Raw genomic sequence first — 1005248 nt, forward strand, 5'->3', positions numbered from 1 at the left:
TCATGAGTTTAGTATCTATCTTTTGGTTTTAGTCATCCTAGTGGGTATGAGTGGTAGGTACCTCTTTGTGGTTTTGATTCGCATTTGCTTATGATGTTGAACATCTTTTCATATACTTATTGGCTATTTGTGGGTCTTCTTTGGAGAAATGTCTATCAGATATTTTGCTCAACTTTAAACTGGATTACTTGGGGTTTTATGGGTTTATGTATTAGATTTCTTGCCCAATTTTAAATTGGATTACTTTGGGTTTTCTGGATTCCATTTAATCTGTTACACTTTTATAAATCTCTTGATACTAGTGATTGTATTTGGACGAAATCATAAACTTTGTACTCATATTCTACTATCAGTTCAGTTCAGTTCAGTCGCTCAGTCGTCTCCAACTCTTTGTGATCCCATGAATCGCAGTACGCCAGGCCTCCTTGTCCATCACCATCTCCCGGAGTTTACCCAAACTCATGTCCATCGAGTTGGTGATGCTATCCAGCCATCTCATCCTCTGTTGTCCCCTTCTCATTCTGCCCCCAATCCTTCCCAGCATCAGGGTCTTTTCCAATGAGTCAACTCTTCTCATGAGGTGGCCAAAGTATTGGAGTTTCAGCTTCAACATCAGTCCTTCCAATGAACACCCAGGGCTGATCACCTTTAGGATAGACTGGTTGGGTCTCCTTGCAGTACAAGGAACTCTCAAGAGTCTTCTCCAACACCACAGTTCAAAAGCATCAATTCTTCGGTGCTCAGCTTCCTTCACAGTCCATATTCTACTATGTTGGTATCCAACTCCTTCATAACCATGACATGGCGAGTTACTTAACTTTCCCACACTTCAGTTTTGTCTGTAAAAAATAGAGATAATATCTTTCAGAATGAGTATGAGGATTAAATAAAATAATGCCTACAAAGCCCCTAGGACTCGGTAGCCTAGGTACCTGGCCCAAGTATCTGGCACTGAGAAAAAAAAATGTTAGCCATTATTTTTCGTTTATCTCTATACATCTCCAGTGTATAGTTCAGTTTCTTACACACGAGTTGTTCAGTAAGTATTTATGAATGAATAAGTTGGGGACTAAAAGTATTTTAGCTTGTTTATAGTTGTTTATGAATGCTGCTGCTGCTAAGTCGCTTCAGTCGTGTCCGACTCTGTGCGACCCCATGGACAGTAGCTCACCAGGCTCTGCCATCCCTAGGATTCTCCAGGCAAGAATACTGGAGTGGGTTGCCATTTCCTTCTCCAGTGCATGAAAGGGAAAAGTGAAAGTGAAGTTGCTTAGTCGTGTCCGACTCTTAGCGATCCCATGGACTGTAGCCTACCAGGCTCCTCCATCCATGGGATTTTCCAGGCAAGAGTACTGGAGTGGGGTGCCATTGTCTTCTCCGTGTTTATGAATAGCTATCTATAACAAGGTAAAACAACCCAATTAGAGGAACATAGGCTTCACAAGTGGATAAAACTTAAAACATGCATAGCCACTCACATTTCCCAAACAATTACCAAGGAAAATACCTCACCAGATGTGAGAAAACCCCTATATGAAGTGAATTCAATGGAAGTAGTCATGAGGATGCTTTTACAGCTCTTAGTCAAAGCCACCCAGATGCAAAATCGTCATGTGATTCTTTGAATCTTCAGAGTAAAGACATCCTATACTTTAGTAAAGATTCATTTGGGGAAAGGTAATGAGGAAATCTTAATCTGCCAATTTGTATTGATCTATCCATTCTACAGCAAGAATACACTGAGGCAGAGGAAGGAACTGCTAGTAACCAAACTGCAGACCTTAAGTTACAAACCTGGCTGCAGACCCACTCTAGGCTCCTGTAAACATAGAGGAGGACTCCTCCTCAGAATGGATTGAAAGATTACAGCTCCCTCTGCCTTCTATGCTGCTTTAAATAGAAAGTAACTGTTGTTTGAGATTTGGACTACAGTTGGTAAGATGTCAGAACTTTAAACCATCCCAGGCCAAATTGGATAAGCCAACCTCAGAGTGACTCAGCAATGGAAATAATCCAAAATGCTGCATGCCAGGCTAAGCAACTGACCTTCATCAGATAAGGAATGAAGAGACATGGGGTTAGGAGAGGAGGGAGACAGATTGATACATAGCTTGAAATAAGGAAAGTACTGCTTTATCAGAGGTAGCTGAGATGAACGTTAGGAGGTATGAGGTTTTGATATAATTGGGAGATAGACAGGGTAGTAAGCATATATCTTGGGTGTCAAAATCAAGGGCAAGGAGAGTTCAGACAAATCTCTCAAATTCTAATCCCTAAAACATTGCCTCCTCCAGAAGACAAAACCACCATTTATGCAAAAAATTGAGTAAAGATTGTCCTCAACTTTATTTCTCTTTACCCTGATCATAAACTAAGAAGTGGGAGAGAGTAATAGGTATAACAATAACTGCTATTATTAGTAGTAATAATTGCCAGCTGCTTACAGATTATTTACTTTATGCTACACACTGAGCTAAACCTTTTAGATTTAACTCTTATAATAACCCTACAAAACAGAAAATAATCAGATAATGAGATCAAGGCTTAAGTAGATTAAGTAACAAAATCAAGATTAAGAGAAATATGATTTCCAGAGATGAGACTTGAAACCTATATCTGATAAAAGCCAAAGTCCACATTTTATATACTTTAGGACATGGTCTCCCAGCGAGTGTGGTTTACAAAATGATTCTTCACTCAGATTATTTTTTGTTTCTTCTACAGTTAGGCAATAGCAGCCATCCTAGTCAGGTATGCCAAAACCTATACATGTATTTATATCATTCACTTGTCCAGTGCCTATTATGTCTCAGGTGTGGGGCCAAGGTAAACAGACACAGTTCCTGCCCTCAGGAAACCTGGACAGTGTGGCTGAAGGAGAAAGAGCTCTTCATTTAGTCTCCCTTTTTTTTTCCCCAGGAACATTCTAGTCAGACTTATCCTGAACCAGTCAATTTGACCCAAAAGTGACTCACTGGTGAAGTTTTGCTAAGTGGGCAAGTATGCTGGTAGGCTACAGTCCATGGGGTCGCTAAGAGTCGGACACGACTAAGCAACTTCACTTTCACTTTTCCCTTTCATGCGCTGGAGAAGGAAATGGCAACCCACTCCAGTATTCTTGCCTGGAGAATCCTAGGGACGGCAGAGCCTGGTGAGCTGCCGTCCACGGGGTCGCACAGAGTCGGACACGACTGAAGCGACTTTGCAGCAGCAGCAGCAGCATGCCATGCTTTTCCCCAGCTACCTGTACTCCATCTCTCTTTCCCTAGATAATGCAACATGTTGACCATGTTGTCTCCTTTTCCCTTCACATTTCCTGGGGTCCCCATTGTCTCCATCACTGTGAAGGTTCGAAAAAGACTAAAGCTCCTTCACCCCCCCAAGGGAGTTTTCAGAACTCTCCAAGTTGACTGGACAGTATCAAGGCCCACTAGACTATTGAGGGATGCTGCTTTATTCAGACCCATTTGTCTTCAACAAAGTATCTGAGATAGAGATGGTTCTTATTATGAACAATAGGGGGATCCTTCCATTACTCTCAACATAGCTTTAAAACTTTCTACCAGGTAGCTTCAGTCTCTGAAACTATTTTCGTCTTTCCCCCCTTAATTTCACTGATTTGTGATCTTAACTCTATTTCTGAATGATATTTGAATTATTTTTTCTCCTTTTATATTACATTCCTGTAAGTTTATTTTTATCACAGGCACATTCACATTTTTAAGAGCATAAAACTGTATTAAATATTTGCAATTTTCACGTATTAGGTTCCTGCCATAATGTAATCTTGATCCAAAGTAAGGACAGTCTAACTTTTAAAAGGGCCCTTTCGAAACAGGTTTCAAATTCACTAGGTTTTAAAAACACAAATGACTGGCAAGAAAAAAGTTACTTTATTCTCCTTTTCAGGAAGAAAGCAATTTAATGGAATCGGTTATACACAATCTTTTAACACTTTTATGCATAAACTTTGTAAAAAATACACTAAATATTTCTATTTCTATTCACGACTTTTCAAAATTATAAAAAGTAATTTCAGAAAAGATTGAGTTTAGAGCCAGGCAGAAAATGTTAATTAGAAATACTGACTTAAAGCCAGGGTGTAGATTTTCACAGTTTAATTGTGGTTTTTGACCTGAAGTAAAACATCAATCTGGAGAAGGAAATGGCAATCCACAATGCTTTCCGCGTTCTTAAACTGATCAATTACTTCGAGCTGTCTCGAATTAACTGAAACTCCTCCATGGCTCCCAGATTCATTTCCAGCCACTTCAACTTAAACCAAAAAAACCACAGCAGTACTTCTACAGCTAAAATGGCGAAAGGCCCTTATTTGACACACATTCCTTTAAAAAATGCTGTAGGGCAAGGAGGGCAAGGATTATCCATATTTTATGGGTGGAGAAACTGAAATTAAATCCCTTGTCCGAGCAAATAAGGCTACTTAAGAGGGGAACCCCAGGTAAGAACCTAGAGTTCTGATTTCTAGTCCAGCTGCCTCCGCCCTTCAAAGTCGTCTTGGTTAATCCCGGGACTTGAAATTCCTGGGCCTTGCAGTCACGGAGCTGAATCACGACTCCATTCCTGCGCGCTCGCTGAATCGCGCAGACCAGGGGTCCCACTCCTAAATTGGGTAGGAACCAAGAAGGCCGTGACGCGCGAACCCTCAAAGCGAAATAACTAAACTGTCCTCGGGCTTTCGGGGGCAGGTCAGCCGACGCCAAAGACTATAAAGTGCGGCTGCCCACACACTGCTGGATCCCTAGGGTAACTGGGTAGCGCCCAGGACGCCGGGTCTCCGCCCCTGTCCGGCGCGCCGCGGAGCCCGGCCCCCGAGCGGAGCGCGCACCCCGCCGCCTCGCGTCGCGTGACTCGGCGGGGGCGCGCGGGGTTAGTGCCCGCCCGCGCCACTTCCGACGCAGCCCGAGGTTCAGGTTCCGGGGCGCCGCGGAGCTCCCGGCCTGTCGCGCGGCCCTCTGCGGCGGCCGGGATGGAGGAGGCTGGAGCGGCTGTGGCTACAGCCGGGGAGGCCGAACTGAACTTGTCTCGCCTCAGCGTGCCTCTCGAGACGCTGGAGTCGGAGCTGGAGGCGCGGGGCGAGGAGCGGCGCGGCGCGCGGGAGGCGCTGCTGCGGCTGCTGCTACCGCACAACCGTCTGGTGTCGCTGCCGCGGGCGCTGGGCAGCGGCTTCCCGCACCTCCAGCTGTTGGACGTGAGCGGCAACGCGTTGACCGCGCTGGGGCCGGAGCTGCTGGCGCTGCGCGGCCTGCGCACGCTGCTGGCCAAGAACAACCGGCTCGGCGGGCCGGGCGCCTTCCCCAAGGGCCTGGCCCAGTCGCCGATCTGCCACAGCCTCCAGGTGCTTAACCTCAGCGGGAACTGCTTCCAGGAGGTGCCCACCTCGTTGCTGGAGCTGCGCGCGCTGCAGACCCTCAGCCTCGGCGGCAACCAGCTTCAGAGCATCCCGGCCGAGATCGAGAACTTGAGGAGGTGAGCGGGTGCCTGCCTGAGAGTAGGGAGGCCCGGGACGGGGTCCGGGAGCTCCAGAGTCCCCCACCTAGTCTTGGCTCCGTGGGGTCACGTACCCGTCTTAGTCCAGGCTCTTTTTGAACTCTTTGACTGCGAGTACTGCCCTGCCAACTCGCCAAGTTGGAGTGAAGATCTAATAAGGTCATGGGTGTGACGGCAGCATTTGGTTTATTTTGTTTGTCCTGTGCAGATTTTCAAGACAGTTTTTCTGTCGTCTTTCTGGGGTCTGGGAGAGGGATCCGAAGCGAGCACACACTCTAACAAATGTAAATCCGCGGTTGTCACTTTACTCCGAAGTCTTGGGTGGTTTTCCATGCCTATAAACCAATGTTGATGTTTTGTAGCGTGACATACAAGATGCTCGAAGCTGATCCTTGCTTTTCACTACGTTTCCTGCTCCATCCGTCCTTTCTGTAGCGATACCAGCAATTTGTGGTTTTGTGGTATTCCAGTATTTGTGGAGTTCACTAATCTGTGCGCTTTAACTTGTAGGCACTGACTAAATATGTTGAATGGGTACAGTGCCTCTGTACTGCTGTTCCCTTTGTCTGGAATGTTGCTTGCACTTTGGCAAACTCCTGTTCATCCTTCAAAACTTGTTTTGAAGGGCATTTCTTTGTTTCCTTCGTTTACTGCTTCCTGGATAACAATTAGTTATTGTCTAAACTGTACTTCTTTTGTACCTCATGCACCCTGCCATTGCACTTAACCTTATTGATTATAACTCCATGTTTACAGATCTGCCTCATCTACTGGATTATTCAGTAAATATGTGTTGAATTGAATGGAAGAAGGAAGCAGAGAAGTAACAAAAGTCCCTTAAATAAAGTGAGAAAGCAAGAGCAAGTGTTTTGTTCAAAGTGAAGTGTTTGTTCTTTGTGAAAGAAAAGTAACTACCATCTGTAAAGTATTTTTGCATCCTTTATTGAGTTTTCTGAGATAACCAGATATTAGAGCTGAAAGGGACCTCAGAGTTAAGTGTAGTGAAAAAAACACTGACCTGAGAGTGAGAACTCTTGGTGTCCCAGGCTTAGGCAAGTCACTTAACATATCCTGACTACAGTTTCCTAATCTGCAAAGGAAGGCGTTTAGATGTCCCTTTGTTTACTCACCAGCAGATTTTTATGGAGTACGTACCCTGTGTCAGACACTGTCCTAGGTGCTGGGGATACAGTGATGAAAGGGATCCTGCCCTCCTGGAGCATTGTAACAGAGGAGATGTTGAACAGCTGTTAAATTCATTATCTCATTACAGCTGTTATAAGTTTTGTGAAGAAGTAGGAGTGCGGTGAAATGAAGTAACTTAATTTGGTTTGAGCAAGTAACGTTTGAGTTGAGCTTTTAAAGGTAGAGTTAGGAGTTAACCAGGAGAGGACGGGATGGGATCAGTCCAGGTTGTAGGAACAGTGCACGTGAAAACCCAGAGGCAAGAAGGACTGAAGGCCAAAATTTTGAAAGGAGGACATTGTAATAGAGCATAGTGAGAAAGTAAGTAACAGAAAAGGTGGCAAATATAAATTTGGACCAGATCCTAGACCATGTCATAACTTGAAGGCCATGGTAAAGCTTAGATTTTATTCGAAGTACACCTGAGTTTTATAAAAGCACGGCTGTCTTGTTGCTGTGCAGGAATAGAGTGGGACATTCTATTCTCTACTCGCTGAGGAGAGAGCTGAGAAGAGACTTTGCGGGCTGATTGGAAGGAGTCTCTTCTAGTAAATGAGAGATGATGGTAGCTTATGCTAGGGTAATGCTAGGAGACGTAGTAAGAAATAGAAGAGTTGGAGAGGGATTTAAATGTAAAATTGTCAGACCTTGTTCTTTCTAATTTTGATGTTATATAGTTACAGGATTCTCATTTGAATTTTTTTTTTAACATACTAAGGAAAACTCAGGATAAATATTATTTCCATCACATGGGGGAAGAGATAGGCTAAAGTCTCTCTGTTTTTTTTTTAATGCTTACAGTGCAGCAGGCCTTGTGGTAGGTCCTGTGAATATGCTTTTTAATTTTCACAATGTTTCTGTGAGGAGAGGAAGAAACTGAGGCCTTGAGAAGTCAGATCTTAATATAACAAAGCCAGTAAGTGGTAGAACTGGATTTGACCTTTGGGACTTCTCTGACTTCAAACACATGAATTTCTCACAGTGACAGAGTAGGGCTAGAACCTAATTCTTCTGACTGCTGTTCTGCTGTTGAGTCAGATCAGGAGGACTGTGGCTAAAGCCATTTTCCCAATCTGATTTTCTGGACCACTATCTGTGATTTTTGGTCATTGCCCCTTTGTCTCCAACTGTGTGTAGACTCTCTTATGTCAGTGTTTTCACTTTTCAATTGTATGCTCTTTTACTGATAAGAATCAGTAAATGTTTAGATTATATGCTCCAAATATAGACTCTAGTTGAATGTAGGCTGAAAGAAATGGCTATAGAAAGAGTATAGAAATGCTGTACTCTTAGAAGCAGAGAGAGCCTAGGCAATTGGCCTGATTCACCCTCTTCTTTTTACAGATGAAGAAACTGAGATTTAGTATCAGTGATTTGCTTGAGGTCAAATAGTGACAGTGAGATTCATGTGGTTCAATCCTCGTAGGCTGCTTACTGCTTACTACTGAAATAATACATTAAAACTTCAAAAAAGGAGAGGCAGAGGTTCGGTTACTCAAACCCTAACTAAGGTACCTCCTCAAGAACACCATTTTCTCTTAGAATATACGTGGGCTCCCTCGACCTCATTGGTAACCTTGATGTATTTTGTGTATTGTGCTAAGTTGCTTTTAAAACTGAATGAGGTGTTTCTGGATGCTTGGAATATATCTGCCCTCTTTAACAGTTTAAAAAATAATGCAGAGTATATAATCCATGTGAAGTTTCCCTTTTTGCCCACCTTCCATCCTTTCAGGAGGGAATAACAAGTAAATACTCCTGGCTTAATTGGTGGATTTGACCCTCCAGATTTAGCAGGTTATCTTGATGTGTGTTTCCTGTACTCAGTTGATCCTAGTGATAAAATTTTTAAAAAGTGGTTTCTAAAAGATGACTTTGAAGAATAACAAATAAGTAGAAGGTGAAAATCCTATTTTTATGATTAACTTCATTCCCCTGGAGTAAAGTAGGCTCAGTGTGAATCATGAGGTTGTGGATGTAGATTCTTTCCATCAAAATATGAAGTTCTTATTCAACAAGTAAGTATAATAACTGTTCAGCTAATATATGGACAAACTTGGTTTTGTTCTTACAGTGTTGGAAAAGTAGGTATAATTCATGTTTTGACTATGACCTGTTTCACTATCTGCCTGATGTGGCTTTCAGTCAGTCAGTTCAGTCACTCAGTTGTGTCCGACTCTTTGCGACCCCTGGACTGCAGCATGCCATGCCTACCTGTCCATCACCAACTCCCAGAGTTTACTCAAATTCATGTGTATTGAGTCAGTGATGCCATCCAACCATCTCATCCTCTGTCGTCCCCTTCTCCTCCCGCCTTCAATCTTTCCCAGCATCAGGGTCTTTTCAAATGAGTCAGCTCTTCGCATCAGGTGGCCAAAGTATTGGAGTTTCAGCTTCAGCATCAGTCCTTCCAATGAATATTCAGGGTTGATTTCCTTTAGGATGGACTTGTTGGATCTCCTTGCAGTCTAAGGGACTCTCAAGAGTCTTCAACACCACAGTCCAAGTGCATCAATTCTTTGGTGCTCAGCTTTCTTTATAGTCCAACTCTCACAGCCACACATGACTAGTGGAAAAACTATAGCCTTGACTAGACAGACCTTTGTTGGTAAAGTAGTATCTTTGCTTTTTAATATGCTATCTAGGTTGGTCATAACTTTCCTTCCAAGGAGTAAGCATCTTTTAATTTCATGGCTGCAGTCACCATCTGCAGTGATTTTGGAGCCCCCAAAAATAAAGTCTGACACTGTTTCCACTGTTTCTGCATCTATTTGCCATGAAGTGATGGGACCAGATGTCATGATCTTAGTTTTCTGAATGTTGAGCTTTAAGCCAACTTTTTCACTCTTCTCTTGCACTTTCATCAAGAGGCTTTTTAGTTCTTCACTTTCTGCCATAAGGGTGGTGTCATCTGCATATCTGAGGTTATTGATATTTCTCCCGGCAGTCTTGATTCCAGCTTGTGCTTCATGCAGTCCAGGATTTCTCATGATGAACTCTGCATATAAGTTAAATAAGCGTGGTGACAATATACAGCCTTGACGTACTCCTTTTCCTATTTGGAACCAGTCCGTTGTTCCATGTCCAGTTCTAACTGTTGCTTCTCGACCTGCATACAGATTTCTCAAGAGGCAGGTCAGGTGGTCTGGTATTCCCATCTCTTTCAGAATTTTCCACAGTTTATTGTGATCCACACAGTCAAAGGCTTCGGCATCGTCAATAAAGCAGAAATAAATGTTTTTCTGGAACTCTCATGCTTTTTCGATGATCCGCTGGGTGCTGGCAGTTTGATCTCTGGTTCCTCTGCCTTTTATAAACCAGCTTGAACATCTGGAAGTTCACGGTTCACTTATTGTTGAAGCCTGGCTTGGAGAATTTTGAGCATTACTTTACTAGCATGTGAGATGAGTGCAGTTGTGTGGTAGTTTGAGCATTCTTTGGCATTGCCTTTCTTAGGGATTGGAACAAAAACTGACCTTTTCCAGGTGGCTTTAGAAATTAAAAATATGAGAATTTTGATAGAAATAAAAACTAGGTATTAATGTCCTGGAATGTTTTGAAGCTAGCATGCAATAGGTTGGTATCGTACAAAAGATGACTCAACCAGATGATAAATAGAATGCAGTAAAATATAAATGAAAACTCTTTACCCCGTTTAGAGTCACATACTGAGTTTTTCTCTGGCTCTCAATTCTTCCTTCTGACTTCTTTCTTTCAATATCTTAGTCTGGGGCAAATACCAAGAAATGATATCTCCGTTTGTGCTTCTGCTTTTGAACATATAATGTACTTTAAAAGCCTGTGGTGAGTATTTGAAAATGATTTAGTGTGGGCATGCTACCTCAGGAAAACAACTTTCTTGAGCCACAAGTGTATGATTCTTAGCTTTCTGTGTTTCTCTTATTTTCTGTTTTCTGCATCTTTATGAACCAATCTGTCTTACTTTAATTCCATCTCCCTGTTACCAACCATAATATAGGACTCACGTATATTTTTGTTATATTTAACATCATTTTTGTTTGAGTGGAGAAACAAAGTATGTCCTGCTTACACCTGTGTTTAAGTTGTTTGGTGCTGTGGAGAGCCTAGTGTATTTTTCTAGTGGGTCACTGGGCTTCCTAGAAGAAAGGCACCCAGTGTCCCTAAGGATTGGAGAGGTGAGATACTCTTCAGGAAACAAGTTTAAGGTTGGCCTGTTAATCCTAAACAAAAATGAAAGGAAGAATTCTCCTCTAAATTTTGTGAATGATTTTCCTGATTTTTGTTATTTGTCAAACACCAAAAGAATAGAATTGTTTCAAGGCTGATTAACAGAGGTGCAATGTTGACAAACACAAGAACTTTTAAACATAAACACTACAGTTTTGCTTTAAATTCTTCAGTAGTTTCCTTTATCCTTATAGAAAAGCATGTTTGGAAATAGTAGAGTGTGTTTTAGAAATGTAATTCCCACAAATCATTGAAAAGCTTTAAGTCCAAGAACTTTGGAAATTGTTTGAGTTTGAAAGTGGTACATAAGCCTAAAAATGTAAATTTAATATGCTGATTGTATACGCTAATTAATGATACCCAACAGTTGCAAAGAGATTCATATGGTTTTGAAATCATGAATTTGGTTATATTTTGGGACACCATATCTTTTTCTGCCAAAGTCATGTTAACTATTAAAAGTTTGGCATCCTTTCTGTGTACCTCCCCACCAACTCCACAACACTGAGAGAAAACACTGAGTAGTAACTGGCTACCAGACAGTAGTTTCTCTTAGTTCCTGACTTAAATGTATAGAAAGGACCATATTTATATTTGCTCTCAGATTCACTTGTCCCTTTCATCATTTTCTTTTCTTTTCTTCCTCACTAGACTAAATTGCAAGTTGTTATTTTACTATCAGATCCTTTATAAAAGGACTTTCCAGTATGCTAAAAATTTTTTTTTTAGTGGTCTCATTAAAAAGTGTTCTTTTTCCAAAGAAGTTTCTGTTTTGGATTCCAAATATTCTTTTCTACTCTATTCCGTTCCATTCTATTCTGGTAGCTCTCATGTTTGAAAAATAGAAATTTCTAAGTAACTGAGAAATAACTTATACCATAATCTGTAAGATAAAAAAAATCTTGCCTAGGAACCTCTTTCACCAGTGCTTAAACACTTACATGTAGGAGAATTCAGTTTTGTATCCAGACTGTTGATTTTTGCCACAAGGTAATACTTAAAAGAGAAAAATAAAATAGGCTATCAGGATTAAAGTTTTCTGTTTACTTTTACTGAGCATTGTAAATCTAAAGAGAGAAATGCAGTCTTGAAAAGATTCACCCAATAAGAAATAGAAAAGAGGTATCATAAATATATTTTTTAAATGACAGAGATTCAGGTTCAAATTGGCTCTTTGAATCACCATACATCAAGGAAGGCTGAGATTATGAAATACAGATGAGAAAATCAACAAATAGAAGAAATTTTATCTGAGAAAATATGTATAAGGCAGTCTGTAGAGGACTTTAAGTTTATTTCCTAACTTCAGAGGCTAAAGGAGGGAATTTCATCAGTGCAAAAAGAAAAAAAAAAAAGTTTTAAAACGGAAAACTATGAAAACCCCAATTGGAATTTCTAGAAATAAAAATTCCTGACTAGGAACTCAGTGGGCTGATTGGCAGACTGAGGTCAGCTGGTGAGCCGTGAATCAGTAAGCAGAAAGAGATTACTGAGACATTCTGAAATGCCAAACAAAAAGATAAAGAAGTAGAAAGTATGACAGAAATGTTAACAGAGGTGGAAAATAGATCCTGAAGTTCAAAGTGCTTATTTGCTAGGAATTCCAGAAAGAGAATAGAGAGAATATAGGAAAGGCAGCGCCAGAAGTAATAGTAGAGAATTTCCCACAATTAAAGAAAGAAAGCACTCTAAACTGGTATCTTGATACATCATAAAAAAAAACCTTTAGAACAGTACGGGTAAAGAAAAAAGATCATGAAAACTCCTAATAAGAAGTAAAGCAGAATGCCTTCAAAGAATAATAGTAATATGGGCTGTAATAAGATCGTAGAACAGTATCTTCCTTGTGCTAAGGAAAAGTATTTGTCAACCTAGAATTTTATGCCCAGGCAAGCTGTTATTCAGGTGTGAAGGGAAAATATAAAAACATCAGAGATAAAGGACTCAAAGATGAACAACTGTGAGTCCATACTGAAAGAACTTCTAAAGGATGTACTCCAAGAAAAATGAACTTTAAAAGAAATAGCAACTGCCAAAAACAGTGGTGAACAGAGAAATTGATAAAACTTACTGATGATTCTGAGTAATTATTGATTGGGAATAAATTTCAGTTTATTTTCAAATCAAGGTAGAACATTCTAGATGATAATAGGAAGATGACAGAGAAGTGAGCATGGATGTGTGTTTGGGAGTAAGAAAAAGGGCAAAGGAAATTGAAAGGGTAACTACTAATAAAATAGATGTAGCACATGCAATTCAAAATAATAAAGGAGGAGTGAGACAAAAGGAAGTTTGATGGACACGGCCAAAAGCAGGCTGTTGGGAAAAAGATATTGAGATAGACCATGGTACTAGAAAACACCACGGCAAACATAGCAATGTTCAAGTTGTGCACTGTTTACAAGAGTTTCACTTAAAATAGAAATACCTCGGTAGGTTTAAAGTTAGAGTAGAAAAAAATGTACCAAACATCTCTCTTATCATTTTACATCTGAACGTGACTGCCATAGGTTCTAGTCTGGTCTTCCTGCTGTCACCCCTCCCATTACACTTGCCTCTCCCTGCCACTTCTGCTGTTTTCCATACAGTAACTGAAGTGATCCTTCTAAAGTGTAAGTCCAGTTACACAACTAGCCTTTGTTCACACCCCTTCTACCTAGGATAAATTCAAAATCCTTGCTAAGGCCTGACGGTCCTCTGTGATCTGGCTTTCCCAGGCTACCTTGCTGACTTCGCCAACCTCAGCTAAACCCCCTCTGTCACCTGGATGTACCCACACTGGCTGTGTTGCTCTTTCACAGCACACCACGCTTTTTCCCACCTCAGAGATTTGTACTCCCTCAGTCATTTCAATCAGATCTCCATTCAGGTGTCACCTCCTAAGATAAACCTTTTTTGACCACCCAGTGTACTCTACTGAATGCAGAGTTCTGGAGAATAGCAAGGAGAAATAAGAACGCCTTCTTATGTGAACAGTGTAAAGAAATAGAGGAAAACAATAGAATGGGAAAGACTAGAGATCTCTTTGAGAAAATTGGAGATATCAGGGGAACTTTTCATGCAAGGATGGGCATGATAAAGGACAGAAATGGTAAAGACCTAACAGAAGCAGAAGAGATTAAGAAGATGTGGCAAAACACAGAAGAACTACACAAAAAAGGTGTTAATGACCTGGATAACCATGATGGTGTGGTCACTCACCTACAGCAGGACATCCTAGAGTGTGAAGTCAAGCAGGCCTCAGGAAGCATTACTATGAACAAAGCTAGTGGAGGTGATGCTATGAAAGTGCTGCACTCAATATGTCAGCAAATTTGGAAGGCTCAGCAATGGTCACAGGATTGGAAAAGGTTGGTTTTTATTCCAGTCCCAAAGAAGGGCAATGCTGAAGAATGTTCAAGCTACCATAAAGTTGTGCTCATTACACAAGGTTATGCTCAATATCCTTCAGGCTAGGCTTCAGCAGTATGTGAATTGAGAACTTTTCACATGTACAAGCTGGGTTTCGAAGAGGCAGAGGAACCAGGGATAAAATTGCCAACAGTTGTTGGACCATGGAGAGAGCAAGGGAATTCCACAAAAGCATCTACTTCAGCTTCATTGACTATGCTAACGCCTGTGTGGATCACAATAAACTGTGAAAAATTCTTAAGGAGATGGGAGTACCAGGCACCTAACCTATCTCCTGAGAAACCTGTATGTGGATCAGGAAGCAACAGTTAGAAATGGACATGGAACAACAGACTGCTTCAAAATTGGGAAAGAATACAATAAAGCTTTATATTATCACCCTGTTTATTTAACTAATATGCAGAGTACAAGCTGGAATCAGGATTGCCAAGAGAAATATCAACAACCTTAGATACGCAGCCACTCTAATGGCAGAAAGTAAAGAGGAACTGAAGAGCCTCTTGATGAGGACGAAAGAGGAAAGTGAAAAAGCTGGCTTGAAACTCAACATTAAAGGAAAAAAAATAGGATCGTTGTACCCAGTCCTGTCACTTCATGGCAAATTGAAGGGAGAAAAGTGCAAGCAGTGACAGATTTTATTTTCTTGGGTTCCCAACTCACTGCAGATGGTGACTGCAATCATGAAATTAAAAAGACTCTTCTTCCTTTGATGGAAAGCTATGACAAACCTAGAGACTATATTAAAAGCAAAGACATCACTTTGCTGACAAAGGTGCATATATAGTCAAAGCTATGATTTTTTTCCAGTAGTCATGTACGCATATGAGAGTTGGACCATAAAGAAGGCTGAGTCCCAAAGAATTAATGCTTTCAAATTGTGATGCTGGAGAAGACTCTTGAGAGTCCCTTGGACTGCAAGGAGATCCAACCAGTCAATCCTAAAGGAAGTCAACCTTGATTATTCATTGGAAGGACTGAAGCTGAAACTCCAGTATTTTGGCCACCTGATGCTAAGAGCTGATTCATTGGAAAAGACCTTAATGCTCGGAAAGATTGAGGACAGGAGGAGAACAGGGCAACAGAGGATGAAATGGTTAGATAGCATCATCAACTCAAAGGACATGAATTTGAGCAAACTCTTGGACAGAGGAGCCTGGTGTGCTGCAGTCCATGAGATTGCAAAGAGTTGGACACAACTTAGCGACTATAAACAATAACAATAGCATCTACAGTATCACTTCCATCACTGTCTGATTAGCTCCATTTTTCTTCATAGCACTTAAAACTATCTGGCATAATATGTATACATTTATTGATTTACTGTTTGTCACTAAAATGTAAGCTTCTTAAGGTCAAGAACTTGGTCTTATTTACACTATATACCCAGAAAAGTACCTGGTAATGGTCAGTGCCTAGTTCATATTCATTGATTCTGTGGTATATAGTAATGTTATTCCATTTTAAAGAAGAGAAAACTGGGAGATAATGAGATTAAGTAATGGGCACAAATTCTTATACTGGTAAATGGAGAAGCTAGAATTAAATGATACAAATACTAACAAAAATAACTGGTAGACAGTATTGATAATCAGAGGAAGTAGATTTTAAGGCAAAATGGATTAGAAGGAAGAATGAGAAATGCTTCATGTGAATTAAGGAATGATGCAGCAAGAAGTTATAATAGTCATGGACCTGAATGGATCTTCAGTATAGCTTCCATATTTTGAGGAGAAAGAGAGCAAAAATTGACAGAACTCTGAAGGGAAGTTTCGTGGGTGGCTCAGTGGTAAAGAATCTGCCTGCAGTGCAAGAGACTCAAGTTCAATCCCTGGGTGGGGAAGAGCCCCTGGAGGAGGGCATGGCAAGCCACTCCAGTATTCTTGCCTGGAGAATCCCATGGATATAGGAGCCTGGCAGGCTATAGTCCATAGGATCACAGAGTGTCAGACATGACTGAAGCAACTTAGCACACACGTAAAATGCTCACACTAAAGGGAAGTGGGAAGACCATGGTTCTCATAGAAAATTAACCATCAGAGTAAGAAGGTGAAATCATGAGAGACTATAAAAAATTTGAATTGCACAATTAACAAGCTCAGTCCTAAAAGCTCCACATTCTTTTTACACATATAAAATGTGAACAAATGCTCTAGGCCACAGAAGCACAAGGTTATGCAGAACATATGTTTAACAACAACAAAACTCCCAACAGATTAAAAAAAAGCCATATAACCCATGAGAAAAATGGGTAAAGGATAGGAACAGGCTGTTTTCTAAAGATGTACAAATGGCTCCAAACACAAAGAGATGCTAAACTTCACTAATAATGAGAGAAGATTACAAGTACAGAATGGTATCATTTTTCACACCAGCTAAGTAGTAAAAAAAATATTAAATAGGAAAAAAAGAGGGATAAAGCAGGTGATGATAGTAAATATTGGCAGGGCTTGTAGGGTAATGAGTGCTCTTAAATGCTAATTTGGATTGTAATTTGCTGTAACTCTGCAGGGTAATTTGTTTTTTTCTTTTAACATTAGAGCTTATACCCTAAAATCTGCCAATGCTCAGGTCCTTCCCCTGGAACTCTGATTTAGTGGATCTGAATGGGGTCTGGCTTTTAAAGCTTTAAAAGTATCCCAGTTAATTCTTAACCTGGAAGTTTGGGTAACAGTTGAGTAGACTTATTTTTCCCTGCATTTAAAGTTGTCTTAAAAGAATGATAGTGTCTACTGAGTTAGCAGATATAGCAGGAAGACAAAATAACATAGTAATGGAAAAGATCTGTATGTATACGTTTTAGGTATATAATAAGAACTGATTCTGCCATCTCTGCTCTCCCTGCTCCAGAAAGTTTTGGAGAGAGCCTGTCTACTGGTCATCACCACAAGGAGTAGCAGTACATTTTGGTGCAATATATGCTGTGTCTAAAATATTGTTAGCATTATTAGAAAACAAGATGATTAACTGGAACTTTAATTTCAAAATAGTGGTTCAGTTTTGCATAATTTGTTTAGTTGCCTCTGAAGTTTACAGTTGCTATAATAAGAGCAAAGAAGAAATATAAATTTAAGCATGTTTTTCCATTCTTCAGTGGAATGATAATGTATTGAATCCAAACCCACCAGCATAGAATACAGGGCTCCTATAATCTGGCCTTTCTCCAGCTGTACTCTGGGCTCCTCAACATGAATTCTTTTATGTGTCAAAAGGTATACTCATTATCCCATAAAAACCCTCTTTCCAACCTGAAGTTCCTCTTTCCTGCTATCCTAAATGGGCTAAATTCATAATCCAGCTGGTCACAACATTTTTGGGAGCCTTTCTAATCAGAACTAATGTCCTTTTATTATTTCTCTACTTGTTAAACCCTTATATCATTTATGGATTGTTCTGCTCATTTTGGTATTTTAATCATATTATGCTTATCTGATGCCTTATTTTGCATTTAATTATAATACTGCCTCACATTGGGGTGTCTTGTCTATTTACCTATAATATGAGCTCCCTGAAGAATGCATTCTTCCGTCAAAGACTGTATAGACAAAGAAATCCTGAATAAAACATTTGCTGAATGGATAAATGATACGTGTTCATTTTAATAAAGACAGTGAGGTACTTGTCCAACTTTTTTTTTATTTATTTTTGCAGTTTAGAGTGTTTATATCTTGGAGGAAACTTCATCAAAGAAATACCACCAGAATTAGGAAATCTGCCTTCTCTAAATTACTTGGTATTATGTGACAACAAAATCCAGAGTGTGCCTCCTCAGCTTTCACAGTGAGTATTTTCGGGTGTTTATGTGTACACATACATCCGTGCTTAGGAATTACTGTCCAGCATTCACCCACATGGTTTGTATGTGGAAAAGAATTAAGTGTTATCAAAGTAAATGATACAGAAAGCTCTGAGGTATGCTGTGAATTGGGTTGCTTATTTTTACTTTTAAATGCTCTGACATATTCCTCAAAATTACTGAGCCTCTTTTCTCTTTTTAAAATTTATTATTTAAAAAAAATTTATTAAAGTATAGTTGATTTACAGTGTTGTGTTAAGTACTGCTATACAGCAGAATGATTCAGTTATACATATACATGTATTCTTTTTCATATTCTGTTATGGTGTATCAAAGGATATTGAATGTAGTTCCTTGTGCTATACAGTAGGACATTGTTTATCTTGTATGTAACAGTTTGCATCTTCTAAGCCTAAACTCCCAATTCTTCTTTCCCCTACCCTACTTCCCTTGGCAATCAGAAGTGTGTTTTCTAGTCTGTGAGTCTGTTTCTGTTTCATAGGTATGTTCATTTGTGTTATATTTTAGATTCCACATGTAAGTGATATCATATGGTATTTGTCTTTCTCTTCCTGACTTACTTCACTTAGTATGATAATCTAGGTCCATCCATGTAACTGCAAATGGCATTATGTCATTCTTTTTATGGCTGAGTAGTATTCCACTGTGTGTGTGTGTGTATGTACATGTGTACATCTTCTTTATCCATTCATCTGTCAATGGACATTTAGATTGTTTCCACATATTGGCTGTTGCAAATAGTGCTTCTGTGAAAATTTCGGTACATGTATCTTTTCGAATTATAGTTTTGTCTGAATGTATGTTCAGGAGTGGGATTGCTGCATCATATTACAGGTCTATTTTTAATGTTTTGAGGAACTTCCATGCTGTTTTCCATAGTTGTTGAGCCTCTCTTCTGTAATCAAAAATAGGGTATTACTTTGGCATAGGTTCCCCAAGGTTTTATGGAATTTTGTTGACTCATATTTGCTATGTAGCATTCATACCCAGTGAGATAATGTGAAGGAGCTTGATTCCTGTAGCATTTGAAATCTTTGCTTTTTTAGGTATCTGAATGATAAAGCATGCCAAAAAAAAAAGCCTTTAAATCTAGTATTTATATCAGCTAACACAGAATACTTTCTAAATATTTGGAGCTCCCTAAGATTCCATGACATACACAAATTTGGGCTCTAATTTAGTTTCAGCATCTTTTAATTTTAGTTGTATTGATATTAACCTTAATGGCTCATTCTTATGGGGAAATTGAGTTCTTCACTTAACTTTCTGAGTAGTTACCTTGTTTATGGCTGTTGATTTTTGTACTGCCTTCCTTCTAGGTTGCATTCACTTCGTTCCCTTAGTCTTCACAATAACTTGCTGACATACCTGCCTCGAGAGATCCTCAACCTTATTCATTTGGAAGAACTGAGTTTGCGAGGGAACCCACTGGTTGTTCGTTTTGTTAGAGATTTAACCTATGATCCTCCGACTCTCCTGGAGTTAGCTGCACGGACCATTAAAATTCGAAATATTTCCTACACTCCCTATGATCTTCCCGGGAATCTTCTTAGATACTTGAGTTTAGCCAGCAATTGTCCAAACCCAAAGTGTGGAGGTAAGTTAATTGTGTCCTGTTACCCATTCATTTAGTTACTTTTAAATTAATGGTCTAAATGTTGTTATAATTAGCTGTCTTCTTTCAGAGAAAGGTGGTTTGTCTCTGTTTCTGTTTGCTTTATCTTTTCACCCTTTTACCAGATAGTAATACATTTTACCCTCTCTGTGTTCCTTCCTTCCTCCCTCCCTCCTTGCTTTCCTCTCTCTCTTCTTCCTTTTCTTATTTCTTCTTTTCGTGGTACTTTCGAATTCATACACAAGGCAAAATACCCAGAAAGTCTTATCCTGTCATGGAACTATCATAGGATAAGCTAAGTTGGTAAGATGAGGGGACAAAACATAAATAGCTCTAAACGCTTTAGAAGAGTCTCTAAAATGTTTAGCTACCTTTCATGTTTATTTGAAGGACATTTTTTTAGACTCAGCATTCTGAGTATCAGTATCAGTATCAGCATTCTGAGTATTTACTACCTTTGTAAAGTATAATTCAAAATGTATGAGAATAGGATGAGCATGTGTCAATTTCAGAATGTATCTTGGAATTCTATATTCTTTTAAATTCGTGGTTCAAAATTTCTTGAGCTTAGAGCATTTGGGGAGAATTGAATAATGTAATATAACTCAGAGTAAAGTAGGAATCCAAAATACTATTGGAAATCATAGGAGGGAGAGAGTACGTTTATTAGATCTGGAAAAGATGAGACAGTTCTTGAAACATGAGTTGAATTTTGATATGGTTTGATTGAGGATAGAAAACTTTTCAGATGGAGAGCGTAAAAGGGGGAACAAAAGCAAAAAAAGTCGGATGAGTAACAATTTGACTGAAATGTACGGTTAAAGGAGTAACGAGAGAAGAGTAAAAGGTACATCGAGGACAGGTTATGAAGGGCCTGAAGCGCCAGGGTGTGTGGAGCAGAATCGGTAAATAGCAGGTTGGTTTATTTTGGCTCCCTCATAAAAGACTTATTTTTTTAAAAAATCCAACTTAGTAGAGGTACAGGAAGGTTTTTATTATTGTAGGATAAATGTGGGTGCCAGGAAAATGCTGCATAAATATGATCAGAGCTGAGGTTTCCCCCAGCTCTCAAGGTCGTCTTATACCTTGAAAACTGTTACAAGGTTAAAAAGAGAGAAGGTGATTTAAGTTTCTCAAAGAATATTAAAGATCAAAAGGATACAAATAGTTTAAAAAAAGAAAAATGACACTACTCGGGGCCATTTCTGGGCACTTATTCTTAGAAGTAGAGACTGCTGTGCCAAGTTAGAAGTGCTTTAGGTTTTCTCTGGTTCTCCTTTCCAAGCTGGCTTTAACAGTGGCAAGAGACAACAGTCACACCAGGCCCTCAGGCTTAATAGTCTGTATCTAATCTCTTTGAATCTATCCTTTTCTAGAAATGGACCTCCACAAGAATTCTCCTGTCTCTCTTAAATGGCTTCTTAATGAGTTCTTTAGTATACTGCTATGTTATTTATCTTAGGAACAAAAATACTTTTTACATTATTAGCTTAAAATTTGAGATAATAATCTGAAGTGAACCGTTGACATTTTCCCCCTCAGATTCCTTAGTTGTTGAACTCTGTAAACAAAAGTAATTTTTTATTTTGTGAGATAATTTGTATAGTCTGGAGCTCTTACAAATGACAAGATAGTATTATACTGTTTTAGCTCTTGGTTACTCTATAATGGGCTCTCTGATGGTTCAGTGGTTAAGAATCCTCCTGCCAGTGCTGGAGATGCAAGAGATGCAGGTTCGATCCCTTGGTGGAAAAGATCCCCTGGAAAAGGAAATGGCAACCCACTCCAGTGTTCTTGCCTGGGAAATCCCATGGACAGAGGAACCTGGCAGGCTACAGTCCATGGGGTTGCAGAGTCAAACGCGACTAGTGGCTAAACAACAGCAACTCTATAATGCTTAATTTTATAAATGCTTTTTTATTCTATCTTGTTTTAGAAGCTAGCACATTATGGGCACTTTTTGTTAATATTGATTGATCAGTTTACTGAATTGGTCCACTTTTCCTACATTGTTCAAAGTAACATACTATGAATTTCCCTTTTTAAGCTATCAGTTATACTGACTTACTACAGGATCACAAAATCAGAAAGTTAATGGAGAAATAACAGAAGAAAAATAAATAGGAGAGAAGTTGTCCTTTGCTTGGACTACATCTTTTTATTTTGGTCCCATATGTTATATACACAGAGTAGTTGGTGCCAGAGGAATCTTAGGTAGAGTGTAAAGATTGAGATTCTTCTCCAGAGAGGCGATGGGACCCAGGGTTCTAGGTGTTCCAGTTACACTGCAGCTGTTGTGACAGCCTTCGTAGTTAGAGACGTGCAGGAGGAGGAGCAGCTGGAAGCCCACGACACAGTAGCCTCTGCTTTCCTGTCATCACTAGCTGTATTTTTACTTAGCTGAAGGGCCACAGATCAGGAGCACTAAATTAGGCAACAGAAGAGCTAATTACTAGTTTCAGTCTGTGTTGCAGTATATAATAGCATGAAAGTCAGATGAGATCGGTAGTGAAACAGCTTTGAAGCTGTACAGTTAGACCCTGTGGAAATATGATGGCATTTGGTTAACTTTTAATTTTTCCTTCTCATTACATAAGGACAGGGGTACCAAAAGTCATCTCCTTTGTGCAAATTTTGGGTATAATAATTCTTTAAGATCATTATCAAAGGAGCTTTGTGTGTGTGTGTGTGTGTGTGTGTGTGTGTGTGTGTGTGTGTGTGTGTGTTTTAAGTTCCTTGACTGTAGGGTAGTACCACGGAGTGGCTTGGGGGATAGAGAAGGGGCACTTTAGGTGTCCTATAATCTCCATCAGCCACTGTCCACCAGGTCACCAGAGACAACAAGCTGAGTCAACAGTGTCCTTTTAATGCCAGCTCCCTTTAAAGTAAATCTCCTGACCTTTTCTTTGTAGTCAGATTGCTATCTCTAAGACCTTCCAGTATTTCTATAAACAACTATGGAAGAAGCCACTACCTCTGCTTAAGATTCTCAAAAAAGAAGACTGTAAGATATTTTTTCAGAGTGATGAATATAGGATTGAAAAAGAAACCGTGGCTCTTTGCTCTGCTTTGTAATGATTACTTTGTACTTACTCTTCCTTCTCTCCAGGAGTCTACTTTGATTGCTGCGTCAGACAAATTAAATTTGTCGACTTCTGTGGGAAATACCGCCTCCCTCTGATGCACTACCTGTGTTCGCCGGAATGCTCTTCCCCTTGCAGTTCTGCCTCTCACAGCTCCACATCCCAGAGCGAATCCGACTCAGAAGATGAAGCTAGTGTGGCTGCACACAGAATGCAGAAAGTTCTTCTTGGTTGAAAAGGGTGCAGGGTGGTGTGAAACACTAAAAGACTGAGCAGTGGTGGTTAGAAAAGAGAATAGACTTTGAGGTTCACTAGAAACTGTATCTTAAATGTCCATGACATAGTTGGAGATTTTGTGTTTCTCGCCATTCAGCAGGAAGAAGCCCAGTTCCATGTTTGGGTTCTTGGAATATAATTCGCTCTGAATGGCAGTTTCAAGTTTAGCTATTGTTTGCAGTTTTCAAGCTTTGCATGAATCACTCAGCAGAATGGAACATTCTGCAGAGCAGTGCTATAATAAACCACCAATGCTTTGACTTGTGACAGCTGACATGAAAATAGAAATCATCACAGCTGTAATTTTTACCAGTGTTGTCCTTGAGTTTAGGTTGAACACTATACCGTAACAGGATTAACCTTCCTTTCTTGTATTACCCATATGTCTAGATTACAGTTTTTCAGATAAGCTCACAGATGATTACATAGGACCTAAACCTTTCTCAGCTACTGATTGGCAAAGGAAGGGATACAACTCTTATGTGGGGTTTTAAAACTCTTCAGTTCTGCTCCTTTGTTCTATGTGATTGTTGTTATCCTTGTATAATCCAGCAGTGACTGTAACAGTGCCTTAATCATAACGAATTTAGAAATTTATTCAAGAAATGATACCAGAGCAGCCTATAACCTGACATACTATGCAGAATGGTTTAAAATATGCTTTAACAGAGCTAGGTAAACAAATGTATATCTGACATCTGAGCTCATAGCCACCTTAACTTCATTTTTGTTGAAACAAATCACTTTTATACTTAATGGGGAGCCAACCAGCTTGACCTTAAGAAAGAATAATAGATTTTGATGGAAAAATCTATCAGATTTCTTTCAACAGAAAAGAGATGTTAGATAGGAAACTTCTTTATATCTTGCATTAAAGGAACAGGAAAATGATTTTAAAAGTTTTAGGAGTCCACTGTGGCTCCTTTGCCTGTGTATGAAAGGGCTTTCTTGGTGGCTCAGATAGTAAAGAATCTGCCTTGCAATGCAGGAGATCCTGGGTTTGATCCCTGGATCAGGAAGATTCCCTGGAGAAGGGAATGGCAACCCACTCCAGTATTCTTGCCTAGAGAATTCCATGGACAGAGGAGCCTGGTGGGCTACAGTCCATGGGGTCACAAAGAGTTGGATACAACTTTGCCTGTGTGTACTGAACTGTAACTTCCTTCAATTTTAAAGAAAAACTAGAGAAACATGACAACGAGTGAAACAAAATTGGGCACAGCAGTCATTGTTTTTACACAGTAGAACAGTTTTTAAAACAAGTTTAACCATGGAGTACTTTTTGGAAATAATATATTGATAAAATATTTTAAATGTATTAATACCGCCTTAAAATATAGCAGAGAAATGGTTTCACATATTGCTAGTAGAAATGACCAAATTTTTATTAACCTAGTATGCAGTAAAAACTAATAGTACAACTATAGTTGACATTGTAATATAAAATACACAGCACACACTAGCAATCATTAGATAACTTACTTGTAATAACATAATGGTTTGTTGGAGAATATTACCTGTAGAGTAAGACACAGTCCAGAAACACATTGGAACATCAGATGATCTCCTTTCTGACTTCTGGCATTCATGACTGGGCACACCTTTTCTTAAAAGCAGGTTGTTGTATAATAATGATATGTACATATGTTAGGTTTTTGTCATATATATATATATATTTTATTTTAGAAGAGAATATACCGTAGGATAGGTTGTTTTGTTTATTATATGTAATTCATGAAACATCATGAGAGTTTCATGACTGCAGTTGTGAAACGCTGCTATGGAGTGAATCCCTTCACTCTGTTGTAATAAGATTCCTTTTTCCTTTTGATCCAGAAATTCTCTTATGTTTATAGAAGTAATGTAGCATAGTAGTACATAGGTGATTATATCATAAAATGGAAGTAATAAAAAGTCTTTGTTTACTTTTCCATTTGAGCCACACAACTGGGCTTCCCAGGTGGTGCTAAAGGTAAAGAACCCGCCTCCCAGTGCAGGAGACATGAGAGACGCAAGTTCCATCCCTGGAGGAGGGCATGGTAACCCACTTCAGTATTCTTGCCTGGAGAATCCCATGGACAGGGGAGACTGGTGGGCTCTGGTCCACAAGGTCGCAAAAAGTCGGACAGGGCTGAAGCGACTTAACATGCACGTAAACTGCATACTATTAATACAAAACTGAAAGATAAAGATGACTTAGGCAAGTGCCTAAGTGGCAAGCCCAAAGTGTTCTGTAAGTAAGTGATTTAGGTAAGATCCATAAAATACTTTCATAGAAAGTAAATAATGTATTCATAGTAAAAGACTAAAATTGATAGGAACAAATTTTTTCTGGCTGAAATGCTTTAGGTTTACTTCCTAATTCATTACCAGTTTGACTTAAGTAACAGCTTGGGTAATTTTCTAATATAGATATGGTACTTAACCTTGCCAGCTTCCAGGAAAGAAGATATTCTGATTTTTTACAGACTTAACTCAGTCCAACCAGAAAAAATGTCTAGTCTTTGCTGTGCACTATAGATGTATACATTGTATATAGCAAATTGTTATATTTGTATGTACATTTGAAAATCTCTGATTAGTATGCAGCTGTCTTTGGTTACTTTCACTGAAATCTGCATTTTAGGTGTCAGTTTTATCTCTTTATTTTTTTTAATCTTGACTTAATCTTTTATAAGAGCTGCTAATAATTTCTAAGCTTTTCCCTGTTTCTTTTCTCTGCCTTCCTTGTTTTGGTAACTGATGGCTATAAAAATTAACCAGGAGTGAGATACAGTTCCAGAGTCATACAGCTAACTGCACATTTAAATTGATAGTATCTCTAGGTGCTGAGTCACTTGTTTTTGTGTAAGTTTTTGATATTGCTCCACTTGGACAAATTTAGTGACCAAAACTTGACGTGGATAAAGCTACTTAACCAAAGCATTCACAGCGGGGGAAGGAAGAGGGTAGGATGAACATTAATGTGTTTAGAATGGAATTCTTCACTGCAGGTGTGGAATTGAAATGAACATTCTTAGTAATCTTAATTCCTAGAATCCAGTTCTCTCAAGTGTCACCAAACTGAGCTGGTGAAATAGTCCTAAGATTTTTAGGAAATAGGAAGATTAGGTAATAGAATGTTTTGCTTCCATGGTGCCAAGGGATTGGCTGACCAAAGGACAAGCCAGTCAGGTTCTCAGCATTCCCTGTATTTGTGTAGTAGAGGTAGATCTGAGGGTTACTGTTCGTATTTTACTTCTAAATGCTTGCTGATTTAGAAAGAGTCTCGTACTCTAAAGTTCTTGATATTTGGAACTTTAAGTTAACAAATTTAAAAGTAAAGACTTGCATTATAAACTGTACCTCAAATTTGAGAAATTTTTGTGTTAAATGTAGAGTTGAAAGCTCCACACTAGTGCAGGGAAACACTGCAGACCAAGTGTACCATACATTGTAAATACCAGTTTTAAACAGAAGACAAGAAAAAGGCTGATTGCTGAAGTGTTAAGTGAAAGAAATATTTAAAAACAACAAAGGACAGAGAAAGAGAAGTCACTCAGGGAGATCCTTGAGCCAAGAAAGTTTTTTAAAATAAGATTAAATTGTTTTGAAATTAAGTGGCCCACTAACTACCATCTGGAAGCCTTTATCACAAAATTTCTTCAGCTTCTGCTAGTGGGAGATTGTCTACATTCCCCCATAATGCAGGGCCAGCAAATAATAGGATTTTCTTACAGCTAACTTTGGTCTTTCCAAAGGGAGAAAAGTAATACCTCATTAACCTGGAATTTGTGGTACACACTTGGTTAATGTTTACCTTTTCACTATATAAAAGAGAAAAAATACTAGGCAAATAATTAGTGCAAATAAAGTTTGATCTTACAAAGCATATTAGCAGTAGCTATTTATATAAAAAGTTATTCTAAATAAGACCCTTTGTAGGCAGAACTTGTTATCATAGTGTATATAGTATGTAGTATATAAAATTAGTAAAGCTGCATTTATTTAGAAATACCCAATTTTTACCTGAAAGAGAAGAAATGGTCTTCTCATCCAAAGTAGAGATTTTATTATGTCAGTATAAATATTTCTCCCCATTTAGTCCAAAATAGCTTTGAAGTTGTTTTGAGTATTTAACAACAGTAAAGACTGCTGTGTGGGTTTTAGGCAACATGACCTGGAATCCATAGTTCTTATTTCCACTGTTTAGAAAGGTATTTGACCTTCACCGTTCCTGTATTAAGCACTATACTCTCTGTAACATTAATCTGATGAATTTAATAGCATCCAATTTTGTATTTTATTATAGTCATGATCTTTTTAAGGGTAGCAGTGCCTTCAGTTGTGCTTAGAAAGTGTGTGCCTTAAATCTCCCGTTCATTAAGTTGTATGTGACAGCCTTGTGACCACTTGCTTTTGAGTAAAGGGAGAATGACTGTGATCCTGAAGGGCTTCCTCCCCTAAAACCAGGCCTAATGCCTATGAGTTTAGGGCTTCTGGAGCTGGAATCCTAATCAGGCATACTATCACAGACGGATTAGGGTCCCTGAAATAGAATCAGTGAAAAGGTATATTCTCTTTTCATATTACTTTATAAAGAAAATATATCTGCTACCAGTTCCTAGCCAATGCATATTAATAGCATATAAAGATATTATTAGCATATTCTATGCTTTCTTTTTAATACCAGGTTAAAGGGGGAGTATGTTTTAATATTTTTGCATGTAGATATCTGTGTTCTTTTTCTGTCTCTTCTTGGTTCATATTTGCTAAGAATTGATGTAGAAAATAACGGTTCACTAACAACAAACATGACACATTATCAGACATTCACCGGGTAATATTGATTTGGGTGCTACTAGACTTTTAACTAGAACTTGTTTATCAGTCTCAGTTTATTGTAAGAGACAGTATTCAATCTACTTAGTATTAAATTTGTTAGTGTAATGAAGGTTATATACCATTATACCAGAAAGCCATGGTTGGAGAGACTATCTGCATTTACCAGAAGTTGCTTTCTTCCTTTGGTTGTGAATAAATCAGGTAAAACTATTATATTTTCAATTCCAGTTACAGGAAGAAACCAGGGATAAGATTGACATCACTATTGCTGGTTCTACAGAAACATTACTAAATTGGTTAGTTCTGTCTGCAACTAGTGTTTTAAGAGAATCCTTTCACTAACTTAAATGATTGGCATTGATATGTTATTGAAAAGGAGTATTGACCTCAACAATCACTTTACAACAGTCATGGAAAGACTTGTATGTCTATAATCGGTATCTGTTGCATTTCTGAGCCCACTTTGTATTCCTGAGAAACAAAAATATAATGGGGGAAATATTTTATATAACCAGTATTTTAACTTTTTATAAAGTTTGAGATTTTAAAGTATCAACAAAGGATATTGAAAATAAATGTACTTTTACTTTAGTTAAATTACATCTTATTATCTGAGTTCTTAATTTTCTGTATTTGAAATCTTGTGAATTAATATATCTATAGGTATATAGATGTTTAAAACAGTAGTAACAGTGTAACTAAGCAATGTGACTCAATAATTACATTTTATTTTCAGAACAAGATACAGTTTATTGCATCAGATTTATATATTACCTGTAATGGTAAATACTCTAATCAGAATGTGTAAGCTAATTCAATTCTATACCTCCTTTACCCCCTGCCAGGACACACAAAAGAATGTGATCTAACATTAACCCTCTGTGAATTTTGCCTTATCGAACATTGTGCCTTATTTTATTAAAAGTGTTTTGTTGGAATCTAATTCTGTATTCTGGAAAAGTAAAAGTCTTTTAATTGACAAGCATTTACTTAAAAATCTTATACTGTTGATTTTTGCCTGATTACTCGCTGTACCGTTGCTCATCTATTCTTTGAATTTTTTCAATCCATGAATAATACAGTAAGCATATGTCAGCATTTATATTCTCTGTGCCAGATGCAAAGGATGAAAGATGAACTAGACCAGATCCTTTCCTCCTCCTTCCACAGTCGTAACAGACTTACAGATGCATACTCTAATGTGAAATTGGTGAGGTCATTTTGCTAGTGGAAAGTCAGTTATTTCTTGCATTTAGTCCAGAACCAAGGAATCTTAATGCAAAGTAGTATAGTATTAACCAAGCACATTGATATTACAGTACTTATTCAGTGCCATTATTTTGGTTGACTCGAGAACAACTGACATATTTCTGGATTCTAGAATTTGAAAGAATATCATGATTGGTTGTGAGTTATGGTAAACAGACTGGGTAGGAAAGACACACTTTGCAAAACAGCCATTGTTTAAAATTTGCTGAAATGGAAAAGGCTTAGAGCACTCTACCTGGTTGGTATATAAGACTTCTTGATAAAGATGGGCTTAGAAATTTGAGGGCACAAGAGAAAAAAATGTCAGTTGTAACTGATCTTTCCTGAGGGTAAAACTCCCTAACCTGCCCAATTGAGGATATCCTCCTTAGAGCAAGTGTTAAAAGAAAAATGTCTTAAATGGCTCATCTAATTCTGTTGTACCACAGAGAGAGCCTGAACATTCCAGAGGCTGTGTGAGATTTGGATGTGTCCTATCCGAACATCAGGTATCGAAGTCTTAAAGAGGTCTGAAATTGACTCGCTTTTTTGAGAGATGAAAAAGTTGAAGTCCAGAAACACTTGTCCAAGACTTCACATGACTAAATCTTAAATCTAAGACTCTGGATTCCCAGGTCAGTGCTGTCTCCACTACAGTATGCTACCTTCTTTAATTAATATGTACTCTGTTGTGTGACAGGAAATAAGATTTTGCACTATCACTTCAGAATTTTGCATTTTTACTGGTAGGATAAATACTTGGATGGCTTGTTATGTTTACAAAGCACATTCAAAAGTCTGCTTTGTTTAATCTTCATGACACTGAGGTAGGACTAGGTTTGGTGAAGTTTGTTGGTGTGGGTTTGTCATACCCTTTCCCTTCTCTGCATCTGAAATCAAGAAATTGACATAGATTTGAGAAAGGGATATTTAGCTTTATCAAATCAGAATTGAATTTCTACTCTCCTTGAAGAGTATAACAAACCCAACTCAGATTCCCCTGCATGGGTCCTGTACCCTTAGATAGCATTTCATGAGACTGACTCTTAACATCACAGATCTGAAGGAGGTCAAATGCTGCCCAATTAGGAAAAGATGTAAAATGATTTCTGGGCAGCTGTTCTCAACCCTGGTTGCGCTTTAGAACCACCGTGAGTGAAAGTCGCTCAGTTGTGTCCGACTCTTTGCGACCCCCTGGACTATACAGTACCACCATGGGAGCTTTCAAAATACACAAAAGTACAGGGCCTCATCACCAGACCCATTGAAACCTGATCTCTAGAGGTGGAGTCTGGGCATCAATGGTTACAGAAGCTCTTCTCCATGACTCAGTTACACAGCAAGGGTGCCTAGTCTTTTGTGAAAGTCCCTTCGTGGTAATGAGATCAGTGAACTAGGATTTTTACAGATGAAGAAATGGGTGAGAGTGATGAAGTGACTTGCCCAGGTTCTCTTAAGATAAATTGTGACAGAGCTGCGGCTAGAATCCATTTATCTATTAGAAAAAATTGTTTTAATTGAATGCCTACTTTAGACCAAGCAGTGATTACAAACCCAATATTCTTTGCGTCTCCTTGTTGATTACCTTTTTTCTGAACTGAAAGCATTTTGTGGTTGTAAGATGATATATTCAAGTGGGCGGGCCAGATTGAAGCCAGCCTCAACTAACAATATCTGCTGAATCGTGTAATACAAAAGCAGCAAAACAGATCAGTGTAACCAGAAACCTTCATGAAAGGATGACTTGGTCAGATGTTTCAAGTTAAAAGTCACAAAGCAAAAGATAGCCTTTCCATGGGTAAGGAAAACCTCATCAAGTCATGAACTGCTGCTTTTGACCACAGGTAAACAAATGGCTGGGGCTTCCCAGGTGGTGCTAGTGGTAAAGAATCCGCCTGTCAAGTCAGGAGATATGAGAGACTCAGATTCAATCCCTGCGTCGGAAAGATCCCCTGGAGAAGGGAATGGCAATCCACTGCAGTATTCTTGCCTGGGAAATACCGTGGACAGAGGAGCCTGGCGGGCTACAGTCCGTGGGGTCCCAAAGAGTCCGACATGACTGAAGCAACTTAGCACACACCCAAATAAGTGGGTAATATCCTTAGCAGCAGGGATGAAGTTGACAATACCAATAAAGTTTTTTTTTTAAATAAGATTTTTAAAATGTAGATATCCGCCTACACAAAAACACTATAGATCATCCATAAATATAAACTCTTGCTAGGAAACAGTAAGAAATGTTCAACTCAACTACACACTTTTATAAACACTATGCGTAATTTCTACCCTTAGTTTCTTTTAGATCTAGCTATGATATTACATGATTATTTTATTACTTAAATCTGAAAAATAATGCAATCTTAAAATCTCTAGTTATTTGGAAGATTTAAATGGAAGAGTAAACTTGCTCATGATTCCATGGAAACTCAAAATATTCTTAAAATGTTACTGTGGGTATTTTCTGTAAATAAAGACTGGATTTAATGTTGCTTTGGATTTTTTTTTAAGCTGAACTAAATAAAGATTTGTGAAATAAGTTTAACTTCTTGGAAATTAAACTTAATGTTACAGCTAGAAAGCTAGTTTTTGAAATTTGTTGTCACTTGTAATTTTAACCTGTTTGTAAGCTCAGCAATGATCTCTGAGGTTCTTCCTAACTTTGAGTCTACAATTGTCTGTGTTCAAAACTTCTATTTTTGTAGCTCTCAAATATTTGTAAGTTCTTGCATCCCTTACCACACCCTTTTTAGTCACCTCTATTTAGGTCTTTTAATCTTCCCTCTTAAACCAGTGTACATGCAGCCAGCGGCAGTGTTAGTGGAGTAATGAGAACTTTGCCCCTGACTCTGCAATTAAAATTCTACCCTTTATATCACTTCTAAGGGTTTGTTGTAGTGGATGACAAGTCAATAGGCAGCTTTGAAACAATCATTTTTATTTCTGCTGAGGACAGCATCTCATAAAAGAAAGGTATGTGTGTAAATGACCAGTGAATAAAAATGAATCAGATGGTTGCTAGATCCCTATGACTTAAGCTCTGACATGACTGTAATTACATTTTTAACTGTGGCCTGCTATATGAATTTCTCTGTGGTTCTAAGTGATCGCAGAATCAAAGATTTGACAGTTTGAGAAGTCTTCATCAGACCACTTTACGCAGAGGACTGCTCAACCATCAGGGTAAGAACCTATCCTATTTTTAAATACCTTGGAGAAAATTTTACTTATATACCAATTCTGAAGTTTAGCAGTTGTCACTAGAGGAAGTATTTCCTAAGGTTCTTGTGATCTGTGCTAGCCAGATTGATATGAAAGCATCTGTCAAACTGGCAGAGGGGAGGGAAGAGTGGCTTTATTCCTTTGCTAGGCAAAAGGGAAACACAGTAGGCTAGTGCCTCAAGAACTGTGCTCCCCTCCCTGGTAAACAGGGAAAGGTTAGTCGGAAAGGGGTGTGTGATAAGGATCAAGGCAGTGACAGTCTTGCATTCTTCCTTGTTCTGCAGTTTCAAAAAAGTGGGGTTACTGACGAGATTAGGATGCCTGCAGGGTGTCAGGTGGTAGTCTCCAAATTTTGAGCTTCTCAGTCCCTTTAATCTTGCCTCAAGTGGTTTTGTGCCTGCTCCTTCCTTGATTAGCAATTGTTGGAATCTGCTCTTTGAACTCAGGGAAGGTCTGGGAGGCTGGAGTCTTGCTTTCTCACAGTGCTGGAGGCTAGAAGTCCAAGATCAGGCTGCCGGCAGGTCTAGTTTCTGATGAGGTTCCTCTAGCTTGCAGGCAGCTTCTTCTCACTATGTCCTCACACAGCCTTTCCTCAGCTAGTGTTGGAGGATATCCTGCAGAGGTGCAGGTCAACAGTGGCTCACCGTGGGGACAGGAGCACTGGCAGCAGCAGTCTCTGAAGGTACCCCTTTGGCAACTGTTAAACTATGTCAGCAGAAAGGCACAATGACACTAGGGAGACCAGACTGTTGTATGTGTGTATGAGTGTGTGTGTGTGTGAACACGCCTGTGTGCACTATTTTGTCCTAGAACCTTTGCCTGGCTCCCAAATGCTGTTGCTCCCTTCCTCTCGGTACCTTCTCTCTATTCTTTCTCCCAGTCCAAAACTCCTCCCACCACTATAAAAGGAGTCACACTTCCAACAGTTCCTGCCTTTTAAGTGTTTGTGCAACATCTATTAGAGAAAAATGCAAGAACAGCAAGATCACAGTTCTGTGCAGATGAGACATAAATCCAATAATAAAAGAACTGTACATAAAGCTATGATGAGTTGATAAAAGAGAATTCTTGACACTGACCCTTGCAAGAAACTCCCTGACTTGTGTTCCTGACTAGGAAACAGGCTGACTAGTATAGATACAGGAGTTGATGTATACAGAAGGAAGAAAGGACACTTGCCTGAGTGTTCATGGATCTCCCCGTGATGAAGGTTGGTGACTGATGTGTGAACCAAAGTGAGATTGTATATTCATATACTTATAAATCATCATATGTGTCTATGTACATGTTAATTGTTATAAACTATCCCAAAGAGAAGATCTACTCTTTTTTTATTTATTGTTTTTTGTACTCTTAGGTAAATATAATCTGTTTAAGATACCATTAAGGAGAGGAACTTGATTTGGGTCAAATCAGTATTTACATTCAGAGAAGTCCAAATCCTTATACAGCTCCACATACACACACAGATACCTCATGCAAATATACACCTGCACACCCAAAGACTGAAATCTGGTCATTGAGCACAGATTGCAGAACGTGCCTGTCACTTTCACTTTACCACACGGACCAGAGAGGAATAAATGAGTTGCTGAGTGGCACTACACACAGCCCTGGGCTCACTGTGTGGTACTATTGATTTTTTTTCTCCTGTAAGAAATGCACTGCCAAAGCCATCTTAGAGCAAAGGCTGAGTACTTGATCTAACATAAAGCAGATACTCTTTTTCTCAAATCAAGCTTTGGAGGGATCTGCCTATCATTGATGAGCCTATTCCCCTGATGAGAGTGCTTTTCCTACATATGCCCTTTAGTCTCAGGTATCCAGCACCTAGGGCTCCCCAGGTGGCTCAGTGGTAAAGAATCTGCCTCCCAAGCAGGAGACGTGGGTTTGATCTCTGGGTTGGCAATATCCCCTCGAGAAGGAAATGGCAACCCACTCCATCCCTGGAGAATTCCGTGGACAGAGGAGCCTGGCTCCTGTAGCCTGGCTACAGTCCATGGGGTTGCAAAGTTTGACATGATTTAGTGACTAAACAGCAGCAACAGTCAGCATCTAATCTCTTTTCTTTATGCTTGAACACCAAGTCAGAATTAGGCAATCACTCATATACTAGCAGATCCAGGAAAACAAGGCCCCAAGGGTGTATGCTGTCATAAAACTGGGCACTTAGGAAAGTGGGAAGGTCATGAAGATGCAAATGCTGATTTAAGGAAATCCCTTGGCACTAAGAACCAATCTCCAAAAGACAGCTGTATCACTGAAGATTTTTAGTACTTGTATCTTGCTTTCCTTCCTCCTCGTTCTCTTTTTCTCTGCCCCCTCTCTTTCTTCTCCCTTCTCCTTCTCCATCTTGATTATAATAGTGATGTGTAGGTCACAGGATTGGACATGGAGGACACAAGAGGCAGTCATGCCTTCCAAGGGCTTAGTAAGTAAGATTTAGAAGAGTGAGAAGATAGCAATTTGAGTAGAGTTGCCTTCTCTTTAACTAGCAACTACGATATTCTTATTGAGTGGCAGCTAACACTGTGAGTGTATGAATGAAAGCGAGGCTTTGAATGAGTCTCAGAGGGAAGATAGGGTGCCAGCATCCCCTTACCAAAGTCTATAAGAGAGACCGCCGTTGGGAATGCCCAGGGGTAGAATAAACTCATAAAGCTAGGGAAAACTTGGCTCTGAGAGATCTTGTTGATCTTAAGGGTGAAGGTTGACTTTTCTGGTCTGAAGAAGGCAAGAAAGAATTGAATAGTGAGCTGTACCTTCCCTGCCTCTGAGGCTGAGAGAATCTATGAAGAACAGGAAACAGTACATCTCCCTCTGCTTCAGTCGAGTCTTGTGGACAACTTCTCTCCACACGGGGAGTTCAAAGAGAGACCACTTTGCCTTCCACAATATCTAAGGCTGCAGTCTCTGAGGAAACTCAATGCCAGCCCTGAGCACCCCTGAGTAAAAAATGGACATAACAATAGTAGCAGAAAGGAGGATCAGTCAGAACAGACAAAGCATATATCAGAAAGATAGAAGTGCTGGAAAAAAGAAAGGCCTCTGGAGCTGAAAGAGAGGGAGAGAGGGAGAGAGGGAGGAAGAGAAAAAAAAAAAAGAATAGGACAGAGGGAGGGAGAGAAGGAGGGTAGAAGAAAGAAAGGGAAGAAAACAAGATTTTCCAATTTAATTTTGTGCATGAATGAAAGGAAAGAATGGTCACTGTTGAGACTAAACTAGTGGGCTAGAAGAGAAAGTATGGAGAAAGTATCTCAAAGCACAGAGCAAAGATAAAATGTAATTGAAATCATGAGAGAACAGACGAGAAGGATAGCTCTATTCTTGAGAATAGCTCTGCTCTTGAGGATAGCTCCAAGAGAGGCTTAGCATATAATACTGGGACATCAGGATGAAGAAAAAGTCACACATGAAGGAAAGGCAATAATTAAATATAGAAAAGGAGAAAATTTCCTTGGAACAAGAAATAGCCTCAGTCTATAGATTGAATGGTTTTTCTAAGTTCCAAGCTGAAATGATGAAAACACGCACACACACACACACACACACACAAATATCCTGATAAGATTCCTGAAATCTAAGGAAGAAAAATGTTTACCAGCTTTCATATAGAAAAAATAGGCTCCCTATTATAATGAAAATAGAATCAGACATTGTATGTTATTACCGGCAGCTAGAATTTAGAGAATTAGCATCTACAGACATCTCACAAAAGAGGACTGACTGCAACTCGAGAATTCCATGACCACCCAAGACAACATTCAGTTGTTAGGGTGAATGAATGATCCTTGCAGGTATGTAAGAAGTCAGAAACTAACTCCTACATTTCCCACTAACAAAAATACTTCAGAAGAGGCTCCAGCCAAAAAACAGATTAGCCATAACAGAGAGCATGAGGTGATAAAGAAGGAAGGAGATGGTAGTGAGCAACAAAACTTAGGATAATGGATCAGTATAGATGAAGAGTGGAAAAGTTGGCTTAAAACAACATTACAAAAACTAAGATCATGGCATCCAGTCCCATCACTTCATGGCAAATAGATGGGGAAACAATAGAAACAGTGAGAGGTTTATTTTGGGGGGCTCCAAAATCACTGCAGATTATGACTGCAGCCTTGAAATTAAAAGATGCGTGCTCCTTGAAAGAAAAGCTATGACAAACATAGACAGCATATTAAAAAGCAGAGACGTTACTTTCCTGATAAAGGTCCATCTAGTGAAAGCTGTGGATTTTCCAGTAGTCATGTATGGATGTGAGAGTTTGATTATAAAGAAAGCTGAGTGCTGAAGAATTGATGCTTTTGAACTGTGGTATTGGAGGAGACTCTTGAGAGTCCCTTGGACTGCAAGGAGATTCAACCAGTCCATCCTAAAGGAAATCAGTCCTGAAGGACTGATGCTGAAGCTGAAACTCCAATGCTTTGGCCACCTGATGCAATGAACTGACTCATTGGAAAAGACTCTGATTCTGGGAAAGATTGAAGCCAGAAGGAGAAGGGGACAACAGAGGATGAGATGGTTGGATGGCATCACCAACTTGATGGACATGAGTTTGAGCAAGCTCCAGGAGTTGGTGATGGACAGGGAGGCCTGGCATGCTGCAGTCCATGGAGTCACAAAGTCTGACATGACTGAGCAACTGAACTGAACTGAACTGATAGAGATATATATAAAAAATAGAGATCATCATAGACTGAGAATGTATAGACCTATATACCAAACAATATAACAGTGAAATGTTGTTATATAAGATGTAAATATAACAGAGTTAAGTACTATCTAGTTACCTTAGCCATGATTTATGAAATCATAAAAAGTTATAAGATATACAAGATGAATTTCAAAAAACAATTATAGCAGAAACTTTAATACTTTATTTCAGAATTAGGCAAATCTAGTATATAACAAATATGGGATAACATAGGAGTTGAACAGTACAATCAATAAATTTGATGTAATACCTATGTAAAGAATCTAATATCCCTCGAACAACAGCAACAAAACATTTTTGAGTACCCATAGAATATTTACAAAAATCACTCATTTGACTGCAGAGAAAACTTTAACAGATTCTAAAACCACATTCTCTGATATTAATAAAGTTGAAAACAAATAATGTAAGGATGACCAAAAACCATACAGAGGAAATCAAAACAAAATTGGAAAGTATCTATAAAGTAGTGAAAAAGAGAACACTTCATACCAAAACCCAAATGTCACAGTAGAAACTGTACTTAGAAGAAAATCTATATCTTAAATGTTTTAATTATTAAAATAATGTAAAAAATAAGGGTAGTTTCTATCTTAAGAAATTGGAGGCAGAGAAGAGTGACAAAGTAAACCAAAAGAAATTAGGAATAGGGAATTAAGATTAAAGCTAAATTAATAGAAAAACAGTAGATACTACAAATAAATATAAAAACCTTCCTCCACAAAAGATGAGGAAGATCCACACTGATTAAGAAAAAGCAACTGAGCAAAAGTAGATAAAATTAAGAATTCTGTAGAAAGAAAAAAAAATCTGTAGAAAATGACAGAGTAGGAGAAATTTAAAGTGTAAGAGAAATCTATGGCAACCAACTGAAATCCCAGAAAAAATGGGAAATTCTCTAGTAAAAATACAAATTACCAAAATGGATCCTAAACTAAGATAAATATAAATACACCACCTCACACAGAAAATCTTGAAATGTACTTAAAAACTTTGCATTGGAAAGACCCCAGGATTACATGGAATTCATAGTTGAGCCTTAGTTGACTTTTAGTTAATTCTTCTGTTATTTTAAATGGTCAAAACCTAGAGCAAAAAATAGTACTCTTCAATTCATTTTAAGATTTAATATCAAAGCTTGATATAGTTGACATATTTCATCTGAGATGCCAATGATGGCAAAATTCACATTATGTACCATAACAAAAACACTTACGACTTGGAATTTTTATTTTGAATTTACTCAAATTTAGGCTTATTTTAAAAGATTATCTTCTATCATTCTTGTGCATCATAAAAAAGAAGAGATTCATATTCATAGTCAAGCTCTTCTGAATCATTTTTCAATCCAAAGCTGACGATGTCTGTGTTTTCCATAAAATACTGTCCTGTAAAATACTGTACCACCAAAGCATTGGTGATACCGCCTTTCTCTAGAGAAGGGTCCATTGCTGTCTCTGGGTTTTTTTCCCCCTAAATGCTGACACTGGCAAATTTTGATGCCGCATCTTTCTTACTCTTGCTGCATGTGTCAATGGAAGGTTTCAGACAAGTTCACACAGGCAACAGCAATAACAGCTGTGTCACAACTTAGGCCTGGCCTATGGCAATTGTTAGTGGCACCTTGATTTCAGAGATTCTAAAGCATGAAACAATATGCATCATAAATTTGAAGAAAAATAGTGCAAAACCATAATCTCACATATGGAATACAGTGTAAACATTCTAGAACATCAGCAATGAGAATCCTGCAATGCATCAAAAGAATAATGACCAAACACCAGATCTTCAAATCTGAGGAGCAGTGATAATAAACAGGAAGAGAAATTGAGTGAAGAGAGTCGAGTCACGACTAGAACAGTGCTGGTATCCCTTTTAGAAAAACAGTACCTGACCAAGGGCCCAGAGATCTGAGTTATAATCCTAGTTCAGTCACTGAGCTTCTGTGTAACTTGGACCAGGACGTGTCACTCCCTGGTTTCAGTATCCTAAAGTAAAAGAAGGGTCTACCTGAAGCCCTTTCCAGCACTGATATTCTGGGAGCTCATGAGTCTAGGGCAGTGTCTAATCCATGATGAATCCAGCCCCGGTTTTATCCCAGACTTTGTGTAAGTCAAACCCTTGGTTACTCAGGTAGAAAACTGGTCACGCTGCCCAATAAATCCTCCTGCTCTTTAATTTCATACAACAGTGCAGAGTGTAACCACAACTCCTGTGAAAATGAAAAATCACCAGGTTCCCCTCCCCAACTTACTCCAGACAAATATTCATGTCCTGGCTCCTTTCTGAAACCCCCTCCATGAAAGCCCCAGGAGGCCTCCTGTGCAGGAGCCTTCAGTGAGAGCCCAAGACAAAGCACTGGACTTGTTTTTATTGCCAGCTCAGTGCTTTCTCACATACTCTCTCTTCTTGCAGCTCCTTATTCTCCTCTTGATATTTCTTTTATTTAAAATGAATTTACATTCATTTATTTACATTTTTATTGCAGAAAATAGACATGACATAAAATATCATTTTGACCATTTTAAGTGTGCAGTTCAGTAGCATTAAGTACACTCACATTGTTGTACAGCCTATTTAATTTTCGCATTAAAAAAATTAGTAACAAATTCAAATAGCACCTGAAGGTATCAAATGAAAAATTAGTCTCTTTGTCATTTGTGCCAAAGGAAATCACTCATATTTCTTGTGGATCCTTCCAGAATTGTTTTTAATTTATATATCAGTATATATAGTATGTGGGGCTTCCCTGGTGGCTCAGTGGTAAAGGATCTGCCTGCCAGTGCAGGAAACATGGGTTCGATCCCTGTGCTGAGAAGATCCCCTGGAAAAGGAAACGGCAACCCGCTTAGTATTCTTGCCTGGGAAATCCCATGGACAGAGGAGTCTGGCAGGCTACATTCCTTGGTGTCGCAAATGAGTTGGACACAACTTAGCCACTAAAAAACAACAATATAAAATATGTACTGTATATTTTAAAAATATTTATACAAGCAGATTTTTTAATTTTAAAGATTTATGCCCATTATGCTGCCTTCGCTTTTTTACTTAAAAAAAATCTTGGAACTGTTTCTGTGTCAACACATATAATTCTACCTCAATTTTTTGTTGTTGTTTTTAAATGTGTGTTTATAAGATAACTGATTTAACAAGTATCCTATTGATAGTATCATATTGTTTCTAACTTTTTGTTGCTATTATTTTTTTTCTTTTTATAACTGCTGTTTTTGCTATTACAAATAATGCTGCCATAACCATCCTTGTATATATAATATGTCATATGTTAGTAACTATATCCTTAGTTTCAGTTCCTAACTGTGGAATTCCAGGATCAAAGGGCATATGCATGTAACTCGTTTATTCTAAAGACTCTACTCTGTAGAGTCTAAACGTGAAATGGTTTTGTTTCTCAAACCATCATTTTCAACTGTGTTATTTTGAACACCCTTCGGGCTTTTAAGGGCGTCTTGAGCAGATTCCATAACTTTCCAGTCCATTTAAAACTTCAAAGCTGATTCAAAGCTCTCCTTTTCCTTTGAGATACTTGGAAGGACTCCTTCAATGATAGAGCAGAGGAGGAATGGAGGTGGGAAAAAAGTAAACCCTTCTTGACTTTAAACATCTCTTGTTGGCTGTGCTGTTTGGCTAACCAGGTGGATGGTTTATGCTATTTGTGTGGCAGGCATCAAGATCTTTAGTTCTGTGGAGGTATCTCATGAGGGCTCCTCTGTTGCATGATCCCCAATATGGGCAACATGGCTGTAGTTCAGCCTCTTCCTGAGCACCCACCACTGGACCACGGGGGTCCACTTCACAGCTGTTGCTCCCTGAATGGGTAACCTTCTTAGATGAAGTACTGGCAAGATAATTCAAGCCCAGAAACCTTCTGTAGGGTCCTTGCAACCCATAGAACAACCAAGTGTCCTTGCCACCCTTGGAGTTACATTCAGTTGGGTTCAGGGAGGAGGGAGCATCCTTCCTTCCTTCTCACAAATAAGAATGAAAATCTACTCATGGTGATCATGGTTGTCTTTTCTCACAAGACCACCAGTGACCATTCTTCCCACTCTTTCTGAGTCTTCTTAAATCGACTTAACATGTTGTTGAGGTGTGTTGATGGTAGGAGTGCCAGTTCTGCTTTCTTCCAGAATCCCTAGGGAAGTATTTGACTCCCATCTCAAGGTGACTGATGGCTGTCTTGAAAACGTATACATCTCTAGTTTTTCTTACCTAGTGTCCAATAGTATGAACTTTGGGTTTAAAATGCAATTTAGGAAGAGGAAAAAGTCCCTCTCAATTTCTTGTTACATGCATCTAGTTATTTACAAACTACTCTCCATAAAGGTTATATTGACGTACACTACTATCAACAGCAAATGGGGATTCCTGTTTGCCAAACCTTCCCTAACATTCCCTTTAACATTGCTTCTTCTTTTTTTAAAAAAGTTTATTTATTTGTTAATTTTTGGCTGTGCTGGGTCTTCATTGCTGCACTTGGGCTTTCTCTAGTTGGGGTGTGAGGGCTTCTCATTGTGATGGCCTTTTCTTGTTGCAGAGCGCAGGCCCTAGGGTACAGGCTCAGTAGTTGTGGCCCACGGGCTTAATTGCCTCATGACATGTGGAATTTTCCTGGACTAGGGATCAAACCCATGTCCCCTGCATTGGCAGGCAGATTCTTAACCACTGGGCCACCAGGAAAGTCTCCCTTCAACATTTCTGAAGACCAAAGCTCCTGGTTGAACCAAGCTTCTCAGTTTACTTTGTCTTCTATAAGAGCAGGAAGAAAAAGAAATCAGACTGGGAATACAGAGCCCCAATCTCCCTGCTATCATATGAGTATTTGCTGCGTAGACGTTGAACTATTTTATGTGTATATACTTGACTTCTAATAATTAGCTACAGAGTATGTCTTGCCTCTGTCAGCTCTGAGAACAGGTACTATCAGAAGGCAGTGGATCTGTTGTGAATGCTGGAGAGTAGAGGAGAAGCTAGCACCCTGTGAGGATAATGCTGAGGTGCTTAGGAAGGTGTATAATAAGATATTTAGCAGCTTTTGTCTGCAGGTCCTGGGTGATTACCTCCAAATTCTTGAAATTTTCAGTGATAAGTGTCTTTATTATTCATGGTTGGCCCCTCAGATCATATCTGATAGTTTATGCTAATGAGGTGGCTCAGGATGTGGGCTTCACATACCAGAAAGACTAACCATATGATTAGAGGATTGGGTTTCAAATGATATAAGCTCAACTTTCAGGTAGGAGAAGTTGTCTGGAGATTGAGTTCAGCCACACGGATGATATTTCAGTCAATCATACCTACATAAGGAAACACCAGCAAAAACTCTAGGAACCAAAGTTCAGGTGAGTTTTATTGTGTTTTATATATTGTTGCACACTGATGTACTGACCAGAAAGGCAATGCATTCTTGAAGATGATGGAAGTTTTGCTTTTGAAAACCTCCCAACTTTGCCCTGGGGCTTCCCTTGTAGCTCAGTTGGTAAAGAATCTGTCTGCAATGCAGGAGACCCTGGTTCTATTCTTGGGTTGGGAAGATCCACTGGAGAAGGAAATGGCAACCCACTCCAGTATTCTTGCCAAAGGCTACAGTCCATGGGGTCTGAAAGAGTCGGACACAACTTAGCAACTAAACCACCATGACCACCACCAATTTGCCCTACATATCTCTTCCTTTCATTGATTTTTATTTATATACTCTTGCTATAATAAAATTATAACTTTAAATATGTCACTTTCTTGAATTCTGTGAGTAATTCCAGAATATTATCAAACCTGAGGGGACAGTGGAAACTCCTAAATTTGCAGCCAGCAAGTAAGAAGGTGGGCTGGAGACCCCTGAACTTGCAGCTGGTGTTTGAAGTAAGGACAGTCTTATAGAAGACTGTGCCCTTAACCTGTGAAGTGTGGCGTAACTCTCAGCAGTTGGTGTCAGAACTTCTTACACTGAGGGAGAATCTGTAGGCAAAAGTTAGAACTGTGAGGTCTAACCACCGTCACCCTTATGGGAACCTACTTCCATGACAAAAAAAGTTAAGAAAATTAATTTCTATCTATGTTCCTTACTGAAGAGTCAAACAACCCTGTGGCCTAGCAAAGAGATTGTCCACCTGGAGTGTCTTCAGGTATCTCTGCTCAAAAGACTTGGTCCAGTGGGCTACTTCTGCAGGTCAAGGGAAGAGAATAGTAGGTTCATCAGGGACCATAAGTTATTCAACTATGTGTTCCTCTCTGAGAACATATAATTGTGTTTCCCTATGACAGATACTGGGAGAAGGCAATGGCACCCCACTCCAGTACTCTTGCCTGGAAAATCCCATGGACAGAAGAGCCTGGTAGGCTGCAGTCCATGGGGTCGCGAAGAGTCGGACACGACTGAGCGACTTCACTTTCACTTTTCACTTTCATGCGTTGGAGAAGGAAATGGCAACCCACTCCAATGTTCTTGCCTGGAGAATCCCAGGGACAGTGGAGCCTGGTAGGCTTCCGTCTATGGGGCGCACAGAGTCGGACATGACTGAAGCGACGCAGCAGCAGCAGCAGCATGACAGATACTAAAATAAGAACAGTGGTAGTAGTAATCACAATAATAATTTAGTGAAACTGGAATGTCCACTTCTGGTAGTCAGAAGACTTGAGAATCATTCATCTAATGGGTTAAAAAGGAATAGACTAGGGTCTTCCCTGGTGGTCCAGTGGTTAGAACTGGGCTTCTAATGCCGGAGGCCTGGGTTTGATCCCTAGTCAGGGAACTAACACATGCAGTGCTGTGTGGCCAACAAATACAAAATAAACACATTTTTTTTAAAAATAGGAATAAATCAGGTCAAAACAATGAAGACTGAAAGGAGATGAGATAAAAGTTTTCTTAAATCATGAAGGATCATAAGGATGAGAATGCTTATTCTCCATTACATTTGAAAGTATTTGAATCTTGAAGCAGAAAAACTGAATACATGCAGTATATATAGTGGGAAATGGAATGAGAGAATCCATTACTCAGTGAAACAGTGAAAGCTAAAAATATCCAAAAGGTTTAGAGGAAACTCAAAAAGAACAAGCGAAAATAGATTATTTCTTAAGAAAAAATAAATTTAGGCTGTTATAACTTTCTGAGGTCTTAGAACAGAGTCAAGCATTCACACAACATGTGCTTAGAATTCACTCCAAAAGTAGAGCCCTCAGCTGAGTGGATAATGAAGATGACTCAGTCTCATCTCTCAAAAGGAGGGGACCCATTACATCAGATCCTGGCTCAGCTCACTTAGGATTCTCAGGCTCATTCAATTGTCTGGTCATGCTGGAATTCTTTGTCCTGCCCACAGATGTCAGTTTATATACCACAAAAGAAATCATTTCAGTCTTCTCTACCAGGTCCTTGACAGACTTCCATTTCCACTGGCACTCTTGCATACTCTGGTGGGGACGGATGCTGGACAAGTTTTGTCATTATTTATTGAAGAGTTCAGCTCCAGGCCAAAATCCTATGTGTGTGTGATATTTTAGAACTGATCATTGAAAATTACAGGGCTTTGCCTGGCAGGCCTCATGGACAGAAGTTGCCCTCCCCACACCAGACTGTACACTGCCAGTTCATTGCAAGTTTCTGGAGGGGGTTGCAGTCAAGGACCCAGTCTTCCTTCTCCCTAATCCAACCAGCCATGCTCATACACACAGCTACATTCCTAACCCAGATGTCTCCACTCAGTCCTCCTCGCTGGGGCCTTGACTGAACTTTGGGCACTTTTCTCTGCTTTGACTCAGTACCTTTTTACTTTTAGCCCTTCTCTCTCTCTCCCTCTCCCTGGCCCATAGTCCACAAACAGGCAGGAACTTTTGTTCAGGGCTTCTTGACAGGGAGACGATTGCTCCCATATGTTCTTCTCTGGTGGTTCAGATGGTAAGCAATCTGCCTGAAATGAAGGAGACTTGGGTTTGATTCCTGGGTGAGGAAGATTCCCTGGAGAAGGGAATAGCACACTCTAGTATTCTTGCATGGAGAATTCCATGGACAGAGGAACGTGGTGGGCTACAGTCCATGGGGTCGCAAAGAGTTGGACACAACTGAGCAGCTAACATAACACATATACTGCATTCACCTGAAAAGTTTTCAAAATATGTACATTAAGAACCTAAATGCCCAGCAATAAGGACTTAGCAAATAAATTCTGGCGCATTTTGAAGACAGAATACTGTGCAGATGTTAAAAGTGGTGATGGAGATAACTGAAACAATGCTTATCATAGATGATTCAAAGCAGCATATACTCTATATTTGCATTTGTGTAAAGAAAAAGTATGCAGACAGACTAGTTAGCAGTGGGGCTTTCCTTGTGGCTCAGTTGGTTAAGAGTCTGCCTGCAATGCAGGAGACACGGGTTTGATCCCTGGGCTGGGAAGATCCCCTGGAGAAGGAAATGGCAACCACCTCAAGTACGCTTGCCTGGAAAATTCCATGGACAGAGGGGCTTGGTGGGCTATAATCCATAGAGTCAGAAGAGTCGGACACGACATAGTGACTAAACCACCAACCACCACCACCTCCACATCATTACCACTGGTTACCTCTGGATAGTGAGGTTATTCGTGTTTGATTTTCTTGCCTATCTATATTTTTCTAATCTAGGATGACTATATATTATTTCTGTAATAAGAAAAAACAATAAAATTATTGCTTGTAACATACATGCTCCTTGAAAGAGCAATTCTATATCTAGGAATTCATCTTAAGAGTATAATTTTAAGCATGCATGCAAAGATTTAACTAATGTTTAATGCAAAGTTGTTTATAATGAAACAATCTAGTGAAAATCTAGAAATAATTCCTTATGTTAGGAGATTGGAAAAATAAATTTTAATACCTCCATAAATTATATTAGGCAGCTAAATTAAATATTTAATGACCTGAAAAGAGGTTCATAATCTATTAATAGGATTTTTTAAAAAGCAGATTACACAACACTGTATGTCCATAACCTTTGACTCAGAAATTCCACTTCCAGGAAATACTAGCACAAAGAAACTGTGTAAATAGCTTGATTGTGTCATTTCAGTGAAAAAGTAGAAACTACTCAAGTTTTATCAATGGAGAATACTAAAACAAATAATGGCACATTCATATAATGGACTACTAAGCAACTGTTAAAAACAATGAAATAAATTCTTGTGAGCTAACATGAAAAATGTCATGATATATTCTTAAATGAAGATATACCTATATGGAGAAATTATGACATACACTCTAAATTTTTTATTTCCGTACTGTTACAGTAACATTTCCACAGCATCTGTCATCATTCTACTTCTGTCTCTATGAATTTGACTATTCTAGACCCTGCACATAAATAAAATCATACAGTATTTGTCATTTTGTAACTGGTTTATTTCACTTAGCATAATATTTTCATCCATGTTATAGCATGTGTCATACTTTTATCCTTTTCTAAGGCTGAATAATATTCTGTTGTATGTATATACAATATTTTGTTTATCCATTCATCTGCTCATGGACATTTAGACTGCTTCCACCTTTTGCCTCACGTATAATGCTGCCATGAACATGAGTATACAAATATCTGTTTGAGTTCCTGCTTTCAATTCATTTGGGTATATATACAGAATTGCAATTGTTATATAGTAATTCTACATTTCATTCTCATCAATTAGGGTTTCTTTTTGAGGTAATAAAATTATTTTAAAATTGACTATGATGATGGTTGTACATATCTGTGGATATACTAAAAACTACTGAATTGTAAAGTTTAAATTGGTGAATTGTATCATACATGAATAAATTTGTCTCTTAAAAAAGCAAAACAGAAAAACATTTGCTTAAGAGCACTAAAGCTGAACCCTTCTAAACTTCTATCCCCAAGAAAGGCTGGACAACGAGAAAGCTTCTCAGCCTCAAAGGACTGGCAGCTTGCATCAACCTTTTTGGATTCTAGACACCTATTTTCAGGGAGTCTCGTGCACATTAAAACTCTCCTTCTGGCTATGTGGGGTCACAGTGCATTAAGCATTTGGTGACGAAAGTAGTTTGGAGAATGTCCATTTTATTAATTTAATTATTCTTAATATGATGTTTACTTCTGTTTCCCACAGATGTTCCCCTTTGTATCTTGTTTCTGCCTGTCCCATAGAACTGACTGACAAGTAAGACCTAGGAGACAGGTTCCCTGCTAAGACTCATAATGGCAGCCCTTTCCAATGGCCTCCCATTATTTCAGCAAGCACCAACAAAAGATGTCTCTTACCTTTAAAGACTTGCTGGGGATTGAAAAGTTAACCTAAGAGTCATTTAGGGACATGATTGTAACATGAAAAAATAATCTACTAATTACTGTGACTCAGTCCTCCTGTTTCACTCAAGATCAGTATCCATACATGTAAGGACCAGAAATCTTCCCACTTGCTTTATATGAAATTATTTAATTTGCATTCCTGAAATAGTTCTTATTGTTGTTCAGTTGCTAAGTTGTGTATGACTCTTTGCGACCCCATGGACTGCAGCATGCCAGGTTTCCCTGTCCTTCACTATCTCTCAGAGTTTGCTCAAACTCATGTCCATTGACGGAGAAGGCAATGGCACCCCACTCCAGTACTCTTGCCTGGAAAATCCCATGGACGGAGGAGCCTGGTAGGCTACAGTCCATGGGATCGCTAAGAGTCACGACTGAGTGACTTCACTTTCACTTTTCCCTTTCATGCACTGGAGAAGGAAATGGCAACCCACTCCAGTGTTCTTGCCTGGAGAATCCCAGGGACAGAGGAGCCTGGTGGGCTGCCGTCTATGGGGTCGCACAGAGTCGGACACGACTGAAGCAACTTAACATGTCCATTGAGTCAGTGATGTCATTCAACCATCTCATCCTCTGTCACCCCCTTCTCCTCTTGCCTTCAATCTTTTCCAGCTTCAGGGACTTTTCCAATGAGTCGGCTCATTGCTCAGGTGGGCAAAGTATTGGAGCTTCAGCTTTAGCATCAGTCCTTCCAATGAATATTCAGGGTTAATTTTCCTTAGAGTTGACTAGTTTGATCTCCTTGCTGTCCAAGGGACTCTCAAGAGTCTTCTCCAGCACCACAATTACCTGTTGTGTTACTGGAATTCTGAAGAGAATTTCCCCTTCTTTTTCAAAAATGATGCTGTTGTTGTTTTTATTTCTTGGAGTAGATTTCTCACATTAGCATTATCTTTAAGATTTTTAGGTATGAATATTAACTTCATCTCTCTGACCTTCTCCATTTTAAAAATGAGAATTTTGAACTAGAATATTTCTAAAGTCTTTGTCAGTTTTGATATTCTGTAATTGTATAACAAGTAAATTACAAAGTAAAGTATTTATTTGGGGGACAATTTTCCCCCTCTTAAGACATTCATCTTCTATTGGGAGATTTCTTTTCTACCTGGAGTCACTGACACTTAACCATTAGGCTCTAATGCCTCTAAATAGACCAGAAATCAAGAAACCACACAGTCTAGTTCCAATCTACCTGTCCAGTTATCTTCCATTGCTTTCCTCAAAGATCCCTCCAGTTCTATCAAAAGTGAACTGCTTACCTTGATTCTTGCCTCTGAGTTTGTGTGTGTGCATGCATGCTCAGTTGCTCAGTCATGTCCAACTCTATGAGACACTCCTGCCAGGCTCCCCTGTCCATGGGATTCTCCAGGCAAGAATACTGGAGTGGGTTGCCATGCCCTCCTCCAGGGGCTCTTCCTGACTCAGGGATCAAACCTGTGTCTCATGTCTCCTGCATTGGCAGGTGGATTCTTTACCACTGAGCCACCTGGAAAGCCTTGCCTCTAAGTTCATGCTCATGTTGTTTGTTCTACCTGGAATATCTTTTCCCATATTTGCCCTTTGAAATCTTATCCTTCTTAAATGAAGTCACATTCCCTTTTCTTTGTGATGATTGTTCTATATGGTCTTTGAAAACAGAAACCATAATATCTGTGTCTTTAGTATTGATTGCAAAACTAAAACAGAAAATGATTCCAAAGTATCTGATGATGACATTCTCATTTGAATTGTTATTTGAATTGTTTAAATGTCTTAGCTCTACTACAAAACTGCAAATTTTTTAAAGGGCAAGGATCATGTACATAATCCTTTGAATTTCTCACATCTCTTAGCAGTATATTGCCCAAAATGAACACCAGTAACTGGAATGCTAGAAGGAGAATCATATCCCTTTTGCCTCTGAGTTCTGAACAATAGAAATATAAATCCAGGAATCAGACTGTAATCCAAATATCAGCCTTTTTTTGGCTGCACTGTTCAGCTTGTGGGATCTTGGTTTTCTCTTGTCAAATTGAACCCCGATGCTCAGCGGTGAAATCGTAGAGTTCTAACCTCTGGACCACCAGGGAATTCCCTAGGTATCAGTTTTTCATAGTGATGGTAGATTGGAGAACACAGCCTGGACCAGAAGTCAAAATATACCTTTCACATTCCTTCAACTCAAATTGAACCAAACCACCCAAGCACAGGCAGAACTTATACAAACATAGATGCAGTCTGTTCTAGCTAGTCTACTGCATAAAGACAAGAAGACTGCATATCCCCTGTGGGTAGGATCATTTCACAGAAAGTGAAGGAAGAACGTGGCTATGTATATGCAGTGAGCCTTTTTCTAAAATAACAATCACACAAATCATTGTATTTCCCATAAGAAACACTGGGAGGTGAAAGAACAAAAAGGATTGATGCTTTCTCCTTAACACTTCTGAGAAAACAGAACTATGTTTTGGACCAAGGCAAGAAATCATGGAAAGGGAGAGATTGTTATCTCTTACACTTGATAGATAACAAAAGTATGTATGCCATTCTGATAATGGTCCATTCTGGAATGTACCATTCACAAACCTGTCACAGCCCTCTACCTGGTAATGCAAATTGAAGCCAACACTTGGAGGTCAATTTGAGGTTAGGCATGGAGCATCTTAAGAAATTGAGCTAGGTGCTAAGTCTCAATTCCTGATGCTACTAGTTGGGTGAAGAGTGGGAAGTCTGAGAATTCTAATGGTTTTCAAGTCAATGTCAAGGTAAAAATCTAGGGCCTTCTTTTAAATTACAAGTGGAACAAAATTAAAACGGAGTCAAGATGAGGAGAAAAGAGAGTGAAGTATGGAGGCTATCTTTTTTTAAGAAGGATTAGCATGAGTGACAGGAAGCGGGGGAGCTTTAGGAGCTTAACTTGGCCAGAGTTCCAGTGCTAAAGTCAATCCATTTTTTATCTACTATAAAAGATTTTTAAGTCAGCTATTACATAGTCACAGAATTAAAAAAAATCACACATAAAGAGCTTTTTAAAAAGAATGAGAATGATTTCTCACAAAATCTAGAATATCAATAAAGAGATTATTTACAAAAGAATGAAGTTCAAAGTCTGAAGTTGAAAATTACAGTAAGTGAAATAACAAATTCACTAGAGGGGCTTAACAGCAGATTTAACAGGTAGAAGAAAGAATCAGTACACTTGATGATGAGTCAACTGAGATAATGCAATCTGAACAACAGAAAGAAGAAAAAAGAAAAATGAAGAAAACCTCAGAGATTTGTGTGACACCATCAAGTGTCCTGACACAAGCATAATGGGAGTCCCAGAAGGAGAGGAGGGGGAGAAAAGGACAAAAATATATTTGAAGAAATGATAGATTAAAAATTCCAAAATTTGATGAAAAGAATTAACTTTACGTCTCCAAGAGGATCAACACACTGTGAGTATGATGACCACAAAGAGACCCATAACTGGGCATATTAGAGTCAAACTTTAGAAAACCAAAGATAGAATCTTTAAAGCAGAAAGATAAACACGGCTCTTTACATCCAAGGGATCATCAGTAAATTAGTAACTGACTTTCCTCAGAAACTATGGAGGCCAGAAGGAAGTAGGATAATATATTCAAAGTACTAAAAGAAAAAACCCATCAACCAAAAATTCTATATCCAGCAAAGCTGTCCATCAAAAAATGAGGAAGAAATTCAACCATTACAAGGAAACAAAAACTGAAAGAGTCTGTGGCTAGCAGACCTGCCCACAATACATGCTAAAGGAAGTCCTTCGGGCTGAAATAAAAGGACACTAGTGTGTGTGTTAGTCACTCAGTCATGTCCAACTCTTTGTGATCCCATGAACTATAGCCTGCCAGGCTCCTCTTTCCATGGAATTCTCCAGGCAAAAATACGGGAGTGGGTAGCCATTCCCTCCTCCAGGGGATCTTCCCAACTCAGGGATCAAACCTGTGTCTCCTCTATTGCAGGTGGATTCTTTACTGTCTGAGCCACCAGGGAAGCTAGACAGTAGCTCAAATCCACATTGAGAAATAAAGAACACTGGTAAACATACTACGCAGATAAATACAAAAGACACTATAAATGTATTTCTTGTTTGTAACTCTTCTCCTAATTGATTTTAAAATAAACTGCATGAGAAAGTAATTAATAATAAAACTGAGTTGATGAGCTTATAGTGCAAGAAGGATACAAATAATATTTGTGTGAAAATATCACAAAAGAGGGAGGAGGGAATGGAGTTACACTGGAGCAAAGCTTTGTATGCTATTGAAATTAAGTTGGTATTACTCCAAATTAGATTATTTTAGGTACGGATGTTAATTACAATGCTCAGGGCACCCACTAAGAGAATAAATTTTAGCTTTTAAATTCTAAACAAATAAAAATATATACAATCAAAAGAAACAAGGCAGAGCTGAGGATTTTAGTGGCTTGGATTAAGGATAGTCATTTTAAGACAGTGTCAGTCTAAAATGAAGGATTCAAATTCTTGGAGCATAGAGTCTATCTGTTCTAGTGTGGGTCATGCCCACTATTATGGTCAAAAGAGGGGTTCCTAGCCTGGCAGACCTTTAGAATTGCATGGGAGGCATTTTCCCAAATAAGTGGGTTTGGGCAAAAATAAATAAGTGATGACTACTAAATGGGTTAACATTTTGTTAACCAGAATTTTAATGAATCAAAATGGTCTATTTAATGTGACTCTGCCAGATAATAATACATAGAAATTTATATTATACTATAAACAGAAGTATATTTGTGAATAGGGCAATTTGGATTAATAGTGACTGAGTATGGGATAAGGATAAGAGAGTAGGATGGTATGTCAAATTTTTTAAATACTGAAATAGAAGATTGATTTCCCTAAGAGGTTTGAAACTGTAAAGTCTATTTTAGTTTCCAAGTGCTATGTTGACTCATGAAATTAAGGCATGTGATATTAACTTGCCACAAACTGGAATAAGTTGTAGTTGGTTTTTAAATTCTAAACAAATAAAAAGTAAATGAATAATTGGGGAAAGTATTTGCAAAACACATGACATGTTAACCTGTGACATACATATATAGTTACTATCTATAATATGTCTACTGCCATACCACCCTGAACGCTCCCAATCTCGTCTGATCTCAGAAGCTAAGCAGGGTAACATACAGGAAATTCTTACATTTTGAAAAGAAAAAGACCCATAACTCAAAAAGTAAAATGAACTATGTATATGAATAAACAATTCATAGAACAGAATATCCAAAAAGGGAAACGGAAAACGAGCAGCTTCACTGGTAGACACTGAAATAAAAATTAACAACAAATTATCACTATTCACTTGGCAGAATGGCTAAAAATAAGCAAAGTAAATTGTTATGGCCTTTTAGGAGGCAATCTATTAACATTTTAAATAGACCAATCTCATACCTGGAAATCAGTCCCTCAGAAATTAAAGTACAGGGCATTTGGATATACATAGAGGGTGTTTATTGAAACACTGGTGCCAGTGGCAATTTTTTTTTAAGAATTTGAATGTGATAAATAAGGAAACTTGATTAATTTTGGTACATCCATACTGTGGAACATTATGCAGCCTCTAAAATAGAAGAATGAATCAGCACTATACCAGTTAAACTGGAAGGATTCTTATGACATTGTTTAATGAGGAAAGCAAGAAGCAGAGAAAGGTTTACACTATGATTCCTCACTTTGTAAAATATACATATATATGGTTATATTAGCATGCTTAACTTTTCTAAATAGTTGAGAGGGGGAATAGTGAGGGAAGAGTCAGGTAAGAAAAGAGAAGACTAAAAAAGGGGGTATCCTAAACATAACATACATGAGATGATTCCATTTATGGATAAATGATGGATGGACATGTGCATAAATATACTCATGAAAATATCATCAAAACATTAACAGTGGTTATTTCAGTGTGTTGGGGGTTTATTTCCTTCCTTATAATTGTATGTACAATAAGCAAAGTTTATATACAACCGAAGAATGGTTATTTATTTTAAAATGCATGTTGCCAATTGCCATGGGATTGAAGTTGAGTCAGAAACATCTTCTGCCTTGAAGGCTGTGACAGTGGGGAGCCAAGAGGACATGGCCAGCTGTAACATATAGCTCGACTTAGGAAGTGTCGTAACAGAAGCACAGAATGCTGGGAAAGAGAAGTTAATTGATCTCTCAGATCTGACTGGGAATTTTTGGAAGAACATTGTTAAAGGAGAAGGCATCTCAGTTGGCTCTTGAAGGTTTGGGAACAATTCAACAGGTAAAGATGGGGATGAAGAGAAATCCAGAATAAGAGAACAGAGTGAGCAGATCACACAGGGGCATTAAACACGCAGGATATATTCAAAGAACGGCAATTGGCCCAACCCAGTATAACAGGAACATAGATGTTGATCAGACAGAAGGTTAGGGCCGCGGAGGTTTGTTTGTTTATTTTTTTCAGGAAAGCAACATTCTTAGTTCTGTTTTGGGAGTGGGGAAACGCAGGAGACAAGAACACCAGTTAGGAAACTTAAAATGATTCGGGCCAAGGTAATCAAGTTTAACAAGAGCAGCAATATGGGAATGCAGAGAAAGGAGAAAGATTCCACAAACATTTTTGAGGTAAATAGGGCAGGCCTTGGTAGAAGATGTTAAACTTTCTGTGCCTGGGCTTGGGGATACACCAATTTGAGAAAGAGAACACAGGAACTCAAAGTGGGAACCACGCTGGGAGAAAAATTCCACTATCTTGCAGAATATACAGGGGCTGTATATAAAAGAAAGGAGAAATTCTGAGGTAAAATAAAATTATCAAACTGGTCCCTCTCACTTTTTGTATCTTCCACAGATAAGGGTCTGGCTGTAGAGAATGAGAGATCCGGGGAAAGTCCCGGGTAAAATCTCAGACCTAATTCCTGCTCTTGGGAGCTGGAGCCTGAGCGTCTTTCTTCCCGCTCTGCCACCGAGACCCCAGAGGAAGCCCCGTTCAGCCGAAGGAGGCGCGGGGCGCGGGTCCGCACGGCCGGGAGCCTTTCCCACCGTACCCGCCCTCCGGGCCGAGCTCGGAGTCCGGCGCGGCGCGCGGGGCGGTGCCAGGGGAGGGGCGGGAGGGACGGGAAGGGCGGGGGTGCGGCCTCGCCAGAGCCCGGCCCGGGTGGCCCCTGAGGCACCCGACGTCCCGCGCAGACAGCAGAGCGGGGCGCCACCGTTCCACCGCCTCCGCCTCCGCGCCCGCCTCCCGGCTCCCAGCGCGGTGATGGGCGCGGCGCCCTGCGGTACTGCTCCCGCCCCTCCCCGTCCCTTCCGGCCCGCGAACCCGCGAGAGACCGGGGCACCGCCGGCGTTCTGCCCCCAGCCGCGGGCCTGGCGCTCCTCGGCGGTCCGGGACCTGGTGAGGTGAGCAGCGTGCCCTGGAGGATCCCATAGTCGGGAGTTTGTAGGAGCGCTCTGCGGACAAGATATATCCACAGAACGTCAAACACTTAAATTCTGAAGTAAAAAGTGGAAAGGGGGGAAGGGCGTTCTCTCCTTTGCAGAATCTGGGCCGCTTCTTTGGAAATGGTGAAGAAACTATCTTAGGAACTGGAGGCAAGCCCGAGGTCACTGACCAGGGATGCCCGTGGCAGTTTCCTGAGGAGAGAAGCGTACTGGTATTTTTCGGGAAGAGGGGCTGCGGCTGTTCTGGTTTGTTAAACAGGCGATAGCCTCCAGAAACGGAGGGATCCGTGAACGGCATTGTAGACCCCCCAGAGGCTCCTCACGGAGCTTGTCCCCAAACCTGCCTGTGGGGGGGCCCATGCACCCCAAGGGTGCCAGGTGACGGGTAGGGTGTACTCCCTTACGAGGGTTGTGAAGTCCTGAATACAGAACGTTTTATTGCTCTGCTTTCTGTCGAACTGCCTTGTTCCGGGCAGAGAGTCGCCCGGGAGCTGCAGCATCCTTGTAACTCTATCTGAAACTAGAGGCCACTTGTTAGATTGGTATTTGAATGGTGGATATCTTGGTGTACTTGCGGCGCTGCGGAATATGAGCTTTGAAGTTTTTCTTTAAAATTGAGTGTTGTTGTTATCATTTTAGAATAGGAATCTGTGGGGAGAGACGTCATGGCATGCTCTAACTCTTCCCTTTGTTGGTTTCCTAGGTACGTGTGTGCATGAATAATAGACAGATTATGTCCTAGCCTATAATGAAACATCTTTCCTGGTGTAGTTCTTTAACCAGGATATGGAGGGTAATATCAAATTATTCCATCCCTATGTGAAGTGTGGATTAAAAGCTGTAAAATTTGTGATGTAATTGTATGAGGCAGCGAGACCTGCAAAGGAAAACTAATTTTTCTCTACCAATGGCTAAATGCAGCATAGAAGGCCTCCCTGCAGGCTGGGTAGCAGCCAGGCTTGCAAAACAGTAAGTAGCTTCTTCCTTTGCTGCAGTTGGAGCGAATGGATGTGGAGATAAATGGCTGAGGATGTGGTAGTATACAGTGCAAGGCAGTTTGAGTCTAGAGAATAAAATGCCTTGGCAGGCTTGGCTTGAGTTAGAGATCTCTTAGGAGGCGAGTGGTGGTTCTCTGGTTCCAAATTTGCCAACCTAATTCCACTTCAGGGCCATCACTGTCTCTAGAGTGCTCCCTGTATTTCCTCTTCTCTCACTCCAGCTCTTAGCTTCTCCCTGTTCCCCAGTAAAGTCTAGGGTTGAGCCTGGCAGACATCGAGTTATGGTGGCCTCGGGATAGAGAACTTCCAAGTCTATTGAAAGCAGAACTGTGGCCCAGGGGAGACTTGGGTTGGGTAGGGTGAAGCAACTTCCAGCCTAAAAGACTCTCAAAAGAGCGGCAGAGTGATAAAGACAGAAGGAAAGAGATTCTCTCAGGTGGACAGCAGGTACTTAACAGTTTGTTTCCTGCTCAGAGTTTTAATATTTCCTTTTTTGTTGTTTGACCATAAAGGCATTTCCAGATGGGGTTGGGGGGAGTATAGAACGTCTCTGAAAAGTCCCTCCTTTTCCCAAATTTGCATTTCTTTCTACTCTCTTGTAAGTTTTTAGAGAGTAAGTGGGGGCAGGGGGAGAGAGAAGAAAGAAGCAGTAAGGCTCTGCCTTCCCACAGAGACAATGGACCGTGGACTGACTTGGGCCCAGAAGTTGGATTTGAAAGTTGAAAAGAATGTTCCATGTTTCGTTAAAAATCTGAGCCTTTATTTTGCAGAAAGGCATTGAGAACCATAACATTCTCATTTAGTTACTGATGAGCTCTGCTTGATAAGGGATTCAAGTCTCTACTTCTCTTTTTTTTTTCCCTTCCAACATTTTATTGTGAAAAACGTCAGACATACAGAACTTAAATTGAAAGGTGGTTAAGAAATAGACATGTGAAGGATATTAACATTTTGAGTGGGGGAGGAAAGGATCTTATTCTTCTGCCTTTTCCCTAAGAATCCTAGACTTATCTCTTCATTGCTTCCTTTTCCCATTCTTAAAACATGTGTGTGCTTAGTCACTCAGTTGTGACTCTTTTCGACCCCATGGATTGTAGCCTGCCAGGCTCCTCTGTCTGTGGGATTCTCCAGGCAAGAATACTGGAGTGGGGTGCCATGCCCTCCTCCAGGGGATCTTTCCGACCCAGGGATTGAACCCAGGTCTCGCTTATTTCAGGCAGATTTTTTACCATCTGAGACACCAGGGAAGCATAAATTGGATGATACCACTCCCCTGCTTAACACCTCCAGTGAAATAAGATCCCTCACACTTGGAATAAAATCCAGCTCTCTACCGGGACTTAAAGCCCTATGTGATCTGGCCTCTTTGACCTCATATCTTTCCCCTCACTGTACTGTCTTCCTTGCTCTTTTCTGCCCGAACACTCTTCCCTCAAATACTTACACTGCTTCTTTCCTCAGTTCATGCAGGGCTCTTTTCAAATGTGACCTCCTCCATCAGGTCTTCCTTGACCACCTAATCCAAAACCATGCTTTGTCACTCCCTGTCCTCTGACCCTACTTTAGTTTTCTTCAGTACATTTACCATTACCTGGCATTGAATAGTATATCTCTTTCTTTATTAATCATCTCTATATTCCACCTCTTAAATGTAAGCTTCATAAGGACAAGAAATTTTTTGTTTTATTCATGGCATATTGTAAACAATAAATTAATAAATAATTGTCAAATTAATTAGATAATTAAATGACACAGATAAGACATTGCCTCCCATAAGGGTGGCATAACCCTTGGTAAAATACTAGAAGTCCTTGTAAGTGGTTCAGGTTAATCAATATTTTATAGGTAAATGATGATCCTGGAGATCAATAGCCACTCTTATCCCCATAGTGCTTTGAAGTTGAATCCTATGTTAGAAGCTGGGGTCGTTTTGACAAACCCTCATCCCAAACAAGATATAAAAAATTTCAATCCTAGAAATTTCCCTCGTTCCCCTTTCTAGTTACCCACCCCCCCCAGAAGCAACCTTTGTTATGATTTCTTTTATCATAGTTTTGCTGGTTCCTGGACATCATATAAATGCATTCACACAGTGTGTACTTTTATGTCTGCCTTCTTTTTTCTCAGCACAGTGTCTTGAGATTCATCCTTGTGGTTGTATATTAATTGTTCATTTCTTTTTATTCCAAGAAGGTATTCAACTATAGGAATATCTACTTTTTATTTACCCATTCTCTTATTCATGGATACTTGGGTTGTTTCCAGTTTGGGGCTATTTTGAACAAAGCTGCCATGAACATTTTATAGAGTCTACCTCATTTTAAGTCCTATGTACTTTATGTGAAAATCTTCATGCCACCAGTGCTGAGAGAAATATGGCAAGATTATGGTGGCCGTGACCAACATGGCAGCCTGCCTATACCCCAGCAAGTGCCTTCTCCAGACAGCCCCACTGGGTGCTGATCTCTCTCCCACTGCAGAGGGAGAGCACTTGAAAAATGAGTGTCCAGGCAAATTGGGGAGCCCTCAAGCATACTTTCAGTGTTCTCAGTCCCTAAAAGAGACTGTAGAATGCTGCCGCCATTGCTGTTGTATTCTCCTCCTCCTCTCAGCTCCAGTACAAATTAACTCTAACCAGCCACCGAGCATTCTGCTCTCAAGAGGTTTAAATATTTAAGAGTAAGAGTCTTTTTCAGAGCCTGATAAAATATTTATGTGTTTCCATGGGGCATTGGTTTTCATCTAGGCTTCTCAAGGTGTTTTTCTGAGATACTTGTCATAATCATGAGCTACTCAGACAGAGATAGATGATACAGCCAGAGAACATTGGTAATACTGAACCCACCTTGCAGAGTGCCTTGCTTTCTAGGGATGGGGGAGAAGGAGCATACAGAAGAATGGGCATTAATAGTATCTGGATCAGGAGGGAGGCTGACAACAGTGACTTGGAAAAAGCAGATTCTGTTAATGGAGTACCCCTGAGGGTGTGAGTCCAGAGGGGATGGTGGAAAAGAGCTTGTCAGCACAAGGAGGGATTATTTAAGATGGAATCATTCATCCCAAATAGAAGAATAAAGGAATAAGCCTTTAAAGGACACAGTTCCTTTGACACCGATGTAGACAAGGCCTGTATAAGATAGCTATGCCGAATGCTATAATTAAGTTATCACACCTGCTATGAAAATATGGGAGAAGGAGTGGAGGCTAGCCAGTGTTTCCAGGCTGGGGGAGAGAACTAGCTATCTCAGGAGGAACTGTTATTTTCTTCTCCAAGGAAGAAGTGCTTTTTGAGTCAAGTTCTGAAGGAGTTATGGCTCTCTGACTGGCAGCTGTGGTATGGAGGGGCATTTCCAGACAGAGTAACTTGAGCAGACATTCGAGTCAGGGCTATAGTGCTGATGTGGCCTGAGTAAGGTGAAGAGGGGGTGTCAGGGAGGGTTAGGGCAGGTTTGCAGTAAGAGATAAAGCAGGAGAGCTAAAAGCCAACTTGTAAAGAACACAGGAGCATGGACTTTAGTCTGTTTGTTGTAGGGAATCATGTAACTTTTGATTAGGTCAGATTTTGAGCAATTCTTGGGCGATGCCTCTAGCCCAAGCAAGGCCTTGAGGTCTGCTTATGTCCAAGGCACTTCCAGAATATTCTGCCGTGTCCAATCCAGTCTAGAGCCTTTATACAATCTACTCTAAAGGATATAGACAGGAGGAGGTCAGATTCATTTGGTATACTCCTGGGACTAACCAGAAACAGGTCTCATCCATCACGCAAATACTCCAAGTCAAGCTGAATGCATAGGCTGCATGCTGCATCCTGTGATGGCAGCATACATCCTCTTTCATGGCCACTTTGCCTCAGTGGGGGGTAGTTGTGAGGGTCTAAGTACCCTTTATCACCTGAACCTAAATCTGAGTCAGTGTACTTCAGGCTGGGTTGCCAGGCAACAGAGGACCAAGTGACGTGACAGGCAGACCATCGCTACAGAATTCAGACTTGCTTTGACCCAGCTACCAGGCAGTGACTAGAGAGGTAACTGGCAATAGAGGATTGAGGCCATGCAGATTGACAACCCATAGACAGGACTGCTCGGCCACCTTCCACATGTGTTTTCTCTTCAGACTCCTATTCAAAAGTGCCTCAGGATGTTTATTTTAATGCATAATAAAAATAGGGAGGGAGGAAGGGGTGTGAAACCTCTCCATCATCTCCACTTAATGATGTTTGTGATAAGGAAGAGATAAGTAAAAATGATGGTCCTGGGGAAGTCAGTCCTCAGTGCAGCAGTGAGGAACTTTGCATATGTGTAGATTAGCTTGGAGAGCTCTGGAATTCTGATAGGGAGAAGCCAATTCTTGGTGTGAGAACAGAAAAAGGCATGGAGGACCCCATAGAGCAACTTCATGATTCTGCCCAGGGCCTTGCTATTTGGAAGTTTTCTCTTGTGGTGGTGGGTACATGTTCCAGAGTGACATTGGAAACACCCAGAAGAGAATGCACTGGGCCTTCCCATTGCCATCTACCTATGCTGAAATGTCAGCCTCTCAATCAGCACTGTCAGCTCCCATTCTGATTTTCCAAGGGTAACTGGGAAGACCCTGAGAGAGGAGGCAGAAGTGAAAGTCTTAACTAGGGAAATAACAAGACTTCAGACTAACAATATCCTTCAATATTTAAGACATTCTTAGTTTTCTGCATGAAGTGAAATCTCCCAAGGGCCATGTTTGCTGTGTATTTCCTCCGAACAGGTGAAGAGGGTTCATGCTTAATTGAGTGCCTTTTTGTAATGGACATTTCACTGATCGTATGTTGTTCCCTGGCCTGCTTTTGGATGTTGTTTGGAGATTGTAGTAAAGAGGGAACAGGAAGGATGATGGCAGGAGACAGGAAAGGGAAGAGAGTAGTGACTGGCTGGGGTCCTAGGTACCCAATTTATCTGCAAGTGAAAGACTGGGATGAAAGAAGATCAAATAACCACCCATGGGAATCTTTATGTGCAAATATTGCTGACTGCCAAAGTCAGTTGTGAAGAGAAAAGAAGGGCTGAGACATGAGGCTGCTGTCAGTCTGAGGAATATTAATACAGGCTTGACATGCCAGAACACATAGCCATGCCACAACCATGCAGATCCCAGCAGTAATATACTGTCCAAAACCCCTTCACACTTCCATCACATTCTCTCATATTCATTTATAATATTAGTTATGTATGTGAGATATTTGTAAAGATATACAAATGCAGACCTACTTTAAAAAGTAAGTATAAAGAAGAAACATTCTAAAATATTACCAGCAGTGGGATTATGAATGATTATTTTTCTCTTTTTCTAACTTATCCATATTTCCCATGATTGCTATTATAAGCATGGATTTCTATGATACTCAGCAAAACATTAAGTAAAATAATCTTTCAAGAGGCTCAGTAGGGAGAAAGAAGAAGCATACGTGGAGAACGGTAAGATTTTACCAGAATAGAAAAGAAGATGTTGGAAGATGAATGAAAATCACAGAAGTGATTTTGTCAGGAAGACGGAGGAGAGAGTAGGTGGAGATTAGTAATGTTTTCTCTATTTACTGTTATTTACTAGACTTGTTATAATGAGTGTGTATTACTTTTATAATTTAAAAATGCAATAAATTTAAAATATAAAAAGAATTTATTGAGACTGTTATTTACAAGTAATGCCAGTAGAGTGTATAGTCACTTTCAGGCTGCTAACTTCTGCATATTTTTTGTTCATTGTTGAATATCATTTATTTCTTGCCACCCCACCCCCACCCCCGCCAAGGATCTGGAAGCTTTTGTCAGCGTGAAGCCAAATTGCCAACACTAAGCCAAATGTCACACCTCCAAGGCCTTAATGCCATTCTCTGGGTGACAACTGGAAGTCCCATAATTGGCTTCCAGTGGTCCACCAAGGTGCTAACACAGAGCACTTTGAAAGTGGACAGCAGCATCTTTCCCAGAGTTTAATATTTATTTCTAAAGCTGCCAGGCCATCCTTATACATCATATCTCTGAAATATGGAACTGGAGCCAACAAAAGCTGTCAGTAGCTGGATTAGTGGGATTTTTCCAGACAAAACACTGTTCTACTCTCATTGAGCTTACTGACTCAAGCAGCCTCTTGGGAAGCTCTGCGGCTGAGCTTCTGGAGAGGTAGATGTAGTTTTCATTTCACAACCACTGGCCTTTTCCGGAGGCACTGTTGAGTCTGTGCTTTAATTGGCTCCTTCTGAGGAACACGTTGTGAGGCCTCTCTCCAGGAACAGAAGTTGCTGTCTACCTCTGTGTACCAGGATCAATTTAAAGCAAATGCTGGAGAACTATACACTCCACTGGCATTACTTGTAAATAATAGTCTCAATAAATCCTTTTTATAGTTTAAATTTATTGCATTTTTAAATTATAAAAATAATACTCATTATAACAAGTCTAGTAAATAACAGTAAATAGAGAAAACATTACTAATCTCCACTTACTCTCCCCTCCGTCTTCCTGACAAAATCATTTCTTCTGTCCTTTTCTACATTCAAACCTAGGTAGAGTTATTTTCTATTTCATATGTAAATGGGATCATATAATACCAGTTACTCTATGTTTCATTTTATTTATTATAATGAGTACATTAGTATAGGTACATACATATAATTGATCCAATTTTTAATAACTACATATATTCCTTTGCAGACATAATTTTTCCCATTATTTTTGTATTGATAGGTATTCTAGGTTATCCTCCAGTGTTTTCTCTTTTAAACAAAACAAATTATGCTACAGTAAATATTCTATATTTATCCTTACACTTGGGTTTTTATTTCCATAGGAAAATTCCCCAGATTGGCATTTCTGGGTCAAAAAGAACACACACAATTTTCCTGCTCACTGTGGGTCTCCCCTCCAGCAGCCATTTCCCTTCGTCCTTTTGTCTTGCTCTCTACTCCCCACCGCCTTTCTTCAGGGGAGCCTGTGTATGTAGGCAGGAAAGCCCTGCAGTGAGAACTCATCCTTGCCAAGTGTGGATTATATCAGCTCAGTGGGGAGTAGGGTCTGCTGTGTCTTGGTTGCATTGTGTGTCTATTGCTTCTGGTTGGCCAGACTGTTTACAGTTCCTCTTGTTCATTTATTCCATGCTGAGGAATTATCCATGGTCTTCATCTGTGGCAGGAGCAGCCCAATCAGTGGGGAGGAAGGCACTTTCAGAGAGAAAAGGCCGTTACAATGCTTTCTCACAATGCCAAATCTGCTATGTTTTTATGTCCTTTCCTTAATAGTTGGATTGAGAAAAGTTTTTTGATTACATCCTGGTCTTCTCCCTCTATTTTGAGTGATTTGGGGATTTTTATGAGTATATAGTCAATCAACTACAACTGATTACTTGACATGAGGATAATTAGTTGAGAAGGTAGTGGCCTTAGAGCTTAAGGATCAGTGCCACTCAACAGATGTAAACATTTTTAAACAAGTGATTTTACTTAGCCTAGTATGAGTAGTGAGCTTCCCAGGACTACTTGGTTTTCATTTTTAGTTTTGCTCTTTTTTGCATGTAAAAATTTAGTCTAGCTCTCAAGACGGGAGAGGAGCAGGATTCCTCACCACACTAGGGCTAGAGAAAATATCAGAGAAGCATTAAGGGAAGCCGGTGAGTATGAACAAGGGAAATGTAAGCAATGAACTGCCAAAATAGCAAGAAGTATATGGGGTTTTTAAATCCTCAGCTGCAGGCTGCTGTGTGGGCCTGTGAGCTCTTGGACATGCTATGGAGATCTGTGATCCTCTAATTTGTATTAGAAACCCAACTGTGATTCTGTGTTCAGAATGCAAACATTAGCTAAGTCATCCTAGATGACTTAAAAATTATGAAGTCCTGTGACAGACATTTTGCTGTTGGCTTCTATAATACATGCTGCAATTTTTGCTTGGTAGCTTTGAAATGGATTTTTAAGTCCTAGATTGAAAACTAAAGAAAGAAAATAAAACCAGAATAGAAGTTATTGTGATTAATTTCTAAGAAGAAATTTTAACTTTCATTTGGACATGTATAAACCTGAAGAATAAGCATCATTCTTTGTATTAATACATACTTTTTCATCAACCTTTAATTTTCAGATATGTACTGATGGAGTAAAAATGATAGTTAATAATTGACTAGTTATAGTAAGTCACTATAATAGGTTTATCTCATAACTTAGGGATTCTATAATGTATCTTAATTGGTCTCATAGTTAAATTAATAGTTGGATAGTTATATTTTATACTGTTTTCGCTGTGATATGAGTCTATAAAGATTATCTTTAAACAGTCTTGTCTCCTCAGTAAAAAAAAAAAAAAACTTAAGGTGAAACATATTATAAGACGCTAAGCATCTGCTTCTAGCCAGAATGAACCATCTGGTAGTAGACTGTTGCTCCCAGAGGGGACACCTAGAAAATCCGAATTTCCATAATCTGTTTAAAGGCATAAAAGACCGACTAATGCCAGTGCTTGAGATCTAAAAGCTCAGAAAGAAGAGAAATTCATTGAGTGCCCCACATTCTGGGTTGCATTTTTCCTTGAGACATTTGCCATTTGTTAAGTAGCATGTGAGGAAAAGCAAAGAACCCAAGCAAAAAGAAGCTACTGAGAGTCAAAGAAGCTGAGCAGAACATTCTGCAGCCTGATAGAGCTGGGGAGGGAAAAAAGGGGGAATTCAAGGATACTAAATGAGTTGGGACATAGAGGTCATGATCATGGAAAGAAAAGAGACTCAGAGGAATTAGTGCAATAAATTTGAGCCATTTTCCTTACAAGTCATTTGCCAATATATGAGTAGCACAGCTGTTGTTCTTTAGTCTCTAAGTCATGACCGACTTTTTTGCTACCCCATGGACTGTAGCCTGCCAGGCTCCTCTGTCCATTGGATTCTCCAGGCAAGAATACTGAAGTGGGTTGCCATTTCCTTCTCCAGGGGACCTTCCCAACCCAGGGATTGAACCCACATTTCCTGCATTGGCAGGCCAATTCTTTACCTCTGAGCCACCAGAGGAGCCCAAGTAGCACAGACCAAGGATTTAAAAAAAGCCAAACAGAAAGCAGTGCTAAAAAGCTAAACTCATCAGAGCTAGTGCAATCTTACTGTGCTGGGGAGATTAAAATGGGAGTGTTGGGTCCACCAAAGTGGAAGGGCCTGAAAAACACTGATGGTTAATTTTATGTGTCTACTTGTGTTGCCCATAATTTTGGAGGTATATCTGTGAGAGTGTTTCTGGAAGAGATTAGCAGTTGAATTAGTGAACTGAATAAAGCAATTGGCCCACTTCAGTGTGTGACAAAACCTTATTGAGAGAAATTGAAGAAGACCTAAATAGACGGAGAGATATATCTTGTTCACAGGTGCTATGGAGTGAATGTTTGTGTCCTCCCCAAAATTTATAGTTGAAACCTAGTCCCCAGTGTGATGATATTTGGAGACAGGGCTTTTGGGAGATGATTAGGTCAGAAGGGTGGGGAAACCTTCATGAATATGATTGGTGCCCTTGTAAGAAGAGGCCCGAGAGCTGAATAGCTCTCTTTCCATCATGTTAGGACATAACAAGAAGTCAGCTATCTGCAGACTGGAAGAGAGCTCTTACCAGAGCACAGTCAAGCTGGCACCATGATCTTGAACTTCCAGCTTCCAGAACTGTGAGAAATAAATTTCTGTTGTTTATAAACCACTTAATCTATGGCATTTTTAAAATAGCAAGTGAACTGAAAGACAATGGATTAGAACATTCATTTATTAAGATGTTAATTCTCTCCTAATTGATCTATAGGTTCAATATAATCCCAATCAGAATCCCAGATGACCTTCTTGTAGAAATGATAATCTTATTTTAAAATTCACTGGAAAATGTGCAGTGTCTAGAATAGCCAAAACAACTTTCAAAAAAGGAACAAAGTTGAAGGATTATCACTCCTTGTTTATTCTTTTGAATGCAAGAGTGGTTTCGCAGGTGTATGGATATGTCAAAACTTTTCAAATTGACACTTTAAATATTTGCAGTTTAATGTAATTTATACCTCAATAGTGGAGAAGGAAATGGCAGCCCACTCCAGTATTCTTGTCTGGAAAATCTCATGGGCAGAAGAGCCTGGCAGGCTACAGTCCATGGGGCTGCAAAAAAGTCAGACAAGACTTAGTGACTAAACAACAACAATACTTCAAGAGAGCTGTTTAAAAGCTAATAGGAAAATGGGATAAAATACAATTGCAAAATATTTTAAAATACCAAAAAAAGAACATAGGACAGATTGGGAAAATAAAACAAATAGTGACATAATAGATTTTAACTCATTTATGTCAGTAATTATCATAGAATAAATAGAATACTCCAACTAAAAGACAGACTATTGTACTAGATAAAGAGTAGACATATTAAAAAGGATTATTAAAATGTTTTAATTGGTGACAGAGTTTTTCATAGCCTTCATCCTTTTAATGCATCATGCTTTACTTGTGGGTAACCACAAGTATTTGATTTATGAGAACAATATAAATAGAAACCTTAATTAAAAAAAAGTTTTATCCCTAGCTTCACCTGAGTTGTGGTTTGAAATGAGCCTCCTCACTGGGCATGAATGGGGTTTGTAGGAGAGGTTGATATGGGCTATGATTCCCCCTTCTGATTTTATATGTAAAATATTACATATTTGTACATGTTTTTCAGAAGAGGGTCAATAGTTTTCATCAGTATTTCATCTCCAAAGAACTGTTTAAGAATTATGGTTTGAAGAATGAATAAATTGAGTACTATTCTAGATGTCTAATTTCTCAGTAGTATGTCTCTGAAATTAATTTTTAGTGAATAATTCAAATTCAAGTAGATTCAGGTTCTCATAGTATGAATGCCAAATCAACAGCTGCAGCATCACCTGGGAACTCACTAGAAATGCAGATTCTCAGGCCCTACTGAATCAGAAACTCTGGTGGTAAGGGCTTGCAATCAGTGTTTTTAAAGGCATTTTCTAGGTGATTCTGATGTACACTAAAATTTGATAACCACTGTGTTAAACTGTTCTTAGAAAAGTCTATTCTGTACCCCATGCTTCCAAGCCAAATTTAGGACATTTTGGTAAGGCAGTGGCTGCAGAATGAACAGTCTACTGTTAATAGCTTGTATTTTCCATCTTTTTATCTTCAAAGAGCCTGTATCACTCTCACACAGTGTCTTGGGTTGCAAAACAATGTTGAACAACATTTCAGAGAAATCCAGTGTCCATATGAAAGTGGAATTTGGAGACACAGCATATAAAGTGAAAAGTGAAAGTGTTAGTTGCTTAGTCTTGTCAGACTCTTTGCGACCCCGTGAACTATAGCCTGCTAGGCTCCTCTGTCCATGGAATTCTCCAGACAAGAATACTGGAGTGGGTAGCCTTTCCCTTTTCGAGGGTATCTTCCCTACCCAGGGATTGAACCCAGGTCTCCTGCATTGCAGACAGAATTTTTACCAGCTAAGCCACCAGGGAAGCCCACAGCATGTAAGTTCACTCACAGAAATTCTAACAAAAAGGCTTTTCAGGGATGAGTCCCATTAATTCCAAGAGCCTTGGATCTCTGCTTCTTTTGAGGAGTTGGACATTGCTTTCTCAATAGACTGAACCTCACTTTTTTCATAGCTGTGTGGCACCTTCACAAACTTCTTTTGAAGGAGTGCTCAGTATTACCATGGCTCTATTTGAAAGGTAGATTAATGAATTCACACAGCTTATGTTCTGGATACCCAAAAGGGCTGAGGTTTCAGCTATGGCAGCATAAAACTTGAGCCATCCAAAACCAGCCTCTGAAACCTTCAAATGATCATTCTGTCTGGTCCTTCTGTTGCCTGAAGCTTGATTTGTATGACACCTTACTGTTTCGCTGATGAGAAATAGCATCGAGCACTTCACAGCAGTTCTAATTAAAGGAGGGCAGCCAAGTGGAATTCATTCTTGGCTCTTAGTAGTTTTCAAATGAGAATTTTATTGCATATTAATGAGCACTAATTGACATTTGTGACTGGTTTTTATGGAAATCATGCACGTATAATTTGCATAATAGTACCTAAGTGCTTCTAGGTAACAGCGCAACTCTGGGAAGCTGGTGAGGGTTTTAGTATGTTGCTTTTTTTTTTTATTCCCAACTCCAGTCCCTGGCAATAATGTGGAATATTAACAGGTCTCTAAGATCCATCTATAAAACAGTAGTGACTCATAGCCCAGTTCACATGGTTGTGCCAGTTTATACCAAGAGTTCAAAAAGAGTCAGCAAACCACAGCAGAGCAGGTCTCTGAAAGCAGGAGATGCTCCCACAGTAGTCAGGGGGATTTTCCAGCCCTTCTGTATGAATCAAACCTCCTGTTTCTGCTGAGTTATAGTAGTATCTAGATGTACTGAGGGTTGTTCCCAGGAGTATAGTACTCCTATAGAGTTTAGAGTTTTCTAAACATCTCTGGGTTCACATCAACACATATGTACTGATCACCTGCTAAGTATCAGGCACTGTGTTAGATGCTAGAGCAAAACCTCGTTGTCTTGTTCCCTGTTGCATTCCTAGCTCTTAGCATAGTGACCAGGACACAGTAGTTGATCAATCAATATTTATTGAATTATTGAACGTGGTCTCTACTATAAGGGATCTATAATTTCATTATTCTTACAAAATCTGGTTTTACATAAAATACAAAGATCATTACTCTTCCTGTTAGAAGAAACAATGATTAAGAACTCGGGATTCCATTAGAAACTTTATAACAAGAACGATTGATAACCTTGAGTATGTGACCCAAGTCTTCTGTATAGATGACCCTTTCTCTACTGTGGTAATGAAAGAAACCAGTACTTATTGACAATCTAGTATGTTAGTTACATTTACAAACATCTTGGACATCGTATGACTTAATCATCAACAAAACCTACGAGGTATAGATAGTATTACCTCATTTCACTGAGGAGCCAGCTGAAGAATTGAAGTTAAGTGACTAACTTAAGGCACAATAGATAGAAAATGATGGATCTGAGATTTAAATTCAGCCTTGGCTTTGTCCATTGCAATATCACTCATTATACCAAGTAGTCCAAGGATGTGTGAAATGAAGCCAAACTCCATGTACTGAGATGGAGGCTGAATTGGCCCAGGGACCCTGGGGTGTGCCCTGCATTCAGTTGACCTACTGTTTACAGCGAACCTGGTGCTTACAGCAGTGTTTTTCAGATCCTATGGGGGACCCACTCCAATAGCCAGTCCAATTCATTTTAATTCTACCAAGAAGCCAGAAATGTTTAAACACTGTAAGCAAAGGGAGAAATCAGGTTTACTAGAAGAAAAGTTACAAGTTAATATCAAATTAAAAAGTTGAGTATTTTCTTCTGTAATCTTGAGCAAAAATGTTCTCCAGATTGTGGAAAAATCACTGACTATGAGCTGGGAAGCCCTGGAGAGGAGAGGCTTTAGAACACAGGGATTAGGAAAGAATGGTGGTGTAGTCTGAGAATTCATACAGAGCCCTATGATCCAAAAGCTTTGTTTCTTCTAAGTTTCACATTACAGTGGTGAATCAAGTCCACTCTTCTTCCTCCCATCCTGTCTACCTCCCACCTCTGCCAAGGACACTCAGTGATTCCCTTCTGCTTCTAAAGCCCCTTAAGAGGGATATGTTTGAAGTAGCCATCTCTTCTCCCCTTGCTCTTCCCTCTGGCGAATCAAGATTCCCTGCACGGCCCTGCTTCAGGGTCCTAGGGATGATTACTCAGAAACCATGCAAGTATGTGGAAAACTTAATTGGAGGCACTTCAAAGGCTTTACAAGGGAACTTTTATCATTTTACCCTCTTTTATAAGGCAAATCTGCGAAGCAGATTAATTCAGTCCATTTTACATTTTGGGGGAGAAAATGTGCACGTTCCCAAACTTATACTGTCCCAGGAGAATAGTCTTTCCTCTTCCACATTGTTCCTTTTCTCTCTCAGACTTCCTCCACAAACGTCTACAGCCCTAGAGCTGTTATCCCTGTGGCCCCTCCTCTCCAATTGCCTACTCTGGTCCTGCACACATTCTGTGTATTCAAATCAAAATTGACTTCCTTCTGGTCACCATTCCTATCTGGCACTCCACATATAAACACACACTCTCCATCTTCCCCTCCCCAAGTCCAGGCCTTTGCTCAGATGTTCCATATATGTGAAAGACTAACTGTAGCTTCCTTTAAAGTCCTTTAGCTCAGTTGGTAAAGAATCCACCTACAATGCAGAAGACCCTGGTTCGATTCCTGGGTCGGGAAGATCCATTGGAAAAGGGATAGGCTACTCACTCCAGTATTCTTGGGCTTCCCTTGTGGCTCAGTTGGTAAAGAATCCACCTGCAATGTGGGAGACCTGGCTTTGATCCCTGGGTTGGGAAGATCCCCTGGAGAAGGGAAAGGCTACCCATTCCAGTATTCTGGTCTAGAGAATTCCATGGACTATGGGGTCGCAAAGAGTCAGACACGACTGAGCGACTTTCACTTTCACTTTCAAAGTAATATAGAAAAAGCGCTGAAGCTGGGAGACCAGAGCTGTCTTCCTACACTCAACAGGTGATCCTGAACCTCCCACCCTCTGTGAAGCACTTTTCTGACCCATAAAATAAAGAGATTGGACTTTATTATGTCTAAGATTGCTTCCAGCTCCAGCCTTCTTTCCCTGACTGAACCGTCTGTTCACATACATGGAATATTTTCCCACCCTGATCTCATGTTCATGTTCTCTTAGAATTTACAACCGTGAGCCATCTTCTATGTCGTAGATCTGTGTGACGTGTGATCTTTAGGAGAGCTTTAATCTCTTCTGCCCTGTTGTCCTCATGAAGAGCAGTGTATGTTCAGGAAATAGAAATGAATTTTATTATTAATGTAAGTGATCCATATTCAGCATGTTTGTAAATCTGCTAGCAGAACGCAATACAGTGCAATCAAAAACAGTTAAAATGCCTTTTGCATTCCCTGCTGTTTATAATTATCCATGTATCTGCTGCCTACATTAACATAGTTAATGAGGAGGTACTACTTCAGACAATATTAGCACCAAAAGGTTAGCGCCAGAAGGAACGTTAGTAAATATCTAGTATAATACTATTGGGGCTTCTCTGGAGGCTCAGTGGTAAAGGATCTACCTGCCCGTGCAGGTTCATGGGTGTGATTCCTTGGTCAGGAAGATCCCCTGGAGTAGGAAATGGCAACCCACTCCAGTATTCTTGCCTGGGAAATCCCATGGACAGAGGAGCCTGGCGGGGCTATAGTCCATGGAGTTGCAAAAGAGTAGGTCACTACTTAGGAAGTAAACCACATATTGACTAAACAACAACAGTGCTCTTGGTGGTGATTTGAATAGATACATTTTTTATTAATTTGCATGTGGTTCTGACTTACCTCTTCTTAGTGGGTAATCTGAGGCTGAGATACTTCAAACAATGTATCTATTTGTTCACATTGGGTGGAAATATCCCTATTACTTCAGTTGTCCCTTCTCCTGTTTTTAATATAAAGCGTGTAATGGGTTGAAAAGTAAAGAGGTAATGAAATCCGGACAAAAGGAAATTAGTCATAGGATAATAAAAATGAGCCAGAAATGCCTAACACTGCACAGTTGCTGTAAGTGAACCACATGTTTGATTCCAAGCATCCTGGCAGCCAAAAGAGAAAGAAACATACTATTCATGACATTAAAATGTTCCAGAAAAAGATAACTTTTCCTGGTATTTGAAAGAAAGAAAAATTTAAACTATCTGTCCTCATAGAAGAGCCACCAAGTCAATGTCATTGACCACAACTTCAACAATATTTTACTAATACCTATAATGCTAAATTCATTTATGCAATAATCATTTATTGTGTGCCTTCTATGTGCCATATATGTTTTACTGTATTACAGTTATTTTTTTGTTATTGTTCAGTTGCTCAGGTGTGTCCGACTCTTTGCAACCCCATGGACTGCAGCACGCCAGGCTCCCCTGTCCTTTACCATCTCCTGGAGCTTACTCAAATTCATGTCCATTGAGTCAGTGATACCATACAACCATCTCATTCTCTGTCATCACCTTCTCCTGCCTTCAATCTTTCCCAGCATCAGGGTCTTTTCAAATGAGTCAGCTCGTCGCATCAGGTAGCCAAAGTATTGGAGCTGCAGCATCAGTCCTTCCAATGAATATTCAGGGTTGATTTCCTTTAGGATTGACTGGTTGGATCTCCTTGCAGACCAAGGGACTCTCAAGAGTCTTCTCCAACACTACAGTTTGAAAGCATCAATTCTTTGGCTCTCAGCCATCTTTATGGTCCAACTCTGACACTGGAAAAACCATAGCTTGACTAGATGGACCTTTGTTGGCAAAGTAATGTCTGTGCTTTTTAATACACTGTCTAGGTTTGTTGTAGCTTTTTTTTCCCCAAGGAGCAAGTGTCTTTTAATTTCATGGCTGCAGTCACCATCCGCAGTGATTTTGGAGCCCAAGAAGATAAAGTCTCTCACGGTTTCCATTGTTTCCCCATCTATATGTTATGAAGTGATGGGACCGGATACCAGGATCTTACTTTTTTGAATGTTGAGTTTTAAACCAGCTTTTTCACTCTTCTCTTTCACCTTCATCAAGAGGCTCTTTAGCTCCTCTTTGCTTTCTGCTGTAAGGGTGATGTCGTTTGCATATCTGAGGTTATTGTTGTTTCTCCTGGCAATCTTGATTCCAGCTTGTGATTTATCCAGCCCTGCATTTTTCATGATGTACTCTGCATATAAATTAAATAAACAGGGTGACAATATAGAGCCTTGATGTACTCCTTTCCCAATTTGGAGCCAGTCTGTTGTTCCATATTCGATTCTAACTTGCTTCTAGACCTGCATACAGATTTCTCAGGAGGCAGGTAAGGTGATCTGGTATTCCCATCTCTTGAAGAATTTTCCACAGTTTGTTGTGATCCACACAGTCAAAGGCTTTAGTGTAGTCAGTGAAGCAGAAGTAGATGTTTTTCTGGAATTCTCTTTTCCAAAGACCCAATGGATTTTTCTTTTTGATACTTAAATTATCTTGTCATTGACAGGAAGCCTGTTGGCTCCTGCATCCATTTGATATGATTCTGTAGTCTCTGTAGTGTGATAATTTTTTATTTTCTAGCATGACAAAATAACCCAGTTTCATTTCAGGTATTTCCAATTCTGTAATTTAAACTGGCAATTTCACTAAAGAAAACTGATTCCTTTTTACTGAAAGTGTTTTTAGAGACTGCAGTCTGGGTGCTTGAAGGGCTTATTGTTACAGATTGTACTTATTTCTGAACTTTGGTTGACAAACTGGGAAATATGAATATTTTAGGAAAAGAACACTTTGATTCCATAGTGATATTTCCCTTTTAAACAATAGATGGAAAGGTTTTGCTTATTTTATATGCTTATATTTTTTCTCTTTGAAAATCTTAGTTTCCAGTGACATGAACATGATTACTTATTTGCTTTATCTAGTAGATAGATGTGTCTATATGTATATGAATGTACATACATCTCTATAAAATAGGAACAATACCCAATACCCACTTCATGTTGTTTAAGATTTCTGTGTGGTTATTTTTTGTCCTTTGATGTATAATCAAAATACTCTTCCTTAAATTAATTCTGGGCTCCCCTGGTGGCTCACATGGTAAAGAATCTGCCTGCAATACAGGAGACCTATGTTCGATCCCTGGGTTGGGAAGATCTCCTGCAGAAGGAAATGGCTACCCATTATAGTATTCTTGCCTGAAGAATTCCACGGACAGAGGAGCATGGCATCTACAGTCCATGATGTCACAAAGAGCTGGACATGACTGAGCAACTTAACACTTCCAAATTAACTCTTCTTTATGTGGTTATATCATCAACTTGTTGATAGGTTAATTTGTTTCAGTTTGTTTCCTAAGTTTAGACATCTATTTTCTTTTTTTAATTTTGTTTTTAAATTAAGTAAACTATTTGTATGGTTTCAGAGTCAAAGCTATAAATATTGAGAGATCCATTTTGCCTCTCTGTCTCCTCCCTGTTGTTTTTTTCCTTCGCTTATAGGTAATGCTGGTAATGCTTTTGTTTTTTCCATTGTTTCTTTTTGAAAATGAGCCAATGACCTAAATGAGTTTCGTCTCCTTTCTTACATAAAAAGCAGCATACTATATACATTTTGTTGTATCTTCATTTTTTTAAACAATGTAATTTGGAAATCATAGTATATAGAAATTTACTCATTCCTTTTAAAGAACTGAGCTATTATTCATTATTAAAAACCAAGTATTATTTGTAGAAAAGCAGTAGGGTGATTTTCTCAGACAAGGGGGTACTAGAATGAGACAGGTAGATTGGAATGAATATGCCAAGGTATTAATGCATAATTTTGGATGCTTATTATTTTCTTCCATGTACTTTTCTGAGTTTCAAAACTATCAATTAAAGAATAATTTTAAATACAACTTCACATCAGAGCAACAAAGGAAAATACTCAGGAATCACTGAGCTATAAACATTTAATGGAATTAGATCAAAGAAGGAAGGTTTAGGTGAGTATGTACGTGGGAAGCTTCTATAGGTGGTAGTTGTTGTTTTTCTTGAGTCTCTAAGTCATGTCTGAGTCTTTGTGACCCCACGGATTGCAGCATGCCATGCTTCCCTGTCCTTTACTATTTCCCAGAGTTTGCTCAAAAACTCCTATCCATTGAGTTGATGATGCCATCCAACCATCTCATTCACTGTTGTCCCCTTCTCCTCCTGCCCTCAATCTTTCCCAGCATTAGGGTCTTTTCCAATGAGTCATCTCTTTGCATCAGGTTGCCAAAGTACTAGAGCTTCAAGTTCAGCATCAGTCCTTCCAATGAATATTTAGAGTTTAATTCTTTTAGAATTGACTGCTTTGATCTCCTTGCAGTCCAAGGGACTCTCAAGAGTCTTCTCCAACACCACAGTTCAAAAGCATCGATTGTTTGGTGCTCAGCCTTCTATATGGTCCAACTCTCACATCTGTACATGACTACTGGAAAAGCCATAGTTTTGACTAGATGGACCTTTGTTAGCAAAGTGATGTCTCTGTTTTTTAATCTGCTGTCTAGGTTTATCATAGCTTTACTTTAAAGGAATCACAGGCTGGAATCAAGATTATGGAAAGAAATATTAACAGCCTCAGTTATGCAGATGATACCACTCTAATGGCAGAAAGAGGAGAGCAAAAAAGCTGGCTTAAAACTCAACATTCAAAAAAATAGATGATAGAGATGGGCCTAAACAGAGAGCTCTCAGTGCTCTATGACAGTTACCTAAAATATGAGAATTTGCAGAAGAGAATGGAAGATGCATATCCTCCCCAAATTTAGTTTGCCTAACTGATCATTATTGGATGACTCTGCATAGAGCCATTCTTTTATCATCAAAACCATTCATTCCCTGCAATAACAAGAGGGAGGTTAACGTGGAAAGCTCTTGTAATTTTCACAATAGAATTAGACTTTAATTTTTTTAGGTTTATGTAGCCAAACCTGATATTCTCATTTAAAATTGCTTAACTCCTCCTCTGGCATTCCCAGACACTCTTGCCCTGATCTGCCTTTTCCTCCATTGTCCTTAATATTTTCTAAATTCTATGTATGTATGTATTATGTCCACTGATTACTGTTTGATTCCCCTATTGTAATATAAATTCTTTAAAGGTAGGGATCTTTTTTGTTGTTGTTCACCAGTGTATTCAGAAGCCTAGAATGGTGCCAGTCATATTGGTAGTACTCTTAAAAGATTTATTAAGTGATTGGATATTGGAAGCAGTGGAGTTTTGGAGTAAAAAGGAATGTGTAACCATGAAGTTCAGCATTTATGTATTCATCATCCCCTTATACATTAATATCATCACTTCATGGCCCTGGATACCGTTATAGTTCAGCTTTATTGTTGGTAATGCAGATATCAACTGAACTGTCAATGAGAATATGAACTAAGGCATTTGTTTTTGAAAAATAAAAGGATATAGGTGATTGATACAAATGTAAAGAATGCAGTATGTGTGTGTTTTTCTAATAGGTACATGCTTATTAGCATAACTTAAAAAATTAAGAAGCATATTCTTTTTCATTTGCCCACACACTCACCATTTCCAGCACCCTTTATTCCAGATTTGCATGTGGTATCATTTTCCTTAGGCCTGAAGGACTTCCTCTAACATTTCTTGTAGTGCATGTCACTCAGATTTTCTTTTTCTGAAAATATCTTTATTTTACCTTCATTTCCTGAAGACATTTTCACTGGATATTGTATTCTGGATTGACTTTTAAGATGTCATTCCATTCTCTTCTGGTTTACATAATTTCAAATTAGAAATCTGTTGTAAGCATTACTATTGTTCCTCTATACAAAATCTGTCTGCATCACAGATTTTTGTCTTTATCATTGGTTTTCAGTAATTTCATTGTAATGTGTCTTGGTGTATGTGTGTTTGGGTGTTTCAGTGTTTATTCTGCCTGAGTTTGGTTGAGCTTCTTGAATCTGTAGGTTTACTCTTTTCATTAAATGTTTAAAAAGTGTGGTCATTATTACTTTCAAATATTTCCCCTCTTTTCTTCCCAGAGCCCCAATTACATGTATGTTAGACTACTTGCTATTATTCAGTATGTCACTGAGGCTATATCCATATTTATCAATTATATACTTCATTTTCGATAATTTCTTTTGTTTTTAAGCTAACCAGTGTTTTATTTTTGCAGTGTCTAATCTACTGTATTTTCAATTTTACAATTGTGTTTTAATCTCTAGAATCCTATTTGGCTATTTTTTATATTCTCCATTTTTGTTCTCATTTTGTTTATGTTGTGTTTTGTGTCTTTCAGCATATTTATAATAGTTGTTTTAAGGTCCTTGTGTGCCAATTATATCATTTCTATTATTCCTGTATGTTTTTATTAAACTTTTTTAAATGTATTGTTATAGGTTTTGTTTGTAGGTTATAGGTTTGTATGTTATTGTTTTTTTTTTTTTTGCTTCTTTGCATGCCTGGTAATTTTTTACTGATGATGGACATTTTGAATTTTATGCTATTGAGTGCTGGATCTTGTTGTAGTCCTTTAATGAGCATTGGGTTTTGTTCTAGATTGCGGTTAAGTTTTTTGCAGATAAATTTGATCATTTTTAAGACTTACTTTTAAACATTATGAGGGAAGGTCTAGAGTAGTTTCTAGTCTAGGGTTTATTTGCTCCATTTTTTTCTGAGAATTGTATCTAATATCCTATATATCATGAGATCTGTCCACTCTGGTTGGTGGGAACACAAAGTATTTTCAACCATGTGTGAACTCCAGGAATTGTTCAGCTGCTGTCTATCAGTGGTTATTTCTTTCACTTCAAATAGTTTCCTCTCACTTTTGCCTAGATCAATATTCAGAAAAAGACTGAGAGGAAAAATGCTTTAAACTTTAAAAAAAAAAAAAAAAGACTGAGAGGGTCCCCAGCATATTTCCAAAGCACTCTCTTTCTTGGTATCTCCCTCTTCTTTATTACTCTGCCTCATAAATTTGTTTACCTTGATGTCCCTAACTCCAGTCTATTCTCCTTACCTTAGCAAGACTTCTAGGCTCTCTTTGAGTTTCCCTTCTTGTGCCATGGCCTGGAAACTGCCTTCAGGCAGTAACTTAGGGTCAGTTATAGTCATTGGGATAATGTTTACTTATATTTCATTTTCAGCCAGTCAATTGTAGGTTCACCTCATTTGTTTTTCAAAGTCCTGTGAAATCTGTTATCCGATATCTGAAAAGAGCTTTTTGGATATTTTGTCTGGTTTTTGAGTTAGTTATAGCAGGAAGGCGGAGAAGGCAATGGCACCCCACTCCAGTACTCTTGCCTGGAAAATCCCATGGACAGAGGAGCCTGGTAGGCTACGTACAGTCCATGGGGTCGCTAAGAGTTGGACACGACTGAGCGACTTCACTTCCACTTTTCCCTTTCATGTACTGGAGAAGGATATGGCAACCCACTCCAGTATTCTTGCCTTGAGAATCCCAGGGATGGCGGAGCCTGGTGGGCTGCCGTCTATGGGGTCGCACAGAGTCGGACACAACTGAAGCGACTTAGCAGCAGCAGCAGCAGCAGCAGCATAGCAGGAAGGCAATTCCGATAGCAGTTAATTCTTCATGAACAGAAGCAGAAGTTCTACCAACTGCAAAACAACTTTTTCAAGGACAATAATTGTAGGACTAGTTTTTCAATAGCCAGAAATAATGTGTAAAAGGATAGGGCAGATTTTTGTGGAAAGATATGGAGGCTGTTGTGGAGGAGGAAACGGCAACCCACTTCAGTATTCCTGCCTGGAGAATCCCATGGATGGAGGAGCCTGGTGGGCTACAGTACATGGGGTCTCAAAGAGTTGGGCATGACTGAGTGACTAATACACACACACATGTGGGGGCTGTTGAGAGTTGTAAACCTATAAAGGACTGTCTTGCTCTTGGGAGCAGCATAGCTGATGCAGTATCTATTTTCCTAATGACTGGGCAGGATTCTACATTCTGTCAAATAAATTGAAAGTCCTGCCGTGATCTTGGATCTGCTACTGTCTGTGAACGAGACAGTTTACCTTTATAGATTTAGTGGGAGAGGCAGGGGAGGGAGGTGTTCTTGGAGGAGCCTGGCACACCTTTCTCTTCATGCCTTGGATTCTTTATCTGTTTTATGGTCAGATGGTTATCCCCTCTGACACACTACTTCCCACCCACTTTCCCAATCACTCAATATGTTTTTGAAATCATTCAACTCTCTTCTTTCAGTGACTAAGCCATTCACTGTTTCACCAGCTCCTCATGTATGAGTCTTTGTGAATGTGTGCTAAAGTTGAAATTGAAAGCCTGCACCATGGTGGAGCCTAGTATCATGGTTTATAAAGCTCCTACACTGGATAGCCATTGACTGTAGGGGGGCCTAGCACTCAAATTTCCATGCCATTGTGTTGATCTGTCCACAAGTGACCTTTAGAATGTACTCAGAAATCTGTTCAAATGGACAATCCCATCATGTTCACAAAATCTCCCAAGGATGATTTGGGCTTAAGGTTGTTATCCTTCTGAGATCCACAGTGTTGACCATGGTTTCTCTACCTTAGCATTATTGACATTTGGGAATAGATAAGTCTTTGTTACTTGGACCATTCTGTGAATTGTAGGATGTTTAGAAGCATCCTTGGCTTCTACCTACTAAATGTCACTAGCACCCTCCTCTTTTTGACATCCATATCTGCCGATGTCCTCTGGAGGTGCAAAATTGCCCTAGTTGAGAGTCACTGGTATACACATGCTATCGTGCGCCACACTCCAGAGAACCCATAGATATGAAATTCTAGGAACTAAACATGAAGAAACTTAATAGGACATTGGTGTCTTCTTGGGTGAGCTCAGTCCAGGGTGTCTGCCCCATCCAGGGTGTATACCAGGAGGACACTGACCTTGCAATGTAAACACCAGGATTTGAGTCCTATCTCTGCAGATTTAGAGCAAGTTTCTCCACTTTTCCGCTCTTAAGTGTCCTTTTGTGAAAATGAGGAAAGGTCTTGTTTACTTCACATGACACAGTTGTGAGAGCAAAATGAGGTTTTATATATAAACACACGTCTATATGATGTAAGGATACACAAACAAGGACTTAATAATGGTTCAAATATAAGTGTACTTATTTGCAAGTATGATTAAAAAGGGTGATATAGGAAAAATGTCTCTTTCAATCCATCATGCAGTATAGTCTTTCCTGTGGCTTCTAATACTGCTCTATGCTAGAAGACATAGTAGGGGATGTCTAGCTTTTAAGAAAAAGAAAAAAAATTGTCTTTTCAGTGGTTAAAATTTCAACTAAATTAAGATGCAAATAGTCATGTTTTTATATATACTTAATTTTCCATTCAGTAATCTGACCAGTCTGCACAAGAATTTAAATGTCTTGACAGAAGGTAGTGGCTTTCAGTTCTCTTGGGATTTCATTGTAATGAGCCTGGTAAATAATTCAGGAATATATGAGAGGCCAATATATGGGCAGCACCTGGTGCTATATTGTTCATGTCTAAGTATGCAGAATCCAAAGATGACATTCTACATCTGTCACTATTATTCTGTCTTAAACACAAGTCCTATACTCTGTGGCTATTGAAATAATTGATATTTTTTCCTCTTCCAATTTTCCTCCATAGTAAAAGAAAAATATGCTAAGCTGTCCCAGAAACACAGACCAGAAGTGGCATCCTCTTTAAAATTCCCACTGGTAAAATTTCAAATCTGTTTTTCTTAAGAGATAGGTGGTTTAAAGAACGTCTGCCTTTTCTGCTGGGATTAATTTGAGCCTCTCTGCATTTCTACTTTTGTTCTTCAAGGTAGAGCTTGTTTTTAGATCACAGTGTTTGTATTGTAGTCATCTTCTGAGAAAAAATGGTTACTCACTCACTCTGTGGGAATTTTTAGAATCCTCAGTTTCTCTCCCTACTACCTGAGTATCCTTTCTAGTAGTCTGACAGTTTTAAAAACAAATGAGTAAAAAACTCTCGATAAAGTGATTGCATATCCTTCTGAGATTTCATCTGACTAGACATAGAATGTTCCTCCATTTACTGAGCGAATAGGAGATCACAGGACCGACCAACAGACAATGTGTGCAGACACCATGGGGCACCTGAGCCCACTGTCAGCCAGGACGAGACAGAGCTTAATCCCTGAGGTGCAAAGAAAGATCTTGGAAGGCCAGGGGGCGTTCCTAGTAGGGAAAAAAGGAAGATGTGCTCACATATGTAAACTAAAATTTTTGCAGTGCTGGGCCATGAAAGGATCTGAAGAGGGACTGTAGAGCTTTGTATTTATAAATTGTTAGATGTGCTTATCTTTGTTTTTAAAGTATTGTTTATTGAAGAGGTTTTGAAATATATTTATTTAAATATATACTGTATTTTAAACTTTTGTTATATATAAGAATGTATTGTGTATAATTATATATAATAAAAATATGCTTCCCTGGTGGCTCAGATGGTAAAGAATCTGTCTGCAATGCAGGAGACCCAGGTTCAATCCATGGATCGGGAAGATTCCCTGGAGAAGGGGATGGCCACCTACTCCAGTATTCTTGCCTGGGAAATTCCATGGACAGAGGAGCCTGGTAGGCTACAGTTCATGGGGTTGCAGAGTCAGACACAGCTGAGCGACTTTCACTCGCTCACTCGCCTAAACCTTTGTTATGTATAAGAATGTATTATGTGTAACAATATCTAATAAAAATATAGCTGTTATAGTTAAATGTATAAAATATTTTAAAACCTCTGTAATAATCCATTTACATATATGTATGTGTTTGTGTTTATTTGAGTAAATTATATGTATATAAATGAAACGTTTATTTATTAACAGGTTTAATTGCTTTCCTCTCCTTCAGGACCTTTGTGAGAGTACTTGGAGCAGGGACTGCCATCTGGTGGCAAGCTAGAATCATCGCTTTGTGTGACCTAATGGTTACTAAGATGTCCACTCTTGACTCATGTGGTCTGCACTGGCAGCAGGGGACCAGGAGAGCCTGGAAGGTGTCTGTTGTAGGAGCCTAGTGAAATAACTCTCTGCTTCCATCTGAATGGATTGTTCATCCCAGATTCTGAGCCAGGATCCAGCTCCAAAATGGTGCCTCTGAAGAAAAGATCTGAGTTGCTATTGTGTTTTAGTCAAAGATCTGCTGGTTACCTACCAGTGGGTAACCAAGACTGTGAATAGGCACATACCAAGAGGGGCATGTGATGACATGGAGCCTGAAATAAACTGCTCTGAATTGTGTGACGGTTTTCCTGGTCCAGAGCTGGAACGTAGACCCCTTCATGATCTCTGCAGAACTACAATTGTAAGTGAGCAGCCGTGGGGTGTTAGGGCTGCTGCTTAGATATACATGTTGTTGTTGTTATTGTTGTTAATGATAGTAGTGGTGGAGGGGGGAGGGGTAACGCTTATGCAGGACACCTGTGTCCCAGCTCTGGAGGTGATGGGGCAGTTCATGTTTGATCTATAGAAGAGCTTCATTCTAACAGCTTCTCTTCATTCTGTTCTCAGACCTCTTCCCACCACAGCAGTAAGACCATTTCTTCATTATCTCCTGCCCTCTTGGGTATTGTTTGGACTTTCCTAAGCTGTGGACTTCTCCTCATCGCCTTCTTTCTTGGCTTCACAATTCGCTGCAGGAAGAACAGGTAAGCTGCCCATGCCTAGTTTCTTATTCTCATCACCTGAAACATAAAACCCAGAGTGTTGGTGTCATTTTGGCACCATGAACTGCTGGCTAGTGTCAGAAAAGCTTGTGTCCTACTGTGGCATTAAGCTATGTGAGACGCTCCCCTTGACGGAGGCCTGGCCTTGCAGTACACATCCGTCTTGAGAAGGTGAAAGATCTTCCTAGTGTTGTGCTAACTACAACGATATCCAAAAAAGCGAATGAAGAGTTTCTCTTCGTGAAGGAAGGTGAGATCCTTCTGAGAAGATGTATTTGTATTAAAAACAGAGATCGTGTAGAGAAATATTCCAAAGCAACATTAAAGTTTATGGCAGCAGAATTGGAACCAGTCTGGGTAAGCTAAGATTCTGCAAAAATAGTGAAGCTCCACTCCTGGCTATTCTGCTAGACAACTGTGACTAGTTGGAAAGTCACTGGTTCATCCAGGTAAGTGTGTATGGCACCCAAGACTGACAAAAGGGACTTGAAGAGTCTTGCCTTCACTGCCATCCAGTTGTTCCCTCAGGTCCCACCCCATCTCTCCCGTTCTGTACCGTCATTCTGCTCCAGCTGTCCCAGGCTGCCTCCTGAGAAGCCTCGCTCCAGCCCTCTCTCCCTGGCCCATAGGCCATTTCTGGTTGGATCCTGTTGTCAGATTTCAGCAACTCCCTCAGAGATGCCAAACTCATCTGGCTCCATACCAGCCTGACATTTTGTGGTAATCAGTGTGTTTTGTTCCATTGCCTGGGCTTGGCACTCAGATGAGGGTCATTTAGTTGGATTTGTCTGTAGGCATTTGGGGTGCCTCTGACTATCTGAGGCATGGAGGATGTGAAACTATTAGGCATCAGTGGCTTGATCTGCTGGGTCAACCTCAGCATGGCCATGAGGCATGGCACCCAGCCCTGGGGTACCCCTGAAGCTTCCCCAGCCACTTTTCACTCTATTCCTTAGACACACTAAGCCTGCACTCATCTTAAGGTCTTTGACTTACTGTCCCTTTACTGTTCCCATTGCCCGAGAGTCTTCTCCATATCTTCCCATTACTAGTTCCTTCTCATTTGATAGGTCTTGGCTCAAATGTCATCTCTTCAGAGAAGACTTCCCTGATCATCCTATCTAAGGTTACCTCTTTACAGAATGGCCACCCAGCCTCTACCCTTCATGCCATATCCTATCATTCATTTATTTTCTTCATAGCAAGTCTCACTCTCTGACATTACCATATTTTCGATTTACCTGTTTATTGTCCATACCACCCACCAGAATGTAAAATCCATGAACACAGGAACCTTCTCTGTGATGTTCACCACTGTCTCCAGTACTTAGAACAGACAGAAACATCATAAATGCTCAGTATATATGCTTTTGCTTCCCTGATGGCTCAGTGGTTAAGAATCTGTCTGCCAGTACAGGAGACATGGGTTCAATCCTTGGGTTGAGAAGATCATCTGAAGAAGAAAATGGCAACCTACTCCAGTTTTCTTGCCTGGGAGATTCCATGGACAGAGGAAACTAGCAGCATATAATCCATGGGGTTGCAAAAGAGTCAGACACAACTGAGAGACTAAACAACAACAAAATATGCTTTCAGTCATCCTGGAAGGAAGGAGATTTAAATCCCAGCAGTGTCTGCTGCCAAGAAAATGACTAGGAAAATCACACATTTCAAGGTTAGAAAACTATGGAGTATCCTGTTTTCAGCTGCAACATATTTCTGTAATGCAAATTAGTGCCCAGTTGGCAAATAAGAAAATAACATTATTGGTTCATATGTAATTTTTCCCCCAGCAAATCAATAGTTTAAAGCATTGAGGGCCAGTTTTTCTTAAGTTAAAGAAGGAAGCCTTAAGAATACTGTGGCAGTGCAAGAAGTGGCTGGTTTAATGACTTCAAGAAATGGTATTCTACCTTACAATGTGACCCTATCTGATGAAGTTGTGGGAGCAGATGAAGACATGGAATCACATTCTCTTGTTTTTAAAAACAATGTGCTATTGAAGAGAACATAGATTCAAATTAGATTTTGATGCCAATGTTATCTATTGGAGGTAAATGCCCTTGAAGACCTATCTCTTGCAGATTTAAGGCTATAAAAATCAACTGTGATCCTGGTACAAGTGGTAGTGAACATCTACTGAGTACTAACATTTTAACTGAGATAATTATTATTTTATTAGTATTCTGGTTACAAAGTTAAATGTGTTTCAAATGTTATGGTCCCATACTATTTTTCCCATAACCCATTATTTTTATACACAGTTTTGTGGAATCCATGGTTTTTTTAGAAGCATTTATATGTCCTGTTAAAATAGGAACACTTATAAACAGTGTTATGCTAGAAGCACCTATATTTCTTTCATTCTATTGAAGGTTTTGTTGCCTGTCTTGCTTGCAGTGGGAGCATGACTTGGCATAAAGAATAAAATATTAAGAGACACTGTGAATAAAAACACATTTCGCAGTTAAGTAGCTTACAAGGTCAGACAGGGAAAGATAAAATAACCCAGTTTCAAGAGCACTTTCTTAAATAGCAAAATTTGTTGAGAGGTGCAGCATCATAGTTAGATGCCTCATTTCATTCCATTTCTGTGGTCTCTAAATTTCTGCCTGTGATTCTGTGTGTGCCAGAGTAAGAAAAACATTTTAATCAAATAAAAATAGTTTAGTAATATTCAAATTTTGTCACTTATATTGCATTTTTATAACATTTTTAAATGTAGTATACAAGAGAAAATCAGTAAAGATATAGAAGACAAACAATCCCATCAATCAGCTAGACCTAATTGACATTTGTATAATCCTACACCCAACAGCAGCAGAATACACATTCTTTTCAAGTACGCATGGAACATTTACCAGGATAAATCATCTTCTGGGCCATAGAAAAGGTCTTATTAAATTTAAAAAGATTCAAATCATAAAGAGTGTGTTCTCTGACCCACAATGGAATTAAACTAGAAATCCATAACAGAGAAATCTCTGGAATATTCTGAAATATTTGGAAACTAAATGTTGTTGTTTAAACACTAAGTCATGTCCAACTCTTTTGTTAGCACTTTAAAATAACCCATGATCAAAGACAAAATCAGAAAGGAAACCAGAAAGTATTTTCAACTGAATGAAAGTGAAAACACAACATGTCAAAATTTGTTGGATGCTGTTAAAGTAATACTTTAGGGGAAATTAGAGTAGTAAACTCCATGTTATAAGAAGAAAGATCCACCTTACAGAACATAAAAAAAGAGCAAATGAGTCCCAAAATAAGCAGAGGAAAGGAATAATAAAGATAAGAGTGGAAATTGATACAAGAAAAAACAGAAGAAAAACAGTGAAACCAAAAGCTCTTTATGAGGATCAATAAGATTGACCAACTTCTAGGTCAGGAAAAAACGAAGATCAATTACCTAAGTAAGGAAGAGAAGCTATCATCACTGAAGATTCTATACATATTAGAAGGATAATAAGTTACTGTCATGAACAACTATGATAGGCAGACTCTAAAATGTTCTCTGATAAGGCCTACCTCCTAGTTTTCACACTCTTGTGAAATCCCTTCTCCTTGTGTGTGGGCTGGACTTGTTGATTTGCTTATTAATCACTTGGAATAAGGTTACAAAAAGGGTATGGGATCCCTTTCACTCTTTCTGTTACACACTCTGAGGAAATACACCTTCCATTTTGTGAGCTGTCCTGTGGAGAGGCCTACATGGCCAGGAACTAATGTTTCTAGTCTGTAGTCAGCAAGGACTTGAGGATTACTAACAGGCATGTCAGTGAGCTTGAAAATAGATCATCTGAGGTCTGCTAAGGACAATGTGAATAAGCTTGGAAGCAGATTTTCCCCTTGGAGGACTACAGCCATGGCTCACCAAGAGGTATACTTGTGAGAGACTCTGAGCCAGAGGCACCCCATTAAACTGTGCCTGTATTGCAAAAATATTACCAGTTCTACAAAATTCTTTTAAGAAACTGAAAATAAAGGAGCATTTCCTAATTCATTCTAATGAAGAAAGCATTACCCTGATATCAAAATCTAACAGACAGTAGAAGAGAAAATATCATAGGCTTATGAACATAGATCCAAAATTCTAAACACAATTTTAACAAATTGAGTACAGTTCAGTTCAGTTCAGTCACTCAGTCCTGTCCATCTCTTTGTGATCCCATGGATTGCAGCACGCTCGGCTTCCCTGTCCATCACCAACTCGCAGAGCTTTCTCAGACTCATATCCATTGAATCCGTGATGCATCCAATCATCTCATCCTCTGTTGTCCTCTCTTCCTCCTGCCTTCAATCTTTCCCAGCATCAGATTCTTTTTAAATGAGTCAGTTCTTCGCATCAGGTGGCTGAAGTATTGGAGCTTCAGCTTCAGCATCAGTCCTTCCAATGAATATTCAGGACTGATTTCCTTTAGGATTGACAGGTTGGATCTCCTTGCAGTCCAAGGGACTCTCAAGAGTCTCCTCCAACACCACAGTTCAAAAGCATCAATTCTTTGGCTCAGCCTTCTATATGGTCCAACTCTCACATCCATACGTGACTACAAGAAAAACCATAGCTTTGACTAGATGCACCTTTTTTGGCAAAGTAATGTCTCTGCTTTTTAATATGCTGTCTAGGTTGGTCATAGCTTTTCTTCCAAGGAGCAAGCATCTTTTAATTTCATGGCTGCAATCACCATCTGCAGTGATTTTGGAGCCCAAAAAAGTAAAGTCTGTCACTGTTTCCACTGTTTCCCCACCTATTTGCCATAAAGTCATGGGACCAGATACCATGATCTTAGTTTTCTGAATGTTGAGTTTTAAGCCAACTTTTTCACTCTCCTCTTTCACTTTCATCAAGAGGCTCTTCAGTTCCTCTTCGCTTTCTGCCATAAGGGTGGTGTCATCTGCATATATGAGGTTATTGATATTTCTCCCTACAGTATTGATTCCAGCTTGTGCTTCATCCAGCTTGGCATTTTGCATGATGTACTCTGCATATAAGTTAAATAAACAGGGTGACAGTATACAGCCTTGACATACTCCTTTCCCAATTTGGAAGCTATCCGTTGTTCCATGTCCAGTTCTAACTGTTGCTTCTTGACCTGCATACAGATTTCTCAGGAGGCAGATAAGGTGATCTGGTATTCCCATCTCTTTCAGAATTTTCCACAGTTTATTGTGATCCACACAGTCAAAGGCTTTGGCATAATCAATAAAGCAGAAGTAGATATTTTTCTGAACTCTTGCTTTTTTGATGATCCAGTGGATGTTGGCAATTTGATCTCTGGTTCCTCTGCCTTTTCTAAATTCAGCTAGAGATCTCTTCAAGAAAATTAGAGATACCAAGGGAACATTTTATGCAAAGGTGGGGACAATAAAGGCAGAAACGGTATGGACCTAAGAGAAGCAGAAGATATGAAGAAGAGGTGGCAAGAATACACAGAAGAACTAGACAAAAAAGATCATCATGACCCAGAATCACGATGGTGTGATCACTCACCTAGAGCCAGACCTCCTGGAATGCGAAGTCATGTGGGCCTTAGGAAGCATCACTATGAACAAAGCTAGTGGAGGTGATGGAATTCCAGTTGAAAGTGAAAGTCACTCCATTGTGTCTGACTCTTTACATGGAATTCTCCAAGCCAGAGTACTGGAGTGGGTAGCTGTTCCTTTCTCCAGGGGCTCTACCCCACTCAGATCAAACCCAGGTCTCCTATATTGCAGGCTGATTCTTTACCAGCTGAGCCACCAGGTAAGTCAATTCCAGTTGTGCTGTTTCAAATCCTAAAATATGATGCTGTTAAAGTGCTGCACTCAATATGCCAGCAAATTTGGAAAACTCAGCAGTGGCCACAGGACTGGAAAAGGTCACGTTTCATTCCAATCCCAAAGAAAGGAATGCCAAAGAATGTTCAGACTACCACACAGTTGCACTCATCTAACATGCTAGCAAAATCATGCTCAAAATTCTCCAAGCATGGCTTCAACAGTACCTCAACCAAGAACTTGCAGATATTCAAGTTGGATTTAGAAAAGGCAATTTGATCTGTTTCCTCTGCCTAAATTGAGTACAACGAATATCAAAAGAATAATTCATCATGACAAGGTGAAGTTTATTCCAGGATTGCAAAGTTATTTTAATATCCAGGGATCAATTAATATACTATGCCATATTTACCAACTGAAAAAGAAAACCATATGATCATCTCAATAGACATAGAAAGGGTATTTGACAAGATTCAGCATACATTCCTGATAAAGTCTCAACAATCTAAAATAGAAAAGGACGCCCTCATCCTAATTAATGAATCTATGAAAAACCAATAGCTAACACCATTTTTAATGGTAAAAGACTGACTGCTTTCCCATTGCGACCAGAAACAAGATGTCTGCTCTCATCACTTCTCTTCTACAGTGGAGTGTGAAAAGAAATAAAAGCCACCTAATTTGAAAAGGAGGGCTTCCCTGGTGGTTCAGTGGTAAAGAATCCACCTACCAATGAAGGAGACATGATTTGATCCCTGGGTTTGGAAGATGGAAGATCCCCTGGAGAAGGAAATGACAACTCACTCCAGTATTCTTGCCTGGGAAATCCCATGACAGAGGAACCTGGTGGGTCCAAGGGGGTGCAAAGAGTCATACAACACTGAGCATGCACGCATACATTCAGTAAGTTACTGAATCACTAACTGTTACAGAAAGATAGATATATACATCAGTAGACCAGATAGAATCCAGAAATAAACCTATGCATATATGGGAAATTGCTTTTCAAAAAAGCTGCAAAGACAATTCAGTGGAAAAGGGACAGTCAATCTTTTCAACAAATGGTGCTGGAACAATTGGATACCCATATGCAGAAATGAACTTTGATCTCCATCTTGCACCTATTCAGAAATTAACTCAAAATGGATCATAAACCTACCTATAAAATCTAAAACTGTAAAAGTTCTCAAAGAAAGCATAGGAAAACAATTTTGTGACCTTGGAATTATCAAAGATTTATTAGATACAACAATAAAGATAAAATCCATAAAAGAAAACATTGATGAATTGGACTTCATGAAAATTAGAAGCATCTTCTCTTCTAAAGAGAATCTTAAGAAAATTAAAAAGAGCACCACATATTGGAAGAAGATATCTGCAAGTCATGTATCTGATAAAGAACTTGTATCCAGAGTATATAAATAATGCTAAAAATTGGTAATAAAAGAAATAATCCAGCAACAACAAATGAGTGAAAGATTTGAATAGACACTTCACTGAAGAAGATATATGGATGGCAAAGAAACATGTGAAGAGAGAGTCATAAGGGAAATGCAAATTAAAACCAAATGAAATACTGTCACACACCTATTAGAATGGTTAAAATTTTAAAAGACTAACCAAATTAGACAAGGATCTCATTCAGAATTGATGGAGAAATAAAAATCTTTTCAGATAAGCAAAAGTTAAGAGAATTCAGTACCACCAAACCAGCTTTACAACAAATGTTAAAGGGATTTATATAGTCAAGAAATATAAGAGAAGAAAAAAGATCTACAAAATCAACCCAAAACAATTAAGAAAATGGCAATAGGAACATATATATCAATAATTACTTTAAATGTAAATGGATTAAATGCCCCAACCAAAAGACACAGACTGGCTGAATGGACGCAAAAACAAGACCCATATATATGTTGTCTACAAGAAACCCAGTTCAGACCTAAAGACACAGATAGACTGAAAGCTAAAGGATGGAAAAATATATTCCATGTAAATGGGAAGCAAAAGAAAGCTGGAGTAGCAATCCTCATATCAGAAAAAATAGACTTTTTTATTTAAATTAGTTTATCTGTTTTTTAACTTTACAATATTGTATTTGTTTTGCCGTACATTGACATAAATCCACCATGGGTGTACATGGTTTCCCCTTCCAGAACCCCCCTCCCCATCCCATCCCTCCGGGTCATCCCAGTGCACCAGCCCCGAGCACCCTGTATCATACATTGAACCTGGACTGGCGATTCATTTCACATATGATAATTTACATGCTTCAATTCCATTCTCCTATATCATCCCACCCTTGCCCTCTCCCATAGAATCCATAATACTGTTCCAAAATAGACCTTAAAATAAAGAAGATTACAAGAGATAAGGAAGGACACTACATAATGATCAAGGGATCAATCCAAGAAGAAGACATAGCAATTATAAATATCTATGCACCCAACATAGGAGCACCTCAATACATAAGACAAACACTAACAGACATAAAAGGAGAAATTGACAGTAACACAATAATAGTAGGAGACTTTAACACCCCACTCACACCAATGGACAGATCACCAAAACAGAAAATTAATAAGGAAACACAAGTCTTAAATGATACATTAGATGAGATGGATCTCATTGATATCTTCAGGACATTCCATCCAAATGCAGAAGAATATACCTTCTTAAGTGCTCATGGAACATTCTCCAGGATAGACCACATCTTGGGTCACAAATCAAACCTCAGTAAATTTAAGAAAATTGAAATTGTATCAGCATCTTGTCTGACCACAACACTATGAGACTAGATATCAATTACAAGAAGAAACTATAAGAAACACAAACACATGGAGATTAAGCAACACATTTCTAAATAACCAACAGGTTACTGAAGAAATCAAAAGAGAAATCAAAAAATTTCTAGAAACAAATGACAATGAAAACATGACAACTCAAAACCTATGGGATGCAGCAAAAGCAGTTCTAAGAAGGAAGTTTATACCAATACAATCCCACCTCAAGAAACAAGAAAAACATCAGATAGACAACCTAACTTTACACCAACTTTAAAACAACTGGAAAAAGACGAACAAAAAAACCCCAAAATTAGTAGAAGGAAAGAAATCATAAAGATCCGAACAGAAATAAATGAAAAAGAAAAGAAAGAAACAATAGTAAAGATTAATAAAACTAAAAGCTGTTTCTTTGAGAAGATAAACAAAATTGACAAGCCTTTAGCCAGACTCATCAAGAAAAAAAGAGAGAAAAATCAAATCAACAAAATTAGAAATGAAAAAAAGAGAGGTTACAACAGACAATGCAGAAATACAGAGGATTATAAGAAACTATTATGAACAACTATATGGCAATAAAATGGATTACCTGGACGAAATGGACAGATTCTTAGAAAAGTTCAATCTTCCAAGACTGAACCAGGAAGAATTAGAAATTATGAACAACCCAATTACAAGCACTGAAATTGAAGCTATAATCAAAAATCTCCCCAAAACAAAAGCCCAGGACCAGATGGCTTCACAGGAGAATTCTATCAAATATTTAGAGAAGAGCTAATGCCTATCCTTCTAAAACTCTTTCAAAAAATTGCAGAGAAAGGAATACTTCTAAATTCACTCTATGAGGCCGCCATCACCCTGATACCAAAACCAGACAAAGACAACACACACAAAAAAAACTACAGACTGATATCACTGATCAACATAGATGCAAAAATCCTCAACAAAATTTTAGCAAACAGAATTCAGCAACACATCAAAAAGCTCATACACCATGATCAAGTTGGGTTTATTCCAGGAATGTAAGGATTCTTCAATATACACACATCAATCAGTGTGATACACCATGTTAACAAATTGAAAGATAAAAACCATATGATAATCTCAACAGATGCAGAAAAAGCCTTTGACAAAATTCAGCACCCATTTATGATTAAAACTTCACAAAATGAGCATAGAAGGAACCTACCTCAACATAGTAAAGGCCATATATGATAAGCCTATAGCAAACATTATTCTCAATGGTGAAAAACTGAAAGCATTCCCCCTAAGATCGGGAACAAGACAAGGGTGTCCACTTTCGCCACTCTTATTCTACATAGTTCTGGAAGTCCTAGCTATAGCAATCAGAGGAGAAAAAGAAATAAAAGAAATCCAGATCAGAAAAGAAGAAGTAAAGCTCTCACTGTTTGCAGATGACATGATACTGTACATAGACAACCCTAAAGATAGTATCAGAAAATTACTAAACCTTCTCAGTGAATTTAGCAAAGTTGCAGGATACAAAATCAATACACAGACATCCCTTGCATTTCTATATACTAACAATGAAAAATCAGAAAGAGAAATTAAGGAATCAATCCCATTCACCATTGGAAAAAAAGAATTAAATATCTAGGAATAAACTTACCTAAGGAGACAAAAAAACTGTACACAGAAAATTATAAGACACTAATGAAAGAAATCAAAGACAACATAAACAGATAGATATTTCATGTTCCTGGGTAGGAAGAATCAATATTGTGAAAATGGCTATACTACCAAACACAATCTACAGATTCAGTTGGATCCCTATCAAATTACCAATGGCATTTTTCACAGAACTAGAACAAAAACTTTCACAGTTCATATGGAAACACAAAAGACCTGAATAGCCAAAGCAGTCTTGACAAAGAAGAATGGAACTGGAGGAATTCAGATTATATTACAAAGCTACAGTCATCAAGACAGTATGGTACTGGCACAAAAACAGAAATATAGAATGATAGAACAAGATAGAAAGCCCAGAAATAAACCCATGCACTTATGGGTACCTTATTTTCAAAAAAGGAGGCAAGAATATACAATGGGGCAAAGACAGCCTCTTCAATAAATGGTTTTGGGAGAACTGGACAGCTACACGTAAAAGAATGAAATTAGAACACTTCCTAATACCATACACAAAGATAAACTCAAAATGGCTTAAAGACCTAAATGTAAGACTAGAAACTATAAAACTCTTAGTGGAAAATATAGGCAGAACACTCGATGACATAAATCAAAGCAAGATCCTCTATAACCCACATCCTGCTACTGCTAAGTCACTTCAGTCGTGTCCGACTCTGTGCGACCCCAGAGACGGCAGCTCACCAGGCTCCCCCGTCCTTGGGATTATCCAGGCAAGAATACTGGAGTGGGTTGCCATTTCCTTCTCCAATGCATGAAAGTGAAAAGTGAAAGTGAAGTCGCTCAGTTGTGTCTGACTCTTAGCGACCCCATGGACTGCAGCCTACCAGGCTCCTCCGTCCATGGGGTTCTCCAGGCAAGAGTACTGGAGTGGGGTGCCATTGCCTTCTCCGAACAAGAGTAAACAAGTGAGACCTGATTAAACTTAGAAGCTTTTGCACAGCAAAGGAAGCTATAAGCAAGGTGAGAAGACAGCCCTCAGAATGGAAGAAAATAACAGCAAATGAAACAACTGACAAAGGATTTATTTCCCAAAATATATAAGTAGCTCATATAACTCAATACCAGAAAAACAAACAACCCAATCAAAAAGACGTAAACAGACATTTCTCCAGAGAAGACATACAGACGGCTAACAAACACATGAAAAGATGCTCAACATCACTCATTATTAGAGAAATGCAAATCAAAACTGCAATGAGATATCACCTCACACTGGTCAGAATGGCCATCTTCAAAAAGTCTACAAAACAATAAATGCTGGAGAAAAGGGAACACTCTTGCACTGTTAGTGGGAATGTAAATTGATATAGCCACTATGGAAGACAGTATGGAGATTCCTTAAAAAACTAGGAATAGAACCACCATATGACCCAGCAATTCCACTCCTAGCCATATACCCTGAGGAAACCAAAACTGAAAGAGACACATTATCCCATGGTTCATTGCAGCACTATTTGCAATAGCTAGAACATGGAAACAACCTAGATATCCATTGACAGATGAATGGATAAAGAAGTTGTGGTACATATACACAATGGAATATTACTCAGCCATAAAAAGGAATGCGTTTGAGTCAGTTCTGATGAGGTGGATGAACTTAGAACCTATTTTACAGAGTGAAGTGAGTCAGAATGAGTAAGATAAATATTGTATTCTAACATATATATGGAATCTAGAAAAGTGGTACTGAAGAACTTATTTACAGGGCAGCAATGGAGAAACAGACATAGAGAATAGACTTATGGACATGGGGAGAGGGGAAGAGAGGGTGAGATGCATGGAAAGAGTAACATGGAAACTTACATTACCATATGTAAAATAGATAGCCAACAGGTATTTGCTGTATGGCTCAGGAAACTCAAACAGGGGCTCTGTATCAATCTAGAGGGTGGGATGGGGTGGGAGATGGGAGGGAGGTTCAAAAGGGCAGGATATATGTATACCTATGGCTGATTCATGTTGAGGTTTGACAAAAAACAACAAAATTCTCTAAAGCAATTATCCTTCAATAAAAAAATAAGAAAAAAGACTACCTAAATTAAATATTGGAAATACTGCTGATGGGGCTGTAATATGATAAAATCACTCTAGAAAACAGTCTGGAAGTTTCTTTAAAAGTTCATCATATGGCTACTGTATGATCCAGTCATTCTGCTCTTGGGTTTTTATCCAGAGAAGTGAAATTTTATGTCTGTATAATGACTTGTGTACCATGTTCACAACAACTTTATTTGTAATAGCACAAAACTGGAAATAATGCAAATTAATGCAAATATCCATCAACAAGTGAGTGGATAAACAAAGTGTGGTATATCCATACAATGAAATAGTACTCAACCTTAAAATAATTATTAATACTTGAAACTGCATGGATGAGTATCAGAATAATTATGCTGGGTGAAAGAAGGCAAAAAAGATTACAGACTATGTAATGTCAATTATATAAAATTCTAGAAAACTAATCTCTTGTTACCTAGTCTGTAGTGATAGAAATCAGATGAATGATTGCCTTGCAGATTGGGAGTAGCACAGAAGAGTAGGAAGGAAGGATAACCAATGGACATGTGGAAACTTTTGGGGTGATGTTTCATACTTTGATTGTGGTGAATGTTTCACAGGCATAATATATCAAAACATAACAAGTCATGTACTTTAAAAAAAATCATAATTTATTGTATGTCAGTTCCACTCAATAAAGCTATTTCAGTTCAGTTCAGTCGCTCAGTTGTATCTGACTCTTTGCGACCCAATGGACTACAGCATGCCAGGCCTCCTTGTCCATCACCAACTCCTAGAGTTTACTCAAACTCATTTCCATTAAGTCAGTGATGCCATTCAACCATCTCATCCTCTGTCATCCCTTCTCCTCCCACCTTCAGTCTTTCCCAGAATCAGGGTCTTTTCCATTGAGTCAGTTCTTCGCATCAGGTGGCCAAAGTACTGGAGCTTCAGTTTCACCATCAGTCCTTCCAGTGAATATTCAGGACTGATTTCCTTTAGGATTGATTGGTTGGATCTCCTTGCAATCCAAGGGACTCTCAAGAGTCTTCTCCAACACTGCAGTTCAAAATCATCAATTCTTCAGTGCTCAGCTTTATAGTCCAACTCTCACATCCATACATGACTACTGGAAAAACCATAGCTTTGACTAGACAGACCTTTGTTGGCAAAAGAATGTCTCTGCTTTTTAATAAGCTGTCTAGGTTGGTCATAACTTTGCTTCCAAGGAGCAAGCATCTTTTAATTTCATGGCTACAGTCACCATCTGCAGTGATTTTGGAGCTCCCCAAAATAAAGTCTGTCACTGTTTCCACTGTTTCCCCATCTATTTGCCATGAAGCAATGGGACCAGATGCCATGATCTTAGTTTTCTGAATGTTGAGCTTTTAGCCAACTTTCTCACTCTCCTCTTTCACTTTCATCAAGAGACTCTTTAGTTCTTCTTTGCTTTCTGCCATAAGGGTGGTGTTATCTGCATATCTGAGGTTATTGATATTTCTCCTGGCAGTCTTGATTCCAGTTTGTGCTTCATCCAGCCCAGCGTTTCTCATGATGTACTCTGCATATAAGTTAAATAAGCAGGGTGACAATATACAGCCTTGACGTACTCCTTTTCCTATTTGGAACCAGTCTGTTGTTCCATGTCCAGTTCTAACTGTTGCTTCTTGACCTGCATACAGGTTTCTCAGGAGGCAGGTAAGGTGGTCTGGTATTCCCATCTCTTGAAGAATTTTCCACAGTTTGTTGTGATCAATAAAGCTATTAAAAACTGTTATTTAGAAGCATTCTTATTTATCTGAGAAGGTTCTCACGAGTGAGAAAAGTATACCATATTTGGTGTCCTTTTCCAAAGGGCCCTGCTAGGTAACCTAAAACCCAGCTGGTAACTGTGCTAGATATTAATGATTGATATGGAAGAATGCACTCTTTTTTTCTAGATTCCTCATGCAGTTTAATAAAGACCAAATTAACTCTTGGAGCAAAACAGATCTTTCAATTCCAAGGGAAGGTTCTCCTGGTGCCTCTTCTGAAATGCACAATATAAGGGCAATGTCATAAGTTCTGCATGAAGCTAAACTTGTTCAATTAAAAGTCTATATTTTATTTTAAAACCTTACCTCATTCTCATTTGTGATAATGATTGTTGATGGTAGTTATTTACATATTGTTACTTCTCAAAATCAAAAGTAACATTCCTATAATAATCCCTAGTGTCTGGGATTTGACTTCCTGAGATATCAAGAAGTTTGAGAATTGAGTATGAGATTTTTGAGTATGAGTATGGGTGTGAGATTTTACCCTACTTATAAATTAACAACTTAACCTGTTACTGTTTTATGTTAAAAGACATGAGACTCTTGGGTCAGAAACAAAGTAGCTCATTACTCATGGTAAAAATCAGTCGGGAGAGCCTCATGTTGACTTTGTGCTGGTTCCCATGCCCCTGGTCCCATGGGGATGATTCAGGGCCCATGATGGATGATGCTTGCTCACTCAGGGGGCTGCCATTAAAGGAAAGCAACCTAAGCCTGGGGAATTCATCACTTTTTTAGTGAGTCATAACAACCCTTTTCTTTGGAAGTGAGGGTATATTAACTCATCCCTCAAGGTTGCTCACTGCAGACACAACCCTGCAAAATCGTCTGGGTAAAGAGCAGTCAGGGCCTTTCCTGTGGGCATAACCAGCGAGAATGTGCGGAGCTGCTCATGCACATGGCAGATTGCCTGTCTCAACACTGGGAACCCTGCATGTAGGCATCTGCTACCTCTGCCTGTACCCCGGGCTGGAGTGGCAGCCAGAGACCCAGATGCTGGTAAATGGCTGAAATATGTTCATCCCTGTGGCCTGCTCACTCTACCATATCTGCTTCCTGAGTAGGGTCCTCATACAGGTCCTCTGGCAGAATCTGGCAGAGTTGAATTACATTCAACATTCAATGAATTCAGGCAGTTCATTCGTGAGTTACTTCATGTACCCTGCTCTATTTGTTCTCTTTGCCTTCAGAAAGTCCAGTATGCAATATGAATCATGGTTTCAAGTATGTTATTGTTGAACCTTTCTAAGAATCTCTCTGACTCCCCAGGTTTCACATTATTTTTCATTATCATGAAAAGGCCTCAGTATCCCCACACTTTTGAGAAGGATTAGACTCATCCACAACTTTTCTTTATCTTTTGCATCCCTGAGCTCTCTGTATTTTCACCTTAGTGAGTTTTATCTATCAACATCAATAGTTAATGTTTACTGAACACCTACTGTGCTCAAGATACTGTGTAAAATGTGATTAAGGCTTCCTGGGAGCATCAAAGGGATCACCTGGGTGGAAAAACACAAGCAAGTCCAAAAAGTACATTCTATTTTTTAAAAATAGCTTTTCAAAAAATAATGCTTTGTGGCAGAGATGGGAGCTGTGCTCCTCTCATATCAATTGTTTCAGGTCTGTTTTCTGAGTGGTTTAAATAATTAGAGATGAAGGGGAAGTGACTGGCAAGAAAAGAAGGCAGTACTGATCTTCTGGGCTTCAACAAAGTTTGCTTTCATACTATGCCCTACAGGGATTTCTGGGATCTTCTCTATAATACTCAATTTGATGGTTATTGGCCAAGAAGGAAGGAGAGCCAGGCAGGCCTAGAATAAATACCACCCCTATAGCTCATTTGGGAGATAGTGTGGCAGGGCCATGAATGAATGAGGCAGAGTAACCAGGGACAGATCCTACGAAGCCTTACCAAAAAGAGAGTTTAAGTTTGTAGCTGGGAAAAATTGTGTCAGTCATCATATCCAAAGGATTAAGCATAGAATCAAAAATAGATGGTGTATCATGTCAGAAGCCACTGGATTGCAGGAATAGTGCTGGAAAAGAGTTGCAAAGCTGAAATGAGGTGAAAAAATCTAGGGTTGTGATCAGAGATGATGTCTTCTTTGGATACCATCTATGGGTGAGACAGCAGAAGATAATGAGGAAAAATCAAGATTAATGCATAGGAGCAGTTTCTGTAAAGTTCTTTCATGCTGTTTATCCTCCTTGCAGTCAGGCCTAAAATATCATCTCCAGGTGAAGTAGACACACCCTCCTTTGTGTACCCATAATTATAGATAGGTACACAATTACCCCATCACAACTTACTGGTTTGGGATGAAGAGGGGGCTTTGTCTCTCCTACCAGATAATGAACTCTTTGGCTTTAGGACCATATCTTATTGATCTTTGTATCTTCATTGTACCTGGATTATATTCCATGTTTCTTAATGAACAAATTACATGGCCTAGAATATAGACTGTGGTGATAAAGGTAACTTCTTAGAAGACAGACATCTTCATTCTTTAACTTTAGTACATTATCTATAATTTAGTATTAGTATCTATAATTTAGTACATTATAATTTAATCTGTCTATATTAAATTGTGCCATAGATAAGCAAGTGCTTTCCATTGTTCTTTCTCTCTCCTGGTGGTTGATCCCTCTGGGAGCCCAGGGAGTGACATCCAAAATCTCAGATTTCCAGTTCTCCTGGTCACGACCCTTCATTCTGAACTATCCTTTCTGTCTTGTCATACCACTAAAATCTGTCTGCTTTTGATGCCCTTTTGGCCACAGAGTTCTGAACTTTTAGAAGCCATCTCATAATTGTTTTGTGGTTGAGTTGCCAAGTCATGTCTGACTCTTTTGAGACTCCATGGACTGTAGCCTGCCAGGCTCTCCTGTCCATGGAAATTTCCAGGCAAGAATGCTGGAGTGGGTTGCCATTTCCTCCTCCAGGGGATCTTCCTGACCCAGGGATTAAACACATGTCTCTTGACTCTCCTGCATTGGCAGGCAGATTCTTTATCACTGCATCACCTGGGAAGCCCTTTAAATATGGATTGAAAGACATAGAAAACAAGTTATAAGGTAAAGACTTTTTCAAGCAAAAGGAACAGAATATGCAAAGGCCCTGAGATAGGAACATACCCAGTGTTCAAGGAAAGCAAGGAGGCCAGTGTGACTCTAGCAGAGTAAATGAGGCAGTGAATAGGAGAAGTCAGAGAGGTTGTAGAGGCCAGATCCTGTAGGGTCTTGTAGGTCAAATGACTTTGGCATTTACTTCAAGTGTTATGGAGAGTCATTGTAGGGTTTGGAACTGAGAAGTGACATTATCTGACTTAAATTTAACAAGAAAACTGGCAGCCCTATTGAGAATAGACCTCTAACATTTAAAAGTACCCATAGCATTCTCTTATCAACAACCTCAGATATGCAGATGATACCTCTCTAATGGCAGAAAGCAAAGAGGAACTAAAGAACCTCTTGAGGGTGAAGGAGGAGAGGGAAAAAGCTGGCTTAAAACTAAATATTAACTAAGATCACGGCATCTGGCCACATCACTTCATGGCAAATAGAAGGGAAAAAGGTGGAAGCAGTGACAGATTTCTTCTTCTTGGGTTCTGACATCACTGTGGATGGTGACTGCAGCCATGTAATTAGAAGACAATTGCTTCTCGACAGAAAGGCTTTGACAAACCTAGACAGTATGTTAAAAATCAAAGACATCACTTTACTGACAAAGATCTGTATAGTCAAGGCCATGGTCTTTCCAGTAGTCACATATGGTTGTGAGAGTTGGACCATAACGAAGGCAAAGTGCCAAAGAATTGATGCTTTTGAACTGTCGTGCTGGAGAAGACTCCTGAGAGTCCCTTGGACAGCCAGATCAAACCAGTCAATCTTAAAGGAAATCGACCCTGAATACTCATTGGAAGGACTGTTGCTGAAGCTGACACTCCAATACTTTGGCCACCTGATGGCGAACACCCGATTCATTGGAAAAGACCCTGATGCTGGGAAAGATTAAAGGCAGAAGAAGAGGGCAACAGAGGATGAGATGGTTGGATGGCATCACCCATGAAATAGAATGAACTTGTGCAAACTCTGGGAGATGGTGAGGGACAGGGAGGCCTGGTTTGCTGCAGTCCATGGCGTCACAAAGAGTCTGACATGACTTGGGGACTGAACAACAATAGCACTCCCTTAAATAAAAGCATGCTCCTTGGGATACTTTGATTCAAGAACAGAAGTGGCTAAAAATGGAGTTTAAGCTGAATCAGCCCCCAAAATTGCATAAACCAGTTGCCTGACAAATCCATATATCACTTACTAGTTTTGTTTCTCTGAACCCTGACTAATACACTAGGGAAAGATATGCAGTATCTACATGGAAAATCATCAAATATTTTGAGAGAGCTTAAGTTCTAAATAAGTAAAGGATATATTATCTTTGATATAAGAAGGTCCAATACTGTCAAGATATAATCGCTCCCAGATTAGTATATGGTTTCAATGTAATTGCAATAAAAATTCTGAAATTTTTTTCTTTTCTGGTGAAACTCAGCATATCAATTCTCAAATTTATATGGAAATTCAAAAGGCCAGAAATAGCATGGTAATAATGAACAAGATGAGAAAACTTCTTCTTTTGGATATTAAGTGTTATTATAAAGCTAGTAATTAATAACAGGCTCAGTCTGCTTTAGGGGCAGGGTAGACAGATAGACCAGTGGAACAGAACAGGGAGAACTCAGAAATAGAGCCGAGCATATATGGATACTTTTTAATGAATGATGCTAAGGCAGTTGGCTATCCACATGGGGAATGTATGCAACTTGAGTCCTACCTCAACAAAATCATCTTCAGGCAGGCTGTAGATCTAAATATAAAACAAGCTTCAGGAAGATAATGTAAGAGAGTATTTTCATGAACTTGGGTCAGGAAAACATGTCTTAAATAGAACACAAAATGTACTGCACATAAAAGAAAGGCTATTAAATCGGTTTATATAAGTATCAAAAATATTTTCTATTCACTAGAAGACACCCCTGAGAAGGAAAAAAGCAAGCCATATAATGAGAGTATATATTCATAATGTGTATATCATCAGAAGATTTTTATTCAGAACAAAACACTATAATCAATAAGAAAAACACAGAAAACAACTTTTAAATGAGCAAAGGTATAAATAGCCACTTCAAAATAGATTATATCAAGGCAGCCAGTGTACAAATGAAAGTGCTCTACCTCCTTAGTCATTAGGGAAATACAAAGTAAAGGCACAATGAGATAACACTATATACTCACTTGAATGTCTACAATTTTAAAAAGACTGAAAACCCGAGTGTGGGAAGGATGGAGAGCAGCTGGAAGTCTCATGCATTGTTGTAAGAATTTACACATTGTTATAATGACTTTAGAAAGCTCTTCAGAATCTACCAAACCTGAACATGATCATGTCCTGTGTCACAGCAATTCCAGCAAAAGTTACATATATGTTTTCACCAAAATGCTAAAAGATGATGCTGTTAAAGTACTGCACTCAATATGCCAACAAATTTGGAAAACTCAGCAGTGGCCCCTGGACTGGAAAAGGTCAGTTTTTATTCCAATCCCAAACAAAGGTAATGCCAAAGAATATTCAAACTACTGCATAACTGCACTCATCTCACATGCTAGCAAAGTAATGCTCAAAATTCTCCAAGCTAGGCTTCAACAGTGTGTGAACCGAGAACGTCCAGATGTTCAAGCTGGATTTAGAAAAGGCAGAGGAACCAGAGATCAAATTGCCAACATCCATTGGATCATAGATAAAGCAAGAGTATTCCAGAAAAATATCTACTTCATTGACTACACTAAAGCCTTTGACTGTGTGGATCACAACAAACTGTGGAAAATTCTTCAAGACTTGGGAATACCAGACCACCTTATCTGCCTCCTGAGAAATCTGTATGCAGGTCGAGAAGCGACAGTTAGAACCAGACATGGAACAATGGACTGGTTTCAAACTGGGAAAGGAGTACGTCAAGGCTGTATATTGTCACCCTGTTTATTTAACTTATATGCAGAGTACATCATGCAAAATGCTGAGCTGAATGAAGTACAAACTGGAATCAAGATTGCAGGGAGAAATATCAATAACCTCAGATATGCAGATAACACCACCCTTATGGCAAATAGCGAAGAGGAACTGAAGAGCCTGTTGATGAAAGTGAAAGAGGAGAGTGAAAAAGCTGGCTTAAAATTCAACATTCAGAAAATTAAGATCATGGTATCTGGTCCCATCACTTCATGGTAGATAGATGGGGAAACAGTGGAAACAATGACAGACTTTACTTTTTTGGGCTCCAAAATCACTGCAGATGGTGACTGCAGCCATGAAATTAAAAGATGTTTGCTCCTTGGAAGAAAAGCTATGACCAACCTAGACAGCATATTAAAAAGCAGAGCCATTACTTTGCTGACAAAGGTCCATCTAATCAAAGCTATGGCTTTTCCAGTAGTCATCTATGGATGTGAGAGCTGGACCATAAAGAAAGCTGAGTGCCAAAGAATTGGTGCTTTTGAATTGTGGTGTTGGAGAAGACTCTTGAGAGTCCCTTGGACAGCAAGAAGACCAAACTTGTCAATCCTAAAGGAATTCAGTCCTGAATATTCATTGGAAGGACTGATGCTGAAGCTGAAACTCCAATACTTTGGCCACCTGATCAAAGAACTGACTCATTTGAAAAGACCCTGATTCTGGGAAAGATTGAAGGCAGGAGGAGAAGCAGATGACAGAGGATGAGATGGTTAAATGGCATCACAGACTCGATGGACATGAGTTTGAGCAAGCTCCATGAGTTGGTGATGGACAGGGAAGCCTGGCGTGCTGCAGTTCATGGGATCGCAAAGAGTCAGACATGACTGAGTGACTGAACTGAACTGAATTGACTCACTAAAATACATATGCTAGAATGTTCTTATCAGCACTATTTCTAATAGGCCCAAACTGGAAACTACTGAGCTGTTCATCAACAGTTGTCGAAATGCATCATGGTATATTCACTGCTTGACTATAAGCAACCATGAGAATCAATAATCTATAGCTACATGCAACAATGTGAATGACTCTTACAAAAATAATGTTGAGCAAATGTAGCCAAGCACAAGGATTGTACCCTATATGATTCCACCTAATGTGAAATATGAAACCAGGCAAAACCAATCTCTGGACCTATATGAGAAAAAAATCTAAAAAAGAGTAGATATATGTCTAAGTGATATACTTTACTTTATAGCAGAAAGTAAACACAACATTGTAAATGAAATATACTCCAATAAATTTTTTTTTGCCCTCTGCCTCCCTCCCCTCCAGTAAAAAAAATTTTAAGGGTTAAACCATTTTGGAAATAGATAGAAGTGGTTGCATAACATTGTGAATGTAATTAGCACAATTAAAAATGGCTAAATACAAAAAAATCTCTTAGTTATGGAATATAAATATTACTTTTTTATTCTAAAAAAAGCAATCTATGATGTTAGAAATCAGGATAGTGATAGCTCTGGAGGTTGAAGGGAGAGTTAGGGGAGCATAGTCACAGAAGGCAGCAAGAGGACTTCTACACACTAGTGTTCATTTCTTGACTTGCATACTGTTCACTTAGTGTGTCAAGTTTCCAAAAATTCTCTGAGTTGTATACTTATATGCGCTTTTCTTGTACAATATTAGTTTCAGGTGTACAAAATAGTGATTCAGAAATTTTATGGATTTCACTGCATTTAAAGGTATTATAAATCCCATTTGATCATGTATGTTCGTTTTAATGTATTATTGAATTTGGTGCTAGTATTTTGTTGGGGCTTCCCTGGTGGCTCAGATGGTAAAGAATCCATCTGCAGTGCCAGAGACCTGGGTTCAACCCCTGGGTTGAGAAGATCCCCTGGAGGAGGGCATGGCAACCCACTCCACTATTCTTGCCTGGCAGGCTACAGTCCATGGGGTCATAAAGAGTCGGACACAACTGAACAACTAAGCACAGTATTTTGTTGAGAATTTTTACATCTATTACAGGCCAGTAATATTGGCCTGTAATTTTCTTTTCTTGTGGTATCTGTCTGGGTTTTGGTATCAGACTGATGCTGGCCTCATAGGATGAGTTCAGAAGTGTTTCTTCCTCTGCAATTTTGGGGAATAGTCTCAGAAGTGTATCAACTCTTCTCAAAATGCAAAGAATTCACCTATGAAACCATCTGGTCCTGGACTTTTGCTTGTTGGGAGTTTTAAAATTACTGATTCAATTTTATTACTGGTAACTAGTAATTGTTCTGTTCCTATTTTCTATTTCTTCCTGGTTCAGTGTTGGGAGAGTATACATTTCTAAGAATTTGTCCATTTCTTCTAGCTTTTCCATTTATTGGCATAAAGATAGTTTCCTATAATAGTCACTTATCCTTTGTATTTCTGTGGTGTCAGTTGTAATTTCTCATTTTTCATTTCTGATATTATTGATTTGGGCCCTCTTTCCTTTTTTTTTGATGAGTCTGGCTGAAGGTTTATCAATTTTGTTTATCTTTTCAAAGAATGAGGTGTTAGTTTCATTGATCTTTTCTATTTTCAATCTCTATTCCATTTATTTCTTCTCTGATCTTCTATGATTTCTTTCCTTCTACTAACATGGATTTTATTTCTTCTTCTTTTTCTAGTTCTTTTAGGTATAATGTTACGTTGTTTGCTGAAGACTTTTTTGTTTCCTAAAGTAGCTTGCGTTGCCATAAACTTCCCTCTTAGAAATGCTTTTTCTGCAACCCATAGTTTTTTTTTATTTTTGTGTTTTCATTTTCTTTTGTTTCAGGTTTTTAAAATTTTCCTCTTTGATTTCTTCAGTGATACATTGGTTGTTTAGCAGTATATTGTGTAGAGTCTACATGTTTATGTATTTTTAAGTTATTTTCTTATAATTGATTCCTATTCTCATAGTATTATGGTCAGAAAAGATGCTTGATATGACTTCAGTTTTCTTACCAAATAAATTTACTGAGACTTGTTTTGTGGCTTAGCAAGTGATCTATCCTGGAGATATTCCATGTGCACTTGAAAAGATTGTGTATTGTGCTGATTTGAAATGGAATGTCTTATTATATATATATAATATATATATGTCTTATTATATATATATATATAAAATCTTTTATATGTGTTCCTATGTTGGGCACATATGTATTTATAATTGTTATACTTTCTTCTTAGATAAATCCTTTGATTATCTAATGACCTCCTTTGTCTCTTGCTACAGTTTTTGTTTTAAAGTCTATTTTTTTTGGGATATAAGTATTCCTGTCCCAACTTTTGTTTGATTTATATTTGCATGGGATACCTTTTCTCCACCCCTATTTTCAGTTGTGTGTGTCTTTAGGCCTAAAGCGAGTCTCTTATAGACAGTATATATACAGGTGTTGTTTTTGTATCTATTCAGCCAGTCTGTCTTTTGATTGGATCATTTGTCCATTTTCATTTAAAGTAATTATTGATAGATATGCACTTATTGCCATTTTGTTAACTGTTTAGGGGGTTTTTAGTTCAATTTGTTCTATTTTTCTTTTGTTCACTTCTCTTTTGATTTGAAGACTCTCTTTAATGTTATGTTTGGATTTCTTTCTCTTCTTGAGAAAAGGAACATATATTTTATGATTCCATTATATAAAATATTTAGAACAGACAAATCTATAGAGACAGAAAGTATATTAGTGGTTGCCTGTGGCTGGAGAAAAGAAAATTAAAATTGAGATATACATCAAATGCCTTAAATTTTTAAAGGTAATGTTAAGATAAAGATGTGAAGCTATGAAATTCTTATCTGATCATGATGAGAATGCGAACTGGTACAACCACTTTGGAAAGTAGTTTGGCATGTCTTCTTCTTTTATTTTTCTATGAAAAGTTTTTTTCTTCCAGTTTTATTGAGATATATTTGACATACAGCACTGTATAAGTTGTATAGCACTATGATTTGTGTTACGTACATTGTGAAATGATCATCACAATAAGTTTAGTGACTTTGCATCATCTTGTATAGATATAAAATTAAAGAAATAGAAAAAGACTTTTTCCTTGTGATGAGAACTCCTAGGAGTCACTCTGTTAACAACTTTCATATGTAACATAGCAGTGTTAATTATATTTATCATGTTGTACATTATATCTCTAGAACTTTTCTTACATGGTGTATCTTCTAAAATTAGCAATTCATATACCTTGTGACCCAGAAAATCCAGTCTAAAGTATTCCCATGAGAAATGTATGCACATTTACACAAAAGGTTGTATAAAGAAATTCACAGTAGCATTATTTATAGTCACCCTAACCATCCTTTAGTATTAAAAGAAATAAATAAGTTATGGTATTTTCTTGCAATGAAATACTATTCAGCAATGAAAATGAATAACACCCAGAAACATAGCCAAATCTCACAAGCAAAGCTAGCCACAAAAGAACATGTATTCCTTTATGATTCCCCTTAAATAAAGTTTAAAAGCAGGCATAACTATAGTATTAAAAGTCAAGCTAGTGAAGAAAAAAGGCAGGATAGTGGTTTACTTTTAGGGAGGAACAAAAGAGTAATAATTGTGAGTGAAGGTTTTGAGGTATTAAAATGTTCTTCTTGGATGAAAGTTACATAGATGTTGTCTTTTGTGATAATTCACTAAGCTAAACATTTATACTTTGGCCACCTCATGCGAAGAGTTGACTCATTGTAAAAGACCCTAATGCTTGGAAGGATTGGGGGCAGGAGGAGAAGGGGACGACAGAGGATGAGATGGCTGGATGGCATCACTGACTCGATGGACATGGGTTTGGGTAGACTCCGGGAGTTGGTGATGGACAGGGAGGCCTGGCGTGCTATGATTCATGGGGTCGCAAAGAGTCGGACATGACTGAGCGACTGAACTGAACTGAAACATTTATAACATGTGCACTTAAAAAATATCTTTCCTGGCTCAAGATTATTTTTGTAAAAAGTCAACCTGTCAGGGATCTACAAGTGTATGAGTCATGAATAGGAAGTGGCAGTGTCTTCAGGGGAATGTTGAACATGAGGACAAAGAGTCAGCTTCCTTCCATAAGGCCAGATGTCCACATGTGTTCAACTGTTTCACCATAATAGCCTTTCTTACTTTGATCAAATTACTGCATCAGGATTTGTTCTTAAACTTCCTGTTCCCTTTGCTTTCGTAAATGTAGCTGAGCATCAGATTTTCACTTAATTTGGATGTTAATAAGATTAGACAGTAATCTGATGTTAATCAGTTGCTGATCCTATTCTATTCCACTCTATCCTACTAAAGAGCTTGCTTTCTGAGCGGAGGGAGGTTTTCAGGTAGTAAGCATTTTTTAGGAATTTTGAATTTTGCCATAATCAATGGAAAAAGATGCCACTCTCCAGCATGCATGTGTGTGTGCACGTGTTGGGAGGAGGTGCTGATCAGGATGCTAATCTATGCACAGTGACCTTTGTTTCTATTTGGCTGAGCAGATGTAGGAATTAATCATTGTCACTCCTGGATGCTGTGGCTGCAGCTGTCCCCCACTGCCTCTCTGCCCCTGATAGATTTATTAATGTATTTTGTTTGCTGGAAAACATGCCTCAGCAGAGAAGAACTGGCAAATTAAAAAAGCTTATCTCTGAATATTGTTTTATAGAAACATGTATTTTTCTACACATCTTACTTATATTCACTAAACTCTTTTAAAAAAAGAAGACAGAAAAGAAAAACAAACTGGTAATATTGTTTATGTAACATTATGTCTCATCCTGAGAAATTTCACAGTGGACCAGTAACGTGACCGTAGAGCTCATAGGATTGCAAAGAACTGATTGTCTTCTAACTTCTGTACCCTTCGTTTTGTAACTGTCCCCCCTCCCCCCTTTACTTTCAATTTGTTCCTACTCCTGGAATCTAGGCAATCTTTGGGTCTAGGCACTCCAGTATTCTTGCCTGGAGAATCCCATGGACAGAGGAGCCTGGCAGGCTACAGTCCATGGGGTCGCAAGAGTCAGACGCGACTTAGCGACTAAACCACCACCACAAGAAAATAAGTGGCCTAGATTAATACCAAATTCGTGCTATAGCAGCTTCCACTAATAGCTTTCAGATTATAACTAACAATATCTGAACTCCAAGCAACCCCAGTGTGTAGATATCCCTAAAGCCTCACCAAATCCAACCTGATATTTGCACCAGCCTGAATGGAAATCAGAGTAGCACACCATTTTGGATGTTGGGAGCCAGTTCCAGAATTTCCTGGGTCTGGCTTATCTATTTTCATTTTTCCCATCTCTCTATCAAATCAGCATACCCCAGGAAAGAGGCTAAGGGGGAGCAGCCTGTTCTGTTCATAATCTGTTCATTCCTCTCTGGTGGCGCACTGCTAGCCAGAATCCTAGACCTCTCCCATAGATACCTGTGCTAGCCTGCAGTATACCCTCCCTTTCTGGTACCGCCCCTCACTCACTGGGTCCTCTCCTAATTTTCTGAACTTCCTGACTTGGCTTGACTGACTTTGAGTCTCACGCACAGCTCACTATTTTGTTGACTTTTTCTGTATTTATCTTCCTCAAAATGTTCTTCTGATTTTAGACATTCTTGCATGTTCAATCCCTAAGTTATCATTGCTTGTTCTTCCTTTCATGTTCCCAGTATCTGGTTTAATGTGTCTTAAGCTTACGAGTCTGCCTAGATTCCTGAATTCAAATTCTTCTACTCTTACTTTTGGCCACCATTTGAGCCCCAATTCTGACCATCTTCCTGTCTCTGATAGTGATACTAAGCACCTTATTAGAAGACAGGTTAATCCTCTGGATATCAGCTTTAGTGTTTGGCTCCACCTTCCACCCCGAACGCCTCACCCAAAATAACAAGCCATCCAAGTGTCCATTGACAGATGAATCGATAAACGAAACATGAAATATACATGCAATCGAATATTAGTCAGCTTAAAAAGGAAGTAAATTGACCTATGTTACAACACAGATGTATCTTGAGGACATTAAGTGAAACAAGCCACTCAAAAAAGACAAATGCTATGTGCATCTACTCATAGAGATATTGAGGGTAGTCAAACTCATAGAAATAGAAAATAGAATGATTGTTGCTAGGGGCTGAGTGGAGGGAGGGAGAAGTGGGAAATTATTGTTTGATGGATATAGAGTTTCAGTTTTGCAAGATGAAAAAGTTCTGGAGATTTTTATACAACAATGTCAATATAATTAATACTACTGAGCTGTACACTTTAAACATGGTTAAGATGATAACTTTTATGTTGTTTTATTGTGTGTAATTTTATTTCCATTTTAACATAATTAAAATCTTTCTAAATTTTAAGCCAAAAAGTAAATGGTCCTATTAGTAGTGACTTATTTTGATAAAATAAGCTATTATGGGCCTGTTTCTTTAAAACTATATTTTATTGCCTAGAGTATCTCTCCGGGGAATAATGAGAAGTATCTTCCTTGGATCACTACCTGTTTTGTGAAGTTGTCACTTTATTTTCATGTCCTAATTTTGCATGTCTGAACCTTTAAATGGTACTCTCTTTCAAGTATTCCAGGATTTCCCTCCACTTTACACAAGATCTCTTTGTGATTAAATAGGTTTCAATCACATCCCCATTGGTCTTCCCCTTTCCAGACTGCAGAATGGTCTGTCCTCATTCTGTAGAGACTCTGCCATTCGGCTTTCCTTCCCCAGATTTTATGTTTCTCGTATCCTTTTTTAGTAACGATGACCAACCCCAAGTGTTTTGTTCTGGCAACCTGTGAGACTTTACCTTGGCTTTTGATTTTCACCAGAAAGGGAAGGAGGTGTGAGATATACAACAAACAATAGTAACATAGAAATGTTATTGGCAAGGAGAGGCTTCCTCAAATCTCCATGGGTAAGAATTCCTCAAGCACATAACAATAAGATTGTACTTATTCTTTTGAGATATAATTCACATACCATGAAATTCATCTTTTTAAAGTGTACAATTCAGTAGTTTTTAGCTCATTCACAGGTTGAATAATCATCACTACTAATTCCAGAATAATTTAATTACCCTGAGAAGAAGCCTCATGCCTGTTAGCAGTTCTTATTTCTTCCCTCCCCTAGCCTCTAGCAACTATTAGTCTACCTTCTATCTCTATGAATTTTGCTTGATCTGGACAATACATATACATGAAGTCATACAACATGTAGCCCTTTGTATCTGGCTTCTTTCACTTAGCATAATCGTAGCCTAACAATTACAAGGTTCATCCATATTGTAGTTTGAAGCAGCACGTCATTCCTGATGTGCTGAATATGGCTGAATAATGTTCTGTTGTATGGCTATTCCACATTTTGTTAATCTAGTCATCAGTTGATAGATATTTGGTTATTTCCCTTTTTGGCTATTATGAATAGTCTGCTGTGAACATTCATGGATAAATTTTTGTGTGGACATTATGTTTTCCTTTATCTTAGGTGTATATCTAGGAGTAGAATTTCTGGGCCATATGGTGGCTCTGTGTTTACATAAGTGCTAAGCTGTTTTCCAAAGTAGCTTATTACAATCTCACTAGCAATTTTTGAGGGTTCCAGTTCCCTCCGCATCATTGCTGACACTTGTTATTATCTGTCTTCTTTACCTCTAGCCATCCTAGTGTGTAAAAAGTGGCTTTGATTTGCATTTCTCTGATGGCTAAAATGTTGAATATCTTTTCATGTATTTATTGATCATTTGTGCCTCTTCTTTGGGGAAATGTCTATTCAAATCCTTTCACTATTTTTAAAATTAGATTATTTGTCTTAGGAATGTACTTAAACCAGTGATATGTCAAACTTGGATTATATTAGAATTTCTTAGGGAACTTTTAAAAATCCTGATACCCAGGCTTCACCCTAGACCAGTTAAAGGAGAAAGTCTGGGGGTGGGACAGTAGCAGCAGTTTTTTCCAACTTTCCAGATGATTTCAGTGTTTGAAAACCAGTACCTAAGACTAGGTAACCAAGCCGTTGATAGCAATATAGAAATGGTAAAGATTTAGAAACTTAGAAATTATGCCAGGTATTAAAAACTGAACTAAATGTGAATTATAAAAGCCTAATTAAGTCAAGAGATAGAAGAGAGCTTTTTAACAAAGATTTTTGCTGGAATGAACTTTACTATAACAGAAGATTTCAAACCACCTACAGTTGCAAGAATGTCCTGGCTCTGGTTCTTGTCTTGTGACTAGGTGTTGGTTTTAGGATGTGTGAGCCAATTGTTATGAGTTATCATGACACATTCAATCCGTAAGCCAAAAAAAGTGTCTCAATTATTCAGGGTTCAAAGGGAAACTGACAAAATTTGAGGTATTAGCTAGGGGAAAATTGAAAAGTAGGCTTTTGAAAAGTCGTAAGAAGATTGAAGACTATTTTAAGAGGTTTTATTAGAAGTGTAGCAAAAGAGTAACTGAGAATTAAAAAAAGAAAAAAATCTGAGCACTTAAAAAATGCGACAGTCATAGTGGCTATTGTGGAGGGAAAAAGACATCTCTCAAAGAATGTAAAAAGCTACCCAGAGGAGATCAGGGAGCCCACAGAGTGTCTGGTTAGGTACAAAATAGGAAAAAAGACTTTGAGAAGCACCTTTGAAGAAAGTCCAAAACACATAAAGGGATTATTTAAATCTATTAAAAGGAAAGAGCTTGAATAACAGTCAGATCTTTTGCTGTTAATAATGGGGCACGGAGAGTGCTCAGAGACCAAAAGACAATAAGTCTAAACTAATTACGTGCCTCTGAATTTATTGAGAAAGATACCAGAGTGATTACTACACTCAAATTGCCTCTTGTAAATGGATCAGTAGTAGTTGATCAAATAGTTTTCTGTGTTTTGTGTGTTTCAAGTCAGGTAGACAAATAAATATTGATTAGCCACAGGGAACTGTTGACATTCCTCTTGAGACTTTCCAGAAGAAATTGTCCGCTTGGTCACGCCTTTTTCTGAAGCTATTGCCCTAGCCCTCTCTCTCCTATTTCCACCAAGCTACTTAAAAGAGTGGTCTTCACTAAGTGCCTCCAGTTCCTCATCTCCAGTTCTTTCTTCAACCCATGTACTAATTCCACTGAAATGACCCTTGACAAGGTCATTATATCAACTTGTCTCTTTTTAGACGCCATCCTGTTTAGCCTCAAGCCACATAACACTTAACTATCTCCTCTGTTCCTCTGAAACCTTCTCTGTTCTTAACTTTACCATACCTAATTGTCCTGGTTTTATCTCTCTGCTTCTTACCGGGTGCTATCACTGGCTCCTGTATTCTACCTACTCATTCATTATTGATATCATCCTGGATGTGTGTGCGTGTGCTCAATCATGTCCAACTCTTTGCGATCCCATGGACTGTAGCCTGCCAGGCTCCTTTGTCCATGAAATTTTCCAGGCAAGAATCCTGGAGTGTGTTGCCAATTCCTATTCCAGGGGATCTTCTCAACCCAGGGATCGAACCGGCATCTCTTGCACTGGCAGGCAGTTTCTTTACCACTGTGCCACCTGGGAAGCCCATCATCCTGTGTGTCAGTCTTCTTATGCTCTACTCCTCACCTGGCCTTAATCCCTCTTATGACATATCCCTAGCCCCTGCCTTTTTCAAACCCCACATTCTAACTTCATAGTTGATATTGTCAGATGGATGTTCCTCAGTCAATTCAGATTCGGTGACCAAAAACCAGATTCACACTTTACCACTAATCTTTCCCTACTTCCATGTCTTTCTTATCTCAGTTAATGGCACTACTATCCATCCATTTCTCATTCTGGATTTCCTTGTCTCCCTACACATCCAGTTAGTCTCCAGGTCTTAGACATTTAATCTCTGAAATGTCTCTCAAATTAGCCTCCTATTATCCATCTCCATTGCTCACATGTAGGCCTGATATACTTTTTATCTAAATTCTTGCAGTAGCCCTCTAACTGGTCTTGTCCATTTCCAATTCAACTTCTGCCTTCTTGCCAGCATTTTTTTCAAACATAGACTCTATTGCCTACTTAACTCCTAAGGTAAGCATTTTTTTGGTAATCCAGCTTTAATCTACGATTTCTGTTTATTCATTTTAAGTAAGGTTGCATTTTCATCACCTGACCCTTGCTCATGCTCTTCCTTATTTCATGACTCTTCTCATTTTTCACCTGGTAAACTCCTTTTCATTCTTTAAGACAAACTCTAGTCCAACAAAATGTGGGCCCTGGACCAGCATTATCAGTAGCATCTGGGAACTTGTTAGAAATATAAATTCTTGGGACCCTACCATAGACCCTGCTAAATCTGACACTCAGGCGGATGATGACCAGTACTGTACTTTAAACAAATTCTTTTAAGTGATTCTTATCAATTCTAAAATTTCCAGAACCACTGTTCTAAGGCACAATTCCTTTATCAATGCCTGCAGCACTTTGCCTATACTCTTAGTACTTAACTACACTACATTGTTTCATGATCTTATTTACTTATTCATTTATCTATATCCTCTGCTTTATAATGAGTTCTCAAATTTAAATACAAAATTTTTGTTTATTTCCTAGCACCTGCCACAGTGTCTGGCATACAGAGGATGCTTGATAAGAATTCAGAACCTTAAAATATATTCTACTCCCCTCCAGGATTCAGTTCAGTTAAGAGTGCCTACAGACACACAGCACTGATATTCAGAAGGTGTCCAAAGTTTCTACTCTAAAGACTGACATGTGCCACATTACCCAAAAGCACAATACTGACAAGAATGAGAGTCAGCAAGGATGCAAAGAAACTGGATGTCTCATACATTGCTAGTGGGTAAAATGGCACTCCTACTTAATCAAACATACACTAACTATGTAATTCAGCAATCATACTCCTGGGTATTTACTAGAGAAATCAAAACTTATCTTCACACAAAAACCTGTATACAGATGTTTATAGCACCTTTATTTGTAATAATCAAAACCTAGAAACAACCCAGACAACCTTCAACAGGTGAATGGATAAACAAACTGTGGTTCACCCATATACTATATCACTACCCAACAATAAAAGGGAACAAGCTGTTAACACATGCAACAACTGTGTTGATGGACCCCAAGGGCATTATGCCAAGAGAAAAAAAGCCAATTTCAAGATGTTACGTACTGTAAGAATCTATTTATATTGTATTCTCAAGAGATGAACTTATAGTAGTGAAGAACAGATTAGAAGTTGCCATGGGTTCTGGTTGGAGGAAGGATGTGACTCTAAACAGGGTAGTTGGAAGGAGGTTTGGTTTTGTTTGCATAATGGAACAATTTAGTATCCTAATTGTGGTGGTAATTACATTAATCTATACATGTAATCAATTTCATAGATACACACACACACACAAAGAGTGCATGTAAACACTAGTGAAATTCAAATAAGGTCTATAGTTTAGTTGATAGTATTGCACCGGTGTCAATTTCCTGATTTTGATAATATACTCTAGTAACATAATATGTTATCTTTGGAGAAGGCTGGGTGAAGAGTACACAGAAATTCTGTTCCGTTTTGCAATTCCCTGTGAGTCAAATGGAGACGGCAATGGCAACCCACTCCAGTACTCTTGCCTGGAAAATCCCATGGACGGAGGAGCCTGGTAGGCTGCAGTCCATGGGGTTGCTAAGAGTTGGACACAACTGAGCGACTTCACTTTCACTTTTCACTTTCATGCATTGGAGAAGGAAATGGCAACCCACTCCAGTGTTCTTGCCTGGAGAATCCCAGGGTCGGGGGAGCCTGGTGGGCTGCCGTCTATGGGGTCGCACAGAGTTGGACACGACTGAAGCGACTAAGCAGCAGCAGTGAGTCAAATAATTTCAAGAGAAAAAGTCTTTTGAGAAAAAGAAATTCCGGAATTTCTTGTGAAAGCTAAATTAGAAAGTACTGCTTGACACAACACTAAAGTGGGACCCAGGGACGGAGGAGAGTTCACTGCCCAGTAGAAATGGGAAAGGAGGGATGTGGAGTGGAAATTGCCTTCGAGACCATTTGATAGAACATGGCCTGGTCCTGTTCGCTTCTCTCCAGCCTGACTATGGACTCCTGCTTGCTTGGGGAAGAGTGAGTACTGGGGTGGAGAGGGAGGTGAAAGCTTATTCCTCAGCAGTTTCCGACCCAAGGAGGGTAGGATGAAAACCTTTCCTCAATAGGCCTAGGTAGGGAAATGGAGAGTGGGATTAAGAAATGTTGACCTCTAGAACTTCCCTTGTGGTCCAGTGGTTAAGATTATACACTTCCACTGCAGGCGGTGCAGGTTTGATCCCTGGTCAGGGAACTAAGATCCCTCATGTTGGGTGACATGGACAAAAAATGAAAGTAAGTTTTTAAAAATATTTTAAATAGGGTAATGATACTATGTATCTCAGAAAGCTGTGAAGATTGCATTAGGTAGTATAGAGAGAGCACAGCCTAGCACATATTAAATATATAATTGATATTGCCTACTCTTTTTCATATTATTCTGTATAATTATCAATGTTCTAAGAAGAAGAGAAAATATGTATTTAGATGATTCTGACCATAATGTAATTTTTGATGATTCAGAGGTGCTTCATGATCCTTCAGTACTTCAAACATCATGAAATCAACATTTAGTCAGATAATTTAACATAAAAATAATAGTTTTTACTTTCTATCACTGGTTTCTTATCTGCTTTTTTTTTAAATAAATTTATTTATTTTAGTTGGGGGCTAATTACTTTACAATATTGTAGTAGCTTTTGCCATACATTGACATGAATCAGCCATGGGTTTACATGTGTTCCCCTTCCTGGACCCCCCTCCCACCTCCCTCCCCATCCCGTCCCTCTGGGTCATCCCATTGCCCCGGCCCTGAGCCTTTGTCTCATGCATCCAACCTGGAATGGTGTTCTGTTTCACATATGATAATATACATGTTTCAATGCTATTCTCCCAGAAAGTCCCACCCTCACCTTCTCCCTCAGAGTCCATAAGACTGTTCTATGCATCTGTGTCTCTTATTCTGTCTCGCATATAGGGTTATCGTTACTCTTATCTGCTTTTTACTTTAGATACAGTATCTCTAACCCTTATAGCACTCAGAAAGATAAACATTATTTTCCCCAGATGACAAGAAGCCACCTACCTTGGTTAGACAGATCACCCGTCACACATAACTAGTCCATCTAGTCAGTTTGATTTCCAAGCCTTTTCCACAACATTATGTTACCTTGGTATTAACTTCAGTGTTAATCCATGAAAGCTGCTTAAACACACACACAGCCTACCTAACAGTTGTTCCTTTCACGTCAGATTACAGGACAGAAAATGCAACTCCTGTCACAGCCTAGGGCAAACACTTCCAGGCCATTGCTGGGGCCAAGACTTGGAGACACTAGACAATAATGGAAACCAAGAGCCCAAAGCCAGCTGTCACAAGAATTCAGTCTGGGGTTCCAGCCAGTAGGTCGAGCCAGGAGTCATAAGGGAACCCTGCCAAGGTTCAGGGTCCAGGCCAGCAATCAGAATTGGAAGATGCAGGCAGTGCCCCAGCAGAAGGCACTCCAGGGGGCTCAGACTTCCGCTCTGTCTCCTCTGTATGATAAATTCCAGCTGAAGGTGAGAAGACAGGTGAAAACCCTGGGCCAGCCAGAGCTTCTGCAGGACCTTAGAAATAAGAGTCAAGAAGGCCCTAGAAGTTTGTTGATCAGTAGGAGGGACTCAGGGCCCAGGTGGCTGGAATAGACTGAGGGTAAGTGAAAGATCACTGGAAGGAACCAAGAATCAGGACTTCTGGATTAGCCATCCCTTTGTGGTCCCTATCTGGCTGTAAAATTGCATAGAGATCCCTTCATCTTAAAATGAAGGAGTTGGGTTCACTCACCAATTTAAGCTATGTTCCTTAGAACCCTAAGACTCAAAACCTGTCCTAGGCAATTTGGGGTGGGGGTGGTGGTGGGGAACAGCAAGTCTTGCCTCTAGAAGTCTCCTTTTTTCTTTTCTTTTTTTTTTTCACATTTCTGAACAGTTTATTTATTCACACAATAGTTTATCTTCCTTTGAAAGCTAGCATATGAAGATCACTTATTTACCTTGTTTTGTTGTTTTCCCACATGGTAAAACCTTGATCGTCCCCTAATTCTCATAAAGGTCAATGTTTTAAAATCTATGCACATATCAGAATCACCGAAAGCAATATGCAAAAGCTCTGGGAAAACTAGTGCTTGAATGTTTTTAAAGTGGCAGAAGATCACAGTTCAGGGATAAACCCTGTAAGGAACTGTATTTTTTACCTTATGGGTAAAACTTGTTTTCAAAGTGGTATATTTTGAATGATTACAATCCAGAACTAAATCCCATGGCAGACAACATCGGTTTTAGGGGAACTTCTGAGCTAAAAAAACAGAAGGAGAAATTAAGAGTATTACTTTTCCCTGACAAGAATTTCCGACTTTGATACATATTTTCCAAATGTCATTTTTTAAGGTGACATACGACACACTCAGAATATGTCTTAAATCTGTCTCTTGTAAATACAAGAATGGGTAGAATTACGTACATTAGTTACAGAAAGAACGTAGGAAGGTGGTGCACTTAGCATCACATAAGAACATTAAGGCCTTAGTTACGTGGCTGTGGCTTCGGTGATGTCAGCAGTGTGTTCCCCTCATGCTTACATTCCAAGTAAGCAGGCAGGCAAAGCAAAGATTTCTAAACAAGTAAGGGCTAAAGATAGTTTAACCTATATATGCTATGCTATGCTAAGTCGCTTCAGTCGTGTCCGACTCTTAGCGACCCCATGGACTATAGCCTACCAGGCTCCTCCGTCCATGGGATTTTCCAGGCAAGAGTACTGGAGTGGGGTGCCATTGCCTTCTCCGTCCTTTTTTCTTTTTGGAGTACCCTTACGAGACTCATGGTTTATCCAGGATAACAGACATTTAGTAGGTTTCTACTAGGTTCAGAGCTCTATAGACAGTGCTAGAGGCAATGCTGAGTAAAACCCCGGCCCAGCATCATGAATTCCCAGATCTTGGCCCAGCAGGGTTGATTCCAGCAGTTGTAGTGAGGATTTTGCTCAGATTCACTAAGACCCAAAATTTTCATACCACAAACCTGAGGATTAGAAAGAAGGGGAGGAGGGAAGAGAAACGTCCCTAGCACTGCAGGTGAGTCTGCCTCAGAGAGATCAATTTACATGTCACCTGGTAAATGATAATACTCTGGTTCACAGCAGACGCCCTGTGATTAGTGTTTCATGTGGCCAACTGTGCTTGTGCTTTTTGCTCTACTTAAAATCAGGGCATCTGCTTTGTCCTTTGGGAGGTTCTACAAGTCTCCTGCTAGGAATTGCTCAAGGCCTTTCCCACAGCTAAGGGGAGATAGGAAGCTGAAATCCCTGCTTCATAAATTACAACACATGCCTACCCTCTCAGGTCTGAGGTATTTGACAGAAGAGAATTTTTTGTGTTTCTAGTGTTCCCTGCCTCCATGGGATTTAAAAATACATTTAAAATATATTATAACTACATGAGACATGGAAACTAATTTTTTTAAAACCTACGTGGATGTGGCCATAATACCCCTAATTAAAGCCACTCAAGCTCCCTTCTAGTAAGGATACTTTTTGGTACCCTTTTTTCCTCTCATCACCAACTTATCTTGAATTTATCAGTATGCATTTTCACTACTGTCCTAAACTTGAGCTGGTACAATGAAGTACTTAACAGACATTGAGACTTATATCTAAAATCCACATTTCAGCTTTAAAAATGTTTGTAAGGTTGCATTTTAAAATTAGTCTTTAGGCTTGTTTATAGTCCCAGAGAGCTATGCATTCTGAAATTTGTATTCTAGAAATTTACATTCGTAGTACATAAAAATATCCATAACAACCATATGTATTCATATACATAGGTTTTGTAAATGTCCCAGTCTATACTGAGAAAATAACTGGTACTATTAAATTCTTATTCTATTTTAAAAGATGACAGAATAAGAAAATTGTCTTTGCAGTGAAAGCATTAGAAACCAGAGAGGTGGAGTCCTAATGAGCTAAGGACAGAAATTACATCTCATTTGCTTTCTTGTCTCCAGTTCTTCTTCATACCTTGACAGGTAGATATTTAAGAATTAGTTGAATTAGTGTCTGATTATTATTATTATTGTTGAATTAGTGTCAGTTCATTAAGAAGATAATAATGAGTAAAACATGGAGACACTAAGGTCATCTGTTAAAGGGAAATTTGGGGGCAGGATATTTACCAAGTTTTCTTTTGCACTTAATAGCTAAATATTTTGATTGATTGATTGAGACATAAATTCTAATGAATCTTTGGTAACCAGGTCAGCCTATTGTTCCTACTTAAGGTAGAGAAGCAGAAATGCAGAGTATGACTGGATATATTAATAAGCTAGAAGCAGGGAAAAGAAATTTGCTTCTGGAATAAGTTGAGAAGGAAGAGCTGGAAAGGGCCTTAGATTTCATCAAATCGAAGCACTGCTAACCATTTAGCTCTTCTGCAGGCAGGATGTCCTTATTTATACAGTTCCTCTCTAGCTTCAGTGCTCAATACAGGCCTAAATTGACAGAATCATTGGTAGGGAGTTTGCTCTCTCTGTGTGAAACAAGGCTTGGAAGCACTTATGACTACAGGAAAGCAGGCAGATTTAGGGAGGCCCGGCTTACTCAGGACAAGCAGCAGGGCTGAGTGTTTCAGTTCATGACAAAACACCCTTGACTGCCTGCAAGGATGTAAAGAGAAGGCATGCATTGCAGCCTAGCTAGAAGCAGCAGCAAATCAAGATCAGCAGATTTTCTGAAGTCAGAATGGGATGTGTGTTGTTAACCTCTGAGCAGATGTCAGCTGAGATCCTGTAGTCTGTGTAGTCATGAAGATGAGGTCTTATCCATCAATTGCTCGACAAAGGCTGTCATCATATCACTGGGCCTACATGGCTCTCGACACATGATTTAAGAGATATATTGGACAAAAGCATTTCCTGGGGAAATTCAGCCAATGGAAAGGAATCTTTCAGGTGACCTGATTTCACAAGTGAACACACATGTATGTGCCTGTGTGAGTATGTGTGTGTGTGTGTGTGTGTGTGTGTGTGTGTGTGTGTTAGTCACTCGGTCGTGTCCGACTCTTTGCGACCCCACGGACTGTAGCCCACCAGGCTCCTTTGTCCATGGGATTCTCCAGGCAAGAATACTGGAGTGGGTTGCCATTTCCTTCTCCATGTGTGTGAGTATACACACCTGCAAGATGCTGCACTTTCCTAGAAACAAAGAATGGGAGAGCAAAAAGCTTTACAAGCACCCTGTTAGGATCCTTTCTCTCATTTATTTTTAGACTCCCTCAGTGTTCTTGTCTGCAGAATCCCAGGGACGGGGGAGCCTGGTGGGCTGCCGTCTATGGGGTCGCACAGAGTCGGACACGACTGAAGCGACTTAGCAGCAGCAGCAGCATACTGAGAGGGATAGCTGAGGAGGGGCTCGCCCAGATGACAAGGCTTTTCGGTGAGGGTTTGGTATCTGGGATTTGCCAAATGGTTAAAACCCTGTGTCTGTGGAAGTCCATAGCACTTAAAATATCTTGTCCCTTTTGTGTTAAGTATGCCAGAGAGTTTTCAGCCATTCTAGGAGGGAGTAAGGGGATCCTCCTAAAACTCCTATCTTACCCAGAATGTACTCCTCTTATCTTAGCATACAAACATTGAAGCAGCTCTAGACTCTCCCTCTGACTATCAGGGATCTCTGCTGCTTTATGGACATTTGGCTCACTTTCAGACAGATGAGAGCCTCATCCATCCACCTAACAGAGGAGAGAAATGCCAGGGAAAAATGAGATGAAGGAAGAGGACGATGGGCTTTCCATGTCCATCAGTGAATTCATTCATTTGTCTAACAAATGGTTAGGGAATACTTGCCGTTTTCCAAAGCCTGTACTAGGGACTGAGATACAGACAAATAAGAAACAGCCTGGCTTTTGAGGAGTAGAAATTGTCTAGTGGAACAAATGAAAAGGTTGTAATATAACATGACAATTGTATTGGTGTACATATATCCTGGGGTAGTATAAGGACAAAGAGGAAGGGACCAAGCCTAGACTGCAGGCATCATCCAGACAGGCACGTGCTCTTATTTCTTTGAGTCCAGTGAAGTGAGTCACTCACAAAAGAAATATGAAGAAATACCTCATAGAACAAATAAAAGGATTGACTGGTAGTACAATAAGCTTGGCTGATTGATTTTATTGCCAACAGTCTACAAGGTTATACAATATTCTCCCCCAGCAGTCAGCTGCCTAGATATAAAACAATGGATTGTAATTTTTTAATTTAACTATAGTTGATTTATAATTTGTGTTAGTTTCCAGTGTACAGCTTCAGTTTCTTCTGCATTATAAGTCATTACAAGACATTGAATACAGTTCCTTATGCTATACAGTAAATCCTTGTTGTTTACTGTTTTGTATATAGTGGTGTGTATCTGTTAATCCTATACTCCTAATTTATCCCTCCCCTACTTTCCCCTTTAGTAACCATATATTTGTTTTCTATGTCTGTGAGTCTGTTTCTGTTTTATTGATAGATTCATTTGTGTCATATTTTAGATTCCACATATACATGATATATGGTATTTGTCTTTCTCTGTATGACTTACTTCACTTAGTATGATAATCTCTAGGTCCACCCATGTTGCTGCAAATGGCAGTATTTCATTCTTTTTATGGCTGAGTAACATCAGTGGATTGTACTCTTGATGCGAGTTTTGTTGAGCAGGCTGCACCAAAAGGGCCTATTTGGAAAGGGAATTGAGTGTTGTTGAGAGTCAGTTCAGATAACTAACCATAAGCTTGAAATTGAGTAGAGAAAGAAAGAGAGACTGTGAGGAAGCTAAGGATCCAAGGAACTGGCAGCCAAGAGGCTCCAGTGGGCAAATGTATTAGATGTAAGCTTATGAGAAGAGAAGGCCGAGGACAAGAGACTCATTTGTTCATTCATCAAGTATTTATTGAGTAATTTCAATATGTGAGGTACTGTTACAGTGCTGGGAGTACATCATGAGCTGTTCTAGTGGGCACGTAGTAGTGTTAGTTGCTCAGTCTGTCTCTTTGTGACCCTATGGACTGTAGTCCGCCAGACCTCTCTGTCCATAGGATTCTCCAGTCAAGAATACTGAAGTGGATTGCCATTCCCTTCTCCAGAGGACCTTCCCAACCCAGGGATCGAACCTGGGTCTCCTGCATTGCAAGCGGATTCTTTACCGTTTGAGCTACAGGGAAGACCTAATAGGCAAGAGAAGACGTTAAATAAGAGTTATAATGTGTAAATTATGTAACATGTTAGAAGGTGATAAGGACTATGGTGGGATGGGGTTGGAGAGAATGGAGTGGGACAAGAAGGATTTGGAGTCTAGTGGAAGAGTGTGATTTTAAGTGGGATTATCATCATAGCCCAGGTTGAGAGGGTGACATTTAAACAAAGACATGAAAGGAGAGTAGGAACGAACACACACATATGTGAATTAAAATATTCCAGGCAGGGAGAACAATCACTTTGAAGCCTTAAAGTGTGAGAATGCCTGGTGTTTTCGTGGAATAGCAAGGAGGTATGTGGCATTAGATGGGCAAGGGGAAGAAGTAGGAAATGAGGTAGAGAGAGAGCAGGGACCAAATGTGAAGGCATTGCAGACACTGGTAAAGACTTTGGCTTTTCCTCTGAGCGAGATAGAAAGACATTGCAGGGTTTTGAGCAGAGAAGTGACATGATCGGTATGGCTGCTGTGTTGAAAATAGACTTTGAGAGGATCCAGAGTAGAAGCAGTGGGAGTCCAGTTAGGAGGTTGGTGCAGTAATCCAAATTGCAAAATCAGAGTTTGATCAGGGTGATGGCAGCAGAGGTGGTGAGAAGTAGTTGGATTCTGGGTATGTTTTAGGGATATAGCCAATAGGATTTCATGACAGATTGGATGTGGGAGGTGAGCTAGAGTTAACTATGACTCCAGAATTTTTAGTCCAAGCAGATATAAAGATGAAGTTGCCATTATCTGAATGGAATGGGGAAGAATGTAAGAACAGGTTGAGAGGAAAACTAGGAGTTAAATTTTGGACTCATTGAGATCAGAGAGTGGAGTATCGGTGTTTAAATTTTCTGAAGTGGAACCATTTTGAATGATCATAAGCCCCAGGGTGTGACCCTTGGGGATGGGTATCTGAAAGTGGAATAAAGTGCAGTTGTTATAATTAAAGAATATAAATTCTTAAAATTGGAAGGTTAATAAAATCTCTTAGGATGGTCTCCTAGGATGGTGGCCCAGGCAGGAGAGAAAAAAGAAGGGCCAGGCTGCTCTCACCCTTATGATACAAAGTTTGACTAATAGCTACAAGTCACACAAATATTAGTTTGACATGTCCAGAATTGGGTTCAGATTTTAAGCTTAATACATTAGAGATAAACGATCACATTTGCTGAAACACAACAGATAAAATTATGATAAAGTCTCTTGGAACATACCCAGATGAGTTAGATTTATAATCCCATTGTAGCATGGATCAAAAACAGTGGATTAAAAAAATTTTCAATAAATTTCACAATTTAATCTTAATTGTTTTGTTAAAAAGCTTTTTGGAAAGATACTCATATTTGGTTTTAGATATATTTAAAGCTCAAGACCATTTATGTAAATTCATGTAGCATTTTAGAAAGCATGGCCCTGTGACATTATAGGAAGGTTTTCTGATTGTCACAGAAAGCTCAGAAGTAACCTTAACTCCTTTCACAGGCCATGTTTCCAAATTCTGTCCTTAGCATCAGTAAGAAGAATCCTCAGGATAACCAATCAGTCTCCATAATGCCAAGTATAATGAAACTCCAAGGTCAGACACTGATATTTGATTAAGATTTTTAAAACATCATACTCTGAGCTGGTGGATGCTATTTATACATCTAAATTCATTAATGATTATTGAAATGGTAATCCAGGTTTATACAGGTTCTACAGATATAGATGGATATTTACCTCTATGTACTGAGATCTTACTTGAGAACTGAGAAAACTCTTGCCTTGTACTGCCAACTAATAAATGGAAAAAAAGATAATGAGATAGTTATAAAATCCTTAAAAAAAATTCCCACATTGTTTCTGTCAGGAACCCCATCTGGGCTTTCTGTCTCTTTATAAATGAAACACAGGTAATCTAGATGAGACTGGCTATTTATAAGTAGATAATATTTAAATCTTCTTGCCATGTAGAAATTAACATTTGTCATTGATTAAAATATTCAGCATATGCAGGCTTCATCTTTTAGTTCAATAGAAAAATATAAATGACATCAGTGGTTGAATTCCCATTAAAGTATCAAAGACATTCTCCAGACTTACATAATTCACCTGCTGAATTGGAGATGATTCACCTTTCAGTGACTTCACAGGTGTTAACTTGGCCAAACAAAACAGATAAATTGACTTCCATTCATTTTTTTTTTCCTGAGGTAAGTTTTCAGTAAAACTATTTAGGAAAATTATCAAAACATACATATATATGTCCATAACATGTCCATTTGAAAATCAATTTGCATCAACTTTTGAGATGTGAAGACTATGTAATGTATATTTTGTTGTCGTTAAAAAAAAAAACCAAACACTAAAATGAGTTCCTCCTAACTAAATCAAGAGGGGGAGGAATTCTAAATCAGGATTCATGCAGTACTGAACTACACAAAAGAGACCTGATTGTACAGTGGCGTTCACATAAAATGGTCCAGAGAGGAGTTAAGAAAGAAACCTACCAATCAGTGATCTAGACAACACAGACATGTGGCTGTGAAAGCTGGACATTTGCTTGGTGAAAATCTCCTCATCAGATATTCATGGCTGATGCCTAGGAGCTTGTGAGAGGCTATGGGGAAGAGCAGCCTCATTTCTTTGTCTTGTAGGAGACTACCCAGTGGTTGTACCACTGCCCAAGCTAGTGGCCAGTCCTGGCCAGCAGTGCCCTGTTTTCTAAGTCAGTGTCAGAACTGGTCTCTCTGATGTATTACTTTTCTTAACAGATGCTTTGTGAAGCTGCTGATAATCATTGTTACTTTGGTAGGCAGTATTCATCACATGGGCTTCCTGAGTGGCGCTGGTGGTAAAGAACCCAGCTGCCAATGCAGGAAACATGAGAGATATGGGTTCAGTCCCTGGGTGGAGAAGGTCTGCTGGAGGAGGGCATGGCAACCCACTCCAGTGTTCTTGCCTAGAGAATCCATGGCCAGAGGAGCCTGGAGGGCTACAGTCCATTGGGTTGCAAAGAGTTGGACACAGCTAAAGCAGCTTTAGCACACACACACATTCACTACATATTCCCCCTTCTTATGGGAAAAGACAAAGAAACTAGGGACAATTACTCTCTTTCAGCCCACAGTTTAAAGTCATGATGACTGAGAATGTAGACCTATTAGTAAGTGGATAGGTAGGATAAGGCTAAATCGTAAATGGGGTACAGGAGACTTAAGGTGAGCAATAGAAAATTGTTCTTTATACATGTAGCTCTCTTGCTAAGTGATGAAGGTGATATTTTAAGAAGATAAATGTGAAAATAATGTACAAGATATATTAGGACAGGGAAAAACTGGTGTTATAGAGAGCTGAAGCTTATACCAAAAAGCTAAAAATTTTTAATGTTTTTGCATTGCCTTAGAGTATTCAAGGAATTTTAGCACAAACCTCATTTGATCCTCACAATACCCTATAGGTACATAAGAAAAAAGATATTATTTTCATTTCACAAATGAGGAAACAGGAACCTAGACTAGTTAAATGACTCAATGAAAGTCACACAGCTGTGATTGGCTGAGCCAGGATTGCCATCTCACACCTGACTCAAGTTCCATTTCTTCTAACATGACTGTAATCTGGATAAACGTGACTGCAGTAGGAATAGGATGTGAGGGACGGCTCAGAGAGATTTTGAAATAACAATTGAAAGAAATGCAACGATTGAGTAGAGGTGATAAAGTAAGAAGTGGAGAAGGAAAAGGAAGAAGCAAAAGGTGATTTCCAGGTTTCTAAAGCCTGGAAGATGATGAGATTAGTAACATCATCAGCTGTATTTGTAACATGCTTGCTGCATGCTGGGGCCTGTCCATGCTATGACCCACTTTGCTGTATTGCCTCATTGAATCCTCAGCCCTCACAACTCTGGTTTGGGAGGAGGAGAGTGTGTATTATTATTATCCCCTATTTACAAGGGGAATACATGGAGGTTGTTTTCACTTTTAGAGGAAGAAAAAAAAAATCAAGGTTTTTATTCTAAGACTAGATAAAGCTCAACTAGAGTCATTGGCCTATGGTGACTATACTTGGGGCTTGAGTCATAGGCAGAGGTCTGGTATTCTTGTGTGTGTGTACGTAATTATGTTGCTGACTATGAAATAATCAAGCTAGGCTGGTGGTAGTTGTGATGGTTTTAAGTCCTGCACTGCCAAACTGTTTGTTTAATGCCTCCCAGATAAATACTTTGCCTGTCTTTAAAATAGGCTCTAGTACGTAGCTGGTTTTGCCTTGGCTCTGGCCTTCAAGGTGGTCAGTCAGGGGATCCAGGTACATAGATAAGAATGCTTTCCCCCTCAGTAATTATTTTAAAATAAAGGTATAAGTACTCAGACAGTAAAGAATCTTCCTGCAATGCAGGATACCCAGGTTCAATCCCTGGGTTGGGAAGATCCCCTGAAGAAGGGAATGGCTACCCCCTCCAGTATTCTTGCCTGGAGAATTCTATGGATAGAAGAGCCTGGCAGACTGCAGTCCATGGGGTCTCAAAGAATTGGACACAACTGAGCAACTGAGCATAATAAGTAAATAAGTATAATTACCAAATGACCAGTACAATAAATATTGCGTTTACGCAAAATATACTATGAAAAGCTATGACAAACATAGACACCATTTTTAAAAAACAGAGACATTACTTTGCCAACAAAGGTCCATATAGTCAAAGCTATGGTTTTCCCAGTAGTGATGTATGGATGTGAGAGTCGGGCCATAAAGAAGGCTGAGCACCGAAGAATTGATGCTTTCAGACTGTAATGTTGGAGAAGACTCTTGAGAGTCCCTTGGATTGCAAGGAGATTCAACCAGTCATTCCTAAAGGAAATCAACCCTGAATATTCACTGGAAGGATTGGTGCTGAAGCTGAAGCTCCAGTACTTTGGCCACTTGATGTAAAGAGCTGACTCATTGGAAAAGACCTTGATGCTGGAAAAGATTGAAGGCACAAGTAGAAGGGGTCGGCAGAGGATGAGATGGTTGATGGCATCACCGACTCAATGGACATGAGTTTGAGCAAACTCGAGAAGATGGTGAAGGACAGGAAGCCTGGCATGCTGCAGTCCATGGAGTCACAAAGAATCACACACAACTGAACGACTGAACAACAGAATACGCTATTTAGACTAAAACCCTTAAGTATTACATTACTTCTTAATTGTTACTAGTTATTTTTATTTCTTAATTGTTATTGATCACAGTCTAGTTTAAGTCTGGTTTTCCCCTTAGGTTAACCAGTTCACTCATTTGTACCTTGTCTACAACCTCTATTGGTGCTGAGAGTATGTCTCAGATTCTGTCTACCTTTCCCTATAATCTTCAAAATGCTCTGAAACCTCAACAGTCACTAAAGGGTCTTCCCTAGTGGCTCAGTGGTAAAGAATTCACCTGCCAATACAGGAGACAAGGGTTCAATCCCTGATCTGGGAAGATCCCACGTACCACGGGACAACTAAGCTCATGTGCCACTACTTTTGAGCCTGTGCTCCAGAGCCTGGGAGCCCTAACTGCTGAGCCCACGTGCTGCAACTCCTGACGCCTGAGCGGCCTAGCACCCCTACACCATGACAAGAGAAGTCACCACAGTGAAAAGCCTGCTCACTGCAATGAAGAGGAACCCCCACTCCACACCTAGAGAAAGCTCTTGCGATAACTAAGACCCAACACAGCCAAAAATAAATAAATAAATAAGATTATTTTTTAAAAACTCACTCGAGAAGTAGTCCTTCCCAAATTTCCTGCTTTCAGTCCCTGCTTTCTTTCTCTTTCTTTCTCTTGGTCAGAAAGAGAGAGGAAAACAGTTTACATGTCAAATAAAGTAAATAGTGCATGAAAAACTCTCCAGACTTTTTTCAAATAGTATTTTACTGTAAAGCTCATTTTATTTTTAATTTAATTTTTTATTGAAGTATAGTTTATTGGGCTTCCTTGGTGGCTCAGATGGTAAAGAATCCGCCTGCAAGGCGGGAGACCTGGAGTTCGATATCTGGGTCAGGAAGATGCCCTGGAGAAGGGAACAGCTACCCACTTCGGTATTCTGGCCTGGAGAATTCCATGGAGTGAGGAGCCTGGCAGGCTACAGTCCATGGGCTTGCAAAGAGTCAAACACGACTGAGCAGCTTTCACTTTCACTTCACTTTCATAGTTGATTTACAGTGTTGTGTTAGTTTCAGGTGTACAGCAAAGTGATTCAGTTATACATGCATGTAAATATATATATGGAACAACAGACTGGCTCCAAATAGGAAAAGGAGTACGTCAAGGCTGTATATTGTCACTCTGCTTATTTAACTTATATGCAGAGTACATCATGAGAAATGCTGGGCTGGAGGAAGCACAAGCAGGAATCAAGATTGCCGGGAGAAATATCAATAACCTCAGCTATGGTGGGCTGCCGTCCATGGGGTCGCACAGAGTCGGACACGACTGAAGCGACTTAGCAGCAGCAGCAGCAGCATGCAGATAACACCACCCTTATGGCAGAAAGTGAAGAAGAACTAAAGAGCCTCTTGATGAAAGTGAAGGAGGAGAGTGAAAAAGTTGGCTTAAAGCTCAACATTCAGAAAACTAAGATCATGGCATCCGGTCCCATCACTTCATGGCAAATAGATGGGGAAACAGTGGAAACAGTGGCTGACTTTATTTTGGGGGGCTCTAAAATCACTGCAGGTGGTGATTGCAGCCATGAAATTAAAAGATGCTTACTCCTTGGAAGGAAAGTTATGACCAACCTAGACAGCATATTAAAAAGCAGAGACATTACTTTGCCAACAAAGGTCCATCTAGTCAAGGCTATGGTTTTTTCAGTGGTCATGTATGGATGTGAGAGTTGGACTATAAAGAAAGCTGAGCGCTGAAGAATTGATGCTTTTGAACTGTGGTGTTGGAGAAGACTCTTGAGAGTCCCTTGGACTGCAAGGAGTTCCAACCAGTCCATCCTAAAGGAAATCAGTCCTGGGTGTTCATTGGAAGGATTGACGCTGAAGCTGAAACTCCAATACTTTGGCCACCTGATGCGAAGAGCTGACTCATTGGAAAAGACCCTGATGCTGGGAAAGATTGAAGGCAGGAGGAGAAGGGGACACCAGAGGATGAGATGGTTGGATGGCATCACCGACTCGATGGACATGGGTTTGGGTAAACTCTGGGAGTTGGTGATGGACAGGGAGGCCTGGTGTGCTGCAGTTCATGGGGTTGCAAAGAGGCGGACACGACTGAGAGAGTGAACTGAACTGAAATATGTATATATGTATATACACACACACACACACACATATACACATATATATGTATTACACATATTTGTTCTCAGATTCTTTTCCCTTATAGGTTATTTTAAAATATTGAGTATAGTTCTCTATGCTATACAGTAGGTCCTTGTTTGTTATTTATTTTATATATGTATGCGTGTGTGCTCAAATCGCTTCAGTCCTGTCCAGCTCTTTGTGATCCTATGGACTGTAGCCTGCTAGGCTCCTCTGTCCATGAGATTCTCCAGACAAAAATGCTGGAGTGGATTTCCATGCCCTCCTCCAGGAAATCTTCCCGATCCAGGGATCGATCCCACGTCTCCTGCGTCTTCTTCATTGCAGGCGAATTCTTTACCCCTGAGCCACCTGGGAAGCCCATTTTATATATAATGGTGTATATATATTAATCTCAAACTCCTAATTTATCCCTCCCTCCTTTCCCTTTTGGTAACAATAAGATTGTTTTATATTTCTATGGGTCTATTTCTGTTTTATATCTAAGTGCATTTGCATCATTTTTAATTAGATTCCACATATAAGTGATATCTTCTGATATTTATCTTTCTCTGTCTGGTTTACTTGACTTAGTGAGATAATCTAGGTCCAGCCATGTTGCTGCAAATGGCATTATTTCATTCTTTTTTATGACTGATTAATATTCCATTGTATATACATACCACATCTTCTTTATCCATTCAGCTATCAGTGGACATTTAGGTTGTTTCCATGTCTTGGCTATTATAAATAGTGCTGCAGTGAGCATTAGCATATATCTTTTCAAATTATGGTTTTCTCCAGGTATATGCCCAGGAGTTGGATTGCTGGCTCATATGGCGATTCTATTTTTTTGTTCTTTAAGGAACTTCCATACTATTCTCCATATTTCTGCACCAGTTTACATTCCCATCAACAGTGTAGGAGGGTTCCTTTTTCTCCATTTCCTGTCCAGAATTTATTATTTGTAGACTTTTTGGTGATGGCCGCGCTGACTAGTGTGAAGTGATAATTCATTATAGTTTTGATTTGCACCTCTCTAATAATTAGCAGTGTGGAGCATCTTTTCATGTGCCTTTTGATCATCTCTATGTCTTTTCTGGAAAAAATGCCTATTTAGGCCTTCTGCCCATTTTTTGATTGGGTGTTTTTTTTGTTATTGAGCTTTATGAACTGTTGTATATTTTGGAGATTAATCTCGTCAGTTATACCATTTGCAAATATTTTCTCCCATCCTGTAAATTGTCTTTTTTGTTTTGTTTATGGTTTCCTTTGTTGTGAAAAATCTTTTTAGTTTAATTAGATCCAATTTGTTTGTTTTTCTTTTTCTTTTCATCACTCTAGAAGATGAATCCCAAAAGATATTGCTACAATTTATATCAGAGTATTCTGACTGTTTTCCTCTAGGAGTTTTATGGTATCTGGTTTTACATTTAGATCTTTAATCCATTTTGAGTTTAGTATTGTGTATGGTGTTAAAGAATGTTCTAATTTCATCCTTTTACATGTAGCTGTCCAGTTTTCCCAGTACCACACTTTGAAGAGACTGTTTTTTCTGTTGTATATTCTTGCTTCCTTTGAGCCTGTGCTCTTTAACAAGAGAAGCCACGATAATGAGAAGCGCAAGCATGGCAACTAAGAGTAACCCCTATTCACTGCAACTAGAGAAAACCCGTGCAAAGCAACAAAGACCCAGCACAGACAAAAATAAATAAATACAAATTTTTAAAAAAGAAACGTATTAATTAATTTTGTATTAATTTTGTATCCTGTAACTTTACCAGATTCATTGATGATCTCTAGTAGTTTTCTGGTAGCATCTTTCGGATTTTCTGTGTAGAGTATAATGTCATGTGCAAATAGTGACAGTTTTACTTCTTTTCCAGCTTGGATTTGTTTTATTTCTTTTTCTTCTCTGATTGCTGTGGCTAGGACTGCCAAAGCAGTGTTGAATAAAAATAGTAAGAGCGGCCATCCTTGTCTGATCTTAGAGAAAATGCTTTCAGCTTTTCACCACTGAGTATAATGTTAGCTGTGGGTTTGTCATATATGACCTTTATTTTGTTGAGGTAGGTTCCCTCAATGCCCACTTTTTGGACCGTTTTTTTCATAAATGGATGTTGAATTTTGTCAAAAGCTTTTTCTGCAGCTATTAAGATGATTGTATAGTTCTTATTCTTCAGTTTGTTAATGTGTATGGATTTGCAGATATTGAAAAATCCTCGCACCCCTGGGATAAGTCCCACTTGATCATGGTGTATGATCCTTTTAATGTATTGTTGAATTTGATTTGCTAGTATTTTGTTAAGGATTTTTGCACCTGTGTTTATCAGTGATATTGGCCTGTAATTTTCTCTTTTTTGTGGTATCTTTGTCTGTTTTTTCTAATAGTTTACCTTACAGCTCACTTTTAAAGGTTCCAAACTATATCTCCTTAGGTATCTACCTGCTAGTTATTTATTCACTAGGCTGCATAGAGCAGTCTCTTAGCAACCATAAACCTTAGGGAAAAATTCTAACTCTTCTGTGATTCCACCTGTTTGCAGGAAGTTGGCCTTCTTTTAAGACTTGGAGTTATATAAGCAAGAAATGCCAGAATATAGTTCTTTCTGAAAATAAATTTAAATAAATCATAACAATTTTTCACAGGGTTGTAAAGTAGTCTTCCCTACGACCTTTTATTCAGAGACTTCATTGGAGATTTTGCTGGCAGGGAAACTTTTTCCACTCCCAGGACAAATGTCATGACTGTAGATGTCTTTCTTCCTGGTTTCCCATAGGATTGTGAAGATGTCCAGTCCCAATCTGAACATTGTGACCTTACTGGGCAGTTGTCTGACTTACAGTAGTGCTTACCTCTTTGGGATTCGCAATCAAGGTGCTTTAGTGGGAAGTTCAGTGGAAACTCTCATTCAGGTAGGTGAAATCTTCAATTTTATGTTGAATATCATGCAAGTTTTGATAATTTTTAAAATCATCTGCTTCTGTGGGTGTTGGTTACTTTTATCCTTGGTGTGGGCTCTTTCAGAAGCAAACCCTGGAACCCTGAGTCAGTGAGGTCCACTTTCTGTCCCAGGTCCTTTGTGGACTGAAGCTTTGCAGATCAGAATGTGTGGAGAACCACAAAGGTTTCTCTCATGCCTCTTTCTTTTGTCCCTTTCTGTCTGTAGATAAGACTCTCCATGTTGTGCATTGGAACCTCCCTGGTGTTTGGCCCCATTCTGGGGAAGAGCTGGCGACTCTACAAGGTGTTTACCCAGAGGGTTCCGGACAAGAGAGTGGTAAGTAGGCAGCAAGTACACATTGCTTGATCACAGACAGTAGCTCCATTATTGATTAAAAGCTAGAGAAACTTGTACCAGATTACTGGGTCTGGCCCTTTTATGATGATCTGAAGTTCCTGCCCCTTACTTCAAACCTTGGAGTCATGCGGGCTCATAAATTCCAAGGCTGAAAGCTGTCTGTCAGTGCTATTGGGAGACAGGTCTTTAAACAAAAGTTCTGCTTCATATGCATTCCAGGCCCTGGTACTACTCTGGGGGGTATGTGAGCTGGCCCTTATCTGGCACCAGCCTGAGGGAGAGCAAGATGCCCAGAGGGGCTGTTGCTTGGCACAGGTGTGAGCTGAAAAGTGGGCAGAGGGATAGCAGTTACAAAGAAGCTATAGCAAGTAAGCAATTATTCCCCTCTTTGGAGCCCAGTTCTTTTCCATACAAGAAGGCCATGCTCTGTACTAAGAAGGATGGCCCTGAAACAATGAGCAAGGGAGAACATATCCATTCAGACAGAATCAACCATAGCAGCTATGCAGCAGCCAGATTACCTGTGTGTCCCTGACATCAGGTGTCATCCTAACGACGTTCCCTCATTTTATCATGTTTCCTGATGGAGCTGCCCAAACCTCAAAGGCTGATCATCAAACCCTTAGTCTATATCGATCCTGTCCAGATCCAACATATTACTCAGCTGGAGTTTACTTCTCTGGACTGACAAGATTTCCTTTTAGCAAATGTTATTAAATTGTGGTAAATATTTATGAAAAACTCTGCTGTGAATAACCATACATATGAGAAACATTGCCTAAAGGACAGTAAGCTTATCCATGCCTCTAGAACACTAATTCATTTTTTTAAAAAATAGCTTTGTTGTTATTCAGTCACTAAGTTGTATCTGACTCTTTACAACACCATGGACTGTAGCATCCAGGCTTCCCTGTCCTTCACTGTCTCCTGGAGTTTGCTTAAACTCATGTCCGTTGGATGGCGATACCATCCAACCATCTCATCCTCTATCACCACTTTCTCCTTCTGCCCTCAATCTTTCCCAGCATCAAGGTCTTTTCCAATGAGTCAGGTCTTCGCATCAGGTGATAAATAACTTTATTTAGAGATAACTGACATGCAATGAACCGCATATATTTAAAGTGTATGATTTGATATATTTTGACATATGTATACGCTATTAAATGTGGGTTATAATCTGCAAGTCTCCTCATACAGCCTTGTCATCTTCCTCTCTTGTCGAATTCTTATATCCCCTATTCCTGTACCCAGGCAACCATTGACCTGCTTTCTGTCACTGTAGATTAGTTTGAATTTTCCAGAATTTTATATAAGTGGAATTATACAATGTGTATTTTTATCTTTCTTCTACTTGGCCTAATTATTTTGAGATTCATCTATGTTGTTACTTGCATCAGTGGTTCTTTCCTTATTATTGCTGAGTAATTTTTCAGTAGATATAACTGCAGTTGGTTTATCCATTTACCTATTGGTAGGTGTTTGGATTTGTTTCCAGTTTGGGGCTATTAAAAATAAAACTTCTGTGAACATTTGTGTATGAATCTTTGTGTAGACATATCATACTTTCATTTCTCTTGGTTAAAAACCTAAGCATAATGTGGGAGCCTGGATGGAAGGGGAGTTTTGTGAAGAAGAGATACACGTACACGTATGACTGAATCCCTTTGCTGTCCACTTGAAACTATCACAATATTGTTAATCAACTGTACTCCAATATAAAATAAAAAGATTTAAAAAAAAAACAAGCATAGAGTGACTAGATCATATGGTAAGTATATGTTTAACTTTTAAAGAAATTGCATGACTGTTTTACAAAGTGGCTGTACAATTTTACATTCCCGCCAATAGTGTATGAATCCCTTTCCTCCACTTCCTTCCCAACATTAGACTTGGTTGGTATTTGTGTCAGTCATTCTAATAAGTATGTGTAGTAGAATCTCATTGTATTTTAATTTCATTTCCCTGATACAATGTTGAGTGTCTTTTTATATGCTTATTTGCCATCCATATATCTTCTTCGGTGAAGTATCTGCTCAAATCAATCACCTGTTTTTTAATTTAGTTGATTTTTTCTTATTATTGAGCTTTGAGGGTTCTTTTTACATTCTGGATATAGTCCTTTATCAAATATATGATTTGAAAAGATTTGCTTCTAGTTTATGACTTTTCATTTAAGAATGTCTTTCAAACAGAAGATATTTCTAATTTTGATGAAGTTCAGTTTCCTACTTTGTTCTTTCATGGATCATGTTTTGGGTATCAGACTTAAGAAACTTGCCTAACCCAAGGCCTCAAAAGTTTTTCTTTTATGTTTACTTCGAGAAGTTTTAAGAGCTTTTTTTTACATGCAGGTCTATGATTCATTTTGAGTTAATTTTGAAATATGATGTGATCTATAGATCGAAGTCCATTTTTTATGTATGGATATCCAATTGTTCTGGCACCATTTGTTGAAAAGACTCCTTTCTTCACTGAATTATCTTTGCACCTTTGTTGAAAACTATTTGTCTGTAGATGTGTATAACTACTGCTAGACTCTGTCTCATTGATGTCATTGTTTGACACCAATACCATATTATTGTAGTTTTATATTAAATCTTGAATCAGGGAATATTAGTTCTCCCTCACTGTTGTTTTGGCTAATCTGGGTTCTTTGAATTTCCATATAAATTTTTGAATCACTTTGCCAATTTCTGCAAATTTCAGCAGAGATTTTGATTGAGATTGTATTGAATTTGTAGATAAAATTGTGGAGAACTGACTTCTTAACAATGTTGTATCTTTTAAACCATAAACACAATATATTTCTTCATTTATTTAGGTCTTTTCTAATTTCTCTCAGCAATTTTTTTGCAGCTTTCAGTGAAGGTCTTTCATATCTTTTATCAAATTTATTTCTAAGTATTTTATATTTTTGTGATATTATACATGTTACTGTTTTTTATTTCACTTTACAAGTTTTGTTGCTAATATATGTAATATTAATACAATTGAGTTTTTAAGCTGATCTTACCTGCTGCAGTCTTGCTAAATTACTTATTAGTTCTAGTAGCTTTTGTGTAGATTCTATCAGATTTTCTGCATAGATGACCATATCTTCTGTAAAAGACATTTACTTTCCAATCTCTATGATGGCACTGACTAGAAACACTAGTACAGTGTTTAATAGAAGTGCTTTGAGTTGTTCTTGATCATATGGGGGAAACATTCATCTTAGTCAAAACAAATATTAATTTTGTTTTATCATAATGGTAGCTTTATGTTAGATGTTAGCTATAGTTTTATTGTAATGCCCTTTATCTAATTGGGGAAGTTCTCCTCAATTCCTATTTTATTGAGTTTCTATAAATAATTAATGTTAGATTTTGTCAAATGTGTTTTCTGTATCTATTAACCATATGGTTTTTTCTTTGCTCATATGGTGAATTATATTAAATAATTTTAGGATCTCAAACCAACCTTGCATCCCTGAAACAAGCTCCACTTGGTCATTATGCATTATCTTACACTGTTAGGTTAAGTTTCATAAAATTCTGTTTATATTATTTATATTCATTTCTTAGGTATGTTTCTCTGTAGCTTTCTTTTCTTATAGAATCTTTGGCTGGTTTTGGTAGCAGAGTATTTGTAGAATAAATTGGAAAGTATTCCCTCCAATTCAATTTCTGGAAGAGTTGATGTATAATTATGTAATTGGAATTTACTTATAGCATAAGTGTTTTATAGTGGTATGCTTCCATTTCCCCATCTTCCAATCTTTGTCTTGTTTTTACTTTTACATATGTTACAAGCCCCATACAATTGTTATTAATTTTTGTTTAAACAATCTGTTACATTTTAAGGATATTTAAATAATAAATATCAGTCATATATTTTTCTATGAAGTTAACATTTCCAGAGCTCTTGATTTCCTTGTATAGATACCTATATTCATCTGATATTTTTTCATTTTGCTTCAAAGTTATCTCACGTTCTCATGCTGGTGTGCTAATGCTGAATTCTTTCAGCTTTTATCTGAAAAAGTCTTTATTTCACCTTTATTTTTGAAAGATACTTTTTCTGAGTATAAGATTCTAGGTTGAAATTTTTTTTCTTGAGTACTTTTGAAGATTTCCACTGTTTTCTCACTTGACCTTGTGTCTGATGAGAAATCTGATGTCTTCCTTATTTTTTTTCTTCTATACATTCTGTGTCATTTTTTGCTGGTTGATTTGAAAATTTTCTTCTTATCATTAGTTTGGAGCATTTTGATTCCGCAGCTGATTCATTTTTCTTATAAACACCATGAATCATGTAACTAGTTGTGCTTCCTTCTTTTCGTTGGTTGTCAAAAATGCAGAATTGCGTTTCTGCCCCAGTTCTTGAATGCTATGTGCTCTCCTCACCAGAGCATTCATCGTAATTCTCCTTATTATCTATTTTCCCTAATATTTTTCATCCTATTGCTATATACATTTTTAAAATTTTATTTTTCTAACCACAAAAATAACACAGTCTCTTTGTATTAAATCAAATGATTCACATATGTTTGAAGGAAATGCTAGTAGTAGTCTCTCCTCCACCACCATCATCTCTCAATCTGACCCTCCAGGTTAATGGTTGTTCATAGTTATATATGAAAGTTTCCACATCTCTGTCTGTGCTCATATAAACATATTTATAAATAATAGTGTATTTATTTTATAATATTCCTTTGTGGGAAAGTCAGGATATGGAAAGAGCAAACAAATGAAAACGATGATATGAACATAGAATCACTGAGTATGTTTCATGTCTGTATCATCTTTGATGGCTGGCTTTGAAGTCCATTTGGAAGATTAACCCAGGAGCCTTCAGCTCAGAGCACATAGAACACTCTAGACTCCATGTTGTATAGCTAGTGAGCAAAGGAAAGTTATGACCTTGACTCTTTTGCAGATAATCAAAGACCTGCAGCTTCTGGGGTTGGTGGCAGCCCTGGTGATAGCTGATGTGATCCTGCTCATGACTTGGGTGCTGACTGATCCCATCCAGTGTCTCCAGATTCTCAGTGTCAGTATGACGGTGAGAGACCCAACCCCTGGAGAATCTAGTTCCTGAACTGGAGGGACTGGCTTCTGTGAGTACACAGAGGTCATTCTCCCAGGATCATTCACTGTGTGGACATCCTCCCAATAAGAAGATAAATGACCCCAAGAGGATGGCGAGTCAGGAGCTGTGGCTGCCCTGAACACCTGCCCATTGTCTGCAGGGTCTGCTGCTACTCCCGCTACTCCTCCCACCCCAAGTGTTCTCCTGTGGCATCCGCTGAGATGTCAGCACACAGGAATCTGCCTGGCAGTTAACTCCACTTCCACATTATCAATAATGAGAACTTACAGAAATTGCCTTACCCAATTGTTGAAAGGTAAAGGATTCTGAAGTGTTCTTTGAAGTCAGTCAACCCTGGTTCAAATCCCAGCTCTACCACTTACTAACCAAGTGACCTTGGGAAAGTTATTTAGCCTCTCTAAGTCTCTATTTCCTCATAAGTAAAATGGAGATAATAATACTAATACTACCTATTTCATAGGGCTGTGATGAAGATTAAGTGAAACAGTACAGGTAAAGAATTCAGCTGTGCTCAGAACATAGTGTTTAATTAATAGGAAGCATTATGTCTCCAGCCTCACAAAGGGGCTGAGGAATACAGTGGGATCTTGACGTGCAGATTCAATATTGAAGTTTCAACTGTTAACAAATAGCAGGAGCAGGACGTGAAATAATTTGTAATTTTTCTGCACTGATTTGAATCACTGTGGTAGTAAAGCACATAAGAGGAATAAGCCCTTCTGGCCCCAGGCATCCACATGTCAGCCCAACTTGGTTGTCTTTTCCTCTAATTCATAGGTACTCTCATTTAGATTCTAATGGAGTCTCCTAAGTTAGTTTTTACATATTAAAGGAGCTGTAGAGGAGTTCACAATCCAGAATGTTTACAAAGATCGGCTGTGTATGTGTGTTCCAGAATGTGTACAAAGATCGGCTGTGTAACTGTGGGTGCCCTCAGTCCTGATCCTATGTCCCTCCTAGGTGACAGGGAGCGACGTGTCCTGCTCTCTGACCAGCACACACTTCTGTGCTTCCCGGTACTCCGACGTCTGGATTGCTCTCATTTTGGGATGCAAGGTTGGTAACCTTATCTCCTTGGGATGCTATCTCTCTGTTACCAATAAATGGATATGAAGAGGAATTACAGGAGTTAATGAGGGGATTCCTGCAAAGTCTGACTCAGTCCCTTCCTAGCTGACCCTGAACCTCATTTAACCTCTTTGAGCCTCGGTTCCCTCATATGTAAAACAAGGGTGGTATACCATCATCTGAAAACGGTTGTGAGTTTTGAAAGGGTTGATGCATGTTGAGTTTTCAACCACTCCTGGCCCATAGTAAGAGCTTAATAAATGAGTAGATGTTTTATTATTAGTCTTCCACTGCACCCCCCCCCCCCCCCGCAACCCCCAACAGTTCTGAAAGCACAGTGCCTCTCTCGTTCTTCAAGTCCCTGTGGAAGAGCACATCCTCCCTGGCACAGAAACTCAGCGCTTCCCCCATAGCAACTCCCTCTGCAACTCAACTTGATTTATTTCTCCAATGCCTTTTATGTAATCCCATTTCCATTTTATTTTACTGCAATATATTTCTATAGGACAAAGAAAGAAAGGAGAAAGAGTGCTGAGCATCAGGAAGCTGACTAAGCCAGGACCCCATGGGCTCCCTGGTCGACAAGCAGTTCCTGTGGAGGACCACAAATCTGCACATTAAGTCCTCCAACCCCCGACCCAAGCCTGCCAACTGCCCCCTACCCCACACTTCTCAGCAATGAGAGCGAATGACACAAGTATCAGATGTGAGTCACTCAAACACGAGTCCTGCACATATAGATGCTTTATTCATACCTCATTATTTTTTGTCAAGAATTTTAATAGAGTTAAAACATTTTAATAAAATCAAATTTGAACATTTCAAAACCATAGAGTTAATTTTACTCACCTTTGATTAAATTGCTGGTGATATAACTCTGCCAGATGCCACCTGATAGTGTCAGTTATCCAGAGGTCAGGCCTTACTGGCCTGCTGACTGGTGTGTCCTCTAGTCATTGAAGATCCCAAGGTGGCCACGATTGGGCCTCCGGCCCCCTTTGGACACTGAGCATTTTGGGCACCCAGATGACATCTCTACTGAGCTGACTCCTTCACAGCAGGCACAGCCAGTCCTCCAAGCAGTTGTCTTAGGGCCATCCCTACAGATGGAGGTGGTCAGATTGTGTGATTTCAGGTTCCCTGGCAGGTAGCCTGCTGATACCTGACCTTACTTTTATTATTAGTTCTCCCTCTGAATCTCCATCATCCCCACCCACTTCCTCCCCCATGGCATCTTCACATTCTATATCATAAAACATGGATATTTGGGAACTTCCCTGGCAGTCCAGTGGTTAAGACTCTGAACTCCCAATGTAGGGGGCATGAATTCAATCCCTGGTCAGGGAAGTAAGATTCTGCATGCCTCATGGCATGGCCAAAAAATAAATACAACAAAAAGAAAAACATGGGTATTTGTGTGCTTGCCTTAAATCTCCCAACCACACTGAACTTCTCAAAAGCTAGAACCATGACTTCCACTTGGCAACACCATTTCCCTCCCTACAGCTACCCCTAGCATGGAGCTTTGCCCCTAATCAAGCAAATCTATATATTGAATCTATATATTACATATTATTGAATCTTTATGTCATATATTATTGATTAAAGCTTTGATTTCTATTTAAATGTAGCTCCTTCTAGGAAAAGCAGCACTTTAAGAAGCTGTGAGCCATTTTCTGTGTAGTACAAATGAGAAATCTGAGAGCAGGTTTACATTCATGACAAAGAAGAAAGAGTAGGGCCCTGGGCTCCTGGGGGCGGGGCAGGGAATGTCACAAAGAGGGTGAAGGGTATAGATGAGGCTATTGCTGCCTGTGCCTGTCTCCCAATCCTGTCCAGGTCCCAGCCAGCCTTTGTTTTCTTCTTTTTTCACTCTCCATCTCCCATAAACACCCACTGGCACAGAGCTGCTAGTAGCCTATAGAGATCCTTTGTGTAAATCAGAAAAAGGCATCCCTCTGGGCAGATGCAGTCTTGCAGGTGCAGGGCTTGGCAAGCAGATGGTGCCTTTGGGAAAATTAGAAAAAAGAGCCCCTTCCTTTGGTGCTGCCCCTCCCATGGCACATGCTTGACAAGTGGACCACAGGGCTAGTTCAGCCTCTGCACGCCTCTCAGCTCCATGCAGTGCAGAACCACACAGTGGATGCAGGATGGTGCACCCACTGCTCTCCCAGTGCCTGGCAGCTGGTTCTGTGGGGCTCCTACCCACCTGTACCACCCTGTCTTATACTTCATCCTGTAAGAGTCCTGTCTGATAGTTGACTTGCTGACCTCCAATAAACTAATTCTCAGAGAAGGAGAGGAAAATGAAATTTATTAAGCACCAAAAGGTGTAAGGGGGCCACTCTAAGATTAGTCCCTTGTGCTATCTTAGTCAGTTCTCCTCATAGCAATGCTTTAAGGTAGTTATTATTATTCCTTTTTTACAGGTGAGGAAACCGGTCCCAATCCTATTGCTGTTTGGCCCCAAGCCTGGTATTTCACTTCTCTGAACCTCTGGTTCTTCTGTCCGTCTCCAGGGCCTGCTGCTGCTATATGGGGCCTACCTGGCTGGCCTGACTGACCACGTCAGCTCTCCTCCTGTAAATCAGTCTTTAACCATCATGGTTGGGGTCAACCTCGTAGTACTGGCTGCTGGGCTGCTTTTTGTGGTCACCAGATACTTGTACTCCTGGTCCAACCTGGTCTTCGGACTCACATCTGGAGGTATCTTTGTTTGCACAACCACAATCAACTGCTTCATCTTCATTCCCCAGGTATGCTTTAGGGAGAATTTGGAAGACCAATTCACCCCATCATTCCAGAGACTTCGCTGGGCATGATAGATTGTACACTTTGTTTCCTAGTGAGAGTTTTTAGGTGCTTTTGATTAGAGAGTCAGAGGGAAGATGAGGATCCTAGTGAGCTGCCTTCCTCTGTTCTTCCCTCCACAGTGGGCAAGGAGGGTGGACCAGGGTAGCCAAGCAGTGGCACCATTTTCATGTGAGGGGCTGCCTCACAGACTTGCTTTTCTACCCACCCTCCAGGCCACTTCATGCAGCCCCAGTCCTCCCTTCATCTTTGCCACTGAGCCAAGCTAATGACACCCTCCCTTCATCTTGATGATGTCATTTCTTATACTAGCCTGGAAATGAGGAACCTTTCCTTCTTTCCTGTTTGCAATTGCACATTCACCAAGAAAAAAGCACATTTGGATCTTTATGCAATTTAAAATGCTTTTTCTTTCTTTTTATTAGAGGAAAATACAGAACATTTCTTTTTTTTTTTTTTCAGTAAGGAAAAATAAAAACTAAATTAAAAATGTGTTTCTTATTATGAGGATTAAGAAAAAAAATCAAACAAAGGAGGAAGATAGAAGGAGAAATATCCAGAGGGCAAAGAGAAAGAAAAGGAGTGACAGAGAGAAAGATGAAGGAATCCATAGGCTGATGAAAGGAAAGTGATGTTAAATTACTCATGTTATGCCCCAGGGTACCACTGAGCCATGTTTATCCACGTTAATGAACTTGGCATTAGGCACTTTTCCTGTATCCCTTCTGGTTCTCTTTATCTTCCTCCCGAGGCCTCCCTCATCCCATAACTCCCTCAGGATCCCATCCTGATGCCCTTTGCAGCATCCAGTTGTCCATGAATGACTTCTCCATGAGGGAGCTAACCAGTAATGAAAGTGTTGGCTGATGCAGGGTTACAGTGTATGTATAAAAGGGACACATGCACTTTGAGACATGATAGTGTGAAACAGGCAGAGGCCCTTTGCTCTTCTTCCCTTTCATAATTTCTCATTAAAATACTCAAGAGAATAAACAAATACAGAAAAATCTGTAGGAGTAGCACTAAAAATCAAGGATGGGCATTGCTTCTGAGCAAGAAACGAGGAATTTTTGCTGAATCTTAATGTTATCAGAACTAGACTGAAGGAACCCATTGAGACCTGGGTCTTATTCGTCTGGGATGTAGCAGAAAAGGGCTATGGAAAGCCAGGGCTGTTCTTCCTTGGGACATGGGTAAAAGAGTGGGGAGACTTTTGGAAAGCTTATCCCATAGGCCCTCAGGTCAACATTGTTGATGGGTAGCCCATCCATCCATTGTCAAACCCTTTCTTCCTTGATCACCTCTACTCATTAGGCTGAAAGAGCTAAAACTTACTTTGCCAGCCTCCCTTATAGCTAGGTGTGCCCATGTAACACAGTTTTGAACACTAAAGATTTTCTGGGAGGCTTCTGAGAAAGATTTTGCTTTCCTAAAAAAGCTATGGGTGTTGCTAGCATCACCTGTCTTCTGCCTTCTCCCTACCTTGAATGTTTGTGATGTTTGGTGCTATGGCAGCCATCTGGTGATAATGAGGGAAAAGCCAAGAGAATGTATTAGTATACCAGAAAACTATGGCTTTCCCCATGTAAGACTGTAAACTCAGGGGGGAAGAATCTATGAAGAGATTCTTCAGTTCACAAAAAGAGGACCACAAATTTCTGAAGATTTAGAGAAGCTGACTTCCTCTGAAGTAAAATAGAAAGCTTTTAGAGGGTATCTGATTAGTCTTGTCAGTAAGATTCAAAGGTTATTGCCTGTCTTTGACTAAAGCAAACCATCATGAAAAGGACATAATCTTAGATCATGAAATATTGAATAAGGATGAAAAGGATTGTGTTAAAAACCCCAGTAGAAGCACTGAATAGGCAATAGGACATGGCAAAATAATGAATTAGTGGCTTAACTTAAGGAAACAGAAAACAAGGACACAGGAAAAAAATGAGCGACTAGATAAGAAAATATGGAGAGCAGATATGATTTGATGATATGATTATGAGATGATCTAGAAATATGATTTAGAGCTAATAGGAGTCTCTGAAAGAGAACAAGATAATTTAGAGCAGAAGTAATCACCAGGGAACTATTAGAAAAAAGCCTTCCTGTTCTAAAACAAAACCTCCATCTGAAAACTGAGTGAATCAGTAACCTCCCTGATGAGACCCTACTTAGGTTTCTCTCTCCACACTTGCCTCTGCTCCTCTTGCATCCTAAGCCTCAGACACAAGATTTCCACCTTCCTTGGTGTTTAAATCCTCAACCCCTAGGAACATATTGGTATAGAGGTGCACATCAATCTTACACACAGACATAAAAATTCAGGATGAAGTTCAGCTTGGAATCGGACGTCCAGGTTTAAACTAAGAACAAACGCTTGATTTGTTGAAGTGGGAGTGGAAATGGAATTATTGGGGCAGGTGAACCAGAGCTGGGCAGATGGACTGTGTTGGCCCTTCTCTTTCCTTCTCTATCTCAGTCCTTCTCACTGTCTTGAGCTTCCTTTCTCATACTCTATCTTTTCTACTTTCTCTCTCATGCTTTTTCCTCCTCTTGAACTGAGCATGATCTGAAACTAGAAAATACATTTTATAGTCTATTGTATTTTAGGTTTAGGACGTAAATTGTTTCTCAAAATATAAAAGTAATGAGGTTTTCCAGGATTTTTGTGTGCCCTGAATTGATCTTTCCCTCTGACTTGGTGAGGGCTTCCCTGATAGCTCAGTTAGTAAAGAATCGGCCTGCAAGGCAGGAGACCCGGGTTTGATTCCTGGGTTGGGACGATCCGCTGGAGAAGGGATAGGCTACCCACTCCAGTATTCTTGGGCTTCCCTTGTGGCTCAGCTGCTAAAGAATCTGCCTGCAATGAGGGAGACGTGGGTTCGATACCTGGGTTGGGAAGATCCCCTGGAGAAGGGAAAGGCTACCCATTCCAGTATTCTGGCCTAGAGAATTTCATGAACTGTATAGTCCATGGGGTCGCAAAGAGTCAGACATGACTGAGTGACTTTCACTTCACTTCACTTCTGACTTGGTGGCCTTTGGTTGAAGATTCTCCCTGTGAGACCTGAGACTGGATATCCCAGGACCGTAGGACGGCTGAGCAAATTTGGAGAAGTGTTCAAGGAGAGCCACGTGGGAGGTGGAGAGAGGGAGTAGGAAAGCTTCCTCCTTGCTCCTGAGCCTTGAGCCTGGACTGTGATTGGAGATATACCAGATGTAGACTGTGTATCAGGCAAATCAAAATGATTGGCCAGAGGGAACCTGGAAGAAATACCCTATAAAAGTAACTCAAACTGCCATGAGGGTGCAACTCAGGGACTCTCCCTCTGAGTCTGCCTGTGTCTCTATCCACATGTACTGTACTCTTTTTCTCTTAATAAATACTTTACTTACTTCACTACTTTCTGTCTTTGTGGAAATTCTTTTCTGCAAAGCCGAAGGGCCAGGGCCCTTGTCACTGACCACTGATCTAGTGGCTAGGATCTGGTACTTCACCACTACAGCCCAGCCTCAATCTCTGGCTGGGAGCCCAAGCTCTGCTCTAAGCCATTGCAGGCCGAGGCCACCTGATATCAGGATTTATGAGGGCAGAGGCATAGACTCCTCAAGGGCAGATAGGTGGTGCTAGAAAGCTGGATGACATGACTGAAGAGGCAAGTGGACCAAGTAGCATTTTCCACAGGCCCTCAGGAAATGCCTGAGTGTTTATGCCAAATGCTGAGGTCATCACCAGTGGTGAGCCAGCCTCTGCTTTTGTGACTTAAACGTGACCCATCCTTCCAACCACCCCTGTCCCCTCCCTCCACCTTTTGAGAGGCAGGCGGGTCCTGAGATAGGACATTATTTTATCTTCTAGACCTACAGAGTGTTTCATTTGCTCCTCAAAGAAGTTACTCACAACTTTCTACTCTGCCTTACAGTCTTCTGTAAATGTCTCAGCACCCTTAGCAGACAGATGAGCTTTTTAAAGGAGAGCTTCCTTCATTTGTTCACATATCTGTCCATCCATGTATTAACTGTGGGGAACATGCAGTTAAACATGGCCTCAGTCTAAGTCTAGTTGGGAGCAGATGTGAAATGATTAATAACACATGAGTTAAGTGTTTAAGGATGTTACTCAATGCCAAGGAAGGGGTACCCCAGTCTGTCTTGAGAACTCGGTGACACTGCCTCAGAAAATGATGTGCTTGGGCCTCTCTTGAAGGAGGAGTCAGAGTTCACAGAGCAGACTGGGGAAGGGTAGTGGGTGGCACTTCCAAGGAGGAAACCCTGTGACAGAGGCAGCAAGGTGTAAGAGAGAAGAGGTGTTTGGAATACCACAAGTCTTTGCTCTTTTTGAAGCACAAATTCAAACAAGGGTAAAGTGGCAGGAAGTGAGAGAGGCACATGGGGTGAATGTCCAAAGGCCTGGGTACACCCAGTTAAAGACCTGAGGCTTAATCCCACTATTTTGGTTTCCTATTGCTGTTATAACAAGCTCCTACAAACTGAGGGCCTTAAGCAATACAGATTTAATATCTGATAGTTCTGGTGGTCAGAGATCTGACATGGGTCTTATTTGGCTGAAATCAAAGTGTTCGTGGGTCTGCACTGCTTCTAGAGGCTTTGGGGGAGAATCTGTTTCCAGGCCTTTTCCTGTGTCCTTCAACTCACGGCTCCTCCCTCCATCTTCAGAGCCACAGCACAGCAAATTCAGGTCTCTCTTTCTGTTGTCACATCTCTCCTCCTGCCTCCCTCTTGTAACGACTTTTGTGATTACATTGGGCCCACCTGGATGATCCGGAATCTCCTCATCTCACAATTTTAAACTCAATAACACTTGCAAAATTCCTTTTTCCGTGTAAGATAACATATTCACAAGTGCCTGGGATTGGAAGGGAAACATCTTTGAGGAGCCATTTTCTTCCTACCACACCCACAGAGCCCAGATGCTGAGAAAACAAGACTGCCTGTCCTGAAGGAAGGGCCATGGAGAGGTCCTGAAATTGTGACCTAAGGGTCATTTATAGCCATTCTTCAGAAATCCTCAGGTCTTAAGGACTGGGACCTTCACAAATGGGGGATTAAGGGAGATGAGATTGGAGGGGCAGGGGCCTTAAGTCAGGGGCACCCTGACTTCACCCAGCCAGCTTAGGGTGAGACATATCAAAAGTCTTGGAAGTATCCTTACACAAATGTTGAGCAGCTCCTCCAGCAGCTCTACAGGGAAGGCTTGGGTTGGAGGTGCTGCAGGGAGAGAAAGGAAAAGCTAGGAAGATGAGGGGCCCTGAGGGACTACAGAGATACTGTGACACTGCTAGGGCCAGTGCTAGGAGAGCAGCGCTGGAGGTCAGTGCCACCCACCTACAGCCATAGAGTGACCCTGCAGTGCTGGGGTCCAGAAACTCCTGAGCTGAGTGGTGAGATGACAGTGCCCTAGGAAGAGGGCCTTCAAGAAGGGCATCTGACAGGGCAGGTTCCTGGCCTGACCCAGCACAGGTCACATAGACTCCTGATACCATGAAGGACTCATGCTGCGTTAACAGGGGACCCAAGAGGACTTAGGGAGAACATGGTATTAAAATTGATGGTGGGATTTATAATCATATCTGAGACTTATGAAACTTACCTTCCACAGTCAGAGCTCAGTAAATGTCTGATGAGAGAGCAAAGACATCTCAGCATCCCTGGGAGGCTCCCTGCAGACCCCTCAGCATAATTTCTAGAGCTAACATGCCAGAGTGTCCAGACCCCATCACTGGAGCTCTTCATTATGAGAATTCCTAGGGGAAATGGAGATGCCTCCAGCCCTGTGGGCTCCCCTGGCATCATGTCACTGGCATTCACCAGGAGTGTCTCAGAGGCTCAGAAGCATAGCCCTCTTAGCGAATGTCCTCTGTTTAGCCCCATGCCTGTTAAACTAAACCAACCTGTGCATCCATAGACCAGTTCTGAAAACCAGTATCTTCTGAAAAACATTCCCCAGGACCCTCACACTTGACCATCTGTCTCCAGCAGCTGCGTTGAGAATGTGCGATGTGGCGCACCAACCTGGCTACAGCCATGACTCTGCTACTAAGTGTAGCTGTGTGGACCTAGACAAGTCAAACTCCTTCTGAGTCTTTCTTCATTTGTCAAGGAAAAAAGATGGTCAGATCACAGGCCTAATGTTCTGTCATTTTTATTGATTTTTACTGACATTTGAGGTTTTCTGTTTGTCTGAGCTCTGATTACTGATTTGGGTTAGAAGTCCTCTAGAAGGAACTGGGCTTTCAGTGGCAGTAAGCACACTCAACAAATAAGAATAATGAAGAACAGCTACATACAACTAAAATCAGCTTCATTTGAAACCTGTAGTGTTTAGCTTGCTTAATCCTCTTATAGCTCCTGAACTTTGGCTTGAGAATGTGGCCCCAGAAGTATGTCTCAGCCCTGGTTTTCTCTGACAGTCCAGCAGTGGGTCATTTGATGGGTCCAGCAGAGATTGTTCTGTTTAATCAACCTGTCATCATCTTCCTTTGGCATTTTTTAAACACTATAACCTTAACATTCTCTAAACCTTCTGTTATTGCTGTTTGTGAACTTTCCAGAGTAAAGTACACTCTGAGGAGAGAATAATTTGTGCATTTGTGTATCTGTGACGCCGTCATTCCTTGGTGTTTTTGAGAAAGAGTGAGAGAATGTGTTTGTGGGTGTGTAATTAAATAAATAACATGTGTTCTTTTCTCTAACAGCTGAAGCAATGGAAAGCATTTGAAGAGGAAAACCAAACAATCAGATGCATGGCCAAATATTTCAGCACTCCCAGCAAAAGCTTGCACACCCAGTATGGTGAGGAGCAGAATTGCCACATTAGAGACGAGAAAAACTCCATGGAGAGACTCCTCACAGAAGTAAGCCAGACCCCTGCCTGCTGGCTTCTCTAGAAAGAACTCCAGTCATGCATTGGTGGGCCCCAGTTGCTTCATTGCTAACATTCCTTCTCTTTCCATTTCCCCACTTCCTAGCCATCGTGGTCTCCCTTCAGTTCAATTCAGTTGCTCAGTTGTGTCCGACTCTTTGCGACCCCATGGACTGCGGCACGCCAGGCCTCCCTGTCCATCACCAAATCAAACTTATGTCCATAGAGTCGGTGACGCCATCCAACCATCGCATCCTCTGTATTCCCCTTCTCCTCCAGCCTTCAGTGTTTCCCAGCATCAGGGTCTTTTCCAATGAGTCAGCTCTTCGCATCAGGTGGCCAAAGAATTGGAGTTTCAGCTTCAGCATCAATCCTTCCAATGAATATTCAGGACTGATTTCCTTTAGGATGGACTTGTTGGATCTCCTTGCAGTCCAAGGGACTCTCAAGAGTCTTCTCCAAACCACAGTTCAAAAGCATCAATTCTTCAGTGCTCAGCTTGCTTTATAGTCCAACTCTCACATCCATACATGACTACTGGAAAAACCATAGCTCTGCTTAGACAGACCTTTGTTGGCAATGTAATGTCTCTGCTTTTTAATATGCTGTCTAGGTTTGTCATAACTTTTCTTCCAAGGAGCAAGCGTCTTTTAATTTCATGGCTGCAGTCACCATCTGCAGTGATTTTGGAGCCCCCCAAAATAAAGTCTGTCACTGTTTCCACTGTTTCCCCATCTATTTGCCATGAAGTGATGGGACCAGATACCATGATCTTACTTTTCTGAATGTTGAGTTTTAAGCCAACTTTTTCACTCTCCTCTTTCACTTTCATCAAGAGGCTCTTCAGTTCCTCTTTGCTTTCTGCCATAAGGGTGGTATCATCTGCATATCTGAGGTTATTGATGTTTCTCCCTGCAGTCTTGATTCCAGCTTGTGCTTCATCCAGCCTGGCATTTCACATGATGTACTCTGCATATAAGTTAAATAAACAGGGTGACAATATATAGCCTTGACGTATTCCTTTCCCAATTTGGAAGCTATCCATTGTTCCATGTCCAGTTCTAACTGTTGCTTCTTGACCTGCATACAGATTTCTCAGGAGGCACGTCATGTGGTCTGGTAGTCCCATCTCTTGAAGAATTTTCCAGTTTGTTGTGATCCACACAGTCAAAGGCTTTGACATAGTCAATAAAGCAGAAGTAGATGTTTTTCTGGAACTCTCTTGCTTTGTCTATAACCAACGGATGTTGGCAATTTGATCTCTGGTTCCTCTGCCTTTTCTAAATCCAGCTTGAACTTTCTGGAAGTTCACGGTTCACATACTGTTGAAGCCTGGCTTGGAAAATTTTGAGCATTACTTTGCTAGAGTGTGAGATGAGTGCAATTGTATGGTAGTTTTAACATTCTTTGGCATTGCCTTTCTTTGGGATTGGAATAAAATTTGACCTTTTCCAGTCCTGTGGCCACTGCTGAGTTTTCCAAATTTGCTGGCATATCGAGTGCAGCACTTTCACAGCATCATCTGTCAGGATTTGAAATAGCTCAACTGGAATTCCATCACCTCCACTAGCTTTGTTCGTAGTGATGCTTCCTAAGGCCCACTTGACATCGCATTCCAGGATATCTGGCTCAAGGTGAGTGATCACACCATTGTGGTTATCTGGGTCATGAAGATCTCTTTTGTATAGTTCTTCTGTGTATTCTTGCCACCTCTTCTTAATCTCTTCTGCTTCTGTTAGGTCCCTACCATTTCTGTCCTTTATTGTGCTCATCTTTGCACGAAATGTTCCCTTGGTAGCTCTGATTTTCTTGAAGAGATCTCTAGTTTATCCCATTCTATTGTTCTCTATTTCTTTGCATTGATCACTGAGGAAGGCTTTCTTATCTCTCCTTGCTGTCCTTTGGAACTCTGTATTCAAATGGGTATATCTTTCCTTTTCTCCTTTGCCTTTAGGTTCCCTTCTTTTCTCAGCTATTTAAAAGGCCTCGTCAGACAACCATTTTGCCTTTTTGCATTTATTTTTCTTGGGGATGGTCTTGATCACTGCCTCCTGTACAATGTCACAAGCCTCTGTTCCTAGTTCTTCAGGCACTCTGTCTATCAGATCTAATCCCTTGAATCTATTTGTCACTTCCACTGTATAATCATAAGAGATTTGATTTAGATCATATCTGAATGGTCTAGTGGTTTTGCCTACTTTCTTCAATTTCAGTCTGAATTTGGCAATAAGGAGTTCATGATCTGAGCCACAGTCAGCTCCCAGTCTTGTTTTTGCTGACTGTATAGAGCTTCTCCATCTTTGGCTGCAAAGAATATAATCAATATGATTTCGGTATTGACCATCTGGTGATGTCCACGTGCTGGAAGAGGATGTTTGCTATGACCAGTGCGTTCTCTTGGCAAAACTGTTACCCTTTGACCTGCTTCGTTTCGTACTCAGCTTCTTCTGTATTAGTGGTTGGGACATAGACTTGGATTACTGTGATATTGAATGGTTTGCCTTGGAAACAAACAGAGATCATTCTGTCCTTTTTGAGATTGCATCCAAGTACTATATTTCAGACTCTTCTGTTGACTATGAAGGCTACTCCATTTCTTCTAAGGGATTCTTGCCTACAGTAGTAGATATAATGGTCATCTGAGTTAAATTCACCCATTTGAGTCCATTTTAGTTCACTGATTCCTAAAATGTTGATGTTCACTCTTGCCATCTCTTTTTGACCACTTTCAATTTACCTTGATTCATGGACCTAACATTCCAGGTTCCTATGCAATATTGTTCTTTACAGCATTGGATTTTACTTCCATCACCAGTCACATCCACAACTGGGTGTTGTTTTTGCTTTGGCTCCATCTCTTCATTCTTTCTTACTGTTCTCCAGTAGCATATTTGGCACCTACCGACGTGGGGAGTTTATCTTTCAATGTCCTATCTTTTTGCCTTTTCATATTGCTTATGGGGTTCTCAAAGCAAGAATACTGAAGTGGTTTGCCATTCCCTTTTCCAGTGGACCATGTTTTGTCAGAACTCCCCACCATGACCCATCTGTCTCGAATGGCCCTACAAGGCATGGCTCATAGTTTCATTGAGTTCGACAAGGCTGTGGTCCATGTGGTCAGTTTGATTAATTTTCTGTGATTGTGGTTTTCATTCTGTCTGCCCTCTGAAGGATTAGGATAAGAGGCTTATGGAAGCTTCCTGATGGGCGAGACTGACTGAGGGGGAAACTGGGTCTTTTTCTGATGGGTAGAGCCATGCTCTCTAAATCCTTAATCCAATTTTCTGTTGATGGTGGGGCTATGTTCCTTCCCTGTTGTTTGACCTGAGGTCAAACTATGGTGGAGGTAATGAAGATAATGGCAACCTCCTTCAAAAGATCCCATGCAAGCACTGCTGCACTCAGTGCTCAGACCCTACAGCAGACCACTGCCGACCCATGCCTCTGCCAGAGACTCCTGGACACTCACGAGGAAGTCTGGGTTAGTCTCTTGTGGGGTCACTGCTCCCTTCTCCTGGGTCCTGGTGCGCACAAGGTTTCCCTTCAGTTCAGTTCAGTCGCTCAGTCGTGTCCGACTCTTTGTGACCCCGTGAATACAGCACACCAGTCCTCCCTGTCCATCACCAACTCCTGGAGTTTACTCAAATTCATGTCCATACAGTTGGTGATGCCATCCAACCATCTCATCCTCTGTTGTCCCCTTCTCTCGCCCTCAATCTTTCCCAGCATCAGGGTCTTTTCAGATGAGTCAGTTCTTCACATTAGATGGCCAAAGTATTGGAGTTTCAGCTTCAACATCAGTCCTTCCAATGAACACCCAGGACTGATCTCCTTTAGGATGGACTGGTTGGATATCCTTGCAGTCCAAGGGACTCTCAAGAGTTTCCTCCAATACCACAGTTCAAAAGCATCAATTCTTCAGCGCTCAGCTTTCTTTATAGTCCAGCTCTCACATCCATACATGACTACTGGAAAAACCATAGCCTTGACTAGATGGACCTTTGTTGGCAAAGTAATGTCTCTGCTTTTTAATAGGGTTTCCCTTAGCAGCAATCAAAACCTCAACGTTTCCCCAGCCACTGCTCCTGTTGCTGACCGTCACCCACTTCATTCATTCATTGGACAGATGTGTGCCAGGCATTGTGCTAAGTGCTGAGGAACAAAACAGTCCCTACCTTCATGAAGCTCACGGTGTAGTGGAGGAAACAGAGACTGATCAAATAGCCATACAGTTTTAAATGGTGATAAGAATTATGAAGGCAAGAAACAGAGTGGGAAGAAAGAGTAGTGGGTGGTGAAAACAGGAGAATCTAATTTAGAGTGGTCAGAAAAGACTCACTGAGCTGAGAGCTGAAGTTAACTATAGATTGGCCAGGCAAAGAGTGCAGGGAAAAGCATTCTAAGTGTGGGGAACAGCATTGTAAAATCCCTGAGTAGTAGTGGGTGCTGGCTTCTTCTGTATGATACATTCTTTCTTTACATAGCATGGTGCCCTTGTTTCCAACATCCTCTGGGGTCCTTTACTATCTTTTCCAGGTGCCAACTAGAAATCTCTGTCATCCCACCAACCCAGAAAATTAAGAAGTATCTAAATATGGGGAAGAGAATGAATAGAGCCTTTGAATATCATAGTAGCACTAAGCGGGGAACAAGGCAGCCCCTAGTCCTTCTTTCTTCTGTTCTTGAGCCAAAGTTGGCACCTCTCCCAGAACTGGGCAGTGTTGTGGACTTGAAGAAAGCACCTGGGAAAACTTGAGGCTTCAGTGCCTCAGAGAGGAGGCATGGGGCCCAGAGGAATTAGTAGTTTTTTTCACACTCACTAAATTATATTCTATATAATTTTTTTAGTATAGAACATACCTGGGTAATGCTATTTGGGAAACTACACTTTTTTGTATTTGACTGACACTTGGGTATCAGTAGTCCCTGTGCAAAAGGATGGTGTGATGGGGACCTACGAAATGAGACCTGTGAAAGAATTCAGCTCCCCAGGTCCCCTTAGTCTTTCACACCATTCCCTCTGTTCTGGACCATTTTTGTGCATCAGAGTATACTTCATGTCTTTACTATTTATGAAGCAGTCAGGACGTTTTTTCAAAGCCAGATTTCTTCCCACCTGGCAAGGCAGTAGCATTGCCATTGATACTCTGAAGTCTTCAAAGAAGCTTTTTTTTCCCCCAGCTAAACAGAAGGCCAGAAACTTGGCGAGAACACCCAGCATGGTTTTCATTCACAATCAGCTCATGTTGGAACAGCCAAGTGGCCTGACTCTTTAGCCTTATGGTAATTTGTGACGTGCTTTTTGTACTCCTGCCATGCTACCCTGTTTCCCACGCAGTGACTGAATCTGCTGTATCCAGAAAGATGCCTCGAGTCTGCAGAGGAAGAGCCATAATAGGGAGCAGATGCTTAGGCAGTGAAATGCTGGCCTCCTGCCCCCGACTCCCCACACCTGGAACATATTTCCAGAACAGGCCTGAGAACCAGCAGCCCATCCCAGGGCCCTGTGGCAGACCACGAGAGGCTCCAGCATCTGCATCCCCAGCTCCAGCACTGCCCAGGACATAAACACAGGAGTCTCTCTTGCCTCCTTGACTCCAGCTTCTTGGCTGCACATCCCTCCTCTGCAGCCCCTCTGCCACCCTGGTGTCCTCCTACTTTCCCATGGTCTGGATGGTTCATCTTCTCATTCTTCCCCCCTTCCCCCTTCCCTGTGGCTGGGGTCCCCAGAGGCTGTTTGGGGCAGCATCCACCCTCAGTTCCCAGGCTGTGTGGAGGCCAGCAGGTAAAACCCTCTCAGAGCCAGAGGGACTTCCCTCTACATTCTGCAGCAGAGGAAATTTACCTATTACTTTTCTTCCTTGAAGCACAAAAACAAGAGATTCCATTTCTCCCTGTGGCCTGCAGCCTATGAAACATCCCCACAGATGTTTTGCTTCCCTGGGTGTGCCAAAAGTAGTTGTTAATAAGCTCATTTCAATGCAGCCGCCATGGTCTGTCAGATTTGGGTCTCACAATGGCAAACCACGCCTCTAATTAGTATGCAGCCATGGTGAAAACAAAGTTCCACTACTTTTCTGTAAGAAGGGAGATTTACTGATTAGGCTGACTGTTTCTAAATCTGTCACCAGCCAGCTTCAGATGTTTGGTTTGCTGGAAAAGAGTATTCCTCCCGATCAAATGTTATACTGTTTTCTTATAATGTGACAGGCTTCCCAGGTGGCACAAGTGGTAAAGAATCCGCCTGCCAGCGCAGGAGACACAACAGACATGGGTTTGATCCCTGAGGCGGGAAGATCCCCTGGAGAAGGAAATGACAACCCACTCCAGTATTTCTTGCCTGGAAAATCCCATGGACAGAGGAGCCTGGTGGGCTATAGTCCATGAGGTCACAAAGAGTCAGACACAACTGAGCATGTACATGCCACACCATACCCTGAGGAGTTTGTAAATAAGACACAAGAAGGCGGCACAGTTTGCTTGCTGGGGCAGTTGTCATCAGCTGATGGCTTCCTTCCAACTCTGTGAGGTGGCAGAGGCCTCCTGAAGCCAGCCTGAGAATGTGGAAGGTGGGCTTCACAAGTAAGGGCTGGTGAAAAGAAAGAGAGTTGGGGTACCACCAGTGCGGCCAGCACAGCCACCCCCTCAGAGAGATACCTGGCACCACCTAGTTATCACGAAGAGCCTGAGTGAATGTCTTCCTATGACTCACCCACTCTGCTCCTGGCAAGTCCTTGAATCACCTATGTTTCCCCGACAACACCCAGCCGTCACTGCTCTGCGCCTGAGAAGGGTGAACAGATAGGCGGGCGCTCTGCTGCAAGTCCTTCCGCTTATTCACCAGTTGCTCACTGGTCCGGGACTCTCTCCTGAGGATAAGAGAAGCAGACTAAATCAGGATGAAACTGGGAGTACCATAGTCAGAAAAATCACCTCCTGCTTATAAGTCCCCTCCAGGCTTATAAGTCCAAGCAACCTTGGAGTTGCTGCCGGAAGACTACTGTCAGACTAGTTTACTTAATTTACTGTTCCCTCAAAGAGTCACTTCTGGGCAACTCTTCCATATCTTTCTTAATTAATTTTTATTGGAGTACAGTTGCTATATAATGTTGTGTTAGTTTCTTCCATACAGCAAAGTGTATCTGCTATATGTATACATATATCCCTGCTTTTTTAGATTTCCTTCCCATTTAGGTCACTACAGATCACTGAGTAGCATTCCCTGTACTATACAGTAGTTGAGTCTTCCATATCTACTCAAGAAGAAACCACAGGTTTGTCCATAGGTGACTTGTGTCAGGTATCCTAAAGAAGGGTAACACCCTTTTATTTCTAGCGCATAATAAATGAATGGGCTTCCCAGGTGGCTCAGTGAGTAAAGAATCTGCTTGCAATGCAGGAGTCACAGGAATTGCAGGTTCGATCCCTGGGTTGGGAAGATCCCCTGGAGAAGAGCATGGCAACCCATTCCAGTATTCTTGCATTGAGAATCCCATGGACACAGGAGCCTGGTGGGCTACAGTCCATAGGGTCGCAAAGAGTCAGACTTGACTGAGCAACTGAGCATGCTTCCAGTAGAGTGAAAGTCCCTCAGTCGTGTCCAACTCTTTGCAACCCCACAGACTATATGGTCCATGGAATTCTCCAGGCCAGAATACTGGAGTGGGTAGCCATTCCCTTCTCCAGAGCATCTTCCCAACCCAGGGATTGAACCCAGGTTTCCCGCATTGCAGGCAGATTCTTTACCAGCTGAGCCACCAGGGAAACCCATGCTTGCAATAAATGGACATCTAAATACTCACCCTGAACTTCTAAAGGGGATGGCAACAAAGGGCAGCATTTTGGCATTTGGACAAGCATTTCCTTATTACCTTCCCCAAACCCTCAACCATGTCATCTGCCCCAAGACCATCAGTTCCCCATGATGATCTCTCTCCTGCTCCACTGCCTTCAAACAGAAATTTCAGAAGGTGGACATCAGGTCTGAACTAGGCAATCAGCTGCTGTAGCACCAGAGGGTTCTCAGGGCACACACACCGCCTTTACTCCTCCTCCTACTTCATGCTCCGTGGTCCTGCAGTTAGAATGGGCATATCTCTATAGCTGTCACTTGCCAGCATCCTAGTCACAGCCTGTTTATCAACTAACAGCCACACAGCAGGTAGGCAGCTTGGCTTCTCCAGTAATTCTGGTGCCTGCACTTCTTCAGGAGATACCAACAGCTGATAGTGCCACATGATAGTGTTGGCCTTCCACCCCCATGTGTCAGCCGAGGGAGGTGATAACACCAACCTGATATTCTCACTCCACCCTAAACCCCACCCCCACCCCTGGCTCCAGTCTTCTCACATTGGCCCAGGAATCTATCATTTCCATGTTCTCCCCATTTTCTAGGCTATTTAGCAAGAGGTAGGATGCTTGTTTCCCCAGTCCTTCATCCCCTTCACAGGTGCCTCAAAGTCATCTGTATTTTGCAAAAGTGGGATTGATATACCCAGAGATGGGCCATCCCAAACACTGTTCAGACTGCAGTTCTACAGAGCAACCTGACCCTCTCCTCAGTTCTGAGAGGGTCTGCAGCAGCCAGCAGGCAGCTAGACTGTGCCCATGCCTCCAATCTCTCTTCTTGCAGACAGTGCTACAGTTTGGGGACATATGGGGGGATTAAGATCATACAACAATAAATGATAGTTAATCTTTACTGAGCACATATGTCAGCTTATTATGCTAAACCCTTTATATGCATCATCTCATTTCACTTCAAGAAGGTGCCTCCTCAGTGCCTAAGATCACCAGCTAGTATGTGGAGAAATGGATTTAAACTGAGATCTCTCCACCACGGGAGACACTATGAAAACCCTCAGCAGCATCTTTTGTTGATGGTTTTGCTTTTGTTTTATAGAAAAATGCTGTGATTGAAAGCCTGCAGGAACAAGTAAACAACGCCAGAGAGAAGCTGGTGAGACTGATGTCAGCAGGGTGCTCCTCTGACCTCCCAGAGGAGGCTGTGCCACCTGCCTCTTCCCACCACAAGGACATCCTGGCCGCAGCCTCTGCCCGTAGCTTGGCACCTCAAGGGCCTTCAGAATGTCTCTCTGACTCTCAGAATGATACCAGTGCAGCCACCCAGGACTCCCAGAGCACCTCAGTACTGGCCTCAACTGTACAAGGCCTCAGGTGGCCTGTGAAGGACACCAGCCCCTCCACAGGGCAGAAGCAGAAAATTTCTGACTTGAAAGGCCTTTCTAATCCTTTACATTTGGGCTGCAGCCAGAAGCCATGGGCTGAGCAAAGCCAGACTGCAGAAAGAAGAGACCAGGTACCCATGGCCCTCCACCAGTGTCTCATGCAAAGTGAAGAAGGCTCTGTTCCCCAGAGACACGGGCAGGTAGAGAACTCAGAGGGGCCCCCGGAGCAACTGTCAAGAGTCAATTCAGTGATCAGGGAGAAACTTCAGGAAGTCCTCCAAGATCTGGGCCTGGGCCCTGGAGCTCCCCTCCCCTCTTCCTTGTCTTGTCCCCAGCAGCCCTGGAAGAGCAACGCTGCCCACAGCCCCCAGAAGGTGCCCCTCTCCAAGGAGCCGGGCTTCAGCCCCTCCATGGTGAGGAGAAGGCGGGCGGCACAGCGGGCTCGCTCACACTTTCTAGGGGCTGTACCCTCCTACGTGGGGCACCGGGTAAACAGGGCCATTTCTGGGCAAAATGTACAGGACAGGGACAGCCCCTGCCTGGACCCCCAAACTGCTGATCCCAGGGTACCAAGACCCACTTCTGGGAATCCTTTAGTACTCCCTGCTCCTCGAGGCAAGCCAGGCACCCTAGAGGGCCGCATACAGCACGAGGCAGAGCGAGCCGAACGGAGCCTCGCATCCTTTCCCCGAAAGTCTTCCAGTTCTGGCCGGAAGCTGTGTCTCGCTGCCCCACGCCCATCCAGGGCCTCCCCCGACCAGCCTGGGCAGCGGCAGCCCCCAGGGTCCCCAGGCTGCCCCTCCCTGTCTTCTCCGAGTAGCTACCTTGACACCGAATCCAGCAGCTCAGATGAGCTCTTCTGCCGCTGCCACCGGCCCTACTGCGAGATCTGCTTCCAGAGCACCTCTGACTCCAGTGACAGTGGCTCGTCAGATACTGACCCTGAGTCTGCGGGGGTGCTGGCTTCCTGGGAAAAGCTGTGGGCCCGCTCGAAGCCTATCGTGAACTTCAAAGATGACTTGAAACCCACACTGGTGTGAACAGCAGAGCAAGTCTGGACCTAGGGCTCTGTTGGGATGAGCCATAGCATGGCTCGCTGTGGCCTTCAGGGAACAGACCAGTGCCCTCACTGCGTTCGTGTGCTCATTTGAGCACCAGGGTACCTTGAGCACTTCCTGATCTACACAAAGAGGGATATTGCCTGTTTTGTTACTACCTCACAGCATTCCTGTAAGAGACTCCAGCTGAGTGCCCATAAAACATACCCTTTAGATAAAAAGGTGCTAAATGAGCACAAAGGGTCTTCTGTTCTGGTCAGCCTGTAATGTACAAAACTCCATATATACCAGATGGATGGCTGGGTGGACAGGCAGATGGAGAAGTGGAAAGAAAATTTCTGCAGAACCAGAGTTGTGGACTGTGATTCATCAAATTGGCTTTTTGGTGGCCAACCTGCTAGGAAAATATCTCCTATGGACTGAGTGGTCCACTCTCGGCAGGGGGTGGTTTGTTTCTGCTCCAGTTTGTGAACAACACCACCTCTCAGTCCAGCTTCCAGTCAGACTCATCTCAGAGCCACCTGTACATCTCTATTTTGTGTTCATGTCTTTGCACCATTATGGCACCTCACCATCATTGATGAGACAGTCAGGCAGCCCGGATCTCTCTCCTGGGCTTGGATGGCACCTGAGGCAGCCCTCTTCTTTGACTCTGCCAGTGGTGCAGTTTTGCAGTAGTGGGAAGTATGTATTGGCGATCCCTGTTGAGGTTGGAGAGGCCCTATTGGTCAAGAGGGTGCCAGCTGGGCCAACATGACCACTGATGGCTACATTGACCTGGACATAGAAAACAGGAAAGTAGAAAGGAAGAAATGAAAAAAAAAGAAAAAGAAAGGAAGAAATGAGGGAGAAGATAAGAAAAAAAAAAAACAGATTTTGCACATTTACCTTGAGTCTAGCATGGTACTTGGAAATATCAAATATCAGTAATTGCTTATGATAACCCCACGAAGTAGGTACTCTCACCCCCATTTTACAGGTGGGGATTGTGAGGCTTAAGAGGACAGAGGTGGCTTCCACAGCGTCACACTGCTGGAGAGGGGCCCATGTGGGAGTTGGCCACAGCTCACAGGATTCCAAGTGCATACACTTCCCTGGGGCACATCTCTTCACTTCTTCCTCTGGGAGTGGCAGGCAGAGTGTGGCAGGGTGGACAGCAAAAGTAGCGTGGGAAGCTGCAGTGTGCTCAACCTGCGGTCCAGGATGACAAAACTGGGCTCCTCACCTCAGTCAACAGCCTGCCGCTGCCTCACTGCCTTGGGAGCCCACCCACACCTCCCACAGCAGCCGGGGAGCTGGTGAGAGATAAGTACCAGGGTCTTGTCGGCTGCCAGAGCCACAGAGAAAACACAGCTGGGTCCGCTTCACTTGTTGCTGAGCTAGTTGTTTACAGGCTATTCCCTGCCCCTAACCTGTGTGTGTATCTGCATGTATACACATGCTTGTGTGCAGGAGCATGGGCCTCATTAGATACGTCCGGACGGGAGCATTTGGCTCTATATGTCTTGCAGAAGATGTTATCATGGACTCTCGTTGGCTGCTGACACCTTGTGAATCTCCAGACACTGGACCAGGAGGCCCTCCTGGCAACACAGCTTCTTCTGTTGTCCACTTTTAAATACAAATATCATAATTTATTCTGCGTGTGGGCTTGAAGTTTCTGCTTGTGCTGTTTGTATGCTGTCCAAGTAATGCCTTAATAAAAGAAATGGCTCTCAAGGCAAGTCTCTTCAGAAATTGTAGTTTGGGGCTGGGGAGGAGGGGTACAGACAAGACTGAAGCACTCAAAGGAGTGGAAACAAAGTGGCATTTAGAGTTGCTGTTGGCTTACCATGGGATCCAAGTGCATTTTCCACCACACTTCCAATGGTAAGATTCCTCTGACATCTCCATGTGCGGCTTCCTATCCGAGGAACACCTGTGAGTAGAGGAGACTTGAGACCCTTGACTCTTTCCCCCCACTGGGGGTCCTGTGCTTGGGCTTCAGCTCCTTTCCCCCTAGCGTGTCACTGCTATCAGCCTGCTATTCAACAGTGTGTGATATGGCAGTCCTTTCACTCTCTCCACTCCTACACCCTCAGTTTCCCCATCCCAGCCCGTCTATATCTCCATGCCTCTCCTATCTAGAATTTCTCTCTTTTCTGCACACCTTGTGAATTACTCATCCCTCAAGGCTCAGATGGAGCATTCACTCTCTCCTTAGCCTTTCCTGAGCATCCTCAGGTAAAAACAACATCCCCCAGTTAAATGAAGAAAGGTGTTTTGGGGCCCATGTTTCAAACTTAGTTGTAAAGAAGCTTCTATCACACATTTTACCTAGACTGACTTTGTAACGCTTGCTAGACTTTGTTGAAAAGGTGGAGAATCTATCCTAATTTCCTCATTTATCATTTGGCTGGCAAACTGTGTGCCAAGCACCATGACTACCTGGCCCCAAATACTCTCTCCAAATCTATCATTTACTCTGTGTGCCGCCTCTACCCCGACTCCTCACCAGCTCCTTCCCTGGATCTTTTACTCAAGACCAGCTAACCCAATGAGGGTCTTAAAGCGATGTATGTGCCATGACTTTGGGCCAACTCTTGATTGTTACAGTCGTGAAGAAAGGGCAGAAAATTGGTGCAGAGAAATCCTGGGGAAGGAAACATTGCCTCTGCTGCTGTCTTTGGGACTATGCCTGTCTCCATTGGTCTCAAGGTCTGGCATGGAGCCGGCCTGTTTTCTTACCCAATTAAGAAAGGTTGCTTTGCTGATTGAAATCTTGGGACTGGAGGTGTCCATCCCAGTCCCAAAGTCTGCCCCTTTCTCTGGCCCAGGTCAAACTCTCTTTCCTTAAAGGATCAGCATGGCCTCCCTGGAGCTCAGGAAAATAGAGCATCAGATGCCAGGTCAGTTCAGTTCAGTCACTCAGTCGTGTCCAACTCTTTGCGACCCCATGGACTGCAGCATGCCAGGCCTCCCTGTCCATCACCAACTCCCGGAGATTACTCAAACTCATGTCCATTGAGTTGGTGATGCCATCCAACCATCTCATCCTCTGTCTCCCCTTCTCCTCCTGCCCTCAATCTTTCCCAGCATCAGGGTCTTTTCAAATGAGTCAGCTCCTCGCATCAGGTGGCCAAAGTATTGCAGATGATACCACCTTTATGGCAGAAAGTGAAGAACTAAAGAACCTCTTGATGAAAGTGAAAGATGAGAGTGAAAAAGTTGGCTTAAAGCTCAACATTCAGAAAACTAAGATCATGGCATCTGGTCCCATCACTTCATGGCAAATAGATGGGGAAACAGTGGCATCAGATGTCAGAGGCATGCTTTTACCAAACTTTATCACTTGTAAAATGGTAAAGAGAAAAGTCAAGGCAGATTGCACAAAAATCTCTTCTATGTCTGTATTTATTATATTTAGATGTGTCTCCTTCACAGACTGCAAATTCCTAAAAGCTCTAAGTATGTCTTCTGCATCTTTGTATCCTCTAGAGTAGCCATCAGAGAGCTTTGCACAAATTATGAACCCAATAAATGTTTGATAGATGGATTTCTGGGCAGATAAATGGATGAAACCAAGGAAAGCAAGGAAACAAAGCAAGGCAAAGAACCTGTAATGGATCTTGCGATGCAGCAGAAAGGGAGGCAGGGCCATCTGGCTTCACTGCTTTTCAATGAGGTAAGAGCAAGAAACATCACTGAAAGACACGAGGTGACTGAATTCTGAAAATGACAGTACCTTAAATCTCTTAGGGGTAGGGGAGGTAAAGTGACAAGAGTTAATGGAAGAGAAACAAGGTTGTTGTAATAAAGGTGTTCTCTTAAAGATGCTTTCCTCCCGTGCTTGTGACTAAGTTACAAGCAGTATTAGCAGGAGGACAGTCTGCTCATCTTTCTCAGCATCATCTCCCCCTTTCTCAGAGCCCCAAACAAAACAGTGTCTCTGTTCTCTCTGGATGCTGCATTCTTCCCAGGAACACCATCTGGGCTTTGTTAAGGGAAGTCTAATGCAGAGGCGGCAACTTGGGGGCTGAAAGCAGGAGACAGGTTACTCATTGCCCTCAAACTTTGCTCTTCTTCACCTCCAATACCCACTCTTCTCTCTTTCTCCTTGAATTATTTCTGATGTTAGTATCCCCCCACCAAACTGCATTTGATTAAGGGAACATCTTGGGATGTTCAGTTCACCATGGAGGTCATAAAGAGATAAGAAATGCCAGTGTCATGATGCAAAATAATTTGTTATGTGCTTGACAAGATCTGGGTCAATACTTTCCAACCCTTTTCATTCTTTGACTTACCTTTGGATGTCTAAATATACTAGCAAGACATGTAAGCTCAGAGAATAAGTACTTGGGAAAGGCCCTGAAAATGTCTGCAGGTGATTAAGAGAAGAGCAGGAGGGCAGGAGGACAAGAAGTCCAGGAAACAGAGAGAGATGAGGGAGATACAGCGAAGAAGCGTGTGTGCTAAGTCACTTCAGTTGGGTCTGATTCTTTGTGACTGACCCCTGGCAGCCTGTGACTGCCAGGCTCTTCTATCCATGGGATTCTCCAGGCAAGAATACTGGAGTGGGTGAAGGAGGAAAGAAAGTAAAGAACAAAAGGCACCTGCTTAGCTTGGTCCATAGACATTGCCTCTCTTGTAAATGAACGAGCTGCTCTGGTCTGAACTGAGCAAAAGTGGGGCCCACTTCTATGAAGAAGGCCGGGAAATCCTTGCAGAGCCCTTTCTTCAGTGTATACATAACCATAGATTCATTTCTGTACTAGATTGTGAGCTACCTGCCTGCAACTTGCCCCAGCACCCCACACTGTGGTGCATGCGCTGATGCTCAACAGGCATTTGTCAAAAGAAATCAAGACAAGAGTGGCCTCGCTAGAACTGTCTCAAGGGAGACCTCAGAGAGGCCATGCATTAGAGCCGAGGTCACCTGGGAAGCAGGGCTTAGATATCTCACCTGGAGTAAAAGAAAGTGCTGTTGATTCACTGAAGTTTAAATGCTTTGTGATGATGCCTGGACCCTTTCTCAAAAGAAGTCCTTTAAATGGGCTCTCCACTAATTTTCGTACAGTAAATTTCCCCATGATCTACCAGGGCTTAACATCATCCATGGGACTGTGTGACTTTCAGCAAGTTGGTTAACTTCTTTGTGTCTCAGTTTCCCCAACTGTAAACTGGGATAATAACACCTACTTCACATAAATATGAGGGTTAAATAAATTAATATTAATTATTGATTTGAACTATGCCTGGCACCTAGTAAACATTATATAAATGTTTGTCTTAGAATGTTGTTTGGGAAATACAAGCTTTATATTTTAAAAGCCTCTATATGTTTTCTTGCTTTATACCAAAATCCCCATTTCTGTGTTCAATTTGTTCCTGATGGAAAGGTCTTCTAAAAAGATCTGGTAACATAAGGATGGCCCTTTGTTGAAACTGGAGCCTATTATACAGAGTGAAGTAAGCCAGAAAGAAAAACACCAATACAGTATACTAACATATATATACGGAATTTAGGAAGATGGTAACGATAACCCTATATGTGAGACAGAAAAAGAGACACAGATGTATGGAACAGTCTTTTGGACTCTGTGGGAGAAGGCGAGGGTGGGATGATCTGAGAGAATAGCATTAAAACATGTATATTATCATATATGAAACAGATCGCCAGTCCAGGTTTGATGCATGAGACAGGTGCTCAGGGCTGTGGACTGGGATGACCCAGAAGGTTGGGATGGGGAGGGAGGTGGGAGAGGGGTTCAGGATGGGGAACACATGTAAACCCATGGCTGATTCATATCAATGTATGGCAAAAACCACTACAATATTGTAAAGTAATTAGCCTCCAACTAAAATAAATAAATTAAAAACAAAACAAAAAATCACTGCACTGAAAAAAAAAAAGGATAGCCTCTTGGTTCAGCCCACTTCTAGGACAACAGAAAGTTCTCCCTGAACCCCTTCCAGGTCAGACTCACTGTGTGTGGGGAACACATTCACCTGCAGGACGCAAATATTAGAGCAGGCCGTAGGAAGGTTCAGCTGAAAGTCAGGAAGTCTGATTTTTTTAGAGTGGAGCCAAAAGACAGCTACTTTTGTTTACAGAATATTATGCCCTTTATAATAGAAAAAAATATGTAGGGTGCCTAGTATGTGTCAAGGAACCTACTATGTGACAGGAAAACCTGGTGTGCTGCAGTCCATGGGGTCGCAAAGAGTCACACACGACTTGGAGACTGAACAACAACAGCAAAACTTTGTGTCACTAACACTTCTCTCATTAAGACTTAAAACAGCTCTACAGAGTAGTTAATGATTTCTGTTTTACAGATGAGAAAACTGTAACTGGGAGAGGTTAGGTAACTTACCCATAGTAATTTAGCTGGTTAGAGATGGAGCCAAAGTTTAACTGAAATCTGACTTGATTCCAGAGCCCTTTTTGGATGCCCCAGAGCATGTGCTCCATGCATGTTACCAGAAGACAAAAAGAATTTCAACCCGGCAGGGCAGGGACCTAGGCTGAGGTTTTCTTAGGACACCAAGGTTTCCTTAGGGAAAGCAAGCTTGTCTGGTTCTGTAAGCCTATTGCAAAACCATCCATTGCTGAGTCATTGAACAGGGTCTTGAAGGCTGGAAGGGAACTTTCTAAAGCTACCCAGTCACTTTTGCCTGCTTCGAGAATTTCAGTGCCAAACACACGTGATACTGAAAATAAGCAAGCCCCCTGTTTAAAAAGACCAAACCCAGTCCTCCAGACTCAAAGCTTTTTCTTAAGAGTTGTGCACTTTAAGTGACACAAAAAGATGATGCTGGACAAGATTGCGGAAAACCCCATGATGACTAGAAGACATGCAGACCACAAGGCTACTGGGGAGACTGGGAACGGGCCATGGAATCTCTTCAACCCAAGCCTCTACTTTGCTGAAAAACTTTCATTGCTCCCACTTCCTGCAAGATGAGCTCTCACCTTGGTTTGGGATTCAACGCCCTCCCTTATGGAGCTCTACCTTCCCCCATTCTTAACCTGCCTAAATCTCTCCTCCTGTCTCCCACCAAATGGGTTTACTATATGGTAAGCAGAGCTTGCCAGCACCCTCAACACTCACTTTTGTTCATACCAGCCCCTCTCTCCCTCCTTCTACGCACCCTAGCCTGAAGTGACCTCTTGTTCCCCTGACCAGTTCCAACTGGTCGCAGAATTTATTATCTTGGGCAGTTCTGTAAGTCTTTCATTGTTAACTTTTAACACGTTCATTTCTTGCCTCTCCAACTAGATTATCAGACATCAAAGCCATGTCTGATTTATCATCACATGGCTACAACATCTTGCACAGTGCCCAGTGCCTCAGAGATCTCAATCAGCATTTCTAGGTTTATATTGAAGACTGATCAACTCACTCGTTGGTTTCACCTTTCTGTTTGTATCAAGTGGATCTTGAGCAAACAAAAAGGAATTTGCCAGCTTTTTTTCTCAGACTGTACTTGAAGTTTAGCATTTCAGAAGATCTCTGCTGTCTCATTAGTTGAGAGTCCACTATATTCCAAGCATTATGATAGAGTCTTGCAGATAATACTGGAAGAAATTAAGCTAACAGGACCCAAATAGTAAGATCCCTGAAAACTCTGGATGCAATTTCCCCAGCATCCTCAAAACAAACAAACAAACAAACAAAAATCAGCAACAGTGAAAACCTCTCCTTTGGATGGTTCCCATCTATGAACACCTACAGAAAGCTGGAGGGTCCTAAAAAAAGAGGGAAGCCAGATTGTTTCTACTGTTGTTGCTACTGTTCCCACCATAAAATATGGTGGAGAACTGGAAACAGAATGCAGGTCTGTCAACAGAGTCTTCTGATGTCACAAGCAGGTACTTTTACACTCAGGAAAAGAGGCCCTACCAGAGAATGCAGCCAGATGTTGCATTTCCAGCAGCTATCCCTGTCACTCTGGGACTACAGGAGTATCATGACTGGGCCTATTGACCTGGGTCTTGCATGCAGAAGCCACTGCTGTCAATCCACATTCTAAAAGGATTTCTTTCCTCTGAAGCCCTGCCTATAACTTCCAGGATATCCCGGAGCAAGGGAGGGTCTGACATTAGTATTTAAGTTCCCAAAGTGATTTTCTTGTGCAGCCAGAGTTGAGAGCACCTGGGTTTTGACTCTGATCTCCATACCAGAAAAAAGCTTCTGGGTCCTGCCACCATCTCTATCCTTGAAAGAAAGTGAAAGTGAAAGTCACTCAGTCGTGTCTGACTCTGTGTGACCCCATGGACTGTACATTCCGTGGAATTCTCCAGGCCAGAATGCAGGAGTGAGTAGCCTTTCCCTTCTCCAGGGGATCTTCCCAACCCAGGGATCAAACCCAGGTCTCCCGCATTGCTGGTGGATTCTTTACCAGCTGAGCATCCTTATGATCTGCCCAACTTCTGTCCAGGAGTAATCTGACTCCTTCCTAAGTATACGGGTTAGGAAGATAGATGGATTATAGATATTCTCTTCTCCCCTATTCTCTCCTTTTCTATCCCTTCATCTCCTGTGGGTGGGTCCCTCCTCCTCTGGGAGCCTTTCCCATATATCTCAGCCCATGGCACCCATTCTCTGCTCTAGCAGTAATCCCACAGTCGCCCAGCTTACACTCACCCACGTGAGGAGTGCAGCCCCTCATGTGGATATTCTTCACCTCTGAAGAATCTGAAATCACAAACTCCTCAAAGACAAGAGCCATTCTCTGAATGTCTTTATGTTTTGACAGGATGAGCATGGAATGCTGTGTACACAGTAGATGTAAGAGGTGCTTTAGTATTAATGGAAAGAAAAAGGAAAGGGAACAAGAGAGGGCAAGTTCTTATTTAACAAATATTTATTGCACCTCTATCATGAAGCAGATGGAGAAACAGTAAACAAGTCAACAAAAGGTAAAATTTCTCAGATAGTGATACGTGTAATAAAAAATAAATAAACTTGGGAGTAAAGAGATAGGAAATGGATGAATAAATGAATGAATGAATGAATTTATCAAATGTCTGTTGAATCCAATCTCTGTAAACACTTAATTCACATCCACCCAGAGTTTTCCTCACCAGCTTGTACAAAAGCAGAAGGGGGCCACTGAGTATCTATATTATTTTGCTAGGGCTGTGATAACAAAGTATCACAGATTGGGTGACTTAAAAAACAGAAATTTATTGTCTCAGTTCTGGAGATTAGAAGTCTAAAATCAGGATATCAGCAAGATTGATTCCTTCGGAGAGTTGTGATGGATCCATTCCAGGCCTCTCTCCCTGGTGTGTACGCTAATGACCTCCCTGTAACTTAATTCCCTCTGTAAAGATTCTATCTCCAGATGAGGTCACATATGAGGTACCAGGGGTTAGGACTTCAAGATATAAATTTTGGAGTAACACAGTCCAACATATGCATGTGTGCATGCTGAGTCACTTGAGTCGTATCTGACTTTTTGTGACCCTATGAACTGTAACCGACCAGTCTCCTCTGTCCATGGGATTCTCCAACAAGAATACTGGAGTGGGTTGCCTTGCCCTCCTCCAGGGAATCTTCCCTACCCAGGGATCAAACTCATGTCTCTTATGTCTTAGAACATAAAGACATTCAGAGAATGACTCCTGCATTGGCAGGAGGGTTCTTTACCACCAGTGCCTCCTAAGAAGCCCAATTCAACCCAAAAGAGTGCCCAAAGTTTTCAGCTTTCTACCAGGATCCACAGAGCATCCAGAATTTACCCCTTAAAGATTAATTTGTTCCATTGTAAATTTCTTGAGAGTAGGAATTCTGTTGTTCATACCTATTTCTAAAGTCACTAGGAGCACTCCTGGCACATATGAGGCATTTCACAAATGTCAGATTGAATTTACTTCTGTTCAAGAAAACTCAAAGCAAAGATGAGGACATTTAACCCCAAAAATCATGAAAGGTTGATAGCCTGCAGCAATTCCTGGAACTCCCTGAGTCAAAGGAAATTATGTTTCCATGACACAGAATCTGTCTGGCTTTCTTAATTAGGGGTATTTGCATGATGAGAGGAGACTTGTTTCTGAATAGTCTTTGCTTTCCTCCTCTCAGATCAGTGGCCTCTGCTTCTGACATCAGAATTATCTCTAAAGCAACTACATGAGTTACAGAAAGAAGGTCTGACTCTCAGTAGGAGATTGAGCAGCAGGAAAGAGGGAAAGCATCTTCAGATAGAGACCCCTTACCAAGACATACAGGAGAAAGGGAGGGCCCACAGCTAAGCCTCTCAGGTACCAAATGCAACAGAAACAGCAAATTAGTTTTAACCAAGTGTCTCCCCAGGCTTCCCATGTGGCACTAGTGGTAAAGAACACACCTGCCAATGAAGGAGACCTAAGAGATCCAAGTTTGATCCCTGGGTCAGAAAGATCCCCTGGAGGAGGACATGGCAACCCACTCCAGTATTCTTGCCTGAAGAATCCCATGGTCAGAGGAGCCTGGTGGGCTACGGTCCATAGGGTCACAAAGAGTTGAACCCAACTGAAGTTAACTTAACAGCAGCAGCAAGTATCTCCTCACCTTCAGGATATGCTGCTACTTCCCTTCCAGCTGCTTGGTAAAGGTCTCCAAAGCCCCACACCAACTGGGCCTCTCATCCTCAGTCCCTGGACCAACTGTGAAAAGCTCAACATCCAACAACCCAAAATGAAGATACATGGAGAGGTATGAGCTGTTACTGCCATCCTGCCTGATGCTTACGAATGGGCAGTGTTATTAAGATCTGTTTGTTCAGATCATCAAGAAAGAGAAGTCAGATGGTTAAGCAGGAAAGTTCCCATGCTTTCTCTTCCACCTGCAGCAGGTGTCTAGTCCTCCAGGTTGGACACCAAGCAAACCTGAAGAAAGACTTTTGGAAGATGATCCAGAAAGCTGAGGCATATCTATCCAGATTCCAACTGATATTAAAGGAGAGAACCTTTTCCCCACGCTGCTGTGAAGAGGCTGCTGAAATGCCACAGTGCTAGTGAAAATGGTTAAAAACAGTGAGGGGTTTGTTAGCAGTGTCTCTGAGGGAAGAACACCACCAAATCCTTGGACTGCAGCCTCCCTTGGGAGTTCTGGGGAGAGGACTTTTGCAGCAAATGCACACAGCTTATGATTACAGGACTTTCGACCTTCATTCCGGGAACTTGGACTGGATCCTGTAAAGGCTGGGAGGAATTTGTTTTCCCCTGTGGCCTAAGTCTTGGATTAGTGTTTCTCAAATGGAGAAGATATTCTCAGGGAACCACAAGATCTCTTTGAGATTTTTTTTTAATTTGGCTCTTTATTTTAGTGATAATGTAAATTTTAGCTTGTTCTGAATCATCTGGATGACTTCTAGAATGCTCCATGAAATTTCAATACCAGAGGTTGTGCTAGTGAATGTTTTCATAACAAATGAAGCCCAAATGACATCAGGGTTTATTGTATAAGTGAGGATTTTGAAATGGTTTGAATGTTAAAAAAAAACACTACAAAACTAGTGGGAGAATTGAAGCATCACATGGCAGATGGTCCTGATCCTACATGCTCTTTCAGAACTTTGTCTATATCCCCTTTAGAGGTGGAGTCTCTATTTCCTCCCCTTTAACCTCAGTGGGCCTTTGTGACTGCTTCAACAAATAGAATGTGGTCAAAGTGATGCTGCATGGCTTCCTGGGCTAGGTCATAAAAAAGATACAGCTTCTTCCTGGCTGTTGCTCTCTGAACACTTGCCTTTGGAACACAGTTCAGGCCCCATGGAGAGGCCACATGTAGGCATTCTGGCTGAAAGACTCAGATAAGAGTCAGAAGCCAGCGTCAAGTTCCAGGCATGTGAGTGAACAAGTTTTCAGCTCAGGGATTGGCAGATTTTTGACCTGTAGGCCAAATCTGACTTACTGACTGTTTTTATGTTTTATTGGAACACAACTACGCTCACTTATTTGTCAATGGTTTCTTTCTATGTCTTATTTCTTTGTCTGTGACAGACTTTAGTAGTTATAACAAATTCTATGGTCTGCAAAAGTAAAAATAATTTACTATCTGATCTTTTACAGAAAAGGTTTACCATTCTCTTCATTAGATGATTCCAGCCCCTGGTCTTCGAGCCAATCCAGGTAAGTCGTAGGGTGCAGACACAAGCTTTCCCCAAGCCTCAACCCAAATCAAAGATTTCTAAGCAAAATAAATGTTGCTGTCTTAAGCCACTGATTTAAGGATGACTTATATACGTGCCCAGTCACATCCAACTCTTTGCAACCCTGTGGACTGTAGCCTTCCAGGCTCCTCTGTCCATGGAATTTTCCAGGCAAGAATACTAGAGTGGGTTACCACTTGCTTCTGCAGGGGATCTTCCCAACCCAGGGACTGAACCTGTGTCTCCTGAATTTGCAGAGAGATTCTTTACCACTGAGCCACCAGGGAAGCAGCTTATTTTGTAGCAATAGATGATTGAAACAGTTTTAAAAGCATACTAGATTCAAGAGGTCCTTGCCAGAGCAGATGATTTCATAGACAGATTCTATTGCTCAGAGCTTATCTTTGTAGGTACCAAGTTGCAACAGTTCTTTAGCTTCAAGTATAGTAGGTAATTACAATAAAGATTTTTTTTTGGCTCCCAACTCTAAGAGTTAGATTAGATGCCTCCTTTAATTCAGATTTCAATAACATCACAATGTTAATCTTATCTCTGTGAAAAGATAATTTTACATTATTATTAATGAAGTAAAACTTCATTAAAGTTGGTCTTCAAGACTTGATTGCTGGCATCATTATTGTGAAGTGTGTGGTCTGATTATTCTGAACTATCAAACCAACCTTTGATGTTACTAGTGGCATTCCCTATAACATACTTAGGCAAACAGTTATTCTCTGTATTAAGATAAAGTCAAAATGCAGACAAAAACTAAACAGAACCAAAACCAAAATTTTTCTATTTTTAAACAACTTTGGAGTTTTGTTTTAGCAGAATATCATCTCTCATATGAAATTTAATTATATAGAACTCTGTGGATTTTTAGATTTGGTTTTCTAATTGTCTAACCTGTAAATAGAGCTGTACACATACAATTCTATACCTACTTTTACACATACATATATGTATGTGTGCATGTGCATGTGTGTGTGTTTGAAACATCAGAATAGGCAAAAGAGTAAATCTGTAATGTATCATTTTTCCTTAAAAGAGGCCTTTATGTACACAAAATGACAAATATTTTATAATTCCACTTATGGTGGCATAGATGGTAGATAGTAAAGAATCCACCTGTAATGCAGGAGACCCAGATTCAATTCTTGGATCAGGAAGATGCCCTGGAGAAGGGAATAGCTATCCACTCCACTATTGTTGCCTGGAGAATCCCATGGTCAGAAGAACCTAGTGGACCATAGTCTATGGTGTCATAAAGAGTTGGACATGACTGAGCGACTAATGCTTTCATGCTTATTTGAGGTGCCTAGAATAATCCAATTTATAGATACAGAAAGTAGAATAGTGTTAGCAGGAATTGTAAGAAAAGGGGAATGGGGAGCTACTATTTAATGGGTAGGAAATTTCAGTTTGAAGTGATGAGAAAGTTCTGGAGAGGAATGTGGTGATGGTTGCACAAAAATATGAATGCATTTACTGCTACTGAATTTAACACTTAAAATGGTTAAAATGGTAGATTTTATGTTATTTCTATTTTACCAAATTAAAGAGAGTCAGAGAGTAAGGGAACATTTCATGCAAAGATCGGCACAATAAGGACAGAAACAGCGAGGACCTAATAGAGACAGAAGAGATTAAGAAGACCTGGCAAGAATACACAGAAGAACTACACAAAAAAGGTCTTAATGACCCAGATAACCATGATGGTGTGGTCACTCACTTAGAGCCAGACATCCTAGAGGGTGAAGTCAAGTGGGCCTTGGGAAGCATTCTTACAAACAAAGCTGGTAGAGGTGATGGAATTCCAGCTGAGCTATTTCAAATCCTAGAAAACAATGCTGTTAAAGTGCTACACTCAATATGCCAGCAAATTTTGAAAAGTCAGCAGTGGCCACAGGACTGGAAAAGGTCATGTTTCATTCTAATCCCAAAGAAGGGCAATGCCAAAGAATGTTCAAACTATCATACAATTGCACTCATTTCACATGCTAGCAAGGTCATGCTCAAAATCCTTCAAGCTAGGCTTCAATAGTATCTGAACTGAGAACTTCCAGATGTATAAGTTGGATGTAGAAAAGGCAGAGGAACCAGAGATCAAATTGCCAACATCCATTGGATTACACAAAAAGCAAAGGATTTCCAAAAACATCTGCTTCATTGACTACGCTAAAGCCTTTGACTGTGTGGATCACAAGAAACTGGAAAATTCTGAAAGAGATGGGAATACCAGATCCCCTTACCTGTCTCCTGAGAAATCTGTATGCAGGTTAAGAAGCAACAGTTAGAACTGGACATGGAAAAACAGACCGGTTCAAAATTGGGAAAGAAGCATGTCAAGGCTGTATATTGTCACCATGCTTATTTAACTTCTATGCAGAGTACATCATGAGAAATGCTGGGCTGGATGACTCACAAACTGGAATCAAAATTGCAGGGAGAAATATCAACCACCTCAGATATACAGATGATACAATTCTAATGGCAGAAAGTGAAGAGGAATAAAGAATCTCTTAATGAAAGAGGAGAGTGAAAAAGCTGGCTTAAAACTCAACATTCAGAAAAGTAAGATCATGACATCTGGTCCCATCACTTCATGGCAAATGGAGCAAAAGTGGAAACAGTGACAGATTTTATTTTCTTGGGCTCCAAAATCACTGCAGATGGTGACTGCAGATATGATTAAAAGATGCTTGCTCCTTGGAAGGAAAGCTATGGCAAACCTAGATAGCATATTAAAAAGCAGAGACATCACTTTGCCAACATAGGTCAATATAGTCAAAGCTGTGCTTTTCCTAGTAATCATGTACAGATGTGAGAGATCACAAAGAAGGCTGAGTAGTGAAGAACTGATGCTTTCGAACTGTGGTGCTAGAGAAGACTCTTGAAAGTCCCTTGGACTGCAAGGAGATAAAACCAGTCAATCCTAAAGGAAATCAGTCTTGAATATTCATTGGAAAGACTGATGCTAAAGCTGAAGCTCCAACATTTTGGCCACCTGATGCGAAAGGGCCAACTCACTGGAAAAGACCCTGATGCTGGGAAAGATTAAGGGCAGGGAGAGAAGAGGGTGACAGAGAATGAGATGGTTGGATGGTGTCACTGACTCAATGGGCATGAGTTTGAGCAAACTCTGGGAGATACTGAAGGACTGGGAAGACTGGCATGCTGCAGTCCATGAGGTCACAAAGAGTCAGACACTACTTAGCAACTGAACAACAACAAGAAAGGGCAGGGGAGGTGGGGCGCTATACCTTACTTAAATCTGAGAAATCCCAGCTCAAACTAAAAGTAGCTGAGGATCTCTTTGGGACCTTTCCCTCAAGTCAAGATGCTTAACCTAGACCTTCGAGGTGTGAACACTCAGAAGGTGAAAAGAGCTCCTTTGGAAATGGCACCAAAAAATCGGGGCCCTGAGAAAGAGCATCTGTTTCTCAGCCTGAGCCACATACTCTTTTTGGTGAGGGGCCCCTGAAAGCCCCAGAGCCTGGGAGGGAGGAAGTGATTCCAGAGAGGAGCCAAGCATTCTAAAAGGAGAAGGCCTCCACCTGGAGGCACTCAGAAGTTTCAGCTGTAACATATCTTTTTGTTTCACACCAAATGAGAACTCCTAGAAGACGGGGATCTTGGTGCAATGCTGGAGACTGAAGAACCCTTCCAACAAAAAGTGGAGACAAACAGTGAAGGAAATGGGGTGATGAGAAGGGAGATTTGAAGGTAGGCATTGAAAGGAAATAATGGAGTACACTCTAGGTGCTAGATTCTAGGCTTTACATTCTTCTCTTTTAAATCTTCACAATAACACTCACTGTTTTTAATCTCTGGTTTGTAGAAGAGGAAACTAAGGTCCGAGAGATGAGCTAATTTGCCCAAGTGGTCACACAGGTCACAAGAAGCCAGGATGAGAATGGGGTCTGCTTGGCTGTCAAATTCCAGGTCCCTGCCCCTTCTGCTTCCTTGTCGCACCCTCCCTGGCCTTGTTCTCACCTGCTCTGTAACGGCTCTGCCTCGCTACAGCCTCCTTATCTGAAATTACCCTTTTCCCAGGCTAAAAGGAGCCCTTGGGCTCTGAGTAATGTAAGAATTTAGCAAATAGTAAGGGACTCTGGAGAAGTGGAGTCTGGGGAAAACAGCAAGTCAGACCGCCCCCAGCTGGCCCCAGAATAAGACCATGGCAGGGCCCCTCACGGTGCTAGAGGAGTCACCAAACATCATTTAGGAGCACTGATTAGGATTCTTTCTTCAGGATGTTTAATTTAATATGCTGGTGCACCTGGGAACAAAGCCCTTCTGTAGGAAGATTAGGCATGCTAAACATTCTTCATAGCCAAACAGCAGCACAACCCTTTCTAGCCACACTGTTTGAAAATAGCTCTAAAAATAATATCATGAGCAGCTCCTGTTTGCCCCATCCCAGGAGAAGGTAAACAAGTAAAATCAAAGGCAGCTGCTGCTCCAGCAGCCTCTTCCTGTATTTGTTTCTTCTCTCAGGGACGACCCACTCCCCCACCCCCACCGTTGCTTTTCCTACTCTCCACTGTTCGGCCATCAATTCCTTTTCTCCATCAAATTAGATACAGATGCAGCATCCATCACCAACATTTTTTCAGTGATTCTGTACACTTTACCATGAATTAATTTTTTGTGTATATGGCCCATTTGACATTTTCAGAGTTGGATCAATATTCTCCAGTAACCAAACTAAGGTTTGGGTCCTGAAAGAGGATCGAGGAGGCTAGGCTAAATGACTTGTAGAGGACATGATTCCATACCTGAAGCAACTCCAGATACCTCCGTGGAGCTCACACTTGTGGGTTTGGGCCACTAGGTGACAATTCCACCCCCTTCAGTGTTGCAGCTGGCCCTGGACAACAGGCCTGTTCCTGGAGCACCGAGGTCTGACTTGCATATCTTTCTGGGGCAAAGATCTCTGAGAAGCTCATAAATACCCTTTCATTACAGCAACCAACTCTTTCTTATCTACTTTTAACTTCACTGGAAATACTTCTAAAATCACTCAGAGAAACCTTTAAATAAAAAGAGAAAACCCTCATACCTCGGTAGGAATTCTATCTGACCAAATATTTCTCTGATATTAAGCAAGAGCCTTCATTACGTTGTGTGCTTTGGAAAACCTGGGTCCTGGGGATTCCTCTTTGGAGCTCCCCTCTCATGCTAGCCTTCCTTTCAAGGCGGGCTGTCAAGATAGTCTGGTTAGACTACCCTCCCACGCCTCCTTCTGCACCTGGAAAAGTCCTAGCTCCCCGGCCACTCTTCTGTGAAACCTTTTTTGAGTCCTTTCCCAAACCTTAGCCCCACCTTCTCACCAAATATGATCAAAACAGATATTTGTCATGAGACTTCTCAAGCATTAACACATCATTCCACTGTTATTTGCCCAAATGTGTCTTCCTCACTCGACGGCAAGTGTCTAGAGAGCAAGGGATAGTCTTAATTTATTTCTGATCCCCATAGTGCCCAGCCCAGCAAGCTGCCATCCACCACCTGGAGAGCAGGTGGAGATCGAAAAGAAGCCTGTTACCTCTCTGAAAATGCCAGCTGTCAGAATTAACCATTATCCAGTCACTGAGCAATTTCACATCATCTCTTCTGCCCTGTCCTAGGGCCTAAAGAGCTGAATCACTAGGTGGGTAGGTGAGGAATGGGGTGTGTTTAGGTTGGATTGTGAGGAGGATATGTGTGGTGGTGTGGAAGTGCCTGACATATGGTTGGGTTCCTTTTGGACACTAATCTGCTCCCTTATCTCTGCTTGCTCACAAAGAACTATCATCTGTCTGGGAAAAGTGGCCAACTGGATGAAGGCCATTTCCATCTGTCTCAAAGCTGACTTCCTTTCCAGCTGCAAGAAAATTGCCCATAGAAGGACACAATTCGGAATTATGTCCTGGAATATTTTCCACCTGCTCTGCTTCCTTCAGAGTCTTGCTACTCAAAGTGTGGTCCTCAGAACAACAGTATTAATACCACTTGAGAACTTGCTAGAAATGCAGAATCTCAGGCCCCATCCAGATATGCTGGATCAGAATCTACATTTCTACAAAAATCCCCAGGTGATTCATATGCACAATAAATTGTAAGAGAAATGATCGACAGTGTACCTTGAGGCCACAGTATTTCATAGTGGGTGTGGTATCTCTGTAAACTCTGGGGTGCTCTATCTCATTGCAAGAAGTCAGGGTCACAGTGGGATAAGTCAAATTCTGCACACTTTAGGTGTTTAAGAGGGCCTGTTATTTGGCAGTGTTTGGGCGTTAAACATCCCTGGCACATTTTTAGTTTATTGGGAGTTAACCATAAAGCCCCAACTGGTGGCAACCTATAACCCAGACCATAGTCTCTTGCCAGACTCTCAAAATATTCAACATTAACCAGGCCATAATACTTGTGGTTACTGAGGGGAAGTGTATAGACAAGGTAAAGACAAAATGAAGGTTTCTGACAAGCATTGGAGAACCATTGCAGTCCAATGAGGTTTTCTTAGTAACTGTACCAGACAAATCTAAGAATTAGCAAGTCACTTGGGGTGGGAGTGAGGGAGTCACGTGACCTGTGGAGCTTTACAGCCTGGACTTACTTCAGTGATACTCACAAAATCTGAAGAGGCCCCTGAACTAAACTGTGGTCAACCCCAGGAATCCTCCGCAGAGCAGTAGGCCCAGCAAGGATGGCCTGGGACTGACCTCAGCCACACTCTGGTTTCTGTAATTGGGGCAGGACACTGTTCCCAGGACTTCCTGAGGTCAGATGAGTTACGGGTCAGAGCCGAGCATGTTCTCAGGGATGATAGGAATTGAGTCCACCTGGGAAAGGAGGCTGTGCCACTCACATAAGTGTGCAGATTGCCAGGGTGCATCCCTGGTAGAGGAACATCCACAGGGCAGACAGCAGGTGGCAGCCTGAGGGTGAGGCAGCCAGTGCGCATGGCTTGCTTAATGTGAGGAATCTCTTGAGGATCTGCAAGGCATTGTGCGGACTTGACAATAAAGCCAGAACTGGTGCTCAGGAGACAGGCAGAGACTGAGCTGTTGTGCTAAGACAGTTCCAAGAAACAGAACAAAGTGAGGCAAAGAAAGGAAGCATACTTTCATAGATTTCAATAAAGATTCAAAATAGAAATGGAAAAAAAAATGAGGTCGGAGGAGATAAAAAGTAAGATGGAACTGAAACTTAAGACCTGTTCTGTTACAACCCAAATTTTACCCTGAGTGACCTTGAGTCTAGAAAGCTTGTATCATTTAGTTTCTTCTTTTTGCCTTTCTCTTGGTATGCAGGAAGTGGCTCCTTGCCCCTTTTCTCCCACTCAGGTCCTAATAGAACCCTTTATTCCTCTGTTTCCAACCACAATGGCTTTCCTAACAATTTGCCAACAGCCCCTGGTATAGAAGCTGTCCTTGACCCATGAAGTATCCGGCCAGAAACTATTCCCAGACCAATGTGAACAATGTGTGTCTTTAACTATACATTTCATATATATGTGTGTGTGTGCTGTATACATGCTAAGTCACTCCAGTGGTGTCCGACTCTGTGCAACCCTATGGACTATAGCCCACCAGGCTCCTCTGTCCATGGGATTCTCCAGGCAAGAATACTGGAATGGGTTGCCATGCCCTCCTCCAGACGATCTTCCCGAATCAGGGATTGAACCTGTGGCTCTTATGTCTTCTGCATTGGCAGGTGAGTTCTTTACCACTAGCATCAAGCCTCATATATATAATATATATATTTTATATATAAAATTTTATGGTAACTTTAATAATATTTTTATTTAAAAGTATTTCTTAATTTTGTGGTAACAACTTAATAATAACTATATATAATTATTAAATTTTTTATACTTTATTTAAACTTTATGTTTGTTATAAAACCACAAAATTACCCATAACCCCTTCACCTAAATAAAACCATTTTTCTCAGTCATTCCTGTGTGCCTTAGAATGACAAATAAACATAGCTGAATAGAACCCATGTTGTCCGAGGCCACACCTGTCTGAAATAAAATAGAGTCACAGTAATGGTAAAACTGGCATTTCTCTGGCTCTGCTGTCATCTTCAATTCTGGGAAATCTGACCGCTCTCAAATTCCACCCACCTATTTCTGGGAGTCCCTAACCAAGGGTGGGGTGGGGGAGGTCTCTTGTGTTTTCCCAAAGAAGGTTTTTTCAGTTACAGAGCGATCTTTACTATCATCCCTCTCTCCCTTCCTGTTCTGAACATTTTGGTGTTACCTCCTGCATGCCTCTCGAACTGTAACTTCTTCCCTAATATCCGTACCCCAAAGTTAGCTGTGCCCCCCAGCCTTTATCTTTGTACAAGGCTCTCAATGTCTTACAAGCCTTGGGGTCTCCACCATGATCCCTGAGTACTGGATGAAAAGGCAGACTGAGTGAATGATGGGATGCTGCGCTTGGAATCACACAGTGAGTTATACTCCTGGGCAGACCCATGACCATGCATGTGTGCTAAATTGCTTTAGTCGTGTCTGACTCTTCGCGGCTCAAGGGACTGTAGCCCGCCAGGCTCCTCTGTTCACGGGATTTTCCAGGCAAGAATTCTGGACTGGTTGCCATGCCCTTCTCCAGTGCCTGGGTAGACCCATTTTTTAGTTTTTAGTTCAGTTGCTCAGTCGTGTCTGTCTCTTTGCGACCCCATGAACCGCAGCATGCCAGGCCTCCCTGTCCATCACCAACTGCCAGAGTCTACCCAAACCCATGTCCATTGAGTCGGTGATGCCATCCAACCATCTCATCCTCTGTCGTCCCCTTCTCCTCCTGCCCTCAATCTTTCCCAGCATCAGGGTCTTTTCCAATGATTCAGCTCTTCGCATGAGGTGGCCAAAGTATTGGAGTTTCAGCTTCAACATCAGTCCTTCCAATGAACACCCAGGACTGATCTCCTTTAGGATGGACTGGTTGGATCTCCTTGCAGTCCAAGGGCCTCTCAAGGGTCTTCTCCAACACCACAGTTCAAAAGCATCAATTCTTCAGCGCTCAGCTTTCTTTATAGTCCAACCCTCATATCCGTACATGACCACTGGAAAAACCATAGCCTTGACTAGACGGACCTTTGTTGACAAAATAATGTCTCTGCTTTTTAATATGCTATCTAGGTTGGTCATAACTTTCCTTCCAAGGAGTAAGCGACTTTTAATTTCATGGCTGCAATCACCATCTGCAGTGATTTTGGAGCCCCCCAAAATAAAATCAGCCACTGTTTCCACTGTTTCCCCATCTATTTGCCATGAAGTGATGAGACCAGATGCCATGATCTTAGTTTTCTGAATGTTGAGCTTTAAGCCAACTTTTTCACTCTCCTCTTTCACTTTCATCAAGAGGCTCTTTAGTTCTTCTTTGCTTTCTGCCATAAGGGTGGTGTTATCTGCATATCTGAGGTTATTGATATTTCTCCCAGCAATCTTGATTCCAGCTTGTGCTTCCTCCAGCCCAGCATTTCTCATGATGTACTCCGCATATAAGTTAAATAAGCAGGGTGACAATATACAGCCTTGACGTACTCCTTTTCCTATTTGGAACCAGTCTTTTGTTCCATGTCCAGTTCTAACTGTTGCTTCCTGACCTGCATACAGGTTTCTGTATGGTTGTGTGTAATCGCTAGTGCTGCAGAGATGGCTCCCCATCTACCAAGCCGATCAGAACTCAAGTGATAGAGGGTGGTGTTAAAGTAGGAAAGAACCTTAAAATTGCTTCAATTAAAGTTTGCAATCTCCTGCTTTAATTCTTAGTGGTCACAAATGGAGATACAATTCACAACCTGACATCACCATTAAGAACTGGAAAGGTGGATGGGTTTTGCTTTTGAAATTCAAAGGATTGATTCAACTAGGCTGAGAGTCAGAGAAGTCCACACAGAACATGAGATATGAGCCTGGTTTCTGTTCAAACACTGTTATGTCCAACTCTTTCTGACCCCATGGACTGCAGCACACCAGGCGGAATGTTCACTATCTCCCGGAGTTTGCTCAAACTCATATCCATTGAATCGGTGATACCATCCTACCATCTCATCTCTCTGTTGCCCACTTCTCCCCCTGCCCTCAATCTTTCCCAGCATCAGGGTCTTTTCCAATGAGTCGGCTTTTCCCATTAGATGGCCAAAGTATTGGAGCTTCAGCTTGAGCATCAGCCCTTGCAATGAATATTCAGGGTTGATTTCCTTTAGGATTGACTGGTTTGATCTCCTTGCTGTCCAGTTTTTAGAAATAAGTAAAATTGATATGGGTAGGAGGAGCTGGTGAAAGCTTACTGTGTGGAGAAGATCATATGAACAGAGCACAGAGGCAGGAAAGTACAAGGCTAGTTCAGTGATCCATTTGGCTTTAACTATGGGGGGTGAGACATGTAGCTAGAAAGATACAGGGACTGCCACACTGAAGAGAAGTCTTAATGCCAGCTCAGGAGTCTGGATTTTTCCTAAAGGCACAGAGAGCGAAAGATTTTCTGCATATGAATGACATGGTGAAATTGGCATTTTAAAGAAAATTGTTCTAGTGCTTGGATTCAGAAAACATAGGAGAGAAAATCTGAAGGAGATCAAGACAAATATACTTATTGTACTGAGGTCTTTAGATTTCTTTGAGTCTTCCTTTAAATTGCTTGTTTAGGGCTTCCCTGATGGTCCAACCGTTGAGAATCTACCTGCCAATGCAAGGGACGTGGGTTCAATCCCTGATCCAGAAAGATCCCACATGCTGCGTGGCAGCTAAGCCCTGGGCACAACTGCAGAGCCCATGTCCTAGAGCCTATATTCCACAACAAGAGAAGTCACTGCAATGAGAAGTCTGCACACCACAACTAGACATTAGCCTCCGCTTGCCGCAATGGGTTCAGCAACGAAGATGCAGTCAAAAATAAATAAATAATGAATAGATAAAAATAATTTTTTTAAAAAATGCTTATTTAAATATAGTTATTGCTAATTCCATGGAATGCTTTGGATACAAATTATTCTTCACAATTTTTGAAATGCTACTTTTTAAGTTAACATATAGTTGATTTATAATATTATATTAGTTTTAGGTGGACAGCATAGTGATTCAGTATTTTTACAGATTATATGCCATTAAAACTTATTACAAGATAATGGCTACCGTTCCCTGCACTATACAATATATCCTGGTTTTTATCTATTTTATACATAGTAGTTTGTATGTCCTAATCCCATACCCCTAACTTGCTTCTCCCCCTCCTCTCTCCCCTTCAGTAACCACTGGTTTGTTTTCATATCTATAAGGTTGTTTCTGTTTTGTTATTTATGTTTGTTTATGTTATTTTCTTGATTCCATACATAAATGACTTTGTTATGATATTTATTTCTGATTTATTTCACTAAGCATAATATTCTGTAGGTCTGCCCTACATGTTGCTGTAAATGGCAGAATTTCATTCTTTTTTATGACTGACATTTCTTTGTGTGTGTCTGTCTATATATACCACATCTTCCTTATCCATTCAGTCTGTTGATGGGCATTTAGGTTGCTTTCATATTTGGCCATTGTAAGTAGTACTGCTATGAGATTGCAGTGCGTGTATCTTTTTGAAATAGTTTTCTCATTTTTTTTCTAGATATCTGATCAGAAGTAGAATTGCTGGATCATAAGGTAATTCTCTTTTTAGTTTTTTGAAGACCCTACATACTGTTTTCCATAATGGCTGCATCAGTGTACATTCCCACAATGTACAAGGGTTCTCTTTTCTCCACATTGTTGTTGTATTTCACTTGCCAAGTAGTGTCCAACTCTTTGTGACCCCATAAACTGCAGCACACCAGGCTTCCCCGTCCTTCACTATCTCCCGGAGTTTTCTCAAGCTCATGTCCATTGAGTTGATGATGCCATCCAACCATCTCATCCTCTGTTGCCCCTTTCTCCTTCTGCCCCCAATCTTTCCCAGCATCAGGGTCTTTTCCAATGAGTCAGCTCTTTGCATCAGGTGATCAAAGTATTGGGGCTTCAGCTTTAGCATCAGTCCTTCCAAATGAATCCTAAAGGTTGATTTCCTTTAGGATTGACTGGTTTGATCTCCTTGTTGTCCAAGGGACTCTCAAGAATTTTCTCCAGCACCAGAATTTGAAAGCATCAATTCTTCGGCACTCAGCCTTTTTTATGGTCCAACTCTCACATCCATACATGATTACTGGAAAAACCATAGCTTTGACTACATGGACCTTTGTCGACAAAGTGATGTCTCTGCTTTTTAAAGTGCTGTCTAGGTTCTCCACATTCTCTCCAACATTGGTTACTTGTAGTCTTTTTAATAATAGTCATTTTGACAGGTGTGAGGTGATATCTCATTGTTTTGAATATCATTCCTCTGATAATTAGCAATGTTGAGCATCTTTTCATGTGCGTTAAACATCTGTATATCTTCCTTGAAAAAAATGTCTATTTAGGTCTTCTGCCTATTTTTTGATTAAGTTGTTTGAATTTTTGGTATTAAGGTATATGAGCTATTTATGTAGTTTGGATATTAACCCCTTGGCAGCCATATCATCTACAGGTTTTTTTTTTTTTTGCATTCCATAGGTTGTCTTCTCATTTTGTCAATGGCTTCCTTTGCCATGCAAAAACTTTTAAGTTCAATTAGGTCCCATTTGTTTATTTTGTTTTTATTTCTTTTGCCTTAGAAGACAGATCCAGAAAAATATTGCTATAATTTATGTCAAAGAGTTTTCCACCTATGTTTGTTCTAGGACTTTTATAGTTTCAGATCTTACATTTAGGTCTTTAATCTATTTCAAGTTTATATTTGTATATGGTTTTAGAGAATGTTTTAATTTCATTTTTATATGTAAACATCCAGTTTTCCCAGCACCATTTGTTGAAGAGATTTTCTTTATTGCATATTCTTGCCCCCTTTGTCATAGGTTAATTGACCACAGGTGCATGGGTTTATTTCTGTGTTCTCTATTAGGTTCTATTGGTCCATGTGTCTGTTTTGTGTCAGTACCACTATGTTTTGATTATGTAGCTTTGTAGAATAGTCTGAAGTCAGGAAGGGTGGTACTGTCAGCTTTGTTCTTTTCTCTCAAGATTGTTTTGACAATTTGGGATCTTTTGTGGTTCCATATGAATTTTGGAATTATTTTTTCTTGTTCTGTGAAAAATGTCATGGGTATTTTGAGAGGTATTGCATTAAACTTGTAGATTACTTTGGGTAGTATGGACATACAATATCAGTTCTTCCAATCCAAGAGCACAGGATAATCTTCCATTTATTTGTATCATCTTCCAATTTCCTTCATTGATGTTTCATATTTTTCAGATTATACTTCTTTCACTGCCTTGGTTAAATTGATTTCTAGATATTTTAATCTTTTTGATGTAATTTTACAATGGTTTTTAAAAAAACTTTCTATTTTTGTGGGGGGGAGGGGACGCTGGCTGCATCTTGCAGCTTGTGGGGTCTTAGTTCCCCAACCAGAGACTAAACCCAGGCCCTGTCAGGAAAAGCACTGAGTTCTAACCACTGGACCAACAGGGAATTCCCCTTAGCTTTCTCTTTCTGATAGTTCATTATTAGTATATAGAAATACAACTTTTTTCTCTAAATTAATCTTGTATTCTGAGACTTTACTGAATTTGTTCATTAGTTCTAATAGTTTTGTGGTGGAGACTTCAGATTTTTCTATATAACGTATCAGGTCATCTGTAAATAGTGACAGTTTTAGTTCTTCCCTTCCAATTTGTATGCTTTTTATTTCTTCTTTTTGTCTGACTGTTATGGCTAGGATTTCCAATACTCTGTTAAATAGAAGTGGTAAGAGTGAGCATACTTATCTTGTTTCTAAATTTAGAGGAAAGGCTTTCAGTTTTTCACCATTGAGTGTGAGTTTAGTGGTGGGTTTGTTATAAATGGCCTACATTACATTGAGATATGTTCCCTCTATATCCACTTTGATGAGAGTATGTATCATGAAATGATGTTGAATGTTTTCAAAATCTTTTTCTGCATCTATTGAGTTGATCGTGTTATTTTTATCCTTCCTTTTGTTAATGTGGTGGTGCACATTGATTTGTGAATGTTGTACCATCCTTGCATCTTTGGAATAAATCTAATTTGATTTCTTTGGATCTTGCTCTAAATTGATTGTTTAAATATAGTTATTGCTAATTCTAGTGAATATTCCAAGTACATATTATTCTTTGACAATTTAAAAATTTCTATTTTTGATGGCAAAAAATTACTAAGTAGAGTAGCACTCTTTGTTATTCCCTTAACCATGCTTATAGGAAAGTCAGCTGCTTAAAATATCAGACTATATATAATTTACCTGTTAATACATTAAAATAAATAGCTTTTAGTAATATAAATTCATCAGAGAAAGTGTAAAAATAGCATGTATTTTGGGCAGAGCTTCTGGTTAGCAAACCAGAAAATGTGAGATAAATGTGTTTCAAATATGAAAGTTATACACATTCAGATGACTTCATGAATTTTTTTCCTCAAATGTGTAAAATATGTGTGCATCTATTTTTCTTATTTACAAAAATAATGGTCTTTCTCAAAGTGCTTACATGGATGTTACACCTTTGTTTTGGTTTAGTTTGATTTGGTTTTGTATGGATTAGGGTTTTTTGTTTTGTTTTGCTTTATTACTTTTTGAAACAATTACAAAAGTAAAGAAAATGTTTTATTTTCGTCTTGCCTTTCTGTATTTGGAGAACTCCCTATCTATGAGTCTTGATGGGAGCAAATCTTGCAGATTCTTACTTTCCAGTTTCTTTATCCTTGAGCATGGGAGAATGCCCTAAGATCAGTCAAACAAATGTGAACTCCCTGGATCTTGAAGAATGGGTTATCACAAAGAAGCATGTGTCCATTTTTGGTGACAGGTGAAGGCAGAAGAGCTTCTGGTTAGCAGCAGTAGTATCCAACACTTAAAGCTGGGTAGCACTGTGAGCTGTGGTGACCAGGAGTTACTGGCAGCAACAGCAATGTCCTTATCAGAACAGTTCCTGTTTGGGATTCCCTGGTTATTTCCTTCCTCTTAAACTTGTTCTTACAGACTGCGAGTTCTGTGAGTTCCCAATGTCCTTTAAATAATTTCCTTTTCCACTAAAATCAGCCTTGGTCAGCCCCTATTGTTTGTAAGAACCTTGGCTGATATATGTAAGTTTATTGTTTAAAAAAGAAAGAGAAGGCAAAAAAATAAAACCACACATAAGCTCCTTTATGATAACAACCTATAACATTTTATTTCTAAAGGCATTCATAATTTGTTTCATACATCCATATGTATTAAAATACACACATGGACATATATGTGCACACACAATTAGTTAAGGTGGTTTTAGATGCAAGTAACAGAAACTTCAACTCAAATTGTTTATAACACAGCTGCTATTCTTGGTTTCCTGACCTTCAGCCTCACCTAGGCCTTATAGACTGAAGAGTACAGACTGACCTCCTAGCTATCCTTAATGATTCTGACTGTCCTAATCCTATTATGAGTCTACCAATATCATTCCATAGAGCCAGGAGATCCTGGACTCCACTAATTACAGTGACTGCCTCTTGACTGAGTGTAGAACCAGCAGCTGCCCACCTACAAAGGCTAAGGTTTTGTGGAACAGCAGAGACTCACCCATAGGGGAAACCCAAGGGCCTCTAAGTAGAGCTCTGTGGTGACAAACACTTCCTAGATCACAGCATCGGAATCTATGATACTCACTCTTGTTCTCCTCCCTAGTCTCTTTCAACCCTTCCAACTCAGATCTAAGAGTTTTCCTTGGATCTTGATTTCCATGCATGTCCTTTCTTGGGTCTGGCATCATCTATGGTTGCCTTGAATTCTAGCCATGGACCACCTTTAATTTCATCCTTTCCTTAGAGACTTTCTACCGTCAGTTGTTCCGTTGCCTTAGCCCAGCCAGGTCCTGATTTGTGATTTGATGTTTTCAGTCCCACTGATGGATCCAGGTCAGGATTCTTGGTCAAAGTATCATTTCTCCTTGTACTCATTGGTATGTTCAGTTCAGTTCGGTCGCTCAGTTGTGTCCAACTCTTTGCAACCCCATGAATCGCAGCACGCCAGGCCTCCCTGTCCACCACCAACTCCCGGAGTCTACCCAAACCCATGTCCATCGAGTCGGTGATGCCATCCAGACGTCTCATCCTCTGTCATCCCCTTCTGCCCCCAATCCTTCCCAGCATTAGGGTCTTTTCCAATGAGTCAACTCTTCTCATGAAGTGGCCAAAGTATTGGAGTTTCAGCTTCAACATCAGTCCTTCCAATGAACACCCAGGACTGATCTCCTTTAGGATGGACTGGTTGGATCTTCTTGCAGTCCAAGGGACTCTCAAGAGTCTTCTCCAACACCACAGTTCAAAAGCATCAGTTCTTAGGCGCTCAGCTTTCTTCACCGTCCAACTCTCAAATCCATACATGACCACTGGAAAAACCATAGCCTTGACTAGACGGACCTTTGTTGGCAAAGTAATGTCTCTGCTTTTCAATATGGTATCTAGGTTGGTCATAACCTTCCTTCCAAGGAGTAAGTGTCTTTTAATTTCATGGCTGCAATCACTATCAGCAGTGATTTTGGAGCCCCAAAAAATAAAGTCTGACACTGTTTCCCCATCTATTTCCCATGGAACCAAATGCCATGATCTTAGTTTTCTGAATGTTGAGCTTTAAGCCAACTTTTTCACTCTCCTCTTTCACTCTCCTCTTTCACTTTCATTGGTATGCTGCTGCTGCTGCTGCTAAGTCGCTTCAGTCGTGTCTGACTCTGTGTGACCCCATAGACGGCAGCCCACCAGGCTTCCCCGTCCCTGGGATTCTCCAGGCAAGAATACGATACCCTATAATTCCAGCAAGCCAGAAAAGTAGCAGAAAAAAATCATCAAAATCTGGGTATTATATCAACAGAGGCAACCTGGGAAAATTATGGGCCATGTTTTTCTTCTTTGCAGTTGTCTATACTAAAAATTTATGTATTTTTAAACAGTGTAATAACTATGATCACATGCAATCCATTGAAAGCCAACATATAGTTGGTCTATATTAATAAGTCAATATTAGCATAATGATTTTTAAAGTATATTTTAAACCCTACTGACCTTTTTCCCCCCCTTTTACAGGGTGACATGAATTGTTCCAATTGATATAAGAAGGACAGAAAGAAAGACTGAGAAGTCAAAACATCTACCAGTTATTGGGTGCTGTTAATTGCAGAAAGGGCCCCTTTGTTTTAGATTTTAGGGAGTTTTAATGATATAAAGCAAGCACCACCATCTCCCTACCTACAGACTAAAGGTCCATGAGTTTTGTTTGGGGAGGAAAAGAAAGGAAGAGGGAAGAAGAAATGATGCAGGATAAGCAATATCTAATGTTTTTATAAACCTCCATTTCACCCCAAGTTTTCAGTGAACTTTCAGTTCAGTACAGTCACTCAGTCATGCCCAACTCTTTGCAACCCCATGGACTGCAGCACACCAGGCTTCCCAGCCCATCACCAACTCCCAGAGTTTACTCAAACTCATGTCCATTGAGTCAGTGATGCCATCCAACCATCTCATCCTCTGTCGTCCCCTTCTCCTCCCACCTTCAATCTTTCCCAGCATCAGGGTCTTTTCAAATGAGTCAGTTCTTCACATCAGGTGGCCAAAGTATTAGAGTTTTAGCTTCAGCATCAGTCTTTCCAATGAATTTTCAGGACTGATTTCCTTTAGGATGGACTGGTTGGATCTCCTTGCAGTCCAAGGGACTCTCAAGAGTCTTCTCCAACACCACAGTTCAAAAGCATCAATTCTTCAGTGCTCAGCTTTCTTTATATTCCAATTCTCACATCCATGCATGACTACTGGAAAAACCATAGCTTTGACTATGCAGACCTTTGTTGGCAAAGGAATGTCTCTGCTTTTTAATATGCTGTCTAGGCTGGTCATAACTTTTCCTCCAAGGAGCAAACATCTTTTAATTTCATGGCTGCATTCACCATCTGCAGTGATTTTGGAGCCAAAAAAAGTAAAGTCTGTCACCGTTTCCATTGTTTCCCCATCTATTTGCCATGAAGTGATGGGACCGGATGCCATGATCTTAGTTTTCTGAATGTTGAGTTTCCAGCCAACTTTTTCACTCTCCTCTTTTACTTTCATCAAGAGGCTCTTTAGTTCTTCTTCACTTTCTGCCCTAAGCGTGGTGTCATCTAGATATCTGAAGTTACTGATATTTCTCCCAGCAAACTTGATTCCAGCTTGTGCTTCATCCAACCCAGCATTTCTCATGATGTACTCTGCATATAAGTTAAATAAGCAGAGTGACAATATACAGCCTTGACGTACACCTTTCCCTATTTGGAACCAGTCTGTTGTTCCATGTCTAGTTCTAACAGTTGCTTCTTGACCTGCATACAGATTTCTCAAGAGGCAGGTCAAGTGGTCTGGTATTCCCATCTCTTTCAGAATTTTCCACAGTTTGTTGTGATCCACACAGTCAAAGTCTTTGACATAGTCAATAAAGAAGAAATAGATGTTTTTCTGGCATGCTCTTGCTCTTTCGATGATCCAACGGATGTTGGCAATTTGATCTCGGCATGCTCAAATGTCTCATGTGACATTTGGGAGGTGGGAAAGAGAAGAGGGGAGAGACAAAACAAGAGAACTGAGCTTTACATTGGGTCAGACAGTAGAACATGGGGAAGAAAGTGCTGCTAGGGGGAGATGAAAATGAGACACTGAAAACCAGAACTGAAGCCAAGTGACCATGACCACATGAGTTCCTTGGCCCTGCTACCCAAGGATGGCAGAGCACAGTGCTGCCTCCTCAAAATGCAGGCAGGAAGTGGATGGAGTAAGGGACAAGTTATTTCTTAAATCTTAGAGGACATAAGCAGAGATGTCATCTCTGCTCACATCTGGGTTTAGGTGTTGAATATTTTCACCTCCTACAGTTTACTTTCAGGAGTTTGTCATTACTATCTGTATTTTGCTGCTATATAGGGAGTTACCTACCGAGAGAAGAAAAACATAAACTTACTTTTCATGTCAAACTGACTTTTGAGCACTTTTCAGTTGTCATCAGGGGCCCGCTGACACTAAAGTCAAACAATGTTGCCTAGGAAATCTGCACATTTAAGTTGTATAATACAAGTACCTTACACCTGCCCTTCTATTCGTAATATCCAAAGATACCCAGAAAATATGAGAGTGTGCACATCTGACAATGTAAGAGTAAATGAAAGCAGGTATCCCTTAGTTAAATGTGTCCTACATTATAAATGAATGAATAGGTAGAAGAGTGAGTGAATAAGTAAACTTACCTGGCAGAAAACTCTTTTCAAGAGTAGAACAAGTTTCTTTCCTTCTTTTCCTAATTGAGGAAAATCTGCTGATCTGATATGCTCCTCCAGATCATATCAATTTGCATTTAAATTGTTTAATCAGTATGGTCTCCTCACAGGTCCTGAGTCAAATGCCCAGGGGAAGAATTATATTCCCAGCTTTAATGTAGCAGTCAAGGAATTTTTCTTTATGATTATTTCCTGTGAGTCCCTGCCTGCCCTGGCACTCTCAACTGAAGGCCTGGATGCCCCCAATCTACATGCTTAGGGTCACCCTGTTCCTGAGCTGATCTTGATCAAGGCAGGAGCCTAGCTCCATCACCTGGCAGGACCTAGATACAATCTTGTCATTTGTTGTGAGTTTCAGGTGGGCCTTAGCAACCCAAGTGTCACTATAGTACTGCATACCACAACATGCTATGCTTAGTCATCTGTACTTGACCTCCTCTTGTTTGCCCAGAGTTCTGCCCTGGATTCTAGTCCATTTGGCTAGAGCCCCACTTCTACCTGGATCCTAGCAACACAGTTCCATCTCCCCACCCCCATTCCTGTACTCCCAAACTTAGGCTGGGCAGAGATTTGAATAAACTGAACTTGGAAAATTATGATCCTGTTCCTTCCGGACTTTAAGTGCTAGCATTGCCTGGAAACAGTTACCTTCTGACAGAGTGACCTCCCTTGAGCATCAACATGGAAGTGAGCCAACAGTCTTAAAATTATTTCCCTGTTAATCTTAGGCAGATGGGTGCAGGTGGGGCTAATATCAATCTGGTGGGTTAGGCATGGCAGCAGACAGTGACATTCAAAGTCAGGTGGTTGACATCCAGGGCAGTGGTTTACTTCGAGACCATCTGTTTGGTTTTGGCAGGTATAGTAGCTGCGTCTCAACTCTTGGGAAAAGATGGATAAGAACCAGACCTTACTTAATTGGGCTGAAGTTCAAGGGAAGTCTCCAGTTCTAATAGGCTACCAGCGTGCCAGACAGGGAAACTCAAATGGGTGTCAGCATCTATAGATTAGTTCACCACAGGGTGGGAGAGAGAGGGCAGAGCTTTTCAGACTGTGGGTCTCAATGAACTAGTAATTTGAAATCAATTTAGAGGGTCACTACAAGCATTTTTAAAAATGAAATGAAATGCATAGGATAAGCTAGAACAGAAAGTACCAAAGTATATGGAATGTGGTAAAGAGTATGTTTCATGAAACTTTTGCTTCCATTATATGAACTTTACATGTACTATCTGTGAGATATGTGAGTAAAGGGGAAGTGGTGGATGGGGAGAGAGCGAGATGTATTTTTGTTTTCGGTTTGAAGTTTTAACACATGCAGAAAGTGAAAATATAAGGAACAAACAAATATTTGCAATAAACATAATGGATGAATCTCCATACTCAAAATAAATTTTAAGTTCTATCAGAAAACCAAAATTACATGAAGACAGATATGCTATTACATGTTATTGCTGGTGATAGCAACAAACTAGAAATCATTCAAATGTCTATTTAAGAAAAACTGTCAGACTTTATTTTTTTGGGCTCCAAAATCACTGCTGATGGTGATTGCAGCCATGAAATTAAAAGACGCTTACTCTTTGGAAGGAAGGTTATGACCAACCTAGATAGCATATTTAAAAGCAGAGACATTACTTTGCCAACAAAAGTCCGTCTAGTCAAGGCTATGGTTTTTCCAGTGGTCATGTATGGATGTGAGAGTTGAACGGTGAAGAAAGCTGAGCGCCTAAGAATTGATGCTTTTGAACTATGGTGTTGGAGAAGGCTCTTGAGAGTCCCTTGGACTGCAAGGAGATCCAACCAGTCCATCCTAAAGGAGATCAGTCCTGGGTGTTCATTGGAAGGACTGATGTTGAAGCTGAAACTCCAATACTTTGGCCACTTCATGAGAAGAGTTGACTCATTGGAAAAGGCCCTAATGTTGGGAAGGATTGGGGGCAGGAGAAGGGGATGACAGAGGATGAGATGTCTGGATGGCATCACCGACTTGATGGACATGGGTTTGGGTAGACTCCGGGAGTTGGTGATGGACAGGGAGGCCTGGCATGCTGTGATTCATGGGGTCGCAAAGAGTCAGACACGACTGAGCGACTGAACTGAACTGAATAAACTAGGGTTCATACTACTTTGAAGAATTATGCAGAAGTTAAACATTTATGCTTCAAAATACCTACCCTTTAAGACCCCATGAGTCTATAGCCTGCCAGGCTCCTCTGTCCATGGAATTCTCCAGGCAAGAATACTGGAGTGGTTGCCATTTCCTTCTCCAGAGGATCTTCCTGACCCAGAGATTGAACCCACATCTCCTACACTGCAGGCAGATTCTTTACTGACTGAGCTATGAGGAGTGTTTACCAAATGTCAGAAAGAATTCTAAGGGCTTAACTCATTTTATCTTCACAATATGCCTTTGAGGTAAGTACCATTATTGTTGCCATTTTGAACATAGAGTACTGAGGCAGAAAGAAAGTAAATTAATGAAAGTCATATATCAGAACAACAATTTGAACTCTGGCAGTCTTGTGCCAGAGTCAACTTAAGCCATTATACTTCCTTTTAATAAATATATTTAAGAAATTCATCAGGAATGCGATAAAACAATATTTATCAGATTAAAAAAGGGCTTCCCAATGGTGCTAGTAGTAAAGAACCCACCTGCCAGTGCAGGAGATAAGAGATGCAGGTTCAATTGCTGGGTCAGGAAGATCCTCTGGAGGAGGACATTTCAACCTACTCCAGTATTCTTGACTACAGAATCCCATGGACAGAGGAGCCTGGTGGCCTACAGTTCAGAGTCACAGGGAGTCGGGTACAACTGAAGCGAATTAGCATGCACTCAAACAGGCATACTAGTCCAGTCTTCAGAACCCAGTAACTAAGAATCTTTCTATAGTGTAGTCTATACAGGCAAAAAGTATTAAAACTGTTTATATTTTCATATACAACTTCTTTTAGTAATGCATGAGGAAATAATTTTAAACAAAAAAGTTGTTTAAATATTGATATTTATATCTGTACCATTAATAACAAAAAAATCTGAGTACAATGTAAATGCCCTGATTTGAGGGTTGGTTTGGCAAAATATAAAGTAAAATAATGTAAGCATATAACTACTAAAATGATAACTTGGTGATCTACATTTGTGTATCTAAATGTGCATAAAATCTTAAGTAGAAAAAGAACCAAACTAATACATACGCAGTCATTAAAATTATATGTTATACTTTGCTATGACAGAGAAGGACTAAGTGATTTATGTAAATGGTTAGCTCTGTTGTTGTTGTTCAGTTGCTCAGTCATGTCCATCTCTTTGCGATCCCATGGATTGCATGCAGCATGCCAGGCTTCTCTGTCCTTCACCATCTCCTGGAGCTTGCTCAAACTCATGTCCATTGAGTTGGTGATGACATCCAACCATCTCATCCTCTGTCATCCCCTTCTACTCCACTAGCTCTGTTAGCACAATAAAATCTTTGTGCTTAATTTCCTTAAAATTTTTAAAAATGTGTAATAACAGCAACAGTGATTATATCATCCCTTAATAAAGCTGAATTCATGAAGCAAGGTCTATAAAGGTCATTTCCTCTAAGAACCAATTCTAGAGTGTTAGTACCTGCCAATATATATGTGTGCATCTGAGCCTGGAGTTATGATAATAGAAAGGTTCTTTCAACCCCGCTTCTTGGTGTAGAGAACTTAATTCAGTCTTTCTAAATCAGAATCTCCAGGAAAGTGACCCAAGTATCATCTGTATTTTGAGGGGAAAAAAAAAAGAAACTCTAGGAAATTGTGATAATGTTTGAAAACAAACAAATGAATAAAATAACAGTTTGCCTGTTTTCCATAACCTCTAAATAAAACCTCTTATTTCAACTAATTTATTAGGTATGTGCTATGTCACTTTAGTCATGTCCAACTCTTTGCAACCCTGTGGACTGTAGCCTGCCAGGCTCCTCTGTCCATGGGGTTCTCAAGAATACTGGAGTGGATTGCCATGCCATTCTCCAGGGGATCTTCCTGACCCAGAGATTTTCTCCTGTATTGGCAGGTTAATTCTTTACCACTAGCACCACCTGGGAAGCCCAATCTGTTAAGTATGAAATGTTACTTCCTAGTTAACAATGTTTACTGAACATATTTATTAAAAGGTACCATTAAGGTACATACTTTCTGAAAAGCAGCAGAAAAAAATGTTAGCAAATGACTAGAAAGCCAGATTTAGACAAGGCAGAGGAACCAGAGATCAAATTGCCAACATCTGTTGGATCATCGAAAAAGCAAGAGAGTTCCAGAAAAACATCTATTTCTGCTTTATTGACTATGCCAAAGCCTTTGACTGTGTGGATCACAATAAACTGGAAAATTCTGAAAGAGATGGGAATACCAGACCACTTGACCTGCCTCTTGAGAAATCTGTATGTAGGTCAAGAAGCAACAGTTAGAACTGGACATGGAACAACAGACTGGTTCCAAATAGGAAAAGGAGTACATCAAAGCTGTATATGGTCACCCTGCTTATTTAACTTATATGCAGAGTACATCATGAGAAACGCTGGTTTGAATGAAGCACAAGCTTGGAATCAAGATTGCCGGGAGAAATATCAATAACCTCAGATATGCAGATGATACCACCCTTACAGCAGAAAGTGAAGAACTAAAGAGCCTCTTGATGAAAGTAAAAGAGGAGAGTGAAAAAGTTGGCTGAAAACTCAACATTCAGAAAACTAAGATCATGGCATATGGTCCCATCACTTCATGGGAAATAGATGGGGAAACAATGGAAAGAGCAAGAGAGTTTATTTTGGGGGGGCTCCAAAATCACTGCAGATGGTGATTGCAGCCATGAAATTATGAGACGCTTGCTCCTTGGAAGAAAAGTTATGACCAACCTAGATAGCATATTAAAAAGCAGAGACATTCCTTTGCCAACAAAGGTGTGTCTAGTCAAAGCTATGGTTTTTCCAGTAGTCATGTATGGATGTGAGAATTGGACTATAAAGAAAGCTGAGCACCAAAGAATTGGTGCTTTTGAATTGTGGTGTTGGAGAAGACTCTTGACAGTCCCTTGGACTGCAAGGAGATCCAACCAGTCCATCCTAAAGGAAATCAGTCCTGAATATTCATTGGAAAAACTGATGCTTAAGCTGAAACTCCAATACTTTAGCCACCTGATGCGATGAACTGACTCATTTGAAAAGACGCTGATGGTGGGAAAGATCGAAAGTGGGAGGAGAAGGGGACAACAGAGGATGAGATGGTTGGATGGCATCACTGACTCAATGGACATGAGTTTGAGTAAACTCCATGAGTTGGTGATGGACAGGGAGGCCTGGCATGCTGCAGACCATGGTGTTACAAAGAGTTGGACATGACTGAGCGACTGAACTGAACTGAGAAGGAATGTAAATATTCACCATTTTTTCAGACTGGTCAAATAAATAAAAGTCAAATAAATTGTACTTTCACACAATGGAAAACCATGCTGCTGGTTTTTTTTAAATGAAGCAGAACCCTATGTACAAATACAAAATGTCTCAAAGATATATTATTAAAATATAAATGTGAGATACAGAGCAGTGTTCACTGTGCTAGAGTTATGTCTCCCCTCCTCCCCAGTTTGTATGTTCAAAGATTATCTCTGGAAGTTGCCTCTGGGCTTGGTTGATTGAGGTTACAGAGATTAGGTAAAAGAGTAGACTGACTTTTCTTTATACACTTTTGCACTTATTCATTCTTAAATAATAAAATATGAATAGGTACAAAGGGAATCCCAGTCTACCTAAATCTCGTGCATTGTTAATTGTTGCCAAATTATCTGTGATGTCAACCCAGATCTAAGTGTGACACTCACTACAAATCTTTTGCAGGCCTAATTCACATTACTGCCTTGGTTTCTAGAGCTGTTCTGCTGGTCTTACTTCCGGTGGTCAGCTCTTAATTAGTGTTTGTCCTATTTTTTCTCAGGGAATGTATCTATTCCTGTATTTTAAAGCATTCTCATTTCATCTACCTGGGGCTTCCTGGTGGTGTAATCAGCAAGAGAAGAGGCCTTTGTTCTTTTTCTGCTGACCTAATAAAGTCAGAGAGATACCCACCAAAGCAAGCAAACACATCCCAGAACCCAGTACCATCAGAACACTCAGCATCATCTTTTCTTTCAGTTTCACCCAGTTAGGAATTTATTTTGACAAGGAGAATTTCTTCTAGCAAGCTGCATGAAGCCTACCAAATACAAATACTTCTGTGAGATGGAACCTCTTTATTGAGCAATGAAGTGTTGGGGGTTTACAACGAAATGACCAGTTAAGATTCCCTGAGAAAGATTTTAAGAGGGCATTTGAACATAATTTGAACATAACATAAATATGTAAAAATAGTGGAATATTTAAACTCGTAGAAGGTACAACGAATGTCAAGTGTGAACCCTAATATAAACTGAACTTTGGTTATTATGTGTCAATGTAGGTTCATCAATTGTAAGAAATGTACTACTCTTGTATGGGATGTTGATAAGGTGAAGGTTATGCATGTGGGGGGAGTAGGCAGTATATAGGAAATCTCTATCCCTTCCTCTCAATTTTGCTGTGAACCTAAAACTGCTCTTTAAAAAAAATCTTAAAAAGAAACCCCGAGAGAATCTAGTTAATAAGTTGAGAAACAAAGCTACAGAAATTTGAAGGTTTAGTAAAATATAAAAAAAGCTTGGAAAAATTGTGATATATTAAATTGCCTGTATGTAACACTGTCCATAAACATATAAATATATAGTTTGCTTATAATTCCCTTTTTTGAGGAAACATCTCGTTTTATTACAGAAGCATCACATAACAAAGCCATAAGAAAACTGTAGAGGTCAACTAGTTTCTTTTTCCATGAAGGATTAAAATCATTGCCACACTATTCATAGCAGAGGGTCCCCTAGAAATTCTAGACAGGCACTTTCTCTCCTAAGGCAACAATTTTCATTTTCTAATGATTCTCTCACTATTAAAAAGTGGTTTTTGTTTTTGCTTTGTTTTTTTAATGTCAAGACACTGTCTTTTGTAATTTCTATCCTGTGACTCTTGAAAGCGAAAGTGGAAGTTAATCACTCAGTTGTGTCCAACTCTTTGTGACCCCATGGACTATAGCCCACCAGGCTCCTCTGTCCATGGAATTCTCCAGGCAAGAGTACTGGAGTGGGTTGCCATTTCCTTCTCCAGGCGATCTTCCCAACCCAGGGATCGAACCTAGGTCTCCCACATTGCAGAATGACTGAGCCACCAGGGAAGCCACTGTGATTCTTATTGCCTATTACCTAGAGAAAATTCTTTATTCCACCTTTATTTTTGAAAGGTATTTTCCCTGATACAGAATTCTAGGTTGATATTTGTTTCCTTTCAGTACCTTAAAGATGTTATTATACTGTCCTTTCACTTATATTGTTTCCAACAGAAATTTCTTATCATTCTTATCTGTTTCTCTCTTTATAACAAGCCTAACTTCTTTTATCTTTATCATATTTTGAACAACTTATTGGTGTCTTCATGTCATTTTCTTCATGCGTCTTGTGCTTAGGGTTTTCCAGACTTTTTGAAGCAGTGGATTTACAGTTTTCATCAAAATTTTAGCCATTATTTCCTCAAACATTTTTCTGTACACCCTTCTCCTCTTCTTCAGGAAGTCCAATTACTACTGACGTTGTCCCATAGCTCACCAATGCTCCATCATATTTGTTTTCCAATTCACTTTTCTTTTTTTGTTCTATTTTGGGTAGCATCTACTGCTGTCTTCGAGTTTACTGATCTTTTCTCCTGCAATGTCTACTCAGTTGTTAATCATATCCATGGCAGTTTTCATCTCACATGTTGTACTTGTGATCTTTAATATTTGATCATTTTTTATATATAATTTTCATGCCTCAACTTAAGTTTTGAACCTATACCATCTTAATATCTTTATCCAATAATCCTAAAATACATGTCGATCCTGAGTTGGTTTTTATTGATTGATATATCTTTTCACAATATTCTGCTTTTTCTCTTTCCTGGTAAGTTTTCATTGGATTCCAGAAATTGAGAATAATGATGACTTGAGAACACACTACACACACACACACATACACACACACACACACACACGTACATGTGTAATTTCTCCATACAAAGGGAAACATTTCCTAATTTTTTCTTATTATTAGTGTCCATCAGCTCATTCTGTAGGATACTAGAATATTCTGATATCCAGGGTTCTTTTGTGGTTTATATAATATATGTTGAGTTTTAAAATTATACAGTATTATTGGCAGTTTTTTTTTTATACAGTAATGCTGAAAGGCTTAAGTTATGACTGATGGAATCAAGTGCCTCTTTTAATAATCAATAGGGTGGTGGATGGAATGAGATTCTAGAATCTCTTCTCTGTTGACTGATGAATAGGATTAACTGTTTATACTTTGGTAGAAATCTCCCTATTCATTTTATTAATTTGTTAAGTGACTTCCCATGGTTTTCTTGAAGTATTTATTTATTTGTAGTAGCAGGTTGAAAAACCGATGATTTTTTTCATACTTCTGGATACTGTCACCTGAAATTAGTACATAGTTTAAAGGAGAATTTCCAATAGATTTAACCTTTCTGATCTTTGATTTTGTTATGGGTAAAAAGAATAAATAATAAATCTTATTTATTACTTATATATAATATATAATATTATATTATTATATTTAATAATAAATAATAAACCCTCATAGCTCAGTTGGTAAAGAATCCGCCTACAATGCAGCAGACCCCAATTCAATTCCTGGGTCAGGAAGATCCCCTGGAGAAGGGATAGGCTACCCACTCTAGTATATTCTTGAGCTTCCCTGTGGCTCAGTTGGTAAAGAATCCGTCTGCAATGTGGGAGACCTGGGTTCGGTCCCTGGGTTAGGAAGATCCCCCAGAGAAGGGAAAGGCTACCCACTCCAGTATTCTGGCCTGGAGAATTCCATGGACTGTATAGTCCATAGGGTTGCAGAGTCGGACACGACTGAACGACTTTCACTCACCTAATAAAACTTGGATCACAAGAATTTTGTGAGGATTGAATGAGTTAGCATTTCAGAACCTGACTGACAGAATATCTGGCATATAGAAGATCCACCATGGATGTGATTTCCTCTATTTGGGGGATAGGGGTGTGAATGCTGTGAAACTGTCTGTATTTCCCTATTAGTAGCCCTTTTTCTGAATTCTGCTCTGAATCAGTCTAATTCTGAATAAATTTTAGATGGTATGAGAAATCTATTTGAGAAAGTTCATATACTTTTGCCTGTTATATCTCTTTTGGTGCCACTCTTGGCTTCAGACATGATCTTACCTGCAATTAGGCCACATGATCTGTGGTGAACAGACCAGATTTAGCTTAGTGTAGTGGTTCTCGAACTGAGGTCCTCAGTCCACCAACATCAACAATACCTGGAAATTTATTAGAAATGCAAATTTTAGGCCCTAATTCAGACATACTAGATAAGAAGCTCTTGAGATGGAACTCAGTAGTCCATGTCTTAACAAGCCCTCCAGGTAATTCTGATGCATGCTAAAGCTTGAGAATTAATGTTGGAGCAAAAGACGAAGATGTCAACCGTCTCCTGATAACTGTCTCCAATTCAGCCATGTTGAAGGTAAATAAAAAGTTCAGAAGAAAGTGTGTATGGGATGGGGACAAGGGGGTTGAAAAAGGTAATGTGTAAACTTACAGGGCTTGGAGTCAAAGATACATCCCTGAAGGGCAAAGGAGAGGATGTGAGGTCAGAGGAAAAGGATCTAAAGCCCTAGGGATATGGTGTGTGTCTGCATGTGCATGCTTGCATGTGTGTGTGTGTGTCTACTGCTTGAAAACCAGAAAGAGAATGATCTCCCTTAGCCAGGAAGAATAAGGGTAAGACTCTTAGGTGGTACTGTAGGCAGTAACCTCTAAAATTTTTTTGAAAAGTTAATTTCTTCCTGATATATTTTTAAGTTGATGTTTAAATGTTTCATAATAAGTTGAAAGAGCTCAAAAGGATATAGTTTCCAGCATTTTATAAATAAATCTATTTCATTGCTTTTAAGTTTTACCAGTGATATCTAAATGCCAGAGTATCCTGATACCCACATCATTCATTTTGAAAGTTTATAACAAGTTCTTCTTTCACAGTTGAAAATTTTACATGGCTCATTTTTCCTCCTTGAACTTGCATTTCCATTCCATTTCCTTAAGATTTTAACCTTGTGTAATATATTTCTATGTTTGTAAGTCTTTTATTGATCATCCTATCATTCTTCAATAAAAATATACACATGTACAAATTACAAGTTTAAAGCATTTCCCTAAAGCTCTAAGTGTTGAAAAGTTTCTTTTGCACGGAGCACTGAAACAATTATTAGGAGTACAGAACAGTGTATAAATTTTAAAAGTCTTTTTAAATCTAAAAAGTAAAACTAAAGGAAAGTAATGTTTAAAAGTTGTACAAATGTAACATTTTTAAAAAGGAATAGATGACTATGAAGAGAGGCACACAGATAGAAGGTGATACTGTAATATGGCAAACTCCTAACCATTGGTGAATCTAGGTGCTCTTGTACTAGACTTCTAACATTTCTGAAGACTTAGTATTTTTCAAAATAAAAAGTTTGGGGATGATGAGTTGAAAAAAGTAAAACTTTTTGGAAGTCTCTCTTAATGAGATTGATCAAGATGCAGTTTATAGTATCTTGATTAAAGGGATTGTCACAATGTCCTTTTGTTTGTAGCTTTAACGCTTCAGGGTGATGTACAATTATAAGATTTGAAATGTCTCTCTTTTACAAAGTAGAAAAATCATTATGATAATGAGAAAAAGAACCTCTCAAAGGCAGGTGAATATTCAGATCAGTTTTAGGAAAGAGTTCATGTGGAACTTGAGGATCTGGAAGTCATCTCCTTTAAAACTGTCTATGCCCCTATATCCCTTGGAAAGTCTCCACATACCCCCAGGGGTGGAGTTTGATGATCCCTGTGTATGAAAAGGATTCTGACCTGGAAGTTAGAAGACCTAGGTTTGTTTTGAGTTTTGTTCCTGTCACATTAGCTATGGAATCTGATGCAAAGTGGAGGGAATCAATATTTTTTTAGTTTTTAACCATGTGCCAGGCACTGACAATATGCTTCACATGTTAACCATTCACTACACACAGCAACTATAGATATCATGATCATTAGGCCCATTTTTAAATGGGAAAACTGAGGCTCAGGAGAGGAAGGGCCTGGTTTGTGTGCTCTGCAAATAGGTAATGATAAATCCGAGATTTAATTCCAGTTCTGACTCTAAAGACAGTGCTGCAATCACTCTGTGACAATGCTCCCTTGAACAAGTCTTTTTCCCACCATGGGCCTCAGTGCATTCACCTATGAAATTGAGGGAGAGGAGCTAGAAGAAACATAAAGTCACTTTCAGAGTTGACATCCTGTGAGTTGACATCCTGTGAGTTGACGTGCTCTGGAGGCCAGTCCCAGGTGAAAGGGACTTCTAGAGCTTTATACCCCAGGGGTTTAAGAGACAATAGAGAAGAGATTCAGAAGTTCACCTGACCTAGTGGTGATTCCAACAGAATATATGTTGCACTAAAGTCTAAAGAGCTTGACCTGGTGTTCACCCCAGACAGAATTAAGTGATAACTGATCTTAAAAAAATTAGTGGGCATCTAGTCATTTGATATCTAAAAGGGAAGAAGGACCAACAAGGACCTACTGTATAGCACAGGGAATTCTGCTCAATGATGTGTGGCAGCCTGGATGGGAGGGGAGTTTGGAAGAGAAAGGGATACATGTTTATGTATGGCAGAGTTCCTTTGCTATTCACCTAAAACTATCACAATATTGTTAATCAGCTATACTCCAATATAAAATCAAAAGTTTTAAAAAAGAGTAAAAGGGAATATGTTAAAAAACGAGAAAATACACATAGCCCTATTTAGGTTCAATGAAATCTATCCATAACAATCTACTTCCATTTTTCTTTTTTATATAGTAGATCTGTTGAGTGCCTGGTACAGTCATAGGCCTATAAAGTGCCTAATTCTAGAATCAGTTAGAAATTACAGTGAAATGGTAACTAAGTGAAGTCACTCAGTCGTGTCCAACTCTTTGTGACCCCATGGGCTGTAGCCCGCTAGGCTTCTCTGTCCATGGGATTCTCCAGGCAAGAATACCGGAATGAGTTGCTGTTTCCTTCTCCAGGGGATCTTCTTGACCCAGGGATTGAACCTGGGTCTCCTGAACTGCAGGCAGACTCTTTATTGTCTGTGCCACTAGGGAAGCCCAATGGTAACTAAGCTCATACGATATTTTAGAATATGTGGATCAGATGAACCTCATAAAGATTTATTCGTTTTTACTTTACATGTATCAGTTTCTCAAAATAGCAATCTATGTATACTGCTTTGACTTCATTGCTATAAATTACTCCTTATTTCTTAACTACTTTCAACCTGGGTCCAACTTCACTAGAATTATTTTCTCCAAGGTTATCAAACTACTCCCTCATTGATAAACTCAGTAACATTTTAAGAATTTTTGTTCTCCACAAGCTTTCTGCTGCATTTGATGTGCCTGGTTTGTCTTTTCCTTCCTGCAATAATGTCCAGCTTTGGCTTACCCAATATTAAACTCATTAATTTTTCCTCATATTTCTGAGCACTGTTCTCTCTCTTGGAGATTCTTTCTCCAAACACTGATTATATATGGCTACTGGTAAAGATTTTGTTCTTATCTAAGTCTTTTTTTTTAGTCTAAATGATCTTCAACATCCTTATTCTCTGGAGAAATCTTCTAGGACCTCTGTCAATGACTAACAAACTGACACTTCAGCTTTGTGCCCCAAAGCATTTGCTTCTAGATATCTTCAGATATCTATCTTCAAATTCAATATGTTACAAACCAATTAAAGTCTAACCCTGAATTTTCCCAACTCTGTTAATGAGACCATCATTGTCTTGTCGTCTAGGCTAGAAATCTTGCTGCCTTTGACTTTTTCCAATATGCTTCTATATGTTAACTAGGAAAAATATATTAAGGCCTTATAAAGAGTAGTAAAGTAATAAATAAAGAACTGTATGCTTGCTTCAGAGATAGTGAGGGAGGGAGAAGCTGGGAATTAATTCCTGATTCATAAGTGGTCTGGAGAGAGAGGAACCCATTGAGAAAGTGTGCTCACAGTCACTAAGTCAGTGGATTGCAAGTTCCACTGATAATGCCTCGAGTATGTTTCTCTTTTTGTCTCTCCCTTTCTGGCCACACCGTCCTGGTTCAGCACCTTGTGTCTTTTGTCCTGGCTTCTTGTAATAGCCTGCTAAATGTAAGGCCTTGGGCTTGATTTTCAAAATCTACCTGAACAAGTTAAAACAGGATTGATGTGAGCAAGCAACAGGACATAGTAGGGGTAGAGGGAGTGGAAAGAAGGGTGCTTAGCTGGCAGTTAGAAACATGAGACAACAGTGTGACGTGGACCTCAACAAAGTTAGGCTAACCTGGGTCAGTCTGTAAGACCTAGAATAAGAGAGGTGATTGGTTGGGCCTCTCCAGTTGGAGGGTGTCACAAAATTGGACTACTGTCTTTTGTTCTTTGAACAATGCATTACAGGGATAATGTGGAGTCTATTTGAGAGAGTAACTAGGATAGTGAAGGGCCTTAAAGGAATTGGGCCCTGTGGAATTGTTGACATTTAGATATCAACTGAAAATATTTAACTTGGAGAAAACATAAGGGAATTATTATAGTTGTTTTCACATACGTACAAGACCATCTTGTGGAAATCACCTAAGAACTTTGTGAATGTCAGAGTTGTCTTGAAACTGAATGCATTCATTTCAACAAATATTTATTGTAAGCCTACTCTATGCTAGGCACTGACAGATAGGCCCTACCCTGATGGAATCTGAATTCTAATCTGACAGAGAATAAGTGACTAAACAAATAAATAATTGAGTAATATAATTTCAGATAGTGATAGGATCAGCTGCCTTAGGATAATAATAATATATCTTTTGCTAGGATGGCGTGAGCCTAGATTTTATGATCATCTGGCAGGAAGATTTTAGAAGTCAGGCATTGGATTAGATGACCTTAGGGGACCCTTCAACTCCAAGATTTTATGGCTCTGCCCTTCTACTATCAGCTACCAAACTAGGACTTCCTCACAGATACTCTGAGGCTTAGAAACCCCAAACTCCTTGCTATTCCAGGAACAAGCCCTGCATTGAGGTTAGTGAGTCAACAGTGACTCAGTGTGAGTATTTGCCCATGTGGTTTCTTTGCCTGGAATGTCTTTCTCTCACTTTTCTGCCTCTCAAAATTCTCCTTGCCCATCAAGGCTCAACTCAAAGATAAGCTTGTAACCAAGCATTCTGGATACCACTGAGATATGTTGTTCTCTGCTCTGGGCCCAGTGGCTAATAGCTTGTAGCACTATTAAAGCACTTACTGTATTTTACCTGTATCACAGTTCACTGTATCTCTGTCTACTTCCCTGTTAGTTTCTGATTTTTTTGAGGGCAGGAACTATATATTCCTCCTTTTATAATGTTCTGTAGAGCAAATTTCCCAGTCATTGCTTAGCATTAAGAAGATATTCAACAAATAAATGTGACAGTAGGCAATATATGTATTCATTATTATCTGGAATGAATTAGACTGCTTTAAGTAGGAAAAGAATAACCCACTGGTTTAGCTAATAACTTTCCCTCTCAGTCTCTTCGGTATCTTTCTCTACCTACTAGCTATGATGAGCATGTTGCCTAACATCTTTAAGACTCAGTTTCTTCATCCACAAAATGGCAAGAAAAATAGTACCTACTTCTAAGATTGCTGTAAGGATTAAGTATAATAGTCCAAGAAGATTGTTGTAAGGATTAAGTACAATAGTCCAAGTCAAATGCCTAGGTCAGTACTTACCACATAATTAGTCCTCACTAAATATTAACAATTATTATTAAGATTAGGCATCCTGCCCTCCAATAGTTTCATGGTTTAAAGGTCTGGTTTAAAGGTTTAAATACTGGTTTGATATTAGGGAAAATTTCCATCATCCTATCAGGCAAAGATAATTTGAGACAGAAAATTAAGAAGGAAGCCTCTACTTATACTGAATTATTAAATAGTATAAAAGAAAAACTAAATACAGTTACCAGCAAGAGCCTTTATAGGGGATGGGCATTAGAGACAACCTCCTCTTTATGAAAAAGAAATAGACGGTTCAGAGAGGTTCAGTGACTTGCCTGAGATCACACAGCTAAGGGGCAGATAAACTGTAACATTCGAGGTCTGCCTGGCTCCTTAGCCACTGCTCTTTCTGCTACACCCTGCTGCCTCTCAGCCTCGTGGATGAGGCCAACACAGATTAGAGATGATAATTACTCCAAAGCCTTACAGGCCTCAATTCTTCACTGCCAGCATTCTCTGCGCAGCAAGCCTAATTTCATACTGTTAGGGCTGGGGCTGCTGATACTCTTCCAGCCTTAGGGAGAACAGACTCATGGCTGAGGCAGGCTGGAGCCTGCAGGTGAAGGTTATCTAGGGTTCCATCTGTGAAAGCCTGCATGCGTGTGTTCTGTCTGACTCTTTGCAACTCCCTGGGCTGTAGCCGCCAGGGTCCTCTGTCCATGGAATTTCCCAGGCAAGAATATTGGAGCTGGTTGCCATTTTGTACTCCAGGGTATCTTCCTGACCCAGGGGTCAAACCCACCTCTCTTGTGTCTCTTGGATTGGCAGGTGGATTCTTTACCACTATACCACCTGGGAAACTCCTGTGAAAGGCTGGAGGCATGGCAAAGGCAGAGGATCTGAACTGATGTGCATTTAACCCAGGAGAAGAAAGACAGCTCTACACCATTCTGCATCTGGTGTGTCAGGAAGAAAAACTGTGGAGTGGATCAAGATGTACCCATAATGCCATACCCAAGCAAAAAAAAGAATTTTCAGGAACTTATTTACAAAACAGAAATAGACTTACAAACATAGAAAACAAACTTACTGTTACCAAAGGGGAAAGGGGAGAGGGATAAATTAGGAACTTGGGATTAACAGATGTTATATATAAAATAGATAAATAACAAGGACCTACTATATGGCACAGGGAACTACATTCAATATCTTGCAATAAACTATAATGGTAAAGAATCTGAAAAAGAATATATATATACATATATATATATGTGTATATATATATATATATTTTTTCAGTGAATCACTGAAACTAACACAACATTTTAAATCAACTGTGCTTCAATTTAAAATAAAAAGATTTTCAGGACTTCCCTGATGGTCCAGTGGTTTAGACTCTGGGAACTAAGATCAGGGAACTTAGATCCCACATGTTGCGCAGCCCAAAAAAGAAAAGGATTTTCAATCTATGCCTAGAGCAGGAAGCAAAAATCAGGAAGGATAGCCCTCACCCCCTTGCTCTTTGAGAAGTGGTGTGATGCTAACAAAAATTTGTAAAGAGGTAAAGTTACTCTGATCTTAAGCAGAGGAATGTTCAGCTGCAGAAGTGAGAATAAACAGAAGAGGCCCACCTGAGAAGAGAAATGGTAAAGCACATCTTGCTATTTTTCTTGAATCATGACCTTAAAAGAATTATATAACAAGAGAATAACTGGCTAATATTGATCTTTATATTATTAATATATTATATCTAAATGCACTTGTTCAGCTACAAAGAGCTCTCATTTCAATAGTCAACAATATCTCAGTTAATAAACATTTAGTGAGATTTTGCTTATGCAAAGTGTGACCACTTCTCCCCACTCAAATGAGATGACATGATTTGTAAAGTCTTTCCTAAATATGGATCAAGCATGCCCTGCTTCTCACTCTAGGTTATGGAGGTTCCTCTGCCACAAAAGAGGGAAGCCATGGACGAAATGAAGCATCTTCCTGAGGAGTCAATTACTTGAGGTTTCGTGTATGTGTGTTTAAGTGTGGGTGAAGGGTGAATTTTTGTATTAAAACAACCATTTTCTGTTTTGTAGAGCAGAGGATAGAGTCTGCTTCTTCGGGCTTTGTTGTGGGCAGGTTCTAGTGTAATAGAGATTTTTTTGTTAGTGGTAAAATGTGAAAAGTACTAAATCTTAACATAAATGTTCAGATTAATGCACTTTGTTGTTTAGTCACTAAGTTGTGTCCAACTTTTTTGTGACCCCATGGACTGTAGCCCACCAGACTCCTCTGTCTATGGGATTTCCCAGGCAAGAATACTGGAGTGGTTGCCATTTTCTTCTCCAGGGGATCATCCCAAACCAGGGTTTGAACCTGCCTGTCCTACATTGGCAGGCGGATTCTTTACCACTGAGCCACCAGGAAAGCCCCATTAATGCACTTACTCATAGGCATATTAAAATTTCATTAATTCAGGCTCCATTTATTTGGAATTTTAATAATCTGCAGAAGTACTCTAGTCTATATATATATAAAAATGATGATGAGAACTACTTCATTTAAGTTTCATGATGTCGATTTAGATAGTAAAGAAAACTTATGAAAAACACCCTCAAACACTTTATAAGGAGTGATTTGTATTCAAATACTTAATATGTGGATTATAAGTATTCTTATCTACCCATCAAAGCAGATGGAAAAATCTCATCAGTCTCATTTTGAATAACATTATGTATTTTTGAACATTTACAAAACTTCCTTTGATTTTCTTGAACAATATTTTTATAATCAGGGCTTTTCCTTTACTTTATTACTCTTCCTGCCATTCGTGATAATCAGTAAGATTTAAATCACCAACCACCTCCCATTTTCTACCACATAAACTTTCTAAAGAAGGTGTGGTTTCCTAGCTTCTAGTTGGGCAAGTTGTAACAGGGTCATTGTACTGAGGTTCCTCAATACAGTTACCCTTGGAATGACTTTGTAAGCTTCAATTCAGAGAAAAAACTTGGCAAATAATAACCCAATAGGCCATTCCCCAGGGAAACCTTTAATCATTTGTAGCCCTGAACAAGTCATTCTATTTAGATAGATGACAATTGTCACAAATATTCCTTCCGAAGCCAGTAAAACAAAAGTTTACAGTTTAATTTCCATTTTTATAGAATTCCCAATTAAGAGAATGGCAAATTCTACATAAAGGAAATTTGCTGCACACACAGTATGTTGCAAGCACATTGGTTTTTTAAAAATAATCAATTTATTTTATTTTTTATTTATTCTTTTTGCCTGTGCTGGATCTTCGTTGCTGTGTGTGGGCTTTCTCTAGTTTCAGAGTGGAGGTTACTCTCTAGTCATGGTCTGCAGGCTTCTCATGGTGGCTTCTCTTGTTGTGGAGCACAGTCTCTAGAACGTGTGGGCTCAGTAGTTGCAGCTTTCAGGCTTAGTTGCCTCACGGCATGTGGCATCTTAGTTCCTGAACCAAGGATTGAACCTATTACCCTGCATTGACAGGTGGATTCTTAACCATTGGATCCCCAGGGAAGTCATGCACATTGGGTTTTTAATTCTCACTACTGCTGTGTGTGTCATTAATTCTCAATATTGCATATGCATCACAACTTAAAGAGTTTACCACATTTATAGTTATTATAAACTACTGGCTATATTCCCTGTGTTGTACGATATATCCTTGCAGCTTATTTTATGCCTAATAGTTTATATGTCTTATTCCCCTATTGCTACTGCTTCCCACCCCTTCCCTCTCCCCACTCGGAAGCACTAAACTAGTTTGTTCTCTATATCTGTGAATCTGCTTCTTTTTCGTTATGTTCTCTAGTTTGTTATATATTTTTGGATTCTGCATATAAGTGATACAGTATTTGTCTTTCTCTGACTTATTTCACTTAGCATAATACCCTCCAAGTCCACCCATGTTGCTACGAATGGAAAAAAGTTTCATTCTCTTTTATGGTTGAATAGTATTCCATTGTATACATGTCTCTCTGTCTCTCTCTATACACACACACACACACACACACACACACACACACACACACACACACACCCCACATCTTCTCTATCTGTTCATCCATTCATGGGCACTTAGGTTGCTTTCGTATCTTGGCAATTGTAAATAATGCTGCTATGAACATCGAGAGCACCATCTCTTTGATGACTGCCAAGTCCAACGGTACCTGCTTCTAAAATATGAAGCAGGAAGACGTGAGACTGGAAAGGTGGTGGAGCCCGGTGGGTGAGTAGGAGGGGTGCAGAGTTGAGGGAGGACTTTGAATGCAACACAGAAGAGCTTAAATTTCCTACAACAAGCAGGGGAAATCAATTTCAGTTCCTGAGCAGCTGGATGAAGTGATGACAGGGGAGTGAGAGTTAAAACAATCTGACTAATGTTTAGGATGTGTTGGAATAGATTTAAGGATGTTACACATACACAATTCAGTACTTGGGTGGGGGGAGATATAAAAAATGACAGACTGATCTTGCTTTGTTCCAATGCAAACCTTTCAACATCACAGTAATCCAAGTCTATGCCCCAACCACTAACGCTGAAGATGCTGAAGTTGAACGATTCTGTAAAGACCGATAAGACCTAGAACTGACACCAAAAAAGATGTCCTTTTCATCATAGAGGACTGGAATGCAAAAGTACGAAGTCAAGAGATAACCTGGATTAACAGCCTTGGAGTACAAAACGAAGCAGGTCAAAAGCTAACAGAGTTTTGCCGAGAGAACACACTGGTCATAGCAAACACTCTCTTCCAAAAACACAGGAGAAGACTCTATACATGGACATCACCAGATGGTCAAAACCAAAATTAGATTGATTTTTTGCAGCCAAAGATGGAGAAGCTCTATACAGTCAGCAAAAATAAGACCAGGAACTGACTGTGGCTCACATCATGAACTACTTATTGCAAAACAGACTTAAATTGAAGAAAGTAGGGAAAACCACTAGATCATTCAGGTATGACCTAAATCAAATCTCTTATGATTATACAGTGGAAGTGACAAACAGATTCAAGGGATTAGATCTGATAGACAGAGTGCCTGAAGAACTATGGATGGAGGTTGTAACACTGTACAGTAGGCACAGATCAAGACCATCCCCAAGAAAAAGAAATGCAAAAAGGCAAAATGGTTGTTTGAGGAGGCCTTACAAATAGCTGAGAAAAGAAGAGAAACAAAAGACAAAGGAGAAGAGGAAAGATATACTTATCTGAATGCAGAGTTCCAAAGAATAGCAAAGAGAAATAAGAAAGCATTCCTAAAGTGCAATGCAAATAAATAGAGGAAACAATAGAACGGGAAAGACTAGAGATCTCTTCAAGAAAATTAGAGATACCAAGGGAACATTTCATGCAAAGATAGGCACAATAAAGGACAGAAATGGCATGGACCTAACAGAATCGTAAGATATTAAGAAGAGGTGGCAAGAATACAGAGAACTATACAAAAAAGGTCTTCATGACCCAGATAGCCATAATGGTGTGATCACTCACCTAGAGTCAGACATCCTGGAGTGTGAAGTCAAGTGGGCCTTAGGAAGCATCACTATGAACAAAGCTAGTGGAGGTAATGGAATTCCAGTTGAGCTATTTCAAATCCTAAAAGCTGATACTGTTAAAGTACTTTACTCAATATGCCAGCAAATTTGTAAAACTCAGCAGTGGCCACAGGACTGGAAAAGGTCACTTTTCATTCCAATCCCAAAGAAAGGCAATGCCAGAGAATGTTCAAACTACCACATAATTGCACTCAATTCACATGCTAGCAAGGTAATGCTCAAAATCCTTCAAGCTAGGCTTCAACAATAGGTGAATCAAAAACTTTCAGGTGTTCAGGCTGGATTTAGAAAAGGCAGAGAAACCAGAGATCAAATTGCCAACATCCATTGGATCATAGAAAAAGCAAGAGAGTTCCAGAAAAACATCTACTACTGCTTTATTGACTATACCACAGCCTTTGTGATTGTGTGGATCACAACAAACTCTGGGAAGTTCTTAAAGAGATGGGAATACCAGACCACCTTACGTGCCTCCTGAGAAATCTGCATGCAGGTCGAGAAGCAGCAGTTAGAATCAGACATGGAACAATGGACTGGTTCCAAATTGGGAAAGGAGTACATCAAGGCTATACACTGTCACCCTGCTTATTTAACTTATATGCAGAGTTCATTATGCGAAATGCTGGGCTGGATGAAGCACAAGTTGGAATTAAGTATACTGGGAGAAATATCAATAACCTCAGATATGCAGATGACACCACTCTTACAGCAGAAAGCGAAAAAGAACTGAAGAGCCTCTTGATGAAAGTGAAAGAGGAGAGTGAAAAAACTGGCTTAAAACTCAACATTCAAAAACACAAAGATCATGGCATTCTGGTCCCATCACTTCATAGCAAATAGATGGGGAAACAATGGAAACAGTGACAGACTTTATTTTCTTGGGGTCCAAAATCACTGCAGATAGTGACTGCAGCCATAAAATTAAGACTCTTGCTCCTTGGAAGAAAAGCTATGACAAACCTAGAGAGGATATTAAAAAGCAGAGACATAATTTTGCCTACAAAGGTTCACATAGTCAAAGCTATGGTTTTTCCAGTAGTCATGTGAGAGTTGGACCATAAAGAAGGCTGAGCGCTGAAGAACTCATGGTTTTGAACTGCAATGTTGGAGAAGACTCCTGAGAGTTCCTTGGACTGCAAGGAAATCAAACTAATCAATTATGAAGAAAATCAACCCTGAGTATTCACTGGAAGGACTGATGCTAAAGAAGCTCCAAGACTTCTCCACCTGATACGAAGAGCTGATTCATTGGAAAAGACCCTGATGCTGGGAAAGATTGAAGGCATGAGGAGAAGGGGACGACAGAGGACAAGATGGTTGGATGGCAACATCGACTCAATGGACATGAGTTTGAGCAAACTCTGGGAGATGGTGAAGGACAGGGAATCCAGGCATGTTGCCGTCCATGGGGTCTCCAAGAGTTGGACATGACCGAGTGACTGAACAAGACAAGACTTAACACACATACACAATAATAACAAAATCAAGCATTCATCCAATTATTTTTGCCTCCTAGAAGGGAAAAGATTCCACTCCTGTCTTATGGAAAAGAACTAATAAGAAAGAAATAGCAAACCTAAGAAAAATTCTGGGCTTAACTTTTTGTTATCTTCTAATAAACATCCTCACCCACATTCCCTACCTGAGTTCGGGCCTTTAAAGTTTTCAAAATATTTTCACAGGTACCGTCACATTTCATCCCTGTTAAAAACCAAGTATTTCCCAACAACAGAAGCAGTCCTAAGCCAAAGCCAGAAGAACTTTAGGCAACCAGAGACTTTAGGCAACCTGGCTGCATTGTGTGTGTGTGTGTGTGTGTGTGTGTGTGTGTGTGAGTGTTACTCGCTCAGTCATGTCTGACTCTCTGCAACTCACTTGAATGTAGCCCTCCAAGGTCCTCTGTCCATAGAATTCTCCAGGAAGAATACTAGAGTGGGTAGTCATTCCCTTCATTAGTGTTTCTTTATGGAAAGGTTTGCTCAGCTGATGTCTACTCAGAGCAGGTATTCTTGGGCCGTGGGCCGTAAGTAATGAAACATGGCAGTCTACCTCCTGGGGTCAGCTGAATGCAAGTGGATCCCTGAGCTCCTGGATATGCTCATGAGTGGACATTCACTAGGCTGTGTTGCCCAACCTCTTGGTAGATGAAAGCCCCTCCCACAGCCAACTGCATTTTGGGACTGTTGTCCTCTCATCTAAGGGTAGACCAGGCATCTGTCATATGGGAGCAATTCACAGGCAAGAAAGTAGGTTTCCAATGACCTGACAGCTCCTACTAGTAGGCAGTGCCTACTTAAATAAAATACTGTTATCTATTGAGAAGGACCCTGAGACTCAGTTATCTATCATCCATGTCTTCCACGTGTATAGAAATGGAATAAATAGTGCCGCAGGTCCTCATTTTTGCTATGCCTGCCCTAGGCCTTAACTCTCGGGGTTTAAAACCCCTGCTCAATGATTTACCTTTACCGATGTAGTTTTTGATTTGCCAGGTCATTAAGTTAGCACCATGCCCAGTTATGACTATTTTGCTTTCAGCACAGCCCTCAGATGGTCCCTCATCAACTGTCTGGAAGACCAGTCCTTAACACCCTCTCCTTTCTGGGTTATATGAGGCTCCTTTGCCATCCATGATGGCAGTTTAATATTTTTGGCAAATCATCCTTTGGCTGTCAGCATAGTATGCACCCTTTTCCTAAAGCAAGGTAATCCTAATTTTGGCAGGGAATAAGTTGTTTCTTTAGGCAGCATGAGGAGGCCTCTTTCATAAGTTGCCATTTGAATGCCAATGTTATGGCCTTAACATTAAAGTTCAAGGAGAGGTATCAGTCTTTTAAATGGACACCTGGCAAAAGCACTCAAGTTTGTCCCCAGATTCACTGGGTCTTTTGGGTCCTTTCCAAAAGAAAAAAAAAAAAATCTATCGAAATGCTTGATGATGCTTTAGCCAGTCTCTAAAATTTGCAACTTTTGACTCATTCACTTTGGAGATAAATTTTAGTGTGTCTTTTTCCAAAATCCAGGCTTCCCTTGTGGCTCAGCTGGTAAAGAATCCGCCTGCAATTCGGGAGACCTGGGTTTGATCCCTGGGTTGGGAAGATCCCCTGGAGAAGGGAAAGGCTACCCACTCCAGTATTCTGGCCTGGAGAATTCCATAGACTGTATAGTCCATGGAGTCCCAAAGAATTGGACACGACTGAGCAACTTTCACTTTCCCAAATCCTATAGAGTATCAAGTTCCCTGCAAAAGTACAAAATATCAGTGTGGATTATCTAAAATTGTACTCTTTTCCATGAAGGAGATTCCAAGCTATGCTCAATTTTCCATTGTATTAGTAAGTAATGCAAATCTTAACTTAGAAGAGCACCTGTCTGTAGGCCGCCTCTTGGCTTCTACAGTGATCATCATGCTGATCTCAAGTTGCTCCTCCGAGACACTCCTGGTATCGGGATAGTTTCTCTTTTGCTTCCAAGATAAACATCAGTATCTTCATATCTTCTAAGTATACTCTTAATTTACCTCTAATCCCTGATTTCCTTAGCTGAATTATTCTTTCATCTATTCAAAATTAATCTGCAACTTGACTTCACCTCCATAATTCTGACTCTAGTTATAAAGGACTCTAATGACTTTCTAATGATAAATATATCATTTTGCAGTCTTTTAAAAAAAATGATATAATGGTCTAGTGCTTATCCTCTTGAACTATTCTTTCTACTATTTCCATACCTTTGCAATCCTTAAATGAGTCAGCATCTCAACTCTATTCTCGAATTCTACTGTTTCTCAGATGCCTCATTCATCCTAGAGACAGTGGATAATCCCTTGTTCTCTTGATATAAGTCCAGATTTCCTTCTAGATGCTGGCCTTGCACCTCCTGCTGCTTTTCTGGGTATGGCAAATATCCTACTGAAAATTTTAAATGTAATAGGACTATAGTGGCCAGGGGTAACTATAGTTTTGTCAATGTGCTGTTCTAGCCTTTTCACTTAAAAGTTTTTGATAAGAGAATTTTTCTTTTTCTTGTGGAGACATTACGTTATGTATGCAGGAGTGAATATGCAAGATGGGTCTGATCAGTAAGTATTCCATTCTCCAAGTTCAACTGTCACTGAATATATATATATATATATATGACATTCTCTCATTTTCTTAGCACTTCTCATCCATTCGGCAAATATTTATTGAGGCCTTTTTCACATGTAAGTTTCTGATATATTATAGTGACTCATTTTTTTCATATATTCGTTTTCATATTCTTTTCCACTATGGGTTTTTGCACGATAGTGAATATAGTTCCCTGTGCTGTACAGTAGGACTTTGTTCATCTATTTATTTTCTATATATCTGTCTCATCCCTTCCTAGCCAGATTAAAAATTACTAAAGGCAGTGGTCATGTCTCATATTCTTGATTTACTCTCATTAAGAAAAGTACTTTATACATATTAAGTATTTAGTGTATTCCCTAGTTAAACTCCAATTGCAACCATATTTCAAATCTGGTAGAACTCTGTATGTACATCTTTCCTTTAAAAAAAAAAATCTCTGATTCATGTGGTTGATCCATGAACATTCTTCTGTACTCCTAGAGTATTGGCTTTCAAAGTGTGTTTATTTTTATGCAGTTATTAAACATCAATTACTGGGTGGGATGGGATGGGAGGTAGGAAGTGGGTTCAAATATACCTATGCCTGATTCATGTTGATATATGGCAGAAACCAACACAATATTGTAAACCAGTTATCCTCCAATTAAAAATACATAAAAATACATTACAATATTTTTTTTCTTAAAAAAGCCACCAATTACCGTAACACATAAAGGGAGTAAATAGACCAATGAGAAAAAGAAGGCCCATGAAAAATTTTTTTAAAGAATGTCAGGTTATATACTACTTTCATTTTATGAGTGATTTCTCTTGCCTGCTCAGAGAATACCTTCATGCCTTTAAAAGTGTTATTCCAAGAACATAGTGGAATGTCATATAACTGTGACTACTCAGTAAATATTTACTGATCAATGTGGTAAAGTTGAGCCAGAAAAGCTAATTAATTATAGTTCTATTTGCCTCCATTTTTAATCTGTAAAGTGGAAATAATATTACCTGTTTTATCTACCTTACATGTTTTGTTTGGTACACTTCCAATACTATGTTCATTTAAGGTACAAAGCACTATATGAAAAATAAACCCCTAGAGTTGCCTCTAGAGCAAGGTTTAGGCTCCAAAAACAGTGTTTTTGGGTGTATACATCCAAAATTACTCTTTCAAAGGACCTTAAGTAATAAAGCCAGTCCAGCTAGTTTTCTCCCAGTATTGGAATATATCACTGTTTCTTTTGTTTAACACAGATGAAGAATTGTATTTAACATGTATTAATGAGTCATATTGTAAGACATATAAGCCCAATATTTTAAAAACTATCAGCAGCCTTAACTCCCTGAAATGGTCAGATAAGCAGCATGTAGGAGTGGGGAGCACTGCATGAGATTCAACAGAGTCACTTCTCACATATCATATTCTTTATGAACTAAAAACCATAATTATAAACTTATTACTAGTGGTTTTATAATCCATATTTCACTGGCTCCTGCCTTTCCCTGCTGATGCAAGACTTCCTGCTTCTTGTTAAGTCCCCTGCCCATAGTTCCTAAGAGCCCTTGGATAGTGTTTTACATGGACTCAAGAGCAAGTTTTGTCTGTGGCCATACAGATGTCCCCTGCTGAGATTTCTGTTGTCTTAGAACACTTCTGGCACTCATTGCTGAGTCAGTCCCCTTAAGCCAGGTTACCATCACCTTCTACTGGCCATTTTCATGATCTCCAGTGTGTTCCTCAAGGAATCAAAATGCTTCTGTGTTTTCTGGAGACTCCAATACTGCAAAATTATATCATATTTCCTGCAGAAGTAGAAACAAGGCCCAATCACTCATCTCTAGATTATATTCTGTGATGTAATGAAGATTTTAGTGCACTCCTATTCCTGGTTATGGTATTTTCCAAGAGGAGTCCACAAGACTGCATTGGAGTATGGATCTTTAAGATAGGTAAGCATTGTCCCCTCAATCCAAGAGTAATCTTCTGAAATACTGACTAGTACATTCTAACAGTGCAAAGTGATCAAAAAAGGAGCCTGGCCAACCCTTCTCCTTGATAGTACCGCACTTCTTGACAGTCTTTATGCCAAAACCCTTCAGTAAATCAGCATCTTGGCAGTATAAACCTACTAATTTGCCAAATATGCCAAGATATGTTTGAATCCCATTAGTGGACAGAAAAGTTTGTCTCAAGCTGTGACTCTCTGTTAAATATCTGAATATCTTTATAAAATTTGATACCAAAGTAATATTCCAGCAACAATAATAGAAACATTTAATGTAGGAAACTTTCAGAAAATTAACAAATAGAACATGTTTTTATTCTTTGACAATTCCTCAGAGTCCTTCACCACGTGCAAATATAAAGTTGTAATTTTAATGGTTATAATTAGGTTTCACTTTTTCAGTTGTAATCATATTGCTTATTTTGCCAGCATCAGCGAGTTCCTATTATGTGCACAGCATCAACTGATATCAAGAGAAATGCTTTACATTCCAACATAATTCCATTCAAGCGGGAAGAAAGATATAAAGGTAAACTGTTTGTCTTCTGGCAACTCCTGTTGATGAATTTTTCACTTGATCATCCCCCTGGTGCTTAGAAGTACTTTACTTTAACTCCTCTTATGCTAGATTAAAAGCTTAACTTCCACAGAATAGTTTACTTACATAGAGTTCCAGCTGACTTGACCCTGTAAGAGATTTGTTTTTAAATTCTGAAGGAAGCCATAACCTTTGTCCTTGAAAATATTTTTTAAAAATGCACTTGAACAGACCATAGTTAGTTTTTAAAACATGTGAAGCAGTTTTCTCAATTTGCTGTGTGCAGCGGTTTCCCACTATATCTGGTACAGTTCTGGGCACACAGTTCAGTTCAGTTCAGTCCCTCAGTTGTATCTGACTCTTTGCAACCCCATGGACTGCAGCATGCCAGGCTTCCCTGTCCATCACCAACTCCCAGAGCTTTAACTCATATCCTTTGAGTCGGTGATGCCATCCAATCATCTCATCCTGTCATCCCCTTCTCCTCCCACCTTCAATCTTTCCCAGCATCAGCATCTTTTCAAATGAGTCAGTTCTTCCCATCAGGTGGTCAAAGTACTGTAGCTTCAGCATCAGTCCTTCCAATGAATATTCAGGGTTGATTTCCTTTAGGATTGATTGGTGTAGAAGCTCCTTGCTGGCCAAGGGACTCTCAAGAGTCTTCTCCAACACCACAGTTCAAAAGCATCAATTCTTTGGTGCTCAGCTTTCTTTATAGTCCAATTCTCACATCCATACATGACTACTTGAAAAACCATAACTTTGAGTAGATGGACCTTTGTTGGCAAAGGAATGTCTCTGCTTTTTAATATGCTGTCTAGGTTGGTCATAACTTTTCTTCCAAGGAGCAAGTGTCTCTTAATTTCATGGCTGCAGTCACTGTCTGCAGTGATCTTGGAGCCCAAGAAAATAACGTCTGTCACTGTTTCCATTGTTTCCCCATCTATTTGCCATGAAATGATGGGACCAGATGCCATGATCTTTGTTTTTTGAATGCTGAGTTTTAAGCCAGCTTTTTCATTCTCCTCTTTCACTTTCATCAAGAGGGCTTCAGTTCTTCGCTTTCTGCCATAAGAGTGGTGTCATTTGCATATCTCAGGTTATTGATATTTCTCCCGGCAATCTTGATTCCAGCTTGTGCTTCATCCAGCCCAGCGTTTCTCATGATGTACTCTGCATATAAGTTAAATAAGCAGAGTGACAATATACAGCTTTGATGTATTCCTTTTCCTATTTGGGAATATCTTTCCTTTTCTCCTTTACTTTTCACTTCTCTTCTTTTCCCAGCTATTTGTAAGGCCTCCTCAGACAGCCATTTTGCTTTTTTGCATTTCTTTTCCATGGGGATGGTCTTGATCCCTGTCTCCTGTACAATGTCACGAACCTCTGTGCATAGTTCATCAGGCACTCTGTCTATCAGATCTAGTCCCTTAAATCTATTTGTCACTTCCGCTGTATAATCATAAGGGATTTGATTTAGGTCATACCTGAATGGTCTAGTGCTTTTCCCTACTTTCTTCAATTTAAGTCTGAATTTGGCAACAAGGTATTCATGATCTGAGCCACAGTCAGCTCCCGGTCTTGTTTTTGCTGACTGTATAGAGCTTCTCCATCTTTGGCTGCAAAGAATATAATCAATCTGATTTCGGTGTTGACCATCTGGTGATGTCCATGTGTAGAGTCTTCTCCTGTGTTGTTGGAAGAGGGTGTTTGCTATGACCAAAGGCTTTGGTGTAGTCAATAAAGCAGAAATAAATTTTTTTCTGGAACTCTCTTGCTTTTTTATGATCCAATGGATGTTGGCAATTTGATCTCTGGTTCCTTTGCCTTTTCTAAACCCAGCTTGAACATCTGGAAGTTCTTGGTTCATGTACTGTTGAAGCCTAGCTTGGAGAATTTTGAGCATTGCTTTGCTAGCGTGTGAGATGAGTGCAATTATGTGGTAGTTTGAACATTCTTGCATTGCCTTTCTTTGGGATTGGAATGAAAAGTGACCTTTTCCAGTCCTGTGGCCACTGTTGAGTTTTCCAAATTTGCTGGCATGTTGAGTTAGCACTTAACAGCATCATCTTTTAGGACTTGAAATAGCTCAGCTGGGCACAGTAATGGAGTCAGGATATTCAGTATTGCCTTTCCTTTGTTTTCCAACACAAATAAGCAAGATTTATAAACATTACAGAACACAGTCAAAGTATTTAATGATAAAATTTGGAATAACTGGATCACTTTTGATAAGAATTTACAGTTTTACATGAAAACTGTACTGAAATTGTAAGAAAGTAGAAGAGTACTTATATGCAGAGTACATCATGAGAAAGGCTGGGCTGGAAGAAACACAAGCTGGAATCAAAATTGCCGGGAGAAATATCAATAACCTCAGATATGCGAATGTCACCACCCTTATGGCAGAAAGTGAAGAAGAACTAAAGAGCCTCTTGATGAAGGTGAAAGAGGCAAGTGAAAAAGTTGGCTTAAGGCTCAACGTTCAGAAAACTAAGATCATGGCATCTGGTCCCATCACTTCATGGGAAATAGATGGGGAAACAGTGGAAACAGTGTCAGACTTTATTTTTTTGGGCTCCAGAATCACTGCTGATGGTGACTGCAGCCATGAAATTATAAGACGCTTACTCCTTGGAAGGAAGGTTATGGCCAACCTAGATAGCATATTTAAAAGCAGAGACATTACTTTGCCAACAAAAGTCCCGTCTAGTCAAGGCTGTGGTTTTTCCAGTGGTCATGTATGGATGTGAGAGTTGGATGGTGAAGAAAGCTGAGCGCCGAAGAATTGATGCTTTTGAACTGTGGTGTTGGAGAAGACTCTTGAGAGTCCCTTGTACTGCAAGGAGATCCAATCAATCCATCCTAAAAGAGATCAATCCTGGGTGTTCATTGGAAGGTCTGATGTTGAAGCTGAAACTCCAATACTTTGGCCACCTCATGCGAAGGGTTGACTCATTGGAAAAGACCCTAATGCTGGGTAGGATTGGGGGCGGGAGGAGAAGGGGACGACAGAGGATGAGATGGTTGGATGGCATCACCGACTCAATGGACATGGGTTTAGGTGGACTCCGGGAGTTGGTGATGGACAGAGAGGCCTGGCGTACTGCAATTCATGGGGTCGCAAAGAGTCGGACACGACTGAGCGACTGAACTGAACTGAACTGAGAAGAGTACTGATAAGAGGAGGTACTCAGATGTCTCAGACATGTTGATTTCTTAAAAAGGAAAAAAAAAATCTGTGTTATTGACTTCCTAAAAAAGTAAGATTTAGGGTTCTTTTTCCTAAATTATTACTTTTGTCTTCAACTACTGGGTACTACCAATGCATATACAATATAAATTATAAAAATAATGAACAATAGGCACAGTGAAATATTAATGAATTTACAAAACTGAGCTATAAATCCTCTCTGTCAAGAATCCTTGCTGGTCTGATTTGTGGTACTGCCTACTACTGTCTGATCTGGATGTTATTCAGGAGCACACATAACTTTAGGGCTTTGTGCATTCTCTCCCATCCCCTTTCAGAATTCCACCCCACAGGGCACAGGAATGAAGTCAGAACAATGATGCATCTTGATGGCCACAAGTCACATAAAAACTGTGGCCTGAGGGAGAGGCTCTCTCTGCATTCTGGATTCCTTCTTGGATAATCCACAGGACTTGATTTCTCTTCAAGTGTTTCCCCCTATTCTAAGTTAAACTATTCAATAGCCAAGAAACAGAAGGACAATTTTCTTGTCACACTCACCATCAACCAGATATAAAGAACTAAAGATTTTTGTTGTATTATGAGATGTGAGTCCTATTTCTATGTAAACAAGAAAGTATGACCCATTTTTTATTTACTGCTGGCAATGAAGGACAGGGAAGCTGGCATGAGGCAGTTCATAGGGTTGCAAAGAGTCAGATACGACTTAGTGACTAAACAATAACGAGTTCTTAAAGTATCTGTTCCAACTGAGAATTTTGCAGACCTTTATTTAATACATTTAATGCACAACAAACAAGGTTGAATTACCTAGAACATTGTAAAGAGGTATACTTAAGTCAAAGAATTTGATCAATACATATTATTTTTAATTCATGTGAATTCACTTACCCAATTCAATGTGGAAATATTTATACTCTTGTCTAAAGAAGCTCTTTCTTAAGATTGTGAATAGAAATGGAGTGAAAGAAATAAAACTGAAACAGCTCAAAGTAATCTAATCAGTTATAATGTATTAATCACATGATTATACCCTCTCTGGAGCAAAAATATGACAAGCATAAAAAACTAAAAGCATTCATTGAGGGTTTTCTTCCTTTTTAATAGTATGTTCCTTTACATGTTAAAATTACTTACATGATCTATCAAAGGCTTGATAATGAAACTTATAATACAACCAGAGTCTACTTCATAGTGGCAATGTTTCAAACACTGTACCTTTTCGAGTAGTCCTCTATTTTCCCTTTAGGGCATACTTCATTGGTTATAAAGGCTTCCCTGGTGGCTCAGGTGGTAAAGAATCTGCCTGCAATGCAGGAGACCCATGTTTAATCCTAGGGTCAGAAAGATCCCCTGGAGAAGGAAATGGCAGCCCACTCCAGTATTCTTGACTGGAGAATCCCATGGACATAGGAGCCTGGCAGGCTATAGTCCATGGGGTCCCAGAGTTGGATACAACTGAGCAACTATCACTCACTCTCTCGTTGGTTTTAAGAAGCATGACCAAATATGCTGTCTTGTTACCATGGGCACATTTTAAGCAACAGAGAAAAACCACCGTGTGTGTTAACTCAGAGGCTCTCTTGCAGTGACAATGTCTTATAACTGCTTAAATACCTCCCATAATTCTGCAATGTCTACAGGACAAAGCCCAAATTTCCTGGTGTAACATTCAAAGCTTTTTCAAATCTGGCCCCAAACGACCTTTTAAGCTTTATCTTTAATTAGTCTCCTCTATCAGCTTCTCTTCTAGCCAAACTGGTTTTCCTAAAGTCAAATGAAGAGACTTACACTGTCCTTAATTGCTCTGACACTTCGACCAACCTATGTTTACTAAAAAGGGGATTTGTCTGATGGGTTGGAGATGAAGTGGTGGAAAATAATTTACTTCCTCTCTCTTTTATTTCATTTCCAAAGCCTACTACTCATCCTTTAAGTTTCACTTTAGATCAAAGTGTCCTTCATTTACCTGTTATATTTAGGACAGCATGAGCAATTCATTGAGCCACAAGTAACAACCATATTGCTTCCCAGGTGGTGCAGTGGTAAAGAATCTGCCTGCCAGTGCAGGAGATGCAAGAGACGTAGATTCGATCCTGGGGTTGGAAAGATCCCCTGGAGGAGGAAATGGCAACCCACTTCAATATTCTTGCCTGGAAAATCCCATGGAGAGGGGAGTCTAGTGGGCTATAGTCCATTGGGTCACAAAGAGTCAGACATGACAGAGCATGCACTCACCTCCCACACAATTATATTAGCAAATTAAGTTGTCTTTTTTTATGGATTCAAGTGTTATCTAAAATAATTATTTATTTAGCTTTTCATGAGGTTGTTTCACCAGAGGATAAGCTCCCTAAGGGCACAGAGCCACTCAGGTGGCTCATGTACTTCTTTATATCAGGTGCCTAGCAGATGTCTTGCATATAATGAATATTGCCTAGTCTTATTAATACAGTTTAACTCATACTACAAAGGATTATCAGTAAAAATGTTAGTGTTGGAAAGGTTGCCGAGAAATTTGGAGTTTTTGTTAACGGCATATAAAGAGAGACTTTCTGAGGAATATGTGAATCACAGTGAAGAAATGGGTTATTGGGGAGCCAGTTTCCTTTTAAGGGCTTCCCAGGTGGTGCTAGTGGTAAAGAACCCAACTGCCAATGCAGGAGCGTAAGAGACGTGGGTTCAATCCCTGGGCCAGGAAGATCCCCTGGAGGAGAGAATGGCAATGTACTCTAGTATTCTTGCCTGGAGAATCCCATGGACAGAGGAACCTTGAGGGCTACAGCCCATAGGGTGGCAAAGAGTTGGACGCAACTGAAGTGACTCAGGATTCATAATGTATTTTTAAAACCAAATAAATATTAATTTCAGTTCAGTTGCTCAGCCATGTCAGACTCTTTGCAACCCCTTAGACTGCAGCATGCCAGGCTTCCCTGTCCATCACCAAATCCCAGACCTTGCTCAAATTCATGTCCATTGAGTCAGTGATGCCATCCAATCATCTCATCCTCTGTTGTCCCCTTCTCCTCCTATCTTCAATCTTTCTCAGCATCAGCGTCTTTTCAAATGAGTCAGTTCTTCGCATCAGGTGGCCAAAGTATTGGAGCTTTAGCATCAGTCCTTCCAGCAAATATTCAGGACTGATTTCCTTAAGAATTGACTGGTTGGATCTCCTTGCAGTCCAAGGGACTCTCAAGAGTCTTATCCAACATCACAGTTCAAAAGCATCAATTCTATGGCACTCAGCTTTCCTTATAGTCCCACTCTCACATCCATACATGATAACCGGAAAAACCATAGTTTTGACTAGACGGACCTTTGTTGTCAAAGTAATGCCTCTGCTTTTTAATATGCTGTCTAGGTTGGTCATAACTTTCCTCCCAAGGAGTAAGCGTCTTTTAATTTCATGGCTGCAATCACCATCTGCAGTGATTTTGGAGCCCATAAAAATAGTCTCTCACTGTTTCCCCATTTAATTGTCATGATGTGATGGGACTGGATGCCATGATCTTAGTTTTCTGATTTTTTTTTTTTTTAAGCGATAATTTATTCCATAGTGGGTTTCACATGAAAGCATGTCAGGCCCTTCCCTTTGAGTTCACCAGATTTTTAGCGTACGTATTCAAAGTGAAAGTGAAGTCATTCAGTCGTGTCCAACTCTTTGCGACCCCATGGACTGTAGCCTACCACGGTCATCCGTCCATGGGATTTTCCAGGCAAGAGTACTTGATGTTGAGTTTTAAGCCAGCTTTTTCACTCTCCTCTTTCATCAAGAGGCTCTTTAGTTCTTCTTTGCTTTCTGCCAAAAGGGTGGTGTCATCTGAATATCTGAGGTTACTGATAATTTCTCCTGGCAATCTTGATTCCAGCTTGTGCTGGAATTTCGTATGATGTACCCTGCATATCAGTTAAATAAGCAAGGTGACAATATACAGCCTTGACAAACTCCTTTCATGATTTGAAACCAGTCTGTTGTTCCATGTCCAGTTCTAACTGTTGCTTCTTGACCTGCATACAGATTTCCCAGGAGGCAGGTAAGGCAGTCTGGTATTCCCAATTCTTTAAGAATTTTTCACAGTGGAAAGTTCTGACATAATGTGGTCCACTGGAGAAGGGAATGGCAAACCACTTCAGTATTCTTGCCTTGAGAACCCCATGAACAGTATGAAAAGGCAAAACGACAGGACACTGAAAGATGAACTCCCCGGGTTGGTAGGTACCCAATATGCTATTAGAGATCAGTGGAGAACTAACTCTAGAAAGAATGATGAGCCAGAGCCAAAGCAAAAACAATGCCCAGTAGTGGATGTGACTGGTGATGGAACTAAAGTCCAATGCTGTAAAGAGTTATATTGCATAGGAACCTGGAATGTTAGGTCCGTGAATCAAGGCAAATTGGAAGTAGTCAAACAGGAGATGACAAGAGCAAACATTGACATTTTAGGAATCAGTGAATTAAAATGGACTGGAATGGGTGAATTTAACTCAGATGACCATTATATCTACTACTGTGGGCAAGATCCCTTAGAAGAAATGGAGTAGCCATCATAGTCAACAAAAGAGTCCAAAATGCAGTAATTGGATACAATGTCAAAAATGACAAAAGATCTCTGTTCCTTTCCAAAGCAAACTATTCAATATCACAGTAATCCAAGTCTACGCCCTGACCAGTAATGCTGAAGAAGTTGAAGTTGAATGGTTCTATGATGACCTACAAGACCTTCTAGAACTAACACCCCAAAAAGATGTCCTTTTCATTACAGAGGACTGGAATGCAAAAGTAGGAAGTCAAGAAACACCTGGAGTAACAGGCAAGTTTGGCCTTGAAATACAAAATGAAGCAGGTCAAAGGCTAACAGAGTTTTGCCAAGAGAACACACTGGTCATAGCAAACACCCTCTTCCAACAACACAGGAGAAGACTCTATACATGGACATCACCAGATGGTCAATACCAAAATCAGAATGATTATATTCTTTGCAGTCAAGGATGGAGAAGCTTTATACAGTCAGCAAAAACAAGACCAGGAGCTGACTGTGGCTCACATCATGAACTATTGCAAAATCCTGACTTAAATTGAAGAAAGTAGGGAAAAGCACTAGACCATTCAGGTATGACCTAAATCAAATCCCTAACAATTATACAGCAGAAGTGACAAATAGATTCTAGGGATTAGATCTGATAGACAGAGTGCCTGAAGAACTATGGATGGAGGTTGTAACACTATACAGGAGGCAGTGATCAAGACCATCCCCAAGAAAAAGAAATGCAAAAAGGCAAAATGATTGTCTGAAGAGGCCTTACAAATAGCTGAGAAAAGAAGAGAAACAAAAGACAAAGGAGAAAAGGAAAGATATACCTATCTGAATGCAGAGTTCTAAAGAATAGCAAGGAGAAATAAGAAAGCATTCCTAAAGTGCAATGCAAAGAAACAGAGGAAAACAATAGAATGGGAAAGACTAGAGATCTCTTCAAGAAAATAAGAGATACCAAGGGAACAGTTCATGCAAAGATGGGCACAATAAAGGACAGAAATGGTATGGACCTCACAGAAGCAGAAAACATTAAGAAGAGGTGGCAAGAATACACAGAAGATTCTTCATAATCCAGATAACCACGATGGTGTGATCACTCATCTAGAGCCATACATCCTGGAATGTGAAGTCAAGTGGGCCTTAGGAGGCATCACTATGAACAAAGCTAGTGGAAGGAATTCCAGTTGAGCTATTTCAAATCCTAAAAGATGATGCTTTGAAAGTGTTGCAAATTTGGAAAACTCAGCAGTGGCCACAGAACTGGCAAAGGTCACTTTTCATTCCAATCCCATTCTTTTTTTTTTTTTTATAAATTTATTTATTTTAGTTGGGGGGTAATTACTTTACAATATTGTAATAGTTTTTGCCATACATTGACATGAATCAGCCATGGGTTTACATGTGTTCCCCTTCCTGGACCCCCCACCCACCTCCCTCCCCATCCCATCCTTCTGGATCATCCCATTGCCCCGGCCCTGAGCCCTTGTCACATGCATCGAACATGGAATGGTGTTCTGTTTCACATATGATAATATACATGTTTCAATGCTATTCTCCCAGAACGTCCCACCCTCACCTTCTCCCTCAGAGTCCATAAAATTGTTCCATGCATCTGTGTCTCTTATTCTGTCTCGCATATAGGGTTATCGTTACCATCTTTCAAATTCCATATATATGCATTAGTATACTGTATTGTTGTTTTTCTTTCTGGCTTACTTCACTCTGTATAATGGGCTCCAGTTTCATCCATCTCAGTAGAACCGATTCAAATGTATTTTTTTTAATGGCTGAGTAATTCCAATCCCATTCTTATCCCAAAGAGGGCAATGCCAAAGAATGTTCAAACTACCATACAATTGCACTCATCTCACACATTAGCAAAGTAATGCTCAAAATTCTCCAAGCCAGGCTTCAATAGTACATGAAACGTGAACTTCCAGTTGTTCAAGCTGGTTTTAGAAAAGGCAGAGGAACCAGAGATCAAATTGCCAACATCTGTTGGATCATTGAAAAAACCAGTAAGAGTTCCAGAAAAACATCTACTTCTGCTTTATTGACTATGTCAAAGCTTTTGACTGTGTGGATCACAACAAAATGTGGAAAAGTTATTGTAAAAATGAAATGAAAACATTTAAAGTGAATATTTTCATTTGTAATTAAATGTGCCAATATATTAACAAAATTATTCTAATTTTTGTCTTCCTTCTTAATCTTGACCCAAATGTTCATATATTTTTCAGAATTGGAAATATGGTAATATACAATCTGAAGTTCTATATTTTAAAATTAGTATTATTCGAGTTGCTCCTAATCTTTGTATTTATTTTTTTTCTGGCTGCATAATATGGATTTCATAGAATGTAATTTACATAACTACACCTTTACTATCTGAAACTGTTTCCCTTTCTTTTCTGTACATCCAGATCTTATCTGCTACATAATTTCAAACTACTCCAGCTCTCTGAATACCTTATTACATACATTTCTGCCACTGCATAATTTCTTTTTGCCCAGAATGTTCTTCCCTTCCATCATCAAAAAAAACTAATTTTTGTTTATAACAGTGGTCTACAAACTTTTTTGTTATACTCTACTAGTAAAATACTTTAATATCAGCCCTCAAATATTATGCCTATTTATAAAACATGTGGTCTTCTCCAGCACCACAAAACAGATTTATAAAACATCTGGTCTTCTCTAGCACCACAGTTGCCTGGAGAATCCTGGGGACGGCGCAGCCTTGTGGGCTGCCGTCTAAGGGGTCGCGCAGAGTCGGACACGACTGAAGCGACTTAGCAGCAGCAGCAGCAGCACCACAGTTCAAAAGCATCAATTCTTCAGCACTCAGCCTTCTTTATGGTCCAACTCTCACATTTGTACGTCTAGTGGAAAAACCATAGCTTTAACTATATGGACCTTTGTTGGCAAAGTGATGTCTCTGCTTTTTATATGCTGTCTAGGTTTGTCATAGCTTTTCTTTCGAAGAGTAAGAATCTTTTAAATTTGTGGCTGCAGTCCCTGTCTGCAGTGATTTTGAATCCCAAGAAAATAAAACCTGTCACTGTTTCCACTTTTTCCTCTTCTATTTGCCATGAAGTGATGGGACTGGATGCCATGATCTTAGTTTTATGAATTTTGAGTTTTTTAAAAAATTTATTTAATTGGAGGCTAATTACTTTACAATATTGTAGTGGTTTTTCCCGTACATTGACATGTACAGCCATGGGTGTACATGTGTTCCCCATGAATTTTGAGTTTTAAACAGCTTTTCCCACTGTCTTCTTTCACCCTCATCAAGAGGCTCTTTAGTCCTTTGTTTTCTGCCATTAGAGTGGTAACATCTGCATATCTGAAGTTGTTGACATTTCTCCTGGCAATTTTGATTCCAGCTTGTGATTCATCCAGCCTGGCATTTCACATCAATAGGTTAAAATTAATAATGAGCTAATGAAATCTGACAAGATACAGACCTGAAATTTTTGGTCTCAGGAATTTTTGAAATATGAAGTTACTATTCACTTGTTTTTGTTAAAGGTTACCCCAAGTATGATGAGATGTAGCTTATGCCAGTGTGAAATCTTCACAATTACCAAAACATTGAAAAGACTATGTTCTTGGACAGTTAATAATTTGAGGGTACAGTGAGGGTGTTAGAAGAATAAAAGTTTAGGGCCTTAAATAAAGTAAAAATTGTTTTAAAATATTGTCATTATTACATTATAATAATATATATGTAACTTCACACCGGCATTAGCTACACCTCATACTTAGGGTAGCCTTTGACTAAAAATCAGTGGATAGTATCTTCATATTTCAAAAATTCTTGAGCATTCCAGAAATTTCAGGCCTGTATCTTGTCAAATTTGATTAGCTCATTATTGATTTTAACCTGTTGATTTTATTGATGCGACTAATGTAGAGCCAGGCCTCAGCAATACGTGAACCGTGAACTTCCAGATGTTCAAGCTGGTTTTAGAAAAGGCAGAGGAACCAGAGATCAAATTGCCAATATCCGCTGGATCATCGAAAGAGCAAGAGAGTTCCAGAAAAACATCTATTTCTGCTTTATTGACTATGCCAAAGCCTTTGACTGTGTGGATCACAAGAAACTGTGGAAAATTCTGAAAGAGATGGGAATACCAGACCATCTGACCTGTCTCTTGAGAAACCTGTATGCAGGTCAGGAAGCAACAGTTAGAACTGGACATGGAACAACAGACTGGTTCCAAATAGGAAAAGGAGTACGTCAAGGCTGTATATTGTCACCCTGCTTCTTTAACTTCTATGCAGAGTACATCATGAGAAAGGCTGGGCTGGAAGAAACACAAGCTGGAATCAAGATTGCCGGGAGAAATATCAATAACCTCAGATATGCAGATGACACCACCCTTATGGCAGAAAGTGAAGAACTAAAGAGCCTCTTGATGAAGGTGAAAGAGGAGAGTGAAAAAGTTGGCTTAAAGCTCAACGTTCAGAAAACTAAGATCATGGCATCTGGTCCCATCACTTCATGGGAAATAGATGGGGAAACAGTGTCAGACTTTATTTTTTTACGCTCCAAAATCACTGCTGATGGTGATTGCAGCCATGAAATTAAAAGAAGCTTACTCCTTGGAAGGAAGGTTATGATCAACCTAGATAGCGTATTTAAAAGCAGAGACATTCCTTTGCCAACAAAAGTCCCGTCTAGTCAAGGCTATGGTTTTTCCAGTGGTCATGTATGGATGTGAGAGTTGGACGGTGAAGAAAGCTGAGCGCCGAAGAATTGATGCTTTTGAACTATGGTGTTGGAGAAGACTCTTGAGAGTCCCTTGGACTGCAAGGAGATCCAATCAATCCATCCTAAAAGAGATCAATCCTGGGTGTTCATTGGAAGGTCTGATGTTGAAGCTGAAACTCCAATACTTTGGCCACCTTATGCGAGGGGTTGACTCATTGGAAAAGACCCTGATGCTGGGTAGGATTGGGGGTGGGAGGAGAAGGGGACGACAGAGCATGAGATGGTGGGATGGCATAACCGACTCGATGGACACGGGTTTGGGTAGACTCCGGGAGTTGGTGATGGACAGGGAGGCCTGGCGTGCTGCAATTCATGGGGTCGCAAAGAGTCAGACACGACTGAGCGACTGCACTGAACTGAATGTAGAGATCCCACTGAGAGTAGAATGTCAGCTTTGCCTTTTGTTTGTTCACTTATCTATACTTGACTATTTGTAGGAATCATTTTCAATGCATGATGGTCAAGTTAGTTAAAAATCAAATAATGTGACTCGAAATCCAGTTAATTAAGTACAAGTGTCATATGTTGCTGAAAAATTTAAAAAGCAGGAGCATACCTCATATTCACAGTCCCTTCTAGGCTGTGGATTCATCTCCTTTATTGTGTCCCTGTATTATGGACCATGTGACACCTCTTCCTTTGATGTAGGGACTGAGGAGGGCATTAGTAACTACCAGTAAAGTAACCATTAGAAAGGTAATTTCTTACTTTTTAAGATAAAAATAAGATCTAGTGGTTCCAGCATTCCAAAGGATCATCCTATAAAACCTCTGGGTATATATGCTCAACTTTTGAGACCAGTCGTTGAAATCCAGCTTGGAAAATGATCTCTGGGCTACTTTTCTTCCACAGTTGTTCAGATGACATTGTGGTGTTCTCTGTTTACACATCTCCACTCTTTCAGAGCTCCTCTAAGATTGGAGCAAGACAGTCACCTCTGAATGACTTTTATTCATCCTCACACTCCTATATTCCTAAGATCTAGCGCAGCATCCTGTAAATCAAATTGATTTAATCACACTGAGAAGTTTCACACTGCTACTTCTTTTCTTTCGTTCTTTTGCAGTCTTATCTTTGTTTTCTCTTTTTAAGTATTTTCTTTCTTATGTAAAGGTGGAAAATGAAGACAATACTGGAAAGAATTAATACAATAAGCATCATCGAAAATGCCATCAAAATTAGTATTTCTAGACTTCTGTGTGTGGGTTTGCAAACACACACACATGCCATTTTACATAAATGGTATAAACAATGTTATTTGTTGATGGAAGATAGAGAGATCTAGTATTAATAGAAAGAGGCTGGATCAAATATTCTTGACTATAGATTTCATCCCAGCTCTGCCATTTTTTAATTGTGTGACCTTGTGCAATGTATCTACTGCTCATTTACCCCACATCTGGTAACAGGAGTTAACAATGCCTGTCTCTTGAGGTTTAGGGAAGCACTGAACAGGCACTCAGTAAATGCACATTTATTTTTCTTTCCTCTTAATCTTCACACTGACTTTAATACTGGAAGGCTTTCCTAGGGCTTATTACTAAACAACTCTTCTGTATCTCATAGTATCTGAGTGCAAGTATCTGGAGCAGAGACCATACTTATTAAATTTTGAAGACCAGCACCCAACATCATTTAGGTATTTAATATATGCTGGCTAAGTAAAGGAGATCCTAGAAGGGGTTTGCTTGTGGATTTCTGTGTGAACTGATAGACTCTGGGTTCATCTAAATAAACAGCATCTCATATTCTATTTGCTATCCTCATCATTACACCTGCCTATATTTTCTTCTAGTTTCAGTTAAAAATGTAGTTAAGTGATTCTGAGCAAGACATCTGTGTAGTTTCTTCATCTGTAAAAACAGAATAATAGTTCCATAATGATATTCTGTAAACTTCATTAACAATAGTACTTCCTAAGTGCAAAGTATTGTACAAACACTTATTATTACTCTAGAAGCCAGTTCATTGTGCATTTTATCTTTTGGACAGGCTTACCCACCTCATCCCCCCAACTACAATACTCACCTGTTCTGTGTCACTCTGCTTTCCTGTATCTTTTTCTAGCCCTCTGGTTTGTTACTTTGGCTCAGAATCACTGATCTCTCCAAAGGACCAACTGATGAGCCCTAACGGAACCCAAAGCACACACAGTTGAAAACATAAGGCTTAGACTTTAAGATAAAGCAAGACCAGGGGAGGTGAGGACTGTGTTTGAGAGAAGTACAAGGAATCTAAATCCTAGGTCTTGCTTACTTTAGCTCTGTGGACCTTAGGTAAGTCAGTATATATTTCTGACCTTCAGTTTCCTTATCTTTAACGTGGAGGTGGTAACAGTACTTATACCACATGATTATCTTAGATAGCATGTGTGAAACACTTAAGAACAGCATCTGGCACATTATAAACACATAAATATTAAAATTACTATTAACTGATAAGTGGTTAACAGCAAGTGAGAAGGTAGAGTAAGTTTAAAAGGTCAGAGAAACAATCATTGAATGTTACTTTCAGTGGTACTGTATTTTCTCATAAATTTCTCCCCTCCTTATGTCCTAATTCTAAATTGAACTGCTTTTTGTTTTCCTATAAGACTTACCTCCCCACCCCATCCCCCGATCAGATTTTTTTTCAAGTGTCAGTTCAAAATATTTGAAGGCAGCAACAGTAAAGCTACCAATCATAACCTCAAGGTAGACTATTTTTGTACTTTATTATATACAGTAGAATAGCTGTTTCCAATTTGTATAACCTAAACACTTATCATTCAGCTTCCTGCCAGTGTAACTGGGAGTAGAGATGGGGAGTAAAGAGGAAGGCAGGATTTCTAGCTTTACCTCACAGCAGTTTAGGGACTAGTGGCACAGATCTACATGGTAGTTTGCAGGGAGAGGCAACAATCATTTGACAAAGTTGCCATGTACTGAGTTTGCTTTCAACATTCTTCACCCTTCTCCATGACATCCAGAGACCTCATGTTTTGTCTTCATTTCAAAGAACAAGAGCTTCTGCCACTCCTGGGCTATCAAAAACCTATGTCCAGATTTGAGATTACAAATTGATTGCAGGTTGGTCACATCTACCCTGCAATGTTTTTAGTTTGGCCTGCAGAGTTTGGAAATATTGGTGTAAAAATCGAGAGATTTCATACAAAAATCATGCTCTATAAAGGTCTCTCCTGGCGGGGATGGGGGGAAGGGGACAGACTATCTCGGACCACTGTATCCACATTCTTCAAGACAACAATCTGCTGGAGCCGAACAGCTGCTCCTTTCAGTTACAGCACCGACACTCCAATTTGCCACGTTGCTTATCACTCCCCATTGTCTATACCAGGCCAGTTTCACTCATTTACTTTACTTTTCTGGCCCCTATAAACATTTGAGTTTGCAAACCCTATCTAGACCTTTCCTGTCCTCCATCAAAGCTTACTTTGTTCTGTCCTTAGTTCCTCCTCAGTTTTTCAAAGCAATAGCTAGTTAACCTGATCAATTTTTATATGTGCTCGCTACAGATGGTATCTGAATAGAAAGGGATGACTCTGCAGGTGGAAATTACAGGCACCACGGGATTACAATTAGGACGGCAACTGTTCATTTTACTTTTCCTGTAACCACACCTCACTGTCCTTGGGCAAACCACAGGAATCTGAACACTGGCCTATGTGCGAAACCTACTTAAATAGTACTTTTATAGATCACCCTAGTTCCCCAAAACCAAAAACTACCAAGGGCTATTCTGGCTCCCCGTTGCCTCAGAGGCTTCGGGATATCCGCCCTGACTGCACTTCCCCTCACCTGGTTTCGGGGGCCCTTCTGCGCAGACCGGTCGCACCCGAGAAGGGCGCTCAGCCAGCATGAGCTCATTTCTCAGGGGCCTTTCTGGAAGGCCGGACTTGGCAGCGCGCACGAGGCGCAGTCGCCCTCACTCTTATCAATGGCCTCCGCGACTGGGCGGGGCGCGGTCGCCCAGGGGCGCTGCCTTTCTAGCAGCTTTGTTCTCAGTTGAATGTCTGAAAACTCGCACTCGGCCTGAGAGGCACCCTGGATCTGTCTGGCCCTTTCGGGGAAGACGCCCGTTCTCGGGATGCGCTCTCCCAGGCGGAGGGGAGCCCCGGGCGCGCAGAATTAGCCCCGCCCCGCCGAGAGCCTCCAGTGGGTGGGGAGAGCCCCTCAACCCTCAGTTTGTTGGAGCGAGGAACCCAGCGCCACCGACCACAGCAGTTTCGCACCGGCTCGCGCTCCCTATATGCGGTTTCCACACCAGCTGCGAGTAGCCGCAGGCGAGCCCGTCAGACTGTCCGCCACGACCCCAGTCGCGCTTCTCCCCGCTCCTAGGACTGCCGCCGGAGGCCGAAAGCCAATCACACTGCAGCTAGGTCTTGCGACTAGACAGCAGCGAGTGCAGATTGGCTACTGCTACGAGTTTCGGCCTCCCTCCCTTTCCCTTTTGCCCCCATTCCAGCTCCTGAGCTTCAGGCCAATGAGAAGGCGCTTTATAGACGCCCTCCCTTCGCTCTCTAGTTCTCCCCACCTCGGCGAGGGAGGAGACGTCCTGACTGGCCAGACTCTCCTCGGAAGCCCCATTCCCTTCACCAATCACCGAGGGAGCTGCACTCCCAGCGGAGTTTCGGCCAATTACAAAGCGGCCACGGCGCCCAGCCGTGCGGTTTCGCCATCGACTCGGGGCTTCACCCTCCTTAACTCTTCAAGCTTTTTCCTGAGGGCCAACGACTCTGATTGGTCACTGTTGTCATTGCCGAATTTCTCCTCCAGCCAGCCACAGAACAAGTCGAACCCACCTTCTCCTCGGTCGGCTATCTTCGGAATTTTCCGTCCTTGGGCGTGAATTTCCAGCGACACTTTCTGATTGGTTCTTCAGGTCGATCGGCTTTTTCCGGGAGGATCCGCAAACAAACGACATCCGTGATTGGTTCCGCTCGGGCTTCGGCTCCCCTGTCGAAGGGGGCGGACGCCCTGCTCGGCCGGCGATTCTCAGACGCCTCTTACGCGGGCGGCGGGACGCTGGGCGGTGTAAGGCTGGGTGGGGGAGGAAGGAGGCGGAGGACGAGTAGGAGGGGGGAGGGGGAGTGGGGAAGAGCTAGGCGGCTGCGCAGACGGCGCTCCTCACAGAGAGCAGCCCCCGACCCGGGCGAATGCGGGCTCGTGCTGCCGCTGCCGCCGCCGCCGCCGCCGCCGCCGCCGCCGCAGCCCGGGCCGAGTGACAAAGGAAGGAAGGAAGGAAGCGAGGAGGAGCCGACCCCGCAGCCGCTGACAGGGCTCCGGGCTGGGGGCAAAGCGCGGACACTTCCTGAGCGGGACTGTGCAGAAGCGAGGGGCGGGAGGGCGGCCGCGCTGGTGCCTTGGACGGGGGAGGGGGCCCCGAGGGACGGAAGCGGTTGCCGGGTTCCCATGTCCCCGGCGTATGGGGAGCAGTCGAAGAGCCGCTGCCTGGGGTCTGAAGGGAGCTGCCTCTGCCGCCGCCGCCGCCATGGCCGCTGGATCCAGCCGCCGCCTGCAGCTGCTCCTGGCGCAATGAGGGAAAGAGCCGCCGCCACCGCCCGACTCTGACTGACTCGCGACTCCGCCGCCTTCCAGTACGCCGGGCCCCCGCCGTCAGCCCGCCGGATCCTTGCCGCTGCCGGAGCCGCAGCGTTTCCCGACGCATCTCCGAGCCACCCCTCCCTCTCCCTCCCTCCTTCCCATCCCCCCTCTTTTCAAGCGTGAGACTCGTGATCCTTCCGCCGCTTCCCTTCTTCATTGACTCGGAAAAAAAATCCCCGAGGAAAATATAATATTCAGAGTACTTATTTTCAATCCAGTATTTGTCCCCGTTTCACGTGATATATATTTTTTAGGACCTCTCACCCATTTCTGCCCTCCAAGGAAAGGGAGGGGAGAGAATTGTATTTTTTTCCCCAACCCCGGATCGTCTATATGTTAAATATTCGTACTGATCTGTCTTCAAGGAGAAATACATCGCTCGCTTTTTTTAATAGCTGTACAAAAGAAGTGAAAAGGCAAGAGGACGAAGTCTTTTTCTTTTTCCTGTGGGAGAACTTAATGCTGCATTTATCATTAACCTAACACCCCAACATAAAACAAAAGGAAGAAAAGGAGGAAGGAAGGAAAAAAGGTGATTCGGAAAAAGAGTGATCATGTCAGGGCGGCCCAGAACCACCTCCTTTGCGGAGAGCTGCAAGCCAGTGCAGCAGCCTTCAGCTTTTGGCAGCATGAAAGTTAGCAGTGAGTATTGATTTTATTTTACACCCCTCTCCACCTCCCCTTTAAATAAAAGACTTTGAAATACCAGGATCTTAAAATACGAGAGCTGCTGATAAAACAGAGGTAATGGGAAAGGGCAAAAACCTGTCTTCAGTCAAGGATGAGGCAGCTTCCTTTTTTCCTCCTCCCATATCCCTTCCCCGGTCTCATTAACCTTGAATCGGGGGAATGTGATTTTTATTTGGATGATTCTGTCTGAAACTTAGTTCTTTTGTTATAGTTTTATAGCAATCGATAGTCAGCTTTATTAAGTGGTTGAGTGTTTCCACCTTAAAATAGTGATGGAAGTGTTTGCTTGCTCATCCTTTCGAATAAAGAGAAGGACAAGACTCATAAACCATTATGTGCTTTTCCAGAGTGTGTCTTTTGGAATGAGGGATAGTTTAGTTAGCTCAGGTCTCGAGGGTTACCATAGTTTTGTATGCTTAATGGAAGAGGTAAATGTCACCGTCTCCTAACATTTCTTTCTTGCTTGTGTGACTACACAAAGTATTTGTTCTTAATCCAGAGATGAACTTGCTCAATAACCACATTTCTGTTTGAAGGCGAGCTTTGATTCGTCTCTTCAGAAGGGACCGGTGCCGCTGATAGATACTCAGTAGCGGTAGTATCTCAACATGCATTGTTCTAAATTGGATACGTGGTTTAATATGTTATCTCTTAACCTTCCCGTTTTGACATTGCCAGTCTACCACTATAGAGTTAATGTTTAATCAAAAGGTAACTTGAAAGTAGGTCCGAGTTTTGAATGGGCTTATGTTGTCATGTTGCCAAATAGTAAGTTGAATGTTAATTGTCACTGACTCATCATTGAAGTTCAGCTTTGGGGTGCCATTGCCTTCAGTACTTGCTGAATGATCTAGAGTTCAGGGGTTCCTTCTTAGGACTACTTAAAATACTCTTGCATTGGTTTCCTTTCGAATTCAGATAAGACTATGAAGTTAGAATAGACTTTTCCATCACAGGTTTTGCAGAAGATTGTGGTCCCATATTTAATGGGAAAGTATTTGGGCTTTGTTCAAGGTTGTTGCTAAACGTCTATACTCTCTTCCCAGATTTGTGCTCAAAAAGTCTATTTTGTGTGTTTGGTATACTCAGTGTCCAGTGTTTTAATGTATCTCTACTTATAGATATGTTTGTGATATTTAATGACAGTTTATTTAAACATACTTAAAGAATTTGACAAAAATATCTGTATTATAGTTTCCTTATTCCTTCAGAAAGGGGCATGAATGAGGGCAGAGAAAAACTGTTTTGCTGCTTAGAAGAAGGAGAGAATTGAATTGAGATTAAAAAGAAAGTATATGCTGTTATGTGAAATTGATTATAAAATGAACACTCTTATTTGAACTCAGGATTTCAATTCATGGTGGCTTTTGGAACTTGTCTGAAACAGAGTAGTCTAAGGTAATAGCTGAATGGGAGATTATTTTTGAGAGTTAAATTTTTTTTTTTTTGGTGACTAGCTAGTTCAGAATGCAGAGTATGTGAAGAGGGAAGCTGATGATGCATCTTTCAGGGAATGGTCAAGCTTTCTAAGCACTTCATGGGGTCATTTGAGAGGAATATTTTAAAATTCTGGGATAATTTTCAGCTATGATGAAGCAAATCTTATAATAGCTCCTTAAGAGCCTCTTGTGGTACTAGAGTGTTAGGATGTTTTTCATCTTGGTTTAAAGACCACTCGAAATCAATTTTAGGTAATTAGTTTATTCAGAGAGCAGAATGGGATACCTAATAATATTAAATTTAGGGACTTTTCATTTAGTTCACAGGATTTTCTTTGAATCCTGTGTGGATGTTGACTGAAGATGGAGTAACTCTTGCAAAGGGCAGGTTAAAATGTTGACTTTTCTGTTACCATATAGGTCAGCTTAACATTTAAAAAGTTGGAGTTCAGTGCTGACTATGTGTTTTTGACAACCTTAACTTTAAATACATTTTGGAAGAAAGCCTTTGTTGGAGTGCTGGTGTTCTAAGGGACCCCTGTTTAAGCGATAAGAAATTATAGTCCTTGGGTTGAAAAGCTTATCAGTTTTTGAGGCAGATTATGGGACAAAACGTGAAAACAGTAATATGATGACTGTAAGATTATAAATGCAAATAGAATACTTTGTTCAGAGGGACAAAAAATAAAGGCATGAGGTAGATGGCTTGGAGAGAAGACTTCTTACAGAGGTATGTTTTAAGGCAGGTGTTAAAGGAGGCGGTAACTTGAATTGAGAAGCATAAAGGATTCTAGGTGGACAGAACGGACAGAGGCACAGAGATGGTGACTTTTGTACTTGTGTATTTATAAAGCAGATTAGTAAATCTGAATAAAAGGGGCCTAAATAGGAAAATAAGAAGAGATGGAATTTGAGAAATATGTTAACTGATGGAAAGCAGAGGGGGCTTATGACTTTGGTTGAGATTCAAGAGAGTTTGTAATTTACTATAGGTTGCTGAACAAAATATTTGAAGATGATTTGAACAGCAAAGTTGATGAGTTAGAAACAAGACATCAGAGCCCTTTTAGGGAGCAGTAGAGTATGTTGTGAATAATGAGAGAATATAAAGCAAAATTGAAAATCGGATGAAAAGAACACATTTGAGAGACAGCGTGAATGAACTGGCAGGACTTTGGATTGGATTGAAGGGGAATATTTGGGAAGGAGTCAGGAGTTAAAAATAAATTCTGATGTTACTGGTCTGGAAGATTTGACCGCCAAGTTATATTGTTGATTGTAATGGGAAAGTTGAGAAAGTGCTGAGATGAGAGGATAGATGAGTTCACTTTTTAAAAATTTAATATGCAATAGATTTTCTTGAAATTCAGCAGACAGCAGTTGGTTACTGGCAATCGTATTTAACTTAATAGTTTGTTAATTGCACTGTCTCTAATTTTTCTATGTCTAAAAATGCTGGATTTATTTTCAGGAGTAGTAAACTAAAAGTTTTTATTTATATTCTTTCCATTTCTCAACAAGAAAATAATTTTTAATGTATTTCGAGAAATCTCAAATTTGAAACCTAGTTATAATAACTCGATGGTAATTTATTTGAAAACAATGAAAATATTTTTTGGACTAAGCGTAACATAAAAATTTTAGATATTTTATGCAGCCTTCAATCTTTGGTACATTCTTAATACTAGTCTCATAAATAATGGTTATTTTAGGTAAACCTTGCTATTTAAAATAATGTTAATATGCAGACTCCAGCAGAAATTAAAAGTTGATTTATTCATTTATTTACTTTTTGCCTTTTGTTTTGGTTGCACTAAGTGTTCATCCAGTTTAGAAGAGTATATTCAAATTTTTTTTAACCTCAATGTGGTATAACCATTTTTTTTTTTTGGTCTGCATTCATATTCAAGTGTTATTAGATAAATATTAATAGCTAGACAGTTCTTCTGTAGAGTCCCATGATATTTTATCCAAAATGGAGGCAGTAAGGCGCTGTCTATGGTGATTTTTTAATTAAAATATTAGTAATAAGTCTTTTGATAAACTGTTAGTGAAAATATAGCTAGTTGCCTAGCTAAGTCAGTGAGATATTATTTCCTCATACAGGGTTTTTTAATATCAAATTTCTTTAGTGAAGAGAATAATAGTAGTTGCATATTGCTGTGCAGTATTTAGTTGTATGGTGGCTAAAGCCAAAGAGTAGGTGGCAACTTAGAGTTACTCTATTCCTGAGGGAGTTTAATCTCTTTGTGTCATATAAAAATCAGGTTATTAGAATTTCACCAGTTTCTAGATTTTCTAGTGTGAAACTGAAAACCAGAATTTTATCTTCATTAAAATTTCATTCCCTTCCCAACCAGACCTTTCCAGAGTTGTTAAAAAACTAGATCGCCATATAAGAATTGCATGCTGTCTTGTTAAATATGCCCCTAGAATGCTAATTGTGAAATGACTTAAAGGCACAAGTGCTAAGAAAAACTTCCAAGAGAGCCCAGAGATTCATAAATCAATTCACGACTGATTGGGAATTGCATTTAGAAAATGAGGCGACATTTTCTCATTTCATTTGCGTGATTCGGCGGGAAATCAGCACATACTTGTACCCTGTGCTGTCTGTCCCTTGTTTTGGACTTGGGTCGCCAGTGTGAGATACTGTTTTGGAGAAACAGGCAGGCTGGGGAAGCCACCTTAAGTGTCAGCAGCAGATTCTGAGACCAGGGGAGCACTGTTTTTATGTGTGTTTTTTCTTTATGTGTGGGGAAGGCTGTGAAACATTCGTGTGCTGACCCTGGTGCCACAGTTGCATACTTAACACTCACGGGATTGTGGGACAGGGATGGGATTGGGCAGGCTGTGGGACTGTGGAGTCTCTTGTGATGCTCCACCCTGCAACAGGAGAATGGAGGGGCAGAGCACGTGGGTGTGATTGGATTATATCTGGTACTAACAGGACCAACCTGATTTCCCAGATATTGTTCTACTAAGAACGTAATCACCATGAGTAAATGAATTTATTGGAATGTTTAGCATCATTTTTCTAGCCTATTTTTTGGGGGACAGTTGAAGGGAGTGGTGTGGAGAGGAAGGAAATCTTGCATAATTGCAAGGATAGAAATGTTTTCATGGTTCATTGATTTTAAAGTAGAGGTTGCAATCTTTGCTTCTATTTTGGGTTGTACAAATCATCCTTAGTTAAATAATTGTCTTTCACTTGGTTGAGTGTGATATAGAAATGTTTATTTATATGAAGACCTATGTGAATAGAGGGCTTCCCTGGTGACTCAGATGGTAAAGAATCTGCCTGCAATGCAAGGACATAGGTTCAATCTCTCGAGTCTGCAGGATCCCCTGGAGGAGGGCATGGCAACCCACTCCAGTATTCTTGCCTGGAGAATTACATGGACAGAGGAGCCTGGTGGGCTACAGTCCATGGGGTCCCAAAGAGTCACATATGACCGAGCACATACTCTCATGTGAAAAAAGCAAGGAAAAACTGACATAAAGGAGAACAATTTGTTTTCCCAGAAGTTTCCTATCATTAAATTGATAAAGTTGATGTTTATTTCTATTTATTATTACAGTTTTTATTCTAGGTTTTTTTTTTCTTTTTAATGAGTTAATATTCAGCACACACTGGACATTCAGTAAATTATTTCAGTTTATACTTATGTCTGTAGTATACTTGGTCTGGGCTAAGATACAAAGACACAACTTCGTGGATTTGGATTCTTGGTTTACAGTTGCTTTTCTCACTTGTACTGACGTTTTGGGGAGAAAGGTCTACTTTCAAAGTTGAAATGCAAGTTGAAATTCCGTAAATGGTTGTATCTTATATTTTGGATTGAATACTTTCCTTAGAAGCATTTTAATTTGGTTGTATTGAGGCAGTGATGTTTGGTTATTTTGAAACTAATTTTGTCAAACCAACTTTTACTTTTGTCTTTAGGATACCATGACCAACAATGGCACAAATATGAACCTTTAACATTTCCCTTGTTAATATAGTCTGGAGTTGTTAGTTTCTTAATTGTCCTTTCAGATCAGTTTAATAATGAAAAGTAAACATTCCTGACGAAGGAGATAGTATTTTCCTAGAAATTTGTATTTTATTTTTAAATTAAACATTTTTTTTTTTTTTTTTTGGCTGCTCTGTGCAGCTTGCTGGATCTCAGTTTCTGGACCAGGGATTGAACCCGGGCCACAACAGTAACAGCCCAGAATCCTTACTACTAGGGCCACCGGGGAACTCCCATAGAAACTGACGTTTTAGATGGTGATATAATTTAAATGAATTTACAGGCCTAGTATTGAGTAAGTATGCCCTAAAGCCAAAGAGATGGTAGGTAGGCAGGCAGGCAAAAATATTAGTAACATTGGTGCAAAGCATTAACAGTAGTACTCCATTTTTCATTACCATTAATTGTATCATGTTGAATTCCTTGTCTCAGGAAGCCAAAAATAAGTAGGTTGTTTTAATAGAAAGGTGCCATGAATAAAACATGATTGACATGTGATATGCCTATTGAATGTTTATTATGTGCTAATAAGCACTCTGTCAAATGCAGCTGCTCACTTTAATCATTACAACTCAAAAAGCAGCTAGTACCATTATCTCCACTTTATAGATAGGTAAAGGAGATTTAGGGAGGGGAAGCCACTTGTCCAAGATTACCTGGCCAGAAAATTGTTCTGTTATAATAGAATTCAAATATAAGCATTCTGACTCTAGAGTTTTTTCCCTTTATTGTATATTTTATAGAGAGTGGATTGCTGTTACCTTAACACTTGGATCCCAGAGATAAGCTGCCTTTTGCTTTTAGGATAGTCTTCCATTGATAATTTAGCAGTGATTGTGTAAGACTTACATGATTAATAACGCTGTTGAAATTAGTTTCAGGCATGCCTGTTAGCAAATATAGTACTTAAATACTTATATTGGAAAAAAACCTCTCAATTCTTTTAACCTTTCAGGGAAAACTTGTTAAGACAAACATTGAAATTGAAAATGTTAAGGCTTATGGCAGCACAAAAAGAAAAATAAGTAGTATATGGTTTTTTTTGTTTAATGTTCAGTTGGAGCACTAGTTTTTATTGAAAAGTACTGATTGTTCACAAGTAAATTTGATATATTTCCAGGTAATATTAGAATGTGATTCTCCAAATTAGCCATTATTAAGGATTATTATTTCTCCCCATCTCTTCCTATATTGTGAAGTGTTCTACTCTTCCTTTTAATATTTGACAGCAAAGTTCAGGACATTTTTTGTTATTGTATGTATACAACCAATTATTCAAGTATCAATTGGACACCTGTTTTGTCTGGAATTGTGAACCTTCACAGTTTGTTATTGTTATTAAAGAATAACAGCTATGTATCAATGTGCAGTTGGGTTATTCAGAGTATCACCTTGTTGGAATTGTTTGGTATTTTACAGTCAGGAAGTGAACCAAAAAGGCTCCTGAGCAGTGAAAATCCTCCCACAAATGGTGCATGCACTTTTCCTTATAGATTATTTTTTAGCTTTTATTTAGAGTTCATTTTTCATTTAACACATAGTTCTAAATCATTGAGTTGTCTTTTTTTTTAAAACTGCAAATTAGAAGGGAATGAATTACACTGATATTAAGCATTACACCTAAAAAGTTTAGACAGACAATGCAGGAAAACAGGCATATTGGGATTATTTAGTGTAGCCTCATAAAACTTCAGGGGAAATCACTCTGATAATTGTTCAAAATTTTGATTTCAAGAAGGTTAAATTACAGTAACTTCACTCTTTTAAAAGGACAAAAGGCAGAAAAGTCTCTTCTGGTTAGCTGGGGTTCTCTAATAACTTTTTACTGCATTAAACAGCTTCTCATTTCTTGGTTACTGACGTGGTGAGAAAGAGAACTTGGTCATCTCTGTCTGGTTGACCAACTCTGGTTGACTTTCAGTGATATGGATAAAGATACTGAAGTTTTTGGTATGCTACCCCAGAGTATCATTTTTTGCTCTTTCTTCCATTGTCCGTCTATATATTATTTCTCAGCAACAGCATTTTATGTGATTTAAGATTTGTTGTCTTATTTTTTCTTTGGTATCTGTGGAGTTGCTGTTAGGATTTTGATGTGCTCATACCTTCTGTTGATACTTGTGGAATACTTAGGAGGCACGGCATGGAGTCATTTAATCTTTCTTATGAATTATGATTGGCTGTTAGAGTAATTTTAGCAAATACACCTTTGGAATTGAAAAGGTGGATATCTTAATTGTTAACCTGAAGAAAAAGAACAGTCATGATCAAGTACTTTTTTCCCTTTTGAAGGTCTAAGAAATTCTTTACCATCTGAGCTATGAGGGAAGAAATTCTTAGGGGCTTAACTGACTAATGTACGTGAGAAGATGTTTCAGATTTCTTTCCAAGGCGGGCTAACCTATGTTTTAAAAATGAAACTCCCTTTACTTCCCTTATTCCATAAAGTCAGCTAGTTCTTTTTAATTGATTAAGCACTCTCTTCATGATCTGTGTGGAAGTTATTGAGCTGAGTCAAATCGCTACTACTAGACTTTTGAGTTTGTAGAGGCAGCACGTAAAGAAGTGCTGGAGTTACTTATGCTGGCACCAGACTGACAGTGTTGTGGGTGCATTTGGTGTCTTATTGGAATTTCAAAGCTTTCACACTTTACACAGTATTTAAACTCTGAAGGAAAGAGGGAAACTTTGAGTTTGTAGGGTTTTAACAATAATATGTATATCATATTTAAATAATGTATAGTAACAACCACAATAATAAAATTAATTGGATGCTGTATGATAGACAATTCCATGCTTGTCTTATTTACATATTTTGCATTTAAAAATGGGATTTACTCACATGATTCAAAATTTGAAATTTAATGATATCTTTCTCCTCCTGCTGCTCTGTAAGGAACTATCAGTCCTCGTTCCTAGAGAGTCAGCCTTCCAATCTCTTAGGTATCCTTCCATGTGAAAGTGAAAGTCGCTCAGTCTGACTCTTTGCGACCCCACGGATTATACAGTCCATGGAATTCTCCAGGCTAGAATACTGGAATGGGTAGCCTTTCCCTTCTCCAGGGGATCTTCCCAACCGAGGGATCGAATCCAGGTCTCCCGCATTGCGGGCAGATTGTTTACCAGCTGAGCCACTTTTACAGGTTATTTCTGCTATGGAATTATATTTTGTGTATACAGACTTAGATTAACACTTCCTTTAGCATAAGAGTGTTAGAGTTAAAACAAACTTTAAATCAGTTATTCTAGAAAATTGCTATTGTTTTTCATTGTAGTAGATTACTAAACTCTAAATTTTTCTGAATATGAGTTAGATGGGGAGTGAATACAAAAAGGAGAGAGTGCTTCTCTTCATAGTAAGTAAAATAATAGTCATGACCAATGAATACTTAGTGGCACATTTAAAATATTTGCTACTCTTTGTGTATTTGAGAAGTGATCTATAGTGTCATATAGATGTTATATGTGTTCTTGCTGGAAGTAGTTGTGTATTTCATAGTAAAGAAAAAGACAAAAGGTAATTGATACTCTCCCTTCAACTTGCCATATTTTGAACATCTTAGATGAGAAAACCTGTTCTCTTGAGAGATCAGAGGCGCAGAGTGCGTCAATGTCAATGAAGCCTGTGCCTTTTACCTCTTTAAGAGCGCACGGTTTCATTCTACTTCTAAACCAAGCATTCCTTAGTCTTAAAAAATTATAATGTTTTTATTCAGTAATCCACTGTATCATATGATTTAAAGAAATCAAATAGTGCAGAAAGTCTTATTATGGAATTTTAACTTTTCTTCATTTCTGTTTCTTAGAGGTGGTCTTAACTATGATAACTATTGTCTCTAGTAATTTTATCATAATTTTAATAGTATGATATTTGTTTCTTAAAATTATTCTTGATATTATTCATTATCATCCTTATATCCCTTTTATTATCTTACTAATAAAACTATACCATTTTTAGTTAATTATTTTATTTAAATCATTAAATAATTAATACTCAATATCTACATATTAAGCAGTATTCTTTGCAAAAGTGAATAGTGTACAGTGATTACGTTTCCTTTTTAAAAGTGCATTATTGAGATGTAATTCACATACCATAAAATTTATTAATTTAAGGTATACAGCTCAGTGGTTTCCAATACTCACAGAGTGATGAAACTGTCACCACAATCTAATTTTAGAATATTTTTAATCACCTCCAAAAGAAACCCTGCATCTAGTAGTAGTCATTCCTCCTCCTTCCTGTATCCAGGGGTAGTCATATTTCCCTTCCTCCCAGTTCTAGGCAATCATTAATCTACTCTCTGTCTGTGAATTTCCCTGTTCTTGACATTTCATATAAATTGAATCATAAAATATGTGGCCTTTTGTGACTGGTTTCTTTTACTTTTCATAATGTCTGCTAGGTTGATCTGTGTTGTAGCATTTATTGTTATTCCATTACTTTTTATTGCTGAATAATATGCATGTATTTGTTTATCTATTCATTAATCAGTGAACATTTGGATAGTTTCTACTTTTTGGCTAGAGTTATGTTGTTTCTGAATGACAATCACATTTCCTTTGTTTTCTTTCACTTTTTTAATATACCTTTTTGTTGCCATTTTCTTTTTCTTGCACAGCTTGCAATGATCACAGACTTGGTTTTTTTCTTCCCCCCTCAAATTTTATTAAGCATTCTCTAGACTGCCCTACCCTACTTTCTTTTCCTGGAGTGTCCCTTTTCCTAGAGTCCTCTCCTACTGGGATCTGTCCTGGTTCCTCTCCAGGTCGCTGCTGTACAGCTGTCATCCTCTAACTTCTTTCATTGCTCTTTATTTCCTGGATCCCATGTCTTTGCATCCCTTAGCAGTTCTTATCTAACATAATTTTGTGACATCAGCCAGCAGTACCTGGAGTATTAACTGTTTGGTAAATGTATCTAGAAAAGTTTATAGTCAGTTGTTTTTTTCACATTTGCTCCAAAAGAGTAGTTAAGAAACTGACACACTTTTTTGGCAAGTGTCTCATCTTTTTAGTGTCTAGACATTGAGGCATAGATGTTTGGAAGGTTATTTGTATCATGATCAAGTGGTTACTATGCCAACATGAAGGAACAATATGAAGCAAGTACAGAAATCTGAACAATATAAATGTTAAGTAGTTGTTTAAACCAGACCTATTCAATAGCAATATAATGCAAGCCACAAATGTGAATCACATGCGTGATTTAAAATTTTCTAGGAGCCACTTAAAAAAAAAAAAGAGTAAAAAGGTGAACCTAATTTTAAGAATATATTTTATTTAAAGTAGTGTATCCCCAAAGTATTATTTCAACTTGTAATTTACTAATGGTAAATTTTGCGTTCTTTATTTGGTACTAAATCTTCACAACCTCAGTTAAGTTCAGTTAAGTTGCTCAGTTGTGTCTGACTCTGTGACCCCATGGACTGCAGCATGCCAGGCTTCCCTGTCCATCGCCAACTTCTGGAGCTTGTTCAAACTCATGTCCATCGAGTCGTAGCCTCTGTCATCTCCTTCTCTTCCTGCCTTCAATCTTTTCCAGCATCAGGGTCTTTTCAAATGAGTCAGTTCTTCACATCAGATGGCCAAAGTATTGGAGCTTCAGCTTCAGCATCAGTCCTTCCAATGAATATTCAGGACTGATTTCCTTTAGAATGGACTGGTTAGATCTCCTTGCAGTCCAGGAGACTCTCAAGAGTCTTCTGCAACAGCACAATTCAAAAGCATCAGTTCTTCAGCACGCAATTTTCTTTATAGTCCAACTCTCACATCCATACATGACTACTGAAAAAACCACAGCTTTCACTAGATGGACCTTTGTTGGCAAGGTAGTGTCCCTGCTTTTTAATATGCTGTCTAGGTTGGTCATAGCTTTTCTTCCAAGGAGCAAGCATCTTTTAATTTCATGACTGCTGTCACTGTCTGCAGTGATTTAGGAGCCTGAGAAAATAAAGTCTGTCACTGTTTCCATTGTTTCCCCATCTATTTGCCATGAAGTGATGGGACCATAATGCCATGATCTCAGTTTTTGAATGTTGAGTTTTAAGCCAACTTTTTCACTCTCCTCTTTCGCCTTCATCAAGAAGCTCTTTAGTTCTTCTTTGCTTTCTGCCATAAGTGCAATGTTATCTGCATATCTGAGGTTATTGATATTTCACCTGGCAATCTTGATTCCAGCTTGTGCTTCATCCAGCCCGGCATTTTGCATGATGTACTCTGCATATAAGTTAAATAAGCAGGGTGACAATATACAGCCTTGATGTACTCCTTTCCCCATTTGGACCCAGTCCATTGTTCCACATCCGGTTCTAACTGTTGCTTCTTGACCTGCATACAGATTTCTCAGGAGGCAGGTAAGGTGGTCTGGTATTCCCATTTCTTGAAGAATTTTCCACAGTTTGTTGTGATCCACACAGTCACAAAGGCTTTGGCGTAGTCAATAATGCAGAAGTAAATGTTTTTCTGGAACTCTCTTGCTTTTTCTATGATCCAATGGATGTTGACAATTTGATCTCTGGTTGCTCTGCCTTTTCTAAATCCAGCTTGAACACCTGGAAGTTCTCATTTCATGTACTGTTGAATCCTACTTTGGAGAATTTTGAGCATTACTTTGCTAGCATGTGAGATGAGTACAATTGTGTGGTAGTTTGAACATTCTTTGGCATTGCCTTTTTTTGGGATTGAAATGAAATTTAACCTTTTCCAGTCCTGTGGCCACTGCTGAGTTTTCCAAATTTGCTGGCATATTGAGTGTAGCACTTTAGCAGCAGCATCTTCTAGGATTTGGAATAGCTCAACTGGAATTCCATTACCTCCACTAGCTTTGTTCATAGTGATGCTTCCCTAAGGCCCACTTGACTTCACATTCCAGGATGTTTGGCTCTAGGTGAGTGATCACACCATCGTGGTTATCTGGGTCATGAAGATCTTTTTTGCATAGTTCTTCTATGTATTCTTGCCACCTCTTCTTAATATCTTATGATTCTGTTAGGTCCATACTCTTTCTGACCTTTATTGAGCCCATCTTTGTGTGTAATGTTCCCTTGGTGTATCTGATCTTCTTGAAGAGATCTCTATTCTTTCCCATTCTCTTGTTTTCATTTCTTTGCATTTTTTTTTTTTAATTGAAGGATAATTGCTTTACAGAATTTTGTTGTTTTTTCTCAAACCTCAAAATGAATCAGCCATAGGTATACATATATCCCCTCTCTTTTGAACCTCACTCCCATCTCCCTCCCCATCCCACCCTTCCAGGCTGATACAGAGCCCCTGTTTGAGTTTCCTGAGCCATACAGCAAATTCCTGTTGGCTATCAATTTTACATATGGTAATGTAAGTTTCCATGTTACTCTTTCCATACGTCACCCTCTCTTCCCCTCTCCCCATGTCTGTATGTCTATTCTCTATGTCTGTTTCTCCAATGCTGCCCTGTAAATAAATTTTTCAGTACCATTTTTCTAGATTCTGTATATATGCATTAGAATATGATACTTGTCTTTCTCTTTCTGACTGACTTTACTCTGTATGATAGGTTCTAGATTCATCCACCTCATTAGAACTGACTCAAATGCATTCCCTTTTATGGCTGAGTAATATTCCATTGTGTATATGTACTACAACTTCTTTATCCATTCGTCTGTCAATGGGCATCTAGGTTGCTTCCATGTTCTAGCTATTGTAAATAGTGCTGCAATGAACAGTGGGATACATGTGTCTTTTTCAGATTTGGTTTCCTCAGGGTGTGTGCCTAGGAGTGGGATTGCTGGATCATACGGTGGTTTTATTCCTAGTTTTTTAAGGAATCTCCATACCACCTTGCATAGTGGCTATATCAGTTTACATTCCCATCAACAGTGCAAGAGTGTTCCTTTTTTCTACACTCTCTCTAGCATTTGTTTTTTGTGGACTTTTTGATGATGGCCATTCAGACTGGTGTGAGGTGATAATCTCATTGAAGTTTTGATTTGCATTTCTCTAATAATGAGTGATGTTGAGCATCTTTTCATGCGTTAAAAGGAACACATCTGTATGTCTTCTCTGGAGAAATGTCTGTTTAGGTCTTTTTCCCAATTTTTGATTGGATTGTTTGGTTTTTTGGTATTGAGTTGTATGAGCTGCTTGTATATTTTGGAAATTGATCCTTTATCAGTTGTTTCATTTGCTATTATTTTCTCCCATTCTGAGGGTTGTCTTTTCACCTTGCTTATAGATTCCTTGGCTGTGCCAAAGCTTTTTAAGTTTAATCAGGTCCCACTTTTTACTTCCATTACTCTAGGAGTTGGGTTATAGAGGATCTTGCTTTGATTTATGTCATCAAGTGTTCTGCCTATGTTTTGCTGTAAGAGTTTTATAGTTTCTGGTCTTACATTTAGGTCTTTAATCCATTTTGAGTTCATCTTTGTGTATGGTGTTAGGAAGTGTTCTAATTTCATTCTTTTACATGTTGTCCAATTTTCCCAGCACCATTTATTGAAGAGACTGTCTTTGCCCCATTCTATATTCTTGCCTCCTTTGTCAAAAATAAAGTACCCGTAGGTGCATGGGTTTATTTCTGGGCTTTCTGTCTTGTTCCATTGATCTTTGCATTGATCACAGAGGAAGTCTTTCTTATCTCGACTTGCTATTGTTTTGAACTCTGCATTCAGATGGGTATATCTTTCCTTTTCTCCTTTGCCTTTAGCTTCTCTTCTTTTCTCAGCTATTTGTAAGGCCTCCTCAGACAACCATTTTGCCTTTTTGCATTTTTTCTTGCGGATGGTCTTGATCACTGCCACCTGTACAATGTCACAAACCTCCGTCCATAGTTCTTCAGGCACTCTGTCTGTCAGGTCTAATCCCTTGAATCTATTTGTCACTTCCACTGTATAATCATAAGGGATTTGATTTAGGTCATACCTGAATGGTCTAGTGGCTTTCTCTACTTTCTTGAATTGAAGTCTGAATTGTGCAATAAGAAGTTCATGATCTGAGCCAAAGTCAGCTCTGGGTCTTGTTTTTGCTGACTTCACAACCTAGTGGGTATTTTACTCTTACAGCACATCCTGATTTGGAGTCGTCACATTTTAAGTGCTTAGTAGCCACATATTGAGCAGTTTAAAATTTTTCAGTAATTATGTTATTGTATAATATTGTTGTCAATCTGTCTAATCATATATTCAAATACATATATATATGTATATAGTCTGCTTATTCTAAAAGAATAGATAAGGAATAGATAAGATATATATATGTAGTTTAAAAGCACTTCATTGATTTGTCTAATTGCTTTGTTTTGTTTTTAGTCATGTCTTCAGTTTTTTGAAATTTTATACCTCATTAAAGAGGTTGAGAGATTTATGTTCTTCAGAAAAGTGCTTGGTATAGGAGGTAATGATTTTTTCCCGTATTTTAGCACACTTAAAATGTATTTTAAAACTGTTATTGATATATTTGTTAGATGTTACTGCCACGATTGTCCTGGTCCCAATGGGTTCTTATTGGTCTAAATATTCTTTGGCATAAGTTCTCTCCTCTTGCTGTTTCAGAGACTCACTCAGCTTTCAGAGTTTCATATGCCACCTCAACTACTTAGTCTTCCACACATTTTACAAATCCCAAGGCATGAAATGCAGTTACTTGCATGTAACTCCTATAGCACAGTCACTTTTCTTGTGTTCTACTTTATCTACTTTACTTGTTTTGTCTCTCCCTAGGTGAGTATAAATTTCAGTATGGCAGTAACAGTATTTTACTCACCTTCGTATTTCCTCAGTGTGGAACACAGTGCTTTCTATAGTGGTTTACTTAATACATATTTTGAGTTGAAGGCAATTTGTTGTGATAGTTAACTGTATACTATACATGATAGTTACATGATGTTAGAGTTTCTCGGTCATCAAACTATCACTGAGGTTTTTAGACACATTTTAAAGCTTTGATATAAGAAATTAATTTATGAAGTTAAACCTAGGTTTTTGTTTAAACACAAAGGCGCAACAGTAGGGAAAGAAGAGAGAGATACAGACACTGTTTTATACTGTGTGCTCGGCACAGGAGGGGTGTGAACTCTGGACAGATAGCTGAATGAAAGTGTGCAGGTGCTCGGTTGCACTGGTTGGTCAGCATAATGCCTTTGAGACATTGAGACTGTCCAGCTAGTACAGTACCCCCAAGCCTTCCAGAAGTTTATTTGGAGTGGATGAAGGTAGAAGAGAGATTTAGAGTGATGAAAAGTGATGTCAGTTTCCTTATTTTTACCAAGTAGCTTGTTCTGTGAGAGACAAAGTAAATAGACTATTTGTATATGAACAGGCCCTTTCACCATGGATATACTTGGATATGTAATTATCTTGTAGGGGTTTATGAAGACTTTATTTTTTATGTCTCTCAGTATTTTTTTTGTATGATATACTAGTGTATATTAGTGTATCGATTGAAGAGCTTTCCCAGGGAAAGTAAGAAATATTAGTAAACAACTTGGGCTTTCTTTACTAAATAATCCAATTTCTTAAATAGCTATAAATTTTATCTGTCTATATTGAGTTTTGGGAAAGAATGTTGTCAGGGTAATAATTTGGTTTTTACTGATCAACGTTATATCTGCTTCTTTGACTGGTTGTATACATTGTGAGATGTTTGACTGACTAGTGTATGATTCTTGGAAGAGATTTCTGTTTTCTCTGTAAGTAGCAAATGCTTGCTGTGCCATTGAAATCTAAGAGTAGGAGTTACTAACAAAGAAAGCATAATTTTATTTAAATTCAGTTGAACATCAGGGATAACCTTTATTGGGAGGGTTTTGAGACTTTACAGTATATATTTAAGTTAGTGTTAGTCGCTCAGTCGTGCCCGACTCTTTGCGACCCCATGGACTGCAGCCCACCAGGCTCCTGTGTCCATGAGATTTTCCAGGCAAGGATACTGGAGTGGGTTGCCATTTCCTTCTCCAGGGGATCTTCCCAACCCAGGGATCGAACCTGGGTCTCCTGCACTGCAGGCAGATTCTTTACCGACTGAGCTACAAGGGAAGCCCCACAGTATATATTTACCTCCTGTTAATTTATAGAAAATTAAAGAATGGCTCTACACTTTCAAAGGATAGAGGAAATGTTCTAGTATTATGTTTCAGCCATAGTGGTGAATGAGTACTTAGTAAGAAACAAATGGTATGATTTCTAAAGTAGGAGCAGGTGGGCCGATTCCTGGGGTCCTTAGAGAAGAAAGATCCCCAGAGGTAGAGAATCTCTGATCCCATTGTCTTTATATGACATCAATATAAATTCTACAGCTTTTCAACTATCATATTAATTTCAGAGTAAGATATTGTTTAAAATTGTATCTTTACTTTGTGTCTCAGTTAACAACAACAACGTATTTTTGTTTCTCACATATACCCGGGAAAGTCTGTATACTTTAAATGCTGCATTTGACCATAGGAGTGAGAGTTGGGGAAGAAGTTAATAGAAAAAAGTTTGTGGTAGTGATGAGTATTAAGTTAGCATTAGCTAACTCAATAGCATCTAGCATCCCTAGATGCTAATGATGGTAGCTCTTATCTTAGAACTAGAATAATTCAGATTCAGCTACCCTTTGCATGTTTACTGTGTGCCAAGCACTATTACTTCATTTAACTTTCATAATGCTTTGAGGTAATAGTCTCTTCATTTAATGGATAATGGAGTTAAAAACACTTTGTTTGACTTATTCAGAATCTCACAGCTAGTAGGCAATAGTTTCAGAATGTTGAACTCAGGCCACCAGACTTTTAAGTGAAAGACAAAAAGTTTTTCAGTACTTGGTAGGTCAGTACACTATACTAAACAATTCATTTCTATCTTATTTCATCTTTACCACAATTTGGTAAGGCAAATATAATTTACAAATGAGGAAACTGAGGCTTAGAGGGCCTTACACAGCCAGGAAATTTTGTAGTCATACTTTGTATTTTCAACTGCTGCTCTATATGCTGTTTATAATTTGGAAAGAAAATTAGGGAAATTCTGGGGAATTGGTTGAACTAAGGTTTCCTAGGGTAAGGCTTTGAAACTTTTACTTTTTATTAATGTTGCTTACCAAGGAGAAAAGAAATTGTCAGTCATATATAAGTAAATTGTTGTATCCTTTTGAAGTAAAAATTTTAAGAGCAAATACCTTGCTTTAAAATTAATACAAGCTGTCTATGAATCAGTGGCTATAAGAGATGAGTAACAAATTTGGTTGAAATCCATATTGCAAAGTCAGTTATAAGCTAGATCGCATTATCATTGAGGAAATTGAGGCTTAGACAGGGTAGGTAACTTTTGCCAAGATTTCGTAACCAGCAGATGGCAGAGCTTGGATTCCAACCAAGGTAATTTAATCTTGAGCTCTTATTAACTACTTTACTGTCCTAAGTGAATGTGAATGATGTGCAGAAATGGAGCCTTGCTACCTCTGGTAACTTGAAGACACCGATTTCTACTTTAACACATCGTAGCTTGACTCAAGACAGGCATTAGAGTTCAGCCACCTGCTTCAATCTTTATTGTTTCCTAAGATCACTTGTCTCAATAATTTTTGTTGTTTCTTTTCATTATTCTTGCACATGAAGAGCCTCTTTATCTAGTTGGTGCTAAATAAATGTTGAATGTTGAAAAATCAGAAATATAAAGTGTTGAATCTTGAACATAGAGACCAAATTTTATTACATCAGTTCATAATCATGTTTTTCTAGAAGTATTTTTCTTGCTTTTGAGAGTAGTTAAATATTATTTTTAATAGTTTTTCATGATTTATAGTTTTCATGACTTGGAGTAAATTTTCTGTGCTTCTGAGGAACTTCTCTTAGTTGAGATGTCTTTTAAGTGTCAGATTACAATAAAATCCTTTGATGATACAAAACTCAGATACAGTATAGTTGGCTCTCATTCACTGTACTGCTTTTTTCTCTACAGATGAGGCTAGGTACACATTATGTTTGTAATAATTTAGGTTTTTTCCTATAATTCTGGTAAATGATTTTTTTATTCCCTGTCCCCTCTACTCTATAACTGGAAGATGAGTGGAAAAATAGTGTTTTATGTTTTTGTTAACATTGCAGGAACAGGCTCTGTTGGATTTTTCAGACCATACTTACAAGAAGACATCTGGGTTTTAATGTATAGTAGTTTATAAATTTTTGTTGTTCAATCAGTAAGTCACAGCAGACTCTTTGTGACCCCACGGACTGCATCACTTCAGGTTGGAATATTCATATATGCACAGGACACTTATCTGCCAGCTCAACTATTCCAGAATGCGGGCAGGAACCAGATAGTGGATAAAAATGAACACTGCAGACCCAAAAGAGCTCTCATAGAATCTGAAGCAAAGTGTCGTTTTGTTTTTTAACCTATGTAAAGGTCCTTTGGTCAGCATTTCCTACACTAGTTACTCTAATCAGTGTTACACTGTAATAACTGTTCTGTGGCTAAAGAAGTTTAGGAAATGCTGTTTACTGAATCCCTCTAAGGGTTTGTCGGAGAAGGCAGCGGCAACCCACTCTAGTACTCTTGCCTGGAAAATGCTATGGACGGAGGAGCCTGGAGGGCTGCAGTCCATGGGGTTGCTAAGAGTCAGACACGACTGAGCGACTTCACTTTCACTTTTCACTTTCATGCTTTGGAGAAGGAACTGGCAACCCACTCCAGTGTTCTTGCCTGGAGAATCCCAGGGACGGCGGAGCCTGATGGGCTGTCGTCTGTGGGGTCGCACAGAGTCGGACACGACTGAAGCGACTTAGCAGCAGCACCAGCTAAGGGTTTGTATTCCTTGGATCACACTTTGGAGTCTTTGCCTAAGGTATTTGTATCTTGCTTTTATATTAGCAGAGAAGGGAGCGGAGCCAGCATTTAAAGAACATTACTCTGTAGAACCTAGGTAATATCTCCATTTAACAGACAAGGAACCTTGAGGCCCTTCTGGAGGATTAAGAACACAAAACTGGTAGCAGGGCAAAACTAGAAATGGGTCCTTAATCTGATTCCTATATCTTTCCTCTTTTGACTTTACTGTGCTACTGTATAATTGTAATGAACTACCTATTTGGGTTTTATACTTTAGAAGCAGCGATTTAGCAGTAATACCAGGAAAGAGACTAAAGCTGTGTTCGACTTAGGGAAGAAGAAAAGGATAATAAATTTACTACTTGACACATGACTTGTGTCCTTCGCTAACTTGATGCGCCAGAGGGGAAGGTTTCAGAGAATACTGGGTAAATTAAAGTGCTTTTGGAGTGAGATTTGATGATATCTCTAGTTATCTATAGTCTTTATGTCTATTTTTGGCATTAAAAGACCAGAACCCCCTCTTTGATCAGATATAGTAGGTTTAATTACTAACTTTTTATAGCTTCACTTTCATAATCTGGACATGGTGATACTAATACCTACCTTTGTGTAATTGTGATGCTTAAAGGAGGTGATTATGCATGTAGGGTGCTTGACAGTGTCTGGCACAGAGTAACCTTAGCTGCTATTAGTATTAATGAAAATAAGTAAGGCTTAGGTGTAGGTTGTTACCTCTCTGTATCCTGGTTTTCTGTTTTGTTTTTTAATGGGTATGTGTAGGGTGGTCATAAGGAAAGCCTCCAATCTTTCTTTAAACGTATTTGAGAAAAAATCATCAGATGCCTTTATAAAGTACAGTCGTACCTCGTCTTAACTGCACTTTGCAGATATCTTTTTTTTTTTTTTTACAGCCTGGTGATTTGTGGCAACCCTGTGTTGTCAGATGATGGTTAGCATTTTTAACAATAAAGTATTTTTAATTAAAGTATATACATTTTTTAAAGACATAATGCTATTACATCTTAATAGACTACAGTGTAGTGTAAGCATAACTTTTATGTGTGCTGAGAAACCAGAGTTTCATGTGACTCCCTGTTTTGCAATATTCACTTTATCGTGATGGTCTGGAACTGAGCCTGCAGTAACCTCTGAGGTATGTCTGTAACGGAAGTCCTATCTTGCATATATAGGGCATTAAGACAGCTACAATTCCTGTTAGGGATCTGCGGCACTTTTTTAGTGAGTACTGTTTAATCAGCAGATGTGGACTTAGTGCCCATAAAGTTTTCGTTCATTTGTTTTTTATATGAGATGTGTATTTTGAGTAGATCTGATGTCTGTGACTCGGTCTTTTTATACTGCTTATTTTTCTCCTGAAAACTGTTTTCAGACTAGTCTGTATGTGGTGACACTTTCATTTGTATTTGATCATTAGTTGCTAAATGTTTAACTGTGATGGAAAGACCAGATTACTATGGAACGTGAAGATGTTTTTCTTCCAATTTGAATGTCTAATAGTCTTTTTCAGTAGAGTTAAATAGTGTGAGGTGTCCTATGAAAATCTGGAGAGCTGTATAGAACCATTGAAAACCACCAAGACTATTAACTGTGGGTTAAGTTAAGCAGAGATGGTTTTTTGTTGTTGTTTTTTTTCCTTCAGTTTTTATTCCTCCTCCAGTTCTTTGAAATAGCCAAGATCCTTGGGGGCTCTAAGAACACCAAATAATTTTCACAGCTTGAGGCAGAGTGATTTTCTTGGGAAACCTTTTCTTATAAAATAAAATGCTCTTTGTCCTTGCCAGGTCATTTTTAAAGAAACAGCTGGTAGCAGCACCTCACTGCCTTGTCACTAACTAGGCTGAAGGAAGGGAAGAATGAGTCATAGGTTCCTTCTTGTATTCTCCTTCTCTTCTCCCTTTCCCTTTCCACTTAGTTCTTTATTGGCACTGAAAAAGTTTGCTGGCCCTGATCTATTAGTAGATCACAGTATCTGATGGTGGTGATATTTTATTATTGCTTCTGTTTTATTTGCTAGAAGTTCTTCTGTAGAAAAGAAGAACTCTTCTTTACCTCGATCAATTGTATGATTATTCTGAGGTACAGCAGAATAAATGCCCTTTCTTTTCCTAGTATCTGACATAGGTAGTCAGTGGCCAGTGAGGTGAGTTTTTGTTTGTTTTTTAGTATCAGTATGAACACCTGATTTTGAATATGCTTGTTTTAATCCATTGTAATTGCTCCTTTTAATTCTCAAATGTCTCATCTTTAGCTAGTGGGAGCCCCTTCCTTTTGGGTCCTGTATTCCTCGATAAAACCACAGTTGATAACCTTGTTTTCTAGTATAAAAAGGTATTCCGGGCTTATCGTGTACATCACCTACCTCAGATCTAGAGCCAGTTATTTTTCTAAGGGGTTTCTGATTCTTTTTAGTGTAAAATGATATTTAAAGACCACTATCTGTCTTTGTTTGGAGAAGGCAGTGGCACCCCACTCCAGTACTCTTGCCTGGAAAATCCCATGGACGGAGGAGTCTGGTAGGCTGCAGTCCATGGGGTTGCTAAGAGTCGGACACGACTGAGCGACTTCATTTTCACTTTTCCCTTTCATGCACTGGAGAAGGAAATGGCAATCCACTCCAGTATTCTTGCCTGAAGAATCCCAGGGACGGCGGAGCCTGATGGGCTGCCGTGTATGGGGTCGCACAGAGTCGGACACGACTGAAGCGACTTAGCAGCAGCAGCAGCAGCATCTGTCTTTGTTGCTACTGTTGAGTTTTTTGTAGGCCCTTTTATTGGACAGAGCTAGGATAGTACCTGTGAGTGATTTTTCTTCTTGTGGTAAAATAATGTAAATTGACCATTTGTATTTTAAAGTATACAATTCCTTGACATTAAGGACATTTACAGTGTTGTGTATCCATCACCACTATCTAGTTCCAGAACTTTTTCACATCCCAAAAGAAACCCTGTATTCATTAAGTAGTCACTCTGCATTCCTTCCCTGCCACCCCGCAAGACACTGGCACTAATCTGCTTTCTGATTGTGGACTTGCTTGTTCTGGACCATTAATAAGTGTATTCATATAACATGTGGTCTTTGTGTCTGGCCTTTTTCACTTAGCATAATGTTTTCAAGGTTCATACATGTAGCAAATATCCGTACTTCATTGCTTCTTATGGCTGAATTACATTCCATTGTATGGATGTACTACATTTTGTTTATTCAGCTGATGGATGTTCGGGTTGTTTCCAGATTTTGGCTATTGTGAATAGTGCTGCTGTGAACATTTGTATACAGATCATTTTTGAACACTTCTCAGTTTTCTTGGGTATTTAACTGAGGAACTGTCAGTTTTCCATAGTGGGTGCATCATTTTACATTTCCACCAGCAGTGTATAAGGATGCTAATTTTTCCACATCTTGTGCAACACTTGTTATTTTCCATGTTTTGATAATGGCCGTCCTAGTTAGTGGGAAGTGATATCTCATTGTGATTTTGATTTGCATTTCCCTAATGATTAGTGATGTTCACCATCTTTTGATAGGCTTGCTGATCATTGGTATATCTTCTTTGGAGGAATGTCTATTAACTTCTTTTCCCATTTTTAAATTGGATTTGTCTTTTTGTTGTTGGGTTGTTAAGTTTCTTTATATATTCTGAATACTAGACTTTTATTATATACATGATTTGAAAATAAATCTGTTGTTCTGCAAGTAAGCTTTTCACACTCTTGATAATGTACTTAGATGCACAAAAGTTTTAAATTTTGATCAGGTTGAATATACCACTTCTTTCTTCCTTATGCTTCAGGTGTCATACCTGAAAAAAGTATTCCCAAATCCAAAATCATGAAGATTTACATTTACCCATGTTTTTTTCTAGGGATTTTATCATCTTTTTTTTTTTTTAATCTTTTTTCTTATATTTGGTCCCTGAACCATTTTTGAGTATATTTTTGTATATGGTATGAAGTGTAAGGGTCCAGTTGTCCAAGTTTCATTTGTTGAAGAGCCTGTTGTTTTCCTATTGAAAAGTCTTGGCACCCTGGTTGATGATTAGTTGGCTATAGATTCATGGGTTTATTTGTGGACTCTCAGTTCTGTTCCACTGATCTATATTTCTGTCTTTATGTCAGTACTGTACTGTCTTGGGGGCTTCCCAGATGGTGCTAGTGGTAAAGAACCCACCTGCCATTGAAGGAGACATAAGAGATATGGGTTCAATCCTTGGGGCTGAAGATTTCCTTGGAGGAGAGCATGGTAACCCACTCCAGTATTCTTGCATGGAGAATCCCATGGACAGAGGAGCCTGACGGGCTACAGTCCATAGGGTTGTAGAGAGTAACAACTGAGATGACTTAGCATGTATGCACACTCTTGATTACTGTAGCTTTGTTATAAGTTTTGATATTGGGAAGTTTAGGTAGTCTTACTTTTTTAGAAAGGTTGTTTGGCCTATTCAGAGTCCTTTGCAATTTCATTTGAATTTTACAATCTTCTGTAGATTGCTTTGGGTAGTATTGACATTTTAATAAGTCTTTTGATCTATGAACATGGCATATCTTTCTATTTATTTAAATATTATCTAATTTCTTTCAGTAACGTTTTGTAGTTTTCAGATCTTGTACCTCTTTGGTTAAATTTATTCATAAATGGTATTTTATGCTATTAAATTAAAATTTTTAATGCTATTGTGATCTGAGCTGTTTCCTTATACTCTTTTTTGAGTGTTCATTGCTTAGTATGTAAAAATGCAAATGAATTTTGTGTTAATCTTATATTCTACAACTTGACTATATTTGTCCTGTTATTTCTCATTTAAATATGAGAAAATACACCATGAGTTTATACCAATATTTCCAAATAAGATTTTGTTGCAAATAAGATTTTGTTGCAAATTTAAGCATTTAGGATTATAATATTTTCCCTTTAACTTTATTAAGATTTAAATTTATAGCTCTTTTCTTTTATGCTGAAAGTCTTGGAGAATAGTGAATTACTTGCTATGTTATTTATGTATACATATACTTCTTAATATTATTATTTTGAGCCTATTTTAGAAAATGGTGGAAAAGTCTAAGAATTCTTATAATTAATACAGATTCTACTAGGCATTTACAGTCATTTTCTTTTTTTACAGTCATGTTTTAAAAGTCATTTGAAATGATTTTTCTTCAGGTTTAAGCCACCCTTTTGATACATAGTTTGGTTTACTCATTTTGCTGTCAGTTACTAGGAATAATGTTTTTATTTTGATTTACTTTTGATTACTTTTGTTATATAAAACATTTTCATGGCTCCAAAGCTACAGTATGAAGTATAGTCAGAAAAATTCAAACTTCTGTCCTCTCTTTCTCTGTAGTTGATCATTTTTTTGTTATTTACCAAAAAAAATATATATATATATATACTTAGTCATATTTCTCTTTCCTCCTTAGATAAAGTTTTGCACCTTGTGTTTTTTACTTAATGAAAATCCCAGAAATCACTCATAATATAGGATGCTCTCCCTTACTGCTTTTTACTCCTGCCTAACAGTCTGATATTTTAATTTAAGCAGTTCCATATTGATGACATTAATGTATTACATAGCGAAATTATGATGGGACCCAAGTTCCTGGTTCTTCTTATGGCACTGAAACTTGAAAATTTAAAGTATTTATAATAAAGATACTAGTTTACCACAGATACTCAAAACAGTATAGAAGTGTACACAATAAAATGTGTACAATTTCTCTGTTTCCCATCTGCTCACTTTCCCATTATTCCTGTCTCCAGAAATTACTACTAGTAAGTTAGTTCAAGATATTTTTATAGGAGTGTATAGGATTTAATATACTATGAATACTTTGCAGACAAAATTGGGATCGTGTCATGAATATTTTGTAACTTGATATTTTTAGTGTAATATTATCAATTGAACTTTAAATTTGAATAGTGAAGAAGACTCAGGAGTATAACCAAGACAAAAATGATTTTGTGACTTTTTTCTCTTTCATTAACACTAGGCAATAATATATTTTGTGTGTATGTGTATATATATAGCTTATTAAATTTTTTGTATTGTAATTCTGCTCTAAAATCCAGAAGGTGTGTAGTGTGTGTAGCTATAATCCCTCTCAAACTTATGTTTGGAAAGAAATTGAGAAATATTTTATTGTGTTCTACTGTGGCTTAACACTAAAAGGAAATTTAAGCGTCTGTTAACAGCTAGTGATCTTCATAAAAGAAGAAAAGTGTGTATCTTGTTCATCATTGGGTCCTTAGCACCTCGGACAGCGACTGGTTCTCAAGTATGCTTACTCTGTACTTGTTTTGTTTCTCCGTGAATTGTAAATGGATCATGTTCTGTATCCTTTTTTCATTTGTTAATATATCATAGAAATTTTTCTTGTCAATACTTAAGTTTATACTTGATTCTTTTAAATGAATGCTTTAATGGAGTTACTGTATATTACATAATTAGACAGTTTTTCATTGGAACCCTCCTCAACACCCAGACTTTGATACTAGTGTTCTGTTTTTCAAATATTACTGGAAGATACTAGGTAGAGGATTAGGATGACTGGAATGAACGTGTATAACTCCCTTTATTAAAACGTGTAACATAAGCAAATATTTATGGAGACCATCAGTGTGAGTTAACATGCTTTAAACAGATCTGAGTGTTTTGATCATGAATATTAAATTCATTTCACTTCAGAAGATTTTGATAAGCAATTCACATAATGAGAAATAAAAAGTTAGTGTGTGAAAAAAGTGTTCAATATAGTATATTGATGAAACACAAAATAGAATGAGACAAAATTATACCCTTTCCTCCCCATTGAAATTGGCAAAAATTAGAAATACAATATTTAGTTGGTGACAGTGGTTTTGGGAGATGTTTTGCTGAGGGAAAGTAAATTTATATATTCTTTTTGGTGGGCTGTTTGGAGAGTTTCAGAAGTTCTAATTCTGAGACTTAAGGAAAAAATTAATGATATGCTCATAAATTTAGATATATATGAATGTTTATGAAAAATTTAATCCCAGTATTAACAACGGTAATACTAGTTAAATAGTGCTTCATCCATGCCATACATTTATTTACTCGTTTGAGCAATCCTATAGTATTTATACAATAGGATTAAAAATGATGATGTACAAGAACATTTAACATAGCAATGCTTTCATAATAGGAATGAGTGAAAATAATACATTGCAAAGGAGTATATGCAATGTGATTGCATTAACTGCAACAAAATAGAGAAAACTGAATATTCTTCAGGTATTTATGCTTATAATCCTTTGTTTGATTTATAATACAATTAGAATCCTGTTGTTCAAATATGTCACTTTTATTCTTTTTGATAATCTTAATTTTTCTAAATTTCTCTCTACAGAGAATATATATTATCTACCAAAAACCTGTTATTTTTTTAAATATTCTTTGATTTTGCAGAAGAGTTTAATTCAGGGTTCCTGAACAGTAAATCTCTAAGTAGAAATCCATTAGTAACAGTTTAAATCTGTAACTAACTTCTGGTGAACACGTAAAATAGAGATTAAAATGAAGCTTAGTCTTTTGATTTCTGTTAATTTGCTGATGTTTTCTGGGGATCAGAAATGGAAAGAGTAGAGAGTTATTATAATGGAAGCAAATGAAGTTTGAAGCCCGACAATGGCAAAATGACAAAGTCTTTTAAATGTTGGTTTTGTGGTTGTTGGCAGTGAAGCTTTACCATAAATAAATGAAAGAAGGAAGGGAGGTGGGGAGAAAGAAGGAAGGAAGGAAATAGAGACTAGCTATATTTTCATGGTATTATAATCAGGATCTACTCTTTCATAGTAGGAATTTTGTAATTCTTATAATTTTTGCTTCTCCTTTTTAAGTACTGATTTCTTCGAAATCTTCCAACTCTTATAGTTTCAGTCTTGTTCCTACTCTTTTGAGGACTTGAGAAAATTAGTTCACCATATTGCTGCTAATGAATCTGATATATGTAGGACTAGAACTTGTGCTAGTTTTACTTAGTTTCCTCTTTTAAGACCTTATTAAAATGTTTTTCTCAGTCAAGTCTTCTTTGACCCTTATTTTGAAAATTATAGCCGCTCCACAATTCTGCACTTTGCATTCCCCTTCTCTACACTTTTTAAAAGTAACATTTATCACCTTATTATATATAATTTATATATATATATACATATATATATATATATAATTTAAGCTTCCCTGGTGGCTCAGAGGGTAAGGCGTCTGCCTGCAAGGTGGAAGACCTGGGTTCGATCCCTGAGACCTGGGTTGGATCCCTGGGTCAGGAAGATCCCCTGGAGAAGGAAATGGCAACCCACTCCAGGACTCCTGTCTGGAAAATCCCATGGATGGAGAAACCTGGTGCAGGCTACAGTCCATGGGGTCACAAAGAGTCGGACACAACTGAGCGACTTCACTTTCATATATAATTTATGTTGTTTGTGTCTGCTCTTCTCTCCTCCCTTGTTTAAAATATGTTACCGTGAGTATGAAATTTTTGTTTCTTCAGTGTTTGTTTACTTCCAGAGCTCAGAGCAATGCCTGGATAACAGAATTTCAGTAAATACAGTATTTATTGAACAATGAATAGAGAGTACTCTGTATTTGTGGAATGATTGAATGTTCTATTTAGTTGACGGAGGTGAAATTCTGTTTAAAGATTAGGATTTCATAGTTGTTTTATAGTGTGGCTGCTTCATTGTCAGTCTGGTAATAAATAAATTTATAGACAAGTTGAAATTTCTGAATTCTGAATAACTCCAGAACAGGGATTATTCTTTAATTATTAATTTAACTTTACGATATTGTGTATTAACTATTGCTAGTGTTAGTTGCTCAGTCGTGTCCAACTCTTTGCAACCCCGTGGACTCTTAACACACCAGACTCCTCTTTCCATGGAATTTTCCAGACAAGAATTCTGGAGGGGGTTGCCATTCCCTTCTCCAGGAGATCTTCCCAACCCAGGGATCCACAGGGATCCAGGCAGATTCTTTATCTTCTGAGCCACCAGGGAAATGAATACCAAAAAGACTAATGAGTAGGGAAAAAACCTTTGGTGAATGTCTAGTCTTTTTGGTCCTTGTGAGGAAACTGGACTGACGTTTAAGAGCTTTCTTGCTTGCTCTCTCTTTGACTTTGAGATTCGTCCCAGGGATTTTGTGTTTTTAGTTATTTCTTCGGAAATAAGTTGTGAGGAGAGGAGTTGGATGAAACTGCTGCATGATTGCTTTTTTGAAATCAAAACTGTTGCTGAATGTTAATTAACACCACAGCTTTGTGTGAAGGCTTTTAGACTTGAGTGATAATGAGACTCATTATTAGAGAGAGAGTATAAGGTGTTCCAAGGTTCCACATGTATTCATCCAACACTTAAGGTCAACTATATGGGCACTCGGTGAAACTACTGAGCATACAGATAATGAGGAGTCAGTGGAGATGTTTGTTTCATAGTGCTTCTCCTAGGTGTGAGGTTTCCCAAGAGCAGGAAAATTTATTTTCTTGGGTATTTTTGGTTTTGATTTAAATTGAAATAGAAAATGAGGCATTAAGTAGTATTGAGGAGAGATGTATAATCACAGCATAATTCTAATATCAATTTGCTGTTGCGCTAGACTTTGTGTAAAGGTAATGTCTTTTTGAAGGTATTAGAATTTATTGGCATACTTTTTACCTGCTTTATTCTTTTAATGTAGTCCTTATAACAATCCTGAGAAATAGGAGTTATTATCAGTATTTTACAAATAAGAACATTGAGTTTCAGAGAGGTTAAGTCATTTGCTTAGGGTTCATAGCTTGTAAGTTGTGGATTTTAAACCAGGCCTATTGGTGTTGAAGTTCATAAACTTACACTTCCCCAGAGGAATCGGCTTTTTTTTTTGGAGGGGGGAAGAGGAGGGCAGGGCAGGAAAGGGGGATGTCAGTAATGTTAAATTTTAAAAAAATGTACTAAATTTGTAAGCTCTTCTGCAAATTTTTTCCCTCAAATTAAATCTTTGCCTTTTGAGTCAGAGTATTTCAAAATAAAAATCCTTTGTTTTTCTTATTAAAAAATAAAACATACTCGCTATGGCAAGAAATACAAGACTAGAGAGAAGTGAAAAGACAAAAAGAAGAAAGGTAGCTGGGATGGGGAGAGTCGTAGTCCTGTTAATCCATTGTTAGCCTTTTGGTGTGCTGGCGTGCGTGCTTGCATGCATGCATTCATGCATGCGTGTGTGCTCAGTCCTTCAGTAGTGTCCAGCTCTTTGCTGCTCTGTGGACTGTAGCCCACCAGAATCCTCTGTCCATGGGATTATCCTGATAAGAAATACTGGAGTAGGTTGACATTTCCTCCTTTAGGGTATCTTCCCTGGGATTGAACCCCTATCTCCAGTGTCTCCGGCATTGGCAGGCAGATTCTACTGAGCCACTTGGGAAGCCATAACATTTTGGTGTACAGGTGATATTTAACATAGTGTGATTTGGGTTCCAGAGTTTCTGGGCTCTGCCATCTAATAGTTTTGTGATTTGAGGCTTTCACGGTTTGGAGGTAATTATTTCAGTTTTGCAAATGAAAGAATTGAAGTTTAGAGAGGGCAGCCTATACATACAGTTTTGAAGATTAAATGTGATAATGCATGTGAGATTCTTAACACATACCTATAATTCCAGGCACATTCTAGTTCTTTTGCATATAGATATACTATCTTCTACTGAAATAAATAACCAAAAAATTATAACTGCCTTTTTTAAAACCTAATATATCAGTGATATCTTTTCATATAAAGCACATACATTTTGAATCATTAGATACTGATTAATTCACACAATAAGATGCTATAATATATTCAGCTACTTCCTTCTTGGTGAATGTTTCTGATTTTCTCTTTTCTTTTGCAATTATAAATATTGCCTCAATAAATACTCTTGTAGGACACCTTTGTGTGTATTTTTATCCCGTTAGGGTAGAGTTGGAGGTTGAGAGGAATATGAACACTGTTAGTTTCTGGTCCATGTTGCTGTATTGCCTTCTGGAGAGGTTGTAACTATTTATGTTCTAACTCATTTATATGAATACTTGTCTTCCTGCACTCTTACTAAATTAGATACTATAAGTTTAGAACATCATTGTTGATCAGTTTTAATTTTTACATAGCTTTGATACTAATAACTTTGAGGGTTTTTTTCCTGCATGCATCTTGGCTCCTTGGTTATTACACTGCTATCTCATTAGTTTTCTTGTCCTCATGCTCATTTGTAGGGTATTTGTCTTTTCCTTAGTGATGTGAAAGAGCTGTTAATATATGAATACTGTGAACTCATTTTATGTTGTTTCCCCCTCAGTTCAGTTTTTCTTGTCATTTTACTTATGTTTATGTTTGAGTGTATGAAGGTTTGAAATAGTTATGTCAGCATATCTGTTGGTCTCCTAGCTGTGGGGTCATGATTAGGGAAGCTTGCCCTTCCCCAAAACTATATAAATCAGCACTTTTTGGACCCCTTTAAATCTTAAAAACTATTGAGGACCCCGAAGAGCTCTTGTTCATGTGAGTTACACCTATAGTTATTTGCCACATTAGAAATTAAAACTGAGAAACTCATGAAATATTAGAAAACAGTAAATCCTTTACATGTTAACATAACACCCTTTTAAATAAAAATTAAATTAAAAATCAATTAAATTTAATTAAATTAATTAAATTTAACAATGATTTAATAAAGTCAAATTAAAAATTTAGAAATTTTACATTTTTACGAATCTCTTTACAAAGAGAGTGAGGATGAAAAAAGCATTGTTATGTGAAATATTATTGTTATGAAAATAATTTTGATCTCATGGGCCCCCCCGAAAGGATCCAGAGATCTGGACTACACTTTGAGAACTGCTGATATAAGTATTCAATTATTATTATTATTTTTTGTATTTTTATGACCCAGTTTAAATCTGGAATGAATTTGATTAAAACCACCACCACCCCCGTCCCTACCCCGGTCCGTTAGCCTTTAGTCAACATTTTTTGAAAGTCCCATTTTCTTGTAAATCATTGACTGACTGCCTGGAATGAACCTATAAACCTATCCACCTTTCTCAGTTGTTACTGCGTGAGCTCAACTGTTGATTGAAAACTGTAGTCCTTAGCAATCTTTGCTTAATGTTGTATCTCTATTTCGGTATATTCTCTTAGGTTCCTGATGCATTCTCCCAACCTCAACTTTCGGTTTTGCACATGTTGTCCTAAAACTTTTTATTTCTGTCAGTGATTGTGGCATATTGCTCTAAATAGTATTGTTTGCTTACCAGTTATGAAAGTGATGTATAATCCTTGTAGGAAATCTAAACTGTGTGTAGAAGCATAAACGAGAAAAGAATATTCTGTTGCTTTGAATACGCAGAGCACTGCAGACATGCTATTATTGCTGTCCTGTAATGAAAATTACTTCAGTATTGAAAAATGCTAGCAAGTTGAACTATACATAAATTCCTCCTCCACTCTTAATAAATTGTACATCTTTTGATGTGCTGCTTAGCTTCTTGGAATCCCTTGCTCACCAGACTTATGTATATTACTTTTTGTGCATTCTTAGGTATTTTGGATAAAAAGAACAAGACATCGTTTCCTCTGTCACTAAGTTTGCAGGTTAATGAAGAAATAATAAGTTATATGATAAGTATTATTATAGCTATAAGCAATTATGAATATTATGGGATAGCCTAAGCAAGCTATTGTTGAAAAATGATGAGAAAGTGAAGAGTAGGGAGTGATCTTGAAAAGATTAAGGTTGTGTAATCTTTCTTTAGTATTTGATGGTTTGTTTGACTGTCTGGGTGAAGAGAAGCTAGGAATCAAAAGAGTGACTCCCGGCTCTTTGGCTTGAAAGACAGGATGGATAATGACGTTTACTAAAATAGGGAATATACTCAGCTCCCAATAAAATAAAACTCCCAGCACTTCTGCACTTTCCAAGGCTCTGTTCTCTTGCTTTCCAAGATGAGTTCAATTGTGGCCTTGTTAGGCCAGGAAATATTCAGGTGAAGAGGTGTGGGAGGCATTGGAAAGCTGCTAGGAGAGTATGTGGGCTAGAGTTGGCAGTGTAGCATAAGTGGTTGAATGAAGATTAAGATCATCCTTTGAGACTTCTTAACAGGAAAAGAGAAGGATAGGGACCCTCCAACATTTGAGAGACAGGGAAAGGAAAATGAATCCAGCAAAAATAGTCAGAAGAGGAGGAAGTGGAAGAGTTGGTGGTGTAAAATGCAACTGACCAGAATTTAACGGATGAGGGTAGGAGAGAAGGGGATCTGAAATGTTAAATCCTGCTTGGACAGATAAGACTGAAAATGGTTCATTAGGTTTAGGAATAAGGAAGTATTGTTGACTAAAGCAAAACCAGCTTAACTGGGGTGCTGGGAACAGAAGTTATAGCAAAGAGGATAAAGGTGAAGAAGTGGAAGATAGTGTTGGCTGCCCTTTGAGAAGCTTGCCTATGAAGCTAGGGGAATGTGAATTAGAAGTGGACAAAAACGGATTTGAGAGTGTTTATGTTCTAAGGAAGAAGAGAGGAGAAAATAAGATTGAACTAAGAGCTGGGGAAGTACAGTGGTCTTAAACTTTGTAAAGAAATGATTTCAAACATTTTGTTTGCTCTTTTTGTAAAAATTGTTCTAAAATATATATTTTAGATAATACTATGGTTTCTGATACCTTTTTATGATATTTCAGTTGTCTCGAATATGAGTTAATCTTCTGTTCTACTGAAGGACATAGAACCCCATTCTAAAATATAGTAGCTTAGGGCCATTTAATATAATCATGTAGCTTTTTGATGGTTAATTTCATCTTTTCCTTGCATGTGTATGTGTCCACTCCCCTCAACTCATTAATGTGATTGGTGCTGGCAGTAATACCACTTATTCCTAAGTAGCTGAAATGGGAAATCTACTAATCAGTAGTTAAAAATTGTGCTTTGAATGAGATTACTGATTTTAGTAGATTGCAAGGAAGATCTGGAGGTTACTTTCATAAAAGCTCCCTTAATCTGTGACTAATTTATCTATCAAGGTTTTCTACTGCCGTTTCACTTATCTATCTATCAAGGTTTTCTAATGCTATTTCACTTAACGGATGTGGAGCTCTGTAGTTAGGTTGCTTTAGAATGCCAACTCCAACACTTGCTAACTCTGGGCTTGAACAAAAAGCTTTCAAAACTTGACTTTATTTTTAAAATGATGATAATAGTACTTACCTCGCAGGACCATTATGAAAGATAAATGATACAATGCATGAAAAACACAGCTTGTTTCAGAGCAGATAGATTCAGCAATTGTTAACTGTTAGTAACTATTTTCTCTTGTCTCCTGAGTTTTGATTTTCTAAGCTTGACGTTTCTGAACATCTTGATTAGAAGGGTATTACTTATTTAAAAAGAGAATAGGTTAAGATAGAGTCGTAGTGTAGATTTTATGTGTCTGGGAAGGCAGTGAGAATTTGCAGCCTATATAAACAAGGTTTATATCCTGAGATAGGTTGGTTGTTATACCTGTTCAGGGCAAGTTGTTCTTAGACATACTTGAAACACTGTATACCTCTAAATTGTTTCTGTAATTTTTTTTTTTGAATCGGATACTAAAGTATTTTAGAATGAGAAAGGAGGTAAAAATGACCTGGAATTATGTTATGGGGTATTTTACTTGGAAAGAGAGAGTGTGTGTGTCTGTGTAGAACAGGGGTTGTTGTAGGTTGCTATTTTAGGACAGGAAATTAATGTAACCTGGTGAGGCTCATGAATATTGCAGGCTTAGTATCAAAACTACTGGGTAACCTGTAATTTACCCAGGGCAGTACTTGGAGGACAGGAAGTTAGAGTTTGTGCCTTGGTGTGAGAAAGCCTCTATTCACCTTTTTTATATGAGACTTGAGCTCTTAAAAGAGACAGAGAATGAAATTATCCAATATTTGTATCTGTCAGTTTAGTCATTCTTTTCTTCCCTCTGTCAAATACATTGTACTATTCTTTTAAACATTTAAGAGTTCTTTTGAGAACCTATACCTTTTTTGGTATAGATTCTAATGGATGGAAAATCCTGTTTTTTAGCTTTGGTGAATGTACAAGTACACATGTAAGGTAGCTCTCGCCATTGGACTTCTCTCACACCCACAGACCCCCTTTATAAAGGAGAGGAGCATTTATGATGTTTAAAAATAGTAAACTAAATTGTTGCCTTCTGAGAATATCTCTGGATGTGTTAATGGAGTTGAAAATTTAAAGCTGCTGAACCCACACAGAAATTTTCACTTTGTTAAAAGCCATAAAAACAAGTTTTATTTTTATTGATAACTGGCTTAGTAAAAAGACTGTTAAATTCAGGAATGATTTAAGAAATTGTTAAAGGTTTCATTGCTTTTTTTAAAAATGGTACTTCCTATTTGCAAGTCTCTCCATGTCTGCAGTCATACCAAATGAATCATGAGTGCCTTGGTTCTTGCTTTATGTACAAAGTTACTCTCTCAGCGGTAGATAGAGCTTCTTGGCGTTGGCAGGGCTGGGTCAGTGACTTGACCATAAAGCAGTGCTACCTTTTCATTGAAGGGGAAATGAGCTCTCTCTCCTCTGCTGAAATAGGTTAGGTGCTTGCCTGTTGAGAAAACTGTTGTACCATTTAGGGGAGGTATTGGATTAAAAAGGTTTAGTATTTTTGACTTGTCAAAGTAAGATTTAACTGTCTTGCATTAAAAAGTTGCTCTCATGATACAGTTCTTTTGGAAAATTTAGAAACTCTTAGAGAATTTCCTTACTTAAACAAAAGGAAAAAACTCCGATTTCACTTAGCCAAAATACCTCCCCTCTAATTTCAGTCAGAGGCCATTATGTGATAGTTGTTTTCCAAAGACATGTCATGTTATCAAAAATTGCATTATGTTTTTAATGGTTTTAAGTTGCTAAAATTTTAGGGAAGAGATTGGTGGTGGCTTAGTGGATTGGTTTTCAGATTCCCAATCACAAAGTAATTGTAAGAACTTAATAGGTAGATTTTCTTTTTCTCTTTAAAATATAGGTTGTATATCTAGAAAACCTAAACCACAAGGAAAAAATGAATATTTGATGACATAAATCTAGTTTTTACACCAGATTAATGGCCTTTAATGTCATCACTGCTATATTTAATGTGTATTAGCTATTGACATATAACAAACCACTGAAAACTTGGTTTAAAAGAACCACCATTTGTTATTGTCCATGAGTCTTTCGATCAGCTGGTAGTTCTGATCTAGGCCAGGCTTAAGTATGTTACATGGGCTTGCTCATATTTCTCATGACTTACCCAGTAGATTGGCTAAGACTAACTTTTCCAGTGTAGTCTTACTTATGTCTGGTGGTTGGCTGCATTTCAGCTGGAGTAACAGGGTGACTGGGCCACATGTTTTAGATATCCAGCAGGCTAGCTTAGGCTTGTTTCACTGTGGTAGAGCATATTTTCAAGAGAGAGATATGGAAGCATGCAAGAGTTTTTGAGACCTAGGCTTAAAACTGGCGGACTGTCATTTTTATTGCCGTCTATGTGGCTCAGCTGGTAAAGAATCCACCTGCAATGCAGGAGACCTGGGTTCTATCCCTGGGTTGGGAAGATCCCCTGGAGAAGGGAAAGGCTACCCCCTCCAGTATTCTGGCCTGGAGAATTCCATGGACTGTATAGTCCGTGGGGTCAGAAAGAGTTGGACACGACAGAGCGACTTTCACTATTCCCCAAAGCATGTCATTAGTCCAATTCAAATTCAAGAGGTGGGGAAAGACTACAAAGTAATGTTGTGAAGTGTGTAATATAGGGAGATCTGGAAAATTGGGGGAACTTTTGCAGTCTTCCTCATTTAATCAGCTGTACTCCAGTTTTAAAAAATCTCCCACATACAGTATACTGATTTTTTTTTCAATTACCCAGTCATATACTTTTCAGCCATTATTAGTGATAAAGCACATGCCCACTCCACTGAGTAGCTGTGCTATACCTCCAAATAGCTTTTATATTATTTTCTTCATAGTTACAACTTTCTTGTTGCTGTTCAGTTGCTAAGTCGTGTCCTACTCTTTGCGACCCCATGGACTGTAGCATACCAGGCTCCTCTGTCATCCACTATCTCCCAGAGTTTGCTCAAATTCACGTCTGTTGAATCGGTGATGCTGTCTAACCATCTCATCCTCTGTTACCCCCTTCTCACGTTGCCTTCAGTCTTTCCCAGCATCAGGGTCTTTTCCAGTGAGTTGTTCTTAACAACAGATGGCCAAAGTATTGGAGCTTCAACATCAGTCCTTCCAAAGAATATTCAGGGTTTATTTCCTTCAGGATTGATTGGTTTGATCTCCTTGCAGTCCATAGGACTCTCAAGAGTCTTCTTCAGCAGCACAGTTCAAAAGCATCAGTTCTTCTGTGCTCAGCCTTTTTTATGGTCCAACACTCAGATCCGTACATGACTACTAGAAAAACCATAGTTTTGACTGTATGAACTTTTGTCTGCAAAGTGATGTCTCTGCTTTTCAACACGCTATCTTAGTTTGTCAGTATTCCTCTAGTAGACTTTAAAACCATCCCAGGGCCAGGCCTGGAGCCAGATATTGAATCACTTCTTCAAGAAGCGTTTGTTGACAGAATGAATTGATTGCTTTTGTCTTAAATTTTTCCTCACTAATCTGTCATGGCAGGACTTAAGTCTTAAGTTTTATGACCTCTGATTATATCTAGAGAAGTGTTATGGTACAATTATTGGTAAATTCTTTTTTTCTTAAATATTTTGATTTCTGGGGACCATAAGGCTCTAAGTAATTTTTTAAAAGATTTATTTATTTATGGCTGCTCTGGGTCTTCATTGCTATGCATGGGCTTATATACTCTAGTTGTGGCAAGGGGGTACTACTCTCTGGATGTGGTGCCTGGGCTTCTCGTTGTGGTGCCCTCTCTTGTGGAGCATGAGCTCTAGGCTTGGGCTTCAGTAGGTGCAGCGTGCAGGCTCTGTAGTTACGGGGCGTAGGCTTAGTTGCTCTGCTGTATGTGGGATCTTTCTGGACCAGGAATCGAACCTGTGTCCCTGCATTGGCAGGCAGATTCTTAACCACTGGACCACCAGGAAAGTCCTCGGTTAAATTCTTGATTTTAATTGTCATCTGGATTAAGTGATGAAGCAAAAGATTCCTTTTGGAGAGAATGTGCTGTCCTTTGTCTCTCAGTCGTGTCTGACTCTTTGCAACCCCATGGACTGTAGCCCACCAGGCTCCTCTGTCCATGGGGATTATCCAGGCAAGAATACTAGAGTGGGTAGGCTTTCCCTTCTCCAAGGAAACTTCTGACCCAGGAATCAAACTCAGGTCTCCTGCATTGCAGGCAGATTCTTTACTGTCTGAGCCACCAGGGAAGCCCATTGGAGAGAATGGACATTATCAAAGAGAGGCTATCTGGCTAAGCCCATTAAAAGGGAACTTGATTTGCTCTAATTACTAACTTCTCCCCCTTGTCTTATATAGGCATTTTTTTCTTCTTCTGTACTAGGGAATTTAATTGATTTTAATTTAATATTTTGGGCCATTAATTAAGCATTTATATGGTCTGTTTTGCATAGTGGGGCTATTAGAATTTGCTCAGTAGATGCATTATTACAGGACAAAGTCATTCTAAAAGTATTAAGTTAGCCTGGGTGTAAATGGGAACAGAAATGGAATGTGTTACTGTTGCCATTTGCTGTTAGCTATCTTTACTTTTTCTTTTTTAGATCAGTACCTGTCTGTGGGACCTAGGTGCTGGTCCTGGTAAGATTCCTACCAGTAGAAGTAGAAAGAGGAGGAGTTGGAGTTGTGGTTGTTGACACCTACCTGTCTAACGCTTTCCATGTGTCAGTAACTGTTCTAAGCATGGTGTATAAATTAGCTCGTTTATAACCTATGAGTTAAATTCTGTTATCCTGATTTTACAGATGAGGGGCCCGGGGCACAGGAAAGTGACACAAATAAACGTGGCTAAGATAATACAGCTAATAAATGATGAAGCCAGAATTTAACCCCAGCTATCTGGCCCCAGACTTGGTGCTCTTGGTCAGTATGCTGGATTTTTTCTTATGGATAGTGGAATGATTTGAATGCAGAATTCTTGTGTTCATTGCCTTCTTCTTTAAAACAAAACTCTGGGATTTGGGGCCAATGGGAAGAGGAGGAAGTACTAAATGGTTAAAGATAGTTTTTTAAAAAGGACATGTATATCCCATTTTATATTATCATAATTAGTTATAGAATTCCTTTTGTCTTTTTCTGGAAGTTGAGGCAAGAGTTTGGTTTTGTGTTGACTTAACTGGTGTGTATGCTTCCCTGGTGGCTCAGTGGTGTAGAATCCACCTGCAGTGCAGGAGATGCAGAGACTCAGGTTTGATTCCTGGGTTGGTAAGATCCCCTGGAGAAGGAAATGGCCTCTCACTCCAGTATTCTTGCCTTGGAAATCCCATGGACAGAGGACCCTGGTGGGCTATAGTCCATGGGATCACAAAAGAGTTGGACACAACTGAGTGACTCAACAACAAGAACAGAACACTTGTATATGTACAGTAAGTGCTTATTAAATGATTGTGTTTATATATCATGAAACAAATTCAGATATGTAGCTGTAGGAGGTATAATTTTATTTAGCTGAGTATATGATGTCCTTCAACCTGGAAATATATTAGTAATTGTGATGATCAAGAGGAAATCATCATTGAAGCTTGGCGGAGTTGGTCTCCTAGGTGTTGCTTTTAGCAGGCTTAAAAACAAAAACCCACCTGGAGATGCAGGTTACTCAAAACCAAGTATACAATTCAGTGAATAGACTACCACAGAGATCAAGTGCAGAATACAGCGTTTCCTCATCATTCCATAAAACTCTTGCGGCCCTCCCAGTCAGTAAATGCCCCGTCCATTACCTTGCTTGGTGTTTGAGATTGCAATTATTAATGCTTGGCATATATTAGTTTGTCTTTTCTACTTATAGTGTAATCTTCATGAGAACAGAGACTTGATTTTGCTCACTATTCTATTCCATTGCTCAGCATCGTGCCTGATATATAGTAAATGTTCGGCAAGTATTTGCCAACTATAAATTGAAAAATACTTTATTGTTCACTGTGTGTATATTACATGGTACACAGGTGCTGTTTAATATACTTATTGCTGAGGGTAGATGGTAAGTTTCAGTTTTCTTTGTTGTTGTTTAGTTGCTAAGTCATGTCTGACTCTTTTGTTACCCCATGAACTGGAGCCCACCTGGTTGCTCTCTCTAGGGAATTTCCCAGGCAAGAATACTGGAGTGGTTGCCATTTCCTTCTCCAGGGGTTCTTCAACCCAGGCCACAAATGCGAATGCGGGTCTCCAACTTTGGCAGGTGGATTCTTTTCCACTGAGCCACCTGAGAAAGTCCTTTAGTTTTCTAGGAAGAGGATTTTGATGTACAGTGTGATACTTAGACCAGTTTTAAAACAAAGAAATTGAACTGTGCTGGCATTGAATATAGTGTGCTTGTCTTTGCTCTTGTGAATGTTAGGAAATATGGGAAATTTGCTACCAGTGAGAGATAATGGCAGTCTATCTCTTGGATTGCCTTCTTGAGAGGATCTGATTTCTTAGTTATCTCATTATCTTGAATTCTTAACTTACACTCTTGATGATCTTATTGAATACCCCATACAGTTGCAAGAGACTGAGCGCTCTTATTCTTGTGAGGAGAGAATCGGGATAGAAAAAGCGTTGGTTTGTTTGATCAGGTAAGGCAGTGTAGGTGTAGTTCATAGGTGTTTTGTACTACTTCAGTTAAAACAATAAAAATTGTCTATCTTGATTAAGATAAGTTAAGGAGTATGTAGTTTAGAAATCATTTTAGTTCAGACTTATGTTCATGTAGAGGAGAAGGAAATTTTGAGCTGAAAGGGACCCTAGTGTTCTGGTTCATACTCGTTTGTCAGGTTTAATCCTCTTATTTTACATTTGAGGAAATGGGGTGCACAGAAGTTGTGTTCCTGCTAGTTCAGTACAAAGCCACAGTCAAACTGGTCTGTTTAACTCAAAAGTTCCTGGTTCTTTTGCATCATATTAACAGAATCACTTGGGGGAGTTTTATAAATGTAAACATGTTAGGGTCCTACTCCTAAAGGCTTTTAGTTTTTATTAGATTTGGGATAGGTACTAGGCATGTGTAATAAGGTAACAAAACAAGTAAAAACTCAAACCACTCTGTTGCCTCAAATTTTTAATAATGAATAAATTTTCCAAGCAATGCATGCTCCATTGGCTTAGAACCATTGTGTTGTGATGCCTTTTTTAAAACATTAATAGATTTTATTTCTTAGAGCAGTTTCAGGTTTACAGAAAAATTGAACAAGAGGTACAGAGAATTCTCACATGCTCCTCCCCACACCCACAGTTTCCCATTATTAACATCTTGCATTGTTAAGATTGATGAACCAATATTGACACATTATTATTAAGCAGAATCCATAATTCATTATTCATAATTGCCATTAGGGCCTGCTCTTATTGTTGGATAGTTCTGTGGTTTTTGACGTATGTATAATGTCATGCATCCACCATTACATTATCATACAGAACAGTTTTGTTGTCTTTAGTTTGAGCTCTTCCAATTAACTCCTACTCCCATCCTATTTCTGGCAGTCAGGAATCTTTTTACTATCTCTATAGTTTTCTCTTTTCCAGAATGTCATGTAGCTGGAATCATATACTATTGTAGTCTTTGTAGACTTCTTTATTTGACACAGCAATATTCACCTTAAGTTCCTCCATGTCTTTTTGTGGCGTTCATTGCTCCTTTATCTTTGTTGCTCAGTACTGTTCCATTGTATTGATTATACCTAGGTTTGTTTATCTGTTCACCTATCAAAGGACATCTTGATTCTATCTTCCACATTTTGGTAAATATGAATAAAGTTGCTGTAAATAGTTGTGTGTAGGTTTCCGAGTGGACATGTTTTCAACTCATTTGGGTAATAATATCTTTTGAATGCAATTGCTGGAATGTATGATATGAATATGTTCCATAGGAAAATGCCAAATTGTCTTTCAAAGGAGCTGTACAGTTTTGCAATCTCAATTTGTTATGAAAGTTCCTGTTGCTCTATATCCTCACCGGCCTTTGGTGTTGTCAGTATTTAGGATTTTCAGTTCAGTTGAGTCACTCAGGCGTGTCCGTCCAACTCTTTGCGACCCCGTGGACTGCAGCACGCCAGGCTTCCCTGTCCATCAACAGCTCCTGGAGCTTGCTCAAACTCACATCCATTGAGTCAGTGATGCCATCCAACCATCTCATCTGTCATCCCCTTCTCCTCCTGCCTTCAATCTTTCAATCTAAAATCTTCTAGGATTTTAGCCATCCTAATAGATTTGTAGTAGTATATTTTAATCTTGCAATTCCCTAATAACATATGATGTTGAGTATATTTTCATAGTTTATTTTCCATCTATATATCTTCTTTGCTGTGGTATCTAAGTCTTTTGCTTGTTTTTAATTGGATTGTTTTCTTACTATTGAATTTTAAGAACTCTTCATATATTTTGGGTACATGTCCTTTATTAGATATGTGTTTTGCAAATATTTTCTCCCAGTTTTTGGCTTTTCATTCTCTTAACTGTCTTTTGTTGAGCAGAAGTCCAACTTACCAATTTTCCCTTCATGGAATTTAATACTGGTGTTGTATCTAAAAAGTCATCGCCAAACCTGTGGTCACCTAGATTTCTTTTAGAAGTTTCATACTTTTACTTTAGATCTGTGATCCATTTTAAGTTCATATTTTGAAAGGTGTAAGTTCAGTTTATATTCAGTTTTTTTTGCATGTAGATGTCTAGTTGATCTACCACAAGGTTTTGAAAACCTCTCATGCCTTTTTTATGTCCTCCTTCCATGGAGCCGTGCTCAAGTGTGAATTATGATTATTAGAATAAGAAACTTGAGATTATCATCATCATTTTGATTTATAGAGTTTAAAAATTGTTTAGGAGGTAGTAGCATATTGAGTAAGAGTTTGGCTCTAAGACAGTCAGTTCTTTTATTCAGATTTTGAATATGCCATTTACTAGCCATGACCTTGGACAAGTTACTTAACTGTACCTCAGTACCTTCATGTATAAAAACTATTCTTACACTAAATGAAAAATATTAATATAAAACAGTACAGTATGTTGCCTATATTGTAGTTATAGAAGGTTATTAATAATAATAAGGAATCCCCAAATTCTTTACATACTTTTAATTTACTAATCTGTTATTTTATTCCCTATATGGTATTCTAGGGAAATAATAATGGTGTTAATCTAGGTGAGAATAAACATTATACTTGGACTGTTTCTGTTGTTACTGATGTCTTTCTGGCAGAAGCAGGTTTACATAAGGGAGTTTAATGTTTGACCTAGTATAATCATCATTTAAAGTGCATAAAGTATAAAAAACTGGGTGCTTCGTTCTACAAGCTCACTGTTTTCTAAACTCAGTAATACTGAATTGCTCAGAAGTAACAGTTACATGTAAAAGGTGATGGTGAAACAAAAGCTGTAGTATTTATGAAAATATAACTCACTACTTTGTATATGATGTATTACACACTATCTGCTTGCTTATATATTTGCAATGATTTATTTTAGCTTATGTTTAATTTAATCTTTCCAAGAGGAGTACAAGTTCCTTAAGGTAATGCATCTTCAGCTCTTCAATGTTATGAAACTTTTGGATAGAGTATGTGTTTCTTAATTGCGGTGGGTAAGCTGTTACTTTTAAAATATTTTTACCCTTTTTCTTACTATTTAGTCATTTATTCCAAAAAGTGGATGAAGGAACCATTTACAGTATAATTAAGAAATGCTTGCCTGTTTTTAAAGTTATGACTGGGTCAGCTAGAGGCATAAATAAGAGTTCTTTACGGCAATACCCTGAGTAAAAACCAAGCAGTTTTTTATTTGATACAACTAATTTCTAGTGATAATGAGTATTTCTATACTACCATATTAAACATTATTATATGGTTAGTAACTAAACAAGATACTGGGATGATAATTGTTTAATGCACTGATAGCAATTGTTCTCCTGCTGAGTTGCTATAAAGTTTTAAGTTTTGCTGATTAAAGGAGATGTGATTTTTAGGTTAACTTTGTTTCTATGGTAAGGAATTTGTAAATGTGTCCTAAACTTCTGAACTTTTATTAGGACATACTATTACTTTGATCTTCCTGTAACTGTCTCCTTTCCTAAAACTGCTACATGGCACAGACTTGTTTTTTAAATTAAATCTTTATTCTCAGAGTCATTTGGCAGTTAAATGAGTCTTGGTTCCCCAGTGGGTCAGTGGTAAAGAATCCACCTGTAATGCAGGAGACTTGAGTTCCTTCCCTGGGTCCAGAAGATCCTTTGGAGAAGGAAATGGCAACCCACTTTGGTGTTCTTGCCTGCGGAATCCCATGGACAGAGGAGCCTGGCAGGCTACAGTCCATGAGGTTGCAAAAGAGTCCAACATGACTTAGTTACTAAACAACAACCCCTTATCTTAGAATACTTTAATTGGCAATACACTGAGGATGTTTAAAAAAAAAACACACAAAAGAAAACAAAAGCAGCAAAATTAATGATTAGATTTAGTTTAATATATATATTCTTAATAAGGATATCTTCTGAATTATCAGAATAAAGTAGTATCTGTATTTTTCTGCTATATGTTAAAAAAACAAGACTTTTTTTTGGCAAATTGCACCTGATACCACTTTCAGTCATTCAGTATGTCATAGAGCACCAGTGAGCTACATATTGTGTGAAATATAGAGACTTTTAAATGTAAAATTTTATTCATGATACAAATATTCAGCAAATTAGGAATAGGAAGGAACTTTTTCAACCATATAAAGAGTATCTGTGAAAAAACCGTGAGCTAACATTATACCTAATGGTAAAAGACTGAACGCTTTCCCTTAACATCTGAAACAAGGTAAGAATGTCCACTTTTGCCGTTTCTATTTGACATTGTATTGGAGGTTCTAGCAAGGGCAGTTCAGCAAGTAAAAAAAACCAAAGGCCTCCAGATTGGTAAGGAAGAAGTCAAACTGTCTCCATTTGTAGATCAGATGGGTACAGAAAGTCCAGGAAATCCACTGTGTGGGTATGTTCAGTCCCGTGGGACTCTTTGCAACCCTATGGACTGTAGCCCACCAGGCTTCTCTGTCCATGGGATTCTTCAGTCAAGAATACTGGAATGGGTTGCCATTTCCTCCTTCAGGGGATCTTCCTGACCCAGGGATCAAACCTGTGTCTCCTGCATTGCAGACAGTTTCTTTACTGCTGACCTTTAGTGGAAGCCCTGACAAATCCACTGTTAATCTGCTATTATAGCTAATAAATGAGTTTATTAGCAAGACAGAGAATCAATCAGTATATAAAAGTAAGTTGTATTTCTGTGCAGTAGAAATGAGCGAACTGAAAATGAAATTAAGAAAACAATTCCATTTATAATAACATCAAAAGAATTAAAATACCTGTAAGTTTAACAGTAAATTTGATAAATTAACAAATTTAGCAAAAGAAATATAAAACTTATACTCTGGAAATTAGAAACCATTGTTGAAAGAAATTAAAGAAGACATAAATGGAAAGACATTCCATGTTCATGGATTGGAAAACTTAATATTGTTTAGGTGGCAGTACTCCTAATTGATTTGCAGATTCAATGCAATCCCTATCAAAACTGCTTTTCTGCAAAAATTGATGAGCTGATCCTAAAATTCAGTGGAAATACAAGTGATCTTGCATTAGTGTTTTTTATGGCTTCCATAACAAAGTACCAAAAGCCAGGTGACTTAAAAGAACAGAAATTTATTGTCTCACAGTTCCAGAAGCTAAAAGTCCAAAATCAAGATGCTGGCTGGACCATGCTCTCTGACGATTCTTGGGAGAACCCCCTCTTGACTATTGCGGTTTCTGGTGTTTGCTGACAATCCTCTGCATTCCTTGGCTTGTAGAGTAATCACTCCGTTCACCTGCATGTTTTCTCCATGTGAGTCTTCACATTGTCTGCCCTATATGTGTTCATTTCTGTTTCTGAAATTCAGTTTTTTTATAAGGACACTAGTCCTTAGAGGGGACTGATTAGGGGCCATCAGAATAACCTCATTTTAACATGATTGCTTCTGTAAAATCCCTCTGTAAATAAAGTCACATTCTGAGGTATTGAGGGTTAGAACTTCTGTCTTTTGTTGTTGTTTAGTTGCTCAGTTGTGTCCGACTCTTTGTGACCCCCGTGAATGACAGCACGCTGGGCTTCTCTTTCTTTCAGTCTCTCCCGTGTCTTTTGTGGGGCGGACCCAATTCAGTCCATAACAGCCCCTGAATAGCCAAAAATATCTTGAAAAGAGAAAGAACAAAGTTGGAGGACTTATACTTCCCAATTTCAAAACTTAACTACAAAGGTGCAATAATTTACACATCGTGGTACTGGCATAATGATTGACATGTATATCAATATAATAGATTTGAGAGTTTAGAAATAAACCCCTACATCTGTGGTCAGTTGGTTTTGACAAGAATTGTATTTTCGAGAGATGGTCTAAGACAACTGGATAACCACATGTAAAAAGAGTGAAGTGGAATTTCTACCTCACACCAATGTAAAAATTGTCTCAAGATAAATTAAAAACCTATGCAAGAGTTAAAACTGTAAAACCCTTAGGATAATAAAGCAGTAGTAAATCTTTGTGACTTGGGATTAGGCAGTGGCTTCTTAGATATGATGACATGAAGAGCACAAGTAACAAGAGAAAAGAAATAAATTGAACATTATTAAAAACAAACATTTATGCTTCAAAATACCTACTCCTTGAAACCCCATGAACTGTAGCATGCCAGGCTCCTCTGTCCATGGAATGCTCCAGGTAAGAATACTGGGGTGGGTAGCAATTCTCTTCTCCAAGGTATCTTCCAGACCCAGGGATCGAACCTGGGTCTCCTTCGTTACAGGCAGATTCTTTACCGTTTGAGCCACTAGGGAAGCCCAAGAGTTACCATACGCTCTAGCAGTTCCACTCCTTGGTATACATTAAACAAACATATACCCGTATGTCCATTTATATGAATATTCATAGCTTCATTATTCATAGTAGCCAAAAGTAGAAACACCCAAATGTTCATCAGCTGATGAATGGACAGACAAAATGGAGAATACCCACAACATGAAATAGTATTCAGTAATAAAAAAAAAATGTATGTATCATACATTAATCAAACTACCTCAACATGGAAGAACTTGGAAAACACTGAAAGTGAAAGAAGCCAGTCAGAAAAGACCACATGATGCCATTGGCATGACATGTTTAGAATAGGCAAATCTTTAGAGATAGAAAGTAGGTTAATATTTTCCTACGACTAGTAGAGATGGAGGGATTGGAGAAGGATAGCTAAGGGGTGTACAGTTTCTTTTTGATGTGATGAAAATGTTCTGAAATTGAGATGATGGATGCAGAAGCCTGTAAATATGCTAAAAGTCACAAAACCGTACACTTTAAGTGGGTGAATTATATGTTATGTAAAGTACAGTTTAATAAAACAGTTCTAAAAAATGCATTCCAGTTCATACTGTCATTTTATAAAGCTAGGGGCACTTCATTGTGAGGAAACATCACATATGAATATTTAAATAACATAAAGTTCAGTTCATTTGCTCAGTCATGTCCGACTCTTTGCAAACCCATGGACTGCAGCACCCCAGGCTTCCCTGTTCATCACCAGCTCCTGGAGTTTACTCAAACTCATGTCCATTGAGTCAGTGATGCCATCCAACCGTCTCATCTTCTGTAACATAAAGAGATGCTATAAAATAGGAATATGTAAGTTACCAGTGTTGTTCAGTAAAAATATGTTGTAAGGCACATATATAATTAAAAATTCTAATGGCCAATTCCAATTAAAAAGATGGGATTAATTGTAGTAATACATCTTATTTAACCCAGTATATAAAGATACTAACATTTTAACATATAATACATATAAAAGTTTTTGAGAGATTTTACATTCTATTTTTTATACTGAGTCTTCAAAATGCGTTATTATTGACAGCCTGTTTCAGTTCAGACTAACCAGTTTCTAGTGTTCAATAGTTTCATAGAGCTGGTGACTGTTGGGTTGGACAGCATAGGTAGAGACAGTCGGTATGACTCCAGAGAAGGAATAATTGTAGTTTAGAATGGTTAGGGCAGATCCCAGAGGAGATGGAGTTTTAGTTTATTTTGCTGATTTATTCATTTATCGGTTCATTTATTTGTTCATCCAAGTAATTTTGAGCTCTTACTGTTTATGAAAGCTGGTATAAAATGCAGACCTGTCTCATCTCCTTGTGGATAGTGCATTAAACAGTTAATTATACAATTATTTAATTAGAATAGTTTAAGAAGTAGGTAGTCAAAAGAATATAGACTTAATTATTTTCTGTGAAACAAAGGATGATGATAAGTGCATTGTGGGGTTGGTGGGAATAAGTGGAATACAATATGCCCAATACTGTACTTGTTGTCAAATTATTTAATAAATACTGCTCTTCTGTTTCCTCTCACTTCATCCTCTGTCCCTTGTTGAATGCATGTATCAGGGCATGGGGAAAAGAAGGTTAGCAGATGGCAGTCAGAAAACAAGTAGGCTACCCAGGGACTCTGATGAGCTCTTCCCTTCTTCTTTTATTCTTAACCTTCTTTCACTACATGGTCCTGCTTCTTGGGAACAAAACTCAGGTTTGTACTGTTAGTATAAGGTTTGTTTTGTTTTTTAGTCACTAAGTCATGTCTGACTCTTTGCGACTCTGTGGACTGCATCACTTAAGGATTCCCTGTCCTTCACTATCTCCCGGAGTTTGTTCAAACTCGTGTCCATTGAGTCAGGGATGCCATCCAACCATCTCATCCTCTGCCATCCCTTCTGTTCCTTCCCTCAGTCTTTCCCAGCATCAGGGTCTTTTTCAGTGAGTTGACTCTTTACATCAGGTGGCCGAAGTATTAGAGCTTCAGCTTCAGTATTAGTCCTTCCAGTGAATACTCAGGGTTGATTTCCAAGGATTACTGATTTGATCTCCTTGTTGTTTAAGGGACTCTCACAAGTCTTCAGCACCGCAGTTTGAAAGCATCAATTCTTTGGAGGTCAGCCTTCTTATTGGTCCAACTCTCACATCCGTATATGACTACTGGAAAAACCATAGCTTTGACTATATGAACCTTTGTCAGAAAGGTGTTTAAAAGTGTTAGTCATTCAGTCATGTCTGACTCTTTGTGACCCTGTGGACTGTAGCCCACCACGCTCCTCTGTCCATTGAATTCTCCAGGCAAGAGTACTGGAGTGGGTTGCCATTCCCTTCTGCAGGTTATCTTCCAAACCTGAGTTCGAACTCAGGTCTCCCAGCATTGCAGGCAGATTCTTTCACTGTCTGAGCCACCAGGGAAGCCTGGTGTCTATTTAACCAGTGTTAAATATTCTTTTCTGTACTGAATTAAGAATATAAATTATTGCTTTTTCTGGAAATTTTAATCTATGTTTCATTCCAAGCAATTGTTCTATTAGTGAAAATTTGAAGTTCTGTCTGCTGAATTCATTATTGTCTCTTGCTTATTCATATTCAGATAGTCTTTTAGAAATATTTTGAGAAACGTTGAAGTAAAACTATTTTATTACTTTTTCACAAATTCAGACTTCCCATTACATTTCTGAGCACTTTGGTCTTTGTAATTTTTACATTTTAAGATATCTGGAAACTTTACAATACTTTTTTTTTTTTTTTAATTACAGGAAGTATTATTTGTTGTTGTTTAGTTGCTAAGTTGTGTCGAACTCTTTTGTGACCCCATGGACTGTAGCCCACCGGGCTCCTCTGTATGTGAGATTTTCTAGGCAAGAACACTGGAGTGGGGTGCCATTTCCTTCTCCAGGGGATCTTCTTGACTCAGGGATTGAACCTGCATCTCCTGAATTGGGCAGGCAGATTCTTTACCACTGAGCCACTTGGGAAGCCCAAATATTATTTAATCTAGTGTAATATTAAAGTTATGTCAAGTTTGAGATGAGGCGTTGTAGTGACATTTTTATTGTATCTTGAACAATGGATTTAGGTTGTGCAGATCTTGCTTTCCTGTGTGTTAGCTATATGGTCATGGCTAAGTCCATTCATTCACTGATTTTTAATTCATTTGAAAGACATAGTTTGGATGCTTAATGTGATCAGGACATTTTTTGTGTATTTATATTTACAAATTGTGGTAATTGCTTTGAAGGAAAAGAGGTGATTACATTGGGAGGATAATAACAAAGGAAAATACTTTGTTAGGATGGTCATAGAGTAAGCTTGTCTAAGAAGGTGATATTTAAGTTGAAACCTCAAAGATAAGAGGGCTTCCCTGGTGGCTTAGCAATAAATGATCTGCCTGCAATGCAAGAGATGTAGGTTTGATACCTGGGTCAGGAAGATCCCCTGGAGAAGGAAATGGCAACCCACTCCAGTATCCTTCCTGGCAAATCCCATAGAGAGAGAGGCCTGGTGGGCTATAGTCCAGGGGGGTCACAAGAGTTGGATATCACTTAGCAACTGAGCACACACACACCCTTCTTTCATTCCTGTTTTCCTGAACTCCTTCAGTGTCTTTTAACAAGGCTTTATTTTCTTTTCCCATCCTGTTGTCCCCTCCCCTCTTCATACTTTTCAAATTTCAACCAGAATATATCACTTTCTCTAGGTGACCCAACCTAATTAGGTTCTAGATCCTCCACTAAGGGTTTTTTTTGCATCTTATAATTTTCTTTTATGTACTCTCACTTCAGTTTATTATCAGTTCAGTTCAGTTGCTAAGTCGTGTCCGACTCTTTGCGACCCCATGAATTGTAGCACGCTAGGCCTCTCTGTCCATCACCAACTCCCGGAGTCTACCCAAACCCATGTTCATCGAGTCAGTGATGCCATCCAACCATCTCATCCTCTGTCGTCCCCTTCTCCTCCTGCCCCCAATCCTACCCAGCATCAGGGTCTTTTCCAATGAGTCAACTCTTCGCATGAGGTGACCGAAGTATTGGAGTTTCAGCTTCAACATCAGTCCTTCCAATGAACACCCAGGACTGATCTCTTTTAGGATGGATTGATTGGATCTCCTTGCAGTCCAAGGGACTCTCAAGAGTCTTCTCCAACACCACAGTTCAAAAGCATCAATTCTGCGGCGCTCAGCTTTCTTCACTGTCCAACTCTCACATCCATACATGACTACTGGAAAAACCATAGCCTTGACTAGACGGACTTTTGTTGGCAAAGTAATGTCTCTGCTTTTAAATATGCTATCTAGGTTGGCCATAACCCTTCTTCCAAGGAGTAAGCGTCTTTTAATTTCATGGCTGCAATCACCATCTGCAGTGATTTTGGAGCCCCAAAAAATAAAGTCTGACACTGTTTCCACTGTTTCCCCATCTATTTCCCATGAAGTGATGAGACCAGATGCCATGATCTTAGTTTTCTGAACGTTGAGCTTTAAGCCAACTTTTTCACTCTCCTCTTTCACCTTCATCAAGAGGCTCTTTAGTTCTTCTTCACTTTCTGCCATGAGGGTGGTGTCATCCGCATATCTGAGGTTATTGATACTTCCCCCTGCAATCTTGATTCCAGCTTGTGTTTCTTCCAGCCCAGCCTTTCTCATGATGTACTCTGCATATAAGTTAAAGAAGCAGGGTGACAATATACAGCCTTGACGTACTCCTTTTCCTATTTGGAACCAGTCTGTTGTTCCATGTCCAGTTCTAACTGTTGCTTCCTGACCTGCATACAAGTTTCTCAAGAGACAGGTCAGATGGTCTGGTATTCACATCTCTTTCAGAATTTTCCACAGTTTATTGTGATCCACACGGTCAAAGGCTTTGGCATAGTCAATAAAGCAGAAATAGATGTTTTTCTGGAACTCTCTTGCTTTTTCGATGATCCAGCAGATGTTGGCAATTTGATCTCTGGTTCCTCTGCCTTTTCTAAAACCAGCTTGAACATCTGGAAGTTCACGGTTCCTGTATTGCTGAAGCCTGGCTTGGAGAATTTTGAGCATTACTTTACTAGCGTGTGAGATGAGTGCAATTGTGCGGTAGTTTATTATATAGCAGGACAATTATTTGTATAAATAATTTTTGCTTTCCTCACTAAGCTCTAGGTCCATGACAGGATGGAGTTTATTGTTGATTTTCCACTGTCTAGTCTAGGAATAAATAAGTACTTATTTATGGGCTTATCTAAGTACTTATTTATGGATGAGTACTTTGCTCAACCCAGTGGGAGGGGAGAAGTTTTTAGAGAAGAGAGGGGGGGTATTAATTAATTGTATGTATTAACTCTTAATGTAAGAACACTACTTGTAGTTGAAAATGTAACATGAAAAATTGTAAAATTAGTGATAAATTAGACTTTATGTACATGTTTTGGACATAAGAATTGTCTAGTACACTCTCTCAGAAATATTACTCCAGAAAATTTATCACTGAAGGAAAACTTAAGATGTCAGTGGTTCGTTAATTTCTGGAGCCCATTTATGTTGTTGACAAAATTATCTGGACTATTTATCCTAATCTAGAAGTGAAATAACCAAACTAAATAAAATTTGAATTCATACATTTCAGTTTTCCAAAGTTATGGGTTCTGTTGTCTACTTGGGAAAGAGTTTATGGCAGGAGGGTATTGCTTCAATTGCTTTGATGGTTGTATTAATGAATTTGGATTCAACAACTTTCACTGGTCCCTGAGGTCCACTGTTTTTTCTCTATTTTTCGTGTTATGTGGATTGTTTGGTACATTTGTTCTTTTCTTCCTTAAGGTTTACTTGCTCCTTTTTGGATAATGCAGGGATCTGGGAGAAAAGTATATGACTATGGGTTGTGTGTATGGGTGTCTCAAAAATAGGGAACATGGTATATTTCTTCTTGATAAGATTTAAAGTAACATTTTAAAAGTAGTAGTTCAGGTGACTTTTTGTTGACCTTGTTGATCTACCAGATCACAAGTAGCACAGGAGTGTTTACCAAATAGAATCTCTGAAACTTTAAACTCTACTGTTAAGCTCTTCTGTGGTTACGTAGTTTCACTTTTTATAATGGAGACTGGTGAGAAAGTATGATGCTTCTACACATATATATTTTATAATTATTATTACAATATATTTCATCTGTGAAGCATGAATGTACATAGACTCGATGGTTACATTGGATGGAGTCTTAGAGGGAATCAACTTAGAGAAGTCTTCAGTGCAATCTTGGTCCTCTTATTTGTATATATTTGCACCAGAATGTTTTTAAAGATTTCTAGAACTTCGTCTCTAGTTAAAGTTAATTTCATAATCTGGGCAGCCAGATTGATAATAGTAATAACAGAGTCATCACTTGGAGTTAGTATAGCTGTTTTAATGTGGCCTCTTTTAATAGTTTGTGATTTCCAGTGAGTCTCTTAATTTCCTGGAGGCTCAGTTCCTTCCATCTGTGAGGTGAAAGTAATTTCATGCCTTTCACAGGATTAAGATTAAGTAAGGTATTATGTGAAAATTATTATAAATAGTAAGGTATTTGGCTCTATTATGTTACAAGAAATACTGAACCCAGATTTTGAATACATACTGAATCGAGATTTCATTAATAAATAAATAAATTCTCTTTGACAGAAAGCTCCATCAAGGAAGGGTTCTTGTTTATCTTCATTTTGGGGTTCTTGTTTATCTTCTCCATTTCTTAGCACAATACCTGTTTAATACACAGATAATGCTTATTAAGCATGTAATGGATTCATTAGTAACTGTATTTAAACCAAAATTTCAACTATCTTCTTTTTTTGTTCTCAAGATTTTGAGACTTTGTACAGATAGACTACTGTGTGCCATTAGTATGAGAATACTTATAAAATAGAAAGGATGTATCTAGCATAAACACATATGAGAGTTAGTATTTTATAAAACCACACACGGATATTTATTAAAATACAAGTACTTGAAGTACAGGATTGCATTTCTCTCTCTCTTGCTGTCATTTTAAATGGAGCAAACTTTTCCACTGACTTTAGAGTATGTGTTCCAGTGCTTCTGCAGATTTTGGAGGTGTAGTATAAAAAGAAACTTAGCCAGCAGTTACTGTTAACAGACTTAAGCTGGTTCCATCCTTCTTTATTGTTGGGTCAAGTAGGTAAAACTAGGAGATGACAAAGACCATAAGGTGGGTGTTTCCGAAAAATGAGAGTTCTTTTTAAGGCCTCTTAGGCTTCCTGGATATGGTCACAGGAGATGGCAAGAGTGAACATTTACATTTTAGGAATCAGTGAACTAAAATGGATAGGAATGAACGAATTTAATTCAGATAACCATTATATCTACTACTGTATGCAAGAATCCCTTAGAAGAAATGGAGTAGCCCTCATAGTCAGCAAAAGAGTCTGAAATGTAGTACTTGGGTGCAATCTAAAAAACGACAGAAGGATCTTGGTTTGTTTCCAAGGCAAACCATTCATTATCACAGTAATTCAAGTCTATGCCCCAACCAGTGATGCTGAGGAAGCTGAAATTGACCGGTTCTGTGAAGACCTACAAGAACTTCTAGAACTAACATCAAAAAAAAAAAAATATCCTACTCATCATAGAGGACTGGAATGCAAAAAGAGGAAGTCAAGAGATACCTGGGGATTTAATCTGAGGGAGATGAGGAGTAAATAGAGACTATAGGAGGCTGACAAATCTTTCTGGGTGGTTTCAGGAGTTTAATACGTTGATAGTATTGGCTTTATAGCTCATGGCTTTACTTTCTGTTGACACTGGTGTAAGCGCAAAAGTGCTGTCCTTTTGCTTACCAGCTGTGGTTAAGGTTGCTTCTTTTAGTTTTTGAATGGAATGAAGTGATAGGGAAAAGAAAGGGAGAGAAAGTTTCTTCTGTTAACTACAATTTTAAGGGAAAAGAAAAAAAGGCAAAATAACTTAGAATGTCTGTCGTCTGAAGTGGATTTAATTGTCCTAAGAATAATCCAAGTTTATCAGAGTCAGGGAGAGCATAACAATGTCAATGATTCCTTTTCCACGAGAGAGAAGGTGATGATAAGATAGTGTGTTAAGTTAGACATCCCTGTGTTGATTAATGGCTGGTGCTGAATATCTTCGGAAGCTGTTTAGAACTGGGAATGAGAAACATTGGCTAATTTAGTATTTATATATGTACATATTTCAGCATCTACCAACCAAATATTATACACATTTGGGGTATTTTTTAAAATAAATTCAGTTCAATACAGTCACTCAGTTATGTCCTCTTTGCGACCCCATGGACTGCAGCATGCCAGGCTTCCCTGTCCATCACCGACTCCCAGAGCTTACTCAAACTCATGTCCATAGAGTCAGTGATGCCATCCAACCATATCTCATCCTCTGTTGTCCCCTTCTCCTCCTGCCTTCAATCTTTCCCAGCATCAGGATCTTTTCAAAGACCCTTTGCATCCGATGGCCAAAGTATTGGAGTATCAGCTTCAGCATCAGTTCTTCCAATGAATATTCAGGACTGATTTCCTTTAGGATGGACTGGTTGGATCTCCTTGCAGTCCAAGGGACTCTCAAGAGTCTTCTCCAACACCACAGTTCAAAAGCATCAATTCTCTGGCACTGAGCCTTCTTTGTAGTCCAACTCTCACATCCATACGTGACCACTGGAAAAACCATAGCTTTGACTACACGGACCTTTGTTGGCAAAGGAATGTCTCTGCTTTTTAATATGCTGTCTAGGTTGGTCATAGCTTTTCTTACAAGGAACAAGCAGCATCTTTTAATTCCATGGCTGCAGTCACCATCTGCAGTGATTTTGGAACCCAGAAAAATAAAGTCTCTCATTGTTTTCATTATTTCCCCATCTATTTGCCATGATGTGATGGGTCCAGATGCCATGATCTCAGTTTTTTGAATGTTGAATTTTAAGCCAGCTTTTTCACTCTCCTCTTCCACTTTCATCAAGAGGCTCTTTAGTAAGTCTTTTTTGCTTTCTGCCCTAAGGGTGGTATCATCTGCATATCTGAGGTTATTGATATTTCTCCCAGCAGTTTTGATTCTAGCTTGTGCTTCATCCATCCTGGCATTTTGCATGATGTACTCTGAATATAAGTTAAAGAAGCAGGGTGACAATATAAAGCCTTGATGTACTCCTTTCCTGATTTGGAACCAGTCTGTTGTTCCATGTTCAATTCTAACTGTTGCTTCTTGACCTGCATACAGATTTCTCAGGAGGCAGGTAAGGTGGTCTGGTATTCCCATTTCTTTAAGAATTTCCCACAGTTCGTTGTGATCCACACAGTCAAAGGCTTTGGCATAGTCAATAAAGCAGAAATAGATGTTTTTCTGGAACTGTCTTGCTTTTTCAGTGATCCAGCAAATGTTGGCAATTTAAGCATTACTTTGCAAGACTGGTTCCAAATAGGAAAAGGAGTACGTCAAGGCTGTATATTGTCACCCTGCTTCTTTAACTTATATGCAGAGTACATCATGAGAAACGCTGGGCTGGAGGAAGCACAAGCTGGAATATAGATTGCCGGGAGAAATATCAATAACCTCAGATATGCAGATGACACCACCCTTATGGCAGAAAGTGAAGAAGAACTAAAGAGCCTCTTGATGAAAGTGAAAGTGGAGGGTGAAAAAGTTGGCTTAAAGCTCAACATTCAGATAACTAAGATCATGGCATCCGATCCCATCACTTCATGGCAAATAGATGGGGAAACAGTGGAAACAGTGGCTGACTTTATTTTTCTGGGCTCCAAAATCACTGCAGATGGTGATTGCAGCCATGAAATTAAAAGACGCTTACTCCTTGGAAGGAAAGTTATGACCAACCTAGATAGCATGTTTAAAAGCAGAGACACTCCTTTGCCAACAAAGGTCCGTCTAGTCAAGGCTATGGTTTTTCCAGTGGTCATGTATGGATGTGAGAGTTGGACAGTGAAGAAAGCTGAGCGCCGCAGAATTGATGCTTTTGAACTGTGGTGTTGGAGAAGACTCTTGAGAGTCCCTTGGACAGCAAGGAGATGCAACCAGTCCATCCTAAAGGAGATCAGTCCTGGGTGTTCATTGGAAGGACTGATGTTGAAGCTGAAACTCCAATACTTTGGCCACCTGATGCAAAGAGTTGACTCATTGGAAAAGACCCTGATGCTGGGAAAGATTGAGGGCAGGAGGAGAAGGGGACAATAGAGAATGAGATGGCTGGATGGCATCACTGACTCGATGAACATGGGTTTGGGTGGACCCAGGGAGTTAGTGATGGACAGGGAGGCCTGGCGTGCTGCGGTTCATGGGGTCGCAAAGAGTCGGACACGACTGAGCGACTGAACTGAACTGAACTTGCTAGCGTGTGAGATGAGCGCAATTGTGCGATAGTTTAAACATTTTTTGGCGCTGCCTTTCTTTGGAATTGGAATGAAAACTGACCTTTTGCAGTCCTGAGGCCATTGCTGAGCTTTCCAGATTTGATGGCATTTTGAATGCAGCACTTTAACAGCATCATCTTTTAGGATTTGAAATAGCTCAACTGGAATTCCATCCATTCCACTAGCTTTGTTCGTAGTGATGCTTCCTAAGGCCCACTTGACTTCATATTCCGGATATCTGGCTGTAGGTGAGTGATTGCACCATTGTGGTTATCTGGGTCATGAAAATCTTTTTTGTATAGTTCTGTGTATTCTTGCCCCCTCTTCTTAATATCTTCTGCTTCTGTTAGGTGCATACCATTTCTGTCCTTTACTGTGCCTATCTTTGCATGAAATGTCCCTTGGTATCTCTAATTTTCTTGAAGAGATCTCTAGTCTTTTGCTTTCTTTTGTTTTCGTCTGTTTCTTTGCATTGATCACTGAGGAAGGCTTTCTTATCTCTCCTTGCTATTCTTTGGAATTCTGCATTCAAATGGGTATATCTTTCCATAAATTCGATTATTATCAGCAAATATATTATCTTTATATTTATGAAAACTAAAATATTGGGGACTTCCCTGGTGGTCCAGTGGCTAAGATTCTGCACCTCTAATGCAAGGGGCTCAGGTTTAATCCGGAGAAGGCAATAGCACCCCACTCTAGTACTCTTGCCTGGAAAATCCCATGGACAGAGGAGCCTGGTAGGCTGCAGTCGATGGGGTTGCTGAGAGTCAGACTCGACTGAGAGACTTCACTTTCACTTTTCACTTTCATGCATTGGAGAAGGAAATGGCAACCCACTCCAATGTTCTTGCCTGGAGAATCCCAGGGACAGCGGAGCCTGGTGGGCTGCCGTCTGTGGGGTCGCACAGAGTCGGACATGACTGAAGCGACTTAGCAGCAGCAGCAGGTTTAATCACTGGTTGGGGCTTCTCATGTAGCTCAGTCAGTAAAGCTGAGTTCAGTTCCTGGTTGGAAAGATCCCCTGGAGAAGGAAATGGCAGCCCACTCCAGTATTCTTGCCTGGAGAATGCTGTGGACATTGGAGCCTGGCATGCTACAGTCCATGGGATTGCAAGAGTTGGACACAACTTAGCGCTATCTTTCTTTCTTTCTTTTGGGGAACTAGATCCATGTGTGTGTGTTTAGTTGCTCAGTCATGTCCGACTCTAGTGACCCAGTCAACTGTAGCCTAACAGATTCCTTCTCTCCATGGAATTTTCCAGGCAAGAATACTGGAGTAGTTTGCCATTTCCTACTCCAGGGGAAATGGAGGATCTTCCCAACCCAGTGATGGAGCCTGTTTGCCTTGTGTCTCCTGCAGTGGCAGGTGGATTCTTTACCACTCCGCCACCTGGGAATCAGCCACTATATCCCATATGCTGCAACTGAAGAACCCAAGTGTCACAGCTAAGACCTGGCACATAAAAAAGCATATAAAAGCAACATACTGTATTTCAGCCAGATCAGTAGGAGATTCCTAATGCTGTGTAATGTAGAGAGCTGTAGTCTTTGTATTTCTTTTTTGTTTCTTGATTAGAAAACTCATGCTTCCCTGCTTTTTCTGTCCTCAATACGTTTCTTATTTAGAATTAACCAGTCCCCCTGCCTCTGCACACACACCCCACAAAAGAAAAACAAAAAGGGCAGGAAATGTGTTCCTGCTAAAGTAGCAGCTGTTACTAATCCTGGATTATTATTTTGTGATAAATCTGTTCAAATACATAAATGATAGCTGTCAGGTCACTGATTTGATTTTCCTCAGGGGAATTCTGACTCATTTTACTCGTTTGAGATGACTCGTCTCTCAGGTAGCTTTATATCTCAGGCAAAATGAAGCAATTTTTTTATTAAAAGTCTTTTTGCAGTTTATATTAAAATGTCTGTTTCTCTTGGCAGAGTTATTTTTATAGATTTAATTTGGAATAGAAAGAATAGCTTAGTTAACTGTTTTTTTAGGCATCAGAAAATGTACTGAACTTGAAAATTGGATGACCCTAGGTTGTAGTTTTCATATTACTGTGTTATCTTGAGCAGTTTTGCTTACCTTTGAGCTTCAGTTCTACAGTTCATTATTGGTTCTACCTCCCTCGTAGGACTATTGCCTAGATAAAGTGAGGTTATGGGTCTAAACATGTTTGTAAACTAATAGTGCTCCACAAATATGTTACTGTTGATAATGTTATGTGGTGATCAAGGCTGGTCTTGGGGAAGACTGTCAAATCACTGAGTTTTGTCTTTGCATTCTCTTCTCATTTTATTGAGTGACTCAACCCTTTTGAGATTACAGGGTCTTCTATCATGTTAGAGGTACTTGTTTTAGTGACCTTAAGACTTTTAGCAGTCTTCAATGTTTAGAGGAATCCTATAGGAAGTTGTTCACTTAAAAGAGCAGATATTTTACAGCCTGCTATGTGCATAGGCATAAAATGAGCTACCGCAATAAATGTGTGATGAACGTCATGGTTGCCCTCATGGATTGGATATTAGTTGTTAAATTGTAGTTAATAAAGCATATGGGGTCAACCTAGAGTAAGCAGGTCTAATGGGAGAAAACAAATCCCGTCCTTCCCCCTCTCTCCTTTACTACTGTTTGAAACATAACAGAAAATTATAGGTTAATAAACCTCCACTTTGAAATGCATGTAAAATGTATGTCAATTTGCTGTGCTATTGGAAAAGCAGTTTGGATTTAGGAGTGGAGATAACTTCGGTGGGTAATTCAGGGGAAAGCAAGACTGATGAGTCAGCTGTCCCACTGCATGGATTTGTGTTGTCAGAAGGTAATAATTGAGAGGATTGAGGGTGATGTATGTCAGGCCAGGAACAGATGAAATCCATTTAAAAAAATTGTAGAGTCCTGATTTTAATATTACACTCACTAAAAACTAGAGTAAAATATATCAGCTTTGTGAGAGCTATTTTTTGAGGATTCACAATGGCTCAAGATTGAAGTTGCCTGAAGTGTGAGCCCTGATCAGTGAGTCATTGTGTTTTTAAAGTAATTATTTGTTTCTTTGGGATGGTTCAGCAGTAAAGAATCTGTGCAGGAGACACAGTAAAGAATCTGTACAGTGCAGGAGACCTGGCTTCGATCCCTGGGTCAGGATGATCCCCTGGAGAAGGGCTTGGCAACCCACTGCAGTATTCTTGCCTGGAGAACCCCATGGACAGAGGAGCCTGGCGGGCTGCAGTCCATGGGGTTGCTAACAGTTGGGACATGACTGAGGGACTGAGAACACACATACACATCTGTTTCTTAAGTCCGTCTAGCATTTATTCTTTACACTTGTGTGTGGTATACTCTTTCTTTGGTAATATAGTAAACTTCCTCATTAAGAAAAATTTAGTGTATTTGTCTACTTTCTCCCTGCCCATGTCAAGTAGTTTTGGTAAATCAAGCAGATAAGCATGTTTAAGACTTACATTCTAATGTTAATTCCTAAAAGCCAAAGCTCTTTACACACATGCTGCAAGCCTTTTACTTTTATGGGAAATAAACCTGTTTCTAAAATACATCTTGATAGTGTTTCAAGTGAGGGCTTAAGACCAAGTAAAATATTTATTCATTTTGGTTTTGGTTTGATTTTATTCCAGTTCACTCAAGTTAGAAAAAAGGACCATGAGTAAAATAATATTTAGGTTCAGACATTTGAAAGTTAGCATGGTTCATTCTAGTTTTTGGCTTAAAGTAAAATTTGGGTTTTAAGAGAAGATTTTAAAATAGAGTCAATTAAAAATTACTTCAAAAGAAGAATAGATATTTTAAAGTAAGAATTTTGCATCAGAACCTTCTGTAAAGTATTTAAAATTTTTGATTTTGCTGAAATTAGAAGGTTGATTTTAGGACCTTGACCCCTGTGTGTTATTTTCAAGGCATAGTCTTAAGCAATGTAGTATAGTAGGGTACAGGTTTTAGAGTAAATGGTTAGATCTGAATCCCATGGGTACACTTTATTGAGGAGGTTACTTTGGGCATATTGCCAGTAAACCTTTCAAACATCTTAGTTTCACTCATTTGTTAAGTGATTATCATGAGTACATCACAGAGTTGTTGTATGAATTAAGTGGCATTATGATTCTCAAAGTATGGAAGTTGAAACTGCATTAAGAAGCACTTGGGCGGCTTATTAAAAATACAGTTTCCTGGGCTTTACTACAGATCTACTGAGTCTTTCTATGGTGAGATTCTAGAATCTTCATTTTTAGTAAACTCTCCTAGATGACTAAGTCCACTGTGAGTGGTGCTTGCATAAAATAGTAGGCAAGAAATACACTTACATATGGTATTGATGTAAATTAAACTTAAGACCTCAGCGATGTCCCTGCCCAGTTCTTATCCATTGCTGCATATTGATGCTCCAGAGAAACCAGAATTATTTGGAAAAGGGTTATAAAGTAGAGTGATTCTACCTGTAAATAGATTCACATGTGGCAAATTGTGTTTTTTGTTTTGGCTACTTGTTGCCCTGTTTTCAGTAAACCCACCATTCTGCTTTGCTATTTGTAAGACTTCTGCATACCTTATCCTTAGGGCTTTGTATCTGATCAATGGCAAGCATAAGAAGTAAAAACACTGCTAAATGTTTAGCAGGAAATAGTCAGTTCCCAAATCCTAGTAATTCTGCTTGAGTGATTTTTATATAATTCAAGACCAGATATTTGCTGAACACCTGCGTTGTGCTGAACCCTCTGCTAGTAAGCACTAGGGAAATGAATTTAATAATTTAATAATGTCTGGCTTTCCTAACAGCTCATAGTCAAGTGAGGGGCTTGGACTCTTAATAATTATCAAACATTGTGATAGGCACTGTAGTAGGGTATGTACCTGGTGGTAAAAGAGCATAGCAGAACAGAAGAATGTGTTGTTGTTGTTGTTGTTGTTGTTGTGTAAACTGTTGCCGCTGCCAATAGTTCAAGTTCAGAGAATCTAATTTGTTGAGCACTCACTGTGTGGCATGTACTTAAATATTAACACCGTTATGCATCTAAGGACAAGCCCTTGACTGATTTCTTTTTTTCTTAAGGTTATTTTATGGTTCTTAGGAATAAATGCTTGTGGACACTGGGACGGTATCTGCCTGTGATTGAAAGTGTGGCATTATTGTGCTGTCAGGGACTCTAGAATCTTCTCTGTCTCATTGTTATCCTCTGTTATCCTGTGTTTTCCTTGCATTTCTAGAAGTGAAATACAGGAAAACATCTCCCACAGCCAGCTCATGTATGACATCTGTCCATTTTGTTTTCCCTGCTTCTCCCTTCGTTTGCTCTTCCTATCCCCAAAGGAAATTTAGTAATTTTTTGTTTTGTGTTTCCAGTCTTTTAGATAGAATCATGTGGAGATGAATCGTGTCTATCTAAGGGAAAAGACTCTGCTAGAAATATTTTTACTACGAAATCACCCTAAAAATTTTAATTAGGCTGTTGACCGTTTGGCTTGAGGTGACTGATTCAGGTGCTTAGTTGGCATTCCTTTGCTCTGTTAATAGTTTTGCTTCAAGATATGAGAGCAATTGTACTCTCACTAGAGCTTCCACATCATTTGAGTAAAGCCCCTATTTCATGACAGCAATGAGTTTATTTTAGAATTTGTCTCTGATATTCTGTGGACCCCGGTTCATTGCTTTTTTTTTTTTCTTTTACTTATTTTTATGTTGTTTTCATGTTTCTAAGTTGTGTTTATTTTGGAGAGTACATATTGCTTTAATAGAAGTTTCTTAGCCATTTACTTAGGATAAAGAGTTGTTTGAACTTTAATTTAAAAACCTGAAAATTTGACAGTGTCAGTGTTTTCCCTTCAGACTATCTGACTTGCTTGATAAGGTGATTTTTTTGTTGTTCTTTTAAAAATTTATGTAATATTTTTCAGTAGAGTGTTATATTGCTATTGGGCATCCATGAAAAATAGATGTTATTTCTCTTCATGAGAAGCAATAGTCAGAGCTAGTTTCCCTACAAATCCTTATTGTTAGGTTAAAAAGCTTCATAAAAATACCTTGTATCTTCTTGTATCATACCTGATGTGCTGGTTTCTCTGGAATTTATAGACTTGATTTTTCTGTTATTTCTACATGGAGACGTTATTTTTGAGGTAAAGGAAGATTTTATAGAGTTAGTCATTGCTGACTTTGCTCAGTTTATGTTAGTATGACCTACTAACATCTCTAAAAGCCTCCCAGTTAAGCAGCATCACAGTTGTTGCTTTTTCTGAGCTCTGAATCTTAAGAAACATTAAAATTAGAATATCAGTGTCAGATGCCTCTGACATCTTGATGTACGCCTGAAGTGGCCTTTTGGGTTTTGGATGCTCAGTCCACAGTTTAGGTATGTATTGTGTTACCCTGTAGCATTTGTTCGTCTCAGGGTCCATTGTTCTGAGGATTTATTTCAGAAGATGAAAAAAATGTAACCATAAGATATAGCTTACAGGTACATTTAACCATTATGGTAAAGAGTAGGGAGTTTAATTCTGTGTTCTAATTAGAATAGGACATTCATACTACTTGAGTGAATTTTGATTGCAATAGAGGATCCTAGGAATTCTCTGGCCAGAAGACAGGCCTGAAACTGAGCTGCTCCCACTGCTTTGCTGTTGTTGCTGCTGAGATACAGTGGCATTTTTTGGAGACCAATTTTGTTGTAGTTGATGTGAGACTCATGATACCCTGCATTCTGGGAAATTTAATATTGGGCAAACTGGTGGGATTTTTGTTGTTTTTTTTTTAAAGAGGCACGTTTGCTATGAATTCTAGCTTTTCATGAGGATTTTTGGTTCCTTGGTAGTAGTTTTTAAATGATGCTCTATTGTTAAGATTCAAAGTTATCCAATTTCTAAATTGAACATCACAGAATCAGTTGTTTTACATTTTTGTTTTCCATATTTTGGTTTCCAGTTAGGATAAATTTCAAACTCTTAATGTTGCCAAAGCACCTTTGGAAATAGCTCTTTAGCTATTAATAAGTGAATAATTGAGGACTGAACTACAAAAGATTACTTATTTATTCTTTTGTTAATCTGGAGCTGACCTTTTTACATTATATTTTCAGAAGCATCTCCTTCTTTGGTAGGGATGGGATGAGGTGGGTAATGGTATATGAAGTTGGTCTTTCAGTAGTAATGGGAAGGCTGTAAAATATGGCAGAGGCAGCCTGAGCCGAGTGAAGAGTTCTGTTACCTAAAGCTCTGTTATATTGGACAAGTTTGTTTCTCTTATTTTTCTTATTTGCATTTGAAGCATAATAAATATGTTCCCTCCATTTATCATAAGTATTAGAGTAGATGAAACAATGAATTGGAAAGTTCTTTTTGTACAATGAAATTTTATACAGCTGTTACCTTATTGCCGAGTCAGCAATTTGCAGTGCCAATTGGTGACATGCTTTTCCCTGGCACACTAGCTGCTGACTGTCCCATGCACTACTGATGCTCATACCAAGTCACCGCCAGTGTTATCTTGCCATTCTATACAGCTCTGCTATTTCAGATATCTGACGGAGCAGTCTTAAAGAGCTTGAATGATTTCTGAATAAAAATGCCAGGATGCTTGGGCACAAGGTCTTAGAGCCATTGTTCCTTATATACCCAGGATTTCCTGCTAGTGGAGGAAGAGTTCCTGCTAGCTTGTAAGAGTTCTCAGCAGTTTCTCTCACTGCTCAAAAGAGAATAGAGTAAACCTTTTAATTTTTGCTAAGATAGTAAGCAGAGCTTTTTTGTTGTTTTTACTAGATGTGTAAGAGGGTGAAAGGATTGGTCTCTGTCCACATCCAATCAGTTTAAAATGAGGCCTCAAAGACTTTTCTTTCAGCTATAGCCTCTGTAGGACCTGTTTATCTTTCAACTCTGCTTTTAATATTTTTGTAGAATTACCTTATTTGTGCCTCTTCCTATAGGCAAATCATAATGTTGGGATAAACATTTACAAGTTTAGCAGTAGTAGATAGTGCTCAGTCCCTCAGTCATGTCCCAACTCTTTGTGGCCCCATGGACTATAGCCTGCCATGCTCCTCTGTCCATGGAATTTTCCAGGCAAGAATACTGGAGTGTGTTGCCATTTCCTTCTCCAGGGGAGTCTTCCCAACCCAGGAATCGAACCTGCATCTCTTATGTCTCCTGTATTGGCAGGTGGATTCTTTACAGCTGGGCCACTTGGGCAGCCTGAAATACGATTATAGAGTGGGAAATCATAATTTTTGGTTATACCCATATGGTTTTTGTTTTCAGCTAAAATTGTGGAGTAGAGTAGCCATTGTTAATATCTATTTATCTCAATTAAAAAATGATGATGCTTTGTTTTGTGAATTAGACCTGTGAGATGTCACAAGAAACTTGTTCAGTGGAATTGGAATTATTAATTCATTCTTCTTTTAATATATATATGTGTGTGTGTGTGAAAGTTGCTCAGTTGTGTCTGACCCTTTGCGATCTGATGAACCATACAGTCCATGGTGTGTGTGTGTGTGTTTGTGTATATATGTGTGTGTGTGTATAATATATATATACACACATATATTTGGTGATATGGTTTTTGCCTTGAATGATCTAGGGAAAAGTCAAACTGTTTGAAATCACTTCTTTTTATTTTCTTTGGGACAATAGGATTACAAGAAAATATATTCAACACTTTGGATTTTAAGTACAATAATACAAGTAAGGATAGGTTTATTTTATAAATGAAGAAGAAAACTTATAGTAAGGTCTGTACTTAGAAGTTGTGGTTAAGATTTGTTGTTCAATCACCAAGTTCTATCCAACTCTGCGACCCCATAGACTGCAGCACTCAAGATTTCTCTGTCCTACACTGCCTCCCAGAGTTTGCTCAAATTCATGTCCATTGAATCAGTGATGCTGTCTAACCGTCTCATCCTCTGCCACCTTCTCCTTTTGCCTTCCATCTTTTCCATCAGCAGGGTCTTTTCCAGTGAGTTGGCTCTTATATCAGGTGGCCAAAGTATTGGAGTTTCAGCTTCAGCATCCGTCCTTCAATGAATATTCAGGACTGATTTCCTTTAGGATTGACTGGTTTGATCTTGCTGTCCAGGGGACTCTCAAGAGTCTTTTCCAGCACTCCAATTCAAAAGCATCAATTCTTTGGCACTCAGCCTTCTTTATGGTCCAACTTTAACATCCATACATGACTACTGGAAAAACGATAGCTTTGACTAGATGGACTTTTGTCAGCAAAGTGATATCTTTGCCTTTTAATACCTGTCTAGGTTTGTCATAGCTTTTCTTCCAAAGAGCAGGCGTCTTTTAATTTCATGGCTGCAGTCACCATCCTCAGTGATGTTGGGGCCTAAGAAAATAAAGTCTGTCACTGTTTCCATTTTTTTCCGTATCTATTTGCCATGAAGTGATGGGACCAGATGCCATGATCTTAGTTTTTGAATGTTGAGTTTAAGCCAGCGTTCTCACTCTCATCTTTCACCCTCATCAATAGGCTCTTCAGTTCCTCTTCACTTTCTGCCATTAGAGTGGTATCATCTGCATATCCGAGATTATTGATATTTCTCCTGGCAGTCTTGATTACAGCTTGTGATTCATCCAGCCCAGAATTTTCCATGACGTTCTTGTATATAAGTTAAATAAGCAGGGTGACAATATATAGCCTTGTTGTACTCCTTTCCCAATTTTCAACTAGTCCCTTGTTTTGTGTCTGGTTCTGATTGTTGTTTCTTGACCTGCATACAGGTTGATTAATGTGACCAAAAATGAGTTCTATGGAATATTTTCGGGAAATGAGGCATGATCATTTAGAACTCAGATTAGATTTAATTAAGTTTTCAGCATGTATGTTTAAAATCTATTTTACTAGGAAACTTATGTATGTTGTTGGCTTGTGCTGAAGTTTCTGTACATTTAAAGCATATGTAAAACTGTTGGAAATAAAATGATGGTATTGACAATATTTGATTTATTCTTTCTACAGGTAGTATTGGATTTGTGCTAACTAAATCATATCTGTTCGGGTGTTTCACCTTAAAACTGAAGATATATGTGTTTCATATAACTGGCTGTGATACAATATAGACTGCCTATAATCCACCTACCTGTTGTATGTAGGAATCATTCATTGTTCTTGTATCTGTCATGAAGGCTGCCTTATATACAAGAGAGTTAATCAGATACTGCTTTTTGGCTTTTGTATATATTAATTCTGTGAGCTTAAATGGCTGTAAATATTGTTTACAATATGCCACTAACATTTGAATATTCATTTTTCTGGCAGTCTTAAATTGAGTAGGGGAAAGACTCAAACCATTGGAAAATCAGATTATTATATATTTTATTTTTTTAATGTGAGAGACGAATACATACTTCATCATCTTGGTTTGGTATTTGGGTTTAAATATTGCATTATTTTTCTTTTTTGAGGTTAGTATGAATTCAGCTAACATCTTAAAAGTGCTATAATGGAAGAGTAGGAGAGAGAAAAGGCAATGTGCAGTTTTGTCAGTTAGAACAAATGTGCAGTTTTGTCAGTGAGAACTAGTTTTAGATTTGTCAGCAAAGAGAGAAGAAGCACAAGTCGTAATTGCTGCTTTGCAAAGATTGTAGTCCCTAGAATCTGCGTGTATTCTGAAATCACTAAAGGAACAGTTTAAAGCTTTTTAAAATCAAGTGCTCAGTAGTATAGCATGGTTTGAAATAGTTTAAGAATTCAGAGAGTAAGGTGATTGTTTAGTCAAGAAGGAGGTGGCTCTTGAACTTGGAAAAAATCTTTGGATTGTTACTGGTGGGAAACGAAGACAGATGAGATAAGGAGATGGCCATGAGTGGGCAGAGACCCCAGTGCTGGTGAGCTAGTTATGAATGAGGCTCGGTTCAGAATGGGTTTGATTTTTCTTATAAGGTTTGTGTCTCTTACCCCCAAATTAACATTCCCGTTTCTTTTCCCCATCTGACTTTTCTTGGAAATGTATCACTATTTTCTTAAGAAGAAATAAGACGTGGAGAAGCAAAAACTTAAAGCTTTTACCTTCCTAAAGGGAGAGTGGTCTGAATAGAGACCAGAATTAGATGTTTTCAGTTGCATGTATTGTACTTTCAAGTACAAGAAGAAAGCCTGAGGAAAAAATTAGGGCTTTTAGAGTTGGACAGATAAGGATTCTTTGGTGGGTTCATCATTTGCCTTTTGACTGGACAAATTTAGCATTTTTCTTATTATGTTTATATAGGGTGCTATCTACTTCATGGGATTGTTTTCATTAAATGAAGTCATGTATATAAACTAAGCATGGTGCCTGCTCTATAGAGTGACTGAATAAATGGTGGTTAAAATAATTACTTATAATTGAAACAAATAGTTGAAATAATTCTGTGATGATAGATATGATAAACTAAGATGAGCATTTAAAAATAATATATAGTATAGAATATCTGGACTGCAGGAGACATGAAATGTGGGTTCGATCCCCTGGTTAGGAAGATCCCCTGGAGGAGGACATGGCAACCCACTCCATTATTCTCGCCTGGAGAATCCCATGGGCAGAGGAGCTTGGTGGGCTACAGTCCATAGGGTCACAAAGAGTCGGGCACAACTGAAGGGCCTTAAAACACACATAGTTTACTCGGTATACTTTGGCAATTCTTGGTTGAATTCTTTGCAGTTCTCATTTTTCTATCCCTTTTTTCTTTTAGGAGACAAAGATGGCAGCAAGGTGACCACAGTGGTGGCAACTCCTGGGCAGGGTCCAGACAGGCCACAAGAAGTCAGCTATACAGACACTAAAGTGATTGGAAATGGGTCATTTGGTGTGGTGTATCAAGCCAAGCTTTGTGATTCAGGAGAACTGGTTGCCATCAAGAAAGTATTGCAGGACAAGAGATTTAAGGTAAGACCTTCAGTGGTTCATGTGTTTTTGTTGCTGTCAATACATGTAAATAACTAGTTTTTCAAATGTTTCCTTTTGCTTCAGATTTCATTTATTGCACAGATGTTTGTTCAGTTCAACTACTGTAGTGACTTTTCCATTGAGATAAAATTTACTGAAGATTGCAGTATTTTTTTGAACTGTAGTTATGAGTGATAATGTATTTAAAATGTTGTGAAAGATAGATTAAGATTTCTTAATTCCTTATTTTAAAATGTGACCTCTCTCTACCTTGGGTCTCATTGGTGTAGCAGACCAGAGAAACATTGCCTGTAGCATATGTTCGTTTGATACAGTTGACTATGCTTCCTTTCTTGAAAAATTTCCTTCAAGTCTATGATGCAACGCTGTCATTTTTTTCCCCCTTTAACTGACATTTCTTTCCTGCTGTATTCTTATACCTCCCTTCTATCTGCCCCTAGAAAGTGATGCTTCCCACAGGTCATTTTTTTTTCTTACAAGATCCCCTTAGAGTGTCCTGTGTATGGATGATCAGAGGTCATCTCTTCATTATGATACAGTGGAGAGAGTCAGGAGACCTGGGCTCTCATCGAGCCTCTGCCGTTAACAAGCCATGCAGCTCTGTTCCCTTCCCTACTCTGCCCACCTCTGCAGCATTTTACTGAGAGTCTCCTGTGTTCTAGGAACTGTGCTTTAACATTAAGGGATAAAAAATTAAGAGGTTATCACTGCTCTGAGATAGCACACATTCTGGTGTCTGTATGCTACAGAATGTTTTGAACATTCTAAAGAGGATTAAAAAAAAAACCTAAAGTTTTTATCTTCAGTTTATTCTCTCCTGAGCACTAGTCACATGTTGCCAAATGCCCACTCAGTCTTGATATGTGAAAGTACCGTAAATTTCAAATTGACAAGTCTTCTTATCTAACTCTGACTTAACTGTCAGTCTTAAAGGAAATCCTTTCTGTTGGTTCCCATTCCTTCTTGCTCTTTCCTTCTAATGGTTTTCTTATTCACTGTCATCCATGTTCTTTCGTTCTCTCATACCTCATATCCAATCATTACCAAACTTGGTTAATTTCGCACTGCCCACCTTCACCCCGCGCCTTGTTTCCTTTTTTCATCACTACTGTTCTAGCCAGACCTTTGTCATTATTTGACTTTATCACTAGTAACTCTACATCTGATCTTCTCACTTAAAAGCTTGCATTCCAACTTTAGAATAATTCCATAGCTCATTTTGGTCATATTGTTTCTGCTACACACACATCTTCTATGGTCCCTCATAGTCTAGAAAATAAAGCCTGCTCAGTTTTAATTGTGCATTCAGGAGCTTCCATAGTCTTGCCTTCTTTCCAAATACTTAGTTTTTACAAGCCTTTTGTATCACTACATTTGAGACATATTGGTTTTTATGGTCTCTCTGATTTTATTTCATAAGAACTGGATTTTTATTACGTGTGTCTCCTGATATCCACACACTTAATGTGTTTTCAAATTACTGTCCTTCCCAGGTGGTGCTAGTGGTAAAGACCCCGCCTGCCAATGCAGGAGACATAAGAGATGAGGGTTCTATCCCTGGGTTGGGAAGATCCTCTGAAGGAGGGCATCGCAACCCACTCCAGTATTCTTGCCTAGAGAATCCCATGGACAGAGGAGCCTGACAGGCTACAGTCCATAGGGTCGCAAAGAGTTGGAGACGACTAAAGTGAATTAGCATGCATGCATGATAGCAAATACTTATCAAATCCTTAAAATATGATCAGTAATCTAAAATTCTTACATGAGCAGTTTTATAGGAGTTTTCCTGTTAGTACTGTGATATTGATACTGTTATTATTTAGATAAGGAAACCTACATACAAAGATATTATAAATTAACTTGTCCAAAGTCATACAGTTAGCAAGTGATTAGATGGGCAGGTATTTGAATCCAAGCAGTCTGACTTCAGAGTGCTTTATTACAGTCTATCATTGCTGTATCGAACCAGTACATTCTGTTCAGTAGCTACTGGGGTGAGTTCTTTTTCTTGCTTTTTTAAAAAGTTTTAATCTTTCCCTTTATCATAGTTAAGTTATTCATCTGAAATACAGTTTGGTTCATCCGTTTTTGCTTGTATTCCTTCATAGAGCTGTATCTCCATTCTTTTTGACTTTTTGAAAAAATTACTTCCAGCCTGTGTAATGTGGTTCTAAAAGTCAGAGATAACAGATGTCATTCCCTCTGTCTTGTTCCCTCTCACTCCCTCTGGATAGCCAGTCTCTTTATGTTCTGGTTTACTTTTTCTGGGTTTCTTTTGCTCAAATGAACAGTCAGTGTATATCATCCCTTGTTATCCATAGAGGACTGGTTCTAGGACCCGTAGTGGATACCAAAGTTTGCAGATGCTCAAGTCTCATGTATAAAATGGCATGATATTTCCATATAACTAAGTCTCCCATATACTTTAAATCATTTCTAGATAGCTTATAATATCTAATACAGTGTTGATACTATGCAAATAGTTGTAAATACAATTTAAATACTATGTAAATAGTTGCTGATGTGGCAATTTGAAGTTTTGATGTTTGAAACTTTCTGGAGCTTTCCTCCCCTGAGTATTTTTTGATCCCAGCTTGGTTGAATCCCTGGCTGTGGAACCCAGGGACACAGAGGGTAACTGTAATTTTCTTGATTTCTTTCTTACACCAAATATAATAGAGAGAGATACTCTTTATACTCTGCTTTTCCTGTTAACTATAGTTCCTGAAAGTCATTGCATATTAGTTCAGAGATTTTTCTCACCCTTTTTAGAATTTCATAATATTTCAGTGTTGATTCCAACCACTCTTCTATATATGGATATTGAATTACTTTTCAATATCTAGTGATCTCCCAGGGGGCTGTTATGAAAACCTTTGTGCATAAGTATTTTGTATTAGATGTGTATATTCATGGTAAACTAAGAGGACTGGGTAGGACTGCTGAATCAAAACAGAAACTCATGAAGTTTTATATGATATTGCTAAATTCCTCTGTACAAGAGCTTGTATAGATTTGTATTCTCTCCTGTAATATATGAATGCCTGTTTATTCACATTAATAACATGAATTGGTTTACTTTTTCAATTTTTGTCAATCTGATAGGTGAGAAATGGTATCTCGTTATATTTTTAATTTATAATATATTTTTTCATTTGTTCATTGTCCACTTTTTATCATATCTAGATTTTAGTTGTGATTAGAAAGCCTTTTCCTTATAAAGTCTTATAGAGAAAGCTTTTTTCCTCAAGTTAAAGAGAAATTCATCCATATTTTCTTGCAGTTGTAAGATTTCCCTTTTTACATTTAGACCTCTGATCCATTTGAAGTTTATTCCTGTTTGTGGAGTTTATTTATAACTATGCATAGTATGAGTTATTGATCTAATTTTATCTGTTCTAAAGCATTAATCATTTGTCTTAATACAGTTTTTTAAATAGTCTATGTTCCAATGATTTGAGATGCTATTGTTATTATACGCTAAATTTTCACGTGTAATTTGATCTATTTCTGGATTTTCTGTTTTGCTCTGCTGGGTCATTTGCATATTCCTAAGTCAGTACTACATTGTTCTAATTTCATTTTATAAGATGTTTCAGTGTCTGGTAGGGTTAGTCTGCCCTTGTAGCTTTTCTTTTTCATGTTATTCTAGCTATGTTTGGATGTATATTTTCCCCTATGAATTTTGGTATCATTTTGACTAACTCCTTGAGAAAGCTTGTTTATTTTTAATTGGAATTTCATCAGCTTTACAAGTTAAGGAGTTAATCGGCTCTCCATGATGTTGAATTACCTTATCCAGAAATAGGAGATAGCTTTCTATTTGTTCAAGTTTACTTTTGTAAACTTTCAGGAGTTTTACTTATATAGGTTTTGACATTTCTTGTTAAGCTTATTCCTAAATATTTTAATTGTTTTTGTAGCGGTTGTATAATTTTGTTTTTATTTTTATTTTTTCTCCTAAAAGTGCTGAAAAGTGGCAGGCTATCTTACACGAACTTCAGTTCTTTCCAGTGTATCACCTTTTCTTTGTGAAACTTAAGTATTCTTTGTTCTCCTTGCTGCTGCTGCTGCTAACTTGCTTCAGTCATGTCCAACTCTGTGTGACCCCATAGACGACAGCCCACCAGGCTCCCCTGTTCTCCTTGCTAAATGTTCGCTATTTAAAAAAAAAAAAATTTTGATGTATTGACCAATTCATTTCCTTTGATTGTGATAAAGTAGGCATTTTTCTAACAACTTAAAATTCTATTCACATTTGTAATTTTTACATCACTGCTACCAAGGATTAAATAATCATATATTTTGCATTAAATAATGATATATTTTTAGGAGAAGTTAGAATAGGGTCTTCTCCTTGAACTGTTTCATAAACCAACATGCTGAACCTGCTGGTGTCAGTGAGAGGCAGTTTGTTTTGGTGAAAAAACAAGAAGAGAAAGAATGGTCAGAGATAGGGAGAATACCAAGAGTAACTAATTATCCCTGCACATTAGTCTTAAAAACTGTATGTATATTTTCAAGTTGTTTCTGGTGCAACAAGTTTCAGTGGTGTTTTACCTACAATTTGAATGCCTTTTTCCCTCTGGACCCATCATACTAAAATTAAACTAACCTCAATTGGCCAGTTTGGAAGTGCTCGTGATAGAAAATGCTGTTGTGTTGCTAACAGTAAAGTCCAGCTAGGTACCTTATGTAGGATACCTTTGATGTTAGAGCAGGAAGAAGATTAATCAATCCCAGTACTGATCGTTGTTGAGGCTGGCTTTTCCAAGTTGAAAATCAGTAAGCTACATTTTAAATTAATTAGTGATCTTAGCTTCATTAACTATTAATTTCAGTTCTCCTTTGAACTAAGTCATAGGTTTCAGGTGTCCTTCTTGGTTTCACTTGTTCTGTCGCTAGGATGGTGGGAGTAGAGAAGTGAGGTGTCACTCCTGTTCTGTTGTGAATGGAGAGTGACTTGAGCCCTGCTTTTACTATATACTGTTTTGGAGAGTGAGAAGAGATAAATATCTGGGCTCAATCCTTAGGGATATGATTATTCTCTGTATATTTTGGAGACAACATAGGGGAAGTAAGACCTTGGTCCACTCTTAGTAGTTTTGTGAGCTTAAGTATATCCATTAACTTGACGAGCTTCAATTTCATCATGTGTAAAATGGAAATACTGTTATTACAGTGGTACCCCAGTCTAATGTTTGTTATGTAAAGGAACTCAGTAAGTATTGTGCTTTCTTTTTACTCCAATGTTGTTTGAATCAAATGAAACAATATATTATGAGAACATCCAGTAAATTTTTAAACTCCTTATAATTAAGTTCTATTGGTTTTAATTTTAGACCTGAATTACTACAAACTGCCATTTACTTTGGATTTCTTTCTCTTTGTTTTGCTTCCTCTTTTATTTAGTAGTCTTATTCTGAGACACCGAATTATTTGTACTTATGTAGCTGTTTTAAGTCACTGTGGAAAATCTATTTCTTGATAAAATTTATAGACAGCTTAAAAGAAATACTAATCTTTAGTTATGTCATATGGAGCTATGTTCTTTGAGTCATGAAAACTTGTAATTATCACGTGGAAGGTAAAAACCAAGACTTAACCTCTGTGGAGGAGAGGAGGGTAGGACGATGGCATGCTGAGTAGGAAAAGTCTTATACTTCAGTGTAGCTCTAAGAAAGTTACAGAAAAACCAACAGAGAATCATAAGTTCAAGGTTGAACCATCAGAGGAGTCCAGTGTCTCCGGGGAAACGGTCTTCATTAAATATGTCTGCCATGCTGTGCTGAGTCATTGACAGGGAACAGATCATGGGAAGCTTGGCTTATCACCAAAGAAGAAAATGGTTTTGAGAGCTCAGCAACTAGGACCACTGGTCAATAATGTTTCCTGCAGTGGGTTATCTGAGGGAACATTTTCATTAACATGCCAAACTTCCTAAGGACACAGACTGTTTTATGCTACCTTCCCAAGTCATGTTGAATGGCTGGTAAAATGTTATTTTTAACTGGATTAAATTTTCAAAGACTGTACAAATATTAATGAGTAAGGATTCTATTTGATTTTGCTTTTGCAATTATATATAGTTTTATTACCTCTATTCCAGAGAGAAGAAATATGGTGGCATGATATTTGTGGCCCATAATGCCTCCTTTCTGCCTTTCAGTGACTTGAATGGCTTGAGAGAAAGAGAAATAAAAGTTAATAGAAGTAGCAAGAGCAATTAGGCAAGAAAAATAAATAAAAAGCCATCAAAATTGGAAAGGAAGAAATAAAACAGTTGCTGTTTTATATGTCATCTGTTTGCAGATGACATGATATGTATGGAAAATCCTCAAGACTCCATTTAAAAAAATGTTAGAAAAACCAGTTCAGCAAAGTTGCAGAATACATATCAATGCACACAAATCTCTTGCATTTCTATACACTAATAACAAACTACAGAAAGAGAAAGAAAACAATCTCACTAATGTTACACTGAAAAGAATTAACTATCTAGGAATGCATTTGACCAAGGAGAGGAAAGACCTATATATTGAAAACTCTTAAGCTATTAATGAAAGAAATTGATGAAGACACAAATAGATGAAAAGATACTATTGAATGAACCATGATTGAATCAATATTATTAACATGTCCATACTACCCAAAACAATCTACAGATTCATTGCAACTCCTATCAAAATTCCGATGGTATTTTTCAAAGAAATAGAACAAATAGTATTTAAAATTTGTATGGAATGACAAAAAATCTCAAATAGTCAAAACAGTCTTGAGAAAGAACAAAGCCAGAGCCATAATGTGTCATGATTTCAAACTATATTAGACAGCTACAGTAATTAAATCAGTATGGTACTGACATAAAAGCAGACACGTAGATCAGTGAGACAGAATAGACAGCCCAGAGATAAACTTATGCATTTATGGTCAGTTAATTTACAACAAAGGAGACAAGAATATACAGGGGACAGCGTTTTCAATAAATGGTGTTGGGAAAACTAGATAGCATGTGCGAAAAAAAGAAACTCAACAACTGTCTTACATTGTACACAGAAATTAACTCTAAATGGATTAAAGATCTGAATGTAAGTCCTGAAAGCATAAAACTCCTAGAAGAAAATGTAAATGGTAAATGCTTTGACATAGGTCTTGGCGATGATTTTTTAAATCTGAAACCAAAAGCACCAGAAGCAAAAATAAACAAGTGGGACTACATCAAACTAAAAAGCTTCTGCACAGCAAAGAAAACCATCTACAAAATGAAAAGGAAACCCATTGAATGAGATAAAATATTTGCAAATCACATATCTGGTAAGGGGCTAATATCAAAACCCCCAACAATCGAGTTAAAAAATGGGCCTAGGACCTGAACATTTTTCTGAGGAAGAAATGCAGATGGCCGACAAGTCCTTGAAAAGATGCTCAACATCACAAATCATCAGGGAATGCAAATCAAAACCACAACAAGGGATTTCCCTGGTGGTCCAGTGGTTAAGAATATTCTTTGCAGTACAAGGGATGTGGGTTTGATCCCTGGTGACCTGCATTGCAAGATCCCACATGCCATGAGCAACTAAGCCCATGTGCTGCAACTACTTAGCTCATGTGCCATAACTAGGGCATCCAGGTGCTACAATGAAAGATCCTGCATGACACAACAAAGATCCCGTGTGCTGCATTTAAGACCTGATGCAGGCAAAAAAAAACCACAACAGAATGAGGTATCACCTCATACCTGTTAGAATGGCTGTTTTTTATAAGGTAAAAAATCACAAGTGTTGGCAAGGATGTGGAGAAAGAGAATCTTTGTGTGCTGTTTGTGGGAATGTAGATTGGTACAGGCACTGTGGAAAACAGTATGGAAGTCCCTCAAAATATTAAAAATAGAACTACCATACAGTAAAGCGTCTACCTTCAATGCAGGAGACCCGGGTTCGATCCCTGGTTCAGGAAGATCCCCTGGAGAAGGAAATGGCAACTCACTCCAGTATTCTTACCTGGGAAATTCCACGGACAGAGGAGACTGGCATGCTACAATCCATGGGGTTGCAAAGAGTTGGACATGACTGAGTAATTAACAGATAGGATCCATCAATTCTACTTCGGGGTATTTATCAAAAGAAAATCAAAGTACTAACTTGAAAAGATATATGTACCCCATGGTCATTGCAGCATTATTTGTAATAGTTAAGATATAGAAACAGCCTAAGAATTTATCAGTGGATGAATGGATAAAGAAATTGTGGAGTGAGTGAGTGTGTGTGTGTGATGGAACATTATTCAGCTGTAAGAAAAGAAAATCCTGACATGGTGGCTGCATGGCTAGACCTTAAGGGCATTATGCTAAGTGAGCCACATGCTCTCTCTTATGTATGAAATCCTATCCTCAGCAACAACAAAGAACAAACTTGTAAATACAGAGAATAGATTGATGGTTGCCAAAAGCAGGAGGTGGGAGAAATAGGTGAAGGGGGTGAAAAAAAAAAAAAAAACCTCAATATGAGTCACAGTATGCTTCTAAATTTTCTTACTTTTTAAAAAGTTTTTGTTATTCTTTAGTGTTTATACGTTTTAAATTCCTGTATGTCTAAAAATAAAATAAAATAAAAATTCCTGTATGTCCATGGTAAGTTCCAAATAAGTGTTTAGCATTAGGAGTTAGATTTGCTTTTTTGACTAGTTTCTCTAAAGCCTTTGCAGTTGTTCTGGATGATCAGCTGCTTGATTCTTTTTGTATAAAAGCTTTGTTGAGCTATAATGTCTATAACATGAATTTCACCCTTTTATTCGAGTATACAATCCATTGGTTTTAATGTAATCACAGAGTTGTGTAGCTGTCACTACTAATTCTAGGATATTTTCATCACCTCAGAAAGAAACTCTTTCAATAGTGCTCTATTAAATTCTTATTGACAGTCTCTTCCCATCCTCCTCTTCACCTAGGCCCTGGCAATCACTAATCTACTTTCTATCTTCATGGATTTGCCCATTCTGGACATTTCATATAAATGGAACAATAATATATGACCTTTTTGTTCCTGTCTTCTTTCACTTGGAAAAAATATTCAAAGTTCACCTATGTTTACCATGTCTCAGTATTTCAGTCCTTTTCGTGGCTGAATAATACTATGTTTTGTGGATATACTGCATTTTGTTAATCTGTTCAGTAGTTGATGAGCATTTGAGTTGTCATTACATTTTGGCTATAATGAATGATGCTGCTCTGAACATTATTTGCGTACAAGTTTTTGTGGGTACTTTTTTTTCCCCTCAATTCTCTTGGGTATATACTTAGAAGTGTGGTAGGTCCTATGGTGACTCTGTGATTAACATTTTGAGAAAGTGCTAACTTGTTTTCCAGAGCCACTGTACCATTTTACAGTCCATGAGCACTGGATAAAAACTGCAGTTTCTCCACATTGTTGCCAGTACTTGTTATTATCCGAGTGTTGACTATACCTGTCTGAGAGCAAATTGTTTCACATTTCCTAATGGCTAATGAGGTTGAACATCGTTTCATCTTTTCTTTTATTGGCCTTTAGTGTGTATTCTTTGAAGAAATGTCTGTTGAATTTCTTCGCCCACTAAAACTTTAAAATTTTCCTTTTTTAACAGGTAACTGTTTGAAGAAGTTTTAGTTTTACAGAGCAATGAATGAAAAGTACAGTGTTCCTGTATGCACTCTTCTCGTCAGTCCCCCCTGCTATTACTGTAGCATGTTTGCATGAATGTAGATTTGTTACAATTGAAGCAGTATTGATGTATTAGTAGTAAAGTCCATAGTTTTCATTATTGTTCATTATTTGTGTTGTATAGTCTCTGGGCTTTGGCAAATGTATGATGACATGTTTCCGTCATTACAGTGTCATGTGGCATAGTTTCAGTGTTCTAAAAATTCCCTGAGTTCCACCTATTCATCTCTCCCTCCTTCACTCCAACCCTTGACAACCATTGATTAAACAAAAAAAAAGTTACCACAGTTTTGTCTGTTCTAGAATGTCATATGCTTGGAATCATACACTGCAGCCTTTTCAGATTGACTTTTTTTCACTTAGCAATGTGCGCTTAATGTACTTGCTTAGCTTTTCTTGGCGTGATAGCTCATTTGTTTTTCTCTCAGAACAAATACTGCTGTATGCATATACTATGTTTTGTTATTTTATTTGCTTATTGAAGGACATCTTGGTTGCTTCCAGGTTCTTGCAGTTACGAATAAAGTTTCTTCTAAACAGTCATGTGCAGGTTTTTGTGTGGATGTAAGTTTTCAGTTGATTTGGGTAAATATTAAGTAGCACAGGGGCTTCCCTGGTGGCTCAGGCGGTAAAGCGTCTGTCTGCAATGCTGGAGACCCGGGTTCGATCCCTGGGTTGGGACGATCCCCTGGAGAAGGAAATGGCAACCCACTCCAGTACTCTTGCCTGGAAAACCCCATGGACAGAGGAGCCTGGTAGGCTATAGTCCATGGGGTTGCAAAGAGTCAGACACGACTGAGCGACTTTACTTTTTTTAAGTAGCACAGTTGTTAGATTTTTGCTAGATTGTATGGTAAGAGTATGGTTCAGTTTTGCAGGAAACTGCCCAACTATTTTCTGACGTGGCTGTGCAAAATAATTTTATATTCTCATTAGCATTGATGAGAGTTCCTGTTGCTCTGCATTCTCACCAGCCTTTGGTGGTGTCAGTGTTTTGGGGTTTGGCCATTCTGAGAGGAGTGCAGTGGAAGTGAAAGTGTTAATCGCTCAGTCTTTCAGATTGTTTGAGACCCCATGGGGTGTATCAGGCTCCTCTGTCCATGGAATTCTCCAGCAAGAATACTAGAATGGATTGCCATTCCATTCGCCAAGGGATCTTCCTGATCCAGGGATCAAACCCAGGTCTCCTGTATTGCAGGCAGATTCTTTACCATCCGAGCAGTTGTTGTTCAGTCACTTAGTCTTGTCTGACTCTTTGCAACCCCATGGACTGCAGCAAGCCAACTTCCCGGTCCTTCACCATCTCCTGGAGTTTGCTCAAACTCATGTTCATTGAATCGGTGATGCCATCCAAACATCTCGTCCTCTGTCATCCCCTTTTCCTCCTGCTTTCAATCTTTCCCAGCATCAGGGTCTTTTCTACTGAGTTGGCTCTTCTCACCAGGTGGCCAAAGTGTTGGAGCTTCAGCTTGAGCATCAGTCTTTCCAATGAATATTCAGGGTTAATTTCCTTTACGATTGACTGGTTGGGTCTCCTTGATGTCCAAGGAACTCTCAAGAGTCTTCTCCAACACCACAATTCAAAAGCATCAGTTTTTCAGTGCTCAGCTTTCTTTACGGTCCAACTCTCACATCCGTACATGACTGTTGGAAAAACCATAGCTTTGACTATTACGGATCTTTGTCAGCAAAGTAATTTCTGACTGAACAGTAAGACATTAATGTCTAATCTGAGCAGTAATATCTCACTATTGTTTAAATTTGCAGTTCCCTGATGAAATACCATGTTGAGCGTCTTTTAATATGGCTATGTGCCATCAGTATATCTTCTTCCATGTGGTGTCTTTTCAGCTCTTTTGCCCATTTCAAATGGTTGAGTGTTTTCTTGCTGTTGAGTTTTAAGGGTTCTTTGTATATTTTGGATAAAAATTCTTTATCAGACAAGTGTTTTACAGAGGTTTTCTCCTAGTATGTAACTTGTGTTTTCCTTAGTGTCTTAGAGCACAAATTTTTAATTTTCATGAAAAGTCCAATTTATAACTTTCTTCTTTCATGGATTGTGCTTTTGCTGTTGAATCTAAAAAACTAAGGACACTGTCAAATCCAAGGACACCTAAATTTTCTTCCATGTTATCTTGTAGTGTTTATAGTTTTTTCTCTTACATTTAAGTCTATGATCCACTTTGAGTTAATTTTTGAAAAAGATGTAAGATCTGTATCTAGATTAATTTGTTTGCTTTTCAGTTGTTCCAGCACTATTTGTTGAAAACACTAGGCTTTCTCCTTTGAAATGCCTTTTTACCTTTGACAAAGTTCAGTCGATTGTATCTGGTGGCTATTTCTGAGCTCTCTCTTCTGTTCCAGTGATCTGTTTGTTTCTTTCTCTAATATCACATTGTCTGTTTTTACTCTAGCTTTACAATATGTCTTGAAATCATTTGGTATCAGTCTTTTGATTGTTCTTCAATATTGTACTGGCTAATCCATATCCACAAAATAACTTGCTGGTATTTTGATTGAAATTGCTTTAAATTTATATTTTATGTTAGGAAGAACTGTCATCTTGACAGTATGCAGTCCTCCTGTCCATGTATTAATGCATAAGATACATTTCCACTTATTTAGATCTTTGATTTCTTCCTTCAGAATTTTATAGTTTTCCTCCTATAAATCTTGTATATAGTTTATTTGCTTTGTACCTAAGTATTTCTTTTTTTTCTTTTTTGTGTGCTAATGTAAATTGTATTGTGTTTTTTAATTTCAAATATAAATTGTTCATTACTGGTATATAAAAAAGCAGTTGACTTTTGTACCTTAATCTTATATCCTGCAATCTTGCTATGGTTGCTTATTAGTTCCAAGATGTTTTTCGTTTTTGATGACTTGGGATTTTTTTATATAAACAATCATGTCATCTGTGAACAAAGATAGTTTTACTTCTTCTTTCCTAATCTGTATACACTTTGTTTTTGAGGAGGGTTATTTTAATGCATATGAAGTGTTGAATAGCAGTGGTGAGAATCTCAAGTTTTTCTTGGCTTGTTTTTGATATCAGCAAGCAAACAGTTTCTCCTCATGAAGTACATAGTTAGCTGTAGAATTTTTTGTAGATGTTCTTGATCAGTAGAAGATGTTTGCCTCTAGTCCTAGTTTGCTAAGAGTTGGTTGTTTTTTTTTAAATCATGAATGGATGTTGAATTTTGTCAAATACATTTTCTACCTCTATAGATATGATCAGATAATTCTTTAGCCAGTTGATGAGATGAATTATATTAATTAATTTTAAATGTACCTAGGATAAATCCCACATGGTCTTGGTGTATCTTATTTTCATACATTGCTGGAATCAGTTTGCTGAGATATTGGTTTGTAGTTTTTGTTGTAATACATCTATCTTAGGTATTAGGGTAATGCTGGTCTCATAGAATGAATTGGACTGTATTCCCTTTGCTTTTGTCTTCTAGAGAAGAGTCTAGAGAACTGATACAATTTCTTTCTTAAAGGATTGGTGAAATTTACCAGTAAACCCATCTAGGTGTGGTACTTTCTATTTTGGAAGATGATTAATTGTATGTCAAGTTGTTTAATAGATACAGGCCTGTACAGTTTATCTAGTTCTCCTTGTGTGTGTTCTGGTAGATTATATTTTTCAAGAAATTGGTCCATTTATCTAAGTTATTAAATTTGTAGGTACAGAGTTTATCATAATATCCATTTTTTTTTTCTGTTAATATCCATGAGATGTGTGGTGATGGAATCTTTTTGCTTTTGATGCTAGTAATTTTCTGTCTACTGTCTCCTTTTTTCAGTTAACCTGGCTAGAGGCTTATCAGTTTTATTGATCTTTCGAAGAACTATCTTTTGAGTTTTCTAATTTTTCTCTATTGATTTTCTTTTTTCAGTTTGGTCTCTGCTTTAGATTTTTTCATCCTGCTTGCTTTGAATTTAATTTATTCTTTCTGGTTTTCTAAGTTGCAGGCTAAAGATTGATTTTGAATTTTCTTATTTAATATATGCAGTCGCTGCTGTAAATTTCGCACGAGGCACTGGTTTCACTGTATCCACAAATTTTGATTTAGCTCAAAATACGTTTTATTTTTTTCTTGAGAATTCTTTGACCAATATGCTATTTAAAAGTATGTTGTTTATGCTCCAAATATTTTGCATTTTTTTCTGTTACTGATTTCTAGTCTAATTTCACTATGGTTTGAGAGCATATTTTCTGTAATATCTGTTCTTTTTAATTTGCTAAGGTATGTCTTATGGCCCAGAATTAGGTCTATCTTGATGAATGTTCTATATGAGCTTGAGAAAAATATGTATTCAGCTGTTGTTGGATGAAATTTTCTGTAAATATGTTAATTAGAGCCAATTGAATAATAGTATTCGGTTCAATTATGTCCTTACTGATTTTTGGCTTGCTGAATCCACCAGTAACTGATAACTAATGAAAGGGTGTCGAAATTTACAAGTAGTAAATCTGTCTCCTCCTTGTGATTCTGTTAGTTTTTACCTCAAAAAATTTTGATGCTCTGTTGTTAGGTGCATACACATGAAGAATTGTCCTTTTTCATTATGTAATGCCAATCTTTATCCGTCATAATTATTCTCAGTGTGTAGTCTTCTGTGTCTGAAATTAATGTAACTACTTCAGCTTCTTTTGATTAGTCTTAATATGGTATATTGTTCTCCATCCTTTTACTTTTCTTTATTTTATAAAAAAAAAAAATGTAACTTTAAACTTATGTACTATACTATTTTTGTTTTTTGCTCTTTTTTCTCCCTTCCCAGTTTTATTGAGTATAAATTGACAAAATTGTGTATATTTAAAGTGGTCAATATGTTATAATCAATTATATGTATAAATTGTGAAATGATTGCCCTAATAGGCTATTAACATATTCATCACCTCATATAATTACTTTTTATATGGGCATGGTGAGAACACTTGAGATCTATGCTATTAGCAAATTCCAAGTATACAGTACAGTACTGTTAATAGGTACCATGGTGTACATCAGATCCCTAGAACTATGTCATCTTATGACTGAACATAAGTACCTTTGATCAGTGTCTTTTCATTTCTCCCACACCCCAACCCATTGTAACCATCATTCTACTCTCTTTTATTTGAGTTTCATTTTGATTTCACATACAAGTTAGCTTATGCTTTAATTTTCTTTGACACTTAGAAGTTTTAAAGTTTTGTATAGTCATTGTTTTTGCTTTAGTCACTTGATATTTTGGTGTCATCAAAAAACAAGAAATTCTGTTACTTGCCACAGCATGAATGAGCTTCAAAAAATATTATGCTGAGTGAAATAAGCTAGTCACGAAATGTCAAGTATGTTGCCAATGCTGATGCCATGAAGTGTTTCTCCTGTGTTTTCTTCTAGGATATTTGTAGAAGAAATCTTATGTTTAGGGCTTTGATCCATTTTGAGTTAAATTTTTGTGTGTGGTGTACAGTAAGGATCTATCTTTGTGTTGTATTTTATGTGTGTGGGGGGGGCTGTCTGTGAACATCCTATTTTCCCAACACCTTTTGCTTCAGAAAGCATTCTTTTCCCATTGTGTGTCACACTTGTTTAAAATACACAAAAGGGCTTATTTCTAATTTCTCTATTCTGTGTTTATGCTAGTTCCATACTGTCTTAATTACTGTTGCTTTGTAGCTTTTTTTCAAATCAGAAAGTGTGAGATTTTGTTCTCCTTTTTCAAGATTGTTTTGGATCTTTGGGGTATTTTGGGAGTATCTAGATTTTGAGATTTTGTTTTTCTGTTACTGCAAAAAAACGCCATATTGGGATTTTGATAGGGATTTGGATTGAGCCTGTAGATGAAGATGATTTTTGGATGGAAACAGCGCTCAGTTGTGGATGTGTCTGATGGTGAAAGTAAAGTCTGATGCTGTAAAGAACAGTATCACATAGGAACCTGGAATGTTAGGTCTATGAATCAAGGTAAATTGGACGTGGTCAAGCAGGAGATGGCAATAGTGAACATCATCATCTTAGGAATTAGTGAACTTGCAAAATTCAGACTTAAATTGAAGAAAGTAGGGAAAACCACTACTCCATTTAGGTATGACCTAGATAAAATCCCTAACGATCGTACAGTGGAAGTGGCAAATAGATTCAAGGGATTAGATCTGATAGAGTGCCTGAAGAACTATGGACAGAGGTTCCTAACACTGTACAAGAAGCAGTGATCAAGACCATCCCCAAGAAGAAGAAATGCAAAAAGGCAAAATGGTTGTCTGAAGAGGCCTTACAAAAAGCTGAGAAAAGAAGAGAAGCTAAAGGCAAAGGAGAAAAGGAAAGATATATCCATCTGAATGCAGAGTTCCAAAGAATAGCAAGGAGAGATAAGAAAGCCTTTCTCAGTGATCAATGCAAAGAAGTAGAGGAAAACAATAGAAAGGGAAAGACTAGAGATCTCTTCAACAAAATCAGAGATACTCAGGGAATATTTCACGCAAAGATGGGCTCAATAAAGGACAGAAATGGTATGGACCTAACAGAAGCGGAAGATACAAGGATACAAGATGGCAAGGATACACAGAAGAACTAGGCAAAAAAGATCTTCATGACCCAGATAACCACGATGCTGTGATCACTCACCTAGAGCCAGACATCCTGGAGTGGGAAGTCAAGTGGGCCTTAGGAAGCATCACTATGAACAAAGCTAGTGGAAGTGATGGAATTCCAGTTGAGCTATTTCAAATCCTCAAAGATGATGCTGTGAAAGTGCTGTACTCAATATGCCAGCAAATTTGGAAAACTCGTCAGTGGCCACAGGACTGGAAACGGTCACTTTTCATTCCAATCCCAAAAAAAGGGAGTGCCAAAGAACGTTCAAACTACTGCACAATTGCACTCATCTCACACCCTAGCAAGGTAATGCTCAAAATTCTCCAAGCTAGACTTCAACAGTACATGAATCGAGAACTTCCAGATGTTCAACCTAGATTTAGAAAAGGCAGAGGAACCAGAGATCAAATTGCCAACATCCATTGGATCATCAAAAAGCAAGGAAATTCCAGAAAAGCATCTACTTCTATTTCATTGACTATGCTAAACACTTTGACTATGTGTCACAACAAACTGTGGAAAATTCTGAAAGAGATGGGAATACCAGACCACCTTTCCTGCCTCCTGAGAAATCTGTATGCAGGTCAAGAAGCAAAAATCAGAACTGGACATGAAACAACAGATTGGTTCCAAATTGGGAAAGGAGTATGTCAAGGCTGTGTATTGTCACCTTGTTTATTTAACTTATATGCAGAGTACATCATGTGAAATGCCAGGCTGGATGAAGCACAAGCTGGAATCAAGATTGCCAGGAGAAATATCAATAACCTCAGATATGCAGATGATACCACCCTATGGCAGAAAGCAAAGAAGAACTAAAGAGCCTCTTGATGAAAGTGAAGGAGGAGAGTGAAAAAGTTGGCTTAAAACTCAACATTCAGAAAACTAAGATCATGGCATCTGATCTCATCACTTCATGGCAAACAGATGGGGACACAGTAGAAACAGTAACAGACTTTATTATCTTCCATAATCACTGCAGATGGTAACTGCAGCCAGGAGATGAAAAGACGCTTGCTTCTTGGAAGAGAAGCTATGACTAACCTGGACACCATATTAAAAAGCAGAGACGTTAACAACAGTGAGCCCTCTAGTGAAAACTATGGTTTTTCCAGTAGTCATGTATGAATGTGAGAGTTGGACTATAAAGAAAGCTGAGCACCGAATAATTGATGCTTTTGAACTGTGGTGTTGGAGAAGACTCTTGAGAGTCCCTTGGACAGCAAGGAGATCAAATCAGTCAATCCTAAAGGAAATCAGTTCTGAATATTCATTGGAAGGACTGATGCTGAAGCTGAAACTTCAATGCTTTGGCCACCTGATGCAATGAACTGACTCATTGGAAAAGACCCTGATGCTGGGAAAGATTAAAGGTGGGAGGAGAAGGGGACCACAGAGGATGAGATGGTTGGATGGCATCACTGACTGGATGGACGTGTGTTTTGAGCAAGCTCCAGGAGTTGGTGATGAACAGGGAAGCCTGGCATGCTGCAGTCCATGGGGTCGCAAAGTGTTGAACACAGCTGAGCAACTGAACTGAAACTAAGATGGACGAGAATGGGTGCATTTAATCAAGATGACCATTATATCTGCTACTGTGGGCAAGAATCTCTTCGAAGAAATGAAGTAGCCCTAATAGTCAACAGAAGAGCCTGAAATGCACTTCTTGGGTGTAATTCTCAAAAACAACAGAATAATCTCGGTTCCTTTCCAAGGCAAACCATTCAGCAGCACAGTAATCCAAGTCTATGCTCCAAGCAGTAATACCAGAAAAGATGAAGACGTACAAGATCTTCTGAATCATTTTGCTGTACACCTGAAACTATCGCAACATTGTTAATTAAGTGTACTCCAATATAAAATAAAAAGTTTTAAAATTTTGGTAATGGTATATCATCCTTTCAGTGAGTCTTAGAGGTTTGTTTGCTAGTATTTTATTGACAGGTTTTGCATCAGTATCTATCAGCGATGTTGGTCTGAAGTTTTCTTGATGTTTCCATCCCTACTATTTTAAAGAAATTAATGAGTTAATTTATTTTTGTCAGTCGTGTGTGTCTGTTGCTGCATGGGCTTTTTTCTAGTCATGGTGAGCAGGGGCTCCTCACTTGTTGCAGTGGTTGGGCTTCTCATTACAGTGACTTCTCTTGTGGAGTATGAGCTCTAGGGTGTATGGGCTTCAGTAGTTGCAGCACGTGGGCTCAGTAGTTGTGGCTCCCCGGCTTCAGAGCACAGGTTCAGTAGTTGTGGTGCATGGACTTAGTTGCTCTGTGGCATATGGGATCTTCCCAGATCAGTGGTCAAATTCTTGGCTCCTGTGTTGGCAGGTAGATTCTTTACCACTGAGCCCCCAGGGAAGCCCTCCATCTCTACTTTTAATGTATCTGTGTCTTTTAAAATCTGTGAATTTTAAATGGATTTCTTTCTGATTATATAGAATTGGGGCTTTTTAAAACTTTTTTTTTAATTTATGTTTTAAATTTGTGGTATAATTGATTTATAGCCAGTTGTGCAACTTAAATGTTTTTCTGTTTTTGCTTTTTTTCAATCCACTTACAGTCTGTCTTTCATGTGATATGTTTATGGCACTGATGTTTGAAGAGATTATTAATATAGTTGGATCATGTTTCTGCTATATGTGTTACTGTTTCTATTCATTGAAGTTGTTCTTTGTTTATTCTTTTGTCTTTTTTCTTACTCTGTTTTTAACTGAGAATTTTACACGATTCTTTCTCCTCTCAGCATATTTTTTATACTTTTAAACCTTTTTTTGTGGTTATATTTGAGTCTACAGTTGTACATTTTACACCTTTTGTCGTCCATTTTCAATTAACACCATATTGCTGCACTGATAGTGAAAGTACCTCACGGTACAGTATTCCTAATTCCTCCTTTCCATTCCTTATGACATTGATGTCATTAATATCACTTATCTATAAGATATCATCACTGAATGCATTGTTGCTATTATTTGTTTGAACAAATGGTTACCTGTTAGATGAACTAACAGGTAAAAAGATAACTTTTTCTAATGTTCTTCCTTTATGCAGACCCGATCTTACCTGTGTCATTTTTCTTTCTGATGAATTTTGTATTTTAACCTTTCTTGGATGATACGTCTACTGTTGACACATTCCATCAATTTTTGTTTTTCTGAAAAAAATCTTTTATTTCTCCTTTACATTTGAAGAATAATTTTCCTGGGTACAAAGCAAAATTATTCTTGTGTGGTTTTTTTTTTTTCTTTCAACACTAAATATTTTACTTTACTCTTGTTTGCATGACTTTTGAAGAGAAGTTCAATGTGATTTTTATCTTTGCTTGTCAATAGATGAGGTTTTCTTTCTCCTGCTCTGGCTTCTTTCAAGATTACCCCTTTGTCTTTGATCTTTTGCATTTTAAATATGATATACCTAGGTGTAGATTTTTTGGTATTTGTCCTCTTTCTGCATCTGTGGTCTAGTCTCTGACATTAAGTTTTGAGAAAGTCTCAATTACCGCTTCAAATGCTTTTTTCATTTGTTTTTCCTCCATGTTATTTCTGTTATGCATATGCTATACCTTTTGTAATTGTCCCGCATTGTACTTTGATATTCTGTTCTGTCTTTTTCATTCTTTTTTTTCCTCTTTGCATTTCAGTTTTGGGAGTTTCCATTGAGATTTCTTCAAGCTCGCTGATTCCTTACTTGGCCATGTCCAGTATATGATGAACTCATCAAAGGCATTGTTAATTTCTGTTACAGTCTTTTTTATTTCTTTTGAATCTTCCTTAGGGTTTCTAAATTTCTCTGTGTATATTACCCACCTGTTCTTGTGTATTATCTACTTTTTAAATTAAAGCCCTTAGCATAATAATCATAGTTATTTTAAATTCTTAGTCTGATAATTCCAAAATCTCTGTTGTGTTTGGTTCTAATGCCTACTCTGTATGTAGTCACACTGATTTTTGTCTTTTAGTATTCTTTGTAATTTTATAATGAAAACTGAACATGATACATTGAGTAAAAGTCACTTAAGTAAATAGACCTTTAGCATGAGATTTTGTGTTTATCTGGCCAGAGTTAGATATATTATTATTGTTTACTATAGCTATAGGTGTCAGAAGTTAAAATTTTTTCTGGTGTCTTTTTATTTTGTCTCTCCTTTTGTCTTTGGGTTTCCTTAGAAAGCTCTTCTTAAATAAAGTCTGAGACATGCATTTCTCTTCATTATATTTCTCTATCATATTGTTGTTCCGTTGTTAAGTCGTGACCAACTCTTTGTGCCCCTGTGGGCTACAGCATACCAGGCTTCTCTCATCTTCACTGTCTTCGGGAGTTTGCTAAGATTCGTGTTCATCGAGTCGGTTATGCTCTCTAACCATCTCATCCTCTGCCACCCTCTTCTCCTTCTGCCTTCAGTCTTTCCCAGCATCAAGGTCTTTTCCAATGAGTTGACTCTTTGCATCAGGTGACCAAAATATTGGAGCTTTAGCATCAGTCCTTCCAATGAACATTCAAGGTTGATTTCCTTTAGGATTGACAGGTTTGATCTCCTTGCAGTCCATGGGACCCTCAAGAGCCTTCTCTAGCACCATGATTTGAAGGCATCAGTTCTTTGACACTCAGCCTTTTTATGGTCCAACTCTCTCATCCATAGTGACCACTAGAAAACAATGCTAAGAATGAGTACTTAAGGTGTAACAATGTGGCATTTGAGGAAACAGTGAAGTCTGTGAAAGGGACTAGACATTTAGATGCTAAGGAGAAGGTGGTTCCAGATGGAGAGAATAGCAAATACAAAAACTGACAGGGTTTCTGAAGTACGTGAGGAACAGGGAGACAGTTAGTATGGTAGGTGGGAAGTGAGGGAGCATCAAGTAGTGAGGTCACTGAGTGAGGATAGTGGGGGGACAATTGGTAGGAGCCTTGTTAGTCATAGTAAGGATTTTTGGCTTTCACTCTGTTCAGAGTGGGGAGCTAATGGAGGTTTTAATCAGAGAGATACCACGATCTGACTTAGATCTTTTTTCAAATTAGTTTATTTTTATTTTTGGCTGCGCTGTTTCTTTGTTGCTGTGCTCCAGCTTTCTGTAGATGTGGTGAGCAGGGGCTACTCTCTAATTGCAGTGCATGGGCTTCACATTTTGGTGGCTTCTCTTATTGCAGAGCACAGGCTCGAGGCGTGCAGGCTTCAGTAGCTAGAGCTCGTGGATTCTGGTGCATGGGCTTAGTTACCTCATGGCATGTGTAATATTTCCAGGTCAGGAATAGAACTCGTGTGCCCTGCACTAGCAGGCAGATTCTAAACCACTAGACCACCAGGGAAATCCCTTGCCTTACATTTTAGAATATAAGATCACTCTGCCTGCTTTGTTGAGCATATGGAAGGTAACAAAGTTGAAAGACCATTTAGGAAGTTATTTAGTAATTTAAGCAAAAGACTCCAAATAGACTTGCACTAGGGAGGTGTGGAGACATGATCAAATCCTGGAGGTACACATACATTCATACACCTACACACATCGTTTTTATATTGAGATAGTTGTAGATAACCATGCAATTAATACTAAGACAATACTGTACCTTTTCCCCAGTTTTCCTCAGTGATAACATCTTGCAGAACTATAGTGCAGTATCAACCAGGATTATTGACATTAGTGTGATCCCCCAGTCTTGTTCACATTCTCTATATTTTCTTATACTACTTTGTATGTATGTGTGTGTGTGTATTTAATTCTACCCAATTTTATTATATGTGTAGGTTTGTGTATTTACTACCGACGTCAAGATATGGAACAGTTCCACCAAGGACCCTTTTTTGCCCTTTTATAACCATACTCATTTCTCTCCTAACATCTCTCCACTCCTCACCTCCAGTTTAACCCCGTGCAACAATCAGTGACCCGTTCCCCATTTCTCTAATGTTATTTCAAGAGTGTTATATAAATGAAATCATATACAGTGTGTAACCTTTTGAGATTGGCTTTATTTGCTCAGCATAATTCTCTGTAGATTCACCAAAGCTCTTGCATGTGTCAATGGTTAGTTCTCTTTTTTTTTTAATTACTAACTGGCATTCCATAGTATGGATTTACTGTAATTTGTTTATCCATTCACCCATTGAAAGACATCTGGTAGCTATTGAATAAAACTGTTAACGTTCAGCTGCAGGGTTTTTGTGTAAACATAAATTTCCATTTCTGTTAAATGTTTCAGAGTACAGTTGTTGTGATCTTGGATATCTTTTGTAGGTGAAGTCAACAGTATTTCTTGACAGATTGAAGGTGAGGTCAGAGAGAAAGAGGAATCAAGACTTAAGAATTTTTGGCCTGCACAGCTGGAATGGTAGAGTTGTCAACACCAACCTGAAGCCTGTGGGTTGAACAGGTTTAAGGAAGATGAAGGATTCTGCTCGTGCTGGGTCACATTAAGATGTGTATTAGAGGAGTTGTCAAGTAGGCAGTTGGCTCAAAGATTTTGGCGTACACAGGAGAGATGATCTGGTCTGGCAGTATAACATTGGGAGTCATCAGCCTTGAAGCCCTGACACTGGAAGAGATATTTGAGATAGCTGAAAAGAGGTGAGAGACGAAGCCCTAGCTACTCCACTGTCTAGAAAATAAGGTGAATTTGGCCAAGCTTTGAGAGCCCTGTGGGTGATGTATTAATAGAGACAAAATTCATATTTTGCTTTACAGGCACTTAGAGTAAGCTGGTTGGGCAAGTTGTGTGTGTGTCTCCAGTGATACAATATCTGATTTCCATAAGCTACTTTTTAAAAAGCAGTATGTTATATAATAGTATTGAACTATAGTTGTAAAGTAAAACAAAGCCAAGAGAGTACATATAATAAATTCCAAAATAATTCTTAGGTGCTAAGTAATTTAGATGTTGGAAAAGATTAGTGTGAGTGGGGGCAGCTGGAGATGGCCTTGTGAAAGAGATGGGAGTTTAATAGGAACTTAAAGGATGGGTAGAATGTGTGTAGGAGGGAGGGAGGTTAGAGACATTCCAGTCATGCTAAGTGTGATGAGTGGCTTAGAATTGGGAATGAAATGATACACTCAAAGAGTGAGAAGTGGGGTCTAGTTACCACATTGGCCTTGAGTGGAGGAAAAGATTGAGTTGACAAAGAGGGAATGAATTATGAAGTGATTTAGGCTTTATCTTGTAAGAAATGGGAATATTTCTAGCTCTCTTAAAATTTACTTTGTCTGCTAGTAACTTTGCCATTCCAGATCTCATTTGTTGCTGTTTGCATGGTATATCTTTTCCCATATTTTTGTGCTCAAGCTGTTGTCTTTGAATCTGAATATAAAGCATGCCCATTACCAAAAGAATATAGTTGGAGCTCGCTTCTTTTTCCTATCTAGTCCAACAACCTGCCTTTGATTGTATGCTTAATCATATTTTGTGTAGTTTTTCATTTGACTGAAATTGCCCCTACCATGTTGCTTTTTGTTTTCTGTATTCTCATGTTTTTTTAAAAAATCTATTTATTTATTTATTTGTGTTTGGCTGTGCTGGGTCTTTGTTGCTTTGGGCGGGCTTTCTCTAGTTGCAGCAGGCAGGGCTACTCTTTTTGCGGTGCAAGGGCTCTCACTGCCGTGGCTTCTCCCTGCATGACCGGGAGACTCTCACCCACTGCACCGGGGAGCCCTCTCACGTTGTTCTTGTTCCTCCATTCTTCTTTGATGGTGAACAAGGTTTTTCGTGTACCATTTTAGGTCCAGTGTTGATTTTTAATATTAAAATAATTATTTTCTTAGTGGCTGCTTTAGGAATTACAAAGTACATTTCGATTTATTACAGTCTGCTTCAGGTTAGTTCCTGACTTAATTCCAGTATAATATAGCACCTTTTTTTCCAATATAGCTTCATTTTCTCCTCACTACTTCCTGCTATTATTGTCATGTTTCTGTTGTAAGCCTAATAACAAACTATTATCATAATTGTTTTATACAGTTTGTATCTTTGATGAAATGAGAAGACATATAATCTTTTCTATTTTCCCATTTATATTTACCATTTCTAGTTGTCCTGTTTGTCCTTGTGTATTTGAAATACATCCTGTGTCTTTTCCTTTTAGCCTGAAATTTAAAAAAAAAAATCTTTTCCTATTTGAAGAGTAATTTTTCTGTATATAGCATTCTTGGTTGACAGATTTTTTTTTTTTCTGCATTTTTAATTTTTAAAATTTTACTGCTATTTTATTCTGTTAAGCTGATGATTAGTCTGCTGTTAATTATACTGTTTTCCCCATGTGTATGATGGACCATGTTTTTGTTACTGCTTTCATTATTTTTCCTCTGTGGTTTCAGTTCAAAAGGGGTGTTCCTCAGTGTGAATCTTTTTGTATTTATCCTGTTGGGAGTTCATTAAGTTTTATGTTTCAGCAGATTAGTGCTTTTCATCAAATTTAGTAACTTATCAGCAATTACTTCTTCAAATATATTTTCTTTTATTTTTCCTCTTTTCTTATGATATTGCCTTTGCCTGGAAAATCCCATGGATGGAGGAGCCTGGTAGGCTGCAGTCAATGGGGTCGCTAGGAGTCAGAGACGACTGAGTGACTTCACTTTCACTTTTCACTTTCATGCATTGGAGAAGGAAATGGCAACCCACTCCAGTGTTCTTGCCTGGAGAATCCCAGGGACGGGGGAGCCTGTTGGGCTGCCGTCTATGGGGTCACGCAGAGTCGGACACGACTGAAGAGACTTAGCAGTAGCAGCAGCAGTATCCATTTTTTGGTAGGTCTTTTTTTTTAATTAACTTTATACATATTTCTAGATTGTTCTGTAGGTGTGATATTTTAGAATGTCACCTTAAATCTTATCATGAGCCCATAGTGAATCCTTTACTTCTGTTATTACACTTTTCAGCTCTAGTGTTTCCAGGTTTTATTTTTTTTTATTTTAATTTTTTTTTCTTTTTCTTTTTTTTTTTTTTTGTTTCCAGGTTTTAAATGTTAATATTTCTTTACTGAAATTTTCTACTTGTTGTGAGGTTGTCATCATATTTTTCTTTAATTGTAAAATACAGTTTCCTTTAATTCTTTGAACATATTTATTTAGGATATATTAATTTTTTCAGCTTTATTGAGATATAATCGATATATAATATTGTGTAACTTTAACGTTCAACATTTTTATTTCATGCAGTTGTGTATTGCAAAATGATTACCATCATAGCATCTGCTAACATATCACAGCTTGTAATTATTATTACTTTTTTGTAGTGAGAATGTTTAAGGTCTACTGTTTCAGCAACTTTTCAGATATACAAAACAGTATTAAAACTATAGTCACCATCAGTTCAGTTCAGTCGCTCAATCGTGTCTGACTCTTTGCAACCCAATGAATTGCAGCATGCCAGGCCTCCCTGTCCATCACCAACTCCCGGAGTTTACCCAAACTCATGTCCATCGAGTCGGTGATGCCATCCAGCCATCTCATCCTCTGTCGTCCCCTTCTTCTCCTGCCCCCAATCCTTCCCAACATCAGGGTCTTTTCCAGTGAGTCAACTCTTTGCATGAGGTGGCCAAAGTATTGGAGTTTCAGCTTCAACAACAGTCCTTCCAATGAACACCCAGGATTGATCTCCTTTAGGATGGACTGGTTGGATCTCCTTGCAGTCCAAGGGACTCTCAAGAGTCTTCTCCAACACCACAGTTCAAAAGCATCAATTCTTTGGTGCTCAGCTTTCTTCACCATTCAACTCTCACATCCACACATGACTACTGGAAAAACCATAGCCTTGACTAGACGGACCTTTGTTGGCAAAGTAATGTCTCTGCTTTTTAATATGCTGACTAGGTTGGTCATAACTTTGCTTCCAAGGAGTAAGCGTCTTTTAATTTCATGGCTGCAGTCACCATCTGCAGTGATTTTGGAGCCCCCCAAAATAAAGTCTGACACTGTTTCCACTGTTTCCCCATTTATTTCCCATGAAGTGATGGGACCAGATGCCATGATCTTAGTTTTCTGAATGTTGAGCTTTAAGCCAACTTTTTCACTCTGCTCTTTCACTTTCATCAAGAGGCTTTTTAGTTCCTCTTCACTTTCTGCCATAAGGGTGGTATCATCCGCATATCTGAGGTTGCTGCTATTTCTCCCTGCAATCTTGATTCCAGCTTGTGCTTCCTCCAGCCCAGCATTTCTCATGATGTACTCTGCATATAAGTTAAATAAGCACAGTGACAATATACAGCCTTGACGTACTCCTTTTCCTATTTGGAACCAGTCTGTTTTTCCATGTCCAGTTCTAACTGTTGCTTCCTGACCTGCATACAGATTTCTCAAGAGACAGGTCGGGTGGTCTGGTATTCCCATCCCTTTCAGAATTTTCTGCAGTTTATTGTGATCCACACAGTCAAAGGCTTTGGCATAGTCAATAAAGCAGAACTGTTTTTCTGGAACTCTCTTGCTTTTTTGATGATCCAGCGGATATTGGCAATTTGATCTCTGGTTCCTCTGCCTTACCTAAAACCAGCTTGAACATCTGGAAGTTCATGGTTTACATATCACTGAAGCCTGGCTTGGAAAATTTTGATCATTACTTTACTAGCGTGTGAGATGAGGGCAGTTGTGTGGTAGTTTGAGCATTCTGTGGCATTGCCTTTCTTTAGTATTGAAATGAAAACTGACCGTTTCCAGTCCTGTGGCCACTGCTGAGTTTTACAAATTTGCTGGCATATTGAGTGCAGCTCTTTCACGGCATCATCTTTCAGGATTTGAAATAGCTCAACTGGAATTCCACTTGACCTCACATTCCAGGATGTCTGGCTCTAGGTAAGTGATCACACTATTGTGATTATCTGGGTCATGAAGATCTTTTTTGTACAGTTCTTCTGTGCATTCTTGCCACCTCTTCTTAATATCTTCTGCTTCTGTTAGGTTCATACCATTTCTGTCCTTTATCGAGCCCATCTTTGCATGAAATGTTCCCTTGATATCTCTAATTTTCTTGAAGAGATCTCTAATCTTTCTCATTCTGTTGTTTTCCTCTATTGCTTTGCATTGATCGCTGAGGAAGGCTGTCTTATCTCTCCTTGCTATTCTTTAGAACTCTGCATTCAGATGGGAATATCTTTCCTATTCTCCTTTGCTTTTTACTTCTCTTCTTTTCATAGCTATTTGTAAGGTCTCCTCAGACAGCCATTTTGCTTTTTTGCATTTCTTTTCCATGGGGATGGTCTTGATCCCTGTCTCCTGTACAATGTCACGAACCTCTGTCCATAGTTCATCAGGCACTCTGTCTATCAGATCTAGTCCCTTAAATCTATTTCTCAATTCCACTGTATAATCATAAGGGATTTGATTTAAGTCATACCTGAATGGTCTAGTGGTTTTCCCTGCTTTCTTCAATTTATGAAATTCTCAGAACTTGTTTCTGTTATAATTTGAAGTTTATATTGTTTGATCACCTCCCCCTTTTCCCCAGTCTCCAGCCTCTGGTAGCCACCTTTCTAGTCTGTTTATATGAGTTGGGCTTTTTTAGATTACGCATTTAAGTTTTATCATACAATATTTATCTTTCTCTGTATGACTTCATTTCACTTAGCATGATGCCCTCAAAATCCATCCATGTTGCTGCAAGCGGCATGGTATCCTTTTTCATTGTGGCATAATCCTCTGTCTCTCTCTCTCTCACATACATATGTGTGTGCACACACACCATATTTTCTTTATCCACTCAATTGTTGATGGACGCTTAGATTGTTTCCATGTCTTGGCTATTGTAAATAATAACTGCAGTTCACATGGGAATACAGGTATCTCTGTGAGTTAGTCATTTCATTTTCTTTGGATATATACCCAGAAGTGGAATTACTGGATCCTATGATAGTTCTATTTTTAGTAGTTTGAGAAATTTCCATACTGTTTTCTATAGTGGTTGCACCAGTGTACATTTCTACCAATAGTACATCTGCCAGTGTACTATTATTTTCTATAGAGGCTGCACCAGTGTACATTTCCAAGATTCTCTTTCTGTACATTCTCACCAACATTGGTTATTTCTTGCCCCTTTTTGATAATATCCATTCTAACAGGTGGGGTTTTGATTTGCATTCCCTGATAATTAGTGATGTTAAGCCATCTTTTCATGTACTTGTTGGCCATATGTATGTCTTTTTTGGAAAAATATCTATTCAAGTCCTTTACCCATTTTTAAGTTAGATTATTTGAAGGTTTTTCTGTCAAGTGGTATGAGTTCTTTATAGTTTGGATATTAACCCCTTATCTAATACATGATTTGCAAATGTTTTATCCCATTCCATAGATTGTCTTTTCATTTTGTTGATGATTTCCTTTGCACTGCAGAAGTTTTTTTAATTTGAGATAGTCCCATTTGCTTATTTTTGTGTTTGTTGCCTTTGCTTTTGGTGTCAAATATAAAAACTCATTGTTAAGACTAGTGTTGAGAAGCTTAACATTCTTTGAACATAATAGCAGTTTTTTTATTCTTGTCTGCTAAATCCAATGGCTGTGTCCACCCAGAGTCAATTTCTATTGGCTCCTTTTCTTTTTTAACCTGAGTGTAGGTCAACTTTTCCTATTGTTTGCATGTCTCACAATTTTTTTAGACAGTGAAAAATTTTAGATAATATATTGTAGAACTCTGGGTTCTGTTAACTTTTTTTTTTATCCTCCTGAAACTTGTTTTGGGAGTTTTCTTTCGTTTCCTTTTTTTTGTAGTTTACCTGCATCTAATCTAGACTCTTTTTCTGCCAGTTTGAAACCCCTGAAATCTGTGTTAAATTTTTATTCAAGTTTTCATTTTTTAGCCTGATTTCTTACAATTTGACTCTTTGTCTGCATTGCTTAGTGGCCAGCCAGTTATTGGTTAGAGATTATGTTCAAATATTTTGAATTTATAAAGCTTCCATCATTTCTTAGATGATTCTGTTCATGGGTTGGGAAATACATTTGAAATTCAGGCAGTTTTTAAGTCAGCCTCAGCTCTTACTTTTTCCAAGGCCCTCTTGGATCTCCCATGTGTGCACAGCCTGTAAATCAGCACAGGGGTATATAGAAAGTTTATTGAGCCTCTTTCATTTCCAAGGTCTCCCTTTGTATTTCCTAATGTTCTGCTAGTCTGTCCTTTTCCCCACCTGGTGTTGCGTTCTCAGGGTAACAGAGCTGTGGCTGAGCTGAGAGGTAATTGAGAGGGGAGGTCACTAGCAAAAAGGTCACTGGCCCCCACTGTCTTAATTCTAATATCTAAGCTATGTTTCTTGAATAAACGCTGCTTAATTTGTTGTTGCTTTTGGTTGGTTTCCAGAGCCCTGAAATCATTGTTTTCTACAATACAATTCTTTTTATATGTGTTTTGGGGAGCGAGTTTGCTGATCTGTCCATTCTGCTAGAGCTGAAAATCTCATTTCTTTTTGAACCTTCTGACTTTTTAGTTATTTCCCTGTGTCTCCCTCCCAACTCCAATTTAATTCACTCTAGTCAGTTTTTATCACCACTGAGATCACACTTGTAAGAGTCACTAACATCCTGCATTTGCCATATCCATTTGTCTTATGTTTTCATCTTAATTTCTTATTCAGCAGCTTTTGCTATAAATGGTCAGTGCCTTTTTCTGAAAACTTATTTCACTTGGCCTATAAGGTAACCTCTCTTGTTTTTTATCCTACTTTATCGATTGCCCCACTTGGTATACTCCTTTTCATACCTATGGATGGATGGATAGATGGATAGATAGGGTGGTAGAGAGATACAGATATATGAACGTGTGTGTGTGTGTATTTATCTAAACTTCTTCCCTAGGTGACGTTATTATGTCCTCTTGCTTTGAGTCCCCTTTATACAAATGACTCCTAGACACAGATTTACAGCCCAGACTTCTACCTTGAGTCTCAGTATTTTTATTTGGATGTCTAATACAAGGATTTCAAACAGAAGTCTTGATCTACTTTCAAACAAAAAACAACTTGTGATCCACTTTCTACCCCAAATTTATTTTTAGTTTTAAAACGATCATTTAAAAAGGTAAATCAGATTTTGTCATTTGCTTGGCCTCTTTGGCTTTCCTTTCATTTAGTTTAGAATTCAGTTTCATTAGAGTTAATATGACATACCCTCCTGCCTATCTGTCCGTACTTGTTTCCTGCCTCTTCCTTTACTCAATGGTGCAATCACATTATTCTTCTAGCTGTTTTTGAATATGCCAAGTCCACCTCTGGTCTTCCCTTGTGGCTCAGCTGGTAAAGAACCTGCCTGCAATGCGGGAGACCTGGGTTCAATCCCTGGATTGGGAAGAGCCCCTGGAGAAGGGAAAGGTTACCCATTCCAGTATTCTGGCCTAGAAAATTCCATGGACTGTATAGTCCAGTGGTCACAAAGAGTCAGACATGACTAAATGACTTTCACTTTCAAGCCCACCTCTGGGCATTTGTGTTTGAAGTTCCCTGTAACTGTAGTGCTTTCCCCCCATAGCCTCACATGGATCTCATCTTCATATGATTCAGATTTGTCTTTAGATCTTAACCTTCTTTGTGAGATCTGCTCTCACTTCCCTATCTAAAATAATAGCCCCTTCTCTCTATCATGATCTGTCCTTTTACTTTACATGAAAATATATTGTTTATTCCTCCCTGGCATCTGGTCCCATGACTTCATGGCAAATAGATGGGGAAACTGGAAACAGTGGCAGACTATTTTTTGGGGCTCCAAAATCACTGCAGAGGGTGATTGCAGCCTTGCAATGAAAAGATGCTTGCTCCTTGGAAGAAAAGTTATGACCAACCTAGACAGCATATTAAAAAGCAGAGACATTACTTTGCCAACAAAGGCTCGTCTAGTCAAAGCTATGGTTTTTCCAGTAGTCATGTATGGATGTGAGAGTTGGACTATAAAGAAAGCTGAGTGCTGGAGAATTGATGCTTTTGAACTGTGAGGAGATCCACCAGTCCATCCTAAAGGAAATCAGTCCTGAAATATGCATTCGAAGGATGGATGCTGAAGCTGAAAATTCCAATACTTTGGCCACCTGCTGGGAAGAACTGATTCATTTGAAAAGACCCTAATGCTGGGAAAGATTGAAGGCAGGAGGAGAAGGGGACAACAGAGGATGAGATGATTGGATGGCATCACTGGCTCATTGGACATGAGTTTGGGTAAACTGTGGGAGCTGGTGATGGACAGGGAGGCCTGGCGTGCTGCAGTCCATGGGGTTGCAAAGAGTCGGACACGACTGAGCGACTGAACTGAACTGAACTGAACTGTCCTCCATAAGCTAAGTTTCATGAGGTTAAGAACTTATTCACTTATTCTTATTCACTGCCATATCCTTAATATTGCAAATGATGCTTGGTGCAGAAGAGGTGCACTATATTTGTAGAATAACAACTTTTTTTCTGTAGAATTACTATGTCATTCATACACTAGTAAAGAATGACTCAGTAAAAAGTTAGACTTGGGATAGTTGTATATTAAATGTATCTCAGACATAAGCTTTGTCTAATATTGGCTTGATTAATACTTTAAAAATTGCTCTGTGAAATTTATCTTTTGGATCTTTTAAAGAATTTTAAAATAAGAAAATTTAAACCTCCTTTCCAAAATAGTAGAATATGAACAGGAAGTAAGGGTAGATAAATATTTGAGTCCATATACTTTCTTCACTTATATTCTTTTTGATAAAGGATCATATGCATAGTAAATGCGTACACACTCACTTCAGTCGTGTGTAATTATCTGTGACCCTTTGGACTGTAGCCCACCAGGCTCCTCCGTCCATGGGATTCTCCAGGCAAAAATACTCTAGTGGGTGGCTGTCCCCTCCACCAGGGGATCTTCCCAACCCAGGAATGGAACCCGCGTCTCCTGCATTACAGGCGGATTCTTTAGCTTAGCCACCAGGGAAGCCCTATATGCATAGTCTTAACACAAATTCCATTACATGGAAATTTAATTTAATAGTTCTCTGTTACCTTGGTTAATGGGTCTGGAAAAATATCTTATTTTAATATAACCGTCGATGTTAAAAAAACAGTCTTAATATCTGAGAGGAGTCTTAACTTAACTAGCAGTTCTCCCACAAAACTAGCTACCTAGATGTGAATTGACACATCAAATTGACACACACATTGATACTTCAAAAAACAGCTTCAATTTGGAATAGAAAATGGACAGTTTTGAAATTTGTAAAATTTCCTGTGTCATCTGTAATAGTCAGAACTCAGAGTCTGATACTAGGTATTATCCTTGTTAAAGCGATTATACTGTAGTGTAGAGTTTCTCAGTTTATCGCTTCAGCTAAAAACATAACAAGTAATGGAATGAAAGATTGATGTTTTATAAAAAGGATTTTAAGTATCACTGTATACATAAGCCCAGCTCTCGTACTCGGTTTAAACAGTCAGAAGGAGAGTCATCTTAAGTTCCCTATTTCCTTTTAGAGGACATGCTAGAACCATCATGGAGTTTATGGAAAGTTTCTAGGGAAGAGGAATATTTGTTTATTTGTGCTGTCATCTTCCAAGAACTGGAGCCACTCTGCTCTAAGACAGTTCTGCTTATTAGGCCTTTTGTCCATAATACATCCCCAACCCCTTTATTTTGGCCTTATTTTCTAAACATAATAGCATTTACCTTCCAAATTCCCAGGTATGTACTTTATGATTGTAGCTCTTCTAAATCATTATTTTAACAGAAATTTTATATTCTGTCCTTTTAGCAAGTATTTTGTTATTCTTTTTCTGTGCTATATATTTTGGACTTTTATTAACTGGATTTCTGACAGTTATGTATATTCTTGGAATTTAACTTCTTTATTTATATATATATATATTAATATGTACTCAAATTTATTACTGTAAAATTTATATTACATTGTTGGGAAGTTGTCATATTGTTTAATGTTTTATTTTCTTGAAACATAACTTTGAAACTCCCCAAAAGAAAAATTATTTGTGTGAGCTATAAATTTTCAGGACTGTACACCTTCTAGTATATCATATTTTAACTTTAGCAACTGATACCTTCTAATAGGGCTAACTCAGATTTTTCACTGCATTTTGGCAAACAGGGCATGTGAGAGTTTTCTTTGCACCCATGTTCATTTGTTTGGTAAGAAGTTGATTATTATTATAGTTGCAAAAAATTATAGTAATGATAGCTCATTTCAGATATCTCTTGCATACATAAACCAGTCCTTCTCAAGCCATTTGTAGTGAGGTACCAGTTTTAAAATTTTTCAGTTCATTGAAGACTGGTATTTTTATACAATACAATAAAAACGAATTATGAGAAAAGTGACACTTAGGGAAATATAGGCCCTACTTTTAACTGTAAGATTCATGGTTGTAAAATTGTTCTTTCAAGTTGCAATAAAAGATTCTGAACACTTATTTTCGATTTCTATATTTATCTTACTGCAGAGCAATGGTCCGACTGGTGATACTGTTTAGTAACATGGATGTTACCTTTTAGCAACATATCTGTAGCCTGCTCTTTGAAGTGCTTAATGTTAATTCAGAAGCATCTTAGTCAATATGAATAGCAGGTATCCTTTAAAAAATATTTTCATGTGTTTCCTTTTCAGAACCGAGAGCTCCAGATTATGAGAAAGCTAGATCACTGTAACATAGTCCGATTGCGTTATTTCTTCTACTCAAGTGGTGAAAAGGTAGGTCCTTAGAACGTGTTTACTGAATATTGTGATGGACTTGATATTCTTCCAGAAAAAGTTTGTATCCTGTCCTCACATCAAAACAGCTTTGCTTATTGAATGGAAGAATTCCGAAACACATATCCTAGTGTTTCTAACCTCATGATATGGTTATTGAATATCATTAGTTATATCAGGAAAATGTTAATGAAATGATGTCATTGTTCAGTCACTAAGTCGTGTCCGACTCTTTTGTGACACCTTGGACTGTAGCCCATGTGCTCCTCTGTCCATGGGATTTCCCAGGCAAGAATACTGGAGTGGGTTGTTATTTCCTTCTCCAGGGGATCTTCCAGACCCAGGCATCGAGCCCATGCTCCTGCGTTGGCAGATAGATTCTTTATCACTGAACGACAAGGGAAAACCCTAATGAAATGATAGAGGGGATTAATTTTTAAGAATTTTCTTCTTAGTTCTAAAGTTCTATATTTCAAAAACTTTTGTTTCTTATGTGCTCCCAGAGCCTGTGATAGTTTACATGTTTATTGGAGGGAAGAAAATGATGTCAATTTGTTGAAGTTGGAAGTATTGGAGGGGAACGGGAAGTAGGAGGACTTTGGACCAGAATGAGACTTAAACATTAGGAAGCAAGTTTAACCTATTCTAGGGATAGATTACATTAAAAAGTTGGAAAAGATGTAGTATTACAGAGCTTCTTGTAAGTGATCACTATTTATTATCACATTTAATTCTGTAAAAGCAAAGGATAAAGAAAGATCTCCTGCTTTGAATTCCCCTTAGCCTCCTACCCTTGGATTTTCTCTTTAAAAGATACAGTGACTAATACCATATACTCACTGAAGCTGGAAGCACAGAAAATCATTTTCTTCAGTTTTACCATGGTCTTTTTCTTTCTGTCTGTTCACTGTTCCTTCTTCCCAAATTCAGTCTTGTCTTTACATTCTTCCTTCACTGGTTTGGGTGAAGAGGGAGGACAAGTAATAAGCACTTAAACTCTTTGGCTAAATTAACATCACTTTGAATAAGTTCATTTAATATTTTGGACCCTTCTGTGTGTGTGTGTGTGTGTGTGTGTGTGTGCGCGCGCGCGTGCGTGTGTTTGAGTCACTCAGTCGTGTGAGACTCTATGGACCATAGCCCATCAGGCTCCTCTTTCCATGGAATTCTCCAGGCAAGAATACTGAAGTGGGTAGCTATTCCCTTTTCCAGAGGATCTTCCAGGAATCTAGGCCAGGTCTCCTGCATTGCAGGCAGATTCTCTACCGTCTGAGCTACCAGGGAAGCCCACATACCATGCATGTACTTCCCAAATTCCTTAGGTTCATAATAGCTCTTAATTTCTAGCCCAGTTCTTTTTGTACTTCACGTATTTCCTAGTGTACCATTTAGTCATTTTCCATTGAATTTTATTTAGATTATTTCCTTAGAAATCTTTTTTTTCCATGACAGAGCCTGTAATATGGGAAAGTACCTGTGTATTAAGCCAGGATTGTGATGTACCTACAGATATATAATTGTTGCGTGTGTATATATGTGTGTGTGTGTGTGACAGCTAAAGTTTTAACAACCATAATTAGCAAATTGGCCCTTTAGTGACTCTCATTTCTCAGGTGTTTTCTAAATTTTTTCCCCCTAAGTTTAAATGATGCATTTTCTTATCTTAGGGACTCTAAGCCCTCATAAGTATTTGAGCTTTTTTATTTCCCAAGCCCGTTACTTGGTTCATGCTATCTTTTTTTTTTAACCTAGCAAACTGCCTGTTATGTCTTTGATCTTATCTGTTTTGACATGTCATTTCTTTTTCCTGCCCCTTCCCAAATAAAATTATGGAGCAGCTATTATGTTCACAGCACTATTATAATGGAATTTTGCATCCCTGTTGGTTTTGTTATTAGATGCTAGACATTATAATACCCCACAGAGGAAAATAAATAAAGGTCAGAATTATTTGTTCCATGAACCACTAAATTGCATGGGGATTCATTTGCACAGGCCTCCCTACAAAACCCCTTAAACATCTTCTTTTGATTGCTTAATTTATATAGCTTTCCCTGAATAATCAACAAGGTCCTATTGTATAGCTCGGGGAACTACATTCACTATCCTGTTAATAAACCATAATTGAAAAGAAAAAATTATATATATATATATATATATATATATATATATATATGCACACACACACACACATACAGCTTTCCCTATATGCCAGGCACTGTTTTGGTGCTTTACAAATACTAACTCATTTAATTCTTACCAAGATAAAGAGCAGAAAGGGAAGAACAAATCTTTCGAACAAACCTTTTGTGGTAACACCCAAAGGCTTACCTGTCTGGCAACCCCTCAAATTTATTTTCCCTCTTTAACTCTGGTGTCTGTTGGTCTGTTTCTCTCTCTGTTGGTTAATTCTGTGGATTTCAACCTCTTTCTCTGGGTTTATGTACCCATCGTTCATTGGGTTTCTACTCAACCTACTCTCCTTGAATATTTGATCATTTTTAAATTTTTGTATGGATTTCCATCTGTCCTGAGCCTTTGTCTTTCTCTCTCAGGGTCTCTTCTCTCTGACCGTCTACTACTTTGGGGGAAATTTTTAAAGAAGGAAAAATTTTCACTCACTATCCTGGCTTTTGACTTCAGTACCACATATATTATTCTGTATGTTCACGTGCTACATAGTTGTATGAATAATTATTTATAACCTTATTAAGAATTCAGAATCTCAAAAGCTTTCCCTTGTTGCCTCATAATATTTTTAGTTATTGGTTATGTAATATTCCACTGAGTTTTTATATTACATAATATTCTTAACTGTTCCCCTATTGTTATTTTTATTTTGAGAATATAGTTAAGCTACCCAAAGGCCTTATCATAATTTCTGTCCATAAGCACTTTCCAGCTCTGGGTAAAAGTTCAGGTAGGATGGCTGTAATATTTGAGATATTTCCACTGACCACAGTTTGACTGAATGGTTATAGGAATAACCATCTTGGTGTCTGTCTCTCTTTGTGCCACCCTGACATTTTAAAAGCTGCCTTTGGAAGTTAAACATAATACACTTTTAGCCTATAGTTGTGGGAAAGAGTAGCCAATGTAACTAGAAGGAAGAATTAAGTCAGGATAGAGACTAGAAATGTGACCAGATTAGTCTCAGTCATAGTCTTCTGGTTGAAATTACTAGTATTTAGTAATTGGAGCATCATGTAGTCAGTTATTATACTCCAAGTTACCCAGTAGATTTTATTGACTCTGATTTAGTTCAGAATAAATAGTACTCTTTCTCCTTGATCAGAGAGAAACGTTTTTTCAATGTTTTGAAACTCTGGGTTTATAATACTTTTGTGAATTCCAAGTATCTTTGTGTCAGTATTCAGCAATAGAAACCTTTCCCTTCTAAATGAAATTTATGAAGAACCTCTGTTCTACAGGTAGAACAGATAAAAAGCAAAGTTGTTCCTGATTGAAACTGGGGTATGAGAACAACTGACTTTGCCTTCTCTGAGTTGCAGTTCACGTTTGTAGAAGCCTGGGACTCTGCAGCAGTATGGAAACCATTTTTTGTTTTTACGAGAGACTTAGATTTTATTTAAATCAAATAATAGTTTTCTTTAAGAAATATTTCTCTAAGTAACTTTACATATAAAATTGTTTTACCTGTGGTTCATCATAGTTTGATTATGGAGTAATAAAAACTATCTTCCTTAAATAAGACTCTCCCTCTTTTTGTATGAGAGACAGTTTATAAATAGCAAGGATGTCCAGTTGATATTATTCCTCATACCAGCTTTGCTGTTGATAGTAACTGTGCAGAAGGCTGTGTTCAGAAAGTGAGGTTTGTACAACTTCCTCTGGGATCAGGGAGAAGAATGGTGTGCTTGATTTTGACTGTTTGTCACTAGCCCTGGAGAGAAAACGGTTGAGGTGAATCCATTATGAAAAGTCAAGAGCTCTGGCTTTGTACCCAGAAATACTTGGGTTTGCATCCTATTCTTGTCACTTTATAGCAGTATGACAGGCAGTGTTACTTTTGAAAGCCCTTTTCAACCCTTGTCATCTGTATAGTAGGGATTTTGTAAGGAAAAAAATGTAATATAAGTGCTTATCATAGCACATAGTGTATAATTAACACATTAGCTTACTATTTTACAAATTACTGAGTAATAGCAAATATATATGCACTTGCTGTGTGTCCAGACATTGCTCTAAGCCCTTTTACACATACTTTATATCTCACTTCACCCTTACTGCAACCCAGTAAAGAATGGGTACACTGTTACTATTCCTGTGTTACAGAAGAAGAAATTTAGGCAGTCAGAGTTAAGTAAGCTATAGGCCTAAGACTCATACAGCTACGGAGTGGCAAAATTAGGAGTCAACTCCACAGTCTGTCTCCAGAGTTTGTGTGTTATTGCTATACAATTTAGCACTAGAAGCAGTGTATCTTAATAATGATTGTTAAGCAAAGGGAGATTATATAGTGTCTACTTTGGAGAACTTTTAGAAGTAAATAGCCTTTTGCTGTATGATAATAATAGTGTATATGTGCTCATTCAGTCATGTCTGACTCTTTGTGATCCCATGGACTGTAGCCTACCAGGCTCCTCTGTCCATGGGATTTCCCAGGCAAGAATCCTGGAGTGGGCTGCCATTTCCTTCTCCAAGGGATCATCCTGATCACAGAATCAAACATGCATCTCCTGCATTGCAGGTGGATTCTTTACCAGTGTGTCACTGGGGAAGCCCAATAATAATAGTAGTAATAGTAAATAAATAGTAATAATAGCCCAAACTTATATGGTGCTTACTATATGACAGGAATTAATCTAAACACTTTTTTTTTTCTTTTCTATATTTTTGGAAGAGCTTTTGAGGGGATTGTTCTTAATTCTTCTTTAAGTGTTTGTTAATATTTACCATTGAAACCATCTGGCGCTGGCCTTTACTTTTGGGGAAGTTTTTGATCACTGATTGAATCTCTTCTTGATAAATAAGTTTGTTGAGATTTTGTATTTCATATTGAGTCAGTTTAGTGATTGGTGTGTTTCTAGTAATTTATCAGTTTCATCTCCATTATCTAATTTGTTGGTATACAATTTGTTCATCGTATTCTGTTATAGTCCTTTTATCTGTAAGGTCAATAGTAATATCCTCACTTTCATTTCTGATTTAGTTTTTTGTGTCATCTCTCTTTTTTCTTTGTCAGTCTAGCTGAAAGTTTGTCAATTTTGTTGATCTTTTCAAAGAACCAACTTTTGTTTTCCTTGAACCTGTTTTTTTCTGTTCTCTTATTTTATGTGTGTTCTCAGTCAAGTCTGACTCTTTGCAACCCAGTGCACTAGAGTCCTCCAGGCTCCTCTGTCCGTGGGATTTTCCAGGCAAGAATACTGGAGTGGGTTACCATTTCCACACCTCAAGGGGATCTTCCCAACCCAGGGATCAAACCTGTGTCTCTAGCATTGGCAGGTAGATTCTTTTACCACTGAGCTACTTATTTCTGGTTTAATCCTTATTATTTTCTTTCTTCTGGTAGCTTTAGGTTTAGTTTCTCTTCTTTTTCTTGTTCTTTAGGGTATAAAGTTAGGTTATTGATTTAAGATCTTCTCTCTGTGTATTTCCGAGTACTGCTTTGCTGCCTCCATTGAGTTTTGGAATTTTTGTTTTTGTTTTCATTTATCTCTTAAGTGTTTCCTAATTTTTCTTGTTTAAAGAAGTGTTGCTTTATTTCCTCTTTGGCCTGTTTGGTTGTTAACAGTGTGCTAAAAGTTTGCTGTAACAGTTTGTTACAACAGTCTGCTATAATTTCCACTTGCGTTTCTCTTACCTTGGGCCATGGGTAATTCCTCTCGCCGCTGCCGCCAGCCCCCGGCCCCCGGCCTCCGGCCCCGCCTAGCCCCTGTCGGCCGCCGCCCCCGGCCACCGGCCCGGCCTAGGCCCTGTCGGCTGCCGCCCCCGGCTCCCGGCCCCCTGCCTGGCCTAGCTCCTCTCGGCCACGCTTCTGCGCCGTCGCAGCCGCCTCGCTTCTGGTAATAGCAAACACCCTATTCCCACAACACAAGGGAAGACTCTACACGTGAACATCACCAGATGGTCAACACCGAAATCAGATCGATTATATTCTTTGCAGCCAAAGATGGAGAAGCTCTATACAGTCAGCAAAAACAAGACCAGGAGCAGACTGTGGCTCAGATCATGAACTGCTTATTGCCAAATTCATACTTAAATTGAAGAAAGTAGGGAAAACCACTAGTCCATTCAGGTATGACCTAGATCAAATCCCTTATGAGTATACAGTGGAAGTGACAAATAGATTTAAGGGACTAGACCTGATAGACAGAGTGCCTGATGAACTATGGACAGAGGTTCATGACACTGTACAGGAGACAGGGATCAAGAAAATCCCCATGGAAAAGAAATGCAAAAAAGCAAAATGGCTGTCTGAGGAGGTCTTACAGATAGCTGGGAAGAGAAGAGAAGCGAAAAGCAAAGGAGAAAAGGAAAGATATTCCCATCTGAATGCAGAGTTCCAAAGAATAGCAAGGAGAGATAAGAAAGCCTTCCTCAGCGATCAGTGCAAAGAAATAGAGGAAAACAACAGATTGGGAAAGACTGGAGATATTTTCAAGAAAATTAGAGATACCAAAGGAACTTTTCATGCAAAGGTAGGCTCGATAAAGGACAGAAATGGTATGGACCTAAAAGAAGCAGAAGATATTAAGAAGAGGTGGCAAGAATACACAGAAGAACTGTACAAAAAGGATCTTCACGACCCAGATAATCACGATGGTGTGATCACTCACCTAGAGCCAGACATCCTGGAATGTGAAGTCAAGTGGGCCTTACAAAGCATCACTATGAACAAAGCTAGTGGAGGTGTTGGAATTCCAGTTGAACTATTTCAAATCCTCAAAGGTGATGCTGTGAAAGTTCTGCACTCGATATGCCAGCAAATTTGGAAAACTCAGCAGTGGCCACAGGACTGGAAAAGGTCAGTTTTCGTTCCAATCCCAAAGAAAGGCAATGCCAAAGAATGCTCAAACTACCGCACAATTGCACTCATCTCACATGCTAGTAAAGTAATGCTCAAAATTCTCCAAGCCAGGCTTCAGCAATACGTGAACCGTGAACTTCCAGATGTTCAAGCTGGTTTTAGAAAAGGCAGAGGAACCAGAGATCAAATGGCCAATATCCGCTGGATCATCGAAAAAGCAAGAGAGTTCCAGAAAAACATCTATTTCTGCTTTATTGACTATGCCAAAGCCTTTGACCGTGTGGATCACAATAAACTGTGGAAAATTCTGAAAGAGATGGGAATACCAGACCATCTGACCTGTCTCTTGAGAAACCTGTATGCAGGTCAGGAAGCAACAGTTAGAACTGGACATGGAACAACAGACTGGTTCCAAATAGGAAAAGGAGTCCGTCACGGCTGTATATTGTCACCCTGCTTATTTTACTTATATGCAGTGTACATCATGAGAAACGCTGGGCTGGAAGAAACACAAGCTGGAATCAAGATTGCCGGGAGAAATATCAATAACCTCAGATATGCAGATGACACCACCCTTATGGCAGAAAGTAAAGAAGAACTAAAGAGCCTCTTGATGAAGGTGAAAGAGGCGAGTGAAAAAGTTGGCTTAAAGTTCAACGTTCAGAAAACTAAGATCATGGCATCTGGTCCCATGACTTCATGGGAAATAGATGGGGAAACAGTGGAAACAGTGTCAGACTTTATTTTTCGGGGCTCCAAAATCACTGCTGTTGGTGATTGCAGCCATGAAATTAAAAGACGCTTACTCCTTGGAAGGAAGGTTATGGCCAACCTAGATAGCATATTTAAAAGCAGAGACATTACTTTGCCAACAAAAGTCCGTCTAGTCAAGGCTGTGGTTTTTCCAGTGGTCATGTATGGATGTGAGAGTTGGACAGTGAAGAAAGCTGAGCGCCGCAGAATTGATGCTTTTGAACTGTGGTGTTGGAGAAGACTCTTGAGAGTCCCTTGTACTGCAAGGAGATCCAATCAATCCATCCTAAAAGAAATCAATCCTGAGTGTTCATTGGAAGGTCTGATGTTGAAGCTGAAACTCCAGTACTTTGGCCACCTCGTGCGAAGGGTTGACTCATTGGAAAAGACCCTAATGCTGGGTAGGATTGGGGGCAGGAGGAGAAGGGGACAATGGAGGATGAGATGGTTGGATGGCATCACCGACTAGATGGACATGGGTTTGGGTAGACTCCGGGAGATGGTGATGGACAGAGAGGCCTGGCGTGCTGCAATTCATGGGGTCTCAAAGAGTCGGACACGACTGAGAGACTAAACTGAACTGATAATTTCCACCCGTTTTGAATTTTTTGATTTCTGGTTTTATTTCATTGTGATTAGAGAAGATGCTTTGTATGATTTTAGTCTTTTAAAACTTACTGAAATTTGTCTTATGGCCTAATATATGACCCTATTCTGGATAATACCCCATGTGCACTTGAGAAGAATGTGTATTCTTCTGTTTTGGGATAGAGTACTCTCTTTGGATTTTTGCATCTTTATTCATATTCTTTAGCCATCTTTTTTTCTTTTCCCTGTTCATAATGACTTTGTCTGGTTTTGGTATCAGGGTAATACTGGCCTCATAGAATAAGTTAGGAAGTGTTTTCCTCTTCTATTTTTTTGAAAAATTTCGTGAAGAATTGGTATTGTTTCTTCTTTGAAGGTTTGGCAGATTTCTCCAGTGAAGCCATTTACAACAGATGACTTCTTGTGGTAAATTTAAAATTACTAATTCACTTAATCTACTTGTAATAAATGTGCTTAAATATTCCATTTCTTTTGTCCATTTTGGTGATTTTTTCCATTTCATCGTAACTGTCTTATTTATTGACATAAAGTTAATATTTTTCCCTTAAAATTATTTTTGTTTCTGTAAGGTCAGTTGTGATGTCTCTGCTTTTATTCCTGGTTTTGATAATTTGAGTCTTCTCTTTTTTTTGTTTTTGGTCAGTCAGCTAAAGGCCTGTCAATTTTGTTGATTTTTTTTCCTCAATGAACCAACTTTTGGTTTCATTAATTTTTTTAATTGCTTTTCTGTTCTCCAACGTATTTATTGCTGTTCCAGTCTTCATTATTTCCTTCCTATGGATTTATTTTGCCTTTTTTTTTTTCCTAATTTTTCAAGTAGAAGTTAAGGTTATTGATTAGAGATTGTTCCTCTTTTAAACATCATATATTGGTCAAAGGCTATATTTCAAATCCCATTAGCCAGTTATATTTTTATCCTTTACCATTGGATGTGTGATTGGCTTGAATGCTATTGTCATAGTTCAGGAAGTTCATTATTTATTTGCCACATGTTGAACCAGGGATTGATAGATCAGAATTGCCCCTCTCATTGTTCCTGAGAGGCTATAGCCTTGGACACTCACAATCTTTTTCCCTGCCAGGATGAATGTGATTTTACTTCCTGGGAGTTGCTCTTGGCTCAGAGTGGCTTATTGTTTGCTCAAGTGTATGGTCAGAGGTTATTTGTAAGCCACTTGTAGCAGTGGTACTTCTGCTATATGTCAGTATATCTGTGTGCAGCTCAGGGAATGCTTCAGGTTCGTCGCACATCCTGCTCAGTTATCAGCTGTGCACATCCTTATCAACTTACAGAGATGACTGTAATTCCAAGTAGGCTCTTCTCGACTATATTTTCCTTTGGTTCTTTGTTAAACTTATGGTGCCTTGCCTTGTTTGTGTCATGAGCCTACCAGCTTCCTCTTAATTGCTGTCTACAAAGATCTCCTTTTATACAGTTCATGAGGTTCTCACGGCAAATATGCTGGGGTAATTTGCCATTCCTTCCTCCAGTAGATCACATTTTGCCAGAACTCTCTGTTATGACCTATTCATCTTGGGTGTCCCTGCATGGCATGGCTCATAGCTTCATTGAGTTACGCAAGCCCCTTTGCCACGACAAGGCAGTGATCCATGAAGGGGAAAGATTGAGGGCAGAAGAAGAAGAGGGCATCAGAGAATGAGATGGCTGGATGGCATCACTGATGCAGTGGACATGAACTTGGGCAAATTTCAGGGGATGGTGAGGTACAGGGAGGCCTGATGTGCTGCAGTGCATGGGGTCATAAAGAATCAGACAATGACTGGGCAACTGAACAACAGCAAAGATGTCCGTTGGTTTTAGGCAACAATTATAGGCTAGAGTTCTTCCTTCTGTATTACAAATAGTTAACGTCTTGCAATAGAGCACATAGCCTGTCTTTCTCCCTGGACAGAACCCCTGCGCTCCCACCCTAGAAATGGATGAGGACTCACTTTTCCCAGAGTTACACCCCCACTGTATGAGAAGGCACCGAAAGAGGGGCAATAGCAATGGCACCCCCTAGTCTTCACAAGTTGGCCCTCCCAACATGGAAGCTGTTCCTGTGAGCAAATTGAGGATGAGACTGTCAAGGGCTCCAGCCTACTATGCTGGGAGTAGGGCTTCTCTGACTTACTTGTGGGGACTGAGTGGGGGAAGAGAGAGACAGTTCTCTTGGCTAGGATAAATCTTTTGCAACTTGGGATGCAGCTTGTCCCTCCTGGGGTGAAACCATAGTCCTTGACTAGGATCTGAGAGGAGAGGGTGCTGTCTGGAGTAGAGTGCTGGATTGTTGTTGTTCAATCGCTCAGTCATGTTCAACTCTTTTGCAGAGAGAGTGCTGAATAGAGCTTCCCATACATGGAGATAGGATGACAGGGTAAAGGTGCAGATCTTTGCTAAAATGCTATAGATTCTTGCAGTTCTTACCAAGATTTGTTTCTTACTTGCTGTGTGCCCTTAGAACAATTTCCAGATATTTCACACAGTTCTTGGCTAAGCATTTTATCATTTTGCTTTGCTGAGGAGATCTGAACTCCTTGCACTGCTGTTCCAGAAGTCTTACTCCCCCTCTTACTATTTTCCACACTTTGTGGACTACTTAGTGAAATTGTTATTCTAGGTAGAAAAGATGAATAAAATAGAGGCCTCCAACTACAGTGGATGCATACTGTAGTGTAGAGGGATAAATGTAAAAAATAATGACTGAGCATATGTTAATCATCTTATGTCTTTTTACCTCATTAACTTTAAGTTTAAGCAAACACAAAAAATTAGCACCATTTTGCTTAATACTTTAATACTTTATTAAACATATACAAAAATAAATATTTTAAAATATTAGATAAGTACACCTTATATAATTTAATCAAATTCAAATTCTTAGAGATATTCATTTGGTTAACTGGAATTACATAATGTCTTAAATCATAAATAAAAATGCAATTTTTCTTAAAATTTTATGATTTGTAAAGTGCTTTTAAAATGCATTTTTCTCATTTAAACATCATTCAGTACTACTAGGGTAGCTAATATTCTATTTTGTTAGTTTTATCATTGTAAAAATGGAGGTCTTGTGTGATTAAAGAATTTGCCCAGTGTTGTATAGTGAGTAATCATGGGAACCATTTTCAAACAGAGATTCTTAAGCTATAAAGTCTGTTTTCTTTCCAACCACTTATTCTCTTCAAACTAAAACTTGCTTCAATTTACCTGCATTGTATAGTGTTTTAGGTACAAAGTGTAAAATATGTCTACTTGAATTTGAAGGACAGGAGAGAAATATATTGCAAAATGATACATGGAATGACACTTATTTGTATTAGGAGCAGAAATAGTATGGAGGAAAGTAATAAATTATCCATAGGGGTCAGCAAATGAATTACATAGGAGAGGTGATGGTTATTCAGGGTTTTGAAGCCCAAGTAAGAGCTATTTTGATATATAGTGCAGAATAGGTATGTGTCAAGTTAGAAGTACAGAATATTTGAAAAGTTTGTTGGAGTTAAACAGCATAGTCTACGTAGAGGAGATACAGGTATTTCAAAATTTCAGATATGTAAAGTAGGGAGTTATGGGGCTAGTAGTGGAATGTGAAGCTGAGAAGGTAAAAGTAATTTCATAATTGTTTGTCAGCTTCCCTATAGGAAAAGGATTTTTTGTTGTGTTGCTGTTTTAAATTAAATGAAATCCTGTTACAGAAATGACATACATGCAGAAATATTATACAAAGTTGTAGTTAAATATATATGTAGTCAAGTTTACAAAATTAATGCCTCTGGCTTTTTTCTTTCTCACCTTACTGTGTGAAAATTACTGGTAACAAGGAATTTTATTCACTGAAATAAAGAGGTTGCCTAAATAAGGCCAGTTTTGTATCTTTCTTAAAATTTCATGGTGATTTCTATTACAGTATAATAGAAATAGATAATATGATGAAACTTTTACTGAAGAAATGCTGACATTTTTGTTGGAGTGTGACCTAAAGAATAAATATATAGATAATGTAAAACTCCCTGAAGTAGATGAATTATCTAGATCTCCTCATGAGTTATAAATGTTATTGACAGCAGTAAGATGCTGACTATCATCTGCTTGAAAATGTGAATCTACAAGTTTCTTTTTATTATTAATTATCACCTTGTTTTTATGTTATAATATTCTAGTGAAACTAAAATATTTCTACATTCATACTGTAAAAAAGAAAAATTGAAGTAACAGAGGAGTAGTAGACAAAAATAAAATCTTAACCCTAATCCTTAAATCCCCAAATCTTTTTCCACACAGGTAAATTTCCTATGTGCATATATGAGCACATATATCATATGTAGGAGAAGGACATGGCAACCCAATCCAGTATTCTTGCCTAGAGAATCCTGTGGACAGAGGAGCCTGGTGGGCTGCTGTCCATGGGGTCGCACAGAGTTGGACACAACTGAAACAACTTAGCATGCATGCATGCATTGGAGAAGGAAATGGCAGCCCACTCCAGTATTCTTGCTTGGACAATCCCAGGGATGGAGGAGCCTGGTGGGCTGCGGTCTGTGAGGTCGCACAGAGTTGGACATGACTGAAGTGACTTAGCAGCAGCAGCAGCATATCATATGTTACCATAACAGCATAATAATATGGCCTTTTATATCTATGTGCCTAGACCCTGCACCCAATTTCCTTTGTTGTTAACATCTAATACCAGTATGGTACATTTATTATAATTAATGAACCATTACTGATACATAATTATTAACTAACGTCCAAAGTTTATTCAGGTTTCCTTAGTTTTTACCTAATGTCTTTTTTCTCTTCCATAATCCCACTGAAGCTACCTTAGTGCACTTAGTTACTATGTCTCTTAGGTTCCTCTTGGCCTTAGCACTTTCTCAGACTTCCCTTGTTTTTGATGACATTGGCAGTTTTGAGTAGTGGTAGGTAGATATTTTGTAGGTTGCCTCACTATTGGAATTTTTCTCATAAGAAACTAGAGCTATAGGTTATTTGGAAAAAGACCACAGAGTGCCATTTTCAACACATCACATCAAGGGTATGTGCTGTCAACACGATTTGCTGTTAATCTTCATCACCTGGCTGACCTTGTATTTTTCAGTTTTCTCTACTGTAAAGTTACTCTCTCCCCTCTTCCATGCTGTATCCTTTGAAAGGAAGTCACTATCCACAGGCCACACCTAAGAAGAGGGGGATTATTTTCCTTAAGGGTAAAGTCACTGTGTAAATTATTTGGATTTCTTTTGGGTGAAGATTGTTTCTTTATTAAGCTGTTTCTTATTTATATCAGTGTGGACTCATGCATATTTATTTTATACTTTGGGTTATAATGTAATAGTACTTTTTTGTAGTATTAGAAGAATCAAAAAAATTGTAGAAAGATGCTCAATCTCATTCATAATTTTAAACATTCTATTTTTATTATTATCATTAATCAAATGTTCCTGCTTTGGTCATTGGGAGCTCTTTGCAGTTGGCCGTCTGTTCTCCTTTGTCATAATTCAATTCCTGTGGGCCTCAGTTTTGTTTTGGTTTTGGATTTTGAACATGTCTTTACTTTCTGGCATATAGATTATTTTAAATTTCTTTTCACAAATCTTTAGTCATCTTTGTGTGTGTGCATGCACATACACACAGGCACACACACAGAATTGTTTTCATAATTTCATTCCTAGAAATGGCATTGCTGAGTCAAATTGGATGTGTCTGTTCATCTTCACTTTGGGATGAATATTTTAGCCCCTGACTTCCCAAAAGATTGCAAGAATTGGGGCTTTCACCAGAAGTGTGTAATGGTGCATTTTGGACAGACAGCATTCCATTACTTAGTTTTCTCAGGTTGAATTATCCTTTCCAATTTGATATGTAAGAAATGGTAGCTCATTGTTACCTTATGGCCTTTTTTTAATTATGAATGAGATTGAGCATCTTTCTGCATTTTTGTTTGCCATTTGTATGGCCATATATTTGTGCCCCTTTCCATGTTCTTCTATTAGAATGTTAGTCTTTTCTTATTGATGTACAGGAGCTATTTGTATTTTAAACAAAAACAAGTAAGCTCTTTATCATGTGTAAACAATTTTTTTTCCAAATTGTCATATTTTTATTTGGTTCTTTTTTTTTAAGCTTTACATTTTTATGTAATCAGATTGGCATTGTTTGCCTTAATAGCTTATAAATATTTTGTCCTCCAATATTTGCAAACACACATATTTTTTCTTCTGGTACAAGTTTTTTCAAGATTTTGTGTAATTGTAGTATTTCTTTTCTTTGAAAGTGTGAGATACAGATGAAGCTTGCCTTAATCATTGTTGTTTGCATCATTGTTGTTTGCTAGGTGCTCATATCCTTCCCCATCCCCTCCCCCAGTCTCCCAAGCAAAAGAATATTTCTTTTTCCTAATCCATACCCAGTTTCCTGTTAGTATTATTTCCATCTTTAGCCAGCCTGGCACATTCATCAGAGAAAAGGCATCTGCTTTGAAGATTTTTCTGCAGTGCAGGTACCCTAAATTCAATTCTGAGGAGAACCCTGGGTTACCATGATACTTTGTTTGATGTCTTTTTACTGGGTTCTCTTACATGCTGCTTTGCATCCCATCAAATTTTTAGAATGATAACGCAATTCTACTTACAACTTGCATCTTCAAGCAACTTTGTTTGCTCAAGTTGAAAACTTGGGGTAAGAGCATCATAGTAGGTTGTATCTGTTTTCCAATGGATGAAATTATCTCAGCTTTTGCTGAGTTTTTGTTAAGTGTGATCAAAATTTTGTCATCTAAATTTCTTAACTTAAAAGTGAACAGTTTTAGAGTGGAGCTCATAGAGAAGGAGCTATCAGCAGTTTGTTGTTCAGTCACTAAGTCATGTCCGATTCTTTGCGACTTAAGCAAAGAGTCAGACATGCCTCTTAACTGGACATGACATGGACTGCAGCACGCCAAGCTTCCCTGTCCTTCGCTGTTTCCCACAGTTTGCTCAAACTTATGTCCATTGGGTTGGTGATGTCATTCAACCATCTCATCCCTGTTGTCCCCTTCTCCTCCTGCCCTCAATCTTCCCCAGCATCAGGGTCTTTTCTGGTGAGTTGGCTCTTTGCACCAGGTGGCTAAAGTATTGGACCTTCAGCTTTAGCATCAGTCCTTCCTATGAATATTCAGGGTTGATTTCCTTTAGGATTGACTGGTTAGAGAATATTTTATTAATAAAAATGATAACTGAACCATGGAGAGAAACATTCCTATAATTATACATCATGTAGTTTGGAAGCCTAGTAACTGTTTTTTGAAACCAGTACTTTCTTACTATGTTAGTAGACTGTTTTCAGTATCTCCAGCTAAATGATACTCTTTATATGTTGTATTTTGTATTTAGTTTTTAAAATTTTCTGCTAATCTGTGAATATTCAAACATTCTGTTTGATAACTCAAAAGACATGACGTTAAGAAAACAGCAGGCCTGAGATTTTCCAGAAAATTATAAGTGATAGAAATGCAGAATCCTGGTCTGTCTTTCTTTTTCAAATATTAAGTATCCTCAGTCTCTTAAATTATCTTTTAAATAAGTCTCCAAACAAAACTACTTTGGGAACATGATAATATTCATATCTCTGCTGTGATGACATTTCCTAGGAACGGGCACTTTCCCCTCAGGGAGGATTATTCCTGAGGCTGTTTAATTTACAGCAGAACATCTGCAGGTGTAACAAGTGCATTTAAAGAAAATGATATTGAGCCCATTTATTTCAAAACACTATTGGTGGTAGTATTTCTTGATTTTTTTTTTTTTTTTTTTGGTTTTAGTCTTAGGATCCAATTACATATACATTTTTTAAAGTGGATTTGATTTGAATACAAGCACAGAGCCATGAAAAGCGAAAAGTTGTTCAAAGAGCCTTTGAATATAAGATACCTCCTGTGTCTCAGAAAATGAAGATAGTTAAAACAACAACTTTTAAATGTCAAGGGACAGTTACACTATACCTACAAAATGGACAGACCTCAACTATGGTTCTGAAGAAAACTGACAAGCTTTTGATTAATTAATAGAGTGAATAAATAGAATTTATTTGAGCAAAAAGATAGACTTACATTAATCTGCAAAGTACTGCTCCAAATATAATTTGAATCTCTGTATTTCTCATAGTGTAATAAATGAGAACATTTGACCTTGTTTTAGTAACCTTCCTTTGTGATATTTTGTTAATATTATGAATAAAATACAGTGCCTAAAAATGGATATCATTCATACATCAAATGAAGCCTGAATTGTGCAAAGTAGAGTGAAATTATCTTTGTTGATCTGAACACAGTACTTCTTCTGTAACACCTAATACCCAATTTTTTCATTAGCTGCATCTCAATGTTGATTCCTTTTGAGCTCTATTCAGTTACACCTATCATTTATTTTCCAGATGAATTACTGTCAAGTCATCTGTCTTTTTATGTAATGAATTGATACTTTGATTTTAATCATAGGGTTTTATATTTATCTTTCTTAAATTTTTTATTGTTGATTTGGCTTAGCATTCTAGACTACTAGTGTCCTTTAAATTCTTATTTGGTCTTCCATTTTAAGGCATTTTCCCTAGGTTTGTGGCAATATTAGGTGATTTCTTAAAGTCAGAAAATTGTAAATGGTAACGGCCAGATCCATCCCCTGATGTATTTTATTTGACAGGCACATTGTTGTTTTGTTTTTTTTTAAGTAGCATGCTTTTAATTATATCTTAATCTAATCTATTTTACCAGCTACCACCTCTTACTGTGTTATACATGTTGGCTTCACACATCTACATTTGTTGTTTAGGCATTTGCTTTTGCAACCCTTAATAGAGGAAAACATGTACAAAAATAGGCTTATATTAATCTGCAAACTACTGCTCCAAATATAATTTGAACCTCCATATTTGTCATAGTGTAATAAACGTAGCCCTACAACTAGAAATCTTCCTTGAACTTGGTATTCATTTTTTTTTAATCTGTTTATTCTTCACTTTTGGTATGATTATGTAGCAAATGAATTAAATTACCATACATATTTCCGGGTCATTCATAAATATATATTGTGATTAGCTTTGTCAAAAGATTTTTTTAAAATCAAGAAACCTGTTATCATATGATAGTTAAAAAAGAATAATTTTGACATCTGTATTAATGACCTTTTATAAGAAATGGGGTCATCAGACATAGCATTCATTTTACTTATTCTCCCTAACACCTGATCACTTATTTTAGATGTACAGAAAAAAATGTGGTATTGTTTCTTTTTAAAATTGATAATAGTTAAAACTAAATCTTTATTCTGTGCTAGGTAATATGCTTCAAGAGCTGTATATGGATTATTTCTTAGAATTTCATGACAGTCTTTTAAAGTATGTATCATTAGCAGCACTGTTTTATAGTGGACTATGGCTTCAAGCAGTAAAGTAACTTGCTGTGGTCACATAACTTGTAGTAGCAGAGTTGGGACTTCTGTGTAGTTTGTGTGACTCATGCTAACCTTGCCTCTTAATTACTACAGAGTATACCTTCTCTGCGTTTTTGATTTCCTCTTCTTGTCATTAGTCACGACAAGACTGATGACCTTGTTTCATCAGTTATCCCTTTCCTTTCTTAAAACTTTATTCTATTTTTATCCACCCAGCTTACAAATAAATTTGGGTCTCTTAGCCATTAAAAACTACAAACAAAAAGCACATTAAAATTTTTTATTTGACTTCTATTTCCCCTCAAGTTACCAGTTCTCTCCTTTCTTTCACCATTAGGGATTTTGTAAGATCAAAACTAGATTAACTACCTCCTATTTCTCACCTGCCATCTGTTCACTCCTGAACTGAGTACAGGTTGGTTGCTACTGGCACCATGGACTGAAACTACTCTTTCCAGCACCATCGCTGAACCATTTTATACCAGATTCAGAAGCCTTTTCAGCTGCATCCTTCCTGCTATTGAAACACTTTGCTGTTCCCCATCTCACGATTATTAAAACTCAGCTTTGGGTCTTTCGATGCTAGTCTTTCCTTGCTCTTTTATGTCTCTTAGTTCTTGTTGCTGAATTGTCCCTCTAAGGTCTCCTGCTTCTTAAGTTTCAAGGATCTTATACTCCTTTCCTCGCTCTTAAGTGAGTGGTTCTGTTCTTATAGTTTCAGCTATTGCCTAAGTCTCTAACTGGGCTCTACTCTTGTTTTCTGCATTTGACTTGACCAACCATCTAGGTATTTCCAGTCACCTGTAAAACATAGCTACCTAAAATGTTCTCATATTCATTATGTAAAAGTTCAACTAACTTTTTCCCCCTCTGTCTTTTTGCTCTTTCTATGTTCCTTGTCTCATTACCTGCCTAATTGCCCAAGTTTAGAGACTGCTAAATTAATCCAAACTTCTTTGTTTCTCAGGTTCTCTATTACTGTCTGGTTTAACTAGCCAGTATACCTGCCTCATGCCTCCTTTTTAAAAAATCCTTATTGCCTATGTCCTGGTCCAGGCCTTGGATTCTTATAGGAGGTTTCCAGCTGCTCGTGCTACTTTGATTCTCATTTTCCCAATTTCCCCCTTCTCCATACCCATTTTCATAGTGTTGTTTAGTTAAAACTTGGCAGACCATCATCCTAATTTTTAGGTAATATCCATTCCCTCTGATCTTCATTTATTCAGCAAGTATTTTTTGAATACCTACTGTGTGCTGGGCACTCTTCTAGGTGAAGATAGAGCAGAGGACAAAACAAACAAAAATCTTTTCCTTTGTGGAGCTTAGTCCTCATGGGGCAGAAGCTAACAATAAAAAGTAAACTCTGTGGTTAGAAAGTGATAAGTATCCCTGGGAAAATGATGAAGGCAGATGGGAACTGGGGATAAAGGAATGGTTACAATTTGGAATGGGAGAACTAGGGAAAGCCACTCTAAAAGTCACCCTAGAGCAAAGATTTGAAGGCGTTGGATAGAGTGAGCTGTGTGTATATCTGGGGAGGAACATTCCAGACTGAAAGACTGGTCAGTTCAAAGGCCCTGAATGCCAGAGCCTGCCAAATGTGTTCAACAAACAGCGGGAAGCTCTTGTCTCCAGAGAAGAGTGAGCAGAGGGAAGTAAGGAAGTGTGTGTGTAGGACCTTGTAGACCATTTATCTGTAAAAACAAATCTTAATGAAGTGGAGTAGAAGAGATACAATCTACTTTATATTTTATTGATGTTGGATTGTAAAGGGCTGGAGTTGGAAGCAGGGAGACCATTTAGGAGGATACTGCAGTAATCCGGGTGAGAGTTCAGAGTAGCTCAGACCAGGGTTGTAGCAGTGAAGATGGTAAGTAGTAGTTGGATCCTGGATTAATTTTACAGATAGAACCATTAGATTCTTTTGATATGGGAATGTATGTATATGTTTGGGAGAAAACAGAGAGTGGAGAAGAAATGATGATTCTAAGGTTTTAGCCTGAACAGTGTCGAGCACATATTGGATATTCTAGCCTGGAGAGTATATCCTTAAAGGCAGAGGTCCAGGATACATATGAATTTGAAAGTCATCAGTGTTTGGTAATACCGAGCCATTCGACTGGATGAGTGGGCTTACACAAAGAACAGAGATCTGAGGACTGAGCCTTAGAATCCTCTGTTTCTTAAGAGATAAAGAATAGAAGAAATAGAGAGCCAGAGAGCTGTCTTTAAGATAGGATGGAAGCCAAAAGAGCATAGTGTTCTAAAATCCAACTGAAGCAAGTATTTCAAAGAAGGGAACATGATCGATTATTTCAGATCATTGCTAAGTCAGGTATAAGAGAGGGGAAAGATGATGTCTGAAAATTGGCATTGAATACAGCAACAAGGAGATTACTGACCTTGATGAATAATTCTGAAGGAATAGTGGTGGTGAAATTCTATTGGAGTAAGTTTTAGAGAGAAGGAAAAGAGCCAGGTATTGGAGAAAGTCAATTTAGAGCCCTTTTCTGAAGAATTTTGCTGTTAAAAGGTGCCAGAAAATAGAATGGTGGTGAACAGTGCGATTAGAAAGTTTTTTTTTTTTAATGATAGGAGAAATAATAGCACGTTTATGTGCTGATTGTAATGCTCTCACAAAAAGAGACTAATCGACAGGAAAAAAAATTACTGAAGCAATGAGTATGAATAGGAAGAGCAGAGTAGTTTGTTTAGATGCGGCAGAGTTTGCCTTAGAAAGGGGCTTGGTCAGCTTATCTCTAGTTAGAGTAGTGAGGGAAAAGTATATGGGGACAGAACCTGGAAAATGGGTACATATAGTGGTGCAAGCAAGGTTATAGGCTGAGGGTGAGAATGGAAAAAGAGTTATAAAAACAGGGCGCGGGGCTTTGCACTTGTTTACCGAGTCCCTTGTTAGAAAGTGAGGGTAATGCTGGACCATGGCATGCAGGCATGCAGGAAGGAGAGGAGAACATGAAAGACTGGGGAAAAGCGAGGCATGCAGGAAGGAGAGGAGAACATGAAAGACTGGGGAAAAGTGTAAATGTAGTAGAGTCAATGGCATGCTATCTTAATAAACTGTTTTCTGAGATCTGCTGTGTTCTTTGACCTCCACATCTTGAATGTAGTTTTCTGTCTTCCTGAAATGCTCTTTCATACTGAATTGAGATGATATGTCTTTTACCTGCACCCTTTACTTCCTTACTTCCTCACTTCCTCTGCAGTGACTGCTGACATAATAAATGCTGAAAAATGAAATTTTCCACTTTAGTTTGTTAGATAAGATGACTTCAGACTGGGAAGATTGTGAAGTTTTGCCTGCAGATTTTCCCACCTGGTAACCAGTTCTAGACTTGAACACAGGGATTCTCAGCTTTGTGTTCTGCTTCCGTTTGCTTATCTGATACTCACATGGTGAAGGTAGCACTCTGTTCTTCCCTCCTGGGTACTCAGTTGGAAGTCCCTTCTTTCTTTCCACTGATCTTGGGTTGGTGTCTTTATGTTGCTGTGAATGGAAGTTTAAACATAAGACTTGTAGTATTTTTGTGAGTATGGTAACTCAGTGCCTTATAAGTTATTCTTTTGTTTTTGTTCAGTTAATTGTAGAAAACAAGTGGTTATTTTACTAGTTATAGGCTACAAATAACTATAAAATCTTTTTGTAAGATTAAAGAAATTTTGAAGTCCAGCTTTTCATGTTATAGTTGAAGAAATGGAAGCATATAGAGATTAAATGACTTGCATGCATCAGTTAGCAGAGCTAGGGGTAGCAATGCACATCTCTTAGATCCCAGTTCAGTACTTACTCTACTACTGTGACATCTTTGCTGATAGGATATGTGGTGAGGGCCATGATTCTCAAACTAGAAAATACGAAATTTTATGACAGATGATGCCCTCTAAAATCGTATAACCAAAATAATAGTTTAAATGTGATTAGAAATTGTACCAGTATTGAAATGACTATGTTTTGCCATGAAATTGTTAGTTTAAAAAAATGTGATAGATTTGTTTTTGCTATTATGGTTATATTCTGAATTTATTATTTATAGTTAAAATTGAACACATGAATCTTTGCTTTAAAAATCCAAATAAGTGAATGTATAGAGAATTTACTCTAATTTGAATATTTAAAAACTAGTTCCTAATGTTGTTTTTTTGGTTTGTTTTTAATAAACTCTTTCAGAAAGATGAGGTCTATCTTAATTTGGTGCTGGACTATGTTCCGGAAACAGTCTACAGAGTTGCCAGACACTATAGTCGAGCCAAACAGACGCTCCCTGTGATCTATGTCAAGGTATGTAAAAATGGAGCAGTTTCCCATTTTAGAAGGTATTTATTATGAGCAGAGGAGAGTGCTGGGTGTGTTTTAACTATATTATTGCATCATACTGAGGGGAGAAAGCTGCAAAGTAGGTATTTCTAGAGTTTCATTATATTTGTGTACAGTTTTAAAGTGTGAAGCCTTCACCTTTTAAACTTTCATGACTCAGGTACTAAAAATACTTGTCATCTTTCTGACAAATGAATTTTTTCACAAATAATTATGGATTTTAATTTTGGTGCCCATAGCACCTTTTTATTTAATTTCTTAAATCCCTTATTATGCAGAGCAAGCATATCATATAAAATTATAAAAATATGGTTATAAATATTAATAAATTCAATGTTTTATTGCCATTTATAGATATAGTGTGTCTTTTGCTGAAGTTTAAACTTTTGGTGATTTTAAATATGCATAGACTTTGTTGAGGTGTTATTTAATTTGGGGGACCTGATGCCAATGTTAATCTTGTTTATTTGCTGTAACTCATGTTAATAGTGCTTATGCTTAGTCATGTCCGACTCTTTGTGACCCCATGGACTGTAGCCCACCAGGCTGCTCTGTCCATGGAATTCTTCAGGCAAGAATACTGGAGTGGGTTGCCATTTCCTCCTCTGAGGGAACTTCCCATCCCAGGAATCAAACCTGTGTCTCCGGGGTTTCCTGCTTTGGCAGGTGGATTCTTTTACCACTGAGCCATCTGGGAAGCCTACAACCCATGTTAGAGTGACTGGTAATTGATCCAGCATAATTATGAAGTTGTTGCCAGGAGAAATACCAATAACCTCAGATATGCAGATAACTCCACCCTTATGGCAGAAAGTGAAGAAGAACTAAAGAGCCTCTTAATGAGAGTGAAAAAGTTGGCTTAAAGCTCAACATTCAGAAAACTAAGATCATGGCATCCGGTCTCATCCCTTCATGGCAAATAGATGGAGAAACAGTGGCAGACTTTATTTTTTTGGGCTCCAAATCACTGCAGATGGTGACTACAGCCATGAAATTAAAAGATGCTTACTCCTTGGGAGAAATTTATGACCAACCTAGACAGCATATTAAAAAGCAGAGACATTCCTTTGCCAACAAAGGTCCGTCTAGTCAAGGCTATGGTTTTTCCAGTAGTCATGTATAGATGTGAGAGTTGGAATATAAAGAAAGGTGAGCGCCAAAGAATTGATGCTTTTGAATGGTGGTGTGGAGAAGACTCGTGAGAGTTCCTTGGACTGCAAGGAGATCCAGCCAGTCCATCCTAAAGAAAGTCAGTCCTGAGTATTCATTGGAAGGACTGATGTTGAAGCTGAAACTCCAGTACTTTGGTCACCTGTTGTGAAGAGCTGACTCATTTGAAAAGACCCTGATGCTGGGAAAGATTGAAGGCGGGAGGAGAAGGGGACCACAGAGGATGAGATGGTTGGATGGCATCACTGACTCAATGGACATGAGTTTGAGTAAACTCCGGGAGTTGGTGATGGACAGGGAGGCCTGGCGTGCTGCAGCCCATGGGGTCGCAAAGAGTCGAACATGACTGAGTGACTGAACTGGACTGAATTATGAAGTTGTGGTAGATTATTAGAAACAGATTATTATTTGTTTAACTATGACATTGTGAAAATTAACTAGGAGTTTAAGTTTAAACCTTGGAGAAGGGAAAGCCTACCCACTCCAGTATTCTGGCCTGGAGAATTCCATGGACTGTATAGTCCATGGGGTGGCAAAGAGTCGGACACGACTGAGCGACTTTCACGAAGTTTAAAAGTTCAGATATCTTAAGTACAATATTTTGCATTTTGCCTTTTATAGAAACAACTCTAGAAAATAAAATGGCATTGACTGTGAATGTTTTGAGTATCAAAAGTTTTACTTAATAGTTACAATTTTAAGCTTTATAGAAATAAAATGGATTTTGCTGATGAGATTACTATAGTATTGTTAGTATGTTCCTCTGACCTAAGTATTTCCTGTAAATTGGTGATACGATATATTTTTGTAGGAGTCAAAACACTTCATTTATAGATGATACCTTATGTCAATGCTTTATCTTACCTTTAACTATCTTTTTGTTGTTTTTCACCAATACACTGATGTCTTTGATTTGAATCATTGCAAAAGTTCTTTTCATGGTATATAACTTTGGGTTAGAAATCAGAAGGTGAGTAGTCAGAAAAATTTATAAGTGAACCAGAAAACTGACCTTGAAACAAATAGAAGGTTTAAGATACACTTACGTTCTTTACACAAAGACCCTCTTTTCACTAGTCAAGAGTCTAATTCTTTCTTTCACACAGACCCAGTTTTTCAGTGTATCTTGTTTTGTAATAAAATTGAATTTTTTTTTTGTTTGACTGATGTCAGTTGTCATCTCGGATATGTTTTTAAATGGCATTTTGAAGTCTACTTAATTCTGAAGGATAGTAACAGAAGAGTGGTGATGCTACTAATAGATTTACTGATGTCTTGAATAGATCATTGATTATAGATTTTCTCAGTTCACATGTGCATTTTCCCAGACCTCTGTGTGAATAACCTCTGGGCCTGACAAAGGATGATGAATTGAAAAAAAAAACAACAGAAGACTAGCTTATGGTCTAATTGTTACTTAGTAGTCGTATGATTTGGAATATCCCTCTGAGTTTTTAAATTTGTGCTTAGGAAAAAAAAAAACAGTCTTGTGGTTAGTAAAATAAAAAATTATAAAAGCAAATTGTAAAATTTCCTTTTTTAAGTTATTAGAAGATGTTATATATAGATGTTACAAATATTACATTGGTTAACTAAACTATAATTAGCTAGTTGATAGAGAAATGCCATGAAGCTTGTTAAAGAAAGATTGAGTGCTAACAATCCCCAGCATTTCACATGTTCTTTTCTGGAAATCTGTTACTTTATTTATTGCTTAAGGATTCTGAGTTGTTTGGGATAGAAAGTAAATATTCAGTTAATGTTTACTCTTTATTCCAGTTGTATATGTATCAGCTGTTCCGAAGTTTAGCCTATATCCATTCCTTTGGAATCTGCCATCGAGATATTAAACCACAGAACCTCTTGTTGGATCCTGATACAGCTGTCTTGAAACTCTGTGACTTTGGAAGGTAAACTAGCTCTCTTTTCCTTCCTTCTCTAATCTTCAACCCCACCCTTCTACCCTATCTATTCTTTCAGTTACCTTTTGTTACACTTATTCAGGGAGTATCAACTAGTGCAGTTTCTTGTGAGGATAGTTTTGGTAAATTCTCTCAATTATAAGTGTATATATAGTCTTTCACCCAGCAATTGAACTCCTAGAAATTGTTCCCATTTATTATGTGTATATATTCCTTTTTTGGTAAGAACTAATTTTTAAAAAAATATTATTATACCTTACTGTGTATTACGTTAACTGTGTATTGAGTTAACCTCAATTTAGAGATTAGGTAAAAGGCTTAGTAGCTGTTTTCTTCCTTTTCCTCTACAATTTAGTTTATTTCTCTCTTCTCTATTGCAGATTACAGTTTTCTTTCTGTCTTCTTAAATGCATTGCTTGGTAAAATATATACTGTAGTAAGAATTAATCTTTTTTCATCTTTATAGTATTTAGCATTTTGTGCCTCTCTGATCTGACCTTTGAACATGAAATCAAGCCTGTATCCACGTGTAACTCAGGCAGTTAAACTTTCACTTCCTCTCTAGTGTAATCACCTAGAGTACTCTCTCTTCTTGTAATCCCTAAGACATCATGTGTCTTGAATTCTCTCCAGTTTTTTTCATCCTCACAAATTCTTGCTTTCCATCTCAGCTGCTTATAGATATTGACCCACACCTGCTAATACTGGTATTCCTTCTTTGTAATGCTTTTTATATCAACCCACAGTTTAAATTTTAATATAGTATAAATTTTCCACAGGTTGTCTCTTGGGAAAAAGTCTTAAAAAAAAAAAAACACATCTGTTTTGTCATGAGTTAATTCTTAGTCTCACAAAAATGTCCTTTTAGATCATCGCCTTTTTATAGTTTTCTAATTTCAAACATCTATCACAGGATCCAACTCATTTTGCAGGGCTCTTAACTGTTCCTTCGACTGTAAGAAATGGGTAAAGGATTTTAAATCAAAAACTCTTATCTGGTGCTTGAAACGAGCATCTGTAGGATAAAATGCCCAAATCAGATGAATTTTATTGTTACAGGGTGTCTTTCCCCCGCTTGAGAGTGACTGACTGGTGTGGACTGTAAAAATACTTATGAGTTAGTGATGTTTCTGTTCTCACCATAGTTTAGAACACTGTTGCTATGGGAGTTTTATTGGGACATAGAAATCACTTTGTTTTAATATGTTTGGGATAGAGATTCCACTTCTGTGGTAAGAATAGTTCACTTTTAATGGCTCTGATAACAGAGCTACTGTTCTCTTTTAACATCTGGTTTGAGCAAGTAGAGTTTGGGATAAGTTTGAAGGCAGCTCCATCAAGTAGTGAAAAAAATCTATAGGCTGTGGTATTTCTAATATTACCTTTATCTTATAGTGAATTTTCTGACAATGTAATTGGAATCTGTCTTGTTAATTGAATAAATCCTTTATAAGGTAGAAACTTTTATCAGTTATGCTATGAAAGTGTCTTAATTTTCATACAGCCTAGAACAGGGATTAGTATTTATTAATCTATGAAATGGTTGATGTATGTCGATAAACTGTCTCCCACCTTCAAAACTTGTGATGAAGAAAGATCAAGTTATGGTCAGTATTATCAGTGAACAGAAATAAATGGAAGAAAAGAAAGCCCAAACTGAAACCTTTGTGACTATTTTCATCTGCCTCTACTCTGATTTTCTTGTACCTTTACCTAAAAAGATTTTTGTTTTTTACCTTGTTACTTTATTTTTTACTATTTTGATTTTGTTGTTTGTATTTATTTACTGTATTTATCTTTCCTATTATTGTATGTCAAAATGATTAGCTTCTATAGCAGCTTATTTCAGTGTGTCTTCAGATTACTTTGAGACATTTCAAAAGAAACTAATTTTAATTTAATATTTAAAATACATGCCACCGAGTATTTAGAAAGGAAAGTTGAATTAGAGAATGTGTGATTTGTTAATAATTTACAACAGTGGAATTAGAATTCATAGGCTGTGAATTATCTCTGCCCTACAGGAAAGGACCTGTCTTTTTTATTGGATAGCAGATGTTAAGACAGCTAATAAATTGACCAAATGGTGGAAAAAATAACTAGGTTGGGTCTTCAAGCCATGGGATACTCACTCTGAATCAGAAGCCAAATTTTAATAGAGTGGCAAATTTCTTACCCATTTAAAAAACATATTGGGTAAGCAATATTCATTCTTAAAATCAATTACAGTGCTTTTTGGTGAGGGGAGCTACCTCTTAATATTTCTGCCCTTCTTTTGTATTTTAGAGTGAAATTCAGGGGAAAATAGCAGAAGAAATTCAACATTTGTCATTTTTTGATTTTTTAAAAACTCTTTTTCTTCAGATGACACTTGACAAATGCATTCTTTAAAACTTACTATTCTTTTTTCAGAGTGATGTGTTAAAATTATGTTTCTTTTCCTAGAGATAGTTATGGCTCATATTTTCTTTTTTTATATATTGCATGATTGGAATTATGGGACTCTTAGATTAAATATTGTATTGCAAATGATAGTAGTTAAGTTTCTCCTATGGTTTAGATTTAATTTAAAGAATTTCTGCTTTTGATTTTTTTTTTTATTAGTGCAAAGCAGCTGGTCCGTGGAGAACCCAATGTTTCGTATATCTGTTCTCGGTACTATAGGGCACCAGAGTTGATCTTTGGAGCCACTGATTATACCTCTAGTATAGGTAAGTACTGTATCTGAATATAATAGCTTGTAATTATGCATTATATCTTGTTTTTAGTAATTTAGTAGTACTAATCTATACTTAAATATAAATATGCCCTGAAATATGTTTCTTCTTAAAGATTTATATATAAAAATGTATAGAATTTAAAATATATTTACTATTCTGCTTTTAGGTTTCTTAGATTATGAGAGAATAATAAAGCTACTCCTCTGTGATTGTATGATTTCTTTAAGATTACAGTTATTTTAAACTTAAAATTTTAAATAAATTCTAAGTATACCTTTCCTTCACTTAAAAAATTCCCCTGAAATAGTTCTCTCTGAGCTTGATCACCAGTTGGAGAATTTTCATCCATTAAGTTTGTGATTAAAGTGGTAGGATTACCATGTTACTGACACTCATACTGTGCTGACTCAATTGATTATTTAAAGTCAGCTTTAAAAAATTTACTAATTTTTTCATTAGTAGTTTGAATAAACTCACTGATTCTGTAGCAGTTGTCACAAAAGATCTTTAAGGATAGAAGGCATTGAATAGAGACAGTTTGCTTCATTCTTTGTTGACCACCTCTTCTACCTCATTTTAGCCCACTAGTAGGAGTGAACATACAGAGTATGAACAGTTGGATGTGAATAGGAAGCTAAGAAAGGAACAATCTTAGGCATGCAGGTAGTTTATTTTATTGTTATATGTTGGTTTTGAAGAGAATTCCTTAGTCCAGAAGCGAACAAAAGCATACAAAGACCAAACAAAAAATAAAATGAAAATCCCACAATAACAGAAAGTCAAGGAAAAATCAGAACTTGGACAATTTGTCTTTTATACAAGTTAAAATTCTCTAATATGAACAAAGACCTCTACGGAGAAATATGTATTATTAATACTACCCCTTTTTTTTTTTTTTTTGCCAAAGAGCAAAATACCACGGAACATTTTGATTTGTGCCAAGAGGTCAGCAGTTTTACCCACCATTTCTTTTGTACCATTAGTGCAAATGTCAGCATAGTGAAAAAGACATAACATCTGAGTATTCTTATGAAAATAACTTGGCCCTCAGGACCTCTGAAAAGGTCCAGGAGGCTCAGGGCTCTGCAGATTATACTTTGAGACCTGCTGCACTGGATAGAGAGTATAATAGAGTGAGTGAGTGAGTATGTGTGTGTCCCACTGCACTAGACAGAGAGTATAAGAGCGAGAGTGTGTGTGTGTGTGTTTATAGTGCTCAGAGTTTCATCATGGCTATGTTATATGGCCTATTCTGTTCAGGAACAAATGAGAAATAGTGAAAGGGATATTTTGGTTAGAGTAGACCTGAATTTGAATTCCAGGTTTATTACTACTTAGCTAAACTGTAAAAGAGATTAGTAACAGTTTTGCTTACCTTTCTGAGTGGCCATGAGGATTAAATAAAATGTTAGTGAAAGTACTATAGAAAAAGTGGTATTCTTTTTGTGGTACTTGTTAACTTGACTCTTCCCAGAGAGCAAATTTCAGCCCTTTATCTTTGGGCAGTCATTGGATTTTCCAGATGCTTTATGTTTTATTCACATATATGAAATTAATCATCTGCATACCAGGAATGAGATTCATACTGGGGTGAGTTTTGCCAGCCTCACCTAAATAAATGTGGTTTGCTTCTTTTTAAAAAGTCATGACAGTATCGTCTGACATAGTAAGGATGTTTATATAAACCTTTGACCCTCTTAAGAGTTTATTGCTTCTGTAAATGTCCGTGTGCTTGCAGTTCTTTGGGAATCTTCTCACAAAAGAAGGGCCAGTGTAGTATGTTTTCTCTATTAGGAATCAGTTTTTTGGATGTTATGAATACTTGTTTTCCAGCAGCCTCCTTCACATTTACTTGTCTAAAGTAAAGTAAATCTCCTAAAACCAGATTCTGACTTTCTAGATTTAGGATTCCCCATAGTCTACTGATGCAGCTGGGGCCGTTGAACCCTCTCAAGCTTTGATTTGGCCTCCCTGTTTAGATTTAGGATACTTGTTTCTTAAGACTTTGGAAGATTTGTAAATAGAAAGATATTTAAAAGTGTACCAATACAAATACGTTTTATAAATATTTTTAACAATGATGTTAAAAGAGTAGCTGGGAAAAATCAACTTGAATTTCTTAAATGAATTTTGTGTCATTATTTGTTTAGGTCAGTAAAAAGTAGTTATTGGAGCAAGGATTTCCAATTCTTTTTTTTTTTATTTTAGAGAATAGCTGATTTACAATATTGTGTTAGCTTCCAATTCTTCTTGATAACGCATCTTCCTGCATTAAACTGATTAAACTATTTGCCGTTAGTCATTTTTCTCCTTCCTTACTGATAGATGGAAAGCCCAGCAGCGATTTATGTTCATCTCCCTAAAGCCATTGTTTGTTGGTTCATACAAAACCCAGGAATCCAGAAAATTAGCTTTTTTTTTTTGCAGGAAGTCTTAAGTAGTGGGCTCTAAATAAAGTTGTATCTTTCCATTTGGTAATACTTTTAAGAGATAAAGGGGATGCTCTTCATTATTATCACAGGAAGTCATCTAGACCAGGACTGACTGTTGTGGGTAAGCCAGGATATATGCTTTATTTTTTCCTTTTGTAAATTTATTTATGAATCATTAAAATTTATTTAAGTTTTCTGTCAAGATTGAGGTTGCTTGTTTGACTCAGAAGTGAATTATATTTTGTAATTTGTGAAATACAAAGTATTCTTTTGTCTTTGCATTTTAAAATATTCATATATTTAAGCACATTTTCTGTCAGTTACATTACAAGACAAAAGTTAGCCATTTAAAATATTAAAATTTTCTTTTTCTGAAATTTTTATTTGGCTTACTCTCCTATGTATAGGAGATTGAACCCTTCTTGCTACTCTCTATAAGCACCTGCTAATGTGCAGAGATTGTATCACTTTGACTTATTTTTAAGCATAATAAGTAAATAATCATGCTCTATGCTTTCATACTGTAATCTCTTGTCTTGGTTGTTGAAGACTTGAACCTCTGATACTGGATAATTAATGTAGATATTACATATAATAAAGATACTACCCTTTATTAGAATATTCTTATTGCCCTGTTTCCTGTTTAGTAAGTTTAACACAGTTTTAAAATCTATTAAGGATTATTTGATGACTTTTCCCCTCTGTTTTGGGTTATACAATCTTTTCCTTATGGTATTTATTCTGCTCAAAGTAAAATTAGAAAATGTATCAACCAGTTGTTAACATAAGCTACAAAGTGTAATATTAATAAGCTCTTATTTTCTTTTCTCTTCAGATGTATGGTCTGCAGGCTGTGTGTTGGCTGAGCTGTTGCTAGGACAGCCAATATTTCCAGGAGACAGTGGTGTGGATCAATTGGTGGAAATAATAAAGGTGAGAAACTGTGTCGGTTTTCTGTTTTTGCTCACCATGTGCTCTGCTTGTAATACTCTGCTGAGCACATAGGAGATGCTTGTATTTAGTCAGTATTTAAATATTTATAAAATGAAAAAATGAATATGTATGACTAGACCACTTGATAGAAGCAGAATTTTTATGTATGGGTTTAATATATTTTTATTTATTAGGTCTGTCAAAACCTTTGTTAACAGCATCATAGCAAAGTATTATTATCTTGGATATTGGATGTTATCTCTTGAGAATAGCAGCACTAAGATTTTAAAGTTTTTAATATTGATATCTTAAATAAGTTCTCAAGCCTCCCCCTTTAGAAATATCTAGTGTCTCTATATTTAGACCACTAGATGGTTGGTTATCAGCTTAATTTGTCAGAAGCAACAACACCTACCTTCTACTGGGTTTTAGTCTTGATTTTCTAAATGTTTCATAGAAGTGGAAAATTGAAAATCTCCTTAGCGGTTTTGTAGTCCCAATTCTCCATCCAATGAAAGAACCTACTTAGCTACATTCCTGGGAGATGGTTTCTCAATGTTTTCTTGAATACTTCAAGCATCATATTGCTACTTTGGAATGCAGTCTGTTCTGTATCTGGACAGCTTGAATTTAGTTTTTATTGTGCTGAGCCTCAGTAGTTTTTGTTTTTATGTATTTATTTTTTTATCTTTTAAAAATTTATTTTATGTTGGCATATGGTTGATTAACACTGTTGCGTTGGTTTCTGAGTATAGCAGAGTGATTCAGTTATACATATACATGTATCCATTCTTTTTCTAGTTCTTTTCCCATTTAGGTTATAACAGAGTATTGAGCAAATTTCCCTGTGCTGTACAGTATGTCCTTGATGATTGTTTTTAACTCTTATTAGTTATTCCCTGGACTGTGATTAAGTTGTTTTAAAATCCTTGTACTTGATTTACAAAAATATTTTTGAAAAAATGATTTTGCTAGGTATCACTGTGTGCAAACACAGTGATTGAAACACCATGTGTGATCAAGAATCTTCCTCACTATCCATATAGTTTCTTATGATTTGCACCTGAGATCACTGGTATTTGCCATCTTTTTTTGGTAACTCATCTTTTAGTTTCAGATTGAAGCTTTCAACTTAGTTCAGCAGATCTGCTTCCTTTCTGATTCCTACACTACACTCAGATCTAAGTTCGGATAGTTTGATTTTCTTCTTTCCTAATAGCCTTTGTAGTCTTTGTTATTATTCAAATTAGTATTCTAATGCAGAAGTTGGCAAACTTTCTGTAAAAGGCTAGATAAAACATTTTAGGCTTTGTCGGCAAGAAATGGAAGTCAAGGATGTCTGAGATATATAACAGAAAAACAAATTTTCACAAATTTTTCATTGATGAAATTCAAGTTAATGTAATAATTGAGTAATGCAAGTCAACTGGTTAGAGGAATGAATTTTTTTTGAGGAGCCTGTGAAATTTCTCTTAATCATGGTTAAAACTCAATGTTTCATAGCCTCGAATTGATGACAAATGTTTATCTTTAAAATCAGTTCTTGGTTCATGGGTCCTGTGTAAACAGGATTGGGCCATAGTTTGCTGACCAATCAAGTCAATACAACCTATCAACATTTCTTCTATCCCCAGGCTTTCAGTTTGATGTATTTGAATTTACCACACCACAGTTCTCTGTACATATCACCATTTAATTTGGCATATACGTTTAGCTTATTAGAACTATGTCATTTCTCTACCAATTATAGTTTAGAACCGTGTGATGGTTTATTCTTTGTCACTAATTTTAATGAATTAGTACATGAGATTAATACAGATGAAATTGCTTAGAAGAAGCTAAGCTGGATAACTGTGATAAGTCATATATTTCATACTTGCCATCATATCTTATAAACCTTTAAGTCCAAAGCTTATTTCATCACTTTTTGTCAGCCCTCCTAATTCCATTTTCTACTAATATTGGTTTGTTCTTATTCAATTTTAGTAGAAACTGTCAGTTTGTTATTGATGGTTTATGACTTCATTTTTATTTAGGGCTTAGTTGTTGCAGGTTGTCCATGATTAATTTGCTGTAGTAGGCCAGCTCTAAAACAAAACACTTCTCATTTATATATTATCTTGTCACCTTGCACTTATACATTGTCATCACCTAGATAAGATCCAAGATCACTATCTATAGATATTTTGAAGGTGTTATAATGGATGTTAAACAACATCCCAGGGCAGTTTAGAATATCAAACTTCTCAGCCCTTTTTACAGTTTTTAAGCGATACAACCCAGGGTAGATAAAATATCAGTATTAGTTTACCACCGATTTGGTGACCTGAAGTTATACATTTCATTGAGGTTAATTAATAGACATTGTAAGGGTGTGGTGTGTGTGTATGTGTGTGTGTAGTACAGCTCTTAAATCTTATTGCATGGAGGTTAATAAACATTGTAGGAATTTTGTGTGTGTTTAATATAGCTCTAAATCTTGTTGATCCTATCTGTACACTTGTACTTTACATATTGAGTATCTATGATGTTTCATTGAAATAAAAATGCATAACTGATTCTAATGTAACTGTTCCAGTTTTCCTGATCTAAGTTGTATGTCAGAAAAGAGGTGTATAGGTTAGCTTTCAAAGTTAATGTTATTAAGACATTTTACATTTTAAGCAAATATTGCCATTGCTGCTAATCAGGACTTTAAGAATAGATTTGAGTTTTCTGTGAAAAGTGGTCTCCCAGGTGCCCAACTCCAGTCTCAATTTTTTTGAGATGTTAGTCATGAGCCCTTAGTTCTTATGGAAACTAGGGAATCTATGTTACTGTTCTTCTCTGCTCTCTTTCCATTTTCTTTCTTGAAAACCTCATGGGTATTCCTCTTGAGTATCTGGAGGTAGCTGATATACCCCCAAACCCATAAAATAGTTACTCTTTTCTTTGAATTTGAGTTTATGCAGAAAAGGAACAATAGTACAGCAAACTGCATAAATTTTATAAATGGTAGAATTGCCTAATTATAAACTTCCTGACCTGAACCTGAAGCTGTAAACTGATGTGAAGAACTGACTCACTGGAAAAGACTCTGATGCTGGGAAAGATTGAGGGCAGGAGGAGAAAGTGGCCACAGAGGATGAGATGATTGGATAGCATCATCAACTCAATCAACGGACATCAGTTTGAGCAAACTCTGGGAGATGATGAAGGACAGGGAAGCCTGGAGTGCTGCAGTCCATGGGGTCACAAAAAGTCAGACATGACTTAGCGACTGAATGACAAACTTTCTGAGCAGGAACTTTCTTTTATTGTTATGTTTTAATTTCCGGAGGCACCATAATAGTTTTCAAGAAATATTTAAGCTAAATTAAGCTGCTAGATCAGTGTTCATCCATGAATTTGGAATTATCTGGGAATTAATAAGAAAAGTTAGTGTGATTGTTATTGTATATGTTGTTTATTAAACTTGATTGGCTTGGATGTCCATGCCAATAATTCATAGACTAAGTAACACAGAGTATTATAAACTGAGCTAACTTAGCGTAGCCTTTTAAATCTCCTCCCTATCTATCCTCAAACAACACTTTTGCAGAATATTAAGAGTAAAATTAAAATATCTTCAGAGTAAGTTAGAAGTATAGGGCAGTATGGCATCGAAACTCATGAAAAATCATTTTTAAGCATGAAAAACACCTAGCTTTCTGAGATTGATTTCATACAGAGGATTATCAGATCAGAATCACATTATACCTTTTAATCTCTGAGTATCAAAAAGTGCTTAACTTTTCAAAGCATTTGTAGATAAGAGAGATTCTGTTTGGAAAGTCTCAGATAATAAGATTTCTTAAATTCTTCCCTAACATACTAGTGAAAATAAACTTAAGAAATATCTGATGTGGTTTCAGATACCTGGGGAAAATAAAACATTTTGCGAGAACATCTGTCAGAAATTTCACAAGCATAGGTTCAGTGATACAGCATTGTCCATTGGCACCTCTGTCATCAGTCATACCAGTGGGGTTATTTAGAAAAAGTCTTCTGAAGACTTAAAGAAGGTACTTTTTTTTATGTTGATTGCTTTTTTTATCATTATGTATGCTATAATTTTATGTGCTCAATGCAGAAAACATACCCAGACACAAATACAAGGAGAACAAAAGTAATCACCTATTGTTCTAGTACATCATGAAAAATAACTTCTATGAATATTTTTATACACTTTTCTGTGCATATGTATGTATGTTAAAACAAAAATGCCATCTGTTTTGTGGACTTTTTTGTTTTACTAAATAATTAATTGTATTTCTCATGTGAAGAAGTGTATGTTGACGAAGTGATTTTTTTTTTGACTGCATAGATTTGACTGTAGAGTCTGTTCTGAATTACATAATTGATTCTGAGAAGAAGAATGTAAAAGTACAGTGATAAATGATTGCTTTTTAAAAAATGACATATTTAGCTTCTCAAAGATTTGATTAACTCCTTACATAAGTGTAAGATGTCCCCAAAATTCCCCAGGTGGACTGAAGGTGATGCAGTCTAGGAAATTCTGGACCTGAAACTGCTATAGGTTTTGCTAATAGTTTCTTTTCCCCCTCCAAATTTTAAAACACAAATTTCAAGTAAGGAAAGGTGAGCTTCAGTCTAGAGTTCAATTTTGGGATTAAAATATCACAGAACTGAATGTTTGATAGAAACCAATCATTTTGTAGAATTTCCAATTTTTAATGTATTAATATTCCTAGAGATATAATTGGATTTATTTCATAAATATTTACTTATGCTTTGTAATAAGTTGACCATTTCTAATGGAAGTTTTAAAGGCAGAAGTAGTTAGCGTACACCTCTCTAATAATAGACTTTCTCTGTAGCTTTCATAGCTGAAGTAACTAGCCTTTTAAATTTGCATGTATGTCTTTTAGAAAAACATGACATTAAACATGTAGATGCTTTTAAAAAATTTTTATTGAAGTATAGTTGATTTACAACATTGTGTCAGTTTATGATGTACTGCAGAGTGATTCAGGTATGTGTGTGTATGTATCTATATATATATGCGTATTCTTTTCCATTATAGTTTATTAGAGGATAGTGAATATAGTTCCTGGTGCTATGCAGTAGGATTTTGTTGTGTGTCATTTTATATATAGTAGTGGTTTGTATGTGCTAATCTCAAACTCTGAATTTATCCCTCCCCCATCCTTTTCCCTCTTTGGTAACCATAAGTTTGTTTTCAAGGTCTGTGAGTTTGTTTCTCTTTGGTAAATAAGTTCATGTCATACTTTTCTCTTAGCAATAATTACTCAATTTAGATATTTACATAGATGGTTCTTACATGGGTAAGAACTAGTACAATCTTACCTCTAGCAGAAACTTTAGGAATTTGAAAGTTTCTGGAAATCAGTGGAAAGTTTCTGTGGAAAACAGTGAGATCCAAATAATCTTTTGATTATTTTATTATAGTTAAGTAAGTTGGTAATGGACAGGGAGGCCTAGCGTGCTGCGATTCATGGGGTCACAGAGTCGGACACGACTGAGCGACTGAACTGAACTGAAGTGAACTTCATTTCTTGTGGTACCTAAAAGCTTGAGAAAGAAAAAGATTTAGCAGTGGAGAGTAGGATTAAAGAGAGATGGGACTTCCCTAGTGGTTCAGTGGTTAAGAGTCTTACCTGCCAGTGCAGGGGATTAGGTTCAATCCCTGATCTGGGAAGATTCCACATGCCACAGGGCAGCTAAGCCTGTGCTTTACAACTACTGAGCCCATGCACTCTAGAGCCCATGCTTTGCAGCAGAAGAATCACCACAGTGAGAAGCCCATGCACTGCAACTAGAGAGTAGCCTGCGTGTAGCAATGAAGACCAAGAACAGCCAAAAACAAATAAATAAAATTAATTTTAAAAAATGAGAGTGGGGTGGGGAGGAGAAGGTTTTCATTTTTACTATTCTGTGATACTGATTTTTTTTTTTTAAATCATCTTTTTGTAATCCCAGAAACTGAAAAAAAATGGAAAAAAATGGATGTTTTCAGTTGTTTTATGCCAGAATCTTTTGTTAGTAAACAAATAGATACAGTTACATAGAGTTAAAAGGGCTGCCTTTTATTACAAATATCTATATAAATCATTGTTTTCCTGGTCTTTCGATTTGACTGATGACTCTTTGCAGTATGTGTTAGTCACTCAGTCGTGTGTGACTCTTCGCGACGCCATGGACTATAGCCCACCAGGCTCCTCTGTCCACGGAATTCTCCAGGCAAGAATACTGGAGTGGGTTGCCATTGCCTTCTCCAAGGAACCGTCCCGACCCAGGGATCAAACTCAGGTCTTCTGCATTGCAGGCAGATTCTTTACTGTCCGAGCCACAAGGGCTTTGCAGGATAATGTAGACAAATAGATCAGTGATTATCTGGCCCCTCAGAAGTCTGCATTTTCAAATATTGGTAAAATACTGCTAATCATAAAAGCTGCTACTCAGTGAGAACTTCCTCTGCACCAGGCAACTGAGCTTAGCACTTTACACATATTACCACATTTAACCCTTTAATCCTAGCAAGATGATGAAGATGAATACTGTGACTGCCTTATCTGGGAAGGGTTGGGTGGTAGGAAAATCCTGTCTAATTCACCTTTAGCTAAGTTGGTGTCCTCTATTTGTGGAATTTTGTAGCTCTCAGTTCAGTTCAGTTCAGTCACTTAGTTGTGTCCGACTCTTTGCGACCCCCTGAACCGCAGCACACCAGGCCTCCCTGTCCATCACCAACTGCCGAGTCCACCCAAATCCATGTCCATTGAGTCAGTGTTGCCATCCAACCGTCTCATGCTCTGTCGTCCCCTTCTCCTCCTGCCCTCAATCTTGTCCAGCATCAGGGTCTTTTCAAATGAGTCAGCTCTTCGCATCAGGTGGCCAAAAGTATTGGAGTTTCAGCTTCAACATCAGTCCTTCCAATGAACACCCAGGACTGATCTCCTTTAGGATGGACTCGTTGGATCTCCTTGCAGTCCAAGGGACTCTCAAGAGTCTAGGGAAAACAATATGATACTTAATGTCAACTTATTATCTAGAACCCACTTAATTCAGTGTTTTTCAAATGTGACCACAAAATAAAGGAAAACTCTCCTAAATCCTATTGTAATGAATATACTAAATCAGTTTGTGATGTCTTTGGACTAAGTTTAATTGTACTTCATCGAAATTAATCAAGGTTGTGAAAGTGGATTCCTTTGCTTTCAAGTACAGTTCAGTGTTATCTTCATCATCTTTGCTTTGCAAACACTAGCTTTCAGTTATCCCCATATTATGGATTGTTTAGCACCTATGTGTGTCCTGTCTCCTGGCTTGACATTTTCACCACCAAATAGTCTTTCAGACAGAGGTCTAAGAGACTAATTTAATGAGAATTTAATAAGTATAAAATACTTTTCTTCCTAAGTTTTTTGATGGATCCATGATGTATCTTTGCTAACGTGTATTTGGAGCTTAATCATGTGTTACCTGATGGTATTTCTTTTGTTGTCATAGAGCTCTTCTTGTTAACAGACTACAGGGACAACATATTAAACTTAGTTCTCTCTCCCTTTTCCACTCCCCAGAACTAGTGAGCACACCACGTGGTACAGATTTTTACTTGTATAATATGTAATACATATAAAAATATTTCATTGCTTTTTTCATTCTTGTTTTATTGTTTACATTTTTCTTTGTTTATTACTGACTAGAGCAGCAACTTTTAGTTGCTCTTGCATCTTGGACTTCTTTGAAAATCTTTCATAGCAATGGACTCTTCCCCCAGAAAAACATATATGCCAAAATTTTGCATATGATATCAGGTGAACCTTGGACTTTCTGAAGCTCCATCTCGAATATCTAGATTAAATATCCCTATACTAGTGCAAAGAATAATTTTTATAATTTATAGTAACTGCCTGCAGTATAAATACTACACACATAGTGTCAACATTTTAAAAATAAGTAAATGAGTATTAGAAAAATCATTTTAATGTAAAATTTCTCAACTGCATCTTTACATTAATATGTTGTACATAGGCCAGAGAATCATCAGTTTTATGTTGCTACTATGAAATTTTACTGACTCTATAGTAACTTACTCATACTTAGTTAAATCTCTATATGCTTATATGTAAGTGTGCCCAGGCATGAAAAAGTAGTGTCATGGCAATGTGCTCTAGTTAGCTTTTGACTTGAGAATAAGGACATCCATTTGAAATTAATTTACCCAAAACAAGCAGTATAAAATGATTTACTAAGTTGCCAGAATATGTTTTATTTATTCAAAGAAACTTTTTTCTCATAAACCTAAGTTTCATGACATTGTCACCTCAAAACTGTTGTATTAATAGTTATATTTTAGAACCTGAGTCAGAAGACCATCCACAAAATTACTCTTTGTGGAATATAATACACTTTACTTATCAACTGTAGATTCTTCTCCACGGTGGCAATTTGAGTTCTTCTGTATATTTGTTTATTTTCAAGGTTCAATATAAAGAAACACTGGACTCGGGTGGAGGGGCATTTATTTTGTTAAAAGCATACTGATTGATATTTCATATTTATAAAACATAATTCTTATTGTTTTATTGATACATATAATAGAAGGAAAACACAAAGAAAATCTTGGTTTGTGGTGCTACAACACCACAAAAACTATAACGCTAAGAACTATAGTGTTAGTGATTCTCAGAGGAAGCAAGAGCTGGGGGATGTGTGTATAAAATGTTTACGTGTCTGAAAGGGGAGTGTGATTTTTTTTAAAAGTTTGGAAAATATAGTGAGGTTTTTTTTTTTTTAACCCAAGAGATTCTAATCCCATCTGCCACCCCTCTTTTTGTTATATACCCTTATGTTGAGCATACAATTGTGGCTGACATTCACCTGGGGGGGGGAATGACTGCTGTGAATATGTATTAACCAATAATGACTTTGTTTTACTTTATGGGGAATAATTTGCATAATCAAAACAGTAATCACCTTTTTAGGGGGAAAAAAAGTACTTGTTGCCAAATATAAAATTTTATTAGGGAAGAAAAGTCATACTTCCCACTTTTGAAACTTATTTTATAGCTGCAGTAATCAAGATAATGCATCTATAGTGGAATATTATTAAGTCACAAGAAGGAAGGAAATTCTGCCATCTTTGATAACATGGATGGATGGACCTTAGGGCATTCTGCTAAATGAAATAAGCCAGACAGAGAAAGACAACTACTCCATAAAAGAAAAGAAAAAAAGTCAAATCACAGAGATTAGAAAAGTGGCTGTCCCAGGGGCTTGGGGAGTGGAGGAAATGAGGAGAGGTTGGTAAAGAGGACAGATTGACTAAGATGAATGAGGTCTGAGAATCTGATGTAAAGCATGGTGATTATAGTTGATAACACTGTTGACCTAAATGTTCTCACCAGAAGAAGGAAGAGAAGAAAGAAAAGTGTGAGGTGATGAACATGTTAATTAACTAGATGGTAGGTATCCTTTCACGTTGTGTGTGTATATAAAATCACCACTGTGTTCATTTCGTGTGTCTTACAGTTTTGTCAGTTAAACCTCAAGAAAGGGGGTGAGAAAGTTTAGTACCAACATGAATATAGGCATGAAGGTCAATGGAGTACAATTGAATGTCTAGAAATAAACCTTTATGTTTATGGTCAGATGACCTTTGACAAGGGTTCCGGGGCAGTTCAATGGGGAAACAGTAGTCTTTTTAACAAATGATATTTGGGCAACTGGATATCCATATGCAAGAGAATGAAATTGGACCCTACCTCTCACACCATGTACAAAAATTAACTCAAAATGTATAGGCCTAGAGCCAAGATTGTAAAATCTTAGGAAGAAACATAGGTGTAAATGATTTTTTTTTTAGATACGAAACCAAAAGCACAAGTGACAGTAGAAAAAACATATATATTGAACTTCATCAAAATTTAAAACTTTGTTTTCCAAAGGCTACCATCCAGAAAATTAAAAGACAACACACAGAATGGCAAAAAAATTTTGCAAATTATATATATGATGAGGAATTTGTATCTAGAATAAGGAACTCTTGCAACTTAACCATAAAAAGACAGCCCAAGAGAAAAATGAGCAAAGGATCCGAATTAACATTTCTCGAAAGACCAGTAAGGACACACAAAAAAGGATGCTCAACATTGTTAGTCATTAGAGAAATGCAAATCAAATCCATAATGAATACTAGATCATATTTATTAGGATGGCCAAAATAAAGACCCACAATAACTAGTATTGGTAATGTGCGTGCTTAGTTTTTCAGTTGTGTCTGACTCTTTGCAACTTTATGGGCTGTAGCCTGCCACGCTTCTCTATCCATGGGATTCTCCAAGCAAGATTACTGGAGTGGGTTGCCATGCCCTTTTCCAGGGGATCTTCCCAACCCGGGATCGAATCTGCGTCTCCTGCATTGCAAGTGGATTCTTTACCCACTGAGCCACCTGGGAATCCTTACCAAAGGATGTGGAGAAATTGAAACTCTCATATTGCTCGAGGGATCGTAAAATGGTATAAACAAAAAACGGTTTTGCACTTCCTCAAAATAATAGGGTTATTACAGCAATAAACAGCAATTCCCTCCATAGGAATTTGAAAACATTTATCTACAAAAAAACTTGTACATAAAGGTTCATAGCAGTATTATTTATAGCCAAAAAAGTATAAACATTTCAATTGTCCATCAGCTGATGAATGAAAAATGTCAAATACAGACTATCACAGAAAATAACAAACACAAAAGGACACATGTTAATGTGATGACATTTATATGAAATGTCCAGAATAAGCAAATCTGTAGAGACAGAAAGATTAGTGGTTGTCAGTAACTGGGGAGAGGAGAAATGGGAGTGACTGCTTGTGGGTACAGGGTTTAATTTGGGGATGATGAACATGTTCTGAAATCAGATAGCAATTGATGGTTGCACACCACTGAATATACTAAAAAAGAAGTAAGTTCTATAGAGGGGTGAATTTTACAATATATGAAGTATATCTCAAAGCTTTGTTTGTTTTTTAAGACAAGAATGAAGACATCTAACGGCAGAACTTCTGATAAGGATGTGTTGCTGTTTCCACCATATTTTAAGAAAGGCAGTAAACTGACCATAGCTTTGCAAAGCACTCAGATCCAGTTAAGTGACAGGTGGCACAGGGGTAAATGGAGAAAATCATGGACACACAAAGGGACCCACCTGTACTAGTTTAGGCTGAATAAATACTTTAGCCAAAAGTATTTATTCAAATACTTTTGAATAATTTATTCACATACTTTTGTTGTGTTCAAAATAACATGACAGCTTGATGCTCTTTTCTTCACTAATATTCCTAATGGGATTTTAATGATTGTGCTGCTGCTATAGCTTTGGGGATGGGGGGAGGTTCCTTGCCTTTTGGAAATCAGAGGAAAACCCTGAGAAAGAAACATTGCAAACTCCACAAAAAAATCCTTATACCAAAATTTCACTCACTTATTATAGGAGAGGTCGATAGAAACTGTATAAAATCTGCATGTAAGCGTCTGCCTGCAATGCGGGAGACCTGGGTTCGATCCCTAGGTTGGGAAGATCCCCTGGAGAAGGAAATGGCAACCAACTACAGTACTCTTGCCTGGAAAATCGCAGGGTGGAGGACCCAGTAGGCTGCAGCCCATGGGTTGCAAAGAGTCGGACACAACTGAATGACTTCACTTGTCTTGTTTTGATAGTTAAGTATTTTAGCTACCTACCTACAGTGTATTTAAAAAGTTTAAAACCCGTAACTTGTAGGGATATACCAAATAGCATAACATTTTATATCAATCCTTTGGAAATGAAAATGTAGTGATTCCAATGTCAGTAGAGTACTGATATTTTGAAATAGAGTAGCTCAGTGACATGTTTTTTGGTTTTCACATTGTCACATTTATGATATAGACAATCAACCTGACAGTTATCCAGTTTAAATAAATATTTCTTTTATGCAGAAATCTCTCTTGCCTCTGTGTTATACAATTTTTTATCTGCTTATTTTAAAAGTTTTGATTGAATTCATTATGGCCATGTATCCTTTCAGTCTTTCAGGGTGCATGATGTTAACAGCATGTTGATTTAGTGAACCATCTGGGCCTACACAGAGGGTCTTTGTCCTCAAGGAGTTCAGAGACTTATTGAGGGGAGGTAAGACAGGTCTGACCCCACAAGTCTGATCCGAGTACAGAGGCAGAATTATTCTATTTGGAGAGAATCCTATCTGGAAAGATTTCATTTAAGAGGAAATTCTTGAACTGAATCTTGAAACATGCAAAGATACTCACCATTGAGAGAAAGAAAGGGAATGGAGGGCATACATGCTAATTTGGACAAGGATGCTTAGTGAAGTCAGGTCTATTGTGTGTTATTTTATGGTTCGAGCCTAAAGTTCTGAATGGTAGAGATAGTATATAAGTTTACCAGGAGGCTGGAGCTGTGGGCACCAGAACACTTGAGCCTATAAGCACTTGGAAGGCACTGAAGGATTTTAAGCAGAAGAGTAACCGATTTCTAATAGAATTTCTTTGGCTTCACATTTGTTTTAAAGGCCACACATACAGTTCTATTGCTGAAGTTTGGCGACCTCTGGTGTTGGGCTATTAAAATGCAAAGCTGTGAAAGAAGTGTATTTCAGCGCTTTTGTCAGATGATTCTTGGCTTTATTTCTTTGAAGACGTAATCATAATTCATCACTTGACATTTATTGGTGTCTAGCTAAATTTGAAGCTAAATGAATTAGAAAAATTGTACAACAAATGTGATGGGACTGGATACAAATGAAAGAATTGATTTAATCATAAAAGATGAATGACTTCCCAAAGGGTTGTGACAGGCTAATCTCTGATCTTTGAGTCTTTCCACCACCTACCCCCCATGATGTTCTAGGATAGTGGACTTAAAAAATGCTCCTATTCTAATAGCAGATAACTCAGAGTACATACTCTTCCCAATAGTGTGATCATTTTGAACATCCCCCTCCTTTTACTGTGAGAGATACCATAGTTATAGAAAAGTACATAAAATATTATGTGCAGTTTAATTTCGTTTAAGTTGTGGGGCACTCAGTTTTTAGGAAATCCAGAAATAATAATTATTTTTTAAATGTACCTTTAGTCTTAAAAGTTTCTGGGGAAAAACTAATCTTCCATTTCTTAAAATTTGAGGGAACCCTGAGACTTGTTTTGTGTCTGAAGTGTTAAGGTCCATGTCAAACATACATTTTTTTTTTTTATAAAATTTTTTTTTATAAAAATTTCATTTTTATAAAATGAAAAAGTTTATATGATTTCAGAGTTTCCAAATATAAATCAGCTGAAATAAATCAAGTAGAAATATACTCTGAACCTAGTAGAAGCTTAATATATAAAAGATATACTCAGAAGTAGAAATGGGATAGTTGACTTGTTTTTTTTGTTGTTTATTATTGATTGCAGATGGTGATGCATTCAGAATCTTTGCTGTTCATAATCTGTCACTTGTTAACCTTTAAGACTATAATGTTGCCATCCATCCATTATCTAATCCTTATTCTCTGTCAACATTCAACTGATACAGTTACCCAAATCATGCTGTTTTCTACCTCATACCTAGAGTGCATAGAATGTGCGTCTGACTCATTTGCTTCCTAGATTCCTTAAGTAAGATTAGCTCTTGTCTCTCCTTCCAGCATCCTTTCCTGAATCTTTTCCTTACTCTAGTTCATTGTAGCACATTCACCTCATAGATCTCTGTGCTTATTTTGTTTTACTGATCTTGGCTATTTGAAGCTGATTTATAATGTACAGGGGTTCCCTGTTGGCTCAGGTGGTAAAGAATCTGCCTGCAATGCAGGAGATGCAGATTTGATCCCTGGGTTGGGAAGATCCCTTGAAGAAGGGAATGGCTACCCACTCCAGTATTCTTGCCTGGAGAATTCTATGGATAGAGGAGCCTGAAGGGCTATAGTCCATGGGGTCGCAAAGTGTCGGATATGACTGAGTAACTAACTATAATGTACAAGTCTTTCTGCCCTATAGTTCCTTGAGCAAGGGAACTCAGTAAATATTTTTATTGAGTGGAGCGACTTAGGAGACTGAAAAAAAAAATTTTAATGCCTCTCAATTATGTCTTACCTTTGCATCCTTACCTTCCTTTGTATTTTAACTCACATCTTTGCTTTCTTAAAGACTGTATGTACTATATATAAAATAATTCTGATTTTAAGGTTTGACAGACTCTGATACTTTTAATGCTAGCCTTAAAATAGCAACAGAAGAAAGATAAACATATGGTTGTACTTAGTATAGTAATGGCATCACAAATTACATAATGGTCTGTTTTTTACTTTTTAAATTAATTTCATAGTGGTATAGTTTACATACAATAAAATGTAACAATTTTGAGTGTACAGTTTAATGAGTTTTGACAAACATATATACTATCCTGGTCAAGATTTAGAACATTTCCGTCATCCCCAAACATGTTCTTGTGTACAGCCTAGGGTAACCAAATGTCTCAGATTGCCCAAGACTAAGGGATCTGCCAGGATAGTCCCAGGTAAGCTGGGACAGTTGATCACCCTGTTTGTGTACCTTTGCAGTCTCCCATCTTTTGTTTCAGGTTACCATTAGTCTGCTTTCTGTCACTGCAGGTTAGTTTTTCGTATTCTAGAATTTCACATGAATGGAATCATGTTGTGTGTACATGCGCTTTGTATCTGGCTTTTTTTAGCTCAATGTCATGTTTTTGTGACTTATTCATCTTTGTATTACCTATTCTAAGAGTTGTTTATCCATTTACCTGTGGATTGGCATTTGACTTGTTTTTTGTTTTGGCTGTTATGAGTAAAGCTGCTCTTTTTGTTTCAACAAACCTGTGTTTACATTTCTCTTCAATAAAGAACAGGACTGAAATTGCTGTCATATGATAAATGTGTGTAAACTTTGTAAGAAATCATCAAACTATTTTCCAGAGCAGTTTCACTGTTCTGCACTTCCACCAGCAGTGTTATGAGAGTTTCAGTGTTTTACATTTTCATCAACATACAGTATTTATAATAACGTTAAATTTAGTCTTAAACTTGCTTTTATCATTAGGAAACGTCCCTCTTTATTTTTCTTTAATTTCCTTGTACTGAAGTCTACAATTTTCTGATACTGCATTGAGTCTGATAATTTTTGGCTTTAATTGGAGTGTTTGGACCATTTACATTCAATGTAATTATTAATATGGTTGGGTTTAAATATTCCACCTTGGTATTTGTTTTCTTTTTATTGTTTGTTTCTTCCTCTCCCTCTTTTACTGCTATCTTGTGGCTTATAATGAGTGTTTTTTATTTTCCCTGTTGGCTTTTTAAGCTATATTGATTGCCATGTTACATTTTTTAAAGTTTGTTCTAAGATTCAACATAGGCATCCTACTCTATCACAGTCTACAAATAATATACCACTTTGCATATAAAGTAAGAACCATACAATAGCATCTTCCCATTTCCCCTTCCTGTCCATTGTGTTCTTGTTGTCATACATTTTATTTCTATAATACTTTATTTTGCTTTAAACACTGTTTTCTTCTAAACCAGTTTAAAAGCAAAGGGGAGATTCGTGATGATGTTTGGTAGAAACCAATGCAATACTGTAAAGCAATTACCCTTCAATTAAAAATAAATCAAAAAATAAATGAATACTGAAGTGACCAATTTAAAAAAATAAAAGCAAAAGGGAAATGTCATACATATAGTCCATATTTATAATTTTTGGTGGTCTCTATTCCTTAGTGTAGATAGGAATGACCATTCAATTTCTTTCATCCTAAAGTATTTTCTTGTAGTGAAAATTGGAGACAAATTCTCTTAGCTTTTGTTTGCCTAACAATGTCTTGTTTGTTTGTTTTATTTTTTCACTAGAGAAGTAGCCCTCTCTGAGTTTTATTATGTGGTTTAATTGATGGAGAGAACTGGAAATCAAGACATCTTGGTTCTGTTCCTGTCATTCTTTTGAAGGATATTTTTATTGGATATGGAATTTCTTGGTTTCCAGTTTCTCATTTCTTTTTTTTTTAAGAGAGGTCTCTCTTTTCTTCTGGCTTGCATTGTTTCTAATAAGTTGGCTGTTATTATTGTCAGCTCTATAAAATGTGTCTCTTTGCTTTGGGAAAAACTCCCTTTATCAGTGGCTTTTATACTGTTGGGGTTTCATGGCATTTTCATCAAATTTGGGAAAATGTTGGCCACTATTTCTTCAAATATTTTTTTGACATCTGTTCCCCCAAGCCCCTTCTTAGACTCCAATCACAGGTACCTGTGATTTTCTAGCTTGTTTCACCTCCATGCTTCAGCTTTGTTTCTGTTGTTTTGTTTTTTAAGTTCACTGATTGTCTTCTGTGGTGTCTTATCTGTCATTAGACCTCCAGGAAAATTTTAACTTCACATATCATACTTTTCAACTGTGCAATTACTGTATTTCTTTTTTAATCCTCTGTTTGTCTCATCATTATAATAGCTGTTTTATGCCCTTATTTGTCAATTCTGCCCTTTTGTCATTTTTGTACCTATATCTGTTGACCAGTTCCCCACTCCCTTCTTTTTGAATCATATTTACCTTCTCCTTTAAAGAATATTCCATCAGTCAGCTTTCTAATTGTTTTACTCTAGAGAGTAATTCGAATATCAGTTACTTAGCAGTTACTAAAAAGAGATGTCCATAGTAATGTTTTTTTTTAAATAATGCAAACCTTTGCATGATATTCCAGATTCTTTGAGCTACTAATGCCAAGTTATACAGAATTATACTTTATTATGTAAGGCTTTTAGTTAACACAGTATTTTTACACAAAGCAATTCTATAACAAGGATGTTCTACAACTTAGGCCTTGAGATTAAAAATTCTAGGCAATATAGGCAATAGAATTACTTAGAATGTGCACATCCATATTCGTGCCATTTAACATTCCAGTCAAAATTCTACATGTGAAACAATCACAAACAGACAAGGCACTAAACTTACATGTTTGGTATTACAGATATACTTAAGTATGAGAAAGCATGGGATTTACAGTGACAATCTACAGATAAAGGAGCCTGAGAGTGATATCAAAATTGCTAAATTATTAAAAGAATTTTTACAAAAATGTATAAAATAAGTTTGAGATATGTTACACTTCTTTATCTTATTATTTAGCCCATTGTTGTTCAGTTGCTCAGTCCTGTCCAACTCTTTGTGACCCCAGGGACCGCAGCATGCAGGGGTCCTTCACCATCTCCCGGAGCTTGCTCAAATTCACGTTCATTGAGTCGATGATGCCATCCAGCTATTAGACTGTCTGCATTTTTTCATATTTAAGATACTCCTTTTATTAAGCTGAATTACCATGATATAGGTAGATTTTATTTAAGTTATCTTTTTAAGTTGTCAAGAAAAGTCTAACTTCTTTAACTTTTAACTACAGCCTTGTGATCTTATAAAATCTTAGGATATTCTGCATGACTCCAAAGAGTTCAGGTTTTATTTTATGGTATAACCAATAGAATTTAAGAAAGTAATTTTTTTAAAATTATTTTTAAAAAACCTTTTCTTGTTTCTTCCCTTAATATTAGGTAGACCATTTCAGCCAGTCAGCTACATATGCATTGGATCCTGTATTTACCACTGACAAACTCTGAGAAGTCAGTTTACCTCGGTGAACATTAGGTTTCTCTTAATTGTGAAATGCAGTAATAACGTATCTGTAAATTTCAAATAAGAAAATTAATATCCCTATCACAGAGCTCTTAATATGAGTTAATAAATAGTTCTTGTTCTCCCCTTTCCCTTACTGAGGTACCTTTTAAAAGGAAAACTTATATATGTTGCTTTACTCGCTCATTTCAGATGATTGCAGTCTGCTTGCTCTTCTCACAACTGATTTCACCAAGGTCAGAAAGGAAGCCTTCATGACCAGCATTAGTGAACACCTTTTGGGCTTTATTTCACCTGGGCTCATTGTGTCAGATACCCACCTCTCAGTTCTTTAAATGTTTACTTTCCTTGTCCTCCATGGTATTATCATCTATAGGACCTTTTCGAGTCTTAGACCTCTGTCTCAACCTTCTTTTTAAGTTTCCCCCTTTCCATATATTTTTGTCTTTAAGGTCCCAATGTTTAGCACTCTTCTCCCCTCAGCCTTCGTTGCCCATTAGTCTCACAGCCATGTAGAACCTGTACATCAGGTACTGCCAGAGCTGTTTTTCCATCCTCAGGCTCTTTCCTGGTGACTTTTTTCTCACTCTGTTCCTTCATGTTTTATAGCATCAACATTTTCCAGAACTACCAACGTTAAAAGCTGAAATTGTTTGTCCTCCAACCAAGTCAATAAAAAGATTCTTTCATACTGTCTCCTAAAATTCATTGACATTGATGAGATTTAAATTATGTTTAATTAGTTTAGTTTATGTGTAATTTCTGATCTCTGAAAAGTTGTTCTTCTGGGCCTCAGTTTTTCTCATCTCTAAAAATGTTTGAACTAGATCAGAGATCAGCGCCTAGGGCCCTGGGACCAAATAAAGTATGCTGCCTATTTATTTATGGCTGCTTTGTGCTGCAGTAGTGGAATTGACTAGTAACAGAGGCTCTCTGGCCCACCAAGCCTTAAGGTAGTTACTTTCTGGCCCTTAAAAAAAGTTGGCTAATCCCTGGACTAGTGGATTTCCCATCTACTTTTCATCTCTATTAGCCAGCCTGGGGAGAATGTGCTTTTCAAGATTTTAAAGTGACAAGAAGAAGATAGAAAAATTATTATAGTAGTTGTATATGTGACAAGAGAAATTAAACATAAAACAGACAGCGACATTGGAATTTCACTTTGTCCATCTAATAGCTCTGGTGATTCAAGGTCATGTGGCTGTAACAGTAATAAGATACCCTTTGCCACTTTGTGGTGATATGCTAGTTTATTTGGTTAATTGCTTTTCAGTAATTGATAGTGAATATATCAATGATTCCATTTACTAGATATTAATAGTAATTAAGTTTCTTAAAAGTCACAAATATCCACATTTTGAAGATAAAGAATACAAACTCTGACCACCAATCAGAAGTATAATTAAGAATTCTTTTTGTATCATAACTATTCATCAAAACAGATAATCTCCCATTGTGATAAAAGTTTTTTTCCATATCCATGCACTGGTATATGTCGAATGAGAATTCTAGGTATGTAAAAAATGCTTAGATGAAACGGTCAGAAATATTGAACCTTAGTTAATTATATGTTTGCTGACATAATTAAATGTCTGCAACTGATTTTCAAATGCATCAGAAAATAAGGTGGATTGATATATGCATGGAGGGGTGGAAATGTGATGAAATAAATGTAGTATTGAAAAATATTAGAGAATCAGTAGTTAGTATAAAGGGAGGACATTTTCACTGTTTTAAAAAAGATGCAACTTTTCTCATGTGAAATTTTTCATGTATAAAATTTGAAATAAATGTTTAGATCTAAGTGGCTGTGAGAGTGACTTCACATATGCACACATATAGTATACCTACTTGCTTTCGCATAAAATAAATTATTATAACTTAATATGTTTATGTTAAGCAAACCTTATGTGCATTTCATGTGTTTCTCAGCCGTTTGTTGTGTATTTCACAGATTTACTTCCACCAGGAATATTCTTAGGTTATAATAAAAAGCATATACAAATTGAAACATTCAAGGAGCATCCTGCCTTTTTCATTATACAGTGTGTAAATATGGAAAATCAGACAAATAGCTGATAAGTTCATATGATCTATGTTCATACAGTAAAAAGATGGATTTACTGATGGTCTATATACAACCCCTCATTTCTTTTGGCATTTTTACCAGCTTGTAGGGAGTTAGGACTGTGCCTTGTGCTAACAAAGTGCTGAATAAATAAGAGGATACTACACAAAAAATACTCACTAATTTGAGAGTGGGCATTTCTTAAGTGTCATTGTTGTTAATTGTGAAATATATCATAATGCAAAAATATATAAAAATATATTAAGTTTAAAGCATAATAATAAAGTGAATATCCATGTAAGTACCACTCATATTAAGAATTAGAGAACTACTTATGCCCATCCCAGTCACAGTCCCTCCTCCTTCATTATTTCTAGTAAGCTAAATAATCTATACTTGATTTTTCTAGTGAATATTCCCATGCTTTTGATTTAGTTTAACTATGTAAACTAAAGGATTCCCTGGTAACTCAGCTGGTAAAGAATCCACCTGCAATGTAGGAGACCCCAGTTCAATTCCTGGGTCGGGAAGATCCCCTGGAGAAGGGATAGGCTACCCACTGCGGTATTCTTGGGTTTCCCGAGTGGCTCAGCTGCTAAAGAATTTGCCTGCAGTGTGGGAGATCTGGGTCTGACCCCTGGGTTGGGAAGATCCCCTGGAGAAGGGAACAGCTACCCTCTCCAGTGTTCTGTTCATGGACTGTATAGTCCACGGAGTCATAGAGTCAGACACCGCTGAGCAACTTTCACTTCATTTCACTTTCACGTAAACTAAAACATAGTTTAGTGTTTCCAGTTTTTAAACTTTACATAAGGTCATCATTGAGTGAAAACTCACCACCGTGTGAAATTCATCCAATAAGGTATGTGTTGCTCTAGTTCATTTATTTTCATTGCTAGTTAGTATATCATTGTATGACTGACTATGCCACAATTTATTTATTAATTCTACTTTTGGATTTTTGCTTTTGCCTGCAATGTTGTTTTATTACAGACTATGTGTGTGCTCAGTCACTTCAGTTGTGTCCTATGCTTTGTGACCCTGTGGACTTTAGCCATGGGGCTCCTCTGTCCATGATATTTTCTTGGGAAGAATACTAGAGTGGGTTGACATGCCCTCCTCCAGGGAATCTTCCCGACCCAGGAATCAAACCCGTGTTTCCTGTGTCTCCTCCATTGCAGGCAGATTCTTTACTGCTTGAGCCATCAGGGGAGCCCCTATTACAGACTAATATATATTATAAAGAGTTTCTCTAGATTAGAGTATATGTCTTAAAATAAAATTAGTGGATTGTAGCATCACTGAAAGTATGCATTTTAAATACTCATTTTTTTTAACATTGCAGTTGTTCTTCTTTAGCATTTAGAAAAATCCAGTGGAGTTGCATTTGGAAGGCAGAATTATCAATAAATTCACTCCCTTCTTTTTCACTCTTTTCCCTTTTTCCCCTACATGTACACACATACACCCTTCATCAAGAGTCCAATTTAGAAAATAAGGGCTTACTTTATTATTTAAAATTAAAACTTTTATTTTTCATATTTGAAATATAGATAGCTCCTAACTTACAAATATCTGATAGCTACAGTTACAAAGACCAGATTTTTCCTTCTCAATACTCTTTGCTTCTCTGTAAAGCTGGAATTTTACTACAGGAAGGAAAGGAAGTTATATTATATTTATTACCCCCTAATAATTTCCTAGTACTTCTTTGTAATACTTTGTTCCAGCTCCTCTCAACCATGAATCTTCTTGCTGTCGCTATAGGCAGAAGATGTTCTAGAATTCTATATGAACTAAATTATACAGTACCTACTCAGTCTAGCTTACGTTTTGTTTTCATATGAGTATCTTTTGAAGAATAAAACTTTAAAAAATTTGGCTAAGTTCTGAAAGTTTTAATGAAGCCTAGAGAATTAGAAACAGTAACAACAAACACCTGAAATTCTTAGTTTGCCCTGTTTGTTCACCACTAATCAAGCACTTTACATCCTGCTCCTCCTGTGCACCTGTACTTGAATTAAATGGATTAACATTTTATTTCAACAGACTTGTTTTATATTGGGCACTAGAGTTACAAAGATACATAGTAAGTGTCACTTTTCTTCCAAGTACTCATTTTAGTACTTAATGTCTCTTCCCTTCATCTGTCTTATGCAGTCAAGTCCATATGCTTCCTTTGGTGCCTAATACAGCTCTGGAGGTAATGAAATACTCAATATATTTTCATCTTGTGTTATAGTTACACTTTTTTCCACACACAAATATGTAAGTTTCTCATAATTAGAATCTCTCTTGTTCTTAGTATCCTTCATATAGTTCCTAGTACACAGGGATATTCACTTAATATTCAGTGATTGAATGGAATTATTGATGAACATGTTTGACTAAGGTTCTCCTAATTATTTTTTTGATAATAAAACCTTTGACTTACTGATGAATAAATGAATAAAAGATACTCTCACTTCAGATGTCATCACAATAGATTGTTTTTCTAGACAGAACCAAGATGCCTGATTTTTAGTTGAATATTTTTGAGTGACCTTTCTTATACAAGCTTGATGACTATTACCATAAAAGTCTGTATACTGCCTATAGCTTGAGTTCTCTAGTCAGAAATTGAAGTCTTTTATAAAGTCTGCTCTATTTAATGAGTTACATATTTTATAACTTTGGAATTCCTTTTTCCAGTGAAACCAGTACATTAAAACATAAGACTATATTTATAAGTATATAGAAAATTATGGCAATAACTTTCTTTCTTTATCCTAGGTCCTGGGGACACCAACAAGGGAGCAAATTAGAGAAATGAACCCAAACTACACGGAATTCAAATTCCCTCAAATTAAGGCACATCCTTGGACTAAGGTGAGTCAAAAAGAGTTTTTTAAAAAGTACATTAACCAATAGTTAATTAGAAGTTGGATTTCTCATTGTTCTTGAACTAAACTATTTTGAGACTAGGTGGCTGTCAGAGTACAAAGTACAACAGCACTTCTGCATGTAAAAATAATTGGATAATTATACGTCAGTGTTTCATTGATTGTATATAGCTTTATTCCCATTGATTTCCTGTAGAAAGTTTCCAATCTGGGTTTTTATTTGTAGGATGAGGACAGCACATATGCATAGTATTCAAATAAAGAATTTTGTTAAGTGCAGGATCTTATATATAAATTTTTACTCTTTAAAATTCAGAAGTAATTTCTTTAAATAGTTAGGGGTACTTACATACATTCAGTATCATATAGCAGTCAGTATCACATATATTTTTATTCTTTTTGAACTACTAGTATATAGATTATATTTTGTGCTCTTCTCTTGTTACTTTCTTATTGGTGTTTTGGGAGCAAGAGTAAAATGAAGATTTGGTCTCACTAATAGTATACACATTGAAAGCAGTTGATATGCCCACAGGATGTCACTAGCTATTGGAAAAGCCTAACTTCAGCTTTTAGTTGGAGCCAGTTCTAAGAGCATAAGTACTAACTTATGAGAAGGCTTTATTTTTTTGTTTTGATAGTTAATTGAAATGATTGTAGAGAGATTTTATTTAAAAGTTATTTTCATGTCTGATTTGTGAGATTGTATGCAGAGGGGAAAAAAAATCTCAGTAAGGTTTATAGCTAGAGTGACTCTCTTGTTTTATAGATTCTGAAACTCTAGCTAAACATGCCAAATGACTTATCCATGTTGCCATATGTGACTGACAAAGTCAGGATTAAGCTTCTCCTCTGTGTGTGTGTATGTTTAATACCAAGTTTTTTAACCTTCTAGTTATGTGCCATCCATATAGCCCCCTTTCCAGTTTACTCTTATATTTCATTATATATTTTGTGGGTTGGAAATATTCAACTTTTTAATATATATTTCAATCAGAGATCTTGTATATTTAAAAATGTACATAGAACAGTTTGTTTTGAACATTGACAAGTTCATTTAATTGGTTATATATCTTTTATAATAAGAGGTAAAGTAATTTAGGTGAAATAATTTACATTTCCAGATTCAAAGTAGATCTCTTGCTAAGTTGTATTGTTCAAGTTTCTTTGCTTCAAGTTATCAAATATCTTCACTTCTCTTCACTTCAGAAAATCCTCTTATTACTAATTATTCACTATTTAGAAACAAAGACCTCAGTAATAATTTTACTGCCAGAATTATAAGTTGTAGCTTTCACTGAGCAAGACATTGCTCTCTCCCCCACCCTCTTTTTAAGTTTTCAGTAAACACTAAATGTTCTGAGATAAATCATCCTTTGGTCTTGGTATTCAAAGTTTATTTTGAATCTGTGTCAGAAGGTTCTGTCACTGGTTCTAAACTCAGAGAATCGTAGGTGCCCTTTTGGATTTAGAATCCGAGCTGCAGTTTGAATCCAGCAGTTATTCCAAGTTACAGTGTAGTAAGTGATTTGTAGTATGCTATGATTTCAGCTATGTTAAAGAAGAACAAGAAGCAAAGAGAATTCTGTGTATTGAATTAATACAGGAACGTATTCCAAAATGCTAATAGTAGTTTGAGTAAGAAGAGTAGGTGATTTTGTTTTCTTTGTTCTGCATTTCCGTATTTTTTTTTAATAAGCATGTTATTTTAAGGAGGAAAGAAAAGTAAAATTCTTTTTGGTCTAATCTGTTCTAAGTATTCATCCTGTATATAGAGTTTCTAAGCAATACAATGCTGAAATGAGGTCATGAGATATTACTTAGTAGTCCTTGTCCTCATTTTTTTTTTTAAATCAAGACTGCCACCAGTATTAGTATGTGTCATATTCTGTACTTTTTCCCCTTGATTATATCTCTTCAAGTATTAGCCAGGATGGAATGTGAGGAATGATTCATTATAATTACCATGCAAGCAATAGAAGATTAATGGTGAATTTGCATGCTTTACATCTTCTATTACCCTTGTGAATTCCAGATGTTTCTATATCTTACACTAATGCTTTTCCGACTTGAATAATATACACAAAGCCCTTTTATTTGTTTTATTTAGGCTTCCATTCTTGTACCATATGTAGAATAATAATTCAATTCTCCCACCTATTTTGTGTCTTCAAACTCTTGTGAATTCTTCACTCATATATGTGGCATAATTTGGTTCTCACTTGGTACAAATGCATTTATTATATAATAGGACACTTACATTAATTTCTCATTAGTGCACAACATTAGGTTGCTGTTACTGTGGTTATAAACACAAAACCAAATTCAGACACAGAAATTCCATGGCACCACTGTCTTCCAGATGATCCAGAATATATTTGCAGTGATTATTAAGAGTAGATTATTGTCAAAATAAGAATACAAGATTTTAAATTTCTAAAGGAAAGTCTCCCCTCCTTTGTGATAGTGAACGTCAGCTTGAGAAATACTCTCCTATACTAGGCAGCCAGTGGAGTTTTGTTTTTTTTAAACATACATAATGTTGTTCTCTAAAGGAAAAAGCTTTTTGCTGGAAACAAAATCTGCTTTGCCTTTATCGAAGTCTTCTATTAAAACCTACTTTAGCCCCATTTGCTGAAACCCTTTTTTTGATCATGTTGTAGTGTAGTACAGCTATATCCCCAGAACTGGGAGCTCCTGTTCTCAAAAAAAAGTAGGCAGACAAAAAGATGAAGGGAGGAAATGTCTTCCTTGGAAGCATTGAGTGAGGGTATTCAGATGTATAAGAAAGATAGCAAACAGAAGAACAAAACAATAAAATAATCCTAATGTGATATATTGCAGGGATCTTGAGAATTCGAAATCCAGTAAAATGCCCTTGACTATTACCTAATAGCCAGAACAACCTAATGCATTGAATAAGCATTTGTGGCTTAAGTTGGAAAGGAAATATATGTGCTAATGTCTTGAAATGGGGACCAGTATTGAGAGTGATGGTGGGGAAGATAAATACTTGCCTTTTGGTGTATGCTATACAGTTAAAAGAATAAAAGCCAGATGGGAAGCAAAAGGAAATGATAGCAAAAGCAAATTGAGAATTAAATAGAGGTGGAGATTGGTTGGAAGAAGAGAAGAAGCTGAAATTCTGCATTTGGTGCATGGAGATTTGGGTAAATGACAGTCTATTTAGGTATGAAGTAAGGATCTAGTATAAGCATTGCTCCCATTCTTTGTGCCTCATGTTGTTTTTTGCTTTTGTAAGAAAGCAGTTAGCTGTTGTGTCTTTTCTTCAGGTTCTTTTGAAAACAAGTATGCATATAGAGGATTTGTCCTGTCTATCTCCACTGCCCTGACTTTAGCCCAACATCATATCATAGAATTGCTGAAACAACCTCCTACCTCCTGATTTCCCTCCTTCATATCTTTCACATCTTCATTGCTGGCAAAGTCATCTTCCTTAAAGCACATGTGATATTGTCTCTCCTGTTTCAAAATTTTCTGATTCCTCATTGCTATAGGAAAATTTTTATATACCATACATATAATGACAAGAGTCATCATATGTCCCAATTTATGTTTGCCCAGTGTGATTATTAATGGCATGTTCTTCACACACTTCACTGTCCCAGTTTGGATGACAGATTATCCAGTCACTCTCTTCCTAATTATTTCTGCTTTTATTTCCAGAAAAACGAGAGATTTAGTTCTTTGTCCTGCTCTTAGCATTTCCTGAGGCATTTAGTCAGTTAAACCTAATCTTTCCCAAGTTCTCCAGCTCCCTCACCCTTAAATACATGTAACTAGGCAATGAATTTAAAAGTTCAGTGCTCAGTTAGGATAGATTAAGGCTTTCTAATAAAATTAACATTGTAATGGTTGTATATGTTTATTCCCTATTTTGAGTATCTGATTCTGCTAACTTTTTGTTAAAGTTAAAGCAAATATTCCCCTGTATTATCCTTTGTGGCCAGTTAGATCAGCAGTACCCAGCCATTTTGGCACCTGGGACCGGTTTTGGAAAAGACCATGGACCAGGGATGGGATGGTTTCAGGATGATTCAGACGCATTACATTTACTGTGCAATTTATTTCTATTATTACATCAGCTCCACCTCAGATCATCAGGCATTACATCCTGGAGGTTGGGGACCCCTGAGTTAGGTAACACAGATGTCTGTATATTCTTCAGAGTAATGAATTCATAAATGATATATCTAGTTAGTAGAGGAAGTAGATTAGAATCCCAAGGGCCTTGGTTTCTTTCAATTGACTGAATACTGTTTAATATCTTAGCTACATAATGAGAATGTTGTCCTGCTCACTTTGAAGGGATCATGCAGTCATGCTGAATTTCTTGATCAAATCAAACTGTTCTCCTGATTGTTCCCCGGAAAAGCCACATTCATTCCTACCTCTTACTAGTGAACACTTAGAGTGTTCTTCTTTCTCTCTGCTTACTAAGTCTTGACCTTTGTCAAGACTTCAGATCTCTTCTCCCATGAAACATCTTCTAATTATCCAAGCTCTATGTGATTATTCCCACCATATAACTCCTGTAGTACCTTCCAAGTCCTACCGTATATGTGCCATAGCAGCTTCTCATTTCTCTTTGGTAATGTTGATAATAAAATGAATATGTTACCTCAAAATGTTTGTTGCTGAGACTTGAGTATACATGATTAATAGTTAATTGTCTGTAGGATATATGAGGACCTTAGATCATTGATTTAAGTATCCCAGAAAGCATTATCCACAAAAATCAATCCTGACATACTTGATTTCTTAGAACACAGTCCACATGCTGTGAAATGAGTGAATACTAGTGTTTCTAACTAGCTAACAGAGTAAGCAAAAAATTGAGGTCATTTCAGCCATCAAAGAATCAGACTAGCTGAATTAGTTATTATATGTATTATTCGCTATGCTTAAAGCTAAACCAAAAGGCCCACTATAATTTTTTTAAATGACTTTCTTCATAATGTTTTTTCCTCAGTCTTTGACTACAAGATGGATTTTCATTTGGTAAACTTACCTGTTTTAACTAGTTTCACCCATTACCAAAAATACCTTCAAAGGGTCTTAGCACAAAGCAAAAATCCCTGTCAAACATTTTGTTGTTGTTTTGCTGATCCACTCTACCTTTTCTGGCCTTTCTGCCTTGTTTTACTCATGTATTCCAGAAAGCATGAAACTATGTTGGGGATTTCTGTTGATTCTTAAGTTTGTCATTTGTCTGTTTTGTCTGCTGTTCAGGTAATCAATTTCAATATTACTATTCAATCCATCTGCCTACTGACCTCAACTAGTACATTATCAGTTGTCTCATAAATACACTATGTTCCCTACTGAATTTTCTACCTCCATCTTCATTAGTGCTAGAATAATCACTTCTTGTCTAACATCTATTTTGCTATGTGAATAGACCGCCTCACTTTTCTGTTTATACTGGCTTTACCCTATTTCTTTGGAAACTATTGCACATTAAAATCCAACTACTAAGGTGGTGAATCCATATGTGAGAAGATTAAGATAAAAAAAGAAAGAATGGATCACTCGTGGGGAGCAGAGGATAGGGTTGAGGGTGAATTAAAAAGAAGGCAAAAATTTGTGACTTATCATTTGTTCTTTAAAACACTTATCTCCTGTGTATCAGTGCTGTGCTAGACACCATAAAGGATACCAAAAAAACCCCTAAAATATATAGTCTCCGTCTTTGAAACACTTAAGGGTGGTATATGTCTGAGTCAGTTGAAGCAAGTATTGAATAATATATAACCATATACTTGATTATGTGCTGTTGGTGTTCCAAGGTGTTTCACATACTATAGGTATCATAGGGAGGATCTTCAGTGTGGGTGGTGGAAGGGAAGAGGAGCCTCCTTTTAAAGGTGATAGAAGGACTAGGGGATGAGGGTGGATACTATTGAAAGACAGTTTAGATTTGCTTGCGTGCATGTGTGCTCAGTCACTTAGTCGTGTCAGACTCTTTGTAACCCCATGGACTAGAGCCCACCAGGCTCCTCTGTCCATGGAATTTTCCAGGTGAGGATACTGGAGTGGATTACCATTTCCTGCTCCATAGGATCTTCTCGACCCAGGGATCAAATCCATGCCTCTTGTGTCTCCTGCATTAACAGGTGGATTCTTTACACCTGGGAAGCCCTTGGATTTGCTTGCTGTGCTATATGCTATGCTAAGTCGCTTCAGTCGTGTCCGACTCTGTGCGACCCCACGGACTGTAGCCTACCAGGCTCCTCCGTCCATGGGATTTTCCAGGCAAGAGTACTGGAGTGGGGTGCCATTGCCTTCTCCGTGGATTTGCTTAGGTGCTGCTAAAGTTAGGAATTGTTGTAGCTTAGGGGCTATCCCTTAAGATAAGGAGGTATGGATGAAAAGGAAATATTCCTATATTCTTAGGAAGATCAACCTGAGTATAGTAACCATTTTATGAACAATGAAAGATTAAATTGGATAAGTAGACATTTGGTAAATCACAGTTCTGTAGTATTTTATCAGCAAATGAGATTAGAGGGAGGAATTTGTGGCATAGTTTAATGCTGATACCAACATTACATTCCTTATGTGTATTTTAATTAGTAAAGCTAAAATTTATTGAATTGTGGCTAAGGAAAGGATGTTTGTGTTTCTTATGAAATATGTGCTGTACATGAGTACTTCAGTAGACTTAAATTCTTTTCTTAGTTAATTAACTCGTCAGCAAATCCATGACATTGTCTCACTTTTAGTCCTGCATATAGCCTTACAAATTGCAAATAATTTTATATACTGGGGTTGCTCTTCAGAAGTGTTCATGGTTTATCGGTTTTTAACATTGAATGCTTGTGTATTTTGTGTATGACCAGCGAACAGTGTCTGTACTGTATATTTATCACAATGAAAACTTGAAGAGGAATAGCTGTTTGAGCTACTGAACAAGGCACAGTACTTGTTCTCCATTCTACTTAGATTAATTATCATTGTCCCATAGGCATTTTTACATTGCTCTGGTTGGCTGTTTAATATAGTGGAATTGTTGAGAGCTGATGCTATAAGAATCAACCTTAGGCCTTGATGTGGTATATAAATGGTACTTTTAAGGGGCTTAAGATTCAGTCATAACAGTTAGCTCCAGGTTGAAATTTGATGTTTGATGGCAAAAGTCTATTCTAGGACATGTGAAGGAGAAAATGGCCTGGGTCCTTTCTGAGTTATCCAAGTGCAAATTTATTTTGAATAATTCTTCCGTTAAGAACTCATTTGCATTTGTTCAGTACCACAGAGACTTTATTTTTGGGGAAAAAAAGTTTTTTTTCTCCTGGTTTCTTCTCTAGACTAGTATTTGTGATAAGAGTTTGTTTCAATTTAAGAAAATGAGTTGCTGCACAGGTGAGGTAGTAGTTGAATCACTTAAAAGTTCATGTCAGTGTTTTGGTTCTTTTTAGTTTTTCTTTTCTCTTTTGTTTTCTTCCTTTTGTTTATTTCTTTATTTTTTGCTTTGTTCTGTTTTATTTATTTACTTCTGGTTTTAGTTTTTACAGGGAGTGTTTTGGGCTGGCTCTTCATGGCCTTGCTAGCATTCTTGGCTGGCCATATTTAGTCTGCGCACTAATTGTTAGTTGGCCCAGTTGAGTCTTACTTTGTGCTCTCATTTTTTTTAGTCTGGTTTTCTATTTTTGTCCACCTGGTTGTGTTTTAAGTTCATGAGAGATTTTTATCCTGATGGGCCGGATTTTAATCCGTGAACTAAATTTTAGTCTGCAGACTAAAAGTAATCCGCGGATTATTTATTTTTGCAAAATATTTAATTCCCCCACTGGAAACTATCCTAAAAGAATGTTAAATTCTCTTAGAATAGCCAAGGGAATTCACAGCTACTGGTGAGTTCTGCCATTTTTTGTTCTCAATACCTAGACATAATAGACCCTGCTACCTCCCTTTTGCATATTTGGCTCCGTTGTGCCTAGGTGTTGGTTTACATTACTTACTATGCATGTCACCTATAACTGTGACTGTCCCTTAGTTGTATTGTTCATTGTATATATTTTTGTTTAGCTTTTGGTGGGTGAATTGGGCATATTTGCAGATGGAACTGTGTTGAATTTGTAGTGCTCAGAGATACAGAATTTTTTTCAGTGAGTTTTTCCAAAAAGGAAAGGGTATGAGGGGGCAAAGCCCACAATAGAAAAAGTAAGTTTATACCCGCACTTCTGAGGTGATAATGTCAATTTCTTGAAGAGTCCTAAGATAATGAGAATGTCAGTAAATATCTTTTAGCAGGGAAGTCAATCCAAAATGGAGAATAATCCGCGGTGGCCTGATCCTTCTTAGCTCACACAAATTGAAAATATAAATCTATAAATTAAATAAATTTATCACTTTCCTCTCATCACTAATAATTTAGCAAAAATGTTTATACTGTGTTACTGGAATTCATTAATAGAGAAAAATTAGCATATTGGGAACTCACATCTTGAAAAGCAGGCTGATATGCCCCCTCCCAGCCATGTCAATGGACAATGAATCCAGGTCGTAGAAGACCAAACACTTTACTTTGGGAATTTTACTTCTAGATTTCATTTTGATTTTAACTTTTTTTGGTTTTGTATTTTTTTAATAAATGCACTGGCATCGGAACATAATTAAATTAAAATTTAATTTCTTTACTGTGCCTCACCATTGCGCAATCAAATTTTTTTTTGCATACACTGTGGTGAAATAATTTTTAAAACTTGGACTTGCTACTGTGCAGACTGATGTTTAAAGTTTATAACTGTATAAACATTTTCTATGTCCCCCCCTCCACACCATGGATTTCTTATAACATTGGATATATTTTTCCTTGCTGGACTATTCTCTTTTGGATTGACTTCCCCTGTTTGGATTATTTCACTGCATTCTCATCTTTAGGATTCGTCAGGAACAGGACATTTCACCTCAGGAGTGCGGGTATGTATTTAATTTTTTTTTCCCAAAATTTCAGGGCAGGTCTATAAAACTCAGGGGGGAAACTTTTTTGAAAAGCTAGGTATTCATTCTTGAAATGTAATAATAAAAACAAAGTAGATGGCTGTGTGGTCCAGGTTTTGCTTGTGGTATATATTTAGATTCTCAGTTTCTTGAATGATTTACTGATAACTAAGCTGAAGTTTAGGAGTGGGGTTTGAAAAGTATTTTTACAAGAATAAATACTGATGAAACCCCACAGAACCAAAGATTTCAAGTGTGAAACAATTTAGTATGGAATGAAAAGCAACAGAAACTTCATTATTAAAAGCCAAGTGACAGTAGTTATTGGTTTCCTTTTCTTTAGACACAAAGATAATTCAGAAAAACTTTTTATAGTTTGGCCTATAATTTTTGAAAGTTGCATGCTACCACACCCTGTCTTATGGTCAGAAATCTGGACTTTGAGTATGCTGGGATTTGACCCCACATAATTTTCTTAACCTTTATCCGTAGATTACTGAACCAAGGCTTTTCTCATCAGGAATCTCTCAAGGGGTTAGAAATAATAATGGGTACTTTTTTTAAAATGAATTCTTTTCCTTATTTTTCTAACTCTTTAATTCTGTGAGTTAGTGTTCCCTGGCAGAATAAGCTATTACATGTCTTAGTACCAACATGGATGGTGACTTTTAGTCAATAAGAAATCAAAAAAGACGTGGATGATTTTCTTTTTAGTAATCAGAATTAAGCTTACAATACTGGTTTATTAATAGATGTAACAGAATTTTTTCATTTCAAATACACTCACTGTCCACCTACCCTACATTTGAATGTTAAAAGATACTTATGTCTGCTTTTGGTGGTGGTAATTTTAATTCTACTTCTGTGCTCCCATATTGGTCAGAGGCATTTTTATTAGACTAGCTAACAAAATAAATCCATATGCTGTCAAATAAATACAAACTTCCCTCAGGGGTAAAATAAGTCAACAGTGCTTAGTATTTTCATAAAAAATTTGCTAAATGTTTCCACTGATTATTTTCTTCTACATTTCGAGTTTGATTATGGTTCTGGCTAGGGAGCAAGAGAGGGGGGAAATGACCACAAACAGTGAAAGATTTAAACATTTCAAATAGTACAGTACATTAGCTCCTTGGCTGAGGCAAATCAGATTATTCAAAAGAATAAAGATAAAGCAGCTTGTAACTGTGGAGAGGGTTTTCTAACACAGCCAAATAAATTAACTAAGATCTTTAATGTTCAGAAATAAATTTCTAATATCCTACTCAAGCCAAAATTTCTCAGTTTCCAAGGAAAATGTCTTTATCAATAATAAACTTTGTTTCAAAACGAAGAAAGGATTTTCAGTGTAGAAAGTACTCTTACAAATAGTCTCATAATCTAATGAGTTCTTTAGTAGTAACCAGTTCTGCTTTCAGCCTAGGTGGATAGCCAAATGTTCCATGAGCCTTTATCGTTAGGAAACTTAAGCCTCCCAGACTCCTCTGTGCCTTGTCACAGTCTGCATGTCCTTTCCTCACTTGTAGGTCTCTTTCCCTCATTTTTACACATCTGTTTTCCTTTTTGTGTCTGTCAACTTCCACCATTGCTGCTACTAAACCTTCTATTTGAGTCTGTGTGCTTCTGTCAAGGGATATGTGTTTCATTTTTCTTTAATTTCAAAAGCTTTCTGTCCAGATGTTTATGTTTATTTCTGTTTTTCCCCTTCTGCTTTTATTCTTTAACTATCCATAATTTAGAACAAAGTATATTTTTCATAGTTCTATGTATTTATTCGGAGCTTTAAGACATAGATGAGTTTAGAAAGCTTTCTGTTCCTTTTTTTTTTTTTTCTGTTCCTTTAAATAAGTTTATTTATTTGCATTTTGCCTCATTATAGCTTTCAGTTAACTTTTTCTGTGAGTTAATGTTCTTAATGAAAAATGTTTCTATATTCCTGATTAAAACCCTAGAATATTTATTCAAATGAGGGGTAAACTGGCCGTGTTATAACAGCTACCTGAGAAAACAGTTTTGGACATTTTGAGAAGTTCTGGATATTCAAGAATTTCTTCAATAGTAATAGGCTCTGTTTATTGAAAAGATAATACCAAATCATTAAAGAATAAACAGCTTTTCTTTTTTAAAAGATATTAATTGCCAGATTTGAACAGTGCTGTTGATTATTAACAATTGTTCTGCTAAAAAAAAAAGTCATACCAAAGAGGCAAACCTTAATAACTATTACCACAGCAGTCAAAACTTTAAAATTAACCGGCATTCTAGTTGTGACTGCCCCCAGAACCGAGACTTTCTTTTGTGCCTGTCATATTTTGTGTGCATGTTTGATTGTATGGCTTTATGATTAGCTTGTATAGATTTTTTTTTTTCCATTTCCCCTAGTTTTTTCTCTGAGCCTTTTTCATATAGTCTTTTAATTAGCAGTTTACCCCAATGTGGTAAATTGTATGCAGTTAACTCCTTTCATTCTAAAAGGTTTCTTTCACAAATGCAACCATGTTTTTGTACATGGTGGGAATTAACTCAATACTCAGACGATAATTTGCAAAGATTCTTACATGAAACATTAACTGTACTTTCTCTCTCTCTTTTTTTTAATTTTTTTATTCTGTAGGTCTTCCGACCCCGAACTCCACCCGAGGCGATTGCGCTTTGTAGCCGTCTGCTGGAGTATACACCAACTGCCCGACTGACACCACTGGAAGCTTGTGCACATTCATTTTTTGATGAATTACGGGACCCAAATGTCAAACTACCAAATGGGCGAGACACACCTGCACTCTTCAACTTCACCACTCAAGGTAACTCCTAACACTTAATCCTTTTACCATTTTCTGGGAAAGTTACACATGTAACTTTAATTTTCTATTAAATCTTCGTAGGGTAAAAGTAGGTATATTAAGTACTTATACAGGAAGGGAGCATCCTATATAACCACTTACTAGGCTACTACACTTATATGGTTTTGAACAAAATAAAGGCAGATTAAATTTTTCAAATAGGCATAGCTTCTCTAATTTTTAGCAGGTTCTGATAAATCTTGGTACTGGAGAAGTTACAGAGATTTCACTGAGTAAGGTTTATCACTAATAAGATTGACATACAATTTAATCTTCAGATTTGTGTCTCGAATGTTAAAATTTCTTGCTTCCCAGGGATTTATATCAAGTTTTCTTAACCCAGAAATAAATTGGTGGCTATATTTGTGTAATTTTAGATGCCATACAGACAGAGAAAACTGGAGTCCTATAAAGCCCATCTTAGAACTTATATAAGGGATGTAGAAGAGAAATTTTCATCCCTTCTGAGCCTTGGCATCATTGCTACTCCTAAGAAAACACTGATAGGAAAACTGAGTTTGTGTATTGGTGGCTTCTAAAAAGCCCGGGGATGGTCATTTTTCATTCATTCATCAGCCACACTGCCTCTGATGATGTGGTTTTCTTCCTAAACTGAACATTAAACATCTACAATTCCCTATAGATAAAACAAGGAGTAGATAGACTGTTTGTTTTGATTAATTAGTCAAGCTTAAAATGTAGAAGAGGGGTACAGAGCCTTCTGTGATCAGGAAATAGATATAATTTACTTTATTATAAAGCAAATTTTCCCCCTTTTAAGCTTTTCTAAAACTGATTGTGGAAAAATGCATTTCTTAAACTTTAGATTTGGAAGATGTGAGTTGCTAGTAGAATAGACTTGGATGATTCAGTTGACTATAGGATGATTCAGTTGACTATAATCTTAAACTGTCAATATTATGTAGCTACTAGCAATGCTTACGTTATCTCATTCATCAAAGAAAAATCTTCAGGTTTTCTGCAACTATTAATTTTGACTTGGGTTGATCAGAAATATTTGGAATGTTGTTTTAAGTCCTGGCTATGCCTCTCTAAGATGTTAATGAACACCAGGTAGAGTATACAAAGGAGCAGAATTAAATATAGAGCCTCAAAAGTGAAGACTTAAGGGACTCCTGAGAAAAATATCTCAAATAAAGGCCTCAGCCCCTGGCATAAAGAGAGACTAAATAAATATTTAGGAGTCAATAAAGACGTTTTCAACTGGTAATAGTGGAACAAGGTGTTTTCAAAATACTGATCTGTATATCAGGGAAAAGCTGGATGATGTCAAATATTGTAGGTAAGATTATTCCAGTTTGGCAGAAGGTTTGACTGGAAGACTATTGTTCTCTTCCACAACAGAAATTCATTAATTCCATGTCATAAAAGTTTTAGACATCTTGAGAAAATAAATTTTATTTTTAATTCTTACTGCCTTTGTTTTAATCAAGAGTAATATGTGTAGATGGAAGAAAATGTTAAAAATGCAGAGAAAGTACAGAGAAAATTAAAATCACAGTCCTGAAAGAATTACTTTTAGCTTTCAAAGTAATCACTTTATGATTTTATGGTAGCTCTTTTCTAATGCTAATGCTGATAACCCTTGAATATAAAGTGATCCTCTGTTTTCCCATTTGGAAGGTCCCAAAAGGGTTCTTTCTGTTAACTCAAGTAGATTTAAATTATATAAAGTTAATATTAGTTTGGGCTTCCCAGATGGCTCAGTGGTAAAGAATCCACCTGTCAGTGAAGGAGAGGCAAGAGATCTCTGGGTCGCGAAGATCCCCTGGAGAAGGAAATGGCAACCCACTCCAGTATTCTTGCCTGGAGAATCCATGGACAGAGGAGCCTGATGGGCTATAGTCCATGGGATTGGTCACAAAGTGTCAGACTGAGCACACACACAGTAGTTTAGGAATTTTTTTTTACATCTCAAATTTTATAGAACAATTTTTTTCAAACTCTGTATGCCTCTTTCACATCTGTGTCTTTGTAATCAGTAGAGCTACTTTTTGAACCATCTATGTAATTTTTTAGGTTATATTACTAAAGTTTTTGATATGAAGCTCTTTTTTAATCTATCTTGAGACCACCATTCGGAATGCTACATTTATCTATTTACATAAATGTATCATGTTATGCATAATATAATTATTTAGTGGATTGCTTTATAAAGTAGTATTTAAAAGACTTTTTAAAAAAAAATTTATTTATTTTTAATTGGAGGATATTTGCTTTACAATGTTGTGTTGGTTTCTGCCACACATCAGCATGAATCAGCCCTAGGCATTCATATGTCCCCTCCCTCTTCAACTTTCCTCCCACCTCCCACCCCATCCCACTTCTCTCGGTTGTCATTAGAGCACTGGGTTTGAGCTCATTGCGTTTTATTTGCGTACGGTGACATCCAGTAAAACTGTGGATCTTGCCATGAGAAACTACTAAGTCAGTGCTAGATTTTTTTTGCCTCATTTTTTACCGTTTCTGTCAGATAACTAAAGTTTCCCAAAGTTTAAAGGGAACCTTGATCTTTTTTTTTTCCATGCTAAGGATTTCCTCCAGCAAGTACTTTGTTTCTCAAAATAAACAGATCAAGACAGCCCCTTGTTAAGTAAACAACTTGATAGAAACTCAAATGCATACACATGATGCATCTTGTGATATTTATGATGGATATATTTTAGAGAATAATAATTCTTAAATTGAGACATATTTTAATCCATACTCTTCAGTGTGTGTTTGCACCTGTTTGTGTTCATTAAAACTGAGATACTGCTTAAACCTTGTATTTGATCAGATTTTAAAAATCAAGATTTTTCACTGTTCACATACATCATTTCTGAAGTAATTACATTTGATTCTTTAGTCACTGGCTAATAATTTTCCGTTATTACTAAAGAAAATAAAGTTTAAAACAACTAAGTTATTTTATGAATTTCTAAGCTTTTTAAAAAAACTGAGATAAAATTCATGTAGCATAAGATAAACCATTTTACAGTGAACAATCCAGTGGGGCTTAATACATTCACAGTGTTGTACAGCTATCAGCTCTCTCAGATTCCACAACATTTTTATTGCTCCTGAAAAAAAACTCCATACCCATTAAGCATTCAGTCTCCACTAACTCCTTTTTTGACCCTTGGCAGCCACCAGTCTGCTTTCTGTCTCTATGGATTTACCTCTTCTGGATATTTCATATAATGGAACCACATAATATGTGACCTTTTGTGTCTGGCTTCTTTCAGTTAGCATGTTTTCAGGGCTCCCATGTTGTAGCATGTATCAGTATTTCATTCCTTTTTATGGCAGAATAATATTTCATTATGGGCTTCCCAGGTGGCTCAGTGGTAAAGAACCCACTTGCCAATGCAGGAGACATAGGTTTGATCCCTGGGTCGGGACGATCCCCTTGAGAAGGAAATGGCAACCCACTCCGGTATTCTTGTCTGGGAAATGCCAGGGACAGGAGCCTGATGGGCTACAATCCATGTGGCTGCAAAAGAGTTGGACACAACTTAGTGACTAAACAACAACAAATATAGTTTTCATTATATCATTATCTTAATCAGTTCAGGCAACTCTTTAACACCCATGAACTGGGTGACTAGACAACAAACATTTCTTTCTCACAGTTCTGGAGGCTGGGAACATCAAGATCAAGATGCTGACAAATTCAGTGTTTGAAGAGGGCTGCTTCCTGGTTTGCAGACAGTTACTTTCTTACTTATATGGTGGAAAGAGATCACCTCTCTTGTGTCTCTTCTTACTAATCCTATTCATGACCTAATTTCCTCCCAAAAGTTCCACCTCCAAATACCGTCATGTTGGGTATTTAGGGCTTCAGCATATGAAGTTTAGGGAGACACAAACGTTCAGTCCATAGCATAGGATATGCCACAGTTTGTTTATCCATTCATCTGTTGATTGACATTTGGTTTGTGAACGTCAAACTATTGTGAATAGTTCTGCTATGACTGTTGTGTACAAGTATGAATTCGTTTGAATACGCATTTTCAGTTTGGGGGGTATTACTGAATCATATGGTAATTTGTATTTAATTTCTTGAGAAACTGCCAAACCATTTTGCATAATGACTTGCACATTTTACATTCCTACTAGCAATGTCACAAGGGTTCCCATTTATCTACATACTCACAAATACTTGCAGCGTTAAAGCACATACTAATTAATAACAATTAATGAATGATCAGAATAAGAGGTTAAAGAAAGAGAACTAACTTTCCAGTTGGTTGTATAGCTAGAGAGAATAGAAGGATGGTGGGTGTCATTAGTGAGTGTCCTGCTGTAGGTAGAATAAAACCCTTCTCTATCCTCAGCAAATTTTCAGTGAAGTCTGTACTACTTTCCCCAGATGAACTAAAGGTAGTCCCTGATCTACATATACTAGGTGCTCAGTCAGTGTTTGAGTGGTTGATACATGCCACTTTAAATATACACAGTATTTGTTAACTCATTCAACCAGTACTTATTGGGCATTTCTAATTTTCCTTTTACTTGTTGGAACTGTTGTTTTAATTAGTAAACCAAACCTACCATATGAACAAAACTACAAAGATCAAACACTGGAGTAAAATATAGTAAGTTGGTAGTGGTTTGGTCACTAAATTGTGTCTGACTCTTGCAAGTTTGTGGACTGTAGCCTGCCAGGCTCCTCTGTCCATGGAATTCTCCAAGCAAGAATACTGGAGTGGGTTGCCATTTCCTTCTCCAGGGGATCTTCCTGACCCAGGAATTGAACCCAGGTCTGCATTACAGGCAGATTCTTTACCAACTGAGCTATGAGGGAAGCCCCAAAATATAGTAAAGCTTATAGCTAACTACAATTTGATGTTTGTTACTGTGCCATGAGTAAATAGCCATAAACGGTACTTAATATTACTTTCATATAATCAAAACAAGTGTTTCTGTAATCAACTAGAGGGAGAAGAGAGGTGAACAGATACCAGACAAAAAAACTTCGAGATCTTTCTGACCTTCTGGATCTATAACTCGTAGACTATTACACCTCTCTTTTTTCTAGAACTAGGGCTTCAGTGTACTAGGATCCCCTGACTGACAGTGTTAATCTACTTCCAGGACTTGGAGGCCAGCACAGACCTTCAGCATACCGTAAAGTAACCATTCTCTTACTTTCCCTCAGTCATTGGATCTCAAAGGTTGGACATAACTGAGTCAGACCTTAGGAAGCAAATAGAATCAGGAAATCCCAACAGAAATCAATTTTCTTTGTTTACCAATTCTTTACTATTCCAAGGCTGGAATGTATAGGGAAATAGGTGATTTTGTGTGTTTAAAGATGAGTTTCCAACTAATTCCACCACACACATCCTCAATTCAAATTTTCTATCCAATTTTTATGAGATTTTTACCCAGTAAAGCATTGTCTCCCTGCTCCCCCCCCAAGGTCATGTGATAGGATGGGGGTTGGGCAGATACAAGTAAAGATTATCAACTGTTTATATTAGTGTGACTTAGTTTCAAGAATCTACCACTCTACCAATTAGCTGGATTATCTGAGGGGATGGTAGATTTGTGGGAAAGTAGGAGGAATAGTGGCTTACTGGTTAGGCCAGAAGGAGGGGCAGCTGCTTAAATGCTAGTTAAATTTGGAGCATCTAGAAAGCAACATGCCAACTCAGGCAGGCTGCGGATGTCTTTGCATACAGGAACAGGAGTGTCCAGACATGAGGAAAGCAATGATGAGATAGCAGACGGGTTCCAGAACAAGTAAAAAAAGGACAGTAAAGAAAGAGTGAGAGAAAACAAAAGGAAATGGGGAAAGGATCAAAGAAAGATTTTTTAGATGAGTGTAGGATTGTGTTAAAGCAAGTGATGAAAGCAGGGGACTGAGGACATGTTAGAGGTGGCAACAAAAGCAAGTGTTACAGAAGGCCAACTTACCAAAGTGTTGTACTTCCTTCATTTGAAAGCAGTAGACTACTTATTTATAAAATCTGTTGTAACTCATTACTGATGATAATTTGGAGGCTCCATATCTTTAAGGCAATGATTTTTAAATCAGTTTTTCTGTTACGAAATAAAGATACACAGAAATACCATCACCCACCTGCTTATCAGGTTTTCTATATCCTGGGCATTTTTTTCTAGCCTACGTTATCCTCAGCCACATCTAAAATGGATATAGTACTTCAACAACCTGGAGATTGTAAAATGTCTTCTGATATTCTTACCTTGAGAAGGGGCTTTTGGGGGTTAGATTTATTATTTATAATAGCAAGAATAAGTCTACATAAGATAGGGGCCCTTGATTTATATTAATATGTAGGATATGAATCAAATGGGACTACCTTGGTGGTTCAATGGTAGAGAATCCACGTGCCAATGCAGGAGATCCCCTGGAGAAGGAAATGGCAACCCACTCCAGTAATTCTTGCCTGGAAAATCCCATGGACAGAGGAGCCTGGCTGACTATAGTCCATGGGGTCACAGATGAGTCGGCCACAACTTAGACTAAACAACAACAGATAAATCAAATGCTTAACAGAAACTCATGCACTGCTCTAACTTACAATGCCCCTCCTTTTTTAAAAAAAAATTTTTGAAAAATTATTTATTTTTAATTTTTTGGTTGTGCTGGATCATCATCGCTGCACACAGGCTTTTCTCTAGTTACGGCAGGCGGGGGCTACTCTTCTTTGCAGTGTGCAGGCTTCTCTTGTGGTGACTTCTCTTGTTGTGGGGCGTGGGCTCAGTAGTTGAATCACATAGGCTCAGTAATTGTAGCACACAGGCTTAGGTGCCACACAACATGTAGGATCTTCCCGGACCAGGAATTGAACCTGTGTTGCCTGCACTGGCACATTGGCAGGTGGATTCTTATCCACTGCACCACCAGGGAAGTCCCTTTTTAAAAATAAATAAACTATGAACTTTTTATGTGACTATCCCTGTTTCTCTGTTGTGTTCTTTTGGATGAAAAATATCTATAAAAGATCTTTATAAATGGACTTCAGGAAATCTGGGTATAAATAAGTAGATATTCTGGTACATAAGAGATTGAGCTGTTTATACTTATCAAAGGATTTTGTGTCAGAATTATTCTTTGATACTTTATAGCTAAAGAAGAGAAGAGTAAAATTTAGAGTAAGAGTAAAATTAGAAGAGTAAAATTTCTAGGTAAGCTATACTCTTCTAGGTTATTGAAAACTAAACCAAGGACATATACTGCAGGGAATGCTTAGGAAATTCATGAGTGCTGCTAAAGGTGGGCAAGTTAGTTTTAGTTCAGGAAGCCAGAGTATTACTAATTATAATGTTGACTGTACTCAGAATTTTAGGATCTAAATTATCAAACTATTTGTAAGAATTGTTTTCTCTTTCCCAGAGGTTTGAGTGGCTCTGCTGCCTTAACTGTACTACTAGAGAGAATGTAGAATGGTATAGGAACAAACAGTGAAAGACTAATATCTTGACTGAAAGTTCTGTGTGTAGTTTGGACAGATACACTTCCAGGAAGACCAGAATATTAGTGGTATGTGAATTATAGCCAAGGCAATAAAGATGAAATAATAAAAAGATGCAGTATTGCGTATGGAGTAAGTCAGACCTAAAGTCTCCTTCCTAGTCTCTTCTCTAACTAGGTGCAGACCTTGGCCATGCACTATTTCTGAGTTTCCTGATTTAACAAAAATGAGGTAGTTGGATTAAAGGATATTTAAGTACACTTATAGCTCCAAAATTCTGATTATAAAATGAATTGACTCCAGAAAGACAAAGGAAAAATTGAGAAATAAAGCTAAAAACACAGAGCTTGAAAGCATGTGATATGTAAAATTATGGTATATATGGATACCAAAAAAATGATTCCTATAGAATTTAACATATTAGCAGCACCTGTTATTATTAAATGCTCAAAGAGATTATTTTTAGTTGCATAAAACAACTTACAGTAATGCTACATTTATTACATTTCATCAAGAATGGAGTTCTGCTACTCTTTCAATTCGTCCCACCTTCTCCTTCCCCCACTGTGTCCACGGGTCCATTCTCTAGAGAGAAGCATTGGCATATATACATTACCATGTGTAAAAGAGCTAGTGGGAAGCTGCTATATATAACACAGGGAGCCCAACTCGATGCTCTGTGACAACCTAGAGGGGTGGGATGTGAGGGAGGAGGCTCAAGAAGGAAGGGATGTATATATACATGGCTTCTTCACATTGTTGTACAGCAGAAACCAACACAGCCTTGTAAAGCAATTATCCTCTAATTAAAAAGAAAAAAAAGAATGGAGTTCTGAATATAACATTTTCAGGTTACTAAAGCTCATTCTTTTTAATCACCAGGACTTTAAAAATACTAACATTTTGCTAGATAACTTCTAAATGTATGTATCATCACTATAAATTTAGTACAAAATACATTCACACATTTTTGGATGACTAGTATAAATTGTGACCCTCCCTCTTGGGCAGTTCCAAGACAAAGTAGTCATGGGATTATACAGGATTATACAGCTATCATGTAGTCCGCTCATGAAACATTGCCAGTATTATCAAGCAGCAGGAGCAAGCTTTGCAGTTTGTTTACTATTTGTCTGATCTTCTGTTTAGTTTAGTGTTTACTTTTCTGAGTGAGTGAAGTATGTCTGAACAGAAACCTAAGAGATTTCCTGGGCACTTGGAAATTGTTAGGAGAGAAGTAGTTGTGATGGAGTTACTTGTCGATCTAAACAGTATATATTCAGATAAGCAACATTAGAATTCAGTATGTGTAAGATCAAAGTGTGCCATCCTAGCATTTGAATTACCCCTCAGAAAAGTACACCAATAAAATGTGCATGCCATTGTTAGATCATTTAAACCTTTTTGTGAATAGGAAAAAAAATAGCAGTTTTGACTATATAGACAACCACTGGCCATTTTCATTTCTACTTAAGAGACCTCATACACACATGAAGACCTCAAATTCTTTGTAGAAGAAAAAGAAAATTTGCCTCTCTTAGTGACTCTTTCTGGGGGTTTGCAGGTTGAACCCTTTCAAAGTTAACGAAGAAAGAAGATTCCCTTCTACCTTATGCCGGGTATTTTATTATTACCGTAAGAGTAGGTCTAGTTACTAAAGGGTTGATTTCTTCCTTCTGGTTTCTGCATTGATTACTATTCTCAAATTTATCCTCAGTTTTCATTCAACACAGTTTGAACATGCATATATACCTCTTCCTACACCTACTCCTACCCTTACCCCCGAAAATTTAAATTAAAAATAAAAAACCTGCCCTTATCAATAAATTTGGAAATCTTACATTTAGATGAAGAGAAACATTAAGGGAAACTTCAGATTTTGCCAGCAACTAGATTTAGATTTTGTTGTTTTTAATATTTAAAAAGATTGCTTAACTTAATGGTGGTCTTTTCATGGGAATTTTTCTTCTACAGTTTTAATATAAACTGTGCAGCAAATTTTAGTTAAATGAGTTTGGTTATCTTTTTGGTCAGTTGATACCTATCTTGGTTGGCTTATTGATAGCTATGTTTAAATTCATTTTGTTCTTGCTCAAATTGTGCATTGTGTTTTGATGGTGGACCGTATAATGATTAATTCACCCTCAAAGCATTCGTAATGTTTACTGATAAACTGTGATTTTTTTAATGAGTAGTTTTATGGCATCTTTAGTTGGTTGAAGAAATCCTTATGATACATTAAATTTTCTAAAACCTTCTGGAACCTGTTTCCATTTTGTTTTGATCCATGTCTCTGGGATAACACAGTCTCATTCTTCCCACCTCTTCTCCATGGCTAGCCCCACTGTAGTATTATGGGCTTCCTTGTTTCCTGTATTATCTACAGGAAAAAAAAAAAGATTGTTTTTCTCAAGCCTTGCATATGTGTGTGTGTACACATACACGCATATATACACCCTTACCCAGAATTAGATACAAAACCACCATGGCCCTCAATTGGATGTGCATATACACAAGAAAAGGTGATTTGGTAAATGAGTGAGTGAATGGGAGAAAGTGGACAGTATGTGACCACAAACCACTTATATTTAGTTTATTTTAAAGATTATCTCAACTGTAGCTCTTAAAATATCTGGTCATCTTTCCCTCTTTTGCATTTTCTTTTTTTCAAATGTTTTGCTTGAGTGGGGGTACATACATAAGCCTCTGGCTGATTCATATTGATATATGGCAGAAACCAACACAATATTGTAAAGCGACTATCTTCCAATTAAAAGTAAATACATTTAAATACTTTCACAAAAGGGAGAAAATAGCCTCACAGCATCTGTGCCCCATAGTCAACTACAGGACTGTAATTAAAAGGCTGTATATGCTTTTTAAAAATATTTAAATGAAGATAACATGGTTTCTTATTTTAAAAAATGTTTGTTTGTTACTTGGCTGTGCTGTGTCTTAGTTGTGGCAGACAGGATTTTCAGTCTTCTTTGCGACATGTGGGATCTTTACTTGCGGCATGTGAAGTCTTAGTTGTGGCCTGTGGTATCTAATTCCCTGATGACCAGGGATCAAACCTGTGCCCCCTGCATCGGGAGCATGCTGCTGCTACTGCTGCTAAGTCGCTTCAGCCATGTCCGACTCTGTGCGACCCCATAGACAGCAGCCCACCAGGCTCCGCCGTCCCTGGGATTCTCCAGGCAAGAACACTGGAGTGGGTTGCCATTTCCTTCTCCAGTGCATGCAAGTGCAAAGTGAAAGTGAAGCTACTCAGTCGTGTCCGACTCTTCGCCACCCCATGGACTGCAGCCTACCAGGCTCCTCCGTCCATGGGTTTTTCCAGGCAAGAGTACTGGAGTGGGGTGCCATTGCCTTCTCCCATGAAGTCTTAGCAACTGGACCACCAGGGAAGTCCCTGGATTTTCTTTTAGATGTTGGGTTCATGGTCCTAGAGATCTCTTATTTAAAAGTACGCTTGTCTTGAATTGATTCAGTACCTTTCTTGCCAGCTTATTTGTATAATTGTCCTTCCATTTTTCTATTTCTGTTGAATAGACAGAGACAACTATCTTTTTATCTGTCTTTCTGGGACCTAACACAGTCTTTCATGCTCAGTATTGTTAGTTGGATGAGGGTGTGGGTGGATAGATGGATGGGTGGATTTTAAAGAAGCTTTTCTATTTTAGGAAATTTTAGTCTTAATTGGGATGGTAAGTCTGACTGTCTTTTGGATTACTGAAGAGTAATTACCACATCTTGCATTAATTTCTGTTCCTAGAACTGTAAAGTCATCAGCCCCGACAGTCATCAGGGATTTTCCTGTTTTTGTAGGTGTGAGATTGCATTAAAATTGGACTGATTGAAGTAAAACTACATAGGTTCTTTCTGTATCTCAGTGAGAATGGAAATAGCTACTACAGCTGATTATGAGAAAAAAGCATTTCTTCAAACCTGATCATTAAGGCAGTGGTTTTCCAACTCAGGGAAGGTTATTATTTGATGAGATGACCTAAGTCTTCTCTTTGAAGGGGAAAAGATAATGAATAGTCTTCTCTTGGTTTTGAGCTTTTCCTGTCATTCATTTTCCGTATATCTTGACGTCAGCATGTTGCTTCTTTTTACCAGAATCTGAGTATCAGATTTAGTACAAAATTTAGATATTTAGGCACCAAGTTGAATAAGTCAATATTTCCAGGGACTTTGTACCAGAACATTTTTAAAGTTCTACGTTAAAATGATATTTCCCTCATTAGGTGCTGGCGGGAGGGATGAATGGTGAGTAATTGCTTAAGGTTTCCCTTTAGGGTAATGAAAATTTTTTGAAACTAGGTAGAGGTGATGGTTGTACAACATTGTGAATGTACTGAATGCCACAAAATTATATACTTTAAAAATGGTTAATTCTATATTATATGAATTTTGCTTTAAAGAAAACACTATTTCCTAACTTCTTTTAGTTCATGCTATAATTATTACTTGTAGCTCAGAGGATAACACCTTCCTGTAGCTAGTATGGTTGTATAATTATTCCTTTAAATTATTAGAATAATAGGTAGAATTGTTTATAACAACACTTATTAGAGTAGAAATGAGCGCCCACTAAGTTAAATGCCAGAACAAACCAGGGTTATCCCAGGCAGACTGGAAGAACAATCATATTACCTGAAATTAACACCAGATGCTTTTATGTACAAGCTCACCTCCACGTCTCAATAACTGTTTACATTATTAGATCAAATATCATCTTAAAATTATTTCTCAAGACTCATATACAGCACGTGATTCTTTAAAGAAAGCCAGTTTGTATACAGTTGACAGAGAGACTTCCACATCCAGATAAAAGCCTACTTTAAACTTTTAAAAAGTAGCAGTCTTTAGGTTAAAAAGCAAAATAGGATTCAGTAGACATTTTTGTTTTCAGTAAAAGCAATGAGAATTAACATATGTTTCTTAAATCCTGTTTCCACTACTATTTGGATAAATCATACCTGCCATCAAGTAAGTTGGTCTATGCATGCCAATGTACAGACTGCATATTTTCTTTTCTGTGACCCTATCACTGTCAACCCCTACAGTCAAATATTGTCAGAGTAGCAAGGGGAAACCTTGTATAATTAAGTTAAGGAACGATGGAAATATATCTTATTAATACACTTACCCTCAAACTTTTGGCCAGTACCTTTCCCCAGCCTATCGTTAGTTCTCAAAGATACCCAAATTTTGCTTTTGTTATGTATCACAACATATTGGTGGCCTTTCTCTATAGGTTAATTACTAGCTCATGATTTAGTTTCAGATGTAGATTTATCGTGCTTTTTTTCTGTTAAACCAGTGTTGTAATGCCATGTCTTCTGTTTAGTGATACCAATAAAATAGTTTCACAACAGAGTTAAGAATGGACTCTAACACATGTATCTTACCTTTTCTCTAGAACTGTCAAGTAATCCACCTCTAGCCACCATCCTTATTCCTCCTCATGCTCGGATTCAAGCAGCTGCTTCAACTCCTTCAAATACCACAGCAGCCTCAGGTGAGAACACAGAAGTCTCTTCTAAAAACACATGATTTAGTTTTGTCTCCATTTTATATCATTTGTTGAATGTGAATGTTTAGTACCTTCCAGCTATCAAAAACATAGCATAGCCAAATGATTAAATGTGAATAAAGTGTTGCTTTAATTTCCAAAAAGCATGAAAGGAACCCATAAATGCTTTATGTATAAGGTATAAATATCTTATTATAATGTAAGTGATGTCACTTGGTTATTTTAAAAGTCATGCTTTCTGTATAATTTCTTGATTAATATATTAAGTGAGATGCTTATAGCAGAAAATGGTCTGCAGAAGTGTAATCTTATTGAAGATAATTCACTTTAATTCCATTACCCTGAATATAAATTATATTAATATACTGGAGAGGGAAATTCACAAGAAGTGTGAATGTAGATTGGTGTAATTTAATCATTTAAAGGGCTGAAACGGCAATGCAAATTCATTTAGCTAAGATTTAGATCAGAATATGACTAAATCTTGTCTATCCCCGCCCCCCAAAAATCCCAAATGGTCTCCCAGGTTAAAGCTCAGGTATACTGCTGGTCCTGGAGCTGGTTCATGTTGGGACCTCATTTAATTAGAATTACCTGCATTACAGTGTTCTGAAAATACTCAACCCTTGAGTGAACTGAAGGTCCTCCGAAGGACAGCTAAAATGAAGTTAGAAATAGGTAGCACAATTGGACTCCCCCCACAGCCTCCAAAATGCAGATGTCAGGAGCTGACTTCATTTTTACTTAATCATCTGTTGCATTGAACCTAGTTGGATCAGATTAATGTTTGCCCAAGGGCATTTATGCTCCAGGAAATAAAACCTTGCATTACTAGTTCTTAGCATTCAACAGTGAGGTCAAAATCTACCTCCTGTTGTCTGACAGAGTTGTTTGTTCCTATCCAATCTTAATCTTTTGAATGTTTCTAATAAAGATTGACAACATTTCATTCTAATCTGTGGCCCATCTTCATTCCAGAAAAAGTCTAGAAAAAAAGGTCTCTTTTCTAGTTCTAGTTTCATCAGCACATGCTACCTTGAGAAAGTCATTTGAACTTCATTAGTTTTGGTAATGTCCTGTTCATTTTCTCAGTTTATAAAATGAGTGGCAATGCTCTCCTCAAGTAATATGGTACAAATCAAATGTGTACTGAAATGTGCTTTGAATTTTTTAAATGAAAAAATAGAATTTTTTTGTTTTGCTTTTAACTATGACCTGTATTTAGAAGAAAGACAGAATTGCTTCAATGAGCTATTAATCAACTTAAATCACTGGCCTAGGTTAGATTGTGTTGATTGTATAAAACATTGAATAGGCCCTAATCCCAAACTAGCACATTTACTTGTTGAGCTAGTTCATAGGAATTGTTTTAGACTATCAATACAATGAGAATTATGATTGGTAAGTTTTGGGTAATTTTAAATGATTTTCTTAATGTGAAATACTAGTTAGTGATTACAACTAAGATTTGGGGCAAATTGTCTGCCTAGTAGGAGCCTAGTATAACCTGATTTCAATATTGCTTTGATACAAGTTACAGCAGTCATCAAAAAATAATTTTACTGCTGTATATACATTTTTATAGCTGTTGAAATCAGATTTCAACATAAATATGTACACTGGCATTGGGCCTTGATCCTGAGAATTTACTTAAAGTTGAAGTAGATCAGGGTGTGAGGAATTTTATAGAAATAGTAGACTAAGGGCAGAGCTAAAATTAGTTTAAAGAAATGCATACCTTGAATATCTTAATACCAGGAAGGATTTCAGATATTTCACTAAGCTTCCTAGTGGCTAAATAAAGAAGTGATATCTGTTTAAAATTTCCCATATACTTCATTAGATAAAAAGCACACTGGTGGCTTAGGAGAAGCACAGTATTTCTGACCCTGCTGTTTGAGAAGTAGTTCTCCTTTAGGGCTGCAAATTTGGTACTATAAGCTAGTGGTAAAGAATCTGCCTGCCAGTGCAGGAGATGAAAGAGGTATAAGTTCCATCCCTGGGTCAGGAAGATCCCCTGGAAGAGGAAATGGCAACCCACTCCAGTATTCTTGCTTGGAAAATTCCATGGCTAGAACAGCTTGGTGGGCTATAGTTCATGGGGTCTCAAAGAATTGGACACGACTGAGCACATGCACACGCAAGAGAGAGTAAATGAAACTCCTGTCACCATTTCAACAATAAATGTAATGGTGACTCCATTTGGAAACTTTTTTAAATGCCCCTCAGTATGAGCTAAAGGCACAACACTACAATATGGTTAAAGCAAAACAGTTTTTTGGGGGGCCAAAGTTCTGGGAGCCAAGTAATGTCACCTAACATATCTTAGGAAATGCTCATCTAGATGAAGAGATTGACTGTATGCCCTTAATGGCCCAGATTTAAGTAAATACATACGTATGTGCATGTATACATATTTTAAATAAGTATTTGGTAGTATAAGTTACATTCTTTAGTAAGATCTTAAAATATACATGTTCTTTGCTGTCTCTCTTAGCATCAATTTCTTTATCCATACAATAGGAATAGTAAATACCCACCACATGTAGAGTTATGAGAAGTAAGATATTAAGTGTACAAACTGCTTAACACTTTGCCTGGTCACAAGGTGGGCCTTTAGTGAAAGGAAACTGCTACACCATTTTATTGTTATTGCCAAGTAAGGACAGATCCATAAATGTTAAAAACCAGCCATGTGAAAGACAGGGTTGACATCCATCCTTTTATGAAAAAGAATATATGACTCTCTTCACCTGAATAAATGGACATCTCATCTCCACCCAAGCAGGGAGGAAGTGAATGCCTGCCAACATGACAAAGCATTTCCAGGTCTGCTCCAAGGTATGAAGAACTGAAATATTAAGCTCCAAAGCCTCCGACCTTGAAAACCTGAACCTGGAAATTTTTTCTAATTTAGAATTTTCAAAATTAGAATTTCTAATCACCCACCCTAGCTATAGCACCACAGTAATTCACCTTTGGGTGAATGAATTGCAATATGTACCTGTAACTAAATAAGAGTAGTTATTCCTATCCAGTCCTATCCACATGCAAATATATGTTTAGGCAGTTACCAACATGGTACATACACTGTAGTCCATGGGGTCACAAGAGTCAGACTTAGTGAGTAAACAAAAAGTTATATAATAACAAAAAGGAGAGCCAATATGATCTGAGTGGTTAGCAGTAGGAAAATGATTCAGTACATTATGAAATCTCCATTTTTATGTAACTGTAAAAGACAGTTATTATGAAACTTAGAATTGTTGAAGTATTCATCTTAAATTATGTGGAGAAAATTTTAAAATCCTATGTACCATGTTGGTAACTGGGCTTAAATGTGTATTTGCATGTGGATAGGACTAGATAGAAATATACAAAAACTAAAACAGTTGTGGTTAATCAGTGGATAGGGAGGTTGTTTTTTTTCTCAAAAACTTTCATTGTTTAAATCATTTTTAAAACAACGTCGGTTCCTGGGGGCATTATATCTGACCATGGCTCTGACTGACACTAGAAACTTCTGAAAAGTGTACATACTGTTCTCAGACCATAAAGTATAATTTCTTATTTCAATGTTTGTATCTATCTGATTTTTCTCCACACCCCCAACAGATCCTCCCATTCATTCCATTTGGGAGACCATTCATCTGGACCCTGTAGAGTAATAATAAATCTTTAGGAATTATAGTTTTACTGATCATATATGAATTACTTTAGAGATCATCTGATCCAGTGCCAGATGAGTTAAGTGTAAGATGTAGTTGGGAATTTCAGCTAAAGCAATTTTCTCTGTGTTTCGTAATAGTCCTCTGGGTAAGGTTTCTTCCAGTGCAGTAGTTCTGCTATTAAAATAAATTTGAAAACCACTGATTTCATTTCACCCTCCTTATTATCTACTAAAAGCTAGTGTCCCATACTTGTATATATTCAGAAACTAGAATATTCAGTAGCACATTCCATCTTTGTATCACTTTGTTAGAAATTTATTCCCTTATACCTCTTCCACTCAATGATCCTACTCGGGGGTTATAGAAAACCAACCCAATTCTTACTTGCAAAGGCCCTTCAGATTTTAATGATGGCTATGGCTAGCATCTTCTCCATACTAATGAGAATTTTAAATCCTAATCGTGAATATGTTCTAAAATATCAGAATGTTAGATTTTCTAAACAGTTATTTGTCATCTGCACATTTTATAAACATACCAATTTTTTGCCTCTCTCTAAGCAAGTAATAAAATATATCAATGAGGACAAGGTAGAGCCTACTAGATTTTTTTTTTTCTTTTTTTGGTCTTTACCAGGGTTACTGATAAAATAAGTTAAATGGGACTAGACAAGGCTTACTAGGGATTATTCTTCTGATGCTCTGTAAATAACTCTAAATTACCCTTGTTGTTTGCTTAACTAGAGACCAACCTTACAATATTCATTTATATAGTAATGTTATGAAAATTAGTAAAAATGCTTTTGTCAAGAAAACTTTCAGCAGATTTTTTCCATCAAGAAAGAAACTGTGTCAAAGGTGGAAATGAAAAAATTTTGTTAAAGACTTAAAAGGAAGTTTCTAGTGCTAAAATATTTGTAAATTGAATTTCTGTAATTCATTTTAGAATGTGTTTTTAGACTATAGATTCTGGGTTTAAAGACATTTAAAATGTATAGATTTCCCTCACCCTCCTTGGGCTGCATTTTGTTTATTAGGATTTTTGTTATATCCTTTCCAGGTTGAAAACCCTTCTAACAGAAAAGGGAATCATGATAAGAGTTGGACAAGGTCTGTCTTCTCTGTCTTTTTACCTGGTCAGGGGGCTTAACTTTTCTTGGTCTTGCTTTGAAAACCTTTTGCTGTTAACCTCATTTAAACTGAGTTTGGCTTGTTCTGACAGGTTCACATTTTTATTTTTCTATTCTTCCTGGGATGTGTGCCCTACTTTTTAAATTAAGAGCTCATCAAGAAAAACCCTTTTATTTGGGTTCTTTGGTCCTTCTCCTTTTACTTTGTAAAGAGAGTATATGCAGTTGTTTGGTTGGTCGGAATTTTGTTTTCTATAATTTTCTATTTCCTGTCAGGTATTAGCCCCTTTTGAAGATTCTAACTACAAAATCATACTTATTCCCTGAACTTGTTGAAATGCATTTTGCTAAAGTCATGGTTCAGATTTAGCCAGGGCTAGTGGTCCCTTTTTCTATTGCAGTTATTTTTACCACAGAATTCCTGTCACCTTGTCACCTTCCCCATCACCAGCCTGTTTTTTTCCTAGCTGGACAGAATTAAACCCAGAATAATTTCTCCCATTGTTTGTTTCCACTGAATTTGACAAATAAAATGTTACATTAAGTCAGTGTATTGAATACTTACTTTTCTAAAATGACAGTTGCCTCCCTTCATCCCCTCCCCAAGTATCACTGGCCTGTGGCACTTTTATAGTGTGCACTGGGAAAGCTGTATCCACATCCTGTCTAGTTGTAGAATCCACAGTGTATGCCCTCAGGTGGTGTTCTTCATAACTCTTCCTGTCTATTTTCGGTTTATCTTAATCGAAATGTAAGGATTTTTCTCTATTAAAAACATAGTTCCTACTTATGTATGGAAAGAAAAAAAAAACATGATATCTAGTTATTTTAGAAAATAAGACTCTCCATATTCTCACTTCCAAAGAAAATCAAAGGTAACACTATATTGTATATTTTTGTCTAGTTATGAGTGGACAGAGAGACTGGCTTTTTTTTTAATGGGCTTATGGTATATGGAGGAAGGTGATATATGACTCTATAGTATTCAACTAGTATTCTAAGCCTATACCATAATTTATTTAACTAATTCCTTATTGGACATTTGAGTTGTGTCCCAGTTTTTAGAGGAATTCCTGAGTCAAAAGGTGTAAGGAAGTTTTAAATTTTTAATATATGCTGTCAAATTTTCATCCAGAAAGCTTGTCCCATTTTACACTGGTAATGCACATATTTTTTCATTTCTCCATTACTTCAGCACTAGCCGGCCCAGAGGGGGGGGGTGAGGGAGGTGGGGGGTCAGAGTGTACATGAGCACATCTGTATTTTTATGCATTACCAACTTAGTAGATGAAGGTGGGTATCTTTGTTAGGGACAGTTCTATGCCCATTTCCTCCTATTGGCTCTGGGTTTGAAGTTTTGAAGTATAGACTTCATCCATATGTGACCGTTTGACAAATTCACTGACACCAATGAGACTGTATCTGAGACTGTATCTACCCTCTGTTAGGATTTCAAGTTCACTTACTGAGGTTGCATATAGATACCTAGAGTCATACCGTCTTGGTATTATTTTCACCACAGCAGTGCTAAGTATCACTTCTAGGAAATTGCTTATTTTAATGTAAAACATGTTGTTTCCTATTAAGTCAAAAATTTTACCTGGGTTTTTCCTCCTTCTTCCAAAAGTATTGTAAAATCTTCTTGATTGAGTTGGTGAGTATCCTATCAGACATTCTTCTGGGTATTCTTCCAGTGTTCCTCAGTTCCTTACTTAAAGTCACTTGTTTATATTCATATGCCTTTTCTTATTCTTTGTTCCTCAACTAAGTTTTTTAACTTAAAAGATAAAAAACATCCTTTGTCTCCGTGGCTTTCAGTTTTTTACCTTGAACAACCAAGCCTCTTAATTAAAACGTGTTCTGCCCCTGAACACACAGCAGCTAAGGTCTCTTTGCTGCCAGCTGACCAAGTATAAACAGTATGGTTGATAAGCCCTCCAGGTTTGCTGCTGGATTGATTGCCTCACTGGTGTCTGAATTTCGGTTCTGTTTTTTAAATGACTGAATCCACCATGGTATCTCATGCCACACCTTTTCCTTGTAATACTATGACAAGAGAGGTGCTGATATTTTGCTTAGAAGTGCCCCCTCATTATGATACACACAAAGTTATCAAAATCCTGGTAGACATTATAAAGAGAAAAAATGAAAATTGAATCCTTTTCCTTACCACTGATACTTGATTTCATTAGTGTAGAGTATGATTTTAGTTTAAATGTAACATTGAGATATACCTTTAATTCTTCATGAGTAACAGTGTTGCTTGTTCATGTGTCAGTTAATACCACTAATGTGAGACCTAGTTTTAAGTAGAGGCATTTCCACTTGGAACAGCTTGAATGGGAACATCTCAAATTAGGACCTTCGGGTGTACACAATACACACAATATAGCCCAAAGCTCCAAAACTCTATCTTTTAGAGGAGTTGAGCTGTCATGAGACAGTTCTAAATTATAAAACTAGGAAGGCTCATGAATAGAAATTTACAAAATGGGCTTAGGAGAGCATAATAAAGAAACTAAGTAAAATATACTTAAAGTTCCCAAGTATATTTATAAAGTACATATAAAGCACAAAAAAAGATTTGATATATCTGAAATATGCTCTTTCACTGATATGCCAACAGTGATTTTATAGCTTTTGAGAACCTGAAAGCATGTTTAGAGTAAATAAGAAACTACATTTTATTTTTATTTAATTTCAGTTAAATAACCAAATGTAGCTCGCAGTCTTCCTATTTGAGAGTACAGATAGAACGTTTCCATCATTGCTGTTGGGCCAGACAGTGAACACTTGTATCAATTAGGTTTAACTTTTATAGACCTATAGTTCTGGAATACTGAACCTTTGGAACCCCAGCTCCCTTGTTTATTCTCTGTCCTGTTCCACCTAACCTGTTCCCTTATTTTCTGCTTTTCTATTTAAACCTTTTGGCCCCAGTTTATAAATGTGGGACCTTCCCTTCGCTCTCCTTCCCCTCCCCATTTACACATTTGATCAGACACATTGGAGGGAGAATGGACAGGACTTGCTGATGGCATTGGCAGGGGTGTACGAGTAAAGGATCAGGGTGAGAACTTTCGGTTTACCACCTAAGCAACCAGATGGTGCAGTTTCCTCAGTATTGAGACAGCTGCCCATCAAATCCATGACTCGATTATCTAGCAGCTCTTACAGATCTTTACAAATCTGAAAATAAAACTATGACTCCTCTCCTGGAAAATATGTGTATCAGATATGGAATTCTGTACATAAAAATCTACTCTAGGACAGAAGTCATAGCCTGGTGTACTCTTGGGGGAACCTAATATTTTAGAGCTTTGCCCTTAGTTTCACTACAGGATTGCCCAACTTGTCATTTTTACCTCTAAGGTCATACAGAATAAAATGGATCTCAATACATGTACAAATTTCCTTTGCCATACCCAGTACCAGAGCCATAGAACCATAGACTCTTCTCAGGATTAGGGGAAAAACAAATGAACAACTGGTGTAGTTTTCCATGTCTTAAACAGTTTATTAGGAGCATACCAAATTTTGTAGAGGGACTTGCTCAATAGTGCTCTCATTGGCTTGTGAAAATGTATGCATTAGTTATCTACTGCCGTGTATCAAGATAGCCCCAAATTTAGCATCTTAACAGTAAACATTTATTATCTCACACAGCTTTTGTGCAGCCTAGTTATGTAATTCTGGGTGAGGGTTTCTCATGAGGTTGTAGCCAAAATGTCGGCCAGGACTGCAGGCATCTGAAGGATTGTTGCCTGGGGTTGGAAGTTTTACTTCCAGAATGGCTCATTCCTGTGGGGAGTGAGTTTGTACTGGCATTTGCAGAAGGCCCAGCCCATTATTGTGTGAACCTCTCCATAGTAGTATATGTGTCTCATGTTGAGGCAGCTGGCTTCCCCTAGCCCAAGTGATCCAAGGAAGAGAAGGTGGAGGCCACAGTGTCTTTTATGTCCAGACTTTTGGAAGTCACACACCGTTGTTTCTCTGATATCCTGTGTGTTACATAGGCTGGCCCTATTTGTTAGAGGAAGGGATTACATGAGGGTATAGACATCAAGAGGTGCATGCCTCATTGAGGCCATCTTGGAGGGTGGCTACCACAGTGTAAAAAGAATGATCTTATCCCTTCTTCCCCCAAAGCTGACTGTTCTCTCCTTTCTCCCTCAAATCCATCCTTGGTTTGTTGGTTTATGGTATATCAGAGGGCTGGTAATGAGCATTGGTTTCTAGGAATGTTGGAAATCAATAAATAATCTTCCCTTGTGGCTCAGACAGTAAAGCGTCTGCCTACAATGTGGGAGATCTGGGTTTGATCCCTGGGTCGGGAAGATCCCCTGGAGAAGGAAATGGTAACCCACTCCAGTACTCTTGCCTGGAAAATCCCATGGAGAGAGGAGCCTAGTAGGCAACAGTCCATGGGGTCACAAAGAGTCAGACACAACTGAGTGACTTCACTTATAGTTGTTTACAAAACACCTTTATCTCTGTGTATCCTATTCAGACTATTTGAAAATTAGATAATAAAATAACCATACTGGTAATTTTATTATTATAAATTCACTGATCTGTTTTAATGTAATAACCCTTTGGTTAATAGAAGTAGACTCTGTAAATCATATTGGATTATGTAGGGGTTAGGTCTGAATGAAAGCCCTCTCTTCTTCCTTTGATAGGAAATCTTTTCTGCTTGTCTCCTACAGCCCATAAAGGTAATCATTCTGTTCCTCTGTTCCCTCTGTGCTCCTCTCTCCCGGTTGTTACCTCTGTAACCTTGGGCAAATTATCTCATTTCTTTGTGCATTCATTCTTCCCGTTTTCAAAGTGGATGCAATATTGTGCCTATTTCTTACATTGTGGGCTGAATGACATGTTTGCAACATACTTGGTATGATATCTGGCACATTGGTAAGCACCCAGATGTCAGCAGCTGCTACCACTGATGCTGTGGTGATGGTGGTGGTTATTGCAGTCACACTAAATTACACATTTGTGTATTTCTAGATGTCTCTTTTATCTTTCCATTTATTGGACAATTACTAAGCACTTCTTAGGCCTTATTACATAGATGGTGGTATTATCACCATTTTACCTATGGGGAAATTGTGGGTAGAGAGGTTAAATAACTTGTTCCATAATCACACAGCTATTAAGTTGTACAATGGAGTTTCATACTCAGTAAATATTTGTGGAAAAACATTTGTGAAATTGGATTCAACTTAAGGAAGATAAACAATCTTAGCCTATTTTTAAATCATAATGCCAGATTGCATCACTTTTATCAGTACATATGTAAAGGGAAGGGAATGAAGAATCAAGATGAGCTTTGTTGCTTTTAAAGGGTTATTGTTTAGACATAGAGAACAGACTTGCGGTTGCCATGGCGGAAGAGGGCAGGGGAGGGAAGGACTGGGAGTTTGGGATTAGCACATGTGAACTCTTTCATAGGATAGACAAACAAGTGGGTCCTACTGCACAGCACAGGAAACTGTATTCAATATCCTGTGATTAAACATAGTGGAAAAGAATATTTAAAAAAAATAGTAACTATTTAAATGTTTGAGAAGAAAGTTATAGAAATTGCAGTAAACATCTAAATCTAGTGACTTTATCAGAATTTTAAATTAACATTTAAATTATAGAGGGTCCATGTTAATTCAGATTCAAGTCTGTAAACAAATATACAAAATTGACAGTGGGATCAAAATAAGCATATACCAAGAAGAACTTTAAAAACATAGCTTTGCTCATTGAATAAACCAGGCAGTCTGTTGGAGCTACTGTTGAGTTTATGAAAGTTCACGTGTTTTTGTTTGTCTTGCTTTTCTTCTCCTTGTGTTTGTTTTATATCCCTCTGAAATATAGAGAACTCTATACTTTTTCTCAGCAAGGACTTTTATAACCTGGTTTTAAGTAGAGCTCATTGCACTGGGCAAAGGTTTTGGGGTTATTTTTTGGTTTTGTCTTTGATGAATGAATTCAGTGCTGTGACTTTAGATATCAAGGATAATTGTAATCAAAGTAATTAGCTGTTAAAATTTTACTCATCAAGTGATTTGGAAATGATTCAAAGAAAAATAAGATATCATTAAATTACAAACCTGAGGAATGTGAATGTCTTTTAAAATTTTATCATTCAGAAGGTGATTTTGTTTCTGATTATATGTCCACTTAAAAGGCTTGTGCTTTTTATTATAATCATATTAGCAGGTCTTTGGATTTATCCAAGAAAGAGGAGACTAGTTTTGGGAATGTCATTAACTCATAGGTAATAGCCAATGCAAGGTCATCTGCAGATTAGTAGCTAAATAGAATATTGCCAAAGAGTAATAATGGGCTGGCTGGCAATGTAGATGAGTCCTGGTGAGTGTTGGCCGATAGCTAATGACCAGCATGGCCAGGGGTGTGACGATGCTGATAATGTGTGCTGATAAATTCCTGATGACTGGTGGATCTCGAAGACCTGAGGAAGACCATAATGTGACAGTTTAACCTGTCATCCTCACATGTTAAAAATGAGAGAAAAGTTCTATTTGATGATAATCATGCATAGGTTCTGAGTGTCGTCCAGAGCATGAGAGATGCTGCAATGGCAGGGTTTGTGAGGAGCATTATATTCTGACATATGTTTGTACCTTCCAGGCTTTCTCAGGAGTGTTGTTTTTAACGCAGCCTGTGCCTAAATTATGAAAATGAACATTTTTCCTGCAAAAGACTTATAGGAACCTGTGGCCTGAATAGGAACTGATGTTAGGTTATTGAAACACAGAATTTGAATGATCATTGAGACTAAAACTCCTGATAAGCAGGGCATGTACAAAAAAAAAAAACAGGAGTTATGAATGAAGTGTTATATACAGTTACTAACTGGTTAATGTGAAAGACTGTTTACCTGCCTTTGGAGCATAGGTTCTATGTTAAATACCATATATCCTCTCTTGCCACCTGTCCTTGAGCCATTCAGATAAATTATTGTGATGCCATGCCATGGGCAATGTGGACCTAATGGATGGACCCTCATGTCATAATGCCTGTACTTATTTGCATGAAAATAGGATTAGAAGCATTTTTGAAGCTGTTTTGAAGGAAATAAAACCAATGAACACAGCCATTCTTATTAAGAGATAGAAACATTTCTTCCCCAAAGTTTGAGTTAAGTATAAGGGCAGATTGTTTAAAGGAATAATCAGATATTTCAGAAGGAAGTATAGTTTTTAAAGAGTAGCCATCAAAATGATAAGCTGAGTATCTAATCCTTAAGAGTTCCAGTATTTTGGTCACCTGATGGGAACAGCTGGCTTACTGAAAAAGTCCCTGATGCTGGGAAAGATTAAGGGCAGGAGAAGAGGGTGTCAGAGGATGAGATGGCCGGATGGTATCACCGATGCAGTGGACATGAACTTGGGCAGACTTCAGGAGATGGTGAGGGACAGGGAGGCCTGGTGTGCTGCATGCCGTCCGTGGGGTCGCAGAGTCAGACACAACTGGGTGACTGAACAACAACAAGAGTTCCTTAACCTAGAATTGCTGTGTGTTCTTGGGGTCAGTTTCCTGCTCAGTTAAAAAATTCAAAGTAGAAAGATTCAAGGACCAAATGTTGCATTCAGCCATAAAATTTACTCATAGGATACAGGAGAGCTACAGTCTCCAGAGGGAGGTAGAACTTCTGAGTCTGTTTTGTTGGTGTCACCAGCCTTGATGGCAAGAGTGGTGGACTTCTAGGATGGTGGCTCTTGAAAGTTGCCCATCTCAGTCAGGCCACCTCTCTTCTTGATCAGGGCTTAGTGTGAAGTTTTTGAGAGGAAATTTGCCTAGCCATATATCCCAGTCATGTGTCTAAGACAGAGATGCAACTTGACTAGCCACTGAAACAGCAGTATGTTGCCTACCTAAGATGGAGAGCCAATCTGGACACAGTTAAATGCCTTTTTAAATGTTACTGGAGGCTATGAAATAATAGTGGACCTTAAAAAGTGTGTGTGTTGGGGGGGGTGTGGATTAAAGTAAGTAGTAAAGATACATGTATTTCCAAAGTATTAGGCAAAGTAAGCTCAAGTGCTCTGATGTTTGACTGTAAGATGCTTTATTAAGTTGAATAAGGGAATTGGTCCTTCAGTGGCTATTTCTTTGCTGGTTGTGTCTTCCATTTCTGTGAATAATGGAGAAGGACTATACTTAGAAAGCAAGCAGTCGAGTTTGATTTACGCTTGGCGCTTCTGCCTATCAACACTGACCCATATTGCTTTCATTGCCTCCACTCATTCACCTACTTAAGCAGATGGCATATTATAACACCATTCAGAATTTCTAGCAAGTTTTCCAAGCTGTGCACTGTTCATTTATTTTCAGGTAAGCTGGATTCCAGTTGAATATTCATCCTATTCTAATCCCAGCTATGGCAAGAGCTTTGATAGAAATGTTCTCTGGCATAAGTCTGAGGCTTATGCAGAGGCACCATCTTCCCTGCACCGAGACCCATCCAAGGCACATACTTATATCTACGCAGAAAGAAATTCAGATTTCATAGTGTTGTTGTTGTTCAATCACTCAGTTGTGTCTGACTCTTTGCGACCCCATGGACTGCAGCATGCCAAGCTTCCCTGTCCTTCACATCTCCTGGAGCTATGTCCATCAAGTCAGTGATGGCATCCAACCATCTTCTCTGTCGTCCCCTTCTCCTCCTGCCTTCAGTCTTTCCCAGCATCAGGGTCTTTCCCAATGAGTCAACACTTCACTTCAGGTGGCCAAAGTATTGGAGCTTCAGCTTCAGCATCCATCCTTCCAGTGAATATTCAGGACTGATTTCCTTTAGGATGGACTGGTTTGATCTCCTTGCCGTCCAAGAGACTCTCAAGAGTCTTCTCCAACACCACAGTTCAAAAGCGTCAATTCTTCAATGCTCAGCCTTCTACATTTCAACTCTCACATCCATACATGACTACTGGAAAAACTATAAGCCATAACTTTGACTAGACGTAACTTTGTTGGCAAAGTAACGTCTCTGCTTTTTAATATGCTGTCGAGGTTTATCATTTTCTTCCAAGGAGCAAGTATCTTTTAATTTCATGGCTGCAGTCACCATCCACAGTGACTTTGGAGCCCAAGAAAAGAAAGTCTGTCACTGTTACCATTGTTTCCCCATCTGTTTACCATGAAGTGATGGGACCGGATACCATGATCTTAGTTTTTTTGAATGTTGAGTTTTAAGCCAGCTTTTTCACTCTCCTCTTCATCAGAAGGCTCTTTAGTTCCTCTTCACTTTCTGCCGTAAGGGTGGTGTTATCTGCATATCTGAGGTTATTGATATTTCTCCCAGCAATCTTGCTTCAAGCTTGTGCTTCATCCAGCCCTGCATTTCGCATGATGTACTCTGCATATAAGTTAAATAAGCAGGGTGACAATATACAGCCTTGATTTACTCCTTTCCCAATTTGGAACCAGTCCATTGTTCCATGTCTGGTTCTAACTCTTGCTTCTTGACCTGCATACAGGTTTCTCAGGAGGCAGGTAAGGTGGTCTGGTATTCCTGTCTCTTTAAGAATTTTCCACAAGAGACTGAGCCAGACCTGTCTTTGAGTGTCTGAGTGTCTCCTGTGGAGGCACAGGTCAGCAGTGGCCTGCCACAGGGAGAGGGACTCTGACTGCAGCAGACCTGGGAGGTGCAGCATGTGGCATAAATCCTCTTGGAGGAGGTCACCATTAGCCCCACCGTAGACTGCCGAGCAGAAGACCCACAAACTGGAGAACAATTATACCAAAGAAGTTCAAGCACTGCTGCACAAGTTCTAGGGCCCACAACAGATTTCCCAACCTGGGGATCCAGCAGAGGGACTGAAATATCATAGTACTGGCCATATTTAAAACAACACTCCAGATACAGCTCTCAGTCTGCAGTTGAGGCAACGTTCTTTTCTCTCTGAGGTATTACAGCATTGTTCATGCTCTCTGTTGGGGCTTTCGATTTGCAGATGCTAATGCTGGAGACCGTGGACAGACCAATAATGCCGCTTCTGCATCAGCTTCCGACTCCTCCTGAACAGTCCCGAGCAGCCAGCTGCACAGGAACAACCACCAGTTTACTTGAGTGTCACTCAGCAACACTGGTCACGATTGGCAAGAAAATTAAAAAGAGAAAAAAAAAAAAACCTATTCATTTTAGTGTTCAATTTTTTTTATTATTATTGTTGTTCTTATTTAACCTTGTAAAATATCTATAAATACAAACCAGTTTCATTGTATTCTCACTTGAGGGAGATCCAGGGGGTGGGAGGGGTTGTGGGGAGGGGGAAAGCGGAGCACTAGAACACACAATCTCTCTCCCACGACAATCTTTTTTTATCAAAAGTCTGCTGTTGTATACTTTAAAAACAGGACTCCTGCCTCATGCCCCTTCCACAAAAGAAGAAGACTTTGTGCTTAAATTTTTTTGAACTTTGTTTTCTTTTAAAGTCAAGTGTAAGACTTGGTTATAGTGCACAGCTTGAAATTGGTTGGGAGCTTAGCAGGTGTAACTCAATGGGGACTTAAATGTCACTTGTAAAATTAATCCATATCCTCGGGTACTTGAAGACTTGCCTTTGGCATGTCAATGGCAGGTGTGGCAGACAAAGGAAATGTGTGTCATTTGTAACCCGGGAGGTCAATAAAGTTTGAATCTGTAAGGGGAAAATTCTGAATCGATGTCAAGGTTTATTTTACTCTTAATCAGTGCTAGTGGTGAAGAAACTTCTGTAGGTAAAGAAACTTCTGAAGCTGTCAGGGGAGAAGCGTGTGTGCTCTTTGTGTGGGTCTTTGTTTGCCTGACCAAAGGTTCTCTATAAAACTTAGTACAGTTTTAATCCAGTGACCCAGGAGAAGACTGAGAAGGGTGTTGAGCTGGCCGCTCTGGCTGCAGAGGTCAAAAGCTGATGAACCTGGAGGAGGAGGATGGGCCGGGCAGATCTCACCACTGTGAATTAATTTGTCCAGATTTTTTTTTTTTTCTAAAGTTGCTTCCCTTGGAAAGATACACTTGAGAGGACATCGTAGTTAAATAATGTGAATTGTAACAGTCTACTGGTTTATTTTTCATATTTTTTAATTGCAAATTGAGCTTGCAGAAATTGCCACATTCTGCATATAGTTCTAATTTTAACTCCAAATCCAGAATCTGTATTTAATTTCAGCTTTTTTAACCTCAAGCTTTTTAAATTTTATTTATTGATGCATGTGAGATAGGCCATGATTTTAGATGGTAGGAATATTAAAAACTACACATCAAAATGATATAAACAGTCACTTGTACCTGCTGACTTTATAGGAAAACTGATTATATAAATGTGTGTATATGTGTTATATACATGGATTCAGTACTGCTTTTTGTTTGGGTTTTTTTTGTTTTGTTTTGTTCTGTCTTTCTGTTTTTGTCCACAATATCAAAATTGACTAGTTGAAGCATGAGGATGTTTCCCACTACACCTAGTTAAGAGTTTTCGTTTTCTTCATAAAATCAGTGAACAGTGTAAGACTCAGTCTCTGTTTTTGAAGAAAAAGCAATATTCCTTGGAAAGCAAGGAGAATTGAAGGATTATGTTGGCAGTGAGGAAATAGATTTTCACAGCTAGTTTGTTTTATATTTTTAAGGTTGACATCTATGTGGGCCTTATATACTCTAAAAGAACCTTAGACACCTTGGTGCTTATGGGCCATTACTTGACCTATGAATCTTTAAGGCACAATCAGTTGTACTTTACATTTAAAGATCACTTGAGTGATGGCCGCCTTTCCCGCCTACCTTCCTTCCTTCCTTCCCCACACACCTTTCCAAGGTTAGCTGATAACTGTAGGGCTGCAGAGCTGAGCCCAGACTGTGTATAACCTTTCACCCTCCTTGTTGTCACCTTAAGTCATGTTAGGGGCTTCACCCTCCAGGTGATTCGGAAGTGGAGTCTCTTGGCAGCCCTCACGCAGGTCCCAGCACCCTGTCCTGCTTCTTAACCAAGTGTGTGTGACTCTCCAAGAGAGTCATACTGCATGCTGACGTGAACCAGTACCCAGAGAGGCACCTGCGAGCCATCCTAGTTTTCACTCACTGTCTAGCTAAGCTCTTAAGCCACAGAAGGGTTTCTCCAACCTCTGGTTATATCAGAGTTCGTGAGAAAGGTAACACACTCAGTCAAACCAAATCAAACAAATTGCATTTTACTTTTCATAATGAGCTCCTGAGAGCAAATTAAGATTTGAAAGAAGGCTGAATCAAAGTATTTGACAGCATAATTCTTAAAGGGAATGGCTTTGATAGACCATTTCAGAAAGGGTTTATAAAGAAGCTGGATAGCAGGTCTGTGACAGAGAAGTGGACCTACTTTGAGACCAAACTACCCAGCCAAACATGTGGACACAGACACTACTCTGAACTTGATATACTTGCTGGAGAACATAAAAATCTGTGCTTCTTTTAGGAAACACTTTCCCCCACAAATGGGGTAAGAGAAGAAGAGAGAAAAGTCAAATGTTTTTCTCTCATTTTAATTGTGTGTGTGTGAGGGCTGAGGTTCGTGATTTTTCTTTCTCAAGGATCATGGTGGGATCACAGAACTCTTATACAAGTGGGATCCAGGTCTCTGAATAATGTTTTTTGTAAATAATAATAATAAAAGCTCCTCACCAAATTCAAGCTTGTACATTATATTTTCTTTCAATGTTTTTAAATTTAAGTTCTATTGTTTTGTATGTAAATATGTGGACCCAGGAACTGTTATTAATGAGCAAAAAGTTACTGTTCAGGGCAGTGATTCTGTTTAATAATCAGACAAATTGTAGACGAGCTTTTTAAAGCCATATAGTTTTAACTCTGTACAGTAGGTACCGGCCTGTATTATTGTAACAATAACTCTAGCAATGTATAGTGTATCTATATAGTTTGGAGTGCCTTCGCTTCCATGTGTTTGTTTTTTTGTTTCTGTTTTTCATTTTGCAGATTTTAATTGGTCTCAATATCCATGTCTCCCTGTCCCACCCCCTTCCCTTTGAAATAATGGCTCACTCATAACAGTGTCTTTGCCGCTTCCACAGTTACCATGCTCAGGAGTGGAAAGAGGAAACCATGATCATTTTCATAATCTCATTTCATTCAAGCCCTGCCTTTGTTTTGGTTCTGAACATCTGTTTCCTCCTCAGTAGCAGTGACCAGTTCCATTTCATCCAGGGACTTAGTGTAGTGCCAGGGAGCCCTCAAGCCGGAGAATATGGAATAGAGTAGATTTTGCTCGTCTCTTCCCCCAAACCCTAACCATGGGTCTTACAAACAGCAGATTCCGGGAGACTTCTGCCCTCTCTCTCTCTCTCTCTCCTCCATTTCATCTACTTCCCTCCCAAATGAGAGAAAAAAGAGAGAGAGAGAGAATTGGTTTTTGTAAATCGATGTTTCTTAATACTTGTATCGGTTTTGATACATGAGTGGTTTAAAATGCTGTGGTGCAGTTACTAGTGGCCGCTGCACGACTGCCGCTTGCGCGGTGAGGACTGTTGTTTTCACAAGGGAACTTCCCTCCCTCCTGTCACCTCTACCCCTATTCAGTGAAATGTCATTTTAACTTATCTTTTTAAAAAATCTGTTTCTTACTGTGTGCCCATCATGAAGGCCTTTTTCGAAAGAAAAAAAAAATCAAAATTACTTGTTTTGCCTCCAAGTACTCCATATAAGATGTCTCAAGTAGAAGAAGGAGAAAAAAAAAAACTTTACCAAACCAAAGCTTGCTATTTTTGAAATATCATGTGTTCATTCCAGCAAGGCAGAAGACTGCACCTTCTTTCCAGCAACATGTTGTGTCCTTTTTTTTAAGTCCTCTTAATTTTTAGACACATATTTTTCATTTGTGTTTTAATGAAGCCTGCCTAACCAGTCATCTTGTCTGCACCAATGCAAAGGTTTCTAAGAGGACTATTGTATTCTCTATCCCTGTGGATATAAAGACACTGGCATTTCATTTCTTTTTCCCTTTCCTTTTTAAGGAATTTAACTTTGGAATCTTCCAAAGGAAGTTTGGCCAATGCCAGATCCCCAGGAGTTTGGGGGTTTTTCTTTGTTTTAAACCAAAATTGTATCTGATTTCTCGTTCATGTTAGTGATCATCTAATCACAGAGTCAAACACTTTCTCCCTTATATCCCTTATATAGAAAAATAAACTAAGTATGCTTTACAGTAAAATCTGTCTTTTCTGGTAGAAACCTGAGCCACTGAAAATAAGACAACTAGAAGCAGAGTAGAGCCCCAGACTAAGGTCTATGTTTGAGAGGCTTTGAAAGTAATCTCTGGGGTTTGGATTATTTTCACAAGGGTTATGACGTTTTATTCAAGTTTGTTGCTCCATTTGCACCTCTGCAATAAAAGCAAAATGACAACCAGTACATAAGGGGTTAACTTGACAAAGTAGACTTCCTTGTGTTAATTTTTAAGTTTTTTTTTCTTACTATATCTGTCTACAGGCAGATACAGATAGATGTATGAAAATGTGCTTGCCTGTAAAATTTGCATTCATAAATGTGTTGCCGATGGATCACTTGGGCCTGTACACATACCAATTAGCGTGACCACTTCCATCTTAAAATCAAATCTAAAAAACAAAATTTATATATATATATATATATATATATATATAAAGGACTGTGGGTTGTATACAAACTATTGCAAACACTTGTGCAAATCTGTCTTGATATAAAGGAAAAGCAAAATCTGTCTAACATTATTACTACTTGAATGCCTCTGTGACTGATTTTTTTTTTTCATTTTAAATATAAACTTTTTTGTGAAAAGTATGCTCAATGTTTTTTTTCCCTTTCCCCATTCCCTTGTAAATACATTTCGTTCTATGTGACTTGGTTTGGAAATAGTTAACTGGTACTGTAATTTGCATTAAATAAAAAGTAGGTTAGCCTGGAAATGAAATTAAAATTCACAAGTGTGTGGTCTTTATTTCAGTACCCAACCTTATTTCCTTCACCCTATCTATTTTGCCAATGCATTATGTAGTCACATCACCACTTCGTTCCTCCAATTAGAGAAACACAAAGCTGTTAATAAAAGTCAAGATATCAACACTAGTTCTCGTTCTCTTAAATGATCTTATTCCATTGTATAGCCCCAAGAGGTGCAGCTTCCATCTTGGAAACCTTTGGAGTTGATGTCAAGGAAGCTATGCAGACACTGCTTTGAAAAAAAAAAATACAAGCCTGAAAGGGACAAGTTCTTAAAAATGTGTATAAGCTGCTGTCTTTGATTCCTGTGTTCATGGTCTGGTGTAGCTGTTATTTTCTTTTAACTTTCATCCCATTAGTAATGGTCTTTGGGAGTATCTGTGAATTATATGAACACCACAAATGGTGGGGCTGTACCTCCCAGATAAACCAACACATGTTGTGTTTGAGTCTGCTCGTTTCCAATACTGGATGATGTATGTAAACATGTTATGTCTCTTAGTGCAAAAAGAAACATCATTTTTTTTAGGGCTGGCTCACTCCGTCAGGCCTAATCTAAAGGCTAGATATAAAGTCATGTGACTGCTGCTTCAATAAAAACAAATTTATATTGGATAAAGTCTGGTCCTCTTTATTGTTGTGGTGGTGGGCTTGGCTAATATTTATAAAATAAACACTTTTACCAGTTGCAGGGGTTTGGGGGGGGGGGTCAGCACAAATAAATGCAAGATGTCACTTGTGTGATGGGTTAAGGACTTTGAAGAAGTAGTGATGAACCTGTCCTTTGAGATCATATCTCAGGTGCCCATGGAGAAGGGTAGTTATGAAAGGGAGCACTCAGGTTGCAGCTCCCCTTTGTGGAGAAGTCTGAAGTGAACAAAAGCAATGGGGTGTCCACCCCTCTCTCAGGTGCAGGACTATTTCACCCACTCACCAGCACCTTCAGGTTTAGGAGGGTTGCAGTTATGTTAAGGGGAAGACTGAAGCTGTCATAGAAAACGGTATGATGAAGCCCATGAGTTGTCACAGGCTGTGAAGGAATGGTCCATTAAGTGTATGTTTCTCTTTACATCCTCTTTTCAGAAAAGAGGACAAAACAGGCCTTCCCACGAGTTGTTGATATCCAGGCTTTAACTGGATCCTTCAAGTCCAGATCAGGTAGAGATTGGTGGTGGAGTGGCTCTGACTTAACGGAGCCAGAAGGTAAGCAGTAACTTACTTGGGCTTTTCTCCTGAGCTTTGGAGACTGACTCATCCTCACTGACTGAGGCAAGACCTAGAAAAAAGAATGGGGGTCTCAGGGATGCCTAGAAACTGATGCTAAGTTCTCCTGCTCAAGAGCTCAGGAAAGGGAGTAACGGAAATTCAAACATTTGAGAGTAGGAAAGTTGACTCTAGCTCCTAGCCCTATAAGCTGGACATGCACAAAGCTGCTGTAAGGAAGAATCCTGTGTGAGCTCTTTGGTGCACCTAACCTTGAAGCTTAACTGCACTTGGACTACACTTAGTTTTTATAATATGGGTAATTCATACGTATGTATCAATTCAATGTTTGTGAAACTGCCCAGGTGTTTTTAAAATCAGTACTGGGAGATGGGCATTTCTACATCCCACCTTAATCACCTTGCTCTTACCTTACCGTAACCTACCCTTAACAACCATTTCAGACTCTTGAGTGAATAGCACACTCAAAATTATTTCAATGGGAAAGAAGAGATGTATATGATATAGGAATATATTTATATTTCTAAATGAGTGTAATTAGACACAGTTACTGGGGGCAAAACCTGCAATGTGTTTGGAAAGAAGAACTCCTTTTCCCTCAGTTTCTTTTCTAAAAGCTAGTGTGTTCTACGTCCCCTTGATGCAGAAGAGGCTGGAGAATCTGGAGGGGTGACAGAATATGTTTGTTTGCTTTGATATATAGTCTCAATGACAAGTTCTCCAAGTGTGACCTTCTTGAAAAGTGGTAAAAGTGAATATCTGTTCCTTAAAATTCAGTTAACTTGTAGCTTCATTTGCATAAAAATATTAGTCATTTAAAATTACTACATTTTCAATGGTATGTAAAATTTTTATATGGAATAATTATTTTTATGAACAAGCCAAGTTAAATAATGCGTTTTTTATGTTCTCACACCAACAGTCTTCAGACATGTAAAGGGCAATAGTAAAATATGTATTATAAAAATAGAAATATATACAAATATGTTTCTCTTTCACCATCCCCACATTTCTTTTTCCCCCAGAAAGGAAGGCCAAAAAAGTTTAAATCTCTAACCAAAAGTTAATTATTTAAGTCCTCTTGCCTTGATTTGACATTAACCATAGGATCATATGTGATAAGCCTGGTTCTTAAGTATGAAATGCCCTATGTAAAGTTAATGAAAATGTAATTTGCGAAAAATGCAGAAACATTTTTACTCAAAATGGTTATAAAGCAGAGGCTGTCATACTCTTTAGCTTTGAAAACAGATGTGTAAACAGGAACATATTTATTAACTGCCATCCATATAGCCTTATCACAGAGTCCTCAGTGTTCCAGTCTCAGGAGGAACCAGCCCCAGTTCAGTTGTGCAGCTGACCTGCATCAAGTCCATACCCCCATCAAGGTCAGGATCCATGTCTGAGTCAGCGTGTACTCCCCACAGCAGGTTGCATATTGTCAGTGAGTAATGATGTGTTTTCATGAATGGAGACAGAATGAGGGAAGAATAAACAGAAGAAATTATGACAAGCTTGTGACATTCAGTGCAGGCCTTCTGGCCTCTCTCTAAAGGACTCCCTCAACTCTAATGCACCTGCATTAGCGGACACGGGCCTGGAACTCACAAAGCGACTTGGGACTGGAGGTTGTGGGTTGGGAATGGCTGTCAAGTGGGAGAGCAGGGGTAGCAGATGAAGCAGTGAAAAAATCCAAGAAGCTAATGAACTTGGGTGTGGGCGCAAACCCTCAGATGCCCCAGCCCCAGGCATCCTATCCCCTCTCCCACCATGACACTAGATGCCCAGACCCAGGGCCTCTTCTAAGGGGAGAGGAGTGCCTTGCCTCTTAAGGGCCTGACCTAGGGGCCAGCACAGTCTCCATGTAAGGCTCTTGGGCTTGGCTCTCCCCAGACTGAGCTGGGGGCTGAGGAATGCTAGCCCGCCATTGTCTCTGTGAGACCCCTGGGGAGGCAGGACCTGTCGGGCACTGTCAGCGTCTGTCTGTCCAGCCCCAGAAATGGTGGCTTCGGCTCCGAGGGCCCCGGCTCTGGCTGCCCTGGGGCAGCCAGTCAGCCATTTGTGGTGCTGAAGAGCTCCTGCATGAGTGGGGTGGCGAAGGGGTGAACGTCATGGATGCGCAGTAGCTGCTGGGTATGCTCAGCACTGAGGCTGCGGAGCTCGGTGAGTATGGCCATGATCTTCAGGAACAAGAACCTGCAGGCCAGTCAGGGGAACGGTTGGCGGTACAGCCCACCCTGCCCCCACCCACCAAAGCTGGAGCCCCTCTGAAACTGCGCACGTTTGAGGGTTTTCACCCCAGGACCTCTCAGGTAAGCCAAGAGACAAGGCTCGGCTGAATTCCTTAAGCTTCCACAGCAGTCTGTGGACAAGGGGGCAGAGCAGCCTGGCACCCTTGAGGTGTGGACCACTCCCCACCCACATCTCCTCCTCCGGGCTTGAGCCTCCACACACAGGGATGTCGTGGGGAAACCAGGCATTTCAGACACTGCATGAACAGGTCAGTTTGCGGGGAACCTCACTGCCATGGCTAATGAACGAGTGTCAGGACCAATGGGAGAAGCTGTGGAGGCGGGGGCTGGAGGCAGCAATCCCTCCCTGGATCTAGCCTGGGATCCAGTGTCTGAGACACACCTCATGCCTCAGGTACCCCGTCATGCCTCCCGGCTCCATACAGGGGAGGACTGAGCAAAGCAAGACACCCAGCATCCCATAAAGCCAAGCTCAAAAGCCAGCTGCAGCAGCCAAGTAAGGACCCGAGGTTTTACGTTCGCACAAGCACACCCAGCGCTGGCCTTCCCTGGTCACGGCCCAGGCCTGGTACCAGGTCACAAGGGCTGCTGGGGCCCAGTGAATGGAGTGGGAGCCCCTGCCTGGCCAAGCCCTGAACAAGCAGCCCTCCTCCCTTGGGTGACCAGGACCAAGGAGTTTCCTCCCGTTACCTGGAGTTTGTCCTAGGAGGTGCTTAGGCAATTAGTGCTCCAGGGTGTGGGCTATAGACTTGGCCGGCAAGGACCTACCTCCGGCCCCACCTGTCTGGCTGTGGGCCCCGGGGTCAGCCACCCTGAGCCTCCGGTCCCTGGCAGAATATGGTAGCACTTGCTGCGTGGGGCTGTTTTCAGGATTAAATATGATGTGCATGTAAACTGCTTGGCATCAGGGCTAGCTCTTCTCAACAAATAGTCGTTCTAGTTGACTGGGCAGGAGACCTCAGTGAAGGCCACAAAATAGGGCCCCAAAGCCCTGGTAATCAGAGGCTTCCCCAGGACAAACAGGTCCCTGGGGGCGAGGCTCACACCCCCTCACACCCTCTCTGCTTGCTGCTCACCTGTGGGCGGGCTGGGGCCGGTTGAACTCGATGTAGGCCTTCAGGGTCATGGCGAACTGTTCCTGCAGCTGGTCTACCACGAGGCGCTGCACCACACCTGGGCGGTCTGGTGGGGAGAGGAAGGCCACAGGGGCCAAGACAGGCTTGGTCCATCCCAGAGGGGACAAATGGCTAGCCAACCACCTTCCAGAGCCAAGGATTCCCAGGCAAGGAAGTAAGGGGGTTGCTAAGAAGGCTTTGCATCACCCCTCTGACCCGGGGAGCAAACAGCTGGAGTCCCCATCCTGACTGAGCAGTGATTGGAGGGCAAAGCCATCAGTCAGGAACCTTCCCTGGGGAAAGCAAAGGAAGGAATGCTGCTCCCGACCTTGGCTGAAGCTGATGGGGTGTGAGCAAGCCTGGGGAAACAAGGGAGGGGCAAAGGGAAGCCAGGCAAGGCAGGTGGCGCTCCCACCTGGAGAGAAAAGGGAGATGGCCTGCATAAGCACGTACTCCTCCTTATGCAGCTGCAGCTTCTTCAGCATATAGTGGAATTTCAGCACAGGCTCCAGGAGAAGCTGCTGGAAGCCACCTGTGGGTGGGTGCAGGCTGGAGGGGTCCACTTCTCAGGAAGCTGACCCAGGACCCAGATCTCTCTCACCAAGGCCCCCTTTCCCATGGCCCGATCTTCTGCACTGCGATCCCAGGACCCTCGGATCCTGGTGTGGCTCCTCTCCTCCCTCCACGGTTGTTTTCCCACCCTCTGCCAGGACAGACAGGCGTCTCTCGGGCACCTGCAGGGTCTTCCACGCAGTAGGACAGCCGACCGCACTCCCAGGTCCTGGTCTCTGCGTTGAACACTGTGTTAAATCTCAGCTGGCACAACTCAAAGGCGGCTCCCTTCAGCAGGGAGATCTGGTCCTCTATGGGCAGGTTCCTGGCAGCAAGGATAAGGAGGGGATGCCGGCTTCCAAGGAAGCTGCCACAGGCCGGCACCCACTCCTATAATCCTGAATCAGGGTGGGGGTGGCGAAGGAAAGAGGTAGGATGGGCTCCTGCCCCTGAGCACGATTGCAGTAGCCTTCAAATTGCCTTCACTCTCTCCCCCTCACAATCCAGCAAGCATATTCCTCCTCACTGCCGTCTTCCCCTGGGCCCCTGCCACCTTCAGGGACTGCCCACTGCTGATGCGGCTGGATGTCCAGGCCCCTTACAGCCCAGCCCCATCTCCTCCAGCTCCCTGCACAGCCTGGGCTCCTGGTCCCTGGCCTCATACTTTCTGCCTAGGTTTCCCCATTTGGAATGATTACACCTTTGAAGTGAAGTGAAGTGTTGTTAGTCGCTCACTCATGTCTCTTTTGCAACCCCATAGACTGTAACCCGCCAGGCTCCTCTGTTGATGGAATTCTCCAGGTAAGAATACTGGAGTAGTCATTCCCTTCTCCAGGGGATCCTCCCGATCCAGGGATCGAACACAGGTCTCCTGCACTGTAGGCAGATTCTTTACTGCTGAGCCACCAGGGAAGCCCTTTAGCTTCACTTAAGTAAATCCTCCTAGTCCTTCAGGCCAAGCAGTCCCTATGCCTCCTAGAGGTCTTTCCAGAGTGCAGTCCTTCTGCAGGTGCCAGTCCTCCAGCGTGAGTGCCATGCAGCGGGGCAGTCTGCTTCCTGCTGTCTATTTTGAATTAGCCATGTCTACTGTTTCTCTCCAGGCAGGCTGAGTGCCCTGAACCCCACTCCCAGCACTAAGCACAGGCCCAGCCACAGTGGCTGCTTCTCGTCACTGTGTTAGATTGACACAGTGACTTCCCTACCTGAGTGCTGTGCTGTGCTTAGTCACTCAGTCATGTCTGATTCTTTGCGACCCCATGGACTGTAGCCCACCAGGCCCCTCTGTCCATGGGGATTCTCCAGGCAAGAATACTGGAGTGGGTTTCCATGCCCTCCTCCAGGGGATCTTCCCAACCCAGGGATCGAACCCGCATTGCAGGTAGATTCTTTACAGTCTGAGCCACCAGGGAAGCCCTCCCTACCTGAAAGCCACCGCCCCCCCCTCCCCCGTCTCCCCACTAATGGAGGCATTCTACCTAAAAGCCCAGGAGGGATTTCTTGAGGAGGACATGTGCCTGGCTTTGGGCTCCTCAGGAGTTGAGCCTCTTCTTTTAGATCTGCAATGTTGAGCCACAAATGCCACAAAGTTGATCTTTTCCTTCTGTGTTCCCCCCAGTGCCCCGCCCAGGACCTGGCAGGGGGCAGGCTCTGAAGGCTGTATGCTTCCAAAGCTGGCCTCTCTGATGGAGATTCTGTGCACCTGCCTTAACCTGGGTGAACCTCAGTTTTCTATCTGTGGAATGAAGGTGAGAGTAACGCCTGCCTCCTGGGGTGGTTGTGCTCAAAGCTGATCGTCACAAGAAATGAGTGCCCTCCCACCCTGGCGGTAAGTCCTGGATCATCGGAAGGTCAAGGGGGATCTGCTGGGTCCACGGGTGAAAGTGGGTCCCTCTCCCTGCTCCCTTGACCTAATTTGCCACAATCTGAACCCCACTCCAGCCTGTGACCACCCTCACTCCAGTAAATAAGTCCTGCATGTCACCCACAGGGGAACCCATGGGCTCCTGGAAAAGAACCTGCCCTCTGCCAGCAGATGGAGTCAGGGGTCCTTGTGTGATTCAGTTCCACCTGCCCAGGTCCAGCCTGGTGGGCCTGACCCCAGGGAAGACACGCCCGGTGCTACCTCACACTGTGACAGGCTCCCTATTGTGGGGCTGTGGTTGCCACCACACCAGTAGGGTCCAGAGTTTCTCAGTCACCCCAGTTGCCCAGTGGTTGTTGCCTACATGCCTAGTTTTGGGAGTCCCGGCCCATTGTCCTCCTTCTCAGCCTTCTCTAGTGGCGGACTGCTGGCGACACAGCACCTGTTCCTAGCCCTCTTCTTCTCTCTATGGGCCGCCTTCCTTTTCCTTCCAACTTTTCCATTGCTCTTGAACTATCAACTTGTGACTCCCACCCCTTGGCAAGAAAATGGACAAAGGACATCACTCTCTGAACATCCACATGTATGTGCTGAATGCTCTTCCAAAGGTTTTCTTATTTCACATAACAGCCCTGCAAGGCAGGCATCATTGGCCTCAGTATAGCTGATGAGGCAGCTGAGCCACAGGTTAAATGGCAGGCTGCAGTCACAAAGCTAATGAGCCACATAGACAGCGAGGGCTCCACTCCCCCACACGACCAGGTGCCCTGGGGGCAGAGGTAAAGGAGTGTCTTTTGGCACCAGGGTCCTCCAAATTCAAAGAAGTCTTCCCCAGACCCTCTGAATCGCCTGGCCATGTCCTGCTCCTTCCTACACCGTCCACCCAGCCCCTGTGTCCTACCTGAAGTAGGAGATGACCTTGGCAAAGTTGATGATGCCTTTGAACATGTAGGTGGACACGTCAGCTATGTGGGGCAACAGGGAAAAGATCTCTTTCCCGCCATTGTCGGCTGGGGGCTTGTAGTTCCAGACGCTGCCATCTTCCCCCCGCAGTTGCAAGGAGAGCTTCACTGAACACAGATCTTCCCTGATCTTCCTCCACTTGGCGGCTTCTTCCCTGGACTGAATCTGCAGAGGCTCTGGAATCTGGCAGCCACTGCTGAGCACATCTGGCAGCTGGGGCATGGGCCAGAAGTGGGAGAGAAGAGAGGAGAGACAGAATATATTCTCCCAAACAGGAATTTTCCCTGTTCCCAGACAGGCGCACACAACCACAGCTGCTCCCTGAGAGGATGCACAGTGGCAGGCATGTACAACCCCCCACCCCCACCCCCATACACAGAGCACTTGTTTCTTCTCTTCTCTTTGGTGGATCTCTGACTTCACGGTCCCTCACATTCCTGCCTGGTCAGAGATGGGTTAGCTTCCTGCTTTGGTGGAAGGTGAGGGGGGCCTCCATCGAGGGGTGTGTCCCAAGTGTCCCTGAACTTGCACTCAGGAAACTCAGAAAAGGATCTGAGAGCTGGAGATGGAAAGAACAGACTTTGGGGGCCGCTGGCTACCAGTTCTCTGACCTGGATGGGTCACGAGATACCTGTGAGCACAGGTGAAAGAGGGCACTGGGGTCAGACAACGCTACCATTGCTGAGGTCACTGAAGTTTCCTGGATCAGTAAAACCAGTTCACAAATGTCATGCCCCCTCTGCGTCCTCATAAAGCCCTGAATGCCAGCAACCCTGGTGCAACTCAGCTGTCCATAACTCCATTTCTGACTCAGACTCCATTTCTACAGGCTGCGGAAGGAGAGAACAGAGTGTCTCAGACCTGAGCATGAGTTAGAATCACCTGAGGGGTCTTGTCATAGCACAGACTACTGGGCCCTGCCCTCAAAGGTTCTGATTCAGGGGTGAACTGAGAATCTGCATTCCTAACAAGTTCCCAGGTGCTGCTGCTGCTCCTGAAAGTCCAGGGGCCACTCTTCGAGAATCCCTGGGAATGAGATTGGGGTTCTGAGGAGTGAGCACAGAAGCTGAGCCATCTCGAAAGCCTCATACCCGGAAATTCTTGAAATGAATGAAGGTGCTATCAAAGGTGTTCATCTGAGCAGTCATCAGCTCCCGGATCATCATTTGCTGCTCTTCAGTCAGACCCTTGGCTCCAGGGGGCTGAGTTTCAATCCGTTCTCTCTTCTTCCTCCTGATCAAGGCCCGTCTCTGCTCCACAGCCGCATCAGACATGATCACTGCAAGGACAGCCAGGAGCAGACTCAGGCAGCAGCAGGGGATGGGGACAGACAGGTGACAAGAATCCTGCCCTTTTCCAGACTCTCAAGGACTCTGGGCTCTCTGGAGAAACACTTGGGGGGAAGGACGGGTGTGCTGCCTGTGACCATGGGGTTTAAGACAACACTGTGAAACAGTGGTTATTGCTCCGGCTTCTGGATCTTAAGGCACTGGGCTTCAGTGACGGCTTTGCCACTTTGTAGTGGTGACCTTGATGGGCTTCTTTACCTCTCTTTCCTTCGTGGTAAGCTGGAGTAACAGTGCTCACCTCACACTGCTCTTAGGATGAGACACTGCATGGGAAGTGCCTAATATAACTGTTGCTATGTAATAGTTGTTTCATAAATGCACCCAATTATTTTTTTTTGGTGTATCAGATACCATTAAGACGCCTGAGAGTCCTCCAAGATCTCTGGGTTTCAGAGAGCTGGGCTACTGCTTAGCAAGAGCTATCTTCTCCAGCCACTTCCTATGTAGCCTGGGGCTTTAAGGTCATCTGTGGATTTCTGGAGCCCACTTGTGTATGCAGAGCAAAGCTCTGGGGGAGGGGGTACTGGTGGGGAGGGGACAACAGGCACAGCTCGTCTGCAGGAAAGGCTCACTGCCAATGCCCAGGGAACCAGGCCCCTTAAAGGCTGCCCAAGGTCTCGTGTCCCTCTGTGACTGATGGAGAGAAATACACCTTGGAAACTTCCAGCCTTTTCCCATGGTCTTTCATCGCAGAGCCCCTGGGAGCACAATTATACCAAAGCTGGACAGGGGAAATGAGAACCCTCTGTCACTGGCTGCACACAATTCCTCCAGGATGCTAGGTCTGGGCCACTGGTAGAAGGTGCAGGTCATAGCACACCATGAGTCTCCAGCTTCTCATTCCCATTCACCCCCTCCTAATTTGGCTAAAACAAATATGAAGGGCACAAAACGAATCATGCAAGCGCAACTGAGGGGAGAGGGGAGTACGACCCTGGCCAGAGAGAATCAGGCCTCCAAGAACAGAGAATGGAGATAACCCTCCACTTCTCCAGTCCCTCCAGGATAGGCAGGGGACCTCAGGTTGACATCTGCCCCTGTGTGCACGCGCACACGGATGCTCTCGCGCACACCGTGGCTCACATGCCCACGCCCACTCCCACAGCCTTTGCTCACTCTCTTTCCTCATGCCGCTCTCCAGGCACTTGCGAAGGCGGCAGGCCTGGCATTGACGCCGGGTCTTCTGGGTGATCTCACAGGTGCCCTTCCGGAAGGGGCACCGGGGCCGGGCATTGCGTTTTATGGCCCTCCTGCAAGAAGACAGAGAGTAGAAGATAGGCCGTGTTGTGTACCCTGGCTTCCTGTCCGCCCCTGACACGGACACTGGTCACACCCTCTGTGGGCTCTGCCTTTGCCTCTGAGTTGGGTGGGGTTCATAGGAAAGGTATAGACCAGGGCTCTTCAGGCTTCTGTGGGTGCCCAGAGGCCTCCGAGCCTGCTGGAGGAGGGGAGCTGGGTACTAGACTGTCCTCAGCATCCACGTGGGAGGTGGACGCTGCTCAGGGCCTGCACCAGAGCTGCTTTCTGGGATGCTTCAGCACCCTGAGGCCCGCACCCTCTCCCCTTCTTCCTAACGCCCAGGAACCCCAGGAGAACTGGGCCAAGTTTCTGTGGAGGTGGCTTCTTCCTGGATTTCTCCTTGAAGAGGAAACTGGAGGAAATCTGGCCCCAGGAGTGTAAGAACTATAAGCCTCCTGCCTTCCCCAGCCCCCATTCTAGATTGGGAGGCCAGAGGATCGGGTACACTACAGGAAACTTTCTATACCTCACTGGAAAAAGGCTTCCCCTTGCTGGCTGGGGGGAACAGAGAGGCTCAGAGCCCCATAATAGTGGAGTGTATGGGCGCTGCGTCCACGTGTCCCCAGACAGCTGCGCCAGATGGGAGACAAGGTGGTAAATTCCTTTTAGAGATCCCAGCACACACACACCCTCCCCTACAGCCCAGCCATCCTGCACTTCACCAGAAGACCTAGTCAGTGGGGCCCTAACTTTATCCCCCTGCCCCCAATTTTCACAGCTGAGTAGATGGAAACAAATTCTCCTTTGGATCTGGCCTCTGGCTCTGGTCCAGCAGTGTGGAAAATGAAGAATGGACAGGTGTGGCTACTGAGTGGGCCCTGGGGGCTGATCTGGGAGAGACCTGAGGCCAGGAGCCAGAAGGCCAGGGGGCGTATTTCTCAGGCCCCACCCCATCCCCTGCTGGGTAAGAGCCCCCTGGGTGACTGGGGGAAGGAGCCCACATTTATCCAGCCATACTGTGGATTAGATGCAGGGCTACAGATTGTGCAGAGCTTTGCAAACTTAGTTCTTAGAACCCTACGAAATTCATTTGGTCATCTGCCTGGCACAGATGAGGAAACGGAGTCTGTGAGAAGACAGAGCGCTCGCTGTCCTCTAGGTAGATGACAGGCTGAAGTTTGAATTCAGGTCTGCCTGATACCAGGATCCAAGCTCTGACCCCTACAGCGAGCCGCAGGGAGAATCCAGGTCTGGCTCAGGCGTCCTCCCTTCTCCGTGTGGCCTCATTGGCGGATGCCCAGCTCAGGGATCTGTCTGGGGCTCTTTGCTAGTGGCCAGTTCTGGAGTCGGCTGGGGCCCTGGTCTAGGTGATGTGAACTGAAGGGTCTTCTGGGAAAGGTTTCTTTGCTCTTAGAGGACAAGAGGGGCCTTTGTGTTCCTCAGCTGAGCCCTGTGGTTCCCGGCCTGAACCCCTGGCACTTTGCTGCACTCAGTGGAGCAGGCAGGGTTGGCACTCTCTGATGGCAGAAGAGGAAAAAGGACTGACTGCTGGGCTCACCAACCCCTTGAAGGCCTCAGACTTCTAGATGTGAGAGGTGACATGTTGTCCTCGTTGTTCAACACCGTGAGTGGAGAGTTGTTGCTTGTAGCTGAGCACAGGCTGACAGCGCCCAACACAGATGTTCATTTCTCCCTGCAACATGAGAGCTTCCTGAGCTGGCCTAACCCCTGGGACCTCAAACTTGACCACATCAGCTCCTAAACCAGGGTTTCTTCACTCTGGTCGGGAGTGGGGGTGGGGGTGGGTGGGTCCTGGGCTGCTCCAGTGCATTACTGGGCTCTTCCTGGCTTGGACACCCCATTGTGGGTTCTCCCCTGCACCCAACTGACTGGTGGCCCAGCTTTGATGGGACTGCAAGCTGGACCTTGGTGCTGGGGTCCATTTCCATGTAAATGTTCAGCCATTAGGAGGAACTCTGCAGACGTCAAGTCAGCTGGCTGTCCTCAGAATGCACGAGGGGCCCAAGTGTGCCCCTGCGGTGGGAGCTGCCTTCCACACACTTGGCCCTCCCTTCTTTCCTGGTTGGCTTCTCTTCCTCTTAGTCTGAGCCTGCACTGAACAGTATCATTGTTCTTTCTTCAGCTGAACAACGTGACCTTTCTGTTCGGACCTGTCTTGTTGTGAGCTAGGACTTTATAGTCCTTAATATTTTGGATCTCTGTTTCTAAGAGGTGAGCTGGTGTGTCATATTCTTCACTTATTTTATGCCATTCTTTACTTAACATCGCTCCTTAAGAATGATTTGAACTCTAAAATTTTGTGGATTTTCAAGTTCTTTCTCCTCTTTTACTGACTCATTTGCTGTATTTGCTGTTTTATTCAAGAGCACATGGAGAAACAAAGGGAGATCTTAATGGAAAGGGGCTTTTCCTGAGTAGAGTAGGAAAATAGAAGATGAAGATTTCCTCTCGGATGTTAATGGTTCTCCTGAGACTAATTAGGAGGTCTTTGGATGGGCCACCAGCCCACACTCTGAACCTGAGAGCAAGGTCAAGCCTAGGCCCTGAGCCGATGCCCAGGGAACTAATAGCAGAGCCCCAGTTAGATGTGACCCATTTTGTCAGAGGTAGCAGGTGGGTGAAAGTTGACAGGTAACTCTACCTGAAAAAGCCCTTGCATCCTTCACATGTCATGACATTGAAGTGATAACCAGTGGCCTTGTCCCCACATACACGGCAAATCTGGGGACCCTCTTCCTCGTCTGCACCAATGATGGAATTTGTAGATGCAGAGTCAGCTTCTCCACAGTGCACGAGGTCAGCATGGTTCCACTTCTCTTCACGGCCCACCTCCAGCTTTGCTTCTGAGCCTCTTGGACTAGAAGTGAAAACACCACAGGGAATGAGAACCCTGGACAGGGGTGTGCTGAGGCAGCCGCAGTGTGCATCACTCGTGTTTGGTTCTGTGGACATTAAGAGCTGACTTTCCATAGCAGAAATGGGGGTAGAGGACTAGAGTTAGAGAGAAAGATGTTACCATGATATTTGTGTTCAATAACAGGGCCCTGGAGTAAAACACATGGACGAAGAACATGGGAGAGAGAAAAGTTAGAGGAAGAAATGAGAAGGAAAAAGAAAGGAGTATCTGGGTTGGACTAAAGAAGTAACACTTGGATAGACTCAGATTAGGAGGCCATGAGCTGGTCACAGGCCTGAACATGGGGCAGTCCATGGGACAGGACACTTGTTCTGGAACTGAGGAGACCCAGAGAGCTGGCCCCTCGGGTGTATTGTGGCCCAGACTCCCGGAGAGAACTGGAAAGGCTGAGCAGAAAACTTGTTTTCAATTGAGTAAATAAGCAGATAAATAGAGAGAGAGGAGCCAGGTCACGACGCAGAGAGAGAATACCCAGGTCCCAGTCAGGCTGAGGGGTAAATGAGTAATCAAAGAACTCGTGCCCATTCATAGAGCTGTACTCTAGATGTCCTCCCCAGGCCACTTTCACCTGGAGGGTGTGACTTGAATTCTACTTGGCAGTAGGCATAGAGGACAGTGGGCAGGCACTGGAAACCATCCTATTCACTGTTCTTCCGCCAAGTCTCTCTAGGCCACCACACTACAGATGATGTTGCTTTTTCTAAAAGCAAAATAAAACTTCTAGTAAAATTTCAACACACAAATTTCTGTTTTTAACAGCATGACAGATGAGAGCTGACCATTTCACATATAAGAATGAATTAGAAATTAATCTGTGCCATGACCCTGACCCTTCAGAAAACTGCAAATAAAACAGACTGACTGGAAACCTGAACTGACCAGGTATGTGGAAAATTTTCCTGATTTTTTGAATTATAATTCTGCCCTCATACAGGCTTGCAGGAAAAAATGTATACTTTGCGTGTCCAGAAAAGCCACAAAGAATTTGATTTAAAGTGATTGTAGGTTGTTAGTACTCCCAGACATCCACAGAAGCAGAATTAATCCTCCCCACCCCTCACCCCACCCTGTAGAGGAACTCACCTTCCACCTATACACAAAGAATCACACAAGTAATTTTCAAGGAATATGAGCAAAAACTCATAATCATGAATAAAAAACTAACATGGCACCATGAGCGGGAGACAGTGAAAACAACTTACAGCAGGATTAGACCTGCAAAGACCCTCTGAATTATCAAGCAAAGAATGTTTAAATAAATAGTAGAAGAGGCTGACAATCAAAGAAAGAGAAAAAGCCTGTGAAACTGACCAATCAGATTTGTAAAATGAATAAAAATTGACCATAAAATCTGAACAAACAACTATATAAACCAATGATAACAATGCTTGGGAGTTAAAAAGAAAAGCAAAACACAACTAAAATATGCAAAAACATATCCTCCATATCAGAAGATGGATGATCACAATGAAAGTTTTCTAAGGTTCAATATTGTTGAGGGAGGAGAAAGATAATAAATCCGATTTTAATTAGTAAAGTGTGCCTGTTAAGATTTCTGAAGTTTTTTAGTCGCTCGATCATATCCAACTCTTTTCGATCTCCATAGACTGTAGCCCCCACCAGGCTCCTCTGTCTGTGGAATTCTCCAAGCAAGAATACTGGAGCAGGTAGCCATTCCCTTCTCCAGGGGATCTTCCCAACCCAAGGACTGAATCTGCATCTCCTGCATAAGATTTGTAGGCAACCCCTAAAAGTCTGGAAATAGAATGCATAGCTTAAAAGCTCGTAGAAAGGAAAAAATGGAAGAATAAAGAAAAGACCAACCATAGAGAGAAGAGAAACTGAAATAGCATGGTGGAAAGAGCAAATATATTGATAATTAAATGTAAATGCAGTTGATCCTTGAACAGCACAAGTTTGAATTGGGTGGTCCACTTGTATGGAGATTTTTTTCAGTAAATGTATTGGAAAAATTTTTTGAGATGTGTGGCCATTTGAAAAACTCTTAAGATGAACCACATAGCTTAGAAATATTGAAAAAATTAAAGGTATCTCCTGAATGCATAAAACATGTGTAGATATTAGTCTTCCTTGCATAGGCATAAGGTGAGAGGTATTTAATATAAAATCAATAATGTGTTAGTTTTCTTACTGTTTTATAACTTTGTTTACATTACCATACAGTATGCCTCTCTTGTAATTGAAAAAAATTGTGTATCCTGTCATCATAGGTACTTTTTTTTAATGTCACAGTGTTTTCAATAATATGTTTGCCATAAAAACCAAATGATGATTCATTTAGTGTATAGTCCAGGCTCTGTGAAACAACCCTTTCACTTGCATTAGACTACCATAAAGTAGTCGTATTGCTGTTTCTTACTTATCAATGCATGAATCATTATACCTATAAATAAATATGAATTTCTTTTTCACATTATCTTTTCATTTTTATATCTACTGTTAGTAATATGTATAACATCTATATCATAATGATGTAGGTACTGATCAATAATTCATCTTGTAAGCAGATGATGGAAACTTACAGTATCCATACAGTACAGTGCTATAAATTTATTTTCTCTTATGATTATATTAATAACATTTTCTTTTCTTTAGTCTACATTATTGTGAGATACTTTACTGTAAGACTGATACATATAACATACAAAACATGTGTTAATCGACTGTTGTTATTGTTAAGTCTTCTGGTCAACAGCAGGCTCAGTAATGCAGTTGTGGGGGAGTCAAAAGTTATAAACGGATTTTTGACTGTGCAGGTCAGTGCCCCTAACCCCCGTGTTGTTCAGGGGGTCTACTGTATATTAAACACTCTCATTAAAAGAGACGAATGGTTTCAACAGATACCTGTGGCTACCTAAGGTTCAGGATTAGTGCTAGAGAATGAGGGATGGTGACGGATATTAACTGCACCGACTGTGGTGATCATTTCACAATATGTACAAGTACAGAATTATTACATCTACATCTGAAACTAGTATAAACTTATGTCAGTTATACCTCAATAAACACATATACATACATAATTTTTTAAAGGGATGAGACAGAAAGATACTAAAATCATTACTAAGAATTATTGAAACTCAGTGTCCTAGGTCCTTTGCAAAAGATAACTCTAGGTCCTTTGCAAAAGATAACTCATTTATTCATCATAACAGTTATCACAACAGCAAGCATGTGTTGAGCATCTTCCACACATCAGATAATCTGTTATGTTGGTCTTTTTTCAGATTCTCCAGAAGCTGAAAGTCACTCTTTTGGCAGAACTCCAGGGTCTGCTATGAAACCCTCTAACTGCTCCACAGATGCAAAAAGTGTTCCCAAATCAAAGAGCTTTACAGGAAGGGAAAATTTTGTAAGTAAGATATTGGAGGAGGTTTCCAGCCTCATTCAGGAGCCATTAGGCATAGCAGAACTTGGGGCTCTGGAGACAGTGGCAGGTATTCTGCACATAAATTAGCAACTTTGGACAGTAGGAGACTGAGGTGGCAGTCCCTCAGCCACTGGTATAAGTGCCCTTCCCAAGAAGGGGCATGACAGTTATGACACAATGCATGTGTCACAGCAGAAGCTCAGTAGATACACATCAAGAGGATGAAAAAAAATGTTTCCAAAAGGACAGAGGAGAGAGATACACTTAATCTGTGTCTGATTAATGCATTCTCCAATTCCCTAATGAGGTGATATTAGAATTAACACCAGGATCTCACTCCATAGTACTTTTGGTGTAACTTTTGCTTTGTTTGGCCCAAGTTAAATAAGCAGATCTTGTACATTCTGTAGTTCATTCTCTCATATTCTTATAAAGCCCCGTTTAGGGCACCTGGAGAACAGGTGTTCTCCAAAGATGGTCCCCAATAAAACACACCTCTCACTTTCATACCCTAGTATAGTCCCTCTCAGGATGAACCAGGGATGGTCTGTGACTTGCTTAAACCAATAAGAATATGAGGAAGTGACACAGTGCCAGTTCTGGGCCTAAGTCATAGGAAGGTCTGGCTGCTTCTGCTTTTGCCCTTTGGAGAGCCTTAACCACCATGTGGGAAAGTTTGTCTACCCTGCTGCCACACTGAGTCCACGTGAAGAGGGATGACCATCTGGGATGACCCGGATGACGGAGGCCCATTGCCCTGCCTGCCAGCTGTCCCCATCAGGCTCTGGACATGTGAGTGAGCAGTCTCAGATGTCCCAGCCCAGCTTAGTGTCCACCTGTGTCATGTAGAGTGGAAGAACTCCCAGCAGAGCCCCGTCAAAGCACAGTAGCATGACAGAAAGTGAAATGGTGGTTGTAAGTTTGGGGGAGGTTTGTCACTTGGCAAGAGATTATGGAAGCAGGTCGCCTGGAGCTTTGTTAGATGTAGATCTGAACTGGGGTGGACAGGGTGCCAGCTGACACCCCCAAACTTGTTGCTATTCCACTCTTACATCAGTCCTCCTTACAGAATGACACTGTGTGGACAGGAAAATGACAGAGACTAGGTGATGGTACGTGCCAGCCACATCTCTCTTTCATATGAATTTAATCAGACCAGTTATCTGTGCAGTTTCCATCCAGCTTAGCTGTATTTACTCTGAGGTTTGCACCTTCTCCTCGCTGCCTGTAAAAGTGTGAACTCTAGCAGAGGATTGAAATGATCAACTCTTATATTCCCTGAAAGTAAAATACTCCTTTAGTGAGGTCTTTGCAAAAATAATTAATTGTAAAATGCAGTATTTAGGCTGAATATACTAAAGAAGGGATAAATTAAATTCTCAGCAAGGAAAAGCCATCAATAACTGATTGAATAAATTAATAAATTATACATGACTGGGGCTTGCTGCCCTGAGTGCACACATCCTCACCCACTCTTAGGGTGAGTGATGAGTTGACATTGCTTAGCTAGAAGGAGGTGGAGCCAGAATTTGAACCCAGGTCAAATGACTCCCAGGCTCTGACTCCAGAGCCTGTGTTCTTAATTCAGCATCCCATTTCATCCTTCACAAGGTGTGTTTCTGAACTGGTGAACCATTTGTTAAACCCACTTTCTGTGCAGACTTGTTCCTAGGCTGGTCCTCCACATTATGTGTTCCCTTTGAGGTAGCTCTCTGTTCTTGGGCAATTCCCTGAGGTCCTCAGGTCTTACCATCTCAATGCTGATTATAGCAGAAGGGACCAAGGAACTTTGCTGCCACTTCAACCACATCCAGAGGCTTCTGGTCCCGCACCCTCTGGAGGGCTGCGGGTCCTCCCTCTCATGGTCAGAGGAGCATGTATCTGCCCACTGGCTCTTGACCAGTTCCAGGGAGGCTCCATCTGTATGCCAGATCTTTCACTTTCTAAGCAGAGGTTCATGTGAGCAGATGGCCATACCACTAAAAGCACTTGCATTTTTTCCGGGATCGATGTGGCCCATTTTCTGCAGATTCATTGGTTCTCAGCCTTTGTATTAATATTTTTGTCACTGTATATGTTAGAACCTTTTCTTTATTTTCTCACCCGCCAGAGTCTTAATTAAGCCCTTAGAAAAAACAGCTTCAGCGAGGGATATTTGGAGAGCTTTGGGGTGGTCTGCACATTCAGGCTGGTTCCACAGTGTGCTGCCTAAGAAGTCGTTGAGATTGCTGAAGGCTCAGTCCTCTGTGCGTGGAGCATGGCCTGACCAGGCTGATGTAAAGAATACAGTTACTTCATTTGCTAAGGTCTGCAGGTCCCTGTTAAATTAGGAAAAAGGGAGGTCTTCCATGAATGACATACATGGGTGACACATGGGGATGACTAACTGTAACCAAATAGGACCCAGCTGTCCCACCATCTGAAGGTCAGAGGACTTTGGATTTTGTTCCCTGGGGCATGAGATGTGGCAGGTACTGTCCCGCTCTCATTGTCAAGATGGCCTAGCCCCTGCCACTGACCTTTGACTCACTTTCTCTACTCCACTCACTTCTCTGGTGCTCAGGAGCCTCATAAATAAAATGGAAAAGGTCTACCTGGCCTTTGGCAAGAATGAAAAGGAGCAGGAGAGCGTGCTGTTTTGGGGATGTTACCAGCTGATCTGTGTCTATCCACAGGCTGATCCAGCAGGGAGAGAAGTGAAGGAGAAACTGTGGAAATGCGTGTCACTCAGAAGCCAGCCCAGAGGGACCCCCGGTGTGGAGAGCAGGCTGTTCAGGGAGACAAATTTGAACTTGGGGAGAAAGGAAGGAGAGTGGTGTGTCCGGAGACCAGGGGCTAAGGGGGGACATTCTAAAGAACACATGACTTGTTTCTGATACAGAAGGAGCCAGGATTCCTGGAGTTGGGAGAGAGGAGAGAAGCACAGGGCTTGTGGGTGACAGGGGAGCAAGGAGAGGACGGCAGAGGCAGCCTTGAGGATGGGAACTAGATGGAATCCGGGGTGAACTGGGACCCACAGAGAAGGACGATGGGTTACAGGAGGATCACAAAGGGAGCCTGGTGCTGTGAGAGCCTCCAGCAATTTCAGGTTCTGAAATTAGGCTGATTGAAACTCCGCTTCAGGACCTGGGATTTCCTGATCCTCGGGGTTAAGCTGCGAGATGCAGCGCCCCCCAGCTCCACTGTTAAAATGATCTGAGATGGCCAGTGATACAGGATAGGTGGCTGATCATGACTCCAGATTAGAAAACATGAGAAAAAAACATGAGATGGATGCTCCTCAGCCGCAGAAGGAACGTGTGAAAGGGAAGGACTAGAAGGTGCCTGGGGCCGAGTAGGAAGGTGGGAAGCCATCAGCTAGTGACCTTTGGAGTCACATGGAGATGATGTGAGCAGTGCTGTGGCTATATCTGGGCTAGCAGGCCAGAAATAAGGTATTGATGTGGGCCTTGGTCATCTTGATGAGCAAGAAAGATGCCCAGTAGGAGGTCCAGGGTTTTGAAGTTTAGCAGAGAGGTACAAGAAGGAGGAATTCTCACTAGAGCGGGAGAGGAGCCCTTGTCAGGGTGTTGGAATGTGGTTGAGAGACACAAAGAGCAATCACCGAGGAAGTGAGAATGGGGGACTGTGGTTTGGAAAGAGTTGAGAGTGGAGTGAGACACTGAAGCCAGAGTGAGGGTCCCGGCCTTGAGCATTGCTCCAGTGGAGGAGTGGAGGCAGGTTAGGAGATGAAGAGGGCGGATGAAAAGCAGCGGAAGAGAAACCGCCGGTGACAGGTGCTTTTCACAAGGGAGCTCAAGAACAGCATGGGGGTGGCTGGTTCATGCTGAGCCCCAAAAAGAACCCCAGAGAGAAAATCAGACCGACTGCAGTGTTGTAGCCATAACAAGGGAGAAATAGCTAACTCTGAACCCAGGAGAATCCTAACATTTGCCAAGTAGGAGATTTATGCTGTCCCCAGGGTAGCAGTTCAGAGGCCCTTGAGTCCCTCTGGGCCTGGCCCACTCTCTCCTCACCCCCAGGCCCTGTCTGTCATTGTGGGCAACGCTTAGGGCAGCGGTTCCCAACCTTTTGGTGCCAGGGTTTGTTTTTGTGGAAGACAGTTTTTCCAAGGACTGGGGGGTGGGGGGGTGGGGTGAGGTGGAGGGGATGGTTTCAGGGTGATTCATTCACCCTGAAATGTAATGATGCATTACATTCATTGTGCACTTGGTTTCTATTATTACTGTATCAGCTCCACCTCAGATCATCAGGTATTAGATCCTGGAGACTGGGGACCCCTGTCTTGGGCAGTGTCCACAGGCTGCATCTGCTTTGGGAGGTGACTCTCCAGGGCACAGATGGAAGGAGGGTCACTCTGAGACACTGGTCAGCCCACTTGGCACTCCCTGGCCTTCCTGCTGGCCCGTGAGCCCCTGGGTCACCCACCCTGGCCAGCTGCAGACTCTCTCCAGCTGGCAGTGGGAGAGATTTCATCAAGTTTTCATTTAAGTCAGTGGGTGAGTAGAGGTGCCATAGGTCAGCGTATGTGGGGTCTGAGGCTTATACAATTGTGGGAGTTTTCTTTATAAAACAGAATGCAGAGCTGCAGATATGTAGTTAGGTATCAAGAGAATATGTATTTGTGAGAAAGAATGAGAAGAGAAATCACAATAAATTACAAATATTAAAAAGGATAGTAGCAAACGTCATGAAATCCAGAAAGAGAGCATAAGATTTTAACTAATTGTCTGACACTCCTCTATGGTATCTTTGATTGTCTCCTTGTGAGAGACAGAATAATGAGCCAAAGACATCTGTGTCCTGATCCCTGGAACACACGAATATGTTTCCTTACATGGCACAAGGGTCTCTGCAGCTGTGATTGAAGGTACAGACCTTGAGATGGGGAATTACCCAGGTGGGCTCTGTCTAATCACCTGAGTCCTCAAAAGACATTCTTGGGTTTATTCAAAGAAAAAGAGATGCGATGATGGAAAAGAAGTCAGCGCTGGCGGCTTTGAAGATGGAAGAAGAGACCAAGAGTGTGAGTGGCATCTAGAAGAGACAAGGGAGTCCTTGCCTGAAGGGACCAGTCTGGCGACACCTTGATTTTAGCTCAGCGGCACTGATTTTGGATTTAGAACATCCAGAACTGTAAGACAGTTCATGTTGCATTGTTTAAGCCGCCAGTTTCTGGTATTACTACAACAGCAATAGCGAGTGAATTATATTCCTTGCAGAACAATGATTTTGTAATGTCATTTTAAATATAAAGAGTAAAAAGACCTTTCCTCTAGCATTGATGATCAAAATTTGCTTTTTATTATGATAATAGAGAAAAGTTTCATCTTCACAACTAAGTCAAGGATTGTTGTCAACTTAAGAAAACCTCTGTCAAGATATTTTTCATGGGAGTTTTGTATTTGGAGGAATTTTCCGTCAGTTAACTTCTGCCTTCACTCATTTCAGACCTCTGTCCCCTCCTCTAGCCCGTTCTGGACACCACAGGGCGCGGTGATGTGCTGACAGTCAGGCCCTGTGCTTTCCTGTCAGGACGTTGGACGAGCAGGCAGAGGGGCCCTTCCTGGAACTTCATCCACACTGGGTAACTAGCAGTAACTCCGCTCTGCGTCCGTAACTGCAGCCATGTGCCCATGCTGTATGTGTCCCCAAATCATTGCCCTTATCCTGGCCCCAGACATGCCCAGGGCCATTCCATCCCCACTCAACTTCAAGGAAAATGTGACGGTGAGTAGAAATCATCCAAAACAACTGTGATTAATGTCTTACTTCTGAAAATGTTACAAAAAGCATATGATATGGGGAAGAGTACATGTAAATGAGGGCCCAGAAACCTAAGCCTCATTAGCTAAAATCCACCTCTGCTCTGGTTCTGTTGTACCTATAAAACTACATGTTTATATGTATTATAAAACTACACATATATATGTATAAAACACACACACACATATATATATATACACACCCTATAAAACTAAGCCACAAAGCCTATTGCAGTCTCCAGGGGAGCTTACACCTCAGACCAATGAAGCCTTGACTGCCCAGTCTCTCTGGGTTCCATTTTGATGCTGTTGTCAGGCATGAACACCTTGACAAAAGTGTCAAAACAAGGAGTCTCAGAGAGGCCCCTTCTGTGGATCAGGCATCAGGCAGGGAGGGACTGCCTGGCCTGTGGTCGACACCGCCTGCTTCCCTGCTGCACTGTTAACCCTTCATCTTGCTTGAGTGGCACTCTTCCTTCGGGCAGCCTTCCTAGGTGGCACTAGTGGTAAAGAACCTGCCTGCCAATGCAGGAGACATAAGGGATGCAGGTTCAGTCCTTGAGTCAGGAAGATTCCCTAAAGGACGGAATGGCAACCCATTCCAGTATTCCTGCCTGGAGAATCCCATGGAGAGAGAAGCCTGGCCGGCTACAGTCCATGGGGTCACAAAGAGTTGGACATGACTAAAGTGACTTAGCATGCACACTTCCTTCTAGCAATTCTGAGCAATTCTGAGGTGGGAGGAGTGGGCTTCCACTGGAGAAGAATGGGTTGGCAGCAAGTGGGAGTTACAGTGAGATCTGGGATTTTGAAATGCATGAGATCAAAGAAAGCTTTTGTTAGGAAAAAGTGCTACTTTTCCCTCTCCTCGCATTAGAAAAAGACAGGACAGTCAGATAAAATGCCAGTATTTGTGACACAGTTACATGAGGGGTTAAACGGTGTTACGTTCACATGTTCAAAGCCTCCCTCTCTGTCCTTGTGAAAGAGACTCATAAACTCGCCAGTCTGACCCTGCTGGAGGAAGATGAGGCTAGGTTGGCCTGTCCCACCCACATGGCCCTCACAGGAGCTCCTGGTTGGACCAGGTCCAGGGGCCGACCAGGGGTCCATCACCTTCCTGGGCCCGTGGGGGATGGTGTAATTGCTCTCTCCAGTGGTATGGGATCTACTGACCTATTCAGAGCCTTTCCTGGTGAATCTGAATGTCAGAAACACAGACGAGGCCAAGTTAAAGGGCCTGATGTCTGGGCTGTTGCCTAGGGGGCCACCTGATTCCAAGAATACTATAATGTTGGAATAGGTCAGTAATGAGGTAAGCCATAAATTGTTTTCTTTCCTACCAAGGTAGTCCTCACCCTGGGGTGCAGATTTAAAACATATATTTAGTTAACCTTAAAGATGAATTCCAAGATACATTAGGTGCAGATAAATACTATTTGATTCCGCTTACACAAGGTACCTAGAAAAGTCAAATTCATAGAATCAGAAAGTACATTGGTAGATGCCAGGGGCTGGGAGGCGGGGAGTGGGAATGGGGAGGTAATGTTTAATGAGGAGAGAGTTTCGGCTTAGGAAGGAGAAAAGTCAAGAGGTAGGTGATGGTGAGAGTGCACAGCAATGTGAATGTACTTAGTGACCCTGAACTGCACAGTTAAATATGGTTCAAATAGTGTGTTTTATAGTATGTGACTTCTACCACGAAAAAAAAAAACAACATTAAAAAAAAGCTTCCTTACCAGTGCCGACTAGTCTCTGTGGAGTGATCAGGAGCACTCATGTGCCTATACACAGGGCCACTTCACCCAACCACCTGGAGGCATACGGAATCAGAAACGGAGTCATGTGTGGTGGAGGGTTGTTTGCATGGAATGAGTGGACTATTTTATTATCTAAACATTTTAGTTTTCAAAGAGTCACCTGGGTGGAAAATTGTGCAGAATAAATGACATATTTTGACTGTGAAGTGCATGTCCACAGACATGTGAAAATATGCTCATATTACTAATCACTAAGGAAAGGCAAATCAGAATCACAATGAGACCTCATCTTACATCCTATCTTACAGACAGGATGGCTGCTATCACAAAAACAGAATAACAAGTGATGGCAAGGATGTGGAGAAATTAGAACTCTTGTGTATTGCTAGTAGGAATATAAAATGGTGCAGGCACTATGGAAAACAGTATGAAGATTCCTCAGAAAATTAAAAATAGGATTGCCAAAGATTGAGCAATTCTACTTCTGGATTGAAAGCAAGGTCTTGAGATATTTGCACACCCTTGGTCACAACAGCATTATTCACAACAGTCAACAGGCAGAAGCAACCAAATATCCATCAACAGATAAATGGATAAACAAAATATGATATGATATATACATAATGAAATATTTTCAGTCTTGAAAAGGAAGGTTATTCTGACACGTATTACATGAATGAAACTTAAGAACATTATGCTAAGTGAAATAAGCCAGTCAAAAGGACAAATACTGTATGACTTGACTTACATGATGTACCTAGGGTAATCGAACTCACAGAAACAGGAAGTGGAATGGTGGCAGCGTACAGCATGGTGACTGCAGTTAGTAACACTGTATTATTTGAAAGTTGCTGAGAGCATGTCTTAAGCATTCTTACCACACACACAGGAGTTAACTTTGTTCACTTTGTGAGGGGTCAGATGTGTTAATTATTTTGATCTTGATAATCGCTCTACAGGATAATTGTATATCAAATCGTCACATTGTACACTTTAAACTTACACAATTATATTGCAATTATTTTTTCAATAAAGTTAAAATAAGTAGGATGGTGGTTGCCAGGGGCTGTGGGAAGAAGGGAAAGGCAAGTTGCTGTTTAGTAAGTATAGAGTTTCAGTTTTATAGGATGAAAACATTCTGGAGAATGATTGCATAATATAAATACACCTAATATTACCAAACCATAGACTTGAATGTTAAGATGGTAGGTGAAGACTAAGTATATTGTACACAGTTTTAAAAAATCACCTGTCACTAAACAGTTGTTGATCAAATATTTAGAGAATGTTAAAAGAGAAGCCAAGCATCTCCCCTGGTCAATGGCTAAGACTTTGCTCTACCAATGCAGGTGCCCTGGTTTGATCCCTGGTCGGGGAACTAGATCCCACATGCTGCAGCTAAGAGTTTGCTTCCTGCAACTAAAGATTCCACAGGCTGCAAATAAGACCTGATACAGCCAAATAAATATATGTTTTTAAAAGTGATTACACTCTATTTCAAAGAAGAGAGAGAAAAGCCAAGATATTGGACCAGCATGGGTGCCCACAGATCTCAGGCACACAGAGAAGGTGGACAGCTAGGAAGGGCTGTGAGGAGGCCAAAGCTATGAGGCAGAGAAGCAGCAAAAAAGAAAGTGCCAACAGTGGTTAAAAGCTCTACAGTGAGGGATAAAAAGGTACCCAGGTCAGTTAAGCTGCATTTGACCCTGGATGGCCTTAGCTTTTAAACCACATTTTAGTCTCTGTGAGGCCTTAAGGTTGTTGTGCCCCTTCTCTCCAGAGCTGCTTCAGAAGCCCCAGTGCTTAAGCTAACCCTGCACCTGCTTCTCATCTAGGATGTGGGTTCTCCAGCTTTCCAGGAATACAGATCACCTGAGGAGCTTGTTAAAATGCAAATTCCAGTCCCCGGATGAGGGTGGGCCTGAGCCCTTCCTGCCTTTTTGACCGCTCCCTGGGGCTGCTGGTTTGCATCCACACTGAGGAGCAAAGACCTACGGAGCCAACCACCCAGACAGAAAATCAGCAGGACACAAAAAGGATGTGATGGAGAACACGACGGAGTAGTGGGCAGAAGGTAAGATAATAAAAACATCTTTGGCGTTCTGGAAAATAGAGGAGATGGGCAAACACATGCAAAATGACTGGCGTCATCAATTGTTGTTTAAAGTCAATATACATTTTGGGGTAAGACAGACCCTTCCCAGGAAAAGGGTGTGGGGAGGAGTTACATACACATTTAATCTTGAAATGAGTCAAGTTGAAAAGCTTTGAAACCCAGTTACTCAGATTATGGGGAGGAAAAAGTGAGCATTTTGGAGTTGAAGCCATAAAGAGTCTAAATGAAAGGGAAAATGGTAGAAAAATCATGTCCTTAGGTATAGAAAGTCTCAGAAACAGCAGGATTATTCTTTAATATTTTGTGTATATACGTCTTATTTCTGTATCTGTAACATGTATATTTTATAATATGTATCTATCTGCACACACATGTGTGTGTGTGCCCAGAGGGTAAAGAGGGGAAAAAAGCAGGTTAAAGGAAATTACCTAAGAACTGAATTTCTAAGAAGTCAAGAGTGAAGCTTAAAAAACTTGGTTTTGTTCAATGAAGGGAGATGTTTGGTAAACTTACCAACTCCCATTACACAGGTTTTTTTGTTTACCAAATGATTTCAAAATCATGTCACGTGGAGATGCTGAGGTGGGCAGAGCAGGGCTTATCCCCAGTTGAGCAGGGTGGGGCAGGTTGTATTATCTTTTTAACAAATGAGGAAACTGGGGCTTTGAAGTGTGTCCAAGGTCACAAAGGTAGTAAGTGATAGGCCTTTTCTTTCCCCTGTTTTCTGATTATTTCTATAGTGCAAATAGATACAATATGTAAGTTAATTTTTTGTCACAAAACTCATGTGGATAAAATGAGATCATATATTTACATTTTTTTTTCAAATGAATCAAATACTCTAAACAAATCAAATACTAAATCAAATACTCTAATCAAGTCTCTAAACAGAAGACTCCCCCTCCTTGGCCCTGGCAGGGGACAGACACCCAGAGGAAACTCAGCAAAAACCACCTTGCGTGAATTTAACTATGAGAGGCCGGCTGCTATCTTTAGGTGGCCATAAACGAAATTTGGCCTTTGTGCTTCCTGGGACACAGTTATCAAAGAGGTCAGAAGGTTCATTCTTCGACTTGGATCAGCCCAAGTCAAAAGTACACCTCTACCCTCTTCCAATATTTAACAAGGTACACTGACCTCTGATTTAACAGCCTGTCTCTTAAACATGCATGTGAAGTGCTCTTATTGCCTGTAGTTTTATAGTTTGGCTTTTTGTTTGGAATTCATAAAGACCTGGGAGAATTGTTTCATATATTATACGAAAAGTTTAGCTGTGTCTCCTCATCTTCACTATCAGTTGGGTATTCAGTTTGTTATTTCGATGTTTTACAGAAGTTCAGGAGGTATGGCAGGTCGATGAGCAGGTATCAAGTAGACAATTCTTCCCAACCCTCCTCAGATCAAAAGGCCCCAGTGTGCAAGAAAGAGTCCCCCACACACTCCTGTGTTATTCCCAGGTTGTAAGCAGGGCACAACCCCAGCCCAAAGAATCCTGCAGAGATGTCTCTAAGAAATATGAGTTCACAGTATGAAGTAACAATAAATTAAAATCAGGAACATGACAAAAATAATTAAGACATCTAAGTGTGAATGGTATTCCTAGAATTGTGTAGTATACAACATATACAACTGTATACATCAGCCCTGTGACTGTCCTCTGTCATGACTCTAATTTAGCACTGTGCTAGAAGGCCATGAAGGCAGTAAGACCAGGAAAAAAACAAACAAAAAATACTGTGTAAAAATTAGAAAGAACAAAACTCTTGTTATATATGTTTAATAAGTCTACCAAGAAATTCCAGAGGCATCAGGAGATCAACTTTTACAACAATTAAGAGAATTCAGTGAGGTGACAAGATGAAATATCATGAAATATCTAAACAAAACAGATTTTAGTGGAAAAAATCAATTAGAAACAATAAAGCTATAATGGAAATTGGCTCAGGAATGGAAAATAAATACAAAATAATATAGAATCCAAGGATAGACATGTAAAATAGAGAACTTAGTATGTGATAGAGGTTTATATTTCAAATGAATAAAGACAGACTTTTCAACAAATGCAATTGAAATAATTAATAGAAATAAGTTCCAGGTAGACTAAAGACCTATTTTTTAAATTATAAAAGTGTAGAAAAATATTGATATAATCTTGGCTGTTGAAAAGGCTTTCTTATGTAAGAACTAAAGAGCATAGTCCATAAAGGAGAAAATCAATAAAAAGACCTACATCAAAATAATAATAGCAAAAACTATATTAGTAAATACTTCTGTCGACTAAAAACATGATGCAAAGTTAAAAACACAAGTGACAATTTTAGAGTACTATGTATATATCAAAGGGTTACCATCAAGAATAAATATTAGACTCCTACAAATGAGTGGGAAAAGATAGACCAGTGTAAAATGAGTTAAAGAACGGACAATTAAGAGGAAATAGAATGGTAAAGAATTATTTTTTAAAAAATGCCCAGCCTCACTGGTTGTTACGGGTTGATTTGTGTCCCCGAGGACCTCAGACTGTATTTGGAGACAGAGTCTTTAGACAGTGGATTAAGCTCAAGTCTGGTTGTTAGGATGAGCCCTAATGCAATATGATGAGTCTCCTCAGAAGAAGAGGAACGTGGACACAGAGAGACACCAGGGAAGAACTCACAGAGGAAGGCGCCATCCGTGAGCCAAGAAAAGAAGCCTCAGGAGAAATCAAACTTGCCAACACCTTGATCTTGGACTTTCTGCCCTTTGTGTGAGAAAATAAATTTCTTTAGTGTAAGCCATCTAGTCTGTGTTACTTGCCAGTCTGGAAAACTAATGATTAGTAATCAGGGAAATTTAAATATTTTTTTAAATGGGCTACTGTTCTCACTCATCCAATCGAGAAAGTAATCAAATGTTAAATAAGTGGCAAGCATCAGGGTGTGAAGGAATAGTAACTGTTGTTCTCAGCTGGGAGGAATATAAAATGGTACAGGCACTGTGGTGGGCCATATGACAGTCTTAAAAATTATAATGCACGTATCCTATGATGGAGTAATTCAACTTCTCAGTAGCTCCTATAGGGAAACATTTGAAGGTGGGCATGAGAAGATGTAAACAGGAAAAGTCACTGTAGTGTTGTTGTAAGTGTAAAAACTTAGAAACAGCTAAAATATTTATCAAAAAGGAAATGGATAAATGAAAGAATTGTACTCTGCAATAGTGTGTAGCAGTTAAAATTGATGAGATAAAGCTAATATGTAGATTCGGAAAGTCTCCATATGGAATATGGGGAGGGAAATTTGACCAACCTAGACAGCATATTAAAAAGCAGAGACATTCCTTTGTCAACAAAGGTCTGTCTAGTCAAGGCTATGGTTTTTCCAGTGGTCATGTATGGATGTGAGAGATGGACTATAAAGAAAGCTGAGAGCCGAAGAATTGATGCTTTTGAACCGTGGTGTTGGAGAAGACTCTTCAGAGTCCCTTGGACTGCAAGGAGATCCAACCAGTCCATCCTAAAGGAGATCAGTCCTGGGTGTTCATTGGAAGGACTGATGTTGAAGCTGAAACTCCAATACTTTGCAAAGAGCTGACTCATTTGAAAAGACCCTGATGCTGGGAAAGATTGAGGGCAAGAGTAGAAGGGGACGACAGAGGATGAGATGGCTGGATGGTATCACCGACTCAATGGACATGGGTTTGGGTAAACTCCGGGAGTTGGTGATGGACAGGGAGGCCTGGCGTGCTGCGGTTCATGGAGTCACAAAGAGTTGGACACGACTGAGCAACTGAACTGAACTCAAATTTGAGTGGAATATCAAGGAGAATAATAAGACAATGCATATAGTATGTTAGGACATATATGTATGTGTGAATGCAAAGGAGACCATCTGGCAGTAAGCACACCAAACTGATCAGTTACTTTTGGAGGAACAGGGGATCTGCACCAGCAGGATGGCTAACAGAGAATTTCACTTCATCTACAAGACTTTTTCATTTCACAAGAAATATATATCACTTATTGAATTTGTAATTTTTACAAGCTATTACTAACCATGGTTTAGTCAGTTTTGTGGTTGTCTATTAGGTTTATTCCATAATAATTGAGAGGTTAATACTTTGAGACTAGGAACCGGCAAACTTTTTCTGTAAAAGGCCAGGCAGTTAATACTTAAGGCTTTGGTGGCTACACCAGCTCTTTTGTAACTACTCAGTTCCGCTGTTATAGGGCAAAATCAGCTATAGCTAATGCCACATAATGAATGAGCACGGCTGCGTTCTCATTAAACTTTATTTATGAAAACACGGCTCACATTTCACCTGTGAGCCATGGTCTGCCAATTCCTTGTTTAGACTAAGTTTATTACATAACTAAAATGTATTTAAATAAATATTTAAATATTTTAAAATGCATTTGAATATTTATATAAAAATAATCTTTCTTATTAACCAACTAATTAAATAAGCAGTAGCCTCTGGGGCCTTGCTTAGAATATTTTAGGCTTTGGCCATATCATTAGAGACCAAACACCCATCCCAGTGGAGATAATCCATTGACCATGACCATCTTGGTGGTGACTATCACCCTTACCAGCAGCAGAGTTGCACAACTATCCATGGGATGGCAATGGGGAGGATAGTGCTTGCCAACAGAGTCAAGATTTGGTGGCCTCAGAGGTGACTCCTGAACCTCCCCAGATGTGGAGTTGCCTTAAAGCAGAGTCTCTGGCCATAGGCTCAGCCAGGCTAGGCTGTGAGGCGGGTTTAAGAGGGTTTGATGGTGTTAACCACATGGAGGAGAAGCTCCGTTCTGTGGGGCAAGGTGCCTCTCCTGGCACGAGAGACAGCAAACTCACTGGTCCAAAGCCAGCTCTGCCCCAGGGCTATGCAGGGTGGAGTGGGGCTGGCCTTGGAGGGACCCCTCTCTGAGGGTGTGAGGCCCTGTGATGGTCATGCTGCTTTGTCTCAGCCTTGGTTCCAAGGTCTGCCAACGCTAAGTCAGCAGGCTGAGAGGAACCAGGGCTGGGGTGCTCCCAGCTCCTGTAGCTCCAGAGCTCGCAGTCCCTGACATTGGTATTTTCTGGGTCAGGAGACTCCAATTGTACAACAGAGAGGGGGCTGATTATATGTATGACTCATGGCAGTGCATGTGTGGTTGAGACTTCCACTATGATTATTTCTCTAGGTGGCAAGTGCAGGATAAGGAAGCATCATTAATGAGACAATATTAAGTGATTGCCTTCATGGCTTTTTTTCATCCTGGAAATGTGGAGAACACCAAGGCCAATACATACACACCCCGTTGTGACTGCTGACCTCAAACTTGAGATAGATTTGTGTTCCCACGCTTCTTTCACATGGAACTGGGGGTGATTCGCCACCAGCAAAAGAGAGAGAGAAAAACCATACCTGTTAGGTAGTGACTTCTTTGCTCTGACTTCTCCTTTGAGGTCTACTTTCTTCCCCTTTGAGGTCCACTTTGAACAATCAGGAATAAAGGATCAATCAGAACATCAATATCCCTGAAGTCGCTGCCTTGTTAAAGACTGGAGCATTAGCTTGATGTTTTGCTTTCCTCAGGACTGAACACTTCACTTGGGCAAGAGACTACGGGTACGACTCCTGCTGCAGTCAGGGCAGCGCTTCCTCTTCCCTGTACTATAGTCATAGTTTATTATTTCCCAGGATATGAGCCAATCTTGTCTCTCACCCACATTTCAGTCCAGGCCAGAGGTAGGCTGTAATGGCCTCCATCTGGCACTCCTAAGTCCCAAGTCCAGTGCTTGAACTTGCAAATGACCAGATTACCGTATTTACTCTCATTATGTGCTCCCTATTTTCTTCAGATGTCTTCATTGTAAAACAGGAGAAGGGGAGGAATGTTGCTAGCATCTGCTTTGTCTAATCAGTTCTGAGCAAATTTCATGTATCTGAAGGGCTCTGCAGTTCAGACCCCGAGATAAAGTTAATTTGAACCTAGATCTCAAACACTTCTTCCTTTGTCTGAAGCTACTTTCCCGGACAGTGTTACTTGACTCGATACTGCATGTTTGTGTAAGAGAGAGGCAAGCATACAGGCAGAGGGAAAGACTGAAATGAGCGGTCTGAGCACAGGTCACAGGAGTGTAACCTGTGGCTCTGGCCTAAGGACAGCCAGCTGACCAGGAGCAGGCAGCATGGACCATTGGGAGAGGTTCTCAGGTTCTTCTTTCCACCAGACCCTCCCAGCAGCCCCTTACTCCTCAGCCTGAGCCTTCAGATTCCCAGCACCAGCTGCTGATGGCTGTTCTAGCTCTCAAGGGAAAAGAGGAGCGTCACAGGATATGTTTCTTCCGCTTGCTTTGTTTTTAAGGATGCTTTATGGAGATGTGGGGAGTGAGCTAGGTACATGTTTCAGACTACAGTAAGCAGGGTGCTGGCCACGAAGAGAAAGGAACGGGGGGAGGGGAGAGAAAGAGGAGAAGAACTGCTGGTTAGACAGGTGGGGAAGAGAACTGTGTGAAGATTTGGGCTTCCTTACACTATTTCCTGATTTAAATTATTTTTATTTTGAACTCATGTCTTAATCCAGCCCTCCTGGTGAGAAAAGCAAGAATATCTAAGTACAGTTATTGTTTGGTCTTTAGTTAAGTTGGTTTCTTCTCTTCCACTCATTTTGCCCCTCCCAAGGGATAAGGAGGATTTGAGTCCAGGGTTTCCTAGGGGTCAGCATTTCTCAAGTGGTTGCTTGCTTTGCTCTTCCCACCCAAGTGCAAAAAATAGAGTGACTCACACAGCCCACTGTGAGAGAGCTGCAGCAGGGGTGGTGACCAGCACTCCCGAGCAGGGGGCTCTTTTTTTTTCAGTCAAGTTTCTGATTGTCCACAGGGGATTCTGTTAAGACTGGGAAATGTGGTGCTCGCTTTGGCAGCACATATACTAAAATTGGAACAATACAGAGAAGATTAGCATGGCCCCTGCGCAAGGATAACATGCAAATTCATGAAGTGTTCCATATTTTTTGGCCACCTCTATCTCCCTCCTCCCTCTTCTCTTCTCCATGTAACTCTGTGAACCTCTCTGGGTGTCCCTCAATGTGGAGAAACTTTTCATCATTAACCTAGATGTTTTATCATCGGTGCTGTATAGATGGAGAAGTCTTGAGGCTACTGTAAGAATAAGACTGAAATCCAGAGACAGGAGACTTAAGTCCAAATCTTGAGAACACCAGAGAACTCCTGAATCCAGGAAGCATTAAACGATAGGAGCTCATCAAACGTCTCCATACCTACACTGAAACCAAGCACCACCCAAGGACCAACAAGTTCCAGAGTAAGATATACCACGCAAATTCTCCAGCAACACAGGAACATAGCCCTGAGCTTCAATATACAGGCTTCCCAAAGTCACACCAAACGCATTGACATCTCAAAACTCATTACTGGACACTTCATTGCACTCCAGAGAGAAGAAATCAAGCTCCACCCACCAGAACACCAACACAAGCTTCCCCAACCCGGAAACCTTGACAAGCCACCCGTCTAACCCCACCCATAGCGAGAGACCTCCACAATAAAGAGGAACCACAAACTGCCAGAAAACACAAAGGCCACCCAAACACAGCAATATAAACAAGATAAAAAGGCAGAGAAATACCCAGCAGGTAAAGGAACAGGATAAATGCCCTCCAAATCAAACAAAAGAGGAAGAGATAGGGAATCTACCTGATAAAGAATTCCGAATAATGACAGAAAAATGATCAAAAATCTGGAAAACAAATTGGAGTTACAGATAAATAACTTGGAGACAAGGATCGAGAAGATGCAAGAAAGGTTTAACAAGGACTTAGAAAAAATAAAAAAGGTCATTATATAATGAATAACGCAATAAATGAGATCAAAAACACTCTGGAGGGAACCAACAGTAGAATAATGGAGGCAGAAGATAGGATAAGTGAGGTAGAAGATAGAATGATAGAAATAAATGAAACAGAGAGGAGAAAAGAAAAAATTAAAAGAAATGAGGACAACCTCAGAGACCTCTGGGACAATGTTAAATGCACCAACATACGAATCATAGGAGTCCCAGAAGAAGAAGACAAAAAGAAAGACCATGAGAAAATACTCGAGGAGATAATAGTTGAAAACTTCCCTAAAGTGGGGAAGGAAATAATCACCCAAGTCCAAGAAACCCAGAGATTCCCAAACAGGATAAACCCAAGGCGAAACACCCCAAGGCACATAATCAAATTAACAAAGACCAAACACAAAGAACAAATATTAAAAGCAGCAAGGGAAAAATAACAAATAACACCAAAGGGGATTCCCATAAGGATAACAGCTGATCTCTCAATAGCAACTCTTCAGGCCAGAAGGGAATGGCAGGACATACTTAAAGTGATAAAAGAATATAATCTACAGCCCAGATTACTGTATCCTGCAAGAATCTCATTCAAATATGAAGGAGAAATCAAAAGCTTTACAGACAAGCAAAAGCTCAGAGAATTCAGCACCACCAAACCAGCTCTCCAACAAATGCTAAAGGATCTTCTCTAGACAGGAAACACAGAAAGGGTGTATAATCTCGAACCCAAAACAATAAAGTAGATGGCAACGGGATCATACTTATCAATAATTACCTTAAATGTAAATGGGTTGAATGCCCCAACCAAAAGACAAAGACTGGCTGAATGGATATAAAAACAAGACCCCCTATATATGTTGTCTACAAGAGACCCACCTCAAAACAAGGGACACATATGGACTGAAAATGAAGGGCTGGAAAAAGATATTTCATGCAAATAGAGACTAAAAGAAAGCAGGAGTAGCAATACTCATATCAGATAAAATAGACTTTAAAACAAAGGCAGTGAAAAGAGACAAAGATGGACACTACATAATGATCAAAGGATCAATCCAAGAAGAAGATTATAACAATTATATATACCCCCAACATAGGAGCGCCGCAATATGTAAGGCAAATGCTAACAAGTATGAAAGGGGAATTTAACAATAACACAATAATAGTGGGAGACTTTAATACCCCACTCACACCTATGGACAGATCAACTAAACAGAAAATTAACAAGGAAACACAAACTTTAAATGATACAATAGACCAGTTAGACCTAATTGATATCTATAGGTCATTTCACCCCAAAACAATGAATTTCACCTTTTTCTCAAGCGCACACAGAACCTTCTCCAGAGTAGATCACATCCTGGGCCATAAATCTAGTCTTGGTAAATTCAAAAAAATTGAAATCATTCCAAGCATCTTTTCTGACCACAATGCAGTAAAATTAGATGTCAATTACAGGAGAAAAACTATTAAAAACTCCAACATATGGAGGCTGAACAACACACTGCTGAATAACCAACAAATCACAGAATAAATCAAAAAAGAAACCAAAATATGCATAGAAATGAACGAAAATGAAAACACAACAACCCAAAACCTATGTGACACTGTAAAAGCAGTGCTGAGGGGAAGATTCATAGCAATACAGGCTCACCTCAAGAAACAAGAAAAAAGCCAAATAAATAACTTAACTCTACACCTAAAGCAACTAGAAAAGGAAGAAGTGAAGAACCCCAGGGTTAGTAGAAGGAAAGAAATCTTAAAAATTAGGGCAGAAATAAATGCAAAAGAAACAAAAGAGACATAGCAAAAATCAACAAAGCCAAAAGCTGGTTCTTTGAGAAGATAAATAAAATTGACAAGCAATTAGCCAGACTCATCGAGAAACAAAGGGAGAAGAATCAAATCAACAAAATTAGAAATGAAAGAGGAGAGATCACAACAGACAACACAGTAATACAAAGGATCATAAGAGACTATTCTCAGCAACTATATGCAAATAAAAAGAACAACTTGGAAGAAATAGATAAATTCTTAGAAAAGTACAACTTGCCAAAACTGAACCAGGAAGAAATAGAAAATCTCAACAGACGCATCACAAGCACGGAAATTGAAACTGTAATCAGAATCTTCCAGCAAACAAAAGCCCAGGACCAGATGGCTTCACAGCTGAATTCTACCAAAAATTTAGAGAAGAGCTAACACCTATCCTACTCAAACTCTTCCAGAAAATTGCAGAGGAAGGTAAACTTCCAAACTCAATTCTATGAGGCCACCATCACCCTAATACCAAAAACCTGACAAAGATGACACAAAAAAAGAAAACTACAGGCCAATATCACTGATGAACATAGATGCAAAAATCCTTAACAAAATCCTAGCAAACAGAATCCAACAACATATTAAAAAGATCATACATCATGACCAAGTGGGCTTTATCCCAGGGATACAAGGATTCTTCAATATCTGCAAATCAATCAATGTAATACACCACATTAACAAATTGCAAAATAAAAACCATATGATTATTTCAATAGATGCAGAGAAAGCCTTTGACAAAATTCAACATCCATTTATGATAAAAGCCCTCCAAAAAGCAGGTATAGAAGGAACATAACTCAACATAATAAAAGCTATATATGACAAACCCTCAGCAAACATTATCCTAAATGGTAAAAAAATTGAAAGCATTTCCCCTAAAGTCAGGAACAAGATAAGGGTGCCCACTCTCACCACTACTATTCAACATAGTTTTGGAAGTTTGGGCCACAGCAATCAGAACAGAAAAAGAAATAAAAGAAATCCAGATTGGAAAAGAAGAAGTAAAACTCTCACTGTTTGCAGATGACATGATCCTCTACATAGAAAACCCTAAGGACTCCACCTGAAAATTACTAGAGCTAATCAATGAATATAGTAAAGTTGCAGGATATAAAATTAACACAGAAATCCCTTGCATTCCTATACACTAACAACGAGAAAACAGAGAAATTAAGGAAACAATTCCATTCACCATTGCAACGAAAAGAATAAAATACTTAGGAATATATCTACCTCAAGAAACAAAAGACCTATATATAGAAAACTATAAAACACTGGTGAAAGAAATCAAAGAGGACACAAATAGATGGAGAAATATACCGTGTTCATGGATCAGAAGAATCAATATAGTGAAAATGAGTATACTACCCAAAGCAATCTATAGATTCAATGCAATCCCTATCAAGCTACCAGGTATTCTTCAGAGAACTAGAACAAATAATTTCACAATTTGTATGGAAATACAAAAAAAAACCTCGAATAGCCAAAGCAATCTTGAGAAAGAAGAATGGAACTGGAGGAATCAACCTGCCTGACTTCAGGCTCTACTACAAAGCCACAGTCATCAAGACAGTATGGTACTGGCACAAGGACAGAACTATAGGTCAATGGAACAAAATAGAAAGCCCAGAGATAAATCCACGCACCTATGGACACCTTATCTTTGACAGAGGAGGCAAGAATATACAATGGAGAAAAGACAATCTCTTTAACAAGTGGTGCTGGGAAAACTGGTCAACCTCTTATAAAAGAATGAAACTAGAACATTGTTTAACACCATACACAAAAATAAACTCAAAATGGATTAAAGATCTAAACGTAAGACCAGAAACTATAAAACTCCTAGAGGAAAACATAGGCAAAACACTCTCTGACATAAACCACAGCAGGATCCTCTATGACCCACCTCCCAGAATATTGGAAATAAAAGCAAAAATAAACAAATGGGACCTAATTAAAATTAAAAGCTTTTGCACAACAAAGGAAACTATAAGCAAGGTGAAAAGACAGCCTTCAGAATGGGAGAAAATAATAGCAAATGAAGCAGCGGCAAAGAATTAATCTCAAAAATATACAAGCAACTCCTGCAGCTCAATTCCAGAAAAATAAACGACCCAATCAAAAAGTGGGCCAAAGAACTAAACAGACATCCCTCCAAAGAAGACATACAGATGGCTAACAAACACATGAAAAGATGCTCAACATCACTCATTATCAGAGAAATGCAAATCAAAACCACAATGAGGTACCATCTCACGCCAGTCAGAATGGCTGCTATCCAAAAGACTACAAGCAATAAATGCTGGAGAGAGTGTGGAGAAAAGGGAACCCTCTTACACTGTTGGTGGGAATGCAAACTAGTACAGCCACTATGAAGAACAGTGTGGAGATTCCTCAAAAAACTGGAGATAGAACTGGCATATGACCCAGCAATCCCACTGCTGGGCATACACACTGAGGAAACCAGAATTGAAAGAGACACGTGTACCCCAGTGTTCATTGCAGCACTGTTTATAATAGTCAGGACATGGAAGCAGCCTAGATGCCTATCAGCAGATGAATGGATAAGGAAGCTGTGGTACATATACACAATGGAATATTACTCAGCCATTAAAAAGAATACATTTGAATCAGTTCTAATGAGGTGGATGAAACTGGAGCCTATTATACAGAGTGAAGTAAGCCAGAAAGAAAAACACCAATACAGTATACTAACACATATATATGGTATTTAGTTAATTGGTAAAGGTAACCCTGTATGCGAGACATCAAAAGAGACACAGATAAATAGAACAGTATTATGGACTCTATGGGAGAGTGCGAGGGCGGGATGATATGGGAGAATGGCATGGAAGCATGTAAATTATCATATGTGAAACGAATCGCCAGTCCAGGTTCGATGCATGATACAGGGTGCTCAGAGCTGGTGCACTGGGATGACCCGGAGGGATGGGATGGTGAGAGAGGTGGGAGGGGGGTTCTGGAAGCGGAAAACATGTACACCCATGGTGGATTCATGTCAATGTATGGCAAAATAAATACAATATTGTAAAGTTAAAAAATAGATAAACTAATATTTAAAAAATAAAGTAAAAAAGTAAAAAAAAAAAAAGACTGGGAAATGTGGAATCACATGGTTGGGAGGTGGACTTCGGTAGGAAGGACCTAGCGAAATACTGGATTTGAGTCCCAGGGCATGCAGCCTGTCTGGTGTGCGGGCTGGGCCTGGTGGTGCCTCTGGTGCCCTGAGAAGCTATAACCTAAAGGTCCTGAACACAGCCATAGGGGTCGGAAAGCTGAAGATGGTTAAGATCTCATCCCAGGAAACTTTATTTGCAAGATTCTAAGTAGGTCTTTCTGGGAGCACAGAAGATCTTTAAGGGTAGTGAAAATATTCTTATAAGATTCTGTAATGTTAGATACATGTCATTATACATTTGTCCAAACCCAAAGAATGTACAACAAGAGTGAGCTCTAATGTAAACTCTGGACTTTGGGTAATTATGATATATCAATGTAAGTTCATTGATTGTAACAAATGTCCCATTTTGGTGAGGGGTATTGATAATGGGGGAGCCTGTGAATGTTGAGAGCAGAGAGTATGTGGGAAATCTCTGTACCTTCCTCTGAATTTTGCTGTGAAACTAAAGCTTCTCTAAAAATATCCAAACTCTTAGAAGAAAAAAAACTAGGCCTTTTTGTAAAGACAGGCATTTCCACAGTCAGGAAAAAAAAAAAAGGCAGATCCCAGCTTAGATAGAGGCTTCCCTGGTGGCTCAGCAGTAAAGAATCTGCCTGCAATGCAGGAACATGGGAGAAATGGGTTCAGTCCTTGGGTCGGGAAGATCCCCTGGAGGAAGGCATGGCAACCCACTCCAGGATTCATGCCTGGAAAACCCCATGGACAGGGGAGCCTGGTGGGCTACAATCCATAGAGCCACAGAGTCGGACACAACTGAAGCGACTTAGCATGCACACAGCTTAGGTAAGGCAGCTTGCCAGAAGCTTGAGTCACGGGTAAAAAACATAGCTTTCCTCTCTCAGTCCTTCCTGGCTCACACGGTCCTGGCCTTATCTCTCTTATAAAAACAGTAGATTATTTACAGTAGGAGCAGAAACTGAGAACCACTCAGTGGTCATAAAACCATGAGGGAGAGAAACTGCTCTCAGGTTTCTGCAGGGATCTTCTGGATTCCTTTTCCTCTGGATCTCTTGTGTGATCAAAAGACAGAAGAAAGGCGGCTGGACCGCCTGGCTTCTGGAGTCTGTAAGGGCATTTTAACTTTAGGCACAGCTCTAAACTAAGAAACACCCAGAGAGTACACTCCAGTTATTAAGAAGAGCACACTGATGCTCCCAGATAGTCAGCCTCAAGCACAGCTGAGAAGTAGAAGAAATTTGAGTCCTCGGCTTCCGTTCTACTCTTTTACAGCAGCCAGAACACCGACTCGATGGACATGAGTTTGGGTGGACTCCGGGTGTTGGTGATGGACAGGGAGGCCTGGCGTGCTGCGGTTCATGGGGTCGCAAAGAGTCGGACATGACTGAGCGACTGAACTGAACTGAGCTGATCTGAAGAAGAGTGAAACCCTTAAGTCACTGGCAAGAGAAAAGCAGATCTGATAAGCATAGGGAGTTTCCTTAGTGCGAATCCACTTCATGTTTTACCCCCCCCTGAGGAATTGTGCTTATGCTTAGTCGTGCCTGACTCTTTGTGACCCCATGGACACATGATCCCCTGTCCATGGGATTCTGCAGGCAAGAATCCTGGAGTGGGTTGCCATTTCCTTCTCCAGGGGATCTTCCCAACCCTGGATTAACCTGCGTCTCTTGAGTCCACGCATTGGTAGGCAGATTCTTTACTACTGCGCCACCTCAGTGATCTTCTTGGCCTCTTTGTAGTTTCCTGTTTGTAGGAAGGCAAAGAAGAGATCATAGAGCATAGTTATTTCACCTTATTCGTGGCTCACAAAGTCCATTTCTTTCTGAATTAGATCAATCTCACCTTTTCTCTCCCAGTTTACAAAGTCTTACATTGTGAATCCTTGGCAGTATTTTATATTTTTCATAGCAGTCAACGGTGCTTTCAAGAGCAGCAGGTAAGTCATCCTCTTCCAGATATAGGGTGACTAATTTAAGGTGGAGTATTCGTATTTAAAAAAAGAACAGAGAGAGTCAACTAAAGGAGTCATGTGTGGACAGGGAATGTTGGCCACGCTCCCAGATCTACAAGGATCAAGCTTTAGCCACTGCAGCAGTGCTCCTGAGGGGAGTTCAGGGAGGAGAAAAATAGGGAGCATCCTGTGCTTTGGACACTGACTCTCGATACTTAAGATGCATTTCTAAGGAATAATTTCAGTGAGTCCAGACTCTTGCATCTTCCTGTACACAGAAAAGCACTAACATCATTAACTTAAGATGTCTGTTCTTTGTGATTCACAGTAATCGTTTGATGTTTGACCATGTGTTTGTTTGTTTTCCAACCTCCAACTCCATTATATCCCGGCTCATCCTTTACCACTTCAGAGTAGTTTCCCAGGGCTATTTGAGAGGCTGTCTTTCAGGAGGCTATAATCCTCAGTAAAATCCCCCAAGTAAAAATTTTCACTAATGGTATAAACTCAGGTTGAGCCTGAGGTAAATAGATGTTTATCAACCAGACAGGTATCCTTCTCAAAATCTCTTAGGATTCTCCTGGGGTGTGCTCAAGGAGGCCCCTGGAAAAGAGGGCAGCCAGAGCAGGGTGTATGGAGGTGCAGCTCTTATCCTCATAGGGCAGTCTTGGGGGGACCCTCTCCCTTTTTTACCTTGGGTGGAGATAGTAGAGAAGGACCCAAGAAGCTAGGAGTAGGAGCCTTCTCTTTGAACGTGGTCCCATTTTTCATAAGTGGAAGCAGTGCCAAGAATATTCCCTTCCTAGAAATGACTTAGGGGAGTCACTAAACTTGAGCTTCAGCTGTTTCAGACCCTATAATTGCTCCAACGCACCATCATCAATCATACTTGTGAAGCTGAATCTGGCCTCTGTACCCCGACACCAATTTAAATCTTGCAGACAGAGTTTGGGGTGAAGTAGAAAAGAATAGCTTTATTGCTCTGCCAGGCAAAGGGGGCCACAGTGGGCCCCTCAAATGCATAGTGTGTCCCTATGTGGAGGGGGTAGTGAAAAGTTTTACTGCAATGGTTCAAAAAGGGTGTGATCAGTTTACGGCTGTTCTTCTGATTGGTTGGTGGTAGGTGATGGGAGTCAGCACCATCAAGCTTCTAGTTTCAACTGGCCTGGGGTCTATGTACTTGTGGGCAGCATGCCATTAGCTTCTCCCACCTGGTGAAGTTTCTGTATCCACAAAACAGCTGAAAGATATTGGTATGTATATCTCTTGAGGGGGAACCAGAATCTTGTGCTGAGATTGCACTACTATTTCTTGACTGTTCCTCCCCTGTCTCTGTATTCCCTCCCTTCCCTACCTAGTGTCTGTTTGAACTTGCCCTTGGAACTCAGGGAAGGTCATGGAGGCTTAATGAAGCCTATTTCCTGTAATCAGTAAGTGGAGGACACAGAAAGGTTTGTGCCTGTGAGCCCCACAGGGTCCTGCTCACAGTATCAGTTGGAGCCCCAGTATTTATCTTCTCAGAGTCTTGGAACTCATTTAGGAATTATACTGCAGACTATGATACCTGTGCCTGATCGTAATCCCCCTGAGGGCAGAGCCCCTGACATGTACCACATTCATTTGGTGGGTGCTCTATTTGGTCCAGTAATTCTTTTAAAGATAGTCTTTCCTGACACTGAGCTCTGTTTTGAATGAAATGGAGAAAAAAAAATCAGCTCATAACCATCTTGAAAGAATCTTCTTTGCAGCTCATGATACCATTAAATGAAACTCATGCTTCTAATTTATTATTAAATGAATTAACCCTCAAATGAGCTGTTCAGTTGCCCAGTCATGTCCGACTCTTGTAACCCCATGGAATGCAGTGCACCAGGCCTCCCTGTCCTTCACCATCTCCCAGAGTTTGCCCAAGTTCATGTTCATTGCATCTGTGATGCTGTCCAGCCATTTCATCCTCTGACTCCCTCTTCTCCTTCTGCCCTCAATTTTTCCCAGCATCAGGGACTTTTCCAGTGAGTCATCTTTTTGCATCAGATGACCAAAACACTGTAGTTTCAGCTTCAGCATAAGTCCTTTCAGTGAATAGTCAGGGTTGATCTCCCTTAAGATTGACTGGTTTGATCTCCTTCCTGTCCAAGGGACTTTCAGGAGTCTTCTCCAATGCCATAGTTCGAAGGCATCAGTGCTTTGGTGTTCTGCCGCCTATATGATCCAGCTCTCACTACCATATATGATCACTGGGAAAACTATTGCCTTGACTATATAGATCTTTGTCAGCAGAGTAATGTTTCTGCTTTTCAACACATTGTATAGGTTTGTCATCACCTTCCTGCCAAGAAGAAATCATCTTCTGATTTCATGGCTGCAGTCACCATTCACAGTGATTTTGGAGCCCAAGAAGAGGAAATCGGTCACTACTTCCACCTTTTCCCCTCCTATTTGCCATGCAGTAATGGGACCAGATGCCGTGATCTTAGTTTTTTTAATAATTAGTCTTAAGCCATCTCTTTCACTCTCTTCCTTCACCCTCATCAAGAGGCTCTTTAGTTCCTCTTTGCTTTCTGCCATTAGAGTGGTATCATCCACATATCTGAGGCTGTTGATGTTTCTCCCACATGTCTTGATTCCAGCTTGTAACTCATCTAACCTGGGATTTCTCATAATGTGCTCAGCATATAGATTAAACAAATAGGTGACAGCCGACAGCCCTGTCGTACTCCTTTCTCTATCTTGAACCAATCAGTTGTTCCATACAGGGTTCTAACTGTAGCTTCTCGACCTGCATACAGGTTTCTCAGGAGACAGGCCAGATGGTCTGGTATTCCCATCTCTCTTAAGAGCTTTCCACAGTTTATCATGATCCACGCAGTCAGAAGCTTTATTGTAGTCGATGAAGCAGAGGTAGATGTTTTTCTGAAATTCCCTTGCTTTCCTCTATAACCCAGCAAATGTTGGCAGTTTGATCTCTAGTTCCTCTTCCTTTTCTAAACCCAGCTTGGATGTCTGGAAGTTCTTGGTTCACATGATGCTGAAGCCTAGTATGCAAGATTTTAAGCATGACCTTACTAGCATGGAAGATGAGTGCAGCTGTTGGATGGTTAGCACATTTTTGGGGGAGTGGGATGAAAATTGACCTTTTCCAGTCCTGTGGCCACTGCTGGGTCTTCCAGATTTGCTGACAATGAATGCAAAACCTTTGATGGTGATGAAAGTAAAATCTGATGCTGCAAAGAACAGTATTGCATAGGAACTTGGAATGTTAGATCCATGAATCAAGGAAAATTGTATATGGTCAAGCAGGAGATGGTAAGAATAAACGTCTACATCTTAGGAATCAGTGAAATAAAATGGATGGGAATGGGTAAATTTAATTCAGATGACCATTGCATCTACAACTGTGGGCAAGAATCTCATAGAAGAAACAGAGTAGCCCTCATAATCAACATCATTAAAACCGACTTTTAATTTATTGCTAAATGAATTAATACTCAAATGAGTAGAACCTCTTAAATTTTAATTTTTAAAACTTACACAGTGATGGTAGATGTCATAATAGAGATAAAATTATATTTTGGAAATAATGAAATAATTGAATATTAAATATATATGGAATTGTTGCAGGAAGGGGGATCCATTCCAGGACCTGAAAGAGGGCTCTTGTCTAACACTCGAAAATGAATTGTTGGAGGAGACACAAGTACTGACAGAGCAAGAGACTATTGGGAAGGGGCACCTGGGTGGAGAGCAGGAGGGTAAGGGAAACCAGGAGGACTGCTCTGCCATGTGGCTCAGAGTCTCAGGATTTATGGTGATAGGATTTGTTTCCAGATTGTCTTCAGCCAATCATTCTGACTCAGAGTCCTTCCTGTGGTGAGCATATTCCTCAGTCAAGATGGATTCCAGTGAGAAGGATTCTGGGAGGTTGGTAGGACATATGTACCTTTCCTGAATCCTTCCAGTTGGTGATAGCTTGTTAGTTCCGTGTTCCTTACCAGGATCTCCTGGTAATTCGTGCAAGTGGCTACTGTCTTGCCTGTCCAGTGTGGGCAGTTTCAGTTAGTGTTGCCTCTAACAGAATTATCTAAAAACTAAAATAAACCACTATAATGTTTATGAAGGATAAAAGAATTGAGGGGAAAAGGTGAAAATCTGGAATCTGATAACACAATGGTGCCTCTTTCTGGCAATATTAATGACAGTGACCTTCTCTCAACAGCTGTAGCTTGTTTCCTTTAGTCCTTGTCCTTAGTTTTCTTTTATTCTTTGTGTGTGTGCTAAGTCACTTCAGTCATGTCCGATTCTTTGTGACCCTATGGACCATAGCCCACCAGGCTCTCTGTCCATGGGGTTCTCCAGGCAAGAATACTGGAGTGGGTTGTCATGCTCTCCACCAGGAGATCTTAGCAACCAAGGGATCGAACCTGTGTCTCTTATGTCTTCTGCATTAGCGGACGGGTGCTTTACCTCTAGTGCCCCCGGGAAGTCCTTTATACTTTGCATATATTTAAAATAACCTTAAAAGGTTTTTTTTAATTAATTAATTTTTTATTGAAGGATAATTGCTTTACAGAATTTTGTTGTTTTCTGTCAAACCTCAACATGAATCAGCAATAGGTACACATATATCCCTCCCTCCCTTTTGAACCTCCCTCCCTTCTCCCTCCCCATTCCACCCATCGAGGGTTTGAGTTTCGTGATCCATACAGCAAATTCCTGTTGGCTATCTATTTTACATATGGTAATGTAAGTTACATGTTACTCTTTCCATACATCTCACCCTCTCCTCCCCTCTCCCCATGTTGTAAGTCTATTCTCTATGTCTGTTTCTCCATTGTTGCCCTTCAGTACCATTTTTCTAGATTCCGTATATATGTGTTAGAATATGATATTTATCTTTCTCTTTCTGACTCACTTCACTCTGTATAATAGGTTCTAGGTTCATCCACCTCATTAGAACAGATTCAAATGCATTCCTTTTTATGGCTGAGTAATATTCCATTGTGTATATATACCACAACTTCTTTATCCATTCATCTCTCGATGGGCATCTAGGTTGCTTCCATGTTCTAGCTATTCTAAATAGTGCTGCAATGAACCATAGGATACATGTGTCTCTTTCAATTTTGGTTTCCTCAGGCTATATGACTAGGAGTGGGATTGTTGGGTCATATGGTGGTTTTATTCCTAGTTTTTTAAGGAATCTCCATACTGTCTTCCATAATGGTTGTATCAATTTATATTCCCACTAACAGTGCAAGAGTGTTCCCTTTTCTCCACACCCTCTCCAGCATTTATTGTTTGTAGACTTTTTGATGAGGGTCATTCTGACTGGTGTGGGGTGATATCTCATTATAGTTTTGATTTGCATTTCTCTAATAGTGATGTTGAGCATCTTTTCATGTGTTTGTTAGCCATCTGTACGTCTTCTTTGGAGAAATGTCTGTTTAGGTTTTTTTCCTATTTTTTGATTGGGTTGTTTGTTTTTCTGGTATTGAGTTGTATAAGCTGCTTGTATATTTTGGAAATTAATCCTTTGTCAGTTATTATTTCTCCCATTCTGAGGGTTTTCTTTTCACCTTGCTTATAGTTTCCTTTGCTGTGCAAAAGCCTTTAAGTTTAATCAGGTCCCACTTGTTTACTTTTGTTCTTATTTCCGTTACTCTAGGAGGTGGGTCATAGAGAATCTTGCTTTGATTTATGTCATCGAGTGTTCTGCCTATGTTTTCCTCTAAGAGTTTTATACTTTCTGGTCTTACATTTAGGTCTTTAATCCATTTTGAGTTTATCTTTGTGTATGGTGTTAGGAAGTGTTCTAACTTCATTCTTTTACATGTACCTGTCCAGTTTTCCCAGCACAATTTATTGAAGAGGCTATCTTTGCCCCATTATATATTCCTGCCTCCTTTGTCAAAAATAAGGTCCCCATAGGTGCATGGGTTTATTTTGGGGCTTTCTATCTTGTTTCATCGGTCTATATTTCTGTTTATGTGCCAGTACCATACTGTCTTGATGACTGTAGCTTTGTAGTATAACCTGAAGTCAGGAAGCTTGATTCTTCCAGCTCCATTCTTGTATGTCAAGACTACTTTGGCTATTCAGGGTCTTTTGTGTTTCCATATGAATTGTGAAAGTTTTTGTTCTAGTTCTGTGAAAAATGCCATTGGTAATTTGATAGGGATCGCATGGAATCTGTAGATTGCATTTGGTAGTATAGTCATTTTCACAATATTGATTCTTCCTACCCAGGAACATGGAATATCCCTCCATCTGTTTATTTAATCTTTGATTTCTTTCATTAGTGTCTTATAATTTTCTGTGTACAGTTCTTTCATCTCCTTAGGTAAGTTTATTCTTAGATATTTAATTCTTTTTGTTGCAATGGTGAATGGGATTGATTCCTTGATTTCTCTTTCTGATTTTTCATTGTTAGTATATAGAAATGCAAGTGATTTCTGTGTATTGATTTTGTATCCTGCAACTTTGCTAAATTCACGGATTAGCTCTAGTAATTTTCTGATACTATCTTTAGGGTTTTCTATGTACAGTATCATGTCATCTGCAAACAGTGAGAGCTTTACTTCTTCTTTTCCAACCTGGATTTCTTTTATTTCTTTTTCTTCTCTGATTGCTATAACTAGGACTTCCAGAACTATGTTGAATAATAGTGGCAAAAGTGGACACCCTTGTCTTATTCCCAATCTTAGGGGGAATGCTTTCAGTTTTTCACCATTGAGAATAATGTTTGCTGTGGGCTTATCATATATGGCCTTTACTATGTTGAGGTAGGTTCCTTCTATGCCCATTTTTTGAAGAGTTTTAATCATAAATAGGTACTGAATTTTGTCAAGGGCTTTTTCTGCATCTATTGAGATGATCATATGGTTTTTATCTTTCAATTTGTTAATATGGTGTATCACATTGACTGATTTCTGTATATTGAAGAATCCTTGCATCCCTGGAATAAACCCAACTTGATCACGGTGTATGAGCTTTTTGATGTGTTGCTGAATTCTGTTTGCTAAAATTTTGTTGAGGATTTTTGCATCTATGTTCATCGGTGATATTGGCCTGTAGTTTTCTTTTTTTGTGTTTTCTTTGTCTGGTTTTGGTATCAGGGTGATGGTGGCCTCATAGAATGAATTTGGAAGTGTTCCTTCCTCTGCAATTTTTGGAAAGAATTTTAGAAGGATAGGCATTAGCTCTTCTCTAAATGTTTGATAGAATTCTCCTGTGAAGCCATCTGGTCCTGGGCTTTTGTTTTTTGGGAGATTTTTGATCACAGCTTCAATTTCAGTGCTTGTAATTGGGTTGTTCATAATTTCTATTTCTTCCTGGTTCAGTCTTGGAAGATTAAACTTTTCTAAAAATCTGTCCATTTCTTCCTGGTTATCTATTTTTATTGCCATGTAGTTGTTCATAATAGTCTCTTATAATCTTTTGTATTTCTGCATTGTCTGTTGTAACTTCTCCTTTTTCATTTTTAATTTTGTAGATTTGATTCTTCTCTCTTTTTTTCTTGATGAGTCTGGCTAAGGGTTTGTCAATTTTGTGTGTCTTCTCAAAGAACCAGCTTTTAGTTTTATTAATCTTTACTATTGTTTCTTTCATTTCTTTTTTATTTCTGCTTGGATCTTAATGATTTCTTTCCTTCTACTAATTTTGGGAGTTTTTTGTTTTTCCAGTTGCTTTAGGTGTAAAGTTAAAATAACCTTAAAAGTTTTTGTCCAATAAGTCCAGTATCTGAGCTTCCTCATGGACAATTTTGTCAATTCATTTTTTTTTTCCTTTGAATGGATCATACTTCCCTGATTCTTTGTATGCTTTATAATTTTGTTATTGCTCAAAATTGGACATTCAAATATTATAATGTGTTAGCTCTGGAAGCTAGATTCTGCCTCTCTCCCAGGGTTTGTTTTTCTGAGTTGTTGAAGACTTAGCTTGTATTCAGTTAGCGTTTGACAGATTTTCTTAAAATCCAGAAACTAAATAAAACAAACAAACCCTCTACCTTTCCTACTCTTTGTGTTCTAGAGCACTGCTTTAAACATGTGTTGTTGTTCAGTCACTCAGTTGAGTCTTGACTCTTTGCGACCCCATGGACTGCAGCACTCCAGACTTTCCTGTCCTTCACTATCTCCCGGAGGTTGTTCAAACTCATGTCCATTGATTCGATGATGCCATCCAACCATCTTATCCTCTGTTGCCCACTTCTCCTCTTTCCCTCAATCTTCCCCAGCACCAGGGTCTTTTTCAAGGAGTCAGTTCTTCACATCTGGTGGCCAAAGCATTGGAGTTAAAGCTTCAGCATCAGTCCTTCCAATGAACATTCAGACTGATTTATTTTAGGATGCTAGTTTGATCTCCTTGCAGTTCAAGGGACTCTCAAGAGTCTTCTCCAACACCACAGTTAAAAAGCATCAATTCTTCAGTGCTCAGCTTTCTTTACAATCCATCTCTCAACATCCATACATGACTACTGGAAAAACCATAGCTTTGACTAGATGGAACTTTGTTGGCAGAGTAATGTCTCTGCTTTTTAATACACTATCTAGGTTTGTCATAGCTTTTCTTCCAGGGAGCAGGCGTCTTTTAATTTCGTGGCTGCAGCCACTGTCCGCAATGATTTTGGAACCTATGAAAATAAAGTCTGTCACTGTTCCTATTGTTTTCCCATCTATTTGCCATGAAGTGATGGGACCGGATGCCATGATCTTAGATTCTTTGAGTATTATGTTGAGTTTTAAGCCACCATTTCACTCTAACTCTTTCACCCTCATCAAGAGGTTCTTTGGTTCCTCTTCGCTTTCTGCCATTTAGAGTGGTAATCTGCGTATCTGAGGTTGTTGATATTTCTCCTGGCAATCTTGATTCCAGCTTGTGGTTCATGCAGCCCAGCATTTCGCATAATATATTCTGCTTATAAAGTTAAATAAGGTGACAGTATACAGCCTCGACAACCCCTTTCCCAATTTTGAATGAGTCTGTTGTTCCAAGTCTGGTTCTAACTGTTGCTTCTTGATCTGCATACACGTTGCTCAGTAGACAGGTAAGGTGGCCTGGTATTTCCATCTCTTTATACCTAGCAATTTAAAACTCTGTCAGTCCTCACTTCCTGCTTGCCCTGAGCCTGGAGAGCAGCCAACTGTAAAAGCTTAAGGTCTTCTCAGGTCTTTTATGAACTGGGCATGGATGTTGCTTTCTGAATTTTCCAGTATACACAGACACTTTTGAATTGTCCTAATTTCCCAAAGAATCTCTCCCTGACTTTCCTCCCAGGCCTTCGGCAGTCTATTGTACATCTCAGCCTTAATCTTTTGTCCCCAGGAAGCTGCGGATTTTTGTCTTATAGAGTTCTCAGCAGTGCTTGTCACATACACCCTCTTCCCCATGTGGGTTCCAAATGAATCAAAAAACAGATAGTGCTGTGCAACAGTCCTTCTGTCACCCCCCAGACAGGTTAGGAAGACAAACACAATAATTTGTGAGTAAGGTCTGTTCTGCTCCCTCTGGAACCAGGGACAGGGCGGCACAGTGGGAGTAGAGGCTGCTGATGTCAAGATTGCTGCTGAGCCAGGGAGGGGATGTAGCAAGCACAAGTAAAAATGCCACAAAGGGATTTCTGTGTGTTAATTTTATATCCTGCAACTTTACTATATTCATTGATCAACTCTAGTAATTTTCTAGTAGAGTCTTTAGGGTTTTCTACGTAGAGGATCATGTCATCTGCAAACAGTGAGAGTTTTACTTCTTCTTTTCCTATCTGTATTCCTTTTATTTCTTTTTCAGCTCTGATTGCTGTGGCCAAAACTTCCAAAACTATGTTGAATAGTAGTGGTGAAAGTGGGCATCCTTGCCTTGTTCCTGACTTTAGGGGAAATGCTTTCAATTTTTCACCATTGAGGATAATGTTTGCTGTGGGTTTGTCATATATAGCTTTTATTATGTTGAGATATGTTCCTTCTATTCCTGCTTTCTGGAGGGTTTTAATCATAAATGGATGCTGAATTTTGTCAAAGGCTTTTTCTGCATCTATTGAGATAACCATATGGTTTTTTTCTTTCAATTTGTTAATGTGGTGTATTACATTGATTGATTTGCGGATGTTAAAAAAACCTTGCATTCAGCCAGGACATGGAAGCAACCTAGATGTCCATCAGCAGATGAATGGATAAGGAAGCTGTGGTACATATACACAATGGAATATTACTCAGCCATTAAAAAAAATACATTTGAACCGGTTCTACTGAGATGGATGAAACTGGAGCCCATTATACAGAGTGAAGTAAGCCAGAAAGAAAAACAACAATACAGTATACTAATGCATATATATGGAATCTGAAAGATGGTAACGATAACCCTATATGCGGGACAGAATGAGAGACACAGATGCATGGAACAATTTTATGGACTCTGAGGGAGAAGGTGAGGGTGGGACGTTCTGGGAGAATGGCATTGAGACATGTGTATTGTCATATGTGAAACAGAGCACCATTCCATGTTCGATGCATGTGACAAGGGCTCGGGGCCGGGGCAGTGGGATGATCCAGAGGGATGGGAGGGGGAGGGAGGTGGGTGGGGGGTTCGGGAAGGGGAACACATGTAAACCCATGGCTGATTCTTGTCAATGTATGGCAAAAACTATTACAATATTGTAAAGTAATTAGCCCCCAAGTAAAATAAATAAATTTATAAAAAAAAAAAAAAAAAAAATTTGGAGATGAAGTAATAGGTAAGAAGTGTATTTGTTTAGAGGGAAATACATTCTGTAGGCAGAGTGTGGGCCATCTCAGAAGGCAAGAGAGCATGAGCTTTCAAATGTGGTGTGGTTAGTTTTTATGGGCTGGGGTAATTTCATAGGCTAATGAGTGGGAGGATTATTCCAATTATTTTGGGGAAAATGGTGGGGATTTCCAGGAATTGGGCCACTGCCCGGTTCTTGGTCTTTGGTGGTTGGCCTCAGAACTGTCATGGTGCTGGGGGATGTGTCTTTTAGCATGCTACTGTATCACAAGGAGTGTATAATGAGACTCCAGGTCTGCTGGAAGTCGCATCTTCCACCATCTTGAACCTAGTTGATTCTAACCAGTCTGTGTCATGTCCTATGGCTCTGTCATTTTTTAAAGGTTGTGCCCTGTCCCCTTCCCTCCTGTTTCACTGTTAATCACATACACACACAAAACCCAGGCATTTCAAGTTCATGATTTTGGTGCCTTTCTATGTATGGGAAGATGTAGGAGTCTAGTTTCATTGAAATTATTCCTCTGCTATGCATTTTAAGTATCTAGGGCCAATAGCCTATTTTTTTCCATCTTGAATGTTCCTCAGGGTTTACCACTGGTGGTAGCTGCCATGACTGATAGCTTTATGGTGGCATTTTTTGTTTGCTAAAATGGCTGACAACATTTTTTTTTTTTTGGTCTACAAGCCAAAGACCTTTCTGTGTTCGGCTTTGTGTCCACATTGGCCATAATGATGAATGACCTCTCCCCAAAAGGAGCTGTAGGCATCTATCAGTTTGTTTATGATTAGTACTTTTTGGTTTCTGTGCAAGTAGATCATGAAGATATTCTTCTGTGTTTTCTTCTAGGAACTTCGTAGTTTAAGCTCTTAACTTAATTCTGAGGCCCATTGCAAATTAATTGTTTGGTGTGATACAGGTGTTAAGATTCATTTTCCCCCCTTTCATTTATTCAATAGTTCCAGCATCATTTGTTGAAAAGACGATCCTTTCCCTACTACACAGCTCTGGCACATTAGTCAAAAATCGTTTAACTGTATATGTCTGGGCCTAAATTTGGACTCCCTATTCTGTAACATTTATCTAGTTATCTTTCCTTATGCCAATATCAATGTTTTGATGAAAACTTTACAGCAAATTTTTGCAATCAGGTGGCATAGACCATTCAACTGTGCTTAAAATTGACCTATGTCCATTACCATAAGAAATTTAAGATAAACTTATCAAAGTTACTAAAGTGTTTGTGGTATTTTTATTGTTATACATCAATTTAGGGAGAATCAACATCATCATAATGTTAAGTGCTTCAATATATGAATGTGTTACACCTCTCTGTTTATTTAGGTCACTTACTTTTTCACAGTGTTTTATAATTCTCAGTGCAGAGATCGTGCATGTCTTTTGTTAAATTTATTAAGTATTCAGGATTTCTTTATATTACTATTATTATAAATTAAAAATTTTCATCTTCTAATTGTTGCAAGTATGTAAATACACACACACACACATACATATTTTTTCCTTCCTCTGTATATTGCCCTATGTCTCGTGACTTATTATGATAAATTATACTGATTTGTTGAATGTTGAACCAACCTTGCATCTTTGGAATAAATCCACTTGGCCCTGATATATTGTCCAGGTTTTTGTTTTTGTAGTGCTGGATCTGAGTTGGTCACATTTTGTTAATGACTTTTGCATATGTATTAATGAGCAATATAGATCTGTAAACTTATCTTATTTTTGTCAATTTTGGGGTATCATGCTTATATTGGCCCTTGAAATATAACAGTTAAGTGTTTCCTCTTTATTTTTTGAAGGAATTGGTACTGGAATCTTTAAATGTTTGAATTCACCATTTAAACCATCTGGTCCTAGAAGTTTTTTTGATAATGAATTCATTTTACTTAATGGGTATGCAGTTATTCAGATTTTCTATTCTCATATCTGTTTTGGTAAATTCTGTATTTCAAGGACATCATCCATTCCAGCTAAACTATCAAATTTATTGCCATAAGCCCTCAAAATATTCCCTTATTAGTTGTTTAATGCCTATATGATCTGTAGTGACATTCTTTTCTTCATTGTAGTGATACCCTCCCCTAGTCTCTCTCTTTTTTTTTAATATAGTTGATTTACAATATTGCATTAGTTTCAGGTAAGCAATATAGTGATTCAATATTTTTATAGATTGTAGCCCATTTAAAGTTATTAGAAAACAATGGCTATATTTTTCCTGTGTTGTACAATATATCCCAGTTACTTACATATTTTATAACAGTAATTTGTGCCTTTTAATCCCATATCCTATCTCGCCCCTCCCCACTTCCCTCTTTCCACTGGTAGCCACTAGTTTCTTCTTTATATCTGTGAGTCTGTTTCTGTTTTGTTATTCATTTTTCAGAATTCACATAGAAGTACTAATGTAGAGTACTTGTCTTTATTACACTAAGCATAATATTCTAAGTCAATCCATGTTGTTGCAAGTGGTTGAATTCAATTCTTTTACTTAAATGAGTAATATTCCTCTGTGTGTGTGTGTAGCACACCTTACGTATCTATTCATTTCTTGATGGATACTGAGGTTGCTTCTGTATCTTGGCTATTGTAAATAATGCTATTGTGAATGTTTGGGTGTATGTATCTTTTTGAATTAGAGTTTTCATTTTCTCTTAATATATACCCAGCAGTGGCTTTGCTGAATCATACAGTAGTGCTACTTTTAGCTTTTTAAGGAAACTACATACTGTTTTCCATAGTAGCTATACCAGTTTAAAATCTCACCAAAAGTATACTAGAGTTCCCTTTTCTTTACACCCTCACCAATGTTTGTATACTTTGATGGTAGCCAGTTTTAGACAGGTGTGAGGTAATATCTCATTGTGTGTTTTGATTTACATTTCTCTGATGATAAGTAATGTTGAGGATTTTTATTCATGTGCCTGTTGGCCATCTGTATATCTCCTTTGGAAAAATGTCAGTTCAGATTTTCTGCCCATCTTCTAACTGGGCCCTTGGTTTTTTGATGTTGAGTTATATGAAATGTTTATAAATTTGGACACTAACCACTAATCTGTCATATCATTTACAAATGTTTTCTTTGGTTGTAGATTGCCTTTTCATTTTGTCAGCCATTTCCTTTGCTGTGCAAAAGCTCTTAAGTTTAACTCGGTTCCATTTGTCTATTTTTGCTTTTATATCTTCTGCCTTAGGAGACTGATCCAAAGAAATATTAGTACAATTTACATCAAAGAGTTTACCATCAATGTTCTCTTCTAGAAGTGTTATTGTTTCAAGTCTTAAATTTAGGTCTTTGAGCCATTTTATTTTTGTATATAGTGTGAAGTAATGTTCTAATTACCTTGTTTTATATATAGCTGTCCAGTTTCCCCAGCCCAATTTGTTGAAGAAACTGTCTTTTCTTCATTGTATATTCTTGCCTCCTTTGTTCTAGATTAATTGGCCATAGATGTGTGGGTTTATTTCTGAGCTCTCTATTCTGTTCCATTGGTCTATGTATCTTTTTCTGTGCCAGTAGCATGCTGTTTTGATTACTGTAGCTTTGTACTGTAGTCTGAAGTCTGGATGAGTTATACCTCCAACTTTGTTCTTTCTTTTTCAGGATTGCTTTGACAATTTGGGATCTCTTGTGGCTCCATATAAATTTTGGGATTATTTGTTCTAGTTATGTGAGAAATGTCCTGGCTATTTTGATAGTGGTTATATTACATCTGTAGATTGCTTTTGGTAATATCTTCATTTAGACAATATTAATTCTTCCAACCCAAGAACCCAGGATATCTTTCCATTTCTTCATATAATTTTCAAATTCTTTCATCAGTATATATTATAGTTTCAAAGTATAGTTGTTTCACTTCTTTGGTGAAGTTTATTTCTAGGTATTTTATTCTTTTTGGTGTGATTGTAAATGAGATTGTTTCCTTAATTTCTCTTTCTGATAGTATTTGTGTGTACAAAAGCAACAGATTTCTATATATTAATCTTGTGTCTGGCAACTTTACTGAGTTAATTTATTAGTTTTAATAGCTTTTGGTGGAGATGTTAGGGTTTTTTATATATAGTATCATGTCATCTGCAAATAGTGACAATTTTACTTCTTCCCTTCCAGTTTGGATGCCCTTTCCCTGTTTTTCTTTCCCTGTTTTTCCCTGTTTGTCTAATTGCTCTTGCTAGAATTTCCAATAATTTGCTAAATATATGTGGCAAGAGTGGACATTTTTGTCTTGTTTCTGATTTTAGAGGAAACGCTTTCAGTTTTTTACCATCGAATATAATGTTAGTTGTGAGTTTGTCATAGATGGTCTTTATTATGTTGGCACTTTAAAGAGAGTTTTTAATCATGAATGGATGTTGCATTTTGTCAAATGCTTTTCTCTGTGGAGATAATTGTGTGATTTTTATCCTTTCACTTGTTAATGTGGTGTAACAGTGATTGATTTGTGAACCATCCTTGCATCCTTAGAATAAATCCCACTTGATTATGGTGTGTAATCCTTTTTTTATATTGTTGGATTCAGTTTGCTAATATATTATTCAGGGTGTTTGCATCTATATTCATAAAAATTATTGGCCTATAATTTTCTTTTTTATCTTTGTCTGGTGTTGGGTATCAGGGTAATGGTAGCCTCACAGAATCAATGTGGAAATGTTCTGTCTCTTGCAACATTTTGGAATAGTTTGAGAAGTATAGGTATTAACACTTCTTTATATGTTTGGTAGGATTTCCTTGTGAAGCCGTCTGGTTCAGGACCTTTGTTTGCTGTGATATTTTTATTATCAATTCCATTTACTACAAGTAATTGGTATGTTCAGATTGTCAATTTCTTCCTGATTCAGTCTTGGAAGTTTGTATGATTTTAGAAATGTGTCCATTTCTTCTAGGTTGTCAAATTTGTTGGTATTAAACTGTTCATAGTATTCTTTTACAATTTTTTGTATCTCTGTGATACCATTTGTTATTTCCTGTTTTGATAGCTCTCTCATTTCTTGTTTTGTTGATTTGGGCCCATTCTCTTTCCTTCTTGATGAGATTGGCTAAGGTTGACTAAAGGTTTATCAATTTTGTTTATCTTTTCAAAGAACAACCTCTTGGTTTCATTGATCTTTTTTTTCTTTAGTTTTGATCTCTATGTTTCATATTTCCTCTCTGATCTTTGTTATTTCCTTCTTTCTGCTGACTTTGGGCTTCATTTGTTCTTTTTCTGATTTCTTTAGATGGAAGGATAGGTTGTTTATTTGAGATTTTTCTTTTGTTTCAAATATTGCTATAAACTTAACTCTGAGAAGTCCTTTTGCTGCATCCCATGGATTTTTCGATGGTTGTGTTTCCATTTACATTTGTCAGGTTATTTTCTGATTTCCTCAATGGTTTCTTCATTGACCCATTGATGTTTTTAGTTGTATGTTTCCATGTGTTTGTACTTTTCTCATTTTTCTTCCTGTAATTAGTTTTTCCTTTCATACCATTGTGGTTACAAAACATGCTTGATATAATTTCTATCTTGTTAAATTTGTTGAAACTTGTTTTGTCCTGATGTGACCTATTCTGGAGAATGTTCCATGTACACTTGAAAATAATGAGTATTCTGCTGGTTTTGGATGGATGTCCTGTATATATTAAGTTCAACTGATCTATTGTTCATTTAAGACCACTATTGCATTATTGATATTTTGCCTAAATAATATGTCCATTATATAAATGGAGTGTTAAAGTCCCCTATTTTATTGTTTTGTCAGTTTCTCCTCTTGCGTCTGTCAGTATTTGCTCTATATATCAGGTACATATATGTTAATGAGGGTAGTATCTTCTTCTTGTATTGATTCCCTTGTCGCTATATAATGCTTTGTCTTCTGTTATTGTTGTTGTTCAGTTGCTCTGTCATGTCCAACTCTTTGATACCCCATGAACTGGAGCACGCCAGGATCCCATGTCCTTCACCATCTCCTAGAGTTTGTTCAAACTCATGTCCATTGAGTCAGTGATGCCATCCAACCACCTCATCTTCTATTGTCTGTTTAGCCCTTGGCCTTCAATCTTTCCCAGCATCAGGGTCTTTTCCAGTGAGTCGGCCTCTTTGCATCAGGTGGCCAAAGTATTACAGCTTCAGCATCAGCCCTTTCAATGAATATTCAGGGTTGATTTCCTTAAGGATTGACTAGTTTGATCTGTTTGCAGTCCAAGGGACTCTCAAGAGTCTTCCCTAATACCACAGTTCGAAAGCACCGATTCTTTGGTGCTCAACCTTATTTATGGTCCAACTCTCACATCCGTACATGACTACTGGAAAAGCCATAGCTTTGACTATACAGACCTTTGTTGGCAAAGTAATGTCTCTGTTTTTTAATATGCTATCTAGGTTTGCCATAGCTTTTCTTCCAAGGAGCAAGTGTCTTTTAATTTCATGGCTACAGTCACCATCTGCAGTGATTTTGGAGCCCAAGAAAATAGTCTGTCACTATTTCCATTTTTTTCCCCACCTACTTGCCATATTAGAAAAACTAAGATTGTGGCATCCGGCCCCATTACTGCATGGCAAATAGAAGGGAAAAAGGTGGAAGTAGTGACAGATTTCTTCTTCTTGGGCTCCAAAATCACTGCAGATGGTGACTGAAGCCATGAAATCAGAAGACGATTGCTTCTTGGCAAGAAAAAAAAAAGTGATAACAAACCTAGAGAGTGTGTTGAAAAGCGGAGACATTACTCTGCCAACAAACGTCTGTATAGTCAAGGCTATGGTCTTTGCAGTGGTCATGTACAGTTGTGAGAGCAGGACCACAAAGAAGGCAGAATGCCAAAGAATTGATGACTTTGAACTGTGGTGCTGGAGAAGACTTCTGAAAGTCCCTTGGACAGCAAGGAGATCAAACCAGTCAATCTTAAGGGAGATCAACCCTGAATATTCACTGGAAGGACTGATGCTAAAGCTGAAACTCCAGTGTTTTGGTCATCTGACCCAAACAGATGACTCACTGGAAAAGTCCCTGATGCTGGGAAAACTTGAGGGCAGAAGGAGAAGAGGGCGTCAGAGGATGAGATGGCTGGACGGCATCACTGATGCAATGCACATGAACTTGGGCAAACTCTGGGAGATGGGGAGGGACACGGAGGCCTGGCATGCTGCAGTCCATGCAGTTGCAAAGAGTTGGATATGACTGAGTGACTGAACAGCAACAACAACAATTTGCCATGAGTTATGGAACTGGATGCCATGATGTTAATTTTTTGACTGTTGAATTGTAGTCCAGCTTTCTCATTCTCCTTTCACCTTCATCAAGAGGGTCTTCAGGTGTCATAAGGATGGTGTCATCTGCATATTTGAGGTTATTGATATTTCTCCGTGCAATCTTGATTCCAGCTTGCATGATGTCCTCTGCATATACGTTAAATAAGGAGGGTGACAGTCTACAACCTTGACGTACTCCTTTCCCAATTTGGAACCAGTCCATTGTTGCGTGTCTGGTTCTAACTGTTGCTTCTTCACCTGCATACAGTTTTCTCAAGAGGCAGGTCAGGTGGTCTGGTATACCCATCTCTTGAAGAATTTTCCACAGTTTGTTGTGATCCACACAGTCAAAGGCTTTAGCATAGTCAATGAGGCAATGGAATTCTCTTGCTTTTTCTATTACCCAACAGATGTTGGCAATTTGGTCTCTGGTTCCTCTACCTTTTCTAAATCCAGCTTGTACAAATGGAAGTTCTTGGTTCGCATACTGTTGAATCCTAGCTTGAAGAATTTTGAGCATCACCTTGCTAGCATGTGAAATGAGTGCAATTGTGTGGTAGTTTGAACATTCTTTGGCATTATCCTTCTTGGGACTGGAATGAAAACTGACCTTTTCCAGTCCTGAGGCCACTGCTGAGTTTTCCAAATTTGCTGTCATATTTAGTGCAGCACTTTCACAGCATCATCTTTTAGGATTTGAAATAGCTCAACTGGAATTCCATCATCTCCACTAGCTTTGTTCGTAGTGATGCTTCCTAAGGCCCACTTGACTTCACATTCCAGGATGTCTGGCCCTAGGTGAGTGATCACACCATAGTGGTTTTATCCAGGTCATTAAGAGGTTTTTGTACAGTTCCGGGTATGCTTGCCACCTCTTGTTAATATGTTCTGCTTCTGTTAGGTCCATATCATTTCTGTCCTTTATTGTGCCCATCTTTGCATGAAATGTTCCCTTAGTATCTCTGATTTTCTTGAAGATATCTCAAGTCTTTCCCATTCTATTTTCTAGTTTCCCCTATTTCTTTGCATTGTTCACTTAGGAATGCTTTCTTATCTCTCCTTGCTATTCTTTGGAACTCTGCATTAAGATGGGTGTATCTTTCCTTTTCTCCTTTGTTTTTTGTTTCTCTTCTTTTCTCAGCTATTTGTAAGGCCTCCTCAGACAACCATTTTGCCTTTTTGCAGTTCTTTTTCTTGGAGATGGTTTTTATCATCGCCTCCTGCATAGTGTTACGAACCTCTGTCCGTAGTTCTTCAGGCACTCTGTCTATCAGATCTAATCCCTTTAATTTATTTGTCACTTCCACTGTATAATTGTAAGGGATTTGATTTAGGTCATACCTGAATGGTTTAGTGGTTTTCCCTACTTTCTTCAATTCAACTCTGAATTTTGCAATAAGGAGTTCATGATCTGAGCCACAGTCAGTTCCCCATCTTGGTTTTTCTGACTGTATAGAGCTTCTCCATCTTCAGCTGCAAAGAATATAATCAGTCTGATTTTGATATTGACCATCTGGTGATGTCCATGTGTAGAGTCATCTCTTGTGTTCTTGGAAGGGGGTGTTTGCTATGACCAATGCATTCTTTTGGCAAAACTCTGTTAGCCTTTGCTCTGCTTTGTTTTGTACTCCAAGGCCAAATTTGTCTGTTACTCCAAGTATCTCTTGACTTCCTACTTTTACATTCCAGTCCCCTATGATGAAAGGGACATCTTTCTTTGGTGTTATTTCTAGGAGGTCTTGTAGGTCTTCATAGAACCATTCAACTTCAGCTTCTTCAGCATTAGTGGTCGGGGGGCATAGACTTGGATTACTGTGATATTGAATGGTTTGCCTTGGAAACAAATCGAGATCATTCTGTCGTTTCTGAGATTGCACCCAAGTATTGCATTTTGGACTCTTTTTTTGACTGTGAGGGCTACTCCATTTCTTCTAAGGGATTTCTTGCCCACCTTAGTAGATACAATGGTCATCTGAATTAAATTCTCCCAACTTCATCCATTTTAGTTCACTGATTCCAAAAATGTTGATGTTTACCCTTGCCGTCTCCTGTTTGACCACTTTCAATTTGGCTTGATTCATGAACCTAACATTCCAGGTTCCTATGCACTATTGTTCTTTATAGCATTGGACTTTACTTTCACCACCAGATGTATCCATAAGTGGGCATTGTTTCCACTTTGGCTTAGCCTCTTCATTCCTTCTGGAGCTATTTCTCAGCTTTTCCTCCATAGCATATTGGGTACTCACTGACCTGGTACCCAATATGGTACATGTTTTAGTGTCCTATCTTTTTGCCTTTTCATACCATTAATGGGGTTCTCAAGGCAAGAATGCTGAAGCGGTTCGCCATTCCCTTCTTCAGTGGACCACGTTTTGTCAAAACTCTCCACCATGACCCGTCCGTCTTGGGTGGCCCTACATGCATGGCTTGTAGTTTCATTGAGTCAGATAAGGCTGTGACCCATGTGATCAGTTTGGTTAGTTTTCTGTTATTGTGTATTTTATCTAATAAAAAATATTGTTACCCCCAATTTTTTTGTCATTTTAATTTGCATGAAATATTTTTCTATGCCTTCATTTTCAGTCTCTGTGTGTGTCTTTAGTTCTGAAGTGAGTCTTTTGTAAACAGTATGGATGGGCCTTGTTTTTTTTCTAATCAACCCACCCTGTATCTTTTTTTTTTTTTTTAATAAATTTATTTATTTTAGTTGGGGGCTAATTACTTTACAATATTGTAATAGTTTTTGCCATACATTGACATGAATCAGCCATGGGTTTACATGTGTTCCCCTTCCTGGACCCCCCACCCACCTCCCTCCCCATCCCATCCCTCTGGGTCATCCCATTGCCCCGGCCCTGAGCCCTTGTCTCATGCATCGAACATGGAATGGTGTTCTGTTTCACATATGATAATATACATGTTTCAATGCTATTCTCCCAGAACGTCCCACCCTCACCTTCTCCCTCAGAGTCCATAAAATTGTTCTATGCATCTGTGTCTCTTATTCTGTCTCGCATATAGGGTTATCGTTACCATCTTTCAAATTCCATATATATGCATTAGTATACTGTATTGTTGTTTTTCTTTCTGGCTTACTTCACTCTGTATAATGGGCTCCAGTTTCATCCATCTCAGTAGAACCGATTCAAATGTATTTTTTTTAATGGCTGAGTAATATTCCATTGTGTATATGTACCACAGCTTCCTTATCCATTCGTCTGCTGATGGACATCTAGGTTGCTTCCATGTCCTGGCTATTGTAAACAGTGCTGCGATGAACATTGGGGTACACGCGTCTCTTTCAATTCTGGTTTCCTCGGTATATATGCCCAGCAGGGGGATTGCTGGGTCATATGGCAGTTCTATTCCCAGTTTTTTAAGGAATCTCCACACTGTTCTCCATAGTGGCTGTACTAGTTTGCATTCCCACCAACAGTGTAAGAGGGTTCCCTTTTCTCCACACCCTCTCCAGCATTTATTGCTTGTAGACTTTTGGATAGCAGGCATTCTGACTGGTGTGAAATGATACCTCATTGTGGTTTTGATTTGCATTTCTCTAATAATGAGTGATGTTGAGCATCTTTTCATGTGTTTGTTAGCCATCTGTATGTCTTCTTTGGAGAAATGTCTGTTTAGTTCTTTGGCCCATTTTTTGATTGGGTCGTTTATTTTTCTGGAATTCAGCTGCAGAAGTTGCTTGTATATTTTTGAGATTAATTGTTTGTCTGTTGCTTCATTTGCTATTATTTTCTCCCATTCTGAAGGCTGTCTTTTCACCTTGCTTATAGTTTCCTTTGTTGTGCAAAAGCTTTTAATTTTAATTAGGTCCCATTTGTTTATTTTTGCTTTTATTTCCAATATTCTGGGAGGTGGGTCATGGAGGATCCTGCTGTGATTTATGTCGGAGAGTGTTTTGCCTATGTTTTCCTCTAGAAGTTTTATAGTTTCTGGTCTTACATTTAGATCTTTAATCCATTTTGAGTTTATTTTTGTATACGGTGTTAGGAAGTGTTCTAGTTTCATTCTTTTACACGTGGTTGACCAGTTTTCCCAGCACCACTTGTTAAAGAGATTGTCTTTTCTCCATTGTATATTCTTGCCTCCTTTGTCGAAGATAAGGTGTCCATAGGTGCGTGGGTTTATCTCTGGGCTTTCTATTTGGTTCCATTGATCTATATTTCTATCTTTGTGCCAGTACCATACTGTCTTGATGACTGTGGCTTTGTAGTAGAGCCTGAAGTCAGGCAGGTTGATTCCTCCAGTTCCATTCTTCTTTCTCAAGATTGCTTTGGCTATTCGAGGTTTCTTATATTTCCATACAAATTGTGAGATGATTTGTTCTAGTTCTGTGAAAAATACCATTGGTAGCTTGATAGGGATTGCATTGAATCTATAGATTGCTTTGGGTAGTATACTCATTTTCACTATATTAATTCTTCCAATCCATGAACACGGTATATTTCTCCATCTGTTTGTGTCCTCTTTGATTTCTTTCATCAGTGTTTTATAGTTTTCTATATATAAGTCTTTTGTTTCTTTAGGTAGATATATTCCTAAGTATTTTATTCTTTTTGTTGCAATGGTGAATGGTATTGTTTCCTTAATTTCTCTTTCTGTTTTCTCATTATTGGAGTATAGGAATGCAAGGGATTTCTGTGTGTTAATTTTATATCCTGCAACTTTACTATATTCATTGATCAACTCTAGTAATTTTCTAGTAGAGTCTTTAGGGTTTTCTATAGAGGATCATGTCATCTGCAAACAGTGAGAGTTTTACTTCTTCTTTTCCTATCTGTATTCCTTTTATTTCTTTTTCAGCTCTGATTGCTGTGGCCAAAACTTCCAAAACTATGTTGAATAGTAGTGGTGAAAGTGGGCATCCTTGCCTTGTTCCTGACTTTAGGGGAAATGCTTTCAATTTTTCACCATTGAGGATAATGTTTGCTGTGGGTTTGTCATATATAGCTTTTATTATGTTGAGATATGTTCCTTCTATTCCTGCTTTCTGGAGGGTTTTTATCCACCCTGTATCTTTTGATGGAAGCATTTAGTCCATTGACATTTAAAGTAGCTGTCGGTTTGTTTCTTGTTTGTTTTTGTAGTTCTCTGTTCTTCTGCATTTAGTTTCCTCCCTTGTAGTTTGTGACAATTTTTTTTAATGGTGTGCTTGTGCTCCTTTCCTCTCTGTTTTTGTATATCTCTTGTAGATTTTTGATCTGTGGTTACCATGGGGTTTATATATAACTGTATCTGTTTTTTGAAACAGGTAGTCCTTTAAGTTCAAACATTTGAAAAATTCAGCTTTAATTTTATTCCCTTCCCCCATACTTAGTGCTTTTGATGTCATATTTTACATCTTCATGTTTATCCCATTACTGATTACTGTAGTTACACTTAATTTTATAATTTTTTTGGTGTTTCACTATTCTTGCCAGTTTGAGTGGTTGATGATCAGACTTCCTTTTATATTTGCCTTTACTAGTGGGATTTTTCCTTTCTGTAGGTATTGCCTTCTTATTATAAACTTTTCCTTTCCTCTAGAGAAGCTCCTTTAACATTTCTTTTACAGTTGGCCTGATAATGATAAACTCAAAAGTTCTCTATCTCTCCTTCAGTTCTAAATGATAGTTTGCTGGATAGAGTATCCTGTGTTGCAGGTTTTCTTTTTCAGCATTTTAAGTATATCATGGCACTTCTTTCTGGCCTACACAGTTGTGCAGAAAAAATCAGCTAATAGCTTTATGGGGATTCCCTTGTATATGATTCTTTGTTTTTCTTCTGCTGCTTTTAGAATTCTCTCTTTAACTTTTGCTATTTTAGTTATGGTATAGACATATATGTGTGGATCTGTTTGGCTTCATCTATTTGGGAACCTCTGTGCTTCATGTACCTACATAGTCCATTTCCTTCTTCAGACTTGGGAAATTTTTTAGCCATAATTTCATTATATACATTCTTTACACCTTTTTCTCTTTCTGGATCCCTTTACTGTGAATATTGGTATACTTGATATTATACAGAAATCCCTTAAACTGGTCTCATCTTAAAAAATTTTTCTTTTTGCTATTCTGATGGAGTGATTTCCATTATTCTTTCTTCCAAATCACTTATGAGGTCTGTAATACCTATTCATTCCTTCTAGTGTGTTTTTCCTTTCAGTTATTGTATAATTCAGTTCTGACTGGATCTTTTTCTGTATTTTCTAATTCCTCATCAAAAGTCTCACTGTGCTCACCTATTGTTTTCCCTAATTCAGTTAGCATTCTTACTACTAATGCTTTGAATTCTTTATCTAGTAAATTGCTTATTTCTGTTTCATTCATTGTTTTTCAGGGGTTTTCTCTTGCTCTTTCAGTTGATATAAATTCATCTTTTTTCATTTTGCTTATGATCATTTCTCTGTCTCTATGAAATTGCTGAGACAGTTACCTATTATGGTCCTGAAGGGGTGTCCTTATGTTGGAGCATCCCTATACTGCCTGTGTGTGCTCAGTGGCTTTGGTGGGAGAGCTGGATTTGATGTGAACACAAGTCAAGCCTGTCCTCAGGCTGTGCTGGCAGTCATCACCTTGGTTGTAGGTGGGTCTGGAGAAGGAAGGGCTGAGACAGTAACCTTTTTTCATTGGAAAAGACCCTGATGCTAGGAAAGATTTGAAGGTGGTAGGAGAAGGGGACAACAGAGGATGTGATGGTTGGATGGCATCACCGACTCGATGGACATGAATTTGAGTAAGCTCCAGGAACTGGTGATGGACAGGGAAGCCTGGCGTGCTGCAGTCCATGGGGTTGCAAAGAGTTGGACACGACCGAGTGACTGAACTGAACTGAAGACAGTAATGGGATGTGAGATGGGGCTTTCTCTCTGCTCAGTGACTGTTATGCCCCTGTTGGGGGCGGGGTCTGGTCCCAAGTTTTGGAAACTGAGCCCCAAGCTTCAGGCCCAAGCAAGTAGGTTCAGTTCCCTTTAAGTGTGTGCTCTTCCCACTCAAGACACTAGTGCCCTCCTCTCCAAGGGGACCAGTGCTAGAGCAGGAGGGGCTGACAGGGTATTTGACAAGGGTCAGTTCAGAGGGTGTGGTGATCGGGTGTGTGTCTGCTTCTGATGCACTGCCTGTGCCATTGCCTCAGCTCAGATGCTGCTTGGAGTTTGAGCCACTACAGTGTTCCATGGTCATTGCAGCCAGCCCTCCAGTGTGGAGCTGCAATGTGAGGCAGATCAGTGCTGCAACATTCACTCAGTTCAGGCTGGGATGTGTGCAGGTGCTATCATGGGAAACCAGTCAGCCAACCTCGTAGTTTCAATCTGCCATTTCCACCCCACTTTGCAAGCAAACAGTCATTCCCTCACTTCTCATGGGCCGAGTCCAGGTTTTCCACAGCCCTCCTGTTAGTCCCACTAGCCCTCTAATCAGCCAGCAGAATTCTTCTTCCTTTTGTCAGACCCCAATGCTGGGGAACTTAATAAGTGGCTCAAACTGCTCACTCCCTAGGGAAGAGTCCCCCATATAATCTCCCTTTTCCTCTGATTCCACTCCTATGGGCACAGATCCTGGCCTGATCACTTGTCTTCCCTTCCTACCTGATTCTGCCTGTATCTTTCTTTCCGCGTTGGTTGTACAAGAGTCTTTCTGCTATCTCCAGTTAGTGTTCAGTGAGAATTTTTCCACATGTAGATGTATTTTCGGTGTGTTTGTAGGGGAAGATGAGTTCTACATCCTCTTACTTCACCATCTTGATTGAAGTCTCTGTTTCTCATTCTTGACATTGATCATTTACAGTCTCTCTTTAAAATCAGTACTGCTGTGAAAGTCACTCAGTTGTGTCTGATTATGACCCCATGGACTGCAGCCTGCCAGGCTCTTCTGTCCATGGGGTTTCCCAAGCAAGAATACTGGATCTGGCTACCATTTCCTTCTCCAGGGGAATTTCCCAACCCAAGGATTGAACCTGGGTCTCCTGCCTTGCAGGCAGATTCTTTACCGTCTGAGCCACCAGGGAAGCTAGGGCTTTATTAATTTTATCAATCTTTTTAAAAAGCAAAATTTCTATTTTGTTGATTATATTTATTGTTTCTAAGTTTTCTGTTTCATTGATTTCTGCTCTTATCTTAAAATATCCCTCCTAAGGCTTAATTTGAATTTACTTTGCTTTTCTTTTTGTGTCTTCCCTAGGTAGGAACTTAGTTAATTGGGTTTTAAACTTCTTTTCTAATATGAGTATATAAAGTTGTGCATTTCTAAGCACTGCTTTAGCTGCATCCCATAAAACCCAAAGTCATATTTTCTCAAGTATTACGGTCGAAGTATTTTCTCATTTCCAGTGTGAGTTCTCTGAACCAAAGATTAGAAATATATTATTTAACTTCCAAATGTTTGGGAGATTTTTAAACAATTTTTCAGGGCTCTTGATTTCTAATTTAATTATTTCTGCAGCCAGAGAACATTCCATAAGCTGTCACTCTTTGGACATTTATTTGAAACTTGTTTTATGGCCCATCTTAGTAAATGCCCTATGTACATTTGAAAGAATATAGCCTTCATGGTTGGGTGTAGTGTTCTGATTAGTATTAGATCAAGGTGGTGACAAGTGTTTTCAAATCTTTCATAATTTTACTGATTCCTTGTCTAATTATTCTGTCATCTGTTGAGAAAAAGCTGTTAAATTTCCAACAGTGATTTTAGATTTGTCTTTTTCTTGTGTCAGCTTTGCTTCATGAGTTTTGAAGCTCAGTTATTAGGAGTATAAATAATTAAGATTGCTTTTCTTGATGAATTGATCCTTTTTTCATTATAAAACATCTTATTAAATCTTTGTTAATACTCCTTGCCTTGAAGATTTCTTTACCAACCATAAGAATAGAGCTTCTCTAGTTTCCCTATGCTAAATATGTTCCTGGTATACTTCTTCCATCTATTTACTCTGATTATTTCTCTTTTTATACTTAAAGTTCTCTTATAAGTATCATATAGTTGGGTTTTGCATTCTTTTTTTTTTAAATCCATTTTGACAGTACGTGCTTTTTATTTGGAGTGCTTCATCCACTTGTATTTAATGCATGTTATAGTTGAGTTTGGGCTTCCCTGGTGGCTCAGCGGTAAAGAATCTGCCTGAAATGCAGAAGATGCGGATTTGATCCCTGGGACAGGAAGAACCCCTGGAGAGGGAAATGACAACACATTCCAGTATTCTTGCCTGGGAAGTCCTGTGGACAGAAGAGCCTGGTGGACTACACAGTCCATGGGGTTGTAACAGAGTTGACCACGAATCAGTGACTAAATAACAATAGTTGAGTTTAGGTGTACTATTTTGCTTCTTGTTTTCTATTTGTCCCACCAGTGTGTGGTCTTCTGTTTTTCCATTCTTTCCCACATTTGGGTTAATTTTCGGTATTCCTAGTCATCTAATGATGCATGGAGAACTCATCTTAACCCTTCTGTGATTTCTTTCATTTAATTTCTGGTTGCTCTGCTACTCATCCCAACTGAGACTACATCTTTGGTCTAACACAGCTGTGGGTCTTCCCTCTTCATTTCTAACCAAGTTCACTAATTCTCATATGAAGTCACAAGATTTCACCCCACTGCCTACCCTAAATCTAAGTTTTCCAAGTCTGGCACCAAAAGCTGCTGGGTTAGAAGACTACCATTTTGCTGACTGAGCTAGGTGAGGGGTTGGGGGGGTGGGGGGGTACTAGACTTAAGCTATTCTTACGTAAATCTTCAGCAGGTTTTCAATTTTTTTGTCCATCTTTGGTAGATTTCTATCACCCTAAAATAGGTGCTTTTGACAGTTTTGTCCAGTTATATACTTTTTTTTTTTGTAAAGTGGATTGCTGACCTCTTCTTTGTCATAATTGGAAGCTGACTGTAATTGTTTTAATATAATATATTTAATCTTTATTTAAAATAAAAACAGTGAAAATATCTCTGCATCTTCTCTAAATCCTCTGTTGGTTTCTCAGGTTGTCGAATGCTGTTTGTGCAAAGATAAATGGGATAAGTCCCTTTCAGGATATAATACAGAGATCCCTTACTCCTTTTATGACTTTCCTGATTTCTTGATAATATTCACCAGTTGAATCATAAAAATTTAAATATTATTTACTTGAAATTAATGTTATAAACTAGAATTATGTTCTTAAAAACTCATACCATAAAATACCAGGACATCATAAATGCTTTCCAAAACCACACAAATGTTTGCTTTGGGCTTCCCTGATAGCTCAGTTGGTAAAGAACCTGCCTGCAATGCAGGAGATCCCGGTTTGATTCCTGGGTCGGGAAGATCCACTGGAGGAGGGATAAGCTACCCACTCCAGTATTCTTGGGCTTTCCTTGTGGCTCAGCTGGTACAGAATCTGCCTGCAATACGGGAGACCTGGGTTTGATCCCTGGGTTGGGAAAATCCCCTGGAGAGGGAAAGGCTACCCACTCCAGTCTTCTGGCCTGGAGAATTCCATGGACCTTATAGTCCATGGAGTCGCAAAGAGTTAGACACAACTGAGTGACTTTCACAACCTAATACTCACAAACCTTAGGTATGTAGAAATTCATGCAGTAAATGCTTATTGAGAGATTAGTAATGTGCCAGAGATTGTGCCAGGCACCAGGATATAAACAGATGAACGTATGAGATACAGCTCCTGCCCTCCCCTTCAAAATATCATTGAAACCTGTACTGAAGACATGTCTTCCATGGTAAATCTCTCTGAATGGTAAATGCTTGGGGAGGGACAGTGTCTTTGGAAAGTCTTCTCCAATTCTAAACCGTGAATGCACATCAGATCACTTAGAAAGATTTTTTTTTTTTAAAAAGATACTCCTGATTTGCTCCTTTTCTAAAGATCCATCTTAATTGGTCTAGAGAGAGGCTGAAGAGCCAATTTTTTAAAGTATTCAGATGATTTTAACATGCAGCCACAGTTGAGAACTGGCCCTTGTTCCCAGTTTTCTTAATATTTGATACCTACAATAAAAGATTTTATTTTCTTGGGCTCCAAAATCACTGCAGATGTTGACTGCAGCCATAAAATTAAAAGACACTTGCTCCTTGGAAGAAAAGCTATGACCAACCTAGACAGCATATTTAAAAGCAGAGACATTACTCTGCCGACAAAGGTCCATCTAGTCGAAGCTATGTTTTTTTCAGTAGTCATGTATGGATGTGAGAGTTGGACTATAAAGAAAGCTGAGCACTGAGAAACTGATGCTTTTGAAGTGTGGTGTTGGAGAAGACTCTTGAGAGTCCCTTGGACTACAAGGAGATCAAACCAGTCAATCCTAAAAGAAATCAGTCCTGAATATTCACTGGAAGGGCTGCTACTGAAGCTGAAGCTCCAATACTTAAGCCACCTGATGCAAAGAACTGACTCCTTAGAAAAACCCTGATGCTGGGAAAGGTAGAAGGGAGAAGGGGATGACACAGGATGAGATGGTTGGATGACATCACCAACTCGATGGACATGAGTTTGAGCAAGCTCCAGGAGATGGTGAAGGACCGGGAAGCCTGGCGTGCTGCAGTGCATGGGATCGCAGAGTCGGACACGAATGAGCAACTGAACTGAATAAAAGATAACTCCTTCAGTGGTTTTAGTTTTCTGGGAAATTCTTCTGTCATCTGGTAGTGGGGGATCCCTTACTGTCAACACTTTAAGATTCTACAGAACATGGGGCACTCACTCCTCCCACTTCCCCACTTAGGACAGCATATCTGTATTCTCTCTCTTACTCTTCTTCAAGTGAGATGGAGAAACTCATCTGATGGTTAGAGACTGAAATCTACTGGGCTACCTTCCATGTATGTTGCTGCATAAAAGCACTCCAAGTCTTAGCAGATGCAACTGTACTCCCAGGTGGGTACCAGGACCTAGAGTTGAGGAGAGGGATGAGGGTTCGTAGTAGGAGCTGCCCGAAACTAACATACTCAGAATTCAATTTGTCTGAGAGCTCTGTACTTCAGGAATTTGGACTCCCCAACAATTTCATGCCAATAGTTTCTCATCCCCAAAAGATCCTTTACTCACACGACAAACTTCTTCCTTGGACTGTACCTTGCCTATTTCTAAGCATTTTGAAGAGAGGCAATGCCTTTGTCAAAAAGCACACGGATGCGCAGTAACTAATTATGCTTCCACCCAAAAACCATTTCCTACCTCAGAAATTAGTTTGTTGTGATTGTACATTACTACTGACTGTACTAGTGAAGCAGCCCTAACCCACTTCATGGCTCCAGCTGTCATGAGCACAGGGCTTTAAACACAAGTTTTGCTCATCACTCAGGATGTTTTGTTTCCAAGAGCAAAGACAAAGGTGGGGGTGTTTCGACTCAAGTCATAAAAAAACAGAGTTGCCAGTATCAGGAAAAAGCTTTCCTTTCTTAGTAAATTTCAATTAGCTAATGAGAATTTTGTAATATCTTATAGTTTTTTTGTCTAAACACAAAGCTTAGTTTAGAAGATGATATAAGGATAAAAAGATTTTTTAGAAAATATTCTATTGTAAGTTTCATTATATGTTCTTTATTATAAGCTGCTTTAAATCCTTTATTAAAGTAGGTATTGATTTTATAGTTCACTGTGGTATAGCAGGGATGGGCAAACTATGGCTCAGGGACCAAATCTCGCCTGCCAGTTTTTTTATAAAAAGCTTATTTTTGGAACACAGCAATGTTCATTCGTTACCCTTTTCTGTCCTAAAATGGCAGAGTTGAGTAGTTGCAACAGAGGTCATCTTCCCTGCAAAGTCTAAAATAGTTACTAACTGGCTCTTTATGGAAAGTCTCATGTTCCCTGCTGTACCACATTCTTCCTCCCACCTTCTTTCCCATCATCCAACTCATGTCTTCTCATTTTGTCTTCCTGATTTTTCATTTCAAAAGTGAATAATACCTTTACCAAGTTAATGTTAGCATTTAAAAAATATATTTATTTATTTGGCTGCACCAGGTCTTAGTTGCAACATGTGGAATCTTTCATTGTGGCATGTGAACCTCTTAGTTTTGGCATGTGGGATCTAGTTCCCTGACCAGGAATTGAACTCAGGCCCCCTGCATTGGGAGTGTGGAATCTTAGCCACTGGACCACCAGGAAAGACCCAGGGTTAGCATTTTTAAAGGAACAGAATAAATTCAGTTGCCGCTTAATTGTACACCACTTTTCTGTTGATCAGTGATCCTCAGGGCAAACAAAACAAAAAAGGTAAAAATGTTGCCCCAGTTGTAGTTTTCCTCAGATAAGGTAAAATTTCAGGTTTGTATGATCCGGTATTTTTTTCAGCTGAGAAAAATTGTTATTATAACTTTGATTATTGTTTCTGTTTTGGTTTCTTCTTTAAGAATTCTAGTTGCTTGTAGGATCGGTCATTCGGGGCTAACCTCTGTTCTTATTAATCCTTGCTTCAGTTTTCTAAGGGCCATTTCTTTTTGCATCCTATTAAAAACACCGAACAGATAGTCTGAAGCTTTTCTTGTTTCCATAGTAAGATATTTTCTAAGATAGGCTTTTATTCTGTGTTCACATAACATACACTTTCTTTTGTAAGTTCTTTACATGAGTCCCATGTTGATTTTTTTGTGGATGCTTTTGGTTATTGTTTTTCCTATTTTCTGATCTTTAAATGAGGAGAGATCCATTCAACCCCAACTCTTGTCAGCAAGTGGGATGGGCAGATAGCTCTCCAGCAGCACCCTCTCCATGGGTGTTTCATGAATATACCTCTCAGAGCTAAAGCTCAATGGTAACTTGACGTGACATTGCATGGATATATTAGGGCTTATTTTTCTGTTTCTCTGTAGACAGATGTTTGGATTTCCAGTTCTGGGCCAGCATAAGTAGTACTGCTATGGCAGTCTTGTCACACCTGTTAGTGCACATACTTGGCATTTCTACTGGACAGTGAAATCCTGGGTCATGGGGATTGCATATTTTCAACCTTAACAGATAATGCCAATACACTCTGAATAACAAACCAAAACCACTTAAGATATATTCAGTAACTTTTTTGTTTACTGATTTATATTTGACTCAACAAGCCAGTATATCTTTGTAGTGAATGAAATGTTGAAATGAGACATGAGAAAATTTTCTCTTTAAGTAGAGCATCTAGGAAATACCAGAGAGAATAAAGCTCCTTCATTTGATTGTTATTACTGAAAATCACTTTAAATCATTGGGAGTTTAAAGAAAAGAAATCTGTTTCCTCATGCATCACCCACTGACAAGCCCTAAGAGCTGCACATCTCGGAAGAAGGGCAGACAACTGGAATTCTCTATGACGATGATTTGTACAGCTTCTCTTTAAAAAGATCATAGTCTGTAAAAAAAACACACACACAAATTTTTATGATTATGTCATCTTTCTAGAAACAACCATTATCAGATCAACATATCTGAAAAATTACTGTGATACAATTACAGAGTCCAGATATAGCTCAGTTCTGCCGCTTTTGGGCCCCATGATCTGAACATTTCCTAGCTCACAGGGTCTCAGTTTCTAAATTCTAGCACTTAAAAAAACTTTACATTAACTGGGTTATAACTGGAAAATTAATACATACACATTGTAAAAAAAAAAAAAAATTGAGACTACAAAAGGACAGAAACATGAGGAAAGTAAGCCTCTTTCCCTTCAGTCTGACCTCCAGTCCTCAGTTTATGCCCAGCTATAGTTACTTACCAAGATCTTGTTGATCTTTCCAGGGTTATTCTGTGTATATGCAGGCATAATACATCTATGTACATGGTTGTATATACACATAGATATTTCTAACTTTTAACTATAGAACATGACACATAAAGGAAAGTATAAAAAAATCAATGTGCAACTTAATGAATAAATGTGTACTACTAATCTCTGTAGATATCACCCAGGTCAAGAAACCCCATAAGCTCCCATTTAGTCCCAATTACAACCCTCTCCCTACCCTCTAAAAATAATCACTATTCTGCAATACAGTAGTTTAGTGCTGATTTTGACCTTGATATAGTCTCATACTGTAGATTTTTCTTAATCTGGCTTTTTTCAATTCTTATTTTATTTTTGAGATTCATCCATGTGTTTATATTTAGTTCTTCATTTTTTTATCTGCTGTAGAATAGGAATTAACAGACTTTTTCTTCAAAGGGCCTGACAGTAAATATTTTAGACTTTATGGGCCAAAATACAAAAGTGCGCATATTATGTAGGTACTAAAATAACAAGAAAGAAAACAAATTCATCGATAAAACTCAAAAGATAGTAATAATAATTGACTACAGGTTTTTTTTTTTGCAATACAAGTCGCCTGAAGAAAAGAATGAAACTCTTATTTAGGGAACACCATTTTGATTAATTGGGGTTCAGATACTAAAACTGACTGCAGATGATCATATGTTAATGGTGATGTGCAATGAGACTTTCCCCTATTTCAGTTTTGAAAATGTTTTTTAGACAAATATATGATATCATTTATATGTGGAATCTAATAAACAGTACAAATGAACTTATTTACAAAACAGAAACAGACTCACAGACATAGGAAAGAAACTCAACCAAAGATGAAAGGGGCAAAGGAGGGATAAATTAGGAATGTGTGATTAATAGATACACACTACCATGTATAAATAAACAACAAAGATTTACTGTATAGCCAGGGAACTATATTCAGTAGCTTGCAATAACATATAATGGAAAACAATTTTAAAACCAAATCTTTTTGCTGTACCCCTGAAACCAACACAATCAACTATATTTCAATTTCAGAAAAGTCTTTCACAGATAGGTGCTGGCAATACTCATCTCAATCCATAAACATATGCTTTTTTTAAAAAAATAATTTTTATTTATTTTTGACTGTGCTGGGTCTTCACTGCTATGTGGGCTTTTCTCTAGTTGCAGAGAGCAGGGGCTACTCTACTTTTGGCGTGCAGGTTTCTCATCGCAATGGCTTCTCTTGTTGCGGAGAACAGACTCTAGAGCGTGCAGGCGTCAGTAGTTGTGGCATGTGGGCTCAGTAGTTTTGGCTCCTAGACTCTAGAGCACAGGCTCAATAATTGTGTATGGGCTTTATCTTCCTGGATCAGAGATCAAACCTATGTCTCCTACATCAGCAGGCAGATTCCTTATCACTGAGCTACCAGGGAAGCCCAAGCATATCCTTTTAATTGTGCATATTTATTGCCTGGAAGGCACTTACAGAATTCCAATAGCTTCTTCTCTTGATATTTAAGGCCTTTTAGCACATCATTACAATGTAGATTAATCACTTCCAATTGAAGGTTAGGTGGACATGCTTCCATTGCACACTAAAATAACTTTGATATATGGAAATTTCCTTTGCACTTGTTTCAAGCTCTCAAAAGTGTTCCTGGAATTATAGTTTAAGTTCAGAAAATACATTCACTGCAAATATGCATGGGAATAGAGACCTTATTTTTTTAGCTTTTGCAGCAGGGGAAGTATATAAAGTAGCTTACCATTATTTGTGATTCAGACAATGTTAGTTGTCACTGAAATGACTTTACTATAGTATAAATTCTGCATATAAGCTGTGTTACTTTGTAATTTTAGGTTGGATTCATTAAAAAAATAATACCAAGTCTGCAGCAAAAGCTGATTCCAAAGTCACTCAGTATTCCATGATAGTCGTTGAGGGTAGCTTTCTTAGAAAAATCTCAATCTTGTTTCGAGTTCAAAAAAAATCACACTACAGTGTTACCATTGCTAAGCCATCGAACATCAGAGTCATAGGGCAATGTAGATATTCTGCTATTTCTGACCAAAGAAAAAATCATGGAACATGAATTAACAATGATTAAATCCTCAAGACTGAGTGAGGATCACATTAACACAGCTAGGTAAATAACACATGATAGATCCAAACATTTTTCCATTAGTAAAAGAGTTGTCTACCAAAACCCTAAAGCTCTGGGGGAAAATCGGCCTTACATTTGGGGCTCCTCTAGATTCCAATCCATACCCCCCCACCCCCCACCATAGACTCTTTAAAAGTCTTGCTGGTTTCTGTTTCCCCTAGTAAAGTCTTGTGTCTAGTCGTTACCAATGCCCAGAGGGGGAATAAATGGCCAGTGATCACAGATCACTTAGGAAGAACTCTTTCCTGTCTACCCTTGAGTTCATTGAGTCCCCTTTATTTCCACAGCTTTTCCCTGTCTTGTAAAAATGACACTTACAATATATCAATTATTTTTTCTAATTGTTGCAGCTACCTACTATAGCCTTCCCAGCATCAGAAGAGGTCTATTTTCTGTTTTAATTTCTGTTAATTTAATTTCCTTCCTTTTACTTTTTTTGCATCTAATTTCTTTTTCTAACTTCTAAAAAAGGATACTTAATCTTATTTTCATCTTTTCTGTTCTAATAAATGCCTTTAAGCCTACAAATTTCCTTCCAAGCAACACATCAGCAGCATTTCACAAACTGGATATTTACATAGCATTTTTGTCATTTTTCAACTCAAAATATTTTCTAGTTTCTGTTATGACACTTCCTTTGAACAGATTATTTACATGTGCATTTCTTAATTTCCAAACATATTACAATTATCTTGTCATTGATTTCTAGTTTCATTGCTTTTTTTTAAATCAGAGGACACACAGGCATGATTTCAACTCTTTGAAATGGTTGATACCTGTTTTATGACACAGTATATAATAAGTTTTTGCAAATGTTCTATGCGTGCTTAAAAATAATATGCATCCTGGAGTTGCTGGGTATAGTATTCTAAAATGCCCATTTAAGTTTCTTAACTATGTATCTCAAATCTTCCATTTGTTAATGTTTTTTTTTTCCTCTGCTCAGTATATCAGTCCCTGATACAGATTAACATTTCCTAGAATCATGTTGTTGTTCAGTCGTCCAGTTATGTCCGTCTCTTTGCCACCCAGTGCACTATAGCACACCAAGCTTTCTTGTCCTTCACCATCTCCTGGAGCCTGCTCAAACTCATGTCCATTGAATCGGTGATACCGTTGAATCATCTCATCCTGTTGTCCCCTTCTCCTCCTACCTTCAATCTTTCCCATCATCCGGGTCTTTTCCAGTGAGTCAGCTCTTCGCATCAGGTGGCCAAAGTATTGGAGTTTCAACATGAGCATCAGTCCTTCCAATGAATATTCAGGGTTGATTTCTTTTAGGATTGACTGGTTTGGTCTCCTTGCAGTCCAAGGGACTCTCAAGAGTCTTCTCCAACACCACATTTAAGAGCATTAGTTCTTCGGCACTCAGCCTTCTTTATGATCCAACTCTCACATCCATACATGACTACTGGAAAAACCATAGCTTTGACTAGACGGACCTTCATTGGCAAAGTGATGTCTCTGCTTTTTAATATGCTTTCTAGGTTCTCCATATCCTCTCCAACATTGTTTTTTTAGGTCTTCATAGAACCATTCAACTTCAGCTTCTTCAGCATTAGTGGTTGGGGCAGAGACTTGAATTACTGTGATACTGAATGGTTTGCTCTGGAAATGAACAGAGATCATTCTGTTGTTTTTGCGATTACACCCAAGTATTGCATTTTGGACTCTTTTGTTGACTATGAGGGCTACTCCATTTCTTTTAAGGGATTCTTGCCCACAGTAGTAGATGTAACGGTCATTAGAATTAAATCCTCACATTCCCATCCATTTTAGTTCACTGATTCCTAAAATGTTGATGTTTACTCTTGCCATCTCCTGTTTGATCACTTCCAATTTACCTTGATTCATGGACCTAACATTCTGGGTTCCTACGCAGTATTGTTATTTACAGCCTCGGACTTTACTTTCACCACCAGACACATCTACAACTGGGCACTGTTCCCACTTTGGCTCCATCTTTTCATTCTTTCTGGAGCTATTTCTCGGCTCTTCTCCATAGCATATTGAACACCTACTGACCTGGGGAGTTCATCTTTCAGTGTCCTATCTTTTTGCCTCTTCATACTATTCATGGGGTTCTCAGGGCAAGAATGCTGAAGTGCTTTGTCATTCCCTTCTCCAGTGGACCACGTTTTGTCAGAACTCTCCACTATGGCCTGTCTGTCTTGGGTGGCCCTACACAGCATAGCTTATAGTTTCATTGAGTTAAGACAAGGATGTGATCCATGTGATTAGTTAGTTTTCTGTGAATGTGGTTTTCATTCTGTCTGCCCTCTGATGGATGAAGATAAGAGGCTTATAGAAGCTTCCTGATGGGAGGGTCTGGCTGAAAAACTGGGTCTTGCTCTGGTGGGCAAGGCCATGCTCAGTAAACCTTTAATCCAGTTTTCTGCTATGGGTGGGACTGTGTTCCCTCCCTGCAGTTTGGCCTCCTCCAAAAAAGCCATGTTACTAGATATATTAAAATTGTGAATCACTTTGCCTTCCCAGTTAATTAAACCTGAAGTGTCCCTCTTTTGCTCTAATAAGTGCTTTCTGGCTTAAAACCTTCTTTGTTATTAATATAGTTACATCAGCTTTCTTGTGGATGATGTTTTCATGGTATCTTTTACTCTTTTTGTAACCATTCTGAGTATTTAGACTTTATATATGTCTCATAAAATTTTAGGTATACAATTGAGTTTTTTTTAATTGTCTGACAAATCGATTTTGAGCATTTAATCTATCTACATTTAGTGTAATTAATGACAAATCAGTGATAAATACCTATCATTTTATTCAGTGCTTTCTATTGGTTCTGTTTCCTTTTTCTCTCCTTTCTGTCCTCCTTTTGCATTGAATGTTTTTTGTTTATTCCATTTTCTTCTATTGGTTTAAATGTCACACATGTTTTCAGCATCCTTTAGGAGTTACCCTAAAGGATATAAAATGTTTCCTTGAGTTATCAGTCATGTTAGATGATACGTTTATCCTCCTAGACAAAGCAAGTGCCTTAGGATAATTTAATCCATCTATGCCCTTTCTAACTTACATACTGCTATTGTTGTGTAACTGAGTTGCTGCCATTGTTGCTGTTTCTTATTATTGTTGTTATATACAGTCAATATATATTTATCCATATGTTAATCCTTCATTTATCTCCAGCCTGCCAATTTTCCTTCTGCTTAAAGAACATCTCATAGTGACAAATTTTCTGTTTCACTTATCTGAAAATGTCTTTTTACTGTCATTCTCAAAGAATATTTTTGCAAGGTATAGAATTCTACTTTATTAATACCATTTAAGCATACTGAATATATCATTCCATTATTTTTCTGTTTTTGTTTCGGGTGAGAAGTTAACTGTCAGCATAATTGTTGCTCTTCTGAAGGTAATTCATCTTTTCTTTCTCAACACTTTTAAGATTTCTTTTCAGTAGTCATATTAAAACGTATATAGACATAGATTTCTTTTTGTCTACTCCAGGTTAAGAAGCCTTCTAAACATTGGCTTTTATCAGTTTCAGAAAATTCATATTTTATATAATTTCTCAACACATATCTTCTGTTAGAAGTCACAGTTCTTGAATCAGTAGTCCACGCCTACTATCCTTCTGTCCCTTCCCAAGGATTAAGTTGTCCTACCTCTATCCTCTCCTGTAGTTTCCAACTCTTTGGCTCTCTGATTCTTTCTACATAAATTATTCTGATCTTCTACTTTGCTAGTTTTCTCTTCAGCTGTATATATCCTGCTCTTTGAGTTTCTAATGTTGACTGCTATATTTTTAAATTCTAGAATTTCTGCTTTCTTCAAAATCTGCTATATATTGTTTTTTTAAGTCATTTCTTATTCTCTTAAAAATTTCAATATTGACTTTCATTTCTTTGAACATACTAAGTGCCTTAGCTCAGGATGCCAGAACAAAATACCTTAGACTAGGTAGCTTAAATAACAGAAACATATTTTCTTCTTCTTTCCTTTTTAAAATGAGAACTCTTATTATTTACTCTTTTTCATATGTAACAAACAGCAATGTTGATTATATTTATCATGTTTATTTCATCCCTGGTACTTATTTACCGTAACTGAAAGTTTATACCTTTTAATTGCATTTATCCAATTTCCCCTTTTCCTCCTACACCTCTGGTAACCACAAATCTGATCTCTTTTTCTGAGTTTGTGTTTAAAGTATACTTGACCTACCAAATTATGTTAGTTCCAGTTACACAACAAAGTGATTCGATTTTTCTACACATGTCAAAATGATGAGCATGATAAGTCTGGTTATGATCTGTCACCATGCAAAGATATAAAATAATTATTGACTATATTCTCCAAACTATATATTTCATACCTGTGACTCATTTATTTTGCAGCTAGAAGTTTGTACCTCTTATCTCCCTCACCTATTTCTCTCTCCCACCCACCCCTTCCCTTCTGGAAACAATGGCAACCACCTGTTTGTCTCTGTAGCTATGACTCTGTTTCTATATGGTTATATTTTCTGTTTCCTTTTGTTTTTTAGATTTCACACGTAAGTGAAATCAGACAGTATTTCTCTTTCTCTGTCTGATTTATTTCACTTAGCATAATAGTCTCTGGTTCCATCCATGTTGTCACAAATGGCAAAGTTTCCTTCTTTCTTATGAGCAATATTCCACTGTGTATATTTACCACATCTTTATTCATTCATTTACTAATGGGTACTTATGTTACTTCTACAGCTTAACAATTGTAAATGCTGCTGCTATGAAAATAGGGGTACACATACCTTTCCTAATTAGTGTTTTCATTTTCTTTGGATAAATACCAGCAATGGAATTGCTGGATCATACAGTGGTCTATTTTTAATTTTTTGAGGAATCTCCATACTGTTTTCCATAGTGGCTGTACCAATTGACATTCTTGCTGACAGTGCATGAGATTCTCTTTTCTCCACAACTTCACCAACACTTGTTATTTGTGGTCTTTTTGATAACAGCCATTCTGACAAATGTGAGATATGAAGTGATACCTCATTGTGGTTTTGATTTCTCTGATTATTGATGTTGAGGATCTTTTCAGGTGCCTGTTGGCCATCTGTGTGTCTATTTTGGAAAGTCTACTCAGATCCTCTATTATTTTTTTTTTTTAAGTTATGTGACTTCTTCATGTCTTGGATATTAACCCCTTATATGTATGTAAATATATATATTTATAAATTTGCAAATGTATTGCAAATATGTATAAATTTTCAAATGTCTTTGCCCATTCAGTATGTGGCCTTTTCATTTTGTTGATAATTTCTTTCACTGTGCAAAAGAGTTTTAGTTTGATGTGGTCCTATTTATTTATTTTTGCTTTGGTTCCCTTGTGCCTCTCTCTCTCTTTATATATATAAAATGAAGGTTAGCGTCAAAGAACATCCTGCTTATGTTTTCTTCTAGAAGTTTTATGGTTTCAGGTCTTATATTTATTTTTGTGCATAGTGTGAGGAAGTAGTCCAGTTTCTTTTCTGTGTAGCTGTCCCCAACACTGTTTATTGAAAAAGCTGCATTTTCCCCATTGTATATTCTTGCCTCCTTTGTTGTAGATTAATTGCCCATATAAGTGTAGATTTACTGGGTTTTCTGTTCTTTTCCATTGATCCATTTGTCCATTTTTATGCCAGGACTATAAAGTTCTGATTACTGTAGCCCTGTAGTATAGTTTGAAATCAGGGTGTTATGATACCTCTAGCTTTATTCTTCTCAAGATTGTTTTAGTTATTAGAAATTTATTTTCTCACAGTTCTGGAGGGTTGAAGTCCAAGATCAGGTGCCAGCATGATCAGTTTCTGGGGAGAACTCTCTTCATGGCTGTAGATGGCTGCCTTCTTGCTATGTCCCATCTAATTCTAATTCTATCTCACAGTCCTCATTTCCAAATGACATCATACAGGAGGTTAGGGCTTCAACATACGAATTTTGGGAAGACACAGTTTACTGTATTGCATTCCACCTAAGCCTCCCGAAATCATGTTCTTCTCACATGCAGGATACATTCGTTCCATCTCAACAGCCCCCAAAGTCTTAATTCATTCAGGCACCAATTCTAAGATCTGAAATCCAAATTCTCATCTAAATCAGAAATGAGTGAGACTCAAAGGTATGATTCTTCCAGAGGCAATATTCCTCTCCAGCTATGAACCAGACACATTATGCACTTCCAAAGTGCAGTGGTGGGACAGGCATAGGAAAGATATTCCCATTCCAAAAGGGAGAAATCAGAAGGAAGAAAGGAATAACAGGTCCCAAGCAAGTCCAAGGCCTAGCTAGACAAATTCTATTGGATCTTAAAGCTTGAGCTTAATTCCCTTTGGTGCAATGTCCTGCCTTCTAGGTCCACTGGGATGGCAGCATTACTCCATGGCTCTGGGAGTGGCCCCATCCCTCCAGCTCTGCTGTCCCCCATCTCCATGGCCACTTTGGGGATCCAGGTAGGGTGCCATAGGAAGTCCTGTCCTTCAGTTCTGGGCAGAGGCCATCTGACCTGTTGAAACTGAAGCAGTGGTTGATAAGCTCTGAATCGCCTTCAGCATTAGTTTTCGCTCTTCTTACATAACGGTGCACATTTGCAGCCTAACGGCTCTATTGCATAACCCTGTCAAACCCAACAAGTCTGACAGCCTTCCTTCATTTCATAGTGTATCCATTTCTTCATTTCAAACTGGCAGTGTTCCTACTCTTACAATTCCATAGACTCTATTAGATAGTTGTTCAGCTATACCCTTAGAATTCTTTTTTCAGAATGGACTTTCTCACTTTTTGAAATATGGCTAGGCTGAGAATTTTCCAAATCTACAAATCCTTGTTTTTTTGCTTAACAATTCCTTCTCCAGTTTATCTCTCTCCTTTCATATTTTACCATAAAAGCAGTCAGAAGGAGCCAAGTTGCTCCTTCAACGCTTTGCACAGATATCTTCTCAGCTAAATATCCAGTTTCATTGCTTAGAAGTTCTATCTTCCACAAAACACTGGAACACAGTTCAGCCAAGTTCTTTGCCACCTTATAATATGGATTGCCCTTCCTCCAGTTTCCAGTAACACATACCACATTTCCATCTAACACCTGGCCAGAATTGCCCTTAATATCCACATTCCCAGCATGCACCTCAAAAATCTTCCCATCTCTACACATTGTCTAGTTCCAAAGTTGCTTCCACACATTTAGGTATTGTTACAGCAGCTTCACTCTTGGTACCAAAATCTGTCTTGGCTTGGACTGCCATAACAAAATATCATGCACTGGGTGGTTTAAACAACAAAAATGTATTCTCTCACAGTTCTAGAGGCTAGAAGTGTATAGCAGTAAGCATAGTTATTCTAAAGTCTAATAATTCCAATTTTAGATCCCTTTAGGTTTGTTTCTATTATCTGTACTTTCTGCTACTTGTTTAAGTTGTCATGTACCTGTATATCCTTCATGTACCTGTATATCCTTGTGTTTGGAACTTGTTCATGAAAAATTCTGAAAATAAATTGAGGTCTAGGATGATGCCAACTTTCTCCAAGGAAAATTTAAGTTTTCTTTCTGACAATTTCTTTGAGGCAACAGGAATCAAGGATCTTTTAAATTCATTTTGTGCAACTGAGGGTTTTGGGGATCATTCAGGTGATTAGAAGCTAAACTGTAGTCTATTCAAGGATGGTTACTTCTAATGAACACTTTCTACTGGGGCACAGCCTTGTGGAGCCCCAGCCTAAATGGAGGATGTTCACCAGGGTTTCAACCTTGACTCGTTTTTGTCCCTCTGGTCTTATAAAGCTTGTGAAAGCACTGCTCAGCTTTTCAGCCACCTATTATGAGAATAATTATTAATCTTATTAAATTTGCATGTAGAAATAGTGACTACTCTAACATTAAGGCTGATTTACTATTTAAATTTGTTTATTTTATATTGGAGTATAGTTGCTTAACAGTATTGTGTACATTTCAGGTGTACAGCAAAGTGACTGAGTTATACATACTTACGTATCTATTCTTTCTCAGATTCTTTTCCCATGTAGGTTTTTATGAGTACTGAGCAGATTCCCTGTGCTATACAATAGGTCTTTGTTGGTTACCTATTTTAATACAGCAGTGTGTCTGTGTGTGTATATACATATATATATATGTCAATCTCAAACTCCCAATTTATCCCTCCTCCACCACTGTTCCTCACTGATAAGCATAACTTATTTTTTGATTGAGTTTTTTTATATTGAGCTTCATGAGCTGGTTGTAAATTTTGGAAACCTATCCCTTTTTGGTCGCAGTGCTTGCAAATATTTTCTCCCATTCTGTGGGTTGTCTTTTTGTTTTGTTTATGGTTTCCTTTGCTGTGCAAAAAGCCTTTGAGTTTAATTTCCCATTTATCCATTTTTGTTATTTCCAATACTCTTCGAGATGGACTGAAAAAGTTATTGCTGTGATTTATGTCCGAGTAGTCTGCCTGTGTTTTCCTCTGAGTTTTATAGTATCTGACCTTACATTTAGGTCTTTAGTGTATTCTGAATTTACTTTTGTGTATAGTGTTAAAGAATCCTTTAATTTCATTTTTTACATGTAGCTATCCAGTTCAGTAAGCACCACTAACTGCAGAGACTGCTTTTTCTCCATTGTATATTCTTGCCTCCTTTGCTGTAGATTAACTGACCACAGGAGCAGGTTTATTTCTGGGCTTTTTATCTAGTTCCATTGATCTATATTTCTTTTTTTTTTTTTGCCAGTACCATACTTTTCTTTCTCCTGCTACTTTTTTTTTTTTTTTTTTTTTAGGGAAAGGCTTTTTATTTTAAATACAGCAATGTGTACATGTCAGTCCCAAACTCCTAATCTATCCCTCTCAGCCCTCCCTCCTGGTAACCATAATTTTTTTCTCTAAGTCTGTGAGTCTGTTTCTGTTTTGTAGATAAGTTTCATTGTATCGTTTTTAAAAGATTCCATATGTAAGTGATACCATGATGATTTGTCTGAGTTTCCATGATATGATAATCTCCAGGTCCACCTATGTTGCTGCAAATGGCATTATTTCTTTCCTTTCTATGGCTGAGTAATATTCCATTGTATACATGAACCACATCTTTATCCATTCGTCTGTCGATGGACATTTCGGTTGCTTCCATGCCTTGATTACTGTAGACAGTGCTTTAATGAACAGTGGTGAATGTATACTTTTGAACTATGGTTTTCTCTGGATGTATGCCCAGGAGTGGAATTGCTGGATCACAGAGTAGTTCTATGTTTAATTTTTTAAGGAACTTCCATACTGTTTTCCATAGTGGCTGCACCAACCGACATTCCTACCAACAGTGTAAGAGGGTTCCCTTTTCTCCACACCCTCTCCAGCATTTACTGTTTTGTAGACTCCTTGATGGTGGCCATTGTGATTAGTGTGAGGTGATAATCTCATTGTAGTTTTGATTTGCATTTTTCTAATAATTAGTAATGAGCATCTTTTCATGTGCCTCTTGGCCATTGGCCATCTATATATGTTCTTTGGAGAAATGTCTATTTAGGCCTTCTTCCCTTTTTTTTTTGATTGGGTTGTTTGTGCTTTTGATACTGAGCTGTGTGAACTGTTTGTATATTTTGGAGGTTAATCCCTTGTCACTTACTTCATTTGCAAATATTTTCTTCCATTCTAAGGGTTGTCTTTCTGTCTCATTTATGGTTTCCTTTGCTGGGCAAAAGCTTTTAATTATGTTTCATTTATTTTTATTTTCATTACTCTAGGTGGTGGGTCAAAAAAGATCTTGCTGCAATTTATGCCAAAGAGTATTCTTTGTTTCCTCTAAGAGTTTTATAGTGTCTGGCTTTACATTTAGAGCTTTAATCTATTTTGAGTTTATTTTTGTATATGGTGTTAAGAGTGTTCTAATTTCATCCTTTTACATGTAGCATGTGTGCTGATGGGTAGGGCTTTGTTCCTGACCTGTTGGCTGTTTGGCCCAAGGCACCCACACTGAAACTTACGAACTGTGGGGTGGGGCCAGGTCTCAATGAGAAAATGGCAGCCTCGAGGAGCTTCACACCGATGAGTACTCCACAGAACTACTGCTGCCAGTGTTCTTATCCCCACAGTGTGCTGCGGTTGCTCCCCGCCTCTGCAGGAGACCTTCCAGTACCAGCAGATAAGCCTGGCCCAGTCTCTTATAGGTTACTGCTTTTCCCTTCGGTCACTGTGAGTCATGAGGCCCTGAATGCACCCTCCACACATAGAGCTGCTGTTCCCCCCAGTCCTGTGGAATTTCTCTGATCAAACCTTGCTGGCCTTTGAAGCTAGATTTTCGGGGGCTCCTCCTCCCACTGCCAGACCCCAAGGTAGGGAGCCTGACATGGAGCTCAGATCTTTCACTCATGTAGGAGAGCTTCTATGGTAAAATTATTTTCCAGTTATTGGGTCACCCATCTGGCATGTATGGGATTTGATTGTATTGCACCCCTCCAGTCATCTCATTGTGGCTTCTTCTTTGTCTTTTTGGATGCAGGGTATCTTTTTTGGTAGGTTCCAATGTTTTTCTGTCGATGGTTTTTTTCAGCAGTTAGTTGTGATTTTGATGTTTCCATAAGAAGAGGTAAACTCATGTCCTTCTACTCCACCATCCTGTCTCAGTGGTATGTCTCGGCTCATTGTTATAATTTATATTATTGCCTTAAGTCAGCCCTCATCACCTCCCTGGAGAATCCCATGGACTCACAAAGAGTCAGACATGACTGAGCGACTTTCCCTTTCACCATATCCGATCTTCCACCAGAAAACTGGGTCTTTATACATCCACAGGATGCTATGATATGCTGCCCAGATCACTGTTTCAAGACCAAAGCACTCAGTCCTTCATCCACCTGGAGCACTGGCTGGCAATACCTTACAGCTGAGTTCTTCCCAGTGCATGCTCAGATTCTTTCACTCACTCTCAAACATCAACTGGATAGGCAGAGATCCAAGGGACCCAATGGAGGAATTGCGCTTCTAAGGCTGATTTTTAACACAATAATAAGTTAGGCAAAATGCCTTGATTCTTGAATTTATATTATATAACTATTATATAGATATAACATTACATGTAAATATATGGTTTATATTTTCAATGATTTCAGAGGTTATTTCATTATTAATGAAAAACAAAGGATTTTATGCTGTAATTTACAGCCATAGTTTGGTATTTAAGAGTTCTTTATCTGTTTTCTCTCTGGTCTTTCTTAACTGCTCCCTCATCTCACCCTTCCTACCATCAGCCTCTGAGATTTAAGGTCCCAATAGATTTCCCTGCAGAGGGCCTCTTGATCACATGTTCATGTGTAAACCTTAAGGAAATTATTTGTGTAAGATTATACAGTTAGTAGTAGGCTGCCAACACCCAAACCTCCTCGATGCCAGGTTCAGATTGCCCTCTAAGCCTTAGTGCCTTCCCTAACCTGATAGTACACCCTCGAGGGTAAAATAGCAAACAGTGTGCCTCTTACCATGGGAGGGTTAAGGGAAAAATTACAGGTAAAGGTTCACTTTGTTCCCCTTCTCATGAAAATTTTACTCTGAACTCTCTAGCTCTGTTCTCCAGTAATCTGATAAGGTGGTGTATGTGTCAACTACGTCACTAAGCAACACTGGGCTTCCCAGGTAGTGCTAGTGGTAAAGAATCTGCCTGCCAATGCAGGAGACATAGGAGATGTGGGTTCGATCCCTGGGTTAGGAAGATCTCCTGAAGGAGGAAATGGCAACCCACTCCAGTATTCTTGCTTGGAAAATTCCATGGACAGAGAAACCTGGCGGGCTATGGTCCATGAGGCCGCAAAGAGTTGGACACCACTGAGCGACTGAGCACATGTAAGCAACATTACTTAAGGTGAGAATGACCCAATTAGTAACTAGCATCTGACTGGGAGGGATTTTAAATAAACTATTAATACCTAACAGGAAACTGTAATTTTGAGGTTTCCTGAGCGTGCTGACTTTTGTAACTGGGCAGATCCATTCGGGGGACCCTGAAAACTATGCCAATGCAATTATTATGAGAGAGACTGGTCCCAGGGCATGTAAACCAAGGCAGTTTCTGCACCCACCCAAGGTGAAGAAGCTCTTTTCCTTGCACCTGAGCTTTGTAACATGGGGACTAAAGGATTTTGATACATGGTCCTCTGTGTGGATTCAGCAAGAGCTCCTGCAGAAAGAGAGACCCCTGATGCTATGCTGCTGGAAGCTGTGGGGCCTTATGGCTTTCTGAGATTGATACTCAAATCATACCAAACATGGCCTGTGTTCATCTTGTGAGTATGAATGTTAGGTGCACCTAAGACCTGGCCTGTGGCTACTGTAGAGGGCATCAGGGCTCGAATTGGGCAGGCTGTGCCTCATGCCGTGCTGAGCAGCCAGCTCAGAGCGATAGGGGTACTTCATCTAATTTCATGAGAACAAGGTTTTTGTTTTAAATAACACAAACATATTTTGTAGCTTTATTTGTGATAGAGTATAGTCATTTGCTAACAAAACCTACAAAAATAGTTTTAAGTCCTGTTTTTTGGTCAAAACAGTCTAACTGCTGTCCTATCAACTAACAGTTTCAATAGCAGATTCCATAACCAAGATGAAATGCACCAATATTTTCCCCACTGTATTCCCGCATTCAGTGTGGGCTGCCACAGACAGAAAGCACAAGGGTACTTTTTTCTTAAATTTGTAGTAGAAACCTTGCTAAACAGTAACTGCTTCAGGCCTGTCAAACAGATGCATGAAATGCACCAATTTAAATGGGAGTGCTTCATTTTCCACATTATGATTGTTAGAGCACAGCACAGAGCTCTATGATGCTGCTTGTCCTCCTGCTCCCTTCCAAATGAAAAATCAAACTCACCTTAGGTATTTTGCTCATTTTCAGTTTCTCCCTCAAGTAGCTCAGTGTCTGATGTCTGCCCTTGCTCAACAAAATGCGTCTTGAGCATGTCCTCTGTGTGCCTGTGGATGATCTGATGGGCTGCCAGGATATGCTTCCGCTGAGCGTTCCTCACTGTGCCGAAGGGACGGACAGGAGATGTGTTACTCTGGATATCAGAACAGATCATTCCCAAAGATTTTCAGGAGGGTAGAGACAGAAATGATAACTTTGCAAACCACATATTCTCTTGCTTAAAGCTGACTGGATTAAAGAAAATTTTCTGCAGTTTTGGAAGGACATATTCCAAAGATAATTCAAACTAAATCTCAATATTGCTGCTCACTCTCTGTTCAGCTTATTAGCCTTGGGAGCTAGGCTACACCCATCAGCCTATAGGCACCAGTAATGGAATACCTCAGGCCAAGCAAGCAGGTGGGCAGGGACACAGCACCACCTACCAGTGGGCAGGTTGCATTAAAACACCCTAAGCCCACAGCCACTCATGGACTAGTCTTGTTCACCAGAGGGCCCAGGACCTGGCCCTACACACTAGGACACAGGTAATATAGAACTGGGCCCCCCAGGGCCTACTACAGCAAGAGACCTTGGATCCTGGCTCAACCCACCAGTAGGCTGGCACCAGTCCTGGACCCGCTGGGTCCCAGCCACACCAACCAGCAGGACAACACCAGCTCTGAGACACTTTGGGCCCCCTAGACAGCCTCCCCAGAATGTAGCCCCCACTGACCAGACAAAGAATGAATAAACAAGGTCTTACTGTAAAGCATAGGGAATTATACTCACTATCCTGTGATAAACCATAGCAGAAAAGAAATGTAAAAAGATGTATATATATGTATAACTGAATCACTTTGCTGTCCAGCAGAAATTAACACAACATTGTAAATCAACTATACTTCAATAAAAAAAAATTAGGCAGAATAGCAACAAAAAAGGAAACTCTAGAGAAGAAAGGATGAACACAGTGAGCAGTAAACGTTTTTAACCAAGAGTTAGAAAATATAAAGAACTAAACAAATGGAAACACAGTAACTGAAATGAAAAATACACACTAGAAGGAATCAACAGTAGATTAAGTAATACCAAGGAATAGATCAGTAAACTGTAAGAGAGTAGTGGAAATCACTCATACTAAACAGAAAAAAATAAGGATAGTATAAAAGACCTCTGGGACAACATCACACACACTAACATTTACGATACAGGAGTCCCAGAAAGAGAAGACAGAGAAAGTGGCAGAGAACATATTTGAAGACATAATAGCTGAAGACTTCCCTAACCTGTGAAATGAAAGAAACATGCAAGGCCAGGAAGCACAGAGAGAGCCCCAGGCAGGATCGACCCAGAGGACCACATCAAAACCTACTGTAATTAAACTGCAAAAATCAAAGATAAAGAGATATTATTAAAAGCAGCAAGGGAAAAGCAACAAGTTATGTACTAGGCAACTCCCATAAGGCTATCAGCTGACTTTTCAGCAGAAACTCTGCAGGCCAGACAAGAGTGGCAAGATACAGTTAACGTGATGAAAGGGAAAATCTACAACCAAGAATATTCACAGTTAACGTGATGAAAGGGAAAATCTACAACCAAGCATATTCTACCTGGCAAGGCTTTCATTTGGATTTGATAGATCAAAAGTTTTATAGACAGGCAAAAGCTAAAAGAGTTCAGTGCCACCAAAGCAGCTTTACAAGAAAGGTTTAAGGGACTTCTCTAAGTGAAAAAGAAAAGGTCAAACTAGAAACAGGAAAATTATGGGGGGAAAAAAATTCATTGGTAAAGGTAAATATATAGTAAAGGTAGTACATCAACCACATAGAAAGCTAGTAGGAAGGCTAAAAGACAAAAGTACTAAAATTACCTATCACTACAAGAAGCAGCTAAGGGATACACAAAGCAATTAGACACAAAATATGAGAAAAACAGTAATTATGAAGGGAGGACATAAGACTTCAGACTTGTTAAAATGCATTGAAATTAAGAGATAAAGCACTTAATCATATATAGACAGAGTTGTCCACATCTATGTATAAACCTAATGGTACCCAAAAACCTACAATAGATACACACACAAAGACCAAGAAATCCAAAGAACACTAAAAATAATCATTAAAAGGGAAGAGAAGGCAAGAATAAACAAAAGAATTACCAAAACAACCTCCACACAATGAACAAAATGGCAGTACCTACCTATCAATGTGTGTGTGTTGCTTAGTTGTGTCCAACTCTTTGTGACCCCATGGACTGTAGCTCGCCAGGCTCCTCTGTCTCTAGAATTCTCCAGTCAAGAATACTGGAGTGGGTTGCCATTCCCTTCTCCAGGGGATCTTCCTTACCTATCAATAACTACTTTAAATGTAAATGAACTAAATGCTCCAATCAAAAGACACAGTGACTGAATCTATACACTTGGAAGGAAGGTTATGGCCAACCTAGATAGCATAGTTAAAAGCAGAGACATTACTTTGCCAACGTAAGTCCGTCTAGTCAAGGCTATGGTTTTTCCAGCAGTCATGTATGGATGTGAGAGTTGGACGGTGAAGAAAGCTGAGCACCGCAGAATTGATGCTTTTGAACTGTGGTGTTGGAGAAGACTCTTGAGAGTCCCTTGGACTGCAAGGAGATCCAATCAATCCATCCTAAAGGAGATCAGTCCTGGGTGTTCATTGGAAGGACTGATGTTGAAGCTGAAACTCCAATACTTTGGCCACCTCATGCGAAGAGTTGACTCATTGGAAAACACCCTAATGCTGGGTAGGATTGGGGGCAGGAGGAGAAGGGGACGACAGAGGATGAGACGGTTGGATGGCATCACTGACTCGATGGACATGGGTTTGGGTAGACTCCGGGAGTTGGCAATGGACAGAGAGGCCTGGTGTGCTGTGATTCATGGGATCGCAAAGAGTCGGACACGACTGAGCGACTGAACTGAACTGAACTGATAAGAGACTCACTTGGGACTTCCCTGAGAGTGCACTTGATAAGAATCCACCTGCCAGTGCAGGGGACTCGGGTTCGATCCCTGGTCTGGGAAGATTTCATATGCCTCAGAGAAACTAAGCCTGTGCACACAGCTACTATGCACACAGCTACTGAGCCTGAGTGCTGCAACTACTGATGCCCACTTGCCTAGAGCCTATGCTCTGCAACAAAAGAAGCCATCACAGTGAGCGACCTGAGCACTGCAACAGAGTAGCGCCTTGTCGCAACTAGAGAAAAGCCCACACAAAGCAATGAAGACCCAGTGCAGTCGAAAATAAAAATAAGAAAAAAAAAGGAGACTCACTTGACATCTAAAAGTGCACACAGACTTAGAGGGCAGAAAGAAATCAACAGAAAAGCAGGGGTGAAATACTTCTATCAGAAAAAACAAATATTAAAACAAAGGTTGTTACAAGAGCCAAAGAAGGACATTATATAATAATCAAGGGATCAGTCCAAAAAGAAGAAATAATTATAAATATAGATGTACCCAATACAGGAGCACTTAAATTCATAAGGCAAATATTAACAGACATAAACAGAAAAGTCAACAGTAACACATAATACTAGGGCGTGTGTGTGTGAAAGAATTTATTTTACAGCAAGACCTAGGATATGGGTCCCTCTGTCACAGGTAATGAAAATGAAAATCCCCAGTGAGAAATGAAATTATTCAGAAATTTCTCTGCAGTGAAATACAAACAGCTTTCCTGCAAGAATAGTCTTCCCTTCATCTAGAAATTTCCATATTTATACAAAACCCCAAAACATTTTAATCTTTGTTTGACTCCCTCCAGGTTTCCAATACTAGGCACTTTAACACCCCACTTAATCTATGAACAGGTCATCCACATAATTAATAAGGAAACACTGGCTTTAAATGACACATCAGACCAGATGAACTTACTAGATATGTATACAGAACATGTAATCCAAAAACAGCAGAATACACATTCCTTCCAAGTGCACATGGAACATTCTGCAGGATAAATTACACGCTAGGCCACAAGACACCTATTGCCAAATTCAGACTTAAATTGAATAAAGTAGGGAAAACCACTAGACCATTCAGGTATGACCTAAATCAAATCCCTTATGACTATACAGTGGAAGTGAGAAATAGATTCAAGGGATTAGATCTGATAGAGTGCCTGAAGAACCATGGATGGAGGTTCGTGACATCGTACAGGGGACAGGGATCAAGACCATGCACAAGAAAAAGAAATGCAGAAAAGCAAAATGGTTGTCTGAGGAGGCCTTACAAATAGCCAAGAAAAGAAAAGAAGCTAAAGGCAAAGGAGAAAAGGAAAGATATACCCATTTGAATGCAGAGTTCCAAAGACTAGCAAGGAGAGATAAGAAAGCCTTCCTCAGTGATCAGTGCAAAGAAATAGAGGAAAACAATCGAATGAGATCTCAAGAAAATCTGGCATACCAAGGGAACATTTCATGCAAAAATGAGCACAATAAAGGACAGAAATGGTATGGACCTAACAGAAGCAGAAGAGATTAAGAAGAGGTGGCAAGAATACACAGAAACACTACACAAAAAAGATCTTCATGACCCAGATAATCACGATGGTGTGATCACTCACCTAGAGCCAGACATCCTGGAAAGCGAAGTCAGGTGTGCCTTAGGAAGCATCACTATGAACAAAGCTAGTGGAGCGTTTGGAATTCCAGTTGAGCTATTTTAAATCCTAAAAGATGATGCTGTGAAAGTGCTGCACTCAATATGCCAGCAAATTTGGAAAACTCAGCAGTGGCCACAGGACTGGAAAAGGTCAATTTTCATTCCAATCCCAAATAAAGGCAATACCAAAGAATGCTCAAACTACCGCACAGTTGCCCTCATCTCACACACTAGCAAAGTCATGCTCAAAATTCTCCAAGCCAGGCTTCAATAGTACGTGAACCATGAATTTCCAGATGTTCAAGCTGGTTTTAGAAAAGGCAGAGGAACCAGAGATCAAACTGCCAACATCTGTTGGATCATCGAAAAAGCAAGAGATTTCCAGAAAAAACATTTATTTCTGCTTTATTGACTATGCCCAAGCCTTTGACTGTGTGGATCACAATAGACTGTGGGAAATTCTTCAAGAGATGGGAATACCAGACCACCTGACCTGCCTCTTGAGAAATCTGTATGCAGGTCAGGAAGCAACAGTTAGAACTGGACATGGAACAACAGACTGGTTCCAAATCAGGAAAGGAGTAGGTCAAGGCTGTATATTATCACCCTGCTTATTTAACTTATATGCAGAGTACATCATGAGAAACACTGGGCTGGATGAAGCACAAGCTGGAATCAAGACTGCCGGGAGAAATATCAATAACCTCAGATATGCAGATGACACTACCCTTATGGCAGAAAGCGAAGAAGAACTAAACAGCCTCTTGATGAAAGTGAAAGAGAGAGAAAAAGTTGGCTTAAAGCTCAACGTTCAGAAAACTAAGATCATGGCATCTGCTCCCATCACTTCATGGGAAATAGATGGGGAAACAGTGGAAACAGTGACAGACTTTATGTTTTTGGGCTCCAAAATCACTGCAGATGGTGAATGCAGCCATGAAATTAAAAGACGCTTACTCCTTGGAAGAAAAGCTATGACCAACCTAGACAGCATATTAAAAAGCAGAGACATTATTTTGCCAACAAAGGTCCATCTAATCAAAGCTATGGTTTTTCCAGTAGTCATGTATGGACATGAGAGTTGGACTATAAAGCAAGTTGAGCGCTGAAGAATTGATGCTTTTCAGCTGTGGTGTTGGAGAAGACTCTTGAGAGTCCCTTGGACTGCAAGGAGATCCAGCCAGTCCATCCTAAAGGAGATCAGTCCTGAATATTCATTGGAAGGACTGATGCTGAAGCTGAAACTCCAATACTTTGGCTACCTGATGTGAAGAACTGACTCATTTGAAAAGACCCTGATGCTGTGAAAGACTGAAGGCGGGAGGAGAAGGGGACAACAGAGGATGAAATGGTTGGATGGCATCACCGACTCAGTGGACATCAGTTTGAGTAAACTCTGGGAATTGGTGATGGACAGGAAGGCCTGGAGTGCTGCAGTCCATGGGGTTGGAAAGAGTCAGACACGACTGAGTGACTGAGCTGAACTGAGGCCACAAGTCTCAATAAATTTAATAAAACTTAAATCTCACCATCCTTTATAAGTACAACTCTGAAACTAAAAGCCAACTACGAGAAAATACTAAAAACATGCGGAGGCCAAACAATATGCCACTAACAACCAATGGATCACTGAAGAAATCAAAGAAGAAATTTAAAAAATACATGGATACACATGAAGTAAAACATGCATGATCCAAAATGTCTGGGATGTCACAGAAGCAGCTCTTAAGAGGAAAGTTTATAGTGATACAAGCCTACCTCAGAAAAGAAATATCTCAAACCAAGAATCTGATCATACACTGAGCAACTAACAGAAGTCAGTAGAAGAAAAGAAATCAAAGATCAGAGAAGAAACAAATGAAATGTAGCCTACTTCTTAAAAAGTAGAAAGGATCAATGAAAATAAGAGCTCTTGTTTTGGAAAGATAAAATTGATAAATCCTTTGTGAAACTCATCAAGAAAAAAGAGGGACCAAGTAAATAAAATCAGAAATGAAAAAGGAGAAGCTATAACCAACACCACAGAAATAAGAGAACAATATGAACAACTATATATCAATAAAATAAAGAACCAAGAAGTAATGGACAGATTACTAGAAATGTACAGTCTCACAAGGCTAAAACAGGAAAAATAGAAAGTGTAAAAGAGCAAGTACCAGTACTGAAATTGAATAAGTAATAAAAAAACATTCCCAACAAACGAAAGTCTGGACCAGACAGCTTCACAGGTAAATACCTACTCTCAAACTTCAAAAAACTGCAGAGGGAGGAATGCGTCTCAACCACCTCATCTTCTGTCTCCCCTTCTCCTCCTGCCGTCAATCCTTCCCAGGAGCAGGGTCTTTTCCAATGAGCGGGCTCCTCACATTATTTACAATAGACAGGATATGGAAGCAACTTACATGTCCATCAACAGATGAAAGGATAAAAAGACATGGGTATGTGTGTGTTTACACATATATATAATGGAAGACTACAGAACCACAAACAGAAAACAAGCTTGCCATTTGGAACAACATGGATTGATGTGGAAGGTATTGTGCTTCGTGAAATAAATCAGACAAATACTGTAGTTATCACTTACATGTGGAATCTCAAAAAATCAAACAAATGAATTTTACAAAACAGATCCACAGATACAGAGAACAAACAAGTGGTTACCAGTGAGGAAAGGGAAGTTGGGAGGGGCAAGATAGGGATAAGGGATTAAGAGATACAAACTACCACGTATAAAGTAAATAAGCTACAGGATATATTGTACAGCACAGGGAATATAGCCAATATATTATAATAACTTTAAACAATGTAATCTATAAAAATTTTAAATCATTGTCATACAGCTGAAACTAATAAGTCAACTAGACCTCAATAAAATTTTTTTAATGCATCAAAATAAATCAATAATGAGATATCGCAAATGGTCTGTATGTGATAGTTCTTAATTTGGGGTAAAGAGTATTTATAATGCATGGATGCCTTACTTGGAAAGAGAAAGAAACATAATGTGTACTCCCCATCCAGATGGCTTTCTTCATTTGGGCTACGTCCATATAAAGGGAAGAGGTTAGGATTTGCTCAGTTTGCCCACAGATGACTCCCACTGAGTCCTATAGATCAAGACTCCTTCAGCTCCTTCCTCTCAGAGTCAGGAGAAGCTGGGGGAGGTGGTCACAAACTAGTAACTGTTAAACACAGGATTTCTCCCCTTCTTCAGGTGAACTGATATGAAACAGGCTGGCCTCACTTTTGATTGAGGAGGAGAAAGGAGTTGCTTATTTTCTTAAGGATCTAGAAAACATAAGATCCCTGTTATAATAGAAGGTGATACAGGAATACTTATTATTTGATCTGAAAATTGAAGTTTTTTTGGTAGAGGCATTATCATACACTGTTGATGGGGATATGAATTGAACAGTTTTTTTATGGGGGCAGTTTGGTGGTATCTATCAAAAGGTAAAACACACATACCATATTTCCAGCATTGTACTACTAGGAGTTTACTCTCAGAAGAATGACCAGGATGTTCACAGCTATTTACAGGAAAACACACGGGAATAAACTAGGTGCTTATTGCTGGGGGTACTGGTTTAAAAACTATAGTACAATCATGGAATGGGAAAACAGGGTATTTCTTTGTTCTCTTCTAATGTATTAGAACTCATTCCTTACTCCCTAGTTACATGATCTGAAATATTACACTTCTTTTAAACCTGTGTAGAATTCTCCTGCAAACTCTTAAAACCTCCCAGGCTCATATTTCACTTAAATATTGATCTACTGGTCGCACACACACACACACCCCCCACGCCGGGTTCAGGACTATCACTAGTACCCTGAAAGCTCTTGAAGAACATTGTTTCTTTAAAACACATATTTTTTTTCCTTCTTCTCCTCTATTGAATAAAAGCATCAATCTTTAAAAACATGCCACTTTTGGCAAATGATAAGTGAGGATATTTATACTGAGATGAGCCCTGGCAGCAACAAAAGAGATTGTGACTCAGCAGAGCTGCAGAATAGCATTAGGTCAGGCTTCCCAGCTTTTCAACACCTGACTTGCACGTGCCCTGCCTCCAAAAGACGGCTACAGTTGGAAAACCCTGTATATTCTCAACATTTGTTTCACATTGAAAAAATCAAATCATAAAACACAAGCTGATGGTTACCAAAGAGGAATGAGATGGGGGAGGGATAAATTAAGAATATGGGATTAACATATACACACAAGTATATATAAAATAAACAAGGATTTGCTGTATAGCACAGGGAACTATATTCAATATCTTGTTAACCTATAATGGAAAAGAATCAGAAGATATGTGTGTGTGTATATACATATATAAATAACAATCATTTTGCTGTATACCTGAAACTAACATAATATTCTAAATCAACTATTTCAATCAAAAACAAAAACCCCAAAATACACCTCTTCTGAGAACCTGAGAACTGCAGCTTAAAGAAGGTTTGGAATTTAATGCTTCATCAAACTTATTAGAACGGCACACATCCATACTGGAGGTGATTATATTTTGCCATTGGACAGCATCAAGAGAACTTGACAAACTTTGAAGATAACTCTGATTCTTCTTCAGAATTTCCCCCATACCTCTGCTCAGTTTTAAATCTCTGGAATATTGAAAATAGCTTATATCTTTAAAAAGATTATCAAGTGAAGCATTTATGTTTGCTTACCCTTTTCTTTGACAAAGTCCTTTTGCACCTCTGGGATCAGGAAACTGTAAACCAACTCGGCCACAATCTCCTCTGACTGAAGCTGAGTTCTACTAAAAAATAAGAACATATTAAAAGTGTTTCCTTTGCTGCCTTGCTTGAGCTGCCAATTTACACTTGGATCCTCCTTGCGTGTGTAAGGAGCTCCACTGCTCAGATTCTACGACTGCCTTATCCTTGAGTGATCTGAAATAGCGCATTCCTGGTGAGTTTCCTTAACTCCATGGAAAATCCAAATTTGTCCTTTACTTCCCCTGCCTCCCAGGAAAGGAGTGTTAAGAGACACAATTTACACATGGGAAGTCAAAAACCTTGGGGTGATGTCCAAGTAAAACTGGACATACTCACACTGCTTTCAAGCTTTGTGATCTTCTCAAAGTTAGGAATATTAAAGTGATCCAGACAGCAGAGAATAACTGAAAATTCTATTCCCAGTGTGTGGCTCCTGACATACAAAAGTACAGGTCTGCTGGCTGCCGTTAAAACTAAATGCATACTGAAGCATGAGTTAGTTATTTGTTTCTCCTTGGTGGTGAAATCTTAAGGCTCTTGAAAAACACATATGAGTAACAGCAAAGGGGCTGTCCATCCCACCATCTGTCCCCTTGGTACACACCGGCTTTCCATTTCGTAAGCAATGTCATTGATTTCCTCAGCCATCTTCTCTATTTCCGCCCTGGCTTGTTCTTCTGCAGTATTCTCTTCAGTGTTCAGTATTATGTCCTCCAGATAGGAAGTTACGGTGCTTTGGTGAACTTTAATCACCTGCAAAAGCCCCAAATACTCCAGCTACTCAGAAAAGGAATGCTATTACCATAAACAAGACAAGAAAAATGCACAAACATTGGCTGACATTTTTAGCATGTCTATTTCATTTATCAAGTCAATAGTCCCTGCACTGTACATTCCTTTTTAAAAAAAAACAAAAACAAAAAACTAGTCCATTTCTAATCCACCTATATCTAGCCATTCTGGACAGACCCTACATATTTGGCTCCTTTTAGAATTATGGGTCTCAGTTTGGGGTGGGCAATATAAAACACTGCACAAAGATCACAGGCTTGACTCAGGAACCCTGTTTTAGGTCCGGTCCTGGCTTTGTTCTTATCAGCAGTGTGACTTGGTCAAGCTAACTAACTGTGGCAGAGACTAAGACTTACACAACATCCTTTCCTTCCTCTTAAATGATTCTTTAAAGGGAAAGACCTAGCTTATTTTTTTGTCTCATTTCTCATTTCATGGGGACAAAATGCAGGAGGCACCAGTCATCTTAAACTGCCATGAGGATCACATGCCCAGGGACAGAAAAGCAGAAATCTAGAAGGATTCTGGGTCTCTGATGAATTTTTTTAAACTATCATATCAGCCCTGGACTGCTTCTTTTTAAAGCTTTCTGAAATTGTGAAATAGAATATACATTTAGAAAAGTTCAGAGCACATAAACGTACAGTGTGATGAATTCTGGTCAAGCCACTGGTAGTATCCCAGAGGTCACAGTGGGTTCCATTTGACCACAGCGCCTTTCCATTCTCATGAGTTTATGGTAGACTTCATTTTCTTTAGAGTTTTGCTCCTTAAGATTTCAGTCATAAATAATACAATTTAGTTTTGCCTATTTGACAGGTAGATACACAGGAAGTATCACAAACATCAAGGGTGTCATACTTTGTTCTCTATGTAGTCTCAATAGATTTTGAGCTTTGGGGGATAAGAGCACTTTCTATTTAATGCCTAAATATTTCTTTATATCTGAGGTAATGCTTGAGACTCAGTAACAACTTAGTACCTGTTTCTTGACTGGCGCTGCAGCAGGACTCTGAATATGAAATGGTTACTGTGTATCTACCTGTGAAATACCAAGTCCATATCCTTGAATCCCTGTGCCTCCCTTAGGGGAGAGACCCAATGACCATAGTTTAATATGGTATCAGCCAACCAACCAACATATATTTTCTCAATGCCTGTTATGTACAGAGGGCTATGCTGGTGTTGCAGAAGGCACAAAGGGATATACAACATGCCTGCTATCATGGAGACCACAATCTTATTCAGGAGACAAGTCACACCTAGAACAGAACAATTAGACAGTTGAGTCTTGTTCAGAGGTGGGAAGTTTAATGTGGTCTACTTCTAACAATATATGTACTTGTGTGTTTACACACATCTTTATAAATGTGTATGTTTGTGGACACATTTGTGCTTGTATGTGCATAAGAGAGTAAAGGAAACGTTCAGGTGGCTATATGTGTATCTATGTGTTCCTCCACATCTTTGCTAATACTGTGCACATGGGATTATGTTTGTGAATGTATCTTCACGTATGGACATGAAGTATATATGTGTTTAAATGTGAGTCTATGACTGTGTTTCTCAATATATGTTATTTTTCTGGAAATTTACTAATGTGTACATTTCTGGGTTTTGGTATACTTATGTGCAAGCATATTTATCTATAAAAGGATCATATGATGGAAGATAGGGAATTTAAATGATGCATGGGGGGGGTCCCTAGATGAATACATTCTTTACATAAATGATCCTTAAATCAGGCCAGAAGGGTCATTTTAACCCTTTCATGCCCCTCCCAGACGTGCTGACATTTCCTGGGGCTGTTCCCATCTAGAAGACACCTTTCTAGAAGTCTTTCACCAGTATCTTCCTTTCCGTATTTCTGAGTATAGTGGTTCCTTTGTCTCACTCCTTTTATTCTCACTCCCAACTGGTTCTTCCCATCCCAGTTGGTTTTTCCTTAGTGATTTCAGTAGGGGATAGTAAGTTCTCATTTGCTAAAAATTGCTAAATCTCAGTAATTCTATTTAAAGAAAAGCTGTTAGGATGACAGGCTCTAGAATACAAATTATTATTATAGGCTGTTTGACAGCAGAGATGATCCTCCACTCCAATTAAAAAGCTGAACTTGACAATATACAACCTGCAAGTTTTTAAGCTGTATGAACGATGGAAAATCTTTAATTTTAATCAATTTTTTAATTAGAAAAAAACAGCAAATACTATTTATGAATCAATCCTAATTCCCTGCTGCTGCTGCTGCTAAGTCGCTTCAGTGGTGTCCGACTCTGTGCGACCCCATAGACAGCAGCCCACCAGGCTCCCCCATCCTTGGGATTCTCCAGGCAAGAACACTGAAGTAGGTTGCCATTTCCTTCTCCACCTAATGCCTGGGAATTGGGTAAACCTTTAAAATCACAGATCAAATAAGAAAACCTCAAGTTGACATAGCATTATTTTTTCTTATCCGAGGAGCTCAAAAGTATCCATATTTACAATTCAGATAGCCCCCTGGACAGGAAATTAAAAAAAAAAATTGGCACTTTTTAAAAAAGGTTGGCATTTTCCGTCTTTCCCATCTGGCCCAAGGGAGACTCACACAGCCTTTGCTTTGACATATTCTGGGTGTGCTGGCCGCCCACACAGCCTCTTCTGTGCCCAAACCCCTCAGCCTGCCCAGCTTCCACCTCTGCATTCCTGCAGGTCAGACACCCTAACTGAAAGAACACACATCAAACTCCCCAAGAAAGGGGACATACTCTCCCCAAACTCTAGGTGTGATTTGGGGGGGGGGGCGGTATTAGTCACAGCACAGCTCCCTTTAAAGAAATCTTCCTCACAAATCCCCTCCAATTTTATCACTTGAGCTTTTGCATTCTTGATGAGGGCAAGAGTGCTTTGAGATATTATTGGTTCCTCAGATTTCCTCTGAGTTTGCATCCGAGTCAGTCTGCAATTTCACATCCACTGGGTCTTGGTCAGAATTCTAATTTACCAGCCTGGCATTCCTAACTCCCACGTTTGTATCTTTAGTTAAAAAATCTCTTCTAAATTCCATCTTATATATTCATTTGCTGAAATGACACCTCTACCAAGATGTCTCAAACTAATGTAAATCAAACTCCTGATTCCACCCCTGCCCCAAACCTATACTGCCCTCAGCTTTCCCGCCTTGGAAAACAACCACCATCTCCCTACTCACTGACACCGGAAACTGGACTTTATACGTGACTTCACCCTATTTCTCACCCTGGCCTAAGTTAGTTCATCAGCCTCCTTTCAGGTCCCTTATTTCCACCCTGTCTTCCCTCCAACCTGTTCATACAACAAGCACCCCCAATGACCTCTGTAAAAATATGTCACTGGGCCCCATTTGTTTCCCTCATGAAACACCACATTTTCTTATTCTACCCTTATTTGCATGTTATATAGGGTTTAAGCTCCAGGATAGAAGGGGCCATGCCTGGTATTTCCCTCCAAAGTACTCCACAATGCCTTTACATACTGCTGGGCATATCCTAGGAACCCAATACATTATTCTGTTGAAGACAATTAAAAAATGAAAGCCATCTCCTATCTTGAGATTCCTTTGGTTTGACTCGGCTCCTTACAAATGGCTTCCTTTACAATATCCCCACTTGCCTCCTTAAATATCCGGTCCTCCTCCTGCAGGCGCCTCTGCTCCACCTGGCGCCGGCCACTCTCTTCAGCTTCGCGCATCCGGCGCTGCCGCTCGGCCAGCATGGCCAGGGCGTGGACCCGCCTCTCCTCCTGCAGTCTCACCAGCTCTTTGGACAGGAAGTCAAACATGTCTGCCAGCACCCTTCCTTCCAGTCCAGCCAAATGGTTTTCAACCAGCGACACCTTAAAAATAATAATATGACTATGAGGATAGAGATTCCACTAAGAAGTGTGATTCATGAGGAGGGATGCTGGATTACCCTTGACAGTCACTTCCCTTTTAGAACGCTTATCATAAGTTTTTAGAAAACTTATGATACAAACGTAGACTTGAGAAAGCAAATTGTTCAGCGATAGATGATAGTTTAGCAAAACTTTAGTTAGCATCCACACTTTTTTTTTCCTTTCAATTTTATCCAGAAGGTAAAGTGCTTATGTCTCCCCAGACATGAAGGGAAATGTCAAGGTTTTGATTAAAAGATAATATTGGAGTTCAAAAAAATAGAATCTCCTAGAAATTCACTCATTCATGATACCTTTTAATTTTTCAATGTTTGGTCCTTTAACACCAAGTTTGGGGAATTTTCAAGATTTTTAGTAACATGAAAATAGAAAACCTTGGTACTTTTTATTCATTTAAGTAACTTCAAAGTCATTAAGAACTGCCTTTGAAACAGAGTAGGAAATAAGCCTACATGTCTATGTAGTCACTGAGGTAGATAGGGGCCCAGAGATCCTGGCCAGCAATAAGCCACAGTGTTTATTTATGGAGCCCTCTGTCCTGGCTTTGGCACAATGAGAATAAAAGTGTTTAAGAAAACTACTGTGTTCCTGCTCCTAGCCTCAGTGGTAAGGGGGAAAGGCTCTTCTCCCAGACACTTGCTGCTCTCACACTGACGATTCCTCTTGATATAAGAGGGAGAAAATGAGAGGATCAGCACTGCTATAGGTACGCGAGATGCCCACTGCCCCAGATGCCTGCATCCCACAGGTGTAACCAGCAGCAGCCGAAGGTAAACAGGGCGAGTCTGGCTATGTGACAGCTCTTCCCATTAATTCCTCCCTTAGCTCTTAGCTGTCATCATGTCTATCAGTCAACTATTTATCCACTAAATGGGATTCAGTTCAGTTCAGTTGCTCAGTCGTGTCCGACTCTTTGTGACCCCATGAATTGCAGCACGCCAGGCCTCTCTGTCCATCACCAACTCCCGGAGTCTACCCAAACCCATGTCCATCGAGTCAGTGATGCCATCCAACCATCTCATCCTCTGTCATCCCCTTCTCCTACTGCCCCCAATCCTACCCAGCATTAGGGTCTTTTCCAATGAGTCAACCCTTCGCATGAGGTATTGGAGGTATACTTCGCCAAAGTATTGGAGTTTCAGCTTCAACATCAGTCCTTCCAATGAACAAACACCCAGGACTGATCTCCTTTAGGATGGATTGATTGGATCTCCTTGAAGTCCAAGGGACTCTCAAGAGTCTTCTCCAACACCACAGTTCAAAAGCATCAATTCTGCGGTGCTCAGCTTTCTTCACCATCCAACTCTCACATCCATACATGACCACTGGAAAAACCATAACCTTGACTAGACGGACTTTTGTTGGCAAAGTAATGTCTCTGTTTTTAAATATGCTATCTAGGTTGGCCATAACCTTCCTTCCAAGGAGTAAGCGTCTTTTAATTTCATGGCTGCAATCACCATCAGCAGTGATTTTGGAGCCCCGAAAAATAAAGTCTGACACTGTTTCCACTGTTTCCCCATCTATTTCCCATGAAGTGATGGGACCAGACGCCATGATCTCAGTTTTCTAAACATTGAGCTTTAAGCCAACTTTTTCACTCTCCTCTTTCACTTTCATCAAGAGGCTCTTTAGTTCTTCACTTTCTGCCATAAGGGTGGTGTCATCTGCATATCTGAGGTTATTGATATTTCTCCTGGCAATCTTGATTCCAGCTTGTGTTTCTTCCAGCCCAGCATTTCTCATGATGTACTCTGCATAGAAGTTAAATAAGCAGGGTGACAATATACAGCCTTGACATACTCCTTTTCCTATTTGGAAGCAGTCTGTTGTTCCATGTCCAGTTCTAACTGTTGTTTCCTGACCTGCATACAGGTTTCTCAAGAGACAGGTCAGATGGTCTGGTATTCCCATCTCTTTCAGAATTTTCCACAGTTTATTGTGATCCACACAGTCAAAGGCTTTGGCATAGTCAATAAAGCAGAAACAGATGTTTTTCTGAAACTCTCTTGCTTTTTTGATGATCCAGCAGATGTTGGCAATTTGATCTATGGTTCCTCTGCCTTTTCTAAAACCAGCTTGAACATGTGGAAGTTCGGATAGATGAATTAAAAACTCTGGATTGTCTCAGCTATAGCCACTCAAGTCTACAATCAGAAACCTTGAAGGGGCCAAGGCGGGCATTCTTGCATCCAGGTCCTGGGTATTCCACTGCCTGAGCATTCTGCTCTCTCTCTGAACAGACGTGCAGCTCATCTCCATCATGCCCAGGGCTCCTGGGCCCCCGGATTCAGAGACTCCAGTGACTACATTCTCCTCTTCCTTCTCTGGTCCCTTGGCTGGGTCTCACCATCTGTGGCTTTCTTCCTCCCTCCCCCAAACCAGCCCCTGTCACTCGGAGAGCACTCCCAGCCCTGCTGTCACGTGAAGGGGTGCTCGCTTCAGAGCTGCTGACCATTTGTGCCCAATTCACAGCATGAGATTGTGTGTCACTAAAGGTGGGTAATATTAACTTTGCTGTAGTCAACTTTCTTACAACACTTTGCAAATTGATTCTTTTCACATTGATTTACAGATAAGTGGGAGAGACAGTAAAAGTATACTTCCACTTTAGTCAACATTAAATACTGTGTATATACACAAATACTAGCAGAAAGTAGGAAACACATTTACAGTTGTTGGGTTAGACCTGCAATCACCAGCTATTGTCAGTCACACAGAGCTCAGAGGACCTGATGAAAGTCACAGAATAACATATTAACATATTTAATATGCAGTTTAAGGAGCATGAGCTATGTACAGCTCCAAAACTCATACATGAGTGTGGACAGTTTTTAAAATCTCATTTCTCACTTTTTCTTATTGCTCTCAGTATTTATTCATTCTACTTAGCTTCCACTGAAATATAATAGAGTTACCAAATATTTAAGAAAAATTGGAAAAGAAAACCTTTTAAAATAGTGAAGCTTTTTTTCTTTTCTTTTTGCAAATTAAAAAAAAAAAAAGCATATTCAACTCAGGGAGGACACAGTCCATTCAAATTGTTGACTGTAGCGCCACTGGTGAAAAATGCTGGGATTGTGGGGGGTGTTTCTTTTATATCACTTCATCTGTTGCTACTATACTGTTGTTTGCACAATAATAAAAATCAAGGGTGAAAATGGGACAAGAAAGGAGAGGAAAGAACCTTGTGTTCGTGCAAGTTCCTCTGCCGCTGCAGGGCCAGGGTCACCTGCTTCTCGGCTTTCTTCACCAGCCTGTCATCTTCTTGCAGTGCGTGGCTGGTGCGCAGCTCCTGGATCAACTCCAGTCGCTTCTCTTTCCCTTCAAACATCTGTATCAAATCAAATCAGAGAGACCTGCAAATTAGCACTGCCAGCGCAGGCACAAGGCCTTGCAGGCAGTGACTGGTGAGGTGCTCGTGAACAGTGGGTTCTGTTCCGCCTTTCAGGGCTGCGGACCAGGTGTACGCCACAGAGCTGGGTGTCAGCCCTGTTTTCTGCTCCTTCAGCTGTTCAGGCAGAGAAGGAACTCAGCCATCAGTTAACTGTTGACTGAATTTCTTAAAATGCCTCTCAAAGACAAGGTGACAACTCTAGGGTCATGTTAAGAAACTGGAGTCTTCCCTTCATTTCCTGTGCTCTTCCCCTAAGAAGCCTGGGGGTGGTATTTTTCATGGTCATTTTTCTTTTCTGAGAGATCTGCTCCTGGTCTGGAATACACAACCTGCTGTCTGAACTTCACTGTGGCGTTTCTCCTGCAGAAATACTGGCAGGAGGACAGGGAATAGCGCTGAACACAAGATGCTCATCCAGCCTCCCTGGACTGACTCACCATAACTGAGTCTCTTAAGAGTTATAGCTGTCTGGGGAGAAAAAATGTTTTAGCTGAGGCTTTACATCAGTCCCTTCTTAAACTTAAGAAGCACAATGATCTGATTAAGGCTTTATGGTCAGGAAGACCAGAGTTGAATTTGCTGGCAGTTAACATAATCTCACCGCAAAGAGTCGGACACGACTGAGCGACTGAACTGAACATAATGTCACTCAGGCTCGTATTACTCACCTGTAAAATGGGTGATTGATAGAAAAAAACGTGCTGATATATGTAGAACAAAGAATATATAACGTGAGCCTATAGTAAGAGTTAAAAACTATAGTTATTTATTTATTTAGCTATTTATTATTCATGCATTGCTAGCTAATATGCAAACTCAGATTATTATGACTGTGGAAAATTAGTAGAATCCACTTGGTTTGTGATGCGTAATAGTCAAAATTCATGTGTGAAAACTGCTGGAATCAGCAACTCCATGGAAGACATTAGCTTCACACTGCCTTGGTTACACTACAGGAAACAGCGGGCAGGTCCTTTCTTTCCTTGATACTGTGCCATTCACTTGGGCCAGCTATGGCAGTAAAAGGGAAAGCGTAGGTAACTCAATAGCATAGCTCCACAGGACAGCAGGGTGCGGGAGGAAATTTACCCCAAGGAAACAAGCACAGGTGCACTCTGTGAATCTAGTCTCAAAGGAGAAGAACAGGGCCAGGGGTCCACCCTACACACCATGTTTTGAACAACTCTGCCCCGGAGCAACTTTTGAAGGTAGATCACAGCCATTTCTATATCTTCTTCTTCCTAAAAAAACAAAGAGAGAACCAAGCAGCTTGAGAACCGCAGCAGTTGTCATCAAATACTTTTTTGAAGATTTATATCTAGCAAAAAAGCTAGACACCAGAAGGATTTAAAGAGACATAAAAGAAAGAAATAAAACGTCATCTTTCTTTGAACATATAGGACTTTAAACATGACATTAAAGTATTACCAAAATTCATTATATTTTTCATGATAAGATATCATTGGTAAATTATATCAAAAGCAAAAAATTCACCCACTGTCGTGCTATACTTACAAATTAAGCCATTTTCAGTTTTTCTATATTCCTTTCCAACAAATCTTTCTTGAAGCAGTAGGTATTGCTAATAACATCTCTCTTGAAATAGTGTTTTTTTTCATGTTTAATCATGAGTAGACAAAGAATGCTCAGTGGTAAAGAATCCACCTGTCAATGCAGGAGATGCAGGAGACAAGGGTTTGATCCCTGGGTTGGGAAGATCCCCTGGAGAAGGAAACGGCAACCCTCTCCAGTACCCTTGCCAGAGAAATCCCATGGACAGAGGAGCCTGGCAGGCTACAGTCCATGGGGTTGCAAAGGTCAGACACAACTTAGTGATTGAGCACGAACATGAGACAAAGAATGCAGCTGGGGTATATTGGAGTCAAAAATGAGGTGCTTTTCACAAGAATTTAGCTAAACTGGTAAAATCAGTATATAATGGACAAAATCAGCAATCTACAAAAATTACCTTAAATAAGGATGTGTAAAAGCAAAAAGAGCAGAGTCTACAAATTCAATTAAAGCCCCTCTGAATGCAAAAGATATCAACAGTAGAATCAATGGCATTAACACTTGTGAAAGACATGTTAACCACAAGCATTGGTCAGCACAAAGTCTAGAAAAGAGGATGCTGCCCAGAAGCACATTGTGGCCAGTCAGCAGGAGCATTCCCACACCTCCAAAGATCTCAGAGCCATTGGAGGTGCTAGTGAGACTTCCCATCAACTCCCCTGCTCTGGCAAAGCACAACCTTATGTGCAGTTTGGCTTTGTGTGAGAACTGCCCTGCATTGGGAGAGAACAAGCTGACCTCCCGAGAGCAACATCCTGATATAACAGGCAGTTATAGTTCTCTCTATAAAGTATGTTGTTGTTGTTCGTTGCTAAGTTATGTCCAACTCTTTGTGACCCCATGGACTGCAGAACACCAGACAGTCCTTCACCATCTCCCGGAGTTTGCTCAAACTCATGTCCATTGAGTTGGTGATGCTATCTAACCATCTCATGCTTTACTGCCCCCTTCTCCCTTTGGCTTCAATCTTTCCCACATACGGATCTTTCCCAATGACTTGGCTCTTAGCATCAGGTGGCCAAAGTATTGGAGTTTTAGCTTTAGCATCAGTCCTTCCAATGGATATTCAGAGTTGATTTCCTTTAGGATGCACAGACAGGTTTAATCTCTGTGCAGTCCAAGGGATTCTCAAGAGTTTTCTCCAGCACCAGAATGCAAAAGCATCAATTCTTCAGTGCTCAACCTTCTTTATGGTCTAACTCTCACATCCGTACATGACTACTAGAAAAACCATAGCTTTGACTATAAATAACAAATCTGCAAATTTGTGGCATCTCTAGCAGTTTCTTTTGAGTTTTCTGAGTCAGTCCTTTAAATCCTAACCAGTTCTGGAAATACTGACCAAAGTGAGTGTGGGGCCCTGAGAAGGTAAGGCATAGCCCTGGAGTCAGAGTGAGCTCTCTGGCCAATCTTAACCCAGAAGCTGGCCTGTCTTGATGATTCCTTGCTAATTTCAGCTATCATCAACCACTTCATGTTGGAATACAGTTTCAGTATCTGATCATCATTCCATCTTTTTATTTGACATACATCAGGATTACCTTCCGATGCCTATTTTTCTTGGGAAGATTTCATTCTTTGTGTTTTTATTCTTGAAAAGGATTCAATTTATATTTCATTTTGCTTTTTTTTCTGTGTGCATTTGAAACATAAGGATAAAGGAAACGTAATTCAGATCTTGGGAAATGAACATGGTTGTATTAGGTTTGTTTTTAACCCAAACTATCTGGAGAATAAACAGATAGTGAAGCTGAATTTAGCTTTTCAAATAAAAAAGCCTCAAACTTACATTGGAACTCATCTCCAGGGTTGGAGTTGGAAGCCGAGGTTGAGGTACTGGCTTTCTTTGAAGAAAACGCATAGGTTTCTTTGCTTCAAAATCCTTATTCTTCTTTTCCAACAGTGCCTGAAATAGCACCAATGTCTGACAATGATATGTCAATATATGTTCATCAACTGTAACAACTGTACTGCTCTGGTGGTGGATATTGATAATGGGGGAGGTTATACATATTTGGGAATAAGAAAGTATCTCTACCTTCCTCTTAATTTAGCTGTGAATCTAAAATTGCTCTGAAAAGTGAAGTCTTTAAAAAAAACAAACAAACCAGTGTCATTTCTTACATTTGTATTTTTTCCCACTACCAGATCAGTCAGAAACAATCTTCTCTATGGCCTTGCTAGGACAGTTTGAGAAAGTACAAACCAGGGTGCACCTATGATAGTCTATGAATAAGTTAACCACTAAACAAACATGAAACATTCTGGGTGTATCCATTTTAATCAAAAGTTTTGGAGACTTTAAAAATGTTTTTGAGTTTTTAAAAGGTTCTGTGGTGTGTGTATGCAAGCAAATCCTCCAACTTCTGTTCTTCCACATAAGCTAACATGCTGTTTTAAATGACTGCCTGGGGCAATAGAAAATTGTCCTGTGCAGTGTATGACTGAAACATTTAGTATATTTTATTGTTATGGGGGAAATGAGGGGTATTAATTGGCAATTGTTTTCAAGTAAAGAGAGCTTGGCTTTGGGCTTGAAGCGAAGCACATCAAGATTTTTAAATTTGGTTCCTTGTGAAAGAATGTGTTTCTATTTCAACATGCATTATACATATATATATATATATATATATTTTTTTTTTTTTACTTTTGATCATCAAAAATCCTGACAGAATTAATTATACATGACATAAGGTTTTGTTCATTGGTTCCATTTTCAGACATAGGGGGATGTTTTTAGCTTAAAAGTATCAAAAAATGTGATCTCTGTGATTTTAAATTTTAAAACCACACTTTAATCACTTTTTCATCATTTAATAATTTTTACACTATTTTTCCACAAAAACATAAATAAGTTGCAAAACAAACACTAAGTCAAGAGTTAAGATTTATAAAAAAGATGCTAATTATCAGTAAAATTTGGAGCCACACCCAATTACCATGGCTGTAATAGAGGCTCGGAGTTTCTTGAAAATAAATCTGACGGCAAATATATATATAACAGCTCTATGATAACCAAAACTACTGAATCAACAGAAAGCAGCAGTGGTCTAAAAGTAGAGTTGACCCTTGAATGACATAAGTTTGAACTGCATGGATCCACTTATATACAGATTTTTTTTTCAATAAATATATTGGAAAATTTTTTGGAGATTTTTGACAATTTGAAAAAACTTCCATATTAACCACACAGCCTAGAAATATAGAAAAAGTCAGGTATGTCATGAATGCATAAAATATATGTAGCTATTAGTCTTTGTTATCACTTTGTTGTTGTTCAGTCGCTAAGTCATGTCTGACTCTTTGCAACCCATGGACTGCATCACACCAGGTTTCCCTGTCTTTCACCATCTCCTAGAGTTTGCTCAAACTCATGTCCATTGAGTCACTGTTGCCATCCAACCATCTTATCCTCTGTCGCCCTCTTCTCCTCCCGCCCTCAATCTTTCCCAAGACTACACACAAATCTATTATAAAAAGTTAAAATTTATTGAACTTATGCACACAGACACTTACAGACCATACGTGATGCCATTCAAAGTCAAGAGAAACAAACAAAGATGCAGTATTAAATGATAACTGCACAAAACTAACTGTAGGACATACTATACTACCATAATAAATTCATAACTACCTCCTGTTGCTTTTGCTGTGAACTCAAGTGTTGTGACAAATCTAGAGACATTAAAAAGCAGAGATATTACTTTGCCGACAAAGGTCCATATAGTCACAGCTATGGCTTTTCCAGTAGTCATGTATGGATGTGAGAGTCAGACCATAAAGAAGGCTGAGTGCTGAAGAATTGATGCTTTTGAATTATAGTGCTGGAGAAGACACTTGAAGAGTCCCTTGAAAAGTAAGGAGATCAAGCCAGTCAACCCTAAAGGAAATCAACCCTGAATATTCACTGGAAGAACTGAGACTGAGGCTAAAGCTCCAATACTTTGGTCACCTGATGTGAAGAGCTGTCTCGTTGGAAAACATCCTGATGTTGGGAAAGATTGAAGGCAGAGGAGAAGGGGACAACAGCAGACAAGATGGTTGGATGGCATCACCAACTCAATGGACATGAGTTTGAGCAAGCTCCAGGAGATGGTGAAGGACAGGGAAACCTGGTGTTCTGCAGTCCATGGAGTTGCAAAGAGTCAGACATGACTGAGCAACTGAACAACAACAAGCATTGTGAGTGTCCACTTAAAATGTAAGGTGATGTCAAGCATCTGAAGGAGCAATTCGTCTCTGCAATAAATTGGATGTCATGGTAACAAGCAGTTCTTGTATATTTTTCACTGTGTTTAGTGCAATACTGTAAACCTTGACTAACAACATGCGACCCATATAAAGTGCCACTAATGATGCTGGGCTTGCTCCTAAGAAGGAGAGAAAAGTCATATTACAAGAAAAAGGTGAAGTGCTTTATAGGCACCATGAATGGAGGTCTGCAGCCGCAGTTCCCCACCATTTCAGGATAAATGAATCTAGTGTAAGGACCACTGTGAAAAAAGAAAAGGAAATTCAAGAAGCCATGGTTACAAGCAGATGTGAAAACCTTGCACCATTTGCAAAACACCTTCTTATCTCATGTTGAAAATGAAGCTTCCATGTGGATGCAGGATTGCTATAAGAAAGGCATACTTGGACTTCCCTGGTGGTTCAGTGGGTTAAGAATCTGCCTGCCAGTGCAGGGGACATAGGTTCAATCCCTGGTCCAAGAAGATTCCACCTGCCAAGGAACAACTAAGCCTATGTGCCACAACTACTAACACCCCTGGTGCTCTAGAGCCCGTGCTCCGCAACAAGAGAAGCCACTGCAATGAGAAGCCTGCACACTTCAACTAGAGAGTAGCCCCCACTGGCTACAACTAGAGAAATGCAGAAACAAAGACCCAGCACAGTCAAAAGTAAAGGATAGAGCATAATTTGATGAGTTTTTGGGGAAAAAAAAGAAACGCATATCTATAGGCTCTAATATGATTCAAAAGAGCTTACCAGATGCCGCTGGTGGTAAAGAATATGCCTGCCAATGCAAGAGATGTGGGTTCAATCCCTGGGTTGGGAAATCCCCTGGCATAGGAAATGGCAACCCACTCCAGTATTCTTGCCTGGGAAATTCCTGGACAGAGGAGTATGGTAGGCTACATTCCATGGGTAGCATAGAGTTAGACACGACTGAGCATGTGCACACACACACACACACGATGAAAAAAAAATTGAAGTCATTATACGAGAACTTTAAGTAAAAGGAAGGTGAGGATCTAAAGCTGGAGAATTTAATGCCAGCCAAGGATGGTTTGATAATTTTCTAAAGAGGTTTGGCTTAAACCAAGATAACAGAAGTAGCTTCAGCTGACCAAAAGGCAGAAGATACATTCCCAGACACCATTAAGAAAATCATTGAGGGGAAAGAATATCTTCCTGAACAGGTTTTTAATGCTGATGAAAGTGCCCTACTCTGGGGGAAAATGCCACAAAGGATACTTTTTAGTAAGGAGAAGTAAGCACCAGGATTGAAGGCAGGAGAGGAAATGCTAACTCTGTTTTGTGCAAATGCAGTTAGGTTATGATTGGAACTGCCTAATCTATAAAGCTGCTAAGACTCCAGCCTTGAAGGGAAAAAGATAATCAACAGCTGCCAATCTTCTGGCTGTAAAAGAAAGCCTGGACAGGTTCCAGGTTTCTGGATTGGTTCCATTAATTAATGTGTTGTTCCTAAAATCAGGAAGTACCTTGCCAAAAAAGGACTGCCTCTTAAAGTTTTTTAGATATTGGACAATGTCCCTGTTGATGTTCACTGTTTTTCAGTCACTAAGTCATGTCCAACTCTTTGCAACCCCATGGACTACAGACACCAGGCTTCCCTGTCCTTCACCATATCCCAGAGTTTGCTCAAATTTATGTCCATTGAGTCAGTGATGCCATTCAACCATCTCATCCTCTGTTATCCCCTTCTCCTTTGCCTTCAATTTCCCAGCATCAGGGTCTTTTCCAATGAGTGAGTTCTTCACATCAGGTGGCCAAAGTATGGGAGCTTCAGCCTCAGCATCAGCCCTTCCAAAGAATATTCAGGGTTGATTTCCTTTAGAATCAACTGGTTTGATCTCCTTGCAGCCCAAGGGACTCTCAAGAGTCTTCTCCAGCACCATAGTTCAAAAGCATCAATTCTTTGGCACTCAGCTTTCTTTATAGTTCAACTCTCACATCCATACATGACCACTGGAAAAACCATACTTTGACTCAATGGAGCTTTGTCAGCAAAGTGATGTCTCTGCTTTTTAACATGCTGTCTTAGTTTGTCATAGCTTTTCTTCCAAGGAGCAAGCATATTTTAATTTCATGGCTGCAGTCACCATCAGCAGTGATTTTGGAGCCCAAGAAAATAGTCTGTACTGTTTTTATTTTTACCCCATCTATTTGCCATGAAGTGATGGAACCAGAAGCCATGATCTTAATATTTTGAATGTTGATTTTTAAGTCAGCATTTGCACTCTCCTCTTTCACCTTCATTACCTTGGATATATCTTTTTCTTTCATCAAGAGGCTCTTCAGTTCCTCTTCACTTTGTGCCATTAGGGTCATGTCATCTGCATATCTGAGTTGTTGATATTTCTCCCAGCAATCTTGATTCCAGCCTGAGCTCCACCCAGCCCAACATTTCGCATGATATACTCTCCATATAAGTTAAATAAGCAGGGTGACAATGTACAGCCTTGACGTACTCCTTTCCCAATTTGGAACCATTCTGTTGTTCCATGTCCAGTTCTAACTGTTGCTTCTTGACCTGCATACAGATTTCTCAGGAGGCAGGTCAGGTGGTCTGGTATTCTCATCTTTTGAAGAATTTTCCACAATTTGTTGTGATCCACACAGTCAAAGGCTTTAGCATACTCAACAAAGCTGAAGTAGATGTTTTTCTGGAATTCTCTTGCTTTTTCTATGATCCAATGGATGTTGGCAATTTGATCTCTGGTTTCTCTGCCTTTTCTAAATCCAGCAGCTTGTACATCTGGAAGTTCTTGGTTCACATACTGTTGAAGCCTAGTTTGAAGGATTTTGAGAATTACTTTGCTAGCATGTGAAAGGAGCACAGCTGTACGGCAGTGTTTTAACATTCTTTGACACTGCCCTTCTTTGGAGTTGGAATGAAAACTGACCTTGTTTAGTCCTGTGGCCACTGATAAGTTTTCCAAATTTGGTGACATATTGATACAGCGCTTTAACAGCATCATCTTTTAGGATTTGAAATAGCTCAGCTGGAATTCAATCACCTCCATTAGCTTTGTTTGTAGTAACGCTTCCTAATAAGGTCCACTTGACTTCACACTCCAGGATGTCTGGCTCTAGGTCTGTGACCACATCATCGTGGTTATCCAAGTTATTAAGACCTTTTTTTGTACAGTTCTGTGTATTCTTGCCACCTCTTCTTAATCTCTTCTGTTTCTGTTTGGTCCTTACCATTTCTGTCCTTTATTGTGCCCATCGTTGTATGAAAGGTTCTCTTTTTAGCTCAGATTTTCTTGAAGGGATATCTAGTCTTTCCCATTCTATCATTTTCCTCCATATCTTTGCATTGTTCACTTAAGAAAGCTTTCTTACCTCTCTTTGCTATTCTTTGGAAATCTTCATTCAGATGGATACATCTTTTCCTTTCTCGTCTCTTCTTTTCTCAGCTATTTGTAATGCCTCCTCAGACAACCACTGTGCCTTCCTGCATTTCTTTTTCTTTGGGATGGTTTTGGTCACTGCCTCACATACAGTGTTACAAACCTCCGCCCATAGTTCTTCAGGGACTCTTTCAGATATAATCCCTTGAGTCTATTTGTTACTTCCACTGTATAATCATTAGGGATTTGATTTCGGTCATACCTGGCCATTCAGAATCCCATGAGTTCTACAACAAAAGCATCAAAGTGATCTACTTGCCCCCGAACACAATGGCTGTAATTCAGCCTCTAGATCAGGGGGTCATAAGGACCTTTAAGGCTTGTTACACATGGTACTTTATGGAAAGGATTATTTATTAAGGGATTATTAATGCAGACACCATGCAAGTCTCCCACTGAAGATGCCATCACTGTTACAGAAAAAGTTGTGAAAGTCAATAAGCCCCAAATAATAAATTCCTGATGGAGAAAACTGTTCAGATTTTATGCATGACTTCACAGGATTTATGACAAAGCCATTCAAGGAAATCATGAAAGAGATTCTGGAGATAGCTAAAAAGGTGGTCGGGGGTGAAGGGTTTTAAGACATGGATCTGAGTGCTAAAGAATTGATGCTTTCGAACTGTGGTGCTGGAGAAGACTTGAGAGTCTCCTGGACAGCAGGTAGATTGAACCAGTCGATCCCAAAGGAGATCAGCCCTGAATATTCATTGGAAGGGCTGGTGCTGAAGCTGAAGCTCCAATACTTTGGCCACCTGATGTGAAGAGCTGACTTATTGGAAAAGTCCTTGATGCTGGGAAAGACTTACAGCAAGTGGAAAAGGAGGTGACAGAGGATGAGATGGTTGGATGGCATCACTGACTCAATGGACATGAGTTTGAGCAAACTTGGGAAGATAGTGAAGGACAGGGGAGCCTCACATGTTGCAGTTCATGGGGGTCGCAGAGTCAGACACAACTTAGTGACTGAACAACAACAACAGAAGGATGCCACACCAGAGGAACGAACAGAGGATGACTTGATGGAGGTGACTGCTTCCAAATGAGTGCCGACAATGAGGAAGAGGATGTAGAAGAAGCAGTGACAGAAAACAACTGATGGATGATCTGGGAGAACAATTTTGATTACTCAAGGCTGCATTTGACTTCATATAAGACACGGACCCATCTATGTTACAGGCACTGAAACAAAAAGCAAATGATGAAAGAAGGATTGGTACCATATAGAAACATTTTTAGAGAAATGAAAAGCAAAAACGTCAGAGAGCAATTAAATGTATTTCTGTAAAGTTACACTGAGTGTGCCTACCTCTCTGGCCTCCCCTTCCACCTCCTCTATCTCTTCCATCTCTGCCTCCTCTGAGACAGCAAGACCAACCTCTCATCTTCCTCCGCCTCAGTCTATTCAACATGGAGACCACAAAGATGAAGACCTTTATTGTGATCCACTTCCATCTAATGAACAGTAAATACTCATCATGCCCTACAGTTAATAAATTTATCTGTTGTGCAAGTGTCTCTGTGTAAAAATCTAATAACTATACATGTTCATGTCATCATGATCACCTAAGTATTTATCATATGGAGCATCGTGTCCAAGACTTGTATTAAATTCAGTGAAGTAAGACCAAACAAGGAAGCTGTGCTACAGATTTCAATTGAAAAAAACAGTTTTAAGAAGGAAAGAATCACCAGTCATATACTACAGAGAACTGACGGCTGTGTGGTAGTTAGCAATGCAGAGGGCACTGTTGGACAACAGCAGACTCATTGGGGAGTCTGTTTTAAAATCTAATTTGTCTGAAGAAAGAGATCAAGATGGTGGAGTAAGATGCAGAACTCACTTCCTCCACTGAGCATATCAAAAATATATTTAATTTTTCCAAAAACTGTTCTACAAATACACATGTGGAACAATTCCCAGTGAAAACTACCTAGAGACTCACAGACTCTTGCACAAATACAGCTGTAAGAAAGACCCATATGGAATTGGGCAGAAAGAAAAGAGAAGTGATTAAGTCAAGACTTCCCAGAGGATTCAGAAGAGGAGGAAGTTAACACAGGCAGAGATCTTCCCAAGAGACTGAGCAGTTTGAGTCACATGTTGGGCATCCCAGCCCTGGGGTCTGACACAGGGACGACAAGTCTCCTTGGCTGGTTAGAGAGCCAGTGGGAGTAACAGGAGGACTGTAGGAAGCCTGGACTCTGCTTGTAAGGAGCACATACATGCTTGATTGCTCATAAAGCAGAACAAAGAGGGTGGGCTGAAAATTGCATGGGTGGCTGGCTGGTTTCTCATGAATGCCTTGGCATGCAGACCAGCCTGAGCCAAGAGAAGGCTCCAGTCCTCTTGGGAACTTGGCTGTGAGATACAGAAGTGGTTCATAAAGTGGTACATAAAGCAGCATCTGAACACGGTGAGGGGACAGCCATCTCTGGTGCTTACACAGGCAGGGCAGCAGGGATAGTCCAGATCTCTGGTCCTAGTGGGACCACTATGGCCTGTGCCAAGGTCTGCACTCTAATCCACGCCAACTACCCCTGCCACCCCCCTTGCTCCAGCATTGTTCTCATCTGGGGCAAGCATGCCAGTGCTGAGAAGTAGGAGAGTGTACACTTGGAAGGAATGGAGCCAGCTTTGACCCGACCCTCAGGGCTTCTGCTACTCTCAACAGGGCAGTGATGGCCACCAAGCAGAGGGGAAACTTTGTCTTACAACTGGCTTCAGCCTTAGCACCTCCACCTCCAGCCCCACCTCCTACCAAGGTGACAGAAGCCAACATGCCCTGAGAAAACATGACTTGTGTTCATGTCAAACCCAACTCTCCCACCAAAGCCATTGGGTACAGACAGACTGTACAGGGATGCTCCCACATAAGGACACTCCTTCAAGACCACAATAGGTAACTGTTTCATCTAATTTCATAGAAACAGAAAGAAAACCAAAATGAGAAGACAGAGGAATGTGTCTTAACTGAAAGAGTAAGACAAAACCCCTGAAACAGACTTCCTTGGTGGTCCAGTGGCTAAGGCTCCATGCTCCCAGTGAAGGGGTCCGAGTTTGATCCCTTGTTAGGGAACTAGATTCCACATGCTGCAACTAAGAATCAGTGTGCCATGACTAAAGATCCCGCATACTGCAACTAAGACCCAGCACAGCCAACTAAATAAATATAGACATTAAAAAAAAAAAACACACACCTGAAAAAACAACTAATTAAACAGAAACAAACAATTTACCAGATAAAGAATTTGAAGCATCAGTAATAAGTGTGCTACCTGAATTAGGAAAAAGGATAGATGAACATGATATGAATTTTAACAAGGAACTAAAAAATATAAAAAAGGACTAGTCAGAACAAAGAAGAATACAATAACTGAAATAAAGAAAACACATTAGAAGGAATGAACAGGTTACTGGTGATAAAGAAGAGACATAAGTGATCTGGAAGATAGAATAACGGAAATCATCTAATCAGAACAGGAAAAGGAAAACAAAAAAATGAGAACAGTTTAATGAATCTATGGGACAACATCAAAGATATCAACATTTGTGTTGTAAAGTTTCCAGAAGAAGAAAAGAGAGAAAGGGGTCAAAGAATATTTGTTAAAAGTATGACTGAAAACTTTCCAAACTTGAAGAAGGAAATATATTCAGGTACAGGAAGCACATAGTGTCCCAAACAAGATGAACCCAAACAGACCCACACTAAGACATAATTAAAATGGCAATGGTTAAACTCGGGATTCTGAAAGGAGCAAGAGAAAAACAAAGAGTCATATACAAGGGAACCCCCAATAAAGCTATCAGCTGATTTTGCAGCAGAAACTCTGCAAATCAGAAGGGAGGGCTATAATATATTCCTAATGTGTCCAAAGAGAAAAATCTGTAATCTAGCAAGATTATCATTTAGAATTGAAGGAGAGACAAAGAATTTCTCAGACAAACAAAAACTAAAGAAGTTCAATACAAGACCTACACTAAAGAAATGTTAAAGGGTTTTCTCTCAATTAAAAAACCCTATGATAAGAATTAAGAAACTATAGTCAAGGAAAAATCCCACTAAGAAAGGCAAATATATAGTAAGGGCTAAGTTTCAACCACTTGAATAAGCAAGTACAAAGGTTAAAAGATAACAACTGTAAAAGTAACTGTAACTACAATATACAATGAAGGTATAAACATGAAGACATAAAATAGGATATTAAAACACAAAATGTAGGGAAGGAATAAAAAAAGTAAATCTTTTAGAATGTATTTGAACTTGTTACTACCGGTTTGAAAGAAGTAGATTTGGTTATAGATCAACATGTATGAATCCCACAGTAACCACAAATCAAAAACTCACAATAGATATACAAAAATGGAGAGGAGAGGAACATAAGCATACTACTAAAGGAAATCATCCAACTACAAGAGAAGAAGCAAAAAGGAGAGGAAATGAACAGAGAACTACAAAACAACCAGAAAACAAGTAATAAAATAGTAATAAGTATATACATAACAATAATTACTTTAAATATCAATGGAATAAAGAGTCCAAACAAAAGACATGGATTAAAAATAAGACCCATCTATATGCTACTTAGAAAAGACTCACTTCACAGCTAAAGACACACATAGATTGAAAGTGAGTGGTGGAAAAAGATATTTCATTCAAATAGAAGTAAGAAAGCAGGGGTAGCAATACTCATATCAGATAAAATAGGTTTTTTTAAAAAGTCTAACAAAAGATAAAGAGAGCTTTATATAAAGATAAAAGATCAATAAAGAAGAAGATATTATACTTATTAACATATATGTACCCATTACAGGAACACCTAAATATAAATATTTAAATCAAACATTAATAAAGGGAGAAATTGATAATAATATAATAACAGTAGGGGATTACACCTGACTTATATCAATGGATAGATCATCCAGACAGAATATTAATAAGGCAATAGTAATTTTAAATGATACAATTAACCAGTTAAACTTAATAGATATCTAAGGACACTCTATCCAAAAACAGCAGAATATACTTTTCTAATGCACAGGGAACATTTTCCAGGATGGATCACATGCTAGGCCACAAAACAAGTCCCAATAAATTTAAGAGAATAGGAATTGTATTAAGCATTTTTTCAACCACAAACCTATGAAACTAAAAATCAGTTATAGCAAAACAAAGAGGGGGGAGCACAAACACACGGAGACTAAGATATGTGTTACTGAAAAAAAGAATAGGTCAATGAAGATGTCAAAGATGAAACACCCCAAGACAAATGAAAATGGACACATAACTTTCCAAAACTGATGGAATTCAGCAAAAGCAGTCCTAACAAGAAAGTTTATAATGATACAGGCCCACCTCAAGCAACAAAAAAACAAAATTTAAAAAAAACAAAAATTCTAAAATGAACAACCTAACCTTCCATCAAAAGTAATTAGAAAAAGAAAACCAAATAAAGCCCAAAGTCAGCATAAGGAAGGAAATAATAAATATTAGAGAGGAAATAAATAAAACAGAGACCAAATAAACAATTAAAAAAACAACCGAGGACTGGCTTTTGAAAAGATAAACACAATTGACAGACCTTTAGCCAGGCTCATCAAGAGGAAGAGAGAGAGGACCCAAATCAACACAAAAAGAAATGAAAGAGGAAAAATAATAACTGATATCACAAAGATACAAAAATAAGAAAATACTAGGCTTCCCTGGCTGCCCAGTGGTAAAGAATCTACATGCCAATTCAGGAGACACAGGTTCAACCCCTGATCTGGGAAGATCCCACATGCCATGGAGTAACTAAGCCTGTCTGCAACAACCACTGAGCCTGTGCTCTAGAGCCTGGGAGCTGCAGCAGTCACTGAGCCTACATGCCACAACTCCTGAAGCCCGTGCACCCTAGAGCCCATGCTCCACAACATGAAAAGCCACTGCAGTGAGAAGCCCGTGCACTGCAACTAGAGAGCAGCCCCTGCTCTCTGCAACCAGAGAAAGCTGGCACAGCCATGAGGACTCAGCACAGCTAAAAATAAACAAAATTTTAAAAATAATATGAATAGTTATATGACAACAAATTGGACAGTCTAGAAGAAACGGACTAATGTCTAGAAACATATAACCTTCCAAGACCGAATCAGGAAGAAATAGATAATCTGAACAGATAGATCACTATTAGCAACTTGAATCTGTAAAAACAAACAAACAAAAAAACCCCATCGAAACCAAACAAACAAAATAAAAACAACAAAATTCCCAGCAAACAAAAGTTCAGAATGAGATGGCTTCACAAGGGAATTCTACCAAGCTAACTTTCTCAAACTTTTCCAAAATATAGATGAGGATGGAACACTTCCAAAATCATTCTGAGGCTACCATTACCCTGATATCAAAACCAGACAAAGATACTGCAAAAAAAGGAAATTACAAGCCAATATATTTAATGAATATAGATACAAAAATCCTCAACAAAATATCAGCAAACCCAATCAACAATAATAAAAAGGATCACACACCATGATCAAATGGGATTTGTTTGAGGGATGCAAAGATGGTTCAGTATTCACCAATCAATATGATACATCACATTAACAAAAGGAAAGGAAAGAATCATATAATCATTTCAATAGACACAGAAAAAGCATTTGACAAAATTCAACATCCATTCATGATAAAAACTCTGAGTAATGTGGATATAGAGGGAACATATCTCAATATAATAAAAGTCATTTATCACAAACCCACAAAGACTAACATCATACTCTATGGTGAAAAACTGTAAGCTTTTTCTCCAAAATCAGAAGCAAGATAAGAATGCTCACTCTTGACACTTCTATTTAATATAGTATTGGAAGTTCTCATCATAGCAATCAGACAAGACAAAAAATGCATCCAAATTAGAAGAGAAGAAGTAAAACTGTCACTATTTGCAAATGATATGATACTATATATAGAAAACCCTAAAGTTTCCACAAAAGAAACTATTAGAACCAATGATTTAATTCACTAAAGTTATAGGATACAAGAGTAATATACAGAAATCTGTTGCTTTTCTATATACTAATAATGAAATACCATAAAGAGAAAATAAAGAAATGGTCCAATTTGAAAACACATCAAAGAGAATAAAATACCCAAAGAATAAACTTACCACTGAGGTCAAATACCTATACTCTGAACTATAAAACGTTGATGAAGAAATCTGAAAATGATACAAAGAAATAGAAATATAACCTGTGTTCTTGAATTGGAAGAATTAATAGTTAAAATGTCCATACTACCCAAAGCAATCTGCATATTTAACACAATCCCTATCAAAATATCCATGACATTTTCAACAGAACCAAAACAAATAACCCCAAAATTTATATGAATCACAAAAGACCCCAAATTACTAATGCAATTTTAAGAAAAAAGAATAAAGCTGGAGTTAACATGCTCCCTGGCTTCAGACTATACTACAAAGCTATAGTAATCAAGACAGTATGATACTGCCATAAAGAGACACACATAGATCAACAGAACAGAATAAAGAGCTCAGAAATATACCCATGCACTTATTTTCAATTAATCTTTGACAAAAGACACAAGAATATACAATAGAGATATGACAATCTCTTCAGTAAGTGGTGCTGCAAAAACTGGACAGTTACATGTAAAAGGATAATATTAGAGGACTTCCTTGGTGGTACAGTCGATAGGAATCTGCCTGCCAGTGTAAGGGACACAGGTTTGATCCCTGGTCCAGGAAGATTCCACATGCTGCAGGCAATTAAGCCCGTACAGCACTACTACTGAGCTCATGCACTCTAGGGCCTGTGAGCCACAACTAATGAGCCCCTGTGTCACAATTACTGAAGGCTGTATGCCTAGAGCCTGTGCTGTACAAGAGAAGCCACTGCAATGAGAAGTCTGCACTGCAGAAAAGAGTAGCCCCTGTTCACGGCAACTGGAGAAAGGCCACACACAACAATGAAGATCCAGTCCAACCAAAAAATTAATAAACAATTTTTTAAAAGGATAATACTAGAAACTTTGCTCACATCATATACAAAAATAAATGGATTAAAGACCTCCATGTAAGACTGGAGACCATAAAATTCCTAGTAAAGAACATAAGCAGAACACTCTTTGACATAAATTATAGCAATGTCTTTTATGGATCTGTCTCCTAAGCTAAGGGCTTCCCAGGTGGCTCAATGGTAAAGAATCCACCTGCCAGTGCAGGAGACACGGGTTCAATCCTTGGGTTGGGAAGATCCCTTGGAGAAGGAAATGGCAACCCACTCCAATATTCTTGCCTGGGAAATCTCATGGACAGAGGAACCTGGTGGACTACAGTCCATCGGTTCACAAAAGAGTTGGACATGACTTAGTAACTAAACAACAGAAACAACTCCTAAGGCAAAAGAAACAAAAGCAAAAATAAACAAATAAGACCTAATTAAACTTGAGTTTTTGCACAGCAAAGGAAACCATCAACAAAATGAAAAGACAACCTACTGAATCACTGTGTTGTATACCTGAAACTAACAATATCAACTGTACTTTAATATGAAAAAAGACTGTCTTGGAGTGGATAGCCTATCTTAACATAGACACAAGGTGAGTGATATTTAATGTGAAATTAATGTAAGTTTTATTATTGTTTTATAACTTTGCTTTCAAAGAATTACATTACCATACTGAATGCTTTTCTCTCATAATTTGAGAAACTGCGTATCATCCTATTACTACAGGTAAGTGGGAGAACAATCTTTAAGTATGCTAAAAATAAATGAATTGTATACTTCATAAGGTTAAGTTTATGGTACATGAATTATATCTTGGAAAAAAAAAGTAAAGGAGGAGTAAACACTTCCAGATACAAATAAAAACTGAGGGAGTTCACTCCCAGCAGACCTGCCCTGTAATAAATGGTGAAGCAAGTTCTTCAGGAAGGAAATAAAGAACATAGGTCAGAAATTTGGATCTATTTAAGAAAGGAAGAGTGAGGCTTCCCTGGTGGCCCACTGGTAAAGAAGCCTCCTGCCAATGCAGGAGACAAGGGTTCGATCCCTGATCTGGGATGATTCCATATGCCACAGAGTAAGCCCCTGTGCTGCAACTATCGAGCCTGTGCTCTAGAGCCTGGGAGCACAACTACTGAAGCTGTGCGGCCTAGAGCCTGTGCTCCACAGCAAGAGGAGTCACCATAACCAGAAGCCCACACACCGCAACTAGAGACTATTCCCTGTTCTCCACCACTGGGGAAAGCTGAGCACATCAACAAAGACCCAGTGCAACCAAAAATAAATAAATAAAATCTTTTTTTTTAAAAAAAGGAAGAGTGGAAGAAGTGGAATAAATAAAGGTAAAATAAAATATTTTTTATTTTTAATTGCTCTCAAGAATAACTGCTAAAACTATAAGAGTAAAAATATGTTGGGTGATTATAGCATAGGGATCAGTGAAATAAATGACAGCAATGTCACAGAGACAGTACAGAGGAATTAGAATAATCTGCTATATGGTACCCACATGACATATTATTTGAAGGTGGACTTAGATTATTCTATATGTAAAATCATTATACTAGTTCACAAAGCAAGCCTCACTAAATTTCAAAGAACAGGTATCATACAGGCTAGGATCTCTGACCACAGAGCAATTGAGAAATTAATTAGAAAATCAGTTACAATTCCTGCATGTTCAGAAATTTTAAAACACATTGTTAAATATTCACAGGTTCAAAAATCACAATGAATGTTTTTAAAAAACAATATTAACAATAATGCCAAACTATATATCAAAACTAATGGAACATACCAAAATCAGTGTTTTGAAGGAAATGGTTAGCTTTAAATATTAAATGAAACTGGTGAGTACCTGAAAATTAATGAGCTACATTTCTATTGTAAGTTAGGAAAAGAACCACAAAACAGAACCAAAGAAAGTATAAAGATAAAATAAATATGAGTGGGAACTAATGAAACCGAAAAAATATACACAAGAGAGAAAATCAACAAAATCAAAAGTTCAATGTTTGAAAAAAAATACCAAGAAAATAAACAACCCTTCAGTAAAGTTGATTAAGGAAAAAGAGTTAAAGGACAAATAAATAACTTGATGAATGAAAAGAACGGGCATGATTATAGAGAAACACTAAAAAGATTTTAAAGTAATACTATCAACAACCATATGCAAAAATACTGAAAGGTTAGGTGAAATAGAATTTGTAAAGAAAATATAATTTACCAATACGATGCACAAAGTTCTATAAGTTGTAAGAAAACTGAAGGAGTGTTTAAGAATTTTTCCCATGAAGAAAACATCTGTCTCAGATAATTTTATATGAATAGGTACCAAACTGAAGAAACAGATCATCTTAAACTTATTTAAACTCTTTACAAAGGAGGAAAGAAGGAATACTCTCCAGTCCATTTCAGAAGACCTGTATAACTCTAAGACCAGTGTCACATATAGTTATATAGTTTTTCTGAGTAAGAAAAATAAAGCCATTTCCCTCATGAATATACAATGAAAATTCTGAACAAAATATTAGTATATCAAATCCAACAATGTAATAAAAATAATACACTCTGACCATGTTATGTTCATACCAAGTGAAAGTCGCCCAGTCACGTCTGACTCTTTGCAACCCCATGGACTATACAGTCCAGGCAACTCTCCAGGCCAGAATACTGGAGTGGGTAGCCTTTCCCTTGTCCAGGGAATCTTTCCAACCCAGGGATCAAACCCAGGTCTCCCGCATTGTAGGTGGATACTTTACCAGCTAAGCCACCAGGGAAGCAAAAATATGGCTAAGTATGTGAAGTACTAAGGGAAGTACTTCAGGGAAGTACTAAGTATGTGAGGACAAATTAACATTTATAAAAAGCTATAAATTTTCCTTATTAGGATAGTAATTTTTTTAAAGAAAAACTATATAATTATCTCAATAGATGCAGATAAAACATTTGATAAAATTCAACATAAACACATTATTAAAAGCTTCAGTAAGTTAGGAAGAGAAGGGAACTTCCATACTCTAATAAGAATATCTACAAAGCAATCTTATAGAAAGTGAGAAAATGATGAACATAGAATTCAGAATCAGTAAAGAGACTGCAGGATGAGGTAGGAAAGAACCACATAGATATACTATTTTAAAGGTTCTAATTCTTGTATTGTCAAGGACCTAATTTTTATCTTCAGTGTGAGTTCCCTGGAAAGTGGAAGTGTTAGTTGCTCAGTAGTGTCCGACCCTTTGCGATCCCATGGACTATAGCCCGCCAGGCTCCTCTATCCAAGGAATTCCCCAGGGAAGAACACTGGAGCAGGTTCATTTCCTTCTCCAAGGGATCTTTCCAGTTGAGGTATTAAACCCACGTCTCCTGCATTGCAGGTAAATTCTTCACTGTCTGAGCCACCAGGGAAGCCCTGGATCCTTATGCTATTACTAACTGAACAAACAAACATGCTTGGACCAATGATGAGGGTATGTCATAAATCAGTGAGTCTCAAAGTGTGGTCTCTGCAGCATCAGCATCCCCTGGAAACTTGCAAAAAATGCCAATATTCCAGGCCTCTCTCCCCTATTGAATCAGAAACTTTGGGTGTGGGGCCCAGCAGCATGTGTTTTAACAAGCCCTCCAGGTGATTCTGATGCAGCATAAAAACTAAGCACTACAATCATAAGCTACAGATTCAAAAGTATACAAGTCTGAACACCTATAGTCCAATTGAGAAAACAGAAAGCCCAGCTAATGGATGAAGCTGTATAGTTGCCTCATGGGATGACCATCAAACTTTCTCATTTAGCTGAGTTTAAACTAGATGAGAGGGATGCTAAACATGACTCCCTTTCTTCATGATGCGAACAAATTTAAAGGAAGAAAATGAGGCCTATTACACTATTAAAACCAACAGTAATCCTGCATGCTAGAAACTTGTTATACGTCAATGCTGTCATATTTTATTGGGTAGATCCCAAGTCAGAACCATTTTTAGAAAGTACCATGACTTCTGCAAATAGGGAAAATACCCGCCAAGAGGTTTTCCTACAGTTTGAAATGAGGGGGTAAAACTCTGATTCAGCACAACACAGGCAACCACCAGAAAGGTCTGCTGCTGCTGCTGCTAAGTCGCTTCAGTCGTGTCCGACTCTGTGCGACCCCATAGACGGCAGCCCATCAGGCTCCGCCGTCCCCGGGATTCTCCAGGCAAGAATACTGGAGTGGGTTGCCATTTCCTTCTCCAGTGCATGCGAGGGAAAAGTGAAAGTGAAGTCGCTCAGTCGTGTCTGACTCTTAGCGATTCCATGGACTGCAGCCCACCAGGCTCCTCCATCCATGGGATCTTCCAGGCAAGAGTGCTGGAGTGGGGTGCCATTGCCTTCTCCTAGAAAGGTCTAGAGAGGAGAAAAAAATGTAGGCTTGCGTGTTGAGAACTACTGGACATTGCTGCCCAAGACAAACTGCAGTTTTGGAGTGTAGTATATCTCTGCAAAAGCCCCATTAGAAGCATCTTGTCATCCAGATGGGAACTCAGCTCAGTGTTCTGTGATGATCAAGATGGGTGGGAGGGAGGCTCAAGAGGAAGGGGATATATGTATACTTATAGCTGATTCATGTTTTACAACAGAAACCAACACAACATTGTAAAGCAATTATCCTCCAATAAATAAAAATAAATAAAATTTGCTAAGAAAGTTAAAAAAAAAAAAAAAAGAAGCATACCTTATGAACCTCTGCCAACTCATGGTCCATCCTTGCAGCCCTCTTTAGAAAACCATCTTTGGTAGTAGTGACTTTTGGCTTTGGTGGTTTGATTCGGGGTTGTGTCACAAAATCTGGGAGACATGACTCAAGCTCAACTAATCCTATGGAAAGGAAAGTACATGATTAGTGTCTGGTGCTTACATATATCATTTGAAAGCATACTGTTAATTTTATTAGTGGTTTGCCAAGTGGTTTTATTTAGAATTACTGATAAGGTGTACCTCGTATAATTGAATTGTCCCTGAAATACAAAGGAAATTTCTATATAATTAACTTATATTCTTGGTAACTTAGATTGTAAAATAAGGAATGCATTCTAAAATGAGACCACTGTCCTACCAAAAAGTAATAATACCACAATAATCAACAGGAAGTTAATGATCACATGATACATGGCACCACCACTCTGAAGTGGCTGTAACCAGGTTACCATATGCAGCTCTGGAGAAGGTCAGCCAGGGGTGCAAGTTCAAGGGTGTGACCGTCAATGCACGATCTTGGCCACATGATTCTCCAACCTCTCAACTGAAATTTAAATAATTAAGGCTCTCTTGGACTTTACAACAGGTATAACCCTCTCCATTAATTTATCCCCTAGTTTATCCATCCCCTTGCCCACGAGTATTCTGGTGTTTCTTCATAAAGGGCTGATTTCATTACATATTTCTTGTTTGCATCATAAACCTGGTATAAAAACTTTTTCTATTTTATTTTTGCATAACTTCGATTTTAGTGACATTAAACATGTTTAAATGTTTAGTAGTTTATTGACTTTGCTGCTTGGTAAATTGTTGCATAGTGTATCCACTTATTTATTTGGGTCTTGACAGTTTTTATTGGTTTCTATGAACTCATTAATAATACTAAACATGTAATGGCTATTTCTTACAAATATTTTATTTTTGGTTAGCTTTTAATCTAAATTGCTATATTTTATATTTCTAAGATAACTCTCTTATACTAGGCTTGTAATTATGGGAACTGCTTACCTTCATAGGTGTTGAGATAGTGGTTTTTTACTACAAAGTCCTCTGAATTGTTGTCTGGGAAACGACCAAGGCGAGATAGAGGTCCATAGACCTGTGATGCATAATCACAATAATCCTTGATGATATTTCTTCTCTCCAACTTCCCTTCTAGATTCTTTCCCTTTCCCATAAGTTTTCTGATTGCTAAAATAAAACATACCTCCATGACTATCTCTAAAATATTTTTCTGAACAATCCAAATGCAGGCTAGCAAACCAACTGTAGTTTTATTCACAGGGAGACTATTGAGCTGAATAAATTTCATCATGTTCACTCACTGTAGCCCAAATATAACACTTAAGACAAAGAACAGGTGGATATGAGAGAAGCTGAATCAGCTAGTGTCCTCAATTGGTACTCATCAAAAATCTTTTATAACTGCATTCTAAGCTCTGGGCCAGAAATACAAGTTTATGCAATGAATTAAACTCAAAATAACTGAAAAATACATGTCTTCAATAGAGATGGAGGGAATTATTTTCTCCTAAGAGAATAATTAAAAGGGAAGGAAGACTACAAGTTCTTCAAAAATCTCTGGTCATCTTGGCTAACACCAGAATAAATTAGAATATATCCAAGCTTATAGTTTAAGAATAATTTGGCAGGCTCAGCTGTACATAATAGTGTACTAATCTAAGGAGTAAGGATTACTACCTCTACCTCCTCCTTTTCTTTCAATCCCATCACAGACCCATCCCCTTTTGAAGGATCTACATCAGGTACTCTCAATGGGTATAAAAACAGATTGTGAGATTTTGAAGCCATATTGCAAGCGATGGCTACATGTACCACTGCTGCCTTCTGAATGTTATTTATATGTGACCCTCAGTGCTTTTGTGTGTGACTTGGAATTTCATAATTAAAATACTTTATATTTTGTTGTTGTTAATTGCTAAGTTGTGCCCGACTCTTTTGCAACCTCATGAACTATACCCACCAAGCTCCTCTGTCCATGGGATTTCCCAGGCAAGAATATTGAAGTGGGTTGCCATTTCCTTCTACAGGGGATCTTTTTCACCCAGGGATCAAACTAGTGTCTCTGGCACTAGCAGGCAGATTCTTTACCATTGAGCCACCTGGGAAGCCTTAGTTATTTATGAAAATTAGTCAACCCATCACTGGTTATTTCAAGGACTGAAAAGAAAAAACTGTTGACAATATCTAAATGCATACCTAAAAGCTAGTTAAGTGAAAAGTCATTTTCTTACACACTCAAAAAAATTCAGGGGCATATAACAAGGACCAGACTGAGAGCAGATAACAAGGACCTGACTTTCTGGGGGCAGGGGTCCTTGAAGGTCTTCCTGGAGGAAATGACATTCGAGTTGTTTCTTAGCCTGGGTTCCCCCAAAGACAGAACCTGAGATAAAGGCATGTGTGCACGTAGTTTATTGGGAGGTGATCCCAGAGGGAGAAGAGAGAGGGATAAAAGGAGTAACGAGAACAAAAAAGTCAACCCACTGCTAATTATGTCAACTACCGAAAAGAAAAAAATGTTGGCAGTATCTAAATGCATATGTAGCAGCTAATTAAGTTTAAAGTTATTTTCTCACATCAATAAAATTAAAAGTTCACTAAAAATAATTTTTAAGAAATTAATTTTTGTAATTGTTTTACTAGGAGAATTTTGAATAATTCTTTACTGTGATTACATTGCTATTATTATGTGTTTAGATTGCTAATCTGCATATATACATGATGCAGTACAACTTTTATAAGTAAATAAATTATATTAAAAGTTGCTCAGCAAGTACAGCTATAAAGCTAAATGCTAATAAATTAAAATTTTTTACTTTAAATTCTAATTAAAAATTTTTATTAAGTCATTTTTAATCCTCCACTGACTTCTCTTTTTATGTATAACGCACAGATATATTTATAGTATATAAACAGATATAGTACACCTACAGTATTAAAATTTCATAGGAGGGACTTCCCTACTGGTCCAGTGGTTAAGAATCAGCCTTGCAATGCAGGGGATATGGGTTTGATCCCTGGTGGGGGAACTAAGATCTCACATGCCAAGCATGTAGCAGCTAAGCCCACGTGCCACAACTACTGAAGCCCCTGCATGGAAAAGAAGACCCAGCACAGGGGTCTTTAAAAAAAATTTTTTTTTAATTTCATGGAAGGGGGATAAGTAGGAAAAAAGATATCTGAGTGTCTCTTTTAGTGGGAAACAATGAAAAACAGGTTGATAAATAAAGCTCTCTATCCAGGGCTTCAGCCTATGAGTATGGGGAGCCCAATACCTAAACACACACACACACACACACACACATACACACAGAGCCCATAATGCCAACAACTTGCTACCCGTTAGAATGTCATTACTTGATTTTCTTAGTGATGAATTTTCCTCCACTCTTTCCTTTTGAGAAATAACTCACCTCCTGTCCCTTATCAGTTAAATAACACTAGGACCAAAAAAGAACTATATCACAGTTAAATCAGCTTTGGTCAAAAACTTAAAGCTGAGCCAGCTTTTCCATTCTCTTGCGGGTTGGTGCTGCACCATCACCTGATACATGCTTGCGTTGAATCTGTGCCAACTTTGCCTCCTTCGCTTCCTGTAGTTTAGACCACTGGGCATTCAAGCGTGCCATGTTCACTTCATTTTGATTCTCGTCACGCTTCTTCAGCAGCTCTTTTAGAACTTCCAGGCGAATCTCCTGCAATCTTCAAGCAAATTACAATCATAAAGAAGCCTATGGTCTCTCTATGCTTTACTAAAGAAACGGAACAGTTGCCATAAATAGGACCTTCTCTTTAGGCTAGTACCATATTCATGCATTTTAAAAAGACCACTCTGGAAAAAGTGTGGAAAATGAGTTGGGGGTTGGGGCAGGCATTCAATAGTCTTTATATAAGAAGAATATTATATGGGTGTATCTCTAGGCGGAAGGGCCTAAGTGAACAGAAAAATGTTTGTCCACAGTTTCAGGCCGACAGGTATTGCTGGAGGGTTAAGGAACAGGAGGATTGAGAGAAAATGTGGTTGTGGCATGCTATCCTTAAGTGGTGAATGCGAAAATGCCAGCATCTGACACATACAGATATTCATTCTTTGCTTCCCTTTACCTCACCTTCTCATTGTTCTCCAGGACCACCTTGCTTATGTGTACATATGACTTCAAAATACCTGCTTCAGCCCAGATATTTCTGAACTGGAACTTCCATCTACTTGAATCTCCAATTATCCCTTCGAAAAAACCTCACTCATTTTATTCCCCCAGAAATCTGCTCCTTCTCCTACCTTCTTCCCTCCTCTAAAACACTTCTTACATCTGTTCCCCAGCTCATGTCTGTCATCTCTCTCCTGCCTCGGACTCTAGGTGTTAGTCTAGTCTCGCCTCCTTCCAATCTTTGTTCCATGTAGTGGTCAAGATTTTCCTTTCTAAAATGGAGATTTGAACATTTTACTCTTACTTAAAAATTTACCTAATAATTTATTCAATCACTTATTTGTCAAATACTTATGCCAGGCAGGGAATAAGACCATGGTGAACAAGATAAAGTCCACTGTCTCAAGGAGCACTGTTTCAATGGAGTAGGCACACAAACCAACATTTACAACCCAGGGATCAAAACACCAGGGCAGAAGAATGAGAAGACTTCAGTGGGAGAAGAAATGGCAGAGCACCTCTTTCAGTGCTATTCCCAGCTGATCCAAAGGAAGGAGCGGGGTGGTGGGCAAGGCTTCTTTACAGTAGCCACCAACTCAGCAGTTGAGGATCAAAAGGGTTGAGATCTGCCACACTGACAAGGGAGAAGTGGGGCCTCAGCAGAGATAGCACATTGTCAGGGGCTTGTTGGCACTGCTATGAGCAATGAAGCACCTCAGCACAGGAGCCAAGGGCACCTCAAGAACTTCCCTTCCCCACCTTCTTGCTAAGGAGCTGGAATTTTTTGGTCCTCATCATTTCTACATATTCAGAGACAATCTCATTATTGAAAATATATCAGTTAAAATGGCTAAAAATTCAACCAGAAATACCCTAGCATATTGTTACTTATGTACTGTGAGGTCATCTCTTAACTGAAACTTTCCACAGTTTGTCTTTTAAATATAAATACCTTATTAGCTGCAGCTAGAACCCAAGGGGTCCTGACTGAATCCGGTACCAGGGGGAAGAGACAGGGTCAGCCAGGAGGCTGTTTGATGGATAGGAGGAGGGTCAAAGTCAAGGGACCCTGGCACTGGTAAGGAACAGAAAGGGACAGTCTGAAAGACATTTTGCAAAAATCAGTGGAATTCTGTGACAGTCTAGGTAAGTTACTAAAGAGAGAAGAGAAGATCAGAGATGCCGTGAGGAATTGTTCAAATCTGGGTTCCACACTGAACTTCACACATAAAGAAGGCATTATATATATTTATATTATTGGAGAAAAAATAATGGAGCTATTGCTTCTGAAACCCAGTCTCCTAACTCTATAGGTTAAGGATTGCTTTTAAACCCTTACATTTGGGAACTCTATTTGCTCTATTGCTTAAAAGTATTAACATTAATCCCATTAGTGTAGGAGCAACTGTCTGGGTAACTGAGAACCTACTTCTCAATCTCCTGCTCTCTGAAGGCCCACTCCTTCCTCTCCATGGCATTCATCATCCGCCTCCTTTTCTCAAACTGGGAGGTGTCACTCAGAGGGGGCAGGGTGTCTTCCCAAGCACGCTTCTCCCGGGCACGTTCTATCATCTCTACTTCAGCTTGTCCTGCCGGGAGACCTCGACCTAGAGGATGAGGCAGAACGCTTAAGAAACACACAGACACACTCATGTACCTACTGATATTTAATTGACTCCTTCTCAGATCTTGTCCTCTTTAAATTCAAGGTTATGACAAGATGAAATGATATTGGGATATGTCTCCACATGTGCCTGAGAGTGTATTATCTGTGCCCGGTACTCTCTCTTGTTAGCAATTCAGTCAGAAGACATTTTATTTGCATGGAAGTATTTAAAGATATTAGATGACTACTAAATAATCACACCTCGGAACGTTCCATATTGGAAAAATCCATCTTTCGAAATACAAAGAAATATCAAAATAACTTGCAGAAGATCATAGTTAGTAAGTGGTGAAACCCAGAATTTGCCCATGACAATCTGGCCCTTGTGGTCTTACATACTACACTATACTCCCTCTCTAGAAACAAATATGAAACAAAAATGAACTATACAGAGAAGCCCACAGCTAATACCATACTCAACAGTGAAAGGTTAAAAGCTTTTTCTCTAAGATCAGGAACAAGGTAAGCGTGCACACTCTCACCACTCCTATTCAACATAGTACTGGAAGCCCTAACCAGAGAAATTGGGGGGGGGGGGCGGGGAGAAAGAGAGAGAGAGAGAAACAAAAAGAGAAAAATGCATCCAAGTCAAAAAGTGAAAGTGTTAATCGCTCAGTCATGTCTGACTTTTTGCAACCGCATGGCCTATCCATAGAATTCTCCAGGCAAGAATACTGGAGTGGGTGGCCATTCCCTTCTCCAAGGGATCTTCCCGACTCAGGGACAAAACCAGTGTCTCCTGTACTGCAGGCAGATTCTTTACCATTTGTGCTACCTGGGAAGGAAGAAGTAAAATTATATGTAGATTTCATAATAAGCTACCTTACTGAACTGAGATTCCTAGTTCCGTTCATTTAAATTTTTAAAATGAGTGCATTGCCTACAAGTAAAAATAGTTTTGCTTCTTCTTTCTAATCCTCATACCTAATTTTTTTTCTCTTATTTTACTGCATTAACTCAATTATTTCTCAATCAGGATGCTATTAATATTGTATTGGGCAAACAATTAATTTTTGGATGGGCCTGCCCCATGCAGGGCAAGATGTTTAGTATCCATGCCAGCCTAGCTTCCCCAAACCCAACCCATTTGCCTTATCACTATTATGGAGTTTCCAAATGTCCCTGGGGTTGATGGTCATAGCCTAGTTGAAAAAGTTCTGGGCTAGGATCTTCCCTGAACTGCTAAATAATAGTGGTGATAAAGGAATCACTGTCTTTTTCTTGATTTTAAGGATAAAGCTTCTCAAGTCTTACCTTTAGTATTATGTTTATCTCAGATAATCTTTATTAAATTACTAAAGTTTCCTTCTGATCCCAACATTTGGAGTTTACAACATGAATGCATGTCAGATATTATCAAACTACTTTTCCTGAATCTACTGAAGCATTTTCTGATATTTTCTGTTAAAATGGTAACATGCATTGGTTGGTTTTCTGATATTGCACCAAACTCGAATTTGTATGATCAACCCATTTAGTTACAATAAGTCATCTATTAACTTATTTTTAAAATTTATTTATTTGGCTGTGCCAGGTCTTAGTTGCAGCAGGCAGGATCTACTTCTCTGCTGTTGTTCAGTCACTAAGTCTCGTCCGACTGTTTGTGGCCCCTTGGACTGCAGCACGCCAGGCTTACCTGTCCTTCACTATCTCCTGGAGTTTGCTCAAATTCATGTCCATTAAGTTGGTGTTGCCATCCAATCATGTCATCCTCTGTCACCCCCTTCTCCTCCTGCCCTCAGGATCCTCCTTTCTCAGCACTCAGGGTTTTTTCCAGTGAGTTCTAGTTCTCTGATCAGGGATCAAACCCAAGCCCCCTGCATTGGGAGCGTGGAGTTTTAGCCACTGGAACATCAGGGAAGTGTCAGTCATCTTTTTAAGATACTGTCACGTGTCACTTTTCTATATACTAATAATGAACTATCAGAAAGAGGAAGCAAAAAAAAAAAATCCCACTTAAAATCCCATCACTTGATTATGGTGTAAGATCTCTTTAATGTGTTGTTGGATTCTATTTTCTAACCCTCCCACGCAGTTGGTTAGAATGTAGTTGGTGCAACCATTACGGAAAACAGTATGGAGGTTCCTCAAAACACTAAAAACGGAGTTATCATATGATCCAGGAATCCTACTTCTGGGCATATATCAGGACAAAACTACAATTCAAAAAGATACATGCAACCCTCTGTTCATAGCAGCTATTATTAATAGCCACAACATGGAAAGAACCTAAATGTCCATATACAGTGGAATACTACTCAGCCATAAAAAGAACAAACTAATGCCATTTGCAGCAATATGAATGAACCTAGAGATTATTATACTAAGTGAACTAAGTCAGGAAGAGAAAGACAAATACCATAAGAAATCACCTATATGTGGAATCTAAAATGACACAAATAAATTTATCTACAAAACATAACAGACTCACAGAGAACAGACTTGTGGTTGCCAAGGGGGAGAGGAAGTGGGGGAGGGATAGAGTGAGAGTTTTAGGTTAACAGATGCAAACGATAATATACACAGTGGATAAATGACAAGATCCTTCTGAATAGCACAGGGAACTATATTCAATATCTTGTGATAAACCATGATGAAAAAGATAAGAAAAGGAATGTGTTGATATATAAAATTGAATCACTTCATTGTACAAAAAAACTGATACATTGTAAATCAACTATATTTCAATATAAAATTAAAGAAAAACATGCAATAATAAAGAAAAAATATAACAAAATCCCATCAAAAAGAGAAAAATACCTACGAATAAACTTAACCAAAGAGGTGAGAGACCTATATTCTGAAAACTATAAAATATTAATGAAGGAATCTGAAAACCATATAAAGAAATCGAAAGATATCTTGTGTTTTAGACTGGAAGAATTGATATTGTTAAAATGTCCACACTACCCAAAGAGTCTACAAATTTAATTTGGCAGAGTAGAAGGATGTGTGCTCATCTTCTCCTGTGAGAACACCAAAATCACAACAAGCTGCTGAACAACCATCAAAAAGAGAATGTTGGAACCACCAAGAAAAGATACTCCACGTCCAAGGACAAAGGAGAAGCAGCAAGATGGTAGGAGGGGTGCAATCACATTTAAAATCAAACCTCATATCTGCCAGAGACTCTTGGAGGGCATAAACAAAATCTTGTGTGCACCAAAACCCATGGAAAGGAGCAGTGATCCCCGCAAGAGACTGAGCCAGACCTGCCTTTGAGTGTTTGAGGGTCTTCTGCAGAGGCATGGGTCAGCAGTGGCCTCCCACGGGGACAGGAGCACTGGCAGTAGCAGTGCTGGGAGGCACGGCAGGTGGCATAAGTCCTCTTGGAGGAGGTCGTCATTAGCCCCACTACAGAGCTGCTGGACAGGCGATCCACAAACTGGAGAACAATTATACTAAAGAAGTTCTCATGCTGTTGCGAAAGTTCTAGGGCCCACAACAGACTTCCAAACCTGGGCATCTGGCAAAGGGACTGGGAATCCCCAGGAAATCTGACTTTGAATGTCAGTGGGATTTGATTATAGAACTTCCACAGGACTGGGGAAATAGACTCTTGGAAGGAAAGACAAAACCATATGTGGTCCAGGACCCAGGAGAAAGGAGTAGTGACCCCACAAGAGACTGAGCCAGACTTTCCTATGAGTGTCTGGGAGTCTCCAACAGAGGCATGGGTCAACAGTGGCCTGCCACAGGGTCAGAGGTAGTGACAGCAACAGTCCTGGGAGGCGCAATATACTGACATAAGTCCTTGTGGAGGAGGTCACCATTACCCCTACCACAGACTCTATAGCTCCACCACAGACACTGCAAACTCTAGGACTGGGCCACCTCAGACCAAACTACAGGGAGGGAGCACAGGCCCACCCTCAGCAGAAAATTGGATTAAAGATTTACTGAGCGTGGCCCAGCCCACCAGAGCAAGACCTAGTTTTCCCCACAGCCAGTCCCTCCCATCAGGAAGCTTGCACTCCCATCCATCAGAGGGCCGACAGAATGGAAATCACAATCACAGAAAATGAACCAAAATGATGGCCTTGTATAACTCAATGAAACTTTGAACCATGCCATATAGGACCACCCAAGATGGCTGGGTTATGGCAGAGAGATATGACAAAACGTGGTCCACTGGAGAAGGAGATGGCAAACCACTTCAGCATCCTTGAGAAGAATTCATGGGCTTTGAGAAGCCCATGAACAGTATGAAAAGGCAAAAAAGATATGACACTGAAAGATGAACCCCCTGGACAGGTAGGTGTCCAATGTGCTACTGAAGAAGAGTGCAGAAATAGCTCCAGAAGGAATGAAGAGGCTCAGCCAAAGCAGACACGACGCCCAGTTATGGATGTCTGGTGGTGAAAGTAAAGTCTGATACTGTAAACAACAATACTGTACAGGAACCTGTAATGTCAGGCCATGAATCAAGATAAATTGGAAGTGGCCAAACAGGAGATGGCAAGAGTAAATATCAACATTTTATGAATCAGTGAACTAAAATGGGCAGGAAAGGCAAATACAATTCACAAGACCATTATATCTACTACTGTGGGCAAGAATCCCTTAGGAGAAATGGAGTAGTCCTCATAGTCAACAAACGAGTCTGAAATGCAGCACTTGGGTCTAATCACAAAAATGACAGAATTATCTCAGTTTGCTTGCAAGGCAAACCATTCAACATCATAGTAATCCAAGTCTATGCCCCAAACACTAATGCCAAAGAGGCTGAGTTGAAAGAAAGAAAGAAAGTGAAGTCACTCAGTCATGTCCAACTCTTTGCAACCCCATGGACTGTGGCCTACCAGGCTCCTCTGTCGATGGGATTTTCCGGGCAAGAATACTGGAGTGGGTTGCCATTTCCTTCTCCAGGAGATCTTCCTGACCCAGGGATTGAACCCAGGTCTCCCGCATTGTAGGCAGATGCTTTACCATCTGACTCACCAGGGAAGTCCACAAATGGAATGCCAAAGAGGCTGAGTTAAAAGCTTCTATGAATACCTATGGGCTTCCCAGGTGGTGCTAATGGTAAAGAACCCACCTCCCAATGCAGGAGATGCAAGAGACGTGAGTTCGACCCCTAGTTCTGGAGGATCCCCCAGCAGAGGGAGTGGCAACCCACTCAAGTATTCTTGCCTGGAGAATCCCTTGGATAAGACAGCCTGGCAGGCTACAATCCACAGGGTCACAAAGAGTCAGACATGACTGAAGTGAGTTAGCATGCATGCATCCGTGAAGACCTACAAGACCTTCTGGAACTAACACCCCAAAAAGATGTCCTTTCATTATAGGGGACTGGAATGCAAAAGTAGGAAGTCAAGAAATACCTGGAGTAATGGGAAAATTTGGCCTTGGAGTACAGAATGAAGCAGGGCAAAGGCTAACAGAGTTTTGCCAAGAGAATGCACTGGTCATAGCAAACACCCTCTTCCAACAACACAAGAGAAGACTCTACACGTGGACAACACCAGATGGTCCATACCGAAATCAGACTAATTATATTCTTTGCAGCCAAAGATGGAGAAGCACTATACAGTAAGCAAACACAAGACCAGGAGCTGACTGTGGCTCAGATCATGAACTGCTTATTGCCAAATTCAGACTTAATTGAAGAAAGTAGGGAAAACCACTAAACCATTCAGGTATGACCTAAATCAAATCTCTTATGATTATACAGTTCACTTCACTTCAGTCACTCAGTCGTGTCCAACTCTTTGCGACCCCATGAATCGAAGCACGCCAGGCCTCCTTGTCCATCACCAACTCCCAGAGTTTACCCAAACTCATATCCATCGAATCAGTGATGCATCCAACCATCTCATCCTCTGTGATGCCCTTCTCCTCCTGCCCCCAATCCTTGCAGCATTAGGGTCTTTTCCAATTAGTCAACTCTTCGCATGAGGTGGCCAAAGTATTGGAGTTTCAGCTTCAACATCAGTCCTTCCAATGAACACCTAGGACTGATCTCCTTTAGGATGGACTGGTTGGATCTCCTTGCAGTCCAAGGGACTCTCAAGAGTCTTCTCCAACACCACAGTTCAAAAGCATCAATTCTTCGGCACTCAGCTTTCTTCACTGTCCAACTCTCACATCCATACATGACCACTGGAAAAACCATAACCTTGACTAGACAGACCTTTGTTGGCAAAGTAATGTCTCTGCTTTTAAATATGCTATCTAGGTTGGTCATAACCTTCCTTCCAAGGAGTAAGCATCTTTTAATTTCATGGCTGCAATCACCATCAGCAGTGATTTTTCAGCCCCAAAAAATAAAGTCTGACACTGTTTCCACTGTTTCCCCATCTATTTCCCATGGAGTGATGGGACCAGATGCCATGATCTTAGTTTTCTGAACGTTGAGCTTTAAGGCAATTTTTTCACTCTCCTCTTTTACTTTCATCAAGAGGCTCTTTAGTTCTTCTTCACTTTATGCCATAAGGGTGGTGTCATCTGCATATCTGAAGTTATTGATATTTCTCCCAGCAATCTTGATTCCAGCTTGTGTTTCCTCCAGCCCAGCGTTTCTCATGATGTACTCTGCATAGAAGTTAAATAAGCAGGGTGACAATATACAGCCTTGACATACTCCTTTTCCTATTTGGAAGCAGTCTGTTGTTCCATGTCCAGTTCTAACTGTTGCTTCCTGACCTGCATACAGGTTTCTCAAGAGACAGGTCAGATGGTCTGGTATTCCCATCTCTTTCAGAATTTTCCACAGTTTATTGTAATCCACATGGTCAAAGGCTTTGGCATAGTCAATAAAGCAGAAATAGATGTTTTTCTGGAACTCTCTTGCTTTTTCGATCATCCAGCAGATATTGGCAATTTGATCTCTGGTTCCTCTGCCTTTTCTAAAACCAGCTTGAACATCTGGAAGTTCATGGTTCACGTATTGCTAAAAGCCTAGCTTGGAGAATTTTGAGCATTACTTTACTAGCGTGTGAGATGAGTGCAATTGTGCGGTAGTTTGAGCATTCTTTGGCATTGCCTTTCTTAGCAATTGGAATGAAAACTGACCTTTTCCAGTCCTGTGGCCACTGCTGAGTTTTCCAAATTTGCTGGCATATTGAGTGCAGCACTTTCACAGCATCATCTTTGAGGATTTGAAATAGCTCAACTGGAATTCCATCACCTCCACTAGCTTTGTTCGTAGTGATGCTTTCTAAGGCCCACTTGACTTCACATTCCAGGATGTCTGGCTCTAGGTGAGTGATCACACCATCATGATTACCTGGGTCGTGAAGATCTTTTTTGTACAGTTCTTCTGTGTATTCTTGCCAACTCTTAATATCTTCTGCTTCTGTTAGGTCCATACCATTTCTGTCCTTTATTGAGCCCATCTTTGCATGAAATGTTCCCTTGGTATCTCTAATTTTCAGATTAGAATATCTTTCCTTTTCTCCTTTGCTTTTCGCTTCTCTTCTTTTCCCAGCTATTTGTAAGGCCTCCTCAGACAGCCATTTTGCTTTTTTGCATTTCTTTTCCATGGGGATGGTCTTGATCCCTGTCTCCTGTACAATGTCACAAACCTCTGTCCATAGTTCATCAGGCACTCTGTCTATCAGATCTAGTCCCTTAAATCTATTTGTCACTTCCACTGTATAATCATAAGGGATTTGATTTAGGTCATACCTAAATGGTCTAGTGGAGAAATAACTCCAGAAAGAATGATGGGATGGAGCCAAAGCAAAAACTATACCCAGCTGTGGATGTGACTCGTGATAGAAGCAAAGTCCGATGCTGTAAAGAGCAATATTGCATAGGAGCCTGGAATGTTAGGTCCATGAATGAAGGCAAATTGGAAGTGGTCAAACAGGAGATGGCAAGAGTGAACATGGACATTCTAGGAATCAGCGAACTAAGATGGACTGGAATGGGTGCATTTAACTCAGATGACCATTATGTCTACTACCGTGGGCAGGAATCCCTTAGAAGAAATGGAGTAGCCATCATGGTCAACAAAAGAGTCCGAAATGCAGTACTTGGATGCAATCTCAAAAACGACAGAATGATCTCTGTTCGTTTCCAAGGCAGACCATTCAACATCACAGTAATCCAAGTCTATGCCCCGACTGGTAATGCTGAAGAAGCTGAACTTGAATGATTCTATGAAGACCTACAAGACCTTTTAGAACTAACAATCAAAAAACATGTCCTTTTCATTATATGGGACTGGAATGCAAAAGTAGGAAGTCAGGAAACACCTGGCGTAACAGGCAAATTTGGCCTTGGAGTACAGAATGAAGCAGGGCAAAGGCTAATAGAGTTTTGCCAACAGAACGCACTGGTCATAGCAAACACCCTCTTCCAACAACACAAGACAAGACTCTACACATGGACATCACCAGATGGTCAACACTGAAATCTGATTAATTATATTCTTTGCAGCCAAGGATGGAGAAGCTCTATACAGTCAGCAGAAACAAGACCGGGAGCAGACTGTGGCTCAGATCATGATTATACAGTGGAAGCAACAAATAGATTCCAGGGATTAGATCTGATAGACAGAGTGCCTGAAGAACTATGGATGGAGGTTTGGGACACTGTACAGGAGGCAGTAATCAAGACCATCCCCAAGAAAAAGAAGTGCAAAAAGGCAAAATGGTTGTCTGAGGAGGCCTTACAAACAGCTATGGAAAGAAGAGAAGCGAAAGGCAAAGGAGAAAAGGAAAGATATACCCATTTGAATGCAGAGTTCCAAAGAATAGCAAGGAGAGATAAGAAAGCCTTCCTCAGTGATCAGTGCAAAGAAATAAAGGAAAACAATAGAATGGGAAAGACTAGAGATCTCTTCAAGAAAATTCGACATACCATGGGAACATTTTTGCAAAGATGGGCACAATAAAGGACAGATATGATATGAACCTAACAGAAGCAGAAGATATTAAGAAAAGGTGGCAAGAATACACAGAAGAACTATACAAAAAAGATCTTCATGACCCAGATAATCATGATGGTGTGATCACTCACCTAGAGCCAGACATCCTGGAATGCAAAGTCAAGTAGGCCTTAAGAAGCATCACTACGAACAAAGCTAGTGGAGGTGATGGAATTCCCGTTGAGCTATTTCAAATCCTAAAAGATCATGCTGTGAAAGTGCTGTACTCAATATGCCAGCAAATTTGGAAAACTCAGCAGTGGCCTCAGGACTGGAAAAGGTCAGTTTTCATTCCAATTGCTAAGAAAGGCAATGCCAAAGAATGCTCAAACTACCGCACAATTACACTCATCTCACATGCTAGCAAAGTAATGCTCAAAATTCTCCAAGCCAGGCTTCAATAGTATGTGAACCATGAACTTCCAGATGTTCAAGCTGGTTTTAGAAAAGGCAGAGGAACCAGAGATCAAACTGCCAACATCCGTTGGATCATTGAAAAGCAAGAGAGTTCCAGAAAAACATCTATTTCTGCTTTACTGACTATTCCAAAGCCTTTGACTAGGTGGATCACAACAAACTGTGGAAAATTCTTCAAGAGATGGGAATACCAGACCACCTGACCTGCCTCTTGAGAAATCTGTATGCAGGTCAGGAAGCAACAGTTAGAACTGGACATGGAAAAACAGAGTGGTTCCAAATCAGGAAAGGAGTACCTCAAGGCTGTATACTGTCAGCCTGCTTATTTAATTTATATGCAGAGTACATCATGAGAAATGCTGGGCTGGATGACGCACAAGCTGGAATCAAGATTGCCGGGAGAAATATCAATAACCTCAGATATGCAGATGACACCACCCTTATGGAAGAAAGTGAATAAGAACTAAAGAGCCTCTTGATGAAAGTGAAAGAGGAGAGAGAAAAAGTTGGCTTAAAACTCAACATTCAGAGAACTAAGATCATGGCATCTGGTCCCATCACATCATGGCAAATAGATGGGGAAACAGTGTCAGACTTTATTTTGGGGGGCTCCAAAATCACTGCAGATGGTGACTGCAGCCATGAAATTAAAAGACACTTACTCTTTGGAAGAAATGTTATGACCAACCTAGACAGCATATTAAAAAGTAGAGACATTTCTTTGCCAACAAAGGTCCATCTAGTCAAAGCTATGGTTTTTCCAGTAGTCATGTATGGATGTGAGAGTTAGACTATAAAGAAAGCTGAGGGCCGAAGAATTGATGCTTTTGAACTGTGGTGTTGGAGAAGACTCTTAAGAGTCCCTTGGACAGCAAAGGGATCCAACCAGTTCTTCCTAAAGGAAATCAGTCCTGAATATTCATTGGAAGGATGGATGCTGAAGCTGAAACTCCACTATCTTGACCACGTGATGTAAAGAACTGACTCACTGGAAAAGACCCTGATGCTGGGAAAGATTGAAGGCAGGAGGAGAAGGGGATGATGGCGGATGAGATGGTTGTATGGCATCACCGATTCAACGGACATGAGTCTGAGTAAACTCCGGGAGTTGGTGACGGACAAGGAGGCCTGGCGTGCTGCAGTCCATGGGGTCGCAAAGAGTCAGACATGACTGAGCGACTGAACTTGGAAGTATGTTGAAGGATATCCTTTTATTCTTCCCTTACTCAGATTAATAGCTAACATTTATATAATGCTTATTTACATACTAAGCATTGGCCTAAGCACATTACATAAATGAATTTAATTAGCGTTTACAATATCCTATGAGATAGACCTATGAAATGTTCTGTCCTATGAAAGTGTCTTTATTTCACCTTCTCCCCTGAGTAAGAGTTTGGCTGGTGTTAGAATTCTAGATTTGGGTTATTTTCCCACAGTACTTTAAGATACAACAGAATGCCCACCTGGAGGTACTCTGTCTCTTAGGGAGCCTGGAATTCCTTGTGTAAATGGCCCCAAGCCCACTTCCAAAATCTACATTGGTCACTTCGCAGGATTCAGACTCCTGACGGCAGACTATATGATGCTGTTTGTTCACCCTTAAGCCCAAGGGGTGGCCACATAGCAGCTGTTTGCAAGGATGTCTAAACAGAAGATGGAAGAGCAGGACAGGAGAGGCAATCATAGGCATGCACAACAAGCTCGTCATGATGAAGAACAGAGCCAGAGAGAAGGGCCAGCCACCAGGCAGCCTCTCCCACTGCTGCCACATGCCAGCATGCAATCCCAAGGAGTCTAAGAATTTTAAATGTACACTTGTCCTTTCAGCTTTTTATAAAGATTTATTTGTGAAAAATATAGAATGTATTTTATCTAACAGACAGTAGCTTGATTTACAATGTTTAAACATCTACACACATAATATGTAGGCCTCCATTTAAACTTTTACCCAGGGCCTCACCAACGAGGAGGTAGGCCTGACTCATGGAGCTTTTTATTGACACTTCAACCCCAGAGCTGCCAGGCACAGGGCTCCAATTAGGTCTTTACCAAGTGAAGCATTTCTGAGCCCCTACCTAAACCTCTTGTTTTCAAGGGCGTGGCCCCAGTCCTTCTGCAGCTCAAAGCTAAGCCCTTTTCACACTAAGAGGTAAAGCTCAAGGCTGCAGGTAGGAGTACCTGGCTTAGACTGGCAGGCACTGAGCTCAGTTCTACCTGTGGGCAAGAGAGAAGTTTCTCCCTCCTTTAATCAGGTAACTCAGGTCTGGCTCTTCACCATTCAGAGTCCCTGCTCATCATCACAGATTCCCAGCTATTTCTCTTAGGAAGATGTCTCCACTGCTAAATGATTGATTTTCTTCCTTGATTTTAAGTGTGGTTATTAATTTTCATAATTATGTTTTTTGTGTGTTCAAAGCAGAGGGAAAGATTTCAGCATACTTTGAATCTATCACCTAGACTGAAGGTAGAGTCTCTGCTTTAAACTGTGGGTGTCACTTGTTAATCTGGATCCAAGAAGTGAGCCAAGAAACAAGAATCAAAACTAGAACTCAGATGTGAACATCCTTGTTGCTACTAACAGATTTGATCACAGCAATTCATTACATTGGGGAAACAAAAGTAACCTCATTTTAATAAAAATCATTACAATGTACTAAGTATTTCCATGACCTTCAGGGAGTCAGTCTCTCTGGTTCTCAGCTTCCTAGGCACAATCAGATGAGTTTAATAAGCTAATTTCTAACAATTTCTAAAGGCCCCGTCTCTTATTAATTTTTATAGTTTCACATTATAAGGGCCTAGACCAGTATAATTTCTATACTCTGAGAGTGAATTTCTGAGCATTTCAGATATAATATCAAAAGAAATCATCCAAATCATCAAATAAAGTGTATAAGAGAGCCTTGATAAATCCCAAGATATTTTAGTAAAGTAAGATGGTATTATTACTTGTTGGAAAATGCAAAATGCATATTATTGCTATATTTACAATATGCATGATGCATATTATAAGATAATATTATTACTTGTTGGAATATGCATATGTCATGCATATTACATGTTGGAATATGCATTCAGTATTATACACTCAAAAAAAATTTATGTGTAAAGAAAGAATATAAATTTCTCAGTGAAAAGGAGCTGATTCACTGGGAGAAACAGTGAGAAGAGGGAGGTGAGTCATCAGCAAAGTAACCACAAAATTAAGTCTAAATATAACTTCAGCTTCAAGAAAAAAGGACAAATAAGTGTCCTTATAGTGATAAGGGCATATCTCTCTTTGAACAAATCTATCAGAAAGTGTACAAGTCTATGAAGTAGCTCTACTGAGCAAGACACTTTAAATAGCAATACTTTAAACCACAGTTGCCTCTGTGTGTGTCATTTCCAAGAACTCAACAGCATGCGTGGTCATCAGGACTGTCATCTGCAGATATTCAAAAGAATTTCCAACTTACCCCAAGTGAGAGTAGCCAGGGTCAGGAGCTCAGGGATGGAATCCTGACATACTACATATTTTGGAGAATACGGGTCTGTTTGAACTTCAGCATCCCGATAATCAGTCTGAGTGCCCACCGTGTACTTCGAAGGAAAGGGCAGGAACTTAGTAGGAGGAGGAGGAAAAGTATATGGATCTGCCCTAAAAGGAAAAATTATTTTAAAAATTGAAACCTGATATAATCACTTTATACCTATCAATAGGTTTTGCAACACATATGATTAAGAGTTAAATAGTCTTTCTATGTAAAATGCCCTTGTGAATCAATAAGACAGTTAAATAGCCACAGAAAAATGGGTAAAGGACAGTCAGAAAACAAAAAGTAAAACTTCTAACAATCATATGAAAAGATAATGAACATAACTAATAATCAAAGAAACGTAAATTAAAACAGCAAGATGCTATTTAATTATATGACATAAGCAATGATTTAAAAGATTGAAAGTACTTAGCATCAATGAACTTGTGAAGAAACAGGCATTCTCATAAACTGCTGATGAAACTACAAACAGGTAAACCTAACTAACAAGTAACTAAATATATATCAAACCCTTAAAACACCCTTTTGCCCAAGCAATTGTGCTCCTAGGAATTTATTGTGGGGAATAAGTCAATGAGTGTGCAAAGATATATACAAACATGTTTATCAAGTCTCATTTACAAGAGTAAAAAACTTCTTAATGGCTAATTTTATTTTTAAAAAGTGGTTATATCTGGGATCATTAGGCATCAACCTTGGATCCATTATTTTCACCTTTTTTTTCGTTCTATTTTTAAGCACAGAAAAACTTATAAATTCACTTAAACATGTGCTCACTCGAAAATTTGTTAAAATTTAACAAAAAGTATAATAGCACATATGGTTTAATGTTTTAGTGCAGTGTTTTCTTTTTACTTTTGAGTTTGCATCCCTCAATCCCTTTTTCTTCCTTTTCCACCCATAGCAGTACCTTTTCTATATACCTGGTATCAAGGATCTTCCCAACCCAGGGATTGAACCTGCGTCTCTTAAATCTCCTGCAATGGCAAGCAGGTTCTTTACCACTAGCGCCACCTAGGAAGCCCATCTCGTATATATATCCCAGATGTATCCATGAGTTACATCCTCCATATTTTTTGCACACTTATTTTCTACAACTGACACAAATACAATTTATTTTACTGTTTGACTAACATGAAATCATAAGTATAGTTTTGCATTTTGCTTTTTTGACTAAACAACACTTCATGGAAATCTTTCCCAATCTACTCATGTGATTCTAAAAAAATTACAAACTTAAATAATGCCCATTAGTAGAAAAATTGTTTAAAAAATGGTACATCCATAATTTTTATCCAGCTATTAAAAGTAACAATGTAATCTATATGAATAAAAATGTCTATGATCTAATGTAAAGTAGAAAAAAGAACACTATAAAGCAGTATGTATAATAGGAGTACATTTTTATGTTTTTATAGACTGTGCTACTGGGCACATAAGAATTCCTAAATGGATATACAATAATAAAAGCAATTATTTCTGGATACTATGATTATAGAGAGAATTTTTTCATGTTTATAGTCTTCTGAATTTTCTAACTTTTTTTAACCTGTACATATACTACTTATAAAATACAAAATATATATATATGTATATATACCACTTCCATTTAACATAAATCTTTTTTCTAGTTGGTAGAAGAATTGATTAAATTACATAAATAAATATAATGGAAAAAAGATTTCCATTAAGAAAAATAGTCAAAGGCAATGGGAGGTGCTTATACATGAACACAGCATGTACATCTTAGCTCAAAGAAAAATGCATTTCAAGCCAATCAGAAAGAAGTGTCTATTTGGCAGTTCAACCTGTGATGGAACAGTACTTTAAATAGTTATTAATGCTGAAATCTAACAGGTACTGAAATCATTTTTTTCAGCAGTTGCTATTAATTTCTAACATAAGTAAACAATATAAGTATATATAGTTTCTTACGTTTTCAGCAGAAAGTACTCTACTATAAAAATTCTACTTGAGGAAATAACTTTAAATTACCTTTATATCATCCCAGGTCATGTGAATATTATTATAAAACCATCAGCTTGGATCAAGAGAAAAAATTATTGTTTCCAAATTAGTTTCACATTTGACCCATCTGATTAAACATGCTAAGATTATGACAAAGCCTGAAGAATCCTTCTGCCAAAGCTTTCTGCTGACTTGGGACCCTTCTCCGTGGGTCTGAGGAGAGGATGCAAAGGAGGAATGCTACTTGGAAAAAAGTCCTGTGTAACTTAATAGCGCAGTTCCTTTCCTAATTAACTTGTTATTTTTCTCCAACCTATTCTTCTCTCCATTTCAGTTGGTCTGAGGGGAGAGTAAAATGTGAATAAGAGCAGGCAAAAAATCTTCTTTCCCAGCTCTGCCCGACCTCAATCAGGACCCAACACCAGAAAGACCTCACATCTGCTCCCTACTGGGCTTGAGCTCTGCCTGGTCTTGGATCGCATCCTCAGCCTCACTTAGCCTGTTTAAGGATGGTGTCCTTTCAGCAGCCGCTACTGCTCCACATCCTCCATCTAGACCCTCCCTCCTCTAATACCAGCCACCATCGAAGCAGGCACTGTCTGCCACACCCACAGTCTTTTAAATTTTCCCCTTCTAGTCCCAACAAAACTACATGCAGGGCTTCCCTGGTGGTCCAGTGATAAAGAATCTGCCTGCCAATGCAGAAGGCACAGGTTTGATCCCTGGTCCAGGAAGATCCCACATGCCATGGAGCAGCTAAGCCCTGCACCACAACTACTAAGGGACTACAGCTATTGGCCCACACGCTGCAACTGAAGCCCGTGTGCCCTAGAGCCCATGCAACAAGAGAAGCCACCGCAATGAGAAGCCCTTGCAATGCAACAAAGAATAGCCCCCACTCTCTGCAACTAGAGAAAAGCAAGCACAGCAACAAAGACCCACTCAGCTAAAAATGAGTAAGTACATTTTAAAAAACCTACACACAAAGAGGAGCTTCACAAAGCCAGCAAATCTTATTCTGTTATTATGAACTCTATTGAACATTTGCATTTTTAAAGACAATTTTTAGAGCAATCTTAGGTTCACAGCAAAATTGCGAAGGCACAAAAACTTTCCATATACCCCTTCCCCATCATGTGCAGAGCCCGACCCACTATCAACATCACCACCAGGTGGAACTTTTGTTAAAACTGATGTACCTACACTGGCACTTCACAGTCATCCAAAATACACAGTTTACATTAAGGTTCACTTTTTTCTTTTTTAAATATATATATACTTTATTGAAGTACGGCTGACTTACAATGTTTCAGGTGCACAGCAAAGTGATTCAGTTATATATATATATTTTTATACACACACACACACATATATATATTACCTTTCAGATTATTTTCCATTATAGTTTATTACAAGATATTGACTATAGTTCCCTGTTAAGGTTCACTCTTGGTGTCGTACATTATATGGGTATGGACAAATCCTTACATGTCTATGTAGACATGTATAATAATCTGTATCCACCACATAGTAACATACAGAGTATTTGCCCTCCCTTTAAATCCTCTGTGCTCCTATTCATCCTTTCCCCATTCTCCCCAGCCCCCTGGCAACCAATAATCTTTTTATCATCTCCATAGTTTTACCTTTTCCAGAATGTCATATAGTTGGAATCATACATATGCAGCCCTTTCAGATTAGCTTCTTTCTCTTAGCAATATGCATTTAAGGTTCCTCCATGTCTTTTCATGACTTGATAGCTCATTTCTTTTTAGTGCTGAATAATATTTCCTTGTCTCAATGTACCATGGTTTACTTATCCATTCACCTGCTGAAGGACATTTTGGTTGCTTCCAAGTTTCAGCAACTATGGATAAAGCTGCTATAAACATTTGTGTGCAGGCTTTTGTGTAGACATGAGTTTTCAACCCCTTCAGGTAAATACCAAGGAGTAGGACTGCCAAATCATATGTTAAGAGTATATGTATAGTCTTTTAAGAGTCTTACACAAATTTTATTTTGGTGTGTCAATACATTAACATTCATGATTCATGTTAGAATCACTAACATTTCTACAGATGAGTAATAATGGTATTAGTATTTTTCACTCATTCAATAAATGTGTCTTGAGTGCATAGGGTTGAAAGTTCAATCCACATACTCATTTACAGATGCCTCATTTCCACAAATTGCATCGTTCAGAATAGAAGAAAATACTGTATTGTATAGAGTATGTTTAGCCTTGTAAGAAACTGCCAACCTGTCTTCTGAAGTGACTATAGCATTTTGCATTTCCACCAAAAATGAAAGTTCCTGTTGCTCAATATTTGGTGGTGTTAGTGTTCCAGATTCTGGCCATTCTAACAGTTGTATAGTGGTACATTGTTTTAATTTGCATTTCCACTTATTTTCCATTTGTATATCTTCTTTGGTGAGGTATCTGTTAAGGTCTTTGACCTTTTTTTAATGAAGTCCAGATTACCCATTATTTCTTTAATGGATCGTGATTTTGATGTTGTATCTAAAAAGTCATCACCATACTCAAGACCATCTAGGTTTTTCCTATGTAATCTAAGGGTTTTATATTTTAGTATTCTACACTGAGGTCTGTGATCCATTTTAAGTTAATTTTGTGAAGGATGTAAGAGTTGTGTCTAAATTCATTTTTTTTTGCATGTAGATGTCCAGTTGTTCCAACATCATTTGTCATAAAGACTGTCTTTGCTCCACTGTATTGCCTTTGCTCTTTTTGTCAAAGATTGTCATTCAGTCACTAATTGTGTCCAACTCTTTGCGACCCCATGGACTGTAGCACACCAGGCTTCCTTGTTCTTCACTGCCTCCTGGACTTTGCTCAAATTCATGTCCATTGAGTCAGTGATGCTATCTAACCATCACATCTCCTGTCAAAGATTAGCTGATTATAAGTATGTGGGCCTACTTCTGGGCTCTCTATTCTATTTCATCTGTATACTCTTTCCATAACATCACAGTTAAAAAATTTTTTATTTATTTATTTATTTTTGGCTGTGCAAGATCTTTGTTGTTAGGCGGGCTTTTCTCTAGTTGTGGCAAGCAGGGGCTACTCTCTGGTTGCGTGCACAGACGTCTTGCAGTGGCTGCTCTTGTTGAGGAGCATTGGCTCTAGGGCCCACGTAGTTGTGGCTACCAGGTTCTAGATCACAGACTCAATAGTTGTGGTACACAAGTTTAGTTGCTCCACAGCATGTGAGGTTGTTCCAGACCAGGGATCGAACCCGTGTCTCCTGTACTGGCAGGTGGACGCTTTACCACTGAGCTACCTGGGAAGGCCAACACCACACTTTCTTGATTATAATAGCTTGAAGTCAGGTTGTGTCAGTCCTCCAACTCTGTCCTTCTCCAATACTGTGCTGCTTATTCTCTGGTTTTTTGCTTCTTCATGTAAGCTTTAGAATCACTTTGCCAATATCCACAAGATAACCTGCAGGAATTTTGGTTGAGATTACATGGACTCTATACTTCAAACTGGGAAGACTTGACATACTGACATCATTGAATCTTCCTATCGACAACCATGGAATATTTCTCCATTTATTTAATTCTTCTTTGATTTCTTCCACTGAAGTGTTATAGTTTTCCTTAAATAGATCTTGTCTTTTATTAAATTTATACCTATGCTAATGTAAATGGCATTGTGTTTTATATTTCAAATTCCACTTGTTCTATATAGGTATATATGAAAGCAGCTGACTTTTGTATACTAACCTTGTATCCTACAACCTTGCTATTAATCACTTATTAACCCCACTTATTTTTTTAAGTCAATTCATTCTGATTTTCTACAAAGATGAACATGCCACCTGCTAAAAGTTTTATTGCTGCTGTTTCCACCATCTTTCCATGCCACCAGAATGGTGCACACCATGTCCTGGCTGATACTCTCAAGAGTATCAACAATGCCAAAAAGAGAGGCAAATGCCAGGTCCTTATCAGACCATGCTCCAAAGTCATCGCCAGGTTTCTAACTGTGATGATAAAGCATGGTTGCATTGGCGAGTTTGAAATCATTGATGATCACAGGGCTGGGAAAATTGTTGTGAACCTCATAGGCAGGCTAAGTAAGTCTGGAGTGATCAACCCCAGATTTGATGTGCAACTCAAAAATCTAGAAAAATGGCAGAATAATCTGCTCCCATCTCATCACTTTGGTTTCATTGTACTGACAACCTCAACTGCATCATGGACCATGAGGAAGCAAGACAAAAACACACAGGAGGGGAAATCCTTGGATTCTTTTTCTAGTGACATAATACATACAAATAAAACGCCTCGGGGGGGGGGGAGTTTTATTGCTTCCTTTCCAATCTGTGTACCTTTTATTTTTCTTGTCTTATTTCCAGTATGATGCTGAAAGGAGTGGTGAGAGGAGACATCCTTGCCTTTTTCCTGATCATAGTGGAAAAACTGAGTTTTTCACCATTAACTATAAGGTAGGTTTTTAGTATACATTATTCATAAGGTTGAAGATGTTCCTCTCTAATTCTAGTTAACTGAGAGTTTTTGTCATGAATGGGTATCGGGTACTATCAAATAGTTTTTCTGCCTCTGTTAATATGATCATGTGATTTTTCTTTTTCAAAGTCTGTTGACATGATCCATTATATTAACTGATTTTCAAATGCAGAATCACCTTGCATGCCTGGGATAAATTCCACTTGGATGTGGTGTATAACTCTTATTATACATTGTTGGATTTGATTTGCTAATATTTTGTTGAGGATTTCCATGCCTACATTTATGAAGGGTGTTGGTTTGTAGTTTTCTTTATGGCAATTCACTCCAGTATTCTTGCCTGGAGAATCCCATGGACAGGGGAGCCTGGCAGGCTACAGTTCATGGGATCTCAAGGTACATGACTTAGCACTATCTATCTTCCTTCCTTCCTCCCTTCCTCCCTCCCTCCCTTCCTTCCTTCCTCCCTGTCTTTGTCTGATTTTGGTATTAGGGTAATGCTGGCCTTATAGAATGAGTGAGCTTCTACTACCTGAAAGAGATTGTAGAGAATGGTATAATTTCTTCCTTGAATGTTTGGTAGAATCACCAGCAGACCCCATGTGGGCCTGGTGCTTTATGTTTTAGAAAGTTATTAATTATTGATTCAAAAAATTTTAATAGATAAAGGCCTATTCAGATTTCCTATTTCTTCTGAGTTTTGGCAAGTTGTTTTTCAAGTAATTAGCCCTTTTCATCTATATTATCAACTCTATTATAGGCAAAGAGTTATTAACAGTATTCCTTTATCTTTTCAATGCCATAGGATCCCTAGTGACCCTTTTTCATTTCTGATATTAGTGACTTGTGTCCTCTCTCTTTTTCTCTTAGTCTGCCTAGAGACGTATCAGTTTTTGTGAGCTTTTCAAAGAACTCTGTGGTTTCATTTACTTTTTCTATCAATTTCCTTGGTCAATTCTATTGATTTCTTATTATTTCTTTTCTTCTGCTTGCTTTGGATGTAATTTGCTCTTATTTTTCTAGTTTCTCAAGGTGGAAGCTTATATGATTGATTTAGATCTGTCTTTTCTAATACATGCATTCAATGCTATAAATTTCTCACTAAGCACTGCTTTCATTTCATTCCACAAATTTTCATAATTACATTGTCATTTTCATTAAGTTTAAAATATTTAAAAATTTCTCTTGAAAGTCTGCTTTAACCCATGTTACTTAGAAATGTATTGTTTAATATCCATATATTTGAGGATTTTCAGTTATCTCTCTGTTCTTAATGTCTAGTTTAATACCACTATGATCTGAGAGAAGACACTGTATAACTTCTGTGCTTTTTACATTTATTAAAGTATGTTTTATGGTCCAGAATGTGTTTTATCTTGGTGAATGTTCTGTGTGAGCTTCAGAAGAATGTATACTCTATTGTTGTTGAATAAGTAGTCTATAGATACCAATTACATCCAGCTGATAAATGGTATGCTAGGGCCTTACTGACTTTCTGCCTGTTAGATGTATCCACTTTCTATATAAGGGTATTGAAGTCCCCCACTGTGATAGTGAGTTCATCTACTTCTTGTAATTCTATTAGTTTTGTCACATGCAGTCTGACACTCTGTCATTAGGTATATATACATTAAGGATTGTTATGTCTTCTTGGAGAACTGACCTCTTTTTCATTATGTAATGCCTCTCTTTATCCCTGATAATCTTCCTTGAAGTCTGCTCTGTCTGAAATTATTATAGCTACTGTTGCTTTCTTTTAGCGTTAGCATGCTATATTTTCCTCTATCCATTTATTTTCTTTTTTTTTTTTTTAACATATTTACTAAAGTATAGTTGATGTATAACATGTTATAGGTGGGTAAAAATCCCTTGGAAGGAATGGAGTCGCCCTCATAGTCAACAAAAGAGTCTGAAATGCTAGTACTTGGGGGTAATCTCAAAAATTACAGAATGATCTTGGTTCATTTCCAAGGCAAACCGTTCAACATTACAGTAATCCAAGTGTATGCCCCAACCACTAATGCTGAAGAAGATGAATTTGAACAGTTCTATGAAGACCTACAAGTCCTTCTAGAACTAACACCAAAAAAAGATGTCCTTTTCATCCCAAAGGACTGGAATGCAAAAATAAGAAGCGAAGAGATACCTAGAGTAACAGGCAAGTTTTGCCTTGGAATACAAAATGAAGTAAGACAAAGGCTAACAGAGTTTTGCCAAAAAATCACACTGGTCATAGCAAACATCCTTTTCCAACAACACAAGAAATGACTCTACACATGGCCATCACCAGATGGTCAATACCGAAATCAGATTGATTATATTCTTTGCAGCCAAAGAAGGAGAAGCTCTAAACAGTCAGCAAAAACAAAACCTGGAGTTGACTGTGGCTCAAATCATTAGATTCTTACTGCAAAATTTGGGCTCAAATTGAAGAAAGCAGGGAAAACCACTAGGCCATTCAGGTAAATCAAATCCCTTATGATTATACAGTGGAGGTGACAAATAGATTCAAGGGATTAGATCTGGTAGACAAGAGTGCCTCAGGAAGTATGGATGGAGGTTCGGAACATTGTTTACAGAAGGTGGTGACCAGAACCATACCCAAGAAAAAGAAATGCAAGAAGGCAAAGTGATTGTCTGAAGAGGCCATACAAATAACTGAGAAAAGAGAAGTGAAAGGCAAAGGAGAAAGGGAAAGATATACCCAACTGAATGCAGAGTTCCAGAGAATAGCAAGGAGAAAAAAGAAAGCCTTCTTAAATGAACAATGAAAAGAAACAGAGGCAAGCAACAGAAAGACTAGAGATCTTTTCAAGATGGAGATACCAAAGAACCATTTCATGCAAAGATGGGCACAAAAATAAGACAGAAACGGCAAGGAGCTAACAGAAGCAGAAGATACTAAAAAGAGGTGGCAAGAATACACAGAAGAACTGCACAAAAAAGGTCTTAATGACCTGGATAACCACAATGGTGTGGTCACTCACCTAGAGCCAAACATCCTGAAGTGTGAAGTCAAACGGACCTTAGGAAGCATTACTACAAATAAAGCTAGTGGAGGTGATGGAATTCTAGCTGAGTTATTTCAAGTCGTAAAAGATGATGCTTTAACAGCACTTTAACAGTGCTTCACTCAATAATTCAGCAGGGGCCCCAGGACCGGAAAAGGTCAGTTTCCATTCCAATCCCAAAGAGAAGAGCAATGCCAAAGAATGTTCAAATTATCGTACAGTTGCACTCATTTCACATGCTAGCAAGATTATGCTCAAAATCCTTCAAGCTAGGCTTCATCAGTACGTGAACCAAGAACTTACAGATTGAGGGCAGGAGGAGAAGCAGGTGACAGAGGATGAGATGGTTGGATGGCATCACTGACTCAATGGACATGAGTTTGAGCAAACTCAAGGAGATAGTGAAGGGACAGTGAAGCCTGGTGTGCTGTAGCCCATGGGGTTACAAAGAGTTGGACACAACTTAGTAACTGAACAACAACAAATATAGTATTTCACAATTTTTAAATGTTATATTCCATTTATAGTTGTAAAATATTGGCTATATTCCCTGTGTTGTACAATATATCCTTATAGCTTATTTTATATAATATATATTATAGTTTGTATCTCTTAATCCCCTATTCCTATATTGTCCTTCCCTTTTTCCCTTTCCCCACTGCTAACCACCAGTTTGTACCTTAAATCTGTGAGTCTGTTTCTTTTTTGTTATATTCCCTAGTTTGTTGTATTTTTTAGACTCCACAAATAAGTAATATCATACAGTATTTGTCTTTTGCTAACTTCACTTAGCATATTTTCCAAATCATCCATGTTGTTCCAAGTAGAAAAATTTCATTCTTTTTTATGGCTGGGTAATAGTCCATTGAGTATGTAAACCACATTTTCTTTACCCATTCATTTGTTGATGGACACATGAGTTGCTTCCATATTTTGGCAATGGTGAATAATGCTGCTATGAACATTGCAGTGCAGGTATCTTTTCAGAATAGTGGGTATTTTTTTTCAGACACATACCCAGGAATGGAATTGTTGGATTATATGTTTGTTCTATTTTTAGTTTTTTGAGAAGCCTCCATACTATTTTCCACAGTGACTGCACAAATTTACATTCCCACCAACAGCAGATGAAGATTCCCTTTTCTCCACATCCTTGCCAACATTTGTTATTCATGTTCTTTTTGAAGACAGCCATTCTGACAGGTGTGAAATAACATCTCTTTTTGGTTTTGATGGATTAGCAATGTTGAACATCTTTTCATGTGCCTATTGGCCATCTGCATGTCCTCTTTGGAGAAATGTCTATTCAGGTCTTCTGCACATTTTTTAATCGGGTTGTTTGGGATTTTTTTTATGGTGAATTGTATGAGCTGTTTATATATTTTGGATATTAACCCTTTATGGGTCATATCATTTGCCAATATTTTCTCCCATTCAGTGGGCTATCTTTTCATACTGGCAATGGTTTCCCTTACTGTGAAAAAGCTTTTAAGTTTAATTATGTTCTATTTATTTTTGCTTTTATTTCCTTTGCTTTAGGAGACTGATCCCAAAAAATATTGCTACAATAAGCAGAGCATCTTTCCTCCATCTATGTAAGAGCCAAAGGAATCCATACATAGTCTTAAAAAATTTGAGGAGACACTTGAATCATAACTGGCACTTATATTGAGGATTACAGACCTTTGATAACATATATCCTATTTATAAGATGCTATATCATTAAGAGTAACCATACCTTTTAAATGCATGTTTGAAAGTCCAGACCTATTTAACTTTCTATTCAGAAATCTTAGGCCTTAAAAAATGTTTATCTTCTCATTCATTTCATGAATACCTTGGATTTTCTTCTCTTATAGAAACATTAAGTTATATTGACATGGGAAAGAGTATAGCAAAAATTAGTTTTTTAATGGGACACTTTACCAAACCTGTTATCTTGCCCTAAAACAAAAGACCAGGGAACTGCACAATAATCCCAGATTCAGCTCTTGTCCTTTACTTTCTTTTCCCCTTGGTTCACATTCCTTTGTGGGACAGACAGCATGTTGTATGTATCTTTGTATAGCACACTGCCTTGTGGCAATTAGATATTAAATTATAACTGCTGCTGCTGCTGCTAAGTCACTTCAGTCATGTCCGACTCTGTGTGACCCCAGAGAAGGCAGCCCACCAGGCTCCGCCATCCCTGGGATTCTCCAGGCAAGAACACTGGAGTGGGTTGCCATTTCCTTCTCCAATGAATGAAAGTGAAAAGTGAAAGTGAAGTCGCTCAGTCGTGTCTGACTCTTCGCAACCCCATGGACTGCAGCCTACCAGGCTCCTCCGTCCATGCGATTCTCCAGCCAAGAGTACTAGAGTGGGTTGCCACTGCCTTCTCTGAAAATGCTGCTAATGACCACTAGAAAATGTTCTAATGGTTTATGATCCATTCTTTAAAAATAATGATTCAGAGAACTATCTTCTAGAAACAAATATGGAAGCAAATAATACATAAAATAAACTGGAAAAAAGTTTTAAAATAACGGTTACTTACCTGGTTGATGCAAAAACAACATTGAATGGCATCTGCTGATAAAATGGAAGGAGAGGCCTAGGGAAGAAAGGAAAACACAAAGGTGGGACTTTTGCATTGTGTGTTTGCTGAGTTTCCTGCCACTGCCAATACTTGTCCCTTAAAATCAGTGAGTTTGAATACTTTGTGTATCAGCAATTCTCAAACTTTGACGCACACAAAATCACTGGGGAGTGGGAAGATTCTTGCTTAAAATTCAAATCCACTGGTCTATCCCAGCAGACTCAGTGGATACAAGGTAGAGCCAATTAATCTGCATTTGTAATAAACATCCCCATGTGTTTGCTGCAGATGGGAAACAAGCCACACCTGAGAAACAGTGCCCTCTACTTAGGCTTCAGCTGGTCATTAGTTCCCAGCAATTTCTCAAGTTCCCTGAGATATTCTGAAATTTCCAGTGGTTTACTTTAAACACCCCGCCCCGCCCACTGCCCTAAAAGTCTAGGAACTGAGTATACTATGTAAAGAATTTAACATTTCTCTGAAAAACTCAGCATCATAAAACATCCATAAGGAGGTTGTTCATGAATAATGTGCATTACAAATTTACTTTCTCAAATGAACTTATGTAGTATGACATCAAGTCTATTTTGCTAACTCAGATAGGACCTAGAGGGAAATCCTCATCTTGTTTTTATCTAATCTGAGTGTATGATTATCACATGTGTGTATTCATCACGAATGAAACAAGGTGAACCTTTCGACCATGTTGGTTTTGGTAACATTCACACAAAGACAGCAAATGTCACCTATCTGCCCTCTTTTAACACCTTGCCCCGCACTATTGCTGTCATGGTGTCTTTGCTCTATCTCACCTCATTTGATGACTTCATTTTGTTCCCAAAGATACATTCTTATTTGCAATTAGTATCTCTAAGGTCAGGCAGACTTAGTTGGAATCCCAGCTCTACACTTGCTAATTTTTAATAAAGTAACCTTGAGCAATTTACTTCTCCTCTTTTGGTCTCAGCTTCCTAACTGGTAAAATGGGGATAATATATCCTATCCTATATTTCTGTTCTGAAAACTGATGTTATATACGTAAAGCACTTATAAAGTGATACTTGGCATATTATATGACTTAAATATGAGAGCTGCTATCATTATTACAAAGAGGTCTCTAATAATATTAGGGCTCCTATTCATCAGTAATTATTTCCTACCTTTCAAAATATTTATAGCGATTCTTTCCAGTAACATCAGGATCTTCATAAACTTCTTTAGGCATCTGAAAAGAAGCATCAATTCTAAAACAAAGCAGGAAAACATTATTCAAGTCGAACATATTATTTCCAAATATAATTTTTATTTCATATTCATTCTCAGTTGCTAAATTGTGTCTGACTCTTTGTGATCCCATGGACTATAGTCTACCAGGCTCCTCTGTCCATGGTGTTTTCTAGGCAAGGATATTGGAATGGTTGCCACTTTCTACTCCAGGCAATTTTCCCACCCCTGGGATCAAAGCCATGTCTCTTGCATCTCCTGTATTGGCAGACAGATTCTTTACCACTAGCACCACCTGGGAAGCCCCTATTTCATACTTATATGTGTATAAAGTAAGAGATACATTGATACACCTGAGACTGAGAGCAAAATCTTCTATAACACGTGTCTTACCGTCCTACATCTCAGACTACAATAATTACTTTTCCTGAGCCAGAAAATCAGGAGCCAACAAGAGGAACTGAAAGCTAATAAATGAGTAAATTTATGAAATTCCACATACAAAAATGTTCATTTTTAGTTAACAGTGTATGAGAATTACAAAATTTAAAAAAACAAATTTTTATGTCTAGGCTGTAAGGTAGCATTTTAAAAGAAATTTACTATGTATGAACTTGTAAATATCCTTTAAACAAATAAGGAATTTGACAGACCTATCGCTGAAGGTGCTTTGGTTGCAGGTCTCCAAAAAGTATACTTGGATACTAGCAGAAAAGTACACTTGCAATTTCTAAGACGGATCAAAGAAACTACAAGTGCAGTCATCTCTACCTTTGGTGGTAATTTATCATGTAATATATACTATAACCTTTGGAGAACACCTATTAGGTTGGTGCAAAAGTAACTATAGTTTTGCACTGTTGAACTTTGCCATTTGATACTGGAATGTGGTTATGTAATACATCATTTTAATGCTCATTTCTTGTTTTATATTTTCTTTTGCTAATGACTTATCACTTGCTGTTTATTTTATATTTATTTTAGATTACAGAAATGATGTTAAAAAGTAAATTCAAGCAATTTTCTTATTCAAGTTAAAAATGGGTCATAAAGCAGGGCAGGAAACTAGCAACATCAACAATGCATTTGGCCCAGAAACTGCTAACAAACATAAGAGTGCAGTGGTGATTAAAGAAGTTTTGCAAAGGAGACAAGAGCCTTGAAAATGAGGAGAATAGTGACGGTCATCCAAAGTGACAATGACCAATTGAGAGCCATCATTGAAACTGATCCTCACACAACCACATAAGAAGCTCCCCAAGAATTCAATGTCAACCTTTCTACGGTCATTTGGCATTTGAAGCAAATCAGAAATGTGAAAAAGCTTGATAATGGTGCTTCATGAACTGACTGCAAATCAAAAAAACCATCATTTTGAGATGTCATCTCTTATTCTACGCAGCATTGAACCACCTCTCAATCAGATTATGACACGTGACAAAAAGTGGATTTTATAAGGCAACTGGCAACAACTAGCTCAGTAGATGGACCGAGAAGAAGCTCCAAAAACACTTCCCAAAACCAAAAGTGCACCAAAAAAGGTCATGGTCATTGTTTTGGTGGTCTGCTGTCTGTCTGATCCACTACATTTTTCTGAATCCCAGCAAAACCATTACATCTGAGAAGTATGCTCAGCAAATCAATGAAATGCACCAAAAACTGCAACACCTGCAGCCACTATTGGTCAACAGAATGGACCCAATTCTTTTCCACAATGCCTGACTGCAAGTTGCACAACCAGCAATCCAAAAGTTGAACAAATTGGGCTATAAAGTTTTGCCTCATTTGCCATATTTACCTGACCTCTCTCCAACCAACTACCACTTCTTCAAGCATCTCGACAACTTTTTGCCAGGAAAATGCTTCCAACCAGCAGAAGACAGAAAATGCTTTCCAAGAGTTCATCAAATCCTGAAACATGTATTTTTATGCTACAGGAACAAACCAACTCATTTCTCATTGGCAAAGATGTGTTGACTGTAATGGTTCCTATTTTGATTAATAAAGATGTGTTTGAATCTAGTTATAATGACTTAAAATTCACAGTCTGAAATCACAATTACTTTTGTACCAACCTAATACTAACCAATAAACTTATAACTGTTGCTCCTGAATCCAGATTGTTTTGGTCAAAGGGGTTAAGAAAGAGAATTTGAGCTCAACTGGTCTAGGTATAACGTCACAATTGTACACTGTAAAATAATACAGAATGAATAAACAAAACTTTTTAAGAAGAAAAATGCATTCATCAAACACATGAATAGCAGCTGGAGCCACCTGACACTTACGCGGCAAGTTGCTGGAGGGCTTCTCTGTGCCTTTCTTCATGTTGCTTCCAGTCCCGGCTGATGAATGATGGAACAGGATCTGCCTTGCTCCAATAAACAGAGTATCTCGGATAATGGAACAAGCTGCTGAACATGGTTCTAAACCTGGGAACCCTTCTCTAATGTTAAGACAAGAGGGCAAAGGGAAAAAGGACAAAATTATACCAGATTTTCTAAAGTATTTTACTACTGCAAACTTTTGAAAGGTACAGAACAGTCTATATGGCATAGGCTATTGGTATATGTATAGACTATCTCTAGAAGGATACTGAAGAAACTGATGACAAAAGATGATTATGTGAAGAGGGCTAAGGGTAGCATTTATTTTATACCATATATGCTTTTGCACTACTGGAATTTTTTCAACACAGGCATCTATTACTTTTCTCATTGAAATAATTTAGGTTATTGTGAGTCCTTTATTCACTATTAGTTAGTTAATCCTCACATTGGGCCACAAGTATTAAAACATCTTGTCCCCTGGTAACCATGGCAAAGAAATTTCTGCAGAATATAAAATACAGTGGAGATTTGGTGATTATAAAATCTGATCAGCACAGTTAGCCAAACTAGATGGTTCAGGTTCATCAGGCTACCTTAGGAGGTGAATAAGACTTACCAGTTTGCTTCGAATCATGGTGGCCTGAATATTTGCCTGGTTGTGGTCTTTCTCACTTGATACAATAAACAACGGGTCTGTGAAATAAACAATAAAGCACTATAAGGAAGACCACATATCTAGCACATATCTTTTCCTGGGTAGAGAAAAACAGTAAAGAAATGTAATTTCTTAATTGGAAAACAAATTGGAAAATTCAGATATCACCGAACTCTGCAGCAGCTCACAGCTCTATTCACCATCAGTGAGAGTCTGTGAGATGCATGTGTTCTCTGTATACTCCGTCAGTGAATAGAATCAGAATGCAAAAAGAAGGCTGAACACGTTTTCAAGCACAATAACCTCAACAGGCTCTCTTCTATGAACAAACCACCTTCCGGGTCTGGAGAGCTCTGGAAATACTCTAAGAGGAAGGACCATGTATACACAGACACTACACCCATTTCCAAGGGAAAGAAACAATACTTTTGGGCACTACCTCCCATATTCAGTTCACAGGGAAGAAACAAACTTAACAGTGTATCACCCAGAGCTGGTGGACAGGGTAAGAAAATGTCATTCTCCAGTAAGAGATAAATAAGATCAGCTATTTTTAAAATTCACCCCTTAAAATGGAACTAAATTATTTCCTCCAAGTTCAAATAAGATTGCTCTGTTGCTGTAAGGATGTGTTTGTTAGGTATGCCTTTAAAGTGATAATGAATATTCATGATTGATTTTACTATCACTTAAAAATCAAACAATTTGACATTAAACTCAGAAGCAATCTTCAGATATAGACTTGATTTCTCGAGTAGATATGTCTAGACAAACAAATACCTTGAACTGGTCTAGACATCTTGGTAACGTATATTTCCCTGCAGAAATTATTGTTATTGTGATTTAGAATTAAGTCTCTTGAATTTAGATGATTTGTCAATTTCCAGAACTTAGTTACTTCCTCAATTACCCAATTTCAGATGAACAGCACCATCACAACCATTAAGGACTTCCCTGGTGGTCCAGTGGTTGAAAATCCACCTTCCAACACAGGGTTCAATCCCTGGTCTGGTAACTATGATCCCACATGCTGTTGGACAACTAAGCCCATGCACCACAGCTAGAGAAGCCCATGAGCTGCAACTACTGAGCCTGCATACTGCACATACTGAGCTCACACGTTCTAGAGCCCATGCTTCGCAACAAGAGAAACAGGTGCACCACAATGAAGACCCAGCGTAGCCAAAACAAACAAAACGATCACAGCCACTGACCCAGTGATACCTTTTAAATCACTTAAAACGAGACAAGAAAATATAGAAATTTCACTTTGTCTTATACTATTCCCAACATATTAGAGATGTTGAAGCTATATTCTTCTGTCTAAATAGGTGCATTCATTCTCTCTTCAAATTCAGTAGCCTATAATTCTAGGGCATAAAATTTGGCCTCTTCATTCCTAACCAGCCCAATTTCCATCACTTCGTAACTTGATATCACTGGGTCAATGGCTGCAATTGTGCTGGTCATCTGAAATTAATTTAACCCACATTTCCCCTAAGTCTGAATAATAAATAAACCATTCTCCTCTTATTTCCATAAGGAATGTGAAAATGATATCTATAGAAACATTTTTGAATCTACAGACAACAATGACACAATACTGTATGATTTATGACTATACATTCTACAACATAGTCTACAGTTCAGTTCAGTCACTCAGTCGTGTCCAACTCTGCGACCCCATGGACTGCAGTGGGCCAAGCGTCTGTTGTCCATCACCAGCTCCTGGAGTTTACTCAAACTCATGTCCATTGAGTCGGTGATGCCATCCAACCATCCATCCTCTGTCATCCCCTTCTCCTCCTACCTTCAATCTTTCCAAGCATCAGAGTCTTTTCAAATGGGTCAGTTCTTCGCATCAGGTGGCCAAAGTATTGGAGTTGCAGTTTCAGCATCAGTCCTTCCAATGACTTTTCAGGACTGATTTCCTTTAGGATGGACTGGTTGGATCTCCTTGCAGTCCAAGGGACTCTCAAGAGTCTTCTCCAACACCACAGTTCAAAAGCATCAATTCTTCAGCGCTCAGCTTTCCTTAGAGTCCAACTCCCACATCCATACATGACCACTGGAAAAACCATAGCCTTGACTAGACGGACCTTTGTTGGCAAAGTAATGACTCTGCTTTTTAATACACTGCTTAGGTTGGTCATAACCTTTCTTCCAAGGAGCAAGCGTCTTTTAATTTCATGACTGCAATCACCATCTGCAGTGATTTTGGAGCTCCTCAAAATAAAGTCTGTCACTATTTCCATTGCTTTCCCATTTATTTGCCATGAAGTGATGGGACCAGATGCCATGATCATAGTTTTCTGAATGTTGAGTTTTAACCCAACTTTTTCACTCTCCTCTTTCACTTTCATCAAGAGGCTCTTTAGTTCTTCTTCACTTTCTGCCATAAAGGTGGTGTCATCTGCATATCTGAGGTTATTGATATTTCTCCCAGCAATCCTGATTCCAGCTTGTGTTTCTTCCAGCCCAGCGTTTCTCGTGATGTACTCTGCATATAAGTTAAATAAGTAGGGTGACAATATACAGCCTTGACATACTCCTTTTCCTATTTGGAACCAGTCTGTTGTTCCATGTCCAGTTCTAACTGTTGCTTCCTGACCTGCATAAGGTTTCTCAAGAGACAGGTCAGATGGTCTGGTATTCCCATCTCTTTCAGAATTTTCCAGTTTATTGTGATCCACACAGTCAAAGGCTTTGGCATAGTCAATAAAGCAGAAATAGATGTTTTTCTGGAACTCTCTTGCTTTTTCGATGATCCAGCAGATGTTGGCAATTTGATCTCTGGTTCCTCTGCCTTTTCTAAAACCAGCTTGAACATCTGGAAGTTCACGGTTCACGTATTGCTGAAGCCTGGCTTGGAGAATTTTGAGCATTACTTTACTAGTGTGTGAGATGAGCGCAATTGGGGCGGCGGCCAAGAGGAGCTACCACCAGGTTATCACTTGCTTATTCCTAGACACTGTTGAGTGCTTCACATGCAGTATTCCTTTTAATTCTCAAAAAGTTAATGAGGTAAGCACGAGGCCTCCATTTTATAGAAAATGAAACCAAGGCTTCAAGAAGTCCGCAACCGAGGGGATCAAGATGGTGGAACAAGAGGACAGAGAGCTCACCTCCACCCCTTCCCCCCGCAAAACACATCAAAGATACACCTACATGTAGAACAATTCTCAGTGAAAACTAGCTGGAAACTGGCAGCAGGACTTCTATACAAACAACCAAAGCGTCAATAAATAGCTCCATGTAACAGGGTGCTACATGTGCTAAGTCGCTTCAGTCATGTCCAACTCTTTGCGACCCTATGAACTGTAGCCCACGGGCTCCTCTGTCCATGGGATTTTCCAGGCAAGAATACTGGAGTGGGTTGCCATGCCCTCCTCCAGTGGATCTTCCTGATCAGGGATGAAACCCACATCTCTCTAAGTTTCCTGCATTGGTAGGTGAGTTCTTTACCACTAGCAACATTTGGGAAGCAAGGTAGGATGGGGAAAAAAAAAAGCATCAAGTTGGGACCTACATCCCTGGGAGGGATCTGAAAGGAAGAGAAGGTCCCCATGGGTGGACCTTCACTCTGAGGAGCAAGCGGGTCAAGCCACAATTTCAGCATCCCACTCCTGGGATCCTGCACAGCGGAGAAAAATCCCCTCGCCTGCTAGGAAATTCACTCAGACAGACAGACTGAAGAAGTCTGGACTCTACTCATGAGGAGCGTACGTGTGCCGGCTCACTAACAGTCAGGGCCAAGAGAGCCACCGGAAGTGGTGGTTGCCACTTCACCGCACTTCCCAACCCAAACAGGCAAATGGCTGGCCCCCTCAGTCTATACCACAGCCTAGTGTGAGATCTGAGCAGAGACTTGGTCTAGCCATGCAGAGACAGACCAGAGGGCCTGAGCTGTGATCTGGGGGAGCTGCAGACCCCATTATAAATGGGCGCATGGCAGGTGGTGGGTCTAGCTGGGCAGATATTGCCAGCATGCATACCTGGTGGCACCATAAGAGGGTGCAGATACTAGTACGCAGCAGTTTATTTCCCAGTGAGAGCACGCTGGTTCCACCCACTCCACACCACAGCTCAGCACTACATCTGGGGCAGAAAGAGAAGACTGAGAGAAGACCACCACAGAGGCGGCCCAGATCTCAGGTGACAAAGCAGCTCCTGCAGCCACAACCACCTGACCCCCAGTCACTGCACAACACAGCCCTGCCCTAGATCTGGGATGAATACAACAGAGAAGGGGATGTGAATTTGGGCTGCTTCTGAGCACGGATGTCTACACAGGTGAGACACGGGTATTCTGTGACCTCACAGACCTTACTTGCTTCAGGATTCACCTCCCTGGGGCAGGGTGCACACTCAAAGGCTACAGAGAGTGATCAAATCCAACCCTCAAGCCTTCTATTCAAACAACTGGGGAGTGCACCCCACTCCCAACAGGATGATGACAGCCATGGAGCTGAGAAGAAGCCCTGCCTCACATCCAGCACAGGCTGTAGACACTACAAGCCAACCACACTTCCTATCCAGGGGATAACAACCACCCCAGCCTGAGGAAAGACTTGGCGGGCATCCATACCAAAACCAGTCCTCCCACCAAAGGACTGGAGACACAGAGGCTATGTAGGGACAACCCTACATAAAAACATCCCTTCAAGACCACAGTAGAAAGTGGTTTCTCCTAAATTCAGAGAGACAGAAAAAGGTAAGTAAAATTAAAAAGCAGAGAAACTATTCAAATCAAAAGAACAAGAGAAATGCCCTGAAAGAACAAATAATGAAACAGTCCTCACCCATCTTTTAGACCTTGAGTTCAAAGAGAAGATAATAAAAATGCTAAAGGAATTAAGAAACATATCAATAGAAATGCAGATCACTGTAACAAGGAACTATTAATAGAAACTATAAAGGTGAACCAATCAATTAGACAATTCCATTGCTGAGATAAAAACCAATCTAGAAGCAATGAATAGCAGACTAAAGGACACAGAAAAATGTAAGTGATCTGGAAGACAGAATAGTAAATTACTCAATCAGAACAGTGGAAAGACAAATGAAAAAAGTAAAGGCAACATACGAACTCTATGGGATAATACCAAATGTGCCAACCTACACATAATAGGGGTTCTAGAAGAAGAAAGAGAGAAGGGGATCAAAAAATGTATTTGAGGGACTTCCCTGTTGGTCCAGTGGTTAATACTTTGCCTTTCAATGCAGGGCGTGTGGGTTCAATCCCTGGTCAGAGCACTAAGATCCCACAAGCTGCATGACACAGCCAGAAACAATGTAAAACAAAACAAGCCCAACAAACAAAAGTCCAGGACCAGATGGCTTCACAAGTGAACTTCATGAAACATTCAGAGACAAGTTAACACCTATCCTTCTGAAACTATTCCCAAAAATTGCAGAAGAAAGAACACTTCCAAACTCATTCCATGAGGCCACCATCAACCTGATACCAAAACCAAACAAAAGGTGAAAGTATTAGTCGCTCAATCATGTCCGACTCAGGCTCCTCTGTCCATGGAATTCTCCAAGCAAGAATACTGGAATGGGTAGCCATTCCCTTTTCCAGGGATCTTCCCAACCCAGGGATTGAACCCAGTTCCCCCACACTGCAGAAAGATTCTTTACTGTCTGAGCCACCAGGAAAGATCACAAAAAAAGAAAATTACAGGCCGATATCACTAATGAACATAGATGCAAAAATTCTCAGCAAGATACCGGAAAACTGACTCCAACAATACATTAAAAGGATCATACACCATAATAAAGTAGGATTTATTCCAGAGATACAAGGAGTTTTCAATATCTGCAAATCAATCAATGTGATACACCACATTAACAAATTGAAGATAAAAATCATATGAACACCTCAATAGACGCAGAAAAAACTTTTTATAAAATTCAATATCCATTTATGGTTTAAAAAAAACCCTTCAGAAAGTGGGCATAGAGGGAACCTACCTAACCATAACAAAGGCCATATATGACAAAACCATAGCTAACATCATACTCAATGGAAAAGCTGAAATATTTCCTCTAAGATCAGGAACAAGACAAGGATGCTCACTCTCACCACTCTTATTCAACATAGTCTTGGATGTTCTAGTCATGGCAGTCAGAGAAGAAAAAGGAATCCAGGGACTTCTCTGGCGGTCCAGTGGCTGAGACTCTGTGCTCCCAATGCAGGGGGCCTGGGTTCAATCCCTGGTCAGGGAACTAGATCCCACATGCTACAATTAAGAGTTTGCATGCTACCATTCAAAAGATATCACATTCTGCAACTAAGACCCAGTACAGCCAAATAAATAAAAATAAGTATTTTTTTTTTAAAAAAAGGAATCCAAATTTTAAAAAATAAAACTGTCACTGTTTGTATATGACATATGATACACATATAAAACCCTAAAGAAACTACCAGAAAACTTCTAGAGCTCATCAGTAAATGTGATAAAGCTGCTAGATACAAAATTGACATATAGAAATCTATTGCATTTCTGTACACTAACAAGAAAATATCAGAAACAATTAAGGAAACAATTCCATTTACCATTGCCTTAAAAAGAATAAAATACCTAGGAACAAACCTACCTAAGGCAAAAGATCTCTACTCTGAAAACTATAGGACACTAATGAAAGAAACTGAAGATGATACAAACAAATGGAAAGATATACAGTGTTCCTGAAATGGAAGAATCCATATTGTTAAAATGACCATACTACCCAGTGGAATCTACAGATTCAATGCAATCCCTATTACATTACCAATGGCATTTTCACAGAATTAGAACAAAATAATTTTTGATTTGGATGAAAACACAAAAGACCCTGAATAGCCAAAATAATCTTGAGAGAGAAGAACAGAGGTGGAGAAATCACTCTCTCTGACTTCAGCCTATATTACAAAGCTATTATAATCAAAACCTTCTGACACTGACACAGAAACAGACATATAGATCAACTGAACAGAATAGACAGTCCAGCAGTAAACCCATACACTTATGGTCAATTAATCTAAGAAAAGTAGGTAAGAATACACAATGGAGAAAAGACAGCCTCTTTAGTAAATGGTTCTGAGAAAAACTGGACAGCTACATGTAAAAGAATGAAACTAGAACATTCTCCAATACCATATACAAAAATAAACTCAAATTGATTAAAGACCTAAATGTAAGACCGGATAAAACTTCTAGAGGAAAATATGTGCAGAAGACTCTGACATACATTGCAGCAAGATGCTTTTGGAACAGTATCTAATTAAGTCTAAAAGCTTTAGCACAACAAAGGAAAACATAAACAAAACAACAACCTACAAAGTGGGAGAAAATATTTCTAAATGATGCTACAACAAATGATTAGTTTCCAAAATATACCAACAGCTCATACAGCTTAATATCAAAAAAACAAACAACCCAATTAAAAAATGGCCAGAAGACCTAAACATTTCTCCAAGAAGACATACAGATGGCCCACAGGCACATGAAAAGGTGTTCAATACCACTAATTATTAGAGAAATGCAAATCAAAACTACAGTGAGGTATCATCTCACATCAGAATGGCCATTAACAAGCCTACAAATAATAAATGCTGGAGAGAGTGTGAAGAAAAAGAAACTCTCCTACACTGTTAGTGGGAATGAAGGTTGGTGCAACTACTGTGGAGAAGATCATGAAGGTTCCATAAAAAGAAAAAAAACTAAAAATAGAGTTACCATATGATCTTACAATCCCACTCATGGGCATATATCCAGAGAAAACTCTAATTTGAAAAGATACATGCACTCCAATGTTCACAGCAACTCTATTTACAAAGGCCAAGCCCTGGAAGCAACCTAAATGTCTATCAACAGATGAATGGATAAAGATGTATAAAATAAATAACATATATATGCATATGTATACAAGCACACAATGGACTATTACTCAGCCATAAAAAAGAATGAAATAATGCCATTTGCAGCAACATGGATGGACCTAGATTATCCTATTAAGTGAAGTAAATCAAAGACAAATATCATATCACTCACGTGTAGAATTTAAAAAAAAATACAAATAAACTTATTTACAAAACAAACTCATGAACACAGAAAACAAATTTACGGTTATCAAAGGGGATAGCAGAGGAGGGGAAGGGAGAAATAAATTAGGAGTTTGGAATTAACATAAATACAGTAGGTCCTTGTTGTTTATTCTATAGAGAGAGAAAAGAAAGGAGGAAAGAGCTCATAATAAATGATAAACCCAAGAAGTATTTAAGATATTCTCGGGGCTTCCATGGTAGCTCAGTGGTAAAGAATCTGCCAGGCAATGCAGGGGACATGAGTTCGATTCCAGGTCCAGGAAAATCCCACATGCCATGGGACAATAAGCCCGTGCACCACAACTACTGAGCCCACAGGCCACAACTACTGAAGGCCCTGTCCCCTAGAGCCCGTGCTTCGCAACAAGAGAAACCACTGCAATGAGAAGCCCTCACACTGAAACTACAGAGTAGCCCCGCTCACTGCAAATGGAGAAGGCCCTCGCGCAGCAATGAAGACCCAGCACAACCAATAAATAAATATTTTTAAAAATGATATTTTTGGAAGCTAGGAAAAATATATATTTAAAAGACTTTATAATTAGCAGGGCAATAGTTAGTGTAGCTATTAATCCATCAACAAATGTAGATTCAGGGAAGTGACAAAGTATTGCAGGCACTTCAAGTGAGGCACTTTAGAGATACAAAGTATTCACATAACATTCAGTCAAATGTAAAATAGTATATAAATGAGGTAAAATTTAGAAAAGAATGGTGTTAACTGTGAAGCCTACACAAATGTAAGCAATCATTACATATTCCCAACACCAGGGAATGGCTACCCTAAAAGCTCCCATCCAAAGGAAACCCTGGGATTCTCAGAGGAGATACCACGCGGTTAAAAGTAGGGTAAAGAGGGCAAAACTGGGAAAAAAATCATGCTTTACTGATTATATTTATTGCAGCAGTAAATTAAATAAATGATTCATAACAAATTATATAGCACCCAACATATGTACCAGCACTGGAAAAGGTGCTGACAATGCTACAAAAATGGACAGAACAAGAACTTAAATAATTCAGAAATTTATGGTCCAGTAGAAGAGACAGAACATAAATGAACAATCAGGGCATTAAATACACTGGGGCTTTACTGGCCCAACGGACACAGTGGACCTAGTTTACAAGCAATACTTTGACGGATAAGAATAAACTCAAATAAAAAGAAAAACCTAAAAACAAAGATGAGACAAACTGGCCCTTCTTTACCTACCCAGAATGACAAGTTTGGAGTTGCCCAGCGAATGCGAGCAGGAAGGTCATTCTGTTTGGGCATTTTATGCAGTTTGAATGAGGGAGTGTTGAGTGAATCTCCAAGTCAGAACGCCAGGAAAGGCATTCAGGACAACTGCTTGCTGCTGCTAAGTCGCTTCAGTCGTGTCCGACTCTGTGCGACCCCATAGACGGCAGCCCACCAGGCTCCGCCGTCCCTGGGATTCTCCAGGCAAGAATACTGGAGTGGGTTGCCATTTCCTTCTCCAGGACAATTGCTTAGGGCTGTGCAAATTTCCAGAGTAAAGAAGAATCAGGTGTCCCTGCTCTCTACTCTGAGAGGCAGAGCGCACCTGCGGCTTCCGAGACCGCCTCCTGCCCCTAGCCCGCCCAAAAGCCACCGCCAGCAGGGCTTGGAGCTGACCCTACCCAACAAAAGACAACCCAGGCTAGAGATCCCTCCTGAGGCTTGTCTTTCGTCCGCCGCGTTCCCGGCCAGGTCCGACAGTCTCGACGCCCACCTGGCCCAGGTGTCGACAACTCAGGAGGGAGGTCTGGAGCCACCCTTACCGTATAAGAAATCATACGTTCGACTCGCAGAGACTTTGCCCCAGGCCCCCAACTTCCCTCCGAACTGGGTTTGAGACACCGGCGGCTTGGCCTGGGGTTCTTCGATAGTCACTACGTGACTCATGGTGCCGGCTCTTCCCTGCCGCCAGCCAGGTCCAACTAGTGAAACCTAGCTGCTGCGTGCACCGTAGCTATGGTAACCCCCGCAGGGACCAGAGAGCAAGCGCCAGGCGAAGACAGGCAGCTAGTCCAGAAGAGAGGGGCGGGACTAGCGTGAGAGAGGCGGAGTCGAGTGACTAGCGGAAGGGGCGGGGCGAGGAGCGGAAGCGGAAGGGCGGGGAAGTGCGCAGAGAGGTGGAGCGTGAGGGGTGGGGGAAGAGGAGGGAAGGAAGGAGAAAAAGAGGGGCTGGCCTAGGGAGGGGAGGGCAAGGGGAGAAGGGCGGGGCAGGGGTAGAGAAGGACAAGGGGCTCGGGGGAGAGAAGGGCGGGGTGGGAGACGGACTGCCTCACTTCCCGCTTGCACTCTGGTGGTCAAGTCACGAGCGTTTAGCGGTCCCCCCACAGTCAACGCCAGGGGGCCGCAGACTGGGGAAAAGGTTGCTGCTGAAATCGTTGCAGCCATTTGCTAGTCACACTCCGTAGCCTCTTTCGGAAATTCCTGGGAAATCTTAGAGACTTCTAGAATAGTTGGGGACTTTCATTTCGAACATCCCCTTTCCGCAGGGCTTGTTCCAACTGAGGAATCCAAGCTCCTGAACGTCAGCCTTTGGCACACTATGAGCTCTGGTCCTGGATATCAGCGTTTGGGATGGGCTGGGTAATTAGTAAAAGTTAATGCACATTCTGCTGTCCCTTTCTGTGTGTATGTGTTAGTCTCCCAGTCGTGTTGAACTCTTTGCAATCCAATGGCCTCTGGCCCTCCAGACTCATCTCTCCATGGGATTTTCCATACAGGAATAGTGGAGTGGATTGCCATTCCCTTCCCCAGGGGATCTTCCCCACCCACAGATGGACCCTGGGTCTCCTGCATTGCAGGCAGAGTCTGCATTTCAAACTGATAACGGATTTTTTCACTTTAGTTATCAAATTTCAGAGAAATTGGTGGTGCCCTAGCAACCACCAGTGTTAACCAAAAAGATTTTGTTTGCTTAGTATCACTATGAATGAGTGCATTTTTACATATCAGATTCTTTTGATCTGTTATGATCATTATACTTCGTGATGTTCAAATTATCCCATTTGTCTAGTGACACACGTTAGAGTTAGCCTCTTTGTCTTTCTCATGTAATCCATAGGCACTTCAACAAGCCTCCTGCTTGCTATTCTTCTTTTCACACATATTCTTGGTTTTATTTTACTCTACTCCTGAACTTCTTGGGTTTTTTGCCAATCAGCCATGTATTTTGCCAGTTCCAAGTCTTCCCTCAAACTGATTGTTTTGCCTAAAATGCCTTTTCCTATTTATGCCCCTCAACTAATTTAGGTATCCTTCAAGACTTAGTGCTAATTTTGCCACCTTTATGTAGTCTCCCAAGTTCTGCAAGTAGAGCCAGACTTCTTTATTCCAGTGCTGTTATGTAGCACCAGTGGCATTGACCACTTTGTATTAGTAATTGTAACTTTGCTCCCCGCAACTGTGAGTTCATTGCCGGCACAGGCCTTCACATGGTCATTTTGTATCTCTGAAGTACCTGGTACATGAAAGCTTAATCAAATGTTTCCTAAATGAATAAATCCATCCATTTATTTTATAAATTTACTGGGCCGGAAAGAAGGCTGAACACCGAAGAATTGATTCTTTTGAATTGTGGTGCTGGAAAAGATTCTTTAGAGAGTCCCTTGAACTGCAAGATCAAACCAGGCTATCCTAAGGGAAATCAACCCTGAATACTCATTGGAAGGACTGATGCTGAAGCTCCAATACTTTGGCCACCTGATGCTGGGAAAGATTGAAGGGAAAAGGAGAAGAGGGCAGCAGAGGATGAGATGATTGGATGGCATCAGCAATTCAATGGACATGAACTTGGGCAAACTCCAGGAGATGGTGAGGGACAGGGAGGCCTGGCATGTTGCGGTCCATGGGATCACAAAGAGTCGGACATGACTTAGTGACTGAATAACAACAACACTGTCTACTATCAAATAGGTATTGAAGATCTAAGATGTTGGTACAACTCACTGTATGATGGGGAAAAAACATTAAAAAAACATGTAAAATACAGTCTTACAATGGCATGATGATATTTTTCTATCTCTGGGGACGGCTACATTTCCCACTTTCTGTTCGTTTTTCCCAAAATGCTCCTCACCCCTACCTTATCCTTACTGAGTCATCATCTGTGGTCTCAGCTACAATGATTCCCCTCCTCAGAAAGACTTTTCCTCTTTCAGATAAATTATCTGAAGTAGCCAACAGCCAGCCCCCTTGATAAACATATTGGAAGACACTAACCAATAGAATATGTCAAATATAATGGTTTATATATTTCATGGGAAATAGATGGGGAAACAGTGGAAACAGTGTCAGACTTTATTTTTTTGGGCTCCAAAATCAGTGCTGATGGTGATTGCAGCCATGAAATTAAAAGACTCTTACTCCTTGGAAGAAAGGTTATGGCCAACCTAGATAGCATATTTAAAAGCAGAGACACTACTTTGCCAACAAAGATCCGTCTAGTCAAGGCTATGGTTTTTCCAGTGGTCATGTATGGATGTGAGAGTTGGATGGTGAAGAAAGATGAGCTCCGCAGAACTGATGCTTTTGAACTGTGGTGTTGGAGAAGACTCTTGAGAGTCCCTTGGACTGCAAGGAGATCCTATCAATCCATCCTAAAGGAGATCAGTCCTGGGTGTTCGTTGGAAGGACTGATTTTGAAGCTGAAACTCCAATATTTTGGCCACCTCATGCGAAGAGTTGACTCATTGGAAAAGACTCTAATGCTGGGAAGGATAGGGCGCAGGAGGAAAAGGGGACGATAGAGGATGAGATGGTTGGATGGCATCACTGACTCGATGGACATGGGTTTGGGTAAACTCCAGGAGTTGGTAATGGACAGGGAGGCCTGGCGAGCTGCAATTTATGGGGTTGCAAAGAGTCAGACATGACTGAGCGACTGAACTGAACTGAATGGTTTATATATTATATTAATATATTATACATTAAACGTGATTGTTCTACATACACCATAGTGGTCATTTTGCTGGAGTTGCTCAACCTCTCCCTTGCTGGCTTTGGGGAAGCAGGTGGCCATATTTGAAAACCCAAATGGCAAGGAACTACAGGTCGCCTCTCGGAAATGAGGGTGGCCTCTAATCCCAGCAAGGAAGAAACCAAATTCTTCAGTCCTACAACTGCAAGAAACTGAATTCTGCCAACAACCTGAGATTAAAAGCATATTTTTCTCCAGTAGAATTTCAGATGAGACCACAGTCTCAGCCAAAATCCTCATTGCATTTTGTGAGACCCTAATCAGAGGAGCCACTTAAGCCATTCCTAGGTGCCTAAGTGCAGAAACTGTGAGATGGCACAAACCAACACAATTGTGGAAAGCAATTATCCTTCAATTAAAAAATAAATTTAAAAAATTTTTAAAAAGAACTCAATTACCTTTAAAAAATACATGTGTGTTACAACTAGGTTTGTGGTAACAATGTTGCACAGCAAAAAATGATTAATGTGCAATCTTTATGAAATTAGGTTGGAGAGGGGTGCTCCTTAATAACACAGCTTCATTTAAATCGAGGTTATACCATGCACATACACCATGCACATTTGGGAGACAGTTCTGCATGGGTCTCTTGCTTCTATTTGTCTTGCAAGGAGGTAGCTGTCTGCCTTTTCCTTTGTTTGTGCAGGAAGTAACCTTGGACAATAGAGGTAGTGTCTGTCTCTGGAGCAAGGGGCAGGTTTGCTTGCTGCCTTAGAAATCAGAGATCCTGTCTCCCTTTGAGCGAACGAACGGCAATCTTTCTCACTGTCCATTATCAAAGATTTGAATTTCCTAAGCTTCATTTCCTGTGTTGTAACACCTGTGATATCTATCACCTGGCCTTCTGTGGGAATCTGGGCTCAGGGAAGTGTTGCAAAAATGCTGATATTTGCCATTTCTGCTATAAGTAATAAATGATCCTTCATCTCTGACTCAACATTTTGCCAGTTTCTACCAGCTTTCATGAAACTGTGGCAGACACAGTAAATCTCAGACCTTTCAGAGTTCCTAAAATGCTATTGAGAATTTATGTACAGCACATATTTATTGTGGCAATTGGAAAGCATTTTTTCTTTTCAGGGGCAGAAATGTAGATACTATACTAAGTTTCCACTGAACCTGTAGCAAAACTTGAGAATTCAAGCCTTGTAATTCCTCTCTCTCAGCATATGGTGTCACTCCTTCTCTACCAACCTTGACTACCCACCCTTACTCAATAGTCTCCACACCTGGGTTTAGTTAGGCTTGAAAAATGGCTAATACCTTTATCATGGGAGAGATTTTAGAAAACATTCCCTTAGCTGTTGCTTGTTATATCACCAGGCTGGTCATCCCATCCACAGATGCCTGCTTAGTACCATCTGTAGCTCGTATTCCCATAGCACCATACAGTAATATATCCACTGTACTGTGAAAAAATCCATTACAGTAACTATTGCAACTCTTGCTGCCTACTAACTTAGCAATTACATCAACAGCAAAGAGTGCCAGAGGCTTAAAAGTAAAGTACTGCTGGTTAAAATTGTAATTGGGAAGTGAGAACTTGATATAAAGTTCTATCCACAGAATTTTCCAGGTGAGAACACTGGAGTGGGTTGCCATCCATTTCTTTCACCAGGGGATCTTCCCGACCCAGGGATTGAACCTGGGTCTCCTGCACTGCAGGTAGATTCTTTACCTCATGAGCCACCGGGGAAGCCCCACAGACAGAACCTCTAAGTGTCCCCCATCTGTACAGAGATGGTTGGTTGAATCTAATATTTCATTATTATCTCCATGTGCTACCTACTGAATTTAATCTCCAATTACAGGTTTCTCAAACTGCTGTGTTTTTCTTGGGGGAAGGGAATTATTGAGATTTTTCCTGGGGTAGAATGGGAAACATTGAATTACAACATTTTATAATCCTACTTTTTCTTTAGCTAAGGTCACCATAAATCTAAAGGCATTTAAGCTGGGTAAGAAAAGTAAAGCATGATGTCAAAGTAAAAATCAACAGTTGATCTGAAATCTTACTTATTCATAAATTAAAAAGCAGAAAAAAATAACCCTCACATGGACCCTTTCTGAAACAAGAGGAGAGTTGAGTAGCTGAATATAAATGGCTATATGTTTCACTTTGAAAACGAATATCCTCGGTATTCAAGGGAAGGAGAACATTCATCAGAAAGAAGTGCTTGTTGAAAGAGTTTAAGACCCACAGTGCTCAGGGAGGAAAACAAGGTCTTGTTTATATCTTGAATGCAACAGCTTAAAGGAAGTGTGGGTGGGACAAGACCTGCCAATACTAGCTTACCCTGAGAAACTCAGTGTGGTCACTGTAAGAACCCTGTCTTCACTGAAGCACCAAAGGACAACGAGCAAGAAAAATCCTTCCTCAGTTGCAGAAAGGCTGCTTCAGGTTTTCAGTCTATAATCTGTGTCTACAGCTTATCACAATTCTCTTAATTTCCTAAACCCTTGGCTCTTTCTCATTTCTTCTTTGTTCATTTCCTAGACACAAAAGTTCAGTAGCACAATTAAATACGTAATAATAATGATTAATTAAAAAATGATATTCATCTTTCATTTAGACTGACTGAGATGTAGATAACACATTCAACTGCTTTTGAACCCAGGTTCACATGCTGGATGCACAAAGAGGCCAAACAAACTGAAACGCTGGAGTTTGGAGCGGAGAAAGGTTTATTGAAAGGGCCAAACCAAGAGAATGGGCTGCTCCGGTGGAAAAGACCTGAACTCCCCTAAGGGTTTCAGGCAAATTTGCGGGCATAGCCACAGGGTGTGTGACTTTGTTCTGATTGGTTGGTGGTGAGATAGTGCTCCAGAAGTCTTAATCATCAGCCTTCTGGTTCCAATCAGCCAGAGGTCCATGTGCTTGTGCTCAGCCTGAAGTTACCATCCACCACCTGGGTGGGGGCCTTAGTTCCTGTAGTAGAACTCAGATCTGTATCAAGTTGTTATGTATATTCCTTTAGGAGAAACTAGGAGTCCTGTTGTTTTAATCACTAACTGTTTGACTCTGCACCTCTTGAACTCAAGGTCTAAGAGGCTGAAGCCTTTTTCCTATAAACAAGACATGGAGGGCCTAGAAAGACTTTTGTACCCAGGAGGGCCCCACAGGGTCCCTGCTCAGTTTCACAACTACTGTGAAGATTAAATGATGGTTGACAAACTGAACAGTTCTATATATAAGGAAGGTATGTAGTTCTATAGGTAAGAAGGTAATGTAGCTGAAGATTTATGTTGTCATTTCAACTGATAATTCAAAGTAAGCACATTCTACCTATGGACACATTATCTTTGACAAAGGAGGCAAGAATATACAATGGAGAAAAGACAATCTCTAACAAGTGGTGCTGGGAAAACTGGTCAACCATTTGTAAAAGAATGAAACTAGAACACTTCCTAACACCATTCACAAAAATAAACTCAAAATGGATTAAAGATCTAAACGTAAGACCAGAAACTATAAAACTCCTAGAGGAAAACATAGGCAAAACACTCTCCGACATAAACCACAGCAGGATCCTCTATGACCCACCTCCCAGAATATTGGAAATAAAAGCAAAAATAAACAAATGGGACCTAATTAAACTTAAAAGCTTTTGCACAACAAAGGAATGGGAGAAAATCATAGCAAATGAAGCAACGGACAAAGAATTAATCTCAAAAATATACAAGCAACTCCTGCAGCTCAATTCCAGAAAAATAAACGACCCAATCAAAAAATGGACCAAAGAACTAAACAGACATTTCTCTAAAGAAGACATACAGATGGCTAACAAACACATGAAAAGATGCTCAACATCACTCATTATCAGAGAAATGCAAATCAAAACCACAATGAGGTACCATTTCACGCCAGTCAGAATGGCTGCTATCCAAAAGTCTACAAGCAATAAATGCTGGAGAGGGTGTGGAGAAAAGGGAACCCTCTTACACTGTTGGCGGGAATGCAAACTAGCATAGCCACTATGGAGAACAGTGTGGAGATTCCTTAAAAAACTGGAAATAGAACTGCCATATGACCCAGTAATCCCACTACCAGGCATACACACTGAGGAAACCAGAATTGAAAGAGACACGTATACCCCAGTGTTCATCGCAGCACTGTTTATAATAGCCAGGACATGGAAGCAACCTAGATGTCCATCGGCAGACAAATGGATAAGGAAACTGTGCTACATATACACAATGGAATATTACTCAGCCATTAAAAAGAATACATTTGAATCAGTTCTAATGAGGTGGATGAAACTGGAGCCCATTATACAGAGTGAAGTAAGCCAGAAAGAAAAACACCAGTACAGTATACTAATGCATATATATGGAATTTAGAAAGATGGTAACGATAACCCTATATGTGAGACAGCAAAAGAGACACAGATGCATAGAACAGTCTTTTGGAATCTGTGGGAGAAGGTGAGGGTGGGATGATCTGACAGAATAGCATTGAAACATGTATATTATCATATGTGAAACAGAACGCCAGTCCAGGTTTGATGCATGAGACAAGTGCTCAGGGCTGGTGCACTGGGATGACCCAGAGGGATGGGATGGGGAAGGAGGGTGATGGGAGGGGGGTTCAGGATGGGGAACACAGGTAAACCCATGGCTGATTCGTATCAATGTATGGCAAAAACCACTACAATATTGCAAAGTAATTAGCCTCCAACTAAAATAAATAAATTTTAAAAAGTAAATGAAGATGACAGGCAGTCCTCAAAACAACAACAACAACAACAAAGTAAGCACATTCTAAAAAATCTGGGTTCTCTACTAAGAATTATCAGTGCCAATATGAATTTTTGGACAGTACTAAAAGAGAAAGTCAGTTCAGACAACATATTTTCTTTCTTTTGTTTTTGTTTGTTTCTCTGCTTGTTTAAGGGAGATCTTACTATGGTAAAAAGGACTTCTAGATTCTTGGCAGGGAAAAATAGTTTGGGGGGAATAATTTGTCTGAGTAAAAATCATTTATGCTGTGTCTCATGTGCTAACTACTATTGGGAGGCCAAAATGCATATGACAGTATGACCACACATCTAGAAAGACACAGTATCTGATCATGACAAAATGACTATTTTCACTTAAAAGCAAGGAAGTGGCCTAACCCCTAAAATAAAACTTTACATACCACCAAAAATGTAGTGAAAGAGGATATTACAATGATTAAATTCCATTTTTACCCCATAAAGCAGTGCATTCTAAACTTCATAGAGCAGGATGCAGTCAGCATAGTTGTCCTTGGACCTCAAGTACAAATGATTGACTTAATTGTCCTCCTCTGTGCGTGATGCATTATCATTATTGGTCCCTGCATGGGCACTTTATTTGCATTTATCTCTATTCTCTGCCCCAACTTGCCTCTGCTTATAAGCAACCATTCTGTTTAAATAAGTAAATTATGTCACACATTGTGTTCAGACATGCATTTTTGTTTTTGTACACCTTCTTTAAATTTATGCAAATAGTGTTGGGCTGTGTATCTATTCTCTTTCTGACTTTTTGCCACTACCCATGCTATTTAAAAATGTATCCATTTTACTATGTGTGTATGTTGTTAGTTTCTTCTAGTTTGAGCCCTAAACTCCACATCTACCTATCTACCTCCCCAGTATGAATGCCCAGATTGCCTTCAATTCCTTGCTACATAAATATGCTGTGACAATGATCACCATACATGTTCCATTATGGACTTGGAATATAGATCCAGGAATAGAATTGCTGTGTCATAGGTATGCACCTATTCTTAAATTAACCAGGTACTGCCTAACTGCCTTCCAAAATGGCAGGACCAGTCTCCATTCCCAAGGATTCCTGCATACTCACCAGTACTTGGCATTATCCAGTTGTTTAATTTCAGTCTAATGGGTGTAAAGTGATACTTCATTGTTATTTTATTTTCCATTTTTGTGACTAGTACTCTTGGAACAGCTCATGAGTGTTGACCTTGGTTTTTTGCTGCTATATATTCTACATATTCGCCTGTGTTAAACAAGCAGAAAAACAAAAAAGCTGTTTGACTATTTGTACTTCTATATATTGTCTGTTCATATCGAAACAGGAAGGAAGGGGGCAGGGCACAGCTTTTAAAAGAATGACATAGCCCAAGGACACAAAATAAACTGGTTTGAACCAAAGAGCTCCAAGATGGTAGACAAGTGTGTGTTAGTCACTCAGTCGTGTCCAACTCTTTGCAACCCCGTGGAGTGTAGCCCACTAAGCTCCTCTGTCCATGGGATTCTCCAGGCAAGAATTCTGGAATGGGCTGCAAGTAGATTTACACTAGACCTTGAGCCTCAGTATATATGTTCATTGGGCTTCCTTATGGCTCAGATGGTAAATCTGCCTGCAACACAGGAGACCAGGTTCGATCCCTGTATAGGGAAGATCCTCTGGAAAAGGGAATGGCTATCCATTCCAGTATCCTTGCCTAGAGAATTCCATGGACAGAGGAGCCTGGTGGGCTACAGTCATGGGGTTGCCAAGAGTCAGACATGACTGAACGACTAAGACTTTCACTTTCATACACTCATTTTAACACAAGCAAGCTAAATGTTATACCCATAAGCACCATGACAGTTCCAAGGCTGATCATAAAGGTCAAAAAGTGGGCAGTGACCCAATTTCTGGAAATCCCCAGCCATTCCCCGAAATAGCTGGAATACTACTCCTACTCACAGCCTATGAAATTACCCACCCCTATAAAAACTGACAACTCCCTATACCCTTAGGCCACTCTCACCTTCTGAGATGACCCACACTCTGTGGAGTGGATTCTCTCTAAATAAATCTACTTCTTATCTATCACTTTGTCTTTCACCAAGCTGTGATGAGACATTAAGAACCTGAGCTTCATTAAGTCCTGACATCAGGTGGGATCTCAATTAAAAGACTGGGTTCAAGTCCCAATCTGAGACACAGTTTTAATATCTCTTCTCCATTTTCCTATTGAGGTTGTTATTTTCTTGTTGTTATTTTATGTAAGTTCCTTAAATATTCTTGACATTACTCCCTTGTTGGACTTAATTGTTTCAGATACCTTTTACCAATTTGTCATCTACTTGTTAACTTGGTCTACAGTGTCTGATAAAAGACACTGAGGCGTATTAAAAATTTTAAGAGTTTATTTGAGCAAAAACTGATTCCAATCAGCAGCAGCAAATGAGAAGTGGTTAGGAAAGCTTCACCAGCATAAGCTTGGGGAGATGCTTTAACAGAAAAAAGGTGAAAGAAAAGTAAGGAAATTAGTTATGGCCTGGCTGCAGTGTAAAGCCTAGTTAACTACTTGTGATTGGTTGCCTTTAGCATTTTAAGTTTGTAACTCTGAGGCATTAATAGGCTTACATTTTGGTTTGCCTACATAGGTTGTCATGGCATCAGAACCACATGAGTCTAACGGTCTCCTTGTTTTGTTGCAGATCCCCAATTGGTCAGTGACCTCCTCAATGTCTCCTTGGCCTGGAGTTGCCAATACCAGTCAAACAAACATGGGGTTCAGTATAGCAAAGCATACACTTCATTCACTGATCAAGAAATGGAGAAGAGAGAGTTCATTCTCTAAATACACCTTCTTCCCTGGGGGAGGGGTAAAGGGGTTAGGAGGTAGGGACATCATCAAGGCTCTAGGAAATAGGGGGAGATTTTCAGTAGCAGCTGGGGCACACACTGTCTTCCATGCTTCTTTGCACACTGCATGAATCATGCCTAGCAAAGCGCAAGTCTCCTGCCTGGGTAGATTTTAACATAGTAATGAAGCAAAAAGTAACTTTTGCACACTGCCAAGTTTCATCTACTCTGAAAGATTCCTGTGGTCATGTCAGAGCCAGTCCAGTTTGGTTGACCATTGTACATTTCTTGAAGTACAGCTGTAAAATGTCTTTGACAAATACCAAGTTCTTTGAAATAAGTAAAAAGATAAATCAAGGCAAGCATCCATTACTTCTCAGGGGCAGGTATGGGTACAGTTTAATTAATTTAACATGTCCTTTGTAAATCCTCAAGCCTTTATTTTCATGTAATTAATTTCATCAAGTTTTTTACTTATGATTTATGCTTTTGAAATGTTGTCAAAAAGGTTGTGCCCCACCCCTTAGTATAGTTTGGTCTTTCACATGTAGATGCAGTACTTAATTTTTTCTAGTTTATTTACTTTTCCCCATTGACTTGAACTGTGTTTATTGTATATTCCGTTTCCAAGTGATGTTGATGTTGCTAGTTCAAGAAGCACTGTATGATTAACAAGATAACTGAACAATGGGAGTGAACAGCTAGTTGAAAGAATGGTGGATAGCCCCCAACTAAAATAAATAAATTTATTAAAAAAAAAAAAAGAAAGAAAGAATAGTGGATAAAGGTGAATTTGAGAGAATGTAAGGACTCGCCTGGTGGCTCAGTGGTAAATATGCCAGCAATGAAGGAGATTTGGGTTCAATCCCTGGGTTGGGAAGATCCCCTGGGGTAGAAAAAGAGTCAGACATAGCAACTAAACAACAACAAATATATTGTGTTATTAAATGTATCAGCCCAGAATGAAGTAAAAATCATGCTTATTAGTAGTTTTTAGATGACAAAATGGGGATGGTTTTAGTATCTTTGAAAATACACATATAGATATTACTCCTACACAACACCAGTTCACAGATACACCTCAGGATTCCCTAAGCTAAATCTCTGAAATACAGAAAGAAACCTTGGTTAGGTGATCCTGAAAGCTTCATCACCCAAAATATCTATCTCTAGGCAGCTACTTATATAATGTCTGGAAATCTTGCTTTAAAAAGTAAGTTCATTCTTCCTCCAACAATTCGTTGCAGGAAAAAAAGCAATGGTTATGTGCATTCTATTGCAAGTAACATAGGCACCAGTTTACTTAACTACCTAGGAAGGTAGGTATTAATTGACTTTGAGAAATAACAAGGAAAAGGCAATTTTCAGTTTTACTAACTGGCATATTTGACCTATGATTGGACAATTCATACTGAAATCAAATCAGTAAGAGAATGAGCTATAAATTGAGAATTTAAATTGAGTCAGGTGAGGTATGAGTAGTAGGGATTTTTTTTTTCAAGACTTGTGGATTGGATTGTTCAAATGTCTTTTGACTACATCAGTGAAGGGGGGTGGGAAGGACAATAAGAAGGCAAATAATGCTGAGCATAAAATACTGGGAGCTAATGTGATATTCAAGAGGAAATGGCTTACACTAGTGGTTACTCTCGTTCAGTGTTCATCATTTGTGGAGGGTGTAGGGTTGAGAGATCTGAGTTGCCTTACTACTTTCCTTCTTTGTGTTGTTGTTCAGTCACAAAGTTGTGTCTAACTCTTTGCAACCCCACGGACTGCAGCACATCAGGCTTCCCTGTCCTACACTATCTCCTGGAGTTTGCTCAAACTCATGTCCGTTGAGTCAGTGATGCCATGCAACCATCTAACCCTCTGTCACCCTCATCTGTTCCTGCCCTCAACCTTTCCCAACATCAGGGTCTTTTCCAATGAGTTGGCTCTTTGTATAAGGTGGCCAAAGTATTGGACGTTTAGTTTCTGCATCAGTCCTTCCAATGAATATTCAGGGTTGATTTCCTTTAGGATCGACTGGTTTGATCTCCTTGCAGTCCATGGGACTCTCAAGAGTCTTCTCCAGAAACACAATTCAAAAGCATCAATTCTTCGGTGCTCAGCCTTCTTTATGGTCCAACTCTCACATCCATACATGACTACTGGAAAAACCATAGCTTTGACTATATGGACATTTGTTGGTAAATTAATGTCTCTGTGTTTTAATACATTGTCTAGGTTTGTCATAGCTTTCCTTCCAAGGACCAAGCATCTTTTAATTTTATGGCTGCCATCAACATCCTCAGTGATTATGGAGCCCAAGAAAGTAAAATCTGTTACCATTTCCACTGTTTCCCCATCTATTTGCCATGAAGTGATGGGACCAGAAGCCACAACCTTATTTTTTTTAATGTTGAATTGTAAGCCAGCTTTTTCACTTTCCTATTTCACCTTCATCAAGAAGCTCTTAAGTTTCTCTTCACTTTCTGCCATTAGAGTGGTATTATATGCATATCTAAGGTTGTTGATATTTCCACCGGCAATCTTGATTCCAGCTTGTGATTAATCCAGCCTGGCATTTCTCGTGATGTACTTTGCATATTCCAGAAAAACATCTACCTCTGTTTCAATGACTATGCTAAAGCTTTGATTGTGTGGGTCATAAAAATTGTGAAAAGCTCTTAAAGAGATGGGAATACCAGACCATCTTATCTGTCTCCTGAGAAACCTGTCTGTGGGTCAAAAAGCAACAGTTAGAACCCTGTACAGAACTACTGACAGGTTCAAGATTGAGAAAGGAGTACAACAGGGCTGTCTGCTGCCACTCTGTTTGTTTAACCTTTATGCTGAGCATATCATGAGAAAAGCTGGGCTGGATGAATTACAAACTGGAATCAAGATAGGTGGGAGAAACATGAATAACCTCAGATATGTGGATGCTACCACTCTAATGGCAGAAAGCAAAGAGGAACTAAAGAGCCTCTTGATGAAGGTGAAGGAGGAGTGTGAAAGAGCCAGATTAAAACTAAATATTAAAAAAACTAAGATCATGGTTTCTGGCCCTATTACTTCATGGCAAATAGAAGGGGAAAAATGAAAGTTGTGACAGGTTTCCTCTTCTTGGGCTCTAAAAATCACTGTGGATGGTGTAGCCATGAAATCAGAGGCAATTGCTTCTTGGCAGGAAAGCTATGACAAACCTAGACAGTGCATTGAAAAGCAGAGACATAATGTCTCTGATGATAAAGGTTTGTATAGTCAAGGCTTATTTATGGTCTTCCCCGTGGTCATGTACAGTTGTGAGAGCTGGACAGTAGAGAAGACAGAACTCCAAAGAATTGATGCCTTCAAGCTGTAGTGCTGGAGAAGACTTCTGAAAGTCCCTTGGACAGCAAGGAGATCAAACCAGTCAATCTTAAGTGAAATCAACCCTGGATATTCCTTGGAAGGATTGATGTTGAAGCTCCAGTATTTGGTATCTGATAAGAACAGCTGACTCATTGGAAAAGTTCCTGATGCTGGGAAAGATTGAGGACAGAAGGAGAAGAGGGTATCAGAGGATGAGGTGGCTGGATGGCATCACCTATGCAATGGACATGAACTTTGGCAAACTTTGGGAGATGGTGAGGGACAGGGAGGCCTGGTACACTGCAATCCATGGGGTCACAAAGAGTCAGAGATGACTGGGCAACTGAACAACAACTCTGCATATAGGCACTTCCCAGGTGGCGCTAGTGGTAAAGAACCCACCTGCCAATGTAGGAAACTTAAGAGATGCAGGTTCAATCCCTGGGTGAGGACGATACCCTGGAGGAGGGCATGGCAACCCACTCCAGTATTCTTGCCTGGAGAGTCGCCATGGACAGAAGAGCTGGCAGGCTACAGATAATAGGGTTGCAAAGAGTCAGACATGAGTGAAGTGACTTAGCACCTATGCACACTGCATATAAGTTAAATAAGCAAGGTGACAATATAGAGCCTTAATGAACTCCTTTCTCAATTTTGAACCAGTCTGTTGTTCCATATCTGGTTCTAACTATTGCCTCCTGACCTGTATACAGGTTTCTCAGGAGGCAGGTAACATGGTCTGGTATTCCCATCTCTTTCAGAATTTTCCAGTTTGTTGTAATCCACACAGTCAAAGGGTTTAGTGTAGTGAATGAAACAGAAGTAGATGCTTTTCTGGAATTCCCTTGCTTTTTCTATGATAAAGCAGATGTTGGCAATTTGATCTCTGGTTCCTCTGTCTTTTCTAAATCCAGCTTGTACATCTGGAAGTTCTCGGTTCAGGTACTGCTGAAGCCTAGTTTGAAGGATTTTAAGTATTACCTTGCTAGCATGTGAAATGAGTGCAATTGTGTGGTAGTTTGAACATTCTTCAGCATTGTCCTTCTATGGGATTGGAATGAAAATTGACCTTTTCCAGTCCTGTGGCCACTGCTGAGTTTTCCAAATTTGCTGGCATATTGAGTGCAGCACTTTAATGGCATTATCTTTTAGGATTTGAAATAGCTCAGCTGGAATTCCATCACCTCCACTAGCTTTGTTCATAGTAATGTTTCCTACGGCCCACTTGACTTCACATTCCAGGATGTCTGGTCAGGTGAGTGACCACACTATCATGGTTATTTGGGTCATTAAGACCTTTTTTTTTGTATAGTTCTTCTGTGTATTTTTGCCACTTCTTAATCTCTTCTGCTTCTCTCAGGTCCTTGCCATTTCTGTCCTTCACTGTGCCCATTCTTGCATGAGATGTTCCCTTGGTATCTCAAATTTTCTTGAAGAGATCTCTAGAAGAATTCATTAGAAGAAATGGAGTAGCCTTCATAGTCAACAAAAGAGTCCAAAAATGCAGTACTTGGGTGCAATCTCAAAAATTACAGAATGATCTTGGTTCATTTCCAAGGCAAATCATTCAGCATCACAGTAGTCGAAGTCTATGCCCCAACCTCTGATGCCAAAAAACCTGAAGTCGAGCAGTTTTATGAACACTGACAAGACCTTCTAGAACTAACACAAAAAAACGATGTCCTTTTCATCATAGAGGATTGGAATGCAAAAGTAGGAAGTCAAGAGATACCTGGAGTAACAGGCAAGTTTGGTGTTGGAGTACAAAATGAAGCAACATAAAGGCTAACAGAGTTTTTCAAGAGCATACACTGGTCAAGAGCATACACCCTCTTCCTACAATACAAGAGATGACTCCACACATGGACATAACCAGATGGTCAATACCGAAATCAGATTGATTATCTTCTCTTCAGCTGAAGATAGAGAAGTCCTATACAGTGAGCAAAAACAAGACCTGGAGCTGACTGAGGCTCAGATCATCAGCATCTTATTGCAAAATTCAGGCTTAAATTGAAAAAAGTAGAGAAAACCACTAGGTCATTCAGGTACGACCTAAATCAAATCCCTTACAATTATACAGTGGAAGTGACAAATAGATTCAAGGGATTAGATCTGATAGACATAGTGCCTGAAGAACTATGGATGGAAGTATGGATGGAGGTTATTAACACTGTACAGGAGGCGGTGACAAAAATCATCTCCGAGAAAAACAAACGGCAAGAAGGCAACGTGGTTGTCAGAAGAAGCCTTACAAATAGCTGAGAAAAGAAGAGAAGAGAGAAGCAAAGGAGAAAAGGGAAGTATACCCAACGGAATGCAGAGTTCCAGAGAATAGGAAGGCGAGATAAGGAAATCTTAAGTGAACAACGCAAAGAAATAGAGGAAAATAATAGACTGGGAAAGACTAGAAGATCTCCTCCTTTGTGGGTCCTCCCACTTTCATTTCCCTTCTCTGCTCCTGGACCAAAGAGACGTCCTCACATTAATACCTCATTTTGACTCTTCTGCGCAGCGCCTTTAAAAAAAAAAATCCCTCCTTTCCCCTCTCTTCCCCCAATTGTGGAAGAGAGGCAGGACTTCCTGTTCTTTTCAGAGCCACGGCCGGAAGTGAGTGCGCGCAAATCGGCTTTGCCAAGTCTGGAGAGTTCAGACGGTCTGCGCTAGTTGCTGCTTTTGGGCACGAAAAATGCCAGGTCTGGCGGCCGCAAGCCCTACCCCATCTGAGTCACAGGAGAAGAAGCCGCTGAAGCCCTGCTGCGCCTGCCCGGAGACCAAGAAGGCGCGCGATGCGTGGTCAGTGCGCAGTCCGGGAGGGGGCGGCCGGAGGCTCCGCGTTTAGCGTTCAGGCACTTCTGCCCTGCCTGGGGCTGGTGTTGGTCCTCGCTTAGGGGTGTGGTGCTCTTGAAGGTTATAGAGTCCAATAGGCTTCGCTGTTGGCTGTCTGTAGACTGAGCCCTTAGCTCACCCTTGGGAAACAGATGAAGGGATTGGAAAGAGGTCAGATTGACTCGGGTTTGCTTCGTCCACTCATTCCTTCCTACAAAGGGTTTCTGAACGTGGAAATGTTATGGGTCAAGCACTGCCTTAGGGTCAAAAACGTAGAAATGGGTAAAGATGCTGCTTGATTTAAAGGAGCTTAAAGTTAATGATTGCTGTGCGAGGTTTGGCAGTATCAAAGAGTACGTTTTCTGGTGATTTCTCCCAAAATTTAGACATAGTTAGACACAGGGTACGTTTCTTAACACTACAGAAAACCCCCTTATCCCCACCTCTTTTAGCTAGATGATTTAAAAATCAACCAGGCTATGACATAGATGACATTACAGTGTTCAGAATAGTACATCTAGATTACCTTCAACTCGCATTCTTGTTTTTATTGTATACAGCCTCTATTGTGGAACAAATATCTGAAGGAATCTTAAGATATGTGAGTGTTACACCTCTCCCTCCAGTCCCTTTTTGTCCTTACATAGAAAGTAAAGACAGCATAAGTGACATTAACACTAAGTATTTTGCAAGTAATACTGTGAAGGGAGAATTGAAGACTACAGTGGGATACTGTGCTTCCACAGTTAAAAACAGTAGGTGCTTATTGAACCTTCAGATAGTATTGCATCATGATTAAGAGCCTGGGATCCAGTTTCAGGGTTTGAGTCCTGGTTCACCAACCAGCTTTGTGACCTTGAGCAAATTAACATCTCTGCCTCATATCTGTAAAATGAGCCTAAGTTTTCTGCCTTCAGGATTACTGTGCTATAAGTCATATTTGGTACTTAGCACAGTATTTTCAGTATTTAATAAATGATCAGGGCAAGCTAGCTAGTATTTTCTAAAGGAGCTTGCTATCCCATGCAGACAGCCATTAAAGCTAGTGAAAGATAGGTTGTATTTAGAAGGAAGCAGAACCTACCTTTTTTAAAGTTAACTTCTGCATCAGTTACCTCTGACCCCTGTGGCGGCTCCCCAGGTTATTTAGAGTCAGGAGTCAGTTTTTTCATGTAATTGATTTTTTTCGTGGTCCTAGTCTTTGCTTTGTAATTTTACAAGTGAAAAGTTCTTCGATCATCATGAGTGAGGCTCCTCAGGCCACCCTTGGCAGCCAGATGTTTTTTGCTGTTGTGTTGGGTGTCTTGTGGCTAGAAGTAAATTTATTTAGAGGTATTTGAATGCAGAGCAGAATAAAAAATGTAATTCCTCTGTGATAGGCAAAAAATTAAGCTCTTCTTTCTGTACATTTAATGTTAACTTTTTACTCAGTTTATTTCATTACAGAGCAGTATTATTCCTTGGATATTGTCTAGGGTCAGTATTTAATATGCATAATTATTGCTTCTAATCAGATTCTTCTACTCTCCAAAACTAGTTATCTGTGGAATGTTTTCATGGGCAAGGAAGTATCACAAGAGCCAGTAAAAACAAATTTGGTGGGTCTTCCCTGGTGGTCTAGTGGTTAAGACTCAGCACTCTCAATGCAGAGGGTCCAGGTTCGTTCCCTGGTCAGGGAACTAGATCCCATATGCCGCAACCAAGAGTTCCCACGCCACAACTAAAGATCCTGCATGCGGCAATTAAGACCCAGTGCAGCCAAATTAATTAATTAATTAAAATAAATATTTAAAAAAAAAAAAAAACAAATTTGGTATAATTCCGTTTTTAAAACTCCAGCTGTATTCTGTCAGATCCATGTTCTGCCTCACTCCTTATCACTTATGCTTACTTACCGCTAATGTGCTTAATACCTACTTTATTAACAAGTACATTTTGTTTTATAGCATCATTGAGAAAGGAGAAGAGCAATGTGGACACCTAATTGAAGCCCACAAGGAGTGCATGAGAGCCCTGGGATTTAAGATATGAAATGGTGAGCATGGTACTTTCTTATTGGGAAGGTAATACATTGGCTGATTGCTTCAAATTTGTGTATTGCTTTACAGGTTTAGCAATCATTCAGCAGCATTCTTGGGGCTTCCCTCATAGTTCAGTTGGTAAAGAATCTGCCTGCAATGCAGGAGACCCAGGTTCAATTCCTGGGTCAGGAAGATCCTCTGGAGAAGGAAATGGCAACCCACTCTAGTATTCTTACCTGGAGAATCCCATGGACAGAGGAGCCTGGCGGGCTACAGTCCATGGGATCACAAGACACGACTTAGCAACTAAACCACCACTTGTCTGAAAGGTAGCTCACCTGCTTAATCTAACATGCCTTAGTATAACTAGAGAAATAGCTTGTAAGTTTCTAGTGTACAGAGTAAATGATGCTAATAAATTGAGAAATACGGGACTTCCCTGGTGGTCCAGTGGTTAAGACTCCCAGCTTCCACTGCAGGGTCCCTGGGCTCCATCTATGGTTGGTCAGGATCCTGCATGCTGCATGTTGCCACCAGAAAAAAAGAAATTGAGAGTGTTTTATGGATTTGGGAAGGGGACAATTAAGCTTTCGAGTAAGGGCTTGACAAAAGCTTTTAGAGTTATGTTAGAGAAGAATCATGGCTTAGGAAGTTCAGAATATCCAGACAAAATTCAGTTGTCTGATTAAAAGGGAAATATTCTCTCTTTTTTGTTTCTAATCTTGTGAGTTTTTAGAAAGAGCTTTTTTAAAAAAATTAATTTATATGTTATAATTGGAGGCTAATTACTTTACAATATTGTGGTGGTTTTTGCCATACATTGACATGAATCAGCCACGGGTGTACATATGTCCCCCTGTCCCAAACCCCCCCTCCCACCTCCCTCCCCATCCCATTCCTCTGGGTTGTCCCAGTGCACCAGCTTTGAGTGCCCTGTTTCATGCATCAAACTTAGACTGGTCATCTATTTCACATATGGTAATATACATGTTTCAATGCTATTCTCTCAAGTCATCCCACCTTCACCTTCTCCTATAGAGTCCAAAAGTCTGTTCTTTGTATCTGTGTCTCTTTTGCTGTCTCACAGGGTCATCATTTCCATCTTTCTGAATTCCATATATATGCGTTAATATACTGTATTGGTGTTTTTCTTTCTGACTTAGAAAGAGCTTTTAAATACGGAGTAGGCAGCGCATGGAAGCATTGCTTTCTGCAAAACAGAAATGTAATTGTTGCTGTTTCTTTTGTACCATGCTTTATTCCAATAAAACTAAAACCTCAGTTTTTTTTTTTCTTTTGGCCGTGCTGGGTCTTCGTTGTTGCATGGGCTTTTCTCTAGTTGCAGAGACTGGGGGTACTCTCTAGTTGGGGTATGCCGACTTCTCATTGCAGAGGCTTCTTTTGTTACGGAGCACAGGCTCTAGGGTGCTCGGGTTTCATGTGGACTCAGTAGTTGTGCCTTGCAGACCCTAGAGCACTGGTTCAGTAGTCGTGGTGCATGGGCAAATTTGCCACACGGTCTATGGGATCTTCCCAGATCAGGGATCGAACCCGAGTCTCCTGCATTGGCAGGTGGATTCCTTACCACTGAGCCACCTGGGGAAGCTCCTCTGGACATACCAAGTGTTCAATAGAAGATTCTTAATTAAATGAATGAATAAATGAGGAAACTAAGGCCCATGTGTATGAAGTGACTACCTATAGGCAGGGTCTGACCTGTATCCTCTGTCTCTAGACAGATTCCCTCTGCTTGGTGCCCTTACTCCCCCATAACATCCACACCATACCACCATTTTAATAATAGCTGAGAGATAAAGCCAAAGCTACATACCAGTATAAAAGTAATAGAAAGCCTGGCTTCTTTCCCTTTCACCTGTTTCCTGCCTCTTTGGAATTTTACATGTGACCAGCCTTCCTCATTGAGCTGTGAAAAAGGGGGGATAAGGAACCAGCTGATAAGTCTATGAGGTGGAAAACAGTCTAGACTGAAAGTCCTGAGGCTTAACTTTGGTTCTCCTGTTCTCTAGCTTAGCGTGTGTTTTGCTTGAACTAAATATATGTTCATTAAGATATTAATCTAATCATATCTGGGTTTTACTTTTTTGTTTATAAAAAGAGAACCACAATATATTTTGTGATTTTTATGTATGGTATTATAAACCTGTGTATACAAGATATACTTAAGTGACTTTTTAGAAAGCTCATGGTGAATCATTCTGTAAAATAAGTAAATATGGTTGTGGGGAGCTTAAAAAGTATAACTATTTTAAAAAAATATACTATTTTTAAAAAGTATAACTTGATTATTTCAGAGACACGGAATCTCAACATTTGTACATGATTTCCTTGTCCCTAACCTTTCTTTCTAGTCAGTTGTGTAAGCTGTTGCTTAGGGTTAAGCCTGCCTTGATAAAAAGGGTGATTTTTTAAAATGCTAATTTTAGGAGCATCAGAAGTTTCTCTTGGACTTCATGTGGATCTCAAAGGTGATACAGTTATTGCTATAAGTAACATATATTCACAAGGACCAGAAGATATCATGGTTTTCTTTGTTATTGGGATGGAGAATGAGAGTGATTCCTATGGCTTCATTTGTGTATAAAAGAAAATGCAAGAGTTTTGGACTTAGAAAACAGGGTGTTTAACCAGTTGTGTGGTTTTGAGCAAGTCCTTAACTGAGCCTTAGTTTTCTCATGTGTAAAGGAGAGAGAACAGTACGTGACCAAACTACTTCTTAGAGTCATCGTGATGATTAAATGATATATGTATGAATAGGCTTTGTAAACTGTCAAAGAGAAACCAGATAGCCATATCTTGGAATTGTGGATAGCAGACATTCTATTGAGGTCTGTTTAATATATGTCCTGATGATGTATTTTTGAATCCTGGTTATGAAAAGAATCTGAATCCATGTAGGGCCTTTCTTAGGATTGAGAATATATTTTTTATTTTCAGCACAATGCTACTTTTGGAAGAGGAACAGGTGTTTGGATCTACTTTGGTCCTAGATGCCTTATTTCCCTATCCCCCATGGGGAAATGGAGGGACCATGAAGTTAAAAAAAAAAAAAAAGACTTGCTCAAGTTAGGAATGGGTAGGTGGTGGGATTAAAACTAGAATCTTGATCTTGTTTTGTTTTGTTTTGGCTGCTCTGGGTCTTTGCTGTGTGCGGGCTTTCTCCAGTTGCATAGAGCAGGGGCTCCTCTTCTTCGCGGTGCCCGGGCTTCGCATTGTGACAGCTTCTCTTGTGAAGCACAGCTCAGTAGTTGCGGCTCTAGGGCGCTAGAGCATGGGCTCAGTAGTTGTGGGGTATGGGCTTAGTTGCCCCAAGGCATGTGGAATCTTCCTGGACCAGGGATCAAACCTGTGTCCCCTGCCTTGGCAGGCAGATTCTTTACCACTAGACTACCTGCTGCTGCTAAGTTGCTTCAGTCGTGTCTGACTCTGTGCGACCCCATAGATGGCAGCCCACCAGGCTCCGCCGTCCCTGGGATTCTCCAGGCAAGAATACTGGAGTGGGTTGCCATTTTCTTCTCCAGTGCATGAAAGGGAAAAGTGAAAGTGAAGTCGCTCAGTCGTGTCCACTCTTAGCGACCCCATGGACTATAGCCTACGAGGCTCCTCCGTCCATGGGATTTTCCAGGCAAGAGTACTGGAGTGGGGTGCCATTGCCTTCTCCGACTAGACCACCAAGGAAGTCCAAATCTAGGTCTTTTTTCACCCTCCAGATTGCAAGCACTTTATACTTCACTCCTTGCACTTAATGAGATTTTACTGCCAACGTATTCATTTTTAGGTTTACCTAAAACTTTATTTTGAATGCTAGTTACAAAGACCTTTTGTTGAAATACAGAGGTGGATATAACTCAGTAACTAGGTCAGTAACTGGGTAAAATTCAACACTACTATCTGCACTGTTGTAAGATAAACTTAACTAAATTGGTATCTCTTACACCATTAGACCACATTTTTCTGAGGATAGCGTCAAAGGAAAAATGTTTTGCAATCTCAGATCTTCCCAGTAATGATCATGAAAGTTCCTTAATTCAAAAACTTTAGTAGCTTTTATTTTCTAAATAAGATCTTAATTGTACCTTGAATCCAGAAAATTGAACTTAATATGGAAGTAAGTACATTCAACCAGAAGTGTACCTTATATTCATCTGAGGAATGTTTTCCAAAATTCACAAGCTTGAGCCCTGATCTGCACCTGTTAACTGAAGCTCCTAGATAATTTTCAGGTGTTCCTGTCTTTAAGAACCACTGGCTTAAGCTGAAGAAGTGGTAGGGATAATACTAAATATAAATTGCCTGAAGATTTAATAGCAGCAAAAATAGAGACTTGAAAACTACTCCTAAGAAAAAATAGGGTGCCATGGTGATGATTCTAGACATTTACAACTGCTTTTTTTTTTCTGGCTACGCTAGGACTTCGTTGCTGTGTAAGGAATTTCTCTAGTTGCGGCATGCAGGGGCTACTCACAGTTGAGGTACACAGGCTTCTCATTGCAGTGGCTTCTCTTGTGCAGTACAGGCTCTAGGCACACAGGTTTCAGTAGCTGCAGCATACAGGCTTTAGAGTGCTGGCTCAGTAGTTTTGGTGCACGGGCTTAGTTGCTCCATGGCATGTGGAATCTTCCCACACCAGGGATCCAACCCGTGTCCTCTGCATTTGGCAGGTGGATTCCTATCCACTGGACCACCAGGGAAGTCCATGACTGCTTCTTTTACTGAAAGAGAAACTAGAGGAACCTAAAACCTGCTTAGAAATGGCAGCTGGCATCTTTCTGCCTTTAAGACCCAGGAGGAACCTAGAGAACACAGTTTGGGGGCTAAAATCTTTGAAAGAAATTAAAGGACCAGCAGTGAGTGGTGATGATACTCAGTATTTATCAAGCTTGATTGAACTTAATATTTGGTTAACATATGCTTAAAATATGCTCATTTCACACACATAAAACAAACTCAGAGACAACTGATGATGTCTGAAAATATGATCCTGAGAGTCAAGAAAAAGGGTCATTTTTGCTATTTGAACATTTATTCATTCAATAGATAACTGTCTCCTGTCAAGGACTTTATACACAGAGGCTTTCAGTGGGTAGCCCCCCTGATGATGAGTAGCGGATAACAAAAGAGGTAGCAATACTACACAGACTGCCATCTCTTGAAATGATGAGTAACTTCATTTTTGCATATGTTTACATGTATTCTTCCTCTGAGCCTTTTAGAAAAGAGAGAATTTATATATTTATATTGTTGATAAAGCTTATCTTTTCTAAACCAAATGCAGGAATAGGTAGGTGAGGGAAGCACTTGAATTAGACTTGAAGAGTCGGCCAGTCCAAATTGCTTAGCTGCCTTGTTAGCATTGTTCCTGTCTTCTGGGATAGGAGTGAGGGTGGGTACGAGCTGTTTGGAGAGACACCTACTATGACCAGCAGCCCTATCCTCTGCTGCTCTCCCTTTTTGATCTTTCCAGATTCATTTCAAAAGTGTTACCCTTACTTTGCCCTTGGGTTTGAGTGAGTAACTTTCCACAGGAAATGCCTTGTATACAGAGCTGACCTGCCTTCCACTTCGTGGATCTTTGCCAAACATACTTGAGTCAGCAAGGAGGGAGTTGCCAGTCTCTTCGCTTGAAAATCTGTAAAAAATAAACCTCTCTGGGGAAGGTGTTTTTGAGAAAATAAATGAACATATAGTTTTTACTTCAACAAAGACTTTAAAGATTAAACCTTGTAATGGATTAAACAGTTTCCATGATGTTCTTATAGTTAAAGTTAAGCAAAACTAGAATTTTACAGTGTAGATCTTTTATTTTGTGACTGGTTTAGACTAATTGTGGCAGTTAGTTAATAGTCCTCGGCTGAAGCATATATTTCTAGCATCTTAATTCCTGACTCTATAGATCTGGCATGATGTTTGAAATTTGAAACTTTCTAAAATACATTTTTTTCACAGGTGTTCTGCTTTGGGAGTGAATAGTTCCTGAAAAATGAAGAAGATTCAATAACTTTGGGAGTTCCTTGCTGAAAATTGATAAATAAAAAATTATTTATAATTTATTTAAAAAAATCCCTATTTAAAAGTCTTCAGGTGTGTTCCTTTTTGTATTCCTCACATCCTCAAGTGGTATTTATTTTTCTTAAGGAATATCTGTGGGTTTCTCATTTGTGGAGTCAGACAACCTTGGATCAAAAATATTGGGGGGTGGGGGCAGGGGAATTCCAGAAAGTTCCAAAAAATAAAACTTGAGTTTGTCATTTTTTTTCAACTATTTATATAGTATTTAGAGCTGTTTACATTGTATTTACAACTATTTGCACAACATTTAAATTTTATTAGGTATTATAAATAATCTAGAGATGTATATAGGAGGATGTGCTTAAGTTATATAGAAATACTACACCATTTTGTATAAGGGACTTGAGCAAACACAGGTTCTGGTATCCACAGGAGGGTCCTGGAACCAATTGCCCCAGATCCTGAGGGACTGACTGTAATATAAACAAATCTTATAACAAATTTCTTATGTTCTTGTTGTCATTCTGGGAACTCTGGATATTTTTTGTCAAGAGAAAGCAGATACTGATCTTACCTAATGAAATCACAAAAATTAGTTATAAAGAAGTACTCAATTTATAATGGATATGGTAGTCAAACCATCTCATTGAAGGTTTTGTTTTTTATTTTTAACTTTTTTAAAGGTAAGAATTGGACAAGTCTTCAGTCTTAATATTTTAAGTAATTATTGTTCTTCAGTAATTCTCTCTTTTCTGAAAGTAACTTGTTTAGATTTTGGACCACATCAGGGTGCGTTGGCTTGAAAGATCTCTACTGTTTGGCATAATTAAGTGTACTTTTTTTACATTTTAGAATAGACTAGGATCATAAGTTTAATGCCTAGGGGCCAAACAGTTATCTCTTATTAATTAGAAGCTGGCCCAGGTCAGAGGCTGGATTTTTACAAATAAGTCACTAATGAAATAGCGCAGTCCTACACTATAGTGATACAGAATATATGTTCTATTCACTGTGTTCTATAGTTCTAACATATAGAACATAGTGAATAGAACACAAAGTGTGGATCACTTACTATAGCAGCCCTGTGGTCCTATTAGCTGCTTTTGAGCAAATGAGGCATTTGGTCATATTCTGTCTTTGAATTTTAAATCTCAACAACAAAAGATACTGTGAAAACTAATGAGAATATGTAGGGTTCATGTGTCATACGATTGGAAGATTGCTTCTTTAAAAGGAGCTGAACTAGATTGTTCCTAAGGATTCTTTCCTAGTTAAGACATGGCTCTGGAGACTTCCCTGGCGGTCCAGTGGCTAAGACCCCACACTTCCAATGCAGGGGGTGCAGGTTCAATCTCTGGTGGGATAACCAGGATCCCACATGCTGTACAGCTGGGGGAAGAAAAGAGCGTAGCTTTGAAGTGTGACAGGCGTAAGTTCAACAGATGGCTATGTGACCTCAAACAAGTCAATCTCTTTGGGTTTGTTTTTCAAAACAAAAAAATTAGGTCATTTTTCTATGCTCCTTTTTTTTTGTTTGTTTTTGACTGTGCCAGGTCTTGTTGCAGCACACAGGATCTAGTTCCCTGACCAGAGATCAAACCCTTGTCCCCTGCATTGGAAGTATAGAGTCTTCACCACTGGACCACCAGGGAAGTCCTTATGCTACGTATTTTTAATGCAATCATAGTATTAACTTTTCTCCATAATATATTTTATCACCTGTGAGTGTATTTCTACAATATGGTTTCTATTAGCTATGTACAAATCTACTGCATGGCTTACCATAAACAATTCTCTATCTGTACATTCATTTCATTAAACAAATGTTTATAGAATGCCTGTTATATGTTAGATACCATTCTAGGAACTGGGTCTCAGTATTGAATAGAATACATACCAGATATCTAAATTATTTCTGATTTTAAAAATGTTTTTTGTTTTGTTGGTTTTGTGGAAACATAAGGAAGAAAGAAATCAGCTGAAATTCCACAAGTCTACAATAGACCGCTTTTTGGTGACCTTGCCATTTATCTCTTTTTGCATGTATGGGTTTTTTTTTTTTTTCCGTTGGCTACTCCATTATAACACTACAATGGACGTTTCCAAAGGAAAATATAAGTGTCATTTAACCAAGGATGGGCCAGATGCTTTGGAAGAGTTCTGCCTGACTAATCTCTAGAAAGCGGGTGCCCATTTGTACCTTAGTACTGAGGGTGTCTAGTCTCCTGACCTCTTAGCAAGATTAATTTTTTCAACCTTTGTCAATTTGATATGCTTACCTGATTGGTAAAGGAATTAAACCACCCTTCTTGACATCTGCCATACTTAAAAGTACATTTCACAAGACTCTGCCCATCATTCCCTAGTGCTTAAGGCTTCCCAAAGATCATATGTAGCATTTTGTTACTAATAATAGTAACAGATGTTACCACAGTAATTTGAAAAAATGAACTTAGCTTCCTAATAGATTGTCACCACATTCTGACATACCTCTTGGCTAAGTTCCTGCTATTGATGATACTTCCCAAATTCTCAATACAGATACATTCATGCTGTTCTCTAAAATTAGTTCCCTTTGTCTAACCTTGAAATGTTTGACTTGAAGGTTGATGAGAATAGGACCATATCCCTGTGCAAGGTCTGCTTTAGGGTAACTATACAGGTGTGATGTGAGGAGAAACTATAATCCTCATTTCACAGGTGAGTACAGGCAGTCAGGTTAAAGAAATTGTTCTGGTCAAATATTTGGTGACGTGGAAAGTGAGTCTTGGTCATTAGAGTTCAAGCCCAAAAACCCAATGTTCTTTCTTGTACCAGGTAACTAATACAAAAATTATGTATTCATAGTCATAAATTCATTTATTCACTCAGTACATATTTAGTGAAGGCCTGTTATGTGCAAGGAACTGTCCTAAATGTTGAATATTCATATGTGAATCATATGTATCCCCTGTTCTCGAAATGAGAGGATGCTTGACTCAACATTTACTGAGGACATACTAAATGCCAACTGTGTGCTAAGTAATGAACAAAGATTAGTAAGACATGGACCCTGCTCTCAAAAAGCTTATATTTTGGTGGATATGTGTATATAAGCTATAAAAATAAAAAGTTGAATATTCAGTGCTATGATAAATATTCCAAGATGTTTTCCTAAAAAGTGTACATGTGTGAATATACCCAGCGTTTCTTTAGCTGTGATAAACTGCAAGATGGTAGTTCTGTGTTGATGATGGTGCTTTTGACAGCTAAGTTATACAAAATCTTTATCAAGGAAAATACATAACTGGAAGTCCAGGGTTAGGGCAAACTCTAGATGCAGAGATATCAGAGGCTCAGTGATGCCATCCAAGGATCAAGTTATCAATATTTTTCATCTCAGCGCTCTCTTCCAGGATTGATGAAGCTAATCATGTGCTTTCTTGTTTAAGTCCAGCAGAGGAGAGAGAAACTATTCCTAAGGCATGAAGTACCCTGTGCCCCATACCTTTTTGATCTGATTGAGCCAAATTAGGTTGTGTGTAAGACCCCATGGACTGTAGCCTGCCAGGCTCCCCTGCCCATGGGATTTCCCAGGCAAGAATACATTAGTGGGTTGCCGTTTCCTACTCCAGGGGATCTTCCTGACCCAGGGATCAAACTGGTGTCTCTTGCATTTCCTGGCAAGGGGATTCTTTACCATCTGTGCCACCTGGAAAGAGTATAATGATAATTGTCAACAGAATGCCTTATGCTGATTGGATTAAACCAGGATTCCCTCCTTGGACCCCTGTGTAGCTTAGATATCAGAACAAAACTGGAATTGTTATAAGGAGGAAGAAGTAAATGGTAAATAGATGTTGAACAGATAACCAACTTGGCACCAAATCATCTTGTTTATTAACCACCAAATTATTCTAATGGTCAAACTGAGTTGAGAGGAGCATTTCTTCTCAGTTGACTCCAACTTTTAAGAGAAAGTTATTGGTAGCACATAACAAGTCATCTGATACTCAGTTTTCACAGAATAATATAGGAGATGTTTAACAACTACTGGCTGAAGAGCAGTCCTTATGGAGATCCTTGCGTGTGTGCATGCTAAGTCACTTCAGTCGTGTCCAACTCTTTGCAACCCTATGGACTGTAGCCCACCAGGCTCCTCTCCATGGGATTCTCCAGGCAAGACTACTGGAGTAGGTTGCCATGCCTTCCTCCAGGGAATCTTCCTGACCCAGGGATCGAACCCATGTCTCTTATGTCTCCTGCATTGGCAGACGGGTTCTTTACCACTAGTGCCACCTGGAAAGCCCATGTAGATCTTTAGGGAGATCTGCATCTGAATGTATTCAACTGCAAGTACTAGAATACCCAACTAGAATGGCTTAAGTAATAAATGTAATTTATTTCCTGTCATAAAGTCTGGCGGTTGAAAGTTTCAGATTTGATACAATGTTCAGTGACACTTTGAAGAACCAAGGCTTGTTCTGTTTTTCTCCTCTCTAACTTTAGGCTTCATCCTTAGGCCTATCCTATCTCATGGCTATGGTAGCTTCAAGCATTACACCATCATACAGCTGTATTCAAACCAGGATTAAAGGTAGCAGGCGTCCTTACTGGCTCTATCAGGGAAAATACTTTTCCTCAGATGCTCGCATGTACACAACCTCGTGTCCCATTGGTCACATGCCCACTCTTAAACCGGTTGCAGTAGAGAGGAATGGGATAGTGTGCTTGGCTTTGACCAGTCAGGCCCTGGCAACCCAGGGAGAAGCCCACCCTTCTTCATATATTGTCCAAGAAAATCAGAGTTTCACAGATTAGGGGGAAAGAGGAAATGGGATAAGAAAGTAGTAGTGTCTGCCTGAGATCAGCTCAGCAGTATGTGTCCAATGCCTAAAATCACACCTGTGTTCTATTTTAATAACTATGTTAGCAAAGCATTCATCTCAAACCCAGGGTTTCTCAAACTATGTGAGGTGAAGGACTACTTCAATTTTTTCCAATTCATAGGCTAATAAGTTTCCTGTCAAACTGTATAAAATGTCTAAGTTCTCCCAATTTCTGTCCATATCTCATCATGGACCAGTGACAGCTCTCAGACCAGCCGTGGTCTATGACCACGCTTGGAGAGGTGGTTCAGCTGGCTCACTTCATAATCTGGCCCCGGCTTGCTTCTCCTGCCTCATGTCCTGTGCTCCCTTTGATTCACGTGTAACAAACTGTTCTCCATTACCAGAATACGGCATGTATTTTCATTTTACTTCTGGATTTGACTTCACATTCTGTTCTCCTTTCCTGGCAGGCCCTTCCCCACCTGGGGGAACACCTACTGAGCTTTTTTTTAGACCAGCTTAAATGTCACCTTCCCTGTGATGCTTTTCCTGAATTCTTTGCTCCACCCATCAGTGCTTCCTTGAACCCCATCCTATCTCATGGCTATGGTTGCGTCAAGCATTACATATCACGCTACTCAAGCCAGGATGAAAGGTAGCAGGCCTCCTTACTGTCTCCACAAAGGAGTATACTTTCCCCAGAAGTTCCTCAGCATGTCCTCTTATGTCTCGTTGGTCACATACCCGATAAGTGTATTTTGGGGGTTGTACTTTTTTCTGGGTCAGTCTCCCTCACTAGACCAAAAGTTCCTTGAAGGTGATCATTGTCTTATTCATCTTCTATCACCAGTTCCTGGCACACATACTTTGTTCAAAGTAAATGCCTATTGAATAGAATTGATGCAAACTTCTGTGTCTTTCCTTTTATTCTCCCCAAATATTTTCTACGGTGTATTTGTGGCTTTCCATGTAAGAACATACCATTTGACACACACACTTTTTTCTCTCCTGTTCTATCAAACCTAGTTTTAAAAATAAGCAAGATACAGCTTTCCATTGTATTCCCATCATAGGTCCCTTCCCATAGACATCACTGTCACTATCACTGCAGGAGGCAGCATGCGGGGTTTATGCCGCCCCAGTGACATACTCAAACCCCGGTAACAATGAATGAGCCTACACATGGACATATATAAACTTCCAAAAGTAGCTGGCAAGGTGGTACAGCACAGTTCAGTTCAATTCAGTCGCTTAGTCATGTACGACTCTTTGCAACCCCAGGAATTGCAGCATGCCAGGCCTCCCTGTCCATCACCAACTCCCGGAGTTTACCCAAACTCATGTCCATCGAGTCAGTGATGCCATCCAGCCATCTCATCCTCTGTCGTCCCCTTCTCCTCCTGCCCCTAATCCTACCCAGCATTAGGGTGTTTTCCAATGAGTCAACTCTTCTCATGAGGTGGCCAAAGTATTGGAGTTTCAGCTTCAACATCAGTCCTTCCAATGAACACCCAGGACTGATCTCCTTTAGGATGGACTGGTTGGATCTCCTTGCAGTTCAAGGGACTCTCAAGAGTCTCCTCCAACACCACAGTTCAAAAGTATCAATTCTTCGGCGCTCAGCTTTCTTCACCGTCCAACTCTCACATCCATATATGACTACTGGAAAAACCATAGCCTTGACTAGACAGACCTTTGTTGGCAAAGTAATGTCTCTGCTTTTCAATATGCTATCTAGGTTGGTCATAACCTTCCTTCCAAGGAGTAAGCGTCTTTTAATTTCATGGCTGCAATCACCATCAGCAGTGATTTTGGAGCCCAAAAACATAAAGTCTGACACTGTTTCCACTGTTTCCCCATCTATTTCCCATGAAGTGATGGGACCAGATGCCATGATCTCAGTTTTCTGAATGTTGAGCTTTAAGCCAATTTTTTTACTCTCCTCTTTCACTTTCATCAAGAGGCTCTTTAGTTCTTCTTCACTTTCTGCCATAAGGGTGGTGTCATCCGCATATCTGAGGTTATTGATATTTCTCCCAGCAATCTTGATTCCAGCTTGTGCTTCTTCCAGCCCAATGTTTCTCATGGTGTACTCTGCATATAAGTTAAATAAGCAGGGTGACAATATACAGCCTTGACGTACTCCTGTTCCTATTTGGAACCAGTCTGTTGTTCCATGTCCAGTTCTAACTGTTGCTTCCTGACCTGCATACAGGTTTCTCAAGAGACAGGTCAGATGGTCTGGTATTCCCATCTCTTTCAGAATTTTCCACAGTTTATTGTTATCCACACAGTCAAAGGCTTTGGCATAGTCAATAAAGCAGAAATAGATGTTTTTCTGGAACTCTCTTGCTTTTTCGATGATCCAGCGGATGTTGGCAATTTGATCTCTGGTTCCTCTGCCTTTTCTAAAACCAGCTTGAACATCTGGAAGTTCACAGTTCACATATTGCTGAAGCCTGGCTTGGAGAATTTTGAGTATTACTTTACTAGCTTGTGAGATGAGTGCAATTGTGCGGTAGTTCAAGCATTCTTTGGGATTGCCTTTCTTTGGGATTGGAATGAAAACTGACCTTTTCCAGTCTGTGGCCACTGCTGAGTTTTCCGGATTTGCTGGCATATCGAGTGCAGCACTTTCACAGCATCATCTTTCAATATTTGAAATAGCTCAACTGGAATTCCATCACCTCCACTAGCTTTGTTCGTAGTGATGCTTTCTAAGGCCCACTTGACTTCACATTCCAGGATGTCTGGCTCTAGGTTACAATTTAGAGTCACAATGACCTAAGCTTTAGCCTCTTTTCACATACTATCTCTATCACCTTGGGAATGTTCCTTAACCTTATTGAGTTCATTTCTTCCATTTAAAAAAAAAAAAGGTATCATGGGGAGACATGAGGAAATAATACCTGCTTGCTATATGTTAGTACCTTCTGCTCAGATGAACACATTTGTGAATTGACAAAGAAGGTAGGCTGAGAGCAACAGTCAGTGGGTCTGCTGTCTCTTTAAGGGGTCAGGGCCAGCCACTGGTCAGGCTGGCTGAGAAAGATGACCTGCTTTGAAATTCTATCTTGGGCAGAGCCTTGGTTGCTTCTGATTTCCTTGCTCACAGCTGGCAGAGATGGCCACTTTGACAGCTCAGGGGGTGCATGACTAAGGTGGAGGGATGAGCAACTGTTGCTTGTTAAAGGGGGTGGCTTGGCCGGGAGGCAGGCAGGTGACAGAAAAGCAGCATATGGAAATCCCCAATTCCACTACTCAAACAATATCACAGATCCAAATCACTGCTGTGGGAAAGGTTGGGGGTGGGGGTGTGGGGGGCAGGGCATTGGAGGGGGAGTCCTTCTCCAGGCACTCTCTTTTTTCCTTTACCACTGATTTCCTGCCTCATCTTTAGAAAAAAGGGAATAAGATGAACATTTGTTTGTCAGGCAATTGTAATTAAATAAGAAAAAAACAGCTTTTGACATGATGTACGTTTTCACACCTCTCTGCCTATGAGTCTGCTGTTCTTACCAATGGAAATCCTCTTCTCCGTCTATTTGGCTAATTCAATCCTGGCCCCCAAATTCCTTGTTAGCCCTGTGTCTTTCTTTCTTGATGCCATCTTCCTCTTAGGATGCCACCTCTCCTAAACTCAACTCAGTTACTGTACTTCCCACACTGAATCACCATTGTTTTCTGAGGCAGCTCTCACTTGATAAGAGTGAGAGCTTTTGGGACACTTTGATTCTCTTAAATGTTTGGTTCATAGCAGGCACTCAGTATGTGTTGAACTGAAAATTTCTACTCCTCAGCATATCTGACAATTCCTAACTTCTCACTAATTTTAGTTAGGTTACCAGCAGTATAATAAAGGCCTCTATGGAGGGAATGCTTGAGTAATTCTAGGTTACCAAGTGCCCCTCCTCTTCCCCCATCCCTGCCCACGGACCTCAGGGGCTGTAGGAGTAAGGGTAGTAAGGAAACAGAAGCAAGGAGTCATTTGGAGGTCAGAGGGACATTTTTAGTTTAGTGTTTGCATATTCCCAGATTTTAACTTGGTGACCCAAAGCAGACCGCAGGGTCATCCAGAAGTTCCTGGACATCCTCAGACTTCCTGGGGGGAGTTAAGTCAGGAGTTATGGATCTAGTCTTGAATTTCCACTTACTGGGCAAACTACTTGGGACACAGCTGTAAGTCTGATAGATGAGATCAAATCCTGTCTCTGTCACTACATGTGGGAATTTGTTACCTCTCTAAACCTCAGTTTCTTTCAGATCTAGGAGGATGGCAATATTTATTTGGAATGTAATTGTGTGAAGACTAAATTATGTGTGTATAGAAATAACTAATCTAGATCTGGCACTTTGTAGGTGTTTAATAGGTGATGGTTATTATCGTTTGTAAGTATTGGAGTGGGTGGGATGATGGTCTGAGCAATGTATCACCATTGTATAAACTATTACTAGATCCAGATACATGCAGAAGAAATTCAGAATTCAAAAGTTGCTTTGCATACCTTTTTTTGTTTAATGAATGTCAAATAAATGCCTACTGATATTTCCAATATGACTTCATAAAGGCCTTCGAGGGGTTTTCCACTTCTCACTGTTAGGATTTTTTCTGATAATAGTCCCCTACTTTCCAACCTTGATGTGTCCTCCTACCTCAGGAGAGCCCCGAGCCCTCCCCAGAGGGGGCTCTGGACAGTGTCCTACCTAAGGTGTGATAGTAAATTCTGTGCTCGCTTTCCCTTTGTCCACCCTCTTTGCCCCCTTCCCTTGACTTGCCTCTCTTGCCCAGGCCTTATCTTGTCCTCTGGGGAGGTATGTTAAGTGCTCTGCCAGCCTGCCTCTATGCCTGGCCTGTTTTTTCTCACTGCCAGTACCTCTTGGATTCCAATTCCAAACATGGTATCCGTCTGGGGTCACCCTTTCTTCCGGTGCCAAGAGAGACGCATTCCAAATGGAACACAAATGTGCCTCCCGTGCTGGGCGCTCTTCATTCTGTTTGGGAACAACAGAGAGCAGGATGTGGCAGCTTTATTATCCCTCACTGCTGAAGCTTTCAGCCCCATAGTCCTATCTTTTTCTCAGGACAATTTAGGTTTCCTGCCGAGAGTCAAATGTGAAGACTGTTCTAAGAAACCTGGAGCTGAGGACACTCACCACAGCTTTGCCAGGAGGGCCAGAGCCTTGCTGAGGGAAAGAGAAAGAAAAGTTTTCAGTTCTCCATGAAGTATATGATGTTTTGCTATTCATTCCTAAAGCTGCTGGAAGCATTCCTCCCAAGAAAGGTGGAGTTGGCGGGGAGAAGCCGGAGGTGAAACAAGTGGGAGGACAGGTTAACCCATTTCCTGAATTTCCCATGTGGGGACAGTCTTAGAGCCCGACAGGCTTTGAGACCCGAAGATGAGCAGCAACGGCAGCACGGAGGGTCAGCTCCTCCGGCACGGGCCACTGTGCATTGCCTGGAGGCAGGACCTAGAAGGGGCTGTCTTCCACCTGGCCAACTGCTTCCTGCTCCTGGGCTTCATGGGCGGCAGCGGGGTGTATGGGTGCTTCTACCTTTTTGGCTTCCTGGGCACAGGCTACCTGTGCTGTGTGCTATGGGGCTGGTTCGGTGCCTGCGGCCTGGACATTGTTCTCTGGAGCGTCCTGCTGGCAATGGCCTGTGTGCTCCAGCTGGCACACCTGGTGTACCGCCTGCGTGAGGACACCCTCCCCGAGGAGCTGGAGCTGCTCTACGAGACGCTGTGCCTGCCCCTCCAGGTGCCCCTGCCAGCGTACAAGGAGATCGTGCACTGCTGCGAGGGGCAGGTCTTGACTCTGGCCACAGAGCAGACCTATGCCGTGGAGGGTGAGACGCCCATTGACCGCCTGTCCCTGCTGCTCTCTGGCCGGTGAGCCATTCTGTCGCTACCCAGCGTGTCTTCCCCACGCCCGCGGCTTCTCGTTTACCAGTGCCTCCCTTTCCATTTCGTATCTCTTCCATTGAGGAAGGATGTGGCAAGTCAAACAAACCAAAATAGATTTTTCTAAGCGCATACTTGCTTCCCCTTTCTTAATATTTTTCATGAGGAAACTAGCTCGTGGTTGGCAGGAAGAATTGTGAATATGCTTGCTGCTGGGAGGTGTGGGGTGAATGTTTCTTGACCCTGGCTCTGAAATGACCACACCATGCCAGCATGTCATGCCTAAACTGCAGCAATATCTCTGTAAGCTTTGGAAAACTGAACATTTCAATAACATTAATTAGTTTCTCTCATATGCATTCAACCTTTGCTAAGTGCCAACTATGTGTAAGAAACAGTGCCAAAATAGGAGATTTTTTGTAAGCCCTGCTCTCACCAGGACATCAGAGATATTGGGGGATATCTATACAGATTCTATGGTAAAGCTATGCTGTATATACCCAGGTATGGAGCAGGAATGGGCTTCCCTGATGGCTCAGTGGTAAAGAACCTGCCTGCCAATGAAGTAGATGTAGATTTGATCCTTGGGTCAGGAAGATCCCCTGGAGAAGGAAATGGTTACCCACTCCAGTATTCTTGCCTGAGGAATCCCATAGACAGAGGAGCCTGGCGGGCTACAGTTCATGCAGTTGTAAAAGAGTCACACACACCTTAGTGACAACGACAACAATGCAGCAGGTTACCCTTGTCCACATTTTCATTCCAAATTGTTCTATTGAGATTCTTACAGACCAAGAAGTAAAATGCTATAAATCTGAGGGCCAGACAGTGAGGGGAGAGTAGTGATGCCCATGTGTGTCTCTTTGAGGATATAGTGGCGACACCTGGCTGACACGTTTTAAGGAGGCTGACAGTCAGACCTTAGCAAAATGGGCTTTGTTAGGATTAGCCTGCACGTGAATGTTGGCCGTTGACTGATCTCTTCTGAACAAATACTATGTAGCTCTGTGCTGCACATTTGGTAGGAAATCGTGAATTCTTTGAAATATTGCCCTAGTGAGACTTTTATGTGGAGCTAAGCATCTGACAGTAAGCATCTTTACCTGGTATATACTTGGACTGGCTCTGTGGAAAACAAGTAAAGTATTTAAAAACTTTGTCCTTAATTTCCTCTTTCCTGCTTTTTTGAGACCACAAGAATGCAGTGATTCAAAGGAAGAAAAAGGAAAGAAAGAAAAGGGGAAAAGAAAAAAAAGAAACCAGAAAAGATTGCCAGTGGGGAAAAAGACTTTGACATTTATGATGATAGTATTACCACAACTACTACTACTAGTAATGTTGATACCATGCATTTATGTATTAATGTATAGAATCAAAGTATAATGTATACACATTTTAATTTTGTTTGGACACTGAGGTCCTGGGTTGAATGAGCTATGAGGTTTTGTGATGTTTCATTTCATTTATGGTTAAAGTATAAATAAATGAAATTATTTGTAAACAAATACACATGCAAATACAAATATATTATGACTATTGCCAAAATGTTTGCCACCTACAATTCCACGCTTAAAATAAGGACAGTTTAGGAAACATGTTCATTCATGAGCCCCATGATATTGTTTGCATCTCCTAGCATCTCTGTTCAAAGGAGGGGATTAAGACAGGTAGGAGAAACACCCACTGCACTGTATGTTGCTCATTTATGGAAGAACATAATAATTATTATATGATTCAGGTATCTTTTATATGATAGATTTATCATGAACTTGTAGAAGGCCATGTTCCTGTGAAGAGGAGAGAGGGGCTTGCCCCCTCAGTGTGATTTTTCCTAGTATACGCTGTGCTTAGTCACTCAGTCGTGTCCAACTCTTTGTGACCCCCTGGACTGTAGCCTGCCAGGCTCCTCTATCTATGGGGATTCTCCAGGCAAGAATACTGGAGTGGGTTGCATGCCCTCCTTCAGGGAATATTCCCAACCAGGGATTAAACCTAGGTCTCCTGCATTGCAGGCGAATTCTTTACCAGCTGAGCAACCCGTGAAGCCCTTTTTCTTGTATGTGTGTGTGTGTGTTTGTTGCTTAGTCGTGTCCGACTCTTTGCAACCCCATAGACTGTAGCCCACCAGGCCCTTCCGTCCATGGGATTCTCCAGGCAAGAATACTGGAGTGGGTTGCCATTTCCTTCTCCAAAAGGAACTATAGAAAGAAAGAAAGAGAAGTTGCTCAATCGTGTCTGACTCTTTGTGACTCCATGGACTGTAGCCTACCAGCCTCTTCCATCCATGGATTTTTCCAGGCAAGAGTACTGAAGTGTGTTGCCATTTCCTTCTCCATTTCCTAGTATACTTAGCATCAAAAACTCAAGTTAAAAATTAGAAATTTCAATATTTTTCTTGCTTTTCAAGATTTGAAGGAAGAGTTTTGTTTTGGTATCTTTCAACATCATCCTATCTCAACTTTGCTAAGTTGGAGCTGAGGAAAGGACTTCTAGTCTATAACCAGCCTCCAACTTTAAAGGAGAATCATCATTATCTTTGGCTGGTGAGGTACCAAACACCTTGAAGCAGCAGAATAGAACTCCATGCCGAGAAGTGGGGGCTTCTGATGGAGACCTCCCCAGCTCACATGCATACTTCATCTGGAGTCCTTTGCTAAAACCTCAGATGCCCTTTTTGTTTTATTTTCATAATGCGATCAGTCCCTTTCAAGACTCAGAAAGGCAAAGTGACTTCTTCAAAGTTCATCACCCTGTTAAGCTGTGCTTACTGTTGGAGAGTTTCTCTCATATACAATCCCAAGCATGAACTCCCACATGCACAGCCTCCTGAAGAGGCAGGCAGCTCTCCAAGCTGTTCATGGAGGAGGAAATTACCTGTTGTCAGGAGATCAAGGAGGAAGAAGAGACTCAAAGGATAAAGGATATAGTATACAATGTGAATGGCTTCAGGAAGCCATGAAGCCTCATTAGATGTTGTTTTAGTCGCTAAGTCTTGTCCAACTCTTTTGCAACCCCATGGTTTGTAGCCTGCTCTGGAGCCTCCATGGATTGTAGGTTCCTCTGTCCATGGGATTTCCCAGGCAAGAATACTGGAGTGCGTTGCCATTTTCTTCTCTAGGAGATCTTCCCAATCCAGGGATTGAAACTGCAAAATCAAAGGAAAACAAAACACCCGGGGACTGAACCCACATCTCCTGCATTGGCAGGTGGATTCTTTATCACTGAGCCACCTGGAGAGCCTCTCATTAGATGTTACTTACACTGTAAAGTCTTGTCCCTCCTCAGTGGTTTGCTAGGGTGGCCAGATTCCTTGCATGGGAAGAGGATGAAGGATGGGAGGATCTGATGTGTATGGCAGCAGCTTCATTCTCTCCTGTTGTCTTTCTTCCTTTGTCCTAGAAGCATTTCCTTGAGGTTTTGGTCTCCTTTATGGTGACACAGTGAGTTCATTTGTTTGATCTTTCCATCCCTCTTCCTTTCCTTTCTCCCTTCCTTCCTCCCTCCCCATTTCGAAAAATATTTACAAAGAGAGCTAGAGACTAGGGATCTCTTGTTAAAAAATGAAAAATATTTTCCTTGTACTCATGGAATTTACAGTCTATCAAGAGAGTCACTAATTCATGACTCTAGTCACTAATTCTAAGGAGCAAGGCAAAATACAATCAGAACTTATAAACAGTGGACCTAAATTTTCGGGGGGGCCAGATGAGTCTTCCTGGAGGAAGGAATGTGTAAGCTGAGGCCTGAGGAGAAGGTGCGGATTGGGAAGAGAGGCAGCTGGAGGGAACAGAATATGTGAAGACCATGAGGTAGGAGCACATGGCACTTCATTTTCTCTTGCATCCTTTCATTACTCAGGGAAGTTCTGATGGCTATCTACACATATTGATAGGTCTTGTAGGAGCAAGTGTGTTTCTGCCATCGGAGAGTGTAGGCTGACACCACATTCTTGGCTTGGTTTGAGACCTACCTCCCTTTCTGTTTTCCATCTTTAAGTTGTCAGATAATACATAAGGTTTGTTAATCGATAGTGGTCTTTGGTAATTTGCACACATACATATATATCTAGGCATTCATTGGGAGCAAGATATGGAGTGCTAATATCCTCTTGGCCAGAGCTTAATCACATGGCTCTACTCAGCTGCAAGGGAAGTAGAGAAACATAGTCTAGCTGGGCAGTCATGAGCCCTGCTAAAAAAGTTCCAGTACCATAGAGGACGCGGAAAAGCTGATATTGGAAAACAGAATTCTACACTGGATTTCTCAGATCCTCATCTGCATTCTGATCAGCTTCTCAGTATCCTATATATCCTTCAGAAATCAGCTCAAATGTCATCTTTGAAAAAAAAAAAAATGTCATCTTTGAGAAGTCTGCCACTTGGAGAGAACTAAGCTCTCTCCCTCCTCTAGTCTCCTGTCTCACAATAGCACATGTTGATTTACAGCTAGTTATTTATATGCCTGTGGCTTCCACTAAATCGTGAAATCCTGAAAGGCAAGAATCAGATTACCGGGTCTTCCCTGGTGGTCCAGCAGTTGCCACGCAGTGCAGCTGAAGAATAAAAAAGAAAAAAAAAAAGGACCATATCATCTCCACGTTCCCAGACTTCCAGGAACACAGAAGGTTCTCCATACATATTTTTTTTAGACAATTAAGCTCCAGAAAAAGTGGAACAATAGCTCCTTCCAGTTGGACAGGATGTACCTCAGAGAGCTTGTTGATCTGCCCCCTTTGTTCAATAAACACTTTCTTTCCCAGTACAACTGACTTTAGAAGAGAGGTTGAAACTGAGACTGAGTTTTCTAGGTAAAAGAGGAAAAAGCCCATTCTGGATCCTAGTCATTTTCCACTCTTTTAACATGTAATTTAAACTCCGGAGAAGCTTTGGGTAACCACTTCTCTTTTCCCACACAGTCTCTTCTCTCCCTTTGCCAGGGTTCGTGTGAGCCAGGACGGGCAGTTTCTGCACTACATCTTTCCTTACCAGTTCATGGACTCTCCTGAGTGGGAATCGCTGCATCCCTCTGAGGAAGGGGTGTTCCAGGTAATAGGGAGCCCCATGGCAGCACTGCCCCAGCCCATCCCACTGCAACCCAGCAATATCCGTGCTTCCATCTTTCCTCTCTTTTGTCAGACCTTTGAACTACTGCCAATATGATGCTTGAGGTGGGAGCACTCTCCTCCAGTGGAAAAAGTGCCTAGCAGAGGAGGGGTAGGGTAGGGAGTTGGTGATCCCTGAAAGGGGGGCCATGTCACTCCTATGCCTAAAACTCTTCCAGAAGACCCCAGTGATCACAGGATAAAAGCCCTCACTCCTTAGAGAGTAACTTAAGACCTTTAGTGACATCCTGGAGCCATATCTCCAGCCCTTTCCTTACACTTCCTGCTCACACCAGCCATACTGAATTACTAGTACTTCCCTAAACATACCACATTGTTTTGCACGGCCGTGCCTTGGCCCCTATTGTCGCCTCTATCCGAAATGCACTTCCCTCATCAAGAGGAGGCTATGGCATCTCACTTCCTCTGAAGCCTGCCCAGACTGACCTCACCAGCTTCCACCCCCATACAATGCCTGCGTGCCTCTTCTATTCCTTTTACTATGCTGACTGCACACATGTACAATTTGGTTTTCTTTCTGTCTTTTGCATAGTAAATTCCTTGACATAGAAATCTGGGCTTTTCCTCTCCGTCTCCAGGCTCCAAAGGGCAATACTTTGTACACAGTAGTCGGTGTTCAGTAAAGTTTCACTGAACTGCCTTGGCAGTAGGCCATGGGTGTCTCAGAGTGCTCCAGAGGGCGTCGCACACACAGTCTAAGGTCAGGGCCTGGCTGCTCAAGCCCTCCTTTCTTCTCTGTCAATCCTTCAGATTTCAGTTACCTTCTTTATAGTTCTCACTTACTGTATGGCTACTATGTGACAAGCACTACCTATTTTATTGCTTTATTGATTCTCACAACAGTCCTCTGGATTGAATATTGTTATTAACCTGTTTAACAGATGAGGAAACTAAGGCTCAGAAACCTCAAGTAATTTGCCCAAGCTCTTCACCTAGAAAGTGGCAAAACCAAGTTGCCTGACACCACTATTCTATTCTTTTTTAAAATGGGGGGTTATCAGGAGAGTGGAGTTTACACATATACACCATTATAGGGACTCCCCTGTCCAGATAGTTTGCCAGTACTGGGTTCCCTCTGTCTCCTATCATTTCTATCAGGAAGTTCCTCAGGCAAGCATTTACGCCAGCCCCAAAATAGACATATGCCTGCCGGTGCCACCTGGCTGTGCCTGCTTCCGCCCCACCCTGACTTTTGGCTCTGTGAGGACAGAGCCTGAGGGGCAATCCTGATCCCACTGCCTGGATCATTAGCCACAGGCCCCCCTCTGAACATGTGCCTCCCCCACCACACACTCATATCCTCTCCAAGCGGCTCAGCAGTCACCTTTGAGAACTCCATCAGAGCCACAAGAACCTTCAGGAGGGCTGAGTCAGGTCCTGAGCCAGCCAGACCAGGCTCTGTTTCTGACACTGAAACCGAGAAACAGGTGGTGGATAAGCCGAGTGTCCTCCCCTTAGTTATGCTTGAAAGGAAGGGCTATGACCCCAGATGGCCTCTCAGCATCTGAGAGGGATGTCGGGACCGTCACATTTCTTCCATTTATATTTTTAGTATGCACCTCCATTGGGAGCCATGAGATCCACACACTTGCTCTTGGCTCTGTGAAGTCCCATTTCCTCTTTGCAAATGTCAAGTGTTGTCTCCGGTTGTAGTTCATCTTGTCCTTGCCTTTGCATTTGCATAGTCTTTGTTGGCTAATAGGGAATCCACAGTGATTGAATCATAATTCTTATTGAGTTTGCCACAAGAGAATCAACATTCCATCACACCTCTCAAGAATTCAATGAAGAATTTATTGACTATTAAACACTGCCACCCTCTCATCAGTCACCAAGAACATAGCATGGGAGTGATCACATGGAAATCAGCATTATTTCTCTAATTAGAATCATGTTTTACTGGACTCGAGGTCTCTTTATGTACATCATCTCATTTAATCCATTAAACCAGCTTCAAAGGTGAAGGTTAAAAAAAAACCTCGTCAAACCAGTCAGTCCATTGGTTTCTGAAGATATTTAGGAAGGATTTTATACTGGGCATGAGAAAACAACATCAAGTTATTTTGCAGCATACAAGACTAATAGTTTTTACCTGATTCATTCACTCATTTCGGTAATATTTATTGAGCTGTTACAGTAACCTGGGCACTATATGGTTTCTTTTTGTTTGGTTTTATTTTCTGCCACATCACATGGAATGTGGGATCTTAGTTCCCTGACCAGGGGTTGAACCCATGGTTCATGAACCCATGCCCCCTGCAGTGGAAGTATGGAGTCTTAACCTCTGGATTGCTAGGGAATTCCCACCTGGGCACTATTAAAGGTGCTCAGAGTGTATCGGTCAACAGAACAGATGAAGGTCCCTGCCTTCATACAATTCACATTCTAGTAGGTGAGACAAAAAATTAGCCATAGAAATTATGAATAAGTAAATTATGTAATATGTTAAAAATAATAAATTATAGTAAAAAAATAGAATAGTATAAGAGAGAGATACAATTGACCCCTGAACAACACAGGAGGTAGGGGTACCAACCTTTCACACAGTAGAAAATCCATGTATAATTTATAGTGAAAGTCACTCAGTAGTGTCTGACTCTTTGAGACCACATGGACTATACAGTTCACAGAATTCTCCAGGCCAGAATATACTGGAGTGGGTAGCCTTTCCCTTCTCCAGGAATCGAACTGGGGTCTTCTGCATTGCAGGTGGATTCTTTACCAGCTGAGCTACTAGGGAAGCCCATAATTTATAGTCCAACCTTCAAATATACAGTTCCCCTAGATCTGGGGTTCCACATCCTCAGACTTAACCAGTCAGCCAATTGTGTACTACTTCAGGTATTTACTATTGAAAAAAAAAATCCCCATTTAAATGGATCCGCACAGTTCAAACCTGTGTTGCTCAAGGGTCAACTATAGTTGCAATTGTAATTGGGGATTTCATGGAAGTCTTTGTTGAACCAATGACATTTGAGCAAAGACCTGAGGTGATTGGCAGTGTGAGCTCTAAGAATATCTGAGGGAATAGCATATTAGACAGAGGGAAGAGCCGGTGCAAAATCTGGGTGTGAGAGAGACTAGCATGTTTGAGGTCCAGAAAGAAGGTCAATGAGTCTGGAACAGGGAGAGGGAAGGGAATGAAGAGCCAAAAGGATTTCCAAACACATTGGATGTAGTATGTGAGAGAAAGAGGATCAAGAAAACTTCTAAGACTTCTGACCTGAGAAACTGGAAGGATGGAGCTGCTATCAAATGTGATAAGGAAGGCTGCAGATAGTATTGACTTTGGGAGAAGAGAGGGAAGTCCAGTTTGGGAGGTATTAGATTTGCGTCATCTATGGACATTTAAATACAGACACTGCGTAGGCAGTTTCATACTTGTGTCTGGAATTAAGGAACAAGGTCTGAGCTTGAGACTAAGTTTGGGAGTCATTAGCCTACAGATGATATTTAAAGCTGTTACACTGGACAAGATCACCAGTGAGTGAGTGTAGACAGAAAAGGGATTCAAGAATCCATTAACCCTGGGGTACTCTAGTGTTTAGAAGTTGAAGGGGGTAAAAAGCAGCAAAATAAGCTGAAAGGGACCAATCTGGAGGTTATAACAGGAAAGTGCGGCATCCTGGGAGCCAAGTAAAGAATATCAAAGATGAGGGACTAAATGCCGTGAAAACTGATTGTCAGATTCAGCAATGTAGGAGTCATGGGTGACCTTGCCAGGAACAGTTTGTAGACTACTGGGGCAAAGCCTTGCTGGCTAAAGAGAGGGAAATGCGAGGAGAGGAACTGATAACCGCCAAATATAGACAACTTTTTCATGAAGTTTTGCTGAAAAGGAGAGCAAATAAATGGAGTGATAGGTAACCAAGGAACTACTAAAGTGAAGAAAAAAGATTTTGATTTTAAAATTTTGATTTAAGATGGAAGAAGTAACAGTGTATTTGCAAGAATGCCCACAGTCTTTTGTGTTCAGCTTTGAGGACACTGCTTGCATCCTAATTAGCTCTCATGTCTACCCACTTCGTGTGCAGCACCCTGATTTCTTGTTTGGGAATTGTTAGTAAGTACACTGAAAGTACAGGTTATGGTAGATGTGACAACTACTTGCTGAGTCAAATTAGTAACAGATGGATTGTAAGGCCCAGTATTCTCATGAGGCAACAAGTCTGGAGAGATTAAGCAATTTATCTGATGTCACACAGCTGGTAAAACTGGAACTTGAAACTCGTTTCTGGTCTTGATGAGGCAATTTAGGCCCTGATTTGAGTGCTGATGACTGAGGGGTGAGGGAGGGAGAGGAGGAAATGAATGAAGGGAACAGAAGAGGGGTACTGCAGATGGGAAGGGGAGGAGGGGAACAGAGGGGGTATTCTGGAGGCAATGAAATAAAAGGATTATATATATGATCTCTGATAAAGAACGTTTGGAAAGCCAACCCCACCTTTAATGAGACAACCCACATAAAGCACTTAACATGATGACTGGCACATGGTCACTCTCAGTAAATGTTAGCTGCTGCCATCCTCCTTCTCATTTCCACTGTCTCCATTCATAAATCTTCATCTTAAGCTCCGCCAACCTGCTCACATTTAAAGTACTTAGGACAGGGTATAAAGAATTGTGTGATTCTGTGCACTTTTCCTTTACTATCCTAAGAATGTTTGCATTTGAAACCTATCTTTACCACTCGTCATTGTTTTAACAATGTTTATCAAGTACCTGCTCTGCACACACATTACTGACCCTGCAAGTGTGACTTAGCTGTGCATCATGGGCACATAGCCGAGTACCCAGAAATTACTAGATGTCTACATAAATGGAGAGTGGGGTATCCTTCCACTTCGTGTTCTTAAGAGTGCCTCTTGGGACTTCCCTAGTGGTCCAGGGGTTAAGACTCTGTGCTCTTGATGCAGGGGACACGGGTTCTATCTCTGGTTAGGAAACTAAGATCCTGTATGCTGCAAGGCACATCACCCCTCAAAAAAAGAGTTCCTTTTCCTCTGTGCCCCTTTTCTGAATTTAGTCATCAGATCCATTTGGTTACTTGTAGGACCCAAGTCAAGAGTAGCTCATGGGCCTGAAGACCAGCCCAGCATTCTGTCCACTTGATGCAGCCTGGCATGCCTGATCAGAGGCTCTCTTCTCACTGAAATTCTTCTCAATTCTTCTTTGTGTCCCAGCTCCAATATATTATCTTTTATCCTTAAAAACTGTCATCAACATCCTGACCTTTCTTCTGAGCATCAGGAGGCCCCTTTTCTCTCCTGTAATCACAACAGGCTCAGAACCTTCTGTAGCCATTAGTGGGATCAGCCATGGAACATAGCGTATAAGAGCTGAGGAGACTGGAGGTGGACAGTGAGATTCCAGAAGGTGATCTCAGGGCTCTTCACAAGACCAGCCCCCCTACTCCACTCCTCTCAGCATATCAGTGCACACAGTGAAACTCAAGGCCCTGGAGAGGTACTTCCACAGCTTCTTCAGGAGAAGTGCAAAGTGCAGCGGTTTGCCAAGTAAACTGTATATATCTCTGTACTAAGTTTGGACACATTTTTAAGTTTCAACCTTCACTTTCTGCCCCTGACCCCTCTCAGGTCACTCTGACAGCTGAGACTGAATGTAGCTACATTTCCTGGCCCCGGAAAAATCTCCACCTCCTTCTGACCAAAGAGCGATACATCTCTCGCCTCTTCTCGGTCCTGCTGGGCTATGACATCTCAGAGAAGCTCTACGCTCTCAATGACAAGCTCTTTGCTAAGTTTGGGCTACGCTTTGACATCCGTCTCCCCAGCCTCTACCACGTCCTGGGTCCTGCTGCCGCAGATGCAGGACCAGAGTCTGAGAAGGATGACGAGGAAGTCCGTGAGCCAGCCGCATCCCCTCCTCAGGCCCTGCACACGTCTGTCCGGCAAACATCCCCTAGCTCCCCACCTCCACTGGTCACCAACTCTCCTGCACCTCCTCCCTGGGTCAGAATGTCCAGGCCTGACAGCGGCGTCCTGGGTGAGGACTCCACCAGTCTGGTTCTGGAGGATTTTGAGGAGGTGTCGGGATCAGAATCATTCATGGATTATAAGAGTGATGGGGAGTACATGAGGTGAGGGGAGAGCTAACATGGGCACGGCCACCCGGCTCAGGATCCTGTGTAAGTACTCAGAAGGCAGTTGCTGCAGTCTTGCCAACAGCTGGCCTTAACTTGGTTTACAAGGGCAAAGAATCATTTCATGGAGCCTGTCCTCTCAGAGGACTCCCAGAAAGTGGCATTAACCCAACCTTGCAGATAGCAACGCACTCCGGGTGCATGAAAGGCATGAAGGTTTTTTTTTTTTTTTTAACTCATCCTTTATTCATTGTGATTGCTTTCAAAAGTGGTCTGGCTGGTTGACATTTGATCAAGCAGATAGGTTGCTAATTATTTTTTTTTCAAAGTTGTGCTAATAACCAAGGTCACATTTAAGGCTAAAGGGTATTTTATTATGGCATGCATTTTAAAGAATACTTTAAAAAGCTGGCATGGCTCAAATTCCTAATGATTCTTCTTGGCATATAGTCAGCTCCAGAAAGCATTCATTATTTAGCCTGGATTGGACAGGCTGTTAAAATCGCTCCTATTTCAAAGAGGCTTGTGATTGGAGGCTAATGACACTGGGAGGAAAATGTGCCCACCTTGCTGTCCTCTGACCCAGTGGAGAGTGTGTTGCTTAGGCACAGGACTGGACACTGCTGAGTGAATGTTACTACAATAGGATGACTTTGCTAGAAAATCATAACTGTGGGAGGTAGAGTGGGCGTGAATCTGGTGGGCCTAACACGTAGGAGAGTGTGGGTACGGCTCAGGAGAGTGTACATAAAAGGCTGTGCTGAGCAGTTCTGGGAAATTGTTTTCGTGTTCCCCCTGACTGCTCTCACAATGCTGTGACATTTTCCTCTAGGACTCCACCCAACCATGGTGCGGGCCTGGCTTTTCCTGAGGAAAATACCACTGTTCTCAATTTGGAAGACATTTCCAAGGTTAAGAGATTAATCATTCTTTAGGAAACACTGTTTTCCCAAGAAACTGTTTCAGGTAGGAAGGCATCTAGGGTACTTTGAGGTTAAGTGAGTGAATGTTTGTACATTTTGAAAAGCAAATCATATAAATGATGAAAGAGGCCAGAGAGGTGAGTGATAAAAGGTTAGCTATTTGGTTTCATGGATATGGAATTAATAATCTATGGAATCAGTCCTTAGAAGCAGCATCTAGCAGATCACTTTCTTGACCTCCTCCACTTGTGCTGTCCTCTCCCGTTGTCCCTCCCCCGCTGTGCTGCCGGTCACCCCCCTACTAGCCTGCCTCCACCAGTGTGTATGAATTCTGTCCTGTGGGCCCTTCTCTTTGTCCACATACCTACCCAGCTGCACACATTCTGAACTCATACAGCTTCCTGTGTTCTCATGTTCTGCCTGCTTCTCTTTTCCTGGCTCTATTTGTTCTCCTCTTTCTCCCCTCCTTCTGATTTCTGCTCAGTCCTTGGTTTCCTCAGTGTGCTGCTTTTAAGAAGAAAAAGGCCCATTTCTTCTTTTTCTCCATTAATTTCCCCTCTCTATACTTTTCCTCCACGTTGACCCCATTTGACTATTTATGTGTTTATCTCTCTGTTGCCTTCTTCCTGTTTCCTCCACTTCCTATCTTGCTCTATCTCTTCTTCCTAAACTGCCCTATATGCTCAACTTAATTTTTAATCCTGACTCTTTCAAGATCAGTACCTCTCCCTCTGCCTAACCATTCAAGTGAAGATGTGAAAATTCTCTTCTTTGATGGCTATGCATTTCATGCATGAGTTTTCCCAAAGGTTAACAGGCAGGCAGTGTTTTAGACAAGAGACCTGCCCCGGAGCCCAAAGTACTGGTTGCTATGTCTAGCTCTACTACTGTTTGCAAAGCACACAATCTCACTGAACCTTACTTTCTTCACATGAATGTGTTGACCCAGCTGGCCCCCCCAAGGCACTCCTGGGTTTATGTGAGAAGGAAAAGGATGAGCTGTTCAGAGGAGGAAAAAGAAGCAGGCAGGCAACCTTATAATGGACACGAGTCCCTGGACATCAGTGTGTCTTCCAGCAAGAACTTGCTGCTGTATTTCACTATGATTTCTCTTGTGACTTGGAGCTGTCCTCCTCTCTGCTGGGTGGCAGGGTCCTGCTTGACTAGGAGTTCTCTCCATTCTGTACCTGTGAAGAATCTCACCTACCATGTGAGAGGCATGGTAGGTGAGATGTTCACATGCAAGGTGATCCCACCTCTGTCTCTCAGGTCCTCTATCCTTAATACTATTGAAAAAAAGGCCTCTTTCCAAATTCAGCCTTTTCTGAGGTTCACAATAAGAAAACTGCTAATATAACTCACTTTCTTTATACTTACTAGTACTTGCAATATAAAGAGAAAAGGTATTAGAATCATTGTTGGTTTAAGTAATAGAGAGAAAGAAAAAAACTCTGTGTTAACTGAGCACCGAAGAATTGATGCTTTTGAACTGTGGTGTTGGAGAAGATTCTTGAGAGTCCCTTGGACTGCAAGGAGATCCAACCAGTCCATCCTAAAGGAGATTAGTCCTGGGTGTTCATTGGAAGGACTGATGTTGAAGCTGAAACTCCAATACTTTGGCCACCTGATGTAAAGAGCTGACTCATTTGAAAAGACCCTGATGCTGGGAAAGATTGAGGGCAGGAGGAGAAGGGGATGACAGAGGATGAGATGGCTGGACGGCATCACCAACTCAATGGACATGAGTTTGGTTAGACTCCGGGAGTTGATGATGGACAGGGAGGCCTGGTGTGCTGTGGTTCATGGGGTCGCAAAGAGTCGGACACGACTGAGTGACTGAACTGAACTGAATTTCCACAGAGTTTTCAGAACAACTTGAAAATGTGATCAAATTGACCAAATTTCAGACAGCTTTAGTCTGTGATAATGGAATAATTTAGCCCAAAGACATTTTTCCCAAATTGTATTTTGGGATGTTTGGTTTGACTTATTTGTCATCAAACTCCTTTTATGGTTATTACTGTAATGAACAAGCATAGTTCCCTCGAGACTGGTAGCAATTTACTTGTTTCCTTTCCAAAGCAGGGCACAATTCACCACCCAGTCTCTGGCTCTTCAGCGACCAAAACTGTAAGCTCATCGCTATTCATCCTGGTCCAGAACTTAACATAAGAGTCATGAAGCTGACTGGATTCTGCATTGTTGGGAATGACATAGCTTCATCACACTGACACCAGTGCTTGTACCTCACATCAAGACAGTTTAAAACCAACTAAAAATAGTCAGTGTTTCTACTGGAGCATTGTTGTGGTGTTTTGTTTTTTTTTTTGAAGAGCACAGTTTTCAGCCTGGTGGTACCCAGAACTGAGCCAGAACTGGTTGTTACTTTTTTAACATGGAAAGAAGTACTGTATGATAATGTATTCATGCAGGGTCTCACAGTTAGACCTCACACTAAGCCTGCCTTCACTAGAATCTTTCCAGTTAATTCACGAACACACTCCACAATGTTTCATTTCATGTCTTACAGGAGATGTTCCATGAATAATACATCTCTGAAGTGGTCAGTTTAGTCAAGCTACTGAGTCTATTATCACAAATTAACTGAAAGCTGTCCAAAATTTGGCCAGTTTAGCTTATGTTTTCAAATTGTTCTGAAGACTCTGTAGTTTGAAAGTAAAGACTATATATTGCTTCCTTTTTATTATTTAAATAAACAAGGAAATGAGAAACACATTACAACATGGAGATTAATTGTGGTCAAGGAAAGAGGCCAGGACCAAGACATATTACCAAAGGCAAGAGAACCAATTCGACAAACATTCACTGAGTATCCACTATGTATTTCAGCCACTGTGCCAGGTAATCATATTATGAGTAATCATGAGAAACAACTGAAAGACTGGAAGATGCTTAATCTGCAAGAGATGGACAAGAGTAATATCTTCAAATTTTAAAAACATATCTTCACCTTAATTTGGTGAAGTTCTTGAGGACAAAGATGAATTAAGGGCTGAAAGCTATGAGGAGAATGGATTGCCTCAAGGAGTAGTAAGTTACTCGTCACTGGAAGAATTCAAATAGTGATCAGAAGAAATCTTCTCAGAGATTTTTTTAAGGTGATTCACGCTCCAAGAGAAGGATGCCTTACGTTATTGCTATTAAGGTGCCTTCTAACTCTGTGATGCTATGACTCAATGATTCTAAGATGTGAATCTTGTCCTGCCACATAATTACCTTCAAGAGAAGTTCCCTAGCTCCAGAACAGGGCTAATCGTCTCATAGATAATTAATACCTACTAGTAAGTAAATGGGATTCCCTGATAGCTCAGTTGGTAAAGAATCTGACTGCAACTCAGGAGACCCCAGTTTGATTCCTGGGTCAGGAAGATCCACTGGAGAAGGTGGCTCAGCTGGTAAAGAATCTGCCTGCAATGCGAGAGACCTGGGTTCGATCCCTGAGTTGGGAAGATCTCCTGGAGAAGGGAAAGGCTACCCACTCCAGTATTCTGGCCTGGAGAATTCCATGGACTATATAGTCCATGGGGTTGCAAAGAGTCAGACACGACTGAGCCACTTTCACTATCCAGCACTATTCGGAAGTTAGTAAATAGGTAGCCTCTGTCGATGTTATCAGGTTGCTTGAGGAGTAATTGAGATAAAGTACACAAAGGCAATTTGTTAAGCTGTAAAGCCCTAGTTTAACATATAATGTATTTTAAAATTCTGTTCTGTGTATAGTCATTTGCAAATTCCTCCCCTTCTCTCTCACTCTCACTTCCCTCCCCAATCCCTCCCCCTACTCCTTCTGAGACACATGACTTCCCCTTATTTCCTCTAGTCTGGTTTCCCAAGGGAGGTAATAACCGACAGGATCCCCTGACAACAAAAGGAACAGCAAAAAGTTGGAGGTCCAATGAAAACACACACTAGCTCCTTGGCCCCTGAATAGCTAGGGGATGGTCAGAACTTTACCTGTTTATTTGCCCAGGCGAGACAGATCACCATCACACTATATTCAGGTTCCTTCCCTCAGAAGTCCCTATGGTGCTTTGTTAGCTGTCACTGTTGTTAAATCGGAGAAGGCAATGGCACCCCACTCCAGTACTCTTGCCTGGAAAATCCCATGGATGGAGGAGCCGGGTAGGCTACAGTCCATGGGGTCGCTAAGAATCGGACACGACTGAGCGACTTCAATTTCACTTTTCCCTTTCATGCACTGGAGAAGGAAATGGCAACCCACTCCAGTGTTCTTGCCTGGAGAATCCCAGGGACAGCGGAGCCTGATGGGCTGCTGTCTATGGGGCTGCACAGAGTCGGACACGACTGAAGTGACTTAGCAGTAGCGGCAGTAGCAATTGTTAAATAGCACGTTTCTCCCAGAACCATGGAAAGCCTCCTGGGGCTGAAGACTTGCCCTTGAAGGTGGCCTGGCAGGAGCTGCCTAGGGTCTCCAGGTCTGGGTCTCTGGATGGTGGCTCTGCTTAACCTGCCAAGGTTCCATGTTCAAGTAGTTAAGTTAGAGGCAGCAGTTCCCTCCCCGCTCAGGATCACAACAGCCTGTATTTGGGGTCAGCCCAAGATTTTTCTTCCGTTTCTGTTTTACAGGTCTCATTTACCTACTCCTTGCTTTGTAAAAATAAAACACAAGGGCTTTATAAAACTCACTGGTTTTCTATGCAGATTTTTAAAAACTCATTCCATAGTGTTAGATAGGAAGTATAGTTCTATAAATTCTTCATAGGAAGAAATCAAAGTTGATCTCTTGGTCTCTTCTCCTATAAAATGAGACAATTGAACTATATAACTTCAAAACTGACTCACCCTAATATTATAGAAGAAAATGATTCAAAGATTCAACTGCCCCTATTTTGTTAGGCATTACATACAGTTAAAATATTGGGAACTTGTAGAGGAAAAAAAGACCTGAACAGAACCCTCTGAAGTTATGTGAGCTATCCCAAGCCACAGTGCTGAAATCCTTCCTCTGTTTTTCCACAGCTTCCAGAACTCCTCTCCAGAGCTGCTCTGAAGTTATGTCCAGGGGACAGGCCCCCTTGGCTCCAACCCAGACTCCTGAACTGTAAGGGTCAATGGACCATCCTTTACTCTGCCACATTAATCCTCACAGGATGGTCACTTGTGTGCACACCCCTCTTCTCACCCACTGGAAGGCTCCCAGGCAAGGTGGAAGCAGACACAGAGGATGCCAGCACTGCAACCACACCAAGGCCCCTGAGTGACTTTTAGAAATTTGCTTTCATCAGACTTCCTTCCAAGAGAAGGCATCCAAAAGTGCCAAAGCACAGATTCTGTCCTTTACTAACTGTAGAATTTCAGATAAGTCACATAGCCTCTCTGAGCATCATCTGTAAAGGGGTGATTATAAAACCCACTTCACAGGGTTGTAAGGATTCCTTCCATGAGTTGATTTCAATAAATCACCTAGGACATGCTGTGGCACCTAGTAAGCACTCAATAAATCACTCATTTCCTTTCCTTATGTTGTTTCCTTCAACTTTCTGAAAGGATCCATGAAGTTAGCTATACAAGAAGTTTTCACTGTTTTTGTCTTGTTTTATTTAAAATATTTTTCTCAATTAAGGTTCAACTTAGGTAAGTAGAAATTTTAGAATCTAGTTTGCCCTTAATCTTTTACATTCAACTTACAAGTCTTTCCCTTTATTTATGACCCTAATATTAAACAGTAGTTTTTAGAAGGAGTTTTACAAATCTATTTAATTAAATGTCCAAGGTAAAAGAAACCCAAATAATATGGTAGATGTTGCGAGAGCACATTAGAGGGCAGACACACTGAAACCAAAATCACAGAAAACTAGCTAATCTGATCACATGGACCACAGCCTTGTCTAACTCAATGAAACTAAGCCATGCCCTGCAGGGCCACCCAAGACAGACGGGTCATGGTGGAGATGTCTGACAGAATGTGGTCCACTGGAGAAGGGAATGGCAAACCACTTCAGTATTCTTGCCTTGAGAACCCCATTAACAGTATGAAAAGGCAAAATGATAGGATACTGAAAGAGGAACTCCCCAGGTTGGTAGGTGCCCTATATGCTACTGGAGATCAGTGGAGAAATAATTCCAGAAAGAATGAAAGGATGGAGCCAAAGCAAAAACAATACCCAGTTGTGGATATGACTGGTGATAGAAGCAATGTCCGATGCTGTAAAGAGCAATATTGCATAGGAACCTGGAATGTTAGGTCCATGAATCAAGGCAAATTGGAAGTGGTCAAACAGGAGATGGCAAGAGTGAATGTCAACATTCTAGAAATCAGCGAGCTAAGATGGACTGGAATGGGTGAATTTAACTCAGATGACCATTATATCTACTACTGTGGGCAAGAATCCCTTAGAAGAAATGGAGTAGCCATCATGGTCAACAAAAGAGTCTGAAACGCAGTACTTGGATGCAATCTCAAAAACGACAGAATGGTCTCTGTTCATTTCCAAGGCAAACCATTCAATATCACAGTAATCCAAGCCTATGCCCCAACCAGTAATGCCAAAGAAGCTGAACTTGAATGGTTCTATGAAGACCTACAAGACCTTTTAGAATTAACACCCAAAAAAGATGTCCTTTTCATTCTAGGAGAACGGAATGCAAAAGTAGGAAGTCAAGAAACACCTGGAGTAACAGGCCAATTTGGCCTTGGAGTACAGAATGAAGAAGGGCAAAGGCTAATAGAGTTCTGCCAAGAGAATGCACTGGTAATAGCAAACACCCTCTTCCAACAACACAAGAGAAGACTCTACACATGGACATCACCAGATGGTCTACACCGAAATCAGATTGATTATATTCTTTGCAGCCAAAGATGGAGAAGCTCTATACAGTCAGCAAACACAAGACCGGGAGCAGACTGTGGCTCAGATCATGAACTCCTTATTGCCAAATTCAGACTTAATTTGAAGAAAGTAGGGAAAACCACTAGACCATTCAGGTATGACCTAAATCAAATCCCTTATGATTATACAATGGAAGTGAGAAATAGATTTAAGGGACTAGATCTGATAGACAGACTGCCTGATAAACTATGGATGGAGATTCATGACATTGCACAGGAGATGGGGATCAAGATCATCCCCATGGAAAAGAAATGCAAAAAAGTAAAATGGCTATCTGAGGAGGCCTTACAAATAGCTGGGAAAAGAAGAGAAGCAAAAAGGAAAGGAGAAAAGGAAAGATATTCCCATTTTCAATGCAGAGTTCCAAAGAATAGCAAGGAGAGATAAGAAAGCCTTCCTCAGTGATCAATGCAAAGAAATATAGAGGAAAACAACAGAATGAGAAAGACTAGAGATATCTTCAAAAAACTAGAGATACCAAGGGAACATTTCATGCAAAGATGGGCTCGATAAAGGACAGAAATGCTATGGACCTAACAGAAGCAGAAGATATTAAGAAGAGGTGGCAAGAATACACAGAAGAACTGTACAAAAAAGATCTTCACGACCCAGATAATCACGATGGTGTGATCACTCACCTAGAGCCAGATATCCTGGAATGTGAAGTCAAGTGGGCCTTAGAAAGCACCACTACGAACAAAGCTAGTGGAGGTGATGGAATTCCAGTTGAGCTATTTCAAATCCTGAAAGATGATTCTGTGAAAGAGCTGCACTCAGTATGGCAGCAAATGTGGAAAACTCAGCAGTGGCCACAGGACTGGAAAAGGTCAGTTTTCATTTCAATCCCAAAGAAAGGCAATGCGAAAGAATGCTCAAACTACCGCACAACTGCCCTCATCTCACACGGTACTAAAATAATGCTCAAAATTCTCCAAGCCAGGCTTCAGCGATACGTAAACCGTGAACGTCCAGATGTTCAAGCTGGTTTTAGAAAAGGCAGAGGAACCAGAGATCAAATTGCCAACATCCTCTGGATCATCGAAAAAGCAAGAAAGTTCCAGAAAAACAGTTCTGCTTTATTGACTATGCCAAAGCCTTTGACTGTGTGGATCACTATAAACTGTGGAAAATTCTTCAAGAGATGGGAATACCAGACTCTCTCTTGAGAAACCTGTATGCAGGTCAGGAAGCAACAGAACTGGACATGGAAAAACAGACTGGTTCCAAATGGGAAAAGGAGTACATCAAGGCTGTATATTGTCAGCCTGCTTATTTAACTTATATGCAGAGTACGTCATGAGAAACACTGGGCTGGAAGAAGCACAAGCTGGAATCAAGATTGCCGGGAGAAATATCAATAACCTCAGATATTCAGATGACACCACCCTTATGGCAGAAAGTGAAGAGGAACTAAGGAGCCTCTTGATGAAAGTGAAAGAGGAGAGTGAAAAAGTTGACTTAAATCTCAACATTCAGAAAACTAAGATCATGGCATCTGGTCCCATCACTTCATGGGAAATAGATGGGGAAATAGTGGAAACAGTGTCAGACTTTATTTTTGGGGGCTCCAAAATCACTGCTGATGGTGATTGCAGCCATGAAATTAAAACATGCTTGCTCCTTGGAAGGAAGGTTATGACCAGCCTAGATAGCATATTAAAAATCAGAGACATTACTTTGCCAACAAAGGTCCATCTAGTCAAGGCTATGGTTTTTCCAGTAGTCATGTATGGATGTGAGAGTTGGACTGTGAAGAAAGCTGAGCGCTGAAGAATTGATGCTTTTGAACTGTGGTGTTGGAGAAGACTCTTGAGAGTCCCTTGGACTGCAAGAAGATCCAACCAGTCCATCCTAAAGGAGATCAGTCCTGGGTGTTCATTGGAAGGACTGATGTTGAAGCTGAAACTCCAATACTTTGGCCACCTCATGTGAAGAGTTGACTCACTGGAAAAGAACCTGATGCTGGGAAGGATTGTGGGCAGGAGGAGAATGACAGAGGATGAGATGGCTGGATGGGATCACTGACTCGATGGACATGGGTTTGGGTGGACTCTGGGAGTTGGTGATGGACAGGGAGGCCTGGCGTGCTGTAGTTCATGGGGTCGCAAAGAGTCGGACACGACTGAGCGACTGAACTGAACTAAACTGAACTGAAACACTTTAGACTTACAAATTTAATATATTCTGTTTCGTATTTTCCCCTAAATACTTACACTTCTATTCTGGTTACCTATTGCTGTGCAACATTCATCCCTAAAACAGTGAGTTAAAATCATCACGATAATTCTTTTTGCTCACAAAAGTGGGGCTTGACTGGGCCCAACTGGGCTGTCCTCACGCAGAGTTTCTTATGCTGTTACATTGAGACAGTGGCTACCGCCAGGATTACCTCAAAGGCTTCTTGACCCATGTGTCTGGGGCCCAGACTGGGAAGACTCAAACAGTTGAGGGCTGGGACAGCTGAGGATCCTTGAGCATTTCTTGCTCTTTCAAGAGTTTGTTTATTTTGTTGCTGTATAATACTCTGTTGTAGGGCTTTCCTGATAGCTCAGTTCATAAAAAATCTGCCTACAATGCATGATACCCTGATTCCATTCCTGGGTCGGGAAGATCCACTGGAGAAGGGATAGGCTATCCACTCCAGTATTCTTGGGCTTCCCTTGTGGCTCAGCTGGTAAAGAATCCGCCTGCAATGAGGGAGACCTGGGTTTGATCCCTGGGTTGGGAAGATCCTCTGGAGAAGGTAAAGGCTACCCACTCCAGTATTCTGGCCTGGAGAAATCCATGGACTATATAATCCATGGGGTCACAAAGAGTTGGACATGACTGAGTGACTTTCATTTCACGTCACTTCACTCTGTTGTGTGAATATACCACAATCTATTTATCCATTCCACTACTGATGGGTGTTTGGGTAGTTTCTAGCTTGGGGCAATTATGAATAGTGCTACTATGAACATTTTTGACCTTATCTTTCGGTGCACATACACACACATTTGGTGGGTATATGTTAGAATTACTGAGGCATGTGTTCAACTACAGTAGATACTGCCAAACACTTCCTAGGTGATTGTACCAATTAATATTCCCACTAACAGTGTATGAGTGTTCTGGTTGTTTCACATCCTCCCCAATAGTTGGCATCATCTTTTTTTTTTTTCTTTCATTTTAGCCACTTGGGTTTATGTAGCTGCGTATCATTCTGGTTTTAATTTTTATTTTCCTGGTGAATGATAAGGGTGAATATCTTTTCATGTTTTTCTTAGCCATGCAGATATCCTCTCTTGTGAAGTGTCTACTCCAGTTCTTGTCCATTTCTCTGTTTGTATGCTTTTCTCATCCACTTTAAGGAATTCTTTAAATATTCAAGTTAAAAGCCCTTTATTGCTTAGATATTCAAGTGCATTCTCCCAATTTTTTCTCTAAATAATGTCTTTTGATTAAAATAAGTTCTTAATTTCAATGTAGTAATTTATCAATCTTTTCCTCCATTATTAATGCTTTCTGTATCATGTTTAAGAAAACTTTTCCTGCCTTGGATTTATTCTTCTTTGTTACCTTCTAAATGTTTTATTGTTTTACATTTCACAGATCTACAAGCAACCTGGATTTGATTTTTGTGAATAGTATAAAATAAGGATCAAATTTGTTATTGCCTTGTGGATATCCAATGGACAGCAGTGCTTACTGAATGGATTATCCTGTCTATACTAGTGTTCAGTGTCCTCTTTGTCATAAATCAAGTATCCATGTATTTGTGGGTCTCTATCTGGATATTCTATTCTGTTCCATTAGTCTATTTTTCTACCTGTTGACAATACCATCTGGTTAATTATTGCAGCTTTATGCTTTGATATCTGGTGGTCTTCATTCTTATTCAAGTCTTGGTTATTCCCTTTGCATTTCCATATAAATTTTAGAACCAGCTTGTTATTAATAATTTCCACAAAAATATAGCTCTGCTGGAATTATATTAGAATTACATTCACACTGTGGATTAGGTTGGTAAAGAGTTAATATCTTTATAATATTGATTTTTCAATCTATGAGCATAGTATGCTTCATTAAAAAATTTTTTTCTTAATAGTGTTCTGTATTTTTCCATACAAATATTCTTGCACAAATTTTGTTAGATTTATTTCTAGGTATTTGTTGAATTTGGTACTATTGTAAATATTATTATTAAATATTTTTACTTTCTTTTATCACTGGTATACAGAAATATAATGGATTTTTGTATTTCAACCTCCATCTAGAGATCCTGATGAATCCATTTATCAATTCTAATTACTAATCCATGGAATCTTCCAGATTTTCCATAGATACATTTGTGTCATTTGTAAATAATGACAGTTTTATTTCTTCCTTCTTGACCTATACTTTCTTCTTCCACCCTCTTCCCACTCTTCTTCCTCCTTTTTCTTTTGATGCCTTGCTGCACTGGGTAGGACCTCAAGTGCAGGATGAACAGTAAGGATGATGAGGACATTCTTCTCTCATACCTGACTGTAAGGAAAATACTTTCAGTATTTCACCATTACGTATGACATATGCTATTAGGTTTTTATAGTATCCTGTCAGATTAAAGAAGTTCTAGTCCTAATTTTTAAAATCGTGAATGAGTATAGAATTTTATCAAATGATTTTTCTGCATTAGTCAAGTTTATTTTTCTCCTTGATTCTGTTAACAAGCTCCAGATAAGTGAATGTTAAAACAAACTTGCATCCTTGGAACAAATCCAATTTTATGATATATTTTCTTCTTTGTGTATATAGAACTTGATTTATAAATACTTTGTTTAGGAGTTTTGCATCTATGTACCTTGTCAGGTTTTAATATCAAGGTTATGCTAACTCTGAGAAAGGAGTTGAGAAACATTTTTCTCTCTTTCTCCTTGTCCTTTGAAAGAGATCTTTAAACCAAAACAAGTTATATAACTCTTTGTTCTCTCCCTATTCAGTTGCCCAGGCCCCAAACCTTGGAGTCTTTCCATCAGTTTTGTTAGGTTTTTTTGGCTGTGCCACACAGCTTGCAGGATCTTAGTTTCCCAACCAGAGATTGAATCCTGGCCCCTGGCAGTGAATGCACTGAGTCCTAACTACTGGATTGCCAGGGAATTCTGTCTTGTTAGTTCTTTCTTCAAAATATATCCCCGTTCAACTTACCATGTCCACTGCTACCATGAAATTCAAGCTACCATTATTTCATAGCTAGATGAACTTTAATAGATTTATAACTGGCTCTTGATTTCTGTCTGTCCTCCCCATAATCAATTCTACACAAAGTGATCATTTCAACGTATGTATGATGTCTTCACTCTCTTGCTAAAAATTTCAAATGACTTCCTATTACATTTAGAATAAAATCTAAACTTCTTACCATGTGTTATTAGTCAGAATCAGCCTATTATGACTTAATATCATACAGATTTATTGCTCTTAAAGTCTATTGAGAATCTGTATGACTCATCAGGACAACTGTCTTCATATTGCAACTCAGTGATTCAACCTACTTAGACCTCCTGGCTCTGTCCACTGAAGAAATGGCTTGATGTTTCTGTACTGGCTCTTTGATGCTTTGGCCCCAAAATGACACAAGTCCCTCTGCCCTCAGTCCATTGACTAGAGCTAGTCACATGGACCTACTTAATAATCAACTCTGTGCTTTGCTGATTAAAGGAACTGTGAAATATGGGAAAGTAAAAGAAATACCTGATGAATGCTACTCTTTTAGCCACTTATGACCCATAAGGCCCCACCTGCCTCCCTGTCTTTCCAGCCATGCTTCGTTCCACTCTCTTTTTCACTCATGTTTCAGCCACAGTAGACTTTTGAGTGCTCCTCACGTACACCTAGCTCCTTTCTACACGAGGATCTTTGCAGTTTTTCTTTCTCTCTGCAATGCTTTCAATCATAGTTTCTCCTGGCTACTATTTCTGGTCATCCAGTTCTCAGTTCAATGTCATCATCCCAGCTAAGACACCTGCCTCACCTCACCATAACCTTCTGTCCTCTTGCCTTCTTGTCATCTTCAGAGTTCTATTTCCTCTTTCCTCACCCTTTAGGATTCCAATTATGTGCTTTGTATAACATTTCAGTGTGTTCTATAGAGCTCTTCTGTTCTTTTCTCATTTTTTTTCTAAAATTATACTGTGCATTTATTTTCTTTCTTGTTGGATTTCTGTCTCTTCCATGTACATTTCACAATAGAAGCCTGTAAGTCTTACAAATCCAACCGCTCTCTTGCCAGTCCTTGAGGGTTGTTGTAGGGAGTGAATGAAGCAATAACAGAAAAGCTCATTGTACACTGTAAATTGAGACTAAAAAATGTTACCTGGAAGGTAGGGCCCTCCCTCCCCGCAAGCTGGGGGCCTGCCCAGGCAGGGCTGTTGTTACACACATGTGGTACATAACAGAGGTTCCTCGGGATGGAGACCTCTTTAAAAAAAAAAAAATTGTGACTATGTTGTGTCTTCATTGCTTTTGCATGGGCTTTCTCTAATTGTGGCAAGTGGAGGCTACCCTTCATTCCTGTGTGCAGGCTTCTCATTGCAGTGGCTTCTCTTGTTGCAGAATACAGGCTCTAGGTGCACAGGCTTCGGGAATTGTGGTGCATGGGCTTGTGGCATGTGGAATCTTCCCAGACCATGGATTGAACCCATGTCTCCTGCATTGGCAGGCAGGTTCTTATCCACTGTGCTACCAGGGAAGTCCTGGTGACCTCTTTTAATGTGTGTTTGTTTTTAAAAGGATCAGACTTTAATGTCATAGAAGTTGTGTTTTCATTATCTAATGTCATATGTAATGGCAAAAGACATTTGGATTCCAATAAGGGTTATATATAAATTTACAGATTGAAAAAATTAACCAAAATAGTATCTTTATCTGTTTGAAACAGTGTTGCATACATCTATGTACAAAGCATTGTATTTATTCAGTCTCCATAAAAATGACATGAAAAAAAAATTATTGACATGATATAGATTTATGAACCTCTTAGCATGCTCTAGCCCATGCTAGAGATCCACACCAGAGAAGGCAATGGCACCCCACTCCAGTACTCTTGCCTGGAAAATCCCATGGACAGAGGAGCCTGGTAGGCTGCGGTCCCAGGGGTTGCTAGGAGTCGGACACGGCTGAGCGACTTCACTTTCACTTTTCACTTTCATGCATTGGAGAAGGAAATGGCAACCCACTCCAGTGTTCTTGCCTGGAGAATCCCAGGGACAGAGGAGCCTGGTGGGCTGCTGTCTATGGGGTCACACAGAGTTGGACAAGACTGAAGCGACTTAGCAGCAGCAGCAGAGGTCCACACACGTGTAAAAAAATCTCTGGATTACAACTTCATATACTAAGGAATAAAGCCTGATGTATACTCAGATTTGCTCTAAGGAGACGACAGTAAATATTCTTTTATCCCATTAATAATTACTAAATATCCACTGCTGTCAAACACTATTCTTGATACCACCTGCTTTGCTGGATGAATCACTCATGGTCTCTGCCCTGAAGGAGCTCCAGATCTAGAAAGAAGATACATGAGCTTTAGGCACCCTCCCCCATCTCCACCATAGCCTTACTAAGTCAAGCTCCCTGGGCCTGACTCGTTTGAGGATTCATCTTCCCAGAAGATTCCTCAGTCCCTTATATAAATAGGTTTCCTGTGACTCATAACTAGTTTAAGGTGAAGCTAGAGCCCTGACACATATACAAATAAACACTATGCCAGTCCTTTGTGGAAAGCCTTAACGTGAGTGGTTGAAACCACTACAAGAGCTGTAACAGTTCAGCAGGTGTCACTTCCCATTTCTGGGATTGGGAAGGGTTCATGGCAAAGTTGATTTTAAGCTGTGTCTTAAAAGATAGAGAAAGGTGGGCAAAACAGAAGCAATTCAAGTAAAAGATGCATGTAAGTCAAAGTCTGTGGGCTGGAGGTACAAGGAAGGCATGCTTTCAGAAGAGAAGCAATAGCTCTCAGTGACTGGCTGTGGAATCTGAACTCCACAGATCACAAGGCAGTGGGACGTGAACCTGGAAATGGTATTTTCAAAGCAGCATGGAGGGAGATTGTGTTCAGTGCACACCATGGGGTCTGGCAGAGTGTAGCTGTTTCTCAAATATTCATGTTCTGAGGGACTTGAGAGAAAACAAAGCCAGGAGAATAGTCAAGGCTGCTGAAATGGTCACTGGGTTGTGAGGTACTGTTATCAAACGCATGTCTGTGTGCTTGATACACAGCGAGACCAAACAATTTAAAAAAAAGTTGGAGTTTGGAGTAAAGAAAGGTTTATTGAAGGGCCATACAAGGAGACAACGGGTGGCTCATGCCTTAAAACCCCTAAACTCCCAGAAAGCTTTCAGCAAAGCCCTTTTCTAGGAAAGGTGAGGGAGGGATGTGGTTAGTTGTTGCAAACTTCTTGGTGTCTGATCATTTGTTGTTGAGGTCAGGTCACAGGCAGGTAATGATGTTTCTGTAAATCTCCACCAAACAAACATTACTTTCTGTTTTGACTAGAAAGAACAAAATCTCAAGGTTCAGCTTTCACCCTCTGAGGTCCAGGCCCTGACTAAAAGTAGCAGGTTTCTGTGGGCCTAGTTACCCTGCTGGGAGCATTGGTCCAGCACCCAGTCTACTTCCTCTTGCCTGTGCCCAGGCCTGGCTGATGAGGCAGATCTCAGCTGGCAGCACCCTCAGGGCCAGGTCCCCAGACCCTGCCCAGCCATCATCACTGAGGAAGCAAGGCATCCAGGACCCAGCCAGCCCTCAGGCTTTTCATTTAAACTGGAGAGAATTACTTGCATAGGATCACTAGGAATATATATTGTAGCAAATACCAATCAGGTTAATTCCTAGCTCAAAACAATTTCCCTTCTTTGAGAAGGGCAACCATAGAGGTGGAGCTGAAGTAATGGATGTGCAGTGTCCTTGTAACTTAACCCTGGCCTCTGGCCACCTCCTAGGGCTAGACAGCTGATCTTAGCTATGCCAATTTTTGAAACTTGGAGAGACTGAAGTTGGCTGAAGCTGTTACCTTAATAGCAGTATCCATATACTCCAGGTGCTGAGGCCTTCATGGACTGTGACCCATGGAGACTGTCGTCACCATTAGGTAACAGAGCTGGGTCTGGGCCTGGCCAGTGGGCGACTGTGGCAAGGGATCTGGAGCTCTGTGGAACACAGACCTCAGCCTGTTCCTGGGTCCCCCAGCTAAACCCACCTAAGGCCTGGAGGGTCCCAGAGAAAAGGCTGAGATCTACCTCCCACCACACTCTTTGCAGGAAGAGAACCACTGCAAGGCTGCCTGTTGGAGTGGGACCTCTAACTGTGGCACTAAGGGTCTCCCGATAATAGTCTTGAGCTACTAGCTGCACATTTGTGCCACCCCTATTACAGTACCAGGGGCCAGAGAACATGATGGCCATGGGAAGAGACACCTGTGAGAGACCCTGGGGAGAACTTCCTGGGAGAGGGGTCGAGTCCACCTTAGAGATTCTGGGCCTTCTTCCCTGAATATTCTGGACACTCTGGTTTCCTATAGATGCCCTCACAAATCCTGATGACTGAAGAAGTGTGAGCAATGCCCTCAGCAGCTTCATTTCTAATTGTCATTGAATTTATACACTTAACACGTGTCTTCTACTCAGAAATTTCCCTGGAGATCATGGGATTTTATTTCACTTTTGGTTCACTTCTCTGACGTGAGCCTTCCCACGAGCCCTCCTCTGCACAGCACATGATTGCTACTGTCAACGGACAGATGCTCAATGGCCTGGAATTGCCCTCTGTGCCTCCTGTCAGCCCTGAACCCTATGTATCCCTCAAGGCTGGTACACACATCCCCTCCCTGCCCACTCTCGCACCATTTCCCTCCAGCTCTGTCAGTATCAGTCCCCACAGGACTTGCAGATCCTGTGGGGCTGCCTTTCTCAGCCCTCCTCTCCCCCTAGACTTCCTCTGGAGGCACCAAAGGGCCATGAGGACTCTGACCTATGGCCATGGTTTCACGGTGCACTGGCATTTAAGTGGCACCAATTGGAGCTTTGTTAAGCTCAGCTGCTACTCATTTCAGCTTGGGTCAGATAAACTCTTGGGATTTTAGCACTTCTAGTTCTGCTTTCTAGTTTTCTTTTGCTTCTGTCCACTATTCAAGCCAGAATACTTTCTCTTTGACTCGTGTGTGGCTGAGGAAGGAGGTCCTTTCTGTTTGGTGTCTTGGGGCTCAGGCCTAGTGTCCCCATCTCCTGCTCTGGACGGCTTGGCCTTCAGGCATCCTCCTCCCTGAAGTGTCTGAGAGGAAAACATTGGTGACTCCTTCTCCGTCCTCCAGTTTGATTTCTTCTCTTCCTTGTTTCTTGTAACTGTTACTGAGCACAAAGTCTGTGTGCCTGCTGCACAGTGAGGCCAAATATACCAAAATGTCAGAATCTGGAGCAAATAAAGGTTTATTGCAAGCGAGGAGATCGGTGGCTTATGTCTTAAAAATCCCAAACTCCCCCAAAGTTTTCAGCAAAGCCCTTTTTCTAGGAAAGGAGAGGGAGGGGCATGGTTAGTTGCAGACTTCTTTGTGTCTTTGTACCCTGGGTCAGGAAGATCCCCTGGAGAAGGAAATGGCAACCCCCTAACTTGGAAAATTCCATGGATGGAGGAGCCTGGTGGGCTATAGACCATGGGGTCGCAAAGAGTTGGACAGGACTGAGCAACTTCACTTTCACTTTTCACTTTCTTTGTGTCAGATCCTTTATTCTGGAGGTCAGTCACGGTCAGGTAACAATGTTCTTGTAAAACTCCACCAAACAAACGTTAGTCTGTTCTGACAAGGAAGGGCAAGGTCCCAAGACTCAAAAATTCACCTTTCAAGGTCCAGGCCCTGGCTAAGATGAGGGGGGGTGGGGGTGGGGGGCGGGTTCCCTGTGCTGGCCGGTTACCCTGCCCAGGAACATTCATCCAGCACCCAGTCTGGGTCCTCCTGCCATGCTGAAGAAGCAGATCTCAACTGGTGGCTGGCTCCCTCAGGGCCAGGTCCCCAGACCCTGCCCAGCTATCATCGCTGAGGGAGCCAGGCGTCCAGGACCCAAACAGCCCTCAGCCTCCTCAGGCCACCCAAATAGCTGAGGGCCAGATCCCGCAGACTGCAGCCCATGCAGATGGCCGCTGCTATTAGCTCACAGAGGCGGGAATGGGGGCGATATTCACTACTACCTCAAGGCCTGGGACCAGCCAGTGTGTGCGGCCTATGGAGGGCTCTAGAGCCCTGCGGGACACAGCTCCAAGCCTGTTTCGCGGACTCCTCAGCTCACCCGATGGCCTAAGGCCGGGTGAGCTGGAGGGCCCCAGGGAAGCCAGGACCCACCTCTTACCTCACTCTCCTTTGGACAACCACCGCCCCTCTGACCACTGGCAGAGCAGTGCTACTAACGGTTGCTCGCTCTGGGGAGGGACCTACTGTGACTCCGACCAATGGCCAAGCGGCACAGCTAACGGTCGCTCATTGACAGTTGCGGGTTGGGGGTGCCGTCTACTGCGGGTGCCGACCAATGGCTAAGCCGGACCACTAATCACCGCTCTAATCTTCTGGCTTAGTGGTCTCACAGCAACCGTTGCCTGGTAACAGGTTGCTGGGTAACGGCCTGCCACAACAGCTGCGCGCTAAGGGCTGTGCACTGCCCCACTGTGTTAGGTAACTTGATTCCTCACTATTCTCGGCTCCCCTTCTGTTTCTTTCCTTTTCCCCCTTCCTAATTGATTTTAACGTCTGTTTCCTTAGTCACAAACATAAACATTAAAAAAAAAAAAAAAACCTGTTTATACTGTTATTTTATTTAACCTAGTAAACTCCACTTTAATGGAACTAAATATGGATATATATTTGAGAAGGCCTTCATTTTGTGAGTGTGTGAACATGTGATTCCAGCTTCCAGCCTGGGATCCTCAGGCCAAGCTAAAGAAGCACCCCTGGCAGAGTCTCAGACATCAAAGCTGCCAAGTGATGGTTTAGCCCTGGAAACCCTGAGATCCAGTGAGGAGTTATGGAAACCCTACCCCTTTTCCTTCAGTGATCAGAGTTCATCATCCCGCTTCCACTATGTCTAATGCATGCTTCTTTGTTTGTAGTGATCCCACTTATTTGTTTGTTTAGATTAATGATTATTTGCTTAGATCAATGATTCCCAAATATAAATACATATTAAAATAAACTGGGAAGTTTTGAAAAAACACCAATGCCACAGACAAAACAAGACAGCTCCAAGAGTTGTTAATTGTTGAAGCTGGATAGCAGGTATATGGAAATTCACTATTCTATATTTCTAATTTTATATGTGCTTGAAATGTCCCATAATAAAAATGTTTAAAACTAAATATATATGTATTATATAAATATATAAAGCAATATAAAACTGGGCCTATACCAAACCAGTTACAGTTGAATTTTGAGGGCCCCTGGGCTTAGAATCTGTAGTTCTAAATGCTTCCCAGGGGTTCTGAGGGTTGAGATGGGGCCATGGAGACATGAAGAGGATTGAAGGGATTATAGTAGCTGCCTCTGAACCGTGAGCTTAGGTGAAATATCAGATGACTTCCCCTAAAGTATTTATTCCTGATTTGGATAACTGATCAAACATTCCTAGAATGGTGACTAAAGGTAACTCATGTATCATACTGTTTAGCTGAAGTTTTTTTTTTAACTATTTTTATTTGTTTGTTTTTAATTTTGGCTGTTGTGGATCTTCATTGCTGCACGGGCTTTTCTCTAGTTGTGGCGAGTGGGGACTACTCTCTAGCTGTGGTGCCTGGGTTTCTCATTGCAGTGGTTTCTCTTGATGAGGAACATGGGCTCTAGGGCACGTGGGCTTCAGGAGTTGCAGCTCATGGGCTCTAGAGCACAGGCCCAATAGTTGTGGTGCATGGGCTTAGTTGCTCCGCGGTACATTGGATCCTTCCAGATCAGGATTGAACTCGTGTCTCCTGCACTGATAGGCAGATTCTTAATCACTGAGCCACCAAGGAAGCCCTAGCTGAAATATTTTAAAGTAAATCATAGACCACCAACACTGGCACGTGATGGCTCACTTATGAGCTAATGAGTGAATTTCTGAAGAGAATAATCCTTTCTATCTTATTTGTTTTTACAGTCTCAGCATCTAGCACGTGGCCAGACATTTTGTCATTACAAGTAAATGTTTGTTAATTTTGTTTTTTTTAAGGAGATGAGAATGACATAAGTAGACGTTGGGTTAAGACACCCTGTTAACTTAATGTAGGGTTAAGAATATGAAGCTGTGGGGCTGGATTGCCTGGGTTCAAATTTTAGCTCTGCCATTTAATCTCATGTCATTCACTGTCTAGTAACTTTACTGCTCAGCCCCTTACCTTGTTCACATGTTAAATAGCAAAAAAAAAAAAAAAAAAAGAACTTATCTCATATGTTTGTTACAAGAGTTTAAGTATATATACTTAAACATGCCCTGGACATAGTAAGCATTCAGTTATGTTGTAGTTCTTGTTAAGAAGAAGGTTGCCCTCAGAATGGTGCCTGGTACATGGTACATCACTGGCTTATAGTAAACATTTGCTGAATGAGTGAATGTTCTGGTTTTGTGATTATTTGTCTCCAGTTTTACCCATTTCACTGTACCCTCCAGATACGAAATATAGCAGAGGGTAACTTCTGAATTGAAGGTTGGGTTGAGAGTCAAAGGAAGTAATCCTAAGGTTGTGTAGATTCAGTTTCAAGCCCAAACCAGGAGGGCTGAGTGAAAACTGTGGGAGTTTTAAGTTGAGAGGCTTGGTGATTGCAAGAGAGAAGGGGTGTTTCTAGTTAAGTCAGTCTGACCCCAGTGCCTTGAAGAGGGGTATCCATATATGAGGCTGCTCTTCTTAGGGTATTTACCTCGATTTCTTCCCACCTCTCCACCTTCCAGCTCTGTCTAAACCAAGAATCTGTATTGGCTTAGGCCTGGATAGATGTTAGAGATCCACAGCTTCAAGGGAGCAGCAAGGATTTACTTCCAGATAAACACTGTCCCTTGTTTATCTTCATAATGTTATTAAAGCTCACACTCACATATAATGAAGAGTCATTTAGATTTATCAAAACCCAATAGAAGTGCCCAAGTTTGGAAGTACAATATAAATGGGAGAATGGCTATGCTTTCCTTTAGTGGCTGACAGCTTTGGAAAATTCCCTTAATCTTTTTTGGTCTTGGTTTCCTCCTCTGACATTCTGTGGCTTGATGACTAATGTGAAAGGTTATTTAAAGAACATAATAATAATGATTATAGTGAATCAACTCATCAGGGGCTAAGGATTTCTTTTGGTAAAGTGTAAGAAAGAAATCAAGGAAAAGAGATGAGAATTTAGCCACAAAGTTCTGGAAGTCTAGGTTAAGAAGTTAATGAAGCCCTTATTCTAAGGACATCATTGAAAATTATGGAGCAGGAGAACAGTAAGTTTAAAAAGAGTTTGTAGAAAGGTTATCTGGCCCAGGTAAATAGAATGGACTAGAGGAGAAAGAAGCTGGGGGAAAAGAGACTAGTTTGAGTTTGGTGTCAGATCCAGGGTGTTACCACAAATCTGAGGGAACAGACAGGAGGGGACAGGTAACAGACAATTTTTTAAGAAACAGTTTTTTGTTTTTTTTTTTTGAGAAAGCGCTATGATGTTCTGAGTCAAAGATGACTCAGGCCTCAAGCCTGGAGATTGGATGATGGTGGTGGCTATTACAGTAAGGAGAGGAGGAATAACCTTGGGGGAGATGTTGATTTGATTTTGCATGAATTGAGTTTGGGTTGCTGTAAAGATACTGAATGGCCACAAAAATTAAACAGTATGGTTTCATAAATAAGAGGGTAAATACTGAGGATCAGGGAGGATTTCAAGGCCTTCAAATGGGCATGGAAGGACTCAGGTACAGCAATGTTCCCATCACCTCTAGAAGGAGGAAGCCATTTCTTCTGGAGAAGAGGCAGGACTGAGATGGTCACCACTGGGCCTGGGTGTGCTCAAAAGTGAGGTCAGAGGTGTGTTTAAGGCTAGGGAAGCAGTACATCACTTTCAGAATGTCACTTAGGAATGCTCAACAAGGAGATCAAGGACTGGATGAGAATGCAGCAATCTGGGAAGAGTTACGTATCAATATAGTTTCCTTTATATGCACAACCAGAGCTTCCCTCTGCAGAGATTTTTAAAGGTTAAAGTGTAACAATGGCAGGTGATATTTTAAAACAAGTTGAATAAATGAAGGCCATTCCTAAAACTTATGAAAAGACACCAACCTCTCTGTGCCTTATCTTCTCTCTTTGCCTTTGTCTATATCCTTAGAGCATTATCTTTAACTCAAAGAGCTTTTATTGCATGCTTACGATATGGAAGACACAGAGAAAGAGAAAAAATAGCCTGGTCAACATGAAATAAGCTATTCATCACCATTGCAAGGCTGCAGAGATACCAACTGCAATGACCTGTGAGTGGCCGTGCTTCCCGGAGGAGAGAGCTGGAAGTGGACCCAGAACGACTGGCAGAATCTGAATGGAGGTAGCAGCAGCTGCAAAGCTTGGAGAAGGCATTGTCCACAGTATCTTTTAGGGGATACTGGCTTAAGCACACTGGGGGAAATGGCAGGTAATTTTAGTTAGATAGAATGGGGCCAGACTGAGATCTTTCTTTAGAAACATCGGGTAAGACATCTAAGTGCTAGAAACCAACTGAGCAAGTTTATATGTACAACTGTATAATGTGGTGGTTAGAGCCCAGATGACAGAGTCAGACAGCTTGGTGTGAACCCTGAACCTTGTTGTCTAACCATGGGCAAGTTGTTTAATTTTCCTGTCCCTCAGTTTTCTTATATGTAAAATGAAGTAATACATACAATTATTGGGAGGATTATATAAGATAATTTATATAAAGGGATTAGAATGCTAAATGCTCAGGAAGTTTTAGCTTTTCACTTTCTCTTTCATAACTTTTAATATTAGTTGAATTTTGGGACTTCTCTGGTGGTCCAGTGACTAAGACTCCATGTTCCCAATGCACAGGGCTTGGTTAGAGAAGTAGATCCTGCATGCTGCACTGAAGATCAAAGATCCCACGTACCTAAGACCTAGCACAGCCAAATAAATATTTTTAAAAGTTAGTTGAATTTTATAATCATAAAAACAATAGCCTTTATTTTTAAAAGTTCATCACGGCTCACCTATAGGAAATTTCACTGCTCTGAGGACTGTGTCTAAATGAATGTCATTTTTAAAAGGTAATAAAATTTCAGGCCCCTATTCTTCTGAAGGAAAGAGCATTATTCCAATTTCATGGATGGCCAACTGGTTGGCCAACTTGGAAAGTGTTGAATACCACATGGTAACTCCAGAGGAGATATTTGGTGATTTGTGTTACTGATCTTAGGTGAAGCGATTACTTGAATAAGTAGTTGCAAAGAAACTATTTCTTTCAACCATTGTCAGAATGTATGTGAGATGATATGACATTTTTGGAAAGTAATCCAGCACTACTAAACTTTTGCTGTATCTGTTGACCCAGCTATTCTCACCAAAGAAATATATCATATAGAAACAAATTTACAAGAATACTTATTGCAGCATCATTTGTAATTGAAGAAAACTGGAAACAGCCTTAATATTCATCCCAATAAAGTGGCTGGCTAAATTATGGTATGACCATACTCTGGAATATATATATCTAGGGAATAAATTAAGTTTATGTATGGCCCAGGAGGAATATTCATGATATATTGTGAATAACAAAAGAAAATTACAGAATGATGCGTGTGCTATGATTTCATCTTTGTTAAAAAAAAAACCAAACAAAAAACGTCCAACAATCATGTGTGTATATATTTGTTTTGATGTGGAAAGATGTATAGGACATATATCAAGATATTAACACTCATTACCTTGGGGTCATGGAAACCATAAAGTGTGTCTACAATCTGACTTGTCCAAATGAACATGTATTGCTTTGGGGTGAAAGTAACAGGAAGACCAAGGTTGAAAAGAAATCACTCAACTGCTTTAAATCAACCCCAGTATTCAGATCTTGAATTATAATCTTGCTTTAGAAAGACTTCGCTGGGTAACTGGGGTCTTTATTCAGTAATCACTAGATAATTCCAAAGAGAAGGTTAGAAGATGGTGTGTACATATATTCTCTCCAGTAACCAGAAAGCAGAGACTCTTAAAATTAGAGATCAAGAAGTTTGATGTTGATTCCCAGCAAAGAATAATTCACTAAAAAGTTTGCTGACATGTATTTAGATAATAAAGTAGCAATTATTAGGAGCCTGCATTTCCAGGAATTAGGTCATGCTAAAGTTCAAGCTGGTGTTAGAAAAGGCAGAGGAACCAGAGATCAAATTGCCAACATCCCCTGGATCATCGAAAAAGCAAGAGAGTTCTAGAAAAACATCTATTTCTGCTTTATTGACTATGCCAAAGCCTTTGACTGTGTGGATCACTATAAACTGTGGAAAATTCTTCAAGAGATGGGAATACCAGACCACCTGATCTGTCTCTTGAGAAACCTGTATGCAGGTCAGGAAGCAACAGTTGGAACTGGACATGGAACAACAGACTGGTTCCAAATAGGAAAAGGAGTACATCAAGGCTGTATATTGTCAGCCTGCTTATTTAACTTATATACAGAGAACATCATGAGAAATGCTAGGCTGGAAGAAGCACAAGCTGGAATCAAGATTGCTGGGAGAAATATCAATAACCTCAGATATGCAGATGACACCACCCTTATGGCAGAAAGTGAAGAGGAACTAAACAGCCTCTTGATGAAAGTGAAAGAGGAGAGTGAAAAAGTTGGCTTAAATCTCAACATTCAGAAAACTAAGATCATGGCATCTGGTCCCATCACTTCATGGGAAATAGATGGGAAACAGTGGACACAGTGTCAGACTTTAATTTTGGGGGCTCCAAAATCACTGCTGATGGTGATTGCAGCCATGAAATTAAAACATGCTTGCTCCTTGGAAGGAAAGTTATGACCAACCTAGACAGCATATTAAAAAGCAGAGACATTACTTTGCCAACGAATGTCTGTCTAGTCAAGGCTATGGTTTTTCCAGTAGTCATGTATGGATGTGAGAGTTGGACTGTGAAGAAAGTTGAGTGCTGAAGAATTGATGCTTTTGAACTGTGGTGTTGGAAAAGACTCTTGAGAGTCCCTTGAACTGCAAGGAGATCCAACCAGTCCATCCTAAAGGAGATCAGTCCTGGGTGTTCATTGGAAGGACTGATGTTGAAACTGAAACTCCAATACTTTATACTTTGGCCACCTCATGCGAAGAGTTGACTCATTGGAAAAGATCTTGACGCTGGGAAGGATTGGGGGCAGGAGGAGAAGGGGACAACAGAGGATGAGATGGCTGGATGGGATCACCGACTCGATGGACATGAGTTTGGGTAAACTCTGGGAGTTGGTGATGGACAGGGAGGCCTGGTGTGCTGTGATTCACGGGGTTGCAAAGAGTTGGACATGAATGAGCGACTGAACTGAACTGAACTGAAAGTTAGATTAATCATGTTTTAATCAGGGTATTTTTGTACATATAAAGAATTGAAACTTTTCTCATAATATGTAAGTACCAAGGTAAATATGAGTTAGAAATACATGCAAAAGTCCAGAGTATTGATTGATCTTAATTACACTTGATTAAGATCAATCAATTTGTTGATTTCAATTTGTTATCTCTACTTCCCTGGTGGTTCAGTTGGCAAAGGATCTGTCTGCAACAAAACACTCTCTGACATAAACCACAGCAGGATCCTCTATGACCCACCTCCCAGAATATTGGAAATAAAAGCAAAAATAAACAAATGGGACCTAATTAAAATTAAAAGCTTCTGCACAACAAAGGAAACTATAAGCAAGGTGAAAAGACAGCCTTCAGAATGGGAGAAAATAATAGCAAATGAAGCAACAGCAAAGAATTAATCTCAAAAATATACAAGCAACTCCTGCAGCTCAATTCCAGAAAAATAAACGACCCAATCAAAAAGTGGGCCAAAGAACTAAACAGACATTCCTCCAAAGAAGACATACAGATGGCTAACAAACACATGAAAAGATGCTAAACATCACTCATTATCAGAGAAATGCAAACCAAAACCACAATGAGGTACCGTTTCACGCCCGTCAGAATAGCTGCTATCCAAAAGTCTACAAGCAATAAATGCTGGAGAGGGTGTGGAGAAAAGGGAACCCTCTTACACTGTTGGTGGGAATGCAAACTAATACAGCCACTATGAAGAACAGTGTGAAGATTCCTCAAAAAACTGGAAATAGAACTGCCATATGACCCAGCAATCCCACTGCTGGGCATAAACACCAAGGAAACCAGAATTGAAAGAGACACGTGTACCCCAGTGTTCATCACAGCACTGTTTATAATAGCCAGGACATGGAAGCAACCTAGATGTCCGTCGGCAGACAAATGGATAAGGAAGCTGTGGTACACATACACAATGGAATATTACTCAGCCATTAAAAAGAATACATTCAAATCAGTTCTAATGAGGTGGATGAAACTGGAGCCTATTATACAGAGTGAAGTAAGCCAGAAAGAAAAACACCAATACAGTATACTAACGCATATATATGGAATTTAGAAAGTTGGTAAAGATAACCCTGTATGCGAGACAGCAAAAGAGACACAGATGTATAGAACAGTCTTTTGGACTCTGTGGGAGAGAGTGAGGGTGGGATGATATGGGAAAATGGCACTGAAGCATGTAAATTATCATATGTGAAATGAATCGCCAGTCCAGTTTCGATGCATGATACAGGATGCTCGGGGCTGGTACACTGGGATGACCCAGAGGGATGGATGGGGAGGGAGGTGGGAGGGGAATTCTGGAAGGGGAACACATGTACACCCATGGTGGATTCATGTCAATGTATGGCAAAACCAATACAATATTGTAAAGTAAAAAAATAAATTAAAAAAAAAAAAGGATCTGCCTGCAATGCAGGAGACCTGAGTTCGATCCCTAGGTTGGGAAGATCTCCTGGAGAAAGGAATGGCAACCCACTCCAGTATTCTTGCCTGGAGAATTCCATGGACAGGTGAGCCTCGGGAGCTACAGTCCATGGGGTCCCAAAGAATCAGAGACACATAAGCAACTAACAGAGAAGTAGGTCTTTACCTTTGGCCTCCTTTCAAGTTCTTAGCTATAGATATAGAAAAGGAGTCTACAAAAAATGTCATATATATCTACATATCAGTTCAGTTCAGTCGCTCAGTCATGTCCGACTCTTTGCAACCCCATCAATCACAGCACGCCAGGCCTCCCTGTCCATCACCAACTCTTGGAGTTTACCTAAACCCATGTCCATTGAGTCGGTGATGCCATTCAACCATCTCATCCTCTGTCATCCCCTTCTCCTCCTGCCCCCAATCCTTCCCAGCATCAGGGTCTTTTCCAATGAGTCAACTCTTCGCATGAGGTGGCCAAAGTATTGGAGTTTCAGCTTCAACATCAGTCCTTCCAATGAACACCCAGGACTGATCTCCTTTAGGATGGACTGGTTGGATCTCCTTGCAGTTCAAGGGACTCTCAAGAGTCTTTTCCAACACCACAGTTCAAAAGCATCAATTCTTTGGCGCTCAGCTTTCTTCACATTCCAACTCTCACATCCATACATGACTACTGGAAAAACCATAGCCTTGACTAGACAGACCTTTGTTGGCAAAGTAATGTCTCTGCTTTTCAATATGCTACCTAGGTTGGTCATAACCTTCCTTCCAAGGAGTAAGCATGTTTTAATTTCATGGCTGCAATCACCATCAGCAGTGATTTTGGAGCCCCAAAAAATAAAGTATGACACTGTTTCCACCGTTTCCCCATCTATTTCCCATGAAGTGATGGGACCAGATGCCATGATCTTAGTTTTCTGAATGTTGAGATTTAAGCCAACTTTTTCACTCTCCTCTTTCACTTTCATCAAGAGGCTCTTTAGTTCCTCTTCACTTTCTGCCATAAGGGTGGTGTCATCCGCATATCTGAGGTTCTTGATATTTCTCCCAGCAATCTTGATTCCAGCCTGTGCTTCTTCCAGCCCAGAGTTTCTCATGATATACTCTGCATATAAGTTAAATAAGCAGGGTGACAATATACAGCCTTGATGTACTCCTTTTCCTATTTGGAACCAGTCTGTTGTTCCAGGTCCAGTTCTAACTGTTGCTTCCTGACCTGCATACAGGTTTCTCAAGAGACAGATCAGATGGTCTGGTTTTCCCATCTCTTTCAGAATTTTCCACAGTTTATAGATATAGACATAAATGACATGAAGCTTAGAGGGAGCACTAAGTATTCTTTAAGATAAGATTAGGATGTGAAAAACTTCTGACAGATTGGACAGACTACAATAATAATATGTGAAGGAATTGCGTTACATGGAAAGTTCATTCAGGTTCAGAAAATTAACTCCACAAGAAAGCAAGCAAGCTGGATCAATACAGATTTTTAAACTCTGAAGAACTGTAGGTAACACTAAAGCAACCCTTGGGTGAAGCAATGGAGGATTAACAAAGAACAAATGAACCATGTGCCCCTGGTGTACCCTGGGAGGAGAAAGCCCAGTAAATGGAGCCCACTCTGGGGACTGCAGTACAAACCGAACATACTCAGAATAGTGACCAGAGAGAAGAAGCCCCCAGAATTAATGTTTTTAGTGTCATATAAGTATAGGGGCTGATTCCTGAATTAAAGAGACATCATTTTGCCTATAAAGGTCTGTATAGTCAAAGTTATGGTTTTTCCAGTGGTCAAGCATGGATGTGAGAGTTGTACCATAAAGAAGGCTGAGTGCCAAGAATTAATGCTTTTGAACTGTAGTGTTGGAGAAGATGCTTGAGAGTCCCTTGAACTGCAAGGAGATCAAACCCGTCAATCCTAAAGGAAATCAACCCTGAATATCCATTGGAAGGACTGATGGTGAAGCTGAAACTCCAATACTTTGGGCATCTGATTCGAAGAGCCGATTCATTGGGAAAGACCCTGATGCTGGGAAAGATTCAAGGCAAAAGGAGAAGGGGGCGAAAGTGGATAAAATGGTTCGATAGCATCACTGACTCAATGGACATGAATTTGAGCAAACTCCAGGAGACAATGAAGGACAGGGAAGCCTGGCATGCTGTAGTCCACAGTGTCACAAAGTCGGATCCAACTTAGCAACTGAACAACAACAACAGTCTCTGTTCATGAAACCCTGTCTCAGCGGGAGTTGGGAGTGACATGGATGTGGATGGGAGACCGACACTCTGCCTTTGCCCTGCCATCAAGCAAGTTCTGTTACTGCTCCCCTTTAACTCTTAACTCTTTAAGTCTTACCGCTCCTCTTAACTCCACACACATCCCATATATGTAAAGCCAGGTTTCCTAGAGCATAGGCAGTGTAGTTTAAGGTAGCACATAGACCCAGCATTAAATAACATCAGATCTCATGGTGAATTTGCTAGTCATGCTCTAAATTTCTTTCAGTCCACTGACTGCATATACAGAAGAAAGTTTCTGTTTGGTGTTGATAAGTTTTTGACATTTCTCTCACACTTGCTAATTTTTTCTTTTTGATAAGGATAAAGCAGGCCTGGGGCATAGAGCCTTCAGCGAGCCACAGGAGCTAGTTGGAGTTTTTAAACACTGTTATGCTCTCGTATTTATTTTTATAAGGGAAAGTAGCTTTCCATGTAAGGTAATGATCTAGTTTCTGATGGGGAGCAAAATAAAATGTGAGACTCTAACAGTGCTTTAAAGTAAGAGAACAGGAAATGCAGCCTCATTCAGTTCAGGGTAGGTCTGTCTCTAGGGAGGTTTTTTTTTTCTCCCTAAAACCTTATTTAATACACATGCAAAAAAGAATAGTCTTGTAAAACCTTTTTAAAATTAGAAATTAAGTTCCCTGTGATCACTTCTGGCCTTTACATTTCTAGGTTCAGTACAGGGCATTTGGGACAGTCCCTAAATTCAGCTTTCCATTCAGCCACACTGGCGTTTGCTCTGCTTTCTGCCTCCACCCTTTCCTCTAGGGAGGTTCTTGCTGGGAACCTGGGTGGAATGAAAAAGGGAAGGATAAAAGGGAAGAAGAGTTTGGGTTTTGAGGGGAAAAAAAACCTCTTAAGTCCATATATTGAAGAAGATTCTTCAAATATGTTGTTCTACTGACTGGGGTGGACAGTGCAGAAAACAAAGTGCGTCTGTGAGCATTCACATTGCATCACCTGGCCTTTGGACAAGGGCTGAAGCTCTCTCTCCTGATGACCTAGATGACTTAGCCCGGATGCAGCTGCAGCCTGTTGCTTGCATCATTTGCCCGTGGAGAGTGAATTGGCAAGTCAGCAGTTTCCTTTCAAAGCCCATTTATTTAGGTTTTTTTTTGTCTCAAACACTGTATGTATGCCCACGTTCTTAGCAGCATTATTCACAATAGCCAAAAGGTGGAAGCAATCCAAGTGTCCACTGATGGATGAAACAATAAACAAAATGTGGTTTATACACACAATGAAATATTATCCACCCTTGAGAAGGAAGGGAAGTCTGACACATGCTGCAATATGGATGAACCATGGAAACATTATAAGTAAAACAGGCCAGATACAAAAGTATAAATATTGTATAATTGTATCAGGTATTCTAGAAGAGTAGAATTCATAGAGACAGACATTAGAATGGTGGTTACCAGCATTTGAGGGTAGCGGCAAATGGGGAGTTATTGGTTAGTGGGGACAGAGTTTCACTCCTAGATGATGAAAAATTTCTGGAGATGGATAGTGGTAATGGCTGCACAATAATGTGAATGTGCTTAATACTCCTTAAATTATACACTTAAAAATGGTTAAAGTGATTTTTAAGACTTAAGCCCAACCCAGGTTGCTCAGTGGTTAAGAATCCGCCTGTCAGTGCAGGAGCCGCAAGAGGTGGAGTTTTGATCCCTGAGTCGGGAAGATCCCCTGGAGGAGGAAATGACAGCCCACTCCAGTATTCTTGCCTGGAGAATCCCATGGACAAAGGAGCCTGGAGGGCTACAGTCCAGGGGGTCTCAAAGAGTTGGACAGGACTGGAGCGACTGAGCACACACACAACACAGGCAAAACTATTCAGTGCAGAGGAATCCAGGAGTACCTGGCTTTGGAGAAGGTAGTGAAGGTGTACGCCATGTCTCTCTGTTCCCACGGCCATCCCAGCCATTCCCATCTTCTCGCTCTGCTTTATGCCCTGGGGCCACATCAACGTGCCTCTTGCCTTCCAGCTTCTGGCTGGAGTCACTCAGTGGGAGCACCAGCAGGAGAATGAGGGAAGAAAGAAGACTGAGGATGGAGAATCTGTTTACTCAGTTCCCTCTCTGCAGGATTGCTGCCCTCTCACTGTCCCTTGACCAGAGGTCCCTCAGACCTCTCTGTCTCCAGACTCTGGTGCTTCCTCCTCTGGCCTCTTCAGACATAGAACACAGCAGCTCCCACGGCCCCCAGCCCTAGGGAACTTGCACTGTCCCTTGTGATTTCCTCACTTCCTGCCAACACCTTTGTAAACAGTTCTCTTAATAAATTCTCAAATTACACAATTTGAGTGTACCATCTGTTTCTTGTTGGCCTATGGCTTGATACGAGGTTATTTATAAAGATCAAAGTTTGAGAAACACTGAACCAAAGAAAATCCACCTATATTCCCCAAATATTGCTCTGAGCACCTAAACCTCCCAGATACCCAGAGAAGGCAATGGTAGGGATGGTGAATGGTATCATCTTCCTCCCCATCCTCCATTCCTCCCCATCCTCCATTCCCTCTCTTATACCAAGCACTTCTTTTCAGTTGCTATTTTAATGCAGAGTATTCAGCATCTACTGTTTTCTCCAATCCTGCAGATTGTAAATCACATTTTTGTACATAACAGAATTTCATTCCAATAAAACAATTGAATGATTCAGATATTCCATAGTTTTATTTGAAAAAAAAAAAAAGTATTTCTCCTGTATATGTTTCTATTGAATCCTAGGTACAGCTGTCCAAGCATATGGGGCAATTGCAGTTAAGTATGAATAGGAAGGTTGAAACGGTATCTTTGTAAAACTCTTTCAACTGACAATGGAGATAAAGCTCTGTAAAATGAGCACTCTCTCTCCCCTCTAAGGTGGCTAATTATGGAGCAAGTAAACAAGACTTCTGCATTCTTTCTTAGTCATAATGGTTTAGAATAAGTTGAATGCCCATCATCCCCCACCCCAATCCAGAGGAATGTATCCTGCCCATATACTATATACAGGTTATTTTCAGGTCATGAGAAACAGTTTCACTTGCTTGTAAGTTCACTGGCTCAGGTAAGCAGACCATCTTTTCGCTGCAAGAGAAGAGAAACCAGAGGGTGTGTGCTCAGGGCAGGTTCCTGGCTGGTCGGGAGAGGGGGCTCAGAATTGTGTGCCCTTGTGTTTCCGTGATGTCAGGTCTACAATCATCTATGGGATGATTACTACAGGAGTCCACTCCTGTCCTCCAAGGGCCAGGTGTGGCAAGACATACTCTAAATGCCTGCAAGAGGTGGTGCAAAAGGGATAGGAATTCCAGATTCACACCCATGACTGTGACCAGCAGAGGCTGAAGAAGAGGAAATATGCAATGAGCAATCTTTGTCCCAATAAAATTTTACAGAGAAACTAAATAGAACAGATACATAAAACATATATATCTATCAGATAAAATGGAGTTTCTTATATTAAAGTGGGAATGGGGAATTAAAGTCCACCCTCTTTGGCTTCTTAGCATCCCAACCCAAGATGGCCCTGCAGGAGGTTCAGGACACACTGGGTCTCTGTCATCTCCCCATCAAGGAAGCTTATCCTCATGATGAGATGGCACCTCAACAAGTGTCACATCTGAGGTCAGCCTTGGTTCTGGTGTTTGGAGTGGGGTGGATCTGGGGCTTACTTGTCATTGACAGGCAGAGGAGCGGTGCAGAACCTCCCGATGATGGTCGTCTGGTCTTTTTTCCAAACCCGGTGGGAAGCCTGAAGCTTGAGTTTCACCTGGTTTATCTGGCACTGAGGGCTGGGGTGAGCTAGGACTCCTTTTCCCACATGCTGCTGTCTAGGTCTGGAAGGGAAAGGGAAAGTAACTTATTGTCACACGTTTGGCCTTGGCTTCCCCTTGGCTCCCAGGGGCTCTGTGGGTAGCCCGGTCAGTTAGTTCCTGGGAGGTGGGCACACAGTCCTCTGCATCATCCTTACCAGCACCTCGCCCACACCCCACAGCTTTGAACATGAAGCGAAAAATAGGTGTTGATTTTTGAAAGTAAACAGGTGGACCCTGCAGCAAAACAGTAGCTCCCGGATTTACACATCAGGGAAATTGTCCTAGTTAATGATGCTCTGAATTCAGGTTAGTGAAGATATTTACTCAGGTCCATCTAGCTGGAAGCAGAGGCCTCTTCTAGGATGTTGAATTCCAAGAATTTTTCGTGAAGACCACTCTATTCTGACTGAGTATGAATGTGTGGATGGAAACAAATGAAAAAACAAACAAACAATAGGCCTTGAGGCCAGTCAGAGCTGGTGTGAAGTCCAGGTGTGGCTTCGGCTTTGGTGTCACCCAGCCCTAGGTCTGAGCCTCAGCCCCTGCTTCCCTGCGCCCTGCCCTGAGGTGCCCCTCAGGGGCAGGCTCCTCTGGGCTCAGAAAGAGGGACTGTGAGAAAGAGGGAGCTCCCAAGGGCGCTGCTTTCCCCTCTGAATGCCATCGGGTGTTGTCTAAGCCGAGCATGGTTTCCCTTTCCTTTCTGAGGAAATGTCTTCAGTGAGTACTTTCTAACCCAGAGTTAGTCATATAGTTTGTTTTGTCCTTTTGAGGAAGATCCCATAAAACTTTGTATAAAAGCTATTCCATTTTCTTTCTTTCTTTTGATTTCAAAAGTGTTTATTTCAGAGGAAAAAATAACAAAACTGTTCACTTTAAGAGGCTGCTTGGATGGAAAGCTTGGAAACTAGAAGGACTATGAAGGACACTGTGAGTGGGTGGCCTGGGGACTCGACCTGGGTCCATTTTCTAATTGGAAGGAAATCTTGGGGTTTCACAAATTTATAAAAAGTAGGGGAAAGACCACACATAAACCCCCTTCCCTTCTTTTCAATTTCTGTTCTGCAAGAGGAAACAAAACCCAAGGAAATGAAGTAATCATGTTCTTCAAAACAGTAACGCAAGTCTCTTTGGGGAGAAGAAATCTTTGGATATCCATTCCAATTACTCAGGAAGCTTCTCGAAGTGTGGGGGGTGAGGCCATGCCTGGAGATTCTACTGTGACTGGTCTGGGGTGGGCTTGCTGTCAGCAGTCTTTAAAGCTCTCCAGGTGATTCTAACAATCAGCCAGTCACGTGTTATTATCATGATCCCTGCAAGTGTTGGCTCATCTACCCAACAGAGAGGTGGGCCGGAGAGGTGATAGAAACACCCTTGTAGAAGTTAACATGACCTTGAACTGATCTAACGAAAATTACTCAGCTATAATCTGCAAGGCTTACATGGGCACCCCAGGTCTGTGTGAGGGTCCTGACTGCCTGCTGCCTCATGCTGTGTGGCCTGGGAGAGTTGGAACCCTGCCTGGTGGCAGAGTGTTTGGTAGTCCAGACGTGCACTCCTCCAAGAGGAAACTCATCTTCCCTGACAGCACAGTTAATGTCCATCCCCGAAGCCCGAGAAGTGTTTCCAAACCCAGATCTGATCCTGTCACTTTTCTGTTTAAAATTTCCAGCAGCTCTCCAAACTGCTCTCAGGATAAAACCCCAAATCCCTCCCCTGTCCTCCAGGGGTGGCACGGTCTGGCCCTGACTAGCACCCCCAGCCTCTTGTCCCCATGCCTGATACCACTGCTCCCAGGGTCACATCTCACAAACCCGTGGTCTGGGGGGAGGGATCCTCCAAACCCTTCGGAACTCTACTCAAACATAGTTTCTCCACACTTAGCCAGCCTCTGTCTTCTTTGTTCTCATAGCCCCTGCCACTGCTGACAATTGTGCATTTGCACATATGGGCACTGATCACACCCCTGTTTGCACTGCACCCCTCCTGCTGGAAACCACATTCCTCAGGCTCCCAGGCATGAGTGGGAGGCTGCTCCAGGCAGTGATTCTGAGCTCCTGCCAATCACTTACCCTTCCCATCCCGCAGTCCTACTCGGTTCTACCAACAGCACCTGGCTTTGTCCCTGTAGCCCTGAAGTGGGAGTGACTTCTATTGCTGAGCTCTGCATTGCTTCCCCATCCTCTGTTGGGTCTTCAGTTCTCCCAGCATATTTGTAATTAGATCCTTGTGTTGAATTCCTTCTGTTGGGCTGCCTGGCTTGGGCTCTAGTTTCCAGACTGAACCCTGACCGAGGCAGGGATTTATCTGGTTAGTCTGTCTCCTGCAGCTTGTGAGTAACTAATCAATGGCTTTTTAAAGAAACATGCAGCACGGCTGCTGAGTTGCTGTCCCCTGCCAGGCTTGCAGGTCCCTACAGTTGAGGCTCTCTGCCCGCTCGCCTCAAGCCTGGTCCCACCAGCTGCTTGGCTCAAGTGTGACTCCACAAAGGAAGGAAATCGGTCCCAGTTCCAGGGACTGGCACCACTGGGCATCAACCCCACTGGCCCTCACCTGGCACTCCCTGGCTAAGTTACCCTCTGCTTGGGAGTCTGCTCTGGTAACCCACTCTGCTAGCCCCCCTCCCCACTCCCCCCATCCCTCCACACAGGAGTAGGGGCTTCCCAGGCTCTCACCAGCCCTGCCTGGGCCAATGGCCGAGGTCCTCCTACTTGCTGGCATCCCTGATGCCCCTGCCTGGATTCCTGACACCGCGTCCTGTCAGGGGCCCAGTTCCCACATTCTCACCCCCTGTTGGGATGTTCCCTTACTGCTGCCTGCCTGCTGTTGTCTGAATACACTCTGCTTGGGCCTGATACTCATCCTGAACCTGGAACAGTTGTCTGGCATGTGTCTGTGGGTCCATCTGTGGTAGGCGCCACCCTCACCCCCACCCCTGGCCCAGTTGGCTCTGCCCACCCATCAGTGACCACACAGAGCATGTCCTGGGATGTCTGTGCATGTTTGTAAATGGAAGGAGAGAAACCAGCCATGTGGGACACTTACGTACATGGTGATCTTGACCGAGGAAGTGACACTGCTGCTAAGGAAAGTGACTGTGATGCAGGTGTCCTTTTTTCTTGGCTCCTGCAAGTGAAACTCCACGAGGTTGTGATGCACTGGGAAACCAAAGCAGAGCAGACAACTGGGCCAGAGGTCAGTGTGTGCAATGCATGAAAAATCCCAGAGAGCAGCACAGCAGTTAGAAATCTCACTCTAATGCTTGGCAGCTGTGTGACTGGGCGCAGTTACCTCTCATCACAGGTTCTCAGCTTCCTCAAGTCTAAATTATGTTCAGCTTCTCAGTTGTATCCTACTCTTTGAGACCCCATGGACTGCAGCCCACTAGGCTTCCCTGTCCTTCAGTCTCCTGGAGTTTGCTCAAATTCTTGTCCTTTGAGTTGGTGATGCTATCTTAACTATATCATCCCCTGTTGCCAAGTGTAAATTGGGATAACAAAATTACATACCTCACAGGTCTGAATGAGAATTAAATGAGTTAATATATATAAAGTCCTTAGATAGTGTCTGTGCCTAGAAATCATTCAATACATGATAGTTTTTATTATGACTTGTAATCCTAGAATGTGATTCTCCTCTCTGTTTGGCAACATTATCCTGACGGTGTGATTCTGAAAACTAAACAGTGTCTATCTTATACTAAATAATTAACTCATAAAATATAGCAACGCCCCTCCCCCCAGGATGCACAGTGTCAGGGAATCCACCATGTGTGCAGGAGACGACTGTGGCCCTCCCTGTGGTGACTGGGGGCCTGTGTGGCATCTCCGCCCTCCTGGGCAGCACTGAAACTGGGGCTCTCAAAGCTGGCATTGTCCGCACAGACTGGGTGAGCAGCCTGGTTCATGGTGATACCCCTGGGTCTGCGGTCCCTCTGTCAAGAGAGGTTAAGAAGGATTACAGCTTCCCCAACACCCTAGCCTTTCCTCAATAAGGGGTAAGCCCAACTGGTGGCACCTGGCTGTGACTTTGGTCTCTGAGCACTTTCACAGATTCCTTTGGTGGTTGGAACATAGCTAGAGAGGTAGTCCTTCACCTCTGCCCTACCTGTACTTTTTCATTTGTTATGTTTTATGGGTGAATATTGGGAGGAGGGACTAAGAGAATTTAGGGAGACAGCCCAAGTTGAAGTAATGATGTGATCCATATGGGCTCATGGGGTTAGCAACCAGACTCCTGCCAAGAACTCACAAGAAGACAGGAGAGCACTGGGCTCTGCCCCTCCACAGAGGGGAACATCAGATGCCACGTCCCTCCTGTCTCTCTTTCTTGGTTGTTTACTGTGGATGCAGAGTGTTATGTTGACAGGCAAGGGCTGAACAAGAGTGGATAATCACAACGTGGAAGAAAAAGTCTACCTTACATAGCTTTAGGAATCTAATTCTCTGGGCTGAGTTGGATATATCACTTTACCAGTGGGTATCACCGATCAAATCAGTTTCCTGAGGTTCTGCTTATCTCATCTCTGATTACTCTGGAAGCCCTAGAAGGGCCAGGTCTGCTAACATTGGTGGATGGGAACTGGTGGTGAAATTCCTACCTGCTCTGGGCATGACAAGGGCAACAGCACATGAGCCCTGGATGGTTTGCCAGGGGAACTGGATCCAAGGTGAGGCCCTGCTGTTTACCAGTTGTGTTGTCTTGCCTAAGTCACCAAACCTCTCTGTGCCTCACTTCCTTCATGTAGAATCAATAACCCCCAACATCACCTCATAGTACACTGTGAGGAATGAGGTGATGGAGAGAAAACACTTGGGGTGAAATGTTGCTCTACAAGAGAAAAATAGTATTTTTGGAAAAAGGATTTTTTTTGGAGCAGATTCTCTGTCCATGCTGGCACCTGCCTGGCAGAAGCCAAGGGTGACAGCTGTTCTGGTGAGCAGTGCTGAGGCTGAGGCAGGTCAAGAGTGCCGGGGAGTGGGAGCTCAGTGCCACAATGGCCTGGGAGTGGATGAGATGTCAGGTGGGGTACCAGCTGGGCAACCCATACCCCCCACCAGGAGAGGAGGGGGCCCAACTCTGATGCTCAGAATGTAAGGCTCAGAGGATGCAGGCTCCTCTGAGGTCTTTGAACAGACATAACCATACTTCTGGGGGAATGGGGAGGGGATCTCACAACAAATATGAAACAGAAAAAGTATGGTTCAGTGAATTCCCCTCAGCAGGGATCTAAAAATGCCTTTAACCTTCAGGTGTGCCTCAGGCTCCCTGGCTGTGCAGACAGGGAGGAGGCACCACAAAGCTGCCCTGGAGCTGGAAGTAGAAATGGGAAGTCAGGTCCCTGCAGTCCCCGCCTCTGATCCAGACAAAGCATCTTGCCTCAGGCTGACCTCTGAGCAGCGGCAAGGACCCAAGAGTAACTGAGAAAGACGACTGAAAAGAGCAGGTTCTCTGAAGAGGGGGCAGAGATGCGAGTGTGGAGGCAAGTGATGATGGCGTGAAAAGGGTAAAGATTTTGAAGTCAGAAGACCGGAGTTGAATCCTGACTTCTTCACCCTCCCATGGAGCCTTGGGCACATCACTGCTTGGGGCTGGGTTGTCAGATGAGAGGATGGATGTGAAAAGCCCATATCACTTTATTCTTAAGAAGTAGCCACGAAGTCTCTCTAATGAAGTTACAAACACCCCCATCTCAGCTCCCAAATTCTCTCATTGTCAGAGGGAAGGGAATTATTACTTACTGAATCCAGTCACTGTGCAGCGATTGCCTGTGTACTATGTATTTTATTTTATCCTCACAATTAATTCTTTGAAATAAGTACTATTTTCCACATAAGCATGTAGAAGTTCAGAAAGGTTAAGGAACTTGCTCCTGATCACACAGCAGGTAAACAGAGAATCCGAGAGCAATTCAGGTTTGGGTGACCACAGAGCCTGAACTTCAGGCCCTCTACTACTGGGAAGATATGGCACAAAGATCCCTCCAACAACCAGCCAGACACCAGTGATCAAAATATCATTTAGAATTAGGGTGGTCATATAATTTCCCATCCAAACCAGCATACTTCTATTCTGAACACACAGTAAAGCAGACAGGATCCCAGGATAAAAAAAAAAAATTAGGAAGTATAGTCAACCTAGATAAGATGCAAATACCATAGGAAGGAGAATGGTTCAGCCCTTAATTTATGTTGTAGATTCTAAGACACCCTTTTCTCTCACATTAATCATCATTCATGATCACTGGCATCTTAACTTCAATGAAATGCAGTGGTTAGGAGCCACAGTAAACAATGGAAATATATATGTGAAGGTTCAGTATTCCTCATGAACCCTGACGTAGGAGGGCTGCTAGAGTGGAGACACACAGGGTGGGCAATGAGGAGGGGGAAATGTATGCAGGAAGAAGAAACCCAAAAGGTTCTCCCAAATACCACCCTAGAGCGAGAGCCCACACTGGAGGGCAGGATTCCATGGTGGGGTGGGAGGAATAAGGGTCATTACACTGACCAAAATGTAAGATGCCCCAAGGTTCTTATCCATAGAGTAATGGTTTAGGCTGGCTCTGATAAGTTTGGGTTCTATCTAAGCCCGGGAGATGCTGCCCTCCACCTCTCACTTTCCATGATCTTTTTGCCCTAGTTCTTCACCTCCCACTTTGACTACCACGCTGGGCTGGACACAGCCCAAGATGGAGCCCTGGACTCAGCAGGCTAGCACACTGGCAGAGATGAGCAGGGTGTTCCTCCCCACTCACCACAATACGGAGCCATGGAAGTGGTCAGCAGGTAGACCTTCACCTCCTTGGGAAGTGGCTCTATCTTGACACCACCTTGTTCCACCAGCCCTGGAGATAAAGAAGCAAAGACAGCAGGCCATTTCAGGGTTCAGTGGCACCTAGCCTTTCAGTGATTAATTCATGCATCCATTCATTCTGCAAGCAACTGTGGGGAGTCCTGGGATACAGCAACTCCATCCAGACAGGGATAAACACACAAGTAGACAGCAAATACATTCTTCAGATTATCTGGCCCACTCCCAGGGGGTATTTATATGAAATTATGAAATGTTGTCTCCAACTTCCAAAACAATCCATATGACAGTTCTTTTAATGGTATTTGTATCCTGTGCATTGGAGCGCAAGAAGTGTTTGAGCTGAAGAATAATGGTTGACAAGTTGGAGAAGGGCTTTCCAGGCAGAAAATATAGTCTGGGCAAAGGGATATTGGGTGAGGAAACATGAAAAATATTCTTGGAAGTATGAGTAGTTAGCATCCCTGAGGTGTTTAGAAAAAAGGGAAAATCTCGTGGGAGATGAGGCTGAGCAGAGAGTGTAAAGTGGTTGTTAACCATGTGGTCCATCACATGTGTGGGATACAGTGACATATGCCCAATGAGCAGGAAGTAATGTTGTTTTGCTTTATTATGGGAAACCACCCCTATTTTAACATTTTGTCAAGCTGATATTCATTACATTCATATAAGCAATGGCAGGCTGCTGCAATTCTGAGCGGCAGCTGGGGGTGGGAAGTGGGAGAATGAAGCAGGGGGAGGAACTACACATTACCCAGGAGTTTTTCCTGGAACGCTTCAGGCTGGATAACCCCAGGATATTCACAACAATGATCTGCACAGGGTGAGCTGAGGCTGGATCCCTCAGCCTTCCCAAGCCATTCTCTTCAGACTAGCCTGGATCCTCCAGGAATGTGTCCAGGTCAATCAGCAATTAGGAACCCCTCCAGCAGGCACATGGCCTCACACCTCTAAGGCAGGCAATGTGTGCCAGTCTTAGGGATTTCCCCACAGCACTTTGATTTCAAGCCTATCAGGAACTGGAGAACGGCTGGCCTAGCACGGAAGACCATGGTGCACAAAGACTATGGTGTGCATCAGGTCCAAGAGTGGGTGCAAAGGATCTAGACCACACTGATGCTTCTGGAGAGCATCCTGAGGTGGACTTGTGGGCCAGGGTCTGTGTGTGTGTGAAGGTGTGTGCAGAGTGCATATGGCATCAGGAAGCAGTATAGAGGGCGGGGGGGTGGGACACAGAAAGCTAAAGGCTACTTTCTAGGTGAGAACATCTTCTAGCTGAATTTTGAACATTACTTAAATTTTCTTTATCCCACTCAAATAGACTTTTTGACCATAGGAGATCAGGACTTAAAGAGGTAACAAGGCTTGAACTCTCTCCAAATTGTCAGAGGGAGTCAAAGGAGGAGCATTTACCGATTCTTGGACAGGAAAGAAGAAAAGGGTTGAAACAATCCAGACACTGTCCAGCAAGGAAGTCCTTGTAGTTTGTACAAGGGAAGGCCATCAGTGGACAAGAGTTCTCCAGGGCGCTGATGTAGAGGTGTACAGCCCTCATATGATCACAGATCAGATAACTGTAGCCTGAACAAGGCCAAAAGACACAACCAAGGTTTCAGTTCAAGACACATGGAAACTCCCTCCAAGCTACTTACTGTAACTCTATTGAATGTTATAGTCCAACAGGCTATAAATACATGGGATATCCCCCCGAGCCACATTTTTGAAATATTGATGAACATGGTTACTATACTCTGGATTTTCTTTCTAATTTTTTTTGAAGTGATTTTTTTTTTAAATTTTTCTTTTAACTAAGCTTAATTTACCAATAAAATTGCTTACTTAGAGACCCATTCTTCCATGATCATGCAGATTCTCTTTTGGTAAATGGGAGCATATGAAGAGTTGGCGATCCTGACCCTACTTCTCAAAATGGATATTGGTCTGCACATTTTTGCCTTCTTCAGCGTCACCCACATAACCAATTTTATTCAACCTCATTAAACCCAATCCAACAGAGAGACAATCAAGGGAGTCAGCAGCAGCTCATGGTCCATCTATGAAAGCCAATGTACTGAGGTTCACCTCACCCAATGACTGACACACTGAATCTGCCAAATGTCCCAACACAACAAACACTTGGTTTCTTGTTACTGTTGTTGTTGACTCTTTTAAAATTTGTGATAATTCACACTGAATGAATTTGCTGGGGCTAAGAGGTCTATAGTGAGCCATAACTCCAGCATTTAAGGTCTTCATACTCTCCCTTCACCTTGGGACCTCCTCACTGGGACCAGAATGAAGTCTGAGCTGGGTGTGGATTTTCCTTTCCCCCATAGTTGGAACACTGTCTATGGCCAACCCCCTTCTAGCTACAGCAGGGAGCTGGAAGACACAAACTAAACCCTTCTGAAATTGGGTTATGATGAAAAAAATTGAAAGTCACCAACTAAAATGCCTAAGAAATTTTCAAAAGCCATTAAAATCAAACCATCCAATCTGATCAGAATTGCTGAAAAAACTATGAATTATTAAAAGAAACATGATTTGGAAAATCAGTGAATTTGATAAGTTGGATTAGTGGTTACTCAACACAATTGTCAAAAGAATCTTTAAAATGATAAAATTTTGCTAAAGCAGGAAAAGGTTAAAAACATAGTATTCAGAAATCAAAACTCCCATATGAAATGTTGATAGGTTAGCTGCATTCATGAGGAGAATATAAGAAGACTAAACAACGCTTAATGCTTAGCTTTTGATGAATTTAAAAATTGTTTAAAATTATGTTAAGAACATAATCAATATATCCAAAAAGAACATTCCAGAAGAGTAAATTTAGAAGAGAAGGTATATATATTCATTGAATGTATTCAAGAAGATTATCTTGAAAGCAATTGTGGAGAACTTAAATTTAGTTACTTTGGGGAAGTGGTCATGCAGTGAATTGAACCTTCAGCTAGCTAGCTTTGGGTGCATCAGCCTGGTTCTGATACAATGCGGCACTGCAAAGGATGTAGCTAGTGTGGACTCTGCCACAAAGTGGGGCCCAGGAATAAGAGAGGTTATTGGCTTGCGTGATGGTGGGTGATGGTAGGGCCTAAGACGTAGGGAGGGAACCTAAATATGGAGCAATCTTTTAATTTCAGGCAGTCTTTCCCTAGAATTCCTTGTCTCCATAGACATCCATTCAATAAGTACAGAGTAAGCTCGACGGGACATAGCAAAGGACACTTGTCAGGAAAACTCCTGTGGCTCACACTGGCTGACTCAACACAAAACCTGTTGATAAAGTCCAGTCTCTGAAGCAGCCAAACACCGAGTCTTTCTGGCTTTCTGACCTGCATAAATGGAAGTGGGACAGCCAGGCTGGTCTTGGCCTCCATTGATGAAGTAGTCCACGTGTCCGACAGGAATCCGAATGCCCAAATCTGCAAGAGGGCAGAACCTTGTTACCCTCTTCCTTTCCGGGGCCATTTTCCAGGTCCCCATAGCAGGGTTTACTGGCCGCAGAGCCTCAAGTCTGACCTTGGGCACCCACCCCTTCTCTGTGCTGAATGGGGGCCCACTTATTCCTAAATGCTAGAAGATGACAGAACTAACTAGCCCTTAGATGGTTTTCTAAGAGGTTTTGTCATGCTGAAAGGAAGCTACGAATAAATTCATAAGAAGATATTTATATTTGCCTAATAAAATCAATAAAAATATCCCTTAAGTTTTTATGAATCAGTAAATGTTATAATAAGCTTGGTAAATTTCCTTGTTGAATAGTTTCTATTTTACTTTAAGTAACAGTTCAGATATATATGTGTGAGACCACATTTCCAGTCTCTTAAATGCTTTTGTGCTTCTATGACTGAGAAGAAATATAATCTGACTACAAAGAGATGAATTTGTGAGATAGTAGCCTTTATCCCATCATTATGACGATATCTGACCCCTAAAAATCAGTCCAATTCAGCTGCCAAAAACCACGACTTTCTCCTTCATATTATCTGTCACAATTGTAAGCAGTGGAGTGTGTGTTACTGGTTTAACGTCATCTATCCAGGGTTTAAGTGGTGACCTAGAATGCCTCCTTGCCCATCATCTGTCAGGTCAGTTCTACCTCCATAATATATTTCAAATGCTTCTGCTTCTCTCCATCTCTACTGCCACCACCTTTGCCTCAGCCACTATTGCCCCTCATCCCGGCCACCACTGCAAACACCTTCCAAAGGGCCTTCCTTTACTGCCCACCTGCAGTCCATGCTCTGCCCAGCAGATAGAGTCATCTTTTAAAGGAATCCAAATCACTGTCCTATTCTCACTGATCATAGAATAAGATATAAACTCCCTCCCATGTCCAGTCTGGTCGTGCTCCATTTTCTCATCACATCACCCGCTGCGTGCTAACTCCATGGTTCTCCTTCCTGCCCTCACCCACTGTAAGGCTTTCATTTTGGCTGTCTTCCCCATCTATAATGGTCTTCTCCCAGCTCTTTCCAGTGCTGCCTCATTCTCATCCATGAAATCTTACCTCAGACATCACCTCCTTGGACAGATTTTCCTCAATAATCCTATCTGAAGTAGACCCCGCACCCTCTGCCAAGTCACATACGCTTCTCCCATATCCCTCATTATCATAATCATGAGGTAGAATTATCTTGTCTGTTGACTTGTATGTAAGCTCCACCAAGGCAGGGCCTTTACCTGTCTTCTCCCTGCTCTAGGGTACCTAGCCTATGTTAGTAACAAATACTTATTTATTGAACAAATCCGTGAACAAATGCTTTCCCTATTAGCCTGCAAGTTCCATGCGGTGCCCTGTGCACTGCAGTATTCTCAGTGCCTGCTACTTAGATCAGTCAAGACTAATTGAATAAATGGAAGTTATCTTTTTACCATAAGAAGAAAAACTTTTTCTTTTATCATATTAGGTAGTGGCTACAACTTTGAAGGGGACTGAGAGGCCTAGGACAAGTAAATAAGGACCAATGGGTTACCTATTTAGCAAATTTAGGAACATAAAGGGTTAACATTGTTAATTAACATGGTTAATTAACTTAATAACTACGCAGAGGGCTATGGACTTTGTTTTCTTATCTGTGAAATGGAGGTGGAAAAGAGGGTTGAGTTATATGATTACATGAACTTCTTCTAGAATCATGAATCTGTGAGTCTTGGATGCTAAAAAGGCTTCTAGCCAAATGGAATGAGACATGGCTGTCTCTCTGTTGAATTGCAAACTCGCATGGTCACAGACAGATGTAATTTCTTCTTGTACCAAACACACGGAGCACAGGGCCTGGCACTAGACTCTGTGGGCATTTGATATTGAGTAGAAATGAGGAGGAGTTCCTGCTGGTTATGATGGATTCAGAACTGGGGGTTCTTGCCTGTGCCTGTCATTATTGGAGGCAGCAATTCTCATTCTTCACTGGACTGAGGGCTGGCCTCATCCCCTGGGAAGGAGAGAAGTCTGACGGGCCCAAGCATCTGCCCCAGGAGTGGAATGCCCCAGTGTCCCGGGGCCAGGCATATTCACCCTGAAAAAGCAGCCTGACTTTCCCGTGTGCCTGCCAGGGGACAGTGCCCTCCAAGCACTACCTCAGATGAGGCTTAGTGTTGAATCAGAGTGAGACTCATGACCAAACAGTTTTGGTCCACAAATGAGAATCCTCTGTGTCACGCTGGCTAAAAATAAAATCATTCATCTCAGTCCCAGAGCAAGATAGGGCTGGAAGAGACTTTCCAGATCATGCTGGTAAACTCCTCACTGCAACAGAAGCTCAGAGGGGAAGGGTCTCCTCCTAGGGCCACTCCGATAAATGCCAGCCTCCTAGCCTCTGCCCTGTGCTCATTCCCCCGCCATCCCCCTCCCCAGCTCACTGTCCGTGTCTGTGTGGATGGCTTCCACGAAGAGGGCATCCCCAGGGTCCAGACGCTCCTCCAGGCTGGCTCTGGTGTACTCCGGTCCAGCAGGGTCTAGGCCTGCAAGGACAGATATGTCAGGGGCCCTGTCATCTCAGCCACAAGAACTCTCATGGATCCGCTGCACACCTATGCGGGCAACCCTTATAGTTCAGATCAGAATCCCCCAACAAGGACTCAAGGTGAGAGAACTAGCTCAGGACCACCTTTCCCAGGAAACCCTACTCTGTTGAGTAGAGAGAACTCTAACTTCTTCATGACCCAGTTCTTCTGGCTCTGAAATGAACTTACTAACACCGACTATTTGGTAAGGGTTAATGTCATTAATATTCATCCTCACGTGGTAATAACAGTGGCTATAATGTTTTGAGTAGTTACTCTGTGCCAGGCCTTGTGCTGGGCAACTTCACACATTCTAGTCTTTACAACAATGTGTGTGCATGCATGCTAAGTTGCTTCTGTTGTGTCCAGCTCTTTGTGATCCCATGGACTCTAGCCCACTAGGCTCCTCTGTCCATGGGATTCTCTGGGCAAGAATACTGGAGTGAGTTGCCGTGCCCTCCTCCAAAGTTATCTTCCTGACCCAGGAATTGAACCCGAATCTCTTACATCTCCTGCATTGGCAGGAGGGTTCTTTACCTCTAATGCCACCCAGGAAGCCCCTCTACAATGATAGAGTGAAGGAAATATTACTCTCTCCCAGCCTTACCTTGGATCCCTCCCTATTCCACCCAAAAAGCAGACTTTGAGACAAGTATGTAAAGTGCAAGTATCTTATTTGGGAGAAAAATACTGAAAGCACGGACTTCCCAGCTGGTGCTAGAAGTAAAGAATTTGCCTGTAAATGCAGGAGACGTAAGAATCACAGGTTCAATCCCTGGATAGGGAAGGTCTCCTGGAGAAGGGAATGGCAACCCACTCCAGTATTCTTGCTGGGATAATCCCATGGACAGAGGAGTCTGGCAGGCTACAGTCCATGAGGTCACAAAGAGTCGGACATGACTGAAGCCACTTAGTATGCACACACAGAAAGTATCATGAGGGAGTGGAAAAAAGTCAGAGAATGAAAGACAATTTTAATGACTAGACTATCACTTTGGGTCTCATCCCACTGGGGTCCTCCTGCAGGACTCTGCAAAACACAACTCAGAATTGTCCCACTGAAATGCCAGGAAGCCAGAGTATCACACAGCTCTGGCTCCTTACTGATTGAGGGTAGTTCCTGAAGTATAAAATTCCCAGCACTGTGCAATTATTTAGCAAAACTGTGTAAAGGTGATTTCCACAGTGGGCCAAGAAGATAGGACCTGTTACAATCCATTTTAGAGTTGTAGAAACTGAGGCTCAGAAAGAAATAGATGGCCTCTAACACTGACACTAGAGATCATACAATAACAACACAATACCATCTCATCCAAAAGGGACACAATAGGTAAATTTTAGTGGTGATCAATGACTTGATCATAAGAACAAAGGCCCAACATACTTCCCTCTGCCTGCCTTAGCAAAGGCTCTTCCAGGCATGTTCTCTCTCTCTCTAAACCTCAGAGAATGGGCAGGGAAGAATGTTACCTGTGATCCGTCCCAGCTGGCCATTGTAGAAATGTCCTACCATGCCCCCTACATGGGCCCCCAGGCTGATGCCAATGATGTGGATTGAGGACTCTGACACACCCAGCGCCTAGAACAGGCATTTACAGTGAGTTACATTTGGGCCATCCCAGCCCCTGACCTTACAAGGGTAACACTTTTCTCCGAGGCATCAGAAGCAGAGGGTCTTGGGCACGACATACCAGCCACACATGCTTTGGGAAGAAAGTGCAGAATCTCACCCTGTTAATCACTTGCCCTCTCCCTGGGCTTCCCACCTGGACAACCCATTCACTTTCCTATTGGTGCCCAAGGTGTGTGAGGCATGACCACAGCCATTTCCTCCTGAAAGCATAGAAGGACCAGCTATCGGCACCCCCGATGTAACATGCAGCGGTGCGTCTTACAGAGGAGCAGCAAGAGGCTCAAAGAGAGGTTCAAAACCCCGCCTGAGGTCAGCACGGTAAGTGGTGGAAGCAAAGACCCACAGACTACCGGTGGCTCTGCTTCCTCCCTAAAGCTCCTCCTCACTTGTTATTTCTTTCTTTCTGAGCTCTCGCTCCCCCATAAGCAGCCAGAACTCACCCTAAGGTCTTCTACACCTACCAGGAGTTTATGGAGGAAACGGGAGATCTCGAGTCCCAGCTTAACCACATTTTCCACAGCTGAGAAATAGGCAGCTGTGGAGCCATACACCCAGTCCACAGCAATCACGTTAGCATCTGCTGCTCGCAGAAGGGCACTGATGAATCTATCAATCCAGGAAGGCTTTGTTCCTAAAGCCCTAGATGTGGGGCCAAGAAAGGATAGGAAAATTATCTTCCCAGCCAGTATCTATCGTCGCGGAAATTACAATGACATTTCTGTAAACAGAACAAATCTAGAGGAAAAAAGTCACAATGTGTGTGTGTGTGTGGTGGGAGTGAGGGAGAGTATGAGCACTAAATCCTACAGCGTTTTGAGCATAAGGAGGACATAATCCTGAAGTTAGCAGGGCTCCTGCTTGCACATGTGGAACCTGTAGGTAAACTGTAAAGCGATATCTTTGTTCCAGGTGGATGTAGCCTTGGGTCAGGGCTCAGAGCTCAGGTCAGAGTTCAGCCCCACTGGCCCTCAGTCAGGTACCTTTGTGCAATGCATGAATCACATGGACCACATGTGCTGACCCTGCTTGTGTTACTCATGGGAAAGAAAAGATAGCTTTGTGTATTAGAGTTCAAGATTTGCAATCTTAACTCTCACTCTATAATATAGGCACCTTCCTTGGGGATGTTTCCATTTACTTGTTCATGCATTCACCCTTCCTTCATGCAACAAATGGGCCAGGCAATGTGCTAGATGTTTTCTGAGAAATAAAGAAAAATGAGATATATTCTTTATTACTAGAACTTAGAATATAATAGGACTTTTCTAGGAAAAGAAGAGGAAAAATTTCAGAAAGCTTTCCTAAGAGATTAGGAGTGGGAAAGAAGTCTTCTCCATGGCACAGAGCTTGCTCATGTGAACAGAGGAGCCCAGTCCGGGTGTATGCCAGGGAATGTGGCCTGGGGGCATCTGGAACAGACAGCATAGCAAGGCTTCAGAGCTCTCCACTCCATCAGCTATCTCCAGGTTGCAGGTGTCTCTGGTTGAGCCTTGGATGGTGGCTGAATGCAGGATTTGCCAGAGGAGAGACTTTGGCCCAAGAGTGGGAAGGAATGCCTAAGGGAGGGTGTGGCTGGGACCCTGGTGTCGGGGGTTTGAGAGGCAGGGAGAACCCAGCCAGAGATCAGGAAGTGATTATCCTTTGTGCAGTGCCTCACTGTACACCTTTTCATTGGGTTCCCCCCAATTTCAGTTGTTCTAGCTACTGTTTCACCATATTCTCTCCCTTTCTCTTCCCAGCAACTTTTTACCGTTTCTGGAGTTGTCAGTGAATTTTGGGGAAAAGATGTTGGAAGGAAGGATGGTGACTGATTTGGGACTCAGAGACTATATATTACAACAAAAGTTGGACTATGCAGCATCAAAGAAATTGAAGAAGTGTGTAGTGCCTGAGAAACACTAATCTCTGGGAATGATGGAAGTGGAAGTTTCTTAGGTTATGAAACCCAGGTAGAAGTGAAGAAGAGGAAATAAAACCCTGAATAAAAACACCACGATGTTACCCCTGAGCAATTGCACAAAGCCTGTGACCTCACTGGTTGAAATGAATCATGCAACCCACACTTGAGAGAGGAAAGGATCACTGAGACCATTTTTACAACCTCCCTTTTATTCAGGCATGGAAATCGAGGCTCCATGTGCTACTTATCCAGGGTCATTCATATTTACTGTTTGAGAGTACAGAGATGAGACTTAGCAGAGGAGTAACATATGTGACCAATAAGAAAGAGCAACAGAGTGTGTGTTCATGTTGCTATGAGACCTCTTCAAGGCCGGCAGAACGTGAGCAAGGGGACCTGTGACAGGCAGTGAATCCATTTCTCCTCTTGCTCCCCACTAATTTCCTGTGGCATGAGGGTTATTTTCTAGTCCCTAGCGGAGGTGATCCTATTGGTTGGTTGGCTCCTACCTGAATCCATGGATAACTAGCTTGGTTCCTCGAGTGGCATTGAACCCAGAGTTTTGGATGTCACTACTTTCTTCCACTAGCTGCCCACAGGTGGGATCTGAAGGAGTGAAGAGGAGAAACTGGACTTTGAGATTGGTGCCTCGGAGGAGATTGGCATTCTGGAAGTCAGTGCAATTTGTCCGTGGGGTAGGAGGTGCATCCCCTAGAAGAAAAAACAAATAAAACCCAAGAAACTTCAAAGGTGAGGTCATCTGTTCTTAAAAAGCAGAAAAGTGCTTTTGAAAGGAAGAAAGAAAGAAACAGGGGCTTACAGGGATTGATCATAAATCAGCAAGTGTAATAATGACTCATTTATTAAAGGCATCACTTCTATAACCAAAATCTGTGACTATTTTTCATGTATAAAGATAAGATACCAGAGAAGAATAAAATATTGCTCAACTAGAGAAGATTAAAGGCCATGGTGAAATGGATATTGTCATGGGCTGAATTGAGTCCCCTTCCTCCCATAAATTCATGTGTTGAACTAACTAACTAATCCTTAAAACCTCAGAATGTGACTGTATTTGGAGACAGAGTCCCTACAGAGGTAATTACATTGAAATGAAGCCATTGCGTGTGTGCTCAGTCGTGTCCGACTCTTTTGCAACCCCATGGACTGTAGCTCACCAGGCTCCTCTGTCCATGGAATTTTCCAGGCAAGAATACTGGAGTGGGCTGCCATTTCCTTCTCCAGGGGATCTTCCTGACCCAGGGATGGAACTGGCATCTCCTGCCAGGCAGATTCTTTACCACTGAGCCACCTGGGAAGGCCATGAAACCAATAGGGTGGGCCCTTATCTTAGGTGAAGAGGCAATTTGGTCACAAAGAAGAAAGATGATGTGAAGACATGTGGAGTAGACAGCCATCTCCAAGCCAAAGAGAGAGACCTGGAATGGATCCTTCGCTCAGAACCCTCAGGAGGAACAAACCCTACCACTACCTTAATCTCAGACTTGCAGCCTCCAGAAGTGTGAGAGGATAAACTTCTGTTGTTTAACCCATCCGTCTCTGGCACTTTCTTACAACAGTCCTGTCTAAGTAATACAGTTTTCTGAAAAGAACCCTGGGCTATAAAATAAGCAGTTGCCCTGGGGACTAGGCTTTCTGGTCTGTTCATCCCATCCCAGAGTGATCACTTCTCACTAATCACCTTTTGTCCTTAGGAGCAGTCCAGAGCCACTCCAGAGCCAGCAGTGCCCAGCACACGGCTGCCCAGATGGTAGAGAAGGCCTTTAATGAGCTATATGTATTTGACAGTGCCTTCCAACAGATACCTTTAAATGGGATATTTATATAGTCAAGGTCACTGAAGGGCCTTCTACAGTACTGAACCGAAATGGCAGCATACTGTAACTCCTGCATCCCAGGGAGCTGAAAATCGGGCCTATCTTTAAGACCCAACAGCCCCTTCTCTTGCCTGTGATAAAGAAGGGGGCCTCTAACGCCCAGCTGTCTTACAGAAAGAGATTGGTAGGAGCCGTAGTGCATATACCAAGTGCCCACAGGGGCCCAAAACTGGTGCTGTTAGCAGCAACCTCGCATTCCTGCCACAGGACAAAGCCATTTGCAACATCAGAAGACAGGTCCAGATTGCAAACTGATTTGCACAGGCCCCTTCACAAGGAGGACAGCTCCTTCAGGTTTCTGGAATAGTTCTCTGCCTTCAGAGGTAACTGGGGAGCATGTACAGCAGGCCTGTGGCTTTGCAGTGCACTGGGCTATGGTACTGTGAGCAGAATTTGGGCACTCACCCTTACAGCATGCCAACAGTGGTTTCTTCACCTCTGCATCTGAGCCCCAGGCCTGGCCCCCGAGTCCCCTTGCATCTCCCTTCTGACCAGCCATATCTCGGACACCCCTGCAGTGAAGCCCACTCTGACAGTGCAGGTCCCCAGGCTCCTCAGCCTGTGGCAACTTGCGCTCCCATGATACAAGATAGACTTGTAATGACTTGACTACCTCATCTGCCTTCCCCAACTTTTGGAAGAAAAGATGAAAAGCCTCTACTTGAACATGAGACCTGAACCACATACATGACTACATTGCTCTATTGGTCATGTAGTAAACATAGTTTGTCACAGAGCAAGGCTCAACAAGCATCATAGAATCAATATATTATAGACAATGTTATCTAAATAAGTGGTAATAAAAATTAGAAATCAATAATAAAATTATTTAAGGATACATTTGGAAATTTTAAGTTTAATTCCCTTTTAAGTAGTGAATGAGTTGAATAATCACAATAGAAATTAGAGAATATTACAAACTAATGACAATAAAACCAATACAATATCAAAACTTGAGTTAAAGTAGCTAAAACAGTACTTGGTGGATAGCTATTAATATAACCTTAAATGCAAATATCAGGGGGAAATGAGGAAATATACAGATCATGTAAGTTTATCTTGTAAGTCAGAAAATTGAGAAAGAATACTACAGCAATTCCAGATAAAATGTAAGGAAATAAATACAAAGGAAGTAATTAAAATTAAAGAAAACAATGAATATGAATGTCATCAGTAGCAATTCAGTCCATGCAGTTGCTCAGGCCCACCTTCCTGGAAAGATCTTTGTCACTTCGCTTTCTCCCACTCCCAGACAAATGGTAAGTAAATCCTCAGAACAAAATATTTGGAATTAAACCATTCTCACTACCTACACTGGTACCACTTAGGTCTAAACCACCATCATTTCTGAAAATTATGTAGACTGCAATGCTTTTTCTGCCTTCATTCTTGATCCTCTTCAGTCTATTTGCAGCACAGTAGCTAGAAAAGTAAATCAAATCGTGTCACATCTCTGTGCAAAAGCCACCAAGGCATTTCACTCAGAATAAAATCCAAAGTCCTAACAGTGGAAGAAAGCCCTAAATATCTAGACCATCCCCCCGAGGAGCCTTCTCCTGCCCTACTATTGCTTCCTCTGTTCCAGTCACTGTCCTCCTAGCTCTTCCTCACTCTAGGCAGGTTCCTGTCGGAGGTTCTGTGCACTGGGCATTCCTTCTGCCTGGCATGTCTTTCTCCAGACATCCACGTGGCTAATTCCCGCACCTCCTTTAAGTCTTTGCTTATCAAATGTCATCTCCTTTCCTCTAACCCCCATTTAAAATGCCATCTGCCTATGTGCCTGAAACCAATGGCTCAGCTTGTAGACAATCTGTTTACATACAGGAGACACAGGAGGTGTGGGTTCGAGCCCTGGGTCAGAAAGATCCCTTGGAGGAGGAAATTGCAACCCACTCCAGTATCTTTGCCTGAAAAATCCCATGTACAGAGGAGCTTGGTGGGCTGCAGTCCATGGGGTCACAAAGAGTTGGACATGACAGAACACACCACACAAACTAACTGCCTCACTTCCATTCTCTGAATCTTCTTTATCCTGATTTATTTTTATAGCAATTATCACCTAATCAAGTTCGTATTTACCAGTTTATTATTAAATGTATTGCTTATTAATTTTCCCACATTAGAAGATATGTCCAAAGAAGGAAGGGATTTTATCCATTTTGTTCACTCTACTGCCTAGAATAGTACTTGCCACACACAATAAATACCAAAAAGTAGTTCTTTGAACAGGATAATAAACTAGATGTACTTTAAAAAATAAGATGTACTTATGATAAGACAGAGTAAAAAGAGGGAAGTCACAAATAAACTATGTAGAGAATTAAAAGGGATGTAAACATGGTCAGTTTTTTTAAACTACAAAGGAGCATATTTATACCCATCCAATAGTTTAAAAATACAGATGTTTTTTCCTCAATTGATAATTTCCTAGAAAAATAGCTTACTAAAACTTAGTCAAGAAAGAAAACACAGAAAATCAAATGTAAAGCTGTAGCATAAAGGAATTGAAACAGTAGTTTTAAATCTATTCATCAAAAAACTGTATCAGGACAGATTTCACATAGAAATTCTACCAACAGGTCAATTCCTATCTTACTATTTCGGAGAATAGAAAAGGAGAGAAAGAATCCAAACTCATTCTATGAAAATAGCCAAAATGTCAAAACTGGACAAATAAAGAAGAAGAAAGGAAAACTAAAGGTCAGTTTCACTATTATACAAAGACATAAAAACCCTAGATAAAATATCAAATCCTTCAAAGGTAACAAGAACTAAAAATACAGGGTTTAGTCCAAGAAATGAAAAGATGGCTTAACATTAGAAACATTAGAAAATATATTAATGTAATTCACATATGAACACATTAAAGAAAAAAAAATGCTCAACTCAGTAGATGTAGGGGGAAAAAATGATAAAATTCAATACCCAACACTCCTTAACATAAGAAAGGAAAGCTATCTACCAAAAGCCTATAGCAACGATTATACTCATTGGTGAAATGTTAGAAGCATTCCATTTGGCACTGGGGACATGAGAATGTATGCTATCGGTGCTTCTGTTAAATATTGGACTGGAAGTTCTAGTTCTAGCTAGTAAAACAAGATAACAGAATAGGATAAAAGTTATGATGTTTGAAAAAGGGGAGAAAAATTGCCAATATTTGCAGATGCTAGAATGAAACTGTCCAGGGACTTCCCTGGTGGTCCAGTGGCTAAGACTCCACACTCCCAATGCAGGGGGCTGGATTCAATCCCTGGTGTGGGAACTATATCCCACAAGTCACAATTAAGAGTTCACCTGCCACAACTGAGACTCAACACAGTGAAATAAATAAATAAATAAATGTTTTTTAAAAGAATGAAACTGTCCATCATTCAAGACTACGGAGCGTGGCTCAGTGAATCATGCTCAGATACCCTCTCCCTGCCTGCACCACTTCAACCAACGTGTAGTCACAGATGACAGAGACAAAGAGACATAGACAATCTCAAATGTAAAAGTAATATCTCCACGAACAAGAACAGAATTGCAAAATGGTGCTGGGTTTCAGGTCTGGGAGAAGGCAATGTTGGCAAGAATTCAGGTTTGTGAGGTGAGAGGGGTCCAAAGTGCTCTGTCAGGTGTAGAGAAGACTCATCTGTAGCCAGCGATGGAGAGAAGGACTCCCCAGCTAGGGAAAGGAAGCTAAAAACAAACACAGAAACTTTCCACTGGGGCAACAGTTTCATTGAGGAAGATAAGATGGAAAGACAAAGCCTCACTAACAGAAGCTGAAACAACCCCCTCTCTGAAGCAGAGAGGGAAAAGATGGGAGCTTGGGAAGGAAGACACAGAGACGAAGAGAGACTGAAAATTAAAATGAAACTAATCTATTGTGTTGGAAGTCAAGGTAATAGTTACTTTTGGAGCAATTGGGATTAAGATGGGATACAGGGAATGGGTTACAAAAAACTGGTGATGTTTTCTTTCTTGGTCTGGATGATCATTCTAAAAATTCATTAATCTGTGTACTTTTCTGTATATATGTTGTACTTCAATAACAAACTTATTTTTTAAAAAGCTAGCAAACAAATATATAAAGAAATCAAACATTTACAAAGATTGTCAATGAGTGAATCTTTGATTCATGCCAGGTGAAATAAAGTTTAAAAAATTGTTGACAAAGGTTTAAAATGAGTAAGCTGAGATTATATACAAGGATAAACATAAAGACAGAGCATAAGAAATTATTAAATAAAATAGGCATAAAGTGATAAGATATCAGCAAAAAAAAAAGCTAATTAGAAATCAGAAATGAAAAGGTCATTGAAATAAAAATATAATCAGTACACTACTGTCTATTACAGAAGAAGTAAAACAAGCTTTTTAATATGAATGTGCAGTTTAAAAGTACAGGCAACACATGGAGAGGCTCCAACATTTATCTAGTGGCTGTTCTCTAAGGGAAGAGGATGGGAAAAGAAGCTGTGCTGCAGATAATTTTCTATAACTAAAAAAAGATATGATTTCACTAATCAAAAGTTATACTCAGGGTAATGAGCAAGATAAAAAATAAATGCATCTATATTAGACAGGTGATAGTAAAACTGCAGAACATTAGGTATAACAGATATTATTAAAAATTCCCAGACAAATGCATTGGAAAACTTAATAGCAACGAAAAATATAATTTCCTGAAACTGAATCAGAAAGAAATAAAAATCCTAATAAACCTATTAGAACCAAAAAAAAAAAATTGAATTGGTAATCAAGACTCTTCTCTCACCATAAAATATGCTAGAGCTAGATGGTTTTATTTGAGAACTCCACCAAACCTATAAATCATAAATAACCTTTATCTTATATTGGGTTGGCCAGAAGTTCATTTGGATTTTTCTGTAGGCTAGAATAGAAAAACCTGAAAGAACTTTTTGGCCAACCCAATATAAAACTGTTTCATAGAACAAACTTATTTCATGAAGTTATAACCATCTTGGAAAAGGAAATGGCAACCCACTGCAGTATTCTTGCCTGGAAAATCCCATGGAGAGAGGAGCCTGGTGGGTTACAGTCTATAGGGTTGCAAAGAGTCAGACATGACTGAAGCAACATAGTAGCAGCACCATCAAGACCAAAAAAAGGCCAACACAAGAAAAGAAAATGATAGATAAGTTTCCTTTATGAACAAATATACAAAATAATAAATATATGCAAAAATTAAAATAAATGTTGGCAAATAAAATTCAACACCATATTAAAAAATACCCCATGGAAATAGGAAAAAAATACCCCATAACCAAAAGATTTGCCCTTGGTGATCTTCATTTAAATCCATAGAGTTTAGAAGAAAATATGAAAGATTATCAGAAGATTGCTTAAACAAGACACCAGAGACACAAATTGTAATAAGAAATAAAAATTAAGGCAATAATGTAATACTACTTTTCCTATGAGATTGACAATATGAAAAACATTTGATAACATTAATACAAAGTGTTGGTGGAGAGATGGGGAAACAAACATGCCCACATACTAATTAACAGTTTATAACTTCCTTACAAGGCAGTTTTTCTCACATTCATCAAAAATGTACAAGATATACGTCCTTTTAGATCTAGTGTATAGCATATAAACAGCCACTTCACAATACAAGATATGTGATCACTTTGTACACACACACACACTCACACAAATATATGACTGAGTTAGGAAAAAAGCACACATAAAACTGGCTTCCCAAGTGGCTCAGATGGTGAAGAATCTGCCTGCAATGCAGGAGATCTGGGTTCTATCCCTGGATTGGGAAGATCCCCTGGAGAAGAGACTGGCTACCCACTCTAGTATTCTTGCTTGGAGAATCCCATAGACAGCCCTGGCAGGCTACAGTCCATAGGGTTGCAAAGAGTCAGACATGACTGAGTGATTAACACACACACACATACACACACATAAAACTAAGTAGACCTTTTCAACATCACCCATCGAGGCTGCTGCTGCCAGATCGCTTCAGTCGTGTCCGACTCTGTGCGACCCCATAGACGGCAGCCCACCAGGCTCCGCCATCCCTGGGATTCCCCAGGCAAGAACACTGGAGTGGGTTGCCATTTCCTTCTCCAATGCATGAAAGTGAAAAGTGAAAGTGAAGTCGCTCAGTTGTGTCCGACTCTTAGCGACCCCAGGGTCTGCAGCCTACCAGGCTCCTCCGTCCATGGGATTATCCAGGCAAGAGTACTGGAGTGGGGTGCCATTGCCTTCTCCCCCATCGAGGCAGGGAAGGGCTAAGCAGTGCTGCAAGGGTGGTATCAATCATGGAAGCTTTCCTGGTAGATGTGAAGAGCAGAAAAGGTAGTATGAGCAACTGCAGGCAGAAGGAAGATGGACGCATTGTAAAGCTGGGGAATGAGAATTAAATGTCTTGTGGAGGTAAGAGAAAAGCAGTCGGCTGTTGGGGGCAGGGAAAAGGGAGCTTTCTAAGGGTGACGCCACTGCTAATCAGAGAAGGGGATCTTCACTCTTCCTGGACTGTCTACGCCATAGGAGAGTTTAGATTTGCTATATTAAGCAAGGGAGAGTGGTGGGTGGGGTTTTCACATTGGAAGGAAATTGTGCTAAAGGTCACAGGTCATCTGTGACTTAACAGACTAATTATCATAGCCCTACCAGGAGGGGTGACAAACCTGAACTCGAGTCGATTCAGCAAGATTAGAAAAAACCTCTAACAATCTCAATAGCAAAACTGTTGTTAGTTTGGAAAATTTTGACTTTAAAATTAAATACATCTTGGAACAGTGAATATGTATAGTGTGAATATGAATCATATTTTGGAGTTAATTGCATTTTATTTCCTTAATTCTTCTTGTCTTGTGCAAGGTGAAAAGGAGTAATGTAGAGTTTAGAAAAATGAGTAAAACAGCCAGAAGAAGTTTAGTTTTTATGACTTAAGGAAGTGCCATCATTCCCCTTATGATTGAAGGTTTTTTTCCCCCTCTTTTAAATTCATCTCAGGAGAGAACTTAAAGGGGACCTTCCAAAGGTTACTGCTGCATAAATAGATGGTGTGAAAAAACAGAATTATTGACTGAAAGAAGTTTCACCCAAGGACCCGGCCCCCAACTTACCTGTACTTCCAACACTGAGCCACAGAAGGAGACCCCACAACCAGAAGCATCTCTCCCATAAGTCTGGGGGCATCACTGAGCTGGAAGTCTCAGAGCTGTGGTAGAACTGACCCCTAATGACAAAGAGATCGCATAACCCAGCCTCTCACCAAACACACACTTGGGTCTCACTAATCATTAACTGGCCTCATGACCTGTAAAAGAAAACTCGCCCTCTTTGTTTAACTTACCCAGTTTTTCTGTTTCTTCTCAATGAAAATAAATAGTTTTGGTTTTTTTTTTTTAAGGCAGGGGACATTGAAACACATTTTCCTTCCTCTCTGAACCAAACATCATCAGGAAGCGATTTCCTGCACCTCTCCCACTTCCCATTATAAAATGTTAGTAAAACCCAAGGCAGAAGTCTTTCATCTCTAAGCAATCACAAACCCTCATTGTCCTAGAGTCATCTGTGGGTATGTTTATTCCCCTAGAAGGACTCTGAACAGCTTGAGGGCAAAGACCTTCTGTTTTCATTTTTCAGTCCCCAGTGCCCAGCACAGAGCTGAGTCAACAATATGTGTTTAGTGTACATTTACCAGAAAGAATGAAAGAAGATGAAACTGGCCTCTGAGAGTACTATCCTTAATAGACTCTTGAGGCTACAAGTAAGTCCAGCCTCTAAGAAAAGATGTTCAGCTTCTTGAATTCACGGATAAAGGAACCAAGAAATGGAGAATGAAAATGACCTATGGAGAGGAGACGATACTGCTGGAAGTGGCAGAGCTGGCCTGGAACCAGGGTGTTTCCAGTGTACCGCTTGGCCTCTTCATCCAAAGGAGCAGCAGAAACCACAGGTGCTCGCTCTGGAGAGCTCAGGGAAAGGGGGAGGCACGGGACTTACCCAGCACTCCTGAAACTGCAGCACGCTGCTGTGAGGCTGAGAACCTGCCAACAGGGCAGCATGGAACGTTCTGGAGCACAGTTCTGTGAGGGGACTACTGTCTATCTATAGCTTCAGGGCACAGAGGGCTTATACCCTGCACAAGCTCACACAGAGTTGGGATTTGAAGCAGGACAAGCTAGCTAGCACCAGAGGCCATGCCCTGAACCTCTGCACCAACAGGCTGCACCAACCAGTGCACCAACAGGCTGTGCCAGGGCCACCCAAGATGAGGATAAAATGATTTTGGGGGGGCCAGCCTTCGCTTCCCCTCCTGTCGTGATCCCATTGCTGAGGCGCTGGAACCATCAGGAAGGAGAGTGGCAGCAGACAGGACACTACTGGTGTCAGAGACCAAGCCAGGCATAGAGGTCTAGGTCCTCAGAGAAAAGAAGCCAGGGTGGGACTAGCTGTGCAAGAGATTTATCAGGGGTAACACTTGTGAAGAATAGAAGATGGCAGGGAGAACCTTGAGACCCTGCAGGTGATGGAGGGCTGGCATCTGTGAAGAGGACTGCACAGGAAATCCCAGAACACTGCCGGTTCCTAGAATGTCCTGGCCAAGGCCATGGGGAAGCCTCAGCTGAAGTCTTAGGCTAAATAGCAGCCCATCTCTTATGAGAAGGAGCTGTGTTAGCAGCCCCGCCCGGCTCAGTCACTAGCTGGGGGGACGGTCTCTGCCCAAAGACGAGGGGAGAATCAGAAGGACAGCAACTGGGACCGTGAATCAGTTAGAGCAGGAGACTGAGGACGGCATTCTCGTGGACACCCCAGCACGATCAGAGCTGGCTCACCAGGCCAGTGGTTCCAGTTACTCCAGCACAGCGTTCCCTGTGCAGCATCAGCACAGCTGACATGCAGAGAGCACCCTTCCTTCACACTCATCATCTGCTCCAGTGCTCTCCACGTGCAGTTGCTCAGAATCACCCAGGGGACCGAGGGCAGACTGCTGGGCCCAACCCAGACATGCTGACTGAGAATCTCTGGGGCTGTGCCCAGGACTCTGCAGTTCTCATGCCAGAGCCACTAGTATTCTGTTAATTCTTACCAAGGCCATCTCCATGTCACCAGTGAGGAAACCAATGCTCACAAAGACCAGTGGCCTAGGAAGCACTGTTTCAGGGAGCCAAGAAAGTGGGGTACCCTTGGAAAGTGAAGTGACATGTTTTGGAAGGTGAGGATAGAGATCTTTCTACAGGAGGCACTGGTGGGGAACACCAGCTTATAATCAGTGTATATGGTCCGTCTCCCCCAGGGAGAATATCAGCCTTCAGAGGGCAAAATTCTGGTCTCTTTTGTTCAGTGAGGTGTCCCCAAGTACCTGGCACAGTGCCTGCCACTCAGCCAGTGCTCAGTATTTGCTAAGGGGGACAGGGAGGGATGGTAATTTGCAGGGGGTGCTCTTTTAGAGAAGGGCAGTGGGAAGGGGTCTGATCCTGAGACCACGTGGAGCCCCCCCTGCCTCATCCTAGAGTGGAGTTGGATGGTTTTACTTGCCTAGGATCTGGGAACATGGGAGGCAAGTGAGAGATCGAGGATGCCAGGTTCAATATCAGCGCTCATTGCTCAGGCTCCCTGATGTGTGCTTGCTACCTAGACCATTGCCGGGCACATAGGAGGTGCTCATTAAACACTTGTTTTGCGAGAAAGAGAGGGGAGGAAGAGATGGGGGGTGGAAGGGAAGAGAGAAAGAGAGGAAATCATAGGCTTCAACCCCTGGAATCCACAGAATTCCTTCCAGCCTTTCCTGCCTGCCTGTTCCCAACTCAGACTCCCAGCTTCCTCATCTTCCTTCAGGATCCCAGGCCTTCAGTTTAGGGATGGGGTTGGAGGTGGGGGGAATATAAACTCACATACTAATATGAAATAAATTTTATTAATTCTGGGCCTCACCAGTGTATGACTACAAAATGATGTCAGCATTAATTTTCTAAGTGTGGTTTTTAATAGTTGTACATGCGTATGATTTTTTTTTTCATCAAGAAGTACAAAAGCACAGTGTGCATCTCAAACCCACCATTCACTTCCCTTCTGATGTCGCCTCATAGCTGTAGGAAGGTGAAGAGAGGGCACCAGCTGCTGCCACCAGCATCTCACTCCTGGGTTTCGTTCTGGTTTTGACTAAAGAAACACTTTCTAATTATAGCAAACAATTAGGGTGTGGTAGGACTGAAGGCAAGCAGACCTGGGTTTAAGTCCCAGCTCCATCTCGTCGCTTAGCAACTTTCTTCCTGCTCTTGTCTTTCTTTCCCCAAAGGAAAGTCTCACCAACTCCCTAGGTGTCAGCTTCCTCAAACCCAAACCCCAAGGATGAGAAAATGATGGCAAGACTGCCCCCTCTATGATGCCTGGATAACCCTTGGTCCTTATTGACCCCTTTGACCCCATTCCTTGAGGAGGTGATCCATGGGGATGGCTGACTGAAATCTTGCTCCCAGGAGCTCTGGCTGCTTTACAAAGATGCACATTAACTTGCCCTGCGCGGGTGGAGACAGAAGAGGAAATGGAGAATATTTCATTCTCCATTGAGAATGGAGAAGGGTGGTTGAAGAAGCCTAGAGATGAGACCAATGCTAATTTTGCAGATTAAAAAGTACATATTGCCAAGACTTCTAGGTAACATCTAGCCATCAGGTAACAAAGAAAGCAAGTGAAATGCCATCATTTAGTAGGTCAAAAAAATACCATTAATCCCTGTAACGTTACTCATGATCTTGTCTGTTTTCCAAGACACATATATTAACTTGATTAGCATGACAAGTTCATACTGTGGTTGAGGTCATCTTCCCAATTTATTCTAACATTATGCATATAATTAAGTCTGTTATCTCTTTCCTCTGTTCATTCTGGTTCTTCCTTCTCTCTTCTCTCTCTCTCTCTTACACACAAACACACCCCAACACTCACAGGTCAGGAGAGAAGGCAGAGCCTGGGTGTGGGTGGGCGGAGGCAGGGGTGATGGGTTTGACAGTTGTTCTCTTCTGACTGCTTCTATTTTTCTCAGAGAATAGGAAGCAAAGCTGTCAACTGAGAGTCAAGTTTGAAGAGGAGGTTTTGACAAAAAGGAATCTGAAAGTCTGATCTCGTTCTGAACTGTGCCTGCTGTGAAGAGTGAGAATTTGCAGAGCAAATAGAACAGGCTCTTAAAGAAATGCTCACTCTTATCTCCAATTGCAGCTGAAGTGCGACTAGAAAACAAAAAATGCTAAGTCCCCACACTCTTCCTCTGCCGTGACCCCCTTCCCCACATGCACATACTTCCACCACCACGTTCTAAGGAGACTGGAAGGACAAATCTCTGAAGACTTAATGGGAGGCAGCTGAACTGCTCTAGGAGACTCCCTTCCCCACTTCCTTCTGCAGGAAATCAGCGGTTTGAAGAACTCATGAGAATCCTAATTTCTAACGGGTTTCCCCTTCCTTCCTGAAAGGGGAGGAAGGCAGTGCTCTGCTTCACAACAAGCTGAGTGAGGGGGGCTACTGGCTGAGAGTGAGGATGACCACAAGAAGGTGACAGTGGCAGCTGCTTCTGAGTCAGCTGTGTGCTGGGCAACCTCCCCGGCCTCCAGATCTGTCCTATTGGAGAGGGATGGGCGGAGTGTAGAGAGCAGCAGGGGCCGAGTGGGTGGGAGGCGCAGCCGGCACCCCTCTGATGGGTGTGACCAGTAAGGACAGGACGAGGAGAACCTTCAGGAGAAAAACTGACTCTCTCCCGTCAGGGATCTCCTGGTGAGGGTGGTCTAGGGCAACACTGGAGAGAGACAGGGAACCCTGAAAGAGGAAGGTGAGGAATGAAAGAGGCATCCATGTCCCTTTTCCTCCTCTAAGCCCTTTGGGCTCGGGACTGACTGTGGTGGGGAAGAAGGAGGACATGACTTTAAAGTTTTAGAATTGATCAAACTGGATGGGGCTTCCTACTTCTGGGTATATATCCAGAGGAAATGAAAACAGGGTATCAAAGAGGTATCTGTGCCCATGTTCACTTCAGCTTTATTAATAATAGTCAAGATATGGAAACAACTTAAGTAAGTATCTGTCAATTGATGAATGGATAAAGAAGATGTAGTACATATGTACAATAGAATACCATTCAGCTATGAGAAAGAAGGAAATCCTGATGTTTGCGATAGTATCAATGGACCTTAGGGCATCATGCTAAGTAAAATAAACCAGAGACAGGAAGATAAGATAGATATTACATGATATCACTTATATGTGTAATCTTAAAAAAAAAGTCAAATCCATATTAATAGAAACAGAGAGTAGAAAAGTGGTTGCCAGGGGCTGGTTGGGGGCAGTGGTGGTGAGGGAAATAAGGGGAGGTTGGTAAAAGGGTATAAACTTTCAGCTATGAGATGAATAAGGTCTGAAGGTCTGATGTAAAAAAAAACCATGGTGACCATGGTTAATAACACTATACTGTGAAATTGAAATTTACTAGGAGAGTAGAACTTAAATGTTCTCGCCAAAAAAAGGTAAACATGTGAGGTGATGGATATGCTCATTAACGAGATGAAGGGAAACCTTTCACCATGTATATGTATATTAAATCACCACAATGTACACTTTAAATATCTTACAATTTTACATTCATTCATATCTCGGTAAAGCTGAAATTAAAAAAAAAACTGGACTGGGATGGACTGCATTGGATTTTTAATACCCTTCACCATCCCCCTATCCACACAAAACTAAAAAGATGACACCAAGGAGCAGGAAAAGCAGCTTATACGAAGGCAGTGGCTGGAGAAAAAGAAAATCATTCCATGTTTGCTTCCACTAAATTCAGACCATTCATCAGACCAGTTATAGAGGTAAAACAGGTCATGCCTCAGAATCCACTGGCTAAAATGCTCTTCTTCCCTTTTCTATATTACAAGATTTAAGTATCTCAGTTTTGTCACTTGGTCAGCGCTAACTGAATTCTAGTGTTCCACCTTAAAACTGCAGGCAGGGGACTTCTCCGGTGGTCCAGTGGCTAAGACTCTGCTCCCAGTGCAAGGGGCCTGGGTTTGATGCCTGGTCAGGGAACAGCTCCCATATGCCACAACTAAGAGTTTGCATGCCACAACTAAAGATCCCACAGGCTGTAAGACCTGGTGCAGCCAAATAAATAAATAAATACTGCAAGCTCTCCTCACTACTGGTAAAAGAAACCCCAGAAAGACACAGAAAAAATCTTCCTTTTTTCCTACAGCTGCAGAAAAGTACACACTATTCTGTACTATACTGTCACTTTTTATCAAGTGGGAAATTGAAAAACAGTCATAAAAGTCTCCATCTTAATCTTCTGTTCAAGAATTCTATGTAAATATGTATTTACTGTTTTCTATTATTCTAAAACTGTTTTCAAAATATTTCTACAGAGGAGTCTTCTTGTGTACCTAGATTTAAGACACCTGCATTTAAGAGGTTATTATCATGTTCTGTAAACAGTAAACCCCCACCCCTAAAAGTCTGCAATTTCTGATTGTCCTGCTGAAGAATCTATTGTACTAGTTTCATTATTTAAAATACATCTGTTTTCTGAAATATATAAATACATACGAGAGCTTTTTGAACCAGAAAAAGAGCTTTGGAATTTTCTTCTCCCTTTACATACAAAAGAATGATAAATCTGATGCCTTTGCTGCAGTCCTGCTTCAGATAGAGAGTTGAGATCTCTGTCTCACTGAAGTCAGCACACAGGCCTGGTTAAAGCCTCAAACCCTCCATCTCTTTCAGGCCAGCACAAGTCACTCCTGACAGTCATGAAGTAGAGAGCATCTGAAACACAAGAGACAGTGCATGCTCAAGGCATTCACATCAAAACCAACTGATGAACCTCCACAGTAAACACTGAATGTCTCCAATAGGCTAGACAGGAAGACCACAAAGAGGGTAAGACACAAGCCCTCACAAGGACCCTCAGAGGGTCCCCAGAAGACCCACAGTCACCACACAACACGCTCAGTATGGTGACAGAGCTGGAGACAGAAGGCTGTGGGTGTTTTGAAGAGAGAGGGCCAAGAGCCTGAACAGTCAGAGTGGGTTTTCATCAAGGAGATGCTACTTGAGCTGGAACTTGAAGGTGAAAGAGGAGAAGAGCACCCAGAAATGAAGAAGCAGGGGGTGAATATTCATTGTACATGATTAGAAGTGCAATATGATCAACTTGTTATGTATTTGTAAAGATCTCTCTGGAGGGCAATGAGGAAGGCAGTACTGGAACTAGAGGCACCAGACAGGAGGCTAATAAACAACATTCATTTAATATATATTGATGAAGTATCTCTTATGTGCCTGGGCACCATGCTAGATTCTGTCTAGAGGAGAATAAAGACTGTCAAATAGGTGACAATGAGTTGGTACCATGTGAAGTGCTATACCTAGGAAATTAGAGGGTGCAGCTATTAATAGGAGCAGAATCTCTTCAGACTTAGTTTGCAAGGCAGAAATCCAGTTGAAAAATATGTGGTGCCACAAGGTAAAAGAATGACAGATCTGAAGGATATTCAGGGTGTGGAACCATCTAGCAGATGCTGTGTGGACTCCCACATACACACCTCACTGTTCCCATGCACCCTACAGCCTGCCACTGCAAACATCTCTGAGTCTTAACCTGAGGACACTCATGTTTGGCTTTACAAGAGGAAGGCCAGGAAGCATCAGGGAGTTATCACCCATGGGAGTGGTCCTCTGCCAACATCAGATGGAAGATGGTGGGACAACTCTGAGTGCCTTATGCAAAGGACCCAGATGGACTGCATCTCAAGTGCCTACAGTGGGAACCTGCTCATCAACACACCTTGTCCTGGCTCCTCTCCCTTCCCTGTCTCACTTCCCCATTCTCCTAACAGTCCTTCCTGGAATCACCTCCCAAGTAAACTACTTGCACTCAGATCTTTGTCTTAGAATCCACTTTCGGGAACCCAACCTGAAACAAACAGAAAAAAAACTTAGTGAAAGATTAGAAGGTAAAAATGGAAAACCAAATATGAGGCTATAAGATTTCTAATTTGGGAGATGCTGATCCCCCTAATGCTGGGTAGGATTGGGGGCAGGAGGAGAAGGGGACGACAGAGGATGAGATGGTTGGATGACATCACCAACTCGATGGACATGGCTTTGGGTGGACTCCAGGAGTTGGTGATGGACAGGCAGGCCTGGCGTGCTGCAATTCATGGGGTCGCAAAGAGTCGGACACGACTGAGCAACTGAACTGAACTGAACTGATCCCATTAACTGAGAAATAGACTCTTCAGGATAGGAAGAGGGGTACATTTGGGGCAGGGGCTGGTGAAGACAGGATAAGTTTGGAAACATTGAGCTTCAGGTGTCCAAGGGACCGTTACCTCAAAATTCCCTGAGTACAGTAAGGTTAAGACTCTTGACTTTGAAAAAAGTGAAACAGTAGAAAAGGGACTACACAAGAGGAGAAACCACCAGAAATGAATGTCACTTCTCCCTAGGGTAACTACCTAAGAGAATACAAAGCCCTGGCTGTCTCTTCCAGCCGGTTTCTGTATTCTAGCTTCTCATAGTTGGAGGGACTCACTCCTTTAAAACCATACATCACTCCCCACCAACAGCCAGCAATGGCAGCGGTAGAATCACTGTCTCCACCATGGAAAAATGCTCGGTGGGCAAGCTCCTTCCAGGAGTCTCCTGCAGCCAGGATGGCATCGTAGGCAATCATGGGGGCATCGTGTCCACTGCTGCCGCCCCAGCCAGAGTAGCTCACAGAGGTGTAGAACTGATCCCTTTCCTTCACATCAAAGGGCTTGGGGAAGGTAGGGGCTGATTTGCCATCCCAAATTCCTCTGAGTTTTAGGTACTTTTCCCATTGGTCTTGGAAGTAAGACCTGTAGGAAGGAAAAAAGACTACAGTCAATTGAAAAAATAAAGTCAAAAGCCATCATGAAAGGTATCAGATAGACATGTGAACAGGGAGAGTTCCAACATGACTTCAACCTCTAGTACTAATATGATATGATATAAAAAATTAAAATGAATATTAAGTGACCTTCATTCAATACATTTTGCTAAGGAGTGATATAAATAAGGCATTGATATCTGTTGCTATTAATGCATAAAGAAGATATACAGCAAGTTAAAGGTGAGAAATGTAGGTTTGCTTTCCCTGAGTTGAGAATTAGGTCAAGTGTCAACTTTCAAGGGTGAACTTTATTTATTTAGTCTGTTATCATATATTTTACGGAGAAGGCAATGGCACCCCACTCCAGTACTCTTGCCTGGAAAATCCCATGGATGGAGAAGCCTGGTAGGCTGCAGTCCATGGGGTCGCTAAGAGTCGGACACGACTGAGCGACTTCACTTTCACTTTTCCCGTTCATGCACTGGAGAAGGAAATGGCAACCCACTCCAGTATTCTTGCCTGGAGAATCCCAGGGACGGCGGAGCCTGGTGGGCTGCCGTCTATGGGGTCGCACAGAGTCGGACACGACTGAAGCAACTTAGCAGCAGCAGCAGCATATATTTTACTATTTTATATTACTTTCTTAACAAAATTATACATATTTAAGGTGTACAACACGATGATTTGATATACATATGCATAATGAAATGATCACTACCATCATCCTAATTAATGCATCATCTCCTTACATAGCTACTTTTTTTCTTTTTAAGAGGGAACTTCAGAACATCATGACTGTGGATGATTTCAGTAGAAAGCCTCTGGACGTTTTTATTCTAAGAAAGGCAATGTGAAGTGAATTCAAAAAAGGGGAAGATGTGGTCTTACCACTTATTAATTAGCTGGTGGAAAAACCTATCTTTAGGTCATTTTAACCAAGGATTTCACAATATTATTTGTTTGTCAAGACAACACTGAAAAAACAAGTTCCAGGCAATAATCAGGAAAGTTCATCTCAGTAAAGAATAGCCACAGGGACTTTTCCCTGGCAGTCCAGTGGTTAAGACACTGCTCTTCCACTGCAGAGGGCATGGGTTTGATCCCTGGGTGGGGAATGAAGATCCCACATGCTGTGTGGCATGGCCAGGAAAAAAAAAAAGAGAGAAAAGGAAGAGCCACAAAACCCTGGAGGGAAGTAGTACAGCTGCCCTACTCACTGAGGTCTTCAATTGGCTCCTTGGTGGCCATCACTGCTGGGACTGTATTTAGAATCCTTAGCAGGAGCGTGGGGAGGGGGCTGGATGCAGTGGATGATGAAATTTGATGGGAGACCCATGATGGTAGCTAAAAATCTGAGTTTTAGGCATACACATGCATGCATGTGTGCACACAGACTCAACCATATTCTAGCAGGAGTGTGCACCTGCAAACTCACCAGTGTTGAAGATTCTGCTCCACAAAGTAGTCTGATTGGATAATGTACTTTTTAGCTTCCGGAAGTACCTCCATCAGTCCTCTTCCCCACTGCTGGGGAGGCTTGCCGTTCATAGCATAGGCTGTAAAAAGAGCAGACACAAGGGCTCCCAGGTAGCCTGTGGGATGGTGGTGGGTCATGCGGCCGCTCTCGATGCTCACCTGGATCAGTGTGTCCAGCTGACTGCTGTGAGGGAACCGGAGACCAATGCACATGGCCCTTATGGCAGCCCCGCAGCCACCCTCGTGACTGTTAAAGTGAATCCTCCAGCCATCAGCTTTGTCTGGCTCCAGCAGCATGGCGTTCTGCACTGAGGTGCCCCCTGGGAAGAATCAGGTAGAGAATGGGGTCAGGGTAACCAAAGCAAAGGCCTGGCAGGAGGAGAGAACCAAGCCCTGCCTCCAACTTCCCTGGATAAAGGGAAAGTCAAAATGTGTGATGATGCAGGCCCCCAAACTCCAAACCCCAAGTCAGCACTGTGCCTTACTTACACCAGCGTACTTAGACGCTGTTGGATTTGTGGGAGGGGCTTTTCATCAGGAAATGTTATGAGCTGAACTGTATTGATAATGAGCTGAATTGTATTCCCCAAAATTCATATGTTGAAGAGCTAATCCCTAGAACTTCGGAATGTGATTGTATTTGGAGATGGGCCTTTTACAGAGGTGATGAATTTAAAATGAGAATGTTAAAACGGGCCCTGATTCAGTCTAATCAGTGTCCTAATAGGAAGAGGAAACCTGGACACACAAAAAGACACCAGGAATGTATGCTCTGAGAGGGCACAGCATGGTCTGCAAGCCAAAGAGAAAGGACTCCTTCAGAAGAAATGAAACCAATACCCTGATCTCAGGCTTCTAGCTTCCCAAACAGTGAGAAAATGATATGTTTAAGCCCAGCCAATCTGTGGTATTTCGTTATGGCAAGTCAAGCTAACTAATACAGGAGGAGCCAGGGAAAAGGTGGTTCACATCAGCTGTTGGCCAAGTGGCTGTAAAAAAGTGAGCAAGAACCACTTGAGAGCAGACCAGGAACCAGAAAAAGAGTCTCTACAAGACCTTTTCCAGTCTTCTTTAAAAAGAGAAAATTTTTCTTCATAGATATTAAAGAAAACTTAGAAACTATGAATAAGTGAAAGGAAAACAGGAAAGTATAAATACTCTTATCACCCATATTTCTCCCAACAGATATACATACATACTCTTAATGAAAATGGGTTCATAAGATATATAGTGTTTCATAATCTACTTTACTTCGTATACAACATCTTTCCATATCAGTAAATACTTATCTGTGTAATTTTAAATGGCTGCAGATGTGTCACCATAATTAAATAAATGACAGAACATTTAGCTTGTTTCTATTTTTATCATAACTAAGAAAACTAATGTCCCGGGACTTCCCCTGTGGTCCAGAGGTTATGACTGCTTTGTGATGCAGTGGGCATGTGTTTGACCCCTGGTCGGTGAACTAAGGTCCCACATGCCTCGGGGTGTGGCAAAAAAGTTAATTAATTAAAAAAAAAACTAGTATCTGTGATATTTAAATCCCAATCAACATTTTTTTTGCATTTTTTTAATATAAATTTATTTATTTTAATTGGAGGCTAATTACTTTACAATATTGTATTGGTTTTGCCATACACTGACATGAATCCGCCATGGGTGTACATGTGTTCCCCATCCTGAACCCCCCTCCCACCTCCCTCCAATCAACATTTTAAATGACTTCCTTGGGTCTGTTTTAATTCTTCACCTGCCCAGGACCTCCACCGGCTGCCCTCACCTGGTGCCCGGCCATCCATGTCTCCCATGCAGTCCCGGTAATGCTTAGCAAGGAGGGAATACAAGTGAGTCAAGTCTGAGACTTTGCCGGCTTCCAGGAGTGCTTCTGCTGTGGCCAGGTGCATCACGGTGTCATCGCTGACTCTCCACCTCTCCACATCTATGGCATCCAAGCCACCAAGCTGGGCCAGCTGCCTGTGAATTTTCTCCCCATTCTGGAGGAACTCCCACTTTCCATTGAAGTATCCCAAGGCATCTCCAGCTGCACTCAGCACCATGGCTGCCACATACCTCTCCATCAGAGCCCCGCACATGGGGAAGCTGTCTCTGGGGGAATATAAAGACACACAGAGGATGGGGAGAAAAAAAAAAAATCAGAAAAAATAATAGCCCTATCAGCATTTTACTGGGGCTTCCCTGGTGGCTTAGCAGTAAGTAATCCACCTACCAATGGAGGAGACAGGTTTAATCCTTGGGTCTGGAAGATCACCTGGAGGAGGAGATGGTAATCCACTCTGGTATTCTTGCCTGGAAATCCCACGGACAGAGGAGCCGGGTGGGCTACACTCCAAAGTGTCACAAAGAGTAAGACACGACTGACAGACTGAGCACTCACATCACATTTTATTGATTACTCACTCCTTGCAGGCACAGTATTAAGGGCATATCATTTAATCCTCACAACACTCTATGGGGAGTGGAATAAGCCCATTTTGTTGTGTTGTTGTTGTTGTTTAGTCACTAAGCTAAGTCGTGTCCAAGTCTTTTTCAGCCTGGACTACCCCACCAGGCTCCTCTGTCTGTGGGATTTCCCAGGCAAGATTAGAACTTTGTCTTGTCTTGTCAAGTTAGGCAAGACTAACTAGGACCCTATCTTTGCCTCTCTGTGAGTGGCAAGCCCATTAAATTCTGCAAATCAACCATTTTCTCTTTTTGGTTGAATTTGGCCTTGGAATGCATCCCTCCTTTCCGTAAATGTTAACTTTCCACTGGTATCATGATGCACCGTTCACAAAGCACCTGCACCTTCAGTCTCATCAGAGGGCCTGGATTACAGTCTGCACGTCCAGAGATAAGAACACAGGGCCAGAGAGGGTAACTTCACGCAAGCAACAGATGGAGGCACTGGGATCCAAATCTTCTGTTTCTGGCCCACTCACCTCAGCACAGACCTACTTACCTTGAGCAACCTCTTTGTGCCTTACCCTTCATATCTGTAAGGCAGTGGCACAAACAGTAATAACCTCGTGAGTTTGTCATGAGTAGTAAATGAATTAATCTAAAAATAACTTTACTTATTCTTTTTAAAAATATTTATTTGGCTGTGCCAGGTCTTGGCTGTGGCATGTGGGATCTTTCATCTTTGTTGCTGCATGCAGGTTCTTTTAGTTACAGCACAGAGGAGTTTCAGTTGCAGCATTTGGGACCTTTCTGTTGCAGCATGCTGAATCTTTAGTTGCAGCATGCAAACTCAGTTGCAGCATGTGAGATCTAGTTCCCTGACAAGGGAAGTTCCAGTGAATTAATCTTTATAAAGTACCTAGAACAGTGCTTAGCACATAAAAAATAGTATTTTGTATTATTCATGCACAACCAGGGGAAATGATTTTTCCATTAATTGAACTAGAATACTGTACTTTCTCCCCACAACCTTCCTTTCAACAGCAGTATTTAAATTTTGTGTTCCTTCTAAATATTTGACTTGTAGAGTCTTGGGGTCTCAGCTAACACTCTCTCCATGAATCTCAGTTCAGTTCAGTTCAGTCACTCAGTCATATCCAACTCTTTGCGACCCCATGGCCTGCAGCACGCCAGGCTTCCCTGTCCATCGCCAACTCCCAGAGCTTGCTCAAATGCATGTCCATTGAGTCCGTGATGCCATCCAATCATCTTATCTTCTGTCGTCCCCTTCTCCTTCTGCCTTCAAACTTTCTCAGCATCTGGGTCTTTTCCAGTGAGTCAGTTCTTTGCATCAGGTGGCCAAAGCATTGATGCTTCAGCATCAGTCCTTCCAATGAATATTTAGGACTGATTTCCTTTAGGATTGACTGGTTGGATCTTCTTGTAGTTCAAGGGACTCTCAAGAGTCTTCTCCAAACTAACCCCCAGTAAAGTGCTGGTTTCCCATTGTGCCGTACAGCTTGTAGCATTCACCAGCAGAGCCTTCCACTATCTGCCCTCAGTCTATCATCCACTCCACTTAACCCGGCCAGGAAAACACTTTCAAATGCTGGTGGACTAGCTCATTCCCTCCACAGCTCAAGCTCTTTTCCCATCCAAGATGTCTTACACTCCTCCTCTTACCTAAAACCTATTTGCTCAGGGTTAAGTTCAAATCCTTGGGCTTCCCAAGGGAGTCCTGCTCCAGATGCACTGCTGTATCCCAGGGAACGCAGGCGCAGGTTGGCAAGCACCTGAGAAAAATGATGACTACAGAATGAGCAGCCCATTACTGAGCTACTGATCATGTTGAATTTCCTGGCCCAAAAACGGTATTTGTAAAAAATTGACTGACCTATTTTAATGTTTATAAATGATGCTCAGGAACTGGAGTCCTGGGCTAACAGTCCTGGCTCTGCCCAGAATCAGGTGTGTGATGGTGGACAAGCTACCTCCTTCCAGGACCTCAATTTTCCCACTGTAAATTGCACTGCGGGGAGGGGTGCAGGGGTAGTGGGGAGCTATAGATGCAACCTGGGCTCCCGTCCTGCGCTAAGAGCTTCAGAGACCAAGCTTGGTTCTAGACTTCTGAGGACGGATCTTTAAGCCCCTGTACCCTCTTCTAGTTGGTAAAGAATCCTGCCTACAATGCAGGAGACCCGGGTTCCATTCCTGGGTTGGGAAGATCTCCTGGAAAAGGAAATGGCAACCCACTCCAGTATTCTTGCCTGGAGAATCTCATGGACTGTAGCCTGCCAGGTTCCTCTGTCCATGGAATCGCCAGAGTCGGACACGACTTAGCGACTAAACCACCACCACTACCCTCTTCTGAAGTCCTCAGCTTCCTGTCTGTAATTCCTTCTGGCTCCACCCGAATGTGTTTCTGTGGGTTTCGAGTGAGGCTGGGGGGTGGTGGGCGACGAACACCTCACTCTGTAAGAAATTTTCTTTTGAGTTTTTACACCGTGCTGTGGCCTCCCGCTTTCCAGAACGCTGTTATTCTTTATACGCTCAACTTTTACAGTTGACAGTCTCATCCCCCAACTTTACATTCAAAACGGAGATCCGGGCAGCTGATTCACCGCAGTCTTCTACGGTGTTTTGTTGGGGTTTTTTTTGGGGGGGGAGGGTACAGGCGACTGGGGAACAGGTTCAACCCCGACAGGGGTGGAGGGGTTACCCCTAGGTCACCGCGGGAGAGGGGCGCGAGGAACGGGACGGGATGCGGGAGGGGAGGGTGGGGGAAGGAAGGGCGGGCGGGACCGGTCGCCGCCGGGAGAGGAGCGCGGGCGTGTGGGCCTGGCGCGGGGAGGGGTACCTGGTGGCCGGGAGGAGTGTCACGCTCGTGAGCCCAGGGCGGGGCCGGGTGCCGGGAAGTCTGGGTGCGAGGAGGCCCAGCGTGGACGCCGGCGCGAGCCGAGAGCTGAGCACCAAGCGGGGTGGAGCGCCGCGTCCGCGGATCGCGCTCAGGTTCCACAGGCCCGGACCGTTGCCCGGCGCTTGCAGTTGCTCGAGCGTCAGCTGCGCCTTGCGTCAGCCGCCCCCTCGGCTTGGGAGGGTGCCGCGGAGCACGGACGATGGGAAATGGCACCACTCCGCCAGCAACATCCCCCCCACCCCCACCGTCCCCCACCCCCGCGAGACTGTCGAGGACTCAGGAGTGACCCCGGCTTGAAGCCTCGGCCTTTCCTCCAGTCCAGCTCCCCTGGATAGTGAATAGTGTGTGGCCCCGATCTCGGAAAACGGTGCTGATTGCGTGAGTGGCCTTTGTCACGGTTCTGGGCCCCTCACCCATAAAATGGGGCAATAATAGTACCGACCTCTTTAGGGTGGTTGGTAGGAATAATTTTAACTCTTGTCATTTATTTGGTCGCAGAATAGAATATTTTCATGCTGATAATAAAAGCAAAGGAAAACTAAGTATTTTTGCCTGAATAAATTCTTGAAAAGAATTAGAAACACTATCTCCAGGTATTCTATGCAGATATTCTAAACACTATATGCAGGTATTCTGCAGACTTCTCTGTATGCTTATCTTTCTTGCTACAGGCATTAAACACCTGCTGTTTACCACGTGGATGCTAGGCCCTAACACAACCCTGCTCTCAGAGTGGACCCACGCAAGGGATCCCATCTTAGGCTGTTGATTTACATTTTTTGTTTTTAAATAAAACGTTCTTTTTATGATTAAAAAAATAATGCATTTCCAGTAGAAAAACTGAAAAACCTTTTAGAAATCTCTCTTAAAAAACATATCTCTCATGTGTTCACAAAGATAAATGTTTCTGGATTTCTTTGCAGAATTGTTTCTCAGCAGAAAATTGGAAATAATCTCAACCTCTATTTAGAGAGGAGAATGAGTTTCCTTCTCCTAAATTAGGGCATAGTTATGAAACTTTTCCAAAAAGGTAGACATTTAAATCAGTAGATTTGGGGTAAATAATTAGGTTCACAAGGGAAGAAACTGGAGACATTTTGTTAATTAAAAAATCAGCTTTTAGAGTGAGGGATATACATGGTCTTATTTATGTAAGAAAAAAAGAGCTCTGTGTGTGTGTGTGTGTGCATGCCTGTGTGTAAAATGACTGAAAGGATACATGTTAAATTGTTATTAATGATTATATAATTATCTCAGGTGGCTAAGGGGAGAGTTTGCAGGGAGTAGGGAGAGAGAAGGGGAAACTTTTAATCTTCAATATTAAAATATTTAATATTTAATTAAACTTTTAATATTTAATTAACTTTTAATATTAAGAATTTTTACATATTACGTGTAGAAAGAAATTTTAGAAAGCATAGAAAAAAAGCCCACATTCTACCACTCAGACTGTAAACACTGATACTTACAGTCTTTATGCACATTTTTTTTTAAATGGGGTCATTTTGTATATACAATATTATATCTTATTTTTAATCACTAAACTTTGCATTGTAAGCATTTCTATCATTTGTAATAGTGTCCTTACTACAATTGGATCTAAATGTTCAAATAAGGTAATGCCTCTAAAATAAACCCCCTTTCACGTTGATACAAAGTAATATGAGGCCCTGATGTTCAGTTCCTCTCCAGCCACACCATGGCCAGGGCCGGTTCAACACAAAGAAAACAGAAGTATAGATAGTTGAAAAACAGGGGATTAAACAAATCTTCATCACTTCAGGGGCCTGAATGTGTTATACCATGCCACCATGCCTGGTGAAATCTTGAGAGCTAAAAAAAAATTTTTTTAATGAGAGAGAGAGAAAGAGCTAACAGGAAATGGTTAATAGACAGGGCCCCTGACCTCTGCAGCAAATGCAAAATAACAAAAAGTTTCAGAGAAAAATGTACCACAGAGTAGGACACAATTTAACACAATTTGTTAAAATGATTTAAAGTGGGTAAAAAATGAACTAGAGGCTTTTTAGAAGAAAACAGAAGAAAGCTAGCCCAGGAGAAATAGGAAGCCAAAAATGGCTGTTCACATATCCTGCAGCATCAACTCACTTCAGAAGACTCAGTGAGCATCTGTGATGGTTAATTTTAGGTATTCACTTGGCTAGGAAAAAGTACCCAGATATTTGGTCAAACATTTTTCTAGATGTTTCTGTGAAGGTATTTTTAAGATGAGATTAACATGGAAATCAGCAGCTAATTTTCTTCCATGGTAAGTGGGCCTTACCCATTCAGTTGAAGGCCTTAATAGAAAAAAGACTGATCTCACCCAAGGAAGAAGGAATTCTGCCAACAGACTATCTTCACATGGAGTTGCTACATCACCTCAACCTGGGTCTTCAGCCTGCTAGCCTATTGTGCAGATTTTGGACGTGGTAACCTCCACAATCACATGACCAGTTCCTTAAAATAAATCTCTCTCTCCATGTGTGTATTGGTTTTGTTTCTTTGGAGAACCCTATTACAGCATATAAAGTATGCTAGATACTTTGCTAGGCACTTACTGCAGTTACTGAAGTAGAGCAAGAATCACAGGGATAGAGGAGACTTCGTAGGGTGTAACGACATGAGGCACAAGCACTGTGACCAAGGAGAATGCTCAAGGTACCAACTCGGCAAATAGGAGGGACACATTATCAGCTTAAAGGGTTCACAGAAGGCATCTAGAGAAAATTATGTCTGGGCTTATTTTTTTTAAAGAATAATTAAGAAGATAAACTAAAATTTCAAGCCCAGAAATAACCCAAACAGCTAGTTCAGAGGAGAAGCAAAGATTTAAAAAAGTAAAAGTAAAAACAAAGATGCAGACTTAGGTTGATATTTCCTCCCCAGTGATGCACGGTTGCTCAGCCCGACCTCAGTGTTGAGGCGTGAGTTAGTTTCCAGTCCGGCCTGTCACTGGGTTAGAAGGCTGGTCACGGTCTTAAGCTTTCTCTTTTTCTGTCTTACTGAATCATTTCCGAACACTTTATCGTTAAGACTGAGTACTAGATTTGCACAATGGAAATCAAGTATCCTCCCGGAGGATTTTAAAGAAGGCTGGAAAAGAATTCAAAGATCAGTTTATCAAAGAAAACAGGCTCTCTGGCCACTGGTCCCAAAGTACTTTTTTAAAAATAGAATCCATATGTACATAAGAGCAAAGTTTACATCATAACATGTCAGTGTCAGAAGAGATATTTGCATACCTGTAACTTTATAGAGGAAAGTGAGGCCCAACTAAGTGAAGAGAGTTCCTTTGAGTCACACAGCAGAGAGAAGTAGCCTTCTCTGAACTCTTTGAAGGAGGCCATGGTCTTGGAACTCTCAGTCCAGGGCTTCTTCCATTCCCTGTATTTACACAAACTTTGAAATGATATGATAGACTAAACTGAGTTCATTAACGCTCTGAACCTCCTGAGCCTGATTTTTTAAAATATTTCATACTCTTTCCACAAGAGCCCTCCATTTGATGACAGTGTAAAAGTCGTATTTAAGGAAAGACTCAAGATATGTGCTGTAATTCTAATAAGCAGGCAGTAATCAAATATGGCAGAAGGTGGGGATGGGAACACTGAATGGAGAGACAAGTGGATACAAATTGGTGTTTTAAAAGCAGGCAGTGGCTTCCCTCCTTCTAAGCAGAACAGAAAGAGACCTGGGGGAAGTCCACATTCCTGCCCACCCCTCTTCCCCTGTGTCTCTGGAGTGCTCTCGTTTGCTTCTGTAAGTTGTTTTTTCCCAACCTTTGATCTGGAGATCCACGTAGATTTTGAAACCTTCTTTGGTACATTTTCTACCAGATGGCCCCCACCACTCTGCCTCTCCCAGTCCTGTGGGGATTTCCCACAGCTGGTCAGCTGAGTCCCCACGCTCCCCTTCCTGAGTTTGCAATGGACTTTTGGTGCTCCTGACCACAGGCTCATCCTAAGCACTTCACTGCCTAAATGTCTGGCTCTCAGTGGGTGAAAATATAGCTTCCAGGAAATGGAAAGTAACTACTGAACCCAAACACCTGGGGAGCCTTGCTTATGTTCCCTCCCCACCCTCCCACCCTCTGCTCCACCATCCCTCCATCAGCGTCAGATTGGCTAACCTACCTAAGTCTGTTCATTTTGCTTCTAGAAGAATCCTTGGGACTATAGGTAAAGGAAAACTTCATCAGGGGACATCTAATTGCCCTCAGATTTTCAGCCCTCTCCTCCTCTCTGATGAAGTGTCAGCTCCCTCACCCTCCGTCTCGGGCATTCATTCCTAAAACTGCTCTTTGGAGAGAGCTCAAGTTTGGGGTGGGGAATCTAAAAAGAGTGAGAGTGAAACCAAGATTTCACAAAGGAAGCTGGTTTAGGCAGGTTTCCTAGTGGTGACAGCTGCTGGAGAGTCCCTCAGCCTCCCCCTGTGGATGCCGGCGAAGTCAGCTGCAGAATCAGGAGGGAGTCAATGTGAGGGTGCTGCTATGGCTCTTCATGCCATCAAATAAATTCTGCTCTTCTCGGGCATCCTTGTGTAAATGGGGCCACAAGTGGCCAGATTTCCTCTCCTATTCAAGTAGTAGCTAAATGTGTTTGTGCAAGGTGTACTTTAATTGTTCCACTCAAGCCATGCAATTTCTCTTTAATTTTATGCATAGAATTAGATGACTCCCTCCCTGCAACCCCTCCCCCTTCTTTTGAAATAGGAGACCATGACCTTTGGTTACAGATTGTTTTTCCCCTAGATTACTCTGTCACTAAGAAACAGAGGGCAGCTATCTATTTCACTTTTCAAGAAAATATGCCAGAAAGAAGAAAGAGGAGGAGAGGGAAGAAGCTGAGGAGGAAGGAGAAGAAGGGGAGGGTAAAGGAAGGTGGTTACTTCCTCCTGTTGATGTTGTTAGGCTGCTAAGTCCTGTCCAACTCTTTGTGCCTCTTAGGGTGGTTAAATAGTTCAGTGTGTTTAAGAAGTAAATGCTCTATTGTTAAATCTTTAATGGGCTCAGCCTGGCACTCAGTGATGACCTAGAGGGGTGGGATAAGGGCAGGAGAGGGAGGCTCAGGAGAGAAGGGATATATGTGTGTGTGTGTGTGTGTGTGTGTGTGTGTATATATGTATATATATATGTGTGTGTATATATATGTATATGTATATATATAAATTATGACTGAATCAATTGTCGTACGACAGAAACCAACACAAAATTATAAAGCTATTTTCTACCAATTAAAAAAAATCTTTAATGGGCTGACTTGACTCTTCAGCTTTCATTTATTCAAGCTTAATATCATGACAGCTGCACTCTCCCATTATGAAAGCACCAAAATCGTCTCTGTCCTCTCCTTCTACAGCCTTTGGGTGGCTCCTTTCTATGTTTCTCGGGGAACAAGGAAAGTGAAACACAAACTGAAGAAAGGGCAACTTTTGTGACTTTGCCAGAAGCTAGCTCTAATGGACAGTGTGAGCAGGAGGATTGCAGCCAATGTCTGTGGTGACTCTTAATCCCCAGAGTCCTAGCATCACAGACTGGCGAGGGTTCAAGAGCAGGTCCCTACCCTTAGGCAGAGAATTCGTGTGGACACAGGGTCTGTCTCTTCTCTTAAAGGATCAAGTGATAAGCATGGCAGCCCACTCCAGTATTCTTGCCTGGAGAATCCCATGGACTGAGGAGGCTGATGGGCTACAGTCCATAGAGTGGCAAAGAGTCGGACACAGACTGAAGGGACTGAAAAGGCAGTACAATATGACACTCCCAGTGCCTTTGAAAGTTGCCCTTTCCAGTTTCATCACACACACACACACACACACACACACACCAAGTCTTCCTTAAACACAACCAAAATATCCCCGGCTTTAATTTAAGATAGTTTGGTCATTCACAGAAGTGAAGTGCATTTACATCCATTAAAAGCTCAAAGCAAATAAACAGGAATGCCTCAAGGCAGTGAAAGATCATTATCAAGAACCCCCAACCCCTTGGCCAATCTTAAAAATATCTTAGCTCTCCTCTGTTTGCTCTTTTCTCTGAATTACCCAGTTTAACATCCTTATTATTGTTTGTTACTTTTTTCTGGATCCATTTCTACATTTAGTTTGAAACTGAATGTAATATTTCAATAAAGGTCTGGGCTCATGTGCAAAGATAATGAAGATAATTCCTGGCTGTGGCATGTCATATTTCCACTCATACTTCCCTAATATTTTGTTGGCATTTTCACCATCTTGCAGCCTCAGATTTGGCTGGTTGCCCTGGGTCTTTTTCTGTGATTGTTTTTTTTTTTTCTTAGGGTCTGTCCATCTTGTTCTTATCTCTCTCCCATTCTGTTCACCTTTGCATCCACAGCACATGATACAGTTCTAGGCATACAGTAGGCACTCAGTAAATTTGGGGGAACTGGCTTGATGGCAAAGGAGTGGTACAGACATTAGGAGCTCAGAGGAGGGAAAGAGCAGATGAGGATTAGAAGAGTCAAAGAGAGATTCTTGAGGAAGTGATTTTTGGAATACTCCTTTAGGGAAGGAAGATGTTTGGATGGGCAGAGAGGATGGGAAAGGTGGTACAGGAAGTTATGGTGAAGTCAAGATTTTCAGGCAGAGAGTAGAGCCCCAAATGCAGAAGGGAGAGGGGCAGTGGGCAACAGGGAAAGAGCCCTCAGTTTAGATCAGGGTTAGCTCTTAATGTCCACTTCTCTTTTCATTTAAAGAACTCTGGTGATTTCCATCTCCGTGAATCAGAAAGAATGTGACAGTGTACAAAGAACAAGAGATTACCACTCTCACACTGATGGCCTTTACCACCAGCTTTAGCAGAGTGTGGCACCACTCGGGAGCACCATAGTCTTAAAGCCCAGGTCTGGCCACCCCATTCTGGGTGCAGGCTATACAGGTGGATTTAAATGAAGCTGAGAACGAGAGTCAGAGAGGCTCCACAGAGAGGCTGAAATTCACTGCAACCACAGTCCAGGGCAATTAGGGTGCTGGTTGCCAGGTAGTTGCCCAGGGGAACTGACCTGAAACAGAGGTCAGAGAGCTTCTTGTGACTCTTCATTGCTGAGATTGCAACCAGTCTTGTTAGAAAAATCCAAGACACAACTTCCTGAAATTTTTTGTTAATGCAAAAATGGGTTTGTTTCTTTGGCAACAGAAGAGTCCACCATGGGAAAGAGGTTTTCTCAGCACCTAAGCTGTCCTAAATAACCACAAAAGCTGTCCTAGCACCTTGGACCCCGAGTACACAATATGCAAAGACTTTGCAGTAGCCCTAGTTAGACCAGCCCAACCCTGCCTTGTGGTACAGTTTTAGCTCAGGCTGGCTTTTATCTGCATGAAGAGAGTGAAACAGTTCTAAGGTTGAGAGAGGATAGACTGAATCACCATTTTAGAGAGATCACTTTGTTTAGGGGCAAAGCCAAGTGCATTTATCACATTCATATAGCACATCTCCTATCATTTTCTTTTCCTCTAAATGGAGTCACCTTTCTACTTCTACCCAGTTATTTTAGATGGGAAGCCACTGTGTATCTACCACATGAAGTCCCTCCTGCCTTAAGCCTAGTTTCTCCAGAAAGCAAAGCTAGTTACAAAGCCCTAGATGACTGGGGATGTGAGTCTGGTGGTATAGGACAGGGGGATTTGACACAGGGAAGGAAGAAAGGCCAATACAAGGGTGCCTCACCATGCTGGCCTCTGTTTCAGGCAACTGGTACTCCATCTCACTGGGACCTTCTGGAAAACCTCATGAAATGTTTCTCTCAACTCCCCATCTGGGTGATGAAAGTGGAAAGCAGTTATCCATCATCTTCCAGCCCCATTGGATCAAGAGTAGCCCCATTGGCTCTAAGTCCCTCATATTTCCAAGTTGCACATGCTTGAGTGCAGACTTTCCAAGGGAATCTGATGTGAAGGCAACAGAGAAGTCTCAAGTGCCAGAAACAAACTGAGAAAGGCATGGGCCAGATAAAGTGCTATCAGGTTCCACGGGTGCAAAAGAGACCCACTGGACCAGTGTGGGTTGGATGCTTACCCATGAAATGCTCTAGAACTCTTCACAGGAGTAGCAGGCTGGTTGGAATGAGCAGGGGAGGACTAAAATCTTCCTCACCTCACCCTTTGGTTCTGTCACTGTGTTTACCCGAGGGTTACTGTACCAGGCTAGGGTGACTGGGATTCACTGTCCAACTTGGCTAGTAGGATACACTGTCCAACCACTCTGTAAAGATGGTGGGGGTAGGGGGTGTAAGCTAGGCACTCTCCCAAAGTTTCCACTACCCATGAGATGGATGGCCCACTCCTGCAATGGCATGACTGTGACTAGGGAGGGGTAATTCTGGGTGCTGAAACAAAACTTGAAAAGGCACAGAAACAGCCAGCCTTATGGCTCAAATACTGTCTACCCCCAAAGTTGGTGGGTCAGCCCCTCCCACTATGGGGAACCTTTCTAACCTCTCCCCCAGGTGGCCCAATGCAGTTTCCTCTCCCCTTGATACTAAGGCATTGCTGGGGCAGGTGAGGGAGAGTGGCTGTGTGGTCTGCGATACCATCTGAAGGGAACTGACAAAACAGGACAGCAGAGGGAGCTTCCTCAAATTGCACATAAAGAACACTATGCTCTTCCCTTGGTCAGACTTAAATGTTTCTGAACATCAGAGTTCTCTATCAAGTAAAAGGAAGTTGGGAGGGGAAATGCCACCTCTGTGAAATATCACCCGAAGAAAAACTGAGTGACTTGCCATTAGTTTGAAGACAGCAAGAAAGGAACATCTCAGAAGTGGAGCCTCATCCTTTGATTTTTAACACAAGAGGAATTGTTCTTTGGCAAGTAAGTACATTTACTATTAGCTTAATATGGGGATAGCTTGGTGGATCTACTTACCAACAACCTGACTGCTTTTTAAACAAACATACCTCCAAGATCCTTTCCCCTCAAAGGGCCTTCTGGGGGTCTCTTATTCCATCATATTGGAGAATCATTATCAGAGTTATGACTCTAGATGGTGGAAAGGAAAGTGGAAACTGTTAGTCGCTTAGTCGTGTCTGACTCTTTGTGACCCCATGGACTACAACCCGCCAGGCTCCCCTGTCCAGCGGATTCTCCAGGCAAGAATACTGGAGTGGGTTGCCATTTCCTTCTCCTCGGGATCTTTCCAACTCAGGGATCGAACCTGGGTCTGCTGCATTGTAGGCAGATTCTTTACTGCCTGATCCACCAGCAAAGCCTGGGCATCAGTTATGGCCCTAGATGGTAGAAAATATTAATTTTTCAGGCTGAATCTGAGTTTTCCAAAACCAGTAAAATTCTGGTGAATAAGTGAGTCCAGGCTAATTCTGATTAAAATACAGTGTGGCTGATAAGACAATCTGGTGTGGCTGACAGACCAGCCCTGGGGTGGTTCCCCAAGAAGGGTCCCAAACATCTGGGTAGCACCCAGACTAGGTCTCTGTTGGAATCTGAGAGGATCACATCAAAGCACAGCTTTCATTTTTATTCCTAATGTTTAATATATTCGCTAAAAAAAAAAATCAGCTTGCTCACATTATAGTACATAATATAACCAAGTAATGATTTCTGTATGTCTTTTCTCTTCCCCTTTTACTGACGCTTTTCCATTGACTGAAATCCTCTACCCCTTTAAGACACAGTTTTTGTGTAGAAGGATTGAAAAACAGAAACATTTCTTTTTCTGTGTTAATATAGTAAGAAAGAAGTAGTTTCATGACTTAAGTACTGCCTTGGACAAAATATGCCCTCCCTGGTGCTCTGTGTTTCTCGATATGTTCTGAAGAGGGTCCGAGCTTTCATGGGTTGGCTGGCTGGTGTCTGGGGCCTTTTAGTTCTCTTTGTTGCTAACAGTCTTCAACATCTCCCAGCAGTGGGAGAGCAGTGGTTGGTTCTTAGAACATGCGTAAGGCAGGGTCACTTCCTCAAATGTCCGTCAACTCTTGCTTTCCCCTCAAGATTGTGCTGTGATTTAGAGGCTGCTCAGATTACAATCCCTGACTTGTTTCAGGCAGTAAACTAAGGTTTTACAACCCACAGTGGGCCAATCTTCCTTCCCGGATGACTTTTATTTTTTTTCCTTTTCAGGTTGTGAAGATAAATCCTGTCTTTTAATTTTAGGAGTCTGGATACCCAGGTACTCCAACCAGCATCTCCTCAGTGTGTTTTGCAAACATCACGGGCGAACCCTCTGTGTGGGGGACAACTGAATTGTCTTCTGCCCTGCCTCGTGTAAGCTGTGAGGTGCCAGCTCTCACGTGGCTTGAAACTGTTTGCTTTTGTTTTCCATCCTCACCAGCAGAAGCCATGGGTCACACAATGAAGTGGGGAACACTACCACCCAAGCGCCCATACCTCTGGCTCTCTCAGCTCCTGGTGCTCGCTGGTCTTTTTCACTCCTGTTCAGGTAAGCAACTTCCAGGAACTTGACTGAGTCCACCACTTTGGGGTTTAGAGAAAGGACATGGTGTTCTCTGTGCTGTCTCCTTCTGTCGCCCTGAAAGAGGGAAGGGACATTCAGGGTATTTCAGTCCATTTTAGGGATGAGAAAACAGGTCCAGAAAGGTTAAAGGACCTGTCCTCGATCACACAACAAGCCAGTGGCCAAGCTAGTTCAGGAACACAGACCTTAAAGGAAAGGTGGGGCCGTGTTATTTTAACAAAACCAAAAGCCAATTCAGAAGGACAGCTTAGAGTTGTGATCTCCTCCACTAGATGCTCATTTACGGTTTTGTGACACCCTGAGGGCACACTGGCCTTGGGCTACATTTCCATGAGACAACACAGCTAACATCCTCTGCTTCTAAAACTGAACAGTAATGATCTTTCCAAGTTGAAGGGGGAAAAGAAAGTAGTGGTGACATACAGTCTTTTTCTTATTAAAATTTTCTCTTAATATTTACTTTTATGCTTTAGGTGCCAATGCCCTTTGTCAATGCTGGCATCTAACATTAGGTAGTATCAGATTTAGCACAAATCATATTTTGAGTTACTTTTAACTTACTACATAGGTATTTCAGGTGCGTCCTACAAAGAGTATTTTGACTTCTGGAGCCTTTTTCCAGCTCAGGTGCTGAATTTGGGGGGCTGTTGGAAAGGGTGGTGCTGATTCTGCTGACAGGGTGGCTCTGACTTTTTTTTGAAGGCAGAACAAATAAAAGATCTGCTTTTCTGCTGAGCAGCATACCGCCTGGTTTCCTCAAAATAAAGAGGAGGTTTTGCCTCCTGCACAGTTTCCTAGTCTTCAAAGAACCAAATATCAAAGGATCTTGTCTTAAGCTCTGCTTGCTTAAACTGCAGCCATCACCCAGAATGACTTCGCGGGTGGAGGGGCTGGCGGGGGCACAGGGGGGTGGGCACAGTAGCAAAAAGATGACTACAATGCAGGTATTTATACATTTTCTGTCCTGAAATTGCTATTTTGCACTGTTGCTGAAGCAAGAGAACCATGATTCAAGTTTCGCAATTTATACATCAGATTTTGCATATATTTGACAGTAATATTTCCAACAGTTACAATTTTTTTTCTGGGTAGTTGAAGGCAGCATTCCCAATCTACAGTCTTCTGGGGAGTCTAAATGAGCTTTAAAAGATTTAAAAGTAAATTTACAGGCTTCCTAGAAATGTGGTGTGTGTGCAAGCATGCGTGTGTGTGTGTGAGAAAGAGAGAAACAGGTGGGGGAGGGGTGAGGAGAAAGAAACAAACAATAAAAAAGAGAGAAAACATAAAAAGAAAATTAAAACCAAGACTTTAGCAATTATACTAGAAAAATTAGAGGCAAATAGAAGGAAATGAACTTTGAGCTAAAGAAAGATATTTTGGAAAGCACCTTGTACAGTTACATCCAGATTTTATTGTTGCTATACTGAGTCAACAAAGGAATCCATGAGCTTCTTTCATCTGAACACCTACTGTGTAAAAGATGGACCTTGAAAAACTGAGCCTCAGATTCCTGCTTTCAAAGAGATTTGAGTATATTAGCTGGAGAAGGCAAAAGTAATTAATCTGCAAGCAAGTGAAGAGCAGAGAAGTGCCTGGCTCTGTGCCTGGCTCTGACTGTAAGCGACCCTGACCTGGGAAAGGCGGGACCAGGTTGGGGCGGGGCGGGGTGGGGGGCAGCGGGTAGGCTTTGTGGTGGAGGATGGGGATCGCAGCAGAACTTGGGCACAGCCGTAGCACGGACAAATGCACAAAGACGAGGATGAGTCAGTGGGTGGGGGACTCATTTTCTGGTTTAACCACTTGTGTATTCAACAAACACTGAGCCTCTCTTATGTACAAGACACTTTTCTTGGTCCTGGGAACAAGCTGTTAGCAAGATTGCCTTGGCTTTTGTCTTCATGGACTTTACAGTCATTAGCATGAAGATGAAGACGAAGATGAATCAATCATTCAAATGAATGCATGACCAAGAAACATGATGTTTCCCTGCCAGAGGGGAGGGCGGTGAGAGTGAGCTGGATGAAGGTGGAAGGAGCAGCATGTGATGGACGTGGAGGAGCAAGGAAGTGAAGGTGGGCAGTGTTGGGGCAGCAGGGAGACAGAGACCAGACTCTGCGGGCTCCAAGGCCAGGGATCTGGAAGTTATTTGGAGGACTGGAAGGCCATGGAAGGATTTTAAGCAGGGGAGTGACATAGTCTCTGCCAGGGCTGCTCACACTTTAATTATACATACCAAACATCCGGAGGACTCTTTAAAAAGCAGCTTCTAGAACAGGGGATTTTTTTTTTAATTTTATTTTATATTGAAGTATAGTTGATTAACAATATTGTGTTAGTTTCAGGTGTACAGCAGAGTGATTCAATTATACATATACACGTGTCTTTTTCAAATTCTTTTCCCAGTTAGGTTATTACACAATATTGAGCAGAGTTCCCTGTAGCACAGGGGATTTTTAGAGTAGTGAAAATACTGGGTATGATACTGTAATGGTAGATGCATGTCATTATACAGTTGTCAAAACCCATAGAATGTACAGCACCAAGAATGATGTCTAATGTAAACTGTGGACTTTGCGTGATAGTGATGTGTCAGTGTAACTTCATTGATTGTCACAAAGGTAGCACTCTGGTGTGGGATGTTGATAGTGGGGGAGGCTGCACCCATGGGAGCTGGGGTACATGGGTACTGTCTGTACTTTATGTTCATTTTGCTATGAACCTAAAACTGCTGTAAAAGATAAAGGCCATATATGTATTTTTAAAAATGCAGTTTCTGCTTAGGTGGTATTTGGGGAGGGGCCAGCAAGTCTGTGTTTCTAACAATCAGCCAGGTGATATTGATGCTGCTGGTCCACAGTCCTTTAGGTTTAGTAGTAAAAGATACATTATACAAAAAAAGAAAAAGACAGTGTTGCTAAAGCATGAAGAATGGCTTTTAGAGTAGTCAGTATAATCAGTGAGGACTTTGTTCAGGGCCAGGGATTTGCCCCCTCCTCTTCTCCCCTGTGCAGGAAAGCTACACCTGTCCTCATCCGCTGCTACCCAGGACAGGGGGACCTCTTTCCTGCACAGGGCAGGACCAGCAGGGCTGCTGTTTCACTTCTGGTTTGGTCTGCAGAGGGAGAAGCACTGAACTCATGTGCCCCAGAAACTGGTGGTTGTCTAATATGGGCACCTTTTCCTCAGAGCTAGGATCCTCTCAGGGAGACACAGCCCTAGGGAGAGGAGAGAGACCTTAGGTAGGAGTAGGCCAGGAATTCAGGAAAGGTGTTGGCCTGGAAGTCTCTAGCATGAGGAACACTGGGCTAGAGGAAAAGAGGGCATGCCGCTGTCTGCATGCCGCTGTCTGCATGCCGCTGGCCAAGGCGTCCCCAAAGCCACGCTTCTTGCTATGACTACTGTGGTACCAGCTGTTCAAGTCCCCGAGCATTTTGGAGAGAGACACACAAGTAAGGATCAGATTTACAAAGAGCATATAGTCTGGGTCTGTAGAGGAAAGTTGGGAGCAGTGTATAAATCAGGTCACCAGTGTTAATTTGTCAGCTGCTGGACAGCAGATACCTTTAGCCCCCTTGTGTGCCTAGCACCTAGTCCAGGGCCCACACCAGCCCTGTGGATGCTGGCTCACTTAATCAAAAGCAGTCAGAAGGGTCCCAAAAGGTCACTTCCATTGTGTTAAAGGTCACACAGACCATTAAATCTCCAGGTGGTGAGATTATAGGTGATCATTATGTTTTTCTTTATTTTTCATTCTTTCCAAATTTAATGTGTGTTTCTTTTAGAGTCAGGGAAAACCTTTATTTAAAAAGCACACCACAGTCCTCAGTGAGATACACAACAGCACACGGTGATCTAAGCTGCTGTGGACACCTGATTTTTTCTCCTTTAGGAGAAGTGTTGGTGCAGCCCTGCTGACCACTGCTGGGGTTCACCTATGAGGAAGGGGTGCTATGGCCAGCCCACTGTGTCCACACTGCCTCCCCCTTCTTTGGAGGGACTAGGGGAGACTCATGGCTTCCTAGACTGGGTTCTTATTTCTTTAAAGCTAAACATTAAATTTTATTGTCGTATCTCCCAATTGTCCCACATGGGTTTATTGCTTTTCCTGCAAAGACACAAAATTTACCATTTTAAAGTGTGTGATTCAGTGGTTTTTAGTATAATCACAAAGAAGTGAAACCATCACCACTATAATTTCGGAACATTTCTATCACTCTAAAATGAAACTCCAAACCCATTAGCTGTCCCTCTCCATTCCCTCTACCCCACCTCTTGGTAGCCGTTAATTTAATTTGTCTCCATGAATTTGCCTATTCTGGACATTTCTTTTAAATGGGGCTATATAATATGTGGCCTTTGTGTCTGGCTTCTTTCATTTAGCACAATGTTTTTAAGGTTCATCTATGTTGCAGTAACAGTGCCTCACAGCTGTTCTAGTTAAATAATATTCCATTGTATTTTGAATTCTGAGAGGTACATTATTTGTTTAAAACTAGTGTACTGTACACTGGCTGGCAGAAAGCTCCCTCTCTTGGGGAGTTATCAGTGGGGAGCTGCTGTGATGGGGCAGGAAGCAGGCAGAGGGGTCGGGAAAGGCAGGGTTCTGAAGTGTACCCAGAGTGCCCTGCGGGTGGGGCGCTTTACACAGACTTGCCAGAGCTGAGTGAGGCTGCCTTCCCTCTCTGCCTTCCCTCCTCCTCCCCCTCACAGCTAGGCAGAGGTGACCGTGAGCCACTTGGGAGCAGTGACTCGGTGTGAGTGTCAGCCGGTTACCACAGTGATTCTGGCCCCATCCTGGGCGTGACTCAACACAGGAGGCACAGGAGGTGCTGTGCATGAGAAACAACCCCATGGGGGGGGGGGAAACCAACTGCATAGCTTTTATGGTTCATAAAACAGTTTACAACTGGGTGTCATGTGACCCTGTGGTAATTATGGGAAGTAAGTTGGGGAGATAGTATTAGGACCATTTTGTAGAAATTATACCTGAGGCCCAAGGAGGTTAATCAAAGGTTATGGGTCTAATACACAGCAGGTGGAATCAGATCCCATCTCCTAAGGCCTAGCCAGGCATTCAGCAAGTACTTAGGGAGCACCTGCTCTGGGCCAGGCCCTAGTTCTACAGATATGACAACAAGCAAAACAGATAAAGTCCCTGCTCTCATGGCCCCCAAAGTAACTCCAGCTGATATGTAGCAGCTAGAGACAAGCTCAAGAGAGAAATAAATCAGAGCAAGTGACTCAGAAGGGGCATGAGAATGGTGCTGGTTGGGGAGAGTCAGAGAAGGCTCACCACAAGGGGACATCTTCCCTGAAGGAGGCAAGGGACGGAGCTGTGTGGAAGTCTGGGAAAGGCAATGGTCCCGATTGTGTGCCTGGTACTGGGTAGGTTTTACCTACATTCCCTCACAGAAACCTCAACCCACATTATCAGGTAGGTGCTGCTAGGCTGTTTGTAAGATGGCAAAGCAAGCTCAGAATCCAACAATGCAGGCAGTAATGCTGAGACCTGCCTCTCCCCTCCAGAACCACTGAAGCAGACACAACCCTTCAGAAATCTTTCAACTGTTTTCTTGTAACCATGTGTAGCAGAGTCCCTGAGTATGAAAGCCAGGTCCTGGCGGGAATTGCCCAGAAGATTTTTGGTTCCTCTTTTCAGTCTGGTTCTTCCTCAGCACCAGAGTCTGGTGAGGGGATCTCACATAGGAACATCGAAGAGCCCATTGATGGTTTGCTGTTGACCTTTACACAAACACCCACACTTCTCCTCAGATGGCTGGACAAAAACTCCTTAAGAACCATCATTGAAATTTTCAGTGAAGAAAATTTTCAGATCAGTTTCAGTTAAGATTTCTTTTTGCTAATGTCACCACATGGCAAAATTAGAAATCCTGGATTCTTTTTGGGTGGGAACAGAGCACAGGAAAGACTTGGTTATTTAGGACCCCAGATGACTGAGCTGCTTTCTGTCAAGGGGTCTGTCTGGCCCATAGTAAGACCAGTGTTCCATGTGTCTGTCATAACCCCGGAGTGAAAGAGACCAGAGGGTACGAGTTAGGGGTGAGAGGAAGGAGAAAGAGGAAAGGAAACCCTTATGGAAGACCTGCTAGGTACTAGGGACTTTTCCACTTATATCATTTAATTTGAATTTAAGTTTTCAATCATCCTGAGAGGTTGGCATCATACCATTTTACAGATGAGGAAACAGGTTAATCAATAAGTGGCTGAGCTGGGACTAGAACCCAAGTCAACAGGAATCCTTCTACATACCATTTTGTTTTAGTCATATCTTTTTTTAAAAGAGAGTTTGGATTATTTAGCTATTTTATGCTCTCCTAAAATATAAAGGGATTCCTGAAAGTTCCTTGGAGTTCAAGCAAGTCAATCTTAAGGGAGATCAACCCTGAGTACATTTTGGAAGGACCAGTGCTAAAGCTGAAGCTCCAGTATTTTGGTCATCTGATGCGAACAGCCCACTCACTGGAAAAGTCCCTGATGCTGGGAAAGATTAAGGGCAGAAAGAGAAGAGGGAGAAGAGCCATCAGAGCATGAGATGGCTGGATGGCATCACTGATTCAATAGACATGAACTCGGGGAAACTTTGGGAGATGGTGAGGGACAGGGAGGCATGGCATGTTGCAGTCCATGGGGTCGTTAAGAGTCGGACACGACTGGGCGACTGAACAACAACAACAACAACAAAGTATACCTTTTCATTTATCTCCCTTTTTCAGTTACATTCCCTAAATCTAGGGCTGGCAATGTTCAGCACAATTGCTGAAAGAAGTGCCCCGGATCATTCTAAGGTACCTCACACAGCTGTAAAAATACCCGCAATCACAAAACTCTCTTCCTAAATGCTGCGGTAGGGCCACATCCAGTCTGATATAGGTGGGGAGGATGGCTGGGGAGGTGGAAACAGGCTAGTGTCCCATGATCCTGCTGTCCAGGGAGAGCAGGCCTGGAAATGAGATCCCTATCCTAGTGGGATGGGGGCCTCCCCGGGGGTTCTGTGTGGCTCTGGAGGATACAGAAGGGAAGATGTCAGCACTGGGGGCCTTCAGGGCTGGCCAGTTGTGAAAGTGCTGGGGTTTTGGAGGGATTGTTTTTAGGTCAAGCACAGCGTGGGAAAAGTTACTATGCCTTCTAAGCAAAAAAACCGAAAATATCGTCTTTCAGGGATTTTGGTGCTACTGATGAGTGCTTAGGAGCTAACAAAAATATGAAGTTTGGATGCTGAAATTTCTGTGATATGCTGATGGGAAATGGGCAAATGTTTTAAATGGGGACCTTCTTGCAAAGTTAGGTTGTAGGGGACCAGCTATTTGGATTGCAGATAGCCAAGGAAGATAAAGACAGGATAGCCATCTGTTTAGGTAGATAGGGCAGAAATGGTCTGGAGGTATAACTGAGGTCTTGTCACATGGAGATGAGGACAGTCATTTCAGTCTGAAGTCACAAGTCAAGCTGGTCCTGGAAGATGGGACCTGGCTCGCAGCAGGCAGTGCTGGCTTATCTATCCTAGAACTGGGTCTCAAATGAGGGAAACAAATAAATAAGGAGAGTGATTCAAGAAGTTCTCTGCAAAACTGGGGCAGTTTCCTTTCCTGTGCTTAGTTTTCTCGTCTATAAAATAAGACCACCAAAATGAATGACCAGGGAAATTCCTCCAAAACCTCACATTCCTTAACTATGACTTCTCTGTCCCCATGGGACGAGAACACTGTCTCACTGGTATTTGGCATTCATGTGCTGGGGTCTCCTAAAGTCCTTCTTCTTTTGGAACTAGTGTAACTTCTCTCTCATTATCCATGGACAGACAAATGGATAAAGAAAGTGTGGCATATATTAATACATACAGTGGAATATTTAGTCATTAACATCATTATCACTCCTTAAAAAGGAAGGGAATTCTGACACATGTAAAACATGGAGGAACCTTGAGGGCATTATGCTAAGTGGAATAACCAGTCACAAAAAGACAAATACTGTATGATTCGGAATCTAAAGTAGTAAAATTCATAGAAACATAAAGTTGAGTGGTGGTTACTAGGGGGTTGCAGGGAGGGAAAGGGGGGGGCAGTTTAATGCATACAGCATGGAAAATCTGTTTCACAACAATGTGAAGATACTGGATGCTACTGAGCTGTACATTTTAAAATGGTTAAGATGGTAAAATCTATGTTATTGTTTTAATCACAATTATTTAAATAGGGAAAAAAATGCACTGGAGACCAAACGGAAAAAAAAAAATCAAACTGAACACTCTGTCCGATCCTGCTTAGACACTAAATACAACACTCTGAATTCTGTTACTGCCAACTCTGAATTCCTGCTTGTGCAGGCATCTTACATTTAATGACACAAGATCTTGTTTTGTTTGCCTCTCCATAGGCATCATCCCAAAGAGCGTGACCAAAAGAGTGAAAGAAGCAGTGGTGCTATCCTGTGATTACAACACATCCACTGAAGAACTGACAAGCCTTCGGATCTATTGGCAAAAGGATGGGAACATGGTGCTGGCCGTCCTGCTTGGAAAAGTGCATGTGTGGCCCAAGTACGAGAACCGCACCATCACTGACATCACCAGTAACCCCCGCATTGTGATCCTGGCTCTGCGCCTGTCAGACAATGGCACCTACACCTGTGTTATTCAGAAGCCCAAGAAAGGAGGGTCTTATGAAGTGGAGCACCTGACTTCAGTGACGTTAATGATCAGAGGTCAGTGGAACGTTCTGATTTTCAATAAGCCATCAATAGGAGTATGTCTTTGATGTCCTTAAAGACACACTCCTATTGATTTAAGTGAAAATTTTACCAGAGGGGTCTATCTCACTTCATTTCTTAGGGCTGAGTCTCTAGTTTTACAGTAAATCCTAATTTGTTTTCTCAGGATGTCCTGGAAATATTTGTTAGTTGCATTTCTTGCACTTTGACAGTCCAGGCTCATGATAGCCACCCTGGAGCACTATCATGACCTGAAGCGCCTTCTGAATCATAAAGGGACACATTTGATTTGATGTAGTTGTACTATTAACTGCACTTGATTCAGTAATATATTCTCATAAAGTATATTGAAGGGTATAAAAGCTGCACAGGCATAAATATTTTTCAAGTAGTATTTGAATGGCTATTTTACTATTATATTTATTGTAGATTTGAAGCTCTCATCTAACGGTCATTCCTACAAAGTTAGATGTTAGAAAACTGGGAAGGGCAGGGTAGGAACCAGCCTCGACTTAATCACAGGTAATCCTGCTAGAGGACACTGATATGACCTGAACCCTCACTGAGAAGTGGCAGCCCTGGGCCATTCCTTCATACTTGAAATTCAAACACATTTCTTTTTCTTTCTGGCCACTTGAGCCTTTACTGGAAACAAAACCTTCTAACAAAAGGTAAGAATTAACCTTGATAACCGTTAGCTTAAGAGGATCCTTAGTGAATTCTTCACTGTTCTTCCCTGCTTTTGGTCTTCAGCTATATTGAATCTTTAGTTGTGTAACACCCAGATCATACCTAAAGCTTAGGAAGTAAGCCAGATTTACACAGGATTATCTTAAAACGTCACTCTGTATACTCCCTACCCATGGAGAGAACAAATGTCCATGATCATATGGTGGGACGCGAGGCGCTCTGAGAAGCCTATCTCCTCCAAAATTTAGATCTGCATGGATTCCTCCAATTCCCACTATTATAGCCTCTCCTACTAGTTTCAGCACTATTCTCCCCTCATGTATGTATGCTCAGCTGTAAGTCATGTCTGACTCTTTGCAACCCCATGGACTGTAGCCCACCAGGCTCCTCTGTCCATGGCATTTCCCAGGCAAGAATACTGGAGTGGGTTGCCATTTCCTTCTCCAGGGATCTTCCTGACCCAGAGACTGAATCCATGTCCCCTGCATTGCTGGCGGATTCTTTACCACTGAGCCACCTGGGAAGCCCTCCCCCTCCCTCCAGGATCCCTGTTAAAGATGAAAATATGTTACCTGGGTGGAGATGTCATCACAGACATATTAGCCTGTATCAGTTAATTATGTTAGATACACAGTCAGTCCTTTAACAGAATATCCAGAGAGAAACAGACTCAGGGCATGTACATTTTGACAGAAAGATAAAGAAGAAGATCCAAGAAGGAGAGAAGAGGCCGAGTTTCAGGGAGGGCAGGCCTTAGTAGCAGGTTATAGTTGGAGACCAACGCAGCTAAAGGACTAACAGGGGGAGTGCTGTTTGAGGCTAACACGGCCTCAAACAGGGGGATGCGGCACCAAAATCAGACAAGGGAAGACAAAAGGGGAAATACTGCTTAATTAGACCCAGAACCAATTCTGGTATTCCCAGCTGAATCAATTAGAATAGTGCTTCTCAAATGATAAGGTGCCTATGACTTGAGGACCTTTTCAGCAGGTCTGGCACTTCTGACAAGCTCCCTGGTGATGCTTGTACTGCTGCTAAGGATTTATAGTCTGAGAAGCATTAAGTAAACACTCATTTGGCCAAGGTGACCAACTGTCCCAGTCTGCCAAGGACTGAGGGGTTTCATTGGACATGAGACTTTGGGTGTTAATACTGGGAAAGTCTCAGGCTAACTGGGACAGGATGATTTCTCTACATTGCCAAAAGATACAATAACAGCATAGTATCATGAAGTAGGATAGCTAGTTCCTGAAATGTGCCGCACAGTGGATGAAAACCTGCAGTAAGCAGCACATTTGAGGGACTAGCTATACTAGTTAACATATTAACTAGGTTAACAAATTTTTACCTTTCTAAAATATATGCAGCTTTTCCTTTCCTAGTAGGATATTCTTACTCTACCCATTAAGGGTAGTGAAAACATGGGTTAACTGATTGAAATGAGATACGAAAGAGTAATTCTTCGACGGTTCAGTCTTGCAAAACCTTTGGAGCTGCTACTCTGAACAGATCATCTTACAGAAGGAATAGAAGACAGAGCGTAGGCTGTTCTAAGCCCAGGCAGACTTGAAAAGATGATTTTCAATACGATCCTAGTATTAGTGGCATTCTTATGGTTAAATATTTCTTAGAAAAGCAAAGTCCAGAAATGAACATGAATCATAATTTGAATATGAGTTACTTGGATTCATTATTCCAAGTTATAACATGACATACTGATATTATAAGAAACAAAAGGAGTATTCTTGTTAGCTACCACTGCAATGATTTGATCTTATAGGGTAAATTAAAGGAGTAGAAAATAATAATGTCAACTAAAAATGGCTCAAGAAAATGTCAAACAATTTAGGAACAGGACTAATTCAAAAAAGAAAGGTGACTATCTGCATCTAGATCCAAGTTTTTCCTTTTCTTGGCAACTATAATCACTTGTCATAACTTCTCCTCTCCCTTATTACCACCAGGCAGTCCTGGAAGCTTTCACCAGGCAACTTGATTTACATGAAGGAACTCCTCTAAGAGAGGACATATTTAAGACTCACATTAGTCTAACTAACTTCCTGTATGTCAGTCTCTGGTCTACGTGATTTATGTTAATGATACCATTTAACTCTTACAACGCTGGGAGGGAGGTATTATAATCCCCTTCTTACAATGAGCAAACTAAGACTGAAAGTGGTTAAGTAATTAGCCCAGGATTAAAGGCAAAACTGGTTTTAAAACCTGCTCTTGATGACCACTGTGCATTATACTACATCTCTCTATGAGGCTCTGAATTCTGAAAAGAAAACTTACATATGAGATGAAGTATGAGGGGATTAGTCCTGTGTATGTATTCAGTTGTCTCTGACTCTTTGAGACCCCATGGACTGTAGTCCATCAGGCTCCTCTGTCCATGGAATTTTCCAGGCAAGAATACTGGAGTGGGTTACCATTCCCTTCTCCAGGGGATCTTCCCAACCCAGGGACAGAACCCATCATCTCTTGCGTCTCCTGCATTAGTGGGCAGATTATATACCACTGTACCACCCACCACCCGGGAAGTCCACATTTGGATTAGTTCCCCACACTTACGCTAAAGAAGTATAAATTCTTTAAGCCTCATAATAAGTGAGGAAGAGGTGAGTGGAGTTTTTTCCTGTTTCCTCTGCAGTCATTTCACTATGCTTTGCTTTGTGTATATTTTAATATCTTATTAGGGGTCAAAAACACAAATGAAAGAGTGCCTTAAGTACTTTGGAGGAATATTAGGAAGTCCTCTCTGTCCTTGTTAGGCATATCAAAACAGCAAGGGGATCAGTAAAGTATGGTGGTTGAGATTATAGGCTCAACAGTGTAAAATTTGAACAGATGTCTGATTAAAGACTGATTTTGAAAATGTAAAGGTAATGCTAAACAAACTTTAGAGTAGTGTTACCCCAGGTGTGGGAACTAGGGGCCCAGCAAAGTTAAGACCATACAAGTAGATTTACATAAGTTACTGTCAATGCTCTGGTTCTCAAGTTGGGTGGTGGGCTCCCAGGTGTATAGCATAGTATGAATTAATAAATAGATATACAAAAGAGAGTCAGTTTGTATACCTCAAAAATTAGGTAGAAAGGGAAGAAAAAGAAGTAAAAGAAAGGAAGGCAAGGCAAGGAAAAGAAGGCAGACATTTAAATCTGCTTGTTTATAACTATCTCTAATACCATGCCATTGGTATTTTTTTGAGGCTACATTTTTTTCAATATAATCTTATTTAATGTTTTAATAAGACAGCAAAGTTTAAAGCTCTAAAAAAAAAAGGAAAAGCAATCAGGGGAAGGGAAGGCTCTGGTATCAGAAAAACTTGAATTCAGTTCTGCCACTTATTGGTTGTGATTTCTCTAGACCTCAATTTGATTATTCATAAAATGGAAATATTGTATTAGGATAAATAATACAAAATTACTGATATTTGACCTTTTTGGGTCTACAACCTATCTCCTAGGGTTGTTATAAAGACAAAATGAGATAACGTCCAGACCTAAGAAATATTAACAGCTCAATAAATGTTGTTTTTAAACACAAGCACTATGTCAATATTTATTCACATGAATCTAGTTCTTTAATAAGTGCCCTCCTACCTCCACTCCATCAAAAGCAATGAACTGATATAATCAACTCAAACTAAAGTTAGTCTTTGGGTTATACATAACTACTAATACTTATGGGAAGTTGCAAATTATAAAGCTATGTATTAAAAATATAATTACACACAAACATGTAATGATATGTACTTACATTCTTGTTGTTTCTTCAGCTGACTTCCCTGTCCCTACTATAAATGATCTTGGAAATCTATCTCCTAACATCAGAAGGGTAATTTGCTCAACCTCTGGAGGTTTTCCAAGGCCTAACCTCTACTGGTTGGAAAATGGAGAAGAATTAAATGCTACCAACACAACACTGTCTCAAGATCCTGAAACCGAGCTCTACACAATTAGCAGTGAACTGGATTTCAACGTGACAAGCAATCACAGCTTCTTGTGTCTTGTCAAGTATGGAGACTTAACAGTGTCACAGACCTTCTCCTGGCGAGAACGTAAGTGACATTGTCCTGGGGAGTTTCTGCTATGTAGAATCTAAAAAGAAAATAACTCAGCAGGATACATTACAGAATTATGCATATTGACTCTGATACTATTATTTGCAGTATTTTTTAGACATGCAAATAAAATAATAATAAAAGTGTTACTATGACTTATTAAAGTCACTGTACAAGGTTTGACTATAATGGTACTAATTTTATTTTCTTTAATAAACATTCTAAAATTTAGATATCCAAGTAAGTTCTATCTATCAAGTCAACGTCTTAGGAAGTTATTATAATAATATTGTTGTTATTGAAAGCACTAAAATTTGCCTTTCTTTGAAATTGCTCTCTAGGGTTTGGCACTTTCATTTTTTAAAATTTATTTTAATTGGTGGCTAATTACAATATTGTGGTGGGTTTTGCCATACATGCACATGAATCAGCCATGGGTGTACATGTGTTCCTCATCATGACCCTCATGCATCAAACCTGGACTGGCGATCTATTTCACATATGATAATATACATGTTTCAATGCTATTCTCTCAAATCATCCCACCCTCGCCTTCTCCCACAGAGTCCAAAAGTCTGTTCTTTACATCTGTGTCTCTTTTGCTGTCTCGCATATAGGGTTATCGTTACCATCTTTCTAAATTTCATATATATGTATTAATCTACTGTATTGGTGTTTTTATTTCTGACTTACTTCAGTCTGCATAATAGGCTCCAGTTTCATTCACCTCATTAGAACTGATTCAAATGTGTTCTTTTTAATAGCTGAGTAATATTCCATTGTATATATGTACCACAGCTTCCTTATCCATTCGTCTGCCAATGGACATCTAGGTTGCTTCCATGTTCTGGCTATTGTGAACAGTGCTGCAATGAACATTGGGGTACACATGTCTCTTTCAATTCTGGTTCCCTCGGTGTGTATGCCCAGCAGTGGGATTTCTGGGTTGTATGGCCGTTCTATTTCCAGTTTTTTAAGGAATCTCCACACTGTTCTCCATAGTGGCTGTACTAGTTTGCATTCCCACCAACAGTGTAAGAGGGTTCCTTTTTCTCTGCACCGTCTCCAGCATTTATTGTTTGTAGACTTCTTGATAGTAGCCATTCTGACCAGCGTGAGATGGTACCTCACTGTGGTTTTGATTTGCATTTCTCTGATAATGAGTGATGTTGAGCATCTTTTCATGTGTTTGTTAGCCATCTGTATGTCTTCTTTGGAGAAATGTCTGTTTAGTTCTTTGGCTCACTTTTTGATTGGGTCACTTATTTTTCTGGAATTGAGCCACAGGAGTTGCTTGTATATTTTTGAGATTAACTCTTTGTCAGTTGCTTCATTTGCTATTATTTTCTCCCATTCTGAAGGCTGTCTTTTCACCTTGCTTATAGTTTCCTTCATTGTGCAAAAGCTTTTAAGTTTAATTAGGTCCCATTTGTTTATTTTTGCTTTTATTTCCATTACTCTGGGAGGTGGGTCATAGAGGATCCTGCTATGATTTACATCAGAGAGTGTTTTGCCTATGTTTTCCTCTAGGAGTTTTATAGTTTCTGGTCTTACATTTAGATCTTTAATCCATTTTGAGTTTATTTTGGGTATGGTGTTAGAAAGTGTTCTAGTTTCATTCTTTTACAAGTGGTTGACCAGTTTTCCCAGCACCACTTGTTAAAGAGATTGTCTTTTCTCCATTGTATATTCTTGCCTCCTTTGTCAAAGATAAGGTGTCCATAGGTGTGTGGATTTATCTCTGGGCTTTCTATTTTGCTCCATTGATTTATGTTTCTGTCTTTGTGGCACTTTCATTTTGGGAGCCCCCTTCCCATGATGGCCCGATGATGTCAAATCATTGCCTTTGAGGGTGAATGTGCTTTTTAAGAAATACTTACTTGTTCATTCAGAACTAAGCCTGGCAAAGAAAGTGAATGACAAACTACTTGAGGACAATGCTTGATGGTCATTTTTGACCAAAACCATGACCAAATATTTACCCTTCATGTAGTAAACTTATAAAATTTTCTTTCCCCAAGAGGTGAAATCATATGAAAATATAAAATGGAAAAAGTAGGGCTTACATAAATGTATGCATATTACACAATGGATTATTACAGAAGAACTCATATACTTGAAATACATTTCTAGCATGTTTGACTGATTATATGAAGCATCACCAGGCCTCTGCCCACCCCCCAACCCCACTTATAACAATGTTTTGTGGCTGCATAGTAAAAAACAATACATTGTGTATAATATATTGATATTATGTATAGTATATCTTATATCTTCCACTTTGCTTGTAGTAGAGGAGATATTTTAGATGGTCTACTAGTTCATCTTAGGTAAGATTAACTCTAGGTCTTTCCTAGAGTGGATCTTGAGTGGATCCTTTGTTTTCCTTAATAGGTAGTGAGATAAAATTTGAGGCAAAAATTAGTTCAGATATAAACCAAATTTTGTTGAAACATGATACAAAATTAGTTCAGATACAAACCAAATTTTGTTGACATGATTTTATTAGTAGTCCAAACTCATCTCTAACATATTTCATGTATCCTAAAAAAGCTTATAAAAATTAAGTTTGAATCATAGTTTATTAATTCAGCATTCTTGTCATTTTATTGATATATAATTAATCAATTTTAGATCATGATTAAGGTAGAAGTTAATAAGTACAGCTTCAATTATATTTTATTTTAGACATCATTTATATTTGGAATATGAGTATGTATGATATTCTGGGGCAACGGTTAACAAAAATTTTCAGAAAAGGGCCAGATAGCAAATATTCTTTACAGGTCATAGTCTCTAGCAGCAACTCAGTTCTGTTGTTATAACATGAAAACAGCCATAGACAAGACATAAATGAAGGACACAGCTGTGTTCCAACAAAATTTTATTTAAAAAAAAAAAGGTGGTAAGCCAGGTTTGGCCTATGCATGGTAGTTCATTAACTTAAAGGAAATAGAATGTAGTCCTTTAAATAAAAGGATGGATCTATTCTTTAAAGATGATTTAGACTGCCCAGCTTTATCATCTTTTCTCTAATTTGCCTTTTCTCAACTCTTCCTTCATGCTAAAGATGAGCAATATCCCTTTTCAGAATAATTAAAAATACTAGCTCTTTGTCCTCTTTGGTCTACATTCACAATGACTCATGGAGACATGATTAACTGTGTTTAATCATTCCTTCTTTCACTCAATATTTTTTTTTTTAATTCAGTCTTCAATAAGTAGTTGTCACATACCAAGCATCTTGCTAGGTGCCAGTGTTGTCTTTATGGTCAGACAGCTTTAAATACTTCAACTGGACTGCAAATGTCATTCAGAGTCAGAAGCAAATAAAGCATTTGTGGGAGTGTCAAGGGGTGACTGCATAAACAAATGTAAATTAGTGTATAGTTGATAGAAATTTTGAATGGATGTGAGCAAAGCTCTACCATTTAAATACTCACTCTTAACCCCAAATTTATTAGTTAAGCAGATTGGGTCTGTGGCTCTTTTAGCCTGGGCCCACCCAATTTGTTAATCCTGGATGTACTGGAACATATAGGGGTATGTGTGTGTGTGTGTATAAGGGATGAACCAAGGAGACCCACTCAGGCTCTCTTATTAGCTATATGTGCAAATGTCCTCACACAACTATGCACTTGGGATTTTGGGTCTTCCCTGTGGAGTAGTTCCAGGTTCCTAATAGGCATCACGAGAGAGTGGGATTGCTGTTACTGATTCCTCCTTTCTCTTAAACACTTACCTTCTTCTAGGCTGAGTGAGGCTTAAGAATGGATGAGGAGTGACCTCTGAGAGGAAGCCTGTGAAACATCTAGACTCCCAGGATAACAGCAAGAGCTTCTTTGTTATTTTGGGTGTCATTTTGGTTTGCAGAGGCCAACCCTGGTAACCACTTGATGTCTCCATGCAATTGGGTGTTTTAGAGAAAAACAGAAAAACAGCTTACCCTAGTTTTCAAGTAGTGGGTGCTCTATGGTCAAATGTACATTTTATAATGATCACTGTGGCAGAATGTATAGGAATTATTAGAGCGTAGAAAACCACAGGCAAAGAGACCATAAAGGCTACTTGGTTGGAGATCAGAAAAACCTGAACTAATTCCTGCAAGAGATTTGGAGAAAAGGAATCAGTTGCAGAGACAGTCTCAGTACAGAATAGAAAGTCAGTGGGAGCTACTGAGCAGTGAGCACAAAGACAAGCCTTCCCTTGGTCACTGATGGTGTTGCCATTAACTGAAATGGGGGAATGCAGGTGGTATATACACTTTAGAAAGAATACATATGCTGAGTTCAATTTTAATCAAATGGAGAGGCTGGCATCCAACCATCTAGTTAGCAGTTGGAAATACAAATTTGGGGCTCAGAAGTGAGATCAGAAATATGATATACAGACTTAGAAATCAGCTGGTGTTTCCAACCCTGGCTGTGGCTAAGATCACCCATGATTACCAGGGCTAGTGAGAGAACGGGACCACAGATGGAACTATGAGGACAAGTTAAAGAATAAGAAGAGGAAGAAGAGCTGATGAACAAAACTGAGTCACAACAGACGAATGTGGTGTCACAGAAGTCCCAGGAGGAAAGGTGTCAATGGGACCAAATGCTGATGAGAAGTCCAATAAGCTAAAGACCAAAATCTATCCCTAAGGCATATAATCAGAAAAATCAGAATCAAGTACTTTAGTGTCAATAAATGTTCAATATTTATTGATGAGCCATTCCAGGGAAATCAGAGGAGGATGAATTGCTAGTATTCCTTTAGTGTCTCTGCCCTTTCTCCAGATGTTGGTGCTGCTGCTGCTGTCGCTTCAGTCGTGTCCGACTCTGTGCGACCCCATAGATGGTAGCCCACCAGGCTCCCCCGTCCCTGGGATTCTCCAGGCAAGAACACTGGAATGGGTTGCCATTTCCTTCTCCAATGCATGAAAGTGAAAAGTGAAAGTGCTAACTATTCCTTAAAGGAGTTGAAGAATAAATGGTGTAGCTGCTGCTCCTGAGTGGAGGACTGACGGAGTACCACATATACCTTTCTACTCCCACCCGGATCCTTCCTCGTGTGCCCCCTCTTCTTTCTGTTCCCTGTGTTCTACGGATGACAGCCAGTTTGCAGAGCTCTCCTCCAGGATGATCCTACCTACCACCAAGCGACAGCCATGCCTGGTTCTTTGCTAGGTTCTCTTCTATTCTTACAGAAGCTCTAGGCTGAATGGTGAAAAAGGTGTTATCCGAAAATGAATGCAAAGTGACTTCTGTAGTTTTAGGCAGCTATTGTGAGGTGTGTATGTGTATGTGTGTGTGTGTTAAAGAGGACACCCTAAAAGGGAGAAGGCATGACAGCTGGAGAAGGAAAATCTAGAAGGTACATCTAGAACACAACATCAACTATTAGTAGCAGTACGTTAGTACTATTAGTAGTAGTAGTATCAGCTATAGAAATACTTCTATTTATTTTTCTACTTTTATTTATTTTTAAAAATTACTTATTAAGCTCTGATATTTGTTTATTTGGCCACAACACACAGTATGCATGATCTTAGTTCCCTGACTAGTGGTTGAACCCACACCCCCAGCCTTGGAAGCGCAAAGTCTTAACCACTGGGCATCCAGGAAAGTCCCTAAAAGAGCTTTTAAAGGCTCTCCTGAGAATCTTTTCTTTGTGCCAACTTAAGCCAGTAAATGCAAACATTTAAATTTTCTTTTTCACATTCAATATATATATCTGACATCTGATATTAGTTGCCCATTAAGTATGTGTCTGATTAAAAAGTTATGCAAGAAAAATGATAGAAGCTGCATTTTGCAGAGCTGACCAAGCAAAGAAATGAAAAATGCTTTACAGTTGTGTCATTATAAGGGGCATGGATGGGTATCAGGCAGTTGGAAACACATTAGAGCTGACACTGTTCTTTTCCCTCAACAGTCAAACCAACCCTTTCTGCTAATCAGCACCTGCCCTGGACCATTATTATCCTACTCTCAGCATGTGGGATTCCTGTGATCATTGCAGTTATACTAAAATGCCCGACCTGCAGTAAGTAATATTGTACGCTGGTAATAATCTCAATTCTGGACACCCAACCTCTTATCAGTACAGGTCAGCATCTCTCTGAACTTTTAAGCCTATTTTATTCTTTTTGGAGCAAATCTATGGAAACTTTAGTGTCTCCTTGTCTCAGCAAGTTCTGTTCATTCCCTGCACAGATATTTCTGGGACACCTACTATGTGCCTGACACTCTACTAGGCACTGGAGTTACACAGATGAAAAATCACTGACCTCAAGGCACATTCTAGCTTAGTCCTTTTATATTCCCCCTAACTCTGTATTTTCTTGGAGATACTAAGGCTTGCTAACTAAATTGATAACATATCTGTTGCAAATCGATAGCCTAATCTTTGATTTGGAATTGGAGGAAAGGCAAGAATGACAAGGTTTAGGGGTAAGAATCATTTTCATGGAGGAGGGTAAGATGCACTAATGAGATGTAGTTGAGTAATTATATCGCTACAGGTGATTTGACCAATTCTCAGTTCTTCAGAATTTATTTTTCCATGAAAGATCAGGAGTGGTTGAGGAAAGAAGAGATATTTAGGATATCTTTTTCCTATGAATCTAAATCTTTGGCCTTACACATATGCTATACTCAATCTCTGTAATTAAATGAAGAGGAACTGCTAGGCCAGTGTTAACGCTATAGTCACTGTGAAGGAACACCAAGTTTTCTTGGAGCAGAAATTTTGTAAACTGAGCGAATTAGAAAATCACTATCTGCTGACTTTTCCAACTTCCAGCACACACAAAAAATCAGGCTCGAGGAAGTCACTAGAGACTCTTTGCTATGAACAACTTATGCCATGGGTAGGATAAAGAGGTCTGGTGGGCTCAAGGATGTTTCTAATACAGACTGTCCAGCCCTACCCCTCTAGTTTACAGTTTTTCATCCTTAGTACTATTGACTTTGAGGGCGGATAATTCTTTGTTCTGTGCATTGCAATGTTTAGCAGCATCCCTGGCCTCCTCCCACTATATTACAATAGCACCTCTTGCCCCAGTTGCGACAACCAAAGATGTCTTGAAGCACTGCACGTGCCCTCCAGTGGGGGTGGGGGTGGAAACCTGGGGTTGAGAACCACTACTATAGTTCTAAGCCAGCTGAAGTTTTGCCAAAACACACGGGCATGATTTAAGGGAAGATTACCTATCTAGATTTTTATCGCTTGCGCTTGTCTTCAAGGAAAACGGAGACAGAGGAGGAATGAGGACAACATGGAAATAGAAAGGTGCTGTCCATCTCCATAGAATCTGTGGAGGGATCAAGCTGACCAGAACACCTGGAGGTATCTTCTCTACCAATGTGGGATGTGTGAGATCTTGTGGCTTGTGAACACAGGGTTTTCTTCCTCTCAGGACCAAACCTAAGATCCTTTACCAACTACCACCTTCTCAAAATCCTCATTCAGAGTACTCTCAACAGGTGGTTGGCACATCTCTCCTTTCTCCTCACATAAAATTTGCTTAGTGTAACCTTTTCCTTTGTCATGCCATTCTGCCATCTTAAAATGTTCCCTTCTTTTCAGTCAACTCAGTGTCTTTTAGTATCTGTCAAACACGTGTACTATTTCTGGACTGACTCCTTATTCTCATCATTCCTTTTTCTCTGTATCCCTCAGCACTGGGACACACGGTCGGGTAGCTCTGTACTAATTCAGTAACATCTCATTGGTCTGTCTCCCTCTTACTAACAGAGTCATTCCACTGACCCAAGCATAGAGCCATTTTCATAAAGAATTACCTCTTTGGGTCATTTTTTTCACTTAAAAACAGAAGACACCCCAGTGTGTACAGGAAAGGTTTCAGAGCTTACTTTCCATATTCCAGTTATCTCCTCAGTGTAAACATCCTCAGTTGTTTCTATCATCCTTCACATGATAGTTTCCAGGAGCACATGTGGACACACTAAATGTCAATAAATGGTGTCCAAGACTTTAGATTTGATCTGATTCTAAATATATATGATGGAGTAATTACTGTTCATCCAAGGATGTTAAGGGAGCCTAACATAGAATCAGCTTTTGTGAGTAACACTATTACAAGTGTTAATCGCTCAGTCATGTCCGACTCTTTGTGACCCCATTGACTGTAGCCAGCCAGGCTCCTCTGTCCATGGGATTTTCCAGCCAAGAATACTGGAATGGGTTGCCATTTCCTTCTCCATGGGATCTTCCCAACCCAGGGATTGAGCTTGGGTCTCCTGCATTGCAAGCAGATTTTTTACCATCTGAGCCACCAGGGAAGCTCCAATTTTGGAGCATTAGAATCCAAGAGGCTGATATCAGGACCAGGATGGTTTACAGTCTCCATAAACAGTTGTTTGACTTGTGAAGGTTAGGATAACAGCTGCATACAAAAATCAGACTCTGCAGAGTTACTTTTAAAAGGAAAAAAAAATGAGATCCAACACCTGAGACTTACAGAGCACGTTATGCTTTCAGTTCAGTCACTCAATCATATCCAACTCTTTGTGACCCCATGGACTGCAGCACGCCAAGCTTCCCTGTCCATCACCAGCTCCCAGAGCTTACTCAAACTCATGTTCATTGAGTTGGTTATGCCATCCAACCATCTCATCCTCTGTCATCCCCTTCTCCTCCTGCCTTCAATCTTTCCCAGCATCAGGGTCTTTTCCAATGAGTCAGTTCTTCCAATCAGGTGACAAAAGTATTGGCGCTTCAGCTTCAGCATCAGTCCTTCCAATGAATATTCAGGACTGATCTCCTTTAGGATGGACTGGTTGGATGTCCCTGCAGTCCATGGGACTCTCAAGAGTCTTCTCCAACACCTCAGTTCAAAAGTATCAATTCTTCGGCGCTCAGCTTTCTTTATAGTCCAACTCTCACATCCATACATGACCACTGGAAAAACCATAGCATTGACTGTATGGACCTTTGTTGGCAAAGTAATATCTCTGCTTTTTAATATGCTGTCTAGGTTGGTCATAGCTTTCCTTCCAAGGAGCAAGTGTCTTTTAATTTCATGGCTGCAGTCACCACGTGCAGTGATTTTGGAGCCCAAAAAAATAAAGTCTCTGTTTCCAGTTTCCCCATCTATTTTCATGAAGTGATGGGACCAGATGCCATGATCTTAGTTTTCTTTACAAAAGCATTATTCCATCTTATAAAAATCTCTATGAGCAAGATCTGTTTTATGGAGAGAAACTCAAGCCTCCCAGACGTTGAGTGATCTGCCTAAAGTCAGACAGATAAAGAGCAAAACCAGAACCCAAACTGGACATCAAGCTCAGGTTCCTTTCATGGCTCCATAACAGCCTATGTGTATTTCCCCCACAGCAGTCTCTCAGCTTCCAATTCTCCTTTCTTTACAACTTATTCATTCCCCGGATGCCCTTCCCAGGATGTTCCCCTCAGTTCTGCAATTACCTTGCATTTCCCTGACTTTCTTTTCATCTTAAGTTTTCTGCTCAGTCAGCTGAAGGAAGCCAGGAACCAAATCCCCTACACAAGTCTTCTGTGGCCATGCTGTCCAGTTCAAGCAGCTCTGCCTCTGACCTCTATAGTTGTGCTCTCTCAAGCACATAACTCTCCACCCTGGGTTTATGTTCATGTGTCTTTACCAAATTGTAGGCTTACTGAGAAGAGCAAGCATGCCTGATACACCTTTGTTTGTCCCACACATAGCTGAGTGAGCGCCTTTATCGATAATGTTTGGTTGGTTGGTGACTGCTTGTGAGTAATACTGCAATATTTCCTGTAGTAAAATTCGTCAGACCTGTCCTAAATTCTCTCATACTTCAGACCTGCCTTTATGTCGTTTAGCCATCAAGATTAGTATCTATAATGGTACCTCAAGCTGGGAATAAGCTTGTGATAAAAAAATATAAAAAAATTTTTTTAATGTTTTCTTTAGGTCCTACCTCCATCTGAGACTGGCCTCTTCTTGGTGCTTCCGTGAACAGCCAGGATTATCCCACCTCGACCTTCCTGTATCTGTTCTCTAGGAGCCCCTTCACTCCAGTGGCTTTGCTGAAAGTGACTAGAGGATTATGATGGGGACAGAAGTAGTTCTGGTGACCTTACCCAAGGATCTGGAAACATGGAATTCTTTAGGTCAGGAAGAGACATTAGTGAAAACCACTTACTAATGACAAGGATCTCAAAGTCCTGCGTGGTGACCGGAATGATAAAGGTCAGGGCCAGAACCCAGATTTGGTGCTCTGGCTCTGGTGTTCTTTTCCTTCACGAATAGGGCTCTGTGCTGCTGACTGGTTTGTGTGTATACACACACACACGTATCAGTCAAAGTGCTTCTGGAAACAGAATTTATTCAGTATCAGTTAGGTCCATCTCAAGACACTTGGTGTGATGAAGGAATGGAGGATGTCATGCTGTCAAAAGCAATCTAATGTTAATAATGTATGGGAAGTCTGTTGTAAGTACACCTAGAAGACAATGGAAATATTACTGGTATTTAGCCAGGACTTTATTCTCACTGTGTTCTCCTTTTTGGCTTTCCCGCTTCTCCAGGTTCAGGAGAAAGTAGATCCATCTAAAACTAATTTCCTCTGACATGTAGGATGAATGACTTATACAGTAAGTCCCCTTCATATGAACCCCCAAGTTGTGAACTTTTAACTAAAAATAAGTTTTAATTCCTTTAAAAGTCTTTGAAGTAACAAAATAGGTATTATGCCAATTTTTAATTCAAAAGTGAATTTATGGCTGTTTTGTTTTTAGTTACTTTCTAGAACAAGTTATTGGTTAGATAATAAATTTTAAATAGAAAAAAAAGTGTGTGTTTTGCACACTTGCACAACTTTCTCTAAATCTTTTCTTAGGGAAATTTGGATTTTTCTCCTTAACAGTTTATTGATAGCCTCAGTCTTAACCACAAAGATTGGCACTGTGTATTAAGTACATTGTTATGCCCTTGTTCTCTAATACAATATTTACTTTGTATATAAAAGTAAATATTGTATTGTATATAAAAGCTTACCAACTTTTTCCCAAGGAATTATCAAAAAGCATTCATTTGGACTTTACATAGTATTGATTTTTTAGTTGTTCCTATAAAAAAAAATTCAGCAAAATCTATTGTTTGACCTATGACCTGGTAAATATGATTTACTTCACAAAACAAAAAATAAAGTCATTCTGTTTGCACTTATTAACAAGTTGCAAACTTTCAAAATTGTGAACGTGCATTCGCATGTCCAATCACGCAAGTCAGTTCATGTGTCTGGCGCACATTGTCACATGCATTCTCTACAAGTGATTGTGCTTTTGTGTACTTTACAGTACTATATAGAGTACAATAGTACAGTATCTTTATTTCAAGCCCAGCATGTCCAGAAGCAAGCGTAAAAGCAGCAGTATACAGCCAATTGTGTTAGCTGGGTACCTAAGCTAACTTTGTTGGACTTACAAGCACGCTCTCAGACAGAATTCGTTCATATGTAGGGGACTTACTGTACACCCCAAAGCACTAGTAAGGTTGGAGAGTGATAATGTTTGGTTCACATTGGACTGATACTCTCCTTAAATGGCTTTATGCTAGTTTAATCTCATTTGTAAAATCTTTATGAGAAAGTTCTCATTTAAAATGAGATAGTTTCATTGTGTATGTACTAAAGAGTAAGCTGTCTTTAGCAGAAATTGATTGAAGTAATGAAAATAGCATTCCATGGGGCTTCCTCAGATCCCTAAAGTGGCTTTTTCTCTGTGGCATTTCTGGATTCCCCTGACATCAGAGAACTGAAAAGAAAGACGTGGCCAAGTGCTGTTCTTACATAACTTAACTCATGACTCCTCTTTCTCTGCAATTGCCTTCCATGCTCACTGGACCAGGAGTGGACCTGGTCAATTAGACATTCTCATTTGAAAATCCGGAGTTGGACAGCAAGGGTTTGACCAAGTTTCTCAAATGTGGCTAGATTTAAAATGTTTCATTTCAGTAGCTATAAAGGGATCAGATTATTCTATACAGTCTGAGGAACAGGGGTACACTTTAAAATGGTTGCTCACAGAACAAAATTACAAAAGAAAATAAAGGTAGTAGACTTACAAGAATTTAAAGAAAAAAAATAACCAAAAAAAAAAAAAAGCCCAGGAATTGCTTCATTGAGTTAAGAGTCATAATCCTTGGACATGATTAAAAAAAAGTAATAGCCAGTACAAACCTAAGAGACAGCTTATTTGTACTTTAAATAAATTATAGTAAGTTATTGCTTATTACATTTAATAAATATGTTACAGGAGTTATATTTTACTTTATTAATAAAATTATTTTAAAACCAACCATCTAATTTTATAATTTCCAATTGAAGGATTTAATCTATACACGGGCATGAATAAAACAATAAACTGCCAATTTGTCAGCAATTTATGAATGGGATGATTATGCTGGTGCAGAGGTTCTCATATCCTTTTAACTGCTAATATCTGTTGTTAGACAATGTCCTGTGTGCCATAGTATTGTGCTATGTCTTATACACATTCTTTCATCTAGTATCTATTCTGAGATACATACTGTTTAACAAATGAGAAAACTTGAGACCTAAAGTAAAATGGCTTGGCTGTAAGTCACATGGCTGCAAAGCCCCAGGTCTGAGATTCCAAGCCTGTGGTCTGCCTCCAGAGCCCACAGCTTTAGCCACTACTCTAGGCTACTTCGCAAACACTGCTCATGTGAACAACAGTATTTTCAGAGTAGGAACTAAGAAGTCTAACCCGAAAACAAAGCACTGGCAGTTTTCTCCTTTCAGTACACTTGGTTCAGTCATTCTGCCCTCTCATTTAATAAAAGTTATACTCTGCAGGGCAGCTTCCTTCTCAGGCAGCAAGCTCCTGGAGCATAGAGACAGTATATTCTGAGCAGCTCTTGTATATACTACAGCAGACATACTTGTCAGCACTACTGAGTGAGAGAACAAGGTCGGGCTGTTTCTTTAATAGTTCTTATCTACTTCCTTTTTGTTAAGTTTTATTTTATTTCAAATGGAATAGGAACCATCTCTGATTTTTATTAAAACAAAACCAAACACAACTACACATTTAGGTCCCTACTGTTTCTAGGACCCAAGGGCACAAGAGTTTCACAGATCATCTGCCTTACCTGGTTCTTTCCTCTCCTTCTCCTAGTGATCACTACAGTACTCTTTTAAAGGGCTACAAGAATAAATTTACAACCTGTAGAATTCAACTTTAATCTTTTGGGAAATCTTAATTTACTACTGTAAAATCCAGAGAAAGGAAATCTATATTGATCAATCAGTGCAAATACAAGTATGGACTTAAATCTAAGGAAGAGTAAAGTAAGAGTAGAAGAGCCCAATTTTTGGTTAAAAAAAAAGCAAGAGCAAGTCACTGTGCCACTACAGATGTCAGTGCTTACATGTGTCAGCAGCCTAAGCAACTGGCATGCTATAGACATGGTGACATAGCTCCCTTTAACTATCCACTGAGTTTCAAGTCCAGAGCATGTTTAGTCTTTGTCTTGTTTATCTGTTGATGAAGGGTTTCTAGGAAGATTCAGCAGTGCTTCAATTTTCTGAGCGTCATCCTTGGATCGATCTTTCTGTAAATTACTTTCAATTTCTTCAGGGAGGAGCTCAGTAAATTGTAGTCTGGCTTTTCTGTAATGAAAGTACAAGAAAGATATAGCAAGTACTGTTCTATTTTTTTGGCTTTTAGAGTTTTTCTTTTTTAAGAAAGATAGTATTTATCTTATTCTCTCCTACAACTTATGAGCAAATACTTCTCCTTGCACTTCAAGTACAAGACTTTCTTCTCTCTCATAACCTGTTCCACTTACAAGCCAAAGTAGGAGTCTCACATTACCAAAATGGACATTGCCAGGGCAGTAGCTCTGATCCTTAAGATATTCCAGAGTTCTCTCAGCAGTGACTTGCAGTTGCTAAAACACCTTTAGCTTGTGTGTGAGCCTTGGAACCAGTCTGTGCTCTTGCTCTCAGGGCCTAGGGGGATGTGAAACCCCCTGCCACTCTGTTAAACTCTGTTGACAGATCTTGTAGGACATGCACAAAGGTTATAACATTGGTAATCTCGATACAGAGAAGTCAGACAGGACACCACTACAGACGTATATTTACTAGGAGTTAAAATACCTAATTTTCGAATAAGAGATCAGTTCTTTAGTCAATTATTAGTGTCTTCCTTTCTTTAAGTGATTACCAAGGTCACCTATGACTTTCATAAGAAGATTTGGTCATTTTTCTTCTATGTCTCTATGGAAAATATAGCCAGTGTTCTATATTTTCTGCTCACTAAGGCAATTTTTTAGATTTTCACTTTGTTGATTTCTCTATACTATAGTTATTTTCAAGCAAAGAAGCAGACATTTAAAAAGTTCTTAACTATTTATTAACTGTCCTCAGAAATACCACATATATATTATATACATATAAATAACCTAAACACTTCTGACACTGACACAGTGACACTATTTCCTTCTGCCAAAATACTCTTTCATTTCTATAAATCCAGTTTTTTACCCATTCTTGAGGTTTTCCATCTCTAAATAACTGATCAACTTCTCTAGTTTTCTTTTTTTGGTTTCCTTTTTTCTGACTGGAATACAATTATTATTCATATTTTTCCAAATGTTAATTCTTCTGTAACTTCCTATATATCAGATTCAAATAATCATGTACTTTACTTACTTTTCCAACTCCTTTCTCAAAGATTCTTTTTTAAAAAAGAAGTCTCTTGACACCTAAAGAACTAGAAATAAGCTGATGCTTCTTTGCTTTTAACCCTCCATAATATCAAATTTTATGTTGGCATTCAGAATTTTAAGTGCTTTATAATAGCTTCATATCTCACTCACCCTCTTACTATGGAGAAGAAGAAGGAACAAAACAAACTTATGTTGGACTCTGTGGTGTGATTCTGCCCTTACGACAGCTGAGAAAATTGATGGCTTTAAGTTAAGGAAAACATCTATGTTCATAGAATTAATAGTCTAGCTGGTATTTAAGATTTGTTTTCAGGGTTTCACTGGCTCCAAATCAACGCTTTTTCTCCTATAGTACCTAAGTCCTTGGACAACAGATCTATAGATATTAAGAATTTCCACGTATGTCTATGTGAGTGTGTACATATGTGTGTGTGTGTGTGTAGCACAAATGGAAGTTTCAAATAAAACCAAGGGAAAAAGAAGACTTCTTATCTACCAAACTACCAAAGAAGCAGCAGCAGATGTCATGTTAGTGGGCAGGAAGCAGAACCACGAGAATCATTTGTACCAAAACGCTAGACGGCAGACTATTATGATGATCTTACAAAGAGTTAGCAAGAACTTGGCCATCACTGGATCCCAGGGAGTGACTACATGAATAAGTGACAGTCTGCATCCTTCTCAGTAGCATCTGGTCTGTGAACAGCCACTATACGTACCTAACATCTATTGCAGCCACAGCAAGAAGTATAATAATTAAATGTGGAAACCTAACATGCTATGTAATGTTCATATATGTATGTGTAAACAAGGACATCATCTTTTAAGTAAAGCCAAATAAAGCTCACTCACTGCTATTCATTTCCTTTAGGTAATTTCCAATGCAGTCACAAACATAGGAAAAGAAAAAGTATGCAACCAAATAAGATTTATAACATTTAACTTAAAAAAAAAATGTATCTAAGGAAAGGTTCTCAGTATCTTTCATTTTTCCATTCTCCTTAATTAAAAATATTAAAGACCAAGTAGGGTACCAGGTGAAAGACTCAGTAAAAATAAAGTCTTTGACTTGAGCAGCAATTTAGAGTGCCTGTTTCAGAAAGCATCAGTCTGCAAACACAAAAGCCAAACAATCCAGTCTTAACACACTCCTTACCGCTCTTCCAGTTTCAGCTCCTGGAACGCTTTTCGATCCTTCTGTTTTCTCTCCTGAACTGTCTCACCGCAGTACCTCTGAAGTGCCATCAATAGGCTTCCTATAGGAGTGCTGAGGAGGAGGCAGAGGGAACATTTAGAAGAAAGAGCCATGAGACCATGCAGAATGAGAGGGTCTCTGCTAAGGCAAGAGTAACACTAACCAAACCACTGGCTCACTGAAAGGTGCAGGGACATTTGACAGTTAAAGCACCCTTGTCAAATAAAAAATATTAAGATACTTTCCTTCCCGGTCTAAACAACAGGAGAAACAATCATTGCAACATCCTAAATTTAACTGGTATAAAAACAACAGGTCTATAAATTGGCTTTCTTTTTAAATCATGAAAGATAAATAAACTAGTAAAAAATATATTTATAAGTTCTAGTTAGCAGCTTTATATTGAAAGTTTCTCAGAAAAGAAATTCATACCAGGAATGGTACCAGTCCCTGTAAGAGGCAAGAAATGTGAAGGGTACTTTTGGTTGGGAGAAGGATGCTACTGGCGTTGGAGGTTGGAGCTGCCAAAATATCCTAAAATTCAAGAGTCTGGCACAACTGTCTCACCCAGAATGCCAATAGTTACCCACTGAGAAAATGACTTAAGATAACAATTACCACAGTAATGAAGAGGGTTTTGTTCATATTTTCAAAGAGAAGGAGTTTTTGACTCTGATACAATTTAAATTCCTTACTTAACATTGTAACCACATTTTAAAAATTATTTTTGCTAGGTGGAAATGTTTGTTGATGATGAATGGATAAACAAAATATGGAACTGTATATACAATGGAATATTATGCAGTCCAAAAAGGAAGGTCCTGTCACATGGATGAAACTCAAGGACATTATGCTTAGCAAAATATGCCAATTACAAAAGGAAAAATACATGATTTCACTAATATGAATTACTCAAGAGTAGCTAAAATCACAGAAACAGAAAGCAGAAAGGTGGTTGCCAAAGGCTGTGTGGGGTTGGGGGAAGGGAGCACAGTGTTTAATGCGTACAGAGTTTCAGGTCTGCAAGATGAAAAAGTTCTAGAGACCTGTTGCACAACAATGTGAATATAGTTAACACTACTGAACTGTACACTTAAAAGTGGTTAAGATGGTAATTTTTATGTTATGTGTGTTTTTTAACCACAATAAAAAATATTTTTACAGCTAATTTCAACAATTTTCCCCTTAATTTCAACAATTTTCCCCTTCAAACCAAGTTGGTATATTAACAAGAAAACAAAAATGTCAGCAACAGATCATCACATGATGAATTTTAATTTTAAAACAAACTTGGAAGGTGAGGGAGAACTCTTCTTTCTATTCAGGTAAATGCCAACTAATAAAGACAAAAGAAATGACAAAACTAGCAAATCAACATTTTGTAACCAGTTTTATATTAAATAATAACTGATTACATTAGGGATCATCAATGGATCATTAAAACCACTAAAAGACAGCTGGAGAGTAGATAATTCACACTATCTCACCCCACAGATTACTTATTAAATACAATGGAAAAAGGTAACTTTGCAGTGGAGAAATTTAGTAGATACCAAATGTGCTAGGCAGAATTCTAAAATGGTCCCCCAAAATTTCCTGCCCTAATTTCTCAAATATGAAAATATGATGAGAAATTACTCCCATGATTAAATTATGTTATGCAGCAAAGTGGATTTTGCAGATGTAACTAAGGTTACTGATCAGTTGAATGAGCTAATCAAAAAGGAGATTACCTGTGTGAACCCTCTGAATACAGAGTTTTTTCCAGTTGGTGGCAGAAAGGAAGTCAGAGAGATTCAAAGTACGAGAAGGATTCAACATGCTGGCTGCTGGTTTGAACATGGAGGGGGTATGGAGAAGGAATGTGGATGCTTCTAGGAACAAGGTGGTGCCTGACAGCCACCCAGGAAACAGGGAATTCAGACCTACAGCCACAACGGTTCTGTCAACAACCTGAATTTTATAGAAACAAATTCTTCCCACAGAGCCTCCAGGTAAGAGCCTGCCTGACCAACACCTTGATTTTAGCCTTGTGAAATACTAAGGAGAGAACCCATCTGAGCCCATCCAGACTTCTGACCTACAGGAAAGTGATATAATAAATGGGCAGTGTTTGAAGCTTCTTAGTGTGTGGTTAATTTGTTACACAGCAACAGAAAACTAATATATCAAGTTATATCACTTACAATGGGTGACATAATATGTCTCTTGACATACATTGAAAAGGACACAACTTCGCCTATGTTGTAATCCTGATGAAAATGTTAAAACCTAAATCTAATCATGAGGGGATAATCAAACAAAACTGAGAAATATTCTGGGGGGAAAAACAGGTGTGGAACTAGTCTAGCTTAAAGGAATCTAAAGAGACATGACAACAAAATACAATTTAATCCTGGATTCTGCAAAATTACATATATTACACACACACACACACACATAGAGCATTATTGTAATAACAGGAATTCTGAATATGGACTTTATCTTAAATAGTACCGAATCAATGGTAAATCATTTATTATGATAATTGTACTGTGAAATCACTGGAGAATATTCTTTCTCCTGGGAAATACATGCTGATGTATTTAGGGATGAAGAATTATGAGGTCTCAAATATTTCAAATGGTTCAAACAAAAAGAAATATACACATGTCCCACACAAATACTGAGAGAAAGAAAACAAATATGGAAAAATGTTAACAACTGGTGAATCAAAGTGAAGGTTATATGGGTGTTCAACATACTAATTACCTCAACTTTTCTAAAGGTTTGAAATGGTTCAAAGTAAAAAGCTGGAGAAGAAAATTCTTAAGATTTATTAAACTAAATAAACAAACCTAACCCCCATTTTTTTTTTAATGTGCTTGTTAGCCGTTTCTTATTCCTTTTTCCTACTCTTTATAAGTATCTTTGTTCAAACATCAGTTTCAGGTGTTAGTGATATTTAAACAGTTTTTACCCAGTGAAGACCAGAAGTAAAATCAACTGGGATACAATCAGAACTGGACCATCAAAGCTACTACCAATACAAGACCGTGCTGTGCAGTGCTTAGTCGCTCAGTCGTATCCAACTCTTTGTGATTCCAAGGACTGCAGCCCACCAGGCTCCTCTGTCCATGGGGATTCTCCAGGCAAGAATATTGGGATGGGTTGCCATGCCCTCCTGCAAAGGATATTTCCAACCCAGAGATTGAACTCAGGTCTCCTGCATGGCAGGCAGGTTTTTTACTGACTGAGCCACCAGGGAAGCTCAGTACAAGACTAGAGACCTTTCATGGGATTAAATCCTCTAAGGATTAAATTTGTTCTTTAGAAATGATTTAGATTTTTAACAGGCAAGGCATTAATGATTAATTAATAAGTTAATTAATTTAGAATCAAAGTATGTTAACACTTACCCCAGCAAGGCTCCAATTATGCCACCAGCTACTAGGCCATGCAGGCCTAAGTTTATTCTAAAAAGACTTCCTGTGACAGCTATTTTAAAAGAAACAAAAAGCAATATCAGATCATTTTTAAACACCAGAGTTCCATTTAAACATGTTCCTTCTATAACGACATAAATCTCCAAGTAAGCTTTTTGAACCCAACATTAATATATCACCACAACCTAGACTTCCCATACGGCCAGCTTCTCATCCACTCTGCAAGTTTAAAGGAAGAAACGTCCCTTTAACAAACAGAACTGCTCAGTCGATTCTATGGACCCAGCCTCTTCTCATTCTGCTTTTTTGCCAACCTCACCTTAAAATTTTGTTATTTCTTCACTTCTACCTAATTTCTTCCTGCTTTAAGGAAAGTTTTCTCCAAATAAACAATAAAAATCTTCACTAGCCACTTGCAGTTCATGTCTTCCCCCAGCTTCGCCCTTTCTTTTTTCTTTTTGGACACGCTGTACGGCATGTGGGATCTTAGTTCCCCAACCAGGGATAGAACCCGTGCCTCCTACAGTAGAAGGGCCAAACCACCAGGGAAGTCCCCAGCCTCACCGGTTCTGTACTGCTAAGCTTCACCTCTCCAACAGGCCTGCTAGTGGGCAGCTGGCCTACATTGCCACCTGGTGGCTGGAGCATAGGTCCTCTTTCCTTACCACCAAGACTGTACACCCAAGATGTCCATTCATTTTCCTCTTTCACTGTGTACAACACAACAAATGCCATTTCAGGTGGTAACATTTTTAAACGTTAACATTTGAGGTTTATATTTATTTAAGTATAATATATTCATTTTTTAACTTTTCTATTTCATGATCTTTCTCTATCTTTCAACAGTGTAACTATTATGTGTCTAGGTATGAATCTATTCACGTTTATTCTTCCTGGAATTTGTTGAGATTCTTGGATATGTAGATTAATATTTTTCATCAAACTTGGGGAGTCTGTAGCCATAATTTCTTAAAATTCTTTTTCTTCCCTTTTTCCCCTTTCCTCTCCATTATCCATATTCTTGATTGTGTCCCACAGATCTCTGAGGATCTATTCATTTGTCTTCATTTTTAAAAATTCTGACCTTCATAAAAGACAACCTATATTGATCTATCTTTAAGTTCATTGATTCTCCCATGCTCTCTCAAACTGGCTGTTGAGGGCCTTCTCTCCAGAGAATCTTAAATTTCCATTACTGTATTTATCAACTCCAGAATATTCATTTGACTCTTAAAAATAATTTCTATCTTTAGTGATTTTTCTGTTTGATAATTATCATCACATTTTAATTATTTTAAACGCTTGAAGTCTTCTGTCTGCTACATCCAATAGATGGCCTCTGTCAGAGAAATACCCACTGCTTTTGTCTGTCATGTGACATTTTTGTTGTTTTTGAAAACCAGACATTTTAGGTATTAAATTACAGCAACTTGGAGCTGGAATATCTTCCTACCTGGGGGCATGGCTGTGGTTCTTTGCTACAGTGATTTGCCTGGACCAATTCTGTGGAGTCTTAGTTTTCTTGTTCAGTAGAGTGCAGCCACAGAGGTCTCTGTTCAGTTTTTACTTTTATGTCTGGCTTCCTAGGAATCACACTAGCTTGGCAGACAGCCAGTGATTTGTCAGTGGCTGTGATTACACATTTTAAGCCAGTAAGGCTGTCACCTTTTGTCAATGGATCTGTCTGTGGCTTGAAGAATGCACTCAATGTGTAGGCAGTTTATAAATCTTCTGGCTTTTACTTTCTGTGTTCATGAGGCCTCACAATTAAGCAGATAAGCAGCTAGCTAGGGCCCTTCCCAGTCTCTCCTGAGTGTGCTTACACAGACAGGTAACTTTCCAGAGTTCTGGGGATTAGTAGGTTCTTAATGAAGTCTCCATTGGCTTTCTTGTTCTCTGGATATCTTTGGTAAAATTCTACCTCATCCACTAATCGACTGCTTGCCCCAAACAACACCAAAACCTCCAGTTAGCTGTGTGATGTTGTTCTTTCCTAAGTGTTTGCTATTGTTGTCAGCAACACCCTTAGGCATGGAATTGTCTGTGCTCTGCTCCAAATCAAGTCAGTCATCTCCAACATTAGTATTGGTCGTCCCAGACTGCCCTGCCCTTCCCTTGTGGAACTTCTGTATCAGGGAGCTGGGCATTAGGTGGGAGCAGCCTCAGGCTGAAACACTACAGACTCCCATTGTTCTTACCAAGATTTAGTAGAAATTCTTAAATAAATGCTTCTCAATTTGTTGTGTGCCCTTGCTCAGTTCTAGGATCTTTAAGGGGTTGTTTTTTATTATTTTGTCGATTTTATTATTACTTTGGAGGAAAGGATTTGCCAAGCTCCCTGGATACTGAAAATACTTTTATAAGTGTTCAAACAAATACCAACTAATAGTGATGAGGGAAGACCTCCTTACCTGATTCTGACTTTAGGATAAATTTTTTTTAATTTTAGGGTTATATTATTTATTTTAATGTTGGTTGCTGGTTTGAGATAAAAATATATTTTCTATCACATATATTTTTCTATTCTTATTTTAGTAATATTTACATTCAATCGAGAAACCTTTACTCTACCCTGCTATATGTCAAACAATTGTGACATAAAAGGCAAACACTTTCTCTGAATTTTAGTGAGCTGTCTAGTAGGGAAGCAAAACAAGTAAACTGCTACAACATAGTGTTACAAATGATTTGATAAAACTGTTTACAGTGAATTATGAGAACACCTTTAAGGGAAAGGTACCCATGATAGGAAAATGGGAGCTAGGAGAACCCTCTGAGGAAGCTGAAACAGACAGATGAACTCAACCTTGAAAGACAGGTCTTAAGTATGGAGCTGAATAAAATTAGTTATGGGAGTGGAAAGTTGATTTCAAGCAACAATTCCTGTAAAGCAAGAATATGCTGGGTTTGAGAAATCAAAGTAGATTGTAAGGCTTGTGCAAGAGTGGTACATGGAGATCACGTCAAGAATCGACCTTAAAAAAAAAAGAATCGACCTTAGTGTGATGGGAAACTAAGGAAGAATCTGAAGCAGAAAAGTGCTAAAATCATACTCATATTTCAAAAAAAAGTCAGATAACAGTAGAGGTTTGAAGCAAACCAAGATGAGAAACAGGGAAAACCTGCAGGAGCAGTGGGAAAAGAGGAGGTGAGAGAGTCCAAATACTTAAGAAAAAGACTGACAGAACTAGAAGTTTGGAAAGGGGACATAAAGGGCAGAACCACATCATTAATTGATTTCCAGTTTTGGAATTTAACAGGGTAGATGACAAAAAACATATAGCAGGAGTAAATACGAGGAGCAAGTGAGTGCAGCAACACAAGAGTTTTCTTTGGATATAGGCACTATAGAATATCCATGTAAAAATTTTCACAAGTTAAAACAGGGCAAGTTCTAGCTGCTCCAATGTTATTAATACCTACTTCTCGTTTCATATTTTTTAATGTTTTAATTAAAATGTTAAGCTCAAATTACGTATATGTGTGTTTGCTTGTGTACTCACAGAAAAAGAGAGAGTGCACCTAAAACAAAAAGCGTAAGTGATAAAGCAAATGGGCTAAAATGTTAATAACTGGGAATTCCCTGGCGGTCCAGAGGTTAGGGCTCTGCACTTTCACTGCCAATGGCCTGGGTTCAATCTCTAGTCAGGTAACTAAGATTCCACATGCTTTGCAGCCAGAGGTGGGTGGTTGTTGTTGCTGAGTCGCTCACTCATATCCAACTCTTTGCAACTCCATGGACTGCAGCACACCATGTTCTTCACTATCTCCTGGAGTTTGCTCAAACTCATGTCCATTGAACTGTGATGCCATCCAACCATCTCATCCTCTGTTGTCCCCTTCTCCTTCTGCCTTCAATATTTAGGACTGATTAACTTTAGGATTGACTGGTTTGATCTCCCTGTGGTCCAAGGGACTCTGAAGAATCCTCTCCAGCACCAAAGTTCAAAAGCATCAATTCTTCAGTGCTCAGCCTTCTTTATTGTCCAACACTCACATCCATACATGACTACTGGAAAAACCAGAGCTTTGACTAGACAGACCTTTGCTGGCAAAGTGATGCCCTCTGCTTTTCAATACACTGTCCAGGTTTGTCATAGCTTTTCTTCCAAGGAGCAAGCGTCTTTCAATTTCATGGCTGCAGTCACCATCCGCAGTAATTTTGGGAGCCCAAGAAAATAAAGTCTGTCACTTCACCCTAATGGCAGAAAGTGAAGAGGAACTAAAGAGCCTCTTGATGAAGGTGAAAGGAGAGTGAAAGAACTGGCTTAAAACTCAACATTCAAAAACTAAGATCGTGGCATCTGGTTCCATCACTTCATGGCAAATAGATGAGGAAAAAAATAGAAACAGGATAGGCGTGGGGTGGGGAGCTTAAAAAAATTCTTAACAGTAACAGAATCTTTGTACTAAAGGATACTGCTCATGGTGCTCCTTGTATTACTTTTATTCTCGCAACTTTCTATAAGCTTGAAGTTATTTCCAAACAAAAAGTAAAAAAATGTTATGTGAAGTATATGTATGTTTTTTTATGTGAGGGAATATACATGAATTAGTGAATGTTTGCATCTAAATGGCAGTTAACTTCATTTACATTTCGGGAAGTGTACTGGATTTGTACTAGAAATGTAATGAAAATGTTCAACACTTTTTTTAAATGTTCATTTTATGTTGGTAACTACACACAAGGGCATAGCTAAAGTCCAACTCTTCATCAAGGTTCAAGCAAAATCACAAATAAAGAGACTGTGCCAAATAAATGTTCATTTTAAAGAGGGCATATCTACCAGATGCAGAGCACTTTAAACAAAATCTAATTTCTTATCATGAAAAATCTGGCTCCTCTCTACTACACCTCACAATTCTCTCAAGCCACTCTTCCCCTCATTCACTATGTTGCATATTATCCTACATTTGAGAAACCTTAGAGCCTTCACCCTTGACATTACCCCTGCTTAGGCGACTCTTCTCTGCAAGGCCTGCTCTTTCCCATTCTTCAGCTATCAGCTTAAATGTCACTTCCTTAGAAATTGATCAGCCTGTCCACATTAGATCCTACTGCCCCACCTATTTATTACTTTTTATCATAGCAACCTGTTTTATCCCATAGACATTAGATGATAAAACTCAATGAAGGCAAAGACTTTTTTCTGTTTTGTTCACTAAGTATACCAAAGACCAAGCACATTTTCCATATATCTTGCATGAATGTTAAATAAGATGTGATGAGAAGCCAACCAAAGAATTCAGTAGCCATGACTTATAGGTCCTTACATGTTTCCTAAACCATATTTGAGACTGAAAAATGAAATATGAACAAAAATGTCTTACCTCCTGCAATGACAAAATGGCTTAAGGCATTTTTATTTCGGTACACATTTAGACCAGTGTTCACTGTACTAAGAAGGAAGAAGAAAACAAAATTTAAAGCATATCTCAATTACCTTCTTGACTTTAACTTTCACTAAAGTGATACATATAAGTTTAGAAGAGCCTACTATGTCAGTCCCTGGTTCCAGTAGGCGCCTTCAGTGAGCGTGTTTCAGATTGTTATCATATGCCAATAAGCAACAGAAGAGTAAAGAAAAGTTCTGCAGAATTCCTCTGATTTAGCAACTCTGTATCTATTTTGATACTAGTTGGCAGGCCTTCACGGGCATGTGTGCTCAGTCATGTCTAACACTTTGCGACCCCATAGACTATAGCTCTCCAGGCTCCTTCTGTCCATGGAATTTTCCAGGCAAGAATACTGGAATGGGTTGCCTCCTCCTCCTCCAGGGGAATTTTCCCAACTCATATCTCTGGCAACAGCAGGTGGAATCTTTACCACTGTGCCACCAGAGAAGCCTGGTAGACCATCATCCATGGACACAAAACTACAGCTGGACCAATCTTTTTCATAAATAGACAACAGTTCTTGAGAAAAAGGTATCATTAATCATTTTTATATGGGTATTCAGATTTTATTATTCTATTTGTTAAAACAACGTGCTCCTAAAAGAATACCTAAAATCCTTCATGACAATTCAGAGAACTTACTTGAATACAGTCACAAACACGGCCGTTCTCCAACTCCAGCGCCAGCCGTACCGGATGAAGCCTCGTGTAGCAGCACGATGGGCAGATTGCTGAAGTTAATAAAAAGGCTGTAAGGTTCCGAGACACCTTGATACTTTCCCTATTCTATAACTGTGGTGGAGGGATGTCAGCTAGGAAATAGGTACAGACACCTAAATAGATAGAAACAATAGAAAGTCTCTAGAAATATCACTCTTCAATTACTGAAACTTAAGCAAAGGTACCATGTGCACTCTAGTCTATCACAGGGTGTAAAAGGAACTAAGGAATGCAGGGTCAACCAAGTAACCCATCAATTAAACAGCAACGAAGAATCTATATGACAAATACTATGACAGACATAAAATCAGTTATTAGACATGCTTTTTTTCAAGAAATTGTAGGGAAAAGAAAAAACAGAAAATAAAGGAGCACTGACTAAACTACAAATGGTAAGGATTAAAGTAATACAGATGCACATGAGAGGAAGAAAGGAAGGAAAAAACCCTAATCTTTACTGACCACCTTCTATGTAAAAGTTGCTAACATATTACCTCATTTAATCTTTACAACATTTTCTTCAAGCAGGTGTTAAAAGGCATAAAGAGGAAGTTTCTAACCAAAATCACTCAGCCAATAAAGAATGAAGTCAAAATTGAAAGTTAGGTTGTCTGCTTCCACCGCTCATTTTCATTAACCACCGTGAAGTAAGTCTGGCATAATACTGTGAGAGTAAAGCCTAGATTTTTTAAAGAATCTGACAGAATCCCTAGGTGTAGTCTTAACTACTGTATGACACTGGGCAAGTCAAAACCTCTCTGAAAGGTATCAGTGCAAACTCATGGCTTTTAGTAAATAGGTAGACAAATTAGAAACAGAGATATATGCATGAAAGTGTATATAAATCACACACACACACACACACATTTCCTAGCTCTATCTGCCTACACACCACCATACCTCAGTAGCAACGATCATGTCTCGCCCCATATCTTGGTTTTTAAATACCATTTTCTTTTGCCACTTTATTTTTTTTTTAATTGAAGGATAACTGCTTTACAGAATTTTGTGGTTTTCTGTCATACATCAACAAGAATCAGCCATAGGGACACCCATGTCCCCTCCCTCCCAAACCTCCTTCCCCATCTCACTCTTCTAGATTGTCACAGAGCCCCTGTTTGAGTTCCCTGAGCCATTTAAATAACATTTGAAAAGAAACAAGGCTGGTGCTTGAAAAGATGAACCAGAAACACTATGCTGTGCCCAAAGTAAAGATGTGCTCAAAGACTAACAGGGACATCATCAAAAGGACACTGGAGCTAGATTGAAGGGGTTCCAACAGTCTAAATCCAACCCAAGCTGAGTTATCAAAATAAATGATGATAATAATGGATTATAAACCACAGAATAAAGTAAGAGTCAAAAAGTCCACACTGAATAAATTATAAATGGATAAATGGACAGATAAATAGAGGGAAAGTGAAAGCTCTTCCTTACAGCAGAATACTAACCAATAAATACACATGGACGATGGAATTAGAAAATGGCCTTTTGGTTACCATCACAGTAATAACTATTTTAGGAAAGAATCAGCACTGAATATTGAAACCAGAGGGTTAAAAATTGATGAAAAATAGGATATTTGCATAGTCCCAAAGTATCTAATAGGTATTCCTAAGGTACTTACTAACCACAAAAGGAATAACTCAATAATTTTATAGTGGATAAACATGGCAGGGACCATCTTGGCTAAGTGATTAAAGTAAGTATCCCCAGTAGAGGGACAAATAGGTATCTCACGCTTCTTATCATTACTTACTGGGAAGGATACAGTATCAATTCTAGGGTATTCCTGTGAAAACACTTAAGTGAAATTAATCACAAGAAAATATCAAATGTCCAAATTGTGGGACATTCTACAATACAAAATAAAGGGCCCAAGTCTTAAAAAATATTGAGGTCATGAAAGTCAAATAACAAATTAAAGGAGACTGCCTAGAGAGGCACAACAGGCAAATTCAACATCTTATCCAGTACTAGATCCTGGACCAGAAAAAAAATTTTAACAACTTGTTTACTTTAAAAATAATGTTAGTGGGACAATAAGCAAAATTTACATAAAGTCCATAGATAAGATAATAGTACTCTATCAGTATTAATGTCCTGAACTGCATAATAATATTGTGGTTATGTAAGAAAATGTCTTTGTTTTTTAGGAGATGTATGCTGAAGCACTCACCATGTCTAAAACATACTCCCAAGCAGTTCACAAAAAAATAACAGCACACCTTATACAGAGAGAATAAGAAAGCAAATGTGGTAAAATGTTAACACTTGGGGAATCTGACTGAAAGGTGTACAGGAATTCTTTGTACAGTCAGCTCTCTGTATCCCCAGAGTTGGAACCTGAGGAAGTGGAACCATGGATATGGGGGACGTATGGTACTATGGTTTTTTTAAATAAAAGACTCGAGCATTTGTGGATTTTGGTATCCACAGGAGTCCTAGAACCAATCCCTCTTGGACATTACAGGACAGTGGCCCTATTTTTGCAACTTTCAAAACTTGACACAATTAAAAAAAAAAACTCCACAAATTTCAAAAAACAAAAAATTCGGAGCCATAACTTCCTCACTCGGACAACAGAACTGATGTACAGATGTAAGATACAACAAATGAGTCAGCACTCAACAAACTGTAAAGCTCTAAATGTTAATGATTATTTTTGTGTGAGCTAGTGTACTGCACACAGGCTTTGTGAACAGGATAAATACACTACAGCTGAGCCTTGATGATTTAGCAGATTAGAAATATATTTCAGAAAGTAGAGCCATGGTGGTGATCAATTCTAGTAAGAAAAGTGGTCTGACAAAGTTTGAGTATGCACTCTACAGCATTAGCACTTCCATTGTTGCTGAGTACAGACTTTGTTTCCTAAATCTTCTCAACCATACTACCTAACTAGATGATTAAGTATGAAGTGAACAGCTAAAACTGGCATGCCAACACCAGTACGTACCACAGCATCAAGCTGGTTGTGGTAAACTTCTGCTTGGCTCTGCTCAATGTAGCGCTGTTTAGCATGAATAAAAGCTGGTATTCCCCCATATGCCCAGCCGATGATGCCTGCTGAAATTGCTGCCTTGTAAATATCCTGAAGTTCTTTTGAAGTCCTCTGCTGTTCACTAAAACATCAAAAAGACAATGTTGTTTGGGATTAGTTTATGGATACTGCTCTCCAAAAGACAGTATGATCAGAATTATCCCAAATGCTAAACAGGACTTAAATTTTTCATGATGGGCAGAACCAATTAAATCTTCTGATGAATTAAATAATAATATTACAAGTAGCTCAAATCTCAGTCAAAACTAATCTATGCTTTCAGAAGTTAGGTTGGTAGTTATTCTTGGGAAGGCAGTGACAGAGAAGGGGCACAAGGGGGAGCTTCTGGAACACCGTTAACAGTCTCTTAGGGCTGGATACAGAGCTATGTTTAGTGAAAAGTCACTGACAGGTATACTTATGTACATTTTTCTAGGCGCATATTTTATTTATACTGCAATAAAAAGGTTTTTCAAAGGGTTATTTTATTTGATGACTGTTACAGCTCTACTATATCCCTGGAAACAGAAAGAACTTGTAAATTGGATGCAGAAATTAACAATTCCCTTTTTGAATTTTTAGATAACTTTTGGAAATTATAAAAACTTATGGGATTTTAGGACAATATATGCAAGAATGAATACCTATACGTAAAAAAATATCAACATTTTATCTTTCTGAATATTTCATTTTTATGTCATGCTCAGATGGGCATGTACTATCTATTAAAGACGAGACTGAACGAGAAAGCTCACGATGCAGTGGGCAGCACAGACCAACCTAAAATAAACAGGAAAAGCTACCATTTCATTCAATTTATTACTCTCAAAAGCGTTGGAAACTAGAAGCTATATTGCAGCTTCCAAGATGTCCTCTGGAAACTGCTCTAACAGCTAAGTTTGTAAGTGTTTAGTTACTACAAGTAATGGCCCTCCTACATAAGTAAACTACTAAATATTAATTTTTTACAAACTACTAACTTGCTTTCTTCTGAGACTGTACAAGTGTTTATCTAATTCTAATTGCCAATTACAACCACATTTCTGAAATCAGAATCAGTGAGTTCTTATAGTTCCTGCATATACAAGAGAGAAACCCTGTATAAAATTTCTTAAGAAACGAATTCTTATAGCAATATGAAAAACTGCTACAATCTTAACTTTATATTTTATCTTGTATAATGAATAAAACCAAAAACATTTACATAAACAGTGGGAGAACTCAGAAGAGAAAATGAAAAAAGAGCTTAAGATTTAACAAGCCAGGAAATGCATACGATATCCTTTTTCATCTTCTGAAAAATTCCATGACATAGCAATATTTTTTCTCCATATTATCAACAGACACTCTATGAAGTTACATGATTGGGCCTAAGAACTAATGAATGGTAAACAAACAGGGAAAAGTGGTGGAAAGGACCTAGCCTATAAGTAGCAACAATGGGGTTGTAGTTCTGGTTCTGTCATCCACTGCTAAGTGACCTACAGGTAGATCACAATCATTCTGAACCTTGGTTTCCTTATCCATGACATGGAGGGGACAATGAAAGTTATATTAAATTATCTTTCAAATTTCCTTCAGCTCCAACGTTCTGCGGTTTATAAAGTTGATCAAAATAATCTTTTTCAAATGAATTAGAGTCAGTTCTAGTGAGGTGGATGAACTTAGAGCCTGTTATACAGAGTGAAGTTAAGTCAGAAAAACGAGTATCATATATTAATGTATATACTTGGAATCTAGAAAAATTGTACTGATGAATCTATTTATAGGGCAGGAATAGAGACTCAGACATAGAGAACAGACTTATAGATACAGCAGGGGCAGGCGAGGGTGTGAAGAATTGAGATAGTACCATTGAAATATATACATTACCATACATAAAGTGAACAGATAGCTAAAGGGAAACTGCTGTGTAACACAGGGAGATCAACCTGGTGCTCTGTGACAACTTACATGGGCAGGATGGGGTGGGAGGTTGGGTGGGGAGGTTCAAGAGGAAGGGAACCTATGGTGATTCATGTTGCTGTATGGCAGAAACTAACACAACATTGTAAAGCAACTATCTCCAATTAAAAATAAATAAATCAACAAAAATAAACCTCTTCTGTTGTGTACTACATAGGATTGTTCACAAGTATCCCAAAAAATTTTGGAATGACCAATGGAAGGGCGGCCTCATTATCTTTAAAATAAGGTGATGAAATCTAAAGAAAGTAATTAAATACAATTCCACTGGCTCCCCTGCTCTATTTCAGCAACATAATAAAGCTTCAATGTTAATTTAACCAGTTGATATTACAGTGTAGTATATGGTAAAGTACTTCATAAAAAGGGAAAACTTTTCACCAGTGAGGAATAAAAACGATGAAATTAATCATCCAGAGTTTTCCATTAAAGTTAATTCAATTTAAAGGGTTATTTATCATTTATTCTGACACTGCTTTACTTGTGAGTCCAGCTAATATCTTTGCGATAACAGTTGCTACTATTTTTTTATACATTCCTTATTTGGCAGAATAAAAATTTTAACAACTGTGTTCTCTCCAACCTCCATTTTTGTGGCGGGGAGGAGGGTTACTGTTCAAGATCTGGGATCAAGTGATACACGAAAAAGAATACTGGAGTCCTCCAGATGTTGGTTCTAGGATCACTAAGTAGCTTGCTCTAATTCTTGTATCTGTAAAGTCAGGGGATTATATTAAGACTATGTTTAGACTCCCTAAACATTCCTAAAAGTTCTTACTTTCAGTTAGTCTCACCCTCTCCATCTGAAAACCGGCCTGTCAATCAGTAGAACTACCAAATAGCAATGTTAGGATACAAGCTTGGAGTACATTATATTAAAACTCCAGATCCCACACCAATAAATCACACCACCCTGGGGTCCTTCGCCCCAGATGACCCAGGCTGCAGGTCACCTCCTTCGTAGCCCCTCCCCACAGACCGTAGGCACTTTTACTCTTTGACAAACAGCTCCCGGAGGCGGTCCCATCCGGATTCCGGGTATTGGGGTTCTGAGACGAAGGAAGGCAGTTCCTGGTCCTCTACAAGAGCCTTGGGATCGGCAGCCACAGCTTCGGCAGCAAAGACCCGAGGGAAAGGACTCGGTGTCCTGCAGAGGAAGCTCCGTGGGGGAGGTGGCCGCGCCTCCATGACCCTCCTCGAACCTGTCGACAGACACTCGCTTTGGCGCTTAGGAGGCCAAGGCCTCACGGAGGTGCGGTGGAGGATGAGCGAGGATAACTGCAAGAAGGAATGGGCGAGTATCTTTACACCAGCCCCGAGTTAATTTGCGGGCGTATCCGCCGACACACCGCTTGACACACTCGCCCTCGGTGCCGAACCTAACTTCCGAGGCACTTGAACACACGAGACAGGAAGGCCCGCCCCAACGAGGGCAAAGGCTGCGGGGCGGGGCAAAGGCGGAACCAGAGCAGAAGCACTTCCGGCTGGGGGCGGGACGGTGCCAGGCCAGTCCGCCGGAAATGAGGTAGTGACAAGGAGCCACGCTCCTATCAGCGCAGTCTGACTTCCGGTGCCGTCTTCCTCATCCTTCTGTGACAGGAAAGCAGGGTGGTAGGTACATTGCTGGCGGGAATATGTGGTGTTACGCTGAAGTGAAAGTGGCTCAGTCGTGTCCAGCTCTTTGCGACCCTCTGGACTATAGAGTTCATGGAATTTTCCAGGCCAGAGTACTGGAGTGGGTAGCCTTTCCCCTTTTCCAGCGGATCTTCCCGACCCAGGACTCGAACCAGGGTCTCCTGCGTTGCAGGCGGATTCTTAACCAACTGAGCTATCACGGAAGCTATTTAAAACAGCAGAAATGCCGTGAAGAAGAAAAAGAAAGTGCGGTGTTCAGTACAAGTGGAGTACGGAAAGGGGAAGGCAATTTGGGCAAATGCATCCTAACCTACTCTGTCACAGACTCCCGGGCTGGACGAGGTTCATTCTGGTTTTCAGAAAAGACCGAGGCATTGAAGAGGAGTATTGGTGCCGGGTGCCCCAAGACTTCCAGAACACTCTTTAAAGAAATCCGCTCTTGGCTCCACAAGATAGGTTTTACTTCCCTACTGTTTCTCAAAAGGCAGGACACTTACTGCAATTTCTACCAGGTGTTGACTTAATAGTTATAATAGCACTAATATCCCGCCACTACAGCTTTTATTAACATATACTTCAAAGTATAGTTTTTATTAAAACACACGCATTTAAAATATTCTCAAACTGGTTTGTGTTATTTCATTTAAGCTCTGCCAGCAACCAAACATACGTATTCTCCTTGCCAAACCTTACTCATCCTTATTCCTTTCTAGGTTTAAGTCTAAACCGTTACTCTCTTTAGTGAGATAAGGTAAATAGATTTATGGAATTTGACAGCTGGAATTCTATAGATAAGGCGCTGGGAACTGACTGATACAGTGACTAGCTGAGTTAGTCGCGGCGCCAGGAAGATCTCTGGTGTCTGGGAGACGGGATTAGATTCCGTTCCCATCATAGCATTTACTACATTGCATCATGATTTCCTATTTACTGTGTGTCTCAGTAGACGAACTTTGAGGTCGGGGATCGTGTATGTGCATTTCTGTATCTCTAGTACCTACATTCACATGTCTTTGAATCAAGACTTCAGATCCCTTGACTCCTGGCTCTGGCTGCAGATTGCTGCCTAACCCATACAGGCAGAGATAGGCACCATATAAAGTCCCAAGGCTTGAAAGCTCAAGGAAGTGGCTGTGTAATCTGTCTAGTCTACATGTGGAAAATCTCAATGCTTAAGATGACTCCACAATCATTCTGGGATGAAGAGGACTTTGAACTGGAGGGTGGGAGTACGGGCAGGTATTACTGAAATCATTTGTATACAACTTAAATGCTCCCTCACTACCTTATAGATACAAATGAGATTAACAGGCAAATTTTGCTAACGCCATAGCTGCCTTCTCATTTGGGTAACTAAGCCTCTTTCTTAAGGTTCCCTTTGTCATCTGATCACTCAAGAAGTCTCCAGATCCAAGGCCTGCTCACACTGTTGCTGCTATTCCACCTCAGCTCCTCAGACAACTTGCCACTCTCCTACTCTCCTGCTGCTCCAAGCCCTGGGGGTTTACCTTCCTTTCCTGTTGTTCAGTTGCTAAGTTGTTTCTTTGTGACCCCACGGACTGTAGCATGCCAGGCTTCCAAGTCCTTCACTATCTCCCTGAGTTTGCTCAAACTCATGTCCATTGATTCGGTGATGCCATCCAACCATCTCATCCTCTTTTGCCCCCTTCTCTTTACCTTCCTTTACCAGTATGGAAATACTCTCCCTCTTCTGTGGTCTGCTTTTTTGAAGGGTCCCAGAGCAACATTAAGCCAAAACGTGTTACTCAGTTCACTTGCACCACTGTTTCACATTTAGCTTGCTCCTCCCCAGGATATACCTTTGCCACCAGAGTAAAGGCATCAGGGAAAAATTTCAGTGCAGTCACCACACTGTGCCTGGAACCACCACTATTCTACCCTCAGACCTCTTGCTGATCTCAATAGCCTCTTCCCCCATCATGAATTTTCCCCCAGGTGTCAGCTTCCCTTTCCCTCCTAGGTTCTCTAGGTACAGCCCTTGCTACATAAATTACATTACGTATGATATAAACTGTTACCACAGGGAAAGAGAATAGACTTTCAGAACTCCAGGGACCATTTAACCTTCAAAATGTAACTCAATTTTTACCTCCATGAAGTTTCTATCTGCATCAGGCAGAAACGTCTTCTCCCTTTAAACTTGAAATCCACAGTCTTTATGAATAATTGGCCTTATGATAAAGGCCTCGTATCACCTTAATCAAATGCCTATGCAGCCTCTCATACTGTTGTTTTTGTCACCTCAACTAGAGAGCTGCTTCATGCTAGGGAGCCTGGTGTAAACATTTTCTTATCTCCCACTGTTTGTACACAGTAAATGCTCAAGTATTTGATAAATTATTGAATAAGTGACTTGTAATTGTACCCTTCTGCTTCACGCACACCCTCCCTTGGGATGCAGTGGGATTATGTTAAGTGAAGGCATCTTTGGTGGCACAAGAAGATGGGTTTTTACATATCCGTGTGTGCTCTTGTTCACAGAGCAGGTGCAGAGTAGGGAACTATCCTCTTCAGAGCTGACCCAAAGAAGCCTACTGACTTTTTTTCTCTTAGAATTCTGGGCTGAGAGACAGAGCATGTAGTCTCTGGATCTGCACATGGCAGCACTCTAGAGACTATGCAAATTCTTGTTGAAATTCCTAGAGCTGCTCCACTTTCTACCCTTCCAAATACTCCAAGATGCCCTCATATCCGTCTACAAAGTTCTTTTGCTTAAACCCGCTACAGGTTGTTTCTATTATCTTCTACTAGGGAAACTTGATGTAACAGCAGATTAAGGTGGAACACTGACATCACATAGATGATACTCTCCAAATAAAGGAAAATCATTCCTTGTGTTATCCAAGTATCTCACTTTACTCAAATAAACTCAGTTATTCTCTTTTCTTGAAGAAAAGTGTGGCTTTTATCTCTGAGAAGGAGTAAGTTTGGAATTCAACTAATATTAACAACAAAGAACAACAACTTTCAAAAGTTATGAAGATAAAAATTACTTTCAAAACTATACATTTTATATGTCATTACACCCATCTTCATATCATCTACACTGAGGTAAACAAATACATGTAAAATCTGAATAACATCTGCTGTACTTAAATACAAATGGTCTTATTAACTCTTCAAAGGACAGATGAGAATTTGCATTGATCCAACTCTTACAGTCTTGTCCAATCCCTCTTGAAGCCAATAGCTGGGCAGTCTGTAAACAGGATTTAGTTAAGCCTACTGTCCCCATCCATCCATCCATCCTTCCAACATTGTTCTGTGCATTCTTCTGTGTGAGGCACTGTGCTGGATAATGGAGAAACTGGGGTAAGTAAAACATGATTCCTACCCATCAAGAAGCTCATAGGGAAAAAAATGCTCGGAGAAACAGTCAAATAACTACAGTACAGTGTGATGTCATAATACAGGCTTGAGAAAAATATTATGATAGCCTCTAACTGCCTAGAATAATGAAAATAAGGAGTCTGAGAGATAATGCTTGAGTTGGAAACACTTCCAGAGAAATGCACCTTCAACTGCTAATCCAAAGGACAGAAAATTTTGCTCTTAGTTTTGTTGTTCAGTCGCTAAGTTGTGTCTGACTCTTTGTGACCCCATGACTACAGCATGCCAGGCTTCCCTGTCCTTCACCACCTCCTGGAGTTTGCTCAAACTCATGTCCATTGAGTTGGTGATGCCATCCAACCATCTCATCTTCTGTCGCCCCCTTCTCCTGCCTGCAATCTTTCCCAGCATCAGGGTCTTTTCCAGTGAGGTGGCTCTTCGCACCAGGTGGCCGAAGTATTGGAGCTTCAGCATAAGTCCTTCCAATGAATATTCAGAGTTGATTTCCTTTAGGATTGATTGGTGTGATCTCCTTGCTTTCCAAAGGATTCTCAAGAGTCTTCTCCAGCAACACAATTCAAAAGCATCAATTCTTCAGCGATCAGCCTTTCCTATGTTCCAACTCTTGCATCTGTACATGATTACTGGAAAAACCACAGCTTTGACTGTATGGACTTTTGTTGGCAAAGTAAAGTCTCTGCTTTTTAATATACTGTCTAGGTTTGTCATAGCTTTTCTTCCAAGAAGTAAGTGTCTTTTAATTTCATGGCTGCAGTCAATATCCGCAGTGATTTTGGAGCCCAAGAAAATGAAGTCTGTCACTGTTTCCATTTTTCCCCCCTATCTATTTGCCATGAAGTGATGGGGCCAGATGCCATGATCTTAGTTTTCTGAATGTTGAGTTTTAAGTCAACTTTTTCACTGTCCTCTTTTACCCTTGTGGCTCAGCTGTTAAAGAATTCGCCTGCAATGCAGGAGACCTGGGTTCGATACCTGGGTTGGGAAGATCCCCCAGAGAAGAGAAAGGCTACCCACTCCAGTATTCTGGCCTAGAGAATTCCATGGACTGTATAGTCCATGGCGTCGCTGAGTCAGACACGGCTGAGCGACTTCCACTCCACTTTCACCCTTATCAAGAGGCTCTTTAGTTCCTCTTCCTTTTCTGCTATGGTATCATCTGCATATCTGAGGTTGCTGATATTTCTCCTGGCAATCTTGATTCCAACTTGGAACTCATCCAGCCTGGCATTTAGCATGATGTACTCTGCATAGAAGTTATTAGTAATAAGCAAGTTGACAATATACAGACTTGACGTACTCCTTTCCCAATTTGGAACCAGTCTGTTATTCCATTTCTGGTTCTTTTGCTTCTTGACCTGCATTTAGGTTTCTCAGGAGACAAGTAAGGTGGTCTGGTATTCCCATCTCTTTAAGCTTTTAGTTTAGTCAGAAGAAAATTAAAATAGAATGATAATATTTACCAGGGCCTCCTATTGCTAAGGCAAAACCACAGTACAACTCAGAAATCTGGACGTCTTATTGCCAGATTTATAGCACCTAAGGATACAGTCCCCATAAGGTTTTAATACTCAAAGACAAAATTCAATGTTAAACATTTGCCCTGTTCTATGCAATGATCTTACCAGAAAGTCCTCTAAGAAGGTCTGAAGGCTTATAGTTTCATGAAAGCGAGTTTAAATGGCCAAATGCATGTTTCATAAATGGAAATATAGTCCCTGGTTTTATATATGTGAGATTTGAGTCCCCCAAATCTCACATTTACTAATTTTGGAACCAGTTAATACCAAACAGTTCTTAAGAAGCAAAGGAAAAGAGTTGATTTCTCAGTGGAAATTTTGGGCCTAAAGAACAAGGATGGTTCTGAGTCATTGGACTACATGGGTTTTAATCTAAAAGCTTTTCTTCATTTTTGACTATGTTAGGGAGAATATCCTGAGATTAAACTACTATCCAAACGTCTTTTTCAAAAAGGAAAAAGGAAGCACTCCAACAAGATGTGCACTAAACAGGCATCTCCTGTGTAAGTAAGTGCTAAAGTTGAATGCTCTAAACTCCCAACTTGACACCATTTCACACATGAAGACTCCTTGAGATCCCTGTAAGCGTGGACTGCTGCCAACTCAAGGAGGAAAAATATTAAGGGTGTGTGAAGAATAAGGAAGGGTTGCTGTTATATGTACAATTCCTTTAAAGAGTAAGGACTATTTCCTAAATTTATCAAGAGGTTTTTAATCACTCTTTTTTGAAAGAGAACATAAAGGATGTGAAGGCACAAAAAGGGAAGCTGAAATCCAATTGCAATGACTACTCGTGCAATTGGCCCCCTTCTACATGGCTTTATAGAAACCTCCTGAGTACCAAAGAGTTTACGCTTTTACAAAAGAAAGCTCCTACATCATTGCATGGCACACTACTGCTTCCTTAGACCTTTCAGAAAATAATCCCCAAGTATTCTTTACAAATCCTAAAGGGCTTTTTCTACGTTAAAATACAGCGACAGAGATCAAGTGTAGAATAACTGCAGAACTGTGGTAATGAGTTGTACTAGTTTCATATGAGTTAAGTTTCATATGAGTGACTTTCTGCTCAAAAGAATGAGACAAAGGGCGTCACCCCATAGGCATAGTCAGTTTCACAGTGTGGACATACACATGTGGATGATCTGAGGCACAAGCTGTGATTGGTCCTAAGAAGATGAAAGGCAGAATCAGGTTCAAAATCCACATCTCACGATTTCTGGTCCTTTAGCAAAGATGTTGAGTGACTTCCTAATTGTATTACACACAATTTGGATCTTTCTCCAAAGTTGCTCCTGGTACAGCATGATAAGGAAAACCAGATATCTGACTTGGTAACAGTATCCAAGGTATAGGTGTCACATTCACAACAAGCTTCTCACCACAGGATATCTGAGGTCTGATGCCATAGAGAGGACTATGGCCCAATCATGACTACTAGAGTTCAGTTTTCAAAATTTTGGGAACAATCTGATCGTAGCCTTTCCTTCTTGTTACGTTATAGGACAGGAATTTAGAGTATTCGGTCAACAGGTTCTCCCAGTAACAGGTGATGTCATCCATCTTTAAGTGGTTCAGAATAAACTGGCTTCCCCTAGAGACAAGATTAACAAGAACAGTTAAAGCATGACATTTAATAAAACTAGTAGCTTACATTTGAGTACTTACCTGTGCCAAGCACTGTTCAGAATACATCATGAAATTTACTCTTTGATCTTCAGAACCAACTCTACAGCCATCATATCTACTGCTGCTGCTGCATCGCTTCAGTCGTGTCTGACTCTGTGCGACCCTATGGACAGCAGCCCACCAGGCTCCTCTGTTCACGGGATTCTCTAGGCAAGAATACTGGAGTGGGTTGCCATTTCCTTCTCCATAATATCTACTATACACGTGCATTTGGAAATAGACATTTTTTTTTCTTAAAAACAAATATATAAAGAGCCAATCCTCAGGAAGGGTACTTGAACTACTTCAAATATTTCAGTCTAACTCTACAAAGGATGGGCTTGGGACATATGTGAATGTGGTTTTCCCCAGGACAGCTTTGATTCTAATTATCTCTGTATAATGAGGCTGACATTCAGATAGCACCATGGTAACAACATTCTTATGACTTTAGCTTGGGAAAAGTAGGAATGATTAAAGTGGAAAAAGAAAAATGAACAGAACTTACCTTTCAGCAATTTCTTGAGCTACAGCATCATTTGCTTTTACAAACTGCAACAGCTCCCTAAAATGGAGAGAATTATTAGGTTTTGAAATACAGACCATGCTCATTAGTACTAAGCAGAGAGATCACAGACTGAGGTCTGTAGTTAGTCTTTAGATATATGGATGTTGGGTTTTTTTTAAAGTAAAGTTATCAGGTCCTCACAGGATCAAAATAACAACAAAAAAAGTAATCTGCACATAAGCTAAACAATCTGTTGTAGTTTTGGAACATATTTGGGAAAACAGAGACATGTTCAATGATACACATCAAAAATCAATAGTGAACAAAAAATTTCCCTCCTGTCTCTTGATATGGTCTCCAGAAGAGGGCACTGGGCTTATATTTCTGGCCCTTCTCCGCACCCCATCCTAGCTCCTCCCATCACAAGAGGAAATTTGCCTTCATTTCACTGAGGTCAGTTCTCATACTGTATCTGAAAATCTTTTTGACGATATAACACAATTGAATACCCCTATCTATTTAGTCTTTGAGAGATTAGTGCTTTTTCACTGCATACTATCTGAATGTTACATTTTGAATCGGCATTAGAGCACTTAAAAAATTAAATCCCACTCAGTCTAGTTGGATAATAATGCAATACTATCTTTGAAAACCAAATTTAAAAAAAAAAAAAAAGCTTTCAGTGGAAAAAGTCATTAGGAGTAAATATCTTGAACGGCTGGGGACTTAAGAGGCAGACTGTGGGAGTCATCAAAGACTCTGCTTGAGGGATGGCTGCTTACTGGACATTGGAGAGGTCTGTTTTTACTGGGACATAGTGAACCCATGGCTTCAGCTGTGGGTAGAAGAATTCCAGCCACTCATCACCAACATGGAAAACAAGTGAACCACACAGAAAGAGGTGTTTGAACCGGAAACTTGCAGCGACACCCCGAAAATTAAACAAATACCTGGAAAAGAGAGAGCAAAATATACTTGATACTATATTCCTACTACCACACATGACATTTTTTCCTTATCTCCTCTTCTTCTCTCCTTTTATTACCCTCTCTTCTTTCTCTTTCTATTGTCAATTTTCAAGGACCCATCAGCATGTTCCTGTGGAGTTTCCATAAACTCCTTGCTGTTCCAGGGGTTAGAGCCTGTTCCTGGGAATATCAGGGTGAGGGAGAAAGAGAAATACTTTCTCCAGGCAGAGACAGATAGAGCCAGCAGCTGGGTGCTGGGCAGAGTGGATACAAGGCTCAGTGGAAACAATATCTCACCCTCTGTTTACAAGTTTTTCTAGGCCTAAAGTCTCGAACTCATCATGGTCCCCCCGAAAAGCCTGGTTTTTCCCATAGGGTTCCCTATCTGGTCAAAGGTATGCCCTGTTCCCTGTTCCCTGTTAAGAAGTCTGGAGAAGACAACCAGGCATGCCTAATCAATCTTCAAAGAAATGCCCCCTAGAAAATAAAGCTAATAACTAAAAACATTTTCTTTTCAGCATTTCTGGTACCTGTCTCCAACCAGAGCTGCTTCTACTCTGTAGTTCCCACTGTGCAGTGTAATCATCATTCATTTCTCTGAGTATTCCCACGGCCCACCTCCCGACCTTGTTTTACCTTCATCTCATTCTTAGTCTTGGCATTTAAATATAATACATTAGTTAAATATGCCTCATTCATGATGAACCTTAAACTGTTTTTATTAACTTAATAAATGACTGATCTAACTTCAGCTCTTGGCTGTGTGGGGTGCGGAGACAGGACCCCATCCCTTTGATTATGGGCATGCAGGCTCCCTGGAAGCAGGGACCATGTTTCATTGTCTCCGCAGTTCCCACAAAACCCAGTCCAGAGCTTTGTGCACAGCAGGCTCTCAGTAAACAATAACTAAATGAGTTAACGTGACTTTCACAAACCCCAGCTGGACCCTAGTATTAAAGTTCTCACCCAAAGAAAGGCTATTCCAAAAGCAATAGGGAAAACCAGAAGAGTCAGGAGTCCTGGAAATCTTACTTGTATTTGCAGTGATCCACAAGATGGACATCCTTAGCAGCTGGCTTTCCCAAGGTATCCTTTCAGGGAAAAGGAAGTGTTAGTACTAGCAGCAGGAGCATTTATTGAAGACCACTGTGCAACAAGGGTCACTGAACATTTCATCAACATGACCTCACTGAAGTCTCAGAATGCACAAACTCAGGAGGCAAGACTGTCTCACTTTAAAGACGAAGCAGCCGAGGCTTTGAGAAGTTGGGAGACTTGCTCAAGGTCACACAGTCGTAAGTAGAAGAGCTTGGACTTTAACTTGGTCTGTGTGATTTTAGAGTTTAAGCTCCCCTGGGGCCATGTGACTCTTCCTCTGCACTCAGGAGGTCATGGCCTGCAGCACACTCGGTGTAAATCATACCGCAAAGGAGGTTACAAATGGTGGCTGGTGGGCTTAGAGGTATAGCCCACACACAAATTTTGCTGCACTCACAAAGTATTTGAAAAATAAATATTCAAACCACTGCCCAGCATTTGTAAGTGGCAGGATACTTCTTACAAAAACCCAGATTTCCACTTTTCTTGGAAAAAAAAAAAGGATTTGGCAAAGACAGCTCCTATTCCCCTTGGCAGAAATGACTGGACCTTCAGTGCTCTCTCCTGCTCACTACTGCAGCCCCCGGGGGCAGAGTCCGAGACCCCTATCCCCTAGCCATATTCCAGCCACCTTAGCAGATGGTGAGGGGAACAAGTCTTGCTTGCTTCTGCAGCCTCCCATAGTAGATGCTGTCGTGAATGGATACATTTTTTCATATTTTTATTTTTTAACAAAGTTTCTTATACTGCATTTGCTTCTGTTTGAATTAAATGATCATGTGATGAATACATGCATCTTTACTTAGTATTTCTTAGTTTTCACTTAGTTTTTCTGACAACAAGTTTAAACATTTTCTCCTATCATCCTCATATGGTATATGGAAATTTCAGATGAGGACATTTACAACTTAAGGGTCTTTGAATAAGGCAAGAAAGACAGAGTTAAGAGGACAGAGATGGACTCCCAACCAAAGAAGCCCGTCATTGCTTGTTTCACCTTAGAATCACTTGAGGAATTTTAAACAAATGAAGATGCCTATACACCATTTCCAGAGACTGTGATTTATTCTATTAATTTTTAAGCTCTCTGGTTGGATTCTCTAGTCAGGGTTGAGAACCAGTGGTTTAAACCAGATTTTGGCAAACTTACCGCCCACAGGACAGATCTGGGTCTGCTTGTTTTTGTACACAACCCATAAACTAAAGTTATTTTTACCTTGCAAATGGTTGGAAAAAAATCCAAAGGACAATATTTTTATGATGCGGGAAAATTTTATGAAATTCAAATTCCAATGCCCTAAATAAAGTTTAATTGGAATACAGCCGTGCTCATTTGTTTACATAGCGCTGAGTAACTACAACCCAGACTATAAGATCTGAAAAGCCTAAAATATTTACCATCTAGCCATTTACAGAAAATGTTTGTGACCTCTGGTTTAAACCTTCAAAATAATAAAAAATATGAGTCATAATCAGGGACGGAAAACACAATGTGAGTTTGAAAAAGAATAATTTACACATATACTAATTTTAGTCCATGGAACATTCTCAACATTCATCCCACCACTGAGAGGAAACCTAATGTGAAGTTCTACCCAGGTGCAATGTTCTTGGAGTGAGAATGTTCACTGCTGTAGCTCTAGTCAGATGATTGGTGATTACTTTCATAGATTTCCAGGCCTGGTTTTTGGTGTACTCTGCATCAACAAGTTTTGGGTTTTTCCGAGATAGAAGAATGAGAGGATCTCGTTCTGGACTTGTCCTATAAAAGAAACACATGACATAGAACTATGTGTCCCACACCATAAGACCACTCCCCATCACCGAAAGGTAAGCAGTAATCAGACCCAATGTGAAGACCATACGCACAGATGAACAACTCATGGGTTATTTAATAGAAGAGGAGGGGGATACTAGATCCTCCAGCATCTAGGTGGTCCTGTCTGTTTGCCACTGTACCCTTCAGGAAAGGGGAGTATTTGGCCCTCTTTGCTTGCATCTAGTCTTTAGGATTATGTTATTCTGGATACTACAGCCACATCCCAGGGAATTATTTCCCTTTTAGAAGCTTCATGTAACCTCTAATCACTGGTACTTATAGCCTGTGTGACTAGGTAATCACCACTCATCAAAACAGCTACATGACCTTTGTTGGTTGTGCTCTGTAAAACCCAGTATAATTTTAAATTAAAAAGAAAACTGAAGGGCTCAAACACCGGAAAACTTATTGTAGAAAAAGTCCTAGTTATGGTTCTAGTAGCAGATGTCGTTGACATTTGAGGGGTCATGGACTCCCTGAGAATCGGATAACTGTGGACGCCCTCTCTACATATCCCCATATAACTTCAAGGAGTTCCTAAAAGTCTTGAAGTCCACACATGGATCCCAAGTTAAGAATCTGTAATCTGAAGATCTGAGAACCAGAGATGTTGACAAGGAACCATAAGCAGTGGTTGTTGGGCTCATTTGCACTCTGAAGTCCACCGCCAAGTGAAGAGAGAGTGTGACCTCTGACAAGGACACACTAAGAAATCTGCAAAACTCTCTCCCTTCACATTCTCCTTGGTATTCATCTGTCCAACAGATACTCATTGTGCATCTACAAGGTGGGTACTGTTCTCAACACCGGGGATATGGAGCTGAACAACATGGACTCAGTCTTTCCCTAACCTTTTCCCTTTCACTCTACCTTCCTTCATGCATCTCTCTCAATTTTCACCAGTTTCAGTCGCGCTTCCACCACTATTTGGCAGCCACATGGTCTAATGAAAAAGGCAGCTAGAAGAGCTAGTGATGGTTCCTGCTCTGCCATTAAGTGGCAGGAGAGTCTGTGGGCACCATCATCAAGTACTCCTAGGAAAATGCAATCTCTCAGGCAAGAGGACAGCTCATTGACCTATTCAGCATTAAATAATTAAAGCCCATCACACTTGTCACACTTTGTAAATGTCTGCTGAATGACTGGACAGATGAACTTTACTTCTTTGAATTTCAATTCAGCTAAAAATGATTTGGCCAATAATTTGAGTTCTTCTCTAGCCTAAAATTCTGTAATTCTATGTCTTTTTCTTAGTTATCTTAGTTTTCTCTTTGAACTAGAGTTCCCCACACCCTCAAAATTTTACACATTAGCCAGAAGAGTATCTTTGTAAAATGTGAGAAAGTATAATCACCTTGATCCTCGGAAATATGCTGTGGAATTTTTCTTTTTCCATGGCCACTGTGCGGCTGACCTAAAAACAGATTTCATTAGTTTCTGTGTTTCTTCCTTAACTATATAAAGATATGTTTGAATCATTTCTAAAGCTTAGCTGAGAGCTTTACATTTTAAAGTAAGTCTGACGCAAGCTACTCAATTCACTAGCAAGGTAATGCCCCAAATCCTTCAAGACAGGCTTCAACAGTATGTGAACCGAGAACTTCCAGATGTACAAGCTGGATTTAGAAAAGGCAGAGGAATCAGAAATCAAATTGCCAACATCCGCTGGATTATTGAAAAAGCAAGGGAATTCCAAAAAACATCTACTTCTGTTTCACTGACTATGAAGTCTTTGTGTGGATCACAAACTGTGGAAAATTCTTAAAGAGATGGCAATATCAGACCACCTTACCTGCCTCCTGAGAAACCTGTATGCGAGTTAAGAAGCAAAAGTTAGAACCGGACACGGAACAATGGACTCGTTCAAAAGTGGGAAAGAAGTACATCAAGGCTGTATACTGTCACCCTGCTTATTTAACTTCTATGCAGAGTACATCATGCAAAATGCCAGGCTGGATGAATCCCAAGCTGGATTCAAGATTGCCAGGAGAAATAACAACACCTCAGATATGCAGATAATACCACTCTAATGGCAGAAAATGAAGGAACTGAAGAGTCTCTTGATGAGGGTGAAAGAGGAGAGTGAAAAAACAGGCTTAAAACTCAGTATTAAAAAAACTAAGATCATGGCATCTGGTCCCATCACTTCATGGCAAACAGATAGGGGAAAAGTGGGAACAGTGTTCTTGGGCTCCAAGATCACTGCGGACAGTGACTGCAGCCACGAAATTAAGACACTTACTCCTTGGAAGAAAAGCTATGACAAACCTAGACAGCATATTAAAAAGCAAAGACATCACTTTGCCAACAAAAGTCCATACAGTCAAAGCTATGTTTTTCCAGTAGTCACATACGGATGTGAGAGTTGAACCATAAAGAAGGCTGAGTGACAAAGAATTGACGCTTTTGAATTGTGGTGCTGGAGAGGACTCTTGAGAGTCCCTTGGACTGCAAGGATATCAAACCAATCAATCCTAAAGGAAATCAGTCCTAAATATTCATTGGAAAGACTTATGCTAAAGCTCTAATACTTTGGCCACCTAATGTAAAAAGTAGCTCATTGGAAAAGACCCTGATGCTTTGAAAGATTGAGGGCAGGAGAAGAAGGGGGCGACAGAGGATGAGATGGTTGGATGGCATCACCGACTCGAAGGACATGGGTTTGAGCAAGCTCTGGGAGTTGGTGATAGATAGGGAAGCCCAGCATGCTGCAGTCCATGGGGTTGCAAAGAGTCAGATATGACTGAGCGACCGAACTGAACTGATTGATAAAATTACTAGGCAACAATAACTGCAGAAAATATCATATACCAAATTAAGGGCAAGGAAATAAATTACTTCCTGACTTTATGTTTTAGATGCATAAGAAGTATCATCAGATTTAGTCTGATTTTGCAAAGCACTCTGGTATCCTCAAACTGTACTTAGTGCTCCATAAAGACCAAGTCCCTGAAACTAAGTTCTCAATACCAGTTACCACAGCCAGCTTTCCTTGCTGAAACTGCTAGCTCACAGATGCATCATTCTTTTTTTTTTTTTTTTTCAAAATGCCAAAAACATTTTGTATTGAGGTACAGGCAAATAACAATGTTGTAATAGTTTCAGGTGACAGACGCATCATTCTTAACTTACTTTGTGGGAACCCTTCACAGAAGTTTTTGCAGCATCTTTCTCTGAAAAAGGAGGGAGTCAGACTGAAGTGGAGTTCATGAGGGATTGGTGAGCTGTTTGCTATAATGGAGAGACTTTGCACATAAACTTTTCAGGTAGAGATATTGTTCAGATACAAGTAGTGTCCCGTTACTCATTTTCTCTTAATGAGGCAGTCCTCCACATTTTCCTGGCTTATCTTCCAGTTCTTTCTCACTGGATCATCTTTACCTGATTCTGCAGTCCAACTATTTCTTGCTCTGTCCCACACTCCCTCCTAACAAATCAGAACTACTGTAGCACTGGGGGGTCAGGCCGGGGGAGGGGGGCTCCTAGGTGGCACTAGTGGTAAACAGCCTGCCTGCCAATGCAGGACACATAAGAGATGCAGGTTTGATTCCTGGGTCGGGATCAAATATACACACATACACACACACACACACACACACACACATATATATACAGATCAAATACACACACACACACACACACACATATACAGCTCATTCTTATTACCTTACAAGATGGCTTTTATTATCCCTACCTTACACAGTCAAGGCCTTTAAGAGGCTAAGCAATTTGCCCAGCATCACACAGCTAGTAAGGTTTAAATCCAGAGTCCCTGTTTTTAGCCCTATTCTACCTTTACTTTCCATTCATGCACAATATTCCATTTTATAGCCATGTCATAATTCACACCATTCCTTATTGGTGAGCTTTCAGGTAGTTTTAAACTTTCTACTTTAAGAAACAACATTGAAGTGAATATCCCTGTATGCACATTTTTGCATACTTGTTTAATTATCTTCTCAGGATAAATTCTTGAAGTAAAATGGCTGGGTCAAAGGATATATACATTTTACATTTTTATATATTATACTGCTCAACTACCCAATCAAAAATACTGAAATTTTGAGTATAAATTTCCTTAGTCCCTGGAAAAGCTGAATTTAATATAGACAGATTTGAACCAAGTATCATCTGTTTTCCCTCTCCCTTATTTTTCCCACCCACCTATCCACCCCCTCAGAAGACCCATGTAAGGATTTCTGTCTCTGGGCAAGCACTAACACTGGTGCTGCCCTGGGCCTCTTTTATAGCCCCACTCCTCTGCTGACAGTAGAGTGAATTCTTCTACAGAGTAAAAAGTAAGTCAATGGGGACAAACTCCCAGAAGAGTATAAAGATGGAAACACGCGAGGCAGACACCAATGCAGATCAGCAAACAGATTACTAAAGTTTCAAGGTAAGAAATGAAACCACGAGGCTAGAGATTCTGAATGGAGGGCTGTAAAAAATAAAATTGCAATTCTAAAATCATGAATAAATTCAGCTCAAGAATAAAAGGTGAAGGTATCAAAAGAAAACCATTAACATAAGTTAGATTTTTTAAAACATATTCTATCTCCCTAAAAATTGCTTATTAGTTTGCAAACGGTAAAAGAGTAACTACACAGTAAAAGATAAGGATAGATTTAAGAGTTGTTGCAGATTAAAACAAGTTAAAGACACATAAGGACTAAATACAACACAAGATGCTGGACTGGATCCTGTATCTGAGGAGAAATGTGTCTTATGGGACACTGTTATGACAATTAAATGTTGAATTAACATTGCTTCCTGTATTTGATAATTGCAATGTGCTTATAAAGGGAACACTCTCGCTCTTAGGAATTATGCAGCAAAGAATTAAGGGGTACAGAGCCATAAAGTATGCAACATACTCTCTAATAGTTCAAAAAACAAGAAATTATGCAAATATTACACACGCAGCCTACACATACATTGAAGGACACAACGAATCAAGTTATTATCTGATGGAATACCATGCAACTGTTTAAAACAATGAGGCAGTTTCCTATGTACTGACATGGAAAGATTTCTAAGACATACCAATAAGTGGGGGAAAAGTTGCCTAGGTGGGACACATTTAAAAATTTTTATAAGCACATAAAGTTTTCATATTCAGAAAAAAGTTGTTTTTAAAGAGATTTTAAAAACAAAGCAGATGCACAGCAGGTGGGAAAAGAGTTACAAAAAGAAGAGTATGAAAAGGGTATTTGCAAGAACCTGAGGGGAAAAAAAGAATTAGAAAACTAAAGTCAAGAATAACTTTGTGAAAAAATGTTAACAACATTTTTATTTTTCCCTCTCTCAGAATTATGTTCAAAATGAAATGCTAAATAAGAAATGACAGTCTCACAGTCTGGCGGACACAGGAAATATTAACTAGTGGAGAAGATAATGCACTTGGAAACCTGGATTTCAGGCCTAAATTGGTTCCTTGACCATAGTCACTTAACCTCTTGAGTTTGCATTCTCTCATCCCTGAAAGAAAGAGCTGGACAAGAACAATGAAGTATGAGACCAAATTATCTTAAAAAATAATTTCCCAATTATACCTACTGAATAATTGACTTGTTTATTTAACCAGTGGCTCTAGCTGACACAGAGGACTACAGCCCTACATGCTTCTCCAGAGAAGGGATGTTCTCTTCATCCATTTAAATACGTAGTCACACTTAATACAGGTGATAGATATTTGTGAAAATGAAGTTGAATTAAAGTATTGCTTTCTCTGCATCTGAGAGAAGAACTAGAAAGACTGTGTTTCTAGAAGTTTGCTAATCAGGTACCAATGTTGTTTGGATCATTAATGTAAAATGTAGCTAGGTAAGAAATACCTACAGCTTGATGAAGGAGCAATCTAAATCCTGAAATGATGGCAGGATGCAGACAACAGGCAAAGGCAGGTGTCAATCCTCAGTTAGAGAGGATCTGGAATAAGCTTGAACTTGAGATGCCTATGGAACATTTATGCCCACCCCATCCCCACCTGAAGAACTTGGCTCTTAATTATAAAGTACATTTATGTTCTTCCAAGTAATTTTCTATCCTTCCCCACAATATGATCATTTATTCTTTCCTACTTATAAAAGGACTTCACTCTTAAAGAATCTTAAAAGTATAGAAAAATTTAAAGAAGAAAAAAAGAGGCTTCTATAATCCCTCCCACAGAAGCACTGCTGACATTTTAGGGTAAGTTCTTTTGCTCTTTTTCTATGGATATGTAAATACTTCTATAAACATATAAAATTGCTTATACTATAAAGTTTTTTTGTGTGTCTTTTACTTTTAGCTTAAAAGTTGGTCATTTTAGAGAAAATAATTGTTTATACTTAACTGTTTATTTCAAGATGACCCAAAAAGAGGGAAAAATAAAACCTCTCTAGAGGACCTACCGGAGAAGGCAATGGCACCCCACTCCAGTACTCTTGCCTGGAAAATCCCATGGACAGAAGAGCCTGGTAGGCTGCAGTCCATGGGGTCTCTAAGAGTCAGACACGACTGAGCGACTTCACTTTCACTTTTCACTTTCATGCATTGGAGAAGGAAATGGCAACCCACTCCAGTGTTCTTGCCTGGAGAATCCCAGGGACAGGGGAGCCTGGTGGGCTGCCGTCTATGGGGTCGCACAGAGTCGGACACGACTGAAGCGACGCAGCAGCGGCAGCAGCAGAGGACCTACCTTACCAGATCTTCCCTGAAGAGGTCCCACCGTCCAAGACCCGTAGGATATATTGGCCAAACAGCGGGTCCTCCTTCCCAAAATGTCCAAGCAGGATACATGATATCACGGTACTCTGATGTCTTCAACAGAAACAGAAAGGTTACTTTAAATCAATCTTGGAGCAGGGGAAGAAGCAGCAAACTGCACTCGTGTCACGGGATCAGGAAAAGGCCTTGCCCCTGTGTTATACCATCTAAGACATACGCAAGTCTAGACTCTGGATGCTAAAAGGCAAAAATGATCACAGGTTAAAATTCACAGGCTGACTGAATCCCAGAATACGAGATCACACTAAATGTCAACTTTTCCAGTTCCCAAAAGTTCTGTTTTTCTAGAAGACATATACTGTTGGAGGTTTTAGTTTAAGGAAACAATATACCCAATTCTGAATGACCACATAGCTTTCTCATCTTTTAACTGATATCATACTTGGAGTGTATATGGTCCTACCAGTTCTTAGTTATTTCCTAGATAAGTCTTTTAGGGGCAAGAATTAGGAAATACAATGCAATAGTTAAGAGTGTGGGCTCTTGAGAAAGATTATCTGACTCCACCTCTTTCCAACTCTAGGCAAGTTACTCAATCTTCCTACGCTTCAGTTTCCTTATCTTTATAACTAGAGAAATGATAATATCAATAATAGTATCTATCTAACAGGCTTGTTTTAAATGTTAAACAAGTTAATACATGTGAAAAACTTAGAACAGTGACACACTGTAAATACTCAATAAGTGTTAGTGTTACCTAATACTGTGGCACTTCTGAGCTCATATTGGTTGGTCAATAAGTTCTGAATTATTTTTTGGTTATTTTTCTTTTTTGATCAGGGTCAAAAGTAATGATGGGCAGAAAGGGGGTAGGGATATTATCCCACACCTTTTGAAAAAGTTTGAAACCATTTGAAACCTTTATATGGTTAATTCTGTTAAAATTCTGGCCACTGATAAGCCTCTAATTCTACTGTCTTCCACTGGAATTACATATGCAATATGCTGTTTGCCGTCTTTCAAATATTTAAAAAATGGTACGTGATTCATCGAGCACCTCAGGCATAACAGCTACTCAAAAGAAACTGCATATTTATTATAAAGCTGACAGACTAAAATCCCTCCCTGACAAACTAGGAGTCATTGGTTTAAAAAAAAGGGGTGGGGGGGGAGGAATTAAAGACGAGAGGAAAGTTAGTATACTGATGATCATACTTCATTATCCACAGAAAAAAACAGATAAATAATAAACATAAATCCTTACTGACTTACATGGGAGCCTCTATCTGTTCTTCTGAGAGGGCTTCATGACAAATAACGGGACCAAGCACTTTTGAGAAATGAGGCTAAACCATGGGAAATTCAACACAATGTGGCCTCAGCCCACTTGCAACACAGGAAATAAACAAGTCTAGAGAGAAAGTAAACTCTGATAAAGAAAAAGTGGGGATAAAAAAGTCCCTCTGCTTTGGAGACACCAAATCAGAAACAGTTCCTTTTCTCAAAGTCCAGGGGGTTTTCCCAAACCTACTCTTCTCCCATAGAATTCTCCATCCATTCTTCTAGCCTCCCCCACCCCTGCCCCCAAGTGCTTTCATATTTAGTCTCTAGGGAATGAAGGCCCATTCCTGCTAACACATCATTTGCAAGAACCTGAGCACTAAGATATTAACTGTGCCATATTCTCCAAGCCCACAAGCATGTCCTAGTACTCCTATCTCTCCGTAATTAGACTCGAAGATCACCCTCTCACACATCCCCCTCAGGTATCTCAGGCCTATCCCCTCAATGCACTGTTTGGGTGCAAATTGTGTGGCTATTTGAGCACCTTTAGTCTGACCATTAGCCTGGCTAGGACCCTGGGATATAGCGGCCAGACAGATGATACCCAATAGCATGGTTGATACACACGTTGTAGGAGCTGAATAAATATTTTTGTCGAAAGTCCATGAGCTTTCTTGGGTCACTCTCTCCCATGCTCTGTAGGTTCTCTGAACCCCACCTCCAATGTCTTAGAGGTTCCTCAGGCCTCTCTCATTCCTCACCCTCCACCCTTAGCCCTAGCTAAGATCCCAAGCAATCATACTCATCACTTACAGGTCCTCACCTCCATCTCCTCAGTCTAATCGTTCAATGACTGCGAAGCTAACAGGGACACAGACCCGCTTTGGGACCTCAGGCCTCATCCTCACCGTTACCCATCAGACTCTGCCACATTCAGTCATCTCCTGCTTATGCCCTAGAAGACCACCCTCCATCCCCTCAGACAGCCCTTCCTGTACTTACCTTACTGAAGGAGAAGATTGGAATGGCAGGCTCCATCCATTTAGGAACCTGAGGATAATCTCGCACATTGATCACCATCTCCATGTCAGGGAGGCGCCCAATAACTTCCAAAATAAAGTGTTCAACACCACTACACCTGTCAACCAGAAACAGCACAACTTCACCAGGGCAGTGCCTGCTCTCAGACCAGGCAGGGTCCCACTGACACTTTGAAGGTAAGCCACGCCAGCATTCAGATTGCTGGCCTCCTACAAAGTGTCCCGAGAGCAACGCCTCTGAAAGGACTGTTCCACTCTGTCATGGGGTGCCAGTTATCTTCCCTGGCGAAGCTTCTCCAGCTTCAGTTCAGTTCAGTCGCTCAGTCGTGTCCGACTTTTTGCGACCCCGTGAACCGCAGCACGCCAGGCCTCCCTGTAATAAAATTCTCCAACTAGATCATCCTAAGTTTGATGGGAATGTTATTGCTACTCCTACCACTTCCTCTCCTCTTTTCATTTCCAGCATTTATTTCTCCTACATGGAATAGTCTAATTAGTAAGCAAGATGTAAATTTTGATAGGAACTGGAAAAGCTGATTTTCTAATTGTGTTCCTTGGGCTTTGTGTCTCACAAAGACATTATTTTTATTTCCACCATAACTAAGTCTCATAGCTTATGAGGAAGCATAAAGAACCTTTCATTACCTTCAACCTAAATACAGAACATTCTCAAGAGCAGCTTTGCAAGCCAGAAAGAGTGCCAGGTACATAATCACAAAGATTGTAACATAGCTTTCAGAATAGATTTTCTAAAAGGATTTCTGGAAAGAAAGTAAGTATACACTGAGAGCTAACTTTCCTGCCCCATCCTTGAGGTCTGGACCAGCACACTACTGGTAGCAACATTCCAAGGTCTGACCAAAATTTTCTGGCAGCGTGATAATGACTGATTTATATATAGGGTGATAACTACATATCAATATATAGGGTGATAACTAAATATCAATGGTTCGTGAACATAAGAAAAGATGGTCAACTGTACTACTAACAAATAAATGCCCCCAAAGCCGAAATTATAAAAACAGAGAATAAAATAGTGCTTACCAGAGGCTGGGGAAGGAGGAGATAGGACAGATGTTGTTTAAGGGAACAAACTTACAAGGAGCAATAAATAAGCCATAGGGATCCAATGCACAGTGAAGTGAATATAGACAACAAAATGGTATTATAATTATCAAACTTAAGAGACTAGAATTTAATCATTTCCACTACTAAAAAAGAAAATAATTATGTAACATGATATAGAGGTGCTAATTCTTGCTACAGTAGAAATCATATTAAAATAAACTTATCAGATTAACAGATTATACATCTTAAATTTACATGTTATATGTTAAATATATTTCAACAAAAAAGTATCAACATGACAAAAGAAAAAATCTAGTGAAAAAAATCTACATGCCAGTTTCTACCAATCAGATTGTCAAAGATCAAAAGAGTCTGATAATACATAGTGTTACTGAGTGTGTGAGGTCTATTCTGAGTATGTGATACAAGGGTGGTGAATGTGTAAACACAACCTCTTTGGAGGACAATTTGCTTCTATTTACTGAGATTTAAAAACACCTTATTTGCCTAATTAATTTTACTTCTATACTGTAGATATATTTACAAAGGGGCTTCCCACGTGGCGCTAGTGATAAAGAACCCGCCTGCCAATGCAGGAGACCTAAGAGATGCGGGTTTGATCCCTGGGTCGGGATGATCCCCTGGAGGAGGATATAGCAACCCACTCCAGTATTCTTGCTTGAAAAATCCCATGGACGGAGGAACCTGGCGAGCTATAGCCCATGGAGTCACAAAGAGTCAGACACGACAAGCAACTTAGCATGAGTGTTCAGAAGTCTAAGTTCAAGAATGTTCACTGCAGCATTGTTTCCATTAGTCAAAAATTAAAGGGGAGAGATGGGGAATAATTAAGCATCCATTGATGTAGGACTGAATAAAGAAATCCATACAATGGGTTTTTTATGCTCCCATGAAAGAGTTCTCCATTACTACTCTTATGGAACAATTTCAAAATCTATTGATACATGGAAAGGAAAAGTAAGTTGCAGAACAGAAGATACAGCATATTCTGGTTTGCTGATGAATCTAGTCAATTGTAAATGCAGATTATTTCTGTCAGGATATACAGTAAACTTGCAATTGTAGTTGTTTCTTGAGAGGAAGACTCAGGGACTAGTGGTATGGTGGAGGGCATCACTGTATATACTTTTGAGTTAACCAAATATTTTAGCATGTGCATATAATACTCCTTTGATGTTAAAAAAATTACTAGTTACAAAGTTTAAAAAATGTATTATTGTAGTACATTTACATGTTAACAGCTAAAACATTTGCTATTTTCTTTCACACTTGGCTTTTAAAATAGCACTCTATCACATACTGCATGATTCTATTTATATAAAGCTCAAGGAAATAATCTATAATGAGAGAAAGCAAATCAGTGGCTACCTGAGGATGGGGATAGGACAGGAGGAAGGCATGACAGGGAAAAGGGGAAAGAAGGGCCACAAAGGGGCACAAGGTAACTTTTGTAGTGACAGATAGGTTTATTATCTTGGCTACAAATATATATATATATGATACATATTTTGATATATATATCAAATCATACACTTTAGATATGTGCAATTTATGTCAACCACACTTCACTAAAGCTATTATTTAAAAAAGTACCGTTACTCCCTATCTTTGAAATGATGCATCTCCAGGGTTAATTAGATGGTGCTCCAGTTCCTTCGCAAAATCTTTCAGCTCATCCTTGAAACGCTGAGTTTACATGTCCTTTTGTTCAGAACTGAATACTTTAAATGTCATTGATATTTCTCAAACTGGGTGAATTAAAAGTATCTAGACCTAGAAAGATAGTACTTTTGGCCAGATAAGAGTCTGAGATATTACACAACTGTGTCCATTTCATTAAGGACGCTGGTTCTAAATATTTTGTTTTGTTTCTCTTTTACTTAACTCTCAATTCTTTAGCTGTGTATGTAGTTGGGGTAGGGAACTTTCAATGTATTAGAACTCCAGACTATTTTATTGCCAATGAAAGGTCCCATCCTCTCTTAAGAATATTTCTAAGAGCTCAAGATTCTGACCACAATGCTCTGGGGTCAGGAATAAGAGCTATGTGCCTTACAGAAACTTCGAGAGCACAATTTAATTTGATCTGGAGATTGTTCAGCTAACTATCAAACACTGGAAAACCTTTTAAAGTCCAAAAAGATGTATATTCATATTTTCTTTCTCATTTGTAGAAATCACAAATTCCTCTATACTCATAATTTGTAGTTAAAGTCTCTACTATTGCTCCAAGTAATGAAACAAATGTCTATTTAAAATATCTCAATGATTTTCCCCACTACCACCTTACTTGCCCCTGACGCTTGAAAACCAAAATAGTGATTACCTTGGAATATGGGATATTAAATGATCTTTATTTTTTTTCTGTTGTTGTTTTTACGTATTTTTGACAGTGAAAATACACTAATTTGTAATGAAGTTATTATGACAAAATATAAATCCTTGTGGCCAAATAGATGCATGTTTTTTACAATACTGATCATTTACTTTACTATTATGACATACGTCATTTAGAAAAAAAAGATCTTAGTAGGGGAATACTCTGCCTTTTTTTTTAAAAAAAAAAGGACTCCAAGGAATTCCGTGGTGGTCCAGTGGTTAGTACTCTGAGATCTCACTTCACTTCCCTGGACATGGGTTCAATCCCTATTTGGGAAACTAAGATCCCAAAAGCCAGGCGGCTGAGCCAAAAAAAAAAAAAGGCTCGAACCGAGTAAGGTTTATTACTTGTTGTAAATAATGCTGCCTAAGGCCAATTTCCAGGCTCAGTCTGTGACCCTCCCCACCAGCCTTTAGCCCACTGATAAGGAACTTTAGCTCTCACAGCTAAAGTCCTGCCTAGTGTAGCCTGTGTAATCTGCAGCCCTAGTTATTTCTCTTGCCTTTCTGCCACCTTTCTTTGAATAGTTGGTATCTAGAACAATAGCTGTCCCCTGACAATCAGTCATCGCTTCTCCTTCAACCCAGCTCACTCACATTAGTTAACATTAGCCTGTGTCCTGCAGCTGCTATAGCTGGAGAAGAAGGGGTAGAGCCACATCCAATACAACCAGTGATGTGCCCCAGCCTTACAAAGAGAGAGGAGACAGATGTCACTATTGTGTGGTCCTGAAATGTGAGGGTTTACTTGTAAGTCCCTTTAATTGGACTCTATATAAAGAGTGTCAGTTGCTCAGCCGTGTCTGACTCTTGTGACCCCATAGACTGAAGCTAACCAGGCTCCTCTGTCCATGGAATTCTCCAAGCAAGAATACTGGAGAAGGTTGCCATTTCCTTCTCCAGGGGATCTTCCCAATCCCAGGATTGAACCCAGGTCTCCTGCATTGCAGGTGGATTAGTATTAAATAAGCAATAAGGTCAGAAGATATATGTACCTTATAGCTCTTACCTTGAGGGGAACATGCAGTCACTTTCTCGGTATAATCTGTTCTTAATGATCTGATAATGGGTCCCTAGCTTCCGTCTGACTACCTCTGCCATCATCTTCCTGGAGATACCTCCTCGGAAAGGAGTCAGATCCTCTTCTATGACACTGGAAAAGAAGGGGAATCATCAAGGAAAGCAGGCCAAGAGAGGGGTACCATCCCACCTCTTCCTATCTGTGGGTCTGGGCTTAGTATTAGAGAGCACAGTAAGCTTCGGGAAAGAAGAGGAAGCAGGAATGAGCAACCTCTTTCCCAGAAGCACCACAGGTAACCTAAAATAACAACAACAAAGCAACAAAAAGGAAAAAGCAAGCCAGTATCGAGTATCTCTTCCCCCTCCCTCCACCTGGACTGCCCCTCCCTTGCCTGAGGCATATTTCTCCTCAATACTCATGTCACACCTGTGTCCTCCCAATCACTGCAATCCCACTGACCTTTCCTTCTCTGAATCCCACAGAAAGCACAGTTTATGCCTTACAGCTTGAAACTGAGTCTTATGTTCTAGCCTGTTTGGCCCCTACCACCCCACATACTCTATCTAGCAGTATGTGTGACTGACAGGACTAACTAGGAATCACACTATTTTGTATCCCTTTTAAGGCTTGGTACAAACCAAGTTTTCAGTAAGCATCACATGCATCAGGTGAATTTTTTGAGGAATTATAGAATAACAAACGTAATGAGGAGTTAAAGGACTCTGTTATTTAACTGATAAGGAATCTGATATCTAGAGAAGTAACTTGGATCTGAGACCTGAATCTTGCACTAGAATGAAAGGCTGATTTCAAAGTAATCTTTCTACCATCACACTCTAGCCTTAATTTGCATACATTAAAAGATAACCAACAGGAAACATAATTTGATTCATTTAAAAATATGTTCATTCCTTCAACAATATTTATGGAGTACTTACTGAGAGCAGGGCTTCCCTTGTGGCTTAGCTAGTAAAGAATCTGCCTGCAATGCGGGAGACCTGGGTTCGATCCCTGGGTTGGGAAGATCCCCTGGAGACGGGAAAGGCTGTCCACTTCAGTATTTTGGCCTGGAGAATTCCATGGACTGTACAGTTTATGCGATTGCAAAGAATTGGACACAACTGAGTGACTTTCACTTACCGAGAGTCAGCACCAGGAATACAACAGCTAATGTAAGACATATGCCTTGACCTCAAGCAGCCTTCAGTCCAGTGGGGAATGCAAACACGTACATTCCTACAGGGCATTAACAGGCAATGCTGAGACCACCTGGGCCTCTACTATCCCAGGGTATTTTTATTCCCTAGAAATCAGAAAACCACTTCAGGGACCCTGTCTGCTCTCTGACCACTGCAACCAAAGTCTCTTGGGGATTTTAGGGGATTTCCTCCTGACAAGATCTAAATTCTTAAAGACGGGTGAAAGAAAAGAACTCACCTGTGGTAACAGCTGCAGTTTGAACTTGAACATGGTTCGTAATTCTCCAAAGCCCTGTTAATTTGGTCAGTAAATACTTTCCATTTTGAACCTTCAAAAAGTGAAGAAAATGAAGGTTAACCAGACACCCCTGAATATTCTTATTCACTAGCAGCAGGTAAGTAGAACCCACAGAAAGCCAAAACTTTTATTAGACACCCCCTTTTCATCCCACTGGTGGAAATGGACAGCCAGGAAGGATTCATTCTACAGCTCTCCAGCACTCAGGTCAAGTCTGCTCTTCTACTCTGGCTGCCAGACAGCCAAGAAAGGGGAAAATTTCCAAGCTTAATGCCTGGCATTCAGAAGGTTATGGATAAACTGGTCACACAGATTCTCAGTTTTTACTAACCAAACTGAGCCCTATAAAGAGGATCGATTAAAAGCCACAGGCATTAACCCTTAACCCTACACACACACGCGCGCGTGCGCGCGCATTATCCCTCAGTGTCTTAGGGAGGTGCAAGGTAGCCAAGCGTGGACCATACCCGCTGTGGGCACGCCCTCCCCTCCCCACTATCGCTCTGAATTCTGGAGGGTCCTAGGCAGGAGAAGCAGCGCCAGACACCCAGAGGCACTGTCTGCTCCGAAGCGCCGCCGTGCCCGCTGCCCAGCTCTGCGCCGCAGCGGCCACAGCACGAGAGGGGCGCCGGTAGCACGGGAGAGAGAGGGGCGCGTAAGAGAGCCCCGGAATGCGGCCAGACCCCGAGCCCCAGCGGTGGGCCCGGCCCTGTCCGGAGCGCACCTGACTCCTTCTCGCGGCCCGGCACCGGGGGCAGGAACAGCAACAGCAGCCACAACCAAAGCTGGGAGGGCGCCCCCAGCTCCATCGCCTGCCGCTCAACTGCGGAGTCCCGGCTGCTGCGCGGACGGAAGTGGAGCCCCGCACAAAGATGGCCGGGAGCAGCACCACGTGGGCGGAGGGCCGCCCAGCGCAGTGACGGCAGAGCGCCGCTCGGCCTCCCGGTCCTGGTCCAAAGCTGGGCAAGCCGCGCAGCTTCCCTGAGAAGGCGGCGCAGGCCGCTGACTTGCTCGTTTGTTTAGAGCTGAACTCGCGCTCTTTATATATACATATATATGCATCTCTCAGATAAAATCGAATCCCAGGAGAGAATGAATAAATGGCACCCCGGGGAAAAATGTCTCATATTTGTTCTTTACATTCTATAACATCTTGAAAACATCTTATTCTCTGCAGCCAAACAACTGAAAGCCCAAAAGGAAACATTTTTTCGCCCAAAGATTTACAGTTAGTGACACAACCCGGGCTAGCAGTTCTTTCCACGGCCTCAAACTGCTTCTTTTTTACTAAAGAGCATCGATTTGAGCACCTGAATGTCTACAGTACTGTTAGACCTCAAAGGATTGCAAACAGTATATAGCACACGTCTCTTTGTAATAGCAATTTATAACAGTTGGGGTGACTCAGGAAAAAAAAAAAACAACGGAGGACAACATTATACTGTAAAGTGTAGGCATATACAGTGATCATACAGTTGCAAGTATGTGTCCATTGTGTAAAATGTGCATGGTGACACCCTAGGCTCTGGAAATACAAGATGAGATCTGTGCCCTGAAGGAATTCAGATTTAGTAGGAAGAAAAACAAGCTTCCCGGGAGCTTATTTACAATTTCAGTTCAGTTCAGTCGCTCAGTCGTGTCCGACTCTTTGTGACCCCATGAACTGCAGCACGCCAGGCCTCCCTGTCCATCACCAACGCCCGGAGTCTACCCAAACCCATGTCCATCGAGTCAGTGATGCCATCCAACCATCTCATCCTCCATCGTCCCCTTCTCCTCCCACCCCCAATCCCACCCAGCATTAGGGTCTTTTCCAATGAGTCAACCCCTCGCATGAGGTGGTCAAAGTATTGGAGTTTCAGCTTCAACATCAGACCTTCCAATGAACACCCAGGATTGATCTCTTTTAGGATGGATTGATTGGATCTCCTTGCAGTCCAAGGGACTCTCAAGAGTCTTCTCCAACACCACAGTTCAAAAGCATCAATTCTGCGGCGCTCAGCTTTCTTCACCGTCCAACTCTCACATCCATACATGACCACTGGAAAAACCATAGCCTTGACTAGACGGACTTTTGTTGGCAAAGTAATGTCTCTGCTTTTAAATATGCTATCTAGGTTGGCCATAACCTTCCTTCCAAGGAGTAAGCGTCTTTTAATTTCATGGCTGCAATCACCATCAGCAGTGATTTTGGAGCCCCAAAAAATAAAGTCTGACACTGTTTCCACTGTTTCCCCATCTATTTCCCATGAAGTGATGGGACCAGATGCCATGATCTTAGTTTTCTGAACGTTGAGCTTTAAGCCAACTTTTTCACTCTCCTCTTTCACCTTCATCAAGAGGCTCTTTAGTTCTTCTTCACTTTCTGCCATAAGGGTGATGTCATCCGCATATCTGAGGTTATTGATATGTCTCCCGGCAATCTTGATTCCAGCCTGTGTTTCTTCCAGCCCAGCGTTTCTCATGATGTACTCTGCATAGAAGTTAAATAAGCAGGCTGACAATATACAGCCTTGACGTACTCCTGTTCCTATTTGGAACCAGTCTGTTGTTCCATGTCCAGTTCTAACTGTTGCTTCCTGACCTGCATACAGGTTTCTCAAGAGACAGGTCAAATGGTCTGGTATTCCTATCTCTTTCAGAATTTTCCACAGTTTATTGTGATCCACACAGTCAAAGGCTTTGGCATAGTCAATAAAGCAGAAATAGATGTTTTTCTGGAACTCTCTTGCTTTTTTGATGATCCAGCGGATATTGGCAATTTGATCTCTGGTTCCTCTGCCTTTTCTAAAACCAGCTTGAACATCTGGAAGTTCACGGTTCACGTATTGCTGAAGCCTGGCTTGGAGAATTTTGAGCATTACTTTACTAGCATGTGAGATGAGTGCAATTGTGCAGTAGTTTGAGCATTCTTTGGTATTGCCTTTCTTTGGGATTGGAACGAAGACTGACCTCTTCCAGTCCTGTGGCCACTGCTGAGTTTTCCAAATTTGCTGGCATATCAAGTGCAGCACTTTCACAGCATCAACTTTCAGGATTTGAAATAGCTCAACTGGAATTCCATCACCTCCACTAGCTTTGTTCGTAGTGATGCTTTCTAAGGCCCACTTGACTTCACATTCCAGGATGTCTGGCTCTAGGTGAGTGATCACACCATCGTGATTATCTGGGTCGTGAAGATCTTTTTTGTACAGTTCTTCTGTGTATTCTTGCCACCTCTTCTTAATATCTTCTGCCTCTGTTAGGTCCATACCATTTCTGTCCTTTATCGAGCCTATCTTTGCATGAAATGTTCCTTTGGTATCTCTAATTTTCTTGAAGATATGTCTAGTCTTTCCCAATCTGTTGTTTTCCTCTATTTCTTTGCACTGATCGCTGAGGAAGGCTTTATTTATTTATTTATTTTTGAGAATTTAAAAAAATTTAATACAGTTCAAAGCAGCGAACGTGGTTCATTTCAGCTCCTTCACGGCCAAACCTGGGGGCAGGGACTGCTTCAGCTTCTCTGCCTTCTCCTTGTCTGTGATGACCAAGGTGTAAAGGTATCTGCTGCATCGAACTTTGAACTTCACATTATCCTTGTTTTTCTTGATCTTGACGGATTTGGCGTCCTTGCGCCTGGCCGTGAGCAGGAAGTCCTTGATTTCCTCAATTTTGCGGGGCATAGCGACGAGGCACGGGGCGCGCGGCCGGAACGTCAAGGGGCGAGAAGCGAAGAGAGCGGAAAAGCAAGGAAGGCTTTCTTATCTCTCCTTGCTATTCTTTGGAACTCTGCATTCAGATGGGAATATCTTTCCTACAATTTAAGAATACCTGAATGCTACTGGTTTCAGTGGGGGGAAAGATCAATATGGAAATCTGGAAAAAGAGGCAGGAAGGGTGTATTGTATTCCAGGCTGAAAAAATGAGATGTTGCAGTTCATGAATATTGTGCTAGAAATGCTGAAAGGGGGAAGCCATAATTTGCAGGTGGGAGTAGAACCTGGGTTGAAGGTAGTGAAGCATTTAGGATGTATGTTGAGGAATGGTGGAAGATAAAATAATGTTAATTAGTTAAGAATGCGGAGAAGGCAATGGCACCCCACGCCAGTACTCTTGCGTGGAAAATCCCGTGGACAGAAGAGCCTGGTGGGCTGCAGTCCATGGGGTCGCTAAGAGTCGGACACGACTGAGCGACTTCACTTTCATGCATTGGAGAAGGAACTGGCAACCCACTCTAGTATTCTTGCCTGGAGAATCCCAGGGACGGGGGAGCCTGGTGGGCTGCCGTCTATGGGGTCGCACAGAGTCGGACACGACTGAAGCGACTTAGCAGCAGCAGCAGCAGCAGCAGCAGTTAGGAATGGCTATGTAACTCATTTTGGGTGAGTGGGGAAGAGGAGAAAATGAATCCTTAATACTGTATCTTACAAGCCTTCTTTAGGAATCCAAATGAAAATGAGTCAGTTTCTTCTACTTCCAGGAAGGTGTGCAGTACATCAAAGTGAATAATTAATCAAAAGCCCACCAAGCAAGGTACTACATAGATGAACACAATAACCTTCCCTTCAAAGTTAGTTTAAAATGAATATAGTGGAGAATAATTATAGAAACTCTAATAAACTAGCTTAGTTTCCACAATTACAGTTTTCTGTGATCAGAAGATGATGGAAATCACTTCATGCTATAAGGTCTTTGAAATGAAAATAAATCATATTTTCTGCAACTTTACAATGTTTATATTTGAAGTGAGAGATCGAGAGGTAAGTGAGCCCTCTACACAGGAGGAATAAGGTACACATGAATTTAAATATTACTTGTTTCATTTCCTTAACCGGTAAGATTTTATTTCCAGTGGTTGCTGTATGTAAATGAGTGCTAGAATTCTCCTGGGAATTAAGAAAACCACAGATTTCTAGGTCTTTGCCAGCCACTAATTTAAAATGCAAACACTAAGTTTAATAAAAGACCCTCCATGTTCAAGCTCATTGTGTCTTCAAAGTCATTTCATGCTCAACATAATCTGGCTATACAGCTTTACACTGAGTTTCTCACACATGCCAAGTTCTAACCCACCTCAGAATCTCTGCCTATGTTTTGTTTTCCATCTGGACTGTTTTTCTCTCTCATCCTGGCATCTCTGGTTCCTTCAAGTTGCTGCTGAAATGGCATTCCTTCAGACAGATTCCCCTCAAAACAGCACCCTAATTTTCTACCTTACTCCCTCATTTGTCTATTTCATAATACTTAAAAACAGTATTTTATTGATATTAAGTAAATGTGTCTCTCAGAATATAACCTTCAGGAGGGCAGTTACATATCTTATTCAGAAGCACAGTGCTTGAAACATAGTAGGCACTGAATGAAAGATGAATGCTGGTGAACCAATGGAAAAGCGGCAAAGAGTTTCAGAGTAGCAAGCAGTAGTTGATACTGAAAAGAAATGTATCATAAGCCTACAGGTGAATACAATGAAAATATGTAATCATCTATATCGCATGAAAGAAAGCTTTGTGGTACACAAGGACAGTAAAAATACTTGGGAATATTACTAACTTTAGTGGTTCCGATATCGGTCATTCTGGCTGTAAACTCTGGGTCTGTCACTTACTGCTGCTGCTGCTGCTAAGTCGCTTCAGTCATGTCCGACTCTGCGCGACCCCATAGACGGCAGCCCACCAGGCTCCGCCATCCCTGGGATTCTCCAGGCAAGAATACTGGAGTGGGCTGCCATTTCCTTCTCCAGTGCATGAAAGGGAAAAGTGAAAGTGAAGTCGCTTAGCCATGTCTGACTCTTAGCGACCCCACGGACTGTAGCCTACCAGGCTCCTCCGTCCATGGGATTTTCCATGCAAGAGTACTGGAGTGGGGTGCCATTGCCTTCTCCGTGTCACTTACTAGCTGGATAATATTAGCTAGGTTTTAACAAGTTATTTTTCTTACCTTCAGTTTTCTCTGTAAAAAACAGGAATACTATCAAAACATTGAGATTTAAATGAAATATGTAAAGCTATTAGTCTAAGATCATGGCATCTGGTTCCATCACTCCATGGGAAATAGATGGGGAAACAGTGGAAACAGTGTCAGACTTTATTTTTTTGGGCTCCAGAATCACTGCTGATGGGTGACTGCAGCCATGAAATTAAAAGACGCTTACTCCTTGGAAGGAAGGTTATGGCCAACCTAGATAGCATATTTAAAAGCAGAGACGTTACTTTGCCAACAAAAGTCCGTCTAGTCAAGGCTATGGTTTTTCCAGTGGTCATGTATGGATGTGAGAGTTGGACGGTGAAGAAAGCTGAGCGCCGCAGAATTGATGCTTTTGAACTGTGGTGTTGGAGAAGACTCTTGAGAGTCCCTTGGACTGCAAGGAGATCCAATCAATCCATCCTAAAAGAGATTTTAGAGATGCATCAATCCATCCATCAATCCTGGGTGTTCATTGGAAGGTCTGATGTTGAAGCTGAAACTGCAGTACTTTGGCCACCTCATGCGAAGGGTTGACTCATTGGAAAAGACCCTAATGCTGGGTAGGATTGGGGGCGGGAGGAGAAGGGAACGACAGAGGATGAGATGGTTGGATGGCATCACCGACTCGATGAACATGGGTTTGGGTAGACTCCGGGAGTTGGTGATGGACAGAGAGGCCTGGTGTGCTGCAATTCATGGGGTCGCAGAGAGTCGGACACGACTGAGCGACTGAACTGAACTGAACCGGCACCAAACAAAAAAATCTCTCAGTAAAGGTTAGCTAATCATATACTGGATAAGGTTTTCTTTTAAGATGCTTTAAATCTACAAAGCGAGAAATCTCACGCCAAGTGTTTCGTTGATACTCTTACTCTTCTGCTGACACCAAACTATAGACAGTTTCTGAATTCACTACTGATGTTGCCCTCTTTCTTACCTTTCTGTCGAACACTTCCTTTACTAGTAATACGAGGTTATTCTCCCACAAACTCCCTACTCATCCTTGCAGTCTTGTCTTTTAAACCCCAAGCCCTCTGTGAAGATTTTCTTGGGAATGACACCACCACTATTGCACAGAACTTACTACCCTGTCTTGCCTGTTATCTCTGGACCTTGGACATACTTTTTATGTTACATTTATTGTAATAAATTGTAATATTCCTGGTGTCTTGTCTCTTCTACTAGACTGTGAGCCCTTTGTGGTATGCACTTTTCTAACTCCAGCATCCATTTAGTACTTTTCTCAACATACAAGAAGCGCACGACTGGCTGCTTAAGCACAACTTTGGGTCTTGATTGCCTTCGCTTAGCAGTGACTTTAGATGACATCTCCTAACCTTCCCCAACTGTAAAAAGGGAATTGATAATTTGAACACGGTTGTTACTAGGAGTCCATGAGATAACAGGAAGGACCCTAGCATGCTTTCCGCATATCGTTGGGGCTTGGTGACTTAGGCTCAAGGAGGAAATACTTTCTTCAGCGCTGGCTGGGGAAGGAGAGATCACGAGACCCACGGAGAAGGCGAGTTCCACTACGCAGGTGCACGCAGGAGGGGGCGGGGTGCTCACTCCCCGGGCTCCTGTGTAGTTCCGGGGGCCTGTTTGCCGTTCCTGGGGCGGCCGTCCGTCGCCGAGCTAACGTCATCGGCGTGCGCTGCCACGTCTGCTCAGCTCCGCGGTAATGGAGACTGAGGATGAGTGCTGACGGGGCTGGCTTCTGCCTCTAGCTTTGGCTGTGGCTCTGACTCTGGTACTGACTCGGGGTCTGGGTCTGGCAGCCCGGAGCCGGGACACCTTTTCTCGACTCTCCAGGAGGGGACAGCCCGCAGACAAGCAACTAGTTTGCAGCGCCTCAACGTGGGCAGGGAGTTCTGTTGCTTGGGGTCTAGCTATAAAACCGCCGCCTCCTCCCAGGGATCCCGCCCCGCTGGCCTGGCCTCCTCCATGCGTGAGTATTTGCGAGCTGCCGCGCTGTCCGATTGTCCCGGGCCTGCTTCGGCCCTCCAGGTTGCGCGGCGGGGACCGCTTTGTCGTCCCCTCATAGAGGCCAGTCTGTTGAAGTTTGTGTTCTCTCACTGCCCACCTTCCACCACCCCTTCCCCTCGCCTTCGGTCCCAGTTTTTTGCTCTACACTTTTCTTTTCCTTTGCTCGTTAATTGAGCAAGGACCAGCTGCCCTTACACCCAATGGTTTGAATGCTTTGTCTCACCTAGCGTTTGTTAGTCTGCAGCCGAGAGCTGTTAGGAATAGGGAACAGAATATCTGCTGTAACGTTTTGAAAACCAGGGTTTTTCCATGGTGTCATTCTTCGGTTTTTAAGTTGTATTGTTCAGGAAGCAGATTCTTGGTATCCATATTGACAGAACCATAATTTTTCCATAGATTAATGAAAACACAGTTTCTTTTTACTGAGGGTCTTTATGTATTACTTTTAATACTGCAGTTTCAGTAATTTCTAAACGATTTTACATCAGTTTTTCTGCAGTGGGCATCCCCTTGATCTCTTTACAATATTTTCACTCCAACATATGGAGATAGCACTTGAACAGTTTTACTTTTAAAGAGTTACAAGACTTTCTGTGTACTTGAACCCATCTTTGTCGGTCCTGACAACCGCCTCTGTAGGACAAGGAATGCTTTTTTTTTCTGATGAGGAAACAGACTCAGAGGTTAAATGCCTCAGAGTCAGATAATAAATGATACAGTTGATCTCAGAATCTAGATCCCCTGATAACAAAACCTAACATTTTGGACAGTGCTGATTCTCTTGTATTTCAAGGGGCTTACTGTGAAATACCACATCTGTGTTGAAACTGTATATATTCAGTGTTTCTTGTAAACTGATGGTAAAATCTGTCATGTAAAACAAGTCTACTGATGAAAGACACAAATGTGACTTCCCTAATGCTGAACAAAGCTTAGAATTTAGGCTTCTGACCCACTGGAGTCTTGAGTAGTCCTTTCATTAGAATGAAGTCAGTGATAGACATTGGGAGCATTCTTTTACACGGTCTGCTTACTCAGTTTTTCTGGTTGTTTTGTTACATTGCTTACTTTAAAGATAGCAAACTGATATTTAAATGTCTCTTTTTGTTCAGCGTTGAAACAGGCTGACAACCATTAACCTGGGTTGCAACTATAGGTGGCACTGGAAGCAGACTGGTTCCCGGACATGCCCGGTGGAAGGAGGGGCCCTAGTCGGCAGCAGCTAAGCCGTTCAGCTTTACCTTCTTTACAGACTTTGGTTGGAGGAGGCTGTGGCAATGGAACAGGCCTGAGGAACAGGTAAAGAAGAAATAAGACAACTTGTAATATTCTATGATTAGTAAGGCTAATACAGAAGTCATCATACTATTCAGATATTTGCTATCAGGATTATTTTTTGACACTGAAGTGGAAACCCTGACCCTAAAAACTGGAAGCTGTGTATTTCAGAATACTTTGGAGGTAGAAAGTTGCGATGCCCACAATATAAAAAAAGGCTGATTCATACTTACGGCCAATAATATAAATTCTAGTTGTCACTTTTTTTTTAGCTATTAAAAGAAGGTAGAAGTGAATTACAGTTCAAGATGAATGTGATGGTTTACTTGCTAGGATTCTTTTTCAAGGAGGGCAAATTAAAGCTATTAGTTAACATGAGATTCTAAAATTGTCATATCCTATCAGGGGTCTTAAAAATTACTTTGTTCAAAAAGTTGAAATGACTAAACTTATCAGCTTTAGCCTAAACATGTTAAGATTTGTGTCATATTGCATGAGAATAAAGAATTTGATTTTCTTAATGGAAATTTATCTCTGCCCCTAATTTTCAAAAGTTAGAATGAATTATTTTTAAAATTATCCTGAATAATTTATCAGGAGGTTCGATCATGTCTCAGTAGAAAGAGATGGTTTTTACTGGATTGTTTGGTTAAGATAATTTTTTTTTTTTCCTATTTCCTATCTGAATAGCGATTTCTCTGGCCTGGATTCTAATGTTCACAGCTAGCAGTCATTACTACTCTTGTCTTTTCAGGCTCTCCTGATGTTATTTGTGCACTTCTTTCTTTCTGACTTTCCACCCCAAGCTCTACTGTCTTCAGAGTCAGTTCTGATCTTGTCATTTCAGTGGGGCTCTCCCTGAAGTTCCAGTTTGAAGGGATTTTTCCAGTCTCTGATTCTCATTATATTAATTTTCAACCCAAATTTTGTATCTACATATGTATACAGAGTACTTGTAATTTATTCCAGAGTAATACTTTTACTCTTCTGTTCTTGTGGATTTCCTCATTTTAAAAATGATAATACTTTCTGTTTCATAAATACTTTCTGCTTGGAAATAAATAGAGTAGTAAATTGCAGTAACTTTTAAAAACTTTACTCTGAATTTTCCAAAATTTCTACAAATAACACATATTTTTTTTTTTAATAAAGAAAACTTTTTAAATGAGAATATGTGAAAATGCTCTTAAGGAAAGGTGCTATTCAACATAGGTACTGAGATGGAGGATGTTTCCTATTTGAAGTTCATGGCTGAATTTTACTAATATATACTGACTACTTATTTAGTGACTCAGTGCTTTCAAATTGCCATAGAAAATTATAGCTGTGCCTATCTTGGCTTTCAAGGTTTTCGTTATGATTGCCTTGATTCTCATTTAACATATATTGCAGCTTTCCTCCTCTAACATATATTTCTTTAGCAATTTATTGGAATGGTGGGGAGAAGGACTTATTTTTCAACAGATTAGAATAAAGTGAAAAATAACAATTGCTCATGGTTTGAAAAGTCACTGAAACTGTTATTGAGGGATTATTTTGTGACATTTTTACCTAAAGGGGCCAATTTGGAAGAAGACAGTTCTGTGTTTCTTTTTCTTTTTTTTTCCTGATTTTATTTATTATTTTTAATTGAAGGGTAGTCGCTTTACAGAATTTTGTTGTTTTCTGCCAAATACCAACATAAATCAGCCATAGGTATACATATGTCTCCTCTTTTGAACCTCTCTCCCACTCCTTCCCCACCCCACCCCTCTAGGTTGATACAGAGCCCCTGTTTGAGTTCCCTGAACTCAAATTTTCATACAGCAAATTCCCATTGGCTATCTGTTTTACAGATGGTAACGTAAGTTTCCATGTTACTCTCTCCATACATCTCACCCTCGCCTTCCTCCCTCTTGCTCCCCATGTCCATAAGTCTGTTCTCTATGTCTGTTTCTCCATTGCTGCCCTGCAAATAAATTCATTGGTACTGTCTTTCTAGATTCCATATATATGCATTTATGTACCATATTTATCTTTCTGATTTACTGTGTTTGTTTCTCGATGGAAAAGAAGCAGCCTGGAATAGGATGTTTTATAAGACATGGGGAAAGGTATAAAAAGTGTGGGTAAAACCAGTGTTAAATAGCCTAGAATATAGTTTTAGGAGGTGTGTTTCTAAAGAAAAGTAATGTCCACATGTGGAGAACACATTTCTGGAGTGTCTGTATTGAGGAGAGAATTAAGTAATTGTTTGAGTTTTAGATGTTGTATTTGATTCTGCAAAACAGAGATCAGCTGAAAAGAAAACGTTTGCCCTGGTTTGATGTTTGTGACCTGCTTGGTGAAATTAAACTTGAGAATGCCAAAGAGCTATTTTGGTGACACAATCAAAATTGAAATCCATCCTGTCCTGCTTTCCACCTGTGGGGAGCAGGAATTTGTTCTTGGGACTATGTTCTTAGATGATTGCTTCCTAAAGAAGGAGAATATACTGTGAACTTCGGAGTTTTCTAGAGAGCTTTTAGTTGAGGGAGAATCTTACTTGAGAAGGACTAAGAGTGATTTTCTGTTTTCTTTTGTCTTGTTCTTGCATACTTTGTTAATATCACTTGAACATGTTCAAATGATCACTGCTTTCTCTGTCCCTTTTAGTTCTTTTTTATTCCTTTAAAGTTTTCTTGACTTATCCATTTTCTTACCTAGAATCTGCTGTTTGTTGGCTCCATAAAGGCTAGTCTTAGGTCTGCTGTGTTAACTCTCCTGCATACAAGGACAAAACAGAGTTCAGCATAATCCATATTGTTTGCACAGAGAGTTTAGGGACAGTAAGCCATTCTTATTATTTAGAGAAACTTTTGTGTCAGTGGAGAAAACTGTTTACCAGTTAAGTTCTCAGATGCCAGTCTTGTACCCAGTCCTTTCTACAAATTGTTACGCTGAACACCTGCTTTCGTCTCAAGAGTCTGGAATTTTGATAGTGCTAGCTCGAAGAAGGCAATGGCACCCCACTCCAGTACTCTTGCCTGGAGGATCTCATGGACGGAGGAGCCTGGTAGGCTACAGTCCATGGGGTTGCTAAGAGTCGGACACAACTGAGCAACTTCACTTTCACTTTTCCCTTTCATGCACCAGAGAAGGAAATGGCAACCCACTCCAGTGTTCTTGCCTGGAGAATCCCAGGGACGGCGGAGCCTGGTGGGCTGCCGTCTATGGGGCCGCACAGAGTCAGACACGACTGAAGCGACTTAGTGGTAGCTAAAGAGTGTTTACGAGGCTAGGCTGGCCTCCAGTAAAAACGCTGCTTGCTTAGTAATGAACCTCTCTGGTAGAGGGACTTTACACATGTTGTCATAACTAGTTGCTAAACTAGTTAAGTGCATCCTATATGACTCCATTGATTAACCCTTGGAAGTTTGCACCTGGTTTCCCCCAGACTTTGCTTGGTACCTTTTCCATCTGCTGGTTTTGATTTGTATCCTTCTGCTGTTACAAATTGTAGCTGTGAACACAACTACATGCCCGAGTCCTCCTAGCAAATCATCAGCTTAGGCATGATTGTTGGGACTGCAGCCCCATTTGAAAGAGAATATTCAGTGTTAGCATTGAGAAAATTTCTTTAAAGAGAATCTTTTCCAACCCTTGTATTATAGATGAAGAGACTGAGGCTTAGGGATGTAAAGTTACTGTCTCAAAAACCACAATTGGGGGACTTCCCTCGTGGTCCTGTGGTTAAAAATCTGTCTTCCAAAGCAGAGGACATGGGTTCGATCCCTGGTCAGGAAACTGAGATCCCGTGTACCTCAGGGCAACTAAGCACGCACACTTCATCAAAGACCCAGCATAGCCAAAAACAAACAAACAAACAAAAACAACAAAAAACCCACAACTGATTAGTGGGAAATCTGGGACTGGAACTCTCCCACATTGTATCTCAAACCTTTGTGTCACTTTGCTTTTCTTGAATCTATTTTATATTCTTTCAGAGGAACAATGCTTTTAACTTTTCTTAAGTGATTTCTCTCTAAAGTTTCTCAAATTTTTCTATAATTAATTTTCTGAGATGTATTTACTAAGTCTGTTTATTTTAGCTCTTTTTTTGTTCATTTGTTTTTGGTTTTAAAATGCTTTGATCATATACCCTCTCAAATTTTCAATGTGTGTGAATACTTTCCTCTTTCCCTCTAATGCTCTGTATCACTTTATTTGATGTTTGTTTCTTTGTCTTTTGGCTTTGAAGTATAATAGCCAAGGTTGTATAGGATATCACAAATACAGATCTTTAAAAAAAATTTTTTTTAACTGACAAAGCAAAAGACTTTATTGGGAAGGGGCACTCAGGTGGAGAGCAGCAAGGTAAGGAAGGCCCGGAGAACTGCTTTGCCACGTGGCTTGCAGTCTCAGGTGTTACGGGTAATAGGGTTAGCTTTCCAAGTTGTCTCTGGCCAGTCATCTTGCTTTGCCCATATTTGGTCTGACTCAGGGTACTTCCTGGTGGCACACTCCATCTCTCAGCCAAGATGGATTCTAGCATGAAGGTTTCTGGGAGGTTAGCGGACATATTATGGGCTGGCATCTCCTTCCTCCTTTTGGCCCTTCCCAAATTCTTCCAGTTAGTTTTCAGCAGCAGCACCATGTTCCTTATTGGGATTTCCTGTTATGAGACAACTCATGCAAGCAGTTATTATGCCAAGGTGGGTGGTTTTGGTCAACGGTTCCCTAACATCTTGATTTCTGATTACAAGTGGCTTACTGCCCAGCAGGGGAGAGAATATTTCAATGTTAAATGATAAATGTGACCAGGGAACTAGGGGCCAAATTTTAATGGGCATTCAGACGAGCAGCACTTCTCTAAATAGAGGGGAGAAGGATTGAGTGAATCTTTTTTTAAAAAAAATTTTATTGGAGAGTAGTTGATTTACAAAGTTGTGTTAATTTCTGCTATACAGCAAAGTGAATCAGTTATATATACACATATATCCACTCCATAACCATATAGATCATTATAGAGTATTAAGTAGAGTTTCCAGTGGTGTACAGTAGGTCCTTATTAGTTATTTCTTTTATAAATAGTAGTGTATATATGTCAATCCTAATTTCCCAATTCATCCCTCCCCTCCATTTTATCCTGATAACCATAAGTTTGTTTTCTACATCTGTGGTTTTATTTCTGTTTTGTAAATAAGTTCATTTATAGCTTTTTTAAGATTCCACATATAAGCTCTCTATTATATGATACTTGTCTTTCTCTGTCTGACTTAATTAGTATGATAATCTCTGGGTCTGTTCATGTTGTTACAAATAGCATTATTTCATTTTCTTTTTTTGTGGCTGAGTAATATTCCATGGTATATACGTACTACATCTTCTTTATCCGTTCCTCTGTCGATGGACATTGAATTGCTTCCATGTCTTGGCTGTTGTAGACGGTGCTATACTGAACATTGAGATGCTTATATCTTTTTGGATTGTTGTTTTCTCTGGATATATGTCCTGGAGTCGGATTGCTGGATCATATGGTAGTTTCAAAGATATAGATCTTTTGTACTTTGTTTTGAATATTTTTCTTGAAGCCTGGAGTGTTAATAACTTTGTTAACGGCAGAAGCACATTTCAGTTCAGTTCAGTCGCTCAGTCGTGTCCGACTCTTTGCAACCCCATGAATTGCAGCACGCCAGGCCTCTCTGTCCATCACCAACTCCTGGAGTCTACCCAAACCCATGTCCATCGAGTCGGTGATGCCATCCAACCATCTCATCCTTTGTCGTCCCCTTCTCCTCCTGCCCCCAATCCTACCCAGCATTAGGGACTTTTCCAATGAGTCAACTCTTCGCATAAGGAGGCACATTAGTCTGCTTTATTTAGGAAAATTCTATGAAAACCATTTTAACCTTTAAATCATAACAAATAGTTTAGCATATACTTTTGACTGAAGAGGAATAGGAAATTTTATTTGTTCTAGAGAATATTTAGCTTGTTCTAGAGTAGAGACTGCTCAGAATTTTTCCCCCATATTTTGTGATTAAATGGAGTGAGGCAATAGAATGATTGCTGGCATTAATTCTCTCCATTCAAGTCCACCAACTTGAAAAACTCCAGAGAGAATCTTTCACGTCCTATTCTTTATGAATAACACTTCCTAGAGTTGCGTAGTGCTGTGGCCCAGCTCCCAGAACAGATCAGAGGGCATTGGTGTATTAATGATTAATTTATGATTGAGCAGATGAGGTTCTGAGACCTGCTGGTAGATCACAACCCACCCCTTGGTAAGCTTGCTCTATTGCAATGTACTCTGAGATTGAGGGGAAGAAACTTTTTAAACTTTTTCCGACCTCACACATCCCTGTTCTTCTCTTCTATCTCTCTTCCCTTCTAGTTTCTGCCATGGTATTCTTAACTATTTAGAATGGTTCAGAATGAGCAGAGTTTATATTCCCATAAGTCACTTTAAGTGCTGTCAGTGTCACATGCTAATGCCAGAATTCTACATTTGGAAACTTTAGAGTAGAGTGGTAACACTAATGTTATTCCCTCTTTAGAATCTTCTTTGGAAATAGCCAAATGAAGCCTCTTTTCCTTGTTCTATTAACAGCATAGACTCTTAGATCTCTTACTGTTCATAGGCATACAAATAATGGGAAATTTTATTCTTTAGCCTTAGCTTATCGTTTTAGATAGCCCAACTAGTTGTGACCTATAAGAGAGCATAAAAGAAAGAATAAGATAGGGATTAAAATTTCTACATTTTAGTCTGTGTTTTGAGAGAGCTCCCTCTTTTTCATGACTGTATTGGTCTACTGTCTTCTCAACCTAAACGTATGTAATTGCAGTGAACTAGGAGAAGGACTGTCTCTATCCTTAAGATTATGATGATAGACAAATATATATATATATATATATATATATATATATATATATACAGAAAGTTACATAACAGTATGAAAAAGTTGTATAACAATTTTTTGAAAATTGAACAATTGAAAAGTGCAATAAAGGCATTGTTTAGGTGTAATAGTGGCATGGAGGAGAGATGAATTGATTTTGATTGAGTCAGTAATCTTTTAGAGGTTTTGTTTGATTATTTTAAAAGTCTTAAAGAATTTTCTCTGTAAATGTATATGTGAAGGGTTAAGGAAGGTGGTTTTAGAGGACATTGCTGGTAAAAGGAATATTGTGTACAAAGCATATGTATATATTCACAGATAGCAAATAGCATGGGTAGTGTTTAGGGTGCATGTGGAGGAGTGATAAGAGATGAGACTAGTCTGTTAAGCAGATCATAAGAATAAACATTTTGGGGTGTTATGCTACTAGCAGTAGAGAGCATTGAAGAGTTTTAGGCAAGAGAGTATGCTATCAGAGTTTCACTTTTTAGAAAGATGTTTAAAGACAGGTTGGAGGATTTGGTGAAAATAGAATTGAATTTAGAGGGATTACTACAGTAGTTCAGGTGAAAAATGGCAACTCCTTGAACTAAGGCTATGGGTTTAGAGAAGAGAGTGCAGTTTGGAAAAAGATTTATGAAGTGGAGTATATGTGATTTAGAGAGTGATTTAGAGAAGAAGATTCCTAATATGACTCCCAGGCTTCTGATTTGGGCAGCTAACTGGGTGGGCCATGGACTATGATCAGGACTTTAGGAAGAGAAACACAGAGATGTCCAGTAGACAGCTTGATGATGTGGATCTAAAAATGCAGCAGTGAGCTTTATGGAGAGAGATTTTAGTTTTCAGCATGTAGGAGATAGTGGAAGCCATGACCATGTATTACATGACTGACAGAGTGTTGTAGAGGGAAAAGAGAAGAGGGAGAGGTCCCAGAGTAGAGTCTTGAGGAAGCCCAACAGTTAGAAATGTAGGTGACTAAGGAAGCAGGACTCCTTTATGCTCTTTGACACTGAAAGGGTATCACCATTTGATTTAACTGTAGTTTTCTCTTTTCAGGAATGGTAGTGCTATTGGCCTTCCGGTCCCACCTATCACAGCCTTAATCACCCCAGGTCCTGTTCGTCATTGCCAAATTCCTGATTTGCCTGTGGATGGGAGCCTGCTCTTTGAATTTCTCTTTTTCATCTACTTGCTGGTTGCTCTGTTCATTCAGTACATCAACATCTATAAAACAGTGTGGTGGTATCCTTATAATCATCCTGCCTCTTGTACTTCATTGGTAAGTCTTAATAGGCCTCTAAGTTCTTCATGATTTACTTAGCCAAGAAACTAGTTGGAAAACTTTCATGTAGAAATTATTTTTCTTGGAATAAAATGTTTTTATATTAAAGCACAGATTACTTTCAGAATGTAATATCATAAAATTTTGGTCCATAACCAGAGATAGTAAAAATATAAATGAAAATGTAGAAAACGTTTAAGTAATTTATTATAACGGTATCACAAAAAGATTTTGATATGTAGCTTTCTCTACATCCAAGGTGGATGTGATCTGTCCCTGATTACCAGAAAGAGAAAAGAACATAGGGAAACATAAAGGAGTGTGTTTTCATTTAGACCAGGTTCTCTTTTTGACATGTATCTGCTCCTAACTGTAAGAGAAGCTGGACAATATAGCCCCTTAGCTGGGTTCATTGTTACCATGGCTAAAATTGGGTTCCGTTACAAAAATAAAATAGAGGCAAGAACTAGCTATCTCTGCTGAAGTACATCAAAGTATATTGTAGGGTTCTTCTGCTCTCTTTCCAGTTATTTAGGAACACTGTGGCAATCTTCCAGTTCATGGTAGTCAGGTGACCTGGTAGGTAAGTGGTTGGCAATGGCAGATGTGGATGGATGATAGAGATACACTCTAGGAGAAAGAAGACTATTGTCCTGCTAAATTGTATTTGTCTGAGACTTCTAAATGATTAGAAAATCTCCCTGGCCTAGTGAACATAGGAAATGTGGACCAAAATATTCAGGACTGTATGAGAAGGGAATAAACAATTTTATTTTAAATATTTGTATCATTTGGTTGCTCCTAAAATTAACTATTAAGAATTTTCTTTCCATATTGACCATCTCTTTGCTTAATACCAGGTGAAGAAAAGTTTAGTTTCTTTATTTTAAGAATTATAATGATTTAGTGCCAAATAATGTGCTTTTTTTAAAATAGGTTTTTTTTTTTTTCCTACCTGGATCATGAGCTTATTGAGTATAGGAACCCTACTTCATCCATCCTTCTTTGGCCATGGTGTTACAGAATGAGAAGGTTGGATTAGATGATCTTAAGGCTTCTTCCACTATGTAGTTCTATAATCTAAATACCTGTATCATAACAGTGACGTTGGCAAATACTTATTAATAGATTTACTATGCTGATTGCAAGTATTATCTTATTTATTCATCCTAAAAACAGGTAGGTATTACTCTATGATTCCCATTTTATAAGTGAGAAATATGAGACCTAGAGTATTATGAAACTGGCTTAAAATCACATGTGATCAAGTGAGCACTCAAATCCAGACCTATCTGCTATGCTTTACTCCCTGTAGTTATTCTTTATTTACTCCATGAGTACCATTGGTTAGTTCATTATACTGTTTACACTTTGACATCCTATGGAAACTTCTCACTTAGTGAATTTTCAGGTTAATCACAGAGCTCTTCCCAGTCAACTTCTGACAATTTCCCAGTCAATTTCTGACAAGAGTTCTTGTAAAAGTCCTTTAGAAATGTTGCCTTGAAGTGAAGGGAGCCAGTGCTCCTATTGTAATTGGGAAGCTGCTGACTCTAGAATTATGCTTCCTTTGCTGTGACTCATATCACCAGAAGTGGGTGCCTTTTACCTTGCCCCTCTCCCCACTTCACTCAGTTTATGTGGTGCCTTGTGGCTGCCAGATATTACATCTAGTAAGTTCAGTTACAAGAAAGTTTGGACATGTAGTTTTTAGCTTTCCAGTCTCTACAGTAGAGGAAGGCACACTTAAAGGAGAGTGTCATGTGAACTGGCTAACTTATCTGTCACATATGATCCTTGATCACACAAAGCTTAAAATTTAATTGTGGAGCAATCCCACTGCTGGGCATACACATTGAGGAAACCAGAATTGAAAGAGACACGTGTACCCCAGTGTTCATCGCAGCACTGTTTATAATAGCCAGGACATAGAAGCAGCCTAGATGCCCATCAGCAGATGAATGGATAAGGAAGCTGTGGTACATATACACAATGGAATATTATTCAGCCATTAAAAAGAATACATTCAAATCAGTTCTAATGAGGTGGATGAAACTGGAGCCTATTATACAGAGTGAAGTAAGCCAGAAAGAAAAACACCAATACAGTATACTAGCACATATATATGGTATTTGGTCAGTCGGTAAAGATAACCCTGTATGTGAGACATCAAAAGAGACACAGATAAATTGAACAGTATTATGGACTCTATGGGAGAGGGTGAGGGAGGGATGATATGGTAGAATGGCATGGAAGCATGTGAATTATCATATGTGAAACGAATTGCCAGTCCAGGTTCAATGCATGATACAGGGCGCTCGGGGCTGGTGCACCAGGATGACCTGGAGGGATGAGATGGGGAGGGAGGTGGAAGGGGGGTTCTGGAAGAGGAAAACATGTACACCCATGGTGGATTCATGTCAATGTATGGCAAAACAAATACAATATTGTAAAGTTAAAAAATAGAAAATAAACTAATTAAAAAAATTTAATTGTGGAACTATAAGTAGCATATGTGGAATAGCGAATAAGATTTTAGCTCATGAATCTGAGGGCCTGCATCAGTAAACTGTTAAAGATGAATGGGCTGCCAGAGATCTGATTCCTTCGTGCCACTGAAGGAATTCAAGTCTAGCCCGTAACAGCTTGATTGGGACGCTCGCCATGGGATTTACATTTCAGCTAGTAATTTGTCTCTTTTAAGCTTTCTTCCATTAGGCATGGCTGACTCAGACACTTGTCAGATTTATATGTTAGATTTTCCTTTTTCCTTTTCAAGATCTTAGTAATTTTCAGAAAGAAAATGTGGGCACCTGAATATGTAAAATATCATTCTAACTATCAAACAATTATGTGAGTGAGTCTTAACCCTAAGAAAAATACAGGCTAGTAGTAGTATAGGAAGTTATTTAGAATATTCAGGAGTGGAGCGCTCTGATTAATCAAATATTCTGGTTTGTAAAGAGTTAACCAAACGTAAATTACTGTTTTTCAATGATTTAGAATATAAGTGTGTTTAACAATGAAATACCTTAGGCACTTAAATTTTTTTTTATATTAGAAATGTCTTAGATGGACTGGTGATACATATAAATAAGACCCCCAGACATTAGCTAGGGGATGTAGTGAATTTGCTTGCATTATTTTAAAGGAGTAGGATGAGCACGGAGGAGTCTCAAGAGGGGATAAATAATTGTTAGGATCTAAACACTTCCCTGGTGACTCAGATGGTAAAGCGTCTGCCTACAATGTGGGAGACCTGGGTTCGATCCCTGGGTTGGGAAGATCCCCTGGAGAAGGAAATGGCAACCCACTCCAGTACTCTTGCCTGGAAAATCCCATGGACGGAGGAGCCTGGTAGGCTACAATCCATGGGGTCACAAAGAGTCAGACATGACTGAGCAACTTCACTTTCTTTCTTTCTAAACACTTAGAGATAGGGAAAAGGAAATAGTCTGAGAAGCAGTAAGCCATTCATTCTTTTGGCATTCTGACTGCTTTACCTTTAAAATGTATCGCCGATCTGGCAACTCCCAATTGCTGCTGACCCTGTTTGAGTGATCATGTTTTCTCACCTGAATTAAAAGCAATAGCTTCTTAACTGATCTTTCCCCAATACAGTATATTTTCCAGACAGCAATCAGCGTGAGAAGTTTAAAATACAAATAGAATCATGGCACCTTTTGCCTAAAATACTCCTATAACTCCCCCTTAGGGGGGAAAAAAAAAAACTCAGTCTTTTATTGCTCATTACCTCATTTCAGCCATCTTGCTGATTTTGAGACATACCAGGCATATATTTTCCTGCCTTAGAGCTGTGTGATTACTTTTTCCTTGCCTGGAGTGCTCAGCACCTGATCTTCTCTGGGCTGGTGTGTTTTTGTCATTCAGCTGCAACCTAAATGCCACCTTCAGCCAAATGCTGCCTTCTTAGAGATATCCTTCCTAATCACCAGTTTAAATTGGTTCTACACTTCCCTTCCCAGTCATTATTGGTTTTTTTTCTTACCAGCAGCATAACTGTTTGAAATGCTTTTGCTTGTTAGCTTGTTTATTGTTATTTCCCTCCCCTCTTAAGCAAACTGCGTGCCCAGCTCATATTTATTGAATGAGTTGAGAAATTCTGGAAGGAGAACTGTAGAAACTTAGAGACCTTTTGATCATCAACATTAAAATATATCCTTTTTTTTAAATAGGTGACCAGTTAGATTAATTTAAGTTTTCTTAAAGAGAGACCAACAACAGTAGTTCTTGGAAACTGGGAATTTAAATTTGACTCTCATTGTAAGTATGGCATTTTAGATAAATTATTCTGCAGGTTGGTACTTATTAACCCAAAACTGCAGTCTTTTCGTTTTAATACAGTAAACTTTCAAGAACAGAGAAGATTACATTCCAGATAGTTTAAAATAGTGTTTTAAAAGTTAAAGCAATTTGTCATGAAAGAAGGAGAAGGTAGGTAGTCTCTTTAAGGTCTCCCAAATTCCTGTGGTCTGTAAATGTAAGGTGATATAAGAAGACCTTTTGAGGGGGCAGGCTTCTTCATGTAGTAGTTACAGCTGGATATCCATATTTCTTTCTGATGTAGTTATTTGTTTCTCTTACAGAATTTTCATCTCATTGATTACCACCTGGCAGCATTCATCACAGTGATGCTTGCAAGGAGGCTTGTATGGGCCCTCATCTCAGAGGTAACAGCTCATTCACTGTATTCTATCACTTGTAGCTAGAGCTAGTCACTAGGATGTGTTCAGGTTGAAAATGTGAAGTGTCGAAGTATAATTTAAATGCAGTTATAAATTAATTTCTTTACTCTCACATGAGCTGTGCTAGTTTTTTAAAAATGTTTTCCCATAATATATTCAAAATTCAAGTGTGATATACTAATTCAGCTGTTAGAAATTTTATTTGTCCAGTAGGAGCTTAATTCTGGCTCCTGAGTACTTCAGTATAATCTTTCTAATTTTGATAGTTATGTTAAAAATAGGATGGATTTTAGGTAACTGTTACTAGGGAGAGTTGCATCTAAAACAGTGATTCAAGTAACATTCACTTGGAATTAATTATTTATATACCATTTGTGGAGTTGCTAGCAAGAGTAATTTGAGTTTATTAAAACATAGAATTTTTAAAAGACAGCATCGACATTTGCATAGGACTAATTATGAAGATTAGAACCTAATTAATTAAAAAGACCATGGTAACATTAATATGATCTTTTTATGAAATGACCATTGTTAAAATATATTTGTAAACCCCAGTGAAGAAGGTAAATGTGTTTTTTAAAAATTTAGCTTGTGCCCTATAAATGAATACGAAAACAAAAAATGTTAACTTAGCTAAAATGGCTAATAATTTTAATTTGTTTATAACTATGAAATTTTGAATAAATCATTGCTATAATCACAGCTAACTTAGGGTCAACTCTTTTCTTCTAAAACATTCATGGGAAGTCTGTGTCTGCAGGCTCTGATTTTCAGGAACCTTGTTTCTGTGAGCACAGAATAATTGCAGATAATTAAGTCATAATCTGAAAGCTGTTTGAAGTTAACTTTAAAACATTGATAGGAAGAGTGCAGGTTTTTCACGGTGGGAAAGACTATCTATAATTTTTTAATCTCAAGGTCTTTATTTAGGTCATGAAATTAGATTCTTGCTTTTGGATGTTTGAGAAAGTCTCTTCTTTCTTTAGAGGAACTGAGTGGGATTTTATGTTTACATCTGTTAAAAGAGGCAAGGAATGATTTTGTTTCATCTTTTCAGTTACTTAGAAATGGTGCTTGTGTATGTCAAATTAGTATGTAAACCCTTCTAGTTAGTGTATAAGCCCTTCATAAACAGAGGTTTCTACTTTGGAGCTACAAGGGCTATAACTGGAAAAACTCTATTGTTTCTTTTACTTAAGAATAGTTTTAACAGCTTTTGCATGACTTTAGAGAGTTTATTGTTGTTTAGTCACTAAGTAGTGTCCACCTCTTTGCGACCTCGTGGATTGCAGCACTCCAGGCTTTCCTGTCCTTCACTATCCCCTGGAGCTTGCTCAAACACATGTCCATTGTGTCGGTGATGCCACCCAACTGTCTCGTCCTCCGTTGCCCCCTTTTCCTCTTGCCCTCAGTCTTTCCTAGCATCAGAGTCTTTTCCAATGAGTAGGCTCTTTGCATAAGTTAGCCAAAGTATTGGAGGTTTAGTTTCTGCATCAGTCCTTCCAATGAATATTCAAGGTTGATATCCTTTAGGATTGACGGTTTGTTCTCCTTGCAGTCCACGGGACTCTCAAGAGTCTTCTCCAGCACCACAGTTCAAAAGCATCAGTTCTTTGGTGCTCAGCCTTTTTTATGGTCCAACTCTCAACATCCATGAATTGACCACTGGAAAAACCATAGCTTTGACTATATGGACCTTTATTAGCAAACTGATATCTCTGCTTTTTAATATGCTATCTAGATTGGTCATAGCTTTCCTTCCAAGGAAAAAAAATTTCATGGCTGAAGTCACCTTCTGCAGTGATTTTGGAGCCCCTCAAAATTAAATCTGTCAATGCTTCCTCTTTTTCGCTATCTATTTGCCCTGAAGTAATGGGACCAGATACCATGATCTTGGTTTTTTGAATGTTGAGTTTTAAGCCAGCCTCTTCACTCTCCTCTTTCACCCTCATCAGGAGGTTCTTCAGTTTCTCTTCACTTTCTGCCATTGGAATGGTGTTATTTGCATATCTGAGGTTGTTGATCTTTCTCCTGGCAATGTTGATTCCAGCTTGTGCTTCATCCAGCCCAGCATTTTGTATGATGTACTCTGCATAGAAGTTAAATAAGCAGGGTGGCAATGTACAGCCTTGACAAGCTCCTTTCTCAATTTTGAACTGGTCTGTTGTTCCATGTCTGGTTCTAACTGTTGATTCTTGACCTGCATACAGGTTTCTCAGGAGACAGGTAAGATGGTCTGGTATTCCTACCTCCAAAAAATTTTCCACAGTTTGTTATGAGCCACACGGTTAAAGTCTTTAGAGTAATTAATGAAGCAAAAGTAGATGTTTTTCTGGAATTCCCTTGCTTTTTCTATAATCCAATGGACATTGGCAGTTTGATCTCTGGTTCCTCTGCCTTTTCTAAAACCAGCTTGTACATCTGGAAGTTCTCAGTTCATGTACTGTTGAAGCCTAGCTTGAAGGATTTTAAGCATTAGCTTGCTAGCATGTGAAACGAACACAATTGTACAGTACTTTGAACATTCTTTGGCATTGCCCTTCTTTGGGATTGGAATGAAAACTGATCTTTTCCAGTCCTTTGGCCACTGCTAAGTTTTCCAAATTTGTTGACGTATTGATTGCAGCACTTTAACAGCATCATCTTGTAGGATTTGAAATTGCTCCTCTGGAATTCCGTCACCTCCACTAGCTTTGTGATTAAGAGCTTGGGCTCTAGAATATGGCAGAAATGATAAATACATTCAGGTTCTGCTGCTATGGTGACACTAGGCAGAAACAGCCTTTTTTTTTTAAACTAACCCTGAACATTTGAGAGTGGAGGCACTGAAGTAATTCCAGTGGCTTAAATGCCTTCCCTTGACTTTGACACATGAGGTACACTGGCATGAAGTATGTATCGGGAATAATATGCAACTATTTGCCATGCTGTTACTGAGAACAGCTTGAGCCTACTCCACAGTTTTGAGGCTCAGGCAGTAGTATTAATTAACTGCTTCTATGCATTTATAAGTAACTACACAAGCAACATAAACTGTGTGTATATTATTTATGCTGTGTATTGATAGCATGTGGGTGAACTAAGAAATGGATACATAGGAGGTACCTGGAAAACTCTTCCTTTTCCATGTGCTGTTGACTCCAGAGAATTGTTTTTCTGAGTTCTGACATCGCTGTTTCAGAGCTTATAAGAATCTGTCATTTTCCCCTGCATTTCACTCATTCTCTCCTTCCTGGTTCAGTTTGTAAGAAAATGACATTGCAGAGCCTCATGTTTAGGCAACTGTGGTTTCTTACTATATTTAATCAGTTTTAAAGATTCTGGATTAAAGAAGAGTATTTGAACAGCTGTGATGTGAAGAACTAGAAGTAAGGACCATGCATTATTTTCATGTTTGCTAAAGTAAAAAAAAAAACAGGGATTTGTCAAAGAAGATCTCATTATTTTTTGAAGTTTCCATAATTTATTAAACATTAATTCAGCAAGCATATTGGGGGGAAGATTCAAGAAAAATAGAAACACTGTTGCTGCCGTTGAGGCCATTGCAGTCTAGTCTGGAGTGAGATAAACTAGTGGCTCACTATTTTTATGTATATAAAAATCACTTGGTGTGTTGTTAAAATACAGGTTCCTTAACTTGTGAGTTTGTTCCCTATACCTGATGATGAAAGCAAGTAGGAATTTGCATGTGCAGTGAGCAGCCCCAGTGATTCTGATGAGTGCGGTTAATGGAACATACTCCGGGAAGCCCCAGTGTAAATAAATTAGACAATTTCATAAGAACTTGTGTGGAGGTCGGTGTGAGGCACTATGGGAATGCAAGGAGGAAACAGCTAACTGCCTGGAGTCATCTGAATCTTCAAGAAAGAGGAAAATAAGGCAGGATGGGCAGTTTTTCTTCTTTTCTTTTCTCCTTCCCTTCCTTTGTTTTTTTTTCCCCCCACAGTTTACCTTCCTCTAAATTTACTAAGTCCTTACTGGAGTCACATTGCTTTTGAGTAAGGTCATTTATAAACTTATTTTTGGTGCTTCCAAACTTACAGGCCACTAAGGCGGGTGCATCATCAATGATTCACTACATGGTTCTGATATCAGCTCGCTTGGTGCTACTTACTTTGTGTGGATGGGTACTTTGTTGGACCCTCGTCAATCTCTTCCGAAGCCATTCAGTCCTCAATCTCCTTTTCCTTGGCTACCCGTGAGTACTCCAGTTTTACTATTTTGTTAGTAAGTCTTAAGAAATTATTTGGGTCATGCCAGATGATGGTATAAAAGGGAGGGAGATGAAATTCTTCAATGCAAATCTGAAGTTTAGGCAATTGGAAAAAATCAGTGGGTAGGGTGACCATATAATTTATTTTCTAAACTGGAATACAGTTGGGGCAATAGATATAAACTAAGGTTGTTCCTGAGTGGTACCAGTGGAGAAGATTTTCATTAGCTTTATTTGCCATATAAAATTCATGTACAGTAAAATTCACAAATCTTGTGTACATTTGCTGAGTTTTGATAAATACATATACCTGTGTAAATCAAAACATCCCAGTATGGGATAGTTGAATTGTGGTGTTTTATTGTAGATATTAGCTTATTAAACATCTTGCATGATTTTTTAACTTGTATACATTTGGCTAAAACCTTCTTTATTAGATGTTAACAGATAGCTATCATTTATTCAACTCTTATTGTGTGTTAAGTGTTGGGCTAGGTGGTACTTATAAACATAACCTCATGAAATCATTACAATCACCCAGGAAGTAGTATATTTAATCTGCTGTAACAGATCCAACATACTAGAGGCTTTAAAAAGTTAGAAATTTATTCCTCTCTCCTGTACAGTGTGTATTTCAGTTATGTTAGATAGTTGTAGTAGCTCCATGGTGTTAGGACCCAAGCTTTTGTTATCTTTTTGCTACACTTTCCCTAGTAGAATACATTGTAAGGGAGTCTGGAAAACTGAATCTTTAGCAGGGGAGCTGTATCTCAACTAAAATTTCTGTTGCTATGGAAGAACAGGAGAACAGTAGCTATTGGCAATTTTTGACATGGGTAAAGACAGATTAAGCAGTTGAAAAATTTTCCTATGGTTAGACAATTAATGAGAAAGACCCAGGTCTTTTTGATTTCAGAGCCATTGTCTTAACCATTGCTCTAAATTCAGTAGTTCTCAAATGTGGTTCCCAGAACAAGAGCATCACTATCTCCTAGAAATTTGTTAGAAATAGAAATTCTCAGAATCAACCCCAAACTGAAACAGAAACTCTAGAAAGTATGGCCCAGCGATTTGGCTTTTAACACAAGTCCTCCGGATGATTCTGATGCTAGCTCAAGTTTGAGAATCATTGCTTTATACCATTTATGATGCTATAGCATAAGCATGAATTTATATGCTTCATGACTGTATAAAATGAAGGCATACTCAGAGACTGTGTGGCCAAGTCTGACTTTGTGGCAGGAGAGTCTTTCTGTTGGTTGTACTCTGTAAGGTTGTAATTATAATGCTTAAACAGTTATTTAAGGCACTCATCAACTTGGTTCATACAGAATGAATTTTCTTTGTTATAGACTTCATTTTTCATGATTCAGATTCCTTATAAGGTGTATATTTTACATCAATTGTTTCTGTATTTCTAGATTAACGTTTCACCTGTTTGAGTTGAAAACAAGTTATTTAGTTATTCTGTTTACCAACAATATCTGATTGAATCATTTAGAAGATTAACCATATCTAACTTGAAGGCTAATTATGGATATATCAATGAATATTTTGGCTAGACTGAAGAGGATTAACATCATCAGAATGACTAGCAAACCTTTTCATTTCTTTTTAGATATGTAAAGAAGCTAATTTTTGGAGGCTGTCCATACCCTTGTCAAACAATGAAATAAACATGTAATTCAAACAAATTTTATGTCTAAATATATTTACTAACCCTCTTTAAAATTCTTTAATGAATCATTTTTGTACTTCACAAAACTCTCCATGCTCTAAGCCTTTGATGCTACCCTGTATCAGTTATCTAGTGACATATGATGCTGTAACAAACATCCGCAGAGCCGTGGTAGCATACATACCACTCTGTGTATTTATTGTGCATATGTTGGGATCAGCTAGAAGTTAAGAGGCTCTCCCAATCTTATCTTAGCTGGGTTCAGTCTCATGTTTGAGGTTGGTGGTTGTCTGTTTAGGCAGCTAGGACAAGTAAACTCTGTTCCATGAGTCTTTCATGCTCTGACAACCTTCTCTGGACATGGTCGCATGAAACTGACAGAGTGGCAAAAGAACAAGCCTGAATGTAAAGCCCATTTAAAGCTTCCCATCCTAGCGTGTCTGCTGACATCCCATTGGTCAAAACAGATCACATTGTTGAGCCCAGGACAGAGATTAGACAGGGTCACTGCCCACATGTAAGGAGGGCTGTGCAGTTACATGACAGTGGTGAAGCTACTGGGAAGGATAAAGAAATAGGGCCAAAAAAAAAAAAGAAATGGGGCCATCATTGCAATCTACTACACACCCCAGCTCTCACCCCGACTCCTGCATGTGTGGTTTCAGCAGTATTGAACTTGCAGGTTTCTCTAGCTTTTGCAGTTTTGCACATGTGTGAGTTCTGCCTGATACTTTTGCATTTACTCCCCTCCCATGCTGCTACTCCAGGGCACATTCACTTTAGATCCCAGAGCTGCTGCTCACCATCCTCTTAATTAGTAATAAACTCATCCTCTATCCCTCTATAGGGAACTATGAACAAGCGACATTTGTTAATTTTTTTAAAATAAAATTTATAACTAAATAAGATGTCTTTTTATTAGCTATTTTTAATATCTAAATTTATATCAGTGAAATGACCAGTTTGTTTATAATACAGACCTAGGTTACAATGTGGAAGTTTCTTAAGACTTAGGGAAGTGTTTAAAATGTTTTTAAGGAACCAAAGTTTGTAGTAACTATAAGAGGTTATGAAAAGTCTCACACATATTTAGTCCTCTAGCCAAGTAATTTTACCTGTAAAAATTTATCTATTGTACTTCTGAATTGTTTTTATTAATCTTATCAGGTATTTATTTACTGCCTACTATGTTTCAGCCTCTATTATAGGCATCAGGCATATATATAGCGATGAACTAATAAACAGACTAAAATCTCTGGTTCTTGGAGCTTTTTGCATTGTAGGAAGGGGAGGTTAGACCAATGGAAAAAAACCCCAAATAAAAATCCTAATAAACATGTAAAATACATAATCTTACCAGATCAGTGGAGAAAAATAACCAAGGGGAACTAGGATGGTGATATGGGTGATGTTTTGGGGAGGCAGGGGAGCCCCGTCACTAAGAAGAGAAAACTGGAAGTAAAAGGCAACCCTTCAGAAAATACCAGATGTACACAAAGATGTGTGTGGGAAATTATTTACTCCATTGGTAATTCCAATAGTGGAAAATAAGAAATAGTATGTTTCTAACAAGAGAGAAATAGGTAAAGTATGGTATAGCTATATGAGGATACTGTAGTACCTTTTAGAATTGTTAACAAAAACAATTTATACTGTGTGAAGCTAAACGTGGAAAAAATATGAAGCGTATGCACCCAATTGTAAAATTATAAAAATGATTATTTCTAGGTAATTGTTGTGATTTTTTTGTAGTTTCTTATCCTACAGTGAATATACATTGCCTTTGTGGGAAGAAATTAAAGAGCTTCCCAGATAATGAATTTACCATCAGCCAAGTCCCCATTGTATTAGATTCATTCTGAAGAATCATGACTATTTTACTAACATAGTTATGAGATCTGATATTAAGTGGCATCTGTGGTCTCATTTTCATACTCCTGTTTTTCTACAGGTTTGGTGTTTATGTTCCTCTCTGCTGTTTCCACCAAGATAGTAGAGCTCATCTCCTCCTCACAGACTTTCCCTACGTGGTTCAGCACCAGGCGGTAGAGGAAAGTGCCTCAACTGTGGGTGGCTTGGCGAAATCCAAGGACTTCCTCTCCTTATTGCTGGAGTCTCTAAAAGAACAGTTTAATAATGCCACACCCATCCCCACCCACAGCTGCCCACTGTCTCCTGACCTCATTCGCAATGAAGTGGAATGTCTGAAAGCAGATTTCAACCACAGAATCAAGGAAGTTCTCTTCAACTCTCTCTTCAGTGCCTACTATGTTGCATTTCTTCCCCTGTGTTTTGTGAAGGTAAGTGGTTACGTGCTTTTCCGTGCTTCCTGGATTTGTGTGTGGATGACATAAACTGGGTATGATTTAATCCCCCTTTTCTCTGTCTCCCCTTTGGCAGCCTGGATGGTGGAGTTCGGCTGCATCTGGAGTGCACTAATGCCTGGTTGGTGGATAGATATTTCCGTATCTGTGATGCACCCATGGTGGTCCCCTCTTGTTTTCTTTCTTTCTTTTTTTTTGTTTTAGATTTCCCCTGCCCCCAGTTTCTGGAGAGAATAAACCTGTACTTAGAATCAGTATATGGTAGCATAAGAGGACTGAAGTTTCAGTAAAATACAGCCTACCATGATCTTAACATGATCATCAGGAGTTTCCTTGAATTTAATCTAACCTTTATTTAAACTTTATTTTGGTAGAAGAGAAAAATGGTCTGGATGTCACTTGGGCCCAAAATCTTTTGGGTCATTTTATTGCCCTTCCTTCACCCATCTGCAGCTGGAGTGGTCATTCACAGAGAGCATTCACTTCTTCTAGAAAGGAAGGACTTAAAGTATCATTGCCTCTCCCTCCCAACCCTAATTCATGCAACCAGAAAGTCAGGTTGAAGGATTTTGGAGGACTCTGCTCTTGAACTTTCTGCACGGACAGCAGGACAACAAATGCATGTGTGACTCAGAGTGGCATTGTCTGCAGGGCGTATGTACACGCACCCATCCCTGCCTTCTTGCTCACCAGTACATGGATCATTTCTCTCTCTTCTAATCTCTTCCAGAGTACCCAGTACTATGACATGCGCTGGTCATGTGAGCACCTCATTATGGTGTGGATCAATGCTTTTGTCATGCTCACCACACAGCTGCTGCCATCCAAGTACTGTGATTTGCTGCATAAATCAGCTGCTCACCTGGGCAAGTGGCAGAAGCTTGAACATGGCTCCTACAGCAATGCTCCACAGCACATGTAAGTAGGTTAGAGGATAAAACCATTTAACACCTTTTTACATGCTGCTGACCATGTTTATTTGCTTTGTATGTCATTCTTGTTCTTGGCTTTGAACATTTAATTTTTAGTTTTTGCCCACATGGGTGCTTGTCATCACTGTAAACTGAAAGCAGGGAACATTAACTCATTTCCACCACCATCCCCAGTCCCTCCTCAAATACCTTCTACCTTTCAACTGCCCAGTCACTCTAGAGTGTGTAATTTGTTTCCCAAACTATCATCTTGGAGTTTCCTTTCAGTCCTAACCGTTTGCCCAAATTCAAAGACTCATGATATGTTTTTAATTTTCTTTAGAAGACTGTGAGATTCATCTTCTCATTTTCATTGCCACAGCTAAATAGCTGCTAGCTAATTGTCTTAGGCAGCTGGACTTTGCTTCTCTCATCTTTTCTTTCTAATAAATGTAAATTTGTTCTAGTAATTTTCCTAGCCAGCATTTTTATTTTTTGTTTACTTATTTTTGTTTGTTTTGTTGTTGTATTAGCCTGCATCTTTGTGCATTTCTTTTCCTAAGCTCACTAATGAATGTTGCTCTGCTTTTCCTATATTCAAATGAAAACTGTCCCTAATTGAGTTCTTTCTGAGTATTCCTTTCATTGTGTCCCCCTGTCAGTCATTTCTCTGCATGGTCCCTATGGTCCAAAATGACTGACCTTAGAATCCTTTTATTGTCTTGCTTCTGAGCCCTTCATCATGCCTTTCTCTCAGACCTGGACCATCTTCATCTTCCTCCCTTTTATAATTTGAACATTTCACAAATTTCATCACCTAGAAATTCTTTCCTAATTAAATTAGGAAATAAAGGTGTCCTAATTAAAGGTGACATTCCCTTCCCCTCTTCCCCTCAGAGTGCTCCCTTCAATTATTTGCCTTGATGTCTGATACAGATTAGCACAGGCCTTCAAGCCCAGGAACTGAAAGAGATTGGGCCAGGCTGAAAAGAAACCCGACTGTGGGCAAAGGACAGATTTCAATAAAAATTGAAAATCCAATGCACAGTACTAGTACTGTACATCTTCAGGCTCCTGATGGCACATGGCCATGAGGTGTGTCTTCACTTTAATGCTGGTAAGTGTGAGCAAGGCTGATGGAACATTTTCTGAACTGGGAAAGCTTCAGGGTGCTAGACTTTTTTTTTCTTTAACATATTTAAAATGCTGTCCCAGTTCTTACCCTAGGAAACTAACCTTTCCAAAATCAGGAAGAGATGAATTAACTTAGATTTTTTTTAAAGAGTTTAACCTGAAGATCTCCCATCCCTCCCCCAACTCCATTATGTTGGTGCTGGAAAGAGAGGAGCTTCTTCCATAAACTTCTTTTTCCTAAAGAAACCTGTATAAAAATAAACCAGGAAAGCGGTAAAAAGAAAAGTCTGTGTGTTGGTACCTTGTGTGTCTCTGTATTCTTCTGTATAGCTTCTCACAATATGAAGCACTTGAAATGTGTGATAAATGAATAGATTTTCTGTAGCTTGTGGGATGTAATTCTGCAATAAATGTCATGTTAGTTTGATAATGTGTTAAATTTCTCCACTCGTTTTGTTACCATCCACTTTTCTCTTCTTGTTCGTCCCCTGTAGCATTTTCACCAGTGGACTCTGCTCACTTGGGATTGAGGTGACAGTCCACCTGCTTATACTTGATTTTCTGGCTCATAGATGCCTTACTTACACATTGGTTTCTGCTTGTTCTCCTAAGCCTCCTAAGTCCTTTGACACTGAGTTAACTTTGCAGTTAACTTTTCTCTCTATTATATAGCAATGAAGTTATAATAAATCCTTTCTAACTTCTTCCAGTCTGACCATGGAATTACTGTCTTTTCAGAATTCAGGCAGATGAAGACTTGAATACTTAATCCTTCCGATAGAAACATAGCTGGTTTTGCCAGACACTATCTTATCTGTAATTGCCAATATGCTAACATTGCATTTCTTTCTCCCTTAGTTGGTCAGAAAATACAATATGGCCTCAAGGGGTGTTGGTGCGACACAGCAGATGCTTATATAGAGCCGTGGGGCCTTACAACGTGGCGGTGCCTTCAGATGTATCCCATGCCCGCTTTTATGCAAGTACCGCTTATTTCTTTTCAAACATAAGCTTAAGAGTGTTAGGAGGCCACTCTGTGTGTAAACGTCTAGCACAGAGTATAGCACATACTAGGACATTAATACGGGGTAATTATTTTACTACCATAATGGCCTCTGTCCTTTGGGAATACTTCTGAAAGGCAGATTGAAGGTGAAATGCCAGTATCTCAACTTTAATAGCTTGACTGGTTTCTCTAGTTACAATGGAATTTGTTGAGTCTAGTATTACTTGAATGGAGAAGGAAATGGCAACCCACTCCAGTGTTCTTGCCTGGAGAATCCCAGGGACGGCGGAGCCTGGTGGGCTGCCGTCTATGGGGTCGCACAGAGTCGGACACGACTGAAGCGCCTTAGCAGCAGCAGTATTACTTGAAAGAAGTACACGATTATTTAAGACTTCCATTTTCATCTCACAGTCTAGTTTTGTAATAGTTTGGTTTAGCAGTATCCCTATTATATCTGTGTATCATTAAGCAATATTTAGTATAGTAATAATGTGATGATTTTATTTTTTGGTATTTCTCATGTATATCATCTCCTCAACATACTTAGACTTCCCCTTTGAAATGCAGGCAGGTGGCATGATCTGTGGTCTTTTACCTTTTTTCGAATTAAAAGGAAAAAAGGCTTAAAAGTTTGAAAGGGAAAAAGCAATAGATACCCACTAAACCCAGTTTCTGTCCCATTTGATTTATGCCTTGGGTTATGTTCTGTTTGATCTTTCAGTTTTCCAGAAATTTTGGCTCTAGGAGGGAGAAATATTTACTTATTAAAGAAAGACAAACTGATTAATGGGAGTGGGGAATAGAAGGTACATGCAGGGAACTGTTTTCAGTAAAAATACCCACAGTGCAGTGCATTGCCTTTGATTTGAGATCATATTTTGAAAAAGAATTGGGAGATTTTATTCATTCATTCATTTGTTACTTGAATCCCTTTCTCCCTCCCATCCCTCCCTTCATCCCTCCCAGTTCCTTATGAGGGTACTTGGACTTTCTGGTGCTGCAAGTGTTCACTACTAAGGACTTTTTCATTAAATCCGGGAAACTTGCATCAGGGTAGGATGCTTATAAATAGGGGAGGGTGGGCCGAGGTGGAAGGCCTTTGAATGAGGGAACTACGACAATCTCTTTGACTCCTGTGGGATTGCCTTAAGATGGAGAAGTGGACTTAGGTTATAACTGCACAAACATCTGGTTTCTACACAGAATATTTCATTCAGCCCGCTGAATTCCACAGGCTGTTAATGGCATCTGTTGGCCATTGTGGTCCCCTGGAAGGCGACAGTAACCAGATAGTTTATTAAAGTTTCCTGCTTGAAAAATAAATATTTTCCTTGCTAGTATTGGACAGCTGAAGAATCAGGTGGAAACCATAGAAGAAAGATTAAGGAACTTATTACTGATTTTGTGTGACCAAACAGGTAAATCAGTCCTTCTCAGAGTGGTGGTTGGGTCCCTTAGAGTCAGATCTCTGAAGAATCCTAGGAATTTGCATCATTTGCATATTTGGAAATGCTTCTTAAGGCACACTAAAGTTTAGAATGGGCCTGCTACCTGTAACTGTGGCTGTCCTCACATTTCTACTCATTCAGTTTATAGTGTACCTACACATTTAATTATATTTGGTATAATTGCCACAGAATCTGAAATTGCCTGATTTTTTTTTTTAGAATGTTAATTCTGAGCCAGTATTATACATGGTATTACTGGAAATCATGTAATAAAATCCAGGGTAAACATGTTCTTTCTCCTGCAGAAGAATCCTGTGAACCCAGTTAAACCTTTCAGAGCTGTTGTGTTGATTTATTTGGCTTTATTCTCATATTTGAGCCCCAAGGTCTAACTTATTCTTTTAGATCTGATACACTACCATTAGCACAGTTTGCAGTCTGTGACCACTGTCTTCCTATTCATAATGCATTTTTATTAGTCAACTAGGATTTAGCCTCTTAGAGTGATGAATTTGGAGCTCTGTGTTTAGCCAGTCTCTTAATTCTAACTAATTTTTCCTTCCTTCTTCAATGTTCTGTCTTTGTATACCCTACTTCTCAATATCCAGGAAAACTGGGCAAAAGAAAACAGCTTGGTGGGTAACAGTTTAAGAAAAAAATTAAGAAATTACTGTATTGATATTTCAACTTATATTACCACCCCTCCCTCCAGACTTGTTTAGTGTAGGTGTTTATGTCTTAGATCAGCCCACAAACAACGATTTTTGCATTTTTAAGCAGTTACATTTTAAGTGGTTATCTTAAATAAAATATATACCTAAGACATAATCTAGGAAAAACTTTTTTTTTGAGAAAGATTTCTTTTGGATAAATCCCTTTTTGTGTCTCAGGGGTATTGAAATAAAATGTATTTCATTATACCTTGAGCAAAAAAGAATGGGTTTGGATCTCTATAGCAAGAAATAGCCTGATTGACATTCAATAAGCAGATCTACTTGTTAGTGTACACAGGAGCCTATAACTGTAAAATGATTTTAGAAAAAAATGTGAGAATAACTGCCGTCTTTTCTATGAAATAACATTTTGCTTTTTAACTTCCTTACAGTTCCTGTTTCATCGTCCATTAAGGCTGTTAAATCTGCTTATCCTTATTGAGGGCAGTGTTGTCTTCTACCAGCTCTATTCCTTGCTGCGGTCAGAGAAGTGGAACCACACACTTTCCATGGCTCTCATCCTCTTCTGCAACTACTATGTTTTATTTAAGCTCCTCCGGGACAGAATAGTATTAGGCAGGGCATACTCCTATCCGCTCAACAGTTATGAACTCAAGGCAAACTAAGCTGCCTCTCAACAATGAGGGAGAACTCAGATAAAAATATTTTCATACGTTCTATTTTTTTCTTGCGATTTTTATAAATATTTAAGATATTTTATATTTTGTATACTATTATGTTTTGAAAGGTGGGAAGGGCAAGGGATATTAAATGTATCCGTAAACAAGGTGATGTGATCTTTCATGTGTTAGTATATTTGAATAATATACAGAGGAGAGGTGTACCTCTCTAGTAAAGAGATTGATTTGTTTGTATGGCCCTGGAATAACTCATTCATTTCTGAACACATCTCATATATCACTTGACACGGTACCTTTTGTGTGTCTGCTTTCCTTCCAGTCCTCCTCATCTTTAGTCTTTGGTTGGCCTTATTGTTATAGAGAGATCAGTGGAGTTGCCTGACAGCACTCATTATCTTTTGTTTTGTTGTTTTTGACTGGCAGATAGTATTGGAGTGCATGGGGCAAGAGTGGGTTTAAGTCCTGGTGGGGTTCTCTTTGTTGCCTACTGGGAAGAAGCATTTCTGAGGTAGGAACTCAGTGTTCTGTCTGCCCTATGACATTTAAATATACTTTTGTGAAAGCTCTTATCCTAAAACAGGATATTACGCTTATTTTCCCTGTTCTTCCACTTCTTTTGCTTGAAAAGATTTTCCTTTTGTTGGTAGCTGTTTTGAAATAATACTTTTAAGTACAGGATAGAGTGCCCAAACTTATGAAGAAGCTGGGTGTGACTGGATCAGTGGGAGAAGATGAGCACAGATCCCCTGGCCTGGGGTCTGGCAGGTTGAAGACACCCAAGTAACTGGAGGAATGGATGCAGTCTAGCAGCAACCCCCCTACCATGGCATATTTGGAGTTATGAGTGGAAGGGAAATATAAGAAGTTACCTCTTTGTCCTCAAGTAGTTTGGTCTATGTGTGTTCTTAATTTCATACTCCAGAACCTTTATGTCTGTGAGTATTAACCCCTTTCAGTCCATTTTCTTGAAAGGGGATATACTTAGTTGATGTTACTAGTCAACTAAATTTTTGAGCCTTGTCTTGAGAGCCTGAAATTCATTTTCATGTGTTTTCTATGTTCATTTTGACTTTTTTACACTGTGAAGCTTTTGGTGAAACACAATATGGCTTATGAAGTAAAAACAAACAAATACATAATTCCTATACTGGCTCTGAAAGCAGTTCTTAAGAGTTCCCAACAGGTTTTCAGCAAAGACAGCACTGTGAGGAATAGGTGTGTATATAGCTACCCAAAGTGACTGCTTGTGTGACCATTGTTTCCTTAAATTTTGATGTATATACTTTTTTTTTTTAAGTTACATTATTTGGAATTCATCCTGAGTGTATTTAGTCATTCGACAAATACGTGTTGACCACCAGGCACTATTTTAGGCACTGGGGATATAGCAGCAAATAAGAAAAGTAAAGGCCCTACCTCATAGAGCTTACAGTATGCAGAATGGGAGGTGCGAAATATGCTATAAATAAACATACATAATGTCTCTTGCTGGTAGTGGTAAGTGTGGTAAAGAGAAAATAAGTCAGAATAAGGAAGTAGTGCTAGGAATGGCTCCAGTGGAAGGCATCCTCAAGGAGACAATCCCTCAGGTAGGAGCAATTTTGTGTGCTATGTGCTAAGTCACTTCAGTCGTGTCCAACTCTTTGTGACCCCATGGAGTGTAGCCCACCAGACTCCTCTGTCCATGGGATTCTCCAGGCAAGAATACTGGGGTGGGTTGCTATGCTCTCCTCCAGGGGATCTTCCTGACCCAGGGGTTGAACTGACATCTCAAGTCTCCTGTGTTGGCAAGTGGATTCTTTACCACTAGTGCCACCTGGGAAGCCCAAGCAATTTTGGTACACTGGAAAAATAACAACCAGTGTGTTGGTTGTTTTTTGTAAAGTGGTTCAGCCTACATATGGTGGTGCTTGGAGTGGGGAAAGGTGGCAAAGCTGCCATTTCAGTGTTCTTTCCTTAGACTCTTGATGATATACTTTTTTTAATTTTTAAAATTTTACTATTTCTGGCCACACCGCATGACATGTGGGATCTTAATTCCCAACCAGGGATTGAACTCATGCCCCCTGCATTGGAAGATGGAGTCTTAACCATTGGACCACTGGGGGAGTCCCAAGATATGCTTCTTTTGACTAACATTTTGATGAGATTACTTGACAGCTAAGAGCAAAATGGGTGGCCGAGGCACAAAGATATTTCGTCACAATGACCCCAAATTGGTTCTGTCACTGTAAAGTAGCCCAGATAACTGATTAGAGATTAATAGACTGGTCTTGGAAGCTGACATGATTCCTCCTTCTGGTTTGACTTGTCTTGGCTATGTTCTAAAGAAGTAGCACAGGAGAACCAGATGCCAGTCTGGCCAAACAAATGAACAAATATAATAAATACAAATTTTGACTAATGGAATGGCACTGTACCCCCCTTCTCCTTCCATATACGACAGCATCAGAGATAAAACCCTTCAGTTTTGTCTACCTATTTCAGCTGACATTTGTAGATGTCACATTCAGATAGAGGAGAGGATTACTAGTTACTTGCATATCCTGTTTCTTAGGGATCATGTGAAAGAAAGGACACCATCTTTAGTGATGGGGGAAATGCATGCCCATTAAATAGCTTTTTTTAAAGTTGTTAAATATTGGGAAATGGTGTGTGAAAAAAATGGTATAGGTCAGTTAGGTGAACTTGGGATACTGCAAAAGGGAAGATGTTTGACCAGTTGTCTGGATGGCTTAAGGTGAGTAAATGTGTCTGAGTGAAGGAGGGTGGGTAACATGCATTAGCATGATGGAAACTCCTCAGTATGTTTACTGTGATTCCGTGTTTCCTACGCTGCTTTCCCTTCCCTATCAATTACCTCTACACAGTCCCTCTCTTTATTGAGCAATTACTATGTGCTAGCTGAGTACCAGAGATGCTGATGTTAAAGAGTGCATTAACTGGAAGGCAGAGAAGTCAGTCAATTATAGCACAAAGGTGCTTAGTCAAGGAAGTACATGCAAGAGTGCAGAAAAGTGATCAACTTTGCTGGGGAGCTGTAGTGTCAGGATGCTACTGCATCAGTCACACACGTGATGCCTTTTGAAGGAGCTCTAGTTTACTACAGAGATAAGGGAGGAAGGGAGGGCTCATGCAATGTGAACAGTATATACAAAAACATAGATTTTAAGGAGTTCAGTAATGGTAAAGAGCTAGGCAAGGAATAGATTGCAGAGGAACTTGAATTCCACATTAAGTGGTTCAGATTTTTATTATCTTGTAAGGTCACAGATTGTCAGAGGAGTGATTCTTGGGCTGCATCAGATCTACTAAGGATCTTGAGGGTGAAGCCCAGTAATAAACACTTTTCATAAGCAGCTAAAATAATTGTAAGTGGACAGAAGGACATCTAATGAGAGATTTTAAGCTGAGGACTTAGGATGACCCAAAGAGTTCTCAGGTCAAGGGTTCTGGAAGTGTAATTTCTGGACCAGCAGCATAAAGATCACCTACCTGGGAACTTGTTAGAAATGGAAATTATCAAGCCCTACGCCTGAGCTGAGGCAGAAACTCTGGATGAATACAACAGTCTGTTTGAACACACCCTCCAGGGGATTTTGATGAGAACCACTATCCTAGATAACTTTGGCAGCTGTACATAGGCTAGGCTTGGAGAATGAGGGGATGTGAGACTTAAGCAGGGAGGTCAGTTAGCCAACCATTTTGAAAGTCCATGTAAGAGAGAACGGGAAAAGTGAGGGTGGGGTGTCACCACTACTGGGTGATAGAAAAAGCTTTGGACATGAATACAGTAATGTAGGGAAAGTATGTGGAGTGAAAAGAATTCTGATGAATAACAACATTCAAGGGAAGAGGAAGCTTTCAAGTGAATCAAAGGGAATGGGAGTCCAAGAGATAAGATGAATCAAGAGGTTCCAGAGAGTCATGATTACAGTATCGAATATGAGGTAAGTCAAGAATTGACTTGGCTTTGGTGTGATACCACTGGTAACTTGAGCAAGAGAAGTTTAATGGAGCACGAGGGTGGAGGAGACGAGACTGGAGTTGGTTTGAAGTTGGAAAGAAGGGTTGGTTCTTGGGAGCCCTTGGGAAGAGGAACAGCACTTCCTCTTAGAAGTTTAGGTACACACATGAATAAGGAGGCAAGCATTGTGTGACGTGGAGGAAACATATCTTAAGCATAAACTTGTGTAAGTCGCTCAGCCATCTGACCCTGTGACCCCACTATAGGGTCCATGGAATTCTCCAGGCCAGAATACCGGAGTGGGTAGCCTTTCCCTTCTCCAGGGGATCTTCCCAACCCAGGGGTCAAACCCAGGTCTCCCACATTGCAGGCGGATTCTTTATCAGCTGAGCCACAAGGGAAACCCAAGAATACTGGAGTGGGTGGCCTATCCTTTCTCCAGCGGATCTTCCCAACCCAGGAATAGAACCGGGGTCTCCTGCATTGCAGGTGGATTCTTTTATCAACTTACCTATCAGGGAAGCCTGTATAAACTTGTGAAGTAAGAAGCCATTAGGCTTTGGAAGGAGTGGTCCATCTGGAAGACTGTGAGTTTTGAGAATGAGGCCACTGCTGAGGTGATAAACCATAAATTTACAATGGCTTTCCTCATGGTTTTATGATTTTCTCTAGTTGAACTCAATAGACACAGTAAAAGAGTAGAGAAGTTGGGTGGTAAGAGTCCTGCTCCTGGTTTGGAGGTTTGCTATGTAGGTGAGCTGAAGGATGAGTGGCCAAGGAAGTTATGAGAATAACTGAGATGATGTAGGAGAAGGCAATGGCACCCCACTCCAGTACTCTTGCCTGGAAAATCCCATGGACGGAGGAGCTTGGTAGACTACAGTTCACGGGATCGCTAAGAGTCGGACTACTGAGCGACTTCACTTTTCCCTTTCATGCACTGGAGAAGGAAACGGCAACCCACTCCAGTGTTCTTGCCTGGAGAATCCCAGGGACGGTGGAGCCTGGTGGGCTGCCGTCTATGGGGTCGCACAGAGTCGGATACGACTGAAGCGACTTAGCAGCAGCAGCAGAGATGATGTAATGATGTACTTGGGGTCTGGAAAGGCTAGGGATGAAGGATGAAGTCTGGTGGGAGTAGTGGCCATCAGATAAGAGGCGGGCTGGGGCAGGCATTCGTGATCTTGAGCAAGTAGAAGGAACGAAGCAAAGATAGAAGTTCTTAGAAAGGAATATGGGAGTTTAAGATCACAGACTTCTGTGTTATGAAACAGCCTGATGTGTAACTGTGGAAGCAACAGTTGAGGCAAAAGCTGTAAGCAGTTGTGGCAAATTTTCCTCAGGAGCATTGAAGTCATGCAGGATGATGATGGGACATGAGGTAGAAAGGAAATGGAGCCTGGTACCAAAGACTGGAAATCTGGGACATGGATTACATCATGGCCATAAAGAATGGAAAAGTTAAAATAACTGAATGCCATAAATTCTAGCAGTGAGACTTTTGTATGAGATGGGAAGAAATGGTGCAGAAGCAGGAAGGGGAAACTGGATAAAATTTCTGGGCTTTTCCTAGTCTGTTTAATGTGGGAGAAATGGGCAGAGAAAGAATTGTCCTCAGGTGAATGTCAAGGTTTTACTGAAGTCGAAGAAGTGGAGGCAACATTCAGTGAAAAGACTGAAAGGAGGGGAGGACCCTGAAGAACTGGAGGAAAGATTAGGAGTGAGGGGAACTGTTGTTGCCAGACTGGAGATGGGGAAGGGTGGTGGGCTCACTCAGGAGAGAGAAACAGAGGAGTGTGGGGATCTGGGAGTGCATAAGAAAAAAAAAGGCATTTATAACAGTAATGAAGGAAGAGCAGGCCTGACTGGTGTAAAGTTCTAAATAGGATATTGCCAAAATGCTTGAATTTTAATCCTCTTGGTAACTACTTTTCACTGCAAATATCGCCAAGTTGTGAGCCTAGGCGGTATCATTTTTTTTTAAGCCTTGTCATTTAAACTCACTGAGTGCCTTTCTCCCCTCCCTGCAACCCCCTTCTGAGGTAATATATGCCAGGATAGCAAACTTTTGCTTTTTTTCCTTCAGAGCACCATTAACAAAAATCCCTGAAACAAATAGTCCTCCCTAACTCAAGTAACAGAAAAACTTGAATGTGAGTTCACGTTTCTGTAGGTAGATCCACATAACTCCTTAAGCTGTGGAGTTCTGAGAATAACTTTTTTTTTCTTCTCATTTTTCATTATAACATCCATTGATTTATACTGAGTATCTTGGGTGACAGGTATGACTGCAACAGTAAGAGAGTGAAGTTGTAAATATTTGACAATTATTAAAATGCAAGATAACAAAAGCAAGAAAATTTTACTGAAGCAAATCATCAGGACTTTTGCCTTGAGGAGACCAAACCTTGAAGTAATAAAAAAATCAAACAAAACAAACTAGAACAATGAGCCAGAGGGCATATAATCCACTTTTCCTATTATCGATTTAGATGACCCATGTCCTCTAGTTCATAGTGCCATCATGAGCATTATATTTTATATCATTTATTAGAGTACACTTTAAAGCATAACAATCTTTTAATTACACTTAAATGTCTCTATGGATAGGTTTAATATTTATGCTTTAATCAATAGAAAAACATTTTGATTATATCTTTGGAAACATTTATCAAACTCAACAAACAGCTGAAATCATGTGGCTTTCCGATAGACTCCTTTGAGAAAGTGCTTTACCTTACAGAATTATAAGCCAGGAAGTACTATGGCATTAAGTTAATGCAAAGCATTGTGATTCATCCAGTAAAACATATGACTCTGTATTTCATGGGTTTCTTATATTTAACTACACCCTCCATCCTAGAAGTGATCCCTGTATTGCTCATAAACTTCAGTGCTACTAGATGATTTACTGTGTGTCAGTCAAATCAGTGGTGGCCCCAACTTGACACCATCTGGACTGACCCTAATCTTAAGCCATCGTGCTTCCACCATCTCCCATTTCTCTCCATGCTTGGAAAGGTACTGGCTCCCTCTTCTACCTTTATTAGGAAGGTGTTGACAAAGGAGGACACATTCCTTGTCATTCCACATTTTGAACTGATCTTCCTGCTGGAGATGCCTATGATCACACTCCTGGCAACACTTAACCCCAAGATTCACGTTGTCATCAGATAGGACAGGCCATGGTAGAACGTGACTCTAATCAGTCCCTGGGGGGGAAATGGACCTTCCCTGAACCTCTCCCATTACAATCCCAGACGAATGAATCCCAAGTTTCCCAACAGCTTTTCAGGCAGAACAAGGCCTGTGTAGACAAATGATTGCTCCACCCAACTTGAAGCAAATAAACATTAGATATGAAAGTAACACTGTATCTTGGACCTATGACTTCATCACCAAGAGGAGTTAACCCATTTTGTGATGAATGGAAGTGTCTAAAACCCCCTCTCAAGGAGTATGGAACCCTGATGTTACCTGATTCATTTGCAAAGATCCAAGAGGATTTCACAGCCAAGCTAATTAAGACCACTCAAAACCTCAGAATTACTTATTCTTAGTCACCACTCTAATTGTGTTAATTGATCAAAGCAAAATTCTCAACACCTGAATGTCTTCCTAGTACCTTTTACTGGCTTTGTAATTGTGTTTAATTTGATTAAAGTCAGCGGGTAATTTGCACACTATTAGCAATCATATTACAAGATGCTAAGTTGCTACTTGTTTCCCCCTTCTGCTTTCATTTGGTAACTTAATGGATCTAAATCTTCCTACTGGTTGCTTATAGGCCGTTTCATTTGCTACCATCCTTCTCCCCCTTTTCATTAGATTCTTCAAGGATTTCAGAGTTCTAAAGTGCCCAAATATTACTAAGAGTTTGCCAAATACTGTCTGTTGAGGATGATGTTTACATTTTTAATCTCCCCAGAATATGGAATTTTGCCTTGGCCAATATTTTGAATTTTAAGGCTGAGATTAGGCTAACAGTGTCTTAATGGGGTTTTTGGTCAGGCCTCTTCATATTCCATTTGAAGCAGAGAATAAAAGCCAAATTTCCTCTACCTGGTACATTCTGGCAAAAAAGTGGGGGGAAAACGTTGGCTTGCGAGGGCCATTTTTGCCAAAATATAGGTTATCATCCTCTTAGCAGCAATTAACACTGAAAGAAACATTAGAATTATGCATGTTTTTCACTTTAAATTCAAGTTTTAAATCAGCCACCCCCATGTTGAGAACCGATAGTTGAATTTGAGCCACCCCCATATTGAGGATCAACAGCCCTTTGACAATCTGTTTCTGTAGCCCTTTCTAGGACACCGTGTAGATCCTCTTACAAACAGTAGCATCTCTTCTTTTCCTTCCCCTGGATAGAAGCAGGCAGTCTAATTTCCATCCAGCCATTCTCAGAGGGGTTCATTTTTCAGTCCCAAGTGGATATCCAAATAGGTAATCTCAGATTTGGGAACAATTTCAAGAGAGAAATGTAATGAGTTTTCCCTGTCATGCAATGGAATTTCATTAGTGCCAGGCTTGCCCCAGGAAGCTTATGAAGATGGAGAGGTCTACACTTTAGCAGCAGGACATTGACCAAGAAGGTAAGTCAGCTTCTAAGGCCTTCTGGATTGATTGGCCAGGAAAGCTCAGAGTAGGGAATATCTTCAGTTGTTATTTCATGATGACATCCACATATAAAAACCCCTGAAGATGCTACAAATGAAAGATGTCAGAATCTAAGCAACATGGCAGTCATTTAATAAAATCTACATGGGTGCCTCAAGTTGAACTCACTTGTTAATGGTGACTTCTCAGTCTATCCCCAAATTAAAATATATCCTCTAAGTGTTACAAAAATTTAAAATCATCATAAACTAGTTACTCGGCTCAGAGTTCTGATAGTGAAGCAAAGTGCAGTTCCCTCCTTCTCTCACCTCCTAACTGGAACATGATCTTTATCAAATCGTAGATACCACAGTGTACTGAAATTGACATACAGCCTACCGGCCACATTTGATAAGGCAGAAATGTCCTTTACAAATCTGAATGTGGCCTTTTTCATCTGACATCACTATACTCCTTCACCTTGCTTGCCTAAGGGGAAAAATGCTATACTTGAAGGACTTTTCTTATGGGTTTACATCTCACTGGCTGTTGGTCTGATATCTTGCTCACCCAATGAGAATGCAAAAAACACAGACCAAAGGCCTATTAACTGTTCCCCTTGCTCATTCAGTGCCCTCTGAGAGCAGAGCTCATCAGCTGGCCTGCCAGTTATCTCTGCCATAGATACTGATTTAAAAGGTATAGGACAAGGTTTCGAAACTCAGTAAGGCTTATCAGGGAAGAAGGGAAAGAGCAATATGTAACTGTTGCAGGGCATCAGCTACCAATTTCTCACTAGAGGAGGTAACTTCAGTTCAGGCCCTAATCCAGCCCAGTACCAGCCTCAGTTGTGAGGTTGGCCCAGAGGTACTGTTAGCTCTTAAAGAGAAGTATGTGCAGTGACTGAGCTTCTGGACAGAAGCTTGAACCTGAGAAGAGGTGCACAGGGGTAAAAAATAGGTCCTATCTTTGTTTCTCAAACAAGATAGTTGTCTTCGAAGGTCTGAAAGTGTTGATACCTTGATGGGTTTTGCCTTGAGCAGGGCTCCTGTGAAGAAGCCCTTTTTGGAAAAAGCACCAAAAATCTGTCAGCAGGTTATGTTAATCCTCCTTTCTCTCTCCAGTTGGAAAGAACCACTTGACGTTCTAAATAACTGAAATAAGATCAGATTGGTTTATTGCTTCTGCTTGGATACAGACAGGAGAAGAGCAAGTCTGAGCACCTGGGGTGGGTGGTGGATGAGGAGGACTATGGAAAGGGGAGGAGTGCCTCAAAGCTGCTGTTCAGCAATGGAGGGACAATGAGGAAGGCAGGCATCAAGAAGCGCAGCTCTGATCAAGCGGGAATGATGGCCGCCCTGCATGGGTCCTTCTCTCTCCTCCTAGGATTCCCCCCTTATCTTCTCCTATACTCTGGTCCCAGCTGAGGAAGGAGAGTGAAGCTGAGCTGGAAGTGTTTTTTATGAATGTCCCACTGATTTAAGCACTGCAAGTTTAGAGTGTAGTTTTGCCTATGTGTGAGGCTTTTCTCTATGATGACATCCTGTTCATGAACTCTGACAATGGAAGGAGAGCAGATCACTTCACTATCACACACCTAAATGAAGATTCAGCACACTTCACTGAGGTAACCCTCAGCTCAGCTCCCATCCTCCCCAACTACTGAATTTATAAATCAGAGGCAGGACAGTGGAGTCCCAAATTAATAAAAGCCAGACCCAGAAAGTCTTCTTGAATTGTGTCAGTCTCAGAGTTTGCTCTTGAGAATACATTCTGATTTTCTATGCTGGTGGATGGAGCCATCTGGGACAGGTCTGCAGGGATTCAGGGAAAGCGTGGGTAAATTCATCCACTTGGATATCTAAGTGTACGTTAGTTTCCATTTCCAAACCTGCTTCTACTCTGGATAGTACGCTTTTACAAAGCTTATCAGAAAACTGGTCTAGAAGAACACATGCTTTAAAGAGCATTAAAAAGCATGAAGTAAATAGGAGGCCTTCAAACCTCAATAGCAACATTTGTCAACATACGCAAAGGGCTTCTCTTTCAAAAGATATTCTCACATCCACCTCTTAACAACACTAGATAATGGCAATGGGGGAGTGATGCAACGTGTTTAAGCCCCACATATCACCAGAGGCCAACATTTCAACCTTTTCCCTTACCTGAACTTTCCCTGCCTGCTCAAGTAGGCTTATTTAAATGTCATTGCTTGTCCTTTCCCTGACGTCTCTTCTGGCAAATGGCCTAATTAATAAATGGTCAAAAGGCTAAAGAAAGAGAAGAAGAGGCCAAAATAAGCCCACACTTGGATAACCTCTGCCTGGAATATAGGCAAGGAGCCTTTGTAATAACTTCCAGATGAATCATGACATTTTCTCAGGTACCAGCAGGAAAACTGATATCATTCTATTTGCCTTCCACTTCTTCCATCCAGAATCACTGATCTCCGCTGGGGCTGGTAAAAACAGCTTGTTGAGGTCTCTAGTCTCTGGCCATTCTTAGGGATGGTCATTTTATTCCTAAGTGTAACCCCTTCTGGTGTGACCCACGTGTTTTCTGCCAACTCCCCGCAAAGCAGGCCAGGGGAAATTGTCTGGGTGGGACTTCTGATGGGGGACAGCAGGACCTTGGAATCTGTCCCTGAAGATGAGGGGGGTGGGTGGTCCATAATGGGGAAAGGAGGACTGAATAAGATTAGGCTCTGAGGTCTTCCTGGTCTAGACCTATGGAAAGGCTTAGAACCCCCTGATGAGCGCTCTATTTTTGAAGAAAGAAGGTTGTCCCCAGATGGCTCTGTCTCTGATGTGCGCTTTCTACACTGCACTACTGCATCCTGAGTGGTCAGCAGGTTGGCCAAACCTGGTTCTGGAGAAAGGGTGGGTCCCTCGCACATGTGAGATGCAATGGTATCCACTGGTAAGGACTCAATGGCTCCTGTATCTTGCTTTGGCTTTTCTTCCTTTGGGCTTTCCAAGGAGGAGAGAGAATCATCTTTGGTAAGTTTCTGAGAGGTCCCACCAGTGGAGCCAGGTTCCTCTTGGTTCCTCTCCAGGGGCTGAGCCCCACTCTCCTCTGAGCTCTGAGAGGGCAGGGGCTGTGGGATCTGAGTGTACTGAATCTTGGGTGGGATGACTGGGACTGCCCTGGCCTGGCACATTTTGACCATGAAGGAGGTTCTCACAGCTGACACACTCACAGGAGCTGAGTTACGGCGGCCCGTCAGGGCATGAGCAACCATGTCCAGGTCCTGAGAGTCCTGGGAGTAAACCCTCCAGGGGTCTACTTTACCGTGAGATGAGGTCATCCACGTGACCTTTGGGTCTCCTGGCTCAGAGAGCTGCACTTCAGGTGACCCAAATGAGGCTGCATTCTCAAACCGGAAGAGGTCAGTGATGGGAACGGTGGAGTCCAAGTTGAGAGACGAAGGCCTATTTTTCCCCTTCGGGGCCCCACCCTCACTGCTCTTGAGCTGAAACTTAGGGGGATGCTCTCCAGGTGAGGTGTGGTCCTGCACACCAGGTGAGTTCTCCTTGCTGCTTTCTGGCTCAGGATCACCACCATGCTCAACTTGAGGGTTGTGTGGCCCCAAGTGTGTCCCCAGTTCCTTTCCTTCTGCTAGACCGACAGGGCTGGATTCTGCTGATGTGGGCTGCAAACCACCTGGTGCCTTCTGCTTAGGAGGAACCTCTGTCCTTTTCAGGCCAGAGAACTCTTGAAAGGACCTCATGGCTTTCTCATCCCACCCAGTAATCTCACTCCTGGGTGCCAAGGGCTGCAGGGGATTGGAATTCCTCTTTGCTTCAAGATCAGCACAGCTGCTGGAGGAGGAACCCTCGAGAGTCCACTGGCTCTTAACCATAGTTTTGCCATCTAGAGAATGGCTCTGGCGAAGGCTGGGCCTGTGAGAAAGCCTCTTTTCTAGTCGGTGGGCCTGGGGGCCCTGCATCTGAGTCTCTTGTACATCTTTAAGGGTGGGTGAGTGCAGGGGACTTGTCACCCACTGGGGCTCCTCCCAGGGCTCCACCATCTCCAGGCCATGCTGGGCAATGTCTGTCACAGTGTCATCATCATCACAGTCTGAAGGCTCCTGTACTGAGTGGGCTGCATCCTCCTCTCCTTGTGGGGAAATCTCGGCCTCCCTGGTTGGGCTAGGAAAACTAGAGCCTTTGCTCTCAGGAGCAGCACTCTTTGAATTTTGCTTTTCACTTTCTTCTGAAGAGGCCTTGTCTCCCTGACAAAGACTGGGGATCCCAGGGCTGCCTTTGGACTTCAGCTGGTCTGCATATGGATTGGTTCTCAAATTCCCAGATGAGTCTTCTCTCTCAGGGCCACTCTTCAATAGCTGGACTTGAGGTTCCTCCTCTAAAGGTGTTGGAGGGGGAGCAGCAGGTGGGAGCAGAGGAGACAGATTCCCTGGGACTCCCACTTCCATCCTTGCTTGTGGAGAAGACTTCTCCAATGGAACTATTTCCAGAGGAGTCAGGCTGGCGGGGTCTGGGTGCTGGCCCATTTCGGGCTCTGGCTCAGATCTAGGGAGGATGCTGCCTGTCTCTAGCTTTTCTCTATTGGCTGCTGTGGAAGTGCTCAGTGAGCTCTGATTGGTTGGATTCTTAGTCCACTCCTCCAGAGGGGTGGAGACTGGAGCTGGGGTGGAGCTCCCAGGGGGCTCCAGGGAAGCAAAAGGCCCCGGACTAGATTCAAGAATAGGCTGAGTTGGGCTGATCTTTAGAGCAGGTGGTGCCAAGGAGGAGAGTTCCTCCTCAGATTCAATAATTTTCAGCTCCTGTTGAATCTCAGGCCAGATCAGGGCGTTGACCAGATCATCTTCATCCTGAAAAACATCAAGAAACTGATTACACTAGAACCAAAGACTCTGGGTGCAGTTTCCCAGGGAAAGAAGGGTCCGGAGCAGTACCCCGCTGCACTACCCCAGCACACAAAGGATACAGCATTAATGGTAACTGAGGATGTTTATTCATGCTTACAGTGTACCACAACACACATAAAAACGTATTTTCTTAATTGTCCCAAGAACCCTAAAAGATAAATGCTACTGTAATTACTCCCATTTTGGAGATGAGGCAACCTATTTTCAAACAGATTAAACATTTTGCCAGAGTCACACAGCAGCAGATCAAGGTTGAAATCCAGGTTAGTTTACACCAGAACATAAGCACTTAATCCCTGTTTATTGTTGCCAAAACCAACCCAATCCCTGATCTCATATAACTTCAGATTGATCCAATGGTTCATAAGAATGAGGTTCTTCCAATGGAATGAAATGTTAACTCTTGCCCTGACACCTGCTTTCCAAATAAATACAGCTATCCCTTCTTATTACTGAAGAAATACATATTTCACATGGAAAAAAGATATGATACATATTAAAAGAAAAAAGAATGAAAAATAGCAAAATGGGACATCCCTGGTGGTACTTTGGTTAAGAATCCCCCTGCCAATGCAGGGGACATGGGTTCAATTCCTGGTATGGTAAGATTCCAAATGCCATGGGCAACTAACACCTGTGTGCCACAGCTACTGAGCCTAAGCACTGCAACTACCAAGGCCCCTATGCCTAGAGCCCGTGTGCCACAAAAAGAGATGCCACTGCAATGAGAAGCCGTAATGAAGAGTAGCCCCCACTCACCACTATTAGGGAAAGCCCAGGTGCCGCAACAAAAAATAAATAATAATAAAATAGTTGTTCTTTTTTAAACTATAAAATTCTGAGCAAATCAGAAGAGTTTCCATTGCCCTTAGGTTAAGCTCCAAATCCCTTCCAAGCAACCCTGCATCACGTGACCCACGCTTTGCTCTGAGCCTCACTTTCTCTAGTCCATGTTCCCATTCTCCAGCCTTGTTCTTGTTCCTTGAATGTTCTGTGCTCTTTCCCATTTCAGATTCATGGCACATCTTACTCTTTCTGCCCGGGAGTCTCTCCCTCCCTATTCTGCTCCCTACCCTTTCTCCTAGCTTAAGTTCTGAATAGAAATATCTGTTCTTCAGAGATGCCTTCCCTGACCCCCATGAGCCCCCTCCTCCCACTGACTAGGTTGGACCCTCCTGTGACATGCTCCCACAGAAGCCATACTTCCATAGCATCCTAGAAAAGACTTGGTTCATGATCTTTCTATCTGTTAATCTGTCAGCTCCAAGAAGACAGAGATGGTGATCATCTTGTACACTGTAGTGATCCCAGTGCTCAGCAGTGTCTCACATAATATAGGTATTTAATACATGTTTTTAAATGAATGAATGAATTGCTGCTTTTACTTGTTCTCATGAATCCAGCCTGGTTCTCCTAGCATAAATTTCATCTGCTTCTCAAAGCAATGTCATTCCTACTTTATCCCTCCCAGAATTCAATCCCCCAAATAATCTTTGCATCTTTCTCCTTCTACAAATACAAACATACCTTACAGGAACCCTTAATCAGCCCTCCGGAGGCCACTGTGGTGGCCCTGCACTGCCCTAACTTCTAGCCCATAAGCCTTTTATACCCCTCTCAGAGACCAAGTTTCTGAAAGCTACTTAAAAGGCAAAGTTCTTTTCTCCTCTGGCATACTCCTCCAGGTCACACTCAGGTCACCAGAGCTATTTCCCAAATGCAAGACTCCTTTCTCGGTGTCCCTGGAAAACCTCCTCAAACTTAGCTCAAGCAATGATATCCCTTCCCCCAGAACCTTGGAAAATCCCACCTCTGAAAGGTGGAAAAGGTTCAGTATGCTCTGGCATCATGTTTAAAGTTCTCCAGAGCCATAGGAGGAAGGAATAGATCCTAAACAGCTTATAGAAGACTTCTATAAACAAGCATAGATAACTGTCTATCCAGAATGTCTGGAAGAAGAGAGCTGGACCCCATGAGTGGTCATCATGTTTGGGACCAGGACATGACAAGCAGGTTTTGTCCTGCTTTCTGGATTGAATGTCATTACATTCCCAGGACAAATTACTGATTTATGGTGACTTCAGGTCAGAAATATTTAGAGCTGAGTTTGTCCTAGGGAATTTGAGCTGAATGGTTACTTATCATCACCACAGGACCCCTGAAAAGTTCACTGCAAAAAAAAAAAAAAAAAAATCCCAGACCTGATTAGAATGTTGTGCCCTAAAGTCTCTTTGGCAGAAACTGGTTCTTCAAACAAATAAACAAACAGCAACAAAAAGCTTCAAAGTGTACCAAGAGCCCTTGAGAAAAAGAAGACCCTACTGACTGGACCAGGCAGTGAGTCTACCTTACCATCTCATGGAGAAACACTGCTTCGGCTCTGGCCCCGGGGTTCTCCTGCAGAGCACTGGCCGCCACCTGGCTGGTCTCGCCACTCTCCTCCACCACCTTCTCTGCATCCAGCTTCTTCTCTAATTCACTTGAATGCTGAGAACCTAGGGGGCTTTCTGAGATTTTCTTCTCCTCCACTTGGGTGCCTGGCTCCAGGGGAAGGCCTTTGCTGCATTCCAGTGTTCTCACCGTGTCTGGTCCTGGCTTGGTATTTTCGAGAGCTGCCTTCTTAGGTACAGATGCTGCAATGAGGATAAGAGTTATCAACTGAAGGAGACTCCATATCAAGAGAGGCTGTTCCCAGCACAGTCATAGTCCTGGACTAGCTCTGCTTCACAAGGATGGAAGGGATTCTCCCAGCTCACTACTTCCTCATATTCTTTACCCTTTCCTCCTATCAATGATCTTTCCTCAGATTCCAGAGTCTCAGACTGCTGTAAGTGGGAGGGACCTTGAAGATCATCTAGCCCAGTTGTTTTCAGCTGGGAACCATTTAGTCTTCCCCTCTACAGGGGACATTTGGCAATGTCTGGAGGCACTTCTGGTTGTCTGCAACCAGGTGGGGGAAGTGGCTACTGACATCTAGTGGGTGGAAGCCAGGAACACTTCTAAATATCCTACAAAGCATAACACAGCCCCCCACAAGGAGTTACCCAGTCCAAAATGTCAATAGTGTTGAGGCTGAGAAACCTGGTACTAATCCAATCTTTTGCTTGCTGTCTAAGGTCACAGAAATCTGTTATTTACACCAAGCTACAAAGATGTATTATGATTATGACTGCAGCTTCCTATGTGACTCTTCTCAGGGATTACCTGCACATTCACTTGGATATATATTTACATCTAAAGTGATTAAGCTCTGATCTTAAACAGTAGAGAAAGACAGTAGAGGAAGCAGACCTCATGTTTGGCCCCTACTGCCTTTCATGAAGATGGTCCTATTTTACCATAAAAGGCTGTTTCCACAGTGTAGGATAAAGTCTCCATACCTTGCATAGTGCTAGTTATATAGCAGATCCTCCGTGATATTATTTGCATTGCAGTTAAAGAAGCCTGAGTTCAAATGTTAGTTTCTCAATGAATCTTGTAATCTTCATACATGGCATAATACTATATAATAATATACTACAGGGCTGTTGTGAAGATAAAGATTAAGGAGGCAAAGCACCTGGTATAGAGTCTGACATAGAGTACAAGCTCAGTAAAGTTTATTGATTAAGAACAAATTCTTTTCATTGCCACTGGTTATGCTGGTGACTTAACTCAAGACTTCTGACCACAATGATGGCCTTGAAGCTCAGTCAGACCCAGTAACAGCATCCTAATAACACTTCAGACCTGACAATAGTGCTGTTTTCTCCTGCCCATCACTTAGCAGGCTTGTTTTTTGAAATTTAATTTAGTTTTTGAATATATAAAACAACTACAGAGTTGAAAAGTTAAAATTATATGAAACAATGTCCTCAGAAAAGTTTAGCTTTCATCCCTGTGTTGCTTCCAGTCTGTTCCACACCCTCACTGTCTTCTATGGATAACCATTTTTATTAGTTTCTGGGTTATTCTGCCATAGTTCATTTCTGCAGAGATAAGCAGATACTTGTACCATCTATCTTTTATTCCCCACCTTTATTACACAAATGTGTAATATGATCTATATTACACATGTGATCTATACTGTTCTTGCTTTGCATTTTTTCATTTAAGAACCTATCTTGAAGTCTATGCCATGTTAGTATGTAACAAAATTGACTGTTCTTTAGGATGTGGGCTTCCCTTGTGGCTCAGCTGGTAAAGAATCCACCTGCAATGCAGGACACCTGGGTTCGATCCCTGGGTTGGGAAGATCCCCTGGAGAAGGGAAAGACTACCCAGTCCAGTATTCTGGGCTAGAGAATTCCATGGACTGTATAGTCCATGGGGTCGTGAAGAGACGGGCATGACTGAGCAACTTTCACTTTCTTTAAGATGTGGCTGAGTTTGAGTTCCCCTTAGAATAGAGCCTTAGTCAAGGTCCTGGCAGCAGGCAGCTTATTTGAAAGGTGAGTCCCTGGAAACAGGAGTGAGGAGGTGCGACAGAGATGGAGGAAATGTCAATAAAGTGGTTATCACAACCAGAGCAACTAGAATGCAGTCCTTGGTGACCCTCTGAAGAGCCATAAGGAAATGTGCCCCATAGTTATTCCACCAAGGGGGCAGCAGGCTCATTAGACCACTGACTCCCATCGCCTACTGGTTGAGAGCTGCCTCACTTAAACTCCACACTTCTGGACTTTCCTGAGCAAGGGCTGGGTAAGTGTCTCCCTTCAGAAAAAGCCCCGAGGCAGAAAACCAGAAACACAAGGCAGACACTTGAGAGAGAATACCATATGTGTGCAAAGAAACTGTCCCTCGCAGATGGATAAGAGTTTGAGGAAGTGGTGCAAGGCTCACAAAGCTATGAACCCCATGGAATTCAACAATGGGAATGCATCCTAGTTATTCAATCCATCTCCTAAAGATGACATTTGAGTTGTGTCCTGTCTTTTGCTATTATAAATAATGCCATGATATGCATACATATTTTGTGCTTGTGCAGCTACTTATTTAGGACAAATTCTTGGAAGTGAAACCTCTGGGTAAAAGGGTAATGCATCAGTGATTTAAAAAAAAATATTTTCTTCCCCTTTTACTAAGATCTCTTAGTTGGATGTTGGCCAGTGTCTCTTTTTGCAAAGCTTGGGCTCTTCCACTTGTTGACCACAGACTCTTAAAGCGAGGAGTGGAAGAAAGGCCTGCATTACATGTGAGCTTGTTCAGATCACTCTCTGTCCTGCTCAAAGCCCTCCTCACTCTGGCCCAGCCACATGTCTACTCTCCTCCCACTCCCTGGGGTAGGCACTGAGCAGACCCAGTACCCCTGACCAGCCTTATATTGCCCTGCTCTGGTCCTTCCTGAGACTCAAACCTTCCCCATTTCAAGATATTAATCTAATAACATATCGTTCGGGGCCTCCCCAGACCACGCTCTCCTTCTCCATTTCCTACAGCAGTCACTGTTATTACCTGTGTGTGGCTAAGCCATCAGCTTACCATTTTCTTTCCACTAGTATGTGACGCCCATCCCTGGGTTAAGCTTATCAGCACAGAGGCAGTACCTATGTCACGAAACTATCATGTAAAGGACTAGGAGTCCAGTACTTGTTGTGACTGGATACTTGTAAGCTATAAAGGAGTCTCTGTAGCTCAAAAGAGGAGGAGGGGCATTGTCAGATTGCCAGCATGGGATGCTTTATATATGAAGTGGGTGACCATGGAGATAGAGACTTCTAATGTCCCCTAGTATCCTTTCTCTTCCTCATTTTGAAATAGAACCATCTCAGCCACTCAAGTTTAGCTAAGTATCTGACCTTCCATCCAGTCAGCCACTCTTCTCAGCCTCCCTTGAAGGTCAGCATGGCCATGAGAGTTTTGGCAGATGGGATGGAAGTAGAGTCTGGCCAAAAGTAGAACAATGGGTTTGAGCAGAGTGATTAAAACTTTGAATCAGGTTACTTGGAAAACTGTCTTAATTCTTTTTCTTTTATCTATTGCTATTGCCAGAAGAAATAAAAAATAATATATTAAGGAAGGTGAAGTTCTTCATTTGGAATAATTATGAAAGAAGGTAATTAGAACCGATGTTAACCTAACCCCACCAGAGACAAAGGTGAGCCCCCCACCCGCCCCGCCATGTCCCTGAAACTTTTGGCATCTCCCTCTGGCCGCTGGTCCTAGATTCACATGGCTTCCTCTTATAAGGTCCCTCATTCTGCCCTGGCTGTCACTAGTCACAGTCAGGGAAGCAGGCTGGAGCCTCCCTCAGTGTCTTTCCAAGACCAATTTGATACAGACTGAGTATTCTAATTTATAGACAGATGGAAGGAGAGAGGGGAAAGAAAAGGTAACATATTGTCTGCCAAAGACCCCTTGGGGTCTGGGGACCCTCTCTTTTAAGAAGGACAACCAGTCACATAAAAGCCTTTAGAAACACTTTTTTCCTCAAAGGTTTCACTTCCTCTTCTAGCCCTCACCCTGTTCCACCCAAACCAGCCCATAGAGCATTTTCCAGACAGAGTATCACTTAACACCCCTGAGTTTTTACTCCTCTTACACCCCATCCTGAAGAGAAGGGAGGAGAATGTTTACTGAGCGTCCCCTGAGGGCCACACTCTAAGCAGGCATTTCATGAACAATCTCCAGTGCAGAACTCATCCCAGCCCTTGAGACAGGAGTCATCTCCGCTCTGCAGAAGAGAAACAGGCTCAGAGATACCAACCAGCTCTCATGCTGCCCCAAAGTGATGAAGCTCAAATCTTGACCTTTCCAGCTGGAGTCCAATATCTATACATTTCTCATAATGGTCCAGTGCCTCTCAGTGCAGGACACCCTTTTCCATATCTTCTGCATTAAAAAGTCCTACACATTAATGAAGGCCCAAATGTCACCACTTCTGAGAAGGATTTCTGGAATCCTCCTGAGAGGACTGCTTCATGCTATTGATCTCTTTTCTGAGCCCTCTTTCATAATACTTTGGGAACTTATGCACTCCCTCATTCAAAAAGGCCAATGGAGCATATATCCAGACAAAACTACAATTAGAAAAGATACATACACCCTTACATTCATAGCAGCACTATTCATAATAGCCAAGATATGGAAAACCTAAATGCCCATCAACAGATGAAAGGATAAAGGAGATGTGATACATATGTACAATGGAATACTACTCAGCCATAGAAAAGAATGAAATAATGCCATTTGCAGCAACATGGATGCAACTAGAGATTATCATCCTAAGTGAATTAAGTCAGAAAGAGAAAGACAAATACCATCTGATGTCACTTGTATGTGGATATTACTTGAATATGGAATCTAAAATATGATACAAATGGGAACCTCCCTGGCAGTCCAGTGGTTAATATTTCACCTTCCATGGTAGGAGGTGTGGGTTCAATTCCTGGTTGGGGAACTAAGATCCCACATGCCTTGTGGCCAAAAAACCAAAACATTAAACAGAAACAATATTGTAACAATTCAATAAAGACTTTAAAAATGGTCCACTTCAAAAAAAAAAAAATCTTTAAAATATGACACAAATGAATCTGTCTACAAAACAGAAACAGACTCGTGGGCATAGAGAACAGACTTATGCCTGCCAAGTGGGAGGGGTTTTGGGAGGATGGGGTTAGCAGATATAAACTTTTATATATGGAATGGACAAACAACAAGGTCCCACTCTATAGCACAGATAACTATATTCAACATCCTATGACAAACTTTAATGGGAAAGAATATTAAAAATGTATATGTATGTATAACTGAATCACTTTGCTGTACAGCAAAAATTAACACTATAAATCAACTATACTTCAATTTAAAAAATAAAATCTCAAAAAAGAAAAAAAAAAAAAATGCCCAAGGAGGGTGTCAGGCTACTTCTACCAGTTGACCCTGTGCAGCAGGAGGGTGCAGGGCTTCAGTTTCCCTTCCTAGCCTGTGAGCTTGCTGGGGGAAGGGATTGCATTTTAAGAATCTTTGTAACCCTACAGCCTGTAGCAAACATGAGTGGGAGCATGGCAGAATGCTTGGATTTTTTAAAAGTCTGGATTAAAATCCTGACTTTTATATATCCTTGCTAGGAGCCCTCAGGCAAGTTAACAAATTCCTCTCTAAGCAAACGGGGATAACAGTAACTGTATAATAACCTCAAGGAGTTGTTGTGAGGAGAAATGAGATAACACATGTAGAACACTTAGGACAGTGCCTGACGTCATGATAAGTAATCAGAAAAAGTTAGCTAATATTAATTGAAATAGAAATATTCTTAAAGCACAATGAGAATCTGTTGGTTTGTCTCTCAGTCATCCTTTCCTCTGAGGTTCTCATTACTTCCCTTTTGTGTTGCTCACAGTTGGTTGTTGGTTCTCACTCCAGAGAGGGCCCAGAGACTCAAGCTTGGCCAATCTTAGAATCCTATTCGTCCAGCCACAGTGACTGGCCCAAGGTTGGGCGTGTGACCCAAGCAGACCCAATCAGAGTCCTCGCTGTGTCTGATACAAGGAAATTGAGAGGCAGATGCTCCTTCTCATTGCTAAGGTTGCTAGCCATGTTCCCGGCAGACGTGAGGAAGAAATTTTGGATGGGTGGATGGAGAGATTGTGTCTGGAAGAGCTGAATCCCCAATTCCAGCTCTGCATTCCATTCCGTGAGCTTCCCTCCCCTTCCTTCTCACTATGTGAATGAATAAAATAATAACAAGTCACATTTACATAGTACTTGTTATGTACTAAACCCTGTTCTGAGAGCTTTACATGTATTAACTAACATTCACAATTTAATATTCATTAACATTATTCCCATTTTACAGATCAAGAAGCTGAGGCATGGAGTGGTTATATAAACTTATTGAAGACTGTACAGCAAGATGGCTGAACTTGGACTTGTAACCAGGCAGTCTGGCTCCAGAGCCCATGGTCCTAACCACTTCACTACATTGTCTTGCAACAAGAGAATGTTTAAGTCTGGTTTTTCCTCTCTTGCAATGGAAAGAGACCCTCTCCTCCCGTTTTACCTGTAGAAGTCTCAGTGCTCAGTGGCTTCTCCTCTTCGGGCCAATCTCCACTCTCTGAGCCCTGGAAAGAAAACTCTTCCAGGCTGGAAAGAGACTGTAGCTCTTTTGGGGGGGTTCTGCATGGGGTGCTGTTGGTGCTGATGACAGCTGACACGCGGAGTGGCACAGACACGGCGAAGGGCTTGGAAATGTTCAGGGCCTTGCGCTGGTGACGGGGAGAAGGCTCCATTTGGAAGAGGCTGCTGGTAAAGACAGATCTGCTGGGGCTGTCATTTGAGGTGTAGAACATGCCCAGCATCTTCGGGGCTGTTTGCTCACTCTCGGGATCTTCGATGGGTCGGAACACCTTCAGCTGCTCAGGTGGGGCCCGGGCCTGGGCGCCCTGGAGCTGGCTTCCGTCTCCGCTCACATCAAAGCCCCCCTCCGCCCCTGCCGGCATCCCCTCCTGGCCCCATTCACCCTCCTGCTTGCTGAGGTCACAGGAGCTGCCAGTGCTAGTAGAGTGCATTTTCGCTGCCGGGATGAAAAATCCACCAGTGGTGACAGTTCGACTGAAATTTCCTTTGGTTTCCTTCCCTAGCGAAAGAGCAAACAAACCTGGTCAGCAGCCTGGGTACAGGCTTCACTGCAGAGACTTCCAGGAAGGGCTGGCACACAATACTTGAATACTGGAAAGATTGGAAAGACACAGCATGCTAATAAGGGTATGTTGTTGTTGTTTAGTCACTAAGTCGTGTCCCACTCTTTTGTGACCCATGGACTGTAGCCCATCAGGCTCCTCTGTCAAAGGGATTTCCTAGGCAAGAATACTGCAGTGGGTTGCCATTTCCTTCCACTGGGAATCTTCCTGACCCAGGGATGGAACCTGTGTCTCCTGCACTGGCAGGCAGATTCTTTACCACTGAGCCAGCAGGGAAGCTCATCAATAATGGTATAGCTATCCTAATAAAGACAGGTACATAACATTTGGTTGACAAGAAGAAACATGTGCACAGAATTTTGTTGATATCTTGATAGAATCTTCTGCTATTATGTCACATGTATCATAGTCAAACCTATGGTTTTTCCAGTAGTCATATATGGATGTAAGAGTTGGACCATAAAGAAGACTGAAAGTCGAAGAATAGATGCTTTCAAATTGTGTGCTGGAGAAGACTCTCTTAAGAGTCCCTTGGACTGCAAGGAGATCAAACCAGTCAATTCTAAAGGAAATCAACCCTGAATATTCACCAGAAGGACTGATGCTGAAGCTGAAGCTCCAATACTTTGGACACCTGATGTGAAGAGTCGACTCACTGGAAAAAGACCCTGATGCTGGGAAAAGTGGAGGGCAGGAGGAGAAGGGGATGACAGAGGATGACATAGTTGGATGGCATCACCAACTCAATGGACATGAATTTGAGCAAACTCTGGGACAGGGAAGGACAGGGAAGGATAGTGAAGGACAGGGAAGCCTGGCATGCTGCAGTCCATGGGGTCGAAAAGAGTCAGACAAGACTGCGCAACTGAACAACAACACATGTATCTGATAGCTAGATACAGGTAGAGCAGTTTCCAAAAGAAAGATACTGCTGAAATGGCTAAATGGAACAGTCATCCACCGCGCATTAAATGTAGATCATGAAAAAATAAAAAGATGATGGGAGATGACAAAATGATGTTTGCTCAAAATGAAGGTGAAGGCAAAAAGGCCAAAATAATAAGAGTCTTGTTTCATTTTAAAACTTTAAAACTTATTAAGTTTTCTCTGGCAGATGGACCCAGTCAGGGGTTAGATTTCCCAGCAAGGGAAAGAGATGCTGTCCTCAGCTAGACCTTTCCGCCTTTTCCCAGGCTTCTTCCTGCTGATTCAGAGGCTCAGAAACTAGAAATGTAAATTAAATAAATGTTAGAAAGCACAGTTGTGAGGAGTGAGTTCCTGACTGACTTAGAAGTGAAGGCAAAAAAAGTCTGTATGGGAAATAACGAAGCTGAGGGGACAACAACTGAATTGCCCGAGATGTGGAAAAGAATTCTCACAAAGTGCTACATCTTAGATAACATTGGATTTAAAAACCTATGGGACATTGTAAAAGCAGTGCTAAGGGGAAGATTCATAGCAATACAGGCTCACCTCAAGAAACAAGAAAAAAGTCAAATAAATAACCTAACTCTACACCTAAAGCAACTAGAAAAGGAAGAAATGAAGACCCCAGGGTTAGTAGAAGGAAAGAAATCTTAAAAATTAGGGCAGAAATAAATGCAAAAGAAACAAAAGGGACCATAGCAAAAATCAACAAAGCCAAAAGCTGGTTCTTTGAGAAGACAAATAAAATTGACAAGCCATTAGCCAGGCTCATCAAGAAACAAAGGGAGAAGAATCAAATCAACAAAATTAGAAATGAAAATGGAGAGATCACAACAGACAACACAAAAGTACAAAGGATCATAAGAGACTATTATTAGCAACTCTATGCAAATAAAATTGACAACTTGGAAGAAATGGATAAATTCTTAGAAAAGTACGATTTCCCAAAACTGAACCAGGAAGAAACAGAAAATCTCAACAGACCCATCACAAGCATAGAAATTGAAACTGTAATCAGAAATCTTCCAACAAACAAAAGCCCAGGACCAGATGGCTTCACAGCTGAATTCTACCAAAAATTTAGAGAAGAGCTAACACCTATCCTACTCAAACTCTTCCAGAAAATTGCAGAGGAAGGTAAACTTCCAAACTCATTCTATGAGGCCACCATCACCCTATTACCAAAACCTGACAAAGATGCCACAAAAAAAGAAAACTACAGGCCAATATCACTGATGAACATAGATGCAAAAATCCTTAACAAAATCCTAGCAAACAGAATCCAACAACATATTAAAAAGATCATACATCATGACCAAGTGGGCTTTATCCCAGGGATGCAAGGATTCTTCAATATCTGCAAATCAATCAATGTAATACACCACATTAACAAATTGCAAAATAAAAACCATATGATTATTTCAATAGATGCAGAGAAAGCCTTTGACAAAATTCAACATCCATTTATGATAAAAACCCTCCAAAAAGCAGGAATAGAGGGAACATACCTCAACATAATAAAAGCTATATATGACAAACCCACAGCAAACATTATCCTCAATGGTGAAAAACTGAAAGCATTTCCCCTAAAGTCAGGAACAAGACAAGGGTGCCCACTCTCACCACTACTATTCAACATAGTTTTGTAAGTTTTGGCCACAGCAATCAGAGCAGAAAAAGAAATAAAAGGAATCCAGATTGGAAAAGAAGAAGTAAAACTCTCACTGTTGCAGATGACATGATCCTCTACATAGAAAACCCTAAAGATTCCACCAGAAAATTACTAGAGCTAATCAACGAATATAGTAAAGTTGCAGGATATAAAATTAACACACAGAAATCCCTTGCATTCCTATACACTAACAATGAGAAAACAGAAAGAGAAATTAAGGAAACAACTCCATTCATCATTGCAATGAAAAGAATAAAATACTTAGGAATATATCTACCTTAAGAAACAAAAGACCTATATATAGAAAACTATAAAACACTGATGAAAGAAATCAAAGAGGACACAAATAGACGGAGAAATATACCGTGTTCACGGATCGGAAGAATCAATGTAGTGAAAATGAGTCTACTACCCAAAGCAATCTATAGATTCAATGCAATCCCTATCAAGTTACCAACGGTATTCTTCAGAGAACTAGAACAAATAATTTCACAATTTGTATGGAAATACAAAAAACCTCGAATAGCCAAAGCAATCTTGAGAAAGAAGAACAGAACTGGAGGAATCAACCTGCCTGACTTCAGGCTCTACTACAAAGCCACAGTCATCAAGACAGTATGGTACTGGCACAAGGACAGAAATATAGATCAATGGAACAAAATAGAAAGCCCAGAGATAAATCCACGCACCTATGGACACCTTATCTTCGACAAAGGAGGCAAGAATATACAATGGAGAAAAGACAATCTCTTTAACAAGTGGTGCTGGGAAAACTGGTCAACCACTTGTAAAAGAATGAAACTAGAACACCTTCTAACACCATACACAAAAATAAACTCAAAATGGATTAAAGATCTAAACGTAAGACCAGAAACTATAAAACTCCTAGAGGAAAACATAGGCAAAACACTCTCCGACATAAACCACAGCAAGATCCTCTATGATCCACCTCCCAGAATATTGAAAATAAAAGCAAAAATAAACAAATGGGGCCTAATTAAAATTAAAAGCTTTTGCACAACAAAGGAAGCTATAAGCAAGGTGAAAAGACAGCCTACAGAATGGGAGAAAATAATAGCAAACGAAGCAATGGACAAACAATATCAAAAATATACAAGCAACTCCTGCAGCTCAATTCCAGAAAAATAAACGACCCAATCAAAAATTGGGCCAAAGAACTAAACAGACACTTCTCCAAAGAAGACATACAGATGGCTAGCAAACACAGGAAAAGATGCTCAACATCACTCATTATCAGAGAAATGCAAATCAAAACCACAATGAGGTATCATTTCACGCCTATCAGAATGGCTGCTATCCAAAAGTCTATAAGCAATAAATGCTGGAGAGGGTGTGGAGAAAAGGGACCCTCTTACACTGTTGGTGGGAATGCAAACTAGTACAGCCACTATAGAGAACAGTGTGGAGATTCCTTAAAAAACTGGGAATAGAACTGCCATATGACCCAGCAATGCCACTGCTGGGCATACACACTGAGGAAACCAGAATTGAAAGAGACACGTGTACCCCAGTGTTCATCGCAGCACTGTTTATAATAGCCAGGACATGGAAGCAGCCTAGATGCCTAGCAGCAGACAAATGGATAAGGAAGCTGTGGTACATATACACAATGGAATATTACTCAGCCATTAAAAAGAATACATTTGAATCAGTTCTAATGAGGTGGATGAAACTGAAGCCTATTATACAGAATGAAGTAAGCCAGAAAGAAAAACACCAATATAGTATACTAACACATATATATGGAATTTAGTAAATCGGTAAAGATAACCCTGAATGTGAGACAGCAAAAGAGACACAGATACATAGAACAGTATTACGGATTCTATGGGAGAGGGCGAGGGCGGGATGATATGGGAGAATGGCATGGAAGCATGTAAATTATCATATGTGAAACGAATCGCCAGTCCAGGTTTGATGCATGATATAGGGTGCTCAGGGCTGGTGCACCGGGATGACCCGGAGGGATGGGATGGGGAGGGAGGTGGGAGGGGGGTTCTGGAAGGGGAACACATGTACACCCATGGTGGATTCATGTCAATGTATGGCAAAACAAATACAATATTGTAAAGTTAAAAAATAGATAAATAAACTAATTTAAAATAAATTAAAAAAAATAAAATTCTTAAAAACACTCTGTAGGAGAAGTGTAATTATCTCCCTGAACACATGAGGAAACGAGACTTGAGAGGTTAGATAACCTCCCCAACGCCCACGGAAGTGGTGACCTAGCTTTTGAAATATTAAATTCTGCAAAACTGGGCAAGAACTGCCCCCAAGCGGTTTCAGAACCAAGCAAATTGATGAATATAAAGGTGAGAAAATGCTAAAAGGATCGTGTCCGCTTAAAAAGACCTCACTGGATATTTTACAAGTTTAGAATTATTTTTTGAAAGTCATTTCTAAAAGATTTTCTGTTTTGTTTCAAGCTGCCTCATTTATCAATGAGCAAAATATCTTGTATTAAAGGGACTGGAAAGTTACGGTTTAAGTATGGGGGAGTTTAAACAGCCTGCTGCTAAGTCTTGCAAGCTGTAGCAATGCTTGTTAGCTACAAAAAGGCTTGTTAGCTTGTTAGTTAACAAAAACAGAAGTGAGGGCGACAGCATATCAGTCTTTTAAGGCTGAAGCTGTAAGAACCAACATGGTGTGGTGCTGCTTTGGTGATGGGTGTCAACTGGCATGCAACTGTACGCGCGCATCTACTCCAATAAGTGAGGACCAGCTATGTGCCAGGCTGGTGCCATCGGTGTTTATTAATGAATGAAGGAATGAATCTCCCAATTCAAAATCCTGAATTGACAAACACAATGAAGCCAATGCCTATGGAAACACCTAATTCAAAACTCTTCTTTATACTCCAAGAGGGAGCCACTTCTGCCTTAGTTTTCAGGTGTTGACCTATTATCTGCTTCAGGATTGAATGTAAAGAGGCTGTTGTCTCCAGCTATGGTTGGAGGAAGGCTGGAGAAACAGGCCTCTGGGAGAAGGGGCTATGTGAGCATCTGAAGTTTAGGGTCAGGGAGGAATCTGGGCCTGGGAGATTGCATGTGAGCAAGACTGGAGATGAGCAGCTTCTGGGGTTGATGAAACAAGTCCTGTGTGGGGGCACCACTCCTTCAGCTGTAATTCCTAGTTCCCAGTCCAGCTGTGAGATCTTACCTTCCGCAGGCACTGAGCACAGTGAGTCCATGCTTTTAGCAGGTCGGATGGTAGCCTTTTCCACTAAAGACAAAAGAAAAAAACATCCCTGATGAATGCACTTTCGGAGGAAGTGTTTAGAACAATAGGTCAGACTGTAAGTACAAAAGAGAAATTTCTTTGAGAAAATTTTTCAAGTATTTATAAATTTCCCCTTTGGAAAACATTCCCCATACCTCTTTAGATGTTCCCACTTTCTTTAGGGGACTGACCTTATAAAAATAGGGCAATTATAGATCAAAGGTTTATTAACATTTTATAGATAAAGGTAGATTACAATTTTGTCACAAAGCTCTGAGCCAATGAGGAGTCCTGAACCCAATTTTACTTTACAGAAAAGATTCAAAGATTCGTCCATGCGGTAGAACCCATGGGGCTCCAGGTAACACCTCCTAGATGATGGGCCAGGCAGCAGGATTCTTGACTGTAGCCACATTGATCAACAACCAGAAATTTAGTACAACAGGTGACAGGGCCCAGGGAACTTTCCCCACTGTCTCTCATGCGTCACCTTTTCCCCGTGGGTCACCCTTCTCCCACAAGCAGCTCTGCTTCTTGAGGTCCACAGTCTGGTTGCTCTCCTAAAGCTCTCACTCACCAACCTCACCCTGGAGCAGATCCCAACCAAACAAACCTTTTTTGAGCACCTGCTATGTGCCTGAAGGACTCTATGCATCTTTGTAAGCCACTTAAGCAGGTTTTCAGAAGAGTGTGAAAATTTATTAGTCCATGTATAGGCACAGGCATTTTCACAAAATCACTTCTTTTCAGGAAGCCAAACTGGCTGGAAGGTAGTTCCTTCCAGGTCAAACTTGCTAGGATGGGGAGAGGGCAATTTAGAAGCTGGTCAGGGTTTCTAAAGTAACTCTTTAGAAGTGGCTTTAAGGTAACTCTGGATCCAGACACATCAGACTTTGAATACCAATTCTCCCACAGTTGGGCTCAGATAAGCAGCTTACCTTTTTGAACTTTCATTTTTTTTGGCATGAAAAGGAAGAAAAGTAGAGCTGTTATGAGGATGAAATGAGTAATGCATATAAAGTAGGTTATATTAATCTGGAATCAAGTAAATGCTCAAGAAGTCATTATTGTTTATTGTTGTTGATGTTATCCAAGATAAACCAGGGCTCAGAAACAAGGGAGAACCCAGGAGATGTTTCTAAAAGAAGCACTCAGAGGTGCCCTAACCCCAGTTGGGTCCTAACTCACACTTGTTTAATCCCTCTTTCAAAGTTCCTTTTTTCCTTCTTGATCCACATCCTGCTTCTTTTGAGAGGCTCTGAATTAACCCCTTAGCCTCTCGGGCGCGGAGCTTCTCTGCCTGGGGCCCACTGGGCTCTGGAAGGACTTAGCAGTGGTGATGCCACGACTGCCTTTCACCGCCTTCCTTTCAGAAGCAAGCAGAATTCTCATCCTTCGAAGACTGACTCTTCCCACAAGTTTACAAAATGACTTCTAAAACTCCCTGGCCATTGGGACTTCCCTGGTGGTCCAGTGGTTAAGAATCCACCATCAAATGTAGGAGACATGGGTTTGATCCCTGGTGGGGGAACTAAGATTCATATGCTGTGGGGCAAAGAAGCCTGCTTGCTGCAACAAAGAGCCTGTATGCCACAACAACCAAGACTCGATGCAGCTAAATAAATAAATATTTAGAAACAAACAAACAAAAAATCTTGCCTGGCAAGGCTCCTCTCATTCGTGTATTCATTTTTTGTTTTGGCTACACTATACAGTTTGCATGGTAGCTTCCCTGGTGGCTCAGCTGATAAAAGAATCCGCCTGCAATGCGGGAGACCTGGGTTCGATCCCTGGGTTGGGAAGATCCCCTGGAGGAGGGCATGGCAACCCACTCCAGTATTCTTGCCTGGAGAATCCCCATGGACAGAGGAGCCTGGCGGGCTACAGTCCATGGGGTTGCAAAGAGTCAGACATGACTGAGTGACTAAGCACAAGCACATATGCAGCTTGGACATGAGTCTGGGTAAACTCCAGGAGTTGGTGATGGACAGGGAGGCCTGCGGTGCTGCGATTCATGGGGTCGCAAAGAGTCGGACACGTCTGAGCAACTGAACTGAAATGAATTTACTTTGATTCATGGACCTAACATTCCCGATTCCTATGCACTATTGCTCTTTAGTATTTCCTATTTCTGTTTTCATTTTCTAAACATGGTTAAATATCCCTTCGCCTGCACCCCCCCCCACAAAAAACTCCAGTACTATAAACATGGTGAATCAATTTTTAAAATGTTCTTGAGGAGAAGGAAATGGCAACCCACTCCAGTATTCTTGCCTGGAAAAGTCCATGGACAGAGGAGCCTGGTGGGCTGCAGTCCATGGGGTTACATGACTGAGCACGCGTGCATGAGGGTGGAGGGAAATGGGTTGGTAGCAATAAACTGGTAGAACTAAAAAAAAAAAGTTCTTGATTATGAAACTTAAAAAAAAGATTTAAAAAATTATTTAAATATGTTAATCCACTGATTTCCTTTTTTCACAAGTATATTTCAACAAATGGTGAGGCTATTACAGGGTTATGACCACTCCTATCCACCCCCTGCCCAGTCTTTAATTTCTAGGGTTTCAACATTCTTCTGGTGAAACATGGCCACTAAAGCAATAGTCAAGGTCACAGAGAGCTATTGACACTGATGGTTCTTTAATTTCACCTCTGCTACCTGCTACCTGCTAAGTCACTTCAGTCGTGTCCGACTCTGTACGACCCCATAGACGGCAGCCCACCAGGCTCCGCCGTCCCTGGGATTCTCCAGGCAAGAATACTGGAGTGGGTTGCCATTTCCTTCTCCAGTGCATGAAAGGGAAAAGTGGAAGTGAAGTCGCTCAGGCGTGTCCGACTCTTAGAGACCCCATGGACTGTAGCCCACCAGGCTCCTCTGTCCATGGGATTTTCCAGGCAAGAGTACTGGAGTGGGGTGCCATCTCTGCACCCCGTCAAAAGCCAGCCAGTTTGATGAACTATTTCTGACTAGCTTGTTCATGAGATAGCAGTGGTTTTCAACTCTGGCTGCATATCAGAATCTCCTGGGGAGCTTTTAAAAAGTACCAATACTCTGACTTCATCACAGTCCTCCTGAAGCAGAGCTGCTGTGGGTGTGAACCACATCCTGTGGGTGATTCTGAGGTGCAGCTGAGCTGAGAAGCCAGCCAGGGACATCCTGTACATTCTATGAATTTACCACTGTTTGATCCAGCACCTGGAGCTTCTTCCTTTTGAAAACCACATGGGGGTGGAAATCTTCCTAAGTCAAGATCAAAGCAAATCATTTATTCTATTTTTATTCAATTGTTTTGTTCTTTTAACTTTCTGGTACTTGGTGAACCTCTTACATTGTGGTACTAATTCTGTAACTGAAGTTCTCTCTGATGTGCTTCAGCAAATCTACTATGAGATCAGGAGTTTCTTGCCAGGTACACCCCTTAAATTCTCCTTTGAGAATCCTAACTTCTGACTTGTATCTGGCCTACCATACCTATGGTGACCTGTCCTCTTCACCTGGCTATCTTGCCATTTTGTGAAAGACATTTTCCCCCATATAATGGATATTACAGAGGCCTACCCAGAACCCATTTCCCTTCCCCTTCTCACAGAGCCCTGTCCAGCTTGGGTGTACCTCATTCCTCACCCAATGGGTGTAATGCCATACCTCATGCCAGTGATTGGTTCAGGAATCCAGTCCTAAGCTGGTCAGCACAGAGCACTCTCCTGGCCATAAGGATCGACCCACGTGACTAAGTGAAGGCTACTATTGTGGGGTGGGGGGTGGGGAGGGCGACAGACACTTAATGGGGAGGTTCTGGGGAAGAAGGGTCCCTGTACCAAGAAGCAAGCTACCAGAAATGATGTTCTTTCTCCTCCTGGTAATAATGATAGTCAAAGGTAAAACCTAGAACTATTAATACTATACCCACTTTGTTGCAGCAAAGGGAGCCAGTCGGAGGATAAAGCTGACCCTCAGAGGAGGGCATAGCTGAGGAAAACAAGGAGGAATGGAAACAGAGTCATTGGACTAAATCGTCCCTGAAGCTTTCCCTACATCTGGGTGTCCCAATAAGTTACCTCCTTGCATAAATTAATAGAGTTGGATTTGCTCTTACTTGCAGCTGAAACCAAGCTCCCCAGGTGGTGCAGTTGTAAAGAATCTACCTGTCAATGCAGGAGACGTAGGAGATGTGGGTTCAATCCCTGGTTCGGGAAGACCCCCTGAAGTAGGAAATGGCAATTTGCTCCAGTATTCTTGCCTGGAAAATTCCATGGACAGAGGAGCCTGGCGGGCTACAGTCCACGGGGTCACAAAGAGTCGGACATGACTGAGCACACACACAGAGCCTAAACCACTGTACCTGCTATACCTGGTGAAACCTCTCATTACTCCAATAGGACAATGTGATGATTTCTCACATCTGTGCTTTATGATCCTTGGCATACAATTATAACCAGTGTTGAGGAAAGTTCTTAAAGATATTCTCTAAATTTCCTCTACAGACATTAGTTTTTTCCCCCAAAAATCTTTATTGTTAAGAATTTCAAACATTCAGAACCACTGAAGACCTCTAAACCTACCATCTAGGTTCACATTTTGCCATATGTTTGTTTCATCTATTTCTAATCTATTTATCTACCTACATACTTATATTTTGCTGAATCATTTGAAAGTTTCAGTATTTTGACACTTCATCTAACTACTTAACTTTAGCATATGTCTCTTAAGCATCAGCAAATTATGAAAATTTACTATTTTTAATATCACCTAAAATCTATCCTATTTGTCCTCAAAATTATCTTTTGTAGCCCTTTTTGTTTTAAATTTATTTTTGGCTGCACTGGGTCTTCATTGCTGCTTGTGGATTTTCTCTAGTTTTGGCGAGCAGGGGCCACTCTTCATTGCAGTGTGGAGGCCTCTCACTGTGGTGGCTTCCCTTGTTGCCAAGCATGGGCTCCAGAGTGTGGGCTTCAGTAGCTGTGGCACACAGGCTTAGTTTCTCTGCAGCACGTGGGATCTTCCTGGACCAGGGATCGAACCCATGTTCCCTGCATTGGTAGGTGGATTCTTAACCACTGGACAACCTGAAAGCCCTGTAGTCCTTTTTGTTTTTTCAAACTAAGATTCAATCAAGGTTTGCTCATTGCATTTGTATGTTTACCTTTTACTACTTGTTTTCATAACTATTGCTCTCATTTTTGAAAAATCATGCTTTCAGTCTATAACACTAAATGCCACTGTGGCAAATTTCTTTGGCCTTCCCTTTCTGAAACAATATTCAGCTTGACTGATTATATTCCCCATTTTATAGTGGTTCCCTTGGTTCCCTCCTGCATCAGTTCTACTTACTACACAGATATAATTCCCACAGGGCAGCATCCTTATTTAAATGTCAGATCTTCCTTACAGTAACATTCATTAATAAATGTAGAAAGAATGATGGGAATGGAAAATTATCATATGGTAAATACCACAGTTATAACTGCTATAGGCAAGAACCACTGATGGATATTTAAATTCATGGATGAAAGTATGATGAGGAAAACGATACTTGCATGGTCTGAAAGTATCTCCCACAAGACACTTATTAATTGCAAAGGAAAAAAATAGTAACTTCACAGGAACAAACCTTGTAGACAGCACTTTAACCGAGTGATCAAAGCTGACATCACCAACAATAAAACACTGACCTCATGGGCTCTCTGATATGACGCACTGTGACAGGCACAGCATTTGTAACCTCAATCTAACCATGAGAAAACATCAGACAATCCCAAATTGAGGTATATTCTACAAAATAAATGGCCAAAACTCTTCCAAAGTGTCAAAGTCAGAAAGACGGAGGAGCTACTAGGTTGGAAGATTAAAGAGGCATGACATCTAAATGCAATGTGGGTTCCTGGACTGCATCCTGGCCCAGTGGGACCTGGACATTAATAGGACAAAGGGCCAAATATAAATAGCATCTGTAAATTATTTAATAGTATTACATTGATATTAACATTATGGTTTTGATCATTGTATTACAGTTATTTAATACATTAGCTTTTGGGGAAGCTGCATGAAGGGTATATGGATTCTCTGTGTACTATTTTTGAAAAATTTTTGTAAATCCAAAATTATTTTTTAAAAAAACAGGACTTTCAAGGTGGTCTAGTGGTTGGGAATCCACCTGTCAAGGCAGGGGACACGGGTTCCATCCCTGCTCTGGGAAGACCCCACATGCCTCAAGAGCAATGAGGCCCATGCACCACAACTACTGAGCTTACGCTCTAAAGCCCACGTGCCACAACTACGGAAGCCCTTGCACCTAAAGCTAGTGCTCCGCAACAAGAGCAGCCACTGCGATGAAAAGCCCGTGCACTGCAGCGAAGAGTAGCACCTGCTCACTGCAATAGAGAAAAGCCCGCGTGGCAAAGAAGACCCAGTGCAGCCAAAAATTAATAAATAAACTTACTGAAAAACAAAAAAGGCTCTTCAGTTAATTTATAAGTTTCTCTTCTAGGATTAGTGAGCTTGACCCAATCAAACCAAAGCCTTAAGAAACAGAACTAAAAATATACATCTATATCTCTCTTATAAACAGAACCATTGTTGATTCTTACCTGAGAGCCTCTGTCCTCTCACAAATACACTCCCGTTTCTACTCAGCTTTGATTTGGAGTCTGATCCAGAACGTCCCAGGTTAAATATTGATTTCCACTTCTTGGATTTACTGGAGAGTTTTCTTCTAAAAGAGCCAAGCCACAGGAGGTAAGTTGGATAACTAGCCATTTCAGTGGGACTCTGAACTATAGAAGGAATATCCCAAACATGTTCTTAGTTATGAACAACTCTGACATGGCAAGAAATTCTTCTAAAAAATTGAAGTTGAGCCTGACTCTCACCCTGTCCAAGGATGCCCATGATGACCAAGCCAGGTTTTCATGAGTCAGAGTGAAGGACCACATTTTTCAGATGTGCTATTAAAAGCAGGAAAGTGAAACTGGCTTAATTCGTGTCTGACTCTTTGTGACCCCATGGACTATAGCCCACCAGGCACCTCAGCCCATGGACTTCTCCAGGCCAGAATACTGGAGTGGGTTGCCATTTCCTCCTCCAGGGGATCTTCCTGACCCAGGGACTGAACCCAGGTCTCCCACATTGAAGGCAGATTCTTTACCATTTGAGGCATGAGGGAAGACTATTAAAAGCAGAGGTTGGGGGCAAACAGAGGCAGGGGTTGGTGGGAGACTCAGAGGTCACAAGCAACCACAGTTCTGGGAATTCTGGTAGAAATTTTGATGAACACCTGCCTCCTGGGTTTTCAAAGATATCTATTTCTTACAGGAGTAAACACTGAAGACCAGAGACCTCAGTCCTTTTATGCTCCCTGCACTGTAGCCACACTTCTAGGACATACACAGGTGAGAAGAAGGCTAGGGAAGACTTTGGTGGGCTGGACAAGGGGTGGATGAGAAAGCAACTTGGAAGAGAGCCTGGCCTCGGAGAGCTGCAGACTTCTGGGTGTGCGCAGTGGTCACTGCAGAGAAACGCAGAGGGTGGTCACTGTGTCTCTGGCTTTGTCTCTCATTTCCCTGATGAAGCAGGGATAGTTGAGTGCTAGACTTAAATTGAAGAAAGTAGGGAAAACCACTAGACCATTCAGGTATGACCTAAAGCAAATCCCTTACAATTATACAGTGGAAGTGACAAATAGATTCAAGGGATAAGATCTGATAGACAGAGTGCCTGAAGAATTATGGACAGAGGTCTGTGACACTGTTCAGGAGGCAGGGATCAAGACCATCCCCAAGAAAAAGAAATGCAAAAAGGCAAAATGGTTGTCTGAGGAGGCCTTACAAATAGCAGTGAAAAGAAGAGAAGCAAAAGGCAAAGGAGAAAAGGAAAGATATACCCATCTGAATGCAGAGTTCCAAAAAATAGCATGGAGAGATAAGAAAGGCTTCCTCAGTGACCAATACAAAGAAATAGAGGAAAACAATAGGATGGGAAAGACTAGAGATCTCTTCAAGAAAATTAGAGATACCAAGGGAACATTTCATGCAAAGATGGGCTCTATAAAGGACAGAAATGGTATGGACCTAACAGAAGCAGAAGATATTAAGAAGAGGTGGCAAGAATACACAGAAGAACTATACAAAAAAGATCTTCATAATAATCCTGACGGTGTGATGCCTCACCTAGAGCCAGACATGCTGAAATGTGAAGTCAAGTGGGCCTTAGGAAGCATCACTACAAACAAAGCTAGTGGAGGTGATGGAATTCCAGTGGAGCTATTTCAAATCCTAAAAGATGATGCTGTGAAAGTGCTGTACCCAATATGTCAGCAAATTTGGAAAACTCAGCAGTGGCCACAGGACTAGAAGAGGTCAGTTTTCATTCTAATCCCAAAGAAAGGCAATGCCAAAGAATGCTCAAACTACCACACAACTGCACTTATCTCACACACTAGCAAAGTAATACACAAAATTCTCCAAGCCAGGCTTCAACAGTAAGTGAACCGTGAACTTCCAGAAGTTCAAGCTTGATTTAGAAAAGGGAGAGGAAGCAAAGATCAAATTGCCGACATCCGCTGGATCATCAAAAACGCAAGAGTTCCAGAAAAACATCTACTTCTGCTTTATTGACTATGCCAAAGCCTTTGATTGTATGGATCACAACAAACTATGAAAAATTCTTCAAGAGATGGGAATAACAGACCACCTGACCTGCCTCCTGAAAAATCTGTATGCAGGTCAGGAAACAACAGCTAGAACTGGACATGGAACAACAGACTGGTTCCAAATCAGGAAAGGAGTGCATCAGGCTGTATACTGTCACTCTGCTTATTTAACTTATATGCAGAGTACATCATGAGAAACGCTGGGCTGGATGAAGCACAAGATGAAATCAAGATTGCCGGGAGAAATATCAGTAACCCTCAGATATGCAGATGACACCACCCTTATGGAAGAAAGCGAAGAACTAAAGAGCCTCTTGATGAAAGTGAAAGAGGAGAGTGAAAAAGTTGGCTTAAAACTCAACATTCAGAAAACTATGATCATGGCATCTGGTCCCATCACTTCATGGCAAATAGATGGGGAAACAGTGGAAACAGTGACAGACTTTATTTTTTTGGACTCCCAAATCACTGCAGATGGTGACTGCAGCCGTGAAATTAAAAGACGCTTACTGCTTGGGAGAAAAGTTATGACCAACCTAGACAGCATATTAAAAAGCAAAGACATTACTTCACCAACAAAGAGGTCCATCTAGTCAAGGCTATGGTTTTTCCAGTAGTCATGTATGGATGTGAGAGTTGGACTATAAAGAAAGCTGAGCGCCAAAGAATTGATGCTTTTGAACTGTGGTATTGGAGAAGACTCTTCAGAGTCCCTTGGCGTGCAAGGAGATCCAACCAGTCCATCCTAATGGAAAGCAGTCCTGAATATTCATTGGAAGGACTGATGCTGAAGCTGAAACTCCAATACTTTGGCCACCTGATGTGAAGAACTGATTCATTTGAAAAGACCCTGATGCTGAGAAAGATTGAAGGTGGGAGGAGAAGGGGATGACAGAGGATGAGATGGTTGGATGGCATCACCGACTCAATGGACATGAGTTTGAGTAATTCTGGGAGTTGGTGATGGACAGGGAGGCCTGGTGTGCTGCAGTCCATAGGGTCACAAAGAGTCAGACATGACTGAGCAACTGAACTGAACTCAGATGGGGCCCAGAGGACCTGGTGCCACCAGAGGTCACCACAGAGGCCTTGCCAGGCTCTGGCTGGCCTAGCCATTATGTTTCATAAAGTTCTGGGATGAAACCCTGCAACCTGTGGGCTCCACAGAGGACCTCTTCTCCACAGGGTTCTCATAGAACACATGCTTCTACCATTAGCGATAGACCTGCAGTGCTTCGTGGTTTCTGTCGGATCTAGCCTAATGTTGTCAAGCACTTGGCCTTGGGGTAGATTTTACAGTATCACAAATACCTTGAGGTACGGTGCACCCCAGGTTGGTTGACAGCACAGAGAAGGTATACCTGATTGTCCTTCAGAGGTATCCTTCTTCCTGATCCCTGGATGAAAGTCTCATCCTCCAAGGATTTGGGGGGAGGGGCAGTGCCATCCGTGCCCTCCAGGAAATGGAGGGTTTCCTGCCCGGTGAGATCCAGGCGCCCTTCCCAGGCACCCAGCACGCTCTCCCTCCCCAGAGGGAAACAGCTGTGCCATCATGTGGAGGACACTGACAAGAGGTCTGAGGGGTCTGCTTTTACACCTCCTTTCACTGACCAAACAGCAAGACTGATACTCTTCAATGAAAAGATTGCTGTCTGGCTCCTCCACTTACTGTCTGCCTAGAATTTAGGACTCCTGCTTCCAAAACTGAGGAATGTGTGGAGACCAGGGTTACAACAGAAGAAATGAAAAGGAGAAGTGAGGAAAGACATGAGTGAAAATGGTGTTTCTTTGTTTTTGGAGGGAAGGGAGGGGTCTGACAGGTAAGAGAGGAGGAACGGAAGCCAGGATGCACGTCCCCAAGCGCCGTGGCCTCAGGGTTTTCAGTGCAGAGCGGTGCTTTGTCAGCTTGTCCTCCGTCCACCTCCACGCCTTTTGTCATGTGCCGTGAAGGTGAAGGGTGGGAAGAGGAGGCCAAATTTTTCTGTTTACCAACATTCCTTTTGAAAACATCAAGGCTATTTTGTCTAAGCTAGGAAATAAGGGATTTTAGTTATGATTCTTGACACCTATGAGCCCTATCCCCACCACAGTACTAGGGATCTCTGGTGGGAGATCAAGGTCTCAAAGACCTTGAGGCAGTGAGGGAATATACCATTCATTAGTGGATGTCATGGCATCAGTTCCCACCTCTTCTGGAAGGCCTCCTTACCCCCCAAACCAGACCACAACCCCAGACCATGCCGCCATCAGAGCCCTGAGACTCTACTGCCTCCTCCTCTGTCCCCTGCCACGCAAACATCTCCCAGAATTTGAAAGGAGGCCACTTACTTGTTGTCTGGTAACTCAAGGACAGTGTGGAAGAGGGTGCCCATGGGAGGGACAATCTCGGGCAGGCTATTCTCTCTTCTTTCCTTCCTGGCGGGATGATTAGTAGCCAGGCTCCGGGCCTGAGCTTCCTCCAGACTCACCAACTTCATGGGCAGGGAGAGGGCGGGCAGGGTCAGGCTCTTCATGATCTGCCGGTTTTCTGTAAAGAGGAGAGAAGAACTCATAGATCTCCTGGGAGTGGACCTGTTCACCAGGTCCAGCCAGATGCCCGCTGCCACAGTTCCTCCATTTCTGACCTCCTGGCAGGGGTTTCTCTTGGGCATGGTGGGGTCTGTGGCAAAGATTACATATAGGAATGTGACAGCAATCCTGGCCAGCCCAGCCAGAGGGCACACAGAGGCTTCAGAAGGTAACCTGCATTCCTGTACTTTTCAGAGACGGACTATTCATTCATTCACACAACAACATATTGAGCACTTAGTGTGGGCCAGAGTAATAACTGACGGTATTTGCCCCTGGGTACTGCCTAGTCCTTTGGTCAGGTGAGAATGTGTGTTCAGCCACAGAGTTGGTCTCACCCAGCTAGGGTGGGGAGGAGACTACCCTCTTCTCTCTGCAGCTGGAAAACATGGCCTCCAAGGCAATTTAAGGTTGGAGGTCCATACAGTCAAAGCTATGGGGTTTTCCAGTGGTCACATACAGATGTGAGAGCTGGATCATAAATAAGGCCGTGGGCTGAAGAATGCTTTCGGACTGTGGTGCTCGAGAAGACCCTTGAGAGTCCCTTGGACTGCAAGGAAATCAAACCAGCCAATCCTAAAGGAAATCAAACCTGAATATTCATTGGAAGGACTGATGCTGAAGCTGAAGCTCCAATACTTTGGCCACCTGATGCGAAGAGCTGACTCCCTGGAAAAGACCCTGATGCTGGGAAAGATTGAGGGCAGGAAGAGAAGGGGGCAGCAGAGGGTGAGATAGTTAAATAGTATCGCTGACTCAATGGACAGGAATTTAAGCAAACTCCGGGAGATAGTGAAGGACAGGGGAGCCTGGCATGCAGTCCATGGGGTCGCAAAGAGTTGGATATGAACAACTTAGTGACTGAACAACGAAAACAAATGACTTATTCCATTTTGTGTAAACGATAAGTATGGTACCAAAGTCAATAAGAATTCATAATTTAAGTGGAATGCACTGAATAATATGGAGGCATAATAATAATAATGGAGGCAGTCAAGAGTTAAAGGCTGAGAGGAAACTAAATTTCAATATGTGGGACAAAAGCTGATTAAGGCAATGGTCATAAAAAGGACAGGCATTTCCAGGTTGGAATTAGGAACACCCTTAACACTAACAGTCATGGGTGGAATTTGCTGTCAAGAAGAACATTTCCCAAAGTCATTAACTCTCTACAATGGTTTATTTATTTGTTTTCCTATTTTTTTTCCTCCCAGAGGCATCACTGGGTAAGGAAAAATCACAGGCTGGAAGATTTAGGTTCCATGTTCAGTCCTACAAGTTGCTAAGCTTTTCTGGTTCTCTGATTCTTCATGTATAAAATAAGGTTGATAACTTTAGGATGGTTGTTGTGATAAGACAATGAGATGATATATGTGGACAGTCCACCATAGTTCCTGGCATACAATAAATCCCCAGTGAATTACTGGTTGATTCAAAAGGATGAATGAATGCAAGCATACTATTTCTCATTCCCAGGTGGTGCTGGCGGTAAAGAACCCACTGGAGACATAAGAGTTGTGGGTTCAATCCCTGGATTGGGAAGATCCCCTGGAGAAGGAATGGCAGCCCACCCTGGTATTCTTGCCTGGAGGATCCCATGGACAGAGGAGCCTGGCAGGCTACAGTCCATGGGGTCACAAAGAGACAGACAAGACTGAAGCAACTTAGCATAAAGTGCAAGTTAAAATAAAGATAAAAGAAACATCAGCCATTCCTAGGTATATAGTCAAGACAATTAAAAACATACGTTCACACAAAAACTTGTACATGATTGTTTACAGCAGCATCATAATAACCAAAAAGCAGAAACAACCCAAATGTCCATCAACTGATAAGTGGATACATAAAATATGGTATATCCATACAATAGAATATCATTCAGCTATTAAAAAAATGAAATGCTGATATATGAGAACATGTGCTAAGTGAAAGAAGTAGGTCATTAAAAGCCATAAATTGTATGATTCCACTTATATGAAATGTGCAAAAGAAGCAAAATCCATAGAAACAGGAAGTAGATGACTGGTTGCCAGACTCTGGTGGGAAGGGAGGACAAAATGTGGAGTGACTACTTTACTGGGTGTGGGGTTTCTTTCTGGAGTGATGAAAACATCCTGGAATTAGACAGTGGTGATGGTTGAATAATTCTGTGAATACACTAAAAACCACTGAAATGCACACTACAAAATGATTAAAGCAGTGAATTTTATGGTATGTGAATTTTAAAAGAAAGATCATAAACCACATAGAAGACAAGGTGGGGGTTATTATTACACCAGGAATCAAAATTTGATATTAATTGCAATTGATTACTTTGATGGTTATAATTGATTTTCCCAAGCTTACTAGCCAAACTAGGAAAGAATGCTTTGATCAGCTCATACAAATATTTTACAGATATAGTTCTCACACACACTGGTTCTTGAGGTATGGACCTGGGCCAGCAGCAGCAGCATCACCTGGAAACTTGTTAGAAATACAGATTTTCAGCAGCACTCCAGACAAGCTGAATCACAAATTCTGGGTATGAGGTCCATAAACTATGTTTCAACAAGCCTTCCCAGTTATGTGATGTATGCTAATGCTGGAAATTGTACCCTCACACAAATGGTAGTTATCAGGTTTACTGATCAGCTGGATTTTTTATTTTTACAAATTAGGCTCATATGAGTTCAAGCAGCATAAACCAATACCAATGCATTCCTGGGGTTCATTATGTTATTATGAGGACTGGAAGATCATGTCTTGCATCTCACTATATCCAACCTGAAACAGCTAAATGTTTCTCACATATAGTGGGTTTCAACGCTAGCTAGTCTCTATATACATGCACCCACAAACATACACTCACTGCAGTATGCCCAGTGTCCAGTGCAGGGCAGAACAAAGCAAGTGCTCAAGAAACGCTTGCAAGAAAGACAAATATTATATGATACCACTTACATGTGTAATTTGAAAAATAGTAAAAATGAAGTTATTTATAAAACAGAAACAGACTTACAGAGATAGAAAACAAACTTATGGTTACCTAAGGGGAAGTGGAGGAGGAGTAAACTGGGAATATGGTATTACACAGATACACATTACCATATATATGTAAAATAGACAATAAGGATTTAGGGTGTAGCACAGAGAACTATATTCAATATCTTATAATAAACTATAATGGAAAAGAACCAAAAAAAGAATACAGGTGTGTGTGTATGTATAAATGGAACAAACACAATATTGTAAATCAATTATATTTCAATTTAAAAAAGAAATGCTTGCAAAGAGAAGGCATTCTGAATATATATGCAAGCATGAACAGGATGCTTCTTAACTCACTCACTTAAGCCTTCTGCAATATCATACTGGAAGTAAAAATAAAATCTAATAGTTGGGGAGATATTGCCAGTGCCTCTGGATAACAACTGAAAGAGTTTAAGAACTCACTAAAAACAACAGAACAGTATTCAAAGTCACCACACCACGTTCATGGGATAGCATGTATGCAACAGATCAGAAACATACTAGAGCCACATCTGCACACACCACACCTTTGCCGCACAGGCACACACGTACATATGCATGATCCTCATGCAGTGTTGTCAGCGCACACACATAGCTGACACTGAGAGCTAGATCCCAGCCCACTCTAACTTATTCTTGGATCCTGTGCCTCAGGCAGAGAAGAAGTGTATGCCAGGAGGAGCCATTACCATCGTTCTCCAGTGACCCGGGTGTACCGTTGTTAAAGATTTGATCCACATGATTCAGTATGAATTCAATCACCACCTGCTGGACCCGGACTGCGAGGAAGGCTGCATCTCCATTGCAACCAGTGGCTTCAATTTCTTTAGACCTGAACCACAGAAGAAACACATTCAGTGAACGAGTCTGCCCTACCTACTGAAACATAAGCAGGGAGGCAGCAGGCCTTTTGCACAGGCCCTAATTCTTAAATGTATACAGCTTGTTAATTTGTATTAATATAACTATTTAAGATCAATTGAAGAGACTCTTCAAAGGTTGTGAAGCCCAACACACTGGACAAATTGGAAATAGTCACCAGGCACTACAAACTGCAAAGCTGTAAACACTATATTACTCAATATATAGGAATTGATTTTGTTTTTTTCATAGGCTCTCCTCCAAGCTCCAAAGAATTGTTCTAAGGGCAGGTCGTCATTTACAAAGTCATGTGAAGCAGCTGATTCAGGTTCTAGCTAGCTAGAACCCCACCAAAACCAACAAAAGCCAAGGAACCCCAAAGACCCAGAAAGACCTTTCCAGGAAATTATAACATACAGACCCATCACACTGGCCACATCATGGTTGTAGCCAGAATATACTTCTGGGTTCCAGAGTTTCCAAGGTTAGTAGGCAAGGGCTGTTAAAATCACCTTTAATTCCCCTGTGTGACAAATAACCACTTAGCCAAAGGTTCGTCTACCAGGGGGCTCAGTTTTGAAGAATCCAGGCTTCGTTTGAATTGGGTGCTGCTTGGAGCTCACTGGGGCAGTGAGGTTGAGGGGAGGTGGTTACCTGAGGAGGTTTGGTGCCCACACCAGGGCCAGGTTCCTGGCATGCATGTTGGTTTTGCTGCTGAAGGATGCGATGTGGGCCAGGTGTCGAATCAGGTATTCCAAGGTCCTGTAACAGTTCATTAAAAAAAAAAAAAAGTAGGAAACTTCAGAGTCTGTGTGAAACCTGTCGTCTGGAGAAAATTTCTAAGGTTGAGTTAAGAGACTCTAAATATGTCTATTTCATGAATTTTGGCAGGTTGTCAGGAAGATATCAAGATAGATGGAAGTAATTTTCTTGGCCCTAGCAACACTGGCCATGGATGGGGAAGAGACCGTCTTGACAGAAGTCAGCTGAGGATGCTAGTGCAGCCAGAGATGGATCCCGGGACTCACAGTGCTCAGAGCCTGTGCCTCCTGTCACCCAGGGCAACTTGGCCTCCACACAGTCTTGAAACTGGCCCTCATCTCAGCTTTTATTGTAATTCTTCCAGCTATGGGCACCCTGGTACTGGTTAAGGAACTCACTTGATGGATGAATAACATCTGTGATTGCTGGGATGTTCTTATACCACATCAAAATCTGTCCTCTTATAAAGACCTGGGTAGGTTTAAGAACCATTGGGATTCCCTGGTGGCTCAGATGGTAAAGAATCTGCCTGCAATGCTGGGAGACTGGAGTTTGATCCCTGGGTAGGGAAGATCCCCTGGAGAAGAGAATGACAATCCACTCTAGTATTTTTGTCTGGAGAATTCCATGGACATAGGAGCTTGGCGGGCTATAGTCCATAGGGTCACAACGAGTCGAACATGACTGAGTGACTTTCACGGGGAAAGGTGGCACAATTAGGGACTAAACTGTGAGAAGGAGATGAGAGGATGAAATGATATAAGGGCTGGTATTGATGAGCATACAGAGACATCAGTCAGCCAAACGCTCAAGAGTGATAGTCAAACCCTGTTTAAAAACCATCTTGGTTTCCACTGATTTGGTTAAGCTATGAACCTGGGTAAAAATCTAGACTATCTCTGTGAGACTGGCCTGTGAAATCAGAAATGATTCTTATGGGACTCTGAGGTGTACTCTGAAAGTAACTTAGACATGGGCTGTCCCTTCCCGCCAGAATCTCTGGTCAGGCACCAACATGCTCAGATATAACTGACCTGTTCACCTACCTCAACCTACCCCAGAAAGCCACTGTCCACTGAGTTTGTCCCCTTTTATGATGCCAGCCTGCATCTGTGGTATTACATCACATTGAGAGACCGTGAATTTCTTTTACCAAGAATTCTTACCTGTAATGGGATGGGGGGAGCTCCTGGATAACATTTTGGATTCGGGCCAGTTGGCCTTCTTCCGGGCAATGAGACACCGCCTCCTGTGGACAGGAAATGAAGCGATCCAGTGAGCGCTCAAGAAGGGGGACACTCCCCTGGATCTGCGGGTTTTATTCAGGCTTCTGGTACTCTAGCCTCCCAACCATGTCTAGAGACCATCCTTCCAGGAGGCACACTTTTCTAGAAGAAACAAACCACTAAAATCTCCGAGGGCTCATGATGTAAAGTGTCTAACAATGTGGGCACACAGGGTCTCTGTGAGTCCTCAGACGGTAGATAGGTGTCTGGTAAAGATGGTATGGGATCTTGGGTGTGTTCCGCTTGGCAGACAGAGTCCTCACACTGGGAGAGAGAAAGAGAGACAGAGACCAAGAGAGGTGGAGATGACAGGGTGGCTGCATGTTTATTCAGCCAGCTGTCTTTTTGGATGCAAACAGCCACTCCCATCTAGCCTGAGACTTTCCTGTGACCAGGCAGCCTGTCGTTGATTCCAGGAAGTGGGGACCACGTGAAGACGTGCCTTCTCAGCAGGATAAGAGCTTTGACCCTGAGACCCAGTGGCCTTGTCCGGACTTGCTCTCTGGTTGTTTCCTGTGTGGGTATGCGGTTCCCGGCTCAGCTCAGGCCCTCAGGAGAGGCAAGGGCTTCACTACATGCAGTGTGATTCCAGGCCTGCCTGGGGCTCCTGAACAACACAGGTGTCTCCGACAGATTCCCCTATACCCCATCCTATACCCTGCCTGTGCTCAGGCTCAAGGGCCCCTCCCAGTGGCTGAGTACTCAAGACTGCCCGCATGGGAGCCGTAACTAAGTTCAAGGTCAGTAGTCACATCTTTTTTTTCACTACGTTATAGTTTACTACACTAAAAATGTACAAATCTTCTGCTACAGCTTCCTGAGTCCTTTCATATGCATAATAACGGTGTAACCCCACTCAGATCGAGATACTTTAATAGGGCTCAACTACTGGCTCCATTTTCCTAAGTGGGACATCATACCAGAGCTTTGGCCACCAACTTGTTTTCGTTCAACTTTTTTATTTAATTGAAGTAAAGCATTCACAGAAGCTAACCATTTTCAAAGGCAACCAAAAATCTCTATGTGGGAAAACTCTACTTCATTTCCTACTCAGAAGTGGAGAGAAACTCGGGGCTCAGAGCGTCACAGTTGTCTCAGTCTTCTGCTGGGTTTGCAAGCCTCAAAATGGAGCTGGCATAAATATGATCTCTGTCGCAATTCTTGCTTTTTGAGATGTGCAGATGTAGAGGGTGAGGAACAGAATGGAGCCTGGAGTAAGCACCTGATACCTCTGCCCTCTTCCTGGCCTCTGTCATTTAGAAAACAGATTTGTGGAGGAGACCCTGACTCTCAAGACAGGGGGAATCTCATAAAAGGAGTGAAGGGAGAGAGCCTCAGAGGAAGGAGGGGCGAAGGAATGAGGCGTGGACCCTCCCACGTTCTATCCTGTGAAGGGCGGGGCAGGGGGAGGGGAGGCCTCTCTTCCTCGCTTGGCAAAGAGAGGATGAGCTTTGCAAAGCTTTACACCCACCCCCTTCCCAAGCAACCCCCACCCCACTTTCTACAAGTATGTCTTAGGAATAAAGGTGTAGGTCAATTTAACAGTGTCATGAAAAGTTCCTTTAATATTTTAGGAAGCTGTTAGTCACCTCTGTTCCAAGAGACTGGGTGGGCTCACCCCTGATGCCTGCAGGTCCCATATGGGATCATTTTGTTATTCACAGCTTCTCCCCTTTGCACCCCAATCCTATTTGGAAGCTCTCTAGATCTTCATTGTTCTCCCAGAGGGTCTGCTCACTGCAAAGCTATTTTTCCATCTCTTTGTGTTCCCACATTAGGACAGCACAGAGTCCATCACTGGGGAACTGAAGGAAGGGAGTTGAAACTTTGCCCATCCCAATCTTTTGCCTAAAAGAGAATTTCAGTCAACATTACCCAAGACAATCTTGCTGATGGTTAAACTTTAAAAAATCCAGGTTGAATCCGTGACCATTTGTTCTCTTCCAGTCAGTATCAATAAGACCAGCTTCCTGAACTTTGAGGACTCTGGAGAGGGTGGTCTCCCATCCCCTCTGGCCAGGCCCAGGCTCTAGTTTCCTCTGTTTACTTGAACACCTCAGCCCCTGTGCCTGGGCAGCCCCATCCCCAGGATGGATAAGCAACCTGGGTCTGTCCCTTCTAACTGCACCCCAGCTGCAACTCAGTTTTTACCTTTTATTTTGTATTAATTATTTAAAAATTATTATAAAGCCACTTTTGATATTTTTTTTTATTATTTTAAGTGATTAGGTTAAAAAGTTATTCATGCACATGATTTAAAAAATGCAAAGCATTCAAAGGAATACACAGAAGAAATTTCTTCCTTCCAACATCGGACCCTCAGTCTCCAGAGACGACAACCACCGTTGTCTTCCAGACAGTTGTTATACCTTCCTGTCATTGTCACACCCGTGGCAGCAGGCACCTGGCCCATCTGCAAATTCCTCATCTCCCATCATTTCCTCCTTGTTTGCTCCCTATGGGCCATGCTGGCCTCCATGTATTCCCTCAAACAAGCTTGGCATGTCCTCGACAAGGGCCTTGGCACCTGCTGTTTCTTCTCAGCACCTTCTTCCACCAGATACTTGCACAATTTGTTCCCTTGCTTCATCTTTGTCTCTGTTCAAATACCACCTCACAGGAGACTTTTGATTATCAGTCCCCAGCATTCTCTGACTTGTGCATGCGTGCACGCTCAGTCGTCTCTGACTCTTTGTGACCCCATGGACTGCAGTCAGCCAGGTTCCTCTCTCCTTGGAAATTTCCCAGGCAAGAATACTGGGGGGAATTACCATTTCCTACTCCAGGGGATCTTCCTAACTCAGGGCTCAAATCCGTGTCTCTTGTGTCTCCTGCATTGGCAGGTAGATTCTTTACCACTAAGCTACCAGGGAAGCCCTCTCTGACCTGTATCCTGCATTAACTGTCTTCATAGTGCTTATCAACAGTTCTCACTATCGAGTTACGCTTTAGATTTATTCATCCTCTATCTCTTTAATTAAAATGTAAGTTTCATGAGAACCTTGTGGCTCAGCTGGTAAAGAACCCATCTGCAATACGGAAGACCTGGGTTTGATCCCTGAGTTGGAAAGATCCCCTGGAGAAGGGAAAAGCTATCCACTCCAGTGTTCTGACCTGGAGAATTCCATGGACTTCCATGGGGTGGCAAAGAGTAGGACACGACTCAGCGCCTTTCACTTTTCACAAGAACAAGGATTTTATCTGACTTGCTTACCTAGCACCTGGAAGTGTGCCTGCCTAGTATACATAGCAGGTGCTCAAGAGATGTTAGTTGCATTAAGTGAGTAAGTGAATGAATCTGTATTTTGTTTTGCATTTAAAAATGCCAGAAAGCCCCACTTTGGGCCACACTTCCAGGGCAATACTATCCGAGGACCAAACCTCCTCACCTCCTCCGTGGGGAGCATCAGCTTTACTGAGACAATTCCCCTCAACTTTCGGCTCCTGAAGAGGTGACCAATCAGCCTGGTTTGCCTGAGATTGAGGAGGAGTGTCCTGGAACTCAAGACTTTTCTGAGTTAAAAGTGGGTGAGTCCCTGGCAAACCAGGACAGTTGGCTGCTGCCACGTTGGCAGACATCTTGAGCTCACAGCCAGGCAGCCTCTACCTGATGCCACACACCAGTGGTCCACCCCCATCAACACTTCAGATGATGTGTGTGGGCCAACCAACCTGCCAGCAAATGTTTACTAGTGAAGAGTCACAACATTCTCCAGTAGCTGGAAAGCAGGGAAAGGAAGCACAAAAATCAGTAAAATAAATATGCTTTCTGTCCTTAGGAGGCTTACAGTTTAATGAGGGAGACGGATACACAAAGATGTTATTTCAATATAAAATGTAATGCCTCTTTAAAATGCCTTCTCTAAAAATCCTAAATCAGCAAGCAACTTTTCTCTATCTTGGGTTTAATTGTTTTAGCTGAATCAATCTGATCCAAATTGAATTTTTCCTAAAATGAACTTTTTTTCTGATAAAAATAAAATGTAGTAGGTTGAACAGTTGCTTCCAAAGATATCAGGTCCTAATCTCAAGAACCTGTAAATGTTACCTTATTTGGAAAAAGAGTCTTTGCAGATGGGATTAAGTTAAGGCTTTTGAAATAAGGAGAGTCTCGTGGATTACCCAATGTGTGTGTGTGCATTCAGTTGTGTCCGACTCTTTGCGACCCCATGAGCTGTATAGCCCACCAGGCTCCTCTGTCCATTGCCTTCTCCAGGCAAGAATACAGGAATGCGTTGCCATTTCCTTCTCCAGAGGATCTTCCTGACCCAGGGATCTAACCCTCATCTCTTGGGTCTCCTGCATTGGCAGGCAGATTATTTACCACTAGCGCCATCTGGTGGGCCCTTAAAAGAGGGAGGCGGAAGGAGATAAGACAGACTGGAGAAGGCAGAGTGACCATGGAGGCAGAGATGTGGCCACAAGCCAAGGCATGCCAGCAGCCACCAGAAGCTGGAAGAGGCAAGAAATAGGTTTCCCCCTAGAGTCTCTGTAATGATCCATGGCCCTGCTGACACCTTGATATCAGCCCAGTGAAACTGATTTCAGATTTCTGGACTCTGGAACTGTGAGAGAATAACTCTGTTGTTTAAGCCACCAAGCTTGTGGTAATTTGTTACTGCAGCCACATAAAACTAATACATGTACTTAAAGGAAATAAAAATCACATGCTATCTCGCCACCCAGACATAACTACTGTTAACCTACTCACACTGAACCCTAAAAGAAGCAATCTGCCTGGGGCTTCCCAGCACCAAAGATGAACACTGCCATCATTTCCTATTTATTGCATATACTGCTTTTTTCCATTTAACTTTGTGTTGTGGCCAGCAAATAGTCTTCAGAAATATGACTTTTCACGGCTACACAGGATTTAAAACAATAGATTTATTATCATTTATTTAACCCTTCCCTTATTGTTGGACATGTAGATACTCCCTAATTTTGTTACTGTTACTATGGCAGTGAAATATTTGTAAATCAATTATTCATGTGCACATCTGATTATTATCTTAGAATGGAGTCTTGGAATAAAATTACTGTATTAAAAAAACATGAGCATTTTAGGACTCTTGATAGTAATTTCAAATGACTTGCTGGATGTCCAGCCAATTTACACTTGCAATAGAAAACTATGACAGGGCCAGTGTCACCACAGGCTTGGCAACATGAAATACTAACATTTAAAAAAATTTTTTAATATGAAAATATGTTTTTTCTAATACATTTATACTTTTTAAATAACTATGTTTCTTTACAAATTGTCTGTTGAGGTTCTTTGTTCATTTGTTTAGCAGGGTATTGTGTGTTTTTTCTTTTTTATTGATATGTAGGAGTTTTATATAATTAGAAAATATTCATTTCCTGTCATCTTTATTGTAAATGTTTTCCATAGTTGGCCATTCACCTTTTAATTTTGTTAATGTATTTTCAATGTAGAAAAATCTAATATTTATGTAGTTTAGTTTGTTAAATTTGTCTTTGGTAATTTTTTTGCTTTGCTTTTGTTCTTGGAAAATCCTTCACCCTGAAATTTGTTAAATGGTAAGAATGTAACTTGACTTCTCCCCTCTCCCAGCACTTAGCCAATTTTCCTAACATTGTTTATTGAATTGTTCCTTCATTAGTTTGGGATGTTTTCTGTATTTCATATTAAGTTATTTAATACCTGAGCTCATTTATGAGCTATTAAACCTATTTTAAAAACAGCCTGGCAGGTCTGAGACAGAATGTTAAATCTTTACTTTCATTTACTATCTGTACAAACCCAGGCAAGAGTCACTTGAGCCTCAGTTTACTCATCTGTAAGAGATAGTAAAACCTATTTCACAGAGTTATTTTGAGGATTGAATGAAATAATATTTGTAATAAGCTTATCATATAGTAAGCACTAAGTAGCAGATATCATCATCATTACTTCATTAATATTTTTCTAATTCTATTATATTCCACTGAAATGTTATTTCATTTCATCTGTGCAAGTAAGTTTAAATAAATCATTGTAATAATGTGTGACAATGTAATAGAGCTGTTCCCATGTCCCTGGAAAAGGTTTACTTATATTTTCATAATTCATCACTGTGATTTAGAGAAATCTACTCAACTATAAATTCAATGATAAGGTTAGTCACAAGATCCTACCTATGTAGAGCTCACCTGTCACAACAAAACATCTTTTATTTCTTAGTGTCCTTAAACTATGTTTAAATACAATGTTAAGTTCTCTTGAGATTTGATGACAAGTGGGCAGTAACATTGCTTTGATACTTTCTGTTGCTGTGGAAGACAGAATGATTAGCAATGTCAGGGAACAGAAGCAGAGAGAGATAAACATGGATTTTGTTTTGACCCTATAAATAAGATCTAAGAAGAAACTTATATTTCTGAAGTTTCTAGACAAGAATTCCTATCTATCCCTAACTATCACAGAATTAAATTTAATTGAAATAAGTTGGACTCATTCAGCTATTTAACATGTGATGTTGTAGTCTTATTTAAGGATGAAACTATTATACTGTACTAAGATTAAAACTATGTAGAAAACAAGAAAGTCTTATGCACAAATTAAAACAACAATAAGATATATTTTTGGTTGGTTGAGATTGGCAAACAATTTAGTAAATTAAAAATACTCAGTGTTGGCAAGGCTGCAGGAAAAAGAACATTCTTGTGTCAATGCAGAACTTGGCAACATGTGACAAAATTTTAAATAAGATCCTTTTACTTAGTAAATCTACTTCTGTGATTTTTTTTCCATAAGGATATAAACAGAAAAAAGTATAAGGATATATGTACAAAAATGTTTACTATAACGTTGCTTATAAAAGCAAAGTGTTAAGAAACAAAATGTCTAAATATCCATCAGTAGGAATCTGGTTTAAGAAATCACTGTATATATGAGAGAACACCCTATAAACATAGTGTCTCTCTATTTTTTCCATGGAAGATTGGTCAAATTGTTGAATTAGCACTGTTTCATAACATCAGAATGTATTGAATAGTACTGAGGAACAAAAGTAGGGAGAGAGAAAGGAAGATACAGAGAGAGAGACAGACAGATCTGTAAGGGTATCTTCTGAAATGTGAATAGCACTCATTAACTCCTATATAATTTCAAATTAAAGAACATTTACATGTCCAAAATAGGTTTATTACAAGAGACGTAAGAAAGATTCTTTCCCATGGTTAGAGCCTTGGTCTGGTCCTTACCTATAATTGCAAGTCTTCCATAAACTTAATTTCAAACATCCCCTCTGACCACTCTACTCCAACAGTTTACTGATTTCACTGGGATGAATAGATCCATTGATGTATTTTTTCACTGTTACCTGCCTTAGGCCCTCCTTTCTCTTCTTATCCAGACAAAATTCTATGGTCAATTATTTCAAATCACTCGCTTGTACACACTCTGATCTCCCTCCCCCTCTTTTACTAGCTGAGCCTCAACCTTTGTTAAACCCAACTCTTCACCTACTCGGCACCTCCACCACCCCCATTACAGCCAAATGTTGAAGCCCTATTTTTAAGGTTGACACTATAGACATGCTCTAAGCATTTATTCTTTTTCCTGTGGGGGTGGGATTTGGTGACGATGCAGCTGCTAGGTAGGCGTTCTGCTCTTGCCCATTCGTCCTCCACCACCCAACTCACTAGCTCAATCTACACTCCTTCTTAGCTGCTTTTTCCAGAATCTTCTGTCTCCTCAGCTTTCTGTACTCTCTCTTGATTTGTTTGTTCTTTCTCCCCTCTCTACCCACCCACCTCTTTATACAACTCCCAACAGAAACACAGAAGGAATAGCCTGAAATGAATTAACCATGGGGTAGCATCTGAAGTCTCAGGTTCATGTTCTCTCTGGGGATAGAGTGTGACCTTGGGCCAGTCACTGCATTCTCTGCTTCTTTGTTTCCTTCCTATCTGCTGACACACATTTGGTTACATAAATATGGAGATGGTTTAAGCTAGCTCATGCAAGCAAACAAACATGATTTTGAAAATTTAAGATAGGAAAGATAGAGCAAACAGTCCCACCACCCTGCTTTCCTCACTATACCATCCTAATTCCATCACCAAGATAATGGCAACCAGCTGGGAAGTATTATTATTGTAATTTTAGTGCTGAAACTTTCTTTGGCCTATCCATGCATCCCACCCAGTAACCATAATGGAAATCCAAACACTTACCGTGAATTTCTCATAGAGCTCATAAGTCAGGAGGGGGTTGGGCAGCTCCCGAAAGTAGAGCTTGCAGAGGGAGCCCACACAGTGGATGTCCTGGAGGTACACTTCCCTTGTCAGATCTGGACATTGATCTGAGCCAAACTCCTGCCTGAAACAACACAGACAGAGACATAACAATCCCAGGAACATGTGTTCCATGTCAGCAGCTACTTGGGCTGCTTAGAGGGTAAAAAGACCCTAAACTGCTGATATGATCATATTTTTGACCTTGATTCAAAAAGACCTTCTATTCCAGGCCCAAGAAAGCTACAAAAGATTTCCACTTCAGGTCTGAATCTTCCCTGCAGAAGCTGCTGTAATGAGAAAGACATAATCCCATTTATGAACGGATTTCTCATGGCATTATGTCTGTAGTTTCAATTGTGAACAGTGAAAAAATATGAAAACAATTTTCCAAAAACCCTGTTGAGATTTCAGTTTTTCCAAAATATTGTTCTAAATGAACTTCTCTCTCTTGGAGGAGAAACCAAACCCAGGGTGAGTCAGATTGTTATCATTCATGTCCACATATTCATGTCAGCTAACTTGTTTTATCTGGAGACTCAAACTCAAGGTCTGAGAACTTCAATCAACTCTCTCTTTGATACTGAGCGGAAACTTCTACGCTGCCTGACAGTGACTCCCACAGGGCAAATAAGCTTATAAATATCTTCTTAAACAATCTATAGTGGGGTGTTTGAGAACATTATCAGGTTCCAGGCCTCATTTCTAACTGAAAAAACATTTCCTAGCATGGTTAATGAATATACTGCCTCAAATGGTATATACTTGCAAGTTAAAAATTTATTTAAAAGATGATAAACCTAAGTGTTAATACAGAAGAGAAGTTAGGTTTTTTGAGAGTGTTCATTTAGTCAGACAAGAGGTGACAACATCAACTGGACTCTCAAAACCAGCATCTGGAAACAGCTTGCTGCCCCTTCTCCTGTAGTCTGGTTCTGCCCCTTTAACAAAGAGAAGGGAAATCCCTGATGCTGTCAGAACCTGAAAGGAACTGAGTGAGGCCTTGAAAAGAAAACCATGCAATGGCCTCATAAATTCATAGGCATGGGTTTTTTTTTTTTAACAAGGGCAGAACACAAACAACTTAGAGCTTATTCATTTAGTTAGCCAAAAATTTCCCTTGTCAAGGCTAAGGTCAGTCCTTAAGTGAAAAATAATTGGCCATTGTCCAAGTGTCCTTCCACAATACCAACTACTGTGCATACGTTTCAGAGCTGAGAGTAAACCAATACTTGCTGTTGAAACTCAAAAATATCACGTGAGTAAATTAGTGAACTGATGTAAGCACACAGATCTGTTAAAATCTACGGCTGCAAAAAAAGAAGTAAAAAAGATGTTTTATTCCTGTGGTACAGTTTTATGACAATTGAGATTTGAGGAAGAGGGGCAAAAAACTGAATAGGAGGAAGAAGATAAAAATGAACTATCTGCACAATGTAAAATTTATATATTAATCTTGTAACAAGAATGTTTTATTTTAAACGTCTACATTTGTAACTAAAGAATATGTAATAAATATATTAAAATTATTCTTTTGTATTAAAGAACAATATTTAAAATACATAAACCTATTATTTTAGTCCTAGAACAGTATATATATTATGTATAAAGTATATATTCTCTATATATACCTATGTGTATGTGCTAAGTCGCTTCAGTCATGTCCAACTCTTTGTGATGCTATGGACTGTAGCCACCTGGCTCCTCTGTTCATAGGCTTCTCCAGGCAAGAATACTGGAGTGGGTTGCCATGCCCTCCTCCAGGGGATCTTCCAGACTCAGGGATCGAAGCCACATCTCTCATGTCTCCTGCATTGGCAGGCGAGTTCTTTACCATTAGTGCCTATATTGTATATAATGTATATATTCTATATATACACTACATATACTACCTTTATTTTACAGCTATAATATCAATACATATTTGAAGATTACTGCCCTTTTAATTCAAAAAATTTTCGGATACCTTTTAGAATTGTTTAGGATAAATCCATAGAATTGGAGATAGTTCCTCTATCAGTGATTTCAAAAATACAGGCATCAATTAGAGAAATGCACAATCATGCAGACTTCTGATTTTTCAACCAGATGAAATTATCAAATGTTGAGTGTGTGTCAACAGAAAATCTCACACTGACCTCTAAGTTCTGAACACCATGTAATGGGGATCTGAGCTTTGGATAGGCAAGTGAGTAATAATAAATCATTTTTTCCCAACTTGTAATTTAAATCATTTGAGTTCAGCTGAATCCACCTAAGAAGAATAAATCTGGTGCAAGACATAGGAACAGATTAAAAGCCCTCAGGAGTTTCTGTTGGAAGGAATTACATCAGATTGGAGAGCTTCCTGATTAGATTAAGAACGGTTAGGCATCTGAAAACATTAGCAATTGATCTCGTGCCCTGACATCCTTCCTTCAATCCCTTCTGTTTTTAGTACTCCCAACACCTGCAGATAGACGTATGGACAGAGGAAGGACCATGGGAGAATTTTGGGGGGGCGATTCTTGGACTTACCTTAGCCGTTGTATGTTTGAGGTGACTCCTGAAAGCCGATAAATTCCATCCACGATGCCGTGAGTCTCTATAAATTCTGCACAGCTCTTCAATACATATGGAACTATGCAAAGGAAAAGAAAAAAGTATTAGGTTTAAGTCTGACTGTCTTTTAGAGATAGGCTGTTAAAAATCCAGGTAATTTCAAAGAGAAGTATGGAACGCATATGAGTTACAAGTGGAAACAATTATGTTTAAATGGGAGATGATGTTCTTTGGTATTCAAAAAAAAAATCATAGGGTTTTGTTAAAGTTGGAAAATGCATGTGTTTTAAGAGTTAGGGCTCAAAGAATTTGAAAAATATGCAAACACTTGGATTTTTGAAACCAGCAGTGACCTTGGAAATCCCACAACTCAGTCTCCTCATTTCACTGATTCTCCCAGTGTGGTCTCCTGACCAACAGCACCAGCCTCTCCTCAGAACTTGTTGGGAGTGCAGATTCCCAGGCCCCACTCCAGACCCACTGAATTGGAAATTCTGGAGGTGGTGCTCAGCAATCTGTGTTTTAAAGAGCCTTCCAGGTGACCTCTGTGATAAAATTAGAGACCTCTTGCCTATTCTACACATGAGGAAGCCAAGGGGCAGGTAAATTTATTTACCTCACTTAAGAGTACTTGTTGCTTGTAAAACGTAATTAACATATGGAAAAATACTTACGATGTACCTATCTACCTATGATGTAGACAGGTGAAAGAAAAACAAGGGACAAAATCAAATGTATGTTGTGAATTCAGCTATGTTTAGAAAACTGCAAAGGGAAAAGAAAAAAGACTGGAAGACTATTTGCCAGAATGCTAAAGGTGATTTAAAAGTTAAAGTGTTTTTTTTTAAAGGTGAGAACCACCCCCCACCTCACCACCACCAAATGGGTCAAAGAGTCATTGATTGAATGGACCTCATAAAAGGGACCAACATGGCCTCTTGAGTTCCTGCCACTCCATAAGTCCAGTGTCTGGGTAGAAGGGTCTGGCTGTGCTGTTCTCTCCTCAGGGCTAGACCTGATCAACCCAGCCAGCTCAGTGACCCAGAATGGAAGCCACAGGCCCTCTGGATGGCATGGAGAGAGTGGCAAGTCACTTGCCACTTTGGTCTTGGGCAGATCCACCTGAGGTCCCTCTGTGAGCATGCTGTGGATGGTATGGAACTACCAAAGCCTCTAGTGCTGAAGTCTTCCGGCATAGAAGTAGGATGGAAACTCCATTACTGCGCTGTGCTCACTTCCCCAAAACATACACAATCCATAATATCTTAGATTAGACTGATAACCAATCTATCAGTGCTTAATGCACTTGATCACACCTGCACACAATTCCAAGCTGGACTGGACCTTTACATGAGTAGATACTAGGCATTCAGACTCAACATTCTTCCTGGATTGTTTATTGCAACACTTTGCACACAACTGCCCCACCATTTCAACTACTAATCATTTTAGGTGCTAAGTAAAACTCATCATACTTACCATATCCCACCCACCTTTCAAAGACCATGCATCTCCGGAGCCTTTCCCCTCCAGGACACACCCATGTTTTGTCCCTGTCATTCACGACCAACTTACCCCAGGTGGAAAGAGGGCAGGGAATGAACTTGCAGTTGGAACTATTGAGACCAGAGACCAAAGAGGTGGAACTACTCCCTATGAATGAATACAGGGTGGGAGTGGGCTGTGGTACATGAGGGGCTGTGAGCATGGCAGGGGTCTAGAGTCCCTGCCTGGCTTCAAGCAAAAGAGCTTTACTTTCATATCTTTTATGAAAAAAGTTCTTGGTGAAATTTTTGTCTCCTACCCTTGTGCCTCTAAATGTATTTTATAAATAAATAAGTAAATGGCAAACAGAGTTCCAATGCTTAAAGAATTTGTCTTGTTTGAAAACAGATCCCTATTGTGCACAACAGGTTGACTCTTTCTCACCACATCAAGCTGTTGTTCTGTAACCTGCCACGGGTGGTCATGATGGAGAGTCCAGGTTTGGACTCCAAAGTGCCTTTTGTAACCTTGGGCAAAATATGCAGTAACTCTGTTTCTTAATTTCCATATCTGTGAAATGAGGACAACAGTGATATTAACCTCATAGCTAGGACTGAAATAATACTTGTCAACATTTAGCACACACCCTGGAATACAGTATGCATTCTACTATGACAGTTGTTCCTGTTTGAAGCTTCTGTATGATGTAAGTTTATCATTTGTAAGATACAGTCTTGGTGAAAACAGTGTGCTACCTCCCATCTGGTAGGCAGTGGGGCAGTGCTGACCAGCTGCTCACAAGTTCACATTCACCTCCACTATGCGGAATGGGTTTTGCATCCCTCTATGGTTCAGTGTTTCTACTTGAGGTGATTTTGCTCACCTGACGCCCCTTTTCTATGCACTAAGGTGTATCTTCAAAAAACAAAGGCAGCGGCACCCAACAGGGTACAGATTTTGTTAGATTTCTGAACTATGCTTGCCCTTGATGTGTTTCTCAGTGTGTGTCCATACCAAGGAATATGGCTGTTGCAGGGCACAGGTGGACTTGAGAGCTTGGGGACAGTCCCAAGGAGGACTCAAAGACAAAAGCCTCAGCTTCGAAGGGCCTTTATAAAGAACACTCCACAGAAGGGTGGTGCAGGGTTATAAGTCTGTCCTATCCCCTTCTCAAAGAGCCACCTCCCAGCACCACGGCACTCTGCCACAGTCCCTCAGGGTCTGTTTGTTTTCAAGGTGAGGAAAACACATTCCCGGATGGAGCCTCTGCCATAAATTTACTCTGGCTTCGGTACAGAGGCCCTAGAACCTCTCGTCCACAGCTCTGTTTAAACAGGAGGCAATTTTAAAACAATCCAAGGGAAAAGGCCATGGTCCCAGTCCCTGAGGAGGGTTGGCCTTCCTGGATTCTCGTCTTGGGTCAAGTTGGAAGATGCAGGAATTCTCCATCATGCACAGTGAATGGGAAAGGAGCCACTTTATCTCTGTAACCATCCACTCTAGAGCCAGAGCAGAGCACTTCTCAGACTGTGGTCCCGAAGAGGGCCAGCAGCAGCAGCTGCCTCCCAAGTGCCTCAATGCTGAAGCTGAAGAATCACTGACTAGACCAGTGATCCTCATACTCTGACATGGATACAATCCCCTGGGATCTTGTGAACATGCAGATTCCAGTGGGAGGGTGGGAGTCAAGAATCTGCATTTCTGACAAATTCCCAGGTGATTCAGATACAGCCAATCTGTAGCCCATGCTCAGGGTAGCAATGCTCTAAAGGTAATACTGACCAGTGATATTTCAGGGGCTTACTAACAGTTTAGTCTCAAAGTCTCAGAATTCTTTAGACTATTGTTCCTGGGGTCCAATAAAATTGGGGACAACCTAGGATTCTGGACAGGATAAAAGCTTGAAACAAAATAGCTGAGTAGTTAGAGATGGAAAGAAAGCATCCATTGTCTATTTAGGTTGCCGTTGGAGGTTGGAGTCACAGAGCTAGTTCTGTGGGATTTACCATGGACCCAAAGAACGTCAAGTCTCCTCCTACAGAGGGGCACACAGTTGCTGATTATGATACAAAGCTGTAACTTCTTCGAATTGTTGCACTGATGGTTCTCTAAGTCCCTTTCTTGTTTTGTTTTTCCTGGATCAGCTATCTTAAACGTTCAATTTTAATCTGAGTACAAAATAAATCTTGAGGTGGTTTTTTTATGATGGAAAAGAGCACTTAGATTTACGCTTTAAAGTTTACAGAATGTTTTAAAGTCCTTTGTCTCATTCGATCCAACTTGGTATAACTAAAAGACATTGTATACTTGTAAATAAATGTGGGGGTACTTTCCTCAATTCTGAACCTCTTCAAGGGTTTAGGGAAGAAAAGGCCAGCAGTCAAATCATTTCTTTGAATCCCTCCTAGAGGTAATGTCTGGTAAGCTACCCCAGCTCCCCGCATGGCCAGGATCTAACCAGATCTGGTGATGGAGATTGGAAACAGCACAGTTTTATTTGGTCAGTTATGTGGTCTTGGCAGCAGCCACATTCTTTCATAATGCAAACTGCATTTGTGTTTTAGAGAAACATGGCACTCCTCCCTCCCTATTCTGGATTTTTGTTAAGGTCTTGGGCTGCTCAGATTTAATTTCCTCTCTGGGCGCTGCATCCCTAATCTTCAAGGTAAAGTCTAGTGGTGCAAACACACAGTGGACTACTACTCAACGATAACTAAGAATGACATAGCATATGGGTGACAGAAGCCAGACTACAGAAGAGTACATACTGTATGATTCCATCCACACAGAACTGGAGAAAATGCAAACCAATTTATAGTGGGAGAAAGCAGGGAAGAGGCAGGACTGCAGAGGGGCTGAGAACACTTGGGGCATGATGGATACATTCATCATCTTAACTGAAGTAACAGAAAAGACCAAGGATCACTGGTGGATAAAGAACTGATACTTGCAAAGGGAAAGGCAAAGAAAGACAAGCCGCTGAACAGGGAAGAAAGCTTTGAGACTCTTCTGCTGGGCACAGCGGAGGAAGGGAGGGAGGGCTTCAAGTAGTTCTGCTGTGCTGTGAATGAGCCCGCTCTACAAGGGCAGTTTTTCAAGAGATGAAATAAAGATTTAAATCACTTTTCTATTATTCTTGGTAGTCAGCAGAGAACTTCCTAGCTTTCCATCCCACAGGAATCCAAGAGCTGTCACAGTGGCTCCCATACCTCTCCCTCTGCCAGCTCCCACTCTGTATTTCTGTTCCCTCCTTCCTCAGTCCTGCGACTCCATCTCTCCTGTGCTGTGTTCCTCCCAGCCTCTGTGGGTCTTGGCTTGGCTAAGAGGTCTCTCCTCCTGCAATTCTCCCTCTTTGATTCTCCCCCTCACCCTTTATTTCTTATTCCTCCTCTCTGTTTTAACCTCTTTCTACTCCCTTCCTTCTGGTCTAATGTAGAATTATAGAATTTGTGGTGTTTATTTTTTAAAGTATAATGTTTTCTGTTTTTTACAAAAAGCAAATTAACTGCTTTCTAATTTTCCAAGGGAAAAAAAATTTAAGTATGCCCTGTCTTCCTTGGAGTAGTTTCTTTTTTTGTTCTTTTAACCTTAAACAAAATTGAGATACAAATCAAATGTCATCAAGTTCACCCTTTTCAAGCACACAATTAAGTGGTTTTCAGTATATTGACAGAGTTAAGCAACCATCACATTTCAGAACATTTTCATTACTCCAATTCCAGAACATTTCTCTATGCACAAGGTTATTCACTGCAGCAATATTTGTAATAGCATGAGATACTCCATCAATAGGAAGCTATTTATATAAATTATGGAATAGCCATATAATGGAATACTATATAGTCATCAAAAGAACGAGGAAACTTTCATGTACTGATATACAGCAGTCTCCAAGATAAATTGTTAAGCAAAAAGAATGAGGTACAGACCAGTGTAGTAGCATGCTAACATTTGTTTTTTAAAAAGACAGAATAAAAGAACAGCTACAAAATCCTTTGTACATGCATTACATATCTATGGAAGGACACATAAAAAAGTGATAACTTTAGTTGCCTGCAGGAAAAGGAACTGGGAAGCTGGAGTCAGGGCTATGAGTAAGAGGGAGACTCTTCATTATATACTTTTTATACTTTTGAATTTTGAACTATAAGAATATATTACCTTTCCCCAAATTTTTTCATAAAAACCCAATTCAACAAATACTTACTGCAAATCTGTTCTTACCCAGCACTAGGCGCTGGGTGTTGCCTGAAACTATGTCATCTCCATCACTAAGTTGTGAGCTCTCTAGGGACAGTGAAGATAGCAATGTCTTATTCACCTAAAATAGCCTTGAAAACACAAGCACTTGAAATGTTTTGCTAAACAAGGGATTGGTCATTACTCTCCAGATAAGTTTTCAGTGCTCCATTGATATCTGGGTCTTTCAAAGAAGAAAACACTTTTTATGTATCATGAAATAATAGTTCTGAAAGAGATGGGAATACCAGACCATCTGACCTGTCTCTTGAGAAACCTGTATGCAGGTCAGGAAGCAACAGTTAGAACTGGACATGGAACAACAGACTGGTTCCAAATAGGAACAGGAGTACGTCAAGGCTTTATATTGTCACCCTGCTTATTTAACTTCTATGCAGAGTACATCATGAGAAACGCTGGGCTGGATGATGCACAAGCTGGAATCAAGATTGCCGGGAGACATATCAATAACCTCAGATATGCAGATGACACCACCCTTATGGCAGAAAGTGAAGAAAAACTAAAGAGCCTCTTGATGAAAGTGAAAGAGGAGAGTGAAAAAGTTGGCTTAAAGCTCAACATTCAGAAAACTAAGATCATGGCATCTGGTCCCATCACTTCATGGCAGATAGATGGGGAAACAGTGGAAATAGTGTCAGATTTTATTTTGGGGGGCTACAAAATCACTGCTGATGGTGATTGCAGCCATGAATTTAAAAGACGCTTACTCCTTGGAAGGAAGGTTATGACCAACCTAGATAGCATATTTAAAAGCAGAGACATTACTTTGCCAACAAAGGTCCGTCTAGTCAAGGCTATGGTTTTTCCAGTGGTCATGTATGGATGTAAGAGTTGGACAGTGAAGAAAGCTGAGCACCGCAGAATTGATGCTTTTGAACTGTGATGTTGGAGAAGACTTGAGAGTCCCTTGGACTGCAAGGAGATCCAACCAGTCCATCCTAAAGGAGATCAGTCCTGGGTATTGATTGGAAGGACTGATGTTGAAGCTGAAACTCCAATACTTTGGCCACCTCATGCGAAGGGTTGACTCATTGGAAAAGACCCTAATGCTGGGAAGGATTGGGGGCAGGAGGAGAAGGGGATGACAGAGGATGAGATGGTTGGAAGGCATCACTAACTCGATGGACATGGGTTTGGGTAAACTCCGAGAATTGGTGATGGACAGGGAGGCCTGGCGTGCTGAGATTCATGGGGTCACAAAGAGTCGGACATGACTGAGCAACTGAACTGAACTGAACTGAACTGAAATAATAGTACTTCATAAGGTGCTATTTTTCTCTTTTAGTAGCCTTCTCCATAATCATAGCCAATCCACAAAACAGGTAAAATTCTTGATTTTGAAAATGTGAAATATGATTCTCAGAGGTTATGTAAGTTGCCCAATATCACAGAGAGGTTATGTAAGTTGCCCAATATCACACAGCTAGTAGGTGCCAAGTACACCTATCTGATTCAAACCCTCCTTGTCAGGAGGACAGGTTCCATGAGTTAGTGGCCAGGTATAGAGGCACCATTTAACCATTTAAGGAGAGCTGTTTGATTGCTTGCCCTTGACTACAAAAATGTCTGAAATTCTACCATTGCAGTCCCTACCTTATGGTGGTGATGGCTTTTAGGTCAATTGTATTTGATAAGGAAGCCAAGAAGACTCAATGGAGAAAAGATAGTCTGGGAAAACTGGCACTGGAAATTGGATACTCACATGTAGAAAATCAAACTAGACCTGTATCTTATACTACTCACAAACATTAACTTGAAATGGACTAAAGACATGAAACCATGGAACTCCTAGGAAAAGACACAGGAAAAAAAGACAGGAAAAAAGCTCCTTGACATGGGTCTTGGCAATGACGTTTTTGGCTATAACATCTGAAGCACAAGCGACAAAATAAAAAATAAACAGGCAGGACTACATCAAACTAAAAAGGCTCTGCCATTTTTCACCAACAAAGTGAAAATACAACCTATGGAATGGGAAAAAATATTTGTAAACCATGTATCTGGTAAGAGGTTAATATTCAAAAAGTAAAACTCAACTCAACTCATAGCAAAAAACTAAATAATACAATCAAAAAATGGGGAAAAGATCTGGATGGACACTTTTCCAAAGAAAATATACAAAAGGCCAACAGATACATGAAAAATGTTCAACATCATTAGCCATTAGAAAAATGCTAATCAAAATCATAATGAGATATCACCTCATGTTAGAATGACCATCATCAAAAAGATAAGAGATAGATGCTGACAAGGATGTGGAGAAAAGGGAATGCTTGTGCACTGTTACTGAGATTATAACCTGCTATAGCCACTATGAAAAACAGTATGGATCGTCAGAAAATTAAAAATATTAACAAAACTGCCATATGCTCTAGTAATTACACTTATGGAAATATATCCAAAGGAAACAAAACCACTAACTTGAAAAGGTATCTGTACCACCCAGTTCACAGTAGCATTATTAACAATAGTCAAGACATGGAAACAACATGCGTCTTTCAAGATGATTCGATAAATAAGTTGTAGAACACATATGTAACAGAATAATATTCAGCCATAAAAATAAGGAAATTCTGCCATTTGTGACAACACGGATGGACCTTGAGGCATTATGTTAAGTGAAATAAGTCAGACAGAGAAAGACAAATACTGTATGATCTCACTTATATGTGGATTCTAAGAAAAAAAAAGAAACTCAGAAAAAGAGATCAGATTTGCGGCTACCAGAGGCAGGGATGGGGGGAGGTGAAGAGAAGGAATTGGAGAAAGGTGGTCAAAAGGTACAAATTTCCAATTACAAGATACATAAGTACTAGAGTTATAATGTACAGTATGAAGATTATAGTTAACATTGCTGTACATTATATATGAAAATTAAGAAAGTAAATCCTAAATGTTCTCATCATAAAGAAAAAAATTTTTCTTTTCTCTTTATATTACATCTATACGAGATGATGAGTGTAACTAAACTTACCGTGGTAATCATTTCTCAATATATGTAAGTCAAACCACTATGCTGTACACCTTAAACTTAAATACAGTGGAGTATGTCAATTACTGGCTTCCCAGATGGCTTATTGCTAAAGAATCGACCTGCTAATGTAGGAGACATGGGTTCAACCCCTGGTTTGGGAAGATCCCCTGGAGGAGGAAATGGCAACCTGTTCCAGTATTCTTGCCTGGAAAATTCCATGGACAGAGGAGCCTGGCAGGCTACAGTCCATGGGGTTGCAAAGAGTCGGACACCACTAAGCACAGATACACACATATCAATTATATCTCATTCAAACCTGGGGAAAAGAATAAAAAATGAAAAAGATACACAAATATAAAGAGCAAAGAGTGACTGTACTGTCCCTTTTACACAACATTCCCCAATATCTTAAACAGTAAAAGAGACACACACTGAAAAGTTAATAGCATGTTTTTACTTTTCTATATTCTTTATTTTGCTTTTCTGAATTTTCTGTAGTGAGGATGAGGTACAAATAAATTTTTTAAAGAATAGACTTTAAAAAAAAATTAAGTTTCAGTAAAGAAGCCAAAGGGCTTTCTAAAGTTAGGGAGGCAATTTCTGTATGTTTGTTGAAGTCCTTTCCAATGACCCTGGGAGGTAATTACTCCTGGCTAAATAGAAGTGCTTGCCTAACCTGCTGGTCTGGTGTGGCCAAGGACTAACTCTGCTCCACTGGTGAGGCTGCTGACGTCAGATTGCATCCTGGAGGCCCCTCCTCTCTTCCCCTCCAGGCTCTCAGCTCCCAAGTCAAGACGGTTCTTTCCCACAAAAGTGTCCATGTCCCCTCTCTGGCCCACACCCTCACTCACCCCACCCGAGCCCTCTGGTCTCTACTATCCACGTGCCCACTGCTCCCAGTGACAGTGATTCTCCTTCCATCAAAAGCACATTTGCTGAGAGTCTATCCAGCCTAATAGACAAAAAGGCGAATAAGATCTTTGCTCATGAGAAACCAAGAACGGAAGAGACTATTCCTGTGCACCTACTATGTGCTGACCCCTGGGCTCACCACTTTTATGCATTATTTATACTCAGTGCAATCCTCCCAACCACTTTCTGAGGAAGGTATGTCCTTGTTTTATATTAATAAACAAGGAAACTGAAGTTCAGAGGCATTAAGCAACTCAGCCAGTAGGTAAAGACCAAGCAAAATACCTTAAGTGCCCTTGAGAGGCACAAAAATGTGACAGCATTTCTTCTAAAAAGATTGAGCAAAGATGGGGGAAGTCAGGCAGGGTTTCTAGGTGTTGATCAAGAACAGGAAATGTGTGCGTTACAGAGAGCTGACAGTAGCAGAGGAACTTTGTTAGAGAGGGCTGAGGCAGGACCTCATCCCGGGGCCTCACAATGCTGTGAGATCACTGGATAAAGAAGGACCTACAAAGCTATGCAATAAGAACTCTGACACTGGTTCCCAAAGGGTGATTTGAGATGCTGAGATGTGATAAGATACAATGTGATGCAATATATACTGCAATACACGCAGAAAGCTTGGGTAAGCTTCCAGCATATAATAAGCACTTTGTAAACATTACCCACTTTCTGATGGGAGCTAGGGCAGAGAATGGTATAAACAAGGTAGGAAAATAAGAAATAATGTGGTGAATTCCAGGAATGCTGACTAGACCTGTCTGGTGGAGGGGAAGGTAAATTCAGGTAAATTGGGGGAGTTTTGACAGCTAAGGAAGACTGTGTTCTGTCTTGAGCTCCACTGCCGGACACACCTTTCTAAAACACTATGATAAAGCCCCCTACTCTGAAACCATCACTGGCTCCCCACTGCCTATAGAATAATGTCCAATCTAGACAGCTGCCTACTCAGAGGTAACCCTGGAATTCTTCCCCTCAAGGGAACACACTTTTGAGAAAGTTGGGTCAGGGAGCGGGTAATATGAAGCAAAAGTGAAAGTCGCTCAGTCGTGTCTGACTCTTCACAACCCCATGGACTATACAGTCCATGGAATTCTCCAGGCCAGAATACTGGAGTGGGTAGCCTTTCCCTTCTCTAGAGGATATTCCCAACCCAGGGATTGAACCACTGGGGTCTCCCGCATTGCAGGTGGATTCTTTACCAGCTGAGCTACCAGGAAAATCCTATGAAGGGAAAGACTTGCCACAAACATATCACTCCAACAAGAGAAAATAAGGTGTCCCTTTTGGGTCAGTGTAGATGACCTCTTCGGAGAAGGCAATGGCACCCCACTCCAGTACTCTTGCCTGGAAAATCCCATGGACGGAGGAGCCTGGTAGGCTGCAGTCCATGGGGTCGCGAAGAGTCGGACATGACTGAGCGACTTCACTTTCACTTTTCCCTTTCATGCATTGGAGAAGGAAATGGCAACCCACTCCAGTATTCTTGCCTGGAGAATCCCGTGGACAGAGGAGTCTGGTGGGCTGCCGTCTATGGGGCCGCACAGATTCGGACACGACTGAAGCGACTTAGCAGCAGCAGATGACCTCTTACACTTTGCATAAGATGAAAGGGGAGGTGAGAAGGCTACTCTTTTCTGGTTGCTTCTGAAAATTCCTTTAAGAAAGGTCAGTGCTTTTGTGACTCAAAGATAAAAGGCTGGTTGAGGGCCGCCGAACACCTGGGGCGACACACCATCAGTTAATCAGCGACTGGAAACCTGGAAACGGCCCACCAGGGCCTGTCACAGTGGCCTCTGGGGTGTCTTTTGGTTTCAGCAAGGGGAGGGTTGTGACCACGAGGAAGGGTGGAGCTGACTAGAGAACCTGGGTGAGGTGTGATGAGGCCACATGGAGAACAAACCTGGAGGAGCCCCCGCACAGTCTCGGGCTCAGAGCGGGCCCTGCCCACCTTGTACGTAGGAACTGTGCAGGGAATGTCCCTTTGCTGGGAATGTCCCTCTTGTCCCTTGCTGAACGTGGGGGTTGCTAGGCTTTGCATAATTTACGAAGACTTTTTTTTGGCTCGTCTTTCCTACTGTCTGACTTTTCTCTCAAGGGAGTGTGGAGCAGACATCACTCACTCCATAAGGTTGCTCATGGATGCCAGAAAGTTCTTCTGGGCATGCCCCAGCACACTCCCAGGCCCAGCTGGGAGCATCAGTTTCCTTACTGTTGCCAACGAATCACTGAACTCCTCAGTTTAACTGAATCCGGACCACAGTCAGCTTGGCTCACCCAATCAAGATTTTATTTCCTGGACTAAAGCAGACCCTCTCTTTCTTCCCACCTGTTCCTTGAGATGCCATGGATGGAGGCTCTTCCACAGTGATGGATAAAGAGGATGGCCATGTCTGACAACAGAGAGAGTCGAGAAGGGGGAAGAATGGAGTTGAGTAGGTTAATGAGACAGAAATAGGAAAAACAAACCAGCTTCTTGAACTGCATGCTCACTTATATCAGTCATCTTAAGAATGAGGACAATGTAAGCTTTCTTTCTCATCTGAGTGTCTCTAGGCCATCTTTTTTCTTTTTTTTCCTGCATGCCTTAGTAGGTGATCATGGGATGCACTAACCAAATGCTCTGTGGGGACTCATGCTTAACAGTTGTTAGTTCATTTAATTCTCACAACTCTGAGGTGTAGGCATTGCTATTCCTATCATACAGATAGAAAACTAAGGTTTGTTGTGGTTGGATGGCTTGCCCAAGGTCAAACTGCTAGTGGCAAAGCTGGGGTGCAATTATGAGTCTGTCTGGATTCCAAGTTCATGCACTTCCCAGTACATTGTATAAACCTAACCTCTACACCAGGGAAACCCAGGCACGGACCAGACATGGGGAAGACCAGAAAGCTGCAGAAAATTGAGGTGATTGGGTTTTCCCTGGTGGCTCAGATGGTAAAAAATCCCCCTGCAATGCCAGAGACCTGGGTTCGATCCCTGGCTTGAAAAGATCCCCTGGAGAAGGAAGAGGCTACCCACTCCAGTATTCTTGCCTGTAGAATTCCACAGACAGAGGAGTCTGGCATAAAGTCCATGGAGTCACAGAGTCTGACATGACTGAGCGACTAACGTTCTCACTTTCACGTCCGAAAGTAACTTGATGAGAGAGAAGGACTTATGACAAGGAATTAAGAAACTTGAGTTCTAGTCCTGACCTCCAGGTACTAGATTTCAGACCTTTGAGGAGAGTATCCACTATGTTCCTTTTTGAGTTATCACCAGGTGACTCATAGGTACTAGGTGCTAGGTACATATTAGTTAAAACAACATGACCAGTTGCATATCCTGGAGCAAAAATACAGCTACTCCCAGCCTTGGGCTTTCATCTGCACAGGTTCAAGTTCTGGATCTAGATGATTGCTAATATTCCTTCCAGGTCTAACATCCCGTGAACTGTGGACTTCTTGGATGAAGCTGGGCTAGTAATTAAGAAGCCAGATTTGACCTCTACTTTCAATATTCAGGTCCTCATCCTACTGGTTCTGGTTTGTATCTAGGACTTCTAGGGTAAAACACTCGAGTTCTTGTTAGTTTTTTGTTTCTTATTTGTAGTGTTCATTGACTCCACAACTTGCCCCATCCATAAGAATAGAAATTTGTATTAAATAAACTTCAATCTCAGCAGGTTTACATGTATCTCCTTTGCTATGGCTGGACTCCTATTAACCCCAATGCTATTTTAATTATTATGGACCCTGGAATCCTCCAGGGACTTGGTTTTAAATGGTGCTGAGTTCATTTGAAGGTCCCCTTTGACTGATGGGACCATGTCCTGAGAGCAAGAAATATCTTCTCTTGCTTGTTGTACCTTCTGGTTTCCTGGGAGCCTCAGCTTCCTGATGGCTTCCAGGTCTCTGGCACCATGGGTTCTTTTCATTTCTAGGTTTTCCTAAAATCATCTTTGCTAATGAAAAATGGGGAGCATTTAGAAAAAACAACTTCATCGTTGGCCCGCTATATCTAAGGGAAGAACAGCCAGGTAGCCCTTATCAGCTTCTCGGGCACACCCTCTCCTAGCATCCTTTCATTTCCTGCCCAGTATTCCCGAGCCACAGGCAGCCATTGTTTCCAGAACCGCTCTGCTTGGAAGCCCTGGTACCCCGGCCTCCCAGAGCTTCCTGTTGTTACAAGGCCTCTCCTTCCTGCTGAAAACAACAGCATTTCCCTGCCTATGTAACCCTTCTGGGGCAACTCATTTCTACCACAAGTTTGTTTTGTGCTTGCAAATACTGGGTGCTCATTAAACTTACTTAGCTTTTTTCCCCCCTTATTACACAAGGGCTGCAAGTAGAAAAGAAATTAAATACAGATGAGCAAAAGAAAAAAAAAGTCACTAAATTTCACGGCTTGCTATTGGCACTTGAGACCTCTTTGGTGTTCATGGTTTAAGACTATGCATCTACATACACAGAATTTACCCTGGAAATTCTGTGGGCCACCCATTCCCAAAGGCTGAAACAGAGCCAGGGAGACCTGCCTAGAAACCAGCCTCTCGGTGGAGGTTCTCATACATTTGTTTGCAAAAGAGGCTCTGAGGAGCTTAAGGAAAGTGCAAATTCCCAGAAATGCCCCTGAAAATTCTCAGCACTATTCTTGGAGAAACTCTGAAAGAGATCCTCTTAAAAACTCTGCTAAAAAATATGGCAGGAAGGCTTCCCTGGTGGTCCAATGGCTAAAACTGCACTCCCCAGGGGGCCCAGGTTTGATCCTTGTTCAGGGAACTAGACCCCACATGCTGCTACTAAGACCCAGTGCAGCCAAATAAATAAATAAAATTTTAAAAATATGGCAGGAGCTCATGCAGCAACTGAACATGAAAAGGTTGGGGAGGTGTCAGAGCGGTGACATTGTTGGGACTTTAAGGGCTAGAAGTGAAAGAAAGAAAGTGAAAGTCGCTCAGTTCTGTCTGACTCTGCAACCCCAGGGACTGTAGCCCTCCAGTTCCTCTGTCCATGGAATTCTGCAGGCAAGAATACTGGAGTGGGTTGCCATTCCTTTCTCCAGGGGATCCTCCCCACTCAGGGGTCAAACCTGGGTCTCCCAGATTGCAGATTCTTTACCATCTAAGCCACCAGGGAAGCCCTTAAGAGCTAGGAGACTCCTCAATCCATCTCCCTGCAGGCTCCCACGATGAACTTTCAAAGACACAGATCTGATTGTGTTTGTCCCCAGTGAAGACCAAGAACCACATCGTGGGTATGCTCGGTTCTTTGTGATCTTTTCCTCCGCGCTAACCTCTCTAGTCACAGCACACTCCCCATCGGTCCTGAAGCCAACCCTCATGCTGCACTCTCCTTCTTCGGACTGAGATACACCCTCAGCCAGATGCTTCATGGTTCTTCAGATTACTTCTCTAGAGCCTTTCCCATAACCTCAAAGAGAGTAAATCACCAAAAAACAGGACACAAAGCTCTGCTGTATTGTCTAGAACTCTGGACACCATTTTATGATGCAAATAAAGATCGTTTAATTTCTTTGAGCTTCTGTGCTTTGGCCTTGGGAAACACAGTTGAGGGATATGATGTAGAGCATTTTGGAGACTAGCATCCCTCCCTTCCCCACTTTTCTCTCTGACTCTCTGACACATCATAACAAAAAGATATGCTGTCCAGAGACTGCACCTTTATCTTTGCAAGGAGAGCATTATTCTTTACACAATATCAGGCAAAATTAACAGTGATCTGCAGTTTGTTAAAAGGTGGAGGGAAGATGATATCCAAGGTTTCATCCTGGTTTTGCAGCTCATGAATTACTTAGTATTCTCTGAGTGTCTCCTACACAGAACCAGCTTCATGCAGAGGCCAGATACTATAATTCCCCGAAGCTAATCACTCCTTTCCTTACTCACCACTCTTAGACCCTTTCTCTCAGCTGTCTTTAGAAGTGATCCTCACCAGATATGTTTAAGACTAAGGCTTAATGATAAAGATAGCATGAAGGATTACTGTCAAAGTTCTGGGCACCTTCTCAGAGGAGGAGGCAGTCAGAAATAATACCTAAAGAACGTAGGCAATTAGTAAAGAAAATACTAGTTTACAATGCAGACTTATTTCTAGAGTTAGAGAAGCTGGAAATCAAATATTAATACTGCTCTATGCTTTAAATTTCTAACTTTTGTTCTCTTCACTTTTTCCTTAGCAGCTCCAAAACTGGAATTTTCTGGGATTTCTCTGACAATCCAGTGATTAAGACTCAGTGCTTCTACTGCAGGAGGCATGGGTTCGATCTGATCCCCGGTTAGGAAACTATGATCCTGCATGCCTCATGGCAAGGCCAAAAAAAAAAAAAAGGAATTTTCTGCTGCTTTCTTTTTTCTATAGAAAATCTCAGCAGTCAGATCTGATCCAAGGGTAGCCCAAGGATGCCAGCTTTTAAATGGTAAGGCTCAGATTCTGGTCCATTTCCTTGGGTACACAGAAGGGCTCAGGGAAGCCCCGGGGTTCTCTGGCAGAGGGCAACAGCCTGTCCTGGATGTAACAGCCTAAAGAGGCTCCAAATGGAGACTGAGTCTCTTCCCAAGCTTGCACACAAGGAGGCCACTGTAAAGCTTCCACGAAGAGAAAAATGACAAGACACTAGTGTTGTGAAAGATCTGTTAATCAACTATGCTCCAATATTAAAAAAAAAAAAAAGGATCTGTCAGTATCAATCACAGTGAGGAGAACCTAGAAGCAGAGAAATCTTCTGAGAGAGAGTCCAGGCACAGGGTAACTCACCTCCAGATCACTCCTGTGGTAAGCCATCCCTGATCTCGAAAAGGAGTGAGTGGTCTTAGAGCAACCTGTGTAAAATTCATACTTGATTGACTGGGTTTTGTTTTGTTTTTTAAACATCTTTTTTTTTTTTTCTATTCCATAATCTCTATAAGGAGCTATGTCTATCTTGCTCAACTTGTATCGCCCATGATCTTGGCTTACAGTCTAGTCCTCAAGCAGCAAGTGGAACAAGGCAAAGCTCACACATGGATGGATGATGAAAAGAAAGGCTTGGCCAGGTACGTGAACGTCATCTGGACCTTACGTAGGACATGATGAGATGACACTGTCCTAGCAAGGACCATAGTAGATGCAAAGTACAGATTTGTCTTCAGGGCTCTTTCCTTTCCAGCTCCATATTTATTTTCTCCTTCCCAACCACCCATCCTTATCTGCAAGCATCTGCTCCATACCTCATTCCTGTTTTCCATGCCTGGTCAACCAGAATCTTTAGAATTTTGGAATGTCAGAATTGGAAGGGACCTTAAGATCACTCACTTGATTCAGTGTCAGGCAACTGAGGCTCCAGGAATTTGGAGACTTATCCAAGTTCACTCGGCTGGACAGCAGTAAAGCCCTAGCTTTAGAGGGAGACTGAGAAAAGGGTATCAGAGTGTTGAAAAGTGATTAGGACTTCCTTTCTTTCCGATTTGGTAGATTAGGGTTTAAATGCCTGGTAGGCCTCTCTCTGGCCCAGACTAACATTTTGGTGTCAGAAGTAATTTAGGGTATTTAAGTTGAGGCACACCCTTAGCAGTCAAATCAAATTAAGTATGTTTATCAGATCTTCACGTGTAAAACCCTGTGCCAGATTCTGTGGATTCAAAGAAGTATCCTGTACTTATAAGACCCAGCCCATGACCTCAGCTTACAGTCTAGTTAGTCCAATTACACGCGGTTAAATTGTGGGTAGAACAGAAAAGTCAGGAAGAGCCCTTTCTTGTTCATGCTACAGCTGTCAGGCAGGAGTCAGCTGGGTTTAATGATATCTTTCTGCAGAGAGAGGAAAAGGAGTCAGCTGCCAGAGGCTGACTCTTCCTTCTATAAATTTGCTTTCTCTGCTTAAAAAGTGACTAGCTAATCCTGAGCAAGGAGGAGGGGTTCGCTTATTGTTTTAAAGACTCCACAATTCCTGTTTAAGAGGGTGTGGGCTTGCATTGGCTTAAATCCCCTGAAGACAGCAAGACAGAATAGCAGCCTTTGAGGGTGCTCTCAGAGCAGAGTGGCAGGTGAGGCAAGGGGCCACAGAGGAAAGCAGGTCTGAGCTGGTAGAGGAGATGGGGGACCTGCCAGGGGCATCAGCTCTGTACGGATGATGGAGCAGTTCTGGTGCCCCAGGACCCAGCAGAGGGCAGCTGACTGCCCAGGATGCAGGCCAAGTGACTGATTCTCCATCCAGGGGATCTGAGAGGGATTGAGGGGGCAGGCAGCGGGTGCCTGGGTGTCCACACAAAGGAGGTGAGCAAGGGCTGATGGACCCTTTATGACTCAGTCTCGAGTGCAGACTTCACGATGTATGTCCTGCTGTCTTGGTTTGGAGCCACTTGCTTATTAGTTCACCGAGTGGTCCTCTCTAGTTTACTGTCTCTCAAGCATCTGAGAAGAGAGGCACATCAGGGAAGAGAAGAAGGTCCCTGCTTTGGAGAAGGAAATGGCAACCCACACCAGTATTCTTGCCTGGAGAATCCCACGGACAAAGGAGCCTGGCAGGCTACAGTCCATGGGGTTGCAAAGAGTCTGACCCGACTGACGACTATCACACTCACTCAGTGGTCCTCCCTCGCTTACCTTCTCTCAAGCATCTGGGAAGAGAGACACATCAGGGAAGAGAAAAAGGTCCTTGCCTTAGTTGTCTACATTGTTCAAGCTGTGCTCATGTCCCACCCCCTTCGCAGACTCATCTGTCCATCAAATATGTTTTGGTACCCTCTCTAGGTTTTGGGGGCTGGACACTAGTTGCCAAGGATGCCATGGAAACAATAGGCCCCCTCTTCAGGGAGCTTAGAGTCTATGCTGCTGCTGCTTAGTCACTTCACTTGTACCCAACTCTGTGCGACCCTATGGACTGTAGCCCGCCAGGCTCCTCTGTTCAAGGGATTCTCCAGGCAAGAATACTAGAGTGGGTTGCCATGCCCTTGTCCAGGGGATCTTCCCAACCCAGGGATGGAACCTGGTTCTTCTGCATTGCAGGTGGATTCTGTACCACAGAAGTGAGTCACCAGGGAAGCCCTTAGAATCTATGGAGTGGGGAGGGAAGTTCATCTAAATGAATCTCCTCCTGTGCTATACCTGCTAAAGAGCACGGTGTCTGGCGACTTTAGGCCTGGATTCAAATCCTCCCACTGACACTTCTGGCCAGTGAGATGGGTATGTCTCCTGGAGGTGGATGCCATAATCCTGGTGTGACTGTTGGCTTCCAGGTTTTGCCTGCCTTTCTGTGTAATTACCAACAGTAATCCCTTTCACTTTAAAATGTTTCCCAATTTGGGTCAAGAACTATATGGTTAGAAGGTTCAGTTTCCTTTTTGGTAAACTGGGGTTAATAATAAAACCTATCTCATAGAGTGGGATTTAAATACACTTATTTGAAAAGTACTTGTAACAGTATCTCAATAAACTTACAGCACATATTAATAACCGCCATTGTTATTCGCATAGTGACTATCGTGCCATCGGACCTGGTCCTTCCTCCACCATGAGTGGATCCTTACATCCAGGGCTGTTTTACTCCTCTCTGGATCCCTAGCACCCAGCACAGTGGTGATTCTGACTCTACATCTGCCCAAAGGCTCACAGGCTTTAGCCACATCAGGGTGCACTTGCAAAACAGCTGATTTGTGACCTGCCCCAAAATGTTGCTTCCTACTTTTCATAAGACTGAATGATGGGAGAACATTAGAAGGATATTCTTCTAATTCCCTTTCTGAGTAGGGTTGTTGGAGAAAATACAGAGCACCACTTAACTTTGAATTTCAGATAAGCAACGAATAATTTTTAGTGTAAGTATGTTCCCAATAATGCATGGAACATATATGAAAACATGATTTGTAATCCACCTGAAACTCAAATTCAGTTGAGTGTCTTATTTTTTTAATTTGCTAATCATGGTGACCTTATGTCTGAGTCCATCTCCTCCTGTTTGCTGTCCTTTCCCCTCCAACAGTGTTCTCTTTAAGCCTCATACTCACAAAGTCACATCCATAAATCTTCCCTGACTCCTACTGACCAACCTGCAGAGTACATCATGAGAAATGCTAGGCTGGATGAAGCACAAACTGGAATCAAGATTGCCAGGAGAAATATCAGTAACCTCAGATATGCAGATGACACCACACTTATGGCAGAAAATGAAGAACTAAAGAGCCTCTTGATGAAAGTGAAAGAGGAGAGTGAAAAAGTTGGCTTAAAGCTCAACATTCAGAAAACTAAGATCATGGCATCCGGTCCCATCACTTCATGGCAAATAGATGGGGAAACAGTGGAAATAGTGACAGACTTTATTTTGGGGGGCTCCAAAATTACTGCAGATGGTGACTGCAGCCATGAAATTAAAAAGACGCTTTTTCCTTGGAAGAAAAGCTATGACCAACCTAGACAGCATATTAAAAAGTATAGACGTCACTTTGCCGACAAAGGTCCGTCTAGTCAAAGCTATGGTTTTTCCAGTAGTCATGTATGGATGTGAGAGTTGGACTATAAAGAAAGCTGAGTGCTGAAGAACTGATGCTTTTGAACTGTGGTGTTGGAGAAGACTCTTGAGAGTACCTTGGCATGCAAGGAGATCCAACCAGCCCATCCTAAAGGAAATCAGTCCTGAATATTCATTGGAAGGACTGATGCTGAAGCTGAAACTCCAACACTTTGGCCACCTGATGTGAAGAATTGACTCATCTGAAAAGACCCTGATGCTGTGAAAGATTGAAGGCAGGAGGAGAAGGGGACAACAGAGGATGAGATGGTTGGATGGCATCACCAACTCAATGGACATGAGTTTGAGTAAAATCCGGGAGTTGGTAATGGATGGAGGCCTGGCGTGCTGCAGTCCATGGGATCCCAAAGAGTCGGACACGACTGAGTGGCTGAACTGAACTGAACTGAGGCCTATCCATGGGACACTCTCACAATTTAGCTCCCCCAACAAGAAGAGGAACTGAGAAAGGTGTGGGGATGTGTCAGGGGGCCAGAATCCTCATTGGGTCAGAGGCATCTGAATGTCCAGCAGTGTTGGTGGGCTCCCCTCCCTGTAGAGATAAGGTGAGCTATTTCCCCACCTGGTCTCTGGGGGAAAAAGGAGAGAGAACAAGGATGAAGCCAGTCTTGACATCCTGATCAGGGTTTCTCTTCCCACAGGTTTCCTTGTCTTCAAAGCTTGTCTCTGCATGTTCCCACCTCCTGGTGGCCCCTCCCTTGGCTACCAAGTATATTTTTGATTGTATGAGTATGTGGATGGGTGAGAATATTTTTGAGCACTCTTTTAGAAAAGGAAGGAGCAAGATACCAAGGTATCCTCTGACTTTAGGGAGTGTAAATTTTGGGAGTACCACCTACTTTCTTCTTAGAACATGTACTGTGTTCCAGGTACTGGGCTAAGTATCTGGTATGTATTACTTCATCCAATCCATACAACCCTGCAAGGCAAGTATAACTATTCTCATTTTACAGTGCGAAATGAGGAGCTGAGAGACGTTTACTGCCTTGCTGAACATCATTTGGTTAGCAAGTGGTGGAACTGGTACTGAAGCTGAATCTCTCTGACTCTGAATCCCCCTCATAATTAGCTTCCCATTTTGCTCTTTTTTCAGAATACACCTTGGCACCTACTAGGTACTCAATTACTATTTCCTGAAAAAAGGCTTGACTGAATGTGTAAATGAATGTATCTAGACCCAAGGAGACACACTTATTTCTGTAAACTTCACCAGGCCATGATCATCAAAAGAATGATTTGCCATGATGTGTCTATATATTTTTGATTTTAAAAATTCATCAAAGTATAATTCAAATATTTCATGGCTACTAATTTCACTACAATATTTGGTGTACTTGTTTTTAAATGAAAATGTTTTGGTGGTAGGTCCTGAGTCCCACAGACCTCGATGCTCCTAGTTATAGCCTGCATTTATTACAGTGTTTTGGGGAAACATATCCCTGTGTAATTCAGGAGTCAGCTGGCTTTTTGAGGAATCATCCTTGTGGGATTCTCAAATCATAGCCTCTGGCTGGTCACTGCCTTTTTAAGAACTTTACTGAAACATGCTCTGACCTTCAATTTTATGTGAACCAGCAGTAACCAACTCTCTGCATAACTCTGAGTATTCTACTGAGAAATTTATTTTTCTTTTGATCTGGATGTACATTTGGTATTAATTTTTTTCTTGGTGTGTTTCCATTTACACATGAATGACCTCAGTCTGTTTCTAGCAGAGCACTGCTACAGCTGGATGAAGATGCAGAGCTTATTGAACAGAAAAAAATCCTTGAAGTTGCTAGCCTAGAACTGTTTTCTCAAAGCACATACAGTCACAGCACACATTCTGTTACATGCAAATACACATACACTCTCTGAATCACAGGACATCAGGCTGTGAAAAAGAGATAGACTTGACTTTGAGGAATGTGACAATGAATATTAAAAAAGTAAAACAATCATCATATTAAGAAAAAAGTGGTGGGGACTAGGTTGAGTACAAGCTATGATATGCAGTCTGATATGGTTTAGATCAACATTCCGGGAGAGGCCAGAGCTTCTAAGTCTTGTGTCAGAAAGTGAGAGGACAGCTGGGAGACCCCTGAGAGGTGGCAGGAATGTCTTGGGCATGGATTTCTGGTTCTTACATAACATCAATGATGGGTTTTTCAACCCAGATATGGGTTTGGACAAGCATTAGCGTACTTAAGAGCTAGGCAGAATAATAAAAATGGGACTGTCTCCTATTCTTGGCCACATGGTCAACAGCAATAAACTGCTCCAGAAAGAGTCACTTAAATTTCTCCTGGAGGCTGCTGCCTTGACCAGTGTGTGAAAACGATACCCACATCCACACTGCAAGAACAAGTCTGGATACCTCAGGTCTGTGGGTTTTGATCTGATCCTCACAACACCCTCATATCATCATTCTCATTTCCAGAGGAGGAAACTGAGTTTCAAAAAAAGAGGTCCTTTGTCACATCACGCAGTTGGTAAGTGGCCCAGGCTCCATCCACCTCACCAAGCTGCTACTATTTCGATGGCTAATGGGATCAAATGGTGCTGATTTGAGCTACTCCTATATCTAACTAGTCACTAAGTTCTACTGGAAGTATAGACTGAATTTGGAAGAACTGGATCTGGAGACCTTTGTGGAGCTCCAAATTTGGGAATACAACTAGAGTACCGAATTTACATGATAAAATGAGAACAGAACAAGACACCTTAAGGGGTTGCCACTGGGATGAACTATTCTCTTCTGCTGGCTAAATTACTAATTTCTGCACATCAGACCCTCAGTGTCTGCCATAAATGTGTGGCTCAGCAAAATTAGAAGTGACTACATGACAAGTATCTCACTGAGGTTTTTAAGCTGCATTTCTCAAGTGGCTAATGTTGGTAAATACTTTTCATGTATTTATCCATCTGTACATCCTCTTCAATGAAATGTCTGCTCATATCTTTGGTCTATCTTCTAATTGGATTGTTCTAGGTTTTCTTCTTTTTTTTTATTGCCAAGTTTTGAGAATTCTTTATATATTCTATATACTAGTTCTTAGTTAGATATGTTTGGAAATATCTTTTCCCCTTCCATAGCTTGTCTCTTATCTGTTAACCAGGATCTTTTGCAAAGCAAAAGTTTAAAAACAATTTTGGTTTTTTTGGCCATGTGGCACAGTATGTGAGATCAGAGATCCCCAACCAGAGAGAGAACCTGTGCCCCCTGCAATGGCAGCACGGAGTCTTAACCACTGGGCTGCCAGTGAAGTTCAAAAGCTTTTAATTTTGGTGAGCTCCAATTTATCAATATTTTTTCTTTTATGGATCAGGCTTTTGGTGTAAAGTCTAGGAACTCTTTACCTAATCCCAGATCCCGAAGATTTTAATTGTTTTTCTAGAAGTTTTGTAGTTTTGCATTTTACACGTAAGTTCATGATCCATTCTGAGTTAACTTTTATTTTTTTGCCACTCAGCACAACATGTGGCACCTTAGCTCTCCAACCAGTGACTGAACCTAGGCCCCTACATTAGAAGTGAGTCTTAACCACTGGAACACCAGGGAAGTCCTGATTTTGAGTTAACGTTTGTGTAAGGTTTAGGTAGAGGTTTATTTTTCGACCTGTGAATATCTAATTGCTCCAGTACTATTTTTTTGAAAAGGTTATCCCTCCTCCACTGTATTGCCTGTGTATCTTTGTCAAAAACAAGCTGGGTGCACTCCTGTGGGGCTATTACTGGGTCTCTATTCTGTTCCATTGGTCTGTGTGTCTATCCCTTTGCCAGAACCACAGTCTCTTTGTACTGTAGCTGTGTACTAGGCCTTAATATTGGGTACAGTGATTCTTCCCATTTTCTTCTTCTTTTCTCAAGATTGCTCTATTTTAGGACCTGTGTCTTTCCATATATATTTTAGAATAAGCTCGTCTTTGTCTACCAAAAAACCTTGCCGGGATTTTGATAGGAATTGCATTAAACATATAGGTCAATTTAGGGGGAAACTGACATCATTTCCTGTGGTGAGGCTATAAGAACCTTTTGATTTGTTTCCTTCTCTTTTATTATAACTTCCACGGGGGAGTCTGATGGGCTGCCGTCTATGGGGTCGCACAGAGTCGGACACGACTGAAGCGACTTAGCAGCAGCAGCAGCAGCAGCCACCCATAGGAGAATGTCATTAGTTCATGTCTGGATTACTTGACTAACCTTATAACTTGCCTTTGGATTGTGCTCCTCTGTTGCTCCCCTATTCATCCTGCATATTGCTGCTGAAATGATGGACCTCGAACCCTCCTCCACAAAGTTCTTGTCTGGGAGTCTCAAATGGCTCTCTACTCAAGTTTACCCTCTCTGCACACTCCCGAAACGTCCACTTCTCATTCATTCTTGATATATGCAGTAACTCATGACTCTGGACTCTTCCCTATTCCTAGAACTTAGTCAGGAACTCCTTCCACACTGCCAAGCTAATCTGTTTCCATTTGCTTCTACCAAGTCAAGTTCACTCCATGCAAGAAACATTCCCTAAATAACCCAGTCATCTTGCACATGCTTATATACAGTGGCACACCAGCATATCCAACATCCAGAGCAGGTCCTTTTTAATACCATCTTCCTTTATGTAATGGAATTACTTTCAGTGATACATATAATAGTAATACAGTAATAATTGTTATTTTCGTATTTTGTTCTTTAATTTTACATCAATTTACCTGCAAAGGAAAATAGAATTCTATTTTTAAAATATTCATGTTCAGTAAAGTATTTCATGTATGAATTACAATTTGCACTTATGAAACAAAAATATTATACCTTGCCATATATTTTGTTTAATATAAATATTAAAAATACACTCTACTTCACTATTTTAAATTTTGACCACAAGTATAAACCTCAAATGCTCATATAATGAATTAAGTTTGGTTTCCCCCTATTTGTAATCACTGTGCTGTTGTTATTTATATGACATCTGCTGTTTAAATGCAGGAATGTGTAAAACCACTGGGGCTGAAGACATAAATTGCACCTGAAACAAGCTCAAACTATTCAAACCAATATAAACTGTAAAATGAGCACCTGTAGTTGAATACTCCTGTGTTAGGAGATGGCTGTAAAAGTTAGTGGTCTCCAAGTCAATGTCCATGTAGAATACAATATTTACTAAAGGATAAGTATTAAAAATGTACTAACATACTAAATATGCTTGCATATGTATTATTAAAACTCACGGTCCCTCAAAATGTTAAACATAGAATCACAGCATGATTCAGCAATTCCACTCCAAGATATATATACACCCGAGAAATAAAAACATACATCTGCTCAAAACCTCATACATGAATGTTCACAGCAGCATTATTCACAATAGCCAAAAAAGTGGAAACAACCCAAATGTCCATTAACTGATGGATAGATAAATAAATTGTGGCATGTCCATACAAAGGAACATTACATGACAATAAAAAGGAATGAAGTACTAATACATGTGACAACTGAGTAGTCCCTGAAAACAGCCTGTTAAAAATGAACTAACACTTTATATAGTTATATGAGTTTTCTGTAGACTTTTTGTTCAGAAATCACTGTTTTTAAACTCAACCCCAGGATTCAAATTTGTTGTGCAGTTGATCAGCACAGAGCACCCTATACTGATGAACTGTGAACAATCCATAAACGTCTGCTGCTCTTTCCAAACTCCAAAACAGTAAGAGTCCCCTGTTCCCACAGCTTTGAAGACACTGATCCCATGATTATCCCACCCCCGACACCAGCCATGGCCCGGTGCCCCTGGTCCTCTGAGTCCAGATCCCCGTGGCAGCATGGCTACCACATACGGCCCCTCTCTTGACTGTGCCCCAGGTCTGTGGGAGCCTATGTGTTCTCCCCCTCCACACTCTTCTCCTCTGGTATTCCTCATCCCCCTACTCACAGTGCCACCAGCTCCAGCTCAGGACGACACGTCTCCCCAGAGGCTCCCAGACCTACCCACTACTCCACCAGCTCAAAAGAGATTTTGTCTCCACTTTGAGGGTCAGAGTTAGCTAGGGTTTTTGGAATCCTGACTTGCCTCCTGTCAATGTCATGAATGGTGGTTGGTTCTTACAGTGCTATAAGTGCTATTTTTAAAGGACTTTCATGACACTGCCTCCTGTTATTCTTGTACTTTTTAGGAGCTACACATTTTTCTAGCTCCTAGAACACTTTCTAGACATTTTCTCAATGTTGATGATAAAACTGAGGTTCAGAGAGGTTAACTAACTTTTCCCAAATCACACAGCCAAGAAGTGAAGGAGCTATGATAGAAACCTATGGTTTCTGCTTCCTATTCCAGTTCAGTATTATACAGAGGAGTAAACCACAATGAAATTATAAGTCTGCATAACTTTTGTTGATTGGTCTTGGAGCCTAACCACCATTTTAGACCTTTTTTTTTTTCTCATGGGAAAATCCATTTCAAATTCCAAGCATTCAAAGTACAAGTGTTCCTCTAGAGCATAAGTCATTTTTAATTTGAGGGCTGACTATCGTCTCTCCAATTAAGTTTCATTTTTACTAATTCCATTATTACACTAGTCAGGACCCAAATGGAAGATACACAACAAAGACTCTGGAGTCAGGCTTGGGCCTGCCACTTATTAGATGTCATCTCAAACAAATTATTTAACTTTTTGAGCTTCATTTTCCTCCTCTGCAGGGTGGGTTAACATTATACACATAGGATTATCAGGAGAATTATTGAATAGGCACGCAAGTAAAGTGCCTAGTGCAGTGTTTGGCACTGAGTCCATCTGCAATAAATGTATAATATCATTTTAAGTGTGGAGTCAGGCTCACTACAACCCAGAATATATCCTCTTTGGCCAGGAAGGGCCCTTGTTTATCCTGTTATGTAGGCAGAATTAGTAAAGATGCCTCCTTTCACTCTTAAGATGCCTCAATATGGATGATAAATTATATGGTCACCTTACCTGCAGATGGCTGGCCAGTGGGGCCCAGGAATGGTGACTTCACAGGATCATACAACCCCAAGGCCAGAGCTCCATGATTACACGAAAGTTGGGCCTCTGTCAGGAGCATCTCACCAGGGAGCTGAGAGCTACTGTTTGGATGTTTCCAGAAGCAAAGTTGAGGCTCTGAAGCCAGGAAAAGAGCTCACAGGGATTAGGGAGCCCAGCCAAAAGAACCGACAGTCACGCAAACGTCTGGTCAGCCAGGAGTCCTGCCAAGGAGCCAGGCCACAAGGGCAGGGTGGGGGCTGGAGAGGAGGTCAAGACTGCAAGCCAAACAGGAGGTGAGGGTGAGCCAAGAGACAAAGTGTCAGAGATATCAGTACGGGAGGTCAGCAAGGTGTCGGAAGAGCAATGGGTCTCACTGTGCATGGAGGGGGTACCTAGGCATTAGGCCCCCATCGTATCTGGCTCCATCCTTCCTCATCTTTAAAGGAGCTGAGGCATTGTCTAGGGCACATCCGGGTTGTACCTTCCATGACATCACATATGTGCCAGGGTTGATCAGTGATTCTGAGACTGCCGGAGGTAACAAAGACTAAACAAAATGTAGGGGGACTTCCCTGGTGGTCCAGTGGCTAAGACTCTCCTCTCCCAATTCAAGGGGCCCGAGTTTGATCCCTGGTCAGGGACCTAGATCCCACATGCTGCAACTAAAAATTCTCATGCTACAACTAAAAAGATCCCATGTGCCACAACAAAGACTTGGCACTGCGAAATAACTTTTTTTTTTTTTATTTTTTTTTTTTTGCGAAATAACTTAATACATACTAAAAAATGAAAAATAAACATAATGTAGGCAGCGCCATTTAAATCTCCCACGGCAATGTTTCTTCCATCTGCTCATGTCAATTTGCCACATTCAATAAACAGAATTGGCAGTGTATCTTAATTTTACCTGAGTACTATTCACAAAGTACTGACTTCTTATGAAGTAGCTATCTCATAAATGAGGAGTCATGATTGAAAGCCCTACTAATCAAGAGGCAAGCTTGATTAGAGAGAGGAATAACAGGCTGGGAGTCAGAATCAGCTTCTATCCTGGTTCTGCCTCTTTGTGACATTCATTTTATATATTTTTTTCTTTTGAACATTTTATTTGGTATTGGGATATAGCTGATTAGGGTTTCCCAGGTGGTGCTAGTGGTAAACAACCCGCCTGCCAGTGCAGGAGATGTAAAAGACTCAGGTTCGATCCCCGAGTCAGGAAGATTCCTTGGAGGAGGGCATGACGACCCACCCCAGTATTCTTGCCTGGAGAATCCCATGGACAGAGGGGCCTGGCGGGCTATAGTCCATGAGGTCACAAAGAGTTGGACACAACTGAAGCAACTCAGCACATATGCACAGCTGATTAACAATATTGTGATAGTTTCAGGAGAACAGCGAAGGGACTCTCTTTGTGACACTGATTCTTGAGATGAGTCATTTCATCTTCCTGGGCTCATTTCCCCCAATTGTCAATGAAGAAATAATTGTTGTGAAGGTAAACAGAGAGTCCTGCAATGGGAGACCTGGGTTTGATCCCTGGGTTGGCAAGATCCCTGGAGGAGGAAATGGCAACCCACTCCAGTATTCTTGCCTGGAGAATCCCCATGGACGGAGGAGCCTGATGGGCTACAGTCCATGAGGTTGCAAAGAGTAGGACACGACTGAGTGACTAAGCACATGGGTAGTCAAGTACTACAAAGACTGTGGAGTGCTATACAAATACAAGTTAGACACAGAAAGATTTTTCTTTCTAAAGCAGATGTTCATCATTTGTATTTAAGAAAGAAGCTCAGAAATATACCACCACATTTAAATAATATTGCTGAAAGTGAAACTGTTAGTCTCTCAGTCTTGCCCAACCCTTTGCGACCCCATGGACTGTAGCCTGCTAGGCCCCTCTGTCTGTGGAATTCTCCAGGCAAGAATACTGGAGTGGGTTGCCATTCCCTTCTCCAGGGGAACTTCCCAACCCAGGGATCAAACCTGGGTCTCCAGCAATACAGGCAGGTTCCTTACCATCTGGGCTACTATGCAAGTCCCAAATAGCAGGGGAGGGCATCCCTGGGTGGGCTCGAACCACCAACCTTTCTGTTAACAGCCGAATTCGCTAACTGATTGCATCACAGACTCTCTTAGTGAGCACAAGGTCATAATGAACAGGTTCTGTTATATTAGAATCAGGACAATTTCAAACACCAAAGGAATGCTTCTTGAATAAGTTACTGGGAGTTGCTAACCACACCTACCTTTGGAAACAGAAAACATAATATCGTTCCCCAAAGTTGGTGTAGATATGGGATAATAGGCCCATACTAGAATATTAATACTAATGGAATTTCAGAGTCCAGTTTTGAAGAAGGACAATCTTTTCCTTCCAACAAACACACTTGGTTTGAACCAGAATGCTGAGTTGATCTGTTCTGGTCCAATATTTCAACAGATGGGCAAAGCAGCACCTTTGATCAAGGCACCGTAGTGTTATAGAAAATGTGTGGGCCCTGGAATCCGATGAGCCTGGGCTCCTTTCCAAGCTGGCCCTGACTGCTTCCCTACGACTTTAGGCAAGTTATTCAGCCTCACTGAGTCTTGGTGCCCTCACCTGGAAAATGGAAGTGGTGGTAGCCACCTAATCTAGTTGCTATGAGCACTGAACTAAGTAACATCTACCACAATTTAAGTATAGTGCCTGGCACAGGGCAACGGGGTGAAGGAGGAGGGGAGAGCTGGGGGGGAACTCACTGTCACTGTGAAAACACTTTGACCTCTGCCTTGCACTGCCAGGAAGTCCGGGAACAGGACCATGGCAATTGTCTGCTACTAGTTAATGTGAGTGAGTGGTGAGACAAGGCTGTCAAAAAAGCTAACCCACCCCAGGCCTTGCAAATGGAAACATAGGGTCTGGAACATGTGTGTGTGTATGTGTTGTGTGTGTGTGCATGTGCACGGGGAGCAGGGAGAGGAGGAGAGAGAAGACCCATGTATTCTGCTTTAATTAGACCACATCCCACATCTGGAGCTCCGGGTGCAGCTTACAAATGCCCTTCTTAAAATACAGGGCATCCAGAGGAAGGTGACAAGGAATCCAGTGGGTGTGAACACTGCCTCATTTGAAGAGTGGATGGAAGAGCTGGAGGGTTGAGCCCAGAAAAGACAAGTCTTAGGACAAAGTGAGAACTGTTTCCAACTAGGTAAAGGGTTTCCTGCAGAAGTAGGTGAAGACCTATTCCCGGTGAGTCTGAAGAACAAATCAGGACCCAGAGGTAGAAATGACAGACGCACTGTGTGGCTCAAATGCAGGAGTGACTCCCAATCACCGGGAGCTCTTCACTCAGGGGAATGTCACCTGGCCAACTTAGGGTCCAGGACTCCTGCCCTGGGCATGGGGGTGATTAACTGCCCTTCGAGGGCACGTCTGAGTCAACGGGCCCTTAACAGAATCCTGAATCTTATAATCCTGTTATAATTTTTTTTGGTCTTATGAAATCATATTTATAAATCTTGAAGTTTTAAAAACGGTTAATTAAGGTGGTTATGCCTGAAGACATGTTAAAAATCAGAGGAAATAGTGAATATGTTGAGCTGTTTTCCTTCCGTTATCAGATTCAGAACGTTTTTGATGATTTCCATTCCAGTCTGGAATTAGAGAACAAATATTTCCTGAAGTTTCCAGGCACCATATACATACCTCCCCTTACTCCTCCTTCCCACTCAAAAATACATCCTGGAGTTAGAGACCTGTTTGTTCGGGTCTTTTTTTTTGGCCGCACTCTGAGACGTGGGATCTTAGTTCCCAACCAGGGATCAAACCCACGCCCCCCTGCAGTGGAAGCACAGTCTTAACCACTGGACCTCCAAGTCAGAGTCCTATTTATTACTGCTTCATCTGAAAGTTAAATTATTTTTAAATTTAAAATCTAATATAGTGTATATCACTATCCTTAAGCCATTTCAGTTTTAGTCTTCTTTCTCCAATTGTTCTAAAGTTCAGAACACTTCAGTAAGAAAGCGTTTAATACAGTGTTCAATACAGAAAGTTCAGTACTTGAACAGAACACTATACACACACACGTAGAAGAAAACTGATTAAAGGGCCAATTTTGACCCTCTTTTCTCCCCCCAAATACAACAGTTTTTTAATCTCATCTCAAGCATGGGCTACTACACAAGTTCAATTCAGTGCTCACACAATGTTCAACTATTCGGCATGGGATCCTGGGGCTAAAGGCAATCTGGGAACCCTGAGTTCTTAGCCAAGCACCCCTTGAACTCATTTGAGCAGGGGCAGACCATCAGAAGTGGACATTTGAAACATGTCAGCAGTCTCAGAGGAGCACCCAATGACATTTTAATCTGAAAAATTATAAACAACCCCACTCCCACCACCAGCCCAGCCACCTCCCAAGGAATGTGCAGCGTGGCAGATCTGAAGGAGCCATTGATAAGCAGAGGAGCTTTAAAGTGCCCTGGTGAGGCAAGAGTTTGACAGCAGAGATTATTTCTGATGCTTTCAAAGGTGCACACTTTATAAATGTATTGCATATACATGGCACAGATCTATTTCTATGGTATATATACACGACTGCTGTTTAAAAGCATTTCAAAGCTCATCTAGCAATGGCTTCTCCTAAGTGCTGTGGGGTGAAAGATGAAGAGATAGAGAAGGCCAGGCCTCTCCCCAAAGTATTATACTACAGATGCCCTATCTGCCAGCGACTTCCACACCATCTCCACCTTCCTCATTTGATAGATGAGGAAACTGGGATTCCAAGAGAGGAGGTGTTAAGGTTGTCAGAAAGTTAAGGCTAGGCCCAGGTTTCCTGATTCTAAGACTAGAGTTTATTATGTGATGGTGGAAAGAAAATATCCACACTGTAAACCACAAGGCAACGCTAACAACAGGCAAAGCCACTGGGGGCCGGGAGCCCTGGTTTTCATCCCAGGAGGCACACCCTGCCCCATTTTCTGGCTGCTGCAATACAGACCACGGGGTTCTCACCTGGGTCACAGGAACAGTCATGCTGCTGGCATGCAATGCAGGGTCGTTCCTATGAAGCCAGTGGGCTGAGCTGCTGGCATCACCCTGCCTGCAGAGTAAAATGAGCCCTACATCGCTCCACCTCTGGGGCAGCTCCGGGTTCTCTGATTGCTGTTTTCACCCATTAAGGATATGAAGAGGCAAATGGGAAAAGACACCAACCCCATTCCCTACATTTTGCCAGTGTGTAGCCTTGCCTTCCAGCTCGGTTCACTCCTGTCCTGAAGGCTCAGCCCAGAGTACTAAACAGAGCGGTTATTAGATCAGTTCAAACATCAGTCAGTTGAGTGGAAATACCTAGCAAACCAGTTGGGTTTATGAAGCAACTGGCAGAGTCGCTGCTGACAGTGGAAAAGCCACTGGCCTTAGACACAGCCTCACTCTCTTCTCTACTGCGACTCCCTCAGTATCTATGTTTGTTTATACAGATGGGGTCTTCATGTACTGGCTTCTGGGCCCCAGCAAGGACCCACACAATGAAGCTTGGGGACACTGTGGACACGGCGCAGTCCCAGAACAGTCTGTCCTTTCACTGGCCGTGGTGGAATGAGCACAGCTCTGTGAGCGGGCATGCAGGGCATCCTCTGACTGCTAGCCAAGCCCGGCTTCCAAGTTCCCCACTGTAACCTTGGATACGGCAGGGTGGGGGTGGCAAGGCCCTGTGAGGGGCCTTTGTTTGTCACTGGAGGCTCCTCAGAAGGCGGGTATGGATGGCTGGGTTCTGGGCCTGGCAAAGAAGGAGGGAAAAGAATGGGAAAGAGGAGACGGAACTGCTGCAGGCCAATGAAAAAAGGACTCCGGTGGGGGTAGATCCACTGCATGAAGCTCTCCATGTCTCCAGCTCCCCCTTAGCACCTTTTGATTCCTCTTAGCTGCTCCCGCAAAGACAGGCTGCGAGGACTTTACACAGGAGGAGCCTGTGTTGTTTACTCAGCACATCCACATGGTTCTGGCCTGCGGTGCCACCTCAGGCAACCCTGGGCTACTCAACACAGGCTCCAGTGGCTCCAGAGGCTAAGCAGCAGAGAATGGCGAACTTGGTGACCATCTGCCATCATGATCCTAAAAGGCACTGAAGTGGCAGGGACCCTGAAGTCTTGAGCTCAGGGTAACTTTCAGGGACTCTGCACCCTGGGCCCATATTCTCAGACAAACTTCCTTGTCATAGGGTTTTAAGTGCCTTCCAAGGTGCTGAGGCATGTGATGATCACGTCATGACCTCCCATCACGGGTGATTAAGTTGTCCAACGGAAATTTCTTAGAATAATGATGACCATTATTTTTCCAGGAGCTATCATTTCAAGCATCTAATATGCCAGACATCTACATACAAGATTTTATTTTCTCTCTCTAACTATCCTTAAAAGTGGGTATTATAATCCTCTTTAATAAACGAGAACACAGAGATTCAGTGGAGAAAGCAATGGCACCCCACTCCAATACTCTTGCCTGGAAAATCCCATGGACGGAGGAGCCTGGTAGGCTACAGTCCATGGGATCGCTAAGAGTCGGACACGACTGAGCTACTTCACTTTCACTTTTCCCTTTCATTCACTGGAGAAGGAAATGGCAACCCACTCCAGTATTCTTGCCTGGAGAATCCCGGGGACGGCGGAGCCTGGTGGGCTGCTGTCTGTGGGGTCGCACAGAGTCGGACACGACTGAAGTGACTTAGCAGAGATTCAGAGGTTAAGCCTGAACAACTAGGAAGGGGCAATGGTAGCTTGTCTGTCTGATCCCAAAGCTTGTATCTTTATGATAATAAACACAGATGAGAAAGTAATGAGCAAATGCCACATTCAATTTTAAAACATCTTATACCTTGTCTAGGGGCTTCCCTGGTGACTCAGTTGGTAAAGAATCTGCGTGCAATATAGGAGACTGCCCACAATGCAGGACATTCAGGTTCAATCCCTGGTTTTGGAAGATCCCTTGAAGGAGGAAATGGCAACCCACTCCAGTATTTTTGCCTGGGAAATCCCATGGACAGCGGAGCCTGGTAGCCTACAGTCCATGGGGTTGCAAAGAGTTGGACACGACTTAGCAACTAAACCACTATGCATTGTCTATTGCCATATAATGTGTATTCAATTTAGAGTATCACTTTTTCATTTCCAAGGGCACAACTCATTTCCCTGCTGCTTATACCAGCGAGGGAGCACAAGATGTCCTAAGTGTGATGTGGACACTGAAATCTCTCCAGTGGCATTGCTAGAAGCACAGTGTCTAGAAAGAGGGAGAACACCACTCCAGGCTCCTCAGTTGACACCTGGCACATCAAGTCTCTTTTGGGGAAACACAGTATAAGAGGGGCACAGGCAAACTGGGCCAGATTCAAGGAAGTCTACTTTGAAGGACCCGAAATAATGTCCTAGGCAGAAAAATGGAGGATCTGGGCTTTGTTGGCTTGGGAAAGAGTTGGAGTTTCTGGCAACATGTAGGAGTTGGGGTGGTGGGGAGGAGAAGGGATAGCATAGAGATCTTCAAACTTTGCAATGCTGTGCAGAAGAAGGCAGATCTCCAGTGTGATGGTAACAGGCAGTCAGTTCTTTATGCTTGTAAAACTAGTGTGAGGATGTTGCCGACTGCTCGACAGAAGGCAGGGTTTCCAATCTGCAGCACTGTTCACAGATAGAAGTGTCTGCTTTGTGAGGTAGTAAGTTTACCACCACTGGAGAAAACAAGCATCTATGACCTTCAAAGTAACTTACTTAGTCACTCAGTTGTATCTGACTCTGCAATACCATGGACTGTAATCCACCAGGCTCTTCTGTCCGTGGAATTTTCCAGGCAAGATTACTGGAGTGGATTTAAAGTCACTTTGTACCCCTAAATCCCACAATTAATTCATAAATCTCCTCTCAGATCTTATATTTATTCCTCCTAATATTTCATTGGCATTTAATCTGTTATACTTGGTGGACTTTACCTGAATTAATTGTATTTTTAAATACTTCGACATGAAATTAATAATTGATGATTTTATGAAGAATCTTTAAAGAAAATTTTTCCCCAGATACTTGACCTTTTTTAATCAGCCAACCTAGATTCATAATCCAGGGCATCTGAAACAGATCTCTTGTCCACCAGGGAATGCAATTTATCTTTATGAGCACATTATTCCAAATTTTCCTACCTAGTGACCATCATTTCAAATACCGTCATCATTTCCCCTTCTAAAAAGGAACAGTAGCAAGATAGACTCTTTTGGCTTTTTCTGCCCTTGAATGTTGAATTTACTGTTTTGGCAACAGCATTGTATACACATTCAATTCAGTTCATTCATTCATTCAATAAACATTTCTGGAGTGTCTAATATTGTTCCAGGCCCTGATGAGACAACAATGAATAACACAGATGAAATTCTCTGATTCTGTGGAGTTGCCTTTTAATGGAGGAGATAGATACTAGGCAAGATAAAAAAGTAAATATGTACATGGTAAACAAAATACATCTTACATGGTTCTGTTTAGATGTACTAAGTGAAGGTGAAAATCTCTCAGTCATGCCCAACTCTTTGCGACCCCATGGATTATACAGTCCATGGAATTTTCCAGGCCAGAATACTGGAGTGGGTTGCCATTTCCTTCTCCAGGGGATCTTCCCGACCCAGGGATTGAACCCACATCTCCTACTTGGCAGGCAGATTCTTTATCACTGAGCCACCTGGGAAGCCTGAAGTGTGTGGGAGGGGTGAGTAAAAGAGGATGTTTCAGTTTAAATAGATGGCCAAGTCCCTTTACATATTATTTAAACAGTGGGAGCCCCACTGAGGAAGGTGACAGTTGAGTTTAAAGTCTCAAAGGAAGTGAGTGAGTGAGCAGAGTTAAGTATATCAGAAGAACACTTCAGGCAGAGGGAAGAGCATGCATGCAGAGATGCAAACCCCCAGTCATGCTCTGGACACCTGCTGAGGGCTTAGCATCATGTGAGACAAAAAGCGGTACAATACAGGGCTCTGCACAAGGATGCTGAAGAGGAAAGAACACATCTGCACCTGAAACAATAAGCAGTCAACTGCCAAGGGCTAAACTGCAAGTATCTGAAAAACTTCCCTTTAGTTACACTGGACCAGCCATTGTCCCTCAAAGTACCCTCACATGCCTCCACCTGCAGGCCTCTGACGATCCACCACCCAGGCCAAGTGCTCTTCCCAGCCCAGCCTCAACTCATCCTCCTCCATGGAGCTCTTCCGGGCCATTGGACTGTCTGACTCTTAAACAATAGCAGGCCTCACCCTCCACCTAACTGAATCGGAACTCCCAACTTCACAAGACCCACAGGTGATTCCTGCACACACTGAAGTCTGATGAGCTCTCAGCCAGTCATCTTCAAATGTGGCTGCACCTTGTAAAACCCTGAGGAACTTTAATAAAATACCAATGCCTGCTTCCACCTTCAGAGATGCTGATTTAGTCAGCATGGGGCAAGAGTAGGCCACTGAGAATTTTTTAAACTTCCCAGGTTTGATGCTAATATGCAGCAAAGTTTGAGAATTACTGGTAGCTCTTCTCTCATTTCTCTCAACATCCTCTCCCCACTGTTTTTCCCTGGCTGTCAAACAGCACGCCCTCAGTCTTGAGGTGGATTCTTAGGCATGTGGCACCAGAAGTGGCTTCCCCTCTTCCCGTTATCCCCTGGCTCAAGTGCCCTGTACTCACCTCCCTCCTGGAGGCCTGCACAGAGTAAAGAAGCCAGTTGAAGGAGGCAGGAGGGCAGCGGGAGGGGAAACTGAGCAGACTCCCCACCCAGCAATGTGGCCTTGGGCAAGCCACTTAAATTCCTTCTCTGTATAGTGTGAGCAACAATACTCTCCAGTCTGCCTCCTGGAGTCACAGGATCTTGGGGAATGTCAACAGAGGTCATGTGTTAAAGTGTTTTTAAAATCGGAGGGTACTAATATGCCTGAAAGAGCATCAAAGAATTGATGCCTTTGAACTGTGGTGCTGGAGAAGACTTGCAAGTCCCTTGGTCTGCAAGGAGATCAAACCAGTCAATCCTAAAGGAAATCAACCTGAATATTCATTGGGAAGGACTGATGCTGAAGCTGAAACTCCAATACTTTGGCCACCTGATGCAAAGAGGTGACTCATTAGAAAAGACCCTGATGCTGGGAAAGATTGAAGGCAGGAGGACAAGGGGACGACAGAAAACGAGACAGTTGGATGTCATCACCAACTCAATGGACATGAGTTTGAGCAGGCTCTGGGAGATGCTGAAGGACAGGGAGGCCTGGCGTGCTGCAGTCCGTGGGGTCGCAAAGAGTCTGACACGACTGAGCGACTGAACAATGTGCCTGAGAACTGGTGGGGCATCCCGGGGAGGAGTCTTAGTATGCTCATTTCCAGCTTAAAAATCTGCCCTTTCCCTACTTCCCAAATCTAAGCAAACAATTTTAAGCAAAGTTTGATCTTTAACATCCCAAAGGAATGGGTATGACCATGCAGTGTCTGTACTGACGTAGCTAAGTGGCATTCAACAGATCTCAACAGACCTCACTGTCCCATCGGTGACCAGAAGGCAGTAATTCTGTGGCTTGAGGATATTTTAATTGTCACCAAACACCCTGTGAGTGTTCAATAAATATTAACCAATGAGGCCCAATTTAAGATGGTAAGACATAAGACCACAATACTCTACTACTGAAGGGTATTACTTATTGCTTACCCACATGCCCTATTTTCACCTTTTAAGGAAAAGCATAGCATCTTCATTAGTCATTCTGCTAATGTGTAAACTGAAAGACCAAAAGACCCTGGCACATTCGAAATAGGTTCTCTGTTTTACTGAAAGGAGTGGTCCACCAAAAGTCAAGTTAATTGCCAAATGCCAGAAGTTAAGAACAGATACAACTGTAGTGCATTTAACCAGACCAAGCGCTAGCTGTGGAGAGAGTCCACAAAGGCCTCTTTGCCCAAATAGATTTTCCTCATATCTCTCCTTAGAATTCTTTGAGGACTTCCCTAATGGCTCAGTGGATAAGAATCTGCCTGCCAACGCCAGGGATGCAGGTTCCACCCCTGGTCCGGGAAGATTCCACATGATGAGTAACAACTAAGCCCGCGCCACAACTACTGAAGCTTGCATACTCTAGGGCCTGCGAGCCACAACTAATGAGCTCCTGTGCTCATTATGTGCAACTATGGAAGGCTACTCGCCCTAGAGCCAGCAAGTTGCAACTACTGAAGCCCATGCATCTAGAGCCTGTGCTCCATAACAAGAGAAGCCACCACAATGAGAAGCCTGTGCGCTGCAAGGAGGAGGAGAAGGCCCCGCTCGCGGCAACTAGAGAAAGCCCACACGCAGCAACGAAGACCCAGCACAACCAAAAATAAAGCAGTGTGTACATGTCAAAATAAAGGGAGAGAGAGAAAGAAATTCTTTGAGGTTTTCATTCTGGCAGTTTCTTTGAATAGATAAAAATGCCCATGGGAGGGGCCATAAGAAGGCTCCACCATCTTGGTGTGAACTAGATGTTGAACAGAACAACGGTGCCCAATTTTTGGTTTTCACAAATCAATTTTAAATTATTTCAGAGGACTAACATAGGTTCACTGATTCTGTATTTTTCTGAGAGAGGACATCAACTAAAAACAATAATAAAACATTATTATTCCACAGTAGAATGGACAGTGCAAAGTAAATAAAGTTTTAAAGGACATAATTTCAGAATAAAGGACTGTTCTCAAGAAAGGCCAGTTGAAGTCTTAAAACTGTGATGATACCACAGATAAATATGTTACATAGTCCATACTTTTCCTAGGGCTCTGCTTGTGTGCTAGGAGGATTTGAAGTAAATTAAGAATATTTAATGTCCTGAAGATGGATGAGGGCTAAAGAAGGTGACATGTTCTTAAAAGGTGGACACAAAGAACAGAAAAAACTCGACAACATTCATTTTGCCTCAGACTACATACAGATAACAGAGAAGATAGCAGATAACACAGTCCAATCACATTGGACTTGCATGGAACTTGATCACTTTTAAAAAGTAAGGATGGCAGGAACCTCACGTATCATATTTGAAGAAAGGCGGCTAACAGTAGCAGAATGTCCCTGGTGCCAACTTTTCTTTTTCATTCATGAGTGTACCTTCTCTGTCTCTTCGGGGATCCCACCTGGAGGGAAAGGCAAGGATGAAGGAGAGGGCCTGTGGAAAAAACAGCATCAACAGTCCAAACCTACACTGTTGTTTGTTGGTCAGTCGCTCAGTCATATCTGACTCTTTGCGACCCCATGGACTGCAGCATACCAGGCTTCCCTGTCCTTCACTATCTCTCAGAGTTTGCTCAAATTCACTTTCATCAAGTCGGTCATGCTACCCAGCCATCCTCTGTCGCCCTCTTCTCCTCCTGCCCTCAGCCTTTCCGAGCATCAGGATCTTTTCCAGTGAGTCAGCTCTTTGCATCAGGTGGCCAAAGTATTGGAGTTTCACTTCAGCATCAGTCCTTCCAATGAATATTCAGGTTGATTTCCTTTAGGATTGACTGGTTTGATCTCCTGCTGTCCAAGAGACTCTCAAGAGTCTTCTCCAGCACCACAGTTCAAAAGCATCAATTCTTTGGCGTTCAGCCTTCTTTCTGGTCTAGCTCTCACATCCGTACATGACTACTGGAAAATCCATAGCTTTAACTATATCAATCTTTGTTGGCAAAGGGCTGTCTTTGCTTTTTAATACATTGTCTAGGTTTGTCATAGTTTTTCTTCCAAGGAGCAAGCCTCTTTTAATCTCATGGCTGCAGTCCCCATCTGTAGTGATTTTGGAGCCAAATTACATACATTAGTATGTATTAAAATGCCAGGCTAGGAGAGCAAAAGAAAATCTCTCACTCTAGCTGAAGACTTTCATAATAGTTAGTCCCTCCTTTTGAAAGGAAGGATAGGAATCACAGAAGTGACGTAAACATTTTCTGGTAAAGATTCGCTCCATTTTGTCTGAGACCTTGAAGCCCAGAGGACCTGTCCAAGACCTCCAGCCAGTGAGATTCAGACTGGACTCCTGCCCCGCCCCAGATGGCCAGGCCAGGCCAGGCCTTGGGCCAGCTCCCACTGGTGTTTCCACCGGCTTCCCTCTCTCAATTGATAGTATGTCATATGAGGCAATTTAAACAATTCCCTAAAGTTCTGATGCATCTCCTCTCATTTTTCCTTTCCTGTTATCTGACAGGTTTTCCTTCTTCCTGGGTGTGGTTAAGAAAACAAACAAAAGCCCATTTGGGTGTTCAGGGCGCCCCTCCTCCCTCCGTTCCTGCTCTGTGTGCGGGTTGGCTCCATGGCCCTGGGGGTGAGGACCTCACCCTCTGCAGAGGCCGCACCGACCCGACTTGAGCTCCAGGGACGTCGGGGGAGATGGGGCCTCTGGTTGCCCGGGGATCCCCGCTTCCTCCCGGGAAGGCGGCGGTGCCCAGAGGTCTGCCGGGCGTCGGGTGACTCAGTGCGGTTCGAGCCGTCTGGGAAGCTTGGACAGGCGCGCGGGGGCGCAGAGCTTTCCCCGCAGCCGCAGGGGGTCAGGTTCCCGACGCGAAAGAGGATCAGAAACCCGTGGGCGGAGTGGCGGGAGAGGAAGTTGTGGCGCAGGGAGAAGGCAGCGTCATTGTTCCTTTTGAGAGGGATCCGAAGGAACGTGGCCTTAACTATATAGTAAAGATGAAGATGCCGCCCGAAGGGGGACCTAGAGCGGCTGTGCGCTCTCGGGTCCCAAGGGCTTTCAGGGCGGTGTCTCCTCTTCGGCTGGCAGGGGGGTGGGGGAGGAGGCAGGGCTGCGATGTGGATTGGAGAAGTGGGGGGGCAGAGGAGGGGGTCGCAGGACCCAGCTGCCTGGGGTCGCCTGGGTCTGTCCCACCCCAGACAAGGTGCCGGGCGCGGGTCTCACCTAAACCCAGGTGAGCAAGCAAACGACAGAGGAGCAGGCAAAGAGGGAAATGGAGTGGAGTGCTCCGCCGGAAAAGAACCCCCTCGTATATCCCCTTCTCGGCCTGTCCTTCCCAGACTAGCGGGTTTTCCGTCAGAGATTCCTTTGTTTTCCATGTCGGCCTCCCAGCACTGTGGTGGGCGGCTGGGGTCAGAGATGGCTGGGCAGGACGGTCGGAGTGGAAACAAAGATGGGGGTGTGAGGTGCAGGAGCTGGCAGGCATGGGGTGGGGGGCATCCAAGGAACACAGCCGGCCAGAAGGAGAAAGGGGACCAGGAGGGGTGATGGGTGAAAAGCTCAACCACCAGGCATGACAAGTTTATAAACAAAATATTACCCCCCCTCCCCCAAACGTGTAAGATGGGGCAGGGTTGTCACTGTGAGTTAGGCACTTAAATTGCATTATCTCTATTTACACTTATCTTTGAAAGATAAATGCTATTAGGCCATTACAGAGACAGGGAAAAACAGAAAGCTACAGTTCTAGTCTCAGGCCCCAGCCTCCCGAGGTCAAGCACCCCCACTCGTACCCTTGCCTTTGCTCAACTTTGCATATATGAATCAGTAACCACTGGCCCGCCCCCCCTTTTTTTTAGTAGTTTGAATTCCTTTACTCCCAACCAAAAAAGTCGTGACTAATAATACACCTTATAATCCAGTAATTTTACTTCTAGGAATCGCCTCCAAAGAAATATTATAACATAACCAAAGAGCCATATGCCTCGAAATATTCACCGTGGCCTTTTTTATAATATCAATATATATATATAATCTAAATGTCAGTATGGGGAGGAGTAAATAAACTGGTACATTTATATGATAAAATATTACAGAGCCTTAAAATAACGTTAAAAGTACAGTTTGATAACTAGAATAAAGACAAGTTATAATGCTAAGGGAGAAAGCAAGATACAACATTAGATACATGCAATATACAATTATATGGAAAATACACATAGAAAAAAAAATCCTGGAAGGATTTGTGTGGTAAGATTAACTCACTTTTTTCTTTCTAAAACACTTAAATATTTTCCAGTTTCTGTACAATGAGGATAAGCATGTATCATTAATTATAATATTGAATATTTCAAAAACTTTTATTTCTGTAAAAATATATATAATGTATGTTTTATGGATATATATATTCTTAAATATAAATATATATATACACATATACAGTAGCAATTTCATTTATATATATATGAACAGGAAGTCACCAGACCTGGGTGAAAGAAGGTAAGAGGTACTTGAGCAATTTTTCTATTAAATGAAAGATTTTCCATAATTTAAAGGGTATGTGGGAGTTAAAGGGGATGGGCAATTTAAAGAAATTTGTTATTGAAATAGTTATTTACAGTTTTGTACCAATCTCTACTGTACAGAAAAGTGACTCGGTTATACTCATTTAACATTCTTTTTTAAACATATTCTTTTCCCTTATGGTTTATCACAGGATATTGAATATAGTTCCCTGTGCTATACTGTAGGACCCTACTGTTTATCCATCCTATATATAACAGTTTACATCTGCTAATCCTAAATTGCCATTCCTTCCCTTCCTGACGCCCTCCCCCTTGGCAACCACAAGTCTGTTCTCTGTGAGTCTGTTTTAGTTTTGTAGTCAGGTGCATTCATGCCATAGTTCAATTCCACATATAAGTGATATCATATGGTATTTGTCTTTTTTTTTCTGACTTCACTTAGTGTGATAATCTCTAGTTGCATTGTGTTACTGCAAATGGCATTATTTCATTCTTTTTCATGGCTGAGTAGTATTCCATTGTATATATGTACCACATCTTTATCCATTCATCTATCGATGGGCATTTAGGTTGTTTTCATGTCTTCTTCCACTGGAGAAGGAAATGGCAACCCATTCCAGTATTCTTGCCTAGAGAATCCCATGGACAGAGGAGCCTAGCAGGCTATAGTCCATGGGGTTGAAAGAGTTGGACATGAGTTACCAACTAAACCACCACCACTATGTCTTGGTTATTGTGAATAGTGCTGCTATGAACATAGGGGTCATGTATCTTGTTGAATTATAGTTTTGTCCAGCTATATGCCCAGGAATGGGATTGCTGGATCATATGGTAATTCTATTTTTAGTTTTCTGAGGCACCTCCACACTTTTTTCCATAGTGGCTGCATAGCTGCACCAACTTACATTCCCACCAACAGTGTAGGAGGGTTAGGTTGTGGAGATACATAGGTCAGGGGTAGAGAATGTGACTGCAGTGTAGGAGGGTTCGGGAATGGACGATTTTTATGCATCCAGTATACTAATGAAAGGGAAGGGCATGCCTTTGGTGGACGAGAGGAGGGACAAATATCTGAGTATTAGAATACACAAAAAGGAAATGATGTGATTGTAGCTGATTCCTGATTGGCAAGGACATGCTGATTCATGGGCGGAAGGGAGCAAGATTGGAATACAACTTTTAATGGCAAAGGAAAGAACACATTCTAAACATACTTAGGAAAGGAGATAAGGGAGTCAATGGTAAGGTAATGGCACCACAAAAATTTCTTTTACAATAAATGTACTTATCAGGAGAATAGTTTCTAATCATGCAGATTAGATGTTCAAAAGGAACTCAACATGTTTCTGTTTAGTCCATGGCTGTTGATAGCAGTATTTTATACCTCAACTCAAGCAGATGATTATAGATTGGGAAATGCTTTTAAAAAGGCTTAACAAAATGGGCTCCCTTATTAGGAGCCCATTCCTTTTCTATAGGGAGAGGAGTAGGAGACAACCAAGAAGGCTTCATGTCTACGTGCTGTGTGTTCCTGAGATCCTTTTTGCAGCAGTGAAAATATACACTAATTAATAAAAGCAGATTTCCTTTGGTTTTGTGTGAGGATCTGGCAGAATGAAGAATACAGAAGTATCCTTCAAGTAATTTAACACTAGATATTGCGTGAAAACAATTGATGGAGCTGAAATTATATTAGGTAGAAGGCAAAGCTCTTGTTCAGGTATGGAAATGTAGGATTCCCTGAGTGGTGAACACAGAATTTACCAAACCATACACAGAAAGCTCTCTATCTGGGCTTAATGATGCCCTTGGATGATTCTAGTTCCCCTCCCTTGATTCTCCCCCTGTCAGGGGAGATTGTTTGCTGATCTCGTTGTGTGGACTATTTCTCACTTTCCCTCCCCATCTAATGAGGTGGGAAGACCCACTTGGTTGAGGGCTAGAATCTGGACCTTCATGGATTGACTCTTCCTCCAGGCAAGAGTACTGGAGTGGGGTGCCATTGCCTTCTCCGTAACAACACTCTAGTCTCCCCAATATCATCAGCCTCCCCAGCTGAATCACTCTCTCTATTAATCTGATCTAATGGACTAGATTATAGTAGGCAGGAAGAGCCCATCATGGTTCTTTTCAAACTTTTACAATTAAAGACTAACTAAAGATAGGAGACAGGATGTCTTGGCACTAGGACAATGTTAGAATATCTACAAACTTTTGTTGGTTAGATGAAGAAATAGCATGGTGTTTGGGTTGCATATGACTTTGTATGGGAACTTAGATAGAAGGTAAGAACTGTCTTCTTTGCTATCCTGCAATTCACGTAATATAGAAAAATTCATCATCTTAAAAAGCCTTATGCTACAACGTACAGCGATTTCTTAATACTGTCCATCAAAAAAAAAAAAAGCAGCAGAGAAATCATCTTATTTAAAAAATATAATAGTGGAACAGAAAGCATTTGTTTACTTTGTTTGGTGTTTAAAATCCAAACACCAAACATAAGCACTTGTATGATACTTGGGCTCACAAAATGGAAGAACTTTTTGACCCAGTCCTTAAAACAAACAAAAAAAACCTTCTAGAGTCAGTTCAGTTCAGCTCAGTCGCTCAGTCATGTCCGACTCTTTGCAACCCCATGGACTGCAACACGCCAGGCCTCCCTGTCCATCACTAACTCCCAGAGTTTACTCAAACTCAAGTCCATTGAGTCGGTGATACCATCCAACCATCTCATACTCTGTCGTTCCCTTCTCCTCCCACCTTCAATCTTTTCCAGCATCAGGGTCTTTTCAGTCCTTAAACAAAAAAACCTTCTAGAGTATGTTTTATAAAAATATGTGCTGAAATCCAGAAGGTGCTTTTATCTCATAGCACCCATACCAGAAGATTAATCTCTGTGGTTGGTGTCTTGTTCTGGTCGGGGTATGTCTGAGCCCAGCTTTGGAATCTTCTTCAGTTAGAACATCTGCTCCACAGTTGTTAATGTTTGTTTGGTATTGCCCCAAAGAAGGGAAGAATTTTTTAACAATGAGTCCCAAGATAGACTAGATCAGCAGCATAGCTTATTTTGAAAAGGCATTTTTGGGGGAGCAATGTGACCTGTATGTAAAAAAAAAAAAAAAAAAACAGGCATGTTGTTGGACCAAGAGATGGATGTCCATCCAATACTGGAATGTAGCTTAGCTTGTTTTCATCACTTCTCACATTTATTTCCCAGAAATATTTGCTCATTGAATTTACTACCCCTGAGCTTAGTTTTAAAATCTTTTAGATAGAGATTTGAATGTTTAACTCAAAGTAAGTCATAAATGAGAGACAGCATTTAATTAAGAGTATGCAAGTATAAAAAAGTCCTAGTTGTCTTAAGAAGTCTAAATAAAATATGTAAATAATCTGTTTCATTTGGAAATTTGGTGTGTTAGCCAAGAAAAAAGGAAACTATCATTTCTTTAGGCTCTGTGAAACTAAATTAGTTAATCGTTAAGTAAAATATTTCATTTTTCTAAATAATGCAAGGTTCATGAAAAATCAATCTTACCTGCATTGGCAGAGTGGAAAAGTTACATTCAAGGCAAAATTCAAATGATTAGGTGATGTATTTTTTTTTAAAAGATTAGAGTGAAACCCCTCTGTCAGTAATGTTATCTTCATTCTCATCATTATTCAAGAGTTCCAATGGATGTAGTTTATGTCAATTTAAAATTCTACCCGGTGAAAAACCATCGGGACCTAGCATTTGAAAACTGTAGAAACAGCTGAATTTAGTTTCAAGCTCCAAAATTAAAATGAAAGAGGGAAAGACCCTAATCCTTCAAACCATCTGTTCAAAGAACACTGAAAAAAAAAATGATGATCGAGTCTTCAGCTGGGGAACAATAATGGCCTCTTAACTGAAATCTGAAAGTCCCTTCCTATTCCTGGCTTCAGCCATCTGCACAGCATCCCTGTGAGGTCTATGAAACAAATATTTTTATCCTCATGAAACAGATACGGGCTTCCCTGGTGGCTCAGTGGTAAAGAATCCTCCCACAATGCAGAAGACCCGGGTTCGATCCCTGGGTCAGGAAGATCCCCTGGAGAAGGAAATGGCAACCCACTCCAGTATTCTTGCCTGGAAAATCTCACGGACAGAGGAGCCTGGCAAGCTATAGGCCATGGGGTCACAAAAGAGTCGGACATGACTTAGTGACTAAACAACAACAAAACAGATAAACTGGGCTTCCCTGGTGTCTCAGTGGTAAAGAATCCACCTGCTAATGCAAGAGACATGGGTTTGGTCCCTGGTCTGGGAAGATCCCACATGCAGAGAAGGAACTAAGCCCGTGTGCCACAACTATTGAGCTTGTGTTCTAGAGCTGGGAAGCCACAACTACTGGGCTCATACACTGCAACTAGTGAAGCCCACATGCCTAGAGCCTGTGCTCAGCAACAAGAGAAGCTGCTGCAATGAGAAGCCCACACACCACAACTAGAGAAAGCCGGGGCAGCAATGAAGACCCAGCACAGCCAAAAATAAAACATTAAAAAAAAAGAAACTGATATATGTTATTGCATGTCACACAAAACATCATTTGCAAAAACAGGACCTTCAACCTAGGTTGGCCACTTCAAAAATTCTAAAGTTACTTTTCTGTACCAACTTCCAATTTCATCCTACCTTCCTATCCCCCTTCCTTTTTTCCTCTCTTTTCTTCTCTTTCATCAAACATTCACTGGGATGCACCTGTAGTGTCAGAAAGTATTCTATGTTGCCAGTGTTCACATATGAAACATTTATATCCACAATGGAGAAAAAGTGAAGAAAAGTGAAGTGAAAGTCGCTTAATCGTGTCCGACTCTCTGCAACCCCATGGACAGGCTCCTCTGTTCACAGAATTCTCCAGGCGATTCTACTGGAGTGGGTAGCCATTCCCTTCTCCAGGGGATCTTCCCAATACAGGGATTGAACTCTGGTCTCCCTCATGGCAGGCGGATTCTTTACCTTCTGAGCCACCAGGGAAGTCCCACAATGGCGAAAAGGCCAAGGATTACTCATAGAAATTTAGAGAAGTGTCGATAAGGCCAGCCCTTCAGCTCTGCCTCACTTCTTTCTGTTTTCATTGAAAATACAAAATATAAAACAGCATGTCATATAAAACATAAAACAGCACATTACATATCAGAGTCGACCCCCCTCTCAGAACTGGCTTTGCACATGTATTCTGCAGGCTCTGTGAAACGTCTTATCTCCAAACAAAACAAGACACAACACGACACCTGGACTGCCCAGAGGAAGGGCTCCAGAGCAAACCCAGGGCAGCAGATCTCAGAGAGGAGATATTGGTGAGGTCAGGAAGGGGCACGGGAGATAAACAGTTGGCTGGGTGGGTGACCATGAGACAAAGTTTGGTGATTTGCAGATTTAATTAGTAGTGGTTTTCAGACATTTTTTTTTTTTAAAACATGAAGTGCTTTGTTTAGATAAATTTCACCCTGAAGCACAGAAAAAAAGGGCAATAAAGAAAGCAGAATGTTCTGGCTTAAGCAGTAGCCCCTGCTATGAGAAAAGCACAGCACAGATTTAAAGTTATTTGTACTTAAATATCCTTCGAAATAAGCAGGCAAGTTCAATCTCTTAGGATTAAAATGTGCTCGATCCTCCAAGCAACTATTTCTGGAAGAGCCCCTACTCAAGCCCAGTCTAACCCAGGGGATCCAGAGAGAAGCAGCAGCTGGCTGAGGATGCCTCTCTTTCCTGGAAACCTGATTACTTTATCTCCAAAGCTGAGAATCTAACCAAAGCAGGTCAAGGGGTGGGAAAATAGAAGGTTTGGGTTCCTAGGGAGCTGAATGGGGGTTATTGGATTGTTGTGGGCTGTATTAAGCTTATCCAGTCCTAAAATAACAATTTTGATTAGAAAAAGTTACTCACAAACACATATCCCTCAGTACCACACTGGGAAATTAATCATACTTTACAATTGCCTTTCCCTTCTCCAGGGAATCTTCCCAACACAAGGATCGTACCCAGGTCTCCTGCATTGCAGGTGGATTCTTTACCAGCTGAGCCACAAGGGAAGCCCTTACAATCCTTTAATAATTCAGATAATCACGATGGTGTGATCACTCACCTAGAGCCAGACATGCTGGAATGTGAAGTCAAGTGGGCCTTAGAAAGAATCACTACAAACAAAGCTAGTGGAGGTGATGGAATTCCAGTTGAGCTATTTCAAATCCTGAAAGATGATGCTGTGAAAGTGCTGCAGTCAATATGCCAGCAAATCTGGAAAAGTCAGCAGTGGCCACAGGACTGGAAAAGGTCAGTTTTCCTTCCAATCCCAAAGAAAGCCAATGCCAAAGAATGCTCAAACTACCACACAATTGCAGTCATCTCACACGCTAGCAAAGTAATGCTCAAAATTCTTCAAGCCAGGCTTCAGCAATACGTGAACTGTGAACTTCCAGATGTTCAAGCTGGTTTTAGAAAAGGCAGAGGAACCAGAGATCAAATTGCCAACATCTGCTGGATCATCGAAAAAGCAACAGAGTTCCAGAAAAACATCTATTTCTGCTTTATTGACTATGCCAAAGCCTTTGACTGTGTGGATCACAATAAAATGTGGAAAATTCTGAAAGAGATGGGAATACCCGACCACCTGACCTGCCTCTTGAGAAACCTATATGCAGGTCAGGAAGCAACAGTTAGAACCAGACATGGAACAACAGACTGGTTCCAAATAGGAAAAGGAGTATGTCAAGGCTGTACATTGTCACCCTACTTATTTAACTTACATGCAGAGTACATCATGAGAAACGCTGGGCTGGAAGAAGCACAAGCTGAAATCAAGATTGCTGGAAGAAATATCAATAACCTCAGATATGCAGATGACACCACCCTTATGGCAGAAAGCAAAGAAGAACTAAAGAGCCTCTTGCTGAACGTGAAAGAAGAGAGTGAAAAAGTTGGCTTAAAGCTCAAAATTCAGAAAACTAAGATCATGGCATCTGGTCCCATCACTTCATGGGAAATAGATGGGGAAACAGTGTCAGACTTAATTTTTTTCGGCTCCAAAATCACTGCAGATGGTGACTGCAGCCATAAAATGAAAGACGCTTACTCCTTGGAAGGAAAGTTATGACCAACCTAGACAGCATATTAAAAAGCAGAGACATTTGCCAACAAAGGTCCGTCTAGTCAAGGCTATGGTTTTTCCAGTGGTCATGTATGGATGTGAGAGTTGGACGTGAAGAAAGCTGAGCGCCAAAGAATTGATGCTTTTGAACTGTGGTGTTGGAGAAGACTCTTGAGAGTCCCTTGGACTGCAAGGAGATCAACCAGTCCATCCTAAAGGAGATCAGTCCCGAGTGTTCATTGAAGGACTGATGTTGAAGCTGAAACTCCAATAGTTTGGCCACCTGATGCAAAGAGTTGACTCATTGGAAAAGACCCTGATGCTGGGAAGGATTGGGGGCAGGAGGAGAAGTGGACGACAGAGGATGAGATGGCTGGATGGCATCACCAACTCGATGGACATGAGTTTGGGTAAACTCCGGGAGTTGGTGATGGACAGGGAGGCTTGGCGTGCTGCGATTCATGGGGTCACAGAGAGTCGGACACGACTGAACGACTGAACTGAACTGATTTTCAAAGCACACTATTTTCATGTCCATTGTCTTGTCATATCCCCACCCCATGGAGCAAGTTGAACAGGTATTATTATTCCCAAATTACAGATGAGGAAGCTAACATTCAGCAAGATAAAGGGAATCCTACAAGGTCACATGACAAATATCTAAATCTTCTGATAGCCAACCCATAGCTTTAAACATGAACTTGAAGCACATAAATCTTGCATCCTAGTGAGTAGTAAGTAAAGGCCACAGATTTGGGGTGACTAGTTTTGTGTCCTTGGAGAAAGCAGGTGTAACAGTGACCTGCTTCATCTTACTCTCAGGGCTGTGAAGGATAAGAGATGATTTGGTGCAATCACTTTGTAAGGTGCCATCTAGGGGTTAGTTACTCCCCAATCCCCAGTCCCCTGCAATCTTGGCAGGTTCTCTGTCCTTCTGGTAGCTCGAACTTCACTTTTACAACCCCCCCCCCAAATTTATCTCACACTCTTTTGGTATCATGTAAGTCTCTCAGGAGTGTCAGCCTGTGGCCAGAGCAGCCACAACCTCAAACTGAAGCTCTTGCCCCATGTCAGAGATTCAGGGATTCATTGCCAAAGGTTCCCAAGACTGCTTTACCCTGAAGCCCAAGCAGTGGCTATAAGGACTGTGGGTCCAGCTGATGTGTAGGAAGGGCCTCAAAGGGTGTGTGCATGGGCCTCTGTGGAGTCATCGTAGGTGGGGCTCTTTGTCTTCTTGGCAGAACAGGAACCTGAATTCGGCCAGTTTATCTGAGAGTGATCTGTTCTCTGAAACCAAGTTTTGAGGGGACAACTTTGTAAATTCAAAGGGCAATTTCACTATTTTTCATAGGAATTCAGAATTAGGTCTAGGCTCTATATAGATGAGGGCCTTGCACAGGAGAGCAAGCTACAGATGACAAAAGATGTCTGATGAACACAAAATCAGAGTAAAGAAAGCTGAAATAATTTAGATAATATGTATGCTCTTACAAAAATGAAAATACCTTATTGTTTTATCAAAGTATAGACATTATACGTGTTTATCATTAAAAAACAAACAAACAAAAAAACCTCAGACAACACAGCAAACCAGCAAAGCATGCAGAAGAAAGAGAAAAGGATTCATCTAGAAAAAAACATTGTTAATGTTTTGAGCATATTCCTCCACAATTTTTCTTACATACATAGTTACCAGAATTGAATTACATATATTTCATACGCTGTTTTGTAACCTTTTAAACTTAAATATTGACACCATTCTATGACAGTAATTATGTGTCATTCTTTTAACCAGCTATATAATAAGAAGTCAATCCCTGGGTCAGGAAGATCTCCTGGAGAAGGAAATGGCAACCCACTCCAGTACTCTTGCCTGGAAAATCCCATGGACAGAGGAGCCTGGTAGGACACGACTGAGCGACCTCACTTTCACTTTCACAATAAGAGGTATTTTCCTCAAGCTGTGAGGGGGGCTTATGAATCTTCCTTCTCTCCTAAAGGCATCACCATCTGCGTCTCTTCTCCCATCTCAGATCCCTGACGCTAGATGGTTCTGAGAAACACACTGACCCATGATTTGTGGCCAACACTAATGAGTAGCCAGAAAGCCTCACTGGGCCAGCTGCATCTTTTGGGGCAAGTGACCATACTCCCCAGGGTCCCAGGTTCTCTATGAGTTAAATGAGAGGTTTGCATAGCGATTTCCTAAGATTCTTTCAGCTCAAACATGATGTGTTAGCACCTGATTCACTTATCTCTGTGTTTGCCTTGGTCCAGGCTGATCCTGGTGCTGAGTGACCAGGGCGCCACTGGAGCCCTAGGTGTGCCCCTGCACGACATACTTCAAGGTCATAAAGTACCTCTGCCGGGAGTGGATGGTTGAAGCTGGCAGGGCTGGGGGAGGCACAAGGCTGTGGGGGAGGGTCACGTAAGGGAAACAGCTCTCCTGATTTTTCCTTCCAATATGGAGCTGCGGGTGAGGTCTAAGAGGCAGCATCAGATTCATAGTATATCAGTAAATACAGACTTTGGGGCCATTCAAACCTTTTTGAGCGCCAGTGTCTAAACTGCAGGATAATTACAGTATTTGTTTTCCATTTTAAAAGCCCTTTGCATATATTATCTCATCAAATTCTCAGTCCTGTCTTTTAGATGAGGAAATTGAGATTCAGTGAGTGTTTTGACTTGCCCAAAACCAGAGGACATCATTTGTCAAATGAAGACTTGATTCTAAACTCCACCAGAGCTCAAGCCACTTCTCCACCTCCACAGTCTCCACTTTGATCCACATACATATGACAGATGTACACATGTGCAAAATACCCAGGTAGAACACACCCTCCATCCTCACCCCACCACTTCTGAGGAACCACGAGAAGTACAATGTGGCCCGGAGACCTGCTCAGGTTGTGAGGTGGTGTCCACTGAGGCCTCAGAGGACACAGGTGTCTGAGATGATGGGCTGGTAAACCCTGCTGGTATTCATGGAGTTGATGTTTGTCTGGAGGGCACTGGGAAGTCACTGAAAGGTTTAGTGAGTGACACTGATGACAAGCCTTCATCAAGACATTCTCTTTTTGCCCACTGTAAGATCTACAGTCATAACTAATTTCAATCCTACTTTAAGATATCCTCTGGCCTTAGTTTCTGCAAAACTATAGATGGTCAACTTTAGGATGCTTCTGTTTAGGCTGCTACCTCCCTTTCACCTGCTTTTGCTGCGCTTCCTGGGTCTCTGCGGCCTGGGCCAGGTTGGGTTGATGACCAGAGCACTGTGATGAAGATGCGATGAATATGCCAGCAAACAGCTTCTCACTGTCCCTACTCCCAGCCTCAGCCTTAACCTGGGGCCTGGACTCCCAAGCGACAGAATATGGGCTGACCAACCAACATCCCTCAGGGAGACTGGAGAACAAGTTTAAAGCATAATCAGAAATAACTGAGCTAGGAAATTCTACCATTATCATAAGCAAAGGGAAGCAGTATTAATATTCAGTAAGTTATAGATAATAGAAATGGTCAATGAAGATGATTCATAGCCCATACAACATATTCAATAAATACTAAATCAATCCATCGGTATTTAGACAGTTTAAGAGAAGCCTTATAGGAACTTGTAAAAAGAGGGAGATTTCTATATAAAGAAATGGTCAAATAAATTATGATATTTTAATGAAATCATTTATATATGGAACATAAAATATGACACAAACAAACCTACTTATAAAACAGAAACAGAATCACAGACATGGAGAGCAGACTAGTGGTTGCCAAGGGGGAGAGGGTTGGGAGAGAGATGGACACGGGGGTTGTGGTTAGCAGATGTAAGCTTTTATATACAGAATGGAAAACAACAAGGTTCTACTGAATAGCACAAATAACTATATTCAATATCCTACAATAAACATAATGGAAAAGATTATTTAAAAAGAATGTATATATATGTAACTAACAAGACTGTAAATGAACTACAATAAAAAATAAATTAGAAACATTAATTATGGCATTTTATAAAAATATATATATATTTGCTTGTATGTGCACAGACTATCTATAAAAGATTTCCAAGAAAATGAACACTAGTTGCTTCTCATGTGAGAAACAGAAAGGATGAGGACAAGAATAGGAGGAAGATTTTTTTTGTTATATCCTTTATATATTTTGGGGCTTCCCTTGTGGCTCAGCTGGTAAAGAATCTGCCTGCAATGTGGGGGACCTGGGTTCGATCCTGGGTTGAGAAGATCCCCTGGAGAAGGGAAAGGCTGCCCACTCCAGTATTCTGGCCTGGAGAATTTCATGGATTGTATAGTCCATGGGGGTCACAGAGAGTTGGACATGACTGAGCGACTTTCACTTTCACTTTATATACTTTCACATTTTGAATCACAGAAATGTGATACCTGATTTCTTTTTAAATTAACTTTAGGGCTTCCCTGGGGCTCAGTGGTAAATAATCTGCCAGACATGGAGGAGACATGGGTTTGATCCCTGGTCTGGGAAGATCCTACATGCCATGAAGCAACTAAGCCTGTGTGCCACAACTATTGATCCTGTGCTCTAGAGCCCAGGAACCGCAACTACTGAGCCTGCATGCCCTACAGCCTGTGCTCCACAACAAGAGAAGCCCCCACAATGAGAAGCCGACACACTGCAACTAGAGAGTAGCCCCTGTTAGCTGCAACTACAGAAAAGCTTGTGTAGCAATGAAGACCCAGCACAGCCAAAAAAAATAACTTTAAAAACCATCCATTCTGCAGAATCCCATGCAGTGATTTAAAAGAGTGAGATCGAACTATAATTACAAAAATGGATAGTTTTCTAAGATCTACTGTTATTTAAAACAGCATATTTTCAGGACATATATATGTTGCAACTTTGTGGGAAAATAACCAAAGAGAATCATTCAATGTGTGTATTTTTTAGTACGTACACAAAGAAAGGTCTCTGTGCTGTTTGATACAGTAGTATGAGCCACATGTGGCTCAAATTCAGTTCCTTGGTAGCACTAGCCACATTCAAGTGCTAACAGCCAGATGGGGCCAGTGGCTGCCATATTGGATAGTATAGACCAAGCACAGTGAGAAAGTTCTCCAGATAGAAATGGTCTAGAGGAATCCAGCCCAGACTGTGAACTGATGAATGGAACTGCAACGATGTAGGAAGAGACTCGGTACTTCATAAATCTCTGCATCATTTGAATTTTTTAAACAATTATTTTTATAATTTTAGGAGAAAAGGATAGCTCGAACCTGTGTGAGGTATTGATTCCTCATGAAAGTCGCATCCTGCATTTTTTTTTCATGACTCCTGCCATTACACTCAGGATCCGAGGTGTGGTGGAGCTCGGCTACAGGAGTTAGCCCAGGGAAGGAATGGAGATGCCCCTAGTCTGCGGTGAACACGAGTCTGGGAGGAGCCTCTCAGGCAGCGGCTGACGACACACCAGTCTTACTCCCTTCTAGGACTCTGCTTTTCAGTCACAAGGGACAAAATCAGTTTGAGCGCTGGCCAGCAGGGGAAGCAAAGACTGAAGTATAGTTTTAGTTCTTGGAGTTTGGAAATCTGGCAAGGGCGAGGCGGGCACGGGACAGGGAGGCCCACCTCCAAGGGATGCTGAGGTCTCCGATTCAGGGACCCAGGCGGGTGGGAGAGGACACCGCTCTGAGTGGGGGCACCTAGCCAGGAAGGGAATGGGAGCCCACGGGGCCAAGCTCAAGATGCCACCTGGGAGCAAAACTGAAGAATGACAGATCTGCTGTCTGCTCTGTGGTTTCTTACACTGGGGGAAGACAAAGATGAAGAGAAAGCTGGAGGAAAAAAGAGATGGGATCCAGTAGAAATGTGACCAGGAGGCAGGCGGGAACAAAAGTTACAAAAACTTTCACGTCAAATAAAACTTGGATTTGAAATGTTAGACATCACTCTGGTTATCATCCACAAGACAGAAGTGAAATTTCCCAAGATGGAAAATAAATAGATGATATAAACTATGAAAGCCTGAGTTACAGCTGCTTGGTGCACCTCACTTTTCCTCCACCTGGAGGAAGTTTATTCCTAGTCTGGGGCCCAACTTTTTCTCAACAGCAACAATAGAAACAGCAAAAAGGACACACACTTTAAATGAGGCTTGAGATTCTTCTTCCTTTCTCATTCTGGGATTTACACACTGGCACATTTGTCTATCACTTTTTCTTTCCTTATCACTCTTTTTTTCCCTAGAAGATTTAAACTTATCATTGAATAAGCCATTCATTCCAATAAACCTCATCCAGGCAGGTAGGTGGCTCAGGCTTCAACCTGTTCTCTTTGTTCTTCTTTTCAGAATGTTGATCCTGCCACTGTTTCACACCTCAACACCTTTGCTTATGTTGTTCCTCCTGTCTGGGACAGGCAGAGACTACTTAGATTCCATTCATCTTAGAAGATCTAGCTTCTCTGAGTCAGAATTAATGACATCCACTTCCTCCGGTGGTTTGTGTGAGACTCAGCAGAGGATGTATCCACCTCCTGCATCGGGATTGTGAGCCCCACAGGGACAGACAATGCCTGTTCATCCCTGTGCCCCAGCTGACCCTGTGCCTGGTGCGTGGTAAATGCTGAGAAAATGCTGATGTCCATCTCTTCCTCCATTCTCGCAATCATTACCCTATTCCCTTCATTCACATTATTAACATCTGCGGAGCCGACCATGTGTTGTGGGGAAAAAAGATTGTGGTAGGTTGAGTAATGGTTCCTCAAATAAGTTCAAGTCCTCATTCCTGGAACCTGTAAATGTTGCCTCATATGGCTAAAGGGGTTTTTATAGATGTGATCAAACTAAAGATCTTGAGATGAGATTATTTTGGTTTATCTGATGTAGTAACATGGTCTTTATAAGAGAGAGGCAGGAGATCAGACAGAAGGCCAGGTGAGGATGGAGCAGAGGGAGCAAAGGTGATGTGATGAGAGGCCATGAGCTAAAGGATGAAGACAGCCTCTCAAAGCTGGAGAAGTTAAGGAAACAGAGTCTTCCGGAGAGCCTCCAGAAAGGAACCAGCCCTGAAAACATCTAACACACAGATAAACAGAGAACGGTCAGTTTTTAAGGAGCTCATTTTCTTTCTACTCAAAGATGGAGACAATTTAGGAAACTATGACAGTTGTTGGACATAAAAGTGTTAGTCACTCAGTCGTGTCTGATTCTTTTCGACCCCATGAACTGTAGCCCGCTAGGCTCCTCTGTCCATGGAATTCTCCAGGTAAGAATACTGGAGTGGGTAGCCATTCTCTTCTCCTGGGATATTCCCAACCCAGGGATCGAACCTGGGTCCCCTGCAGTACAGGCAGATTCTTTACTCTCTGAGCCACCAGGGAAGCCCTGTTGGACATGAGAGGTAATAAACATCTAAACTTTACCATCCTGATCACCTTCCTCAATATACGTCTTGTGTATCAGTTTCCATCTTCAAATGGAACACTGAGAAATGAACAGACTCCCTGTTGGATCCAACTTGTTAAGAGTGCAGTGTGGATCCCTCAATCCATACACACTCTACAGCCTAAGATGCTGTTCATACAGCCTAAAATTGAGCCAGAGACACTTCATCAGACAACTGTCAAAATGCAACTGTGGAGCAAAGAAACAGGCATACGCGAAACGTCATACAGGCCAGCTAAAACCCCTCCTTACACTGTTCCATCAATGACACAAACAGACTCACTTGCCAGATTTATAACCCTCCTGAAATACAGATGAAAAGTAGAAGGTTGGATGGCTGTCATTATAATTACAGCCTTTTGCCATAACCCATAACCCTCATTTTATTTCTTTCCAGTTTTGTTTTTAAATTGTTTTCTTTTTCTGATTACTAAAGAAATGTTCAATTTAGAAATTTTACCTCATTCCCATTCCAGAAATATTTATTAACTGATAAGAATCTAAAAACTAGCATTTTTATGCATTCAACCAAAGAAAATAAATAATTATCCACATATCTGTTTGTTGCTATTTGGTCACTGTGTCGGACTCTTTGCCACCCCGTGGACTATAGCCCGCCAGGCTCCTCTGTGCATGGGATTTCCCAGACAAGAATACTTGAGTGGGCTGCCATTTCCTTCTCCATATGTGTATATAATAGAATTTTTAAAAAAGCAGCAGCCGCCCCTAGGGGCATATGGGGGCCTTGGAATATTTTTTCTCAGCTCCTTCTCAACTTGCATGTCTATAGCATTACTCAGGAACCACATTCTGAGTAATGAGGCTGAAACAGGTTAAGATTTCTAATCACCAAGGAAATAACTGTAGTTAATGCTTACGGAAGGTTAACTAAATTCCAGGCAGTACACTAGCCTATTTAATCGTCACAATGACCCTGTGTGATACGCACTTTTATTCTCACAACCCCACTTTATAGATGAGGAGACTTGAGGCACAGAGAGGTTTGGTAACCTATCCATAATCAGAAAATCAGCATGGGGTAGAGCTGAGATTTGAACCAAGGCAGACGATCAGCATAAAAGCCACACACTAACCACTTTGCTACATGCTTTGCTTCTTAGAGAGATTAACTGATTTCATGAGCCTGCATCTATTAAGGCAGGAAACCAGACTGAGATTTTATGAAGATTATTCTTTTAACTAAGGAGTGGAACAAAATGGCTTCGTGAAAAATTCAATGAATCAAGACACCCCAATCCCATCATAGTTTTAAAAGATTTTTCCTCTCAATTTAAATAGTAAAAAATACATGTTCACTGTTGAAATTTGGGGCAATATAAAAAGTGTAACAAGAAAAAAATAAAAATCATGTGGTTTCACTTAGCTGCTGCTTTTTACAAGCAAGTCAGAGTGAGATCAGTAGGCCAAAGATACCACAATCACCTGGAGCTCATCTTCAAAAATGTGGATTCCTAGGTCCCGTCTCAGACCTCCAAGAGCAGAGTCTCTGAGGGGCTGACCTTAGAACACCGACCTGCAGGCGCACTTACAGCGGGCAGCCCTGTCTCTGCAGAACTCATTCCGTGGAATCGCATGTTCTCCACAGACCCAGATACTGCAGGACCTACGCAAGCGCCCATCTGAAACTTTTGCTACAGGTCTATTTTGTTTCAAGGAGCTCAAAAGGGAATTAAAGGAGTATCTCTAATACTCTTTATAGCGTCCTAACAGTGCACTAAAATTTGACCAATATTGTTAAACTTTTTGATTAAAATTTTAATTAAATTTTAAATGAAATTAAACTTTAAAAGTAAACACTACAATTTTAGTCAAACTTAATGCCAGGTAGAGTTCGAGTATCATTGCCAGAGCCTTAAAAAGAGAGGTCCAGAACTGTTGAACCCAGAATTCACAACTCACACCCTTCCCTCCCACCTGCCTCCAGAATAGCTCCCCCAATCCTTTCTGAAACAAAGTTGACTTTAGGGGCAGTAAAAAAAAAAAAAAATGGGGGAACTGAAGAAAGCAAGTCTTGTTTGACAGTCAGGTTTGGGTGAGGAAATACAGATTACTCAGTGGGTATGTTCAGCTACAGGCTCTGTGCCCAGGGTCCAACAGCTAAATGCAGCCCCCAAGAGCCCCTGAGGGGTCTGTGCCCTCGGCTCTGAGCCAGATTCAGAGCCCTGCATCCTGCTTTTGCTTTTCCAGAAAGCAAAATGGCTTCTCTTCACTAACAACAGGCCCATACTCTAGCTGTTAACCAAACAAAAGCTTTTCCAAATACAGACCCAAGAAAGCATGTGCACTTTGAAGGGCACAGTGCAGCTTAAATAGCTAAAACTTATTAAAAAGAAAGCCAACAATCAATGCCAAAAAGCGTGAGTCTTAAAGAACAGAACAGTAAGACAAAAGCCAGAAAGAGGAACAAAAATATGCATTGTAGGGGAGGGGCGAGCAGGGAGGTGTAGATTTATATGGAAGAGCTGACATCATTGTTTCCCAATAATACTCAGCATGCAGGAAACAGATGGGAAAGCAGTGGTGGAAGGGGCTACTTATGGTAACAGGGCATGCTCTCTGTTTAGAATCCTGCCATTTGGAACCTACATGTTTGACTTTGAAAAACTGGGGATGCCAGCAGTTTTAGTAAAGTCGAACTAAATCCTACTGAACTTATCACCTTGACAGTGCATGGGTAAATGAACTCTGCATATCAGACGGATTACTGCCAGCGTAACTGCAGCGGTTTGGGTCCAGAGGAGACAAAGCTGTGGAAAGAGAATTGAATGTCGGACAGACGCGGTTTGAGTTCTGGTTCTCCCAATTCCTAGCTTGGTGATGTTAGGCAAGTTGCTTCACTTCTCTAAGTTGGTCTTCATATATAAAATGGGGGAGGGTGAGTTCCCTGGTGGTTGAGTGGTTAGGATCCCGAGCTTTCACTGCCATGGCCAGGGTTCAATCCCTGGTTGGGGAACCAAGATCCCACTAGCAGCATGGCTCAGCCAAAAAATAAAAAGCTAAAATGGGGGGGGGGCGCAAATCAGAACCTTGACACACAGTGGGGAGAGACTGAGGTTGCATATTTATGCCATTCTGTTAGATTAAGCAGGAAACATAATTAGGGTGGTCAGTTAACATTATTTTATGAGTTTTCCCCTTAAACATAATTTTCAATTCCCCTGCTCTTAGGTAGGGCACAGACACAGCCAAACCAGCTGCCACGCTTGTGATCAGCCTTAGCGCCTTCTCCTGATGGTAGATCACTTGCTGCCACCGAAGACAGCTTGACACCCCAGCCAGGGCCATTAGAAGTCACTCTCAACTACCTTTCCCACAGTTTCAGCATCTTCTCCCCCAGGGCTCAGGAGGGTGTGACCAATTACAAGTATCAGGCAAAACCATGTGGTTTCCTGTCTGCAGAAACCAACCGCTGTATCTCCCCACATCTCCGTCATTCCTCACTGGTCAGATGATGTTTATTGTTTTATTGATTTTTTTCCCGTTACAAACAACCCACTCATAGTTTTCTTTCACTCCTGCCTCACACGTTAACATCTCCTCTTGCACCTTCTGCAGAGCCCTCTTTTCATTTTCAGTACATTTTTTTTTTGGTAAATTTTTTTTTATTTTAATTGGAGGATAATTTACAATACTGTGATAATTACTTTACAGTACATTAACATGAATTGGCCACAAGTAGACATGTGTCCCCCTGACCCTGTCCCGAACCCCCCTCCCTCCCCACCCTATCCTTCTGGGTTGTCCCAGAGCACCAGCTTTGGGTGCCTTGCTTCATGCATTGAAGCTGGACTGGTCATCTATTTTACATACCATAATATACATGTTTCAATGCTATTCTCTCAAATCATATCCCACTGAGCCCAAAATTCTGTTCTTTACATCCTCTGTACTCGGTTGTTTCCCCGTCTTACACAACCCACTAGGCTGAGAGCAACTTGAGACCATTTTTGTGAACCCCAGAGCATCTAGCATACTAGAGTCCCATTAAATATTTGCTGGACTGAATTGAAAGCCCCATATAAGATGGCTTCTGAATAAAAACATGAAAAGAGCTCGGGAAAGAAATATGCATAATTACACAAATTAGCTCAATTCTTGAAAGCCACAGATTTGTAATTTGCCAGACTCCTGCTCTATATGTCAAACAGTTTTCTGCTGTCTGTAACAGCAAGAGCTGGTATAAGCTGTTTTTCGGGAGGGTGACCTTCCCCGCGTCCCTCTGGGGGTAGTGGTGAGGGAGACCCCAGAGGTACACTGGTCATGGGCATCACACTGGCCAGCATTAGGTCATAGGCATGGCCCAGGGCCTGGTATGCATTAGCCACACTTGAACTAGAACAAAGAGTGCCTGAGACTCGATCCCACAAACTCGGAGGTTCTGAGGCCCCACCAAGAATGTGGTTCATATCAATGAGTGACTGGCAAGGCATTAGGGAAAGGTGGTGTTTCTTGGGCGCCCTGCACAAAGCCTGGGTCTGTTTCTATCTGCGAGGAGCTTTGCACCCTTGTGGGGAACCTTGGACAGTCTTGGATTCCTGATATTCCAGCACGGCAGCCACGGCCCAGGTCCTGAGCTTCCTAGAAGGGCTCTCTCTCCGGCTTCCTGAGGAGGAAACCAGTCATCAGCGGTGTGCTGGCCTCAGGGAGGGCAGCGAGCTCCCCAGTCTGCATGAGCTGCCCGAAGCCCCCACCTTTAACAGAGCTCCCGGCCACTTGTAAACGCAAAGCCAGTGAGAAAACAGGGTAACGAGGACAATGAGGACTAAATTGGGTGCCTCTGAGTCTCAGGCAAGGCCTGTCCCAAGAAGGAAGGAGGACTGTGGCTGCAGTGGTCAGGGAGGGGCCTGGGAGGAAAAGGTGGGGCCTGGCTGGACTTGAAAGCGAGTAGGTAGGGGTGAAGTGCTGTGCAAACGTTAGCTGTTATTATTACTATTCCAGACCTATGCTGGGGGAAGAACAATGCAAGGGAGAAAAGGCTACTTTTCGCAGGTTTGGTTTTGTTTTTTTTTCAGACAAAACTATGACATAAATGTCAAATTATGAAATATGCTACTCTGGAAAATAGTGTTTGTGCCTAAGACTATGCGTGGCTTTGGGAGTCAGACAGATCTTGATTTAAATTCTGCTTTTCTTATCTCAATAATTTTGGCAAGTGATTTAACCTCTCGGATTTCAGTTTTCTCCGCTATAAAAAGGGGGACAATATCTGAATTGGTACAGATTTCGAAAATATTACTTTGTATGTATCAAGTGACTGGCACATAGTAAACGAACAATGCAGATTGTAATTCTACTAGTAAAAATTAACAAGTAGCTGTGATCTGGGGCTCAGCTTTCATTTTCGGGTTCCTTCCCTCCTTCCTCCTCCTCCCTTTAGCAGCCTAACATTCTTATCTTTTTCTATCAAAAAAATGCTCTTAAAAATCTAGCACCAGTAGCTATTCTCTTCTGAATTGAAATCAGCATGTTTCCTCAGGGGTTCTTTATTTTAAGCCTGACCTAAAATTGCATTGGAGGTGGGGGGGCCGCAGATTAGAGGGACAAGGGCGGGAGTGCAATCTAGATGGCCTTAAGTTCCATCAGGTTGTGGCCCCACCTCACTTAGGATTCAAGGACGGTCCTTTGAGGGAGAAACACCAAAACCCATTAAACTGATGTGTGACAATTGCAAGAGGATAAAAATGAAACAGAAGATCAGGTGGGACATGCATCCGCAAGTAAAAAGAAAATCAACTGGAAGTGTGATGATGAGTTAGAAAGAAAATGCCACCTTGCCTTCAATACAGGACAAGCAATAAGCAAAAAAGAAAACAAAACAGAAAACCAGAACAGCGAGCATAGCCATGTTCCTGAGCCTCAAGACTGGTGTGAAGGAACCACACAGAGGGAAGTGGAGTCCTGAGACCACGGATGGGGTAGGGGGGTACAACTCACCCTGACTAGCCTGTTCTGGAGGAAGCACCAGGGAGTCCCAACCTGGGGGTCTATCAGTACTTTGTTCCAGACAGTTTTAGCTACAATATCTAATGAAGAGTTGGATGTCACCTCTCATCCCCAGACGGGGTCCTGGGCCTCTCAGCCCTGTCTTCCCCTAGCACCCTCTGCCACAAAATCCCAGGAAACTTTCTGCAGTGAGGTGACTCCCAGGGACAACTGGTCCTCAACCAGTGATTCAGAACTGCCTTGGTCACTCAGCTTCTGGAATTTATGTGTTTTTCCCCAGGCCCCACTCCCACAGAAGAAGGTTTCCAGGATAGCCCACAGATGCCTAATGGACTAAGGGGGGAAAGAAAAAGAATGCATCAAAAACCACAGCTCTAATGGCACTGGGGAGATAATCCACCATCCACAGCATCATCTACGGGAAAATGTGTTTCTAGTTTCAACCTGTTTCCCTCTGCCCCAGCAGATGGTCCACTGGGCTCCATGGCAGGTCTGGGGCAACAGGACCAAGGGCTTCCTTAACTGTCTCAAGGCCTGGGTCTCCTGAGGTTAGAAGGCATCTAGGCAGCTGCCATTGGGGGTAATGGGGTGGAGGACGGGCAAGGCTATGCGTGTGGTCAAGGGGCTCTTCGCAGAGGTCTGGAGGCAGGAGGGAGGGATGTGCGTAGGTGGAATGGCTGTTTCCATCCTCTGGGTGGGTTGTTTGCCACATCCAGACCATACAGAGTTACTTACAGTTTGGCTTCACGCTGTCAGTTAGTTTGCTTCAGGTTTAAAAGCCTTAATTCTTCTCTTTTAGTTCTTCCTGTTTCACTGTGAGAGCCCAGATTTGGGGATGCCTCTCCAAACGCACGCCCAGGAGGTGGCTGTTCTGTCTCCACAAGCTCCACCTCCAGGACTGGACTTCTCTCTCAGTTCCCTGCAGGTCCGGGAGTGACAGGGTATCTTTCTCAGATCTTTCTCAGGGCCCTATAGTTTCAGGTTGACGTTTTGCTCCCTCACCACTGTCTACTGATGCTCTACTCCCCAGTGGCTCTGGGAAATCCCTCTGTGAACTCTCCGCTTAGTGGGGCAACCAATCTGCTTCCTGTCCCTCTTGGTAGTTAATTAACCCATCTGAAAGTGAAGTGAAAGTTGCTCAGTCATGTCTGACTCTTTGCGACCCCATGAACTATACAGTCCATGGAATTCTCTCTAGGCCAGAATACTGGAGTGGGTAGCCTATCCCTTTTCCAGCGGATCTTCCCGACCCAGGAATCGAACTGGGGTCTCCTGCATTGCAGGCGGATTCTTTACCAGACCATATCATTTATTCGTTTCATGGGAGCCCTCATGCATTCATTTGGTCATGGCATAGACCGTATGTGGTTCTTTTAGGGCACATCCACAATGTTATGATGACAACAGCTACATTTGTTGTTGTTGTTGTTTAGTTGCTCAGTCGTGTCATGGATTGCAGCCTGCCAGGCTCCTTTGTCCATGGGATTTCCCAGGCAAGAATACTGGTGTGGGTTGCCATTTCCTTCTCCATGGTATCTTCCCGACCCAGGGATTGAACCTGAGTCTCCTGCATTGCCAGGCAGATTCTCTACCACTGAGCCACCAGGGAAGCTCCATTTAGAGCTTACCTTATGCATGCCCTCTTCTAAGTGCTTTGTTCGTAGTAACTCATTTCTCTTCACATCAGTCCCCTTATCCCCATTTCACAAACGAGGAAGGGTAGAGCCAGAGGGGGTAAGTAGCCTGCTCCACAGTCACTCAGCTGGGAACAGGCCAAGTCTGGATTCTGCTCCAGGCAGCACGCTTCCAGAACTCCTAATGGAAGCCCCCAGCAGGGGGCACCTGACTTGGGAGGATCAAGGAAGGTTTCCAGAAGCAGCTGAGACCCAATGGATGGACAGTTAGCTAGGGAAGGTGTGATAATAATGTGCCAGGCAAGACGCTGGGCAGGAAACCACTAAACCAATGGAATGCCCTTGCCCTGGTTCTCCATTCAGTGTTAAATCTTCTATTGAACAGAAAAACATTCACTTTCCTCGCTCAGACTTTTGTCCTGTTTATGTTTGGGTTTCTTGGCTGTTTAATCGAAGATACGAGCTTTTGTATTTTCTCCTTCAGTTATAACAACGAACTTCAAAGCCATTGGTTTCCAAAAGTTTGTTCACATCCCTTAGACTGTAAATTTCTTGAGTCTGGGGTGCCCGTTTCTTTCTCTTCCACCATACCTCTACAGCACCTTATAGCTGTTTGTTAAATAAGTGAATGAACAAAGTAAGAGAATGACTTAGACTAAGAAGTACACTGAGAATAACCACACCTCGAAGTTCTCATTGCCTTATCCTTGTTCTTTGAGATATCAGGGCCATCTTACTCTCATCAAGCTTGAAAATTTTATTTTGTAATGGGCGTTTATTTATTCATTATGAACCTCCTAGAATTCCTCATATCAAATACACACACATACATATTGTTGTTGTTTAGTCACTAAGTTGTGTCCGACTCTTCGCAACTGCATGGACTGCAGCACACCAGGCTTCCCTGTCTTTCACTATCTCCCAGAGTTTGCTTCAACTCACGTCCATTAAATCAGTACATATTCTTTTTCAACATGATTAGAACTAGAAAAAACCTTCATGACCAATGTTCTTATCAAACACTCAGAGGGCACTTTCTGAATAGTCAAGGCTGCTTATCCAGAGAGTAAATGATCTGTAAATCCCTGCACTATAAGCAATGGTTCTCAACTTTTCCTGCATAAGAATCATCTAAGAAGCTTTTAAAACATACCCATGCACTAGGAGATTCTGACTTAATTGTTCTGAGAGGAGGCCCAGACATCAACTTTTCTTAACGCTCCCGACATGGTTCTATTGTGCTGCCATCATGGCAAACCACCACCCCGACAGTGGTTACTCACTTGAGTCAGATGGCAGAGATTGTTGGGGAGAGTGAGGAAGCCCTCAGCTCTGAGAGTGCGACCAGCATAGAGGCAGAAGACAGCTTTCCTGTAATGCTCTCTTACTGGTCCCTTGACTCTTGGCCCCAGCGTTTCCAAGGCACTCGGCCCAGAGGGGAGAGGTAGGAAATGCTCTTGGATGCGTGCTGGTCTCACAGGGCTTCACCCACAGCCTCCCAACTGCAGGCGATACCATGCTGTGGTTTTCATGACATAGCTGCAAGCAAGGGTTTTCTTAGTCAGTGGTCAAAAAGAAGAAAAAGAAAACTACTATTTTCAGCCATCAGCAGTGAGGAAGGGATGATCTTCTCCCTCTATTCCAGACAGGAAGAGAAAGTTATCTGGTTCCCAGGGGAGAGCTGGGGGTTGGGGCAGCAGCCACTGTGCTGGAGGGGAGGTGAGAGAAAAGCTGGAAAGGTTAGCCAGGAGCAACTTCATCCCATTCTTGGGTGTTCTCACCAGGCTGGAGAAAAGTGGCCATAGAAGCAAAAGGGGGAAATTAGCCATTTGCATCAGCTATGTCTACAGCTGGGGACGGTCAACAGCAGGGTCTGAACCTGGCATCTGTGTAGATGCCCACAGAAACTGTACACAGGACATGATGTGTGTGTGTCTCTGTGAGTGTTTTCTAAGAAAAGGTTTCTGTTTTTCATCAGCGTCCTCAAGATTAAAGACGAAACTGGCCCCAAGCAACGTCTGCTCAAAGATGAACACCTATTTGTCACCTAAACATCTTGTCCCATCAGATTTGTTTAACTGAATGCAGCAGGACTCAGATAAAGCAAATTGCAGACGTGAACGACATTTTTCCTCTGTGCTCAGTCCAGGGGTGTAAATTCCCCATGTTCGGGTGACCTAAGCACATTTAATTGTCACCAACCAGCTTTGTCTTGTACCCCAGCTCAAGAGATTTTCCTCCCTCTCCCCTCAACACAGGGGTTTTCTTGGATCCCCCACATCTCTGTCCTTTCCTTCTGCCCTGTGCACCCAGACCTGAATCCAGTTTTTCTGTCTCATTCCGTCCTTGACCTCCAAAGTTTGAGGAACTGTGATGTTAGTCTTGGGGGTCCCAGGTGGCATTAGTGCTTAAGAACCCACCTGCCAGCGCGAGAGACAGAGGAGAATGGGGTTCGATCCCTGGGTTGGGAAGAACCTCTGGAGGAGAGAACGGCAACCCACTCCAGTATTCTTGCCCGGAGAATCCCATGGACAGAGGAGCCTGACAGGCTACTGACCATTGGTTCACACAGAGTCTGATACGACTGAAGTGACTTAGCACACACAATGTTAGTTTTGTGACAGCCTTCTAGATCCTAGTTACTTGTCACCCTCAGCATTCTGGGCTGAACTTCCAAGGTCATGGGCAAAGGAGCACTGCCTAACTCAGCTTTTCCTCCCTGGGGGCAGACCAATGCATGTTTCGGAACAGTCACGAGGAGGACACATTGTTTTAGAGAAAACCATTAGCCTCAACTCTATTTATTGATGCTACCCTCTAAAGAAAATGAGACAACTGCCTAACTAGTTCTAGATGTGAGAGAGAAGAAATCCTAATTATTCTCATTTTACATAAGCTGCTTATTAGGCAAGCCTAATTCCTATGTGGCACAATAATGGTGGGTCATTAAGTGGGTCAGTTTCCTTCTCTTTCAAAGCTGAACTTTATTCAGGTATGTCAGCCTTGAAAGTTTGCTGATTCTGGGGCAGGACCGTCTGCTTTCAATTTACGGGGAAAAAAAAATCATTAGAGGAGAATGTTGGCCTAGACAAGGAAGCCAAGGAGGGGAGAGGAGCCAAGTGGGCCAGGGACCTCTTCATCCTTCATGATTGACTGTATGACCTTAGGCGGCTCAGTTTACCTCTCTGGGCTTCCCCCCTTCTCCCCAGGGCAGGACGCACTGGGTAGTGGTTTTAAAATTTTTTTTCTTTAAACAGTATCCCCCCCCCCCATACAAAACATCTATGAAAACTCAAAATATAAATCAGGTGAAAGAGGAACGTTTAAGGCTGCCTTTGAGGTGTCTTCACAGAACCCTGGGATTCTTTGCTCATCCTAGGATCTGTGACATGGTCAGGACAGGGCAGGGCTAAGAAGCACCTCCATGTACCTCTCAGCTTTGGAGCGAGGGCCCAGAGTTTAACACTCACTTGGTGGGAACATTCATAAATGAACCTGGACAAGACCCTGAAGCCCCCCCTGCTATAAAACAGGTGGAGAAAAACATTTCATTCTGAACGCCTGATGGTAGTGGTTAAGATGCATACTTGGAGTTCTCAAAAGAAAAAAAAATCAATTCAAGGATGTTATTTCAAATCTACCTCTCTAGATTGCTGGATGGGATTAAATGAATTGACTCAGTTGTGTCCCAGTTTTAAAAGAGGCAGTTTTGAAACCTGTGGTCCCTCAAGCTGTAAAATACTAAGCCATTCATTTGTCCTAAAGACACGGCAGCCTCTGAATTCAAGAATACCACAGGAATATCACACCACTGCAAATTACTAGGTGGTGCTGAGTCTTTAAAGAAAAAAAAAAAAGAAATAGAAACAAAAGCACTGCTCTGTTTTTGAGATGCACATTTGATATGAGCTAATCAAATAGTTTTTGAGATTACTTTCCTGGAGGCAGAATTATTCTGCCCAGCTAGCCCTTCAGTTTCCCCCCTTTGTTGTATCTATCTATGTATAAACACAAGGCCCATATAGTGGATTTTTTCTTCTCACTGAAGTTTCTGAAGACAAGGCCTTTTTGTCATGAGTAAATGCAGGGCCAGTCAACCTTACAAAAGGAGTCATTTAATGCTCAATTTCCCCAACTTTCCTATGATTAAAAACTTCTAACCTCAAATGCTATTACTCTGTTCTAGATTGTTTTCTTTCACCCTCTCCCCAACAAATGTTTAAATTGTCTCTCCTCTGGAGGATTCCCTTTTCTCCAATCTGACCTTGAAAACAGAGAGGCTCTCCTATTCTTTTACATGCCCTGAACTATTTTAAAATCAAGGCCCTCTGACCTTTTCACAACACTCTTCTTGTCTGACACACCAAATGCTCCTCTGAAAGCCCAGAGGAGGTAAAGGGTCTGAAGGGTTGGGAAGGGGGAGGGAGGGATGTACTATATATTTGGCATCAGTTCAGAAATTCAGAAAATGTTTGTGCAACCACTCCCCCAGCCAGGATCCACCGCACCCCCTGCCTTCCAGCACATTAATAAAAAAAGATGTGAGCGGACGAAATTGGAGAGCCCGGGAGGGACACCTAAGGCGGTCATAATTCTGTGCCCAGAGAAGCCCACTGAACCGCATCCCTCAGGTCCAGCCCTCATCCTTCCCCTCCGACATCCAAAGTTGGGGAGCAGGACCTCTCGCGCCCTCACCCCCACCCCCCAGAGTAGCCGGTCAGACGTGTGGCAGCACCGCCCATTAACGGCTAGTGTGACACAAATGGAAGGACTGACATAACCTCTGCACGTCGGGGTGGCAGCGTTATGCACCTTAAGAATCATATATGTTTTTTGTTAAAAAAAAAAAGTACCACGAGCGCACAGGCCTGGAATACATTAACTTGTGAACTGAATGCAACACGCCCTACGACAGTCTCCCTCTCTCGCTCTGAAACAAAAAGAAGCGGTGGGGGGTGGGGGGAGAAGGCACTTTACCATCCTGTCCTGAGCTCTCCAGATACTCCGTCAGGTCACAGCCGAAGGCGCTGGCGGCTCCCTTTCGTTTCAGCTTCTGCTTGGCACCCTTGTTCTTCATGAGTTAGTCCCAAAGAGGTTGCCCCTCCGTCTCGCCCTCCCCTCTCTGCTTGGCACCGCGCCTACGATGGACTCCGGGGGGAGGTTAGATCAGTGGCTGCGGCGCGGCGCTGGGGGGCCGCATGGGCGTGGGGAAGAGCCTGGGCCCCGGGGCAGCGCGCATGGAGCCCGCGGGGCGCGGAGCCCGGCGCGGGCGCGGAGCCTGAACTCCACGGCGCGCTCCTCCAGGGCCGCGGTGCCGCAGGCCGTGCGGAGCTGGCAGCGGCGGCGGGCCGGCGCACTGGGAGTGCCACTTCCTCACTTGGAGTCCCCGGGACTTTCACGGCCTCCCGCGGTGTCTTCTTCGGGTGTTTTCCTCCCTTTCGGAGGGAGGGCGAGCTCTCCGGAGTCCGCCTTCTCGAAGCCCGGGGAGTGGCCGAGAGCGCTGGGCAGCCGGCGGCGGCGAGGGGCGCGGAGACCGTCCGGGGGGGCTGCGGTGGGTCCTCAGCCCGGCGCGCGCTGTCCTGTCTTCAGACGGCTTGGGTAGGACGAAAACCCAGCATCCTGTCTCTCTCGCCCGCCCTCACGCCTTCCTTTTTTCCTGTCTTACAAATCCTAGGATCATCCAGCTCAGGAAATGCTGGAAGGAAGTTAGCTAGGGAGGGGGGCGGAGGGTGGAAATTTTTGGCAGCTCCGCTCTGGTGTGTGTATGGAGCCGGAGGAAGTAGGTGGGTGGGTTGAGGAGGACCGGGTGGGGGAGAGAACACGCTCTTAGGAGAACTGCTCGGCGGCTCTGGAGATAACTGGGCGGCTCGGAGGAAATCGCTGCGCTCCTAGGAGCACCCGCAGCACGAACCGCCCGCTTCCTGCCCCACCGACGGCTCTTTGAAGACGCCAGAGGAGGCGCGCTGGCTTTCTGGTTGGAGGGAGCTAGGTGGGACTGAAAAAAAATGTCCTGCCTTGTTTTTATCTTCATTGTCATCATCTCTTTGACACTTTCTATTTCGGTGCCTGTCTCCTCCTACATAAACATTTAAAGAGTAATGACAGAAACAAAGACAGGGATTCCAGCGGAGAAACCTGACGGAAAGCGGTTTTCCGCCTGCCACTCCCACCCTCCTCTGCCGGCGCCCAGGTACCCCCAACCCAGCTAAGTCCCTCCCAAGCGGAGGGAGGAATGGAGACGTCGCTTTGCAACCACTGCTGAGGAAATCAGATTTCTGGTTAGAGATTCAAGCATACCACACACACACACACACACAGAGAGGCGTTATTGCAAAGTTTGCTAAATGGAAGTGATTTTGGGGGACAGTCTCGGATTTAAGGTGACTCAGATATTCTAACCTAATATGGAGAAAGCAGTCTCCCAGGTTATTTCATAATTTGTCTCACGGTTTATGGAGCGCATGTGTTTTCTTCTCTATTTAATTTTAAATTCTTTGACTTCTGTGTACTCAGCACACAGCAAGCACTCAAATTCTTATTATTTAACCATCTGAGGATTAGATTAGACTTCCTGTGTAAATTCAAATCCATATATAGACTTGAAGGGTAGAGACATTCATACAGCTCAGAAGGCTGGAAAAACTTTAGGTATAGTATTTTAGTTACAGTATCCCTTTACAGTCTCTTATCTTCCTATGTATCACCAAGATAGTTTATGAACTTTGACCCTTGACCTTCTCTCTTTGTCAGAGCTTACAATTGGTAGCCTGCCTGCCAAATCTGGCCCACAGATGTGTTTGGTTTAGCACATGCCATGTTTTAAAGTTTTAAAAAATTAATTGCCAACGTTAAAGAGTTAATATTTTTCACATATGAGATCCGGATTTCTGGCTTCCCCTGCAGAAATTGAAGATCTCGTGACATCAAAAATGCATTCCCACATAGCAAGGACTGCTGATGCCAAACTGTATCAACCCCCATGGACCACCACCCTGTTTAGAGAGATCAGTCGTCCAGTTTCAAAGCCACCACTGCCTGTCGTCTCCACTTTGCACCTGCCTGGCCTCTGGAGCCACTGGAGTTTGCACCCCAAGCCCTGTGTGTGATCTTTCCTTCCATTTTCCATCAGTCTGTCAGTGACACCAGCACTGCGCCAGTCATCTTGGTGAGACATCTTCAAGTAACCACTGACTCATTTCTCTCTTTCCATCCCCACCTCCAATCTAATCCCGCCCAGACTGATGAGCCCTTCAAAATGCCTGTCCTCTGGGCTTCTTCCTTCCAGGCCCATTTGGTGAGGACCATTCACTCCTTAATTGTTAGAATAACTCCTAGTGGGGTCTGCTGAGTGTGATCTCTTTCCACTTCATCCTGTGCACTAAAGGCCTGTTGAATCTTCCTGAACTGTTGCTGTTGTCATTTGCCTGCTTTGCTCAAAATTTGTCAAGGACTCCCTGTTTTCTATTTCTAGGACAGCAGTTTCTAAGCTTCTTGTAAGCTACTTGGAGACTATTTGGTAGGGTATTTAGTATAATGACTTGCTCCTTTATTTATGGAGAAGCATCTCCACATTAGACTATAATTATTACTATTAATATTTGTTTAGGAGTTTACTGTATCAAAGACCTCTGTATCTGACCTACAGTGCATTTTATCATCTTGGCAGCATAGGAGAGATGCTGAAGGGTTGTTCTTTTCCTGGGTCCAGCCCCTAAACACAAGTTTTGGAATAAATTGTCAAGTCCTGTGAATTATCTTTCTAAAGTTTTAAAAGTACTCTTTTTAACTTTTTATGTTCAAATAATTTCAGCTTATAAAATATTCTACAAAAAATAGTCAAAGAATTCTTATATACCCTTCATTCAGCTTTCCCAAATATTAGTGTCAAAGAACCAGAGTATAAAGTTAGGAAATTTATATTGATACAGTAATATTGACTGATCAGCAGACCTTAATATCAATTAATTTTTAATTGCATAATATTTTTATTAAAATGATCTTTCTGACAGTAAAGTTCATCAGTTAAATAAATAGTAATTTACAAATAATTCTAAAACACTTCCCATGATAATATTAGCTATGTACCAGATCCCATTAAGCACCATCAAACCCAGCAGGTGTAGGTTGTCACAAAACAAGTTTTCCTAGATGAATCATAAAGCTAATGACTGATTCAGCCCAAAGATTCTTCTGTGCTATACTGAGGACTCCCCACAGGGACTCCACAAGCACAGAATTTTCCTTCTGGAACAGCCTGAGACCTTTCCACCCCTGCTTCATGATAACCTGGGTTTGTGGATTGTTTAGGATTCAGGGTCAGGTAATACTGAGCATTGGACAAGGCGTCCATTATATCTGGACCAACTGAACAAAACCTTACTTGAAATGTGTACGTGGTGATTCTCTGTCTCTGTTTGATAGCTCTTAACTGTCTATGCCTCATGGTGGGAAGAACTCACAATTTATCAAGTGGGATAAAGAAGCTACATGGTGACAGGCTGACCCAGGGAGCTAGAAAGTCATCCTCTCCCCATTTGCTCTCTCCCCACTGGTGAGTAAGCTCTGTGATAGGTGCTGAATTTACATCTAGCCCTTGTTCTGGACATTCTCTATGTTTCTTTCTCTTCCCATTGTTCTTTTCCTCCTTCCTTACTCTAAGATATGTAGCTTTTTCTGGGTCTGTGGAAGGAAGTCAGATTTGGGTTCCAATGGGTTTTTCCACTGGACTAAGGATTTCCAGAAAGCAAGTTACAAGGAGACAGTGTAGGAATGTTAACAGGAGGACTAATTAAGCTATTTGGTGATAATACAAATTATGCTTTTAGCAGATTATCATAATGTAAAAAGCACTTTGCTCCCAAGGAAGCACATATAACTCCCAAGGAAGAGTTCTGTCCTTTTCTATGATTTATCTTGGGCTTCCACGGTGGCACAGTGGTAAAGAATCCACCTGCCAACGCAGGAGATACAAGAGACATGGGTTTGATCCCTGGGTTACAGTCCACAGGGTTGCAAAGAGTTGGACACAACTGAGTGACTGAGCACTTGTGATTTATCTTATCTGCAGTTGGTTAAGACTGATGCTTATCAAACTGTGCCATCTGCTTTTTTGACTCACCAAGTTTGGAAGCAATCTTCTCTGCTGTATATAAATAGATGAGAGTGAGAGTGAGTGAGTATTAGAAGTGAGTGAGTATTAATACTCACCGAGAGTGAGTATTAGAAGATTTTAAAAAATTGAAGTCTAGTTGATTTACAGTGTTGTCTTAATTTCAGCTGTACAGCAGAGTTAATTCAGTTATACATACACATATTATTTAAGATTCTTTTCCATTGTGGTATATCATAGGATATCGAATATAGTTCCCTGTGCTGCACAGTAAGACCTTGTAGTTTTTCATTATTTATATAATAGTTTGCATCTGCTAATCCCAAACTCCCACTCCATCCCTCCCCCACCCCACCCAGTACTGGGAGATTTTAATGTCACCTGTGATTTAGCCTTTCTTTTACCCAGGTGGCCCATAAAACTAGAGTTGTGTACTCAGTTACTCAGTTGTGTCCAACTCCTTGCAAGCCCATGGACTGTAGCCCACCAGGCTCCTCTGTCCATAGGATTTTCCAGGCAAGAATACTGGAGTGGGTTGGCATTTCCTTCTCCCGGGGAAAAAAACTAAGAGTTAGAAATCAGCAATTTCAGAGCTCTCCCTCCTATCCTCATACTCAACCAATTAAATACTCATATAATTCCTTGTTCATGGGCTCTGGTTAATATGCTCTGAATTCTTTGTCCTAGGGTACAAGTGTTAGCTCATCCTTCTGCTAGGTACATTTTCTCTCCCACTTTCTTCTCCCCCTTTCCAGGTTAAGGATTGGGACTTCCCTGGCAGTCCAGTGGCAGTCCTTGCTTCCAGTTCAAGGGGCACAGGTTCCACCCCTGGTCACAGAACTAAGGTCCTGCATGCCATGTAGCACAGCCAAAACTAAATAATGAAAAATAAAGATGCTAGTGTTGTCATGACTGTTGGTTGTGGTGGGCTAAATTGTGCCCCCCTCCATGTTCATATGTTGAAGTCCCAATCCCTAATCCCTCAGAATCTGACTATATTTGGAGATAGGACCTTTGAAGATGTGGTTAAGTTAAAATGGGACTGCCCTGGTGGCTCAGACGGTAAAAGCGTCTGCCTACAATGCTGGAGACCCAGGTTCGATCCCTGGGTCGGGAAGATCCCCCTGGAGAAGGAAATGGCAACCCACTCTAGTACTCTTGCCTGGAAAACCCCATAGATGGATCGAGGAGCCTGGTAGGCTACAGTCCATGGGGTCACAAAGAGTCAGTCACAACTGAGCAACTTCACTTTCATTTAAGTTAAAATGAGGCTATTTGATTTGGTTATGATCCAATTTGAGTGGCTTCCTTGTGGGAAGAGATTGGGACACTGAGACCAGGAATGTGTACCACAGAGAAAAGACCATGTGAGGAAACAGTGAGAAGGTGGTCTTCTGCAAGGCAGGGAGAAAGGCCTCAGGAGAAATCAAACCTGCCGATACCTTGATCTTGGACTTCCAGCCTCCAGAACTGTGAGAAACTAAATTTCTGTTATTTAAGCCACCTTCTGTATGGTATTTTGATATGACAGCCCTAGCAGACTGATATATAATATTCAGTGAGCTTCCTCCATGAGAGAAGTCTGAGCCCAACAATCACTGAGTGTCTGAAGCCAATAGAGGATGAGGATGGCCAGAGCAAAAGGGTCCCAATCCTTCCCAGCATCAGGGTCTTTTCCATTGAGTCAGCTCTTTGCATCAGGTGGCCAAAATATTGGAGTTTCAGCTTCAACATCAGTCCTTCCAATGAACTCTCGGGACTGATCTCCTTTAGGATGGACTGGTTGGATCTTCTTGCAGTCCAAGGGACTCTCAAGAGTCTTCTCCAACACCACAGTTCAAAAGCATCAATTCTTCGGCGCTAAGCTTTCTTCACTGTCCAACTCTCACATCCATACATGACTACTGGAAAAACCATAGCCTTGACTAGATGGACCTTTGTTGGCAAAGTAATGTCTCTGCTTTTAAATATGCTATCTACGTTGGTCATAACTTTCCTTCCAAGGAGTAAGCGTCGTTTAATTTCATGGCTGCAATCACCATCAGCAGTGATTTTGGAGCCCCCCAAAAAAGTCTGACACTGTTTCCGCTGTTTCCCCATCTATTTCCCATGAAGTGATGGGACCAGATGCCATTCAAGCTGGTTTTAGAAAAGGCAGAGGAACCAGAGATCAAATAGCCAACATCCACTGGATCATTGAAAAAGCAAGAAAGTTCCAGAAAAACATCTATTTATGCTTTATTGACTATGCCAAAGCTTTTGACTGTGTGGATCACAATAAACTGTGGAAAATTCTGAAAGAGATGGGAATACCAGACCATCTGACCTGTCTCTTGAGAAACCTGTATGCAGGTCAGGAAGCAACAGTTACAACTGCACATGAAACAACAGACTGGTTCCAAATAGGAAAAGGAGTATGTAAAGGCTGTATATTGTCACCGTGCTTATTTAACTTATATGCAGTGTACATCATGAGAAACACTGGGCTGGAAGAAACACAAGCTGGAATCAAGATTGCTGGCAGAAATATCAATAACCTCAGATATGCAGATGACATCACCCTTATGGCAGAAAGCAGAGAACTAAAGAGCCTCTTGAACTATATTGCTCCGGGCAAAAAATAAATATATAAATGAGAAAGCACTGGGGAGCACAGCTTTACAGTCACTTCCCCAGCTGAGAGTGTGATTCAGTTGCTTCTCCATCAGCTAGGCATTTTGGAGTAGAAAGGGCAGAAGGCAGGGGACCCCAGCCTCCAGGATCTAATGCCTGATGATCTGAGGAGGACCCAGTGTAATAATTATAGAAATAAAATGCACAATAAATGTATTGTGCCTGAATCATCCCCAAACCATCCCCTACTCCTGCTCCCTGGTCTGTGGGAAAATTGTCTTCCACGAAATGGGTCCCTGATGCCGAAAAGGTTGGAGCGCTGCCAGAAGGTGAGGGGATACTGAGAAAGAAATAGACTTTACCCTTACCAGCCCCCAATCTGATAAACTTGGAGTCATCTTGGACTCTACCTTCTCCTACAGCTAGAATTTTTAATAAAAGTCTGAGGTTCTGAATTAGCAGGTAGGGGCACTGATCAATGCAATTTTATTTTTTTAAAAAGTAAGACTTTCTCTTTTATAACCATTCTGTCTCCTCCAGCTCCATCCAGAGCAGCCCAGGGTGGGAGGAGAAACCATGTCAGAACAGGCACAAACCCAGATCGGCTCCCTTCCTTGCCAAGGGGCCCTCCCATCTCGTCTCAGTCCCAAACCCCCCTTTCTACTCAAGATCTCACACAGGAATGACTTGAGGGTTTCTCCCAAAGTCCTGATCCCAAGCTGCGCCCCCCACCCACCCCGAACTGATGTATGGGCTCCATTGGCAGGGCTTCAGTTATAAAAATGAAAGTCTTACTTTTTTAAAAAAATAAAATCACACTGATCAGTGCCCCTACCTGCTAATTCAGAACCTCAGATTTTTATTTAAAAGATTAGCTGCAGGAGAAGGTAGAGTCCAAGATGACTCCCAAGTTTATCAGATTGGGGGCTGGTAAGGGTAAAGGCTATTTTTCAGAGTAAGATTAAACGTAATTGTCAAGGGCCATGTCGGAGCTTTCAGGAGGAAAAGCCCTTTGATGGTGTAAAATGCAGGACTGGGTAGAAGTTAAAACTAGAGATTAGATAAGATATTTGCACACAGTATTTGAAATTATTTGAGAAATAAGTTTTCCTCCTCCAATATTTTAGTTACATTCTAATTTCTTTGCAATGAATGTCGTTCAAAAACAAGAGGTTTGCAGATCTTTTGTGTCCTGTGCAGTGTTTTAAAAACCGTATTTGACCCATAATGCAGTGTGGCACTAAATGAATCTTCAGTGTTTCAGAAAGATGAACAAACCAGGCAGCACAAGACCCTCTTGTCCCGCTCCACATGGGCACTGGACGCTGCCAAACAGCAGCGGGAAACTTCCTTCCTAGAGAAGCAGAGAAAAGACTTCACAAGGCCAGAGGGAGGGCCAAGTGCCCTGGGGTGAATCGCTAGTATACTGACTTCGAACTTTGTGCAGGTCTGGCCTTCGTTTCTTTCTCTCTCTTTTTCTTAAAGTTATTTTATATTCGAGTATAGTTGATTTACAATGTAGTGTTAGTCTCAGGTGTACAGCAAAGTGATTCAGTTATACATATATCTATTCTTTTTCAAATTCTTTTCCCATTTAGGTTATTACAGAATATTGAGAAGAGTTCCCCATGCTATAGAGTAGGTGCTTGTTGATTATTTCATATAGAGTAGTGGCCTTCGTTTCTAAGTCTGAATTTGACTCCATTTGGATGGAGGTGTCTGTTTAGTGTCCCAGAGGGATAGATGTCTGGGTTGGGAGGCATTGCTGGAAGCAGCAGCCCCTGGAGTCCTGGCTGGGTTTGCCCTGAGAACCTAGCAGTAGGTTCTGCGATCCCTCATAGCGACTGAGTCTGGGGTCCTTTTCTCACTCTCTGCTCTGTCCCTTGGGAGTTCCTCAACAGACTGAACAGAGACTTTGGGAAGGAAAAACTAGACTCCTCATAGAATTCGGGAGCCCTCGAGAGAGGTGATGACTTGGCTATCTGGCTGATTCCATGTGTCTTGGTGTCTTGTTTGGTTTTGCTGCCTCTGCTTCCCGCTTTGCTCTGTTCTGCACCCCTTTGGGAACACTGCCTTCTTTCAGTAAAAGGAGCAGAGATGTGGTTCCAGCTCCATCCGTCTCCCCAGGGTCCCTGACTACTGAAACAAGCGATTTTCTTAGGTGGGTGGGGATCTGTCTCCGCCCGCGCATTGTGTTCCAGAGTTTCCTGTGCATTGCCTGTAAGCCTTTACCAATCTGCCAGGAGCCTTTTAACACAAAAGGGAGGAGATGGGGGAAGGGAGTACTGAGGAAAAACATCCCTATAAATAGCCCTGTTGAACAAAATTGTTTTCCCCATACACAGTTGTTGTCAGGCCCCCCACGCCCTGTGATCTCCCTCCGCACTCTCCTCCCTGTCCATTCCAGCCTTCCTCAACATGCCCGGTGCTCCTGCTCAGTCCTCTCTGGATGAGCATGTTCCAGAGGCACAGGAGAGAACCTTCAGGTCCCCCACAGGCCCCTCACCAGCTTTACGTGCCTGGGCTGCGGGCTGGGGCTGACCTGGACTGGACAAATTATTTCACCTCTCTGAGCCTCAGTTCCTCCACCTGTTAAATCAAGGGGATAATTAGCTTGTAGGGTTTTGTGAGGATTAAGTAAGATAAGGAAATAGCTTAGAACCAGGCCTTTGTCTAGGCCCAGTACACAATACACAAAGGAGAGTGATTTTTTAAAAAAATTGAGGTATAGTTCATTTACAATATTGTGTTATTTCAGGTGTACATGTATATTCACGTGGGTGCATGCGTGCTAAGTCGCTTCAATTGTGTCCTACTCTTTGAAACCCTATGGACTGCAGCCCACCAGGCTCCTCTGTTCATGGGCTTGTCCCAGGCAAGAATACTGGAGTGGGCCGTGCTCCAATGTACGTCTTCTGCAACTCCTGCATTGCAGGCGTATTCTTTACCACTGGGCAAACAGGGAAGCCCATATATGCACACCCATACACACACACACACACACACACACACATATATATATATACTGAATCTTTTTCAGAATTTTTTTCCCTTACAGGTTATTACAAAATATTGAGTATAGTTCCCTGTGTTATACAGTAAGTTCCTCTTGGTTATCTATTTTATATATAGTAGTGTGTTTATGTTATTCCCAAACTCCTAATTTATCCCTCTTTTCTCTTTCCTCTTTGGTAGCCATAAGTTTGTTTTCTATGTCTTTGAATCTCCTTTCTGTTCATAAATAAGTTCATTTGTATCTTTTTTAAGACTCCACGTATAAGCAGTATCATATGGTCTTTGGTTTACTTCACTTAGTATGACAGTCTCTATGTTGTCCATCTATGTTGCTGTAGATGGCATCATTTCATTCTTTTGTATGACTAATATTCCATTGTTGAGAATGATTTTTATTATCTTCTCATTGAGCAATATTTCTGTTTCTTCCATTATTACACAGTTTCTTGGGATTTTTCCTCAGTTTCCCCATCCTGGCTCTTTGCTGTTGTTGTTCAGTTACTCAGTTGTGTCCAATTCTTTGCAACCCAATGGAGTGCAGCATGCCAGGCCTCCCTGTCCCTCACCATCTCCCAAAGTTTGCCCAAGTTCATGTCCATTACATCTTATCCTCTGTACCCTCTTCTTCTGCCCTCAATCTATCCCAGCATCAGGGACTTTTCCAATTAGTCAGCTGTTCACATCAGATGACCAAAATACTGGAGCTTCAGCTTCAGCATCAGTCCTTCCAGTGAATATTCAGGATTGATCTCCCTTAAGATTCATTGGTTTGATCTCCTTGCTGTCCAAGGGACTTGCAGGAGCCTTCTCCAACCCCACAGTTCAAAAGCATCAGTCCTTTGGTGCTCAGCCTTCTTTATGGTGCAACTCTAACATCCATACATGACCACTGGAAAAACCATAGCTTTGACTAAAAGGACCTTAGTCGGCAGATGTCTTTGCTTGTGAATATGCTGTCTAGGTTGGTCATACCTTTTCTTCTAAGGAGCAAACGTCTTTTAATTTCATGGCTGCAGTCATCATCTGCAGTGATTTTGGAGCCTGAGAAAATAAGGTCTGTCACTGTTTCCATTGTTTCCTCATCTATTTGCCATGAAGTGATGGGACCGGATGCCATGATCTTCATTTTTTGAATGCTGGGTTTTAAGCCAGCTTTTTCACTCTCCTCTTTCGCTTTCATCAAGAGGCTCTTTAGTTCCTCTTCACTTTCTGTCATAAGGGTGGTGTCATCTGAGTATCTGAGCTTATTGATATTTCTCCCAGCAATCTTGATTCCAGCTTGTGCTTCATCCAGCTGGGCATTTCCCATCATGTACTCTGCATATAAGTTAAATAAACAAGGTGACAATATACAGCCTAGATGTACTCCTTTCCCGATTTGGAACCAGTCTGTTGTTCCATATCCAGTTCTAACTATTACTGCTTCATCTGCATACATGTTTCTCAGGACACAGGTAAGGTGGTCTGGTATTCCCATCTCTTGAAGAATTTTCCACAGCTTGTGATCCACATAGTCAAAGGCTTTAGTGTAATCGATGAAGCAGAAGTGGATGTTTTTCTGGAATTCTCTTGCTTTTTCTATGATCCAACAGATGTTGGCGATTTCATCTCTGGTTCTTCTGCTTTTTCTAAATCCAGCTTGAACATCTGGAAGTTCTTGGTTCACATACTATTGAAGCCTAGCTTAGAGAATTTTGAGCATTACTTTGCTAGTGTGTGAAAGTGAAGTCGCTCAGTCGTGTCCGACTCTTTGTGACCCCATGGACTGTAGCCTACCAGGCTCCTCAGTCCATGGAACTTTCCAGGCAAGAGTACTGGAGTGGGTTGCCATTTCTTTCTCCAGGGGATCTTCCTGACCCAGGGATCGACCCCAGGTCTCCTGCATTGCAGGAAGACGCTTTACCATCTGAGCCACGAGGGAAATGAGTGCAATTGTGTGGTAGTTTGAGCATTCTTTGGGATTGCCTTTCTTTGGTATTGGAATGAAAACTGACCTTTTCCGGTCCTGTGACCACTGCTGAGTTTTCCAAATTTCCTGTCCCCTTGTCCCATATAAAATTATCCTGAGAAACCTGTATGAGGGTCAATAAGCCAGTCAGAATCCTGTATGGAACAACTGATTGGCTCAGGATTGAGAAAGGAGTACAACAGGGCAGTCTGCTGTCACTCTGTTTGTTTAACCTATATGCTGAGCACATCATGAGAAATGCCAGGCTGGATGAGTTACAAGCTGGAGTCAAGATAGGCAGGAGAGACATCAACAACCTCAGATATGTGGATGATACCACTCTAATGGCAGAAAGAGAAAAGGAACTAAACAGCCTCTTGATGTGGGTGAAGGAGAGTGAAAGAGCCGGCTTAAAGCTAAATATTAAAAAAACTAAGATCATGGCATCCGGCCCCATTACTTCATGGCAAATGGAAGGGGAAAAGGTGGAAGTCGTGACAGGTTTCCTCTTCTTGGGCTCTAAAATCACTGCGGATGGTGACAGCAGCCATGAAATCAGAAGACGTTTGTTTCTTGGTGGGAAAGCTATCACAAACCTAGACAGTGTGTTGAAAAGCAGAGACATTACTCTGCCAGCAAAGATCCATATAGTTAAAACTATGGTCTTCCCAATTGTCACGTACCGTTGTGAGAGCTGGACTGTAAAGAAGGTAGAACACCAAAGCATTGATGCCTTTGAACTGTTGTGCTAGAGAAGACTCCTCCAAGTCCCTTGGACAGCAAGGAGATCAAACCAGTCAATCTTAAGGGAGATCAACCCTGAATATTCACTGGAAGGACTGATGCTGAAGCTGAAGCTCCAGTATTTTGGTCATCTGATGCGAACAGCCAACTAATTGGAAAAATCCCTGATGCTGGGAAAGATTGAGGGCAGAAGGAGAAGAGGGTGCAGAGGATGAGACGGCTGGATGGCATCACTGATGCAATGGACTTGAACTTGGGTAAACTTTGGGAGATGTTGAGGGACAGGGAGGCCTGGCGTGCTGCACTCCATGGGGTTGCAGAGTCGGACATGACTGGGCAACTGAACAACAACAAGTTTATTTATTTTCATATATTCATTTAATATCTTACCCATTGGTTTGAGTTCCCACATGGTTTGAGATGATTTACTTTACATTTAAATGTTTAGAACCTGGAAACATTTTCAGAAAAGGTAAGATAGCCTCTCGTTAAATAGCTTTCTAATACTGAAGATAAGTTGCCCTTAGAGGGGAATTGAGGAAGCAGTTTTGATTGTGGCTCACATTTTTCTTACATTTCCGGTGTCCCCATAGCTGTTTTTCCTATCTTGAAAGCAAATATGCAGAAATTAGTTTGAGGACAGGAATTATCATAGGTTTCAGATCAAGTTACCTCAACATATAATTGTATCCCTCAAATTGTAAAGATTTTTAACTTGGACAATATATTCCTATTGTTTTTCATTATACCTTTTGGAAATGTTTCCAAGGTTGTGAAGGTTGGTGGTGGTGGGGAAATGGTACCAGTTTGTAATAAGAATTGCATTTGAAAAATATTGCATATATTTCAGGGAACATTCTGCTTTTCTCAATCCTCAATACACAATTATTTAATTCTCCATGCTGATCCTAAAAGAACCTAGTCAAACGCACACAAATCTCATTTAATTGTGTACTAGTTTTCAAAGTAAGATTGTGTGTGTGTATCTGTCTATTTATCTCCCGTCAAGTTAATTTCATGGCAAGTCCTTTCAGATTTTGTGGAACCTGATTATTTAAAGCAGCTGCAGTTTTCTGCTCTTAATTCTGTGTATTTTGAACTATTAAAATTGAATATCTATTTTGTGGTGTCTTAAAACCTTTCAGATTATCATGCACATACCTGGATTTCATCTTAAAATATCCTCCCTAAACCCCTGCATTTCCTAGACAGTCCTAATTTCAAGCATTCTGCCCCTTTGTCAAACAACATGTCAAAGGCTGTGTACTGATCTTTGCTTTAGAATCTACAGCCAGTGTTATAGGTTGAATTGTGTCCCCCCAAATTCATATGTTGAAGTTCTAACTTGAGTATCTCAGAACTTGAACTTCCTTTGGAAGTAGGGTGGTTGTGATGCAATGAATTAAGATGTGATCAAACTGGAGTAGAATGGGTCCTTCATCCAAGATAAAAGATATTCTTAGACAAGGGGAAAATCTGAACACAGACATGCACACAGAACTAATGCCATGTGAAGGTAAAGGCAGAGATTGGAGTGATGCTTCTACATACCAAGGAACACCAAGTGTTGGCCGGAAAATACCAGGAAATCTGGGCGAGGCATGGAACAAATTCTTCCCCACAGCCCTTAGAAGAAACCATCCAGGCCAACATCTTGATCTTGACTTTTACCCTCCAGGACTGTGAGATAATACATTTCTGGTGTTTAAACCACCCAATTTGTAGTACTTTGTTACAGCTGCCTTAGGAAACTAATATAGCCAATATAGTAAAGAGGCAGAGCTAGGCAGTCCTGCATTGGAAACTGTTGCTGTAATGATCAGAGTGGTAAGAGTCTAAGCGAATTCAGAAGTCTCTTGGTGAAAATGTCTGTATATTTAGCTGGCAGTAACATTGTGTGTGTTTAGTTGCTAAGTCATGTCCGACTCTTTCGTGACCCCATGGACTTTAACCCGCCAGGCCTCTCTGTCCATGTAATTCTCCAGGCAAGAATACTGGGGTGGGTTGCCATTTTCTTCTCCAGGGGATCTTCCTGACCCAGAGATCAAACCCACATCTCCCGCGTTGCAGGCAGATTCTTTATCACTGAGTCCAGCACTTTTATACAATGAATGCTCACTTCAACTGAGGAGTTCGAATGGAGGTTAAGAAGAATAGTTACAAAAGTAGACAAGATTACACCTGATTGTAGAGGATGGGTGGGATATGGGAGATGGGGAGGGAAACTCCTTTTTGCACACTTTAATGTTGTGAAGCATGTTGATGGGGTACCAGAGAAACACAGCTCTGGGAGGCCACTGTGACTGTGGGGTTACTGTGATGGTGCTATGGCCTCCTGAGTGGGCTGCTCTGGCCCCTCGCTTCATCCCTTCCCACACCTCAACAAGGGATCTGCGATGGAATTACCCTCCTGAAGTCTGGAAGTTTTAAGAGCCTGTGAAGTTTATTTACATTCAACTTCTACTCATTATTCAGCCAGTCAAATTTACTGAGTGCTCTCTCCATGCCAGATACTGGGTTTGATGCTGAGGACACAAAGTTGAAGAGACTCCATGCACGCCTTCACGGATCACTCACCTAGAGGCAAGAGAGCCAGGCACACTGGCAACTGCAATACTGTGAGACAGATGTCGCTATGGGAGCCCTGAAGTCAGAGTGCCCTGACTATCTTAAAGGAGGTGATTCTGGGGGAGGCTTAAAGAGTGACTACTGCTCCTGCAGATAGTAGGGGAGAGGAATTTTCAGGATCGCAGGATAGTATTTCCAGAGACACAGACTTGTGTGAGACCAGGACTTGTGCAGCAAGTGGAAAGCATCACATGGTCGGGTGTGGGAGAGAGCTGTGCTAGTCCAGAATTGATTCTGCAGTGGGAAGTCGCTAAAGAATTTGGATCAAGGCATTATCATCCAAGCCTGGCAGAGATGTGGGGGTCAAGGCAGGGACAGAGGGGGGCGGCAGACTAGTGGGAGGGGCACCAAAGCATTCTTCCTTGCCTACTCGTTCGCCCTACAGCAAGGTGGAGATGCATCCTGGTTAATGCTTAGTTTCTGCAGTTAAACCACATGGGGTCAGATCCCGGCCTCATCACTTGCTTTAATCCCACAATTAGTTCGTCCTGAACCTAAATGTGAAACCAGATGGTCTAGTAAGGGAATTTAATTTATCTGCATTAATAGAACATCTTGCATGAAAAATAGGTCACAGTAGATTCTAGAAACTGAGGATCTTTAAGTTTAGTCTCTATCCCTGGGAATTGTTTGTAAGAATGTCATCACAAAGTTAATTTGCATGCTCCTTAAACCGTATATTGTATTGTGGCCTTAGAGGAATTTGGCTTGAATTATTAAAATGCCCAGAAGGGGCATCCTAGTAACCGTTGTCTGAGATGTAGGTTTGCCATCTAGTGGGCATTTGTGAGTGTGTATGCATTAAAGATTGAAGGCAAAAGAAGGGGGCAGCAGAGGATGAGATGGTTAGATAGCACTTCTGACTCAATGGACATGAATTTGAGCAACCTCCAGGAGATAGTGGAGGACAGAGGAGGCTGGCGTGCTGTAGTCCGTGGGGTGACAGAGTCAGACATGAATTATCAACTGAACAACATACAGCACACATACACACACAGTGTCCATCAGCAGTTCTTAATCTTTCTCTTACCCTCAATACTTAAAGGTCAAATGGTATTTTGGACATATCACTATTTGTAAAGTATCTTAGTTTATACGTATCCGGGATATGAGAATGTTTTATGATGTGTGTGCCTGCACAGAGGGGAATAATAGCTTCATATGTAGGTTATTTCAAACTACCCATACTCATATAGATATATACATATATGTGTATAACTGAATCACTTTGCTGTACACCTGAAATTAACACAATATTGCAAATCAATTTCAATTAAAAGAAAAACCACTGTTTCTTAATGTATATACTTTATCCAAGGTCTGTTAACCTCAAGCTGTGAACGATAATAAACCTCATTCATTGAAACTATCTCTCCATTTCTTTTCCCCTTCATGTGCTCTGTTACTGATATTATTTCCCATTTATCCTTTGGTTATCATTATAACTTTAAATACCATCTTTAGCCTTTGAATTCTTGCTCCATCGATGTAGGCAAGAACTCTTGATTCTCTACTAGACAGTAAGAGAGAAATAACACCCTCACACTACCTTCACCTTTCCCCATCCCCTCACTTCCATCCAACCTCACTCTGTACCTCTCAATTTTGATCTCTTCTATCTTTACATTTACAACATTAGGGCTTATAACATTGGCATTTTGTTCTGTAAATGTAATTAATTTTTCTGTATTTTATTTGTTCATCAATTCTAAAAATTGAAATCAATAAATCACTTTGTGACTTACAGTTTATGCTTATGCAAATATAAATTGCTAAAGAATTTTGAGTGAAGATTAACATTAAATATCTCTAAATCTGAGCAATTCAAAAAAGAATGAAACAAGCATCAAGGCCAAGTGGATTCTTCTTTCTTACACTATATAACTTGTTCAAATTATATCATATTTCATGCTACCTTTTTTAAAACTTTCTTTTTTTGGTTTTACTTAGCGTTTGTAATAGTTCTTTTTCAAGATTATTTTTCAGAGTCCTAGGTCCTTTGCATTTTTGTATGATTTCTAGAATTAGCTTTTCGACACTGAAGGAAAACAACCTGCTGGGATTTTGATTGGAAATGCATCAAATCTAACAGGTCAATTTGGAGAGAAAGAACACCTTGACAATATTGAGTCTTCTGACCCATGAGCAAAGTTTGTATCTTTATTCATTTAGGTCTCCTGAATTTCTCTCAGCAACGTTTTGTTATTTTCAGTGTAAGACTTTTCACATCTTTTGTCACATTTCTCCCTATGAAATGTGAAAATATGAAAGCTTTGCATCTTTTTGATGCTACTATAAGTGGTATTTTAACATTTCAAGTTCCAGTTGTTCATTGTTAGTATACAGAAATTCATTTCTGAATACCGATGTTATTATTCAGTTCAGTTCAGTCACTCAGTCGTGTCCGACTCTTTGCAACCCCATGGACTGCAGTGCACCAAGCTTCCCTGTCCATCACCAGTTCTCAGAGCTTGCTCTAACTCATGTCCATCGAGTTGGTGATGCCATCCAACCATCTCATCCTCTGCCATCTCCTTCTCTTCTTGCCTTCAATCTTTCCCAGAATCAGGGTCTTTTCCAAAGAGTCAGTTCTTCACATTAGGTGGCCAAAGTATTGGAGTTTCAGCTTCAACGTCACTCCTTCCAATGAATATTCAGATTGATTTCCTTTAGGATGGACTGGTTGGATCTCCTTGCAGTCCAAGGGACTCTCAAGAGTCTTCTCCAACACCACAGTTCAAAAGCATCAATTCTTCATCACTCAGCTTTCTTTATAGTCCAACTCTCACATCCATACATGACTACAGGAAAAACCACAGTTTTGACTAAACGGACCTTTGTCAGCAAAGTGACATCTATGCTTTTTAATATGCTATCTAGGTTGGTCATAGCTTTTCTTCCAAGGAGCAAGCGTCTTTTAATTTCATGGCTGTAGTCACCATCTGCAGTGATTTTGGAGCCTAAGAAAATAAAGTCTGTCACTGTTTCCATTGTTTCCCCAGCTACTTGCCATGAAGTGATGGGACTGGATGCCATGATCTTCGTTTTTTGAATGTTGGGTTTTAAACCAACTTTTCACTCTCTTTCATTTTCATCAAGAGGCTCTTTAGTTGCTCTTCACTTTCTGCCACAAGGGTGGTGTCATCTACGTATCTGAGATTATTGCAAACTCACTAAACTCATTAGTTTTTGTAGCAATTTGTGTGTTCCATTGGAATTTTTACAGAAACAATCACATCATCTATGAAGACTTTTTTTTCCCCTTTCTTTCCAATCTGGATTCATTTAATTACTTTCTTAGAAATATTAATTCATCTGATTTCTGATTTTTCTTTTTGCTAATATGATGAATTACAGTGATTTTTAAGTTACATTGATTGAATGAATTATAGTGATTGATTTTTTTTATCCCTGAGGTGAATCCCATTTGGTCATGATGTAGTATCCTTTCTACATATAGTTGAATTTGATTGTTAAAATGTTTCGAGTTTTTGTATCTACATACAATATAGAATATAAGTGGTGACAGAAGACATCCCTCTTTTGTTCCTGATCTTAGCGGGAAAGCACTGTCTTTCGTCATTGAACTTGTTACTAGCTATAGATTTGTGTAAATGTCTTTTATCAGATTGAGGGTGTTCCCTTACATTCCTAGTTTGCTAAGAATATTTTTTAATCAGTAATGGATATTGGATTTCAAGTGCAGTTTTTGCATCTCTTTAGGTGATTGTGTGTTTTTTCTCCTTTGGTTTGCTAACATAATGAACTACTATTTTATTTGTTAACATAAAGCAATCCTGCATTCTTAGAATAAACTCACCCCTCTTTGTCATGTTGCATTATTCTTTTTATACTGTTGAATTCAATATGCTAAAATTTTGTTTAAAATTTTTTCTTTAATGTATATTTGACATATTCTTCTGTTATTTCATTTGTTGTACTATTTTTGTCCGGGTTTTGTATAAGGGTAATGCTGGCCTTATAGAATGAGTTGGGAAGGATTCTCTCTTCAAGTTTTTGGGAAATCTTGTGTAGAATTAGTATTATTTCTTCCCAATGTAAAATTGATATTAGTACAAATACTAATTTATGTAGAATTTATGTATTATATCTTGAGATCTCTTCAAGAAAATTAGAGATACCAAGGGAACGTTTCATGCACAGATGGGCTCAATAAAGGACAGAAATGGTATGGACCTAACAGAAGCAGAAAATATTAAGAAGAGGTGGCAAGAATACACAGAACTGTACAAAAAAGATCTTCACGACCCAGATAATCAGTATGGTGTGATCACTCAACTAGAGCCAGACATCCTGGGATGTGAAGTCAAGTGGGCCTTAGGAAACATCACTACGAACAAAGCTAGTGGAGGTGATGGAATTCCAGTTGAGCTACTTAAAATCCTAAAAGATGATGCTGTGAAAGTGTTGCACCCAATATGCCAGCAAATTTGGAAAACTCAGCAGTGGCCACAGGACTAGAAAAGGTCAGTTTTCATCCCAATCCTAAAGAAGGGCAATGCCAAAAAATACTCAAACTACCACACAATTGCACTCATCTCAACACGCTAGCAAAGTAATGCTCAAAATTCTCCAAGCCAGGCTTCAGCAATACGTGAACCGTGAACTTCCAGATGTTCAAGCTGGATTTAGAAAAGGCAGAGGAACCAGAGATCAAATTGCCAACATCCGCTGGATCATTGAAAAAGCAAGAGAGTTCCAGAAAAACATCTATTTCTGCTTTATTGACTATGCCAAAGCCTTTGACTGTGTGGATCACAATAAACTGTGGAAAATTCTGAAAGAGATGGGAATATCAGACAACCTGACCTGCCTCTTGAGAAATCTGTGTGCAGGTCAGGAAGCAACAGTTAGAACTGGACATGGAACAACAGACTGGTTCCAAATAGGAAAAGGAGTATGTCAAGACTGTATATTGTCACCCTGCTTATTTAACTTATATGCAGAGTACATCATGAGAAACGCTGGGCTGGATGAAGCACAAGCTGGAATCAAGATTGCCGGGAGAAATATCAATAACCTCAGATATGCAGATGACACCACCCTTATGGCAGAAAGCAAAGAAGAACTAAAGAGCCTCTTGATGAAAGTGAAAGAGGAGAGTGAAAAAGTTGACTTAAAACTCAGCATTCAGAAAACTAAGATCATGGCATCCAGTCCCATCACTTAATGACAAATAGATGGAGAAACAATGGAAACAGTGTCAGACTTTATTTTTCTCGGTTCCAAAATCACTGCAGATGGTGATTGCAGCCATGAAATTAAAAGATGCTTACTCCTTGGAAGGAAAGTTATGACCAACTTAGACAACATATTAAAAAGCAGAGACATTACTTTGCCAATGAAGGTCCATCTAGTCAAGACTATGATTTTTCCAGTAATCATGTATGGATGTGAGAGTTGGACTATAAAGAAAGCTGAGCGCTGAAGAATTGATGCTTTTGAACTGTGGTGTTGGAGAAGACTCTTGAGAGTCCCTTGGACTGCAAGGAGATCCAAACAGTCCCTCCTAAAGGAGATCAGTCCTGGGTGTTCATTGGAAGGACTGATGTTGAAGCTGAAACTCCAATACTTTGGCCACCTGAATGCGAAGAGCTGACTCATTTGAAAAGACTCTGTTGCTGGAAAGATTGAGGGCAGGAAGAGAAGGGGACGACAGAGGATGAGATGGTTGGATGGCATCACTGACTCAAGGAACATGAGTTTGGGTAAACCCCAGGAGTTGGTGATGGACAGGGAGGCCTGGAGTGCTGCAGTCCATGGGGTCGCAAAGTGTTGGACACGACTGAGTGACTGAACTGAAACTGACTGATACATTATTTCTAATCTTGTGCAGAATTAGTATTATATCTTCTAACTACTGCATCTGGCCTTCGGGTTTTCTATGTGGGAAGGCTTTTAAGTACTGTTTCAGTATTTTTAGGGGCTTCCCTGGTGGCTCAGTTATTAAAGAATTCACCTGCAATGCAGGGAGACCTGGGTTCAATCCCTGAGTCACAAAGTCCCTCTGGAGAAGGGAAAGGCTATGCACTCCAATATTCTTGCCTAGAGAATTCGATGGACAGAGGAGCCTGATGAGTTACCGTCATTAGGGTAGTAAAGAGTTGGATACAACTGAGTGACTAACACTTTCACTTTTTCACTTCCATTTCTTTAATAGATACAGAGTTGTTTATGTCATCTATTTCTTCTGTGGCATTTGTCTATTTTACCTAAGTTGTGAAATTTATTGGCATAAAGTTATTTATAAAAATTTACTTTTATCCTTTTAATACCTATAGTATACATAGTGATGTCACATCTACAATTCTTATATTGAGAATTTTTGTGTCTTTTTTCTTTTTTTCTGACTAGCGTTTAATCTCTTTTGTTTATCTCAAATAACCAGCCTTTGTTTAGATTCTCTGTATTGTTTTCTTCTTTTCTATTTCATTGATTTCTGCCTTGATCTTTATTATTTTTTCTTTGCTTACTTTATACTTTATTTGCTCTTCCTTTTCTAGTTTTGTAATGTAGAAGCTGAGATTATTGATCTAAGACATTTCTTCATTTCTAATATAGACATTTAGTGCTTAAGATTTCACTTAAGCAATGGGGATACCATTAATGGTATCTACGATCCTATATATTGTATTTTCATTTCCATTCAGTTTAAAATACTCTTCAATTTCTTTTTTGATTTCTTCTTTGATGTCCCCCTTATTTAGAAGGGTGTTGTTTAGTTTTCAAATACTTGGGGATTTTCCAAGGATCTTTTCATTATTTCTTTCTAGTTTAATTCCTCTTTGGTCAGAGAACATATTTTGTATGACTTGAATCCTATTGAATTTTCTTGTCTGGTTTTAGGGCCCAGAATAGCGCTCTGTTGTACTTGAGAAAAATGTGTATTCTCCAATTGTTGGGTAGAGTGTTTTATAAATGTCGATCAGGTCAAGTAGTTAATAGTGTTGTTCAAATCATCTATATTCTTACTGATTTACTGCGAACTGGTCTAGCAAATTTTGAGAGAAGAGTGTTGAAATCTCTGGCAATAATCGTACAGTTCTATCATTTTCTACTTAACGTATTTTGAAGCACTATATTAGGTTCATAAATGTTTAGGATTGTTATTTCCCTTGATGAATTGACCCCTTATCCTTTTTTTTTTGACCACATCACAGCACAGCATGTGGGATCTTAGTTTCTTGGTCAGGAATCAAAGCTGTGCCCCCTGCATTGGAAGCATGGAGTCTTAACCACTGGACCATCAGGGAAGCCCCAACTCCTTTATCCTTTTAATGATAAAATAACCTTCTTTTCCCTGTTATCATTCTTTGCTCTGAAATTTATTTTGTCTGATTCAAAAGTAGCTACTCTTGTTTTCTTTTGACTAGTGTTAACTTGGTGTATCTCTTTCTGTCTTTTAATTTTAACCTATTTATTGGTTTATGTTTTAAAATATGCATGCACACTAAGTCACTTCGGTCGTGTCCAACTCTTGGCAACTCTATGGATTGTAGCCTGCCAGGCTCCTCTGTCCATGGGATTCTCCCAGCAAGTATACTGGAGTGGGTTGCCATGCCTTTCTTCAGGGTTCTTCCTGACTGGGATCAAACCCAGGTCTCTTACCTCTCTTGCATTGGCAGGCAGGTTCTTTACCACTAGCACCACCTAGGAAGCCCATATTTAAATATAAATATATATAAAACTGCCTACAGTTTATATTTAAAGATAAAGTATATTTGTAAGCAGTCCTATGTTTGTAGACAGCTTATAGTTGAGTCTTATTTTTTTTTTTAATCCAACCTGTCCATTTCTACTTTTTAATCAAGGTGTTTACACCATTTACATTTAATGTGATTATTAATGTTAGATTGTTAATGTAGATTATTGCAGCTAGATTGCTATTTACCCCATCTGTTATTTTTTTCCCTTTTCATGGTTTTTACCTTCTTTTGGACTAATTAAGTTTCTTTTTTAATTTGATTTTATTTCCTTTGTTGCTTTATTAGTTATAATTATTTTGTTATTTTAATGGTCACTTAAGTATTTATGGGCTTCCCTGAAAGCTCAGTTGGTAAAGAATCCGCCTGAAATTCAGGAGACCCTGGTTCAATTCCTGGGTCAGGAAGATCTGCTGGAGAAGGGAAAGGCTACCCACTCTGGTATTCTTAGGCTTTGCTTGTGGCTCAGCTTGTAAAGAATCCACCTGCAATGAGGGAGACCTGGGTTTGATCCCTGGGTTGGGAAAATTCCCCTGGAGAAGGTAAAGGCTACCCACTCTAGTATTCTGGCCTGGAGAATTCCATGGACCGTAGAGTCCATGGGGTGGCGAAGAGTCAGACATGACTGAGCGACTTTCACTTTCACTAAGGGTTTATACTATACATATTTAGCTCTTAAAGTCTACCTTAAAGTAATATTATCCCACTTCACGTGTAATCTAAGAAGCTTACAAAAGTATAGTTCATTTATCCCCTTCTGGTCTAGATGCTATTGTTGTCATGTATTTATTTTACTTTTAATCTCTACAAGTTCAGTTTAGATTTTTCTCTGTATCTTCCATCTCTTTAACTTTTTGAATATATGGAATACAATATGATAACTGTCTTACTGTTCTTCTGTGTTAATTCTAACACCTGTGTCAGTTTTGAGTTTCTTTTGACTAATTATCCTGCCTTCCATCAGTTGTGTATCTTCGTGTCTTTGTAAACCTGGCAATTTTTGTTTGGATGCCAAGCATTGTGAATTTTACCTTATTCAGCGCTGGATATTTTTTAGCTCTATAAATCTTGAACTTGTTCTAGGAGAGACACATTACTTGGATAGAGTCTTGTCCTTTTGGTTTTGTTTTTACTATATAATAGGCAGGTCTGGAGCAGTGCTCGTTGTAGAGCTACTTCTTTATTAGTGAGCAAAATTTTCCTGAGTACTCTACCCAATACCTTGTGAATTATGAGTTTTTCCAGTCTGGCTGGTGGAAATAGGTACTATTCTCATCCCAGTGTGAGTGAATAGAATTGTTCCTGCTAATCGTTACAGATGGCTGTTTCCCTGGCTTAGGACAGTTTTCCTACATCAACCCACTGATCATGAACACTTGCGGGGGATTCTTTGCAGACCTCTAGCATTCTGTTTCTGTTCTTCATTTCTCTCTGGATTTCTGTCCTGTGAAATGAAGCTGCTTTGATTTTCCTGGACTCTACAGTCTATCTCCTCAACTCAGGGAGTCTTCTAGGCTCTCTCTCAGCTTTTCTTTCCCTCTGTGATGCTTGGAAACTCAGGGTAGTAAACTAGGGCAACTGTGGGGCTCGGTTTGTTCATTTCCTGTCTCTTGGAGTTACTGTCCTTTGTTGCCTCTTACAGAGTATCTTAAAAACTGTGGTTTATGTATTTTGTCTGTTTCTTTCTTTCTTTTTTTTAAATGGATGCTTCAGGTGGTATAGAAATCTGGTTCCTGTTACTTCTTGTTGACTAGAAGGGAAAGTCTAGTCCTTGCTTTTTCTACTTTGAGATTTAATCTTTTCTTTTTTATTTCAACTTAAAAAATTTCAAGGCTTAGAAAAGCTGTAAAAATTATTCAAGGAACATCTGTGCACACTTTGTGTAGATTGATCAATTGTTAACATTTTGCCACACTTATGCCCCCACCCACCTTTTTCTCTGCCAGTCTCTCACATACACAAATTTTAACCGAGTCATTTGAGAGAAACTGAAGACATCATGATACTTCATCATTAAATAATTTTTAAGAATAAAGTCACTGTCCTGGAGAAAAGAGATTCCTCTTACATTGTTGGTGGGAATGTAAGTTAGTGCAATCACCATGGAGAACAGTATGGAGGTTCCTCAAAAAACTAAAAATAGAGTTACCATATGATCCAGCAAACCCATTCCTGGCCATACATCCAGTCAAAACTATAATTCAAAAAGATATGCTGCTGCTGCTAAGTCACTTCAGTCGTGTCCGACTCTGTGTGACCCCATAGACGGCAGTCCACCAGGCTCTGCCGTCCCTGGGATTCTCCAGGCAAGAACACTGGAGTGGGTTGCCATTTCCTTCTCCAGTGCATGAAAGGGAAAAGTGAAAGTGAAGTCGCTCAGTCGTGTCCGACTCTTAGCGACCCCATGGACTGTAGCCTACCAGGCTCCTCCGTCCATGGGATTTTCCAGGCAAGAGTACTGGAGTGGGGTGCCATTGCCTTCTACGTCAAAAAGATATACACACCCCTATATTCATAGCAGTACTATTCGTAATAGCTAAGACATAGAAACAACCTAAGTGTCCACTGACAGATGATTAGATAAGGAAGATATGGTATGTATGTAAAATGGAATAATGCTCAGCCATATAAAAGAATGAAATAGTACATTTGCAGCAATATGGATGGACCTAGAGATTATCATACTAAAGTGAAGTAAGTCAGAAAGAAACAAATACCATATGATACCACTTATATGTGGAATCTAAAATGTGGCACAAATGAACTTATCTATGAAACAGAAATAGACTTACAGACGTAGAGAAACGATTTGTGGTTGCCAAGGGGGAGGGAGGTGGGGGAGGGAGATAGTTGATTCTATAAATCAACTATATATATATAGTTGATTTACAATGTATTAATTTCTCCTGTACAGCGAAGTGATTGTCAGAAATTAATATATTGTAAATCAACTATGCTTTAATAAAATAAATTTTAAAAAGAAAAAACTCATTCTCTTATATAATCACAATAGCCTTTTCCTCCTCCTGGGGAATCTCCCTGACCCAGGGATCAAACCCGCATCTCCACATGGCAGGAGGATTCTTTACCAACTGCGCCACCTGGGAAGCCCGTAACCACAATACAAGGATCAAATGCAAGGAATTTAACATTGATAGAACGTTATCATATAATATATGGTCTTCTTTGATTATCTATTGCTTTGTAACAAATGAACCCAAAACTTAGAGGCTGAAAATAACAATGTATTAACTATTATATCTCGTGATTCTGTGGGTCAGGAATTCAGATATGGCAGACTGGGGAGGGCTGATTTCTGCTTTATAATGTTTAAGCCTCAGCTGGAGGTGACCCTGAGTGGTTGGTGGCTTCTTCACAATGCTAGTGTGGGCTTCCTCATAGCAAAGTAGCATCAGGGTAGCCAGGCTACTTCCATGGTGGTTCAGGGTTCCAATAAAAAGTGATTCTAGTAGTCATGTATGGATGTGAGAGTTGGACTATAAAGAAAGCTGAGCGCTGAAGAATTGATGCTTTTGAACTGTGGTGTTGGAGAAGACCCTTGAGAGTCCCTTGGACTGCAAGGAGATCCAACCAGTCCATCCTAAAGGAAATCAGTCCTGAATATTCATTGGAAGGACTGATGCTAAAGCTGAAACTCCAATACTTTGGCCACCTGATATGAAGAACTGACTCATTGGAAAAGACCCTGATGCTGGGAAAGAATGAAGGCAGGAGGAGAAGGGGACAACAGAGGTTGAGATGGTTGGATGGCAGGACAGACTCGACAGACACGAGTTTGAGTAAACTCCGGGAGTTGGTGATGGACAAGGAAGGCTGGCATGCTGCAGTCCATGGGGTTGCAGAGTCAGACACGACTGAGCGAATGATCTGACTGAGAGAGCTCCAATAATACAATTGGTATCATACATAAGGTGATGCTTGAGGACATAATATCATTTTTTAAATCATATTTCTTTTTAGTGGAAACAATTTTTTTTTAATTTTAAATTGCTTTGCAGAATTTTTTGGTTTTCTATCATACATCAACAAGAATCAGCCATAGGTATACCCATGTCCCCTCCCTCCTGAGAGTGGAAACAATTTTTTAATGCCATTTAAAAATTATTCATTCATTTATTTTTGGTTATACTGGGTCTTTACTGTGGTTCTTGGCCTCTTTGTTGCTGGGTGCAGTCTTTCTCTAGTTGCTGTGAGTGGGGACTGCTCTCTAATAGTGGGTCTTGTTGTGGAGCTTGGGCTCTAGGGCACTTGGGCTTAAGTAGTTGTGGCTCACGGGCTTAGTTGCCACATGGCATGTGGGGTCTTAGTTCCCAGACCAGGGACTGAATCCGTGTGTCCTGCATTGGCAGGCGAATCCTTTACCACTGAGTCATAGGAAACGATCAGACAAACCCCAATTAAAGAATCTTCTATAAAGCAACTGGCCTGTAAACTTCAAAAATGTCAAGGTCATGAAAAACAAGGACAGATGAGAAACTATTTCAGATTAATGGAGAATGTATTAGTCAGCTTGAGTTGCTAATATAAATATTGATACCACAGACTGTGCGGATTAAACAACCAAAATGGATTTTCTCACAATTCTGGAGGTTGGGAGTCCAAGATGAAGGTGTTAACAGGTTGGTTTCTTCTGAAGCCTCTCTCCTTGACTTGCAGGCGGCCACCTTCTACCTGTGTTCTCACATGGTTACCCCCCACCTGCTGGCTCTGTCCTTATCTCTTCTTCTTTATAAAGACACGGGTCATGTTGGATTATGACCTACCCTAAAAACCCAATGTTAACTTAATGACCTCTTTAAAGGCCGAGTTTCCAAATAGAGTCACATTCTGAGGTATTGGGAGTCAGGGCTTCCACATCTGATTTCAAGAGGTTCAATGCTGTCCATAACAGAGGCTAAGAAGATTTCTTGATATGTAGTCTTAGATTGGAAAAAATTGTTTCAAGGTATATGATTGAGACAACTGGAAATGAGTATGTACAGCATGACAAATTAAAAACAGCTTCAAATTCTTTGACAGTTCTCTTACTAAGGAATGGGGCTATATTGCCCATGCCTTTAAATCTGGACTGGCCTATAACTGCTCTGTCACATAAGAGAGAACGAAAGTGGAAGCAGAAACTGCCTTTAAAATACTGGACTCAGAACTGACATAGCTTCACTTCCTCTTTTTCAATCTACCATGCTTAATATACTCATTTCCAATTGTCTAAGTAATATACCTTGTAACAAAAATTTTTTTCCAATCCAGGAATTTAGATGTCAAATCTAACATTCCTCATCTATCGTTGTCTTTCATGACATTGACATTTTTTTTAAGTGTACAGGTCAGTTGTTTTGTAGCACATCCTTTAATTTGGGCTTGTCTGACTGCTTCTTCATGATTAAATTCCAATGATGTGTTTTTGGCAGGAATACAATAATGGCGATTTTATGTCCTCAGAGCATCACCTCATGTGTGATGATGCTTTGAACTATTGCTGAAATTAATTTGGAGTACTAGGTTAAAGGCAGTGTCTGCCAGATTTCTCCAATGAGTACTATCTTCTCTTTGTAATTGGTAAGTAACCTCTAGGGATATTGTTTTTTCTTTAAAAATTTAACAAAGAGCTTTCAAGTATCCTGTTTCAGACAATTCCAGTATCTGATGTTCCTAGGGGATCAGGCGGGTCTAAATCTTTTGGGTATTCCTGCTAACTG

The 1005248-nt window shown here is 40.3% G+C and overlaps 17 protein-coding genes, 4 long non-coding RNA genes, 2 other non-coding genes and 1 pseudogene across 99 annotated transcripts; 13 read left to right on the forward strand and 11 right to left on the reverse strand.

The window, feature by feature from the left end:
* The first annotated feature begins 4939 nt into the window (after positions 1–4939).
* On the forward strand, positions 4940–28925 carry LRRC58 (leucine rich repeat containing 58). Its single transcript, XM_081571894.1, has 4 exons — positions 4940–5490; positions 17965–18093; positions 19450–19727; positions 22855–28925. Exons 1-4 carry the CDS (start codon positions 4991–4993, stop codon positions 23061–23063), a joined length of 1116 nt encoding a protein of 371 aa, XP_081428020.1. The 5' UTR covers positions 4940–4990; the 3' UTR covers positions 23064–28925.
* A 24971-nt stretch (positions 28926–53896) lies between these two features.
* Positions 53897–160746, forward strand: GPR156 (G protein-coupled receptor 156). Of its 3 annotated transcripts, none has more exons than XM_081571896.1 (10): positions 53897–54034; positions 81252–81704; positions 81911–82047; positions 132413–132548; positions 132803–132913; positions 137852–137977; positions 138986–139081; positions 141613–141849; positions 148615–148773; positions 157684–160746. In XM_081571896.1, the coding sequence occupies exons 2-10, from the start codon at positions 81609–81611 to the stop codon at positions 159007–159009; spliced, it is 2424 nt and encodes an 807-aa protein (XP_081428022.1). In that variant the 5' UTR covers positions 53897–54034; positions 81252–81608; the 3' UTR covers positions 159010–160746. The 3 variants fall into 3 exon arrangements, with proteins under 3 accessions (XP_081428022.1, XP_081428021.1, XP_081428023.1); XM_081571895.1 differs by lacking the exon at positions 53897–54034 and adding an exon at positions 54527–54808; XM_081571897.1 differs by lacking the exon at positions 53897–54034 and adding an exon at positions 55560–55819.
* Positions 154960–166913, reverse strand: LOC145538943 (uncharacterized). The gene is made up of 4 exons (XM_081571898.1): positions 165387–166913; positions 160859–160945; positions 155494–155650; positions 154960–155370 (listed from the first exon to the last, which is right to left on the reverse strand). Exons 1-3 carry the CDS (start codon positions 165482–165484, stop codon positions 155521–155523), a joined length of 315 nt encoding a protein of 104 aa, XP_081428024.1. The 5' UTR covers positions 165485–166913; the 3' UTR covers positions 154960–155370; positions 155494–155520.
* A 402-nt stretch (positions 166914–167315) lies between these two features.
* Positions 167316–435078, forward strand: GSK3B (glycogen synthase kinase 3 beta). Of its 33 annotated transcripts, none has more exons than XM_081571915.1 (16): positions 167316–167331; positions 167773–167935; positions 171071–171130; positions 182760–182794; positions 200027–200135; positions 217526–217625; positions 304784–304977; positions 338821–338904; positions 360873–360983; positions 363969–364099; positions 366716–366822; positions 370099–370196; positions 392711–392806; positions 404402–404588; positions 417504–417602; positions 432392–432568. In XM_081571915.1, exons 5-16 carry the CDS (start codon positions 200127–200129, stop codon positions 432457–432459), a joined length of 1284 nt encoding a protein of 427 aa, XP_081428041.1. In that variant the 5' UTR covers positions 167316–167331; positions 167773–167935; positions 171071–171130; positions 182760–182794; positions 200027–200126; the 3' UTR covers positions 432460–432568. The 33 variants fall into 33 exon arrangements, with proteins under 33 accessions (XP_081428041.1, XP_081428050.1, XP_081428049.1 ...); XM_081571919.1 differs by lacking the exons at positions 167316–167331; positions 167773–167935; positions 200027–200135 and adding exons at positions 170746–170846; positions 176635–176806; positions 176942–177230; XM_081571924.1 differs by lacking the exon at positions 200027–200135.
* On the forward strand, positions 174985–176212 carry LOC145538952 (uncharacterized). Its single transcript, XR_014077354.1, has 2 exons — positions 174985–175095; positions 175832–176212. It is a non-coding gene; the product is annotated as an uncharacterized LOC145538952 (long non-coding RNA).
* Positions 215590–235923, reverse strand: LOC145538950 (uncharacterized). 3 transcript variants are annotated; one of them, XM_081571940.1, is made up of 3 exons: positions 234965–235923; positions 232192–232292; positions 215590–216893 (listed from the first exon to the last, which is right to left on the reverse strand). In XM_081571940.1, exon 1 carries the CDS (start codon positions 235921–235923, stop codon positions 235264–235266), a length of 660 nt encoding a protein of 219 aa, XP_081428066.1. In that variant the 3' UTR covers positions 215590–216893; positions 232192–232292; positions 234965–235263. The 3 variants fall into 3 exon arrangements, with proteins under 3 accessions (XP_081428066.1, XP_081428068.1, XP_081428067.1); XM_081571942.1 differs by lacking the exon at positions 215590–216893 and adding an exon at positions 230742–231157; XM_081571941.1 differs by lacking the exon at positions 215590–216893 and adding an exon at positions 230742–231295.
* Positions 435079–439855: 4777 nt separating the features above from the next.
* NR1I2 (nuclear receptor subfamily 1 group I member 2) lies at positions 439856–450643 on the reverse strand. 2 transcript variants are annotated; one of them, XM_081571939.1, is made up of 8 exons: positions 450597–450643; positions 447812–447945; positions 446438–446625; positions 445285–445448; positions 442705–442847; positions 442386–442502; positions 441932–442037; positions 439856–440799 (listed from the first exon to the last, which is right to left on the reverse strand). In XM_081571939.1, the coding sequence occupies exons 1-8, from the start codon at positions 450626–450628 to the stop codon at positions 440655–440657; spliced, it is 1029 nt and encodes a 342-aa protein (XP_081428065.1). In that variant the 5' UTR covers positions 450629–450643; the 3' UTR covers positions 439856–440654. The 2 variants fall into 2 exon arrangements, with proteins under 2 accessions (XP_081428065.1, XP_081428064.1); XM_081571938.1 differs by having other exon boundaries at positions 445285–445559.
* LOC145538951 (uncharacterized) lies at positions 440904–453304 on the forward strand. The gene is made up of 8 exons (XR_014077353.1): positions 440904–441351; positions 443283–443323; positions 444138–444347; positions 445437–445689; positions 446176–446680; positions 450078–450166; positions 451632–451754; positions 452479–453304. It is a non-coding gene; the product is annotated as an uncharacterized LOC145538951 (long non-coding RNA).
* A 10451-nt stretch (positions 453305–463755) lies between these two features.
* Positions 463756–599860, forward strand: LOC145538953 (uncharacterized). The gene is made up of 4 exons (XR_014077356.1): positions 463756–463862; positions 587077–587395; positions 590822–590911; positions 598731–599860. It is a non-coding gene; the product is annotated as an uncharacterized LOC145538953 (long non-coding RNA).
* On the forward strand, positions 470778–470884 carry LOC145540103 (U6 spliceosomal RNA). The gene has a single exon (XR_014078220.1). It is a non-coding gene; the product is annotated as a U6 spliceosomal RNA (small nuclear RNA).
* CFAP91 (cilia and flagella associated protein 91) lies at positions 510623–610785 on the reverse strand. Of its 10 annotated transcripts, none has more exons than XR_014077348.1 (19): positions 610606–610785; positions 600693–600769; positions 600035–600192; positions 597683–597766; positions 596481–596537; positions 584391–584572; positions 571401–571578; positions 570132–570243; positions 569368–569518; positions 566808–566990; positions 565777–565919; positions 547193–547309; positions 545001–545072; positions 543622–543768; positions 540149–540374; positions 536338–536486; positions 535683–535771; positions 526328–526480; positions 510623–510951 (listed from the first exon to the last, which is right to left on the reverse strand). XR_014077348.1 is itself a non-coding variant. In XM_081571900.1 (19 exons), the coding sequence occupies exons 1-18, from the start codon at positions 610727–610729 to the stop codon at positions 526329–526331; spliced, it is 2397 nt and encodes a 798-aa protein (XP_081428026.1). In that variant the 5' UTR covers positions 610730–610785; the 3' UTR covers positions 510623–510951; position 526328. The 10 variants fall into 10 exon arrangements, 6 of the variants coding, with proteins under 6 accessions (XP_081428026.1, XP_081428025.1, XP_081428028.1 ...); XR_014077347.1 differs by having other exon boundaries at positions 535683–535774; XM_081571900.1 differs by having other exon boundaries at positions 540153–540374.
* On the forward strand, positions 590269–590723 carry LOC145538350 (small ribosomal subunit protein uS8 pseudogene; annotated as a pseudogene).
* Positions 610786–627343: 16558 nt separating the features above from the next.
* Positions 627344–663960, forward strand: COX17 (cytochrome c oxidase copper chaperone COX17). Of its 3 annotated transcripts, XR_014077357.1 has the most exons (5): positions 627344–627521; positions 629501–629589; positions 651250–651358; positions 657033–657441; positions 663463–663960. XR_014077357.1 is itself a non-coding variant. In XM_081571953.1 (3 exons), the coding sequence occupies exons 1-2, from the start codon at positions 627415–627417 to the stop codon at positions 629583–629585; spliced, it is 192 nt and encodes a 63-aa protein (XP_081428079.1). In that variant the 5' UTR covers positions 627344–627414; the 3' UTR covers positions 629586–629589; positions 635540–635653. The 3 variants fall into 3 exon arrangements, 1 of the variants encoding a protein (XP_081428079.1); XR_014077358.1 differs by lacking the exons at positions 651250–651358; positions 657033–657441; positions 663463–663960 and adding an exon at positions 629852–630123 and having other exon boundaries at positions 629501–629662; XM_081571953.1 differs by lacking the exons at positions 651250–651358; positions 657033–657441; positions 663463–663960 and adding an exon at positions 635540–635653.
* TRNAE-CUC (transfer RNA glutamic acid (anticodon CUC)) lies at positions 629161–629233 on the forward strand. Its single transcript has one exon. It is a non-coding gene; the product is annotated as a tRNA-Glu (tRNA).
* On the forward strand, positions 645403–682163 carry POPDC2 (popeye domain cAMP effector 2). Of its 3 annotated transcripts, none has more exons than XM_081571950.1 (4): positions 645403–646301; positions 651250–651358; positions 657033–657583; positions 680654–682163. In XM_081571950.1, the coding sequence occupies exons 1-3, from the start codon at positions 645811–645813 to the stop codon at positions 657537–657539; spliced, it is 1107 nt and encodes a 368-aa protein (XP_081428076.1). In that variant the 5' UTR covers positions 645403–645810; the 3' UTR covers positions 657540–657583; positions 680654–682163. The 3 variants fall into 3 exon arrangements, with proteins under 3 accessions (XP_081428076.1, XP_081428075.1, XP_081428077.1); XM_081571949.1 differs by lacking the exon at positions 680654–682163 and adding an exon at positions 663463–665652; XM_081571951.1 differs by lacking the exon at positions 680654–682163 and adding an exon at positions 663463–665652 and having other exon boundaries at positions 657033–657441.
* LOC145538958 (uncharacterized) lies at positions 673603–676723 on the reverse strand. The gene is made up of 2 exons (XR_014077359.1): positions 676692–676723; positions 673603–675854 (listed from the first exon to the last, which is right to left on the reverse strand). It is a non-coding gene; the product is annotated as an uncharacterized LOC145538958 (long non-coding RNA).
* Positions 682164–690270: 8107 nt separating the features above from the next.
* On the reverse strand, positions 690271–716933 carry PLA1A (phospholipase A1 member A). Of its 6 annotated transcripts, none has more exons than XM_081571944.1 (11): positions 716761–716933; positions 708275–708476; positions 706327–706504; positions 705703–705811; positions 704089–704190; positions 701559–701648; positions 699637–699804; positions 698168–698257; positions 694460–694568; positions 691270–691434; positions 690271–690685 (listed from the first exon to the last, which is right to left on the reverse strand). In XM_081571944.1, exons 1-11 carry the CDS (start codon positions 716831–716833, stop codon positions 690601–690603), a joined length of 1371 nt encoding a protein of 456 aa, XP_081428070.1. In that variant the 5' UTR covers positions 716834–716933; the 3' UTR covers positions 690271–690600. The 6 variants fall into 6 exon arrangements, with proteins under 6 accessions (XP_081428070.1, XP_081428072.1, XP_081428071.1 ...); XM_081571946.1 differs by having other exon boundaries at positions 706375–706504; positions 716761–716833; XM_081571945.1 differs by lacking the exon at positions 716761–716933 and adding an exon at positions 715836–715955.
* Positions 716934–721648: 4715 nt separating this feature from the next.
* On the reverse strand, positions 721649–732446 carry ADPRH (ADP-ribosylarginine hydrolase). 6 transcript variants are annotated; one of them, XM_081571959.1, is made up of 6 exons: positions 732277–732446; positions 729247–729288; positions 728800–729125; positions 726976–727336; positions 725220–725526; positions 721649–724598 (listed from the first exon to the last, which is right to left on the reverse strand). In XM_081571959.1, exons 3-6 carry the CDS (start codon positions 729110–729112, stop codon positions 724560–724562), a joined length of 1020 nt encoding a protein of 339 aa, XP_081428085.1. In that variant the 5' UTR covers positions 729113–729125; positions 729247–729288; positions 732277–732446; the 3' UTR covers positions 721649–724559. The 6 variants fall into 6 exon arrangements, with proteins under 6 accessions (XP_081428085.1, XP_081428084.1, XP_081428083.1 ...); XM_081571958.1 differs by having other exon boundaries at positions 729247–729326; XM_081571957.1 differs by lacking the exon at positions 729247–729288.
* Positions 732447–738599: 6153 nt separating this feature from the next.
* On the reverse strand, positions 738600–788099 carry TIMMDC1 (translocase of inner mitochondrial membrane domain containing 1). 3 transcript variants are annotated; one of them, XR_014077361.1, is made up of 8 exons: positions 787717–788099; positions 784674–784839; positions 781637–781725; positions 780929–780996; positions 775571–775649; positions 772134–772244; positions 742697–742838; positions 738600–741331 (listed from the first exon to the last, which is right to left on the reverse strand). XR_014077361.1 is itself a non-coding variant. In XM_081571964.1 (7 exons), exons 1-7 carry the CDS (start codon positions 787908–787910, stop codon positions 769763–769765), a joined length of 858 nt encoding a protein of 285 aa, XP_081428090.1. In that variant the 5' UTR covers positions 787911–788099; the 3' UTR covers positions 768532–769762. The 3 variants fall into 3 exon arrangements, 2 of the variants coding, with proteins under 2 accessions (XP_081428090.1, XP_081428091.1); XM_081571964.1 differs by lacking the exons at positions 738600–741331; positions 742697–742838 and adding an exon at positions 768532–769913; XM_081571965.1 differs by lacking the exons at positions 738600–741331; positions 742697–742838; positions 775571–775649; ... (1 more) ...; positions 781637–781725; positions 784674–784839 and adding an exon at positions 768532–769913.
* Positions 741073–766760, forward strand: CD80 (CD80 molecule). 4 transcript variants are annotated; one of them, XM_081571960.1, is made up of 8 exons: positions 741073–741163; positions 742430–742478; positions 742641–742748; positions 751179–751505; positions 755983–756264; positions 762187–762297; positions 763500–763602; positions 766190–766760. In XM_081571960.1, exons 3-7 carry the CDS (start codon positions 742649–742651, stop codon positions 763562–763564), a joined length of 885 nt encoding a protein of 294 aa, XP_081428086.1. In that variant the 5' UTR covers positions 741073–741163; positions 742430–742478; positions 742641–742648; the 3' UTR covers positions 763565–763602; positions 766190–766760. The 4 variants fall into 4 exon arrangements, with proteins under 4 accessions (XP_081428086.1, XP_081428087.1, XP_081428089.1 ...); XM_081571961.1 differs by having other exon boundaries at positions 742644–742748; XM_081571963.1 differs by lacking the exon at positions 742430–742478.
* A 3111-nt stretch (positions 788100–791210) lies between the features above and the next one.
* POGLUT1 (protein O-glucosyltransferase 1) lies at positions 791211–815169 on the reverse strand. Of its 3 annotated transcripts, XM_081571966.1 has the most exons (12): positions 815050–815169; positions 814266–814356; positions 813969–814064; positions 812817–812960; positions 808302–808437; positions 805987–806108; positions 800662–800721; positions 799151–799250; positions 797423–797481; positions 796205–796372; positions 795423–795479; positions 791211–794840 (listed from the first exon to the last, which is right to left on the reverse strand). In XM_081571966.1, the coding sequence occupies exons 1-12, from the start codon at positions 815132–815134 to the stop codon at positions 794684–794686; spliced, it is 1275 nt and encodes a 424-aa protein (XP_081428092.1). In that variant the 5' UTR covers positions 815135–815169; the 3' UTR covers positions 791211–794683. The 3 variants fall into 3 exon arrangements, with proteins under 3 accessions (XP_081428092.1, XP_081428094.1, XP_081428093.1); XM_081571968.1 differs by lacking the exon at positions 813969–814064 and having other exon boundaries at positions 812817–812952; XM_081571967.1 differs by lacking the exon at positions 813969–814064.
* A 2542-nt stretch (positions 815170–817711) lies between these two features.
* On the reverse strand, positions 817712–818053 carry LOC145539463 (large ribosomal subunit protein eL38). Its single transcript, XM_081573533.1, has one exon. It carries the CDS (start codon positions 817988–817990, stop codon positions 817778–817780), a length of 213 nt encoding a protein of 70 aa, XP_081429659.1. The 5' UTR covers positions 817991–818053; the 3' UTR covers positions 817712–817777.
* A 3886-nt stretch (positions 818054–821939) lies between these two features.
* On the forward strand, positions 821940–850606 carry TMEM39A (transmembrane protein 39A). 8 transcript variants are annotated; one of them, XR_014077366.1, is made up of 11 exons: positions 821940–822222; positions 823373–823559; positions 831461–831683; positions 836294–836377; positions 840436–840590; positions 844235–844583; positions 845338–845525; positions 846455–846635; positions 847511–847631; positions 848862–849076; positions 850212–850606. XR_014077366.1 is itself a non-coding variant. In XM_081571973.1 (9 exons), exons 2-9 carry the CDS (start codon positions 823447–823449, stop codon positions 850259–850261), a joined length of 1287 nt encoding a protein of 428 aa, XP_081428099.1. In that variant the 5' UTR covers positions 821940–822222; positions 823373–823446; the 3' UTR covers positions 850262–850606. The 8 variants fall into 8 exon arrangements, 3 of the variants coding, with proteins under 3 accessions (XP_081428099.1, XP_081428098.1, XP_081428100.1); XR_014077364.1 differs by lacking the exon at positions 848862–849076 and having other exon boundaries at positions 846416–846635; XR_014077367.1 differs by lacking the exon at positions 848862–849076 and having other exon boundaries at positions 847511–847635.
* A 6164-nt stretch (positions 850607–856770) lies between these two features.
* Positions 856771–977695, reverse strand: ARHGAP31 (Rho GTPase activating protein 31). Of its 3 annotated transcripts, XM_081571970.1 has the most exons (13): positions 976725–977695; positions 907278–907380; positions 904701–904845; positions 896397–896479; positions 895123–895230; positions 894297–894439; positions 890356–890554; positions 885968–886092; positions 879320–879382; positions 872898–873473; positions 866270–866550; positions 861715–863860; positions 856771–860296 (listed from the first exon to the last, which is right to left on the reverse strand). In XM_081571970.1, exons 1-13 carry the CDS (start codon positions 976822–976824, stop codon positions 860202–860204), a joined length of 4167 nt encoding a protein of 1388 aa, XP_081428096.1. In that variant the 5' UTR covers positions 976825–977695; the 3' UTR covers positions 856771–860201. The 3 variants fall into 3 exon arrangements, with proteins under 3 accessions (XP_081428096.1, XP_081428095.1, XP_081428097.1); XM_081571969.1 differs by having other exon boundaries at positions 856771–863860; XM_081571971.1 differs by lacking the exon at positions 872898–873473 and having other exon boundaries at positions 856771–863860.
* Positions 977696–1005248: the final 27553 nt, after the last annotated feature.

This window comes from Giraffa tippelskirchi, chromosome 2 (assembly GCF_054371585.1).
Source record: "Giraffa tippelskirchi isolate mGirTip1 chromosome 2, T2T-mGirTip1v1.2.pri, whole genome shotgun sequence".
NCBI lineage: Eukaryota > Metazoa > Chordata > Mammalia > Artiodactyla > Giraffidae > Giraffa > Giraffa tippelskirchi.

Coding starts and splice junctions, on each gene's coding strand:
- LRRC58 (XM_081571894.1), top strand. CDS start 4,991: ATGGAGGAGGCTGGAGCGGCTGTGGCTACAGCCGGGGAGGCCGAACTG. Junction 5,491..17,964: donor GAGATCGAGAACTTGAGGAG/GTGAGCGGGTGC, acceptor TTATTTTTGCAG/TTTAGAGTGTTTATATCTTG. Junction 19,728..22,854: donor TCCAAACCCAAAGTGTGGAG/GTAAGTTAATTG, acceptor CCTTCTCTCCAG/GAGTCTACTTTGATTGCTGC.
- GPR156 (XM_081571896.1), top strand. CDS start 81,609: ATGGAGCCTGAAATAAACTGCTCTGAATTGTGTGACGGTTTTCCTGGT. Junction 82,048..132,412: donor ATTCGCTGCAGGAAGAACAG/GTAAGCTGCCCA, acceptor GGTTTCCCATAG/GATTGTGAAGATGTCCAGTC. Junction 139,082..141,612: donor CTCTCATTTTGGGATGCAAG/GTTGGTAACCTT, acceptor GTCCGTCTCCAG/GGCCTGCTGCTGCTATATGG.
- LOC145538943 (XM_081571898.1), bottom strand. CDS start 165,484: ATGGAGCACATGCTCTGGGGCATCCAAAAAGGGCTCTGGAATCAAGTC. Junction 160,946..165,386: donor AACCAGCTAAATTACTATGG/GTAAGTTACCTA, acceptor CTCTACTCACAG/GTGTTCCTCGGATAGGAAGC. Junction 155,651..160,858: donor AAATGCACTTGGATCCCATG/GTAAGCCAACAG, acceptor TCTTATCCTCAG/GAGAGAGTCCCGGACCAGTG.
- LOC145538950 (XM_081571940.1), bottom strand. CDS start 235,923: ATGAAGAAGGGAAGCGGCGGAAGGATCACGAGTCTCACGCTTGAAAAG.
- GSK3B (XM_081571905.1), top strand. CDS start 236,321: ATGTCAGGGCGGCCCAGAACCACCTCCTTTGCGGAGAGCTGCAAGCCA. Junction 366,823..370,098: donor TGATTATACCTCTAGTATAG/GTAAGTACTGTA, acceptor TTTTCTCTTCAG/ATGTATGGTCTGCAGGCTGT. Junction 417,617..422,347: donor CCTCAGGTGAGAACACAGAA/GTCTCTTCTAAA, acceptor TATCCTTTCCAG/GTTGAAAACCCTTCTAACAG.
- NR1I2 (XM_081571938.1), bottom strand. CDS start 450,628: ATGACATGTGAAGGATGCAAGGGCTTTTTCAG. Junction 445,560..446,437: donor TTCATTTCAAGAATTTCCGG/GTATGAGGCTTT, acceptor CCCATGCCCCAG/CTGCCAGATGTGCTCAGCAG. Junction 442,848..445,284: donor AAGGTCATCTCCTACTTCAG/GTAGGACACAGG, acceptor CCTTGCTGCCAG/GAACCTGCCCATAGAGGACC.
- CFAP91 (XM_081571899.1), bottom strand. CDS start 610,729: ATGAGTCACGTAGTGACTATCGAAGAACCCCAGGCCAAGCCGCCGGTG. Junction 584,573..596,480: donor GTTGTTTTTGCATCAACCAG/GTAAGTAACCGT, acceptor TTTTCCTTTTAG/GGCAGATCCATATACTTTTC. Junction 547,310..565,776: donor AGTTGGCAGAGGTTCATAAG/GTATGCTTCTTT, acceptor GTGCTATTTCAG/GCACTGTTGGAAAAGAAGAA.
- COX17 (XM_081571953.1), top strand. CDS start 627,415: ATGCCAGGTCTGGCGGCCGCAAGCCCTACCCCATCTGAGTCACAGGAG. Junction 627,522..629,500: donor AAGAAGGCGCGCGATGCGTG/GTCAGTGCGCAG, acceptor TTTGTTTTATAG/CATCATTGAGAAAGGAGAAG.
- POPDC2 (XM_081571950.1), top strand. CDS start 645,811: ATGAGCAGCAACGGCAGCACGGAGGGTCAGCTCCTCCGGCACGGGCCA. Junction 646,302..651,249: donor TCCCTGCTGCTCTCTGGCCG/GTGAGCCATTCT, acceptor TCCCTTTGCCAG/GGTTCGTGTGAGCCAGGACG. Junction 651,359..657,032: donor CTGAGGAAGGGGTGTTCCAG/GTAATAGGGAGC, acceptor GACCCCTCTCAG/GTCACTCTGACAGCTGAGAC.
- PLA1A (XM_081571943.1), bottom strand. CDS start 709,043: ATGCCAGTTCCATCCCTGGGTCAGGAAGATCCCCTGGAGAAGGAAATG. Junction 699,805..701,558: donor TCCCACTTCCATTTATGCAG/GTCAGAAAGCCA, acceptor GGCCTTGTTCAG/GCTACAGTTATCTGATCTGT. Junction 698,258..699,636: donor TCTTTCCTGTCCAAGAATCG/GTAAATGCTCCT, acceptor CTTTATCTCCAG/GGCTGGTGGAACAAGGTGGT.
- ADPRH (XM_081571956.1), bottom strand. CDS start 729,112: ATGTGCGGGGCTCTGATGGAGAGGTATGTGGCAGCCATGGTGCTGAGT. Junction 727,337..728,799: donor CATGGATGGCCGGGCACCAG/GTGAGGGCAGCC, acceptor GATTCTTCCCAG/GGGGCACCTCAGTGCAGAAC. Junction 725,527..726,975: donor GAGCAGAATCTTCAACACTG/GTGAGTTTGCAG, acceptor TCCTTCCTACAG/GTCTTACTTCCAAGACCAAT.
- CD80 (XM_081571960.1), top strand. CDS start 742,649: ATGGGTCACACAATGAAGTGGGGAACACTACCACCCAAGCGCCCATAC. Junction 742,749..751,178: donor TCTTTTTCACTCCTGTTCAG/GTAAGCAACTTC, acceptor GCCTCTCCATAG/GCATCATCCCAAAGAGCGTG. Junction 756,265..762,186: donor GACCTTCTCCTGGCGAGAAC/GTAAGTGACATT, acceptor TTCCCTCAACAG/TCAAACCAACCCTTTCTGCT.
- TIMMDC1 (XM_081571964.1), bottom strand. CDS start 787,910: ATGGAGGCGCGGCCACCTCCCCCACGGAGCTTCCTCTGCAGGACACCG. Junction 781,726..784,673: donor ACAACCAGCTTGATGCTGTG/GTACGTACTGGT, acceptor TATTAACTTCAG/CAATCTGCCCATCGTGCTGC. Junction 772,245..775,570: donor ATAATTGGAGCCTTGCTGGG/GTAAGTGTTAAC, acceptor CCTCCTCCTCAG/CACTCCTATAGGAAGCCTAT.
- POGLUT1 (XM_081571966.1), bottom strand. CDS start 815,134: ATGGAGCTGGGGGCGCCCTCCCAGCTTTGGTTGTGGCTGCTGTTGCTG. Junction 812,961..813,968: donor ATTCCTGGTGCTGACTCTCG/GTAAGTGAAAGT, acceptor CTTCTTTTCCAG/TGTCATAGAAGAGGATCTGA. Junction 797,482..799,150: donor AGGCCTGGAAATCTATGAAA/GTAATCACCAAT, acceptor TTTCCCTGAAAG/GATACCTTGGGAAAGCCAGC.
- LOC145539463 (XM_081573533.1), bottom strand. CDS start 817,990: ATGCCCCGCAAAATTGAGGAAATCAAGGACTTCCTGCTCACGGCCAGG.
- TMEM39A (XM_081571972.1), top strand. CDS start 823,447: ATGCCCGGTGGAAGGAGGGGCCCTAGTCGGCAGCAGCTAAGCCGTTCA. Junction 844,584..845,337: donor TTCCCCTGTGTTTTGTGAAG/GTAAGTGGTTAC, acceptor AATCTCTTCCAG/AGTACCCAGTACTATGACAT. Junction 845,526..847,510: donor AGCAATGCTCCACAGCACAT/GTAAGTAGGTTA, acceptor TTTCTCCCTTAG/TTGGTCAGAAAATACAATAT.
- ARHGAP31 (XM_081571969.1), bottom strand. CDS start 976,824: ATGAAGAACAAGGGTGCCAAGCAGAAGCTGAAACGAAAGGGAGCCGCC. Junction 904,846..907,277: donor TCAAACATACAACGGCTAAG/GTAAGTCCAAGA, acceptor GTGTTGTTTCAG/GCAGGAGTTTGGCTCAGATC. Junction 886,093..890,355: donor CTTGAGTTACCAGACAACAA/GTAAGTGGCCTC, acceptor TGGCTCTTTTAG/AAGAAAACTCTCCAGTAAAT.